Raw genomic sequence first — 1,153,433 nt, 5'->3', positions numbered from 1 at the left:
TGCAATTCAGGCACTGAACTTCTTAATCTTTTCCTTATTAAGGTGCATAGACGAGCAGTGGAAATTCCAGATGCTTTTACTTCAGCTGCCTGAGCTCATGTATTAAACTGTCGACAAATCTGTTGAGGATATCATTTGTTTTAAGACCATTAAAGTGCATTTTCTGTAGTTTTAGCTATGGTTTTAGATTCTTTGATAAAGCAAATAAAGATGCAATCAGTTGCTTTGTAACTCTCTCTATTTTGCATATAGTAAGTGGCACAAGCTCTCCAGAACCAGCGGCATCAATCTTTGGAGAAACGTTTATCCGACTGTTTGAAAGAAAACCTAAGCATTTTGCTATCTGAGATTCTGAAGACACAGCAGGTTGGAAATACTCTAATTCCTGTTCAGTTTATTTTGCATAATATATTGGGGGAGGGGGAAGGGGAAACCAGCCAGAAACTGGACTAGCAGGCATAGAATGTAATAGCTATATAAACAGTGATAACAGGCAGCTCAATCAGCAAAGAATGCAGCATGATTATGTATAAAATTTCATCCACTAAAGTTCACAGCATGATCAGAAAAAGTAGGCAGCCCAATCAACAGAGCATAGAGCTCCACTGGTGATGAATATGGTTTGAAAACTCAGCTATCCAGAGGATTCAACAGGATCAGCAAAGTTCTAAAAGGTGGACTCGGAGACTTGCTGGATACAGCTGTATAAAGTCGGTAGAATGCTACCCATCCATCTTGTCGGTGATGTCCTGTTTCCCATGGTATGTCTGGCATCGAGCAGTCAGTGGGTTCCTGTCTCAGTGATTTTGTGGATGCAACGATAAATGCTAAGGTCGCATTCAGGGTGGAATCTTCCACTTTGAAAGATTGTTGTGGAAACTGGTTACTGCAGGTTTTCGTGCACACAAAATCCTGTGTTGGTGCATGCAGATGCACATGCATAAATCAGGTATCACTATTACTATTTGTTATTAGAGTACCACAAGCCTTTATCATCGCCCATCATATCTCAATGCCTTCCAAAACATTCAAAATCTCACTAAGCAAGCCCCAACACCCTGCTGCCTGCAACTTGATTCCTCAGCTAAGGAAATCAGGTTTTAGGTCCCAATTCTTCCAGGTGTATGTAAGCATATGCCTAACTTTAAGCCAATAGGAATATTTACATGCTTAAAGTTAGGCACATGCTCAGGTCCCTTGCTGAATCAGGGTCTTTATTGTTTGGGAAAGCTTGGGCAGAGAGGTGAGGTCTCACAGCTCCATGATCTAGAAGTGGCTGGGTATGTGTCTAATGACATTTTGTTGAGGGAGCTATTTAGAGATGTGGGCCTGCTGCTAAAAATATTTGGTGAACACCCAGCTGCCCCATTTGATGGCTTAAATTGAGACCACCTTTTGGAAATGTGATTTTGTAAGGTGACACTTCTCACGCAATGAACGAGAAAACTAACTAAGGCAATGGTTCTCAAACTGTGGGTCATGACTGCAAAGTGGGCCATGACCCCATTTTAAAGGGGTCGCCAGGGCTGGCTTAGACTTGCTGGGGCCCAGGGCCGAAGCTGAAGCCTGAGCCCCAGCACTTGGGCCGAAGCCAAAGCTTCAGCCCTGGGTGGTGTGGCTCAGGTTACAGGCCCCCTGCCTGGGGCTGAAGCCCTTGGGCATCGGCTTTGCGCCCCACCCAACCCCAAGACAGTGAAGTTTGGGCAGGCTCCGGCTTCGGTCTCCCCTACTGGGGTGGTGTAGCAATTTTTGTTGTCAGAAGGGGGTCGCCGTACAATGAAGTTTGAGAACCCCTGAACTAAGGACTAGATTTTGTTACCTTTACTCCTGTTGGGTGGTGACTTACACCAGTGGACCCAATAACTTATGAAATTCTTTCTGGAAAAAAGATACTTGCCAGCATGAATGAGGGCATCAGGATTGAACCCTGACTGAATATTAGACCAGGGCTCTAACCAAAACCCCAGATACAGCACCCAAAGGCAAATCTAGATCTCAATGTTCTGGCCTCCACCTATTTCTATTAAATATCCTAAACGTAGGCAATAGGCAATGCAGTCAGATATAAATAAGAAGTGACTCAAGCGCAGAATTCAGACCAATCCTGAACAGAGGCTGCCCTACCTTTGGGATACCTGGGAGATTTGCTTTCATTTCATTTTGGGGGTGAGCCAAACAAATTTTCCTTTATCCTCCTCCTACTTTGTTGGGTTGGGGCACGAGCAGGGGTGAGGTGGAGAAATCGGTTCTGCCGCTCTCCATGTTGTATCTGTTTTATGAATAGAGGGCATCTGTCAGAGAGTGCCTGGTCCCTGTGAGTAGAGCTGGGCCCGGCACCCGTTTCAGGAAAGAAATTCACAATAGAGTGGAGCTAACTCCGATAGGGGGTCCCTAGAGCAAGGGGCCAGGTGCTAAGGGAAGATGCCCTGGGGCTGCTGATACAGGAAGGGAGCAGCACTGACCAGAACTGGGAAGCTACCCAGAGCAGGAGTGCCAGAGACTCCTGGGAGGGGTGACCCTGAAGCCTGAGAGAAAGGAGTTGTAGCCCAGTGGGCCAGCTTACCTCTATTGTATTCACTGCTTTGCATTATATTCAGCTTTATTAGATTTAGCCGTAATGCCAGGAACCTACAGGCTTGTATCCTGTAAGACATTGGCTTCATTAATTAGCATGACGCTTGAGGCCTACGATCTTTGGCATAGATAAACTTAGGTAACCTATAATTTGGGGGGAACTGGAAGTAGAGTGTAAGAGGAAATTTTGTCCATAATGACATCAGCCAACCACAGAAACATGAACTAACACCAGCTTCTGGAAGGTTTTGGACAGAACGTCCAACTGCAAGAGTACCATGACAACGAATTGATGTATATGATAATGGGGTGAAATCATAAATATACTAACCTGTATAAGGACACCTTAATGTTGGTAAGGGGAGAAAATACAAATAAGGAAGAGGTGAGAAACCCTTACTGAATATGCATTAGGCATGGTAACGTCAGCATAACATGTTATAAAAATGGCCCCCCAGCCTGTGGGCAGTAGGAGAGAGAGAGATGTAGCCCTTGAGAGGGGCCAGAATGATGGCCAATGGTGAAGATGAGGAAGGTGATGGTGATGAGGAAGATAATGGCTAACATTTCAGGTTGTTCTGCAAGGGATGGTGTGAGTATGGATGTTCAGATGTACTTTCTGTGTTATCTCTATCTACCTATCTGAGTTAGAGTGTGTGTGACTTTGCTAAATGTATTAATAGATTATTTATTTGTAAATATAGAAGAGTTCCTACAGCGTGAGTGTTGCAACTGTGCACATGGGGGTTCCGAACTATATAATCATTTTAATAATACTGGGCCTGATCTTGGGACAAGAACCTGTCAACCCTCAAAGTGATAACTGGGAATTCGTATTCATAATCTATAGATCAGGCTTCAGAGTGAGTTAAGACGGTTTTCTGTTTGTTTACTTGCCTATTTTAAGAAAATAAAGAGTCTTAAGGAGATTTGGCACGTCAGCGTGTTCTTGGAAGCTGGGGACAAGCCCTGCTCTGTGCTAGCTTCATTCTCCAGGGTGCTTGTACCAGGATTTTTTATGAACAGCGCTTTTTCGCACTCACACACGTGGGACTGTGCAATAGTAAGATTGCTTCTGTTTTCGAGAGTACAGAAAAAAAACGGTTATAATCAGTCTCACTAGGACATCTCTTTTCACCATATTTCCGCTGTCTCTCCCATCATGTGCAGTGGCCACCCCCTTGGCTGACATAGCAGGGATTGAACCTCTAGAACTAAAACCATAACATGCTGCAGCACAAGTGAGAGTGCCGTAGGTGAGGCTGTAACAGACTCATCACCTCTGAGCAAGGGGCATGGTGGAAGGCCTATAACACACTCCTCAACTTGGGTACACATGAAAGATTGGCAGCATTGAAAACTGAGATCTTTACTTACCTATAGACCAAGTGCCTCATGGCAAATGCTCATGCAAAACTTTCCACCCATTGCCTGCTAACAGGAGAGAGATTAGTTCAGTGTCTGTGCCCAGTGCATCCTAGACATTTCTGCTGATCCTGTCACCAGGATGGCAAATGTGTCATGTATGCCTATCTGTCAGGAAATAGACAGAGACCTCCAGCACATCTCATATAGGCTCCTGACCAGTCAGCTGATATAGGAATGACTTTCAGAGCCCTAAAGGGTAAAACCTCTTTATTCCTTTCCAGTCTCCAAAGCCTTCCACTCCCCTTACATCAAATGAAGCTAGATGAAAGCAACTCAATGTTGCAAGTCACTGCAGCTCTGAAAGATCAGATCTTGATCTGCAAGACCAAATATTTTCCATCCAGATTTGTGTCTGTACAGATTGTGTACTGGCCACCTCTACCTTCCTCTCTGTGGCATGTTAAAGCTGATGATGGCTGAAAAACTATTGCTGGGGAGCATGTATTACAGTACGGACTACATCATGATGGAGAAACAGAGGAGAGAAGCAGCAGAAAAGACAGAAATGAGACATGAAAGTAAGGAACAGAAAAAAAAATAGCAGAGGGAATATAAAACAGTGGCTCAGCAAGTGGGGGCATGTCTGTACTTGAAAATCTGGCATGTTTGACACTCAGTATGAAACACAATGCATGTGTTCTCACAATAGTCCTCACCCTTATCGCTCCCAAACTGATGTTGACAACAGATGTCCCTCTAATGCAGGCAGGGTCAAAGAAGTCCAACACTCACTGCAATAAAGCCTGTTATGCATCACAGGTTACTGGGCTTGAGGCAGGAATTATTGGGTAAAATTAGCTGGTGCTATGCAAGAGGCCAGAGCAGAAAATCATAATGGTCCTTTCCAGCCTTAAAATCTACAATTCTGCAGATTTGCTTCTATCAAGAGAAAAGCACAATTTGCTACAATGAATTCTGAATTCAACTGACGTCGTCCACAGCAGTCAAACAACCATATTGAACACTAGCTCGGGAACAATGAGGGAAGTGCTATATTTTAGGGAGTTTGTCAAACATGGCACCTCATCTGAAAAAGAGACAAGCCAACATTTTCAAAAAAATATTTGCTAGTAAGAACCTGATTTTCAAAATTCCTGAGCCTGGAGCAGCTACCACTGATGAGAAGGACCTGAAACTCTTGAAAATCAGGCCACATATTTAAATAGCTAAATATGAACATAAGATCCTAATTTTATACACCCATTTTTGGTTTGCTGTCAAACTGAAAGAACATATATAGTGGGGTCCAGCAAGGCTCAGTCATGGGTCTGGTGCTATTCAATATGTTCTCAATTACTTGGATAATGAAGTGGAGAGTATGCCTATAAAATCTGCAGTTGGCACCAAGTGGGGAAGGGTTGCAAGCACTTTGGAGGACAATTAGAATTCAAAGCAGCCTTGACAAAATGGAGAACTGGACTGAATTCAACAAGACGAAAGTCAATAAAAATAAAAGTATAGCACTTCACTTAGGAAGGAAAAAACAAATGCACAAACTACAAAAATGGGGCATAACTGAGCTGGTGGCAGTACTGCTGAAAAGGATCTGGGTTTTATAGTGGATCACGAATTAAATGCGTGTCAACAATACGTGATGAATTATGAAAAAGGCTAATATTCTGGGGTATATTAAGAGGCATGTCGTACATCAGACACAGGAGGTAATTGTCCCGCTCTACTTGGTATGGGTGGGCCTCAGAGGGAGCAGAGCGTCCAGTTCTGAGCACCACATTTTAGGGAAGATGCGGACAAACTGTGGGACTGCTCCCTGAGGAGAGCAACGAAAATGAAAAAAGATTTAGAAAACCTGACCAATGAGAAAAGGATAAAAAAAAAAACTGGCCGTGTGAGCCTTGAGAAAAGAAGAGTGAAGGGGACCTGATGAGTCTTCAGATATGGTAAGGGCTGCTATAAAGAGAACGGAGTGATTGCTGTCCATGTCTACTCAAGGTAGGATGAGCAGTAATGGGCTTAATCGGCAGCAAAGGAAAAACTTTCTAACTACTGTGATGCGTTCCCCCCACTCTCCGGGATGCCACCTGATGTGCTGGGGTACCACTGAGTCTGCCGGTTCTACCAGTCTGGGTTCCCTTACACTGCCCTGCTGAGCCAGGCCCTCAAGCCTCCTCCAGCACGCGCACACACACACACACACACACACACACACACACACACACACACAAAAGTAGGGCCACACCCAGCTGCAGAAAGATACAGACACTGAGATCAGCTCTGTGTGGGAAGATTCAGCTCAGGAATTGCCCAGCACTCAAGTGTGCATCCCCTCTGGAGTGTAAACCCAAAATGGTATTGTCTTGCGCTGCACAGAAAACTGTACAGAGTAACCTCATTAAATTTGCTCCTTCCCTCAATGTGGAGAAAGATATGCACAGCTTTTTGCCCCCCAGTTATGGATTGCACAAACTGGTTTAGAGAAAACAACAAAAATTAGTTTATTAACTAAAACGGATAGATTTTAAGTGATTATAAGGGATAGCAAACAGATCAAAGTAGATTACTGAGCAAATAAAACAAACACACAAACTAATCTTAATACACTAAAGAAACTGGCTACAAGCAGTAATTTCTCACCCTAAATGTTGTTTAATGGCAGATTGCAGAGTTTCTTGAAGACAAACTGCTCTTGCTTGCAGCTTAGAACTCCAGGAATTCCTTTCACAGGCCAGACACCTTCTAGCCTGGGTCCAGTCCTTTCTTCCCGAGATCAGTCTAAGCTGTTTTCAGCAGTCATCCTGAGCGGGGATTCAGTGAAGAACTGACCCTGATTAACTCACTTCCCTGCCTTAAATAGGATTTACATATGTTGGAAATCCTTCGTTTTCCAGTTTGATCCCCACCCCCTTTGTGGAAAAATACTAGCAGTCCAAGATGGAATCCCATACTAGGTGACATGATCACATATCCCTGTAGCGTCAAAGCAGTCATAAGTCCTCAGGAAGACTTCTCAGGAAGGTGGGACATTAGCATCTTCAAAGTCTTATTGTTCTCCCTAATGACCCATCCAGACTAATTGCATTCTGTCTGTTGGGTGTTCCCCAGAGGTAAACCCAATTGTAATAGATACATAGTCAATATTCCTAACTTTAGATACAAAAAATGATACATGCATACAAATAGGTTAATCATAGTCAGTACATCATAACCTTTCCAATGATGCCTGACATAAACCATCCTGCATCAAGCATAACTTAGTTATGCCATATTCATATTATAACAATATTTTTATGAGGAATATAGGGCATCATGTCACATCAAGTGTAGTTAATCTCTGGAACAGGTTTCCAAGGGACATTGTGGAATCCCCATCATTGGCAGTTTTTAAGAACAAGTTGGGAAAACACCAATCAGGGATGGTCTAGGTTTACTTGAGCCTGCCTCAGCACAAGAGGCTGGACTTGACGCCCTCTCAAGGTCCCTTCCAGCCCTACATTTCTATGATTGGTTGAGAAAGCTTGGCCACAGCCTGAATAGTGTAACAAAATGTAAGATCCCTTTGTTCCCACCAAAGCAAGTTCCTTCATCTTTAGATGAATGTGTTGTGACAAAGTTCCTGCTCTACCTTGGTGGGTCTTGTGCTTATTGGCGGATTTGCTCACCTTGGAGCTTCACGGCAGCCCTCAGCTTGGCCGTTTTTCTGAATTCACAGTCCAGGTCAACTCCTCCTGTGTCTGACCAGGAGCTGGGAGGATTTGGGGGGAACCCAGGCCCGCCCTCTACTCCGGGTTCCAGCCCAGGGCCCTGTGGAATGCAGCTGTCTAGAGTGCCTCCTGGAACAGCTGTGTGACAGCTACAACTCCCTGGGCTACTTCCCAATGGCCTCCTCCCAACACCTTCTTTATCCTCACCATAGGACCTTCCTCTTGGTGTTGGATAATGCTTGTACTCCTCAGTCCTCCAACAGTATGTGTTCTCACTCTCAGTTCCTAGCGCCTCTTGCTCCCAGCTCCTTACACACACACACCGCAAACTGAAGTGAGCTTCTTTTTAAAACCCAGGTGCCCGGATTAGCCTGCCTTAATTGATTCTAGCAGCTTCTTGATTGGCTGCAGGTGTTCTAATCAGCCTGTCTTAATTGTCTCCAGAAGGTTCCTGATTGTTCTGGAACCTTCTCTGTTACCTTACCCAGGGAAAAGGGACCTACTTAGCCTGGGGCTAATATATCTACCTTCTATTACTCTCCTATAGCCATCTGGCCCGACCCTGTCACAGTGTTTAGAGGTGTTTGACTTTGTACCACAGGATATTGTGAGAAAACTTGGCACTGTATAATATCAGTACAGCATATGATTAAGAATGGATTAAGAACTGGCCAACTGTGAGCTCAAAAAGCAGTTCTGAATAGTGAACCATCATCAAATGGGGCTTTGTTTCCAGTGGGGATCTAAAAGGACTAATAGTAGGCCTGACAGTATTGAACATTTTAATCAATGAGATGGAAATAAATATCAAATCACTGCTGGTAAAATTTGTGGATGAGACAAAAATTGGCAGAATGATCAATGATGAGAACAGGCAGTCATAGAAAGAGATCTAGATTGCTTGGAAAGCAAGTCACTTTCAAATGAGATGTGTTTCAATACAGTCCAGTGAAAGGTCTGTGAACAAAGAGTAGGATCAGGAACCTACAGCTACAGAATGAGAACTGTATCCCGGAAATCAGTGACTCTGAAAAGGATTTAGGGGTCATAATGGACAATCAACTCAATATGAGATCCCCATGTGATACTGTGATAAAAAGGAATAATGTGATCTTGGATGTATAAACATGAAAGTAGTGAGGTGATTTTCCTCAGCATTCAGCATTGATGAAACTGATACTAGAATTAATACTGCCGACAGTTCTAGTGTCCATATTTTTAAAAGGATGTTGAAAACTTGAAGAGGGTGCAGAAAAGAGCTACAGAAATGATTTGAGAGCAGGAAAAAATGTCTTACAGTGACTGAGAGCTCAATCTGTTTTAATCATCAAAAAGAAATTGAGGGGTGATATGATTACAGTGTACAAGTACCTTCATGGGGAGAAATTACCCTGTATTAAAGGGCTCTTTAATCTAGGAGAGAATGGCATAACTAGAAACAATAGCTGGAAAGTGAAGGCAGATAACTTCAAATTAGAAATAAGGCACATTTTAATTTAATTTTATTTTAAACAGGGAGGGTGATTAACCATTGGCACAAACTACCAAGGGAAGTGGTGGATTCTCTATCTCTTGATGTCTTCAAATCAAGGTTGGGTGTGTTTCAGGAAAATATGCTTCATACAAACACAAGTTATTGGACTCAGTACAGGGGAAACTGGGTGAAATGTAATGGCCTGCCATATAGGAGGTCAGGCCAGATGTTGTAGTGCATGGTCTCTTCTGGTTTTATAATGTGTATTCCAGATTATGATGGATTTCCCATAGGATTATTGGATGGAATCCTACCCTGTTTTTACTGGCAGAAGGACACATCACAGGCTAACTTCCTTAGTTCGAGGTCCCTTTTTTCCTCCCTCTTTGCAGCCATAATGAGACACAGCTAGGTGTGTGTTACCACAAGATAACTCTCATCTTGGGTCACTGAAGGTGCTCCTCCTTGCCTTATTCTTCACAAATCCCCCAAGGCATGTGTTATCTCACAGCAACACATGCCTTGTCGCGTCTTATTTCTTCACTCCGAAAAAAGGACAAACAGTACGGGAGAAAATGAAAGATATTTTCCCCACGGTTTTGTGCATGCGCGTGTGAGCGCGCCTTTTGGGCTTCTTTGGCGGGGGAGGGGGGAGGGGAAGCATTTGAGAGATACAGAGAATTAAGAATTGAAAGAGCACAGAGATAAAGCAAAGAAAGATGTAGGAACAGCAGCACACCTTCGTTACATAGCAACAACACAGCTGGGATAATGGATTGTGATGAAAGAATTCCAAGAAAATTACATACACACACAAGAAAAACGATGGTAACAAAATATAGGCAGAAGAAAATTAATAAATGGTGTATAAAGAGCCAGGGTATGCAAGGAAACTTGGAAGAGGAAGTAAAAGGATTGGCAATGAATCACACAAAAGCAGAGCATAGTGGTGTTGTGTGTTCAAGGAGTGAGTTTTTTCCCCCTTCGTGTGTGATGTGTTAACTATTGCAGTGAGGCCAGACGATGGAGCATATAGGTGTCCTACCTCATAAGTAAATAGGAGCCAGTGTAGTCAAGTGCTAAATTAGAAGACTTGGAATCTGGAGGCCAACATTGCGGCGGGGTTTGGTACCTCGTTTCTTGGCTGCCCAGCTTTAGACATCTTAAAGGGGCCTGGTTTTCATAGGGTGGGTGTGCAACTCCTCTTTGGAGTATTTAGGTACCCGAATACCTTAGACAATCAGAGCCCAGTTGCTTTTGAAAATATTGGTACTGGTTTTTATCCCTGACTCAGCCACCACCTCCCTCTGGGTCTTTAGCCAAGTGACTTCACCTCTGTGTCTGAGTATCCTTGACTGTAAAAAGTGGATGATGTCACTGACTTGCCTTTGTAAAGCTCTTAGGGATGACCAGCCAGAAGTGTTATATAGTGCATTGGAAAGGATCATACCTTGTGTGTAAGTGGCTAGCAGTTCAAATGTCCTCCATTGCAGGAAAAGGTCAATGTTCTCTTCTCTTTGGAGGTCAGACTCCATGATCTGATGGCCCTGATTGCCCTTAAAATCTATGAATGTAAGTGTGAAGTATTATTGTAGGACAACAACGTTTATAAAGTGTCTTAACCGGCTGCATACATACAGCTCTTTAGAATCCATGGGTTACATGGTTCCTACCTCCAATGGTGGAGACCAGATTCTTCCAGCCCTCGCCTAGCTGCATTATGGCTTCATGGTAATTGCAGCTCCTGGAGCATTGCAGACTCTTCTCCCTGGACACAAGTGAGCAGGGAGTGGTCATGGATTAATAGGTCTTTCCTCTTTCCCCAATTGTGTGCTGCACATCATAAAATGTCAGGTTTCAGAGTAGCAGCCGTGTTAGTCTGTGTAAGGTGCCACAAGTACTCCTTTTCTTTTTATCATAAAATGTGTGATGCAAAGTATTTCCCTCCCCTGAGGAGCACTGGGAGGAACTGTGGGTCTAAGAGGGGACGGTGAGGCAATCCATGGGGCAGTGAGCCTCTTCACCAGCCCTTTTTCAGGCATAACCTAACTTTATATAGACACAAGATTCACTTAATCTACTGCTGAATGCAGGCACCAATGGTCTACAGCATGCTATACACCAGTGGGGCAAAGGACTGGACAAAAATACTGTGGGAAGCCTACCATACACAATTTGATTAAAAGTGATCTAGGAGGCCAAATTCATCCCTAAAAGACTGCGCCATGCCACCATGGAGGAATTTGGCTCATGAACCATAACAATAATTCAGTGTAGACATGATGATTCAGGTTTGAAGGTCTCCTCCAAGAGAGCAGCACACAGGAAAGTGCATGAGAATCTTTTTTTTTTTTCTGTTTCAGCAATGTGCATGGCTGAGAAGACCCTGTTATATTCCAACCCTGTATGCTTAGACCACTCGGCCATTCCTCTCTTACAAGCACCATGATTCTCTAGTTACAATGGTCCTCCAGAAGAAAGTATAGCACATACTGTGTATTCATAGAAATGTAGGACGGGAAGGGATCTTGAAAGATGATTTAGTCCCATCCACCCCATGCTGAAACAGGACTAAGTAAACCTAGATCATCTGACAGATATTTGTCTAACTTGTTCTTTAAAAAACCTCCAGTGAGAGGGATTCCATAACCTCACTAGGTTACCTACTAACGGCAGACTGGAGCTATTAAGATGTCATGATTGTTATCCATTTGGGGCCTGATGCAAAGCTCATCGAAATCATCGCAATCTTTTCACTGATCTCAGTGAACTCTGGATCGGCCCCTTTCTGCAGACACATTGTCTGCATATTATATGCCACCTCTTTTGTATGTAGACAGCAACTGTCACGGTGTCTAAATTTTAGCACACAGTTTAGTTTGATTTTCTAGGTCTTGGTGCCATGTACAGAATGTGTGTAGGATTCAAGTGGTGCCTCCAGCAAGCATGAGTTCTGCAGAGGGAATGTCATCTCATCTGTTTCAGGCTTCTTGTGAGCTGCCATGAAAGAAAGAACTTAAAGCTCGGGGGGGGGTTGGGGGGGAGGGAATGTTTGCAGTCTGGAATATTTCCTAGCATTGGTGGAAAAGATCTCGCTTCGAGCCATTGCGGACCAATAAACAATTCATTTTTATATTGTTCTAATTAATTTAATTAAGTTAACTTCCAAGGTGTGTTAAGAAGCAATGCCTTGGATGATTAACTGTTCCCATATCAAGGTGTTTTCACAAACACATTTACCTTGATTAGTGTACACATTATTATGTAATTAAATACCTCACACAGAGGAATTTATTAGTGCCTCCTTGTCTCCTAACAAATAAAGCAGCCCTTGAATTCTCTCTGAAAAGAAGCTTTCATAAACTAGGTAAGGAGGACAGATAGAAACTCTGAGAGAAAGATAGTCATAGTATCGTCATGCATGCAGGTTCATGGCCATGTCTGAAATGATCATTCTGAGCACTCTTGAGTTTGTAACATCACAAAGAATGGGAGATTCTTTCAGGGACCTTTGACTCCCAGATAACTCTCTGGCTAATTAAACTCCTTTCTGCACACTTGGCTGTTAATGTCTATCCATCAGAACCTACTGATCACCAGCTAGTCACTACAATCTCAGAAACAACCTGGCCCAAGTTCTGTTCTCAAGTACTGACTCAGCAAAGCACTTAAACACTTATTTAACTTTAAGTATTCCTATTGACTTCAACAGGACTTTAACATTTGTTCAAGTGCTTTGCTGAGTATGGTTGAACCATGCTGAAGTGCTTTGCTGAATTGGGTCCAAAGCTAGTCCCACTGGCTTTAGCGAAGCAGTGCATATGCAATTGAGAGCAGCCTTTGCCCCTATCTCCATACTGTATCTGGTATTTATTAGGCGTGACCACAGTATTTCAGCATTCTCTGCTGGGTTTGTCAGTAGATCATAAATTGCACTCACCATCTGATGAAGCAATGAGGTTTGCTTTATGCCTCATTGATCACTTTTCCAGGCATTAAAGCCTGGGATGAGCAAAACTCAGATGCTCAGAGGTTCAGTTTGGAGACTCGACCAAACTTTATAAGAATGTATCATGAATGCTTTGTGTCTGGAAAGGCTTTTGCTGGGCCATGATTTGTCATTTAATTCTCTGTAACTAATTACTTATTCAGGGTGGGTTTGAAACACAATGGGCATGAAACTAGTTCTAAATGGGCCTCAAATACTAATCCCTGGGTCCACATAGGCTTGAAATTCAGCACAGTGTAATTCAGATTGACTTCACTGGGAGTTGCCCCAGTTTATTCATGGAAGGCGAAATTCAGTTCTGTGCAAACAGGCCACACAAGGTCCTATTTGGAAGACCCAAGAACTGTTCAGATCTTCTGCTGGCCAATCTTCACCTGGGTGGATTTCACCCCGCCTGAATATGACCGTATGAATCAAGAATTGCTGGTGATATTTCAGTACCCCTCACACTTGAAAACCAGCAGCAACCACAACCTGGGTTATTTTCAAAATGTTAGCAAGTGCATCTGCTCTATTTGCCCATTGTTCATCTCAACCAGGAAAGACAACAGAATCCAGATCTACCAGGTTTAATACAGAACTCAGACCACTTTATGGAACATGGGGACAACATAGGATTTAGTAGACTGGAGCAGACCAGTCTTCTTGCTGGAAAGTTGCAGTGTAACACTACTTTTAATCTTAGAATCCATACACATAACACACAGTAACCAAGACCAGTCTCAGAACGGGTCCATTTCTCTGGTAAACTTTCTCCAGTAGTGGTCAGCACCGATGCTTCAGAGGAAACTGCAAGTAACCTCTAAATCTCTATTTCTTAAAGATTTATTTAAGCCCTGAAACATAAGGTTTAATCTCTCTTCCAAATGATTTTTAGCATTACCTATTCTAACTCTGGACATTCTTGATATCAGTCTAAGTGTCCAAGCCCTCTGAGTCTTAGTGTATTCTTGGTCTCCCTGACATCCTGTGATAATGCGTTCCACAGTCTAGTTACTCATTTTGTGAAAAGGAGTACCTTTTTACCAGGTTTGAATTTGCCACCTCTCTATTTCATCCACTGTACCTTTTCTTCTGGTGCTGGGAGAAGGGGAAAAGAGAAGCTGTTGATCTTCTTTCACATAAAGAAAAGGAGTACTTGTGGCACCTTAGAGACTAACAAATTTATTTGAGCACAAGCTGAAGTGAGCTGTAGCTCACGAAATCTTATGCTCAAATAAATTGGTTAATCTCTAAGGTGCCACAAGTACTCCTTTTCTTTTTGCGAATACAGACTAACACGGTTGCTACTCTGAAACCTTCTTTCACATAATCTCTCTGTGTCTCTGTTCACTGTCTGCTAAAAACACTTCCTTGGTCTGTCTTGCCCACTCTGATTTAAGCTGTGCAGAGCAAGGACTCTCCTGCTCTGTGTCTATATAGTGCCTAGCACAATAGGGTCCTGACCTTAGTTGGGGCCTCTAGGTTCTACTCAAACTGTCATTATGTACTGGGCCCCTTTCCCTCTTTGTTATATTCCAGGGAGCATAGTGGTATGTTAGCAATTGCTATGTGGACTATCATTGCAGTACCAGTCTTACATGCCTTTAGGGGAAGCGAGAGAATTGATTAGGCAGGGGTATCAGTTTCTTTAATTGCCTTCCCTGTACCAGTAGGATTCTGTAGCTCATTTCCTCTCATTTCACCTCTTCCATCTTCTTCCCAATAAATTAAAACAAAATGCATGGGGTTGCTGCCACTCCCTCTCCTTTTCCCCCATCAGTGGAGCATCAGGAGCAACTGCACTGTGTGCAGAGACTTAGGACCTGCTGTGAATTTGCCTGCACTGTTTACCTAACCTCCAGTAACAGTTTCAGGATTTTCATTATTGCAAGAGTACCTGAAAGTTTCATTGAGCTAGGCACTGTATGTTCTGTTCACAGCATAGACACATCAAAGTTGTATAAAAACATCAAATTCTTGCTGGAAGGTTGCAATGTAACACTACTTCTAATCTTAGAATCCATACACATATCACACAGTAACCAAAACCAGAGAGAGACAAAGCAGGCTGCTCCCTAAAGCAGAGAGGCACAATTCACCCCATCTTGCTGTATGAGGACTCTTTGTACATTTACTCTGATTGCCTATTTACCTATAGAGCCCTGTGGCCTGTAACAAGATGAGAAAAACCTCTCACTCTTAAAGTAATAGCTTACAATTTAGACACAGTCCTCAATATGCCACACTATATATACACATAGTAGCAGAGCTCTGGCCCTGAAGAGTTTACAGTCTAAAGAGATAAAGGGTGGGAGAGAGGAAATATTATTATCCTCAGTTTTCAGATGGGAAACTAAGTCACAGAGACATTAAGAGAGACTACTGAGGGCAGGTCTACATTACGGCATGGATCAACGCTCTGAGATTGATCCACCGGCAGTTGATTTAACGGGTCTAGTAAAGACCCACCAAATCGACTGCAGATCGCTCTCCAGTTGACCTTGGTACTGTCCCCCCAACGGGAAGAGTAAGGTAAATTGACGGGAGATTTTCTCCCATTGACCCCCCGCAGTGTAGACCCTGCGGTAGCTCGCCCTAAGGTACGTCGAATCCAGCTCGTTATTCACGTAGCTGGAGTTGCATAGTGTAGTTCGACTTACCGCAGTAGTGTAGACATAGCCTTAGATTGTAAACTGTTTGGGACAGGAATCGTCTTTTTGCTCTGTTTGTACAATGCCCAGTGCAAGGGAATCCTGGCCCATGACTGGAGCTTCAAGATGCAACCACAACAGTAAATAACAATTAAATGCCTTGTCCAAAGTCACACAGGAAACCCATTGGTAGAGCAAAGATTGTGCCCTGAAAATCCAAATGCCTGACCAGAGTCTTAACTACAAGACTCTCTTTCTCTTTGCAAAGACTCTGGGTTACCTAAGGCCCTATGTAAATTAGCTTGATGCTGTTTCCCATTCAACTTGTAGTGAACGATACACTTACTTTCCCAATGTATGCTATGCTATTATATACAGACATCACCTTCCCCTGTAGAGAGGATAAATTAGGTGATATTTTCTGGGAATCTGAAAAATACTCCTGAATGCCAAGTGAATCAATGTTGAAATAAGAACAAATACAGTCCCTTCAAATGGGACAAGAGCTTTTCAGTTCCGTGGCAGTGAGAGAGAATTATGTTTGCCTGGGGCCAGCTCCTCAGGGAGCAAGGATTGATTCTTTATGATTGATGACTCAATACGTGAATGCCAAGTCATCAGTTTCCTGTGTTCATGGCATTGACTGCATAAAGATAACTTTTCCCTTGTTCCTAAGCTTGGATATGGTCCTCACCTGGAGCACAGCCCCGAAGGAGTCAGGTACAAAACGTGAATCAGTTCCTTTAAATAAGAGACAGGTGGAAATGTGGAGTTGGAGCAAGAACCTTGCCCAGCTTTCAGGAATAGACCATATTAGAAAGAGTAAGGGCAATGCAATCCTTAGGCCCTGGAACATCCACTAGATGCACTGAGTGCAAAAATCACAGGTCCTCAAAGGAAAAATCACATGTCACTTGCCTATCATGGTTACATATTCTTAGTGCAAAGTAAATACATACATTTCACATTGATTTTGTTGTCTAAATCTTTTGTCTAGGAACACTGAATGGCAATTTAATGTTCATTCCTCTACAACATCATAAGCCACACAGCTCTATAATACAAAGCCAGTTAAATTGGAAAGCAGAAATATTTAGTTTTATTTCTGTGTTTATTTTCATGCATCAAAAACACAATGTTCAGCACATTACAGAGTTAGGGGCTTGGTTCTACCTCCACTAAAAAAATTCTGCAAACAGAAAGAGAAATTGTGATTCCATCCTCTGTGAAAATACCTGCCCTCATCCCTCCATCCCAAAAAACAGAACCAATGGATGGATATATGGACGTCTTCTGTCTGCTAAATTTGGGACAGATCTTCAGTCCATTCTGCATCTCCATTGGTGCCATGGGCACCTAAAACTGCTTTGTATAGTCAGCTAAGTGTTCCCCAAGCAGGGAGGAATGCTCACTTGGTAGAACTGTTGCCAGCTGCTCCTGCTCCTCCAGTGTAGGGGACATGTCAGAGATGCGGAGAGGAGGGAAGATGTGTTGGACTGCAGAGGAAGTAGAGAAGGAGTATGATGCCCCTCTGGTGACCTGGGCTGTCAGAAATGTTCCAACCAGCATATATTAGAGCAACCTTGTTGGGTGCGCTACCTTGGACTCAGAGAATAGTTTGGCCTTGGTCAGCCACAAGATCAAGGGAGGGAGAGAGACCATATTGTGATAAATGGGACTACAAATGTATCCTAATTGCAATCTCAACTGTGAAAAGCAAGTGAAAGTTCATAAAGTGTCACAGTAACCTACAACCCTAAATGTTCATAGGAACAGCTGCAAAAAGGTAGACAGATAGAATTAGTCTAAACAAAAAGGTCTACTCATATAACTCAAAGTAGGTATTAAGATCATGCCTGGTAAACAAGAGAAGTGTGGGACTGGAAATCAATGGACCAAGTTTGGTGTGTCAGAAATTAGACTTAGTTGTTAGACAAAATAACGAGGGAGTGGGTTTTCCCACCTGCTATTCCCCTTTTGGGGGCCTCAGAAAGATACTTTTTGGGGGGAAATAGACCAGCAGAAGATGCAAAGGGGAAGCGTAAGTGCAACAATGGCTGACTGAAACAGTGGGAAGGGGCAAGCTTCACAATCACGGCTGCCACATCCATCATTTCCTGGGACCCTAGGATCTACTGTGACATTGTTGGGCCTTTGTTGTCCTGATACTGAGAAATATCCTGACCAGACTGGGCCAAGAGAGGGACCCAGCTGACATCTCCGCCTCCACTGTCTACATCAGAATCCCAAATGCCACCTGGGATGTGAGACTTTTTGTGTGTGTGGGTCCCCCACCCCCAACCGCTTGGTGTCCTTTTCCTTCCCCGTCTTATATCTTCTCTTTCCTACCCCTCACCTTTCCCCTTATAGTTAATAAGAGTATGGCTTAGCCAGCCAAGACTAAGTTTTGCAGCACTGCTAAGCTTGTGACCAGAGGCTGGTAAAAACACTTCCCTAAATAGCCCAACGCTCGTACAAGTTTGCTACGTCTCAGAGGGTTTGACAAGACCGTGCTGTGTCTGTGTTTTCTAGCAGTGAGCCAACACCAGAGACAGAAGCTGCCTTTTCTATCACAGGTGTTCTTTTCCCTGTCCTTTTGTATGTGTGTTTGTCATATTTTGTCTTTTAAGCAATGGGCATGGACGTTAGCAACAACAGCGATTCCAGACCATCTAAACAAATATTTTCTCTTGTTCCCCAAAAGGACAATTACTGCCATCTAAAAGACTGCCAGAAGGGGGAGGTTTCCTTTTATAAACTTCCTCCAGCTAGAGGGAAGAGGAAAAAAGGGATGTTATTAAAAAGAAAGCATCAACACATTGCAAATGTAAACGATTCTTTTTTCCTGTACCTTTAATAAAAGCTTAATCAATGGCTTTCTATCATGTGTTTGCTGTGGTGCTAAGCAGGCGGAGGTCTCTGTGTTCCAAATCCTGAAACTTGTTGAAAACTGTTTAATGCTGCATAGTGACAGGGTCAAGTCAACACCTTGCAATCTTCAGGCCCTGTCATGGATCCACAGAATCAGTGCTACCCCCACCCCCAGCTTTGGAACAGTCTCTTGGAGGAACCCTTTTGATGTGCCAGACCCCTAATGGGTCACATTCTTCCTTCACAGTCGGCAATGCGGGCCTCACCACCTCGTGAGACTGAACACCTCGAACTTCAGTCATTCCTGCTTCACACCATGACTCTGCTCAGTCAGACAGACTCCTGGTAGAGAATTGTCCACTCTTCAGGGACTAATGCACCTCACCAAGTATTTCCAGGGACACTCAAGCAGCGTTTTCAAAACAGTCGGGTTTATTAGTCGACTGGAACTTAACACAGGAAGTCAGTCATTTAGTACAGAGAACTGAAGGTTAAAGCATAGGCCAGTCTGGTCACTCCAGAGCCCTCGCCAAGCTCTCATGACTCCATTTTCAGGCATATCAGTCTGACACCCCTCAGTCAGTTCACAGGTGAGAGTTTCCAACTTCCTCCAGAACCCAACACTTGTCCCCCACCTTCCAAGTTGGGGGTCTCTGCTCAGCTTCCCTGCTGAGAGTGTTGATCCATGAGCCACTGGAAGTTGCATTGACTCTCTGGATCACTTGGGGATCCCCAACTTTCATCCAGTTCCTTAATGACTCTATGCATTCCACCCAGACAGGGAGGTCTCTCTCTCTCTCACTCACACACCAGTATCTCTTAGCCTGCCCCAAGAGCAAACAATCATTTTTTCCCCTGCGGGGTAGCAATGCACCATGTATGGGAAGCTGCCAGATACATAGGATTGACAGTAAATATTAGAAAATTTCCCACTTCATCACAAGTTCATATATTCTACCTAAATTAATACAACAGTAGTTTACAGGCATCTTTGTCTCCCTGACTCCTTAGCTATGCTGAATGCAATTGTGGAGTCAGCCCTTTGTAAACTAGAGTGAAGAATGGATTTTTTGGTTCTGCTGAAATTTTGAAAAGTAAAAATAATTCAGGGTGGGAGGAGGGATCAGTCCAAAACCAAAAAAATTGAAATTTTCAGTGAATCAAAAAATAGAAAAACAATTGTTTGGGGTTGATTGAAATGTTTCATTTTGATTTTGATCATTTAATTTTTTTGACTTTTTTGTAAATAAAATTGAAGGACATTTTGAAGTGAAAATTTGTTTCAAACCAAAACATTTCATTTTGAAAATGTCAAAATGTTTCTAGTATTACTAATTTATTATTATTATTTATTATATTATTATTATTATTATTATTATTATTATTATTATTAAACAGTTCAACAAAATTGACCCAAATTTGCAAAAGATTTGGTGTTGCCAAATCTTAATTTTTCACTGTAGGAATGTGTTGGCTCAAATTTCAGTCAACTGTAATGTAAATACAATGAAGAGAGGTTTCTTGTGTGTGTGTGTGTGGGGGGTGTCCTCTTTATTCTTAGCCAGGCCAGCTGTACAGTGAGAATTACCATTTTGGTGATATTTTTCATCTTAGTTCAGATATTTTTAGTCTCATTATCAGATGAATTCAAAGCTGGAACTCAAAGCATGACTCCAGCCTGCACAAAACAAAACTAAGGCAAAAGAAGATCCCAAAATCCCCAGAGAAATGAAACAATCAACCACACGTATATCTTATAGCAATAAAGACCTTAGAAAGGAGTGCAGACTACACTTCAGACTACAGTTCTTTATCCACCAGTGAGGGTGTGAATGTTTGGCTCCATGTTGACTAACAATCTGTGATCACTAATGCTTAATGTTTATCTGGTGATTCCACTTCCTTGATTAACATTTAATAATACTGATATCAAAAATGGTTACCTGGGAGCATTTATAATGCAGCTTATTAATGCTACCGGAGATGCAACATTACAATCATCATTTTAATCACATCACATTGCATTTGTCCTACTCAAAGGCACGGAGTGATCCCATACCTCACACTAATACTTTCTTGACTCGAAGATAATGTGCCACGTGCTAAGAAATCTGTATAGAAATAGGTTTGGATTATTTCTCCCTCCTCCCCATCCCTCCCACAATGCTTGATTTCTTTTCCTGGCTTATAAATATATGATGGCTTGTACATTTAAGTTGCTTTCTAGCTTGTTTTTAAGTGGCAAATGCTTGAGGATGAAAGCCTGAGAGGCACACAGTGTATTTCCCTCCATGTCAGAATAAAAGGGGTGATACCTTTTGAAGATTCTGAAACCATTGCTAATGATTTTCCATGAACTTTTGATGTAGGGAGAGAAGAAAAAAGGATTATATTGAAGAGGGGTGATCCAGTTCAGAACACACCGCAACCAACTCGCCACAACTACACCTCAGCCTTGTCAAATCAACCCATTATGTAGGGTCTGATAGTCCCCCAAAGGATTGGGAAACATGGCTTACAGTGACAGACCCACAACAAACGGCAATCAACAAACTCTCCTTAACCCACACTGTACCCTGGCCAATTAACCCAACCCAAACTTGCCCTTCATAATCCCAAAATACTGGAAATCATGCTTTATAGTGATAGATTTAAGGAGTTCAGTTTATTTCTGTTAGCAAAAAGAAAGTTAAGGGGGTGATATGATTACAGTCTATAAGTACCTAATGGGGAAATATTTGATGCTGGGTTCTTCAATCTATCAGACTAAGATACAAGACCCAATGGCTGGAAGAGGAAGTTAGACAAATTCAGACTGGAAATAAGACTGCAAATTTTTTAACAGTGAGGTTTGGAGCAATTTACCAAAGATTGTGGTAGATCTTCCATCATGGACAATGTTGAAATTAAGATTGGATGTTTTTCTAAAAGGAAATGCTGCTGTTCAAACTAGGATTATTCCTGAGAAGTTCTCTGGCCTGTGCTATACAGGATGTCATGCTACATGATCACAGTGGTCCCTTCTGGCCTTGGAATCTATGAAATTCATACATTCCTAGGGCTAGATCCTCAGCTGGTGTAAATCATTGTAGCTCTGTTAACTTCAGTGGAGCTACCCTAATTTACACCAGCTCAGGCTCTGTCACAGAGATTTTTAAGGCCATTATCATTTAGTATAACCCCTTGCATAATAAAAGCCAGAGAATTCCACCCAGTGATTTGTGCAAAGGAGTCAACAATTCTTCCCCATTGTACAAACATTTTGTTACCTGGTTAGGAATAGCCTCATTATTTATTCGTATTACAACAACTCTAGTCCAAACTGGGTTAGTTGCTTTGTGGGTCAAAAGTTGCTTCTCACACTCCTTTACCCCTCTGTTGCCCACACACAGGTTGGGAGCATGGTCTTTGTTCCCTAATTGCTGTTTGTCTGGGTGGGAGCAGGGAGATGCTCCCTGGAGCATAAACCTTGTTTTATATCCACAGAGCTCCTCTAGCACTACATAAACCAGAAATAACGTCCAAGCTGTGGTGGACCTAACCTATTAGTGCACTGTTAGGCTCAGAGACTTTGAAGGTCATCTTGTGGATTCTTCAGTTAGTAGCTGTCCTTTAAGGCTGAGGTAATAAATAGCATCGTTATTATTGTTGTTATCTTACCATCCTGAAGGATCCTGAAGAACTTTCCAGACATGAAGGATTATGCATAGGAATCACCCCAGTATTTAAACACATTCTCACCTAGGGTGAACTGCAGCCGCTATTTAAGTGCACAGGCAGAAAAGAACGCCCTGTGCAGTAAATAGCAGTCAGATGCTTTAGTGATGCAGAGTGAAAAGTGCATTGCTCCTTTAGAGGGGGCCATGCACTGACTGAGTTGGCAGCAGGTGAGTAGAAAGCCCCATGCGCTAAGAGTCCCAAGGTAAACAAAGTCCAAAAAGGAGCAGATGCTTCGGATAATGACTCGCCTATGCAGGTAGACGCTCTGCTATTGTAGCTGGGCAGGTCCCAAGATATTGGAGAGACAAAATGGTGACATAATAACAACAGAAGTCGGTCCAATAAAAGAGATTACCTCACCACCTTGTCTCTCGGTAATTTCCCCACTGTAGGGAAATGACCCCCCAACTTTCTCGTCAGTTTGGGGACAGAATTTTAACAAGGGGCTCCCATGAGGCCCTCTGAGATTTCCACTGATTAAATATGAAGAGTTCTAGCAGGGTGAGAAATAGCCAGTCCCACACGTTAAGCTATGTTCACCTTGCATAGTTGCATCAGCTTTTCCAGATAGGCACTGCAATAACCCCCCCTTCCGCGGAGAAACCAGAATCTGGCTCTCAGAGTTTATCAATCATATAATAATTAACCTATTAAACCTAAAATAAATGCCTAGTTAACTGTGTTTAGGCCACTTCTCTGCAATTTAATTACAAAGCAAAGTTAATCGGATTTAGGAAGGCAGTAGTCTGAGCTTTTTTTCCCCCTACTCTAATGATAATTTCATTTAGGTTTTTTTCACTCCTTTTTCAAAGTTAATTTAGTGCTGGTAAAAAGGTACTGGAAGGACAGCATGGAGTCTGATATCCTCTATCTCTCCACAGAGCAGATCCAGTATGAGTAGGACAAACTTCCCTCACATATTTCCACCATTGCTACCCACAATATTCTTCAATCCTGACCTAGAAGGACCAACTATGTGGGCATAGATTTTAAAGCCAGGAGGCACCACTGTGATCATTTACAGTATTGCCAGCTCCAGACATTCAAAAATCGTGTCAGGTCCCCCAAAATCATGAGATCAGCTGAAAAATCATGGGATTTAAAAGTATGTGTCATTTTCTTTTCATTTGCCTCCTGGTTTTAGAGTCTTTTGGTGTCACATTCTCAAGTTTTAATCTGCAAACACAAAGGATAGAAATGTTCCTTTTTTCTGAATGAAACTGAGATTCTCTCCTAATCACATGCCTCTAGCAGCTGGAGTTTTAAGGGGAAAAAAACACCCAATATCAAGATAAAACCATGAGAGTTGGCAACACTGTAAATCTAGATGGATCTCCTTCCATAGCACAGACAGTGGAATTTAACCCAGTAATCCATGCACCATGCACAGTGACTTGTGTTTGAATAAGTCCTCCATGAGTGAGGGTATCATCCAGCCATCATGGATTCTAATTCTGAAGTCTCACTTCCCCCCTGTCCCCCCAAGACACCTTATTCCAGTGCTCGAGTCATGCCAGAATGCTCCGGAATATTGTTCCTGCACTTCATTTTAGGACGGGGTTCTCAAACTTCATAGCACCATGACTCCCTTCCGACAACAAAATTACTACACGACCCCTGCAGGGGGGATTGAAGCCTGAGCCTGCCTGATTCCCACTGCCCTGTTTGGTGGAGTCAAAGCCTGATCCCCACTGCGTTGGGCAGGGAAGAGGTCAAAGCTGAAACCCAAGGGCTTCAGCCCCAGCCAGGGGACCCGTAACCTGAGCCCCACTGCCCAGCAAGTCAAAGCCAGCTCTGGCGATCCCATTAAAATGTGGTCCTGACACACAGTTTGACAACCTCTGTTTTAGGAGCTGGAACAATGTTCTGGTACTTCTGCTACTACTGGGCCAGGCAGCTCCTTCCCTTTCTGGCTGCAGAGCATCCTCCCAGCTGGCAGGTGCTGGTGCCAGGGCTGAGCGGGGCTTGGTGGAAGGTCAGCAGAGAGGGTGGGGGCATGCGTGAGCCAGGGATGCTTCAGCCAGGACTGGGTGGGGAAGTGCAGAGCCCAGAGCCAGGCACTAAAGGAAGCCAGGTAGTGGAGATGCCTGGACAGTGAAGTGCCTTGTGGGGAACAGGAGCAAGGGCACAAGTAGTGGGGAGGTGGAGACAGGACAGGTTCTGCTATTTCATCCCCTGCTCTCCGAGGCTTCCCCCACTTTTTTTTTATCTTCTCCCCCACCCCCAGTTCTCCCCACTCCCCCCAGGACCTCCTAATGCCCTGCATTCTGTCACTTCCTGTTTTAGGACTCCAGCATTGTGTAACACCATCACCTTCCCCAGACCTTATTCACACTGATGCATGCCAGAGGAGAATCAGATCCTTCAGTTCCTTTCCATCCTTCCCCACTCTGCTGGGACTGCTTGTGGGAATGCCTGCTGAGATGGTGTTTTTTCACACCTTGGGCATCTGCCCACAGGAAAGGGAAGCTCAGACCCTCCGTTCATTTCTCAGAGGCTGCCGAGCTCCAGTGCACTTTTTAAAGGTGATGTTTCTGGAGCACAGTTCATGTGCCTGTGTTTTCCCCCCTCTACGAGTGCCTTGAATTTGTGCTAGCTCTACCAGGCGGCTTCACAACTGCTTTGATCAAACCAAATACTTTCAGCTTCCTGATTCATGAATAAACAAGAGGCAAATAAAGGAAATAAATATCTGCTTGGAAATCCTTTCACAAAGCTTTCAAACAAATCCGCACACACACACACAAAGATGTGCATTTCCCATTCTCCCCAGTGCATAGTGTGTGAAGGTGAGAAAACACCTCTTTCAAGTTGGCCCACACGGGGCTTTTGTTCTTCCTATTCAAGGGATCTAAACATAGAAGAAGAAAAAATCTATTGCGGGGGTGGGGGAAGGTACACTTCGGAAATACTCTCTGAAAGGCCCTTAAAATGATATCAGAAGTTCCCATCTCAGACAAGTTGCTTTTAACACAAAGATACAACAAAGTCATTGCTGCCTTTAATCACATCAACTTTGTCACATACTGGGTAGGTTTGTTCCGTCTATATTGTAACACTTGGCACTTATTTAGGTAATGGATAACCTATCCACATCCACACTAAGATCCTTCACATCCAAAGCTTTCCCAGTAACACTGGCAACAGGTGTGCAACTTTATAGCTCCTCTGAACACCACGGATGAAAAAAAACAGAAACAGCATTTTTGAGGCTGTATAGTGGAGACCTCCTCTTAATGCCACATGCCTGGATCCTAGCTAATGCAGAAATTACAGACACAAAAGACCGATAGGGATATTCATTTCGATTAAAGCTTTTTTGTTATGATGTCATGGTAGGGGGTCTATTTCAGACCACCCAAACAGGAAGAAGAGATGGATGAGCCTTTCTTTAAACAACTAACAAAATCATCCAAAGCACAGGACTTAGTGATGATGGGGGACTTCAGCTACCCAGACATCAGTTGGGGAAATAATTCAGCAGGGAAGATTATCCAAGAAATTCTTGGAATGTATTGGAGATCTTTTTTATTTTTTATTTCAGAAGGTGGAGAAAGCTACTGGAGGGAGGCTGTTCTTAATTTGATTTTGACAAACAAGGAGGAACTGGTTGAGAATTTGAAAGTGGAAGGCAGCTTAGGGGAAAGTGATGATTAAATGGTAGAGTTTGTGATTCTAAGGAATGGTAGGAAAGAAAACAGATGAAAAGCAGCCTACTGGCCCTCGAGGTTGGGGGTTGAGTGTGACAGGCCAGCAACCTATCGCATAAAACATTAGGTCATAGAGACACAACAACGTAGTCATTCTAGCAAACCGCTATGGGCCAGCCTGCAGCAGAGCCAATCTCCTGGCAACTTAACGAGTGTGGCTGGCCCTGAAAGAAGCTGCCACATTAACTTCACCACCTGATTGGCTGCTGAAGTCATGAGGCTGCTACTTAAAGTCAGCAGCCGCACCATCTAGTGGTTGCTTAATGTATTCCTAGCCTGTAGCCACACTTGGTCCTATCCTTGCCTCTGCTGTCTCTAGTCTTGTGCCAGCCCCCATCTTCTTCCTGACTTCTGAGTCCTGGCTTAGACCCTCAGCTCTGCCTTCTGACTACAACTCCGGTTAACACTTCAGTTTGGGCTTTGATTTCTGCCATTGGCTATAAGCCTTGACTTTGCTCCTGGACTCTCCTGTCTGGAGTCATCTCTAACTGATAGGCCAGACTTTTGCTCCAACCTTTAGGCCAGACTACCCATGAATCTGTCATTGACACAAACAGCATGAAAGCCAGGCATACCGGAGCCTTGCTCAGGCCTCAAGTGACATCTGACAGAGTGGGAAGGACTCACATTCATGTATGGGAAAAAGTAATTGTTAATGCTCCATGTATTCTTTAGATGATCCCAACAACAGTAGTGTTGAAGGCAAAGTACTGCGTAGGAAATTAATCCATTTTTTTAAATGAAAAGAAGGGTCAATGGACCAAATTTGGAGGTAAAACTAAGGAAAACTTAGACCTCATTCCAGCTTCCTCAGTATGTAGGCTATACCAACTTTTCGGCAGATGCTTTGCCCCTCTCCATTCCTTTTGGGTCACTCAGGCAGTGTAAAGGGAGAAGAGATACAGGCCGCAACTCACTTCCTGGGGCTACCCCTTGCCGACAGACTCCCCACCAGGCACAAAGCCAGCAGAGCCAGCTCCTTTTCCTCCTCCCATCAGTCCTTGGCACATGGGCTGTGGTGGAAGCAAGCTGGGCTATCCTTAGTTGATGCATTGCGACTGTTGTCAGTTGGCAAAAATTAAAGTGGTTTAGGGGACGCTCTAACCTGTGGCTTCAGCAGTGGTTGGTCAGAGAATCAGGGAACTGTAACTAGTAGCTTGATGCCCTTCCCCCCACCCTCCTGGTGTGCCCCGGGCTGTGTGTTGTTAGGACTATCAAATTTGTGCTATTTTCACATCATCTCTGAGTATGGCCCAATTTCTCCTACTTCCAGACAATTCTTTTCCTTTCTTCTTCTGCATAACATGGGTAAGAACAGGTAGCAAAACCGACCAGTGAATATCTGCCTCTCATGCCCCCTCACAAAACTTTGTGGTTCAGCTTCCTATATTAGGTTGAAGTAAAGACTCTCTTGATAACATTCAGCATCCTACTTGGCCATGATGGAAAGAAAGCCTCCTTGAGAGGACCCAATGTGATAGTGACTCACCGGCTGATGCACCCCTACATGGGATTGTTTGGTGTAGCAGGGTCTCCTCTTTAAGCACCTTCCCTGCCAACAGCCACTTCGGGCCTACTCCTTCTGATGACTTGGCTTAGCCCAGAAGGGACTTCAAGTGACCTGAGTGGAGACCCAAGTCCAGTACAGCTATAGTCCAGTGGCTTCACACCAGGTTTTCAGCCCAACTCCAAACTTACTAGTCCTTTTCAATCCTTGTCATCACTGGACCTTCCCTTTGCTCTGGGTTCAAGCCCAGAGACCCTGTAATAAACAGCTAAGGTCTGTCAACATGGACCTACCACTGCCTCCCTGGGATACTTCCTACCATGGCCTGTCTCTGGGCCTTTCCACCAACCTCTTCCCAGGCTCACTCTTCTGCAGATCCCAAAAGCACCACAGTCCTAGGGAACAAAGTACCTATAAAAGTCCTTTTCCAGGTCTACCTGCCCCTAGGGAGGCTCTGGCATCTAGAAGTATCTGGTTCTCTTATGGCCACTGCCAGGACCTCTTTCAAAGGGATAGTACAAGAGACCCCCGACCTCCCAGTCAGCCCACTACTGAACTGAGCTTTTCCCCTTTCAGTCCCTCCCTCCAGGCTTGAGACGTCTCACAATTGAAGCAGGGCAGGGCTAATTGAGCCCACAGGCTCTCATTAACTCCTTCCTGCCCAATGCAGGGTGTGTACACCCCATCACACCCATAAAGCTTGTGTGATGACCACCACCTCGGATGATTCCAGGGGTAGAACCAGGCTCATCTAGATCTAAAACACCAGTCGCTACAGCTCAAGCTAAAGAAGCAGCCACTGATACCAATCTCTGTAACATACTCCCATGCTCTTTGCACTTCAAGGCATGAATAACGCACACTGACCAATGGGTTACACTAGCAGATTTCACAGCATGGTGCTAGTGCACGAGAACCAGAAAGTGAAAAAAAACCTACCAAGAAAAAGTGAAACACTCATTTCATTGTCATAGCTAAAGTGAACAAACAACACAAATGGGACCTGTTTTCCAAAGTCTTTATGTTCTCTTTATCTAAGATCGGATTAGTTAACATTAGGGAAACTATTTACGTTTTAAAAAATATATATTGGACCAGAACCTCAAAAATCAGGATAGTTCAACTTAGGCCAATGAAATACCACTGACTTACCCATACTGAGGATCTACCATTTATATTTAACCTAACAAAACCATTGTTGTTTTATTTCCATATTCAAAGAAAAATATAATATACTGATGCGATCTTCTCTACGTTTCTCTCATGAGAACAAACACAGTTGAAATCATGATCTTTAGGATTTTCAGGGCTCATAAGCCCGAGTCTAGCAGTTTGTACTCTTGTGTCCCAGGATACCAAGAGCTCCTTAGCAGATTCAGTAGTGAGGTATATAACTAGGAGCTTTATTGATCATGTCTGGCTTGCCTGAGCATTCACAAAACATTAACTAAACTCCCACAGACCTGTTTCAAAACACACTGGACTCATTGAAAAACCTTGAATGGATTCTGGAGGGGAGTTTCTTTGGTTTGTCCAAAGTCTTGCTCAGGAGCCTGGAGGTGATGTTCCCAGGACAACATTACAGGAATAGCCTATTATTAAAGTTGCCCAACACTTCCCATTATAAGACCACACATTCAGTTGCTTATACCATTGCCCAGCATAAACAATTCAGGCTGAAGTTTTCTACTCTGGGTGTCTTCTGAAGGCTGAAATAATTTTTGGACATTTCAGCCAAAATGATTCTGCTGTTTCTGAGAATGAGGCAGGGCATAAATACATTGTTTTGCCCATGTTAAAAAATAATGGTAATCTCTTTTTGAAAGCATTAGTGCGCTCATGTTTTGGAGCAGGGGCTTGAAATTTGACAGGAGAGTGGCCTTTTGGCCAGGGATGTGTCTTTTGCCCAAATTTGGCCAAGTTATGAGCCTTTGAAACATCATAGTCACACACACTCAGTAGAGACTTAGGTTTTAGCAGCTAAATTCCCTGAAGATTCTGTCCACACTGAGCATGTTCCAGCCCGGAGCAAAGCTTTACTTCTCCTGAAATTGCCACTCTGGGCTGCTGCAGGGTCCAGGTCTGGGCACTTGAACTGCGAGTAGGGAGATTGTTTCCTCAATTAGCTCTCTGCTGAGTGCAGGTGATGTGGAGAAGGAAGCTGCCTAATTCAGATGCAGAGGGGTCAAGAGCCAGACTGGGGATGGGGAGTAGATTGGAACATGCAGGGGAGACTGGGACTGGCTGTGTAAGGAGATTGGGGCTAGGACTGGAATCCAGGTATTGGGAGCTGGAGCAAGGGATAGGGACTGGCTGGACAAGAAGACTGAGACTGAGAAGTAGTGGGGCAGGGGAAGGAAGCGAAGAGTGAGGGAAGACAGATGACAAGGAGCCAAGGTGTGGGGAGAGAAATGGGACTAGCTGGGCAAAGACTCTGGGACAAAGATCTGCAGGGGGACAGTGAGATTAAATGAGGAGCCCAAGGCGGGAGGTTGGGGCTGGGTGCTAGCAGAGATGGGGAATTTGGATGGTGGATGGTGAACGTGGTGGGGGAGTGGATGAGGAACAAGATGGGGGGAGGTGGAAAACTGGGACTGAATGGGCAAAAAGACTGGGTCCGGAAATAAGAAGGAGAGTGGGGCTGGAACAGAGAGTCCAGAGGGGGAGACTCGGACTTGCTGGGCTAGGAGATAGGGAGTGGGATGAGAATCCTAAAGAGGAGAGGCTATTTCTGGCTAGGTGAGGAGAATGGGACTGGGGCCAGGAGCCAGGGATGGAGAAGAGACAAGACTGGGACAGGGTGGAGGAGAGGGGGGTAGAAGTAGCCGTGTTTAGGGGGAATGGGCAGAAGAGTCTGTGCCGACCAGAATCTGAAATAGAACTCAAGATTTCTGAGTCACATTATTCCCCTGTTGCCAGCAAATATCTGTGAAACCTACCGGCAAAGCATGTGTTTCATCTCCTGTAATATTGGTTCAAATAGATCATGCCAACCTACTGTTGCTATCAGTTACTCTACAAGCTAAAGTAGCAGCAATCTGTTTGGTGGATCTGCTTTTTCCACCGACCCCGCGGCCTCATTCAATGCACAGAATAGAGCAGACCTGGGGACAAATCAGGGCTGCTCAGTGAAACAGACTTGTGTCTGTAGGACCCCTGCTTCATTTGTTGCAGAAGTTGGAAGGTGTGTGTGAAAGAGGAAGGGCCACAGAGTCTTGAACAAGACGAGGGATGGCCCTCATGGTGAAGGCAATTTAATGCTGCCCTGGAGAACTGAATTCTCTCCCTGGAGTTCCTAGGTGATGCTTATCATGTCACTTTAACCAAACTGTTCACACATGGTCACTCGTTTTCCATGGTTCATTTTTTTTCTGGTGCCTGACTTGAGACCCTGGTGTCTGATTTTCAGAAGTGCTGAGAACGGCTGGGACGGACGTCAACGAGAGCTGTGCGTTGAACATATAAAGTGCTTTATAATCTTAAAATCAAGTCCTAGGCAGCTGAAATCGGGCACGCAAAATTAGTGGCTATTCTTGGCGCCTCAGTTCCCCAGCTGTAAAATGGGGATGATAACCCCTCATCTCACAGAGCTGTTCTGAGAATAAATTCACAAATGTTTGTGAAACAGTCAGGTACTGTAGTGATGAGCGCCACAGAAAAGCCCTGAGGAAATTAATCACTCTATCTTGAGAGCAGGGTTTGAATAGTACACACTAAATAAGGCCTGGCACCACACATAGACCAATGAGGAGAACAAAATATTGAATAGGTGCTCATGAAGTGAGCACAGTCCATCTCGTGCACTGAATGAGGCAGGGGTCCTGTGGAGAAAATATTATGCGATCATGTAATTAAAGACTGTATCATAATGTATACACACAAGGAGAGGGGAACAAATTCCTGTTGCGCAGGCTACCTTATTTCAAGTATTTCCTAACTTCTGTGTACTTTTCAGCCTTCAGAATGTTCTTCTAACAAAATTTGTGTGTGTGGTAAATGTATATGTTCTGGTCCAGATCTCTCACTCTCTCTCTATATTATATATCATATGCCAGATCCTCAGTAAACTGAGTGTAAACTAAAGTAACTCTATTGTCTTCTGTATGGTTATGTCACTTCACACCAGCTGGGGATGGCCCTATCTATATTGTCCGTCTTTTTCACTGAGACACGCACTGCCATGTACAGTGAATTAATATGGAGGTTTTAGCTTTCTGCTGCTATACGGGTGCAACTCCACTGATAATCCCTGGCATGACTGATCCAGAACTCTTCTAGCTAAGTGGCCTGTACTCAGAGGGTTAACCTCAGTTTGAGCCCTGAGTCTGTTGTCTACTATGTGACTTAATAATAAGTTCAAATTATGGAGTACAGTAAGGTCTAGTTCCATTTGCGTCAAACAGCTGACTCTAGCTATGCACAGTTCAATTACAGGATAAGAGATCCTGTAGTTAATGTTATTTTGGGAAACCAAGGAATTTTCGTGCCAAAGAATTCAGAGAGATGGATACCGTGACGGACCAACTGCTTGGTACAGCTGTCTAGCTGGTCCAACACACCCCCTGCAATTCAAAATCTATATCTATGCCTACATCCCAGAGTGCTAACCAAAAGGAAACAAAGTTGCACAGGGGCTTCAAAGGGGGTGATAGCTGTGAAGGAGACCCTGCCTTGACACCTGATTGCAAAAGGGGCCTTCTGGAGAGCAGAGGCTCGTGTTTAAAGATCCCTCTGGAGGACTTTATGTGGCATTTTTCCTTTGTAGATTTCAAAAGCCTGTGACAAAGCAAGGGATTTTATAGATGGGTAAAGGGACTTGCTCAGTGTTCTGGGAAAGGTCAGTGACAGAATGGGGAAGAACACCCAAGTCTCATGGCTTTTACACCATGGCCCCACACAGCCTACCAAGTCACATCACCGTGCATACAGAGTTTACAATATGTTTTCCATTCTTTCACATGGAACAGAGAACTGTCCTGACTATGAGACAGAGGGGTGCTGTATTGGGCTTAGAGTACAAGACAGGCACTCAGGACTCCTGGGTTCAATACCCAGTACAGCATCCAATACTGAGAAAATCATTTAACAACATGCTGTGCAAATTAATTCATGTCTGTAGATCCCTTTGGGAACCTCTGAGTTTACCAGGCTATAGAACGATGAAGCATTGTAATAGCTCTGCCAGAGCAAAGTGAACATGGCTCAGGGATTCGAATCCAGATCTTTTAGCCTTATAAGCGAGGTTCACTAACCACTGGACTATAGGCTTACTTGGGGCATGGTTTTCTCAGGGCTCGTCTACACTATAATTGCTACAGTGGCGCAGCTGCACAGATGTAGTGCAGACACTCTATGCAGACATTATTCCATCTCCCCAAGCAGCGGATAGCTCTCCTACCAATATAGCGCTGTCCACACCGGGGTTTAGGTCGGTGTAACTTACGTCGCTCAGGAAGGGGCGGGGTCATTTCCCATCCCTGAGCAACTTAAGTTATACCGAAGTATGTGCTAGTGGGTACAAGCCATCAGTCTCTCCTGTCTGTATTAAATGATTAAATATTCTTGCACCAAAGAGGGAGAGAGATTAACTGACTCTAGAACCTGTGGTTAGGGCACTCACCTGGGAAACTCAAATTCAAGTCCCTGCTCCAACAGCTGTCCCAGGGAAGTTATGTATTTGGGAATGGGAGGAGTAGCGGAGAGAGGACAATTTTCCTAGGAGGATGTGGTCCATCTGTAAAATGGGAACAAAGCACTTCCCTCCCTGATAGGGATGTTGTGAGGTTAAACACATTAAAGATTATGAAGTGCTTATATGCTAAGGTAATGGGGTGAATATAGATTCTAAAGCAGGGGTTCCCAAACTGTGGTAGCGTACCCCTAGGGGTGTACAAGACATCTCTGGGTGGGTGCATGGGAGAAATTGTATAATGGTGGATTTTATGTATTCATTATTTTATTTATTGCATTTTCATAATAGGCTACTCAGGTGAAGCTTTAAAACTCTTTGGGAATTTGTTATATAAAATAAGGTCATTAATTTACTTCAAGATGTACCAATGAGAACACAGCTACACAGAGATGCTGAAGTACAGAGCCCTGAGCTCCAATCACTGCGCAGCCAGCCCAGGCTCATTTCCCAGTGACTGTCCAGTCTAACTGAGCTCAGAATTTAGGGATTTTTTTCAGTTGTATACTTTGCACTATAACTATATTTGTTCGTAACAGTGAAATATGGCCAGATGGCTAAAGACAGGCAGTGTTCAGAAGACTACACCAAATATCACTGATGAGAAGGGTACATGGACAGCTGGAAAATATGGAAGCGGGTATGCAACAAGTTTGGGAAAAGTTTGGGAAAAAGTTTGGGAACCTCTGTTCTAAGGAGACTGTCCTCACAGAATTCAGTACATGCTGAGTTTACAAACCAAGTATGTATTTGTCTTATCTGGGGACTCACCCACCTATACCCATTTCTCAGAAACCACCAAAACAAGTGGCTCTGGTTGGCAACCTCAGAAGGGTAGCAAAGGACTAAATGGGCCTGGGGACTCAAATACTCTGTCATCCTTCGGCTGTGGGGCTTCTGTAACAGCGCTAGGGCACTGTGGGGAGGAGTGGCTGATGCAGCCTTTGCTGTGCTGCTCTGGAAGCGCATAGACTGGGACAGATCCTCAGCTGGTGTTGCTCATTTGTCAATGAGGCGATGCTGATTTACACCAGCCGAAGATCTGGCCCTGAGAATTTCAACCTGACACCACTCACCAGCACCAACATCTATTTTAAAACAAAAGAGTCCTGCTCCTCTTCATCCCGTAATCTGTCATGCACAACTTCCAGCTTTATCGTACTCCCAGTGGGCCTATGGTCTGGCTCTGTCCTGTAGTAAATAAACTTTCTTTGTCTCCAATCCCATGCCAGTTAATGTCAAAGAAAACCAGAATCCATTATGCTCATACTGCCCATTCAGCAGGTCTCTGCGCTATACATCAAATGACACCACCCCCCGCCAAATCTACTGCCTGTAACTTATTTTTGTTCCTTTTCTTAAAACAAAGGGGGAAAAACCCAGCTGTTCACTCTCCCAAGAGTGCCATTGAAGTTATCTTCCCAAATGCATTTGATTTTCTTTTTTCAAAAATCAGTTTGAGTCTGATTGGTGTAAAGCCTGACTACCCTCTTGCCTTGTCCCTGAAGATCTCTGCTGGCGTGCTAACAAGGGGGTGAGGCACAGCTGTGCTAAGAAACTGCCAACAATTAAGAAGTAATTGTTTAAAAAAAAATCAAACTCAGCGTCTTCTTCTTTAAAACATAGACGTGGAAGATAGGAAGGTAGGAGGCCTCCTGATGCCTCTCAGGGTATTTCTACGTAGTAGCTGGGAGGTGTAATTCCTACCTTGGGTAGACATACAAGAACTCACTCTGCTTGAGCGACCATGCGGAAATTAGCAGTGTGGTCACAATGCCCGGGGCAGCGGCGTGGGATAGACAGCCAATTCCGTCCCCAGGGGTTGGGATGGAATTGTACTTGGGCAGCTAGCTGGAGCCACTGCCCGTGTAGCTCCGGTTACACTGCTAATTATCCTGTGCTAGCTCAAGCAGACCTAGCACATCTCTTACCAGACTCTTCACTCTGGTATCTGAGCAACTGAAGTTAGGTATCAGATCCAGTGTTAAAAACTTGGGGTGCAATCCTGGCCCCATTGAAGTCAGTGGTGAAGCTCTCATTGCTTTCATTGCGGGTGGCAACACTGCCATTAAACACCCCATGCCAGCTGATTTGGGCTTGGTCCGTGAAGCAGTTTAATTGCAGTGTGGATGACTGGGCTGGGGCTGGAGCCCAGGCTCTAGGACTCTGCAAGATGGGAGGCTCCCAGGACTCGGGCTGCAGCCCACGCCAGAACATCTACACTGCTATTGCTCAGCCCAAGCCCAGCGAGCCTGAGTCAGCTGGCGCAGGCCAGCCAGGGGTGTCTAATTGCAGTGTAGACATACCCACTGAGGCCAGAATTTGACCCTAGGCCTGCTGGGCGTAAGGCCAGTGCTCAGTCCACTAGACTGAAATTCTTCTGCTTATTCTCCTCTAGCCCAGCAAGGAAGTGGTGAATGAGGTTGCACAAGGCAGAGAATTGGTTTGGGGTGGGGGAGGGGGTTGGAGGCTGGCAATTGTCAACAAAACTCTCTGTGTCAGATCCTAAAAGATGATATCAACTACATCCCCCACGGAAGCAAACAGGACATACAGGTGCCCAGCTGAGAACTAATACCACCCAGAACTTGATCCTTTGTTGGGGTGTCACCGCTCCATTAGTTTAATATGAACAGTTAGATCCTCCACGAGCTGTGTTAGCCTGTATTCTCCATGGTGCTGGAGGAGAAGGCTGGCCCAGCGTTTAAGTCACTAAACTAGGACTTGGGAGACCTGGGTCTAAGTCATCATTCTGGTACAGACATTCTATATGACCTTGGGCAAGTCTTTCAGTTTCTCTATGTCTTAGTTTTGCCATCTGTACAATGGGGCTAATAGCAGTGCCCGACCTCATAGGGGTGTTTTAAAGATAAATATATTAAAGACTGTGAGGTGCTCAGTGATTATGGAAATGAGGCGATATAAATACCTAAGATAGATAGATTACTTTTATTTCATTCAGCTTGCTTGTTTCTTGCCTGCCTGAACTGCAACTTCTTGGCCTTTTAGCTAAGATCCAGCTAGTATCCTTTTAATAACCAATATACCTTCTATCAGGGGATTGCTTCCTGCTCAGGTCTTTTCCAACTCTTACTTCTATCAGCCTAACTGAAATGTTCAGTGTATGTCTGTGAATGCTGATTTCCTTGTCAACGGTTGGATTTGCCCATCAAGAAGTTTTTCTCCAAGTGCTTTTCAGCAGTCCACCCTTTCAGCTTTTGTGTAAGCAGTTAATCTAGATTCCAAAACATTAGGCAGAAAAGTGGAATCCTGGCAATTTACTAGTAGACTTCTCCCACCCCATCCCACCCCCCACAACCCTTTTAGAGCAGGGGTTCTGAAACTTCATTGCACCGCGACCCCCTTCTGACAACAACAACTACTACATGACTCCAGGAGAGGGAACCTAATCCTGAGCCTGCTTGAGCCCCACCACCTGAGGTGTGGGGGCCAAAGCCCGAGCCCCACCACCCTGGGCGGGGAAGGGGGGTAAAACTGAAGCCCAAGGGCTTCAGCCCCAGGCAAAGGGCCTGTAACCTGATCCCCGATGCCCAGAGCTTCAGCCCCAGGCAGTGGGGCTTGGGCTTCAGCTTTGGCCCCAGGCCCCAGCAAGTCGAATCCAGCCCTGGCAACCCCATTAAAACAGGGTCATGGCCCTCTTTGGGGTCCTGGCCCACAGTTTTAGAGCTAAGTTGGCTATGACAGCTGGAGATCCAATCTTTCAGATGTTAACTGCCATATTTGAAAACAAGTACTGTAAAGAAGGAGAAAAGACAAATTCACGGGCTGCGGCTCTGAGGGTACATTGGATATCAATGGCTGAATGGATCTTGGTCGCTGTGCAAAAGTTGTGCTCTCCTTGTTCAGCAGGTCTGTGAATGCAATGCTGTAATGTTTGGCTCATGAGATCAAGACAGGAGAGCTCTCAGGCTTACAGTAAGAACCTAAGGGTAGATGTGGATTAAAGACAGAACCAGACGCTGAAGAGGATTTTCAGCATTCACATTCCAAAGTGTGTTGTGATAACGCAGTGTACATGACGCACCAGCAAATTGCCTCTCATATGCTTAACCCATCACCGAGTGCTACATGCTTGATAAGGAAGCTACATCCAGCTACACAAGGACTCCAGTTTATTTATAATGTTTCATCAAGGAAACCGCACAAAGCTCATGCAGCGTCTTTCCAAGGAGGACCTGGGGCTAAAAAGACATGGTCAGTATAACATGCAATGCAGAAGGTTCACAAGACAGTCTAATGGCAAGAGCTGATAAAAGTGGAGTAGGATAGTGGATTGTAGTGTGAGGGGTAGAGAGGCATTTCTCCCTTCCCCTTTTATTTTTAAATTCTTTCTAAATCACTCTTTGGGTGCCGGCAAGGAGCACACGATATGTGTGAAGACTAGCCAGTGTGGTGCACCACTCAGTCCACTAGGTGGCAGCTGGGAGAGCGGGCAGTCACAGAGGCACCTTCTCACTCAAATTTGGGACTGGCCCTTTAAATTCTCCTGCTTCTCAAAGAAAAAATAAAGAAACAATGAAAAAAGAAATCGATACAAACTCCATTACAAAGGGGGATGAGCTGAGATTTTTTTTTTTTATCAAGAAGGCAGGTGCTTCAAGAGTTAAGGCCAAAATGTTGTCCTGAAGAACACACCTTGTTGTTTCCATATGGTACGGTCACGGCAACCTCCTGTTGCAGGGAAACTCAAGGGGATGTTATGGATGGAGTTTGAAGTTTGCTCCGAACTTTGTCGCTAACAATCAGCCCAAGTCAGATATTCAGCATAATGTCGTTTCTAATGTTTTTAGCACAGAATAGTAATAAGGCAGGTGTTTTTCAGTCAGTGTTCACAAGAGGTAAGTGACTATCAAGCCCCTTATCTCCAACAAAGTTGCCATGTGACCTGAGTGCATGGAGCACCTCAACAGCAAAGCTCAGGACTGGATGGCAGTGGATGCTGCTGAGACCTGGGACAACACACAAGGCCTTGCTGACTTATCTATGTGTAGCCCTTCTGCCAGGTGGAGCCAGCAGCAACCAGAGCCGGGTTCAGTATCTAGGGGTTCCTTTCCATTGGTACAACACAGAATCGGCTCAAGCCCCCACCCAGTAACCTGGGAAATTTACACACCACCCCTGGGCGCCTCTGAGAAGCAATGCTTCCCCTCTAACAAGCACAGAGTCTGAGTGTGGAAAATAAACTTTTAATGAAAGGAGGGAAGGCACTCTGTGTTAATTTGGGAAATTACCGCAAACAGTGTTCATAAACATAAACCATGAATAAAAGATTGGGTAGTCTCCTTTTCCCCTCAGGTTCTCAAGTACAGCAACCCAAAAGTCCCTTTCACATGCCCGACCCTTCTCTGCACCCCACTCACAGCTGCACCTCTGAACGCTGGGTCTGCACTGACCAAAGACAATATCTGTAGAGTTCACTTCCCGCCCTGGGTGGGTTAAAGAGGGTACCTTACGCGCTCCACTGCTCAGGCACTTGCTCGCTGCCCTGTTCTGCCAGCCACCCTGCTGGCCGCTCACCAGCCACTGGCTCGCTGCTTCCGCCGGCCGCCTGCTCACCGCTCTCGCCACGCCTCTCCACCAGCAGCCCCGCTGGCTGCTCATTGCGCCGCTCCACCAGCCGCCCTGCTGGCCACCCATTGCACCACTCCGCCGCACCAGCCACTCGTTCACCAGCTGACTGCCAGTCACCTTGTGCTGCCACCTGCCTCTCTGCTGTGACCCCTGCACATCAGTCTCTTAGTGATTTTTAGCTCTTTGCAGGCTGGGTAGAAACACAGTCCTACCACAACTGAGTTCAGCTCTGATTGGGCATTTGACATAACAAAGAGGTTCCTAATGAAGCCTATTTAGCTCTATTCTTTGAACAGTGGAGAGGAATAGGTTAAACCAGTCTAAGGAGGAGTCTTGAGGGTGTGCAGCCTGTCCCCACCCCTCTTGCTTTCACAGGGCTCCGACATTCGAGTCCCTGGCTTAACAAGGTTCTTCCAACTGAGGATGGCCCCCTCATTTGGGACAGGTTAAGCACAGTCCTGCTTTCTTGTATTCCTACAATAATTACAACATTGGTTACCATATTTCACTACCCCGGCATTCAGCATGAAGGTGATTTGTACCCAACACCAGCCAAAGTTGATCACTTTGACACTACTGTATCTGCTGAATGTGTAAGCAGAGCCGGAGCAAACTGTATTTACATAAACACACCCATAGTCTCTCCCCCTCCCAGCTAGCTGTCAAGAAAGCATTCATTCAGACCCTGCTTGTATATGGATAGTACAGTCTGTGCCTTACAGATGTATGTGACAGCTGCTGTCTTGGCTGACCTTGTGGGACTGAACCTCCATAGCTAAATACGAGTGGCTATGACTTGAGCTAAAGAGCCCCACCTCTGTAGCTGTCAACTCACATCCTCTGCAGATTGGCACAGAGGGGGGCCAGTCACTCTCACTCACCAGTGGGTTACATGTACTCAGAAACTTCCTGCATCACAGCTCATAGTGGAGAGTTATCATGTCATCTTCTTGGTACTTTTACCTCTAACGTTGTGACCGGGGTGATACCCTTATGGGGACTGCACTGTACCTGAATGAGTCTTTTACACAGATCCCTTTCTCCCTCCACTGCTATCTCACTTGTTCATTGAAGACTTGATCCTGCCCGGTGCTGAGCTCTCTGCCCTGAACCAGAAAAGTGCGACTACTCACATGCTGAAAGTTAAGCCCCTGCTGAAGTGCTTTGCTGAATCAGGACCAAAGTGTGTTGATGATGTGAAATGGAGATCTGAACAGAACAGTGCTTAAGTAAGGGGACAGAACTATTGAAATGTTCCTCAGGTCCCTGATCAGAATGCTGACCCAGCAGCTATTACAAAGATCTGATTGCACTCTTCTTAGTTAGGGCCATTCAGGCCCTCCCCCACCACAGCTGCTAATCTAGTTGAAGTGAATAAAATAATGGTAGAAAGTGAGGCAAATACGATCAGTGGGTCTGATCCTTTTCCTACTTCTAGCACTGCACCTATGTGATTCCACTGATTTCAATGTAGTTACTACTGAGTTGCACAGGAGGAAACAGGAGGAGCACCAGGCCCAGAGAGAACTGGTTTCTATTCCTCTCTCAGCCACACACTTGAAATGCAGCCTTAGGTAACTTACTTAGCCTCCTTGTGCCTCAGCTTTCCAAGATGCAAATATCTGTGAGACTTAGCTCATCAGGGCCAAATTCTACTCTCTCTTACAGTGGTTTCAGTGGAGTGCAGAATTTGGTCCTTGCTGACTGCAAAGTGACAATAGATCCTTGGATGAAAGGTGAGGTTGAATCTGCAACTTTAGCCTTGATCCAGGAAAATACGTAAGCATAGATGTCAACGGAACTACCAACATGCTTAAAGTTAAGCATGTGCTTATGTGCTTTGCTGGATGGGGAGCTAAGGCATAATATGAAGACTGGTCTAGTGTATGTATCTTGTAGAAAGGTTGTCTCTAGTTGGCATAGGAGGGGACTCAAGAAATCTACATTCAAATCCTAGTCAGCCATAGACTTCTTGTGTAACTTAGGGCATGTTACTTAATAGAGCCTGTACTTAAAATTGGTACCTCTTAGGGGTGTTGCCAGGGTAAAATCCTTTAATGACTAAAGGGTTATGTGCACTTTGAGCTGGAGTTGTGATTCCCAGCTCTCGGAAACATATCCCCGCTAGCTCTCATCACGATAGCTCACTAACAACAGAGCGTAGCTGCAGCTGTGCAAGTGGCAAGACAGACTAGTTGCCCCAAATACGTGTCTGTGGATGGCATATGTCTCGGATGGGTACATAGTGTGGCCACTCCATGTGCAATGTGCTAGTTGGAGGAGAACTAGTGTGATTATGTCTCCTCGGGCTGGGAATTACATCCCCAGCTCAAAGTGCAGAGGTACACTAAGAGGTGCTCAGGTGCACTGTGATGAGAGCAACATAAGCACATAAGTCGATATCTGGTCTCTGACTTCCTTTTGGCCTGTGAGTCAATGTCATTTCCCCCCTCCCCGCACAGACACATATCTTTTACAGCAGAAAACTCCTGACAACATTCCTTCATTTAGGTTTCCTTAGTGGTTCTTTAAATTGTCGCCTTTGTGCAAATCAAAAAACCCCCAACCTACTCCGCATTCAATTTGTAAATTGTTTCCATTTACATCATGTTCCAAATATAATGAATGGTGCATTCTGAGTTTCAAAGACTCTGCTTTTAAATGTAATATTTTAGGTTAGTAATCAGAGTCTATTTTGAATATGTGGCGCCTACAGTACATATGAATATGCTAATCAGCTGAACTTAATAGTTCTCATTTGTATTAATGCAAATTAGGTGGCTGTTCTTTCCACCAAATATTTTCCTTGGTATTTATTGGACAAATGGAAATCCCCCCCCCCCCATAATAAGTTCTCCTATTTCATCTTAACACTTTAAAGGGTGTGTTTTATTTTAGCTTAATCTAATTTCATTGAACAAAATTGCATCTAAAGGCAATATAAAGCTACAATTTTTTCCACATCAAATAATAAAAATGGCTGTTAATTTTACATGAATTTGACCTTTTGGTTTTTGCATTTCAATTAAACTTCTCTCATAGTGCAGGTTTCAGAGTAGCAGCCATGTTAGTCTGTATTCGCAAAAAGAAAAGGAGTACTAGTGGCACCTTAAAGACTAACCAATTAATTTGAGCATAAGCTTTCATGAGCTACAGCTCACTTCATCGGATGCATCCGATGAAGTGAGCTGTAGCTCATGAAAGCTTATGCTCAAATAAATTGGTTAGTCTCTAAGGTGCCACTAGTACTCCTTTTCTCATAGTGCAGTGGATATAGCCCTGTTTGTAGGTATCTGGCTGTTATCTTAGCACCTCCTCCCATGTGGTATCCACCAACTTTGTTGATCTTCATTGATCATTAGTCTGATCTTGCTTCCATTGAAGTTCGATGGTAGTTTCGCTATTGACTGTAAGCAGAGCAAGTTCGGGTCCTATATTTTTACACCTCCATATGAATGGCATCAGGCATCAGAAATGAAAACAAGTATAAATGTACAGTGCTAGAATTGCAAGTCATGTACAGTCAGAATTTCAAAAGAACTCAGCACACTGTGAATCTGAGTTATGTTAGTGCCGATCTAGGAATTAAGCTCTTCTGAAAATCTGCCTCTTGTTCTCAGGTGCTGAGTACCCAAAAATCTGGCCTTGAACATCTTTGCAAACCTGGCCCAAGCAACCTGAACTGGCAATTCATGTGTTCTATCCTGTTGAACTCCATCAGAAAGGCTAGAGCTAAGCCAGAAGACAATTCAAGAAGCAGAGGTGACAAAAAGACTGTAAGCTCCTTGGGGCAGGGACCGTCTCATTGTTCTGAGTTTGTACAGCACCTAGCATCGTGGAGCCCTGGTCCATGACTGAGTCTCCTAGATTTTGTGGTAATAATAATAATAATAACAATAAAAACATCCAGATGAATGGTCCTGACCTCTAGTGGCTCCACGGAGATCCCAGAGGATCACAGAAGAACCATGGGACAGATCTCCAGAAGATCTAGCCCTATGTGTTCTCTTAGAGGAGGAGGCATTTCCAGCATGGGGATAATCCATGTAAAATAGGGGACAACTTGGCCCCTAGGTAAGTGCCTTCTTCAGAACAAGGTTGAGCTACCGGTCTGTTGACCGTAGCACTGCCGCTAAAAGTGGACATGCTCTATAGCTAAATCGCCGATAGTAGTCTCCAGGGAGGGGAAATTTGAACTTTTCTGCAGCCCTAAATGCAGTTTTAGAATAAACTGCTGAAGAAGAAGAAGAAGAAGAAGAAGAAGAAGAAGAAGAAGAAGAAGAAGAAGAAGAAGAGAGTTCATGCCATTTTTGGCAGCTAACTAAACCCTGTGCTTCCACAAAGGGCAGCCCCCGACTCTGACCCAGAGAGCAGGCTGCTCCTGAGTATAATCAGGGGGATTGTACTCCAGCAGAAATCTATCTCCAGCCTTCTAATGACAAATGCTTATGTTTTGAAATGGGGGGGTGGGGGGAGCTAAGAAACTGTCAGAGCAGCTCAGGATCTCCATTAGAATGCAGAGTGCTCCAGAGTAATTACAAAACAGCTGTAATGGAAAATTGGTAGTCAAACCCATTTTCCACCAACTAGAACGGTGAATGGGCTCCATTATGTCCCTAATTCTCATTAACTTAAATTGCAAGGAAACAATGAAGGAATGCCTAATGAGTTAGTCCCTCACAGCAGCTTGATACCCCTGGAGCTGGGGTTTGACCCCTAATTACAGGACCGGTGGCAAAGCAGGGGGAGATTTTTACCCTTACATGGGGGAGACAAAAAGGTTGTCACTGCTGTTTCACTGGAAAGAGAGAGAGAGAGAGAGAGAGAGAGAGAGAGAGAGAGAGACACTATTGGCTACTCCCTTATTAATCTCTCTTTGGATCATAGCACTTCCTTTCTTCATTGTCTTTGTTCAAACTGGAGGCTCTTTCAGAGGGTAGATTCTAAGAGAAGACTTCGCGCCCACTCACCTGCCCATGGGGAGGATGAGCTGTGGCTGAGTGCTACTCCCTGAACCAGGTGAGGATGGGGGAGGAGGGGCTCCTTCTTCTACTGGGAGGGAGGGAAAATAGTTCTGCTCCTGACACTCCTCACTACTTTAACCCCCGTCTGTATCAATGGGTGAAGGGGTGCATGCCCTGACACTGCTTGGGGCTACCCCAGAGATTGATGGCTTTGCAGGATTGAGCCAGATCTGGGAACATCAGTACCCGATGCCTGGTGTGATGCCATCAACTGTAGTCACTCTTGCTGGGGCAGCAGTCTGCTGTACACTATGCCTGGTTCATTATGATTTGTATTGCAGCATTGCCCAGAAGCCCCAGCAGAGATCAGGGCCCATTACGCTAGGTGCTGTACAGACACACAACAAGATCATCATATCTTTTTTTTAGAATGGTTGAATGCAATGCAGATAATTTCTTACACTGAAAATGCATCTTAATTGTGGGCTCTATTGTGCTTTTCAGGTGAAATCAGCCCTGTGCATAGAACCTGCACAAGAACTATATGCTTCACTCAACACAAGGTTTTGCTTATCATTACAGTTTGCTATTTGAATTACAGTTGTGCCTATAGGCTGAGATCAGAGACCTCTTGTGCTAGGTGTGAAACAAACATACAGTAAGTTAAAGCCCCGACACAAATAGTTTACAAGCTAAATAGATAAGACAAAGGCAGTATCACGATTCCCACTTTACAGGAGAGCTGCAGCAAAGAACGCTCAGGTGGCTTCCCCAGGGTCACACAGGTAGGGTTACCATGATTCAGGTTCACAAAAAGAGGACACTGCTGGAGAGGGGGGAAAGGGAGCAGGGGGATACATTTTCGGGGTGATGGAAGGGTGTATGTGCACTGGGGGATATTTAGGGGTGCTGGAGGGGAAATTTGGGGGGTGCTGGAGAGGTATATGTAGACTGGAGGGTATTTGGTGGTGCTGGAGGGGCATGTGTACTGGGAAAGGGTATTTGAGGCGTGTTGGAGGGGGTACCTGGAGGGTTCTAGAGGGGTGTGTGTACTGGGAAGGGTTATTTGGGGGTGCTGGAGGGGTGTGTGTGTACTGGAAGGTATTTTGAGGTGCTGAAGGGGCCTGTGTAGTGGGAGAGGGTATTTGGGGGGTCCTGGAGGGGTGCGTGTGTACTGGGAGAGGTACTTGGGGTGTGTTGGAGGGGGTACCTGGCAGCTCTCTTGAGGTGGGGGGTAGGGTTGCTCCCCGCCACTGTGGCAGGGTGGCTGGCGCAGACCCAGAATGCAGCAACAGCTGTCAGTCAGCACCTCCCTGCGGGGCTTTCCCCCTCCTCAGGGAGCCAGGACCTGGGTGGGTGGGATCCGGCAGCTGCGAGGGACCAATCAGATACAGGTGCAAGGGAGGGCCCAATCGGGGCTCTCCCTGAGCTGCAATGTCTACTCTACAATTAAAACCCAGATATTGCCTCTTATTTAAAAATCTGCCCCAACCGAGGGTGGAGGATCAAGAAAAGAGCAGTTTGGAGGAGTTGAAGCAGAGTGGATTGGTGTTGGAGCAGAGAGCAGTTTGGAGGAGTTGAAGCAGAGTGGATTGGTGTTGGAGCAGAGAGCAGTTTGGAGGAGTTGAAGCAGAGCGGGTTGGTGTTGGAGCAGAGAGCAGTTTGGAGGAGTTGAAGCAGAGTGGATTGGTGTTGGAGCAGAGAGCAGTTTGGAGGAGTTGAAGCAGAGTGGATTGGTGTTGGAGCAAAGAGCAGTTTGGAGGGAAGCAGAGGAGAGTTTGGAGAAGTGCTGCGGTGAGCTAAGAAGACCAAGACCCTAGGTAAAGGGACACCTGGTTTGTGCAGAGGGAGGGCAGGAAGCTCCACAAGCTGAAGGGCAGGAGAGGGAAGTAGCCCGGGGAAGGAACCGCGAGTTCTAGTGGTTTACTGCTATCCCTAGGGCCCCTGGGCTGGGATCTGGAGTAGAGGGCGGGCCCGGGTCCCTTCCTCTCCACTCCCCTCCTCTAGGACACTAGTGGGGCAGTTAATACCCCAGTTCAGGGGCAAGAAACGGTGCCCTGAACCCCACCCCGCACCCCCCAAGAAGAGAAAGTGCGAGACCCACCATAGTAGTGCCGTCAGTTTGCCACAGAGGCTAATGAGAGAAGACCACACAACATTTGGATGGACTGTCTCTTCCCACGCAGACTTGACTGCTGTATTAAAATCCTACGAGGCATCCCGGGACTAATGGGGCACCTCAGTCTGAGTCCAAGACACACAAAGAGCTAAATCTGACAGACAGCTAGAGCCCATCAGGAATGGGCTATGCTGCCCAGAGTGCTAACACGCCTAGCCAGCAGACTTGCTGTCACTGTCACTATCACACTGAACCTGCTTTGAACTGGTGATCCTGAGCTGAAAGGCTCTGCAGCTGCTTCCCATTATCCCGGGCCACCCAGTGACCTTTAACAGCACAGAAACTATTAATGAGCTAATAAGTTCAGTGCTATATTGACACAGAGAGAAAAACATCTGTTTGTGTGCATCCTACGGTACAAGTTTTAACCCACAAAGTCAATCAAGCCCCTTAAAAGCCACTACACATTGCTGTAAATAGATATTGTCATTGTCCAGATCCTCAGCTGGTGTAAATCAGAGTAACTCCATTAAAATGAATAAAGCTATAGTAAATCACTATTCACTTGATGTAATTTTTTAGCTTGGTCCAGTAGATATGTCACTGAGCTGGAAATCTGGATTCTCTTTCCTGCTCTTCCACTGACTAGCTATGTGACTTTGGGCAAGTCACTTCACTTCTCTTTGCCACTGTTTCACCTCCCACCCTTTGTCTGTGTTCTGTATTTAGATTGGAAGCTCTCTGGGGCAAGGACTTTTTCCTGTTATGGGTTGGTATAGCACCATGTGCAAAGACACCTTAAAGGGATAAGAGGGAAGGTTCTCTCATGGATTGGTAACTGGTTAAAAGATAGGAAACCAATGGTAGGAATAAATGGTCAGTTTTCAGAATGGAGAGAGGTAAAGAGTGGTGTCCTCCAGGGATCTGTACTCTGCCCAGTCCTATTTAACATATTCATAAACGATCTGGAAAAAGGCATAAACAGTGAGGTGGCAAAATTTGCAGATGCTACAAAACTACTCAAGATAGTTAAGACCCAGGCAGACTGAAAGAGCTACAAAAGGATCTCACAAAACTGGGTGACTGGGCAACAAAATGGCAGATGAAATTTAATGTTGATAAATGCAAAGTAATGCACATTGGAAGACATAATCCTAACTATACATATACAATGATGGGGTCTAAATTAGCTGTTCCCACTCAAGAAAGAGATCTTGGAGTCATTATGGATAGTTCTCTGAAATCATTCACTGCAGCAGCAGCAGTCAAAAAAGTGAACAGAAAGTTGGGAATCATCAAGAAAAGGATAGAGAATAAGACAGAGAATATCTTATTGCCGTTATATAAATCCATGGTACTCCCACACCTTGAATACTGCGTGCAGATGTTGTCGCCCCATCTCAGAAAAGATATATTGGAATTAGAAAAGGTTCCAATCAACAAAAATGATTAGGGGTATAGAACGGCTTCCATATGAGGAGAGATTAATAAGACTGGAACTTTTCAGCTTGGAAAAGAGGCGACTAAGGGGGACTATGATAAACGTCTATTAAATCATGAGTGGTATAGAGAAAGTAAATAAGGAAGTGTTATTTACTCCTCCTCATAACACAAGAACAAGGGGCCACTAAATTAAATGAATAGGTAGCAGGTTTAAAACAAACACAAGAAAGTATTTTTTCACGCAACGCACTGTCAACTTCTGGAACTCCTTGCCAGAGGGTGTTGTGAAGGCCAATACTATAACGGGCTTCAAAAGGGAGCTAGATAGATTCATGGAGGATAGGTCCATCAATGGCTGTAAGCCAGGATGGGAAGAAATGGTGTCCCTAGCCTCTGTTTGCTAGAAGCTGGGAATGGGTGACAGGGCATGAATCACTTGAGGATAACCTGTCTGTTCATTCCCTTTGGGGCACCTGGCATTGCCCTCTGTCAGAGGACAGGATACTGGGCTTGATGGACCTTTGGTCTGACCCAGGATGGCCGTTCTTATGTTCTAATCATATCAGGGCCTCCTGGCACTGCTGCAATACAACTGTAACCGCACCATCATAAAGATGTCATTTTATAATGACATCTTTTGAGGTCAACCTTTTGAAAAGCAGTCATCGATCTTCAGTTCCCAACTTGAGAACCTTGGCCTTGATTTTAAGCTGCACTGCGCACTCAGAACTCCAGTAGAAGTTGATAGGTCCTGCAGGTGCTCAGAAGCAATGAAAAATCAGACCCAAGGTGTCTCATATTGGCCAACAAATATTGAGGCACTCAAAGTCAATGGCCATTTGGGTTTTTTTGAAAAATATGGCTCAAATAAACACTGCTCCGTGTGGTTAATCATATTTGTTTAATTAAGGTAACACATCTGCGCAGTAAATAGCCTGTGATCGGTCAGTAACATAACTTTGTACAAGTGCAGAAATAATTGGATAATGTAATGAAATGCATGGCGGAATTTTTTAAAAGGAAATATAATGAGATTTCATCATTTTATATGTGCAGGTAATTAGTTCTTTAGAAATAAGAGGAGAGCAAATTATCTGCAGATTTGAACTGGCAGGAAGCAATTCAAATGGCGCAGCTGAAGAGGTAAAAATGATCTGCTTTAAATCACTTGAAATTCAAACCAAAAGCGTTCCTGGAGGAAATCAGATCAGTGACAGGCGCTGACAGGATTTGTTTTGTAAAACACAAGCTATTAGGCCTTCAAAGTATATGGCCTTCATTTGCTTTTGCCCAAGTCTCACGTAGACAAAACACTCATTGAAGTCCATGGGCCTGATTCTGCTCTCACTAAACCTCCTAGCCGTACCCTACGCATTTCGAAATTACCTCCCTGAGACAGATTCTAGCTGCATGTGGTGACATGAATATCCTCTTGTGTGCCTAATTTGAGTGCACAGATACCTAATGTCAATGCCAGTCAAGCATAGGCCCCATGCCCCCTCAGACACCTAACTGGCCATGTGCACAGCCATAGAGGTGCAGACAGCTATTTGTGCCTTGCTTTGAAAGCCTACCCCTCTCTCTGCTCAGGGGGACCCAATATTTTATTGATACACTTCCACCCTCTACTCATCTTTAATATTTAAGCAGGCTCTCACAGCAGGCAGCAGACAGCTCACGGAATGCAGGTGGCCCTGCCAGCGGTACGCTGGGATAAATGCCTCTTGTGGAATTTGCATTGCTTTTGTTCTTCTCCTCCGAATTCTCACAAACAGTCCCAATTTGAAAATGCAAACAAACAAGCAGAGATCTAAACTTGCTCTGAAGGAAGCCTAACCCCCCTGAAGAAAGTTCCCCTGGGCCACTGCTGATTTTGGTTTGGTTTGGTTTCACTCTTATTTCTCGCTATTGTTTTCTTTCCTTTGTACTTTGATGTTTCTTTGGGGACTTAAGTTTGAAAAAAAAAGAAGAAGAAGAACAAACACAAAGGCATTTACAGTATATTTTTGCTTGGAACAGGCCTGTTGACAGAGTCAGGGGAAAACAAGGGGATAAAGGATTAGTGAGAAAGCAGGCGAGAGGAAGGCTGGTATGCTAGCTTCCTTGAGCTAGCCTTCCCCAGGGTTTCCACTCTAGGCATGCATCTCCAAATCCATCCAGAGCGCCAGAGTAAATGCCCTGCCTGACACAGACACTCATCTGTTGTCCCATCACCCAGCAGGCCCTGCCCCTAGCCAGGCTAGTTCTGCCCACCACACCAGCCAGGCCCACCAGAGGAGCAGGGTTGCAAGCAGCTTGTATGACTGACCTCACTTAGGCCCATCGTGGGGTTTGAGCATAGGAGCTTCAGTGCTAAAATGTCTACTGCTTGAGCTGAAAGACTAAGGACCAGATCCTCAAAGATATTTAGACACTTAATGCCAACTGGTGGCTAGACACCTAAATACCTTTGAGGATCTGGGCCATAGTCCTTTAGATGAACGGCTTTCCACTCCTGGGAAGCTATAGTCTGAGGTCTTCTAGCATGCAGCAAAGGGCAACAGCAAGAATGGTCCAGCCGTTGAGGGCTACTTCAGGAAACCCAGATTCAGTTCCTTGTTCTGCATCACCTCATCAGTAGTGTAAATATTTCTAGCCCCACTGAAGTGAACGGATCTGACCTATTGTCTTTGTGATCACATGCAACTACTCATTTAACTATGCAAATAAGAAAGTTGCTTAATGAATATGATATAAGGTACAGCTTGGGCTGTGTAACTGTGTATTCTGACACTGTGTTCTTGCATTGCTTTACTTTGCAATTTAGGTTTGCCCTAGAATCTGCGGATTCACACATCTGAACTGATCTCTTGGCTTTAGCCTCATTTGGGGCTAGATTGTGGCTCTGCCCAATACAGGGCAGACTCAAGGAGTCATGGCCTGCCAGATCACCACTTAAAGGGCTGGGGAATAGAAGGTTCCATGGAGAAGTGAGTGGGGCACAGATGGACAGGGTTAGGGAGTGGCTGAGTGCAGGTAGGGAGAAAAGAAGGAAAGGGGAATACAGCTGGTTGGAAAATGAGTTTTTTCCCCTTCGAGATTTTTGACTGAAATAAAAATCCTTTTCTTTTTTTTTTCTAAGAAAGCAGCCATTTACTGTGAAAATTTCCATTTAGTTGAAAGCCCAAATTTTCAACCAGCCCTAATTGTGAATCTCTGAGTCACAATTCCCTCCCAGGGCTCCTCCTGGAGCATTGCAGCTATTATTATTATTTGTCTTTTGATAACACCTAGGAGTCCCAGTCCTGGTACAGGAGCCCTTCATGATAGCCACTGTACAAACCCAGAACCAAAAGCTGGTCCCTCCCCCAAAGAACTTTCAATCTGCAATGTGTCACTCCTTACACTGGGCATTGAGGCTCCATATAGCCCTTTCCACAGCTGCATGTGACTACACAAGGTGTAGGTCACCAAGCAATTAAGCCTCATGTGCATTCATCTCATTGCCCTCGGGGCTGTAACATTGAGAGGTTGTTTGCATGGCAACAATTGCCTGTGAAAAAGCATCTTTTCCCTTTCTTTGCTTGGACCAGAGAAGACTTGTTGATGACCCCAGTTCAGTCACAAACAAAGAAAAGAAGTCATAAACACCGAGTGATTTATTTGTGTGGACAAAATGTTTTGATGTTGTTCCTTGTTGACAGAATGATCTGGCCAGAATTACATTCTATTGATAAACCTGTGAGGAAATGCCATTCATCAACCACATGATGTTAGGGTTTGGGGGGAAAATGTATTTGACCACAGAATATTATTTTTCATGAGTTGTCAGTCATTTCTAGGGATTTGAACAACCTCATGTTTGCAGTCGCACTCACATCCACTCTGTCTTCTTTTTATTCATTTAACCATTTAGTCCTTTGCCTGGACGTATTTCTATCAGTCTAATCTAATTTGGCCATGCATTTCTAGTACCTGGGCACCCAAGGCGGTGATTAGAGGTGTTAGAATGGTGTCACATTAACTAAGAGCTGACATGATGACCTTTGCCTTATACCAAAACATGACCTCTCTTAGAAGGGAAGAAAACAATTGAGTTAACTACAAATAAAAGTCACATGCTTCTGTGCTCCTGCTTTCCCCCTAAAGCTATTCCAGATCCTACCCGAACCAGGAAGCCCTAATAATTTTTTGTGAGAATCTGATCTTGTGAAAATCCCAGCCCAGTAAAATTTGCCGAGATCCAAAGAAGTTTTTATTAAGAAATCCCATATTTTGAATGCTTAGCCCTCTGGGTCTCTGGGAGATGCTGCAGTTCCACCAGTGCAATCTTCAAGACCCTTGAAGATCTATTAGTTGTTTGGTGAAATTATCCCCAAACTCCCCTTTCTCATGCACCAGGATCCTAGCCTGAAATAATTGTTCTGAGCTTCTGCTACACTTACTACCTCATTCGGAATAGCCAGCATTCCTCTTCACTTGTATGTTGCTTATGGTTACACTGCTGATATCTAATGAAGGCTAACCTGCAAAAATATCTGCAGCACAGAGTGGTGGGGGTGGTCACATTTCAACACAAGAGAAGAATTTGTAGTCAGAAATATCTGAGATATATATATATATATTTAGCTTCCTTTCCTCCACTTCTGTCTTGGGGGCCTGTCCATGATCTTTTGGTAACATACACACATTCACACTCACACATGATCTATCACCCTCAAGTAAGGGACTGGGAGGGAGAGGAGAGGAGTTCTGATCTGGACCAGTCTTCACCAGAATTAGAAATTGGCTTTAGATCGAAGAGGATGGTGAAGGTTTGATGTTTTCTTTTTATTTTTTTCCCATGCTACCGATCATTAATGTGCTAGTTCTATAAAGTAACAAAAAACCCCTAATATTGAATATAATTAAAACAATATGAAGTAATATTAAAGGGGGAAATGTAGTCCATAATCTCGTCATTAACCCCAGTGTCCTGGCCAAATTTAAATTTGAGTGACTGCTCGATGATTTGACTACTTATAATTTCTACTCTAGTTTTAGCTGGGTATTGTAGTCTTCTCTCAATAAAATACAGTGCACCATGATTTTGCAGCTTCTTTCCACCCCAAATGGGGTGCATTGCAGTGGGAGAGGGAATGATTCTTAGTCATATAAGGTGAAAACTTGGTCCTTTTGAAGTCAATAGGAATTTTGCCATCGTCTTCACTGGGGCCAGGATTTCCCCCATAATATCTATTTTATGCTAAAGATTAGCCTGGGACATGGAATTCAAATTTCCCTGGAGTTTGGGGGAGTTCATGTCCAGACTGGAATCCAACTTTGAAGCTGGTGCCTCTCTTTATAATGGGTCTGTGATAGGGAGCTCAGAGGGCAGGCTAGTGGTTAGTGCACAGACTTCCTGCCCTTGCATCTCTATAAGGATGATAGGTTTCAGAGTAGCAGCTGTGTTAGTCTGTATCCGTAAAAAAAAAAAAGGAGTACTTGTGGCACCTTAGAGACTAACAAATGTATATACTTGTTCTTGACCTTAAGCTGGGGATCTTCAACTTTTTACCCACATCTGGATTTAGGCCCTTAAGGGGGTTTTGTAGGAGGACCAAGGACCTCTTTCTCCACCAGGTCTCATCCCAGGGTTCTGTGGGAAGCGACACCAACAGGGACGTCCCTGCAGTGAATCTAAGTTGCTTCCCTGGACTACTTCCTACCTATAGATCCATTCAGTTTGTGGTCTGGCCCCTATTGTCCAAACAGTCAATAATCTTACAACAAAAGAGTCCAAAGGAGCACGACCTGCAAGTTCTCCAAGGAGGTGATGGTTAGAGAAGGCTCTTCCTGAGGGTGTTACCCACTCTGTGGTCCCCTCTCAGGCTCCACCTTCTGCCTGGCTTCTGGGGTAAGGATTGCTCTCTCCTACAGACCATCCACCACCCTTTCCCTGGGCTTCTGAGCTCCTTTTAACCCTCTCCTCCAGTCAGAGCATACTCGGAAGGTCTGGAGGGGCAGGGCTACCTGGGCCCAATATTGCCTTTTAATCTCTTCAGGCCCAGTGTGGGGTTTGTAGGCCCCATTACAGGGTCAAAATCACAGAATCTGAATATCCTGAAATTCTAGGTGTTTCATTGTTCTGATTCAAATCTGGCCCTTCTATATTATATATCACATAGCAAAGCATCCTAGGATACTGTAAGGTCCTTTGTAACATATAATCATAAGATATTATGGATAAAAATTCCTAGTAGTGAAAGCAATTGGACTGCAGTAAGTAGATTATTGCAGGAATCAGCTGATTACCATCGCTGCAGATACCCAAGAGCGTAGGGGAGTGATGTAGTAAACTGACCTAAAAAGATGCAGAGTTTCAGAATGGGTAAAACAAATGGTTTAAATGCACAGAACATCACTATTCAACAGTTCAAGACAGGGAATGAGGAATAATATTGTAGACAATTAAAACTGCAGAAGGAATTTGAATGGATAGAATAAAATTATACTTGTCAGCATATGACCAAGACAAGAGAATGGAGACCCCTCTTCTTGTGAAAAGTGGAATTGGCTTTTTAGTTGCTAGAAATATCCAGGACCTTAGTTTTAAGTCTCATTCTGAAAGACAGCATCCCCAGCAGTACTTTGATCCCACATACCATGTCGGGACCTTGCTTTAAAATGGATTGAGAGCTGAACATACTGGATGGGGACTCAGGATGATAACTGGTTGGGACATTTCCGACAAAACATGTTTTGGTCAGAAAATGTCGTTTCACCAAAACGAACATTGTTCTTGAGAAAGGGTCAATTTTGATGAATCTCCCAATTCCAAAAGGTTTTTTTGGTGGGGGAGGGGGAAAGGTTTCAAATTGTTAAAACATCCCATTTTGACATTTTTGAAAAAAAAGTTTCTGGATTTGATGCAAAATGGCTTTTTGTTTTGAAATAGTTCATCTGTACTGAAAAAAGGTTTTTTTTTTTTAAAAAAAGGTCAAAATTAAAATGTAAAGTTTCAAAATTATCTAAATAAAACATTTCAATTGACCCTATTTTGTATTTATTTATTTATTTTTGCATGATCAGTTCATCAAAATGTGCACAATTTTGACTTTTAAGCCCTTTTCAAGACAGGAAAAAAATGTCAAACTCTCAAAAACTCTCAGAGGACACGAAAACTGTCTTCAGCACTGCTCTACTCAGCAGTGGCTATTGGAAGGGAAATGGGAATCTGTCGTTATAATTGGGTCTCCAAATATATCCTAATTGTGAGCTCAGCTGTAAAAAAAATAAGTGAAAGTTCATAAGATGTGAGAATAACCTATAATAATAAGTGTTAATGGGAAACGATACAAAAGGCAGACAGAAAGGCTGAATTAATCCAAACATAAAGGGCAACTGATATAACTCAAGGACTGTGACAAGATCATGCCTGGTAAACAAGAAAAGTGAGGAACCAAAAATCAGTGTGTCAGAAACTAGGCCGAATAGGTCGACAAAATAATGAGGGGATGGGCTATTCCACCCACCACTCCCTTTTGGATTTCTTAAATAAAGTGACTTTGGGGGGGAAATGGCTACTGAAGTGAGCTTCACCATCATGGCTGCCACCCCTGCCATCTCCCAGGACCCCAGGTCTTTATCCTCCTGATCCTGAGAGATGTCCTGACCTAAGAAGACCAGAGAAAGGGACCTAGATGACATCCCCAGTGCTACCAGCTCTGGATGAATCCCGGACACCACTTAGGATGTCAGACTGTGTCTCTCTCTTCCCCGGCCCCCATGTGTACTTTTCTTTCCCCACCTTATTTCTGCTCCTTCCTATCACTCTCCTTTTTCCTTTTCTCGAATAAGAGTCTGGCTTAGCAAGCCAACAGTACTGTAAACCTGTGATCAGGTAGAGATAACTAAAAGCAATGCCCTGAACAGCCTGATGCTGGGACAAGTTTTCAAGGTCTCTGTATGGCTGATAAGACCGTGTGCTGTGCTTGTGTTTCTCCAGCTGTGAGGTTGGAAGTGAGAGTCAGTGCCAGGGACAGAAGCTGAATTTTCTATCTTTGTTGTTCTTTTCTTCCCCCTTTGTGTGTCTTTGTCCTGTTTTGCCTTCTAGGAAACGGGATCAGATTCAAACAAAAACAGTTCCAGCCCATCTCAACCCACTTCTCTTTCCCCGCAAAGGACAGTTATTAACATCTTCAGTGCCATCTAACAGATGTCAAACAAGTGGGGGTAGAAAGGTTCCTTCTAAAATCTCTCTCCAGCTAAAGGGAATAAGGGATGTTGTTAAAATGAAAGTCTTACTTAATACTTTACATTTCAAATGCTTTAACTGTTTTCCCTTCTTTTCTGTGTCTTTAATAAAAGGTTAACGTGATGTTTAATGGTGTGTTTGCCATAGTATTAAGCAGGCTGAGGTTTCTGTATACCAAACCTGAAACCTTGTGTAATGCTGTTTTATGCTGGACAGGGACAGGATCTTGATAACCCTTTAACTGTTTGGGCCCATATATTCCATCTAAATATAACAAATGCCAAGGATGTGTCTGACAATCCAGAAATTCAAGTCAACTGAGTTGTTTTATTATCCTAGTGCATCCTTGAATCTATGCATACATTTATGCTCCTGCATTGGTCTGTAGAGTATAGAACCACTGCCATGCCACTCATAGATTTGCAAAAAAACTGCCCCTTTTTTCAATTAGTGTGCTTTTTATTAATAATTTTTGGTATTTCAGTCGCATGTAGAGGCCTTAACCAAAGTCAGGGTCCCATGGTTCTAGGAGTAAGAACCTGCCCTTTCCCTGAAGAATTTAGAATCTAAGTAGACAAGACAGAGAGACAAGGTATTATTATTACTGTTTTACAGATAGTGAACTAAGGCACAGCGAGATTAAGTCATTTGCCTGTGGTCACACAGCTAGCTAGTGGTAGAGTTGGGAATTAAACTCAGATCTCCTGAATCTCAATTCAATGCCTTAGACAAGGGACCATCCTTCCCCCAATGACGTGTCACACAGAAGGGGACTCGATTAAGTCCTTACAGATCCAGTCAGAGAGCAGAAAGTGGTTTGATTTTGGTAGACGAGAGAGGCGTAATCTGAGCCTGAGACTTCTGAGTTCCTATCTTGGCTTGGATGTTTTTATTTTTATTCTTATTTGTACAGCAACACCTAAAGGTTCCAACCATATTGTGCTAGGCACTGTACAGACATACGATAAAAGATAGTGCCTGCCCAACAGAGCTTACAATCTACACAGACAAGGCAGACACAGGGTGAGAGATGAAACAGAGGCAAAAGGATTTGTCTAAGGTCACATCAGTGAGGAAACTGGAAACAGAACCCTAATCTCCTGAGACCTACCCACTAGACCATGCTGTCTGCTGTTTGGTCCATACAAGGGGCAAGATCTTTTCTTCCAGCCTGTTTAATGGGACGATGCCATCCTTCCCCTCCTCCTTCCCCCCTTCTTCTTTCATTTCATATCCAATCAATATTATCTGACAACACACAGGTCAGCAACGATAGCAGTAATATCAGCAGCATGGAAATTACAAAAGAAACTATTGTTTGCCTTGAAATTAAGGGCGACTAAAATCAATAGTACATTTGAAAATTGATATCGATCACATCATGTGTGTGTGGTGGGGGGATGCTGGGGGTTAAGTCCCCTCCCAGCTACATAATTTCTGTTTCATTTTGACAAAGCCAATGAAATCAACCTAAAAATTATACACATACAAATCTTTTTGAAGCAATTGAAAGGAGAAAAATATTGACATCTCATAATTGGATTTCCCCCCTTACAACAATAACAGAGCCTGTTTTTGTGATTATTTTCCAGGGTTTGGATGTTGGGTTATTGTTTTTGAGGTTTGCTCTGGGTTTGCTTTATTTATTTAAAGGTTTCTACTCAACTCATATGGAGAAGAAGGGAGGAATAAAGTCTGCAAATGCCAGTCGGATCAAACAAGCCAGGAATAGTAATAGTTATTGTTTGGCGTGTTTGAGACCTACCGTGTGACAAATTGATTTGAAGTCATCATTTGCTTAAAAAGGCAGTAAATGAAACTTTATGAGATGGGGACAAAGTAACGACACAAAATTGCCCATCCAGAACTTCTGATGGTTATCAGTTAAATAAAATAGATTAACTGTTTTTCCCCTTCTTCATAATGTCAGCAAAAATCATATGCAGCCAAAAATATTCTTTATCCTAGTTCCTGAGTGAACCAACAGCTCATACGGTAGTGGCTAGAGAGGACAGAGTTTGATGGTTAATGACTGAGGGACTGTAAGTAGACGAGAGTACTACAAAATGCCAAACAAATAGTGTCACATCTTGAACACTACCTATTCTTTTATTTTATATTTAGTGCTGGTGAAAGGTGCTGGAGTGACAGCCCTGGATGATGCAATCCTCTATCGACAGAAGAGGTCTAGTCCCAGCAGTTGGTTCCCCATACTGCCCCAGCATGTGCTTCAGCTCTGACCTGAAGGTATCTGAGGATAATTCAGTCTCCATGTTCATTCAGTCCTTGACCTTTCTACTGGGAAAGGTGCTATATTGGGATGGTGGGTTTCATGATGTGGACCTTTGTTCATTAGGAACTGAATTGAAGATTGCAACTCCATCATCTACTTTTTTATGTGCACAAGAACAAGTCTGGCTATTTTGAGAGGCAGTGGATAGAAGCATCTGAAACAATTGGAAGGAATGAAGGCTGTTTTCCAACTTCTTTCTTCATTCTGTTCCAAGTAGGGTGACCAGACAGCCTGATAACATCGGGACTGTCCCGCTATTTAGTTGTTTGACCTGCGTCCCGACCAATGTACGGTCAGGATGACATTTGTCCCGATATTTTGCTTCGGCGGCACTCCGGCTTTTTTTTTTTTTTTGGCTTGGGGTGGCAAAAAACCTAGAGTTGGCCCTGGTGTGGGGCGGGGGGTCAGCCTGTGGCTGCCCCCCAATGTGTCCCGATATTTTGTTCTTGTCATCTGGTCACCCTAGTTCCAAGCTAAAATGTCTGTCAAGATTGCGAGATGTTCTCAGCGATCAGTTCATAGTGTCTGAAAAAAGTGGGTAAGATTCTCAACCACAGTAATCCCTGATTGGTTAAATACTAGGGAGCGCTCAGCATTGGGACAGATGATAGGCTCTTCCCAAAGGAGAATGCATCACATCCAGGGTGTTCCAAGTCAGTGCTGGCCTATTGTGGTTTGTTTTGTTTTGTTTCTTTTCCCCCTAAGGTACCTTTCATGGAATGGAGTTGCTGGAATCCAGTTATTTCTCCTGCTGATTCCATCACTGCCAACATGACAAAAAACCCTGAAACAGTGGACAATATGACTATAGTTCATGTGCCAGGCATGGCATCCAAAAATGTGTGGCGACTTATGTTCCGATTAACAAAGAGCCTACGCTCACAGGTGTTGTAGATACTGTTATTTATTGATTATATAGCATCTATCACAAGCTTTACAGCAAATTTTCCTGAAATATAAACTGCCCAAATTTTGCTCTCTGCTACATCTTAGAATTACAGTGCCACAGATGGAAGACAGGGTCGAAGATTGCAAAGTTTAATGAGTATTCTTTTCAACATTTAATGTCAGCAGATTAATCTTATCTAGGCAGTGGGACAGATTGTAATGTGAGTTACACGTCTGTTGGTCTAGAATAACACCACTTACCCATCTCCTACTCTCAGGCCTCCCCAACTCTCAGGCTGCTCTCCACAAGTCTTCTGCTTCCCCAGCCCTGCATTGGCTTCTATTCACCTCCCAGACTCCCAAATTCCAATTCCTCATCTTTGCCTGCCACGCTTTGCACAAATGTCGTGACAGAAAAAACAGACCAGATTCTCATCTGGTGTAAATTGCCATAGCTCCATTGAAGTAAATGTAGATCAATCAATTTACGTCAGATAAAGATCTGGCCCACTAATACTAATAATAAGCTCAGAAACCTAAATTCAGACCATGGTATTAACAGAGAGCCACTGCTCTTTAACTATCCTGTTTCAAACTGTAGTTATATGTCATTTTAAGCCTGCTTATTTCAGCAATTCAGCATGAGCATCACTTTTTTTTGTATTCCTATATTCTTTTGCTACAAAGCATTTGAGTTCACCTTTAAGTTATTTATGTATTTATTCTAGAAATCTCAGCTGAGAAGCATGTGATTTTCCCTGAGGCTTCTGCTTTTCAGGTAGCATAGTCTGAAATATGAAGACGAGAATACAAGTTGTCTTCAGTCAGTAACTATAACTGGGTTTGAACTAGGAATGACTTCTAAGACAACTCTTTTTAATGGGGGAGTCTAAAGTGAAGTCCCTAAATCCACATTTAGTCACTTACGTGCTGAATTATAGAAATTAACTTTGAATTAGCTATGAATTAATTAAATTAATTAATTAATTATAGAAATTGATTAACCCCCAGCTCCTAATGAAGCCAGTTGGATCTGCAACTTTGAAGATCAGGCCACTGGAGGCTAATATCAGGTCCCAAGAATTGACCTAACCGGCTAGCCCAATCAAGGTCATCCAGCAAGGCAATGGCCCCGCTAAGATTAAAACTCTTAAACCCAATGTTTAATTTGTGCCAGGGCTTGACAGGGCTGAATCCCGTCACTTCTGGGCTTGGCAGTTCATAGCCATGACACCTCTGGGCTTGCCGCATCACTTATGAAAGTAAAAAAAATGGTTTGAGCCCCAGCACCAAATTGCTTGAGGCCCAGCACCTCTTTCATTACAAATTAAGCACTGTTTAAGATCTAACTGCCATTTTCATACAGTCTCCAGTAGAAACATTCCTGCCCTAATCAGAGGTATAATCTATCCAAATATGCTAGTAAATTCTGGATTTTCATACCAGTAAGATCTGATGCAATGTTTGTATTCTATATATGTGGGTTTGCTATGACACATTTTACCTATCACTGGATTGGGGAAACCTAACCACTTAAGGAATCTGTCTTAATGGCATCTGAAGGAAAAAATCAATCAGAGTGTGGCATTTGGGGTGGAAGTGAGGGTTGTCTGGATGATTAAAAGCTATGAAAATGTAATGGAACAAGATCCAACTCAATTAAAAATAATAATAATGATAAAAATAACAATTGTGTGGGAGATGTGGAAAAAAATGTTCAGTGATGAGTGACTAGCAGATTGGAAGTACGCCCAAACGTGTCCCATGCTAGAGCATGCCAATTTCTTGAAGATGACAGATGATGGAGTTTTCTTTTAGTGCACTCCATAGAAATGCAGTACAGCCCCTTCTCCATTCTCCCAGATGCATAAGGCTCAGTAGGCCATTAGTAGATTTCTCATATATTATTCCCCTGCCATCATTCTTCACCCTCTTCTACTTTTCCTCTTCTCTTCTCTATCCTTTCCATCATCTGGATTACCCATCATTCCAGTGTCAAAAAAACATATTTCTCTTTTCTTTCCATGCCAGTCCGTTGGTGGCACTGATTTTTGTGTCCTGCACTTAGGAAGGAAGAATCCCATGCCCCTCTACCAGCTGGGGACCAATTGGCTAAGCAGCAGTTTTGCAGAAAAGGACCTGGGGATTACAGTGGGTGAGAAGCTGGATATGAGTCAGCAGTGTGCCCTTGTTGCCAAGAAGGCCAATCGCATATTGGGCTGTATTAGTAGGAGCGTTGCCAGCCGATTATTCCCCTCTATTCGGCACTGGTGAGGCCACACTTGGAGTATTCTGTCCAGTTTTGGTCCCCCTACTACAGAAGGGATACGGACAAATTGGAGAGAGTCCAGCAGAGGGGCAATAAAAATTATTAGGGAGCTGGGGTACATGACTTATGAGGAGAGGCTGAGGGAACTGGAGTTATTTAGTCTGCGGAAGAGAAGAGTGCGGGGGGATTTGATAGCAGCTTTCACCTACCTGAAGGGGGGTTCCAAAGAGGATGGAGCTAGGCTGTTCTCAGTGGTGGCAGATGACAGAACGAAGAATAATGGTCTCAAGTTGCAGTGGGGGAGGTCTAGGTTGGATATTAGGAAAAACTATTTCACTAGGAGGGTGGTGAAGCACTGGAATGCGTTACCTAGGGAGGTGGTGGAATCTCCATCCTTAGAGGTTTTTAAGCCCTTAGAGGTTGACAAAGCCCTGGCTGGGATGATTTAGTTGGTGTTGGTCCTGCTTTGAGCAGGGGGTTAGACTAGATGACCTCCTGAGATCTCTTCCAACCCTAATATGCTATGGTTCTATGATTAGAATTAGTCAATTTTTAATGTTGATTTTTCTATGAAAACTTTCATCAAATTTTGAATTTCAGCAAAAAAGAGAAAAATGTTGAGGTAAATTCTGCAGTTTTCCTTCTCCCCATTTTTTAGCCAGTTCTTCTCTATATATTTGTTGTTCTGTCACCGTGGTATTTTAAGTACTGGACAACTAAGATCTTTATAGCATTGTCCATATTGGACTTCGTATTAGATTTTTCTCTTCCAAGTATTAGGAATTTTGATAAAATATTTTTCCAGTTTTTATGGCTTCCATGTCCACATATACCTGTCCCATGTGGTGGGAAGTCTATAGGAAGCTGGCCAGGTTTGACGTAGTCTTATCTCTTTCAAGAACTCATTCCAAAGTTGGGCACCCTTGACTGAGAACGCTTTAACCCCAGTCATTACAAGCATCACACTAGATCAGTGGTTTTCAATCTTTTCTCATGTGTGGACCCCTAAAAAATTGACGGGAGGTGTGGGCCCCTTTGAAAATCTCAGACATAGTCTGCGGACCCCCTACACTAGATCTTGCTTTTTTTTTTTTTTTCACAAGTGGACAGTTCTCTCACAAAGTGGTAGATGGAGATAGTCTGATTGTAGTGCACAGGAATTGGGGAAAATCCCTTTAAATAGCTTGGAAGCCCTCTCTGTCTCCCATTCAGAACCCTGCCAGAGCAGCAGTGTGCATAGACAGCTAGGTCTTATATACTTGTACACCAATAACAAATAGGGTTCCTTAGAATCCAGCTGTGCCAGTCTGGTTTCCTCATATTCTTAATGTTGTGTAGACAGCAAAGACACAACAACGGGCCATGAGGATGGGATCCTAATCCAGGAATAGAATGCACTAGACAGTGTTGTGGTACAACATGGAACTAAAAAATGATCCGGTGCTGGCTGAAATGTCTGACATTACAACGTGCGGATGGAGTCATGGACACAAACAACGGAGTCTAGCTTCCTTTGCTCAGAAGGAACAGTTAAGCGTATCTCAAGATGACCTAATGTGGCACCAGAATGGTTATTCCCGTGAAGCTCAGGTCCCACGTAGTTCAAGATTTACAAGAAGGCAATTTGAGAATTGTAAAAATGAAAGTCCTGGCCAGGGATGGATACACAAATAGAGGAAATGGCAAAAGAGTGCCAAGCTTGTCAACAAATGCAATGCATGCCTGTCTAAACATGTCGCATCCTTGGGAGTGGCCAGCTACCCCAGGGCAGCAAATCCACATAGCCGATGCTGGACTATTTATAGGGCATAGGTTTTGGATTGCAGTAGATGGTCATTCTAAATGGCCTGAACTTTTCTGTGTGAACACCACTATTTCAGCACAAATGGTGGATGTGTTAAGACCCTTGTTACCAAAGATAGGAGTTTCTGAACAGGTTTAAGTGACAATGGAACACAATTCACATCTCAAGAGTTCTAGTTGTTTGTTAAAAGAAATATTATCAGACATCAGAGAAACAAGGTTGGTGAGGTAATATATTTTATTGGACCAAGTTCTGTTGGTAAGAGAGACAAGCTTTCGAGCTACACAAATCTCTTCTTCAGGACTTACCTGAAAGCTTGTCTCTCTCACCAACAGAAGTTGGTCTAATAAAAGATATTACCTCACCCAACTTGGGTCTCTAATACCCCGGGACGGGCACCACGACAACAGCACTGCCTACAACAATAGTAGCGGACATGTCGTATCAACTCCTCACCTTTCTCCCTCAAATGGATAAGTGGAAAGATTTATTCCAACCTTCAAGCAAGCAATTCAAGAAGAAGAGAGCTTACAACATAATGTTGCAAATTTTTTTATTGGCCTATAGGAATGCAGTCCCTGCTAGCCCAAATCATGTTTATGGGATATAATTTAAGGTCTCACCATGTAGATAGGCGGAGTGGCCTTGTATATTTATATATCGTTAATAAACCTGGTTACTTAGAATCCTGTGGTGCCAGTCTGGTTTCCCCATAGTCTTTAATGTTGTGTAACGAGCAAAGACAAAACAGTAATACTGATTTTCTTTTTAAATATGCATTTTATAGGAATGTAGAGCTAATGCGTGTAAGCGGAGGCAGTGTGGTCTAAAAGATAGCGACACACTCTGGAGATCTGGGTTATCATAGAATCATAGAATATCAGGGTTGGAAGGGACCTCAGGAGGTCATCTAGTCCAACCCCCTGCTCAAAGCAGGACCAATCCCCAATTAAATCATCCCAGCCAGGGCTTTGTCAAGCCTGACCTTAAAAACTTCTAAGGAAGGAGATTCTACCACCTCCCTAGATAACGCATTCCAGTGTTTCACCACCCTCCTAGTGAAAAGTTTTTCCTAATATCCAACCTAAACCTCCCCCACTGCAACTTGAGACCATTACTCCTTGTCCTGTCCTCTTCTACCACTGAGAATAGTCTAGAACCATCCTCTCTGGAACCACCTCTCAGGTAGTTGAAAGCAGCTATCAAATCCCCCCTCATTCTTCTCTTCTGCAGACTAAACAATCCCAGTTCCCTCAGCCTCGCCTCATAAGTCATGTGCTCTAGACCCCTAATCATTTTTGTTGCCCTTCGCTGGACTCTCTCCAATTTATCCACATCCTTCTTGTAGTGCGGGGCCCAAAACTGGACACAGTACTCCAGATGAGGCCTCACCAATGTCGAATAGAGGGGAACGATCACGTCCCTCGATCTGCTCGCTATGCCCCTACTTATACATCCCAAAATGCCATTGGCCTTCTTGGCAACAAGGGCACACTGCTGACTCATCTCCAGCTTCTCGTCCACTGTAACCCCTAGGTCCTTTTCCGCAGAACTGCTGCCTAGCCATTTGGTCCCAAGTCTGTAGATGTGCATTGGGTTCTTCCGTCCTAAGTGCAGGACCCTGCACTTATCCTTATTGAACCTCATCAGATTTCGTTTGGCCCAATCCTCCAATTTGTCTAGGTCCCTCTGTATCCTATCCCTGCCCTCCAGCCTATCTACCACTCCTCCCAGTTTAGTATCATCCTCAAATTTGCTGAGAGTGCAATCCACACCATCCTCCAGATCATTTATGAAGATATTGAACAAAACCGGCCCCAGGACCGACCCCTGGGGCACTCCACTTGACACCGGCTGCCAACTAGACATGGAGCCATTGATCACTACCCGTTGAGCCCGACAATCTAACCAACTTTCTGCCCACCTTATAGTGCATTCATCCAGCCCATACTTCTTTAACTTGCTGACAAGAATACTGTGGGAGACCGTGTCAAAAGCTTTGCTAAAGTCAAGAAACAATACATCCACTGCTTTCCCTTCATCCACAGAACCAGTAATCTCATCATAGAAGGTGATTAGATTAGTCAGGCATGACCTACCCTTGGTGAATCCATGCTGACTGTTCCTGATCACTTTCCTCTCATGTAAGTGCTTCAGGATTGATTCCTTGAGGACCTGCTCCATGATTTTTCCGGGGACTGAGGTGAGGCTGACTGGCCTGTAGTTCCCAGGATCCTCCTTCTTCCCTTTTTTAAAGACTGGCACTACATTAGCCTTTTTCCAGTCATCCGGGACTTCCCCCGTTCGCCACGAGTTTTCAAAGATAATGGCCAATGGCTCTGCAATCACATCCGCCAATTCCTTTAGCACTCTCGGATGCAACTCGTCCGGCCCCATGGACTTGTGCACGTCCAGCTTTTCTAAATAGTCCCTAACCACCTCTTTCTCCACAGAGGGCTGGCCATCTACACCCCATGTTTTGATGCCCAGCGCAGCAGTCTGGGAGCTGTCCTTGTTAGTGAAGACAGAGGCAAAAAAAGCATTGAGCACATTAGCTTTTTCCACATCCTCTGTCACTAGGTTGCCTCCCTCATTCAGTAAGGGGCCCACACTTTCCTTGGCTTTCTTCTTGTTGCCAACATACCTGAAGAAACCCTTCTTGTTACTCTTGACATCTCTTGCTAGCTGCAGCTCCAGGTGCGATTTGGCCCTCCTGATTTCATTCCTACATGCCCGAGCAATATTTTTATACTCTTCCCTGGTCATCTGTCCAACCTTCCACTTCTTGTAAGCTTCTTTTTTATGTTTAAGATCCGCTAGGATTTCACCGTTAAGCCAAGCTGGTCGCCTGCCATATTTACTATTCTTTCGACTCGTCGGGATGGTTTGTCCCTGTAACCTCAACAGGGATTCCTTGAAATACAGCCAGCTCTCCTGGACTCCTTTCCCCTTCATGTTAGTCCCCCAGGGGATCCTACCCATCCGTTCCCTGAGGGTTAGGCCAATACTAAGCGTTTTGATCTTAATCTCTCTATGCCTCAGTTCCCCATCTGTAATATGAGGAAAATTATACTTCTTTTCTCCCACCTTATGTCTGTCTTGTCTATTCAGACTTTAAGGTCTTTGGAGCACAGATTGCCTCTTTCTACGTGTTTGTACAGTGCCAGTCTGGACTTTGCCCTTTAGGGGTGTGTCTACACTTCATTTGGGGCATGCCTCCCAACCCAGATAGTAGACTCACACTAGTTTCCCTGGAGCTAGCGTGCTGAAAATAGCAGTGTGGACATCACGGTTCTGGCAGAGACTCAGGCTAGTTACCCAAGCTTAGATGCACGGGGTTGGGTGAGCCAGAGGGCCTGAGCTGTAATGTCCGCATTGCTCTTTTTAATGCACTAGCTTGAGCAGAGCTGGAGCAAGTCTGTCTAGATGGGCTGCGAGACTTGCTCCCATCTGCAACCTAGACATACGCTACATGCCATCATAATATATGCAACAAATTAGCGTCCCTGGCCTCTGTTTGCCAGAAGCTGGGAATGAGCGAGGCGGGATGGATCACTTGATGAAACCTGTCTGTTCATTCCCTCTGGGACACCTGGCATTGGCCACTGTCAGAAGACAGGATACTGGACTAGATGGACCTTTGATCTGACCCAGTAGGGCCGTTCTTATGTTCGTGTGTTCTTAAAATAAATACATAAAAGATAATTTGCAGAAATGAAGTCATTTGGGATCCAGAGCTTAAACTCCGCCCTACCCCCCGAGATAGGAGATATTTGACCCAGGGTGTTGGTTAGGCCCAGAGGCAAGACAGTTGTGATCCTGGCTCAGATTGTAAACAATTCCCACGTCAGAAGTTGCTCAGGCTCAGCCTTTTGGATCTGGTCAGTCTCCAGTCACACATCGGTTATTATTCTGTAGAACATGGTTTATATATAAAAATCACTTCCTGCATAGCGGTAAGGAGGTGGAGTGGAACAAACTGACTAGGTAGGGCTCGTGTGCACCAATTCCTTCACATGGACAAAATCAGAACTGCTGAAGCCAGAATACACACCTTAACACACTTCAAACCACCTTCACCAAACAAGGACACTCTACCAGAGAAGTAGATCACATCATTGAATGGGCCACACAAATACCCTGAGAGAAACTGCTTTAAAATAGGACAAAAAATACCCCTCCAACTGCACAAACCTAATTATCACCTACCTCCCCACACTGGAAACAATAGAGGGTATCATTAAATAATTACAATCCATACTCGATAGGGACTACGTGATGAAATAAATCTTTCCCCAGCCCCCTCTTCTGGCCTTCAAGCAACCCCCAGTCTCGCCAAGCTCATTATCAAAAGCAAACTCCCCACAGACCATGACCCGCCATCTCAAAGCAGCACCACACTTGCTATAACAACACGTGCAAAACCTGCAGACATATCTCCACTGTTACAATGATCAAAACTCCCCACCACACACCTTTCAAGAGCCTGGATCCTACACATGACTAACACAACAAGTGGTGTACCTCATCCCATTCAGTAAATGCCCCAAGAACAACTATGTGGGAGAAATCAGACAATCACTGTGCTCATAAATGTACTGACACAGAAAAATGACAAATGAAAAACACACCATATCACTTGCAGGTGAAAACTTTTCACAGAATGATCACTCCATATCTGACCTCTTAGTCCTTGTCCTCAAAGGAAACCAGTGCAACACCTTCAACAGAAATGTCTAGGAGCATAAATTCATAACTTTACTAGACACTTAAAATCATGGTCTTACTAAAGACACTGGATTTGTGGCCTATTACAACAATCTGTAATTCACTAACTCCTGCTTGTGTGTCCTATGATTGCAGAGATGTTAACTGGCCACTTCATCTTGAATTGTATCTTACAGTAAGTGTTAACTACTTATGCTAAACAATCTGTTTCACCTGGTTTTTAGCTGTGACACTCTTAATACCTGTCCCAGAGCTGAAGGAGAGCTCTGTGTAACTGGAAAGCTCATTCACCCACAGAAGTTGGTCCAATAAAAGATATTACCTCACCCACCTTGTCATTCTAATATCTTGGGACCAACAGAGCTGCAACGACACTGCCTAGATTAACTGCCACAAGCTGCTAACACAACTGCGAGGATTACAGCTACAGCTATTCAGGAATTTTTCAGTGAAACTATTTTTGCATTGGAAAATGCAGATTTGGCGAAACAAAAACTTTTCAAAAGCTCAACTAGATGGGATTCCGTCTTGAGTTACAGGAATAGAATAGACCCGACTCACATCCTTCTAGCCAGCCCAGACACTCTTGAGACTTAGCCTGGTCTCCGTTTCCCTTCCAGGGACATGTCCATCTATGAGGAACTGCCTTATCTCAAACCTACACCTTCCCTTTGAGCCTTAGCCTAAATACCATTTGCTCAGTGGCTCTCATTAAAGGACCCAGGTTTGAAGTCTACCTTTTGCCTCAAACTGGTTTTCCCTAATTGGCCATCCAAGGGCATGGCACTCTGATGGTGGCTCCATTGTTTGGCCGTTAGACCCATTCAGCCTTCATGGTTTGCAATCACAGGCCTTGTGTCAGTGGCAGGGGCATGTGCTGAAAGCATATGCTTCCCCAACATTGCAACACACGTCCTCAGAAATTCTAGACATAAAACCCAATTTGGGGCACAGGTCAATATCCACCGCCCTGCACCCCTGCAATCTTCATAACCACCCTCTCTGGAGCACCTGCTTTGATTTCAGTGGCAGACGAAGGAACTTGTCATCACTAGAAACTGATGCACACACTGCAGGGCTGAGCCTTGGAGGACACTTCTTCTGCCAGCACTACCAACATTAACCCACCTGAGAAACTGACATCAGGTCAATTTCTCTGTCCCTTTATGAGCTGGTTTTGTGAGTCACCAAATACCCTTAACCTTCCTCCTCTGCATTCTCACAGGATCAGGAAGTTGAACTGAACGCCCCATGGGACAGGGTCTTTCTCTTCTTCTGTGCTTTGTGCACTGGTGAAAGCTCTCTCATTCCTCAACTACTAATAAATAATTGTAATAATTAGTATTATTAATAATGCAAGATCTCAGAGTGTATAAACATTGGTAAAATGGAGCATCTTCAGACTTCCGCAAGCACATAGAGGCCCCCCAAGGAAATAAAATTATCCAATCAGAGGGAAATGTCTTGCAGCCAGTGTAACTTTGGGAGAAATGTTATGTATCTAATCGGCTTTTGGTGCTCTCTCAGGAAACACTCATAACTGTGTATTATTTGTTAGGCAGGAAGAGTGCACTCGGGGCTGATGGATGATTTTTAATTATCAAAGCCCTATGTGAGATGAGTTTGGTGGGTCTCAATCAACTACTGAGTGGACAGAGGTACAGAAAGGACATAAGACACCCCCCACCCCGCCCCCCCGCACACATTTAGCACTAGTCAGCCCTCCTGTTGGCAGTCTTAGCAGAGAGACTCTGGACTGAGCAGGTCCCAAGGACTAAACTTCCCTCAGTCGCTGCCTGCATTGTACTTACCTGGGGTGAAATTCTGCCCTGTGCAAAGGGTCAGGGCAAGGATTATGCACCATCTAAGCTTGATTTCAAAGGCTTAAATGAGGCCTATGCCTTTTGCTGGCCCTTTGCATAAAGTGAACTTCATCATCTGGGACTAGATACAATCTTTCAACCTTCAGGTCAACCCAGCACCTTTCTCAAGGCACTAAAGGGAAGGAAAAGGTATATTGTGTAACCACAGAGATAAGGCCCAGTGGCTGCTGCAAGCAGTTCATACTTACAGGGCCTTTGCCCACCCCGTAGCTAGACCTGGCCTATGAACTTCTGCCAATAGGGTAAAATTCACCTCAGTGTAGAAAAGCCACAGGAGGCCTATGCACCATGTAAGCTCTATTTTGAGGGTGCAGAATTAGTCCTCTGTGGGATGGGCACTATCTTAGCCAATAATGGGGGCTTGAGCTGGGGACTTCCAGAGGTGAAACACAGGAGTTGCTCCAGCATGAGCTAAAGAACCAACTTTCTTTAACTGGCGCTGTAACAGATCCATATCTTCTGCAGTTCAGCACAGGGGAACCCTGTAACACATGCTCAACAGAGAGTAAAATCTGCCCAGCAGTGAACTTTACCTCTAGGGCCCTGCATTCCCCATGCCTTGTTGCATCCTGAATCCTACCCCCAGTCCTTTTTCTCTCTCCTCCACTTCCCCAGCCTGGTAGATGGGGCTTTATTACAATATGAACTCCTGTTTGCCCTGGGAAAGTGTTAATCCTGGGGCTGACTGTCAGTCTTGCAGTGGCTGGTGGGGTTTTTATGAAATTAGACATATTTGTCTTGATGTTTAGTAGAGAGCATGAAATTCAAATCCCTGTGTTTGGCATTCTGCGGGCCAGCATTTTTAATATTCAATGACATAACTTCATTGTGGTTTTGACAACACTATATAGGAGTTGTGCTTACCACTGAAAATTAAAGCCACTGAAAGAGTTGACAACAGCAGAATTCTGAATGCTTCCAGGCTCCTGAAGTGATTGTTATTCCAGTTTGTCTAGAAGTGCTTATTGTGTTTGTAATACCGTCAGTTCCACTTAAGGGCTACTTGAAGTCAATGCAATACAGGTAAGTACGAGAGAAACCTTTCATTCTTTCTTCCTGAACTGTTTATATCTCTGTGGCTTAGCTGCATTTTCATTTTGCCTATTGTTTGATTCATTAGATTATTTCTTGATATCTCACCAGGCTGACCATTCCTTTCTATCTACCTAGGTACTTATCTAGCTGTCAGCACCACACTATCTAAGCACCCAAGAATCATTAACGGAGTTTTATCTTCACAAAGCCCTTTGGAGGCAGGGAACTCTTATCCCCATTTTACAGATGAGAAAATCTGTGTGTATGCACATATGAAAACTGGCTATAGTGATTGCCTGAACCTGTCCTCCATGTATACTGATCATGCCACCAGGCCTGAGCTGATTATATGTTTATTACACTCACAGTCCAAACTCAGAGTTAAAAGTTAATTCAAAATATAAAAACCCAAACATGTTCAATCCCAAAGTCAAGCAACGCTGTTGGTATGATTTGATATGCCCAAAAAGCAAGGAACCCAGAGGTCCCCCCAGACTGGAACTGTCATATCTCAAAGCAAAGTTCTTTGCCGAGATCTGCCCAGACAATCTCTGTCCTTGTTATTACTGTAGCATTGAGAGACTCCAGTAATGATTAACTGTGTTGTTAAGTGATGTACCAAACGCGTGGGGAGGAGCCAGCAGGCACTTACAGTGAAAACAGAAAAAGGGTAGGAGAGGAAATAGAGGAGTAGCTATTTTTCTAAGGTCACCAGCTAAGAACTCACGTTTCCTTGTCCCCCCAGACCAATGACTTCTTCAGAGGACACGCCGACTTTCCTTAGAACTGCTGTTTTGCTTTCCAAACTAGTAGATACTCAACGGTTGCACCGACATCAGCCACAGTCCTGCACTGAAAGCATATTGGAAATGAGATCTATCATGTAGGTAAATGCAAAGTAATACACACTGGAAAACATAATCCCAACTATATATATAAAATGATGGAGTCTAAATAAGCTGTTACCACTCAGGAAAGAGATCTTGGAGTCACTGTGGCTAGTTCTCCGAAAACATCCACTCAGTGAACAGTGGCAGTCAAAAAGCTAACCGAACATAGGCACCAACTCCGTGGGTGCTCCAGGCATTGAGCACCCATGGGGAAAAAAATTGTGGATGCTCATCACCCACTGGCAGCCCCATGGTTCACTGTCTCCCCCACCTCCCCAGTGCCTCCTGCTTGATGGCAGCACCGATGATCGGCTCCTCCCCCACCCTCCCAGCACCTCCCGTCAGCCGTGATCAGCTGTTCCACGGTGTGCAGGAGGCGCTGGAGGAGGGTGAAGGAAGAGGCGGGAGGAGGGGCAGAAAGAGGCAGGGTGGGGGCAGGGAGGGGGCAGGACGAGGTGGAGTAGGGGTGGGGGCTTGGAGGAAGGGCTGGAGTGGGGGCGGGGCCTGGGGCGGACCGGGGTTTAAGAACCCCAGAGGATCTGAGTAAGTCGTCGCCTATGTAACAGAATGTTGGGAATTATTAGGAAAGGGATAGACAATAACACAGAAAATATCATATTGCCTCTGTATAAATCCATGGTACGCCCACACCTTGGATACTGCACACAGAGGTCGTTGCCCCATCTCAAAAAAAGATACATTGGAATTGGAAAAGGTTCAGAAAAGGGCAACAAAAATTATTAGGAGTATGGAACAGCTTTCGTGAGTTGAGATTAATAAGACTGGAACTTTTCAGCTTGGAAAAGAGAAACGAAGGGGGAACATGATTATACTCCCTAGAATCCATTAGGACCTTTGCTCTTACCATTGATTGTACATGGAGGATACTCAGGAACAACAGTGGTGGGCAGCAGTGTAAAGTCCTAAGATTAGATGGATAGGTTTCTGGGCTCTCCCCTGCAGACAAATGGTCCCTCGGGGCCCATAGCCAGGCGCTATAAGATAAAACAGTCTTTCAGATTGCTCTAACCTGCCCCGGGGCAGAGAACCACAGAGCTGTACCATCTGTCTGACAGCCCCCCAACACAAAGGTTTAGGCCCTAGTATCTCAGTGGTGTCCTCACTTGGACAAAGCTCTCTTTGGCATCATTGAACCTTTCAAGGCTTCAGTGAGAGTTCTGCCTTGAGTGAGGGCTGCAGGATATAGTCACTTTTTTTTTGTTGTTAAAAAGACACACAGTGAAATCAAGGCAGTATGCGGCTCACAGAGATGAGATTCAAATGAGCATCACACACTGAGCAGGTCAGCATGCATTTATCCCTGTGAATGATGAGAGACACAAAGGATCACATGCTGAAACAAACACCTATGGACAAAATTCTGCATTCACTTCTACCTATGCATGCCCTCTGTATTCATTCCAGTGCAGAGTATCAGAGGGGTAGCTCCACAAAAACAACGAGGAGTCTGGTGGCAGCTTAAAGAGGGATAGCTCAGTGGTTTGAGCATTGGCCTGCTAAACCCAGGGTTGTGAGTTCAATCCTTGAGGGGGCCATTTGGGATCTGGGGCCAAAATTGGGGATTGGTCCTGCTTTGAGCAGGGGGTTGGACTAGATGACCTCGTGAGATCCCTTCCAACCTTGATATTCTATGATTCTGTGATCTGGGCGTAAGCTTTCATGGGTAAAAACCCACTTCTTCAGATGCATGGAGTGAAAATTACAGATGCAGGCATAAAAATACTGGCACATGAAGAGAAGGGAGTTACCTTACAAGTGGAGAACCAGTGTTGACAAGGCCAATTCAGTCAGGGTGGATGTGGTCCACTCCCAATAATTGATGAGGAAATGTCAATACTGAGAGGGAAAATTGCTTTTGTACTGAGCCAGCCACTCCCAATCCCCAGTGTAGGGTTCACACATGCTTCAGGCAATAAATAATGTGCCAGTGTAGACTAGCCCTTGACTGCACAACCCTTGCTCACATTGGTTTAATTGGGGCTGCTCACATGAGCAAAGGAAGTGCTCACCAACCTGAAGGCTGCACAGTAGGAAAACATAGGAGTTGCCATACAGGATCAGACCAGTGGTCCACCAAGTCCAGTATCCTATCACTAACAGCAACCAGATCCAGCTGCCTCAGAGGGAAAAAACCTTGCAGGAAACAATTATGATGTAACCTGCCCCAAGGGAATATACTCTCCTAGCCTCTAAGAGATGGAGGCTGGGAAATGACTACTGTAACTCTAGATATTCCCGTTATCCACAGAAACAGCTAATTCTCCTTTGGATCTGCTAAATCACTGGCCTGAATGAGACCCTGTGGCACTGGCAATGAATTGCTGTACAGCAATCTCGCCCCGTGGTCTAAATAAACACTCACACTTTTGTTTCTAGGGTTGTTACAGCCATGTTGGTCCCAAGATGTTAAAGAGACAAAGTAGGTTAGGTAATATCTTTTATTGGTTGATCCAATAAAATATAATTAGCTCACCCATCCTGTTACACATATATCTTTTAGAGTAGCAGCCGGGTTAGTCTGTATCTGCAAAAAGAAAAAAGTGGGCTGTCGCTCACGAAAGCTTATGCGCAAATAAATGTGTTAGTCTCTAAGGTGCCACAATTCCTCCTTGTTCTTTTTGCATATATCTTTGTTATTTCTAAACCATTTGCCCCACCCCTAAAAAGAGAATTGTTCTCTCCTCATTGAGGACTATCACCATGTCAAGTCTGAGTTTTGTTTTGTTTTTTAAAGTGGAGTAATTTCTGCAAAATGAAAGCCTCTAAAAGATGCGTTCAGGCAAGAAAAGTACTTTCAATTCCCCTCTGACAGATGTCTCAATACTGGGGAGTTGGAAATCTGCTTTGGGCAGAGAGCAAGTGAATCAAGGAGGAGCAGGGGCAGCCGTGCAGCCGGAGAGGAGCGGCGGTTTCCCCTTCAAAGCGCCGAGGCTGCGGGAGAGGGGGGATAGCAGGGGAGGGGCCGGGGACTAGCCTCCCCAGCCGGGAGCTCAAGGGCCAGGCATGATGGTCCCACGGCCGGATGTGGCCCGTGGGCCATAGTTTGCCCACCTCTGTTCTGGAGTCTAAGAATAAAAGCAGCGTTACATTGCAACCTTTCAGCAAGATGTTTTTATCTACCATCTGTATGTATTTGCCATGAACACAGCAAACCCTAAGGCTTGTGGGAAGATGTGAATAGCCTCATTGGTTTCAGTATGTCAAAGGGGCTACTCACACGCGTCACAATTTGCAGGATCAGGCTCATATTTTTCATTGGTGCTGGAAAAAATATCCCCAAGCTAACACCAGTCTCTGTGGGTTTAGTTTCCTGTACAAACGCTTGCAGGCTGACGGACATAAAGCTCACCACTCTCATACCGTATTATTCTGATCATGAGGGTTTTGATGAAATTCCTTCTTTATCCCCAATCCATTTTATTTTTATCATGGTGATTGCTTACTAGTTTCCCTCAGATTACTTAGTAGCTCGGCATCAATAGATAGCAGTGCTAAAGGGAATAAACTTTAGGGTTTGCATATAGACCATCCATCATGGAGAGATGGGTTTGGGTATTTTTATATGATTCTCCGTGGTGGTCAGCTGAGTGTGGTTATGTTGCTGTCAACACTGGGGGATTACAGGTGTCTCTCTGCTGCTTTCACATTGCAAAGCAGGGGGTTATTGATGGCATTTCTTTTCCTCTTCTCTGAGCCCCTAAGGCTTGCGATGCCAGGGCAGTGGTGTGTAACGTGTATGGGGAAGCATAAATGCAGAGGAGGGCTTACCCTGTGTGACTTTGCACCCCTTTGCTGCCTCTGTTTTCCCTCCTTCCCCAGTTAATCAGACTTCACATGGTGAGTGGTTTCTCTATAGTTCTTCCCTCTTGCCAGTCTGGTTTATTAAGATAAAGTTCAAAACACCACAGATCTTCCCCCTAGCTTTCATAGCTGGCTCATACCCTTGGCTCACGAGTCTTAGTCCTGTCCCAGCTAAGGCTTTCCTCCTGTCAGGCTCCTGCTCCCTCTCACCCCAGTCTTCTAGTTAAGAGCTCCGCATAGTTACTCAACCTAGGCCTCCTCACTGGCCTTTTTCTGGCTATCGTCCTGCATTTTAATAGAGCACTCGCTTCCAGGTAGAGCAGTTTGGGAACTTTTCAACCAAACTGTTTTTCACTGGAAAATGCTGATTAGTCAACCCCCCAACTTTTCCTGCAAAAAGGTCTGTTTTGATAAAACTTGCATCAAGCAGCTTCCTCAGATCCATGGTCAAGTTTCTGTGAGAGAAAGCCTCTTTGTTATGGCTGATTATTTTTATAGATCATTGTAGCTGGGCTAGGCAGTGACCTCAGAGGCAGGAAACCCCACTGAAGCCAATTCTAGTCCCTCCTCTGGTGATTCATATCATGGAGTTGAACGGTAGTCTTCCATAGCCCAGCTGAGTGCTTTGGCTACTGAGGGGTGGGACTCTATTAGACCCTCCTCTTGGAGCTGTTCCATATTGTATAAATAATTAAATATTTATGAGGTCAGAGAGAAAGGTCTTGGCTTTGGCCTGATGGGGAACAGGAATTTTTTTCAAAATTCTCCTGGGACAGGAAAACCGTTTCCAACCCTGGAGCCTCTCCTCTGACTGAATTCAGGCCACACTCATATCCCCCAGTAATCCTGGCTCTTAGTCTCATGCTCCCCATCACATGACTGTTGTATTCATTCCTTTCACCTGCAGAGCTGGGCTAAGCCTGGCACAGATGTGGCTTGTCTCATGTACTGTGTTGTGGGTAATACCACGAGAGGACCTAAACTGGCTCTTTATTAAAAGAACTGTTTACAGAGGTGCTGTAACTACTGCTAACATTCTAGCCATGGGTACACAGACTAATTTCCTGGTCCTCCTCCAAACTTTCTATCCTGCAACGTGTTCTTCTCCCTCTGAGTTCCACGCAGGTTGCTCCAAAGCTGATCCCAACCCTCTTCTAAATGGCCAGCTCGCCCTGTAACTGCTTAGAGAAAAATGCAGATTGGGGAAATTGGTCTCTCCCTTATATGGATGCACAGTTAGGGTGTAAGGGACCCCCTCTATGCAGCCTGTATAAGGGCCATGCAGGATTACAGCCCATGGGGAACTCAGGGACTGCTTCCTTCCTTCCCACCTCCCATAAATGGGGCAGAGATGGACGCGTAGGACACAGAACTATGGCTCCCACTGGCTAACAGAGCTGACTGACTGCATTCAGTGGGGAATCTGCATCCCATAGGGAGGGGTCAAACCCAGAGCTAATCACAGACTCATAGAACTACACGGTTAGAAGGGACTGCAAGGGTCATCTAGTCTAATGCCTTGGCCACGATACAAGATTGCTTGTGTCTAAACCATCCAAGACAGATGGGTATCTAGCCTCCTTTTGAGCTTCCACAACCTCCCTTGGCAGTCTGCTCCACTGTCCTATGCTTACAGTTAAGAAATGTTTTCCTGACGATCAAGCTTCAGCTAAAAGAAGAGCACAGGGGAACTTCCCTGAGTCCTAGGTTAGCACTCGAACCACCTTTTCTCTTGGCACAACCAAACTGTGCTTGCTGTTTATGAAACTAGAGGGCTCGTCAATTATTTTTGGTCCTCAGTTGTCAATTATTACCGTTCAGAATATCCATTTAGCTCATGCCTTTGGGCATCCATACATGGCCCTGCTCTGGTTAGTCTCTAGCCCAGAGTAAAGGAAACAATGTGGCAGTATCTGTACCATGCAGTGAGGAGGGGAGGCATCGGCTATAAGTAACAGCATCAGGTGCCAGGCAACAGCTTGAGAATTAACGCTAATTCCTCTCAAACGTTTGGCTGAGGAATTCCAAGCAAGATCAAGAAGGGAGTGGGATGGGTGGCGGAGAGGGGAAAGGTGAGGTGTTTTGTCATTAACAATATAGCCTCACTTATCACTTACAACTGGAAGTGCAGATAGCAGTTATTACAAGATGTACCATTAGTACAAAAGCTCATTACCGCGCTGTAATCCTTGTAAGCATTTGTTACTGATACCAGTGGAGTTGAAACATTTTCAATGAGCATCACAGGTTCATCCCTGCTAAAAGGGACTCTCGTAAAGTGCTTTAAGCTCAAAATGTAGGTGTTTTCCCTCCCCCCAGCCCACAAAGTGCTTTTATTGCACCTTATAGAAGGAAGGGTGTCCTAGTGAACAGCACAATTGATTTGAGTCTCTGGAGACCTTCATTCTATTCCTGGCTCTGTTGGGTGACCTTGGGCAAGTCACTTTGCCTCTCTCTGCCTCAGTTTTCCCCTCTGCAAAATGTGGATAATAATCCTGGCATCCTTTGTAAAGGGCTTTGAAATCTACTGATAAAAACACTGTATAAGAGCTAGGCATTAATAATAATAGAGACTGAATGGTTCTGTATTCCAAATTAGAACCATTTTACCTTTTTATCATCTATATAAATGAAAAGATAATAATAATAAATAATAAATACCTAGCTCTGTATATTTCCTGCGCAACCTTAACATTTAAATTTAAACTTTGGGTAAAGGAGCCGGTAGCTGAGTTAGTTCAAAGAGGAATTAATCCAGGGATGTTCTGTGGTCTGCACTGGGTCCCTTCTTGATTAGAATCTATGAATTGATTCCAACCGGTTCACCCCATTATTTTTACAATGTGGTCAACCCCAAGCATTCAAAACTCGTGAGCCACTCCCCAAAATAATAATGAGATTATCTTAAAAATCGGGGATTTAAAAAAAACCAGGAAGTGTTGGGTGCCTCTCTGCAGCCATGAAGGCCAGAGACTTGTTTTTGAAATGGAAGCTGAGATTCTCACCTCATTTCATGACTCGGGGAGCTGGGGCTTTGACAAAAAAACATCAATTATCATAAGACTTATTATCAAATCACAAGAGTTGACCACATTATTTATGAGCTCAAGGGGCTGATGGTCCACTTCCTCATGCCGGCTAATCATTTCTACCTGTACAAAGTGGGCGTCTGTCTAGTACTACCCACACAGAATACTAATGTATTTCATGCACTTTTCTCAGGTGTAAATGAGATGGAAAAATGGGGCCTCTTGGTTTTAGGGCCCATTTTAGGGTTTCTAATGCAGCTTTGGGAGACCAATTTCAGGTTAACAATTTGACTGCACAAATGCATCTTGATTCGAGTTAAAATAGGGTGCTGATCTAGATATTACTCAAGGCACAAAAAGGTTGTGTGCTAGAGGTAGGATTAGCACTGCAGAGTTACTGGTCTCCAGCACTGTGGTCAGATGATACCTCTCTGCCTAGGAAACTCCTCACTCCTTAGCTGCAAAGCCTGGATCTCCTCTCAGTGATGTAAGCCCTGTGGCCTAACACAGAGTAGGAAGCTTGCTACTGAGACCTGTTGGCAAGCAGGGAGAAGAGAATCCCAGGGCTGCTTGAGAACTCCAGATGGACAAAAGCTCCATAGGGCAGGTAGCTCTTTGCTGGCATCTACTGGCGAGCAAGGGGAAATGACTGAATGTGCCAAGCCTAATTTGCATCTTAGTTATGGCACAGTTTGGGGAATTTTGGTTAAAATACAGGCAAGTTTGGAGTTTAGGCCAATAAAACACCATTGTCCCCATTGGGAAATGAAAGAATGTGAGAACTGCATGGAACATGCCTGGAATGAGGAGTTACCACGACCAAAATCACAGTCTGGTATGGTTGAGTAGCTGTGCCTAGAGAACTCTAGAAAGAAGAGTGAGAAAAAAGCTTCCTACTTGCTGCCGAGAATTCCTTCCTACCGACAGGGATTCTGTCCTATAGGCCAATGATTTTTCTCCAGAGTCTGAAGACCGAGCTAAGATGCCCTTGAGGTGGCAGAGGGAACCAAGGTGATAGTGCTGAGGTGGACTTGAGGTGACGGTGCAGTAGATGAGGCCCTGAAGCAGGTAACAGCATTGAAGTGGCTTGGACTGAAGCCTCAGACAGAAGTAGCTTAGATGAGGGAGTCTGGTTAGGGTCACCCTATCCAGTAATCAAAGTTGTAATCACTTCAGATGGGGTAGGTGAAAGAGCATCTTATGGAGAATGGGCAAGAATCCTTGCATGATCCACTGCAGATCTAATCATAATGGCAGAGTTTACCTTCTCTCCACTCCAGTGGACGGATCACCTAAAAGAGGAGGGGGAGGGGCCTAGACCACCCCACTCCAAAAATTGCTCAGAAATCCCCAAGTCTGCCCTTCTTGGCAGCTCTGTCTCTCTACTCACACCCCCAAGTCCTTCTGCTCCAACATGGCAGGCCAGTGCCAGGAATAAAACCCAGGTCACCTCAGTTCCAGGCCTATGCGCTATCCTGTAGGACTTGCCGCCTCTTTATTAAGGATTTTTTTGATTGATTTCTGAAACAACCCTGCAAGGCCTCAGCTACCTCCAACAAGGCAATAGGAAAATGGCCTGGTCTGTTCATATGTGGCCGCATCCTGTACTGACCGGTGATAATAAGAGATTCACCACATAAGCGGGATCTGTCCTGTAGTGGGGAAGAGTGTCAGGAGCCACATCAGTAGTGGATGTTGCAACAGGAATAGAAATGTCTCCAAAATCAGGCATTGTCATCAAGAGTCTCTGTAGCCCTCTACAGAGACCCAATGCTAGGTGCTAAGCTATAACCCAATAGCTTATCCTGCTCTGCCCCCAGACCACAGGGAGCTGTCAGATAATGTCCTACCTTCCCATCACAGTTGGCTCAGTGGCTCTTTCTGCCTTATCACTAAATACTGCAGCTCGCACTCATAATTCTTATGGAACTTCCCCCTCCCCGCTTCCCTTTGAATGATTCATGTTGAAGTTGGAAGGATTAAACAATATGTTATCTCGTGCACTGGTAATCGCTGCGGGTTAAAATCTTGCAGTTTGCAAGAGAAGTCGTGTTGCTTAAGTTATGCAGGGACCAGAGGCTGCAGAGCAATAGAATCTTTCTGTAGACTTTTATCATGCCTACTCCTATAATGTATTATAAATCATTACCTTCTTAGTCAGCATCCTGGAGCCGCCAATAGTCTAAAGCATGCTTTTCTGTTCCTAAGAAATCGGTGAGTAAATTGACTGCTCAAGAAAGGGGTTGATAAGTAGCATGGATGGATGTTGTACAAGATTCACACACACACAGCTCAGCTCTTGCACTACAGTACAACCTCCCTGATGTTCCAGTGCTGACTAGCAGTGCCTTGTCACTGTGGGAGTGTTAAATTCCCTGCTCTTCCAGTCTTCTTTCAGCCCCTCCCAGAAGCTTTTTCACTTGAGTTCAGACTTGCAGCACTGCATCTGATTCAAAGGCTACTGAAGTCAACGGGAGCCTTGCCATTGACTTCAGTGAACTATGGTTGAGGGCTATAGTGCAGATGCCCTGACCGGTTTTGCCAGGGCTCCTCAGTCTTGATCCACAACATTCCTCACTACTCCAGTCCTGGGTCTCCAAAATGTTCGGTCAATGACTCTCATTTCTGACTTGCAGTACCACAAGCTATTCCAGTCCTAGGAAACCTCTTCCCAGTGCTCCTGAACTCTCACCATTTCACCTTGTAATAGTTGGTGTTAAAGTCCCAGCTTCTGGAGTCAGGAGAACCTCAGCTTTCATTTTAAAAGAAAATAAGTTTCTAACTCTCATGGTTATGGAGAAAAGCTTGAATGTGACCCAAGCACACCCTCAAATGGAAAGCAAAGAAAAAGAACCCCATAGTTATTATTTTTAAAAAAATATAATTTTAAGAAAATCTTGGGATATTTTTTGGCCTGATGCCTGGGTTTTGAATGCTTGGATAGGCAATATTGTGCCAGGCTACCCCTTGCTTTTCTGGTCTTGCCACTTCGACCCAGTTCTGAGCCTGTTATGAGGTTCAAAAATGTTGGCCCAAATTTTTCAATAAACTATTTTTGCTGGTCTTTGTTGATGAAAGCCATTCCCGGGGTACAACATTTCTGCCCAAACCTACTGGAAATCTCATGAGAAATTATTCCTAGAATAAATTTTCAACAAAGGAAGTTTGGATAATCTCTGGATACAGGCTGCTGAGCTGTTGCCTGGTCTATTAATTGTGCATATAGCGATCAATCAGAAATACCAATTAGCACTCTGTAGTTTAGTAGGGTCTTGCCTCATGATCAGACCCAGAAGTATTAGAGTTACTATGAGGGCCCCAGTGTTCCTGAGGGAGATAATCACACTTAGGAAAGATATTTTGTCCTCGTGATATTTTTATTAAACACAGTTAGCAAAAGCACAAACGCTCCAATCCAGCAAGGTAGAGAGAGATAATACTGAATGGTCAAAACGTCCAGCGTCTGAGCATCCATATACTCACACCATCCCCCGCAGAGACATTAAAAATGGTGAGACAGGTGATCCACAAGTGGTCCTATCTCTGACATGCCAAGAAGATCAATGGATAGCTCTAGGGCTCTGTAGCTGCCATGAACATTCATAAGGATGTTCGGCCTCCTTAGTCCCTGTCTAAACTTCCTCACCCTGATAAATTTGGGGCCCTCTTTCCTTACACGCTAAAATAACATTTACCTCAAGGTCATTTTCATATGCTTCAATGGGTTACCATACCACTCTTGCGGTTGAACTTCTGAGGATGTTCCTATCCTAAAAGATCCAAAATGAGCACTAACGTAGTTTGTGGTTACCAGTCAGAAAATTAGTCAGACTTGTTTCTGACAGCAGTCTGTTCTATGATACCTTATGACCAAGGCTACTCCCAGTCAGCTGCTTATGCTAAATGTGTGTTAACACTTTTGGGCCTCATGCTTCAACTTTGCCTAAGCTGTTGTCTTACAGGCCTTGGACCCTGTAGGTTTCTTGACTTACTGCTTTCACTCATATCTATACCTTACTTATGCCTTACTTAGCAAGTACTTATACCTACAGGCGACAGGGTGTTCATCTGGTGCAAAGTCTGACTGAATCATTATTAGGATTAATAGGGATGAAAAGGAGTCTCTTTCCACATATTTATTTTCCTGTTCCCCGCTTATGTTTGCTATAGAGAGAGCTTTACCCCTGGGATGCTAAATTCAACCCTTCAGAACCCTACTGGGTTCAAAAGAGTTGCTCACAGTTTCAATGGGGCTGAATTTGGCCTGAGGGATATTTGGGATACCTGGGCATTTGCTTGGCTGCTGATTCAAGTTAGAGCAGCCTCCGGGACAGATGAGATTAGACAGATTAGAAGAGTCCTGTCTGCTCTAATTTCTGCCATCTGGCTCAGCTCATTAGGGGCCATTTTTCAATCCCAAGAGTTCCAGAGTATAGTATTCTCTGGCCAATCCCCAACAGAGCAGGAACCTGGGGCATAACACTACTTATGGTAGCTTTACACTTTTTAGAGGTTCCCCTGGGCCAGGAGGATCTCCATCTAGCTTGGAAGACCAGGTTTTTTGTCTCCTTTATGTCATAAGAGACTGAGTGGGGGAGGGAGGGAGGGAGCAGGAGCTAAAGAGGAAGGATGGCTCAGTGGTTAGGGCACTGGTACAGATCTGGGTCCACTTTCCACCAAAGGTTTCCTGTGTGACCTTGGGGAATTCACTTAGCCGCCTTGTGCCTCGGTTTCCCACCTATACCACTCTCTGGCCTACCTCACAGAGGTGTTGTGAGGATAAATGCATTACAGATTGTGAGGTGCTCAAATGCTATGGTGATGGTGGCCATCCTGTTACGAAGCGACATCGTCCCTAGTGGGTTAGCGCCTTCTGTAATATCCTCTGGTCCTATATTCCCATCCAATGGTCCCACAGGCTTTTTTAAAAGTAGATGCATGCCACAGTGAGAATGGATTATTGCTTGTTCCGGACTGACGTGGTGCCCTGAGGGCCCTTTGATTTGTTCTACAGGGCATCTCATGAATCGGTCTCGTTCTGGACCATGATGGAAAGCTGATTCGTTCTGTCTATCCTAAATGACCTGTGACTGAGACTCTCTGTATGTCACAGGGGTGGCAGACCGGATGGCTGAGCTGGAGAGGGCTCACGTGGGCCATCCCTTAACCGAGCCAGCCCATAAAGGAGAACCTCAGGTTAAACAATAATAATAATTTTAAAAAGTGTGTTTCCAGTCCTTCTCCTTGAGAAAATAGCCTAGGAAAGCCAGACAACTTGAGCAATAGGACTGAAAAGCACTTGAAGCTGGGCTATACACATCTGCTGCAGGAGGTTGGGATGGGGAACACCTCGTGATATTCCCTCCACTCAATTATTAATTATTAATTATTATTGTAACTACCATACCATCTAGGAGCCCTCACCATGGACCATGATCTCATTGCCTTAATAACAGGCAATCAGACTGCTCAGATTAGTTTGTGTCCTCAAAAGTTCATAGCTGGCCCTCTGCTTAGTGAGTTGATAACGGTGATATACACTGAGCCTGGGAGTCAGGAGGGCCTAGCAGGTGTCATTCTGCACTGGAGTCAGGAAATCTGCTTTGTGACGTCGGGCCAGTCCTCCTACCCTTGGTCTCAGTTGTCTACAGGGAGAGGAAGTGCTCAGGGGAGGGACTGTCTCTCATTGGGCCAGGGGCTCCGATCTCAGCTGGCCCCTCCATGTGCTACTGTCTGCAAATAATAAGCATGTAGGCATCATCATGCCATCCAGCTACAGCACAGTTAAGAGAAGGTTGTTCCCTTTCAGCATTCCCTATTCATGCTGTCCCATTACCACGAGATGACTAGCTCGGAATACCTGTCTGATATAAGGACAGACGTTGTTGGTCGGGTGCATTAGTAGTGGTCATCTTAAGGCAGGATGTCCCCGACAGAGCTGCATGGAGACTGCAAAGCAATCCGAAAGAACTGCTCCAACTGCACTACACGCCAAGGAGGATCCTCAGAAATTATTTGCTGAACCCAACTGGATAAAATAAATTGGAAGGAACTGTGATCTATACACAGACAATGCACAAACAGTAATATGTGAAATTCACCCAACAAAGGAGCTATTAGAAATATTATCCATCACTGATTAGGTAGTTCTATCTCCCCATCCCCTACTGTTTATGCTGGAAAAGAAATAGGCATATTTCTGTAGCTATCTATCTTAGTAATTATGTGCCCTCATTCTTTGGGCACTTCACACTCTTTAATCATAGAATCATAGAATATCAGGGTTGGAAGGAACCTCAGGAGGTCATCTAGTCCAACTCCCTGCTCAAAGCACGATCTAATCCCCAACTAAATCAATGCGTTTATCCTCAGAACACCTCTGTGAGGTAGGGCACTGCTATTATCCCCATTGTACACATGGTGAAAAGAGGCATAGAGACTCTATCACTAGCCTGGGGTCACACAGGAAGCAGGGGGGGGAACTGAACCCCAAGCTCAGAAGCTAGCTGCCACTAGGCCATCACCTGACCATGGAAGAAAGGAGTGAGATGGCCTGATGCTATTTACCAACAAGCCATCAGCTGAGGAATGGACTCTACTGGTGAATGGACATAGGGGATCAAACCCAAAACAGAATGTGGTTGGATCAGATCCATTTCATACAAGGGCTGGTCTCTCTCTCTTATACTTCCTCAAGCTTGTCTTGCTGATAAAGTCTCACTGAATTGAAGTGCAGTGGTGGGGGTGGGGAATATCTTTCCCTAAGAGTCTATAACCTTGAATTTCCTTGTGTGCTACCCCCCAAGGGTGGCTGCAATGATAGCTCCAGGTTTGTGCTTCAGAAATGGCCTATGATGTATGCCAGGGAGCTTAAAGGAAAAAAGATTATCCTGGCGATGCATTAGAATGAAAGTGTCAGACCCATGCGTTGAATATATTCTGGCACAACTATTATCCTCACTAATGATGTTTCCATGAAAACATAAAGATCAAGGAAAGAAAAAGGAATAACAACAACATCTTTCATTGTGTTGCTGCATGTCTGATAAAGTCATTAGGGAAAACAAGAAAATGGCTTTTTGATGCTGATGCTGCATAAACATGTTTTCTGGAGGAAAATGTTTTCACATTATCTTAAGAGATGAAAAAGGGGAGAGATTAAACTCCCAGGCCTCCTGTACGCCTCCTGTTTCCCCTCAACCCCATTTACAGGGGATGCATGGTATTGAGAAATGATGACAAAGGTTGAGGAGAGGGACATAGTCATCATCTGAAGGATGTAAACACCAAGGGAAAAAAATGAATTCAGGCACCAGATTCGCTAAGGGTACAAACCGACAAAGCTCCATCGAAATGAAAGGAGTGACAACAATATATACATCAGCTGTAGATCTGGCTTGTACTTGTTCAGGGTGGACAGGAAAGGAAGGATAGCCTTGTTGTGGAATGCTGAATTAGCACAGAAGAAATCTGGGGTCAGGTCCTGCCACAGATTCCTGGCGTTTCCGTTGGCAAATCAATTTAATTCTCTGTGCCACAGGTTGTCTATTTCAACGGCATGCTTTTCTGTACGGGGACTGCCTCTTGCTGTGTGACGTTGTAATGCTTTCCACAATGGGCTCCTGGTCTGGATCAGGGGATTACAGCAATGCAGATAATTAGAGCCGGTTGAAAGTTTTTGAAATTTGATATTTCAAGGGCGGGGGGGGGGGAATTGCTGAAAGTTAGAAGTAAACAAGAAAAGGATAGGGTGCGGGGGCGGGGGAGTCAACGAAAACCAGCCCCATCACATCAACTTTCTGGTTGAGAGAATAGGAGCATGTGCGTATGTGTGTGCGTGAATCTGCAGAGTTAATCTCATTAATTTTTCACAGAGGCGGAAGTTTCCTGAGCTATCTTCTCAAATGCCCATGGTCTGTGCCAAATGTAACCTCAATGCCACCTGCCTCACCGGGCCTTTGAAGGCACTAATTAGCTCTACCACTTTACAGGGACTCTAGAAGCAATTTTGCTTTCCTGCTGTCTGTTTCTTTAATTCCAGCCTGACTGTTTTTCCCCTTTCCTTTTCTTTTTTTCTCTTCAACCTCATTTTGAAGGTCTGGCAGCTCAGATCCATAATGGTCTCTCCTGCTGGATGGCATGATAATTGGGACTCAGAGTTCTAACGGTGTTCTGGATGTGTCGTCATCAAACAGCAAAGCCCTCATTAGAGCCCAAGTTGTGTGTGTCTTTTTTCAGTGGAACTTTTACATTAATGGCTGGTAGGTGTCTGGGAGCAAAGATCATAGGCTCTTTTGTTAGTCAGCCTTTAAATAAAGGTTTTACCCACTGAAGTGAAATAGTTCACTTCATCCCACTGTGTTTTCCATTGTAAAAGGGATGTGTCGATTTCTCTAGGCTTTGGAAGTGGTGCTTGATATGACAAGGAAGCGCTCTCCAAACTCTAATTGTCCTGAGGTTGAATTATTTATGCAGGAGAAGCATAAAAGGGCTATTCTAGCATATAGGTTTTTTTCACTGAATTATCAATTTGATCCTTCCTTATGATAGAGCCACCTTCTCCCTGCTCACGACAGAGCTGCAGCATTTATTCACAAGAAGTGGACTTCACTAAAACAGGGTAGAGTAATCTAATGGTTAGTGTGCCAGACTGGGAGACAGGACTCCTGGGTTCTATTCCAGATTCTGCTGCTGATTTGCCTGTGCAAAGATTCAGTACCTCAATACACCTGTAGGAAATGGTAATCTGTATATTTCCCTGCCTTACAACGGTGTTGTGAGAACTAATGATTGCAAAGTGCTTTGAGATCCTTGGATAAAAGAGGATGCGTAAGCGTGAACTAAGTTACCTCCATATTACTGACCAAGACTGAGGAACAACCAAATTAGAAACTGTCCCCCTAGAGAATCCATCTGAGATGTGTGAACACGTTTGGCCCCCCAAGTGATGGCACTCTCACCGCTGGGATTTCTAAATAAAGATGGTAGAAAGTTTTCTGACAAAATGTTTTGCTATCAGAAAATGTCAGCTCCTCGAAAGCAAAATGTTTCATGGAAACAAGTCAATTTGGATGAAATTTTGTTTGATTGGGGGGAGATAGAACATTCCAAAATGAAACAGAATGTTTTCATTTCTCATTTCAAAATGACTTTTCATTTCATTTTTTTAAAAATTATATAAAGTAAAATGTCCAAAATCAAAACTGTTCTATCAAATGAAATGTTTTGTTTGACCCCAGATATTTTTTCCAGAGTTTTGTTTCATGGTAAATTTTGATTTTTTTTTTCATTTTGTTTCTTTTTTGAACAGGAAAAATGGTGGAATTTCCTGTGAAATAGGAAATCCAGCTCCTCTAGCAAAGGCAGACTGGACAAAAATACGAGTAAATATATAAGGCGGAATAATCATCTTTTTGCACAGAAATAGACTGGTGGGGCTTAATTGTTTTGTTTTGTTTGCTTGTTTCGTTTTCCATCCCTATATTCTCTGAGTCTCCAATATATGAAACAGTAGAAGTATTCAGCTGTTCGGTTACATGTCTGTAGCAGATGTGTAGACATCACTATACCATGATTTAAAGGATACCCCTATTATGTTGCACACAGTAATTAAAATCACACTGTATTTAGGGGCTCTCAGGCAAGACTCCCAGCAGGTCAGATTCTGATCTAAGTCACATCAATCTAAATCCGCAGAAGCTCTACTGAAGTCAATGGACCTACACCAATGTGAAACAGGTGTGAGATAGGGTGACCAGATAGCAAGTGTAAAAACCCGGGATGCGGAGAGGTGTTATAGGTGCCTATATAAGAAAAAGCCCCCAAAATCAGGACTGTCCCTATAAAATTGGGACATCTGGTCACCCTAGTGTGAGATCACATGGCTTCAGGGTTTGAACTGGTCAGCAAAGAAGGTGCAAGAGAGAGGAGATGGTTCCCAAGCACCAGTGTCAATTAAAGAAGCCTCAGAAAGGTATAGCTACTACTTTGTGCTCAATTCAATTTGCATAGGTGCAATGGATTACACATGGTGCAGGACAAAGAAAAATCAAGCTCTGGGTATGTGTGAGTGCATGAGTTTCTCCCTCCTTTTGCTGCAGGGCCAGATTCGGATCTCCGTTATGCTGATGCAAATCTGCTGTGGAGTTACTCTGATTTACATCTCCACAAATGAGATCAGAGATCAAATGAGTGAATAGGAGAAATAGAGAAAATGGACCCAGACCTTCAGCCAGTGTAGATTGGTGTAGCTCCAATGGAAATACACTGATCACACCAGATAAGGTCCATTTTCTCTCTCTTTCTCTCTCCTGTTCATTCCCCTTTTCCTATTCCTCTCTCTCTGCCAGTTTACTCTTTCTTCATCAGTTCTGCCTACACTGTTACAATTATTCGATGCCTCCCTGCCTCTAATAATTCCAATGACATATACAACAACACCAAAAATTATCACCCGTAAAATGATACTCCTCTCCAGGATTCTGAAAAAAACAACCCACCTTGTTTTATTTTAAGTACTGATCTGAGTGCTACTTTAAGGGACTGTCTTGGTGATTAAACCTATGTCTGGACCCATGAAGAGAACTAAAAAAAAAGAGGGAGCCAAATGTCCACATAAAGGAGGAATAAAAATCCAGAGAGAAAATCAAATGCTGTATATTAACACAGGGAGAAAGTCAATGAGCAAAGTGCTGAGTGTACCACTGACTGGAATGAAAGAGATTAAAGGATAAATTCATCCCTGGCATTAGTCCAGTGGCTTCCATAGAGTTACACCAGAGATGGATCTGGCCCTAAAAATTCACTTACCTGAAAAGAAAAGGAAGAAAAGACTCCAGGATGGGATTTTTTTGCCACATTTGCAGTTGGGTTAAATCCCTCCCAGGAGGTTAGCTGCTGGCACTCACTGGCAATGGAGAGATGCCCATCACCATTACTGATTATTATTGTTATTATATATTAGTTATGGAAGATTTTTTTCCAGTGAGATCAGCACCCATCATGTGCCCAGAGTGCTCTGCCCCATGGAAAATCTGGCCCTGGTTGTGGGTGCTGAGCATTTTGAAAATTCTAGCCAGAGTGCCCTAAGTGCAGATGTCTACTTATGGACTTCTATGGCCCACTGTAATGTGGTTTATAGTCCCCAAACTAAGACTGAGACAGGGGAAGGGTGGGAGCAGTACTGGGCCAGGAAAGCTCCACCCTTCAGGCACAGCCAAGCATGCTCCTAGGGAAAAAACCACTATAGAGAGCCCCAGCAGCCCAGGCAAGGAGTGGAAGAGAGAATCCATTTCCTGGAAGAACACTGCTCTACAGCAAGAGGGGAAGAAGCCCCTCCGAGGAGGTCCAGCTGTGAACCTCCACCCCGCTTTTGACCTTACTTTAGTGGGAGAGAGAACTGCACACGGGGTCACCTTCATCCACCCACAGACTGTGGGGTTTTGAAGCAAAGGATTTTAACCCAACGGCAGCCAAGCCCCAAACAGAGGCATCAGGTGTTGTAAGAAGTGGCCCAGGGGAAGGTGAGCAGGAGATGGGCCAAATCCAGGCCATGCCAGGCTGTTACACTTTTAGGCCCTGGACTGGGACCCAATGGAGTGGGAAGGCCCGGGTCTCCCTACCCACCCTAAATTACCCTATTACTAGACCTGGGTTTGGCAGGACAAGGGATAACTGGTAAGGAAGCAGATCCAGCTGGGACCCCATCCAGGAGGTCCAGGACACTGAAAGAGAGCCTAGAGGTGGAGGACCAGACGACTAGGCCTGCTGACTGAACAAACAACTCCACTACACCCCTTTCTCAGTGAGAGAAACACAAGAGGCAAAATCCAGACTCCATTGAAGTCAATGGAAAAAACTCCCCTTGACTTCAGTAGAGCTCTGATTTCATTCAAAGCTTATGCTCAAATAAATTTGTTAGTCTCTAAGGTGCCACAAGTACTCCTTTTCTTTTTGCGACTACAGACTAACACCGCTGCTACTCTAAAACCAGTCAATGGCCTGATTCTGCAAACATTTGCTGCTGGGGTTAGGGGAAGGATATCTTCCTATTGACTTCATTGGGCTTTGGATCAGGCCATAATATGTCCTAAATGAAGGCTATAGACAGAAGAAAGCACTATGTGAAAGACTGGGTTTTGCATTAGCAATAGGCAGACAAGAGGAAGAGATTACAGCAAAACAAGACACTGAAAAAGGGATGGTTTGTTCTTCCAATTTGTTTCTCAACTCACTTTTTTTCAGCTAGCAGTTGGGAGTGGAGATGGGATGGAGATAAATAGGCCACATGCTGCACTCAGGAGGTACCAGGGTATTATTACTCCCCAGTTCATAAATGTGCATGAATTGCCTGTTCTGGGTTTGTCCCCAGATAATGAGAAGTGCTTCTGAGATTAGGAGATTAAATCCTGACCTTTATGTCGAACCCAAAGGATCCCAAAACATTAGGGAAACTGAGATACAAGTGCTGGTCTCAATCCTGCATCAAGATACAGCAGTACAGACCCCTGTATTCATGAGGTGTTCCATTCGTTGCAGTGGTCTGTGCTGGCAATCTCAACGTACATAGTCCCACAGCGAAAATCCATCCATCAGGCAAAGTTAAGGTTGAGAACGTAAATATGAAAATGTCAGGAGATTCTCTGAATAGAAGCTAGACAAATCTAAACTCCCTGCCACCCCTCCTTGTTGCCAAGCCAACTTTCAGATTGCATCCCATCATAGGGACTGTACACAATCTCACCTCCCTGGGGATCATGAGGTTTTTGGGTACTTCCATCTCCTCCTCTTCGTCTTGCTTGAAAATGTATCCTTCTCATCCTGGTCAGAATTTCCCTTAACTTAACTCAATGCAAACAATAAATTCAGTCTCTTGATATTTTAGAAAATAAATGGACATCTATTTTGCTGGGGGAAGGGGAGATGTGTGTGTCGGGGGGTCAGAATCCTGTAAAATAGATCCGCCCAAAATGGCACTAATATTTTGGGGAAAAAATGCAGTCCCAATAATTAATAAAGAAGAAAATATTGTACTGTGTAATACAATTGTGGGGAAGGCTGGTGAGGTAATAGGGTGATAGCTGGTGTAAATCAGTGTCAGTCCATAGTCTTAAGGTGTTCAGATGCCACGGTGATGGGCGCAGTATAACAACACAGATAGATTCAATTTGATCCAAGGATGTCGCATTCTTTGAATTGCACATTTCCCATCTCCTCACCTCTGGCTTCACTGGCATCTCTGCAGAGCCTGCTAAAGTCTACAAATTTGACTGGCTCACTGCTCACACCTGAGCTCCGATGTGGGTTAAGTCAGGAGGGCTCTAGAGACCTTTCTATTTAGACAACCCACTTGGCAGTGGGGAAAGAGAGTGAGGGCTTCCTCTGGAGAATGTCAAAACTAGGTCAGGCTGTCTGACTGAGTTAAAGGGATCATATGTTACTGCGGGTTCTTTCTTCCAGCTCTTTTCTCCTACGCAAACCCACAGTACACCAACACACGCTCCACCAACAACAATAATTTCAACTTCTGGCGTATCATTAATCTGAAGACTTTAAAGCAATTTCCAAGCAGTAAGTAAACTTCTCAACATGCCTGTTCTATACAAAGGTTAGGTCCAAGGGGACAGATTATATTACCCACTGCATCCCCTATATATAGCTCCATCAATGTATAGATTCTGTACTGGAGCTGCGATGGCTTGGGGAGAATTCCCCTGGTACTGGCCTGATGGCCCCATGCTATTCCCCTTCCAAGTCTTGGCATAGGAGGCATGTGAGGTGGGGTGAGATGGGGTGGGGTGGGGATGGGCGGAGTAGAAGGGGGAAGCAGGAGTGGAAAGGCTTGTAGCACATGATACTATGGGGAATCAAGATGAAGTAAAGCCCATAGAGTCTGCCATAATTTAGACATTTAGACAGAAAAAAATATGAATTAAAAGGGGAGTTCTTAAAAGCATTTATTAGATGGCCAAAAAGCCATGATTTCACAATCAAGAAAGAGGACAACTTTGGCTATAAATGCATCCTTTTTCATTGGTGAAGGCAATAATTATAAAATAAAAAAGTGATATATAACAAATGTAAAATAGGGGATAATAGATAGCAATTGATATATGTTAGAAGCTATGAGGAGTAGAAAGTTGATAAGGGAAGCTAAAGACATCGCAGAAAACTCTGTGGTTAACAGGGCTAAATTTAAGTTTATTACTAGCAAAAGAAATTGTATCAATGATATAGGCCCATTACTAGGTGAAATGGTAAAACTGAAAATAATAATGCAGAAAAGGCAGAAATATTGAATAAATGCTTGGAGTATGAGGAGGTTGTACTCATATCGTATGAGGTTGATAAAGTATTTTCCAGCCCATTATAACTGAGCATAGTGTCGGACAACATCTATTAGGGATAAACATTTTTAAATCAGCAGGACCAGATAACTTGCATCCAACAATCCTAAAAGAGTTGGCTAAGGAGAACTCTGGTCCACTAATATTAATTTGGAATAAATCCTTGAATAGCAGGGACAATTCTAGAAGAATAGAAGAGCATGAATTGTGTTAATATTTAAAAAAGGCAAACCAGGTGACCCGGATAAAACTATTTGCCAATTAGCCTGACATCATTCCTTGACAAAATAATGGAATAGCGTTTATGGGATTCAAATGATAAAAAATGAAGGGATAGGAATATAATTAATGCTGGTCAACATGGTTCTATGGAAAATGGATAAATCTGATTTCAATCTCTAATGAGATTACAAATTTGGCTGATAAATGAAACTGCATAGAAGTAACATACCTAGATTTTTGTGAGGCATTTGATTTAACACCACACAGTATTCTGATTTTAAAAAGATTAGCACTGTACAATTTCACTAGAGCATATGTGAAATGGGTAAAGAGCTGGCTAACTGAGAGATCTCAAAAAGGAGAAGTCACTGGAGAATCATTATTGAATGGAGATGTTTCTGGTGGGGTTCCACAGGGATTGTTACTAGGCCCAGTGCTATTCAACATTTCCATCAATGGTCTGGAAGTAAATATAAAATCATGGCAGTAAAATTTGTGCATGACACCATGATTGGCAGAGTTGTAAATAATGATGAGGACAGGGTAGTCATATTGCATGACTGGATCGCTTTGTAGCTTGGGTCCATTGAAACAAAATACATGTTACTACAGCCAAATGTAAAGTTAACTTTTTGGAACAAGGAAAGTAGGTCATACCTACATAGGGTAGCATATCCTGGGGAACTGTATCCTGGAATGCAGTGATCTGATAGAGATTTAGAGATTATAACGGACAAAGAACTCGACATGAGCTCCCAGTGTGACGCTGTGGCAAAAAGGGCCAATGTGATCACAGGATGTAGAAACAGGGAAATAGAAAGTAAGAGTATGGAGGTGACTTTACCTTTTTATACAGCATTGGTGAGACTGATATTGGATTACTGCATACAGTTCTAATGTCCACATTTTAAAAAGGATTTTGAAAAATTGGAAAGGGTTCAGAAAAAAGTCACTGAAATAATTCAAGGGCTGGAGAAAATGCCTTACAATGAGAGATGTAAAGAGCTCTATCTGTTTAGCTTATCAGAAAGAAGACTGAGGGATGGCTTGATTACAGTGTACATGTCCTTCAGAAGGATAAAATGCTGTGTAATAAAAGACTCTTTAATCTAATAGAGAAAGGCATAATGAGAACCAATGGCAGGAAGATGAAGCCAGACAAATTCAAATGAGATATTAGGCACCATTTTTCTTCAACTGTGAGGCAACTGAGTTATTTAAGTTTGGAGCAAAGTACGAAGGGACATGTGGATTCTCCATCTTTCAATGCCTTCAAATCAAGATGCTAAACCTTTCTGGATGATTTGCTCAGTCAAACACAAGATACTGGGCTCAACGTAGCATCACTGGGTGGGATTCTCTGGCCTGTGATACAGTGGCTGATCTAATGATCACTTCTGGATTTAAACTCTGTGAATCGATTGAGTTAGAACAACCAGGGACTACTCTAACTTATGCGAGGCACTGTCCCTTAGAGCAATCCAGAATCTAGAGGGCATAAAGGTGTTGTAATGCCAGTTCTGCCCCTCTCTCTACTTCCTGCCCCTTGCTGCTTCTGAGCTGAACTTTCTGGAGGTGCAGCACCAAATCAGACCCAATATTTTCAAGAGTGAGTGTCTCAAGTTAGGCTCCCAAGGATCATCATTGCCGGCACCTTGTACAAACATTTACCCAGTGCCAAATGGGTGTGCAATTTTACCATTCTGACCAGGGAGTCTTGTACCCCAATTTTGCACTCATTTTGCACTGGGATAAATGATTTACACAAGGTACAGGGGAGCTGAGAATAAGGACCCTGAATCTTCCTTTAGGTGCCTAAGTAAGTGGCCTGATTTACAGAAGATTTTCAACTCCTACTGAACTCCATGTCCTTGACCATTTTTCTCTGTTCCCCTTCATGCAGAGGACTAATGGGAATACTGAAGCCAGTAGGGATGGCGTAAGCCACCTGGGGATTTCTATACACAGCTGGCCAGAGTCAAAGGTTTTACAGCCACTTTGCCTCACCATAGTTCAGTAGAGAGCCTACCATTTCGCAGTGTTGTGTGACCATTCACATAGTGCAGACGTGATCAATAATACCCAATTCCCTAATCCCCTTAGGTGGCTTTGAAAATCTCAGCCAGAGCTTTCTATTTCACTGTTGAGCCTCGGCACTTTGCTTCAAAGAGATTGCGGTATATCAGGACATAACACCTACCACCAGAGTAAACCGCTGTACAGAAAATGTAGAGGTGAAATATGGTGCCCATAAAGACCTCATTCTTCACCCTGTGTAGGCTTAAACTGCTGTTGTGTTAATTTCAGGGGTTAGGGGTTTTCCCTTCACCCCTACCCAGGTTCTTGTCACGCAGATAGAAAGCAGAAGACCGGAAGGCCGAGGTGCAGGCAATGTGACGTTTATTGGGGTTAGTTTCAAGCAAGCGTATCCATATCTCTGACTCCACAGAGCCTTTTTTCCAGTGTCCTTCCTGCTTAGCAGACATAATTATACCTGCAGTGCATGCCCTTGGTCCCACCCCTTACAATGTATGGTGATGTTCCACTTCGGAGGGTCTTGAGTCTGGGGGTTTTGGTCCCACCTCTTTTGTATCCCATTGGAGGGGTAAGGAGTGAGTTTGTGCTCCTGCCAATGCCAGGCTTTTCTTTGGCTTTTAGTGTTTCTTATATCTTCCCCTCCATTCCCCTTGCCCCTTCCAACTGGCTGCTTGACCTTAGCGTGAGATAAAAGTCGAGGCAGTCTTCAAGTGTATGCTCGTATATTGCACTCTTACCAGACTCAGCAACACTTTCGCTCTGTTCCTTACTTTTTCTCATTGTACTAAAAGCCCCATCTGGTTGTGGGAAATGCAACACACAGTGGTTTTGTTCTTTGTTCACATGTATTAGTAAGGATATAAGAGCATCAAAAATAAAACCCAGAATTCTACCTCCGGCAAACAAAGAGGCCTATATACTAACATGAATTAAGCCATATATGTTGTGTTGATGGGGGGTGCTTTTCAATGACAGATAAGTTATTAGTGTGATTCTCTTACTGTATAACGTTAAACATGTATGATGGGTTTTAATCCTACAATCTGCAAGGCTATGGGAAGTCCCTAATTAGTTATGCTCTGTACCTGGGAGGTGATTGATTAACTATCTCCTGGCCAGAAGGGGCAGAGCTAGGCTGTCTAAGGAGCTAAGGGAGAGATCTAGGTGAGAAGAGCTTGGAGAGTTTCCTTCTCCTGGGGAACAGCCTCCAGGAAGGTCTGGGAATTTGAGGCTGGCTGTGGTCAGAAAGCAGAGCTATAGGAGATGGATTCACTCCTGTTGTGGGGCCACAGAGTGGAGAGGAGCCCCGAGCTAGGATCTGTGAGGACCAGGAAATGAGATAGAAGCCAACGAGGGTCAGAGGGCTAGGTTAAGAGGTACTTAGGTTCCCAGCAGAGAAAAGCCTGGGGAGCCAGTACCTGAAAAAGGGGGAAGAATTGAAATCAAGCTCCAGGAGGGACCGAGAACTTATTGATCAGAGTTGAGCCCTGGAGGGACAAAGGAGCTTTGGTATTGCTGAACCCTGGAAGAGCACTACCTTGTTGGTGACTTGGCCAGAGGACTGAGACATAGAAGACCTGGTGGGACAGTCTAGTGACGAGACCTGCTGGCACTGATCCTTAAGGCCAAGGAAGTGGCCCCCAGGGAGGCAGAGAAAGGCAAAGTGTGCCTGCAACTCCACGTCTAGCCATGGGGGGTGCCCTAGAGGTAAGAGTGTACCTTTACAACATGGTTCAGAGTTTTGAGTAAAGAGACCTTGGCCTGCTTAGACCCTTGGCAAACATTCTAAAAAAATCATGCAAAAATTTGGAAACTTTGATTAGGATACACAGTGAAAAAAATCCAAATGAAAACTTTATTATTGAAACTGAGTGGTTCTTCAAACCAATCTTAATCAGATGTTATCCAAGTCCCTTTTTCAGAGGGAGGATATTGGTTAGAGCCCCTTATTTTATAAGGCAATCTTTCAGATATCCTGGTCTCAAACCACTGAGTGCCTTAAAGATAAGGACCAAAGACTTGAACTTGACTTGATATGCTATGGAAAGTCAGTGAAGAGAGCTGAGGAAGGGTCTGATGTACCTGCGGTGACCTGTGTAGCTGAGGAGACATGCTGCAATGACTGTATTACAGGGAGATTCCTAAGGGCGTATAGCTTCATGACCAAGTGTGTTGAATTGCTGTAATCCAGAGAGGAAGTGATGATGTGTACAACTGAGACCAGGTCATCATTACGTAGTATGGGTCAAAGCATTCCAGCCAACTGGATATGGTAGAAAGAGTTACATGCATATCCTGCTATATGTGCATTTAGCATCGGTGAGGAATCCAGGAGCACTCCTAAATTGTGGAATGAATTGACCAATTAGGATCCTGCAACTTCAACCAACGGGGACTGTTCTGTGGATGCAAATGCTTCAAACTACTTTAATTTGCCAGTTAACATAAACTCCACTTTAGAAGGGTTTGTTGTTGTCATTTTCCTTTTACATTATTTCTATCCTCCTTTGTTTCAATGTGTTTATCACCCTCCTTAAGATGAAGACGATGATGGTTTAATATTATGATGATGCCCAGTGGCTGCCCTCATGGCTTGAAACCCAATTGCATTAAGCACTGTACACCTGTATAAAGAAAACAAAATTCCTGGCCTGAAAAACTTATAATCTAAGTAACAGATAATCAACAAGAAGTTGGTACAACAGACAGGAGTGGGAGAGCACAAGGAAATAATAAGATAATTCTGAGTAATGAAAAAAAAATGGAGGTAAGACTCTGGGGTTTTTAATCATCTCAACTATCTTAGCATCCTGCACCAGGATGCTGCTGTCAGTGTTGATCTCTATACTACACCACAATGGAGCTGAGTCTTTGCAAAGGGAAAACGGGAAGGGGAAGGAATTAACCAATATTTAGTGTGCATGCACACATTTGTGTGCTTGCATGTTTAAAGAACAAGTGCGCTCCTGTGTCAACGTTGCTTAAAAATTCATTTGGTGTATTTGTGATTTAGTTTTTACAAGTGCTCATTATTTATAGTCACTGTGTGGATGCACAAGAACATTAATTATGCCCCAGATTTGTACACAATCTGAGTATAGCTGGGTCTGATGTCTCCATTCCCCTTTCACCATTTTATAAGGGTCTTGCATGCTGTATGGCTTTAAAAATGAATAATAGGATATCTTCATGGCTTAGGATCCATGATGTGGCATCTGAAACAATTGATATCAGGCTTACAGGGAAACTGCCAACTTTGCAAAAGTATTATTGTTGCATTTTGAGGCCCTAGTTAGGATCAGATGTCACTGTGCTGTGCACTCTACACACACATAATAAAAACACTGTACCAAAGAGTTTACAGAGTCAGACTAAGTAAAGTTTATCCTAATTGGGCCTGATCCAAAACCCATCCAAGTCAGTGGAAATATTCCCATTCATTTAAGAGTAGAAACAAAGACTGTAGGCCATACTTACAGGATAGGGGACTCTATCCTAAGAAGCAGTGACTCTGATAAAGAATTTGGGATAGTGAGCTGAACATGAGCTCCTTAATGCCATAATGTGGTCAAAAGAGCGAGTGCAATCCTTGGATTCATAAACGGAGGAATCTTGAGTCGGAGCAGAGAGGTTATTTTACCTCTATATTTGGCATGGGTACAGCCATTGCTGGAATTCAGTGTCCAGTTCTGATGTCGACATTTCAAAGAGGATGTTGATAAATTGGAGAGGGCTCAGACAAGAGCTACGAGAATGATTAAAGATTAGAAAACATGTCTTACAGCGATAGACTAGAGGAGTTCAATTTATTTAGTTTAACATGGAAAAGGTTAAGGGGTCACTTGATTATGGTTTATAAATACCTACATGGGGAACTGTCATAACCATACAGCTAAGGGTAGCCTAGAATTCCTCCTTACCTGTAAGGGGTTAAGAAGCTCAAATAACCTGGTTGGCACCTGACCAAAAGGACCAATGGGGAAAGAAGATACTTTCAAATCTTTTTTTTGGGGGGGAGGCTTTGTTGTGTGTGTACACTTGGGAAGCAGAGAAGCATCAGGTCAGAAAACTCCTTCTCCTATAAATCATCCTAAAAGTCTCTCATGTTACAAAAATTGTAAGTAAGAGCCAGGCAAGGCGTGTTAGATTATCTTTTGTTTTGCTTGTGAATTTTTCCTTTGCTGGAGGGAGGTTTATTCCTCTTTTTGTAACTTTGAAACTAAGCCTAGAGGAAGTTCTGCTGTGTTTTTGAATCTTTTGTTACCCTGTAAAGTTATTTTCCATCCTGATTTTACAGAGGTGATTTTTACCTTTTTTTAAAATAAAATCCTTCTTTTAAGAACCTGACTCATTTCTCTATTGTCCTAAGAGACAGGGGTTTGGGTCTGTGATCACTTTGTAACCAATTGGTTAGGATATTATTCTCAAGCCTCCCCAGGAAAAGGGGTGTAAGGGCTTCGGGGGATATTTTGGGGGAATAGGAACTCCAAGTGGTCCTTTCCCTGTTTCTTTGTTAAATCACTTGGTGGTGGCAGCGTACCCTCCAAGGGCAAATAATGTGTGCCTTGGAGAAGTTTTAACCTAAGCTGGTAGAAATAAGCTTAGAGGATCTTTCATGCAGGTACCCACATCTGTACCCTAGAGTTCAGATTGGGGAGGGAACTCTGACAGGAACAAATATGTAAGAATGGGTTCTTCAATCTAGCATAGAAAAGTCTAACATGATCCAATGGCTGCACGTTGAAGCTAAACAAATTCAGACTAGAAATAAGGGGTGAAAATTTACAACACTGAGAGTAATTAACCATCAGAACAATTTACCCAGAGTTGTGGTGGATTCTCCATCACTGGCAATTTTTAAATCAAGATGGGACGTTTTTCTAAAAGATCTGCTCTTGGAATTATTTGGGGAAAAGCTCTCTAGCCAGCATTATACAGGAGGTCAGACTAGATGATCACAGTGGTTCCTTCTGGCCTTGGAGTCTATTAATGTAAGTGCAAAAAGAAAAGGAGTACTTGTGGCACCTTAGAGACTAACACATTTATTTGAGCATAAGCTTTCGTGAGCTACAGCTCACTTCATCGGATGCATTCAGTGGAAAATACAGTGGGGAGATTTATATACATAGAGAACATGAAACAATGGGTGTTACCATACACACTGTAAGGAGAGTGACCAGGTAAGGTGAGCTATTACCAGCAGGAGAGCGGAGGGAGGGGGGACAATCTTTTGTTGTGATAATCAAGGTGGGCCATTTCCAGCAGTTGACAAGAACATCTGAGGAACAGCAGGGGGAGAGGAGGGGGAATAAACATGGGGAAATAGTTTTACTTTGTGTAATGACCCATCCACTCCCAGTCTTTATTCAAGCCTAAGTTAATTGTATCCAGTTTGCAAATTAATTCCAATCCAGCAGTCTCTCATTGGAGTCTGTTTTCGAAATTTTTTTGTTGAAGAATTGCCACTTTTAGGTCTGTAATCGAGTGACCAAAGAGATTGAAGCGTTCTCCCACTGGTTTTTGAATGTTATAATTCTTGATGTCTGATTTGTGTCCATTTATTCTTTCACATAGAGACTGTCCAGTTTGACCAATGTACATGGCAGAGGGGAAGTGCTGGCACATGATGGCATATATCACATTGGTAGATGTGCAGGTGAACAAGCCTCTGATAGTGTGGCTGATGTGAGTAGGCCCTATGATGGCGGCCCCTGAATAGATATGTGGACACAGTTGGCAACGGGCTTTGTTGCAAGGATAGGTTCCTGGGTTAGTGGTTCTGTTGTGTGGTGTGTGGTTGCTGGTGAGTATTTGCTTCAGGTTGGGGGCTGTCTGTAAGCAAGGACTGGCCTATCTCCCAAGATCTGTGAGAGTGATAGGTCGTCCTTCAGGATAGGTTGTAGATCGTTGATGATGTGTCGGAGAGGTTTTAGTTGGGGGCTGAAAGTGATGGCTAGTGACGTTCTGTTATTTTCTTTGTTGGGCCTGTCCTGTAGTAGGTGACTTCTGGGTGCTCTTCTGGCTCTGTCATTCTATTTCTTCACTTAGCAGGTGGGTATTGTAGTTGTAAGAACGCTTGATAGAGATCTTGTAGGTGTTTGTCTCTGTCTGAGGGGTTGGAGCAAATGTGGTTGTATCGCAGAGCTTGGCTGTAGACGATGGATCATGTGGCGTGGTCAGGGTGAAAGCTGGAGGCATGTAAGTAGGCATAGTGGCCAGTAGGTTTCCGGTATAGGGTGGTGTTTATGTGACCATCGCTTATTAGCACGGTAGTGTCCAGGAAGTGGATCTCTTGTGTGGACTGGTCCAGGCTGAGGTTGATGGTGGGATGGAAATTGTTGAAATCATGGTGGAATTCCTCAAGGGCTTCTTTTCCATGGGTCCAGATGATGAAGATGTCATCAATGTAGCACAAGTAGAGTAGGGGCATTAGGGGACGAGAGCTGAGGATGAGTTGTTCTAAATCAGCTGTCTATCCTTGCAACAAAGACCGTTGCCAACTGTGTCCACATATCTATTCAGGGGACACCGTCAGAGGGCCTAATCACATCAGCCACTGTCATAAATATAAAGGGAAGGGTAAACCCCTTTAAAATTCCTCCTGGCCAGAGGAAAAATCCTCTCACCTGTAAAGGGTTAAGAAGCTAAAGGTAACCTCGCTGGCACCTGACCAAAATGACCAATGAGGAGACAAGATACTTTCAAAAGCTGGGAGGAGGGAGAGAAACAAAGGGTCTGTGTCTGTCTGTATGCTGCTTTTGCCGGGGATAGAACAGGAATGGAGTCTTAGAACTTTTAGTAAGTAATCTAGCTAGGTATGTGTTAGATTATGATTTCTTTAAATGGCTGAGAAAGGAACTGTGCTGAATAGAATGACTATTCCTGTCTGTGTCTCTTTTTTGTAACTTAAGGTTTTGCCTAGAGGGATTCTCTATGTTTTGAATCTAATTACCCTGTAAGGTATCTACCATCCTGATTTTACAGAGGGGATTTCTTTACTTCTATTAAAAATCTTCTTGTAAGAAAACTGAATGCTTTTTCATTGTTCTCAGATCCAAGGGTTTGGGTCTGTGGTCACCTATGCAAATTGGTGAGGATTTTTACCAAACCTTCCCCAGGAAGTGGGGTGCCAGGGTTGGGAGGATTTTGGGGGGAAAGACGTGTCCAAACTATGTTTCCCAGTAAACCCAGTTAGAGTTTGGTAGTGGCAGTGGAGATCCAGGGACAAAGGATAAAATTAATTTGTACCTTGGGGAAGTTTTAACCTAAGCTGGTGAAAGTAAGCTTAGGAGGTTTTCATGCAGGTCCCCACATCTGTACACTAGAGTTCAGAGTGGGGGAGGAACCTTGACAGCCACACTATCAGAGGCCCGTTCACCTGCACATCTACCAATGTGATAAATGCCATCATGTGCCAGCAATGCCCCTCTGCCACGTACATTGGTCAAACTGGACAGTCTCTACGTAAAAGAATAAATGGACACAAATCAGACGTCAAGAATTATAACATTCAAAAACCAGTGGGAGGACACTTCAATCTCTTTGGTCACTCAATTACAGACCTAAAAGTTGCAATTCTTCAACAAAAAAACTTCAAAACCAGACTCCAATGAGAGACTGCTGGATTGGAATTAATTTGCAAACTGGATACAATTAATTTAGGCTTGAATAGAGACTGGGAGTGGATGAGTCATTACACAAAGTAAAACTATTTCCCCATGTTTATTCTCCCCCCCATACCCCTCTCTGTTCTTCAGATGTTCTTGTCAACTGCTGGAAATGGCCCACCTTGATTATCACTACAGAAGGTTTCCCCCCCGCCCCCCGCTCTCTTGCTGGTAATAGCTCACCTTACCTGGTCACTCTCCTTACAGTGTGTATGGTAACACCCATTGTTTCATGTTCTCTATGTATATAAATCTCCCCACTGTATTTTCCACTGAATGCATCCGATGAAGTGAGCTGTAGCTCACGAAAGCTTATGCTCAAATAAATTGGTTAGTCTCTAAGGTGCCACTAGTACTCCTTTTCTTTTTGCGAATACAGAATAACACAGCTGCTACTCTGAAACTTAATTTCACAATGCCCTGTTAATCAGTTGGATACTCACCAGATGTAATGCTTGGATCATATTGAACAAAATATGCCAATCAAGACTGCCGAGTTACTTGAAATATGACCTAAGAACATTGGAATTCACATCCTAAATTAGACCTAAGGTCCATCTAGTCCAATATCCTGTCTCTGGCCTTGGTCAGTACTGGATGCTTCAGAGAAATCTCCTAGTGGACAATTATGGAGCAATCTGCCCATATGGGATGTTCCTTCCAAAACCCACTCAATTAGTGATTGGTTTGGCCCAAAAAACCCTGTACTAGGATTTGGGACACTTGGGTTCTATTCCTGCTGCTGATTTGCAATGTGATGTTAGACAAGCCATTTCCCTCATACCTCAATGGGCTCATCTGCAAAAAGGAGCTGACGCTTACCTTGGTTTATGCAGTGCTTTGAAATCTATGGGTGAAATATGCTATGTAGAGGCTAAGTATTACTGCTCCTGATTTACATCTCCCTGACTGAATTGACGATAGTAGTATTGCTCCTGATTCACACTGCTGTGAGGAAGATCAGTACTGTATCTTTATCACTCTTAGTTACATAGCCCCAAGGGCACCCATCATTTTTAAGATGAATAAAAAATTGCGGGTCCCCGCTCTGAGGATCTTACATAGATCCTTAATTCCAGCCGTGTTAAAGTAACCTCCATGGTCGCACGCGATTTTTCCAGAACCCTGATCTCTAACTGCATCGATCCAAGAGTAACAATAAATAAGCGGGATAATGAAGCAATGGCTTCTTCAGAAAGGAAATGTCAAGCTGCATATGGAAACGTCACCAGCAAAATAATGGCTTCTGATGCAGTAGTAGGGGTGAGGCATTGATCACTGAACAGACATGGGCAGTGGTATGTTTGAAAGGATTTACTTGCAAATACGGGATGGGGGGGGATGGGAGAGGTAGCACTTTCCATGCTCCATCTGAGAGGAGAAATGCTGCAATCCCTTTGGAACTCAAGTCAGCTGGATTCAGGAAAGTGCTCTTTGTATTCCTGATACCGCTGCCTCCTTTGCCCCAAGCAATATTTCGGGCCTTGCAGGGTTCTTTCTGTTAGGACGAGAAATCAGCGAGAAGAGTCATTTCTTATTATCAGTGTAATCTTGTTTGTTTACAACAAATGTAGGCACGATCCTCTTTCCCTGAACACAGTAGGCAAAAACATCAGCAAAACATTTCCTTGTTCAGAAATCCCCAACCCTGCCCCTCCAGGGAACTCTGTGCTCGAGGTCATGTCTACACGAGCACTTTTGTCAGTATAACTTATGTCGCTCAGGGGTGTGAAAAAACACCCCCCTGAGTGACAAAACTTACACCAACAGTAGCACCGGTGTGGACAGTGCTATGTCAGGGGGAGAGCTTCTCCAGCTGACATAGACTCATAGAATCATAGAATATCAGAGTTGGAAGGGACCTCAGGAGGTCATTTAGTACAACCCCCTGCTCAAAGCAGGACCAACCCCAACTAAATCATCCCAGCCAGGGCTTTGTCAAGCCGGGCCTTAAAAACCTCTAAGGATGGAGATTCCACCACCTCCCTAGGTAACCCATTCCAGTGCTTCACCACCCTCCTGACATAGCTACTGCTGCTCATTAGGGGTGGTGTAATTATGTCAATGGGAGAGCTCTCTCCCTTCGGCATAGAGCAGCTACAAGGGAGATCTCTTAGTTCACGTGACTTGGCTCTGAGCTGCCATGTGGTCTAATGCCTGGGTAGTAGCACCACAGCCCCAAGTTATTATTTACGACACAAAGGGGCACAGTTGGAAAGAGGGGGCTTGGCACAATGATTGGCTTTAACAAGATCTATGATGGTCGATGGGTCTAAGAGTCACCTGCTAAAGGCAAGGGGACTACCTGGTCAGGGCAGACATTCAAGACCAGATTTTGTCCATTAGGCTCTAGCCCTCTTTGGCCACTGAAGAGCTGCATCAACCCAGGTGGACTTTTGGAGGGCAACTGTGGCTTAGGTTAGTGCACTACCCACACAAAAGAGTGTGCATGTAACGTCTGCCATCTTAGCCAGCACCACGGACCTCCAGAACAAGAATCATGAGTCTGTACAGCTTGAGTTAAAGAGCAAGCTCTGTAGATGGGGCAATGAAGACCCAAATCCTCTGTGGACGGGGGACATGTAACAAACACTGACCAATGGGTTACATGGACACTCTTCACCATGCCTACAGCATGTGCTCCTCTCTGCAGCCAGCCAGTTCTCATGGCCAGTGTGGAGAGATGTGCTGGGTCATGTTACCCACTTCTCACTGTCTCCAGTCCCTGTGCTCAAGGGAAAAGCAAGGACTGCAAATATCCCTAGCATCTAGAAGTCCCCCTTCTGTCCCCCCACCCCCTTTCCTGCACTCCCATGCAAAAAGCAGGCATAGATTTGTCCCTAAAGATCCACTGGCACTTTCTGGAAGAGCTGGGGTTTGCCATGTAGTCCATGGCCACCATTTCCTCACCAGCCACATGTTCTGTGCAATTTCTGTCTGCCTGATTCCTACCCCTGCACCCCAGAAATGGCTCCATTGCAATGGCAGAGGTGAATTAAATGTTTGCATCTGTACAGTTCATAAAGCACTTTGGGATCATTCCCGGAGAAAGGCTCCATATAACTCTATTAGCTTGTAAAGCAAACATGGAGAAATAACCTGCTGGTCATAAACAAGCTGTCTGCAATTTGTCCTGGGCAATATATGCACTGGATCTTATTCAGAAAACAAGATGTGCTTTTTGTTTTTATACTGATGGGCATCGCTCCCAGGGATTCAGTCCTAATATAAATATTGGTAATAGACATTGTATGTCACTCTTTTCAGTAATAGAGTTTAAAAGGCATATAGTGGCAGTATAAATACACATGGGTATATCTGAGTACTCTATTAGTTACAGGCAGACTGGTCTTGGCTGCTGCTCCTTCTGTATCCTCCCACACCATCCAGTGCACAGGGCATCCACCAGTTTCCACCATTTATTTCAGTCTTGTGCTGGTCTGTTCAAGCTTCTGAGTGTCACATTGATGGGTCTAGCATTTTTCTCTATTGGTCGGTGTCATGTTTCTCCAGGTCACCGTATTCATTTTTTTCCAGATAGTGTTGTCCATATCATCACTTGCCTTGGAAGCTGTGTTGGTAGCATCCTTAAAGCATGTCCTAAATATGTTCTTCCTCTACCTTTTCTTCTTTGTACCATATTTGATGCTTTAGATTGGTTTGCTCTACTTAGAATTTCCAATGTGGCAAGAAATTCTTTCCAAGGAACTCTGAAGATCTTCCACGGGCATTGACTTTGAATGCATTAATTTTCTGATCAATTTCTGCTACAGATTTTCAGGACTCTGCTCAACAAAGGAGGACAGACATGATGACTAAGAATTCATGTCTTTGTGTCAGTGCCAGTCATGCCACTTTTCCAAATCTGTTCACATTATGTAAGCTGTTGGCAGCCTTTGATATTTGTTGCTTGATATCTGGCATAGTGTCACCATCTTTGCACATCTCACTCCCTCGATAGTTTGTTTGTCCACTCTTGTGGTCACTTTTGGGACATCGGTAGCCGTATAGTTTGTCTTCCTTATTAAATGAACAAACCTGTTTGTTTTGCAGTATCTGCAAAATGCGGGTCTTTGCTTCTGTTGAGCAACGTGTTGAAAATGTCATCAGCAAAAATGAGGTAATCCAAATGTGCTTTATCATTTGCCCATAAAATTCCTCAGTTGCCCTCTGCAGTTACTTTCCTCATGACACAGTCAATGACCAGGGCAAACAATAGTAAGGACATAATACACTCTTGCCTTACTACAATTGTCTCTGCAAATCATTGGCTGATGTTGTCGGCATCTCTGAATGCACATGCAGTGTCTTGGCTGTTTAACATGCTATATATCTGGTGTATGGTCTGTGTTCTCACCAAGCCTCAGGGTACATCTACACCACAAATGAAGGTGTAAATCACAGGTAGGCATACCTGCACCAGCTTTTAATCTAGCTAACATTGGTAACAATAGTAGTGAGAGGCATGGCAGCATGGACTTCAGCACAGGGCAGTCACCCCAATGTAAAACTATTGTGCACCCCAGGGAAGTACTTGAGTGGCTAGTCTGAGCTGAAATTCATGCCACCCCATCTTCACTGTCATTATTACCCATCCTAACTAGGTAGCTAATAAAGCTAGTATGCCTATCCCTGCTACAATCACACCTCAATTTGTGGTGTAGACATATCCTACACTGCGTCCAAAAGGATTAAAGTGATCCTTGGATGCACAAACAGAGGGATCTTGAGAAGGAGTAGCGAAGTTTTATTACCTCTGAATTTGGAACCGGTGCAACCATTGCTGGCATCCTGTGTCCAGTTCTGGTGTCCACAATTTCAAGAAAGGTGTTGATAAATTGCAGAGCATTCAGAGAAGAGCCACAAGAATGATTACAGGATTGGAAAGCCTGCCTTTATGGTGATAGACTCAAGGAGCTCATTCTATTTATCTCAACAACAATAACGTTGAGGGGTGACTTGATCACAGTCTATACGTGAGTACATGGGGAACAAATATTTGATAATGGCTTCTTCAGTGTAGCAGAGAAAAGTATAACACGATCCAATGGCTGGAAGATGAAGCTAGACAAATTCAGATTGGAAAAAGGGAGTAACATTTTAATTGTGAGGTTGATTAACCATTGGGAAAATGTACCAAGGGTTGTGATGGATTCTCCATCACAGGCAACTTTAAAATAAAGATTTCATGACTTTTCTAAAAGCTATGCTTTTGTTCAAACAGGAATTATTTCAGGGGTGCTCTAGGCCTGTGTTAGAGAGGAGGTCAGACCAGATGATCTCAATGGTCCTGTCTGGCCTTACTCTATGAATGTATAGTGTTATGCTTTTTTGAACAGCTGAGACTTTTGGCATTCCAGTGATTTTCCTGTAGTCCTGGTGAATCATGAGATAGGAGACAAAATCACAGCAATGTTTACCACTAGGCCTCTGCCACCAGCACCGACCTGATTTTAATGGTTGTCCTTTTAAGAACTATTAGAGCTACCTCTATGGCTGTGCACTGGTGGAGAGCGTCAGCCTGTCTTTCAAACGGTACAAAGAGTAGGGCTGAGTGGTAGGGGGTTCGAATCCCACACTGAGCCCAAAGAGGTTAAAAGGACAAGACTGGACCCAGTTAGCCCTGCCTCTTCAGGCCTGCAGAGCATGCTCCAGCTGGAGAAGCAGGTTAAAAGGAGCTCAGGACCCCAGGCTATGTAGGGAGAGTGAACAAACCCTTTTCCTGGAAGGCTGCGCCTGAGACAGAACCATACTGCTGGCAAAGCCCACAGGAGTGCTTTCTCCAACTCCCATCAAGAACTGACAGGCCCTGAGGGAATCTACTCATCTCTGAACTGTCAGGCTCCTGATTGTTTGGACAATAGTGGCTGTGGCCCAAACTGAAGGAGAGTACGAACAGGAAGTGGCCCAAGGCAGCAGACGAGGAGCTTCTGTGTGGAGGGCTCTGACAATGCTACTCCCCAAGAGAGTCCTGGGCTGGGACCCAGAGGAGAGGGAGAGTCCAAGTGCCCGTATCCTTCCCAGTTGACAGCAAGGTCCCAAAGCAGACCAAGATTGTGATGCCCTCATCTTAAGATTAGGGGCCAGGCATCTCAACCCCTTTTGCTTAGGAGGTGTGAGACTGGAATCTAGTTGCTCTAGCCACGAGGCCCGCGGGGGACTGTACCACAGGCTGGTCAAAAAAAATTCTTTCAAAATGTTTTGGGTGGAAATGTTGGTTTTCAGCTAAATGGAGGAAATACAACTGAGTGAATTTCAATTAACGGAAGAGATACAGCAGCCCGGTGAAGTTGGAAGTAAGAGTGCAATAAAGGAATAAATGCTAACGCTATATTCATAGCTTAAACTGACTGAGGAAAGTACCAATGGTAGAATGCTGGCATTTTGGAAGAACTGTGTAAGCACTGAGATTGCTAATACTTGTCTGGTTCTGTTTAAGTTGTGATACTCTGATCAGAAAGCCCTCTGGAATTTAGTAGGGTCCAAACCAATAGGGGTTTAATCTGTCTTTCTACAGTATTTATATGGGCATTATTAGCTTAGTATCTGAACATCTCAGTTCTTAATATATTTATCATAACAAAACCCCCAGGAGGGAGGGAAGTGAACTAGTCCCATTTTATAGATGAGGAGCTGAGGCACAGAGAGATGAAGTGACTTGCCCAGGGTCACACAGGAAGTGCCTGGATCCCTCAATAGCACTTTAACCACATTTTTATTCCATAGAAATTTAATAGGGGGTCTATAAAATATACTGTAAAAAAATTCCAAATGGAGCTCCTACTCTAGATATGACAAACCATCCCTCAGAATTCTTCCAGGGTTCTAATTTTCTATTAAATGGCATAGAGGGGTCCAAAACCTCTAGAAAGCTCTCATCAGCGATCCAGTTCTATACAACTTTCCCATAAAGGTAGTGGAGGCCACGTAGAGGGTAAAAGCTACAGTGCAGTGGTCTGAAATTAAAGCTGTTGCAGGTATATAATTTAATGTGACATTAATTGGGTAGTGGGAGAGCATAAATGAGAATCATGGAGTGTGTGCGTGTGCTGGAATGTTTTGTTAAAGGGGGAACATTGCAAATGCTAAACTCGGCAACCCGGAATAAAGAACGGTTGAGTCTTATTCCTCTGGGCAGCCGTTACTGTCAAAGGAGTTGTCAGAAAGGACGAGTCTCAGCTGATGTAGATCAGCACAGCTTCACTGAAGTTACACATGGTCAATGGAGCTACACCAATTTACGCCAGCTGAGAATCTAGCCAAACTTCACCTTTAGTGGATGATTCACAAGGCATGTCTGCACTGCACATTTAAACCAGACTCTTACCAGGGTTTTAGACCGTCTCCCCTGCCATCCATATAGAGAAACCTCTGATGTGGGTTTGGAGATGCTTTAAGCCCAGGCTAGCCCACTGGAAATGTGGCTTAAGCCTGGGACCTGGTTTAATTTGGGATGGAACTCATCCACTTTGTAATGAGGATGCTGACAAAATCACTCTGGTGCTGATAGTCCGCCTATGTCCTTCCCACAATTCCCCCTAAAGAACAAACAAGTTCTCTCTCAATTGTCACAACTGACTACGAAAGAATCCTAGAGAAAAAACCCGCATGATCTTCATCCATGGTTCAACTGTGCTGTAAAGATATACCCCACGGAACTCAGCTATTGCTGTGTGAAATCCTTGGACTTTTAGCATGAGATCAGTCACTTTAGACCCTTTGAAACTCCCTTCCTCCCTTACTGCAATACAAACCAATGATGCTGAGCTTCAGGACCAAAAGCTCCTCCTTTGCCCAGGAGGAGACGGGAGATAGGTGGCTGGGTGTGTGATTGATGTTCCCATCGCAATTGCATACATCTCTTTTCCAGCTGGGATGTTTTGATTTTGGGATGGTTGCTGTGTCTGTTAACTTGTTGGTGCATTTTGTAAAAGCCTAATGGATAGAGCTCTGGGCTGCGACTCACAAGATAAGTGTGCTCTCCCACTGACCTGCTACGTGAACTTGGGCCAGTCACTTCACCCAGCAATGCTGCTGCTTCCCCTCACAAGCAAGCAAACCTGACGAAGACTGGAAGTTCTTTGGGGCAGAAACGCTCCCTGACTGTGCCTTCCACAACAGAATCCTGCTGTCTTCCGGGGCCTCCCTGGGAGGAATCATGTGCCTCAAACAGAAGACCAGGGGTGCCCAGGAACTGCTCAGACTGGCAGCTCACCCAAATCAGTGGAGAAGGGGGCTAGCAAAACTCTAACTCACAAAGGGCCCTGCCAACAAAGCTCCTGAATGCGGGAGACATCCAGCCTCACCGTATGGCTGTGGTGCACAACTTAAGCCAGAAAGAGACATAGGAAGTTGTCTGAGCAGCTACGTGAATCCCTGTCTGGCCGCTACTATGAATCCTGCTTACTTGTCTGACTCGAGCCCAGCCTCACACCCTGCTTCCTATCCTCCTTACCCCAGACCCCCATCTGTTCCTGGTTCCTGCTTTCCTGCCTCGCTCCAGGTCCCCATTCCTATGCCCTACCTCTGATCCTGGCTCCAGCTTTGATGCCTCACTCTGTCTCCAGCTCTGACCTTTGGCTGGGCTCCTGACTGTGACTCCAGCTCTGGTGCCAGGTTCCTGGCTCTAACCATTAGGCATGACTGCCCACACCCTGATCCTTACATCTAGATACTATCGTAATACAAATAATAAGGATGCCCAAAGCTTTGGGAGGATATTCTTATATTGCAGAGTAGTAAAAATCAGACTAAAATATAAGTACATTTCTACACTATTTATATTTTCTGGGATCACTCTCAAATAAGTTTGATTTATTAATCTGATTATGGCTAGTGTTCCATGGTGCACCATTGTATGGTATAAAGTCAAATTCTTCCATGGACTGTACACAACAGGGCTAGATGGGGTAAAATTCCATACAGAACTTAGCCCTATTTATATATGAGAATAAAGACACACATACACACAGACACATTTTGACTTCACCCACCCTCCTCACAGCACAGATCTTTTCTAATTTTTGTTTCTCCGTGCAGGGTATCACAGGCTCTGTGATTTGCTGAAAGAAAGCTGTAGAGTATGTTAATTTCTGTGGGACTTAGGCGGACTCATAACTCTTGGAGATTAATAAGAATCCAGGAAGTATCTATCTTCTGGTGATGCTTTCGTTTGCGCAGTAATAAAGCTTGCCTTTCTTGTTTAATAAAAACAATGAGGAAACAAATGGGTGTGCAGGTACAGGAACTTTTGAGGAATTAATTCAGAAGCATAGAGGAATGTTTTTTATCATGCTGTAAGCACCCAAAAGGTGAAAATCAATCTTCTCTGGAGCTGTTACCCCATATGTTACCCCAAACTTAAGGCACAATCTTGCAAGGGTGCTGGGCAGCTATTGGAAAATACAGAATGAATGTTCTCCTGCAGGTTGCTGAGCACACAGCATTCCTGGGAGATGCTGAGTCATCATATAGTTGCTATGGTTAGGAAGGGCCGCCTCACAAATGCCAACCCCGCTTCTGTTTCCTCCACCTGCACCTGTATCCAGACAGAGAACCTGACCCTGGATACCTCTACCCAGATCCTGGTGTGGATTTGCAGAGACTATGGCCTTCATTTCCCACTCACAGAAAGTTCGGCATCCAGTGTGAAAGGTGTCTGCTGGTGGAATCTCTTAGGAAGCAGGTGGGAGAGCTACAGGAGGAGGTGACTAGGCTGAGGAGCATCCGTGCCTTTGAGGAATTCATTGACAGTGTTCACATGGAGACATCCAAGGCTGAGGAAGCTATCCAGCTAGAGAGGACTGCTGTCACACCACCGGGGGAGGAGGATATGGCTCTGTCACAAGGAGGACATGGCTGTTGGTTACGTCTGGCAGCAGTCAGTGCTCCACCCCCACTCCCAACGCACCCACCACAGTCATGAAGAACTGTTATTCTGCCCTGGCAAATGAGGGATGAGGAACCAACCCCAAAAGTGGAGGAGAAGAAGCTCTGTACTCCCAAAGTTGGGAGGATCTCAGCCACAACTCCCAGGAGTAAATGTAGGGTAGAGGTGGTTGGTGACTTTCTTCTGAGGGGGGCCAGAGACGCCCATCTGTCATCCTGACATGGCATTCCAGGAGACATATTGCCTGCCAGGGGCCCATAACTGAGATGTTATGGAGGGACTATTGAGGATCATCTGGCCTTATGACTACTACGCCATGCTACTGATCCATGTGGGCCCTAATGACACTTCAATGTCTGACCCTGAGCAGATCAGAAGTGACTACAGAGCTCTGGGAGTAAGGATGAAGGAGTTGGAGGTGCAGGTGATGCTCTCTATGATCCTTCTGGTCAAAGGTAGGGGCCAAGGCAGAGATAGATGCATCCTGGAGGTGAATGCCTGGCTGTGAGGATGGTATTGCTAGGAGGGCTTTGGCTTCCTTGACCACAGGATGCTGTTCCAGGAAGAAGGACTGCTAAGCAGAGATGGGGTCCAACTATTGAGGACGGGGAAGAGCATATTTGGATACAGACTGGCTAACCTAGTAGGAGGGCTTTAAACTAAGTTTGAAGGGGGCAGGTGACAAAATACCACAAGTAAGTGCAAAACCTGTTGAAATGGCAAAAGTTTTAAACATCTTTTTTGTTTCAGTTTTCACCAGAAAGGTTAGCAGTGATTGGTCATCTAACATAGTGAATGCCAGTGAAAATGAGGTAGGATCAGGGAGGGAATAAATTAAAAAATATTTAGACAAGTTAGAGGTCTTCAAGTCACCAGGGCCTGATGAAATACATCCTAGAATACTCAAGGAGCGGACTGAGGAGATATCTGAGCCATTAGTGATTATTTTCAAAAAGTCATGGAAGACGGGAGAAATTCCAGAGGACTGGAAAAGGGCAAATATAGTGCCAATCTATAAAAAAGGAAATAAGGACAACCCAGGGATTTATAGAACAGTCAGCTTAACTTCAGTACCCAGAAAGATAATGGAGCAAATAATTAAGCAATAAATTTGCAAATACCTACAAGATAATAAAGTGATAAGTTACAGTCAACATAGATTTGTCAAGAACAAATTGTGTCAAACCAACCTAATAGCTTTCTTTGACAGGGTAACAAGCCTTGTGGATAGGGGGAAGCAGTTGATGTGGTATACCTTGACTTTAGCAAGGCTTTTTTTACTGTCTCACATGACCTGACTTACAAACTACAAGTAAATACAACCTAGATGGAGCTACTCTAAGGTGGGTGCATAAATGGTTGGAAAACCCTGCCCAGCGATAGTTATCAATCAACCTGGAAGGGTATATTGAGTGGGTCCTGCAGGGATCAGTTCTGGGTTCGATTCTGTTCAATATCTTCATCAATGATTTAGATAAAGGCATAGAGAGTACACTTATAAAGTTTGCAGACGATACCAAGCAGGGAGGATTTGCAAGTGATTTGGCGGACATGATTAAAATTCAGAATGATCCAGAGAAATGGTCTGAAGAAAATAGGATCAAATTCAGTAAGGACAAATGCAAAGTGCTCCACTTAGGAAGGAACAATCAGCTGTACACATACAAAATGGGAAAAGACTGCCTAGGAAGGAGTACAGCAGGAAAGGATCTGGGGGTCATAGTGGGTCTACATATGAGTCAATAGTGTAACATAGTTGCAAAAAGAAAGCAAACATCATTCTGGGCTGTATTAGCAGGAGTGTTGTAAGCAAGACACGAAAAGTAATTCTTCTGCTCTACTCCATGCTGATTAGGCCTCAGCTGGAGTATTGTTTCCAGTTCTGGGAGCCACATTTCAGGAAAGATGTAGACAAACTGGAGAAAGTCCAGAGAAGAGCAACAAAAATGATTAAAGGTCTAGAAAACATGACCTAAGAGGGAAGATTGAAAAAAACTGGGTTTGTTCCATCTGGAGAAGAGAAGACTGAGAGGGGATCTGATCACAGTTTTCAAGTACATAAAAGGCTGTTATAGGGAGGAGAGAAAAAAATTATTCGCAGCCTCTGAGGATAGGATTAGAAGCAATGGGCTCAAGTTGCAGCAAGGGCAGTTTAGATTGGACATTCGGAAAAACTTCCTGTCAGGGTGGTTAAACACTGGAATCAATTGCCCAGGGAGGTTGTGGAGTCTCCATCAATGGAGATTTTTAAAAGCAGGTTCGACAAACACCTGTCAGGGATGGTCTAGATTAAACTTAGTCCTGCCATGAGTGCAGGGGACTGGAGTAGATGACCTCGTGAGGTCCCTTCCAGTTCTATGAGTCTATGCTCAGCAGCTTTCAGGATCAGGTCCCATTGCTTTATCCTGGTGTGTTAAATGTGCTTCATTATTTGTATTACTGCAGCACTGAAGGGCTTAGCTGTGTTAAATGTACACAGAGCAAGAGACAGTCCCTGCTCTAAGACACTTACAATCTAAACAGGCAACATAGACAATACAGATTAGCAAACCACCTGTGATATATGTTAGTCATGGTGTGGAATGCACTGAGGGTGCTCAGATGCTCCCATGATGGGGGCAGTATAAGAACTTCCACAGCACAGAGTACTGGAATTGGTGGGAACCGAATCCAGGTCTGCTTGATCCCGATAAACACATTTTCACCAGTGCCTTTTGCTTAGTTTCATCTCCCTGCCCCAATATATATTTGTTTGCTTGGGGACTGCCTTTTCTTTCAGTGAAACAAATCAAAACCGCAAAAGCAAATTTCTTGCAGATATGTCACATGAAATTGTTGCTGTTTAAAATTATAATCTATGGTTTTTCTACAGAAAAGCTATTTTAGGGTTTTCTTTGTTTAGATTTTAAAATATGCCTCCCCCCTTTCTTTAAGTGCATGTATAACTGGTCAGTGTGTGCTACAGTTGTACCCCCAGGCCTGCTGCACAGAAAAGAGCAGTCTGCTACATGCCCTGGCAGCTGGCTATTCAGGTCAAGCTGTGGAAATGCATGTTTACAGGTCTCTGGTTCGACTCCTGGTATCAGCAAAGATGGTGGCTCTCACACATATGCAAAGCAGAGTGAGAGTGGATCTGTGCATGGATGGGAGACCTAGCTGGAAAACCAAGAGAACTATAAAAAGTAACTATGGTGGTTTAGTAGGTGTTGCTCCCCCTTCGGAGTCAGTATCAGCCTCATTCTCTAGGAGCAATGCTGTTGTGCTAAATTTCAAAGGCAACATCCTATAGCCATGAATGATTCTTTTCATTGGCACAGGGGGATTAACCCCAGCATGGTGGCCAGATTCCAGCTTGGAGCTGTACATTCTCCCTTCTGATATACACTTTGCAGTTTCAGTTTGATACCATATTTCCCTTGTCCTTTTTTCAGTTTTTTTCTGTGGTGTTAAACTGCTTTCCGCCTCTAGAGGCATGTCAGTGATGGATGGGATAATTCCATCATGCATGGAGCAGAAAGGCTTTGGGATCTTTGTAAGCTAGAGTAGCTATCAGTGGTTATTTACATAATAATGTGCTCTGTATTATGGCTGTAGTTGTGACATTTCATTGAACCCCAAGTAAGGGTCAGCCCATGCTTTCGTAACCCACTAGTGATGGTGTGTTACTGGCCCTCCACTCGGTGCCGATCCAAAGAGTCAATGAGTTTGTTGCCGCACCCAATTCTAGAGCTGTGGCATTTTTGCAGCTTGTGCTTTTAGCTCTGGAGGGTCCCCAGTTCTTTCCCTGCTCCTTGGCCAAGATGGCGGCTGTCACACTTTCACTGTCCTGAGAGTACAGCAGGAACCAGGCAGTGAGTCTGGCTTCCCCTGTTTCTCTGAATGGAAAAGGAATGTCAGCTGACTTATACCTCAAGATCACACAAGCCTGAGAGTTTCACCCACTTACTAGGTATTGAGCCCAATAGCATTTCTGTGGCTAAAGCCTATCTTCTAGAAAGGCATCCAGCTTTGACCTGAAGACAGCAAGGGATGGAGAAGCCACCCTTCCTCTGGTAGTTTGTTCCAATGGCTAATCACCCTCACTGTAAAAGAAATGTGCCTTGGTTCTTGTTCTGCCTTTCTCTGCTAGATGGAAGGGTCCAGAAGATGCACTATTTCACACACCCCACCAAAGCCGGCCTCACCAGAGAATCTCTCAATCTCTCAGTGCTAGAGCAGTGGTTTTCAATCTTTTTTTCCATTCACAGACCCCTAAAAAATTCTGAATGGAGGTATGGACTGCTTGGGAACTCTGAGGCATAGTCTGCAGGCCCCCAGAGGTCCGTGGACCACAGGTTGAAAACCCATGTGCTATAGGGAAGCCCCAAGGCAGCCTACTGCAGCTGTAATCAGTGTCTGCAAGACAGAGGAATTCTCCACGGGCCAGCAAAAGGGCCTTTGTGGCTCCCTTATGCTGCTACAGTGGCATAGGGATGCTGTAGTGGGGCCTGGAATCCCACCCTCCTTAAGGCTTCCACGAATGGACTTTTTCTTGCAATGACCCTGATTCAACAAACACCAATAGCCTAGCTCCCGACAGTCATTTATTTTGGGGCTCATATGCCACAATGGTGAGGATGACAGATTGCTAGACAGAGGTTGCTTAATTAGGCCCAGTATCGAATACCAGAATGGACACGTTTCCAATAAAGGGATGGATTGGGTTCCTGGGATCTTTACTCGACTCTGCCTCTAACTCAGGGTGATTAAGGGTAAGTGACTGAACCGCAATACTGACACCTCTGTAAAATGGGGCTCATAATACATCCCTATCCTGGAGTGGCATGGCATATATTAAAGGGTTTTGAAAGCCGTGGATAAAAGGTGTTCAATGCAAATTGAGCAGGGGGTTGGACTAGATGACCTCCTGAGGTCCCTTCCAACCCTGATATTCTATGATTCTATGAAATGGCATGATACATAAAATCCACTGGTGGCTTTCATTTTTTGCAACTTTTTTTCCTCTAGACTATCCGTAATGCTTACACATAATTTCTATAACAGTTCCTTTAATGATGCTTCTGACTGTGGCACACAAAGGAATTGTTCGGCTAGGTGGAACAAAGTGCAACCAAGGTGGAAGTTCTATCCTCTTAAGCCTTTTGGAGCTGACACTACACTTAGCTATGGGTTAGGATATCATATAAGTAACTGTATTACACTGGGTCCGCTTCTCCTCCTACCAGTTTCACTGCTCCTGACTCTAACCTTCACTTAATAAAACTGTGTTCTAGCCACAGGCTATGAGTATTTCAGAGTCCCCGTGACTAGTAAAGTCAGGGACCTTTGCTATACAATAAAAAGGGGAGGAAATATTGTGATAAATAGCACTGCCTATGATTTCTTTTCCCTCCCCTCCCGAACACAACTCGAATCTCTACTTTGAAAAAGAAATATCTTGTATTTTAAACCACTTGCTTCTTAAATCAAGGACACTGTTAAATATTCTTAAATAAAATACTACTTAAAATGGGTAATTTTACACGAAGTGGGAGAGAGATAGCGCAGGCACATACAGTATATCAGACGGAATTAGTTTTTCATGCTACAAGATGTAAACAAATCTATTTAATTAGAACACCTTGTTGTTATTACATCCAGAGTCATTTTTCATTAAGGCAGGAGTGGGGGAAAACTGTCTGCAGTGTTCCACAAAAGATCTAAAACTGGGTTATTTTTAAGTTGCCTTTATTTTCTGATTTCCATGTGTATTGCTGTTGTGCTAGGAGGCCCCAAATGCAATCCGGGCTCCATTGTGCTAGGTGCTGTATATACACATAGTGAGAGACAGTCCTTACCCTGAAGACCTCACACTCTGAAGAGTCAAGATAGACAGAGGCACAGCTAAGTAAAGTGACTTGCTCAAGGTTATATAGCAGGTCAGTGGCAGAACAAGAACCAAAACCCAAGTCTCCTGCCCCCCCAGTCCAGTCCCCTAGCCACTAGAACACACTGCCTCCCTAGCTTTATTGCTGTCTATAGATCAGCTATCACCTTCTTAGCTGAGCATATCTCAAACATTTCATTTCATGAAAATATTCCATCCTCGGGAAGTGTGGTGGGGTGTATAAACCTCACACTGGGACAGAAGGGGTTAAGGAGCAGTTCTAGTCCCAGGTGGTTCCATCCCTCCACACTTGCAGAGTCTGCTGCAGCTAGAGGAGGAGCTTAAAGAGAGTCAGACAGCTCAAAAGGGGAGCAGACAGGATAGGAGGAGATACCTATCTTGGGAGCTTCTGAGTAAAGGTACAGCAGCAGTCTTGGCTGCAGAGGAGAGGTCTGCAAGTGGTAGCTACCCCAGGACCTAGAGGTATTTTCTTAGCCCTAAGGAACCCTTCATGCCACCCTACCCACGTTGGGTACATCATTTGTGAGGTTTTGACCACGCCTTGGACTGGGAGTGTGAGTGGTAGGAAGTGACCCTCAGGGAGGAAGCCCCAAAGCACTCTGGAGTGTTTGCTACCACAGCCTCTCATAGGGCCATGGGTTGGAGCCCAGTGGACTGAGCTCCCCTACCAACTACCAACCCCTGAAGGGGGCACAAAACCCCTTCCCCTGGAGATAAGAGTGGGGCGGGACAGAGACATTGTAAACCCTGATGCAAGGGTGTGCAACCATAAGGCCCAGAAGTGGGCTGAAGAACCTTTCTTTTATGGAGACACTGGACTCTATATTATGTTGGACTCTTTTCCCCCATAACTGGGGTGCACTTGACTGGCAATCTGGCTGGGGGGCAAGTCGCTACATACAGAAAGGTGCACCACCATAGCATCAGAGTGATGGTTGGGAAGGGTTGTCAGAGACAGAGGAGAGTTGGGACCCAGTGACCCAGCCACTAGCTGGCACCACTAGTAAGCCCAGCCTCATCACAGGAAATATTATTATCCCTGTTGAATAGGGCGGGGAAGTGACTTGCCCAGACTCACACAACAAGACTATAGCCACACCAGGAATTCAATCCATGTCTCCATGCTCCCCAGTCAACTGTCTTGACCATAACACTATCCTCCTCCATCTCCTTTAGTATCCATGAATGGTGCTCAATTAGCAGTCCTGGCATGGCTTGTCAGCTTCCCCACCAGTGTGCCTCAGCTTGAGCTAGAAAAGTAACGTCTAGGCAATGAAAGGGTGGGATAATTCTTGATGACCTATTTAGTCCTTGGCTTCTCTCTTCCAAGGTTGTAAATTCTCAGCTTGGACTCTGCTTCTCTTTCTTGGCAGCACAAGACCAGCAATTGTACAAACCGGATAATCGTGCTTGCTGATGTCTCCAAGTAAACTATTACTCAGGTAAAATTAATTTAAAATCAAAGGACGATTCAGCTGGCCAGACAGCATTGATACTGGGCAAAACTAGTTCTGGTTCACCCATCTCTAGGACACATCCTGCCCTTTCTCATGAGAATGTCTGCATGCAGTTTAAGTCTACAAATATGAATAATGGGCCAGAGCTAAAGAGCTTAGAAGCTTTAGTATGGTGAAATAGTGGTGGCATGTCCCACATAGGAAGACCTATTAGTACTGCTACACTTTCCCTATAGACTAGGTTGTATCTTTGAACCTGTCTCAGCAGCCATATTGGGATCCAGGAAGTGGGCAAGCGAAGCCCACCCACCGCTAAAGGATCCCCTCCCTGCAGCAGATGCTATGCTATCCTGCATAGGTTCCAATACCATGCTTATCTTTGTAGTACCTGAGTGCCTTCCGGTAGTGCAATAAGCAACATCCCTAGCATCTGTCATGTGTGTGTGTCTGTGCATGCGTGTGTATGTATAAAAAGAGATCTGCCTTCTTGTAGGAACTTTTTTCCCAGCATTCCTTTCTGTTAGCTGGCCCTTTAAATCTCACAGAGACACACAGTTGAAACCCTAAAGTGCCATTTTGCACCTGATTGCTGCTCTCCTTCTTTTCTAGCTGTCGTGAATATTCTTAGCTCCTGTTGTGTTTCCTTCTTCCTTTGCCACAATGCACTTCCATAGTTGGCATTAGCTCTGGGATCTTGGTGCTGATCCATCTCAAGAATATGGACTGTAAAGTAATTTTGAGCCAAATAACAGCAAAGCACCCTCTGTAAAACTGGCAGACTCCAGAGCACGATTCCTCTCCTGTAAGACTACGCATGAAACCTCTGTAATAAGGCAATTTGTTTAACAAAATTGCCTTGATCACTAATAGTTTTCCTAGCTGCTGTATCTTTTTATTTTTTTTTTAAAATGTAGATTGAAATGAATGAATGAAGTCAAGATTTGATAGCTGGCAATAGGGAATCTTTCCAGCACCCTATTATTTAAGGGGAAAGAATGCCCGTGTAATTCAAAAATATTTTTATTTATAATTTTGTGTTCTTATGTAATAGTTCTGTTCTGTTATTGCCCAAAAGCCTCAGTCAGGACCGGGAACTCACTGGGCCAGATTTTTAAATGTGCTCAGAACCCAGAAGCTCCTGTGATGACGTTTATTAGTATATTTTCAAGAGGACTCTTCACCTAACTAGCTGAATTGTTTTGAATATGGCCCATTGTGCTAGGTGCTGTACATATCCAGACAACAGGGATTACAATGGAGACATCCAAAGCTAAAAGTGTGAGTCTTTCCAGCTTGAGATAAAGGGCCATGCTTTCTAGCTGGGGAATGCAATGGAGTAAAATCAGCTGTGGATCAGAGGACATGTATCTCATACTACATATTAAGAGACAATCCCTGCCCCCAAAAGCTGACAGACAAATGATTAAGCACATTACTAACTCTGAGCCCTTGAGTAGCCCCGTTAAGACAATGGGATGACCTATATTAACCACTGGAACAATTTACCAAGTGTCAGGGTGGATTCTCCATCACTGACAATTTATAAATCAAGATTGGATATTTGTCTGAAAGACATGGTCTAGGAATTATTTTGGTGAAATTCCATGGCCTGTGTTATACAGGTGGTCAGACTAGATGATCACAGTGGTCCTTTCTGGCTTTGTGTTTTAAGCAGGTGCATAAGTGTTTTCAGGCTTAGAGACCTATAAAGGATGGTGGGGAGACAAGGATGCTCTCAATATTAATAATAACTAGCTGTTGTAGAGTGCTTTTCATAAGTAGATCTCATAGTGCTTTTCACGGGAAAGCTAAATATCATCACCCCCATGTTAGAGGGGGAAACCGAGGCACAGAAGTGCAGTAACTTGTCTAAGGTCACTCAACATGCTAGAGTTGGGACTTGAAGTCTGCTGAAGCTTAGTCTAGTCACTAGTGTGCTATCCATTAGGACATACTGCCTCTCATATATATGCATTTGCAATTTTTAAAAAGTATGTTTTCTTTATAATAAGTCTCAGCTATGTCCACCACCTGACAATGATTACTTGGCAGACTTTTTTATCAACATGCAGCAGAGGAAGAAGGTAGAGTAGCTTAGCTATTATGTGAGGAGGCAGTGTGGATCTGAAACTTGGTTGACACGCAGATCACCTGGATGCTACTCCTGCCTCTGCTACTGACCTTCTGTGTGCCCTTGGGCAAGTCCCTTCCCCTCTCTGTTCCTCTTTCCCCCCTCCCGCCCTTTGTCTGTCCTGTCTATTTCAACTGTAAGCTTTTGGGGGCAGTGTCTGTCTAGCTGCGTTTGTACAGCACTTAGCCCCAGTGGGCCCCCAATCTCAGCCAAGGTATCTAGTCACTACCATAATATGAATAATGACGACTCTGTACTGGAAATGTCTATTTGGTGTACTGATACGAGGCCTGTTTTGTATTCCTCTGGTTCTGTCCTCTTCATTAGCGATGCTTAGATGCGAAACAAAGAGCTGATCATCTTCCCGTAATTAAACATTAGGAATGATATTTTAAAGAATGCTGAGTGAACTTCAGTGCTCATGAAAGTGAGGGATGAACAGCACCAGCCTAGTAAATATCTCTAAGAGCATGCTTATCTGGGCATGCTGTCAGTGGCAGGCTGGCCTTTCAAGGCTCAATCTGCAGAAGCCGCCAAGCAATAAGCTATCAGATTCTTATCTGAACATTCATGCCTACCCCCTGCTTCTCTCTTCTGACCAGTTTTGTCTTTAGGTCTTTTCCCTTCTTTTCCTCTAACAATCTGTCTCCTCTTCAGGGGTCCCTGCTACTGATGATGCTATTTAAGGGCATTTGGGTAACCTATCTCACCTTTCCAATGCCAGCAGGGTCTTTTTAGTCTACTGTGTCTCACTTATTGTGTACCCTGGGGCTTCCCAGGTGTTTATTGCCCAGCTTTCACCATGAGATCATAACATCTGGATGCTTGCCTCCCTGCAGAACTGCTGACCTGGCCTGGGAGCTTGCACGCTCTGGTGTTTTGTTTTGTCTCACTGGGCCATCAACATACATGAGTGTATAAACAAGGGGGACGTCCCAAGGTGCTGCTATAATTTGAAGAGGCACTTTCAGCAGAGCCCAATGGAAGGATTATCTATGAATGTATAATACTTATATGGCCCTCATCATCCTAGCTGTTTTTATAGAGAACAATGATATCTCCCCTCAGCCTTCATTTGGTTAGGCTAAACAAGCCAAGCTCTTTCAGTCTTCTCTCATTAGGTGGGTTTTCCATTCCATTCTTGTTCCAGTACTTGACTATCCTTAGAGTTAGAAAGTTTTTTCTAATATCTAACCTAATACCTAACCTTGCTACAGATTATTTCTTGTCCTGTCATCAGTGGAGATGGAGAAGTATTGATCACTATCCTCTTTATTACAGCCCTTAATACATTTGAAGACTGTTATCCAATCACCCCTCAGTCTTCTTTACTCAAGACTAAACAGGCCCAGTTTTTTTAACCTTTCCTCGAAGGACAGATTTTCCAAAGCTCATATCATTTTTGTTGCTTTCTGGACTACCTCCAATTTGTCCCACATCTTTCTTAAAGTGTGGCACCTAGAACTGGACACAGTACTCCAGCTGCACCCTCACCAGTGCTGATTAGAGAGGAACCTCCTGTGGCTTATGCATGGAACTCCTGTTAATGCACCGAGAATGATATTAGCCCTTTCTGCAATTGCATCACATTGTTGGCAATCAATTTGTGATCCACTATATCCCCAGACCCTTTTCTGCAGTACTACTGCCTAGCCAGTTATTCCGCATTTTGTAGTTATGCATTTGGTTTTGCCTTCCTAAGGGTAGTACTTTACATTTGGCTCTACTGAATTTCTTCTTGCGGATTTCAGACAAATTCTCTAATTTATCAAGGCCATTTTGAATTGCTTGGTGTCCCAACTTGTGTCATCTGTAGATCTCCTTACTCCATCATCCAAGTCATAATGAAAATATTGACTAGTCCTGGAACCAGGACTAACCCCTGCAGATCCCCCTGAAATATGACCCTTCCGGTTTGATAGTGAATCCTTGATAGCTACTCTTTGAGTATGCTTTTACAACAAGTTGTGCACCCACCCACTTTATAATAATTTCATCTAGACCAGAATTCCCTAGTTTGAGTGTATGAGAATGTCCTGTGGGACTATGTCAAAATCTTTACTAAAATCAGGATCTATCACATCTACAGCTTCTCCCCTATTCACTAGGGCAGTAACCCTGTCAAAGAAGGAAACAAGGTTGGTTTGGCATGATTTGTTTTTAACCAATGCAAGTTGGTTATTACTTATTATCCTCCAGGTGCTTACAAACTGATTGTTTAATAATTTGTTCCAGGATCTTTCCAGGTATTGATGTTAAGCTGACTAGTCTATAATTCCCTGGACCCAATTTGCTCCCCTTTTTGAAGATAGGCACTATGTTAGCCCTTCTCCAGTCCTCTGGGAACTTACCCATCCTACATGAATTCTCAAAGATAGTCAAAGAGGATTCTTGCATTGACCATAAGGTGTCACTTTGGTTACTTACCTGATGCTCACGCTGCATATCAGAGGGTCTTTGGAAGAGGATTGATCTGGAAGTCTAACGAGCATAACCTTTCCCACAGGATTCCCATTGCTTCGAGATTTGATTTAGGCAGGAAATGCCACAAGAATGTCCTCTTTATTTACCAAAATATTCTCCAACCTCCATTTCAGATATTGCAGCCCATAGGGCTAGCTTGCCTTTATTATATTCATTGTTTGCATTAGATTCTGCCTTTATTATATTCGGCAGTAATGCAAGGAACCTACGGGCCTGTATCCTGTAAGACATTATCTTCAGCAAGTTAGCATAAGGTTGGAGGCCTGTGAATTTTGGCACAGATAAACGGCCCAACAGAAACCCCAAGTACTGGGGAGCTGAAAACAGAGTGTTTAAGGGGAATTTTTGAGCACAGGAACTGAATTCAACCACCAGAGGGCCATGGCAACAAATTGACGTATATGATAATAAGTTGAGATCATTGATATAATAACTTATAGGAGCAGGACACTCCAACATTAGTAAGGAGGAAATAGTGAGGAAATGCAAATAAGGAAGAAATAAAGAGAAACCCATCTTGATATGCATCAGACATAGTGGCATCAGTGTAACATTATAAAAGTGACATCTCAACCTATGGGCAGGAGAAAAGAGAGAGAGATGTAAGCCTGGGAAGGTGCCAGAATGTTGGCCACTGGTGAGGAGGGGGAAGGCGATGGTGATGAGGAAGACGATGGCTAACATTTCAGACTGTTCTGCCAGGGATAGTGTGAGTATATGGATGTTCAAGTACAGAAAAGGTTGTCACAAGGAGGAGGGAGAAAAATTATTCTTCTTAACCTCTGAGAATAGGACAAGAAGAAATGGGCTTGAATTGCAGCAAGGGCAGTTTAGGTTGGACATTAGGAAAAACTTCCTAACTGTCAGAGTGGTTAAGCACTGGAATAAATTGCCTAGGAAGGTTGTGGAATCTCCATCATTGGGGATTTTTAAGAGCAGGTTGGACAAACGCCTATCAGGGATGGTCTAGATAATACTTAGTTCTGCCTTGAGTGGAGGGGACTGGACTAAATGACCTCTCGAGGTCCCTTCCAGTCCTATGATTCTATGATTCTGTGTTCAAATGTACATTCTGTAGTATAGATTCATAGATTCATAGATATTTAGGTCAGAAGGGACCATTATGATCATCTAGTCTGACCTCCTGCACAATGCAGGCCACAGAATCTCACCCACCCAGTCCTGCGATAAACCTCTCACCTATGTCTGAGCTATTGAAGTCCTCAAATCATGGTTTAAAGACTTCAGGGTGCAGAGAATCCTCCATCAAGTAACCCGTGCCCCATACTACAGAGGAAGGCAAAAAACCCCCAGGGCCTCTTCCAATCTGCCCTGGAGGAAAATTCCTTCCTGACCCCAAATATGGTGATCAGCTGAACCCTGAGCATATGGGCAAGATTCACCAGCCAGATACCCAGGAAAGACTTCTCTGTAGTAACTCAGATCCCACCCCATCTAACTTCCCATCATGGGCCATTGGGCCTATTTACCATGAATAGTTAAAGGTCAATTAATTGCCAAAATCATGTTATCCCATCATACCATCTCCTCCATAAACTTATCGAGTTTAATCTTGAAGCCAGATAGGTCTTTTGCCCCCACTGCTTCCCTTGGAAGGCTGTTCCACAACTTCACTCCTCTGATGGTTAGAAACCTTCATCTAATTTCAAGTCTAAACTTCCCGATGGCCAGTTTATATCCATTTGTTCTTGTGTCCACATTGCTACTGAGTTTAAATAATTCCTCTCCCTCTCCGGTATTTATCCCTCTGATATATTTATAGAGAGCAATCATATCACCCCTCAACCTTCTTTTGGTTAGGCTAAACAAGCCAAGCTCCTTGAGTCTCCTTTCCTAAGACAGGTTTTACATTCCTCGGCTCATCCTAATAGCGCTTCTCTGTACCTGTTCCAGTTTGAATTCATCCTTCTTAAACATGGGAGACCAGAACTGCACACAGTATTCCAGGTGAGGTCTCACCAGTGCCTTGTATAATGGTAGTAATACCTCCTTATCTCTACTGGAAATACCTCACCTGATGCATCCCAAGGCCACATTAGCTTTTTTCACGGCCATATCACATTGGTGGCTCATAGTCATCCTGTGATCAATCAATACTCCAAGGTCCTTCTCCTCGTCCGTTACTTCTAATTGATACGTCCCCAGCTTATAACTAAAATTCTTGTTATTGAACCCTAAATGCATGACCTTACATTTCTCACTATTAAATTTCATCCTATTACAATTACTCCAGTTTACAAGGTCATCCAGATCCTCCTATATGATATCCCGGTCCTTCTCTAAATTGGCAATACCTCCCAGCTTTGTGTCATCTGCGGACTTTATTAGCACACTCCCACTTTTTGTGCTGAGGTCTGTAATAAAAAGATTAAATAAGATTGGTCCCAAAACTGATCCCTGAGGAACTCCACTGGTAACCTCCCTCCAGCCTGACAGTTCACCTTTCAGTATGACCCACTGTAGTCTCCCTTTTAACCAATTCCTTATCCACCTTTCAATTTTCACATTGATCCCCATCTTTTCCAATTTAACTAATAATTCCCCATGTGGCACCTCATCCCATGCCTTACTGAAATCTAGGTAAATTAGATCCACTGCATTTCCTTTGTCTAAAAAATCTGTTACTTTCTCAAAGAAGGAGATCAGGTTGGTTTGGCACGATCTACCTTTTGTTAAACCATGTTGTATTTTGTCCCATTTACCATTGACCTCAATGTCCTTAACTACTTTCTCCTTCAAAATTTTTTCCAAGACCTTGCATACTACAGATGTCAAACTAACAGGCCTGTAGTTACCTGGATCACCTTTTTTCCTTTTCTTAAAAATAGGAACTATGTTAACAATTCTCCAGTCATACGGTACAACCCCTGAGTTTACAGATTCATTAAAAATTCTTGCTAATGGGCTTGCAATTTCATGTGCCAATTCCTTTAATATTCTTGGATGAAGATTATCTGGGCTCCCCGATTTAGTCCCAATAAGCTGTTCGAGTTTCGCTTCTACCTCCGATATGGTAATATCTACCTCCATATCCTCATTCCCATTTGTCACACTACCATTATCCCTAAGATCCTCATTAGCCTTATTAAAGACTGAGGCAAAGTATTTGTTTAGATATTGGCCCATGCCTAGATTATCCTTAACCTCCACTCCATTATCAGTGTTTAGCAGTCCCACTTCTTCTTTCTTTGTTTTCTTCTTATTTATATGGCTATAGAACCTTGTACTATTGGTTTTAATTCCCTTTGCAAGGTCCAACTCTACTTGACTTTTAGCCTCTCTCACTTTATCCCTACATGTTCTGACCTCAGTAAGGTGACTTTCCTTGCTGATCTCTCCCATCTTCCACTCCCTGTATGCTTTCTGCTTTTTCTTAATCACTTCTCTGAGATGCTTGCTCATCCAGCTGGGTCTACAACTCCTGCCTATGAATTTTTTCCCCTTTCTTGGGATGCAGGCTTCCAATAGCTTCTGCAGCTTTGACTTGAAGTAATCCCAGGCCTCCTCTGCCTTTAGATCCATAAATTATTCAGTCCAATCCACTTCCCTAACTAATTTCCTTAATTTTTGAAAGTCAGCCCTTTTGAAATCAAAAACCCTAGTCCCAGATTTATTTTTGTTTAGCCTGCCATTCAGTTTGAACTGAATTAGCTCATGATCACTTGAACCAAGGTTGTCCCCTACAACCATTTCTTCTATGAGGTCCTCACTACTCACCAAAACCAAATCTAAAATGGCATCCCCTCTAGTCGGTTCAGCAACTACTTGATGAAGGAATCCATCAACTATCGCATCTAGGAAAATCTGAGCCCTATTATTATTACTAGCACTCGTCCTCCAGTCTATATCTGGGAAGTTAAAGTCTCCCATGATCACAGAATTTCCATTAGTATTTACTTCATTAAAAACATTAAAGAGGGCTCTATCCATATCCAAATTAGATCCTGGCAGTCTATGGCACACCCTAAGCACTATCACAGGGGAGGCTCTAATAGCTTTCTTCCCCAATGTGATTTTTGCCCAGACGGACTCTGTCTTATCCGTTCCATCGCTTCTTATTTCTTTACATTCTAGCTTATCATTGATATACAATGCTACTCCACCACCTTTACCTTTATTTCTGTCTTTCCTAAATAGCACATACCCTTCAATAGCTGTAGTCCAATCTTGACTACTGTTCCACCATGTTTCTGTTATCCCTATAATATCTGGTTTCACTTCCTGCACCAGTAGCTCTAGTTCCTCCATTTTGTTACCTAGGCTCCTCGCATTGGTGTACAAACATCTTAATTTTTGCTGTTTGGCCTCGCTCACATTCTTTACCCGATTAGGCACGGTCATTCTACAGCCAGTATAACCTATTAGACTGGTATCTACACTGCCCTTCCTCCTTATATCCATTCTCCTACTGCTGGCTGTATCCTTTCTTATTTTGTTTTCTTTCCTCTCAATGCTAAAATCCGGCGTGGAGATTACCTGGACATCTCCCAACCATCTCCCCCAAATTCCTAGTTTAAAGCTCTCTTAATCAGTTGTACCAGCCTCCATCCTAGAAGTCTATTTCCTTCCCTACTCAGAAGAAGTCCATCCCGAGAGAACTGTCCTCTGTCCATGAATGCCTCCCAGTGGCCAAACATCCCAAAGCCCTCCTTATAGCACCACTGCCTGAGCCATCTGTTGATAGTCACAATCTTGTCACACCTTTGTTGCCCTTCTCTAGGAACAGGCAGAATCCCACTGAAGATCATCTGAGCCTCGATTTCCTTAAGCGTCTTCCCCAGCCTGGCATAGTCTCCCTTGGTATGTTCCAGCAAGAATCTACTGGTTTCATTTGTTCCCACATGAAGGATAATCAGTGGATTCTTTCCCGGTCCCTTTAGGATCCTTTTCAACCTCAGGTCTACATCCCATATCTTAGCACCTGGAAGACGGCACACCCTTCTATTCTCTGGATCAGCTCTGGTTACAGTCCTGTCTATTCTTCTCAGTAAGGAGTTCCCGATCACATAGACCTGCCTTTTCCTGGTGACGGTGCTATTCTCCAGTCTATCCTCTGTTCCCTCTGGCTGCAAGTTCTTTCCATTCCTATTCTCCATTGTAATCCTCTTCAACCCATTCTGTATCCTCCTGGGGCTCATATTTAGTGTAGTCTCCATTGACTTTTCCCCTTTTCCTATAGGACTAGCTACTCTTCTCGTCTTCCTTGCCCTTCCACTTTCAGTGACCACCTGCTGAGCCCCTTCTTCATTTTTCAACTCTGCAAACCTGTTCTTGAGCTCTATTTCTCCTTCATTAGCCCGTCTTTTCCTCTGCCTGGTTCTCTTAGTCACATGCTTCCACTATCCACTTTCCTCACCCAGCAGTCTCCCCTCAGAATTCCTCAGTCCTGCTTCCATCTGCAAGTCTGAGCTTTTCCCTTCAGCTGCCTCATGTCTTTGCTCCATAATCTGCTCGAACGCTCTTCTAAACCCAACCAGACTGTCCACCTGCATCTCCAGTCCTCGGATCTTTTCCTCCATTGGCTCTATCAGACGGCATTTCATGCAGACAAAACTCTTACCAGGTCCCCCCTCCAGGATCATGTACATACGGCAGCTTCCACATCCAGTCATCTCCATTGTGTCTTCCACGACATGGGTCACTCCCACTGCTGCCTCTGTATCGGTCATAGCCTTCCCACCGAAATCCTTTTAATCTGGGAAAGACAAACCACACCAAAACCCACCACCCACAGCAAAACCAAACCCCAAACGAGCACCACAAGAAAACTCCCCTTTCAAACTCCCACTGAAACTCCCCTGTTTACAGCTCTGTTTGCTGGCTCCTGGGCCGCTACAGCTGTCTCTGCCAATGCCTGACTGGCTGGCGATTTACCTTACTGATTTGGAGTGTTTGTCACTGTGTTCAGTGTATTAATAAACTATTTGTAAATATAGAAGGGTTCCTACAGTGTGCATGTTGCAGTTCTGCACATTGGGGTTCCCCAGTAAATAATAATGTGAATAATACTGGGCCCAATCTTGGGACAAGAACCTGTCAACCCTCAAAGTGATAACTGGGAATTCTTAAGTAATCAATATAATTAATACATAATCTATAGATCAGGCTACAATATGTAATCTGAACCCTGGGCTACACTAATGTGCTACTGACTCACTAGGCTAGATTTTCCACTCGTGTGAATTGACGAAGCTCCACAAAAGTCAATGGACCTGGGCCGATTTACGTGAACTGGGAATCTGAGTATTTTATTCCGGAACAAATGATAAACATTTTCCAGCAAATGCAATTAACAGAAGTCTTCTGTTTTCCCAGGGGTTTTGCTTCTTTCCTTAGCTATGGCCCTGAATAAATTTTTTGTTCAAGTGGGAAAACAAAGGCCTAGATTCCAGTCCCTCACCCTTCTTTCTGTCAGCACACAGCTCTGCTATAATGGATTTGTCTAAGGTACACCGTTCTTGTGGGACATTGGGAGCCCATCATTAAAATCAGTCTTATTTCCAGATTTTGGTGAAAGCCTTGGGTTGATTCTTACCTAAACTAAGTTGATTCTCCTTCTACAATGCTTGAAACATGGTGTTTGTGTTTTCCCCCACTATTTCTCAGTAATTTGAGGCTGGGACATGACTGCAACCAGGGGAAAAAAGCGTTTCAGAATAAGAAATTAAAAACATTTGTCTCTAGAGGCTGATGAGAATTAATAGGGAAGAAGTTTGCTTAAAAGTAAACATTTCTCCTCTATCTGCAGTTCATGTACTACGTGTTCTGCACAGAGGATTTTTTTTTAAAAATTGCTGTTTGTATGTATTTGCACTCAAAAATTAGTACAGGATTATCTATAGCCATCTGGAAATACTATTCTCTGTTTGTCTCAAGGGTAAGGGCAGCAAACAGGTTGTCAGAAAATAAGATCTTCCTGAATCATTGTACCTTTCTAGAATGGAATGTGACTCAAATGGTGTAAGGTTCTGAAATGTTAATAAACTCACAGATTCATAGATTTTGAGGCTCGAAGGGACCATTAAATCATCTAGCCTGACCTCCCATATAACACAGGCCAGAGAATTTCAACCAGTTACTTCTATATTGAGCCCAGTAACTTGTTTGAATAAAGCATGTAGATATATGCTTTCTACTTCTCTTTTACAGATAGAACTGCAAGTGCAAATGCTGGCATCCCCTGAGAATGGCTGATCTCCTTAAGTTTCAAGACCGATTTTTGAGATTTCAGAGGCTTGGGGAAAAGGAAGGATAATCTTGTAGTTTAGGCACTGGAGTAAGTCTCAGGAGATCTGGATTCTCTTCCTAGCTCTACCTTATGCGTACCAATGTAGACGTAACCTATTCTGGTACTTACCCATGTATATGCACATTTATGTAGCCCTTACTCGTTCTGAATGTGACATATGCTGAGCTGGACATGGATACAAGCTGTATGTACGCGTACAAATGCATTCATACTGCCACTTTTTGGTACACGTGTTTGGCGTTAGCATTTCAGGGGTGGTATGCAAGGGTTCTGTGCATCATAGAAGACACTCTTGGAACCATCTTGCTGTGCATTGGTAGTACGGTCCACCGCCTTCATGCATTTATCGATGTCAGTTCCCACTCACCCTTCTCTCCCTCCCAACTTGGTGGAAGAAATGGAATGAGTGACTGACAATGTGTTTGTGTGTTGCAGTATGCAACCAGAGAGAATCTTGGGTGAATAGATTTGGACTTTTCCCACAAGCTGAAGATTAATGACCAGTATGGTGGCTGATCCACTGCATCCCCATGACCCAGAGATGCCGGAGACTGCCAATGTTGTGACTATATGTCTGTGGGTGGATTGCCGCTTCTGGACAGGAGAACCTGCTCAAGGAGGTGGGATCACATCGTCTTGGAAACCTGAAATGACAACCAGTGTCTGCAGAACTTCAGAGTGAGAAAGAAAATATTTCTGGAGCTTGGTAAGGAGCCATACAGTGGCAGAAAACTCATTTCCGTAGACCCAGACCAGTGCAGAAATGGGTGGTTATTGCCTTCTGGCAGCTGGCCACACTGGACAGCAGCCGGTCAGTTGCAAACCACTTCAGGCTGTGGAAGTCCACGATTGGGTTCATGATGGTGTCAGTTTGTGATTCTGTCAACACTCTCATCTACCCAAATAGGGTGACCAGATAGCAAGTGTGAAAAATCAGGACAGAGGGTGGGGGATGATAGGACCCCATATAAAAAAAAGCCCCAATATCGGGACTGTCCCTATGAAATCGGGACATCTGGTCACCCTATACCCAAAGGGGGTCTCCATCATCAAAGTTCCGTAAATTCTAGCTGGGTTCTAAACAATGGGATTTCCAAACTGTGGGGAGTCAATCAGTGGTACCCACATCCCCATACTTAACCCACCAAAAGGAGCGAGTGAGTACATCCATTAAAATGGTTCCTATTCATCCCTTCTTCAAGCCTTAGTGGATCACAAAGACTGGCTCATGACCACTGACATCGGACACACATGAAAGGTTCATGTTGTCAAAGTGCTGAGGAGATTGGGACTGTACTTGAAGCAGGAGGAAAGGACTTTATTCCCTTGAAATGAAGTGGTTTTGTACCATTCTGTCTTTGTGCTTAGGGTTATTCTGGGGCACACCACATACCTGCTCCAACTCTGGCTAATGAAACCCTACCCCGACATCAATGACCCGGCAAAAAGAGAATTGAGCTTCAAACTAAGCAGCTGCCGCATGTTAATGGAATATCCATTCGTGTGGCTGAAGGCTCGTTGGTCATGCCTCGATACTCAGTTGGATGCAAATGTGGCTAACGCCATCAGCATTATTGTGGCATGCTGTGTGCTTCATATCATTTGTGACATTAAAGGTGAGAACTTTAGGACAGAATAGGGACAGAATTGGCTGTCAAAACCTGTACAGACAGCCTGATCCAGTGATTGTTTACATTGGTGCCTGATCACATTGGGCCAGGGACATCAAGATGAAATTTCTGCCTACATCTTGGTTGGAACAGTGAGCAGCCAGTGGATGACCTCAGCCTGATCCCAAACAAAGCACCACACCACACACACCTGCTGTAAAAACACAACAGGGAACATTCACACTCATTGTGTTTCCAACACACAGTTTAGTTCCCCTCCTACCAAAGGTCATTAGCTAATTGGTTAGATTGTGACTCACTGTGGGTAACTGGGGGAGATCGCCTCTTCTGGTATAACACCTTTTCGTTTGGTTTGGGTCTGCCCAGTTAAATTTCATTTATTGTTCTTTTGTTTTGTGTTCACATTCACAACTGTTCACCAGATCACAGTTTGGGGCGGGGGGGGGGGGGATATACAGTATTTGTAGGACGTTGAGAAGAGTTGACGAAGAATTTGGGAGGGGCTTTTCCAACTGTTCTGATTGTGTGCAGGCATAAGGGCACTTCCTGGCTGCTAACTGTGAGTTACCCCATGGTTCAAAGCGGTAATGGTTGGGGGCTTGAGTAGGCACCATTTTAGCTCTGTTCAGTATGTTGTGGAACAGTTACTTCACCTTTTTCCCCCCAATTCTCTGTGTTGTAAAAACCCATAGGGAACTTGATCCACCCTTAGCTTTACTAACGGGGGAAGGAAAAAAATTTGTTATTTCTGTGCACGTTGCGCTTTCCACATGTCTCCAGCTTACTAGGTAGTCTTCACATAGCACTGGAAGAGTGGGGTTAGTAGGCTGACGGGGGTATTGGGAGGGTCACAGACACCATGCAGTTTTGGGCTCTGGGGAGTTATGGGACTCAAGAGACCAATTGGTGGGGCCCAAAGCTGGAGGGGAACAAAAAATGTACCCTTTTGTCGCAGCCAGAGTGAAAGGTCCACACAAAAGTATTGAAACTAGTAAATGTAGTGTAGCTCTGAACATTGTTTAGAAAAAGAACTGTGAATGAAAGCAGAATGGATCAGACCCCCAAAAAACATTAGAATTTTAATGCCTACCACCCCACGTCCTTGTCTGGGGGAGATGAAGGCCAAGGGGGGAATGGCTGTGGGAAATGGTCTAGAGGGACAAAGGGGAGCATCTCCTGCGCAGGGTTTGGGAGTCAGACATATGATGGACTTCGGTAACAGGCTCAGGCTCATCGTTCCCCTCCTGCATGGTTACAAGGCTCCCCCTGGGAGGAGTTTCGGCTGCCATTGCAGGTGGTGGTACCTGGAGTCCTGCAGCTTTCCCCCTGTTATTTGGGGCAGGGGGGGTTGTATCCTCTGCCTCAGCAACACCCTGGGCTGCAGACACAGGAGGAGGAGCTGGAGGAGGAGAAGGAGCCAGTCTCCAGACACTGGCAGTGGCTATTGCAGCAAATGGGACCCAAATCCTTTCCACCACCATTTGTCCCTTTGGGCAAGCTCCCACTCCCTGGACCATTCGTCCTGCTTCAGGAACTGGATCGCTATTGGCTCCAATCTCTGGCAAATAACATTCCTCTCCCTCCACAGCCCGTTCCGCCGTTTCTCTCATAAAATCAAACTGCTCCTGACTCCTTCTGTCGATGCCAATGAGTAGTCCTCAAGGGTCCTTCTCTGTCTGCCCCCACTGTTCCTGGGCTGCTGCTTCTGGTTCCCGGGTACAACAGGTTCACCCTCCTTAGCCTAAGGTCCTGACAAGTCACTCAGAAGAGCAACATTATATTTTTTCTTTCCTTTCAAAGCAGCTAAGAAATCCCCCTACATAACATAAATTTCCTGTTGGAGGCCACATGATAGATACTTCTCAGGGATGCAATGGTCTCATTATCCTTATTTCTCAGGCAACTTTTGCAGTCCCCTGAGAAAAGGAGCACCTGTTGAAAATGGTAGGTAGCAGGAAATAATTGTTTTTTTTAAATATATGTCTGTGTGTGTGATTGGGCTGGGGGGGGGGGGAGGTGCATTTATTTCAGAGGCAATGCTAACTGTTCCCAATGTCTTCTTTTAAGGGCAGGCCATTGGTTGAAGAACATAACTGTTTTGAAAGTACTAGACTGGAAAGGGGAAGTGGCTTTTCATTCCTGTGGTGGGGATCTGGCAATCTGTGCCAGAGAAATATCTGTGTTGCTTGTCACCCTCTACATATCATGAAGGTAGGGTTTGGTGAATTACGGAGGGGCACCACGCACATTTTTGCTTCCATAGAACCTTAAGAACCAGTTGGAGTTTCTGCTGCATTGGAAATTTGCAGACACGTGTTTATGAGACTGGGAGGCAAGCCAAATGGAAATGGATTATATACTAAGTCAGTGGATGGAGCCTGCATGGAGTGGGAGAAGAAAACCATCGTAAATGGCCACCAGTACCCAGACCAGCCCCTGCAAAATCAGGAAAATTCTGGTCTCTTCATCCAATGAAAGACAAAGAAAGGAATGGAGGAAGAGAGTCACACAGCAACTTTACTTTGTTCCATTAACTTTAAGATCAAGACCCCAAACCACGTGCCTCCCCACTACAAAAGTCCACCAATTTGGTTTGTGTAGCTTCCAGAGCAGATCCCCCATTCGCTCCCGGGTTCTGCAGCATGGCTCCAAGTGGGGAGATCCCAGACACCCGGAACCAGGAATGCTTGAAAACATTTGTACTGTAACAGAGGACCACTGCTGCATTCCTTGGAGAAGCAAAGGCCCTTCTCCTTCCCGTACGTAACCAGCCCTGATACTGCCCCCCCTTCCCATACCTTCCACACAGCTCCCATTTATAAAGGTGGCCTGGTGGAGGTACTGTACTGAAAGTTTGTGATCCTGAAAGGAGCAGCAAACAACTGTAACTTTGGAGAAGCATTAATCTAATACAAATGTCTGGTCTCTGAAACAGACCTTTCTGCCCCCGCCCCTGCTTTCAGCCTGTTGGCCATCAAACACAGACTCAAGGGAAATATGATCGGTCACTGAAAATCTCTTCTGTAGTGTCTGTCAAAGATTTTATAGTGGCTTGTGATAATTCAATAAAATGTTGAATTTACAGTTGAGGCTTAGCTGGGCACTGTCAGAGGGCAGAATTTCCTCATCCTGGATTCCTTACTGCAGATCGTCCTCCCACAGCTCTGGTGGCAAGTTCAAAACCCAGTGCTTTATATATAGTGTGAATAAAACAGAACAGGTTCCCCACAGCTCAAGTTTCTTACATTCTCCCTAGTCACAGGGTGAAAAAAAAACTCATCTCCCTGAGATCCTGGGCATCTCTGGCTCTTCCTTCCAGCCTACCCCTCTCCTCCTTCCTCTTCCAGTCTCTCTTTTAGCTCTCTTCTGTTGATGATGTGAGCCACCTTGATTATCAGTTAATCATTCAGTCTTTGTAAATTATCTCTCTAATTTACTCCATATGGGGATCTCTACTGAGCGCCAAGAGTGGTGAGCTAGCCTCAGGCTACTCACACACCTCCCCCATTTTTGTTTTCCTCTAGGCTCTTTTCTCCCTCCCGTGGTCTCAGTCTTTCCCCTACCTTCTCTATCAAACCTTGTTCTAGTTTAGTCCCCTTTTCATTCCTCTCAACCTTGGGGTTTTCCCCCAGGATTTGGTTCCTGGCTTGTTCCTCATCTAGGATTTTCCCATTTCTTCTTTCTCCAGCCTCTCCACGGCTTATGGGCCTTTTCATTGATACCACGCCTGCTCTACTCCTGCCCATTCTGGCTATTTGGGTTTCCAGGCATTCCTCCTCCCACCCATCGCCCTTTAAAGGAAAGGGGGTCCTATCTGCTGCAGTTAATACCAGTTGGGGAAAGGTTCTGACCACCCCAACTCACTTCCATCATATGTTCCCCACATTTCCAGAGGTACTCTCCACTGGACAGATTTTTCTCTTCCCTATGAATACATGTCAGTTTTACTCTCTCTCCTGGCACCATCCAATAGGGTTTCACTCAGTCTCTCCTGCCCACCAAGCACCCAGCAACAGAGAGTATCGGGAATATCCCTTGTCAGCACCTCAGTTTCACAGAGATGGTGGGCATCCATTTTGACTGGCCCACGAAGGATTACTGTCCACTCAGAGAAGTCAGCAAAATTACAGTCTATATATGGGCAGCCTTTTCCCAAATATCCTGAACCCCCGGCCCTTGTAACACACAATTTGTTGGTGTATGGATGGGAACTCCTTCTTGTCCTCCCTCTTCTTTTCCTGTGGTCTACCCTCCCTGACTCCCCACCTATCCTCCCTGGGTCATTTTGAAATGGACAAACTGGCTTATGCCTACCTCCACAAATTCTTCAGTGAGTTTTACAGCAGCTTCTAATGTAGTGGGATGGTGTCACCAAACCCAAACCCCAGTGACCTCAGGAGGACACTGTAACAGTTGTCCAAAATAATGGAGGTCATGACCTCCCCAATTCCATGGTCATCAGAACTTAGCCACCTAGCGGCCCAATCAATCAATTTTTGGGCAAAGGCCCTAGGATATATAGCCTCTGACCATCTTGCTGACTGAAACTTCTTCCTGTACCATTCAGCAGATAGCCCCATTCGATCTAGAATGGCTGCTTTTACTCTACTGTAGTCAGCTGACTGGGCATCACCTATCCCCATATAACCCACTTGTGCTTCTCCTAAGGGTAGGGAGCAAATCAGAGGGTCCATATTCTCTTCTCCCAGTCTGCTTCTGATGCCACCCTCTTAAATGTTATTAAAAATGCATTGGGGTCATCCACCTGACCAATTATTGAACAGCCCCAAGCCCAACACTTAGCTATTACCCCCTGCCAGGGGACTCACCAGCTTCTCCATGAGCTACATCTATACCTGGCTTATAATAAATCGCTGTGGCTGTGTTGATGTCCAGCTTGCCAAGATAACAAGGACCATCTTTCTTTTCATTGGATCTGTTGAAACTCTTGGAGTGTTTTCTGTAACTCCTTCTGTTATTCCACTATCCGGCACATGAGTGCCTCCATGCTGCCCAGTCCACCACGCCTTCTTGTCGGCTCTCGTCTCCAGCCCTTCTTCTACACCAGAGAGTGGAAGCCTCCGGACAAGCCCCCATTTGTCACAGGGAGGGGTTCCCTCCCCAAGGATTCCTTTCTGCAAGCAGTCCGCACACAGCACTCCTGGCAAGTTCAACACCTAGAGTTTTATTTACAGTGTGACTATCACAGAACAAGTTCCCAACAGCTCAAGGTTCTGACATTGCCCCTAGGCACAGGGTGAGAGGTCTCATAGCCCTGAGATGTTGAGCATCCCTGGCCCTTCCTTCCAGCCTCCCCTTCTCTTCTCTTCCTCTGCCTGCCTGCCTCCCTTCTAGCTCTCCTCAGCTTTTGAGCTGAGCCACCTGGTTAATTGATTAATTATTCAGTCTTTGACCAATTATCTTCCTCATTTGCCCCATGTGGGGACACTGACCAATTGCCCAGAGTGATGGGTCAGGCTAAAACTCCTCATTCTGTCACAAAGACCATTTGAGTGAGGGGATGATGGCCTTTCTCTGCGTCTGCTAGGGCCACCTCACCCATGTTCCCCATTGCCTCCCTGCCCTGGCTTTCATCACCAGCCTGTCAGATAAGGAGGTCAATAGTCTTGAGGAGTGGGTCGTGAGTTACCTCCCGCTAAGTACTGGAAGCCCTGGAGATCATTGGGAATGGGCAACAGGGGATGGATCACTTGATGATTACCTCTTCTGTTCATTCTCTCCGGGACACCTGGCATTGGCCACTGTTGGAAGACAGGATATTGGGCTAGATGGACCATTGGTCTCCCCCAGTATGGCCGTTTTTATGTTCTCATGCGGTCCAGCTCTTTGAAGAAGACACATATTGCAGGATTTTTCCTGCACCTGGAGTCTTTTGCTTTCTGGTACCAGAGCTTGAGGTACTTTATCATTTCCCACCACTGGGGCCAGAGTTCAGTGAATTTCTGCCTGTGCCATCCTCCCCAAAACTTCCCAGTACAGGAACTTACATCTAGTGCTGTGGGAGACGTTGTAGAGGCCAGTGTACTCCAACCACACATTGATAAGCACCCATGGCAGCCCTCAGACCTTGTTCCATATTCATGTGTGCCGGTGAAAGGAGTGCAGTGCAAAACTGTTCTAAAGTGGTCAGCGCAGCTCACTACTACCGGTGAAGACTGGGACCTTTTAGAGATTTGAGTAACGGTCAGGCAGGAAAGGATCAGTGCTTTGGGGGGACAGGCTGGAGGACTATTGAACTCAGGACCTGGTACATGCCATTTAGCCCCATCCACTGGAGAAACTGTCATGGTACGGGGCCATGCCTCTGCCCAAGACATGTTGATACACACAACCCTCAGGCATGTTAGCATTCTTCCCCCATACACACCTTGGAATCTGTGCTTCTGGGATTTAATGTGGACAGTGAGGAGGTTTTGGCACAACCACATGCATGGACCCATGTCCAGTCACCCATGTGGATGTAGATTCAAACACCATGTGCAAGCTTGGGAAAGTTGCTTAATCTGTACATCAGTTCCCTGTCTGTAAAATGGGGATAACAATATTTTCTTTCTCTCACACTTTGGCTGTCCTCCAATTTAGATTGTAAGCTCTTTGGGCTGGGGACCATGTGTTTGCACAGCATCTAGCACCATGTGAGCATCTAGTACCAGGAGCACATGCCAAGTGAACCTTGAGTAATGCCTGACCAGGGATATGGGAGGTGTTGGACTATCTGTCTGATGTGCTCAGTAAGCTGCTTGATATGTTTGCCTTTCTGGTTGTCTCCCTTCTCCAAGAAACTTCCTCCTTCAGTGCTTTGCAGTTGTTAGGGTATGTATCAGGTTAATAGGGCATACAGAAGCACCTCTGAGGCAGAGTGAGCCCCATTGGGTACATGCCATGTCAACTGGAGTCATCACACAACTCAGCCATCACATGAGAGTCTGTTGCTGGGGAAAGGATAGTATCACAAACATGGTTGGTATCTCCTGAATCATGGTATCACGCAGCCCTTTGTACCTCTTGCCTAACACAACCTAGCAGAATGCCATTTCTATACAGAGTTTAAAATCTCCTCCTGAAGAGACCATTATTGTCCCATTAGAGAGAGTCAAGCACCCAAGGAGACTGCAATTGATAAGCTCAGTCCTCACTGCTCCACTCAAAGTGTCTGGACAGCCAGTGGGACTGACAGACATGAGGAAGCCCCCAAAACTTGATGTTAAAGGGACAGTAGCACATGGGTCAGTGAAACTCTCAAAACCGAGAGACAGCCAGAGAAAACCAGTCAATATAGTTTGCGGATGTCTTTTATCATGGAGCTGCACCAAGTCATGACTGGAGAGAGGTGCACATTTGCTGCAGCCTAGGAATACAGGGAGAAAAGTAAAAACAATCACACTCAGATCTCTTTACTCTGCAGTGATTGTGGGAGGCTATCATTATATACCAAGACTTGCATTCCAGAGGGTTAGGACACTGGACGGGGATTCAGGGGATCTATGTTCTATTCTTACCTGTGCCACTGACCTGCTATTAAACCTTGGCCCACTCACTTCCCCTTTGTTTCCCCTCCCACCCTTCATCTCTTCTGCCTACTTGGATTGTAAACTTGATGGAGCAAGGACTGTCTCTCTCTCCGTGTTTGTACAGCGCCTCGCACTGATAATAATAATATCTTGCTCTTCTGCAGCACTCATCTCTAGGTGCCAATAATAATCTTGTAGTACAGTGTGAGATTGTGTTATTTTTTTCAAATATTGCATAAATAGAGTCTAGCAGAATAGAATAAAATATAAAGTAAAAATAAATGGCTCAGTCAACTCATCTTTAATGCTTTGCAGCGTGACATTTATTTTGTCTAATGGAATGCGACTTTCATACACCAACTGGAAATTTAAACTTGGCCACAAGTTATGATGTCCATTACAATACACTTTTATTATGTTACACTGTATTGTTGTTGTTTCTTTAATCTATTGCTAAGACCCTAACCGTATGTCTGCATCGATGAAACCCATCTGTCAAAAGCACAGTGGGGACATTATTATGTAAATGTTTCTAGGTCCTCCTTTTGGGGGAGTAATTTAATATACCGTCCTAATATTCCAGCCAGAGGGGAAAATGTTTATGAAAAATTCTTTTTTTTTCTTGTAGGAAAAAGGGAGAGTCAAGTTGAATTTGGTTTTCTAAAAAAAAAAATAAAAATCAGCTCTCTCTCTCCCCACCCTCTGCAATAAAATCTTTTAAAGGTAATGATTCTTTCTAATATTTTTTTTTCACAAACCAGGAGCTAGGTAGCACAGCTATCTCTTCTATATTACATTCATATTTCAATAAAATTTTAAGTATTTTTAGCAGGTGCCATGTTGGATTATTTCTCTATTAGATTATGTTGTAAAATATGCAGAAAGGTATGTAGATTTTTGGGGGGATGGAAGGGGTGAATATTTATGGCAGGCTTCAAACCACAGCCAAAATCCATACATCTAAATTTTCTTGCCTTGGAGGTACTTTGCCATTATTTAAAAGAATGAGGCCATTTGTCTGGGTGCAGGCAAGCGGCTAAAATAAAAACAGACACTGTTCAAAGGAGATTCCTGATGGCAAAACTCCTGCCCAAAGGAGCAAGGACTGCAGGATTTGGCACAATGTGATCAACAGAATCATGTGCCACTCTCTCAAAAGGCAACTGTTCTTGGTGCCATTGATCTAGTAAAGGTACTTACATGTCCCCCAACCCCCTTATCATAGTATCGCAGCACCTCCACAATCTTTAATCTATTTAGCCTCACCAGACCCTTCTCAGGTAGGGCAGTGCCAGCTATTATGCCTATCTTACAGATTGGGAACCAACACGTAGAGCAAATAAGTGATTTTCCCAAGGCCACTCAGGAAGCAGGGATTTGAACGCAAGTCTTCTAAGTGCCCTATCCAGGGGGCCATCCTTCCTGACAATCTAGCTGCTCATTTCAAGGGAGTTGGATCAGGCTGCTAGATACCATTCACTAGGCACATTTAGTCTTATCTTGCCAATCTTCACTCATTTGAATAATCCATCTTGGGGCAAGTCAAGTACCATTTGTATGTCCTATGCATGGTCAATGATTAAGTGTTGTCCAGACTGAGCCCCCAGCATAGGGCAGCTAGATTTCTGCTCCTGTCGAAGTCATGTTTGTTTTATGATTGACATCTACAAATAGCCAAAAGTGGCATTCCTGATGAAGTCATGAGGGGCTGACTGTAGTGGCTGCCTACCGTTGTATTTGATTCAGCATTAGGAAGTTATCAAAATACGTGATGGGAGAGGTACAGAGAAAATGTGAAGGGAAGGATAATAGAGAAGAAAAATGTGACAACTAATGACGGGCAACTGCAAGAGGTTCATAAGTTTGGTTTAGACCAGCACTCAAAAGTTCAGGGAGGGGAGATCCTCAATCTTCAGATTGTCAGGTGGGCAGATACTACAATACTTTGGAATTATCAACATTGAATTTCAGCTGCCATTTTGCTGCCCAATCACCCAGTTTTGTGAGAGCCCATTGTGACTCTTTGCCCCTTATTCCAGATAATTTCTGAATAGGTTGAACAGCACAGGCCCCAGTACAGATCCCAGGGAACTCTGCTATTTACCTCTCTCCACTTTGAAAACTAACCCTTTTTTTCTACCCTTTGTTTCCTATATTAACCATTTATTGATCCATGACAGGGCCTTCCTTCTTATCCCATGACAGCTTACTTTGCTTCAGACCCGTTGGTGAGGGACCTTGTCAAAGGTTTTCTAAAATCTAAGTGTGGACTCTACCCACTGGATCACCCTTGTCCACACGTGTGTTGACCCCCCCCAAGGAATTCTACTAGATTGGTGAGGCATGGTTTCCCTTTTCAAAAGCCATGTTGACTGTTCCCCAACATACCATGTTCATCTATGTGTCTGATAATTCTGTTCTTTACTATAATTTCAAATATTTTTCCTAGTACTGAGGTTGGTCTTACCAGCCTGTAATTGACAGGATCACCTCTGGAACCTTTTAAAAAATTGGTGTGACGTTAGCTATCCTCCAGACATCTGATTCAGAGGCTGATTTAAATGACAGGTTAAATGCCACCGTTCGTAGTTCTGCCATTTCATATTTGAGTTCCGTCAGAACTCTTGGGTGAATGCCATATGGTCCTGCTGATCTATTACTGTTTAAATATATCAGTTTGTTCCACAACCTTCTCTACTGACACCTCATTTTGAAACAGTTCCTCAGATTTGTCACCTAAAAAGAATGGCTCAGGTGGGGGATTCTCCCTCAGATCCTCAGCCGTGAAGATCAATGCAAAGAATTCATCTAGCTTCTTCACAGCAGCCTGGTCTTCCTTGAGTGCTCCTTTAGCATCTTGATCATCCAGTGGCCCCACTGATAGTTTGGGAGGCTTCCTGCTTCTGATGTACTTTAAAAAATACTGTTAGTATTTGATCTTTTGCAAGTTGCTCTTCACATTCTTTTTTGGGCTGCCTAATTATACTTTTACTCTTGACTTCCCACAGTTTATGCTCCTTTCTATTTTCCTCAGTAGGCTTTGACTTCCAATTTTTAAATGATGTCTCTTTGCCTCTAACTGACTCTTTTACTCTGTTGTTTATCCATGGTGTCATTTTTGATCATCTGACTGTTTATTATTTATTTATTATTTAGGGTATACATTTAGTCTGAGCCTCTACTGTAGTTTTTTTAAAAGTGTCCATGGAGCTTGCAGGCATTTCACTCCTGCTACTGTTCCTTTCAATTTCTGTTTAATTAGCTTCCTCGGTTTTGTGTAGTTTTCCTTTTTGAAGTTAAAATACTATTGCGGTAGGTTTCTTTGGTATTTCACCCCCTACAAGGATGTTAAACTTAATTACATTATGGTTACTATTACTAGTGGTTTAACTATATTAACCTATTGGACGAGATGCTGTGCACCATTTGGGATTAAATCAAGAATTGCCTCTCCCCTTGTGATTTCCAAGAAGTAGTCACTTCTGGTGCCTATAAATGTTATGTCTTCACTTCATCCTGAGATGACATATAAACAATCAATATGGGGATAGTTGAAATCCCCCCTTATTGTAGAGTTTTCCATTTTTGTAGCCTCTCTAATCTCCCTGGGGCATTTCACAATCACTGTTACCATCCTGGTCAGGTTTTTCACACAATGCATGGTCAACCTGTGGAACACCTTCCCAGAGGATGTTGTGAAGTAGAAAACTATAACAGGATTCAAAAAAGAACTAGATAAGTTCAGGGAGGATAGGTCCATCAATGGCTATTATCCAGGATGGGCAGTGATGTTGTCCCTAGCCTCTGTTTGTCAGAAGCTAGGAATGGGTGACAGGGGATGGATGACTTGATGATTACCTGTTCTGTTCATTCCCTCTGGCACCTGACATTGGCCACTTTCGGAAGACAGGGTACTGGGCTAGATGGACCTCTAGTCTGACCCAGCATGGCCGTTCTTATGTTCAGTAGTATATTCCTACTCTCCAGAGTTATTATTCAAGCATGGAATTTCTATCCATAGACATTCTATGTTACAGTTTGATTCATTTAAGAGTTTTACTATATTTGACTCTATGCTTTCTTTCATAATAGTTCCACTCCTCCACCAGCACAACCTACTCTGTCATTCTTACATATTTTGTACCCTGGTATTACTGTGTCCCATTGAGTATCCTCATTCCACCAAGTTTCTGTGGTGCCTGCTATATCAATATCCTCATTTAATAGCAAGCACTCAAATTCAACCATCTTAGTATTTAGAATTCTAGCATTTGTATACAAGCATTTATAAAATTTGTCAATATTTAATTTTCTGCCTTAGATTATGGTGACACCTTATGTCCCAGTCAGGGTCCCATTGTGCGAGGAGCTGTACATGCACAAAGCAAGAGATATGTCCATCCCCAAAGAGTTTGCAGTCTAAATAGACAAGATGGATACTCAGGGAAGAAAGGAAAAGTGAGGCACAGAGAGATGAATGGCTTGTCTACAGTCACACAGGAAATCTGTGGGGTTAAGAGACAATGCAAAGAGCAGCCAGAGAAAGCCATTTGCAGAGCATAGCAAGTCTGATTGGTCCAACAAAAGGCAGGAACTATGTTACATAGTCTTGAGTGCCATCTACTGGTACCTTTTCTATTCACTAATATTTACATATGTAAGTAAGAGCCCTGCTGTAACTAAGCCTGGAATTAAAGCTACCTTTTCTATACCTTAGTCCAGGAACTAAGCCGCAAAACCAGTCTTCCTCTCATTTAACACATCACCCTGAAACAGCCTTCAGGTGGACTTACTGCTTGCACCTGATTTTCCCCACGTTGACAGCGCTTCACTAGTACCTCACCAGTGTGATATATATATATATATATAACAGAGTGCAATAGGGCTCTAGTTTAGATTGATGAGATGCCAAAGACAGAATCTGCCAATCCCTTCTCCTAGATGCTTGTCCTAGGCTCAATCAATAGCATGCCCGGCTTGAAGCATTGCATCATCAGAACACATTTTCATTGGCTGATTGTATTGTGAGTGCCTGGCACTATATCTAGCAGCTTCCACTGTTTTCAAACCGGCCCTTTTGTGAGATCTGTTGGCTGTATACGGTTCCTATAATCCTACAAGGTGCTGAGCTCATGGGAGCCCCTAGACTCGGGGACAGCTAAATACTTTCTGGATCTGGCCCAATAACTGTTGCATGCACCTATCCTCTCTTTTCCCCTACCCTCGGTCACCCACTCCTTTAGGGATGTATTAGTCTTGATAGGGGGTGATCAGACATTCCTTTCATCTCCAAAGCCATATGTGATGTGAATGCCTCTGGATGGACTGGCCGGCAGTGGGGATTGAACCTTGGACCTCTACCTAGAAAAAAATACAACACTTTAATGCCTGAGCTGAAATATGTCACTGCTGTTAGAACAAAGGCTACAACTGACTTATCAAACTGCCACAAGGTCTATCCTCCAGTGGGGGAGAGAGCCATCCCGCAAGCAGGTAAAGTAAGGTTGGAAGCCCCATTTTATGCCACTTGTGCTTAGCTTCAGAGGAGAAATCCATATGTCAGAGAAGAGAAGGCATGTCAACTCTTTAGTGAAGCCTTTCCATTTCAACCCAAGGTCCTGTTAAACCTCACACATAAACAGGTTGGACCTATTCAGGACTTGGGTGGGAGACTTCCAAAGATAAAAACAAAGTGCTTCAGGAAGCAGTGTTAGTGAATGAAAAGGTGGAGATGGCGTTCCCTCTGAGCCATACGAAAGCATGTCAGGAAATTAATATTTTTTCCTGAGAGGTTTGATGTTTCAGTGAACATTCAAATATTGAAAATTCCATCGCCCCACAGAAACATATTGATTCACAGATCCTGCCTTGGTGCCTCCTAGGGGCTGTTGTCCAGGAGCCTCATGACCCATTCTCCTGTTGGCGGGGCTGTCTGGTTGGGCTACATCTCCCACGATGCAGCACGAGTCTCCCCTCTTGGAGAGGGGAGACAATGCACCATGTGAATCTGTGACCATGGTTTGTCAAGGGAAATGTAGCCTGTGGAGAAATGAGGACCTTCTGATTTGTTTTATGGCAAACGTGACTCAGGTTTACCTCTCCCCTGTTGGGTGTGAAGAGGTAACTGAGAAGGAGTCACCTAGCATGGATGAACTACGAGGAACTAATGTCACTGAGGGTAATGAATCCAAATCCCTAGATAGGTAAATATGTCTGGAGAAATACCACCCCCTAGCAACAATTACATAGACAGGTTTTGACCAGCTTCAGAGACCCAGAAAACAAAAACTGAGAGCTATATGAAGTGATCAGCCTGATACAGAGGCCACTGGATCCAAGAACTGATAAGAGACTGAGACCAAGAGGGACAGACCCTGCAGAGAGGGGTTGGAGGACTTTGAAACCTACCAGGGTCTCCCTGTGGAAAACGGTAAGGCAGGAATGCATACAAGCTGGTTATTGGTTTCAACCTATGCATTCTCTGTAATGCTTTTGTTCTGAATAAATACTGCACTTTATGAAGCTGGCTGGTCACTGTCATTTTCCTGAAAGAACAGGAAGGCAGGTGCTGAAATAGACTCAGACTTGCTAAGGTAATCACAGTGAATTGCAGAGGCACCTGGAGCCTACATCTCTAGTCTGAAGGGAGAGGAATTCCGGTTGCCACACTGAGAAAGGTGACTGCTTGAGACCTGAGTGGGATGCTGGCAAAGAGGTCAGTTGTCTTTGGAACTGGGACATACTGCAATTAGGGAGCCTGGCCCATAGAAGAGAATGGGGCAACCAGACTACAACTCCCATGACGCATTGCAGCCCCAGATCCAAATTAAACTATTTCCAGTTTCAGAGAGAATATTTTATTTTTCAGCCATTTGAATTTTTTTTCACAAAAAAAACCCAAACTTTCCACAGCAAATACTTTTTGTGAAAAAAATCATGTAGATGAAAACCCAATTTCCAATGGAAAATTTTGGACCAGTCCTAGTCAATACCTTACCCTGTGTCCCAGCATCATGTCCTGAAACACTGAGGTGCTTCCTTTCAGATGAGATGTAAAACCAGGGCAATAATAGCACTTCCCTACCTCACAGAGGTGCTGTGAGGTGAAATACATTAAAGATTGTGAGGCTTTCAGATACTGTAGGGACGGGAGCTATGTAAGTATCTCAGATAGAACACACCTGTGGTGACAATGTCCTTTGGTCTTCTCAGGATTCTGCTGTGTGTGGGGATAACCAGACACCCCTGGGCTCCCTGTAAACCCTCTGTCATAGCAGAACTGGGTGGTGAATGCTGCCCCCTATGCATCCTGTTAGACAACTTTGCTGTGTGCAAGCTATTAAAGATGCTGCAGGACAACACACAGCAGGGAGATCAGCTTTTAGTAAGGTCAGCTGTGCTCCGTGATTGGCAGGGCAGCATTTGCTGATCAATAGCTGCAAGAGATTATTGATCCACCCACCAATCTGAACTCTTAATTACTGACATTTAAATGTCAGAAAATTTAAGATAGTTTATGTCACCTGACTTTAATTTCTTTTTCCAGAAGCCTGCCCTGGCAGGTTCTCATCTGGGAGGAGCAAAACCTCATGCCCTTCGGCTCTGATCTCGGGTTTGCTGATGTAAATCTGGAGTAACTCTATCAAATTCACTGCATTTTGTCTGGATTTGCACTGGTGGAGTAGAGATTACAATCTGGTGCATTGTGTCCTTATACTGGGTGTCACTTAAAACTCTGGAAGAATCCAAAAGAAGAGCTTGTTTTCTCCCCTTGACCTACTCCCTATTCATCATAAGTAAAGTCTCCAGGTTTGTCTACACCGTGCGGCCGTGTGCACAAGAGGGGTGTGAGTTCTAAAGCATCCCAATGTGTTACACATACCTGCCCCATGCAGACCCTGCTGGCATGCACTAAAAGTTCCCTAGTGCACATGAGCATTGTATTGCTGGGCTTTAGGAGTCTAAATGAGTAAATCACTTTTGAAAATGATATTTAGGCTCTTACATGAGACATTGCAACACTGAGCACAGCAGCATCTAAATACTTCTGGAAATCTGGGCCTAAATGACTTGCCCAAGGTCACACAGGAGGTCTGTGGCAGAACTGGGAATGATCTCAGGTCTTCTGAGTCAGAGCCCTAGCCAGATCTAGCTTTCTTTTCTGTGTGTGTAAGCTGGTGGCGTTCTTCAACATGGCCCCACAGCAAAAGAAGAACTGTTTCCAGGTTGCAAGAGAAAGAAACCACCACAAATTTGTTTTTTAAGCTACGAGGCAGCTCAGTACTCTCATCATGGATTGTACTCCTCTTGCACTGAGTTTAACATATCCTAGAACTACCAGAGACCCTGCTTTGAAGAGCTGAAGGTAATTAATGGTGGGGCGGGGAGGGCAGGAATACTAATTTTAATTAAAAAAAAAAGAATTTCAGTTCACAAAATCAAATGTATTTCTGATATTTTAAATGTCCAGCTGCAAGAGAGAACCCCCAACGTGTGTGGTGACTTAGACAGCTATGGCACCAGTAAAGATATTCCTGGAAATACCATTTTCCCCCTTGTATATGTGTATCCGATGTTATCTGGAGCACCCAAAAACGTGTTTGTGTATGAAGCCACCATAATAGGATTTTGTGAATTGTTCTTATCTAGGCATTATATATGCATCCAGTGGGAAAACTTTACTTTAACCAGGTACATTATCAGAAAATAACAATCTGGGGCATAAATATCCCAAGTGTGCATCTTTTTTATGAGGTTGAACAGTTCAAACAAAACACATTTTTCCCATTATTTGATGTTTGATTATTATATTTTTCATTATTATGATGATGTTCAGCTGCCAGTGTTGGATTTGTACACGGGCTTTGTCTATTACATTAGGGCGTTCCTCTAGTCAAACGAGCATGTTCTGATAATAGTGCCCAACAGTAGAGGAAAGAAACGGTGTAAGTCAGTGACAGTGGTTTTTGGAAAGGACTGTCTCTCTGTTATTTACACCTCTCCGGTGAGCACTCTGGTGCTGCTGAGCTCTGGGGACAGTGAGGCCCAGTGGGGCAGCATGAACGGTGTCTTGTGGCACACAATGTTGAGAACTGAGGTGATAAAAGAGCTTTGAAGCTCCCACCAGTATCAATTCCTTCTACTAAACCCCATGGTCCTATGAGAGTAGAATTCCAAGGAAGAGGAGAAAGGGGCACCAGCCGTGTAAATGTACCAAGGCAACACTCTTGGAGAGCTGCAGGTTCTGGTACTGATAAGTAACCTTTTTCTTTCTCCTCTGAGATGGCCTCCATATACTCCCTATGGTGGTGAGCAAGAAGGTGGGCTGAGTGAGTTCTGATTAAACAAAGTTTGCAGAACTGCTCTCCCAAATCAAGCACTGGAGCTGGAAGCCAAGGTGAGAGATAGACGTGCTGTGTCCACCGTGTATAGAGAGTGGGAGGCGCTATGCATTGCCCATCTGGCCCTGGATTAAGGATAGACAGACAGGAGAGCTCAACTGATGGATGTTTACAGGGAGCATGATGTTCTCAGATTACAGTAGCTGAGACCCCCTCTGCACAGACTGGATACATCTGTGATAGCTACAGTCGAAGGAGATCGAGGGGTGTGAAGTATGACAGAAGTAGAGGGGGCCATGGGACCCATCTGGCCAGGAAAAAATCTTGCTGTTCTGGAGGAGTTCGGCTCAGCAAATGTCCACAAACCCATGAGAAGGAAAGTGTTGGCTTGTACAGAGATCAGAATTGCCTTGATGAACAATATCTTCTGGTTGAGGGTCAGGATGGATTCTCCACAGTTTGTCCTTAGATCGAGGGAAGGAAACAGGGTGCATATTCCCTCCACGGACTCTAAACCCTGACACATCCATTCCCAAACCAGCCAGTCTTTCAGATTTGAGTATACATGGATTCACTAATGCCTTTGAGATACAGCAACTATATCCAAGGACTTGATAAACACTCTGGTGCTTGGATTTCATGGTGGTTAGATGAGGTATAAGATGCTGAATAGAAAAAGACTCTCAGTGCTGTAGGAAGACTTTTGTCTTGTACCAGCAGAAACATGGAAGCGCCCAAATTCCCATACTCTTCACAAACTACGCTCATGAATGATGACCGGTGGAGACTCTTTGGCATAGCCTCGGTCAGTACATATCTCATAGCATATTAATGGTCTCCCTGGCATATTGCACCCATGTGCATTTATGTAGATTAACACAGATACTTCATAGATGCCTTTGGGATTTTGAAGCAATCTGCTGGAAATTTTGAATTAGCAGAAAGCCATTGGGTCCAGGGATTCTCTGCTTTGAATGATGGGTTTTTCTGTCTACAAATATTTTTCACACTTAAGTGGCAATGGATTGTGTGCCCATTTGCGATGTAGTACTTAATGGGGAATAACTCAGGCAGACTCCATCAGCTGTTACACAAGAGGGCTTTACAATGCCTGATTTTCAGAGGTACCCGCACTTGCAGCTTCCATTCCAGTTGTCTGTAGTTGTGGGCACTGACCATCTATGAAAATTCCGCCCTAAGTACAATCCCATCTAACAAAGGCCTATAGTTAGTGTATTGATGTGCATCATTTACTGTCTTTTTGTTACATTTTGTTGTGTGTGTGTGTTCTGAAAACCATAATTAGTGCATCATAATCAACCATTCCATTTCTCAGCTCTCTGTACAGTGTGAGTCCCGCAGGCCTTTCTCAGAGTCCAACTGGCGTATTTGTGCATTCAAGCTTCACTTCCAGCAGTTATGCCTGTTGGTAAATAAGCTGCACAATCAAAGCAGTTCTCATTGCAGGGAGTGACTACTAGACAAAGGCAGGTAAGAAAGTAGGACACTAGGTTTAAAACTCCTAGCCTTCTGCAGTGTCGTATTTGGGATGCACCATGAAGCTGGTTCATACAGACAGTTGAGCAGTACCGTATCCTCTCCACACAATAACAGAGAACACTGTGCAAGCTTGGCGATAGCTGAAACCTAGTTCTTCAAGCCCCCGTGATCATCTAGTCCTGAGGCAAAGGAAAATGAAGGACATTTATTTCTTCTTGTTGCTTTCTTTTTTCTAAAGGGGAATTCTTATTCCCACACACCAATTTCAAGCACCTACCACTTTTGCCTGCCCGAAATAAGAGTGAACTTCTCATGCGGTGCTACACAGAGGTCCTGCAGCTAATGAGATGGACTGCAGTCTACATGATGGTGACACATGGTATGTATCTCTAGGCCTGGGGAGTAAAACCACCTTGAGTTTTTCCATTGAATGTTAATGAGTCAGTAAAGCAGTTCTGCTACCACAAGAGTAGATTCTGCCACCCTTACATCTGGTGGGGTAGCATTTACTCACTCATCTCATTGATTTCAATAGAGCTACTTGTCTGCCGACGTGGTACTAGGCATGAGCGAGGGTTGTAGAATCTGATCAGTAGACTTTGGAGCTACAGCATCCAGTGGCATAGGAACACTTTTTCAAGTGGGGGTGTTGCACCTCCCCTTACTCCTGTCTGCATCCCCCGCTGCCCCCTAGAACTGGGGACAGGAGCCGGGACCTTGCTCCAGGATGGGGGATGTGGAGGGTGGACAGGGAAGGGCCAAGGCTCGGGCCACAGCTGGGGGTGGGCGCGGAGCCCCGGGCACGGGGCCAGGAGTGGGGCCCCAGGCGTGGGGCTGGTATCAGGACCCTGGGTGTGGGGCCAGGAGTGAAGCTCTGGGCGCATGGCCAGCAGCTGGGACCCTGCAAGCAAGCCCGGGAACAGAGCCCCAGGCACGGGGCTGGCAGCTGGGACCCTGGGTGGGGGGCCGGGAGGGGAGCCCATGCAAAAGCTGGGGGTGCTGCAGCACACCACCACCACCCTTGCTGCACCCCTAGTTCCCGCGCCTATGATAGCATATGATCTATGGTGAAATTCCGTGGCAGGGAGGTGGAAGAAAAAAAGTAACGATGATACCTACTTATTCCTGACATCATAATTTAAATACAATTTATTCCACCAGATAATAATACATTGTTCTTATATAGTGCTTTTCCGCAATAGATCTCAAAGCACTTCACGGTCTTTAATATATATTTTCCTCACTTCACACTGTGAAGTAACATGTAGTTGAGTTGTGGTAGCAAGGCAAATAATCACTCGTCTTGGTTAAAGGTGGGATTTCCATTTCCTTAGGTGCTTTTGGAAGTCCCATCCTAAATGACCGTCTCAATTAAGAGACTTTAGTTTTTTCAGTTCAAAAAATAAACATATCGTTTAGAAAATACTGCCCTGAATAAAATAAAATAAAAATGAGTTTTACTGTATTTCTTCCTTTGTTTGACTTTTCTTTTCTTCCACTTAATCTTTGACAACTTCTGTATTAAAAGTCCAGAGCTCAGAATTTCAGCCTGGCTAATCACCACTTAATCACTTGGCATCTGCAAAATGTATACCCCTGCTACATAAATTCTGCCCCAGACCCCATGCCATAATACTGTTCTGATTAAGCAGCAGGCATTACTGTTCCTCAGCGTTGGCAACATTGGTTTTCTGAGAGATGTCACAGAAAGCATCCAACCTGACTGGCATTTATCTCACTTAAGTGAATGAAGTACATTGTACAACAAAACCTTCTTTTAAAAAAAACCTATTTTTGGTGGGGGGTGGAGGTGATTTCTGTCCAACAGTCCCAATAAGGAAATTGCACTGTTTTAATTCTGTCATGAATAATAACACTTTGCACTTCCACACACAGGGCCAGATTCTCACTTGGTATAATTTGGCATAGGTCCACCGAAAACTTGCCTGTTAGGGGGCTTATTCCTTCACCCACTTACTTCCCTAGTCCTTCTTGCATGAACAGAGAGCAACAATACCCGAAATCCAAAGGTGCAAACAGTTTGATGTTTATTGGGGTGAACTTCCAGCAAGCATGATTCCAGTTTCCTTCCTTAGTGTCCCCCTTCCCAGCTCTGACACCACAGAGCCTTACCTGTGACCCTGTTCCCATTTCCCCCCCTTAGCAAAACATGATTCCAATTCCCCACCCTCATTCCCTGTTCCCATCCCCCCCTTAGCAAAACATGATTCCAATTTCCTCACCCCCATTCCCTGTTCCCATCTCCCCCTTAGCAAAACATGATTCCAATTTCCCCAACCCCATTCCCTGTTCCCATTTCCCCCCCACACACACACTTCCTGATTGACTGCAAACTATATAGTAAAACTTGAGTTCTGCTTAGCTATACCTTAACAATCATTTTCCTGAAATGTAACTAACCAATCCTAACATATTGTAACATGACTATTTAACCAATTATATCCCACCACCTTAATTAGTTTACACCTGGCAAAATTTAATTATACAGCAGACAGAAACAATCACAGAACCAGACAGAGACCATGCAAATAAACAATAGCAAAGTGGGAACTATAATGACAAAACAATACAGAAGTGAGGATTCCACATCCCAGCTATTGATAAGTGAGTTCTTGCCAGACAGGATGCTATCAAACTAAGTTTCCTTTTATATCTTCTAGGCACTTCCCTTTCTCTGGAGGTGATAGGCACTATCAGGACAGGATTGTATTCCTAACAGCCCAATAGCACCTTATTTCAATGTAGTTTGGGATGTGAGAATCACAGAATATCAGGGTTGGAAAGGACCTCAGGAGGTTATCTAGTCAAACCCCCTGCTCAAAGCAGGACCAATCCCCAATTTTTGCCCCATGTCCCTAAATGGCCCCCTCAAGGATTGAACTCACAACCCTGGGTTTAGCAGGCCAAAGCGCAAACCACTGAGCTATCCCTCCCCCCCAAAAAATAAACTCTTGGTTTAGCAGGTCAATGCTCAACCCACTGAGCTATCCCTCCCCCTAAGGATGTGAGGATGTGACCATTCACTTCCCAGCTTATGGCTGCCTCTGCTGCTTAGCCTAAGAACAGGGCCTCAGACTGTCACAGTAAGAGAAGGCCCTTAAACCGACAGACAGTGATTTTGATTCTTTCTTTTATACCTCTATAACTAGCTAAGTGATAAGAATACACCTAAATTCTTAGAGTATAGGCCTTTGCAGACAGGCCTGAATATCTATAACCTAACATTGCCCTTTGCTAACCTGCTGTGCCAGCCCTGGTTCTAGCAACCATGGGATTGCTAGTGTTGATGGACCTGCAGCATTTTGACCTCCGTAATCTTGCTCAAAGCAATTCTGGATGCCATGATGCTAAAAATCATAGCATCATATAATCAGAAGGGACCTCAAGAGGTCATCTAGTCCACATCCCTGCACTCATGGCAGGACTCGGTATTATCTAGACCATCCCTGACGGGTGTTTGTCTAACCTGCTCTTAAAAAGCTGCTCTTAAAAATGACGGCAGCAGCTGGATAACACTATCAGCCCCATAGGCATTGGTACTTTCTCTATATTGAGGATTTTGTCCAATTCACCCCCCAGTGCTATCTGGGATTTTGAGGCGCTTTACAAACATTAACTAATTAAGCCTTTGAAACAGGTAGTTACTAGTAAAAAGAAAAGGAGGACTTGTGGCACCTTAGATACTAACCAATTTATTTGAGCATGAGCTTTCGTGAGCTACAGCTCACTTCATCGGATGCATACTGTGGAAATTGCAGAAGACATTATATACACAGACACCATGAAACAATACCTCCTCCCACCCCACTCTCCTGCTGGTAATAGCTTATCTAAAGTGATCATCAAGTTGGGCCATTTCCAGCACAAATCCAGTTACTAGTGACCACCTTTTATAGATGAGTACTGTGAGTCACAAAGAGATTATACAACTTGTCCATAGACCTAGATGAAGTTTATAGCAGAGATTAGAATGCACCCCCCAGGATGTGACTATTGTGCCTTCTTTATGAGTCAATTCCTTCCTCTCTGAGTTTCAAAATCGAGTATAACACAGACTGTAGTGCACATTTTCCACGGCCATGCTGAGATGCAGGAATTCTGCAAACAAAGATGGATGCTTGGCATACCGATTGGCATGGCAACACCCAGAATGCTCTTCCATCTGACAAATGTGGTCATTGCCTGAGCTCTGGGAGCAAACTGAAAGTTTGGGGCATTGCTTGTGAATGCACTTAGTTATTTTCCATCTGTTTTGCAACCCCTTATTGCAGAAGGCTTTTCACGCTTTTAGCTTTCAAACTTTTATTGAGTGTGGAAGCACAGTTTATAAATAGGCAGGGTTTTTGGTTTTTAAATGCCACTTAGATCTGGCTTTACTGGAGTTTATAAACACGCTATGTTCAATTTTTATCTCTCTCTTTTTATTGGCTCAAGAAGGCAGTTTGTCTGTCAGCTACTCCTGTTTACCCAGACTGTTTTGTGGTAGGCTGTGCTCAGAGACCTGCTGTAGAGTAAAATAGCTGTTATATAACCAATAGTGTTTTAAGCCAAACATATGTTGCCCCAAATCTGTTTATTTCACAAAGGGTGAAGTTTACACTTGTGGAGAGGTCCAGCATGAGGTCTGTGCACCTTTTAAAAGCCACCTACTTCCTATTTTAAGGATGTAGGTTGGACTTCCCTGTCAATAGCTAAGGTGCAGAGGTCATCATTTTGTGAATTTCAGCCATATCAAATTAACTGATTTCTTTCTTCGGAGAGCAGGAGACATTTGATTTAACTGTTAGCAAGTAAAAAAACAGGCCACAGAACTGTTCTAAGGAATTGTGGGCTATTTGATGGAGGTAGGTATCAGATTGACAGAGCTGGATACCTAAATCTTCTCTTCACCAATAGGAAAAACAGAGTTGGAGCGATGTCACATAATAGACGCACTGGCATTATAAACACTAATGTGTTTTAGCCCTGACTTGGAGGCACCAGCTGCAGAGATAAGAGGAAAGTTTATCTCCCATGCCATCCTCTTCTTCAGAGACTGGTGGTCATTTCCTAATGTGGACGTTTGCACACTAGAACCTGGTCTGAGATGGTATAACAGGGTCTGCTGCTCACCACTCAGCTGTGCCTCCTCATGGCTTATCAGGGGAATTAGCTCTCCCTGTCCTGTGGTCTCACAGCCAGTTGCCTCAGTCCCTCACTCTATGACCCCCTAGTCAGGAGCAGCAGTGCCTCTCCTTTGTGGCTTAGCCCTCCAGCCAAGTCACAATCCTCTTCCGTTTCTGGGGTCTCACCAGAGTCTCCTCCCACAAAGTCCCAGGCAGTCTCCATATCCGCGCTGCCTGCACCACTCCCGCAGTGGCTGGTCAGGGAACCTGGGCCTGTCCTCTACTCCAGGTCCCAGTCCAAGGACCCTCGAACTAGCAGTTCAAGTCTATACTCCCTCAGACTTTGCTGCTCCTCTCTGGGCTGCTTCCTACACTGCCTTCTTCAGGCTCCTACTCTCCCCCTTGTATCAGGGAGGGTGACTGCAGGCTCACCTCGCTACAACCCTCCTCTAGCCTCAACTCCTGGGCTTCATAGAAGCCCCTGCCTGTTCCTGACCAGGTGAGCTTCATTATCAATGAGTAGCATGGCCCTTAGCTACTGCTGCCTTAACCCTTTCGGTGCTGGTGTGGGACGAACACTGCATCACGGGTAATATTTATTTCATTGAGACCACCCCGCAGCAATGACAATTTGGGCACGACTGGTCTGGATTCAAAGCTTTTGACGCCTACTTTGGCAAGGTCACCGATTCCTTCCCCAGAGCTTCCCCGATTCACATACATTGTGGCAAGCGCTTAAGCATGGGTTTAAATCCATCCCTCTTCAGGACAGTCGCCAAGCCCCTGCTTGAGCGCCATTGCCCCAAACGCATGGTTAGGCACTTGTTTAATTGCTGCCCTGAGCAGGGAGAGGGTCCTTTATTGAGTCCCAAGGGAGTGGATGGACTCCTGCCCCCCTTGGAATCAAGGGCAAAACTCCCACTGGCTCCATGGGGCCAGGAGTTTACTCCAATATTGTTTTAAATAATAATGGTTCGGACATAGGATTATTTGAGAAACAAAGTGAGTGTGGAAAGGTCCCCTCGACTCAGCCCTCTAATGCTTTAGAAATGATGTGTCTATATTTTCCCATCCGTGGGCTTGTGCTAGGGATGTATTTGGCCCAGTGCTCTAATGATTAATATATATATAGTGGAGAAAGGGGGTGAGGGAAAGCCATTTTCTTTCATAAGATGAACATACAATATTAAGGAAACTGAAAACTACATTTCTAAAATTGTTTCCATTTCAGCTTCCTCCTGACTATGGAGAATCAATACGCCAGAAGAGCATAGCCTTAAACGTTAATATTACAGAATAAAATTCATTTTTGATGGATTGATGGGCACATTTTCTTAAGGCCAAGCCATAATGAATATAAACTTTTTCTGATACTCTCTCGCCTTTTTCCTCTTCCCCCACGGAGAACTTAGTGAATAATAGGACAGCACTAGCCTGTGCACAGAACCATCTATTATTAGGCACCAAGAGGTTTTGCTGGGACTGATGCCCTCACCCCTGTATATTCACTCATAATCACCAGGCGGAATCAGAATAAGAGAAAGTGCTGTTGTTTGCTCTGCAGTCCTGGCTCCCTAGTCAATCAAGAGAGGCTTGGCTGATGTGTCGCTGGCTAATAATTCCCTGGGGAATTTCGCTGCCCTAACTACATGGTCCCTAAATGTGCTGTGCTTAAAAGCAAATCCATGTCCACCCTAATTTCGACATGAAGTTTTACATCATGTCACACTTGCTTTTCTTTCCGAATCAGCAATAACCAGCTAGTGCTTCACTAGTAATTCTGTTCAGACACACAGGCTGGGTTTGAAAAAAATAATAATTCACTCCGCCACCTCCTGCAGCTGTCCTGGCATTTGATGCATTTATTCACGGGAGTGGGGCACGATCCCCTTGTTCTTGTGAGCCCCAAAGTCTCATTGACTTTAACGGGAGTTATGGATGTGAAAAGCCTTCAAGATCTTCCCAGTGTCTCTGGGACGGGCTCTGAATTGTTTGCATTGGTTCCCTGCCCCCCTTTTATAGTTAGAGAGGCCCAAATCCTGATTCCACTGATGCCGGTGGCAAAACTCCCATTGAGTTCAGTGAGAGCAGGATCTAGCATACAAGGTTCGTGAGGGATGGCAGCTGATTGGTCAGCAAGATGTGCTACAATGCTATTGAAAAGGGTTGAATGGCCCACAACAGATACTTCTGTTTCTTCTTTATTCTCTTTCCCTGTCTTTTTTTTTTAATTATTTTTCCATCTTATCAATTATACGTACAACACCGGGAGCCAAATTCCACTGGACCCTTGGAAAAAGGTCATAATGCTCCAATAAAGTGCATTTGGCCAGCACATTGTATTCCAGTTAAAAGAAGGAATAATTTGTGCAAAGGTGCTTGTCTGTGAATCGTGTCCTTGTCTGGGCAAGGTGTCTAGAGAAAGGACCACAGCCTCTGAGTACTTGGCCATGGCTGATTTCTGCCCTCTTCCCCAGAATATAGCAGAATGAACACTCCTGACCTTGGGTGGAAGGTGAGATCACAGCAGGTTGCTTTCAGCCATGTTGCTGGAGATGGCTATTCAACCATGTGCTGTGTACACCACCAGACCAATCAGATTCTGACCAAGGAGTGAGAGTAGAGAATGATTATTAATTATTAGTTTTGTTGGATGCAGAAGCATACCACACAGCCTCAACTGCCTTCAGGACCCTTGGTCGTGTGTGCCCACTAGCACCGTGCCAGGGCACTGGGGACATTCCTGCACCCTAGGGTAAAAACTGAATCATGTGCTTACTATGAAGCTAAAGGCTGTGTCAGAGTATTATGGTAGATGCTTTAAGAAGTCTCAATCATGTGAGTGCTGAACAACATCAACTCCCACTGGAAATCATTGGGAGGGCACTTAGCACCTTCAAGGATCGGGCGCTAAACAGAATTGTAAGTATTGTGATGGGGCAAGGGCAAATGGCTATGGAAAAGTAGTGGGAGATAGATATATTAGCTCCAGGCGAAACAAATCCCTGGTACCAGGATAAGTGAAATGGCAGCTGCTCCAGGTCAATTAAGACACCTGGGGCCAATTAAGAACTTTCCAGAAGGCAGGGAGAAGGCTAGGTTGATTGGGACACCTGAAGCCAATCAGGGGCTGGCTGAAACTAGTTAAAAGCCTCCCAGTCAGTCAGGTGGGGGTGCATGTCAGGAGCTGTGGGAGGAAGTTGCGCTGTTGGAGAGGCTGAGTAGTACACACCATATCAGGCACAAGGAAGGAGGCCCTGAGGTAAGGGTGAAGTGGAGCTTGAGGAAGTTAGGGCTACTGTGGGGGAAGTAGCCCAGGGAATTTTACATGTTATGTTTCTAAAAGGTCAGCTACCATAGCTGATACTATTAGGGTCCCTGGGCTGGAGCCCGGAGTAGAGGGTGGGCCTGGGCTCCCCCTCCCCACCTTTGCCCCCTGATTAATCACTGAGACTGGGAGACAACAGAGACTGTGCAAGGAAGGATAACGTCTCCTCACCTCCCTCGCTGGCTTATGATGAAAATGGCTCAGTAGACTGTGACCCTTGTCTCTAGAGAGAGAAGGGTTACGTGGAGGGTCACAGTGAGCCTCTGAGGCTAGCGAAATCCACCAGGAAATGCGGTACTCACAGAGGCAAGGACAGAGCTTTGTCACAGTATTTATTGATGATGTCTTGCTATCTGGCTGACTGATTGGACCTGTGCAGGGCACCATAGGTGGAATCCTGGGTGTGTTGAAGTCAGCAGGAATTTTGACACCCATGGCTGTAATAATTTATTTATATTGTCATACCTAGGAGACCTAGTCATGAACCATTGTGCTAGGTACTGTACAAACCCAGAACAAAAAGAAAAAAAACCTGCCACAAAAAGCTTCCAATCTTTCCTAAGGAGTTTGCAATCTAAATATGTGGGCTAGGATAAAGTTATTGGCTTTTCTAGCCATTCAGTGATCAACATTTCAAGTAAGACTTCAGAGTTCCCCATGCATTTTATGCAGAGTCCTTGTACCTCTATTGAGTTTATTCATTCCTATGTATTAATCAGGTTTGGTATCACCCAAAATGTGCCAGCTGATTTTCAAACAATGGTACTAAGTGAAGAGCTTTGAGATCTATACAAGAGCACAAAATTAGTATAAATGTCTTCTTTAAAAAACAATGTATGTATTGGGCCAGATCCTTCAGCTAGGATAGATTGGCATAGTCCCATGGATTTCACTGGAGCTACATCAGTTTACACCAAGGATTGCATGTTTCCAGCTGTGTTCAATGGCATGTGGTGGGAGTTGAGGTCTTTGAAGCTAAAAGATCATTTGATAAGTCTTTGGCTCCAGGTTTGCAGAAAATTTCTACTCTCATGTACACTGATGTAGATGTACATTGACTTCAGTGGTGTTACACCTGATTTAGATTAGACCAGAATTTGGCCCTCTAGCCTGCTCTTGCAGGGCTGTGGACTCTTTGTAGGACCTTTCAGTTTCTGTTTTCACCCTGAAGCTCTCAAGGTCTAGACAGAGGTGGCTCTTGCTTCTCAGAAGCTCCATCCTTGGGAGACTTTGTTCCCACCTCTGCTTGGTTAAAAAGCTGCTTTTGTTCATGAAGGAATCATTTCCCTTTTCAAGCTGTGTCAGGCTGCACTGTATATCCATTAATTTTGTTGTGGCTCATTTTCTGTCACACTCACCATCCATTTTCTGTGCCATTGCACGCTGAAATGGAGGTAATTGTTGCTTTGGCATTTCCTGTGACCTGGACAAATTAGCTGGTAAGAACATCTTGTTCTAGATTTATTTTTTTCTCAGAGACCCGTTGATGTCTCATGAAAACTGTTGAAAGTAACACTTTGTTCATTCGCAGGGCAACTCAATTGACTTGGATGCACTTACAGCAGGTGTGAATTTTGCCCTTCTGGCTTTTGCTTTTGCTTCTATCTCACGCCTATAATTACTTTCATTCCTTAATGAAAGAAGAAAAAAATACTGTCAAGGTGAGTGTCACAAAGATTAGTTTCTCATGAAAGGGAAGGCTGATCTTGTGTTTAAAGCATAGAACTGAAAGACATTTGGTCTTGATTCTATTACCAGGGCTTCTTGTGAGACCTTTGATAAATCACCTCTTGATGCCTCAGTTTCCCCATCTGTGCGATTTGGAGGAATAATGGCATTACTAACACTCCTTTACGTCACAGCAGTGTGGAGAAACTTCCTGACCAGCTTTACATAGCGGGGTTGTACGAGCAGCCCTACCGACTTTAACAAAAGTACTCACATGAGTAAGAGTTAGGCATTAATTATTTAATATTTGTAAACCATTTTGAGTGAAAATTGTGTTTATTTCAGAAGGTCTCCTCTCAGCCTTTGCTCCTAAATTTCCCCAGAAATCATGAAACTCTCTTTGTGACATAGAATCATAGGACTGTACAGTTTTGGCACCATGTAATGTGTCTTTTTCTTTTGCATGGAGATAACTTCTAGACAGCTGTTATACACCTGAGATTCTTGGATTCAGGCAAGGAACCACGTTGGCACTGTAGCCCTGTGGACAAGAAACATGTCTCCAAGATCTGGCTCATACACATTCAGAAAAATGGAATGTATAACCCTCTGTAATAGTGACTTGCAATAATGTGGCAAGGACCATATTATATTGATCTGGATCTATCTTTTCAAATGATATCATAATCATCTCTACAGCAACCAGTTGTGATGTTCTAAACAGAGGATTAGTAGTGTGTACCACGCAAAAGAAGTGCCAAGTGAGTAGGTAACACCACCATTGCTGTGAGTGAGGGGAGAATACAGATTTATTCACCGATGTTGCACTCACTTTTGCCTATTCACCATGGTTTACACAATACAGTGAGGAATCAGGCTAGAAATTTGACCAGCAAGGTTTTTTTGACAAACATATGCTGCTTATCATTCTGATGTTGTCTAGAAGTTCCTTGGTTTGTTTTACTCTTAATATGCGTTCCACTATTTGACTAGGTTTATAAGTTACACATAAGAAGTGATAATTATCAGGATCATTCTTTTCTTCTTTTTCAAAGACCATCAATAATACACTTGCTTTTTTCCCAGTTTCTGTTCCTTTCCTAGATTTTCAATTACATTTTCAAAAATATTTCTCTTTTGTAAAATTTGATTGGTTGTTAATTCTTCAGACACACAATGCTCCATATCCCATGGACTGGTTGAATTGTTGTGTTCAGATTTCCTTTGAGCAGTGTTTCATGAACCAACAGTGGCTATTTGTTGTTTCTTTAATTCTTCTTTTTCAGGGGAATTATAAAGCTCATTATGGTGTCTTAACTAGAGTTGAGCAGGAATTTTCCGTTGGATATTTCTGGTTGTTAGAAGAAGACAATTTATCAAAACTGAAACTGTTTGCAGGAAAGGGCTGAGTTTGACAAATTTCCCAATTTGAAAAAATGTTGGAGGAAAAACATTCAAAATTATTTTCATTTTGAAATCAAATTTAATTCATACTTAAAATGGGTCGAAATCAAAACAAAATGTTTCAAAGTTATCTCAATGAAACATTTTGATTGACACAAACTGAATGGGTTTTTTTTTCAGTTTGTTGATTAGCAAAAATTTTCAAGATTTTAACTTTTTGTCCCAAATCAGGATGGGAAATTTTTCGAAATCTTGACACGTCTCATGGGATGGGAAAACCGTATTTTGCCCAGCCGTAGTTTTAACATATCCCAAATATGGGGGAGTTTTTAATACTTCTTCCAATCAGATTTACTTATTACTACTGCTAGATTTCTTAATTCCTCAACATTTCCTTTCCTAGAATCAAAGGCTCCATCCAGCAAAGTCCTTAACCTCGTGCTTAATTTTAAGCATGTGTAGTCCTTGAAGTCAATAGTGCTGCATCACATGGTGAAAACTGAGCTTGTGCTTAAGTGTTTTGCTAAATCTGGACTGAACACCTATGTCCTGCTGCGTTACTTACCGTGGTGAATTCAAAAGGCAATTCTCCCCTAATACTCTCAATGTTCTCACTTCTGCTTTACCCAGTGTCCACACATTTCCAGTCATAAAGGGGTCTGGGTTGCATACAAGAAAGCTCTTTGTTGAGCCATATTTGTTTGTTTTCATACCAAGCAACACATAGATCTCAGTAGCTAAATTTCTCCCCAGGACCATGGTATCATGCAGTTTACACCAGTATTGCTTTTTCGTTTGTTTGCTTTAGTCGAAGCAGCAATTTTTTAACAAAGCTCTTCAAGATGCAGGCAAAAGAAGAAAGGGAAAATAAAAAGAAGTCCAACCACATCTAAGCTTGAAAATCTGTCCTGCATGTGGGAGGGGAAGGAGAGCATGGTTCTCAGATAACCTTACAAAAATCCAGGACTCATATTGCCCTTAAAGAAAACCTCAAAGTCGAATCTCCTTTGACCTCATCATTTAATGGAATCTTGTTTGGTCACTAAAGAATTCATCTGATTATCTTGAAGTCAGGCTCAATATTTTCCCTGGCATGAAGCTAATTAAAGGGCAAGGAATATTGTACGTTACGCAATTCCAATTTGGCTAAGCATTATGCATGATGCTTCTCTGTCTCTTTCTCGCCGACAGATACAAATCTCTTCTTAAAGCTCATTTCGTCTAGAAGGCTTCTAAAGTGCAGCCTGTGATGCATCTGAACATCAATTAATTCAAATAATTACTAAATGAAAAATGTGTTCAAGTTGCATGCACTAGCCGTGCAAGTCAACATGGCCAAGTTCCTCAAATGTATTTAGGTTCCTCCAAGGGAATTAGGCACCTAAATACCTTTTAGGATTTGGGCCCATGTAAAAATATAGGGCCAGATCCTCAACTGGTGTAAAGGAACACAGCTCCATTGACTTCAGTGTAGCTGTTCCTGTTTACACCAGCTGAGGAGTTGAACTACAGTCCTCTCCTTTCTCTTTCCACTCTCCTCCTCCTCCTCCTTCCCTGTGTTGTCCTCTCTCCATGTTTGGCAATAGGAGGAGTTGGTAGGAAGGGAATGGTTCTGTGATTCAAGCAGCAGGAAGGGGTCCAATGGGAAGTGGGTCCCTGGCCCATGGGTTGTGGAAGAAAAGCAGCCGTGGGAGAAGGTGATAGGAGGAAGATGAGCTTGGGCTACAAGCAGGAGAGACTCAGGAAAGGAGTAGTGGGATGGAGCTGGGTATGTGACTCAGATTCAGAAGAAGCTTAGAGAAGGCAGCTCAGGCCCTGAAATTAGGACAAGGGGTGAGTTTCAGAGCCTGAGCCTCAGCCCCAGTGGAAACGTCTACACTGCTATTTTTAGCCCTGGGAGCCGGAGTCAGTTGACCCAGCTCTCACGCTTTGGGGTTTTTTTGCAGTGTGTGCCACTCACCCTCACAGAGTCAGCTTCAGGAAGCTCAAGACAAAGTTTAGTAAAGACGCAACCACCAAAATGGCTGAAGAGAAGGAACCAGCTGGCACACAGCACTACTGTGGAATTTTATCTAAGTAAACGAGGCTGAACCCCTCCTCTTATGGAAAGTGCTCTTGGATCGTTAATGTCCATAGACGGCCACCAAGGCCTGGGGTTTGATAGTCTCCTCTGAAAAACTCAATGACAGGAAAGTGCAGGGGATATACACAAACATGCAGGGCTGGCACGCCTGGAAGAGCTGAACCTGGGATTCCAGAGAGTCGAGATCTCTCATGCTTAAAGCTTCAGCCACTGAGCCATGAAAACTCATTCTTAGTCTGTCAGAATTTTCAGAGGCTGGATTTTCTTATATTTATAATTGCATTTAATTTTCTAATTCTGCTGCACAGAGAGACCTGGGAGTGAGGGGGAAGAGGATGGTGGCAGAGGGGGAGTATGCTTTATAAATAAAATGATTAATTACTATTAGTCTGATTTTATTTTATTTTTAGGATTGATTTGTTTAATGCCTATAGATGGCAATTGCATGATGGATCAAGGGAGATGACTAGCAGTGATTGGCAGGAATAAAACAGTCCTCCTGCACTGGGAAAGCAAACATTTTATTTAAGGAAATGGCAGTGAAACCCATCTTAATAAATAACTGAGCCAAGTTGACTTAAGCACTTCTAATGCCAGTGTCTGTGATAAGCAATGAAAACATTAATATAAAATGCTTCACCATAAGCGAGTACAGTCGAGCTCCGAATGAGGTATTACAGCACAGCAGTCTCTAGCATGGCATGCTTTTAAAGTGATGTTTATGATCATTGTTATTTTGGTATCTGCTAAAGAGGAACTGCAATAGCAAGGGTTCCTGATAAGACCCAACATAAAGCTCTTGTCCCAGTGGGAGAACATCTGTGCTAAACTGCAAAGGCAGTAGCTACCACTGGGGTTGTTCCGAGTGCATTTCCGATCCCGTCGCGGACAGAGTCTCATGAGCAAAGTCAGGTTGGAAATTAGTAGATTTCCAACCGCCAGAGGGGTGAGGTTCTGGTACAGCTGCTTAAAAGGAGCTGTGGGAGCAGACAACTTTGTTAGTTTGAAGAGAGCTGGACAAATTTCTGCGTACAATTGTATGACGGTGTTGCTTTTGAAAGCTGGGGGCAGGACTCAACCTTTTATGTCTTATGTTCCTAAAGCTCATGCTTCAGGATTTCAGCCGGCCACCAGCAGAGGGCAGGAAGGGATCTCTTCTCCCAGGATATTCTGGGAGGTTGTTTTTTTTTTTAAATCTTGGTCTTATGAAGCAGCAGGGATGGCCACAGCTGGAGATGGGACTATAGGTGGGGATGGCCAGGGCTCTGAGGTGGCATGGAGCATTCTTTCTGTCAGGTGCTTGGCTGGCTGGGTCTTGCCCACATGCTCAGGGTCTAACTGATCACCATAGGTGGAGTCTGGAAGGAATTTCACCCCAGATCAGATTGGCACTGACCTTGGGGTTCTTCACCCTCCTCTGTAGTGTGTGGATGTGGTTCACTTGCGAGGATTATCTGGATATATCTCACTGAATCCTTTCCCTGCCATTGTGGGAGCCCCAAGCACTGGTGCACCTGGGTCCCTCCTTTCTCTGCCTGTGCCACATAACAGTCTCCTCTCGTGCAGAGTGCCATATTTTGGTTCATTTCAGTTACTGGATTTAGTGTGTGGGTACTGGGTGGAGTTGGTGGCCCATGATAGACACAAGGTCAGACCGATGAGCTAGCAGGCCCTTCTGGCATTCAGCTCTATGACTCAGATATAGATTCCCAAGTGCTGGATCTCTGCCCAGCCTTCCTGGGCTGTAACATGGTAAATGGGGTATAACATCAGACCTCCCAACATTTCAAGTGGCTAAAGCAGGCGGCCCAGCCATTCAAGTTTGGCCCTTCTGTCCCCCCGTAGATGGAGATGGAAAGGTGGATGGGCCAAATTGGATTGGGAGCTTGGAGAGGTATGCTCCTCCTCCCCCTCAATTTCAGCTCCTCTTGTCTCCTTATACTGTAACCAAAGGGAGAAGAGGAGAGAGCAACAGGCAGAGTGATTGGCTGCTATGTGCTGCCAGTCATCTGCCTGCAACAGCAAAGAAATTTGACAGAGCGGCTAGAATAGTAGTAATAGGACAGGCATTACGGGAATGGGTCCTTCCTTCTCCCATGAAGTCATGTCACGAAGTCATGCTCTGAGTAACCCAGGGAGTGGGTATATTATTATGAGGAGTCACTAGATAGAGGTATCACCAACTCTTACAAGTTCTGCTTCACTGAACGTATAGGCAGCTAGATCTTGGCAGAAATGGTGTTAGTGGGGCAGGTGTTATTTTTTGTTTGTTTCATTTCATTGTTTTGGAAGCTACTGGACATCACTAGCAAAGTACGTTCACTGCCTGAAATATGTTATAGCTGTGGCCTACAGCATACGCTGATGTAAGAAAACATTACAGAGGTCCTAGACCTCAGCAGCTGAGTCTTCATGTGGAGCACATTGCTAGACCCTGTGTCACAGGCTGGCCGGCCATTTAAGTGGAGTTGGGTTCAGCCTCACCTGTGCTGGATGAGCTACCCCCTGCCCCTCAGCTGATCCTGGTGGACTGGGGAGCAGATGGCTTGGTTCAGTCATCGGACACAGCTGGGAAGAGGCCGGGTGATTTTTCTAAAAGGCGGGGAGGGCTCAGTTGGGGAGAAGTGCTGCAGGAGGGAGGTTGTCTTCTGGAACTGGTCCTGAAGGGAATGGGCAGCAGGAGAGAAGAAAGTTGCTGTGGCAGGCCCTGGAGAAGTCCAACCCCCAGGCATACAGCCTAGTGGTAGACTCAGAATGAGGATCCATCCTGAGGAGAACACCCGGGGGAAGGACTCCAGGCAAGAGGCCCTGATGGTCAGTGGCTTGGGTAGGAACTGGGCCTCCAGGGAGAAAGTCCAGAGGGCCATTACTCTGTATGACAGTGAGGCAGAAGGGTGGCCCAGGCTTGGTGAGGAGTCACCAGGAGCAGAGAAGCCCTCACACAAAGGTGACTAAAGATCCCTGTGAGAGTTGCCAGGAACAGAGTTCTCAGTTGATTATACTTGTTTTGGGAACTTTGAAATTCTAAAGGGGGTGGAACTCTGGTGTGACTAGCTAGGGCGCTCAGCTAACACATCACTGGAGTACTTTGGAGGGGGAAGATGGCCACTCTGAAGTGAAACTGAGGCAGGGTGAGTAATGCCCCAGTGGGCCACAAGGGGGTGCTACAGAGCCTGAGCCTGCCTCAGGAGGGAGGGAGCGTGCCCAGAGATGACTGAGCAGCATAAAGGGGGACACCACACCCCTCAGACACCTGAGAGAGGGAGTCATGATTTCCGGGGCAGAGCAAATCCTGTCATTTATGAGCCCATTCTCCTGACAAAGGGAGTGAGCGTGCAGCTATGTACTGAGTTGGGGGTAGGAGTGCCAGCAAGAAATGAAGTTAGGTGACCAAAAAGGCTGGATCCTGCACCTGTGGAAGTCAATGGAAGCTTTGCCACTGTCTTCCAAAGCTGACCAGCTGGTTTTGGTGTCTGGGGATGTTGGAGGAAGGGGGTGATTTTCAAGGGCACAAAGGGTAGTGAGGCACCCAAATCCCATGGACTTTCAAAGAATCCTTTGAAAATCTCCCACAGGTCCCATGTGTGCTTCTCAGTGTGTATTTCCCTTGCTCTTGGGGAAAGCTCGGGAGCTCACTTGCTGTAAGGCTGCCGGTTAAACAGTAGATGTTCTGAGATTCCCACCATTTCTGACCTCAGTTCAGTTTTCACTGGGCAGTGAATATTTAAAGCTGGCAGATGGTCTCACCAACCAGGGAATGTAAATAAAGGTCCAAATCTCAGTCCTCTAAAGGTCTTTCCTCAGGGCTTGTTTGTTAGCCACCAAATGATCACAAAATCAAAACCAAATCAACTGGAAAATACTGGACAATATTTCCCCTGAGACTTCCACTGCTGTAGCCATTCAGAAAGGGAGAAAACCCTCCTTTCCTTTTGTCCGGCTTCCCCTTCCTTTTACGCTCTGCCCTGAGCAACTGCATATCCACAAGGAACCTATTAACCCTTTACACGCTACAGTGCTTTTAGCTTGTCACAGAGTAGAGGAGGAAGGATTTTCAGGTGGTGGGAACTGTTTAGATGTGGCACAGTGTTGGGCAGATCGAGGGAGCTGAGTTGCTGGGGAGGAAATGGGAATGTATTTCCAGGCTGGTTCGAATGTGTGCACTGGTTTGCTGTCTGGCTTGGGTCCCAAGGAGGTCTGAAGAGTGGAATTATCTTGCTAGCTTCCCTGCAGACAGTCCAAACAATACTTGCCATCCAAGCCTTGTTTCAGTTCAGATCTGAAGTAAAATTGTATAGATTGTTTTGGGGAAAGAGATTAAACTGTAAATGTATATAAGCCCTTTCCTCCTGATTTATTTATTAATTATTTGGTATTTTACTTCTACTCATTTGAATTCTGTGTTGATATTGGCCCTGATCATGCTCTTATTTAACATTTACCTCGTGGTAACCAAAGAAGGATGCATAATGACTCCAGTCCTCTTTGCCATTGTCTTTTCAGCCATGCTCTTGTTTCCATTCGAGGACTTTCATAGAGGTGTAAATGTCCTGTTTAGATTGGACAGGGGTCTATTCAATCAACAGTGAATCAGGGCCTGCACCAAGGTGATCAAACAGATATTAAGAGAGTTCTTGTTTGCTTATCATAGAATATCAGGGTTGGAAGGGACCCCAGAAGGTCATCTAGTCCAACCCCCTGCTCGAAGCAGGACCAATTCCCAGTTAAATCATCCCAGCCAGGGCTTTGTCAAGCCTGACCTTAAAAACCTCTAAGGAAGGAGATTCTACCACCTCCCTAGGTAACGCATTCCAGTGTTTCACCACCCTCTTAGTGAAAAAGTTTTTCCTAATATCCAATCTAAACCTCCCCCATTGCAACTTGAGACCATTACTCCTCGTTCTGTCATCTGCTACCATTGAGAACAGTCTAGAGCCATCCTCTTTGGAACCCCCTTTCAGGTAGTTGAAAGCAGCTATCAAATCCCCCCTCATTCTTCTCTTCTGCAGACTAAACAATCCCAGCTCCCTCAGCCTCTCTTCATAAGTCATGTGCTCTAGACCCCTAATCATTTTTGTTGCCCTTCGCTGGACTCTCTCCAATTTATCCACATCCTTCTTGTAGTGTGGGGCCCAAAACTGGACACAGTACTCCAGATGAGGCCTCACCAGTGTCGAATAGAGGGGAACGATCACATCCCTCGATCTGCTCGCTATGCCCCTACTTATACATCCCAAAATGCCATTGGCCTTCTTGGCAACAAGGGCACACTGTTGACTCATATCCAGCTTCTCGTCCACTGTCACCCCTAGGTCCTTTTCCGCAGAACTGCTGCCTAGCCATTCGGTCCCTAGTCTGTAGCGGTGCATTGGATTCTTCCATCCTAAGTGCAGGACCCTGCACTTATCCTTATTGAACCTCATCAGATTTCTTTTGGCCCAATCCTCCAATTTGTCTAGGTCCTTCTGTATCCTATCCCTCCCCTCCAGCATATCTACCACTCCTCCCAGTTTAGTATCATCTGCAAATTTGCTGAGAGTGCAATCCACACCATCCTCCAGATCATTTATGAAGATATTGAACAAAACCGGCCCCAGGACCGACCCCTGGGGCACTCCACTTGACACCGGCTGCCAACTAGACATGGAGCCATTTATCACTACCCGTTGAGCCCGACAATCTAGCCAGCTTTCTACCCACCTTCTAGTGCATTCATCTAGCCCATACTTCCTTAACTTGCTGACAAGAATACTGTGGGAGACCGTATCAAAAGCTTTGCTAAAGTCAAGAAACAATACATCCACTGCTTTCCCTTCATCCACAGAACCAGTAATCTCATCATAAAAGGCGATTAGATTAGTCAGGCATGACCTTCCCTTGGTGAATCCATGCTGACTGTTCCTGATCACTTTCCTCTCATGTAAGTGCTTCAGGATTGATTCTTTGAGGACCTGCTCCATGATTTTTCCAGGGACTGAGGTGAGGCTGACTGGCCTGTAGTTCCCAGGATCCTCCTTCTTCCCTTTTTTAAAGATTGGCACTACATTAGCCTTTTTCCAGTCATCCGGGACTTCCCCCGTTCGCCACGAGTTTTCAAAGATAATGGCCAAGGGCTCTGCAATCACAGCCGCCAATTCCTTCAGCACTCTCGGATGTAACTCGTCCGGCCCCATGGACTTGTGCACGTCCAGCTTTTCTAAATAGTCCCTAACCACCTCTATCTCCACAGAGGGCTGGCCATCTCTTCCCCATTCTGCGATGCCCAGCGCAGCAGTCTGGGAGCTGACCTTGTTAGTGAAAACAGAGGCAAAAAAAGCATTGAGTACATTAGCTTTTTCCACATCCTCTGTCACTAGGTTGCCTCCCTCATTCAGTAAGGGGCCCACACTTTCCTTGGCTTTCTTCTTGTTGCCAAGATACCTGAAGAAACCCTTCTTGTTACTCTTGACATCTCTTGCTAGCTGCAGCTCCAGGTGCGATTTGGCCCTCCTTATATCTTTCCTACATGCCCTCTTATGACTGTGCCCTCTTTGCACACACGCTCCAGGACATTCAGCTTATCATGGACTGCTTTGCTTATGCCTCAAAATGTTTCAGTTTCACAGTCAGCCAGAAAAAGCACCAGATGGCCAGCATTATGAGTGTCATGATCCCATCGTCACAATTAACTATATGCCCCTCAGCTCGGTCAGAAGATTCTGCTACCTGAGTAGCATACTTTCCAGCAATGCCATGTTGAATGGTGAGATCATTCAGCGCCTACATTCACCCACAGGCTCTGGAGTGAGTGTGGAGTCTTCCTCAGTACAAAGATAACAAATCTATTGCAGGGTTGTACTCACCTCACTCCTCTACAGCTGTGAGACATGGACGCTCTACTGACGCCACATCAGACAACCATCATAGTTATCCTCATCATATTATGGTAACGTGTAAAGGCCTTAATCAGGCTGGGGCCCAGTTGTACTAGGCACTATACAAACACAAGGGACCATTCTTGCCCCAATGAATCCTAGTTGGGCACATGGAACTTCACACTCAAAGCTCATTGCACAATGAGGACCCCAGTTTAGTTCATGGGACATAGGGATTGTCTACAGAACCAGTAACTCCCCCATGTGAACACTCTGGGCACAAACTAAAAGGTACCTAGTTTGTACTCATGTAGGCCTATATTAATGTGAACTAGGCACCTTTTAATTCTCACCTGCAGTGTCTACAAGGGAGTTTACTGCACAGAATTCTAGTGCTTCCTGCAATTCACACAACCCTAAGCTGAATTCTGGGGCCATGTGGACATAGTCTTAAAGTGAAGCACTATAGGGAGATAAGAATTGCCAGACTGGGTCAGACCCCTAGTCCATTTAAGCCAGTGTCTTGTCTCAGGCAGTGGCCAACAGCAGAAGCTTGTGTAAGAATTCCACAGCAGCAGATGTACAATAATCTTCCCCCAACATTAGGACTCACCCCGATCTCTAGTAGCTAGAGATTGGCCGAAGCCTTGAAGCATGAAGTTTATTATCCCTTGAACAGCAAATGTGATGATCAGTTACGATAACTCTGGATGTTCTCGTTGTGTTACCCTGGCCCTTGAGCTATGTTCTTTTACCCCATGGCTCTGAGATCATTCCACCAGCAGGGATAGAATGATACCAACAGCTAACCCCAGAGGAGGTAAACATGGCTGGTTGTAGTGGGAGATCTTCATTTGAGTTGGGTAACTTAGAGAAAGCAGGAGCTGCATCCAAAAGGTCAGATCATCTTCAATCTGCAAAAAGTACCCATGTCAGGTTGCAATTTCCAAAGGGCCTACAGGCCTGCTGAGAATTGGCCGCTTAACTCCATTACTCTCTTCGGAGAGTTTCCCAGCCTCTAAAATCACCTTGTCTCAGACTGAGCTCCTCAGTCAGAACCCACACATAGAAGTCGGAAAATTAAAGAAAAGGCGAAGGACGTATTATTTTGCCCAACTCTCAGGATCAGGGTAGTTTGTTCTTGGGCCTTAAGTATTAGGTTAAAAGAAAAGGAGTACTTGTGGCACCTTAGAGACTAACCAATTTATTTGAGCATAAGCATAAGTATTAGGTTGGTGTTTATTTTGTTTGAATCTGTTCATCCAAACTTGGATAAACAACCTCCCTTCAAGTTAATTCCTTAATCAACCAAACGAGTACAACCAACAAACTGGCCCTATATCTGTGGGGTTGATCAATTAAACATGTTTTGGATTATTACCTTGGGGTGGGGGGGCAGAGGGAGTAGCATGGGTCGTGGAGGATGTTCCCAGAAAACATTTTTATCAATGGTATTTATATGGCCCATCTTACGATAGCATCTGAGAACCTCATAAACATTTATGCTTACAACTTCCCCATGAGGTAGGGCAGTGCTATTATGCCCATTTTACAGATGGCAAACTGAGGCACAGAGCGATTAGTTGACTTGCCCAGGAAGTCTGAGGCAAAGCACAGCTCTGAAGATAGGTCTCCTGAGCTCCAAGTAGTACCCTAACATGCTGGGTGCTTGAATATAGATACAGCACAACTTTAAACTGAGAGGCAGAAGGAGAAAGAATTGTGTTAGGTTAGAACTTTTAAATGGAAGGATGATATGCCTCAAAATAAAGTAAAAATCTGACAACACAGAGTGCATGTTATCTGACAGTCATTATGTGTATTCCCAGCCTGCAGTAAAATGTAATTATAAATTTGAACTGAACAGATGTATTATATGGAAGTGCTTAAAAAATTATTAGGAACAGCTTTTAAATTAGTGGTAATAAAGCGATACCTGCAGTCCCAGCTTGTTTTTTCCCAAGTTCAATAATAAAAAAAACCCTCTGTTTATGTTGGTTTTATTATATATATGTCCATCTGTCTGTCTATGTCATCTATCTCTAATTTATTTTCATGTATACCTATATATCCCTCAGTGAGTAGAAAAAAAACCCTTACAAATCAAGGTTCTTAAATTTGCATTCTAGATAATCACAAGGCAGGAAATCACAGTGTCGTGGTTGCTGGCACGTCTTTATGTCTATTTGTGCATCAAAATCCAGTTTTTAATTACATGATCATATACCCCCTTCTCAAATAACACAACAGAATAATCACCAGTTGCTGGAAGTGAACCTGGGACTTCCAGATATAAGCATATAAGCCTCTAAAACTTGAGCTAAAGGCCTAATTCCCTTCAATAGGAGCGTCAATAGAATTGTAGCCTCTGTGCACCAGCCACAAAAAAGGGACACGTATCACACGCTGACCTGGGAATCACAATTAGAGCTGGCGAGCAAATGGAACCATATTCTCTTGGACTATGCAGTACTATGGAACTCAAAATGCTTCATGAAATCAGGTTGACTTCATTTTGGAAGAAACTGGAAAAAAATATCCCTGCCGCTGTCAAAGTGGGACAGTTTGATCTCTATGGAATAAAACATTCTGAATTTTCATTTTGTAATGTCTCCATTTTGAAACCGTTCTATTTTGGATTATAATGCACAATTTTTTTTTAAATAAAAGTCATCCTAGAGAAATCCATTGCAACTGGCACACAGCAAAACAAACACTTGAGGTATTTCTTCATGGAGAATTTTGAATGTTTCCACTTTCACTCTGAATGAAGCCAATTTCTAAAATCGTGAAGTCCTTTCTGAAATGAACCTCTACCCTCTGCGTAGCTCGACTTGCAACAGCATGCATTTTTCTTTGCTAAAACTTCCCACGGGTTTGTATAACACCTTATTATAACACTTCAGTTGGTCATTTAAACTAATTTTGTCGTCAGGCTTGTTTATTTCTGCCAGTCAGTGTTACGGATCTGTCTTTGTCCAACATGAAACGACATGCACTGTATGTATTGCTCATTATTATACTTCTCGTTCCTGTTATGTATAAAGTCCAATCCATAAGGAAAATGTGGAGGATTATCTATTGTACTGAAGTGGCCCTCATTCCTGTAGTGTTTGACCGCCTCACACTCTTTAATCTTGCAGCCACCTTTTGAGGCAGGGAAGTAGTAGTATCCCAGTGTTACAGAGGAGGCACTGAGGCACAGAGCGGCTAAGTGACTTGCCCATGATCACTTCAGAAGTCTGGCGCAGAGCAGGGCAATGAAGTCAAGTCTTCTCAGGCTAGTGCTGTAACCACTGGACAGTTCTTCTCTAGAAGCAGAAGACACACTGGACTTGTGGGAATAGGACAAACTGTTCAGGGCTAGGAGTCTTGTCTCAACAAATTGACCTAGGTCAGTACTTGTGTGAAATCCAGCTGCAAAACCCCAGAGCACTGCAGTATCACAACTGGGGCTACTCTGGCACACCCACAGCAGGGCCAAGGGTGGTGCTGCAACCACTCCCGGCCTTATTCCTCCAGCTGTGGCTGCCTCCTTGGAGCGTGGCGACCTGTGCTGTAAGCCTGCTGACAATCACTATATGATTAACTAAGGCTGCCTGCACCTTAAACAAGCTAACAAAACCCAAAGTTAAGCAATTCGCTGCAGCACTTGAGAGTAAGGCTCTCAGCTAGCACTGAGGCACTCCATCTCCATCCCAGCCTCACCTCACACTGCCCTGAGGAGAAGGCAAGCCTTCTTAACTGGTCTGCTGGCCCCTGACTGATCAGTTTCTCCTCCTGGCCCTTCTAGGCCTCTGGAAGACTAAGGGTTGGGGCTGGGGGGTTTGGTAGTCTGGTCTGAGTGGGTTTTCCTTGACCAGAGAGGTGTCAGGGCAGTAACAGCTCCAGTTGGGGGTGGGGAGGGCGAGTGGCAGAGAAGGCCTGATAGGCCAGAAAGGGAAGATTGAAAAAAAAATGGGTTTGTTTAGTCTGGAGAAGAGAAGACTGAGAGGGGACATGAGAACAGTTTTCAAGTACATAAAAGGTTGTTACAAGGAAGAGGGAGAAAAAAATGTTCTTCTGAACCTTTGAGGATAGGACAAGAAACAATGGGCTTAAATTGCAGCAAAGGAGATTTAGGTTGGACATGAGACACAATTTCCTAACTGTCGGGGTGGTTAAGCACTGGCATAAATTTCCTAGGAAGGGTGTGGAATCTCCATCACTGGAGATTTTTAAGAGCAGGTTAGACAAACACCTGTCAGGGGTGGTCTAGATAATACTTAGTCCTGCCATGAGTTCAGAGGACTGGTGGAAATAATGTTGGTGGAACCACTTCCAGAGAGAGTCCGCCAAATCCCATGGAAGTCAATGGGAGTCTTTCAACTGACATCATTGGTCTATGCATTGCCCCCTTAGTAACTGAAGAGAATAAAAGTTTACTCCCCTTTCCGTAGTGGTCTGGATATGTTGTCCCTGTAACAGAGAAAATAAAAGGTGCTTTTAAAGAGAGTCATTGTCAGAAATAAATAAGTGACATGTATTGGCATATCTAAGGAATGGCATTCAGTGGAAAAATGAGGAGATATTTATCTGATCTTTATTGCAAAGAGGGTTTATTTCCTGAGAGAATGCTTAGGAGTTAAGCGTCCATGAAACAGCCTTGGAGTAAATAAAAAGACATATTAACTGCAGCCTGGAAAGCAAAGGCTGTGGTAAGTCTGGCTGAATTAGGGTGCTGATTTCAACATAGGGTTTGGGTTTCACTCTCTCTTAAATTGAACTTAGGGGGTGAATTTGATGCTAATGATAGAGATGTACCAGAGGCTAGGGGTAGGTGCAAACTGCAGTGCTTGTTTCCTAAGGTGCACCTATCTTCTTTAATTATTTGTAGTGCAGATGTTGAATTGGAAGTATCAGCTTCCTAACCCTTCTATTTTTTCAGGGTGGAGTTCACTCCACGCACCTAAAGCTCAAGTATCCAGGTGGAACATGAGATGGTGGTGTAGGTCCACCATAGCCCTCAGATCAGGGACAGCATGAGGGATGCCCTCTCCTAACTACAGCTGGTAAACAACTGGTTGTTTGGTTTGTTTTATGTTTTTTGTTCACTAGCAGGACCAAAAAAATTGAAGAAAACAAAACTCGGTTTGGATTTAATTGAATCTGGACATTGTGCAAAATGTTGGCAAATTCCAAAAATCAGTCGTGGGTCAAACAAAAACAATGTTCGACGTGCAACAAAACATTCTCAGGATTTGTAAGAGCTACATTCACAAAATGGCCAGGAGGAGGCAGTAGTGCTGGCCTTGTAACTTTTAGCCCTGTGGCTGCGTGAGATGAAAGTTCAGTTCTCCCCTCTGCCTGCTGTGGAGAAGGGGTTTTAAATTGAGAGAATAGGGTACATTGTAGGAGAGTAGAAATGGGAGATATCGGATTTTTCAGTTCACTCACAATTCCAAAAAATGGGGAAAAAATTATTTCAAGTCAAACTAAAAGGAAAACATTTCTAAATTTTCAGTGAATCAAAAAAAGGGGGTTGTAATAACACATTTCATTTTGATCTTGACCCAACTCAATGTTTTGTTTGTTTTGAGTTTTGGCATTTTGACAAAAGCACAGGAGGACTAGATCCCCAAAACAGGGGTGGGGGGCGCTGTGAGAGGAAGCAAGCCACCTCTCTTTAGCCCAGTGGTTAGGGTACTTTTCTGAGAAGTGGGGGTTCCTGGTTCAATTACCCCTCTGCCTGGTGCAGAGAAGAGATTTGAACTTGCGTGGTCCGTACCGCAGGAACATAGCTTAGCTAGTGAGCTATATGGGATTCTCTGAGGTAAGTCTTTGTCTCAATCTTCCATGTTGAGATTATTCTATTGTTAGGGACCTTCCAAATTCATGGCCATGAAAAAACATGTCACGGACTGTGAAATCTGGTCTCCTTCTGCAAAATCTGGTCTTTTGTGTGCTTTTACCCTATACGATACAGGTTTCATGGGGGAGATCAGTGTTTCTCAAACTGGGGGGGGGTCCTGACCTAAAAGGGAGTTGCAGAGGTGTGACAACGTTTTTTAGGAGGGTCACAGTATTGCCACCCTTACTTCTATGCTGTCTTCAGAGCTGGTGGCCGGAGAGTGGCGGCTGTTAGCTGGGTGCCCAGCTCTGAAGGCAGTGCCCCGCCCTCAGCAGCTCAGAAGTAAAGGTAGCAATTTCATACCATGCCACCCTTACTTCTGCACTGCTGCCTTCAGAGTTGGGTGGCCGGAGAGTGGTGGTTGCTGACTGAGGGCCCAGCTCTGCAGGCAGCAGCTCGGAAGTAAGGGTGGCAATCCCATATCATGCCATCCTTACATCTGCGCTGCCGCTGGCGACATCTCTGCCTTCAGAGCTGGGCTGCCAGCCGGTAGCTGCCTCTCTCCTGCTGCCGAGCTCTGAAGGCAGCACTGCCGCCAGCAGCTGCATACAAATAAGTACCACAACCGCCCCCCACAATAATCTTGTGACCCCTCCAAAACTCCTTTGTGGGTCAGGACTCCTACAATTATAACACCAGGGCGTTTCAGATTTAAATAGCTGAAATAATGAAATTTATGATTTTTAAAATCCTAAGAACAAAGAATTGACCAAAATTGACCAGGAATTTGGTAGGGCCCTATCTATTGTGTACAAATAATTAGTCATTGGAGCAGTGACTTGCACCTAAGTCTCCCACATTGTAGGTGAGTGCCCTACTTACAAGGCTAGAGAGTCATCCTCATTTTTTTTCCTAGACCATGATTATTCATTGTCATTCATAATGGCAATTCATGATGCCATTGACTAGTCGTCTATAGCACCTCATTGCGTTTGGACATCCTTAGATATATTTGTCACATCTAGAACTTATATTTCTAAGGCATCTTTCTGCCTGAAAGATTTTAAAGCTCTTTATAAACTGGGATGTGGGGGGCAAACTATATACAGGATTTGTTTCACCTATCACTGAAATACCCACCTCGAGGGTGGGTTATGGCAGCTTTTTAACTACTCATAGCAACTCCACTTAACAATGTAGATCATGAAATGAAACAATTGGAGTTGGTATCTGGTAATTAGATACCATAAGGACATTTGAAGCTGCAGGATTAATGTACATAGGCAGAATATAATGACCCAAGCCAGACTTTGTCTGGGACCCTGGGGTTAACAACACAACCCTTGGAAAAAGAGGCCTGGGACTTACGTTGACCAAAAGGGAACTATTCCACTTATTTAACGACTTGTATATCATTAGCACTGAGATGCGCCATTTAGGATCAGGGCACTGTACAAACACCTTGCAAAATACAGTCCTTGCGTCAAAGAACTGACACCCACTCCTTGTATTAAGTTAGCCTGTCACCAAGAAGTGGAGTGAATGGCGGAGGGAGGCTTGGGTCAGTCTGCGCAAATTTTCAGAAACCATGATGGGAGTGGTCAGGCCTAGTGGTCAGAACCATGGCAGTCAGAGGCAGAATCAACAGTCCAGAGCAGGGGTGGAATGAGGCAAGAGCAAGGCTCAAGCAGGCTAAGGCTCGGGTAGTTCTGTTGCCACTATCAGGCAGGAGAGAGTTCCAAGTCGTGGGATGACATGGAGAAGACTGGGCTTCTGTTCCTACCGTGAGGTTTATATGCCTGCCCTGGGAGTCACCTGACTAGTTCCTGTCCTGGAGATTGGCCAGAGCATAATACAGGTCTATCAAATTACGTCTAATATGTACTCATGTCAGCAGGCCTCTGCACCACACATCTCTTGCTGCAGGGGTGACTGGGTGGGGGGCTGGTGTTAGCCCATTGAAAAGGGAGAGGTTTTGACTCCAACTCAACAGAATATTTAAGCACATGATTTAATCCCTGTGTAGTCAACGGGGCTACTCACCTGCTTCAAACTAGCCACATGCTTAGCTATCTGGTTGTCAGGGACACCAAGGAAAAGTGCATGACATCTTATAAATATCCCCGAGTCAGTAGCAACACTTTTACTTGTGAAAGAAGATGATTTAAAATTCCAGCAGAAAAGCATCATGACTCTACCAGTGACCCCCAACCTTACAGCTTTGTGTGTTAACCAAAAATGTCATTTTTTTCCTTTGGAATTTACTGCGGACTAGCAGTGAGAGTTCCTGATCATAATCAGTTACACGAGAAATGGTTTATTACTTACAAAAAAATCACTTAAATGAAGGGAATTATAAAATCATTTTTACAGTAGTCTTTGGATAATAAATTGCAGCATCTTAAATATGAGTAGATTCTTTTATCTGAGTTTATCTTGTTGAGATGGATCAGAATACTGTAATCAATCACTCAGCTTAGCCATAAAACGGTTCCCTCATACATGTGTATTCTCTTAGAAACAAAGTCATAACGTTTACAAATAACAACTTATTGGGTTTCAAGGTTAGCCTGGCTCCACGTTCAATATTATCTGACATTTTATTGGCTACTGCACAAACTTTTGCCTAATGCAGTCATTTTACTTAGAAAAATTAATTGAAGGGTTGACTGTAATAAAGTAAATTTAGGGGGGGAAATAGTAGGAGGACAGAAATAAAAATCTGTTAAAGTGAAGAAATGGCTGAGGAAACAAGCTGTGGAAGGACAGGGAGGAAAAAGGAAACACTGTTAATCTAAAGTGAAGTGTCACAGGGTGATCTGGTCTTTTAAAGGCTCAACTGTGCCCTGTTTGATCAGCCTTCCCAGGTGAAGGGAACAAATCCTGGGGTCACATGGTAGATGATGGCAACTCAGAGCCAGGGCTGCTGGGATGGAGAGGACAGCCTGAGTCCAGAGAGTAGGCTAGAGACAGGGAGTGAGCAAAGGTGCTTTTTTGAAGCTCTGAGGTAGACAGCTGGCTTGGGAGCACAGGTGCTGAAACTAGGGGTGCTGTTGCATGACCTGGCTTGAAGTGGTTTCCATTGTAGACAGTGTTTACAGTTTGGGTCAATGGCTCTCAGCACCCCTGCCTGGGAGTGCAAGGCTGCCGGGCACAGGCTAGAAGCCAATCGGCTGGAGGAGAGCCTCAGCAGAAGGGACTAGAAACACTCTCTAACTCCTGCCCTGAATTGTTCCAGCCCTGCTCCCTTGCCTGGCTTCTGAATCCAGTTCTGACCATTGGTGCTGGCTGCTGGCTTTAACCACTAGGTCAGACTGCCTATATGCTGGTCCCTGACAGCACTGGCTGGTGAGTGGGATCACAGGGGAGTACATAATAACTTAACAAGTGGGAATCACGATGGCCAATATTTTGGCAAGTGATTAGCGACAGTGAAAGTCTCAGCTTGTGTGTGTCCAAGGTGAGAAACTTTAAAGGAGGCTTATTTTCAGAAACTGCTGAGCATGCAGCCTGTGAAAATCAGGACTTTAGCTGAGCACCGAAAAGAGGAGGCAACCCAAATTGCTAGCTAATTGTGGGAAATGTTGGCCTATAACATTGATTCAAACCAACTTGGGAGCACTTAGGACACATTTGCCAATAAAGGATCCCAGGGGGAAAAAATGAAGTAATGAGTGTTCTGAAAATTAATGAATGCAGCCAAGACTTTCCAAATATGGGTGCCTGAAGTAGGCACTCAAGTTCCAAAGGTGCCGAGTATCCTGCAGAGCTGGTCAGAAATTCCCCAGCAGAATTCTGCTTTTCTGTGGGAGAATGCTGGTTTGTTGAAGTGTCTTATTGAGATGGTTTGATTTTTGACAAAGTTGCAATAGAACCTTGCCTGGTTTTTCTGCCAGCTGCCCAGCAACCACCTGACAAATTGTAGGGAGTTGGGAAGCCCAGGTCTTCCATGCTCCTAGCTCCTCTACAGCTCGCCTGACTGCATGGTCAAGCTTCTGCTCCCCATTAGCCTGCCAGGGGGGCTGCTGAGGAGCTGGGTGCATGGGACCACTGGCTTCCAAGCTCTGAGGCTCCTGGATCAGCTGGGACTTGCAGCTCCCAGGATCATGGCAGTTTGGGCTTCCGCCATCCACAGCTCTGGAGCAGCCCACCAGCAGACTGCCTCTGAATTGGGGACCCCAGGGATTCCTGGGCCTCTGGCTCCAACACAGCATGCCAGATGGAATTCCCTGGAGCCAGAGCTCAGTTTCCTTTTCCAGAGAAGTTTCAGAGTAGCAGCCGTGTTAGTCTGTATTCACAAAAAAAAAAGGAGTACTTGTGGCACCTTAGAGACTAACAAATTTATTTGAGCATAAGCTTTCATGAGCTACAGCTCACTTCATCAGAAGCATTCAGTGGAAAATACAGGGGGGAGATTTATATACATAGAGAACATGAAACAGTGGGTGTTACCATACACACTGTAAGGAGAGTGATCACTTAAGGTGAGCTATTACCAGCAGGAGAGCCGGGGCCGGGGGCGGGGGGGGGACCTTTTGTAGTGATAATCAAGGTGGGCCATTTCCAGCAGTTGACAAGAACATCTGAGGAACAGTTGGGGGGGGGGAATACACATGGGGAAATAGTTTTACTTTGTGTAATGACCCATCCACTCCCAGTCTCTATTCAAGCCTAAGTTAATTGTATCCAGTTTGCAAATTAATTCCAATTCAGCAGTCTCTCATTGGAGTCTGTTTTTAAGGTTTTTTGTTGAAGAATTGCAACTTTTAGGTCTGTAATCGAGTGACCAAAGAGCCTGAAGTGTTCTCCAACTGGTTTTTGAATGTTATAATTCTTTACATCTGATTTGTGTCCATTTATTCTTTTACGTAGAGACTGTCTAGTTTGGCCAATGTACATGGCAGAGGGGCATTGCTGGCACATGATGGCATATATCACATTGGTAGATGTGTAGGTGAACGAGCCTCTGACACTGTGGCTGATGTGCATCCAATGAAGTGAGCTGTAGCTCATGAAAGCTTATGCTCAAATAAATTTGTTAGTCTCCAAGGTGCCACAAGTACTCCTTTTCTTTTTCCCAGAGAAGTTAGACATTTGGGGGCCTTATTCCAAAGCACTAACAACACCAAATGTCCAAATCCTCCAAAATGAAATTCCCTTTCTGTGCACAGCTCTAGTCCCCAGCAGTGGGTGCTCTGAAGCCAGACTGAGAGCCCCAGAAACTGAAGTCATCTCTCACAGAAAAGGTGGTCGGAGTGAAAGCTTCCTTCAAAAGGTGCTTTGCCTAACTTCGAGAAGCCAATCCCAGGAATGAGTAGAGCGGCCTCCACAGTCTCTTTCATCCTTGTCCTCTTTAGTGAGACTTCCACCAAGGCAGGGGGGCAATGGTTATGATGGAAATTCTCCACTAGAATTTGAACCTGCTGACTGAGGCAGTACAAACATCTCCGGATGATGATATTGACTTTCAGTCACTGGTATTGTCGACTGGTTGCAAACCAGTGACCTGCTAGTGATAGTCTCACTCTACCATTACCAGTCCCTTGAGTCACCAGACCTTTCTGCAGCATACAGTTCTAGGGCTGAATTCTGTCTTCACATAAGTGTGTGGATTGGAATGAGTGTCTGCAGTGATAGCTGGATGTATCCCTGTGAGTGTAACTTTTGGCCTTTAGCAAGTAGATGGTAATTAGAGCTGGGTGAATAACTTTTTCTGGTTGTTCTCAAACAAACAAATGTGTTTCAGGGTGACCACAAATGAACATTTAAAAAAAAAAAGCAGTTAACTGAAAAGTCGATTTTTTTTAAAAAAAAAAAAGAGTGGAGAGAAGAGGATTGAACAAACCATTTTATTCTGAGGTCTCTTATTTTTTTAATAAAATTGGAGACAATTTCACAACAATGTGGTTTTGAACTGAAACATTTGGAAAATGTCAATGTTATGTTTGGCGAATTTGCAAAATGTTTTGGTTGACCCGAATCTGCAATTTTTACCAAAAAAGAAAAAAAATCCGTCCATTTTTTGCCCAGCTCTAGTGGTAATATTTTTCACTTACTTTTCCTTCCTTTTGAGGATCTCAAAGCACTTCATCAAGACAACTAAGGGTTATTAAAGATAAAAGATGGGGTTTTCGGTCCCATTGAAATGATGGGTAGATTTACCATTAACTTTAATGTGAGCAGAGCTAGGCCAATGCTGACAGCTTTTGCCAATCCTATGCTGTGTGACTTAGTATCTACACGATAGCTGAGCTGGGAATATAATACAGGTCTCTGGAATCCCCCATGCCCTTGCCCATTAATCACAGGTCGCTTCTCTCAGATATGTATACATACAAAACAAAAGATGATGTAAAGGAATATATGAAAGAGGAAAGGAATAAAGTGAAATTAAAAGAAAGGGGTAAGAAGAAAAAGGGTTAATAAGAATCAAGAGAGATAAAAGTAAACAAATCCAATGAAAAAAATGCTACCTAATTTATTTAATCATTAGCATTTTTGAATCTTAAGGAGGCCTGATTTCATAGTAAACAAGAAAAATGAATTTCAGAACCCAGTTCTGGTCGTGTTCAATTTCTATGCTGTTGAGGTTTTGTCCCCTTTTAATTGTGGGGTGGGAGGCAGGGGACAATGGTCTTAAAGTAATACTAGTAAGCACTGCAACTTTGACAACTCTAAGTTTATGAAAAGGAGTCTTTGACGGGACTGCCTGTGATAGCAGAGGATGAGTTGATGACTCAGGAGGTTCCTTCCAGTTGTATGTTCTGCTCTGTGTGTGGTTTAGGTTATTATTGTTTATTAATTATCTGACAGTAGCACCTAGTAACCAACCCAGATTGGGGCCTCATTGAACTAGGCAAGAATGAAACACAGCCCCTGCCCCAGAAAGCTTACAATTGAAATAGACAAGACATTCAAAGGATGAGGAGAAAGGAATATAACGTACATGTAGAGTGAACAATGTGGTGACTTGAAAATGATTTACTAATTCCATATTTCTTTCCTAGTTGTCTAGCTGCTGGGTCTGGCCCATATGCTCAGGGTCTGACTGGTCACTATATTTGGGGTCAGGAAAGAGTCTTCCCCCATGTCACATTGACAGAGACCCTGCGGGGTTTTCACCTTCCTCTGCAGTGTAGGACATGGGTCACTTGCTGGTTTGAACTACTGTAAATGGTGATTCTCTGTTCCTCGAAGTCTTTAAATCAAGATTTGAGAACTTCAGTAACTCAGCCAGAGGTTATGGGCTTATTGCTGGAGTGGATGGGTGAGGTTTTGTGACCCGCAAAGGACAGGTGGTGAGAATAGAAGATCATGACTGTCCCTTCTGGCCTAAAATTGTACGAGTCTTCCAGTTCTACGTTTGTGTTTGTTTTGGGGAAGGACTGTTTAATTTAGTTTAATTTTTTACTTTCTGGGTGGGAGAGTTTGTTAGATGGAGGTTAGAAAAAACAAGGAAGAGAAAGGAGACATTATATTTAGTGGGTTTGTTTGTGTATGTGTATTACATACACATAATAGAGATGCTGCATATAAACCATGTGATAGTTCTATAAAGTGAGTAAGGGCTTTGTCCCATTGGTTATCATATATCTTCCATTTGAGTGGCTCCACTAAAAATAGAGTGGTTTGTGACAAATATTCATTGATCTCAGTGAATATTTATTCAATTGGCAACATGTGCAGTTATAGGCACTACAATGGACTGAGTGGAAGAAACAGTTTTATCTTCATTCAGTGGGAACCTGCTGCAGCAGGGGTAAAATACATGGGCTTTGAGTTCAAACAGTGAGGGCCAAACATTTGCAGTTTGGTTTCATTCAGAAAATCACTGACACATCCAGGAGGGGCCGGGAAATACCAGCTGCTTCCTATGAGGCATAAATGTCCTATAAAGTGCAAGAGCCAGCTTTTGCAACATAGAGTGGAAAATGCAGTCAATTCTGTGAAGATCTTTGCACCAAGCTGAAGTTTCTGACTGCAGCTCCAGAGTCAAATCCTGGCCTCATTGGGTATGTCCACACAGCAAAGGAAGACCTGTGGCTGGCGGGTGACAGCTGACGGGCTAATACGGCTTGGGCTGTGGGGCTATTTCATTGCTATGTATACTTCTGGGCTCAGGACCCTGTGTGGAGGAAAGGTCCCAGAACTTGGGCTGCAGCCAACCCCAGAAGACTACACAGCAGTGAAACAGCCCAAGCCCCAAGCTGGCTGTCACAGGCCAGCCACAGGTGGCTAGTTGCTGTGTAGACATACTCAATGAAGTCAATGGCAAAACTGTCAATGATTTCACTAGAGTCGGGATTTCAGCCCAGGTGTCTGCAGCAGACAATGATGGCAGTGGTTGAAAGACATTAAACAGGCATGTTAGGTCTCAGAAACAACTGCACGTGTTGTCATTATAATCAACACATTGATAATGTTCCACTTTTCATTTAGATTTGCAGGTGTAGCAAGAATATGAGGGTTGCCTAATTCAGAGCTGGTTAATTTTTATTTTATTTGTATTTTTTGTAACCTACTCAATACATTTTCCACCTAAAGAGATTCATGGGCTTTGAACCAAGGAAAGTTTTGGAAGTAAAGTCACTGAAACTCATATGTGCATAACCAGACTTAATAGATTTTTATTTGGCCCATATTCCTATAACATATCTCTGCAAAAGTCATTGCAGGATTGGTGCCGTGGGTCCTAATTCAGAAAAGCATTTAAACAAATACTTTAATCATATGCTTAAATCCATCACAATTAAGAGCCTTGCTGAAATGAGGCAATAGGAACCGATCCTGCAAAGATTTACATATATGTTTAACTTTATGCACAGGGAGTTGTTCCAATTGTCTTTAGTGGGGCTACTCATGTACACATGCATAAGTCTTTCTCAGATCAAAGAGTAAGTGAACAGGCTGTACGTTAAAGCAACCTAGATCGTTTTGTTTGATCTAATCCAATAGATTCTCCCCCACCCCCCACACCCCAAGCTAATCCATTTCTCATCCTGTCATGGCATTTTTTTTTTCCTCTGATGCTTGACCAAAAGAACATGAAACTAATTTATTTCCATAACAATGACTTTTCCTAAATACAAATGGCGCTTTGTTCCAGAGAGTTCAAAGCAAATACGATATTTTTTTAATGCCACAAACATGTATTTCCTCATCCTCAGAAAGACAAAAATAAGACAGCATGTCAATTAAAAGCACAGATTTCTCCCCTGGAATCATAGTTGGCTCCCTTATACTATCATCTATCTATCTCCAGACTTCCATCCAAAGATCTTAAAGCCCTGACCAATATCAGTAGGTGAGGTGTGATTACGTACTGCTGATTGGCTAACAATTTTGTACATCCTGTGATTTGTATTACTCCATCTCAAGCCCACTTCTTCCACCACTCCACTTGTTACACATTTGACACACACTTTGGAGCAGGGACGGCCACATATGGTATGTTTGCATGGGACCTAGTGCAATTGGGCTCCAAATCTGTTGACTTCTAAGTGTCACTGCAATGTAAATGTTAAACCACACTAACCTGGTAAGGTAGATAAGTGTTACACCTAGGTTATATAGAGAGAAACTGGGATAAATAGAGGTTAGGCAACTAGCCCAGATCACCTGAGTTAGTGGCAAAAATAAATCTCCACTCTCCTGATTCCTAGTTCTCTTCCCTTGCCACTAGAATACTCTTCAGCCACAGGCCTCTGCCAGAGACAGGATATGGGGCAAGATGGATAATGGTCTGACCCCCTATGGCAGCTCTTAAGTTCATCTTCCGAATCTAAGTTTCCTTCTTCTGGGGCAAAAAGAAATGTGTGGATGTGATAGGATGTGATAGGATCACCAAAGTGTCCTCAAGGAACCGTTGTCCTTGTCCCAAAAACCCAACAGAATTTCTGGAAATTTGGCTCAAAGTTATTTCAGGACTGAATTATGAGGAGGACACTGCCAAAGATCAGGAGTGAGTCAGAGAGACATATTGGTGTAGGCCCCATACTGGACTAATAAAGGGTTGTGAGGTTAAAGTGCCCCCAATCTGTCTGAAGGAAATGCTATTGGTCGTATAAAAATTGATGTATAAAAATAATATAGCACCAGGAACAGGCAAGGAAATAGAACTGGTGGAAACTTCCCAGATTTTGAATCGGATGAAAAAAATTGTCACATATCTTAATCAAAAACTGTAAACTTGGGGGAATTTCTACCAGCTCTAGCAAGGAACTTTTTATACATAAAGAAACAAATGGTCCCTAACAAGCTTGCAATCTCCATAGAACAAGACACATGTGAGAGAAGACACTGGGCAACCATTCGGCAGAGGGAGAGTGCGTGAGACCAGCACAGCAGTAATTGCTTGAAGAGATGATTTTTGAGGAGAACAGAGAGGGGTGCTCAGCAGGTCAGGACATGGAGTATTCATTCTATGGCTGGGCAACATTTCTGGGGCAAAACTTTTTCGAAAAATGCGGATTTGGTAACAACCATTTTATGAATTCATGTCTATTTTGCTGACTTGCTTGTTTAGGAAAAAAACGGAAATATTCAAAGCATTTTTGTTTTGATACTTTTGAAATGAAACTTTTAACTTTTCAGTTGAACCAAATCTTTGTCTCCAATGTCCTTCCATTTTGTTTTTTTAAAAAGTCAAAAATGGTCAAAATGAACAAAAATGAAGCAATTTTTTTTGAAACAAAACATTTAGTTCAACTCAAACCAAACTTTGTTCGACTTTTCAATTTACCCAAAATGTTTTTCGGTCTTAACTAAAATGATTGGATAAATGTAAAGTAATACACATTGGAAAAAATAACCCCAGCTATACATACAATATGAAGAGGGCTAATTTAGCTACAACAAATCAGGAGAAAGATCTTGGAGTCATCGTGGATAGTTCTCTGAAGATGTCCACACAGTGTGCAACAGCAGTCAAAAAAGCTAACGGGATGTTAGGAATCATTAAAAAAGGGATAGAGAATAAGACAGAGAATATCTTATTGCCCTTATATAAATCCATGGTACGCCCACATCTTGAATACTGCATACAGATATGGTCCCCTCATCTCAAAAAAGATATACTGGCATTAGAAAAGGTTCAGAAAAGGGCAACTAAAATGATTAGGGGTTTGGAACTGGTCCCGTATGAGAGATTAAAGAGGCTAGGACTTTTCAACTTGAAAAAGAGGAGACTAAGGGGGGGATATGATAGAGGGATATAAAATCATGAGTGGTGTGGAGAAAGTGAATAAGGAAAAGTTATTTACTTGTTCCCATAATATAAGAACTAGGGGCCACCAAATAAAATTAATGGGCAGCAGGTTTAAAACAAAAAGAAGTTCTTCTTCACACAACACACAGTCAACCTGTTGAACTCCTTGCCTGAGGAGGTTGTGAGGGCTAGCACTATAACAGGGTTTAAAAGAGAACTGGATAAATTAATGGAGGCTAAATCCATTAATGGCTATTAGCCAGGATGGGTAAGGAATGGTGTCCCTAGCCTCTGTTTGTCAGACGGTGGAGATGGATGGCAGGAGAGAGATCACTGATCATTACCTGTTAGGTTCACTCCCTCTGTGGCACCTGGCATTGGCCACTGTCGGTAGACAGGATCCTGGGCTGGATGGACCTTTGGTCTGACCCAGTATGGCCACTCTTATATTCTTATGATTGGGTTTTGTTCACAATTTTTGAAAATGCCAACACACCACACAACCCGTTATTCGCCCAGGTCACGGTCCATGTGCAGGTGGTAACCTCGTGGACATTACAGAGGCAAGAGGGAGAACAGGAGGCATAAGGAACAGCAAGGCAAGAGGTAAGAGTGGTATAGGGGAGTAAGTAAGAGTGGTATGGGGAAAATAAAAGCAGAGATATAGGGAGTGGAAAGGTGTTTTTGGGATGAGGCGCTAAAGGAGGTCTATGGATCCACCCGAAGTGTGGGCTGGTGTGGCCTGGGAGGGAGAGGATGAGGAAATAAGGTTTTTACTCCAAGCTACTTGCATTTTTTAGCAACAAAAGTTTGATTCCAGCTGGCCTAAGAAAACAAACAAACAAAAGTTAAAAATGTGCAGTAGTATTCTGAAAAATATTACTTTTAAAAAATGCCAATTTTTGACATTTAATCCACCTTTTATGTGTGTGTGTGTGTGTGTGTGTGTGTGTGTGTGTGTGTGTGTGTGCAGTTTTAAAAAAAATCTGACATTTTTTGTCATTTTGGTGGGAGGGGAGTTTCCATCAAAACCCAGATTTTTCAACTAAAAAATTCACTGAAATAGCAAAATAGGGTAAAATCTGACCATCTTTAATTCTGAGCCTGTTCTGTGATTGCAGAGCAATTATGGGGAACCCTCATATTCTCTTGGGTTTTCTAGTTTTATTTTGAATATTTTGAACAGGCTCAGCAATCCCCTTCAAGACAAACAGACACAAAAGCTATAGGCCTGGTTTCTCAGCTGGTATAAATCACTGTAGCTCTACTGATACCAATGAAGATGTGCTGATTGACTCAGCTCAAGATCTCACCTGAGCGAAACTAGAAGCCAACCTGTCTGTGCTCCCCCACATCCTCAGTAGAATATAGCGCATAGCTCCTGTATTTTGTGGCTGAGTACTATGGTGATTGTTGCAATGCAGATTAGATTAGGGAGAATAATAGGAAAGATGGAGAGAAAGGAGATGACAGGCAGACAGATATGAAAACACTCAGTCTCTCTCTACTATGAGGCTTAATTAATGTTCAGAAAGATTTTTGAGATCCCTGGATAAAAGAGGCAGTCTATGGCCAGAACATTCTTTCACCTGCTTTATCATTATTACTTATTTGTATTATTGCAGCATATAGGAACCCTAGTTTTGACCAGGGCTGCATTGTATCAGGCACTGTACAAACATAGATGATCCCTGCCCCAAAGAGCTTACCATCCAGATAGACCAGGCAGGCACAGGTTAGGCAGAATGAACAATGTAACTGAGGCACGTGTCTTGCTAGTTCCCTGATTTTTTTTTGGTGAGGGTGAGGTGTGGCAGGAAGGGTTAGCTAAATGGGAAGGGAAGTGTCCAAAGGGGAAAGGCAGCAGAGAAGAAGGTTAGAGGGCCAGGCATAGAGTGAATCTGGGGTGTATTAACTGAACAGCAGTTTCCTAAGCACTTGAAAACCAAACGTTTGTTCCTTTCTAATACTGGGGGTTGTTTTCCCCCATTAAATACAATTTAAATAATAATAAGGGAGCCTTTTTTTCCCACCTGCAATTTTTTTCTTCTTCCCTGCAACAAATATAAATGCCTCGGGGTGATAAGAGGATTGAACCCTGCACAGTGTTTTGCTTCATTAGAATGTTCCCGAAAACGACTTCCGCGGGCGATGGGGAAGTGTAAATGAATGTTGCAGTAAATTGGTTCCTGTTGTGGGGCCAACAACAGAGCAGGCAATCATCTGACTGTGGAGGGTTACCGCAGTGTGCGTGCCGTTGGCGAAATGATTCAGTCCCCTTTGGTCTCCATAGGGATACAGTGTGTTGGCTGATTTTTCATGGGCCTGAATCCTACATTTAATACGGTATCCTGAGATCAAGTGAAAATAAAGACCCTAGCTATCCCTGAATGCCATTAAGGAAATAAAAGTAGGAAGAGATCGGAGGTGGTATATGGAGACTTGTAGGTCCAAATCCAACTGAAGGACAAGATTGTACCTTTAGTCACAGCAGCCCTGAGCAAGCTGAGGTGGCATTGTGATTCTGAGGCACCATTCCTTCCCTGCTGGCTTCAGTAGGAAGGGTATTAATTTGCTGCTGGCCTACGCCAGCTACGCTGGCCAATGGGTGAAGATGTTGGAGCCAGGACTCTGCCCGTTCCCTGTCCACCTGCTCTGAATGAGGTATAAATGATCAGTCAGTGCCTTCTTACTTCTATGCACTAGGTGAAAACTTTAGAATGCCCAAGCATAGGATGTAAGAGGAGTTCTTACTCATCCTTGAATAGGCCCGTAGGCTAAGTCACTATCTAGCCCGAAGTCAAGTAAATAAAGTCATTACCATATCCTACTTGTAAGGAGTTGAACTGGGAACACCAATTGGACAAAAATAACCCATCCAAAGTGGACACCTAGCCCCCTTGATGGGAGACTTAGCAGAGGAAAAACCCAGGACCAAGAATTATAATCATTGTCATTTATTATTTGTAGGACAAGTGCAAAATCATGTCACAAGGCGCTTGATGCTGTATAACAAAGAAGAGAGTCCCTGCCCCCAGGGAGCTCACAGTCTAGATATCAGACCAGTGAACAAAGCAGTGGGAGAGAGGAAACAGTGCCCAGAGCTGAGCAGAAAAATGGTGGGCTTAGATAGCTGTTTGCCCAGCCAATGGGGCTGCAGATACTGACCCATCATCATGGGAGGCCATTTGAGCTGATGGCATGGCAAGGAAGAATCTTGTGGTGTAGATAAAACTATAAGTTCAGTTACCAGGGCTGTCAATGTGGTGGCATTTCATCAACGCTAAATTTACCCAAAAGAAAAAAAGGGAGGGGAAAAAAACACCAAATGTATTGGTGGTGGGGGGGGGGTTGTTCTATGGAGGTTGGAAACGCAAGCAGCATGAATTTAAGGCTAAAGCACAGGGGATAATTTCCAGCATGAACAAACAGAAGATTTACAGCTGAGGTGCAGTCTCAAAGTGACTTTACAAAAGCTTTCTCCCCACCCCATCCCTCTCCCCCTCTCTGCAGCCTCCTTGAGATCTCATGTATCATTGTTTTGTGCACACCACTTTCCATGAGAGGAGTTTAATGGCATTATAAAAGTCACATTGTGCACAAATTGGGAACTTCAGCGCCTCGGAACTGCTCTGATGCATACACACTTTCAAAGTTTTCAAAGCAGAAATGTAGAAGGCACTTCAAGGCACAAAAACAGCCTTGGCTAAATTACTTCCTATTAGTATGTCACATATTTCTTATATACGACTGTGGTTTCATGAAGTGACAGCCGTGCTTGACAATAAAACTTTGCACTCTTTTTTATTTATATTTTTCCTGATTTTTTTTATTCCTTCCTACATTATATAATGTCTGATACTAACCCACACATATTTCTGCTACCAGTGAGACCAGTGCTGCTTGCTTTGCTTACCAATAAGCTGCGCGGTTCTCTCGACTCAACCTAAGAAATAAAATGCCTGAAATGTTAAGTTGTTATAACAGTTGACAGTTATCACAGAGAGCAGAAGGAATCAAGAACAATTTAACACGCATGGAGGTTCTAACTCCCATGACCCATTTAACGTTAAAGGTGGAGACCCCTGAGAGAAAAAAATGTATCCAAAACCACATTTGTGGCCTGTGTAAATTACACCTTAAATCAGTGAGTCTCAGTCTTTTCCCTAACATGACCACCTCAATGCAACAGAAAAAAAAATCCCAACTTTTCTCCCATTTATATGGAAATAGAAGGTAGTTTTGACCCCCTGAAACCTGTTTTCAATTTTCCCCGCTCCCCACTTCATCATGACCCCAAGCTGAAAACCCATGCTTTAGTTTATTGAAAGGAAGAATCCAATTAGCTTCTCACTATCGTTTTACTTCCTGTGTGTTGGTTGGACTTTGAAATTAGAACGGTTAGTTTTTACTTTGTGTTCACAGTCAGTTTCCACTTCCTGGTTCTCAGTTATGTACACAGTGCTCTGTGGCTGAGTTCAAGATGTTATACGGAGATATTTAAATTCTCAAACCCTGTGTGCTTTTCAATGTTCTCTCTCTAGCTCTCGGTTTCATGGAGTGGGGAAATTATTTACATGGTTAGAGAACATTTTTGTACCATACTTACATTTTGAACCTAAATTAAGGCTGAAGGGCCTATATCCTTATATGTTAGCATATAAAAAGCTAATGAGCCTATGACAAGGAAACTATGCATACATCATCACCCTTTGGAATAACGAGTTAAGACGAGAAATTAGCCAACTTGCAGTGGTCTAAAACTGTAAAAAATGTACTATATTTCCAGGGGGGAAAAAAGACACTTGTACAAATCCTGATCTTTATCATCCTCAAAAGCTTTATTTCTCCAGGGTTTTTTTGACAGCATATGCAATAAAGAATATAACGTTTGTGATGAACATAAATTGCTAGAAGCATCCTATTATAATATGGTCGTGTCAGCTATTACAAAGTTCATGGGGAAAAGGAATACATGCAATAAAGGACATGGTGGAAAGTGTTGTTCCGAAATATCACAATTGTAAATCCTTGCTGGCTTGAAGTCAAATCAAATTCCTTATCCTGCAAACTACACATCACAAATCAGGGGCCCAGTTTAAATCTGGACAAGACAACTAGTTGAAGTCCTAAGGTAACCCTTTTTTGCCCCCACAGTAATGGGTTCCCCAGTGGTAAAGAGTTAGAATGATTATAACGGCCTGGATAAGTCAATTGCTCCTTTCTAGTTAGCAAGTATTTTAATCTTGTGGTTTTCCTGGTTTTCCCTTTTTTCTTATTCCTGCAGAGGTAGTACATCCTAACACAGAGAACAATGCAGGCCACACACCCAACTCTTACCTTTGTAAGTATTAGGCAAGGTAGCATAATCATAGTATGGAATAAGGAGTGATTTGATCAGAAAAAGACTTATGTTGGTCACCTTAGTTATTATGGAAAAATATACCATAAACATAAAACAATAATATCAATCTTGTTTTTATGTTCACGCACACAGACAAAGAAAAGGAAACATGGTAAATTTGGGCTCAGTTTACGTAGATGGATAATAAGACTTTCAATTATTATTGCATTATTTGTAAGTACGTGGATGAAAAATTGGGTGACAATATGCAAAATATATTTTCTGCATATTATAATATTTAGTAATGTCATTTGATTTTTTATATGTTTCATTAAATTGTTTTGTGGCTTTATTATCTACCCAGATGCACAGCTCAGAAATACAATTATTCAGATTTAGAAGCAATAAAATTTGGCATGCATTTACTTGTATTCAGAATTCCTGCATGTTAAAGAGAAATTACTGCATTCTCCCCACATAGCTCTATTCTCATGCCTTTGCTGAACCATTCATTAGATGGAGCACATTATAGAAAATACACCATTTATGTTAAGGAGCCCTCTGATAACAGATGTATTTGTACAAAGCAAATATTTCAATATATCATAGCCTTTTGATCATGACTGTAATAGAGGCAAACCTATACACATTTTCTGTAATGCATATCACTGTTATATGGCTATTGAGAAAAAAATGAGTGCTATATATTATGTGTTGTAAGGAAAGGTACCTGCAGCCATAGTTGCAGCTGTTGACAATGCTTTGAAAACATTATTGAAAGCAATACAAATTGTTCTGCTTTATAATGAATGTCTCAAATCCGCTTTTAAAAGCGTGTCTCCCAGTAGAAGCACAGGGAGTTTTCCAATGGCCATTTTCAGCATCTCCTTTCAGCTGGTTCCGGGAATCAAGTTCTCAAACATATACACACAAAGGGGCCAATCCTGTCCTAACCCCTCAGTAGTTGTGACCAGTCCAGTGGCAAGTGTAGGGAATGTGTATGTCCAGGGAGAGGGAAGGACGTGCAGAGCTGGAACAGAGATGTCTGTGGATCTGAGGATCCCTGACCCTATTAGCGTGGAGGACTGCATCGTGGCCAATGGATCCACACCAGGGCCTGCAGTAATGGCCACAGGATGTCATCTGGGGGGAAAGGATCACACCTAGTGTGGAGCATCTCTGCTCAAAGACCACGTGGGCTTTGTAGCAGGGATAGGATTTAGCCCTAAATATTTGCAAGCACTCACACAAATACTGTAAACACACAGAAGTTACTACATTTCACTTCTCTCCCTGCTTGCACAATCTGAGTGCATCCCACTCACTAACACATTTATCCTTACAACACCCCTGTGACGTAGGGCAGTGTTACTATCCCCATTTTGCAGACAGGGTGCTGAGACCAGAGGAACTTGACCCAATTGATCTGGGAAGTCAATGGCAGAGTTAGGGATTGAACTCATGTGACTTGGGTACCAGTCTACTTCCTTAACCATAAGCCCATCTTTCCAGAAGAGTTGGTGGGGCCTAAATTCTACTCTGCTTTACACTAGTGTCACTCCATTGAATAAGGCCAGTTTAAGAAAGAGAGCAGAATTTGGTCTCTGAGCAACAGCATGTATTATTTAAACACATCCGAGCAATTTCTTCAAAATGAATAATTCTTCTGCATCTGGTGTAAGTCCCTTGACTTCAACATTGAATTCCTCCTTATTTACTCCAGTCTGAGGGTAGAATGTGTGGGCCTTAATATTTGAATCAACAAGTTATATGAAGTTTTGGGGTGGTTTTTTTTTTTAACCAAAAGAAAAGCTCTGAGCTCACATTCAGTAGAGTCAGACCAACTTCATGTTGCGGTGTGACATTTAAACAGATTGTAGAGGAATAAGAGCTTCCAGATTTCCAGTGTGAGCTCTTCTCTACTGATGTATTCTGTCTTTCAGAGACCGCAGCTGCCTTTTGATGTAAGTGTTCACCGCGTTCCATCCACCCTATTTTATTCTCCATCAGGAAAGAAATGTTAGTCATCACCCTATCAGCTATATAAAAAATGGCTAAAATAAATACAGGGCCTAGTATATATCAGCGGGTGTTATTCTTGTTGTAAGTCAAAAGAATACCATTGCCACCAAGTTTGCTCCAACCCATCTTGTAATATTGCTTGCGTGCTGAGCGCTACAGCTGGGATTTTCAAAGAGGGAGAGGGGCATAAACATGGAGTTATCCCCCCTAACTTGGAATAGAATGGGGTCTAAGAGTGCCAATGGCATTTTTCAGCCTACTCACTGGTTCTTGCCCTGTGCTGTGTTTGTACTCCCCCGCCCCCGCAAGGGGTGGTGTGACGGTGGTAATTTAAATGAACACATGACTTATGAGGAGAGGCTGAGGGAACTGGGATTGTTTAGTCTGCGGAAGAGAAGAATGAGGGGGGATTTGATAGTTGCTTTCAACTACCTGAAAGGGGGTTCCAAAGAGGATGGATCTATACTGTTCTCAGTGGTAGCAGATGACAGAATGAGGAATAATAGTTTCAAATTGCAGTGGGGGAGGTTTAGTTTGGATATTAGGAAAAAAATTTTCACTAGGAGGGTGGTGAATCACTGGAATGTGTTACCTAGGGAGGTGTTGGAATCTCCTTCCTTAGAAGTTTTTAAGGTCAGGCTTGACAAAGCCCTGGCTGGGATGATTTAGTTGGGGATCGGTCCTGCTTTGAGCAGGGGGTTGGACTAGATGACCTCCTGAGGTCCCTTCCAACCCTGATCTTCTATGATTTGATTCTATGATACTATGACTAGCTGCCTTTCCAAACGACAAGCATTAATTCAACCATGCATTGTTGGAACTAGGCTGGGTGCAATTGCAAACGCTGACTGCATTTTTGTGACATACACCCCCTGCCCTTCCAGCCTCACTCATTATTTTTCAACTGACTGTAGGGGGAAGGGATAGCTCAGTGATTTGAGCATTGGCCTGCTAAACCCAGGGTTGTGAGTTCAATCCTTGACAGGGCCATTTGGGATCTGGGGCCAAAATTGGGGATTGGTCCTGCTTTGAGCAGGGGGTTGGACTAGATGACCTCCTGAGATCCCTTCCAACCCTGATATTCTATGACCAGCTCTATCATTAATCGGTCTATCTATTTCAAAATGTGAATGAAATTTTACATTTTCAGAAGAAAAAAATAAGCAGGGATGAAAACTTTGCAAATACCTCCCATCCCCTCAACACACACACACACTCTTTTCCTCTCGCCAACTCCAATTCTTTATCTGGTAAACAGAGTTACGGCAGTGTCCTGGGAAGGTGGGGCTGCACACTACTCTGAAAATGCTCCATCAGAGCTTTATCCTGATCTCTTCAGGTAGGAATTCCACAGGCTGTTCCACCTCAAACACTGTGCCCTAGGATCTGTCATCTGCAGCATCTGTGGAGCACAGCTGTCTTCTCTGTGGGCTAGGGATGGAGAGTCAGTCTCAAACACAAACAGGTCGTAGCCTTCTCTGGCTCTCATAGACTAGGACTTTTAATTGGATGTGGAAACATATGGGAAGGCAGTGGAGAGTACACATCTTCAAGTGTGTTTTAAACCCATCGGGTCTGCTCTTGTCTTGTCCCTCTAGGAGGTGTGATCTAGAAGGAAGAGCCCAGACAGCTGCGGGTCAAAGGTAGATTGAGGCATCTTTGTACTTTCTGGTTTTGGGGTTGTTCTGATGCTTTAATGACATACATTAGAGCAGCCAGTAATTAGTGTTCAAGCACTACCGCCACCCCCAACAGGATTCAGTGCCTAGGCTTGGAAGTTGACCAGCTGAGGCCTGAAGCTGTGTGTTCAATGGAGGAATATCCTAGTACTAAACTAATGGCCCCTACACTGGAATTTCCTATTACTTTTTTGCAGCTTGTGACGTTATTGACATGAACTGGGATCATATAGATCATTGTTGCAACCAAGTGGCACCAAATCTTGTAGTGGCACCAAATCTTCTATAAAGGGGGTCAAATAAGGTATCTAAGACAAGGTTATGGTTTGCTGATTATGATTATGCTATCTGTATGCATGTATCATTTTTGTATTTTAAATTATAAGCATTGGCTCAATACTGTCTGTAGTTCAAACTTGTGCTATGCTTCTGGGTGACACCCCAGACAAGTTGGTGTCAGCTCTGCCTAGCCTGCTTGATGGCCCATTAGGGATGATCAGCTATACAACTGACCCATTGAAAGAAGTCAGATACATCCAGGGACTCAGCAAGGTATGCAGGGACATGCCAATGGACAGAACTCTGAGGTTTTTCCATGCCATGTGCTGGACAGCTTGTCTTTGGGGCAAAGAAAGCAGAGACCACATGGCAAGAGACTATAAAAAGCTGCTGTAGCTCCTCCATCTTGTCTTCAATCCTGCTTCTTACCTCTGGAGGGATTTTGCTACAAACGGAAGCTCTGCACAAAGGACTGATGACCCATCCCAGCTGGGGATGTTCTCCAGAGACTTGATTTGAACCTGCAGCTTATTCCATCACTTCTACAAGCCTGAACCAAGAACTTTGCCATCACTGTATGTAATTGATTCCATTTAACCAATTCTAGCTCTCATTTATATCTTTTTTCCTTTTATGAATAAACCTTTAGAGTCTAAATGATTGGCAACAGCGTGATTTGTGGGTAAGATCTAATTTGTATATTGATCTGGGTCTGGGGCTTGGTCCTTTGGGATCGAGAGAACCTTTTCTCTTTTACTGGGGTATTGGTTTTCATAACCATTTGTCCCCATAACAAGTAGCACTGGTGGTGATACTGGGAAACTGGAGTGTCTAACGGACTTGCTTGTGTGACTTGTCGTTAGCCAGTGGGGTGAGACCAAAGTCCTCTCTGTCTGGCTGGTTTGGTTTGCCTTAGAAGTGGAAAAACCCCAGCCTTGGGCCGTAACTGCCCTGCTTTAAGCAATTTGTCCTGAATTGGCACTCTCAGTGGGGTCCCACCAGAACCAGCATCGTTGCACAGCTGTAGATGGATTTCCCTAAAAAATAAAATACAGTTGGACTCAGAGTTCCAAATTTTGCAAAAAGAAAAGGAGTACTTGTGGCACCTTAGAGACTAACAAATTTATTTGAGCATAAGCTTTCGTGACCTAGAGCTCACTTCATCAGATACATTCAGTGAGCTGTAGCTCAAGAAAGCTTATGCTCAAATAAATTTCTTAGTCTCTAAGGTGCCACAAGTCCTCCTTTTCTTTTTGCGAATACAGACTAACACAGCTGCTACTCTGAAAATAGTTCCAAATTTCTATTTTATTCCCCCCACCTTCTGAATTTTTGACATCTCTTAAAAGTTCTTCCTTGTATGCGCAGCAAGCCAAAGCAGGGAAACAAAACAGTGACAGGGCAGCTACATTCCCCTTGTTTTATCTCTCTGCTCATGTACACAGGCATTGACTACAACTCTGTGCATCTAAGACAGGATTGTTTTGCAGTTTCTGGAGCTACCTCACTGTTCTTAGCATTGAGCTTTGAAGCTTTAGAGTCCTCACAATTGCTAATGTCAAAGCACTATGAACAGGAAATGGTGACTCTGGAGATTTTTTCTCTGAGTTCCCTGTTTGAAGCTAGTCCCTGGTAGGTAGCAACCAATTATTACTATTTCATAGTTGCTTGGTGCTCTACATGAAGTGAGTTAGAGGAGGGACATGATAGGCCTCAGATATATAAAAGATTGTTATAAAGAGGACAGAGATCAATTGTTCTCCATGTCCACCAAGGGTAGGACAAGAAGGAATCAGCTGAATTTTCAGCAATGGAGATTTAATATTAGGAAAAAAAATTCTAACTCTATGTCCTCTTAAGCACTGGAACCTAAGGAAGTTGTGGCATTCCCATCAGTGGAGGTTCATAAGAACAGATTAGACAGACACCCAGGTAAACTTAATTCTGCTTCAGCAGGGGAGTGTGGAGGGTGGACTAGATGATCTCTTGAGGTCTCTTCCAGCCCTACATTTCTATGATTCTATGTCAGGTCAATCAGTTGCACCAATGGGCTCTCTGTGTGCAGTCCCACCATTTAAGACTGAGGGACCACTTCCCAGATCAAAGCTCTACTTCTCGCTCTTCTCATGCGACTTTAGGGGAAACAATCAGGGAAGGTCACAAAATCCAATGCCACGGTACTTTTGTGCGATGAAATAGAACTGGGAGAATTTTTTTTCAACTAATTCACCAAAAATGCATTTGGTGGCACTGAAAATCTTCACGAATTTGGTGAATAATTTTGGCTGAAAAAAACCCTGAACACAAAACTTTTGGAAATGTCCTCACAGTTAATTTAGAAAGTGCCAAAAATACCCAGGAAACCTTTATTCAGCCATGTCCTAATTTGTGAGTGGTCAATTTGGCAGCCTTCTTAATGTCATCTTAATGCAGGCTTTTTTCCCCCAAGTATAATTTCCTAAACTTATTAAAAAGTAAACTGAAAATGAGAGATGTGGCATCAGATTGAGACCCACTTGGGTCCTTAGCAGCTGTAGTAGGTAGAGCTTATCCTTTTAGGGGATTACTGTAGGGGGATGGAACACTTTGCCAGTGGGTTTTCCATATAGGAATATGCTCTAGTGGGCACAGACTATTCTGCCTCTCCGCTCCCCTAAGCATAACCCTTTGTGCTTCATCCCCACCTTTCCCTGTCCCGGTCCCAATCCTGCCTCTTCCCCATCCTAAGCTCCTCACCCCAGTCTCACTTTCTTCATCTCTCAAGTCCCAACCTCTGCTCATCCCGACTCCAGTCTCTTCACCCAACACATCCTGCTCTCATCCCTCCTGACTCCATGTCCCAATTCCAAGTCTCAATCCTAGTCCCAGTATCCTTGGCCAGCATTCCCAGTCTCCATCTGTGGCTCATAGTACTAGTCTCCTCGTCCAGCCAGTCCTAGTCTCCCTACCCCATCACCCAGTCACCATTTCCCTCTCCATCTGCCCCCTCCAGCCTCCAGGTCCAGCCTCCCTCCATCCCAGGCTCCTTGTTCCAATCTATTCCCACCCCCCACTAAGTTGGCTCTTGTCCCCTCTGTATTTGAATCAGGCAGCATTCTCCTCTATGCTGCCTGGGCCCAGAAGGTGGGTCACGGAGAGGACAGAGGGTATGTCTACACTACAATTAAAAACCTACAGCTGGCCCATGCCAGCCGAGTCAGGCGAAGAGGCTTGGGCTAAGGGGTTATTTAATTATGGTGTAGCTGCACAGGCTTGGAGCAGCCTGAGCTCTGGCACCCTCCCACCTCTCCGCTTCCTAGAGCCTGGGCTCCAGTCCAAGCCCAAATGTCTACACCACAATGAAACAGTCCCATAGCCCAAGCCCTGCGAGCCTGAGTCAGCTGGCACCAGCCAGCTGCCAGTGTCTAATGACAGTGTAGACACACCCACAGAGATCGTCTCTCAGCTGTCAGTTCAGTTCTGCAGCAGCGCAGAGCTGTAGTCACAGGGAATGTTCCACTTAGCCCGGGGCTAGAACACGCCCACTATGGAGGAAACTTTGGGAAATTCAAGAGAAGGTTTCCTGTGCATTCTGGCACTGACTAAATGAACCATTAGGGATGTGCCTTTTGCTGTCCCGGTGAAAATCTGTCCACAGTTTGCCAAGTTATAAGCTGTTGAGTAAGAGTTCCCACATGCTCAGTAGAGACAACTTAGATTCCCATGCCACCAATGGGCAGCCATGCAGTGCCCCATCCAAGGAGCACTGTGGAGATTAGATACCACAGGACGTACTGCCCAAGGGAGCCAGAGGGACAGAACCCTGTGGCCTTCTGATTGGCCCATGCTCACTATTTAAAACGAGGTTGGCCCAGGAAGTCGTCTGGGCAATCCCGCAGACTTCTGCTGTGATGCTGGATCTCACATTGCTTGCTGATCTCTAGCTTCTGACCCTGACTCCAGCCTGGTAACTACCTCTGGGCTCTGACCCCAGTCCGACCCTGGCTCTTGCCTATTGATCCTGGCTCCAGTGATTATGCTGATCCCTGCCACCCCATGACTGTCCTTGTCTTAGTGACACCAGGGCAGCTGTGACTGCTAGGCCAGACTGCCTACACCCCAATCCCTTACAGTTCTTTGGGGGTGCAAACTAAAAAGTTCCTAGTTCACATTAACATAGACTCCTTCAACCAGGACTACATTAATGCAAACTAGGAATGTTTTAGTTTGTGCCCACATGGGGGAGTTACAGCCCTGGGGCACTCATGGCTATTCACACCCCTGTAGTCCAAACTGTAGGGCAGCAAAGTCATAGACTGTGTCACTCACCCACGGAGCATGGGATTGAACCCAATGTTTCTCAGTTGCTGGCTAACACCTCTCCATCCACTAATCTACAGGCACACTGAGACTGATGCACCCGTCCCATGCAGAGCCCAAATGCAGTCGGTGGAGCTCCATGTGGATGCAGCAGTCTGCTTGCTGGTTGGACAATGTAAGACTGGGGCCCAAGGTTGCCATCTCTATCATGGGGAGGCTACTACCTCTGCACTGTAAACACAAATATCTGCAGAGCTAGGTCTAGATCCCTGGACCTACAGCTCCAAAACACAAGCTTCTACTAGCTCAAGAATTAAAGGAAGGACTGTAAGCTGTCACCTAAGGAAGACCATTACTATAAATAATTAATAATAGCAAAGAATGTCTATTCTAAGCTGCGACCAGCCAGTAGAGGGCAACATATTCATGCGCTAATAGGTACTGCTTGATCTTGTGTCCACTGAAATCAATGGTAACATGGCTCCCACTGACATCACTAAGTGCAGGATTGGGCTAGTAACTTCAGTTAAAATGAGAGGTGTTTGAAACATTTCAACTTCTGGGATTTCAACAATCTTTCAGATTTCAATATTTTTTATTATTTTTAAATTGACAAAACGTTCAACGTTTCCCCCCACGTTTTTGACTTTTTGAAACTTTGAATTTTGAAATTCAGAAATAGAAAAGGGATTTTTGTCCCCCAAAGGTCAGCAAAATGTTGTTTGCTTGGTTTTGTTTCTAACTACCTCTAATTGAAATCAATGAGAACATGACTGGGCCCAAATTATCCACAACAAAAATCATTAATTACTTTGTTTAATTATAATCTATGCTCCTCAAATGTAGTGCGTGAGTTTTCAAGGAGACTTAGTTGTCTGTAAAGTTCCAAGGGATAGTAATAAGCTGTTTTTTCACCAGAAAGAGACCAAAAAATGTAAGACAAAAGTCAAAATTTCAAATCAGGGTCATTTTCTTTAACGACATGTTGCTGAAAAAAGTGCATTGGTGAATTTTCTTCAAACAGTATTAGAAGTTCAGTAACAATCTCTGTTGCTTTGAGAATAAATCTGGCATATTTTAGACCAAACAAAATTTTCAAGGCAAAATTATGCTGAAACCAGGCTTTAAATTATTTCAGTTAAACTTTGATGAAACTATTGAAGGTACAACTTCACTGAGAAAAATGTTTTTGGGGGTTTCTTTTTCTGCACTTGAGTTAACTAACATGTGGTAACTAACAAAAGGTAAACCTCTAGTGAAAAACACGCAGCTGGTAGTTTTAACGTGGTATAGTAGGTTGAGGGGAAGACTATGGGTAGTCTGGGAAGAATTTTATTTTTATATTTTTATAATTAGTATGTTTATTTTTAGGCATTATTTTTTTTCAATTTTCATCTATTTAAATTTTCACAGTTGCAGGAAATTATGGAGAAGGTCAGAAAATGGGGGAGTCAGACAATTATTTAATGACTGTAGATGCTCAGTTGCAAAAAGTTGAAGTTTTATAGCTCTTAAAACACAAATTGTCAACATCACATGTCAAAATATGCCAAGTAAACACCCTTAACTCAAACTCTATAAGTTCTCCAGCAACATTTTTCTTACTTTGCCTATCTGAAATTTTGATTATTGTGGATGGAAATATTCATTATCAGCTTGTGTGTGCACAGTGAAATCGATGTGTACTTGCATTTACAAATACAAATCGAGTCCTTTCAAGTCTAAGTAGGGGGGGACTTGGATTTATGTAGATCTGCCTAGAGTTGAGTAGGAATTTACCTTGTTTTAGTTCTTAGCTAATGTGAGTTCAGAACACACCTTTTCCTTCTAGGGAAGACAAGGCCTATCTCACCATAATATGCAGCCCCAGGGGATGGGAATATTGAGGATCATTGCTCTGCAACAAATGTGAAGGACATTAGCTAGTTACATGATGAGCCCTTTAGGGGGAGGGTGGTTAGGAGCAATTATTCACCAGAGTATGGGCAGGGAAAGAAAACAAAACAGCCTGTTACAAATGATAAAATATCTTGCTAAAGTGGAGGCCTAATTTGGAAAATATTCATAAGGCTTCCTAGGCTGGGGTATTTGAGACAAAAATAGCACTCTTCTCATCAATGATGTATAAGAGTGCTTTAGAGAGACAAGACAGAACATACATAGTGAGACAGTGAGCGAAAACACTCTTAATTGTAGACGTATTGCAGTTTAGGGAGTAGCAACTCCACTTGCACTACTGAATTTTGTATCAATGCTTCCATGATCAGCACAGAGCTGGCCTTTGGGGGCTGGTGAAGTTATAGCTTCAGGTCCTCCCTGAACGGTGAGAGCTAGAAATGCCAGGGTTAATCTCCGCTTCCATTTATAAAGTAGGTCTCTAGCCCTCCTTGCAGAAGTAACCTTGAAAATATACACTGACCAATGGGGCTGACAATTTCCCATTTCCCATAAATCCTAAGTGGTTAGGATTTTCAAAAGCCATTTGAGTCACACAAGTCCCACTGAAAGTCAATGGGATTTGTGCTTTTAAGTCACCTAAACCCTTTTGAAAATCCTACCCAATGAGTTATTCAGAGTCTCCTCTCACACGCCTCCAGAGAGAGGGAGCTGTTTGTAAATTGTCTTTGCCATGGGGCTTCCAAGTTTTGAGAAGACAGCAGATCAGACTGTAAATGTAGGAGGCAACGCCCTCTAGGCTTCTATAGATGGTACCATGGTCTCCACAATCACCCCTCACCTGGCTGTTTGTAACGAGCCAGGTCTACTGCTTAGCAGCCAATATGACCTCCAGCTAGAGAGACAGATAGTGATAGAGACAGCAGTCTAGGGGGCTGACTGTGATATTGGAAGCAAGTGATTTTGGCAAGCTCTGGCACTGACATCTTGATTGGCCTTTGTCAAGCCATTCAACCATTCTGACTTCGGGCCCATCCAACCTCTAATGAAGTCAAGAGGTATCTTTGGGAGTCAGGTTAGGCCCAGAGTTTTCCCATCTCTACAATGGCGACAATAATGCCTGCCTCTTTGGGGGTGGGGGAAGGTGGTGCACGGCTGCGGTGATTAACTACATTTTGAAAATACTCAAATTCACCTTTCACTAGCTGGAGGCCTAGCAGCTCTCAGAATCCTGCCTGATGTGGTCAATGGCCCCTTTCTTCTAGATATGAAATGAGCAAGCTGCGTTCTGCTGTAACCCAGGCTCACCTTGCTAACCCTCCCCAGAATCCTCCAGCGTGCCCGATGTAGGACAATGTGATCAGCTGCTGTGGCGCAATCAGCTGGTTGGGGTCTCTGACTCCCAAGTCACTGCTCCCCCTGCTGGATCTGAGACAGGTAGCCCAGGGAGAGCAGGTGGTCGCAACTTCACAGCAGCAGTGGAGGAAGATAAAGGGGATCAGGACTGGTCTGTTAGAGGGTGGGTTGCCCCAGGGGCTGGAGAGACTGGTGCTAAGCCAACCTAGTTACAGAATGAGCCCCAGCTGAGAGGAATAAGCAAATTCCCCAGAAAGAACAGAAGGTGGCTGCAGTACAGGGAGTGAGAGCCAGACTTAAGTGGTGATAAAGACCAGCTGGGGAAAGCTCTGGAGACAGAGAGAGAGATAGGGCCAGGGCTGGGGAGCTACCTAGCTGAGAGAGTCAGGCAAGCTCTCCAGGCAGGGAGAGACCCTGATTAAGCAGGGAAGAGCTGGACAGACCCAGAATGGAACTTAAGAGGCTGGGTAGGAGAAAGCGAGAAAGGTAGTGAGAAAGAGCTGCCACACCTCGCCTGGCCATGGGGGGACACCTAGCTGTGAATGAACTCACGCTTCTTAGCATGTGCTCAACATGCCTCAGGTGGCAAGTGACAAGGATTCATCACCGAATTTGGTCCGATGGTTGGATCATTCGTTTCCCCAGCCCGGGCCGGGTGCTGACAAGGAGTGCAACGTGAACAATGATCCGTGCCTCCCCAGTAAATTCACTGATGTTGTCCAAATCACAAACCTAGCCCCCATCTTCTTCCCCCAGATTCCTCCACTCAGCCCCTTTTGTCACTGCCAGCACTCTGAAGGGACTGAAGCTACAAAGTCATACATGGACGTTTCCATGCAGGGGTCTCTCCACAGAAGAAATATATTTCAAGCCCTCTCCCCGCAACCCTGTCAAAAATAAAACTGTGTTTTTCATTTAATTATTATTTGTATTAGTGCCTGTAGGCCCCAGCCAAGGTCCAGGCTTCATTGTGCTAGGTTCTGTAGAAACACGTAGCAAGAGTGTCAGGAGCCTGCCACTGAGCCTGGTACTAGCTAGTTGACCTACAGTTGAACACCCCCAATTAGCAGGCCCCCCGACTGGCTGGGAGACACCACCAGACCTGCTCTTAAATCTGGCAGCAGCAGTAGGCCAGGGGCACTGGAACAATTTTTATAGTGGGGGGTGCTGAGAGCCATTGGATCAAGCTGTAAATCCTATATATGATGGAAACCACTTCAAGCCAGGGGTGCGGCATCAGCCCCTAGTTCCAGCACCTATGCATCAGGCCAGCAGCTACTCAGTGCTTATGTCTGCAGCTGCGATTCCTACTTGGCTCCCAGCCTTGCTCCTGCTCTGCTGCAGTCTGCTCCAGCCCTGTGTGGTTCCTAACCCTCAGCTCTGACACTTGGTTCCTCACTTTGCTGCTCCAGCCACTAGGCTTGACTACCCACACCCTGGTCCATGACAAAGAGTCCCTGTCACCAACAGCTTACAGTCTAAATAGACAGGAATGAGGGAATGGTTATATTATCCCTATTTTATTGACGGTGAGTCAAGGCTCAGAGCAACTTGTCTGTGGTAGCTCAGGAGTTCGGCAGCAGAACCAGGCTCTTCTCGATCCTAGGTGAGAGCCCTTAACTACACAATCAGTGTTTTCCTCTTACAAATTATGGACTAGTTAAAACGCATAGGGGACTCAAGCTTCAGATGATCCTCTTTATTCTTCTCTTTTAGCTCCAACCAGATTAATCTTGCTTTCCTATGTTCACAATAGCTTGCGTTGATTTCACAATGTAATCAATCCCTGGCTGCAAAGGTATAGAAATCAGATTGGTCAGCTAATTCAGCTTTGTGTGCCAGCCACTAGAGGGCAACATAACCACAACCATGGAAGCAGGTCTGATTCTCTCTGGGAGGGAACAACGGCATCACACACAAGCCTGGCACTGTGCTACAATGGCAATGTGTACAAAGGACTGATGGGAGAATAAAGGCCCACACCCACTGAATTCGACAACAAAATTGCTGCTGAAGGCCACAGAGTTGGACTGAGGATTAATTTTGCTCATTGGTCTCAATAGGAACAGGACTGAATGCTGCAAGGACATGTGCCATTGACAAAATATTGTTTTTTGAATGATCTGTGAAAGCATGTTGAACCCCTTGAGCAACACCCATTTTGTACCGGATCAACAGCCCCCTGAAGTCAAGGGGAGTCTTTCCATTAACTTCAGGGGGCTCTGGAACAGGTCCTAGGTGAACTCAAAGGACACCCCATTCCATTGCATTCCATACCTTTCAGTGGACAGTGAGAATAAGGCCATATCTTGGCTTTGTGGCATATTGGCCAAGGTTAACTCAATCACTCAGCTATGGAAACATACCAGGCCAAATTCTACTATTGGTCTAACTCCATGAACTTGCACAGCATTATGCCAGCAAAGAATATGGCCAACTATCACCAGCGTTTTAACCATTCTGAATATGGGTTCCTCAAAGGGCAAAAAATAACACAAGAAATTTCCCCCTCCCTCCCCCCGGCCACCATTTTTTTGTTAGCATAGTGTAAAAATAAATAAATAATTAAACACAAACAAAACGAAGATGAACTAAGGACATGAAAATACAAACAAAAAAACTGAATTTGTATTTAAGATTGTGGCACAAGGTGACTGACAAGCTGGGATACCCTGAGGTGAGGCCAGCACTCCCTCCTTCACGCCCACCATTGTCTATTAGTGGTAGTAGTATAATTCATATTGGGTCAAATTTTCAAAATCGTTTAAGGGACTTAGGAACCTATGTCCCATTCAAAAGGGATTTAGGCACTTAAACTCTTAAGTCCAACTAATTTCCAGTGAGACTTAGGCTCCTACGACTCATAGCTTCCAAGGCCAGAAGGGACGACTGTGATTGCCTAGCCTGACCTTGTCTGTAACATAGGCCATAGACCTTCCCCAAAACAATTCTTAGAGCAGATCTTTTAGAAAAAACAAACAACCTTGAGTTATAATTTTTGCCAGTGATGGAGAAACCGCCATGATCCTTGGCAAATTGTTAATTACCTTCTCTGCTAAAAACTGATGCTTTATCTCCAGTCTGAATCTGTCTGGCTCCAATTTCCAGCCACTGGACTGTGTTATACCTGTCTCTGCCACATTGAAGAGCCCATTATCAAATATGTGTTCCCCGTGTATGTATTTATAGACTGTAGTTGTCACCCCTTAACCTTCTCTTTGTTAAGCTGAATAGATAGATTCAAAGAGATCATTCACTCTAAGGCGTGTTTTCTAAGTCTTCAATTGTTCTTGTGGCTTCTCTGAACCCTCTCAAATTTATCAACATTCTTCTTAAATGGTGGACACCAGAACTGAACCCAGTATTTCAGCAGCAGTCATAACCGAGCCAAATACAAAGGTAAAATAACCTTTCTACTCCTACTCCAGGCTCTCCTGTTTATGTAGCCAAGTTATGCCCAATTCTTAAGTCACTTCTGAAAATGGGATATTACTAACACAATACAGGATTCAAGTTGTCCTAACTGTCCTGAACAGTGTGGCGAATGTCCTCACTTTCCCACTAGGAAAACCAAGAGGGTAAAAATGTAGCTTGGTTATATATGAGGACTGACCAGTGAACAATATATACATTGGGGCTTTAGTATAGAATGCAGCGGCAAACTCAAGGAGTTGTCACAGGATGCAACAGCTGAGGAATGCCTATTATAAAGTGATTTTTATGAAGTCTCTGCAGTAGGCCATGAACTTTTTAAAAAAAGAAATACAGCAGATGGGGAAATTATAATAGCAGGTTCTACACCATCAGTGATTTTTTTTCTTCTTTCTCATCAGCAATGAATCTGGTAGTAAAATCAGCAGAAAGGCAGAGCACAGGTCCAGTGCTGGCAAGAATGAAGTAGACCCTAGGGAAAGTCTAATTGGACAATAATTGTAGGTTATTATATACTATGCTCCAGTACAGTGGAAAGCTGGTCAGCTATTAGTGAGGTTGGAAGGAACAATCAAGAGGACAAGGATAAAGTTTAACATCTTCAAGGTACAGCTACTCGATGGTAAAGCTGTGGAACTGCGGGATGAGAACAGAGACTGGTGACATGGACAGAGAATGGTATCCTACACCTGAAAAGGGATTCACTGTTGAGGGAGGAAGGCCACTGGAATTCTCTGATCACATGTTTGTGAGAGGCTGAGATACTGTGGGGACTGGGGCCATAAAAGCACCTAAATAGATAGTGGGATGGTGGATCAGATTTTTTGCTGATGTAAATCAGCAGTAGCACCATGGAACTGATGGGAGTGACACTGATTTGCCCCAGCTGGAGATCTGGCCCATTGCTTCCCCAAAGCCCGCTATGGTAATCACAATCAAGCAGCAAACAGGGAGGTTGTGTGAGGCAGCTCTCCAGGGGTGAAGGAGGAGTGCTTGCTGCTTGACGGTAGTACATAGAGTGGTATATTTAGGGGGCCCTGTTCTGAGCCTAGCCATCTGGTAGGCAAGGCTGAGAGCTTCTTAATGAAGCTTTGATCCCTAATCCCTTTAGGATCCATTAAAGGTTAAGCAAGGGGCGGGGCTATTCAGGGACAACAGGAGTTTAAAAGGCCAGCTCCAAAACAACCAGAGGAACTAGCGAATAGGAGCAGCGAACGGGAACGTTGGTGGGGGAGAAGAGAGAGAGACAGATACACCTAAAACATTCTCTAACATAGGCCAATAACCTCTCCCCCCCAAAAAACCCCCCTCAAACAACAAACAGAAATACCAAACACAAAAGCCGTGGGAGTAAAATCAATGCAGGCAGAAGTCCAGCAACAGATTGGGGGCGCTCCAGATTATTGCATTGAGTGCAGCATTTATGATTCCCTGTCTTGTGGGCAAGTGGCATCTTTTTGCATTCCGTGCAAGGAGCTCCTGGCACTCAGAGACCGAGTATGGGCTCTGGCGATCAGAGTGGCTGAACTGGAGGAGCTAGGGGAGACAGAGAGGTACATAGAGGAGACATACTGGGAGACAGTAGAGTGCTTCCAGCCCCCGTCTGACAGCCTCTGTGCTGTTAAGGAGGATGAAAGTCTCAGGGAAGGATAACATCAAATTTTAGGAGAGGGAAATGATCCCATAGTTGGGACCTTCCTTCCAAATGATGTCATGGCATCCTCTCGCACTGAGGATACCTCTGGAGGAGGAAATCCCACTTTTTAGGAAGAGCCAGGTAACAATAACGAGAGATTTGAACATTAGAAATGTAGATAGCTGGATTTGTGATGACTGGGAGAACTGCATGGCTAATTGCCTTCTGGGTGAGAAGGTTGCAGATCTCTCAAGACATCTAGATAGACGCATGTGCAGTGCTTGGGAGGAGCCAGTGGTCATGGTACATGTAGGTACCGATGAGATAGGGAAAGGTGGGAAAGAGGTCCCAGAGGCCAAAATTAGGCCGCTAGGTAAGAGATTGAAGTCCAACCTCCATGGTAGCATTCTCTGAAATGCTTCCAGTTCCATGCAGAGGCCAGTTAGAGAGATTGCAGGGTCTCAAGCAGATGGTGTAGGGAAGAGGATTTTAGGTTTATTTGAAGCTCGGGAACCTTTTGGAAAAGGAGGAGCCTAAACAGGAAGGATGGACTCTACCCAAACTCAAAATGGAACCAGACTGTTGGCATGCAAATTTTAAAAGGTTTCAGAGGAGTTTTTAACCTAAGGGCTCAGATAAAGGTGACAGGTGCAGAGGAGCACACATCTGAGATAGAGACATCCCGTACGGGAGGGTCTATTAATGGGGCTTTTCTATATCCTAATAAAGAGGCAAAGATAGAAGTTAATAAAGTACAGGTAGGAATTGAAGAGAAACAGTCAAATGAAAGAGTCTCATTCAATTATATCACACGAAGGCAGACAATTAAAAAGTGACAAATTTTGTAAGTGCTTGTATACAAATGCTAGAAGTCTAAACAATAAGATGGGTGAACTTGAATGCCTGGTATTAAATGAGGATATTGATTTAATAGGCATCACAGAAAATTAGTGGAATCATGACAATCCAAAAGGACATTCTAATACCATTGTACAAAGTATATAGCAATGACAGAAAAGGTCGTGCTGATGGGAGAGTAGCATTACATGTGAAAGAAAGCATAGATTCAAATTTAGAAAAAATAATCTTCAATGATTCAAATTTTAACATAGAATCTCTATGCATAGATATTCTGTGTTAGAATAATAAGTGTATAACACTCTGATGACCTGACCAGGATGGTATGGGGATTTGATGGGGATTGTGAAATGCTCAAGGAGATTAGAGAGTCTAGAAAAACAGAAAACCCAGTAATAAGGGGGATTTCAACTATCCCAATATTGACTAGGTATATGTAGCCTACGGACAGGATGCAGAGGTAAAGTTTCTAGGCAACATTAATGACTGCTTCTGGGACCAGCTTGTCCTGGAACCCACAAGGGGACAGGCAATTCTTGATTTAGTCCTAAATGGAGCACAGGATCTGGTCCAAGAGGTGATTATAGCTAAACCACTCAGCAGTAACGACCGTAATATAATTAAATTTAACATCGTTGTGGGAGGGGGAAAACACCAAAGAAGTCCACCACAGAGCACTCAGGGAAGACAAGGATATGGTGGGAAAGCTAAAGGAATTATTTGCATTGGTCTTCATTGCAGAGGATGTGAGGGAGAGTCCCACACATGAGCCATTCCTTTTGGGTGACAGATCTGAGGAACTGTCCCAGAGAGAGATGTCAATAGAAGCGTTTTTTAAAGAAATGGATGAATTAAGCAGTAATAGGTCACCAAGAGCAGATAGTATTCACCCAGGAGTTATGAGGAAACTCAAATATGGAATTGCAGAACTATTAACTGTGGTATGCAACCTATCAGTTAAATCATCTTCTGTACCAGATGACTGGAGAATAGTTAATGTGAATCCAGTTTTAAAAAAAGGGATCCATATGTGATCCTGGCAATTAAAGACCAGAAGCCTAAGTTTAGTACCCGGCAAATTGTTTGAAACTATAGAAGAACAGAATTATCTCTATAATCTATCTATCTATCAGAGACATAGATGAACATGATTTGTTGGGGAGGAGTCAACACTGCTTTTGTAAAGAGAAATCATGCCTTACCAGTCTACTAGAATTCTGTGAGGGGGAGGTCAACAAATATGTGGACAAGGATGATCCAGTGCATATAGTGTCTGTGGACTTTCAGAAAGCATTTGACAAGCTCCATCACGGAAGGCTTTGAAGCAAAGTAAGCAGTCAGGGGATAAGAGGGAAGGTCCTCTTATGGATCAGTAACTGTTAAAAGACAAAAAAACCAAAGGGTAAGAATAAGTGGTCGGTTTGCAGAATGGAGGGAGATAAATAGCAGTGTCCCCTAGGGATCTGTACGGGGACCATGTTGGTCAACATATTCATAAGTGAGCTGGAAAAGGGGGTAATCTCTGAGGTGGCAAAGTTTGCAGATATTCAATTCCAAAGCTGCAAAGAGTTACAAAGGGATCTCACAAAACTGGGTGACTGGGCAACAAAATGACAGACGAAATTCAATTTGATAAATGCAAAGTAATGCACATTGACAAACATAATCCCAACTATACATACAAAATGAGGGGATCTTAATAAGCTGTTACGACTCAAGAAAAAGATCTTGGAGTCATCATGGGTAGTTCTCTGAAAACATCAGTTCAATGTGCAGTGGCAGTCAAAAAAGCTAACAGAATGTTAGGAACCATTAGGAAAGGGATAGATAATAAGACAGAAAATATCATATTGCCACTATATAAACCCATGATACACCCACACCTTGAACACTCCATGCAGTTCTGATCACCCTATCTCAAATAAGATATATTAGAATTGGAAAAGGTACAGGGAAGGGCAACGAAAATGATTAGGGGAACAGCTTCCATATGAGGAGAGATTAAAAAGTCCGGGAAAAGAGGCAGCTAAGAGGGGATATGATAGAGATCTATAAAATCATGAAAGGTGTGCAGATAGTGAATAAAGAAATGCTATTTACCCTTTCGCATAACACAAGAACTTGGGATCATGCAATGAAATTAATAAGCAGCAGGTTTAAAACAAACAAAAGTAAGTACTTCTTCACACAACGCACAGTTGCCAGGGGATGTTGTGAAGATGAAAACTATAACTAAATTCAAAAAATAATTAGATAATGTCATGGAGGACAGGTCCATCAGTGGTTATTCAACAAGATGGTCAGGGATATAACCCCATGCTCTGGGTGACCCTAAGCGTCTGACTGCCAGGTGCTGAAACTGGATGACAGGAGATGGATCACTTGACGACTGCCCTGTTCTGTTCATTTCCTTTGAACTATCTGGCATTGGCCACTGTCAGAAGATAGGGTACTGGGCTAGATGGGCCATTGGTCTGACTGAGTATGGTCATTAAGCCAGAGTTGTCTCTTGCCATACTTCCGATCTTTCCTATGCAGTGACATCTAATTAATATCTGTAGAGTGGTTTGAGATTCTTGGATAAATGTCCATATAAGTACCAAATCTTAGGAGGTTGAATTGTCTTTTGTCTGCTGTCAAATACAAGTAAGAAGTGGCACATGAGTGGGGGTTCAAAAGATAAGCTGGTAAGGAGACAAGATAACCAGATTAGGGCAAATAGGATATAGCTGATAATGAGAGTAATTGAGAGGCCTGAAAAGCAGACAGAGATAACAGGATTTATTGGGGAAGGTAAATATTGGTTGACAAGGTTTGGGGATACTCAGTGGGAGAGGAAAAAAAAGCAGTCGGCAAAATAATAATCCAAGGACCTGGGAGAAGAGAGAGGAATGATTGTAAGTGAATATAACACAATAGAAAAGACAAATTACCTAGAAGTGGACTGGGAACAGGAGCAATGGATGCAATGAGATAAGGTAAAATGACAGGAGCTGAGGGTTGGGAATGAAACCATATATATTTTCTCAACCAGGGACCTGAAGAATAAAGTCTAGATCTGTGGTTAATTCAACTCCTTTTTCTGTAAAATCTATTTTGTCGTTGTTCCTGCTTTTACTCCTGCTAATAAATGCCAGAAAAGCAACACATGCAGGCTTTAAGTCTGAAGAACGCATCCAATCTTTCAGCTATTTGGCCCAGCACCAGTGAATCCTACTTGGATCAACCAGGTCCAACGGCTCTGAGAAGAGAATTACGGGTACCTCACCAATGCCAGCTTAAATGCACCAAGTAATTTAGGGGCTGCGAGAAGATGGCAGAGGCAGTGTAAATGTGTGTGTGTATGTAGCCCAGGGAAGGGAAAGCCTCATTTATCTTTATGGTGGTAGTTCAGGGTTTTTTCCCACCTGTAATGTGATAGTGGATCAAGAAAGACCGGTTAATATGGGACTCAATCCTGCGGTCTAGAAATCAATGGGAGCTTTGCTATTGACTTCAACAGGTACAGGATCAAGCCTGTGGTGAGATAGTAAATGTCAGGTATTTGGGGGCTCAAAGAGATTGGAGAGGAAGGATGGTCCAACGGTTAGAGCACTGACTTGGGAGATGCAAAATCAGTTTCCTGCTCCACCACAGACTATCTGTGTGACCATGAGCAAATCACTTAGCCTCTCTGGGCCTTGGTTCCCCATCTGTAGAATGGGGTCACAGCGCTTTCCACCCTGGCAGGGGTGTTGTGAGGATAAATATATTACAGAACTGTGGGAGGAGCCAATACTACAGTGATGGGAGCCATGTAAGTATAGATAGACAGTGGAGGAAAATATTTTCTGCTCCTGTGTGTGTGTGTGTGTGAGAGAGAGAGAGAGAGAAAGAGATGAACAGTGGATGGGGAGGGGGAGTGTTAGAGTGGATACTGGGACCGTGTTCATGCTTCCAGCACAAATATACCCCTGTAATCTGAGACCCTACAGTGCATTGTGGTCAGTGAATAATGTGTAGAGTATTTTGAATGGTGGAACTAACGCTATTCTCAGGGGTGGCCAAGTTTTAGAGGCAGGAGAGACGTGCTTCCATCGTGGCTGGAGAGGGACTGTGACCATAAGGGGAGGGTGGGGAAGGTTGCAGGCCTGACTACACAGAAGCCAGTGCAGAATGCATTGAGAGGTGAAATACTGGGCAAATGCAAATGATCTTTGCCCCTGATTAGCCAAGGAATTGATTCTTCCACTCTCCACAGCAGAGTGGGGGAGGCTGGGATAGTTGAGACACACAGTCAAGTTGTGTTGACCGCAAATTTAGATTGGGATGCAGGGAGACTAAAAATGCATAGAAATGTTTTCCTGGTTTAAAAAAAAACCCTAGACTCCAGAGTGTCCAGCACCAGGAAGTGAAATGTCTAAAACCAAGGGTAAAACTGACCAGGCCAGTTTAGAATAGAATCAGAGAAGATTAGGGTTGGAAGAGACCTCAGGAGGTCATCTAGTCCAATCCCCTGCTCAAAGCAGGAGAACACCAACTAAATCATCCCAGCCAGGGCTTTGTCAAGTTTCATCATTTGTGCTCAGTGAAATGCAAAGTAAACTACTGCACAACTCTAAGTCATCAGGCTGAATCCAACACAGTTGAAACAACACAGCTGTTTGGTGGCCTTCAGGACACAGGACTGGTGGTCTCTGTCCAGATCCTAGTGCACAAGTGTCTGCACTAGTAAAAGCTCTCCCAGGACTGGTACTAAGTAGCATTCTTCACTGCCAGTCCCTCTGCTAAAGGTCGTCCCTGCAGGTCAATGTAAATTGATGGAGGAAGCTTAAACTACTATTGTCATGCTGTGGGTGGCGCTAACCTGTAGATCTCAAAATGCTAAGGAAGGTAAATATTGTGATCCCCATTTTACAGAGCTTGAAACTGAGGCACAGAGAAATGACTTGTTGAAGGTCATAGCCAAGAAGAGAACCCAGATCCCTTAACACCGGGTGCCCAAGCCGCTGGACCATGCTGCCTTTCACAAAGGGACGACTTTAGTCCGCAGTGGTATATTTCATGTGGTATATTTCAACTGCTCCCACGGGAAAAAGGATGACAAACAGCATAAATGGTGGGAACATAAATAAGATTTTGAAGGTTTTGCTCAGTTTTAATAGTCTAACGTGTTTATTAATAGGAGCGCGCGTGTGCGAGAGAGAGTCGAATACTGACAATGTCTCTTTAATTATCTAGGGAGAAGGTGTTCATTACACATACAGTGGAGGGGAATCATTCAGCAGGATGACAATAGAAAATTTCAAGAGACGAAAGACATGAATGGATTTTTTTTATTCTTTCTTTCGTCTTCTATTATGAACCATTTGTGAAGAATCCTTTTATAGATAGATAATCACGTATGTACTTACTGGGTAACCCAGAAGGGAAGCAGGCACTGTATACACAGAAGAGAGGAACAAAATGAATGCAGTGCTGACCTAGTTCAGGGTGCAGCACCTGGGCATAGAGAAGAATTTGGGTTTATAAATTGAACTTCTTTTCATACCCAATGGGTCCCAAAATGCTTTACATACAGTACAATGAGCCTGGTGCTGGGAGTGCAGAGACTGTGTAGGCAAACACAGCAGTCGTATGCTCAGAAATAGCTTGCATGTAGCATTATGTATTAGAATCTGCCTTAGTGAGAACGAGAGAGAATGGTTGTCTTGAGATTGACATGAACCCTTCCTCCTTTCTGGAGGTGCCAGGGGATCCTGAACTCCCATCTGGGCTGTCACTGGAGAGGAACACAAAGGGAATGACTCAGTGTAGCAGAATCCTGCCTTTCACCCTGATTAGCAAGACACCACTGTAATCTGGCCCTGGCCTATATCCTTCCCTCCCCCTGCCTAAATGGCTCCCTGGCCTCCCTTCTCTCTGGACTGTTCCCATGCTCTACTTCCCTTATTCTTGGCTTTGGGACAACCCTATGCCCACTGGAGTCAATGGCTTTGTCTACACTGAAAGTTTTACAAGCAAAAGTTCTGCTAGCCGAGTGCCACTGAAATAACTCTTCCAGCAGAGCATGCTGACGCTCAGCTGCTTGGGCTGGGGCAGTGTGTCTGCACCTCACCAAGCTGCCCTGGGAGAATCGTGATGCGCTGTGTGTGTGTGTTATTTATTATTTGTGTGACCGTAGTGCTCGGGCCCCAGTCCTGGCCCAAGATTCCCATCGTGCTAGGATAGTCCCTGCCCGCAAAAGCTGACACCTAAGTAGGCATCCCAGTGTCCTCCGCACCACGTCCAGGCGTACTGCCTTGTGGGAAGTTGTTGCTGTGTGTTGTGGGATGTCTGCATGCCTCTTGTGGAATTGTAAGGGGCTGGGGTCTAATGTCCACAATTGCTATGTTCTAGTCTGAAATCATCTATTCTTGTGCACCACTCATGAATTTTCTGCTGGAGTCTTTCTACGGACCATAGATGCTGGATCAGCAGCTGCTTCTGCTTGTCTGCATGGCACCCTCCCTTCCCTTCCTCCAGAGTCCATCTTCAACCTCCGCTTCTTCCATGGATCCTTCCTCGCTTGATCTCACCAATAATCTCTTCCTTACCCTGTCCTTGTTTGTTATGTCCATTTTAGGCTGTCATCCTTTTAGACAGAGAACTGGTCTTACCCCATGTCTGTAACACAGCATGTTATACAGACTGATATAAAGGATTATTAATAATAAATAAATGGATATAATATTTTATCCATTTCTCATTCTAAACCCTCGTGCAGCATTGCTGTGTACTGTTAAACAGCTGCTCTCTGCCTCTTCAGAGGTGACTGCATTTCCATGGTATGGATAAAATATCAGAATATAAAGATGCTTGAGGCTGTGAAAGCTACAGCATAATGTGACACAAAACTGTGGGCGTGGTAGAGTTTTTAATTACACTTGGCATTGCCAAGTTTAACTGCCAAGCATCATCTTGCTGGAGTGTGACTGCACTTACTGCACAGTGCTGTGGGAGCAGTGTAAGAAATGATAACCCCATTTCCTTCCTGCATTGATACGGTCTTAAAAACAAGAAGATTTGATGAAACATTAAGAGCCTGATGTTCTCATTCAAGTCAACAGCAACTCTTCCATTGAGTTCAATCCGAACAGAGTCACACCCTCCATTAAAAAATGCACAGACAGTGTTCAACCTAATTGGAGCTTGGGTTGCCATCTGGGATGTAATAGATTTCCTTACAATTTGTATCACAAGTGATGCCAGAAGACAAAGGAATGGAGTTGAGGTGGTGTTCTCCACTCTTCCGATGGTTTTAGAATGATGCAACTCCATTGGCTTCCGTGGGATTGCTCCTCCATTTACCCTAGTGTGCGGGTGCTCAGTATTAGGACCGTCATGTTTAAAAAATTAATTTGGAATAGAGGGAATGACTCACACAAATTGGTGAGTGCTCACTCACACAAGCATGGCTGCGTGAGGAAGTGTTCACCAGAGGGAGTAAAGATTTTACAGGTGCACCCCAGGGACAAATCCTGAAAAGCTGGGATGCTCAAAAAAGTGCCTGTGGAGTCTAAATATTTTGAGCACGTGACAACAATTGGAGAAGGATGACCTTCCACGTAAAGCACTGGAGAGCTGAGTTAAATTCCCAGCTTTGCCACAGACTCTCTGTGTAGACTTGGGCATGTCACTTCATCTCTTTCTGTCGGTGCTGTTCTGGACGCAAGTGTAACGTTGCAGTTTGTCTAAATCATTGATGTCACTTGAAGACAGCTTTCAAGACCATTACTTCCAAAATAGTCATATTATCTTGTTTATAACATGCCTTCCATCAGAGGATCTGAGAATATTTTACACAGAACACTATATTAAGGGTCTTATTTGGAGCTGGTTGGAAATTTAAAAAAAAAAAGTGTTTGTTTGTTTGTTTGTTTGTTTGTTTGTTTGTTTGTTTTTGGGGGGGAGAGGGGCTATCTGTGTTGGCAAGAAAATGCTGACTCATCAGAACAAGAATTTTTACAAGAAAGGGCTGATTCTGACTGCATTTTTGTTGGGAAGCATTTTCAGGGCCAGGTTAGAATGTCTGGCTAAAAGAGCAGAGCAGACCGCAAAATAATCAGGTGATTAGGACTCTCACATGAGATGTGGGAAGGCCCAGGTTCAAGTCTTTAACCAGACTGTTGGCTCTTCTGAGGTGGGTGTCTTGTTACCCGGGGTTTTTCAGAACCCAAAGCAGTGGAAACTTAAGTGTATCTCTCCAGGCGGTGTTAGGAATAAATCAATGGGAACACAGTGCTTCCATCTGATAAACGATCGATACAAGCAAGCATACTCTTACCTAAAGCTACTATTTATGAGATATTAAGCACATACACACATACACAATAGGTTTAGGACAACCCAGATATAGTTACCCACACTCTGAGATGGTTTCAAGTGATCACCAGCCAGGCTTCCAGGGGCCCTCTTTCCATCCATCTGATGGGAAGTTTAAATGCCGGCTCCTTGCCCGAAGAACTGCTCCCTCAGAATGCTCGGGGTACTTTTACCTAATCTTTTATAGCTAACGCTAACAAAGCACGTAACCTATAGTGACTCTATTGGGTCACCGATTCTCCTAATTTCAACACACTGCTCATTACCTCAAAACATGTCTAGTGTTTCTAGCCATAACAACACTATATCAGGAGGCACCTAAAACAAAGGTCACTATTCACTCACTCCCCTCCATAACTTTCTGTCCCATCCTCCCATTCTGATTAACAAACTGCAAGTATGCAGCTGTCTGACCGTGTCTCACAAAAGCCTAAGATTATTCCTAGGGATGTGATGTTTGGTTTTCAGCTGGCAGTGGCTGACTGCATACAAAATGGCTGACTGCAGTACTGTCAAGTTCTGGGGTACATGCAGAGATGTCAAGTTGCGGGGTAACAGTCTCTCCAATTGTATCTGTTCCAAACTGTATTAAATATTCATTGGGCCAGAGAGAAAAAGAGAGAGAGACTGTACAGTCCTGTGGTTAGGGTTATTCTGTGGTCTTTCTCTCTCTCTGTTTTTTTTTTTCCTGCACAAAAATCAAAAGGTGTCAGTTTGTGCCTGCTGCGGAACAGGAAAAAAAATAAATCTCAAATATTTTTGTGAGATGGGAAGACGGTTTTCTGCCCCGCTCTATTACCAACACCGCTGCACTGAGTACTGCTCAGTCCAGTTCACAGAGAGGGAAACTGAGGCACTGAATGCATAAGTGACCTGCCCATGGCTACCTGGTGAATCAGTGGCAGATTTGGGAATGGGAATCCAATCCTCCTGATTCACAGCCCTGTGTTTTTGCCACATGAACATCCTTCCCTTTTGAAAAAATAACAATTCCAGGTTCAGGAATTTTGAGGGTTATTCAGACCAAAGCAAAAAATACCCAACCTAGGTATAATACCCAACCCAACTCACCTAGGTCCTGATCAGCAACCAATTGAAGTCAATAAAAGGACCCTCTCTTGACTCCAATGGGGTATAGAGTGGGCCCAAATACAACTGGCTGTTCTGTTCTGAAATAAGTTTAGGGCCTAAGTAAGTTTAGGTGTTTCTGGGCCTAACTCTGAGCTGGGTTTATACCCAGGGGTAAACCCATTGGTCATAACAGAGCTACTCCCAGGTTTAAGTAAGACAAAAATCTGTTCCTTCCAATCTAGATTTAGAATTATGGAGAGTCAAAAGCAGCATGTGGCAAAAATATGTCCCAGAATATTAAGTCCTACTGGGAAATAAATGGAGACTGGGAAAGAAGTGGAGACTGTTAAATTGATGAATTGGTTCATGCAGTGGCGCAGTGCCCTCCCCAACCTCCTTTCCCTTATTGACTTCTGATTTTCAAAACTACAAAGTGCTATATTGCAAGAATAGCAAAATCAATGAGACACGATAACTGGGGATAATGTGGTGTATAATCTATCATTGACCGAGTCAAGCACTTTGAAAAGGGGTCGAGGGGAGCTGCACCGACTGGTTAAACTCCTTTTTTTTTTTTTAAATAAAATAAAAATGTCTCGGGGAGACTTTAATAAAAAAAAACTCCTTGGAAAACTTTCAATGCCTATAAACGTTTGAGACGAACTTTATGAATCAAAACAAAGGTTTGTCAGTGAGATAAGTTCGCTGAAGAGGACTGTGTGTTTTGAGGTTTGGGCTGTGTTTTTTCCCCTTTGGTCCTAATAAAATTATAAGTGACTGGCTGTGGGTTTTATTAAACAGCAGTTGTTTGGAATACAAGGGCAAATCCTCAGCTGGTGTGAGTGAGGACAGTTTACAGCAGCAGAGGATCTGCCTTCTGAGCTGCTCTGGCGTTAGCTGCAGCTGTTGTCTGCTACAACGTTTGCTGTAAAGAGCTGTTCTCTTCAGCTTCAGCTTCGTGTATTCTGTAATCACATCTGGCCTCTCTGTCCCACTCAGGAGGCCAAGATGGGTGGGGAACTGACCGCAGCTGGACAGAAGAAGATTCTCCTCTCAGAGGGGAAATGCAAGTGTGCCAGCACTGAGCCCTGCATCTGCTCTTCCTACATCTCGGCTTGTTGCAGTGAGACCCGAGAGAGAGAGGCATTGTATAGTCTATGCTCTATGCACATAGAGTCCATTAAGGACCCTGTGTGCCTGAGTTGGAAGCTCCCAGAAGCCCAGGCTGGCCTGAGATAGGTAACTCTGTTTCATGCAGGCTTTTCATACTGTGAAATTTGATTTTAGTTTGAAAAAAAAACAACCCACAAATTCTCTGCAAAAGGAAACGGAGTTGCAGAAGCCCACATAATGGGATGCTCCTGAACTCCGGACCCTGGAAGCCCTGGGATCCACAACTCCAAGGCAGTCTGACTGGATGGCTGCCCCAGAGCTGCACGGGTGACCTGCGGGAAAGGAGGAAGGTTTCGGAATAGACCTGGCAGACAGGATTCTTGGGTTCTGTTGGACCTTTGTTGAAATCCAACTGACCCCACAAAGCAGCCTGATTTTGACAAATTGAAAAATTTGCTAAAGGGATAAAAAAAGGGTATTGACAGAATTTTCTTGACCAACCCCAGTCAGTCCTGAGAATCAATATGGAACTGATCCCCTGTCAGGCAGCCCACCTGCACTGATCTCAGGCACAGGAGAGAAACAATCCCTTTGACTCCAAAATCAGACCCCTCTCTTGCTCCTGAAAACCCAGGCCTGATCCTGCAACATTCATGCCTAATCGTACTTACATGTGTCAATTGTCCCATACAACTCAGGCCTATGCAGAGGTAGAATCACAGCATGTTCTTGTGGATGGAGCATCAGACTGGGATCCAGGAGCATATTAGTTATGAGTCTGACCCTGCAACTGACTCCATCTATGGACTTGGGGAAGATATCTGATTTCTCCATAGGCTTGACCCTTTTTTCCATTGAAATCATTAGGAGTTTTTCCAGTGATTTCAGTGGGAGGATGTTTAAGGCCCTGTGCCTCATTTCCCTCAGACAATGGGGCTGAATTAAAGTTGTACAGGTTACCTTAATATTGGCTTTTCCTAATTTTTGAGAGCTTGATTTTACAACCTGAATAATATTCTTTTAACATAGTTTGTGTGTGTGTGTAATTTCCTAAGTTTTTAAAAAAGCAAACTGAAAAAAAATAATCAGTCATATGGCATTGCGTGGTCACTCACATGGATCCTGGAGCCCTTAGGACCTCCCCACTGACCTCTGCCCCTTAAGCCAATGAAATAACTAACACCCCTATTAGGTTGTCATCCTCTATGCAGTTGAGCACTAGAGGGGGATGTGACACTTTGCCAGGGGGGTTCACAACATTTGCTGACAGCGGAGGAATGGTGAGACTTGGGATTCTTGTGTTCCATACTGAACTCTGGAGAGGAATGTGCTCTCACGAGCGCAGCCTCTCCTCAAGTAGTGACCCCTTCTGCTCTGTCCCTTCCAAACTGTCCCAGTCTTGCAACTTCCTGATGCCCACCTCCCTGGCCCAGCATCCTCATCTAGACACCCTATGTTCTAATCAAGCAGCTCTCCCCTGGGCCCAGCATGCAGTTCACTGAGAGCGCAGGAGAGACATTTTCCTTTCTCTCAGTTCCTGTGCCAGGCCCTAGGCACACCTCATGGCAGCCCAGATCTGTCATTGCAGGGAAAATCCTATTCAGCCCCAGGTGGAGCACGAGCAGTGACAAAATGGAATTCAGTTGCTAAAATCTAAATCTCTACTGATCATGTGCGAACCGCAATGTTTCAATGGCTTATAAATAGGCCCAATTTGAGCAAATGTTCACAGAGGCGTTGCTAGACACATTCCTGACACAAAGGTCACCTCCCTTTCTCAGAAAGAGCTGAACCATTTTTGCTGAAAGTTTCCCACAGACTGCAGCCTGAGCCAGACACCTGGCATGGAAAATATTAGCATTTGGCAAAGCTCTAAGCAACTGGAAAGAGGTCTTGTAATGGGAAGTATTGGGCAACCTTAATAATAGGTGATGCTCCCAGCCCTACCTATAGCAGAGAGGTAGGCTAGCTGAGGATGGAAGGGTGAAGAGCAGAACAGAACTTGTTTTGCACAGAGATATAGAAATATATAAAGATGATCTATTAGATATATATTAGCTGATGGTAAGTGGTTTCTAATTTAGTCTCTGCATTGGGGTGAAGTTTACCCTTAACTCCTTGGGGCAGTGACCTGTTATATTTTCAGCATGTTTTACCACTTCCACAGCCCTGCATTAGTTAATGGCACCATATAATTAGAGATGACTGTTCCAGGTATAGAATTTGGGTCTGGATATTGGGAACATTTACATTCATGGTTTGGGTTTGATTTTTTTTTATAAGGAGGGGTGCCATTTCCAAATTTATTCTCTGGCTTGTGATATTTAGGAGGTTAGATTAAATCATCTGATGGTTCCTTCTGGCCTTAAAATTATGACTCTGGGTTGGGGTTTGGATTTTAAATGTTTGTGGAGATGGTGAATGTTCAGGTCTGAGTGTTTGGTTTGGTCAAATAATAATAATGATGAACCATCAAGAGTAATCATGAACAGTTGGATGTCAAACTGGGGGGGGTTAATTTCGTGAGGTCCCACAGAGGTCTGGCCTATAGTCAGTATTTTAATTAGTGACTTGGATAATGGAGTGCTGCATGTGCTTATTTGGATGAAACCAAGCTGGGAGGGGTTGCCAGCACCTCAGAGGGCAGGATTACAATTCAAAATGAGAATTGATCTGAAATCAACAAAATGAAATGCAATAAAGACAAGTTCAAAGTACTGCACTTAGAAAGGAAAAATCAAATGCACCAATACACCCTGGAGAATAACGAGCTAGGCAATAGTATTGCAGCAAAGGAGTTGGGGGTTACAGTGGATCATAAATTGAATATGAGTCAACAATGTGATGCAGCTCCAGAAAAGACTAATATCATTCTAGGATGTAATAGCAGCGTCACATTTAAGACAAGTTGGACGAACACCTGTCATGGATGAGTGATGTTCCCCTGGTGTTAACTGGGCCGGTGATCTGCTAGTCCACTCCAGTCCTCAGCTCTGGGAGACAGCCTTACCCTGCTCTGCTGTGAGAACCCCCACTCTTGAGCCTTCCGAAGACACCTGACATGACAAACTTTGCATTGGATACCACACAATCATATTATAAGGATGAACATGGGGGTGTAGGGTGTTCCCCCCAGGTACAGAACGTCACAGGATGTTCTAGTAAACTTGGACCTGCTTCAACTGCGGGGTAGGGGGGTAGACTAGATGATTTCCTGAGGTCCCTTCCAGCCCTACATTTCTATGATTCAGTAAAAATGAATAAATACTAAAGAACTGAGATTTTCTTATGTATTTTTCTTCACTCAGTTTTACCTGTTGCAAGCATACTGTTTCCATACTGATAAACACAGGGAACTAGCTATCTATATGCCCCCTATAGCAATACGGCCCCTTTCCCATAGTACAAGAGTGCTTCCCAAACATTTAAACATACAGGAACAAATGCTGTAAAAAGATCAGCCTGAACCAAACTCAAAACTGCAGTTTCCCAAAGATCTGGGGATTCCAGGGCTGAGAACAGCCCAAAATTTTAAAACACTGTAATGAGACTAAGGGCATGTCTACACTTACCTCCAGAGTGATCGATCCAGTGGGGGTCAATTTATAAGTTCTAGTGAAGACACGATAACTCGACCACCGAGCACTCTCCAGTCGACTGGCGCAGGCGGAGTCGATGGGGGAGCATCAGCAGTCGACTTACCGGAGTGAAGACACCACGGTAAGTAGATCTAAGTACGTCAACTTCAGCTACGTTATTCACATCGCTGAAGTTGTGTAACTTAGGTCGATTCCTCCCCCCCCGCTCCCCCCCCAAGTGTCGACCAGGCCTAAGACTCTACCCTCTCCCAACATGCAGACACGCAGTTATAGCAGCTATTCAGTCTCCTGCCTCCGTTTCATAGGAGTGTGATATTTCCCTGACCATATGCTTGGGTGAGAATCCTCATTGGTCTATCACGTTGCTCCTGTGGTCTTGACCATTTTGTAAATCCTTGCATTACACCTTTTATTTGCTTACCAGGCTCCATCTGCCTTCAAAAGACTCACCCAAAGATCATTCACATTTCTTATGTTGGAGAGGAATGGACAGGATCCCTTGGGAGTGAGAAGTAAAGATAGAAGACTTGATCCAAAGTCCATTAAGGTCAAAGAGAAGACTCTTATTAATTTCAAAGGGCTTTGGATCAGCCCCATAAATGTTAGGAGGGATTTAGGAGTCAGACCTTATTTGTAATACTGGATAAACTGATGCAGTGGTTAGACAGTGTGGTGCTGAGTCTGATGATAGATGGATGATCAGGGAAACAAACTTAAAATAGTAAACAGTTTAACTTTTCTTTAAAAATGCAACTAGATTTTAAAACGAATCTCAGATTGGAGGAAACATTTCTGAAGCTTGGCTGTAGCCTCTCTTTTCATCTCTGTCTACAGTATTTATATACATGGAAACATGCACTTTCAACACTTAGTAATCTGCCATACAACTGCACTACAATGAGGATACATGAAGTCAGTGGTGTTACTATCCATCTTAACTTGATATCACAACCCACAAGCACAAGAGTAAAACAGAAACTTGAATGAGTTTTGCAAGGTGAGCATTGCACTCATGCAAATATACCCACTACTGAGGTTGTGCTGATTACATTTATAGAGTAATGTCAGAGGCAGATGGCCTAGTAGCTGAACCATGGCATGGGATACTGGGAAGTCCTGAGTATTCATAGTGGATCTTCTGTTTCACTTGAGGCTTTGAGCCAACATTTTCAAAAGTGTCCACTGATCTTTGCAGTACACCTTGAGATATTTAGGGTCTGATTTTTAAAGCTATTGAACACCAATAGTGACCGTTGACATTATAACCTGATTAAAGTGGGTATCCAAAAATGGACTCATTCTCAAGAAGTGAAATTTGTCCCTTTGTTTTTCGGTGCCTCAGTTTCCCCACCTGCAAAATAAAGATCGTTACACATCAAAACTACATTAAAAGACCATTATTAAGGTTGCAGAATCAAGCATTCAAAAGCTAGGAAATGCCAGAACGAAGGTTGCCTGTGCAATCTCCGTTCAGCCCCTTTGTGCATATGCATTATGGTTAGAGCTGAGCAATTATATAATTTTCAGGTCAGGAGATAAACTAAAAACTTTGAAGAACAATATGCTCAGTTCAAAATGAAACTGATTTTTTCCCCTTATCAAAACAAAAAATACATTTTGGACCAAGCAAAAGGTTTTGTTGAACCCAAAATTATATTTCCCCAATTTTTCATTTTATTTTGAGTTGTTTTAGGTTGCTGTTCACCTTTTCTTTTTTTAATTGGCTAAATGTCTAAGCTAAATGCTGGCTTAAAATGACAAGCCAAAAGAGAACGTTTCAAAATGGCTGAAACAAACATTTAGACTTTTTGATTTTTTTTCAGCCAAAACTATTTGCCAGATTTGATCCAAGTTCATGAATAGTTTCAGTCCCCTGCAATTCAAGTGTCAGCCCACTAATATTTGCTGAAAAAAGTTGCCCAGTCCTAATTATAATACAGTCTTTAATTATATGATCACACTTTTTTTCACAGAACCCGGGCCATCATACAATGGATGATGCTCACTTAATGATATTTGCTGACAGCAGAGGAATGACGAGGCATGGGAATCTTGGGTTCCATTCCAGGCTCTGGAGGGAAATGTGCTCTAATGGACATAGACTCTTCCATCCATTCCCCCCAAGCTTGATACCTTTTGACCTGTCTCCTCCAACCTGTCCCTGTCCTAATACTGCAAATTCCCCATACCTGACTCCTTGTCCCAGTCTCCTCATCTAGCCAGTCACAGTCTCCTATCCTCAGGCTTCTCAACCGAGCCTTTGCCCAGCAAGGCCTAGTCTTACCACCCTGAACTTCTCCTCATCCCAGTCTCAGTCTCTCCCCCATTCACAGTCATAGTACCCTTGCCCAGACAGTCCCAGTTCTCCCCTTTCTGGATTTAATTTCTGGTGGCCAGACCTGCACTCTGATATGGCCTTCAGCAGTCCAGAGCTCTTATTGCTAGGGTTGTTCTGCTTATCCACAGTATGGAGCGTGCCTAGTGTGGATGGACTATTCAGGGAATGTAGCTGCTAAAACGGATTTACACAGGGAAACAAAAGGCACATCCCTGACACAAAGGCCACCGCCCTGCCAAATGTCCGTGTCCAGCTTCAAAGCACACAGGCACTAGAGCTTTTCAAAAACCAAGGTGGCCACAATTTTTTTAACATGGGCAAAACAACATATTTTTCCATAGCTTTATTCTCAGAAACAGCTCAACACTTTTGCTGCAAATTAAAGAAAAAAAATCACCAGAGGCAGATACCCATCATGGAAGATTTCAAACCAAGCAGTTAAAGTATGACAAAATTATTATAAGTAACTGAAAACAGGGTCTTATAATGGGCAATGACATGCAACCTTAATAGCAAGCTCCTAGTGTACTAATTTTTCCCTACCTCAGTGGGGTACTGTGAGCATTAATTGCTAAAGATTGCACACTGATTTGGTGATGAAAAGTGCAGGAGGAATCTGAAGTATCATTGTTCTTACAATACAGCCTTGCCCGCTTTCATTACTGATTATGTACAGAGAAATTGTGGCAGAACATATGATGGAAAAGGGATGAGGAGATAATCTACTTGATATCCACTTTCAAAGGGCTAAAAAAACATGTTTACAGTGGATACAGCATAGATAATGGGAATACCTGGGAGATGGTTGTTTAATAGAATTCACTGAGTGGAATTTAGTTTGTGCGTGTGTGTTTTTGTATACAAATGCCTATCTACACACACACACACTTCCAGTTTTCAACCACAAGAAGAGATTAACATAGTTTTATCACCTAAAAATCACCATTCCTAGTTTAATAAGAAAAGGCCGAGCTAAGAAACGCTCCCTTTTATTGCGATGAGAATTTTTGCTGCCTGCCTTTGGTCTGAGCCCTATCCAAAGTCCTTTCAGCCGCAGGTATTTCTCGTTCCTCCCCTCAGCCATTCTTTGCTATCCTTACTAATGCAGAAAAGCACTGATTCCCGTATTCATTCAGGGCTCAGCCTTGCAAACACTCATGTGAGTAATCCTTCCTCACATATATAATCCGTCTGATCTCAATGGACCAACTCCCAAGAGTGCAGATTACTGCCATGTGTAAGGGGTTGCACAACTGGGCCCGTAACCAGGTGCACACATTCTTGCCTGACTTAAGAAGACACAAGCTCTTCTCATTTTGTGGCATGTATCAAGGGCCCAGATGCAGCTCTACTGATTTATTTTAATGAGACTAGGGCTGGATATTCCTTACTAAGTGTAGTGAATGCTACTGTAGGTATTCCCAGTTAGTTTGGTAGGCATGGCAGGATTGGGTCCTTCCATAATAATTCGGGGTGTATAGGTTTGGCCTGAGATTTGAACTTTCTTTTTTTAAAATGATGTCATAGTTTGTTTGGAAATAGATCAGGAAAATAATCAGGTAAACAATCTGTGAATATGTGTGTTGAATTATCAGCCCGGAACTCTAGGTGGATGAAGGGTTATATTTTTTTAAATATGTGGATTTGTCCAGCAATTTATTAGACATTGTTAAATTTTTCAGATAAATTATTCGACAAATACCAGTCTATTTATAAATTCTCCCTCCATTAACCTTAATTGCTATTCCTTTATTTCTTCTCTACCTGATAGTGCGAGCTTTTATACAGGATGCAAGTTGGGGGGACTGGGATTTTACTTTTTCTTTGTCAAATGTTGTTCTAAGAACATAAGAGTGGCCATACTGGGTCAGACCAAAGGTCCATCCAGCCCAGGATCCTGTCTACCGACAGTGGCCAATGCCAGGTGCCCCAGAGGGAGTGAACCTAACAGGTAATGATCTAGTGATCTATCTCCTGCCATCCATCTCCACCCTCTGACAAACAGAGGCTAGGGACACCATTCCTTACCCATCCTGGCTAACAGTCATTAATGGACTTACCCTCCATTAATTTATCCAGTTCTCTTTTAAACCCCGTTATAGTCCTAGCCTTCACAACCCAAGGAGTTCCACAGGTTGACTGTGTGCTGAGTGAAGAAGAACTTCCTTTTATTTGTTTTAAACCTGCTATCCATTAATTTCATTTGGTGGCCTTAGTTTTTATATTATGGGAACAAGTAAATAACTTTTCCTTATTCACTTTCTCCACACCACTCATGATTTTATATCCCTCTACCATATCCCCCCTTAGTCTCCTCTTTTCCAAGCTGAAAAGTCCTAGCCTCTTTAATCTCTCCTCAGATGGGACCCGTTCCAAACCTCTAATCATTTTAGTTGCCCCTTTCTGAACCTTTTCTAATGCCAGTATATCTTTTTTGAAATGAGGGGACCACATCTGTATGCAGTATTCAAGATGTGGGCGTACCATGGATTTATATAAGGGCAATAAGATATTCTCTGTCTTATTCTCTATCCCTTTTTTAATGATTCCTAACATCCCGTTTGCTTTTTTGACTGCTGCTGCACTCTGCGTGGACGCCTTCAGAGAACTATCCATGATGACTCCAAGACCTTTCTCCTGATTAGTTGTAGCTAAATTAGCCCCCATCGTATTGTATGTATAATTGGGGTTATTTTTTCCAATGTATATTACTTTACATTTATCCACATTAAATTTCATTTGCCATTTTGTTGCCCAATCACTTAGTTTTGTGAGATCTTTTTGAAGTTCTTCAATCTGCTTTCATCTTAACTATCTTGAGCAGTTTAGTATCATCTGCAAACTTTGCCTCCTCACTGTTTACCCCTTTCTCCAGATCATTTATGAATACGTTGAATAGGATTGCTCCTAGGACTGACCCTTGGGGAACACCACTAGTTACCCCTCTCCATTCTGAAAATTTACCATTTATTCCTACCCTTTGTTCCCTGTCTTTTAACCAGTTCTCAATCTATGACAACATGTTCATTTCAAGGGCCTGATCTATTCCCCTTTCCCCCCAAAGTCAATGGAAAGCCTCCCACTGACTTCATGAATTTTAGGATTATCCTCAGCTCCCCCACACACAATGCTTAATGCTGCAAAAATAATTATGCATGTCAGTACCTTTACTTATGTGAGTAATGTTATTACCATCAATGGATCTTCTCACGTGATTAAAGCTACTCACGGGCCCAAGAGTTTGCAGAATTGGGCCCAATTGAAAGGAAAATGAAGTAGCATTCCCAAACAAAGGCTTGATCATGCAAACCTCTGCACACATGATTAGTGCTCACCTGTGCGAGTGGTTCCATTGATTTTGCTTCTCCACTGACTTCAGTGGCATTGCATTATGGGTCAGATTCTGTCACCCTTCAGTTGAGTAGAGCCTCATTCTCTGAGGACCCATATTGAAGCGAATGGGGCTACTCTCAGAGTAAGATGCTGCTGGCCATGAGAAAGGGGGGACAACTGGACCATGGATATTTATTTGAAAGTAGACAGAAGAAACTTTAATAATAATTAATAATACTTGGATTTAGTTTTTATTCCTTTTATTTCTATGTTCCGAGCAGCGACTGCTTTCCCCTCCCTATGAGCAATTGTAGCTTGCTTTTGAAGACTGTAGTCAGGCCAAACTCTCATGGACTGCAGAGGCAGTTTTGTCTGGTTAAGGGCTGGAAAAGTGGGCTTACTGCATTACCTCGGGGATTACCTGGGAACAGTCCTCACCTAGGAACCATGGAGTAGGCTCAGTCTATACCCCCTCCCCTTTAATTATAATGGTTTAAAAACCAATGTAGTTAAAATGGTACCACCCTTTATACTGGTCTAAAGGTGCTTATGGGGGTATAGCTTATTTCCATTCATTGAACAGGCTATACTGCGATAAGCACCTTTTAACTGGTATATCTGTGGCAACGGCGTTTTAGACTTTTATACTGCCGCCCATCACCACTGTAAGTGAACACTAGGGGGGCTTATCACTTTCTATCTGCTTCTGAGCCATGACAGGTTTAGACATACAAAACCTGTATGTGAACCAGCCCTAGATACAAAACTGTCAAAAGGACACCCTGGCTGAGCAGTAAAATTATTCTTTCCACCTGCCTGTTTTGTTGTTGTTTTGTTTTAAATTGGCCTGCATTTGGAATAGCAGTTGCATGCACTAAAATGTGTTAACAGATCTGCCCCTTGAACATTAGGAATCAATGTTGGAATCTGTTTCACCTTTGACTTCGGTGGATGTTTATTCTTTTAACCTGGTTTCACATGTATTAATTCAAAAGGCCTTCCTGGCTCCTTGGCATATATTTGATTTAAATCATAGTCTTTCCCCAGATCTCTTCCTTCAGGATTTCTTTGTAGCGAGCTCTTCTGTGTGGTTTGTACATAGGCTCGGATATGGGCACCAGTCAGCATTTGAAGGCAAGCAGTGCTTAATTTGTAATGAAAGAGGTGCTGGGGCTAAAGCCATTTTTACTTTTATTTTTTACATTCATAACTGATGCAGCAAGCCCAGGGAACTATGAACTGCCAAGTGCAGAGGTGCTGGGGCTATGAACTGCCGAGCCTAGGAGTGTCAGGGCTCAGTCCTGGCAAGCCCTGGCACAAATTAAACACTGAAGGTGAGTAATTCAAGGGAAATGCAGGTGGGGAGGGGAGAAATCTTAAGCCTGGTCAGTTTCCCAAAGCGTTGGATGCATCACTTGTGTACACATTGCATTGTGTTGTGAAATGCTCTCGGAAAGGAATGCAAACTTTCACACACACACACACAAATAGCACTCCATAATTTAAGTGAGGCACTAAAATGGGATGCCATCCATCAGACCTTTGGAGGGCTCTGAAAGAAAGCTGCTTCTCATGACCAGTGTGAGATATTTAAAGAGCAATAAAAGAGAAGGACCTGCCACAGGTCTTGTAATGTAGGTCTGAGTTACCGGGAGAGCGATGATACAAGGGAAAGGCTGTCCAGTGCTGCTCCCACCCTCTCCTGCACCTGCTACCCACTGTGAGATGCTTGGGTGGACAATGCATTGGCATGCTGACCGGCTGAAAAGCGGAGTGTGGGAGCAAGCAGGATCTCGGGGGATTTTAGCAAGGAAGGAACTGTCTCCCCCCCTTCCTCCGCCCGCGAAGTGAATAAGAGCTGGGGCTGAGCCCGGCTTCGCTACTCCAGTGGCTGGCCCCGAGTTTATTTTAGTTACCAAAAAAAAAAAAAAAAAATTCCGGCCGGATCCTGCAACCTTTTCCCCAATCCCAAATCAAGGGGATCGTCCAGGAATGCAGGATCGGGCCCCTTCCTCATACTCCCACTGAGTGATATGCAGCCTCGGCTCATTGAATGCATAAGACAAACCTAAGGACAGTTTCATTTAATGTTTTTGTAGTTTCTTTCTTTCTTTCTTTCTTTCTTTCTTTCTTTCTTTCTTTCTTTCTTTCTTTCTTTCTTTCTTTCTTTCTTTAAGGCAGGAGGTAAAAAAAAGTGTTGTTTTTTTTTAATTCTTCTATCACACTGGGAGAACAGCTCTGTCAATAGCCGTTTAGAAACGCTAAAAAATTCAACGAATAGCCTCCTTACTCCTCTCCCTTCCGTTTACAATAACACGTGTTCCCCCCCCCCCCCCGCCCGCCACACACACACACACACCCGGTCTCCAGACTGGAGCTGATGCACAATGCGGTTGCCTAACTGCTGTGGTTTTCTGTGCCCCTCACTGTTGCTCCCTGAAATGATGGGGTGACGTGGAGGGGGAGATCATGTAAAACCATGACAGCTCCCTCCCCTGCTTCAAATTTGAGTCCAGGCAAGATGAAAATTAGCTGACTGATGAATCGATATATGGCCCCGTTCTGAGAGAAACGAATAATAGTTTGGTGTGTGTGCGCACACACAGAGAGAGAGAGAAACACACACACACACAGACACAGAGAGAGACACACACAGAGCGAGACACACACAGAGACAGAGAGAGAGAAGCACAGAGAGAGAGAGAGAGAGCGAGACACACACACACACACAGAAAGAGACACGCAGAGAGAGAGTGAGAGAAATCAACCAAGAAGGTGCTTTTCTTTTTCGGCCCAGGTAACTTGAAGTCTGCAAAGCAGCTTTCATCTCTCCTCCTCCTGTTTCCCTTTCTCTGCTGGTAGCATCAGCCCCGCCAGCAAGCCTCCACAGATTTCATTCCAGTTTGGGGGGGGGGGGGGGGAGAATGCTTTGAACGTTAGTAATACGCTTATTTTAAAAAACCTTGTGCTCATGGGGGTTTGGTCTGTTTTTTTTTTTTTTTCCCCCTCCGAACGACAGGAAATGAGATCTGATATATTTAATAGAGTACAATTTAATTGTCTATAATGCATTGTTCGGACGAGCATCTCTCAGCCCTGATGAGAACGAAATACGTTTAATGTTTCCATCAGAGAGAGAGAGACAGACTAGTCTGATGGTTTGGGAGTCGAACAAGGAAATCTTATCTAAGCCGTCTCTTCCCCAGCACATATACTCCTTTACAGCCCACTCCCGGCACTGATTGTATGTAAAATACAGGATCATCATCACCATCAACAGTAGTCCTATAGCTTCCCCCTTCCTCTCCAAAGATCTACAGTAATACAGTCCCCCTTTCCTGCCTTGATGGCATAATAACATAACTAAAGAGCAAGCAGGGTAATTTTTTTTTTCAGATGCAACAAGATCAGACAGAGTAAGAGAGAGAGAAATTATACAGCCACACCAGTAAGAGCAGCCCGTGATACTGAGGCTTCCTCCTTCTCTGAACTGCTTTTAAGATCAATTTCATCATCATCATCAGATTTAATAGAATAATAAAGCCAGAACACCTTGGGTTCCCCCCCCCCTCAAATAAAAGGCCGTTTTCCGGGTGATGACTGAAATTAAAACACGCCAGCGATTGATCGTAAGGCTTGCAAAGGAAAAGGGAAAAGGGGGGGGGGGGGGAATCATCATCATTGCTCCTAAAAATGCAATCGCTCCCCTTTGCTCACTTGGCACAATAGAAATTGACTCTCTCTCCAATAGCCATGCGCCTAATGCTATTTATAGCCAGGGGCTGGGTTGGAAGGTACCATTGAGCTTCTCCCAGGCAGGCAGACGGGGGAGGTGTGTGTGTGGGGGGGGGCTGGCTGGGAGGAGGGGGGTTTAGCCAGGGTAGAGGCAAAAGCAGATCCCACCCTCTCCGCCCCCGGTCCCTACCCTGCTCATCCACACGCGCACCACCCCCTCGTCTGGCTGGGAATTTGAACCGCTCCAGCCTGTTTAAACGGAAAGGACACAGATCCTCAATGTAAAAAAAAAAAAAAAAGAAAGAAAAAAAAAAAACCACACACAAGAACAAGAAACCAGCCCAGACCCAGGGAGCGAGGCAGAGAGGGAGGAGTGCGTGTGTGAGTGTGTATGTGTGTGTGTGTGAACGCGGGAGCGAGAGCGAGCGAAGAGGAGCGAGGGTGGGGGGGGAAAGGGAAAGAAGATTTTCTCTATGTATATAAAGATGGCCACGTTAGCAAACGGACAAGCAGACAATACCAGCCTGAGTAGCAATCACACCAACCCCAGCACCAACGGGCACATGAACGGATTAACCCACAGTCCCGGAAACCCCGCCACCATCCCCATGAAGGACCACGATGCCATTAAGCTCTTCATTGGGCAGATCCCCCGCAACTTGGACGAGAAGGACCTCAAGCCGCTCTTCGAGGAGTTCGGGAAGATCTACGAACTGACGGTGCTGAAGGACAGGTTCACTGGCATGCACAAAGGTGAGCTCCCCTCCAACTTTCCCGGGAGAGCCGGGGAGTTTGGGGGGGCGCGGTGGGGCGCAGGGGCTGCCAGACCCTCCTAGAAAGAGAAGCAGAGCGACAGGAGGGAAGGGGGTGGGGGACATCGCACGCGGTTTATTTATTCTTCTTCTTCTTTTTTTTTTTTTAAAAATATATATATTTGCTTTTGCTTTGCGCTGCGATGCAATCACTTGAGGCAGCCGGAGAGCGCCGGGAGGGAGCCGGGGTTGGCCAGAGGCAGCTGTCCACAGATCGGTGGTGCTGAAAAGACGGGGAGGGCTTATTTATTTATCTTTCCTAGCGGCACATTTCCACACCGGGGTGTGTGTGTGTGTGTGTATTTTACAGCTATTCCGTGTGAGAGATCCAGGATCTTAAAATAAAGGGATGGGGGAGGTTGAGTTAATTTTGTTAAGGGTGTGTGTGGGGCGGGGGGGGGCAATAAAAGAAATCCCAGGCAGGGTTCTTTCTATACAATTGCAAAGTAGATAGCAGCGGGGCTCATTGAAAAGGAGGGACTATTAGACCATCCCGAGCAAACCTACCGTGCATACACAGCGACACTTTTCTTTTTTTTTAGCGTGGATGCTCAATTCTCCGGGCATGTTGGAAGAGATCAGTAACTTTTTGGATTTTATTTTAACGGTCTGGAGCAGCGTTCATGAAGCGTTTCCTTCCGCCCTCCTTCCCCCCCCCCCCAGCCCTCCCCCAGGTCTTAGCTGTAGCGGCGGAGTGGGGTCTGCAAATGTTTCATCCTCGGGGCTGTTATGGTCGGATGTGTAGTTGGGATCAGCAGGAGTTTAGTGCTTGCCACCAGGTTGATCGCCAGGCATGAAAGTAGGACTAAACTGAGTAGTTGGAAGGCAATTTACATAGAAGACCCGCTTACAAACAGGATGCGCTGGCAGCCCAAATGAACGCCGTTAACTCCTGAGGTTATTGTTATTATTTATTCATTCTTGTTTCTTAATTTTTATTTTATTTTATTTAGCATTGCTTTAAAAAAAAAAAGGACACCGCCTTGATGAAACAGAGCACAGATATGAATGGGTGGTCACTTTAGATCCAGGGCTGGGGGAAGTCAGATGTATTACATTAGGGTTTAAATCTCAACTTCTGTTAACCCGGCAGACTCCTAGTGGACAGAGTCCCAGAGAACAATTTCGTTGGGTTAATATCTATTCCGCTTGCTTGATGAGCTGTAGATCTTAAAGTTAAAGGCATGTTTAGCAGTCAACTCCCCACCCCCCGCCCGCCCCGGAAAAAGAATGCAAATATAACCCTATATCCAAGAAAACAATATACAGAGAAAAGAGACTGAGGAGGGCATATAAATTACAGGGTATTTTCCCTCCCCCCAGACGATCAGTATAACTTAGGAGCTTTCTCACCTTTCAGTCAAGCTTCCTAGAAACCACATCAAGGTTAGTGTTTGGTGTGTATCGTTTAAACAACTCGTCGGTAAAAATAAGCATCAGGAAGGCGAGGTCCTAGGAGACTGTCTCTGGCAGATGAAGGGTAGTTCCCGTGGGCGGTGTGTGTGAATGGTGCGGGTTTCTTCCTTGAGAAAGAGGAAACAATAATAATGAAGAATACAAACTTTACCACAGAGCTTCGCCTGAATGCAAAATCCAGGGCATTTGGAGGTGGGATCTGGCTAGAGGCTTCTTGGATTTAGTCTGTAATTATTTCTAGCTCTGGGCAAACTTTAACGTCTTCCTATTTTGTACACTACGTATCTCACCCTGTAGACCACACATTGTCCGCAGAGATGTGTGTTTGTGTGCATACACAGAGAGCGAGCGAGCACTTCTCTTGCTGTCTGAATAATGTTGAGCAAATATTCCTGAAATAAGCAAGCCGCTAGGACTTCATTCTCCTCCAACTCTATATTTAAAGCTGCCACCTAGGTTGGGGGACCGGTCAGGGTGGATCAGCCCGGGCTGCTGTAGAAAGCAGACTCCTTTTCAACCTCTTAGTACTTCTGGACTTCGGAGTCTGGGGGCCTGGGGGGGGGGGGGATGCTGATGGTTATTGTCATGGAGCGGGGCTAGGCACCGAGATGCCAGCGTTTGAGAGATCGGTTTTATGTAGTCCGTCCGAGAAGTGTCTGAACTCCGTTCGGGTGATGCTGCTGATTTATTAGATAATCCTGATCAAAATGTGCCTCTGGCTACCTGGGGGAAAAAATGACTTTCTTGCCACTGGTGATTAATTACTATTAAGTCAAAAAGCATGACGGGGCTTTGAAAAATTAGGATTGTATTTTGCTTCTCGTTTTTTTTCTTTCTTTCTTTCTTTCTCACTCGCCCCCTTTTCTTTTGTTCTCATCTAAGTCGGCAACATAAAGCAGAATATTAACTCAGATCCCCCCCCCCCCTTTTTGGCATGGTTGAAGAATGGCATAAAGATCCTCTAACTTAGATCCAAGAGCGGAGGGTGGCGGTATAAAAACCCCAGACGCTTTCCACAACTGCAACATAATGAGTGTCCAAGAATTGATCCCTTTCCCTTAGTCGATTTCACGCGCAGACCTAGCCGTGGGGGTATCCCAGTGAAGGATGTCAAGGGTTAATGGGAGCTGTAGTTTATTTAACTGTGTGGAAAGCGATCCCTTTAATAAGTAAATAAATTGTGTTACTAAAAAAAAAAAAAAAAACAACCCACAAACAACAACCCGTAGAGTAAAAACATGGAGATCAGTCATCTCCGGTGTAAAGCCACTGAAATGAATGGAGTGGAGGTGTGCGTCTCAGCAATAGTAAAGAGATCCCTGTAGGGTTTTTCTCTGTGACATGGGAAATTGAGAAGAATAGATCTAAAGGTAAAGTCAGAGATTGTCGTCCCCCCCCCCCCCACACACACACACACAAATCCATCCCAAAAGCTTATGAGCTCCCAGGCTCTGTTACAGTGATTCAGACTCCGACATCCAGCCCAGATACTTGATAGAAATACATTTGTTTTGCAGGCACGTGTGTGTGTAAGTGTAAGGATCGCCTGATCCCTGCGCAGAAAGGTTTTCATGGCATGATCTTAACCCCTATGTCCCCTCCATCCCCCGCTCCTTCCTCCCGCTCCTCTCCCCAATGGGGCAGGAGCAACACACTCATATCCTCTGCTACTTTATTGTGTTGTTGGGAGAGGTTTGTGCGGATGTTTCACCAGCAGAAATCTAGGCAGCTTTGACCCCCCCCCCACACACACACACACTGATACACACACACACACAAAGAGAGAGAGAGAGAGAGTCAACTAATCACAGTCTAACAATTTAGCAAGCCATCCATTCATAACTTCCCCCCTCTTGTCTGGCAGCAGAGTATGCTTAAAGGCTGAGTTACTGGGAGACATAAAGGTTAGTGCTCTCAGGACAGCCATATTATAATGCATTATTTGAAGTCATTTAAGGCCCATTTTAGTGGTATTTAGTATAATATTTATGAATTAATGTAATCAAAATATAGAACTGTCCCAACAGACTTAAGCAGCCTTTCCTACCGATGCATACTGGTACCCAAAGCCTGGAGTGGGTTTTAATTTGAAGCACACAGGCCTGCATAATATTCTATTTAGGAAGTCCGAATAGATCTGTGTATCCCACTCTCAATTGTGATTCAGTGAAACAGAGGCAGGTTAGTGCACTTAAAGAGAGAGGTTCTGGGGGCTGGTAGGTACAGCATTGTCCTGAAAGCTACAATGTCCTCTCAAATTGCCTCTGAAAAAAAAAAAAAAAAGAACTCAGAGAAAACCACCATGGCAGTCACATTGTTAGGATGATGTACTCAGATGACCCAAATCTCACTCAACAAATCAGGAAAGGCAGTTAGCAAGATGCAGTACCAACATATCAGTTTATTTCCCCTGTTTGCCATACCCTCTTCTCAAAAGCATGACTAATTTTGGAATTCCTGACACCTGGGGTAAAGGTATGCAAGGCTTATTTATATTCTCCCATGAGAGAGAGAGACAGAGAGAAAGAGATTGCTCAGCATGATATCAGTTTTTAGGATACTTCAGAAATTCAGAATAATAACAATGACTATTAAATTAAGAGGCACAGATAGATTATAAAGATTTTTGGAAATGAAAATTTAGTCAAAAAGGAACACAACTAAATACAGGTGCTGAATAAACACTTCCATAATTGAAACATAAGGTTTGCCTGGCTGAACACTATGCATGTAGTGTTTAGTGCGGTAGTAAAGCAGACAAGTTTTAGGGAGGAGAATGCACAAATAAACTGGAACAAAAGAGTGGAGGCTTTACGCCTGCTGTCTGAAGAACAATCCCTGAAAACAGGCGAAAGACAGTTGGATAGCTTGATCTAAGAGGGGAAAACAAAACAAGCAAAAGACAGATGAACAAAAAACCTCAATCAAGCCTCTGTACATTAACAACACCCCATATAGATGTATCTGTATCTATGTACATTTTATGTCAAACAAATAGCCCAGGTTGCTTTGCAAATTAAAATGCTAGATTTTAAGTCTTTTTTTTCCAGTGGCCTGGACATGAATTCTGGTTTTGTATAGCATCTGCGCCCAGTACCGTCATGGTTGTTACCGTTGTGCCAGCATTTCCAATACAAACTCCAATTTTCAGGGGTTTCTCACTTGGCTGTAAAGTTTTGCACTTATCAAATGAAATAATAATAATTACTATAATGTGCTTAGTTTATAGTTATATAACTGGGGGTGGGGTGCGTGAGAAGAAAGGGGGAAAAGTTTGTAGTTCTAGGAGCTTTTTTTTAAAATTTCTACAGCTTAAACCTACATTTCATATGTATTTCTAAACTGAGATTCTTCATGCCAGTCAGTAATAACACGTATTACTGGGACGAAAAAGTTTTTTTAAGGGGCTGACTTATTTTTAATGTGAGGCCAACAGAGTAACATGTATGAGAATCATAGCAGGAAGGCCATAAAGGCTGTAATAGCTTCCAAATACCTGAAGGATTATTGAGCATGGTCATTGGAGGAACTGACCAGAAATGACAGTCCTGACAGTAGAAAACACTAGAAACATTGTCGCAGTGAGGACCAAGCCTGCGATCCGTCTAGTCCACTCTACGGTCTCTGACAGTGGCCAGTGCCAGATGCTTCAGAGGCAGGTGCAGGGCACCCCGTGGGGGATGATTCAAACTGGATATTAGCAGAGTCAGGCGGGCAATGGAACGGTCTTGGGAGGGAAGTTGACAGAGTCATGGGGAATTTTGCCTGAGTGAAGAGGGAGTAAAGCCGCAGGAGCTGTGTCACATTCAACATAAATTTGGATGCAACCCTTCGAGAGGGAGGGCGGATTTAGGAACTTCTCTGTGCATTGCAGGTGGGCTCAGGGCTCAGGGGCTGAAAGATCAAGGAAGGGCCCTTCTGGCCTCGAGAACTGCAAATACGCAGCAACTTCTTCAGCCAGGCATAAGAGGGTTTTTTATCATGCGTACCGTATGCGCCTGCAGGCCAGCCGCATTGACCTGGCAGACCATGACGACTCTGAAGGAGCTGTTACGGTCCCTCACGTCAATCGAGTGTGACTAACGGAGGGTTTATGCGACAGGCAGTAACGGTTTCAAAGGAGAAATGATTGGGGGAGATGATACCTGCATTGAAAAAAAAAAACAACCCCCGCCCCCCTCCCCAGACAATTCCAGCAACTTAAATATGTCTTGGCTGTAAAGTTACAGTAATAGTCCAGAACAGCAGAAGGCCACAAATTTCATAGGTGCTCATCTGCCAACTCCTTTGTATTCGTGCCCTACAATACTTTGTTCCTGTGCTTGTCCAGAGCAGGTGAACGGTTACATGAGCTAAGCTGAGCACTGTCCTCACAGAGAAAGGGACTACGAATCTAAGCATCCTCCTCTCTTTAGCACCAAGGCCGGCCCTCTCCTTCCCCTATGGAAGTCAATAGGTGTTTTACCATCTGCTTCGATGGGAGCAGGATTGGGCCCCAGGTTTGCATGCAGTCAATTACCTCCCCACGCGAGCCCTGTGCTAGTTGTATGGGCCGCATGCTTTTTAAAAGCTGTGGGTGGTGGATTTACATAGTAAACCACAATATCTCCGGTCGATGTTATCAGCTGTCCTACACTTCCAGGGCTGAGCTCATCTCTTTTCCTAGATTCCCTTCAATGGAATAAAGTAATACGTAAAGGAAGGAGGGAAACCAACAAGAGAAACAACTCTTATTACAAGTCTCTTCCCTCCTTTCTCACTCACTGATGCCACAGGGAGTTGTGCCAGAAATAGCTGTGAAGGACTGAGCCTTATCTATTAAAAACTGCAATGGGGATAGGGAGGGGAAGGCATCATGGCAGGTAGAAATTAAGGCTGTTACCCTACCCTAGCTCCGTGGACTGAGCTGTGGGCTATATTATAGGGATCTTTTTCTCCCTAAGTCTTCCATGCCATGGCATGACTGAGATCTCATGATCTTATGGAATGATATTCTGCACGCTCTGTGCTGCAATACTTGGTGTGAGCTGAAGTCAGGGTGTCATCGTGGGATTTGCGTTTGTTTGCTTTTGTCACTTTGAGCCCCAGCCTGGATACAACATGCAGGTGAATGCAGCTTTTAATGCGCATTCATTATACACAACTGACATCTTCTCTAAGGAAGAGAAGGCTTATTATTGTAGCTGCTTAACATAAAGATGGATGGGAACACTAAGCCTCTCAAATAAAGTGCCTGACCATATGTAATGACTAAAAATAAATAATATACAGGCATCTATTCCATGGAAATGAATGGAAAGACATATAGATATAGACATTGTGTTAAGTTTGTCAAGCAGGAGCAACCAAAAATATTGATCAAGGCAAGGGGAAAAAATGATAATGAACTGGACTCCAACAAGATTTTAATTGACAGTGACTTCCATGAGCCAGCTTTGGACAGTGTATATAAACTGACCACAATGGAACTTTATTGCAAGGCTCTCTCCTTTAATTAATTGTCACCTTTGTTAAGACTGGCTACAGATCAAAGGTTTAAATATACTTAACAGGTTCTTAGTAACAAACCCTTAACATGCATTAGAAATATCCGACAGCTGAGCCAATGAGGCATACAGATTTCGATCTACCTCTCCCTTATCTGTTTATTTCTCCCTCCTTTATTTGAACAGGGACAACCATTGCTTAACATTAACCATTTCATAGGACGGGAATGTTGCTGATGCTTTTCTCACTGGGAGCCTGTTGTTGTCCGGAGAGTTGGGCTGTAAAGATATAAGTTAGAGTATTTTGCAGATAGTGGATCACACTAATGTACATTGCAGATAGACAGTTGGGTAGACAGACATTTTCTCTTTTGCTTATGCCACACAATCCCTCTTTTCCCGCACTGCTGTTTAAATCTATAATTCTCTTCTTTAACTCTGGACAAGATTATGGGATGTCGTTTGTATGGAAGGTGCTGTACTGAATAGAGTTGTCTATATAATGTTTATACAGAGAGCTATACTAGTGTATACACAATCATACATATATTGTACATACATATTCATGAAAACACACGTTCAGTATACACATGGATAAGTATTTATGTGTGTGTGTGTGTGTGTACAATATGCACATAGTCACATATCTCTCTAAATATTTCACTTGTCAAATGCAACATTATGGAAAGCTTATTCTTCGGCAAAAGTGACAGGTGACTTGACTTCTTGGAATCAGTATGTGAAGAGTTGAATGTGATATGAAGCTGTTTGTTCATTGTGCTAATTTAATGATACGGTCACACCTAATTAATCCATGTCTGGTTTACGCGTAGCTTGTCTGGGTCTCAAAAATATTTAAAGATAACCAGGCTGACTTTACAGTGCGCTGAACGTGTGGCTCCTGACATGAGTTTTCTTCAGAGAGAAGAAAAATGGAGTTTTGCAGACAGTGTTGGTCTGATTAGATCTGACTGCATACTTGGACAGTTTCTAAGACAAATATCTACGCACACACAGAGCATGCATGCACACATGTATATAATGGACAGACTTCTCTTTGCACATAGTTCCCCTTCTTTTCACTCTCTAAGGGTAGATTTACTTCACACAATAGGCATCACTCACTGCAAACACACAAATATCTTTGTTGGCGTTGACAGCTTCTTGCAGGTAGATGAATAAAGCAGCATCGACCTAATAATATCCCTATATAACAGTGCTTCCTTACCAGGATCCAGAGGGATGAAGGCTTTCAAAAGATCAAAATATATATCACAGAGTGCTTGTAGAATTCCCATGATTATATTTCCTCTACGTAATGTTCTAATTCACCATTTGATCCGTTCTAAGGGGACCAGTGTTTTAGGAAGGGAGGGAAGAACATTACTTTACTATCCTAAGATGCTTGAGGGTGAGTGAAAATCACACCTAAAATTATATAAAGCAATACAGTAATGAGCTTATCAATACTTCTTTAAGGAAACTGACAGCCTTTAGGAGAGATTCAGTTCTGTGAGCAAAGGTCACAATGTAGATATATTCTTCATTAATAATATCGATAGCTTTGTTGACCAATCTAACCAGAGACTGTATAAAGTAACTGCTGTAACAGTTAGGGAAGGAGGACAATGCAGAATTTACAAAATTGTCCTGTAATGTTAATAATATTGATTGATGCTAATAATATACTAAGGTACAGATCTTTTGAAGCACTTCTTTGAAACGTTGCATGCAAGACAGATCCCTTTCCTGAGCAGATTGTGTTGGCTTGAAACTCTTTGAAAGCTAACACAGTGAAAACTCTGCTTCACTGCCTATTAAAAGCAGGGCTCATCCCTTCCCCGTTATTCAGAGAAAGGAATGTTCACCCTGTCCAAACAGAAAGTGACCCACTTCTCTGCTATCACACATCTATCTGTATCTTTCTTTTACATAAGATCTTTGCATGACTGTATCACAGCCGCAAGGGGATCAGAGACATTAGAAATAGCAAAGACTCTTTGGGCCACCTAGTCTAGCCCTTATCAGTGAAGGATTGATCCCTAAGAGCAATTTTGCTTTGTTAGCCTACCTGGTGATGCAGAAAAAAAGTGTCTGGTTATTTTCTGGTTATTTCCCCCCCCCCCTTTTTTTTTTCTTGTTTTTAAAATATTTTAATTTAATTATTGTGAAAAGAATCAAAGGGGAAGGAATGCACTCTCTCTCTCTCTCTCTTTACAAAGCAGACAAGGATCTGATCCAAATCCCATTGAAATCAACAGAAAGACGCCCCCTAATTTCAAGGGGCTTTGGATCAGGCCTCAAGTTAGAAACAATTTTGCAGGATACTGCTCATGAGACAGAAACTCCCAGTAATATGGATTGTGACTGCCTTAAGATTGTTAATTGTATAAATCTAGACATGCAGACCGGCTTGCTTCAGAATCTCCTAACTACTCCCTTCAGCTGTATGCTGTCTTATCTAGGTTTGCTAGTTCATTCATTCGGTTATACCATTCAGCTTGAAGTGTCTCATTCTAGTCGCCGTACGGTAGTTTCAGGATGGTGTGCCTCGCATTATTCCTTGTTTCAGTGTAGAGGGCAAGTGTTTTCCTTTTGCAGGGGTTTAATTGCTTTTGAAAGCTATTTATTTGATCAGATTCAGTCTTCCATAATACATGGATCAGGGGTCTGATTTTTCACTCTCTTCTGTGACATGTGCAGTTCCTCAGTTATGCGACCCCTCCCTACATCAGAATGTTTTGGGGGTTTGTTTTTTTAAAAGACGACAAAGAAATGTAGGTCTCATTCGATAGGCTGGCAGTAAAAAAAAAAAAAAAGTACCTTGGTGGGAAAGTGAAGGTAAAAACCCTTGCAAAAGTCTTCAGAAGACATTATTATTACATTGTTGTTTGCAAGAGATGGTACATAGCTGATTTAGAGGCCCAGAAAATAAGTATTTTACAAATGATTTCATTCCAAGTTCACCATGAGCATAAGGGATAAAAATAAAAACCAAAACCCAAACCAACCAACCCATCAATACATTGCAGGTGAATTTGCACATAAAGATGTTGCCGGAGATCATAGTGATACAGTGGTGAAAGTTTTTACTTTCTACTAGTGGGGATACTAAAAGTTAATGCCATATTAAACAAAACAAAAGAAAACTTTGGTGTTCATTCTTTACTATTCACTACTGGCTAATATATGGCAGGGCTGCCCTCTTCAAAGTGTTACCAGTGCTTTCTATTATTTTCCAGCTAGGGACAGAGTATGATCTAGCCGTTATGGGCTCATAATGGGCAACCAGAACTCTTGGGTTCTAATCTTAGCTTTGATAAAGACTCAGCAATACAACCTGAGCAGGTCGTTAAATTCTGAGGCCTGATCTGAAGCTGTGGAATCCATGGAAAGACTTCACTGGGTTTTGGATCATACCTGTAGCTTCTCCATCTGTCAAATGGGAAGAATCAGACTTCTGAGGGAAGCGGGGGTATGATGTGAGGCTTAATCAATACTGGTAAATGATTTTGAAAGTCTTAGATGAAAGATGCTAAATCAGGGCAGATTATTGGGAGCAGAGGAAACGCCCAAACCCGAGTTCAGGCTTTAAAATGTGGGGACAGGATGAAGAAATGGATCTCAAACGTTTTGGCTGAGTGTCTATTTGGGCCTGCTGAAGCCAATGGGAGTTTTGCCATTAAGCAGGCTCAGACCCTTTCTTTGTAATGTCGGTGCCTACAGAGATGTACTCATGCACTAACTCAGGATTTTGAATGGAGTATTTAAAAATGAATCATATAGGAGCTATGTATAGTCATTATTGTTGCTCCTTAGGGAGCTGTATGCCTCCGGGCTTTGGGAAAGGGCTATGGCAGGCCTTTCTGCTCTAAGGGTCTGGTGCCAAACCTGTTGACTTCAATGAGTTTTGGATCAGGCTTAAGCAAGTCCTTAGCGAGCATCAAGGTCCTTAGCGAGCATGGGTCTATGGTGACAGGAAGTTGCTCCTGCCTGATGGCTCCTCAGCAGTTTAGCTTAATTGTGTTGGTGGTCACTGTCCATTGGCTAGGATGTGACCCAAAGCCTGTGGAAGTCAATGGGAATTCTCCCATCTGGCTTCAGTGGGCTTTGGATGAAGTGCCTAGTGAACAGAGGGCCACTTCACAAAAAAACTACCACCACTATGGGCATGAGAGGACGGGAAAGGAGGCCATGGAGTGTGAACTCCCATTATCCTTCCATGGCAGAGTGGTCCAGTGCAGGGGCGGGGTTCGCTATGTGGATAAACAGAGGATTCCAGTGGCCAGACTGTCAGATCAGCATGAAACTCATTTGAAAATCATTTCAGTGAAAAGGTTTTTCAGGGTCTCTCCCACAGTAACCAGCGGGCAACCAATACTAGCAAATTGAACAGGTGGGTTTTGTTTTTGTTTTGTTTTGGGGTGTTGCTTTTTGGGTTTTTTTTTTCTACTACGTCAATATCGCATTTGTCATTTCTCATCCTCCTTCCTGCTCATTGTTCTGACAGCCCAACACACAGGAAGTGGGGTTGGTGGAAGGGTAGCTCTGAATCGCTGGTGGCGTAAACCCGCTTTTTCAGCCTCTGGTTGCTTGCAGTCAGGATGATCCACGTTTGTTGCTGATATTCTGCGGAAGGCGGGAAGGCAGGTTTTGTGTGTGTGTGTCCGTGCAACATGATGGTGTCTGACGGTCTGAAATCCAACTTAGTCTCCGTTTCGCAGGCCCTGGGGCAGGAGGGAAAGTCGGTGTTTAATTATTTATATATTTACTTAGCTTTACCGGCAGCATGAAGGGGAAGAACGGTGTGTTCTTGTTTGAGAAGAGGGGGCTCTGTGTTTTCTCCAGTCTGGTCTCCCCAGCAATGGGGGGGGGGTTGTGTTTTTTAAATGATCACTTGCTACTGACTGGTTTATAGGCTCTCTCCCCAGGCTCAGTTCTCAGATCCAGGCCTATGCTTTTACTTTCCAAGTTCAGTTCCCAGGCTCTTCCTCTCTGGGTCTGGTTCCAAGGCTTGGCTCTTTAAGCTTCGTTCCAAGGCCCAGTCTTTGCCCCCTAGCTGAAGTGTCCAAGTGCCAGCTCTCGCTCCAGGAGTTCAGTTCTTGGGGTCGCTCTGTCGAACTCCAGGCTCAGTTTCCCAAGGCCCCATGCTTGCCTCAGAGACCCACTTCTCATAGCTACCTGCTTGCTTGTCACATTCACTTCCCAGGCCTGCTCACCTTTCCCAGGCTCTCACTGTCCTGACCAGATTCTTAGCTCCATACTGTTGCTGCCCAGGTTCCCTGATCCACATTAAGTTCTCTCCTTGTGCTCTTGTCAGCCACTGCGCATGCTCTGTGTCCATTCCTTGGACCTGCAATTTAACTCCCATCATTCTAGCCTGTCCCCGTGCTTCTCTGCCCTCCACCAAACAGCAGGGCTGGAGGCATGCTCAGTATTTGTGCAGAAGACAGGCCGCTCTGGCCAGCCGAAGTAAAAGCCACGGCAAGCATTAGAAAGGATCGGACTCTGTCCATCCAGGCCAAAGAAAGCAGTCTCAGTAGAGAGAAGATCAAGGCTCTGTATCCTCCTTTGAAGATCAAAACACAATACAATATATCAAAGGCTATATAATGTCACCATTTTTTTAGCCAAATCAACACCAGATTTCTCCCACCAGCGCAATGATCCCTCACATATTTTCCACGGGATTATATTTTCCCTGCAGGGCAAGAATGCTACTTCTTACAAGCAGATTTTCCTGTAGTTCTGAAGCTTTTTCATATCTTAAATCCTTTCTCCCCACCCCCCCAAAAATAAACAAAGAAAACATCTCAGAGAAGGGAGGAAGCATAGTCTGAGATGACGGGGACTGGGAGCCAGGAAAGCTGCGTTCTGTTCCCAGCTAGCATCCTGTGTCATCTTGAGCACAGTCTTTAAACCAATCTGTGCCTCAATTTCTCTGTGTGTAAGAAAGAGAACCAGGATGCTCAGCTTTGAACTGATCTTTATGTGGAAAGCATCCGTCTGGGTTCAAAGTATTTATTATTATTATTAGGTCTGGCTTATGTCTGTGCTGAAGAGCTGGGCATTTCTTGATCTAGCAGGCCAGTGCACGGAGCACCTAAGCTAAAATCACCTTTCTTACTATCCACTCTGAAAGCATCAGTGGCTGTTTCATAATCCATGGCAGTCAATGCGCTCCAGTCCTGCAGATCTGCTTGCTGTTTTCTGCCACCCTTAGCTATATTCCCTTGCAAACGCTTGCATGCCCATCCCCTGCCCCTGCCAGCATGGGTTACTTGTAAAATTGCTGGTTGTGTGCATATGTGTGTGTGTTTGTGTGGGCAACGGCACAAACATCTCCAAGCTGCCGAGCAAGATGTCGAGCATGTTGTAATGTATTTAGCAAAGGATAATGCAAACCACAGGCAAAAAGTACAGAGAGGAGGAGAGGAAAAATACTTAGAGCCGGGGAAGGTTGAGTGTTTGGAAGGAGGGGGATTTCTCCCCCATAACTAATAAATCAATGCCCTACCTTTGTCTGGGGCAAATGAATACATTTCCTGGTTTGCTGCTTGTTTGTTTTCGTAGAGGCCACCTGAAAACGCAGAACAGTTGAAAGGAATCCAAAAGCATTTAGCAGCTTCTTTAGAGATGGCAAAATTCAAGTCGCATAGTCAGAGGATGACTATTACTTATGCTTGGCTTTACCACCAGAGAAAGTGTCGGATCATCTATTCAGATCAGGATAGTCAGCTATGCCAAAGGTTTAATCAAATATTAAACATGGTCAGTAAACTTGAACCAACGTTGGACGTGCAGCAGCACCGCTCTCTTTCAAGCAAGCACTCTGGAGGAGAAAGTTTTCTCTCATCGCCATCCGACTGGGGTTTGCTGCAGGCAAAGGGAGCTTGTTTTAGACATGCACACATCTATCTATCTATCTATCTATCTATCTATCTATCTATCTATCTATCTACCTATCTCCTTGTGAGTCTGTGTGCATAAGGTATATTCCTAAATGTGAGATATATGCACATACATACACATGCAGAAATAAATGGTGTGTGTATATGTGTTATGCACACACACATAGCTACATAGAACTGTGTGTGTATGTATATATATATGTGTGTGTGTGTGTGTGTATACATATTTATCTACAGGTGTACGTATACATACACACACACACAAATCTACCTATATCCTGTATGGGTGTGTATGTGTACATATGGATGGTAAATATATGCTCCAACACTTATTTATTCTGATTGAAGGGGTACTCTGGGATGGAGTGCTTTGCAGGGAGGTATGGTTTATGACTTTCCCTCTCCCTTCTATTATTCATTCTCTCTGATTTTTATCTAATCTCTCTCTGATTGTCCTGGTGCTGCTTAATAGCCAAAGTGAATTTTTATTACATCATCAATATAATCTCCAGATAATCAGCATCTGTGTGCGCTGCAGTGTACCCTTTAGCTTCTCATCTGTGTTCATAAATAATAAGAATGATAATTTGGGCCTTTTTTTGTTTTGGTTTTTGGTATCAGGCTAAGAGCTCCAGATGTAGTGCTTCACTCCAACTAGGTTGTTCTTGCAGTTTTATAACCCACTATGTCAGCCTGGCTATTTCCCAGATTAATTTTTTGTGCCTTACATTTAAATCACAGGTGAATTTATCCATGTATTTTCCGTGCAATAGAGATGCATGTTAATTGAACGATAGCATGACGCTGTTAATATACACATGGACCCCTTCATATACAATTTGTTCATCACAACAGTGTGCTGAACTGTTTGCCCACACACACACACACACACACACACACAACCCCCTAGCTAATCTATAGCTTTCTACAGGTAACTATCCCTTTTCTTTGATGTGGAACCTCTAGTTGTAGGATCAGGAGACTGGGAGGCGGGATTCCTCGGTTCTAGTCCTGATTTTTTCATTAGCTGGCTGTGTAACATTCATCAAGTCACCGAGTGCTGAGAGTTTTGCAGGTCAAGTCCTTAAAATTCTTTGTACCTCAGTTTCCACCTCTGGAGCCTGAGGTCCAAATAAATGATCAATGCACATTGGAAAGCATAATGCCAGCTAGCCATACAAAATGAGGGGGTCTAAATTAGATGCTACCACTCAAGAAAGAGACCTTGGAGTCATTGTGGATAGTTCCCTGAAAACATCCACTCAATGTGCAGCGACAGCCAAAAAAGTGAACAGGAACTTTTAGGGAAGGGCTAGAAAATAAGACAGCAAATATCATAATGCAGCTATATAAATCCATGGTACACCCACACCTTGAACACTGCAGGCAGTTCTGGTTGCCCCATCTCAAAAAAGACATATTGGAATTGGAAAAAGTAGAGAGAAGAGCAACAAAAATGATTAGGGGTATGGAACAGCTTCCATATGAGGAGAAAATGAATAAGGAAGTGATATTCACCCATTCACGTAACACCCAGTGAAAATAGGCAGCGGGTTTGAAACAAACATAAGGAAGTCTTTCTTCACACAACACACACGCAACTTGTGGAACTCATTGCCAGGAGATGTTGTGAAGGCCAAAAGCACAATTGTGTTAAAAAAGAATTAGATACGTTCATGGAGGATAGGTCCATCAATGGCTATTAGCCAAGATGGTCAGGGATGCAACCCCATGCTCTGGGTGTCCCTAAACCTCCAGCTGACAGAACAATGTATAGACATATCAATACCTGCTTTCTCCTGAGAGCACACTTCTTCTGCAAAGCCTGACAGTGATAATGCATACAAGTTAAATTCTGTATTTAAAAATTGGCATCTTGGTTCTTTAAGATTGGACATTCATCCAGCACATAAACTGTAATATCTGTGACTGAACCGACAAGGCTGGGGTTGGTTCTTCTATGTTTGCCCTGCACTGAACATGAGCACATAGCCAGAGCTCAATCAACTAAAATACAATCAAGAAATACAAATTACATACACCTGGGCACACACAGGGTACTTTCAGATCAATGTACTATACAGCAATGTACCCAGGAGGTTGGATACCTATCTCTTTAAGATGAAAGGTTTCAGAGTAGCAGCCATGTTAGTCTGTATTTGCAAAAAGAAAAGGAGTACTTGTGGCACCTTATAGACTAACAAATCCGATGAAGTGAGCTGTAGCTCATGAAAGCTTATGCTCAAATAAATTTGTTAGTCTCTAAGGTGCCACAAGTCCTCCTTTTCTTTCTAAGATGAAATGGAGTTATAACACATTGGCCCCCATCCAGCAAAGCACATGGTTAATTTAGCCATGTGAGTAGCCACACTGAAATCAGTGGGTGTTTTGCTGGATCAGAGACCTTGAGACCTATCTAAGGTATATAAGGAACTTCTAACCTAGTAGAAGTTTTCTGAGATCTGGTGAGAAAGTATCGCACCGTGACTCAAAACTATGCACTTTAGACTGCAAGCTATTGCAATTGTAAAGGAAGCCCTCAGCACTGTGAATACATGAAATGGCTCATCCTACAGTCTCCACAGCGTTTCCTACCTCTTAATAGACTCTTTCTGGCTTTTCTTACAGAGAGTGACAGGTCAGAGCAGTTCAGGGAGTAGTTTTGGTTCCTGCAAAAATGTGGCAATGAAAACAACAAAACAGTTTTCAGTCTCATCCAAAGTTTTCGTTTTGTCAACCAAAGCCCCTCCCAAAATTCCATCCAAATCAGACCTTTCGTTTGGAAGAAAAATCCTAGAGGGAAGAAAAAATTTGCATTACAAAATTTCGACCAGTTCTATTGAAGATTAAATAATCTCCCCATTCTCCTCCTCCTCCTTCTGCCCACAACAATCCTTAAATAAGGACTCAGTCCTGTAATTGGGGGGAACTAGTGGGGCTCAGCACCTTTCAGGACTGGGCCTTGGCTCCCTGCAGTGCAGAAGACGGACTTTTTGCATTCCGTGTGAGAGAGGATGACACACTGTATAACGTCTCCCAGCTGATTTGCATGTCTTTCTGACTTGTTTGCTTTTTAATTTATTGCATGTGTATTGCCATGGTTTATTTATTTATCCCCCACAACCAACCATCCCCGAATCTACCAGCTAAATCCCTTGGGGTGGTACGAATGCAGCCTCATCCTTGACAAAAATCTACCTTGAAGAATGAAGAGCATTCCCTGTTTGTAACTGGAAGACATGAAAAGGAACGCATCACTTATCTGAATTTGCTGTTCATCCAAGCACTGTTTATGGAGATTTACAATACCTTGCCTCTGCAAAGAGCTCTATTGCGCAGCGAGCGCTAGGGGATTTTAGGTGGCGGCATTAGCCGTGGTATTAAAAATGCATTGGAAGGCACGAGGTGGGAGATTAGTTGGATAGAAAGACCCATGAATGAAGGGTTAATTACATTCAAAGAGGCCATAGTAGGGAGGAGAAGAGGCAATAGGTTTCTTTTCTTCAAAATTTACTAAATAGCTGGAAACACGGTTTAATGAATTTTAATGGGATCATTCTGAATCCCATGCATATTGCATCTGCTGACTGTAGGAAGTCAAGGTATTGTTGAAGGGAAGGGTATTGCCCTACTTTAGGTTTCACAGTTTGGTATTTTTTTTTAAATCCCGCAACAAGCACTTTATTCAGAAAATATACATTTCTATACTGATTAAAAAAATGCCCTTGCAAATGGAAAATCTTGCACTGCCTGGGAGTGCACAATACCATAGATTATTCTACCATTCCATAGCACATGTGCTTTACATTTATTGAATCAAATTGTGCCGTCAAGATTAAGGTGCCTTTAGCATCTCTCCCTGCTAAGGAGCCCTCTGTCAGGAGTTCCGCTGTCAGTTCCATCATGTAAATCCGGGGTCACTGATTTCTTCTGGGATTAGACTCATGCAAATGAGAGCAGAATTGGGTCCCTTCTGGTGGGGAGAGAAAGAGAGAGATGGAAGAAAGTTCTCTTTTATTGAAAACGTAGGTTGTCTGGGCCAGCATCAGGAGCTGTCCAGCTCATTTCCATGAGGGCTCTGGCAGGGGCATCAAAAAGACAAGGTGACTCCGGTACAACACAGCCAACACAATCGTACTGTAGGGAGAGCATCTGATGTAGCAGCGCATCACGAACATCAATGGGTTCAGCTTTGTAGTGGCTGCATGAGGTAAGTCAGTAGCACTATCCTTCTTTGACACAGAGGGAAACTGAGGCAGGACAGTTAACATGACTCACTATGGAGTGCATCAGAGCCAGGGTCAAAGCACAGATTACAACTCAGGAGCATCTGGCTTCTAGTCCTAACTATCTGTCTGTTTCAGATACATCTATGTTGCCAATTCCCCTGGTATCTGGGTACCAACCTGTGTTCTATAGATAAGGCAGGACACCAGCTCAAACAGCAGATAAAATGAAACAGCCAGAATTTCTGTTCACTAGAGGGCCAGTCCTGAATGGCTGAGGCCCCTCATCTCCCATTGAGGTCCTAGTTTCTATTCCCACTGGAGTTGATGGGGATCAGCAGCTTTCAGGATTGGGCTCTTTACATTCAGGGCTTGTCTACACAAAAGATACACGGCTTTGACTGTATTCGTATAATTAAAGTGATATAGAGCCCTAGTATGCATGCAGTTTTACTGGCATACAGGTGCTTATAGTGGTCTAGCTTATTCCCAAAGGGAAGGGACATGAACTGGTATAATCACATCCATGCTGGGGGTGGTACTGATATAACTATTTTGGTTAAAAAAAATCACATCCCGATCTGATCTAGGTATACTGCATCAAAAACTGTCTGTCTATGAGGAGTCCCAGAGCCTCTTGAGATACGTGACCGAAAACGTCTGAAGAACAGAGACTGCCTCCTGCTGCAAAGCTGGGATCTAGATGTGGGTTCGCGCTGCTTGCAAAGACCAGCGGGCTTGTTTGGATCTCAGATTTTGATTTGTCATATTATGGCGACAGGGGCCAGCTACCAAATTCAGCTTTGGATCTTCTTCCCCAGCGTTCAGGGCACACAGATCCAGGTTGCTTTTTTCAGACCTGTCTACTTACAAGCAGGCAGCAGAGTGCCTGTTTTAATGGCACCAATATGTTACCGAGGCAAATAAATGCCAGACAAAATGCCAAACATGTTACCCTAAATGCCAGCATGCCGGGTCCTGACATCAAACCGAAATGCTTTGTCATCAAAGTGATCCGTTACCAGGCCATTTACTTGGTGTCTATTGCCTTAATTCAGCTGGAAGGAACCACTGTCCCTTTCCATCTTTCCCAGATATATGCTCCTCTTAAGACATTATCAGCTTGCCAGCAGGGTGCTTCCACACTGGCCACAGCTGGTCTGAAGCTGTCAGCATTCTCCAGTAAAGTGTTAAACAATACTTCAGATGAGATCAGGCTGTTGTTTCTTCCCCCCCTCCCCCGCCGCCACCCCCCAGATGCTGCAGCAAATGGTTTATGTTTACTGTGTGCTAAAATTACACAAAGACAATGTCTTTTTCTCCTCATGCTCATTTCCGGGGGACTGTTCTCTCATGGGGAGGAAAAATCAGACATCTGGGCTTCTGTTACAAAATCAGAAAGTATTGCGAGTCTTATGAGAAACTCCCTGTTCTGACCGATTGCTCTGTTCATATCCGATGAGCAGCCCAACTTACTGGTGCTTAGGCAACCTCTGACCTACCTTGGGACCATTGTGGAATTTCTCTCATCGCTAGTTTCTTCTGTTTTACCCACTCTTCTCTACCTATTCCCAATGCTGCAGCAATGTACCCTCAGGAGTGGCAAGTCAGCAGATGTGCGTTCTATTCCTAGCCCTGCCTCTGGCTCACTGCGTCAGCCGGGGGCACGTCACTTCCAGAGAAATTTTTCAGAAGGGGCCACTAAAATTTTTAGTGCCTCCGTGTTTTGAGTGCCCAGCTTGAGATGTGTAGGCATCTCCAAATTGGGCTCTCAAATTGAGTGGCCGCTTTTGCAAATTCGGCTGCTTAAAAAAAAAAATCATTCTGTGCCTCAGTTTCCCTCTCTGCAAAATGGAGACAATCATACTTCCTCTTTTGTAAGGAGCACTGAGATCCTCCAGATGTGCTAGGTGTTGTATTACTATACCATCCATGCACAGGGAATAGGTGTGTCTTCTCAGTAATGAAGATATTGAATGAATAGATATTGCCTCGTAACCAGAACTGTTCCTGGGCTGTTGCATCAAGAGGGGAGCTGGCCTTGTTTGGAGAATGATCTGTGAAACCACCAAACCCCTTTTCTATTTCAGTCTTCTTATGCTGGGGATAACGATTGAACAACTGATGCCTGGGAATAAATTTTTCTCCTAGGACGTCTATTTGAGCACTGACCCTGTTATTAATCAGCCTGGATTTGCTATAGGAAGGACAAAGGTCAGTACAGCTTGACTCGCTGTGTCTCTCTGACACACCAGATACAATGCTGCCACATTGTGGCTTGTTCTTATCGGTTCTGCCGCACACAATGCACACACCTTATGCTTGCCTCCTGGAAAGGAGCATTTCCACTGTCTCTCCAGGGAGGACGGGTCGCTTGATGACTCATGCACCTCTCATTTTTGCACACACCACCCAGCCCGATGGTTTTGCGCACACACCAACAAAAAGACCCCGCACCAATGACTGTACATTACAAACAGGTTGCATGTTTCAAGAGCTTTTTCAAGCACGTCTGTTTGGGCTTTATGCAAAGTCAAATAGAAAGTAGTGTGCGTTCAGGGGCAGGCAGGATTTGACTTCCATCAGTTTCAGACACAAAGCCGCTCATTGTAATCATTGTTGCCACATGGGACTCAGTCCTCCAAACCCCTGCTCAGGTAAGGAGTTGCTTTCAAGGGGTCTGCATGTCCAACGAAATGCTTGCTGGATCAGACCACCCCCCGCCGCCCTTCCTTCCTTCCTCTGAAAAACCCCAGAGCATGGCAGGAAATTAAACCCCTCCATAAAGAATCTTTGGTGTCACACTGGCTTTTCACTCATTTATTGTACAGTCATTATTTGCGGGGGTGGTGGGCAGGGAGAAGAAAGTTACTTTATTAATTTAGTAGACGCAAGGAAGTTCCATTTCAGAAGAGCTTTAAAGCAACCGGCCGCACCCACATGAAATAAATATATCGGGTGGGAACTGCTACCATCTGTCTGTGTATCATCAACGTCACAGCTTCCGCCTCGTATTAATATCCTCATTGTGCCGCCTCAGGGCTGGTTCTAGATGCCCATTATTGGGGAGCCAGGAGGGTATTCGGGGAGGTGGGAGGGCTGGATGTCACTGTTTTAGAAAACAACCTTCCAGGGGTTCAGGGGCTAGTTAGATCCCCAGAAAAACTTGGATTTTAAGCATTTAGAAAAGTAGCATTTGGCTACTGTGTCAGTATTTTGTCACTGTCACATCCGCTGCTTAACACTGGATAACTCTGTACATATTTTGGCCTTTCTTACAATAATTGGGGGCACCTTGAGGATCATTTGGGGGGGATGCCCCTTTTACCCCCTCCCCTGCTAGCACTGGGCCTATGTCGGATGTTAATGAGTGCTAGGTGCACTGGAGTATCATCAATGTGTTTGGAGGCTGCTCTAAATCGAGGGAGTAAATGAATGAGCTGTCCAGGAAGGCTGTCTCCAAGCCACGCAGAGCCATTCCCTCAGCTGCTCAAAGGTTTCTCGCTTTGCCAGGCCAGACAAATTCCACTGCAGCCTGGATGTCTCTGTTCCCTGCTTATCTTCAGATCCTCGGTGTTCTCTGCTGGGAACCCATTTGCCTGTATGTACTGAAATATCTGACGGGTCTGGTCTTTTGCATCCCACTGAGACCATGGCTGCGCTGCAGACCCTGTGCTGGCATAACTGTGTCGGCACAATGTAGACACAAAATATGCCGACAGAAGGTGTTGTTCTGTGGGGACAGTAATACCACCCCCGCAAAGGATGTTAGCTAAGCAGACAGCAACACTCTTCTGTTGGGTGTGTCTTCCCTGAGGGTTTTGTCGGCACAGCTGCACTGGGGTAGGGGGCGTGATTTTTTCACATAGCTATACCAGCATAATTTTGCCGTGTACAGAGCCACTGTGCAGTGCGGATTAGTGTGCTTTTAAAAATCCCATGCATATTGAGGCCAGCTAATATTTCAGAGGCGAATACCCCACCAGCTCCTGACAGAGTCAACCAAGAAGACTCCCGCACAGGGCCGTCGCACCATTCTTGGGGCATGGCTACAGGCTCAGTTTTGGACTGTTACACATTCCCCACGCTCATGAGAGGTGTCACTTGACAGCCCCTCTGACTAGCAGACCATTGCCAGAAGCAACACAAGCTCCTCACATCATGCAGTTCCTCGCATGCTGCAGCTCTCCTCAGTCTTTGTGTGGAGGGATGAGGCGGGAATTCAGTCTCCGGTCAATCCTTGGGTGCTCTGAGGGTATGTCTACATGGCAGATGGGAGCGTGACTGCCAGCCCAGCTAGACAGACACACTGCTTGAGCTGCAGCATGTGTGTCTACTCAGGCCGGGAGCACACACCCAGACCTGACCTGAGGGGACAATGAATTGCAATCAGGTTTGTGGTGCGGACACCTGGGCTGAGATCCACCAAGTCACTTCACAGAGGTCACCACACAACTATCAGGTCCTAACAACTTTGGGTAGGTGATGAATGGGACCGAAGTTTAACCAGTTCTTGAAGAGAGGCTCTCTATCTCATCCCCAATCCCAATCTCCACTGCTACTTGGTTTCCTGTCCTGCATTGCAGAAAAAAACGTGAAGCACCTCTCACCATGAGCTCTTCTGGAGCGATTTTGGTAGCTCTGGAATTATTAATGCTCTTATTAGAAGAAAGACAGGGGGGAAAAACAGGAGATAGGAAATGTGGTTCAGTAATTAGCTCAGAGGAATGGGGTCTAGGACTCCAATCCAGGAAAGCCCACGTTGGGGAGGACAGAATAAATACAGTCACTTTACCTGACTGGAGCACCAGTGTCCTTCTGCCAACCTGCCCATTCAGGCCCATGCAAATAACACAGGAAAATGACGGACGAAAGCCCTGATCCTGCAAACACGCATGTGCTTGATTGTTGGCCCATTGATGTCATTCGTGTATGTAAATGATTGCCCCAGCAGGGTGCGAATACACAGGGGGAAAGGTGAGACATGATACACACAGTGCTGTCAAACATACAAGATAAACATTCTCAAAATATTAGAGACTTTTTTCTTTCTATTTCATTGTTATAACGGCCAGATCCTCAGTGGGCAGAACTTGGGACAGCTCCATTGAATGGATCTACATTGATTTTCACCAGCTGACAATCTAGCCAAATGCATGTAGGTGTAGCTCGTAATAACAGCAGGCAGAAATGTGAATTTGAAGCTGATGTCCCTTCATCACCAACTCTTGTTAATTAAAGGCCAAAATATGAACCCTTTACTCCTACCGATCAGCCGCTACTCACAGGAGTAGCCCCATTGAAGTCAATTTCTGTAAGTAACTGCTCATTAATGCAAGTAAACTGTTCACAATCTGACCCTACCTATACTAGAGTTGCAGTGCACTTGAAGTAGACATGAAAAACAAGTTTACTCTGGCATCATTGGTTACAGCGTAGCATAAAAATATATGCATCCTACTTACTTTATCATGAATGGCAATGTTAACGAGAGAATGCGTAGTATTTGCCTACAGTGGTTTTTACTGCTTGGGTTAAAGATTGCATTTTTCAGAGTGAATTTTCTAGTTGGAGAATGCACCATTACACATTATGAAGAATTATTATTTAGAGGCTGGGATTTCTGGGATTTCTAAACTATTGCACATTTAACTTTCTTAACTATAACTCTTTCTTAAAAACCGTTGTTGTTCTTGTTGTTGTTTCCCCGATGAGGAATGACTTGTTGATATGCAGCAAATAGTAAGAAAGTGTGATTTCCTTCCAGTTACAGGTATTGGAGCAAAGTGCACATAATGGATGTATTTTTACATTGGAGAGGTTACATCTGTGTACAAAACCAAAGCCATTTTGGCAGTCACGTTACAGATTAAGGGCTGGATTTTGCACCAGCTAAATCAATGGGACTTTTGCCACTGATTTCAGTGAGAGCAGGATAGGGAGCTGAATTGCCATTGTAATGAGTAACTAAGAAATAAATATTGACATAACTAGGTCAATAATGGTGGTGTTTTTAAGTGCTAAAACTGTTCATTATAACAATAGTGTTTTTTCATGCTCATTGTAACTGCAGTGTAGCTACAGTACCATGAAAGTATAATAATTTATTTCCATTGTTTGTATTACAGTGGCTCCCACAGGGCACAACCAAGATCAGGGCCTCATTGTGCCAGGTGCTGCACATACATATAATAAGAAAGAGTTCCTGCCCCATATAATGTACCTTCTCAATAGACAAGCCAGAGAAAGGATGGGAGACGAAACAAAGCCACGGAGAGATGAAGAGACTTGCCCAAGGTCACAGGACAGCTCAGTGACAGAGATGGGACTAGAACATAGGTCTGCTAACTCCCATCCCAGAGCCTTAGCCAGAGAGAAACAAGGAGTTATATAACAGCTACCATCACTCCCCCCACCCCCAAGAATGAATAGAAATCAGGAACAATCTAACTAGAAATGCTTAAGCAAACTCCCAGGAAGGAAAGCATAATAGGGAAAGGGATTTATTCTCACAAAAGGGTATTCTTGTTTAAAGCAGCAGCCAGGAATGCTGGGATATGCCTCCAAGAGACACACGCTGGCATGGACCAGAAATGAAGGCATCCCCACATGAACAGAGAGAGAGTTGTGCTCTGCTCTGTGTAATACGTGAAATGTGTAAGTGGTTATGGTCCCTGGAGGCATTAGGGCATATTACTATATATAGGACTGTTCCCAAATTACAGTACATCTTCCCTTGGCTGTAGCATTATCAGAGTACAGGGATTTTTAAACCAGCCCACTCCAAGCTATTTTCCTTATTTCACTGTGTAGCCAAGTGTTAATCATTGCATGGAAATGAGAGAAAAATCCACGGTGGAAGTAATCAAAGGCAAAATATGTATATAAATAGAGAGGTTTCTGGGAACTAACCATTGTGTTTTGTTTTTCAAAGCATAATAGTAACATTATATCTACTTTAAAGAGGTTTAGTTCACCAAAACTCCTTATTTAACAGGTAGTGGATAGAAATAGGTACTGATCATGCAAGGAACTCTATGGAAACAACCCATTGACTTTAGTGAGGCTCTATGGGTATGCAATAAAACACCAGTGGCTAGCCCATGTCAGCTAACTTGGCCTGAGGGGCTGGTGCTGCAGGGTTATAAAATTGCATTGGAGATATTTGGGCCCAGGCTGGAACCCGGGCTCTGGGACCCTGCAAAGGTGGAGGGTCCCAAAGCCTGGGCTCCAGCCCAAGCCCATATATCTACAGTGCTATTTTATAGCCCCACAGCCCAAGCCCTGCAAGCCTGAGTCAGTAGATGTGGGCCAGCCACTGGTGTTTTATTGCAGTGTAAACATACCCTTAGAGATCGGAGCTATAGAGGCTGGCCAATTAGCTCAGGAGGTACCTGGGTCAACTCCATGTATTGGCCAAGATTGCAGCTATCACCCTTGAAGAATGGCAAACAGGAAATTGCCCCTTGCCTGTGTGGACAAAGAATGAGCTTTTATAAATGTTTCTTTGGGGGACTGATTCTGCAAGGATGCTGAGAGCCTTCTGGGTATACTTACAACTGCCTCAGGGCAGAGAGGGGTAGGGTAGGACTAGATGACTTCTTGTGGTTCCTTCCAGACTTACATTTCTATGATTTTATTATTCTGGTAGGTACAGAGATACCTGGGTTTATTCTCCCTCGTCTTTACATCTGCAATTGATTTCACACCATACTGGTTCCAGATATTTCCCCCCCTATATGTTAGGGTTTCTTTTTTTAATGGCTTCCTTCACTTTCAATATTTTTGTCCAACAGCTATTTGTTCAGTAATCTCCCCTTAGGGATTAGCACACTAATAGGCAGTCAACAGAACAAGAAAGAAAGAAACGTAAAGGATGAATACTTGGGAGGGAGCATTAATCTTTTCATGTCCTGATTCTAGTCTGGTATATTCGCTATATATATATGTTGACTCTACCTGACACATCTACAGCATCATTCAAGCAAAGATTTCAGGGTGCTTTGTAAACATTAGGGGCACCTCTACACTTAAAAAAAACCCACCGCCTCGAGCAGCATAAGCTATGTCTGTGGGAGCAGCTCTCCCGCCAGCATAGTGCTGTGCATACCAGTGCTTACGTCGGTGTAATTTATGTCGCTCAGGGGTGTGGAAGTGGGGAATGGTTATTCACACTCCTGAGTGATCTAAGTTTTGCTGACATAGGTGGCAGTATAGACATAGCCTCAGTCTCCCAATGTTCAGGTGAGTTAGGGAAGTAGTATCACCCCCATTGTGCAGAAGGGTAAATGAAGGGAAGGAGAGGTTGACTTTTGCAAGGTTGTACAGTGATTCAGTGACCGAGTTGTTCTAACCATTTCACAGCATTCCACCCATCCCTTTACATCTGTGGCCCCAACCCTGAAAACACTTAGTTATACATGTGTTTAATTTTAACCACATTCATGCTTCCATTAAACTCAATGGGTCTGCTTCCATGTTGGACTTAGGCACATGTGTAAAAGTTGGCCGGATTGAAGTCTATATTGCTATACTGGTTGTTTCCTCCTCCTCAATTTGGATTGGATAAAATACCATCAGATAATCATGCTCTAGTGTCTGAAAAACAGGGCACATGTGCAAATGTACAAGGGAATTCAAGAAAACAAGATGGCAGACAACAGACACATCAGATTGTGGAGGATTTCCCCCAAAATATACCTCTGCTGCTCTTTTGAAGAATGTTTGCTTGTACATATATGGTCCTTAGTCAGGTTTTATGCTTTTCACTCAGTTCTTTCCCAGAAAAACTACCAATCTAATTTGTCATTTAGGACTAATTTAGCACTGTAGTAAAAGCTTTTGAAAAATATTTTTTTCCTGAAAATTGCTACAACACATTTTGGTAGGAATCTGTTAAAAGCATTCTCCCCCCCCCCCCACTCCCCCCACCCCGCATGCCCTCTCGTGACTGCGTATTAAACACTTTTTCAGACTAATTCTTCTCACTTCTAGCAAGCAGACAATGGAACTACTCATATGCATACAATTAAGCATGAGGAAAAACAGCTCAATAATTGTATTTGAAAAACCTTGCATGCTGTTAATATTCCTAAATAACTCATGCCTATGAATAAATTTACAAAAAGTTGTGCACGCCTCTAGCAGTGTTTTAAAAATACCCACAAAACACAGGAACCTATGAAAGCAAATAATTTTAACGTCCTAACATGATCATACAATCTGTCCTCAGTTAGGCCCTGATTCTGAACAATTAAAGTCAATAGGAGGTTTTGTATTGACTTCGATGTGGGTATGATCAACTCCTTACTCCTCAATTAATTCAAATAGGTTGCATGGGTGTAACTCAGGGCAGAATTTGTGCTCTAATATAGTTTTGATTATAATATTTCCTAGTAGACCCGGTTGGGATTTCTTTACTGAAGGTTTTTTCACTCAAAAAATTCAGTTCATTGAAGCAGAAACTGTTCAGGAAACAGGGTCAGTTTGGACATATCTCCTGAGAAAAGGTTTTGGAAAAGAAAGTTTTGAAATTATGAAAATGTCCTGTTGTCACATGTTCAAACCAATTTTTTGAGTCGAAACAACCTTTTGTTTTAATTTTTAGTACATCTAGACTAAAGAAAGATAAAAAAAAGAAAGAAAAAGGTCAAAATGGAAGCAAAATATTTCTGAATTATTTCAACAAAAGTTTTCTATTGACCTGAGCCAAACAATTTTTGGGGTTTCTCAGTTTGTGAAAATTTTTGAGATTATTGACTTTTTGTCCTGATTCGGAAAAGGAATTTCTGTTGAAATCTCTATAGTTCTCACAGGATGCAAAAATTTTTATGTGCCCAGCCCTACATCTTGGTACAGGAAATGCCTGTCGGACACACTACCCAGAATCCTTCTCAGGAATGTAAGTGTGTTCGTGTTTGGACAGAGAAAATAAAACAAGGTGGATTATTAACAGCAAATCTCAAGGTACCCACTTTACTATTGGTAATGATCTGGGACTCCCTCCTCAGGTCTCATGGTAGCACCTTGTTTTGTTAGATACATACAGCAGAGGGAGCTAGTATTATTATTCAAAAGGCCATAGAGTTGGTAGATGTGCTCCTGAAAGGTGTATGTGGGTTGCAGGAAACTGCAGGTCAAAGGTTTAATAAAGCAGTATTACTAGCCCTCCTCCCCGAGCATTCAAAAATCGTGAATCAGATTGCCCCCAAAATCATGAGCTTTTTTTTAAAAAAAAAACCTTTGGGGTCTTTTATTTGCCTTCTGGAGTTTGATCCTTTAGGGTTCATGTTCTCCAGCTTTTCTAAGCCAACACAAGAGCTAGAAAATAGCCATTTTTAATGAAAGCTGAAATTCTCACACATTCACATGCTCCCAGGAACTGGAGCTACCCTAAAAGACGCCAGATTACAAGAGACTCCGAAATGGATCCCAAGAGCTGGAAATACTGGTGAAGGAATAACAAAAGGAGCTGATTGACTATTTATTCAGCGTATGAAGGTATTCTGAAGCTGACCTCTCATGGTTTCACTGCCTGTCTCCTGATTTATTTGCTCTTTGTCTTAAAGCCTCAGCTCCTGGAGTCATGTGTCTATGAATCTTAGCTTTCATTTTATTTTAAAAGTACATTTCTAGCCTTCACAGTTGTGGAGAAAAGCTTGAGAACACTACCCCTAAAGGCTTGAGAAATCAGAAGGCAAATAAAAAGAACCCCACATGTAGTTATTAAAAAACCCTCATGAATTTGAAGCCAGTCGCAGGATTTTGGTTCCCAGATTGATGATTTTTGAGCAGTTGGAGTTAGTAATAGTGCCATAGACCCCCCCTACAGGTAAAGAGAAATATGACACACACAACTCCTTGGAGACCTTTAGCAGTGGGAGCTGTGTGAAATGTCTGCCACACAAGCAAAACTGATGTATAACTCACCCTGGTTTCATGTTTTCTCAGAGACTGGCATCTCAGGCCCAGGTTAGTTTTAAAGCCCATCCGTTCTTTCAGCTGAGTCCAGACCCTCGTTCAAGGGAGACTGGCCTGATGTTTGGTTTTACAACATGTAAAACTTGGGGTGTCGCAGAGAGTTGACAATGATGGTTCAGTCTGAGATTAGCTATCAAGGCTCAAAATGAAACTGTGCCCATGTCTCCATTTTATTTGGATTTTTAGAAAAGTTCCTGTTGACTGCTCGCCGGGGGAAATGTCCTGCTGTTCAGAGAGCCCCTTTGGGCTAAGTGGAGCATAGGCTTTGTCCAGGCTCTCTTCAGAGGGGCAAATTTCACTGCTAGGCGATTAACAATAATAACCAATCTTATCAATACAGCAACAGCCAGTTATCTACTCTGCTCATGCTAACAGCCTGTCGGGAATAATCAATTCCTATCTCTGCCTTCCTGAACCCGCCTCCCTCTTGAAAGCCTGGAAAAGAAGATAGGCCATACCGCATGACCAGAAGCTCAACAAACTTTAGTCTTGCTCAGGGGCAGATTTAAAGACAAAATGCCCCATGGGCAAATGAACAGGTAGAGCCCAGAGCCTAGGATTTGGGGTAGGCAGTAGGAGGCAATGAATCAAATCCTGCCCTTGAATTGATGCAGCATTTCTTGTTCTCTTTTTGTTTGTTATTTCTACCTTTATGCCCCTTCAAGCTCTCACTTTTATTGTTCTATTCTTTCCTGTTCTTCTACTATTTTCTCCCTTTATGTACCACTTCCCAGCTAGGTCTCTGGACAGAAATCCTGAGTTCTATTCCCATCTCTGCTACTAGCTTGGCTGGTGAGCTTGGGCAAGTCATGGCACTGCTCCGTGCCTCAGTTTCCCCATATGTAAAATGGCAATAATGATCCTGATCTCCTTTGTAAAGCACTTTGAGATCTAATCTAGCTACACAAACACACACACACACGCACTGGACCCAGTCCTACAGTCGTTCTGCACATGGGGTTTCCCACTGAAGTTACACAAGGTGTTACATTTGGAGGGTCTGCAGGGTAGGCTAGTAAGTGCACTGTATATAATACACAGAGGGCCTGATCCAAAACCCATTGAAGACCATGGGAACCTTTCTATTGAGTTCATTGGGTTTGGGCTCAGGCCCACACTGAGTAATTGAAAAGAAGTTTCTTCATCACTATCTCTTTGCTCCTTTTAAAGCTACAAAAGGAGTCAGTTTTGCACCCTGTATCTGAGGTTTCTGTAATATTATGACGGTCTTATTTATGCCCATCAAAGAGACCCAGGCAAAATTGTGGGCTAGTTTAGATTTATATTCAAACCATTCTGCATCCTCAATCCCCCCCGCCACATTGCCTCTTCCCCATCCCTCTCCAGAATACATTTGCATCCTTTAAATGATCTTGTTTATTCTAGATGTTGGAATATAGTTATCTGAATATTAATTATGGCTTTAGTGAAGTTCATCGGCTGAATGCAGGAATTGAGAATTCTTCCTCAGTTGCAGCCACCTGCTTAGATTTCTGTGTTTATCTGCTTCACTGAGTTTAAATCAGTTTCTGTAAGTGAAAGTCTGTTGCTTTGAGCAGATGTTAATGCTCAGAAATAGTGTACAGCCTGCTATTAGCATATGTACCATAATGCTAATAAATAGAGGCATGTAGCACCCTTGAAGGTGATTCTGATTTCGATAGCTCTCCCCTTCCTCCACCCAATCCGCCTCCCTTTGGAGAACCTTTGAATTACATGTTGACTGCACGCAAGAGACCCTTCCTCACCCTGGCTCCCACCCCTGGTGAGACTTTAGGAAATGGTCTGGTCTGTTTATACTACAGCTGGATGATTAATGATATTGTATATTGTAACTAAATTGTACCGCTATTATCTTCAGGTCACTGCTGACAACTAGATATATCATCTCTGGGGTTTATATACAGATAACAAATTTAACTATGTGAATAAGTGAAGGCTCTCTGTTCTGCTAATGCTAATGCAAATGTTTCCACCTACTGGACTTCGGTAATGCACCGTAGATGGGGATTTCATTACAGCAGCTGCCATTGGGTACCACAGCCAGAGTGGCTGGGGCATCGGTGGTATTCCTATTATCATCCTTGGGTATGGATATCGCTACATGACAGGAGCTATGTCAGCCCATAGCTGCATGTAGTGTAGACACTTACTAGAGCGATGGAGGGGGTTTTCCCTCACTATAGGAAATCCACCTCCTCGAGAGGTGGTAGCTAAGTCAACAGAAGAGTTAGTCTGTCAGTCTAGCTGTGTTTACAGTGGGGCAAAGATCGACCTAACTACATCACCCAGAATGTGAGATTTTTCACAGCCCTGAGTGAAGTAGCTAAGACAGCCTACATTTTAGGTGTAGCCCAGATCTTTGTTTTTGTTTTATCCCAAGGATTTGGAATAATCCATCTATGAAAATGGACAATCATTCAGAATAAAATTGGGCACAAACGGCAGCCTTCTGCCAAATCTCAAATCAAAATGACTGGGTGTTTGATAAGGTTTGGTTAATTGATTTCTAGCCTGAGCTCCCTGTATACTAGGGTAGATCATGAAGCAGATCCACGAACAGAAAATCTGTTTTCATGTTTTGTCCAGCCCATTCAGAGTGGGAAGGGTTGACAACCTCAGGAGAAAGCCAGGTACTTTGAGATTCCTAGCTTCATTTCTAGAGACCAGTGCTGCAAATCTTACTCCGACAAGAAGTCATTCACAGGAGTCATCCCCCCGTCTTCAATTGGAAGACTTGCATGAGTAAGGACTAGTCGTGTAAGTAAGGGTTTGCAATACCAGGCCTAAAGATTAGTTGGGAAAGTTTTGGCTAAGCAATAATTCACACTGAATGGAGCCTCTACCCTTTTTTGCTACTCATCCATCAGTCATTGACACATGCCATGCTAGGTTTCAGCCTAGAAATTAATTACTACAGTTAATATCTAGGAGCATCTCTGTCCTCATATGCACCAATATAAATCAGGAGCATCTGCAGCGAAGTCATTGGTATTACACCAGTGTGACCAGAATCAGGCGTGTGATCAGAATCAGGTCCAGGGTCTTTATGGTGACTTACAAACAATGGGCGTGATTCTCCTCTCCTGGTGGTGTAAGCCTGTGCTGACACAGGTAGAGTGAAGTGAAGAGCAGGTTCAGGCTCATTAATTAATACTCACAACAGCCTTGTGAAATAAACTGGCTGCTATTAAAAGTCAGTGTTTACTCACAGTCCTCCCACCTGAGATAACAGCAGTATTTTCCTCAAACTTAGAAAAGGAAATACCTGGCCCCAGATCCTGCAGTGCAGTAGCTGTTGGCTTTCTCATGGCAATCACTGTAGGCAAGTATTCATCCCATTTTCGGCATAGGAAAAGTGAGGCAGAAAACAAGTGATTTCCCACAGAAGAAAGTGGAAGCAAGTCAGTGTCAGAACTGTGGTGTTCCCAGCATGTAGTTCAGTGATCAGACCATACCTTTGCCTGATAATTCTATTAGATCTGATACACCATGCTGCCCGCCTTAAAGACAGTTACATTAATTCTGCCAGCGGGTCATGGCAGGAGATTTCACAATAGTCAGGAGTGAAATCAACGGGCATTAGACGCCTAAACACGCCTAAGGGTCTGGGTCCAGAGTGTGAAATCTGCTCCAAAGCAAGGGTGGCAATCCAGTTGTAATGGTGTAAGAAACTGACCTGGCCCAGCTCAGTCCAGACTGGTTTCTCAAAAAATTAGAAAGCTTTGCAAAATCTCACCCTTCTGTCATCTGAACGCTGGGGCCTGATCAAACTGAGCTTTTTGATATCTCCTCATCACTAACCATCACACCAGCCCGCCTGATCATTTAACTTGACAGCATGCACCTTATATCCAGGATATCCATCATCAAGACAGCTCTTGAGCATCTGATCAGAAACAACAGGCAACTGATATCTGCAGAGCTTAAAACAAAGAGGAAAGCTGTCCTCTTTTTCAGAACAACCCATTCAACAATTTAAGAGTCATAAAATACAGACTGATCTGTATCAATTCATTTTTATTCCACTGACCTTTGGCTCTTCCTCCCCCCAGCTATATCTTTCTCTTTCTGTACTTATTGATCCCAAACTAGGCTATTAATCCTGAACCCAGAAAAGATTAGAGATAAATCAAAAAGTCCTTGTGGTTAGATAGAGGTGTAAAACTTTATCTTGCAGGGTGGGAGGAAAACAAGCAAGTAACCCAAGGCAGGAGAGGAAGGGAAAGAAAGAAAGGAAGGAAGAAAGAGATTTAGAGACATTGCAAATGAGATTTAGGTGTACACAGAAAAAATGTCAGAGGAAGGGCAGAGAGACAGAGCTGCAGTGGCATCTGTGTTTATGCTGCATGTGATGGGTTTGTCGGAGACTCTCAGAGCACGGTGCCACCTCAGGTGATGTGTAGCTTTAATGGGGGTGGGGGGAAAGCAGCTGAGACTCGCCGTCTCTTCCTCGGTCTTCCTTTGCAGGGACCTATGGGCCATAACTCTTTCAGGGCAAATAACAAGCATTTCCCCATCCAAGTGTAAGCACATTGGCACGTAATCCTATTTTATAAAGGTTATAGTTTTACATAAATCACTTGCTCTAAATGCACTTTAGTCATCCTCTTTGCGTTAAGTTTCTCTTTAAGCTTAACCGGACAAGGAAGATTTCTCCCACTGACCCTTTGGACATGACCCCATTGAGATTTAACTAGCCCCCCCCCCCACCATGCTAATATCCCTGGAGGAATTCATACTGATGCCAGAGGCTAAGCAGATTCCCTCGCCAGGGTGGGGGAATTAACTTCATCTTTCTCCCGTCTCAGTCAGGTCCAACAACCCACCAGCCTGATTGCCTTAAGGAGCCTTTACACGTCTCATTCTGGCCTCCATTGTTAATATTTTGTGGAGGGAGGTGTGATCAAGCCACACACTGTTTCCTTGACCAGCAGAATACACAGCCCTTATGGGGCATGCAAGGAGCCCCTGTAAGCCGAAGGATCAGGCACCAAAAGAGCTTTTCACAAAGGGTTGTGCAGCTCTAGACATCATCGTTCTGGGAAATGGTAAAGCAGTGGGGTATTTCAGTATGGCTGCTTTTGGTTTCTTAATTAGTCTGCCACGCATCCCCAGCGGACAAAGCAGAGACTCCAGTGCAAACACTGAAGTCTCACATTATAACTTGGAACAAGAGAACGAATTTAAATACCACACCACCACCAAAAGAGAAGGAAATAAAAGCTATGTGCCATGCAGGGAGCAGTGGAGAGTTGGATGAAGCCTGGAGCGCGATCCAAGAAGCAGGAATTTTTATTGAGGATGGACACACAGGCGCTTTGCACTCAGCCACACCCTGTTAGGAGTGCACAGTAGGATGCTGTCCACAGGCAAGTGAGGATAATATAAAGTTTAAATTCCCAAGAATGGTACAACTCGGCACTTTGTAAGCTGCCTCCTCTCCTATTCCTGGTGCTCTTGGGCAGTCAAGAGCTACAAGAAAGCTGTTCCAAAGACCATGCTTGCTTCCTACAGGCTCAGACACCATCCGGTGCAGGTGAATATACCAGGCCAGGTGGAGAATCTGAAGAAATAGGAGTTTTCCTTCTCCCTGTGGACAGAAGAGGAGGCATAGAGCTGGGGGACATTTTCTGGACTGAACTTTTTTTTTCCCCACCAAAAAATGCAGATTCAGATCAACCAAAGCATTTTGCAAATTTGTGTCGAATTCACCAAATTGTTTAAGTTAAAGAAAAAAAAAATCCGGACAAGCCAAATGATTGTCTTCATTTGTCTTCAAATGATTGTCATCTTCATTTTCAAGATGAAACAATTTTACTCCAAATGATTGCTTGTTTCAAGTTTTCCAATTTCATTATTTTTTTCTGGAAAAACAAAAAGGCTTAAAAAAACCCCTTAAAACCAAAATAAAACATTTTGTGTGACCCAAAACTTTCTTTTTTCTGTTCAGCCACCAAACCAAAACAATGGTTATTCACACAGCTGTATGGAGGGGTAATGCCAGATGGAAATTAGATAAATCCTTTCCATGCAAGGCTGTCTAGTCCTCCCCTCTGTTTCCACTGCCGGACATGCGGTTTCTGATTGTTGTCAGGAAATACAGTGTACTGAATAGAGGATGCTTTCTGCTGTTACACTGGCACAGTGATGGGTGGTGTTGTGATGTGGGCACTGGACTGTGCATGAAGAGAGGTGACTTCTGTCCTACTGAGTGATGCTGGACAAGCCACATCACTCTTTGTGCCTTAATTTCCCCTCCCACTCTTGCCTATTTAGACTATAAGCTGTATGGGGGAGGGACTGTTTCTATGTGTTTGTAAGTACCTAGCATGATGAGGCCGCAATCTTGACTGGAAAAAACGAGGAGTCCTTGTGGCACCTTAGAGACTAACACATTTATTTGGGCTTAAGCCTTCGTGGGCTAGAACCTACTTCATTGGGGTTTTCTAGGCACTACTGCAACATAAATAATATTCTTCGTGTCAAACGATAGAGGTGAACCAAACTCAGAACATTTCGTCCCCATTCCTTCTGAACGGGGGTAGGTCAGCTAGGGTCCAGAACACCCTGGTCTGTGTTTTTGCAAAACCCAAGCGGAAAGTCTTGCAGACTGAAACCCAAATACCACTGTCTCAGGCTCTGGCTGCCTGGAATGTCCAGATATGCTTGGCCCTCCTGCTTTTTTTCATTGTTGTGCTGACTCTCTATTTCTCAGCTCTAACATGGGAAGCAATGGGGTCAAAATGTTGCAAGGGAAAAAATGGCCTCTTGATAGTGGCATCCTGGTAGCAAACAGGAAAGAACAGGTGATTCCCATTCAAACTTTCCAGAATTAATAGGTTTGACATAAGCTTCCAGGGCCTATTTCAGAGCCAGTCCAAGCAGGCAGAGCCCTACTGAGGTTTCAGTGAGGTTTCAACTCTTTACATCCAGTCTATGTTTGGCCTTCAACTTTTGGAATATTACCTGAACAGCATTGTCTGGTATCACTAATACACTCTCCACCTTGAGGGACCCAGGATAGTAACAGAACAGAGATGGTGAAAGTCACTCCAGTGCAGATGGGCAATTTAAGTGCTATGTGCCACTTAAGTTCCTGAAAATAGACACTGTGTAGGGGAAGTAGTTTTGTCTAGTGGATAGAGCACTGGGATAGAACCCCAAAGAGTTGGGTTGAATTCCTACTGCTAGCCTGCTGTGTGAGCTTGGGCAAGTAACTTCATCAGCTCCATGCCTCAGTTTTCCTACCTGTGAAATGGGAATAATGATACTGACCTCCTTATAAAGTGCAGGGAGATCTAGACTTTTTTCCACAAAGTGACTTTGGTACCTAAGACCTATTAATTTAAATTAAAGTTAGGAATATGAATACCTTTGAGGATCTGGGCCCTACCATATGAAGCCCAGTGAGATTTCCTGACAAAAAGAGCTGTATAAGAGCACAGTATTATTATTAGCCTTTATAGAGTTGTAACTTGATTTCAGTCTACACGGGGAACAAATATTTAATAGTGGGCTCTTCAATCAAGCAGAGAAAGGTACAAAGTGATCTAATGGCTGGAAGTTGAAGCTAGACAAATTCAGACTGGAAATAAGAGGTACGTCTTTGACAGTGAGGGTAATTAACCAGTGGAACAATTTACCAAAGGTCATGGTGGGTTTTCCATCATTGCTGATTTTTAAATCAAGATTGGATGTTTTTCAGAAGACCTGCTCTAGGAATTATTTTGGGGAAGTTCTCTGGCCTGTGTCATACAGAAAGTCAAATTAGACAATCACAATCATCCCTTCAGGCCTTGCAATCTATGAATTCCATCCACAGTCAGATGTGAAAATAAAAATCTCATAACCGGGCAGTGACTACATTTCTCTGCATTCACAGAAAGCTAAATGATCTTCAGTTCTGCCACCAATTTTGTGTGACTTGGAAGAGTGGTAGGAAATTCTAATTCCCTACAGTAACAGGGACATCACACTAGAAGAGCAATGACAGAGATATTTCCTCCCAGGAGCCCAACTGCAACAATTCACAATTTTGCCCCCAAGTGAGGTGGACCTATTTATCATTTGTATTATGGTAGCACCTGGAGACTCCCCACTGAGATTGGGACCCTGTTGGGCAAGGTGCTATATATGGGTGAAGCGTGAACCGCCAGCTGGGGGAGGCTAGCCCCCAGCCCCAGCCCCACCCCTTCTGCCCATGACCCCACCCGCCGGAGCCCAGAGCCCCTCCACCACGGCCGCTGGCCCCAGCCCCAGGCTAGCCTCCCCAGACCCCTCAGCCCTGGAGCGCCGGGAGAGTGGGCAGCGCGGCCCCATCCCAAGCCGAGGCCACAGCTTAGGGGGAGCTGCGGAGCGAGAAGCAAGAAGGGGCCTGCTGGGGACAGACCATGAGTGGGGCCATGCCTGGCTGTTTGGGGAGACACAGCCTCCCACAGCCTGTGATACATGCTGTGCATGGTGCTTACAAACACATACTGAGAGACAGTCTCCAAGGAGCTCACAGTCTAACTAGAGAAAAGAGATGAAGGTGGAAGGGAAAAGGGATGAAATCATTTCACTGTGCTCAGCAGCAGAGTAGGGAATTAAGCCAAGGGCTCCTGAGTGCAGTCTGGTGTCCAACCACTAGCCTATGTTGTGCCATTAGGTAAACAAACATAGCCCTCATCACTGCAGTATCTGAGTACCTCACAGTCTTCAACATATTCATCTTCACAGTGCCCCTGTGAGGTCGGACCACCATTTTTAGAGCTGGAGAACTGAGCTATACAGAGCTTAAGGAACTTGACCATGGTCACACTGGGAGTCTGTGGCAGAGCACAGAATTCAATCCAGGTCTCTCAAGCAGAGCTGGATGAAATTTGGGGGACAATTTTTTTTGGCCAAAAAACAGAGTAGGGTCAACGGAAACATACAGTGAATTCATGCTGAATTTGCTGAATTGTTTTAGCCAAAACACAAACAAAAATACATTTTAAAAAAGGATTTTTTTCCATATCTTCAAAATGAAACATTTTGACTTGAAACAAATTTACATTTTGAATTTGGCTTCAATTTTATTTGTTAAGAAGCTTAAAAAAACTCAAAACCAGAATATTTCATTTGACTTGAAACTTCCCCCCACTCCTTTTTTGGTTCAGTGGAAAATTGACCCAAAACATTTTTTCCTGTTTTGTGTCTGTGTGTGTGTTTAATCAGTGAACTGAAAAAAAAAATCCGTTCTTTGCACAGCTCTACTCTGAAGTCCTAGGCTCCTAACCACCTTCCTCTCTAACATACACTGAAAAGAAACCATTGTGACAATTTGCTCCTGGGTCGAATTTGCAATGAGACGGAGTAGAAAAGAAATTTCCCTGCACAAAGAGAAGCAAAATGAATTAAAACGGTTGCTTGGCTCAAAGCCCTGGTTTCAGAATCAAGACGTTAGAGACAGCAATGGCCATAGCTTGTCTCCCTTGCCAATGCAGAATCCCCGAAACACTGGCTGGGTTTCTCTTTGGTGCGCATTGTTTATTTTGGGATCTGTAGTAGTTGTCTGGTCAAATCAGTCGCATGTGCTCAGTGGTGAATGCAGTTACTCAGATTGTTCCAAAGAGCCACCCCTCCATGCTAAGCACATCCACATCAGCAAGTCAGCTGCTTCCCCACAGCTATGCCCGTGATTCCTAACCAGCCACATCTACACACACACACACACACGCACAAAAGGATACAGAAATGCATTTAAATTTTAAAGTCTCTTCCTCTAGGGTTTCTTGTTAAAGCTACGCTGGAAATAATGTTGTGCTAGGTCGGGGAAACGCAAAGCCTGTGCTTTCTTTAACGGAAAGAGAGAATGCTACCTCTTTGAAATGAAAACTTCCAGCTTGGCCTCAAATTTATTCCAAGCATGACAAAAAGGAGTGAGACACTATTTAAAAAACAAACAAACAAAAAACTGGTTAAGACCTAAGAAAGAATGAATAGCAAACAGGGTCCCCCCTGCCTTCCCCCCTCGTCTTAATAGAGTAGCAATGCAGGTTCGGATCTAGTTTTCAAACGTATGCATAGTAGGTTGCTCATGCAAAAATGCATGCACAGTTGCCATGATTGTGCATGCCGGCTGGGGTTTTCTACATGCAAATGGATGAGTGATTATGTGGTGCATGACAAGCCAATTCCATGCTCACATACCCAATGTGAGTGCACTGTCATGCTAACCGCACACACCAGTTAGGCATGCAGCTGGGCACACGCTGGGCACAGGCAGGCGCATGCCGTTTTGAGCCCGGGAAATGCAACTCGGTATCTGAATGTTTGAGACAAGGCAGGAGGCTTTTAGCGTGGCTGAAAGATAAGTCACGGCTGGCGTCGTGCTCTCTGCACCAGGCCTGCTTTGATCCACTCCACTGGCCCAAAACAGCACTAAAACAGGCATAAGCGGCTCCCTCTTCACCACATAGGTCCATCTGGGGTGGAGGTATAAAGTCATTGTGCAGCAGCTGACTAGGAGGCATGGCCAGCTAAAACAAGGCCTGGCTGGAGTAACCCCTACCTCTTATAGCTGTCCCTGTTGGCAGCTGACTGGGCATTTCCATGGCACGTAGACAGCCCAGGACTGGGACTGAGGAATGCATGGTAGTATAATCTCTTTACCATCCCAGCTAGGCCAACCACCACTCAGGTACAACCAAGGATAAGACCAATTTTATTTTATTTTATAATAACTGGTTAACTTCATTTCACTTGCTGGAGCATATCAATAAATTGACAGTTCTCACGGAGGGAGATCCAAGCATCACCCACAGTTACAGAGAGATTGGAAAAGCAAATATTTTATAAATGTTGCTTTTAGGTGTATCAAAAGTAACTGGGAGGAGACAGTGGGGTAGATTGCTGATTTGATTGCACGTACTGTAGGAATTTAGAAAGTAATATGCTTTTCATAATCACAAAGGACCTGGTCCTGCAACGAGCTCTTTGAAAACAGACTTCTGCAACGACTCGGAGCCCCCAGTGAAGCTGAAGTGGCTTCTCATGGACGCAGCAGCTCAGTGCAGGATTTGGGCTCAATTTCCCCGCCTTGCATTTATAAAGCTACCTACTCAAGTGGTGTAAATTAGTGTCACTTCACTGAAGTCAATGGAGCTGCACAGATTCATCGCAGTTGAAGATCTGTCCCATATAGCATATTTTATTACTAGACAGAGTATTAAGTGTCTGTTTATACAGACTAAAGAAGATACACTAAAAGAAAGTTAATGTTACTATGAGAACAATAGCTTTTCTTCTTCCTGACTTTTGTGAGTTTAAATTCATTACTTCATTACATTTAATTTCCTTGACTTTTTCCCCTCTAAGATGAGAAAGGCTCAGATCCTCAAAGGTATGTAATTTCCTCTTATTTCAGTGGAAGTTAGGAGCCTAAATACCTTTGACCATCTGGGCCAAATTGCCTCAGCTTAATAAAATTAGTCCACTTAAAAACTATGTAGGCTTCACAGTTTGCATTTCATTGAGATGAAAGAGGCAAAGGAGGTATAAACATATCCCTTTGCTCTGGCTTTGTGGCGAGCAGCAACCTGGGCTAATGGGGCAGAAACATGCTGGTTTTCATTGCAACAACTCTACCTACCTAGTGGAAAGATACTTTTATTTTTTTAACATTTACGATCTGTAGCAGTTTTATAAAACTGAAATGCAGAGAATTGTAATGGCACCCAATCATGATGCATGCAGGGGATCTTTGGACCAGGATATCAAAGCAGCTCTTTGTATTTCATTTAGACATTTACAATCTTCTTCACCCAGATTGTCCCAGCTGCACCAGGCAGGCTAGGTAAGGCAAATGAAAAGTTCCCACACCCACTTTGGGGACATCACACATGAGATGAAGCATCATTAGATACTAAGAATCTTAGCCCCTGCCTATTGAGCATGCTCAGAATCAATTTGTTTTATATGCTTATGAATAGTTTATATTTAACTCTCCCCAAAAGCACCTGGCAAAGAAATGTCTCCATAGAAAACAAGCTTCCAGTCCAGGGCAGTTATATATTCAGCTATCGCTGACAAGTGCAAAATTAGAAGCAGCACATAATCAACACCTTCCTTTGCTACTACTTAATTTCTACTAAATCTTGCTTAGCTACAGCTGCCCCTTTACAGAACCTTTTCCCCAGCATGCTTTTCTGGGGATGGCCCTTTATATTTGGCAGAGATCACTGGCTGCAGCCCTAAAGGGCTAGTTTGCAAATGGTGGTTTCTTCCTGCATCATTCTGTCCTAGCTAGTGAGTAATCATAACTCCTGTAATGTTTCTTATCCCTGAGGTGGATTGCATGTGCTGAAAGGAAGCAAGGTCCAGAGCTACAAAGGTAGATTAAAATCAATGGAAGTTAGGAGACTAAATACCTTTGTGATTCTGGGCCCAAAGGTCTTTCTCCTTCTTTAAAGCTTAAAAGTTTTGTTTCTCTTCCATATCTCAACTGCGTCTGAAGGGATTTTCCTGAAACTGTACCAGCCCGCAGATTCACGTCTGACCTGAGATTAAGCATGGGCAATTTCAAGCGAATAGGAGAATTGTTCAGAAAGCTGTGAACATGTAGAAAACTGAAGTCCTGTTCTCCCACAGCAGGATACAAGTAACACTCATTAGTAAAGTGTTAGAATACATTGAACCCTGAACTGCAGACACTTTCATACAAAGTTCTTGAGCACTGCTCTTTCACTGTAGGATGATAATAAACCCCATTGGAAAAAAACAGAGCGTCACCATTTGATAGGTGGGCAGATAAGATATGCAAACATAACAGTAAATCTTTATTTAGGTTTCTGAGCTATTCTGATTAATGGCTGCATTTTTCCTTTAAAAGTTCTGAGTACTTTTTAATGGGTATGTATGGCATTATTGTTTAATTTATTGTACTCTCCTCTGCTGCTCACACTTCCATAGACTCTGGAAACTCTGCCATTTCTTTCCCCTTTTGCAATGTCCCAATTTTGCAGCTACATAGAGTTGGTTTCCCTTGTCTGTTTCTTGGGATGTGCAAACCAACTTGTCTCTGTTCTGTTTATTTCCTTGCATTTATTTACCAGCATCCCAATCTCCAAGCGGGGAAAATAGGCCCTGATCCTGCAAACACTTACATGAGTTTTTAACTTTAAGCACATGAGGTAGCCCACTGAAGTCAATGGGGCTACTCCACTGCTGAATGTGAAGTGTATGCCGGATCTGAGCCTTAGGTGGCTAGCTGACTCTAGCCGTTTGGGATGACTAGCTTGGTTTGCAGTGGAAAGAGTGCAGCTCAGTGTGGGCTGCTCTTGGACATCAGTATAATTTGTAATGGCCCAATTCGTCCATGTAGGCCCTACATAAACAGTGGTGATACATTTCTTCCTTTCTTTTTCTAAATGGCTTTGAGACTGTGTGGACTGAAAATGAATAGATGGTTCCAGTGTAAAGTACACGCCAGATGTGAGGTGTGTATAATTGAGAGACTCAACACTGATGGGATGCAGTAGCCCTTTGAACTGGAGAGGGAGGAAATGGTAAAAGTCTTCCTCCACTTTAGGGCTTGTGTTCTGTGGTTAGCTGTAGTGACTGGCAGTCATCCCACCCCCTGCTGTGGCCCTGAATACACATTTCCCGACCTGTGCAATCCTGTTCTATGCGGAGTCCACTTTAAATCCTTTAAGTCCACGGAAAGGTCCCTCCAATGTGTCTTAGGTACTTCCGTGGCTCCTGTTACCGTAGTATCTGAGCACACTATTTCATGTAGTTAGCCTCACAACACCCCTGGGAAGTCAGGCTGTGCTGTTATCCCCATTGTACAAAAGGGGAACTGAGGCAGAGAGAGGCTAAGTAACTTGGCCAAGGTCCTGGAGGAAGTCTGTGACAGAGCAGGGAATTGCACCCAGGTCTCCCAAATCTCAGGCTAAAATCTTAACCATGTTTGAGATATAGGGATTTATAACAGAGCCCAGCCCTGGGAGCGTATTTTGTAGCTGTACATAGTTGAGCAGCCGCAAATCTATCTGACCTCAGTGGCAGCTCAGCGAACTCAGGACTTCACAGAATCAGGGCCACACATAGGGCCTGATTCTGCAAAGTGCTGAGCAGCCCCATTGGATTCTCATCTCTTTCTGAATCTGACAGTAATCCAGGGGTGAGGGTGCTCAGCACCCTGCAGGAGCGGGTCCAGATTGTGGATTGCATATAGAAAGCCGGGCTGGGGGGGGATCATGCCAATCAAAGCAACAGCCGAAACAATCAATGCCAAGGGACAATCTCACGCACAGGCTCTGTCCCTCGTTCGCCCGCTGACAGTCCTCATTCAAAGAAAAGCAAACAGATGGGAAAATACGATTACTTGCAGAGTCACCAGAAATCCAAACAATATTCCATCACAGGTGCTAGGCCAGTGCGCTAATTCATCGCGTGCACCGTGTTATTGGAAGTGGCCCGGCACGGTAGCAAGGCAATAGATCATGATAAAAAATGTAAGTGCTCTGTTATCACCAGGTTAACATGCTTTGCTATGCAACCCTGCCGGCTGGACAGAAACATCCTTACATAATGACACACAAATGTGGGGGGGGAACCCAGCAATTTGCTCCAACAAGCAAAATCAAATCTTCCTAGCATTTAGTGTGTGTATATGTGTGTGTGTCTATACACACACATTTATATATGAATATCTATCTATCTATCTATAGTTAACCACTACATATATAGGAAGAAACCCAAGGGAACTCAAGACTAGAAAGCAAAGATGTTAAAGAGTCATTAGCTTTTTGCTATTCTTCCCAGTTCATCTGCATGATTAGGAGTGTTGATAACCATGAAATTCACCAGATATTTGCTATTGTTTCATTTCTCAAGAGCTGACAAGGCTGTTCAGATCCGGATAATCAGGATGCACTTTGTTGATAATGTGGATGAATCAAAAGCCATCTTCCTGGCTGGCAGATGGGCTCTTACAGGCGGAGAGGGAGAGAGAGCGGGGGGACAGACAAACAGTGTGTGAGAGAGATGGAGAGCATGGTGCGTGGACTGCGCAAGAGAGAAGCGGTGCATCATACACAGTGTGTGTGTGAGAGAGAGGGCAGTGCACTGTGACAGCGAGCGTCATGCACAGCGTGCGACATGCAGAGCGTGACACAGATTGAGAGAGTGTCGTGCCCAGTGGGCTGAGAGAGCGCACGTGGGAGTGAGGAACCAGGTGTGAGAGACACTGAGCCTGAGCGTGGTGCCGTGGGAGTGGGTGGCGCTTGGGATGGATGTGTGTCACAGGGCATATCCCTGGTGCCTGGTATAGACGAGGGAGACAGTGTTTGTCATGCTCAGCTGTGTGGTTAAGAGGGAAAAGGCGTGAGTGTGCGTGCCCAGGGAGAGGCAGTCACGCAAACAGAAACAAACACAGGGAGGCCCTCCTCCATCTGTTGTTCTTGCACTTGTTTCCCCTCCTGTTCCCAAGTGTCCCTGCCCCCACCCTGCTAGCTGTGTGAGGAGAGGCCCTCATCAGCGCTTTGGCTGCAGCGAGGTGCCCCGCAAGCCAAGAACGCCATGTCATGGTTCTCTCTCGCCTTGCGGAAGGCGCGCCCCTGGGTATTTTTAGCAGGTCCTTTGCGTTCTAAATGCTACAGGCTTAGTGCTGCCGGGTACGCTCGGTGTCATTTACCTTCGGTGTAACAAGAAATAGGAGCTGACTCAGGGATTAAGGCATGTCAAGTCAACACAAATAAAAAGCCAGGGAGGATTAGTCAGAGATGAATGCAACACAAGGGCTGGGTGTTAACTGCGAGGGAAGAAGGCACCTGTTCTCTCTCCTCTGGCTAGTAGTTGGGCAGCGTGCACCATATATGCCGTGGTGTTCTGAGGGCACCGTTCCCTAGAGCAATGGCAGTTTCTTAAGACACCCAGCTAAAGGATTCTGCATCTCACTGCACCCTTCATGCCACTGATCGCTCAAGCTGCGTGTTCCCCTCTACCAGACAATGGAGAGTTGAGTATTGCCCCTCAAATAGTATCAGGGGGAATAGTGGTCTGTCTGGGGAGGGGGCTATTTAGAGGGGAAAGCCATCCCATCCCACTGAGTAGCAACCATCAATGCCTCCAAGTGTAGCCCACTGGTCCATGTGTGTCGTGTCCCCCTCTGTACCTCATCCTGAAATGTGAGTCCATTACACCACCTGGCTCTTTAGCTCAAGCTGTAGATTGGTTTTAGTGCTGGAGGCATTGAATGGGGAGGGGCAGAGGTATGTCTACACTGAAATCCGAGGTGCGATGGCAGCAGGGGTAGACAAACCCATGTCAACTTTACCCACGCTAGTGAGATCCTGCCTAAAGCGTGTGGATGAAGATGCAGGAGAGGCAGCGTGGTCTAGTGGCTAAGGCACTGCTGTAACAGGGGAATCTGCATCCAATTTCCAGCTCTAATGCAAACCGCCTTGACAAATCACTTCGTGTCCCTGTGTCTCAGCTCCCCAGCTGTAACAAGGGACTAATAATGCTTCCTTCCTTCACACCCTTTGTCTGCCTTGCTGATTTAGATTATCAGCCCTTCTGGGCAGAGATGGTCTTTTAGGAGGTGTTTATACAGCACCTCACACAGTGGGACCGCAGTCTTGTTTGGAGCAGCTGCGTGCTGCCGTACTACCAATAACAGGACAGACTTTTCCACATGGGGGTGCTCCAAAAGGGTACTTCAACCCCGATGGAAGACATTTGGAGCTGTGGGACTCACGCTACTGTGAACATAGGGATTTAAGGGCCTGACTTTCAGTTCCCGCCCCCCCCCCCACACACACACACACCGTTTGAGGAGGGTGAAGGAACTGGCCTGATTGCGGCCGCCTTTGGGGTGGGGAGGGGCGATGACAGAAGTAAAGATGGCTCAGCGTTGTTGACCTTCCACCTCTGTTCTGCCTACACTTCGGCCTTGTCAGGAGTAAATGGCCATAATGGGCCTTGATACAATACATTTGATAGCCTCTGGTCAGTGTCCCAGGAATTATGTCCTCAATGAAAAAGGCTCTTTTCATTTCTTCCTTTCAACCTTCTACATCGGCTGTCAAAAAGATGCAAGAATTAATTGAGAAGGAAAGCCAGTGCCACCGCCTCAATTCCTCTTTCTGTCAGCCCTGCTGGAGAGCCAGGTGTAAGTGTTGCATTGTCTAATCCCCACCTGGGCTGCGATTAGGATCGAAGGAAGAAACATAGCTCGGGACTACTTTCTGTTAAATCATGTTCAGGTCTGTGCATCACTGACCCCACCCCACCTCCTAGCTAATTCCACTCCGTCCCCAATGCAGGGAATCCAGGCTACCCTCCTGCTCTGTTTTATGTAATGTCTATTCACTAGAATGATTCTTTTTTTGTGTGAAGGGGGTGCGGAGGATTGGTGGCTTTTATTTATGTATTTATTTATGCTTATGTATGTATTCAATGCTTTTGTAAAGCACCAGATTCAAAGTCAGTTTGATTCAGAGGGCAGGATAGAGGCAGAATCTCTGCTTTCTGCCATTGACCTGCTGTACAATGTTGGTCAACACATCCCATCTGTAGCTTCTGTTTCCTCTCCCATTCCTTGTCTGTCTTGTCTATTTAGAGTGCATGCTTTCGGGGCAGGGATGGCCGCTCACTCACTATGTCTTTGTACAGCACCCAGCACAATGGGGCCTTGATTTCGATGGTAGCCTGTAGATGCTCCTGTAATCCAAATAAGAAATAATCATAAATTTGAAATTCACTGGCTGCAGAAGCATGGCCATTCTCCGTGCTTGCCCTTCCTCCCAAAATATAGTTCAACCAGAGCAGCGTGCTAGGGGCCAATATGGTCTCCAAGGAACAGGAATAGGGGTCCAGAGATCTATAGGGTCACAAGGTCCTCAGTTCTGTAGCTGTCTCAGCCAGTGATATTCATGTGTTAAACATTATGCGGGCGAGTAGTCCGGGGCATACGTCTCTGTAGGATGATACACGTCACTTGTCCGATGTAGTGTAGGTATATGGTTAGTTATTATTTAGAGTAAATTTGTGCCTGGAGTTGCCAGGCAGGATCAGGGCCCCCCTTTATGCTCGGTGCAGTACAGACACACAGTGAGAGTCCCTGTCCTGATGAGATGGCTGAGAAAGAATGGTAAGTGGCACAGAGAGGTGAAGTGATGTCCTGGAGGTCATGCAGAGGGACAGTGGCAGAGCTGGCAATAGGGCCCACTCTCAATCCAACGTTCTAGCCACTTAGGGTGTGTCTACAGAGTGAGCGGCAGCCCATGGCAATGAGTCTCAGAGGTCAGGCTCATGCGACCATGCTAAAACTGGTGCCGTGTAGACATTCAGGCTCAGGCTGGAGCTTGAGAACTGAACCCCACCACCCTCTCTAGGCTTCAGAGCCTGAGCTCTGGCCTAAGCTACAATGGCTACACAGATATTTCAGTGCTGTTGTGTGAGCCCTGTGATCCTGAGCCTGGCAATCCCAAGCTTTGAGACTCACTGCCTGCCACTCGCTCTGAAGACACACCCTTAACTACATTGTGCCCCAGGTTGTTTAATTATACACACCCAAGCGCACAAACAATACAAACCATTCCGATCTACTTGCTCCTTCATCTTGTCATTAGAGCTCTGTGAATAACCAGTTTATCAGTTTGATGGCTAACTGAAAAATTCGGGGGTGGGGAAAATCGTTGTGGGTTAATCCAAAGTGGAATTTAAAAAAAAAAAAATTGGCAAAATAAAAAAGTCAAAGATATTTTATTTTGGGTTGAACAAAATGTTTTTTGACCAGAAACTAATTTTTGTTCACCTTTTTTAAATAAAATCAAGGCAAAAGTTGACTAGAAAGACATTTTGAATAGAAAAATTTAAATGTTTCACTTTGAAAATGTCAAAAGAGAAGATTTTGCCTTTTTCAGTTTCTTTTTTTTTTTTTCTGGCCAAAACAATTTGGTGAATTTGACACGAATTTGCAAAATGGTTTCATTGACCTGAGTCTGGATTTTTTGGTGAAAGACAGTTTTGTCCGAAAAACTTCACCTCGCTTTACTTGTCATGTGTGCTGGTGTCCCCAACAGTCAGCTGGGTTGAAGTGAGGGAACACAGAGATGACCTAATGGGGTAGATTATTTGGCAGAAATCCGTTCATTGTCTGTTCTTGTTTTGACTATATTTAACTAAGGGAAAAGTCTTCACCAATGCTACAGGCTGCATCTGCCAGTGGTGTATATCAACACAGGTCCACTGAAGCCAGTAAAGCATCCGATGAAGTGAGCTGTAGCTCACGAAAGCTCATGCTCAGATAAATTGGTCAGTCTCTAAGGTGCCACAAGTACTCCTTTTCTTTTTGCGAATACAGACTAACACGGCTGTTACTCTGAAACCAGTAAAGCTATGCTAATTTACACCTGCTGAGGGTGTGCCCTTTGTGAGTATTTCCAATGTTAAATTCCTGCTAGGAGGGGCTGAGGCGGAGGGGTGCATCTTTCTTTTACTTATAGTACCATGAAGAGGAGATGGGGGTGGGGCAGCGTGAATGCTTGTGGCATGGACTATGAAGCCAATATCATGGCATCTGAAGACTAAATCAATGAAAATCTCAGTCACATGAAATGTTTGATATCTGATCTTTCACTGTCTAAATGTCATAGAAAGAAAGGATCTCTCTGATATTTCAAGGAGCTGCAAAGTCTGTGATGACATGCCAGTATCAAGATTTGCATATTTATTATAGATAAGCTGTCAAAATGTATGTTGTCAATTTCACCTTATACTCAGAATTTAATGATGCACATAAAGGACAGAAAATCTTTAATATTAATATTAATATGATTTTAGATTATAAGACTTCATTGTGGATATCAATCACCCAATCCTTAAGGACACGTCACTCAAGTTGATATAGTTTATAGAAAATTAATGTACTCCATTCTGTATGATCTAGTACGGGGGGTGGAGGTTGGAAGAGGGTGTAGGGAAGTAGGGGAGTCCATTACTACACTTCTTCACGTGTTAACTTCTGCCAGAGCTTACTCCTTGGTGAGCTATGGCATCTGACACCTTTTGGGTTGTAAGTGGCACTGCTTAGACTGCATTCCCGCTCTAACCTGGAATGGGATTCTCACTTCACTGATGGATGTACATTGCCATGTCAATGTTTGCATAAGCAGCTTGTGTTTTCTCAACAAGAAATGCTGTAGAAGAACAATTTCAATTCCACCTGCTGTCTAATAGCATCATGGAGGTGAGTATAGCAACCTCCCTGCACTTGAAGGGTGTAAATACTGAGGAGGAGGGGGAATGTGTAGAGTAGCCCCGGTGGTTGATATGACTAGACATGTAGCAGGATGCAAATGAGCACAGGAAAATGGGCTGGGATCAAGGAAAGTTTCCTAAACTTGAGCTCTATTAGGCAGTGGAATAATATCCCCAGGGGGGTGATGGAAATGCTGGTATATAACAAGCTCCTTTATAACAGAACTGGGCCAAATGCCGGAGAATGTTCTATGGGTACACCCCACTGACCTAGGCAAGAAACGAAGGGCTTCATTCTCCCACTGCATTGTACCTTGGTCTGTCCTTTCCATCTGTACAAAGGGCAATCAAATCAGCATTTTACACTGACTTTGCACAAGTGTAGATGATTACACAAGGTGCACAGCACTGATAAATCAGGCCCTAGGTGGTTTTTCTCTGACTCTTGCATCTATCATAGTTAACTTCAGCTATTATAGGGGAGTTTGTAGTCAGACTAGGAAGGATGGTTTTGTGGATTAAGCACCGGGCTGTGATTCAGGAGATCTGGGTGCAGTTTCCAGCTCTCCTACAATCTTTCTGTGAGACCTCAGTCAAGTCGCTTAATCATTCTCAGTGCCTCTGTTCCCCATCTGTTAAAATGGGCATAATGATACTTCCTTTCTGCCACCTTTGGTCTTCCCTATCTATTTAGCCAGTAAACTGTTTGGAGGCAGGGACGGTCTTTTAATAGGAGTTCATACAGTATCCAGTACAATGGGGTCCCCACCTTGGTTGGGCCCTCTAGGTGCTATCAAAATAAAAATAATTACATCATTGATGCCTTCTCTGACACTCATTTCCTACATGACCTTGGGTGAGTTCTTTCTCTTCTTGTTGCCTGTTTTACCTCCCACCCTTTGTATTGTCCATATAGATTGTAAGCTCTTTGGGGAAGAGATTCTCTCTCACTATGTGTTCGTGCAGCGCCTAGCACAATGGGGCTCTGATCTCAGTTGGAGGCCCGCAAGTGCTACCATAATGCCACTAACACCACTGCAGAACAGCATCAGAGTCAGGCACGAAGGAAGACATCTCAAAGGTCTTCTCGTTGCAGCTCATGGCAACTGATGTTGCCTAAAGAGTGCATGAGAGCACTTTATAATATCAGAAATAGACAGGCTGGGGAGCTCTTACAAATACATGACAAATGAAAGTCAGGGCCGGGAGAGCCCTGACTCTCAGCAATGAAATCATGAAAACTGGATCAATGTAGCTAGTTACTGCTGGAGTTTATATACATACATACTTTTCTTATCTATGAAAAAGACAAAGTCAGAACAGGCTCAATAAATCAAAAAGTGGGAAGTGGGGAGGGAAATGAAAGAACTGTACTGGCACTGCTTCAACAATCTTTTAACAGAGCCGAATTGGTGTGGATTTTGTATTAGTGGCTCGGATAGCAGGGGGGGAGAGAGGGAGGGAGGAATCACCTTCCATCTTATTTACATCCATAAGCTGATGGATGAGCACCTTGAACTTTTTTCATTCTGGTAAGAGTACGAAACATTTCCTGGATCCAATGGCAAAACACTGAATCAGGAGAATTCTTTATCTTATGCTCTTTAGAGCAGCTGCAAAATTGACCAAAAACCCTAACCGATTTATGAATCTTATCTATTCCCCCCACTTGTTAACCTATCTAGGACAAGTGTTCAAATGCAGATCTGTCTCTCATCTGTTTCCTGTAGTTGTCTTGGTTAGTAATATAAGCAATGAAGTAAGCCTGGCAAGCTGTTCCTTCCCTTGCACGTTCGGTCCTAGTTGTAACTGTTTATCTCCTTGTCTCCAATATCTGCTTCTATCTATTCGTGTGTCCCCTTTCCCATGTTTTATCCGTTAATACCTTTTGTTCAGCTGAGGATAAACTCAGTAATAATTGCACTATAAAATGAAGAGTACACTACATGTCTCTTATTGCTCAGGGGTCTGTTAATTGGAATTTATAAAGTTCAATAAACTGTAATCCAATAAGACCTAAACTCTTATTCATTTATCTTAGAGGTAATATCCGTGCTGCCAGCAGTACTCTGGGAGAGGTTGAGCCATGAGCACTCACATGCAGAATGTGTGTATATTCTGCAGCCCCACAGTAGGTACCTTGTTTCTGACTCCCTGCGGCCATGCCAGCTTGTCAAAGCTAAGCACCATTGGGCTGGGTCAGTGGCTGCATGGGAGACTTGTAAGGCATTCTGTGGGAAGTGGTGTGGGTGATGGAAAAGATAGCACTTTTCCCTCCATATCCCAGCTTGGCACTCAGTGGTTCTGTGCTACAAGAAGTGCCCTTTTCTGGGTGATATGTTCAACAAGGCCGTGATAATCAACGACCACTAAGGAAGCCATGGAACTTTGTCTCCTAAATAAGAGTGTTAATCCTGAACGCATTCCATCTCGTGTTTTTAGATGCTGCCTACCTAAATTCCCCTGGCTGTGTCAATGGGATAAGACTATTCAGATCCTGGACTAAAATACTTTATTATTTGCACTGGGTACCATGGCTGTGTTTCAACTCATGCGTGCCCACAAATCAGTGATGTGTGGAGTCCTCCATTTATACTTCAGTTTTGTTCCTGTGGGATCTTTCAAGTTGAAGGCTGCTATACAGATGTTATCAGCTCTCCTTGCAGTACGTTGCATTTTACAGATGGTCTATGACTCCAAAAGTCACTGGCGTGCTGCTTGAGAAAGAAAGAGAAAAGCAGGGGCAGCGTACTCCTAGCCTATATTATATTTCAAGTCCTTAAAATAAACAGCCTCCTGTTGGCTGATACAGAGGCAGATTGGATGCCATGTATTTCAATATCAAACAATTACGCATTATGTAACGTGATCCTGGCTGAGATTTCACCAAATGTATCTCCGTGGTAATGCAGCTTAGACAGCAATGTAACAAGCAGACAAGCTAAATAGACAGTATGATAACCAGTGATTGGGTTACTTTATATGTTGGATATAGGAATTTTGGACCCCAATCCTTTTTTCTCCAGGAAGCACCTGAAGCTGTAGGTAGAGCCATGGGCATGGTCTCCAGCTAACTAACTACAATCCTTGTCCAGTTTTGAAGATAAATATGATTTATGAATGTCAAGCTAATTGTTTTATTGAAAACAAAATTTTCATGCATGTATTTCATTTTCAACTAGTATATTTGGGATTTAGTAAAAAAAAAAATTTAAAAAGTAATTGAAAATGAAAAATTGGTGTTTCATCATAATTTACATGAAGGGGTAAAAATCATTTCCCAATCAGGGCTATGTGAATGCCTGTGGCATGCAGTACAATGTACTTTTGCATTTGATTTGTAGTTATTGTAGGTCCTACTTTTCTTGTCAGTGAAGAATGCCCCGGATTAAGAAGAGTTGTTTTTATTATTAATGGTGGGTGAACCTCAAGAGAGGATGAAGCATGAAGTTTCTATCCAGTCTTTACTCATAAGAACATAAGAATGGCCATACTGGGTCAGACCAAAGGTCCATCTACTGACAGTGGCCAATGCCAGGTGCCCCAGAGGGAGTGAACCGAACAGGTAAAGATCAAGTGATCTCTCTCCTGCCATCCATCTCCACCCTCTGACAAACAGAGGCTAGGGACACCATTCCTTACCCATCCTGGCTAATAGCCATTAATAGACTTAATGGACTCAAGTGAAAGTCCAGTAGTGTCAATGGGACCAATATCTCAGCAAGGACGGTGAGGGTAAAATACATCTACACTGGAAAACAAAAAACATATAAATAAAAAAACAAGTGTGTTCTTAACTCAGCTTACCTAACTTGAGTTAAAATAGTGGTGAAGACATGACAGCTTGGCTTTTAACTTGGGTTAGCAGCTAGAGTTCAAGCTTCTAGGGCAGCCTGGGGTTGACTTGAGCTGCTAACCTGAGTTAAAAGCGGAGTTTCTGTTTTCACTGCTATTTTAAATCAAGTTGGCAAAGCTGTGATAAGAACTCAGTTTTTTTCTACAGCATTGACATAAACCTGAGTGAGAACTTCAGATTTCTGACCAAGATTTGGATAAGCACTGACTATCTAAGGGTATGTCTAGAAAGCGCAAAAAAACCAACAACAAAAAACAAACAAAAAACCCCAAACAAACATGGCAGCAAGTCTCAGAGCCTGGGACAAATGATTCAGGTTCATGGTACAGAAATAAAAGTGGCAGTGTAGACATTCTCACTTGGGCCTCTGAAACCCAACGAGAAGGTAGAACTCAGTCCGAGAGGAAAATCTGTACTGCTGTTTTTAGCTCCATACCGCGAGCCCGAGCCAGTTGACCCAGGGTCTGAGACTTGCTGTTTCAGGCTTTTTTTTTTTTTTCTTCTTTTTTTCTGTATAGACATACCCTAAGCCTCACAGGTGTGTAAAATGGTTTGAGAATTCTAAGGGAATGGATGGTCTTCTGATTGACAGTCACTCACTCACATTGAGACTCAGGAGATTTGTACAGTGTTCAGTTAATATTGTGTCAGGTCCCAAAGAAGTGGTTAATTGATAGTTCAGTAATTAGAATGCAACTAATATCTTTTGGTTTCAGTGATACCTGCTGGTATCCTGCTGTGAGATGGTGTGTGCAATGTGAAAACCTAGAATTGTTTTCAGAGTTACCCAGACAATTCTGAACCCCAAAGTGAACTTAATTTGGGCATGTTTTGGATAGGTTCTTATTTCACATCAGCCAGCTTGTCAATGTCTACTCTTTATTCAAGGTGGGTGAGGACTGCAGTATAAATGATTAAGATCCAGAATAGCAAATGCTGTAAAGTAACCAACGGTGCCCTGAGCTAAGGCAGTATATATGTAGCTCCTGCCCCATGCCTCATTGGTAATGGAAAGCCAAATACCTAAGAAAACTGAACGCTTCAATTAAAACACACCAGGTTGTCCATCACGGAGAGTGTCAACTATAGTAATCTTTTCAATGCCTTCTGCTGCTGCATGGCAGTATTGGACTTTAGAGAGCCTAATCTCTCAACAAGGCCCTGATTCAGAAAAATCCTTCGTGATATTCTTGGTTTCATTGAATGAGATTTAATCATGTGCCTGAAGTGAAGCATGTGCTTATGTGCTGTGCTGAATAGGGATGGTTTCCTGAGCTGGAGAGGGGCTCAGTTCTGCCCTTGTTTACAATGAGGTTAGTGAGATTGCATGTGGGTACCTGAAGGCTGATTGGAACCTCTTTTGTCAAATAATGCACTACGCTTGTTTGGAAATACTTATCACTGAACGTGACAACATCTTAAAATAACACAATGCAATTAATTAGCTATTATTATTATTTATTATTATTAATTTTATTTATTCCTTGCATAGCACCTGCAGTGTAACAGGTAGTTCAGAATCAGATAATGTCAGTAGTTTAACATCTTTAAAACGCTTAGTACTTCCCCCCCCCATCTTCTATGTGAGTGGTAAGTAATAATATAATCTGACATTTCCAGGATTCATCCAGAAGGATCTAAGCTATATACTGGGATAAATTCACCTAGTACTGAAATGCATCTACCTCTGGGGTGGAATGTAACAGCTCTTTAACAATGTATCATGACGCTCTCATTAGTTTAGTGCTGGGAGTAAAGATGAATGCCAGACCGGATTGAAAATGCAGTGGGAACACATTATTATTTAATATTTAGCATAGCTGTATGAATATTAATATTTCAGTAATACCTATAGGCTCCACTTTCTGATTGGGGCCCCATTATGCTAGGCCCTAGACACACATGAGATGCTGTACAAATATGAATGCAACTAGATAAAATGTATAAAGTGAGGCCTTCGGGGTTAATAAGTTACTATTGCAAAGAATGCAAGTGATCTTTGATGGCAGAGGCAATCAGGACCTCTGGGTTTTGCATCTGATCTGAAAGATGATACCTTCAGGAGTAGAGGCCAAGATTCTAAAAACAACCAGGTACCTAAAGTTAGACTTTTAGGTCTATATTTAGGCATTTCAATGTGCAGCTTGATTTTTCAAAAGTACCAAGCACCCAGCAACTCCCATTGAAATCAATAGGGACGTCTCATTGCTCAGCAGTTTTGAAAATCGTGCTGCTTATTTTTTCTGTTGAAGCATTGATTTCTAGTTCCGTGATGTGTCAAGGTAAGATGTGTGTCGGTTAGGGTCACATAGAGCTTTGTATTTTAAGTAGGAGAGTTCTCTCCCTTTTTTTCCTTAGTGCATAGTGCTTCGTTTTTCTTCCCTTTTTTTTTCTCTTTGAGTTGCAATCCTGTGTTGCTGGTGGAGTGGGTAGAAATTGCTTTGCTGTTCTGCTGTGAACTCTTTGGAAGTCTTTTATAGCACTGTTAATGTCATTTGCTGTTTGGTCATAGTATTTAGAAACATATTCATTAGATTTTTCAATGACTGCTGTTTGAAGGTCTTACTTGTATTGTTCCTCTGGATCTTGGGTAATGTTTAGAGATTTTTAATGGTATGATGGCATTTGCTGTTCACTGAAACATAGGACAAATTGGCTGAGGTCTGGTAAGTATAACTAAAAATTAGTTAGGGTTGGGTGGAAAATGGTAAGTATTTTCAATGAAATTTTTTGCAGGAAACAAAACAAAAAATCATATCCTTAAACAATTTTCATGGAATTTTCAGTTTTTTGATAAAGCAAATATGTTCATTTCAATTTGAACCAAAACCAACAGTTCAGTTTTCATATATATATATATATATATATATATATATATATATATATATATGTATATATATATATATATATTACACAAAGCTGAAACATTTTGATCAAAATGATTTTTTTCCACAGAGAAAAAATGTGTTTGCCAAAAAGCTTTTTTTCCCCCTCCAAAAAATATGTCAACATTTTTTGGATCAGTTTTACAAGAGCATTTTTCACTGAAATCTAGGCTCATTATGCAACAGTCCGTCATCCAGTCACCCTTTGCGTAGTTATGCGTAAACCGGCCTGAGGAATTCTTTCCCATTGAGAATGTATATCCCAAGGCTTTTGCACAGACTTAATATCATCTTTCCTTCTGGTTCTCAGCCTGTGTGGGCCTTTGTTTTCATGAATAAGAATTCTACTCAGTTCTTGAAAGGTGTTGATTTCTGACTGGATGCTTGGGAAATAATCTTGGTCATACTAGGAGAATAGGTGGGGTGTATTGAGAGCACAGTGGTACAGATCAGAGTGCAGGTGTAGGAAGTCTCTGAATATTTTGACTCACGGGTGACTTTGGCCTTTCTTTGCAGGACCAATGTGTTTTGCAAAATCTTTGAGAGAAATTAAAGAACACCAAAGTATTGACACTTTACTGTGTCTTTAGTGGCCTAGTAGCCCCACTGAGGCAATATGTAAGGGCACCTCTGCCTTACTGGGCTTCATGCAATATGATCATGTCACATCATGATATTTTCTGAACAAAGTCTGAAATTTGGGGCTTGTTTCCAAAGACTGAGGAGAATAAACTTTGTATGGTCCAGCTGCTTTAGAGTAAAAGTGGTCATGTTCCTAATGTTATAAATACTGACTTCCGGTATGTCCAGAATTCAAATTTGGGAGTTAGTTATCTGTTACATTTAGTGGTTTTTTAATATTGGTCATGTTGTCTGCCTGTTGATCTGTGTAAATTGAGTGGTGTGTCTATCTGCTGGCATAGCCCCGTTGTTGATGGTGAGGCTGGGGAGATGTTCTGGAACCAATAGTTCTGGTGTTTTTCTCTGTAGGTGACATTCTGCTAAGGGTACTTGAGACCTTCTGTTCACTTGGTGGGTGGTGCGATTGGCTTGCTGTCCAGGGCTAGGTCTTTGATTCGAGTAGTGAATATTCCTACTCCTGAGTTGTTCAGATGTATCTTATCACAGAGGTGATAGTCTGGGAGGTATTTCATTGACATGCAAACCATGTGCCCACTGTTCAGTATGGAGCAGCTATTTTGTGAATGGTCCCCTTTTATAATTGCAAGCAGTTTTTCTCATGGGTAGCAGAGAATCTGCCTGCTATAATTTAATTGGCTGTATGCTGCACAAAGGGGAAAGAGGGGAGGAATGACATGATTCAAATTCTTTCTCCTGCCACCAACCAGGTTGAGTGGGACAGTTGTTTTAAACTCTTGTCAGCAGGATTAAACTAGATATTTTAATAAGTCTTTCCCATGTCACTTTCCATTCTTCTTCGTTGATTCCTTTCTCCAGCTCCCTCTAGTGTATCTAAGTATGTAGTGCATCTGCTCTCGCCTCTTCTGCTTAGTTAACATTTGCTACAATGGAACAAATGGACTCTGAAGTTCATGGTGTTCAGTTACTGGAAGAAATTCTAGTGGGCTGATTTCTGAGCATACTGTGAATATACTTTCCCCTCCCAGTTCTGCACACCTGCATGAGTCTCCCCCTATATATACCCAGATAATCTGCAACTAAAATCTCTTTTGTGTATCTGGAACAAATTATGCTGGCCCTTTGCCATGCAATGAAATCACACAGTTTTGCATTACACTCTCAGAAGCCTTAATTAGTGAAGAAGGCAGCTGTATTCTTTCAAAAATACATCTATTGGTACAAACTGCTGCATGATGGTATGAAAGAAAACATGCCAATGTTTTTCTCTGAACTCCCAAGGCTCTCAGAGTTGACATGCAGGTAACATGGCCTGGAACTGGTTACATCTGGGCTGTACATTTTCTCCCAATAATAAGAATAGGTGAAATGTTTTTTTCTTTTTAAAACCAGTTGTCTGTAGTACATTCAGATGATTAGAATGAAATGTGTTTATGTGGAAATGGCATGTTCCTTTCTATCCTATCTAGTTACTTCTATGGCCCTTATCACTACAGAAGTGTTAGTCAGAAATCATTTTAATTTCAAAGGGGAAAAAACCGCAAGATTTTGTATTTGGCAAAAAATTTCCTTCTACTTTTTTTTTAATGAAAATATGAAAGCCATTTTTGGGGGGTGGGGGGCAGGTTGGTCTTCGCAGGGAAACCCATGGAATAAAAGATTCAAAGATGAGCAAATCAATGAAGCTGATACAAGACAGAAAGCAGTGGAAAGATTTAATTTGGCTGCATCGTCGCTGCTGAGTTGACGGATGGGAATAAAAAAAAAAGTAAGTTTTGGGGGTTTTGTTGAAAATTTGAAACCCAGCTCTTTTTGGTTTGGGCTGGAAAATGTTTGGTTTTCAGATGTGGAAAACCGTGGTGGGTGGGAATTAGTTTTATGAGGAAAACCTAAGAACACGTAGAGGAAAATGGACATTTTTCATGAGGGAAAAAAAAATTTCATAAAAAACAAAACAAAAAACCTCTCATCACTTTTTGCGATCGGACATTTTAACCCGTTCTGTGTCTGAGCAGCTCACAGACATGGATGGATTTTTATCCTCACAAAACCGCTGTGAGGAAGGGAAGTTTTATCCCCATTTTACAGATGGAGAGGTGATAAATCAAGTTGGGTCACACAAGAAAATTGTGGCTGGGGCAGGAACTGAACCCAGTTCTGCTGCATCCCAAATGAGTGCCTGACCCATTACAATATGGAGGCAGGTTTCAGCATGGTAGCCGTGATAGTCTGTAACAGCAAAAACAATGAGGAGTCCTTGTGACATCTTAGAGATGAACAAATTTATTTGGGCATAAGCTTTTGTGGGCTAAAACCCACTTCACCAGATGCAGCATCTCCTACTGGATAGAGCCCTGGAGAGGACACAGGACCCCTGGGTTCTATTACCAGTGTTGTCACTCCTTGCTAGGTTACCTTGGTCAAGTTACTTCCCCTCTCTATGCCTCATTTTCACCATCTGTAAAACAAAGATGATAATGCTGACCTTGTTTGTAAAGTGCTTTGAGATCCACTGATGAAGAGTGGAACGTAAAAGTGAAGTATTTATTTACATTATTCTTCCATCCTACCATCAGCCTACATTGCCTTCTACATGCATTTGATTAGTGTATCAGAGGAATTGGTTAGGGCGATCCATAAATGAGAGGAAATCAAGGCAATGGAAATTTAGACTGAATATTAGTGGTGGTCTTGTGTGTGCGTGGTGGGGGGGTGGAGATTACCTGACGATGAAATCCGTGCAATTGTCTCTCATGGAAAGTGCCAAAAAGATCAGTGGAAAGGGCTGGAGCTAGTTGAAATTTTTGAAAAGTTTGAATTCCCCCCAAATAATTAGGGGGAAACATTGACAATATTTTTAACCAACTACCGAGTTGGCTGACATTTTGAAATTTTGTTCAGGGAAAAAATATGACTATTTTATGGAAAAACTGCATGACATTTAGGGTAGTGGGTGAATTTGTGAAACTGCTCTCCTTTTTCTGACCAGCTTTAGAGCAGTTGCATGTCTTCATCAATAGCATATTCTTCCTCATACACCCACTGTGAAGTAATGTTATCCTTAATCAGTGTCCAGCTCTTTTAGATGGTCTCTGTCTAGTCCTTTCAAAGTCCTGACTCAAGTGTGGGCTTCCTGTGATAGCGACCTCCAGGTTGAGGCAGGAAGTACTAGGGTATGTCTCTGTTGCAGAGTTAACTCGGCTGATTAGCACTCTACGAACCCAGGTCCTCAAATATGAGTCATAGATTCCAAGGTCAGAAGGGACCACTGTGATCATCTAGTCTGACCTGCTGTAGAACACAGGCCAGAGACCTGCCCCATAATAATTCCTAGAATAGATCTCTTAGAAAAAAAAAAAAGTCCAGTCTTGATTTAAAAATGGCCAGTGATGGAGAGCCCACCACAATCCTTGGTAAATCGTTCCAGTGGTTAATTACTCTCACTACCAACAATGTTCACCTTATTTCCAGTCTGAATTTGTCTAGTTTCAGCATCCAGTCATTGGTGCATGTTATACCTTTCTCTGCTGGATCGAAGAGCCCATGATCAAACATTTGTTCCCTGGGTAGCTACTTATAAACGGTCATCAGATCACCCCATAACCTTCTCTTTTATAAACTAACTACATGGAGCTCATTGAGTCTATCACTGTAAGGCATGTTTTTCTAATCCTAGTTAGGGTGTGAGCAGCCACACTGCAAAGCCCTATACTGAATCCTCCCTGGTGCCATGCCCATTTGTCACTAGGACTTCTGGGGCCCTATCCCATGTACTACAGTCAGCTGAGCTGCTCTGTGATTCTTTCCCAGTGGATTGTGGGGGAACATGTCTGTTATTCTGAGCGCACAGGTGGAATTGTGGGAAAGCATTGGAGGACCCATAAGGAGCTCAGGGTTTAGCCCACATCCTCACTGCAAAGTGGGTGGGTTACCAGCCTGGGAGAAAGCCTCTCTCGACTTTAGTCTGTTGCCCCAGATGGATCAGCTAGCCTGCGTTAAAAGCTCCATTAAACTTGGGTGAGAGCGCTTTGTGTGTGGAAGGGAGGAGGGGTTAGGGGCAACCTCTGAATAGGAGCCCTGGTTATCTGTGCAGTGAAGACATACCTGTCAGTTCTGTCTACACTGTACACTCAAATGCTGATGGTCCTCCGATACCCTTCCCACTGTTTCCCTCGAAGGCAGTCCAAGCTCTCCTGTAGTTGACATAAATAACTGGGAACGAATCCTAGAGTGTCTCAGCACAAAGAACCATGGGAGAGGCTCCCAGGCGCGTGTAGAAACACCATAATGCAGGTAGGGCTTTGCAGTGGGGCTGCTCAAACCCAGGTGAGGCTAACCCAAGTGCTGGTCACCAGAGTTAACATCTTTAACGCTCCTGCCCAGAATGTTGATTTGCTGAGAGACTCAGGGTTTAACCTACACAGATTAAAAACCGATGTAATTAACTCACTGCACCCCCCTCCTGTGCATACACTTCTATTGATTTCAGTTGACTGAAGTAAGCTAGTCCAAAATAAACTCTTTAAAATCAATCGAAGTGTGTCCCTATGAGGGGATTGCACCTATTTAGATCATTGAATAAACTCTGTGTAGACCAGCCCTGACTAATTATGGGTGCATCTGCTCTAAGGAAAAAAGGTGTGTTCTGGCCTCGTGTCAGCGAACACGTGGTCATTAACGCTAGGGGCTTGTCTGCATGTACAGCACTATGGTGCTGCTGTAGTGTGTTAGTGAAGGCACTACTATGCCGATCTGAGAGCTTCTTCCATGGGAGTCGTTAGCTACTGCCTCTTGGGGAGGTGGATTATGTTGCCAGGAGAAGCTCCCTCATCAACATAGCGCTGGCTACACGTGGGTTAGGTTGGCATAACTGTGTGTGTATTTTTCACACCCCTGAGCGATGTAGTTATACCGATATAGGTCTGTAGTATAGATCTGGCCAAGGTAAAATCCAAGGGAAGGCTAGGCCATTTGTACCTATCACACATGTTAGCAGGTCAAGATATGGGGAAGTCTAAGATTTTATCCTGTGTTACCTCTCGCAAAGTAAGAACAGGAGCCGTGCAAATACCTGACTTTTCATTTAGCCAGTAAGGAATAGATGGTGGTGCCATCCCCGTTATAACCTTTAGCCTAGTGGTTTGAGCATGAAACAATTCCCCCCACACACACACTTTTCAATTTGCCAAAAATTCCAAAACATTTCAGTTTTGGATAGGCCCAAAACTAATGTATTGTTATTGGGAACTGCCAGCGAACTGAAAAGGAGAGACAAGGCGGGTGAGGTGATGTCTTTTATTGGACCAACTACACCTGGTGGAAGAGACATGCTTTTGAGCTCCACACAGGAGCACATCTTTTTCACCAGTGGAAATTGGTCCAATAAAAGATGGACCCACTTTGTCTCTCTCATATCCTGGAACCAACCACACGGCACACGTCTCTCATATCCTGGAACCAACCACACAACCAACCACACGGCTACAACCACACGGCAGTGAACTGAAAAATCAGTTATCCACACTGTTCTGCTCAGGACAACTGGGTTCTTTTCCTGGCTATGCCACCAGCCTCCTGGGCGATCTTGGACAATTTACTTCTCCCCTCTGTCTCTCTTTCTTCACTTGTAAAATGTAGAAAATGATACCGACCTCCTTTGTAAAATGGTTTGAGAGCTACTGATGAAAAGTGCTGTATAAATATCCAGATATTAGTGTTATGGTATCATAGAATCATAGAATATCAGGGTTGGAAGGGACCCCAGAAGGTCATCTAGTCCAACCCCCTGCTCGAAGCAGGACCAATTCCCAGTTAAATCATCCCAGCCAGGGCTTTGTCAAGCCTGACCTTAAAAACCTCTAAGGAAGGAGATTCTACCACCTCCCTAGGTAACGCATTCCAGTGTTTCACCACCCTCTTAGTGAAAAAGTTTTTCCTAATATCCAATCTAAACCTCCCCCATTGCAGCTTGCACTATGGCTGCCTAGACTGTATCTATTCTCTGGAGAAATAGGACGTCATTCTCCTGGGCTGTTAATCCAACCTCTGTCACTTGTCAGGAGCATTAAACTCGGAAGTAAAGTTTAAGACTTTTTTTTTTTCAAAAAATGTAAATGTGCAAGGGTCAAAGGCAGTGAGGTGGGTGAGACAGGAGAAAAATCTTCTGGGGCGAAAAGATCTTTGGATGAGCTGTACAGATCACATCTCTGCAGTTTCATGACTGATCTAATTGCTTTGCATACAGATGAAAACCTCCCGTTCTTCAACAATAAGAATTCACAGTGAGAGAGGCAGCAAAATGCAGCTGTTAATGTCTGTTTTTTGAGTTTTAAGAGATAGAAATTTGTAAACATCTCTAAAATCAGAGCTCAGCACTGGAACAATGAATTCATTGTGTGTGCTCAGAAAGATATTTCTGATGGTTTTTTTCTCTGGACTGTAACATAGAGCATTTATTTATATGTTTTTAAAAGGCGCTTTCTTTGTTTTCACATGGTCCAATTAAACTGAGCAGCTTTTTAAAGTGAAATAAAAACCAAGGGGCAATGGTTTACAATCCCAAAGCTGGGACTGAGGGTTGACACATATTTGTCACCCTGAGCTGAGATTAAACATATTGCCCACTTCAATCTTAGGGTGTTAAGGGAAATACTTGTTAACTCCCCCTAGTAGCTCTTTAGGGTACTGCAGAGGAATTCTGCTAATAGATTAAATATCAATTACATACAATCATGCTTTAGGCTTGAATCAGTGTTGCCCGATAGCCACTTTGTGGCTCCTAGTCCTCTCTCAACCACAGCAGGCCCCATGGTGGAGGGAGCATTCTGGGATAGATTGGAGCAGATCAGGGACAGGAGGAGATGCGGCCAGGATACTCCTGTGATCTTGCAGCCCTGTGATGACCCACAGAGGACATTGCAGCAGAGGGGGCAAGATAGAGCGGGCCTCCGAGACTGAATAGGAGTCGTGCAAGCCATGTCCCCTGTTTCTTGATGAAAGTGTCTGTGCTGAAGCCAGGGGCCAAGCAATCAGAAAGCATCTAAACCCATGGCTAGGGGTGATGTACTAAGCTTTGGCCAGCCCAGCTCAGAGATGGAAACCTTCAGCTGGTTGAAAAATCACCAGTGGAATAGTTTTTCCATTGGGAAATGCTGATTCGAGGGAAGTGATATGTTCTTGCCAGCTTGACCAGCTCCTTAGCAGCCCAGTCAGTAGAGATTTGGAGAGCCGGGAATAGGTCTAGTTAAAACATCACTGCCTGGGATGGAGTGGCCTGGAGGAGCTGGGGAATGTCTAAGCTGCTACTGAGGAGAAGGTACTCCCACTGGGATAGGGAGCGAAAGGTCACAGAACTGGAGGAGACTCTGCAGGGGCTTTGCCCTTTGCAGATGGGAAAATGTAATGTTGTATACAGGGGAGCCATTGATGGTCTGTGGAGTCTCTCAGAGCTCTAGGTGAGTAGCTAGAATCCAGCTGCAGTGAATTCGTGTCTTACCGTGTGGTGACTGGTCAGAGGCCTATGTGCGACGAGTTTGGTGGGTCTCTGTCTGGAATCTAGTGGATGAGGTGTCCAGGCCACACAGCCAGCCACTCCCCTGCTTTGTCCCCTCTCCCTTGTTCTTGGCGACCTCAGCAAAAAGCCAGCCAGGGAAAATGACTGCTCTTGCCCCTGCAGGGCCTAAGTCCTGTGTGGCCTCCTGAGGATCATAGAATATCAGAGTTGGAAGGGACCTCAGGAGGTCATCTAGTCCAACCCCCTGCTCAAAGCAGGACCAATCCCCAACTAAATCATCCCAGCCAGGGCTTTGTCAAGCCTGACCATAAAAACTTCTAAGGAAGGAGATTCCACCACCTCCCTAGGTAACGCATTCCAGTGTTTCACCACCCTCCCAGTGAAAAAGTTTTTCCTAATATCCAACCTAAATCTCCCCCACTGCAACTTGAGACCATTACTCCTTGTCCTGTCATCTGCTATCACTGAGAATAGTCTAGATCCATCCTCTTTGGATCCAGCTTTCAGGTAGTTAAAAGCAGCTATCAAATCCCCCTTCATTCTTCTCTTCCGTAGACTAAACAATCCCAGTTCCCTCAGCCTCTCCTCATAAGTCATGTGTTCCAGACCCCTAAACATTTTTGTTGCCCTTCGCTGGACTCTCTCCAATTTTTGCACATCCTTCTTGTAGTGTGGGGCCCAAAATTGGACACAGTACTCCAGATGAGTCCTCACCAATGTCGAACAGAGGGGAATGATCACGTCCCTCGATCTGCTGGCAATGCCCCTACTTATACAGCCCAAAATGTTGTTAGCCTTCTTGGCAACAAGGGCACACTGTTGACTCATATCCAGCTTCTCGTCCACTGTCACCCCTAGGTCCTTCTCTGCAGAACTGCTGCCGAGCCATTTGGTCCCTACTCTGTAGCGGTGCATTGGATTCTTCCGTCCTAAGAGCAGGACTCTGCACTTGTCCTCGTTGAACCTCATCAGATTTCTTTTGGCCCAATCCTCCAATTTGTCTAGGTCCCTCTGTATCCTATCCCTACCCTCCAGCGTATCTACCACCCCTTCCAGTTTAGTGTCATCCGCAAACTTGCTGAGGGTGCAATCCACACCATCCTCCAGATCATTAATGAAGATATTGAACAAAACCTGCCCCAGGACCAACCCTTGGGGCACTCCGCTAGATACCGGCTGCCAACTAGACATGGATGCTCATGCTGTTCCTCCCTGCTCTGTGAAGAGAAAAATTCAGTGTCCAAGGCTTGCCCATAGGGCACCTTTCACCATAACAGGCTGTCAAGCACTTGCCTATGTCCCTTTGTCAGACAAACAAAGCATGTAGGTGGGAACTTGTGCACTTTTTAGTACTGGTCCCCGTCCCCCCGCTGACCATGTCCCTGCGTTGTTGCCATGGAGATGGTAATTACTCGAGGAGGTTTCTGGGATCTGATGACACTCCCCTCAGTCTCACCTCCCACCTGCGGAGGTGCTGACATTGAGCTAAGGGTCAAGTCCTCATCTAAATGTTTTGCTTTGCAGAATGACACATTTGGGGGGACAGGCGGGGGGGGGAGGGGGAGGGGGAGGTGGCAGCAGCACAGAAAACAATTTGTCAAATTACCTACAAAACCGGGGCTGGGAGACTTACATTCTGGTTCCTTCTGGGTACATAAGCGTTGGGTGGAAATGAGCAGCCTGAGAAGTCACCTTTTAATCAGAGTCAGAATGTTTGTTTTTTTTCTGACTGGATTTCCTGGGTTTTCTCAGAGCGTCTCACTCTTATCATTTTGTTATTTGGTCCCCAATCTCCTGCCTATATTTAAAAGCTGGGAGACCATGATTTTTATTGACATTAGTCAACTCCCAGGTAAGAGCCCACAGAATCTCTCTTGTGCTGGTGGGAGAAAACTCTGTGGTGTCCTGAGGAAGAAGTTGGAAGGAGAAATGTTATTAGAACGGTTAAAATAAGAGCCTGGGACATGGGGCTCTGAGTTCGCTCCCACTCCCCACCCACTGACTTATTTAACAAACTGTGGCCACATATGTACAGACACCAGGCCCCTAAGTGGGGATTGAACCCAGGAGCTTTGGTGACAAAAGGACAGGCCTCACCAGGGAGGAAGGCTGGTCTAGTGGACTGAGATTCAGGTGGCCAGATTTTGTTCCTCACTTAGCTACAGATTTTCTGACAGGTTTCAGAGTAGCAGCCATGTTAGTCTGTACTCGCAAAAAGAAAAGAAGTACTTGTGGCACCTTAGAGACTAACAAATTTATTTGAGCATAAGCTTTCGTGCGTAAGCTACAGCTCACGTCATTGGATGCATTTTCTGAGTAACCTTTGATATGTCACTTCATATGCCCTATGCCTGTATCACCAGTCGTGCAACCTGCACTATACCTGCAGCCTCTCAGGGGAGGGGAATATAGAAGCAAGAAAGTGCAAAACTTTCAGAAGGAAAAGCTCCAGTGAACATTCCTTCATCCAAACCACCGCCTGTGCTCTGGGCTTCTGGCCTGAGCAAGAGCTGAGGTCGACTGTGTTCTCCTCAGATTGGAAAGTGACAAGTATCATTTATAAAGGCTTAGTGTTCAGTTAAGTGTAAAGTGATGGAAGGTGTGGTGGATCACTGCATTGGTGCACTTGCACCTCATCCACATATCTATGCAAGTTCACGTCCAGTTCGAAGCCAGCCCTGAAAGGATAAATAATATCAACAACAGCATTGTCAGACTATGCCATGAGGTTCTGCTCTGGGTACCTTTCAGATTTTCTCAGCAGAGCACAGAGATGCAATTAGACAGTGAGTGATCTTTGAGGAAATGCTTGGCTTTCCTAATGGCCAGACATTTCTCTGGCACCTTTGGTCCCAAAGTGCATTACAAAACTGTATGTATACACAAAGGAAACCTCTGGCCCACTACTGACATTCAGTCACCGCTGGGGTGATGGGCTATAGCTGTTTAGCAGCAAACTGCAACATTACACAGCAGTTTGGAAAGAGAACTGAAGAAGGGTGCTGTATCAAATTGATACCACAGGAGGAATTTAGGTAGGCAACTCAAATTAGAATTTGGCTAGGTTATCTAGACTAATGTCCTTTATTCTTGAGAAAATATCCTTTATTATTGCAGGGGTACCCAGAATGCCCTAAGCACTTTCTTCCCAAACACGTAATTTAAAGAGCATATAGATTTAAAGACCTAAGCAGGATGGGGTAAAGGGATCTATCATATGTGCAAAATTTCCTTGAGATGGTGATTTCAAGTTTTAAGTATGGGGCTGTTTTAATTACCAAAGTAGAGGGCATAAAATATCTATGGATGAGAAGCAAAAGATCAAAGCAAGCCATGGAATTGAATAAGAGACCACTCTCAAACAAGCCCACCATAAGCTATGCAGGTAACTGATCATTTTAGCAATCAACCAAGATTTAAAAAGTTGTACAATCCCCCCCACAACTACCCATTTATGGGGAAGTTATTTCCCATAATTCCCTTTCAGTCTCGGTATCTTCTTCCTATTGTTCAGCATTAAACACAAGACTACGCCGCCCAGGATTCTCTTCCTACGTTCAGATACAATTCAACTCTTCAAACCATGTATTTCCAAGGTGAGTGCTTTCCTGATTGTATAGCCACCTTCATAGGTATCACTGCCAATTAGACCTCCGAAGGTGGTGCATATATGCTCAGACCCCAGCTTGACAAAGCCCTGGCTGGGATGATTTAGTTGGTGTTGGTCCTGCTTTGAGCGGGGGTTGGACTAGATGACCTCCTGAGGTCTCTTCCAATCCTAATATTCTATGATTCTATGAGACCCATCATTCCACCCACTTTGCACAGATATCAAATTAAATAGGCAAGGTGCAAAGAAGTGTTGAATAAAGTCCAAGATCTTTACTTGGCATCGCAACCTGGTTTGAGCATATATGAGTCAGTCACCTTTAGGTCTATCTGCCCAATCCAGCAGTGCTCGGACTGTGGTACGTGAACCACTGGTGGTCAGCAGAGAACTGGCTGGTCACATGTTGCTGGCTTTTCTGCATTGTTTCGGCTATGAAAAGAAACTGTGAAAATATATAAATACTTCCCCTGTGTTTCTCATCCATGTGAGCCACTGCTGCAGTTGCCTCAGGAAAACTAGGTCATTGTGAAGGGGCGGGGGAGATATGGTCCATACCATTCTCTTGTAGACCCCTCCACTCCCAATCACAGACACCATTAAGATAGTTTTTATTACCAAAAAGCTTCAGAAGCCCTGATGTAATCTATCCAAGTTCTTATACAATGCCCTTCATTGTAGCATAGAATCATAGAATATCAGGGTTGGAAGGGACCCCAGAAGGTCATCTAGTCCAACCCCCTGCTCGAAGCAGGACCAATTCCCAGTTAAATCATCCCAGCCAGGGCTTTGTCAAGCCTGACCTTAAAAACCTCTAAGGAAGGAGATTCTACCACCTCCCTAGGTAACGCATTCCAGTGTTTCACCACCCTCTTAGTGAAAAAGTTTTTCCTAATATCCAATCTAAACCTCCCCCATTGCAACTTGAGACCATTACTCCTCGTTCTGTCATCTGCTACCATTGAGAACAGTCTAGAGCCATCCTCTTTGGAACCCCCTTTCAGGTAGTTGAAAGCAGCTATCAAATCCCCCCTCATTCTTCTCTTCTGCAGACTAAACAATCCCAGCTCCCTCAGCCTCTCCTCATAAGTCATGTGCTCTAGACCCCTAATCATTTTTGTTGCCCTTCGCTGGACTCTCTCCAATTTATCCACATCCTTCTTGTAATGTGGGGCCCAAAACTGGACACAGTACTCCAGATGAGGCCTCACCAGTGTCGAATAGAGGGGAACGATCACATCCCTCGATCTGCTGGCTATGCCCCTACTTATACATCCCAAAATGCCATTGGCCTTCTTGGCAACAAGGGCACACTGTTGACTCATATCCAGCTTCTCGTCCACTGTCACCCCTAGGTCCTTTTCCGCAGAACTGCTGCCTAGCCATTCGGTCCCTAGTCTGTAGCGGTGCATTGGATTCTTCCATCCTAAGTGCAGGACCCTGCACTTATCCTTATTGAACCTCATCAGATTTCTTTTGGCCCAATCCTCCAATTTGTCTAGGTCCTTCTGTATCCTATCCCTCCCCTCCAGCGTATCTACCACTCCTCCCAGTTTAGTATCATCTGCAAATTTGCTGAGAGTGCAATCCACACCATCCTCCAGATCATTTATGAAGATATTGAACAAAACCGGCCCCAGGACCGACCCCTGGGGCACTCCACTTGACACCGGCTGCCAACTAGACATGGAGCCATTTATCACTACCTGTTGAGCCCGACAATCTAGCCAGCTTTCTACCCACCTTATAGTGCATTCATCCAGCCCATACTTCTTTAACTTGCTGACAAGAATACTGTGGGAGACCGTGTCAAAAGCTTTGCTAAAGTCAAGAAACAATACATCCACTGCTTTCCCTTCATCCACAGAACCAGTAATCTCATCATAAAAGGCGATTAGATTAGTCAGGCATGACCTTCCCTTGGTGAATCCATGCTGACTGTTCCTGATCACTTTCCTCTCATGTAAGTGCTTCAGGATTGATTCTTTGAGGACCTGCTCCATGATTTTTCCAGGGACTGAGGTGAGGCTGACTGGCCTGTAGTTCCCAGGATCCTCCTTCTTCCCTTTTTTAAAGATTGGCACTACATTAGCCTTTTTCCAGTCATCCGGGACTTCCCCCGTTCGCCACGAGTTTTCAAAGATAATGGCCAAGGGCTCTGCAATCACAGCCGCCAATTCCTTCAGCACTCTCGGATATAACCCAAGCATCAGCCAAGACTGCAAGTTCTCTTCTGTTGGACGTCTGTGTAGCGCAGGATTCCTCTTTGCCATGCCTTGTGGATGTGGTTACCACGCTCGCTGACAGAAGGATGGTGCCTCTCGGCATTTGTGGTCATGCATGATTACAATGTGCTTCACCTCCCAGCTTGTCGAGTTCACGATCTAGCCCTCACAGCTGTCCTTAAGCACAGGCTACACATTTGGCTTCGTGGGCTACTGGGGAGCACCAGCTGTCCAGTGCAAGCTCTGTCTGTCACTAGCCAACCCCTTATCTCCTCCTCCTCCTGCTTCGAGAAGGTAAGAAGACTGTGGGGTCTTCCCCTCTGGCAGCAGAACTAAAATGCAGCTCAGCAAATGGTTGTCTTTGTACCACGGCGAAGAAGTGCACAGGATGTGTTTGATCATGAGCGATGTCCTAAAAATGTGTAGGTACTGTACGGTGGGGGGGGGGAGGAGGCGTGACTTCATAACAATGCTGCAGAAATCCGTCTGGTTGTTAATACACATGCTAGTGTGTCTGTGCACTGCTGACTTCTGCTGGAAAGAAGCAGACATCCTCCCCTAGGATTTTGGTAGGGTAGGAAGCAGGCCCAGTGGATAAGGCAGTGGGGAGACCTGGGGTCAATTCCTAGCTCAGCTCCAGACCTGCTAGGTGACCTTTAGCAAGTCGTTTAATCTAGAGCAGTGGACGGAGCACTGGACTGGGACTTGGGGGACTTGGGATCTATTCCAGTTTGCCACAGGCCGGCTGGGTGATCTTGGGCAAGTCACTACACCTCTTTGTGCCTAAGTTTCCCCATCTGTAAAATGGGGAAATTACAAAGAAGATATTAAGTCCTTTGAGATCTACTAATGAAAATCACTGGAAGTGTTCAGTATTATGACCCTGTGCCTCAGTTTCCCCTCTGTACAATGGGGGCAATAATTACCTACTTTGCAGGGGGTCTCTGAGGATAAATTATATTAAAGATTGTGAGTTGCTCAGATACTCTGGTAATGAAGGCCTTACATGTACATAGCTGTTTCATAGCATTGCTAATGGACAGCCTCCAAGTGGTAGAGTCCTGTGCTTTAGAAGCAGGAGGATATTAATTTGGTCCCAGCTATTTGTGACTGTCCTGCGTAGCAACAGTTGTAAAGGCCTAACTTGTGAAGGGTTTGTTAGAACAGTTACACAGTGCTTCTGCAAAGTAACAGCAGGGAATGGGAAACTGGGGCAGAAAGGTTGTGATTTGCCCACAGACACCAAAATCAATCAGTAACAAAGCTGGGATTAGGGTTTTCAGACTCCCATTCTGGCACTACGAAAGTTCGTCCTATCCCCAAACACAGGGCAACGTCAGTGGATTGGATCCCATCTTAAACTCTGCTGCTTGACAAAGCGTGATCCTGGTGTTTCCACAGAGCCATGGGGCTCTGCAACAGAAGGCTGCTGTGCAGTAAATTCATTGTGTATTGTGCAGGGGACCATTAGTTAGCTTATTATTAATACATGTGTGGGCTTTAATATACCAGTGTTGTATCTGTCAGCATCTCTACCAGGTTTGCTTTTGTCCTTTGTGTTTTCCCCAAACAAGCTTATACAATTAGTTTCTTCTTGTTTCCTAAATTATTTTTGCTGCTCCTAATTATTTCACACTCCATATAAAAGAGTTATTGGGGTAGGTAATGGGAGGCGAGGGATCACACTGCCAGAGCGTTGCAGGCAGTGGGATGGTAAAGCAACTTTGATTTGTTTTATTTATTTATTTTTTGGCTCAGCAGTGTTAAGAAGAACTGAAGACTCCTAGGGATTAGGGAAAGATCTGATCCAGATCTGTTGGATCATAATTTGGGGTCTTCCAAACTGAACAGAGAGCAGTTTGGCCCTGCCACTCATTTCACCTGAGCAAGAAGTGTGCTTAGATCATCTTAGACCAGCATGTAATAGAGTTCATTCCCAGATCCTCAGATAAATGCTCCTGTCTAGAAGAGCAGAGTAATACTATCCCCTTTGTGTTTCTAGCCCTGTAGCTCCCATTCCCACCTCTTTCTGTCCCTTCCTTTGGATGAATGGGATTAACTCCCTCTAAAACATCAGTTATGGTTTTGCATGTGTCTGAGGAAGAGACTGGACTTGTACTTTTGGAGTTGAAGGTCACCCGCTCTCCTCCCCATGCCTTGTATATGTGGATGACTAAAGACTGTGGGGGGCACGTGTGTGAGATACAGTCCTGCATTGTTACACCAGGCTCCCATTCCCGGGCCACTAAGAAAAGAATCAGCCCTTCATGTGCTGTGTTTGGCCCAGCAGTCCTGTAGGGCTTGGATGCTTCTATGGATCCAATACAAGCTCACAGGCCATATCAACCAACCTGGTCCTGGTACTTTCAACTCCTGTGTGCCACTGAAGTTGTGTGAACATCCCTGTCCTGTCCATCTTAGGGTTACTCACTGGAAAAATTACTGCAGTATTACGGCAGCAGCTGGACTTGTGCTAAACTGCTCGTGTAAGCAGGACTCAGATATATTTACTACTATGTCATGCTCAGAGGGTAGGTGTCAAGCGCTTGAGCACTGTCTGCTCACGCTATGTTGCTGCACTTCTGCTGGCATTTGCTGTAGTACAGTTACTAATTTTTCTAGCATATACAAGGCCGTAGAGTGTAACCTGGAGCAGGCTCACCCTTCCCAGGTGGGGGCAGAGCAGCTTGCTCGTCCCAAAGACCACTGGTGTCATAGAGGTTCTTTCTGGCTTAAGGTTCCAGCTGCTCCCAGGGGATTATTCCCTTCTGTGTATGCCCTCCTCCTCTGTTTGTGATATTCTGACTGTCCTCCCCAGCAATGATTGGAGTGCCATCAGGGTCATGGCTGGAAGGAATGGGCTTGTGGATAAGTACCAGGACAAAGAGGAGAACTGGGTTCAATTCCTGGCTCTGCTGTAGAGTACCTCAGCTACCTTATGCAATTCATGTATCCCTCCATGTCTCAGTTTCCCCATCTGCAAAATAGGGGAGCTGTGAGGCCGAATTAATTTGCACAAGGTGCTTTGAGATCCTTGGACAGAAGGTGTTATGTCTGAGTGCAAAGTACTGTTATTTATCACAAGCAGCAAGAACAGCTTCACCCTCATCAACAGCAAAGGTCTAAAACTTCCTGGGTTGGAGGGAGTTCAGAGTAGGGCAACCAAAATAACTAAGAGCTGGAGAAGACTGATTTTATGATGAATGGATAGGCAGAACTGGGCCAGGCAGTGACCAAAGGGTGGCGTGAGGTGGACAAAGATACGGTCGTTATTTTAGTGTTTGAAGGGTGTAAATACTGAGAAAGGAAAGGATTTGCTTAAATTGTTTGATACGGGAGTGGGATGAAATTAGACAAAGGAGAACTTGGGCTGAATCTGAGGGCAAAGCTTTCTAATGGCAAGATCTAATATACTGTGGAATAGAGCTTTCCCTTGGGAGACTCTCTCTTGGGATGCTTATTACTAGACTGTTCTAAGCACTGGTGAAAAGGCTGCACTGAAATGGATTGCATGACCCAGCGGGCCTTTTCCATCTCCAGCTGCATTGATTCTACGATCCCTGGTAGTGAACAAACACATAGTGAGCAGGGGAAAGGGAAAACCACAGAAAATATATGAAAAAGCAGCCAAAATTCCTCTAAATAGAATATTTGTCAGTTTTCCATGAGGCACCGGTGGGTCTTTAAGCTCTTCCCGGCTTTGAACAAATTGAGAATGTGTGTGTGTGTGTGTGTGTGTGTGTGTATTAGTTCTGTTTCTTCAGGGTGAGTTGGGGGAAGGAGAAGGGGCAGAGGAAGACGCATCAATTTGGCGCATGTTCCATTACAAACTTCTTGGGAATAGATCAAATTAATGAAAGGAAAAAATGGGGCTTTGACAGTGTGTTTGGTTTTACGGGACTGTATTGTTTTATGAGAAGCACTTATACGAAAAAAACTAAGAGAAAACTCACTTCTCTGTCTTTTTCTTTCTCTTGCTAAGTAGATGCTATGGTTGTTTGCGGTCATTATTTCCCAGTAGAAATGTTACGTTCTGGAGCACTGCCTGGAATGGCGTCAGAGCAAAGATTTTACAGGCAAAAGACCAAACAAACAAAAAACCCAAAACCCAACACAACAGTTATTAGGGCTCTTTAGGGACGAGATGAACTAGTATGTTTCCCAAAGAAGGTCACCCCAATATTGTGCTTTAAATCCTGAGGACCCCATCAAATTCCATTCTACTATATCACTCTGATACAAATACTGGTCATTTATTTAGCCTTGTAGGCTCTCAAAGAGCTTTGCAAACATTAATTGAGCATCACGGCACATGCCCCCTTTTTGGTAGGTAATGTAACATTAATTTTTATTTTACAGATAGGTAAACTGAGGCACAGAAGGGGCCGAGTCCAACATTTTCAGACTTGGCCATTGATCTTGAGGTGTCCTATTTAAAACCCTTAAGAGCTGATTTTCAGTGCTTCTGAGTACCTTCAACTCTAACCAAAGTCAGTGGGAGCTTCATCCGATGAAGTGAGCTGTAGCTCACGAAAGCTCATGCTCAAATAAATTGGTTAGTCTCTAAGGTGCCACAAGTACTCCTTTTCTTTTTGCATATGCCCATTGTGTCACTTTATAGCTGCCAGTATCCTAGACCCTTGTAACTGAGGCTAGGGAATAGTAAAGAAACAATGGTGCCTTGGCGGATGAGGTTCTCCTGTCTAGAGCAGGGCAGGGACCTGATTTTCCATTTATTCTGTGGTGGTTGTTTTTTTCCCTTCCATTGCCAAATGGAATGAAAAAAAAGTTCAAAATTTCCCATGAAATAGAATTTCCACCCCCCAACTTCTCCAAATGTTTTGGGTTGATCAAAACATTTCATGCTGATTTTGATGATTTATTTATTTTTTAAAAGTATATAAAAACAAAGAATTTTAATTTCCCAAAGTCCCTTTGAAACAAAAAATCGAAAATTTTCATTCGGAAAATGTTGGTGGGACATTTTAATGCATTGTTTTGTTTTTTCCCCCCCATAAACAAAATTTTACCAGAATGACACATTTTTCAAATGTTCAGAAAAAACTTTTTTCTTTGCTCTCCCCCTCCCAAAAAAATAAGTTTAATTGAAAAATTCCCAACCAGTTCTACTCCTGTCCATAGGCAAGGGAGCTCCATCCAGCCTCACCCTGCTGGGCCTCTCTGTAGCATTGGACATCGGTGATCATCAGATACATTTATCCAGCCTCCAAGAATTTGCTTGTGTGAACACACACGCTTAAACACGCCTCAAACCAAACACCAAGGGTCATGATGTTATGGTGGCTCTTCCACCGCCAGAACACCCACCTATGGAGGGCCACAAGGGTCAGTCTTTCCAATGTATTATTTGAGAGATATGTGAAAGTGTTGGAAGAGCTTGTTAGACCACAGGTGTGCAAGCAGTTTATGGTGGGCACCGAGGCTAGCCCTACAGCTTATAGACCTCCACTGGAAACAGCACATCACTCTGCTCTCTCAATTCTTACTCACAATCAGCACCTGTGGAAAGAGCTGGCTGGACTGCTGGTAGGAAGAGGGAAGTGCATTTTGAAGATGGACCTGAAGGAGAATAGGTGGATAAGCAAGCTGCTTTCAACAGCAGCAAAGTCCAGACCTATAACATGACAGCCCTGCCCTCGCCTCAAGTTCTGTCAGTGCACCTCAGTCCTGACCTACAATGCCACCTGTCATGCCAGTGTTAGTTCTTTCAAATTACAGCCAGTGCCCTTCACACCCAATCGTATCTTGGTATCTAAGGTCCCAAGTTACCGGAGTATCTGGGCACCTCCCAGTCCTTCATGGATTTATCCTCATAACACCTATGTGAGTTCGGGCTGTGCCGTTCTCCAGCATTTTACAGGTGGGGAACAGAGACCCAGAGAGGATAAGGGACTTGCCAAAGACAGGAAGTCTGTGGTGGTGCTGGGAATTGAACACAAGTTTCCCAAGCTGTAGGTGCTATCCCTAAATATGGGGCCAGCCTTCCAATGGTGTCAGTGATTTCATGATGTGGACAAATGTCCACTAGATCCGTCCAACCCATTTACACTGTGACCTAAGGCAGCCTGGAGGGGTAAAAAGTCAGCAGATTAACTCCTGAATTACCTACCCACCTTCCCGTTTGCCTTTAATATTTTGTTGTTAATGGATTAAACTAAAAGGGATTAGCCATTTCAATTTCTATTCTGCTGCTTTCTGCATTTAACATGCTCCCTGTAAGTGATGAATTATTGACTATTTAAATGAGAATCCAAACAGTCTGAAAGAGGAAGACTGCCTTATCACTAGCAATGCTAAATCTTGGGATATAGGTTGAGATATTCTTTTCTCTTTTCAGTTAACCAGCAGGGTGCCGGTTTCCGAGCGCACACCTGCTAACCCAGCACCTCAGGCTTTTGTCTGGCCAGTGTCTAATGGTCCCAGAGGGTTAAATGTTGTTAAACGTGTGAAATTTAACCTATATTATTGATATTGGGTTCAGACCAAAGTGTCTGCAAAGTGGCTTAAACAGAAGAGTTCATTATAGAATAAAGCACATTGGCAGGAGACCAGTTCCACCTGCCCTTAAAATTGTTCCGATTTTTTTATTTTTAAAAAAAAATTGCATAGATTTAAATATAAAGTCTAAAGCCTTTAGGGCTCAGGGATCTGTCCTGTGAAAATAGACAGGGTCTCTCCAGGTGCCCCAAAGAGAGAGGGGCTGGAGCAACAAGGGAGGACAGGGGCTTGGAGCATCATCAGTACCGGATAGTTGCCTAGGGCAGGGCCAGCAGTGCAACAGGGATGGAAGCTCCACTGGGACTGGAGCAGTGTGGCAATAGCAGCTGTGGATTGCTATGGGGGTAGCGGTAGGAGAATTCTGCAAGTGGGGGCACCCCCACGGCATCCTCGTGAAGAGGAAGGAGTAACCCTCAACTTGTGCCCCATAAGTGACTCACGTTCAATCAGGATAGGTCAATCCAACATGGGGTGTGGGTGGGCAAGGAGGATAAAACAGGTGGGGGCTGATTCTGCAGCATGCTAAGTTCCGTCAACTTGAGGGGAAGGAGAGTTCTGTAGAGAAGGCACTGGATTGGGATGCAGGAGGCCTGTCTTTACCACAAACTCCCAGCAAGACCTTGGCCAAATGACCAGAAGGGACCATCTTGATCATCTAGCCTGACCTCCTGCACATCGCAGGCCACAGACCCTCACCCACCCACTCCTGTAATAGACCCAGAATCTCTAGCTGCATTACTACAGTCCTCAAATCATGATTTAAAGACTTCAAGTTGCAGAGAGTCCACCATTTACTCTAGTTTAAACCAGGAAGTGACCTCTGTCCCATGCTGCAGAGGAAAGCGAAAAACCCCTCTGCCAGTCTGATGTGGGGCATCTTCTGCTTTTGGAGGATCGGGGAAGGGCACATCAGTATTTCATGTCAACTTCTTGTTTTACTTTCTGACGGCTTTGTAAAAGGAATGGTGCATATACTCATACCTGAGCCGTTAGATGGTTTTATAAGCCTCATGCATTCTGAGCATTGGTTGATGTAGGGTGTTTGGGGACAGGAACGTGAGGAGAGAGTGTGTGTGTGTATGTCAGAAGCAGAGCAATAAGACAGCCATTTGGGTAGAAGTTTGGTTAACTCTTAGAGCATTAGTCTTTAGTAATAATAATAATAAATAATACTTACCTCTTATATAATGGGAACCATTGTCCTCTATCATAGACCCTAAGTATTTAAATTCTTCCCCTCTTTCAAGTTCTTTGCATGGGATATCCTTTATGGTGTGTCCTCCTGCCTTGGTTGTCATAGCTTCAGTCTAAAGAAATAGCCAGCATTCACTCTAAGCCCAGTCCACTCAAAACTGTGTTGACAGCGTTCAAAGCTGTCTTGCAGGAACCCACAGTCTTCCACACACATCATTAAGTCATCAGTGAATGGCATGTTCCCGGATGGCTCCCTTCATATAGTCTCCCTTATCACATCCATGATAACCACAAACAAGAAAGGGCTCAGCCCTTTGACCCTTGATGAAGGCCAGTGTTTACTGGATGGTGTGGCAAAGGGGGGTAGTTTTATTGGCAGGAGTTTGGAATGACTGGGTTTCACATGTGACAAAACCACTCTTGAGTTACAAAAATAACCACAAATGAACACTATGAAAATGTATCTTTCTCCCCAGCATGATCATGCATTCCAAATGCAACAAAATCTATTACAGGACAATATTTAAGAATTTTTTTTTTAGTTTTAACAAATTTATTGTATTTTTGTATACTAATTGGTGGACCCCATTGGGCTAGGTGCTGTACAAAACCCTAGGCCACGTCTACACTACAAACTTATATCAGTATAACTACGTTGCTCCGGGGTGTGGCGCTGGAACAGGGGGAGCCATGGAGTCAGGGCCCTCCCACTTTTTGCCAGGGTGGACCCAGTCCCTTTCCTTCCTCTTCTGCCCCGAGGCCCCACCCCCTTGGCCAGGCTAGTGTGGAGTCTAGCCGGGGAGCCTGGGCAGCTGTAGGGAGCCGTGGCACAGACCCTCCACCTGCCTGCATGGTGCAGGGGGGCCCAAGCAGCCCATATCCCTTCCCCCTGGGCTCTCTGCCCTGCCCAGGGCAGGTGGAGGGGCCATGACTCTGTGCTGGCTCCCCACAGCTACCTGCTAAAACGTTGGGTGGGGGAGGAAATTCAGGTGCACCCATAATTATTTTTTTTCAATCTGTTTAGCAAACCAGAAACATAAAAAAATTGTTTCAGATCAAAGGGAATGTTTTGTTTGACCCAACATGAAATGTTTTGTTTGTTTTTCAATTTTGTTTTACCTTTTTGGAAAATGAACTTGCAGTAAGATTTGAAATGAAAAGTCATTTTGAATTAAAACATCAAAATATTTTGTTTTGATTTGTTTGGAATTTTCTTAACCAAAACCATTTGTCAAATTCAACATGAATATGTGAAATGTTTTGCTTGACCTGAAATCTGCATTTTGGGGGGGACACACAAAAAGAGGTTTGTCTGAAGAATCGTTGCCCAACTCTACGCACAATTTAACCAGATGAGACAGACAAAGGGAAGGATGAGGAAAGGGAGCCCCAGAGAGGTGAACCCTACTCAGCAAGTTAGTGACAGATCTAGATTAGAACCCACATATTCTGATTTCTTGTGCAGTTCCTTAACTACTGGATCACACATAACACTGTTACTGCAAGAAGTCGAACCGTTCAGATCTCAGAGGGAGATTAAAAATCGTAATAAATATTTAGACACCTGTGAAGCTAAGGTACAAGAGCTGTTCCACAGGGGGAAAAAAATGTGATTTGGGGGGTCTGATGGCTGCTGTTGTTTTGCTGAAGAAGTTTGTGTTTGTTTTAAAGGCTGGAATGCCAAAACGTCACCCTTGGTCAACTCCCTGATTTTGCACTTTGCAAAAGATCCCCATCTTGGTAGCAGCGGCAACAAGGAAACAACAACAAAAGAAGACGACAACGATGTGTAGTGTTTTCTGGCGGGAAATGGCAGATTGAATTTATCCTGAGTGAATTTCTCACAATTGCAGGAAGGGGGGAAAAATTCCCAGGCTTTTCAGGCAAATAAATGCCATTTGGTACCAGGATAGCTATGCTATGCACCGTTACCTTCACTGGGCAGTGGGCAAAGCACAGTGGTAGAACTTTCTTCAGTGGGATCTCTATGGAGGTTTCTGATTTTGCCAGCGGTGCTCTGCTGACACACGCTACGATAATGCTGCGGTGCGGTTCTGAGCACGGGCACAAAGCACCGGGGAGATGGGAGAAACACGGGCATTTGTATGATGCTGCGGCATGGGGTGTGAGCCAGGGAGCAAAGCACAGGAAGAGGTGGGGTAATGTGGGAGCCCGTGTGATGCTGAGGCACAGTACTGAGTTGGGAGCAAACCGCAGGGTAAGACCGAGCAGGGTGTTTGCTCCCATAATGCTTTTGTGCAGGACTGAGTTGGGTGCAGAGTGCTGCAAGATCGGCCCAACTGGGCTTTGGCCTTTCATTTTCCCTCACAACCTTCTCATCCTTTTGTCTCACTCAAGTCCAACAACGAGCAACTGGCCATGAGAATCAAAAGTCAGTGCTCTCCTTCCCGGGGGTGGGGACACTTGAGCATGGCTGCCTGAGGAGCGTGAGCCCTGACTGCCAGTTCCTGTGCCCCACAACATGGCTGCCCTTCTCCTCTGCCGCTGACTCCAGCCCACATGCTCTGGACATGTAGCATAAGGCAGGCTTTCCAATCGGAGGGTTTACTCTAGCCACCGCCAGATGTATAGCTGAAACATCAGTGGGTCTCTTTTTCTTCCTCCGGTGGCAGGCTGGTAGCATGGCGGAGGGTTGTGTGTCGCCATTCTCTTCCTAATGCAGAGTGGCTAGAGTTAAAAAAAGGAGAGAGAGAGAGAGATGAAGAGTCTTAAAAGCAAAGTAATGTTGCCGCTAAGCATGATGGGTAATGATATGCAAATGAAGGAAAGGCAGTACAATTGCTGGAGTAGCCATTTGAGCAGGATGACCCTTACATTAAGGAATTTGCCTTTTAAACTTAACCGAAAGGAAATAAAGCTAATTGATGGATGGGGAGTGAAGCAAGATTTGAAAATACGTTTAAAATGCTTCAAAAATAGTTGCTTTTTTGTCTGTTTGTAAGCCGGGTGTGGGAGGGAGGGCAGGGTTTGTTCAGAGACGTGGTGCTGGAAGGAAAGCCCAGCCTGGATCTCTGGAAAGGAAAGACAAAAGGGGGCAGTGTGGTGTGTTGGGCCAGCCCAGCCTAGTCCCGAGCTGCAGTGATTGACATCAAGTGCACTTGCGGTTCCTGTCTTGGGCCCGTTTGACAGCTGAGCAAGGGGCCAGAGAGAAATTAATCTGCTGTAAATGAAACTAAATGGATTGCAGGGTGCTGTTTGTGACCAGAGTAAGTGGCGGACGGGTTCAGCATGCAAAGGGCTGCAATTTAGGCCAGGATGGCTACACTGGGTCATTCATCTTCCCCACATAAAATGAGAGGAACCTAATCCTTCCGTCGAAACAAGGAGAGCAAGGTGGTGGGGGGAAGAAGGGTGTTTTAGCAATGTAACCCCAGGGCAGCCGCCTTTGGAATAACTAACTATTAAAGCACCACTCATGCCCCTGCCAAAGGAAAGGAAAGGGAAGCATTAAAAAAAACAGTTAATGGTTGCAATTCTGGCGGCTTCAGTCCTAATTTAACCCTGGTGACCTGCTGCCTGGCTCCAAACGAGATTGAAAATGTTGCATTCAACTGATGCTGGAATGGCAATTAATTCTGAGGCGGATGCGACAGCATGAGCTAGTGGACTGTGCTCTCAAGGGGAGTCAGGACACCTGGGTTCTGCTCCTAGCTCAGCAAGTCCACTTGGGCAAGTCAGTCCATCTCTCTGTGGCCCTTCCCACCCTTTGTTTAGATTGTAAACTCTTTGGGCCAGAGGCTGGCTGTCACTTGTGTGTGTACTGCACCTAGTACAAAGGGGGCCCATTTTAAGTGGGGGGCCCCTCTGTGTTACAACCTTAAAAGTAAGGTTCTTTCACAAAGTGAAAGAAATGCATATGTGTATGGATCTAGCTCTCTGTCTAGATGCTTATAACGATCCCCACTGCGGTTGTAGCTGAGCCAAAACGTGTATCCATAAATGAATTGATATCTCAGTGCTCAGATATTCTAGTGGTGGATGCTACAGAAGAACCTAAACGTAGACAGAGAGGCCTGAATGAATGTCTCACTGGTGCCTATCAATAGCCAGTGGCTGCTGCTGACATGCAGTGTCTCAGTGGGCTAACAGTAAAGTCTTTAAGTAAAAACAATTATTGAATGTATAATGTCTAAGTCCATTAGTTGTGTCCTAGTATTGACTGACGTTAGATTAAAAAGCATGTCCTTATTGCTCTCTCCTGTCATGGATGTGCTAGGAAAGGTCAGTCAAAAAGTATAACTGAACTGTGTACTCATGCATCCATAGCTACGACAGCAGGAATGGGGCCACCACGGAGGAGAACCAGACTTTGGGGAAAGTCCAGATCCAAGTTTCATTTCTGTCCCCTAACCTGTAACAGGTGAAACACACCCCCTCATCCAATCACCGCCAGCTAGTCTGGATCCAGTTCTCAAAACACCAGAGCTTGGTCCCATGAGATGGGACATTGGTAAAAATTTTCCAAAGTGCTTAAATGACCTAGGAGCCTAAGGATATGGCTGCACAGCAAAAGCTATGCTCAAGCTAGCCTGAATCCATGTAGCGCGGGCACCAGTTGCAGTGAAGACAGTTCAATGTGGGTTTCAGAACGGGCCAGAGAGCCAAGTATGTACAGAGGTCTGTGCTGGATTTGAACTATCTGTACTGCTATTGTTACCCACATGAGCTGAATGGAGGCTAGCTTGGATAAGCTACTGCTTCCACATACCCTAAGTGCCAATGGGACTTGGACTCCTCAGTGAATTAGGTGCTTTTGAGATGTGTAACCAATATGTCTACCTGCCAGTACGGCATGAAACAGAGATTTTGCTTTTTAGGGCTTTTGGACAAACTTTTCCTCTGTGTTTGATTTGTGTAGGGTTCATATTCCCATGCCCTCCCCCCCCCCAATTTTCCTTTGAATTTTCAGTTCTGCTCAGCCTCAGAATTGAAACCGCTGTGTCTTGTGTGGTATCTTGTGTGGTATCTCAGTGGAAAACATATTTGGGGTCAGGAAGGAATTTTCCCCCAGCTCAGGTTGGCAGAGACTGGGGGGGTTTCATCTTCCTCTGCAGCCTGGGGCCACAGGTCACTAGCTGGTTTGAACTAGAGTAAATGGTGGATTCTCTGTAACTTGAAGTCTTTAATTCAGTATTAGAGAACTTCAGTAATTCAGCCAGAGGTTAGGGGTCTACTACAAGAGTGGGTGGGTGAGTTTTTGTGGCCTGCAATGTGCAGGTCAGGCTAGATGATCGTGATGGTCTCTTCTGGCCTTAGAGTCTGAGAGACCTGGGGTGCTCTGCTGAGTAAGCGCTGTTCATGCATTCTGAAAATGCTGGGGGCAGTTTTTAACTGAGTCACCCTCCCCCGAAAACAAAACAATCCTACAGTCAGGATTTCACTAGCTGTAAGTTGATTGTTTTGGCTATTTTCCTTTTTTCCCCAGCATTTTTCCGTTGTCCCTTCCGGTGCCTCTGCATTCCCTCTAGAGATGGGCCTGAATCAAAACTGTGCCTCCAAACAACCCTCAAGTTTTGGGAAAGTTTGCCTTCCAAGCTGAACTTTGTGATTTAGAGCCATTGCTGGTTCTTTTTCCTCCTTCTGCCTTTGTGTGCCTGCTGCATTCTTCAGAGGTGTGTGCCAACTGCAAAGCTGAGAGTATCGTCTTTCCATAATGTTGATGCCCTGGAGGGTAGTCTACCATGCTGAGTCCTACAACAGCTTGTCAATGTGTAGCTCCTTTCCTCCCAGAAGATCCCAAAGCACTTTATGAGCTGATTTGGGAGGAAGGAAAATGTACTGTCTATAATTTGGGAACAGCCAAAACAGGCTCTGTACTGGCATGGAGTCAGAATCTAGATTAAATAGCCCTGAGTGACTAACCACAGAATAGGTATAGAGAAAACAAATGGTCTTGTGGCTAAGCCACTGAGTTGCAACTCAAAATGATCTGGGTAGTTCCCCATCTGCAAAATGGGAAGAATAGCATTGTCCTACCTCACAGAGGTGTCATGAGGATAAGTACGTTCATGCTTGTGAGACACTCAGCTGTTACGGTAATGGAGCCATGTTAAGTACCTTACTTTCCTCTCACTTTTTGTCTGCTCTCATCTATTTAAAATGTAAACAGGACAGGGACTGTCACTTACTGTATATGTATTGTGTGCCCATGTATAGGTGCCCTTCATTGGACACACTCTAGGCACACTACCGTAATACGAATAAATGAAAATAATCTACAGAGTACCACTGGGCAATCCTACCATTGGGTAGGTTTTGAGGTTGCAAAGGCCCAGTGCTCAGGGTTTTGCTGTGCAAAATCAGGAGTGGGTCTGGTCCATTTTCAGTTTTATCCAAAGACCAGGATTCAGATTAACGATTGATCCATATTACATATAGTTGTCTCTTTACCCCGCACTGGAGCCCAGCCAATAAAACTGGTTGAAATTTTTAGTGGAGAAAATATTTCCACCTAAAAATATGGTTTTGTCAAAACCATTTTGGGCAAGAAAATGTCAATTCTGTCAAAAAAAATCAATTTACCTGCAAGCAATGTCGAAGCAAATATATATATATATAGAGAGAGAGAGAGTCAACATTTTGAAACAAAAACAATTGTTGAATCTGGGACTGGACAACAGGGGATGGATCACTCTAAATTGCCCTGTTTTGTTCATTCTCTCTGAAGCATCTGGCCATGGTCAGAAGACAGGATGCTGGGCTAAATGGGCCATTGGTCTGATCCCGTATAGCCGTTCTTTTGTTATTATGGATACAATTGTCAGAGATGGAATTGGAGCAGAGCCCCGTGATAAACTAACCCCTCCGCTTTCCCTCTCCTCTCTCTGCACATGGAAAAAAAACAATATTGTGGGATCGTTAATGACTATACTAGAGTAGTTAAATTCTTGGGTTTATGTCCCAGTGTGGAGTGTAGCACATCTTGTAACATAGTGCTCCCAGTAATAGCTCACCTTTTGAGTCATCAACACCTCATGGTTGTTGCTTGGACATCTCTCATCTAAATGCTGCTCTGGCCTAACCATGCTTGGCTTGTGAAAGCTGACCCAAACATGGACTAAGAAGGAATTGCTGGGTGCGGTTTTGTGCTGTGGAAGTAAGAGTGACGAGACGCACTGATGGTATGTTACCCTTCCAGGTTGGGAATCGGAACTGAGTGGAGGAGTTCTTCTGGGGACATAGAGTTTTGCCTGTCCTCTCAGAACCAAAGGGGCAGTGGTATGGCTGCAGGATATTCACTCAAAACCTGCTATGGTCTTAGATATGGCAATGCATAGCAGAAGCAAGGCTGTGGGGATACTTGCTACATTTCACAGGGCGGGGGGAGATGGAATGTCAAAGAAATTATCTGAAGCGGACACCCCAAAATGAGTGTGTGGTAGGGTCACCACCGAAGAGAGCTCATCTGCTGGACTGACTTGTGCACGAGGGCATTTATCGTGCCACTGTGTTGTGATATGATGTGCTTGTGTTGTGGTGATGGTCCCTGGAATTGTTTCTTGACCCTTTAATGGCCAGCAAGTTAGGTATTTTGATTATTGGATAATGTAGTGGATGAAGGTTTGAAAAGTGAATAGCCTCATCTGCCATTTTGGACATGAAGCTACTGTAAGATTGATCCTTGTGGCCTCCATCTCTGGTTAAGAGTCTTTGAAAACACCAGGTACTAGCATGCAATCCAGTGATGTCTAAAGATAGGGGGAAATGCCTAGGGATGAAACTCCTGTCTGTCAATAGGATAGTTTAGCCATGTCTACAGGAGGAGATCTCTTCAGCCGGAGATGCCCCCATCGAGGGCCTGGGAACCTTCCTCCATCTGCAAGTTGAATGCTCTCCTTGTAAACGTAGAAACGCGATCTGTTGCAACTAAATCAAGTGACAATACAAATAAAATTAATAATGTTTGGTTCCTGTCAGAAATGGTACCAGTTGTATTAAGAGATTGGCAGGCAAGGCTGTGAAAAGAGGATTGACAGGTAAGTGACTGGGAGATTTAGAAAGAAGAGGAGGTGCTGAGAAACAAAACAATACTTTTTGCTTCAAGTGCAGGAGATACTTTCATTATTTGTAATAATCGACGTATCCTCAGTGTTCTAAGGGGACTGTTTTCTTATGATGTAGAAACCTCCATGCTTTCCTGCCAGTTTGCCCACTGAGCTTCTCAGTAGCCCACCTAAGCTCCCAAGGTGACAGCCTAGCTGGGGTTTCCAGGATCCGGGTTTATCTCCAGCCTACCAGGTGGATGAGGAGGAGCCTGGAAGACATGGGAGCATGGGTTCCCAGCTCTGTGGCAGACTACCAGGGGGACTGGCCCTGAGCCAGGCACTTGAGGGCTGCCAGGATAGCTTGGAGCCAGGGCTCCATTCCCTTTCACAGAGAAGGTGGAAAAGTTTGACTCCTTGCCCAGATGCCAGTGCCTTGTGCTCCACCCTATCACAGCAACTGACAGACATGCTCCTACCCCTCCTCCAGGCCAGGTGTCTCCACTGGGACCACTGCAAGGCAAGTCTGAGCTGGGCCAGGGAGTCCCACCTGCTTCCCTGTGGCCAGCCCTATCCCATGTGCTGCAGTGAACGTAAGATTGGCCACAGTGGATCAGACCAGTGGTTCCTCTGTCCTGGTATCCTGTCTTCATACAGCAGCCAAAGCCAGGTGCCTCAGAGGGAATGAACAGAACAGGGTAATTATTGAGTGATCCATCCCCTGTCATCCGCTCCCAGCTTCTTCCCGTCCGAGGCTAGGGACACCCAGAACATGGGGTTGCCTCCCTGGCATCTTGCCGAATAGCCATTGATGGACCCATCCTCCAGGATCTTAGCTGGTTCTTTTTCAAACCCAGTTATACTTTTGGCCTTCACAACATCCGCTGACAATGAGTTCCACAGGTTGGTTGTGTGAAGAAATACTTCCTTTTGTTTGTTTTAAACCAACTGCCTATTAATTTCATGTAGTGACCCATAGTTCTTGTGTTATATGAAGGAATAAATTACACTTCTTTATTCACTTTCTCCACACCAGTCAAGATTTTATAGACCTCTATCATATCCCCTCTTGGTTGTCTCTTTTCCAAGCTGAAAAATCCCAATCTTTTAAATCTCTCCTTGTATGGAAGCTGTTTCATACCCCTCATCATTTGTGTTGCCCTTCTCTGTACCGTTTCCAATTCTAATATATCTTATTTGAGATAGGGTGATCAGAACTGCATGCAGCTTTCAAGGTGTGAATGTATCATGGGTTTATATAGTGACATTATGATATTTTCTGTCTTATTTATCCCTTTCCTAATGGTTCTTAACATTCTGTTCGCTTTTTTGATTGTCACTGCACATTGAGTGAGTGTTTTCAGAGAACTATCCACGATGACTCCAAGATCTTTCTTGATTGGTAACAGCTAATTTAAAGCCCATCATTTTGTGTGTATAGTTGGGATTATGTATTCCAATGTGCATTACTTCACATTTTTCAACATCCAATTTCATTTGCCATTTTGTTGCCCAGCCACCCAGTTTTGAGATCCCTTTGTAACTCTTTGCAGTCTGCTTTGGATTTAACTATCTTGAGTAATTTTGTATCTGCAAATTTTGCAATATCACTGTTTACCCCTTTTCCCACATCATTTATAAATCGGTTGAACAGCACCAGTCCCAGTACAGATTCCTCGGGGACCCCAACTATTTACCTCTCTCTAGTCTGAAAACTGACCTCTTATTTTTACCCTTTGTTTCCTGTCTTTTAACCAGTTACTGATCCATGAGAGGACCTTCCCTCTTATTCTATGACTTCTTAATTTGCTTAAGAGCATTTGGTGAGGGAGATTGTCAAAGGCTTTCTGAAAGTCCAAGTACACTATATATCCACTGGATCATTCTTGTCCACATGTTTGTTAACCCCCTCAAATAATTTTAATTGCTCCAGCCCATCCTCCTCTCCCTCTCTCATTTCTGTCCCTCGACCTCCATGCTTGTGGAACCATAGCTGGGTCCCACTCTTGCCTTGACGAGATACTGGGTGGCTGGGCTGCGGAAACATAGATCCTCTCCCCCCCAAAAATATTTCCATTGTGGGGACACTAGCCCCCCTTTGCCCTCTCCCCTGCTTAAAATGCTATGCATAATTGGCTGTTTCTCAGAATCAGTATCGATATCCTTACCAAAAAGCTTTGGATCAATGAAGGTTAAATTCAGAGAAGTACCTGAACGTATAGCTATGACTCAACCTAACCATTTGAGATGCAGTTTTCGCTCCTTGTAGATCACTATCATGGCCCAGAATTCTTATCTTGTTTGTTCTAAACAGGCTAAGCTCTCCTCTCCTACTTTCTGACGTCAGCTGGGGTTCTCCAGTGAGTTTCAGCCTCCCAGTCACTCAGCAGCTGTTTGCTATTTTTATCCTCACCAATGGAACAAAATAAAAGAAAACTGCATCATTAATGTGTGTTTGTTTATGTTTCCAAGCATTGACTAGCCAGTGATTCTGGCATTCGTTCACTTTAGAGATGGAAAGATAAGACCTGCTAGGTCATTCTGTCTGTCTCCCAGCCAGTAAAATATTGTTCCCTGTGGTAGGCTTATCATTGCTTTGTCCAGTCCAGTTTTGAATGACTCTAGCAAAAGGGCTTCCACCAGACCTGTTGGGAAGACTAGCCACACTCCTATAGATCTTAGCCATTAAGAAATATTTGCTGACATTCAGCCTATAGCTTTATTTATTTGCTTCCATGCCCTTCTTCCTAGTTTATGTCACCTTGGACCACCCTGAATGACAGTGAAGGAGGGGAAAACAGGGCCAATCAGGATGCCTTGTTAGCCATTCTGGTGCACTAGTGAGATTATACTAATGTGTCAGTGTACTATGTCATTGAAATCACTTCCTGTCTGCTGGAATCAATCTCAGTCAGAAAAGAACTCAGCAGCCGGCTGCCTGAGTATGACAATACCAAAAACAGAGTGGAAGATTGACCAGTCAGCCTTTGATGGATTGTCACTTAAGATCTCTTTCCACTCCAGTCACTTGACACTGTGATTGTTTAGAAGAGGGCTGGCTTTTTTTGAGAGAGAGGTTCTTATGTATTTAAAATCAAAATTTCTCTCTGTTTGGATGGAGGAGTGTGCTGAAGTTGCAGTAAGAGGGAATCATGAAAATCAGACATGGGTGAAGGACGGTTAGGTCACCAGGTGCACCTTGCCTCAGCCTGTGCAGGAATGCTCTCTGCCTTATAGTCCCCATTGCTTGGCATAGTGCCATTTTCTGTGTTTCGGAGAATGGAACTTCCATTACTTCCCTTATTGATTCATTGACTTTAAGGTTGGGAGGGGCCATTATGGTAATCTAGTCTGATGTCCTACGTAGGTCATAGAATTTCATCCAGTAATTCCTGCATGGAGCCCAGTAACACAAACCTGAGCAATGTAGGTTCTGAATCAGGGAGGTCGTGACCCCCAGCGAGGTTGGGAATGGATTCAGACACTTGCAACCAGGCTCCCTTGTATAAGGCTAGAGGGCAGAGAGCCCTTTCTCTTCCCTTTGTAATATGGGGTCATGGTATGGAAAAAGTTGAGAATTATTTGAACTAGGGCAAATTATGTAGAAAGACATCCAGCCATGATTTAAAGGCTCCATGGGATGAGGAATTTCCTTTGTAAGACTCTTCTACTGTTACAATTGCTTATTATGGTAGCACCTAGAGGCCCCAGTCAGGAAATAGGGCTACATTGTGCTATATACCATACAAATGTACACACATCCAGCATGATCACTGCCCCCAAAAGATTAAAGACTCAACAGAGAGAGAACAGCTAAAATAAAAAAACAGACACTGAAACCATGACTTAGTAGAAGCTAGGCTAGGAAGCTTTGCTGATGTTCAGCCTAAATATTCATTTGTTGAATTTCATGTCATTACTCTAGTCATTATTCCCTAGCACCATCCCAAACAATTCCTCTCCGTATGTAGTGTTTGCACCCTTCAAAGCTTTGTAGCTGGCTATCATCTATCCCCCTGAGTCATCATTTAGCCAAGCTTATTTCTATTGACCTTACTTATAATTGGAAAAGGTGCAGAGAAAGGCAACAAAATGATCAGGGGTATGGAACAGCTTAAAAAGATTAAAAAGACTGGGGCCGTTCAAAGAAAAGGAGTACTTATGGCACCTTAGAGACTAACAGGTTGATAGGATAGAGGTCTATAGAATCATGAACAGAATGGAGAAATTGAATAGGGAAGAGTTAGTTACCCCTTCATATAACACCAGAAGTGGGGGTCACATGTTGACATTAGGAAGCATCAGGTTTAAAACAAACAAAAGGCAGTACTTCATAACATCCACAGGTTTCAGAGTAACAGCTGTGTTAGTCTGTATTCGCAAAAAGAAAAGGAGTACTTGTGGCACCTTAGAGACTAACCAATTTATTTGCGCATAAGCTTTCGTGAGCTATAGCTCACGAAAGCTTATGCGCAAATAAATTGGTTAGTCTCTAAGGTGCCACAAGTACTCCTTTTCTTATAACATCCACAGTCAACCTTTGAAACCCATTGCCATGGGATGCTGTGAAGGTCAAAAGTATAACTGGATTCAAAAAAGAATTAGATAAGTTCATGCATCAGTGGCTATTAGGAAAGATTGTCAGAGATGCAAGCCCATGCTCTCGGTGTCCCTAAATCTCTAACTATGAGAAGTTGGGACTGGGTGACGGAATGGCTCACCCAGTAGTTGCCCTGTTCTGTTCATTTCCTCCAAAGCATCTGGCAGTGGCCACTCTCAGAGACAGAATACTGAGTAGATGGACCATTGGACTGACCCAGTGTGGTTATGTAGAAGTCAGTCCTTCTGGCTCACTAACCATGTTTATTGCTCTTCTCTAAATTCCCTTTTTTCCCTCAGTGTCTTTCTGGTGCTCAGAACTGAAGACTGCCTCTGCTCTGTGATGTGATGCCTCTTTCTAGACTTCCCCCCCCCTTCACCAGACCACATTTGCAAGATCGTGCTGGTCCACCGTCACCTATAGGTGTCTTTTGGCATTACTGCTTTTCAAGTTCCTTCTTCCAGCTGAATTTCCAGATGTTTTATCCTTGGGTATTTCCTGTCTGTATTTCTAACCTCTCTAGGGGCTGAATCCTTTAAGGTGCTGAGAGCTGTCAGCCCCCCCCCCCACAGTATAGCTTAAAGGCACTGAACGTGTAGCTGCAGTGCTCAGCCTGTTACAGGATGCAGCCTGTAGTTCGTTTGCAACACCGCCCAGTTTTGTGTCATCTGCATATCTCATTAATGTGCTATTTACTCCCTGTCCTAGATCATGACTGTAAATAAGAGCAGATCTATTGCCCCCCAGCTGCCTTTCCCACCTCGATGCATTGCCACTTATCACACGTTGTCCTCCTGCCAGAGCACGTGCAACTCTTCTCAGCAGCCAGCCCAGTTTGAATTCATTCTCGGAGGAAGGTTTTGTGAGGCGCTGTGTCAAATGCTTGACTACAGTCTAGCTGCGTCCCATCTAGTCCATTCCTTTCATTCGCTAGTTTCATAATTCGATCAAAAATAAGTGCCATCAAGATCTCTCTCTCTCTCCACTAGTGAAACTCTAATTCATCTTTTCCATTTGTCTGGAAGTTGGACTTCGTACCCTTCAAACTGGCAAGAGCCCTTTTTAACTTAGGAGACAGAGGGTTTTTAAATTACACAGATCTTCATGCAATTAATATTGCTAAGTTTCTCTCCTCCCCAGCCCCAAAGATGGCTGCTTTGTACCTTTGTGGAAACTGGAAGCCGTAGGGCCTCTCTCTGTGTAGCCTAATTCATACACCCTTTGTGATCAGCTTGCAGTGCAGGTACTCAAATACTATGGTGATAGGCATGGCCTATATACCTAAATTGGTACAACAATGCCGTCTCTCCGGTCTCTACCTCACAGGATTAAGGACTGTGAGGAGCTCAGGTTCTACAGTAATTGGGGCCATATAGGTACCTAAGATAGATAGGTCTGTGTCTTAGCTAGTGAGAGTTATTTAGACTGTAAGCTCCTCAAGGCACTGTCACTCACATCACACATTTTCAGCACTTGAAAGGAAGGATGGTCTTAAATTTAACACTCGAGTACTGGGTTCAATTCTGTACTCTGCCACATTCTCCTGAGTCACTAAATCTTTTTTCTCCTGCCTGCTGTGTGTCTTGCCTAGCGCAATTACAGCTTTGAGGCAGGGACTGGCTGCTGTTATGGGTTTGTAGTGGGCCTAGCACAATAGGGCCTTGACCTCTGTTGGTGCTGCTGTAATTCTAATAATTAACAAGTAATGTGACGAATGTCACTTTCTGCAAACTCTTCGTTCTGTTGGCTTCTTACTTGCACCACTAGGTAGAATGCCAGAGTGGGGATCACAGTTTCTGGTTTTACTACCAGCCCTTCCAGTCATTTTCTGTGTTGAGGTCCAGGACACTTGCTGTGCCCCATTTTACACAGTCCTAGAGAATGTTTACTGTGGTTTTACCTCCATATGAGGCCTCGTTAGTGCACTGACTGCAAAGCAATTTGTGATCTGCTGCCGAAGCATGATTTATAGAATGTGCTAAGTATTTCACAGAAGTTGGGACACTTTTAGCTCCTTTTGATGATCTTGACCCATTTGGTAAATCATCAGTTTGGCAGTGACCAGACAGTGGTACAAAGTGTAAATCACCTTATTATACTGAAACCTATCAATTAGGGATGAGGCAAAGGTCACCGTAGGCTAAGACTAAAACATGAGAAATTTCTTTCCCAAAAGGACACTTTTAAAGAGAGATTCCAGAGACTGAAAATCAGGGTGTGCAAAGGGAATGATTATTTATTATCTGCATTGTGGTAGTGCCAAGGAATGAACCAAGAATGGATCCTCACCATGGTAGGTACTGTGTAGCATAGAGTAATAAACAGTCCCTGCTCCAGGGAGCTTACAATCAAAATACACATGACAGACATGGGGTTAAGGAAAGGGATAGAACATGCAAGCAGGGATGGCTAGTAAACCTCATGTTAGTGCCAGGATTCTTGGGTGGGGGGGAGTTAATTCCTTGGCTGAGGTTTTGTTAAGAGAAGATTAGCTAATTGGAAGGATGAAGGGAGGGAGGGGAACAGGGCAGGGGAGAAGAGATGGGAGAGGAAGCAGTAAGGTATAAGGGACAGGAGTGGATTGATATTGAGGTGATAGCAGGAGCGAAATGGAGGAAACAGCCAAAGAGCAGCAGGGAAAAAGTGGCCACACTCACAACTGTAGAAAGCAGCTTACGTTTCTGGTACATTTGATATTGACCTGACGCAGACCAGGGAGAGTGCTTTTACATTTCACCTTTCTGGCTCCTTTGCTAGGCCTGGCTTATTTTTGAAAACTCATTATTTAAAGAAGGAGAAATTAAGCATTTGGACCAACATGTCAATCTTTTCTCTCCTCAGCATAGAGCACAAATCTTACTTCTGGGTGAGCTGGAACCATAAGAACGGCTATACTGGGTCAGACCAAAGGTTCATCAAGCCCAGTATCCTGTCTTCTGACAGTGGCCAATGGCAGGTGCCCCAAAAGGAATGAACAGACAGGTTAGCATCAAGTGATCCATGCCCTGTCACCCAATCCCAGCTTCTGGCAAACAGAGGCTAGGGACACCATTCCCGCCCATTGTGACTAACGGCCATTGATGGACCTATCTTCCATGAATCTATCTAGCTCCCTTTTGAACTCCATTGGCTTTCACCATGACCATAACATCCAGGATCAGGCCCTGAGTTCAGTGTCTAAGCAGTGTAGAATTTATTCAGACTCACTCACTGCCAGATCCTGTGATCCGTACCTCAGACAAAATTGAGTAAACACTATTGTGATGAAAGGAGCCATGTGTGTTTTCAGCAGAGGGAAGTGCCTTGTTAATAAACCAGAAACTACACATACAAGTTGGTAGTACTACTGGGTGTAGTTAGATTAACACTGCTAGCTCCTCAAATCCCTTCCAATGCAAAGACCAAGAATCAAGTGCAGGGCAGGATTTGGCCTTAAGTGAGTACGTGCGCGAGGTGGGATAAGGAGGAATGTTGGGATCTGGATTAGATTTAAAATGATCTTCAAAGCTAAATTAGCATTTGGCGTCACAGATGCTGGAATTTTACAAGCTGTTCTCGTGAGATTTTAGTCCCAAATCAGACTTCTCTTGAAGTCAGCTGATCCTGTGAGATTTCAACCAGCTTGAATTGTGAATCATGTGGGTTCAGTTGTTCTAAGAAAACTTCTGCCACCTTGGTCTGAAAATCTCACGAGAGAGAGCTGCTGCTTGCACAGAAGCAAAAGTGCCAGGAACATGCTAGTGTGCCCTTAAGGTATGATCCTTATGTGTTCCTGGCATTGAACATTGAATAACTAACCTTTGTCTGACCATAAAGACTGTATGTATGTGGTCTGCAGTTCCTACAGTTGCATCATCCATGAATGATCCTTGCAGACTTCTCATTGCTCATTTCATCATGGGATGAAAATCCAAACTCCTATTGTGTAGCTAATTCTGAGAAATAATGGGAACAAAAGTTGGGTCCCAACTTTAATATTGCTTCACAAGGGGGGTGTGCCGTTCACCTGGGCAAACTACTGTGTTATCTTTGCTCTTGGTTTGGGGACTGAAATGCCAGGCTATGAGGAAGCCAGACATGGCAGAGAGAGGGATCAAAGTTTTGATGGTGGTCAGAAAGGACCATTTGATTTGGGCCATTTCAAAAGGCAGCCAGAGGACCCAAGGGATGGAAAGTGCCAATTTTTTGAACTCCAAGTCACTGACAATGAGGCTACTGATGGATTATTTGAGAATTCTGGAAACCTGGGAAGCAAAATTGGAAAGAGTCCCTGAAAAGCAAGTGGGACTGATGATCAGTGATGAGGGGAGGGGAAAAACAGTTTGAGAAGCATCTAGGAATATTTCAGAATCCACTGAGTGATTCAAATGCTACTAGTAACAGAGAGAACTCCAAAGGCAGGACCCAGAACAGCAGGTTCAGATCCTAATTAATTTGCGCTCACACTTAGAAAAGGATTTAACACATGATGAGCTGAACACAAGTGACAGAGATGGATCAGATAGACGGGTGTAGCTGGAAGCAGGAGTACAAACCTCTGCAAGCAAAGCTCTTGCAGAGCAGTTCTTACCCCACTAGAAGCAGGAAGTATTGTTGATAGCATGGGAGACGCTCTTCTTGTGGGTTTCAGGCCAAATTTGTCAGTATAAGTAACTTTTGCATACACATCTGGGCTATTGGATGCTTCTACAAAGTGAAGCCAAACTGACACTAATGCAGTTCACTTATTACTGATTAGAGTACAACTTTGTTATCAAGAGAGGAGCCTCTCATTGGGGCTACTGATAGAAGTTAGGTGTTGCTGAACCTGAGGAAGGATTTTGTATGATTGGACTTTGTCTATTAATGTATAATTTAAGGGAGAATATGTGCAATGTTAGATGAGTTGATCTCATAGAAATGTTAACTTTTGTGTTTCCTGACTCTTTGATTCTTAATGTGCTGCATGAATGAAGGTTTTGGCTTGTGTGTGTGTAAATATAATATAATAAATTCAATTGAATGGGAAATGCTGGCCTTCTAAGACTTGATGGCAAACAATTTCAAGAGGAAAAAAATGAGCATTCCACACAACAGGGCTTTTCAAATGTTAATCTGCCTTGTGAGGAATCTGACAGAGAAGATGATGTCCAGGAAGATTTATATGCCTGTATTTCCTCCAAACAGTTAGCACTCCATGGTTATGGTGGGGTGGAGCTAGGCAGAGGAGGTGACAGCTCCAACCCTGTGAATGGTTCTTCACCGAAGATGCTAACTTTCCTTAAAGGCACTTAATCACTATGAAAACACCGGATAAAGAAATTAGATACAACATTTCCGATCCCAAGAACACTCCGGTGATCAACGCTTGAAGGATACACTCTAGACTGAGAAAATTAGAATAATTTTAAACACAGAGAATAAGATCCAGGATAGCTCAGAGGAAAAAGGTCCTTTCTCTCTTTGAATTTCTAGACTGGAGGCATCATCTGAGATGATCACTTCAATAAGGGAATTCTAACTGGAAACATCTTTTTTCTCTCTGTTGGTAGTTGAAATCTCTTTTTTTTTGACAGAGGAAGGATTGGGCAATAGCCTGGATTTTGGGAGACCTGGTTCAAGTCCCTTCTCCTCCACAGACTCTGTGTGTGACCTGGAACAAGTAATTTAGTCTTTCTGGGCCTCAGTTCCCCATCTGTCTAATGGGGATAATAACACTGCCCTGCCTCTCAGGTGTGCTGCAAGGATAGATAAAAGATTGGAAGGCGCCCAGATCTATGGGGGCCATGTAAGTACCTAAGACAGATAGACTTTTCCTTATTTTGCTTATTTGTACAGCACCTGCCATGATGGGGCTCTGGTTCCTGCTTGGGGCCTCTAGGAGATATCAAATAGGGACACTCAGAGATGCTTGATTAACATGTTTTTTTTTCATTATTATTATTATTATTTATTTAAATAGAAACATGACAGGTTGTGTGTGTGTGTGTGCGCGCACACACAATTAATTTGTGCACTTTTCACAAACTGATGTAGGACTCAAATAGGTTCAATTTGTGACCCTCCCTTTGATATGAAATCCTTGAAGAAGCAGTGCAAACAGCGTATGCTTCAAGAGAAATTAATCAGCCTCAAATACAACGATGCATCACAGGAACAAGGAGTAATGGTCTCAAGTTGCAGTGGGGGAGGTTTAGGTTGGATATTAGGAAACACTTTTTCACTAGGAGAGTGGTGAGGCACTGGAATGCGTTACCTAGGGAGGTGGTGGAATCCCCTTCCTTAGAGGTTTTTAAAGTCAGGCTTGACAAAGTCCTGGCTGGGATGATTTAGTTGGGGATTGGTCCTGCTTTGAGCAGGGGGTTGGACTAGATGACCTCCTGAGGTTCCTTCCAACCCTGATATTCTATGATTCTATGAAAAGGTCTGACCTGATAGAAACTGCTTCAGCAAGTCTGCTGGTGAGTCGGCCTAGGTCGGTGCTGCTTTTGAAAGACCTGTTAATAGGTTTTTTTCCCTTACTGAGGCTCCAATTCTGATCTGAGTTAAACTGAAGTAACCCCAGAAGGTGAAAATGGTTATTCTGCTTTAACATTGATGTAACTGAGATCAGAATCTGACCCATGGAATCTCAGGTGCGAGGCAAGATATTATTAACTCAGTTACACCAGCGTATCTTGGGAGTAATGGCGCTGACTTCTGTGGGGCTTCTCTGGATTTACACCCATGTCATTGAGATCAGAATTTGGTTTATAGTGTCGTGGCTTTCATCGGAGGATCTTAAAGCACCTCGCAGGACCGACGTATACATGGAAGCACTGAAAGATTAAGGGCCTGAGCTAAAGCCGACTGAAGTCAATGAGTATGTCTCCACTGGCTGGGAGCCACACTTTAAGTGACTTGTTCACAGGCACACAGCAAATAAGTGGAAAAGCTGACACTCTGGGTTGTGCTCTAGCCACTAGGCAGCACTTCCTCACCCAGAAATAAAGGTGTGACCAGCATGTATATAGCATCAGGTGTATAGTTACAAGCATGTTCTGTATGAGGTTATGTACAGAGATAGAGAAAATCATATAAGATATCATAAAACATATATCAGCCAAAGAAACAGTCGTGACTTGCTAAGTGCTTGTCCTTTGGTCTAAACAGTGGGCAAAGGAGAGAGGCTGTGCCAGGATATTTGTGGCTCTTTGCCAAAATAAAGCAAGGAAGGGGAAAAAAGCCCTTAATTACAACTATTAATAGTTGGCCAATATGCATCATCTTCATCCCGCAGATATATCACGGCATTATTACTAGAGGTCCAGGTAATGCACAATCCCTGGGGTGGCTGAAGAAGAACAGAGAAAATAGAAAAGAGATCCCTGCCTATATATAGCTGAACACTACTGGCTGTGTGAGCAAACTAATTCAGTTCAGTCTGTGGTGAGATGTCAAGCAAAATGGATTTAGATTCTGTGGGCCAGATTCAGATTTCAGTGACACAGGCATAAATCAAGCATAATTCAGGTGGAGGGTAACTCTGGATTTCCACGGGCATCACTCGGATCAGAATCTGTGCCCATGACTGTGTTTCACCCCCAATTTGTGCAGATTCTTCAGGGGATTCGTTATAGGGTTGGAGTCACCATCACCACCACTATTATCTACATGCATTCCATGCAATTATTATTTTATTGAATTCTCTGGAGGTAAAATTAAAATAGAGCTTTTCTTTTTACATCTCTGCTTCTGTTTTTGTTTCCCCTTCTCTTTAACAACCCAGTCTCCCAGGAGAACACTTGATACATCCTCATGCTTCCCAGAGACTGCAGTTCAATAGGCTGAGAGTTAATTAACATCTGGGAGTTTCCAGATGTTTATGTACTATCGCAAAGAGCTGGCCATTGGTAGCAAATGAACAGCCAGAAAAAGGTGATCCAAACAGAGCACCCTTCCGTTAATTAATATGTGTCTGGAAAATTCAGCAGGGTCCAGAGAAGCTAAATTGAAATTATGAATAACTAAGAAAGAGCCTTCATTATCAACAAATAGTTGATTAGATTTTTTTTCAAACCCAGATATAGTTCCTATGCACTGTAGTCATGTATTCTCATTGTTGCCCATACAGTTAGCTGACAGAAAAAGGCACAGCCTTCAGCCTACCTTCGTTTATAAGATGTACTTCAAAAATACCATTAGTGAGGATACTGTATTGGGCTGGATGACTCAAGCGATTTGTTATAAGGTATGAAGCCTTTGTCTATAAGTCAGGTTCAAGTCCAGTCCAGGTTGCTGAAGGCAAGTTGTTCTGTGAAGTGAGTTGTTGAGTAGAATGGCTCCAGAACTTTTCATCAAAATAATTTTTAGCAGAATGTAGTTTCTGCAAAATTGAAATTTTTGTACGGAAAATTTTGTTTGTCTTTTCTTCAATTTTTCTGTCTGGAAAATCAAAAAATGTTTAGCTTCAGAAACGTTTGTTGAACTGAACCTTAATGTTTAGTTTTGAATCAGTTCAACATTAGACCTGCCTGTGTTTCCTGAACATTTCATATGTGTTTGAATATCTAATGCCGTCATTGTCACCTATGGGCTGTACTCTTTGGCCAGAATACATTTCCCATGATGCACCACAATTTCTCTTCTGACCAAGCCGCATAATATATCATATTATTCACATGACTGTGAGTGCATTGTGGGAGATGTCATCTGGCCAGGAAGCACAACCCATAGGAGAGAATGGTGGTAAGAGACACCAGAACTGCAACTCCCATGAGGTGACACCGTGCCATTGGTTTCAGAGTGGTGGCCTTGTTAGTCTGTATCAGCAAAAAGAACGAGGATTACTTGTGACATCTTAGAGACTAACAAATGCATTTGAGCATAAGCTTTTGTGGGCTAAAATCCACTTCATCGGATGCATATAGTGGAAAATACAGTAGGAAGATACACACACAAACACATACACACACACACACAGACCATGAAAAAATAGGTGTTGCCATACCAACTATAATGAGAGTGATCAATTAAGGTGAGCTATTATCAGCAGGAGAAAAAAAACTTTTGGCGTGATAATCAGGATGGCCCTTTCCTAACAGTTGACAAGAAGGTGTGAGAAACAATAGGGGGAAAAATAAGCATGGGGAAATAGTTTTACTTTGTGTAATGACCCATCCACTCCCAGTCTTTATTCAAGCCTAATTTAATGGTGTCCAGTTTGCAAATTAATTCTAATTCAGCAGTTTTTTGTTGGAGTCTGTTTTTGAAATTTTTTTGTTGTTGTATTGTGACTTTTAGGTCTGTAATCGAGTGACCAAGGAGATTGAAGTGTTCTCCGATCGGTTTTTGAATGTTATAATTCTTGATGTCTGATTTGTGTCCATGTATTCTTTTACGTAGAGACTGTCCAGTTTGGCCAATGTACATGGCAGAGGGGCATTGCTGGCACATGATGGCATATATCACATTGGTAGATGTATAGGTGAATGAGCCTCTGATAGTGTGGCTGATGTGATTAGGCCCTATGATGGTGTCCCCTGAATATATGTGGACAGAATTGGCAACAGGCTTTGTTGCAAAGATAGGTTCCTGGGTTAGTGGTTCTGTTGTGTGGTGTGTGGTTGCTGGTGAGTATTTGCTTCAGGTTGGGGGCTGTCTGTAAGCAAGGACTGGCCTGTCTCCCAAGATCTGTGAGAGCGATGGGTCGTCCTTCAGGATAGGTTGTAGATCCTTGCTGATGCATTGGAGAGGTTTTAGTTGGGGGCTGAAGGTGATAGCTAGTGGCTTTCTGTTGTTTTCTTTGTTGGGCCTGTCCTGTAGTAGAAAACTGGAGGTATTTAGGTAAGTAAAGCTGTCAGTATGTTTCCGGTATAGGGTGGTGGTTATGTGACCATCGCTTATTAGCACTGTAGTGTCCAGGAAGTGGATCTCATGTGTGGACTGGTCCAGGCTGAGGTTGATGGTGGGATGGAAATTGTTGAAATCGTGGTGGAATTCCTCAAGGGTTTCTTTTCCATGGGTCCAGATGATGAAAATGTCATCAATGTAGCACAAGTAGAGTAGGGGGTGTTAGGGGATGAGAGCTGAGGAAGCATTGTTCTAAGTCGGCCATAAAAATGTTGGCATGTTGTGGGGCCATGCAGGTACCCATAGCAGTACCGCTGACTTGAAGGTATACTATGTCCCCAAATGTGAAATAGTTCTTGGTGAGGACAAAGTCACAAAGTTCAGCCACCAGTTCAGCCATGACATTATCGGGGATACTGTTCTGATGGTTTGTAGTCCATCTTTGTGTGGAATGATGGTGTAGAGGGCTTCTACATCCATAGTGTAGAATGGCCTGGATGGTGTTTTTTGGAAGATCACCAGTGGATTGTGGTTTCCTCAGGAAGTCAGTGGTGTCTCAAAGATAGCTAGGAGTGCTGGTAGCATAGGCCCAGGGTCTGAGGAGAGAGTCCACATAGCCAGGGAATCCTGCTGTCAGAGTGCCATTGTCTGAGATGATGGGGCATCCAGGATTTCCAGGTTTATGGATCTTGGGTAGCAGATAGAATACCCCTGGTCAGGGTTCTAGGGGTGTGTCAAGGTTCCTTCCCCACTCTGAACTCTAGGGTACAGATGTGGGGACCTGCATGAAAGACCCCCTAAGCTTATTCTTACCAGCTTAGGTTAAAAGCTGCCACCACCAAAGTGTTACACAAAGAATAACAGGGGAAGTGCCCACTTGGAAACGTCTTCCACCCAAAATATCGCCCCAAGCACTACACCCACTTTCCTGGGGAAGGCTCGATAAAAATCCTCACCAATTTGCATAGGTGAACACAGACCCAAACCCTTGGATCTTAAGAACCATGAAAAGCAATCAGGATCTTAAAAGAAGAATTTTAATTAAAGAAAAAGTAAACGAATCACCTCTGTAAAATCAGGATGGTAAATACCTTATAGGATAATCAGATTCAAAACGTAGAGAATCCCTCTAGGCAAAACCTTAAGTTACAAAAAGATACAAAAACAGGAATATACATTCCATTCAGCACAACTTGTTTTATCAGCCATTTAAACAAAACAGAATCTAACGTATATCTAACTAGATTGCTTACTGACTTTACAGTAGTTCTGACCTGCATTCCTGCTCTGGTCCCGGCAAAAGCATCACACACACAGACAGGACCCTTTGTTTCCCCCCCACACCCCTGTCCAGCTTTGAAAGTATCTTGTCTCCTCATTGGTCATTTTGGTCAGGTGCCAGAGAGGTTATCTTAGCTTCTTAATCCTTTACAGGTGAAAGGGTTTTTCCTCTGGCCAGGAGAGATTTAAAGGTGGTTAGCCTTCCCTTTATATTTATGACAGGGTGTGTCTGTGCAGATTTGTTCTTGTGCTTTTCAGGGAGTTTCTTGAGCAGATGGTGTAGTTTCTTTTGGTAACCCTCAGTGGGATCAGAGGGTATTGGCTTGTAGAAAGTGGTGTTGGAGAGCTGCCTAGCAGCCTCTTGTTCATATTCCGACCTATTCATGATGACGACAGCATCTCCTTTGCTAGCCTTTTTGATTATGATGTCAGAGTTGTTCCTGAGGCTGTGGATGGCATTGTGTTCTGCACAGCTGAGATTATGGGGCAAGTGATGCTGCTTTTCTACAATTTCAGCCTGTGCACATTGGCGGAAGCAATCTATGCAGAAGTCCAGTCTGTTGTTTTGAACTTCAGGAGGAGTCCACCCAGACTCCTTTTTGTAATGTTGGTAGGAAGGTCTCTGTGGGTTAGTATGCTGTTCAGAGGTGTGTTGGAAATATTCCTTGAGTCGGAGACGTCGTAAATAGGATTCTAGGTCACCACAGAACTGTTTCATGTTCGTGGAGGTGGAGGGGCAGAAGGAGAGGGCCTGAGATAGGACAGATTCTTCTGCTGGGCTAAGAGTATAGCTGGACAGATTAACAATATTGTTGGGTGGGTTAAGGGAACCACTGTCATGGCCCCTTGTGGCATGTAGTAGTTTAGATAATTTAGTGTCCTTTTTTCTTTGTAGAGAAGCAAAGTGTGTGTTGTAAATGGCTTGTCTAGTTTTTGTAAAGAGCACTTCAGTCTCCCTGGTCACTCGATTACAGACCTAAAAGTCGCAATACTACAACAAAAAAACTTCAAAAACAGACTCCAACGAGAGACTGCTGAATTGGAATTAATTTGCAAACTGGATACAATTAACTTAGGCTTGAATAAAGACTGGGAGTGGATGGGTCATTACACAAAGTAAAACTATTTCCCCATGTTTATTTTCCCCCTACTGTTACTCACACCTGATTGTCAACTCTTGGAAATGGGCCATCCTGATTATCACGCCAAAAGTTTTTTTTCTCCTGCTGACAATAGCTCACCTTAACTGATTACTCTCATTATAGTTGGTATGGCAACACCCATTTTTTCATGTTCTGTGTGTGTGTGTGTGTGTATGTATGTGTATGTATATATATATATACACACACATCTATATCTTCCTGCTGTATTTTCTACTACATGCATCCGATGAAGTGGGTTTTAGCCCATGAAAGCTCATGCTCAAATACATGTGTTAGTCTCTAAGGTGTGCAAGTACTCCTTGTTCTTTTTACAGTGCCATTGGTAGATGTAGTGTGATATCGAATTGATTGTTTTGACATTGTTCATAGCTTTTTATTCTATGGATATAGATAGATAGATATAGATCTTTCATCCTGATTTGGGATGAAAACAAATGTTGAGATATCAAAATTACCTCCAAGAGGGGAAATTCCTTTTTTGCTCATCTCTACTTCTGAGTCTGTCTAGTTCCTTAACACATTTTAAAAAATGTCCTCACAATCAGCACTGATTTAGAAGCCAAGGCATACAGACAGCCACGGGCTGACTCCTTCAACTTCGAGTCAGGTTTGTGCCACATTGGCAAGAGGTATGGAGAAGTTTGCATTGCTGCTGTCTGCTCTCTTTCATTGTTTGGTGGGAATGGGATAACCCTCTCTGGTGCCGTTAATCTTCCACTCTAAATTCACTTAAATATTTGTTTCTTAAAAAGGTACCACTGAGGCTGTGCCATCAATTTCCCTAATGAGAGGCTGTCAACATAAATTATAACTCTCAGGCACGTTGTGTATTATGGAGCATGCTGAAAAGTTACTTCAACAAGACTTTTTTTATTTATTTTTTTTTGCCTGAAACATTCATTCCCTTTCTTCCCTGGTGCCGCGCCATGTGCAAGTCACTGATTAAATTCCCTTCTTCCATTTCAAAATCTTTATGCCCTGAGTGCCTTGTTTGGGGAGCCAGTGACATTTTGATGCCCTCCGTTATATACAGCGTGCCTGGGACTTCTTTGCAATTCCAGGGCAGGCACATATAGCTGTAGAAGGGATTTCATTTTGGTTTCTTCCTCCTGATAACTCATCACACTCTGGCTGGATCTCTGAAGGAAATGCTGCTTTTATAATGAAAGGAGGGGCCTTCTGCCTGAGACATCTGAATTATGGTCACAGCGTGGCCAGCATTGCAGGGTTTCATTATTCTAAGCTGTCGTCATAGCCATCACAATAAGAGGAAATATATAACTACCATGATGGAAGCTTTACACTATATAGTTTATCTCTATAAGAGTGTGCTATGATGTACCTAATTAGACTGTATCAACTGGTCCAGGTCTGCTCCCAAAGGGAGATTTTCTTATTGTGTCTGGTCAGAGAGCTCTCTGCTTATGATTTATCACTGAAATTAACTTTAAGCATTGTTTCCCATTTGATTATCAAGCTGTAGGTGACTTTTAAAAAATGCTTTTCAATCCATTACCCTCCACTCCCCACCCATGAGCCTTCACTGCCACTGTCCCCACTCCTCCCCATGCAAAAATAAATAAAATCACACACACACACAGAGCACCACTGGAAGTTGAAAGAAGACTTGAAGGGTACCAATTAGAGAGAATAAAATCATTGCTACTCAGAGCTGTTCTGCCTCCTTTCCTTACCTCGCTGCTGCTTTGCTTCTGATGTGCACAGTCATTGATGCATGATACATGTGAACAGTTGGAATATATGAAAAGGAGCCGTCCCCCCACACACAGACATTAGATAAGATGATCCAGCAGGTGTTTCCCATCTGTGATTCTAACGATCATCCAATTTGTGGGAGTTAGTGGGGTGAGTCCTTCAAGAAAATATTTAGAAAACTCCCTTTTAACTTATTCCATCCTCTAAGCCAGTGGTTCTCAACCTGTGGCCCATGGGATGCCCTCAGCCAATCAGCACACAGCTGCGGGCCATACAGGTAGTATTGGATGTGCCCCACATGACATATCATTGGTCGCATATGCAGCCCACAATGGTACCTATGTTGAGAGCCTCTGCTCTAACATATTCTATTTAGAACTTCTTAAAAGAGAGAAGTGACCTATTTTATTTCTTCTGTGTTAGCACCTAAGGACCCCAGTCAAAGATCACCACACAAATAATTTAAACACCACACAAATAATACAAAGGCAATTTGTGTCCTGGAGAGCTCACAATCTAAGATTTAAACAAAGTGTGACAGGTGAATAAACAAAGAGGAGCTGGTGGATCTATGTATACTTAATCCTTCCTCAGCAAAGCGGGATAGACAAGATGATCTCTTTAGGGCCTGTCAAGGTTCCTTCCCCACTCTGAACTCTAGGGCACAGATGTGGGGACCTGCATGAAAACCTCCTCAGTTTATTTTTACCAGCTTAGGTTAAAACTTCCCCAAGGTACAAACTATTTTACCTTTTGCCATTGGACTTTCGCTGCCACCACCAAACGTCTAACACCGGTTACTGGGAACGAGTCCGTTTCGAAACATCTTTCCCCCCAAAATCCTCCCAAATCTTACACCCCCTTTCCTGGGGAAGGTTGGATAAAAATCCTCACCAATTTGCAAAGGTGAACACAGACCCAAACCCTTGGATCTTAAGAACAATGAAAAAGCATTCAGTTTCTTAAAAGAAGAATTTTAATAGAAGAAAAAGTAAAAGAATCACCTCTGTAAAATCAGGATGGTAAATACCTTACAGGGTAATTAGATTCAAAACACAGAGAATCCCTCTAGGCAAAACCTTAAGTTACAAAAAGACACAAAAACAGGAATATCCATTCCATTCAGCACAGCTTATTTTCTCAGCCATTTAAAGAAATCAGAATCTAACGCATATCTAGCTAGATTACTTACTAAGTTCTAAGACTCCATTCCTGTTCTGTCCGCAGCAAAAGCATCACACAGACAGAGAGAGAGGCTTTGTTTCTCCCTCCCCCCAGCTTTTGAAAGTATCTTGTCTCCTCATTGGTCATTTTGGTCAGGTGCCAGCGAGGTTATCCTTGCTTCTTAACCCTTTACAGGTGAAAGGGTTTTTCCTCTGGCCAGGAGGGTGTTTAAAGGTGTTTACCCTTCCCTTTATATTTATGACAGGGCCCTTCCAGCCCTATATTTCTGTTATTCTAAGGCAAGATAATGGAACATAAATAGACAGTTGTTGAGAAGACTTCCCCTTTCCTTCTTCCCAGGTTTGGAAGAAGCTCACATTTTGACGGACAAACCATCTAAAGCTTGACTGGTCAGATATCTCCAGTCAAAGAAGCTGGGGTGGGGGCAGAGACACGGGTTGTAGTTGTTTTGTAGTAACTTGCTGGGAAAGTGTCCTGTGCATAATAAGCAGTTCTTGTGCCGCAGTGACTGGCAGCCTTTCCGTATACTCCAGTAAGGGGGAATAATCAGATCACATTGCATGCACAACTAGGATATTGCAACATTGGCCTGTTGCATAATGAGGTTTTTTACTTTCCTCTACCATTCTACCATGGCAGGTAATGGCCCCTGCAGTTGATAGGCTGTCCCGCTAGATGGACCAGTGATCTGATCCACTGTGGCAGCTCTGAATTTCTAATGCTTTCTAAAGTGATACGATGTTTGGATTGTTCATCTGGGCCTCAGCGTAATTGCCTTCGTGTGCCTGGCTTTGAGCAAGCGGGTGGTTGCTCCGGGTGGTTATTCTCCAGTGTGAATGCAAATGGGGGGCTACTCGGGGATGCGAGCCAGGTTAAGTGCTATGTGTCATCCTCTGCAGTTGGAAATCCCAAGTCCTTGTGTGCCCCTTACTGTGGGTGCATGGTACCAAAGGGGAGCACGAGGATTTAATCATGGTCCTCAGTGTGTTGAGGAGATCTTGGTTTCACACTCCACTCCCTGTCCGCATTGCTGCAACTTGGTAGGAATAAAATGTCAGTCCCATATCAACAGCCTCATTAATGTGGGAGTGGGTTCCTCTCTGCTCCGCATCCTGCTCCATGCTTTTACCCAGCATGGATAAATGCAACGAGGTGGAATCACCCCCCAATGAGCCCGTGCTGGACACAGTTTCCTGTTATCATGAGAGCCTGGGGAAAGGGATTCATTCTATTCCTCGGAGAGTATCCCACTAGGGAAAGGGAGTCTGCAGCTCCCTCGCTGGAAAAGCAAGAAGCTGAGCCTTGTTCTGCATCCTGCTCCTAAGCTGATCCGCACCGAAGCTCTGTACTTAACGCAGGGTTGTCTTTCGTTTGCAGGGTGTGCCTTCCTAACATACTGCGAAAGGGAGTCTGCCCTGAAGGCCCAGAGTGCCCTGCATGAACAGAAGACACTGCCAGGGGTGAGTCCAGATTGCTGTTTTCATCTGCATTGGGTTGTATATTACGTTCCCATTTGGGGGTAGGATGATTAATGACTGTTGTTGCTCGGATGAGTCCATATTTGCATGGGGCTATAAAATCAAGGTGCCACAATCCAGCCTAGACGTTTCCAGACGTAGCAAACCTCAGCTTGTTGTTGTATCCAGAAGCACACAGCGGAAAATAACGCATTTGGGGCTGGATTCTGCCACCCTTTGTCATGTGAGAAAGAGGCTTTAGGGCTGAGCCTTTTGATTCGTGCATGGACATGTGTGTGTGAGGTAACACCTCCACTTCCCTGCCCCTCCCCCCTCGACAAAGCAAGGCGTGGTGGCAAAAAGAAACGGTTTGAATTATTGAGTTATCACAGACTGGAAACATATTCTTCATGACAAAGTGGTTTGACTCAGTTGCTTTAGTATTCAAGCAGCTGTAGCAGATTGGAAAGGCAGTGAGACAAGGAGAAAAGAGAGAGAGAGAGAAGAGAAGAACATGAGATAATGAGGAAAATTATTCACATGAGCAAGATCTGAGGTTCAGACAACACAAGCAGAACTAAAAATAGAAACATCACTCTGAGGGGAAGACCTGGCCTGCAGGGGCGGATTGAGACCGGTCCTTGGGTTTCTCAGGCCAGTGGTAAGGGTTGGGGGTGGGGGAGACACGGGTGTGGTTGGTGTACAGGGACAGGGAGAAGCACAGTGCAGATCTGATTGCAGCTGGAGGGAGTATCTCTGCCTGCTCTGTCTCATGTGGATAAAGGATCAAGGACTCAGGAGGGAGAGAGATGCGTCCATAAAGGTTAGGGGGCAAGGGGTATGTGTAGAATGAAGAGGCTGGGAGGAAAGGTTTACCCATAAGTCTGCACACTCAGAGTTTTGAACAAGGCCTGCATTACTTTAATCTATCCCTGTATGCAAGCTGGGAGTTGCTATCACTAGACTCAAGTTACTCTCAACTGCTGAGAAATTGTTGCTTCTCCTGATATTTCCATGGCCCTGTATCAGTCTCTAGAACTTACCTATCTTTTCATCCCCTTAACAGTGCAGATGCCCACACACTTACTCGTTCGGTGCGATCTTTGTCATAACGGGTGTGGTTTGTGTGTGTATGTGTGCGCATTGTTCACTAAGAATACCTTCACACCTGGTGACAGCTCCAACAGACTAGTTCTTCTCAAAAATATGAGTGGCTCTGGTTGCATTGTTGCTACTAAGGGGTGATTCCTTCCTGTTTATTTTCTTTTTAAATCCATGCCGTCTCTGTGCCTGGGCTACCAACTAAAGAGTGTGTGTGTGTGCACATACTCACAAAAGACAGATATTTAGCTTAGGGATGTTTCAAATAACAGCTTCTTCGTTTATATTTTATTGAGCATGTTTTAGAGGCATACGCATGTGAAAACACAGGGATCAAGATTTTCAAACCTGAATCCATAATTAAGTGGCTAAATTGGGGTCCTGATTCTCAAAAAAATGTTGTTTATTTAGTAGAGCCATTCACTGGGAGTTGTTGGATACTCAGGAATTGAAAAGCAGGCTATTTTAATCATGCCCAGAGCTCATATCATTCCCATGAGGTCAAAGTCGTGTCTCAGTGAGGCTGGTGTAAAACTGGAATAACTCGACTGAAGTCCATAAGAGTTGCTGGGTGCTCAGCACTTTTGAAAATCAGGTGAAAAATTATTTGCCTAAATATGGAGTTTGAGAGCCTGATTTTAGACACCCAGATTTGTAGTGGCCAAGGTGTATGTCTGTATGTCTATATAAACAACAAACTCTGAGGGTGAAATCCTGGCTCCATTGAAGTCAATGGCAAAGCTTGTGTTGACTGCAACAGGGGTAGGAGTTTACCCTTAAGGTTTTATGTCTGATACTGTGAGGGTCTGAGTACCTCTAACTTTTATCAGTTCAAATTCTGACCTCATTTGCAATGCTCTAAACCCAGACTAACAGCATTGACTTCAGGAGAGTTATTCATGTTTAACACTGGCTGTAACAGTGATCAGAATCTGACCCCGAGGGCAATGATGAAGGCTCTGTGCTGAAATAAGTGATCAGAATTTCAAATATACTGAGCACCCACCAGAGCCCTTTGGCTTCAATTCCAATTATTCCTCTTGGGATCAAGCCCTTCTTTCTCCCACCCAACCTGGCGGCAGACACCTTTCCATCAAGTTCCTGAACTCATCCTCTGGATGATGTTTCTCTAGTTTGTTTCAGGGAACCAGCCTAGTCTTTGATAAGCTCTCATGCCTGGATATTATTTTATGGCTCCTATGCAAGTAGCAGGGGAGTATTTTATGACATACCTAACTGGGCTTGATGACATGCACTGGCAATATTAAGCATAATTCATCACCATAAAATGAGAAGCACGCCTTAGGTCAAGGGTCAAAGTCCTCTCTGACATGAGTTTACAAACAATACATATATAACACATTCCCTTCACCTGCTAGTTTCTGTGACACAAACAATACTACCGAAGAAGCATGAAAATAATTAACAAGCCAGGTATAGAAAGGGGAAAGTAATACATACAGTAGATCACTGAATTGAGGCTTCCCCCCCCCAGTAAATTATACAGTACTTGCTCTTGTATTACTACTGCATGAATATTTGCTGTTATAAAACATAGAACTGAGTCATTTGTAATAATATGCACATAAATGCAAATGTATGGAAATGATGAGGCACCAGAATTTTGTGCATAGATCCAAGCTCCTGCCTCTCAGCTGTGTATCACTGTGGTTTTAGTGGAGTGGTTACATGCACATATTTTACAGTAATTACTTTCTGGATGTGCTTTGTAAGATGACAGAAATATGTTTCACATATTTTCTTGTTATATGTGAGATATAAAGTCATCTTGTGGAATAATCAAAACACTTCTAAGCAGGTGTGTGTTGATTAATAAAGTCTTTATGGTCCATTTTTTAGGGGGAGAGTTGTGATAAATATTTTGCGGGAAGTAGAACGTAATGTAAAATATCAAATTGCTTGTGGAATCTTCTTCAGCCCACTGCTTGGGACAGTTTGAAAGTGTCTTCTGCCTAAAACTGAAGGACTGGGTGTGCGTTAGAACACTATTGTGAGTGCCAGGCGATTCAAATTCTAACATTTACTTGTGATTGTTTATTTTACATATAATAGAATAGCTGGATGATGAAGTATATTAGTTTTTTAATAATTTATAGAAATGCTTTGATGTTGCAGTAATTACATTAAAGGTCACATATCAAAGGTAATTTGGGTGAGCAGCTGTGATGGTTTCTCAGAAGCAATCAATATTGCTGTCCGTGGTGCTGATTTCACCAAGGGGACTGCCAGATTAAAGGAGGCTTATTACCAGCCAGACAGACACAAGGGAAATCAAGAACAGATTGGAGAGATGCACTATTCTCTTTCCCCGCCTATAATTAACACTGTTCACCATAATCTGTGCTAATCCTTCATGCTGGGAAAACCACTAGCATTTTTAGACATCTCAAAGGCAAATTAGGCAAGGTGGAGTATTTTAATGGGAGGGGGATGGGAGAGAATACAAAACGTAAAAGTTGATTCCCCCTTGGGAATTCTGAGCCTGGTAAATCTCCCCATGATGAAAGTGCAATATCAGAAATGCAGTCCATAATCTAGGAGAAAGTAAAAATATGACCCCAACAATGACAGTGCAGGGGACATGAGAATTATGTGCCTGCCCGCTCGGTTTAATATTAGCTATTGGCCCTGCAGAGCTCCATAGGAAATGAAATCAGGGAAATAAAATTGTTTTAAGTGTAGTCATTTTGATTACAAATTATAGTGAAGTCAACTTTTCCCCCTTTCTTTCTTTCTGAGGCTAACGTCAGAGGATAATGCTGAGAAATGTAATTAGGCTATCAAGATCGACTTTTATTTATGACACAAATAAACTGAGCTCATGTATGATAAGCATGGTTGCATTTTTTCTCTGTTTCTTTGTGGTTTCTCAGACACAGGGACTGAAGGGGCTGTTGGTTGTAGGGGGCTGCCTGTTTTCTATAAAATCAGAACTCACCAGCAAGGCTCCAAAGAATAAACATAAAAAGGAATAGCTGGCAAACTGTTAACCTCCAAAATTTTAGGCGCCTTTCCAGACTTTGAAATCCATCAAAAATGATTTTGTTGTCTTATTGAGAGGGGAGAAATAGTACTGCAGCTGTATTATATTTCTCAGCAACTTACAGAGTTTCTATTTTACTTCTAATAGCACCCAATCTGTTGCTGTCTTATGCCGCCCAAACCAACCTATGCCATTCCGTATTACATCTAATTGAGTGTTTCTGTAAAAGCAAAGGAGGGTAAATATGTGTTGCAATAATATCAGGAAACTGGGGGATGTCAAGGTGCTCTGAAGCTCCTTTAAAATTGGAAGGAAACGATAGCTATTGAATCCAGAGGCGTGGTTCCTGTTTCATAATTTACTGAAATTCTCATGTGTGTTACCAATCATGCCTTGATGAAATGCATGTGCATGTTACCAATCATGCCTCCGTGAAATTCATCATGTGTAAGGAGTGAAATTCAGCCCTTAGTTACTGAAATCCTCACAACAGGGCTTAAGTGAGACTCAAGTAGTGCGTAGACCTCGCAAGGGCCCTGTGCACAGGGTATGAATTTCATCCAGCCTAGTAGGCTGTGCTGTAATTTTACAATATTAATTCACTTTTTAATGCTTCAGTGGGTTTCCTAGAAGCTTGTTAGGAAACTATGAAGTCACATATTGCCCTGCACACTGCATTAGGCCAAAAGCTGGATTTAGATCCCCCCCACCGCCCTGAAAAGTTTTCACTACCAATGTAAGTTGTAATTTGGTCAGCAGTGGCAGGCTGGAAGGATTCCATTGATTAAAGTAGCCCTCTGAACATACAAGCTGCTCACCATGCCCTTTAGATTTTGAAAGAAAACACATTTAATTGTTCCCCTGGGAGAACTATGCCTGTTTCCAAAGTTAAAAAATGAAGATGAAAAGGAGCAAAAACAGATTTGAGGGAAGAGACTTGCAAACACTGAGCCTGTAGAATTTCTCCTTGAAATCTTCGGGCATCCACGTCATAGTTAAAAAAGATTCTTCTCCCTCCTCTCCCCAGGCTGATCAGAAGGTCACAGGCTCTTTGGCTCTTTCTTCAGGGAAAGGAGGGGTGTGGGGGGAGTAAAGCCACTTTCCATTTACTAAAAACCCCTGTACTTTGGCAGTGCTGTGCTATTCACCAGATGAGATGAAACACCTGGGTCCTATCTGCTTTGTAAACATTAAAGTTCCATTTCACTAGTTAAAGATTGGCTTCTGTAGCCCCACTCCTGCAACCACAGGAATACAAAGTAAACTCACTCTCTACGTTCCAGTCCAAAGAGCTTTGGAGGAAAAGGCTACAGTGTAAGTGTTGTGTCAGAACTGGTGTGTGTGTGCTGCCATCTCACCTCAGACGAGCACACTCATTACATCTGTAGCTTCCGAATAGCTCCCTTTTAAATTTGCAAAATTCGAGCAATGAGATCTTGCTTGTCTTTGAGCTTTAGAGGAAATTAATATATACATGAATATATAACAATGTATATGTGTGCGTGTGTGTATATATATACACATGCACACATATCTACAGGAAAATTAAAATGAAATTCCAAAGATTGTATTATCTCTCTCTCTCTTTTTTTTTTCATTTGGATCTCAAAGGACAATTGCTGAGCAATTCAACAAAAGCCGTTGTTGGACCTTCATTCGCTTCATGTGTTACTCAATGACAACTTTTCTCTTTCTGACATGTATGCCATAGGAGGATCAATCTAATTTTATGTACAACTGTAAAGATGAATGATAAGTAGAAAGGATTCAGGCAAGTACAAGCTGAATAAATTATAAAGGGCAAATGATGACAAGGCTGGGGATCCCAGGAGACAGTGATGTGATAACAGAAACTAAAGACGAATTCATGATGGATGTAGTTAGCATGTACTGAGGCTGTTAATTCTTCAGGGTAGTTTTACAACTTCTTGTGATTGGAGCAATCAAAGTATTTCATTTTAAAGAGGTGCTATATATTTTCACTTGTCTGCTGTGCATATTTGTATGTATGGCCTCATTTATATGCATAACAGTAAACTCCCATAGGCTAGTCAAGCTTACCTCCCATCAAAGGGTCCCTATTCTCCAAACCATAATGCCACTGTTTATGCATAAATAAATAGATAATGTGTAACGATTTGAGGGCAAACCTGGATCTCAGCAAAAACATTTCCATTTTCATAGCGGCACAGCACACACCAATCAAATCAGCTCAGGGACTCATCCAGTGAGAGGATGGGTGCCCTCAGCTTCTGTCAAAGCCAGGCCTGGAGATTGAGTTAGGCTCTCATAATATCCCTGTTTAGTGTGTGTGTGTGTGTGTGTGTGTACACGTACACACACACATTATATAACTTTAAGATAGGTCATATTTTGGGCTTAAGCTACTGAAAGGGAAGCTGATGCAACATCTAAGGTTGGAAACAAATCTGACCTCTTGGTTGTATGCTTTTGTTTTACATCCATTGTTCATTATTATTATTAAGGGAATTAACATGGACATTCTTTTTTCACCCTAAAAGTTTCTCTGTGAGCGATCTTTACCCTGGCCTATGTTTGTACACACCAGGACCTTGATTCTGTCCTCACTTGCACCGGTGTAAATCAACAGTAATCTGACTGAGAGATCAGTGGAGTTACATGGTGTGGGAAAGAGGGAAATCAGCCCTGTATCGGTTGCTGTTAAAATGATGGTGAACCAGAAACCAGGACTTGCAGTGGGGACATAAAACATTACTAAGAATTCTACAACTAGGAGGTCTGATCCTGCAAAATGCTGAGCATCCTCAAGACCTACTGGGCCATATCATGCAGTCCTTACACTGTAATCAGGCAAGTTCCAGTTGAAGATCATGGGAGCTGAGGGCACTTGGTGTCTTGGGGAAGCTGATACACACCTTTCAGGGTCAGGCCCTTACCACTTAATGGGCCCATAACCCTAAGGCTTCCAATTGCAATACTCTAGAGTTTTGAGCCATGACCCTTCTGTGGAGCATGCATTTTTCAAGGGAAAAGCAGGAGTATCTGTATTAGTAAGCAATTATGATCCTGTTTTCATGTAATCATCTCTCAATAATAAAGAATGAGGGAGGAAAAATGCAGAGAACCTTTGATGTTTTTCTCTCCCTGTGTATCTAGACAGACAGGTAATTCTGTGTAACTGGAGGCAGAGAGCCAAACCTGGCGGTCATTATTTTACTCTTAGGGTGAAATTTTCAAAAGCATGTATGTGACTTAGTCCCATTTTCAAAGGTGAAACTTTGGAGTTTCTTTGAGACTTAAGTATCAGAGGGGTAGCCGTGTCAGTCTGGATCTGTAAAAGCGGCAAAGAGTCCTGTGGCACCTTATAGACTAACAGACGTATTGGAGCATAAGCTTTCATGGGTGAATACCCACTTTGTCGGATGCATGAGACTTAAGTTACTTTTGAAAATAGGATTTAGATTCCTAAATCAATTACGCCTTTTGAAAATTTTACCCTTAAGGCTTGTCTACACTTGAAATCCTGCAGTGGGTGCAGCTGTAGAGTTTCAGTGAAGGCATTACCTATGTCAACGGGAGCGGTTCTCCCATCAGTATAGGCACTCCCACCTCCCCAGGAGGCAGTAGCTAGGTCTACAGGACAATTCTCCTATTGACTTAGCAGCATCTATACTGAGGGTTAGGTCAATTTAACTGCATCGCTCAGGTGTGGCTTTTTCACACTCCTGAGCAACATAGTTATACAGACCTAATTTCCTAGGCTAGACCAGGCCTTTGTCTTTACTCTGGCAAAATCCCATTGATGTAAACAGGTACAAGGGAGTAACCTATTTTGCATTAAACACTCTCCCATCTCCGGCTGCAATTCGGCAAGGTAGTTCAACATGTGACTAGCTTTGAGCATTGGAACAGTACCTTTGAAGTCACTGGAATTACTCAGGTGCTCAAAGATAGGCATGTGTTTAAATACTTTGCTGAATGGGGGCCTTTTAGTGCTAACAATGTAGTGTAATTACAGTGTAATCTCCCATCATAGTCCTCTGCTGCAGAACAACTTCTAATGTGACTTGGCGTAACATGACCTACATAATATCTAAACTTAACTTCAGAGGCTCTTTTCTTTTTTTTTTTGGCAGGGGGGAGGGAGAGGTGGGGAATGACTAGACTTGGATCTGTGCTATCAGTTCAGGCGAGTAGGTATCCGAAGTGACTTTGTTCTGCTGAGTAGCTGCCGTGCAAACCTTAAAGTGCCACTGCGTGTATGAGCGGCTGCACTTGGCAGATTCCCAGCAATGTCAAAGCTTTCTGATTAGTTTCTGTAAGTACAAGGACAAAATTAAGCTTAACCTATTTTTCAAAGAAGAAATGTGCCTTTTTCTCTTTAATGGAAATGTGATTGTATCTTGTTTCCCATACTTCCTTCCCCCCCCCCCCCAAAAAAAAAGTCTTGTCTTATTAATGTATATTTTAAAAAGCATTTTAGAACTCGGGTGAATTGTGTGTGTTGAATTTTGACCTTGGATACATGATCCAAATCAGCTCCTTGGTGGTATGGGGATGAAGTCAAACTCCTTCCTTGCCCCATTATGTGTGGGAAGCTAAACCCCCATAATCCTTTGCTGCTTCTGTCCGCTTTCCACCACTGTTAATTCGTTCTTCAGCATGCCACCTGGATGGTGGAGTTGCATATTTGTTTCCTGGCCAGGCACTGGCAAAGCGAATTTTGTCCAGTTGTAATTAAGCTCTCCAAGTTAATGCTCAGGTTGTTGCTTAACTCGCATGTTGAAGTGCTGGGTTTATTTATCCCTTGTTCTGTGCATGGCTTGATCAACTCTGCTCTGCTGCTATGAAACCATTTCTGGTCAATGGGTGTGTTTTAAAACCTGTTGAGATCAGCTTCTGATGTCACTTACACGGCACCAGTTTGTTCAATGGAATAATTCCTGATTTACACTAGTATAAGCAAGATTGGAATCAGGTTCATTCTTTGTGCTTTTTTGTTGCTGTTAAAGTAACATTGTTGAGTGACAATAGCCTTAGGGTTAGGGTTTAGTGTATAGTAAAGTATTTCACAAAAACTGTCAGTAAAGTTTTTTAAATGTTAGATTTAAAAAAAAAAAAAAAAAACGAACACAAAGGTCTCAATTATACCATTGTAAAACTGGTGTGAGATCAGAATCAGACCCATAGATACTTATATGTATATGGACAGACACATCTGACTGTCTAATATTCACAAACTACTCATCTTTTCTTTTAAGCCCCTTCCTCGCTATCCCTTCCCCACCTGTCCTCTGTTGTTTGCTGTTGAGATGTCCACTCCAGCCCCTATCCCTGCTAATGATGTTAGTCATTGGTTACAATCCCCTTTGCACTTTCCCCCACACTGGCCTTAAACTCCCCATAAACATCCACAAAGGCCACTTCTGTGTCATCCTTCACAATTCCTCCTTAATACTCGCCTTTGGACACTGGCTAAGCGTCTGGCAGTCTGTGACCATTGCTCGCCTGGCTAGCCATGTCGCATTGTCGCATCATTTCCATATGCTCCCTTCTCCCCTCCCACATCTGTTTGTTGTGTTCACTGGTTGTCTCATCTCTTATACTTCGATTAAAATATGTCAGGGTAGGGACCATTGTTGTGAGTTTTTGCAGTGCCTTGCACGGCTATCCATGATGGTGATCCATAGACATTACTGTAAAATAAATAATAGGTAATGAGATCAGTCCTATACAATGGTGGAAGTTGGAAAATTCTGCCCTGCAATCCAGATCTGAACATCTTCAAAGGGATGTTTCAAATCTGGAGCTTTGGTTTGGGTCCATCTGTATTTCTGGTATTAAGCCTGAAACATTTTCCCTCAGTGCTGTGAACCCAAACACCAGAGACTAGAGCTAATGTCTCCGAAGCGAGTCTGTCCAGCCTCATCCCATTGTCTCTATTGAGTGAAGTGCAACAGTTAAATAGACTCAGATCGAGTATATTTACAATTATTTCAGTTTGGATAATCAAATGTGATGTTCATTATGCAGCTAAGAAATATGGTTTTCAATAGAGCGGCCCTAATTCTGCACTCTGTCTACTTGATGTAGACAGGGACACTTCATTGCCTTAAGTCAGATTTACATCGATGTAACTCAGGTCAGAATCAGATAGGCTTATCCTGGTGGTGTCCCTTTAAGATGCCCTGAAAAGCCACCTCCCTTCAGTAGGGCTTGCACTTTAGAGATTCAGCCTAGGGACCTGGAAGGTCATTTGTTTCTTTTCCGGGACCAAGGCTGTGCTGTTGAACTTGCTCACTTTGGGGAATCCATTGCTGTTTGAGCATCTCTTTACTCTCCGGCACGGAAAGCCTGACTGACAACTCAAGTTACTCCCGGGGTCTTGGCCTTGCTGCTGATTCTCTGGACAGGATTCCAATCAGACTCCCTCATTACTAATACCTGTCTTTCCCATTCTTAGCAGCTCAGGGCCATATTCTTGCTCTCAGTGGAGACTGGTGTAAACCCTGAATGATCCCAGTGGATTTATACAAGTGCTGCTGAGACTGGAATTAACGTTTCTGTTTTAAATCTCCCATTTTTCTTTGTTTCTTCCCTTTCTTTGCAATATGTACTCTTTCTCTCCTCCCATCCACAGACCCCCCCACAGCAACGCGCTGTATTGTCGGGCAATCTTCACCAACATAATCACATTTGGGCCCAGTGTTTTTCCTGCAGACCCAGGAGTGCGCAGTGCTTAGGCCTCCATTATTAGTTTACACAATAAATGAAGCCCATTAGAAGAGGATAATCAGGGCTTCGAGAAGGCCACCTCACTCGTTATCCAAGGAGGTTATGTTAAGCCTCTGTAGTTATTAATCAAACTTTCCGATGCAGATAGCTGAAGATTAAGAGCCACATTTATCCTCTTTATTTCTCATTCTTTTGCATTGATGTGCAAACACTCTTTATTATCGTTACTTTTATTATTATTCATGGCCCAGCCAGTTGGCCACAACTGCTTCTCAGACGTCGTTTGAAGTCTAGGCCTATCCAGAATGATGTGATGATAGAGCTGAGCCACTGGAGGGCTCTCTGGTTAGATTCTGGAAAGAACTGCTGGGTGTCCTAGAAAGTCTCTGCTAGCCATCCCTGCATTGCCATATCTTACCCACAAGGTCGAAAGACAGGATCTCTCCTGAGTCAAAGCTCATTTTATTTAGTGAACGAGATTCAGAGCTAGTGTAAAATGGCTGCACCTCCCCCCACATCAGTTACACTCACTGATACCAGATTTGAATTTGACCCCCAGGCTGGGGGGGACGCATGGCTGCTCTAGCTTGTCCCACCCTTATGGACCTGCTCGATGACTCCTTTGGGCACAAGTTTTAGGGAATAAAAGCTCCTGATTGTGAAGAAAATCTGATCCTTTTTGGGTCCTCTCAGCAGGGCCAAAGGAGGATGACTAACAAATAGAGCTGGTTAGAAAATGGGAAGCGTTTTTTATGAACATTTTCATAAGAAACTATCTTAGCCATGTCACTTGTGGAATTTGTGCAGCCTCTTAAATTGCCTCCTTGGGTAGGTTCCAGGTTCCGCCCTAGGGCAAAACATGGGAAAGGGAAAGCATGGTAGTAAACCACTGGCCAATCCAGCCTGGGAAAAAGGATGGTCTTGTTGAGCTAAGGTAGTGGCTCTCAGCCTTTCCAGATTACTGTACCCCTTTCAGGAGTCTGATTTTTCTTGCCTACCCCCAAGTTTCACTTCATTTAAAAGCTATTTGCTTCCAAAATCAGACATCAAATATAAAAGTGGGCCAGCACACTATTACTGAAAAATTGCTGACTTTCTCATTTTACCATATAATTATAAAATAAATCAACTGGAATATAAATATTGTACTTACATTTCAGCTTATAATTTATAAAGCAGTATAAACAAGTCATTGTCTGTATGAAATTTTAGTTTGTACTGCCTTTGCTAGTGCTTTTTATCCAACCTGTTGTAAAAGTAGGCAAATATCTAGATGAGTTGATGTACCCGCAGAAGACCTCAGTGTACACCGAGGGGTACGTGTACCCCTGGTTCAAAATTACTGAGCTAAAGCACTGAACTACCACTAGGAGAGCTGGGTTTCATTCCTGCCAGAGATGTCCTAAATGATGGTGGGCAAGTCATTTCATCTCTCTGTGCCTTGGTTCCCCAACTGTAAAATGGGGATATATAACCTTCCTCTCTTTCACCCTTAGTCTGTCACGTCTATTTAGATTGAAGTTCTTCAGGGCCAGGACTGTATCTCACTCTGTGTATGTACAGCACCCGGCGTGCACAGACCCTGATCTCAGTTGAGGTCTCTAGATGATATCATGGTATAAAAAAAATAAAAATAGCTGGTGGAATGTGCCTTTTCTTGAATGAAAGGTGAAGTCTCAGGGTGATGTTTGTCTTTCAGAAAGGAGCCCTGTCTCTTTTCCCTTCCTCATGACTGATCTGAAAATAAATAAGGTAAGAGTGACATTCTTAGTATTACTTTAAAAAAAAAAGAGAGAGAGAGAGAGAAGGAGAGTTTCTTGTAGACTCCTACTACACTTCCATACACTGTATTTGACATCTGTAATAAAACTCGGGTCAGATATATCTTTCAATAAAAAGAGGCATCCCGCAAACAACCCTGCACTAGTACTAGGGTCATGTCAAGAATAATAAAGAGAACTATTGTCACTGCATTCAGCCTACTGCTTTGTGCTGTTCCCCTCACCCCTCCCTTTCTGCTCCTCTCCCAGACATAATGCAAGATGTTTATCAGGTTCTTCTGCATCTCTCCAAGGGGCAGGGAGCGGAGGCTGGTTAGCAGCAGTGAGGGCTTGTCAGTGTCATTCTGCGTGCCACCTTCTTCTTCAGCAGCCCCGGGTGAAGAAAAATATGGGGAGATGGATGGCTTTGTTGGGTCACCTCTGTCCTTTCTCCCTGTTTGGATGGATGGTTGTAGGGGGGAGGAGGGCATCTTCCAAGAGTAATCTGGCTTCTCCTAACGTTGCTCCCTCTACAGATGCTATGGTTTTGTTTTCTGTGATTGAATTTGACAGTGATGGGGTAACATGACATTATCCTGTGCTAGGAATAATGTGGACAGGGGCTACTCTGCCAATCCGTCTCGCTCCTGACCACATTTCTTGCTATTCCAGCCCTGTGGCCCTTTACGCAGATCTGCCAATTCAACTTGATCCTGCCCTGCTACACTCCCTGCTATTCCAGCCCCGTGGCCTGGCTTACATTATTTATTGTTACGGTGCATTATTTGTATTGCATTAGCATTAAGTAGCAGGGCCCCGTTGTGCTAAACACTGTAAACACACGCCACACAAAGACAGCCGACTTAGCCCTTCTCTGCATAATGCCTCTGTTGCAGACCGGCAGGCTGCTCTGCCCAGGCACCTCTGACCTGACCTGCATAATGCTCTCTGCTATTCAAGCCCTGCATGCATCTAGCAATGCCCTGCCTTTACCCCACATGCTGCTCTTCTCGTTTTGGAACTCTGCCTGCAGCCATGCCAGTCCTGAACTTCGGCTCCCTTTGGTAATCAATACCTTTTGCTATTCTGGTCCTTGAGTGTGTCTCGAGCATAGGCTTTCAATCACACCAACTTCTGTATTGTGTGATCTAGACAAATGGAAGCTGGGAGGGGGAGACCAGCAAACTCATTTTCACTTGTGATCCAAGACAGGCTTTGAAGCCCGGCTACCATAGGTGAAAGGCTCATGCTCCTGCTTCCTTAACATCTGCCAAGTAGCTTCTGCTGCTGCTTATTGAATCTCCCCTTTCCTGAGGGATTGTATTTTTTTTTTTTTTTTTTTTTTTGCTGTAGGTGAAAAATTGACATCACGTCCCCATCAGGGTTGCAATACTTGCTCTCCTCCGCCTGAAACATGGTTACACTTGCTGTCTCACACATCCAGAATTCAGCCATTTGATGCCTCACACCTGTATTTTTTTTTCCCTTTTCCCTTCAATTTCCAAACCTAGTGACATTCTTTGCTGTATTTCGGGTGCCGGCGCAGATCAAAGTCCTCACAGGATCAAACAATCTGCCTTGTGCAAACCTTATGGTAACAAACAAGCTCTTTCACTGACAGAAACACGCTGCTCTGCTGTATTTTCAGCAGCCTATCAGGCTTGATTCGGAGGAAGCTTTTGATTCCACAAGGAAACTTTCTCTCTCTCCCTCCCCCTCAGAGACGGCAGAGGATGCTCTCTTTGGATGCCGGGAACAGGGGAACACGTTTTTGCTCAGTGACTTTGGAGAGAGACATTTGTTAATACAGCTGTGCAACTGGTTTGTGCAGAAGCTGTGGACATTATTTTATAGAGGGTAGGGGAGGGGAAGTGTATCTAGTGGTTAAGAGCAGGAGACTAGGAGTCGAGGATCTTGCCTTCTGTTCTCAGCTGCTGCGATGGTCTGTTCTGTGAGCTTGATCCAAGTCACTTCTTATGTCTTTGCCTCTATTTCGCTATCTAGAAAATGCTATTGAACTGAATCCTGAGCTATGCAGGCCGAGTTTGCCAATGCAGAGAGGGAACGGGCAGGGCCAGGATTTGAACCTGGGATCTGTGCCTGGCAGAGCAGAGTTGGCTGATTTTTGTTTGGTTTGCTGGCAACTGCAAAACATTCAAAAGGGAAACATTGGTTTCAGGTCAAACTGAAAACCCAATTTCTTGACATTTTCAGTCGATCAAAACATCAAAAAAAAATCATGTCAGGTCAAACGGAATGTTTCATGTTGACAAACTTGAAATGTTTCCTTTTGATTTTGACCCTTTTAAAGTATTTTTATTTTAAGTACAAATTAAAAGCACATTTTGCAGCCAAAAGTCATTTTAAACCCAAAAAATCCACACTTTTCATGGAGAAAAAGTTGAAATAAAACATTTCATTTGGGCAAAACTGACATTCATTTCTAAAATATTTGATTGTTGCCAAATCTGCACTTTTTGCTAAAGAAAAAAAAAGCTTTGGCTGAAAAATGTCACCCAGCTCTAGTACACAGGCAATGTGAGTCTTATTTGGTGATTATGAGGCATCTTTGATGTTTGCAAAACTGCACTGAGACCTAACTATGAAGTATGTTCACATCCACACACGGTCCTGTGATCGCCTTGGGTCTCTGAGGAGCGTTGTAAACCTCATGTTATGTACTCATGGAGAGTTACAGCTGTAGCCTGGAATTTTCTTAAAAGGCCTTATGTGACTTAAGAGCACAAGCACCATTGAAAGTCACTTAGGGAATGGTTTCACTTCAGAGTTAGACTGGGTAATATGCACCAAAATGTGAGAACCCTGGTGAAGAAACACTCCGGGTGTGAGTGTCCCCACAGCAAAGCCCTTTCAGCATTACTGACTATGTTTACAGTGCAAAAAACAAAAAGACAGAGAGTCTCAGAGACGAGGTCTGCTTAGTCCACTTGCAGGGTTCACACTACAGGTTTAAAAATAGCAGTGTAGACAGTCCTGCTCAAGCTTTGAAACCTGGCGATGAGGAGTGAATCTCGGAGCCCCAATGGGAACATGTACAATTCTATTTTTTTATACATAGTGCAAGCCCAAGTCAGCTGACCCAGGCTCTGAGACTCGCTGTTGCAGGGTGGTGGTGGTTGATTGATTGATTTTATTTATTTATTTATTTATTGCATTGTAGACTTACCCTTTGGGAATGTTTTCACTACAGAGTTAGCACGGGTAACATGCACCTGAGTCTGCATACGCTTGGAGTAGCCTACCACGGGGGCAAGCACCCCTACAGCAAAGACTTACTCGCGTTACTGTTTCTTCACACACCCATGGGTGTCTGAAAGCACATCCCATGGTTCGTTCTGCTGAGGTGCTCTTGAATTTTCTTTATGCTGAGATGCTCTAGAATTCTTTCCCTGTCAAGTGTGGGAAAACTTGTCTGTCTTTCGAGGGGAATTGTGGGAAGGCACTGGAGGACTATGAGCAATTGAGTGATTTAGCCTTTGTCCTCACTGCAAAGAGACCAGCCCAAGTTAAACTAGAGCCTGGTCTTTAACCTATAGCCAGGGCATAAAGCACCTCCAAACTTGGGGCAGGAGTTTTCTATGTGGACAGCAGCGTGGGGTTGGGCTAAAACCGCAGTAAGAACCTGTGTTAAGTCTGCAGTGAAGACATACCATTCGACGATTACCTTTGGTTCCAGAAACTCAAGAGACTCCTTTCTCACCATCGTTAGCATACCTCCCCTACATCACTGCTGTCATTCACCAGCACCGCCATTCCACTAAACCATCTTCAACTCATGTGATTGTTGCCTAGACCAGGTTGAAATTTGTTTGCATTTCTCAGGTTAAACTTTTTTGGGGAAAAAAACAACAATCTTATTTTTGTTCAAAATGTTTCAGACTTTTCTGGGGGGGGGGGTTGTTTGTGTTTTTGGAGGGGAGGATGGAAAATCTCTAGGTGATTTTTTTTTCAAAATGAAATGGAAATTTTGTTTTTCATTTTGTTTCAAACAGTTTTGTATCAACTCTTTTCTCACTGTTTTACTCCCTCCCTCCTGTATTTACTACTGAAGAAATTTTAAAAAGAAAGAGTGGGATTCCCTCTCCCAGTATTTCAAACCAAAAATGTCATTTGTTCATTAAAATGTTGCCAAATTTTTTTTGCCAAAAACTATTTTTTTTGTGCACGCCTGTTCGTGTGAGCGCATACAAAGATTAGTATCAAACCCCCAATATTCATCATAAAAATTGTGACCAGCTTTCTTGTTGACAACCAAGTGCAGCCATGTTACAATTTAGTAGACTAGGTCTTAAGGATATTGTCCCTGAACCTATGCTGATTTACACTGATATACTTCAAGTGACTATTGAGATCAATTATATTGCTTGAGTTTATCACTGGTGTAGGTGAATTCTAAGTCAAGTACATTGCTTCTAGAAGGAAAATTAGAGATAAAAATGCACCCCCAATCCCCACTCCTGCATTGTTTAGTTGTGTCTTCAAGGAGCTAGAGTTTTTGGTGGAAGAGTCTTGTGACTTTCATTTCGTATCAACTCTAGTATTCACGGGTATTTGGCACCTTGGCCCTTGAGGGTAGAAAAATAAGGCTCAAAAGTCATGCTATCTATCGCTCTGGCCATATGGTCAGCAGATTTGGGGAGACAATACCATTTCCCATTGGCATTGCTAACACCCGTTGATCAAGCCGTGGAGATCTTGTCCCCTTGCTCTCTTCTGCTAGGTTCCATGCAGAGTAAATAACTCCTCTTCTGCCTGCTAGATAATATTTATTCTCTTTCATTTTGACTAAAGGGAAGAAGAGTGGTTTTCTGCATTAATTGTCTTCAATATTTCTAGGCTCCGAGTCTCATAATCAACATTCGCTCATCTTCTGATGGGTAGGGGGAGGGATGCTGTCCTCAACTGATTTTAATTCATTCAATTCATTCAGGCCCTTATTTTTCCAGGAAACTTCACTGGGGATTAAATTTATCTTCCCCAAGAAGGCCCCCTCCTCCCATTGCAAGAAGCTGAGGCAGGAACAGCCGCAAATTATGATAAAAATCATTAAAATAATTGTGCATTAGTGCCCTTGGCTCAAGGAGACCAAACTTCCACTGGGGAACAAATTGGTTAAATTAAATGAATTTTGATAGTGACTTTGGCATGGGAGATTGTATGGGGGTAGGCAGGAGATTGAGGGGAGATTTGACAGCAGATGAGCCCCAAAAAGTTTATCAAGATTTTAAAAATGCTTTGTAAGCCATTAATTGGAAAACTCTTTCAGATAATCATTTCAGACGGTTGTCTAGCACCCAAGTATCACAGTTAGAGCTGGTCAAAACCCAGGAAACCAGTTTTATGAGAAATTCCATTATTGTTAATATTTCACAGGGATAGAAATGAACCCAATTTTTTCATGACACTTCAATCAACTTTTTGTTGTGCTTGTTAAAATGTGTCTCAAAGTTGTGTTCCAACGCATATTTGGCCAGCTCTAATCAAAGGATGCTGTCTAAATTATGACCCAGATTCTCTGAACCAGCTGAGCAGTGCTTGGTATAGGTTCAGAGGGGCCAAATGAGATCTCTGACACCTCTTCATGCAAAACCTGTGTGTTTGGTAGAGGTTTTGCAAAACCTGTGTGTGGTGAAGCTGCCTAGTTGGTGAGATCTGATGACTTAATGGCATGAAGCAGTGTGGGTGCATGGATAGAAAACAAGCTTTTTCTCAAGCTTGGATCAAAACAGAATTTCAGTGAGGGAGCAGTTCCTCGTGGAGCAAGGTGAGGAGTATCCTCAAGAGTTTTGTACAGTGGCTCTGTAGATTAGACATTTAGAAGTGACACTTCAGTGCAGAAAACCCATCTTAGTCATTCGCAGAAAAAAATAAAGCCTAGTTCAGGCTTTTGACATTCGGAAAGAAAGTTGGTAAGAAGTTAATAGTGCATGGAAGAGACAGCTTGGTATGGAAATGGCCAGTGGGTGGAATTTTTCAAATGCTGAGCATTGGCTTAACTCTGCTCTAACAAAAGGCAGTGGTAAAACTCCCACTGACTTCAGTGAGAACAAAGTTAGGCCAACACTGAGTGCTTTCAAAAATCCCACTTAGTCTTGGTGGGAGGGGGGGAAACCTTTTTACAATGTCTGTTCTGATTATACATGGGAAACTGAGGTACAAGACAGTTATGTGACTTGCCCCTGTCTCAGAAACAAGAATGCATTTCCACAATTCCTCTGTGTACCCAGAAGGACAGACAAGTTCTCCCACATTCACTAGGAAAGAATCATAGAGCAGCTCAGCTTAGAGTAGCACAAAGAACCGGGGGATATGCCCCCAGAAGTCCTAGTGACACACCTGGGGAAGTGTAGCACTAGTGAGGACGCTAACTCAGATAGAGTTTCCAGTGTGCCTGCTAGGCTAATCCAGGTGCTGATCACCTGAGTGAACTCTGCAGTGAAGACATACCCTTGGAAACTGAAGTACTTTTGTATCTTCAAAACAGGCATTAACATGTTGCGTTTCCTATCACTGTAGATGATGATCCACCTCTAAGGATGAATGGTTAGTTTAGTCTTCGTGGCTCATTCAATCATGAGCTACTTTTCTCAGACTGAAAGCAAGCGAGGACCAATTCTGATGTGATTAGAGCTAGACACAAAAATCTAAGCAAAACACTTTTTCTGTTGGAAAATGCCGTTTTGACTAAATGGAATATTTTTGCTAAATTGCATCAATTTAAATGAAAATTTCCCAGGAAATAAATATTTTCAAAATTATTTTTTTTGTGTTTTGAAATAGATTTTACTTTATTTTTTCACTTGTATGTTATTTTTTATTATGGGTGCATTATGCCATGGTATGTCACTAATAGTGCACAATATGACGAGTTATGTGATGTGATATATTAGGGGCTGCTGACATTTCATGTTATGTTTGACAGTTGGAAGACGAAAATAACAGTGTCAAACTGTTTCAATACAGCACGAACAGAAGACGTAGTGAACTAGAAAAAAAGATCCAGTGTTTCAATTTACACTAATTGGCAGCTGCCCTTAATGGTTTTAAAAATGACATCAAATATCAAATAAAATAATAGAATAGTTCATATACTATGTTACAAAACTACTACTGACCTATTTTAAAATAATTACAAAATAATAAAAAGGATATAGAAATAAACATAAAATAAATTCCAAAATGGAAATTTTGTTTTGAAGCAGACATTTTGAAGAAAAAAATAAAAAAAATATTTCAAAATGGATTTTTTCAGCATTTCTTTTTTGTGGGCAGTTTGGGAAAAATAATTTTTATTTTTGTGTGGATTCAGAATGAAAACAAGTGGCAAAATGCCAGTATTTTCCATGAAATGGAAATTCTGAATTTTAGCCAACTCTAGATGTGACCCACCAATACCTGGTCAAGTATAGCCATCACAGGTCAGAGAGAACATTGTGTAACCCACACACCACGTGGGTGTGGTGTTCTGTCCCATCTAGTGGGACCGAGACCACTTAGAGAGAGAGAGATTAATGAGTTTGCTCTACAGCCTTAGCTAACAGGCACTTGGCTTTTAGTTTATGCAGTAGAGGCTCATGCACTAAGCTCCAGAGGTCCAGGGTTCGATCCTGCCCACAACCGGGGTCTGTCAGCGTTACAATTGCACAGCAATCAGGTGTTAGTGACCGACGCCCAAGGAGAACTGGTTGTCTCAAGGGGAAAAGTGTCCATATCCTGTTGTACTTGTGGCACCTTAGAGACTAACCAATTTATTTATTTATTATTATCTCTAAGGTGCCACAAGTACTCCTTTTCTTTTTGCGAATACAGACTAACACGGCTGTTACTCTGAAACATATCCTGTTGCTAATTCATGAAGAAATTGAGGACCTTTGCACTCCAAAATGAGGGTTGCACAAGGCAATCAGGGCTCAGCACCCCCTTCTGGAACCAGATTTTCAAAAGTGCCCCCTTCCAGGCAACCTAAATAGTGGCCAGCTTGTCAAAAGTGCTCTGTCCCCAGCTGCTCCCATTGTGACAACATGCGGAGCTGTTCTGAAATCCTGGCCGCTCACTTTGAGGCCTAGATGGAAGGAACAGAGCTCTTCTAAAAATCTGGCCCTTGCTGGCCCTGGGAGTGTGGTCTAGTGGATAGAACACCATTCTGAGACTCAGAAGAGCTGGTTCTACTCCTGGATTGGCCAATGGGTGACCTGGGGTAAGTCATTTCATTTTCTGTGCCTCAGTTTCCCTATCTTTAAATGGGGATAATGGTACTTACCACCCTTTGTAAAGCTATCTAAGAGCTAGATATTGTTGTTAGTGATTTTTAAAAAAATCCCTATCATCATGCACAAGAGGGCTCGTGCATTCTGCTTTGCCATTCCACCGCGGTTGGACGCTGGCTACAGTAAACTGAGCAAACACCAATCAACTTCCAACCCTTTCTCTTCAAAACACCAAATAATATATATAAAAAGCTACTTTGTTACAACCCGATCTGAAGTGTAGGGTATTCATGGGAACAAGCCAAAGGCCTTCACCCTGGCTTTCCAGCCTAGTTTGATGCAATTCTAATCTGATTATTAAACTTGTAGCAGGCACGGTGCCGGCAGAAATTTTTTCTTTTTTTTTTTTTTTTACTGGGGGATTTTCTTTTTGGTTGATGTATGTGTTCCCTGCCATAAATACTCACCCGAGAAGCAAAGGTTATTTGGTGACTGCTTAGCTGCTTCACTTTATGAAATGAAACTCAGGGCCTGGGAGTGGGATCAGCAGCAGAAGAGTACTGGGGATTGTCAAAGGAGGAGGATCAGTTGACTAGGATTGCAGCAGTCAGATTATTTTCTGTCTGTCTCTCTTTGTTTCCCTAAGTGCTTTTAGCTCCAATAAGATGTGTTGGATTCACAGCCCCGGGAACGGAAGTGCTCAGTTTATTCACAGTAGAGGTATGGTCCTGGCTGATGGCATTAGGAGCTGCTAGCCACAATACCTTGACCCTGTTCTGGAGCAGCCCAGCTCTGGGAGCAAGAAGTAAGAGTTCATTTCCCAGGGCCCATTCAATCCTTGGCTCTCTGATGCAGGAAGTCAGACTAGTTCTAATGATTTCTTCCGGCCTCAAACCCTGTGACTATATGGTGTGGATGCATGTCCACTAGGATCTGGACATAGGGTGCCAGATTATATCACTAAAGCCACCAGACAGCTTTCAGACAGGGAAGATGTTTGGGCATATTTGCCCAGAGCTAAAATTCTCTACCTTATCAGGTGGCTTTTAAAACAAAGACATAGTGAACTTTGTAGGTGGAGCTAGTTGAAAACATTTTGACACCACGTTTTTTCCCCCATAAAAAATGCCACTTTGTGGAAAACAAAATGTTTCTTAGAAACATGTTGGTTTCAATGACATTTTTATCAGGAAGTCTTCTCTCCACAATCATAGAATCATCGAATATTAGGGTTGGAAGAGACCTCAGGAGGTCATCTAGTCTAATGCCCTGCTCAAAGCAGGACCAGCACCAACTAAAGGATGACATTTTCCATCCAAATCGGGGAGAACCTCTCTACTGCCTGATTTGGAGTGAGCTGGAATGAAAAACTCTGCTTTGAATCAGGCAGAGTGGGGACTTCCTAGGCACTGTCCTGTCCACTCGGCTACAGAGGAAGTCCCCTGTTCTTTTTCTCTGTTTCTATTGAAAAAAATAAATAGAAAGGTCTCATTTGTGGAACAAAAACACATTTTGAAACTTCAGACCTTTGAGAAGCAAAACTGTTGTTTTCCAGCCAGCCTTATTTATGGGGAGATGTCTGTTGTCTATCACCTCCACTTTCAGATTGGGGCTAGTATGCCAATTACATTGTATTAATGTGGTTTACTCTTGTGACATATACGTGAGCTGGTCAACATTAGGAGAAAAGCACAAAGAATCTGTCTGTCCTTCCATGACTCTAGGCTGGGAACACGGCTGTTAATGGATATCTGGCAATAACCAGATGCTAGAACAATTTTTGGTCTAAACCTCTCTTCCCTGTGGTCTAAGTGGGCCATATGTGGCTTTCAAGCTACACGGGAAACTCCCTCTCATTTGAAGCGAAGGCTGTATTTAACCCTAGAAGAAGAAAGTAGAATCCTATTTCACACTGCTCAGTATAGGATGACCTTTACATTAGAGCTGAATCTGACCCCTAACGATCCTAGAAACCAGAAGTAAGTTCACTGATTGCAGTGAAGTTCCACCAGTGTAAAACGGATCAGACCCTCACGCTCTTAGCTTACATGCTCAGAGGACTTAATATTACGATGCTCACGTGCGCTCCTCACTCTCTTTATTAAACTATTTATCTGAGAGAACTTCATATTTTCTTTTAGGATAAACTGGAGATAATACAATCTGCTTGTTTTAATTTGCAAGGTTAACTGATCTAATTATCTGTGTGTGTTTATTTAAATCCTTTCGAGCACTATGCGATTGCAGGTGGCTGCTTTGTATTCCACCAACAGGAAATCTCTTAAAATGAGATGATATAGCTCAGCGGGTCTTCTCGTATAGAGGATTTTCTAATAATGTATGAATTTATTAGCAGGCAAAGATAAATAGAGGGTTTATTTACATTAAACAAATGCATACGGAACTCCCCACCCACCCCAAACCATGGCCTTACACTGGTGTTATAAGAATTATCCAAATGTAATAGAAAGCTTGTAGTTAAGCCATGGTGGTTTGGTTGCCAGCTCTGCCATGGACTGTCTATGCGATGTTGGGCAAGTCACTTAATCTCTCTAGGTAAATTTTTCCTAAGTGATTTAGGGATGGTTTCCATCCAAAATGTGTTTCTGGTGTAGCTATGTCATTTAGGTTGTGAGTTTTTACCAACGTAATTATACCGGTGAAAGCTCCAGAGTGGATAATTCAATTATATCAGTGTAGCCTGTTTTACCGCCCCAACAGGAATAAGCTAAACCCATAGGAGAACTTTTGTACCAGCTTAACTGCATCCAAACTGGGGGAATCAGCTACTTTAACTTTACCGGTATAGTTAAAGCGGGAAAACTTTCTTATGTAGACAGGCCTTAGCAACCAAAGTCCCTTTTTCAAAAGGAGTCCAAGTGTATTTGAAAGTGAATGGGACTTAGATTTATAAGTACTTAAAAACACTTTTGAAAAGGGAACTTAAGTATTTTGGAAAACTTTGCCTCTCTGCCTCTGTTCCTCACACATACAGTGGAGCTAGCCAGGGTTACAATGTGGTCTAATGGCTGAGCACTAGGACCCAGAAAAGCTTGGTTCTGTTCTTGGTTCTGCCACTGCTGGGTTACCCTGGGCAAGTCTCGCCACCTCTCTGTAAAATGGGGATAATTATACTGACGTGACAGTTATAAAGCTCTTTGAGATCCACTGATGAGGAGCACTGTATAAGAGGTAGGTATTATTATTATACGAATATTGTTTCTCCCAGCCTTTGTCAGTCTTGTCTAGTTAGTCTCTGCCCCAAAGAACTTGTGGTCTATCTTTAACTAGATTTGTACAATAGTCCAAAGTTCTTGTGGTGCTTCTAGGTGCTGCCATAATACAAATGACAATAATTTCAGAGCTTTCTTGGATACACCTGAATCTGCTGTTTTACTGAAGGTATCCAGCACCTGGTGCTTATGTGAGACAATGGCTGACTGTTACCAGAGAGCTGTAAGTTTGTGTATACGTAACTAATTGGTTAATAGAGAAGGAGCTGGTAGGTGGTACTCAAGACTGTGTAGCATGGACTTTGGGTTTGGTAGGACCAATAAAACTTGTTGTGTGACTGCAAATGGCTTCCTCTAGGCAACTCTTTATGTTAGCTCTTAATTCTGACCATAGTAATGGGCTAATACATTTCCCCTATTAGCACAAAACCATTGTTTGCAAAGCAATCAGAATCATTTGCTCCTGTTTTCTGAATGCAAGGTGGCTCAGTGGCCCAAGACGTTCATCTTATCTTTTGGGAACTTACTTCTCCTTAGCAAAGCTGATATCTCGCTCCCCTTAAGCACCTGCCAGTGATAAATAGAAGAGCGAGACAGGTGTTAATCTCTTCTGTTTGCTACTCCCCCAGGGAAAGACACTTCTTGATCCTGGCTATGATCTGAAGGAGATCACCTTAGATTAGATGAAACATCAGTGAATATTTGAAGCCGAAGTGATCTGTTCGGCTATGCAATTCTCTTTTAGGGGAAGTGGCAGCCATTTAAACCTAGACTGGACAGAGGAATGCCGCAGATGCTGCAAGGTACAATCCTTCTTTGGCCACGGTGTGAAATACCATTGGTTTCAGTGGAAGTTCAGGCTCACTTTGCTGATCTTGCTTACTCTTCAGCCATCCTTTGATATGCTGTCGAACGCAGAGCCAGCCCCTGAAGTCTTCACTCCGGTGATGCACAGTGGTTACTTCTGGGACTCAGATGAATAAAACCCCGACGAGCGAACCAAATCTAAATAAGGATGTCAGAGCTTTGGCCTAAAGTATTTATTCACCTGAGTCCCAAGGAGAATTCCAGGCTTAATACTAAAATACAAATATGAGCATTTCACCTGTTGTCCTGTGCACGGACGAAGTTAATTGCCTAATCTCAAAGCCAACTGCCCTATAGTTTTAAGAGGTTTATGCATGCGACTAATTAAGCACTGCCAATTTGGTAGCTAGCAGCTTTCTGCATTTAACAGTCATTGATCTGGGGACTGTTCTGAGTGGTATTTCCATTTAGCTACTGCCAGGGCTGCAAGCTGGTTGCTAAAGGTGTATGGGGTCGTGAAGAGGTGCAGAAGCCAAGTGCAGATTGGACACCTTTGCGCGGCCTTGATTCTCCAAACCCCAGCCTTAAGGACTAAAAATACTAGAGAGCTGAATGCATGCACTTGCTGCATGGAGCACCATCACCCCCAGGGGACACTGTTTTGGCAGAAGTGCATTGTGGGAGCTGTAAACGAGCGATAGCAATAGTACATCAAAGGGAAGTTAATTAGTGGGGCAGGATGGTCCCTGCAGCATACAAGGGAATCCGGTTTTAAAATGTCAGAGATGGATGGGAAGGGGATACCCTTCAATTAGCTAGTTATAAAGGTTAGCAGTACAGAGACACACGAGTGGCACAGTCACCTTGCCCCGGTATCCCTCTGAAAGTTGGGCCGCATTCTGGTGGACCAGTGCTGAGGTAAATTCTGTAGCAGGTGTGCACCTGTAGCTCATAACAGTGTCAGTGGGAGGCATACGCTTGCCTGAACTGAACTCAATGCTGCTCAAAAAGCGTCACTTGGAGGAGTTCTCGCCAGAGCGGTGCTATTTCCCAGAAGCAACAATCTGCTACAAAGATATGAAAGAAATGGATGCTCCCCTGGCTGGTTAAGAAGGTGATCTAGATAAAGAAAATCACCTGCCACCTGTGGGCTTCCAAACGAGCCTAGAGTTACAGATAACTGAAGGAACCACTTTTACCCATCCCCAATACTAACCCCTTTGATATTCGATACTGTACTAGAGAGGCTCTAGTGAAGGCTGTGTTGGTCATATCATTGTTAGCCCTACTTTAATATAGGCTTTAATATAATGTTTTTGAACGTTGTGTGGGGCTGAGAAAAGCTGGATCTCAAGGTACTTTTATTAATAGGGGATTTAGCTAGAACACTGTCACAGAGCAGATAAAGGACATCTCTGAATCGTGATGAAAATTTAGCAAGCCTGGACTGATTAATAGTGTCAGACGGAACCTGAACAAAAGTTTTGGTTACAACATAAAATCAAGGAATGCTTTGGTTCTTTGGACTGGGTTGCTTGTCTCATCCATACCTGGGGCTAGTGATGGGCCTTAAATTGGAGCTTCAGACTTAAGTACTCTGGGGCTCTAGAAAAGTTCAGATTTGGATCCAAATCTGAACTTTACAGCTCTGGTCCATTGCCACGATTTCTAAATCCTAGATCCCAGGAGATGGTTTAAGTGCCAAACTTCTTGGCACAGCCCCTTCTCTACCTGAAGTACAAAGTAAAACAAAAGAGATGAGATTCACCTCCCAGGAAAGCAGAAGAAATGTTTTGCACAACCCCCTGAAAATTGTAGGTCTGGTGTTCAGTGATGAGCACTCCCAGCTCCTGTACTACTCAGTAGGATACACAGTAGCACTGATAATCAAACCCTGAAATTATTAAGATTAATGGAGCCGTTTCCTGATGGCTATACAAGTCAGCCAGGCTGGCTCTCAACTGAATTTTTATGAAAACTCAGGAGCAGGCCAGTAATGAATTAGGAAAGTTGATTTTTTGTTAAAATTCCAGAGGAAAAATAAAGAAAAATCTTCTTTTTGACAAATCTGTTGTGGTTTCTTAGGTCAGAAATGTGCTCACTGGGTTTCTGGGCTATTCTAGCCTGAGACTGTGTGTAGAGCTCTACCTTTGCCTGGAAGTAGAATAAAGATATATGTTAGGGTTTTCGTCGCTTGTGGGTTTTAATGGGACAGGTGCTGCATGAATTAGGGAAGCAACAAGGAAAGGAGACTGGCTCCTGAAGGTGGCTCTCCAGAGGTGGAGAGGGAAGGGGGGTGTGTGTGTGTGTGTGTGATCCATTCAGTAACCAGCCGTGAAAGGAAGAATCAAGAGCTCCATTGCATAATGACAAGGGAGTCACAGAGCCTGCTTGAGCTGAACAGGAAACAAGCTGAGGAGAAAAGTTCACTGACTGCTTAATTGCAGGGGGTGCTCTTGTCCCACTGTGTACACAAACCCTTGTCAATAGTGCTGTGGCGCTGCCTGTTAATTAATGATTTACTTACACTGACCCTTGACCCCGAGGCAAATAAAGGGGATTTGTTTTGCTTCTATTAACTCCTCTGCTCACTCAGCAGAGGCCCTGCAGTCTCCAGGTTTCCCAGTATTGCCTGGCCAGCTGGGAAGCTGGGTGTGTCCTTCCAGCCAGGGTCTGGTGGGGTGTTGGTTAGTTTAATTTAATTGGAGTTATTCCTGATTTACACCGGTGTAAGTGGGCAACAGGATCAGGCCCAACATCCTTTGAAAACCGTGCCCGTTGGCCTGATCCTCCCCTCAGCCTGGTGGGACTCCATGGATCGCAGGGGAGTCAGTGTACATGAGATCAGAATCAAGCCCCTCGTGTGTGTACATTTGTAATGATCTCATCATTTCTCATATTGATTGAATCCCGATGCCCCCAGTTCTGCCTTCAGTTAAAGCATGGCCCAGAAGTTAGGGTGTTAGCCTGGAGTACTAGAGACACGGGGTCACTTCCCTACTCCACCTGAAACTCCCTGAGAGACCTTGGACAAATGATTTGGGCTTGGTCTGCACTTAAAAGTTAGGTTGATATAGCTACCTTGGTCAGGGAGTGTGGAAAAAACCCACATCCCTGACTGATGTAGCTATGATGACCTAACCGCCAGTGTAGACACAGCTGTGCTGACAGAAGAATGCTTCATTCCATGAAGTTGCCCTTGGTTCAGGGATCTGGTGTTTTACACTGATGGAAAAAACCCTTCTGTTCGTGTAAATTGTAGCTATACTACGGGGTTATTCTGGTTTAGCTACAGTGACGTAGCTATGCCAGGGTTGTCTCCATAGTCTAGGCATACAATAGTCTCCTTGTGCCTCTTATCGCCCTCTGGGGATAGTAGCACTTCCATGCCTCCGAGCGGGTCTGTGAGGATAAATACATTAATGATGGTGAGGTGCTCAGATACGATGTGAAAAGGGATCATATAAGTAACTTAAATAGCTCACACATAGGTACTAGTTGGATTCTTCAGTTTTTGTTTTTGTTTTAATGTTATTGCTTTGGGCACTACATGTGGAAATGCCACACGTAGTTAAATCAGTGTGGAGGAGCCTCTCAATAGTAACATTGCTTTCTCATGGGGCGTCTTGGTCTGTTTCAATTTCTCATTAACAGATACAGGATGACTCAGAGTGGATTGAAAGGCAGACGGACTCCTCTCTATCTGAGGATCACATTGTTATTATAGTGGCTGGCAGTTACCTTGGTGGAGGGGTCACCAGCTAGTGCTCTAATCAATAGAACAATGCTTTTTATGTAAGATTTACTCCCGATCTGTTCCAATTTTGCAAAGAATGTTCACATACCAATCGATAATGAGCTGTGATGACAAACTAGCTCATTTCAGTGGAATTTGGTGTCATTAAAATGTTTAAAAATGTTGTTTTTCATACCTTTTTTTAAAGATGAAATCTTTTTGATGAGCAAATTTGGTGCTGGAATTGCAAGCCCTGAAGAACAAGAGCAAGATTCTGATCTCACCCTCATCAATCTGGAGTGACGTAGTTGAATTCAGTGGAGTTCAGTGACAAGTTTTGGCTCAAGATCAGACTTGAATTTAAGGCTTTTTATGCCCAGAAGCTGGTTTATTGCAGGTGTTGATCTGGAAAGCTTCCTCAGCATTGCTCACTCCTTGACCCTACAGCTGGTCAAAAAAATTTTGTTCAAACCTTTTTTTTCCCAACAAGAAAATTACCTTTTTCTCTAAAAGAAAGTTGTCACTGAAAATAAAGCCTTGATATTTCATTTCTTTTTAATTGTTCTGGTTCATGGTTTTCAAAACTTGAAAATCTTTTAGCTTTTTTTCAGAGGGTGGGGTGTCAAAAATGGAAAATTTAGACAAAATATAAAATAAAATTATTTTCATAGAATCGTAAAGAAATGTATCATAGTCATACAAGGGACCGCTAGATGATCTAGTCTGACCTGTGTATCATAGGCCACCAACAACACCCAGCCACCCAGACATGAACCCAATAACCAGAATGAGACCGAAGTATTACAGCCCTCAGGAGACTAAGCTGTTGTGTGCCACAGGCAGAAAACAGGAGGGAATGAGGTGCACCAATGCGTGCGGCCCCTGTCGTGGCAGGGAGTGTCTTGAGTGGGAAATACCCAGATGACAAAGTCTGCTTGACCTTTTCCTGGAAGGACCCTTCTACGAGTGAGAAAGGAGTTCAACTTCAAACTCAGCCTCTGAGACTTAGGAACTTGGGAATTGGCATGTTAGGCTGGACGAGGCAAACAGTGCACCTAGGCCAGCAGCCTGTTTCAGAAAGAGGCCAGTGCCAGATACATCTAAGGCAAGTGTAAAACCCTCAGAAAGGACAACTGTGCAACAAGATGCCCAGGGGTAGGAGATGAAGAGGAGTGGAGTCTCTAATCCCAGGCAGTTACAGTCTGGGACAACTCCCATTAAAGTGAATGGAACTTTTTCTGTTGACTTCCATGGAAGTTTAGACCTTGGGCAGCTTGGCTTGTGTCTTGGAGCAGGAGGCACAGATATCTACGTTAATATTTTGTCCCGGGCATAGTGTGAATTGAAAACAGTCTTTTTATTGAAGTACATGTCTGTCTAGGGCTTGATTCCATCCTGCACCCATACTCTGATCTGGGCAGGAGAGTGGTGGGGTTATCATAGCCGAGCACAAGTCCATGGGGCTGGATGCACTGCATCCGAGAGTGCTAAAGGAGTTGGCGGATGTGATTGCAGAGCCATTGGCCATTATCTTTGAAAACTCATGGCGATCAGGGGAAGTCCCGGATGACTGGAAAAAGGCTAATGTAGTGCCCATCTTTAAAAAAGGGAAGGAGGAGGATCCTGGGAACTATAGGCCAGTCAGCCTCACCTCAGTCCCTGGAAAAATCATGGAGCAGGTCCTCAAGGAATCAATCCTGAAGCACTTAGAGGAGAGAAAAGTGATCAGGAACAGTCAGCATGGATTCACCAAGGGCAAGTCATGCCTGACTAATCTAATTGCCTTCTATGATGAGATAATTGGCTCTGTGGATGAAGGGAAAGCAGTGGACGTGTTATTCCTTGACTTTAGCAAAGCTTTTGACACGGTCTCCCACAGTATTTTTGCCAGCAAGTTAAAGAAGTATGGGCTGGATGACTGGACTATAAGGTGGATAGAAAGCTGGCTAGATTGTTGGGCTCAATGGGTAGTGATCAATGGCTCCATGTCTAGTTGGCAGCCGGTATCAAGTGGAGTGCCCCAAAGGTCGGTCCTGGGGCCGGTTTTGTTCAATATCTTCATAAATGATCTGGAGGATGGTGTGGATTGCACCCTCAGCAAGTTTGCAGATGACACTAAACTGGGAGGAGAGGTAGATACTCTGGAGGGTAGGGATATGATACAGAGGGCCCTAGACATATTAGAGGATTGGGCCAAAAGAAATCTGATGAGGTTCAACAAGGACAAGTGCAGAGTCCTGCACTTAGGACGGAAGAATCCCATGCACCGCTACAGACGAGGGACCGAATGGCTAGGCAGCAGTTCTGCAGAAAAGGACCTAGGGATTACAGTGGACAAGAGGCTGGATATGAGTCAACAGTGTGCCCTTGTTGCCAAGAAGGCCAATGTCATTTTGGGATGTATAAGTAGGGGCATTGCCAGCAGATCGAGGGACGTGATCATTCCCCTCTATTCAACATTGGTGAGGCCTCGTCTGGAGTACTGTGTCCAGTTTTGGACCCCCCACTACAAGAAGGATGTGGAAAAATTGGAGAGAGTCCAGCGGAGGGCAACAAAAATGATTAGGGGACTGGAACACATGACTTATGAGGAGAGGCTGAGGGAACTGGGATTGTTTAGTCTGCGGAAGAGAAGAATGAGGGGGGATTTGATAGCTGCTTTCAAGTACCTGAAAGGGGGTTGCAAAGAGGATGGATCTAGACTGTTCTCAGTGGTGGCAGATGACAGAACAAGGAGTAATGGTTTCAAGTTGCAGTGGGGGAGGTTTAGGTTGGATATTAGGAAACGCTTTTTCACTAGGAGGGTGGTGAAACACTGGAATGCGTTACCTAGGGAGGTGGTGGAATCTCCTTCCTTGGAAATTTTTAAGGTCAGGCTTGACAAAGCCCTGGCTGGGATGACTTAGTTGGGGATTGGTCCTGCTTTGAGCAGAGGGTTGGACTAGATGACCTCCTGACGTCCCTTCCAACCCTGATATTCTATGAATCTATAATTCTATCAGGGAGCCTACTGTCCTATGTAAAAGAATAAATGGACACAAATCATACTGTCCTATAGGAAGGTCTGTGCCAGTCCCAGTCCAATGTAAGTTAGAGGCTACTCTAACTTCCACCATTGTGTGATCCTTAAGGGACCGTACACTGGCTGAAGATCAGTGTAGCAAAGCTCCCAGCTGTTTCTCAAGTTGGGATTGGATATTGGGGGCTGACGGAAGGGGCAGCTTTGTGTCCTCTGCCAGGAGAATTCTAAGTTGGCCAGTTACTGCCAGTTACCCCATATTTGAGACTCTGGCCCATAATAATACTAGATACTGCCATGAGTGCAGGGGACTGGACAAATGACCTGTCGAGGTCCCTTCCAGTCCTATGATTCTATAATCGGATCTAACCAAAGTAGAATCGGATAACTTGGTTAAGAGGGGAAAGGTATCTGCTATTAGATGCTTGTTGTAAATTTGATAATCCTTCCATTTCTGACATCAAAATACATGATGTATTTGCTGCCTACAGTGGACAATTATCTCCAACTCCAATTTTGAGCATCCCCGGATGCACGGACTAACTTACCTCACCCTTTGGAATACTGCCAGTCAGTCTAACGCTGAGTGGAGCACAACTGTGTTTATGGATTGTTAGATTTCTTAATATCCTAATAATTCCCTTCCTTGGGCCAGACAGCAGTGTGACTTCTTGCTATACCAGTAAGCAATATCATCCCATTCCCCAGGAGTCCAGATCATGGAGCGATACAGCATCGCAGGGGACCAGCGTCAACTTTTGTCAGCAACAGGCTAAGTGGCTGCAGAGCTGTATTCCAAATTCTTCTCTGACAAAACTGGGAAGTGTTTTGAAATGTAGTTTTCCCTTTTCTCCCGCAAACCCTGCCACCTGCGACGTTACTTTTGAATTTACTGATTGAAGGGGAGGAAACGAAGAAACCCTGAAAAACAAATATCCCCTAGCAATCAGCTTCCTTTTTCTTTCTTTTTTTATCCCCTTCTCCCCTGCCCCCAAATCCTGGTCCCAGCTATATGTTGTGCAACGAATGTGTGTGTCTACAGGCAGGACCGGGCCTCTTCAGGTCAATGCCAGTACACAGACAGGAAGGGATGTGCCACATCTCCTGTCGTTACTGCATATTTAGGGTGTTACCCAGGCTGACCTGCATGCTTTCCAGACATGCAAGAAGGGGATGGTCCCTGCTCCAATAGGGTAGCAGACAGAGAAGTAGCCAGAAGATGGGGGAACAGAATAGGCAATTTATGTATTAGTTGTATTGTCTTATTGCCTAACAGCCCCAGCCATGGAGCAGGACCCCATTGTGCTTAGCGCTATGCAAATATGGAACAAAAAGAGGGTCCCAGCCCCAATTTAAGTTCCAAGCTACCATGCTTCCCTGTAGCCAATATGGGTGAAATGTGTCTGTAAGAGGAGCTTACATGTGGAAAGGGCAGAAGCCTGGTGAATAAGTTCAGGGGCATCATACCATGCATTGATGTCTGCTGATGGAAAAGCTCTATAGAAGTTTCAAAGATTCTAAGGCCAGAAGGGATCACTGTGATCATCTAGTCTGACTTCCTGTATAGCACAGGCCATAGAACTGCTCCAAATGAATTCCCAGAGCAGATCTTTCAGAAAAACATCCAATCCTGATTTTAAAATTGTCAGTGATGGAGAATCCACCACAGCACTGGATAAATTGTTCCAATTGTTAATTACTGTCAGCATTAAAATTATATGCCTTACTTCCACCAGAATTTGTCTAGCTTCAACTTCCAGCCATTGGATTGTGTTAGATTAAACTGCCCATTATTACATATTTGTTCCCCACGTAGGTACAGACTGTAATCAAGTCACTCCTTAACCTTTTCCTTGTTAGGCTAAGTTGTTTGAGCTCCTCGAGTCGCTCACTATAAAGCAGATTTTCTAATCCTTGAATCATTGTCGTGGCTCTTCTCTGAACCCTCTCTAATTTTTCAACACTTTTGAACGGTGCACCCCAAAACCGGACACAGGATTCCACCAGTGGTTGAACCAGTGCCAAATGCAGAGGTTAAATAACCTCTTTGCTCCTGCTTTAGATTCCTCTGTTTGTGTATCCAAGAATTGCATTGGCCCTCCTTGCCATAGCGGCATCACATCTGGAGTTCATGTTCAGCTGATTATCCACCGCAATCACCCCCCCCCTCATATTTTTCAGAGTTGCTGCTTCACAGGATAGGGTCCCCCATCATGTAAATGTAACCTACATTCTTTGTTCCTAGTTTTACACCACTGGTTCCTATTTAGCTGTATTAAAGCCCTTATTGTTTGTTTGCACCCAGTTTACCAAGCAATCCAGATTGCTCTGTATCAGTGACCTGTCCTTTTCGTGATTTACCACTCCCCCGATTTTTTTTTGTTTTCTGCAGACCTGATCAGTGATGATTTTATGGTTTCTTTCAGATCATTACTAAAAATGTTAAATAGCATAGGGCCTAGGACAGATCTCTGAGGGACTCCACAGGAAACACATCCACTCGATGATGATTTCCTGTTACAATGACAATTTGAAACCTATCAGTTAGCCAGCTTTTAATCCATTTAATGTGTGTCATATTGATTTTATATTCTATTTTTTAATTAAAATGTTGTGCAGCACCAAATCAAACACCTTCCAGAAGTGTAAGTATATTGTATCAACCCTATTACCTTTATCAACCAAACTTGTAATTTCATCAAAAAAATTCTCAAATTAAGTTTGACTATTTTCCATAAACTCATGTTGACTGGCATTAATTACATTGCCCTCCTTTAGTTCTTTATTAATTGATTCCCATATAAGCTGCGCCTGAAATCGATGTCAGACTGACAGTCCTATAATTCCTGAGTCATCCTGTTTTCTTTTTAAAATATTGGAATAACATTAGCTTTCTTCTGGTCTTCCAGAACTTCCCTGGTGTTGCAAGACTTATTGAAAATCAACATTAGTGGTACAGAGTTCTCAACCTGCTCTTTTAAAACTCTTGGATGAAAGTTATCCAGACCTGGTGCTTTAAAAATGTCTAAATTTAGTAGCTGCTTTTTAACATCCTCCTGAGATACTAGTGGAAAGAGTTTTATCATATAATATGTGACTACATTGTCTGCTTGCTTTCAAAATAGAGAACAAAAATATTTCTTGAAAAGGTATGCCTTTTCTGCATTATTACTGATAATTCTACCATTTCCATTTAGTAGTGAAACAATACCATTGTTCCTAATATACTTAAAAACAACAACTCTCCTTCTAATTGTCCTTAACTTACTGGCCATAGATTTCTGCTTAGCATCCCCTATCAATTTTCTACAATTCCTAGCTTCTGATATATATATATATATATATTCATTACTATCAATTTCCCGTTTCTTCCATTTGTTATATGTATTGTTTTATTTTTATTTCGTATAGCAACCTTCACTTCCCCTTTAAACCAGGTCTTTTTTTAATAAGAGCTAGGTATTGTATATTACACAGGGGAGAAGGAAGCACAGAGGTGATTGTGGAAAATACTGACAGACGGATTTCACACTGGTAGCAAGGCAAAATTAACTTTCACCTGAGCCACCATTCCAAACTGCCTCTCAAGAACTGAAGGCTATAGATGAAGGCTGATTCTGTTCCGGCATCTAGGATTGATGCTTCATTTCTGCTGAAGCACAGCCCCATTTCAGCTGCCGTGACATTGCTATCATGCAGGTGAGGTTAACTCCACCATGTGTGGGGTGGATTCCTTGCTGCCATTTAGTTTAGATCTTTCTTCTCATTTTGTAATTTCATAACCTCGGCAACAAACTTCTCCCCACCACTCCCCCGTTACCGTAGTGGTTTATGAGTTCTGTGCTCTGCAGTCTATTAAGGTTCAGTTCCCGGCCAGTAAAAATGAGGAATTCACTCCTGCCATTCCACAAAAGGCGTTTTAATGCACTCGGTCGCCTGGAAGCCGAAACGCAATAGTTCTGTATTGCTGGTAGTTGTGTAACATAAAGCCTTAATAAAGGTTTATAAGGGATGGCTGTGAAATGGAGGGGATGGAGCTCAGCTCTACATGCAGCTGTGATGGGGAGTCAAACAATAGAGAATGTGTTGATGGAGGAGGGCAAATAATTGTATTCCATTGGGATGTCTGTTGTTCTAACGACTCTCTTAAGGCTTGGTCCTCTGGTTTGCAAGGCAAAACTCCTATCAACTTCAAGCCCCTCCACAGGGCTGCAGGATGAGGCTTGCGGAATGTCATGCTACATTAATGTGAATGTCTTTTGACAGGCTTCTTGCACATGGAGGGAAACTCCCGTATGTATTGTCCTGAAGCATTAATCCGTTCCTCTGCTGCCCACTCTAAGGGTGATCTGTGTTTCACAAAGGCATCATCACCACTGCACTCCATCGCCTTCTGCTGCGGCTGTAACACCGACAGACCCCGGCCGCTGGTAGGCAGGATCGAACCTGGGATCTCTGGAGCTTAGTGCATGAGTCTCTATTGCATGAGCTAACAACCATATGGTTGTTAGCTAAGGCTTTGGAGCAGACTCATTAATCACTCTCTAAGGCTATGTCTACACTACTGGGGTAAGTCGACCTACGCTATGTAACTCCAGCTACGTGAATAACGTAGCTGGAGTCCACGTACCTTGGGGTCGAGTTACCGTGGGGTCTACACCGCGGGGGGTCAACGGGAGAAAATCTCCCATCCACTTACCTTACTCTTCTCGTCAGGAGTAGAGTACAGGGATTGACTGGAGAGTGATCTGCAGTCGATTTGGCGGGACTTTACTAGACCCCCTAAATCGACTGTCGGTAGATCAATCTCAGAGCGTCAATCCCTGTGGTAGTGTAGACCTCTACTAGATGGGACAGAACACCCCACCCCAAAGGTGTGTGGGTTACACAGCATCTCTGAAAGTAGGCTTGCATCCTGGGGTTAGGGCCAGGCCTGACCGATGTCGATTTGGATAGGTCTACACTGCAATCAGGACAGCCGGCTCCCAGCTAGATCACTAAAAAGAGCAGCATGGGCGGTGGCACTGCGAATCACCTGAGTGTGTACTGAGGAAGTGTGTGACCCTGACTACACAACTTTTTTTTTTTTTATGTGAGCTAGTACAATCAAAGCTCACTGGAGTATGTTGACATATGCTGCAATTATGTCTCAGTGTAGACATACCCTTAGCTGGTCACATGGAATAATTAGATTCTGCGGACTCTCAACTTTCATTTAAAAAAAATCAAAAAGTAGCTGGTCTAAATATATATCTATATTTTTACCAGTGGCTTTTTTTGCCTAAAAATGAAGTTTTTTGTTTTTCTACATTTTCCACATATTCAATGAAAACTAAATCGTTTCTTCAATTTTCAGGTTTTGTGTTTTTTTGTTTCTCCCTCCCTCCTTTTCCCCACTCTCATTTTGTTCACTAGAAAAATGGTGGCGTGGAAGGAGGAGAGAAAAGAGGAAAATGGGGAAGCCAACGTTTTTTTTTCAGTATTTTTAAATATTCTTTTTTTGAAAACTGTGGAACAAAAATTGGTTGGAATTTTTTTTAAATGAAAAATCTTCCATTTTTCAATCCGCTCCAACCAAAATGAGTTTCCAGCCAGGGATGTAAAGACAACATTGAGCATGTAACCAGAATGTAAGTGTTTTCGTGATCTCTGCCTGCATCTGCAGAGAGCCTGAAACAATGACTTTGGGAAGTGTAAATTTTGAAGCCTCCATTAATCTCATTTGTTAACTGGTTTCAGAGTAGCAGCCGTGTTAGTCTGTATTCGCAAAAAGAAAAGGAGTAGTTGTGGCACCTTAGAGACTAACAAATTTATTTGAGCATAAGCTTTTGTGAGCTACAGCTCACTTCCACTGAATGCATCTGATGAAGTGAGCTGTAGCTCACGAAAGCTTATGCTCAAATAAATTGGTTAGTCTCTAAGGTGCCACAAGTACTCCTGTTCTTATTTGTTAACTGTAAAGCCTAATGATGACACGGGAAAGTCAGCATTAACTCTTTCATTGCTGGTCTCCCCAATTTGGGGAAGAGGGAGAAAAGGATCTCGAAACATCTCTCACTCCATTATCGACTTGCTAGGATGCCATGATTAGCTGGTCACCCATTTGTGCCATAAAAAGCAACATCGCACACAATGAACATTGAACAAGGTCAAGGCCAACCTCCAATCTGTAATGTTGTCCTCAACACCTGGGAGCTCTTAGCCCGTGACATGATCCGATGGCAGCAGCAGCTCTGTCATCTTGGACTGAACAATTCTGAGAGCTTGTGGATTGTTGTAGTCCAGGAGAGATGTGCAAGGTGTAAAGCTAAAAGCAGTGCACATTCATCTACAGTTGTGTCAACTGTGGCACTTGCGGATAAGACTGGAGGTCCAAAATTGGTCCCTGGTCTCCCAATAAGTGACCGTAGCTCATCTGTCGAAACGAACAGGAGACTCCATGGGTGTTATGGAGGATAAATACATTAAAGACTGCAAGACACGCAGCTGCTATGGTAATGGGTGTCCTATAAGAAGTTGCAAATGCTACAGACCCAAATGCCAGCAGGAAGAAAACTTTAGCATTGGCAGTAAATCATGAGGGGAAAGAAAAGTGCTTGAAAGAATACCCTGAACAAATTAAATCTCGGGGCCTAAAGACAAAAGGAGGGGAAATTAATTTTATACAGATATGAAATACTCTGAATCAGATAAGTCTTGTCATTAGAAAAGACACTAAGCAGCAAATGTCTGGGTAATACTGCCAGTTCTGTGCTACTCTTGGAACCTCTAAATACATTAAATCCATAAAACTAAATGAAAGCAGCTGCAGTTTTATAGAAATAAAAGGCGCTCATATTAAAAAGCTGAAAGCTTATGAAATGAAAGAAATAATAATAATAAAATTAGAGGGAGGGAGGGGGAGGATGGCAGCATGTGGAAACAGGCTGCCAGGAAAGGCATCATACAAAAGATGCCCCATCAATGTGTGTAAGGCCTAGGGAGTCGAAGCAGAAATCTTACTCTCTGCTTCCCAGTACTTTGTTTGTTGCAGAGGACCAGGATGGAAGGTGAAACTGGAGGTGGGAGATGATTGCAGACAAAAAAGAATCATTTTAATTTGTAGGCAAGTTTGCTTTGATGAGGAGCCTGAGTGTTATTGATGTTACAGTGGCACTCGGAGGCCCTGACCATGCTTGGCACCCTGTTGTGCCAGGCACTGTTCAATCACTCCCTGCCCTGGAGAGCTTAGCGTCCGAATACATGACAGACAAAGGAATGGGAGAAAGGAAGCAAAACAGATCACGGAACAGTGGAAGAAAAGATCACACGGGGCGTCTGTGGGAACTGAACCCATATCTCCTGATGCCCACTCCACCCGTGTCACAAACTTAGCGTAGCCATGCTTTGGTTTACCCTGCTGCACAGTGGAGGATGGTAATACTCACCCATGTCTCAGGGATGGCATTGAGGCATCATTAATTCCGTGTTGCAAAGTGCTTGGAGATCCGGGCATGAAAGGTGCCGAGTAAGTGCCAAGAACGTGCATGCAGCCACGTCTGAGCCATTTAAGCAAAGCAGACACTGACCACGGTTGATGCGTCCTGTGCTTTGATTTTTCTACCCGCTCCTTGATTAAGGAAGAACAGCCCAGACACTTGGAGATGGATGGATGGCTCGTTACAGTGCAGCTGGACAGTCTGTGGCTCTTCAATCCCATGCATGCCTTTCCTTTCTCCACCATAGGCCTTGAGTTCTGAGTACCCTTGCTACTGCATTGCATATGTTTCAAAGCAGAACAGGCCTTTAGATTGCAAAGCAGCCTGTTCTGTTTTCTTAGCTGTGTTATTGCCTATGAATAGGTCTTCTCATGTGCTGTTTGGAGGTGTGCGTGTGTTTGTTTTTTCCTGATCACAACTTTAACTTGTTCTAACTGGATGGGTTTGTCTAGAGGCAAGGCAGATATATTTTTCACCTAACAGAGAGTAATGTGTGTGTGTGTGTGTCTCTCTGATAGAGACAGAAGCCCCCCACCACCCCGACCCCCCAAGTTATTTCCCAAGTAACCCTCCATGGCACTACTTTTTTCACCTATTCAGGAAACTTGTGTGCAAACCAGAGAGACTAAATCAGTGTTAATAATGAAATCCTCTCTAGAAAAGGGTCCACCCTCAGATTAAGACAGATAAAGAACTTAACAAACAGGAAAAGACACCGCCTGTCTCATTGCTCAGGGAGAGAATTAATTTCTGCAGACTTAGAAAACTAAATAAAAATATTTGCTTTAAATGCCAAAGTTTTGCATTACTGCATCACCTGCAGCTTTCAGCCCAAGGGGGCTTTGCCATTCTCATCCGTAGCAGACAGAAAAGGCTTACACTCTCTGTGCCTTTTCCAGTAACCTGTCAGTCAAAATAGGCAAACAGTCGAAAACAAAGTTCTTTCTTTTAAGAAGGACCAATTATTGTCATTTTTATTTGTCACCCTTCCTCAAGCTGCCTAAGTATAGCCAAAATCACCGTGAGCAATCAAAGATGGCAAAACTTCCAGAACACACAAGCATTTGAAAGACGCTGCATTTAAACAAGGTGCAGGAGCTAGTCGTAAGACCAGATCTCTTGGGTTTTCTTCTTGGCTCTGTCACTCCGCGTGGATTAGGGTGACCAGATGTCCTGTTTTTTGGGACTTTTTCTTATATAGGCACCTATTACCCCTCACCCCCTCTCCTGTTTTTTCACAGTTGCTATCTGGTCACCCTAACCTGGATGAATGGACAGACAGAAAAACTTACCTACCTCTCAGGAGTGTTAATGAATCTTAGTAAAATGCTTTGAGATTCAAATTCCAGATAGGCTGAAATACTAGCCATTAGAAACCCATTTTGGTGCCCTGTTTGTTCCTGTATTTATCTTGCCATTGCCTTTCTCGACTCATTTTGGTCAATGGGGGTCTCAAACATTTTGATTTGCTGTAGGGATGCAAAGGTGAAGTGAAGTTGTGAGATTATTTTTACTTTCTCTAATTCCTCTCACTTTGCTCGAAGAAAACTCCAAGAGGGCAAGTATTCTAGTCCCGCAACACAGCGCGTGTCAAGCGTTACCATGGCAACCTGGGTGTAATTAAGGCCTGCGTCAGCTGCTAACAGCTGTGTGCATTTTATCGGCTGTGGCTATATGTGTGTGAATCTATATCTCTGCATATATCCCTATATCTAAAATTGCTGCTTCTCTATATCTATATCAGTAGAGATACAGATGCAGTCATATTCAGAGTTTTTCCTGCTCTAGGAGTGACTGTGAAGGCACCAGAGTTCTTAATCACCTCTCCTTATCGCTAACTATCAGTCATAATGAAGTGTGAAGCAATGCACATAGCCAGAGAAGGAGCCCTGTTCAGAGGGTTTGAGTTCCAGCACCTCTTTGAATTGCTCTTAGCCCCTGCAAGCTTCCTTCCCATTAAGAATGGAAAAGAGAAGGCACTCTGTAGCTCTAGTGAATGTGTAGAGTTCTGAAATATGTCACTTAACTTCTTTGTGTCTTCCCATGGCATCCCCCTGCTGACAAAACCCTCCATCCAACAGCCCCACACTCACTTGGCTCATGTACTTGAAATGTGTAAGGTATATGAATCATAGAATATCAGGGTTGGAAGGGACCTCAGGAGGTCATCTAGTCCAACCCCCTGCTCAAAGCAGGACCAATCACCAATTTTTGCCCCAGATCCTAAATGGCCCCCTCAAGGATTGAACTCACAACCCTGGGTTTAGCAGGCCAATGCTCAAACCACTGAGCTATCCCTCCCCTTGAGTTGTGGTTGATCTTGTAACAACACCCTCCTAGGAAGGTCACCTGTGAGTACGAAGCTTGGGACCTTGGTTTTAAAAGAAGAGCATCTGCTGAAGAACCAGAACCCTCACTTGACCGGCACTAGCACCGCTAAACCACTATATATGGTCTAGCCACTAAAAGGGAACCAAAGACGTACATTGTGTCCGTGTGGGTTACACAAATGTCACTTAACTGGCAACTGTCTTGTTCTTTTGTGATTGCGGTGAAAGGAAATACACTGGCCACCACTTCGATTCTTAGTTATCAGAATTTTTTTGTGTGAGCATATATAATGATAGCAGCCTTCAATTACCTGAAGGGGGGTTCCAAAGAGGATGGAGCTCGGCTGTTCTCAGTGGTGGCAGATGACAGAACAAGAAGTAATAGTCTCAAGTTGCAGTGGGGGAGGTCTAGGTTGGATACTAGGAAACACTGTTTCACTAGGAGGGTGGTGAAGCACTGGAATGGGTTACCTAGGGAGGTGGTGCAATCTCCATCCTTAGAGGTTTTTAAGGCCTGGCTTGACAAAGCCCTGGCTGGGATGATTTAGTTGGTGTGGGTCCTGCTTTGAGCAGGGGGTTGGACTAGATGACCTCTTGAGGTCTCTTCCAACCCTAATATTCTATGATTCTATGTGCGTCTCGACATATATACGTGTATATTTGGCATGAGCACACACAAATGTAGACACGTACCATTTCTAGCACAGGGTGTTAACTCTTCTTTGAGCGTGGGGTACTGCAGCAAAGCTCAGAAAGTGAAATCATTAATATCTATTCTTATTTTATATTTGTATAAAACACCATACATTATTAGGGTTCTGGTATGAACCAGCCCTCAAGATCTTAAGCCTCTGATCTGTGTGAAAGGGAAAGACAAGGAGGGAGTGGAGTTAAGAGAAGCTCTTGGGGAAGATGACTCACAAAGCGAATGCCGTGCAATCAAGGCAATGATGTTGTTCAAAAGAAACTTAGCTGTAGATAGACCTTTTACAGGTCAGATTTTTTTTAAATGGCCTCTAGGTTTGCACCTGCAATAATTGGTACGCATATGCACATTCAGGCAGAGTTTCTGTGTGCCAGTTGGATCGCTAGATATGTAACAACCAAAATGCATGCAGGCAAGTGCAGGTGTTTTCATATACCAAATTCCAGGTGCCAGTTTCAGAGGCCTTAAGGGCTATATTTTGAAAGATGTTTCTACATGGCCATCCTTCCTGCCAGCCCTATGTCATGTGTGCAAAAGCACCTGTTTTGACTTGTGCACTCTCATCACCTATTTGTGCAAGAAAGCCTGTAAATTCTATATTTGCACAAGCAAGAGAGTGTGCACAAACCAAAGCCATGGTTTGAAAAATTGACCCTCTGTGGGCGTAAGTGTTTTCTAGCAGTTAGAGCGTGGAAGGCGGGAGACCTGGGATCTCTTCTCAGTTCTGTTTCTGACTACGTTTCTGTCAAGTCACTTAACCTTAGTTGGCAGCTCTGTAGCATGGTAATTTCTTTAGAGCCATATTGTGAGGCCTCAATTACATTTGCATAACACTTTGAGATCTTCAATTGCAAGATATATTTGTGCTGATTGTTGCCATCGATCCCTGATAGGCATTTGGCTAAGGAAAACTGCAATACACAGTTGGTGACGCATTTTGAATGACAGCGCAGCAAGAGCCAGAATGAATTCACAGGCAACTAATGCAACCCAGAGGCCAGGCTGTATATTATTTTGAGGGCTGAAGGAATCTAGAGAGAGGAGTACTTGCAGATATTTGTGATGAGGGAATCATTTTTTTTGTGGGGAGAGGATTTGGCCTGTTGTTGTTGTTATTATTATTACTATTATTATAGATTTGGATCTGGAATTCCATGGAACAGTGTTAGAAATTAAGGCTGATTAAAAATGAGGAAACATTGTGAACACTCTCTTTGGGGGGAAAACGTGTCCCTTTTTATGGGTGAAAACACTGATTGTTTTTATTTTTTTATTTATTCATTTATGTATTTTTACCAGCTCTGTAGCTGGTCAGAAAATGAGAATTCATTTTTTTGTCAAAATAGATGTGAAAAATTTGTCCTTTGCTGTCCAAATATTTTGAAATTCAAAAATGTTTGAAACTGAAAATGCTTCTTAGTCTGAAGGACTATCAACACATTAAAGGCTTGGTATTTCATGCAGTCACAATATTCCAGGTGTACTAAACATGAATCTTTAATTCCAGTGGTATATAATTTGTCCACTGGTAAAATCTCTCAGAATCAAAGAGGGATAATATAAATAAAAAATAACCAGGGTACTCAGAAAGATAGGATATTGAAGTCAGAATTCTAGTGAGCTGCGAGAGTTGGGAACATTTGGGTTGGGACTGTAATGGATCTAACTATGTAGCTGTTTTACCATTTGTCTTCTATATGTTGCGTATTTAAATCTCACAGGACTCTGATAACTATAGACTAGGGTTGCCATTTTGTCTACTGTTCTTTGCAGACTCTCCTAGAGGAAAATGCACCCACTGTGCTCTTGTCATAAAAAAAAGGGAAGGGTAACCACCTTTCTGTATACAGTACTATAAAATCCCTCCTGGCCAGAGGCAAAACCCTTTCACCTGTAAAGGGTTAAGAAGCTAGGATAACCTCGCTGGCACCTGACCAAAATGACCAATGAGGAGACAAGATACTTTCAAAGCTGGCGGGGGGGAAACAAAGGGTCTGTCTGTCTGTGTGATGCTTTTGCCAGGAACAGATCAGGAATGCAGTCTCAGAAACTCTGTTAAGTTTCAGAGTAGCAGCCGTGTTAGTCTGTATTCACAAAAAGAAAAGGAGTACTTGTGGCACCTTAGAGACTAACCAATTTATTTGAGCATAAGCTTTCGTGAGCTACAGCTCACTTCATCGGATACATTCAGTGGAAAATACAGTGAGGAGATTTATATACACACAGAACATGAAAAAATGGGTGTTATCATACACACTGTAAGAGTGATCACTTAAGATGAGCTATTACCAGTAGGAGAGCGGGGGTGGGGGGGAGGAGAAAACCTTTTGTAGTGATAATCAAGGTGGGCCATTTCCAGCAGTTAACAGGAATGTCTGAGGAACAGTGGGGGGTGGGGGAATTAAACATGGGAAAATAGTTTTACTTTGTGTAATGACCATCCACTCCCAGTCTCTATTCAAGCCTAAGTTAATTGTATCCAGTTTGCAAATTAATTCCAATTCAGCAGTCTCTCGTTGGAGTCTGTTTTTGAAGTCTTTTTGTTGTAATATTGTGACCTTTAGGTCCGTAATCGAGTGACCAGAGAGATTGAAGTGTTCTCCGGCCAGTTTATGAATGTTATAATTCTTGACATCTGATTTGTGTCCATTTATGCTTTTACGTAGTGACGTCCAGTTTGCCCAATGTACATGGCAGAGGGGCATTGCTGGCACATGATGGCATATATCACATTGGTAGATGTGCAGGTGAACGAGCCTCTGATAGTGTGACTGATGTGATAAGGCCCTCTGATGGTGTCCCCTGAATAGATATGTGGACACAGTTGGCAACGGGCTTTGTTGCAAGGATAGGTTCCTGGGTTAGTGGTTCTGTTGTGTGGTGTGTGGTCGCTGGTGAGTATTTGCTTCAGGTTGGGGGGCTGTCTGTAGGCAAGGACTGGCCTGTCTCCCAAGATTTGTGAGAGTGATGGGTCGTCATCCTTCAGGATAGGTTGTAGATCCTTGCTGATGCGTTGGAGAGGTTTTAGTTGGGGGCTGAAGGTGATGGCTAGTGGCGTTCTGTTATTTTCTTTGTTGGGCCTGTCCTGTAGTAGGTGACTTCTGGGTACTCTTCTGGCTCTGTCAATCTGTTTCTTCACTTCTGCAGGTGGGTACTGTAGTTGTAAGAATGCTTGATAGAGATCTTGTAGGTGTTTGTCTCTGTCTGAGGGGCTGGAGCAAATGCGGTTGTATTGTAGAGCTTGGCAATGGATCGTGTGGTGTGGTCTGGAGGCATGTAGGTAGGAATAGCGGTCAGTAGGTTTCCGGTATAGGGTGGTGTTTATGTGACCATCGCTTATTAGCACCATAGTGTCCAGGAAGTGGATCTCTTGTGTGGACTGGTCCGGGCTGAGGTTGATGGTGGGATGGAAATTGTTGAAATCGTGGTGGAATTCCTCAAGGGTTTCTTTTCCATGGGTCCAGATGATGAAGATGTCATCAAGGTAGCACAAGTAGAGTAGGGGCATTAGGGGATGAGAGCTGAGGAAGCGTTGTTCTAAGTCAGCCGTAAAAATGTTGGCATATGGTGGGGCCATGTGGGTACCCATAGCAGTGCCGCTGATTTGAAGGTATACATTGTCCCCAAATGTGAAATAGTTATGGGTGAGGACAAAATCACAAAGTTCAGCCACCAGGTTTGCCGTGACATTATTGTTAAGTTAGTAAGTAATCTAGCTAGAAATGCATTAATTTCCTTTTGTTTAATGGCTGGTAAAATACGCTGTGCTGAATGGAATGTATATTCCTGTTTTTGTGTCTTTTTGTAACTTAAGGTTTTGCCTAGAGGGATTCTCTATGTTTTGTTTCTGATTACCCTGTAAGGTATTTACCATCCTGATTTTACAGAGGTGATTCTTTTATCTTTTCTTTAATTAAAATTCCTCTTTTAAGAACCTGATTGATTTTTCATTGTTCTTCAGATCCAAGGGTTTGGGTCTGTGTTCACCTGTACAAATTGGTGAGGATTTTTATCAAGCTTTCCCCAGGAAAGGGGGTGTAGGGCTTGGGGGGATATTTTGGGGGAAGACGTCTCCAAGTGGGCTCTTTCCCTGTTCTTTGTTAACACGTTTGGTGGTGGCAGCATACTGTTCAAGGACACGGCAAAGTTTGTACCTTGGGGAAGTTTTTAACCTAAGCTCGTAAGAATAAGCTTAGGAGATCTTTCATGCAGGTCCCCACATCTGTACCCTAGAGTTCAGAGTGGGGAAGGAACCTTGACAGCTCTCAAGGAGACCATATTTTTATCCTTTCTTGTTTTGTTGTTCTAATCTACAACTCATGCCATCTGAAAAGATGTGTTTGCTCATCGTGTGTAGGGAAACGTAACAGGGGAGCAAGGCCAATATTTACAGGACCAGTCGATTTATCCAAACATAGTTTCTGGAAAAAGTGATCAGAAAGAAAATAAACCAGGCTTTTTAGAAAGTAGGGGTGCTATGTGTGATTAGGAAGGGTAGGTGGGAAAATGGAATTCACAGACCCAGAGTTCAGACAACTACAGGCTCTGGGATGACGTACAGATTCAGCAGCTTAAAAGTTTCATTTGGCTGTGAATAGATGCCAAGGAACATCTACCAATCAAACAGACTCCAGTCCTTTTTAACACAAGATTTGCTTTAATTATGAAAAGTATATAATAATTCCTCATCACACTCTAATCCTTAACCAAACTTCTCCTTAGCCTCTCTTATCCAGTAACTAGTCTACCTTAACTGATATAAATCCACATATCCACATCAAATATATTCATGAACCTCTCTATATATATGTAAAATCTTTTAAGTGCAGGTTTAAGCTAATGGCTATGTGTCTGTTATTTAATACCCAGCCTTTCTTGTGCTGCTCCCATTGTAACCTGACACAGATGCCTCAGTCCCGTACAATCAGGGACTGTTTCTCTGCAGTGTTTCATGAATCCGTGCCAGCCCATAAATCTCTTAGATTAGTGTGGAGGTGTTTGGTGCGACTGTGCTTTGCTCACCCCCCCTTGGTCCCTTGCTGACGAAGCTTCAAGTTGGCTGTGAGGGATCAGGAGTTTTGATGTTGGTTTTCCTGTCTGTATGCTTTGTGAATTAGAATATCAAACCTGGTAGCAAATCTTCAGGCATCAACCCTACTTTGCATCAATTAAAAATATCAAAACCAAAGTCTCTCCTGGTTCCTCCTCTTGCCACTTGATCTCTTACTCCACTAGATGCTGTAACTCTTTTCCTAGCTCCTAGTCCCCGTGTTCCTTCTTTTATTTTGGATTCTCCCCTCCCCTGGTCTCTCCTAACATTTTTTTTTCTTTCCATTCTTTCACTCTTCCCTAACGGGGGAAACACCCCAACGGAGTTTTGTCATCTAAGATAAATGGTAGAGTAAGATTCTTTAACCAAAACTGCCTTTGTATCTAATTCAGCCCTGGTTTATTTTTATTAAGACCCATGTCTGGAACACTTTTCATTTCAAAGCAGTTTACAACAATGGGTAAATATGTTCATTCCCAGTTTACAGATGGTGAATTGAACCATAGAGCAGTTTGGTAACCTTTCCAAAGTCACACAGCAAGTCAGTGGCAGAGCAAGGAACAGAGCCCAGGTCTCATGATTCCTAGTCTTGTGTCTAAGTTTGTTGGATAAATCACTCTTATTTAGACTTTGGATCAAAACCAAACCCTGAATCTGAACTTTGAGGAGTATCAGCTAGAGGGCTAAACTTTTTGGCCTAGACCCACCTCTCTTATTGTCTATTTTGCATAAATGCCATGGGAACACATTGCACTTCAGAAAAAGACAGGAATCCAGTTCTATGTTGCATACCGACCAACTCAGATGAATACAGTCAAAGTGCATGAAAGCAGTTCATGCACAAGAAGGATGCTCTTTGAGGAATTTGTGTGAGTGTCTCTTTGTAATCCCATGGACCATTTGGCATTAAGGTTCTAAAAAATAGGACTATAGTATACTGAAGTATCTCCTACTTCGACCATGTCACTAACGAAGAGGTCTGTAACATCATCACCCAATGCACTGGGTCATATGAAGGCCTCCTGACGACCGTGAAGAAGCACAAGCTGAAGTGTTATGGCCTTGTAACAAGATCATCTGGCCTATCCAAGATAATCCTCCAAGGGACAGTACCAGGGGAAAAGAAGAAGAGGTAGACAGAAGAAGAGATGGATTGACAACATAAAAGAGTGGACAGGATTGGACTTCGCGGAGACTCAAGCACTGACAGTCGTCAGGGGTGGAGACAATTGGTTGATTGCCCATCTGTGATGGTGCCCCAACAACCAATGTGGTTAGGGAAGTGATGATGAGTATACTGAAGATACTTCCATATTTATGTAAATCCCCATGTACACACACAATTTACTGCTTATTTTTATTTGGACTAGTGAAAAAATAAAATGGGCATTTCATAGATTTTAAGGTCAAAAGGGACTATTGTGCTCATCTAATCTGACCTCCCCTATCAAAGGAATTATTTTGGGGAAGTTCTCCAATCTGTTACGCAGGTGGCCATATTACAGTATCACAATGGTCCCTTTTGGCCTTGGAATCTATGAATCACACAGGCAATAGGATTTACCTGAATTAATACCTGTTTGAACTAGACCAATATCTTTCAGAAAATAACATCCAGTCTGGATTTAAAAATTAACGGTGATGGAGAATCCACCACAAACCTTGGTAAATCGTTCCAATGTTTAATGACCATTGGAATTATAATTTTAATGTCATACATTTAGAAAAGCAATAGTGCACATACTGTCATACTGTAGATCTAAATGACCCTGTCTCAGTCAGCTGAACCCTGCAGAGTAGTCCAAAAAGAAAATAAACCCAATCTACAGGCTCTTGTGTTCGTGTGTGTATCACTGCCACCTGTTGGATGGAAGAAGAATTTCTCAACTATCTTGCACAAGTGAGGTATCGGTAATTAACATTCTCTTTTAACCTGTGGACTCTTCACACTGGTGTGAAAAAAAAAATAGATTCACTGCAGGATAAGTACAAGTCACTTCTTACCCCTGTGTAGCACATATAGCCATTGCTGAGTGTGTGTTGCCTTTCCTCGATCCACAGAGCCCTGCAATTGAACTCGAGCTCTGAAGGCTCACAAAGTACCTGATTCAGTGCCTAATGTTGGCCAAAATGGCCACTATCATATCTTCACTAGTGTCAGAACATCCAGTGTGGAAGAGCCCTTGGCATAGTATGGGAAAGAGGTCTCATGGGGTAAAGACCAGAGAGGTGCCATTTTCTGTTCCTAAAGTAACCATCTTGAGATTTCTGACCAGACTACCGGTGCCATAAAGGACCAATTGATAATACCTTGACAAGAGTTAGGCCTCTACTGTGCTGAGACCACTGTCTATTATGCTGACCAAGCCTTTCGTGTTGTTTCCTTGTATTCCCCTTTTGGTCTGTCTGTATCCATTTCCTCTTGTCTTATGCTTAGGATTGTAAGCTCTTTGTGGGTAGGGACCACTTTTTTGTTCTGTGTTTGTCCAGCACTTAGTACAAAGGAGTCTGCTCCATGATGGGGGCTCCCAGGCAATACGAAAATACAAACAATAGTAAATCCTTCCAGTGTGTGCTTAATCTTTTTTTTTTGTTTTTGAAAGATGGGTTCATGTATTCTCAAAGAAGCTGCAAGTTTGTAAGGCTTAGGCACTCCCTTCTGTTGCTATTATCCTCTGGAATTTAAAAAAAAAAAAAAAAAAAAAAAGGAAGATTCCTGCAGCAAAGTGAAGGCCTCAAAGGGCTGGGTAATAAAACAAAATTACTATGAGCATGAAGGGTGGAAGGGAGAGTAAGCAAAGAAACAAAATCAAAATGTCCCAAACGGGCATGTTGGATTGCAGGTGTATGTGTGAGCATATTCTTGTGTTTCACTTCCCTCCCTTAAAACAAGCCCAACTGATTTATTTCAAAATTTGTACAACCCTCCCCGCCCAAAAAAACGAGGGAAGAAAGAAAGAAAAAAAATCAATTGAAGCTGAGAGAGACTTTGTTTGCCAAGTTTCCTGCCGCTGTTTGGAGTGAATTTTTATGGCCAAGTTATAAACCTTTGAAAATAGGAGTTTCTAATGGAAATGCTGACCGACCCTTTATACAGTGACGTTAACACTGGCCGCTCTGAGATTGTCCTTGTCTTTTTATTTATTTATTTTCCCCTCTTTGTCCTGAAGGTCCTACTACCTTCAGCTTGACCTCAGTCCCCGGGAAGCTAACAGAAGAATTCAATCTCCATTCCAAGGGGATTTTCAGCCTGTAAAGCGGGAAGGTGGGAGGGAGGGAAAGGGTTGGGAAAACATTCTGCTTGGGATATTAACACTCCCCAAAGCATTCTGTACTGCTGCATTGTGTGCAAGTCTCAGACATCTCTTCCTTCACTTTCCTCCTCCTTTTTTCCCTAGCAGCTAATTGCCTCATTAATGTAAACACTATCCCTCCATCCAGCCAATTAACTTGCTAATTTTTAAGCTAACAAAAAAAAAGTTAGCTTGAGAGAAGGTAAAAATTATAATTGGTTGTATGTTCAGGTTTTTCTTCAGCCTTTTTTGGGGTGGTGGGGTGGTTCATATATGCCTTTTTGGGGTTGGCTGCCTGCGTCAGCTGAACTGAAAGGGGTTGTGATGTGGAGCGGAAATTATCTGTTTTTATAGAACCCATCTTCTCATTCTGCACTATATGGAGTGAACAGGTGCCTCAAAATCACAGGTTTACATGGGGGTTGCAGTATTCCTTGTGAACGTGGTCTAGCCAACAGGACGCTAGACTGGGAATCCAGACGCTTGGGTTCAGTTTCGCTCTTTATCTTAGGTCCTTGTGCATACTGTAGCATCTGAGCACCTCACAAACATTAATGTGAGGTAGGGAAGTGCTGTTGTCCCAAATAGGGGGTTTTGCATACGGGGAATTGAGAGACAAATGAGACTAAATGACTTGCCCAGGGTCATACAGAAATTTGTGGCCGAGCAGGAACTTGAACTGAGATCTCTGTGGTCCCAGAGGAGCATCCCAACCTTGGGATCATCCTTCCTCTCGCTCAATGACTGCACTTTGGGCAAGCCGAGTGCTCTAGCAGGGAAGGCCCTTCTATCCAAATGGGTCTGTGTGGCACAAAAGGGTCACCATGCACCTATCAATCAGGATCTGTGATGGAAAGAGACTTGTCTTTATAACCACTCAGCAGTAGACATGCCATGGACTCCCTATGTGCTCCCAACAGACCCCTCCATAGGTGCTCATTTGAGCTGAATCCATTAATTATGCATAAGGGTAGATGAACCTCCTGGAGAATGAGGGTTTACAAACCTTTCAGGCCACCTTTTGGACTTGCAAAATGAGTTGGAGTTTGGGAACAGTTAGATTGGTGTTTGCTCCTTTCCCCTAGGACTGGCAGTTGCCATGACAAGTGAAAGGTCAAGGGTGGTAGGTTCACCTAGAATTTAGGCTGGCATAAGTTAGGCACTGTATATAAGCTATATAGACTGTATTTCTTTTTTCATTCAAATTTTTCACTTCCTTTCTCTGTTCTCTTTTCTCCTCAGTCTCTCTGTCTCGTTGATTTTTCCTCTGACCTCTTTCTCCGTTTGTCTTTTGGCTTTTTGTCTTCCTCTCCCCGCTCCTTTTTCTTTGTCATTCCTCCTAAGCATATGGCAAACCCAATAACACTGACGCCACAGCGGACATTTTAACCCAGCGTGTTTGAGTGGGCTTGAAATTAAGTGCCATGGGGCAGCCATTCCTCATTCTGTGTGCAAGCCTGAGGGAGGGGACCTAGGTAATTGAGGTATGAGCTCATCTCTAGGTTTCTTAAAAGGTTCACCCTCCTTGTCCCCCTTGCCTGGCAGTAGACGGTTGCCTTTAACTTCACCCTCTGGAATCATATCTCAGTTTAGAAATATGTGTGTACTCTGCGGTTTGCAGGCAGTTTCAATGAATCAAAGCCACCAAAGGAGTTAAAAACTGCTAGGTACTTTTATTCTCTTCTGAAAAGAACTGAAGTCCATAGGATTTAATGAAGGGTGAGCATATGGGCTTGGAAATAAAACAAATTTACCTGAGCCTTCTGTTTAACACCTCTGCTGTTTCACCTGGGCCCCCTCACCTTTCGATGAGAAGATGGAGAATGTTGCTACCTCATCCTAAGAACTGGCCTGACCATTGTACTTTAGGCAGGAAGCATGGTCCAGTGTTTAGGGCCCTAGCCTGGGCGTGGGGAAACATGGGTTCAATTCCCTGTTCTGCCACAGAGTTCCCATGCAAACTTGGGCAAGTCACTTAAAGTGAAATTTGTAAAGGTGTTTAAGCACCTAAAGTTGCAGATAGGCTGCTAGTGGGATGGCTTTTAAAAATCCTAGTAGGTGCCTTTCTACAACGTTAGGTGCCTATATGCCTTTAAAAACCTGGTCTTTAATCTCTCTGTGCCTCAGTTCCCCAAATGTAAAATAGGGATCGTAGCACTTCTCTAGCTCACAAGGCTGCCATGAGGGTAGAAGATTGTGAGACACTCAGATACTACAATGATGGGGTAGGCAGGCCATTCATCCAGCTTTAAGTCCTGCTTTTCTACCTTTATCCCCTGTCTGGTACTGAGACAAAACCTGATGTGGTTTTGTCCCGAATCAGATGGGCAGGCCCAAAAGTACCAGTATCCTGGGGAGGTGCGAGTGGCTACCTATATTTACTGGTAGCTAGGTAGAGTGCAAAGTGCTCCTAGTAAGCCCCATACCTTGTGTGACCTGCTCAGTCACAGTGTCCCCTGGCATTTTTGTGAAATACTAAATAGGCGGCAGTGAGTCTTAGTACACCTGCCGTCTCCAGCTAGGGAGGAAGGGAGGAAGGCCAAGGACCTTCTCAAGAGACAGACGGGAGGGCAGAGCTTCTGCCAACAGGATCCCTCCTCCAGAGGCCTGGATAGACCAGATATACTTTTGGGTGCCCATCTGGACTGAAGCTGTGGCCCTTTGGAGCATTCGACCATGGCTGGATTTAATAGATCACAGTCATGCCTCTCTACTCGCTACACAAGATGGAAGTCAAATACATGCTGCATGCTTCGGTGCCCCTCAAACACTTGTTTAGCATCTTAACTTTATTTCTTGGTTTCCGTTTCTCCAGAACACACAGGGCTTGATGTTTTCATTGTTGTACACAAGAGCATAATTTTTTTCCTTGTAGCCTCTGGCTGTTGCACCACTGTTACAAGATTCCTCCTAGGAACAGCAGGGCTGAGATATTCCTCTTTATTATGTGCTTTTTCTTGCTCTCTTTTCCCCCTCCTCCCCTCGTTCCCCGTGCCTCTTTGGTTCCAATTAAGCTTGCTTTTCTAATTAGCATCCCAATCTGGTGCATTGAGACCAAAGAACCGGAAAGCCACGGCAGAACCTCTGATGACCCCAAAAGAGCACTGTGGCTCTGAGAAGCTGGCATTTCCTAAGCTGGAGTTCGTTGAATGACTCTTAATGAGAGGAAGAATCAGGACAGTCAGTGCAACTGAGGGGTTATACTAGGTGTCATTGCTTGGGAGGAATACCTTGTTTTGGACTAAGGCTGGTACAGAGCGCATTCCCTCTCACCTTCTATTTAAGGTGGTATCTGAACAGCTCACCATCTTTAATCTACTTGTATACCCAAGACCCATGTGAGGTAGGAAATACCGTTAGCCCCATTTTACCCATAGTTTCTCTGTGCCTCAGTTCCCCAGGTCACAGAGGAAATCTGTAGTGGAGTAAGGAAGTGACTCCTGGTTTCCTCCCTGTCTTCTGGGGGTGAGCGTGGACTCAGGTAGAGCTATGGAAAATTCACTTGCTATTTTGTGGCATCATGCCTGCGAATTTCCACTGCGTAGACATGTGCTTTGTCACCAGTGTGCTGCATGGTGTGAATGAGACTCAGGTGTTGTCACAATGTATTTGCCCCTGGTGGGATGCCTGTGTAATGGGCACTGCCAATCACATGAGTTCCTGGTGCAAGCAGCCATAGCAGACAGCAGCGGAGAGAGGGGGAATGGGCTGTGCACATGTCTCAGAATGAAGAAATGGGGGAAAGCCAACAATGGTGGTGTAGCTGCGGGTGGTGAGTAAGAGAGCATGGCTTCAGGTTCCTTTTGCTACACCAGTGGTGGTGGTGGGGTGAAACGAGATGGGGCCTGGGGGAAGGACCCAGTCCTGCAGCCAGGGGCAGAAATGACAAAACTTCCATTGACTTCCATAGTTGTGCGCTCCAGCTCATTCATTAGAACCCTTTGCAGGTCACAGGCCGTGTCCCGTTCCCACCGACATCGATGGAAGCACTCCCATAGAGATCAGTGGGAGGTAGCGCAGGCCCTTGTATTTTCACAGTATGCTAATCAGTACTTTTTGCAGCCAGTCTAATCTTTACCTTTCCCCATTGTGACATCCAAGCTGAACTTGTTTCACTGTGGGGTGCAATCTGGGAATTCTGTTTCACTCCTAGCCATGTGTATCATTTCGTTGCAGTCCAAAGACAACAGGCCAGTTACTGAAGTCCTTTCTCAGCCATTTTTCAGGCAAAACATCCAGTAGAGCCAACAGGAATAACTGGTTTTTTGCACTTTCCCCAAGTAGTATCTGGATCAAACTATCAGGACTTGGCTGGATATATTCAAGGCACTGTGGCTGATTCTGCCGAGCTTGCTTGCGTTAATAGGTAAAATGAATCTGTTGGTTGTACAGGAGGATAAAATAGTGAATGGGGATCTAGTAGGTGAGGTTGTCATCTGTGTCAAGGTCTGCTTGGAGCTGCGGAGAGGGGGATGGTCTGTCTCTGGCACTGGCTTCCTGACTCTCTGCTCTTTTGCAGCTCTAGTCCGGATGTAGCTTAGACCAGTGGTTTTCAACCTCTGGTTTCCAGACCCCTGGGGGTCTGTAGACTGTGTCTAAGAGATCTGAGAGAGGTTGTCATTACCATAGAACAGTGGTTTTCAACGTGTGGTCTGTGGAACCCTGAGGGTCCACAGACTATGTCTAAGATTTCCAAAGAGATCTGCACCTCGACTGGAAATTTTTTTAGGGGTCCACAAATAATAAAAAGGTTGAAAAGCACTGGCTTAGAGCAACCCTTGGCTGCTGTAGCCTGTATCGGCTGGCAGTCTTTCAGATGAGAATCACAAAAGCACATGGATGCTACGGCCATGCCTATGGCCTGCCCTCTGCACTGCAGACAATGACCACAGTGGTGCAGAACCCACCTTTATACCCACTAAGAGTTTCCTTCGTGCCAGGGGGATTTCCATCCAGACAGTAATTTTCATCCATGGCTGGTATCAGTGCCTTTGCACTGCCTGAAAGGTGAAGTGGTTGAATCAAAGAAGAGCAGCTGGCCCAGTAAGGACACATTAATGTTTGGTATGAAATATTCTCCTCAACATACTCCCATATGTTCTAACCTAGCAAGGACATGCTTCCTATTTCTCCCTCTGTCTCTGTTCGTGTTGCTAGGTCGGAGCTCAGATCTTTAATTCTATTCAGATTTTTTTCCCCTGAGAAGACAAGACATGAAATTGCTCTGCCAATAATATTAAAGGATGTATCCAATAGGTACAGTACAAGGAGATTTATCACATTACTGAAGAAATTAATAATTACAACAATATTAATTTCATTGCTCAGCTGCACCCCACCCCAACCAAAAAACAAACAGACCTTTCTACCTGAAGATAAACACCTCATTTTAATCTGTAAGGAATACAGTTTTAACAATAAGTCCTCCTTGTGGCACCTTAGAGACTAACAAATTTATTTGGGCATAAGATTTTGTGGGCTAGAACCCACTTCATCAGAGGCATGGAGTGGAAAATACAGGAGCAGGTATAAATACGTGAAAAGACGGGAGTTTCCTTACCAAGCGTGAGGTCAGTCTAACAAGACAATTCAATTAACAGTAGGATACCAAGCGAGGAAAAATCACTTTTGTAGTGGTAATGAGAGTGACCCATTTCAAGCAGTTGACAAGGTGTGAGTAACAGTAGGGGGAAATTAGTATGTGGGAAATTAGGTTTAGGTTTTGTAATGACACAACCGCTCCCAGTCTTTATTCAGGCCTATTTTGATGGTATCCAGTTTGCAAATTAATTCCAGTTTTGCAGTTTCAGGTTGGAGTCTGTTTTTGAAGTTTTTTTGTTGAAGAATTGCCACTTTTAGGTCTGTTATTGAGTGACCAGGGAGATTGAAGTGTTCTCCTACTGGTTTTTGAATGTTATAATTCCTGATGTCAGATTTGTGTCCATTTATTCTTTTGCGTAGAGACTGTCCGCTTTGGCCAACGTACAGGCAGAGGGACATTGCTGGCACATGATGGCATATATCACATTGGTAGATGTGCAGGTGAACGAGCTTTTGATGGTGTGGCTGATGTGGTTAGGTCCTATGATGGTGTCCCTTGAATAGATATGTGGACAGAGTTGGCACCGTCAAATTAGGCCTGGATAAAGACTAGGAGTGCTTGGGTCATTACAAAATCTAAACCTAATTTATACCTGCTCCTGTATTTTCCACTCCATGCAGCTGATGAAGTGAGTTCCAGCCCACGAAAGCTTATGCCCAAATAAATTTGTTAGTCTCTAAGGTGCCACAAGGACTCCTCGTTGTTTTTGCTGATAAAGACTAACATAGCTACCATTCTGAATGCAGTTTTGTTGCTTTGGCAATATTATTTTAAATGCCAAAACAACAAAAACAAATAAAAATAACCTCCCCTTTAATTTTATAGATTTCAAACCTAAATCTTTGATCTTATTATCAGCAGCTGGGGTTTGTTTCTTCCGCACGTTTCTTCTGTCATTCCCTCTTCACTCCCCGTAGCTTGCCTTCTTTTTTCCTGCTAGGATGCTCTCCGCATAGACAGCTCTGCATTAGCCCCTGGATTTCAAACCCTGGAAGGGTTTTTATTAATAGTAGCAGTAAAGTTGTCTCACCATGGTTGCTCTAGCCACAATTTGTTGGAAAACTCTGCTGGGAAACTTGCAAGGGACACCTTGGGGTCTAATGTACTTGCATCTAATTGGCAAATCTGTTCAGGTCCCCGTGTTAATATAAAACTGTTTTGTTAGTTGTAAAGTAGGTATAAAGTACTGCTAATAAGGGCTTCAAAACTGAACTCATATGGGCCTCAGAGGTCATCTGAAGAATAGAAATTCAATGCTGTCTTAAAGCTTCCATGCTTTTAATGAGTAAAATTGTATTAATGTTTCCATAAGTAAATTCCTCAAATATCTCAGTTTCCTTAAGGGAAAGTATGACACTTTTGAATGAGTTGTATGAATTGAGGGTTGGGGAAAGGGGCTCCTTTGAAAGCTATGGAGATTAAATCCCTCTGCTTATCTTCTGTTTGAACCAGAGTTTACTGAAGTCAGCAAAAAGATTCAAGTTGACTTGAATGGGACCCTACAGAAGAGCTATAGCACACGCAGTGACACTGAGTTTCACCAGCGCTGTTCAGCCAATGTGCCCTAAGCTTGTTCTGCAGAAACTCTTGGTGCTGAGATCTGCAAAGGTTCTGCTAGACATTTTTGCATGATTTTTTTTATCATGTCTTTCAGGCCATTTTGCACCCTTCAAACTTGACTTGTCCATAACATTTGACCAAGAATTGTTTTTTTTTTTTTTCACATTGGAAAAATGCCAACGTTCCAAATTTTCAGTGTAGACTTCTGAATTTTGAATGTCAAAACCATCTTCTTGTCAGGATTGGGGTATTTTTGTTGGGCTGAAAAAATGATCTCATTTTCACTGGGAAAACTGCCCCTATTTGTGAAAGCAATGGCAAACGTGGCAAAATATTCCACAAAATGCGCCCATTTTGAAGTTTGTAAGAAAATGCGAAAAACCTTGCACTTCAAGTCATTATGTTTCCTTTTGTGGACATTTCACATTCCTCTACCTAAGTAAATAAGAGGTAGATCAGACTCTTTTTGCTGAGCTTGTCAGTTGTGGGAATAGTTCTTGTATGAAGGACACTGGTCCTCTGTGAAGTGGGAATTCAACATACCACATAGTCATGTTGTGATATGTTGACATGTTTATTGGAAGTAACTTCTTGCTTTGGTTGAAATGATGGAAAATCTAGATTTAAGAGAACAAACCAAGACAGAAGGAGAGAGGCAAGATAGAGAAGAATTAAGCAAGAAACAATAGGAAGGGTAATGGACCATTATCTTTTTTTTGTAATTTTTCTGTTATTTTTGGGTGTGTGTGTCTGCAGTTGATAAAGTCTATTGGCTTCTGTGACGGGGTGTACAAAACCCAAACTGGGAGGGAAGGGGTTAAGGAACAGCTCTGGGCCCAGGTGGCCCTGGCCCACTGCACCTGCAATGCCTTCACAGGCTGGAGGAAGAGCTTTGAAAAGGGATCGAAGTAGCTCAGCAGCTGGAAGACAGCAGAGGTGAGCTGACCTGTGCTTAGCTCCTAGGAAGAACGTCCACAGGAGCACTTGCTGCCTGAGGCCTGGCTGTAGTGACCTGACCAAGCCAACAAAGAAGGGACCAGTGATTCTCTGAAGGCAGAGAGTTTATCTTGGTGGTTAACTCTTTACTTTACCCAGTGGGAAGAGAGGAGACTGGTAGGAAGAGATCCAGGGAGGTGGCCTCATTGCACTCCGGGTTGCAGGACTACCATTGGGCCATGGATCGGAGCCAGGTGGAGAGAGTGGGCCTGGATTCTCCTACCTCCCCCTAAAGAGGGACAGCGACAAAGTCGAATCCCTCATGCAGGGAACCTAGTTGGGGGTGACGCTGAAGATACAGGGGTCCAGACCCCCTGACCCAACAGGTAAGCCCCATGCCCCTTGCTGGATCCCAAAGACTTCCCCATTATGGGACTTTTTATATGCCCAGAATGAGGAGCCTGGCCGGAGAGCTTGTGTCAATGAAGGGACAGACCACTGCAGGGCAGAGTGGTACTCTGACAGGGGAATGCCCAGGAGGAAGACAACCCGCCAACAAGGCGGCATTGGCAGAGAGTGTTCCCCTTCCCAGCCGCATTTCCCCCCCAAGAAAGCCATGTAAATCCATGCCATTGTATCACCGTGAAAGCATAAGACGACAGTTTGAATTTCTTTTTCAATGGCCGAGATCAGCACTGTTGCTTTTGTTTATGTGGTGCATGTAGATCTTCCTACATCTGACAGGTGCGCCTCTCCAGGGACCTTTTTGTCAGCCTGGAATTCTCCCTCCCAACCATAGCGAAGCAAAATGCGATGACCTGATTAGCATGAGGACTGCTGATTCACCAGGTGGGAAATGAGAGAAGATTGCCTATTTGCTAATGTCAGGCATCAGTTCAAGGTAACTGTTGACCCTTGGTCAGGTCTCAGGGAATGAAGTTAAGTGGTACTTTGGTCATTCTGCCTTGACAGAAGAGACAAAAAATGATTACAAACCATATTGAGTAAAACAAAACACCCTCCCACCCAGAGACAATTGGTAGTGAGGCTCTCCAGTGTATTATCCATTTGAAAATATCTTCATCCATCTTTTTGACTTTCTGCTTAAAACACTAACCTAATCCTAACCTAATCCCTTTCAATTTTCGAGGAGAATTGGAGAGTGAAGAAAAACAAAAGCATGCAAGAGAAAGCTTTATGCTAACAGCTGGGTAAAAAAGAGTATATAAATTACACTGCCAACAGGCCCTACTAATGTCAAGTCATTCTTTCCCAGATAAAATCATGTGAAAGGTGTTTCATTTATAGGAGAAATTAATTGCTGTCTGTATGATTGAGCTGTGTGAAAAATCCATTCTGTGTGTCCCATGTCTTTTTTCCCCAGTTGGGTACAATACCACTTGTTCATGATGAAATAGAATTTCCCTGGGTTTAGAGATATGGATCACTTGATGATGACCTGTTCTGTGCATTCCCTCTGAAGCACCTGGCATTGGCCACTGTCAGAAGACAGGACACTGGGCTAGTTGGACCTTTGGTCTGACCAAGTATGGCTGTTCTTATTGGTAATAAAAAAGTTGCATTGAACCTATCAAATCTTACATGATGTTTGCTCTTATTTAAACAATTCATTATGACTGGATATTCATTTAAGGCTCTGATCCAGGAAAGTTCTTCACCATGTGCTTGAGTCCCGTAGACATCAATGCATGTATTGAATTGGTTTCCTGAATTGGGGCCTTAATGCATCATTGCTGCCCAGAATGGGTGAGCACCTAAGGGCTAAATCCAAAGCCCATTGAATTCAACTGGGATTTTTCTCTTCACATCAGTGGGTTTGGATCCAAGCCCCCCGGGTCTTCATTCACCCCCAAAATGTTGGTAGTTCTTTTAAAGCTGTAGAGAACCTTATTGCTATGAATTAAGGTGATGGAAAAATAATTCTCTAAGGAGAGAGTGAGTTGCTCAGGTAGATTTTCTTGTTCGATTTAAGAGTGTTTTTGGTTCTGAAAACAAATGTTTCATTCTCTGGCCAGTTCACATTCCAGAAACCCACCAAACCAGCTAACACTGCCGGCAGTTTCAACAAAGGGAAGGAGACTTTGAATGGACCATGGAGAATGTATGGGCTGGTCCATGCCTTCCCAAAGAAACACCTGCAGAAAGGGAGTAGGGAAGGCAATCTGAGGTGAGGTTCCCTTTGTGGAGTTTCTCCCGGGCAGAGGCAGGGGCATCCTGATGTTCGGATTAAGCTGTCTCAAACCTTTGCATTTATTCATATGGAGGATTTATGCTTTTTCACTCTATAATTCATTGGTAGGGCAACTCTTCGCAGGGCCTCCATTGAGTCCTCCCTTAAACACAAGGTATGCTCACTTCACAGAGGGGGACTCTACAGGTAAAGGTAATACAGCCTCACGTTCTGACCCTGTTGCGGAAGCAGGAACATAAACCAGGCCCTGTTTGATTTACTATGTTCTTTCACTAAACTTGCTGGGGAGTGGAGCCTCTGTTTCCGGGCGGATGATAGAAACTGATTGTCTATTAAGAGCTCCATTGGTGGGAATGCTACTCCCCTGCCTTCTGACAATGGACTTCGGTAACTGACAGGCAATTAGCAGGAGCAGCTGTTCATACCAATAGGCCTATGTCCAGTTTTCCCCTTCTCACCTGTTACACTCCTTGATAACCAAGAAGGATGACATGCCAGAGTGCAGGCCACTTTGTGTCTTGTTCTTGTTCTCTCTCCCATCATTCAACATTGTTCCCAGTCCCCAGGATCCTTTGATCTGCTCCTGGCTGTGTTTAAGGCCAGGTCCTGAGCAACTGAAATTAATGGGAGTTTTACTCCTGGCTTCAGAGGGACCAGGACTGGCCCTTATATTAAACGCCATGCTATGGCATCTGAACATGTGTTGGGCTGTTCCTTTGCATCTGGTAATTAAAAGCCTCAGCATGCAATGCAAACGGTGTGAGCAGCAACTCAGTAGCTGTCTGTGCATGGGAGTGTGTTGGAACGTGGGGCTTGAAACGCCCTGTTGGGGTCATTCTGGATTTATTTATTCGAGATCAACGTGTTTTGGAAATATTAGAAATAACTTATTGGCCCATTGACTGAACGTTAAGACGCTGTTTCAAAAACACTAAGAGGAAGAGCTAACGTTTCATTTGGATCTAAATGATGATTGTATCTATGTTAGAATGACAAAATCCCAGGCACTTCTACTTATTTACCCTGGCTTCTTGCCTTGTAGAACTGAAGTCAGTAGGTAACTCAGTCAATTAGCTTGTAAAATTACTATTTTACCATTGTGCCTAGAGGTCCAGACTGAGATCAGGCCCCCATTTTGCTAGCTGCTGTGTAAGCACGTGTTAAGAGACAGTCCTTGCCCTGAGAGCTGGCGGTGTAAATGGATCAGACAAATAAAGGGAGGAAGGGGAAACATAAGCACCAAGAGGTGACGTGGCTTGCCCAAGTCACACGACAGGTCAGCAGTCGCACCATGTGTCCTGAGCCCCAGTCCAGTGATCTGTCCAGATGAGCCCATTGCCTCTGGAAGCTGCTGTTCATTGGCATGATTTAAGCTCTCCGATACCAAGTTTTAGCCCATGAAAGCTTATGCCCAAATAAATGTGTTAGTCTCTGAGGTGCCACAAGGACTCCCCGTTGTTTTTGCTGATACAGACTAACAACGGCTCCCCCTCTGAAACCTGATACCAGAGTGGCTGGTGCAGTATAAACTAGTTAGGGTTTAGACTTATGCTTTGTATAGAAGATGTTACCCTGGTCCTGCCAGCTGCTCCATGTACAGCCCCATTGGTAGCCCCGGAAAATCTAATACAGACAACTCATGAAGAGACTATATTGGAAACTCCGTATAGAAATGTAGACAAGAGTCTAAAACCATCGTTAAATCAGGGGCAGAAGCTGGAGATGCGCCAGAGATCGGCGCACCTGTCTGCTCCTCTCACCGCACAGCACCTTTGCAGTTTTACACGATTGTTTTTCCCCCCAGTAATTCCTAGTAAACCTGATAACAGAGTAAATGAAATTATGCACATGCTACAGTTACTCCTCTGGCCCCTCTGCACAGACAATGCGATTCAGTGTCATGATTAGATGTGCGCTCACTAGAAATAATAACGGAACTTTATCTCTTCATCCCACCTTTGCTGGAAACCAACAAACCAACAGCAGCTATGTGGGCGGGGGAGAGAAAAAGCCAGTGGATGTGGTGGTGAAAAAACCTGCCTTCTGGAATGAGAGCTGAGCACATTTATTGAAAAAAAAAAATCTTCCAAGTTTTGTATTCAGTTCGAGTGGCTCAGGCCAAATATAAGTCAGGTCAGTATCCTCAAACTGTATATTTTCCAGCATTGTAGTAGCTAGGTTGGTCTTGGGATATTAGAGAGACCAGGTGGGTGTGGTAATATCTCTTATTGGGCCAGCTGCTGCTCGTGAGAGAGAGAGGCGTTTGAGCTTATGTGGAGCTCTTCTTCAGGACTTGAACCTATCTTTCCTACATCCCTGGGCAATGCTTGAATCCCAAGACCATTCTTCTAACCCATAGTTTTGTTTCAGTACCAAATTAGGGGATCTCAGTCCAACTCTAGAGGGCTTGGTGTCCATCTGGCTGATTTTATCAGCCTGTTTGACACCACGTGGCCCCCTCTCAGCAGCTATTGAATGGCTATGCTACCTGTAACAGAAGGAGATTCTTCTGCAGATCAAGTGGTCAGGGGGCAAGCTTTTGGATCAGGCAGATCTAAGCTCTGTGCCCAATGTCACCCTGAAGTTCTGAGTAGTCATAGTATGCCATGGAGATCACAACAACAGGGAACTTTCTAGGCAGTGTGGATTTCATTACACTGTGTGGGAAATCACAATGTTTTACCCAAAGGCTTTTATTTGGGGAGGACAAGTATATATTTTTTCCCTGTCCACCGTATGAAAAATAGTGATTTATGCTTTCAGTTTGGTGAGAAACACGTATGGGCCCAATTCCTCCCTCATGTATCTTCATTGAGACTAGGAATTAGTTTGACCTAGCCGAGTTAAGACTTGTTTGGCATGGTAGGTGTGTATGCTCCACTTCGAACTAACTACACATTGTATATGGCCAGAGGCTGTTCAATCTTGAAAGGAGGGAAGTTTTGAGCGTAGGGCCATACTCTGCCCTTGCTTCAGTGATGCATCAACTCCTCTTTTTGCCCTGTGCCTAGACTAACAATGCTGCTCCCAGTCCTTCTTTATTTAAGGGCAGGAAGTTTTGGCCTTGCTGCCTGCCTAAAATATTGGCATTGGGTGTAACCAATAGACAGAGCTTCAAGTATCCATGAATGTGCTCTGGACCCAGAGAGTTAAATGATTAAAGTGAGTCATGGAGAAATATACCAATAAGAAACAAAAACAAATTAGAAATATTATCTCAGAAACTTGCTCTGTATCCCTTCTCTCTTTCTTACTCTGGATCACTGGATGATAATCCTCATTTCTAGTCATCCTGGGCCTTTTTCCATCCGACTCACAGGTTACTTAATGTATCACTACCTCAGTTATATCATTCTCAGTGAGGCTGAATGGTTGTAGTTGAAGGCCTAACATGATGATGATTAGCCAAGATTTTCAAAAGTGACTCGTGGTCTTGGGTGCTAGAATGTATAGATGCCTAGCGCGAGACACCTTCAAGGGGCCTGATTTTCAGAAGGTGGGTGCTCAGCACTATCTGAAAACCAGGCTCCTTAAAGGTGTATCAAGTTGGGCATCCAAACACTGAGGCACTTGTCACATTTGCAAATCTTGATCATGGCACTACAATGTACCATCTAAGCTGCCCTTCTAGTGATCAGAACTGGGCCATATGCAAGCAGAGCGCCATCCACTTCAGTGGAGTTCCACATGGATCGATTACATAGAGTATCTTGTAATCAAACAGCTGCATGGGTGGGATTACAAGAGCGTAGTCTAAATTAACCTGACGTATGACAAAGGATTTGGACAAAGACAGGGATAAGTGAGGTGGCAGGAAGCTGAAGCAACAACAAGATTCTGTGGCTGCCAGTGCGCACACCTTGAAACCAGATTTATTGTTTTATTTTTCTTCCATCTTTCCTCCTCTTTGCTTTCCTTCTGTCTTTCTTCAGACTCTCAGACTATTGCCTAGTTTAAAGGACAGGAACATTTTATTTGATCTACTGAACAAAACAAAGCAAAAAATCCAACAATAAGTGCAGTATGTATTCAGCAAGCAAGGTAAGGGCTACAGTGGAAAGGTAACATATATTATTTGATTTCAGAAATCTGCCTGTGATAAGCCCAGAATCAGACTTTTATTATTCCTGGACAATCAGCTGATGAAAAGTGGAAATATAACTTGGAGGAAAAATTGGAGAGACTGCAAATGAAACATATTCAGGTTAAGGACAACAGTCTTACACATTCATAGTAATCTGGAAGTGTCCCATGTGGCATTACAAACATTACCAAAGGGTTTATAAACTTAGACGCTGCAAGCTATTCTATACATAGAAGTCACTACGCCCCCACAGAGCCATTGAAGTCAGCAGGGTTCCCGGCAGGTGCAAAGGCCAATTGCAGCGTCAGAAGTTTAGGGTGAAATATTGGACCCATTGAAGTCAATGGGAGCTTTGCCTCCGATTTTGGTGGGGATGGGATTTCACCTTGAGGGTACATCTACACAGGGATAAAAGCCCCGCAGCAGGGCTGTGGTTGGCCTGGGTCAGCTGACTTGGGCTTGTAGAGCTCAGGTTGCAGTGCTAAAAATTGCTGTGTAGACATTTGGGCTCGGGCTGGAGCCTGCGCTGTTGGGCCCTCCACCCCCATGGGGTCCCAGTGCTCCGGCTCCAGCCCAAACACAAAGGCCTACATAACCCACAGTCCTCCTGGGTGTGGTGCTCTGTCCCTTCTAGTGGCACCGAGACCACTTAGAGATTGAGTCTGCTACAGCCTTAGCTAAGAGCCATGTGGCTTTTAACTCATGCAGTAGAGGCTCATGCACTAAGCTCCCGAGGGCCCAGGTTCGATCATGTCCGCTGACAACAGGGTCTGTCGGTATTACACCTACAGAGCAATTTTTCAGCCCCGGAGCCCAAGCCCCATAAACCTTTAGTCAGCTGACTCGGGCTAGCCACCGATTGTTTATTCCAGTGTGGACATACCCTTTGAGTATAAGCCTGGAGTGTTCATGGCAGCTGTGTTAACAGCACCAGCAACATGACACAACAGTGTAGGCCGGAACAGTGTGACCCCCAACTGGAGCTGGGAGGGGGAACGATAAAGGAGGCAGAAAATAATTACCCTTCAAGGGGACAGACTTGCAGATAAAGGTTCTCTGCATCCAAAGTGCCTCTCCACAGACGATCACCGTCCAGACAATAAATGAGCCTTTCTCCAGGCGTCACTCACCCCCTGCACATCCCTAGCCTTAACAGGGAAAAGATCTGCTGATCCAGACTGAGTGGAAGATGCCCTTCATTGTTCCTGTAGCACAGCTGCCAGGATATTGCTACCTTCAACAGAGCCATCTATCCAACGCTTACTGGTAAATTGGAGTGCACATCACATGTTCTCTCCGGCTAATGATGATATAAGGGAGTAGTATCTGTTGGTTGCCTTTGTAGCAGCTGCAGACAGCCTGAGCTATTCGGCAGAAGAGGAAAAAAGTTTCTGAAGCTCACTAGCTATTGTCAATCACAGATGAACTGTCTCCTCTATTGGCTTTAAAAAAAAAAAATCCACGGAGCCAAATTCTGATCTTAGTTATACTTAGTGTTAATCAGGTGCAAATCCATTCTCTTTGATGGAGTTACCGGATTTGCATTGTTGTAACTGAGATCAGAATCTGACCCCATTTGTCTGGAGATTCCCTTTCTCCTTCAGTTTTTACCCATGAATGCAGCAAGAGAAGTGGCACCACATTGCTACCAAAAAAAAAAAAAAAAAAAACCAAGAAAAGTAGCATTACAGAGTCTTCTCCTATCAAAGTCGATGGGAGTTTTGCTGTTAGCTCCAATGGAGCAGCATTCTGGTCTTGCTCTCAGAAAATCAGCCTTTAAAGCAGAAAAAGTGACAAAAGGTGTGTGCTGATTTCTTGTCCCATAAATGCCTGCCATTTAGAGGAAAATTAAAATCTGAAGTAGGGAAATGAGTGACATTTTCAAATGCAGTTCTTTCAATAGACATTTTGCTCTGATTTCAAAAGAACATTGTTATGTGTTAAGGAAACCACAATGCATTAGTAAAAATGTACTTACTGAGGTGCAAGAACTCGTGTGAGACAAACAATGCATAGCCATTGTACAGAGTCCTCGGTTAATATGATATTAACAATTGATTGAGTCTGTGTTTTGTTTTATTCTTATCATATTAATTATTGCCAATTTCATCTGAAGCATCTTTCTGACTCTTGTTCCTAAATAGGTCATTTCTGATATTGACGTCATTGGTCACCTTGTTAGGGACAATCAAATATCAACAACAAATCAAAATAGTTATTTTGTAATAATTAATGGGTGTTTTATTGAGCTTTAAAATAAAATAAATATGCAGGATCAAATTCTGCTCAGTGGTGCACCTGTGAAAATCAGGTGTAACTCGACTTAAGTCATTCCTGATTTAGGCCGCAATCCCGCTGACCCTTATTAATGTGAATGGCCCTATTAACTTTAGTGGAACTGTTCATGTGAGTAAGGGGTTCTAGAACTGAGGCTTGACACTGGTGTAACTGAAGGCAGACCACTCTCCTTAACATAATATCCAAGTATTTAACCGAATCTGGCACACAGAGCTCAATAAAGTCAGTGGAGCTATACCAGTTTACACCAGGTGAGGATCTGCACCATAATATCTCATTAAAATCAAGACACCACAAAATAAATGTAAAAACATACAAAAGAATGTGTTTTAATACTTGCTTGCTATCTAAATAACATGTCATACATTTTTAATTCACTCTATACAAGATACTGTATACATTTATACCTTTTAAGGACAATGCAGAGAATTGCTTTCACTGTAGTCAAAGCCAAAATCTATAGCCCTATCTCAGGAATAACTTCCATTGTTATCATCATTGTTTAAGATTTAGTTAGTTAGTTATAGAGTTTTGCCTAAACAAGCATTGCTCAATTAGACCTGTATCACGTAATGGGTGTTAGTTTCGACTGAGATGAACATCTGTCCAAATAGCCGACCTGCTCTAAACTTGTTTGCAGTGTTTTTGTAGCCATGTTGATTAGCCAGGAGATTAGAGAGACAAGTTGGGTGAGGTAATATCTTTTGTTGGACCAACTTCTATTGGTGAAAGAGAGATGCTTTCGAGCTTACACAGAGCTCTTCTTCAGGTCCTTCACCAACAGAAGTAGGTCCAATTAAAGATACTACCTCTGTCACCTTGTCTGTATAAAAATATCGCTCCTATGCACCACACTCCATGCAAACACATTTTAAAAAATTGTTTCACAATGATTCACAGAGCAGCAATGACACTCCAAGGAAATGAGGAGAAAAATGTGAATCTTATTTTTTGCAGTTTTGTGTGGAAATGAAATTGGACTTTCTGCAGACATTCCGTCTCTGAATCTCCCTTTTTCCTTTGTAGTCGATTTTAGTGTACTGTCTTGCTTTTCTTTGTCCCCGCCCTTCAGAAAATAATCCAGAGGGTGTTCCATCACTGAATGGAAATCTTTTGGGGGTGATACTATGCTAATACCAAATAAATAACACAATCAAAGCCAAACTTGTTAGTGGGTAGGTCACCCAGCCAACCCTTTTAAGACTCTTCTTGATGCTAAAGGGAAAAAAAAAATATGAATCAACAGGCAGGACAGGGGGACCTTGTTGTTGCTGAATGACACATCCTGGGAGTGAATTGTCCTCATTAGCATAGTGTCACCCATTTGTTTTCCTTTGTTGAGGGAAAGGACTTCAGATGACCGTCTTGAAAGTTAGTTTGTAATTCTTCTTTGCTAGTCTTGGGAAGCTGGCTTACCTCTCTGTTTCTGTAGGTCGACTGCATTTTTTTTAAGGGCAACAGTACATGCTCTTTGAAAAGCAGCATCCTGATGTTTATAGGCTTCTTATTCTATCCTGTTTAGATTCTTATATCAGTCCCGAGGTAGGATATTCTAGTCAGGTTCCTATACAGTGCGCCTCACAGTTGAATCTGATCATCCGTCACATTTTTCCCCTCCTATTTCTCTCCCTCAGGTTTGTTGCCTCTTGTTATCCTTCATAAGAAGGAAACAGGACTTGTTTGAATTGAAGGTGAAGTGGTATCTTACTTGAAGGACAATACAGTATTGCACATCTCAAATCCTCACAGAACATGTCCACAGCCAGGGTTGGACGTCTCATGAGGATAGACTTCTGTTATGGTTTCCTATTGTCTCCTGGAAATGCCTCACAACATGCCCTGTCTTAATGGGGTTTGGGTTCTAGTTCTAATGGAAAACAGGAAGCTCAGAGTTGTGTATCCAGTTAAAACAACAAACAACAAGGGAAGAAAGTTCAAGATTCAAAGCTAAGGTTTGGTTGGAGGTTTTGAGGCAAAGGTCTTAGGTTGGTCCTCATCTAAACTCAACATGTGAGTTATCACTGATGTCAGTAGTTCTAAAGTGAAAAGTACATAAAGCAAGAGTGGGACTGTTTAATCTAATCTAGTTTTATCTATCTATCTGTCCAGGAGATAGGGGGACAATGTGTGTGTGTCTAATAATATTACAATTGTAGTTGAGGAAGGGAAGATATTTTTCTCTCTCTCAAGTGTTTAGGGGAGGAAATAGATTAATGGGTGGCATATATTGGGGTCATTATAATATGGCTTGTTCATCTTAGGTTTTTTATGCATGAGGAGGCCAGTATATTTACTATAGATTTAAAAAAAAATACTTTATTCTAAACACTGCAAAATATCCAGCATTTGAGAGAGGTGCTAAAAGAATGAAATAACTAATAAATAAAAATAGATAACTAGAGTGCTAGTGTAACCCACCGACCTCCTGAGTGTGCTGTCCTCTCTGGTGACGCCGAGACCACCTGGAGATTAATGAGTCTGCCTCAGCCTTATCCAAGGTGCACGTGGCTGTTAGCTCGTGCAGCAGAGGCTCACACACTAAGCTCCAGAGATCCCAGGTTCGATCCCGCATGCCGATGACTGGCATGTGTCGGTGTCATGCTAGTATTTGGAGGGTGCATATAGAAGAGGTGGAATTTGTTAGGGTTATCTTAAACCTTATAACTAGGAATGATGGGGGGAAATGTGCTAAGGGATATTTAACTAGCAGGGAGAAAGTATCCTATCATAAAAATTCTTAGGCTATGGGTAGAGTGGTGGAAATCCCCTGGCTTTGAACTATACATATCTACACAAGCAGAAGATATCTGATATTAGGGGGTCTTTAATCTAGCTGGCAAATGCATAACAAGATCCAATGGCTGGAAGTTGAAGTTAGAAGAAAAATAAAACGGAGAGCACATGCAACTTTCAGCATCAATGGTAACTAACTTTTGAAACAGCTTACCAAGGGATGTGATAAATTCCCCATTGCTTGTGGTCTTTAAATCTGATATCTTTCTAAAAGATACGCTCTAGGTCAACCTCAATTTCTTGGGCTCAATACTGGTCACTTAGGAAGTAGGAAAGAATAATTCTCTCTACTGCAGGAATTACTGGGTGACGTTTTATGGCCTTTGTTATAGAAGTAGTGTAGCCTAGATGATCGTAGCATCCCTTCTGGTCTTGAAACCTGGAAGTTGATGACTAGACAAAGCACTGGGGGATAACACTGGGATGGAACCTTTCAGCGCTGACCAAGTGGGATGAACTAGATGACCTAATAGACCTTCTTAATCACTAATGTCCATTTGGTTATGGTCATCGAGGCTATCCAGTTATGGTCACAGAGTGATCTTTCCAGTGGACACACTTTGCAATGAAGCACTGCTCCCAAAGCAAAAGGAAGCATGGTGTTCATTCTGTTTTGAAATACACCTTAGCATTGCTGTGCACCCAGCTATCCAACATTAACACCGAGTGTTTGCAATTAATGGCCTTATTGCAGAAGCTCAGCGGTTCCTTGAATCTGCAGCAGGAAATGGCTATGCTGTGATGGTATGGATTATCCTCTGTCGGAGAGCACCCAGGCTCAGTGACGTGCTAACTTAATTCTCTGTTTTACAGCTGCCATACAGAAATACCATGCCTGATTTCAACAGAGAGCTGGCTATGTGTCTCTCCGTGCAGTCTGCGTTGTGGCAAAGTGTCCTTATTCCCTTCCTTTCCTCTGATAATGATGCATCTCGTTGGGTAGGTTCGCTAATTTGGGTAGGGAGCTGCCTGCCTGGGTGTTTGTAATGAGCCTTGGCTTAATGAGGCCAGCAGATTTGCCTCATCTGTAAAGAAAGAATGGAAGTGTTTAGTATGTGATAAATACATGCAGCTTCGTGGGCAGAAAGGAGGAGTGAAGGTAAAGCAGCCATTTTGTAATCCATGGCAAGGGGTAGCATCCAGCACGCATATTAGCATCGCTGCACTCCCATAGCCAGCCCTTTATTATTTGTGTTATGGCAATGCCTGGAGAGTCAGGATGGACCAATTGTTAGGGCACTGGCCCGGGACTTATAATTTGCTGCTCCAGGATAGACTTCCTGTGTGGCCTGGGGCCAGTCACGTAGCCTCACTGTGCCTCAGTTTGCCATCTAAACATGTGCCTCAGTTTCCCACCTGTGCTGTGAGGATAATAACAATGCTCTGCCTCACAGGAGGATATATATGTTAAAGATGGTGAGGCGCTCAGCTACAACGGGGATTCTTAAAAGCCTCTCATTACCATATCACAGCTGAGTTTAAGACAAAGCCAGCGATAGAATCCAATTGCTGCAGTGCTGTTCCCTTTCCACTAGAACGTTTCTGCTTCCCTCACTGCTCTGCTGGGGCAATGCTTATTTGCAGAAGGATTAGGAGGCCAACTCTGTTCTGGAACTCACTTGGAGATCCTTTATCGCTCAGGCATGGGCCTAATCCTGCAAGGTGTTGAGTGCTTTCATCTCTCACTGACTTCACTGGGATTTGAGTATGCTCAGCACCTCACAGGATCCAGTTCATATCTGGGCCTCAGCCTACACATTTCTTAAATGGGGATACTACTACCCCCCCCCACCCCAGACTTAATGAAGTGAGAGAATTCAAGCACCTCTCATGAAAGACACTGCACAGAGTAAGTGCCAAGTATTCTGTACCTCTCAAGAGGTGTACGGTAATCCATTGAAGACCACGTTAAACTCCTATTGATTTCAGTGGGAGGAGGGAGGCCCGGAGGGAAAATGCCAAGGGGCCTAGTCAATGTTGGGTTCATGTAAGCTTTGATCCTTCACCAGAATTAAAGATTCCTCTATTCCTTAGTCATTTAGCCCTTCCAGCAGAGAAATGGAAGGAGAGGGGGAAAAAAACCCATGGAACATGTAAGGTAAAATTAATTAAGTATGCTGCTGGCGGTGTGCTGCTACCCTCGGTGAAAAGCTCACTGCTTAGAGCCATAGAACGATCAGGCAATGAAAAATAAAATAAAATAAAAAGCTTTAGATTTACGATTCCCATTCTCATGTGTTCTCACCGTGGTTCATATGGATTAGGACTTAAGTTCAAACATTCCCTGTGGAAACTGGGGCTTGCTGACTCAGAGCAAACAGCATTAGAAATACAGGTTAAGCAAACTCAGAACTATTCAGGTTCAATTCAAGTTTCAGCCAGTTTGGTTAGAGTGTGCGTGTGGGTGTGTGTGTGTGTGTGCGCAATTTTTGACTCTGCTGCAGCAGCATTAATAGGATAAATGGAAGTCCAGGGTGCCCTGCAGTGGACAATTTTTCTAACCCTTGCACTAGGAGAGGTGACGTCCTAGACCTGAGGTTTGGAACTTTCATATAACCCTTTCCCCACCCCCAACCAACCCAAGCAATGGGACACTTACCTCTGGCATGATTCTTGCTACCCTTTAAATGATGACATGTTAGAGGACAATTTGGGAACCTGGAAAATAGCCCCCAAAATGAACTGCCTGGAAAAATAAGGGAGAAATAAAGGGATTTAATGAGTATTTTGAGTGAGACCCCCCCTGCACAATTCAGCCCATCCATTATAATTAGTAATACTAATACTTAGCACTTTCATAGAGCTACTCCAGTGAGATATTCAAAGGCACAAATGGCAAGTTCCCCTTGAACATCAACGTGAGTGGGACATCAGGCTGCCATTTGAATCTCTGGTCTCCATTATTAACAACAATTTTTATAATGGTTGTGCCTAGACATCAGGATTGGGACTCCATCCTGTTAGAGTATAACACACAGTGAAAGAAAGTCCTTGCCCTGAAGATCTTACAATCTAAATAGGCGGACACAGGGAATCAAGCTTTATTTGTTCAGAGTCACAGGTGAATGGCAGAAGAAACTAGAACCCAGGTTGCCTGACTCCTAGGCCAGCATTCTGGACATTGTACTATGCTACCTCTTCACCAGATCACTCAAGTAGCTGGCCAGCCTGGTATCTGGTATATTTAATGAAGGTGCCATCTAGGTACACTCGCACATCTATAGGCAATATATAAATTCCAGGGTGGGCATTTCAGAGCTGCCTGTGAGATTTAGATGCACAATCTCAGAAGAGAGAACTCAATGAAAAGCAGGGTGGATCTTTTGTTCAGGTTAGCATTTTGCTTCAGTACCTTCTCGAGATGGGCCTGAAGCAAAGCACAAGATCCAAGAGCCTGTGAACACCAAGGAAGTTGGGACCCAGAATTGAACTCCACATCTGGCTCCTGTCTCTGCAATGGGCTGAACACATCTCTGCTCCCCAACTAAACTTTGGGAAGGCCTCTTCCTAGATCTCTCTCCAAGCGTGGGCCTATCTCTGGCAACTTTCATATTCCAGAGGTTAATGCAGTAGATCCCATTTTCATAAAACCCTACTTTATTTTAGATTGAACTGTCTATTCAACCACACTGTAAATGACCCTGGTGTTCAGCCCTGGAAACCACAGAGTGGCTTTGATAGAACCAAGTAATGAGGAAGCCAGTTTCCTCACCCACGCAACCTGGCATGCATTGGTGTCGTTTCCATGGCTTTGCTCCTCTGCAAAGAGTCGTCTGATTTCTGCTTTGGGAAATGCATCACAGATGCTGAGAGAGAACTCACCTGCAGGTTGCTTTGCACATTGCATTAGGATTTTACTCTATCAAAGAGATTTCCTTCTGTCTCTTTGGACTTCTGCAGCATCCCTGCTCTAATCCGTGGACCTGGTTCTCATCTAACTTCTATATCGGTTTAACTCCATTGACCTGACAATAACTACTCCTAGTTCATACCACTGTAAGAGAGATTAGAATCAGGACCTCTGAACTGACTGCTGCCTCCCATCTGTCTGTCTTTGGAACCAAATGGAATGACCTGATCTCAGTAATACTAGGGTCAATCTGGAGTAACTCCATTAACGGCAGCCTGTTGAATCTGCGTATTGAGAGAGAGTAAATTCCAGTTGTGTGAAAGTGAGGGGACTCACTAGAAGGTGTGGAGGGACAACCACATGTCCATGGTGAGGAATGGTCCTTCAGAGGCTCAGCTAGCCTGTTCTTAGAGTAAATCAGCTCAGATTTGTCAAGTGACTGGTTTGCAAGGAGTTATAAAAACTAAGCTGAAATGATTGATTGTGGGAGGAAGGGTATAAATCCACCACATCCACTGGGGCAGGTCCTGAACCGGAAATTACCTTATGCTGCCCCTGCACTAGATCCCTAAATACTTCCCCCATCCCAGTATAGCACAACTGTAATCACCCCTGTTCATCCAAAACCTTCCCTAGCTATGCAAGTTGAGGTAATGATTTGCCCCTAAATAATATGTGTTTATATTCGTCTTTGCACACACTGATTGCGTACATGGAAACCCTGTCCCAAAGAGCTTCACTGCTAAGACAATGGTCAGGACGCCTGGGTTCTGTTCCTGGCGATGGCTGCAGACTGTTCCATGACCTTAAGCAAGTTTCTTAATATCTCTGTGCCTCAGATTCCCCATCTGTAAAATGGGGATAATGTTACTTCTTTTCCTTTGTAATCTGCTTTGAGCACTACGGATGTAAAACACTATATAAGACGAGAGTAGTAGTATTAAAACCTGAGTGGTTTTGAAGCAATACACCCAAGAACCGTATAGACAAATCCATAGTGGAAAGTGTGGAGGTGGGCAAAAATTTTCAGATTTGTTGGGGATGGGAGGCAAAAAATGCAGATTCAATGACACCAACACATTTTGCGACTTTGTGTTGTTTTTCCTGAATTGTTTCAGTTGGAAAAAACCCTACCCCCCCCCATCTAAACACATTTTGACATTTTTCCAGTGAAATGTTTCGATTTTTCAGTTCAATGTTTCCTTTATATTTACTTTTAAAGACTCCAAAACATTAAAAAAGATCAAAATCAAAACAAAACATTTCTATGTTGTCAAAACAGAACGTTTTGTTCAACCTCAAACTGTTTTTTCCTTCTTTTCAATTTGCTGAAAAATTTGAAATTTTTGTGTGTGTGTTTGCTAGTGATCTGACACATCTATTATTTGCACAGCGCCAGGTATGTCTGGATTGTAGCTGAATTGGAAAGGGGAATATTAATGAGGCTTTTGAAGGACATGAGAAAGGGACTTGGAGTAACGTCAATTTGGAGACTATAGCAGGCATAAGAGATGTCTTGAATTGAATGACAGAATTGTGGGTGTGTTTATTTGAAGAAGTAAATGTAGAACATCTGTTAGACTAGTGTATTTAATCCTTCTGGGAGTGGCTTTGAAAATGTACCTCTAGGTGTCTGAGTTTTTCCAGGTTGCCAGCTAAAGATGAAAAGAAATCCAAACACACCTACACAATTACACCTGCCTATCAGGCTGCATTATCACAGGCTTCCAGTAGCGTGCACAGATCATAAGATTTTCTCATGGCTTATGTCACCAGCAATGTCCGGTACAAATCTGGCATTTTATCGTACGTTTGGTTCTTGTTATGTCGTACCTAATTAGACAGCAGATCCAAGTATTGAACACATATTCTTTCACTAGCTATCTGAAATTAAAGCTAATCATAAAGACATTACAGCACATACAGAGATTTCCTTTATTACAGCATTAATGTGACCTTATGTAGTGCACCCCATCTGATTAGCGTGCAATACCTTGGAGCAAATCAGTTAACACTCATGCATCTACTAAAGTGTCAAAGCAATACCATGCGTCCCCTAAATGATGCACAATAAATATTCCATTCCACCTTTTCCAGCATCTGTCTTCCTTGGTCGGACGCATCCATAAATCGACGTGGGCGCCCGCTGTTGCAATGCTGTGATGCCGTAGCACAAATTAGAAGTTCCTTGCCTGATTAAGACCTACGGGTCAGATCCGCAGGTAGTGTAAACTGACATAGCTTCGGTAGCTTCCAGGGCCAGATCAGCTTTAGTGGATCTCTCGGTTTTTAACCCAGCTGGGAAGCTTACATTTGCCATATAATGAACATGTGTGTATGTGTGTGCCTATAATATAAATAGGTTATGATGTTTAAAGTCACATTAAAGCTACAATAAAGAAACTATCTATGTTCCATGATATCTTTTTTTGGAAAGTGCCTGTCACTTTAGGAACACGGTTCTCAGTGGTTTTCAGTGGGGGGTGTGCTGATAAATCCATCAGGTGCGTTCTGATGATCTTTAATTTATGTATGTCCATATATGTGTGTATAGGGGGATGACTTCCTTACCCCAAAGACCTTTCCAATCAAATAGCCTGATTCTGATGTCTGTCACACCAGTGTAAATCCAGCAATACCCTACTGAAGCCAAGTTAAGCATGTCATAAGAACATAGTGATGGTCACACTGTGTCAGACCAAAGGTCCATCTAGCCCAGTATCCTGTCTTCTGACAGTGCCGGTGCCCCAGAGGGAATGAACAGAACAAAGAATCATCAAATGATCCATCCCCTGTCGCCCATTCCCAGCTTCTGGCAAAGTGTCCTTAAGTGCTTTGCTCGATCAGGGCCTAAGAAAGGATGTGCATGCTAGAGCCATCTCTTAACTCTTCCCAATATCCATTGTCAGGGCAGGACCATAAATTCAAGGTAGAAAGCCGAGCTCTGTACTGTGTCAGGATCCACCGTTTGCTCCTAAATTTTTCAGAATACATTTATTGTAACGTTGATAGCCGTTTAATCGCTTGGTAAATTTGAAGTTTGCTAGTGACACAGTGGCTGGGATCCCACCCACTAGATTTGGACTGCCCTTCCTTCCTCCTCCTGGAGTAGAACAGTTATAGTATAATTCTGTACCTCAATTATTTATTATTATCTATTTTTCATTATCCCCTTATTTATAATTTAATTCTCTAACCCTGTGATGCAATTCGGAACCTCCATTATTAATTCTGTGAAATACTGGAGATAGATTTGCAGGTAGGGAGAAGTGTTATATAAAATAAAGTGTATTTTTTTTATTGTTGTTATGAGAGAAAAGAAAACCAGTGACCTCTGGCTTTTTCTTAAGACATTCAGGAATTTTCAGACATGCTGCTTACCCAAAACCTTCCACTGAGAAATCTGAAAAAAGGGCTAAATTTGTATAAGTCCTTTATCTTTCTATGAATTTGTACATACTTCCATATTTTAGAAACTCCCCTGTGGGATAGGGCATTATTAGCCTCAATTTACAGATGGGGAAACTGAGGCACTAGGGAGCTTGAATGACTTTTCCTCGGTTACATTGAAAGTCTCCGTTTGAACCTGGAATTGAGCTCAGGTCTTCTGAGTCCTAATCTAGTGCACTATTCACCAGACCAATCTCCTTGCATCTTCTCTGTTCCCCAGCAGCTGCCATTGTTCTGGATTTTCTGGGGTCTGAGTGCTTTTGCCAATCTGGTCACTTGCTTTGGGTCCAAAATAGGAGCTAAGCACTTTGAAAGTCTGTTCCTCTATTCTCAAGATGTGCCAATGCTCCCAAACTCTAAGGGCATTCAGTTCCAGTTGTGAGTTTGGAATATCCTCTTTCTATACGGACCAAACCAAAATCCCTGAGACTATGTGAATTTCACAGCTGGATCCTGTGGGCCTGACTCTTCTCACCCTGGTGTAAATCAGAAGTAAGCCTCCTGAAGCCAATGGAGTTAGACCGGTGAAAACAAAACGACCACCAGGACTTGATTCTGCTATGGGCTCTAAATGAACAAAAACAACAAAACAGGTCTGAACACTGCATCTTTTGAGATTTGGGTATATTGATGCCTTTTGCTTGATCATTCCAGATCCTCCTATAAAATAGCTACAGTGGGTAGGCAGGCTTTTCTGCACAGGTCCTATCTGCTTATTTTAAGTGGCCTAATGCACTGTGGTTTGTTTTGTTTTTATAACTGGCTACTAACCCTGGAGGGGTTGGTTGTGCTCTCCTACCAGCTTTCTGAGAACAGAGGGGTGTCCAGCGGCAGGCAGTGGCCCGCAAATTAGCAGTAACCTCTGCCCTATTGTGATCCTCTGGTGGAATACGAAAGGGAGTGGGGGAATGGGAACTGACCACCTGTTTTGGTTTATGAAATGACTCGATTGTGTCTGAAGTTCCATCTTCACTGCAGAATTAACTGTTGTCCTTAACCCCCTTTTCCACCCCTACAACCTTCTCAGCTGGCTTTTGTGATTCTTTAAATCCAGGCTGGCTGGCTCAGTTGGGGGTGTGGCTTACAGCCAGGGTTCACTTGGGCTACTAACCCATCCACTTTGCAGTGAGGACACAGGCTAAATCACTCAGGTGCTGATGATCCTCTAGTGCCGTCCCACAATTTCCCCCACATGCCCAGGACAGGTGAGTTCTCCTCCAGTGAATTGGGTAAGAATCGTAGCGTGGCTCAGCTGAATGCAGCACAAAGAACCATGGGATGTGCCCCCAGGACTGCTAGTGACACACATGGGGGAGCAAGTGCAGCACCAGTGTGGGCCCAGTAACTCAGGTAAGGCTTTGCTCAATCTGGCTTTTCAGATCTGGATGCTGATCACTGCAGAGCTGGCCCCGGTGAAGATGCACCCTGAATGTGGACTCAAAATAGTACTTTTCAAAGCACTTTGCAGTCATGACAGTTTCCCACGATCCCCACTGCGTATGGATGGGAGTCAGTGTGGACAGCTTTCCCTCTGTGCATGCTGCCCCCACGCAAAGGCAATCAGAACCAGTATTCAAACTCAGAGAGCTCCTGGCTCCCAGCCCTACCCTCTGACCACTAAAGAACCCTTCTCTGAGTCATGGTAACAGATTTATTGCAGCTGTTCGCCTTATGTCAGAGAGAGAGTCTTGCAAAGGGAGAGCTCATCTTGCCATGAGAGCATGGTGCTCCCTTTGCTGCTTGACTGTCATCACATCCAGAGCTGGCGCAGATGTCGGGGCTGTTCCATTCTGGGAAGTCAGCTGCCGATCTTCATCCAGGCACTCAAACCAAAAAATTAGTCTCCTCTGCAGTGCTAACCCACATAAGTCAAGCTGGGAAGATCTCTGCCAGCCAGCCTGTTGTCCGGGAGAATGACAGTAAATGCTACAGCGGCCTGCATGGGGGGCCCAGAGATAGAAGGGTGAGGAAGGAAAGCAGTATATTGAAGGTGGAGGGTGAGATAAGCAGATCCGTTTGCCTGGTGAAGAGACAGACCTGAGCTCCTCTTGACTTCCCTGCATTTCTGTCTTTTAACTGTGTCTTTCATGCAGCAAGTACAGGGTTATGGCTGTCCTGCGCTGTTTACGTTGCAGACCCATCCCGAAATGTTTAGCATGTGGCACAGACTTACTAAAGGCAGCAAATGTGGAGCTGACGCTGTCACATACTTCTCCTTAAGTCATGATATAAAACACACACTCAGCATTCCTGGGGCTTATCAAACCCCGCTGTATATTACAACGTAAAGCAGAGTGTGTGTGTGTGTGTGTTTACTTCATTGTGAGGGGAAAATAGGGAAAAGAAAACACTTTTTTTTTAGAAGGTTGTCAACTGAAATGTATTCAAGAGACGAGTGCATTTCCCAAGAGCTATTTCAGGTGTTTTCTCTCTCCTTTTAGTCAGGCAGAAAGATTTTAATTGTAGTTTATTTTTCTGTTTAAAGTTGAAGTAAGGTGATTTGTTGGCAGACCCAGATCTCTGCTTACATGAGACCTGATAGAGAGGGTCTCCGACAGATCAATAGAATTTAGCAGCGAAGTTCATGGAATGGGTAAGCCCACGCTACGAAGCGCTGTTATAGAAGTGCTGTTGGTTATGGCGGAGATTTTCAAAGCCTGTGACATCTCAGCCCGTCGGTCATATTTCCAATATGAAATTTACCAAAATGGGACAACATTTTTGATGTGGTTTTAAAGAAAAAATTGGAGACTATTTTACCTGGGTGATTTCTCTTTTCCTTTTCTAGTTTGTCCAAGGCAGTGGCCTTTGCAGAGGCTTTTTCATAGGTGTGTTACCAACCCAATGGACAGTTGCAATTACCCAGTCTACCATGTAGATGTAAACAGTTAAAGACTCTCTTGTGGTGAGGGTATTTAAATTTGGATAGAACAACTCCAGATATAGAGGTGTCTTTACAATCAGCTTTGCAGTGTGTACGCTGCAATGCTGGGCCATAATGAGGGGGTCGGGTTCTGATTCATTTGTATCTGAATGATACAGCATGGTCTAGTGGTTATATCAAGGGACTGGCACTCGGAGACCTGGGTTCTAGTCCCAATTTTGCCACTGGACTCTGGGCAATTTACTCCTCATGCTGCAGCTGACCTGTTCTGTAAAATGAAGATAATGTACCAATGTTCACCTTTGTGACGCACTTAAAGATCTACAGAAGGGCAAAGACCTGTAGAAAGGTGAAGTCTTATTAAAGTCATGGGGGGAATGAGAAATAATGGCTTTTTATAAAGCTATCACCAAGATCCCCTAAGAGGTGGGACTGCTGTGATAAGCACAAACCAAGCTGTTTCTCTGGTCAGGTTGGTGCAGCAGGCCCATGTACCAGCTGAACCAAACCCAGTTGTGGGTGTATTAAGCTAATAAGCAGCTCCTCTCTGAGCTCCCCTGTCCTGTGCTTCCCTGGCTCATACACTAGACACAGGGAGAGAAATAGACTAGCCTCGTGCTTGGGATTTTATGATGGAGCGTAAATCAGGTCTGCCTGTACTTGACCAAGGTTGAAACCCACAGTGCTGCATGGTAATTAGATTTTTAAAAGATTTTTTTCCTCTGGTTTATTTATATAGCAGTAATTACCTCCAGCACACAGTCGGAGTGACTGCTTGTCTTTCACGACCACACTTTTACCCTTTCATTTGACTGTCCTGGGCTTCTGTGGTTAATACAGAGATTCATTCATTATACCCTGGCCCCCATCCCTGCCAGTCCATGCATAGTCGCAGAGCAGGACTGGGGCATGCCAGCTTCAGCGTGAGTGGAGGTGATAAGCCAGTCTGAGCGCTGGGCGTTAGCCCTCGGCACATAGCACCTGGATGGCTCGCCCTCTGACCTTCTGTGCCCACTCCCTCAGTCTGAGCACAGGATATAATGACAGGGCCAGCTGCGGGCTTCGTTGGGATCCTCGGCCTGTCTGTGAGGCGCTCAGCTCCCTGCTCCCCTCTTCCACCCTGTCCCTGTCAGCAGGCAGGAGTAATTAGGCAGTGGCATAGCAGCACCGGATTCCCCGCCCAACACTCCATATCGGTGCTGGCACCTACGTTTGGTCCTGTGCCTCAGTGTGCCTTGACCGGGCGGAGAAGGTAGAGGTGTGAGGGTGACGAGGGGTGGGCAGTGACTGTTAAAGGCTCAGAGGCTTCGGCTAATGTTTTGATCTTGCTCCCGCTCGTTTTGGGACACCTTTCTTGTAACGATCCCCTTGTGCTGAAATGGGCTGTGGTTACTTCAGTCTTACTCTAGTGAGGCCTAAGCATCTTCCCTGTGCCTGCCTTCAACTCTGGCAGTAGCTCCTTAGCTCTGTCCATCTCTTAGATACTTATCTGGCCCCCATCACTGTAGCATCTGAGCACCTCACAACCCCCCTGGGATGTAGAGCAGGGTTATTATTCCCATTGTACGGATGGGAAACTGAGGCACAGATAGACTAAGTGACTTGCCCCAGGTCACACGGGAAGTCTGAAGCCAGCAGCACTGCATCCCAGGCTGGCACCCTCACCATCACTGGCCCATCTTTCCTTCGAGGGTCAGATAAACAAACGTTCGCTTCTGCACACTAGCAGAAGCATCAGCTTGTTCTCAGAGGGCAACTGGAACTAGAAACTGCCACCCCTTTAAGTATCCCAAATTCTGGGTGCCTTCCAGTTCATTTGCTCAGCACGGAGAAAGACTGAACCTCTGAACCCCTCAGGTTTGGAATTACTCTGGGGTTTGCAAAGGGATGAGATGTACCGTTAAAGGGACAGGCTCAGAGCTGAAATGGAGCAGCATCCGTGGCAGGGAGCAGGGGACCATGTGCAGCAGGAACCGTGGCATGCCCGAGCAGCCAGATGAATAAATAGGCGTCTCCTTGCAGCGAGACCGAGATGAACAAGAGGCATTAAAGCTTCCCCCCCAAAAGCAAACACCATTGGTGAGTCAATAAATGGTGGAGTTCATAAAGTGGCATTTACCTCCGCGGCGCCGGCTGCAATAAATTCCGATCAGGCGTTCACGGACTGTCTCTGTTCAGAGGGGCTTTGGTTCCTTTCGAGCCCCCTGGGGCCTGCTCATCCACCTCCTGCAGGGCCTCTTCTTGGGACAGCCCCGCCGCGGCCGAACCAGCAGCAACTTGTCAGTGCGTACTGGGACATGTTCCCATAGACTATACAGAGAGGAGCCACATGCTAGGTCCATCTCCATCTGCTCCTGGCCACTGCATCGGATGTGCAGATAGGGCACACCTATGAAGTCCCTGCTCTCGCCCATTGCAGGTACATCTGTTAGCATTTCTTTCAGACTAATGTCTAAAGCAGAGGTCCCCAAATGTTGGGGCACGCCCCCTAGGGGGGCACAGAGGAAAGTTCAGGGAGGTGCTGCTGTCCTGCTCCAGGGGTGGGGAGGGCGAGGTAAAAATGTTGCGGGCCACTGGTTTAAGGTAACAAGGTGCTGACATTAGTAAGAGACAGTCCTTGCCATGAAGATATTGCAATGGCCTGACAGAGGAAAGATGGAAGAAAACATGCTTTAGCCTTATTTTGCACATGGGAAACTGAGGCACTGAGATTGTGATTTGTCTGAGGTCACACAAGGAAGTTTGTGGCAAAGCTGGACAGTCCTCCTGAGTTCCATGCCAGTGTTTTATCTGCAAGACCATCCTTCCCTGCATTCATCTCGTGTATTCAGACTTTTCCCTTGCTCTGTGCTATCCCATTTTTCAAATGTATTAATGTTATTTAAAAGCTGCTGGTGTGGTTAACTCATTTGCCTCCTCCAGCGAAACCAGGATAAGATTCCTCTCTTGCCATTGTGTCTGTAACCTTCAAACACTCATAGTGGACTCTCCCATCTCCACTAAGCAATGTTAACCCAAACAGCTTGTGCTTAGTTCTTCTCCTGTCGCTCTCTCCAGCCACCGTCTGTTTTATTTCTCGTCTCTGAATTCCCTCCACTGTGCTGAACATTATCCGGTACCCAGGTGTCCTGCATGCTCCTTAGTAAGCATGTGTGTATCGCACCCATTAGCATCAATGGGGAGTTACCGATGCGTGCAGAGAGGCTAATGTGTATGTGTTATGCAGCCTCCTACTGGATAGAATCAGAAGTGCTCACGTGTGTCTCCTAGGCCCCGTAGTGTAATAGAGCATGGCGTTTGCTTTTGAAGCAGGAGGCAAGTTCCAACCCCGCTGTTGCTTTGACGTTGCCCAGAGTGCAACAAAATGAGCCCCAGAACACATCGTGGATTGGTTTTGGTACCATTGTTCTGGCAGTGAATTCTGGGCTGCATGCAGTTTGCAGGAGGCAAAGCGTGGGGAGAAGGGTATTTTTTGAATTAAAGTGTTTATTAATGTTCACTGTTAATATAAAGCATCACAAATGGAAAAAAAGAATTATAAACTTAAAATAGCCATGTACAACTTACAGCAGAGCATCTACGTACACACACTGAATGCATTTACAACAGCCACAGATGGGGATTTTATGTTTCCTTCCCAACTCCAGTATAAAGAGATTTCCATGCTGCGTTTATACCATTTTGTCTTAGACCCATGTGCATCTTTTAGTGGTACAGAAACCAGGGTCAATGGCTTTCCCCTCCCAAGCCGTATCCTAAACATCAGAAGCAAACCTCTTCAAGTTCAAAAAGTTTAGGGTGGTTATATTTCTGAGAGAGTAAGGAAGCATTTTATTTCTCCATTTTCCTAGCCCGCTTCCTGCTTCCAAAGCTTGAGATACCAAAGTACCATGAGAAAAGGCTGTGTGTTACGGGCGTCTCTTGAGAGAGGCTCTCCATAACACACCCACTGCCCCATCTCTGGAAGCGTAAGATGAGCCTTCCCGGAGGTTGATTGAAAACCCTGCTTCGTGGATTAAGACACAAAGGTCCTAAGTGAATTAAAATGCCGGGTCTGAGCTCTTTCGCTCCTGGCGAGAGATTCCAGAGGACAAAAACAAAAGTTTTTTTCATACAGTTCAGCACAATCGGGGCTTCTGCTCTGAACAAGAGACATGAGGCTGAAGGGAAATGGAAGGTTTCCATGAGCAGCTTCTCCTTCCCCATGGAGCTGCGTTATTTGATGATCAGATAGCGTCTCTCTGGTCTATGTAGGAGTTAATCGTATGGCTAAAGATTGGGGGGTGGGGGGCTGTGACAGTCTTGAGAACAACTACCAAGAACTGCCCCCCTCCCTTTCAAAACGCATCCCAAAGAGCGAGTGAGCTCAGGATACTGACAGAACAACAATATGTTCATAAGACAAACCATCGAGGAATACCCGGGGATAGCCTGAAGAGGAAGATATGACGGGGTTGTGTACACTAGCAGTGGGCTGGACTCGATGACCCAGAAGGTCCCTTCGAGTCCTCTCTTATGTTCCTCAGAAAGCTGGTCTAGTGGTTAAGTCCCTGGACTGAGATGCAGGAGATCAGTTCCTAGCTGTGCCACAGCTGCCCTGAGTGACCTTGGGCAAATCATGTGATCTTTCAGTGCTACCGTTCCCCATGTGTACAGCGGGGCTGTGAACACCCCCCGTTTTCCCGTCTGTTGCTCTTCTTCTCTATTGAGATTGCAGGCTCTTGGGAGCAATGCCTGTGTGCGCCTGTGTGTACAGAACCTAACACAATGGGTTGGTTGAGGTCTCTAGGCGCTACCTAATCCCAGCCAGAAATAACTTGCTGCACTCATGCTCGGAGCCCAGCCTGTAGCATCTTTCTAATCGCCATCGTTTCCCCCTCGCTGACTTTCCTTGAAAGGACAATGTCAAGATAAAACATCAACTATTTACTCCCATGCACGCATACAAAAATCCCTCCTGTGTTACTTCTAACACCTCGGATGATTAATTTGGACATGATTTCAATCATCTAATTGACCTCTTGCCATTCAGGCTGTTTACATTTGTTCTTGGTCTGCTCTCATCTTGGGCAGTGAGACTTGGGGGCGGGAGAGGGGGCACTTCGTATCAACATCCATTCTCCCTTTGGGCCTCTTCCACTGTTGTATTTTGTGTCTCCAGCCTTAGAGGACTGCAGGGATTTTTTTTAAGATGGATTAACAATTTAGGGCCTGACCCTTTAAATGTTACTGACTGAAAGGCTTGCTTCTATGAGTCATGCTATGGAAACCATCCAGCAGTAAGCACTATATTTGGTCGGAAATGTTTGTAGGATTGGGCCCTTAATGCCTCATTGGAATCTCAATTAGGTCAATAAGAAGGCTCCCAAAGTCTTCAGTGGGCTTTGAATGCTTTCTGTGTAAGGGCCGTATTCTGATCTCCATTCCAGAGTAACTCCTTACTTGAATGCAGTCACTTCAGGTGTTTGCCGGTGCAGCTGAGATCAGAATCTGGCCCTAAATGTCAGAGTTGCAATACTTTACCTACACCTCCTGCAAATGGACGCATGAATCCCATGGAGGTCAGTGCAGCCTTTCATTGGCAGTTCCACACAATTTGCTCTGTAGGGTCCCTTCAGAGGAAACCCAGAATAATGTGCTTTCTGCTCTGCATGGAACCCAAGCATTTTGCCTGCAAGAAGGAGTGTGTCCTGATGTCTCTTCATCAGAGTTCCCGTTGGCGCAGCCTCCTCTAGCATGGTATGCACCTGTTGTCTGCCTGCCACTCCAGAAATGACTGCAGTACGTGTCTGCTGTTTGCATGTGCACCTGTGAAATGCATGGTGCTATGGGAACCGAAGATTAAGATCGTATTGCTAAATTGCAAACCAAAAATAAATGTTCTTTTCCTGATCTCGTCAGAACAGCTCTGTCTTTGCAAAACCAGAGAAGCTTAAGACCCTGCTTTTCAAAAAATGACTAATGATTTTGGATGCCCAACTAGAGCCATTTTAAAGTGCAGAGCACCCATGTGCTGAAAACCAGGCTCTATTATGGCATCTCAGATCGAGGACCCAGAACCAATGGTCACTGAGAGAACCTTACTCTGGGTTTGAAGCCTGAACTCCTTGCATTTTCTTTCAAAACTCACCCTAGTATCAGTGACGCTACCTCGTGGGGCTTTGAAGAAACAGAGGGGTGGAGCTTCTTCAGCTGGAGTTTCCCACTGCTGGCATTGCCCACAGCAATTCACTCCTTGGTGCTGGATCGTGAAAACTAGATTTTCCTCTGGGCAAGTGGCTACCCCAGCTCAGAGAGGTGGACGCTTAGGAGCAGAATTTGTACCTTATAACCCCCAAGCATATGTGGGAGGCAATTACACTACCGGATGGAGAGCTTTGGGCGGGTTGTGCCCTCCTGGAGTTCCAGGAAGTACATTCTCCGGAAGGTCCTTAGGATGGTTCAGCACACTCTCCTCTCTGGCTGGCACAAAGGAGGGGCAGGACCAGGGTCCCATCCTCTTTGAGTTGGCTTGTGTGTCTGCCACCATCTTGGCCAACTCAAGGGATTGAATTGGGGACGGCCAGAGCTAAAAGCATGTGCTGCTACAGAGTGAGCTGTAGGGCCCATCTCTGCGGCTGGGGGCTGTAACACACCCCTGTCCCCTGTGGATTAGGGAGAGAAGGCAGTGGGTGCATTTGCTCTCCTGGAGGTGCTAGGAGAGATTGTGATTATGCCTAGTCCTTGCCAGAAAGGAGATTCCTCCTTGCAGTCTCCCATCTGCCACATGTAGGGACAACTCACAATCTAGTCCTTAATCACAATATATTTCACTTACAGTCATTGTGAATGAAATGGTTACAGCTTCACCCTCTGTCTAAGGAATGTTGATATTCATGCTATTCTCTGTACTTTACCCAGAGAACGTGACTGTGATTTTAACGGCTTGCAAATGGTTAATGGAACGATTTTAATGCGTGACCAGCGTACATGCCTCCATTTATCTGGAGAGCTCAGTATTGTTCCTAGAAGTGGGCAGCATAATCCCCATTTTACAAACTTGTCCAAGACACCATTCAGTGAATCAGTGGCAGAAGTGGGGTTAGAATCCAGGCCACCAGATTACTAGCCATGTGATCCAACCATTAGACAGGAAAGTAAACACTGGTTCAGTGCATGAGGAGGTCCAGTGCAAGCAGCAGAAGATTTGGGACCAGTAGACCTATGTTCAATTCCTATCTTTGCCACTGATCCGCTGTGTGACTTCAAGCAAATCGCTTAACTTCTCCATGCCTCAGTTTCTCCATCTGTAAAATGGACATAATCATGCTTTTAACCAATTTTTTGTAGTGTGCTTTGAGATTTACCCACTGAAAGCACTACGGACAAGCTAAGTCTCCCCATTTGTGAGGACAGGGTGGGATAAGTAAAATAGTGTTTATTTTCCCAATTCTTTTTATGTAACCCACGTCTGATCCAATTTGACTTGTGATATCCCAAACAACCTTCTGGATGCAGAGCCACTGTGTTTCGGTGGCCTGGAGTTCATGGTTTCCAAAGGGAAGGGTACTGGGAAAATATCTTTATAAAAATTAATCTTTGCTGAACTGTTTAATAAAATGGAGAGCTACCTTCTCCCCCACGATTAATATTTGGGGTGAAGGGAGCGAGAGCATAATACCGGGCAAGGAGAAAGCAGAGAGTTAAAAATGCAGTCAGCAAATGGTGGGAACAGCCCACCGAAGAGTTAAGTGACAGAGCCTTATTCACTCATATGAATTAATAATTGATTCAGTAACAAATCACTAATGTTGCAGTAGTCATGGTGAATAAGATAATAAATGTGTCCTGTCCAGGGAATGCAATGTTGTTAGAATTCAGCTGAAATTATTCATAAATGTGCTACTTTTCCTCATCTCCAACTACTGCTAGTTTAGCTTTTCTGTTTAATCTTCCTAAGCTGTCACATTAGATGGTGGAGCCAGTCACATTCATATACAGTGGAATATTAAGGGGAACTGCGGAGACATTATGTCAAATTTCAATAGATAATAGACACAAATTGGGAAACAAAGTGCCTCCATCCCTTCTCCCACTTCCCTTCTGGCTTAAGTAAAACACACACACACACACACACACACGCTCTCTCTCTCTCTCTTAAAAAACCTGCAGATGTGATCTACCTCGTGGAATGTCCGATCCCTTTTGGTACCCCTGTTCACACACAAGACTTGATGGAAAGGCCATTAAACTCAGTGCGGGAGTGTTTCCATTGACTTCAGTAGACTTTGGATCAGACCTACAGACCAAAATCAATGGGAATCTTTCCGGTGTCTTCAATAGTTGTTGAATCAAGGCTATAGAGTGAAACTGACCCGTGTGCAGAGGGGCCAACACAAATCCTATGCACCATTGTAAACCCTGAGGTTCGCCAAGGGAAACATAGATGCTAGACGGGAGGCCTGGGGCAGTATCTATGAGGAAAAGCAAGAGCAGAAGTCTGGGAAACGTGTAGGTTGTATAGGCAGGGAATTATTGAACAGCCAGTCACTAAACACTAGAGGGGGCCAGAGGAAGATAGTGGATTGTTGGAAAGGATAGAAAAGTATTGAAAGCCTGGGATACCAGGGAAATACTGGGTACTAAAATGTCATTAATCTATCAGAAAAAAGCATCACAAGAACTAGTGGCTTTAATAGTAAAGGCGATTAACCACTGGAACAACTTACCAAAGTAAGTGGTGGAGTTTCCATCTCTTTGTGTCTTCAGACCAATCCTGGATGTGCTTCTGGGAGATATACTTTAGCCAAACACAGGTTATTGGGTAACTGGTGAAATTCTATGGCCTGGGTTATGCAGGAGATCAGACTAGATGATCTAATGGTCCCTTTTGGCCTTAAAATCTCAGATTAAGGTGACTGAGGAACAATAGTGGATGAAAGCAGAATTGAAAAGGGCTGGTGAAAGTAGGAAAGCAGTCAGAAGAGCCATAGGGATTAAACAGAGTCCGTGGGGAAGCCAAGAAAGAATCAAGGGCAAGTGAAAAATGGTGGGTTAGAAACCAAGAGGGCAGGTGGACTACCTGAGGCAAAGGTAGAATGAAAGGAAGCTGCCTCAGCCTGGACTTCTCAGGAAGAAGGATACTGAGCTGGGGAAGCAACATACCTCCTCTGTCTAGGGTTGGATTGAGAAGGTTGAAGGGGCTGAGGGCTTTCTCACCCTTTTTCCAGACTGTAGCCTAATTCTAGAGGTGTGGGCCCACACACACACTTGCAGTATTCAATAGAGGACTCATTACAAACAGGGGATGTCACGCTGAGAGGGGGGAGTGCATGCATTTATACCAGGATTGAGGGCTTTTGCAGTCCTCCCCAACTCTCTAGTCTTAGAAATATACATAGTTTGCACTGCTATAGTGATTTCCTCCAAGGATCTCAAAGCCTTTACAAACATGGTGCACGGTGTTCCCATGATGTACCTAGGGACTCATCTCACCCACCCACTGAAATGCAGCCTTCTCTGGGATGGAACACTGCAGCTACTCAACAGCCTGCAGTCCAATATTTAAGGCTAGGAAGTGGAGAAGACCTCTGCAGCCAATTGAAACTGCAGGGAGAGTTTAGCCAAGAAGTACGTAATTTCCTGAGCTGGAATTTGGCCAAGACAACATTGTCATGCCTTCATTCTTAAGAAAGGAGCCATGGGGTCTGCAGTGGTCACAAGGGATCGGGACCTTGGCTTTCTCTCCTATCCTGAAGGTCCTGGTGTCTGGAATGTGACACCCAAGCCTGGTGGCGTGAAGAAGAACAGCACCTCTGTAATCAGAGCAGAGACGCGTGCCGTCCCTGCCTCCGTCTGAATAACCCACTCAACTTGCTGGGGAGAGCAATTGGATAGCATGTTTCTCTGATGGGCAGTGATGTCAGGTTGCTTCCACGTGGCAAGGCACAGGCAGCAGGGTTGCCTTAATCTGCTCCTCCTAAAGGCTCTGTGTTTACTCACACTCCACTGCATGCTTCCTCTCAGTGTAAATAAAACACACCTCCCTTGGACATTTCAGAATCAGGAGGTTGGGGAAAAGAAAAATACAGCATGTTGGAGACCACACTCCTTCCCCTCCACCGCCCCTTTTATTATTTGGCGATGGTCATTCTCTGCTGATGAGGACGCAAGGTCCCTTTAAGTGATATCCTGAGCACTTCTTCGTATAAGGAAGGGAACAGATAAAGTGGAAGTTAAATGGGAAAAAAGTGCATGGATGGAGCCTTAGGCTGGTCATCTGGCACTGTCCACTCCTCCTGGGTCTCCACCGCCCTGCTCCCACTTTCTCTCCATACGCACATACTCTTCTTTTAGTCTCAGTAAGTTATTAAAAACGTGGCCATCACTGGCTCCCAGGGTCAATATGTTGTTTTTAAATTTAAACATGAATTTCCATTTCATTGAGCCTTCAGGCCTAATGAGATGTGCTTTGACAGGAGCAGCTAGCTGGAAAAGGCATGATTGAGGAGCGAGCCAATAATATTACCGCACAGCAGAGTGTGCACCCAGAACGCCGGAGCCATGAGCCTTGATTCGCTCCTATCCGGGGCTCTGGCTCCGGCAGGCAAGGGTTTGTGCTGCAGGCCCTGCAGTGAAATGTCAAATGCATTTAACCATCTGTGAGCTCTGCTAGGCCTTGCCCAGCGCGGAGCAGCTACAAGAAACGCCTCTGGATCGGGATGGGGAAAGGAGACCGGTTCTGCCCAGCTTACAGGGGTGTTCTGAGGCTAGATGCATTACTGGTTTGGAGGTGATCCGATCCTATGGCTGTGGGGCCTATAAAAAATATCTAGATCAGTGGTTCTCAACCTGTGGTCCACGCCCCCCTGGGGGTCTGCAGACTACCTCTGCAAAAGACTTAGACTGAAAATGGACGCAACAGAATTCAACTACATTTACAGACAATAGATTTCCAATGGGATCTGCACCTCCATTCAAAAATGTTTAGGGGTCCACTGATCTAGATAATAATAATAATAGTACCCCGCTCTTATCTAGCACTTTGCCTGCTAGGTGAAGAATCTGTGCCCCAGTCTAGTAGGGGGCTCCAAAGCAGCTGAAAGGCTGCAGCAAACGGCCGGCCAGCAGGGCTTTGAAAGGGATTTTGAAAAGTATATGAGGGCACAAGCGACTCAGGCGAGTTCAACCTGAAGTGTTGTATATGTTGGAGAGTGTCATGGAGATGCAGACTGGGACTGGCTAAACCAGGGGCTTGAAATCCCTTCTGGAAGGATCTATCCTCTCCTCAGGTCTAAGGTGTTACGAAGTAGCCTGTGTTTCTCAGACTTTGCAGCTGAAAGACACTGCCGTGATACTGCCAGAGGGATTTCAGGAGGGGCACAGATAATTGCTTGCAAGTTGAGAGGTCTGTCCACATTAGGGCCGGTTGGACGTTTTCTGTTAAAACTGATTTCGGATGGAAAATTGAGGTTCCAACAACATGAATGTGTTTGAAGGAAGTGCTTGTTTGCTGCAGAAAATACTAATTTATTATCAAAACTCAAAAAAAAAATGGGGTGAAAATCAAACATTTGCAATTTGTGTGCCAAAAAGGTTTGGATTTGAAAAAAAATAGTCAAAAAGTTCCAGGGGAAAATGTCAATGAAAACCATTCAATTTTCACTTTTTTTTTGAGGGGGAGGGAATTACAACAACCTGTACTCCAAACCTCCTGAGGCTGCAACGCCTGTAGAAAATGACTCTCTCATGCCATTTGTGGTTTTTCTTGGGGGAGAGGGATAGCTCAGTGGTTTGAGCATTGGCCTGCTAAACCCAGGGTTGTGAGTTCAGTCCTTGAGGGGGCCATTTAGGGATCTGTGCCAAAAATTGGGGATTGGTTCTGCTTTGAGCAGGGGGTTGGACTGGATGACCTCCTGAGGTCCCTTCCAATCTTGATATTTTATGATTCTATGCTTCTGGTTGGGCCAGGACTTTCATACGAGAATAGCCTTCCTCACGGTATTTCAGTGCTTTTGCTCCAGGCTGGAATCCTGAAGGGCAAATTCAACCTAATATTAAAATTGAAAACTACATCAGAATGATAGTGACTGGCAAAGAGTGTTGAACATTCAGCACTTTTGAAATGGGCTAGTTATGGAGATAGGCAAAGCTTTTGGGGGATCCCTGGGAATTTTTTTCCTGGAACTGTTTGCTCTTGGTCTCGATCCAGCAAGCACTCAATCACATGAGTAACATCACCCATGTGAGTAACCTCTTTGAACTCAATGAGACTATCGTGAAGCATGTGCAGAAGTGCTTGTGGGAGCCAGCTATTCTTCTGAGCTGTAGCCTCGTATTTGGGACCACAGCTTGTAGCCTATTGTACTGATGAAGCTGCCTGTCATATTAGGAGACTGGACTCTATGACCTTCCAGTCATGTGTTGCTATGTTTTGTGAGCTAGGGGATTCTATGCTAGTACTGCTTAATTTTTAGAGTAAAGATCATAAACTGGTAGAGTAGAGCGGCCCTGTTCTGTTATATCCCATTCAAGTTCCTCTGTCACACCCATAAGGGAGCCCCTACAGACTTCGTTGTGCACCCCTGGACTTTAAAATGTGACACAGCGCTTTCAGATTCCAAACAACAACCCCGTTGTGCTTTTTCCACACCTTCCCTCCGAGGTTCTCCAGAGCACTTTTATAGCTATGAAGTAATTAAGCCTGACAGCTCCTCTGTGGAGGCCACATATTCAGCATTGCTGACTCTCATGATTTGTTCACAAGTCTGGTGATATTTGATGTTTTCCTTAAAGTTCCAACCCCTGGAATTCTGTGATTTATTTAAAACAAACAAACAAAGTTTCTAGCCTTCACAATTGCAAAGCTGACTAAAAATGTGAACCTGCAAGGCTCAAAAGCCAGAAGGCAACTAAAAGGAACCTAAGCCAATATTAAAAGTTTCATGATTTTTCAGCCAATCTTGTCATTTTTGGTGGGTGGCTGACTCAAGATGTGTAAATGCTTGGGGTTGAAAGGGTTAGGGATTTTAATTTCCATTTTACACCAGAGAGACCCCGATGGCAAAGAATTTGCCCAAGCTCATTCCAACCATCAGTGGTAGAGTCAGGAATTTCACAGATACTAAGGTCAGAAGGGACCATTATGATCATCTAGTCCGACCCCCTGCACAACGCAGGCCACGGAATCTCACCCACCCACTCCTGCGAAAAACCTCTCTCCTATGTCTGAGCTATTGAAGTCCTCAAATCGTGGTTTAAAGACTTCAAGGAGCAGAGAATCCTCCAGCGAGTGACCCATGCCCCATGCTACAGAGGAAGGCGAAAAACCTCCAGGGCCTCTTGCAATCTGCCCTGGAGGAAAATTCCTTCCTGACCCCAAATATGGCGATCAGCTAAACCCTGAGCATATGGGCAAGTTTCACCAACCAGATACTACAGAAAATTCTTTCCTGGGTAACTCAGATCCCACCCCATCTAATATCCCATCACAGGCCATTGGGCCTATTTACCATGAATATTTAATTACCAAGTGTCCAAGCTCCCAGTTCCTTGTTTTATCTGCTAGACAACTCGCCCTCCCAATGAAGAGGCGTGAGCCAGGCATCATGGTGGGGTTGCAGGGATTCGCTGCTTTCACATGTAGATCATTTTCCAGAAGCTCGGTTTCATGAGTCAGCATTTCTGAGGGCAATAACTTACAGTAATAAACAGCGCGCGAACGCTGAGTTTGCTCAGGTAAATTTGGTTCTAAAGTGAGTGATGTGCTTTGTGGTAATCAGGTACAGTTGTGATTTGAACGCTTTAAACCCTGTGAAATATGTTCTCTGTCCGTTGGGGCTGGCTTGATTGTTTCCTCCCTGTAGCTTTAGCTGTCTTTAAAAACAGGATCCTTTATGGGGCGTTCTATATTGTCACTACAGAAAAGCAAATAGCGAATGTGGTGGTGGGGGGCGAACAGAATTCTCCCCGGTTTATTGATTTTGGGGAATTGCAAAGGGAAGCTTAGAGATCTGTGTGTGTAGAGGGTGTGGGGAAATCGGACTGAAGTACATCATGGCCACGCACAGGTTTTTCCAGAGTGCTTTTCTGTTCAGCAGAATCTTGGAAAGAGTCAAACTTTTTCATGTTCCCTGCGAATTGGAGGCTTAGATCTCTGACCTTTTAAAAATCCATTTAGAGTCTCATCTTTCAGAGATTTAAACAAAAGATTTTGACCTCGAGGGCTCTCCTTTTACACTTGATGAGAAAGAAAGGATAGGAAAGAGGGTACGGCAGAAAGAAAGGAGACATAAATTGAATGGCTGAAATCTGACGGTAATTTTCCAGGCAGGAGAGGGAAGAAGCCTGAAAGGATATGTGCATTGTGTCTTTAAATGAGTAGTGAGAAGTCGGGCTGGGAAAGATGCTAGGGAGAGACAAAGTAGCCTTAGAGATAATGCTGTTTTCCTCACTCAAATAAAACTGCTTGTTCAGTGGTAGAGGAAAGGGATTCTTCCTGTTTTTCCTTCCCAGCTTCTTGCATGCATTTTGAATACATTCAATAGGAATGCTACCATAATAGCCCAATGCATCTTAGAGGGGCGAGTCCTGTAAGACGCTGGTTGCTACCATCTCCCACAAAGTGCCATGCCATTCTTCACCTCTCAGGCCCTATAGCAAAGTGAGTTCCTGTCTACAATGTTAGAGGTGGTTGCAAATGAGTATTTTGAGCCCCCCAAAAACCATCTTTTTAACTAGATGGAAATCATCGCAATAAAATATCTAGTTTTATCTAAATGTTTTGGGATTTCAGCAAAAACCCAGACATCAAACTTGGGGGCAGGGGGCATGGATGGCTGACAACCCCAAAATCTTGGGAAAATCAAAAAATGTTTTCTTTGAAATTATTCATGAGAAATCAGTATATTTCCGAACTGGCTCTGAGTGGAGTTTCACTATAACAAGGAGAGGGGATAATAGGAATCCCCTCAGCCCAGGAATAGTGACAGGCCCTCTCTTTTGGTGGGAGGAAGCAAAAACAGCTGTAATTAATGGAAGGAACATCTGTCAAGCCAGACTGTCCCCATGAGAAACAGCCATTGCAAGCTGGAGAGCTCAGGATTCTCTACTGCCCCTCTTCCTCTGCTCAGCTAGACATTAAGTGATGTGCCCAAGGCCAGAGGGGAAGCCAGTGGCTTACCAGATTGGAAGTCAGAGGTTCTTGCCTCTCAGCCTCTTGTTATCTCGTGTGACCAACATTTTTCCAACCTCAGTAAACACTAGGGTTGATTCACATCTGGGGAGGAGGTTTGGAGAGAGAGGGAGATCCTTCTGAATGTAAAAGCATGCTCTCCACCCTTAATCTGAGCCCTTCTTTGAGCCAGTAGAGTATGTAGCCTGCACTATACCTCAGAAAAAGACCGACTCCCAGAATTGAGCAGCTTACAGTTCAAAGGCCCTCGTCATGATGTGAACAGATGCTGTCAGGGATGCATCAGAGGAGGTGGGGCTCTGCAATGGTTTTGGAGTAGGTAAGGGCGAGAGTGTGGCATATAAGCAGGAAGGTGTTCTGAGTGACACAGTAAAAGTCATGAGGTTTGGTGGCAAAAGGCACGGTCAGGAGAGAAGCCTGGACTGAGGGGGGGGTTGGAGGAGGTGGTGAGAGGTGTAGCCTGGGAGAAGCTTATAGTGAGCTTTGCAAGTGGAGAGCAGAACGCTGAATGCGGCGGGGAAGCTATACATGATCACAAACCATCCCCTCTTTGCAGAGGGTAAAAACAACATAACAGCACACTTCAAAGCCTTGATAAGCTTTCCTCTTGGCCCCTTCCCTTCCTTGTGGTGTGATTTGAAAAGCTGTGTATCCCTGTGCAGTGTAGGCTCCAAATAATAGCTCAAGTGTGTGAAGAAAGGAGCAGATTTCACACGTAAGAAAAGCAGGACAACATTCCATCTGGGAGGCAGGGATGGGCGTCCCTGAAGGATCTGCAGAGGTGTGTTTAAAACAAAAATAACAAGGGAGGTTAAAGGAAAGCTGCAGTGATTAGATATAAGGGGCCAGATCCTCATCTGGTGTAATCAAGCATAACACCATTGAAGTCACTGGAGTGATGCTGAGTTATATACATCTGAAAATCTATCCCAACGGTTTATATGACCTTCCCCTGGTGAAATTAAGGCCAGATGCAGTCTGAATAGCCAGCAGAACCACCGAGAGCTAGATATTCGGTTAGAAAACTTTGCATTTCTATAATACTATCCATCTGAATATCTCAAAGCACTTTATAAACATTAAGCCTGCAACCTTTTAAGGGAGGCAAGCACCAACTCAATGGGAATTGGGAGTCTAACTCCTTTAGGCTTCCTTAAAAATGTCAACTTTAATGTATTAAACCTCAACATGCTTCCAGGGGGCAAGTAAGTATTATTCTCCACACCATACAGATGGGCAGACTGAGCTACAGAAGGATGATGGGACTTGTCCCAAGATCACATAGGCACTCTGTTGCAGAGCAGAGCTTTTGTCTTTGGACACCTGATTGTGTCCTTTAACCGCTATGTCGTCCCTCTCTCTGCTACTGTGTGGGATAGTCTCCTAAAAGAAGCGATGGAAACCACAGTCAGGGGTATGCACAACTAGATTGTACAAGATAATGGTGGGATCTGATGGTGGGGGCTACCCAGGATTGGTGGAGACAGGCTGGAGGACCAAATACATCTTTTGTGTGTGTCTTTGCCATGATAGAATCCCTATGAATTATAGAATATACCGATATACAGAATTATGTAAGTAGATATGCAGATCCCATGGTGATTGGGTGGCCGATGAATACAGTTGTCTCTGTCCCCAGAACCATCTGTGACCCTGGAGTTTGTGAACTTGTCAGCTGCCATTTTATTGCTATTTTCAAGCGAGCTAAGTTCAGTCTGGTGATGTAGTTTGGGACATAGGAGAGGCACTGTGATTTAGTGGATAGAGCACTGGACAGAGACTTGGGAGACCCAGGTTCTACTTCCAGTTCTGCTACTGACCTTGGGAAAATCATGTAAAAGCTCCATGCCTCAGTTTCCCCATCTGTACAGTGGCAATCATGATACTGACCACCTTTGTTTCAAGCGCTATGAGATCTGATTTGGAAGCATGAGAGAGGCAGCCAGGTTTTGACATGCTTGTTGTACGTGTTCAGAAGACTCCTTTAACCCGTGCTCCTGAATCGGTGTGACTGCAGCTAGTTTCTTCTGTAGGAGACAGGCGGTTGTGTTGGAAGGAGAAAGTCCTGCGAATTTCTTCCTCCATCCGCTCTCCTGAGTCCCCCCACCCCATCGATCCTATTATATCAAAGGATGCACAAGGCATAGGCACGGTCCTGACAAGGGCCGTTCAGTGCTGCCCCCAGATGAGGCAGGAGGCTAGTGGAGAGCGGTGCGTTTCCTCCTCCTGACCCCAGCCTCACTCACTAGAAAAACTCCTCCTGCACATCAGCTTGTTCTCCGGCTAGCCCTCCCAGCAGGCCCGTGGACTGCGAGATATTTTCAATGTTCTTCATAGAAGATTAGGGTTGGAAGAGACCTCAGGAGGTCATCTAGTTCAATCCCCTGCTCAAAGCAGGACCAACACCAACTAAATCATCCCAGCCAGGGCTTTGTCAAGCTGGGCCTTAAAAACCTCTAAGGATGGAGAATCCACCACCTCCCTAGCTAGACCCATTCCAGTGCTTCACCCCCCTCCTAGTGAAATAGTGTTTCCTCATATCCAACCTAGACCTCCCCCACTGCAACTTGAGACCATTGCTCCTTCTTCTGTCATCTGCCGCCACTGGTGGAAAGTGAGCCAATAGGCTCAGACCCCCGTGTTCAAAAAGGGAGCTTGTCATAAGCACGAAATGAAAGCAGACACTAGCTTCTTGTATCGATTTATTTTCATTTCAGAGGGTTCTCCCCCCCCCCTTTTCTTTTGGCAGAATAGAAGGTTTTAAGCAATCTGTTAGTGATCGTTGCTAGCACCCACAGCGCAGGCTGCCTGCTCAAATCCCTGAGCGGTACCGCCACTGTTCTTTATCACCTGCCTCCTGGTTTATTCCAGGAAGGGGTCTGCTGCTGTTGAGCTTGGGGTGCTGTTCGTTTTCCGGGCCGGGGGCAGGGGAGGAAGCTCAGCCAAGCTGTTTGCTCAAGATTTGGAAGAAGAAAGGGCAAGAAAACTCCTCTCCCTCTCCTTTCCCCCCAGTCTTCACCCTGCCGGCGTTTATTCTCTGTCTGTGCCTGTCTGTCTGTCTTCTCACTGTAAATGTCAGCCCACCATCCTGGGTGATGAGAGAGGAGTAGGGGATATATGGAAAATGGATACTCACCCCACTCTGATGCTCCTATGTTTGTCTCTCAAGAGATGCAGGTTCCCAGAGGCTGCTCCTAATGATGTAGGCCTACTGGAAAGGAGCCCTTTAGCAAGGGCTGTTTGAGTCTCCTGGTCCTGGTTACTCCACTGCAGATGCCATCCCTGCAAGTGTAGGGCCCTCTGCACAACGGGCAGTGTAATGTAACATGCTGGTAAAATGTGTCATATCGCCCTCTAGTGGTAGAGCCACATAGAAGATAACAGCCTATTACCGCTACCCTCCAGTGGGGTTCGCCCTGTGGCTCAAATGGCAGAGGTCTGGGCTTTGGTGCTGAAGGGGCTTCTGACTTGGGAACTTCCCCCGTTTTGTGGGATTTCTTGTTGAATGTGTCTGCAAACTGCTCCAGCCCTGTAGGGGGAGGGGATAGTGGCAGAGGGAAAACAGATGATATTACTTATTTTCTCCCACAGGGCCCAAACGGTACATAACTGACCCTCACAACCCTCCCGTGAAGGAAACAAGTATCGTGATGTGGTTGCTTTAGATGTGGAAACTATAGCACAGAGAGGTGAAATGGCTTGCCCCATGTCACACAGTGACAGCTGTCAGGAAAGGAGCCCAGGAATCCCTGACTCTGTTCCCCACTAGACCGCCTGCCCTCCTCACCACTCTGTGTAACTTTGAGGTGAGGGGTCCTTCTCTGTCCCAGAATGTTGTGGGAATGTCTGACGTGCTTTCGGTTTTACTCTGTAAAACAAACTTCCAAAGCTGGGGCTGGCTGGTAGCTCCTCTTTTGACTCCTTGGGATTTACTGTTCCTCCCCTTCATATTTAATTGTGTTTTTGAATAACCAACATATCATTTGGAGAGCAAATAAAATCCAGAAAGACCTGTTGCAGGATGGGTTCATAAACCAAACGTCACTGCTGAAGAAAGGGGAGGAGGAAAAAGCCTTGTGGTTTTTTTTTTTTCCCTGTGCAATTAAAAAAAAGCTCTCAAACAGCTGTAAATCCAACTCTGGCACACTTTGTAGGGGTGAGAAATAACTGCACTGCTGATTACACCTGTTGTTTGGACAGCCTGGGAGAAGCCGGCATCCCAATTGCCAAGAAAAGCTTTGCACTTCTGTCACGCCTGCATAGCAGGATCTCGGCACTTTACACATGGTAATAAACACAGCCTGGAACACCCCAGGAGGGAGAGTAGATCAGTAACCTAGGACTCATTTGTCACTATGCTGCAAGCCCCAGCCTGCAGAACTAGTCGGTCTAGAACACACGTCCCCTGGCTCCAGAAAGACAGCCTGACAGCTAGACCTGGTTGGGAAATGATTTATGTTTTTCCCGTGAAAACCGTTGACAAAACTTCACCTCGTTTTTCATTTTCTGCAACTTATTTTGAGTTTGTGTTGAAAACCTAAATGGTTTCAATTGCTGAAAACTGAAAAAAGTTTGTTTGCTCTCATGAAAACCTGAAAGCTTTTGATTAAAATGGTTTGATAACAAATTTCCAGGTAGTCAAAAAGCCATTTTCCGTTGGGGAAAAAAAATGTTTTGATGGGAAATTTTCAACCAGCTCAACTGAAACCTACCAGGAGAATCTTCAGTCAATGTCAGCAGTATGAAGTCTGTGACACACAGCTGGGCAATTCTAATTCTGTGTTCAGATCTTGCACTGCTTCGCCAGGAAGATGTCAGCAAATTGAAGAGTTCACATAAGAGCAACAAATATGATGTAGGGCTGGAGAGGTCTGATTTATGAGGAGAGATTAAAAGAACCAAATATGTATAGCTTGGCCAAAATATGGTTAAAGAGAAGAGGATATTTATATCCATATATTCTGCAAGAGCATAAATTCCAAGGAAGGAAATGAACTGCTCATATTGGTACAAGGGGAGATTTACTAGGACTTGTTGTAGGTAATTAAACAAAGGAAAATATCAGCTGAACGTCAAGAGAACTTTGCTAAGGGGTAAGATAATGAAAATAAATAATTATCCCATAACATGTTCAAAGTGCTGTAACAAACAGAAGCTAACTAATCTTCACACACAACATTTCTGGGTAGTTAGGGCAATATTCTTGTTTATTCCCTTTTGCAGATGGTAAAATTAAGTCACAGACAGCCTGATTCTTCTCTTGCTTACATTGGCTTCAGTAGGGTAGCTCCTGAATTATAACGAAAAGGAGAATCAGGCCCGTTAAGGGGCTTGCCCAAGGTTAACTACCATGGGATTCTTTCTGCTCCCATTGACCCTTGTCTTCATTAGAAAATCAAGTTTAACTTGATTTTTATCAGCTGAGTTCTCCAAAGTGATGATGCCTCGTCAGTGCAGAGAAGGATGAGTTGTCATCATGTCAGCTAGTTTTGGGTAAATCTTATTGGGAACACTGTTTCCCCATGAGTAGCTCACCCAATGATGACCATGACTGGTCCATTTCTGCACAGACTGATTAGTTGAGAAGAGCATTTGGTGACCTGACTCGGTTGTGAACAATCAAACTCTGTGACATTTCCAAGGGAAGATGAGCCCATTGCAGTTAAAGGGAGTGATTTTCTCCTGCTTTGCAGCTTGTGCCCAGTCACCTTCTCTGCAAAGTAAGTATGAGATACTGCCATTCCACTTTGCAAAGGCATGACAATGTTACCAGGCATGTGGAGAATCATTTTCCATAAGAGTTTTGCAGTGAGCCGGGAGCAAATCTGGGATTAGAGCCCCTGATTTGTAGCACTGTGACCAATCCAATGCACCACTCTGCCTCACACTCCATTGGGCTGTGGGCTTGTCTTTAAGGGAGGAGGCAGAAGTCTTGTTGCTTGGGACATCTAATTCCCTGGTAGCCTAGACAGAACCCTAGCAAACAGCTCATAAGGAACACTCCCCTGTCGACCTAGTGGGACTGGACAAGGTGAACCAATACTAGGTGTGTTCCGTCTCTGGATATGTCTACACTGCAGCTCAAGAGTTAATTTCCAGTTTGGGTTGGATGGACATGCACTAGCTTTGCTCAAATTGGCACACTACAAAAATAGCAGTGTAGTTGTAGATGACAGCCCGGGCTAGCCTCCCTGACCCCACCAGTATGTACCTAGCATCTTGGACGGAATTGCATTAATGTGGGTAGCCTAAGTTTCTGCCCACGTTGCTGTGGCTACCCTGCTGGCATACATACCTGCGCTGGAAATTATACCTCCCAGTTTCACTGCAGACATAGCTGCTAACATCTCTGAGCCTCATCCAGTTCCAAATCAAGTCAAGAGGAGTCTTTTAGTTCACTTGATCAGGCTCTCGGTCAGGCCAGGAACCTCTGTGGTCTTTCTCGCTGTGTCTGGAAAGCGTTTCACGCCAGTCAAGAGGAAATCAGTCTCTTCTATGCCATGCACGGTGTCTTGGACAAAAAGTATCATCAGACGCGTAAATGAAAATTTCATAAGCGGTTTATAAAAAAAAATGGGGGGGGAAATCCCTTCAAATCAATGCAAAAATATTCCACGGTGGAGACATTTTGATTATTAAAAAAAAAGAGAGAGAGGTTGCCTGAAATAAGCAAAATTTCAAGCTAATGGGAATCTCATTCATTATTTAATCCATTTCTTATCTGAAATGTACAAAAAAATGGAATCTAATATGGCGTATGTATGTTGTTGTCTTAGCGAAAAGACAGGGAGCAAAGGCCTGCAATTTCACTTAATATATTAAATCCAACTGCAGGCTTTGAGCCAGATTAATAACTCTAGCGAGCTAGAAAATCCCAATATATATTTTTTTCTAGCTCCATGCATGATGTGGCTTGATTCATAAGCAGCCCCACTGCTTGGCTTTATTAAATACAAATAAAGTATCTCCTCTATTGCAAAAAGCCCACAAGGTGACAGAAAGAGGGGAGGGGAGAGGGTCTGCCTTTGCTAGCTAGGATATATTTCCTTTGGTTTCTTTCTCCCACCCTCCACCTCCAAAATATGTATTTATGCTCAGACATAATAATGTGTGTGTAATTTGTTCCTGATGACCAGGGAGTACTCATGAAAAGGGATCTGGGATCTTCTTACCCTCAAGTGGTCACGACTCAATTTTATGTCTCACTCGAAACATAGACACCTTAAGTAGCACAATGATCCATAGCACCAGACTGGACACTTGGTTGGTTGCTGATGCCAATGGGCTACAGAATGACACACAAGCAGCTCACTGCAGAGACTCCTGCTTAACTGGTAAAGTGTGATGCAGAATTGCCAAGCCCCAGGGTTAAAAAGTCATGAACAGCAGGCTCCTGAATGGCATGAGATCATTTTACCAACCCTAGAATTAAAAATAAGAATACTAAACTTTAGATTCCTTTTCCTTCAGGGGTCTGTGCCTTCAAGGGTACACTCAGCTCATGTTTTCAGGCATTTGATCGGTTCGTCAGCCTTCCAGGATTAGGGCTTTATAAAAAGCCCCAAATGTTGTGAAACCATGATAGGATCCCAGAGTGGGCATGTTTACAAATTATGGAAGGGAGTCCTGTTTAGGGCATCACTTAAACATATACTTTATGTAAAGTTAAGTGTGTGCTTAAGTACTTTGCTGAACTAGGACCTCCATGGGCACCATACTCAAAAAGTTATTGGACTCAGTGCAGGAGTAACTGGATGAAATTCTATGGGCTGTGACATACAGGAAGTGAGACTAGGTGATTTAATGGTTGCTTCTGGCCGTAAAGTGTCTAAATCTATGCAGATATACCATGTTGGGGTCTGAGCTCCTGAGCAGTGCTAGGTCTGTGGTGAATACTTGGATGGGGGACCTCCAAAGAGATGTAGAAATGCCCAACTTCTGCAAGAAGGTGGTGTCATATTCCATGATGCTCAGCCCTTAATTATATTACAGTAGCACTTAGAGGCCTCAGCCAGGTGCAGGAACCTATTCTGCTAGGCACTGTACAAACACAAAGTAAGAGATGTTTCCTGCTCCAAAGAGCTTATAATCAAACAGACAAGACAGACGAAGGGAGATGTTATGCCCATTCTGCAGCTGGAGAAGTGAGGTGCACAGAAACCAAAGTCCCACAGGAAATGAAGTAATCCCTGTAATTTACAGTGTGTCTCAGGGATGGTGCTGAGTCAAAGTAAGGCTCTTGCCATGTTCTGATCTGTGGGTTCAAATCCAGTGACTCGATAAAAACAAACAAAAGGATCGTTTCATTTCATCTACATCTCCTAAGAAAATTGAGTTTGAATTCTACTGGAAAAAGATAGAATAACCTCACAGAGGTAGTACACCCAGTGGCTTTTATCTTGGGTGACTGAAAAGATGTATAGAGTACTTTTATTATACAAAAGAAAGCAAGCAAGCTAGGATTGCAGATTATCATATGTTAGGAAAAAAATAAGAGAGTAGAGAGGTTTTGTTGTTGTTGGCTTTTTTAAAATTGTGTGTGTAAAAAGTTATTTAAAAAACACAGTTGCTTGATGGATTTTTCCACTCACTCTTGAAGTGGGTCCAGGGATTCCAATCCGGAGCGCATTGAGCTGATGGAGATGATGTCTGAAAGGACTGAGGAAATGGATGTGATGCAGGAGGAAGGAATGTTTTCTGTTTGTGTCCGCAAGGCGCATTTTCATGTTTCTAGCTGGGGGTTGCCCGTCAAGATGATCATATATCGTCGCTGCATCTGTCTCATCCTGCTGGCAACAAGTGAGAGTCTGAGGAGTCTCAGGTGTTCGTGGAGATGAACAGGGAAATGGGGCCAGGCCTACATCAGGGTCTAAAATGGCCGTGGAATGCAGCATAGTTATTTATTTGTATTACGGTAGCACTTAGAGACCCAGATCAGGGATCGAGCCCAATTGTGCTAGCTGCTGTACGCACATAACAAATTGATGATCCCTTCCCCCAAAGGGCTTATGTCCAAGCATATGATGAGAGGCGACAGGTGGATACAATGAACGGAGGGAGCACCAGGTAACGGTAAGCTGGTTATGATTGTGTTGGTAAAGAGCAGAGCTAAGACACGAGCTGCCTAGTGATGGTTGCATGGTTTGGAGATGTCATGACAAAGGTGAGTTTCAAGGAACGAACTTAGGGAAGATGCTGTAACAACCTGCTACGGTCTCTGTTGCATGCTCAGTGAGCTCAGGTGTTGGAACATTAGAAACACCTGCAATATACCTGGGGTCGAGACATCATCATTGGCAAGATATTTGTCTGGACTAGACTTCAGGGAGGTTCTCCCAAACCTACCTCAGTCCCCCCGCAAACCCCCCCCCCCCAAAAAAACGAAAGGTTCAGTGATTTTAAGGCCACAAGGGATCGTGTGGTCTGACCTCCTGCATAACAGAGAGAGGAGAATTTCACCCAGAGATTCTTCCATTGAGCCCCAATACCTTGTGGTTGAGCAAGAGCAGATCTCTTCTCAATTTAAAAAGTCCAAGTGATGGAGAATCTGAGCTGGTGTCTTTAGTTTGTAGGGTCTATGTATGTCTGTGTGTCATATAACATATACCGTTTGTTTTTGTCATTAAGTCTGCTAAGGAGGACACTTTGAAAAGCTCAGGCTTTTAAACGTGGGCATGTATACTGCAGAGGCAGCACTGAAAGCTAATTTGAAAAATTCATGCTGGACAGTGGGAGAAGATGTGCCCTTTAAATAATGGTCAGTGACCTGTGAAGAATTTCCTGAGTGCAGGGGGACCTCAGTGGAATTGTTTTATGCTTACGAGTGTGTGGCTCAGCAGTTCCTATTGGAGTGATAGGAAGGGGTATATTGCTTTCCTTTGATTCATATTGTAAGGGATGGTTCTAGACCCAAAAATATAGTTTTGTAAAAAATGTAAGTTCAATAGAAACATTCCTCGGGCTTAAAAGAAAAATAAAAATCCCCTTTGACTTTGCACATTCCCTTACACTGATGGTAACTCAACCATTGCAACTTCCTCCTTTGGGTCCCTCCGTACGGCACACCTCTTCCAATGGCCTGCAAATGCCAGAAGCTAACTGATTGAGGAAGGATGGTCTTGTGGTTAATGCACTGGCATTCATGAGATCTAGGTTCAATTCTTGGCTTTGCCATGGACTCCCTCTGCGGTCTTTAGCAACTGACATCCCTGAGTTCCACAGTCCCCCTTCTGAAAACAAACGGGAGCAACATTTGCTTTCTCCCACCTTTTGTCTATCTTGTCTATTCAGGTTGGTGTGGACTGTCTCTGTAGGTATGTGTACAGTGCCTAGCACAATGGAGCGCTGAACTTCTTTGGGTGCTACTGTAATATAAATAATAAATTGAAAAGCACAAGAGCAAACATAACCCAAAGGGGGAAAAAGCACAGAAATAATGGCATTAACAAAACATGAGGTCTTCTTCCCCATTCATCCACACACGGCTTCTGTGCATCAGATTCCCCTTTCTTCATCTGTACCATGTCTGTGTAGATGACAAGTTCTCAGCTCACAGGACACTGTTGCAGGTATGCAAAGCTCATAAATAAATCAAACAACAACAATGATGATTGCGCTAGTGGTCTAGAGGCTCGAGATGAAATTGACAAGAAGCAAAAGTGAACTGGATCAGTCTGTTTTCCCTGTGCAAGTGGGGAGAACTGCAAAGTTGGAGGTATTGCCAATTTGGAGGAGGAGCGTAATATCATACAAGGAGATTTGGATGATCTTGAAAGCTGGAGTAATAGAAATTAGATAAAATTTAATAGTGCAAATTGCAAGGCATTTAGGGACTAACAACAAGAATTTTTGCTACAAACTGGGGATTTATCAGTTGGAAATGAGAGAGGAGGAGAAAGACCTGGGTGTATTGGTTGATCACAGGATGACTAGGAGCTGCCAATGTGATGTGGCTATGAAAAAGGCTAATGCAATCCTAGGATGCATCAGGTGAAGTATTTCCAGTAGAGATAGGAAGTGTCATTGCTCTTGTACAAAGTACTGGTGGGACCTCATCTGGAATATTGTATGCAGTTATGATCTCCCGTGTTCAAGAAAGATGAATTCAGACTGGAACAGGTGAGGCGAAGGGCTACTAGAGTATCAGGAAGGGAAAACCTACCTTATGAAAGGAAACTCAAGGAGTTTGGCTTAGTTAACCTAGCAAAATGAAGGCTGAGGAGAGAGATGGTTGCCCTCTATAAATATATGAGAAGGATAAACACCAGGAAGAGAGAGAAGTTATTTAAGTTAAGGGCCAATGTTGGCCCAAGAACAGATGGATATAAACTGGCCATCAACACGTTTAAGCTAGAAATTAGATGAAGGTTTCTAACGGTCAGAGAGGTGAAGTTCTGGAACAGCCTTCCAAGGGGAGTACTGTGGGCAAAATACCTAACTTGTTTCAAGATTAAGCTTGATAAATTTATAATGGAGATGGTATGATGAGATTGCATACAATGGCTTATGTCCCATCCACAACTGTTGTTAGCAAATATCTTCACTGGCTGGAGACAGGACACTGGATGGGGAGGGCTGTGAGTTACTACAGAGAATTCTTTCCCAGGTGTTTGGCTGGTGGGTCATGCTCAGGGTCTATCTGATCGCCATATTTGGGGTTGGGAAGGAATTTTCCCACAGGTCATACACAGAGACACTGGGAGGGTGGGGTTCACCTTTCTCTTCAGTATGGGGTGTGGGTCACTAGCTGTTTTGATTTAGAGTAAATAGTGGATTCTCTGTCACCTGACATCTTTAAATCAAGATTTGAGGACTTCAGTAACTCAGCCATAGGTTATGGCCTATTATAGGAGTGGGTAAGTGAGATTCTGTGGTGTGCAATGTGCAGGAGGTCGGACTAGATGGTCATGATGGTCTCTTCTGGTCTTAAAGTCTGAGTCTATGAAGCAAACAGTATTAATAGTGGAAAAGTGAATTCTTTTTTCAGGGCTTTGGAGCGGAGCCCGCGGAGCAGCTCGTGGAACTGCAGGTTTTTGCCTGGAGCTGGAGCAGAGCTGGAGCACAGCTCCAAAGCTCTGATATGTTTAATATTCTTTCAGTTTTAATAATAATAGTACTTATCTAGCACTTTTCATCAATATATCTTAAAGAACTTTACGAGGAGGTTGGTGGTATTATCCCCATTTTACAGATGGGGACCTTGAGGCACAAAGGGGGGACGTGACTTTCCCAAGGTCACCTAATGGACCAATGGTAGAAGAGAGACTAAAACCCCAGTCACCAGAGTCCTAAACCAGGCTGCACTGCCTCTCTAATAGCCTGTGATGTGTGTAGATACATAAATGTGGGGCTTTTACCTGACAACATCACTTTTAAATAACAGGTTACAGCTCATGAACTAGTTGTCTGTTCCATGCTTGTTTTGTTTCTTCAGGTAAACTAAGTATGTCCTTGCACATAATTTCACCTTTTCAACCAATTAAAACAGTGAACCCCACTTTCAGTTCGAGTTGAATGCTGCTTTCAAATCAAAACCCCAGCTCCAAATTTGGAAATAAAATCTCAACTGGACTGGAACCATTCTGAGTTTCTCTCTCTTCAGTGCTCTGAGTTGTATGGAAAGGCACGAATGCCCCTTGAACTCTCGGGAAAATTCTCATCCCAATCTCAATCTGAACTCTGGTTCCCAGGCCCAGCTCTGCTTTTTGCCGTTTATAAAGCCATCATCTACCTAGAGGAGGAAGGGGAACAAGAACCAGTGGCTGAAGCCAGACAAATTCCAATTAGAAATTAGGCACAAACATTTAACAGTGAGGGAGAAGAACCAAGGGAAGTGATGGATTCTCCATGTCTTGGTGGCTTCTAATCCAGACTGGATGCCTTTCTGGGCTGTGTTTTAGCCACACACAAGTTATTGGGCTCCATGCAAGGGTAACTGGGTGAAATGTAATAGCCTGTGTTATATTGGGGGTGGGGTGGGGGGCAGACTAGGTGATCTACTGATCTTTTTGGCCCTAAACTCTTTGAATCTATAAATCATATCTTCTTTTAAATCCTGCTTTAAAATTAACCTCTGTCCAAAGGCCTACAAAACCCCTTCTGTTCTATTCTTTTCTGTTATTTCCCATATGGGTTCATTGCTGGGGGTAACTGAGCACTTTCTAGAGGTGCAACACAACTGCCGTCGGTCGTGTGTGGTTAGTTCTATCATCCTCTCCCTGGGAGGAGAATTGTGCGTGCAGTCTCTCGGACTAGTGTTTTTCCCCACTTTTCCCAGGGCAGCAAAGCCTTCACAAAGGGTGGAGGTCTGTGTACGTGTGAGAGGTGGGGTGGGACAAGCAAGGGAGGAAGGTTGAGAGATGCTTGAGAAATTACAGGTGAGCAAATAATTTGTCGTAGAGGGGTTGTGTTTAGCCCAATAATCACTGCGGTTTCTCTCAAGGGTGTTGAGATTTACCAGAGATGAAGCAAAGCCGGTAAGAAAAGAAATTAGAGCACTCATTAAACATCTTTATTTATTTTGTTTATCTTAAATTGCTTACAAGAAGATTCATTTTTGTGCCAAAACCAGATACTTCGATGAAAAATGACCCATCCCTGTAGCTCCCCACCTACCTCATCTCGCTAAAATTGACCTCTCCATTAGATCAGCCAATCGGTAGATCATAACCTGGCTTTAATGGCAGTAAAAGGGAAAACCAATTTAGTTTCAGCTTCTTTGACAGGAGCACATCTGCAGGACTCGGGGCAGACTGATCAGATGTCTTTTCTGGTTGTTGCACCAGTCTTTGCTAAACATGAGCAGCTCATGATCTCTCCACAAATGTCCTTTTACTATTGGTGCTTCGTGTTAAAAGAGTTATTGTGGATTTCACAGCAGATGTTGTCATGGACTGGATCTGTGTAGCAATGAGTATATAATGTCACCCTCTATTGGTGGCGGTAAGGGACCTACTTTTTCAACTACTAACGAAGGTCCTGAGCCATAGGTAAAGAGTTAAAGTTAAAGAGTGTGTTTTGGAGTTTAAGTACCAGGGTTCTAGTCCTGACTGCTGGGGAGAAAGAGAGCAACTTATCTTGAATCTGTTTTATTTCAGATATGTATGTATTATACTGCACTACGTTTTTAAGTGGGCCTCACAATACAATGAGCTATTGTGGATCTGCTGAATATCTAGCTCAGAATTATTCATCTAGCTGCAAGAGCTTTGCATGCATTGCTCTAAAATTGACCTGTCCTTATTTAATTTACTAGTGTGCCAACCTTTGAAGCTATATCTGATCTGCCATGGTATGGTTCTGAAAATACAAAGATACAGGCTGGACAGTGTGCTTAGAAAAGCATGGGACCGGTGTAATGTTGGTAGGTTGGGCTGGGGAGGAACACACTTTTCCACGTTTTGGTCAATGTACGCCACATATTATTAGCACTGTCCTCACAATCTCATCAATATTTTAACCATGATCTAAAGCACCATTCTAGTACTAGCCCTCAACACACAGCACGGCCAATGCACCTCAGTCCTGACTGACAAGGCCTCCTACTATTCCTTGCCTGCCTCCCTTCTCCCATTTTCACAGGAAAAAGTCAATTTGTCAAAACGGATTTTTAATTTTTTTGTGGGAAAGGGTCAGTTTTGACAAATTTCCCATTTCAATATTTTTTTGAAAAATGAAGTTATGAAATTCTCAAAATGTGACTTGTCAGCATTTTCCAAATGAGAAGTACCTTCCCCCCCCCCCCAGTTCAAAAGACCTGTATACTTTGCAATGTAAGCTGATTTATAAGGAAAAGGAAAAGTTTGAAAACAAAATCAAACACTTCAAAATTATCAAAACAAAATGTTTCAATTGGCCAGATCTGAATTACTTTGGGGACTTTCAGTTTGTGAAAAATTTTGAGATTTTGACTTTTCATTCTGATTTGGAATGGGAAAAGTTTTTGAAATCTCAGAAATTCTCACAAGATGGTAAAATCATTTCCTGCCCAGCTCTAGTTCCGCTCCCCGTCTCTCAAAATTCCATCCCTGCTGAAGCACCCTTTGTCCTTCCACTCTTCCCCAGACTAAATCTCAGTTACCCTGTGGAGCTCAGGATTCAACACAAGGCTTTATATAGATAACAAAACTATACAGAGATAGAATGGTACATATTAAATATAGAGCACAAACAAAGACTTTAGGAAAGGATCTAAACTCGCATGCTTGTCGACCTGTATCATTTAGGGGTGAGGAGGAAACTTTCCACGGGGACAAATTATCTCATCACCGCCTACTGCAGAGTTTCTTGTACATTCATCTGAAGCAGTTTGGACTGACCAGAGACAGGATCCTGAACTAGATGGACCATGGTTTTGACCCACTTTGGCAATTTCCATGTTCCAAGAGAGGGTATATAATTGTTTTAGGTTAGGTGATGTTGAGGCTATTCTAGTTTTGAAATAAATATCAGCCTTTTAGGCCTTGATATTTACCAGGAGGGGGAAAAAAATCATGAACCTCTTATAAATAATTCAGCTGGGCCAGGTGCATTCATGATTTCAGGTGAGCATATAAAACCAGTTTTGCTTAGATCCCAATCTCCAGATAGTTTTGAAGGCTATAACATCCCTGCAAGCGCCTTTCTCCCCTAACCCTCTCCCTCCCCTGCAATCTACACACACAAGGCCTTCAAAGAAACCCCAATTCACTTCCAATGTAAATCTTCACAACAGGAAAAACCTTCCATCGTGGGGGGTCCATGGGTTTTAAGGCCAGAAGGGACCATCGTGATCTGTGAAAATGTTGGATTTGGCTTGATTTCTCTCATAAACAAAGATAATCATCTGCTCTGGGAAATAAAACCAGTAGAATCTGGGCTGTGGAGGAGGATTTGTTTCCCCAAGATATGATTTTATTTCACCAGTCCGGAGTTAAAAAGCCCAATCCATAAACTCTCCCGTACGGCAAATTAAACTCACTACCTTGCATCCCTGTCCTTGCAAAATGAAAGTCGCTTCAGGCTGCTATCCTGAAACACAGGAAAACGCGAAGAGACTTGCTCAGACCTGCCAAGCTCTGCCTCATCGGAGCCAAATCCCATTGGCAGCGTTTGGTGGATGCTGGTAGCCGCTCCAAAAAAACAAAAGGAGGCACCTGGCTTCGAGGTATGAGATGGAGCATTGAAGCATCACAAAAACAACTCCTCTTCTGGCTTCATATAGGAATTACTGGGTGGAAGTTATATGGCTTCTACTGTCCAGGTGGGCAGAGAAGATGATCACGATGGTCCCTTCTGGCCTTAAAACCCATGGACCCCCCACGATGGAAGGTTTTGCCTGATGTGAAGATTTACACTGGAAGTAAATTGGGGTTTCTTTGAAGGCCTTGTGTGTGTAGATTGCAGGGGAGGGAGAACGTTAGGGGAGAAAGGCGCTTGCAGGGATGTTATAGCCTTCAAAGCTATCGGGAGGTTGGGATCTAAGCAAAGCTGGTTTTATATGCTCACCTGAAATCATGAATGCACCTGACCCAGCTGCCTCATTTCATGATGGCTGGGGCAGAGGGGGAAGGTCCAGGGGGTCAGGCTGGGCTGAGAGTGATGTGAAGTGGATCTGAATCCTGATTTGGTGTGTGACCTTGGACAAATGACTTGATATCTCTGGGTCTCAGTTTCTCCATCTATGAAAAGGGGACCATGATACTCAGCTACCTGAAAAGGGCTTTGTGAGACCTACGTGAAATCAGGTTTGTAAAGTTTTCTATAGAGGTTAGGCAGCAGCAGAGGTAGGAACAGAACAGAGGAGTCCTGGTCTATCAACCCCATGTTTATGCTTCTAGACCATGCTTGGTCTAAGCGACATTGCTGTGTTACAAGACTTCCAAACTGTGGAAGGTTTGGCAGGCTTTAAAGTCCCGTTGGAAGTTTTAAACAAGCTGCAGCTCTAGTTTAGTAAGCTATAGATCAAGTTAAAAAAACCCCTACCAACCACTCTGACAGGGGATGGGTGAAAAACCTTCTGCTAGTAAACGTTTTAAAACAATGTCGCCAATTTCCTTCTCCCTCAGCTTGCTCCTTAGATCACAATGAGATCAAATATGAACAAGCCAAATATGATCACCATTTGTCCAGCCATCACTGAATGAATGTGTGCAGGAGATTTCTGATTGGAATCTATGAGGTCAAGTATGCTGTTTGTTTGTGCCAGTCTCCTAAAACTCCAAATATGCTCATGAGATTTTACTCACATAGTCCTCTTTGAATATACCTCTGGCCATGCAAACTTTTAGCCCAAAAGGAATTTCTTTCTCAAAGTTAGGAGCGCGTGAAAAAGCTGGGTTATAATGGAAACCTCATTACAACCTTAACTATAATCTGCTGCATCTGTGCTTACTATATTATCTAAATCATATGTAGCTACAACTGGCTCTGCCCTATCTAACCACTCACCCGCAGCTCTTTCTCTCTCCCATGTTTGTTCTTTCACTAGTTGAGATTAGATAAACACTGGGGCAATTAGCTGATGACAAGAAAGACTCCATTACGAATTCCTGAAAATTAAGCCAGGTTTCAGAGTAGCAGCTGTGTCAGTCTGTATCCGCAAAAAGAAAAGGAGGACTTGTGGCACCTTAGAGACGAACAAATTTATTTGAGCATAAGCTTTCGTGAGCTACAGCTCACTTCCACTGAATGCATCCGATGAAGTGAGCTGTAGCTCACGAAAGCTTATGCTCAAATAAATTCGTTAGTCTCTAAGGTGCCAACAGTCCTCCCCCTTTTTTTTTTTTTTTGAAAATTAAGCAAAATTCAAGACTTGCTGACCCTGTGCACTTTTGCTGGATTCAAGTCCAAGAGATGGCTGCATTATCATCTGAAACATATTTGGATTCTCACAAGTTTCAGATGATCTACTTGTAGAAATCTCCTCAAAAAGTTGTGACGAGCTGATTTTGCTTCCTTAGAGAAAGTGACCAAGTTACTTGTTTCTGAGGCTGTTTCAATCTCTCTTTTGAAGAAACTGTTTCAGCATAAAATGGACAACAAGGAGTGATTGTTCAGTGATGTTCAGCTGGTGGCTAGTTCCCAGCAATCTATTCCTTGGGGCATAGCATGCTAGAGAAATGTGGTTTGATTGCTTTCCACTGGGACAGTCAAAAGAATGAGATGTGTATATCATAATGCCATCCCAAAGAGCAAAGTAATGAATATTCCAATTAGTCCAATGTGTTAACCTGGTCCCGGAGATGCACCAGGCTGATGAGGCTCTGAGAGCAATGGAAGGAGGAGTTAGTGTCGGGGGGGAAGGGAGGGAGGGAAGATCTGGTTTTCAGCTAACTTACACTAAGCCATTGGTTTTGACAGGTCTGCCTGCCCTTTAGGTTAGTCTCTGCAACCCTCTCCTGCTCTGTGGAGTTGTCATGCATGCGTATGGAGCTGGGGTATCATAAGAGGAAAGCATTTGTATCATGTGGGTTAGAGAAACAAACCTGATTGATTTCCCCCAGAGGGATCAGTGAGTTCAGAAGCTTTCAAGCCCACGTTTGAAGGATTTCCACCCCCATATTCCCTGCAATCTGAACAGCATTTCACAGAGCACTGCACAGAATTTGCAGAAGACAGAGCTGGGAGAGAACTTATTTGGGTCGTCCCATTTGGGAAGGCCAGGATTGTTCACGACATCATATCCTACAGCAGGAGGAACGGTACGTTGTAGCAAGCAATACCCACCCCTCCTCCCACATACCAAAGGATGACATTGCAGGGCAGGGGAATAGAAAAAGAAAATATCCTCCTGGGGGGGAAAACATGCTCCTCCTTGCAGTTCTTCCTAGCTCCGGATTTAGTTGATCTCTAGGAGAGTTGATGCATTGCAAAGCAGTTGGGGAACGGTCTATCCAGCCGAGCACGGCCTGTAAAACAACCCTTTCACAGGGATCAGCCTATTTTTAGTCCGTTGGCGTCTGAGTTCTGGAGAGCAGGGTGTGTGTGTGTGTGTGTGAGTGTGAGAGAGAGAGAGAGAGAGAGATGGTTATGAAAGCCCTGGCTCCGACCTCCTCACTTTCAGCAGGTTATTGTCTTAAATAGAACATCCAGCTTGCAATTCCCTGTTTGATCCTTTGAAACTCCAGCTCAGCCACCTGATAGATAATTTTCATTCCCCCCTTCATGCGCCCCCTCCACCCCCAACACTCTAACACATTATAGCAGGAACTAATTTTGTCTGGACTATTATTAGATCATGAGATCAGGGCAACATAGAGGTCGTAAAATGTTTCATTCTCTCTGAATGGCTATCGTGCCCCTATCAGGTACCATAACGTTAGGCTTGCTTATTGTGCAGATTGCTTGAGTTGCAAATTGCACATTATCCAGCTTAAACACCTGGCATTTACATTCATTATAACCTCGACGCTCCCCCCCCCCCCCATTATGGCCTCCCTCGAGGGCCTTCCAATTGGTCAGGAGCGCAAATGAATGTTTTATGATTATGATGACTAATGTGAGGGGCTCTGGAGAAAGAGAGGACTTCATGGAACACTTTGACATGACATCCCTGTATGCCAGAGAAGTGGGTGTTTCAGGCATGACTTTGTCTGATTACGTAGCATTCAGCGTTAAACTAAAGAAGGAAGACTTTAATTATAGAACAAGGGAGGATGCCTCAGTTGAACGAAGCAGTGGTTTTGTGGACTGCAAATTGGGAATTACGGGATGCATCCCCCGCTCTGTCACTGATTCACTGAATGACCTCAGGCAAGTCACTGCATCACTCCATGACTCAGTTTTCCCATCTGTAATACGATACCAGCCTGTCTTAAACAGAGAGACAAGGTGGGGGAAGGAAATATATTTTATTGGACCAACTTCTGTTGGTGAGAGAGACAAGCTTTCCAGCTAAAACAGGATGAATTTATTAATGGGGAGGGAGAGCTTAGAGGTTATCCCACTGGTAACCTTAGAAATACACAGATTTTTAGCTACACCTTATTTGGTCTTTCAAAAGAGAGAAGGCCAGATTTTTTAAGGTATTTAAGCATATAAGTCCCATTGATTTCAGTGGGAGCTAGTCCCCTGAGTAAAGACTAAGGGCCAGGTTTTAAAGGTATTTAGGCACTTAACTTCCTTTGAAATCAATGGGAGTTAGGCACCTAAATCACTTTAAAAGCCTGGCCCTTAAGTCTGTTTGGGGGAGGCTTGGCTTGGAGACAAACCAAACGATGAACCCTGGGTGTGCAGCAGGGGTCTGGAGTTCAGATTTTGTTATTAACATTACAGTAATACCTCAAGACCCCGCCTGAGAGCTGGGCCCATTGTGCTAGGAGCTGTCCAACCCCAGAGTGAAAGGCAGTCCCTGCCCCAGAGGGCTACAATGTAAACAGAACGACAGAGAATGGATAAGAGGGAAATGGAGGCACAGACAGGTCAAGTGGAATGCAGTGTCTTCCCTGACTTTTAGCCACAGCTCTCAGCTACACTGTGTGAGAACAAGGAATGGGCTTTTATGAATAACTAGACAACTAGGGCCTGAGGCAAAATGCCCCTAGACCCAAAGAGCCTCTGTACGCTGGGGTGTGGCTTTGAATCTGACTTGCACAGTGGGCCCTATCTCTGTAATGGGCTGCACTATTAACCCAGATCCTACCCCTGAAAACATTGCAAGCCTGGAATGTTCCTGACGATTCAGACCTGACTACTGCAATGTGGGGCCCAGGTTTATTCAGAGCCCAGTAAGCTCTGGTGAGTGAAATTCACGGGCGTACCTAGAGCCCACTGAAGTGAATGGTGAAATTACCATTGGCTTTGTTGGTATGGAGGAGGGCTCACAGTTTCTGCTGCTGAGGTAGACTGAAAGGGCCAGATCCTCAGCTGGTGTAAATCAGCATAGTTCCACTGAATTGAATAGCAGAGGACCTATTCATACCAGCTGGGGATCTGGCCCAATGAGGGGAGCCACATTTTTGAAGGGTATCTGTGAATGTGGTGAGGTGAGGGGTGTGTGTATTGGATCTGTGTATGTGTCGGGCTGTATTATTTTGGTATATGGGGTTGGGTAGTGTGTTATTTAGGATGGGGTGGGTGCGGTGTGAGTGTGTTGATTTTGGGTAGATGTGGAGGTGGGGGATGTATTACTCGTGTGTGTGTGTGTGTGTGTGTGTGTGTGTGTGTGTGTGTGTTGGGATGGGGGGTATGACTGTTTGTGTATAGGGGTGGGTGTGTTTGATTTTGACGTGTTTAGTTGTGTATGTGTTGGGGGTGGGGAGCTACTATTTTGGGGGGAGTGAGCTTGTATAGTGTGTGCATGATTTTGGGATGTGTACATGCATGTGTGTGTTGGGATAGGGGTTTGCTATTTTGGTGTGCATCCATTTAAGAAAAAAAAGTGAATTCTCTTCCTTAACTGGACAGAAGCCAGAGTGGAGGAGCCGGCTCTCTCTGCTGGGAATACCACCCAATAAAAAGCTTTCATTAACGCGCATTACTCCCAGAACACCCATTCCTCACACACTGACAGAGAGAGAAGGACACAGCTAGGAACCAGGAAGCTGCAGGCTAAACATTAACAGTCATATATGCCCTAGATCTTGAGTCTTTTGGCATCTGGTGCGTTTTACTGTCTCCCTCCGTGTATTCGAATTACATCGTCTCCTCTCCATGACAGCCTGTCCAGCTCTAGCTTCAGAGAAGGAGCATCACAGAAATTTAACTACTTCTTGGCTTCGCTACCATGCCATTCAGCCTAAACCTCTCACCATTTCCACCAACCTAACTCCAGCATGCCCAGGAATTATTTATGATGGGGAAGCTGGGCTTAGGACAAGTTTGCCTTTCTTTTGATTCCTGATCAGGAGCAGGGAGAGCAAGGGTATGGTTGTGCCAGTGGTTTCATTCAGGCCAGGATTCCATTCCTGGCATTGAGCTCAGATGCCACCTCCTCCAGTCCCATGACCAGAGGAAGAGATTGAGAAGAAGAAGGTCTTCCTATTAGGCCTGAACTCAGGACTGGCAGACCAGACAGGTGCCCTTAAGAAGCCTCTAACTTTGCTTGGGGTTTTTTAAAGCATTCCAGGTTATTGCTAATGCTGTGTCTTCCCTCGGCCCACACGTGGAGATCATAAGAACGGCCATACTGGGTCAGAGCAAAGGTCCATCTAACCCAGTATCCTTTCTTCCAACAGTGGCCAATGCCAGGTGCCCCAGAGGGAATGAGCAGAACAGGCAATCATTAAGTGACCCATCCCTGTCATCCATTCCCACCTTCTGGCAAACGGAGGCTAGGGACATCATCCCCGCCCATCCTGGCTAATATCCATTGATGGATCTATCTTCCATGAACTGATCTAGATCTTTTTGGAAACCTGTTATAGTCTTGGCTTTCACAACATCCTCTGGCAAGGAGTTCCATGGGTTGACTGTGCATGTGTGAAAAAATACTTAATTTTGTTTGTTTTAAAACCTCCTGCTTATCATTCCAGGATACGCTGAGAAGATAAAGATATACAGATGAGATGCTGCATCTCCCAGAGATTGTTTCTTGTCTTAAATAATTTTAATTAGTAAATACATAAATGAGACTGAAAGTTGTCCAATAGAGAGAGGCTGAGGCACTGAGATATTTTTAACTCCTGCCCGCCTTATTTTTTGTTTTGTTTCATTCTCTCTGAGCATTTTGCTGGTGCTGGGTGGTTTTCCTTTGTCTCAGTCTGGACTAATGAGATGACCAGAGGCAAGGGTGATGGGTATGGAAGCAGGAAGGGGAGAATGTGTACACCATTTTTGCTGGAAAAAAAAAGTCCAATCAGGTGGTTAAAAAAGAAAAGTAAGCTTTTGAATACAGTCTTGTGATGTGCACAGAGATGAGATCATTTGCCACTTGGCCAAGTAATCTAATCTAATCTAGTCTAGTCTAATCTATCTATCCTTCCTGCAATAGTACTCTATTTACTATTTATCATTTGTATTACAGTAATGCCTAGAGGCCAGGGCCCCAGGGTGCTAGGCACCATATAAACACGTAAGACAAGCTTGGTCCCTGCCTCAAAGAATTTACAATCTAAGTGTAAGACTATAGACAATAGGTGGATACAACAAACAGGTAGGGGAACACAAGGAAACAATGTAAGGATGATGGTCGGCATACACAATGCACAGTCAACCTCTGGAACTTGTTGCCTGGGCATATTGTGAAGGCCAAATGTATAACTGGGTTCAAAAAATAATTAGATTACTTCATGGAAGCTAGGTCCATCAATGGCGGCTAGTCGGGATGATCAGGAATACAAACCATGCTCTGGGTGTCCCTAAATTTCTGACTGCTGGGATTAGGTCACAGAGGTGGATCACTCAATAATTGCCCTGTTCTGTTCATTCCCTCTGCAGCATCTGGCATTGGCCACTGTCAAAAGACAGGATATGAGCTAAATGGACCTTTGGTCTGACCCAGTGTGGCTGCTCTTATGTTATGTCAAAACAGTGACCATAGAAAGTCAGCAAGCGTTTTGTAGGCATGACCGCAGAAAAAAAGTTTTCAAGAAGGTTGGCTTTGCAGATCGCCTGCCCAGCACTGACTATAGCATCTATAAAGACAAGGTGGGTGAGGTAATATCTTTTATTGGATCACCTTCCGCTGGGGGGACAGACCAGCTTTTGAGCCATGCAGAGCTCTTCTTCAGGTCTGGGGAAGGTACTGCTACCTTCACAGCAACATGTGAGGTGGAACAGATTGTTTAGTATAAGTTGTTAGCACATATTGTAAGGGACCGTTGCGTGCTGTGACCCTGGGAGTACCTTTCCCAGACTTGAAGCAGAGCTGTGTGTGTCTCGAAAGCTTGTCTCTCTCATCAACAGAAGCTGGTCCAATGAAAGATATTACCTCACCCGCCTTGTCTCTCTAATATCCTGGGACCAACCCGGCTACAACTACACTGTACACAGAATTTATGTCAGTTATGATACCCTGGATTGAGTCATCTGCTGGGATTGAACCCAAGACCTCTCTGTCTAAAAACATAAATATCAGTTCTTTGAGCTAAGGGATTAAATTAATTAGCTGCAGGCAACAGAAGACTCACAAACCTCTTTCTGTGGACTAGCCAGCAGACACAGTGGAAGCCCTACACTGAGTTAACGTGGGCTGCCTGTGTATTGCAGATGGTTGAAATTATTCACATTTGATTTTTCAGCAACAAAGAAAAATCAAATTTTGACTAAAAAACAAATACCATCTTCGGCTACTGAAGGCCTACACGATGGCTGGAAGTTTATCTGTCAGTCTCTTATGGAAAAGTCCTATAGAATGTGGGAGAGATTAAACCCATAGGATTTTATAGAAATGATTCTAAAATGTATAGAATGTATTAGAAAAGAATATCCATTTCAGGGGTGTTATGAACCATCCTAAAGAATCCTACAGTTGATTATAATTGTTCGTTCACCTGAGAGTGAGTTTTGGTGTATATATCATCTGTGTCTGTATGTCCATATTGTGTGTGTTTGTATAAAATAATACGTATAGGACAAAGAGACCTAGATTTCGATAGACATACTGGTTTGAACATTATTACTGGTTTTGGAGGAATTCCAGAGGAACATAGGAATTGTTAGTCCAGATCAATGCTCCACTTTACTTTTCTGCCTCCAGGACCAGATGCTACAGAAGAAATGCTAAAATCCACATAAAGGACAATTATGGAATAACCTGTCAAGTTTTGTTCCTAAGCATTGCCATTCATTGTTGACTTATACCGTGAAGCATGGGGGTTATTTCCCTAGCATTTTTTATTCTATTTAGTGTAACTCTGTATGTTTTCATTATGCATATGAATGTCTTCTCCTTTTTGGAATTGTGCTGACGTCTTGGCTTTGACGGTACCTTGTGGCAATCAGTTGCTCAGGTTAATATATGCACAAAATATGCAATTTTTGGCCAATTTTAAATGTGTTCTCCTTTAAATTTATAGGGACTATATCTCAAGCTGGTAATAGCTTTTAAAAATGGGGGAAATGTTTCAGATATTTCCACGGTATATGTGTGTATACATGTTTGGCAAAACAGTCCCTAGATATATTTAATCTTGCTCAGTGCAGGGGGGTGGATTAGATGATCTCTTGAGGTTCCTTCCAAGCCTACCTTGCTAAAATTCTATGGCATGTGTATGTTTATGCAGGTGCACATAATATTCACAGTCTAGCACAAAAAGTCGTAACAAGATACTGTAGCTGGAAGCTGAAGCTCAACAAATTCAGACTAGAAATAAGGTGAAAATTGGTCATTAACCATTGGAACAACTTGCCTTGGTACCTAGTGGATTCTCCATCACTTGAAGTCTTTAAATGAAGACTGGATGTTTTTCTAAGAGAGAGGCTCTATGGGCTTAATGCAGAAATTGCTGGGTGAGGTTCTCTGGTTGGTGTTATGCAGGAGGACAGACTAGATGATCATAATGGTCCTTTCTGGCCCTAAAATCCATGAATCTATGTTCCTGTCAGCCACACACAAACAGGGCTGGAAGGATTTGATTTTTTTATTAATTTTGACAGATGTACTGATGTTACTGGCCTAGTGGATGGGGGGAGGCTGTAGATGTGCCATATCAGGATGTTCGCAAGGCTGTTGACAAAGTCTCACATGACAATCTCGTAAGCAAATTAGAGAAACGTGATCTAGGTGACGCTACTATAAATTGGATGCAAAACTGGTTGAAAGACTGTACTCAGAATAGTTATCAATGGTTTGCTGTCAAACTGGGAGGACATATCTAGTGGATCCTGTGGGTATCAGTCCTGGGTCCACTAGTATTCAACATTTTTATGGATGACTTGGATAATGGAGTGGAGGTTAAGCTTATAAAATTTGTCGATGACACCAAGCTGGGAAGGGTTGCTAGCATTTTGGAGGACAGGATTAGAATTCAAAACAACTTTGACAAATTGGAGAATTGTTGCAAAAACAAACAAGATGAAACTTAGTAAAGACAAGCACAAAGTACTACACTTAAGAAAAAATCAACTGCACAACTACGAAATGGGGAATAACTGGCTAGGCGGAGGGTATAGGGGATCACAAATTGCATATGAGTCAGCAATGTGATGCAGTTGTAAAAAAGGCTAATATCATTTTGTCCAAAGAGATGGACAAATTGGAGAGAGTCCAGAGGAGAGCAACAAAAATGATAACAAGTTTTGAAAACCTGATCTCTGAAGAAAGGTTTGAAGAAAAAAAAACAACCCTGAACATGTTTATTCTTGAGAAAAAAAGATGGAGGGGGGGCCTAATAGTCTTTAAATGTGTTAAGGGCGGTTATAAAGAAGTCCGGTGATTATACTCCATGTGTGCTGAAGATAGGACAAGGAATAATGGGCTTAATGTGCAGCCAGGGAGATTTAGGTTAGATCTTAGAGAAAACTTCCTAACTCTAAGGATCGTTAAGCACTGGAATAAGTTTCCATGGGAGGTTGCATAATCCCTGTCGTTAGAAGTTTTTGAAGAACAGGTTAGATAAACATCTCTCAGGGATGGTCTATGTATACTTGGTCCTGCCTCAGTGCAGGGGGCTGGAGTAGATGACCTCTTGAGGTTCCTTCCTGCCCTACATTTCTATGATTCTGTGTTCATTTCCAGTTCTAAGTTGTTGTGGGGTTTGTATCCCAATTGTTAGTGGGTTAGGTGCTGTTGTGCTGGTTTTTTTACTAGTGCAGTGTATTTTAAATTTTAAAAAATGCAGGACTTGAATCACGATTTAATGATTACAGCAGTTGCAATTCAGGATAGATTCCCCTTGTGAAGTGTAACAGGGATGTATGTACCCAATAATATTTTATTAAAATTTAAAAGTGTCCATTAGAAAAACCTATCGAAAAACAAAACCAGATGCTTTCTGTAGGGTTTTTGAAACCACCTTATAGAATTGTATAAAATAGATTCAAATCTCGACTGAGTTTTGTTGGATAGTTCTAAAGAATTATAGAGGTATTATTTTGTCCTATAAAATCCTATAGGACTTTTCCACCAGGGTAAGTTGTGAGCCAGATCCTCAACTGGTACAGCTGATTTTTATAGTAGAGCTACTCCAATATACACTTTCTGAGGATCTAGCCCATAATATCTCATCATAATTGATACTAGCAATTTCCTATTATTTTCCTGCTAGATTTGTCAGCCCCAGAGCGCCCTGCTTAGCTACTAGTTGGGTGCTCTTTTGAGGTTCCCTCCCTGTTAGCCATAATCCTCTTCCCCCAACACCCATCTGCTCTCCCATATAGTATCCGAAAACACGTAAGCTTGTGTGAAACGGCAGCAGCACTGCCATGCTGCTGCTCATAAAACTTCTTTCAAACCTGGCAAATGAAGCACTTAATTTCCCTGTCCAGAGTCACATCCTTAAATTGATGTTGACGGATTTGCTCCTGGCTGGTGTGTGTAAAAGCCCAAAGAGGTCCCCTAGAACCTCTCGTATTAGCTCTTTCCTTTGACGTTTTAGCATATGGGCCTGATCCCCAGCTGGTATAAATCAGCCGTGTGCCAGTGAACTCAGTGGAGCTTTGCCAGTTTACACCAGCTGAGGAACAAGGTTTTTTGGGGGGTGGCGGGAAATGACGGGACTCAGCTATTCTATGAACGAGCATCCTAATTCTTTTCTCCCTCTACCTTCTGATTTCCTCCTACCTCCCCAAAAGCCTGTCTGTGGTCCCCACTGCCCCCTCCTCCTTCCCCAACCCAGTCAGAGTGTGAGTCTGCAAAAGTTTTGCAATAATTAGTGCCGACCTCTGGCTGCTCACTTCTCGCTACGAATCCTGGTTGTCAGCTCCACCTGTCAGAGGGCTGCGAGGAAATGAAGCATTTGGAGGCACAGAGACGTGGGAAGGAGGAGGAGAGATGTCCCCGCACCACAAAGCACATTGCTATTAAAGTGTCAGTTATTTGGTTTACTGTTGCAGTTTGTGTGAAGAGTTTATGGATCAGCAGATAACAGTAATTATCACACAGACTTTTCATCTAAAGTCTAATCTAACCTTTTATAGTTTTGTACCACTAGGCCTTTTTTTTTTTTTTTGTAAGGCTAATCTGGTTACTGTGTGTGTTCCCCCCCCACCAACCCCATGGTCACTAAATCATCAAAGAGGACATCTTCCTGCAAAAAAAGATGCATAGATTAATTGAGAGAGGGGGCGGACAATAGGGTTTTACTAATCAGGGGAATTTATTGTGGTGAAACCCAGGAATACATTAGCAGTGCTAGAAAGAAAAAAGAAGCTAGGATGAGCTGACAGGCCACCAGCAGACCAGAAGCATGGGACCTGTGCAGAAGAGTATATAGAACCGCGGTTAGCTTTTCCATACACCACTCCTGATTAACCGTAACTTTGTCAAAGTCAGTGGAGTTCCTCTGGATCTGAGGGCAGAATATGAAGGCTGTCTGTAGAGTACTCTTTGAACCATAATGGAAAATTGGGGGTGGGGGGGAATAGTTCCCATCATCGTTAGAAGTGGTTGAAAAACAAAACATGCCTTTTTGACCAAAATGAAAATGTTTATGTAAAATTTTTATTTTGGTCAAAATATATTTTTCTATGAAAATAATAGATTTTTTAAAACGTCCTCCCGATTCAGTGGGGAAACAAACCGCACATTGTCATCATTTATTTCTGTTACCATAGAATTTAGTCTATGTGCTAGCTGCTGCCCCAGAGTGTTTACAATCATTCTCATTTGAGATTTTTTGGGGAGGGGGGGCGGGCAGAGGGGAGGAAGAGAGAAGATGCACAGAATCTGAATGTATTATTTTAAATATGCTTACATATTTTTTTGGCAATCTCTAATTCTTTTTTTACAGATGGGAAATTGAGGCAGAGAGCTACCAAATCATAGAATCATAGAATCATAGAATATCAGGGTTGGAAGGGACCCCAGAAGGTCATCTAGTCCAACCCCCTGCTCGAAGCAGGACCAATTCCCAGTTAAATCATCCCAGCCAGGGCTTTGTCAAGCCTGACCTTAAAAACCTCTAAGGAAGGAGATTCTACCACCTCCCTAGGTAATGATTTGCTCATGGGCTCACAAGAAGTCTGTGGCAAACCAGGGAATTCAACTTGGGGTTTCTGAGTCGGAGACAAACACCCTAGATATAGGACCATCCTTCCTCTCAACCCTTATGCTACTGGAGGATTTTTCCCTATAGTTTATTTTCTGCTGCTTTATCCAGACCTCTCTTAAATGACTAAAGTGTTGGGGCTTTTGACACTTCCCCAAGAGATATTTGCAGCTGAATCAGCCTCATCATTAGGTACTCTAGGGCCTAACACCTAGGTACCTCTGAACGCAAGCTTCAAAAGATTTGTCAGTTTTGACAAGAATTTTGCAATCCCATCATGCATGGAGGCACTTTGAATCCCTTGTGCTGCGTGGGAAACCCCCACATTTATGCTGTCAAATTGCAGAGAGTTGCCATTACCCCTTCCCAGGTGGTGCACTAAAGAGCAGATCCTGCCACAGTCCAGTGTGTTGGGGTGCCTTAGGATACACGGGCTTTTTGGTTTCCAAGGGCATATTAGAATTTGGTAGAAGGCTTCAGGATGTGATGGAATTCAGGGAGCAAAGATGGGTCTGAGAAAAAGATGGGTTCCCTGGCATTAGAGCAAAATAGCCTCCCTAACTCTTCCCCCCAACACGCGTGCACACACATACACCAGATTTAGTCTGAACCCAAACTGACCCTTGTTTGAAATGCAAGCAACATGTTTTCATTATTATTTCATTTCCCTTCGCACTTTGCCTCTGTGCTTCCTGGTTCCTGAAGCAGATGCACTAAAATACTGTGACAAATGTTCTTGTGGTGGGTTTTGGCCTCACTAGAAGCAGGCAGTGCTGATAAGTTCCCAAGAAGCATTTTTTTTCATGAGAAATTCATCCTAACTGAGCAAATCCAAAAGGTTTGACTATAAGCACACAGTTTTCCCACAGTGCACCCATGTGCTGAATGTTGTCCAAACAGAACCTCTTCCTGGGCTTTTCCATGATTTTCAAATTAAAAATAAGAAAAAGAAACTAAAGGTTTCCTAAGGTTGGTTGTTTCAAGTGTTTCTCCCTGCTGGACCACTGCTGTCCCTGACCTGAGTTCCCTCTTCCTTCAGAGAGACATTTAACTCCTTGTTTGTATCTAAGAGGTCCGAGCTGGTCTCTCTGATAGGGTGAGTCAGCGGCGTACCTCTGCTCCTTTTGGCAGTGTCCTATAACCTGACCCAATTGGGATAATTCCAAATATTGGAGGTTTGTCTCTCGTGATATATATATACCACACATGCCATTGTCCTGAATAAGAGCCTTGTGGGAATTGGCATTGTGTCTTTCCTGAAAATTCGGTGGATAATATTTAGCTCCTGCAGTCACATTGAATCTTAATGTCCCTCTGCGATGTTATCAACACACGTGTTGCATCTGATGAACCTGGGCTATAGTCAATTTGGGTAGGAGGAGAGCGGAGGAAACCAGTTTGGAACTGATCAGCTATTATCCCCTGATAGAGAGAAACTGAGTTAATGAATTATGCCAAAAGAATTGAGAGACTGAGGGAGTCTAGTGTGACAGCAAAGGAGACTTTCTTAGCTAATACTTTCCATCTGCATCAGTCAGAAATAAATCTCTTCCCCATCCACTTCCCCCGTCCCGAAATACTGGAACCGAGGTTGCTTAGAGGAGAAACTAAAGCCAAACTGAAGTGTTATTAAGACATCTGTGTGTCTAATGAAAAGTTACTATGCAGGAGAGAGGCACAAATCATTATGAATCAATTTAACCCTGGCCAAAACTGTGCAGCATAATTCATACTGGAGTTTGAGTTAAACAGTGGCATTTTAAATATAGTGGAGTGTCAGGGCTGTCTCCTGATGGGGCTGGCCTATAAGGCATTACAATATTTCATCTGCCAGTCCAAAATACATTTAGAGCAGAGGAGCCACACAGTGTATGGCTCCATATATTCAGATTTACCATCGATGACTGGTGGTGGTGGTTATATTTTTTCTCCTCCTGAAACTTTGCTTCTGTTAATAACAGAGGGAACGTCTCATGGGGCTTGTGTCACTGGTGTATCAGGAGTTAGAATCCCAGTAGGGTTAGATGAGTCTTTCAGCCTTCTAAGTTAGGAGTTCCATGTGGTTTACTCTTTTAGCCATGGCCTCAAATCCCAGAGAGGCAGGATGGCCCAATGGTTAGGGCACTAGTGTAGGGCTGGGGTGACCTGGGTTTAAGTCCCTGCTCTGCCACAGATTTCCTGTGTGACCTTGGCCAAGTCAGCCTCTCTGTGCCTCAGTTCCCCATCTGTACAATGGGGATAATAGCACCGCCTTACCTCACGGGGGGGTTGTGAGGATAACTGCTTTAAAGGTGTGAGATGCTCAGATAATGGGGACAGATAAGTATCTCAGACAGCTTCTTTCTGTTACCCAAGGATACTGTAGATTCCCTCCCCTCAGCAATTTGCATAACAGTCCTGATTTGCCTTGGTGTCCTTAGCCAAATTTCCCTGCCCTCCACTGCCCTGGAGGTGACTGCACTCCAGTGGGTATTTTGGATCTGTGCAGCCTTGGAGACTTAAAATACCACCTGTCCTGCAAGGAGGAAGAGTTCTATTTTTTGCAGGAACTCAGTGTCATTCAATGGAATCTACCTGGCAGGGCAGGAAACACACAGAAGAACATGAGGACTCTTATGGCTGCTGGGACTGCAGCGTGTATGGCACGCTGGGATGGAAAGCACAGTGGGTACCATTCACCCTTGTGCATAAAATTGGGGATTGTGCATAACAGTGGGGATTGGTCCTGCTTTGAGCAGGGGGTTGGACTAGATGACCTCCTAAGGTCCCTTCCAACCCTGATATTCTATGATAAAGCCAACATGAGGGCTGTGCACCACCCGTGTCCCACTCCAACCCTGTTTTAAGGGAAATTTCAGTAGTGCATAGGCAGGCCTTTGGCTGGCTCTCTGCACAGGGATGAAATTCACCCTATATGGATGTAACGTGTTTCATGTGTGAATGTAATATTTTATTTGACTCAAGGCATGCTGCATCTGTAGCTTGTGGTTCAGCAAAAGCCCTAATGTTCTATCTGAAGGGACACAGAACCCAGCTCCACCTAACCTAAAACCACAAACCAACATCAGCAGTGGCAAAAGGGAAAAACCACAACCCACTTCATCCTGACGTTTGAGGTCTGGAGCAACCAGCACTGGAGCTCAGGGTAAACCAGGATTTAATACAGTCAGACAGGGATTTGGGCAGTCCTGGTCAATGGAAAAAAGCCAAGTTGTTATTTTTGTTTTGGTCTGAATCAGAGAAATAGTAATGTTTCCAACCTCCCATTAACCTGGAGGATTTTTCTTATTACGTCAGTTTAGGGAATATTTTTGTACTGGGAAATATGCCATTTCTCCCAGACACCACTTTGTGGTTCTAAAATTATTTCTCTGCCTCAAACTTTGAGATCGTGTTTTCATATTAAGCCCTTACACCTCCTTTCTTTGGCCCCCATTTGTCTTCAGTGTTAAGCTAAGACCTTCTCAGTTACCCAAAAATATTCTTTTGTTTAAATTTCTTCCCTAAAAGTACCTCCATCTTTTCTCCTGAAACTGGAAGGAAACTGCTTTAGCAAGGACACGTGACTGCTTGCATTGCAAACACTACCCCATTGTCTTTTCTACTGAACTCCAGTCCACCTATCCAGTGAGGACCTTGTTGCTACCAGTCTGTTTATTGCTGAATTTGACAACATAACCAAAATCAGCAGCTAGTTTGACTGTGAGCAAAAGCCAATGAGCGAAAAATAGGCCTTTTGAGTTTGGTTGTAAATTGATTCTAGGTCTTGCTGTGGAAGTTGCAGCTGGGCCTTTGACATGTGGGGTAAAATTCACTCCTCTGTAGGGATTCCAGGACATGGCCTAGGCACCGCTTGAGGCTTTTAGAGACTGCTGTGATGTCCAGCTCCTTTAAATGGTTGAGCACCCTGTCCTCAGTGCACATCCTCAATTCCAGTTGTTCCTGTTTGTTGCCAGAACAATGTCACCACAGCAAACAGCTGTGTTTAAATCAGTTCCTCCTGTGTCTGTCTCCTTCACTTCTGGGTCCAAATACAACAGCCTTGCCTTGGGCCTCTCTGCGCAGAGGTGAATTACACCCACAGTGAATGCAAACTGTAAAACGTTTTAGCTCTAGTAATATTTTGCACTTACACTGCACCTTTCATCCATGGATTTGAAAGCTTGTTGCAAGCATTGAAGTTGCACAACTGTCCTTCTGGGTAAGTAGTATTATTTACAGCTAGGTGAGACTAAGCTACAGAGAGGTTAAGGTGTCAACCTTGGGTGCTTAACGACAGATTCTTAAAATCATATTTAGACACCAAAATAAGTGGCCTCATATTTGAGGTTTCAGACCTCCCAAAACCCAGGAGATTCATTTACGTGCCTGACTTCAAACATTCAAGGTTGAATATTTTATCCTCAAGTAACTTGACAAAGCTCACACTGCAAGTCATTAGCAGAGCCAGGAACAGAACCCGGGAGTCCTGAAACCCAGTCCGGATACCCACTCCCCTGCACTAAGCACATTCTGTCTCTTCTGTTAGTAGACTGGTGCGAGACTGTCGACTGTATTGTCATGTTAAAAGGCATACACATTTGCAGTATTACTGAATTTGGCCAAGAGCAGAAGTTCACTGTGAACCCCCAGAATTAATAAGGCCATTTTTCTATATTTGTTCCTCTCAACATTTTACATTGAGTGGTTGGAGGTGGTTGTTTTTTTCCACTGTCGATGTGAAAGCAGTTTTGTGGTCATAGCAAAGCAGTGGATTTATGGACTGCCATTGGCCATTTTTGCCAGGGGGAAGCTGGAGAGAGAGATGGAGCATTTTTCAACCATAGAGTGGCCCCTAGATTCCAAGCCAGGGCTGAAGAGTGTCGACAAGGTGTAGTGTGATGCAGAAGCTTGAGGTGGAATTGCCCATGCAATTCCAGCTCAGCAGATAAATGATGGATGACAAGAGGACTTTCAGACCCCACATCTGTCAAGCTGGTGTTTCATGGAGACGCAATTCACTTTAACTAAAAAACAGGAAAACACCTGCTTAATTCCTCGCCCACATATATTTTGTAACAACAGCACCAGTGAGAGGCTTTTCCATCCCTATACACCCATCGCTTAGTGTGGATTATCAAGACGTCCTGATTGTCTTCACTGTGTTGCTTCAAGAACCATCAGAGGTGATGTTACATTGATTGACCCAGTAAAGCTTCTCTTGCAAAGAGGTGCATCCCCTTTCAAATTATCCCAATGCTGGCATGCTCATTTCTATGGAAGGGGCGGTGTTGGTTAGATGTTCCTATCTGTGTGGGACTCTTCTGTTTCAGAGGAATCATATTTCCGAAAGGCAGGCACTCACATGTAACTATTCTCTCTTTGTGGTAGAGAGAACAGTGCTCTGCTTACAGAGCCCTCGAAAATGGAACAAAGAAAGTTCGAGAGAGAGAAGTATTTATCTTAGGGTTCTGGAACATAATGCTGGAATAAAAAGAACTTCTTAGCTCAACTAGTTCATCTTCTGACCAGTGCAGGACTATTGTCTGCAGTACACAGTGCTGTCAAGTGCTTTGTCCGGAGTATTCTTCAAATGACCTCTCCAATACTTACCAATGGCAAACACACCCGTCTCTGGAGCATTGATTCTGCCATTGTCTGTTTGAGGACTTGAGCAAGTCATTGGAGCTAGAGAGGACGCTTGTTTTTATGGTTCACACACTGGATTTTAGGACTCAGCAGATCTAGGGCTCTTCCACGGACATCCTGTGTGTGACTTCATTTAATCACTTTCTGCCTCAGTTTCCCCCATCTGTAAAGTGAGGATACTACCACTCCTACTTGTCTTGCACCCAATAGTCTTGTCTTTTTGGATCTTTGACTTCATTGGAGCAACACTGATTTACGCCAGCTGAGATTTGTCCCTGACAGCCTATCTGACTGTACTCCAAGCCTGGCACCCAGTCCTGTGAGGTGGGTTGTACCCTCAAATTTCATTGAAGTTATTGGGAAGTTGAGGGTGATCAGAATCTTCTGAGGAACTGACCCCTTGTGAAGTTGGCCTATCTCTGCTGAGGCTAGCTAGTTGTTTTGCCAAAGCCCCTGTGCCTGGCTGCTGTCTAAACAGACGGTGGAGTGTGTTGCTTATGAGATGAATTGAAAGAAGAGGAAGAGCAAAGCAATATGCAGGAGGGAAATTTCACAGCAGCTTAAAAAATACGTTTGAAATATAATGAAAGGTCTCTTTGGATTCCAAAAAAAGGCTGATGCATTGTCTTGTTAACAGTTTGAGAGCGTCACTGAATATAGCTGAGGGAAGCTCTCCCCATCTTCTCTAGCACAGATGTGACTGTCAGAACCTTCTGAACCCGAGTGGAGCTTTGATCCTCTCCAGCTTTGCCCCGATCCTGAGATGTAAGCAAAGAAAGGCAGGGGAAGGGAGATTACCTGGCAGATCTCTGGTGACATGATGGATGCCCATTGCTGAGGCAGGGTTAATTGCCATGTTGACAGCGCTTCCCAAGCATCCTTCCTTTCTTTGTTAGCCCCCTTGCTGCATGTGTTGTGTTGATCTAATTTGTTCAGTTGAGTGGCTAAACAAATAACTGCAAACCCACTGCTTATTCAGACGTGTGGCAAAGGGGGCAGCTCACAGAAATTATATTTCCTTGGATGTCTGATGATGAACAGGTTGTGGAGGAAAGGACTGGGCAGGGAGCAAGAGAGGCGAGGTAAAAGAAAGGGAACTTTATCAATGGTAGCTGACTATTATTGTGTTCTCTGGCAATAACCCAGGTCATGGTGAATTCTGTTATTCACAGAGGCGTGCTATGCAATGTTATAGGAATTCCGCTACAACTGATCCTCTGTTAATGTCCCCAAAGTGCACAAGAGCCACAGGCTGGAGGAGAAGAGTGAATTTCTACCCCGTGGCTTGGTGTTTATATTCACTTCTTAAAGGCAGCTCATGCAATGGGATCTGCGCCGGCAAACCCTTCAGCCCACATGGAGTCTTAGTGTAGTCAGATGCAGGGTTTGGGCCTTGATTTTTATCCTGTGGCCTAGTAATTCCACCCATTTTAGGCATTAGGCACCCAGTGAATCCCATCTCACAGTTTTCATTGCTTGACTTTCAACTCAGTTTGCATAGGGCACCAAATATCCCTCAGATAGGAAGGCCCAGTTGTCACTACTGAGCTGGGCCGGGCTTGAATTTGGGAGACTCCAATGAAAGGCTTTATTGCCCCTCGTTGTTGTTGTTGTTGTGCATTTGTGGTAGCTCCTATGACATGCTAGGTACTTTCCAAGCAGAATAGGAACCCCCCAAAGCATCCACAGTCTCAAACCAGAGAATCAGAGGTTGGGCAGATGGGGTAAGACTTATGAGTAGTCAAGGCGGTGTTTGGTCAGGCCTTGGCAATATAAGGTCCTTTAGGCCCCCGCCCTTCCCGCCCCCCACCGTTAATGTATTTATGTTATTCTTCAGGATAAAGTCAGTGGGGTTCTCTGTAGAGAGCACAGGAGAGGTTGGTTTTCAGGAAGGACTTAAATGCTGAGGGGGTAGGGAAGGGCATGCCATCCATGTGGGCCTGTGGAGAGGAAGGCACGGAGACATTGTCAGGCATTGAGGTTGGCACTTTGTGGCAGGAACTGTCTCCTATGTTGTGTTTATACAGCTGGGTCCTGATGTTGGCTGAGATTTCAAAGTACTACTCTAATACAAACAAAAAGTAATAATATTTGGGCAGTGTATTTAGGGCCCAATGCTGCAAGGTGCTGAGCATTGTCATCTCCCATAGCAGAGCATTGAAGGTGCTTGTCACTAGAGCGGGGCAGAAAATGTTTTTCCTGTCCCACGAGAGGGTTTGAGACTTTGAGCATTTTCCTGTCCCAAACTGGGCCAACAACTGAAATGGCAATTTTTTAGCAAACTGATAATCCAACAAATAAATCTTGGAGCAGGTTAACTGAAATCGTTCATTTTGATTTTAACCTTGTTAGGGGTTTTTTTTTAACCTTTTTTGGTATATCTTAACTTAAATTTCACAATGGAAAGTCTTTTCAAACCAAATAAATGTTGTTGTTTTTTTTTAATTTCAAAAATGTCAACACAGAATATTTGCCCAATTTCAAAACCTTTTTTCAAAACAATTTTGAATCGAGAAGCCAAAACTTTCAATTTTGGACCAAAAAAACATACTTTGTTGGAAAATTCCCCGTTAGCTCTATTCATCACCTCTCAGGATCAGGCACCTTGACTGGGGAGTTCTTTGGAGCTGGCACTCTCTTTGTCCTCAGGGACCTGAACTCCACTAAACTATGTTGCCACTAAACAAGTAATGATATGTTGGGTGATATTCAGCCCCACCCAGAGGGCCAACATGGACCCTCGGCTCCGCTTTCCCACCAAATAGGACTTGCATAAGTGGCCCCTATGGGTGTATCTACACTGCAATGCGAGGTCTGCTCTGGAGACACACACCAAGCTAGCTTTGATCTACAGCAGAACCTCCGAGTTACGAACACCAGAGTTAAGAAGTGACCAGTCAACTACACACCTCATTTGGAACTGGAAGTTCACAATCAAGCAGCAGCAGAGACCAAAAAAACCCAAACAAATACACTACTGTACTTTGTTAAATGTAAACAACTAAAAAAATAAAGGGAAAGATTAACAAAAATGGATAAGGTAAGGTAACTCTTTCTGTGCTAGTTTCATTTAAATTAAGATGGTAAAAGCAGCATTTGTCGTCTGCATAGTAAAGTTTCAAAGCTGTATTAAGTCAATGTTCAGCTGGAAACTTTTGAAAGAACAACCATAATGTTTTGTTCAGAGTTATGAACAACCTCCATTCCCGAGGGCTTCGTAACTCTGAGGTTCTCCTGTAGTGAGCAAATAACAATCGCAGAGAAATCACAGCGGCGTACAAACCCAGGGTCCTGGGCAGGCCTGTACAGTTGCACTGCCCTGACTTCACTGCTATTGTTGTTGGAGTTAGCTTGATCAAAACTAGCTTGGATAATTCTACGCACCCTGCAGGCACAATTCTGATTACAATGCAGACACACCCTAATCTTGTGCTGGCCACCCGAACAGCCACCGATTTCACCCTTCGGTGGTTTCATTTTGTAATGGAAGCTTCTGTAGAAAACAGTCTGACTCCAGGAAACAATTTTGTAACACACCTCAGTGTTGCCACCCCGAGCTGGAGAAGTGACCGATCTGAGTGAGAAGGAAATCCTCAGAAGCAGGGAACCTCAATCTGCTGAAGTGTATATAAAAATGTGGCCATCAAATTGTGCCCACACATGGGTGTAACACCCTTTGGCGTCAATGGAGTTAGATCCAATTTACCCAAGAACAGAATCAGCCCGAGTGTCATTCGCAGTGTAACTTGATTGCCACTTTTTTCCTGTTAGATTTGCAATCTAGTTTCACAAGCTTCCTGCTTGGCTTCAGTGGGTAAGGAGGGCTATATCTCAGGTGGTATTACAGTAGGCTGAGAAGCTGCCTTCCTTTTCTCTTGACTCCATCCGATTCTTCGTTCCACGGCATGTTTTCCCTTCGCCCTTTCCATCCGACTCATCTCCAGACGTTCCTGGCACTCTGACAGAAAGATCCTCTCTGGAGGGCAAAAAATCCTTTACAAATCTCCCCGCCTCTTCCCCCCTTCCTCCCTACTCGCTGTGGGATACTGCCTTCTCCTGCTTCATACAGAGAGCCCTGTGACTGGCGACCAAACATCAACACGCTGAGCTTAGAGCCCCAGGCTGTTTTTCTTGCTGTTGCTAGAGAACACAGCCCCCACTAGCTCTGCCCTGAAGCTCTTCTACCAGGGAACTGCATTCTGGTTCCTTCTTCCTTCTCCTCCTTTCCTTCTTATTTTATAATTATATTTATTTGAAATTGAATTTTAAAGGTTCAGCCCCTAAAGGCAGCGAGATGTAATTTCTGGTGGATATTAAAACTGTATAAAACTGCTCATATATCCCCCATGAAAACCAGCTGGTACTCAGAGGGAGACTGACACTTACCTTCTTGCCAGCTATGCCAGAAAAAAATCTATTCTATTTTTCTTTACAAAATAAAATAGGAATTATATAATGCACAAGTGACAGTTACTAGTGGGTTATAAACTGACACTCATACCAGTTTACCCCAGTTGAGGATCTGGCCTGGAACGTCTCAAGTTCTTGCTACTGTTTGTATTGCTTTGAGATCCTGAAAACAATCAGGACCCCTTTGTGCTAGTGTTTCAATCTAAGGTCCAGATTCTGATCTGCTTACTCTCCTTGAGTGTCTGTCGTCTCAAATAGAGCCATTGGAATCAATGGGATAGGAAGGCTAGTTAGTGGAGGAAGGCTGGCCTAGCAGATAGGTGCTTGGACTCAAATTCAGAAGACTTAAATTCAGTTCCAGGCTCAACCACAAGACTCCCTGTGTGACCTTAGTCAAATCACTTGATCTACTGGGTGCCTCTCTTGTCAGCCTATACAGTGGAGATAATAATACTCCCTTTCTCTGATGCCATCCCTATTTGAGGCCAGACTTTGCCATGCCTTCATACTTAGGTGACTTTCATTACTGTCATATCTGAGTGCCGCACTGCTGTTGCAGGGTTTTATCCTCACAGCCTCAAGGGAAGCGGAGGCGCAGAGGGTTTAAGAGACTTCCTCCAGGTCTCACAGGGAGTCAGTGGCAAAGTCACAACTTCTGAGTCCTTACCAAGTGCCGGGAGCCACCTGCCTCTTTTAATATCCGGGATGGTGTTCTCCCAGTACATAGCCATGGAAACTGATTGTCCCAATGCAACAAAAACTCCCTCTAGACTCTCCACCTCTTTTCATTCTCAGTGTGGAGCCGTGAGGCTGACCTTGCTGCCAGGGCATTGCTAACTGGCTGAGAGCAGATGATGCTCCTACCAGCCCGTAATCCCCAAGAAATATACTGCACCTAACTTTTGACTTCACTGTCTTCAGCATGGGATGGATTTATCCGCTGTCCTCCGCCCAGCCTTTCCCAGCTTCCATCACATCATCCAAAGGGGGGAAGCGAGTGAGCCACTTCTAGTCTGCTTGCAGAGGTTCAGCCACTTGGGTGATGGAGGAAAGGCATGTCGCTCTCCAATCTTTTACTACCATAATGATGTCCCCTGAAAGGTGTAAACCGGCCCCAGCAGTCTCACACCTGGTTCTCCCATCCCCACAATAGTCCAGTGATTGCCCCTCTGTTCGCTTGTCTACTGGTACACTGGCTACCTGAGCAATAACAATGCTCAGAGCTTGCCTCTTTGCACTTTTCGTCAGCACTTTTACATGTGGCTAACTAATCCTCCCAACAGAGAGCAATATTGATGCACAGAGAGGTGAAGTGACTTGCCCGAGGCCATGTGCGGGAGTCAATGTCAGAGCTGGGGCTAGCCCACAGCAGATCCTGATACCCCAGGTTCAGTTTATAGCTCTGTATTAAAGCCCCCTGCCATTCAGCGAGGTGTCAAAGCCTGCTTGGCCCCTATCTAGAATAACTTCAGCCAGGCAGGTCCTCCAGACCTTGGGGCTAAGCATTGGATGGAGATTAGACTGCAGCTCCGATCCCATTGCAGCATTGTAGGTTGTGTAATTGCTAGGCACTGCCAGTTAAAGGGCGGATCTCGCTTGCCCTGGTGTAACCCCCTTGGCTTTAGCGGCGCTACATCCGGTTAAGCGAGAGGAGAGGGCTGGATTTACAGGAGTTGTCACCACCCAGGCACTCCTGTCGTTATGCTTATTTCGGTCCCTCAGTGGGAATTGAACTCCTCAGGAAATCTAGCCCCGACTGAAGGGACTAAACATGAATCTGGCCCTGTCTGTGTATGAGGACGTGAGTGCTAGGAATGGGATGTGCTGGGCTCCGAGCCCGATCAGTAATTTGTTAGATGCTATTTGGAAATATCCTGTGAGGGGAAATCATCCTTTATTCTTTTTAACCGTGCCAGCAAATCTGCTGATCCAGGGAACAGACGACGCACCAAGGAATTTTATCTCAAGCTCCTGGTGCGGAGGAGAAAACGTTCAAGGCTCTTCTCCTCTCTCCCCCCCACTCTGGGCTGATTTGTTCCAGGAGGTGTTCCCCAAGTCGTTCATTTCCCTCTCACCACAGCCCCTCTCCACCTGACAGATCGCCCCTGGATTCTGCTGTGCGTCCTTCCGTGTGGCTGAGGCCTTAACTCTTGCATGGTGTGTCGTGATGTTAATTTTTCCATCCAGCTCCGCCGGGGGTGAGCTGAGGCTGAGTGTTCAAGCTCCATTTCCTTGCCTGATTGTCCCGCTGTGGTTGCCGTATCATGGATCCCAAGTTGCCTTTCTTTCATTCCATCACTTGCCAATACAGGTGACTCTGTTTTTTCTCCATTTGACGTAACCCTGGGAGCCTGGAGTCGTAGGAATCCACTTCCTGCAGCGCTCAGGTGATACGTCGCCCCTAACCCAGCATGGTCTTAACCAGCAGCCTGTGATGTCCTACCATTTTGAGGTCCTGATTTCCACCCCACATCCACCCTCTGGCTTCAGGACTGGAGAGGGAGATGATAGGTAGCATGATTCCTCTGCTCTGACCTCCACAGCTGAGCAGTGAGAACAGCAGAGGGAGCAACCACAAGTTCCCAGCGGGATAGAATACCTGGCTGAATTATTATTTGAACCTACTTTGTCCTTAGACCTCCTCAGCTCCTCTTTTTCTCTCTTGGACCCACAAACACTAAATGATCCCAGAGTAGTGAGAGAGAGGTGTGTGTGTGTGTGTGTGTGTGGTGGGGGGGAATTGTCAGCACCTCCTCCCACCCCACTCCCAAAATCAACATGCTGCTTTCTTCCCTTTGATTTTTTAAGCAGTAAATTAAATCCGATCTTGCATTTCCAGGAGATCTTGTCGGGATGCAGAGCTTAGAGGGATATAAAGAAGCTCAAGTTGACTGAACTCTGCAACCCCCAGATAGATAATGTTTGATTACCTTTATTTCACCAAAGCTGGTCTGTTTATCTTGTAATTCATGGGGGTTTCATGGGCTCCCTCTGGTGGCTAATGTAGCACATGTGTTGGAGGAGAGGAAAAAATAAATGAAACAGTTTGAGGGCTCTGTGTGGTGGTGGTGGGGGGGGGGTGCATAGGTCCGGTGTCTGGATTGCACATGTTTGTGTTAATCTGTGTCTGTTTCACAGATGGTTGTTTCTCAATTGATTAGTCCTGAATGCTTTTAGACTGAAAGAATGGGAGGACCTGCTCTGCTCAAGGTGTTTCGGGATCATGCTTTTATTCCAGCCTCATCTATGACTCCCAAGGTGTGAAACAAACAAGCAAACTGTACAACACACACACACACACACAGTAATGGCCAGATATTTGCATTATTCCCACTCTCTGTGGAACCCGGCTGTACTGCAAAGCTTTGCAATCGGGTTCCGGGGGAATTACAATAACACTAATGTACTGCTCACCTTCATCGTGCTGGTGAACTGACGCACACTAAGCTATAAGGTTCAAATCCAGAGCGGTTCGTGTTCGGAATAGCTGAGGTGACGGTAGTGGGATTCCTCTCAGTGGTGTATTGGCAAATACACTCTTGTCATTTTATTGCTTTTCTAAACGAACCTGCCCAAATGAGAGCTGTTCTCCAACTAGGACATGTTGCTTGTGTGTGTTGCATTTCACTGGGAAGGTTCTACTTTGTTGGGTTTTTTGTTTTTTTTTTAAGATAAAAGTTTTGCCCAGTTAGTTTCACTTGAAACTTGGTCGAGCTTTTTGTGTTTTTTTTTTTCCAACACTGAACCAGGCATGGCCTAATGGTGTGGTCAGGCCTTACAGTGCTAGGTTCAAATCCCAGAGCAGCACATGTGAAAATCAAGGGAGCTTTCGCCTTTATGCAGGAAGTCAAAACTAGATGATTTAATGGTACCGCTGCCTTAAAATCTATTAATGTGACTCAGATCCACCCAGAGCTCCCTGTTTCAGGAGCGAGTAAAGGAAACCTGCATATTGAGGGAGACATGTTCAGCCTTTTTCACTTTGCACCCGCAGCAGTAGAGACCTGAGTTTATGGGCCTCTGAGTGTGTGTGGTTTGTGCCTGAATTCAGTTACAATTTGGCCTGCAATAGAGAGGGCAAATTGGACCTACCAAAAGGGAGGCTGCCCTGAGGAAAACAAACCTATAATGTCAAATTCGGGCAGACATTGTACGTCTGTGCGTGCCAACGAAACAGCACAAATCTATGCGGCAGTTGCAGGAGCATGCAGAGGAAGGAGGACGCCCATATTGTGCTTCTCTTGCGGATCGATCATGATCCCTGCCTGCAGTACCACAACAAGAGCGATGGAGGGGTGTGGCCAATGGGTCAGAAGGTGGGGTCTGCATATTAATATACATATGCTAATTTACCTAGCCTCAGCAGACAGCAACAGTCCCAGCCAAGCCAGTGTCTGGTGCACTGCAATATATTTACACTCTGAGAGGAGAAGACACTATCCAGAGGGGGCTTTCTTCTGGCTATTCATGGCCTGATGATGGCCATGGCCATATAATGTTGCTTTTGTAGTGGTTACATGTGCCAATTTGGAGGAGATGAGAATTCCTCCTGCTAGACAGAATAGCCAGTTTCGTCCCAGGAAGCCTGATCCTATTTGTGGGTGTTGCTTTTCATGTACTTTGATTTGTGAAGGACAGAAGGATCAAGCCCACAAATATGTGCATTGATAGTCTTCATTTATTTTATTTTCTTGCGCACTGAAGTTTGCTAGGTGCATCCCAGAAGACCTAGGAAGACACAGCCATGGCTCAAAAGAGGTTACAATCTAATGGGCCCAAATCTGCCACTGTTACACTTGAGTATTGGTTACAGGTAGTCCCATCGAAATAGATCCCTCAGCTGGCATAAATCAGCACAGCTGTATCGAAATTGATTGCGCTCTGCCGATTTGCACTAGCTGAGGATCTGGCCAATTTCATTGGAGTCTACTCATTTATTGCCTAATCCAATGCCTCTGAAGTTAGTGGGAGTCTTTCCATTGACTTCAATGGGATGTGAGTCAAGCGCTAGGTCAGGTACAACTCATCAAGCAGCAGGGTTGGAAGCATCTAGCTCAAAGTCAGGTCCCACCCAATGTGACTGTGGGTAGGGGGATCAAGCCCGCAGTTAATAAGGATGATCTTGCATTCCCCTCTAAGGTCGCAGGAAGCCATGCCACAAGGTGTCTTCGCCGGGAGAGAAACAGGTCAAGGACACAATCATGTGCAGGGCAGGGGAGGGGAGTGAGGCGTCAGTCTGTGATCTTGAGACAGAGAAATGAATTTCTGTTTAAGCCAGAGCACACAATTAAAGTGTCGGAGTCAGCTGGAATGCTGCTTGCAGCGGCTCCTGGTATCTGGCCACTTTGTGGATTACTAATAGTCTACGCAGTGTGCTGTTTACCAACTACAGTGAGACCTCGCTCGCCAAAGCGGAGGAGGGGGACAGGAGCAGGGGAGCAAACTCAATGCCCTGCACCTAACAGCTGCATAACAATTGTCAAAATATGTGGAAATGCCACAATTGCACATGCAGATGCAATCCCTGGGAGCCAGCGTGGGGAGCACCCCCGAGCCATACAGAACAGCTCCCCTCTCCGCCCCGCTGGCTGCTCCACCGCAGACCTCGGCTGGTGAATTTTAAAGAATCCGCTGTGTTCGGAGAGGAAGACGTGAGGGGATTTTTCTTCCTTTCTTTTGCTTTTCCTTTCCTTTGAATGCAGAGAAAAGGCCGGCTCCATAGTCAGAGTAGAGACATTACAACGTCGTGTGTCTGTAGGGTAAGATGCCTTCATGCTCTTTTCTGTGCGCTAGATCCAAGACAGCCCTTCTGTAGATGCACAGAGTGGAGATGCAAGCAGGAATAAGGGACGGCCCTCCCTCATTCAGATTGCAAAAATTCTGGGCAAAATCCCACTTGCTGTGGTCAGGGGCACTGGGCTACTACTGAGATGTTCGGTTGGGACGTCGGCAGGGATGCAGAGAAACATACGGTTTAGTTCAACCATAAGCTGTTGGGCTTGCTGCAGGAATCATCGGGTCTGTGCCATGCAGATGATCGTAAATGGTCCCTTCTGGTCTTAAAAATCGAGGAAGTACAGAACACCTGGACGCCTAGATGTTAGAGCTTGGGAATGCTCTTGCCAAACGGCGAGGGCACGATTTGGTTTCTCTGCAGAGGGCTGCTATGAACGTTCTATTCCAGATTCTGATCACATGGTTTGCACTGCTCCGTGTCGCTTTCAGTTTGGGGGTTCAAATGAACACCACCACCCACCAATTCAGCTAAATAGTCAGATTTTCACCTGGTTGAGACACACAATCATCAGTCAGGGCAGCTACACTGGAAACATTCTCACCCCTTTCAGCAAGTCCTGGTGTTTCCTGTCTGCAACAAAATCCCCAAACCAGGTGTGTCTGGCATTGCCTCAGGTTTCATTGTGAACATGTCCTCTGCCTCTGCACATGGTACCAGATTAAAAAAGATATTTAGGCACCTAAAGATGAATGTCAATGGGAGTTAGGTGCCTAACTCATTTAGGCATGTTTGAAAATCCCACTGCGCCTTTATCTGCATCTTTAGTCACCTTTGTAAATCAGGCCTTTATTATCCATCCATCCACCTTCAGTCGAGACAGGATTTTTCCCTGCAGTCTGTTTTCCAGCCTAGGAATAAATGTCTCAAAAGATGGAGCTTGTATGTTAAAGGACATGCTGTATGGCTCAAACCAATGGTCCATGAGGGTTTGATCTCTTGCCTTTGCATCAAACAATACTTGATGTTCAGGAAGACTTTTAAAAAATCCCATAATGCACCTTGGCAGGGAGAGAGAAAACAAGAAGTCTTCCTTGACCTCTCTGCGGGGTGGGGGAAAAGGAAGGGAGGAACATTCAATAGAGCTGTTTGCAAAATGTTCAGTGAACCTCTTTTTAGACTGTCAAAAATGCTGTTTTGTTGGGAAGGATTCTCTGTTCCAGGATGTGGGGGTGGAGGGAAGGAGGGCTCACCCTAGAATAGCCAACAGCCTGCTAGTTAGGGAATAGACCTAGGTGACAGAAGACCCAGGTTTGCGTGTCAGGTCTGACACTAACAGAGCAAAGACTTGAACCGGTGTCTTCTACGTTCCAGGTCTGTGCCCTAAGCACTGCACGACTGGCTCTGCCAGGGTGGGGGACATCTCATGGGTTGTTTGTTTTTTCCGGTGAGGAATGAAACCAAATTTCCAAACCTCTTCATTTTCTTTGGCCAGCCCTGCATAGCTTTCTACTAGTACATGCCTGCAAATACAAGCACGCTCACCAGCTGCAGGATCCTCCTCATACACGTACGCCCACGTGCAGACATGGATGCGCTTACACGCTGTCCATTCCTCCATCGGCTTGCAGCTTCCCCCCACCACACACACACACACGCTACAGAAATCCGCCTGTGATACAGTCAGGGTAAGGTGACTTTTTCTTGCCATCTGGGTGTTTGGTGGCACAGATCCCTGGTCTGCCTACGTATGCATGTTGCCCCTTCTCTCCCAAAGCTGGCAGCGAAAACAAAAGAGAAAGCTTCAAAAGCACAATGTCAGCTGCCTGTGTCAGTGTGGGTTGAAAGTACAGATCACAGTGAGCTCATCTCCCAGTAGGAAAAGGGGACTTGCATTTCAATAAATTTACATTCTACAGAAGAGTGCGGAATAGATTGCTCTGGGGAACTCTCTGCGTAGTTGACTGAGCCCTTGAATCTCACAGGAATGGTTTGATGCCACCTGCTCTAACACTATCATGCTCTCCACGTCTTCTTAATTTAAAACCCGCGTCTCTGGTTCATTGCATTGTGTGGTTAAGTGTTCTCCTAGATTGAGTGAAAGGTGCCGGCTTAACAGATCTAGCGAATGGAGAACTGAGTTTCCCACAGGACAGGTATAGCACTGGCAATGACAGTGGTCGCTTTGCCTGTGTTGCCACGTAACATGCCTTGGTCTTGACTTAAAGGGAATCCATCTAGGAAGTGTGAGGCTAATTCAGCCTCCATGCCCTTTTGATCCTTGTCTTTTCTCCTGGTCAGAGCTTGTGGAAGTGTTCCCAACTGAAACAAATTCCTGGGCTAATATGGGGGTTACTGAAATCAATATTTTCTGTGCAAGGTTGTCAATTTTGACGAAATTGTCTGATTTTTCAGTGGGAACATTTGAGACAAAACTTTTTTGTTCAAAATCGAGATTTTCACATTTTGAACATTGACATTTTGAAAGGGAACGTTTTATTTTGATCAAAAAAGGTGGGTTGCAATTTTCCTTTCGACATTTCAAATTGAAATTTTTCAGAACTTTTCATTCCATGAACATGTTCAATATTGCAACTGTTTGCCCCATTTTAGAATGGAAACAGATGTAGAAATATTAGAATGGCCTGCAGGACAGAAATTCCAGTTTCCAAATGGCTCTATTCCAGATTAAGTGATGTGTCCTCTAGAAATTTAAAAAGCTTGTCATTGATACAAATCCCAGCACAGACCACTAGTGAAATAAAAGGGGTGCAATCCAGTTGATTGTTTGCTATAACTTATTGGTGGATCTGTATGATTCCCAGCTGGTGGTTTTCTGCATCACAGTTTTAAAGGCAGTCTGAAATGAGGCCAAGGATTGATGGGGGCACAGGATCTGAATGACTGTCTTATAACCAGCGGTAACTGCTGCTAAGGCAGTTTGGTGGGATGGAGAGGTATCCTGCTGTACCTTTCTGTGGACAAAGAGAGAACTTTATTTGACCAGTCCTTCTGGTGCTTTACGATAGGAGTAAAAGGATGCTCCAGTGTTTAGGGTACTAGATTAGTATACAGAAGACCTGGCTCCAAATCCCTATGCCACCACAGACATTCTGTGTGGCCTTGGGCAAGTCACTTAGTCTCTCTGTGCCTCAATTCCCCATCTATAAAATGGGGATCAAAGCACTTATGCTGGGGGAATTGTCCATGTAAAATACTTTTAAGACTGAGAGGTACACAGGTGTTACAGCGATGGAGGCCACGTAAGCACTTAAGATAGAGTAAAATGGAGATGGCGAAGGATCAGGTGAAATACACCAGCAACCAAAAGTCATGACCGGCTACTTGGGAATTTTAACTCCGTGCTGAGAAATACAGCTCACATGCAGTCCATGAAAGGCCAAAGGCTGGAGCGAAAGGGTCATTTTAGCACCTCCTGACAGAGGAACGTTCATTTAATGCCGAGAGGGAAAGGCAGAGCAGAGGTGACATTAAGAAAGAAACATTGTAATCTATTACAGGGCCTGGGCTGCCCTTGATCAATATGGCAAAGTCAATAATAGCTTTTGATTCCGGCATATTAGGCAGACTGTCAGATTCATGTTTACTGGAAGTTTTTACAAATAAGTGAAGCATGGGACTCGAAGGAAAGGGACTGTGGAGTTGAAAATCCCGGGTGGAGGGGTGCTTTCTTCCTACAGTCACATCTGGAGCTCTACACTTTGGAGAGCTTTTCCAGCAGAAAAGGACCGTTTTGTATAGTTACTGAAAGGCAGATAAATTGTGTCTCCTGCTAGCACAACATCTGTGAGGCTCAGAGTCATGAAGGATGCAAGGGTGAGCAAGGATGGTTTTGTGCAGTTTGTTGCCAATTCTTGTGATTTTATCACAAGTCTTACAATATTAGGAGTGTTTTCTTCAATCCCCACCTCCTGGAGTCAATGGATTCCATGAGATTCTGAGTTTTCTCCTTAGAAAAGGTACATTTCTAGCCCTTGTGTTTATGCCAACAATCTTAAAAACATAACTCAAGTGTACCCTAAAGGTTCAGAAACCAGCAGGCAAAGAAAAAGTACCCATTATTTAAAAAAAAAAAAACATGATTTTTTGAGGTCTAATTCATGATTTTTAACTCTCAGCGTTGACAGTACTGGAGTCAGGATATTGGGTTCAGCAGAGCGGCTTCTGGAAGGATAAATCCATTGATATTGAGGGGCACATGGATATTACAGTGACGGGGAAACGCGGGACTGCCTGGATCGAAATACAGTATGTGGTTGATGCTATAGTACCAATATCTTTCCTACCAAGCATATCCCAAAGTAGATCCTGGAGTTTAGTAACTCAGGTACACAGCCAATAAACAGAGGTAGAGGAAATAAAGGTACATACAAAGTGGGAAAAAAACAGATGTTTCCAGATGGGATAGAAAGTCATTGTGGTGGAGAGGAAAAAACAGGGATGTGAAGAGATGCAGAAGAGATGGGTCTTTAAGGATCAGTGGCAAGATTGTGCTGGAAGCCAGAGGAGAGGGAAGACCAATGCTGGATGAACACTGGGTGGTAAGAGAGAGCTGAAATGATGGACTGGGAAGTGTCCCTAGAAGATTTTAAAAATTGTGGAGGGAGATTTGTGACTGGGGTGTGAGTGGGGCTGCTGTAGCACTGGAGTGTCGGGGCCGTGCATCGCTCTACTAAAGTGCAGCTACAGAGGGATGTACAAGAAAAGTGACTCAGGTCTTTATCTGATCCTCCTTGCTGATGTGTTTTGTTCCCTTTTAGGTATTCGGTGCATCTGATACATTTTAAATGTCTATAGGTTTTTTGGGCTTTGCTCCATCTGCCCACTGATACTTTGCCCTGATGTTTCCCCTTGCATCAACCCCTGGTTGCCTGAGGTTGGGTTTGTGCAACATTACTAGGGCCAAACTTGTGGGGCATGATGTCAGAGGATGACCCAAAAGGAGAGATGCAAGGAAAATTATTAGTGAAAGGATATTTCCAATGGGATTTATGTGTAATGTAGAGTCACAGAGCTTTAAAATGTCACTTCTCCGTCATGGTATTTCCTTCCCTGCAGTGCAGATTCCATTCGATTCCAGCATTTGGATGCTACGTTAATAGGTACGTAGATAGACTGAATATAATTGACACCCTGTAAAAACAAGATGCACCCTTCCTGCAGGAAGCAGTTATGCTGTGGTTCCAGGACTGTAGAGAAATTAATATTTTGGGGGTCTTCCATTCCTCAATTCATTGAGGTTGCTTGTCCCAATCCAGTCCAGTGACTGGAAGCTGAGAACCATCTGGTGGTAGCTCGGTAGCTTTTGTGAAACAAACCAAGTGATATTAGTCCAATAATGTCCGCATCACAATAAACAGCCCCACACTTGGCCCCTGACTGAAAGTCTGAGCTGAGAAGGCCCAGGCCGGACTGATCCTGCAACGACTATTATCCTCTCACCACTCACAGTGAGTTCCTGAATGACAGGGTTCAGGTGTAACCCACTCTTCCGTACGTATGGCACATCCCCCTCTGTGCCTGATTCATAGAGGCTATGAATCTGCCGTCGGGCTCAGTTGCCGATCCTGGTTCTGTACCTCAAGCTAAAGAGGCAGATGGTTTTAGTTCCAGAGCTCTCTGGTTCAAGCTTCATTGCTGGCCAAGACTGTGGTCATCCCATTGGCAAGGCGGCATGGAGAAGCTTGCGCTGCATGTGTTCTGTTCGTTGCTGGGGCTGCCCTCGTAGCGCCATTCTCCAACAATAAATGAGCTAACAAACCTTTTTTTAAAACAGAGAAATGTCTACGTTTCTGGCCTGTTAAACGCGTGGGCTAAAGAATGGAGAGAAAACAAATTCAGAACCTTGCAATATATGACAGGGTCCCCGCAAACATTTACACCCCAATATTAGAGATGATCTTCCACCCAAATTCCAGGCCTGATCCTGAATTATGATCAGAATGTCATGACCCAGATACGCAGCTAGTGTAAACCCATGTAGCTCCATTGGCTACAATGCCTTTACACCAGCTGAGAATCTGGCCCCTTATTTCTTCCATGATCCAAACCAAACTTCCCCAAACTTGAGGGTTCAAATTTGGGTCTGAATCCAAAAATCTTCCTGTATTCTGGAGGGGATGTTTCAACTCTATATAGATATTCAATCCAGATTCATATTGAGCTGTGAAATGGGATCTGGACTGGGGTTGTTTGGGGTGAACGCACCTCTACCTAATATTTAGAAGAAAAAAATAAGTTTAAGTGTTCCAAATAGTTCCCGTGATATTGTCCTTCTGTTTGATTTTGTAACTTGTCCATAGCACTTCTTTCTCTCTCTGTCACTCACATCCTCCTGCACACACAATCAATGGCATTTTCAGGAACATTTTGGTTGTCTTTAACAACTGAGCTTCTCATAACAAGGTCTCAGACTGTGGGAAGGAGTGTGAAAGAGCGAGAGTTCGGCCAGGGTAACTAACTCTCTTTAATGAGCCCCTTGCAAATTCTCCTTGCATACTTACAGACACCCCCGCAGTTACTTAAATGGGTCTTATTGGTCACCGGGTCTGGAGGTCACCCAACAGAATGGATTTGTTAAAAATAGGAACGAGGGTTCAAGACATGGGGTCAAGAGAGATTAATTGAAAAATCTTCTGCAGGCCCGACATCATCTGTGGAATCTGCAGTGCCCAGACGCTTCCAGCTGCTCTTGGGTTCCTTGCGAATGTAAATGAATGGCTCTCTTTGTGACAGCTTGGTGGTTTCCAGTCTGCGTTTTCTTTTCCTCTGTCCATTTTTTCCTACAGCAGAATGGAGGATGGTGAAGTGACAAGTGTGGAGTGTGTGCAGGGGTGTGTGTGTGTGTGTCCATCCTACTACCCATTTTGCAGGTGGCCATGCAGTCAAAGCACGATCGCATGGTATCAAAGCACAATGCAACCACTTACAGCGATGCAAAGTTGTAGCTGCTGATAGGTGCTGAGCTGGCTTTCCACAAGCCACAACGAATATCACTGCTGGGAATTCACCTAGGGCACTGCTGTGCAAGCAAACAGCCATGGCTCATCTTGGGAAGTTCTCCTCTCTCTGTATGGGCAATCAGAGTTCCAATGGCCCCTGAAGAATCTAACCAGGGCTAGTTATGAGGTGGTGCCTATAGGCAAATGAGATCAAAGCCCCATTGTGCAAGGTGCTGTACAAATGCATATTAAGAGAGAGTCTCTGTCCCAAAGTTCTTATGGTTTAAATAAACAAGAAAGGCACAGGGAGTCTTGTCTTATCTCTGTTGGACACATTTACTAGCCAGATGAAGTGACTTGCCCAAGATCACACAGCCGGTCTGTGGCAGAGCTGGGAACTGAACTTAGATCTCTTGAGTTCTAGTCTAGTGCCCTAATGACAATCCAGCTTTCTTCAGTCTGTGCTGGGCCACGCCACTTTGGGAGTGTTTAGCTGGCTGTATGTCATTTGGCTCCAGGCTCACCCCTGCTATTGGGGTGAAAATGTGGGCAAATGTATATATACACTGGGGTCCTATACACAAGAGTGTGAATTTATTCTCTCTCCTTTCTTCAGCATGTGCATTTGGCAGGAGAGGAACTTCCATAACAGCAGTGTCATTAACTCCAAGCTGCTATCAGTTCAGGGCACAGAGCGGAGCCTTGCCCAGTCCATCTACGCAGCCCCAACATTCAGCCGCCTGCTCCATCCCCAATTTCCTGGGCTACTGTGGCAGATCACTTATTTATTTTTTAAAAATTATTAGCCGTTGAGGACCTAAAATTGTTGCTGCCTGCACAGCTCTAAAAATAATATAAATCGGTACCGGGGGACCACTTTGATTTTGGCTGCATGAGGAAGTTTAGTAACAAAAGAGAAAGGAGAGGCCGTATCGACGCATAGATCTCTATAACTAGGATGCTGTGTCTGCAGCCTCCCGGAAAGTTTAGAAACCCATTAGAAAGTTTAGTTCTCATTGTACCGCTCTGGCTGTTTCCTTGGTGTAAGCATCTCTGCCTTACTGCAGCCCCTACCCAGCCATCTCTCTTTGGCTACTTAGTGCCGTGTTGTCACAAGGGCTATGCCAAAGGGACGGTAATGTGGTCATGATTGGTGAGTGGTTCCATCTTGCTCCGCTGGAAGAGCAGTGATACTATAGAAGCAGATGTGGTCTGAGTATTGGGGGCCAGGGGGTTGAATTCCAATCTGAACTCTGGCACTCACCGCTCTTCGCTTGGGATTTTAGCCCAGCGAAAGCAGCGGGCCTGTGTGCACCACCACCAGCAAGGCAGTATACCAGCTAGGAAGGGTGTGATGTGGCCATCAGAGCAGTTGCACCAGAGAGTGGTCTAAGGGTTTGGGGGCGAGGCTAAGAGCAGGGAGTGGTTGGGAGAAAAGTGGGTGTGGTTGGGACCTAGTGAGTTAGGGAGAGGCCAGATGCATCTGGACTTGACCCTTCAACTGCTGGGAAATTTGCCTGTGACAACTGAAGCCCACTCAGCAATCTGATAGGTTGAAAATCTTGAGGGATTTTACGGACACCTTTTCTGGGGTATAAATACATGTTTGGAATTACTTGGTGCCTGCTCTTTCTGCTCACAGGCTGGTTCCCTCTGTTCTGTCTGTAGAATGTGTCAGGACATCTTCATCTTCAGTCTAAATTCCTTGAGTCCAGGGATGAACCTAATCCTCTGTGGCTTTGTGTTCAGCATTTACTATACTGACCAAGACTTCAACCAAGAGTCTCATGGTCCTTGGAGAGATGCTGTAACAGCTGAATCAAGAGACTATGATGGTAACGCTTAACTCTTATATACCATCCATCCAGATGCCAGTGCACTTTACCAAGGAGGTTAAGTAGTGTCATCTTCATATTAGAGTTGGGGAAACTGAAGCAAAGAGCGGCTCCGTGATTTTCCCAGGATCGCACAGCAGCATAGTAGCAGAGCTAGAGGCAAAATCAAGGTCCTCCTGAAGCCCAGTCATGTGTCCTATCTACAAGACAATGCTTTTCCTCCTTGCCCTAGAGAGCAAGCCTCTGGCTCAGCTGCTCGGAGAGGTTCCAAGAGTTGTCTAAGCAGGAAGTCATTCTTCTTGCATATCTTATCATGCCTCCTTGAACATCCCCCTTTGTCCTTTTCCATTCAAATGGAGAGACTGTAAATCTGTTTAAGTAACATGATAATGACTGACAGAATGGTTATGATGTCACTAAAATGAGCTATATATAACCAACCTAGTGTATTAGCGGGAGCAGACAAGACAAGGAGATGGGTGAGGAGAAGGGGGGTGGAGTGCTTTGAGTTAAATACAGATGTTTATTAATTACCAACTCTGAGGAAGTACTTAAGGGAAAACAGCTCAAGGGGCCACTGGCTCGGTTGCAGCAATACCCTTCCCCCCGCCCCCCTTTTTTTTTTCTGCTGATGTATAAGAAGTTTAATTTTAATATTGAAGGGTTTTTTTTTTCAGGCACAAGGGGCCTAAGCTGTCTGATCGGTTTCACTGACATAGCACAATGGAGATGCTGCTCAGAGATATTAAAGCCTGGTATTATCAGCTCAGTAGTGTAATATCATTTTCATCTCATCCTCAATAGATTGTCCCCGCAGTGACACACTGCCAAAGTTAAATGAATGAACGGACCCGAAGAGGCTCCCTGAACGCTGGGCTAGGGGAATGAAATAAATAAAGGAGAGAGAGCACCAATGTCAAATGCTAACGGGCACACGGGACGCCGGAGGTTGTCGGCTCTCTCCTCCTGGCCCTTCACAAGTGCCACAGCAAGTCAATAGGAGGTGGGTGTGTGGCCTTGGCCAGGCTGGAGCTAAGTTGCCCTCGAACTGGCAGGATTAGCTGGGTGACTAGTGAGTGAGAAACCTGGCACTAATAGGCCATCCCCTGCTGTAAATTATCGCTTCAACGTGTCCTTACGTGGTTGCCAGAAGAATGGCCCCTAGGAAGGAATCCTGTAGAGCAGTACCATAATGACGCAAGCCAAGGAGCTGGAGGCTGGACTTGAAAGGCACTGGACTGGAACTCCGGAGACGTGGGTTCAGCTCCTGGCTCTGCCATAGGAATCCTGGGTGACTTTGGGTGAGACACGAAGGGGATGTCTGCACTGCAATCGGAGGTGTGACTGCAGCATGTGTGGACGTACCCGAGCTCGCTTTGATCTAGCCAGCTTCAACAACTATAGCAGTGAAGCGACAGTAACATGGGTAGTGCACGCCTGGGACCCTGGGTAGATGCTCGAGTAGCTAGTCCGTGCTGCGATGGTTTCACTGAGATTATAACTGGAGTGAGCTAGATCAAAGCTAGATTGGGTAGGTCTACACATGCCGTAGTCACACCTCTGCTTGTTGTGTAGATGTGTTCTTAATCTCCCAGTTCTTCAGTTCCCCACCTGCAAAATGGGGCTAATACTCTCTTCCCCTCTTGCAGCGTAGTTGTGGTGAGACTAAATGTATTCATGTTTATGGGGCACACAGACGACACTCTGGCAGGGACTACATGAATGTAAAAACAGACAGACATCCTTATTCTGTTCAACTTCAGTGGGAGTTTTTTGCTGTGTAAGTACTGAGTTAAACCCTGAGGAAGGACCTCTAGGTTTGGCCCTATAGCAAAAGTACTGCAAATTGCAAAGTTTTGGTCCGTTGCTGCTATATACTTCTTTGACCTTCTTAAAAAACCGACTCTATAGGCAACTGATTTTGCTGATCCTGCAGGTGGTCCCTTAAGACAAGCTTTACTTACATACTTGATTACTCATTGTGATGAATCTAACCCAGGGACACTCATTTCAAAGTGCTTCCAGATTCTGATCATCAGCCCCTTTCTCAAACACTGAGCACCTCCTGCAGCCCATTAGAGAGGGCTGTCCCCATTTCAGATTTCATCAATCCTAGCTGAACTAAGCAAGCCAGTCTCATTTTCCTTTCAGTTGCATAGTCCGAGCTGTGTGCCTGCTGCCCGCAGTTGGAGGAATCATCTGCCTGAAGATTCCAGGCTCATCGCTACCTGGCAGGCATAACTCATTAAAGATGCATCTAACAAAACCCAGACCCAGAGAGGTGCTGATTGGTGTTTCATCCATTGTAAACAGGTCTTGAACCTCATCAGCCAGTCAGGAAAACCAGCAGAGAAAGGGCCCACTTAACTAATTAAGTCTTCATGAGCCACTCTACAGGCTGCAAACAACAATCTGCTGTTCTTACAGTCCATCCCAAACAAAAAGCAAAACAAAGAAAAACCCTTGAACTCTTCCTTCCTGCACTCTGGCTTCCTTAGAAACTATTCAAATTCATATTATTCATTGGTATCTCAGCTGTAGAACCAATAAATATCTCAGACTGTGCCCAGGGTCCCACGAGACACAGGACTGTATTTCGCTTTCACACGGCAACGGCTGATATCATGCGATAGCTACCACTGTGCTCCAGACAGAGCAGTGACATCAGCAGACGCATCATCTTTGCTGCCTTGTGAGTGATGCTCTTGGAGGGCCTGTTGGGTAAATTCTCTTTGCCTCCAGGAGTGGGCATTGATCAAGTTCCCTCTTGAGCTCAGGGTGTTTGAGGTGGGATGGAGGCCTGCCTTTCAAATGCACGAGTCTCTCCAAAAACTTGTAAAGATGACCTATAAGCAGTTCCTCGTAGATGTTAGTATATTTTTGCGTCAACTAATGTCTGCCCTATCTTTGCCAGTACATCCCCAAAAGGCTTTGTAGAGTTAGATGATGTAGTTACTATGCTAAATAATACATAACAGCAAAGGGAGACAGAGATCAAGGTACATCAGATGGGAGGAGGGGCGGATGAGATTTGAAAAGTGATGCAGAATCAATGTGGTACGGAAATAGTAAGAGGCTGTTTCAAGGAGGAGGAGCTGCGGATAGAAAGGTTCTAATCCCAACACTGGCGAGAGTCTGTTAAAGGACACAGAGGACCCTAGTGCCAGAAAGGCAAAGGGAGTAGAGCAGGGACAATCTTTTCATTATGTGTGTACAGTCCTTAGCACAATGGGACTCTGATCCCTGATGGAGGCCTTGAGGTGCTACCACTTAGGGAGGTGGTGGAATCTCTATCCTTAGAGGTTTCTAAGGCCCAGATTGACAAAGCCCTGGCTGGGATGATTTAGTTGGGGATGGTCCTGCTTTAAGCAGGGGGTTAGACTAGATGACCTCCTGAGGTCTCTTCCAACCCTAATCTTCTATGATTCTATAACACAAATAAATAATAATGAGCAGAAAGCCATGAAGTTGGTTGAGTCCAGGGGTGGTCCTAAATAGAAGGAGGGTAATGCTGATCTTTAGCAAACCACCAGGCAGCCAAGGTATGAGCTATGCCCAGGAGAAGTTATAGAGAAAAGGTGGGTGGGGCAATTTCTTGTATTGGACAACTTCTGTTGATGAGAGAGTCAAGCTTATATAAAGCTCTTCTTCAGATCTTCTTTAGATAATAGCAGATACTAAACTAATTCTAGGGGTGCTCTGACTCACGAGGATCAGTTAATCCCTGCAGAGAGCTTTGAACAAGTACTACAAAAGGCTAAGCATTATTATTCCATTAAGTATCCAGGGGATGAGGGATCCCTGACAAAATCTGCTAGAGTGGTTTGAAAGAAGCTGGCTGCTGCCAAAACATTGTGGGGTGAGCGCTGTTGGAGATTGGGACCAGCCAATGATTCTATTAGATCCCCGTTTACCTCCCTACTTCTCCCTTACCTCTTCCAAGGCCTGCATTAATTCTGTAGCAACCAATGGAAACCAAACTGAATCACAGAGACGTTCTTATTTTAGGATAAGAGTCAGTGAAACAAAAATAGTTCTCATTGGCAAGAACCTCTCCATATGCTCAAGGGTTTAAAATGTGGGATCTGTCTGGTTTCTGTTTGAAAGAGTCCTACAGAGTTTAACTGTGATGAGACCAATAGGGTTCTATAGAAATTACTTTTAAATTACCAACGACTTTAACAGAGAAGGAGAACCCATCTAGAAAGTTTTATTTTTCTCTCTCCTATGGAATTTTATATCAGAAGAATAATTTTCTATCAAATTCTTTAGGTTGGTTAGAAAACCAAAAACCAAACCAAACCACACAAAACCAAACAACAATAAAAATCCTACCTAAAAATTAGCATTGCTCTTCTGAATTCTATAAACCTTCTCACTTTTACTCCTCTTTGGAGGGGATGGGGCAGGAAAAAGAGAGTGTAGGAGATGGCAAAAATATGCCATCCAGATTACTAGCATACACACATCACAAGGAGCGTCAGCTTCTTCAATCTATCCCTTCTTTTGAACAAGTGATGAAGTGATGCCAGGGTAATTTGGAGGGGGCAGAAGTGTGAATTTATCATACTGTCATGCTGTCCATGAGATCTGTCTGGGCCTTTGAATCTCTAATCTTACCAAATAGCTGCTGGCTGTCTATATCTACAGATATCTAAAGCCTTCTGTACAGGCATGCTTCAAGTATCCCATTTGAACATTGGGTTGCTCAAATTGCTTTGCAGACCTAATGAGCACTATTCTCTTACTACTTTCTTCTGTATGCAGTGTTGTTGTAGCCATGTTGGTCCCTAGGATATTAGAGAGACAACAGGCATAAGGTAATATCTTTTATTGGACCAACTTCTGTCAGGGGTCCCTCGTCCACTGGATACTTAACGGAATAATAATGCTTAGCCTTCTGTAGTACTTCTTCAAAGCTCTCTGCAGGGATTAACTGATCCTCGTGAGTCAGAGCACCCCTGGAATGTAGTTTAGTATCTGCTATTATCCTCATTTCGCAGATGAGGAAACTGAGACAGGAAAGCAAAGTGACTTGTGCAAGGCCTCACAGCAAGTGAGTGGCAGGGCTGGGGACAGGACACACGGCCTGTTAATAGCCAATCCAACACACAGTCCTCCAGACCAGGGGTAATCAACCTGGGATTTATGAGACTGACAGGTGTCAATAGGTTGAGACTCCACCGCTGTCCCCAAATTGATAAATGGGAGAGGCATCCTGGTGGGATGGGAGAGGATTGTCTTGATGTGTGAATGGTTGAGCCCGGCTGCTCCAGACCTTGCTGTCCATAAATAGCACAGAGACAGGCACGCCTGAAGGGATGGCGGGATTCAGAGGAGGTGCAGAGCACACGGTGTAGGAGGAGAATTGTGATGTGCAGAAAGGCACTTGTTGAGAGGGCGGGTGGGTGGTATCGATGGTGGTTAGAACAGATGCTGCTGATTTGTTGATCATCTGGTAGGGTTGATCTGGACCTCTCTGCCCTCCTTGTCTTCATCCTCATTCATATGAGGAAGCAGCCACCCCCATTTCACTAAAGACATTTCTTGAGCTTGCTAATCTTCCATGAAAGCAAGTGGGGTCACTCTCCACCTTTTTTCCTCATCTCGACAAGGCTTGTCCCCTAGAGAGCCAAGAAGAAAGGCACTTTCTTGTTGTCATCTGTGCAATTATCAGCTTTGAACAAGATGGCAATTTGTTGTTGTTGATGATTTCCTTTGTTATGCAAATGTGCCAGCTCATTCTCCAAGTGCTTTTTGCCCCCCTCGCACAGCATAAAAAGGAATATTACACATTTAATTTCATGTTATCATTTGTTTCCCTCTGAGATTTCCTCCAGCCATTTTTCGGTCTCCTTCAGGCCAGTGGGAACTAAGCAACGGTATTTTGAATTCTGACTTTGTCACTTCTATTTACTTTTTATCATAAAGGGGTATTGTCAATAGGTCTTATGTGGCTCCTATAAAACCCATTTAGGAATTTAAACCCCCCACTAAAACACAGAATTTATGTTTCCTTTTATGATTTACGAGTCTAGTTTCTTAAACTCCACTTTTAATATTCTAGGCATTTATATTCAAGGCAATCAGCTAACATTCTGCATGAGCCTTAAAGTTGCTTGTGCAAAAGTAAAGAGAATAAAAAGAGTATAATTGAGAGACATGGGCCCAAGCCACAGACTTCAGAATAGGAACTTCTCCAGAGTTCTGTGCTGCTGTAGTCTCTCACTTGGTTATGGTCCATTATTGTATAATCTATATCTCTCTCCCTCTTCTCCCTTCCCCCCCACCCCCATTTGAAATTAAGTAGGGCTAGGAAATATTTATTGTCCAAACCTCAAATGGCTCCCAGGTCCAAAGGCACCCAGGAAGTTTAACCCTTCTCTTTCCTTGTGAGTCCACAAAACTGAGCTGGAAACGGATCGAGAACAGGCTTTCCTATAATTTCTGCTCCTTTCTGCTTCCAGCCAAGTGTTAAATGCAGTAGGGCCAGTCTTTGTACTGGCAGAATAAATAAATAAAAGAAAAAGAAGAAAGGAAATCAAGGGGAAAAAATTAAATCACGTAGACACTATGATAACCTAGAAAAACATAAAACAGACAGACATTTTTCTGAACCTCAGGACAGGTTTTGAGTGTGATGGGGCAGCGTTCTCATTTGATCTGACCCACAACCTAGGTCCTAGTGGGTTCAGACTCATACGTTTGTTGTGATGGAAGGGGATCCAAAGGAGCTCAGCTTAATTCAGTTCCCTTCTTCATTATAGATAGCGGGCCAGATTCCGCTCTCAGTTATGCCAGTGTAAATCTGATGTCGTTTCATTGGGTCAGTAGTGTTATTCTGGATTTAAACTGACACAACAGCAGAATCTGTCCCAGTGCATAAAAATCATGCACCCAAAGGGTTGCAAATTCCTCTACATTACTCCCATGGCCAAACTCCTATCATCTAGCATGGGCAAGACACACAGAGGCAACCTGGCAGGTCACACGGCACAAATGGGACCCAAGAGTTGGGTATTTATTACAGAGCACTTTGGGGAGAGGATCTCTCTTTACTGCGCTTGATTCTATGCATGGGGATTCTGAAAGATCGTATCTTGGCCCGGTTCAGGAGATATGGATGTGGGTGAGGGTGTGTTGGAAATTGGCCAATGAAGAAGACTCGAAAGACTTAAATCATAGCACATATTGGGGTGGCCAAAGTGGACTCCATGGGCCATATGCAGCCCACAAAATCAATTGTACCATCCTGCCTGAGGACAGCTGCAGGGCATTCAGCTCTATCATGGTCCTCGTACAGGCCTCATCGGGAGTATAGATGAAAGCACAGGGTAGATTAAGGGACTTGCCCAGCATCATACATAAAACTAGTGGCAGAGCTGGGAATTAAATTTAGGCCTGGTCCGGTGCCCTATCTGCTAGACCATCCTTCTGACCCGTAATTTGCTGTGTTGGCAACTTTAGCCAGCTCAAGCCGCTTGTTCATATTCAAGTGAAAGATCACTGCAACGTGCTTCATTGCACAGGAACTCTGGGGCTTGTGATAAGTTGCCCACGCAGCTGTCATGTGGGTAGCGTCTAGGTGCCCTTGTGCTATTTACTGTTCATTGTGCCATTCACTGTGTCTATTATTCTTAGCAGTGAGCAATACAACCTGTAGGAAAATGAATATATTGTTTTGTTTAGCTCCTTTAATCCCTTTGTTTGCACTGTGTGTCCTTTTAACTGTGTGTTGTTGGGTTGTTTTTTTTTTGTTTGTTTGGTTTTTTTTGACCGTCTGCTCTGGACAAAAGATACTGTAATTTGAAGGTTTACCGTGATCTTTGCCTATGGATCTGTTAAACCTGTGAATTCGAAAATGAGGGAGGCTTTGATTTGTCCTCAGTACTAGGAGGTAGGGATGGGCACAAGCCAGAACTTTGCATCCGAAGAACTTGCACTCTTGGGAAGTTCAGAGCTGGCTCCAAACATTGCAGCTGCCCCCTATCTCCGTGTAAGCGCCTGAATCAAAACTCCAGTTATGACCCCTCCCACCATCACTATCTGCACCCACCCACCCCAAACCCAAGGGAAAGTCTGGATCCAAACTGGGCACTGTGGGGCTGTCTCTAGTAGAATATAGAGTGATTCTTAGTGGCAGGGAAGTGACATGAAAATCAGATCCACCTGAGCCCTGCAGTTGTGGTCAGCTTCTACAATGACAAGAGCAGGCTTTTTGTGCTTCCCACCCCATCACATGTGCCCCCAGGAGATTTCACAATCTGACCTTCAGCTGGCCAGGATAAACAAGCAACGTCACCAGATCATGCCCAGCTTGTACCTAGTGTGAATCCATTGACTTCAGTGTCTCCACTCGGTTGATTTCATTGCGGTTACACCAGGTACGGCTTTGGGTCAGTGTGTGCAAAGTGGGACCATCTAACCGTTCATGCCTGTGCCTTTAAAGGAGTCCAGTCATTCTCTAGACCTCGGATACCATAGTATGGGGCCTGAGCTGGTTCTTTCTAGTGCTTTTAATGAGCACGCAGAGGTGCAAGTCCAGGATGTCCCCCACCCTTTGCTTCCAGCTCCGTGCACAGTAGACACATGGCCGGTGCCGCTTACCAAAAATAGGTCACAACTGCCAGTGCATGTACAGCAATGAGGCTGTTCTTTGCCATATCCAGGGCTCCCCTGGTGAATCCCTACTTCGGATCTTGCACCGCCAACCACAAGCACTCCAGAGAAATGCCTTCACCAGAGACAAGCCCTTCCCTTCTCTCCAGAGTCAGTATCATTTAGGTTCTGAGGCCTTCACCAGCTAGTTTTCCAAGAGTGACAGGTCCAGATTACCCTCGTCTCTTGGAAGCTCCGATGAGGAGGGGCAGCTTTCCTCTCACAATGTTCAGAATTATAAACCGAGCCGCATTTGAAATGCTGCTGACTCACCTAGGGTAGACGGATCAAAAGCAAATGAGCAGCTAATATCCACGTGGTATTTCCTGAGCAGGAAGCCGTTTAGATCTCATTAGTTGCTGACATATTGAAAGTAATAATAAAAAAAAAAGTTGAATTTTCTTAGTTCTGTGAGACACACAAGTGCAAGGTGAGCCAGAGATTTGCGTTCCAAGGAGGAGAGCACAAGTGAGGTCTCAGACTGAAACTAGGTGAGATCAGTGCAAGATATGTACTTGAGGGTGCTGGCTGTTACTTTAGGTGGCTCCCTTCTGCTGACCCCCTACCTCCACAGGGTGGACAACTGAAATGCCTCCTGAGAGGGAACATCATGGGTGGAAGACGACACCCACTGGTCTCATGGCTTTACAGAGCTCATCAGAGTTTTCTGGAGCCCTTCCTGCCTGAGAAGCCTCTCAGCTGGGGCAATTAAACACTGGCACACACACAAATCCTTGTGATGGCGAATCCATTGGAAAGTATGTTTGAGTCCTCGTGAATTGATTCTCTCACTGCAATTCCTTGAACTGTAGTCTAGAGAGGAGGGGGGAGAGAGAGACGTATTGTTTTCCATTTACTTGTGGGATAAATCGCCAAGAGCTATGAGAGCTATGGTCCTATGGTTAAGACATTGGATTGGGACTCAGGAGACCTCTTCAATTCCTGGTTCTCCCATGGGCTGCCTATGTGGCCTTGGACATGTCACCCAGTTTCTCTGTGCCTCGGTTCCCCATCTTTAAAACTGAGAGAATGTTTTCTTTCTTCCAGGTAATTTCTATTTATATTGGAAGCCCTTCAGAGGAGGAGCTCTCTCTTGCTATGTGTGCTATGGGCCCCTGATCTCGGTTGGGGAATTATGCAAATGCATACTAATAGTAACTGGTCAGCATCCAGGACCCTCTAGTGCTTTGATTGTTGAGTTGTCGGGGTGAAACTTGATGACATTGTGCCTCTGATGTTTCCGTTGTTACAAAGTGATGCACCACAGTGCAGTAATATTGCATTGTAACATGGCAAGAAAATATCACATGACTGCAGTGGGTGGGTTTGGTCCTGCGTGACAAGACTTTTTAGGTGAAAACATTACTTCTAGTTTGCAATACCACTCTCATAAGGATTGCGGCGACATGGCACCCGACTCTGCCCCCAGTTGCTTTGAACCAGTTACAAATCCCGATAGATCTCCTTAACCCCGAAACCTGAGTGAACCAGCTACATCTTCACTCTGCAAAATGGCCCGCAGCAAAGAGCTATCCTGTGACATGGAGCATCACGGAAGAAGACCCCCCTCTAATCTCATTGCTCTACAGAGCTCTTCAGAGTTTACTGGAGCCCTTGCTGCCTTAAGGCACGTGCTGCAGTCCGAGGTGTGACTGCAGGACGCGTAGACATTGCAGAACTAGCTTTGGTCTAGTTCTAGCATGGGCGAGCTACTTGGGTATGAAGCCAGGGTTCTGGGCAGCCTGAGCTGCTGTGGTTTCAGGGCTAGTGTCATTGGAGCGAGGTAGATCAAAGTTAGCGCGAGTATGTCTACACCCTGCTGCCGTCACATCTCTCACTGCAATGTCGACATACCCTTGGAAACATGTAAGCTGGGACAAACAGACACTAACACACTCAAATCCCTGTGGTGACTAATTCATTGTAAACCAGAGCTGAGCCTTCCTTCATGACTTTCTCAGTGCAACTCCTTCCTGGCCACAAGCTGAATGAGGAGCAAAGATGCAACAGCAAGGTTAGGACGTGGTAGTTCCAGTTCCCAGCCCCTAGCCAAGCATTGCATTTTGCTGATTCAAACACAGCTATTTTCAGGGTTTTATGAACAGACTCAAATTCACTTGTAATGAACCATGTGCTAATGCCCTAGTCTATTTCCCCCCTTCTCTTCACATTAATTTCCAAAAAAGCATGTCTGATTTTGTAATGAGCTACACAACTGTCTCTCAATTAAACCAAATTTTACTGCTCCTCAGTTGAGGTTGAGTGGCGTGATGGCTTAATTTTAATGAAGGACCAGCACACTATAAAATCTACAATAATTCTTCACCAGTTTCGTAAAATCCTGGTTCCCAAACTGCTATCTGTGAAGGAGTTGCTGCCACAGAGCTCTTAAGGATGTTAATGGAGCTGCATAGACCTGTTGAAACAAAACCAGCCTTGAGGTTTTAGAGGTTTGGGATTTCCAAGCCAAGCTTGAGGGTCACCTTTTAATCACAGCACATGTCTAACCTCTGCCATTGTGCTGGGGGCTTATCTTTTGTCAGAGGCTGTATCTTCTTCATTTTATACAATCGTGTGCCCGGATGGATGCCTATGAATATATAAGTAGCTGGCTGGTGTAGAAGGGAGATTGGTTTAACTACATTACAGGTCTGCCGTAAGTTTGGAAGTGGAGGTCTGAAGAGTCCTGCAGAAGGAGCTACTTTGTTTAAGGAGATGTCTGAATGCAAAAAATCAATACTGTATTTCTAACTTTTTTTTGAGTCTCATCCACCTCTATTAATGTTGCTTGGGGGCATTCTAGTGTCCACACCCATCCAGTCATTCTTGCGGTCTCTTCCCCAAACAGATCATTCCCGCTCCTAAATCTCGCTCTGTAGTGATATCTCCATTGGTACAAGGGGCCTTTCCTCATTTTATTCCCAATTGCACTGTGCTCCTTTCTGGTTCCGTTAGGGGATCCCAATATCTTATCCCTTCATAGGGCCAGTTATAATCATCTCGTCTGACATCCTCTATAATTCTGCCCAGTGGTTCCTGCATCTGGCCTAACTGCACCCAGTCTCCATGGAGCCCTCTGTAAACTTGGCTGAGCATTTAGTCATTGCAGCAATGGCATCAAGTGATGACAATTAAAGGCTCCTTTCCATCCTCCTCTGTCCATAAAAATCTCTCCTGCTTCCCTTATACCTGAATTGGGTAACAAAAGTCACCCTCCTCCGTGAATCATGAAACCCTCTGAACCTTCCTGGGTAGGATCGAAACGTGGTGGGGTGTTTGATGCTCTCCCAGCGCAATGTGGATATTTTGTATCTTTGGGACCTTCATGCCTATTGGCCATGAGCATTTCAGAGACACCCCTGGCAGCTTATGTATGTTACATCTCTATTAACACTAGGCAAGTGCAAACCTTTCTCCTTCCTTCCCCTTCTCTTATTCTCTCTCTCGCTCTCCTAATATGAAGCAACCATTGCTATTCTTTAAATCAGAGAAACTGACAGCAGGCGCCACGCATGCTGTTGTAAAATGCCATAAATCATGGTGAGGAGCCGTCCCGGATCAAGCCGAGATGTTCTGAATTGTGAAATCGTCCTGAAGCACTGCTGACCGTTCCTCATCCATCACGTGGTGGCAGTGGCAGGAGTGCACGCAGCTGGCTGAATGTCACATGGCTGTCATGGCTCCGAGTCTTAAATTCACTGAAAAAAAAATCCTGGGAGAATATAACAGCCTTGTGCTGGAAATGTAAATGCAGGCAAACACAGGCTGGAGTCCAGGCCTGGCAGATCGAAACCTGGGGCAAAGCATGAGACTTTGTGGAAGTATTAGGAACCGAGAAACTAGTGGGATCAAGTGGACTCGGGGCTTACACCAGCAAAGGGCCGCAGAGCTGGGAAGTGCATCAAGTGGGCAGCAGTCACAACCTCCTTCTCTCTAGGTGAAACGTAAGAGGCCAGTGAAGCCCCCAAACTGGGGGGGGGGGCGAGGGACAGTAAAAGTACAATCTGAGAAGACTGTAGCTACCTGCTGCCCCTTGAAGTGAATCCCCACTGGGTTGACAGGGGTGTTAGCTGGTGCAGTGAGGTGGGGAGCGAATTCCTCTCTACAACCACCCTCAGTGAATTCCTGACAGTGCTGCATGATATGACAGCTAGTGACGTCTGTTCTTAGCTCACCATGGTCCTGCCAATGCATTTGAGGTCATTCAGGTTGTCCTAGCCCTTCAGCATTGAGGTTCTCTCCAGACTGGGACAGGGACTAGGTCCCTGTGAGTTTAGGTATCTTATTTAAGGAACTCCTTCTCTGTAACACTCTCTGTGGCCAGCTAGGCACTGCGTAAGGCCATTTTATTCGGGTCAGTGCCTCTTTGGTCATTTGGCCTCCTTGAAGTCACTGGTTCTTCCTTTTAGAAAGATTTTCATCTGCCCAAGTTTTGTTGGAGCGGTTGGCCTTTTGCTTTAATTATTTTAATGTTGTGTGGCGTGTTTGTTGCTTAGAGATGGCCCCTTTAGATCTATCCAGTGCAGGGAGAGCGTCTGCAGAGAAATTATTCATTGCACAAATGGATGTGGGATTCCAAGCACTGACCCAAGGGAGCTGGCAGTGTGACAATTTTATAGCCATAAAGAAGGCATCAGCCTCTCTGTGCAGTAAAGGCTAGAGGAACTGTGACTTTCCGACGCCCTTCTTCTCTTGACTAGTCAAATAACCAGTGGAAGATGATCTTCAAAAAAGAAGCAGCAAAGTGGTTTATAAGCAAAACACATAATTTAAGGGGGAAATGAAAAAGTTGTAAAATCTTACTAAGCTCTTCTTTGCCTCTCGCCTGGAAAGTTACAGAGGGAGAGAGAAGCACTAGTGGCTGAATCTTAAATAATGCAGAGGATTGGGGTGAACAAAGTATCTCAGAGCTTCTTAATTGCTTGGATTTGCACAGCTGGCCTGGAGATCTCACCAGGGTTTCTGGTGAGATTTCCAGCATTTGAAACTTCTAGCCATGCTATATCAGTACTGTGGCACTTCTAATTCAGGATGGGGCCAGGGAGTGCGAAGATGGATGTGAAAACAAAACCTAATGTGGTGCCACAGGTTTGGCTGGGAAGCCAAAGTCCTTCATATCTAAACATAAAAGTTTTGGGCTCACTGTGAGTTTGCAGGGAAGGTTCTGGCTGGTGGTTCTTCCATCTGAACTGGTTTTCATCATCCTTGGGTATTTCTGTTCACTGCTGATGCCTGTTGATCTTTCTCCCTTCTCATTTGGGGCTGGTTCTTCAGCTGCACTGGTATCCCGTGCTGTACAGCTGAGGAAGCAATAGGGGGAGGACACCTTTACACCTCTCCCCTGTCTTGGAGCCATTCAGGAGCTTGTTCAGCCTTTGGGGCAACCTAAAGCCAGCCCTACCAGCATCTGGGTATTGCTGGAACCCCTCAGAACACCGGTCATAATCCCTTTCCCCTGATCTCATCCCTGATTAACTCCATAAGGAGTGAGCCACAAGGAAGGCCCATTACTCTGGTTTTACACCACCCAGGGATTCATTTATACCAGGGATTCATCAAGTAGCTGGCTCCGCTGGCTTTCCAGCTGCTTTGCATCAACAAAACAATGCAATGGATCCAGAGAGGGGCCAAGTGACCCTTTAAGGGACGCTGATCTGCCGTGGCTTTGGGTGTAACTCCCACAGGATCTCTGCTCTGGAATCAAGCTGCGCACAGTCAGAGGGGTACAAGAAAGAACCTGTTGACAGAGGGGACTTTGACGCTGGGATAAGCCTGAAATAAAGTGTGTGTTTATATTAGAGATTGTCCTAAAGCAAAACCCTGGGCCGGAGCACTCCCTGAGGTTTGTAAAAGTTCCTCCCAAGATCCAAATTTTGCAGTTAAAGTCCATCACTACAAGCAAATCTCTTTGGCCGTTAAATGTAGTAGTCTCAGTGAGAGCATTTATGCTAAGCCTGTGAAAGTTGGGCAAATTTATATTTAAATCTGTTGGGCCACAGTTACCCCAGGGTTAATGTAGACTAAACTTCTCTGAATTTTCACTTCAATGGAATTGCACCAGATTAATGCCAATGTAACTTGGATGAGCATCTGGCCCAGCACATTCCATTTTGCATGGGCTGGAAGTCCCTCTTACACCAACACAGCAATGACTTCTCAAGGGGAAGCCCTGGTTAACTCAGCATTTCTAGAGAACTCTTGCAGCTCTTCAAAGGAAATTCTGATAGGAAACTCAAGCCCTATCTACACTAGAGATCTTACAGTGGCACAGCTGTACTGATGCACTGTGCCGCTGTAAAATCTCTCGTGTAGCCGCTTTATGCCAACAGGAGACAGCTGTCCCATCACCATAATCAAACCACCCACAACGAGCGGCAGGAGAAGCTCTCCCACCGACATAACACTGTGCACGCTACCACTTGTGCTGGCAAAACTTATGTCACTTGGGGGAGGAGGGGGTAGTGTTTTTTCACGCCCCAGAGCGACACACATTTTGCCACGATAAGTGGTGGTATAGACATGGCTTCAGAATTAGCACAATGAGGAGTCCTTGTGGCACTTTAGACACTAACAAATGTATTGGACATAAGCTTTCGTGGGCTATAACCCACTTCATCAGATGCATGGAGTGAAAAATACAGTCGGCAGGTATAAATATACAGCACATGAAAAGATGGGAGTTGCCTTACCAAGTGGGGGGTCAGTGCCAATGAGGCCAATTCAATCAGGGTGGATGTGGCCCATTCCCAACAGTTGACAAGAAGGTGTGAGTATCAACAGAGGGAAAATTACTTTTTGTAGTGACCCAGCCGCTCCCAGTCTTTATTCAGGCCTAATTTGATGGTGTCCGGTTTGCAAATTAATTCCACTTCTGCACTTTCTCGTTGAAGTCTGGTTTTGAAGTTTTTTTGTTGAAGAATGGCCACTTTTAAGTCTGTTATTGAGTGTCCAGGGAGATTGAAGTGTTCTCCTGGTTTTTGAATGTTATAATTCTTGATGTCTTATTTGTGTCCATTTATTCTTTTACATAGAGACTGTCAGGTTTGGCCAATGTACATGGCAGAGGGGCATTGTTGGCACAGGATGCCATATATCGCATTGGTAGATGTGGCAGGTGAACGAGCCCCTGATGGTGTAGCTGATGTGGTTAGGTCCTCTGATGGTGTCCCTTGAATAGGTATGCAGATAGAGTTAGCAACGGGGTTTGTTGCAGGGATTGGTTTCTGCATTAGTGTTTCTGTTGTGTGGTGTGTAGTTGCTAGTGAGTATTTGCTTCAGGTTGGGGGGCTGTCTGTATGGGAGGACTGAGTTAGAGTCTCTGTCGCCCTGCAGCTTGTGTAACCATTTACCCTTATGCAAAGCAGGGTCTTTAAAATGCCTCCTCTCTGCTTTGGCAGTGTTTGGCGCTCATCTTGCAACGGGGCAAATGAGGAGGGGAAAGGCAATGGAGAAAGCAGGATTTGCCCCCTGCTCATTAAGGGGCAAATCCTGAGCTCTTTATTCAGTCAGTACCCAGGCAAAATTCCTATTTACATTATTGGCTGACTCATCGACTTCAGTAGACATTTGCCGGAATAAGGTCTGAATTATGAAGCTCAGGAAATGGCCCTAGAATAACTCTCCCCCGTTCCCCCCCCCAAAAAAAAATTACAAATAAAACCCCTCAACCCTTAAAACAATCTCCTTTATGAGGTAAAAAGTCACAAGGTAGCCAAAAGCACCCCCTTCCATCCTCATAATGCCTGAATGTTTTCTGACAGCTGACAAACTAAAAAAGACGGGGCTGTCAGAAGCAAAGAATGGGTCTCCTCCTTTTGGCTGGTGTCCCTCTGCTCGATTCAATTAGGATTGATCAAGTTGTGTCAAAGGTCCCTCCTGTGTTTCAGTGGTCACCAGGAGCTTTCATGATGACTAATGACAGGCAAGCCTTTAAAAGAAAGGGGAAAAATACTAAGGGCTATATAGGTTTTTTCGGTTTTTCTCTTTTTCTCCTTATGTTCCCACCAGGTGCGTTAACTTTATAACTCACCAAATGAAATTCATTCATCAGTATCACTTCAACTCTCTTTCCCTCCCAACCTCCCCCGCTCAGTCTAGGAGCAAAATAGTTGCAAGTGGCAAAACCTTCCTTTTATTCTGCACACAGTCTGGAGATTGTAGCACCTAGCTTCAGATATAGGTGGGAAGGGGAAATGAGCAGGACTGGCCCTCTTGGGGCCTCGCCTAGATTTGACGTCTGACGGACTGGCTCAACATCCCCTTCTGGTTCCAGAAAAGATAGGGGCAACTCATCACTTGGCCTCTCTTCTGGCAAGTCATTGCCTTGAAGATAAGCTTCATGTCCAGCCTAGTTGTCTAATGATGGGTATCCCTCTCCCTTCAAGGCACAAGTCATCCGCTAACTATTGGTAGTTAGAAATAAACTTTCCCTCAGGGTAGATTATCTCCTAGTTGCCTGCTACACAGTTTCTTATATCTTCCTCTGATGCAGCTGGTATCGGCCACTGGAAAGGATACGGGATTCAGTGGACCACTGTCCTGATTCATTATGGCAATTCCTATGTTTCTATGTGTTTGCTCAATCCTGAGCTCAAGTCTGCTCTGTGATGGGCAAAACTCAAGGGGTTCCTAAAGTCCGTTTGGATCAGCAGCCGAAAGCTCGGATCTGGACTACACCGGAAGTATGCCTGGACATTATGGCATCCACAAAACTGGGCCAGGAATCTCTCAAGAACAGCCTGTTCTCTGAGAACTCTGTCACCTGATTTTGTCTGGTCTGGGTGGGAACAAAAGCAGAACTTGAAACTTTTGAGGTTCGAGATCTGTCAAAACATGAGTTGTGAACTGTTGAGTGGTGGGGACTGGGGAATTATAATGATAAAATGTAATGCTTAGTTCTTAATGCTGTTCATTGGTAGAATCATAGAATCAGAGAATATCAGAGTTGGAAGGGACCTCCGGAGGTCATGTAGCAGGACCGATCCCCAATTAAATCATCCTAGCCAGGGCTTTGTCAAGCCTGACCTTAAAAACTTCTAAGGAAGGAGATGCCACCACCTCCCTAGGTAACGCATTCCAGTGTTTCATCACCCTCCTAGTGAAAAAGTTTTTCCTAATATCCAACCTAAATCTCCCCCACTGCAACTTGAGACCATTACTCCTTGTTCTGTCATCTGCTACCACTGAGAACAGTCTTGAGCCATCCTCTTTGGAACCCCCTTTCAGGTAGTTGAAAGCAGCTATCAAATCCTCCCTCATTCTTCTCTTCCGTAGACTAAACATCCCCAGTTCCCTCAGCCTCTCCTCATAACTCATGTGTTCCAGTCCCTTAATCATTTTTGTTGCCCTCCGCTGGACAATCTCAAAGTGCTTTACAAATAGGGTCAGTATTATTGTCTCCATTTTAAGGATGGGGAAACTGAATCATGGAACAGTTAAGTGATTCCCTAATGCTACCCAGCAGGCCAAGAACAGTCCTGGGACTAGAACCCAGATTTCCTGAGTCCCAGTCTAAGACTCTACCCACTAGGGATCACTGTCTCCTGCTGGGATTGCTAGACTGGAGCAAACCCAAAGGTCCATTTAATCCAGTATCCTGTCTCTGACAGTGGCCAGTACCAGATGCTTCCGAGGAAGGTGTAAGAATCCTGCAGCAGGCAGATTTGGGGGTTCTTTATTGTATTCATCTCATCATCCTAGAAGCAGGACAAGTATTTCCACACTTTCAAACACGAATTAGTTACGTGCAGCGCTCAGGTGTCTATCTAGTTCTAAACTAGTTGATAGCTGCTTTCAACTACCTGAAAGGGGGTTCCAAAGAGGATGGCTCTAGACTGTTCTCAATGGTAGCAGATGACAGAACGAGGAGTAATGGTCTCAAGTTGCAATGGGGGAGGTTTAGATTGGATATTAGGAAAAACTTTTTCACTAAGAGGGTGGTGAAACACTGGAATGCGTTACCTAGGGAGGTGGTAGAATCTCCTTCCTTAGAGGTTTTTAAGGTCAGGCTTGACAAAGCCCTGGCTGGGATGATTTAACTGGGAATTGGTCCTGCTTTGAGCAGGGGGTTGGACTAGATGACCTTCTGGGGTCCCTTCCAATCCTGATATTCTATGATTCTATGAAACACATTTTCTGAAATTACAAACCCCCTTGAAAATCAGTTATTTCCTTTAGGAGAGGAGGGTTTAGAGCATCTTGAAAATACTCTGTAAATCCCTAATATTTAAAAAGAGAGAAAAAAGCTCTGGAGGTTTGTTTTTGTTTTTTTGTTTTACGGGGGGAGGGGAGATTGGTTTATTTTTTTGCAAGACCTCAGAATACCGCCAGGTTCTCCCAACCCTAATTCTTATTCTGACTGGGTCTCTCCTGCATGTATCTTTTGAATACTTGGCAATTTCTGCCTGACCAGGATGCCTGGTTTAAGAATGAACTGTCAGCTCTGGCACTCAAGAGAACGTCAATCACTGTGTGCTAGAGATGAACCTGAACGAAAACCACAGATCTGAGCACCCCTGAACTTTGAAGTGTTCAAAATCTGGAACCAATATTTGTGTCTTGAGCCCTCTCCCTGCCATAAATGAGAAAATAAGCTAGTGAGGCCCTTGATGTGGTTTATTTTTAAGCCGTGTGGCGATCATAACCGGCGCTTATGTGAAACTCAGCTGTTTTATTTCACAGGGGCTGACACCACCTGGCTTTAGCTGTCAGTTTCAGGCTCAAACAAGCCAACAAAACTCCAAACAATACTTAGTTGAAACCAGCAAGTTACACCTGAGTTCACGTAGCTGTTTGTAAGCAGGAAGCAGATTTCCAAAGACACAAAGTTAGATTCCCAAATGGATCAGTGGAAATTGGGCATCTAATTCTCATTTGTGTCTTTGAAAGTCTCCCCTTAGATGCAAAAGTCGCTTGCCTGGTCTACGCTGGGGGGGGGGGGGGATTGATCTAAGTTACGCAACTTCAGCTACGTGAATAACGTAGCTGAAGTCGACGTACTTAGCCCTACTCACCGTGGTGTCTTCACTACGGTGAGTCGACGGCTGCCACTCCCCCGTCGACTCTGCCTGCGCCTCTCACTGCGCTGGAGTACAGGAGTCCACAGGACAGCGCTCGGGGGCCGATTTATTGCGTCTAGACTAGACGCGATATATCGATTCCCCGCCTGATTGATCGCTGCCTGCTGATCCGGCGGGTGGTATAGACATACCCTTAGTGGTGGGAATTTATGGCTGCAATGCGTGCTATAACTCAATGGGGAAAAGAGCCTATGGTAGCATGGAGCAGAGTGAAGATTGTAAAGCTATCGCATCTGTTTATGAAACACCAACACATTGCATTTATTAAGAGCCTTAACGTCGAAGGATCTCAAAGCACTTTAAACCCACTGGTGCATTAATCCTCACACATGCCTTGATGCTATGATTTATTATGCACATTGTACACATCAATAAACTGAGGCATAGCGCAGCTAAGTGAGTTAGTCAAAGTCACACAGAGAACCAGGAATAGATCCCAGGGATTTTGATTCCCAGTCAGCAGCCACTGTCTCTATGGAGACAGGCACTACATAATTACCTAGATAGATAGTTGCCTGTTCCAAACAAGATGAGGGGACCCCCTTGTGCTAAGTGTTATATTTAAACATAGTAAGGGACAGACCTTATAATCTACATAGACCATATAGACAAAGGAGTGGAGAACATACCAGGTCCTAAAGGGCTCTTCAATCTAGAAAAGACACACATAGTTAGAACCAATTGCTGGAAGCTGAAGCCAGACAAATTTGAATTCGAAATAAGGCACAGCTTTTTAACAGTGACAATGATTAACTATTGGAATAAACTATCAAGGGGTGCGGTAGATTCCCCAGCTCTGGATGTCTTACGGTCCAGGCTAGATGTCTTTCAGGAAGAAACACAAGTTGTTGGGCACAGTATAGGGGTAACTGGGTGATATTCTATGGCTTGTGATACACAGGAGACCAGACTTGAAGACTGAATGGTCCCAAAATGTATGAATCCATGAAAGAATGAAGTGACTTGATGGGACTAGAACCTTGCTCTTCTTCCTCCTCTCAGATCAGCGTCCTAGACACTAGACCAACCCACACATCATCCCTCCTCATTTGTCATTTAAGATGATCTACTTTGTACTAAGAATATGTGTAGGGCCATGTTCCTGGGAGTCTTTTATATAAGACTCTGGAGAGATTAATATCCAGCTGCGGTGTGTACTGTCAAGCAACTCTGGAGCTTAGCGTTCCAGAAAAAGCTCCATGGCTTTTATGGCAGCTAAGGCTTTGACTGGGCAAAACCTTTCTGTTTCTAAGTGCCTGGGATCTGCACTTCGAAAACTGTCAAATGTTACTAAAATATACATCAGAAAACCGTGCAGATCTGTTAAGATGTCTAATCTTTGCTGGAGAAAATCAACTTTTCAGCACCTACAGAGAAACTAATTCCTGTCTCCTCTCCTTTCAGAAAATCAGACTGGACGGTGGAAATGCTCCACGTCTTTGCTATTTAATGGCAAATTGATTTGGAGTAGTGGCAGCAGTAGTTCTGAAGTCATTAAGCAAGGCTCCATCATTCCATCTTGCACGGACGAGCTGTAAATAAATGGATGGAGCTGTCACTGCTGATGGGGGACACATGGTTGTCAATGAGACCCCTGCCCACTTCCTTCCCACCTTTCCTTTGAAAACTAATATCCATTGCTTTTCATGCAATCAGTTACTTTTCATCTAATAGTTGGAGGTTTGGGGGTGTAAGTTTTAGTGGATCAAAAAGCCAGCAGAGACTGGGAGAAAGAAGACTAGCACAATACCATATCAAGCTTTTAATATGTATTGCCTTAGTGCGGGAGGAGAGTGCAAACATGGTGAGACTGTTAGCAGCCGCTGGCGGGACAGACACGGAGGCTCGCCTGAAAGAAAGAAAGAAAGAAAAAACAGAGAAGTGTTGTTTGGGCACATGATGCCCATTGTGGCCCGGATTGTCTCAGCACCAGTGGTATTGATCCCTAGGTACAGGTAGGCTTCAGATGACCATGTCTTCCCCCATTGTGATATCCCATTCGTTGAAAGCAGCTGGAGATTGCTCACTCTCTCCCTGAATCGTGGTACTGCTACCACTGTAGGTCACCAAATACACACTCCGACTAAGGGATTACAGACAGGAGGTCGGACTAGATAATCATAATGGTCCCTTCTGACCTTAATATCTATGAAACCTGCCTGATGGATTTGTGCCTATGTTTAGATGACTCCCTGCTGCTGGTGTGGGGAGGAAAGGTGGTGTGGTCATCTCGCTAGCTGCAGAGACGGTGTGAATGGGAAACAGAATCTGCTGGGTCACCCAATCCAATCCAGAGCATGCTGCTGGTGGTTGCTGTTTGTTTGGGATGTGCTAACACTGTGCTTGGTCTTGTGCAATGCACATAAGGTAACTCTTACCCTGGGGAGCTTATAGTCTACCACACAAATATTAGGACTCATTGGGAGGCCCAGAGGAAAGTGCTGGCCTAAGTGGCTCTTTGTCACCCAAAGTGAAACGAATTGGTGGGTCTTGGTCTACTTCTGCTGGTCATGTAAACAAAAGGCCCATTGCTCTACTTGGCTGCCCAGGAGGGAGTCTCAGCAGCAGGGTCCCCAAGGACAGTGTGGACCCCACTGACTGACCCCACTGAAAGAGGGAATGGTTCCTTGTTTGTTGCATTAACTCACAAGCAGCCTAGAATTTTGCACCCTTTTCTGTTTTTGTCCCTTGCAAATTTCTTATAGTCTCTTGCAGGAGAAAGAACTACACAGGATTTCAGGGATGCCAAATACACCTACTTTCTGTGTGGCTCTTCCTTCTAGCCTGATTTGGGATACTTCGATGTATTTATCCCAGTAGATTCTTTTTTTAACACCCCCTTTATACCTTCTTTATTACAGCATGATCCCGTTAGGGTTGCAAATTCCTCCATTCCCTTCTTAGTCAGTTCTGCTCTTGTTAAGGGGATGAACTACTTTCTTCTTCAAGAAGATCAGATTATGATGGATGAAATAGAGGGAATAATTAAATTAGCAGCATAATGGAAGTGTAAACCTCAATTAGAAAAATATTTCCATTGTAGTAAAATTGGTCATAAATTTTAGAAATCATACATTTTTGTGGCCTCATAATTCTCAGCTTGAGCAATGCCTATCACTCAATGTTCATGCTTGTGTGTGTGGTTTCATGGGTGAAAGAACATGTTTCCATTGCTAGGAGAACTAACAGGAAAAAATTACTCCTAACCTAACTGACAGATTTGGTTTTACGGTCAACTAAAGTGAAAGGATACAGACTTTATTCTGCCCTCATTCACACTTACCTGATCCTACAAAAGTCAGTATGGTTGTTTTGGTGTGATTGAGGGTCAAGCATTATCCTATATACCTATCTTTCCTACAGCCCATCTGCATAATCTCCATTAGATTAAACCAGGTCTATGGACATCACAAAACCAGAGAATAAAGCAGAAATGGGCAAATTTTGAAAGATTCCGCTTGCATTCACCTTCTTCAGATCTCTGATTTGAAATAGATCCACACCCTTTGCTCTGAAAACTATGTAACAGGCCTTTCCATGAGGATTCCAGTATTTTCTGTCTTTGGCTGGGTTGGAATTAAGTACACGAGTGAGCTTTTCTGGTGGTGGCCTGAGGTTCCCACTGCCAGCTTCAGCTAAAATCAGGAAGTCACAACATGTATGGAAAAAATTGCAAAGAAACTTGACCTCTGGAAAATGCGTAGATGAAGGCTTGAGTCTGCTCTTACTATATCTAAGTAATGTAATGCTCCTCAAGAATATACCCCTTAACTTTCAGAGGATATGATAGGCTTTGTACAGGACCTTAGAAACATGCTGTGAGGTGTTGAGAAAATGCACCAACTTCGGGGGAAACATTTGCACTGCTCAGCCATGAATGATTATAGGAATCCTTGGTGTTCACTGAGAATTCGGTAGGCTGGCGTCTGTGGTCACAAAGGGTATGTCTGCACTGCAATATCAGCCCAGAGTTTGAACTCAGGCTCAAGTCCAACCCCCCTTCTGTCTACACACAAATGCCCTAATCCAGGGCTCGGACTCAGGGTCCCAGGACCTCTTGGGGGCAGAGGGTCCAAGCCTGAGTCAAGCCGGGACCCAGGGTTTAAGCCCTATTGCTTTGAAGTGTAGACACAGCCTCACTAGCCTCAAGCTCTGGGAGTCAAAAGTATCCCACAATCACATGGGCCAACTTTATTTGTCCTCTGGACAGTCATGTTTGGTGGACAGTCAACTTTTCCCACACTGCACCACAAACAAAGGGTTAGAACAGCCACATTTTGGGAGGGCATGAGGAAGTCTGGGATATGTATGGTTGGATGTGGGCCTGCATCATCCAGTGTAGAAGCTGAAGCCCCTGATTGGGACCCAGGTTTCAACAATTCCTAACCTGGGATTACAAATGAGTGTAGATGCTCAAGCCCTAATTTAGCAAACCTGGGTCTGCTAACTCGAGTTCTGCCAGTGCTGGGCTTACATTGCAGTGTGAACATCCCCAACGTGGGCTTTTTCAGATTACCCTGTCCTCCTTTTGTGGGCACTGAAGTTCCCTCTCAATCTCTGGCAGCAAGAGATCAGACCTGAATTCTTGTGCAGCAGTGAAGGGCACCAATCCCACAGTCATTGAGCTGTGATGGCAAACTTCTAAAAACTGTCCCACGAAGAGCAGCATTCCTCTTGGCTATGAACAATCAAGCCACAGGCCATTGAAATCTCAGTACATGGATACTAGTTCTGGAGGGTTTTTTTGTTTTTGTTTTTGCTTTCAAATCCCTGGAGGACAAGCCATGTAATAATGATGCTCTGCACCTGTTGGCCATCTGGGATCACAAAGTGCTTCATAAATACTCTAGGCCTGCTGACGCTGCGGTGGAATGAAGTAGTCCATATTTTGCAGAAGGGGAACTGAAGCAAAGGAGGGTGCATGACTCAAGTAGGTCCCACAGCTCGTGATCAGCAGCAGATCCAAGGGTCCTGAGCCTCAGTCCTGTGCTTTAGCCACTAGACACCACTCCTTCATTCTGGATGACGTTCTACAGTGGGAAGAAGCATGTGAAAGGCAGCCTCCGCCCTTCCTCACATGAGCTCAGTGGTGAGATGCTTGTTAATATCATAGGGGCAGGTCTCAGAAAAGATTCAGATTTCATGGCTGAAAAGGACCATCTAGTCTGACCTCCTGCATAACACAGGCCAGAGAACTTTCCCCAAAAGGACTCCCTGCCCCTTTTTACCATCCCTGTAGTCTGCGTGATCATACACTGTATGGCCTGGTATTGCTGGGGATAAGTGTCGCTCGTTCCTCTTATTAGTGTTTATTATCATAACTGCTCATTGTATTGCCCATTATGCTAATGAATTAGAACAACAGCCCTAAACGTTTGTTGTTATATAAAGCTCATTAGTCTCTGAGAGGGGCTCAGTGCAACATGAAGGTTGAGGATCTCAGTTGCAGGAATATTACCAATTAAGTCCTATATGAACGTGCAATTAGATCGGATGGCATGCTTGATTTACATTGCTTTATGGCTAAGCAGGAGAAACAGCGTTGCACTGGCAAAGAGCAACCTGCCCTCCGCTCACCCCACCCACCACGGCCAGTGCTACTGCAACCGGGCAGGCAGCTGGAAAACAGGCAACGTCAGCAGGGCGGCGGGTCAGCTGCTTGAATTCTCCGACCACTGAGACAGAAGCAGCACTACTGTGTGTACATGGTGCAGGGTATTTGAGCTGCTGCTCTCATCTCCTGTCTTCCACCATGGAGCAGCCCTGGCCCCTCTCTCCCTGTGTCCATCTGTCCATCTCTCTTCCTTTGGCTCTGTGTGGTGCCTCTCCTCAGGCCTGCAGGCATGGCAGGTCCATCCCCACATGCCTTGACCCACCAGGACAGCTGGGAAATGAGCCCCGCCCGGCGATGGCTCAGTTTACAGCCCGATCTGCACCACCCTCCTTGTTTGTTCACGTGAGGGAATCTCATTTCCTCTTCCCCGTAACGGGCCTCTCAGGAGGAGAGGGGAGGAAGAGCTCTCTCCTTTGGCAGGATTTCAGTAACACTGAGGCAAACACACATTCTACAGCCATGAGCACGCCCCAGCTCCCTACTCCCATCCGCCTTTTGGTCCTCGTTTCCACATAGCGCAATGAGGGCCGGAGCAGGCTGGGGCCTTTAGGCTCCGTCATCATATCAATAACAGAGAGACTATTGCAGTGTTAGCCATTGGATCAGAGAACGTGTTGCTCTATTTTAGACTCTCAGCACTACCACTTGCAGAGTTGTACTACAGTATTGGGAGCTACAACTGACAGAGGTTTCCGTTACAAGGTGGGGTTAGATTTTTGGATAGGAGATTCAAATTCCTTCCCCTATCTTTATACTAACAGGGTGATCTGTGTTACACGCTTGTTCTGGACTTTCTTCTCAGATTACCATTGTACAGCTGCCCCCACCGGGATTTCTTTTTCCAATGCAAAAGTTTTGACATCTCTGCTGAAATAACAAAAGCTCGGAAAGCTGGATGGAAAGGAGTATAGCAGCTTCTGGAGAAACAAAGGCGTGAAATAGCTTGGAGATGAGTTAAAGGCTTTAAAAGATCTGTCTGAGTGAAAGGCACAGTATGACGGTCTTGAATGAAAGGGAGTAGTGGGGTAGTCAGACATCAGAAGAGGCCTCTTTTGTTTTGAAGAAAATATTCTTCAGAAAAGCTGCCTGGGAAGGGGGGGGGGGGGAACTCAGCAGTCGTAGTAAAAAGGGAAGAGTTGTAGAGAGGGAAAGAGAGAGACATGTGCAAGCATGTGTGTGTCTGAGAGTCCCTTCCAACATGGTTCATGGTTGCATCCCTAAGTCTGGGACAGAGAAAGAGGGACACACACAGCTTGGGGTCAGGCAACAGTGCAAAGTTTAGCTGTGTATGGTGCCAATAACGTTTGCTGCACCAGTGGTTTGGCAAGAGACAGACCATAGCTCCTTCCTTCCTTCCTTTTTCTTGTCAATGAAAGATGCAGAATCTTCAGTCCTAGAGGCTGATGCCCCCCCTCCATCAAACAAGCATAGCATGGACAGTAACTGTGCCAAGCTTCCCATGCTGCCTATGGCAATGTCTCAATCCTGTCTTGGTGGGGCCATGTCTAGCACGGACAGTATATCAATCTGCTTCTCCATGCCGATTCACCTCGTCTCTGCTGCGAATCCCAACAAGGTTGCCAGTTACTTGGAACTATTGTGGGTGGTTGGGGCGTGCGGTCCGCTCTCCACTCGGATCTGCACTGGGACCCACCAGCTCATTCTGGATAGGCCACCCAAACAGCCCACAGGTCTCTTTCCATATTTACCAATCTAGGCTGCAGTTGAACCAGTGACGTACAAGGGAAAGGTTCCATGGGAAGTCCAAACCTATTGGGACCATGCAGGATTCAGATTTGGATCCTCTGAATCCACTTATACGATTCTAGTTCTTGGTCCAATCCCAAACTGGAAAGCTCCAATTTCTTCTGGTTCTGAATCAGATGCAAAGGAAATCTCATGAGACCCGCTGTATCCTCAGACGCTGTCTCGAGATGAGAGGTTGTGTGGCCTCCATGATATTTTTTGTAAGTTTGACCCCCAATATGTCATGAGAATAGCTTGCTAGAGTTTGGTGCTATCTAATCCAAATCCTTCCCCTCATTCAGCCTTGAAACCACTCCCTGAATCCCACCTTGACCTTCATTCAGATCCAAATCCCACTTCCTTGCCACAGGTTTATTAAGGTTGCATCTACAGAACGTTGGGTGCAGATGTTAGCTGGGCCAAACTGCTAGATGCTCTCCCTCCTGTAATTGCAATGGAAGTGATTGGCTAATACATCAGGGGCAGAGGAGGAGGAGAAGAGTCAAAAAGCGGGTTAAGTGATTTTGTTTAATTCAGCCTAAAGACAGTGTAATAGCAAACAAGCTCATCATCATAAAGAGTTCTTATTAAATTGAAAGTGTACAGGATAATTAACTCTGCTCTCGAGTGTTTGTACATTTCCCTTTGCCTTCACTAGGTTTCCTGAGCATGCCCAGCATTTGGTACTTAAGATGTTAAATGGTGATTGAGACGATTTAGTTAAAAGGTTATGTTAAAAAAATCTACTCTTGCACACTCATGCTCACACACATAGTCTGTTGCACAATCTTATCTGCCTTAGACCAAGCGTTAAGTGAAACTCGCATCAGCCATAAAGATGGGCATCTTTTGAGGTTCTTGGTTCACAAGCTATTAGCCAAGGGATATGACTCAGACCACATCACTGGATGACAAGGACATTATATCGTCAGCATCACTAGTGCTGCTCCTTTAAATCCTCCCATCTGTACATTACACTTTCAGCTAATCTGTTCTCTGTTTGTTTTCCTAACATGGTCCTTTCACGTCCTACTCAGCACTCCATCTGACCAACCTACTCTTTCCCTTCCCTCTCTTCCAAAAAAACCGACGCATCCCGATCGAACCAGATTGACAGCTGTGTGACAGATGGATGGACAGAAAGCTGGACCGGACCAAACTCGTTCGCGCTTTAAAAATTGACAATGCAACCGAAGTAGCGGAACGGGGAGAGAGAGAGATTGGCAAATGGAATAAATGGTCCCTGGAAAGTTTGTGATTAATCTTTGCACTGTCAAGTAATGGCCTGATAATGCAGGAATTTAATGGGAATGACTTCTGCTAGTTCACAGGCATTCATTAGTGTGGAGTAAGGCAGGAGACAGTAATGGGCATTGTTCCTTTCTTTGCAAATTGGGAGCATGTTGTTTCAGGTGCACCATCTTCCTCCTTATTCTTTCCTCCCAAATGACAGGTTCACACCTCCCAGCTCTAACTGATCATAAGGGATACCACACATTATAGACTCAAGTTCCCTTCTCCCAAAGCACTACCACATAAACCTGCTCTTATCTTTTGGGCCCATTAAAAAATTCTCCTGTCCAGCACTATCTATACAAAAAAAAAAAGAAAAAAGGAACTCCGTGTTATCTGCTGGAGTTCACCCTAAAAGAAAGGATGTATTTTAAAGGGTCAGCAGCACTCTCTCCTGCTGCCCCATTGCTGGTAATTGGTGTAAAAGGTTTGGAGGTTTGTTCTCGATCCTTCCCTGAATGCTCGAAAATCCATTAGATCTAACACAGTTGAGCTGAAAAACCCATGCAAGCAGATTGTCTCATGAAATACTTCCTGCCTCCAGACCCCGAATTTCATAACAAAATGAGGAGAGTCTATAAACCCCATCAAGAAAACCTGATCTTGTGATATATCTAGCCTGATTCCTGACCAAACGAGTCCTGAGATACATTTGACCTTTTGGGGAAATTTATTCAGAACCTCCCAAAGTATAAGATTCTCCCCTTGCTACTCCAAGTGCAGTTAATTGCAATGTAGACCATGATGCATGTGATCGGGTGCTACCTCCTCCCCAGTTAGAAATGGCATGAAAGGAGGAGAGGGAGAAGCTTTCTCTATGATAGTCTCAGGTAGCAGCATCTAAATGGCAGAATGGGTGGAATTAGTAGGAACTTTAAAAGCAGTGTTTGTCATTATATCTGTGGAGTCATGTCTAGTATTTAGAGGAGGGGACAGGGACCAGGGCTTACACTTTCCAAAGTGGCTAATGATTAGGGGGTGCCCAACTTGAATTGCCTGATTTTCAGAAAGTGCTGAGCACCCACTTTCTGAAAACAACCAGCCCCTTAACATGTCTCAGGCTTGGCATCCAAAATCACTGGTCACTTTAAGGCTCAGAATTCTCTGCTACTGACCTTTGCCACGTCATGTAAATACTCGGTGTGTCAGTTTTTCCAGCCATAACATGGGAATAATGCAACAATAGGGTAATTATGAAGGTTAAGTAATGTTCACCGAGGGTTTTGGAGACCTTTGGGTGACAGGAGCTACAGCAAATGCAAAGGCCAGGCATTGGACAGAACTAGAGTTGGTTGAAAATAAGAATTTCCATCCTGTGGGAAGCTCCAATATTTTGATAATCATCCTGAATCAGTACAAAAAGCCTAAATCCATTTTTTTAATTTTTGCAGCATGCAAAGTTCCAAAAAATGTTATGTGGAAATATCAAAACATTTCGTGTTGGTCCGAGTCAGCATTGAACTGTGTCTGCCGGAGCGGTCCCGGTGCCTCATGGGAGTTGTAGTTCAAGTGCCTCATGCTTCCTGATTAATGTTGAACTGATCAAAAATGAAACATTTCCTTTCAGTTTTCCCAACAGAAAATTGAAAGTTTTCAGCCAAAAACACGACAGAAAACTCCTGACCCATTCTAGAAAGATTATTTACTCGTTAGCAGATGGGCTCTCCTCTCTAATCTCTTTAGGAATCTCTGTCATGCAAGTTCGTTCAGAGAGACAGCCCTATTAGAAATGTCCGGTCCATGAGATTTATCCATTCCCCGGGTGCAAATAAGGACAGAATTTGGAGGGTGGATTTTGTGCATAGTCACAACTGAGAACCAGGACTCTTGAGGTCTGCAGACCAAAGATCCACACAAAGTCCTCCCCAGGGCTAACCTGGTGGTAGGAGCCATGCTGGGCTTGTCTCAGATTGAAGGAGCTGATTTGCATACGGTTTTGCATAAAGAGCCTAAAGCGTCAGGTAGCCCAATGGTTAGTTTCCAGTGCTGTAGCAAGTCATTGTGCTTTTTTGCTCTGGGTGTCCTGTCTCTTGCTGAGGGGCTGATCGCAAAGCATGGTGGGATGCAGAGGAAGAGGAGGATGGAGATGTGTAGTGCAAAGTCAGGAGTGAAGCGATGAGCAGAAGAGATGCATTGGCGGAGCGCTGCCTGTTATAGTACGAGCCTGGTACAGAGTGACGCACCCCAGGACTAAATGACACTAAATGATTGAGTCACCTTCATGTCAGCAGGGAGGGGACTGACTGGGGAGGGTGAGGGGGCTGGGAGAGGGCAGCCCAGTGCTCAGTCACATCGGTGCAGCTGCCGCGCTGGGGGAGGGAGGCTACGGGGGGAGGAAGGAAGCTCATTATGACTGATAAATAGAGGGCTCCCGTCGTCAGCAATGTCATTGCGTTCACCTTTTTCACGGTCCCCTCTTTCCAGCTGTGTAATTAATTAATGGATTGGAAGTGCTTAGTTTTCAGTGATCTACAGGTTGACCTTGCACCTTCCTCGGCTTGTCTGTGATTGTTATCAGCAGGCCCAGCTTGCAGAGACCTTTGCACCTCGGCACCCTGCCCTGGAGATGGAGAGAATGGGCCAGATTCTTCATTGCCTGTGTCTTGTGCAGCCCTTTGCCCTGCTGCAGAGTGATTGTAAGCTACCAGTCGGATTGACTTTGCGCTGATCTCTGTATTGACCCAAGGTGCGAGGCAGTGGAAAAGCTGGCCCAGTATGGGCAGAGAACAATGTGAGGATGACTCTAAGATTGCTTACTTGGCTGGATGAAACTTACTTCCGAGCTACTTTCTCCATTGCTGCAGTGTAGTTTCCCTGCAACTCATTCACACACCGACATAATCACTGGAGAGAAAGGGTGATCCAGAGGTGGAAGACTTTTCTTGTGGGTTAGGCACTGGCCTGGGACTCAGGGACCTGGGTTTACTTCCCACCGCTACTATCGACTTACTCTGTGATCCTGGGCAAGATAGTTTGTCTCTCTGTGCCTCAGTTTCCCCACCTGTAAAATGGGGGGAAACAATATTTCTCTGCCTCCCAGAATAAATTTGTTGATGACAGATACTGTTGGGATGGGGCTATAGAGAAAATTTGAGCTATTTAACAGAATTCCAGGTAGTCCTGTGGAGTGCAAACCCCAAGCCAGGAGGTAGAGCCCTGTGCGGGATTGTTCTTCAATCCCACTCCCACCTGCTCCTGCTAATATGGCAGCAGGTCCAATGGGGCCCACGGGATCCTAGTCCCATGCAGGGCTCTGCCAGGAAGCACTTAATGGCATCAGGCAGCTTTGCAAAATTCTCATCCACTCATCGCCCTTTGTAATCAGTGAATAAAATATCATTCATTTTTTTAAAGTCAACATAGGTGGAGGGCTGGGGACGCAAACGTGGTGGCCTGGCTGGGAAATCTTCATGACAATTTTGAAACCAGGCTTAGGACATTGAGAAAAACAAGATGGAAACAATTATTTTGTCTCTGGTTCGTTGGCCTGAATCTGACACAGGTCAGTAGAGACCAAAAGTGCATGTTGCCGGCTGAGCTTTGTTAAAAATCCTGACCGTAAGTGTCACAATGGGAGCTGCTGAGAGCTTTTTACAAACTGGCCACGATCTAGATGACCAAATGGAAGCAGAGCAATTTTGGAAAATCTGTCCCCCAAATTGGGGGTGGTGAGCCCATGAAAACCTGAGCTTTGTTGTCTCCAGTCTTGTCCGTGAGGCTGCTAGAACAAGCTCTACATAAATAATTTCCCAGCACCAACTACCCCAAGGCCTCCAGATGCCTTAATAAAACAACAGAAACAAACTAGGGCCTAGGCCTTCAACCAACCCTTCCTTGCACAAGGGATCCTTATTCAGCTGAGTAGCCCCATGGAAGACAACGGGACTGCAGTATGCTTAGTACATGTAAAGATTACTTGAGTGAGTTGCAAGATTGAGTCCTTAAACAGGAAGTCAAATTTTCAATCCAGGGTTCATCTCTAATGACTGGGGTTAACTTTTCAAAAGGCCTCAGTTGCATTTTAGCCCCTTAAATAAAGGACAGATTTTCAAGAAGGGGAGCAGCTATCATGTGAAATGGCCAGGTTCTCTAAAGACTGCACCCTGTGTTCTCTGTGGCCGAACCTAAGATCTATGGAGGATCCAGCCCCTCAGGTGATTCTGACCATAGAAAGAACCAATCAGTCTAGAAAAGGAAAGCAACCAAAACTCCAAAGCCAGTTTCAGAGAGTGATTTCCTTCTGGTTCTGTCTTAGCTGCTTGCAATTACGGAGTTCAGGTATCTTGAGGGACAGCATTTGCCAGACAGTCTCTCCCTCTCCATCTTTCCATTCGGTCTCCTTGCGCTGTTCTTCACAGCCCCGTTAGATACGTTCATATTCCTCCTCTCCAAAGCTGCATCCTCATTTCAGATAAAACTTTGGGCCACCGTTGTGGCAGCCTTTAAAGGGCTACGGCACGCTGTTCCTTCGTCTCCTCTCCTCCTCTGGAGAGCAAAGGCAAACCAGAAAAACGATATTAATGTGCAAATTAGCGCAACCTGACTGGCTCCAGATTGCTACTTAGAATTTGCATATTAATAAATGTTTTTGTGACAGCATTTAGCAGATCAAGAAAGGCAGAGATTAAAAAAAAAGACAACAAGATTTTTAAGCTTTTCCCTTATATTTCCTTCTGTTCCCACTCCCACCCTCCCAAATCTATCCATATCTGCTTATACCATATCCATATGTGCTTAGGCTGCATATGTATAGGTCAATGCATGTAAATCTGCCCAGCTCTTGACAGATGTGAGCTTTTGCAGAACAGCCCTGCATGAAGACAGACGAACAGCTCTGTGCTGGCAGGAGCTCAGCAGATTTGATTTTGTGTGTGTGCATTTGAGTGAGGGGGGTGTAGGGAGGGGGGGAGGAGGAACTGGACATTTTTCCCCCTTTCAAATCTTTTCCAATAGGCACTTTTATCCTGTTCAACTGAATAAACTGGGACTCTTGAAACTGTGATCTTGACAGATGTGAGCCTTTTCCGAGCTGCACTGGAAAAAGAGAGATAGTGTAAACCTCCAGGGCATTTGGGCTTAGCAGAGCCAGTGAAAAGGGTTATTTCCCAGTGTGCTGAATAATGCATTCCTCTGAAATCCTTAGTTCTCTCTTTCTGTCCTTTCTTTCTCTTTTCCTCCTTTTTCTTCAAATACAGATGGCCTTCCCAGTCTCTTCGCCATCTCAGGAAAGTTGTGATCCAAACCATTTTCCAGGTGTTGGACTTTCTAACTATCTCACGTGCACATGGTCAGCAAATGAAAAAGTCAGATACATAAACAGGGCAATTCATACATCACTGCTGCATTAAGGATATATTCCCCTTCTCGGTTAATTACTTGTCACATCAGTCTTGGGGGAAAGCAAGCTGGCTGATCGCCAGACTCTTTTATTTCAGGAATCTCTGTCATGTGCATGTTCGTTCAGAGGGACTCAGCCCTAGGAGATTTATCTTCCCGATTAACTTTCATGTATTTGTGATTTAAAAACAACAACAACGAAGAAACAACTTGGAATTCTCTCCCATTCCCCCAGTGCAAACCACTGCAGCTCTCTCTGCCTCCTGCACATTGCAGGGCTTTTATCTGGAGATTCAGGTGTTTACCTGGTACCACGATACAAAGTGCCTACGTTTCAGAGATGCCGAGTACCCACAACTCCAGCGGAAGCCAATGGAAGCAGTGAGTACTTTCTGCACCATTGCAAATCCAGCTGCGGATGTCTCCACACACTAAGAAACTGAATAAAAATGAAAATCCCCTTTGGAATTTGTTTCCCCATCCCGCGTGTATCAGGTTGGTATGATCAGCCAGGATTTGGTTCAATGGGCCATAATAGGAGAGAACGGTTTTTACCCCCAGGTCACTGTTTTGGAATCAAGAACAAGCTGGACCTAAACTGCAGAGTTTGCGTCTGGATCTCAACTGCTCCCAGTCTCCGGGGGGTGCTAATGTGGAAATTTTGGTTCAACTTATTTTACCAATGGGGGCGTCCATGCACTGAGCTACTATGAAGTTCAGGGGGACTTGTGGCCTACGTTTTGACGCAAACCCATCTCTAAGTGCTGCTCAAAAGTTGCTCGGTGTCCCACATGGAATAAATGTGGTGCTTTCAGTCCATTTCCCAGGGAACAAGGCTCTGTGCAGTGTCACAACCAGCATTGTAACAATGGGCACTAATTGATGATGTGGTTGGCAGCGCCAGGCATCAGTGAGACCCTGTTACATTGACTATTTGCTCCGAAATGCCTGCTCCACCCTAAAATTGGTCCATCAAGCCAGTGCTGAGACTGGCGCAGCCCATGGTGTACGCATCCTGCTGCTGGTGTACACATCCTGTGAATAAATGGCTGTCATTGGTCTCCAGGGCTGTCAATCTGGCTTCATCTTTCAGCAACACTAAATTCACCCTAAAAACATTGTTTAAAAAGTGCTGTGCAATTCTCCTGCAGGGCTGGGGGCGTGGGAAAGCCACAACCCCCCACGATTTCTCAACCAAAGAAATCTCTGTGCATATGAGACACGCTGCAGTGGGGGCTCAAGACTTGCTTCCCCCTATTGTGGGGGATTTAATTAGGCGTTGGGCCCTGACCCATTCACTAACTTGGATCCAGATCATGCCCCATAGATCCGCATGACGGGTGAAACCATGTCCCAGGGCCCTAGAAACCTTATGGTGGATCCACACGTGTGTAAGAAGTGGGCGAGCAGTGAAACTGGCAAGGGCACAAGCATTCTCTCTCTCCAAGGTACTCGTGTGGCCAGTATTATCACAGCATCCGAGCCCCTCACTGTGGCCAATTGGAAACTGCATTAAAATGTGAAGCTATCACTTTAGTCTATAAAGGGTTTCCTGGTGCTACATTCAGGCTAGGAGGCTCTGCAGTGAAGCATAAGATCTGTGTCTTTTGGCATCAGTCTGCAAAGAGCCAGCCTAGAGTAAGGTGGGATGAGTTGTGTTTCTCTGTGTTAGGGCGCAGCCTGCTTTGTGTCTCTCTTAGGGACTGGGGCGTGGATGGTCTGACCTAGCGGTCGGAGCAGGAGCCAGCAGCTGGGAAATGGAGCCGAGGCTGAATGCTAGGGCCAAGGGTCAGAACTGGATTTGGAGGCAGGGCTCAGGAACCAGGACAAAGCAGGGATGCAGGGCTCAGGAATCAGGCAAAAAGGCAGGGTCTGATATAACAGCCAGCAACTCACCCACTTTTATGGACAACTTCCTGCGTCTCTTTCCAGCTTAAATTGCTCAGCTGGACCAATCAATGGGGCCGGGCGCTGCTCCCTGGTGGGGCTAGGGTTTCATAACCTGCTCACCTCACCCCATACTAGCAAGCTGCTAGAGAGCAGCTAGAACAGAACGGCAGCCTGCGGCCATGGTTCAAGACCTGTGGATCCTCACAGTGTCCCTGTTTTGGGGGTTTGTGTGTTAGGATTGTGAATTCTAAGAAATGAATTAGTTACATTGCAACCTTCCAGTAAGAGTATTTTCACCTGACTTCTCTGTGTGTATGCCATGATCGTAATACTCACCATCTGTTGTGTGTTGATCCTCCCAACTCCCCTGGCATAGGGGGCTGTTATCCCCATTTGACAGATGGTGCACAGAGAGACTAACTGATCTGCCCAAGGTCACACAAGGAATTGAACCGAGGTCTTCCAGGTCTTTAGCTAGCTTAGACCCTCCTTCCTTCAAGCAACCTATAGGAAATCTGTAATAACACTGAATAGAGACTGAGGCTATGTTTACACTACAGCTTATGACGGCCTAACTTATGTCACTCAGGGGTATGAATAAACCATGCCCCGAGCGACATAAGTTACACCAGCATAAGTACTCGTGTGCACAATGCTACATCCGTGGGAGAACGTCTCCCACCGACATAGCTTCTGTCACTCGCGGGGGTGGGTTTTTTATGCCAACAGGAGAGCTCTCTCCCATCAGCATGCAGCATCTTCACCACACGCGCTGGAATGTAAACAGCAACCACAGGGATGGTGCTACTTTCCAAGGGGTTCCTAGAAGAGAGAACCTCATTTTCTTCTGGACGCTGAGGGCAGGAGGGATAGAGGGGAGTTAGCTGGCCCCTGGGTAAGCGTTAGCGTGGCGTATCTTTTCTCTTCCTCCACTAACAAAACAGAGATTTAAAAGAAGCACAGCGGAAGCACAGACACCACTGGGGCCATACATCAGTGAGTTTGCTGGCAAGAGCGAAGCCGCCGTGTCTAGGCAATGTTTGTGTCAGGATTATCTAACTCCCAGTCAAGCTGCAAACAAGCCTGATGTCTTCTGTCAATAGCAGCGCGTGAGCGGAGAATCACAATTTCTTCTGAAAGGAAGTTTGGGAGCTCGTCCAGTAAAAGAAGGGACGGGGAGGCTGAATTCTTAGACTCATCAAAGTTGGGGAATGGGACAGCCTAAACTATGATCCAATCTAGTGCCTATCCCTGGGGCCAATGCAAGATTGTCCTCTAACATCCATTTTCTAGTGCTTTGTTCAGTCTAATTTTTAATGTCCCAAGTGAAGGAGCATCCACTGACATTCCTTGGGAGGCTGTTTACAATCTGATTCATATCACTGTCATGAATTTTACCCCTCGGTCTCCAAGCCTATATTTTACCTTTCTTAATTTCATCCCATGACTTCCAGTTATATTCCCGCATTAGTCTAAATGATTCTAGAGCAGCTCGGTTCTGAGCATCTCCTTGAGTGACAGCTTTTGATGTCAGTATGTGTGATGACACTGCTTCCATTCCGGGGGTCTGAAGGTATTTTCCACTCCTTGAGAGGCAGATCCATAGCATTATCCCCAAGTAGAGCAGTCAAATTGTTGCTGCCCACTTCTCAACTTCTTCCCCATTGTTGGAGTATCCCCAGATGGCGTTGAAGTCACCTATAATGACAGCCTAGGGAGGTCATGGAATCTCCATCACTGGAGATTTTTAAGAGCAGGTTAGACAAACACCTGTCAGGGATGGTCTAGATAATACTTAGTCCTGCCATGAGTGCAGAGGATTGGACTAGGTGACCTCTCGAGGCCCCTTCCAGTCCTATGATTCTATAATAAGGCAGTTTTTTCTGGCAGGGAAAAGTTGGTTGGCCATGCAAAGTGTTCACCCGGTGGTTTGTAAACAGAAACTACTGATACTTGAGTTCAACCATTCCAAGTTCCCTTGTGCCAGGGTGTTTCACAGCAGTGTTTTTCACCAGTCTTTTGTCACATACAAGTGCCGTGCAGCCATAGATGTTACTTTCAATGTCTGCAACAATATGCACGTGCTAGGGATGTTTGGTGCTGTTCTCACTCCATGTGTCCATTGAAAGAACATGATGTCTGCTTTCATGCCAGATAGACTGTCCGTCGTCTTTGCAGAAAATCCCTCCACACTGAAATGAACGGTTTTTAGGGCCATATTTGGCTGAGCCCCTGAAAAGGGCTGTTTATGTCAACATCTGTGTCTGTCTTCTGTTGCGGTCTTGGTGTGTATTGCCAGATTTGTTCTGTCCCATGGCTAGTGACAATGGCAGATTAACAAGGATCACACCAGGAATATATCTGACTCAAGCCTGCTGTACAACTTCAAGGACAAATGTTCCTTCCAGCGTGCATGGTGGAACAAGGGGTATAAACCCAACCTAGCTTCTGTCACCTCTGAAAATGCTTCAGAAGGAAGGTCATGGCAGTGATCCCAAGATCGGGGCATTGGCCACTGTCGGAAGACAGGATACTGGGCTAGATAGACCTTTGGTCTGATCCAGTATGGACATTCTTATGGACAGTATAAAGAACCAGAAGCAAATAGGATGCAGTCCGATCTTGCATTGGGCTTATTTTTTGAAGCCGACGTTGTCTGGCAAACTTATGTCTTGTTCGCCCCCTGCACTTATCTGTCAGCTGGAGGGGAGATAGAGTAGGCTACCATGGACCGTGGTCATGTTTGCAGTGCATCCCACTGGGGGACATTCTGCCTGGATATGTTGAAAGCAGTATTCAAGCAACTAAAGTCTTTCACAGCAAGAGCTTGTGGTTTCTATCTCTACTCGGCAGGGCCTGAGCTCTCTTATTTCTTATGTCATGTCTTCTGAGTTGTCCTGCCTGCAGAAGGTTCTTGATGAGGAAGGGAAGCTGTCTGTATTCATTAATTCATTTTTTCTTTTGCTGCGATTTAATACATGATTACAAAGGGGGCGAACGAGGAAACCAGCAAGGACGATCTATAGCTGCAGCAACGGTACGAACCCGCCGTCACCATCTTCCCCATTTCCCTCCCCCCGACCCCCACCCAGTGTGCATCTCTCTCTCTCTCTCGCCTCTCTCTAGTGTTCGTCAATAAATATTCAATTAATGTTTTCATATGATAAAGATCTATGGGTGCCAGATAAGCACATCCTAGCAGGATGAATGGTGCTGCTCAGTCTTGCGGCTAATTCTATGCAGATGCAGAAAGTCTGCTGGAAGTGACTTTACAAAATGCAATATTCAGGGATCCCTGTTTTATTTTTTAATGCAGATGAGACTTTAAAAGCCTTTATTTTTGACAATTAATTTTATGTACTATTCTTCTCAATTATTTATGTTCCCTGAATGATAAATGTGTAGGAGGGGTGGGGGGAAAAGCAGGTCTTTTCCTCTTTATTTATTAATTTTAGACCTGAGTGATGTGTTAAGCAGATTAAAGCCCTCTATCAAGAGGTAGGAGATCAGTTTATTACCAAGCATGGTTCAATGGGTAGAGAGCAATGTGGGGGGACTGAGTTCTAGTCCTGGCTTTGTCACTGATTTCTTGTGTGTCCTTTGGCAAACCACTTAATTCCCTGCATCTCACTTTCCCCGCCTGCAGGATGAGGATGCTTATTTGCCTTAGAGAAATACGGATGAAAAGTTCACATGGGCCCAAATTGTTTCAGTTGGAAAAAGCCTCCCAAAATTCTGAAAATTTTGAAAAAAAAAATTAAGATTTGGGGGAAAAAAACCTTTTTGTTTCAAATTTTCATTCCATTTTATTTCAAGAAATATCTTAAATATTTTTTTTAAGAAAAAGTCCCATATCAAAACAAAAGCATGAAGTGTTTCATTCAATCCGGAGCAATTTTTTTTTTGAACTTCTCGGTTCTCTGAGAATTTAAAAAAAAATCATTTTGGGTTGATCCAAAATAATTTTTCAAAAGATTTTTTGGAGCTGCCAGTGGAGCAAAAAATCAGTTATATTCATATAACTCTCCTTGAAACCTCTTGAGGAAGTCCGACCCTCTCGGATTTCCATCCTATTGCTGAGACTTTTGGAGATGCAACAGGGATGGTCCTTGGGGCCTTTGAGAAATTGATTCTAAAGATAGGATTACTTTAGAGCAGAAGAGAGGAGACCCCATTCGAGCAGCACTAAAATGGAAAGGGAGACGAGCAATTGGAGCTGTGCTAGTTGGGGGAGTGGTTTGAAAAGAGACTTTTTCCTTGAGATATCGAATGGATTTTTTTAGACAGTACTTCACCTAAATCCAGGAGATATTTTGGGACTCAGAACTCAAACCAGTATCTTCCCTTTGCACACCTTGCCTACCAAGCAATGATGCAGTTGCTAAGAGAGAATTTCTGTCAGCCGTGGATGTTCTAGGTTTTTAAGAACAGGTTGGACAAAAAATTGCCAGGGATGATCTTGGTTTATTTGGTCCTGTTTCAGCGCAGAAGGCTGGACTTCATGACCTCTTGAGGTCTCTTCCAGCCTGACATTTCCATGAGTCTATAATCCTTTGGATTATAACTTCTTTGGACTGCCATAAATATTTGGGCTGTAAAAGTCACAAGAACAGACTTGTTTGGCTGGAAATATCAAAAGAACAGCCACCGCGGTTAAGATATGTTGGTGCTGCCGATCCCCGCTGGGAAAAGGAAGGTTGGAGGGATGTAAAAGTGAAAAAATAATGAAAGGATGGGACGGGAGTTAGATACTGAATATTTTGAACCTGCAAAAGTATCCGCTTGGGTTTGAAGTTTGATGGGTTCTTATAGCTTCATAAGGCTAGTAAGGGCTGTTGGGATCATCTGGTCTGACTTTACGAATAATACAGGCCATAGCATTTTATCCCATCATTCCTGCCGCAAGCCAATAACTTGTGGTTGAAGTAGAGCATCTGGTTTTCTCCCAGCTGGTTTGCTGAGCCCTAATTTGCTTTCTTAGGAATCCTGTAGCCAGAAGGAAGTGTGTGAACCTGCTGAGTACAGCAACAAGCTGTAGCCTGGACACAGAATCTTTTCTGTAAATGGCAAAAGGTTTCTTTCAGCCCCTAATTTGCAGTGTCAGAGTAACCCATTATCAAGACGATTAAATTTAAAGAGACTGCAGTAAATGCTAGCATACAGAAGACATCAAGAATCATTAAAATGTAATTGGAAGCAAAGCTTAATGAGGTAAAAGGAAAAAATACCCAGCATCCTTTTTGGTTCCTTTTCTCCCTTCCCCTACTCACTTTGTCTGAGCTAGCAGCTACTGTATTAAACAATAATAATATTCATAATTTGTAAGACAATTTGATTAGCTGTTATTTGCAAAAACTAGAAGGCATGCCAAGACTCAGGGAAGTTTTGATGTGAGGGGTCAATGACACCCACAGACTGTAAAGGCAAACTGTGAATTCCCTGCCTTAATCCAGTCTCAGAGTTTACCATTGGAGGTGACCAGGTCTCCCTTTGTTCATCATGACAAATGGAACAAAATGAAAACAGCTTCCTTCAGCATCTTTGCGCTGGTGACGAGACTGTGCCAGGCTCGGAAGAGTAAATTTCCTCCATTCCCCTCTACCGAGAAACAACGAGGGCAAAAACCCCAAAGCTGAGAGGCCCGTAGGCTGGCAGAATCCGCTTTTACCTCAGGGGCAAGGAAATAATAGCCTGGTCTCTGTTAGGAATGTGGTTGGTAAATGTAATGTTTACAGAATAGGTAATGGCTCAATGAGCAGGTGGGCTGGCTTCCCAGATCCTTGAGGGATGCTCACTGCAGAGCATCTGCAGCTTGGTTGATACTACTATGATGTGCATTGCTAGCACTCCTTGGAGTGGAGCTGTTCTGTTCATTTCTCTGGTGGGGAGTTTGACAAGACCAAGCTTCGTTTGGATCCAACTTCTGTTTTGCCTGAGTCACCAGACCTTGTTGGGGGTGGGTCGGGGGAAAGGTACATACCGTTAAGTCTGAGCACTCCATGCTCTCAGCCATGTACATCTGCACTCCTACATAGATCTGCATCTTTCAGGTGTGCACAGTTATACTAATTAAAGACCAGGACAGAGCTAGGCAAAAATTCATTACCAAACTCTCAAACCTTGTCAAAGGCACTTGGTCTTGCTGGAGACTCCATGCTCAGCCCAGATGCACTCAGGGTGGACAATCTGTACCAGCCTTGAGCGAAGGTGGGACAGATTCATGGTGGTGTTTCAAAACTAACGTTAAAACTCCTTGGGTCTAGATCTGTATCTTCCCAATGAGCAAATCAAACCCCTGCTCAAAACATGCCTTGAATTTTGGCTTCGAAATCAAGATCTAAATCCAAATTATCCCAAATTTCAGGTTGTTCAGACTCACCCTATTACATAGTCTTGAGCTGCAAATGCAGAGCGGGACCTACAAACAGAATTTAGGTTCATATCCATCCCCTGTAAAAACCATGCAAAGTTCATGGCTTCGACACAAAATGAAATCAAATATGGCAGTTTTGACTGAGATTATTTTTAAAGAGGAAATGTGGTCTGGTAGTCAGGGTGTTGGTCTGGCGCTGAAGACAGCAGGGTTCTAATCCTGTCTCGGACTGGGACCTTTGGTGATCATTCTGCGTAAAATTTTCAAAAGCACTTTTTAAAATTGGACTTAGGCACCGTTAAACATTTTACCCTTCCCGCCTCTGTGGCTCATTTTCCCCTGCCACTCTCTGGCTGTTTTGTCTATTTAGATTTTAAGCTCCTTGGTGCGGGCACTGTTTCTATGTGTTTGTCCAGTGCCTAACACAACGGGGCCCTGATCTCAGTTGAGACTCTCTCTATTCATTCCCATAATACAAATAATAATAGAAAAGGGACCTGGACAAATCATTTCCAAAGAACTGCTGTTCTCATGTATAACACAGATGTGCCTGACATGGAGGAATTCTGGGATACCCATTGATCTGTTCTGTTTAATAGTTTCCTTTCTCCATTTTTTTAAATGGCAAATGGAATCTGAGTTCCATTTGATATGGGGAATGATTAGTGGAGTACAATCTGCAACAGCTGGCCAGGTAAAAGCCTCTTCGGGATCATTAGTTGGCCGCAGCAAGACCAAAACAGGTCAATTTCACAAGGTTAAAAAGGATTACTGCTGAGCAGAGAGATCAAGGATTTGAACAGGCTTGGACACTGAAATCTCCTCTCACCTTTAGAGTGAGTCGCATTGACAAGGGGTGAGCTCTCCTGTTCTGTGGACACAAAATTCCAGTCTCCACAGCTGCTAACCCAGCACCCTTTCCATATTCCCATTAAGAAAAGGAAATAACGATCTATTTTAAAGGGCCATGGTATTTGGAATTCAGCATCCAATTTTCCACAGGCACCAAGAAGAAATGTCTCCCTTCTAAAACACCAGACAGAGGGAATCTAGACTGCAATTTTAGTTAGAAAAGTGAATAACCCTTTCCGATCTCTACCTGTCTTTGAGTCACATCTGCGCACTTTACTGACACAAGAAAGTTTTTACGGCTGTTCGCTCCTCAGAGCCAACATAGCAACAGGAGGGTGAGGTTGGTTCTTTTTAGCTTGCTACTTTAGCGGCAACCTTGTTGCTATTATTATTGCACTGTTATTGCAGGATCTTTCTTACTAGATGGAAGAGCCAGAAGGTAGAGAGCCTGTTTTTGTTTTTTCCAGATTCCAGGTTGAACTTGCAATGCCAACCCTTGATTCATAAACAACTGAATTGCTTTGATATGAACCGTGTTGAGTGCAAACACCCTTTCTCATGAACAGAAGTCACGGAGCTAACATTCTGTGCCACCATTTTGAAGATTTAGGGTTTATCACCTCTTTCAATACAGCTTCATGAGTGTAACTGAAGACAGAATCAGACTCTCACTGTATGGTGTTGAGATCTTTAATGTCTCTGTTAGCTTCTGTGTTGTGAGGCTCTTGTGTCTCCTGGATGTTTTGATTATTTATCCTCAATCATCTCCAGAAAATTCTCCCTCTAATGGGTACTCTGCTGAAGTCAGTGGAATTGCACAGTATTAGAGCTGGTCAGATGTCGTTTCTTGTTTTTCTCCCAGAAAAAAGGTCTGACTTTCCTTTAAAAATGACTTTTTTGGGGGGATGGGGGAGGGGTGGAGGGTTGTATAGAAACATTTCCAGGTTTTCTGTTCTTTTGACAAAAAATGAACATTATTGAGGAAAGCACGATCATTTAATCGACACTGCAATTTTTAATCGGCGGGGGAAATGTTGATGGAAAGTTTTTGACCAAGCCCTACACAGCATAGAAGCCGGAATAGAATTAAGCCCTGTAGATATATACATTGGAACCCCATGAGGGCAAAGTATCAGGGGTAGCTGTGTTAGTCTGTATCCACAAAAACAACAAGGAGTCCGCTGGCACCTTAAAGACTAACCGATTTATTTGGGCATAAGCTTTCATGGGCAAAGTCATTTTCTCCTTAAAACCTAGAATCAGGGATTCACTGCAACTGGACAATGCTTTGAAATGACTTTCTACGAGCACCAACTCCCTACAAGCAGCTTCCATTGCCTGTAAACAGTATTTATGTTTAAAAGCCGCCAGAGAAGCACTGACTCTGATGAAGATACAGTGTCAGCCCTCAGAAGCTGGCGATCTAAACAGAAGTTGGATTGTCCCATCTGGAGCTCCGGGAAGACCCAATGGAAGAATTTAGGGGAGAAGTATGTGGGGGGGTTGGGGGGGCAGGATAGCAGGCATCACAAAAAAGGACAATAAAAACTCCGAATACACATTATCATAGAACTAGGTTGCCCTGCAGCTGCTCCACTCTAGGTATATTAACAGCTCTGGGATTCCAAGAAACTACTGGACAAGAATAAGCGTATAGCTGGCAGAATGACCGCAATGGACTTTTTCATTAACAACAGTCTCGCAAAGAAAGGGCTTGCTCAGGCAGAACAATCAGAAAGCACGGGGCTGCAATAAAAGGCGATTGAGATTCCCATTCTCTCTTTCTTAGAGGGCTCTTTCTCCCTTTCTGTCTCTTTTTCCGCTCTCTTTTGTGGTGGTGGTGGTGGTTTAATGCGAAGGCTCCCCGTGGGCCGGTGTTAAATCTTCCTCTGAATTAGCATTCCCGTTCCCCGGGGAGGGCAGTGGCAGTGATGACTAAGGGAAAGGGTGATAAATGTTAACAGAAACACTTTTGCAGAGTGCTGATGTTGTGTTTTTAAAACGCGCACCTGCACAAAAGATGCAGAGTGAGGGAAATCGCTCCATCTTTACTGGAGACAAACGCACACGGAGACACGGACGTTACAGGGATGACTCGGTGAAGCTTCACCGGGGAGTTGTATGGAAAGCCCCGGGGAAAGGAAATGAATGAGTTAGAGAGGAAGACTGGTCTGTGGACACTCGACTGGCTTCAATTTCCAGCTCTGCCACAGGTCTCCTGTGTGACCTTGGGCAAGTCACTTAGGCCCAGATATTTAAAAGTATTTAGGTGCCTAATTCCTATTGAAATCAATGGGAGTTAGGGACCTAAATACCTTTAAAAGCTGGGCCTCTGTCTCTCTGTGTCTCCGTTCTCCATCTCTGATGGGGAGAAACATTTGGAGGGGCAGGGATTCTCTCTTCCTGCTCCCCATACAGCACCAGCACAATGGGACCTTGATATCTACTGTAATAAAAATGATAAATACTAACAATATATCCAAACTTGGGTTTGTCTACAGCAGCAACTGGTGCACCAAGGGGTGTGTCTACACTGCACACTAAGCGCGAGTCTGTGGGACCATGGCTTGTGGGCTTGGTGATCCCATGGCTGTGCTTGAGCATCCACACTGCAATGGAAATGGGTTTACAGTCACTGGACTGGGTCTCACAGCCATCTTAACATGTCCATATTGTGATCCTTGGCCCTTCTGACTTGGGTATGCAGCTTGACCTGTATTCATGCTGCAAAATGATGGAGCTTGAACCTGAGTCACAGTGGGACTCAGGCTTTGATCCACCCCCCTAGCAGGCTCCTTGGACCAGTTCCCGAGTGCTTGCTGACCTGAGTCAGACTGATTTGTGTGTGGATGGAAGCGGGGCTTGGGCTCAAACTTGAGTCAGACCCTGAGCTTAGTGTTCAGTGTAGACATACCCTAAGTGGCCAGTATGGGCCCTGCTGTGCATGAATGTGGCACTATTTGAAATGGGACTACAGTAATGGGCGCTAGGGAACTTCCAGTGCACGCCTCCAGTTAGTGTGCAACATGCTGGTGTGAATTCACATGTCCATCCCTGCTGGTGTGGAATATGGCACCAGGCAGAAAAGCTCCTCGTTTGGATGGTAGGCCAATGCTGGAGTGTGAAGCCGGATCGGAGCTGAAATTTGGTGCGAGTGGATCTTGTCAGCCGTCAGACACCCTGAATGGTGGAAATCTCATGAGATCAGCTCTTCCCAGGAGCTTTCCAGAACGTTGGGCTGAAATCTCTTGAAAACTCAGCTGTGTTCTTGTGCAAAGCCACAGCAGAGCTGGGCAAGAGGCCCCTCCCATTTCTGGATGAAACCTGACATGAAAAACAGTGTCTGGGGACAGGTCAGCATCTGAGGAATCAGGTCCTGCTGTCCCTCCTCTCCACCTCACCTGAAATCCAAAGGGGGTGGAGTTGGGAGTTCTGTGTTTGGCTTGTCTCTAATAATAATGAAGAGTACGTAACAGGTTGCTCTAAAATTGATATATCATTTCCCTTTGCTCCGCCTCTTCCTGGGTCTGGCTTTTAATGATCTTCCAGGGCAGGGCCTTTCTCTGGCATTGTTTCTCGGGTGTCTTTATTCATTTATTAAATCGTCACGATAATATCTTACATTCTTTCATCCATCAGGGATCCCAAAGTGCTGTACAAGTGAGGGGCTACACGGTCCCCTAAAGGTGCTGCCTGGCTTTGCGGGGCGGGCATGAGGAGATGCCACAAGGAAGAGGAGCAGCTGTAGCTGACTCGGCTAGAATTCTTTTGGGGGGCTCCCCAGGGAGCGCGGTGATAGCTCGGCCACCCTATAAATGGGTACCGCATGTGCTCCCCCACTGTATCTGACCTCCGCTTTGCTGCCTAACTTGGAGTGGAGCAGAGGCATGTACCACAGCCTCGGCTCTCCAGCCACATTGTTGCTGGCCCCTGGCCCCAAAAGGAAAGTACTTTTAACCCTCTCCTCCTCTTTACAACAGGCTGTGTCAAATGGGCCTGATCTTATGATGACGACGACAGTACAATGGGAGGAAAGACAACAGCGTGTTGTATTAATAGAGATGGGCTCAAGTGCCAGATTGGGCTCTGGCTCTAGATGTCCGGCTCTTGATTTAGTTGGGGATTGGTCCTGCTTTGAGCAGGCGGTTGGACTACATGACCTCCTGAGGTCCCTTCCAACCCTGATCTTCTATTATTCTGTGTCCCCAAGTCCAAGGCTGTTTGTTATCTGGTGTGTTGGCTCTGCCCAAAAGGCAGGAACCATCTGCAAACTTGGGATGCAAGTTCAGGTCTGAATCTCCCCCACCCCCCAAAGCTTTGGCATGTTCAGATCATGGAGCTTGCTTCACGCCCCCTCCATGGTTGCATGTACATAGCACCCTCCATCTGAAGATCTCAAAGTGTTTTGCAAGGGTGAGGCAGTATTCATGGTCTTCCAGGCATTGAGAGGTAAACCTCTCGCTGTAGGCTCTCATAGCAAGAGAAGCCAGGTCACCTGACCCCTGGCTGCAACCAACAGACCAAGCTGCCGTCAATGTGCTGGCACAGCCTCATAACACACAACTCAGAAGAAGTTGCAACCCTCTGCAAACAGCAATGCACTGAGCCAGCAAAGCGACGGACTTCATCCAGAGAGGAAGGGAGGGGCCAAGGGAGAGAGACAGAGTCAGAGGCAATGTTTAATTAGGATGCTAATTTCATGACATCATGCCTCTTGGCCTTTATTCCATTAATGAAGCTGAAAGTAGGCCACAAACTACAGGGATTTACTCTTCCCTGTTGGGACTGTGTTATATTTGTCCGTCTGCTTGCATGGAAAATGCAGCATCATTCCCCGTTGTTAAGTTATTCCATAAACATTCACCATCCACTCTCCTCTTCCTGTAGCCTCATTTATATTGCATGCTTAATGCCCTGTATAATTTGGCTTTCTTTACATACTGATGTAGGGAGAGAGAGAGATTCTTAAAGAGAGATGGGCAAAGATAGTTCAGGTACAGCCGCCCCTGAGTATTCCCCTATGGGTTAAACTCACCGTGTAAGGCCTGGATCCCAGGTTACTGAGAACTCCTTAAATAGAAGCATTGAAACAGGATAACGGGGAATTAATGTTAGCTTGATAGATTATATCTGCATTGTGAGTTGAGTACTGAGATTCTTTTAACTCAGTCCTTACTTGGACCAAACTTCCATGAAAATAAATGGGAACTGTATCTGGGTAAAGACTGATTAATAATAGCTCTCATATAACAAATTTCATCTGTAGCTCTCAATGTGTTTTACAAAGGAGGACAATAGCATTGTCCTTGTTTGGCAGATGGGGAAACTGAGGCAGAGAGGGATGAAGGGACTTGCTCGAGGTCACCTAACTGATCAGTGTGAGATGAATAGAACAGAGGCCTCTTCCAGTGCTCTAACCACTTGGCGAGAGTGCTTCTGCACTGCATTTCTGTCTCCTCACAATGAGGGTGAGCCAAACACCCCTGGGTGGGTCATCTGCAGCTGGCATTGAGCCTGGGATGTCTTGTATCTAAAAGCATCAATCGCTAATGCCTAAGCTAAAATGCCCAGCTGTGTGAACTCAAAGCCGCTAGCGGACTCATAAATGTGGTCCAGCCATTAAACCAGGCCATAAAGCCACACCTTAAGCATGCAGGACATCTAGTCATTTAAAGCGCAGCTCCAGACTCTTGCGGTGTATTCACAGATGTTAACATCAGGCGAATCACTATGATGATCTAGTCTGATCTCCTCCATAACACAAACCAGAGAATTTCACCCAGTAATTTCTGTAGTGGAAGGAATTGTTCATTAACACTAGAGCTGAGCAAATAAAGCAATAAAAACATACTTTTTATTATTATTTTGGTGACTTTTCTTCTGGCTTCTTTTAATAGACTTTTAAGTTCATTCTGTCTCCCATGTTAATGACCTTTGTATGTTCACATTCCATGAACGTTTATGCCCTTGAGGATTACTGGCAGGAATAGCTGCAGAAAGAACATTTCAAAGCCATGTGCCTGACCGTTTGTGGAAGCTGACTTTGAGATTCTCATGCAAAAATTTGCGCCACTCACCCAACCCCAGTGCAGAAACAGTACCGTGTGACTTAATGTGACCAGTCACAATTAAACAATGTAGTTTGAATTTCAAATATTCACCATTCGTCTATAGGGTGAAGAATTTGAAAATTGGTCAACTAGATGTTGATGTTCTTCCACACCTGCAACCTCAGAGACTGCAGCTCATGCATGCAAAACGTGGTGATAATTCTCACCTAGCGTATGTTACACTTGTGCTCCAGAGATTCTGCATACTTCCAGTGGGCTTCTCAATGCAATTCAAGGCATTGGTTTAGATCTATAGATCCCTTTATGGTTTGGGTTTTGGGTATTTTAGAGCTGGCCCCTTTCTCTACAGACCTCACTCTGATAGTTAGGCTCAGCTGAGACACTTGGGCTAGCAGCCACAAGGTCGGTATGCAGGAGTCAGGGTAAGGGCTTCGACTCAGGAAATCACTGTGCACCTTAGGCCAACAGAGGCCGTGTGTGCAGATTTAGGTGCTGATGAAGAACGTATCTGGTCACACTTTTACTGGGGAGCTTGTACAAGGGATGTTGGCAAGCTTTCATTGGCGTGGTGGGGAAGGAGGAGGTATTTTGTTTGCAAGAGCTAATGTTGTTTTAACTGATGGCTGGGACGATCAGCAACCTCTGTCTGCAGATCGAAACTAAAATCCCAAACCTCTTGTGTTGGGCTAAGCAGCTCTTCTAGCCTCAGTTCACAACACAGGGTTTTCTCCTGCCCCCTTTCACCTGTGTTCTCACAGGGCCTGTGCTAGCTCTGTGTGCTCCTGAGAGCCCTGTGTAACATTCATGTGGCTCTAATAACTCCTCCAGTCAGAGAGGCACCCAGCCCCGTCCTTGTCAGCACTCACCCCTGCTCAGAGCTGTGGGAACTAGGGGCGTGGGGGGTGCTGCAGCAACCCCAGGTTTTGCATGGGGTCCCAGCCCCGTGCCCAAGGGCTCTGCTGTTGGCCCTGCGCCCGATGACCTGGCTGCCAGCCCTGGCCTCAGACTCCCATCCACCCCCAGCTCTGGCCACAGCCTCGGCCACCTTGCCCCTGTCCACATCCCCCGCTCCCAGAGCCGCGGCCCTGCTCCTGGCCCCAGCTGTAGGGGGTGGTGAGGGGCATGGACAGGGGTAAGGGTGGGGGCGCAGCTCAGCACCCCATTCTGAAAACTCTTCCAGCGCCACTGTCCCTGCTCCCTTTCTCTGCGTGGAGCACCCCATTTCTCGCTCACGTCCATGCAGAAATAGCATTCTGCCCCACAGCCGTTCATTGGGCTGAGCAATCAGGATCAAGAATCCCACGCGGGCTGTGTCTGTCTAGTGGCAGGGGTCAAGAAGCCAGCCCTTGTGTGTTGTTTTATAAATACGTCGTCCAGTTACTGGGTCAGCAGCATAAAGGCTTCTCTCTGAAATATGGGAGCCTGACAAGTGCTTAGCAGATGCCCCGACGGCCTGAATTGGGTCTCTGTGAGAGGCTCCTCTCGGCCACGGCAGCACACACTGTTCTAACGGTGCTGTGCCAAGTGACTTCTGGATCAGTGCTGATCTTTGGAAAGAAGTCTCAGTGGGGGATTGATGACAGAGCTCCTCTGACCTGAGGGAAATCGGCAGGAGGAACGTGGAGACGGTGGTGGGGTGGGGGGACGCTGGCAGACGAGCCACATGGATATCAAACCCTCTTGAGCCTCAGAGTGTCGAGAAGTTCGGGAGCCTTTAAACTCTCCTCACAGGCTGTTTTCCAGGGAAGGAAAACAGCTTTAATCTCCTAGAAGAATCCCAATTTGTGTTTGAAAGCATATGTTTGTGCTGGGAATCAAGCAGCCGGCTCTGCCGTGCTTAACTGGTAGATCAATGGGGCGGCCTGGGAATTCAGCTCTGCCGTCAGTGCGGAGAGTTTATCTGCACAGACTTATGCTGTCAGGGCAGTAACCAGGAGTGGCATTTGCGCCGGGGAAGGAGCTGGGAATGCAGGTGCTCTTAAAAAAGCCTACAAAGCCCCTGGCCCCTTTCCGAATGCGGACTGGCTATCGGGAAGTGCTTGTCCCTTCACCCTTTGGAACTGGTTTCTTCGGTGAGGGAGGAAGGCCGGAGGACGCTGGCTGGATTCAGGCTGAGTGCGGAGGTTTGGGATGGGAGCTGCCTTCCTTTGAAGCATTAGGGGCCTGACTGACCATCACTTTGTGCTGTCACACCGGTGCAAATGCTTCCATTCAGATTGGGTGGCATTTTAGATCCACTTTGCATTGGTAGAACCAGCTACACTAAGGGCTGGACAACAATGAATGAGGCCCTGCACCTTTCGGCTGCTTAAGGCAGGGTCCATAGACTGGTAACCCTGTAGTCTATTTTGTTATGGTGGAGCCTATGGTTTTGATGTGGGCCTGATCCTGTAATATGCTGAGTACCCTCAGCTCGCATTGACTTCAGTGGGAATAAATCTGAGATAAATACAGAATGTGTCGCTCAAAACCTTTCGTTCTGAAATATTTCCTTTTGATTTTGACCACTTATTGAGATGTATTTTACAGAATATTAACTTCAATTTCAAAAATAAATGCCCTTTGGAACCAAGAGAACTTTTCATTTTAAAAATGTTGAAACGGGAGGTTTTGACCATTTTAAAACTTTTTTCCCCCATAATTATTTCCAAACTGGAGATCAGGTGAAACTCTCCCTTTCTTGGAAAAAGTTTCCTTTTTGACAAATCAGCCTTTTTGGACCAGAGAAGTTGTGTCGAGAGATTCCCAACCCGCTCAGATTCTGCTGCTTCGCGCTGCTCCTCATTCTGAAGACCAACTTTTCTTGAGCCTAATGATGAGTACTGGTCTGCTGCCTCTGCTTTAAAAGCAGAAATGGGCTGGAGAAGAGAAAAATCGGGATAGCGTTTTTAAGTGAGTTTGGATGTATTGCCTTGACTCAGACTATTTCGGATTGTAGGCTGCAGAAGGAGCATCCTTAATTTTGCCACTGCCAGGGATGACACACCCATCTCTCTCTCCCCCTCAGATGTACTCTTGATGATATTTCTTTCCTCATCCCACACCTCTGGGGTGTCAGGAATCACAGCCTGCAGCAGAGTCGGTCTCTGGACACCCTAACACGCGTGGCTGCTCAAAGCATTTGCCCATGGCTCCGATTGCTCCTGCGCTTTGTTTGTTCCCAGCCTTGCTCCTGGGTTGGCCTCACTCCCGGTAACCCGGCTCTGATCCTCCACTCCAGTTCCTGGCTTCTGACTCCATATCTGGCCCTTGGCTCTGGAATCTGGCTTCTGTCCTGGGTTCCAATTCCTGACAAATGACTCCTGCTCTGACCACTGGGAATGACCAGCCACGTCCTGGTCACTGACACTGGACCCTGGTAATTTCCCCCTGTCCTATGGTAGCCTATCATCCACACCACTAATGCCTCCATTTAATTCGCCCTCGTTTCCCCCTCTTCCACCCAGAAGCGTGCCCGGGACGACGACGCGACAAACACATTCCTCCCCTCTCTCTCCTCTCCGGAATTTGGATCAAACTCGGACAAATTGGGAAGCTGCCAAGCTCCGTGAAGCCCTGTGCGTGGTGTAGCAGAGCAACCTGTCGTATGCACTTTGAAAGGGTCTCTAATATAGGCACAAAATGGGGGTGACCTCTTCACCAGCGGAGCCTTTCACTGAACCTGTCTTTATTAATGTAGACAGACGCAGAACGCCCCTTCCAATACCCTTTCGACCGAATGCACAGGAAACCACCAGTGCTTTTTGTGACCCCGCTGGGGGCCGCAGAGATTTCCATCTTGCAATTAACTGCTCTAATACCTTTGGGAAAAAATATTGTGGAGATGAGGGGGGTGGGGTTTGTGTGAGGTTCCCTTCCTTAATTAATCCCTGCTTCCTTCCCCTTCCTCGGATTCCTCCCCACTCCCTCTCCACCATTTGCATGGCCTCATGCCCACTTGTTTGGCTTCTCTGAGGAGGTCTGGCAGTGCGGCGCTGCATCAGGTGCCCACATTGTAAACTCCCTCAGCGGTGTGGGACACGGCATACTGAGAGAAGGGGTTGGGGGTACTGACTGTCAATGTATCCCTTGTTCAGTCAGACAGTTCCATGGGGTGCATCTTTATTCTTTTCATCCAACTCCCAGGCAAAGCTAGGATTGTCCCTCCAGTCCAAGAGCTGATGGGCCGAGCCACCACGTTGACGTTCTTAGTGTGTGCGTGTTCTTAATATGTATGTTTCCCCAACGTGGCTCGATGTGTCATTCCCGCTTGGGGCTGGGAAAGGGCGAGAGGGACCCTTCTGCTGTCTAGTTAGATACGTCTATGGCCCCCGAGCTCAGGCTAGCGGTACCCACGCACCTCACAAACATCCCTGTGCCCCGATGAGCAGGGCAGTCTGATCATCCCCATTTTAAAGATGAGGAGCTGAGGCAATGTGACTTGCCCAAAATGGTAGGAAATATGTGACAGAGGCAGGAATCCCAAGCCATATTATAGTTCTGTAAGCACAGTGGCTCCAATATACCAGGGAATATGCCTCATTTAATAATACCCAGGTCTTATATTGTTGGTTGCTTTGTTCATTAATTCAATTTCCAAAGTGCTCTCACCGACAGAAGTTGGTTCAATAAAAGCTATTACCTCACCCACCTGGTAGCTTTTTATGTGTAGATCTCAAAGTGCTTCACAAAGGTGGACAGTGCCGTTATATACTTTTTACAGATGGGGAAACTGAGGCACAAAGAGGGGCTGTGACTTGCCGAAGAATGCCCAGCAGCATTCTGGTCCAGCGGGAATAGGCCCCTGGTCTCCTGAATCCGAGTCTAGTGCTCAATCTACTAGGCCACACTACCTCCACTTATTACATTGGCTGCTTTGTCCATTAATGCAATTTCCCAAGCCATCCAATCCAGACTTTTTCAACTCCAGCAGGCAGGGGCAAAGATAAACACCGAGAGACTTGGCTGGCACCCCTGAATGTATTGGGGTTCGCTCTGAGGGCTGCCATGCCTTGAAACTATTTGCAGAAGGATCCTCTCCAGAGTAGCAGTGATCCAGAGAAAAGAGCTCAGGAAATTAGCTTCGGACCATGCGGGGGCGTCATTCCTCGAAGCACCACACTCAGGCAGAACTGAGGTGGCCATTCAGAGAAATGATCAAAGGAAATAGCTGATGCACACTCCGTCCACTAGCCAAGAGCTCATTCTGTCTTCAGGCTTCTGAGCAGCCCTGATCAAAATAGAACCAGGAAAGAGCCCCACACCGAGTGAGACTTCTTTCAATCTGCCACGCCAGCCAGCATCTTTGGCATATCTTTTTCCTTGCTGATTTGTATACAAGCAGATTAAGATTTCTATAAACAGGCTGGGAAGGACTTTGAGAGTCATGTCAAGAACGTAAAATCTTAGCTCTCCAATGATGCGTGTTCGGTGACAAGTTGCTGAATTGAGTAGGTGATTTCAGTCCAGAAGAGAGCCGCCATGTGCCCATACCACCCAAACCAACCTCATCCCTGGTTCTTTTGTTGGCAGCCAAAGGACTGAATGGGCCAACTACCACCATGCCCCTAGAGGTGGTCCTTCTAGATTGTTGGGAGGGGGTAGCGTGGAGAGAGGCTATGCCTCTCATATAGCTGATAAGGGCTGGAATTTTGGACTTAGGACAGTACTGCAGGAAAGAGAATCTGGAATGACGTGTGACTGCTTATGCTGACCACAGTGAGGAGTTTGATAGTGGAACCAAACCTAACTAGAGCAATACTGAAATCAAATCACTCTCCAGCTGGAAAAATTGAAATTTCTCAGGTGAAAAATGAACAGCTAAAAAATATACATGGAGGTAGATTCTATCTTCGAGATTTCGGCCCTGATTCTCATTAGACTGAAGCCCCTTTATGCTGCTCTGATGGTGAACCTAAATTACATTTACACTCCCCTTTACACTCCTAGGACAGTGTAAATGGGGAGGAATGTGTGGGGAGAGGGAGCTGGTTTAGATGCAGCAGTCAAAGGGGAACTAAAGGAGTAGACCTCATCACAATAGACAGACACTTTATAAGCCTTGTGTAGACTGGGGATTTGCCCCGATCAATCATCGGTGTAGCTGCATCATTGCAACCCTAGGTAGACGGGCAACATCACTATCTGCATTAGTGGTGCTCACTCCCATTTTCAGCTCCACCAGTTTAAATTGCAGCGTTGCCTGTCTACACTAGGGATTTGCGGCTATGGTGGTGGTTGTGGGGCAGGTACCCATGTCTAGACATATACCAGCAAGGGCTCTTTTCTTTTCTTGGAAAACTATCAAGATGTTCTCTGGAAGATTAATACCTTCTTCTGCTCCCGTCCTCCCCTCTTTACATTTTTATCGCTCTGGATGGCCCAACCTTTCCCTCTTAACGCTGCGCTCGATGGTGATATAAAACCCAGACGGAAGCACAGAAGGCAGCAGCCAAGTTAGAATTTAGGTTATGTCCTCTGAGTTTTTTCTCGAAATACTGTAGGCTTAATTTGTTGCTTGAGTATCTCCCATATTTATAATAATTCCTCTATTAAACAACATGCCATTAGCCATAATTTCCGATGTTATTTATGTATTTATTATTCTTCTTTTAGACATATATAAACAAAGTGTGATTTTTTTTCGTCTCAGAATCAGCCATGCTCGTACGCCTGTGTTGGGGGTGTGTGTGTGTGTGTGTGTGTGTTTATTTTCCCCCTTTACGAGCAATTATAGGTAGACTGAGTTTTTTCTCTTTTTAAGAGGTGGCCTAACGAAAGATGGGTAGGGTGAAAATGGGTGCAATGCAGTAAACCTGGAATCGATGCAAGGAACCCAGAAGGTCTGCTATACCCTTGCCTCATTAAGAACTCCATATCTGCTCACTGACTAACCTTGCAAATCAGTTCATGCTCAGTAAAGGAAATTGATTACTTTCCATTGCAATTAACATCTGGTCCTGGGTCAGATCATTAGGATAATTTGTTATAGAAAAAAAACCAAAGGAGCTAGCTACAGGGTAATAAAGTTTCTTCTGGACCCAATTAAAGAGGCATTCTCTGGCTTATTCTGCAGGACTTTAGCCATCTCTTAGGGCTTCTGCACGGTAAAAAAGAAGCATAAGGGGTGGAAGTTTGGTGTGTGCGGTGTAGATGCTATGTGAGTAATTTACCTGACTGCAGGAAGTGAGCATTCTCAGCTCAGTATTCCGGGTTGCTTTGTGGATTTCTGGTGTGATGTATGGAATCTGTTTGGTGAGGAACATGGAGATAAAGGGATGGTGGTGACAGGGTGAACCTCAGGGGGGCAACATTCCGATATTTTGTTTGGATCCATTCACAAAAGGAGATTCATGTTTCATTTCACGTTCTGATTGGCTCAGAAACTTGAAGTGAAACTCAGCTGAATCAACGGAGTTTAGCCGGGTTGGAAATGAAACGATGAATCCCTCCCTTTAAACAAGCTGGGCCTGAGTCTCAGATTTGTAGTATGACCAGCCAAAACAACTAAACACAACCAAGTCTCTGCACGTTTCTTTGCAAACAGGTTTGTATGGTGCAGGAAAAGCCTCTTTAGGAACTCTGCTGTAGTTGGAAATAGAGACCATGTGCTTAACAACAAACCATAGTGCTACAAATCCATGGCTGCCTAGCACTTCATGAGTATTGTTATACTGCATTCTGTGGCCACTCAGAATTTCATGGTGACAGCAAGGATAGAAATTGGATCTTCCTGCTTTACAAACATAGGCCCCTAGCATTTGAGCTCAAGAGAATCGCCTTTAGCAGTAGAGGGTCTATGAAACACAGTTGGACAATTCTGATTCCTTTCAGTAGCGGGCAACCTCACACATCCACACTTTCCAGTCTATTACAATATATTTCCAATTAGGAAGTACCATGTTAAACTGTAGTTAGGTCTCTGACATACACCATGCTTAATTTACCCTGTTGTAGCTAAGGATGCACAAACATATGTAGGTAAAATAAGAGCTGTTTCTCTCCAAACTTTTGTCCAAATCTTAAACCAAACTTTTTTGGCTGTTTTGGGAAAAAATGGTAAACTCCACTTTCCCCCACCCCAACTATGATTTTATTTCATTTTCATGCAAAAACAACAAAGAGTCCAGTGGCACCTTGAAGACTAACAGATTTATTTGGGCATAAACTTTTGTGGGTAAAAATCTCACTTCTTCAGGTGCATGGAGTGAAAATTACAGATAGAGGTGTAAATATATATTGGCACATGAAGAGAAGGGAGTAACAAATGGAGAACCACTGTTGGAGGCCAATTCAGTCAGGGTGGATGTGGTCCACTCCCAATAATTGATGAGGAGGTGAAAGAGAGTGAAAATTGCTTTTGTAGTGAGCCAGCCACTCCCAGTCCCTATTCAAGCCCAAATTGATGGTGTTAAGTTTGCAAATGAATTGTAGCTCTGCAGTTTCTCTTTGACGTCTGTTTTTGAAGGTATTTGGTTGAAGGATGGCTACTTTTAAATCTGTTATAGTGTACAGGGAGATTGAAGTGTTCTCTTACTGGCTTTTGTATGTTACCATTCCTGATGTCTGATTTGTGTCTATTTATACTTTTATGTAGAGACTGTCCGGTTTGGCCACTGTACATGGCATTGCTGGCACATGATGGCATTTTCATGCGGGGGATCAGTATTAGAAATGCTGGGATAATGTGAGGGTCCCCATGGTACCCCCAACTTGATCGGAATCAGGAAGTACTGCAAAACTCTTCAGATATTTAACCCAGTTTTGTAAACATAATAGTTTGGATAAACTTTGCATAATCATCCAGGTTTCTGGGCGATCATTCAAACCTAAAGCCAGAACTTTTTGAGGTTTACTCATTGTGCATTCTAATCTCTTTGCTTTGGCAACAATAGAGAAGAGCCCTAGTGGGAGCTTGCAGAGGACTCTGGGCTGGCTCTATGCATAGGCGTAAATTTCACCCTCAAAGAATTTGATTCATATGGCTGCAAATCCATAAACACACTGGTTCCAGTACTCCTTTGTCACATGGAGTCATGTCAGTGGGGGTTGGAAACAGCACATACATTTTCTAGGGATGGATAAATATCAGATAGTTCTGGATAAGTTTGGATTCTTATTAAAGATGGACCTACCTCAGACCTGGAAACCCCCTCACTTCTGGGGTTTCACAGCTGGCTCCTATTTCTATCACAGATCTAAAATCTGGAGGGAGCTGGAAGCAGTTTTCAAGATCCAACTTTGGATCTGAATTGTGCAGCTTAAGCACTGCCGCGTCCCGAATGAACGTGAAGCTATACACTGTGCTGAAATCAGGCCATGACAAGGCCCTGCTTGTTCAGTTTAAGGGTCCACAGTATTTCTCATGAGGGTTGCCTACATTCAGTGGAATATTATATGCAGTAGCAGCCGCTGTGTCCTAAGCACTTTCCAAACAAGGAGTTGGGTCCATTCTTCTGCAGAGCTCTCCATATAAGGACAGATAAGCAGACAGGCTAGAGGAAAAGGACAACAATAGGCAACATATGTCAAAGTCAACAGAAGGCACTTGAAACACAATGGCAGAAGTGTGAAGAGGGACTTAAATGCTGATAGGGTAGGGGACTGGTGAATGAGAAAAGGGTAGTTGTTTCATGCAGAGGATAGGGTGCAACATTTAAGAAGTCATAGAAGTAGCATGGTCGTCCACAGGGCCTTCAGAATCAATAAAACCAGCCCTGTAGTGAATGCCTGCACTCGTTGTGGACCTAATGAATAGGATCTCAGCCATTCTCCTAACTCCTGGGCTGCTCTGAGAGAGTCCTTTTCCTTGCTGCTTTCTGATGCTATTTCCTTTTAGAGAAAGGCCCATTTAATATGTTGTAAAAAAAAGAAGGATTTGGAATTCATTCTTGTCAAGGCCAACAGCTGATTTGTAAGATTGCTTCTAAATTGATAATTAACCTATTACTGGGAGCGGGAGGGGCACCGTTTGTCGAGAAGTTAGAGCTGATACATAATGTGTGTGTGTGGGGGGGGGGGGGTTATATCAGGACCGTGGCTCCACTCTTCGATCACATTGGATGTTACCTAATCATGCATTATATTTGAACATGAATCACAGCTCCTTGGTCTTTATGTTTCCTAAGCCAGAGCTTGACACACGGAACTATGGGTAGATCTCATTTATTATTGCTTAATTAAAGGCTCCGTGCACAAAGAGATGCCTCTCACTTCACTTGAGCTAGCCAGCATGATCATAATTGTACTGATGTCGGGGCCAGCTTTCTAAGTAGCTAATGGAAGACACTGTGAGGAAGATCTCAGCTATTCTGCTGGGAATTCTGCACAACAAAAGTCACATTCATAATTTTAATTAAGAAATGGGATTTTTTTTTCCATTGGGCTGCACGGGAGGGTTGGTTTGTTTTCCTGGTAAAGTGCCAGGCCCAAGCGTTACAGGGTTGCAACAGGAAGATGCAGGGACAGACTGTCCACTAGGATTTAATGAAGGGGGCATGGTGGCCTAGTGGAGTGAAAACAGGACAGCTAAATTCTGACTGCAGAATCTTTACAACGGGTGATGATACAAGAGGCAGGTAACATACAACGTGTCCCGGGGGCATTCGCTGGGGTTAGCAGTTAGGACAAACACTCTTCTCGACTTGAACAAATTTTGACCTGGAGTTGTCAAGAGAGGAAGCAAATAAAATATCCAAACCCCACGATGGCATTTGAGACTGCGTGGCTTTCCTGCTGGCAAGTGCATTTTAAGGAAGCGTCTTGCATTTCTGGGATGTGGTAAATTCTGCCTGAGGCAGAGCTGCACTGCTGGCTAAAACTCACCTCCTCTGTTTTTGTTTGTTGGCTTCCACTCTAACTAAAGAGGAGCAGTCTGTGTCTACGCTACGGCCAGGGGAGTGAAGAACAGCTCGCGTTGTCGTACCCGCGCTAGGCTAACCGCAGGCAATGCCTGGCCCCCCTGGAAAAAGACTCACTCGTGAAACTGGCACTGAAGCCCACACTGCGGTATCCTTGCTTGTATTTTTAGCAAGCTAGCCAGAGTACAGCTTGTGTGGGTATGTCTACATGAGCTGTCTTTCACACCCACGGCTGCCGTGCGGACGTACCCTGAGAGAGAGAACAGGAGCACACAGGGACGATGCCACTATTTCAAATAAGTTCGAAATCACCGTAATGTGCAAATAATGAGTGGCCGGTTATCCTCAGGGAAGAAGGGAGCAGGGTCTGATGAATAGTAAATAAAAGTTGCTTTCTACCTGGAAATGCCGCCGAACGTGCCGGTGCCCTTCAGAAACGATTACTGCAGCTAGATGCTCTGAATGAGATTGGGGGCACGTTGTGCTTGGCGCTGTACAAACCGTAGCGGGTACGTCTACGCTGCAGCAGTATCGCCAGGGCAGCCTGTGCACGTATGTAGGATTGCGGCCGCACTGCTGTTGTTAGCATGTCTACCCAACGTAGGATTACACCTTCCAGCTGCAGGGTAGGCCCACCCTGCATGAGAAAGGCCTTGCCACACGAGCTCACTGTCTAACTAGACAAAGGGTGAGATGGGGGGAAAACACGTACCAACGTGTAGAAAAGTAGTCCAGCAAGGTAGACAGGAAGGTTGGATTTGGTCTTTGAATTCAATTTATGGGGCTATGAGAGTTTCCCCCATCACCAGAGCCTTGGCAGCATACATTGTTCTCATTTATACTGGTGTAAACCCATTGTCTGTGGTAAGGCAGAGGCAGCCAGTGATGCATCCTCCCTGATCTCATTCTGACGGGGTGGAGGAGAAATGAGTCACTGCTAAGACTAGGGTGAGAGACTGTCTGACTTCTGAAACCAAAAGCTCTTCTGTTGCTTTGGGAGAGATGAGGTTGCTCTCCAGCTTCCCAGGCAGCCGAATCTGGAGATTGTATTAAATTAACCCCTTCCTTATAGCGGGTAACCCTTTCGCCCAACCCAGAACCTCTGCTTCCGTTTTAAATCCAGGAATTGAAATTTAGGAATCCTCTCTCTCTATTTTTGAAGTGATGATATACAAGACAGAGCCTAAATAATTGAACTCAATCTCTGAGAGTTTAGGGCTCTTGTCTCAGTGATTGGAAGGTAAAATGAAGAGGAGAATGTCTTCAAAACAGGAAGTGGCCTGCAGACTTGTATTTCAAAATGGGAGTTTGGTTTGTGTGATGACGAATTGCTGTTTCCTAACCTTCCATGCTGAAATGGGCAGGAATCCTAGTAACTTCCTAATAAAGAATACAAAATAGCTGAAGAAAAGATGGAAAGATGCAAACTGAGTTAAATTTAATTACACTGGTGTCCTTGAAATTACATAGCTCCAACCTTGTGTGTATCCAAACTATGTCTACACTATGGGGGTTGTCCGGACGTAGCTACATTGGCATTACCACAAAGTGTAGATGTAGCCTCCGGTGATGGAAGGGGTTTACGTATTGCTCTGGGAGTGCCACCTCCCCGAGCGACAGTGGCTAGATTGATGGAAGTATTTTCTGTTGACCTGGCTGTATCTGCTCCAGGGGGTAGATCAGCATAGCTGGAGTGCTCAAGAGGAATGGATTTTTCACATCCCTGAGTGCCATAGTTATGCTGCCATCACTTTAAGCGTAGGCTGTAGACTTCACTAGACCCGCTAAATCGACCCCCGGTGGATCGATCGCCACAGCGTCGATCCACGGTAAGTGGAGACAAGCCCTCAGGTGAAGTGGCAATTTCCACTCAGTCCCAGCATGTGAATGGGACTGACTCCGGCTTTACACACGTGTAACTCAGATATCTCCACTTAGTCCAGAAGAGCTACTGATTTGCACTAATGCAACTGAGATCAAAATGCTGTGTATGTTCCTTTAAGCCAGGCTCAGTCCGAAATGACATCATCTACTGTGCCACATTTAAAGGGACACTGGCATGTTTTGCAAGCCCAGTTTTGTTCTTTGTCAAATCCAGCCCACACATTCTTTCCGTGGGTGTTTTTCGGTTCAAAGCAAATAACTGTGTTTTTGTTGGGAAGCAAACAAACCACCAAATGGTGGAAGCCCATCAGGTATGAGCAACCCTAAATTAACAAACCAGAGCGTGCAGCCCACTGTGCCTTTGTAGCCCTCACTAGTAAAATGCTGCATGCATCTCAGTGCTTCTGAACAACCCTACAAAAACAAAACAGCGCTTGCCACTTAGCACTCGTAAGCAGCCAGCGCTAATAAACCAGAGCATGTCATGTAGGGCCTGTGAGCAACCCTGCAATAACAAACCAGTGTGTAAAGCCCAGGATGCAAGAGTAAGCCTACAATAATAAATCACTTGGTGTAACCCACATAAATGGCTGCACACTAAGAAAACCAGGGCATGCACTCCAGTCCCTATCACCAGTTCTATAGTCATGAACCGGTGTGCACGTGATTCCCCATAAAACTAGGACTGGAAGGGAGATCCTGGATCATTGAGTCCAGCCCACTGCTACTGCTGGCAACTTCATCATATAATCCCATTCCTAAACCTATTCAACTCCATCTTAACCCTACAATAACAAACTGGTGTGTGCAACCCAGAGCACCCTACAATAACAAACCTGTGCTCGTGCACAACTGAAAGGGGGGGACATCTCACTGAGGGAACCGGTTTTAATTTCAAGGGGGCTATTGTAAGCTACAAAAAGTCACTTAGAAAATTCTGAAGATTTTTTAGCATCAACCAAAACCACACAGCATAAATCAGGACTACAGTAGGCAGCCTCCCAATGCTGACTGCCCAGGGAACATATTGACCCGCTATCCTGATTCTGTTTTAATCAGAGTATTAAGCTTTAAGTGAGTCTGGCATACTTAAGCTGCACCTACATTGGCCAACATTCTGTCTGTTTCATTTTCTGAAACTTGGGATAACTAACTTTATGATAGTGATGCTGAGTAGCCATTAATTCTCATTTCTTTCAGCTATTCCTCAACTCCAGCTTATGAGTTCTTCAATAAAAATCTCCCAAAGTTACCTTGGCGACTCATACGTTTGCCAAGCTGACAGATTTATGACAGTTACATATATAAATATTTATATGCTGCGGCAATTCAATTGTTAAGGGCAGATATACACACTCACCCAGCACACGCGCTCTCGCACGCCCTTTAATGTTCTCACGCACCGGTCAGTGTTCATGCACACGTGTATGCGTTCACACGCACCCTTGCGCTTTAACAGACACATGCCGACTGGCAAACACACCAGTGCTAATGTTACACATTCACATGCCCCAGACCCGCAGAGACTCTCACCCAAGCCAGAACACACTAACCCACCTGCAACTTTAAGACGCACACACAGAGACTCTCAAATGAACCAGCACAAACATCACCTCCCACAAATATACGCAGTCAATCAGGCCAGAACACAGAAATGCTCTGAAACAAGCACGTACACACCTTCACAATCATGGTAACACATCCTGCCTACCACAAAGACTCTCCAATAATCTAGCACCTACAAGCAGATCTTTATGTATATAGTACACACACACTCAGTCAAACAAGCCATCGCTTACATCCGCACGTTCTCATGCAATCCCTCAATGCAAGCCAGAATCACTCCCACACTCAGGCAAGGCAGGATTCAGTCACACCTCATACAGTCAGATACAGATTTTTATTAATCCCATACAGGCAAACTTACAAATACACATGGACAAATTCTCACACAAGACGAGAGAGTTTCTCTCCCCGACCTCCCCCCCACACACAGCCCTACTTTCCCTCTTTCGATTTTACTTTTCCCCTTTTGTAGCATCGGCCAAGACTGACGATCAGCGCAAATATTTGGCCTATAAATTCTGCTGATGAGTTCAGCTGTTTGGTTGTCTGGCAGAATAGATGGCAATGATACAAAGTCCAAAGGGAAAGAGACGGGAGGGGGGTCATTTATATGTTAACGACAGGAGCAATTTATTGGTGGAGCATGGATCTTTTATTTTCCCGAGGCCCAGGACGTGCTTTCTCAGCAGTCATTAACCCAAACCACGCTTGTAAGATACACATACCACTAGCGCTCTTTCCCCTTGTTTTGTTTGAACATCTAAAAATAAAATCACTTTTTTGGTCTTAAAAATAGAACTGAGATGAAATCTCCTCCTCCACCCGGCTCCTGCTAGCGGATGCCTTCCCCCTCCGTATTGATGGACAGTCTCGGTGTCTGTTTAGATTTTGTATGTGTGCGTTAATAAAACATCACAAGGAGGTTGTGGGAAAGAGACCAAAAACCTCAGCTGTGACAACAAAGTGCTTTTCCGTTCCACGCTTGCCACTTGAATTCACCGCGGCTCTTCCTGATCTTGACGTGCACTGGCTTGAACAGCATACGCAGAAGGAAGAAAGAAAGCAGCAAAAAGGTCATATGAGCATGTAGGGTGTATTTTTTCTCCAGCGAAAGGACTCATGTGACGCAGGAATCCCATCCTACCAGTTACCAGCCCAAATTGTTGCCACTAGGATGACCAGATATCCTGATTTTATAGGGACAGTCCCGATATTTGGGGCTTTTTGTTATATAGAGGCCTATTACCTCCCACGCCCTGTCCCGATTTTTCACATATGCTATCTGGTCACCCTAGTTGCCACATCCCTAAATTATGCCAGATCATCCAGGAAGCTACATGCAACTGGAGTGTTGCGGTGAGAGTCAGGAAGTTCTGAGTTCTAATCCGAGCTTTGCCACAGTCTCGAGGTGGCCAGGGGTAAGTGACTTAGGGCAAAGTCTCCCCAAGTGGCTTCTGATTTTAGGTGCCTCAGTTTGGAAGTGCTTTGACTTGACACACCAAGTGTCAAGATTTTGGGAGGTGATGAGCATCTGGAACTCCAAACAGACGTCAGTGCAAATCGCGGCTTCTGAAAATTCAGATCCAGCATGGATTGAGTGGGGTAACCACTGGCCCTCTTGAAAACGTTGGCTTTAACTTCTCAGTCTGTTTTCCCATCTATAAAATGGGAATACACCCCACGCCTCCTTCCCAGAGGCCTTGTGAGGAGTTTGTTAATGTGTGTGCAGCCCTGTGAACATGGAAAGTGCTAAGCGGTGTTATTTATTTACTGTTGTTATGAGTAATGATGTCTGGGGAATCCCTTGAGAACATCAGAACCTGTCCAGTTCTCTGGTTGGTCCTTGAACCTGAGTCAAATCTTCTTTAAGACTGACAATATCTGGATTTTTTTTTTTTGGCAACCTTTCACTCTCACCTGCCTATGCATTTCTGGGCTATTAAAGGATTGGGAAGTGTTGTATAATCTAGCTCTTGATATATTTCTACCCTACTTGGAAGCGGGAAGTCCCATGGCATTCTTGTGAGAGTTCCATCTCACTATTGCAAACTCAGCAGACTGAACAAGTGCCGGATCTAAACCTTTAAAGAGTTTGACATTGAACCCTCACTTATTTTTGGTTGCTTAGGAGCTGGTTCAAAGCCCTTTGAAGTCAACAGAAAGGCTTCTGTTGACTTCAGTGAGCGTTGGACCACATCTTATTGTATACTGCCGTCTAGCTGTCTGATCTGTCTAATTACAGATAGTTGTAACACCACATCTCATCTCTTATTTTTCCTTCTCCCTTTTCCGTTAGAGGTGACCTGATAGATCACTCATCTTTTCTATTATTGCAATACTGTGTAGCATAGTTTTACTTTAAAACATCACAAGAACCTTCAGTCATTTTATTTTTGTTCTCTCTCTTAAGAAGAAAAGGATCCCATAACGAAACAGAAAGTTGAGCCTGTCCGGCATCCCAATTTCAAAGCTTACAGGTCTATTCAGGTTTAGGGTTTTGTTTCAGATCATTATGGTTCTGGAGGATAACGTTACCAAAGTTCTGGGCACAGGCTGGATCTAGGGATTTTATTTAGGCCCATCTCGAATAGGGGAATCATAGAATATCAGGGTTGGAAGGGACCTCAGGAGGTCATCTAGTCCAACGCCCTGCTCAAAGCAGGACCAATCCCCAATTAAATCATCCCAGCCAGGGCTTTGTCAAGCCTGACCTTAAAAACTTCTAAGGAAGGAGATTCCACCACCTCCCTAGGTAACGCATTCCAGTGTTTCACCACCCTCCTAGTGAAAAAGTTTTTCCTAATATCCAACCTAAATCTCCCCCACTGCAACTTGAGACCATTACTCCTTGTTCTGTCATCTGCTACCACTGAGAACAGTCTAGAGCCATCCTCTTTGGAACCCCCTTTCAGGTAGTTGAAAGCAACTATCAAATCTCCCCTCATTCTTCTCTTCCGCAGACTAAACAATCCCAGTTCCCTCAGCCTCTCCTCATAAGTCATGTGTTCCAGTCCCCTAATCATTTTTGTTGCCCTCCGCTGGACTCTTTCCAATTTTTCCACATCCTTCTTGTAGTGTGGGGCCCAAAACTGGACACAGTACTCCAGATGAGGCCTCACCAATGTCGAATAGAGGGGAACGATCACGTCCCTTGATCTGCTGGCAATGCCCCTACTTATACATCCCAAAATGCCATTGGCCTTCTTGGCAACAAGGGCACACTGTTGACTCATATCCAGCTTCTCGTCCACTGTAACCCCTAGGTCCTTTTCAAATCTGTTGGACCCAGAGTCTTTCTACTGGCTGCAAGTCTGAGAATCAAGCTAGGCTTGGGCATTATATTAAGTGTGCCATTCTGTCAGGAGCGTCCACAGTGGAAATCACTTTCTAGGAATTAAAAATGACGATGCGCCATAAATGTTCATCTGTGCTTTTTGAGTGTGAAGTTAAAGAAGTAAAATCAATTTGCTGAGTAAGCTTTCTTGCACCTCTTTTCCTTTCTTCAAAACGGTGGGTCTTCAAATACACCGACAACCACATTCAAAGAAGCTGTGTGTGTGTGTAGGCATTTTGAAGTAGGAACAGAAGTGAGTAGAATCCTTTAGGAATTTACTGCAACTCAGTAATGGATTTTGCTTGTTTTCAGGCCTAGTTTTAAAATATCTTGTAAAAAAATATAAATATATCCCCAATGCATACTGTGTAGGAATTAATGTGGAGCTGGAGGAAAATTACTCTGCCTCTTATGCATTAAAAATTCCCGGTGACAGGAGGCTCAAAACATTGCAAAAATGTGTTCTTTCTCTCTCTCTAATATTTTAGCAGCTGAGTGTAATTCTTGATTATTGTGGCTTTTGATATACTGGAAAGGGGACCTTGAGTATGGGATAAGTGCTCCTAGTATAGCTGTAAGATATGCAATCTAGAACACATAATATTATATACGTATAACAGAGTCTGATGCATAGAAACCTCAGGCCAAAGCAGAACTAGCACTGGGCTGGGTTAAGCCAGATTCAAGCCCTATAGCATGTGGGCACAATTCCCTGGTGTAGCCTCCTTGGTACCAATATGTAGGGTTGCCAACTTTCTAATTGCAAAAAAACCCAAACACCCCTGCCCTGCCCCTTTCCTAAGGCCCCACCCCCGCTCACTCCATCCCCGCTCACTCCATCCCCCCTCCCTCCATCGCTCGCTATCCCCCACCCTAATTTTCAATGGGCTGGGGTTGAGGTGTGGGGTGGGGTGCGGGCTCTGGGGTGGGGATGAGGGGCTTGGGGTACAACAGGGAGCTCTGGACTGGGGCCGATGGGTTCGGAGTCTGGGTCAGGGCTCAGGGATGGGTCAGGGGGTTGGGGTGAGGGATGAGGTGGAGGGTGTGGGCTCTGGGAGGGATTTAGAGTGCAGGAGGGGGCTCCGACCTGGGGCAGGAGGTTGGGGTGCAGGAGGGGGTGTGGACTCTGGCTGGGGGTTTGGGCTCTGGGGTGGGTTTGGGGTGCAGGAAGGGGCTCAGGGCTGGGGCAGGGGGTTGGGGCATGGGAAGGGGTGCAGAATGCGGGCTCCAGGAGGGAATTTGGTTGTAGGAGGAGGCTCAGGGCTGGGGCATGGGGTTGGGGTGCAGGGGGGGTGTGGGTTCTGACCTGGGGCAGTGGGTTGGGGTGCGGGAGGGGATGAAGGCTCCGGCTGGTCATCTCAGTGCTCTGTGCCTCAGTTTCCCCATCTGTAAAATGGACATAATGATCCTTGTCTTCCTTGTAAAGTACTTTGCAATCTACTGATAACTTCCTTTCTTTGTTCCCTCCCTGGCTTGGGAACACTGGACACCTTACACTAGCCTTTGAATTTACACACACACAGTGAGGGAAAGCAGAATAAAATTTTCCCCCTTCCTTGCTTGCGCTCTCTCTGAGTTCTTCATGCAGCCGTAAAACGTATTGGCAATGCAGCGATTGTGTTAGGAGAACACAGCGGCAGCTTTATGATGCAGCGGGAGATGTCGTTCAGGGTGGGGCTATGACTAAGAGAAATGTGATTAAGTTAAGCAAAGAAAAACTTAAGCTGACTACCAGCAGAAATCTCTTCCTCATATTGAGAACAGTTACTCTGTGAATGTCAGTGGCCATCCCGAGGGCAGCGGTGGAACCGCATTGCTCGTGGTATTTAAAACAAGATGGAGAAAATATGCTTTCAATGCTATGTCCTGTATTTCCAAGTATACCACAATCATAGAATATCAGGGTGGGAAGGGACCTCAGCAGGTCATCTAGTCCAACCCCCTGCTCAAAGCAGGACCAATCCCCAATTTTTGCCCCAGATCCCTAAATGGCCCCCTCAAGAATTGAACTCACATCCCTGGGTTTAGCAGGCCAATGCTCAAACCACCGAGCTATCCCTCCCCCCTCATCTTGAGCTGCTATGAGCCGGATAACCTAATTGGAACGGGCCAGATATACAAAGCAGTTTGCCGCAGGATGCTAGTGCCAAACCTGTGTGACTGCACTAATCTGCATACCCAGTCACCGTAGCTGTGGCTAGGAATTGGTTACACAAAGAGCTGATTTGCTGTTTACCCTGCAGAGTTACCTGCTTTGTTAACTGCATGCGCAAATTAGGTGTGCAACAGTGCTCCCATTTTGTGTAACTGTGCCTATAAATTGCCTGGAAATCTGTCCCAAAAGATCTCTCCCATCACTAGCTTAGATCATTCTATTTGCTGAGTAATAGATCACCCAGCGTTGGACAATAAAAGCAGCTTGGTTTTGAGAGGAAATATCAATTAAATGGGTAAATAAACTGCTGCTAAGAATGGGGGTTTTTTTTGTTTGTTTTTCACATAAATCTCCTTTTGTGTAGCCACCAGAGCGGAAAACCTGGAATTTGTTTAGGGTCTTTCTCAGGCTGTGGATGGTAATTAGTTCCTTCAGTCACACTCTTTCTTGCTGTTCAAAAGAAAATATTCCTTATAGTTTTTATTATCATAATTTAGTAGTAGTATTATGAAAATATACACCTGAGCCAAATTCTACTCTCCATTCAAACCATGAAATTCCCATTGACTTCCATAGGATAAAGGTTTAGCTGTGGCCAGAATCTGCCTTTATGTGAATACTTGAGCAGAAAAAAGATGGTTGACAGGATCCCAAGACTAGCATGGTATCTGAGGGAAATAGCATAGTCCAATGATTAAATTCCAGGCTGAGGATTCAGAAGGTCAGTGTTTCCAGTCCCAGCTTTGCCCATGATTTGGGTGACAAAAATATATAGATCTCACTTTACAAAGTGTTTTACAAAGGAGGTAGCATTATCCCCATTTTACAGATGGGGAAACTGAGGCATCGCAAAGTGAAGTGACTTGCCTGAGGTCACCCAGTAGGCCAGTGACAGAGCTGGGAATAGTATGTGGATCTCCTGAGTCCAGTGCTCATATTCTGCTATGCCACTCTGCCTCCCTTAGGAAAGTTACTTCCCCTCTCTGCACCTCAGTTTCCCCACCTGTAAAATCTGTCTAATGATTTTTCCTTTGTAATGTGCATTGAGACCTACGGATCAAAAGGCATATATATATATATGTCTACTATCACAATCCCATTTGTTTATCCTTTGTGTTCACACAGCACCTCACCCAACAAGGGCTCTGACTGAGTGCATACAAAGAATGATGCTATCTTCTTCCAGCAGAATCCTGAGAGAGGGGGACTGTGCCTAAAACAAGACTGTGTGGTGGGGGGGAGAGGAGAGAGAATCTTTTAAAGGCAGCAACACATCAATGGTTGATTCTAGTTTACAAACGCACACCCTGCCTGCCAGATGCAGTCGTCTCCATCCACTTTCCTTCCAGCCCACGGAAAACTGTCTGTACAAATGATCTCTAATGTCCTCACCTGAACTTTACAGCTTTAAGGGGGAGAGGAAGAGAGAGTATTTTTCGCTTTCTGAGGGCTCAGATCCATCTCAGACTCTGCCGCTGTGAGTTGGGTGGGTGGACCTGTTGGTATTGAAGTACCTGATTCATTAGTGTGTCACCTTAGCTCCCCTTTGCTCTCCTTTGGCGGATATTCCAACAGTGAGGAGCAGCTGCCTGGTCCAGGCGTTCTTCCCCATTCAGCTTTCCCCTGGCTTCAGAAGGGAGTAGATTCTCATTTGGATGCCTGAACAGACACTGAGTGTTTTGTAATTGCACCACTTAGATCTTCTCTGGCAAGCCCAGACACAAAGCTTTCAACCCAGCTCCTCAGGGACCAGCCTGGGAGGAGCTAATACGGTCTATTTTTGGACCCATAATCCACATACTGGCCTTTCGGATCAGGTGTCGGAGGCTTTGAGAGAGTCCTGAGAATACTCCATGGAAACGTTTTGTAAGGGAGATTCCAGACAGCTTGGTATGGTGGGCCTGATTCTGGCCTCGTTACACCAGTGTAAATCAGGGTGACTCCATTGACCGGGGGAGGGATAGCTCAGTGGTTTGAGCATTGGCCTGCTAAACCCAGGGTTGTGAGTTCAATCCTTGAGGGGGCCAGTTAGGGATCTGGGGCAAAAATTGGGGATTGGTCCTGCTTTGAGCAGGGGGTTGGACTAGATGACCTGCTGAGGTCCCTTCCCACCCTGATATTCTATGATTCTATGACCCTCATCAGCCCGGTTCTTGGTGACTCCATTCCTGTTCTTGGGACGAGGGGAAGGGTGGGATTTCAGCCACCTTTGTGTTCCCCACGTTCGGAGTCTGTGGATTTTAGAGATGCCTCAGGTCTGTTGTAACTTGTGTGCTGCTTCCCATGCCCCCCAGGGCAGCAGAGAATAGCTGTAGAGCAGAGCACTCTGGTCAGGCCCCCAATGTCCCCTGCTTCACCTCTACCCCGGGGGATAGGGGCAGCGCTGATGTAAATCCCGGAGACTGGCTAGAGGAGCTATTCCTGGGCGGATGTTTCCATTCATTGTAAGGCCCCTTTGTGCTCTCAAAGTGGCATAAAAAGGCCACAGTGTCACTGTCAATTTGAGCCCAGTCGAGTCACTTCAGTGTCACTGAGATCAGAATCTGGCTACACATCTACAGGATGGGACCTGATTTGGGAGAGAGTCATTATAATGCACCATACTTTGTACAGGGCTGTTCCCAAATACAGCATCCACAAATAATTAACGGCGTTCAAACATTTGCAGAATCAAGTGTCAATTTCCTTTTGCTGCTGCTGTTCAACCTGGTGGACTGAACAGAGGGCCCAGCCCCCAGAACACTTGTTCTCGCTCCACTGCTTACTTGTGTGTTATCTGAGAGGCGTGAGCAAGGATGAAAAGGGCATATTGGTCAGGGGAAGTTTTAGATGACAGTCTCTGAGATGAAGAGATTGAGGAAATCTGCTGCAGAGGAGAAGGCTCTCTCACCGCGGGTGCAGGCAGAGAGTTGAACTTGGTGCTAGAAGAGGAGGAAGAGGAAAAAAGAGGTAGAGGAGAGACAGTGCCTTAGAAATAAGCCGGAGCGGGCCCATGGCAAATGTGGAATGCAAAATGGCACCATTCTGAGCAGAGCCCTGAGGTCTGAAGAGGGGAGTCAGTGGGGGTGGCTGATGGGGATGAACCTTGTACATTTCAGAGCACGTAGAGAAAGGAAGGGCAGCCAGTTTTTAGGCAAGGGGAAGGACTAGACCAGGAGCAGAGCTGGGCCTGAGCTTCCCCTCCTCTTCCCACTCCCAGCCTGTGAGGAGCACAGCATTTCAGCCCCTGCCTGGCTCCCTGCTACAAAAGATGCATCAGTTCCACAATCTCTCCTTAAGTATAGCGTAAGGGTGGTAGGGCACTGGAGTGGGACTCAGGAGAGCTCCATTCAGTTCATAGTTCTGCCACTGGTCTGCTGTGTAACCTTGGGCAAGTCCCTTCCCGCCCTATGCCTCAGTTTTCTTGTCTGTTAAAGGGGAATGATGACATTGACCACTTTCATAATGTGTTTTGTGATCTAGAATGAAAAGTGCTGTGATAACATTAACCCCTGCCTCCCAGGGGTGCATCTTTGGGCCCAACCCTGTGAAATGAACCGTGGGTGAAGAAGAGAAAGGAAGCAGCCTCCTAGGGTGCTTGACCGCCCAGGAACAGCTAGTAAAGTGTGGAAAGCATCATTATGATTATAATTAGCAGTTGCCGGGGGAACTTGGAACAATGACATTAGATCTTGGCAGGAAAGTGACAGCTTTTCAATTCCCCTTTAAGGAACTTTAGGTGCCCTGCCCTGCATTCCGCTCAGAGGAAAGCACTAGTGTTAACTTCCATATTCTATCTTGGTCTCACTTACTCCTGCATTAATATGTGCTGCAGTAATAACCCTAATCATTCTCAAAGGCCAAGTCATCAGACGACAGTTTTCCAGAGAGAGAGACCCAAGAAAGGAAGTGCCTTGATCTCCTGCTTAAGATAATGCCATACCTGGCAAACACATCCCTTGATCACATCAAAGGGGTTCATTCGGGTAAAATTACAAAGGCATGAAAATGAGCAGGGACCCCTTTGAAGTCAAGACAATTGGTGTCATCTTGCTGGTCATTTCTTATGGAGGTGACGCCATCTTTATTAATAATAAAATGGAGCACTTGGATGGTTGCTTTCATCGTGAAAGTGGCTCTTAAGCAGTAACTGATGTGTACAGCATCCCTATGAGGTCAGTCAGTAGTATTATCCCTACTTTAAAGATAGGGAAACTGAGGAAGGGAAGTTATATAGCTTGCCCCAGGCCACAGAGCAAGTCAGTATCTGACATGTAATTAGAAATATCAGTGCGGATCCTCCCCTGGTGTAAGTTGTCAGAGTTCCACAAGAGAGATGTGCCCCTAGGAGTTCTTGGCTTCCAGTCCTGTGTTTTAACCACTAGGAATATGTGCTCTTTAATCTCCTACACATTCCTTCCTGGAGGTGGGGAGGATGATTGCAATGTAGTCTGTAACAGCAGGTTGGAACATTTTTGTCAAAACAGTTTTGCACCAGGAAATGCCATTTCGATGAAGCCAAAATTGTCCTTGAAGGCATATTGATTTCCAAAACATTTGGGTTAGGGGGTTTTAAAAAACAGTTTTAAAAAATGTTGAAATTTCCCATGTCGGCATTTTTGGAACAAAACGTTTTGATTTTTCATTTTGACATTTATTTTATGTTAAAAATAAAAAGCTCAAAACCAAAACATTGTTGATTAACCCCAAACAATTTTTTCCCCAAGTTTTCTTTTTTGTGACAAATTTCAAAGTTTTGGCTTTTTGTTCTGGTTGAGGTTAAGCTTTATAAAAGGGTCCTGAACTCAGGAGGGTTCTCAGGGGTATGACACCAAATTAAATACAAAGTTCTGTATGACTCTCCCAAGGAGTTCCCTGCTCTAAACTCTTTCTGAGAGCTAGGCATAGAACCCAATTATCCTTCCTCCCAGTCCCTTTCTGCTCTAGCCACTAGACGCCACTCCTTTCTAAAGCTACGAGTAGAACCAAGGAGTCCTGACTATCAGCCCAACCTGCTCTCAACACTAGAGAACACTTCCTTCCAGAATTAGCAATTAATTCTAGGAAGCCCTGATTCCCAGTTTCCCTGCCTAAAAATGAAACTAAACTGCCCTCTTTCATCCTGACTCCCACTCCCCTCCTACTCTAAATCTGACCCTCTACACTCTAGTTTTCCCCTCTTAGTGCCAGGTATAATTATATCCCTGATAGAAGGCTGCTGAACAAGGTTACCAGTCCTTAGGCTGGCTTCTAGCAAAAACGTGCCACCCGCCAATGAAGTGGGTTTGAATTGTCATGAGCACTGACTGGAACGTAGGTAGAGAATCACACAGGACAATTAAGTAAAGTCCAACAAAAAACAACGCACATGCTGATGTAGTACATATTGGAAGATAGATTAACTTTACCATTTCATCTGAGCATTGCATGCTACAGTAAATATCAGAGGTAATGATATTGACTTTAAGGTTTTACAGCTCCAAATGTCACTTCTGCTCTATCTAGAACTCCTTTTGATTTGATTTACATTTCCCCCTCCATCCCCTCCTCTTACGCGGAGAGCTGCAGAAGGAGGCTGCTGGAAAGTGGGTCTCTCTCTCTTGTCGGTTTTAATGCCACTGATCCTTGGCCCGGGCTTCAGAACTAACTCACTGGCCCTTTGTCTCCTGCTTTCATTCTGATTGTAAATAACCCTGCTCCAGGCTTGGGGTGGGTCAAAGGGATCAAGTATCAGCAGCCTGCAAAGGGGGGTTACTTGCTAAAGGTTGCTGTGCAGAAAGGTCAAAAAAGCATTAGCAGAAATTTCAGCCGACTAACACCAGCCCAAGGAATTGGAAAGGCTCATAAGCATAACGTGTATACCATTCTCCCAAGCCCTTACTAAATAATCCGCACGGTGCCCCGATGGCACAATCAGCATGGTCTCTGTTTGGCTATAGATGGGTCAGAATTGAACCCGTTGACTTGACTGTTCCTGCATTATGAAACTGGCCCCTTCCTCTATAATGGGCTGAATTGAAACCTTGGATTTGAACAATTCCAGATGTTTAGAAAGTCTGGGCTACGTCTATCGTTTAGACTAGTGCTGAATAGGAAATGGTTTTCCCATCCCGTGAGAGTTTTTGAGATTTTGACATTTTCCCCCATCCCAGAATGAGATAGAAAGTTAAAATGTTCACCAATCAATAATCCAGTACATGAATAAGTAAATAATAAAGAAAAGGAAAAGGTTAAGGCCAGTGAAAACATTTTGCTTTGATTTGGACCATTTTCAATTGTTTTAATGTTTTCTTTTAGTATAAATTAACAAAGTTTTCAAAACAAAAAGTCATTGCGAATCAAAAAGCAAAACTTTTTTGTTTTGTTTTGAATGTGTCAAAATGGGACACTGACAATTTTGAAACTGTTTCTTCACAAAAAGTTGCGAAACAGGAGGGCTGACAAAACCAATTTCATGCCAACAGTTTTGGTTTGGACAAATCAACATTTTCTAGTTAAAAATAAAAGTTGTCAGCAAAATCCCAGCCGGATCTAGTTTAGACCCATCTCTACATCCAGGAAGGCTGCAGACCTGGTCCTTTAAAATGTGTCCTAGTCCCTATGAAAGGTGGTGTCTTTTTTCCTTTCTTTATTGTAAGTGTTGCTGAATGGAAGTCAACCTCCAGAGCAGAAAGAATTTGAAAGGGCCTGTTCTCTAAGGCAGAGAATTTAATGTACCAGCTCACGATGAAACAAAGAATCAATGACAGAGCCAGGTGCAGAAGCCTGGAGATTCCAGCTCTCAGGTCATTAAAGGGGAGGGTACAAAGAGGGAAGATATGAGGATTCATTTAGCACAGAATCATGAGGTTGAGAACAAATTTAATCAATGAAACAAAAGAGGTTTTTTAAAGTATATTAAGAACAAAAATAATCCTGACAATGGTACTGGTCCATTGCTAGATAAAAATGGTATATTAATAATAATAATATAAAAAGCAGAAGTGTTTGATAAATATTTCTGTTCTGTATCTGGGAAAAAGAACCAGATGATGGAGTCTCATAACATTTTTTCCATTCCACTAGTATCTCAGCAGGCTGTAAAACAGCAGCTACTAAAGTTCAGCATTTTTAAATTAGTAGGTCCAGATACCTTGTATCCAAGAGTTTTAAAAGAGCTGGCTCAGGAGATAGCTGGACTGCTAACATTGATTTTCAAGGAGTCTTGGACCACTAGGGAAGTTCTAGAAGACTGGAAGAAAGCTAATGCTGTGCCACTATTCAAAAAGGGTAAATGGGATGAACTATAATTATAGTCCTGTCAGCCTGACATCAATCTCAGCAAGATAATGGAGCAGCTGATAGCGTAATAAAGAATTAAAGTAGGGTAATATAATTAATGCCAATCAACATGGGTTTATGGTAAATAGATGCTGTCAAACTAATTAGCTATTTTTTGATGAGATTACAAGTTTTGTTGTTAAAGGTAACAATGTTGATATAATATACTTAGAGTTCTGTAAGGTGTTTGACTTGGTGCTGCATGACATTTTGATTAAAAAACTATAATGATATAAAATTAACATGGCACACAGTAAGTGGATTGAAAGCTGGCTAACTGATAGATCTCAAAATTTAATTGCAAATGGGGAATCATCATTGATTCGGTGTGTTTCAGTAGGTACCCCAAGGATCTGTTCTTGCCCCTACACTAACTAGCATTTTTACCAATGACTTCGAAGAAAACATAAAATCATCACTAAAAACATCTGGGTAGGATGCACAAATTGGGGGAGTGGTAAATAATAAAGAGGACAGGCCACTGATTCAGAGCAATCCAGATAGCATGGTAAACTGGGGGGCAAGCAAGCAATATGCATTTTAATATGACTAAATGTAAATGTATACATCTAGGAGCAAAGAATACAGGCAGTACTTTCAGGGCAAGGTACTATATCCTGAGAAGCAGTGACTCTGAAAAAGATTTGGGGGTCATGATGGAGAGTTAGGGGAATATGAGTTCCCTGTGCAACGCTGTGGCCAGAAGAGCTAATGTGGGGAGACACACATAAACAAGGGACTCTTTTGTAGGAGTAGAAACGTTATCTTACCTCTGTATATTCGGCACTGTATATTGGAGACCACTGCTGGAATACTGGGCCCAGAATTCAAGGAAGATGTTGAGAAATTGGAGGGGAATCAGAGAAGAGACACAAAAATGATAAAAGGATTAGAAAATCTGCCTTATCCTGAGAGACTCAAAGAGCACAATCTATTTAGCTTAACAAAGAGAATGTGAAGGGATGACTTGACCACAGTCTATAAGTATCTACCTAGGGAACAAATATTTAATAATGGACTCTTCAGTCTAGCAGAGAAGGTCTAGCAGCGTGATCCCATGGCTGGAAGTTGAAGCAAGATCAATTCAGATGCAAATAAGCCATAAATTTTTAATGGTGAAAGTAATTAACCATTGGAACAATTTACCATGGGTCATGTTGGATTCTTCATTACTGACCATTTTTAAATCAAGATGGAATGTTCTAAACACGCACACACACACACACATATTTTATAAGGACTAAGGTACTTAAACACACATGTAACTTTAAGAATGTGAATAATCTCATTGACTTCAATGGGAGTGTCCATGTTCTTTAAGGACCCATGTGTACAGGTGCTTTGCTGAATCAGGATCTCAATGAAAGTTCTTTGTTTGGCTGAGAGATGACTAAGGGGCTGAGAAATAAACACAGCCATTTGCCAAAGGTGCCACAGGGAGCCCATGATAGACTTGGGAATAAAAGGTCTGATTCTCGTTTACACTGAGATTCCTTTACTACAGTGTAAAGGGGCCTTAATGCGGGTGTCAGTCACATTACATTTTAAGGCCCCTCAACACTGCCAGGACGGTATAAATGGACCAAAGTTTAAATGAGAATCTGGCCCATTATCTCAGAGTCCTGACCATCAATCCCTTGCTTTACGCAGTAGACAACACTTCTATTACTGGGGTCCCTTGAACAGTAATCAACATACTTGGCAAGGAAAGGCATAAAGAATAAGAGATGTTTAATTGAGATTTTATGTTTTTCATTCAGATGTATTGTGGAGCTTCCCTTTGCATGAGAGTCTCACTTTCGGTCTGGATCTCCACAGATTGTAGCCTTATGTACTGTATCATTACACCCCTGAACCTGCTGCCCTATTGATAATCCAGCCCCGCCTCACGCAGACTTTGTGGGAGTTACAAGTGCCTATAATAACCCCAAGTCTGGGGTAATTACTTCCAACCAGAACACGGATGCCTCCCAGAGCTAACATTGAACAGCATATGCTAAAGCTGTGCTTTAAAGGTGATGTAAGTAATACACACAGAATACCCTGTAGATGCTGGAACTGGGAGAAGACCAAGATGTAACCTTCAATCTGATTGCTTTGTGTGTGGATTGTCTGATTCTTTCGGGGGAGGGAGGAACAGAGCAGTTCCCTACCTCACCGCCCGACCCCGAGAACCAAGCAGCTTAAACCTATTCAAAATCAAAGCTGCTCTAAAAAGGAAGGCTAGTCTTGTGGTTAAGGCACTGGGCTCTGACTCAGGAGACCTGGGTTTAATTCCTTGGTGTGCTACAAGCACCTAATGTACCTTTCCTGTACCTCCGTTCCCCATCTGTAAAATAACAACAGCCCCTGTCTCCCAGCCTTTGTCTGTGAACTCTTTGGGGGTGGAGAGTCTCGCTTACTAGATGTCTGCACAGTGCAAAGCACAATGGGTGCTGATTGTGGGCAGGGCCTTTGTTTGCTACCGTATAAAAATAGTTGCCTTAGGAACAGCTCAGGGTCTAGTTAAAGAATAAACAACGGTTCCTCCTCTGCATTCGGACCCTGTTTCAACACAGAGCGACCTGGCAGACTGCAGCCTCCGCTGGTCTGTGCTGCCCCAAAGGGACGGGGGAGGGGGAATGCATTTTAATTTACTCAGACATGCCCTCCTTTGTTGTGCTGTGCTGCAGCTCTAGCCATTTCCCGGCTTCGGTGGTCCGTGCCGGATTCAATCTGAAAGGTCGGCCAGAGGGGGGAGGCCAGGTCACCGCGGAGACCTGGTCTGTCGGAACACTGTCTTTAAGTACACACATATTTACTGCCCCCCGTCGGGAGGCAGGGAACTTGTCCCATGGAAATGTCGGGCTTTGTGTGTTGGCTTTACCCAAATTGTGCAAGGAGGAATGGAAATGAGACCCTAACCTTCTATAATGAATATACGGCCAGGACCCAGCGTGCACAGTGCATTCATGTGCTTGGTTCATCTGAACTCTAACTCCTTCCCTGGCCTTTCCAGAGAGAGACGGGACAGAAGTGAATGCTCTTCCACCTCAATGAAAATGCCATTGTATTTTGCTTCTCTGGTCAATGGTATAATTTCAATTCATGATGTTCCACGAGCAGGGGACTCTCAAAAATGCATAAACCACAAAAGGCAATGGATGGATGCTTATCCAATGGTTACCCAAATTCAACTGAGCATCTTTCATCAGGTTGGAATTCCGGTGGCCAATATTTCTTGCTAATGGATAGGTTGGAAATCTTTCTGTCTTTGGGTTTTCTATTGGTGGCCATCACCACAGCACCTGAACAAGTAACACATTAAAAGGCCTTTTGTCGATCAGGCTGAAAAACTTTCAACAAACCTTTGCCTGCCTCCCCCCTCCCCCCACCCTCCATCCCCCCTGGAAAATTCAATTTCACAGAAACCAAAACATTTACTGGTAACGTGTCAGTTTCAACAACATTTCCTTTGGGAAGTTTTCTCAGGTCTAAGGTGGAACTGGGAAGAGAGCTAGACAGACCCACCCACCACAGTACAGCCTGGTGGTTAGGGCATTACCCTGGGATGGAGTAGACCCATGTTCAGCTCATTCCACATCAAAGTGGAAATACATTCCAAAACCTTGAAATCTTTCACAAAATGGAAATGTTGTTCTTCAGCCAGCCCCAGTCTTTGGCTCTTCTCCAGCCATAAGGAGCTGTGCTTGGGGTAGGTTGGTTGGTTTGTTTGTTTTTTGGTTTGTGGGAGAGGGGACAACTGTTATTGCTATTATTATTTATTTGTATTGCAGTAGTACCTAGAGACCACAATCAAGACTGTGGCCCCATTATGTCCATTGTGTGCCAATCACTGTGTTCTATTAACCAAATGTCATCAAACCTAAAAGCTTAGATTTGTTTCCAGTCTGAAGGTTTGGGGCTATTTTTCCCATTCCCAATTAATCACAGAATTTGGTGCCATTCATTGGAAGGTTCTGCCTTTTGGGATACGCTTCTGTAATCAACTTGGTCTATTCTGGTAGGTTAAAAAAAAGTTACTATGTCACATAATGGCAGGTTTCAGAGCAACAGCCGTGTTAGTCTGTGTCCGCAAAAAGAAACGGAGGACTTGTGGCACCTTAGAGACTAACACATTTATTTAAGCATAAGCTTTCGTGAGCTACAGCTCACTTCATCGGATGCATGCATCCGATGAAGTGAGCTGTAGCTCACGAAAGCTTATGCTCAAATAAATTTGTTAATCTCCAAGGTGCCACTAATACTCCTTTTCTTTATGTCACATACCCACTCTGTATCAACTTCGCACTATCACACCTGCTGTTACTTTGTAAGGAAATCCAGCTGTCTGCCATGGATAGATCAAATGACCATTCAGGACCAGCAGGGAGAGAAAGTGTGTGTGGGTGAGAGAGAGAGAGTGAGTGAGTGTTCTACAGAAGAAAGGAACTCAGCAACTTACTACGTCCATGATTTCCTAACATGGACAAATGCAAGGATAACTCAAGTTGCCAACTACATTACAGATTAGTAACTGGCCAGCATTTAGGATAAACACCGTAAACAGGAGCAACGAGATAAAATTGACAAAGAGGCTTAGGCTGAATTGCAGGAAAAATTCCCTGTTCTTGGAGTTAATTTGACACTGCAGCCATCTCCCAAGGAAAGTATCAACGCTCTATTGCTTGACTCAGTTACTGTAGAACTATAGAGGACAAAAAGCTGGGAAATATACTGTAGTGAACCATTGTGTACTAGGAAAGGGATGGACTAGCTAACTTAGCTGGTATCTCCTGTCTTTTACTTCTATGATTCTTTATGACTTCATTTACTTGACCTTACAAGGTGCTGCGAGATGCTTAGTACCTTCACTGAATCAATGGCAGTTATATGGATGTTCAGCATCACACTGTCTTAAATGACATAATTTTATATTAACCTACAGAGTGCTGTTACTGTATGGTGTGATCATTAAAATGGCATCTGTCTGTTCTGTAGTGGTGGTGAAGTGTGAATGGAACACCCGCCTCTGTTGAAAATGCTGGTTTATGATCAAATTATTATTATTGTAGCACGTAGAGGTTCTGGATCAAGGGCCATTGTGCTGGGGCTGTAGTTTCTTTCCCCAAAAGCTAACAATCTCAGACTCCAGTCCTGCAAGCACGATGGTACTTACAGGGTGCTTATCACCTGAGCACCTCACAATCTTTAAATATACTTATCCTCACCACGCCCCAGTGCAGGGCTGTGCTATTATTCCTTTTTACATGGGGAACTGAGGCACAGAGAGGCTAAGTGACTTGTATAAGGTCACACAGGAAGTCTCTGGTGGAGCAGATAATTGGATCCCAGTTCCCCAAGTCCTACTTTAGTGTTTTGACCATAAGAACACCCTTCCTTTGTTGCTAACCTGCTCAACTGTACGGCCATGAGTGGTCGCAGTGATGTCCCACCGGGGCCTAACTAATCAGCTGTTTTCTGTTGATCTTAAATGGTAATCTTTTTGAGGTAGGGACCTTGTTTTCCTAGCACCGAGCACAATGGAGCCTCTATCCTGGCTGGGGCTTCTGGGAGTCACCAGAATATAAATTATGCAGCTCACGGCCATCTCTAGTTACCTGGGTTATCCCTGTGGGTATAGACACTAATTCATAACAAATCTAGGTTTAACTTCTACCTCTCTTAAACCTTTGTTATAGGTGTATGTCTATCCTTAATCTATTCTGCACTGTAGGGGAGTTTGACACAGTACACAGAACAATGGACCTGTTAGAATCTAAAACCATGGCTTGGTCTGGATTCTGCTCTCCTTATTTCCTTTTTCTCCTTCCTTCTCCGCACACCAACTCCAGGGTTAGCATGCTCTAAAGTCAGTGTTAAAGTAGAGTAGGTCTAAATGTGGATGTCTGTGTAGCTTCAATGATGTGTTCTGAATTCACTGACACTTTGATTGTCTGTCAAAGTGCTTTTGGGGGAGAGGTTAGGATTGGGAGCCGCCTTAAACTAGTGTTTGCTAGTGCTTGGAGATGAAAGACCCTAAAGATCTATGATTATCCTTTTTAAAATGTTATCTTCCTTTATTATGAAGGGTAACAATTCATTAAAATTAAACAGTAACATAGGCCTATTTTGTGCCTCTCTGATGCACACAAATATGCACACACACACACACACATATATATATATGAAAAATACAATGGGGTAGATTGTAATTCTACAATCTGCCCTGAATAAGGGACAGAATGTAACTACACTGATCTAGGAGCAGATCAGAAGCACAGTTCTGTCTCAGCTCTCCCCTAACTCCGTGGAGAGAGTAAATTACTTCGCCCCTTACTATATGCTCGGCTGGCCACTTTGGCTCCTTTCCATCCCTCTTCACCCCTTCCTTATCCAGACACTTGCAACAAGGGTATCAGGTGAGTAGCCCCTGCTCTCCCTTCCATGGCTCAAATCACAATCTGCGCAAGAGAGTAAAAGGAAGCCTTCCTGACTGAGTAAGGACTGTGACAGCCTAGTCCCTTGTGCATATGTGTGTATATGTGTACACACCCACACACATATGTTAATGACAATTTCATTCTGTGCACTGCTAGCTGTTGCATAGAGATCTATCTTCTCTTTGGTTCATGAGTTTGGAATAAAGGCATTGACAGATCACAGGTTCTTATCCCATTTCTAAGACAGGCTCTGAAGGTTAAAAAGAAATGTATCAAAGGAAATGAAAGAAACACACAACAAAATGTTCCTCCAACACTAAAAGTCAAAGCTGAATTTGATATTCAGAACTTTTTTTTTAACTGAAACCTCCAATAATTGCCTCACGTTTGTGGGAATGTAAATTACTCTTTTTTGGTCTCTATATGGGGAGCAAGGAGATGAATAGGAGTCTAAATTGGTTTTGCTTCCTGTTCCCCGTAGTGGATGCAGGATTAGTCCACTGTGCCTCTTTGCCCTTCCATTTCCTTGAAGACATGGGAAACCTTCATTTTGCCAGTAGTTAGTTACTCATTAAAATGAATCAAACAAGCCAGATTGTAGCAGGCATTTGAAAACCTGCTATCTGTCAAGAATTTTAAATTTAAAATTAACATTGAGTCCTCCTTTAAGACAAAAACCTTGACCTTAAGTTGCGTAGTGATTGGCAAGCACTCCCCATCCCCTGACTCGATTAACATTTAAATGCCATTTTGTGTGAATATGAGTGGTGCCTTTGGAACAAACAAATTACTAATGTCTTCCTGCAGGAATGGAGCATCAGAGGTGCCTTATTAATTTGATGCCTAATTGAAAATCCTTCTCTTATTCCTGGGAGGTCAAAAGGGGCTGTGGTGTGTGTGTGTGGAGGGGGGGACTGGGCAGTAGTAACTCATGGCCCTTACAGGTGATATGACAATTAATCCAAACTTCCTTTATTTTGCTTCAGGGTCAATGATACAGGAGTGAGTGGAAGGGGAAAGTATTTTTAAAGGGATGAGTGTGCCTAGGAAAGAAAAATGTTTAGGATTTGCACTTCTAGAGAACCTTCTATGAACCAAAGCTTAAGTAGTAATTTGCAGATATTAATTAAGCTGTGCGGCATGCCATAGAGTAGATTCACACAATCTAGATGGGTAAACTGAGGCGTTAAGTAAATTTCATGATCACTCACCAGATCAGACCCAGAGCCAGGAACAGAACCCAGGAGTTCTCAGCCATCAAGGACCATGCAGAAAGCATTGTGGTCTCCAAGGAGAGGAATGTATTTGTATCTGAATTTGGAAACAGTTAAGATTCAGATTAAAATCTGGATCCAAACTTCCCCCTTGGCCCAGGCTTTAATTATGAACCCTCCACCCAAATGTGACTATTTCACCAGGCCCCAGCCAAGCACGTGACAGGTAGTGCCTGATCAAGCAAAGCACTTGATCATGTGCATAACTCCATGCACGTGAGTAATCCTGCTGATTTCATTGGTGCTACTACTGCTGAAAGTTCTGCATATGCTTAAATCCTTTGCCATATCAGGGCGCATATATATATAAATATAAATCCAGTTAATTTAGTGGAAATAATAATCCCCAAATCTCCATGATCGTAATGAACCCGAACCCCAAATAGTGAAAAGACAGCATTAATTAGTAATGGCTGAACCTTCAAAATGTCTGTATGTTCAAGCTTGATACATTTCTGATGAGTTTATAGGAGGGGGTTGCTTGTGATAGCAGGAAAACTAGACTCACTGACTGAGGCGGTCCCTTCCAGTCCTACATTCTTATGTTTGGTTCTGAGAAGCGTCCACAATAACGTTATGAGTTTAGCATGAAAGCTTTTATCCTTGTCCCAAAGAGTTCACAGTCTAAACTGACAAGACAGACAAAGTGTTTAAGCCTCCAATTCTGCAAACACTTATGCATGTGCTTTAACTAAGTGTCATTGGAGTCCATGCAAAAGCCAAACATAAGCATAGAGTTTGCAAGATCAGGACTAAAGAGTTTGCCAAGGTTAAACAGAAGTGTAACAGAACCCAGATTTTCTAAATCCTCATCTAGTGCCCCATCCTCTTCCAAAGCCGTTCCCCCAAACCGTGATGCTAATGCACTGGTATCTTCTTTCCTAATGTGTTTCTTTTACATCCCCACCATTTGGGGGAATAGTACTCAGCGTATCTTGCAGTTTCGAGCCCCTGGAGACTCTTGAACTTCAAGGATGTTTGAAATCCCGAACCAGATCTGAGTTTTGCAGGCAAACCCATCTCTAATATTTCCCTGCTTTGCGTCCCAGTGAGAGATCTTGGCGGGGGAGAGGATAAAAGAGAATGCTTTGCCAACCAAGGCATTTCTCAGCCAGCACTAATTGTGCAAATGGGGAGGAATTTGTAAGTTGCAAAGGTGCTGCTCAGAGAACAGCAGAATTTTCTGCTATATCTGATAAATAAATATGAATATGCAAATTACAAATGGGCTTCTTTCCTCCCCCCAGGATAATGCCCACTGTCTCTGTCAAATTATGTCAATTTGACATTGCAAATTTTCAAGTTACACAGAGGAATCCTTATACACTGGACCCAGGACTTGCGTTCAGAGCAGGGTTTTTTTTTACTGTCTCATTAATTCTGTATATGGTAGTTGCTCAGTCACTTTACAAAGTTACAATATTCAGTTTCTGAGCAAAGGTTGATAAGACATATTATGGTTTTAGCTACTCCATTGTTTCGCCTCTTCCAAGTGGATTCCCAATAGCTATTTCTCTCCCTCCCCTTCCTGCTGGGAGTGGACAGTGAGCATTCCCCTCTCTTAGAAACGCTGCCTGGCAGAGCACGCTTACATTCTGTGTTGCACTTGCTCTGCTTTAGGATGCCTCTTCTTCAGACCTTTGAATTATAGCCTGAGGAAAGGCAGCTTCTGACCCAAATGTAAGCGGGGGAATAGTCCCGCTCTTGTGGGGAACTTTCCTGGCTTCTGCACTACCCTGGTGAAGTGGGCTAGCAAATGGATCCGAGTCCTTGCTCCCACTTCCTTTACCCACTGGCCTCCCTGCCCTTGAGGACTCCCCTTCCACTCTTCTGTCTGGCAGAGTCCTCGTAACCCCAAGAAGGCTGGGCCCAGGATTCCTGGAGGGCTCAACCCCCAACTCTGCTGTGGTCACCTGGGACAGGGGCTAGGGTGTCCCCACTCTGGGGTACTGTCTCTGCACTGGGCACTTCTCTGACCATTACATACAAGTTAAAGCAAATGCAAGTTATTTAATCAACAATTAATTTTAAAAAGAATAAGGGGAAATGGGAAAGGTGAAAGGAAACCCATCACCCCGCTCTGTGGCAGGGAACATCACAAACAGTGTCTCTGGAACGTCCGGGCAGTTCACAGTCTGTTCTTTGTAAGTCCCAGGCCTCCTGCTCAGGCCCTGGCTGTGCTGCAGGGATGCTGTGGGTTGGACACTCGCTCTGGTGGTGGCCACACGCTCTCAGGCTCTAAGTGGTAGGACCCTTCTTCCCTGTCGGGGTTACGATCCAAGCCTGGCCTGCAGAGCCCCTTGGCTGAGGCGTCTCCCTGTGCTGGGCCTGCTGCCCAGCGTCCCCCTCGGTCTCCCCAGCTGCTCACGACACCCGGCTCCGGACTGCTCCAGCCCCAGCTCCACCACTCGGTCTCTGCACTGCTGCTGCTCTGCCTCCAGCTCCCTAGACTGCTTCTCTGGCCCCTCTGGCTCTGGTTGCTGCAGCTCTGCTCCCAGGGCAAGTCTGCTCTCTCTGGGCTGTGCCTCTGCCTTTGGGGCTGCAGCTTTGCTCGCAGGACAGGGGCTGGTCCCTCTGGATCTGGCCCAGCTCTGCTCCCCAGCACAGCTCAGGCCCCTGCTTTCTCCTTAGCTCGGCCCCACTCTGTCTGACCCAGGCAAATCCAGCTCACACGGAGGACGGGACCTCCCTGGCCTCCTGACTCCCGGATTAGCCTGCCCGCCCTGTCATTCAGGCTGACCTGGAGCATTGGCCTCTCCCCATTGTTCCTGGGGACTGGCAGTCTCAGGGTCCTGATTCCCCATCGACCCTTCCCCCTTTGTGCACTGGGAGCTAGCAACTAAAACACCCCCACTGAATGTTAGTAAGGGGGCAACAGTCCCCTTACACAAACGCAAGCACGCAACTTGTGGGGAACTCTGTTCTTGCAAGATTTCCAGCTCAGTGGGACTAAAAGGTTTGGGTCTCTTGGATGGGTCTGCAGACTTCGGTCTATCTAAGGCAGCGGTTTTCAAACTTTAGCAACCTGAGGACCCCCATTTTTATTTAAAATTTTTCACGGACCCCCAAACCTCCCACTCAGCCCCAGGCTCCTCCCCCACTCCACTCCTTCTCCCAAGGCCTCACCCCATCTCTTCCCCGCCTCTTTCTGCCCCCTCCCCCGAGTGCGCCCCAGCCGTTCCGCAGTGTGCAGGAGGTCCTGGGCGGGGAGGAGGAAGAGTTGATCAGTGGGACTGGTGGCCCTGGACATGACTCGTGGACCCCCTTTTGAGAAACCTTGATCTAAGGTACTTGCATGGACTCCCTCACTGTACTATCTGAGCTCTTGACAGTCTAGAAATGTTTTTATCCTCACACGCCCGTGTGGGGGAGGGCAATGTACTCTCTCCATTTACAGATGGGGAACTGAGGCACAGAGAAGCTAAGGGTCAGATGTTTAAAGGTATTTAGGTCCTAACTGCCACTGGTTGCATGGAATTAAGTGTTTAAATACCTTTAAACACACTTCTGTGGTCACACAGGCCAGCTATGAGAATTGAACCCAGGTATCCCAGGTTAGTACCTTAACCACTTTTCCTCAGCACTTTCAAGTCTTCAACTGAATCGAATCCAGGTTTCAAGCCTTTTCCTGGCTGCTCATCACTATAGTTCCTTTCTGTCTATTTGTGTTGGAGTCATATGTGTGACGTCTGTGTGTTATCTACGCCTACCTGGAACACATGATGGGGGGAGATGGTGTAAAGGTTTCATCTGCATAAGTTTGGCATGTGCACCTTGCTCACAACATGCTGAATGAAGCATTCGTTTCTGCCCACCAGCAATTTTATTACTCTCTTGTGATCTCAGCCTTGTTTTTTCCATCTAGAGGAGATGAATCAGTGGGCAGAGTGCAGGTGACGTGGTCAGAGGTGCGTGATAGATGCAATTTATCACACCATTCCACTGTTTATCACATGGGGCTGCAATTTATCACATCACCTCCATAAATCTATACACAAATATCCACACGCTCAGTGTAATAAGGTCAGAAACCTGAAAAGCATGTTTGCTTTTTTGTTCGGGTGTTTACGAGCTGGATATACACATATAGCTCTTCCTGCCAAGTCATGTTGACTTAACCTTTTAAGCAGAATCCAAACATAACAAGATTCCTTTATTTCTAAGCTGGATGATCTGGAATAATGATCATTTTGTGGGAGGCGGGGGTTCGTCATAAGTAAAAGTCCGATACTGTACTTAAATCAGTATCCATGCATGGGAGAACTCTGTGATCTCAACATCACTGAAGAAAGAGCTGGAAAAGACGATCTAGCTCCTGAGCCTGCCAATGCAAGATCATTCTCTGATGTATATTTCCCATTGTTCTGCCTGATCTAATATTCGAAGCAATGAAGTTTTCCCATTTCCTTTGGTAGGTAATGGCTAATGTATTTTCCTTCTTAGGAAAATTCTCCATGATATTAAGCCTACAGTTTTCTTTGCTTATTTCCATATAACATGATCACTATGTGGATATTTTGTACAAGAGCTGAGAGCAAATTGTACTCTACATAAAATTATCCTCGTGTATCATTCTCACCTAATAGTAATGGGGTCCTTTAGCACATCCATAGCTTCAATCAGCTTCTACCTTTCATGAATCTGTCATCGATAAAAGTGGGGAGGAGGGTAGACCATATCCCACTAATGTGAATGTGGAGTAACACTGTTGACTTGGTTGGAGTTACTTCAGATTCACACCAAGTTAATGGGACCATATTGGCCCCATGCTGCGACACAGAGGATCGTACAGGAAAATATAATGCTAACTAGAAAAGTGTACATATTTTCCATAACATTTTTTTAAAAAGGGTGTCTGTGTGTGTGTGTTGGATTGGGGTTTTTTTAAGTGTCAGTTTTTAGGGTTTTGACAAAAAGTAAACATTTGTCAGTAACATTATTCAGCGCTTAGTTTTTGAAAATAAAGATATTGAAAATGTTTTTTTTAAAAAAAAATCAAACAATGTTGGGTTTTGGTTTTTACCAAATAAAGGGAATTTTGAATGAAACAAAAAAATATTCCATGAAATGTTCTTTTTTTGGGGGGGAGGCGAGGCTGTTTTTTATCGAAAACCAGTTTTGAGGGAAAATTTTCAAACAGCTCTAGGAAAATGAGGGGCCTTACAAGATTCTGCAGGATTCCTTCAAAATAGCATTGCTGGAATCTCCAGCTCCTGCTTCTGCATCGTTGAGGTTTATAATTCATGAAAACAGCACAGGAACATCGGGTTGTCAAGGGACAGAGGGAACGTTTTGGGGCATGCAGCATGAAGGAGGGCAAAGGTCTGTGTGTGCTCATGTTGGGATCCAGGGAAAGAGTGGGGTCAGTGAGGGATTTCAAAATGAGTTTGCTTTTATTTAATCACAGACCCAGCATCCTTCCCGGCGCTTCAAAAAGCTTTCCGTACAAACCAAATAAAATGCATGATAAAATATGGACTCATCACAACAAAAATTCAAATAACCATCCTGGTACATGCCCATAAATAAAGATCCAGCTAGTGAGACACCCGCAAAATACATTTTCAAAAGGCTTTTAAACCGATTAAGGGAGTCTACTTCATGTATATTGAAAAATGTACTGGTACATTTTCCTATACAGAGCAGCCAGCAGGCCAAGGAAGAGTAGGTAAATGGTAGTCCAGACTATTAGTTTGCAAGAACTATAAAACAAGATCTTGTAACAGGTTGCTCCAAGAAATAAGTCATTGTTAAATCTTACAGGGAAGGTTTAGGTGGGGTTTGCTTGTTTATCTTTTTTTAATAAAACAAAGTGTTACAAGCCTCAGCAATAGCTCATCCATCTATACGGTGAAAAAGCAACACTGTCATTTCAAACTTCTGCTGTGTGCTTCACTTCAGCAGCCTAGCTTATGAAATAGAGCTGGGAAGAGTCTGGTGTCTTCTACAAGCCGGGCAGAAAAAATATGGGATGATTTTCACTAGAAACATTCTGGAGGGAAATCCCTGGTCTGTATTTCTGTTCACATGTAAGACTGCAGTTTGAATTACCCCTAAATCTCAGGCAGTTTAGTTTGGGATCTGGATAGCTAAAATCCCAAATCTGGGCATTTGCCCCACTGGGGTTTTCTTTGTGATCTAGCCATGACCTTCCCCATTGTTGTATATGGTAGTTTTGCACTGAGTCCTGAGTCAGGGGTAGCACAGGAGGGGAACTGCTCCAGGGGCAGACCATGACTTAGAGAATCACTGCTATATTTTGCTCTGAAAGGAGGAATACGTTCTTTCCCCTTTTGTGGGGAGCAATTTACTCTCCTTCCTGTGCACCTGGCCTGCCACTCTAGCTGCCAGATGAGGGGGCGGAGCCAGTGTTTTACAACTCTCTGCCCGCTCACACTGGGAATTTGGGGAAAGGAGCCCTGCTCTCCCTGTTCTGCAGGTGGATTTATAATCTGAGCAAATTTAAGCAGGGGGGTTAAGGGGAGCTGTATTCCCCCATGCAGCCAAGTAAAGCCTTCAACAGTCTAGCTCCAAGTGACCAGGTAGCAACGAGAACTTTAGATCTGAGGCTCGAATCCAGGGTTTAGCTTTGGGCTCTCCCACATAGGTCCGCAGATCATCTTTTGAAAAAAAAATGCCCCCCAGTTTGAGTTATGGATTTAGATAATACAATGAGCAAACCATGATTTTTACTATTTAGGACTAGGTTGTATGCAGCACAGCCCTGAATGAAGGGCAGTGCGTAGCTTGGAGAGGCAGAGCGTCTGCCATGGCTACCTTGTTGTTCAAAAGATGTACGCACAAGTAGGGCTTGTCTGCTCTGCGATTGACCACCCGTGGCTGGCCTGTGTCAGCTGACGCAGACTTGCAGGGCTCAGTCTGCAGGGCTATAAAACTGCAGTGTAGACTTGGGCTGGAGCTGGGGCTCTGGGACCCTGTGAATAGGGAGGGTCTCAGAGCTCAAACTCCAGCCCGAGCCTGAATGTCTGCACAGCAATATTAGCCCTGCAGCCTGAGCGTGAATCAGCTGATCCAGGCCAGCCACCGCTGTGTCGCTGTTCCTTTATCCCTGTGTAGACATACCCGTGCAGGGGGGGCGGTTATCTGCTTGTTGGGTTTATGTTCCCTGGCGGGATGATAAATTTCCCAAGTCGCTGCATCATTTGGTCAAGGGGGACAGATATCATTCTAGTTCTTTTTTCTCCGCACCCTGCTCTCCCATTAGCCAATCCAATTATAGAAAATCAAATAACTTGCTTGAGCCGGCCAAATTCAATTACACAGGTACTTCTGGGCAGATTTTGGCAGTGAATAGTTTGCTGGCTTTACCCAGGCTTTTGTCCTTAATAGAATGCTCTCGGTTATTCAGCAGATCGTATTAAAACAAAGCAAAACCACACATAAGTAAGTAGAGAAGAACTGTGGTTCAGACACCTGTTGGATGTAAATTATTCCACTCCCTCCTAATGCCTTCACACCAGAATGGAGAGGTACTAGAACTCCTCGCCACCCCCACTTTTATGACTGCCCAGGAAATACAACCTCCAAAAGCTGGGATGTAGCATGTTAACATTATAAGAAGAGCCGGATGGAAAAACAGTTGTTTCCATGGAGAACAATGACTTTGGGGTGAAATATCAAAAAGAGAAATATTACACCTGGAAACTGGAAGATTCCTGTTCTAAAATGCCTCTGGGGTGCCTCATGGGTGTTGTAGTCCAGGTGCTGCATGCTCTGTGCTCAGACTAGATTGCTTATGATGCATCACCGCTTCCCTTCCGTGTGAAGGGCAGTGGTGTATCATGGGAGTTGAAGTCCATCTGGGGAGCACAGCCCATAGAGAACAATGGGGACATGATGCAACCAAACTACAATTCCCAGGGAGTCCCTCGGTGGCATATCTGAATTACCATGTTTATATTTCTGGTTGACAGACATTCCAAGTCAAAATTTCCTGCGGAAAAATGCTTTTGGGGGAAAACAATGTCAAAACCCAGTGATGTATTATTCCCATTTTAAGAAGGGCAAACCAAGGCCTAGACAGGTTAAATGACTTGCCCACAGACATATGTTGAGTCAGGGCCAGAGTTGGGAATGCCATATGATCGCTCTGATTCTTCATCCCTTGCACCAGTCACTAAATACCCCATTGCATGGATTTGATGCAGTGCAAAAGGCAAATGAAGAAACGGTATGTGAACCAACATAATCTGAACCTCCCTGCAGTTACAAAGTACTGTCTAAATACTCCATCATATCTTTAAATCTTTTATAGACTTCAGATGGAAATATTACCAGCATTCTGTGCTCACTTAGTCCTGAGGTTGTATTCATGACCTGGTATAACCTATCCAGTAAAACGAGAAAGCAGGTCTGCATTGGAAATGAGCCAGAACTGAAATCTTTCCTTCCCCACTTGGATAATGTCTGTTCCTCATCCTCCTAATAAACCCCTATACCATTCAAACGAGATATAAAACTGACATCCCAGCCAATCGTCATTAAAGAACCTTTGGTACATAATCCATCTAAGGCAGGGAGTTAGCCTTGGTGCCCTGGGCAATAACTAGAACTATTAGTGAAAATTGGTGCAGGAATCCAGTTTTCCCTTGAAATATATGGCGAGACATGAGGAGTTTCCAGTCTGTTTTAGTCATTACATTCTGCCTACTAAAAATGTGACACCTCCCTCTACCTTCGTTTCAGTTGATTATGGCATTTGTCTTCCCTTTTCCTAAATGTTTGTGCCCTGGTGCTGTGTGCTGTTGATCAGTTCCCGTGTTCTGCCCCAGGTGTAGCTGCGATTCAGTGTGAAAACGCTTTGATCCTAATGTAGCCTTATCTAGACGAAGAACTGAGCAGAATCAAGGGGTGGAGTAGCGGAAAGAATATGTTAGACCTTTATTGGGTAACAAGAACATCCAGAGTTACAATAATAAGAATTTTTTTAAAAAATCAGATCTTTGCAAGGGGTATACGCTTTCCTGCTTCAGCACATAGAACAACCTCTAATGGGGTTTAAAAAGGTGATGTCCTATGAGTGTGTTATCCCAGCTCTTCCTACTTGAAGGGTGTCTTGCAAATTCCAGAGAATGAGCTGGTAGGTTACTGGGCTAGACAGACTATCTAGATCCAGTATCCATCTATCTATCTGTCTATCTAATGCATTTTTCAAATGCTGCTCACATCCAGTGGTCATATACATAAAGTCCTGGGAAAAGCATCAATCCAATTTGAAAGGATCCTTCCGTCCTTTGGAATGGTCTCGAATGAAAAGCGCTATATTACTATGACATTGTAATATCCACTGTGCTGCCCTCCACAGCTCTGCCATCCAGAAACCCCCTCTGCTCATTCAAAAGTGCTACTGCCCTGCCAGGGCAGAGGCTGGCAGAGAATTATTAATTTCAGCATTATTCTTGTATGTTGGGAGAGCGTCCTAGCTCAGGGAAAGTTTGTCTGGGGAAGCTGCAAGGTGGGAACAAGCAGCAGCTTGTATTTCAATGTTAGAAAGTCAAGATGAGCCATCTGTGAACAAAGGAGACTCTAGACAAGCTGTTTGAGGACACTGCAGACAGCAGTTGAACGATCATTCCTTGGACACAAGATATAGAGGATAGCCTGTGACTCGTGCAGCCATATATAAATCACGCCACTTTTTTTTCCCTCCCACCAGTCAAACAGTCAGTGTTTTAAAGAAGACTTTGTCATATTTAATAGTGCTGTCAACCTTGCAGTTTTGCTGGCCTGTTAATAAGAAGTCCCAAAATGACATGTTTAACCACTCTACTCCTGGAGCTGAGCTAAGCACTACAAATCCGAAGCACTACCATAGGCAGGGCAGAGGCTGAAATTAATGCCAATGGAATGTGGAAACAGGGGGCTAAAATCATCCCTGGGCTAACTCCAGAGTCTCGTGCAATGCTGTTGGAGAACCATAAAGGTACCTAGACTGATTGTAGTGGCATTCCAATGGCGTGCCTTGGGCCCATCGTGTGCTGAAATTGATTATGAGGCACACAGTGGGCCAAGGTAATTCCCTCCTCTCTTGCCTCTCAGTACATATATGGCTCACATCACCATAGTAGGGGAGTGGGCGGAGTTGACATTAATTATCCTTCCAGGGGCAGGGCAGGGGGAGCCTTTGGGAGCCATGGCTTGATTTTTTTTATTATTATTATTATTCTTTCTCCAGCTTCCTTTGTGACCTGAAATCAGGTTTCCCCCTTTCCCTTACAGCCCGAACCATCCCAACGCCACTAAGCAGCGCCAGGAAGACACATTCTTTGCACAACCCTCAGGTTAGGTGAATTAGCCATGATCTCCATTGATGCATGAAGTGGGGAAGAAGGGATGTACATACAAGCACGTAGAGCAAAGAAGCCCCTGAGCTCAGGACTGTAATACAAGAATTTAATCATTACAATTTAAAACCTTGTATTTACTGTCGCTGCTTATTACAGAAACAGGTAGTCAGAGTAAACATTTCTGGGAGCACCCCAAAAGAGCCAACTGGGATTGGTGTCCCATTGTGCTAGGCACTGTACAGTTGTCAAAAAAAAAATCCCCTGCTCTGAAGAGTTTACAATTGAAAGACACACAAATGAAGGGTAGGGGCGAGGGTACGACACACAAGGAAATGAATATGGTGATGGATTGGTCCAGCTTTGGTAGGTACGTATGGTATAATTGGGTTTTGTTTGTTGATTTTATTGGAGGGAGAGGTAGGGACTAGGAAAAAGAAAGGGGAAGAGAAACAGCTTGTCACCTGCCTAACTAGGATTGGCAGGCTGGGTTCTGTTGACATCATGGCAGAGTCATTGAGTTTAAAGCTAGGAGGGACTCCCAGATCATCCAGTCCGACTTTCTGTGTATCACAGGCCGCCAGCACCCACACACGAAACCCAACAACCAAAAAGAGCTGAGAATATTACAGGCCACTTGACACTAGACTATTAGGTGCCACCAGCAGAGAAGAGGAGGGATCGAGATGCACCAATGCCCAAGGCCCCTGCAATGGTAAAAAACTGATGTGGTGAGATATACCCAATTAATCCCAGCAAGTGACTCGCACACTGCAGAGGAAAGCGAAAAAACCCCAAGGTCACTGCCAATCTGACGGGGGTTGAGAGGGGGAAATTCCACCCCCTCCCCACCTATGGTGATCAGTTAGACCCGAGCATGTGAGCAAGAACCCTCCAGCCAAGCGCCTGAGAGAGAGAATGCTCCATCCCATCTCAGAGTCCTGGCCCTCCCCATTCAGTGGTAAGATTCAGGGAGGGATTTGGAGGAGGATACATTAGTGGCTGTCTGGATTTATCACAGAGTGTTTCTGCTGTGAAAGGGGCAGACTAGGGGAAAGCATGGATGTGTTGCAGTGAGAAGCTGGGCTGGGAATGGTGACAAAGTGAAGATGAGGACTGAGGTTGCTGGAGGTTACAATGTTAGGTATGTCGGGTGGGGCTAAGTTGCGAAGGATCTGGAAGATCTGGTTTCAATGGAGAGCAAAGGGTGAAAGCCGGATTGGAGAGGGCCAAGAGCAGAAGTGGAAGAAAGGGACTCCAGTCAGTGTCTGTAGAGGGTGCACTCCATGCCTTTGGAAAAGAAGAGAAGACAGATTGGGCAGCAGCTTAACCGGGAGCTAGGGTAAAGGGTGGGTTTCTTTAAATAGATGAGAAACCAGAGCAAGCTGTTAAAGAATTTTGATCCCTTAGAGATTCAGTGCAACATGTCTGTCCAGGGGGAAGAGGGTGGGGGGAGGGAATTGTCTCCCTTGATAGACAGTCTATGTTGTTGCAATCCATTGGCCCATTTAAGCACAGGAATAGATCAGTGAGGAGCAAAGTTGATATAGTAGCTCAGGCCATCTCTCATGAAGGAAAGGGAGGAAATCTGTCTGTCCATCAGTCACACGCTGTCATCACCGATACAGCATATTTTCCTGCTGTAGCAGCTCATCAAAACAGATGATTTGCATAGGTGGAATCCTCCTCCCATCTTGCAGGGAATGACCATAGTAACAACAGATGACTGGACTTTATATCTATATTAAGGAGCAGCAGCAAAGAATTGGAGATATTTGCTCTCCTCTGTGTGTGTGTGAGAGAGAGAGAGATTTCTCCCAGCACACTAGGCCATCTTACAGAAAAATCTCTCTGCCCAGATGGCCCAAAAGTAAACTCACAACTGGTTGGAGTCAGGGTGGGTTTTTTTGTTTGTTTGTTTGCTTGGTTGTATTCTTTTCTTTTTCTTTTCTTTTTTTTTTGGGGGGGGGGGGAGTGGTTGTGTGTGTGTGTGGTTTTGCCTTATTTAAAACAGTTCACACTCCTGCAGCAGCTTTTCCTTCTCCAAACTCCCTCTTCTGCTTCAGCCTTTTGATCCAGGTCATTTCATCTCATCTGAAGAAGCGGGGTTGTCAAGACTATTTAGAAATCAGCCCATTTGGGGGATGACAGATCCCTACCTGATTGATTTGTGGGGTTCACCCCACCCATGCTGGCTTTATTTTTTATTCATAGAGGCACTGAACTTGTTAATTATTCATGTAAAGTGGCACCATTTGCACCACTGAAGTTTGGCTCGTCTGTCACATAAAAAGGGGCACGTGGCTCAAATAGATGGGGTGCACCTTGCAACTGAAACTTGCCATCTGAGTCCAAAATAGACCTTTCCTCCCCATAGTTTAAAGAAGAAGAAATAATTGGTTTCCCCACTCTGTAAAGTGAGTAAGTGTGAATAGTAAGTGTGAAAGAGAGAGATTTGGCAATTTCTTTTGTTCATGTAACTCAGCGAGTGCCTGATCCAACATACACTGAATGCAATAGGAGTCTTTCCATTGATTTCAATGGGCATTTCATCAAACCCCTAAGTATGCAGGATTTGGCATATTGGTTTAGACCATTTATCATCTACCCCTGACATCTTCCTTTCAGTAGTGGCAAATAACAACAGAAGATGAAATATCCCATAATGAAGCCAAGTATTTGCATAATGCTGTGTGGCAATGTGGTGGGGTGGAATTTCTACCTGACCCACACAAGCAATTACATTTCTGCCCAGAAGCATGAGAATTTGATTACCTTTATCGCAGCCCATAAAGTGGTTTTTGCTGCAAAATATCTGCTCAGTTCTGTTGTGAAACGTTTAACTTAATATGCATGATGCACAATGTGTCTCCATTAGAGTCGCTACTGAAACCTTAACCTTTGCATTTCCTGGCATTTTGTGGCTTCGGATTTGCAACATTAACATTGCATTAACGTAGGGCTCCGCATTTAATATGGATATGCAGTCATTTGTAAATCAGTTTGCAAGGCACTTTGGGATCCTTGTGGCTGAAAGGCACTATATGAATGTCAGTCATTATTACTATCATTATTATCATTATAAGTTCATGAGGAGACAAACAGCTACATTAGAATAACATCAGGGGGTAAATTTTCAAAGCAGCGAACAGGGATTTAGCTGTGCACAGGGGTACATGAATGCACAGTAAATGGAGGTACACATGGCTTAAGCAGCATGCACCACTTTGGAAACAAAGGCTTCAGGGTCTGATCCAGACCTATTAAAGAAAAACAAAGAGCAAGTTCAGAGTGAAGACTTCAGTCCTTAACCTTAGTGTGACTGAGCAATGTGCTACCGCCACTTTTATATGAATAAGAGCTGCCCACTGGCCAAACAGGATGAGTTAAGCATGGAATGACACCCTCACATTCTGACCTTCCTTGTATGTAGCTACCTTTTCACATTAACGATCACAATGTAATGACACACTCTTTCTCTCGTTTAGCAATGCTAAAAGCAAGGAGATTTTCTAAAATCAGGTGCAGGCACACACATTTAAAAACACAATTATAAAGTAATTGACTGAAAAAGTAAGTTATCGTTAGCAAGTTTCATGACTGAAATAGAAATTATTGTAAACGGCAAAGATTATCTACCAGTAGAAACTGTTTTTTTATAACATTTCACCCAGCATACTCTCAATAGGCATATATTTCATCGGTTGTGCACACACATGTAGGAAAATAATATAAAAATAGTGCTTGAATGCATATGCATGACTTACAGTACATGTGCACAGATACTTTTGTACAAGCTACTTGGCCAAAAGATGTTATTACTTAGTCAGAATCTAGCAGTCTGTACATAGGACCTTGTAGTGGGAATTTCTGGGTTCTAATCTCAGTTCTTATGTGTCCTCTCTGGCCCGGAGCAAGTCACAAAGGCCCATGCTTTCAGGTGTGATCTCAAATTTTGGGTGCCAAGTGGAAGACACATTGGGCATGATTTTCAGAATGGCTGAGCACCTCCAACTCCGAGTGAAGTGGAATGGGAACACTGCATGCTCATCCCCTCTGAAAAATCAGGTCTAACGCATCTCAAATTGAACATTAAAAATTGACAATCAGGACCGAAGTAGACAACCTATAATCAAAGGACCAAATGGGGTGGATCAAAGAAACAAGGTCACTTTTGAAAATGTGGGTCTAATTAACCTACCTGTGTCTTGGTTTTCCCATCTGTAAAATGGGTTAATAACAGTCCCTTGGTCACAAGGCTGGTGTGCAGAGAAATTAGGTAATATTTGCATCATTGTTTTAAATAAAGAAAAGCACTGTAGAAATGCAAAGCAATTATTGAGGATGCTTTGACAGATGCATGTTGATAGACAACTGTATGTGAAAATCCAGCAGCAAATCCTAAATGCACCAATTTAGCAATAACATACTTCTATAGTAAACTTTATGGATTAAGAGACCCAAAGGGATTTGGATTTGGAATAGAACAGACCCCTCCAAATTCCATATTGGCCATGTATTCCCATTATAATCCTGCTATCTTTATTGTATTTTCATGTTGAGCTTGAAAAACAACATTCATTTTCCTTTCTGTTTGAGGATCCCTCAGCTGCATTGTGCTTGACTATAATTCAGACATTAATTGAGGAACAGGGGGATGAGTCTCTGTTTCTTGCAGTGGCATTTCTACTGGGGACTTTCTGACGAGGAGATGACAATGCAATGCTCCCATTCACGTTGTCCCAGATTTCTCATGAGATGTCCTCCTTTAACAATCCCATGATGCATTAGGCTCCGCCTCTGGTTTTCTCATCACGTTTCACACAGCCAACAGCCCCATTCCCAAGTAAATTATGGCAAGTGGGCAGGTGGAATGTCTCTGATGTGTTCCCCTTTCCATGCTCCCCCTTATTCATGGGAGGTCTTCCTCAAATCCATTAGTAAGCCCTCGCTCAATCAGATCTTTCTAGACCCACTTCTGCCATAATGACCATAAACAAACCCAGTCAATTAATATTGGCTTCTGGGATAGATGAGGTTAGCTGGTGCTTACTTTGTTATTAAATAAAACTTGCTTATCTGATTGCATTCCACTCTCTTCTCCCTTCATGTCACTTATATTTTTAGACTGTAAAGTCTTTGGGACTGTGACTACATTTATGTCTGTACAGCCCCTAGCACAATGGGACCCTACTCCCCCCCTGCTTCTCCAAGCCTGTTTTTCTTCTTGTATGCAGACATCAGAGCTTAATGTCCCCATCCTGTAACCAGAGAATAGCCTCTGTAATAAGGAAGGCTTGGCATTGTAAACCATCCTCCAGATGGCAAGTTAAGCACTCTTCCATCACATAACTTATTGTCTGCAATGCTGCTCCTGCTGTTTCCCCTTATCTTCCTGTTTCAGTTCTAGAGCATCACTTTTAGAAAGACATCCAGTCTTGATTCAAAGACTTCAAGTCACAGAAGTTCCATCTCCCTGTTAAAAATTGTTTGCCTTATTTCTAGTCTGAGTTTGTCTAGCTTGAGCCATGGGCTCTTGTTCTGCCTTTACTTCCTATACTAAAGAACCCTCTGCTATCGTAATTCTTACCTCCACTGAGGTGTACACTGTAATAGAGTCATCTCTTAACCTTCTCTTTGACAAGCTTCCTAAGTCTTTCTCTGTGAGACAGGCCTCAAATCATTCTTGTAGCTCTCTTCTGAACATGTTCCAATTTTTCAACATCCTTTCTGAAATATGGACACCAGCACTCAGACAAACCCTTCTGTGATGTGGTGTCTACCCCACATAGAATTGGAAGGGGGTTAAGATGGCCTGGCAGGCCAATTATCTCCACAGGCTGCACCCGGAGGAAGAGCCAGGGAACTACCTGGAAGCATGTACAGCTGTGCAGGAACACGCAGGGTGTGTATGACGCAAGGTAGCTGGTGATAGACCGGGGCTGCTTGGAAAGGCTGCAGGAAGGCAGGCAGCAGTTACTCCCTGGGAAGAGAAAGGAGGGTTTGGGAGCTGGCACACCCAGAGAGAGAAGGAGAACCAGGTGTGGTAGGAAGCAGTCCGGGGAAGGAGCAGTGAGGGCCAAGACAGGATAGGCCAGAACTGCTGAGCTGAGGGTCCCTGGACAGGATCCCGGAGTAGAGGGCGGGCCCATGTTCCACTGGCAGCCACTCAAGGAGCGGTATCATGGGGAAGTGAGAGGGAAGACTACCTAGGACTGCTAGGGAGAAGGGACTTTGCAACCTGGAAGTGTGTGGGGGGGGACAGAGGGCTGAGTCAGAAAGAGGACACTGTGGTTTCTGGAGCAAGAGAGGGACCACAGACCAGAGAAAGAGACAGCAAGCAAGGCATGAAATGGGGGGGAGGGGCAGTGAACTCAAGAGTTAATCCTCAGAGTGACCAGGAGGAGGTGCCAGACCAGTAGTGAGTGGTGCACCTCATAACACCCACATTTCTATGATTCTGTGAACGGGACACCCTGTTCCACTAACAGTCTCACTAATGCTGTACATAGAGGTATAGGCATATATACCACCTCTTTGCTACGCGACATTCCCCTGCTTACACGTCCCAGGGCGGCGTTCGCCCTCTGAGCCGCAACGTTGCACTGGGAGCACATGTTCAGTTGGTTATCCACTGTGGCCCTTACGTCCTTTTCAGAGTCCTTGTTTGCCCACCCTGTTACTGTGATCTGAAGTCTTTGTGCATTTTGTTGTTGTCAGGTTTTGATTTCCTGGTCTTTGAGTTTCATTCTCCTCACTTCATTCAGGTGTGCAGCGGGTAGGTAAAGGCCTTATAGAAGAAGAGGTATTTCAAAGAGAAAGAGGGTGGAGGCAGATTAAAGGTATTCCAGGCATAGCTGGCTATGTGGGAGAAAGCATGTATTTGGGCCAGAGGGAAAGGAAGAGTGAAAAAGAAAAAAACCATGAGCAGTTGGCAGGAGCTAAATCAACTGGGGTCTTGAAGCCAAGGACAATGCCCTATTTTGTATCTATAAAACTAGTGGCAGTCCCAGGTTTAATTATTTCCTTTAACAGCAACGTTAATACTGGTGGAGATCAATGCCTAGATTAGGGATGTCCAAGTCAACGTGCTGTTAAGCAAATTATTTCCCCTGGCCTCCCATAATCTGTAGCATGAACCATTGGTGGTGTCTGCAGCTCCATCAGATGATGCCTCCTCCAGGGTTCTGTCTCTTTAATTTAGTCATCCTAACATAAACCACACTTGCACAGTAAGCAGGAATACCAGGTCAATAGAACCATCCAAAGATGTGTGTCTCGTGCATCCCTGGGACTGCCAGAAGGAAGAGATTTCTTTTATAGTACTATTTATGTGAAATATTTGCACTTCTTTTTTTTTTTTTTAAACTCCTCTGTCACTTTGATTTGATCTGCTGTTTTCTTTGTCGTCACGATGATACTGCTGCCTAGGAGAACCATAAATAAATAAATAAGCCCCAGCATAAACACCCCGCCACGGCTACTGGTATCTTGTTATGCAGCCAAATCAATCAGCCAGTGACTGTTGTTAGTGGCTCCATGGTACGTGAGACAGTGCTTCAGATGATGATCTGGCTACTTAGAGGGAGCCTCAGAGCCTACTGCCCTCGGGAGCCACTTTGCAAAAGTGCCTCGGTTGGAACGTGGTGAGAATCACGCTGACTCAGACTCACCTCAGAGCAGCCTAAAAAAGTGTCCTGGAAATGTCCATAATGGACCTGATTCAAAGCATGCTGAAGTCAATGGAAGGGCTCCCACTGACTTCCATGGGCTTTGGATCTAGCCCATAGTGAAGATTATTATTATCACCTACTATATCTAGACATGTCTTCATTTGCCTATTCTATATTGCTACATATTCCCGCCAGAGATCCCCCTCGATTTTGATCCCTATTAGAAATCAGAGGTCCTTCTCAGTAGCTTCTATTGGTTATAAAGCTTTGGACTCGCCTGATTGATGGATTGACTGACTGACTGACATCCCAGAAATGCCGTGTGGAGGTTTGAGCAGATGTGATGAGTAGTGATAGTTCTTCTCTGGACAGAGGTGGTGAGACCAGAGCTAGAATACGGTGTGTAGCTACAGGGACATTGGGTATCGGAAACATGTTGAGGACAGCTGTTTTTTTTTTCCAAATGAAAAATTCCATCGCTTCAAAATAAAAGCATTTCCATGAAACATACCAATTCTGATGAAGATTTCATTTGGAAGTTTTCTCAGGTCCCGGATAAAATTTCTGGTCAAAGCCAGGAAACAGATAGAGATATGTAGAAGAGCTTAGCAGTTAGGCTGCTCACATGGCATGTACAAGACCCAGGTTCAATTCCCTTTGGGATTCACATCAGGGACTCGAATCTTGGTCTCCAACATCCCTGCGGGAAAACCCTAAACACTCGATTATTGTAGTGCATCTCTCTCTGTTTTGGAAGGGTTTTCATTGTGCATCAAATCAAAAGCAAATTTAGAAACCTCGGGGTTTTCATGGAACGGAATTGTTGTTTTCCACCAGCCCCGGTATTGACAAACTAGACAGAATTCCCAGAAGAGTAAGAAAAGGGACTTGATTTAAAGAGAGAAAAAGAAAAAATAAGCTCGCCTTTAATGTATACCAGTACTGAAAACACCAGGAACCAGACAATGTGATGGGGGTGGCAAGAGGGACTATTTAGGGATGGCTCTCTTTGGTGCTTAAGTACAGCAGCAATGAGTGCTATATGGAACCTTAAGACAAATGGTATGTAGGGGACTTCCTAATGGTGAGATTTATTTGCTTGTGGAATAGTCTCCCCAAGGAAAATGACGGAAACTCAAACCCTTGGGTCATTTATTAGTGTGCATTTGGCATGAGGATGAACAGTGTGTCCTAGTAGGGCGTCTCTATCTCTGATTTTGATGAATTCTAGGCTCTCCAGGGAACGAGTGCAAACTCTTTTTTCCCCAACACCTTTCCCTATAGAGACATGACCCGGACGAGCAGAATGCTCCCCTGCAAGCCCTTTGTTCTGCTGGGCCAGCGGCGATGCTAGTCTTTTTACAAAAGCCAGAAGGATGGGGGTGGAGAGAAAGTCTTTGGGATTTGGTTTAATTCAGAGCACCTGCTGTCTTCCTGGGTGCCAGAATTGTATAGCCTTCTTGGGAGCCAAGATGTAATAGCCTTGTGTGTGATAAATAGCAGCACGAAACGTGCTACAGCAAAGCTTTTCTGTACTATCATAATTGTAGGTGCTGACGTGGTGCAATATATCTTCGCCAGCCTGTAGTGATAGCATAAATAGCTGTTTTTAACTATGGGATCAGGACAAGCTGATGCAGTGATTGAGGGAACGTATCCAGCTAAGTGTAGTCTGCCTTTGACGTGCCTCCTTTTCAGCCCATCCTAGCTGTGCTGTAGGCATGACTGATGAATTCCTACTCCATCAATGTCAGAATGTTGCAGCTGGTAATGTGGGGGCAGATCCTTAATTGTCATAGTTCTGCTGAAATCAAAGGGGTTACGACAATTTACCCAAGTTGAGGATCTGCCACAACTTCATCAGGCAAGTCACCAAAGAAAGGGGAGCAGAAACGGCAGGGAAATCAAATGGTTCGGAGGTTTGTTGACGGGCTACAAAGACGCAAATGTCTAGGTCATCAGTTCTGACTCATTGCCACCTGGTGTCTGTTCAATGGCCCCTAGCAATGGTGATCACAGCCCGGTTCCTATGAGATCTCTATACCACTACAAAACTCCAGCACCGTTGGCCTTATTGATGGTCTTTGCAAAGAAGCTGCTACTGAAGGGGTCACAGAAGCTACTCTCAACAACTCTTTCCCTCTAGAGATGTTCCCTTGGTCAGGTATGACAGAGCTTGTGCTGTCACTGCCTTGCCTCTCGATTTGAATACATTTGTCCTGAACAAACACAGACTGAAAAGGTGGCCTGGTAAACTTGGTATTTTGGTACATCTTGGTACCACCGTGATACTTCAGCTGAGGGCTGGTAGAGTAATTCCAGGCAGGAAATCAGTGAATTTAGGAGCGGGGTTAAGGGTGGAAGCTGCCTTCCCAACACTTATTTTAGGGATTAAAGGGAAAATACTCCTCTTCCAAAGCTGTTGAGTTTAAAATGGAGTCAACTTAATATATGAGAGCATGGTTATTAATTATTTTGTTTACAGTAGCACCTGTAGGCCCCAACTGAAATCAGGGCCATGTCCTGCTAGGCACTGTAGAAAGACATAAACAGGCCCTGCCCCAAAGAACTTACAATCAAAACAGACAAAGGGTAGGAGGCAAAGAACCCACATCCCTTGACTCTAACGTCAGTGGCTTATTCGCTGAACAGCCTATTGAGAAAGGAGTCTATTTGTATTTCTGTGTCTCTCTCCCCCTTCGGCTCAGTCGGCTGTCTCTCCTTGTGCTGAGAATACATTCTGCATACCTTATCCATTTCCTAACCATCAGGGGAAGACATGGCTGCAGCGTACAAAAGAGAATTAGCAGCCCGCTTGCAATCTGAGCACTGGAGTTCTTTTGCAAAAGATGCTTGAAGTGTGTGAGCTCCTGACAACCCTGCCATAGAGACTCCCACACATCTGCATATTAGCCATACCTGACAACGGGTCGATGGTGTGTGCCATCAAGACGCTTGATATATTTCACTTCAAGGGCTTAATTAACACGACGAAACACACACACACTCAATGCTGACACCAAGGAAAAAGCCAGAACTGAGCCTGCATTAGGTCAGATTAGGGTGAGCACCAGAGAACCTGGTTCTGTCATCAGGAAAATATTCAAATGAAAGTACAGGGAGATCAGAGGGAAGATTATATTCAGCTAGGAATTATAGCCCTGGAATTTTAAATGGCTCCCTGTCCTATGCTGGATTCTTTCTCTTTGGGTGGGTTCCATTGAGGACTATTGGGGAAAAAAATATCCCACTCCCACTTAGAGCAGACTATTTGAATTTGACAAATAGTTTCGTTTGAAAAAAACTTTTTTTTTCCCCCAAAAAGTTGAAACATTTCATTTCAAGTTTTAATTTCAAAACAGCATTTCTTTTTCAAATTTGGCCAAATTAAACACACAAAAATCCCCCACACAAAAATGGTTGAATCGAATAAAAACACTCAGCAAACCTCAAAGATACATTTGTTTCAAATTGACCTGAAATGTTTTGGAAGATCTGAAATGAAACTTTCTCAATTTTTTTGCTTTGATGGAAAATTTAAAAAAAAATGGTTTCAAATCAAACCATATTTTCCTCAGATCTTTCGGTTCAGCCTGAATAAATAAATCTATTCAATAAAAAAATCCATTATTTGCTCAGCTGTAGTATATGTGTGTGTGTGTATGTACACACAGACACACAAATTGAGAACTATAGTGTAGCAGCACTGAATAAGCAGATTGCATGGAGGGCAAGTGACCGAAATATGTTGCATACAAACTGTCACATGTTTAAAATATTTCTAGTGCATGAACAAATCAGTGAGTAAATGGGCTTTATTTACACAGTGTCCCCACTTCATATACATGAGTTCAGTGGCTCTCGGCATGGGTCTGTTTTTCTCTTTCCCGCTCTCTTTCCAAGGCTAGCGAACTGCAGGTGTTCAGAAATCACAGATTTCTGTTTATTCACAAGCTCGAAAGAAAATGTTGGAAAACAGAAGCTGTTTCTGGCTGTGGACGGTCTCTCTGGTTGTTTGTGTTTTTGAATATCCCCCCCCCCCCCTTTCTGTTGGCAGTGAAATCTCTAAACATACAGGCAAAAAAATACTGGAAATCAGCAATTGGGCAGTTTCTCTCTGAATTTCACATGCTGATGCGGTTCTGTGTTAGCCAAAAATAGCATCAACAACAACAACAACAAAAGAAGAAGAGGAGAAAAATGTTTAATGCAAATCACTTGCCAGTGATTTTTTTCCCCAACGCAATAGCATTTACACTATACTGTAGTGCAGCTGGATGTTGATCCCCCGTGGAGAACTCTGAGTAAGGTACCATTTAGAAACAATTTGGCTGATCCATCATATATATTTCTGGCAAATCTTTTCCCTTGTTTCTTCTTTACTAAGAAATTGTGAAGGATGCAGCTCAGATTCAGAGATTCATCGCGAGGAATCATCTACTGAGGCTTATCTGAAGCTTAGACCACCTGTGGAGGTCCTATTAAGCCTTTGGGTGCCCATCCCAAATGTAGACAACCTGTGGTGGTTCTTAGATGTCAGTTGAGTGCCAACATCAAAAACGTAGACATTCTGAGGAAAATCTTGGCTCCATTGAGGTAAATGGCAAAAAATCCCATACTTCAATGGACCAGCATGCCACCCCCTGTATCTGGTTCTATCCATCCACTGGATGGTTATGCTAAGCTTAGCCAGCCTGTGAAAATATCATCCATCTACCCATCAAGGTCTCACAGTGTCAGATTCAATCCAGTGCTGTGCCCAACTGTCCCTCTCTCCAATCCACCAGTGACTGCTCAGTTGTCCACTATTGAAAGTGTCTAATTTCTCATATACCTTAAATGTCTATGATTCTATTGTGAGTCTCTTTCCCCACTCTCGTATTTATCTTCTGCACCTGAGAATTTTGAGGATGGATTGTGAGATGCGCGTGCTTCTGTGCTAAACACAGGCACCTCCGCCTTGATTTTATTTTCTGGTGCTTAATTAGGCTGGTGCACACTGAAGTCTGCAGCACACAACTCTAAACAGAACCCTGGGAATCTAAGGCTAATGTGGTTGCCCAAAACTTATTTGGAAAAGATTCATAGATACTAAGGTCAGAAGGGACCATTATGTTCATCTAGTCTGACCTCCTGCACAACGCAGGCCACAGAATCTCACCCACCCACTCCTGCGTTAAACCTCTCACCTATGTCTGAGCTATTGAAGTCCTCAAATCGTGGTTTAAAGACTTCAAGGAGCAGAGAATCCTTCAGCAAGTGACCTGTGCCCCATGCTACAGAGGAAGGCGAAAAACCTCCAGGGCCTCTTCCAATCTGCCCTGGAGGAAAATTCCTTCCCGACCCCAAATATGGCAATCAGCTAAACCCTGAGCATACGGGCAAGATTCACCAGCCAGATACCCAGGAAAGAATTCTCTGTAGTAACTCAGATCCCACCCCATCTAACATCCCATCACAGGCCATTAGGCCTATTTACCATGAATATTTAAAGATCAATTAATTACCAAAATCACGTTATCCCATCATGCCATCTCCTCCATAAACTTATCGAGTTTAATCTTAAAGCCAGATAGATCTTTTGCCCCCACTACTTCCCTTGGAAGACTATTCCAAAACAGGGGACAGGGAGTCTGATGCCACAAAAGAGGAGCACAATGAGGGACAGGAAAGTCAGGATGGCTGGGGCAGAAGCAATCAGATTTCAGTGTATGCTTAAATGCTTTCCTGAATTAGGATCTTTATTCGCACTAGAGATGGGCCTGGACCAGAATCCCTGAACCAAATACTCTTGGTCTTTGAGAAAATTCAGCTCCAAACCCGTGGCTTTGTGGGGTCAGACGCATGTCTGCTTGCATATCATCTTACAAGGCATGGTTCTTTGTAAGTGCTTTACAAGGGAGGGACCCAGTGGTGGCAGATGACAGAAGGAGCAATGGTCTCAAGTTGCAGTGGGGGATGTCTAGGTTGGATATTAAGAAACACTATATATTAGGAGGGTAGTGAAGCACTGGAATGGGTTACCTTGGGAGGTGGTGGAATCTCCACCCTTTATGGTTTTTAAGGTTCAGTTTGACAAAGCCCTGGGTGGGATGATTTAGCTGGGGTTGGTCCTGCTTTGAGCAGGGGGTTGGACTAGATGACCTCCTGAGGTCTCTTCCAACCCTGACCTTCTATGATTCTATGACTCATTAACCCATATGCAGATGTGGAAATGGAGGCACAGAGAGATGAAGTGGCTTCCCTACAGTGCTGTTAATACTGAAGATCTGATGAACCAGTTGCAAAGAGAGGGACACAAGGCAACTCAATACTCTAACCACTCCACCACTCTGCCTCCCAGGTAGCATTCTATCCGGACTGTGTCCCCAAACACTTTAAGGAGATTGATAAAATGAGACCGCAGATTACAAATTAAATTCCAGCATGAAAGAATTGTTCCTTGTCAGAATGGGTTTCATACTATTCTACAAGGTGACAGGTGCTCTTTATTTGGGCAAAGTCCCGCCTATTCTACGGCGTATCTTATTATATGAAACGTACACCTAGAGGGCCTTGTTATTGGAAAGCTAACCTCTCACTTGGCAGCCAAAGACATTTCTTTGGTGACGTGCATTACAATCCGTGCATTACCTTTATATCACTCTCCTTATTATACACCCCAGTAGTTGTCCCAATTAGTCACAAGATCACCCTGCTGTACAGACGTCCTGTCTGACCTTAGACAAGTCACCTAATGTCTCTGCACCTTTTAATTTTCAGAAAACATCCGTGTTTCCTTTATCTATTTACACCTTCCACTTCAGGCTGAGATCTCATCTCGCCTCTTAGCGGCTGGTCTTTGCTTGGATGGGAGACCTCCAAGGAAGATTCAGATGCTGTACAAAGTGTTGCTGGTGATTCAGTAGGAAGCGCTCTTCTAACTAAGCCAGTTTTCCATCTGAGTACAAGGGAAGAGTGCTGCGTGGCTGCAGACTGTGTTTTAGATAAGACATGAAACCAGGCGATATTGACTCAAGTGGTCATAAAATATCCTACAACACTTTGTGCAACAGTAAGGATCTCAACCCAGGGTCCTGGCAATAGCCTAACTCAGATCATTGCATTCCGCTTATCGAAAGAGCCTTTTACAAAGGTAGTATAGTTAATTATATGTTTCTTGTGCAAGCAAAGTAGATGGTCTTGTGGTGAATGGGAATCAGGAGACTGGTTCTAGTCCTGGCCAAACCACAGATTTCATGTGTGGCCTTGAACAAATCTCTTGTCTGTGTTAATTTTCCCTTGCAAAAGAGGCCCAGCAACACTTTCCTCCCTCACCGGGGTGTTATGAGGTTAAATGCATTAGTATGCATTAAATACACTAAAATTCAATTGATGGGAGGTATCACAGAAAGTGACAGAATGATTGTCATGATCCTAAAAAGGAATGTGTTGCTGATGGACAACATCAGCTGTTTTCAACCCGAGAAGTAGCTGCATTTCATTGGTCGGTTCATAATTCTATATATATACTCTGTAAAATACTTTGGCCTAATTCAAAAAGAAGCCAGACTGGACAAAGCTCTGGAGAATATACTGTAGGGAATTATCCTGCAATTGGACAGTTTGGATGACCTGTACTGGCAGATAATTCCAGCTCTGTTTCTATAAAGCTGTGAAAAGAATGTATGTAAAAATTACGTGATTGTCATTTTCTCTGTGTCTGTTACAGTGAGAGGAGAGAGATGCACAGAAAGGTCCATGGATCTGATCCAAAGTCATTTGAGAGTCTTTCCACTGCAAGTCATAGAATCATAGAATATCAGGGTTGGAAGAGACCTCAGGAGGTCATCTAGTCCAATCCCCTGCTCAAAGCAGGACCAACGCCAACTAACTTCAATGGACTTTGGATCAGGCCTCATTCATGCAACATTTATTCCTTAGATTTGCTCTTTTCCTCTTTCTCATGCGAAGTCATGGGTGTACAAGATTTACTATGGTTTTTTATTATTGTTATTTTCTGTTGACTTATTGGTCAGCAATAACCCACATGATAAATTCCAAACATAAAACACATCAAACTCCACAAACCCAATGGATCACCACTTGGGACAAATAAAAAACAGAGAGCTGTTACTTAGCAGCCCTTGGAAATAATTAGGAGCTGTGACTAGTGTCTCCCTAACAATCCAGAGCTCTGGCCCCATGGCCTTTGGTTTTACAATATCCTTGGTAAAAAATAGATCCTTTGAAAAGCATGGGGCGGGGGGGTATGAGGGAATTGCATTTACTCAGGGTCATAAATGACATTTATTGCCACAATGTAACCGTAATGAAAATATCCTGAGTATAATTTAAGTTTACTAGGCACCTACAAAATATCCTGCTTTTTCCTGTCACAAAGCACTCAGGTAGGAGCAGCTGCCAGTTAGATTCCTGGGCTGTCTGCACATTTCTAATGCATTATCATTTTTGCATAGTCCCTTTGATACTCTCAGTTGTAGATGTGAGTGGTTCAGTCCACACGGCAGTTGTGAGGTGTGTGGCTGCACAAGTCTGCACTCAGGGTCCTGGGAAAGTGGGGCTGGCCAATGCAGCTTCCAGGGCTGCTGTAGCTTCACTGCTCTTGTTACCCGAGCTAGATCAAAGCTAGCTTGACTATGTCTCCCTGTGCTCCCTGCAGTCACACATCTCCTATCCAAGCTCTACCATCTAAGTGCCTGACTCCTCCAAAGCTGCAAGCAGCTAACTGCAGAAGGGTTAACCGCTGGCCTGTGTGACCTGTCCCACTGGCCACCAGCGGAAACGGAGCAAGCATGCATAATGAGGGAAAAGCAGAGCTATCCAAAGTGCTTTAGGCTGGGGGGACATGCGGGAGGAGGAGCCATCTCTGGAAAGGGCAAAGTAAAGCAGAACTCATTCAGCTCGGCTTGTTTCATGCTATTCTTTGCCAACCTTAATTATTTTTCTGTTCCACAATGGCAATTGAGTTATGGCTTTTCCTAGAACGTTTGTGTCCTTTCTGTGCTGCGGGGGTGTGTCCGTGTTTTAAAGAAGAATGAATTGAGGCCAATTAGTGCTGCCTTGCCCAAAGCAGAATTTATGATGGCCTTGTTGGTAGAGACAGAAATTAGAGGGCGGGGGTGGTATCAGGGCAGGAGAGAGAGATTGGCCAAAGATAGCATGCTTTGGTGTCCAGACTGTTTCAGCTATTGAATGCCTATCATAAACGGAGGGCTTTACTACATGTTCTTTGTGTCACGCTGTCCCATGGGTTGCATCTTTGCCACCTGTCAGGATCATATATTGCCTGCGTGTTTTGTTTTATTCCAGTGCAATCTGTCACCTGCTCCAAAATACATGCATGCTTGTGGGCTGCATTCTTCAAGCGCTTGGGTATGGTTAAACAATATGCTTGTCCCATCCTTATTCTGAAGAGGTAGTTTGTGTTCTGTTATGAGGAAAGATAGTCTAGTGGTTAGGGTGCTGATGTGGGATTTATGAGATTTGGGTTCAATTCCTTACTCCACCACCGACTTCCAGTGTGACCTTGGGCAAATCACTTAGCCTCTGTGTACTGCAGTTCCCCATCTGTACAAGGGGATACGAATATTTCCTTTATCTCCCAGGGAATGGTTGAGGATAAATGCATTGGAAACGATGAGGTGGTCAGATACAACAATAATGGGGCCTTGGGTACATAAGGAGGGCCATACTGGGTCAGACCAATGGTCCATCCAGCCCAGTATCCTGTCTTCCGACAGTGGCTAATGCCAGGTGCTTCAGAGGGAATGAACAGAAGAAGTAATCATTAAGTGATCCAGCCGCCATCGCCCATTCCCAGCTTCTGGCAAATAGAGGCTATGAAGACTTCAAAGCACGGTTTTGCATCCCTGCCCATCCTGGGTAATAGCCATTGGTGGACCTATCCTCCATGAACATATCTAGTTCTTTTCTAAATCTTATTATAGCCTTGGCCTTCACAACATCCTCTGGCAAAGAGTTCCACAGGTTGACTATGCATTGCGTGAAGAAATACTTCCTTTTGTTTATTTTAAACCTGCTGCCTATCTTTTTATAATCAGAAAGAGAGGTCCCCTCAAATGCCACCCTCCAGACACACACAGTTAATTGTACAGCTTGTGTAGTGACCATTGGCTTCCCTCGAAATAAGTTCACTGACATAATCACACCCAATATTTTACACCCACAAACATGGTCACACTCTGTGCTCATTAGGGCAAAGTTTCTTTAGAAATAATGCTCTCCTCCTCCCCGCTTTAGCCACCTACTTTCTTGCTACCCATTGTGGAAGCCACATAACCTCTGGGATGCTGCTTTCTAGATATGACTCTACAAATCAGGAATTGACTCCGTAAGCATCAGTATCCACGGATTGGTCAGTAAACATCGAAGATGATAGATGAACAAAAATCTCAGGGTTATAGTTCACAAAGGTGTTTTGATGCTCGTTAGATACTGCCCTCTCTGTGTAAAGACTAAGAATCATAGAATCATAGAATATCCGGGTTGGAAGGGACCTCAGGAGGTCATCTAGTCCAACCCCCTGCTCAAAGCAGGACCAATCCCCAACTAAATCATCCCAGCCAGGGCTTTGTCAAGCCTGACCTTAAAAACTTCCAAGGAAGGAGATTCCACCACCTCCCTAGGTAACACATTCCAGTGCTTCACCACCCTCCTAGTGAAAAAGTTTTTCCTAATACCAACCTAAACCTCCCCCACTGCAACTTGAGACCATTACTCCTTGTTCTATCATCTGCTACCACTGAGAACAGTCTAGTTCCATCCTCTTTGGAACCACCTCTCAGGTAGTTGAAAGCAGCTATCAAATCCCCCCTCATTCTTCTCTTCCGCAGACTAAACAATCCCAGTTCCCTCAGCCTCTCCTCATAAGTCATGTGTTCCAGTCCCCTAATCATGTTTGTTGCCCTCCGCTGGACGCTTTCCAATTTTTCCACATCCTTCTTGTAGTGTGGGGCCCAAAACTGGACACAGTACTCCAGATGAGGCCTCACCAATGTCGAATAGAGGGGAACGATCACGTCCCTCGCTCCTGGCTGTTTATCTGGTTTCCAAGTATTATTATTATTTTGTGTTCCTGTAGACCCCACAGCACGGTCAGGGCCCATTGTATGTACAGGCAAGAGATTATAGTTTAAATCGATAGGACAGAGGCAAGGGAAACAAATGAATTGATTTACCCAAAGTCACGCAGCAGATGAGTGGCAGGACTGTGTGTAGAACCCACACCTTCCAGCCGGTGGCCGAGCTCCCAGGCCACACTGGCTCCCAGTTAGTGAATAGCTCCTGCTCCCCATAGAGGGAAAGAGTAGAGGACAGAATATGACTGAAAAGGAGGGCTGAGCTGTCTTTTGTAGGGTGGGGAGGGCATGTTCATCAGATCCCAGGGAACACTGACTTTAGTTTTGTTTAGCATCAAATTTTATTTCTATGAAAAAAAAAATAAGCAGGTGATGAATTTCGCTTTCCCATGAAATAAAATGCCAGCACTTGTTAAGCTGCATCTTCATCGCTGCCTTGGGGGTATTTGATTTCATGAATCTGATTAAATTATTTGGCTCTGAGTATTTCTTTAATATTGCGTTATAAAATATATTTCTAGTGGCTTCAGTGGTGAAAGTGCTTGCTGTACTTCCTTTAAAGCTTGCCTCTTGGGGCTGGGGGAAGAACCCTTATTAAACAGTTCAGTGTTAAAAGTCTATGGCGGCAGGAGAATGACTCTGAAACTACTGACACATACCTATACTTTTCATAATGATTATAGAGGCCTGCATACCAGTGCCTTTCAGGGTAAGAAAGGGTCATCAGTAGAGCTGATCGGGAATTTCACAGTGAAATATTTTTCAATTGGAAAACGGTGATTTATTGAAACCAAAACTTTTTGCAGGAACGTACCTGGTTCGATGCAACTTTCATTGGGAAAGACTTCCCAGGTCCAGTATGGATTTTCTGGTGAAGGCCAGAGAAAGAGAGTGGTATTCGTTCCAGAACAGACAATAGCCCCATGGGCTGGGCACACATTTAGATTGTGGGTGACGCAGGTTCAAGTCCCTGCTCTGTCTGATTCAGGCTAGCAGCCTGATACTCAGTTGCCCACATAAGAACTGCTATACTTGATAAGACCAATGGTCCACTGAGTCCAGCATCCGGTCTCTGACAGTGGTCAGTACCAGAGCTTCAGGGGAGCATCCAGGGTAGTTGGAGTGATCCACCCTTGTATTCTCCTTCTGTCAGTCAGAGGTTTATGGTCACCCTGAGCATGGAGTTGCATCCCTGACCATCTTAGTTAATACCACTGATGCATCATCCTCCATGAACCTGTGCATTGTGTGAAAAAGTACTTCCTCTTGTGTGTATTAAACCTATTACCCATCAATTTCATTGAATAGCCCCTTGGTTTTTGTGTTGTGTGAAAGAGTAAATAAAACTTCTTTATTCACGTTTTCCTTATAGACCTCTATCATATTCCCCCTCCGTCATCTGTTTTTTAAGTTGAACAACTCTAATCTTTTTTGTCTCTCCTTATGTCAAAGCCATTCCATATCCTTGATTATCTTTGTTGCCCTTCTCTGAATCTTCTCAAGTTCCCCTATATCCTTATAGAGATGGGGCGACCAGAACTGGACACCGTATTCAAAGTATGGGTACACCATCAATTTAAATAGTGGCATTAGGGTATTTTCTTGTCTTGTTTTCTATTCCTTTCCCAATAGTTCTTAACATTCTGTTAGCCTTGTTGACCACTGCTGCATATTGAGATGAAGTTTGCAGAGAACTAGCCATGGTGACTCCAACATCTGTTTCTTGAGTGGTAACAGTTCATTTAGAACCCATCATGATATTTGTGGAGTTGGGATTAATTTTTCCAATGTGCTTTACTTTGCACTTATCAGTGCTGAATTTCATTTGCCCCCTTTTTTTTTTTTTTTGCCCAGTTCATCCAGATTTGTGACACTTTGCAGTCAGCTTTGGACATAACTATCTTGAATAATTTGATATCATCTGCAAACTTTGCCACTTCAACATGTTCATTAATGATCTGGAAAAGAGAGTGAATAGTGAACAGAACAGATCCCAGTGCAGATCCTTGGGGGACCCTGTTGTTCACCTCTCTCCATTGTGAAAACTAACCATTTCTTCCTACCCTTTGTTTCCTATTTTTTAACCAGTTACTGATCCACAAGACAACCTTCCCTCTTCCTTTATGACTGTTTAGTTTTCTTAAGAGCCTGTGGTGAGGCACCTTGTCAAAGGTGTGACATGAGTGTTCTAACCACTGGTCTATTCTGGACGGATGGGTCTCTCTCATCATCATCTTCCCTCCCCTTCCCACCATGAAAAACTTCAAAAGGTCTCGGTTTTATCCTGATGCAGAATGAGAAAATATTTGAAATCTCAAAAATTTTTCACAGGATGGGAAAACCATTTCCTGCCCAGCTTTCTAGCCATCGCTGATTTCATCAATAACAAACCCCTACCTGCAGAAGTTTAGCATATGAATGTCTGATCATAGCCAATATCAGAGTGGGTCTGATTTATATCCATCTTCTCCAATATCCCACAGTGACAAATTCCTAGAATTTGGTCTCTGTTGAAACTTTATTATGTATATTACGGTAGTACCTAGAGGCCCAAGCTGAGATCAGGGACTCACTGTGCTGAACAGTGCTAAACAGTGTGTAGACACATAGGAGGAGACAGCCCTTGCCGCATGGGTCCTACAGTCTTAATAAACAGGACAGAGAAAGGATGAGAAGGGAAGCAGAAGCACAGAGAAGTAAAGTGATTTGCCAAAGGGCAAGTGACAGACGGGTGGCAAAACTGAAAATAAAACCCAAGTCCCTTGGGTCATATGACCTCTCATTCAGGGCCCTCTATTTTGAATATGAAATCAACACTAGTAGCTCTCTGTATTTATGTAGCTCCTTCCAGTACTTATGAAGCTTGCCTGGAGGACGTGAGGGTAGAAACACAAGTCTTATCAAAAGGCCCCAAGACTTGTGCTTCTAGGTCACTCAGGTACTTTTGCAGCCTCCATCACAAATTCCTAATTATAGCCACCGAACAGGTGACGTGTGAGCAGAGACTGTTCTGGTACCAGGCTAGGTCAAGATACAGCATTGTCCTTTTGGACCTATGGGCCATGACCCAAAGCCCATCAGACTCAATGAAAAGGCTCCAGTGGGCTTTAGATCAGCCCCTGCGCCTCTTTCGGAAAAGCCAGGCCACACCCTCAAGAGCTACGTCTACACTGCCAGCGAGGGGTGTGATTCCCTTGCTTGTGTACGCATCATGGTAGGTGATGAGAACTAGCATGAGTCTGAATAGCAGTGTAGCTGCAGCCAGGCCCAACCCGCCTGAACCCCAGGGGTGTGCAGCCATGCCCACGCTGCTGCTGTCTGTGCTAGGGTGCCATTTATACTTGCACTAGCTCTCATTACACGCAGGGAATCGCACCCCCTACCTCGGGGTGCAGACATAGCCTCTAAAAGCTCCATCCATAATACTTCTGTCTTTGGGGGAGAGAGAAAAAGACACCTGTCTCTCTAACACATTTCATCCTTGGTCAGGAAGTGGTCCTTCTTCTGTCTGCGTGTGTTAAAGCTCTTTCTTGCGTGTTAAGTCTTACAGGTAACTCAAACGGTATCACTTCTCCAAGAGTGATACATAATGCGTATAAACGTATACAATAATCGTTAGGAGCGACTCAACCGTCTGCTGCTGGTTTGCAAGATAAATGACGTTAATCAACAGGATGCCTTCGGAACTTTTGGTGAATCATTTGTTATGCTAATTGGGCCACTTACAGTAAACTGTCAATGAGCAGAAATCTTTGACAGTTTGGAGGAGATGATGGGCTAATTATTCAGCATATGCCAACACCTCTCCCCTTTCCCAATTTTGATAATATAATATTAATGAGAGGAGATAATGGTAATTGCCTGACCAGACCCCAAAATAGAGGGAAAAGTAGTGAAAGACAGATGCGGTTGTGGAGCTGAAGTTTCTCACTGTGACAGGTGCAACACCCCAACTGAGAAGGTCGATCACACAGAGATCTTGCAAAAATTTTGTTGTATCCCCTAGGTTACTGGGACCTTTTTAATTAATACAAGAAAATCCAATATCTGCTCTTGGTTATATATGCAAATTGAGAGCAACTCCACTGACTTCAGTCAAGGTACTCTGAATTCATACTAGCAAAACTGAAATCAGAATTTGGCTCTGAGCTTTGGTATTAACATACAGATCAAATAGGTTGATTGGATACACCCTCTGCCTGAAAGGAAGGACAACTCCTAAAGTTCCTAGATTGCATGAGGGGCTCATTGAAAAATCTGGGCAGGATTATGGAAGGGACTATGTTCTGGTCTGAAGCATAGAATGGATCTCTCTAGGATATGACATCTCTCCCTGCCTGTTTATTTAAGAAGCATATAATTAGTTATATTACTTTACAGTAGTGCCACTTTTGCTCTTGAAACCATGCCAGCGATGGAGAGACCATCTGCTCTTGGGAGTGTCCATTGCAGCAGACTGTAAGGTTTTTGAGTGAAAGCCTCTTAGTCTTCTGACATGCCATGAAATTACTGCTATTTATTTACAGTTACACCTTTTACATAGTCGGCCTTCCCACGGAGCCCTGTGGAATTTACCAATTTATACTCCGCCAAGATTTGTGTGCAGAAATTGTCATATTTGCAAGTGTTCCCTATCTTGTTTCCAGGTTGGGCTATTTGCCTTAGATAAAACAAAAACATCCACTCTGTGCATGAACTGAATTGAACCCTGACCTTTGATTGGGTTTGCAAAAGTCAGGACAACTTTTTTTTTTTAATTTGAGTTTTTAAATTTCAAGCACCTTTCTCCATCCCATTTTTTGAGTCAGGACAAGAATTCGAAATACTAAGATAATGAGACAGAGATTGTTCTTCACTTCCTGTCCTAAACGGTTCTGTGCAGTGTTAGGAACCAGTCTTACTCCCATTCATTTCAGTTAGAGCAGTTTAATTTCACCCTGAAGCGGTTGCACTTTGGGGGATGAGAAATGATTCCCATATTACAGCAAGCGTCAGTAGCAATCACTATTGCGGAGGCTGAATTCTAGCGTCCATCGTAAACTCTCCCTTTTACGCTTACTCCAAACTTTCTCAACTTTCCTTTTTACTGAAAATTTCCATTCTCAGTGTCCTCCAGGAGGATTGAGCAAAGTCAGGTCTGCCACATTTGAACTATGCAAGTCCTGAGAAGAAAACAATATACTCTGCTCCAATGTTACATATTTTCAAAACAATCTAAAGACAAAGGGTCCTAAGCTGGTGTAAATCAGTTTAGCTCCTTTGACATCAGTGCTGATTTCCACCAGGTGAAGATCTGGCCCAGAAACATCACTGTTAACTTGTTGTTTTGTTTTTGATTTTTAGTTGTTGTTAATCCTTTAAAAAAAAAAAACAAAGCTCAGTCTGAAGAAACTTGGTTACTATTGTTAAAGTTACAAGTGTTTTAAGCATAAACCTAACGTTAACATTTGTCAGTAATTTAAGGAGGGGGGGAGTTTAAAATAACTTTTTTATTTCAAAATAATCCTAGGAAACCTGAAAATTTTAAGTTAATAAAAAATCAGCACCACTGTTGAAGATCTTTATCTGCTTATCCAAGTGCCTATATACCCATGCTATTTACATTTTAAAGTATTAACCTTGGGGATGTTAACTTTTAACTCTCTCTCCGTCACACACACACACACACACACACACACACACACACACGTGTACAAAGGCCACAATTTCATCTGTCTATAAGCACCTAAAGGTAAAAAAATGTAAGTGCCTATGTGACTTAGGAACCTACGTACCATTCACTTTCAATGGCACATGGTGCCTAAGTCACGTAGGTGCCTTTTGAAATGTTACCACTAAATCCATAATTAGGCATCAAAGTAAAAGTGGCCCTATTTTCACAGGTACTGAGCCCCTCCAGCTCCCTATGAAGTCCAGGAAAGCAGCACCTCTGAAAATCAGGCCACCTTTATTCATGTGCCTATCTATAGATTTAGGAGCCAGACTTTAGATCCTGAAGTTGGAAATTGCTAGTCTTAACCGCTAAAGTATCAAGAGCGACGTTAGTCATTATAAGCCTGATCCAAAACCCACTGAAGTCATTCACTGGGCTGTGGATCAGCTCCGGTCAGTGCAATAAACCACACTGCCAAAGAGCGACATAGTCCCCTGTAAGACAAACACTGTGGCTTTTAGGTTATACGCTGCAGTCACCGGGTGTGATTTCAGCTTGCGTGGACATCCCCGAGCTAGTTTTCACCTCGTTAGCTCGGGTACTGATAGCCGTGAAGTTGCAGCAGCTTGCGCTTCGGTGTGGGCGAGCGTCCGGAATAATTCCCCAGAGGGCTTGTACAGCTTGTTCTGAAGCCCATGCTGCTACTGGTCCCGGAGTGGTGGAGCACAGGACTCACCGCTGTGGCGCCTCCTGCTGGCCATTCTGGAATTAGCTCAAGTCCTTCCACGGGGCGCCCACCTCCTCCGGTGGTGTCTCACACGCCGCTTACTCCCGCTTTGCTGTCTCCACCACTCTGGGACCCGCATCGCTGCCCGGACCGTGTTGTCGTCTTCTGGGCTCTGCTGTCTCCCCCGCTTTGGGGGGGAACCAGTAGTCTATAGTCCAGCCACTCGCCTCCGTGGCCTGCTGCAGTCACCCTTGCTCCAGGGGCAAACTGCAGTCTGTGTTGGCCACTTCCCTCAGGAAAAGTGGGGGCAGCCCTTGCACCTTATCTGCCCTTCCTCAAGGGCCTCAGTCTGGCAACGGTCAGGCAGAAGCTCCTTCTGCTCTGCTACCCTGTCCCACACTGTTCTAGCTTTGGTGCTCCTAGGCAGCCAATCCTTCTTTCTAGCAGGCCAGGGAGAGATTGCCCTCTGCTCTGTTGAGCAGCCCTTTATATATGGCCCCTGCTGGCCCTGATTGGCCACTGCAACAAGCCACCTCCCGATTGGCTCGCTTAGTGAGCCCTCCTCTAAGTGGAGGGTTCTGCACAGGCTCCCTTCGGCCTGTTTTAACCCTTCCTCTTCCTGGTATGGGGCAACCACCCCACAACACGGAGCTAGCTAGATGAAAGCTAGCTCAGGTATGTCTGCAGGAACTGCCAACGCTCCCCATGGTTGCAGTGTAGACATACCTTTAGAAGACACTTGTGGAAGTGGTTTCTGTTAGAGCTCTGTGAAACTTTTGGAGCAAAACCAGCGTTCGGATTTTGTCACAAACTTGCAAATCAGGCCAGCATCACCAGAAGTTCCACTCAGGCTCCCTTTGCTGATGGACTTGAGGGAGCCTGTGGCATGGATCTTGAGGGAACATGGGCTGACGTGATTTTGGGTCAACACCAGGCACAACTCGTCACTGGGGGTGGAGTGGAGAAAATCCACCTGAAATGAAAACCGAAATAAGGGTTTGAACAATGCTTGTGAGCCAGTTAGTCCCTCCCCAAATTAGCCCAGATCTAGTTTCTACTGCACCCAGCTCATTGTCAGAAAACGAACCTGTTATTCGATTGCATAAGAAAGCCTTTGTCCTATGTCCCAACCAGCTGGGTTAGAGACAGCCAGATCTTCCTGCTGTGGCCAGTCTGGGAAGCTCACCTCGTTTGGCCAATAAACATGCAGAAACTGTAAACTACAATCAGATAAAGAGAGAGTATGATTTGAAAACATTGATTGAACAAAACACCACCTTGTACACTGGCTGTCAATTAGAAGGTGACTGGGCAGGGGAGCTGAATATTGAGGAGGCCGTTGGATTTTCAAGCACAGGCAGCTGCAGAATGTAGTAATGTTGCCAGACTCTGCAGACCAGCAAGTAGCCCGTGAGCTCTGCCTTGAATAAAATCCCTGAGTGCTTCATGTTGGCCATTTGCTCACTTACCTTGTGTCTTGATCATAGAATCATAGAATATCAGGGTTGGAAGGGACCTCAGGAGGTCATCTAGTCCAACCCCCTGCTCAAAGCAGGACCAATCCCCGACTAAATCATCCCAGCCAGGGCTTTGTCAAGCCTGACCTTAAAAACTTCCAAGGAAGGAGATTCCACCACGTCCCTAGGTAACGCATTCCAGTGTTTCACCACCCTCCTAGTGAAAAAGGTTTTCCTAATATCCAGCCTAAATCTCCCCCACTGCAACTTGAGACCATTACTCCTCGTTCTGTCATCTGCTACCACTGAGAACAGTCTAGAGCCATCCTCTTTGGAATCCCCTTTCAGGTAGTTGAAAGCAGCTATCAAATCCCCCCTCATTCTTCTCTTCTGAAGACTAAACATCCCCAGTTCCCTCAGCCTCTCCTCATAAGTCATGTGTTCCAGTCCCCTAATCATTTTTGTTGCCCTCCGCTGGACTCTTTCCAATTTTTCCACATCCTTCTTGTAGTGTGGGGCCCAAAGCTGGACACAGTACTCCACAGTACTCACCAATGTCGAATAGAGAGGAACGATCACGTCCCTCGATCTGCTGGCAATGCCCCTACTTATACATCCCAAAATGCCATTGGCCTTCTTGGCAACAAGGACACACTGTTGACTCATATCCAACTTCTCGTCCACTGTAACCCCTAGGTCCTTTTCTGCAGAACTGCTGCCTAGCCATTCGGTCCCTAGTCTGTAGCAGTGCATGGGATTCTTCCGTCCTAAGTGCAGGACTCTGCACTTGTCCTTGTTGAACCTCATCAGATTTCTTTTGGCCCAATCCTCCAATTTGTCTAGGTCCCTCTGTATCCTATCCCTACCCTCCAGCATATCTACCACCTCTCCCAGTTTAGCGTCATCTGCAAACTTGCTGAGGGTGCAATCCACACCATCCTCCAGATCATTTATGAAGATATTGAACAAAACTGGCCCCAGGACCGACCTCTGGGGCACTCCACTTTATACCGGCTGCCAACTAGACATGGAGCCATTGATCATTACCCATTGAGCCCGACAATCTAGCCAGCTTTCTGTCCACCTTATAGTCCATTCATCCAGCCCATACTTCTTTAACTTGCTGGCAAGAATACTGTGGGAGTATTACTGTTGATACTCAGTTGATACTGAGAATACTGTTGATATTCAGTGATCTGCCCTGGGTTGAGCAGCGCTCGACTTGGAGAGGGAGCTGTCTTTCTGAATTAAAAGGATAAGGATAATAGCCATCAGGGTGGTATTCTGCAGTGGTGAAGAAGGAGGCGGCCAACTCTTTAAATTGGTTCAAAAAATTAAGTGGGCTTGGGGGAAGCACAATACGAAAAGGGATGGTTTCAGACCCAATGCTAATCCTCTTCGCTGTGTAACTCACTTGCCGGTGTCAATCTGTTATACTCCACCACGGTAGAGCCTGCTTCTTTAGTTCAAGCTGTAGATCTTTGTGCATTTAGCTCTGGAGGAGCTCAGCTGAGTCTCTGATGGCAGTCGTCACATAAGTAGAGGTTTGGCTGGATTTCAGACTGCTATAGACCTCAGGGGCTTAGGGCAAGCTTCCTTTGTCCAGAGGAAGCATGGAAGCCACTGGTCAGTGAGCATTACAGGTACCCCTTTGTGCCTGATCTATAGAGGATGTGAGTCTGTATTTGCCCCTGTTGGTTCTTTAGCTCCAGCTGTAGATTTAGCTCTGGAGATACCCAGTTCAATCCCTGGTGTATAGGCCAAAATGGTAGCCATCACAAGAGTAATGTCAAAGTGTCCTGGCACACTTGGGTCCTCTGTGAAATGGGTGGTAGCTTCACAGCTTCATGCAGTTCTGTCTCCTTAGGTGATCTGACTTGGGAACCTGTGTTTGATCTGGTACAAGGAGAGACCCTAATCCAAACTTTTTTGAACTACTGCAAAAAAGTTCTTTCAACACTGAGGTGGAGCCAGTTCTTACTATAACTGACCCATTTGACGCACCCCTATTCAAACCTGCTGGCCACAACTTTTATTTGTCAGCAGACTTCCCGTAGGCAGGGTCTTCGGTTGATTCGTGTTTGCCGGAGGGGAAATGAAAATATGTGAGGCAGGGTTTTCTTGATGTTTTCATGTGGTGCAGAGATTTTAGGGTCAAACATTGGAGACAAAAGAGGTTGGAATGTCTGTGTGTTGTGGGAAATCGGTCTAAGGATATTTTCCCAGTACACTTCTTTACCTGGACTCCCTTTAATCTCCAGACTGATGACATATCAATTAGAGATGGGTGTGTGACTTCAATTTTGAGTGAGTTTGGAATCCAAATCCAGATTGCACCACTAACCCTTACCTCTTTAACAGCCCAAATCAACACCCTCCCATGAGGGGAGAAGGAGAGGGGACTTGAAATCCAGAGCCCAGTTTTGCAGCCCTGCCCCGTCTCTGTTTCCTGTGCTGGTTGCTAGCTACTGGGCTCCCTTCCAAACATACTGTTTGCTTTCGGGGTAGTTTCTCTATATCCAGATTTCAGAGTAACAGCCGTGTTAGTCTGTATTCGCAAAAAGAAAAGGAGTACTTGTGGCACCTTAGAGACTAACCAATTTATTTGAGCATAAGCTTTCACGAAAGCTTATGCTCAAATAAATTGGTTAGTCTCTAAGGTGCCACAAGTACTCCTTTTCTATATCCAGATTAAAATTCTAGACAGTTTGTTTCATTCCCATAGCCCATAACACCGAATGGGGCCTACTAAACTTTTTACATAGAATATAGATTCCTGGGATGATCTGAGTAACCCATTGGAACCAGATTTATTTATGAGGAGCTCACATGCACACACAAACACACATGTAAGCACTCATACACCCACACACTCATATCCCCGCAAACACTCCCCATGAATTCGTGCACACTGACCTGTTCACTCGACCTCCACCTATGCAATGCACGTATCGAGTAAACAATTATACACACACACACACACACACACACACCTGTCATAAGGCAACTGAAATGCCAGCTGCCTTTGAAGTTTCCCGAAGAGCAGGCAAACGAGTCAACAGTGCTGGCCAAGATCACATCATTAATCATCTATTAGCCGAGCTTGTGTGCTCCTGTCACCTGTCACTTCGTAATGCATGCAAATCACTCCAAGAGTAACATTTCCAGCCTGACATTTCCAGGGCCAAAGCTGGGATCAACCCGGTCTTTGTGTTAGAGACAAAAGGGAAGCAAAGGAACAAGCACAGAGAATGCTGGCAAGCGACTGAGAAAATAAAGGAGGAAATTGTAAAATGACCGCTAAAAGCCCATGAGAGTTGCATAGAGAATGATAGGGGTGCTTCATTGTTTTTAAGTCCTCTTATAACATTTCTTCAGAATTAGATCCCTGCTGTAGAAAAATATATCCCTGTTATGGTTTTTAAAAACTGGTGTGAGTGTGTTTCTGTTAAATTGTATATTGTTATTTATTATGTGTATTGCCATAGTGCCTAAAAGCTCCAGTCCTGGACCAGGACCCCATTGTGTTAGGTGCTGTACAAACACAGAACAAAAAGACTACCCCTGCCCAGAGAGTTAACAGTATAAGAAAAGAAACTAGAGATGGACAGGCAGAGAGACAGATGGAGGACTACCAGGAGACAGTAGTGGTCAGCATCAAAGCTCCAGCAGCCCAGCTGGACCATTCCATATAGAATCATAGAAGATTAGGGCTGGAAGAGACCTCAGGAGGTCATCTAGTCCAACCTCCTGCTCAAAGCAGGACCAACCCCAACTAAATCATCCCAGCCAGGGCTTTGTCAAGCTGGGCCTTAGAGGTTTTTAAGGATGGAGATCCCACCATCTCCCTAGGTAACCCAGTCCAGTGCTTCACCACCCTCCTAGTGAAATAGTGTTTCCTCATATCCAACCTAGACCTCCCCCACTGCAACTTGAGACTATTGCTCCTTGTTCTGCCATCTGCTACCACAGAGAACAGCCGAGCTCCATCCTCTTTGGAACCCCCCTTCAGGTAGTTGAAGGCTGCTATCAAATCCCCCCTCACTCTTCTCTTAGAAGAGGGTCACATCTCTCCGCCCATCCATCAGTTTACGCCCATCACTGTATTATCTGAACATCTTCCATGGATGTAAAGGTTGCATGGCAGGGTTCTAGTGGAATTTATACATCTGATGCTCACTTTCCTTCCCAGTTGTAGAGCAGCTCTGCATGGAGTGTGTTGGGATGGGAAGTACTGTTTATGCTTTCTTCCACCCCATCCCTTTTTCTTCTTCCTGCTTTTTCTCCCCTCCCAATTCCTGCCCACTATTCCCCTCCCTTCCTTTGGGCCTCAATTCATCAAAGCGATTATGCCCGTGTTTAAGTCCATATCTAGAAAAGTCGTTAAGTTCATACATAAATCCAGTTGAAGTCAGTGGAATTTAGGCACGTACTGGAAGTTGAACAGGTGATTGCTGAAGGGGTAATTTGGTTCTGATGGAAAGGTTCATCAACAGGGAGAGGGGATACACTCTGGATTACACCCATGCAACCCTGCAGGGTGTGTGTGTGGGGGGTGTCACTGTCTGTAAGTGAAGTTAGGATTTTACCCCAGTTACACTGGAAGAGAGAGACTATTGAGGAATCAGGGGATGCTACAGACAATCAGCACAAGATTTCGATCCCTGGCAGCACTTTCAGTGGAAGGAGAGGGTAGAAATAGCCTTTCAGATTCTTTCCCCCTCCATCCCCCACTTATAATGCAGAGATGAATCAGCTTTATTACTTAATCCCTTTGCTGTTCGGGTGTCTGAAATAGGTTAGGTCTGGGTAGAGATTAACCCTGACAGATCCCGTCTCTGGATTTCAAATTAAGGCTGGGATATAAGTGGGGGAAGGGAGTCATTCCAGCTAGTCAATCCGCAGGCTATTTATTTTTCAGAAGAATTTGATTATTATTTATTTATATAAACAAACTCTCGATCATGGAGGCAATTAACCCTGCTTCCGATTCAGGAGCCCTCACGATATTATCTATCTGGGAGATTTTAGCAGCTGCATTCAGGCTCCATGGAGAGACAGATGTCTGTTTTAAATCTGAAGTTTTTCCCCCTTCAAGGGATCTGAACTTAGTCTTGGATGAGTAGTAAATCCTACCTTGGAGTGTAGTTTGCAAAGGAAAAAGTGTGTCCTTGTAGCCCCAGTCCTGTTCTGAGATGTGGGTCATGAGCAACTAGAATTTAAAAAATCATGAAGACATCATGGATGAAAATTAAATCTTTTACTGGACAAGAAAGAAAGTGAGAGAGAGAGAGAGAGAGAGAGAGAGAGATGAAAAGAAGACATGGAAAAAAGACAAGGAAAATAAAAAGTCGAGAAAGTAGAGGCAGAGAGGGGAAGATGATCTGGAAAAAGGGGTAAACAATGAGGTGGCAAAATTTGCAGATGATACAAAATTACTAAAGATAGTTAAGACCCAGGAAGACTGCAAAGAGCTGCAAAAGGATCTCTCAGAACTGGGTGACTGGGCAACAAAATGGCAGATGAAATTTAATTTGATAAATGCAAAGTAATGCACATTGGGAAGCATAATCCCAACTATACATATACAATGATGGGATCTAGATTAGCTGTTACCACTCAAGAAAGAGATCTTGGAGTCATTGTGGATGGTTCCCTGAAAACATCCACTCAGTGTGCAGTGGTAGTCAAAAAAGCGAACAGAATGTTGGGAATCATTAAGAAAGGGAGAAATAATAGGACAGAAAATATCATGTTGCCTCTATATAAACCTATGGAATGCCCACATCTTGAATACTGTGTGCGGATGTGGTCACCCCATCTCAAAACAGATATATTGGAATTGGAAGAGATTCAGAAAAGGACAACAAAGGGGGATGGAACGGCTTCCGTATGAGGAGAGATTAATAAGATTGGGACTTTTCAGCTTGGAAAAGAGACAGCTAAGGGGAGATATGATTGAGGTCTATAAAATCATGACTGGTATAGAGAAAGTAGATCATAGAATATTAGGGTTGGAAGAGACCTCAGGAAGTCATCTAGTCCAATCCCCTGCTCAAAGCAGGACCAACACCAACTAAATCATCTCGGCCAAGGCTTTTTCAAGCCGGGCTTTAAAAACCTCTAAGGATGGAGATTCCATGACCTCCCTAGATAAACCCAGTCCAGTGCTTCACCACCCTCCTAGTGAAATAGTGTTTCCTAATATCCAACCTAGACCTCCCCACTGCAACTTGAGACCATTGCTCCTTGTTCTGTCAGATAAAGAAGTGTTGTTTACTACTTCTCATAACACAAGAACTAGGGGGTCACCAAATGAAATAGGCAGCAGGTTTAAAACAAATACAAGGAAGTATTTCTTCACACAACACACAGTCAACCTGTGGAACTCCTTGCCAGAGGATGTTGTGAAGGCCAAGATCATAACAGGGTTCAAAAAAGAACTAGATAAATTCATGGAGGATAGGTCCATCAATGGCTATTAGCCAGGATGGGCAGGAACGGTGTTCCAAGCCTCTGTTTGCCAGAAGCTGGGAATGGGCGACCAGGGATGGATCACTTGATGATGACCTGTTCTGTTCATTCCCTCTGGGGCACCTGGCATTGGTCACTGTCAGAAGACAGGATACTGGGCTAGATGGACACTTGGTCTGACCCAGTAGGGCCATTCTTATGTTCTTATGAAGAATGATAAGGGAAAATGGAGGGACGCTAAAAGGAGAAAGAAAGGGAGGAATGAAGATGAGAAAGAGAAAGAAGGACGGATGAATGGATGTGCTTATTTTTCTGGAACAGGCCATTTCTAACAGAAAGATGAGAGAGACTTTTTGTGGTGTTGTCCTTAACTGAGTTCTGCCACCAGCCAGCATCTCATTTTCTGACAGGTAAATAAGACTAGCTAATTGGTCCCTGGTTTAAGAATGGGATAGCAAGCAGAGCCTGTGCCTTATGAATTGGGATCTTGTCCAATTTCTGCTCCTAGCAGATGTGATCTCTTCGGGGTTCCACTGTAATGATAAATTGAAACATCTGAATGTTGCGTTCCCAAGTCCCAGCGCCCAGTTCTGTGAGTGGAGAAAGAGGATCTGATTGAGTTTCCTTCTGAAATGACAAATTGTAATTTCCAAAAACATGATTTAGTCCATTTGCAAGCCTAACAGGCGCAGAAGCCTGGGGAGGGGAAGGCGGGGGGGGAGGGGAGTGTACCAAGGTCACCAGCGCCTGGAGGACTCAACTCTGAAAGTCGTGATCTCCTCCCTGGATAAAGTCTGAGCACATGTCGAGTCAGAAACACTTGAAATCAAGGTGACACTTACAAACACTTTATTAATAATTAATACGTGATTAATGAAAATTGCTTTTTAGCAGATAAGTTGCTCTAAGACACATTAGAGCATGTTTTAGGGAGACGTGGATAAATATTTGCATGCATTCTAGTTTATAAATGCTTAGTAATGGGCTCTCAACTTTCAGGTGCCTCAGCGCCATGTATCCCCACGCAGGTGAGCGAGACATCTTAGTGTTTATTTTCAGAATCCATTTCTATCAATCACATATTAATTATTATTAAGAAAATATTTGCACGTGTTGCCCTTAATCTCAGGTCTCTTCCCTCCCGGTACTCATCCAAGACCCGAGATTAAGGGCAACACGTGCCAGATTCTCAGCCATTGTAAATGATCAGATCTCCATGAACTGCACTGATTTACGCCAGCTGAGGTTGTGGCCTGGGCAGCTTGGCCCCTTTGTGAGTTTTGTCTCACGAGGCAGGGAGGAGGATCTATAATAGCAACATTTCACGGCTTTTCATTCTGTTATCTGTCTTGCACAGGGCCCCCGCTACTCCAGCGAGTGGCTCACAATCACTAACGAACTGGAGCCTCACAACCCCTGTGGGAGGAAGGGCCGTGCGTGTATCCACATTGCACAGAGCAGGAAGTGAGGCAGAGAGAGACTTAGGGTATGTCTACACTGGAGCTGGAGGCGTCATTTCTGATGGCGCCAACATGCTAAAATGAGCGGTGTAGTTGCAGCAGGACATCCAAGCCACCGAAGTATGATCCCATCTGAAGCCCTAGGTACATCCAGCACTCAGGGCAGCGAGCCTGTTCCATCTGGGGTGCACGTCTACGTTTAGCACGCTAGCTGGATCAGAGCTGGTGTGAGTATTTCTGCTCAAGCTGGAAATGACACCTGCTGCCGCAGTGAAGACCGTCCCTAAAATGACTTCTCTGTAATCAGGGTAGGAATCTGAACCTGGGTTTTCTAAGTCACAGGCCAGCACCCTAACCACTGAACTGGCCCATTTTGTGGCTGAGGGGTACACTGAATTTCTCTGGGGGGTGGTGAGGGAGGAGATGGCTGCTATAACTTGTACCAGGAACAAAAGGTCATTGGATCAGCATGGTGCAGGGAAGCTGATGCTTATAGCAAGGGCAGGGTGGGTGGTATAGGCAATACATTATTGTAGGATTCCCCAATGTTGGGTAATGAGCCCATGGTTGGCTAACTTCAATTTAGGGCCACGATTGAATGAGAGCACAATGCAAAATCTCAGCATTGCAGGAGAGCACCTTGAGCTGAGGTTTTCAAATCAGACTAAGGTATTTAGACACACATTCACCATTAAACCGAATGGAAGATGTATGTCTAAATCCCCTGACTTGAACAGACCATCTCAATGCATTCATAACGATTTTATTTCACATTGGGAGGGGGAAACAACCATAAACTCCATCCACTTACCCAGGAAAGTTTAAGAAAAGAAAAGAAAAGAAAAGAAAAGAAAAGAAAAGAATCATCATTTTGTAGACACCTGGCCGTGTGTCTGAATGTTATGCAGAGCTCTGTGAAAATGGAACTTTGTGTGTCATGGAAATTCTGTGACTCTCGGATTGAACTTGCTTTGACTGTCTTGATGCCCCTTTTACGTTCACTTTCCATGGCTATTGCAGTGAATGTGCTAGCCGGCAGGAGCATTCACAGAAATAGTGAACGATTGTGGAATATATACAGATTGGTGAATTTTTGAATTCCTAATCACGAGCATTCACACTGGAAACACAACTTCAGAGTTTATGCTCATTCAGTCAGGGAACGGAAACAACTGATCTATGTAGATATTTGCATGCCCTCCTCCTCATGCTATGTGAGTGTCTCACCATCATGACTGAACATATCCTCTCGACACCCACCTCACCCCCCGGGAAAGAGGGAACTGAGTTTACGGGGAGATTAGATGCCTTGCCGAAGGTCACACAAGGATTAGGTGGCTGAGCTGGAAATCAAACCCAGGTCTGATCCCCAGTCCATCTTTCCAACCAACTGCTACTAAAATAGCATACGTCTTGGGTCTGATCAACACTAGCCAATGCAATTTGAAGTTGGGACATGAGATCCTCTGTCGTGATGAAACTGATTGTGATCAATCTGCAGGCCAGAAATCATTCCCACACATTGCTTAGTGAATAATTTCAAATAATGAATAAATTTGGGAGAATTAGAAGCTGCTCAAGGATGATTCATGAATAACATATGCATATATTTAAAAGCAGAAAAATACTTAAATAAATGATTCTCTGAATGATTTGCTCAGTTTGAATACCCACCAGCCTCTTGAACCAGCATCATGGAAGGCAGTGTGTCTCAGTGGATAGAGCACTGGACTGGGTCTCTAGAGAACTCTGTTCTATTCCCTAGCTCTGCCACTGGCTTGCTGGATGACCTTGGGCAAGTCACTTGCCAATTCCCACCTCCCGCCCCACCACGTAAAATCACAAATAATGACACTGATCTCCTTTGCAAGTGGTTTGAGATCTACTGAGAAAAAGTGCTATGTAAGAGCTAGGTGGTGGTGTCATCCCCTATGCATAGTGGGTGTAAAATGCTACACACAAAAATACATTGCACAAAGAAACAGTTGTACAAATCCAGACACACCCCCATGCTGCCTGTGCAGTGTATGTGGCAGGTGTGTGATTCTGGGGTTTGCTTTTGTGAATGAGTCATGGAAAGCAAGCGCTGCTCAGGTGACAGCAGTCAGGTTTCCAGTTATCTTACCGCTCAGTCATGCCACCACTACGAACCACTGTGTGAAACTTCCTGTCGAGTGGGCATCACACGTTCCCTCTCTGAGTGACTCCTGCAAGGGGCTGGGTCACGATGATCTCTGCTGCCTTGTCCAAAACCACCTGAACGCTGGCCAGTGAACAATTCGCTATGAGATGTGCTAGGGCAGGGATGTAATGTCTCCCTGGGTATTATGACAAAGGAAACAGAGCCCCGGGTGATTACACATAGATTATAAAATGCACTATCCCCTCTCCTCATAGCTATTTAGCTATTTCTAAACAACCAAGTCATCTTTAATGCTGTGTCTTTTCCTAAAAATGATCTCTGCCCACCAACGAACTTATATGGCCATGCTACCCTTGTGTTGACGTCATCCCCAGTATTTAAAAGTAGAAATGACAGTAACAGTCTATACGAAGAAAAGTCTGGTGAACTTCTAGGTTTTGTGGTGGCGGGATGTGTGTGTTGCTGTGTGTGCTAGGGTCGTGGGTGTGGGGAGGGCGGGGGTGATGCTTGTGTTAGTGAGACGTTGGGTTCAATTCCATACTCTTCTACAGGCGTCCCGTGTGACCATGTGCCAGTCACTATGTGCCTCAGTTTCCCCTTCTGGAATGTGGGGAATAATAGCACTGCTCCATCTCCTAGGTAAAGATTGGGGGTGCTCAGATATTAGGATAGGGGGAGACATATAAGTGCCTTAGATAGCGTGGCTGTGTCTCTGTGGAGTGACAGGTGTGTGGGGGAGGGTTTCTCTGCTCTTTCTCTGTGAAAAATTTATTGAGGGAAAGCTACGCCCAGACCTGAGTTTTGCATTTCGTCATGAGCATGCTGAGAGTAGCGGAGAAAATGGCACAGAAAAGGCTGCATGGTTTCAGAACAGGGTAGAGTCTAAGATGCCACAAAGAGCCCAGTGCGTCCTGTGGATGCCTGAGCCCGCTTTACTGCCCACGGCAGACAAATAGAAATGCATGGCACTTTGTAGCTGTCTCTCCTTAACCTCTGACCTTTTGCTAAAAACATGTATGTAGTATCAGTCCTGAAGTAGAGCTGATCTTCAAACACACACACATGAACAGAGTATGTTTAGGGGCACGGGCATGCGTTTTTCAGTGCTAGAGGGGCGTGGAGTGCGAAATATTGGCTATGATGTTGTGAAGAAGTCTTCCCCTCCCCTCTCGACCTCTCTTTCCCTGTTCGTTCTTTTCAATGGCAGTGGGAAATGCCGTTTCCTTGCAGGATCAATCTATCTATCTATCGGATCATGTGGGACAGAGCTCAGTGAAGAGCTTAGAAGAGACTATGCGAGAGCCACTCTGATGTAGGGACGAGGGAAGGCGCTGTGATGCGGATCCGGGAGGGAGGTATTGTGCTGTGATGCAAGGCCAAGGAGGGGGTGCTGTGGTGCGGAGCCAGAGGGAGGCACTGTGGTACAGGTCAGCAGGGCGCTGTGGTTCCATGGGAAGCCTGGCTTAGTCTGAAATGTTCTCTAGGGAAATTCCGCTTATAGCAGGCTTTTCTAGTGCCCTGTCCTAGACCGTTCATAATGGCAACTCCTGTTATAATTAAACTCTTCCTTTAATGAGATACTAAATCCAGCCTACGAGGAAGGCTCAATGAGGATTTTTATCCGTGCCAGGAGACATTTCCACCCTCGTCTTCTCCTGTCTCCCGCCCCCTCTTGAAGCCTTGGTGTGAGGTGTCTTTCAGTAGCCTTCAGTGTCTTCACAGGGAGACTTAATCTGCATCTCTGATGATTAGTTAGGTCTATTTTTAGCCTGGTGGAATCTGGGAAGGATGAAGAGGGATAGGAAGGGGGCCGTTTCTGTGGCTGGCGAGGATGTGCTATCCGGATAATCGCCAGAACGGAGCCGATGGCCAGATGTGTGAGTGGATTTAACCCGTTCGTGGACTTCCCAGTGAGGATCTTCAAGTGCTTTTCAGACAACAGGGCCTCCCTCTGTTGTGGCTTTGGAAAGCAAGTATTCTGCTGCAGGCAGTGCCGGGGGGCAGCTCCCATGGAGGGGCCTATGACAGATGGAGTCCCTCCGGGGATGCTGGGGGAGTGCACACAGGATGGCGATCAGCAGGAAGTGCTCCCCCTTGTCCCAGCCTCGTCCCTGCTCCACTCGCACCACAGACACGAATAATCCCCAGACTCTGGCAAACCAAGGACCACATCCCCAGCTGGTGTAAATCAGCCTAGCTTCACTGGGGTGCTGCTATTTGACACCAGCTGAGGATCTGGCCCAGAGAGTGCTGTGACAGATCGGGAGCCTGGCGAATCATGGATTCTAATCCCATCTGCGTCAGTGACTCACCTTAGACAGAGCCTCAGATCCCCACGTGTGAAACCTGCCTCACTGGAGAGCTGTGGGGATGCTCAAGGGTCTGGGCAGCACTTCGAAGAGGCAGGGCACTGTATTGTAGTGTGAATAATTCTTCTTATGTGACAAGCCCTGCCAGGGAAATTAAGGGTAAAAATGTTCAAAATCCCATTTTCCAAAGTGACCTGGGCACTTAGGAGTCTAAGTCTCATTGAAAGTCAGTGAGACCCAGGTTCAGGAAAATCTGCTTTCCAACAGGTTACCAGGGAAACAATTTTTTTAGAATTTGGGAACATTTTCCAAAAGCATCTTAGTGACTCAGGAGACAGAGTACTCCAGTAGACTACGGGGTAATCACCCAAGGGGAAAGATAGAAGCCCTGTTGTTTCGAACTAGACTGAACAAGGCAGTAGACATTATACAGATGGGAACAAGCCTAGGAAGGCTCACGGGGGGGGAAATGTGTGATGAAATAGTGTGGTGTTGTCCTCAGTCTTTAGCTCCTTCCAACAATGGGCTCAGATCTGAAGCCTGTACTGAGTGCAGCATCCTGAGGTCGGGGGCGGGGGGCGGGGCGTTGTCTGGGTGTAACTAGGAGAAGAATTAGATCCCTGGTCTCAGGTGGGAAATCAGTGGGAGTTTTGCCTGAGCAAGGAGTTGCTCAGGACCACTTTATAAATGTTAATGAATTAAGACTTCACAACTTCTCCCATCTCTGGGGGGTGATCGTTATTAGTCTCGCTTTGCAGGATGAGAAACTGAGGCTCAGAGAAATTAAGGTCCAAAATGTCAACCTTGGATGTTCGCAAAAAGAAAAGGAGTACTTGTGGCACCTTAGAAACTAACCAATTTATCTGAGTATGAGCTTTCGTGAGCTACAGCTCACTTCATCGGATGCATCCGATGAAGTGAGCTGTAGCTCACGAAAGCTCATGCTCAAATAAATTGGTTAGTCTCTAAGGTGCCACAAGTACTCCTTTTCTTTTTGCGAATACAGACTAACACGGCTGTTACTCTGAAACCTTGGATGTTGAAAATTATCCCCGTAAATCCAAAATGAATCTCTCAGTAGGGCCTAGTTTTGATGGTTTCTGAGCAGCTCCCATTGTTTTTGAAACGTTGGCCTGCGCAATCACACAGGTATATGGCAGAGGGCCTAAATTTTTAAAAGTACTTAATCATTTTGGATGCCTCCATTTTTGGAGGCCCAGCTTGAGGCACGTTACAGAGGACCCAAATTTCAGAGAACGGGTGCTCAGCCCTTTTCTGGAAATAGGACCCTTTTGTGTGCCTCATGTTGGACACCCAAGTCATTTTTTAAAATGTAGACCCAGCACTCCTGACTCCCACAACTCAGGCCTGTCCATTACACCACAATCCCTCATGACGATGCCCACTCTGGGTCTATGGTTAAGCCTACATGTCACCTCCAGCCCCCCAGAATGATCTTCATTTAACCGTCAGAATTTTGTGGCACAATTTTACCATCTCAGTAATGAAATTCAGGAACCCTGTGCTCCCCAAACATTTTCATCAGAGGACATGCTTCTCTGTCATTTACACACACACACACACACACACACACACACAGAAACTGCCTCCTTGCATGGCTGAGTATGTTCTCTGTCAAGTTCAAGCTGAACTGCAAGCTCCAGGGCATGGCTCCAACGTTTCGGTTTTTCAGCTAGGTGCTACTTCTGGAGTGTTTGCACAAGCAGTGCATCATGGAGAGGGAAGGGGGGGGTGTCAGCAAAAGGCCCCATGCTAATCTTCTCCTTCAAGATGGGGCCCTTTTGGAAACCTGTTTTAATATTCATGGTCTTTAGGTAAATAGTCTCTGAGTCAGGCTGTCAGTTTCTGCAAATGTGGCTGTCTAGCTGAGCTACTGCACATTTATCAGTGAGTAAACAGTGACAGGAGTAGGGGGATTAGGGAATTAAATTAGTGTGTAACCACTCTCCTTCTCAAGTTTTTGGCATTGCCTTGTGTGTGTTTTGTTCCAAGAAGTTTAGAAAAAAAATATCTCTCTCACACATACACATACATGCATACACACACACACACACGCTTGAAATCTCTGGTTTCCTTTTCTCTCCTTTCTTTCTAAGGATGTGATCTCATCCAAATGAGATCATTACAATCAGAATCAAGTAAGCAACAGATAAGGCCTGGGAGAAACTTGCAGATGCCAACCCAGGTCTTCTGTTTCCCTCCTGGTCCTTTGAAGATTCTCCAGCTGGGTTTCCCAACTGATCTGCACTGTTCCAGTGGGATGAGCTAGCACTTGCCTTCTTTTTTTGTTTTTGTTTTTGTTTCTTTCCACTACCCTTCTACTTTCCACAGGACATAGATTCTGCCATCTGCCTAGCAATTATCAGGTTTCAAGCCAGATATGCAAGTGGCCTCGGCAGAGCCAGTTTCTTACCATTTTTGTTACCGTGCCTTGACACTCATCCACACACTCCAAGGTCCCCTCCCCTTTCTTACTCAGTAGAAGGTGACACTTTAATCAACTTTTGGAGCTAAACCATGGAAATTGAAAATCACACCAATTAGATCTGGATGTGGCTAGGTTCCATCTTGTCCATCATTCTAGAATCATAGAATATCAGGGTTAGAAGGGACCCCAGGAGGTCATCTAGTCCAACCCCCTGCTCAAAGCAGGACCAATCCCCAACTAAATCAACCCAGCCAGGGCTTTGTCAAGACTGACCTTAAAAACCTCAAAGGAAGGAGATTCCACCACCTCCCTAGGGAACACATTCGAGTGTTTCACCACCCTCCTAGTGAAAAAGATTTTCCTAATATCCAACCTAAACCTCCCCCACTGCAACTTGAGACCATTACTCCTTGTTCTGTCATCTGCCACCACTGAGAACAGTCTAGATCCATCCTCTTTGGAACCCCCTTTCAGGTAGTTGAAAGCAGCTATCAAATCCCCCCTCATTCTTCTCTGCTGCAGACTAAACAAGCCAGTTCCCTCAGCCTCTCCTCATAAGTCATGTGTTCCAGTCCCCTAATCATTTTTGTTGCCCTCCGCTGGATGCTTTCCAATTTTTCCACATCCTTCTTGTAGTGTGGGGCCCAAAACTGGACACAATACTCCAGATGAGGCCTCACCAATGTTGAATAGAGGGGAACAATCACATCCCTTGATCTGCTGGCAATGCCCCTACTTATACATCCCAAAATGCCATTGGCCTTCTTGGCAACAAGGGCACACTGTTGACTCATATCCAGCTTCTCGTCCACTGTAACCCCTGGGTCCTTTTCTGCAGATTTTCTGCCTAGCCATTCGGTCCCTAGTCTGTAGCGGTGCATGGGATTCCTCCGTCCTAAGTGCAGGATTCTGCACTTGTCCCTGTTGAACCTCATCAGATTTTTTTTGTCCCAATCCTCTAATTTGTCTATGTCCCTCTGTATCCTATCCCTACCCTCCAGCGTATCTACGACTCCTCCCAGTTTAGTGTCATCTGCAAACTTGCTGAGGGTGCAATTTACACCATCCTCCAGATCATTTATGAAGATATTGAACAAAAGCAGGACCGACCAGGCCCCAGGCCCAACCCTTTGGGCACTCTACTTGATATCAGCTGCCAACTAGACATGGAGCTACCCATTGAGCCCGACGATCTAGCCAGCTTCCTATCCACCTTATAGTCCATTCATCCAGCCCATTCTTCTTTAACTTGCTGGCAAAAATACTGTGGGAGACAGTGTCAAAAGCTTTGCTAAAGTCAAGGAATAACACATCCACTGCTTTCCCCTCATCCACAAAGCCAGTTATCTTATCATAGAAGGCAATTAGATTAGGCAGGCAAGACTTGCCCTTGGTGAATCCATGCTGACTGTCCCCAATCACTTTCCTCTCCTCTAAGTGGTTCAGAATTGATTCTTTGAGGACCTGCTCCATGATTTTTCCAGGGACTGAGGTGAGGCTGACTGGCCTGTAGTTCCCTGGATCCTCCTCCTTCCCTTTTTTAAAGATGGGCACTACATTAGCTTTTTTTCAGTCATCCGGGATCTCCCCCGATCACCATGAGTTTTCAAAGATAATGGCCAATGGCTCTGCAATCACATCTGCCAGCTCCTTTAGCACTCTCAAATGCAACGCATCCAGCCCCATGTACTTGTGTTCGTCCAGCTTTTCTAAATAGTCCCGAACCACTTCTTTCTCCACTGGGGGCTGGTCACTTCCTCCCCATGCTGTGCTGGCCAGGGCAGTAGTCTGGGAGCTGACCTTGTTCGTGAAGACAGAGGCAAAAAAAGCATTGAGTACATTAGTTTTTTTCACATCCTCTGTCACTAGGTTGCCTCCCTCATTCAGTAAGGGGACCACACTTTCCTTGACTTTCTTCTTGTTGCTAACATACCTGAAGAAACCCTTGTTACTCTTAACATCTCTTGTTAGCTGCAACTCCAAGTGTGATTTGGCCTTCCTGATTTCCCTCCTGCATGCCCGAGCAATATTTTTATACTCCTCCCTGGTCATTTGTCCAATCTCCCACCTCTTGTAAGCTTCTTTTTTGTGTTTAAGATCAGCAAGGATTTCACTATTAAGCCAACCTGGTCACCTACCATATTTACTATTCTTTCCACACATCGGGATGGTTTGTTCCTGTAACCTCAACAAGGATTCTTTAAAATACAGCCAGCTCTCCTGGACTCCTTTCCCCCTGATGTTATTCTCCCAGGGGATCCTGCCCATCAGTTTCCTGAGGGGGTCAAAGTCTGCTTTTCTGAAGTTCAGGGTCTGTATTCTGCTGCTCTCCTTTCTTCCCTGTGTCAGGATCCTGAACTCGACCATTTCATGGTCACTGCCTCCCAGGTTCCCGTCCACTTTTGCTTCCCCTACTAATTCATCATTCAACACCATGGATAGTGTGTGCGCGGCAGCCTTAGCCTTTTGGTTGTTCAGCACCATGGACAGAGCATGCACCACTTGTCCTTCGGGAGGCTTTCACATGCAGAGAGCATAAAATGGGGAAACTGGAAAGAAAATTTACTCTTTCTTAGCTATCTCAGTGTGTATCTCAGCCTGTGCTAAGCCAATCCACTGGCTTAATTGCTACTACAGATGGATTAGTGGCACCTTTCTGTCTCTCCAGCCTACAGGGGTTGACTTGTAATGCTGTTGCTGTTTTCCAGTACTCTATCTCCTCAGCTTCATTACCACCAACAGGTCGTGTAGAACTGTGCAAACCACTCACACCAACCTCTGTAACTCTCCCTAAGTTCTCAGTGTCTCACGCTCCAACCTTAGGGGATGACCTTGCTGGGGGTACTGCTCAAAACTGGGTCTAAAGTCCAAGTCAACAGGACTAGGTCCAGTAATAGTCACTACATAGGGTAGTGTTTGCAAAGCCTGGAATCCACTTCTTTTCAGGAGCTGGAGTATTTTAAGGTCTCATACTGGGCATGCGTGGCAGATGGGGCTATTCAATTAACCCTCCCCTGATTGTTTGTGGGCATGGAGGCAGCGGAGGTCTCCATGTGGCCCCTGAACTTCCTTGCAGAGGATGATGTAGTGTGAACTATGCCAGCTGCACCATCCCACCCAGAAGACATAGGAACCAGGGCAACTCTTAAGGATAATGGTGTGGGAAGATCCCATAACAAGTTGTGGGGAATGGGTATCTGGGGGGTATCAGGAATAGGGATCATTTATGAACTCCAAACTCCAAGCTGGATAATGTGCTGTGAAACCAACCGAAACCCAGTGTTGGCTGGTGCTGTTCAGCTCTGATTTCCAAATGTTTGTGGGAAAAGAAGAGTACCATAAAATTGAAGATGCCACTTTATGCCCCCACAAACTTCCATTAAATTGTATTCACATTTTAGGACCGAATGCATTTGGGATTTCCACAGTAGGTGAAAAATGAAGCTACCGCCCTGAAGCAACTTATAGGGCTGAACAAATAGCCATGCAAAAGCTAAAGCTACTGCTGCTGCCAGTGTGGTGTATAGTCCTCTAAGCCATGCCTTGTGATCCCTGCCTAGCATGCCTTCCTCCTCATGGCACATCTCCAATCAGCAGCACATACAGATGCCAGCCGGCTGGGAAAGGAGTCAGGGCACATGAAAGGAGTCACCCACCCATGAAAAGTCCAACAGTTTCAGTGGCCCCTGTTCCCAGGGATGTGTTCAAAGGGAAAGTCCAAAACAGCTCAGACAAACCTAGTCCCTTTTCCTTCTTCCCTATCCTCCCCTCCCATGCTGGGTGGAATAATCAGGCTTCCCTAGACATTTCTGTTCCCTGTTTACTTTGTGTTTTATGGTACATTCTTTATTGCCGTGTCTCTGTAACTGTCCTGTAGACAGGCAGCATTTCCCATGCAGGTGGGATTATTTTATGTGGTTGTTGGGCCGGGAAGGGTGTGAGGATCTTTTCACAGAAGCTCAGTTGGGAGCCCCACTTTGCACCCCTGCAGAGCAGTAAGGGGGCGTACGGAGACTGCCTGTGATGTAGGGGGAAATCACGTGCCAATACACTGCTACTGTTGTTGCCATGCAGAGGAGTGGGGGAGTGGGAGAGTCTGTTTCCCACACACACAGGCTTTCCCTATGTAGAAACACATTCAGCAGGAGGGCAGAGTTTGTCCTGTCCTCCCTCTGGACACATGTGCCCTGGGGAAGGGTGTTTGGATTCCAGAACCTGCAGATACCCTGAGCTAAGACTGTGTGTGGGGACCCTGCCCACGCCTGCCATGGGCTCCCTGCCCTTAGGCAGTTCCATAGTGCAGTGGAGTTAGGAAAGTTAACATACATTAATGATCACATGGTCATAGTTAAACCACGTCCCTGAGGGCCTGGGGGGAGCATGATGATGCTGAGAACAGCCATCTCCAGCAACTGGGCAGCTTTTGCTAGGCCAGGGTAGAACAGGGGACCACTCATCCACAGCCCTCCTCTCCATCCTGCAACTCTGATCTGCTGGTCTTCTCCCCTCTCTCCAGGATGGTTACAGCAGAACGGGCCCATAAGGGCAAGCTCCTGTTTCTGTATATCTGTTCTTCTTGATGACTGTGTGTGACGTAGACTCGGGGATTCCTTCCATGCACAGTGACCCTCTATGGTTCTTAGAAGGAGTCAATGGCTCGTTGAAGGTTAATTACAGCTGGACTGGAGACCAGACACTAAAAACCGAACCAAACCCCTGTGTGCGGTGCTGTGACCCGAACAATAATGCTGGATGACGCTGGAGCTCAGGGATTGCTCTTAATGGGACGTACTTGAGAGAAAACAGACCACTGGCATAATGAGTGCTATGATGAAGGGGTTTCTTTGCTTCCAGCAATGTAATATCGTAGCCTAATGCATGCAGGATGAATCAGCCGCCTCCAGCATGTTTGGAGCCAGGTGCGTGTGAGGAGCGGAAGCACCAGTTTCAAACTAAACTGCAGTGGGTTTTGTGGTTGGAGTGGGGTGAGGAAAGCCCAGGGCCTCTCCTGGAAATGACACTTCTGTGGTTTATGTCAGGCGGAACAATGCTACATAATGCATTATGGGCCGGCTGCCTCTTATTTAGAGATCACGAGCTAATGAAGGCACAATGGAGATATTGACGCGGCTGCTAAAATTTCAGCTATGGATTGCAACTTACTAAACAGAGCAGAGGAGCTGGGGAGGAAGGGGCGGTTTAACTCCTTCCTGCCGGTCCCAGCCACACATCCACAGAACCAAAAATGAGCTAAAGAGAGGGCCACTGCCTGGGACATTACAAAGACACTAAAAGAATGCCCTGGGTTCTGGATTTCTAATTTTATTGTAAGTGTCCTATATTGGTCTTGATGAAATCAAAGCTTTTACCATATAGACAGGTCCTGATCCTACAACTGAATCTCCTGTAACTAGACCAAGCCTCGTTGAAGGAGTTTAGACGATGAGCTTGTGTCACTGCACCAGTGAGTTGCTCCACTCCACCTAGGGAGTAGAGCTGGGCAACTTTTCTTTCCCCTGAAAATAATACATTTGCCAAAATTGGCTTTTTTCAGGGCCCTGAAACTATTCACAAATTTGGGTCGAATTCAGTGACTAGTTTTGGCCTGGAAAAAACCTGAAAACAAACATTTTGGAAACGTGCGCACAGTTTTATTGAGAAAATGTTGTTCCCGGATGGATACTTTGTGTTGGAAATGTTGTTGTGAAGGGAGTTTTTAACCATTTTGTTCAACCGAAGCGAAAATGTTCCCATTTTCCTTTTCATCAAGAAAAAACAAACAAAAAAGAAAGAAAGACGTTTGGGTTCTAAACGATCCCCTGCCTTTGGATTTTTTAGTTCAGTCACCGATCCGAAAAAGCATTTGTTCTCTCAGCTCTGTGAGCCAGCGAGAGTGGATTCTGGGTGCATCTACACCACAGATGAAGGCTACTTCTACGCTTGGAGCTCTGGGTCCGATTCCCCGATCACACAGACCTACTCCCACTAGCTCCGATTGAGCTAGCTCACCGAGCATAGTGGTGTCACCATGGTAGCACAGGTTAGCCACCTTGAGTATAACCCTGTCCGGGCCCCGTGGGTACGTGCTCGGGGCGGCCAGCCCATGCCTCTCCACAATGCTGTCTGTGTTACTGCAGCTACGCTACTGTTCCTAGCACAATGGCCCCATGAGATCTGGCGTGCGCACGTCTCCGCAAGCTGGGGATCACGCCCCCAGCTCCAAACTTAGATGTAGCTTTAGGTGTAACAATGGCACGGACAGGCATATTTGCGCTACCTATAATCTAGCTTGTGCGGGTAATGGAAGGGAAGGCGCGGTGGCACAGGCCTTAGCTTAGGCTAGCCACCCAAATGCAAGCCCAACAGGGACCCTGGGTACGCTCTCGGGTTGCTGGTCCGTGCCAGGATCCATTCTGCAGTGTCTTCACTGGTGCTGTTGCCCACGCTAGGGAGATTCAAGCTAGCATGCCTGCAACGCAAACACCCCTTCACGCGCAGGGCAGATATACCCACGAGTGACCATGCTGCAAAACAGCATGAGCTACTCGGGGGGCTGGGTTAGCAGCGTGACTGGGTTAGCAGTCAGTGAGTTGTAACTCAAATTGCTGCATTCCCGTGGTACTACTTCCTGCTCTATCAGCAGGAGCTTCAAACACAACCACCCCTACAGCCCGAGACGTATGAGCCAGCCAGCGCGAGCTTAACGCAACACGTCATTTGAGCTCAAGCGTTGTGTGTGTGGACGGGCGTCGGGTTAGGGGCAACACTCGAGTTATAGCTCGAGCTCATGATGCAGCGAAGGTAAACCCTTCATGTGGGTGCAGGGAGCTTAGTAAGAAAAAAATCCGGGTTTTTGCAGACAGTGCATTAATAAGTTAGAACGAAAACAGCTTTATACAGCGGGATGAACACGTTGCCCAGAGTTCTGGGGTTTGAGGAACGTTTTCTATTTTTTTCCTCAAAAACCAGATGGAGTTTGCCAACCTTTCTTCCTTTAATTTAGGTCATTCTGAGGTTGCTGAATGGAAAAATATGTTTCCCCAGCTAAAGAGGGAACTCTGTGTGCTGTATATGGATTGGCAGAAACCCCTACCTCTTTGTATAATTTATAGACACCAAGTTCTGGTAATTGGTAGGATAGATAAGATTTGGATGGATGGATAGGTAAGTACTGTGGGCATTTTTTCATTAGGATTTTTCTCTCTTCACTCTGGCACCTTTCACCGTGTCTGTTTTTCACCCGGCCTCATTTTTCACCCTGTTGTTTTTGTGTTTTTCCCCCCTCTCTGTTCCTTTGTTCACTGCTTCTCTGAATCAGAACATGAACTCAATAATATGAGAGTTGAAATTTTCGAGTCTGTGATGTTCTAATGACTCTGAAATTAGGCAGAAGAATTTCCCCGATTCCCCCGCCACCTCAGCTCATGAATAGGTCTTGCAGATTACATAGGATAACAAGCCATAAAGCTTTCTTCCCCCGGAATCGTCCTGACTCAGAATTTGTAGGAGACAGGGCTGCTTTTGCCTGTGTTGTTCCTGTTACAGCATCGTCACTACAAAGATAAAACACAGAGTTACAATGCAAGGAGCATGTTATTTTACTGCAAGGCATAGTCTGGCAAGTGGCCATATAATGACAATCGGAACCTAGACACCTGGAACCTAAGGTGCTTAGATACCTTGGTGATCACAGGGAGCACTAGCAACAGGCAGATGGCTGGAGGGAGCCGGAACCCTTCTCACTGTGCTAATTCCCGTGACTGTGCTTGGAAAAAACCATGCTCTCACCCTGCTTCTCAGCTGAGATGTAACAGGCAGGGGATGGAGTGAGGGGCTCCCCTGGATATGGGCTGGAGAGGGACTTCAGGCACAGACAGGAGTAATGGATGAGGGGTAGATAGCACTACCCCAGGAGCAGTCCTAGTTCTTTCTCTGCTTCCTCCTTGCTCCAGAGGGTGGCGGGGGTGGTGGCGGGGGGTTGTAATTTGCTCTTGGTTTATTCCTGTAGCAGGTGGTGATACATTCCCTTGCCCTCCTCTGGTGGCTCAGCAACTAAGGCCAGTGAGTTCAGGGTTGGAGCTGAGCCAAGACTCTCCACCCACCTGCTGTGGAGAGGGAGTCCGTGGGCACCCATCACTCACTCACTCCATCATGCCTGAGCCCAAGATCCAGGTAGCCCATGCAGAGGTGTAGAGACAGGTTCTTCCTCCCTTGTCTGGGCGCCTACCCCAACTCACAGGCTAACCCTAAGTCTTCCATCCTCTTACAAAGCACGGGCCCTGCCCTGCAACCTTCCCTTAGTAATCTGCACTCCAGCTAGCCCAACCGGCTTCAGCAGCACCTCTGGAGTGAGTGAGGATTACTCATGCAAGCAAGGACTGCAGGGGGTAGAGATCAGTGCCCCAAACGCCGACTAGCATCCTAGGGGGAATTGCCCCTCATTCATATGACATGGCACTTGAAACAACACAGTACTTTTGCAACATTTTTTTAAAAATCATATTCATTTGAAAATTCCAAATTTCCTTCTCTAATCATGGGCTGTTAGTGTGAGGATTGGACCGCATAAGGGGTTGGGCAACCAGACAATGCCGGGGTTGAACATAAACAAAGTGGGGACTATTTTGAAAGCACTATTTGCCCAGATTAATACAATTTATGAAATAACAACCACTGTGGTGCCTTTGTCCGAGCAAACATTTGCCTTTTGGATAAAGCCTTGTTTCATTTTATTTGTCCATTCCGTTTCTTTCCCCGACCCGTCTGCGAGCCCCGCGGGCTGCAGACGGACACAGGGAATCTCTGCCATCCCTCCTCACTGAAGTGGAACGGTGAGAATTGCATTTCTTTCATTCTCCTCTTGCTGTCCTGAAGGGAGGGGGTGGACCACAGGGTCTTCCTCGCTGAGCAGAGCAGTCATTCTAACACCCCATCTCATTCCGCTGCCTGCCATAAATTGTGTTGGGGTGGGGTGAATTTGAAGTTATAACACCCAAAGTCTCTCTCTCCCCCTTCCCCTCCATTCTCTTTCTCTCTTTAAGTATTATTTTTAATCTCACTGGGACACAATATGAGAATTTCATCCCAGGTATTAGCTTCAGGAGTGAGTTAGTTGAAACTATAAGACTATCCATGGTCAACCATCTGCTTGTGGAATCAACTCCTTGGTTTTCTTTTTCTGTTTCTGTTTCCTTTCCTTTCCTACAACATTTTTTAGTGTTAGAAGAGAGGTTCTGGTTTTATTCTGAACTTCTGGTCTTGTACAAGAAATCTATCTATCTGTCCATCAATCTAATCTCATCTCATCACCTTCCTACCCCTGCCCTTTCTCTCTCTTTCTCTCTTCCATGTCCATTTGGGTACCTAGTGTCTGAATGCATCATTTAAGAGCAGTCATTATCGCTGTCCAAGAACAGGATATTTTCCCCATCTGCCTACCCCCCTCTCTGCACGGCTTCTTTAAGGAAGGGGATAATCTTGCTGACCATTCCTTAGCTGCCTTTACCTTGCAAAGAGCTGTGCCTTTCATTGTGCTCTGAAAGAGTCGGGGAGTAGGGGACACAAGCTCATTCTGGTCTCTGGTAGGGAATAGGGAGAGATTAGTGAATTTACATCCCAGGAATGTGGTAGGATCTTCCCCCACCCTCCCTGCATTTAAATCTCTGGATTCCAGAAGGGATAGTCCTTTCTAGTGGCAAGGCTTTATTTGTAGCTTAGGGTAGGCACAGGGCTGATTATGTTTCATTCAAATAAGCATCACTTAGTGGAACTGTCCTCACAAATGCATTCCACTGATGAGCAGTCCCTGTACTGCTGAATGCGAGACAGGCTGTTACAGGCAGCAAACCATGGCTTTCACTCCCGCCGTTAAGACGTAGATCAGAACAAGTAAACCCTGATCTGTGCGCCGTGCTATAAAGTCAGTCAGGGCGCTGACAATGTGGCAGTTAAACAGTGTGGCAATTAGAAGGGCTTAATTTCTGCCCCATTAATTTCCATCTCCCTGCAGTGAAGAAGTTTACATAATACCACCAGGCTGTGAAGGGTTTGTTTTTTCAATCTGTATTGTTTCTAACAACGTAACCAGGTAAATGCCTTGATAGACTAGACCACATAGCCAAGATAGCATTACTAATTTGATTATGTTGCTGTGACATTATTAACCCACTCAACCATCCTTGGGATGCTTGGCTGCATCCTGAATGATATACGACGTTCCCTTGCCCACACCTATCTCAGGATGTTCCATCTCTCTAATCTGTCATCGTCTAGAACTACAGTATTCCACAACAATCGCCTACAATACTCTGCCTTCCGACCAGCTGCCTAAGTGTTCTTTTCATCTCTCTCTCTCTAGTCAAGTCAGACACCTCACAATGGTATGGTATGTGTTCCTTGCTTTTTGGATGGCTCAAGGGAAGTGTTAGAAGCTTCATGCCCAACACCCATTAAGCTCTGCCAAGCAATCATTTCTCTGTGACTGTGCCACCCTACCTTTGCTGATTTTCTCGGTCTGTTGCTCATCATTACATTATTATTATTCGGTATGGTACTGTAGGCATGGTCCTGTATTTAGGTCTGGTACTGTTGTTTTTCCTAGTGCCTAGGAGCCCCAATATGGACCCAGGCCCCATTGTGCTGGGTGTCGTAGAAACACAGAACAAAAAGATCAACCCCGCCTCAAGGAGCTTGCAATCAAAATGTAAGACAAGAGACAACAGACGGGGCGCTGGAACAATTAGTACAGTGGGGATGCTCAGACTGTAAACCCTGTCTGTGATGGACACCACTTCAAGCGCCCCCTAATTCCAGAAGCTATGACAACAGGAGGAGGGACACAGGGGGGTACAAGGAATCAGTGACACCATATTGCTCAGTACGACAGTCAGTGCTTTCAGCGGCCTAACCATGGTCATGGTTTTTATACGCAATGATTTTAAGTGTTCTTGGAGAAGGGCGGCTTTGTACTTGGTGGTGTGTACAGCTCCTAGAACAGTGGGGTGCTGATCTTTTATCGGGCCCTCTAGGTGCTACTGCAATCCAAAGAATACATCATAATATTAAAATGACACAGCACTAGAAAATATCTGATAGGGCACAATCTTGCATTGATTCCTGGGGGCACTGATGAAGTGACCGAATAGGTCTTTTCCATTTCAAAAACCTACGATTCTCTGATTCCATTATACGAAGTTAATCATAATAATAAATTAATATAGATGGCTTCTGCCACACACACCTTACCATGACCGGGCCCCCAAATAGATAGCACGTTAGCAGTTTTTCATTTCTTCGTTCAGTAGTAACCAACAAAGAGTGGCTCAGATGATTAGGAAGAGAAAAGATGCTTATGTTTAAGAGAGAGATGGTGATCCGCAGCCTTTGTTTCAAAGCAATCGGATTCTAGAGTGCACTTGGTCTGTGTTTCGTCTCATTTGCAGGAATCCGAGGAATCAGTCTTGATTCATTCCCTGCACTAGTCTGTAACAATGTGAGGTGTTAAATAAAGAGGCCTGATTATGCTATTTACCAAAATGCACCAGGGTATGTCACATTTCAGTAGTGGCCCGGTGATGTTGGTGAGTGCAGCCGTCTCTTCAGAGCTTCAGGGAAAGTCAAGTAGGGGGTTGATTTTTCCTTATTTTTTTCCCCTTTAGGCCATTAGTTGCCATAACAACCAAATGCATTTTGTTGTTGTTTTTCCTTACTGTCGCAGTGTCCCATGATTTTGCAAATAGAGCACTTTAAAAACACGTAGCCTGCCCCACAATCACTGCAACATGTGCACAAGCATACACACCGTGGACACTCGGAAAAAAAACACACACACACACTTTGACACACACATGCCCCCCACCATGTCACAGACACACACACACAGCTTACCACACAACAGATTGAAACACAGATGCACCCCACCCCATCACAGTCCCAGGTACCACCCCACCACAGACACGCGCTGAGTACACACGTCTGCACTGACACACATGGCCAACCACAACACAGGGACACTTACGTATTTGTGAGTCACCACACAAGAGACAAAATAATACATTGTACACATCCCCCCGCACTCTGAACAACAGTACACATGACACACAGCTTTCCACTGACAACAGTTTCAGTTTACTAGACCCCCCCGCCCTACACACAACCCCCCCCCACACAGACACACTTATACACAGTACTTGTTGCACATACCTGTATTATACACATGAACTGTACACACCTGCCATTTACACTAACACACCACACACACACACACAACTTACCACACGCAGGGCTTAACTATCCCATGCGTGTGTGTACATTACACGCCTGAGCCACTCATCAGGCGGCACACAGCTGCGTTACACACACACACGATAAGCTGATACGCAACACACACAAAGAAGGAAAGAAGAAGAGGGATGATTTAAAGAAAACAAAGCTCAAGATGAAACCGTGTGTTTCCTCTTCAGTGTCCTGGTGGGCTCTGAAATCTTGGAAATGTTAAATAATAGTTAACAGGTGAGACCATCAACAGAGGGGACAGTGGATGTACTGAAAGCTGCTCCAGAGCACCTGTCCCCTTTGCTAGGGAGCACAAATCAGCTTCTAGGGTTCTCTCCTTCATTTTTGGGGGGGGTGAAAAAAATTACAGCACAAGGCTCTGAGTTTAATTGCTCTATAATGCCATCTTGTGGCTTTTTGACTCCTGCATCTAATCTTTCCCTGTTTATCACATTACTCTCCAAATGAGGCAATTATTATGCAATCTGCACAGGAAAGAAATCAGAGAAGGAGTGAGGGGGATATCAGAGGAGGGGAGAACTTTCTCCTTAGCTGCCATTATTAAGCGCTGGCTAGATGCTGGCAATAACATGCATCTACCGGGATGCACCAGCCACAAAGCAGAGTTTACTAGAGCTGGGTAGGAAACGGCTTTCCCATCCCCTGAACAGTTTTGAAAATTTGAAAAAGAAATTCCCATCCCGAAGTGGGATGAAAAGTCCAAATCTTGAGAATTTTCACAAACTGAAAATCCCCTGCCCCACCAAAAAATTGGGTTCGTTACTGAAAAGTTTTGTTTTGTTTCAAAATGAAATATTTCAATTTTGATTTTTTGTTTACTTATAATTAGCTTAAATTTCAAAAGTCATTCTGAACCAGTAAACAGTAATTTTTCACTTTGAAAATGTCAAAAAAAAAAACAAACACCCCACCTGTTTTGACAATTTAGAACCCTTGTTTCTTTTCCTACACTCTTTTGAGTCCAAAAACGTATCAAAATCAGCCCTTTCCCCTGATGTTTCGGTTTTGATGGCTGCGCATCTTCTGATGAAGAAAAAGTTTTGTTGAAAAACTCCCGACCAGTTCTAGTACCAACTTCATCAGACCCTCCAAATGAAATTGTGGGGTCATCAGGAATCCAGCCCCAGCCCACTGTGGCTGTGGTGAGTTTGTTCTATTTTATGAAAGATCTGGCCCTGGACTAGTATCTGTTTTGTGCCAGTGGATTAGCTCTCATGTCAGATGACAAAGCAGAGTGATTGTTTTCTACGGGCTTGTCTATGAGCGAGTGATTGCCTGGCACGCCAGCCTGCAGTGCCGTGAAAGTGCCGCTTCGCATACTACGACTTGAAAATGCACTATTCTAAGCCACGCCCCGGGGCTTTCCCTGAGCTGTAGCAGTGTCCACATGGAATGTTACTGCCTGCCAAGCCGGTGCACTCCAGATTCACACCCTGGCTGTGTAGACATGGCCTAAGGAACTGAAGAGGTGGCACCCGATTCTGGTTTCACTTACACTGCTGTAAATCAGGAGCAGCTCAGTTGAAGCCAGTGTGATGTCACCTGTGTAACCAGGGCATCAGTGAGAGGTGAACCAGGCTCAGATGTCCTGGCCCTTGGTTGTAGGTAGAGCTCTGCGAATAGTGGATTGTGGTTGGTTGTATTTCACATGGTTCAGACTTAGAGCCTTTGGATTCAAACCTGCCCCTCTCCTTTCTGCAGAAGGTCAGCTCCAGAACTAGAAGCACTTCCTATACCCATTTCCCAGGTCCTGTTTTGAAATGACTGAGTTCCCCCCAAGAACAGCTGAGTCTCGTGAGCACAGCTGACCGGTGAGATGTCTCCTATCTGAGCTGGTGGGAATCTTGAAAGACACCGTTCAGGGTCAAAACCTTGTGAGAACAGTTTGGGAAGAATCCTCGGTCCTCATACACCCTCAGCGCTGAACCCCAGCTACTCTAAGTCTGTGTCTCTAATGAATAATAATAATGATAATATCGGTATCATTAAATACAAATGATGCGACTAGGAAGGGAATAACAAATATACAAACAGGTCCCGGCCACACAGTCCTTACTCAGGCAGGACTCCCATTTAAATCACTGGGGTACATCCTGCTCCCCTTTACTCCAGCTCAAAGATACTCTACTGACTTCAGCGGTGTGGCTCTGGGTTTAACCACTGGAGCTGTGAGCAGGGCCTATCCCAGTGGACTTTTTCCCTCAGTAAGGGCTGCAGGAATGGGCCCAGATGTGATCCGCCAGGAGCACAGGACCGACCCAAAGCCGGGTGAAGTCCCATCGACCTTAGTTGGCTCTAGACCATGTCTTTGTTCCACATATCAGCAAACTCTGTTGCAAGAGAGAAATGCAACTGACTGCACTGGGAAGCAGCAAAGCTTGCACTGGGAAGCACCCAGCGAAGTTTCAGGTGTCGCTCTGTTGCAAGTTGAAGCAGTGTAGCTCAGGGCCACGTTTAAAGAAACACACCTTTTTGTTGTTGTTCCGCAGAAAGCAATGAAATAGTCTGGAGGCATCTAATATGTCTCTAGTGAGGAACATAGCTCATTTATCCACTTTGCATCATAATCAAACATACCTAGTCAGTGACCATTTTTTTAGAGCTGTTTTGTTTTCTCCACGGGTAGAAACCTGGCATGAGCAGCAAATTACCTGTGAAATACCTGCACAGTGGCCAAGAAGCCTATTTACCACCTGTACCTAAATTCGTTGCAGGGAATTTGGCACCTCTCCAGTGAGAACAAACATCAAGGACAAAATCATTTACAGGGGATTGCTAGTCATAGCTGTCCTGCTCTCTTGTTTGCAGCTGGGAGATTATATGGTGGTGAAACCAAACACAGGCTGGGAAGCAATAGGGGGTGTTAGCAGCAGTGGCAACAGAAGAAAGTTTTCAGTGCATGTCTCGTGTCCATCTTGGCGTGGCATTTATTGGGAGCCTGTTCAATCCTCTGAATGAAATGCAGAAGAAATGAAAACACTCTTAAAAAGAAGAAAAAGAACCTTGAAGCTAGGGACAAGGGCAGAGGGTTAGGGCAAAAAACGATGCAGGTAAGGGATGGCTCCACTAGTCAGGACCAGTCAGAGATCTAGACCTCTTAACGAAATGCTGGGATGAGCAGAGCTCTACCCTTTATTGCACACTGTCATTAGCCAGCCATGCAGCCAGGCACTTAAACTCACTCAGAATACATATGTGCCTAGACACGTGCATGTCCCTGAGAGAATCAAAACCCAGCGTCGCCATCCAGTTCATATCCTGGTTGACAACCCAAACCTTTGTCCTACCATGGGCCGAATCCAAACTCCCTGAATTGAGATTGAGTGCAATGAACTGGTGGGTGGGTGTGCCTCTGGGCACTTGGTGCCTCCTACTGGATGGTTTCAGAGTGACTACATTGTGTCATAGCCCCTCTATTGATTGTGGAGATCCTCCTTCTCCTGAAAAGTTAGGGACTTGGGCTTCTAAAGCAGAGGTGTCTGAGATCTATCCCTTCTGCCCCTGGGATGTTTCATGTATATGACAGAGTAACAGCCACAAAGTACGGCATGGCCACAGATTTCTTATGATACAATATTTCTTATTTTTTTTCACTATGTCTATCCCCATCTAGTCTATTTTATATGACAATAAGATGCCCTCCAAAGTCACTTAATGACACAGCTCTGCTTCACATAATGTCCTCTATGAAACCCTGCTGCTGAGGAGAGGGGAATCTGTGACTCAGACACATGCAACTGTAGATCTGCATGCATTCATGCATGTGTGGTACACGTGTTTGTCCTCAGAAAGCTCCAAGCCTTCTTAGAGACATACATTGCTGACTGGATCCTGCAAACAAATACTCTGCTATGCTCTACGCCCCCTCTCTCTTTATTCTTTCACTCACTCCCTTTCTTGGATTTTGCTCTCTTCTTTTGCTTTCTCTTTCCTCTCTCTTCCTTTATTCCATCCTTTCTTCTTCTCTTTTTTCTTTTGTTCTGCTTTCTTTCCTCCCCCGCCCTTTAGTTTGTTTGTTCATTTTTCTTTTTCTTTCGTTCATTCATTCCTCTCTCTTCTCCTGCATTTGTTTAGAGCAAATTTTCAAATCTATAAACCCATTACAGCAAAGCGCCGGTGCTCCAAGCCTGCAGATGTGGCCGGTCCCAGAGTCCAATAACAGGACGTATTTGGAAAAAAACATTATCAGTAATGTGGAAATGGGTTGTCTTGAGGGTAAAATTTATCATCATTACCCTAATATCATCTCAAGCCTCGGCTGGAGCAGCAGCTAAAGAAGACACCAAGGCTTAATTCAGTCAGTGCGGGGAAAGAGAGACAGAGGATGGGAAGTATGATTTATGACGGAAATCAATGCAATCATAATACTTTATGCTTGTAACATTGGGCTGTTCCAACAGTGTTCCTGGATCACGTAGGCGACTTTCCGCCAAAAAATTGTGGCAAGATATGGGGGGGGGGCCTGCAGTGAGATTGGGCCCCAGTTTGGGAGGTGGATGGGGACACATTTTGGTTGCGGTGGCCTGTCTATCCTCAGGTCCCTGCAGGGTGACATCATGCGTGTCTTGAAGTCTGAGTCTACAGGACAATTTGGGAATGTTCTCCTGCTGAACGACGGTGGAACAGTAAGGGAGGGAAGGAGGAGAGAAGATAGGAAAGCCAAAATTGGTTGCACTGAGAAGAGCAAGTTCCTGCAGGGAGCCATATTCCCAGTGGAAAGGTGAAAGAAACAATGGAAGTGGTTCTCTTCTAATTGACTCAGGTTTAAATCTGGAGTCTCTCACTGAGGTCAACGGAGTTATACCAGTTACGATTCGAATCAGCCCATCAGTATAATTTAGTGATGGGCAAACATCAGAAGGCTTGGGTTCTGGTTCCCGAAAGCTGAGATGTTCTTCTAATGTAACAGGATCTCTGGGTCCTGCAAAACCAGGCTGCTTGCACTAGCAAAAGTGCAAAGCCCGTGCATGCACGATGCAAGACGCCATGCACAGATTGATCAGTTAAGCCTTTATGCAAGAAGCATGCCTTGTCAAGGTCTCTCTCCCATTTTTCATGCATGATCCCTGAAGCACACAGATCTGTACCTTGCACTTCTGCTGGTATGGCTGGGAATGCCACCACAGTTCTTCCCATAGCTGATGAGGCAGGAAATGCTGGCAAACACCCTTCCATATGGTGCGTTGCCACTAATATTGCTGATCAGAATGGGGAAATGCAGAGTCTCTCGGGGGAAACGAAGAAGAATTATTTAGTTATTATTTGTATCCCACCCAGAGCATGCGAGGTACTTTAAAGAGAGAGCTTGTGATTCAGTGAAGGGCAGGGAGGGGAATTAGCTCATTTAAACCTAGAAATAGCCAAAAAAATTGTCACAGAGACTTTTTTTTTATGAAAAATGTCTTTTTGAGCTGAAAACATTTTCACAGGAAATTTTGGTTTCCTTTGGCGTTGTCTGATTTGCCAATGAAAAATCAAACTCTGAAAACTGAAAATCAGTTTCAAGTTTTGTCTTTTCATAAAAACAAACAAAAAAATCATAGGATGATTTGGAAAAGGGGTCTTTTGACATTTCCAGAGGGAAAGGGCATTTTTCAACCAGCTCTGCCTAAACGTCAAAATAATTAAAAAAAAAAAAAAAAGAGTTTGGTCCAGTTGGAGTTTTGGGCAACAGTTTGTGAGGGGAATAATGAGTGAGAAGATCATTCATAAAAATCAGTTCGCTGAACTCAAACCTCTTAATAAAAATCACCTCCATTTTCTTATAGCCATATGTAGGATTAGGTCTTTTTCTTGGAAAAGCCACATATTGAGAACTGCTTGATTGGGTCAATTGCCTTTTGCTCTTCCATGGCAGGATACCCATCTAAATTCTTCCTTTCCACTATAAGACAGGCCTGTCTTGCTATCTGGATTCATATACAATGTTCAACCAACACCTTAAGATTTGAGCTCCAATCCCCTGTGGATATATGTGCTCTAATATATTCATTGATTCGTAGATTTTTATGCCAGTAGGGACCATTATGATCATCTAGTCTGACCTCCGGCATTAAATGGGCCATAGAACCACACCCAGTAATTTCTGCATCAAACCTATAGGGACCTAAGAAGAAGAGAGTTCTCCAAGCAATTATAGAGTGGATACACAAAGATGTCTCTCGCTTTCTCTCCCCGGCTCCCTACCAGTCTTAGTGGACTGGATTTGAGGTGTGTGTTTTCAGTTGCCCTTGGACAAAAAAGGAGAGAAATATCTTGGGGAAGATTGATTATGTGGCTGCTGTGCTACAGGGCAGGTAGTTCAGAAGCAAGTGGGGTTCTTTTCATGTTGTTCTGGCTGAATCTGAATTCATCTGAATGGCTGCACCAAAAGACCCAGTCTGCTTTCACGTTGGATGGCTTTTCAGCAGTACGTGATGCAGCCGAGTGGTTGGCCTGGGGACTATACCATAAAGAACAATCCAGCGCAGGAAGGATGGACCAGATGGAATTGAGTAAGTCTCCTCTTCTCTCTCCATCCGTGAATAAGTCCACTTGGGTTGCATAGTTTCCACCAATGCTTCCTGCTTAGAACCAGCAGAGCAGAAAATAATTTTCAGGCAAGGGGGGACCCAAAGGGAGAGGCTCCCTTCGTCTCAGTGGGATCTCAGAACGTTCAGCAACTTGCTGGGTTGGGCCCTCATAATGGGGCTTCCCAACAAGCAAGGAGCAATGCTCAAAAATATACAACAGAGCCTTGCCAGTCGTGTAAGAGCGGGGCTTATCTACGAGGTCTTTGTTTTCGGCTAGCAGGAGTGCCCCTTGCTGCAACACTCAACTTATAAAGGATCCCTACATTGCACTAGTTGCAAGGATGGTTAAAGAGGTAAAAGAAAAGGGGAGATGCCACGTCATTCCTCTCCACTGTATCCCCCTGGTCCTCACAGGACAGTGATGGATGAGGCTTAGTGATTGTGAAGAACCTGTTCTCTCTCTGATTTGGCATTTTCAGCTTGGTCAGTCATTAGGTCTTTCTCTTTTGGACTCGCTGTGATCTCATGTCAGGGACTGGGTGGCATTTTCAGTCCTGCAAGGCTTCCTCTCCCCCTGCTCCCCAATACACGCAAGTATCTCCCCCCCCCCACCACCACCACCACACACACACAGATATAACCCCAGCCACCACAACAAGAGAATACCTGAAAAATTCAAAGGAATTTAGCCTGACTTTGTAGAGGTCTATGATTAATGTAGCCCCTGAAGATAGATATGTCGCTTCCCCTCCCCTTCCTTTATTCTAACCGTCTTTATTTACTTTGTGTGCTGTGATGAAGCTGGTATTTTGGTATATTTGTTGTATTTGGAAAAATTAATAAAAGATATAAATGGAATAAAAGCAAAACACCCATTTCCCAGAGAGATTTACTCTGTGCACTTGGATGTTGCTTAGACTTGCCAGATGCATTCACAAATGGTGCCGTCACCGTAAGGAACTCCAGCACAGTGTCGCCATTCTGTCACGGTCATCTTGCATCTAGAAAAGTTTGACAGTGGCTCCGTGCAGGCTGGAGAGAAAGAGGTCTAACAAACGAATCCAGAATTAAAAGTCACAGATGCTGGGGATGCACACCGCACCCATACGTACATGTACAATTTGCCACACCACACGCAACCCAAAAATGCCTCACCTAGAAGGTAAACGACTACATACTCAGCAGAGACGTCACCACATTTAAACACCAGACAGATGGAAAAGCCCCACATAGAAACACATGCCTACAACCTCAGTCCTCCTCTCATGCACGCTTGTGTGCGTGTATACACACACCACACACATACCACACACACGTTACCAGAAGTTCCTTAGCAGGGGGAAAAAATCCTATTATATAGCCTGACTGATGCTTGCTTGTTAAGTACAGTCCATAGCTGCCACTCGAGAGCTCAGGGAGTAGGCCTCTGTGGATCTGATAGTTAATCAGTAATGCATGGACAGGGGATGAAAACCTCTGCAGTTAAGGATGAAATCTCAGCACTAATTTCTTAATTTAGCAAGAGAAATATTCCAACTACCTACTCAGGCAGCTGAATGGCATTTCATTTACTATCCTATAACTTTACATTGACTGAAAAGCTATTGTGTGTCTTACTTGCTCTATGGTACCTTTGGCACGAATTGGTTTGATTCAGGTTCAGAACGAACCACGTGCTCATAATCCAAGTGAGGGGTTTGAAACAGCAGAGTCTTTCTGCCGGTGGTCTTGAGAGCTGTCTCTTGTTATTCGGACAGCTGGTGATTCGTGATATTATTTCTTACGTGTATTACCGTAGCATCCAGTACCCCATGGTCTAGGCACCATACAAACACAGAACAAAAAGACACAGTTCCTTCCCCTTAGAGTTTACGATGAGACAACAGATGGATGCAGACAGACAGGGGAGTACAAGGAAACAGTCAGACAGTATTGGTCAGTGTGATCGATGGGGGTCTCCGCACACCAGCAGCCCAGTCATTGTCAAGTTGTGGGGTGGTTGTTTTTTTTTTTAGGCATCATGACAAAGGAAAGTTTTGAGAAGGGTTTTGAAGATGGATAATGAGGTAGCACTTGGCTGATGTTTATGAGGAGCACCTCCCCAGTGGGAGGAGTAGCAGCATTCACCAGCAGAAACACTTTCAATATTGCCAGGCTGGGAGACAGCATGGCCAGGAAATTGGTACTGGGTTTCTGAGCCTTTCACTTGTAGGTCACCAGTTTTCTTCCAAGAGGACAGGCTCTAGTTCAACAAAACAGTTGGGCGTGTTGCAGGAATTACTGGCGAAGGTTTCTGGACTGTGTTGTGCAGAATAGATGATCATAATGGTCCCTTTTGCCTGAAAAGGTTTGAATCCAGTCAGGTTGGTAAGCCACTGCCATCCAGTTGCTCTTTGTTCCCATACGTCAAATGAACTAATGGTTTCAACCTGGCTCCTAGTTATCAAGTGTCCACACCACAAAACCACCACCACAGATGGCACCAATTGGTGACTCTTCTTGGTGCCTCAGCAAAAAGGGGAAGCCGAGGCAGCCATGAAAGCCAAACTATTGTTCCATCATTGGAGGTTAATGTTGAGATCTTCCAGCAAGGAGAAGTGTGGGGAGATTTGCATCTTCCATTGATTAATAGAGGGCTTCAGTCTCCAGTGCTATCAATCCAGCACTTTTCACTAACAAGAAAGTCATTACAACTGTACCCAATAAATCCAGGTTATTATTTGCTGGATCCTATACAGCATGTGGCACAAACTCTAAGTTGGATTTTAAAATTTGTTTTCAAGCAACTGGGGCCTGTCTGATCTACAGAATCTCTGCCAACATAGTCTGCTAGTGTAGACCCAGCATACACGGACAGGAGGATTTGTTCTGCCCTGTGTAGGAATGTTCTGAGCAATGTTAGCTAAACCAACGGAAACGCCCTCTGGTTGGCGTACATCTGTGATGCCCTCAAGACAAGGTGGCCTCTGATTTGCAATCTCCCAACTCCACCTTTGTTTTTGCAGGGACCAATTGGGGAGCAGGCAGTGGTTGTGACATGGCCAAAGAGGGTGATGAGGGACAACCTTGTATTTTTTTTCTTTCTTAAAGGCTTGAAGCTTAAGATATTATCTGCAGGCTACGTTGTGTGCCATGTTTAAAGACAGTGCTCTTAATAAACACCGACAGCAAATCAGGACAAGAACAGACGCAAGTTGTTTCAGGCGACTTCTGTCAAGCGAATGGTAATGCAACAGGATTAGTGGCAATCCTCTCCATATTGCAGGGAACAAGTCGCCTGCAGATGAAGTGCTCCAGGCATTGCAGTGGGTCCTTGATAGTCCAAAGCAGACGTGCGGAATGCATCATTATCAACAGCTTTCCTATCTGCCCATCCATCTCCAGCCGAGGGTTTGGTGGTGGTGGTCGCGGTGGTGGCATGCTGTTGATTTTCATTCTGGAGGCATCTAAATGATCCCAAAGCTGAGAGGTTCGTTCCCCAAGCTGCACTCCTCACCTCCCTTATTCCGCCAATGAAACCGGACGTGCCTTTAATGTTGGAAGTGCCAACAGTGCACCAATGCGAAGGGAATGTTTTGAGTCAGTGAGCCATAAAAGGGCAGGAGATACTGTCCCCGTAGAGAACACATTTATTTATATTAGCGCAGCTGCTGAAATTGCCTGCTCTGATCATAGCCCCTCTTCCCCAGGGCTGTTATTCTGACAAGCGTGGCTGCTGCTTACTGTCCATCACTCATCTCCCCACCCTGTTAGAGGGAATGGCTTTATGGCTCTGACCTGGGACAGCTATTCTGGGTAAAATCAGCCCTCCTCCCCTGCAGATTTACACTCCACAGTTGGACCAGTTTGGACCGGCAGCACTGGAATGGCATAACGGGCCTGACCAAGAGTTCTTTATCCCGGTCTGCCAGATCAAACTGTATGGGCCGCTGGCAACCAGTGTAAATCAGAGCACCCATTTATGGTGTAGGCTGGCTCGGCCCCAGAGCTGGGGATTGCAAAAATGGCTTAAAGGCACCACTGCTCCACTCCTCCTGAACTGAACTGAGCACTCCTGGGCCACAGCTAAGGACCCCGTGTTCCCAGCCTGATTGGGAAATGCAACATCTTGAGCAAAAGCCTCTCCCTGTGATATTTCCAGTCAATGGTGTCAACTCCAGTGATTGGAGCACTAACCTAAGAGTCAGGAGCCCTGGGTTCTATTCCCAGCTCTGCCACTGGCCTGCCAGGTGACCTTGGGCAAGTCACTTCCTCTTTTTTTCTCCTCATCCCTTATCTATTTGGACTGTAGACTCTTTGGGCCCATGTCCCCAGTATGTTGCACTGTAGGCACGGACGGGGGAGGGGCAGGGGCAGCAGCACAGTGTCTAGCATAATGGGTCCTTGATTCCAGTTGAAATATTGTCATCCTACCGTGATCATCATAATTGCATGGCAGTGGTTTCTCTTCCCTTCAGTCTGCTGTGCGTCTCCAAGAGCCTTGGCATTCTTCACCAGCCAGGCACAGAGCCAGCAGGAGTAGTGCAATCTTGACACACACCCCTCTGCCTGACATGAAACACCCCCCTGCTATTACAATCCCAGATCCAGGCATGTCAGTCCTGACCCCATCCGTTTTTTACCAGCGCTCCCCAATTCTGACCTATGTCCTCCCCTGCTGTTCCAGTCACAACTCTGCCAATGTGCTTCTGTTCGGCCCTGCAGTAGCCCTCGCTCTATTCCTTCCCCGGACCCTCTCCCGGCTCTGCCAGGAGTCTCTTGGGAGCAGTGCATGGTGCTCCTTCTAATGCTTTTCATCTCTCCACTTGGTTCCCTCAGCAGAACACAGCTAGACCCGGGTTTTCATACATTCTGCAGTCCCCTCATAAACTTGGGGCAGTCGGTGTGGGGACAGCTTTTTAAAGCTGTATGGCAGGCCCCTGGTCTGATTATGAGTTTCATGCAGCAGTCAGTCGCCTCCCAAGGTTGTCCTCTCCTCCTGCCTCCAGCCTGAACCCACAGCTCAGAAGGAAAGGAAGCCAGTGGGGAGCCATCTCCCAAAGCAAACAAACCTCCAGCAAGAACAAAAGGATCCACATGAAATCTCCAGATTTTCCCCCTGGCTTGTTCTGATTTCAGGCCTTGCAGGGACCTGCTTTAGCTTTTCCTGAGTTTCTCTTTGCTTTGTCAATGAAAACGCTGCATTAAACAGGAGTCTGAAATCGGCTTTCTCCTCCATGCTGTTTTTATGAAGTGTATAAAATAACTTAATCAGACACATACCGAGAATCACACACACACACCTGAGAGGAAAGTGCCTCATGTTCATAAAGAAAGATATAGTGCGAGTGACATTTCACACTGAGGTACCCTGGGACCATCACATGCCTTGATGAGACCAAGAGAGCTCAATAGGCTTTCCAAACCTAATTAGTACTTAATGATCTGGAGAGACACGGATGTCCATCACCTCTGCTTCAGCCCCTCCGTTCTTCCTCAAATTCTTAATTAACCTTTAAGGATATGATGTGCTGATGAGTTTCCTAGGATATCTCATTGATTTCTTTCACACACACCCGCATGCGCGCACAGACATAAAAGAGTCTCTTGTAAAACTCACAGCCCTGGTGCGTTCCACGCAAAGGCCCTGCTGATCAATGTTTATTAATGAAGCGGTACCTCAAAAATTGTTAATTGATGGCCATGTACAGAATGCTGTCTGGAATTTAACCTTATTCATCATTTAAGTATGTTGGAGGCTAGAGCGTGATGTTAATTAATAGCTCAAGAACAAAGTTGGATCGTTCCGCTGTGGATTTGGGGGAGAAAAATCATAGGAGCGAAGGCAAAAAAAAAAAAGTGGTGATTAAATTAAAAAAGAGAGCAAAAAAGTAAGAGAAGATAGAGCCCAAGTCAGTGTCATTTTCAAGATGACTCACTTTGTGCTGATAATGAAATAAAAATTTGCTCGTGAGCTTATGTAATATTTTACTATCGTGTCATATTTAATCAACTCTGAGATTTAACAAGCCCAGAAGAAGGTCGGGAGGGGGGAGGGGGAGTTGCTAGGAATGGAGTGAAAACAGATTAATAAGTTTTGAAAAGTTAATAGCCAAGTTTTCAGATTAAAAAAAAAATCAATGTTGGTAGCTGAATTCACCAGGGGGAAGATGACAAATGGAGAATGCCTTACTTAAAGTTCATTTAATAACAATCTAAATACGTGGCGGCAATGTAGGATGTGAGGCGAACAGCTGCATTTTTCCAGGGTTTCTTGCATTCTCTCTGTTTTCAGTAACTGTTTGTTCTGAGAGCTAGATCCTCAAACCTATTTAGGTCATTTAATCCATTACCATCACCCAATTTCTAATGTATTTATCCTGGTAAGGTGAGGTAGGGCAGGACCCTATCCCCATTGTACAGATGGAGAACTGAGGCACAGGCCAGCTACATGATATGGCTCAAGACACATGGAGTGGAGCAGGGACTTGCACCTAGGTCTCCCCATACCCAGACTAGTGCTCTAGCCACTGGATTATCATTCCCAGAACCTTGCAGAGCTGCCCCTCAATCTTCTGTACTTACTGCTGTTTCATGATGATTTATATTAGAGTGTTACCTAGAGGCCTCACTATGTTCCACCCTGGGCATACATTTAGTGAGAGCAATCCTTGCCCTGAAGAGTTTACAACCTAAAGAGACAAGACAGACCACAGGTGGGAAGGGGAAAGAGAGGCAAAGTAGCTTCCTTAAGTTCACATTTGCAATACACTGGCAGATACTGGAACAGAGCCCATGTCTTTGGAGACCCTGTCCACTGGGCCAAACCTCTATGAATAGGTTCTGCTGAGTACCCATAAGCCCTGTTGGGAGTGACAAGAAATTCAGCTCTCCAGCAGTTCTCAGGATCAGGCCTGTAAGAAAGAATGCAGCTCCTTGGATTTAGGAGACAACATCTCACAACTGTGGGGCGTGCTTGGGAGCTTGTTTGATCTCCCTAGGGCCAGGAAGGAGCTTTTCTCTGCTGTTGTGCAGCAGTGCAAATGGGCCGGGGCCCGGACGTTCATACCAAACTCTCTAGCCGCTCAGCCCCCTATTTAAGAAGCTGAACCTGACTTGATTTCAGTGGGATTTGAGGATGCTCAGTATTTCAGATCAGGATTTTGGACTGTAACTTCTCTGGACTTTGGTCTGAAAATTTTGCCCTCGGTGTATTATGGGGGAACGGGCATGTGTCTTTAAAAAAAAAAAATCTTGAAAACATTTCTCGTCGTCCTCCATTTCCTACCTTCTGCCCCTGTTTTCTCTTCTTTTTATCAAATCTATAGCCAAAGCCTCACTTGGTCGGGTCCATTTAAAAACTTTCCAAGCCACGCACAATACAACAGAATTTAAGCAATGAAGGAGCAGCAGTATATATTGTACTCACTGCAGGTGCCCTTAAACACCGGCCGCTTTTACTGGTATTTACCTTATTCCCCTTACTTGCCATGTGGGATTCTCTCAAATAACATTGAACTGGCTGTGTTGGGAAACGGCAAGTATTGAAAGCTGTGTTTCCAAAAACATGGGGCACAAGTAAACACAACTTCATTATTATATTAGTATAATTTATGTATTTGTTGTTCTTTATTTCTATAATGCTAAATCCCATTAGTTTGATTGCTATTGAATCATAGAATCATAGAAGATCAGGGGTGGAAGGGACCTCAGGAGGTCATCTAGTCCAACCCCCTGCTCAAAGCAGGACCAATCCCCAACTAAATCATCCCAGCCAGGGCTTTGTCAAGCCTGACCTTAAAAACTTCTAAGGAAGGAGATTCTAACACCTCCCTAGGTAACACATTCCAGTGATTCACCACCCTCCTAGTGAAAAAGTTTTTCCCTAATATCCAACCTAAACCTCCCCCACTGCAACTTGTAATTTACACTGTGGTAGAGTATAGAGAGACCACGGCCTCCTTGTAGTCACATGTAATAGACCGTCCCTGTCCCACGGACTGATTTTGTTCTGTGCTTGTACAATGGGGTCCTGGTCCAGGACTGGGGTTTCCATCTAGGCACTATGATAAGACAAATAAGGAATAATGGTGCTCATGTAGCCCCAAAGCAGCAGCCCGTCTCTATGCAGCGAAGCACTTCTGCAGGTGCTTAAATCCCATTCACTTCAATGGGACCTAAGCACCTGAACTAAGTGCTTTGTTAAACGGGGATGGAGGTAAGCACGTGCTGAAGTGGAGCTGTGGGGATCACAGCGGGATATCGAGCCCCGATAAAAGCCCATGTGTTCTGCTGAGCAGTTCCTGAGAGGGACTGAGTGCTGTCAACACTCCACACTGCGCTGGCAATTGACTGCATTCGGCACCTCGTAGGATCCGGTTCTTACATGGACACATGCTGCACAAGGCACAGCACTGCAGGTGTTTGGAGCTGCAGAAGCTTTGTCAGTGAGGAGATCAGCATAGGAAGGCCTTGTGAAAGCAGGAGAGAGAAAGTGATTGTACTTGCCACAGGGTGGAGGACAGCTGGTCCCGTGGTTAAGGCACTGGACTGGGTCTCAGGAGAACTGGATTCACTTTCCATTGCTGCTAGTAACTCACTAGGCAAGTCAGCGAAACACTCTGTGCCTCAGTTTCCCTCTGTGCAAAATAGGCATAATAGTGCTTCTCAACCAGACAGGGAGGGTAAATCCATGACTGCCTGTGAAGTGCTCCAATACTGCAGTGGTGGGGGCCAGATAAGAACCTAGATAGGAAGGAATAAGAAATGGGAAGCTTTTCCCAGCTGAGGGTACAGAAGAGAGAAGGGGATAAAGGGAACAGGAAGGAAAAGTAATATGGAGGAGTACAGGGAATGGCAGAGGAGCAAAGGACCGGAAGGACCCCCTGGGTCATCGAGCTATTGCAAGAGGTGTCAGGTGAGATGAGAAAGCAGACATCTGGACAGGGACTGTGCTGTCCAGATTTCTGACAGTGAGGATAAGAACCGTGGAACTGACCCTCTAGTTTGAATTACATTTACAATTATGATGTCAGCAAATTCTTGCCTGTTACCCTACTGGTGACTGTGTGGAGTCCATATCTAATGCACCCCTGGTTACTGATTATTTTCAGGTTTGCAGGAGTTATCCAAAGCTTCTAGAGAATCTGCGTGAGATCAGAATTTCACATTCGGTAACGCAGACTTCGCATCTGGGGCCTAGTCTGCTGATATCACACTGGCAGGCTTTCACATCCGGGAATCCAGTACATGGGATTTAAAAACCAAACACCTAATTGAAAGCTCTTTTCACTTCCATTGCATGGGACAACTGCAGCTGCAGTGTCTGACAGCAGCTAAACAAATTGGAGACAAGCCATTTCCAGGCACTGTTCCCTTCCCCTGCCCCTTTCAACTGCCTCCTATTATGGTCCCCACAGAGTAGGACAGTGAGCTCAGAATCTGAGATCCAAATTGTTTTTTAACCATTAGCATACCGGCCTATTTCAGCCAACTCAATATTTAGGAAGATGTGTATATTGCATAGCTCCTGGGCATTAGGGGTTAATTTGTATTTATTTATTTAATGAGCTTGGTGGCATGGTGTTTATGAAGGTGATCAGTGTCAGGCAGGCTTTCACTCTAGAAAGATTCACATCTGTAAAAAGAGGCACTGGAATGTTATTGACTAGGATGGGGGCTTCTGAATCGCTGAGGGCAATGCAGAGCAATGAGTGAGAGGCTGGCAGCTGAGTGACTATGCCCTGAGTGGCAGCTCATGTCCAAACATTAAAATCTGTTGAGTAAAATAACATGTTGACTTTGTCCGGGGGGATTCGCTTCTAGTCTGTTCTGAAAGAGCCGCAGGATCTGTAGCTGCAAGAGAGATGACGGTGTCTAGCTTGATAGTTAATAGCTGATGGGCTAGTAGATGGTGCTCAAGAATATGCAGCGTTTTCCATAGGTATTCTAGAACCAATGTTGTCGTGCTCTGCAAATGGCTTCCATCGTCCAGCTCTTTATGGGGTGTGCTTAGCAAGTGGCAGCATGGCCTAAAGGATAGAGCACTGGCTGGGGAATCAGGAGACGTGGGTTCAATTCCTGGCTCTGCCGCTGAGCTGCTGTGTGACTCTGAACAAGTCAGGTCACCTCTCTGTGTCTCTATTCCCACACACACACACTAGACTGTAAGTGCTTTGGGGCAGGGACTGAGTCTTGCGGTGTGTGTGTACACACCTAGCACATTGGGGACCCGATCTTGGTTGTCTTAGCCACCACTGTCATGCAAATAATAGTACTGCAGAAGGGATGTCAGTGACAATGCTCCGTGTACGACAGCTCTTGGTGGGGGCAGGGTATGGAGGACCAGGCACTGCCTGCATCTGCCCACATCTGGTGATGTGGGATTCTAACCTGCAATCTGCTAGCCTCAGTGCAAGAGGGCAACCTGCTGAGCGTCTTGAAGTCGATGGGCATCCTTCGCAGGAGGGACCACTTAAGGCTAGATTCTCTCCTGTGCCTAGCATAGTTCAACACAAGAGAGGAGAAAAAGCAGGAGGGAACAGAGCCAACATACTGATACTCAAAGCAATTTAGCCCACTCTGTCATGCCCCAAAACACCCACTCCTTCCCCTTCGCATTGGGGCCAGGATCAGGACACCTGCATCCGCAGAGGGTCCCCCTCTGATGGGGAAATTCCTTTCTGCTCAGTTGCAACCAAATTCCAACCTCTTAGGCCAGACTCTGGTCTGAGAATCTGTCCCTTCAAGGAGCCATTCTCAATCACTCTGCCTGGGCATGTGGCAACCTGTGACTTACCCTTCTTTCCTTTCCCCATTCCTGCTACCTTCTCACCCTACCTCTATCCCTAGTAAGCACACTGTTACAGTCAGCACCATCGTGTCCATTTGCCATCTACTATATCCCCACCCCCAAACCACAGTCTGTTCTTCTGTCCTTCAGGCCCCAACTCAGCAAACCAACCCTATTCAGCCAGTCAAACATGTGCTTAAGTGGTTTGTTGAATCAGGGTCATAGGCTGTAAGTTATGTGGGGCAGGGGCTGTCTCCACACCTGTGGTTTATGTAGAGCTTTGCACACTAGGGATCAGACTGTGATTAATAATTGTGATACTAATAGAGTGTATGCTGTCGCCTTAGAAAGAGCAGCATTAAGGAGCTGGTTCACGATAAAGCAGAAGGGGGGTCTCTTCTCTATCATCCTGTGACTAAGCTAAAGGCTGCTGGCTTGCAGGAGCCCAAAATGTATGTTGATTCAATTCCCTGTCCTCGTCTCAGGGCTCCTCTGGAACCAGAGCATTTGTTGAAATGGAATAGAACAATCATTACAAATGCTAGTCATTAACGGTATGAACTTCGGTAGCCATTCAACAATGTCATTCCCCAAGCACTGACCGTTGAGTTTTAATGACATTGTTCTATTAAAGCTGTTCAAATCCACCATTTGAGAGCCGCCTGGCTGCTGTCGTCAAAAAATAATAATAATACTTTGACCTTGATGTCCTCGTCCATCTCTCCATCCTAGTCCTGTTTGGAGGCAATTATTGATACAGTAGACGTCCTGTATATAGGCTGCCACTCCGCCTCCTGCTTGCAGCAGTTAGGGGAGCAATATAACCTCACCGGGTTTTACCATCTCCTTTGTGCTGCCCTCGCCCCAACAGCTTGATTCAGCACTAGACACTACAACAATGGTGCTTTGCAAATGCTTAGATGATATGAGATTCTTCTTATGACTCTGCACCTGTGAGCGCCGGACAGTCCCCTGTGTTGTCCTAGAGTTTAAGGTGAGAAGGGACCACAGATAGGGTTGCCAACCCTCCGGGATTGGCCGGAAGTCTCCAGGAATTAAAGATGAATCCTTAATTAAAAATGGTCTCCATGTGATTAAATCTCCAGATCATCTAGTCTGGCCGGCTGTAGGTCACAGGTCACTAACAACCCCCCCGCCACCCTCACACCAAGCCCGTCAACCGACATTGGATCAAAATATTGCATCCCTCAGGAGACTAAACTGTTGTCTGCGACTGGCAGAAAACAGGAGGGACTGAAATGCCACCAATGCCTGTGTCCCCTGCAATGGCAGGGAATTGATGCAGTGAGATAAGGCCAGATGATCCCAGCGAGTGAGCCAGGCTACAGAAGAAGGTGAAAAAAACCCTAGTTCTCTGCCCATCTAACCAAGGAGGAAAGTTCCTTCCTGCCCCTGACCAGAGTGATGAGTTAGACTCTGAGGATACGAGCGAGACCTGCCAGCCAAGCAGCTGAAAGAGAATTCTCAGTACCACCTCCGAGCACTGGCCCACCCAATGGGTTTGTGAGCAAAACCAGTCACACTTGTATCTACCCAGTCCCCAGCTACCATTTAATTACCTAGAGCAAATGTGTCTATCTACAGCACTAGAATAATGAAATGGGCCAAATCTTGAAGCCGCTCCCATTGGTATCTGGTTGCCAAGCATGGGACCTATAAGTCTTAGCATTGACGCAGCAGGACCGTGTTCTCTCCTCCACCCTCAGGGGACTTATAACCCCTTCTCCCTCTTCCCACTCACTGGTAAGGAAAGAGAAATGGACAGCTCTTAAGGAGGCAAGAGATCAGTTCATCCCGGTCTCCCATGGTGTTGAGTAACATACCCACAAACTCTTCATGGTAAAGTTCCAATGAGCTTCATCCAGGGTGCTGGGGGCTGCCTCATACGGTTGATTACAGTATTCTAGGGGTGGATTGGGGCAGAAGGAGGTACTTTAAGCAGATTGGTCCTAGCCCTTCAAGAGGGCTTTAGAATTGAGAACCGAGTCCTTAATCCGTCCCGAGGTCCAGGGTGAATGGGAGGTCAGGCTGAGTAAGGAAGGACTTATTCCAATAACATCTATTAACCGGGACTTGAAACTCAATAGCAACATAAAGGCAGAGTATTTGGCTTTGTAAAAAAAAGTGTAAGTTATTCCACCTAGAACTGGTTTTGCCCATGGAAAATTTTGACAAAAATGATTTTTTTTTCAAAATTTTCCATGGACTATTTTTACTTTCCAGTGAAAAATCAAAATGGAAATAGTTCCGTTTGGAAATTCCATCCTAGTGTCTCATGGGCATTGCAGTTTGGACTATTCACGCTCCCATTGTCCTCGGTTAGCTGGGCTCCCTGATTGGACTGCATCTCCATGATGCATCACGTTCTCCTTTTTGGGAAAAGGGAGACTGTGCATCACGGGAGACTCTGGGCATGCTGTAGCATGGGAGATGTAATACAGCTCATGAAGGAGAATGGAAATGTGAAGATCCAGAACTGCACCTTTCTTGAGGCACCCAGGTGGAACATATCACTGGAAATATTTTGATTTGGGGGCATTTGGTTTTTGACCCAAAAATATGTTTTTCCCCCCCAGATAGCAGACACTTTTTGCAAAACAATTTCATTTAGTCAAAAACTCAGTTTTCTGCCAAAAAACTATTTCAATGGAAAATGTATGACCCATCCTAATTCGAATGCTCATGACTGAAGTTACTGATTAGTAAGAAAATAGGTACAGCATCAAGACGAACTTCCCTCAGAGAGTCCCATTGCTCCTCAGAAGGGACTGTCTCATAAGCAACGGGTGAGGCTCTAAGAAACAGGGGTTCAGTACCCAAACTGAGACATTACCTGCTGGGGTTTTGCTTTTAATCTCCAAGCCTCATTCCCGAGTCTCTAGTCCCACCCCCATATTTGTCCCTTCTGAAATTTTCTCCAGTTCCACCCTTTGTACTACAAGGGATCATCAAACCGCCTCTCAGCTCAAGCTACCAAGAAAGGGACATTTATTACCAGTTAGGATATTAGGTTTTGTAAAGTGGACACCTACCTCAGCAGACACTGGACTGAGACTCACCAACTCAGTTCACACATAAACTCACATCAGCACCAGAAGAAGGTCATAATTTTTAACCAATTCCAACCAGCATCCAACCACCCTGTCACTCCCGTTATCCTCTTGGCAAGCCAGTCCTTTACAGTATCAAGACCTGTCTCTAGTGTGTTCCTAACTACTCGTTTGTATCAGGGGCTGGAAAGCACCCTTGTTCACACATATCAAAACCACCAACTTCATCAGTTGAACTATTGCACACTTTTCCCCTCTGCCTGCAAATGGGGATGTACTGTGCAAGTGAAAGCTGAGAACTCCTCCGCTGCAAGAGTTGGGATAAAATATCCACTGAGCCATATATTTTATGTATTTTCTTTTACTTTAGCTGTCCATCCAGGAGGTGGTGAGTGATTCTCACGTACTGTTAAGATGGACTCAAAATTATCTTCCATTTATATAGCACTCTCCATCCAGAAGGACCCCACTCCAAAGTACTTTGTAACTTTAATAGCTGATTGTTCAAACTCTGTATATCACCTGTATCTATCCATCCATTTGTATCTATTGCGAGCTTTAGAGCACTTCCCTTACTGCTGAAGAGCAGCTACCTCTGAGCTGGGACATGGCAGGTGTTTAACAGCACACATCAGTGCTAACTAACAGCATCATCAATCATTTCCCCACTTTGACTGATGGGTGAGCTCTTTGAGGTAGAGATTATTATTGTTTACTATGTCCATGTACAATACCTAACACAATGGGGCACTGATCTTGATTGGGACTTTGATATGATCCTGTAATAAAAATAAATAATAACCAGAGGCATGGTTTCCCAGTGGTGGTGACAAAACACTGGGAGTCACTTGTCATAGGTTTGCTACTGACTCGCTATGTGACATTGGGTAAGTCACTGGGCTGCCTTTTTCATTGTTTGTTTGTTTGTATTGTAGTAGTGCCTAGACACCCCAGGCAGGGAATCAGGGCCCCATTGTGCTAAGGCATTGTACGAACACATAACAATAAGATGGTACTCGAGCTGTCTAGTTTACAATCTAAGTATGTGACAAGAGACAACAGGTAGATGTTTGCAGTGTTGTTGTAGCCATGTTGGTCCCAGAATGTTACAGAGACCTAGAATCATAGAATATCAGGGTTAGAAGGGACCTCAGGAGGTCATCTAGTCCAACCCCCTGCTCAAAGCAGGACCAATCCCCAACTAAATCATCCCAGCCAGGGCTTTGTTAAGCCTGACCTTAAAAACTGATAAGGAAGGAGATTCCAGCACCTCCCTAGGTAACCCATTCCAGTGCTTCACCGCCCTCCTAGTGAAAAAGTGTTTCCTAATATCCAACCTAAACCTCCCCCACTGCAACTTGAGACCATTGATCCTTGTTCTGTCAGCTGGTACCACTGAGAACAGTCTAGATCCATCCTCTTTGGAACCCCCCTTTCAGGTAGTTGAAAGCAGCTATCAAATCCCCCCTCATTCTTCTCTGCTGCAAGACAAGGTGAATGAGGTAATATTTTGCATTGGACCAACTTCTGTTGGTGAGAGTGACTTGGTTTTGAGCGACACAGAGCTCTTTTTCAGGTCTGGGCCTCAAGATCTCTCTGTCGTTCAAAAGCTAGTCTCGGTCACCAACAGAACTTGGTCCAGTGAAAAATATTACCTCATCCACTCTGTCTCTCTAACAGGTAGATGTAACAGACAGACAGAAGGAGCACAAGGTGACAAGGGGCTAGTCTATACTGCGCCACTGTTCTGACTACGTTAGTGTGAACCAGGAACCTGTTAGTTCATGCCCCCGGCATCATAATGGACAATTACCCCGCTATCCACAACCACAGACTTCTGCATGCAGGGCAGTGTAGACATTTCCAATCAGACCATTATGAACAGTGTGATAAGCATCAGTCTTCCACCTCTCATTGGTAAGATAGGGGTATTTGCATGTGATCACCCTTCCTAGCACCTGAAAATCCTTAAATGAAGCATGCTATGTAGGTGAGATTTTAGGCAGGTAACGTGACGTTGGAATTTACATAGAACAGCTCCTACTCCTTGATAATAAGCTAGAAGATTTTTAATGACCCTGTGCTGTAAGGACTACAGCTGGGTGAATCACAGACATTTCCGTTCACTGGCAATTCTGAAAAGTCACGAAATGGTTTCAGGTTGAACTGAAAACACTTTTTTTGAATGTTTTGGCAAATTGAAAAGAAAAAGAAATTGTTTCCGTCAGCCAAAACATTTTGATTTTGACCATTTTAAACCATTTTGATTTTATAAAAAATTAAAGGACATTTTAAAATGAAAAGTCATTTTGAACTGAAAAGTCAAAGTGTTTCATTTCAAAAAGGTCAAAACAAAACATTTCGAGTTTTTCAGACTCCTTTTACTCCCCCTTCTCCCCCCCCCCCCAACTGGCAAAAACTGACGTGAATTTGTGAAACATTTTGGTGTTGTGAGTCTACATTGTTTGCTCAACAAAAATGTTTTGGATGAAAAATTTCACCAGCTCTAGACTGGGCTACGATTTTCCCTCTCATCCATAAGATACAGCACGTCAGAAATGTTTTGTCTCTGATCCGTAAATGACACACCACTCCAAATCCATCCAACCTGCCCCCTTTGAAAAATAAAACTAAAAACCTAAAATAAAAGATGCATTATTAGTAATGATTACCATATGATTTGATGTTATTGTGCAGTATGTTTTGGAACAGATGGAAATCCAATTAGCTTATTTATTTCTTCAGCCGTTCTATGAAACATTCATTTCAGGGCCACTCTTTGCCTAGGTTGGAATAAAGAAATATTTTCATGGGACTTTGTGTTTGAGATGGTTTGTCACGTAACTTTTTTTTTTTCCTCCTCATGAAAGGACGTTGCTGGCTGCTAAGCAACAGAGTAGCAGTGTTTTCTATCCAGGGACTACAGTCCTCATCAGACAGGCTTTCAGCTGAGAGTAATTCTATTAATTAGGGCTGCCGCAAACTTCCCCCTTCAGCTTTCCCCTCCCCTTCTTTCTTCTGTTGCAGCTATTGCTATTTTTAATTAATGTGCCAAAATGTTGGCTCCTAACTACAGCACGGAGTGAGAAAGACAAAAGGGTAGCAGTGGGGAAAGGGGAGGGGGTCACCTGCCAAAGAGATGGTTCGTTTGGCTAACTCTTTAAGAGAAAGGCAGATTTGCCTGTCACTTTCCTTCAGGATAGTTGCTCCTAACCTGGGGTGGGAGCCAGCGATGGTTTTTAATGGAGCCATGGCTATGGAGCTAGAAATAGACAGACCCACTGAGAATCTTAGAGAGGCATTCTGCTTGGGGGCATCTCTGTGGCTAATATCATGATGCCGACTTTATTTCTCTTCTCCTCTTTTGTTTAAATGGTTATAGAACCTTAGAGTCTGAGTTCACTTCTGCTTTGGTTTATCAATCTGTCTGTACCATGCTGATCACCATGATATTTCTCCTCAAAAATCCAAAGCTTCTGATTTTGAAAGCACTTTTGCGGGCTGCAGAATGGATGTACATAGCAGAGAAGGGCCCAAGCGGTAAAGTTCAGAACCAGAGTTCAATTTAAGAAGGGGTATAAAGATGCCAGGTTCAAGACCCTCTCTGGTATCACAGTACTCTGCATTTTAAAGCGCTTTGCACAACTTCATTAATTTAAGTTTCAGAAAATATTATGAGGTAGGTGAATTTTATGATTCCCAGTATGGAGATGGGGAGACTGAAATACAGAGAGGCAGTGCCGGGATTCCATGTGGCAGCTGGGATTTGAAGGCAGGCATCAAACTGGTAGACGTTTTATTTTGTGGAAGCATTTTTGGAAGAAAATTGGATTTTTAACCAAAATGAAAAATTATGCAGAACATTTTCATGTTGGTCAAAAGTGACTGGGTTTTTGATGAAATAAAACATTTCCTGTCAGTAAAATTTTTTTGTCACTAACAAAAAAGTGTTTTTGTCAAAAATCCATACATTTTTACCCCCCAAAATAATTTTAATTTTAAATTTAAAACTGATTTTTATTTTTATTTTTTGTCTTTTGGTAGAATCTTAGAATCATACAATGTTAGGGTTGGAAGAGACCTCAAGAGGTCATCTCGTCCAACCCCCTGCTCAAAGCAGGACCAATCCCCAACTAAATCATCCCAGCCAGGGCTTTGTCAAGCTGGGCCTTAAAAACCTCTAAGGATGGTGTCAATCTTTGGTATCAGACTTTTGGTGAAAGACCTGAGAATTAAAAAAAAAAACAAAAACAGAAATTCACCCAAAAAATTATTGGCATTTTCCAAACAGCTCTAGTTCTTGACTCCCATTCATGTGCATTAGGTAATGCCTTCTTTTTAAATGGGATCCACTTATTTTACTTTCAGATGAGGGAAATAAATATAATGAACAGATAATCAAGATGTCTTGGTCCAGTTCTCTAAAACTGATACATCACTGCTTCTGTGAAACACTCACAATTTTATCATAAGTCTAGCAACATTTGATGTTTCTCTTAAAGCTCCTGCTCCTGGAGTCATGTGATGGTGTGAGAACTCAGCTTTTGCTTGCTTGCTTGCTGTTTCTAGCCATCATGTTTATGGAGAAAAGCTTGAAAATCAGAATCATAAAGACTCAAGAACCAGAAAGTAAATAAAAGGACCTGTCAAGCTTTCTGGAGTGGCTCCTGAATGTGGGTGCCAACCTCAGGGCAGACTGTTACAAACCAGGGCACAAACCCCAAATTGGTTGTGTTTCTATAATTAGATTTCACCAACCAAGGAACAAGTGTGAACTCCTCAAGCATTATAACAGCCTTAACATGGAGTCACAGACAATCCTGTTAGGCAAGCCAGTCTGTCTTGCCACCCAGGCAAGACTGCCTTTATGATAGATGGGTCCCTTACTCCAAAAATCACAACTATATTCAGGTTACTCCCAGTCCCAAAGAACCAGTCACTTGCCCCAGACCGATTGCACCTTACTTCACATACCACAGACAATGTTTGTAGCCAATCCTGTAATTAACTAAAGATTTATTAACTAAGAAAAGGAAACGAGAGTGTTTACAAGGCTAAAGCAGATAAACGTACACACAAAAAAGTGACAGTTTTAGGTTCCAAAAAGTAATAGAAGCTGCTATAATGTGCAAGCTCTATATGTCCTTTAAGGCTAACCCAAGATAAGAAGCTTGGGAATCCCTAGTTTATGCTTAGAAATATGGCCCTCTCCAAATTCCAAGCATCATAATGATGAGAATTTCTTCTTGACAGAGTTAAACAGCTATGCTGTGTTGCACCCCATAAGTAGCTGCATGTCAGAAATTCATGTGTTATTTCACTGTTATGTCTACAAAAAGCTGTGGGATCCTGTGGGATGGGATTGGCTTTGTGTAAATATAAGCTACTATGATTTGAGCGTATTTATGTGATTTTGGTACCGACCAGTTATTTATTTATTCTAGCAAATACAGCAGGGAATGGTAGAAACATCCCCGATGTGGCACTTTGCCGGGAGGGGTGAACATTGTGTAGTTTGGAGGGTTTGTAAATGTTATCAGCGAGTTCACAGACCTTGCCAAATCACTCCAAACCTCTGAGGTGGGTATTACATTTTCAAGGGAAATTAATGTATTTTTTGTAAATATTTGTACTTAAAAAGGCACCTTTGTCACATATTTAGTGAGAAACGCATTCCCCACCAAGCAGTGTCACTCAAGTATTAAAGGCCTATGTTTTTCCTAATGAAGGTAACAGGTTCTAACCCTGCTAACGATCTATGACAGGACTCATTATATTTTCATGAGAATTTTTCAACTTCCCTCTTTCAGCTCCATTATTCATCCACTTTTTAATTTTCACTCTCTTGTTTTTGCTCCAGTTTTTGCCTTATTTCCCCTCTCTGCAATTTTTTTTTCTACAGTCTCTTCTACGTGTAACAGGAACACAGTCGTGTTGGGTGAAACTTTCAAATCCCCGGTGCTCAAGTAGATTTGCAATAAATCTAAAAGTGTCCTACACACACACACTATTCCCGCAATGCAATATGGATCTCCAGAATTAGCAGCATTGACTACCATAATCCAGTTTAATCTCAATCCCTAATCACAAAGCATACTTTCTGGTGAGTTGGCAGTGGCTGGTCTGTTATCTTAGAGGTGAAGTAAATAAAGATTCCTGGGGCCCTTATATAAGTCACACACAAGCCTTCCTGTTATTGATGTGTGACTTAAAGTGCTGTCTAGCAGTGAAAAAGTCATGGTGATGATAAGCTCATCTCTGCTTCAGTAATTCCTAGCTGGTTCATTAGAGTGCATCCCTGGCTAGAATTCTATTTTTGATTGTGGCTGGTTGAATCATATCACCCACCTCCTAAACAAGAGAAAGGGGCAGAGGGGGATGACCATACACGGCCACTTTCTCTTGCTGTCTCCTTGTTTTTCACGGGCAAACTCCCCTCTGCTGCCATCTCTGTTTTGATTTTGGGTTAATAAGTGGGTTAATTTTTAACAGATCAAGGCAGATGACGGGGGTAAAAAAAAAAAAAGGAAGAATGATCAGAGGCAGCAAGTTTTGTCATTTAGAAGGAGACCTGACTAAGGAGATGGTGGGAGGTATAAATCAGGAAACTAGATTGGTTGGCCGAGAGCTCCACTTACTGGTACCTGGCTTGCGCTGTAGGAAGGAAGGGATGTGAGAAGAGGATGGAAGAGAGCAGAGCAAAACCCCCAAATACACTTAAAATAAAAAATGAAGCTCAGAAAAGCTTCCTCCTTATTCATAAGCTAATTGCATGCTCCCATGTGTTACTGAGTGCCAGCAGTGTTCTAGGTGCTGTACAAAATGCAGAGGAAGTTACCTGGCCGCATACATGGAGGATCTGGGGTCATGATGCTATCTCGTGCAGCTGACTGTTAGCTCTCTAGACACTGAGTCTGCCTGCATTGCGGGGGAGGTCTTTGAGATGGCCCTCTGGCCCCAATCTCATACACATTTACCCATGTGCTCCACTTCGCACACGTGAGTAGTTCACTTCAGTTCGATGTGTGTCAGGGTTTGCAGGATTGGAGCCTATGGTGTATGTTTGCATTGCAAAAAAAAAAAAAAAAAGTGTCCTTAACTAGTGTTAGCTATCCCACATCAACGAATTCGGCTTCAAATAGCAGTGAAGAGGCTGCAACTTGGCTTTGGACTCTGATTTGCAGCTCGAGTTCAACCCCAACCGCAGCCTGGATGAGAGTTTTAGCTGGGTGGATGGACAGGACAGGTCATATCTTAGCCAGGTTGTGCAGAAAGAAGCTGCAGGACTTAGACACAGCCTGGCTGTGAGGATCTAGCGAGAGGTCCCAGGTTACAGGGAGCTGAGTGACAGGTAGAATCCTGGTATTGTCCACAGTGATTGAGAAAGGAGGTGGGGGGAAGGACTTGGGGGCAGAGGGAAAGATTAAGAGCTCTCTTTTATCCACCTGGAGTTTGAGCTGATGGCTAGACGCACTCCCTGGTTCTGTCCAGAAGCAGAAGTGCCAGAATTTGGGGGGGAGCTCTTGTGATTTCTGAAAGCCTACAATTAAAAACCAAAGATTTGCTGTTTTTTCCCCAATTTGCAATGGACTCAAAGGTGTAAACTTAAAGTTCAACCTGAACTCCTCCAAAGCGAAAATATAGTTGTAAGAGTCATAAAACTTTCATGGCCATAATTATTCCCTATTATTCCCGTCTCTATGCAGTCTGGATGTGATAAGACTAAAGAACTGCCAATCACTAGCACTGAAAAATCGAGTCGGACCCCCAAAATCATAATATTGGTTTATAACTCATGAGAGTTGACAATATAATAGATTTGGGGTGTCTTTTTATTTGCCTTTTCATTTTTAAGCCTTTGTGGGGGGGGTCTTATTTTCCAACTTTTATCTGCAACTCTGAGGGCTAGAAACCTATTCCTTTTTTTTAAACTGAGATTTTCATCACATGACTCCAGGAGCTGACACTTTAACAAACACCAAATAATGTGTTAGTGGTGCAGTTCTTCCCAGGACACCACTAGCCCTTTCTCTCTTCAGGGCAAAATTTGCAGTGAGACAAGTGCAGGCCAGTTTGTCACCTGGAATTGACTATGAGTTTGTGGGTTTTGTTTTTTGTCACTTTGGACTTGTCTACAGTACTGAACCTTTGCCAGTATATTTATGCCGGCAGAGCACCCTAGTGGAGATGCAGCATCAATTGACAGAAAAAGTTCTACCTTCCCAAATAACATTAGCGAAGCCACCCGAAGTACTCTTGCATCTGCATCTTTGTGTCTACACTACAGGTTTTGCCGTATGTTGGCTAGGGGTATGATTTTTTTTTCCAGCAAAACTTTGTAGTGTAGACTAAGCCTTCGTGTCCAAACTTTTTTTTCCCCAGCATGTACTTTGTGGAGTTGCTGTTAATCTTTCAGGAGAGATTATATAAAACAGACACTCAGTGAACCAGATGACGTTTATTGGGAATATGATGACAATGTTTTAAAAGGCAATAAACTGAAGAAGCTCTGAACTGTTATTCCCAGCCTATAGTTGTAATAAGTGCTCTGTGCATTGAGGAAACATACCATGTAGTAATCAGCTTGCACACTAATGTGAGTCTTAAGAAAAGTTTGTTTAAAAAGACAGCTGTTACTATTGTTGTTTTAAAGCAATTTCCTTTTGTAAATCACTTCTGAGTTACACCGACAATGGCCAGAACTAGCCACCGTAACCCTTTGTGTGCCACAGCTGGGGCATTATGTTTGCAGGCTGCCAATTTTTGTTATACTCCTGTGGAATGATTTATTAATCATTAATATTGCTTCTATCAGGGCAGCACTTAGAGACCCGAGCTGAAATCAGGGCTCTTTTCTGGTCAGATCCTTAGAGAGAGATGATCCTGAAGAGCTAGTTGGGAATCTTCCATCAAAATATTGTTTCGATGGAAAATGTGGTTTCCACAAAATTGAAATTTTCTGCAGGGAAATGTTGATGTTGTCAACCGTTTTTGATTTGCCATTGCGAAACCCGACACCAAAGAGTTTAGTTTCTGGTCAGGTCACCCCCAAATTGAAACATTTCAGTTGTTTGAAATGTTTTGTTTTGAGTTAGTTCAACATTAATCTGTGTCTGCCGCCTCTACCCCCATCCCTGGAAGGTGGTGGGTTTTTTTCTTTTCATTCTTTGCCTCCTGTAATTAGTTTTATTTTGGGATATAGGGCGTCTCCCTTCATCTGACGTGGGGGGCCTGTTTTTGGTATCAGTCCAGAACTCAAATAGGGCTGAATTGTTAGGATGCCTCATGGGGAGTTGTAGTTCTCCCCGTTCTCTCCTATTGGCTGGGCTCCCTGTCTGAGCCCATGTTACACCATGGCCTCCCCTCCGCTGAACGACCAGAGCACATCTTCGGAGTCGCAACACTGCAGTGCATCCTGGGAGAGAGAATCTAGTCAGGTGGCCTGGTCCATAGAGGAGAAAACGTGAACTCAGTTTCCCCTTCTGTAAAATAGGCCTGTGCCATATAAACAGTTATGACCCTCACCTGGGCGTTATTCATTAACTCTGAGATCCTTAAATATGTGGATGCTGTCTCAGTGCAACATGTCATTATTACAACTGTCTTTAGCAGGACAAAGCACGTTCCCGGGGCGATAAAGCCTGTGAAGCCCTAATGAGTGCTGAGCAGAGAACTTGCCTGACACTGACGTTGTCTCTGCTGGGCAGCCGCTGCTGAGGGGCAGCACTTCCCCGTTTGTACAGGCGGGGAACTGAGGAACAGCCAGATTAAGGGCCTGGCCCATGGTCATACAGGGAGTCTGTAGCAGAGCTGCCTGCTGAATTCCGACCTCCAGAATCCCTATCCAGTGCTTTAACCACGGTACTCTCCTTTCTTCCATGCAGAGTTGCAAGGGGGCAATTCACGTACCATGCTGATCCAGCGATCCATAGGGCAGTGGCAGAGTTAGAGCCCTGTTGCTGGCCCTCTATTAGTCCTGCTGGGCAGCTGTTTTCTGTTGCACAATCCAAGGCACTGTCTACGGCTTTGCTCAGGTGGCTGCTGCTGCTGCTGAGTTATGCAGAATTCCAGCGTGCTTTTGTGTGTGTGTTCGGTTCCATTTAATGGCTCTGGGGGACCCCAAACTCGGAGAGTGGATGAGTTCGTGCAGGAAGTTTTGGTTTTTTCCCTGTTACCAAGCAAGCATTGTCCTCCTCCCTGAATGAAACCTCGCAGAGGGAAGTTCTGGGCATCGGGTTTCTAATGATGATACCTGTTGTCTGTGACTGAATAGCATGTACCTGCTCCAACAAAAGGAGATCAGACATACTGTAGCTATACTATCCTCCCCATCCCCACAGGGAACGGCTTATGAGCTAGAGGTGTTATTGGGGACAGAGCAGATAGATCCTGCCTTGTTCCGTCAGCATCACCAGAGCTTTCTGACTATTGGATTAGACTGTACACTCTTCAGGACAGGCGCTGTCTCTGATTACATGTGTGTACAGCACCCAGTACTGTGGGTCCCCGATTTGATTTACCAATAGCCATCGTTCCACAAGAGCTAGCAGCCCTGCCCATCCTCACAAGCTGCAGTAGCCTCCCAAGCTATGCTGAAGGGGAGAGTGTCAGGCATGTCTAGTGGTTAGTGCTGGGAACTGAACCACAGAACACCTGCTTTCACTTGCCAGCTTTGCTTCTCACCTGCTGTGTGAATTTGACCCATTTAGTCTCATTGTGCCTCAGTTTCCTTTTCTGTAAAACTGCCCTGTGCTATATAGTTCCCCCCTCAGCCGGGCTTTATTACTTAACTATGAAATCCATAAACATTATCACTATCAGATAGTGCAATGTGTCATTATCACAACCAGTCCTTAGTGGAACTAAGCACATTCCCAGGGCAATGAAGAGTGTGACACCCTAATAAGTGCTAAGTACGGTATTTGCCTGGTACTGGCTTTGTCACTGTTGGGCAGCCACTGCTGAGGGCCAGTGTCACCCCAGTAGAACTCCTGTCCGATGGGCAAGCCATGTCAATCCATCATTTGTCCCAGTGTAATCTTGGGAGTTTTCCCATTCAGGCTAAATCAGGCCATCTTAATTGCAGGCTTAACACACTGCATATTATCCACCCCCTTCCAATGTGATTTATCTTGATTAAATGCTAATTTGTAACTCATACTACCTATGACAAAGTTACTTACTACCGGGGCACCTGGATGCCAATGCTGTGTTTGGACCGAGGAGGAGGAAGCGATATATCTATCTACATGATATCCATGCTTGCATATAGTATTTTACATGTGTGACTGTATCATGCTAATGGGTGAGATTTTCAAAAGTGTTCAGCAAAGGCCTAAATCTGATCCCAATAAGTCAACGGGAAATTGCCGTTGACTCCAATGAGAGCAGAGGTCCAGATCCCCAAAAGTATTTAAGTGCCTAATTCTCATTGTAACTAATGGGAGTCAAGTGCCTAAATACTTTGAGGATCGAGGCCTCAGTGAAAATCCAACCCTGTATAAAATATTAGCTATATCAATGGCCTGATTTTCAGAGGTGGCATGGCTGATCAGCACCTCTGAAAATAGGGCAAGTGTGTGTATACACAATGCAATATAATGTCAAGTGTGTGTATAGTATAATATATATAATAAAAGCTTTTTATTATATACAGTATTTTGTTAACAAGAACTTGATCCTGTAGCACTTTTTCCCCCAAGGATCTTAAAGCAGACCTGAGTGGGAAAAGGTTTTTTCTAGCCCATGAGAATTTTTTAGATTTCCAAAAATTTTCTTGTTTTGAACAAGGATGTCACCTCATAGTCTCAAAAAAAATATTGCTAACCCAAAATCCCCAAAACATTCAGATTGGGTCAACTGAAACATTTTGTTTTGATAATTTGACATGTTTTATTCATTGAATTTTACAGTAAATTAACTTAAATTTCTAAATGAAAAGTTGTTTCAAACAAAAAAAATCGTTTTCCCTTAGGAAATGTCAAAACAGGGGAATTGTCACAATTTCAAAACTTTATTTTTCAAAAAATGTTTGAAATGCGAAATTTGTTGAAACCAACCATTTCCAGAGAACCATTTTGTTTTCAACAAAACAGCATTTTCTGAGGAGAAAACACCACATCAGAAAATTCCCAACCCGCTTTATCTTTAAGCACTTTCCAGACATATATTAATGAAGTCTGACAATCCCTGTGAGGGAGATGAATATTATATTTATTCCCATTTTACAGAGGGATAAAATGAGGGGTAGCGAGCAAGTTCTCAGAGGAAGCAAATAATAAACCCAAGGATGAAACTCAGGAGCCCTGACTCTCAGTACACTACTCTAACCATTAGCCCATACTTCCGCTCTATGACATACAGGACTGTTGTATATTACTGGTGTGTTCTCCTTTGGACTCTTTTGATAAGCTTCCCAGTTGATAGGAAATGCTCCTTTTTACTTGGGGAACTAATGACAGTGGTGAGGATTGGTTGGGGGCGGGGTTGGAGGCGAGTTAATTAATTTCAGGTTTTTTAATCTCTTTTCTTTTGTACAAAACCATAAAACAAAAATTCTGTGTAAGCCACATGTACCTCCAGTAATCGAAAGAGAGGCAAGAATCTGACTAATAGATATTACGTTCCATTATATGGTCTTGAAGTCAATAAACATTAGGTTACCTTCATGCAGTGAAAAAAGACCAGATTTATTAAAAAATCTTATCTGGAGGGTTTGCATTTCAATAGGATGTGAATTTGCATATTTTAACAATAACCTCCCATCATTCTGTCTGATCTGTGCTCAGTTGGCCATACAGATCACTTTATCTTGAATAGATTATCACTGGTTTAATAAACCCTTCATAATATGCAGGTATAACAATGGTACTTCATTGGATAAAGGAGGTATTAAAGTTCTTTTTCTGGAAATAGGGGTGGCCCAGCTAGTGATTAACTTTATACCTTTGTACATTCTTGTGCTGAATACACGATTAAAGGCGAGCGTTCCCATTATTCACATTCAAAACCCACTGGCTCTTCAGAACTCCTTTTAACTCCTTATTGCCCGTAGTGGCTAGAGAGACCAGGAGGAACACAGGAATTGATCAAGTGAAGTCTGACATGGCAGTAGCCAATAGCTGATGCTGCAGAAGAAGGCAACATCTCTCTCCCCTCTTCTTGATCCCACTCACGTAGTCAATTGTGCAGTGCTACTCCATGGAGAGTGGATTGGAATCCTACCTGGTTCCCCATGAAGGGTAGTATCTAATGCTCTTCCCAGCAGAGGGTGGAAAGGTTTTCATGCGGCTGACTGAGTGGGTTTGTTGGTTACTGTTCCTGCAGATATTTAACCACACAATTATATTTTTTGTTCCTCACTCACTTTTGTTTCTTTAAGAGAGGTTCCATTTTCCAGTGACTGTAGATTATAAGAGATGAGATGAGCTATGATTCCCCTAATGATAATCCTTCTGAGCTACCATACTTCTAGATCTCTTTCTTCCTTTCTCTGGACAAGCTATGTTTGTGCTTGCTTTTTCAAAGCTCCCTTCATGAGCTGTTTGCTCCTCGAAGACCAGCTGACTGATGTGCTGCCTGACACCGTGGCTAGTGAATAATTGAAAGTTATTGACATACAATAACCTGGTATTATTGACCATAAATGATTTAGTTAAACACACACACGGCCTCTCCATCGCTTCTATTTGTTTGCTCTTAGTCAGACACAAGGCTAGGTTAGGTATGTCTGGCTTCTTTCTAGCAGCATTCAGCATCTGCTACTTCTGCTGTGGAGCGCAGTGGAAAGTTTTGACATAGAGTTCAATGGCTGCCTAACCTCAGGGATATCACAGGAATGGTGCTTCTAAAATGTCAGAGCTCCCATTGGTGCTGGGCCATGGGTGCTGAAGAAGGTGAAGTACCCATGAATGTGGCATTTATACAACAGAGACTGGGCGCTGCGCAAGAAGGCTACAGGCCTCCCTCCAATGCACACTGAAGTCAGCAGCTGTCTTTGCACTGACCTCAGTGGATGTTAGATCAGGTCCATAGTTCTTGAGCCACCATCACTGTCCACATTCATTGCAGAAAGATGATGTGTTGTTTCTTTGATGTTAGGTTTCTTTTCCCTTTCAAGTGCCAGAGATAAACCCCAGATTTAGGGTCAGTTGAAAGGAACTTCTCTGGCTTTTCAGTTTCTCACTATAGTAGGTGATAACCTTTACACAAGCTTTTGTGGGCTAAAACCCACTTCATCAGATGCATGCAGTTGAAAATACGGTAGGAAGATATATATATATATACAGAGAACATGAAAAAATGGGGGTTGCCATGCCAACTCTAACAAGACTAATCAATTAAGGTGGGCTATTATCAGCAGGAGAAAAAAAACTTTTGTAGTGGTCATAGGACCTAATCACATCAGCCACACCATCAGGGACTTGTTCACCTGTACATCTACCAATGTGATATATGCCATAATGTGCCAGCAATGCCCCTCTGCCATGTACATTGGCCAAACCGGACAGTCTCTACACAAAAGAATAAATGGACACAAATCTGACATCAGGAATTATAACATTCAAAAACCAGTCAGAGAACACTTCAACCTCCCTGGACACTCAATTACAGACCTAAAAGTCGCAATAATTCAACAAAAAAACTTCAAAAACAGACTCCAACGAGAAACTGCAGAACTGGAATTAATTTGCAAACTGGACACCATTAAATTGGGCTTGAATAAAGACTGGGAGTGGATGGGTCATTACACAAACTCAAAACTATTTCCCCATGCTAATTTTTCCCCTACTGTTACTCACACCTTCTTGTCAACTGTTTGAAATGGGCCATTGTAATTATCACTACAAAAGTTTTTTTTCTCCTTCTGATAATAGCCCACCTTAATTGATTAGTCTCGTTAGAGTTGGTATGGCAACCCCCATTTTTTCATGTTCTCTGTATATATATCTCTCTCTTCCTACTGTATTTTCTACTCCATGCATCTGATGAAGTGGGTTTTAGCCCACGAAAGCTTATGCCCAAATAAATGTGTTAGTCTCTATGGTGCCACAAGGACTCCCCCTTCTTTTTGTGGATACGACTAACCCGGCTGCTACTCTGAAACCTTTACACAGTAGCTTCCTTTGTTCTGAGCAATTGAGGGGCACTGTGGGCAGGGCAGTGGCTGGTGTGTATCTACAAACTTTAACTTGCTAGCTTCCCTCCTCAGTCCAGTCCATCATATCCAACTACAGCTGTAGGTGACACACATTCCCAAAATGACTCCTCATGTAATCCTTTCTTCCACTCTGTACAATGGACTATCATACTAGCATTATCTGTGTCTAGCTACCTTGGATTTATAGTGCTTCTAATAAATATAAATTCTGCTTTGCACACACCCCATTTAATCAAAACCTTGCTTGTTTAAGCAGTCTGTTTTATTACATTACCAACCTATGAAACCGTTAACTCACTTAGAAGAAGCAACTCTTGAGCACCTGGGGTGTAATATTCCAACAGTATACATTATGCTGAGTATGTTACATTATAATAACACTCAGTGCTTATATAGCGCTTGACAACTTCAAAATCCCATACAAATGCTGTCTGTCTAATCCTCGCAACGCCCCTTGAGGTAAGGATTAGTATCCCCAGTTTACAGCTGGGAAAATTGAGGCAGGGAGGTGACTCTAGAGGCCAGATTTTCAACAAAAAAACCCAGACCATGGCCAGATTTTTAAATACTTAAAACCCACAGTCAGGGGCAAATTTTCAAAAGATTTCAGCTGAACTAGAATAGTGATAAACATCCCTCCCACAAGGCTTGCAGGGTTTAATTGGTTACTGTTTGAAAAGCCCTCTTATAAATGCTAAGCGTTATTGTTAAAAGTATTTTGGTAACAAAAAATAACTGTCTGGAATGCAATATTCCATTACTGAGACTTATGCTTATCTGTCTCCATCAAATTAGTGTAACTATTAGCAACACTGAGTTCACTTCCTTTGTTTGTTTCCTTGGCAAATAAGGCACCGTGACCAACTATGGCAGTCACTACATAATATTAAAACAAGGAGAGAGGATATAATAAAATATCACATATACTTTCATTCGCAACATCTGGCGTGCTTTTATGCTCCTACCAAATTTTAGCATCAGTGAGATGATGTCAAGTAGATTGGACCCTACATTTAGGGGGAGTTGGTTTAAAAACAAAAAACAAAAAAACCCGTATTTTATTAAACAATATGAGTGAAAATATTTCCATACTATTTTTTTTAATCTACAGTGAAAACAGGTATGGGGGCAAGTTTAAACATTTCCTTGTGCAGTTAGAGCCCCTAAACTCTAGGATCTTGTGAGGTCAGACACAGGAAGTGAAACTGATTGGAAATGGAAAATGAAACTGGCCAGCCTAGACTCCCTGTCCAAGCTAAGTAAACTCCAAAGAGGAAACAAACCACATAAAGAGTGAAAAGCTAATTAGACTTTCAGAATTAATTTTACCAACTCCAAGCATGCAAAACTCACAAAATTGTCTTAAAAATCACAGGGATTTTAAAATGTAAACTTTAGGGGTCTTTTATTTACCTTTTATTTGTGGGGTTGAAGCCTTTAGAGTTTGTGCTTTCAAGCTTGTTCTCTGTGTGTGTCACAATAAAATCATAAGAGCTGGCAGCACTGAAAATGCTTATAAATATGCCCTGGTCAGGACAGCTTTTAAATATACATCAGCACATGTTAAATATTCAAGAGATGCACAAGCATTGTTGGCTAAAAGGAGATGGTCTCCCAAAACATAATTGTACTCAGTGAGTCTGGTTCTGATCTCTTTCACCCCAGTTTTACCCCAGTAAATGTAGCTACCCCTAATCTATATTGGCATATGTAGAATCAGGCCCAGATTTTTAAAAGCACACAGTGTACTAAACTGTTCTGAAAATCTCATTGTATGTTTGGGGACTCACTGCGATTGAGTCAGACGCCAATTTAAAAGAGTGAGCTCTTGCACAGGTTTTCCTGTAAGTGATGTTTATCCTACCTGCACTTCTTTCAAACATCATGCTGTGTATTTTTCATCACGCCGTCTTTACTGCTGTTTAGAACAATGCTGCTGTTCCGGGGGCTTCATTCACCCCTATGCTGGTTCAGACTCATTGACTTCAGCTGGAGTTACTTCTGGTTCATGTGAGAGGAGAATCAGACCCTGTGAGTTCAGACATGTACCATTAAAAGGTTAATGGCTGATACTGCCTGAAAGTTTATTGCTGAACTTTTAGTGTCTCTAATCTTTGATCAAATGCTATGGCAAAAAATACATACATATGCTACCAATGAGTTTTCTCTTCTTGATGAGATCTCGCCCATTCGTCTACCCCAGCATTACTCTGGGGCATCACTGGAGATGAAAATGTTACACAAGCAAGCTAATGGTTTGAGCCACTGACCTAGCGAAAAGCCAGTGGGAGTTAGGGAGAAGGGAGTAAATAACTCTGAGCTCTCGGCTGTGATGCGAGGGTGTCTGGCAGATTCCGGCCATTAGCCGACGTGGACAGGTGAACCTTTACACCAAATCAATCATCATATTTATTCTAATTGTGTCGTAATAGTCCCCCAGGAGCTCAGTTCAAATGAGCTTGACATTATTAAAATTTTAATGCCCAGTTTTCATAGCTGAATGAATATTTAAAGGGTATGTCCTGGGTTTAAGTTATGATGATGAAGAAATTAATGGAATGTCTTGTTTAATGCATTGGTACATGTTGATGCAAGAAAAAAAAAGTGGTGTTCAGAAAAAAGAAAGAAAGGCAATGTTTGGGTATAATTAGACAGAAGAGGGAAGTGTCGGTGATGCATTAATCTTGAGGATAAGAGCTTGCTGGATGGCTCTCAGTGGAGTTCCTACAGGAAATATTTCTTATTGGGGTGGGGGAGGAAATGGGGTGTGGCCATAGACCAGCAGCAGAGCCAGCCCTGGAAGTGACACATCAGAAGAAAATTCCCATTAGCCTTGAAATATCGTCCTATCTGTCCATTTGTTTGGCACAACAAAATTGTTAGCCTGCAACAGTAACCCGTTTGCTGGCTGAGGCAGGATCAAAGAGCCTCCTTTGTTCCTCAACCAGGGTGTTCGTTTACTCAGATCAGCTTTGAAGGATGGTATAATCTATCAGGGGTACTCATCACTGTAGTCATTCTGATATTGTTCATTATCAAAACATAGGACCTGATGTTATACAGTGATGCAAATGGGGAATAGCTCCTTGAAGATCAATGGGTCTGATCCTCAGTTGGTGTAAATCGACATCACTCTTTTGACTTTATTGGAGCTATGCCAATCTACCCTAGCTGAAGATTAGGCCTAGCATCGACTGAGATCAGGATAGATGCTCTTTTACACAGAACTTTGCAGAGATTTTTAAAACCTTCCCCTCTTACTCCCTCCCCAACTGAAGAAAGAAGAGTTTGGGAGCTTTGGTAACATTCATATGACAAAGGCTCCTATAATTATATAAAAGTAGACACAAACATTCCCTGGTAGGTGAGAGTGGGCCATTCTCTGGACACGTGATGGGTTTAAACCGGCAGCCTCAATAAGCCCTTCCATCCTCCAAGAGATGAGGACATTTGAGTTAGTGCTCTGAGTCCTTTCACTAAAGGGATACTGTGAAGATCGGATATTTTATAAGAATAAGATTTTCTTGTTTTACTGCTCACCCCTTCAATAATCAGAGGCCTGATGCTGTGCTTTGCTCAGGGGTTTGTCAATGTGCAGTTCCACTGGTTTAATTTAAGGTGTGATTTGAAGTCACAGAGTAATAGGCAGTGAGGAGGCATATTTCAGGTCAAACCAGGCTTATTTCAGTTTAGCTGAATTCAGTTAGGCCTTGTGTGCATGAGACAGTTTCCCAGGTTTAACCAAATGTGTGGTTTTAAGTGTGACTCTGTACTGGTGCAGCTTGCCTCTACCTCCTAGACGCTGTTCTGTGGGTGGGAATTACGGGAATGCCGGGTGTGCCAGGAGGTGGCATACATCAGCCAAGGATTCCTTTGTGTCATGGGAATGGTCAGCTGCCCACTTGTGGTACCCCCTCTTCTGGCCTTCCAGCAACCACCCACCCTTGCCAAGCTCATCTCAGAAGCAAGCCCCCAACACACCAGGACACAACTACTCAAAGCAGCACCAGACCCAGCCAGAACAACAGATGTGAAACCTGCAGACAGATCTCCACTGCTATGATGATCAATTCCCACCACAACACACCTTTCAAGATCCACGAGTCTTACACATGCTTTTCACAACATATGCTGTGCCTCATCCGGTGCATCAAATGCCCCAGCAGCAACTATGTGGGGGAAAGCAGACGCTTGTTACGCTCTCGAATGCGCTCACACAGAAAAACGATAAAAGACAAAAACAGTTTGGCACCCAGGGGCGACCATTTTTCACAAGACGGTTACTCCATATATGACCTGACAGTCCTCATCCTCAAAGGAAACCTACACAACACCTTCAACACCAGGCGAGCCTGGGAGTTTCAATTCGTAGCTCTGCCAGACACTAAAAACCATGGACTCAACAGAGAGATTGGTTTGATGACTCATAACAACACTCTGTAACCCACTAACCCTCCTATGTCCTATGACTGTAGAGGTGTTAATTGGCCACTTCATCTTAAATGGTCTCCTGGAACATGTGTTTAACCTTCATGCTAAACAGTCTGTCCCACCTTGTAATTAGCTCTGACACACTGATTACCTTTTCCAGACCGGAAGAAGAGCTCCTTGTAGCTCGGACGCTTCTCTTGTTCACCAACAGAAGTTGGTCCAAAAAAGGGATATTACTTCACCCACCTTGTCTCGCTCACTTAGGGTCTGTCTGCATTGCAGCCAGGAATGTGAATGGCAGTTCCAGGAGACGTACCTGTGCTAGCTGTACTCTAGCTAGCTTGCTAAAAATAGAAGTGAGGATGGGGTGGCGTGAGCAACAACACCCAAACCTGCCTGACGCCCCCGGCTGTGTTACTCACTCGTGCACCACAGTGTCTTCCCCTCTCTCCTAGACTATGGCTGACATGAGCACATCTACGCAAGCTGCTGTTCACCATCACCCCCGCCCCCTTAGGGTGGCCTTAAGTCCCCTTTGTTCTGCCAGAGTGGTGCAAAGGGGACTTTGCAGGACCAATGACATGGCCCATTATCTTCTAGCTGTAAATCGAGCAAAGATGGGTCAAGGTTTTGCTTGGCCCTGCAAAGGGACACAATGAGGCAGAAGTAAGAGAATGCCAACATGTTAAGGGCAGTGGCACTGCCAGCAATGTTAGCCCCCCGAAAGAGGGTGGGAAGGCTCAGGGGGAGCCCCAGGTCATGGCTCGCAATGGAGCTGGCCTGGCATAAAGGAGAGCACATCTTACAAACGGGACAAGGGCATAGAATGTGCTCTCAGAAGGATGTTCTCCAATGGGAGAACAGAATTTTACCTACTGAGTCTGGCACTGGGTGAAATTGACTTATTAATTTACACGACTCTAATTGCACATCTGTTTGTTAAGCAGTGTGGCCGTGCAAAATACTTACATGTGAGTGAGGGGTTTAGCAGTGGTTCTGATCTCGGTGGCCATGAGCAGAAAGCCACAAGCATGGCGGGCCTCATCCTGCAGGGCTGATGATGGCCAAGATCCCACTGAACTCATCTCTGAAATCAATGGGGTTTTCGCCTGCAGAAAATCTGTAGGCTGGAGCTACTGACCCGGTGGCGGATTCACCATTTGGTGCTGGCTTCAGAGGCCGAGAGATCGAGCTTATAAAATGAAATGCACTGTTAGAAGGTGGCCAGGCCCCAGGGTCATGGGTGCAAACTATGGATCTGAATAGAATAGCATAGAACATAATTGCAGTTTAACTGCCGTGCAGTCGGAATCCTAAAATGAATGGGAGTTTGTAATTTACCACTAAGAGCCTGATCCTGCAGTCCCTGACTCTGCCTGAGTAGCTTCATCGGCCTCCAAGGGACTGCTGGTGTGAGCTGGCATTTTCAGGCTTAGACCCGAAGTCATTTATGCCAGGTAGCTGCACAGCTCGATGAGGCTGTTTTACAGAATGAGCTGATCCTTGGCTCTTTCGGAGGTGGATTTGCATATTAACTAGTGGCTTGTTCGGTGACCAGGTCTTGCGAAACAAAGCTGGTGATGTCCCTCTCGCTCTGCAAAATCAGACGTTATTGTTCCAGGCGTGCAGTGATACGTTCTTCGAAACGGGCTTAATCCTGCCAGGCACTGAGCGCTCCAGTGAGGTGCTGAAAGCCTTCCAGTGCCCATTGGCTTCATTTAGGAGCTGAAGCACTCAACGGTTGAGCCCCGGGCAGCGGGACATTCCAAGGAATAAATCGTAGCACGTTTTGAATTGTAAAGACTTTATATTGGTATGAACCAGATCAGCAAGTGCTTCCAACCCAGCCCAAAACACTTCTCAGTTAAGAAGTTTGGGATTTCAAGCCAAAGGTTTCTGTGCATGAACCCGCACTGAACTTAAGGCCCCTCTAGGTTCATCTATATACACAAGACAAGTGGGAAGATGAATCGATAGTTAGATGGATGGATTATAATGTGTTTTATATGATATATAGAAAATACTCTTGGAGTGCAGGGATGGCCAGTAGCAATCATTCTCGGAGGTAGGAGCCAGAGCATTGAGTGATTTGTAAAGGTCAAACCCTTCAAGATATTTTTTTCATATCTCATGCAATCCCATTTCAGATCTTCTCATCTATTTGTGTACACGTCTCTGACACACGTCTCATCTGGGACGGGGAGAATGGAATTAAGAGTCCGTGCTAGACAGATAAGGTTTGGGATAGAATAATCTCAGAAACATTCTTCATTACCAGCACTTACCCCCTGGATGCTGCCATGGTATTTTCCATAACTTTTTTTATCACATTGCCTTTCACAGTTGTTTAATTAACTGGGGAAGCTCGAACCGTTTTACTTTGCAAGCGAGAATCCGCAGACTCGCCAGTTTGTCGTAAGGCTGCTGGTGCAGTCAGGCTACTTTCTTCCAATACCATTGGAGTTGTTATTTTTTTCATTTAGTTGTAGCTAAAAGATCAGAAAATTGAGGGTCAGATCCTCAGCTGGTGGAAATCGATGTAGCTCTGACAATTTCAAGAGAGCTACAGCAATTCACACCAGCTGAAGATCTGATCCTAAATCTGGTTTCTGTAAAAGGGAAAAGGGTTGGCTTGAATCTTCTGGCACTGACTGCAGGTTCACACTACCGTAATTCCATTCACGTCAGTGGAGTTAGTCCTGATTTACTAGTCTAAATCAGAATAAGGCCCAGAACTTTGCAATCAGATATGAAGTACAGTCAAATTGTAAGTTAATTTCCAGTCCTTTCCAACCTTGACATTAAAAAAGTTTATATTTCCTTGGTGCCTTTAATATTGAAAGATCATTCAGTAGCTGTGGGCCCAATGCTACAAACACTTATCAATGTGAGTAACTTTGCTCACATGAGTAGCCCTGTTGATTTTAATGGGACTATCTATGGGAGTAAAGTTACTCACATGTACAAGTGCAACTTTGGGTCCTGAATCCCAAAATGCTTTGCAGACTATGGGCTCGCTCGCTAATCCTAAGAGGTGCTGAGCATGCTAGCCCAGATCCAGCAAAGCGCTTAGGCACATGCTTAACTTTAAGCACATGAGTAGTCCCCTGGGCTTCCTTCCTGCCGACCTCTGGAGAGTTGTCATTTGCCCACTAGTGAAATGAAGCAGACTCTGTGGGGAGATGTGGTGGCAGTTGCACTGCACCAGTACCTTACAACCATTTGGAACAGGAAGTGAAGGTGAATATGCATCTGGTGGAAACTGCAGGGTAGTTACCCAAACATTGGAATTGGTCTTCGACTCTCAGTTAACACCCCAATTCTTGCAAAATGCCACGAGATCTTTAAATAACCACAAGTGATTTTTATAGTAATGACACCGATCTCTTATATAGCAATTTTCTTGTAGATCTCAAAGCGCTTCACAATCGTTATTATATTTCTCCTTGCAACACCCCTGCAAGGTAGGGTTGTGCTATTATCCCCATTTTGCAGATGGGGAACTGAGACACAAAGAGACTAAGTGACTTGCCCATGGTCACACAGGAAGTCTGTGGCAGAACATGGAATTCAACCTGGACCTCACTATTAGCAATGAACATACACCCATAAAGCATCGGACAATACATTGTTTCCAAAGGAGAGTGCCTTGTGCCTTATTAACAGCTGGGGCATTGGTTCAGTGCTGTCTTAGAAATCAGAGGGCTACCTGCTGAACCATCAACTCCACTTCATACAACATCTGAGTGCTCCTGGGGTTCTCTTGAAAAGGCAGGATAGAAAGTGGGGAATTTTCATCAGTTTCAGTGGGCTCAGTGGGCACTGACTTGGCTTGCCCCTACTCTGCTGTGGGGTCCGTGCTATTTGCTGTGCAACTTTCTGCTAAATCTGTCTGTCCTGTACCCTCCTGATTAGTCTTTGCCATGACATTGTGTGTTCACCTAACTCCAAGTCTCCATTCGATGGATACCTCAAGCTGCAAGTTCTCCTAATTGTTCACAAGTCAGACGTGGTTGGAGAGGAAAGAGCTAGCTGTGTTGAGGTGATCTAGTCTGTGTTAACTAGAAAAGGAGGACTTGTGGCACCTTAGAGACGAACAAATTTATTTGAGCCTAAGCTTTCGTGAGCTACAGCTCACTTCATCGGATGCATTCAGTTACTGAATAAATTTGTTCGTCTCTAAGGTGCCACAAGTCCTCCTTTTCTTTTTGCGAATACAGACTAACACGGTTGCTACTCTGAAATCTGTGTTAACTGAGGCTATGTTGGGGGAATTGAGGCTTTGCTTGTTCTTGAGCAGGGAAAGCTGCTAATTTCCACTTTGTGCATCTACGTCAGGCATGGAAATGACTGCTTGTTCACAAGTATCAGAGGGGGAGCCGTGTTAGTCTGTAGCCACAAAAACAATGAGGAGTCCGGCGGCACCTTCAAGACTAACAGGTTTATTTGGGCATAAGCTTTCGTGGGTAAAAAAACCCACTTCTTCAGATGCATGGAGTGAAAATTACAGATGCAGGCTTGTTACTTGTTCACGGGAAACTATAATAATTATTATACATTATTATAATCATCATCATCATCCCTACTACCTCTTATATAGCACTTTTCATCAGCAGCACTCTTAGGGCTGTTCCGTGGAGGTCAGTAGCATTAGCCCCATTTTAAATATAGAGACCCTGAGGCACAGAGCAGTAAGAAGTGACTTGCCCAGCAGACTAGTTGGAGAGCTGGGAGTTTCCTGAGCCCCAGGTTAGTACTCTGTCCACTAGGCCACACTGCCTTCCTCTAAGCCTAATAGGCTGTGGAGAATGAAGGGTTTTCCTCCTACTAGGCTTAAAAGTGAAGCTTTGGGCAGAAAAGTGACTAGGTAGAAACGGCACCTTCTTATTCGGCCGATCCACTCCCCATGTGCCTTTAAAGCTCTAACTAGCATCATTAAATCTTTGATTGATTTGTAAGGTCAAAAGGGACCCCTGAGATCATCTGCTCTGATGTCCTGCACAATACAGGCCATAGGATTCCACCCAGAGATTTCTGCATTGAGTCCAGCAACTTGGCCCTATACTGCTAGTTATCAGGCTGGTTGCAGCCCAGCTCTGGGTGAGAGAGTTGGATTCTGTTCTGTCTCATGCATCATCAACATAATTATTAATCAAATTCCAATAATCTTCTTGTCCTTCCCCTCCTTTCACTCTCGCTCTTTGCGTCCTGCCTCAAATCAGTTTGCCAGCTGCTTAGGGCAGGGTCTGTCTTTTTTACTTCTGTGTCTGTGCAGCACCTTGCACAATGGGCCCTCCGTCCCAGCTGAGGCCTCTGGACACCATGGCATTAGAAATGCGAATGAATGAGGTGGTGAGCTGGGGAAGAAGAGGGTGGAAGGGACAGAGAGGGAAAGAGAAAATGGAGAGAGATGGAGTCAGTGAGAAATCAGCTGTCTCTCTTTTCCACCATCCATTCCCAGGCGATCCTTCTACATGCTCTAAATTAATTTCAAAGCCAGAGGGAGCAAAAAGGGGAGTGGGATGGGGGAAAGAACCTTAAAAAAAAATCACAATGCAGAGAAGCGTCTGTCCCCTGTCTAATTCCTGCGCTGGCCTGTAGCCGATGGTGCTGTGAAATATACAGCAGCAAGCTCTGACATTTCATTTCTGCAGAGAATTGGAAAAGGGCTTGCTGTAATTCATCGCTTCTTGTAACTCAAACCCTTTCTGACAGGAGTACCTGCACTGTCTTTTAACAGTGGCACCACTGCTGCTATAATTGGACATGAAAAATGATGTCGTGTTTGGACATGCAGGGAAGATTCAGCTGGGGGCTGGGTGGGGCGAGTCGTGGGCTAAAGTGGGATGGCAGGGGCTGGTTCTGGCTGGTATTTAAGGTGTCAGTATTAGCAATGTGGGGGATGGGAATGGCTAGGGGGTATCTGCCTGGGGACCCAGGTATGCAGAAGTGTTAGCAGCACCTGCAGTGCAATCTCTCTGTTGGGACTGAAGCTGCCAGGTGCAAAGGATCATGGGAGACAGGAAGCTTTACTCAGAATGGTACCATAGGAGGTTATTTGTGTGAGCAAGGTAAAAACTCCCAAATCACCCGTCTGCCTGTTTACATGTTTTATTTATTAAAGGGCCCGATGCTCCCCTCCTGTAATGGAGCCAGATCAAATGGGCATGGGAGTCAGAAAACAGCAGCACCCACAGAAGTCCCAACTCAGGTGCGGAAACTGAGGCATGGGGCACTGACATGACTTGCCTGAGGACATGTCAGAGGCAGAGCTGGGAATACTCCTTGGGTCTCCTGCATGGAGAACGAGTTGGGAATAAAGCCTGTAATAAGGAGGATTGCACTGTGTGAGATACGGCGGCCTGTAAAATGCAGGCGTTCAAGTGCAATGTTCCTGGATGAGGAAAGATGGCCCAGTGGTTAGAGCAATCGCTTCAGGCCTGGGTTCAATTCCCTTTCCTCCCACAGACTTCTTGTGCAACCTTAGGCAAGTCATTTAGTCTCTCTGCACCTCAGTCCCCACCTACAACAAAGCCTTGTCATGACAGCGCCGCAGAGTGGCAGCGTAGAGCAGCCAATGGGGTCAGACTAGCCGATCACGAGGGTCCCTTCTGTCCTTAAACTGGATGCATCTGTATAAGGGGCATAAAAGCACTGCCCTAATTCACAGGGATTTGGTGAGGAGAAGTACATTGAAGATAGTGAGACATGCAGGCGCTGCTTATTTGGGGCCACATAAGTACCAAAAATAGACGGATTGTAAGAGCAAAAAGAACGAGACGTACTTGTGGCACCTTAGAGACTAACAAATTTATCTGGCCATAAGCTTTCGTGGGCTAAAGCTCACTTCATCACATTCGTGTAGGATCAGTAGGAAGATATATATACACAGAGAACATGAAAAAATGGGTGTTGCCATACCAACTCTAACGAGACTAATCAATTAAGGTGGGCTATTATAAGCAGGAGGAAAAAAAACTTTTGTAGTGATAATCAGGATGGAGGTCCTTTCTCGCCTTAAAATCAATTAATCAGATTAAAGGGAGCCATTCTGTCTTTGAAACGTATAGCTGAACGAGTTTGGGATAAATCCATGTGTTTACTAGTCTGTGGTGAGGTCACGGGTGAAATTAAATAATTTCTTTCCCTAGTGTCAGCCCAACAAGGATCATCTAGAATAAAGAGCCACAAACATTGCTGTACACTAAAGCATGGGCAAAGGCGAATTGGACGAGTAATATAAATAGGTCATTTCCATCCCTAATCCTCGTGGTCCAGTGATTCTGTAAATGCTGCTGCTCTGTGTCATTAGAACAGAAGAACGGCCACAATGGGTCAGACCAATGGGTCCATCTATCCCAGTGTCCTGTCTTTTGACAGTGGCCGGTGTCAGATGCTTCAGAGGGAATGAACAGAACAGGACAATTTAGATTCATCCTCTGTCATCTAGCTTCCTCATTTTATGTAGTTCCCTTAATGTGGTGGGTTTCTTTGGTATTTTCCCCACAACAGAGATGTTAAATTTAATTACACCCTAGTGGCTAGTACTGAGCAGTTCAGCTGTATCACCTCTTGGACCAGATCCTGTGCTCCACTGAGGACTATATCAAGAATTACCCCTCCCCTTATGTGTTCCAGGACTAGCTGCTCCAAGGAGTAGTCATTTATGGTGTCTAGAAATCTTCTCTCTGCATCCTGTCCTCAGGTGACATGTCCCCAGTCAATATGGGGATAGATGAAATCTCTCATTATTGTGTTTTCTGCCTTAGTGGCCTCTCTAATCTCCCCAAGCATTTCACAATCACTGTCGCCATCCTGGTCAGGTGGTTGGTAGGATATCCCTGCAACTAAACTCTGATTGTTCAAGCATGGAATTTCCATCCATTGAGATTCTGTGGGACACCTGGTGTCATTACTTCATTTGATTGTATGCTTCCTTTCACATATTGTGCCACTCCCCAACCAGGGCAACCTACCCTGTCATTCCTGTATACCCTAGTATTATCATGCCATTGATTAGCCGTATTCCACCAAGTTTACGTGATGCCTTTTATGTCAATATCCTCATTTCATGCCAGGCACTCTAGTTCACCCATCGTAGTATTTAGACTTCTGGTGTGTTTGTATATAAGCACTTGTAAATGTTGTCATTGTTCAGTTGCTGGCCTTTGTGTGTTATACTTAAATGGGACTTGATTGTTCCTCACTAGCTCCTATCTGTTCTTTACCAACTTCTTCCCTTTAGTCAGTAAAGGCAGCTGTTAATTGGATTAACAACATTACGGTTCTTCTTTGCTCCTGTGCTGGAGGTTTCTGTTCCTGCTCAGCACCATGATCCCTCTGCCATCCAGCACGGTGAATCCCAGTTGAAATCTCGTGTTTGATTAGGACACAAAATTCCCCTGCCACTGTGCCCACTTCTGGCACGGATCTGGCAGGACGCAGGTAGCATTTCAAAGGATTTTTGCCTCGGAGGTGGGGGCGTTCTCAATAAACACAGTACCAACTGCCCAGGATGTTCTGGGGCAGATGGAGAGGGGTGAAACGGAACCTGAATCTCATCTGTATCTTTGAAGGGAAATGTGATGGGCTAGTGAGATGTCCGTGGAAAACTCTCTGGGTAACTCATCTGTACTGACTGATGGCTTCTGGCAGTCCCGTGGTTACATGAATGTTGTAGTGAGGTCCTTCTGGCACTGTATTCCTATATCCAATTTTACACTGATTACCCATGGGCATCATTCCATTAACTTCAACGGAGTTACTCCCCACTTACGCTAGTATAAGTGGATGGAAAACCAGACCCATTTGGATCCTGTTGGATTCAGATACCAACTGGACGTTCCCAGCTCATGCCCGCCAATGTCATATGCTAAATGGAAATGTCTGATCTGATCATCTACAAACTTTGGAGAATCTCAGATCCAGGCTTCAAGGCACAGAGCCTCTCCAGCTGTAACCCAAGGGATGTGATGTGAGCCTAGAGGGCCACAAGATCTCCCCTAAAAGCACCCCACACATTCCAGGCCCAGCCACTTGACTCCATGGAAGATGCTCCAAGAGGGCCCCACAGGGTGACCTGGGGGATGGGAGTCGAAGGACCCAGGCTTCCAGCTCTGGATCCGCACCCCTCCCAGTGCATGGTAGGAGGCAGCACAAGTTAATAACGTTGATTTAATATACTCTTCCCCTTACATTCCATGGGCTCCCCTCCTTTAGAGGGCTCAGTGAACAGCTGTGTCATGTACCCCATGTGCTAGCTGTGAGCAGACTCCATGCTTCTAAAACTGGATCTCTAGTAAGACAGCTCATTGCAGAGATGCTGCAACTGCAGCTAGCATTCCAGCCATGTGCACACAGACTGGCTTCCTGGGGCCCCCTCCAAACTCTTCCCTCCTGCAACCTGTGCTCCTCCCTCCAAGTTCATTGCAGGTTGTTACAACGTGGAGAGCCATGGAAGTATGTCTCCTGAAGGCACCATGCTCTCCAGGGGTCAACAAAGCCAACCAATAGGTGCAGAGACAAGGGGGCTCCATGAAGATGCCTCTTGCCACTGGCAGACCCCCCTGAGATCCCTGGATTAGGATCTGGACCGAGGCTTCCTCCCCAGAAAAGCCTGTCTCCATCTCTCTCCCCAGATAGACACTGCGTAGTAAACTCTGAGTGATGCACCTCTCTGAATTCCCTTTCTTCTAGGCAGGTTATTCCCTCATTAGGGAAGGGCTCCTCTGCCTATTCCCCCCCTCCTCTAGCCCTAAGCTGCCTCCCTGCTCCCAGACTTTCTCCACAAGAAGAAAGTTTTATGATGGAGAGAGGGAACTCAATTATTTCGCTCTCAATGTGTCTCCCTATAATTGGTGTCTTTCATGTCAAGATGATCTCAATTTGTATTATGGGCTCCGTGCACACAGCACTTTCTCTTTGGTCTATAAAGAAATTGTCAAGTGCATAAATCATAGTGCACATTAAATTACGCTATCCTTTTACTTATTAATTTCCCCAGTTTTTTCCCCTCCACTGAATTCTTCTTCCCTCCCTCTTTCTGTCCTCTGCCCACTGCCTATTCTCTCTTCCTCCCTTCCACCCTCTCTCCACCCCTGCCTGATGGCCCATTTTCAGAAAGTAGTGACCAGTGGGTTCAGTTTCCCTCATCATTATCCGGTACTCTGACTCTTTCCCTACACCTCTTGCAGTTGATCACATCAGACCCTTCACCCAGGGTGATGGGAAGGAGCTGTCATGGCTTTCCAAGAGCCCACAGTTGAATTGGCAGGTGTCTTTACATTGATTTCAGTGGGCTTTGGATCAGTCCCAACTTGGGATGTGTCACTGATGTTATGTAGTGCACTGTTCGATCAGGTCTTCCTCTAGTGGCTAGCCGCACCAACTGTAACAACTTACTACCCTTAAAGCCAGTCTTGTACAGCTGAAGTAGCAGAGGCCTGTGATTTGGCTGTTGAAGATCCTGGGTTCAGTCGCAGCTAATAAGTCAGTATTCTGGCCAAGGTTACTCACAATTCCAAAACCAGAGAATGGCAAATGACAGTGTAAACCCCCAGGGCCAAATTCTGCTGACCGTTTTGCTGGTTCAAATCCCTTGACTTCACTGGCCTTGCGTGGGCATAAGAGTGGGCAGACATTGTCCTCTAGGGTCTAGAGGCACTGAGCTGCAAGACAGACCTCTCTTCTGTTGAATGTGAGTGTGATAATAACTGTAGTCTCTTTATGTCTATGTACATTTCCCCCTCGAGACAACAATGCAGCAGGATCCTCTAGGCCCTCCATCATGTTAACCTACTTGTCAGCCACTTTGATAGCTTTTTAATACTAAATATGTTTGCGGAGCAATTAGAATAAATCTAGACAGTTATGAAACACTTTCCGAAAGCGGGGCCGGGGGGTGGAGAGGGGGGCAGGGGGGAACCAACTTTGCTGTTCAACCGAGACTAAGCAAAAATAATGGAGAGGGAATCAACCTGGCTGGACTGCAGGGTAAAAGGAGACCAGGGCAGGTTAGAGGAAAGGGCTATGGAGGTCCTAAATATATAACTACTCAAGTCACTGGTGGGTGGAGTGGCAAGAATGAGAAGTGCTAGCCATAGAAGATACAAACAAAGGAGCATGCTGTATATCCCTCTTACAAGGTCAGATGCTTTAGCATTAACATGTTTGATGCTAGCATTATCTCTCTCGCTCTGCCACAGCCCGTGCAAAAGAGGAAGGAAGGCTGTTTGCAGCAGAGCCTTTAGGAGGGATTCTGGCCATCTCAGAAATCCTCCTTTGTTCTCCCTGGGAGCAAAAAGCTACAGTAGCAATCCTGCTACTGTTACAGCAGGTTCTTCGCTGGGCCTGACTGGGGACCTCTGCTGGCCAGGTGCAGGGTGCGAAGGGCTCACCTCACCCCCCACCCATCGGGCCTCCACCAGCGCTGCACCCCCCCAGCCACATGGTGGTTGGCCCCTGGTCGGGAAGGAAGGGAGCGAGGGGTTCCTTTCCCCGTCTCCCAACCCCAGCCCTATTACTTCCTTCTTTTAACTGTTCTGCATTCTTGTTGCCTGCTCTTAAATAGCCACTGTGTTCTGCATATGCAGAAAACCCTGCTGCTAAAAGGAGCACGCTAAAAACCCAACGGCACGAGTAGGGGATCTGTGGGCTCCGTTGTTAATTGCACTTCTCTCTCTCTGTTTTTCCTTGCAGATGAACAGACCAATCCAGGTGAAGCCAGCGGACAGCGAAAGCCGAGGAGGTAGTTGACTACATTGCTCTCAGCCACTGCGCTAAGTTTAATTGTTGTCTCTGGCTTCTCTCAGGCAATGCGCTGATCAATTAGCAGCGTAATCACTGCCAAAGAAATTCCCTCTGCAGCAAAGATTCTCTTTATTAAATCTCCTTTCCTTCGTCTCACTTTCCTCATATTCAATTATTATTTGATTTTAAAAGGCAGGCAGGTGCCAGCGATTGCCTGGGAAACAAATAACTGCCTTGTTAAGAAATGAAGCATCAGGCACGGACTTATCAAAGTTTAACGGCATTGACAGCAACTTGTCTCTTGCAGACCGTGCTCTGCCATTAGGCCAAACTGCAACGATGGTTCAGTTGGGTTAGAACACTGTGTCTCCAGCCCTCATGTTTCACTGTGGTGACTAAACGTGGATGGAAGCTTCTCTGCCTTTGGAGAAAGCAAACTTACTCTGAGATATTTCCTGCACCTATACCTGTATAGCCTGATGAACATACCATCTAAACTAGATTCTCAGCTCAGTGACACGGAGTTACCCTGGATTTGCACACGAGTAACTGAGATCAGAATCTGCCCCGGCCCATATCCAAGTCCCTTATTTAGTGACCACTCAGTGGGTCACCCCAAATGGGTTGCCTCCATTAGGTAGTTTTCAAACAAAATTGTGTTGGAAAGCTTGGAGATGCTTCACTGGGCTTCCCTAAAACAGGAAGTCGTCTGTCAGATGTGGTCCCAGCACAGATTTCATTGTATACAGAAGGGTTATGTAGGCCAACGACTCTTTGTTATTCAGTGTTATGTATTTATCAGACTCTATGGTATGGCTACATCTCTCTGTTTCTATCTACATGATGGTTTCTTCCTACTCCAGTCAAATCTCTTCCTATTCCTTTAATTGAAATAAGAGGTTGATATTGTTGATCACACTACCAATAAGGGTGTCAAGGACAGCTTGCATAGTGCATGCTAGTGATTATAGAATCAGTATCAGTGTCTGAATAGGCCAGAGTTTTCTGTTAATAATAATCTGGTTCTTCTCTGGGTAAAAACTCTTTGGGCCATTTTTCATTAATGTAAATTGCCTCTTTCTATGGGCAGCGACTGAATTATCCAGCAACAGTTGTCTAACGTGAATGAAGCAAATCACAATAAAAGAGCAGAAGTTATGTTCTTTTTAGTCAAAAGATTGAGAGATCCAGTGGTTTGATCAAATACAACCAGAGGCTGAAATTCACCAGTGGCTGGATTCAACTGGAAGGCATAGATGACAACCTGGCATTATGAAATGGTGGAACTGGTGGGTTGACAGAGATTCCTTAAGATTGGTTATCTTATGGTGTAATAGTGTCGGATGGGAGTCTCTGGAATAACTCCACTACTGTGTAATCAAATTCAGGAATCAACCTTGCACTATTGGAGTCTGAGGGGCTACTCCTATGAACAAAGCAAGATTTGGGAATGGCATATTCCAATGGTATCGATTAGGAATGGTCGTGTCCCGTTTCTTTCATTCAGCAAAGGCAAATTTAAAAACCGTCTCTCAGATCCTCAGCTAGTGTAGAACAATGGAATGTCATGGTTTTCAATGGAGATATGTCGATTTATTCCCCAGCTAATGATCTGGGCCCATATCTCCGTCTGAATTGGCATGCCCAGGGCACTTGTCAAATGATGACCTCCTGGATCAGCTGCCTGGCAGACAGCTGGGGCCAGATGCACATTCCGGCACAGCCCAAGATGACAGCGTGTGTGAAGGGGTGGTCTTTTGTCTGCTTAATTAAACACACCAAAAAATAATAATTAGGCCAGCCAGTTTGCTTAGTGCCTCCAAATCACTCCCTTTTATGCAGATCACTAATAGCAGACACATGCCTGGCTTTCTAGAATGGGTTTTAAGCCTCTCTTGCCAGCAGCTGCTTTCAGGAAGGTGGGTTTGAACTGCAAAGTGCATCGGTGGCTGTTTAAATCATCTTTACCCATAACACCGACAATCGCCTCCCCGCTGTATTTTTAGCTAATTATCTCCCCTCTCCCACCCACTATCCTTGTTTATTGTGTCTCTCTGCCAGGATCATAAGATGGGGCCCAAGCATTTGGCATTGAAATGAAAGCCATGTTGTCCAAATTCCCCACTGACAAGCTGCTTCTGGGCTAGGGAAGTTGCAGGACAACATGACTCAAGGGCAACTATGGGAAAAAAGAACAATGGGCACCCAGGGGAGGCATTGTATGAAAACTTAGACTCCTTGTGAGCCCACTGGTTAAAGCAGGCACAGCAAGCAGAATGCTAAAGAGGAGTCCGTGTATCTTAGGCGCACATCAAAAGGCATCATTTGCAAGATAAAGGTCAACTTCAACAACAAAGAAACTTAAGTTATAGCTATAATACACAGCACCTGTGCTCTGTTTGAAGAGGAGAGGGACTGGCTCTAACCCACAGCTGTATAGCAAAAGCCCCTGACTTTCCCAAAGTCCACCAGATACACATGGCACTCCTTTCCACACACACACACCCCCCGCCTCTGGGGAAGTGTTTGGTGCCCTGTCATAGCATTACAGGGAGAACAAAGTGCTGTTTTACCAGGTAGTTCACTGGGATGCCTTTATGGAAGGCGATCCCTGTGAAATGAGGTCTTGTTCTCTGTTGTGATGGACACATGAGTTCAGATCAGATAAGAAGCCCTGCATTTCCCCCAATCCTTCACCCTAAAATTGAAACAAACCTGAACCCAGAATCTACTCCGAGAGAGGAAGAAGTCTGGCTCATATCGTACTGCATTGGTTTTGCGTTTTTCACTCCCACCTCTGTACCTTTTTGTTTTCCTTTCCTTTCTTTGGATGTGTTTAAAAACACTCCCATGAAAATATTTTGGCGTCTGGTTTGGAAGATGACAGCACTTTTCAGTACTCTTTGCTATTTTCATTAGCCTAAGTGCCCATCAAATTAGAAATACATGATTTTTTAAGTTATATTTTTCTTGAGAAAGCAATGGTTTAAATTAGAGGGGAAAGTGTTTTGCAAATGTTACAAGAGTTTTAAGAAATTCCTGAAATTCAGAATTTAATTGAGTGAGGAATCCTTTCTACAGAATTCTTAGTGAGGGGTCAAATAACTTATTGAAAGGTTATCATTTTTATTACATTCTCTATCAGGTTTTATCCAGGGTGAAATCAATAGGTCTCTGTAGGAAATTAGTCGGGCTAGACATTATTCTAAAACTTAGCACAAAACCCTGGTTTCATAGAAGTCAATTGCAAAACTCACCTTTACAGCTGTGATGTCAGGATTTCACCCCATAGTAGAGACTGTAATAGATCATCACCATAGCTAACGTAATTCTCCAGGGAAAGGGGATAACTCCCTGCTAAGTTCTGTCATTGTGAAAACATCCCTATTGAAGTGTTAGCAGTTTCTATTCGTTTCTACGGGACTTTTGCGTTAAGACAGGAGATTCTGGCTTCTAACCCCACGTTCCGCCCTAAAGAAAAGTGGCAAAGTTAACCAAAGTTTTCCAAATCTCAGGAAAGGTTTTAGGTGTGGTAAGTGATTTGGCGGAAAAGTTTTGAACCAGTTCTTATTTTATCCTGACATCCCCCCGTCTCTAGCACTGACTAGACACTTTGGCTGCAGCACTTGCTGTTAACTTGGAATAAACCCAGCGTCTAGATTCCCCTGGCTTGTATTGGGCAAAAGATTTTTAAACACAAAGGACTCTTCTTCCACTCCAGTTGCTCTGTTAGTGATGTGTAGATGTATTGTTCCCTCCTAGAACTGATAAAAAGGATCCATATAGGATAACATGCTAAGAGAGAGATACACAATGTGATACACTGACCCAATGTTAATCTCTGAATGAAAAGACCCTGGGAGTGGTGTCAGGAGATCTCCCGGGCCTTATGTAAGATTCACAGGAAATTGCTAGACTAAACAAAACAAAAAGCAAGTTAAATAAAGTCCAAAGGTGGTTGAGAGTTGAAAGGTAGCAGTGCCCTGCAGAGAGGGATTAGAGGGTTTTGCAAGAGAGTCTCCATTTAATTCCATGACAGTGTTTTCTGCACGCAAGGCATCACAGAACAAACACCTCTCTCTCTCTCTGGCTTTCCTGGATGAAAGATGTGATGGCAGCTGCAGTAAAGTTTTGATTGCCATGAATTTCCTATGACTTGCATGATTTCATTATTTGGGGAGGCAAATGTCCCTCTAATCAGAATGGTTTCCCTGTAAACAGTTGCTGGAAAATAGAGGGGTGAAGGATAGATTCCTTTCCATAAACTAGTTTTGAAGCAGCCTGGTTATGAACTATTTAGTTTTCCTTATGCTTGGTTCTGATTCATCCTAGTTCTTGGGTAAAATGGCTTTACAGCTACCCATGGCTTGATGTTCATTCAAGGTAAGCAGTACATTTTTGAGCATGCAGGTGGAATATTACTGTAAAATTCAAGAATAATTTGAACTTGTCCGTGCAATTTCAGCCATGGATCTCGAAGCACTTGTCAAACCTTATGGACCTGGTTGCCCCGTGCCATGGGAAACCCAGTGAAATGGGGGATAAAGAGGAGAAAATCTCAGGGCAAATCTTCTGTTCTGTTGAGGGTGGGTGGTGCCTATGTGCATCTTCCCACTGGACTTCCTTAAAGAGAAGCCACCTTGCAACCTGGGAAGGGGGCTGTGGAAGTGTCACCCTTGCTCCACAATGCCAGTGGACAGAGCGGGGCAAGCCTTCCAGTTCCGGCACCTGGCCTACAGACGCTCTTCCTAGACTGACCACTCCCGCCTCTCACACTGATCCCCAGACTCACGCAGAGCCATCTAGGGGAAGAGAGGAAGCTCTGATGCGGGAGGCAGCTAAGCCCCCTTTTCATGCATGATGAGGGAGATCCATGCTCAGCAGATCTCAAGGGCTTGATGGGGGCCATTGTTAACTCTCATGACACCCCCATGAACTCAATAAGAGTCATCACAGTCCTTTTACACTGAGAGAAACTGAGGCATGGTGTGACTTGCCTATTGTCATCCAGTGAGTGAGGGCCTCCCTGTCTCTTGCTCTGACCACTGTAGACATGACTTTCATTAAGGACCAATATTACTGTCAGCTTTGTACATGTATGAAGAACTGGTAACAGCTCCGGGACTGGGAATCAGGACTCCTGGATTCCATTCCTGCTTTTGCCACCCACTTGCTGTCTGACCTTGGACACGTAACATCCCTGGGCCTCAGTTTGCCCTGGATCCTCATCCCAGGCTATATCGGTTTAAACAAAATCTCATTGACGCTCTTATGCTCACTGGTTTGAAAGATGATGTCCACGTCTTTGCGAACGGCATCTCCTTTTCCCCATATATCCCCTCCTCGGACCTTTGCCCCAAACAAGACTTTCTTACAGGAGGAAGCAAAAAAAGAAAACATCTATTCGTTGCATATTCAATACTGCACAATAACATGGGGCTGAGTTGCAGTATCACTGCATGATGGGGAGAAAACAAGACAAAGAAAAGGCTGTTTAAAAATAATCTAATAGGGGCTGCTTTAAAGAAATCCAGTGGGATGAAAGGAGAAGATAAAATAATGAGTCACAGGGGGAAAGGAGCCTGATACTAGGCTCCGGGTGCGATTCCGTGGGCAGGAATCTGGTCTCTAGTGGGGGGCATGTGCCAAGCCCCATTTGCAGGGTGGGGACAGTGGGGACAGCACTAAAGGGGATTGTGGCACTGCTGGAGATGTCACTCTGCAGAGAGTTTAAACCAAGGTCTCTGCCCTCAGTGTTTGGCAGCTGTTGAGTGCAGTGACGGGACATGGTTTTTTTCAGTCACATTATCCTGTAGTGCTTCACCGAGGAGGTACAGAGAGGCTAAGTGACTTGCCCAAGTCGGGAGGGGTGAGGACTGTTAAGGGGCTTATTCCTTCACCCACTTACTTCCCTGGTCCTTCTCGCATGAACAGAGAGCAACAATACCCGAAGTCCAAAGGTGCAAACAATTCGATGTTTATTGGGGTGAACTTCCAGCAAGCATGATTCCAGTTTCCTTCCTTAGTATCCTCCTTCCCAGCTCTGACACCACAGAGCCTTACACCTGTGTCCCTGTTCCCATTCCTGCCCTTAGCCAAATATGATTCCAATTTCCTTACCCCCATTCCCTGTTCCCATTTCCCCCTTCAGCAAAACATGATTCCAATTTCCTTACCCCCATTCCCTGTTCCCATTTCCCCCTTCAGCAAAACATGATTCCAATTTCCCCAACCCCATTCCCTGTTCCCATTTCCCCTCCCCGCACCCCCCCCACTTCCTGATTGACTACAGATTATATAGTAAAACTTGAGTTCTGCTTAGCTATACCTTAACCAATCATTTTCCTGAAATTTAACTAACCAATCCTAACTTATTGTAACATGATTATGTAACCAATTATATCCCACCACCTTAATTAGTTTACACCCAGCAAAATTAATTATACAGCAGACAGAAACAATCACAGAACCAGACAGAGATTATACAGACAAACAATAGCAAAGTGGGAACTATAATGACAAAACAATACAGAAGTGAGGATTTCACATCCCAGCTATGGATAAGTGAGTTCTTGCCAGACAGGATGCTATCAAACTAAGTTTCCTTTTACATTTTCTAGGCACTTCCCTTTCTCTGGAGGCGATAGGCATTATCAGGACAGGACTGTATTCCTAACAGCTCAATAGCACCTTCTTTCAATGTGACTAGTTTGGGATGCGAGGAGGTGACCGTTCGCTTCCCAGCTTATGGCTGCCTCTGCTGCTTAGCCAAAGGCCTTAGCCTAAGCACAGGGCCTCAGACTGTCACAGTGAGAGAAGGACCTTACACTCGCAGACAGTGATTTTGATTCTTTCTTTTATACCTCTAACTAGCCAAGTGATAAGAATACACCTAAATTCTTAGAGTACAGGTCTTTACTTCTATATCCTAACAAGGACATCACGTGCAGACGTACCCAAACTAGTTTGATTTAGTGAGATCAAAGCTCGCTCAATTCACAACTGCAGTGGCATGTGTCTATGTACCCATGACCCTGAGTGGGCAGGACTAGCCCATGCTGCCGTGGTTTCACTGCCATTGTTACTAGATCAGAATTAGCCGGGGTATGTCTCCGTGTGCGGCAATCACACCTCCCAGTTGCAATGTAGACATACCCAAAGGTAGAGAACGAGGATTAGACCCTAGATTGCTTGATCAACCCACTAAAAATGACTGAACCTTCTGGATCCGAAACTCAGTGAAATCAAAAGGAATCTTTCCTTTGATCTCATTGAGCTATGGAGTAGACTTGCTTTGCCTAAGAGAAGTTAGAGATTCTGTGGTATTTTCCCTGTAGAGTTAGGATAACCCTGACCTGGCATCCCATTTCGCACTGAAATTGTTTCTAGGGGCACATGTGGCTCTCTGTGGGACTTTGATTAAGGTTACCGGGCAACAAACATCTCCCTCCTTGCTGTAGAAACCGAAGAGTAGGTCCTCATGCCTGGGAGGGAGCTATTGCTAAACGCACAGGACCGAATTCTCAAAACCAGGCTAAACACAAGAGCAAACAGGTACCTGGGCATGCATATCATTCAGCATGCCTCTGGATGATTCTTTTCAGTGCCTCCACAGTCCCCTCACTATCAGTTAAAACATCACATGTGTGTCTGAGATAGCGGGCCCTGAAAAGCGTTATATGCAGAGATCTTATATTTTGATGCGTTGCTTGGATTATTGTAATGGTCAGTGCATTACATTCCACCCTCACCTATCAAGCTATGTCTCGGGGACACATGACTGCATTCTCGCACCCCGGAAATGGATAGATCGATTCCTACCAATGGTATCAGGTTCCAGAGGGGGAGCCGGGTTAGTCTGTATCAGTAAAAACAACGAGGAGTCCTTGTGGCACCTTAGAGACTAGCACATTTATTTGGGCATCAGCTTTCGTGGGCTCTATTTTTCACTCCATGCATCTGATGAAGTGAGTTTTAGCCCACGAAAGCTTATTCCCAAATACATTTGTGAGTGTCTAAGGTGCCACAAGGACTTTGCATTGTTTTTAAGCAGTGGTAACGGGATCAGACCCATAGCACATAATTGTCTGTGCATTAAAGTTACGTGTACTAAGGAGTGTATTTTTAAACCAAATATTAAAGGAATAAAAGAATAAAAACATTTTTCATGAATTTTAAGTAGCTTTATAAGAGGGCACATAGGGTATGTCTACACTGCAATTAGACACCCGCGGCTGGCCCATGTCAGCTGAGGGGCTCTGGCTAATGGGCTGTTTAATTGCAGTGTAGATGTTTGAGATCGACCTGCAGCCCAAACTCTGGGACCCTTCCACCTCCCAGGGTCCTGGAGCTTCGTCTCCAGCCCGAGTCTGAACATGTAGACTGCAGTTATAAAGCCCCTTAACCCGAGCTCTTCGAGCTCGAGTCAGCTGGCACGGGTCAGCAGTGGGGTTTTAATTGCAGTGTAGACAAACCCTCAGTCTGCATAAGAGAACTCACAGAGCAGCATGGTCCAGTGTATCACATGCTCAAGAGACCAGGAGTCCATTCCTGGCTCTGCCACTGACTTGCTGGATGACCTTCAGCAAGTCACTTAACCTCCCACCCTTTGCATTTCTTGTCTATTTAGATTATAATTGTTGATGGGTAGGGACTGCCTCATACTTCAGGGATGCACAGCTCCCAGCACCATGGGGTTGGCCGAAGCATGTAGGTGTTACCATAATACAAATGATATTGAAAATAATGTACATGGGAGTAGAACTTAGGGACTGTGAATGGCCAGCCTTTCAGATGTGCGGAGCAATGCGGGCCACCAAATCATGCACGGACATTTGAGGTCTTTTTAACAATAGGACAATGACAAACTACCCGGGGGGGGGGAAAAAACAAAGGTTCAAGTGACAAAAAATGTAACCTTATAAAATTCCACCTCTGTAAACACAACTCAACACCCTAGTTGAACTTGGGGACACATTACAATCCTGGTAACTTTGTAACGTAAAGGTTGCTTGTCAATGAGTTATTATACGGCATTAATAATGCATTTATAGCCATGTTTCACAATTAATTTGCAAAGTATTTATGGCACAGAACAGTTGGAATGCATTAGTATAATCACTCCGAGTGCATTGGCTTTATTGCAAGGGCTTTGCTCATCATTCTAATTGGCTTGTTATTACACAGAGATGTAATAACCCCTCTCTGCATAGTTGTTTATAGCACATCAATAGCAAACACATTCCCTTTATTGGAAGTGATGTGTGTTTTATTATAATATAGCCAAATAAGTGCAATCCTTGTAGATGAATGAGGCTGCTAATGAATTGGCTCCCTGAACAGTTGAAAAAGCAAACCTGTTATTATATATTTTGCTATCTGAGGTATAATTGTAGTTATGGTTACAGCAGTCTTCTTTAAAAATGAAAAGTCACAATGGAGTTTTTTTTCTTTTCAGTGCTCAAGAGAGAAGGTTTGTTTGGCTCTTGCTTGTAATTTACAAAATACAAGACTTTGGTTGAAATTTTCAAAGCCTCTTCATAGGAACTGGGTCATTTAGGCAGCTCTGAAACTCTCATCCTATATAAGTATATCTACCATTAATGTATTATTTTATACCTGCACAGAGGTGATGATCCACAATGAGAGCTAGAAACCAGGATCTCTCATCTCAAAAATACAACTTGTCACTTGAGCTGAAGGAGAATCTCTGTTTGCTTTAGTAGCGTTGGGGCTTGTAGCCTTTGTGGTTCACCAGCCACTAGGGGGTGATAGAACCACAAACACTACAGCAGACCTGACATTCCACTTCATAAGGGGCAGAAGTGCAGATACAAGCTTCCCATGTTACACTTTCTCATATACTGTCTCCTTCATTACCATGGTATAAACCACAGCTGTAGAACTAGTAGAAAAATGCTATCCATTTTCCATTAACAAAAATGAATTAAATGAAACATCAGCGCTCCATCCAAAACTGCGGCAGTATTTTTTGGTTCATTGGCTAAATGAAAACTGAAACATTTAGTTTTCTGTTTTTGAAAACTGAAAAAAAATCTTTTTTTTTTCATGAATAATTTTCAGTTCTATTTTTTCATCAAAAACCTGGAAAATGTTTACTTTTTCAAAAATGAAAATCTTCCCCAATAGCTTTTTTTACAGTAAAAAAAAAGCCATTTTTCATCCACATAATGTTTTAGTAAATATAATTCTCACCAGCAGCATAAGCAATCATCTCCAATGGGTGTTCATTATTAAAACTTTTCAAAACAAAGTTCAGGAAAGGAAAAGTTTTTTTTTTTAAAAAACCCCTGTTTTTAAAAGATGACCAAAATGTTGTTTTATTTTTGTGTATTATTTATTTTGGGGTAGCTATTTTAAAGTAAATCTTTAATTTACCTGAAAGTTAATTTCTTTTTTCTGAGCATGAATATGGAACAAGTAGCACTCTCCCTTCTACACATAAGCTGAATACAGTCATTAAAACAGGAAGAATTTGGAAACAGTAGCATATTCACTGCAAAAGCCCACTTTTTTCTCTGAGGGTAATGAATGCCCCATATTTGCCCTCAGGGGCTGTGTTCATGCCTAACTCATTCACTAATCAATGTGGATAATATTGTTGAACTGTATGCAAAGCAAACTTTGTGCACCATCTTGGAGAACAAACAGGTTTGATGGTGGGCTGATTTCTTGTAGATAGCACAGCAGAGGTTGTGGAGTAGCTCTACGCATGCAAATCCAAAGGTGACGAAAGCAGTTCCATTATCTGGTTTCTCTCCCAAGAAGATATCTTAGCTCTCAAAATGACAATCCATTTTTACTTTGGATCCATGTTTTTAAAAAGTACCCACCAAGCGAAGCATTAATTATGGGGCTCTAATTCCTTCAGGAAGCTCCAGTGAAGCACTCACGCTTCTGTCTCGCAGTTGATATCACCAGGCCCCCACTGAATTATAGCCCCTATCATTCATAGCTGCTTGGTTTTGATTCTATATGTCATCCATGTTTCCTCCTTGGCATATGTATGGCTTCCCTTAACTCATCAGGGAAACTGACCTTGTCTATGTACAGAGCCTTTGTCAGTATAGCTTTGCCAGCAGAGCCCCCTAGTGGAGATGCAGTGTAAGCTGACGGTAGTAGTTCTGTTGCCATAGCTACACCACCTCCCGGAACGACCATAGCTAAGCCGACAGAAGCTCTCTTCAGTTGGCCTAGTTGTGTCCACTATAGGGGTTGTGCTGGTATCGCTGTGTTGGCTATGGGGGGTGATTTTTTTCCCCACACACTTTTCCGACACAGCTATGCCAGCAAAATGTTGTAGTGCAGTCTACGCCTCAGATCCAGTGTCTTACTTAGCTAAGTAGCCAGCACTTTGTGCATGCTCTGGAAGCACCACCCTGTTCCTGGCTAGGTAGGTTTGACAGTGATGTGGGTTTAACATGGACATCATTAAAGAAGCGCCTGAACCCAGATCCCAAGTCTGAAAGTAACAACCTGGCTTAGCGCACATGGTTATGTCTCCCTCTAGTGTCTTGCTCCTATGACTCTAAAAGCCTGATGCTCACAGCTCATAAAGTTACTCACTTAGTACTCAAGTACTAAGGAGCATGTGCTTTTGGGCCCTGATTCAGTAAGGTACTTAAGCATGGGCCTGACTTTAAGCACCTGGGTAGTCTCACTGAAGTCAGTGGGACCACTTACATGCTTACAGTTAGCCACATGCCGAAGAACTTTGCAGAAGTGGGGCCTTGATGAGGAGGACTTGTGTCCTGTCCATGCTGACAACTTGTAGTGCCTGGTCACAAGTCTGTTAGATGGAAACCATGGAGACGTGCGTGCTTGAACCTGGACCATGCTGTGATTTCCATGCTTCTGTCTTCCAGCGCAGCTGAGCTGTGGGAAGAACCCAGGGTTGTTTTAGTGAGCCTTAAATAAACAGAACCTTGTATAATCTGGCACTTTACAGATATTCAAGCCTTCATAGAAGGTGGGGGCTGTGTATAGACCAGTCTGATATTCAGGCCATTGTAGCAGGTGCTCAGCTCTTCCTGGAACCATTTGCTTGGGTGCAAACCCTTAACTTTCCTGGGTAATCCACATTCTTTTTTAAAAGTGCATTTTAATATGGTGCAGACACCAGGAAATATCTGAACAGTACTTGGTGCCCTCTGTTGTTTGCAAAGAGATTTAGAATTGAGCAATTTAAAATAAGACCATCTCAGTCCTGCAATCTTAAAGCGGGCTAAACTGTCATTGATTTGAGTGGGGGTTTTACTGTGTGATGACTGAAGAGTCTTTCCCCTTCGCTACAAATGACAGATACCTGTTCAGAGCCTAGATTATAGGATCAGGATTTATGACAAGTTTTGAGACTCACAAGGTGCCATAGGGCAAAAATACTTTCCCCCCTGTGGTCTGCACTGCAGAGCTTAGTTGCTGTATAATCTGCACAGTGTACGTGAACTCATTTGGGGGCAGATTTTTAGAATTTAGCCCTCCGAGCTCCTTGATAAATTGGATAGCGCTATGAGCAACATCTGTTACTTTTACCCAAAGACAGTCTGGGCTTTACAGATCCCTAATGCACTGGGAATCATGAAACCTGGATTCTTATTCCTGCTTCTGTCACGGGCCTGCTGGGTGCCTCTGGACAAGTGACTTCTTTCTGTGCCTCAGTATCCCCACCTGTAGAATGAAGATAATGATACTGATCTGTGTGAAGTGCTTTGAGATCTGCAGATGATACACAGCTTTAAAAAGCAGGTAGGGAATAACTTAGGTTAGCCTTAACAACGAAGGGGTGATCTTACCGTTCTTACTGCCAATAGAAATTCATTGAGTGAACCAGGTATCATTAGAGACATTGAGTTCTTGACCCAGGAATCACATGTTGTTTATAAGAAATGTTCAGCTGTGTTACTTACAAAGCACCTTGCATTATCCAAGCTGAAAAAAATCATAATCATATTTACTTTTCCCGATCAATGCTTTTCTTTAGTGAGGTGTAATTTTTGCATCCCATTCAGCTTGAGCAATGAAAGTAAACTGGTCAGTATCCCTTTAAAGTCCGTTGCAATTTCTATTTTTTTTTCTGTTCCATTATTTTTAATGTCTTAAGCCATGTTGTCACTTTGGTAATGTAAATCACGGTAACTCCAGTGGGAGCTGCTGCTGGCATAGCTGAGACTAGACTATAGCCCAGTGGAACTACTCAGATAAGTAAAGTTACTCACATGCATCAGAACTGAGCCCTTAGTGGGGCGGGGTGGGGGGGGGTTGTAGCGCTGAATGCTTTTTGTAGGCATGCACGACCTGCACAGTTCCTCCTGCCCATGAAAATGTTGTCTGACTGGTAATTAATTCCCCAAATCTTTAGTTTAGCCATCTCATGAGTCACTGAAGAATGGCCAGATGCATTGATTATAAACCACAGACACTGAAGCTTGCAAGTAGCCATTCAATTAAGTCGAAATTATGCTGCCACAATGTAAGACACATTTGATTTGTTTCTCCTGATGCTCATTATTTTATTTTATTTTAAATATGGATAACAAGGACAAGGGGTGGGAGACCAGCCCAGGAATCCCAGCCCGATGGAATGAAAATGATGTGATTTAAATAAGGCCTCATTAGAGATGGGTCTAAACCAAGCTACTATCCCCACGCCCTGCATCAGAATTATTGTTATATTTTATTTGTAGTGCAGTAATGTCTAGCAGCCCGAATCATGGGGCAGGACCCTATTGTACTAGGTGCTGTACAGAACAAAAAGATGGTCCTTGCCCTAAAGAGGTTACAGTCTAAGTCTAAGAAAAGAAACCATAGGTGGAGACGGACAGATGAGGGAACACAAGGAGACAGTGACACAGGAACGGTCAGTGGGATGGGCAGTCGTCTCAACATACCGTCTACCTAAACTTTGTCAAGTTTTTGTAGGTGTCATGGGAAAGAAGAGTTTTGAGAAGGGCTGTGAAGGAGGATAATGAGGTAGTGCAGTGGATATCAAGTGTGAGGACTGGAGAAGCTTGGGCGAAAGCACAAAATACAAGAACACCTTAGAACTCTGGCGAAGTTCAAATCCTGATCCAAATTTGGTCATTTCCCTATGTCTGTGATGAGCTGAATTTATCCCTCTCCCCTGGAATATTTGGATCAAGCTCTTGAACTAAACTTGGGATCATGGACCTATCTCTAGACATTACAGGAAACCTGATTTTTGATTAGGAAGGATGGGTAGACTGATTTGGCTCAGGCAAGAACTGAGTGGGAACTTCTACCACCACCAGATCGGAACAAAAATGTTTCTTGAAGTTCAAAGCTCTTTGGTTTCCTCCATATTTGTGTTCACGTGACTCTGTGCTTTCTCCTCTTGGCCAGGACTATAAGAGGAAGGGCCAGAACATTGCTATTCTCTGTACTTCTGTCTGGACTGGAGGAACACAAAATTCCTAGATTAATAGCTTTTAAGGCCAGAAGGAATCTGTAGATTCCTCAACCTGTCCCTGAGATCTCCCTGACACCAGTTTAGGAAAGCAGCAAGCCAGTTCCTGGTATCAAAAATTTTGAGAAACACTGTTGTAGATCATCTAGTCAGACTTCCTGCACTACATAGTCAAATTTGCATTTGACGAAAGCATAAAGAAATCAAAACAGAAAACTACTCTTCTGAGGTTTCCTGCTCAACTAGGAGACCAAAGAGTTTGAAATAAGTTTGGTTGAACTTCATCTGAAGTTTGGTTCCTTCTCTGAACCATCTCTGGTAAGCTTTTCCTCACACTCATCACACCTAGCATACATTTTGATTAATCACAAGTCATTTTAGTGATGAAATCTGAATAACAATTAGAGCTGGTAGCATATTTTTCCCCTCAAAGTCTTTATTTTGGTCAAAATGTCTCCATGTTTTCATAAACCAATCAAACAAAAAAGCCCAGAAAGTGAAAACACAATATGTTTTCAGTGACAATTGTGAGTTTCCAGCGTAAGTATTCAGGTTTGGGGTTCAGCTGCCATTCAAAATGTTTGGTCTTCAGTTTTCAGAACCCTGACTGGGTTTTATCAAAAATGGGTCTCTGGAACCACCATTTTTTTCCAGTTTCAGGTTTTCATCAAATAAGCAAAAATATTGTTTTCTGGGGAAATTTAAAACCAAACGTTTTTCAGAAGTTCCTGTGAAAAAGAATTGGTCTTTTTCCATCGGCCCTAATAGTAATCCTTTGTCCTTCCCATCTGATGATCTCAAAGGGCTTTACAGACACTGGTGAATTAAACTCCACAATACCCTTAAATGCTAGGAAAGCAAAGTAGTATTCCCATTTTATAGATAGGAAAACTAAGGCACGGACATATTAAGGGACTTCTCTATGGTTACACAGGAAGTCCATGGGCAGAGCAGAAAATACAACCCAGATCTCTTGTCTCCTACTCTTGTGCCTTAAACATAGAACCATTTTTCACCTTCCTCTGCAGCGTGGGGCACGGGTCACTTGCTGGAAGATTGTCTGCACCTTGAAGTCTTTAAACCACGATTTGAGGACTTCAGTAGCTCAGACATAAGTTGGGGGATTGTTACAGGAGTGGGTGGGTGAGATTCCGTGGTCTGTGTTGTGCAGGAGGTCAGACTAGACAATCATAGTGGTCCCTTCTGACCTTAAAGTCTATGATTCTATGATTCCTTTGTCCCCTCCCCTCCACAGAATGGCACTGTTACTATATTAAGAGAACTGACACCTTCTCAACACCACCAGAGTATTTAAAATTGGTGAACAGACAATGTAGGGACAATTCTGTATTTGCCAAGCAAACCAGCAGGTCTTTGTGGTTTCTAATTTCTATGATTCTTCTGACTCCAACCAAAGAAAGTGGTGGAAATTTATGAAAAATGGCTGTCATGATCTACCACTATAAATGATCTCGGCTTTGTAGCACTATAGCAGTTCAACACAGATCAAGAATAGGGCTAGGTAGCAGTAGGGGTGTCTGGTGTGGGCTGCTGTGTTAAAACTAACCTGGACAAAGCAATAAAAAATATACTGTGGGGGAATAATCCTGTGCTGAGATATGGGGACAGTCAGAGGATGATTTTTTTTGGTCTAATATCTGTGATTTTTATGAATCTCCATTAATATAGCAACACCACTGAATCCTGATCTCTATATCTCCATGCATCAGGTTACGCAGTTCGTTCTGCATGCTCAAAAGCTAATGACCCAGATGGGCTCTCCCTCACTCCACTTGCCAATGATAACATCTGGGCAGTGCTTTTCTTGCTTCCCAGAAGGTTCATTTACAAACTCAGCTGAGACAGGTGTGCTGTCCCCATTACCTCCCACTGCAGTTTCTGGCCAAGGTTAGCCTGGGCCCACAGGGGCTGAAAGGAACCATGGTGAAGAAATCCTGCATCACATTGAGCTTTACCTGGCCATCTAACCAGGAAAGGCTTCATTTCTCAGACATTAGTAACACATTGACCTTTAACAACATCACAAGCCTTCACTCTCTTTAAAGCATTATATTTTCCCTTGGGGAAAAAGCGCGTCGCTAAGGGTTGCAATCAGCAGTGGATCATAAGGCTGGCTGTGCTATTCAATTGCCCTGACTGATTTCGGATCCATTTATGTCTAGCCTTTTTTAAAAAAAAAAAATCTCAAATCTAAAAAAAGAAGTGACCTGGCTGGGAGTGACATGTGATGAACAGATTGCACCTTTAGAAAGTAGTTAGCAGAAGGGGATTAGCTTTGCAGCCTATTATTTATTAATTAAAGGCAGACACCTTATTTATACCAATGCTGATGACATTAATCCATGCCCGTGCTTTGGGACTGCATTATCCCTCCGGTCTCCTAGCGTTGTAATGATTTTGATTAAGCTGTTGCATAACTTGGTGCTATTCTTTCCTTTCTACCTCCCCTTCCCTTTGCTATGATTCAAGAAGGAGGATGGCCTAGTGTTCTGGGAACTTACCCTGGACTTTAGAGACCTAAGTTCAAGTCCTTGATGTACCACAGGCTTCCTGTGTGACTGAAAAAGGGGAAACTTCCCTACCTCACAGGCGTGTTGTCAGGATAAGGACTCTGAGATGCCGTGGAAATGAAAGCCATATAAGTACCTTAGACAGACGCGATTGAGCTACCAAGACTATCTTATCCATGTCCACCTCTCTACTTTGTACACAGACAAGTTAGCCTCCCTGATTCATGGCAGATAGCTCTGTCAGAGATGTATCCAAAATCCATTTAATCTGGGACATGGAAACCCAGCTCAAGATTCATAAGAATAATTATTTTTGGCTTATTATAATTATTTTTGAGTGCCAAGAAACACGCTAGATAGCTCAGAAACCATGTCAAGATGCACTTCCTGACCTGTGATCTAAACCGAACCAAATGCAACAAGCATGCATCACAAGCAATCAAGAGGAGAGAGGAGGGACCAGAGAAATCGACACAATTTGGCTGAGAACCCAAGCCGTCAGTGCGAATGTGCCTTGCGTTGGGACGTGTTGGGACATTGGTGAAGGCCCGTGTGTCACTAGTGTCTGCAGAATGATGTCTGGAGATTACTGCAATAGCAGCAGACTGGACTTGGTGACCCAGCAGCTTTCCCAGCAGAAAGGGAACAATATTATGGCCAACTCCTTGTTGTTTTATCGAGTGACTCAGAAAGCCTGGGTGCAGCTTGATGGGTCTGTTAGAAGAGGGACGGGGTCTATTGAAAATGGATCCACAAAACTTGCATTTGGTTCTGAGCTGGGACTTCGGACACCCCAAGTTTCAGAGGCCTGGGATTTTGCTTCAGGACTGTGTAAAACAAGAACCTGCAAACTGGCCATAGAGCATGGGGTACTTATGGGCTGCTATTCGAATGTGATTGCACCCCAGTCATGTATGTTGGTTAGAAATTCCTGGAATAATGAAGATTATTTAGCCTTTTCTGTTGCTCCTGCCCAGGTCTAATTCTAAGGTATAATAGAAAAATTGGCTACATTTTTTCCAAAGCCATTTCATCCATCTCTTAGTGTACTGTCCTTTAATTCTGTAAAGAACTTGAGATGGGACACAGCTGCCAATTTAGGATCCAGGCTTGGCTGCAAACCTTCCCCAGATTTGAGGATATTTAGATCTGGGTTTTTCTTTGTCAGTTGTAAAACTGGAAATGGAGGTCATGAGCAGTTGCTCGGTATTCAGAGGCTATTCAGATCTAGAATTTGCTTTCCGGCCCATCTCTAGTCAACACGTTGGTTTCTGAACATTAAAAGGAAGAGTCATTTTCCTTGGCATATTCTTCCCTGGATATGGATTGTTTTGATGCTATGGTAACGCTGCAGTACAAATATTGTATTGTGTTGTATTAATGGATAGATACGCCACTGTAGCTACCATTAGCATCAGTATTCCTTGATGAATAGAAAGGGGGATGCAGATGCCAAGGTGTGCACATTTCTGCTTCTTGGATGTTTGTTAGTTAAGGGCTTTTAGGAACAATTATGATTGAAAATCCATGGCTGTAGTTTGTAAAGAGAGAAATAAAATAGCTCACGGGCTTTGCTGTAATTAACTTCGTTCCCACTATTTATTAGTGAAAAGAAAGGATGCTAAAATGTACTGGCGTTGAATACAACCCACGTTGTGATAAGCTGGTCTTTCTAATTCAGTGGTGTGGCCTGTTAGCCAATTGCATCCTGCAGATTTCTAAAAGAGTTCCCTTATCTATAGTGTACAGACACAACCCAAGGAGAGCCAGATTTTCCTCTACATCTGAGCCACAGTCACTCCAGGGCAGGGGAGCGTCAACAAGCTAGTTATGGGTCCCTGATCCTGGTCTATGCTGGCTCCAACCTCAATATGAATTAGAGCAGCCTTGGGACCGCTCTAACATATGTTAGGTTTGTGAGCAGCAGGTGTAACCAAGTTGCCACACAACCTCATCCTGCCTCAATAATGCCCTTTGCTAGGGAGGGAGATGTTTGCACAGGAAACAGCTCTGTTGGCTTTATGTCAACACATAATTCCCAATTGCTGAATGGAATTTTCTGGTGGCTAGTTACAGTCAGATCATAACATAAGAATGGCCCTACTGGGTCAGACCAAAGGTCCATCTAGCCCACTATCCTGTCTTCGGACAGTGGCCAATGCCAGGTGCCCCAGAGGGAATGAACAGAACAGGTCATCATTGAGTGATCCATCCCCTGTCACCCATTCCCAGCTTCTGGGAATGAGAATCTGGCCTGCAGACGACAGACCATGTTTCATATTGATCCAAGCATCATTGTATTAGACATTGTAGCCTGCAGTCTGCATGGGCTGCACATTTGTATTGAAGATGGAAGCTTCTGCAATTTGCCATTTAAATGCTGCGTAAGGGAGTCCTGCCAAGTTGGGCAAACTTTGGACACCCTGACCAAAGCATATGAAAAACCACAGTGATGAGCATACTATAAATGCTTAGATGGATTAGATTTGACCCGGGGTTCTCAAACCATAGAACACTTGCTGGTGACCAGCAGAGAGCCGTATGACCATCTGGTCATGATTCATTATCCTTCCATGACAAATAGCTAAAATACATTCAATATTTTCCTGACAGTAACCTTTCCATGAAAACAAGTGCTGTAATTACCCAGGGAACATTTTGTGATCACGAATGGCAGGGTGTGGGGGGGTCTACAGAGATGAGCTGGGGGTAGAACTGAAAACAATCTTGGCACATGAAACCATTGAGAGCTTGGCCCAAAGCCCATTGGGGTCAATGTGGAGCTTCCCAGTGACTCTAATGGGCACTGGATCAGGCCCCCTACTGAAGATTTGCTTTAGAGAAACACAAAGAAAGGACCCTTCAAATAACCGTCAGCTTGATGCAGATTTGCTTATTGTCACGTTGCAGGATGTCAAGCCAAATATTTAAAAAGCCTGAGGCATCGTCTACAATGTGAAACCATCGAAACAAACACAAAGGGATTCAAAACGGTTACAAAGGGAGCAAACGGGAAGATTTATTCGAGACAATCTTTCCGGGCACAAAGGCTGTCGTGCGTGCCTTAGCAGGGCCAGATGAGACGTACAGACAATTAGCACCTTTTACCGTTGAATGTATCCATTCATTTCACCGGGGAACCTGCTGCCTAATTTATTTGGAGCTGAGATGTGAACTGAGGCGGATTACCCTCAGAAAGCGTGGCCATTGCATAGGCAAACCGGGAGGCTTTTTGGCGACTCGGTGTTAACAAGACTGTCTGAAGAATTAGCCCAGGGCTGTGGAGGGCTGAGTGCAGATTTTACAAAAGGAATCCACCTTGCCCGTTCCTTTGAGAGATGCAGCGCCCACCAGGTGCTACTTGTATATTTTAAATTTTGAAGTCCTGGTGATCTCCACAGCGAGAGACTCCCAGCTATGAATGTGCTTCAAATGTTAAACCTTAGCGGCAACCTTGTTAAACCCAACCTTCCGATCCCTTACCGGGCCCCTGGCAAAGGGCAGAAGAGAGGTTGATTTCATACAAATGCATCTGGTCTGGTGTAAAATATAGAAAAACAGGGTCTTTCCTCCCACCTCTACCATCACAGCAGTGTTCCACTGGTTAAGAAGGGCCACAGATATTTTTTAAATGGCCTGTAGAAGGAGAATAGCCCAACCCAACCTTTGTTTGTGGGGTTTTATTTGGAATGAGCTGCACGCTGAGCATTTTACTGTGCATTTCCAGGGTTGCAGTTAGGATAGACTATAACTGATAAGCTAGCTATGACCCTGCTATATGGGAGATGATAATACCTAGCGCTTATCCCGCATGTGTCATTAGTAGATCTCAGCGTGCCTTATAAAGGAGGATCACGATCATTATCCCCCATTTTACAGTTGGGGAAACTGAGGCACAAATACTTGCCCAAGGTCAGTCAGAAGGCTAGGCTAGTAGCAGATCCAGGACTAGAACCCAGGTCTTCTGAGTCTCAGGACAGTGTTCTATCCACTAGGGAATGCTGCCTTTGACTTCCAGTTCTGCTCAATTGTACTCCTTTCTCCCCTACCCCTGGGCTTGTGGTGCTAATAGGAACATGGCAAAGAGAGTGCACTCACCCTCTCTTCATGCATTAGAATATGCCTCATCTTGCTCAGTAGCTGCTCCTTTGGACGAACGGGGAACAGCCCTGATGGGTGCAGAAAGGTGTCCCATCTAGCCCTGACCTATCTTGACCTTTAGGACATTGTCCCTGTGGCAGAGGAACGCTTCTCCGCTGCCTCTGCGAGGGAAAAAATCTCCTTATAATGTTGAACAGGCGCTGGCCCCAATCCTGACCTCCATGCCGGCTCTGTGCGACGAGACGCTGTCCCTGCTAGCCAGTCAGTTACATTCTCTCCTATATGCTGCCGTGGAAATGCCTAAATTCCTCAGCATTAGCTCAGGCCAGCTCAGATCCCACAAACCAACGTTGGGTGGGGATATCGTCCTTTCAAGGCTCCTTTGAAGGCTTGGGCTTTTCTTTTTACCTCCAGCACCAAAATGCCAGCAAGCCTCAGAACAGCGAATACCCCTGCAGTGCAAACACAAGCTTGCTTTAGAGAAATCATTCAGGGCCTTGAAGCCTCAGCCTTGCCCTTTAAAATGAAGGGCATGCTTAGGAAAAGCACTTTTCTGCTTCTAGGGCTTTGCTATTAACATCCTGGGCAGTGAGGACATCAGCTCAGCAGGGCCAGTCTTTGGAAGGGAGACCTGTAAATCCTACAGTCTGGTGCTCTGCCTTGTGAGATGTCACTGGAGTATTACTTCCACATGGTGCTGGGGGGTTCGGCCAGCAGAGGTGCTAACTATCTGCTTCACTATCCCACCAGTGAAGACCCAGTGGCACTTTTTGAGTAGAGGTGGTTAATCCTGATGCCATGGCAGAATCCCTCTGTCGGTTTCCTTCTGATTTCTCGTCATTTTAACTGGATGTTGGACTAAAGTCTCAGCTGTTGTAAACAGACTCATCTCCCCTGGCTTCAACAGCGCTTCACCCAGCAGGGAGTTTGGCCCACTTGTTTTCTTCTTCACTTCCTGTCCAGAACCAAGGGGCAGTGTCGCTGCGTACCATTGAATAATTGCTGCATCCCAGCAGTGGGTGAAGAAATGAATCTGTTGGAGAGTGGAAATGGTGTCTATATCGTGCGTAAAGTGTTTTTGGAGCCTTGAGTATGAAAGGTGCTGCTAACTATAAGATATTACTTATGATTTAATTGGGGATCGGTCCTGCTTTGAGCAGGGGGTTGGACTAGATGACCTCCTGAGGTTCCTTCCAACCCTGATATTCTATGATTCTATGATACTCATCTTTATGTCAGGTTACCAGCAGCGCTTCACAGTGAATAGAAAAAGTTGCCCTCCTTAATTACTATATAAGCAGGTGCTAAGATGTCTTCATTCAGGGACCATGATCCAGCGTCTACCATGAAACTTCATACTCCAGCTGGCCTTTTGCCTTGGTGGTTCAGAGGCTTGTCAGGTGGAATCAGAGCATTTGTGCCGTTATTCTCAGAGTGTGGGCAGCGCATTCTGAAGTGGCTTTGAAAAGATCCCAATACGTGGCAGTATCTCTCGGCACCAGAGGAACGGAGTTTCAGCTTTAATTCTGAAATCCCTTTGCTTTTCTGAACAGAAGTCAAACCCTGTGCGTGGGTGTGGGTGTAGGGTTTCATATACGGCATGCAAGCTATGGGTGAAGCTTTCTGTCAGAGCTCTTTGATAGAGAGCTGATATACCCTGGCTACAAATCTCAGAGAATCAGTGGAGTTAAAAAAAAAATACCCTATTCTTTCAAGGACGGCACGGAACGACAACTGGAATACGCCCACCAATTGGCACTACTGCAGCCACTATTTCAGAGAGTGGCTACTAGAAACCAAGGTCAAGTCAGTGTTATTGCTTGTCATGAATGTCAGAAATTGATTTTTCTTTTTTACTCTTTATTTCTTTTGGGTATTTTTTTAAAATATGTGCAGTTACAGTTTGGAATCTCGCTATGATCTGTTCTGAATAAAAACTCGGTTTTATTCCTCTCATCATATAAAACCCTTATTGTGTGTGTGTGTGTGTGTGTGTGTGTGTGTGTGTTCTCCACCTCCATACCTCTGTGCTGCTGTTAAAAAATCCATGACAATTTTTCGAGATTCCCATTTCCAAGTAACTGGTTAATCCAGTTTTCTTTCTTTCTTTCTTGTAACCATCATCTCGACGCTATAATATCAAGCAGGTAAAGGAACAGTCAGGTTTTGTTGTTCTCAGTTAAATTAACGTAACTAACCAATAAGTTTTAAAAAGTCACTCTGGATTTACCCTAGGGTAAATGAGAGCAGAATCCAGTATAGAGACTCCAGCCAGAGAAGTTTACTTATGTAAGATCTCTGGCCTGAAGCTGTAGAGAGTAAGGAGCTTGCTACTGCGATCTGTTCGTGAACAAGAAAAAAAAAAAAGACAGAAGCTCCATAGGGGAAGGAGATCTCTGCCATCATCTATAAGTGAAATGGCTACAGAGAGAGTTCATTTGCATAAGCTTTCTACCCAGAAGTCCTGCAGGTGACATTCTGAGGACTCACCAGAACTTAGGGTGACCAGACAACAAATGTGAAAAATCAGGACGGGGTGGGGGTTGGGATGGGAGGTAATAGGAGCCTATATAAGAAAAAGACCCCAAAATCGGGACTGTCTCTATAACATTGGGACACCTGGTCACCCTACCAGAACTGCACATGAACTCTGAACTGGTGAGGGTAGTGGAACTGAACTAAAAATGGAAGCAGGGAAAAGGGTTTCCTCTATCGTTGTCCAGAAACGTAGCCCTGGTGGCAAGGACTCTGCTCAAGGGTCTTATATGCCATCAACCCCTCTCCACTGAAGACCTTGCAAAGAGATGATGAAAAAAGGTGAGTCTACAATGAGAGATGACACAGAGATCCCTGTCTGGATCTCTCTACAGCACACAGAGACATGTCGTGACTTAATTATATACTACAAGTAAACATATCATTGCCACGGTATTGGCAAACGATCTGGTAGAACCTTCACCAGGGGAACCAGGAAGAGGTTCCTATCCCGCAAATAGCAGGGGCTGTTCTAGTGTGTAAAGCGGGGAATCGGGCCCCGGGAGATACATTAGTCAGTGAAATGGCTGCTTAGGAGAAGTGATGGAACCCCTAGTGTTCGAGTCATTTAAAAATTGGACGATATAGGGAATAATTTTGCACTGGCTGAGAAGAGTGAGTGTATGGACTAGATGAACTAATGTGTCTTTTCTATCTGTAATTGCTTTGATTCTGCTAAAGAAAATGGGATAAGGCCAGTGCAGCAAGGGAGCTGGGAAACCCACTGACGGGGAGGGTTAACACTTGTCATTCTTAATCAGACTGTTAGAATCCTCTGACACATGGGCTGTAAAGGATACACACAGAGACAGCTCACGTGAGTCTATTTCTCCCCGTTGGCACAATCTCTTTATGACTGTTTGTGTTAATTAGCTCTCCTGCTCCACTCCTCAGCAGAGCTAAATCTGTGATGATTGTCATCGAAGGAGCAGAGACAAGGACTTGTGACTGGCCCCAGTGACTTTGCTGTTCTTCAAAAGACTCTGGCTTTCTAGGCAGCAGCCTTCTAGTTATCCTTGGGCAAATGGGGGCTGAGCTGCACATGGGACAGAAGGATTCTCTCTTTGGGCCAGAGCTTGGAAGTACTGAATACCACAGAAACTGATTGAATAAGGGCCTCTGCCTCTTTATGTTAAAGTATTAAAAATTGGCCCAATATTTATAATAATCCAAATAGGTAAATAAAATGAACAATATAAAAATAGACAGGACAGGGACTAGTTATTTCCAGTGCTACTCCAGCTCTTCAGGCCCCTAAGCACAAGAGCAATGGGCTTAAAGTAGGGCTGTCAAGCGATTAAAAAAATGAATCGTGATTAATCGTGCGAATAAAAAAATTAATCGAGATTAATCGCGATGTTAAACAATAATAGAATACCATTTATTTAAATATTTTGGGTGTTTTCTACATTTTCAACTATATTGATTTCAATTAGAACACAGAATACAAAGTGTACAGTAGCTCACTTTATATTTATATTTGATTACAAACATTTGAACTGTAAAAAAACCTAAAGAAATAGTATTTTTCAATTCACCTAATACAAGTACTGCAGTGCAAGATCTTTATCATGAAAGTTGAACTTACAAATGTAGAATTATGTTTAAAAAATAACTGCATTCAAAAATAAAGCAATGTAAAACTTGAGAGCTTACAATTCCACTCAGTCCTATCTCTTGTTCAGCCAGTCGCTCAGACAAACAAGTTTTGCAGGAGATAATGGTGCCCGCTTCTAATTTACATTGTCACCTGAAAGTGAGAACAGGTGTTCCCATGGCACTGTTGTAGCCGGCATCGCAAGATATTTACATGCCAGATGCTCTAAAGATTCCTATGTCCCTTCATGCTTCAACCACCATTCCAGAGGACATCCATCCATGCTGATGATGGGTTCTGCTCGATAACCATTCAAAGCAGTGCGGAACAACGCATGTTCACTTTCATCATCTGAGTCAGATGCCATCAGCAGAAGGTTGATTTTCTTTTTTGGTGGTTCGGGTTCTGTAGTTTCCCTATCGGAGTATTGCTCTTTTAAGGCTTCTGAAAGCATGCGCCACACCTCATCCCTCTCAGATTTTGGAAGGCATTTCAGATTCTTAAACCTTTGGTCGAGTGCTGTAGCTATCTTTAGAAATCTCACATTCGTACCTTCTTTGTGTTTTGTCAAATCTGCAGTGAAAGTGTTCTTAAAATGAACAACATGTGCTGGGTCATCATCTGAGACTGCTATAACATGAAATACATGGCAGAATGCAGGTAAAACAGAGCAGGAGACATACAATTCCCCCCAAGGAGTTCAGACACAAATTTAATTAATGCATTATTTTTGTAATGAATGTCATCAGCATGGAAACATATCCTCTAGATTGGTGGCTGAAGCATGAAGGGGCATACGAATGTTTATCATATCTGGCACGTAAATGCCTTGCAATGCTGGTTACAAAAGTACCATGTGAACTCCTCTTCTCACTTTCTGGTGACATTGTAAATAAGAAGTATGCAGCATTATCTCCTGTAAATTTAAACAAACTTGTTTGTTTAAGTGATTGGCTGAACAAGAAGTAGGACTGAGTGGACTTTTAGGTCTAAAGTTTTGTATTGGTTTGTAAGTTGCACTTTCATGATAAAGAGATTGCACTACAGTACTTGTATGAGGTGAATTGAAAAATACTATTTCTTTTGTTTATCATTTTTACAGTACAAATATTTGTAATAGAAATAAATATAAATTGAACACTGTACACTTTGTATTCTGTGTTGTAATTGAAATCAATGTATCTGAAAATGTAGTAAAACTTCCAAAAATATGTAATAAATTTCAATTGGTATTCTGTTGTTTAACAGTGTGATGAAAACTGCGATTAGTCGTGATTAATTTTTTTAATCACAATTAATTTTTTTAGTTCATCATGTGAGTTAACTGCGATTAATTAACAGTCCTAGCTTAAACCACAGCAAAATTCAGGGTAAAATGTTATCGCTGTTAGAAGAATCTGGGCAACAGGACAAGCTCCCATGGAAAAATGTGGAATCACTTTCTCTGACAATATTCTGGACTGCACAATTATACATCATGGTGATGTAGACATATAGAAATTAATACCAACACAATGGGACCGCAGGTCCTGGCCTTTTAACTTTTACTTTCCTAAGGAAACCAAATGTCATTTTCCATTGAAAAATTTAAAAAAATGTCCCCCCATACCCATTTTTACCTTCTTTTCTAAACTTGTCATGAAATGTACTTCCCTTTTGTTGAGTAGCTCTGGAAAGCACTTCTGCAAATCTCTGGGTCAGAGGAATTCACATGGGTCACAATGGGAGGCTGTGGTGGAACAAGAAAGTGAACCCAGGTCCTTAGTCCAGTCCAGTCCTTATCCACAAACCCATCCCTGCTCTCTAACAAGTTTATTATTAAACCATCGGACTCAGTTTACCTTGTTTTAACTATGCTTTTAAAAAAGAAAGAAGTAGTTATAATAAATTAACAGCCATAAAACTACAAGCAGAGAGAAAAAACAACCTACAGCAACTTCTTCCAGTCCCAAATCAACCCTATTACAAGGAAATGGGACACTCAGGCAAAGATTATTAAAAAATAATCCATTGTGTAATAATGACAAACATTTCACACCTCACATGGCAGAAGCAATAAATCCCATTGATTCCTCCAAGGCAATTTACAATTAAACACTGATTTGCAAAAAATAAATAAATAAAAGTGGAATTCATTGTACCCCCCTCACATCGGCAAATCAAAGCAATTGGAGCGGAATTGAGAATAATTACCAGATGTGTTGCTTTGTGCTCTAGCCGGCGCCGGTTATTTACAACCACCAGTGATGTTCCTTATTTATTCCTCCGACTGGCCTAATGTCTATTGCCATTCAGTTTTCTGTTATTTAATCATCACCATCTGAAAAAAGAAATCTCCCTTTTTTTGGAGGGAGAGTGGAGAAAGCAATGTTTTTTAAGCCCAAACATAGCCCATAGCTCCAGAGTGACATGGTATTTTGGGGCACATCGTACAACATCAATATGAGCCTTGCCTTCAATTTATTGGCCTTCTACACATGTGCAATCGATTTGACGCTGCTTTAGCTCCCGGTCCAATGAATATATGTTTTCCCCTCTCCTCTTGTGCATCTCTTCTATGGCAGATATTTCTGGTTGGAAATTGACCTGCAGTCTTAAGCATTAAGAGGGTTTGACACTCCCCAGGGGGACCCAGAACAGTCATAAAGTTGCAGCGCATGTAGTCGTGTAGAAACACAAAGAAGCGTTTCCAGGTGAAAGGACCCATGGATGCTGATTTTTTGGTTGGGTTAGTCTTTTCAGTCCCGTTTTTAATCAGAGTGTTCTCTGCTTTCACTGGAAAAAAGGACAAGGGGGGAATATTACCAGAGGAACTGGTTTTAGATGTGGGATAGATGTATTAGGATGTCTAACCTGTCCCCTAGACTAGTATATTATATTGTGTATTCTAGTGTTTAAATGTGCCATGTGATGGAACTTCCACTACTTTCCTTGTTGCATGTGCTGGTAAATCTCACTGTTGAGAAGTTTTTTCCTCATATCCATCCTAAGGGACAGAGGAGGAGAGATATTGATTTACATCAGCTGAGGATCTGGCCCTTTACTTCTCCTCCTCTTTCAGTGTCATCCCAATACTTCTAGTTGTGACCTCCTTGGACCACCCTAAGCAATTCCTCTCACTTCTTGGTGTTGCTCCCTTCAAAGATTTCTAGCCGGTTCTTTTTACCATTCAGTGCTGATTACTGTAGCATAGAAGGGAAAAGATCCTCATGCCATAACATCCTGAGTGAAGATGCCAAGTGGGAAAGAGATGGAAGATCAGGAGCGTGGATGAGACGGGGACATGGAACACGAAGCTTTTCAAGATGAAACGTGTGCACCTCTTCTTCCTGGAGACTCAGTCAAACGCAATGTACCCAGCTACACAAAATGGGCCAGCTCCCCGCCTTCCTCAGCAGGTGTAAATTTGCATAGCTCTATTGACCTCAGTGGCACCACACTGCATTATACTAGGGTGACCAGACAGCAAGTGTGAAAAATCAGGACAGGGGTTGAGGAGTAATAGGAGCCTATATAAGAAAAAGCCCCCCAAATCAGGACTGTCCCTATGAAATCGGGACATCTGGTCACCCTACATTATACCGGCTAAGCATCTGACCCAACGCTAGGGAATGAAGGTATCACGGCAGCCAGCGACCCTGCACGTACGTAGCGTTAGGGATAGAAACCAGAAATCCTTTATCGCTGCCTACAATGGAGCTAGGATCTCACTCCGGGGACTTCAGCGACAGAAGCACAGAACGAAGGGAGAATCTTGGAGCGAGTTAGGGGTTACAAGCCAACTACTAGAGGGTGACATAGCAACACACGCTTGAGCAGCTCGCACATGCCCCAGTACCTGACTGCCCTGCTGGTGGATTTCTTAAGAGCTGAAGGCACTCCATGCCTCACTGGCTCCGTGCCCTTTGCCAGTCTGATACACGCACGTGCAGGGAGAGGTGTTTGTGCAGTTGATGCCTAACAACTGCAGCACAGCTTTCGGCAAACACACAGTACACAACGCCCTGAATAGCCCGGGGCCCAACTTACCACCGTGTTCCCGCAACAAACGAGGCCACTCAGCTCCTTCTGTCACTCTAATTCCTTGTTTCATTCATTCTGCTCTTTAAGTATTCGGCATTGCATGACAGGAAACAGGCTGGCTTCCTGGTCACTCAGCAATAAAGGTATTCTGGGCGTGGCAGAGTTTATCTAGGGCATAGTGGTTATTACCTCCTAAAAGGGAACAGTTCTTAAGTTATCTGCATATCTCTAGGAATTATTCTCCATTTGTCCCAGACATTAAAAATCCCATACTCCTTGTCATAGGTGTGTTAACCACAGTGTCTTGGCTAAACCCTAATTCCATTCACTGCAGGCTCCCGCCTCAATTTACCCTTTGTGTTTTCAGTTGGAGAGAGCATTTATTTATGTCAAGTCCTCAATTGGTGCGTAGAAGTATTGCAGTGCATTGTTAAACAGGTGGCCCCGCTCCACTCCAGAGATGGCTGCATTTCCGTGGTGGACAAGTGGTACTTATCTCTCCAGCCCACACTGCCATGCATTGGTACAATACTGAGCTGGAGGACAGGAGTGGAAGAGGAGGGGTGTTATTTTGCTGGTTAATTATTTGCACTTTCGGTCAAGCGACCCTAACTATTTTTAGTTACTCATCAAAACCAAAAACTGAAATGAAATGGACTGGAATGGAAAGGTGGTCTCTGGGTCACTCTCCGGATTCTGTTTCACAAGATGCAATCTTCCTCGATTTCCAAAACCAATTTTCTCCCATCATCTTATAAAAGTAGAGGTCATCCTGTGAAATGTGATATCTCGCCAGCATTTATAAAGGAATGGGGCCTTCCCCAGGAAAAGAGGGTTCATTAAATTATACAGCTGATCAGATTGCTGAAGCCTTGATTGGCTGACAGCCAAAGTCAAGAAATCCATGGGGAAGGGGTGAGCGCCACCACTGAAATAATACTCTGTAACGTCTGCGGCTGAGATAGGGCATTTCAGTCACAATGTGATCTGATGGTAACAGGAATCTGAGATGTGGAGTGTGTGGGTACATTATTTTCCCATCAGGGGGAACAGGAGAAAGGAAACATTCAGCAAGCTAGCCCTGAATTTCCTAATTTTGCATCCGTTCCAGGGCACCACTTCATTATTAATCACCACTCACAATATTATTTAATGATATATCTTTGCACTTACATAACTCCTTCCTACCCCCACATGATCCCAAAGCACTTTGCAAACTATGTGCCAGGCTATCTTCACCTACTACCGAATTGCAGCCATCTATGAGGTGGAACACAGCAGCTGTGTGAAACATTTGCAAAAGAAAGTACTGTTTCAAACCTAATTGCAGACAAGGCTTTATGATCTGGACCAAAAGCCAAGGGAACTGGGCTTTAGGGGCAAGCAAAGACTTTCCTATGATTTCTAGGGAGAGATTTTAAAATTTGGGTTGGAGCCACGTAAAATGTGGTGGTTACACTTGGTTTCATGTTCTGCCCCCAGGTCAGGCAAAGCTTGGTGACTTTGATGCATACGTTTTGCACTGGAATTGTGCGTTCATGAAACCCCACGCTCAGGATGGGGAGCATGAGTGAGTGGGATTCGAAGATTGAACCTATGCAGTCCATCGCTGCCTAGCCCTCTGAGAGCCAAACCTGCTGGTTCCCATAGCTTCAGGGCCAGATTCTGCAAACACTTAAATACGTAGGTAACTTGACTAATGCAAACATAACCATTGGCTTCAATGGGGCTACACATATGAGTTAAGTTAAGTACGTCCACAAGCATGTCGGGCCTTAGGAGTAATTTTCTCATGGCACTTAGGGTAGCACCCCGACAGATCAGCATCAGCACTAGGCTCATTCTCTGAGCCCTTGCAGGTCTGGTTTCAAACCTTTCCCTTCTACTCTTAAATGGGCAGGCTTGGCAGAACGTGATGTTTTTTTATCATTTGGATGAATGATACTGGTTTATTTTTCAGCATTTTTCTTCCATTTTCATTGGTTTAAATGTTCAGTTTCAGAAATTATGGGGGCATCAGACATGAGGGAATCACACAATAATTATTTAATGACCACTGATGTTGAGATTCAAAAAAGTAAAGCTTTATAACAGATCGAACACAAATTGTCAACATCACGTCAAAACATGTATCCTTAAATCAGACTCTCTCATAAGTTCTCAAGCAGCATTTTTCGTAGTTTGCCTATCTACAAATTTCCACGATCATCGATGGAAATATTTTTTTCACTGGTTTGTATGTATGCAGTGAAATCGCTGTTTACCGACATTTAGCAATAAAGATCTAACCCTTCCAAGCCTATAAACAGGCCATTCCCCTGGAGGTTTGATTTTGCCCATTTGGTAAAAAGTGAGAATGAATCCAGGTTTGGGGAATCTTAAACCCCCTCCTGGTGTATTTTAGTATCTGAGTGCAGCATCTCGGTGCTCAGAGAAAGGGCATTGTTGACTAATGTACGCTGGGTAGCATACACACATATTAAGCATTAAGTAGCTATATAAAGGATTAATGTAGCAGTTATAGAGCCCAAATTAGCCTATACCTTTATTATAATCCTGTTCACTTATGCTAAGTATCCCAAAACACTTTGCCGTAGCTGAAGTAAGCTTCGGCTTAAGCAAATAGGAAAACTGTCAGTATCTGGACATAATTGTATCCTCACAGCAACAGAAAAAGAGTTACTCTCACAATCCTGTTTATCCGAGTACAGGCCTAGGAAGTGTCTTCATGCCTCTGAATACCTGGGATGCAAGTACCCAGAATTAAGATAAGAAACAGAACAACAAGTTAGGGAACTGGGACAAACTGATGGGTTGGATTTTAGAGCCATGCAAAGAGATGTGTAACTTGTAAAATCATATGGATGTTGCCAGCTGCAGTGTGTAACTTGAGGAGCATAGCTCCTGCGTGAGGGGAATGTAACATTGCTGTACGGGACTGCTTGTCGGAGATGGGTGTTGAATAGACCCGTTCCCCTGTACTGTATTAATGAACCTGACTGATGCTGGTTATTTGGCCTCTTGAGTATATTTCATAACAAACCAAAGTGGGGTCAAGCAATGGATTATACTATTTATCAACAGCTTTCTCATGAGATTCCCTGGCCTGACCGAAAGCAGGAAGTTTCTAGGGCAGCCTAGACTCAGAGACTCCCATTCCAGTTCTGCAGACCCCAGAGGTTTGGCTATTTCAGATGGGCAGACTAACTTTTGGCTGCTTATATGAAGAAAACTCATGGTACTGCATCCATTTTCCCTTCCTCATGGGCTCTAAGGGGCAGTTGGCTTTGGCAAGTAGCTGGCTGCATGATCTCATAGCTCTTGTCCATTTCTACCTGCCACAACTTTAGGGTAGAATAACTTCATGAAAGTAGCCAGTTTGAAATTACTCACATGTTTCAGAGGGGTCTTGTGTCTCATTTTCTTTAACCATCTCCACAGAGATACAGCCTCTTGGAAAGGTGGGAGACGAGCCCCCACTAGATTACAAACGCACTGACATTTGCTGCCCAGTTCACTCTGTGGCAGCAGATATGGGCTGAAGGACACTATTTCAACAGCCAAAACAAGGACTTTCTGAAGTGCAATTTATATTCCTTTGTTTTGATTCTGCTAATCTGTTTAAACCAATGAATTGAGCTTCCACTTTATAAACGTCCTGGCGAGCGGAGCACAGATACTGAGTCACCTCCATCAGGAATAGCAAGAGCAGCCATGCGCATCTTGTTCTGCATTGCTTTTTTTCCATTTATGTTTTTTGTGGAACATTGTAGTCTGTGCTGTGTTTGTAACACCCTGCAGGAAGAGTTCAGAAAGAGCATGTGATCTTACAAAGGGCACCGGGTTTTCCACCCAAAGAACTTAAATTCCTTCACAAACATTGCACAGAGTCTTCCAAACTTGCACGCCTAAAGTTAGGCACCAACATCTATATCTAGGCACTTCAGTCAATGCTGGGATTCCTAGAGGTGCTGAGCATCTATAACACACTTGCTGAGTGGGTATTGCATCCCTCCCCAGTGACTGGTTTACAGGGGATAACAGTCTCTTGCTGCTACCAGCCAGTGGAGTTACCCTTCTAGGTCAAGGAGCAGAAGTCGGAGCTAAAGGCCCAAGGTTCAAATCTAATAATGACTTGGTGTGGGAGGTTGTTATCCACCCACAGATTCTGTTGACTTCAGGCTCGCTCTCTCTCATTAGTTTAAATAGGAGCAGTGGGTGTCAGTGTTCGAGTCAGGCCACTCACTCTGGTGCTTATGTATGTATTTAGGCCCCTAACTTCAAGCAACCAAGTTTGAAAACTTTGGCGGAATGAATTAACCAATGAATTCATCATTTACAGGTGGGAAACTGAGGCACAGAAAGGCTAACTGGCCTAAGATGGCATTTGCAGCAACCCTCTTGGGAATGAGAAGCAGTTGTATCGCCTTACCTCCATGAGCTATCCAGGACTCTCCCTAGCTGGTCATGGCAAATTGTGCCAGAGACATCCCTGAGCTGGGTGAGTGGAGAACTCTAACCTCAGTCTCCGAATAGCCAAGCATAAACATGCAGTTCCAGACTGGATGTGGGTTTGGGAATTTTATTCCTGCATCCACCCTGTTGAGTAACTCAAGTCACACACCCCTCTCCTGCTCTTCTCTGTAGACTTCAGGCAGTTGGGAGACTATTGATTGTGGAAAACAAGAGTTAATCTGGAGAGACAGACAAACACAGACAAATAAAGTGCATTTGAGTTTAAAAAGAAAAAGTTAGCATGATCCCATTGAACTATTGACAAGGCTGTCACAAATATCTCCTTGTCTCACTGTAAATAAACAAGCTTAGTGCTGTTATTTTAGAATAAAAGGCCAGAACAGGTTTTGTATTGACTTTCTAATACCCACTCCAGAGCTGGAAGAGGAAAATTAAAGATAATAAAGTAAAAGTGCAAACCATAAAAGAGGAGACAGCCGGCGCATGGTAAACCACAAGCCCTGGTCCTCTCTGGTCAGCTCTGGGCGCCAGTTGCATGATGTGACAAAGGTTAGCATTGGAGATAAGAATTTGAGGCTGCTGGTGAATCCCAGTCTATATTTGGAATGATGACAGCCTCAGGATGATACCACCTCAGTCGGGGATGATTCAAAGCCCAGTGCTCATGTCCTGTCCTCGCTGGGTGCGCTTGCCAGCTGGGTGGTGTTTGTAGCTGTTCAAAGGGATGCGGTTGACTTAGTTTAAGATCCACAGCCCCTGGGGCGTACCTCTTGTCATAGTAAATTGGGCCTTTCCTGCCTTCTCCAAGCGTCCACCTCAGGCAGAGGTGTAACTAGCGGTGTGAGTTCTGTGCAGTGCCCATGTATATCTCCATATAATGGCACCAGGTCTGGTCCCAAGCTCTCCTTGTTTCTCTTCCTAGAGAGTGCATCCTCTGGCTCTGCTACAACCAATCTGCTTGCCTCTCAGGACTGGCCTGGCTGGCTCTTGGCCAAAAGACACCCCCTCCCTAAGGTTCATTACCAAGCCACCCAGCTGTATTCATACACCTCTTCCTAAAGCTCTTCCTCCAGCATCTTCTAAACCCCTCTCAGGCACTTTCCTGGGCCCTTTTGTTTCCTTCTAGTGACTTCACTAGAAAGGCCCACTAGTTCCTTCCAAGCTTATCCCACACTGAGGAAAGAAAGCTGCTAATATCCTTGTCCCACTTCCCAGCCTGCTGACCCCTCTGTTTCCGTGCCAGACACTTGGAGCCTTTCCATCCAGACTCAGTTCCATCTCTTTTTCTGCACATTGGAGAGACGGGTTCCTCCATTTAAGCAGGATGTGTTTAGCATACTGTCAGCCCATGGGGTACGTAAGTGCTGGCACAGTGGTGAGTAACACAAATAATAGGTTTCCACCCGCCTCAGGTTAGCTGCACTAGGTATAACTCCCCACCCCACTTGTTCAAACGCACAAAAGGGCACCTTATCTTGAAATAGGCAGGTGCTGCGAATCAGATGCATGGAGAGACTGTGTGTTAGAGCATCTTTAAAAAATAAATAGTGACGAGTAAGTACTGAGTAGGGGCAGAAAAGAAGGTGGGTACCTGGTGCACTAGGATCAGGAGAGACTTCCAGGAGCATCATGGCCGTAGTTCCAAGCAGGTACCTGAGGACAGAATGTGACTTAACATCTCTGAAAAGCCACCTCTCTCCAGTGCTGTAGTACTTTAATAGTTGGTCAAAATAAGGTGCATCGGTATATGTGCAAAAAGATTAATAGATTATAAGGCTGGAAGGAACCACGGTGACAATCTATTCTGACCTCTTGAAGCATACATCTATACTCGATAAAGGTAACTGTTTGACCTGGTATTTCCAAAGGCACCTCTAGACAAAGAAACCCAACTCCTATTGAAAGTACATGGGATTTGGGCAGCTCACTCCCTTAAATTCCTTTGATAACCCCAGGCTTCATGCATCTATATTGCTGGTAGACTGGACACAGATGCCCTGACTGTGACATTGCCTATGAAGCAATGGAAGCCCATTATCCCTGCAGCACTGGGCTAAAAGTGCTTTATCATATCAACAAAGGATTATCTGAGTACAGGAATAATAATAATAATAAACCAAAAGGCGGGGGATTGGAACCATTCACAGCAGGTCATTTTTCCTGGGCTGAAATCACACGCCAGGGTTGATAAGATGGGTATTTGAAAGAGTATTGATTTGACTCTTTTAGTTTACACTTAAGGCTTAATGAGCTTCTTGCTTCTGGCCTGCCTTTTATACTCAGCCCCTGTCATGAGTATTTACTACTAGTTTGCAACTCCAAGAAATTTTGTCCCAAGTCCTGTGACGAGTTGGAAAGGTATTAGGTTCCCAGTAGGAAGCAAGGGTGGCTGTTTGGGCTTTTTTTTTCCCCTCTCCCCTTTTCCAGGTTGTTGTACCTGGTCTTAATCCCTCCACCAAATGCAGATCTTTGAAATTAAGGTCAGTGAAATTCCTCGAAAAGAGATTTTGTTTTGTTTTTATTTGATCAAAGGTAAAACATAAATTAGCATCGTGGCTTCCATGTTCACATGTAATACACACACCCATGGAAATGTTTGGCATTATTATTTGTGTTCTAATATCACTAGAGGCTGCAACTGAGGTTGGGGACCTGTTGTGCTAGGTGCTGCATATATGCGTACTCAGAGACAGCTCCTGTTCTGAAGAGTTTATAATCTGAATTGACGAGGCAAGTGTGAAAACAAAATCAGAGAGATGTGAAGTGACTTGCCCAGGAGCATAATGTAGATCATAGAAACATAGAATATCAGGGTTGGAAGGGACCTTAGGAGGTCATCTAGTCCAACCCCCTGCTCAAAGCAGGACCAATCCCCAACTAAATCATCCCAGCCAGGGCTTTGTCAAGCCTGACTTTAAAAACTTCCAAGGAAGGAGATTCCACCACCTCCCTAGGTAACTCATTCCAGTGCTTCACCACCCTCCTAGTGAACAAGTTTTTCCTAATACCAACCTAAACCTCCCCCACTGCAACTTGAGACCATTACTCCTTGTTCTATCATCTGCTACCACTGAGAACAGCCTAGTTCCATCCTCTTTGGAACCCCCTTTCAGGTAGTTGAAAGCAGCTATCATATCCCCCCTCATTCTTCTCTTCCGCAGACTAAACCATCCCAGTTCCCTCAGCCTCTCCTCATAAGTCATGTGTTCCAGTCCCCTAATCATTTTTGTCGCCCTCCGCTGGACGCTTTCCAATTTTTCCACATCCTTCTTGTAGTGTGGGGCCCAAAACTGGACACAGTACTCCAGATGAGGCCTCACCAATGTCGAATAGAGGGGAACGATCACGTCCCTCGATCTGCTGGCAATGCCCCTACTTATACATCCCAAAATGCCATTGGCCTTCTTGGCAAGCCTTCAGTGGCAGGGTCAGAAAAAGAATCCTCAGTCTCCATCTAGTGCACTATTCACTAGGCCACACTGCCTCCCTTAGCACAAATAAATCTAAAAATATATTATTTTAACCGGCCTCATGAACTAGCTTTCTTATGCATCAATTCCCAACCACTGGCAAAGCGTGCACCAATACTTGTTTCAAGCTTTTATGACCGATACCTGAAGTTTCCTACCCATAACCCAACCCATTCAAAGCATTTTTATTTTGTATAATCTCTGTTATATAAACTGAATCCCCCAAATCCTAGGGTTAAACTAGAAAAGGTGAGATCTGAAAACAGATGGAGATTTGACCATGTGGAGAGCTGAGATAGGCCCTGCATCTGGATCTGGTTCCAAACTGCCCCAGAGTTCAGGATTTGGGCCTCACAGACATAGGCTGGGGCTCTGAACTCAACTGCGAATGCAGAATCTGGGTTTGGATCCAGGTTTTTGGTCTGGAGCCAGTGTCTAGTGAAGAGATGTTGCACCACAGGGCTGTTCCAGATGGCAGGAGATGCAGAGGAAAAACATTTTTTAAATTGGGATGAGGGAAGGAGAGGAGATTGGCGTTAAATAAGTGGGAAAGGGCTGGCAGAGGAATGGGGAGAGAGGGTGCACGAATGTGAGACATACTGGAGGATGTCCATGGCTGTGAAAACAGATCTGTAGTTTGAAGTAAAGGCAAGGTGGTTCTAAAACTGGTGGCCTTCCACAGTTTTTGTAGCTTCTGCTGGGCTGAGTTTAGTTAACCCAAAAGGTTCCATGATTGGGCTGGGAACTGACTATCTCTAGGGTTTACAGATGGCTTTGTTGGTGGCATTCGTCTGGGGAGAAAAGAGAAGTTATGTCAGCAGGTCAGGTCAGGATTCTTTCATGAAGGATTCCCAACCCATCCTGTGTGCTCAGTGCCAAAACTTTCCTCAGTTCCTGGCATGTTCTCCCTAGGCCATTGGCAGACTTTAGCATAACTTGGGTTAGGAACTAGCAGGACAGAGAAGGGACAGGGAGTGCATGCCAATGGGATTCAATAATATAGGCATGTAGCAATGGAAGAGTCCAGGAGTTAAGAAGGAAAGATTACCCCACCGTGCACCACTCCTGATGCACCAGCGTTCACTGCACACATAGGCTAGGCTACCCCTCGCTCTAGACCAGTACGGCCCCTCAGGCACATAGCCTTTGCTCTGACAGTCTGGGCTCCTGATGGCACCAGATCCCTGAATGCTTTTCAAGTTTCCCTGTCGCCCTCCTCACTCCAGCTACTAAATCTCTACATCCTGCGTTTGTTTAATCGGCCGGATGAGGTGATTAAAAGCCAGGATATAGGACAAGGCTGTTCTGCTTTAAAAAAAAAAGTTTCTCTAAGAGCCTGCGTTGGAAGGGGTGAGGTTAGTGAAATGTATCAACTTCTGCATGAAGTCAAATGTCTCCTTTGGGTAAGGAGATATTCACGAATGCTATTTTTTTTTTAAATTATTACTAATTGAACTGGCCTCCTCTTGTCATCAGTATTTTAAGTATGAATTGGAGTAAAATCTTGATTATATTGTTTGTAAGGAGAAAGCACAAGGAGCTGGGATTTTAAATACCCAATGACTTTTTTATCAGTGCAAAGCCATCTTTTCCAAAAAGCAGCAATGTGCTTTATCTGCCTCACATCGCCATCTGTCCTTTCCAGAACAGGTGGTTATCAGGAGGAATTTTATTCCGGACTCCTGTTTTGATAATACTTAAAACTATTAAAAAAGAATCCCAAACGAGGAATGCTGCTAAGTAAGAGGTTAACTACTTACGAAGGGCGAGTCTGAGGCTGGCCTGGTTACGGAGGAGTTCCGCTAACATAAGCTCTTTAGAAGCAGGCTGTGCTGAGATGCCATGGCATTTGCACATTCATTGAAATCAGGCGAACAGTCCAAGAGCCCCAGATATTTAAAATCTTTGTGAGCCCTGGTTTGAGAGCAGAATGTTCTGGGTCTGCAAAGTGTGAAAGCCTTGCTAGTAATAATTCATGTCGACAGCAATATGCTGGAGGCTAAAGTCTTGAAACAGGATTTGGCCAGGTGTGTGTGTGTTTGGGGCTGGGGGTGGGGGGGGAAGTGGAATTTTTGTTGCGATACAATAAACTCCCATTTATCCAAAACCCTAGTATCCAATCCTCTGCATTATCCAAAGCCTTCCTTGTCCCCCAGCGTGAGATAGATACATGCCCTCTGCAGCATGTATCTCATGCTGGGGGATGGAGGGCAAGGATGGCATTTGGATCATGCAGAGGTTAGCATAATAGAGCGGAGACCCCCCCCTCCCCAGCCAGGACTGCGAGGAGGAGGCGAGCCCCTGGCTGTGCGGCAGGCCACCCTGCCGCTGTCTGGCCCCTGTAGCAGCATAGGGAGCCCGCTGTCACAGGAGCGGGCAGGACCAGAGTGAGAATGGCTGTGACAGCCAGGCTGCAGAGGACACTGCCGCAGGGCTGGTGACACTCCATGCCTGAAGGCGCGAGGTGCAGGGAAGGCTGCGGTCTTGGCAGGGCAAAGCAAAGTCCTGGCTGAGGGTCTCTGCTCTGCCCCACCAGGACCAGGGCCTCTTCTCTGCACTTTGCGCCTGCAGGGACCAGAGTCACCAGTCCTGCGACAGTGCAGGGAGTCCTTTGCAGCCCTGCGGCCACAGGAGTGAGCAAGCGGGGCTGAGCAGAGACAGGGCTGCGAGGTAGAGGAGGATGAACCCCTGCCCTGGAGGAGGCCATCCCAGTGCTGAATGGCTCCTGCTCTCCCGCTCATCCAAACTCCCGATTATCCGAATTAAATCCGCATCCCCACTGCTATTCGGATAATGGGGAGTGCTCTGTATGTGTATTTATCTGGACATATATACACAATTACACACACATAGATATATAGTCATATGCATACGTGCATATGTACACACACACACATACCTGCACACACACACAAGAAGTGAGTCTGTGTCTCCTTGCAGCAAGAAGTACTCAGTTCCAGACACTCCCTGGTGGCTTTTCAGACCTCTGCAATTTTGTATGCAAAACAGAAACTTGGTGCAGTCCAAGTCTTCAGATTCAGCTGCTGGTCCTGGCCTGCGGCTACTCCTCTGGCTGGGAGGCATCAAGGCAGCATGGAAAGTGGCTACATCTAAATACTTCAACACATAATTTCTTTCCCCGCCTTTGATTCAAATCTCCTCTAAACCTCAGAAACATTAATACTGTTAGTGGGCTTGTGTGTGCCGCATGTGGGTGCCACCGGATTTGATTCCTTCACACAACTGACTGGTGAATAATTTAGCACCAGTTTTGCTTTGAATGGGACTGGAAAGAACCACACTGAAAACAAAGCTAGTCTGCTTACGGCTTCCAGGAGGGGCCTGCTTTCTTGGTCCTTCTTTCCTGGGCTGGGGAAGATTTTAAACAGGGAAGGGACTGGATGTGTATTTGTGCAAACTGCACAGCCTGGTGGAAGCTGCCATTTGACATGCAGTAATTTCGTACCCTCCCTGCTCAGAAAAAGGATGCTTTTTATAATCTGAGAAAGGACATTCGTGTGGGGTGGGAAATGACCAGAGGCCAGGAAGTATGGACAGGATACAATCTCCTTCCTGGTCCTGAGTGGGAATGGGGCTAGAATAAGAATTTACCCCAAATCTGACCCCGCATTTCAAATCCATCAGAATAAAATTGTGTATTTATTTATTTATTTCCAGCATTGCAGGTCTCTGTACTTCTTGGATTCAGCCAGACCCAGAGACAGCAAGAAAAGGCATTTTTTTCTCTGGGGTCGGGGACAGTATGGGATACACAGAGAGGAAGCCAAAACTTCAGCCAACTGGGTTGGATATGGGTCCAAGCTTTAAGATGGGTCTTTGAATGGGACCAGAATTCTGACCCTTTGGAGGTTCATATGCTGCTGATCATATAGGGTCTGTTGTTAGCTTCTCCAGTGTGGATCTGGAGAATCTGGAATGCGTTACCTAGGGAGGTGGTAGAATCTCCTTCCTTAGAAGTTTTTAAGGTCAGGCTTGACAAAGCCCTGGCTGGTATGATTTAATTGGGGATTGGTCCTGCTTTGAGCAGGGGGTTGGACTAGATGACCTCCTGAGGTCCCTTCCAACCCTGATATTCTATGATTCTATGATTTATGCAGGAAGGGTAATATAGGGATGAAATTGATCAAGATGCGGATAGCAAGCACCAGGTCATGTGCACCATGAGTTCCATCACAAGGCTTAAGAGCTTCGTAGACCATGTGCTGGCGCTCTGCACAGGGGTCAGTGTCACCCACCAGAGAAATGTTAGTGGTCAAACCACAGGACTGAGAATCTGCAGATCTGGATTCTGTTCCTGGCTCTGCTGAGCTTGGACTGTGCACTGAGCCATCCTGGGACCATTTCCCCATCTGTGAAATGGCTATTATGAGAGTTAACCACCTCACGGGAGGAAGGGGGGGGGGGTTGTGAGGCTCAATTCAGCAGTGCCTGTAAAAGCACTTTGCGATCGTCAGATGGAAGGTGCTATGGGCATAGGGTTGCCAACTCTGTAATATTTAAAAACCGGACACTCCAGCAGGAGTGCTGGAACCTCCCCACCCTGCCGCTTCTCCCCCGAGGCTCCGCCTCTGCCCCATCTCCTCCCTGAGGCCCCACCCCTTCCCTGCTCCTTCCCCCGTGGCCCTGCCCCCTGTTTGCTCCTCTTCCCTCCTGCTCCTGTCACTCACTGCTCTTCCCCTCTCCCCCACACACTGCCTGGGTCAGGAGGGACTTGCCTGTGGAGCCAGGGCTGGGATCTGCAGCCGTCTGACGCAGGTAGGAGGTGGCTCCGGCTCTGTAGAGGCTGGCATGGGTGATGGCCTGGTGCCTCCCCGCCACCAGCAACTGGATTTTTGGTGTCTAGTCAGTAGATCTGACCGGACCCTGTCAGGTCCCCTTTTTGACCAGACTTTCCGGTTGAAAACCGGGCACATAGCCACCCTCTATGGGCAAATCCCAGATCAGTCAGGACTGGAGCTCTTTCTCAAGGAGATGCACTGGAATAGATCTAACAGAAGTTATGGGCTTGATGCAGAAATTACTCAGTGAAGTTCTGGGATCTGGATGGTTCCAGAGGTCAGACAAGATTATCACAATGGTCCTTTTTGCCCTTAAATCATGAATCATGTCTCATGGCTTTTCAAACGGATAGAACAGTGCACTGCATGGCTAGATTGTATTATCTTTGTTCTGCCTGGGTGGTGTCATTCCTATTAGAATTCAATTATATGTTTGTAGTCCTATAAGAGGAAACCAATGTATGCCCTGAGAGGGCCTGGCACCATATAAGATGTACGTCATGGTGTAACACTTTTAATTTCCTTGCTCTCCTTGACCTTTGCACTCCTGTAGCACCTTTCAATGTTGGCTGTCAAGGTGTTTCATAGACATGAATGCATTAAAGATTCATGGTCCCCTGTGACACCATACCCATTTCACAGAAGGGTAAAACAAGGCACAGAGAGATTCAGGGGGAAAAGTTCACACTTAGAAACCTAAAGATAGGCCCCTAAACCAATATTTAGGTATGTAAGTAAGTGATGTTGACACTTAAGATAGGACAAGAAAGATTTTAAGGCTTGCCTGGAAGCAAGATTCTCATGTGCTTTGGGTAGAGCACTGGACTGGGACTCAGAAGCTTTGGGTACTAGTTCCTAGCTCTGCCATTGGCAGGCTGCATGACCTTGATCAAGTCATTCACCACTCTGTGCCTGTTTTCTGTCACTCCCTTTTCTTATCTACAGCAGGAACTGTCCCTCTCTGTATGTACAGCACCTAACACAAAGAGGTGCCGATCCTGTGCTGTAACCTTAATAATAATGTGTATGATAGCAAGAGGATTGATGATATTCAAAAGGAAGGATCTCACTATTAAAGTCCCAGGGAGGTTGCTGGATGGGGCTTAACCCCAATCACCCGCAAGCCTAGTGAATGCACCCAATTACTCGTACCTGCATCCATAGCTAATTGACTCCTAGCCAGAGGGGTGGAACTAAGCCATAATAAGAAGACTAAAGAAGCTCAGTTTGGGGAAGTATTGCAGAGGAAACAGGTCTCTGTGGCTGAGAGAAGCCCAGGGTTGGGGTAACAGTGCTAAGGGGGGCAGCGCACTACAGGGGCAGCATAGGGGAAGCCCCGAGATAGGGTTTTGCAAGTACAAGGAGAGCACTTGTACTTGTATGGCTCGACAAAGCCTTGGCTGGGATGATTTAGTTGGTGTTGGTCTTGCTTTGAGCAGGGGGTTGGACTAGCTGAGCTCCTGAGGTCCCTTCCAACCCTGTTCTTCTATGATTTTAGTAGCCCAAAGGGGCAGCTGAATTATTCAGACTCATTTGGATTGTTCATTATACCATGAACTTTGTGACTTGGCTGAAGGGCTGAGCTACAGAAGACCTGGAGCCAGAGGCAGTCACCCAGCAGAAGGCACTGAAGCCGAAGGTATCAGCAATGTTAGGCCTGGCTACAAGGGGACATTCCAGGGGTGAGTGTGCCCTGCCACAGTGGCTCTTCACTGAACACCCCCCACACACATACCGCCAGCACCCCCTCTGTGACAAACTGCAGGGAGGAGAGGCGCTTGAAAGAAAACTCAACACACAACTTCAGGCAGTGCCCCAGCTCTGCGGCGTGCTGAAATCTCTCCAAAGAAGCCAGCCTGCATGAACACTAAAATACCAGCTCGCCAACAGGAGTAACCAAAGAGAGCGAACGAAATGAGCGCTCTGAGGAACGAAGAGAAAGGAGAAGGGGGAAGCAAAATCCATGAGTGAAGGCTTTATAAATGTCCCTGGCTTGGGAGAACGGGTTTAGCAGGCCCACGGAGAATATTCCACTTGGTGCCCCACGGTGCTGATGTTCGAAATCACAGCTCTGGAGCCCTTCTCACGCCGGTCCCTGTGTTTGCTTTTTCAATCAGTGAATATCAGGTTGTCTCTTTCTGTCTCTGCGTTCGGCTGTGCCAGAGCTTAAATGAGACCTCAGAGAGAGCAGTGCTCCAGACCTTTGAAACTGCTCATCTCTCATGCCCCTACTGCTATTAACTGATCAATTCCCCCCCTTCCGTTTTCCCCCCAGTAATTCCCTCCCACCCTCTTTTTTTTTAATACATCCAGTAAGTCAATCAGTTTCAAATTATTGGTCCCAGAGACAGATGTTTGGTGAGTCATTTAGCTGCACGAAGTTCTTCAGACAGTTTGCTTTTCCACCTCCTGTTCGGTTAAAGGATCTTTTGAGGCTTATTTTTCCTTTTCAAAATGTCTTTAACTGCCGAGTGCTCACTCCCACTGGGCAGACTAATGATGTTGGACACAATATGTGTGAACATCTCTTTAGAGGCTATCTCCCGTCGGCAACATTCTTGCCTATAAAATCATTGTTTATTTAGTCCTTAGGCCCAGGAACCATCTGCAGTCCCCTTGGCTCCTGTTGTTTTTAAAGTCCTATTAAGTTTCTCCCCTTCTCCTCAGAGCATTATTTTATTTCTAAACAGCCACAGACAACTTCCTGTCAACGCAGCTTCTCTTAGGCAAATTAGAGATGACAGTTTCATTCTTTTGACTGTGGCAGGCTTGCCTCCGATGTTATTTAATGTGAAAACAACTGTTATTTATTTTAAAAATAAAATAAAAAGAAGAAGAACTGGGAGGATAGCCCGGGGACCTTACGTTAAGAAGCCCACGCAACTTTAAAGCATGAAGGGTTGGAAGGGTCTACTTTATGGTCATGGCAGAAGACAATCAATGAGTGGTGACTCTGTGTCATTCCAATCTGTCTTCCTCTGACAGGGGCTGAAAATTTGAGGGGGGGGGTTGCTTTTTCCCCCCCACTCCTTTTTCTGCTGAATAAGCATGTACCGAATTCACAGCACAACATCAAGGAGGGGAACAGATAGTGCCCTGGTTTAAGCCAGCATAAATCCGGAGTGAATCTGTTTATTCCCATGCAGTTACTCTGAATTGACGTTGGTATAACTGAGGTCAAAATGAGGTCCAGTTCAGAGGCTCCTGCCATGTGAAGCAGCCAGAACGCCAGTTTCACTGGCCTCCGTGGAATTCCCTGGCACAACGGGAAGCTCCTGGTAGCACAGAGATGATATAAGGGCTTGCAACCCTGCAACTCCCCCCGAGAGGAGAATGCCAGAGCATCCCTGGGCTGTGACTGTTCTCTGCTGCTGGAACAGACACTTGAGACTATGGGAACCTGGACATGACTTTACCAGAAACCAGAGCAGTCCCTGGCCAGCACTAACATACAAGGGCCACAAAGGTAACCTGCAGCCACCTTTGCTCTTTCCAGCCCTCCTGACCTGCACCGTGGCCCCAGGCAGGCCTGCGTGAAGGCAGAGACGCCCTGATTCCCCAGGGGACCCCAGTTATTTCCCCACACACACACAGCTCTCAACCAGCACCAAGCAGCTCCTACTCCACACCACACGGCACTGGAGCCAGGAGGGAGTCAGAGGCCTGCCAGCCTCTGAGACACCTCCCACCACGGTGAAACAGGATCCCCTGGGGATCCAGGTTTGGCGGCAGGGACTGGTTGGGCCCAGAGCAGCATTCTCCCTGTCTGGCTGGGGGAAGAGGGAAAGGGTGCAGCTTGCTGCTGGTGTTCTCTTCCTCTGCATCCCTCTGGGATGGGATGGGATGGGATGGGGTGGAGGAGCCAGTGCCAGCCTGGAAGCCATGATGTCCATGGGGAACAGGAGGCTGACAGCACTGCAGAGAGGTTTAGTGCTTCGTCCCCGCAGGATCCAGGACACTTAAGTATGTCTAGACTGCACACTGAGCCCAGGCTCTGACTCTGGTTTGAGCCCAAGCCCCCTACCATCCTCGCACAAAACAGTCTGACTCGGGTCAGCAAGCACTCGGGATCTGGGTTTTAGGGCCCTGCTATGTGGGTCAGAGCCAAGTCCCACCATGACTCTGGTCCAAGCCCTGTCATAGAATCATAGAATCATAGAATATCAGGGTTGGAAGGGACCCCAGAAGGTCATCTAGTCCAACCCCCTGCTTGAAGCAGGACCAATTCCCAGTTAAATCATCCCAGCCAGGGCTTTGTCAAGCCTGACCTTAAAAACCTCTAAGGAAGGAGATTCCACCACCTCCCTAGGTAACGCATTCCAGTGTTTCACCACCCTCTTAGTGAAAAAGTTTTTCCTAATATCCAATCTAAACCTCCCCCATTGCAACTTGAGACCATTACTCCTCGTTCTGTCATCTGCTACCATTGAGAACAGTCTAGAGCCATCCTCTTTGGAACCCCCTTTCAGGTAGTTGAAAGCAGCTATCAAATCCCCCCTCATTCTTCTCTTCTGCAGACTAAACAATCCCAGCTCCCTCAGCCTCTCTTCATAAGTCATGTGCTCTAGACCCCTAATCATTTTTGTTGCCCTTCGCTGGACTCTCTCCAATTTATCCACATCCTTCTTGTAGTGTGGGGCCCAAAACTGGACACAGTACTCCAGATGAGGTCTCACCAGTGTCGAATAGAGGGGAACGATCACGTCCCTCGATCTGCTCGCTATGCCCCTACTTATACATCCCAAAATGCCATTGGCCTTCTTGGCAACAAGGGCACACTGTTGACTCATATCCAGCTTCTCGTCCACTGTCACCCCTAGGTCCTTTTCCGCAGAACTGCTGCCTAGCCATTCGGTCCCTAGTCTGTAGCAGTGCATTGGATTCTTCCATCCTAAGTGCAGGACCCTGCACTTATCCTTATTGAACCTCATCAGATTTCTTTTGGCCCAATCCTCCAATTTGTCTAGGTCCTTCTGTATCCTATCCCTCCCCTCCAGCGTATCTACCACTCCTCCCAGTTTAGTATCATCTGCAAATTTGCTGATAGTGCAATCCACACCATCCTCCAGATCATTTATGAAGATATTGAACAAAACCGGCCCCAGGACCGACCCCTGGGGCACTCCACTTGACACCGGCTGCCAACTAGACACGGAGCCATTGATCACTACCCGTTGAGCCCGACAATCTAGCCAGCTTTCTACCCACCTTATAGTGCATTCATCCAGCCCATACTTCCTTAACTTGCTGACAAGAATACTGTGGGAGACCGTGTCAAAAGCTTTGCTAAAGTCAAGAAACAATACATCCACTGCTTTCCCTTCATCCACAGAACCAGTAATCTCATCATAAAAGGCGATTAGATTAGTCAGGCATGACCTTCCCTTGGTGAATCCATGCTGACTGTTCCTGATCACTTTCCTCTCATGTAAGTGCTTCAGGATTGATTCTTTGAGGACCTGCTCCATGATTTTTCCAGGGACTGAGGTGAGGCTGACTGGCCTGTAGTTCCCAGGATCCTCCTTCTTCCCTTTTTTAAAGATTGGCACTACATTAGCCTTTTTCCAGTCATCCGGGACTTCCCCCGTTCGCCACGAGTTTTCAAAGATAATGGCCAAGGGCTCTGCAATCACAGCCGCCAGTTCCTTCAGCACTCTCGGATGTAACTCGTCCGGCCCCATGGACTTGTGCACGTCCAGCTTTTCTAAATAGTCCCTAACCACCTCTATCTCCACAGAGGGCTGGCCATCTCTTCCCCATTCTGTGATGCCCAGCGCAGCAGTCTGGGAGCTGACCTTGTTAGTGAAAACAGAGGCAAAAAAAGCATTGAGTACATTAGCTTTTTCCACATCTTCTGTCACTAGGTTGCCTCCCTCATTCAGTAAGGGGCCCACACTTTCCTTGGCTTTCTTCTTGTTGCCAACATACCTGAAGAAACCCTTCTTGTTACTCTTGACATCTCTTGCTAGCTGCAGCTCCAGGTGCGATTTGGCCCTCCTGATATCTTTCCTACATGCCCGAGCAATATTTTTATACTCTTCCCTGGTCATATGTCCAACCTTCCACTTCTTGTAAGCTTCTTTTTTATGTTTAAGATCCGCTAGGATTTCACCATTAAGCCAAGCTGGTCGCCTGCCATATTTACTATTTAATGGTATGCAGTGTGGACACAGCTCAAGCCACAGACCTGAGTCAGAAGGTCGGCTTAGAGCAGTATGGACGCGTTAGCACGGCTGTGAGACCCGAGTTTACAAGGCAGTGTCGATGCTCACACATGGGCTTGGAAACACTGAGCCCACGAGCCCGGGTCCCACAGACCCAGATTTACAATGGAGTGTAGACACATCCACGGAGGCCTCATCCAGAGGTGAAAGTAAGCCGGTCCGGTCCAGCGTACCGGTAAGAAAGTGCTGACCGTACTGGCAGGGCCGCAGATGGAGGGAAGCGGGGGGACAAAAGGGGCAGTTGCCCTGGGGCCCAGCAATTTAAAAGGGCCCTGGGCTCTCAGCTGCCGCTACCCCAGGGCTCCGGTGGCTATTTAAAGGGCCAGGGGCTGCCACCACCGCGCCTGTGGCCTGAGCCCTGGACCTGTTAAATCACCTCTGAAGCCCTGGGCAATGCGGGCCGGGCAGCGCTGAAGGGCTGGCTGGGGGATTTTGGCCCCAGCCCCGCCCCTTCCACCCGAGGCCCCGCCTGAGTCCCCGCCCCTTCCAGGGGCCCAGAGCCGCCTCCTCTTCCCCCACCCACACAAACACACACACCTTGCCCAGGACCCCGGCCGCCCTGCATACCATTAAGTCATTTAAGTTACTTTCACCCCAGCCTCATCCCTGACTTCACTGCAGCTCCCAAACTCTTCCACTGAGCAAAAGAAACTGGTGGGGAAGATCAACCCTCTGTCTTTTCCCCAGGACCCACTCTCCCCCCAGTGGTTTGTTTTTATGCTGAGAGATGGTCCCCACTCCCCGGTCTTCTGGAAAGCATTAGGGCCTGGTTTATGCTTGGTGCTCATGAACGACCGTCGTTAGAATCCAGTGAATGCAATGAGAATCTGGGCTGGAGGTGCTTATCTGAAAGCACATGCAAGGGAATATTGTCACCGCTGAGGCTGCTCTCCACTTCCAAGGAGAGACAGAGTAGAGGAATGACAGGCAGGCAGAGGCCAAGATTCAGGAGACCTGGATTTTCTTCTCGGCTCTGCTATTGACCTGCTGTGTAACTCTGAGCCTTGCTCCTCTGTGTGCACCTCTTTCCCCTCCCACCCTGTGTCTGCTTTGTCTGTTTCGATTGTAAACTGCGGCTGTCTCTCAACTCTCTGTGCATGTAGCACCCAGCAAAAGAGGGTCCTGATCTCAGATGGGCCCTTTAGATGCTATTGTAACAAATAGTAATTATTACTATAACAACCTGTGCATAGTGAAAGAGACCTAGTGTGCCCCCCATCCGATATTGACAAGGGGTGTTAAAATATATATTGGAGGCCGAAATATTGTCCAATATCAGCAAAACTGAATTTCACAGAGAGGATACAAAGTGGATTAACAAAACCCAGTAAAGGGGCAGGAGTGATGCCTTGGGAAAGGTTTCTTCTGGATGCAACAGCATACATGAAAGAATTTGGGGACCCCCCCCAATCAATCTCCAAACTTTTTGCATTTCTGTGTAAGCTTCTATAGCAGCTCTGAACACAGGGAAGGACTGTGGGGACAGAAAGGCAATGGGTGGAGAAGAAGGGTGATTAATAAAGCTGGTCAAATAATTTCAGTTCATTGGCAGTTTTGAAAAGTAAAACAAAAAAAATTGTTTGGGCTCAGACTGAAAATGCACATTGTGAAATTTTTGGTGAGTCAGAAAGATGAAAAAAAATGTTTTGGTTGGAATGATACATTTCATTTTGACAAAATCCAAACACTTTGGTTTGATTTCAAACGTTTCAAAACATTTTGGGATCTTTTTTTAAATGCAAAAATTAAAGGCAACTTTGAAACAAAAAGTCATTTCAAACCAACATTTGAGATATTTTCATCTTTCAGGGTTTTTTTCCCCCCCTTGAAATGAGCAATTTGGCAAAATCAACACAAATTTGCAAACTATTTCTCTGTCATCGAATTGACATTTTTCAATGAGCAAAGTTTTGGATGAAAAATTTCACCCAGCACTAGTGGTTAAGCCTGAGGACAGGGAACTGGAAAATCTGGATCTAGACTTGGCTCTTTGACACAGGGCCTGAACAGAATAGAAGAGGCAACCTGTATGACCTTAGGCAAGTCACTTATCCTCTCTGTGCCTCTGTTTCCCCACCTGTAAACTGGGCACAACAACACTTCCCTAACTCTCAGAGGTGTTCTGGGGCTTAATTTATTAATGTTTGTTACACCTTTTGAGATCTTGGGTAGGAGACGGTTATCAAGTGGAAAGTACATTTTTATAAATTCTAGGAAGAAAAACCCCACTTTGGAATAATGTTGTAACAGTTAAACACCCAAGTCACAGGACATGAGGATAAGGCTTTATAACTTTAACTGTACCCTCTTCTTAGTATGCATCACAATGAAGAGTTTGGAGCAGATCCTCACCTGGTGTAAATCAGTGTAGTTCCACTGAAGTTGAAAAGTTTGAGTAACAGCCGTGTTAGTCTGTATTCGCAAAAAGAAAAGGAGTACTTGTGGCACCTTAGCGACTAACCAATTTATTTGAGCATAAGCTTTCGTGAGTTACAGCTCACTTCATCGGATGCATACTGTGGAAAGTACAGAAGATCTTTTTATACACACAAAGCATGAAAAAATGGGTGTTTACCACTAAAAAAGGTGGTGGGGGGAGAGAAAACCTTTTGTAGTGGTAAACACCCATTTTTTCATGCTTTGTGTGTATAAAAAGATCTTCTATACTTTCCACAGTATGCATCCCATGAAGTGAGCTATAGCTCACGAAAGCTTATGCTCAAATAAATTGGTTAGTCTCTAAGGTGCCACAAGTACTCCTTTTCTTTTTGTGAAGTTGAAAAGAAATGATATTGCATTGTACAGTATTATCTAAGCAACAGTACAATTAAAGGGCATTGAAGGCTATGTGGATAGACACCAGCGGGGGAGCTGACCCCAGACTGTCTCTTAGATAATACAATATAACTTCACATAATTGTCTCTACAAACTTTGATACACATGCTTTCTGTACTTACGTTATTTTACTATGGTATTGGTCCACTCTACTGTTGTTGACTTAGACAGCTAATCGTCTTCCTATGGTAGTATTTTAATATTCTGGGGTGCTACCATGTAGGTTGTGTTTACTTTTTAAATAGCAGGGCAACTTTACTGAGGGGAATATGGCCGCTCCGTTACTTCGAAGCTCATTTAGCTGCACACTTAAGTGCCCTATGCACGCCAGTAAATTTTCAGTATCATTTTATGCTGCTGCTCTACATAATTTGTTGTGTACTGTTCTATTCTGTATAGGGTTTTGTGGCCTCCTCATTACTTTAGTACCTGAGCACCGTCCAGTAGTTGGAGAAGTGTGCCTTACACTTGGAATGGAAGGTGGCGAGGTTTGTGATGCTCCCTGGTTCCACAGCGCCAGACGAGCCCCGGAGAAAGCCCCAGCTCCTGTTATGAACCTTAGCTGGGTCTTCTTATGCTAGGTGCTCTACATACACATAAGGAGAGAGAGGTCTTGCCCTGAAGAACTTACCGTTAGAAGGGCAAATAACAGATTTATTGGGTTTTTTTTTTTTTGGCTTCACTGGCCATTCTGAAAAAAATCATTAAAAATACCCTTTGCTGTCCAAGCAGACAAAAGTTAGGAGGGGAAGCAGAGGTGAAGCAACGTTTCCAACGCAGCTCAGCAGGTCAGTGGCAAAGATGAGAAGCTAGGACTCTGGACTCCTTAGCCAGCGCCTGTAGCTTGTTTACCACACAGCCTCTCTGGGAGTTGTGACAGGCAAGCTGCCTGATTCAGGTGTGTTTTTTTCTTATCTGTTCATGCACTGCATAGCCTCAGCCACTTCTGGACAGGCTGCCTAGAAGAATCTGCCTGTTCGGGCCCAAAAGCGTGATCCTTCTGGGTAATGCTTCGCTTCTATTTTCCTTTTTTTTATAGCTCACGTTTGTCATAGACAAAGCTGTTTCCTCTTTGGTTATTGAAAAATCATTGCTGCACTACTGGTGTGTGTGTGTGTGGGGGGGGTGTCCTGCATCGCTTACTCATTTTGTGTAATCTCGACACGAATAATCCCGTTGAAGTCAAGAGTGTTTTTAAGAGGGCACTACCTGTGGACCGGATAGGGGCCTTGCGGATTAGATCAGGATGTGCGGGGCTGTGTGGCAGAGATAGGGAGAGGAGATACCGTGGGGCGGGAGAGGGACATTTTCATCATGAAATTGCACAGTGAATGAGAGTTGCACCAAAAATAAGGTCATTTTTGTTTAGGATGCCTCCCAGAAGAGGGGGGTACAGTGGATAGGGTGCTAGTCTAGGTCATGGGAGAGCTGGGTTAAATCCTCTGCTCTCCCATCAGCCCCATGTGGAACCTTGGTCAACCTCACTGTGCCTCAGTTCTCCATCTATAAAATGGGGATAATGAGCCTTTCCTCACAGGGGCAAGGATAAACCCATTAAAAGTTGTGAGGTCATCAGCTCCTACAGTAACAGGGGACAAGTATGTATCTAAGAGAGAGCGTTGCTACATTTTTTTAAGTAGTGGATGCTGCACTTGCCATTGGGGAAGGCGCCCTGTGGGACATTGCACTGCCAAGTGGTGGGGTGCTGATGGGATCAGTGAAGTGAGACTGTTCCACCAAGCAGCCGACTGGCTGGCGTTCCCTCGAACTAGCTTCCTCGTCTGTGAAAGATGCCTCCGTGCACTGCAACCAGTTGTTTCTTTTATACAGCATGCGTGGGGGGGTAGGAGGGGGAAATTACTTTGATCCAGCACAATTGAACCGAGACAGTATTTGGATGTGACTGCAATTAAAACAGAAGGTCTGGTAGATGTAGGAAAGAAATTCCAGCTCACGGAGTCCATGGAGAATGCAGCATTTTGTATCCACAGAGGCAGGCATACATTATAAATACATCTGTAGCTACTGGGATAGGTGTGAAAATGTAATTAACGAAAAACCTGTGGAGTTTAAATGGACTTTTAGTTGTTTCTTTTTTTTTTTCTTTTTTTTCCCCCAATGCCCCTCTCCCTCCCTATTAAGTTAAGTTTAGACTTGTGGTTCTCCTAACTCCCACTGGCACAGTGTAATTTAGCAAAGGTTGTTCCAGGAGAATTTGAAATTAATAATTTCAAATAGGCAAATCAATGATATTTAAAAGCTCCCTCTTGTGTGTTTGCACAATCTGCACAGGTATAAAAGCTAATCACATCTTGCTAGGGAGGAACATTTCTCATAGGTTTTAAGTAGAGCTTGGCAGATTTGGAGGTGGGGGGGAGCATCGGGTTTCATTTGAAGTAGGGGTGTGTGTGTGTGTGATTTAATATTTCTCATTAATTTAGGGCCCATGAAAAGTAACGATCTGTTTAACCAGAGGAAGGAATCGGCAACATTCTCAAAAGGTCACATGCCTTTGCGTAACTATGACAACACCCTCGATGAGAGTAGAGGGGCCTGAAAGGAAATAGGGTCAACTGGGGGCAAAAAGGGTAGGGTAAATAACAAGGATCTAAAGGGGAGTTCCAGTGCGGGGGCCAGTGAAGTGAAGGGTGCTGGACTGTCTGTCTGGTAGGCACTGTTTCCTCTAAGCTGTGCACGTGTGCACACAGATCCTAAACCCCGCGCACACGGCGAAACACCACGCGCCCATTTGTCTCGCGTCCCGATATTGGGGGCCGCTCACCATCACCGCCAAAGTCCTGGGGCTGGCGTGGTGGCGCTTCCTGGGGTAGCTCCCGGCGGCGCACCCGCCCACCGGCAGGAGCCTGCAGTGTGGGCGGTCCCTAGGCATAGAGGCGCAGGGGGTCTCAGTGTGCTGCACTGGCTCCCTCCTGCCCAATCAGCGCTCCGGAGGCGGGGCTTGCAGGCGCTGGCAGTGGGCAGAGAGCCCTCTGCCCCCACAAGCCCCCCCCAGACCCGACCCGACCCTAGGAGCCCAAGGGACCTGCTGGCTCTTAGGGTCTCTGAGCGCTGCCGGCACTCCACGTCTCCAGCAGCTCCCATTGGCGCTTTTCCCGGCCAATGGGAGCCACGGAGCTCGCACTTGTGGCGGGCGCAGCATGTAGAGAATCTGGAGATGCCCCCACCACCCCCCTCTCTGCTCTGACCCTAGGAGCCAGAGACCTCCCAGCAGGGCGGGTGAGTGTGGCCAGGGAAGGGGGCAGGGCGTTATGGAGTGAGTATCTGGGAGGTCTGTGGTGGGGCGCTGGGCTGTGAGGGTGTGGAGGGCGCTGGGCAGTGGGGGAGGTTTGTGTGTTTGGGGTGCTAGGCAGTGGGGGGCCTGTTGGGGGGTGCTGGGCAGAGGGGAAGATCTGTGTGTGTCAGGGCACTGGGCCTTGAGGATCTGTGTGGGGCATTGTGTAGTTGTGGTGGGGCTGTCGGGAAGGGCACTGGGAGGGAGGGAGGAGAAATCTGTGTGTATTGGGAAACTAGCGAGTGGGGTGTTCTGTGTGGGGTGCTGGGCAGCTGTTGTGGGCTGTGGGCGGGGGGCACTGGGCAGCGGTGGTGGTGTGCATAGCACTGTGCATTTGTGGTGGAAATGTGGGGGGGCCTCTGAGCATAGTGGGTTCAGGGGGTGCAGGGTAGGGGAGCTGTGTGGCTCTTTTCTTCCCCCTGCCCAACTCACCCAATGTGTCCTGATACTTCACTCTTGAGATCTGGTCACCCTGTTTAGGTTAATTTAACAGTCTTTGACATTTCGACCAATAAGGAAATTAAAATGCATGTGTAATTACATATTTTATTCTTGGCTGATAATCATTTATTTATATTTTTTAGGAAAATTTTAAATTTAAAACACAAACCCTTGTTTTTCTTTTTTTTTTTACTTATGATGTCTCTCTCTGAAAACCCATATAAATTGACACAAATTGCAAATTAAAACTTTGTAAATGTATAAGCATTTTACTCGCTTGGGCACATTTGCCTCATGGCGCACACATTTGAACTCTGCTTCAAAAATTGGCACAGAAGAAATTTTTTGCGCACACGGCCTGTCAAAAATTAGAGGGAATGTTGCTTGTAGGGTGATGATCTCTGTTTATGCACCAAGCAGGTACAATGTGTACAGCAGCAAGGTAGGTTTCCTTCACACTGTCCTTACCCACCATTCTCCACCCATGACCCACCTCTAAGGGCTCAGGGAGCAGGTCAGTCTTGGTGACTTTTCTGCTGCCAACAACAGCACTCAGAGGTGAGATGGCTGCATGTGGTAAATCGCTGGCCATTGGAAACTGACCGGAGAGCATCCCCTTATTTCCAGCATGGCACTGTACACCCTTCGGATAATAATGGCTTTTGGTTTCTAACCACATTTGGTCCCATATGAGAAGCCCCATTGAAGTCAATGGGACTGCTGATGTGTATAAAGTTACCAGCTGTCATGGTTACCCCATGGCTGGGCTGGATGGAAAAAACTTACCTTGGGCTACAAGACTCCATATACCCTTGCCAATGCCTTTAGCCATCCAGTGTAAACCAATATGCATTGACAAAAATAAAAGGCCCAGATCCTTAGCTGGTGTAAATCCACATACCACCCTTGACTTCAGGGGAGCTCTGCCAATTTGCACTAGCTGAGGGATTTGGTTCCAAAATCCCTAAGTGTGTGGTGTCATCAAATCTTTGTTTCATTTTATTTTTAAAATAAGCAGAATAGGAAATTGCTGTTTGGAATATCTGCAAAAGACACAATCCTTGCACCTTTCAGTTGGCCCTCATTTGGGATCTGATCCTGCACCCACTGAAATCTTGACTTCTGTGGGTCCAGGTTTGAACCCTCGAGATCTATAATAAATTCCATCTCACAGAGACCTTGGTGTTATCTCACTTTAAATCACTGTAAAGTACAGTAGACCCGACTTACGGTGACTTTGGCTGAAAGTTACTTCTGTGCTTCATCATGTGAATATTTTAGTTCCACTTTTCATCCTCCATCTATTAGAGCACATAGAAGTCAACGTGACCACTCATGTGCTTGAAGCTGTGGTTAAAGTGCTTTGCTGGATTGGCGCCATATGAGAGCCACTGACATCGGTTTTGGTCCTCACTAGAACCTCTGTTTATAGTACTGACGTTTTCCTCTTCCTGTGGAAAAGAATGACTTTCACTACAGAAGGGTTCCAGTTATTCTGACATCAGGAATATGGGGTAATTAAAAATGTTAGTCCTGATAGAAAAGTGGGGACTCCTTTACCATTCTCACTTCTTTGCAATATTCTTTTTCTAGCGTCCCCTGTGGATCACACATCCCCTCTTTTGGACCTTTGGCACTATAATGGGATTCTTGATCACCAAGACAAAGTGTATTCATAGTCTTGTATAAAGTATACTGATCGAAGTATATTGATGTCTTGTAAGCAGTTCAGTAGTCTGGATCTGATGTCTAGAACAGAGCATAGGAATTGCCAAACTAGAACCGTCACAATGGTCCATAAAGTCCGTTCTCCTGATGTTGTCCAGGATTAGATGCTTCAAGAAGGTGGAAGAAACCTGCAGAGATTTCTTGCTCATAGGAGGAGTTTCTTCCTAGCACCCTTAGTTAGTTAGCTGGCTTCTATTGTGTGGATTGAGGGTTTCTATCCCTTATACATTTATAACTGTGGATCCATATACATTTGTAATCGTTTCCTAAATCCTGCTAAGCTCTTGGCCTCAATTTCTTGTGGCAATGAGTTCCAAAACTTGATTGTGCAACAGGTAAAAAAGCATTCTGCCATAAACTACAGGGCATCATTTATTTGCTAGATGAGTATTTTCCCCCTGTGCTTCTGCATTAAAAGATCCTGTTCAGCTAGCCCTGCCTTATCTGTAGAAGAAAGGGCAGCTATTTTGTGCTGTAATACTCTTTCAAAAAAGTTCCAAAAAGGAGGAAGTCTCTGACATTTGTATTCTCCTTGCAGCATCTCTTAATAATTTAATTCCCATTAGAAGTGCCTGTGTTGTAGGGGGAAAAGATTTATAGAGAGATTTCACTCCAGGTTGGGTTTTTGTCTTTCTGTGTTTTCTTGGCATTTATCATGCATGTTTTAATTTGGATCTGAGTCTTTCTACCATCTGGTCATTATTGCAAAGAAATATTAATTTTCTCTGAGTGACATGGGCTTCATTCATCATGGAACTAGCTGATTGCCCCTCGATTTTTTTTTCCTTTACTTGAAATGAAGTCTAAAGTTACTTAGCACTGAGTGTAACATGGATCAGTGAAGTTTCCGAAGTTAATAGCATCCAGTACTTGTGCATTGCAAAAATGGTAGCCCTGATCTTTTCACTAGCTCTGGGTGGGCAGATCCCTGTGCCTGCACAGAGCTGCTCCCGCAGCACCCGTTGCAGCATTGGGGACTGAAGCAAACAGAAAGGGCTAGAGATCATCTAATGCTCAAATTCACCTTCCAATATTTAGCCACGAAATGCTGCCAAAGGCCAAGTGCAACTGAGAGGATCGAGCCAAATGCTCTTCTCATCTGCCCTTGTGGAAGCCAACAGGGGAACAAAAGTTGGTCCAGAGAGCTGTATGAAAATTCCCGGCAGCTGGTGTTTGTTGCACAAAGGAGCCATCCTAAAGGTCTCCCCCCCCGCCATCCTTGAAGTTAATGGGAGTTCTTCATTCAGGGTCAAGCCAGGACCTTTGGGGAAAATTAGATGGTGTTGCTCTCGGACCATTTTAGCCCAGTCCCATTCTCTATGTAAGAGCCTTTGTTTTATGCACGCTGTTACCCAGAGGACAGCGCTAGAGAGTTGAGAATGGGTGTAAAAAGAAAAGGAGTACTTGTGGCACCTTAGAGACTAACCAAGAATGGGTGTGGGGCTCAGAACTACCCTGGGCACCATGGGATGTGTGCAGCTGTACAGGAATATATCCTTCATACCTCTCATCAAAAAATTGCTTTCAGCTGCTATCTTATTGCACATCCTCGGACAAAGTTGGTTCTGCTTGACAGTTCTATGGACTGATCTATTTGGCAGGGTTATGTCCTTTGTTTTCCTTGTGACACCACACTCTTGTGGAAAGGAAGAAAAGATTCCGTGGTCTGTCAGAGCAATGAATGTTGGATGTAGACTGAGGGCCAGATTCAGAAGTCCTGCATAAGATGGTACAAGTTAGACCAGGGGTACGCAGAGGTTTTCCAGGGAGTACATCAACTCAGCTAGATATTTGCCTAGTTTTACAACAGGCTACATAAAAAGCACGAGCGAAGTCAGGACAAGCTGAAATTTCATACAGCCAATGACTTGTTTATTCTGTTCTGTATACTATACACTGAAATGTAAGTACAATATTTATATTCCAATTGATTTATTTTATAATTATATGGTAAAAATGTGTGATTTTGAGAGCAAGTAATTTTTAATGGAGGTGAAACTTGGGGGTACGCAAGACCAACCGGATTCCTGAAAGGGGTACAGTAGTCTGGAAAGATTGAGAGCCACTGAGTTAGACCACCAGCCTAGACTCTCTTCCATTCTCTTGACCTCCTTACACCCTCATTATTGATATATCAGGGCGGCTAAGTGCGAGTTACTCCCACTTAGATTCACTTATCTATTGGCAGAGCAGTAGCAGGTTGATCTGTGAGAAGCCAAGTGAAAGCAAGGGGGCAGGGCTTGACCTACAGTACCGTATATATCACCTCTGAATTTGGTTCTTGACCTCGGGCTTGTTAGCTGGGGTTAGCAGGATGGAAGATGGAGACAGGTAGACTTTTGCCTTCACCAGCAGGGGTCACTGTGGCCACGGCAACGTGCTTATACTGTCCGGTGCACTCCGCTCCATCATGTGCAAGCTGGGCGTATTGAGCAAACAGAGAGGACCACAAAACAACTCGGTTCATTGCTCAGCTTCAGTTCCAGTGCCGTTTTTGAAGTCAGAAAGCCCATTCTTCTTCCAGCACAGCAAAGGTTTTGGAAGAGGTAGAGTAAGAGAGAGACTACGTGTCTCTTTGCTGAAAGGGAATGCTGAGCACTCTTTAGTGGAGAGCACGCTCAAAATATACAAGCAGCTTAAGGAATTCATTGTGGATCATAAATTACCTCCACACCAATCCCTCCTCACAAACCCTTGGGCTGGAGTTTCCTCTCATTCACAGTGGTTCTACCCCAGTGTAATTTCATTGATGTCAGTGGGAGGTGCTTCTGATTTACACAAACGTAAGGAGGACCAGAACCAGGGCCTTGGGTTTTTTGACATCGAGGCAAAGAGAAGAGCACCGGAATCATCCAGTGCAGCAGTTGACAGAGAGAAGAGAGTAGGCAGTAAAAAAAGAGGAAGCCCCAGATGTTGACAATGTGCTGAGGAAAGGCTGCCTTTCCTCGTTAGTGATGGCACCAAGTTTTCCTGGAATTCATTTCGTGACAGTGTCTGTCTGAAGAACATCTGCTCCCTTCAATCCAGACCTACCACTGGAATAAATTATCAATATCTGGCAGCAGCCCATTATTAATGGCTGGAGTTTTATAAGATTCTCCAGCTTAATAATACCGAAGCTAGCAGCCAGAATTCCTCCCAGGCAGCCATGCATTTGTCCCTTCTATTCTTTTTATTATTATTATTATTTATTATTTTCTGTTTTCTCTTCAAATCTGAGTATCATCACATGATTTTTGCCATGGCTCCAGAAAAAAAAGCCATTAGTATACTATAAATCAAAAAGAAAAATTACATCCTCAAACTTAAAAGCCTCCCCTGAGTGTTTTGCTATTATTACCTGTGCAAGGTTTTACATGTGGCTTCAGAAACATCTTCTTCCATCAGGAATCATCAGGTAGCAAGATTGCTCACTTCCATGCAGGAGACAAGTTTTATTAACTTCCTTTTCAGCATATACTCTCATAGTTAATGATGCAGCACACCTTTGAGGTGTCTTAATGTAGGCCGTTTATCAAAAACTGCAACTGTGTATAAATAGGACTGTGTTCTTTCAATATGATAAATCCCAGCCAGTGTTGGGATGTTCTACGTCTCTCTCTTAAGTATAGTAGCTTCCTCTAATTGCACAGTTTGACTTTCTGACAAATGCCCTTCCACTACAGGTCGCCTCCTGTATGCATATACGCAAACATATGCACAAGAGAAAAGTAAGTGCTAATTGTGTCCTTGTTCGTTCTCCAGTTCAGCAGTCCATCGCTGTTCAGCAAAACTTGTAAGCATGTTTTAAAGTCCCACGGAATTCAACAGGACTTAAGCAGATGCTTAAAGTTAAGCACATGCTTTAAATGTTTGCCTGAATTTGGGCCTACGGACTTGATTAAAGTAAAAGGCAAAACTCCCATCAGGATGTATGGTGTAGAATAAGACCCTCCGGGCCTTTATTCTACCTGAGTACCACCTATGTGTAGAGCTGGTCAGGAATTTTTCAATGAAACATTTTTCATCCCAAAAGTGCCAATTGGTCCAACCAAAACTGTTTATGAATCAGCAGCAGGTTAGATGAAAAACCCTATTTGAAAAATTGTTCTTAAATAATAGTTTTAAGAGTGTCAGAATTGCCCATTTCAACATAGTTGAACCAGAAAGCTTCCAGTGTTTAAGTCAAAATGAAATTTAAGTAAATTTACACTAAAAATAGGTTTAAAAAGGAAGTGGGGACGAGAGGTCAAAATCAAAATGAAACATTTTGGAATTATCAGAATGAAACTTTATGATTGACCCAAACCAGAACATCATTTTTTTTTTAATTTTCAGCTTCTGAAAATAGGAGAGTTTGACTTTTTGATTTGAGATGGGAAAAATTCTTATGGGATGGAAAAACATTTCCCACCCAGTCCTGCTTGTGTATCAAGTCCTTTGTCTTGAATGGGACTATTCAGCTCAGTAAGTGTATTTCAAGCAGAGATGGGGTGGTTGCACTGGGCTCTTAAAACCGGATTGGAGGCAGCAGAATGACCCTCTGATCAAAGTAGGCTTTGGATCAGGCCCTAAGGAAATGCAAAGTTTGCTTGTTCCCCAGGAAAAAGAAATCATATCAGGAAATATGGTTGCTAACTAAACCCACAGATTTCCCATTGTCACTCCTGTGATTTGTTAAGAATTGGAAAGATGTTTGGTGCTGTATGAAATACACAATAAAGACAGTCTTTGCAAGGGGCTATCTAAGGCCTTGATCCTGCAATCAGATCCATGCAGACAGACCCCTGTGTCTCCCCAGCCCCAGGAAAGTCAGTGGGGGGCCTGCACTGTTGTGAGGATCTATGCATGTGGAGGCAATTGCAGGACTGGCACCTTAGAGCTTACCATCTCAGCAAGATAGATACAGAGTACACAGGACACACAAACAAATAAATCTGTTAGTCTTTAAGGTGCCACTGGACTCCTCGTTGTTTTTACAGGACACACTGGGAAGCCCAGAGGAGAGGGTTGTGATGGGTTACCCCCGCCCCTCTGGGGTGTCACCTGGTGTACTAGGGTACCACTGAGCCCACCTGTTCCACCAGCCTGGGCTCCCTTACACTGTCCTGCTGAGCCAGGCCCTCAAGCCTCCCCTAGCGCGCGCGCACACACACACAGGTAGGACCACACCCAGCTGCAGAAAGACACCGACACTGAAATCAGCACTGCGTGGGAAGGCTTCAGCTAGGGGATTGCCCAGCACTCAACTGCACCCCACCCCTCCAGAGTGTAAACCCAAAATTGCATTGTCTTGCGCTGCACAGAGAACTATACAACGTAAGCTTATTGAATTCGCCTCCTCCCTCAATGTGGAGGAAGATATGCACAACTTCGCCCCCCTTCCCCCCTCCCACATTATAAATTCCACAAGCTGGTTTTAGGGAAAATAAAAATAAGTTTATTAACTACAAAAGATCGATTTTAAGTGATTAGAAGAGCTAGCAAACAGATCAAAGCAGATTACCCAGCGAATAAAACAAAAACACAATATAAGCTTAATATTCTAAAAAACTGGTTACAAGTAGTAGTTTCTCACCCTAAATGTTGTTTTAGGCAGATTGCAGAGGTTCTTGAAGGCAAGCTGCACTTGCTTGCAGCTTAAAAGTCCAGGTATTTCTTTTACAAGCCAGACACCTTTTCCAACCTGGGCTCAGTCCTTCTCCCTCCCATCCCCCGCCTTTGTCTTTGTTTCTTAGAGGTTCTCAGCAGTCATCCTGGGTGGTGATTCAGTGAAGAATGAACCCTGATTATGTCACTCCCCTGCCTTAAATAGGTTTGACACATGGTGGGAATCCTTTGTTTTCTAGGGTGATTCCCCCTGCCCCCCTCAGTGGAAACATACTGGTATTCTATCATGGAGTCCAGTACCTGGTGACTTGATCACATGATCCTGCAATGTTAAAGCAGCCATGAGTCAAAGGCCATTTGTAGCATCCCAGGAAAGCTTCTCAGGAAGGTGGGAGATTAGCATCTTCAAAGACCTATTGTTCTCCCTAATGATCCACTGAAATTTTCCCAGATAGCCAGTCAGACTGATTACATTCCATCTGGTAGGCATTCCCCAGGTGCAAACACTTTTTTAGCACAGATGTAGAGTCAATATTCTTAACTTTAGATACAAAAATGATACATGCATACAAATAGGATAATCATATTCAGTAAATCATAACCTTTCCAATGACACCTTGTGACCGAATCATATCATAATATTACTATGAAAAATATGGGAAGCAGTGTCACAGAGGTCACCAGGATTATATCTGTATATCTACATACACAGGCACACAGGTGCTGCTTGAAGGACCAAGGCTCAAGACACACAACACAGCACCTCTGAAATACAAGATCCCAATTGTCTCATCCCAAAATCTGAACCACTCAGAAAGCAGATTCCCTTTTGACAAATATCAGTCGTCACTTCTCCACCTCCATTTCTCCATCTGCAAAACCCTTGTCTCACACGGGGGGCTGCGAACACAAATTAGTTAATTATGTAAAGTGCTTTGAAGATGAACAGTGACACCTTAGTGCCAAGTACTACAATTCAGAACAAAAATATACCCCATACAAGATTTTATTGAGGAAGAAAAAAGATGATTATAGAGTTCAAATCACACTAGATGGGAAAACATTAAAAAGTGGGAAAACATAAAAAAGATGTTAAAAAACTGGATTTGCTTTAAGTAATTCAAAAATTCAGAGGAAATGCTTCCATTAGTGCAAGACTGCATTGTACCAAATTGGCAAAAGCCAGTGTAAATCTTGCAGGGAAAGTCTCACATTCCCCTCTTCCTCTCAGTCTGTTTTATAGTGTCCTGATTCCAAACAGTGCATACTGTGATTGAAGACAATGGAAGTATTCACATACTTAAAGTTAAGCAAGGTGTTTGTGTTGCTGAACAGGGATTGAGTTAAGTATGTGCTTAAAGTTGAGCATGCACTTAAGGTTGGGACATCAAAGCCTAAGAGAGATAAGTGCCAATCTCCCATTGGACTTCAATGGGAATGGGATGCCTAATTCTTCTGAGTTTCTTTTGAAAATTCTTGGCTAAGTGCTTTGTAGAATCATGGCCAATATAATGAAAGAAAAGCACAAGAATGGGATCACCAGTTGTACCAAGAAAGTCTTGACTAAATTTAGTTTAGAGCGGCACTGATTTTTAGGACAATATTGTTAAATGCTTGATGAATCTCTTAGGATCTGATCCAAAGTTGAATGAAATCTATGGAAAGGCTTACATGGCTCTGGCTCAAGTTCTTACCAAATTGCAGTGCATTAAAAATATCACAACCAAAAGATTCCTGAAGTGGTCTGTGAAACAACCAATGAATTCTGAGCTCTGCTGTAGGAATTCATCCCTTCATTAAAAAAAATGTAACAGAATGTTCAAGTGATATCAAAACTGAAATTAACAGGAGTTCTGAAAGATTCCCCAAGCTGTACATGGGTATGATTCTTTTGCAGGGGAGAGGGTGTTCTCTGTGTGCTATTTATTCCACGCTAAATTTAACACATCTTGAGAATGAAGCAATTTGTTAGAATACAAGTCTGTCTTTCTTTCTTTCTTTCTTTCTTTCTTTCTTTCTTTCTTTCTTTCTTTCTTTCTTTCTTTCTTTCTTCAATCTGGGAGCCTTTAGTGTAAAAATGGCTCTAAGGATATCACACTCAGTTTTATTTATGGTAAATTTATAATAAGGATGTTCCTTGTCAACGTCTAAGAGATTTGTTTATTGTATCTCACTTTTGAAACTGCTGATATTGATCATTTCAAGAGGTTGCCTTAAAGGAAGAGGGGAAAAAACCCAAGCAAACCAAAAATGAAAAGAAATGACCATGCTGTTATCAATTACTTGATAATGAGATGTGAGTGGAGAATTTTAAATCTTATTCCTAGCATTACTGTGGAATAAACAATATATTTACTGGAAATTACCCTCCAGTGATGAATGGCATGGTTTAAAAGGTAGTCTGCACTAATGGGGAGTCTCTCTTAATAGCTAAAGCACACATTCCAAACTGCATTTTTTAAAAAATGAAAACCGAATTCACTGTTTATGCCACAGACTGAAATTAATGAATCACCTTTGCAAGTATGAAACAAGAAAAATCCCAAACCCTCCGAAAATATTTCAGGCATAACATTGTTTGCTGTCATTTCATCCCATTCCCTCCCACTCGATCCCCTTTCAGTCTCTGGCATTTGATGCCCCTGATCTTTCCACAGCGTGGATTCCGTGGAAATGATTCTGACACTAGCTTTCCCTTCATTCATCCACCCACCTATATCCCCACACTTGCTCCCCCCCAACACACACCCTCATGTAGGATAGGGAATTGAACATTAGTCACAGCAGATTCTAGCAATGACAGACAGTAATTTACCATTTTATTGTGATTCAGTGCCTTGGACAGAGGCACACAGTGCCTGTCGTGCTGTGTTCATCACCGACTCTGGGAACAAGCATTGCTGTCAAATAGTAGAGTCCATATAATGAGGACACCTAGGTATAACATAAAGGATTCACAGGCAAAGGACTTCTTTTGTAGGGCTTAAAACCTCTAAAGCAGTATGAGCTAGTTAGAGAATGAAAAACTTTAGAAGTGATACAGTCAGATATTTTTGCCTTACATCTATTTCGTGTATCAGTAATGGTGTCAATAGAACAATATGTAAACCTTTGTATGGAAAAGACTAAGTGATCTATTTGCATTATCTAGTTGTGTTGCAGAGAAAACCTAAAATGGTGTTGGGATGACGGGGGAGAGGAAACCCTTCTACCTATCAGCAACGCTGTTGGATCATCTCTAATGAGATTTCGGATTATTTTCATTTGTCTTCATTTCTAGCCTGCGTGGCTCTGCAGGGCATTATTTCATAAAGAGAAAGCTAGAGGTGGGCCAGCAGGTTATTTCATGCACATCATGCCACAGACAGCTGTCATGGGGAAGAAAATTGACACCTGAGTTCAGATTAATCCTCCCCATCAGACTTAATTGGAAATAATGGATCTGATCCTCAGCTGGTGTAAACTGACATAGAACTACTATCTTCAATGATGCTAAACCAATTTATATCCATGAGGATCTGGCCCACTGTATATATATATTGTATACACATATTTCAACTTCATATCTATCTATTTATCTATCATCCCTATGGGTATCTAAGTGTGCCACAGTATCTGAGTTTATCCTCTAAAATATTTTTTCTTCAGTGCTAGGGTTCTGTTAGGTATGTAGCCTGCATTCAGTCAAGGTCTGAAGACAAAACACAAGGAAAGATTTGAGAGCATACATGAAAAAACTCATCTAATCTGCCAACACTGGCCAAACCTCTCACATTGTTCATGGAATTCAGACAGCAGCACTGCTATGAAGGAGCTGAGATCTGCTAGAGAATTCTGGCTGTTGAGATGTGAAATGAAGAGACAGAGCTTTACTTGGCTTCAAATTCCTGGCCATTGCTGCCACACAATCTAGCTTTCAAAGTGTAGTAGGGCTTAACAAGACTGATTGCAACCCTAGACGCAGTTCACCCTGTTAGGGTTTATCGGCGTGGAATTGCAGACTGGCATGGTATAACTCTGCGAGTGTGTGTGTGCGCGCGCACGCGTGCATGCATGCATATAGGTCATACTCTTGCTTGCAGGGGGAGATAGGTCATTTATGTCTAACACGTCTTTTCCATCTCAAATTTCCATGGACAAAACACATATATAATGAATGTCTCTAGTCTCTATGAATAAACCATTGCACAGTTTTCACTGACCAAACAAAGTGGAAAAAACCCCGGTGTATGCTACATATAACCTTTTCCAAACCTTTTGGTTTCTCACCAGAAATCAGAGCATTTACACGATATCATGTGGTAAAGAACAGTGCTTTTAGTGCCTGCCATTTCAGCACCATGGACAGCAGAACTGCATTATTAGGTTGCTGAAAGTATTTCTGGATGGAAGTTATACCAGATGCTTTTATGCTTCCTGATTTGCACAACAATGTAAGTATGCACAAGATCATCTGTTTATTATATCAACATTAATGCAATCTTAGACATAGTGCTATGGAAATTTGTCTCCCAACAGTTTGGCATCTCATTTGCAGGCAAGGTTATGTCTTCTTTTAAGAAGAGTTGGAAACACAAGCCAGTTATTGGTCCCAATGTAAAGTTAGGGAAGTGAATGTTCTAGTAAATGTGATTGAAATGTATTTTGAAGCTGAGGAACTCTTGAACTTTTGTATTGTCAGTGTCACGTATAAATTTGAATATTAGTGAAGCTAAACGGATTGATTGAGTTACCTTGAGGAAGTGTGAGACATAAATGCAACCCTTCAGTTACTCTTATTACACTTTCATTTCCCTTACTAGAAACTGTAACTGCCTGATGGTACACAGGTAACAGTTAGCAATATTTTGCTTTTTTATTACTTGAATCTATTAATCAGTCATTTGTTAATTTCCCTCCCTACCTTTTCCACACATAAGAAAGAAAGAAAACAATATGTGAAATTGAAAAATGGTGCTCACTGAGGGGTTTAAAGACACTGAAATTTGAAATATGTATTTAAAGGTCAATTTCAACAGTAATTATGTTATAATGGTGAAGCTCTTTGAGAATGTGAAACACAAGATTAATATGTTACCAGGTGGAAAGTGGCAGAAGCCTCCATCTTTGTGTGCGTGCGTGTATGTGCGTGTGTGTGTATGTGTGCGTGCATGCGTGCATGCCGTAGTGTTTTTAAGTGAAACTTCAGAGCAGCCATCATGGTATCAGAACAGTATGCACAAGTGAAATCTGCTATCCTTTACACATGTGTAGAATTTCCACTGCTATCAATGAGTGTGTGCATTGAGTATGCTCTAGTGTTGTTAGCCTAGGATAGGGATTCAAGATTGTTGTTTTTTTTTATTATGATTAATCTGAATGACAGAACTCTTAGAGGCGTCACTGAAGATCATGTGCTAGGTACTGTAGGGGCACAAAGTAAGGCCAGTGGGACTACTCGTGCTTAAAGTTAAACAAATGCTTACATGCTTTGCCAGATCAGACCTATGCAGACAAGACAAAGGGAGGAGTATTGTCCCCATTTTACAGATGAGAACAAAGGTCCAATGAGATTAAATTACTTGCTCAAGGTCACATGGGGAGTCTGTGGAAGAGAGGGAAACTGATCGTGAATTTTTTTGATTTTCAGTCTGGAGCCTTAACCACAAGATCATCCTTTGTCTATTGTTTTTATTTCCAGCTCAGCCAATGTCTCATGGGGCCCTGAAAATGTCATTTAACCTTTCTGTGCCTCGGTTTACCCATCCATAAAACTGAAGATAATACCATTGCTCTGCTACCTCATGTGGGTGTTTTGAGGCTGAATTAATGTTTTCAAAGTGCCTTTTGATCCTTGAATAAAAATCATTAGGTAAATGTGAAACACTATGAGAACTGACTCCGAATGATTGGCTGCTGTAGTCTTTCTTCTCGTATGAAATCCAGCGTGTGACGTAAACCCACTACCATCCAAATGAAATTATTTAGAAAATGTAGGTGGGGATTTTCAGCAGCACCTAATGGCGATAGGCTCTATCATCCGGTCAAAGTTCTTAACTCCTTTAGGTTCCTTTGAGAATCCCAACCTCACCACACGAGAGAGCTCCCATCTTGTGCATGTAGCCTGTGCTCTAACTGTAATGGGTTCTGTAAGATACTTGGCCACAAGAGCCCATCCAAAGTACAATAATAAACCAAAACATGATGTATATTAAGAAAATATCATCACTTCCCATACTATCTCATCAATATTGTACTTATACTATTAATTAAATGTCTGCAACTGAAATAATTTATAATAGAGATTCAAGAACTCAATAGACTATTAGTGAAGTCAGCTTGTTTCATTCCAGAAGGATTAGACAAAGACTTATTACCTTATGAAAGTCTTAAACAGTTGCTGGCTTAGAAATGTTTCTCACCAGGATGGCTGTACAGTGCTAATGAACATGTTATACAGTATAGATTATGAGACGAAGTACGGTTTGTTCACTCTTTTCTGACATATTTCCCATACAAATTAGAATAAAAGCTCTTACTTGTATCCTAATGAAATAATAATACACAACTTTGCAATGATCTCCCAAAACCTCACATTTGACAAATTCTAGCCACTTGTCCCATTGGGTTTTCAGCTGAATTTAGTGCTGATGAAAACTGCTGGATGTAAAGCCAATGATCTGGATTCTCAGCTGACATTAACCAGTGACTTCAATGGACCATTGCCTGCTGACATAGAGTCAATGGACTCTATGCCTGCTGACAATCTGGCCCCATCTCTGTTAATATCTGTAGAACAGGTCACTGCAAGCTTTCCTCTGACTCCTCCAACTACATGCCTCAACCCCAAACTGGAGGGATCCCCACACTGGGGCTGGAAGAATCATCCATTCCCATGGGCCCTTCACAACTTGGCCTCTCAACTATGATAGCCAACAAGGGATGAAGCTGTTGCCAGTGACATTATTAATGTGGACACCATTTTCACTGAAACCCTTGCTAAGACCACCGGCACATCCCACACAGGCTACCAAACAGACACCAGGTAGTGACAACTTTTGGTCATTGCCAACTTAAGTTGTTCAAAGACACAATTTACATTTGTTTCTTTCTTTCTTTGAAGGCCTTCCGGGAAGCATTCCTGCCTCCCGATTTCTCCTCCTTCCACACCTTTCTCAAGGCCATATATCAGGGTGATTATTCTTTATCCAACAGATTGAAGGGAGCTTCCTTCAGAACCCATCAATTTTGCTGCTAAATTGGCCAGAAGGGTCTCATCAGAACAAGGTGGGCCTTTTACCTACTGCTACGGCCAGTAGCTAAGGAATCTGCCCTCCATTTTCCCCAGCTCCTGTTATTTTGTTGTTGTGGTTTTAACAAGCATCATAGCAGGGCATTGCCTTGCCACCATCTCCGGTTCAGATTCAAAGGATCTCCCTGTGTTGTGCATTAAAGGTTTGCAGCCACAGGGTGAGCCTAAAGCTCTGTCATGTGTTTTGTTATGACGTTCCCACTACTTCAATTTTGTCTACAAAGGGCAAATGGTAAATCATCTTCTTGAGAGTTAACGGAGCATTTCTGCAGCAATGGGGGGAAGAGTGAGAGAGTTTTAAAAGTGTCGTCTTATCTTAGCCAGTTGAAATTCTCCTTCCACTCACTTACCTGGCATTCTTCATTGTCTTGCCTTTATTCCTCCAGCTCCATCTATATTTTATTTTATTGGATCACTTGTGCTTTTGCTATTTCAATTTCAGATCCAGACTTCTGCTTATGACAATGTTTTTCACTTCTCTACGTACACCCATGAGCTCTTTACAGACATTAAATAACTAAGCCTCACAGCACCCAGATGGTTTTAGGTCATCTGAGGCACAGGGTGGCCAAGTGGGTTGAATGTCAACTCAGTGCCAGGCAAAGAACCCAGGAGTCCTGACTTTCAGTTCCCTGTGCTAAACCTTTGACTCCACTGAATCACCTGCCAGATGGAAGAGCACTAAGTAGAGTGTTTATCTAATCTAATTTAATCTAACACTAGTCACCCATAGCTTCTCCCAGGTTAATACACTGGCTTAGTGAGCTCCCCAGTAGACTTCATGGCATCTTCTGCACTTTATCTTTCCCTGTTTCTAGAAATTGCTGTTTGGTGGACATGGAGGATGGAAGTGGGTTGCACATGGTGCAGACGTCATTCTGAGAATGATGGGAAAGGGCTCTTTCATTTCACTTGCAAGCGCCCTTTGTCCAGGCGCTGGTTTACTGGGTAAAATTTGGGATGATCTCAGATGGGTGCCAAACAACGGAGCTCATCACTCTTTTCCTTTGCCACAATTTGAGGTTATAGGCCCTGAGGGGCAGGTGTGCCCAGTGGATGATCAGCATTTGTCATTCTCTGCCCATAGGTTCCAGCAGAACCTCTTTTCCCAAAATTAAAGAAACTGGTGGAGAATTATCGTGCTTTGACATCATTCCTGTCTAGAGCTATGTGTGAGATAAGATGCATAATCATGCTGATTCTCATTCACAATGTTGAACCGCTTTCCAAATCAGCATCAGCAAGCAATTTCCCCCCATGGACTCTGGGTTTCTTAAACCTTCCTTTGAAGCTATGAGCAGGGCTAATGTATTGGTATTAGGTGCATATATGCCACATCCCTATCTATTTTAGGTATTTACATGACCCCCGATACCGTGGTATCTGTGCACCTCACAGCCTCAAATGTGTTTATCCTCAGGAAGTGCTATTCGCCCCATTTTCCGGATGAGGAACAGAGAAACTAAGGATATGTCTACACAGCACTCTAAGCTCAGGTGCTGACTCAGGTTTTATCGGAAGCTCCACATCTATCCACACACAAATCAGTCTGCTGCAGGTCAGCAAGGACTCAAGACCTGGGTCCTAGGTCCCTGCTAGTGGGTTGGGTCACAGCCTGAGTCCTGTTGAGACTTGGGTCCAGGCCCTGTCATTTGGCAGTGTGGACACATGTCAAGCTGCAGACCTGAGGCAGAATGTCTGCATAGCGCAATATGGACATGTTAGCCGCAGCTGCGAGGCCTGGGTCCAGAAAATGTAAACCCAGGTTTATGATGCAGTGTGAGTCCGATGTGACCTGGGCTTAGTGTGTGGTGCAGACACAGCCTATGTGACTTGTCCAAGGAAAACTCTGGCAGAGCAAAGGGTTGAAGCCAGGTTTCTCAAATCACAGGACCATCCTTCATGGTGATTTCTTGGGATTGCAGGGGGGCAGTGATGAATGCATCTCAGACCATCCCACATTTGTTTCTATATTATCCTTTGCCTCCAATTTCTGTCCTTTCCCCTTCAGCTCCTCACCTAATTAATAAGTGTATCATCCTCTCCAATGGCCACTAAGTGCATTCAAACTGTCAGTGGAATTTATTTGCGGGGGGGGGGCATGCTTAAAGGTCTACTCTTCCAAACAATAAAAGATAAATAAAATCAACCCAGACAAGGTTATTTCACATCCCTCATTTCTAACACATGTTTTTAAAGCCCTAAGATGTGTGATCATGTTTTTCTCTCTCCCCTCTGTCACCGTCAACAAAAATAAAATACATTTTCGAATCAAGATAAAGCCATCAAAGAACTAACTAAACATGATTAGAAAGGACCTCTCCTTAATGGGAAAAAAATCATGATTTAGACCTGGCTGCTTTCCAAATATCCGTGTGCAATCAACCAAAGAAACACATTTTAGAAAACAGAATTGTAAAAGTAACTTTGAAGAATTGGTTGCCATAGAAACAGATCTGTAAATACTTAACTGCAAACATTAAGTGACACAGTGATATTCCAGAACCCAGAATGCCTTAAAAGGATGTTAAATTTCACCCAGCTCTTTAAATAATCAACTTGGCTGTGCTTTGATTTTTTTTTTCTTTTTTTGTCTTCTTTTCACACCATTCAGTACAATCGCATCCCTGTTCTCAGGCATATGTGATAATAGAAATGCCAGAACTGTTTTTATAAGAGAGAGACCTGATCTTTTATAACATGGGGGAGCACTGAGTGTGGGCTAAATGCAACCTGTGAAGTCTGAAAAATATAACCTAGAGTCACCCTCTCTCCCTGTAGCTGCAGGATCAGGAGAAAGCTTGGTTGACTGTGGGTTTTCATTTCAAGTAACACCCAAACCACCAGTAATTTTTTGTCATCTACCATGGACAAATCAGGTTCCAGGAAATAATAGGGTGTGATGGGGTGCACCAGGCATTTGCTGCTCCCTATTAAAGGCCCTATTGCCTTGGCACACCCCATCCTATGAAGCTGTCCTTTTGAAAGAGAAGAGCAGTGAGCTCAGACCAAGCAAGGCCTGCCAGCATCAACTGCTCTTCTCTTCCAGGACAGCTTCATAGGGTGGGGTGCGCCTCGGCAGCATATCTTCCAGTAGGGGACAGCAAATGCCTGCTGCATCCCATCACATAGAGTTATGGGCCATTTGAAATTAAACAATTATGCGCATTCATATGGGTCCCAAACTTCAGAAACAGACTTTAAAGAGAAACAGTGGAACTAAAATTCATTTGGAAATTTAATACCATTAATTTGGGCTTGAATAGGGACTGGGAGTGGCCGGCTTATTACAGAAGCAGCTTTGCCTCTCCTGGAATTGACACCTCCTCATCTGTTATTGGGAGTGGACCACATCCACCCTGATTGAATTGGCCCTGTCAGCACTGGTTCTCCACTTGTGAGGTAACTCCCTTCTCTTCATGTGTCAGTATATTTATGTCTGCATCTGTAATTTTCACTCCATGCATCTGAAGAAGTGGGGTTTTTACCCACGAAACTTTATGCTCAAATACATCTGTTAGTCTTTAAGGTGCCACCGGACTCCTTGTTGTAATTTTAATACTCTCACTCTGTGTTAACTGGGTCCTTGCTTAGCCTATATTCTCATTGGCTTCAATGTGAATTTTATCTATGATAATGATGGAGCAAGGCCCGATGCGAGAATTTGAGCCATATGCATTGAATGCATTTCCTCAGGCTTCCAGTATGGCCCTTGGTGTCAGAGCGTTTGAGTACCTCCGACGTTAGGCCCAGTACTGACGTCCTCCTTCAGGCACAACTGTTACTGAGTGGATGTGGAGTGGTACATCCTGTAGGTAGCATATAGCACCTTATCCAGAAAGCTGCCCTGGCCTTTGATAAAATGGATGGAGCTCACGGTGCTGGTGTTAGCCCCCAAAAGCCTAAATCGTACAGGATCTTGTTATCCAAAAGATACTTCTCTCCCCATCTGGCCTGGCCAAAGCAGGCACTTGAGATGGTGTCCCCACTCGATATAAGTGTGCTGCCCTTATCTGGGAGGAGTCCTTGATTCTGGAATTCTCATCCATCCCTGCACTGCCAAGAGTCCAGATTTACTAACCTTCTGGGCACACTGCAAATACCCATATATTCTCCCAGGCATTAAGGGAGGCTGAGAAGGCCACAGGCAGAGGGATGGGAGTGTGAAGGCAAGTGATCAACTCCACCTTGTGCATGTCTTCAGGAATCACCATGGTTAAATATTTAATCCCATAAGTGCACCAAAATAGCGGTGTCCATCCAACTGCCTTCATCATCTTCTTCGCCTTGAATCCTACTGATGTGGATTTTGCCACTGATTGAACTCATCATGTAACTGAGCTGTTTGGAGGTTTTTACTTCATTTGCAGGGGCCTTTAGAGAAGGACGGGTGGTCTTGAATGGTGTCTGGATGCTCTTGTGCAAGGGGAAGCAAACGGATAAGGGGGATGGTCATTCCGTTCGAATCTCTGCTGTGAACCAGTGCTTGGATTTGCACCCCAAATCCCTGCACGACAACCTGCTAGCATCTGCAAACATGAGTTTAGCTGCGGTTCTAGGAAGACCTTTAATAACCTGCTTGTTTTCCTGGTACTGGTGGGTTTTGAGGTTTTCTCTTCCCTGTAGGCTGGCTGTGTTATTCCACTGAAAGCTGAGCAGTATTATCCTTTAAGCTGATTTTTCTGCCCCGTTTAGGAAGAGAAGGGAAGAGGGGGAAAAAACTAGTAGAAGCCAGGGAGGAAAAAGCAAAGAGGAGGGTAAAAGAAGAAATAGAATACGAAGACCCCCTGATCTCTAGAGTTGTCATCTGTGACTTAAACATTCTATTCTGCAAAAGTCCAGCCAGGTGCAAGAAATTCTATTCTCTCTCTCTAGCCTTTGGGGTCACTGGACTGAACAGAAAAAAATAGAGGGATAAACTGAGCCTTAGATAAGTTAGTGATCAATTTTTTTTAAGAGGCACATTTATCTGGGATGGCTGAAAAGTTCTAAGCATCAGCGCTCCTTCCTCCAATCTCTCTCTCTCTCTCTCTCTCTCTCTTACACACACACACACACACACGCTCCCACAGAGAGCATGGAAGCTGTTGTATGACTGAGCACCTTTTGACAGAACTCTGTCTGATCTGAAGGAATGCATGCTTTATCCCTTTAAGCGGATTGGGAAATATACAAGTGTATAGTGAGAGTAAGGAGGTAGAAATCGCCCCCACATACACACAAACATACTACCCTTTTATTATTGTGGCAGGCAGATCAAGTGTAGGGGGTACCGGCTGAGGAGGTATATATCATTTACGAAATCAAGTGTTGTCAGCCTCGGTATGGTGGTGATGTGTGTGTGGTAGGGGTTGGTATAGCATGTCAGTTCACTTTATCACAGTCCGGGCTCTCGCCTTGTCACTCAGTGCTTGCCATGAATCTAAAAAGAGGCTGGCCTTAATAACTTCACACAAGTACTGCATTGCGAGTGACTTTAGAGACGGGTGACAGCGAGCAAGGAATTATAATGAGTTGCTGCAAATGCCTTCTTCGCACAAATTACAGCTATTTTCCTCTGAGCCCGTGTGCCTTGCAACACTTGTGGTATTTCAGTTGAGGAGCAGAGGGGATGAAACAAAAAGCCACTGTGCTCTGGCTCTGCATGTTTCCCCCTTTTTTGTCAATCAGAGAACTGATTTTCCTAGTGGGAACAATGTATGTTTAGCCGAGAATGTTTCTGGCTTCTCTGCAACCTGGGGGAGAGAGAGAAACTCTTTCTTTCTTTTTTTGACCAACATATATCTAGCCATTTCCCTCTCCAGATCAAATCTAGACCCCATTGTTTGCTTCAAGGGTCACTTTTAAAGTTAGTGAAGCTTTGTCGCCCATGGGGTCTCTCAGGAGAAGTTAACCAAAGCTTCTTCCAAAATATATGTGACTGGGCAGGACACCCACAAGTCTTATTTAAATGCAGCCTAGCTGAAGTGTGATTGCCTTCCATACATTACCTGCGGCATGAGGGCAAGATTGATCCACTTGTATGCTTTTAGGTTACTGTTTAATTCAATCCATGAGCCATTAAGTTCATAGCTCAAGGAGGAGTTCATATCTCAAGCCAAGTGCAAACAAGTAGGTTGGTCATGTGATGGTGTTCATGTACAAGCAAATCAGCAGTGGTCCGGAGAGCCTCTTGACAAGTTGCCAATGTGTAGTCCTCATAGTGATGCCCCTGGGTAATAAGAGGAAGTGCCATAACTTCTGTCAATTACATTCAACATGCCTCTGTTGATACCTTCTCATAAAAAGAACTTCCTACCGTTGATGTGATCTGGTGGTCTTGTTTGAGCTAGTCTATCCTGCAGATTGCAGCTGGATCCAGCTGACAATTCTTGCCTCTTAGACATATGGTTTTTCAAACAATAGGATAGGTATAATAAATAGAGCAAGTGTATTGAGATCAGCACAATGTGAAAGGAGAACTGGTGATGTACCTGAAGTTCTGTGAAGCATGCTTTTGCTCTTCACCATAGGCCTGATCTAAAGTCTTCTGAAGTAAATGAGAAGACTCCCTTTGACTTCAGTGGCTTTTGGATCAATCCCCATATGGGCAAAAGGGTCATCTAGTGGTTGCCATATGAGTCAAGGGGTCAGTCGTTCTAATCCCAGTTTCTGATATGTACTTGTTGTGTGACTCTGAGTGAGTAGCTCAACATAGCTGTCCCTCAGTTTGACCATCTGTAAAATGGGGACAGTCTTACACACCTGCCTTAAATAGTCTATTCCACTTTGGTGTTTTAAAACCTTACCAGTGTTAGGTCTCTTGCTGTTTGCTTAGTGAGCAGCTCTCATCTGTCAGGATCAACCTAAAGAGTTGGTAACACAAGGTGGAATGACTTCAGTTGTATCGGGGTTGTTCTTAAATGAGAGGAAGAATGCTTATGTAGTTTAGGTCCCGGTTAAATCAGGTGATCTGGGTTGTATTCCTGTTGGTGCTACAGGTATCTTTGTGACTGTGGGTAAATCTCTCTCTGCTTTAGTTTTAGAAATGGGGATAGTACTTCCCTACTTCTGAGGAGGGTTGTGAGGTGAAAATGACTGAGGTTTAGAAAGTGATCTGAGATATAAGGCGCCATAGAAGTGAACAGTATTATTAAAGAGGAGGAATGCTCAGAAAAGGAATGAAGAACAGTACATTCTTACTCAACACAGTCTGACCCCTGTGCATCTTGGTGTCACAGTTGATTATTTACTGGTGGAAAAAGGTTGTTATCCCTGCAGAGTCAATGCACTTCCAGTCTAGTCAGTTACAAAATATGAATTACAAGTAGTTTCAGGCACAATGAGTGTCTCTGCTGACTTTTGTTGTCCTACAAGCATATTTTCCTAATATTTTAATGTTTTTTCTCCCCTGTTGCCACATGAAAGACCACCTGCTGTCAAATGCAGAATGACCAGCATGGCTTTTGTGACTGACAGAAGTGTGGCTGTTAAATTTGATGGTTTCCCTTTAAGAAAAATTGAAGTGGATTCCATTCTTCTGAGCGCAACATCAACACAATAATCAGTAAAGTTCCCAACACAGCCCCTTTATTATTACCGATGATGTAAAAGGCAGCGAGAGCCCAGTTTAGCTGTCAGATCAGAGGTGGGTTTTGCAGGGTTGGCAGTTAGAAAAATCAACTTTTAATTGGCAAATAGAGGAAAGTGTCCACAGACACCATTGACGGACTGTAACTCTGAATCCCACAATTTCACTGTAATAGAGGCACTACCTGGCTGTTATTGCACATCGGGCCAAATTCAGAGGTGAGTCTAAGACCTTGTCCCCAGGAAACTTGCACTGGTTAGTTAGACTGGTTTAGTTAAACCAGTGCAGACCCCTACCCAGACACTCTTATTTCCATGTGAGTGGCTCAGTTTCGTTTAGCTTAAATATGTTCCTAAGTAATATAAGCGAAACAGAAATCAGAGCATCCACAAGGCCCTTTGCTTTGGTTTGACTCAATCCATTTTTAATTGAGCTGAGCTACAATACGAATTTCAAGCCAATATTTTAACATTTCTTTTTTTTATCATGAATCAGAAGAAAAAGTCAAAATATGGAAACTTTTCATAGAAAGAAAAAGTTCCAAAAAATGATGATTCAGAAATGTTTTAAACATTTCATTATGACATTTTCCATTGAGCCAAAAATGTTTAAACATTCCCAATCGAACCATTTAATTTGAGTCAGTTTGACATTAAACAGCAACTGCCTGATTATAGAATCATAGAATCATAGGACTGGAAGGGACCTCGAGAGGTCTTCTGGTCCAATCCCCTGCACTCATGGCAGACTAAGTATTATCTAGACCATCTCTGACAGGTGTTTGGAGATTTTTAAGAGCAGGTTAGACAATGACATAGATTCCACAACCTCCCTAGGCAATTTATTCCAGTGCTTAACCACCTTGAAAGGAAGTTTTTCCTAAAGTCCAACCTATCACGGTGCTTCAGATGTACTTCAGGCGAGGAGTTTAGGCTATAGAAAAGAAAGCAGGCATGTCGCAGCTCAACTGTAACTCCCAGGAGAAATAGAAGATAACAATGAAATTTTGGTGGGAAAATTTCATTTTCATTGAAAATTTTAATTTTTGATGAAATTTTGAAACAGAAAATTTTGACCCAAAGTGTCCATTTTTAAAATATATTCATACTTTTCAAACTGTAGGAAAAATTTAAAGGGCAAAACAATTTTAAGTGAAATGGGGTCCTTCGCACCAAAACAAGACTAATTTTGTACAAAAGGAAACTTCTTTTGTGAAAAGTATATGCCTTTTTTCAACCAGCTCTACGACTACGCTTCCATGCAAAAGCTGCTCTCTGTTTTGTCCAGCCTGCATTAGATTATGAGCAGTGCCTGGCAGGGAGCATGACTTATTTAGTGCTACTGAATTTATTATTATTATTAATTAAATGCAGAAATAATTATTAATGCAATCCTCAGGCTGGAGTGAATTCAATGACTAGCCTCTCTGGTTACTTGGGTTAGAGTCCCTGGATAAATCTCGTAAAAAACTCATTTAGGATTCTGAAATAGCTTTTGGGGTGAGGCAGGAAAAAGGAAGGAAGGGGACTAGACCATCTCACTCCACACGAGTCAAGTGAGCAGGATCAAGTGCAGATGAGAACAGAGATGACTGTGCTTTCCCAAAATTGTCCCTTGGCAATTGCATATGTAAATTACACACATTCAGCTGGCCTTGAAATGCATTAGTCACCCCTGAACTTCATTTCACATTCCACTTCAGGAAAAGCAGAGAGGCTAAACTTTATGACTGGGGAGTCCTTGAATCTCTCGCAGAAGAGGAACCCCAGCAGTTTAGCTTAGCAGGACCTGATTTCTTGAGCATGAAGGACCTTTCTCCATCCTTCCTTTCTCCCATCCTCCCCATTCATTTTCCTTTGCTGACCCAGGGCTCCAGTGATGCACTGGTGGAGAAGTGACAATAGTCTCAAGCCGGTAGTCAGGGCTTGCGGATGGAGGGTATACAGTTCCTGCTTTCTGTGACAGGCTGGCTCCATCTAGACTTCAAAGCGAACCCTAGCAGCAGGGTGGGGGAGCTGGCTGAGCGGGGCAGGAGAATAAAGGGTGTGTGCACAGTCTTGGGGCATGTGGGTGTAATGGTAGAGGTAGAAGAGTTACGTGGTAGATCTGCTGGAGAGGGGAGAGGCTGATTGTGGAGGTGAGGTCTGTGAGTTGTGTGTGGGGAAGGCTGTGAGACGTGTCTATGTGTTTTAAGGAGGAGCATGCCGATGACTTGTGTGGGGTGTCTAGAGAGAGAGATGTGGTGTCTGAGGGGCTGTGTGGCAAAGGCAGGGTGTTGAGAGGGAGGAGTAGGTAGTGTGTATGTTTATATGGGTGTGTCTGGGGAGAGGTGTGCGTGTGAAGGGTTGATGTGGGGGTGTGTAGTCTGTACAGGAGGGGGATGTTGGAAGGAGCATGAGTGTGAGTGGCATGAGGTGCAGGTGGTGTGTGAGTGGGTCTATGTCTGTGTCTAAGCAGCATCTCTGATAGATGTGAGTATGTCTCCTATACACCCCCAGTTCCTGCCCCATCCCCAATACCCCATCAGCAGTGGGTGAACACACTCTGAGGCAGTTAGATGGTGCACTCCAACCTTGGGTGAAAGCCACCCAGAGCTAACCCCTGGTCAGGCTTGGCTTTGAGAGACAAAGGCACTTGTGGGTGATGGGGACTCGGTAGCTACCAAAATGCCCACCCTCTTGCCACAGGGCAAGGCCAAGAAGTAGCGAAAGCAGAGTTCTTTGATTCTGTGTTAATTTGACAGGGCAGTGGCTACAGCCCAGTTCAGCAGAGCCCTTACTTGATGTCACAGCTGTGAATTCCAGGATTTTCCTTCTCGGAGAGCAAAAGGGAAGGAAACAAGAAAGACTTTGGTGACATCTAACCTACCGCTCCCTAAAGAGCAGAGGGAGAGAGTTGTCAGATACAAGGAGGTAAAGGACCCTCAGACTGCTCCCACCCTCCCCTTGGAGAATGTCTCACTCTAGCTTGTGTTTTGTACAGAACAAAGAGACCTTGCTGTAAAGAAAACCCATTAAATTCTCCCTGTAGTGGATTTATAACACCTTGATTTACCAGCAATGGTAATAGCTTCTGGTCCATATTACCTAACAGCAAAGGAATCATGCTTCAAGGCATAAACTGTTCTTTCATGGGGCCAGGAGGGTATTTCTAATTGCATTTATATATAGCTTTGTGCAACTGGCCAGATTATAGGGGTAGGGTGTTGTCCGGGCAGGATGTCAGACATGCTGGACCAATGTCATCTGATCTGGCACTGCAAATCCTATTCTCTTATTTTACTACTGACATCGCTTTCACTGCGATAGACTGGGGTACTGAGATAGCAACCTAAAACAAATCTCTGGGAAAAAATGCCCTGTCCATTTAATTTTAATTTATTTTCTCCTTTGATGGACAGTATCTCGCCGTCTTAGAGTGCCGGACAGAGGGGGCCAGATTCTGATTGCAGTTACACTGGTGTAAATCCAGGCTCAATAATGGAATTCCTTCAGATTTTACACCAGTGGGTGACAGTAGACTCTGGCCCAATAAGTCTTTTTTATCGTTAGCTATTATGTTACTACCAGCCATATTTGCAGCATGCTGTGCGATATGCTTAGTGGACTACATCTGGATGGGTTTCATTTTTTCTCCTGAGCTCCTACAGACAATGCAAAGGGGTCGGTTATTATGGGGGTTTGTCTTTGATGTCAAAGATAAACCACCATAACTAGGGTACTGAAACCTAGGTACGCTTACCCATTTTGGTTTGCAGTTTGGTATCATATTGGTTTCAACGTCTCATATCCCACATGTTGAGGTAGCTTCAGAATAGGCTAGCTCTAAAAAGAAAAACAAGCAAATACTCCCTCCCCTACTTCCCCCCTTGCATGAATGCTTCTCAAATTGGAAGTGGCAGATGGCAGTGAAATGAATGGATTTGACATTGAAGAAGTCTATCTTTTTTTCCAAGAGGAGCTCAGGGAATGCAAAGTCCCACTGATGGTATTCAAGTCTGGCCTGCAGAGATCCTCCTGCAACTGGGCATGATGCCTTTTGGCTCCAATTGAGCGGACTATGGACTGGGGCAGAGCAGGGATCTGGGGGTCATAGGGGATCACATAATAAGTATGTGTCAACAGTGTAACACTGTTGCAAAAAAAGCAAATGTCATTCTGAGATGTATTAGCAGGAGTGTTGTAAGCTAGACAGGAGAAACATAGAATCATAGAATTCAACTACCTGAAGGGGGGGTTCCAAAGAGGATGGAGGTCGGCTGTTCTCAGTGAGCAGATGACAGAACAAGGAGCAATAGTCTCAAGTTGCAGTGGGGGAGGTCTAGGTTGGATATTAGGAAACACTATTTCACTAGGAGGGTGGTGAAGCACTGGAATGGGTTACCTAAGGAGGTGGTGGAATCTCCATCCTTAGAGGTTTTTAAGGTCAGGCTTGACAAAGCCCTGGCTGGGATGATTTAGTTGGGGATTGGTCCTGCTTTGAGCAGGGGGTTGGACTAGATGACCTCCTGAGGTCCCTTCCAACCCTGATATTCTATGATTCTATAATTCGAATCCCAATCGTCTATGATTCTAAAAATCATGAGATTTTAAAAAAGAATACATTTGGATTTCATTGTCTTTGTGTCGAGGTTTTTGAGCCACTGGGGTGCACTCAGTTCACATTTTCAATATTATCTCTACATACCACAGAGCACGGACTTTTTTTTTCTTCTCTAACTGAAAGCTGAGATTCTCAACCATAATGGCAGTGCTGCACGAGATGGCGTAACTCCCAAATAGCCAGAGACACATGATAAGGTAATCAGGGTCACAGCACCATCCGTACCCACTGTTTTGTTGGCTTCTTTGAAACAAACAGGTAGATTTAAAAAAAATAATAATAAAGTCAGAGTAGGTGCAAAAATCAACCAATCACTGCAAAAGGGAAAAATAGAGAGAACTGGTGAAAGGTGCCAGAGATCACGTGGGAACAAGAGGTGGTCTGGTCTGCGCAAGTAGTCATGGAAGATTTGTTGTAGGACATATGACCTGATGATCAGTTTGGGCACCCCAGTTGCTCACAGAGGTCAGGTCTGGCAGCATAAAGGCTCCTGGAGCTCAGCTTTGGGGTCAGGAATAGTCGCAAAGAGATGACCGTGACTTCAGGTAGCTCTACAGAACATGTAAAACTAATTTCACTGGCATTCTAAGTAGCATGAAAAGCAGCAGCGGCTGAATGAACCCTGTACTCTTCTCAAACTGAAGGACTTTTACAAGATCCAGAAAGATGGTAAGGGAGAAAAGCCAAACCCTGTGGGGCGCTGAAGCAAAAAACCATCCTAACGGGCCCCATGGCTTAAGAAAGACCTTCTGAATGATCAATTCCCTGACGTTGTTCATTGATTTTTTTCCCCTGGTTCTCCCTTATCTTTCCTTCCCTGTTGATATCTCTTTAATTGATTCCTGATTACAGATTACACCAGTTACAAACTCTTATTTGTTGAACAATGGAGCAGGCGTCCTCCCTGCCGCCCCAGGAAATGCATGCCGGTCTTGATCATTTAAGAGGGTTCCAGATGAACAAGCCGTCAAGAGCTTAAGATGATACTGGTGATAATTAGTTTAAAAAAAAAAAGGATGGTACAGATGTCTTCTCCCAGCAACTACCTTGTTTACATTCGCCTTCCTTTATAGTCCTACGAAACCCTGTATCCTGTAAGAATTACCATACAGTTGAAGTTGCAACTGAGTTCAGAATGTGCTTTTTGGACTCATTATCAACTCCAGCTCTGTTTGCAATGCTTAGCACATAAATTATTTAAATTAAACTAACTGCATAAATTATTCAATTTTTTTTCTTATCTCCAACAGACACCACAGAAAATTCAGTACTAGCCAGGTTATGCCTCAGTGCCAGTGCAAGTCTGGTCAGAGAGGAGTTCCAAATATTTCCCAGGAACCTATACAACATTACCCCCCATTAAATGCCAAATATTCTTCCTTTGGATGCCCGTGATTCTGCTCTCACATGTAGGGGAAATCAGGAGTGACTCCACTGAAGTTGATGGAGTTATAGTGGTGTAAGTGAGATCATACACAGAATGATTAACTTAGAACCTGTGCCAAATTGTCCCATTAAATGCCAAATATTCTTCCTTTGGATGCATCCACTGAAATCACTTGGAATCCCAGGCCATGCATCTGACAGCAGTTTATTCCCACGTAGTGAATGAGCCAGAGAAGTATTTCCAGGGATCCCTTCTGGCTTCCTAGCTCCATTGTCACTTGACCTGTGTAAGCTGACAACGGTAAAGGTTGATCCCCAGTTCTTTGCTGGAGGAGATACTACGAGGAGCACAAGCAGGGCCTGTTCTCTGTTATCTTCTTCCTGATCATCAGTTGCCTTTCCAGCCCTCGGATCTGAAGGTACCTTTATGGAAGTGCTTGATTGTGACTGGGAGAGATTGGTTCAAAGATATGTGCAAGCAGAATGTTCATTTAGGTGCTATGGAACCTTTGTGGATTACTCTTAGTACCTGAAACCCTTTCTTTCATCAAGGGAATATTTTTGCCACATGGTTTTTAATTTCACATAAGAACATCAGAACAGCCATGCTGGATGAGACCATCTAGCCCAGTGGCCTGTGCCAGATGCTTTAGAGGGAATTAACAGAACAGGGCAATTTATCAAGGGATCCATCCCCTGTTGTCCAGTCCCATGTTTCGGACTTCTTTAATGTAATAAATAAAACAGTCTTCTGGTCTCCTGATCATGTCTTTGTTTACATCCATTCTTTGTGAAGTGCCCAAAGTAGGTCTCATTTAAAACTCTTGCAAGACTCAGCCATCAGGCTATGCCTTCTTTACGTTCTTGATGGCATTGTTTTGACTTTGGGGGAGCAATTAATTTTGAAGTTCTTCAGGCTCATCCTAGGTCATCCATACAAGCCTAGGGAAAGCTAACAAATAAGGGAGGCAAAATCAAAACTCTGTGTTTCCGTGTTGTTGTAGTTATCAGGGACGGATACTAATCCAGGGTACAGAGAACAAGGTATCTGGGAAGTAAGTGAAGGCACACAGTGTAGTTTGCAGGACAAAAGGGGTGTGAAGAAGGTTATCATGGACCTAATGGAAAGAGAGGTCACAGTTCAGGTGATTTAAACCAGACAATGTGACAGCATGGCCAGTTCTCTCAATTTTATTGAAAGTCTTGCAACAGTTGATGTTTTTTTCTGATAGCCCCAGCTCCTGGAATCATGAGAATATGTAAGAACATTCCTTTTTTTTAAAATAAGTTTCCAGGCCTCATGTTTGTGATGAAAAGCTAGAAAACATGAATCCATAAATCTCAAACACATGACAGCAAATCAACCAACCCCAAAGTTATTGTTTTTAAAAATCTGATCATTTTTAAGCCATTCCTCTGATTTTGGGGTGGGGGCTGACTCCTGTTTTTTGACGTTGTGGGGTTGGCAATAACATGAGATGGTGCAAGGTATGTTGTTACAATCATTAAGAATGGATGCTGTATCCTGTTTTTTTCTTAGACCACAAGCATATTTGTGTGTGTGTGTGTGAGAGAGAGAGAGTGAGTGATGGATAAGGCTATACTTCCACTGGCTTTCACACTGGCCTGTATTGGACAGATAAACACAGTCACCCTAGTGGTATTGTATTTACTTCTTCCTTATTTACTTTGTTTCTTTTATTTCACTTTAGGGGACCAGGCTGAAATTGACAATTTTTTCCCTTCACAAGCCGCCTCCTCTCTCAATGCAGGGTCTCTGGGCGCTCCGTTAAGCCAGACAGTGGAATGGACTGGCTGTAAATAGAGTGCTGATAAATTGGGTAGATAACGCAGCCTTGGTCTGGCTTACCCTGGTGCACAGAGTAACAGAAAGGCTCTTCCGCCTCTGAAAGGTCATCGTATTGACAAGGGGAACAATCAGGAGGATGTGTCTTTTGCAAGATGCCTGTCACCAAACACCGCTTACCCAGGAGGTCTGGAGTGAATGTTCTGAAGACATCACATTCATGCCTCTTACTCCCTTCCCCAGCCCCCTCGGGTGTCTTGATTTAACAGTTGCTAAGGCCTGTCCAAGCTGGTGAGACTTCCTGGCATAAGAGAAGCCTGAGTAATGGTGCAGCTGCTCTCTGACTTGATAAACAGCCTCCAGAGCAGCTTGAGTTGCAACTGAAATCAGCCCAGCCTGTAGGCGTTTTTCTGGGTCGCCCTGAGAATCGGGGCATAACGGTGCTGAGTTCTGAGTCCTCCTTTCTGGACCCTGGTCAGTGAATACTGAATGAACTGCTGCCTCGTTCTACTTGGCTAAGAGGCTATTGTGGGAATCAAGAGAAGGCATGGGACTGCCCAAGGGCGCATGACTCTGCCTGACTTCTTTAGACCTCAGAGGCAGGGTGAGACGTCTAAGAGATGGTAGATAACCCTCCCTACAGGCGTGCTCACAGAGTGCTTTAATGTATATGTTCATTGGATGCGGGACATCAGGTGACAAACGCCTCCTGCACTGCCCCATTCACTTGATGCATCACCGTGGAGCTGCCAATGGGTTAACGGAACATCAAAACTTAGAAGAATATTATAACTTGCTTCCGCCGGACAGAAGTCATGGCAGAAACCAGTGGCAAAGGGATTCGCCTAAACGAGTGATCAGAGAGGCCTCCACGTTCCAGAATCCCTGCCTGTTGCCTCTTCTAAGCAATTAAAGAGGACACATCATATCTTCTGAACTGCAGAGCCAGGGAAGGGCGGGACACAGGGGGAGAGGGGAAGGTTTGGAAGTTTCCAAAAATAAAAGGCTGATTTTAAAATCCGTCTGGCCTTGTCTAGACTTGAATGTTCATTCTTGTTGTGACACTTGTTAATTGATTGCCAATTGCCACGTGTTACACCAAGACTGACAATGCAAGTTTAGACAAGGCCGAAATGAAAATGTGGGTGTGACTTCTCTCTGCTAAATTAAGCGACATATCATAGTTTGGAATTGGAGGGGTAGTGTGGAACTGAACAGAAAGCAAGGATATGCACTAACTAGGGTAATGCCATGGCTGCTTGGTTAGCAGCAACCTCTCCCACAAAGAGGTTAAAGGAGTGTGCCCGATCTGTCTGTCTGCTCATCTGTCTTAAGTATGATGCCCACACGTTATAGAATATGAGAACAAGGAGCACATCTAGAATTCCAGTTAAGTAATGCCTGTATTGCAGGCCCTGGCAATACTGCGCAGGTCTCAAATGCTGATGCTTTAGATGGTGTATCAATGGATTTTCGTGATTTCTCTCTGAGTTGCTGGGTTGATTAGCTGTAATGCTAGTTTCATAGCTGTTAACGGTAGCGCTGTTGGCCTGTTACCAGCAAAACTGTAAAGCTCTCTGATGATTTCTTGATAAATCAAGGTGGGATTCTGGGAACATTACTACTTCACATTAAGAACTGGCATGTGCTGGATCATCAGTTCGGCGCCTTGCATCATTTTCTGTAGCTCCAAATTTGAACTGACACAGATTTGGAAACCTCAGCTAGATGGGAATTGCAGGGAACCTGCCTGAAATGAAATGCTTTGTATTTAATGCAGAAATGGGATGCCTTGGGATGATGAGAATCTGCTGCCTGTGGGGAGCTCCAAGTGAGCACAAAGATTGCTCTAGATGGAGGCGATCTATGTGTTTATGCTACTGCTGGAAGGTGGTGTCACAAATCCCAGGTCTGCAGCCTTTGCCTTGGCCAGTGCCCCACAGAGTCTCTAACGACAGGCTCATTATGTGGCAAGATTTATGCTCCTTACAAGATGCTGCTCCCCGTCCAGTTCTGGCTTGGCTCAGCCAGCTTGTGCCATCTGGTTGGAATCTCTCTCCATGCCTACAACAGATCCTTTCCTGAACTCTGCAGAGCCCCACGGTGATGGAGCCCAGCGTTGCTGGCAGACATTTCATAACAGCCAGCTATGAGAGAAAGCAACCATGATGCTATTTGCTCTGTGTGCTGAAGTGAGGCGAGAATCCAGGTCAGTCAAGGCCTCTCGGCACGACTGGAACACAAAGAATGGCTTGGCACATCACCTCAGCAACCTCCCCAGCCACGAAATAACAGCTGCCTTTTCTCAGGAGCTCCTAGGTTGGGTTGCAGTGGAAAAACCACACACACACACACACACAAAATCAGTGACCTCGCCTGTGAGTTCTCCATAAGTAAAATTATTTTCACTTAAGCTTTCCAGGAGTCACTGAGCTCTAAATCACAATGGGAAGAAAGGTAATAGGGCCCTCAGCCCCTGACCCTCACCTCAGCCTTGTCCAGTGGGCAGGAACTGGGTAATGCACTCGGCTCCTGTTACAAAGCTAGTCAGGGTTATAACCATGATTTTCATAATTGGGTTTTAACGTACATAGAAACCACCCAGCAGCGATAATAGCTTTGCACCAGAAGTGCCTTAAGATGGAGGAGAACAGCTCCTCTGAAGTGTTAAGAATCCCAGCACATTTATCTTAATAACTTTTATTACAGCCTGCCAGTTTAAACCTAATGACTAATTTATTGTATAAAATACCAGCAATATATTTTTTGATTTTGCTAATTAATTATCTCAGACAAAGGTGATATTTATAAAACTGCCCAGAAATGGTATGTGCATTAAACTTGCCTTGCAGCAGGAGATGAAATTATTACTAATATGGGATCAAATTATTCCTGTATTGACTTAGTTACTTTATTACTTCGTAATGGATTTCTTCATTATTTTCCCCAGGATTGGAGCATTCGTGATTGCATTAAAGTCTGTTAATCTATGCAAATATCATTAAGAGCTACTAATAACCACAGCAACTTTCCTCAGTTTCAAGGAATGTACTAAATACTTTCTATGCACATTGTTCTGTTCTGTTAGCATGACGAGATTAGCTGAGCGTCTGAATCCTTGGGACAGTGGGTAGGTCCAAATGCCTTCTGAAGACATTATCCCTTGAGGGGTGGTTAATTAGGGAAGAAAGGGTGGTCTTGTGGTTCAGATGCTGGTATGGGATGCAGCAGATTGGGGCTCAATTCGTGGCTTCCCCTGTGTGACCTGGGACAAGCTAAATTTTCAAAAGTGGTCACTGATTTTGAATGGCCAACTCGATACACTTTGGCCTCCATTTCAGAGATGCTGAGAAACCACCGTCATGAATGCTCAACAGAACAAGCCAAGAGTGTCTCACTTTGGGCACCTAAAATCAGTGGCCACTTTTGAAAATGTTGGCCTTCATCTCTCTATGCCTTGGTTCCCCATCTGTGAAATGGGTCTAATAAAACCTCCCTCCTTCGCAGAGGGCTTTGTGGGGATACGCACTTTAAAGGCACCTGTATATTATAGCAGTAGGGCTATAGAGACAAAAAAGGTGGGGGGTGAACCTATGTGGTTAAATTATTATATTCACCCAAAACACAGACTCAAGTCCGAAACTTTGCTGAGGTTTATATATATACTTATCACAAAGTTCCTCCTCTACCTTGGTGGGTCTTGCACTTATTGGCGGATTTGCTCACCTCAGAGATTCACGGCAGCCCTCAGTTTGGCCGTTTTCGTGAACCCACAGTCCAGGTCAACTCCTCCTGTGTCTGACCAGGAGTTGGGAGGTTTGGGGGGAATCCGGGCCCGCCCTCTACTCTGGGTTCCAGCCCAGGGCCCTGTGGAATTTAGCTGTCCAGAGTGCCTCCTGGAACAGCTGCGCGAGAGCTATAACTCCCTGGGCTACTTCCCCATGGCCTCCTCCCAACACCTTCTTTATCCTCACCATAGGACCTTCCTCGTGGTGTCTGATAATGCTTGTAATCCTCAGTCCTCCAACAGTCCGCGTTCTTACTCTCAGCTCCTAGTGCCTCTTGCTCCCAGCTCCTCACACGCGCATGCAAACTGAAGTGAGCTCCTTTTTAAACCCAGGTGCCCTGATTAGCCTGCCTTAATTGATTCTAGCAGCTTCTAGATTGGCTGCAGGTGTTCTAATCAGCCTGTCTGCTTTAATTGTTTCCAGAAGGTTCCTGATTGTTCCTGAACCTTCCCTGTTACCTTACCCAGGGAAAAGGGACCTACTTAACCTGGGGCTAATATATCTGCCTTCTATTACTCTCCTGTAGCCATCTGGCCCAACCCTGTCACAATATATATTACTTTTTTTAAAAATCTCATTCTTTAGTACTTTTGGATTTGGCCAGAAACAGAAAGAGAAGCATTAAAATGCCACAGGAAAGGTTCAAATAATAGAATATTAGGGTTGGAAGAGACCTCGGGAGGTCATCTAGTCCAATCCCCTGCTAAAAGCAGGACCAACACTAACTAAATCCTCCCAGTTTCAGGAGAATTTCAGAGCTGAACAAAAAATCCCCAGAAAGGGTCAGAATTCTCACTAAGAAAACCTATTCTCATCAGATCTCCAGAGCAAGCTTGAGAACAAAGTATCTTTGCTTGAGATTCAAGATAAAAACCCATCAATTTTTTTCTGATTCAAATTCAGAAGAGGCTGGCAGCACATGAAATCAGTGTTATCTGATGGTCATTTGCTCAGCAATCTATATTTTTATAAGAAACAGGATACTGGGCAAGATTGACCATGATCTGCCCCAGTATGGTGGCTCTTATGTTCTTATATGAAATTGGGTGATGGGTTGCTTCTGTCCAGTTTGCAGAGAAATGTTCGTACCACAAAAAGCCACCTTCATTGATATCTTCAGTAGCAGGCCAGGAACTGAATGAGCATGAAGACTCAGGGTTTAGAGACACTAGTGAGGACAGTGAATGAGAGAAGCTTGAATTAATACTAGTATGCTGTACACGTTGTCTGGGTGCAGGACTCCAATTTCTATCTGCCAAATTTCAACAACACTAAATCCGCTAAGATTGACAGATAGCTAGAGGTGTGGGTAGAGAGACAAAAATAGTATCTATCTATCTCTATTATTTGAGATTAGTCTAATTTCTGATTTCCAGTGTTTAGATATCAAAGTTATAGGCAACTTTGTAGCTAAACACACACAAATAAGAGAAAACCAGACAAAATGGAAAATTGTTCAAATGCATGAAATTGTATCTGAAGTGGAATTCTGCATCCCTGCTCACATCTGTCTATCTATCTAGAGGGTTAGGGTCTCCCTGTCTTTTATTTATGATCTAGACCAATCGTTTATTCCAGAGCCACGCAATCCAGAATGCACATTTCAGCTATCAAAGCCTCCTGATCATTGCTACAGTATTGCTCTTTATCTCTGCAATGTTACATGCTCCCAAAGGGCCACCGCATCATTCCCTGAGTGGCACCTGCAGCCTTATATTCAAATTGACCTTAACAAAATTGATTAGGTCCAATTATGAGAACAACCTGAATTCTGGGTGCGCTTGTTTGCTCTGCCGGTGTGTGCACCAAAGCCGAGAGGTAGGCAGGCTTTGAAAATGCTAAAGGCTTCAGGTTTTGATGGAAAATCGTGTTCTGAACTATAAACAGTCACGGCAGGGTTGAGGTGGTGACAAGCGATTCCACAGCTTCGGGGGGTTACTGAAACTTTTATTGTGGGTTTTTTGTTTTGTTTTTTGTTAGCAGTGAATATATCTTTCCAAAGTCTGTATAAAAACCAGCTGGTGTGAAATTCAGAGCTGCCGCGACATCAGAACAAGCCGGCACCGGCAATGGAGTTGGATTAGCCATTTGCACCTCTGTAAATGGATTAACAAAATGTGATTGTTTGGTGTTTGGCTGTCAATCTGCATTTGGCTCCAAGAGGGTAATTTTAACTCGCAACGTGTTAAAAAGTAATTCCATAGATTGCGGCAGTCTTGGACCCTGTGAAACTTTCCGATTTTGCTGATGAGCTGACCTTGTTTTGTTATATAAAACATTCCCTGAACAGTGCTTTGGAAGCAAAAGCGTCATTCTAATAGTGGGTCCTTCTAATAGCGGGTAGAGGAGAAACCTGTCTTTTGGAAGATGAATGGCTATCATTCAGGATTACAAACAAACAGGGGGAAGATGTTGACAATAAATTACAATAGTTGGTCCAAGTTGTTATTTATTATTTATATTACCATAGCACTGAAGAGCTCTGGCCGAGGACCCCAGTGTGTTAGGGGCCGTCAACAAAAAGATGGCTTATAATTTATGATAATGCTGATACTGAGAGTTTATACCTCTGTTGTTATCCTCAAAACACTTTACAAAATGTCAACTAATTAATCCTTTGCATTTATAGGGGATCTGTTATCCAAAGATCTCAAAGCACGAACAATTAATTACGCACCCCTCCCATCTTATTCTTCCATTTTACAGTTGGGGAAAATTGGGAGGGGTTAGGGTTAATTGTGTGGAAAAGTGCTTTGAGGTCCTTGGATGATGGAGCCCCTATAAATGCAAAGTATTGGTCAATTGAGGTTAGAATCATAGAATATCAGGGTTGGAAGGGACCTCAGGAGGTCATCTAGTCCAACCCCCTGCTCAAAGCAGGACCAACCCCCAACTAAATCATCCCAGCCAGGGCTTTGTCAAGCCTGACCTTAAAAACTTCTAAGGAAGGAGATTCCACCACCTCCCTAGGTAACACATTCCAGTGTTTCACCACCCTCCTAGTGAAAAAGTTTTTCCTAATATCCAACCTAAACCTCCCCCACTGCAACTTGAGACCATTACTCCTTGTTCTGTCATCAGCTACCACTGAGAACAGTCTAGATCCATCCTCTTTGGAACCCCCTTTCAGGTAGTTGAAAGCAGCTATTAAATCCCCCCTCATTCTTCTCTTCCGCACACTAAACAATCCCAGTTCCCTCAGCCTCTCCTCATAAGTCATGTGTTCCAGTCCCCTAATCATTTTTGTCGCCCTCCGCTGGACGCTTTCCAATTTTTCCACATCCTTCTTGTAGTGTGGGGCCCAAAACTGGACACAGTACTCCAGATGAGGCCTCACCAATGTCAAATAGAGGGGAACGATCACGTCCCTCGATCTGCTGGCAATGCCCCTACATATACATCCCAAAATGCCATTGGCCTTCTTGGCAACAAGGACACACTGTTGACTCATATCCAGCTTCTCGTCCACTGTAACCCCTAAGTCCTTTTCTGCAGAACTGCTGCCAAGCCATTCAGTCCCTAGTCTGTAGCGGTGCATGGGATTCTTCCATCCTAAGTGCAGGACTCTGCATTTGTCCTTGTTGAACCTCATCAGATTTCTTTTGGCCCAATCCTCTAATTTGTCTAGGGCCCTCTGTATCCTATCCCTACCCTCCAGCGTATCTACCTCTCCTCCCAGTTTAGTGTCATCTGCAAACTTGCTGAGGGTGCAATCCACACCATCCTCCAGATCATTAATGAAGATATTGAACAAAACCGGCCCGAGGACCGACCCTTGGGGCACTCCACTTGATACCGGCTGCCAACTAGACATGGAGCCATTGATCGCTACCCGTTGAGCCCGACAATCTAGCCAACTTTCTATCTACCTAATAGTCCATTCATCCAGCCCATACTTCTTTAACTTGCTGGCAAGAATACTGTGGGAGACAGTGTCAAAAGCTTTGCTAAAGTCAAGGAACAACACGTCCACCACTTTCCCCTCATCCACAGAGCCGGTTATCTCATCATAGAAAGCAATTAGATTAGTCAGGCATGTCTTGTCCTTGGTGAATCCATGCTGACTGTTCCTGATCACTTTCCTCTCCTCTAAGTGCTTCAGAACTGATTCCTTGAGGACCTGCTCCATGATTTTTCCAGGGACTGAGGTGAGGCTGACTGGCCTGTAGTTCCCCGGATCCTCCTCCTTCCCTTTTTTAAAGATGGGCACTACATTAGCCTTTCTCCAGTCGTCCGGGACTTCCCCCGATCGCTATCAGTTTTCAAAGATAATGGCCAATGACTTTGCAATCGCATCTGCCAACTCCTTTAGTACTCTTGGATGCAGCGCATCCAGCCCCCTGGACTTGCGCTCGTCCAGCTTTTCTAAATAGTCCCGAACCACTTCTTTCTCCACTGAGGGCTGGTCACCTCCTCTCCATGCTGTGCTGCCCAGTGCAGTAGTCTGGGAGCTGACCTTGTTCATGAAGACAGAGGCAAAAAAAGCATTGAGTACATTAGCTTTTTCCACATCCTCTGTCACTAGGTTGCCTCCATCATTCAGTAAGGGGACCACACTTTCCTTGACTTTCTTCTTGTTGCTAACATATCTGAAGAAATCCTTCTAGTTACTCTTAACATCTCTTGCTAGCTGCAGCTCCAGGTGTGATTTGGCCTTCCTGATTTCACTCCTGCATCCCCGAGCAATATTTTTATACTCTTCCCTGGTCATTTGCCCAATCTTCCACTTCTTGTAAGCTTCTTTTTTTTGTTTAAGATCAGCAAGGATTTCACTGTTAAGCCAAGCTGGTTGCCTGCCATGTTTAGTATTCTTTCTACACATCAGGATGGTTTGTCCCTGTAACCTCAATAAGGATTCTTTAAAATACAGCCAGCTCTCCTGGACTCCTTTCCTCCTCATGTTATTCTCCCAGGGGATCCTGCCCATAAGTTCCCTGAGGTAGTCAAAGTCTGCTTTTCTGAAGTCCAGGGTCCGTATTCTGCTGCTCTCCTTTCTTCCCTGTGTCAGGATCCTGAACTCAACCATCTCATGGTCACTGCCTCCCAGGTTCCCATCCACTTTAGCTTCCCCTACTAATTCTTCTAGGTTTTTGAGCAGCAGGTCAAGAAGAGCTCTGTCCCTAGTTGGTTTCTTCAGCACTTGCACCAGGAAATTGTCCCCTACACTTTCCAAAACTTTCTGGATTGTCTGTGCACTGCTGTATTGCTCTCCCAGCAGATATCAGGGTGATTGAAGTCTCCCATGAGAACCAGGGCCTGCAATCTAGTAACTTCCATGAGTTCCCGGAAGAAAGCCTCGTCCACCTCATCCCCCTGGTGCGGTGGTCTATAGCAGACTCCCACCATGACATCACCCTTGTTGCTCACACTTCTAAACTTAATCCAGAGACTCTCAGGTTTTTCTGCAGTTTCATACTTGAGTTCTGAGCAGTCGTACTGCTCCCTTACATACAATGCAACTCCCTCACCTTTTCTGCCCTGCCTGTCCTTCCTGAACAGTTTATATCCATCCATGACAGTGCTCCAGTCATGTGAGTTATCCCACCAAGTCTCTGTTATTCCAGTCACATCATAATTCCTTGACTGTGCCAGGACTTCCAGTTCTCCCTGCTTGTTTCCCAGGCTTCTTGCATTTGTGTATAGGCACTTGAGATAACTCGCTGATCATCCCTCTTTCTCAGTATGAGGCAGGAGCCCTGCCCTCTCGCGCGCTCCTGCTCGTGCTTCCTCCCAGTATCCCACTTCCCCACTTACCTCAGGGCTTTGGTCTCCTTCCCCTGGTGAACCTAGTTTAAAGCCCTCCTCACTAGGTTAGCCAGCCTGCTTGCGAAGATGCTCTTCAGGTTAAGAGGTTCAGTTGCCTTCTCCGCCACAGACTTCCTGTGTGACCTTGGGTATGTCACATAACCTTTCCGTGCTTTGGTTCCCCATTTGTACAATGTGGTAACAGCACTGCCCTGCCTCAAGGTGGCGTTGGGAGGGTAAATGAATTAGAAATTGTGAAGCGCTTTGATAACTGCTGATTAAAAGTGTGGCATAAGAGCTAGGTATTATTATTATTAAGGGGCCTATTCATGATATCACGGTGCGTCAGCTGCAGACCCAGGAGGAAAAAAAAAAACCAGGATTCCCACCTCCCTGTGTCTTGATCTATCCATTTACCTATCTTATGGTTTTCAATAGCAGCCATCACTGTCGTATCTAGGTGCTCTGCCTTCTAGACAGCACGGCCTTTACTGCTGCGAGGGAAAGACAGTTAGATCGACAGGTGCAGCCATCTCTTTGCTATATGTCAGAGGTGACCAAACTGTGGCTCGTGAGCCACACACGGGTTTTTTGTAGATAAAGTGAGGTTCATGGAGCCCCTAGTGCCCCCCGCTCTCCACCTACCAGACTGGGGGCAAGCTCGGGACCTCTGCCTTGCAGCGGGGTGGTGGGGTAGGGGCTTCAGCCCTGCAGGGCGCACCTGCCAGGGCTTGGGGTTTCAGCAGGAGTGGGGCTGAAGCCCTGAGCCTCAGCAGGCTCCTCCTATGGGGTTAAAGCCTCACGCCGTGGCAGGCACGCCCCAGCTCTCGAACTTCTGAAGATTATCATATGCGGCTCCAAGGGCCAGTAGGTTTGGCCACCCCCTGCTGTCTGTTTCGCAAGCCAGGGCTCCATTCCTGCAGTCATATCGGCCAGTGCTGGCCCCTGCGCTCTTTGACTTCAAAGGGGCTTCTCATGGGCCTGGGGGTGGGGGGAGAGGGAGGATGGCTGCAGGGTGGGATCCAGGGAAGGGCTTTGCAAGCCAGAAGTCTTCACCTACCATTTGTCTCCCGATCCATATTGACTGCAAAGACCCGCTGCCTGCTGCTTAAAAGGAGAGTTGATTCTGCTTCTGCTGTTCGTTCCGTGTAGGGTACCAGGTATCAACTTGGGGTAGTGAACGGGGAACATGGATATCCCTTTCTTTAAGAGCATGGGACACTCAGAGCCCCATGCTCTGAGTGTCCCTAGCCTCTGTTTGCCAGAGGCTGGGAGTGGACACCAAGGGATGGATCACTTGATAATTGTCCCGTTCTGTTCATTCCCTTCGAAGTACCTGCTCTGGCCACTGCTGGAAGACAGGATCCTGGTCTGGATGGGCCATTGGTCTGACCCAGTGTGGCCGTTCTTATGTTCTTAAAACAGATAATTGGCGTGCATCGTACCTTGGCATGAAAAGTGCAAGTAACACAGAGAACAAACACGTTTCAACGATTTGCACGGAAATCACCTGACTTGGGGCCATCTCGGTCCCTTTGCCATCGGGGTAGAAGGGATAGAAACTGCATGTGTAGCATCTCCATTATGCCCAGGCATTACAGTAAGGGGGAGTGGGGAGAAGCACAGGTCTCAAGCAGTGTTCCCCCACAGCTCCTCTTCTCCTGTGGAGAGAGCGCTCCCTCCTCTTCCAATCTCCTTTCTCCAGTTATCCTGCGTCATCTGACTCAGAGGACACTGTACAATACAATAATGGGTGAAGGATGCAGCTGTTCTATCTAGCCCCATGGGATTTTAGTTCAGGGCTATGCTGTGTTTAAGGTCTTCCACCCTTGGAGTGGGGGAAAACGTTTTACCACAAATTAGGGTCACCCAGGGCTTCTAGTAAAGTGCGACGTCTAGGCACCAGGTAACATTTTAGCCTAGCGGGTCAGTCCTCATGCAGAGTTTACATCTAACCTGTGATTTTAAACCAGTTTAGTTAATCTGCTGCAAAAGGCTGCGGGGACACTCGCACCAGTTTAAACCTGGCTTATTTTACTTTACCTGCAGTCGATTCGGAGTAGGTTCAAACTAAACCAAAGTAAATGTCCATGCAGGGGTGTGCACAGGTTTCACTAGCCCGATTTAACCAAACCAGTTACATTAAACTGAGTGCAAGTCAGTGCCTAGACAAGGCCTGATTTTCTAATGCTGATACCTATGCAGTCATCTCAATTCCAAGCACTGACGCTGGGCCAGATCCTCAACTGGTATAAATTGGCAAATCTCCATTTGAAGTCAGTGGAGCTACACTAATGTACACCAGCTGAGGACTTGGCTGTGTTGTGCTCTGGTGGTGATCTGCATTGCCTAGCTTTGCTGAATCCCTTGCCTGGAATGTACACATGGCTTAACTTCATGCCAGACTTCTTTGCATTGTGTGAATACTAATTGTGCTTCTAGGCAGAAACTTATATTAAAATTAATAGATAATATAAAAAAAAATACAGAGATAATTGAACTGACCCAAAATAACCTCTCTCCTTCTGTCTTGAGCACTGGAGTTTTAGCACAAATCTCTTTTACTGCCGTGGCTTATGTTGTGCCACAAGCAAATGCAAAGAGCAATTAAACATTTAACATGATTGTAAGGAAAAGAGAAAAGCTGCTGTTTAAGTGCATCGAGGAAAAAGAAAACCAGCCCACAGGATCTAATGACAGACCAAGGGAAATGATGCTAGGGATGGATCAGTTCAGTTCAAGAGCTTTGTTTACCCAGGATCTGGTACAACATTTTGAAAAGCAAAATATTCGCTTTGCTGAGCTTCTTAACAGGATTTTCAAACAATCCTAATGTCATGAAGCTGCCGGGTGGATGCCGATGCTGCTTCTGGAGACCAAACAATGTGAGTTTCAGACTTCCTTTGTGCTCCTTACTGTAGAGGGTTACCTGGAGACATTTGAAATCCGCCTCTGAAAGAACTTATGCTTTCATAAGCTCCGGTTACCCCTTAAGAAAAAAAAATCTTCAGTCCATAGCAAGTCTTTAATGAATTTTTTTTTCTTTCTCTCTGTCTGCTTTCTTTCCTTCCTGACATATGATTTCATCTCCATTTAAAAGAAATAAATAACCCAGCCCATGAGTGATTTCAATGAGCACAAATGTTTACAGCAAAACAAATTATGGAAGTGTCTTTCTTTCTTTCTTTCTTTCTTTCTTTCACTATGTCTACACTGCAGATCCTGCCACCATAGTTATGCTGGACAGGGGTGTGAAGAGGTGTGATTTCTGACTGACATATGTGTCTTGACAGAACGCCCCCCGCCCCCCGCAGCGTAGAGATGGTTATGCTGGTAAACCTGCACTGTTGCTGGTATAGCTTGTTTCTCTCTTTGGAGGTGGGGTTCGGTAGACTGGTAAAAGCACAGCTTTGGAGTTTTAGCACAAATGTATATCCAGTATATTCTACCAGTTTCCCTGGATGGTACAGGGGTTCTGTTGCTGACATAGCCTGAGAGTGCTAGATAGATAGATGGTATTTCTTTACTGAGGCTTGTTCAGAATCTGTGGCCAGTGGCGGAGGTTTAGGTTGGATATTAGGAAAAACTTTTTCACTAGGAGGGTGGTGAAACACTGGAATGCGTTACCTAGGGAGGTGGGGGAATCTCCTTCCTTAGAAGTTTTTAAGGTCAGGCTTGACAAAGCCCTGGCTGGGATGATTTAGTTGGGGGTTGGTCCTGCTTTGAGCAGGGGGTTGGACTAGATGACCTCCTGAGGTCCCTTCCAACCCTGATCTTCTATGATTCTATGACAATCAGCTGTTATTACCCACCTTTAAAGTCTTTAAACATTATTTTTCTTTCAACATCACTTTTAAACCCAATGTATCAATTTATCATCAACTAATTCCTTACCGACTTAAGCCAGATTTAAATTGATTGAAGAGCGTCCACACAGGGCTTTGCATAGGTTTAATTATATTAGTATTATTTATTTTATTATCGTAGTACCTAGGAGCTCTATGCATAGACCAGAACCCGTTTGTGCCAGGCACTGTACAAACACAGAACAAAAAGACGGTCCCTGCCCCAAAGAGTTTGCAGTCTGATATGTGACAGGAGATGACAGATGGATAGAGACAGACAGGGGAGGACAAGGAAACAATGAGGTAATATTGGTCAGCGTGACTGGCAGTTGTCACATTGATTCAAACCCACAACTTTAGCTAAGCTGGTGCATCTTTTGTGCGCAGACAAATCCTGAAGTAAAATGGTGACATCACAAGAGTACAAGTTGAGTGACTGGGGCAGAGGTTCTGAGACAGGTGGCCCCAAATTCTTTGTGTCTTAGGAATACCTATTGACTTCACTGGCTAACAAACATTTTGGAGACAGGGAGCCTTCATTTTAAAATTGCAGCATTTCCAACCCCATAAAAAAAAGCCGCGATAGCTCACAATATACATTTTCTGAAACCCCCAAATGCTTTCCCCTCGCAGAACCAAGACATGGGCAGTGGGCGAATCCCCCACTTGGGAAGGCGAGCCCGCTGGCCCTGCCCCTTCTGCACAAGGTCCCACCCCCACCTGCTGGAGCCCTGAGCCTCCCCGAACCCCCAGTGGCCGGAGGAGCCCCGGCCCACTCGTGCCAGCCGGCCCCAGCATGGGGCCAAGTTGCTGGCCCCAGTGCCAGTCTGCTGGCCAGCCCCAGCGCCACGCCGGGCTGTCCCTGGCCACCCAAGCTCCAGGCCGCCAGCTGGAGCTGAGCACCTGAAGGCATCAGGGGACAGGGGGATGGAGGGTGGGGCCTGGGGACAGAATATGGGCGGGCCCACGGCCTGGATTAGGGGACACTTAACCTGCCCTGGCCATTGATACTCGCCGCCCATGGCCCCAGAGTGAGAAGCAGTTCCTGCCGTGAACAACATACAGTCTAACCAGACAAAGGATGGGAGGAAAAATGACAGATCAGCAGGTCAGATCCAATGAGAGAAGGCAGATCTCCTGAGGCCCAGTCCAGCCCCCTGTCATGAGGCTACACTGCCTTCACTGTGCCTTCATATACAAGGGAGCAAAAACTAGACAGAGTCCCCATTTTCTTTCAAAATTCCTTCACAGGCCACCTTAAGGACCAAGGTCTCTAATGTTTGCTCAAATCTTATTTAGACAGAACTCCCGCTGAAATCAATGGGAAATGTGTCCATATAAGAACTGTTGGCATTCATAACAACAGAACCCAAACATGCCTATGGCACAATTAGTCTCTCAATTTGCCTGCTAGTGTTTATTCTTAGACAGCAATATCAGACACAAAGCTGCATTTTGTCTGCTAGATTGTGCCAGTAATACAATAAGGGTCTAATATATTAATGAATAAGGATCTGTAATATGCTAATATTTCTGCATCACATTAATATTCTATTAGACTAATGCATTATTATGCTAATACGGTCTATTAAAAATGCAAAATATAATTATGCTCTCTGTATGGATCTTGTACTGAAATACCATTCTTGCCCTAGCCCACATCTATTTGCGTGTGTGTGTGCGTATTCCTCGAAATTGTTTTGTCTGCTGTGAAAAGCTCTGGAGTATTCACTGGACATATACACCTGATACTTTCCACACTATGGACCAAACCCAGACCTGGCTTATGACAATGCAACGCCATTGTCCATGTGAAATGGGTTAGGTGAGCCCAGTGGATAAGTGCCCCATCTTTTAAAGTCTTAGGGGCCCAGTGCTATTCCACTTAAGACTCAGAACCTGAACTTCCTTGAATGCAAAAGGAGTTTTGCCATTGACTTTGATGGGCACAAAGTCAGCAGCTAAACTTCCATTGACCAAAATCAGGACAGCATTGGCCCGATAGCTATTAACACTAATTGAGCCCCCTGCTGGCAGGTGCAACAGGGAGGATGAGGATTGAATTAGACATGTGGCTAGAACCACCCTCTCATTCTTAGATGTGGAAGGTTGCGCCCCATAGGCAGTAGCCCCTTGCGCTAAGCCATACTGCCCCTTCTCAATGGATAAACAGAGCTTCAGCTGCTGAGGTTGTCAGTCCATGTCTTTGACGAGCAATTAAAATTAAAAATTTAAATATGGGGGGAGTCCAAGAGAATTTCAAACCCACACATATGGCCCAGGGATGAAGCCAGAACAGTTCAGTGCCATTAACCTTCTTGGTTCAAATCCTCGGCAGGGGTAAATTGTCCTAGTTCCGTTGATTTCAGTGGCGCTGTGTCAGCTGAGTCTCGGCCCCCTTGATCCTGCAAGAAGAGGCGTGCCCTCATCTCCCACTGGTGTCAAGAGGAGTGGACGGCACTCAGCACCTTGCCACATTGAGCCCTCACCGAATCCTGAGAGGTTGTTCGCAAAGTGCCTCCCGCCCTTACGCAAACCCCTGTGAGTTCCTGAATAATGGAGTCTGAATGAGAGGTCTCCTGGAGTTCTTTACATTGCAGCTAAATGTGCACTTGATTGCTTTTAGATGGGCCAATTAAGAATGAAAAGGGAAAGTGAACAGCATGGTTTAAAAAAAAAATAGCCCAGTCTGCCAAATTTATGAGCAGGAGCTCAAAATGAATATTGAATATTCCACTTTTGACTCTCAGAAGAGTTTGCAGGTGGGAGGCAGAGGGGTTGTTTTGTGCTATACCCGTCATCCTGACTTTGTGCCTTGGTCTTGTTTCTGTGTATTGCGGTCGCAGGATACCAGTTGTTTGGCTGGGAGAGTGCCGTACTTAACAAGAGACTCCGTTTACAAGATGACATGGAATTTGGGCTCAAAATGTCTCCCCTGATGGTGATCATGCACAATGTTTTATCAAAGGAGCTAGTTACTCATGTAGCTTTGGGGGCTTGCTTCATCTTCAAAGAGCAAAGAAGACAGAGCTGCACAAAACTTTCATTAATGAAACCAGGGCCCTGGTGAAACGTGCCTTATTTCTGTTTTCATTATAAAACTGGAACTTGGGCCTTGCTTACTAGGGTTTGTCAATCTGATGTCCCTCAGAAAGTTTCAGGCAACCCTGGTGAAATGTACTGATTTTTTGAATTGGTGTGTGAGCGAGATCATCCGTCCGTGGCTGTCCCACAGAAAAGATAAAGAAACGTTAGTATCAGTACCTACAGGAGTGCTCCTTGAACATAAGTAGTGAAAGCCTGGGCTTTGCGAATTGACGAACCAGAGCACCAGTTCCCCATGGGGTGGGTTCTGATTGATACATTAATTCTCTTTATCATCTGTGCAATGTGGATTAGCACAACAGGCTAAGTACTGAGCGAGTCTGTGGCCATGTTTCAAGCAGAGTTGTACAAAATCAGAATTTCATGGGACCATTTCTGTTATTTCCCTTCAATGGAATGTCCAGCTTAACCCAACCCCAAATTATATTTCTTTTTTGCCAAATGGTACTGAAATGGCTGTTTGCTCAGAGAAACAGTGAGCTTTTGACTTTCCTTCTCATTTTCACTTTGCTCTGAAACAAGTCTCTTTTTTTAATTCCAAAAATGTGAAATTAGTGATGTATTTTTCCCAGAAATGAGCCCACTTTTGAATGTGCAAAAACCAGTAATAAATTCTTTTGATGGGCAAGCAAAATATGCCCTTCTTTTATTCAGCATCATCAGAGTAAGAGATAAGTGAGTAGACTTTGTGCCAGGGCTGGTAAATAACATGATGATTTTATAATGCTGTGTTAGACCCTTCTTGCTTTCCACTTGAGCCACCTAAAGACTGTGTGTGCTTTTTGCAAGTACGTGTGGGGAAAGACTGGATAGCTCAGATTAACTCCTCCCAAGCTACCGCATTTGTGGCATTGTATGTATAGTGCTCAGGGCTCCTTTGGTGATCTAGACATATGAAACATAATCAGTAATGATGCTGTTGATCACAAATGATTATTATTTCTCACAGGAGCTCCATTCCATTCAGTATAAGGGAGCTAGGGGCTCCTGTCTTGCTATCCTATGATTTGCAGTGGCATGCTGCTTCCTCTCTTTCGCTACCCTGTGCTATATCTTGACATACTTTGTGTCCTCGCCTGCCATTCTGGGTTCTAACCTGCCATTCTGTGTGCCCTCTCATGCCATTTTGTCACAGAGCATGATGGGAGATGTACAAAGCTACCTCTACCTGCCTCGTTGTTCATTTATGGACATGTCACAGCTATTTCCCATCTGTTTAAGTGGGGATTTGATGTTGTTGGGGTTTGTTCTTGAGAAATGCCTGGGTAGGAGACACACCCATCATCTGGGCAATAGAAATGCTTGGGTCATGTGATGACCTTTTGTCTTAAAGTCTGAGGTAAGTGCATCTGATTTCCCTGCCAGGGGACTATCCACAGTGTAGTATGCTGCAAGCACTGTGGTCAGGAGAAGTCTGGCCTTCAAGCAACTACCCGTTATTATTATTATTGATCTATTCATTTATTCATCTATCTTTGTTTGGCTTGTTGCATGCCAATGATGAGCTTAATGCCATGAGAAAGGCACAAGGGGAAGAGAGTTAGAAGCCCAAAGAATTTAAAGCCCAATCCAAACACTCTCGTGAAATATACTGTGCTCCCTGTGACAATCTGAGTTTGCTGCTGCATCCCCCTTTCAACCGAGGGTGTGAAAAGACATAACCTCCATGCGATGGAGAAAACTGGATTTGTAATTAAAGGGCATCTTGGGAAAGTTTCACAGACCACAATTCCCTCCCCATAATGCTCTGTCTTTTCACGGAGAAGCACTTTTCATCTCTTTCTCTCGCTTGTTCTTTCTTCCCCCTCAGTCCGAGTGCAGGCATGTGTAAAAAAAGTCAGGCAAAGAGGGATGCCTAGATCTCTTCAGGCAAACAAAGAACTGGAGGTTAATTAAAAATAAAAAGGCAGAATCGCAAACTGCTATCCTAACACACACACATACCCCTTTCGCCCCGCGGGTTCATTTCTGAGTGAAGCTAGCCAGGGCCAGTGTGGAGCAAAAGGCTTTAGAGGAGAAGGTGTTTTGCTGTCTTAGAAAGAAAGAAAGAAAGAAAGAAAGAAAGAAAGAACAAGTTGGTTGGTGTAATCCTAGCAGCAGTTTTGACTACACCTGTTGATCCCTAATTAGTTTTTATTCATCTTTAGTTTGACGAGTCTTCTTTCCCAAATGAGGAGAAAGGTTTGTGTTTCTGGGGGTGGAGACAGAACAATATGGCATAAACCAGGGATTGCTGGGCACAACCCCTCCTTGTCTTCATCTTCCTTTGTCCATCACACGCTGTCCCTCTTCCTGTCTTTCCTGCTGTCTAAACTGGTTGCCAACATCTTTCTCATTCTGTTCTTTCTTTTTCATTCATTTGCTGATCTTTCTCTGCTCTTCTCTGTCTCTTTCTCACTCTCCATCTCCTTCAGTTTCTTTTCTTCCCTCATTTACACGCTCTCTCTTTCTTTCTATCCCTCCTGCTTTTACCCATTGCCTTCTTTCAGCTCTTTCTCTCTTCCATCCTCTGTGGATCGCCCTGCCATGTGAGAAGCTGACCCAGACCTGTCTGGTGAGGGACTAGTTGGCGCCATCAGTGTTGCGGGAGGGAAGACTCAAACCCTCTGGCAACCTTGCCAACGTCCATCCCACAGTGCAAGGAGACCCTGGAGTGGTGCTGGCCTCTGGAACGTGCACTAGAAGCACTTTTAAACAGGAAGAAAGATTAGGGGCCAAAAATTATCACTGGGAAATGAGAGTTGCAGCAACAGGAGTAAACCATCCTGCTCAGCTGGCCTTTCTCTCTTGGGCCCAATCCATCTGATATCACTCCGACCGTGTATTGTTCAAAGGGAAAGATCACAGGGTGGCTAGGGGGCAGTGTGTGCTTTTCTGCAGCCAGGCAGTGGTGGAGAAATTGTTCCATCTTGGAGGCAGTATTTATCAGTGCTTCAACCCTCCCTCCCAATCGCCCCCAGTTGTGACAAGCGTCTCTCCACTGAGTTTCTTATTACAAACCAAGGTCAAGGAAGAAGATCCTTGGAACCAGTGTCTCCATTCCAGGTAGCTGAAGTTTTATGCTTCTGCTCAGATCACCCATACGCCCCCCCCTCCATTAGAGGAGTTAACTTCTAATGAAATATTTTGCACATCCCTACTGCTGCATTACATCCCACCCGCCATGCCTTGACAGGCTGCATCAGTCAATAATGATGCAATATTAAAGGGTAATGACACAGCCACGCAGAGTAATGAGAGAAAGCAATTTCTCTCACTATTTAGCCATTTACCGATCAATTGGATTTGAAGCCGTCAAGTTGAAAACACGGGGAGTGGGCTGAGACCAAGCGGGGCCGACGCTCATCCCTGTAATGCTCTGTGTTCTGCTCGGCTGGCTGACAAAAACGGTATAAGCAAACACACCGAGTTAAACACCATTCACAGTCTGAAGACAGATGAGGGCAGATGGAAAAACTTGGAGTGAGGATTATTGGGATAGTGAAGAATCTGGGGTAATGGGCCAGTAGGTAGGAGAAGAAGGAAATAAGGCAGAGGCGCTGATTTCTGAGTTTCCGGGGGCGTGCTTGACCCCTGGTCTGCCTCAGGCCCTGTCCCCATTCCACCCCTTCCCCCAAGCCTCCGCCCCCACCCAGCCTCTTCCCACCCCCCGATCTGCCTCCTCCCCTGCCTCTTCCTGCCCCTGCTCCCCCCCCGCCCAGCACCTCCTGCACACCACTGAACAGTTCATCACTGGTGGGTGGAAGGCGCTGGGAGGGATGGGGAGGAGCTGATGGGTGGGGCCCACCAGCAGGCGGGAGGTGTTGGGGGGGGGGAGCTGATTGGCGGAGGTACCAATGGGTGCTGCCAATGGGATTTTGCATCAGTCCACAAACATGGGACAGCAGAGGAAAAACACTGAGAGATTTCTCTCTGTAGTGTAAATAATGTTGTCGCATCCATTTAAATAATTGACCATAGCAGAAATAAAAGGGCAGCTCCAAAGCCCTTCTCTCCTCCGTGGATCTCAAAGCACTTTGCCAACATTCATTAATTCTCACAAGCCACCCCATGGCATAGATAAGCACTGACTGTCCGGATTTTACAGAGAGAGAAACAGAGGCACAGAGCAAACCTAAGTGACTTGCCCAGGAACAGAATCCTAACCAGGAGACTGTATTGCCTTCTGTGACGGGAAGGAGCAATCTTCTCATTCCAAATGTGAACACTTCACCATTTGGGAAGCAGCGTGGCCTAGGGGCTAGAGGACTAAACTGGGGTTCAGGAGACCTAACTTCTGTCGCTGGCTCTGCTGTTGGGTGACCTTGGGCAAATTGCTTCCCTTCTCTGTGCCTCAGTTTCCCCATCTGTAAAATGGGGACAATGAGTCTTCCTTTGTAAAGTTCTGTGAGACAAGTGCTATATAAGAGCTGGTGTTTATTATTAATGGAGGTGTTTTGACCCTGGGAAATCGGGTCAATACATCATAAAAGAAATATGTCACCGGCAATATGTGTATCTGGTGGATTATTATATTGTTATTTTTTACCTCTGTTTGTTAAGCATGGACTGCATGCCCAGCCTGTATATAAGGACACACAGCCAAGTACAGTCTCTCCCTGAGACAATTGAAATGATCTAGCTTTGTATTTTGAATCCGCCCAGAATTTGGATCTGGGCTTTGGATTCCAGCCTATCTCAGGCTGAAAGAGATCCCCCTAGATGGAAAATGGTTTAAAATGGAAATATAGAGGTAAAGGACGTCCAAAGGGTAGGGGAGGGCAGGAATGGGGGGGACACCAGAGCATGCCTGGTGCACAGTGTCAAACAGTGACAATTCCAGAAGGCACAGATCACCATTGCTCAACAGAATGAGTGGCACTTGGCACGGGGTGAGACGGCAGGAGGGTTAGTGGGATGCTGGAGATTAGGAACAGATGAGTGGTCCAGGAGGAAGTAGAGTGGCAACAGGGGAGTGAAATGCGAGAGCATGGGGAGAAGGAAGGGAAAACGCCTGTTTGTTTTTATTTTATTTTCTCTGAGCTGATTATAGGACTAATCCGGCGACTGCAGAGTGTAAATCCTGCACAAGTGGCAGAGATTATTGCAGCTGGAAGGTTTGTGATATATTTTAACCTCTTGGCTTCACTTCAGCTGCAGAAAGGGAGGGGGGTGAAGCGGGAAACCTGCCCGGAAAGGACCTTCCCAAAGCCTTTGAAATCAATGGGACTCTTTCCACTGATTTCAACGAGCTATGGATCAGGCCCTAATTGTGCAGCATCTGCAGAGGCAGATGGCACGACTGTCTGGCCTCTCTGGAATGGGGGAAGGGGCAATCACTTACTCTGACCTCCCATCACAAGAGATGTTAGGACACCTCCTTAACAAACCAATCTCCTAGTCCTACTGTCATGCCATTGCCGGTGGTGGGGGAACATTCCTGTATGTCACCTCAATCCGGCTCCCAGTGGAAAGACTCCCGTTGCTTTTGGTGGGAGTTGGATGGGGCCCTTATGGGAATGCATGCCCTGTTTATGTCAATCCTCCATGCAGGCAAGACCAGCCATTCAGGACCTTCGTTCAGCTGACCATGAGCCATGCCTCAGCCATCTTGGGTATCTCTTCACTGCAGAGTTAGCCCGGGTGTTGCCCCTAACCACTCTCCTGTCTACACACACAAACTTCTGGTCCACATTTGGTGGCGCTTTCAGATCAGGCTAGCTGGCCCGGCTGGGAGTATAGGTTAGAGCCCCAGATTTCCTTTCCCTCAGGCTGGCACCCATCTATTTTGCAGTGAGGACACAGGCTAAGCCACCTGAGTGCTGATAGTCCTCCAGTGCCATCCCACAATTCCCCCCATCTGTGCCCAGAAAGTTCTCCCACAATTCCATGGGAAACCATCCTAGAGTGGCTCAGCTGAGTGCATCACAAATAATCATGGGATGTGCCCTCCCGAGTGCCAGCACCGCACACACAGGACTGCAGCACCAGTGAGGACACAGTAAACTCAGGTAGGGCTTAGCTCAAACCTGGGTTAGGCTAACCTGCGTGCCAATCACCTGCACTAGCTCTTCAGTGAAGACGGACCCCTGGAGACTAGATTATTTTATTGCTTTCTCCTTGGGGTTACATCGCAAAACCATCCTAGTGCAAAATGATCACCTAGTGCATGGCATTTCATTCTAGAAGAACACACGACCAGCACTTACATCGTCCACACTGGCTACCGGTTGGTTTATGGGAGGAGTTTTCGAGCGTTGGTTTTAACTCCTACAGTCATATGTGTTTTAACCCTATAAAGGTTTATCTCAAACACTGCGTCTCTCTAATTCTGAGTGAAGGCCCCTGAGCTGGAGTCACTTTGTTTAAATGGGAAGGGGCTGCTAACCTGGCATTTTTCAAAAGGGCCTTTGATTTGGTCCACCCAAGCCTGGATTTGTTAACCTTCCAGGCAGGCTGTAAAGGCTGTCTATCCTCTTGGGTGATAGGGAGGGGTTAAATGAGGGTGAGAGGAAGTTTGCCTGTGAAGTTGTGATGGGTTCGACTCCCAACTGGCATTTTTTCTTTTAGTTAAAATATATCCTCTGCAGTGGCAGAAAAACAAACATGCTAGTGTTGTACTAACCTCGCCCAAGAGGACCAGAAAGGGAAACTGATCTGGATTGTAAAAGTCTGCACAGCATCCAGCCCAGCTGGATCCTGATCCCTCTTTGGCTGCATTGTAGTACAAATCATCATCAGTGAAAGAGGAAGGACGGCTTTGTGGTTAAAGCATTGGACTATGACTCAGAAGATCAGTATCGAGTCTCAGGAATCTCTACCCCAGACCTCCTGCCTGACTTTGGACAGGCCATTTAGGGCCAGATCCTCAGCCGATGGAAGTTGTCAGACTCCACTCAACTCAATAGTGCTATTACAATTCACACCAGCTGAGGATCTGCCTCCTGATCTTTCTGAGCCTCAGTGTCCCACCTGTAAAATGGAAGAAATAATGCTTGATTGTGAACTCTTTGGGGCAGGGACTGTCTCTTACTATATGTAAAGCACCTGGCACCCTGGTCATAGATATGATCAGTATGATGGTGCATCCAAGTACCACTATTATATTGATCACGTGGCAGAAACTGTCCAGGATAATTTCATTCTTCAGGCTGAGTGAGATGCAAAGTGGAACAAAGAGCCCCAACGTGATATTTAAATTGCTTTTGTTTCTTAATTATTGGAGGGGTTATTAGCAACACAGATAAGGAAACTTTAAAATATAGTATTTTGGGCTCCTTTTCAGACTTTCCTGTATGTCTCAGGCATTTGAGCCTCACCAATATATCTTAGGCTGAAGCAAAGCATTCAACCAAGTTACACACTGAATAGGACAAATTCTGCTCTTTTTTATTTTTCTTTATTTATTTTTGCTCTGGGCAGACTTTTTAGTCCTGTAAATGGATTTCCTTTAGCTGCAAATGGTGCTTGTAATCATTTCCCCTTCCCGCGCTCCCCACTCTGCTGTTTCTCTCAATACATTGGGAGCTTCCTTTCTTTTTTTGCAGCCCTAGATTGTCTCCTTGAGAGCTAAGGACAAACTGGCAATAATTTATGTTATAGCGCGATACAAAAAAAATACATTACACTATAAATTATGATATGAAGGGTGAAATGCCAGGAAATATGCCAAATGCTGGTGGAAATCCCATTAGACAACAGAGTCCTATAGCAAAAGCATTCCCCACAGAAATCGTCGGAGGCTTGCATAAAGCTGTTGGGTGGGAATATAATGTAACTGATAAAATGTATAATCAGTCAACTGGAGATATGAAATTTTTACAAATGCCTAAAAAGAAAGGTGACTTCCATTTAGAGCTACAGCAATTTCAGATTTGGTCACTTGGGATATTGTAATGCCGGCTACAACTTGAATGGGGAAAAAAAGTCTGCAACGTAAGCGGAGTGGGGGAGCAAATGTTGCATATGGCACTGGGTGGCCTCTGGGATTTTATCCTGATGGGAGATTCCATTCCCACCTGGGTGGCTGTCTTGCGTGACCCAACCCATTCCCCCCGCCGCCCCGGCCTGAAGCAATGGCATGCTTGGTGGATCCTACGTGAGAACAGGGACCAGGAGATGGGAGGCATTGCATAGAAAAATGCCACAAACTGGTTCAAAATATGACCCAGCTGTAAAGCTTGGATTAAGATCTTGGTATGTGTGGAGCAAAAAATTTGGCTTGGATCATTTTAGAAACAAGAACCCAATGGGAAGTGTGGGTCTAAATCGGAACTTTTTGGATGGGCTTGCTCTGATATATCATCATCGGTATTTTTCATTAATTTCCCTGTGGTGCCCACTGTTAATCTAATTGACTTGTATTAAAGTCAGCACCTGCTGTTCCCTTTCACCCAACTTCTGGCCGCCTGTCTGTCCTTATTTCTGAGCTCCTTGTGTTATGTCTATACTGCAGCTAGGAGAGGGCCTCCTAGCCTGGCTAGGCAGACACATGCTATTTCCACTCGAGCTTGCACACTGAAAATAGCAGTGTGGACATTTTGATGTAGGTGGCAGCTTGGGCTAGCTACCCTGAGTACAAGCCCAGCCGACCCCTCAGTCTGAGCTCAGGTGGCTAGTCCAAGATACCACGCTTGCTGCTCATGCTGTAAAAGCCACACCGCTATTTTTACCACGCTCGCTTAAGTCTGTGTATCCAGGATGTGTGCTCCAAGCTGCAGTGTAGACATACCCTGAACATCTGGAAGCATCCAGGGCATTCTAGGTGCTACCATAAGCTAATAATAAGTCATAGTAATAATGTAGCAACCACAGAGTGCATGGAGAATTCCAAACACAAAAGAAACATGAACCCTCCTCCAAGGAGCTCGCAGTCTGAAATCAAACAAAACAATATGCCAAAAGAGAAGAGGTAGAAGTTTTGCTAAACAATTGACAGATGTCAGACATGTAAATTCTACTCACGTTTACCCCTCACATGTAATACTGTCAGTGAGCAAGTTTCTCATTGATACCACAACTAAGATGAAACCAATACTGATCTTAACCTTCACCCAAAACTTTACCCCAGTCCAATCTGGAGAAGATGGGATCAGTTCTGGATATTGCTGGTATTTTATTTATTTGTATTATGTTAAATTATACAACAGAATGGATCCTGTGTAAGAGAGAGCATTCTCCTGATGGACTCAGAATGAGACCGTTTCTGTTTTCCCTTGAATAAATAATTGTGTGTGTGTGTGTGTGTGTGTGTGCGTATATGTATAATTTTTGCTACCAAAAAAAATCCCCAACAACCCAATCAATGGAGAGAAAAGCAGCTTTGAGCACCTTATTGAACTGACCTACAGAAAAAGCTATGGAGCTTCAAGCCCAAACAAGTCCCCGATAAGATGTGAAATGCAATGGAAAAATCATTTAGAGAGAACAACAGAGAAGCTGATTTTGCTCTAGTTTTACAGGCTGGTTCAATAAAGGTGCCTGAACTCTCCTTTCTATGTAATTCTAAAGAAGGGTCATTTAATTAATACATATATCCGGAGGAATAAAAACAGAACAAACTTAAAACAAAGATCATATTTCATGTTCAGCATTCCAGATCTATCTATCTATCTATCTATCTATCTATCTATCTATCTATCTATCTATCTATCTATCCTTCTTCCTTCCTTCCTTCCCACATATTTGCTTTCTTATTCTCTCCTTCTAGTGGTGTATGTAATGAATAAATAATGGCAAAAAATATGGAATCATAGAGAAAAGAGAGACAAGAGAAAAGAGGCACTGCTTACGCTCTCTCTTTCTGTTTTTTTTTTCTCCTGGAGTTCCTGTTATTCCCATACTGTGTGTGTTTCTAACTTGGTCCTCATGATTTTATGGGATGATCATGTATGGTACAAACGCATCTGTGCACACATCATATGCTCTTCTCCGTCAGTGTGTTTAGACCATATCCAGGACACATTCCAAGGTCACTTATAGATTTATACTGGCTTCACTGTGTTTTACGCATCTCTGGTTCTTATGCATGGAGCAACTAATGACGGAACCCGGAAGAGGGAGGGGAAGTCACAGGACCAAGGGCTTGCTTTCACCATGGTTTTATATCACTGCAATTCCACTGACTTCATGGGAGTTACTCCTGATTTACACTGCTGTCAGAGCAGAATCAGCCTCTTGGGGTATGTCTACATGGTAATCGGAAGTGGGATTGTAGCTTGGGTAGACGTGCATTAATCTAGCTAATGCAGCTAGAAACCATAGTGAAGATGCAGCAGCATGGACCCCAGTGAAGGCTAGTCACACAAGGGTTCCAGACAGGCTTGTACAGCGTGCACTGAAGCCTGTGCCACCAGGGCTTCACTGCTATTTTTAGCCACACTAGGTAAATTAAAGCTAGCACAACTATGCCTACCTGAGCTGCAGTCCCACCTCCAACTGCAGTGTAGCCATAATTTCATCATGCCTTTCAGTTTCCCCACGGTACAGTTAAAAGTCTGGATAGCAGTTTGAGATGCTCAGGTGGAAGGCACCACAAAAGTGCAAAGTATCATTCTCATGCAAACCAGAGGAAGATACTGTAGGGCTGGGTACACAATAAATAGGATAAATAAAGCACAAGGGCATAGATGGTAAGATGTATGGCACAAGATCTGTATCTTCTGGGTGTTGGCACAACGGTAGAGCCTTGGATTATGCATGATTCCTCTGAGTGCTACAATAGAAAGACATGAATACTTTCTTCTCCTTACGTGACATCTCCATTACCGGAGGTTTGCAATCGTAGGAGCTCATTCTGTACAATCCTTGGCTAACCGCTCCTTTTGATCCACCCAGGATACCCCATCGTTCATCCGAGATCTTCTTTTTCTGCCCATGTTGTTCTGCCAACAACTTTCCCTTCCAGTGCCCGTGAACATGCGTTGCTCACTGAATCTCTTAAAATGTGCCCTGCACATCCAACCTTTCCTTTCATACGATCTCTGACTAGCATTTGCTGAGTTCCAGTCACCCCCTGTACTTCTTTCTTCGTTACATGGTCTATCCATAGTATTTGCAGACTTCTTCTATACTTTCTTTAAGAGGAATTAGGGGTAAGATACTGGCCTGATGTCCATTCTCAGCTCTGCCAGAAGCTGGGACTGGATGACAGGGAATGAATCCCTCGATATTTTCCCTGTTCTGTTCATTCCTTCTGAAGCATCTGCCATTGGCCACTGTCAGAAAAACAAGATATTGAGTTAGATGGACCATTGGTCTGACCCTGTATGGTCATTCTTATGTTCACTGAGTGACCTGGGGTTGCTTTGGGCCTGGTTTTCAAAAGGGCATTGGGGCTGAGTTCTTCTGAAAATCTGCCCGTGATGGCTAAGGACTTGAAAATCTGGTCCTTGATCTCTTAGTGCCTCAGTTTCTCATCCATATAATGGGAGGATAACATTTCCTTTCCCTGTCTGGTCTATGTACGTTAAAAGTTGTCAGTGGGAGGTTTGTCTCTTACTTATGTCTCCATACTGTGCCTAGCATAACGGGACCCTGGTTTTCCCTGGTGCTTCTCGCGGCTAATGTCATGCACATCATAATAACAATACACTGTAGTGTATCGGAATAGGGTAGCATCCCTTTTAAGTAGTTTCTGAACCCTCTAGTAGCGCTCACTGTGTTCTATGAGTCAGAAGCCAACAGAAACCGGCAATATATACGCCACTAGGCCTGGCGTGATTTTATATATTTAGTAACATAGTTATTTGGGACCCAGCTGTGCCCCTGTAGTTTTTTTCATGTTATTTCGTATGTAAAGAACAAAAGGCACCACACTCGAGAGAGGGTATTTTCGTTTTCTCTTCCTAAAAGTGAATTTCAGGGCAGGAATTTCACTGGCAGGGAAAAGAAGGGTTAATAGGAAACTTTTCAGTGTGAGAGAGCAGAATAAGCTTTCGTTCTTCGTGTAGCGAAGCAGGGGAGAAAAGCTTTCTTTCCCCTCAAACGCAGCCTGGCTCAAAGAAACGGGAAGACTCGATCTACTTTTTTTTTTCATGTTTTTCCAAATATCACTCCTGCTTGTCACAATATTTATAAAAACCCTCTTGCTATCGCAAGCTGCACAGCCTTTGGCTCAGGCTCCTGCTTATGCAAAACAGGGTCATAAACATGTCACTGTGTGTTTGATAAATCCATCTTCCTCTTGTCATTGTCACCGAGAAGCTGAGATGACAGGAGATTACGCCGTCAAATCGCCGTGGAAACGCCTGCAGAGTTTATGAATTTTCATAGGCTATAAGTCCTCTGTAATGGAAAGTGGCATCCAGAAAAAAGCTTACTATTTTTAAAGACTCTGTGTGTGTGTGAAATTATAGCAATTTACACACGCTGAGGATCTGGACTTAAATGTGTGTGTTCACATATGTACATAGGCCAAATTCTCATTTACACTAAGGCCCCTTTGTACCATTCTAACAGTATAAAGGGCCCATTCAATGAGTGTAAATGCCTTTTTAGTGTACATTTATTGATCTAACATACATTTCCTGAGCATTCTCCATATACAATTTTGAAATGCTTGTAAGTTAGTTAAATCAACCCTCTCCTCCACTCCTTTGTTTTTGGCTACCAAAGCCACTAGCTAGGCCTCAGTGAGAAATATAGCCATGCCAAGTTTCAAAGGGCAGTTGTGTAGTGTATTGAACACTGTGTTAAAACTGTAGACTGTCCCTTTACATTTCAGAGTGTTTTCCGGGTCCTGCTTGCAGACTAGGGGGCTAGGGGAAATGTGTGATCTGGGCCAAGCAGCCATCAGTCAGTAGACTGCCAGCCTATTGTAAGGTGGGGTGAGTTGTGCTCCTCTCTCTCTTAGACAGCAGCCTGCTTTGTCTCTCTCTGTTTTGGTTTCTTGTGTGTTATCGTTCTGAATTCTAAGAAATAAAGTTGTGTTAGTTGGAACCTTCCAACAAGAGTATTTATGTATTTATCAAACTTCTTTGTGTGAATGCAGTGAACAAAACAAGTTGTTTTCTCTGTATCCATGTCTAAAAATAATGGTTAGCAGTTTTCTAATGGGAATGTGTGCCTTCCTAACCCCTCATTATACTCTAAACAACAACGACCTTTGACGAGAACCTGTGAGCTCAATCCTGCAAGATGCTGAACACTGCATGTTCTCTTGGTTTAAATTGGTGAGAGTCAAAGGTGATCAGCACTTTGAAGCTGGTTGGGAATTTTTTAATGAAACATTTTTTTCTGGAAAATGCCCATTTGTCCAAAACAAAGCTTTGAGTGGGAAAGTCTCCATTTCAACAAATTTCCAATGTGGAGTCCTTCCCCCTCTCCCCCCCGAAAAAACTGTCAAAATATATTGTTTCAGCATTTTAAAATGAAAAGTTCTGTTTGTTTGTTTTTTAATTCAAAATGACTTTTTGTTTTGAAACTTAAATTATATTAAAAAAGTAAATGGTTAAAATCAAAATGAAATGTTTCAGATATTTTGGAAAAAAATGTTTCAATTGATTCAAGCTTCAAAAAAAAAATTCAGATTTTCAGTTCACAAAATTAGCTGTCTCCATTGGGGGCAGGAACATTTTCTGAAATCTCAAAAGAAATTTGCAATATGGGAAAACTGTTTCTCACCCAGCTCTACTCAGTCCCTCACTGCAATACTCAGAACCTTGCAGGCTCGAGCTCTAAGCATGGACAATAATTATGCAAAAGATGACTGTTTAGAATGTTTTGTATGTATGAGACCAGAGGGTTAGAATGGAAACTGTTCTCAGTCTTAACAGAGCTCTTAGGCTACAAATATACATGGGTGTAATTTTTACAAGTGCCTATGTGATTTAGGAGTACAACTTTGCCTTCCAGTGAAATTAGTGCTCCTAAGTCACTATGACCTTGTCGACTTATAAAAGTTGTGTTGCCTCACCTGGCCTAGTTAAAGCAGTACAACCCCTAGTGTGGACGTAGATATACCAGTATAAATGTGCTTAGTATGCTAGCTTATTCCCATTAGGGATGGGAAATAAGTTGTACCAGTATAAGGAACCTCGATACCCATATAACAATATTTGTACCTTATCTATAAGGCACCTATATAACTATATTGTTTAAAAAAAAATCACACTCCTAACCAACTTAGTTACCCTGGTATAAGAAAAGTGTGCGTAGACCATGCTGTAGGCATTTTTAAATATCCTATGTGTGCATACACACACATACACCTTAAAAAGTGAAAGTAGAACTCAGCCTTAACTATAGCAGCTAGTACGGTTCTTACACTCTGCAGGTGTGTGTGTGTGTTTGTATATTTAAGCAACACTCTGTTCAAAGAAACCAGACGTCAATGCAGTGTTTAACCAAACAATCTCGTGTGGGGGTCAGTTTCAAGCCCTCAGTCAGTGTTTATGGCCCTCTTCTGCGGTCTCCCCTCCCCTCAAATCACAGCATGCTTTATTATGTCTCAGCTCTCCTTTTGTTCTTTCCCCCATATTTAATTTGAAGCCAGCTCCCTGTTATCGAACTGAAAGTGAAGCTGACTGTAATTCTGTGAGTCTTCAGCCACCCAGTTATCAAAACCAGCTCTCCGGGTATGTCTACACTGCAATAAAAGCCCCACGGCACAGCCTCGGCTGGTCCGGGGCAGCTGACTTGGGCTCGCGGGTCTCAGGTTGCGGGGCTAAAAAATGCAGTCTAGACAGTCAGGTTTGGGCTGGAACCCAGGTTCCCAAACCCCGTGAAGGGGGAGGCTCTCAAAGCCCAGGGTCCAGCCTGAGCCCAAACATCTACCCTGCTATTTTCAGCCCTGCAGCCCAAGGCCTGCGAAGCTGAGTGAGCTGACCCAGGCTCTGAGACTCAGTGCCATGGGTTATTTACTGCAGTGTAGACACCGCCTCAGAGACCCTGTCAGGCTGTCGCAAACAGGCAGTGAAGGGGTGTAAAGCTAGCTGCGGGTGTGTGTACAGAGACTTCCCCAGTGAGGACCAGTTTGCCAGCTCCTGAATTCTAGTGACCCAGTTTGCACAAATAATAATAGCCAGGGACAGTGCTCGATGTTTCAGGGATTATATTGCCATTAGCTGGGCACCTATGTCTGCAGGAGTAATTTACTACAAATCTGCCTGGATTCCATAGATAGGACTCAGGGCGGCTAGTCTGTGGCACCACGCACTGTAGCCCATGCTACTGCACCTACACTACTATGCTTAGGGCAGTAGCTCAGTGACGGCTAGCGTGAGTGTGTCTACCCAAGTCAGAAATCACACCCACAGCCCCAGGTGTAGCCATTGTCTTTGAGCACAGAAGGAATTTTCTGAGTGTTTACAAGGGAATCCGTTAATTACTTTGAGTTAAAATTAATTTAAAACAGTCTTTTCAGAAATTTAGCATCTGTGCTAGTCTTTCCTTTGCCCTGATCTACGCTGGGGGGGGAAGGGAGGATCGATCTAATGCCACGTCTACACTACCCGCCGGATTGGTGGGTAGTGATCGATCTATCGGGGATCGATTTATCGCATCTAGTGTAGACACGATAAATCGATCCCCAATCGCTCTGCCGTTGACTCCGGAACTCCACCAGGGCGAGAGGTGGAAGCGGAGTCGACGGGGGAGCGGCGGCCATCGATCCCGCTCTGCGAGGACGCGAAGTAAGTGATTCTAAGTCGATCTAAGATACATCGACTTCAGCTACGCTATTCTCGTAGCTGAAGTTGCGAATTTTAGATCGATCCCCACCCCCAGCGTAAACCAGGCCTAAGTTTTGCAGCTTCAGCTACGTGAATAACGTAGCTGAAGTCGACTTACTTAGACCTACTCACCATGGTGTCTTCACTAAGGTGAGTCGATGGCTGCCACTCCCCCGTCGACTCTGCCTGCGCCTCTCACTGCGCTGGAGTACAGGAGACAACGGGAGAGCGCTCGGGGGTCGATTTATTGCGTCGAGACTGGATGCAATAAATCGACCCCCGCTGGATCGATCACTGCCCACCGATTCGGCAGGTAGTGTAGACATACCCTTAGTCCCAAATGATTGTAATAACAGAGTAATACAGACTTCAAACTTTCCATATCGTTAACATTAATTTCATTCCTATGCTACACTTGAAGAAGTTAGGATACAATTAAGTTAAATGATTAATAATTGTTATATCTAATTCCCATGATTATATAAGCTACAAACAGGAAGTCAACAGCTCATTTAACTCTTAAGTAGGGTTGTGACATCAGCGGTAACTCAACAAACCATAACCTTTCCTCTAAAGCTAATTTGCCTGCGACAATTCTAATGACTGTAATGCCTTGATAGTATGAGGTAGACTGGACATGTTTCAAGAGTTCTCATTGGTAGATTACCTGGTCCAACATTCGCTGCTCTTTAAACACTGCTGGGCGGTCTGTTAGCTTGGACATCAGTCCCCATAGTGATGCTGCCTCACCTCCACTGTGTATTGAGGTAGCATTACCAGAAAAGCTGAGACAAGAGCGTCTTAAAGCACAGAGACACTGGGGTTCGTGGACTGGACTCACTCTGCCCTTTACATAACACTGGTCTCACTATCGTAGCTCTTCAAACCAATCAATCAATTGCAAATTAAGGACCAGTTTTTCCAGAACAGGTCAGCTTCTTTGCACTGCTCTGATAATGAAAAGCAGCTGCAAACCCAGCCTAGAGGGGTGGTGTACTCTAGCTGCTTTGTGGTGATCTGGTGTACCAGCGAATTTGTCCTGAAAAGTTGAAATCATTGGCAAAACTCACCCGGGCTTCAATAGAACCAGGATTTCACCCTGTATATCTTCAAAACATTAGAAATGTTGTACGGTAGCATTCTCATTAAGTTTCTTGATAGGTGTTAATGAGCGAACATTTTACTTTAAAAAACAAACAAACAAGGAAATTCCAAGACAAAACAAATATGTTAAAGAGAAGAGTCTATATCAGTAATGTCACAGTAAAAACATTGCAGGAATGTTGTAAGTATTCCAAACCCAAACATTACATATCCAGGACTAGATCACAAGTGGTCCCTTCTGATCTTGGAATGTATGACTCTATGAAATTCAAAGTTATTTAAGTTCCACTTAAAAGGAATCCAAACATGTTAAGTCATAGAAATACACAGTTAAGGTGCCCAAACAACCTTAACTCTGCCTTGTAACTCAAACAACCTTAATTTTGTCTCGTGTCACCATGAGGAGCAAAGAGATGTGGAAAAACAAAACTATGTTTTTAAGAAGTAGTTTAATCCAATCTGGGATTACAAACATTCCATATATTGTAATCATACAGTTATTGCACATTGTCATTATAGAAAATTAATATTGTTTGGTGCATTTAATGTGCATGTTCAGTTGGGATAGTTATAACATCCCTGTAATGATTTTAAACTTTGTTACTGATACATATTCTCACCTTTAACTCCATTTTAAAGCTCTCTGTGTACGCTATTCTTTGTTGCATGCTGTGACTTAGACAGTTGCTGATATCCACCTGCGAGGTAGCTGCATGTCAGTGGTGAGGCAGTGATGTCATGTACATATAGAATCCAACTCACCCACTTCTGAAATGCAGCTATCTCTGGCGTGAAAAACAGCTTTGTAACACCACACGGCAAGGAAGAATAGCTTCCCCAACTGAAACTGATTCCCAGTTATCTGGGCCAGGGGAAGGGGGAAACAAACACCATGAATTTAGATGGCAACCTGTCTGTTTGATCATCACACATACACAGCCAGAGTAGATTCATCCCTATTGTCCTTCCCATTGTGGCACCCCGCTCATTGTACATTCATTTCCATTGTGCCTCTCCCTTTATATATTTTACATGCAGGGCCTGTCTCAATTGTATATTCAGGCTCTGGTTTTAGGAGATCCATCCATGGGCTCAGCTGTTCCACAAACAGATCTAATAGCAGTAGTGTGCTCAGATGTGCATGATGGGTAATAGCAGAGCAGATTGAGCTATATTGTCCCAGGAGTTCATATATTTTGATACACTCATAGGTACACATCATCCTGCTATGATAATGAGGCCAAGTCAAGCATCTTGGGAATGCAATAAGAGGGATTACAATACTGTTCCTTAACTCATTTTCAGTACACTTTTTTCTTTCTTTTAACCAAGCTAATCAGTGACACAATCTACTTTGCACTAAATTCCCAAACTGTGCCTTCCATTTCCCAGCCCCCCCCCCCCCCCCCGCGCTGCACTCCCTCCTTCCAAAGACACACATTCACAGAGACAAAACGAAGGAGTGTGTTAGGCATCAAGGAAAGTTAAGGGCATGCGTTTCAGGAGCAGCATTCGCATTCATAGCAACTGAGGGTTAAAAATGGCAAGGTTAATCATTTTCTCTCCCAAAGCCGTGTCACGTAATCAAGTGAAATAAAACTGACAAAGAATGTCAGATGTGAGCAGAAGGCTTTCTTGTTTGCTGCTTTACTATTAACCTTCTCCTTTCTTTTTTCTCTGGTGCTAGAAAATGAGTGTCAAATTCTGCCCTCAGATGCAGCCATGGGGCTGCCAACCATTTCGACAGAAGCTGTGCACGCTCATCTGGAGGAAGAATTTGGGGTTTTATGTTTGTTTCGCACTTTGCACCTGAAAGCAGAAGGATAACACTAGTTTTCTCCCTCCAATCTGCATCCATTTCATGACACTGCGGCAGTATTACCCACTTCAAATGTTCAAAAATCAGGAGTCAGGCTGCGTAGGTTCATAAGACTGGTTTAAAAATCAAGATGTATTTTTCAGTAATACGTCTGGGATTCTTTTTTATTGTCCTTCTGTTTTTCTAAACACTCCCCACCACCAGCAGGTTTCCCATTTTCAAATTTTCTCTGCAATTGCGAGGGCTAGCAACTTACTTTTAAAAAAAACCCGAAGCTGAGATTCTCACATAATCACATGACTCTGGGAGCTGCAGCTTTAAGAAAAAATACCAAATATTATGAGACATGGTTTAAGAGCGTTGGCCAGTGGACAATCGACGGCATACTTCCTGATGTCTGTCTTAATATTACATTCATGTAGCGTCTTACACATGGAAGATTCCTGTAGTGTGTTGGGACTGTATAGAAAGGGATAAGTTTTCCCAACTCTGAAATACAGCCACCCTGAGAGAGTAGCCAGCAGCAATTTTAATGATTCACAACAACACTAGACAACAGTCTCTAATCAGCTGGTGTAGATCAGTGTAGCTGCATTGAACATACTGGAACAATACTATCTACACCAGCTGAGGATCTAGCCCAGGGACTGGATGTCATTACGGTGTCTGGTTGAAACTAAATTTATATCAAGGGAGGCTGAATTCCTGCTTTAAATTTGAGTCTCTTTAATACCAACATAGATGAAGGACTAGAAAATGAGTCGTAAGGCAAAATCATAATATTGATTATCTTCACAAGCGTGTTGTGAAGCTTCATGCTGTCCTATCTGTAATGCATTGGGAAGCACTTAGTTCTTATATACGTGCAAGGCAGAGAAGAATCCTCAGTTCATACAAAGGGCCAAGAACTTGGTCTAGATTAGACATTGGTTCCGGGCTCAGGATCGAAGCCAAACCTGGGTTCTAGGAAAGGGTTTCATGGCAGGGTTTGGCATCACTGAAATCTTAAAGTTTCAGAGATCTCATGAGATCATGGTGGCAACTTCCTGAGATCAGCTCTTATTATCAGATTTATGCCACCTCGGGGAAAACTGGAACCAGAATATAGGCCTCTTGGTCATTTTTGTTTCTCTGATTCATATATTTTAGGCCCCATCTTAGGCTGTGGGTGCTTTGCTCTAGCGTTGACCCAAATCATAAGGGTGAGTATGGCTCAGGGTACGTGAATGCAAATTCCCTTCCACCCCACTCACCCCAAAATGAAGAAGTAGTTTGTTTCACTAGCAATAAGTGAAAGGGCAGGCCAGCCAGAGTTGTAGGAAAGAGATCTTTATTAAGAAAGGTGAGAGGCCAATGTTACATGCTAAATCTCTACGTGGACTAAGACAGAACCCTGGCTTATGTACCTGAGCCCCCAGCACAACACAAAACTAACCCGCTCCTTAAACCTGACCCTCTCTCCCCAGTTCCACTCATCACGCGCGGTTCAGATTTGCAGTTCCAGCTTGGCACCTGATTTGGCTCTCTATAGTCAGGGTGAGTCTGTCTCACACACCTCTAGGTATTTAGACTTCTTGTATCTGCTGGCTGTGGATTTCCATTTGGTCTGATGCGGCAAAGATTGATGTTCATTCTGTACAGCTTCAGTACTTTCCCCGACTGCTAATGCCTCAGCTACAGCACAACGGCATGGGGATGAATTAAAGCACCCGTTACGCTAACTTGTTTTTCTTTTTGTAAGATCATCCGACTTCATTTACTAAATCAGAAGTGACAGGCAGGGATTGCATCATGGGTTTATTCACTCGCTCCCTTCCTTTCGGAATGTTTGGTTATGCTGAACAGAGACCACATCGACTAGATCCCCTACCCCTCTGATCTCAAACCCTCCATGCAGATAACTGGACTCCTTTTAAACACACCGTGGAAATGGCAAGGTTCGAAAGAGAAATGATGTATTATAGCTACAGGACATGTTGACTGGGTTTGAGATGGGAGAGGGGGGCAGAGGGAATGAGGTGTGAGAATGCAGGATATTTGCAGTGTTACTGAAGAGGCCATTAGCAGGATAATCATGTGGGGCAGATATATCCCTTCTCCACCCCGAAGTGATAGTGGCTGTATACCCTCTGGGTCCAGTAACTGACACACAATGGAATCCGACCCCCAAAGACACACTCAGGATTTTATTGCTCATTACGCCCTCTAAAATGCCCCCAGGGTCAATGTCACAAGATGGGAAAGCAATGAAAGCCCCCATCTGGTTACACCCTCACCACCCCAGAAGATAGCTGTAAATTGGGGAGGAGCCCAAATGTTATGGGATGACATGATGATGATGGGAAATGATTTGAGTGATACTGTGGGTGGGGGGAGCTGAATATTCAGACTAGCGCTGGTCCCCAATATCCAAGTTCAGATACAAATTTTGAAACCCAACAGGTGCACAGAAGCTGGGTTTCAGTTCAGACTTTGGTAGCGGGAGGAGCTGATCCTGGACTGGGGTCTGTGTTCTGAAATTTAGGCTCATCTCTAACCAAGCCCACCAAGTGTGAACAGCATCTGGATCTGAATATCAGGCTGTTTCTCAGTCCCTGGTGAAGGGATGTTATAAGGAGAGCAATTAATGGGTCATTGGTCTTAAAAGACAGAACAGGTAGTGATGGGCAGGGATACATGTAAATTCAGAATCAGAGAAAACTTTGACACCGTAAAAGCAATCCAAGCAATGGAATAAAGTGCCCAGGGAAGTGGTAAAATCACAGTCGGTGGAGGTACTCAAAGCTGGCCAAGGCACCAATTGATCAGAAAAGGTTTGAGGATCAGGACATAAATTATGCCACTGCACAGAGGAAGGGTTATAGGCTAGATGCTCTACTAGCAGATCCATCTTCCCTGATAAGCCTCTAACTTTGCCTAATCCCCTCCCAGACACAGGTCTCCCTGCCTCCTCGTGCAGCTATCCACAGCCCAAAAACTCTGAATTTACTACAAGGGGAAAAAAATGGAACCCGAGTGCCATTAATAGGATCTATGGCAGCGTTCTGTAATACATCAGTCCTACTTATAACATAATAGCCATATAACTCATACAAGACTCCGGCTCATGTGAAGCATGGAGGTCTACATTACGCAGGGGAGGAATAAGCAACACAGTCACATATCCTGTAGCTGGGTACGATTGCAACACAAGCAGCAAGCTTGTCATGCCTGAACTGCTAAAGGAAAGTGCAGGCTGGGTGAGGTAATAATATCTTTTACTGGACCAACTTCTGATGGTGAAAGAGACAAGCTTTGGAGCTCCACAGAGCTCTTCTTCAGGGAAGTACAAGGCACAGAAAGAGTTCAATATGGGTGTTTTATTAAAGGTGGGCCATATTCTTTATAGGAGAGCGTCAGAGATTCTGTCAGAGTGAGTGTGTGTGTGGGTAACTGGCAATCATTGTTGCCCCCTGAATATGGTCCCATCAAGTGAAGGGAGAGGTGAATGGAGCCAGATCCCCAGCTGGTGTAAATGGGCATTGTTCAACTGCAGTCCATGGAGCGCTGCTGTGAAGTTGAAAACCACATTCTATAAAAACCGCTAAGTATAATTAACAGTTACCGGTCTACACCGCGATATTCAATTCTGGATCAATGGCCGCACTTCCCCGAGGCTCGGAAGGCTTTCAGATTAGGGATTCTGCTTCCCGGCAGTATAGAGATAGATATAAACCTTGGCATTTGGCTCCATGTTTGGATTAAGATCCAAGCTCTTGTCGAGCTTGATGAGTTTGGATTCAGGGTTCCACTTCATGTCACTTATAGAGCTGGGACCAAGTTGTAAAGTTTGGGTCAGGATCTGGAAACAAATTTGATGCCCTCAATGGTTGGATCCAGCATTCAAGTTTGGGTCTGATTATCGTTGTTGCTATGGTTCTTATTATTGTTATATTTGAGTAATTACTTTGGGGCAGGCTGCCCCTCCCCACTTAGTCACACTCCTGTGGAATTACTCATTCGGTTAGTTCCAGGAAAGTCAATGGAACTAGCTACTTAGGTAAATACTCACCAATGTGAGTGAGGGGTTCACAGTCTGGCCCTTTATTTTTAAGAGTTGAATTCAGAGTCTTTTGTTCCTTCTGTCAAAGGTGATTGATCCTGCAAGTAGTTGTGAACCTTAAAAAACTTGGCCCTCAGTTCAGACATGCTGCAAGAGTCACAGAGGTTTAGTGTCTGGGCTCTTAAACACTCTTAAACAGATTCTAAGGCCAGAAGGAACCACCATGGTCACCTCACCTGGCATCCTGTGTAGAATCATAGAATATCGGGGTTGGAAGGGACCTCAGGAGGTCATCTAGTCCAACCCCCTGCTCAAAGCAGGAAACTCTAGCCATAGGATTCCCTGAATTAATTCCTTATTCAAATCCAATAGCTGTATCTGACATGGAGCAGATCTGTTAGAACAACATCTATTCTTGATTTTAAAATTTCCAGTGATGGAAAACCCACCACAGCCCTTGGTAAGTTGTTTCAGTGGTTAATGACCCTCTCTGTTAAACAATGGGTTCCATATTTCTAGCCTGCATTTGTCTAGCTTCAACTTTCAGCCATTGGAATCGTGTTATATAGCTTTGTCTGCTAGACTGAACAGCTCATTATCAAATATTAGTTCCCCCTGTAGGTACTTATAGACTACAACTAAACCACCCCTTAACTTTCTCTTTGATAAGCTAAATACATTGAGCTCCATGAGTCTATCACTGTAAGGCAGGTGTTCCAATCTTTTAATCATTCTCATGGCTCTTCTCTGGCCCATTTCCAACTTTTCAACATCCTTCCTGAAGTGTGAACATCAGTATTGACACACTATTCCAGCAGCAGTTGCACCATTGTCGGATACAGAGGTAATATAACTTCCCTAATCCTGCTCAATTAAACTCTGAAGGCTGGAGATCTCATGAGCAGGTTACCTCTTGAGTTTTCTGGTAATCCTTGCTTCCAGGTTCACTAGAGGTAACTGGGTTAAATTCTCTGGTCTGGCCTACACAGGAGGTCAGATGAGATGATCTAATGGTCCCTTCTGACCTTGGAATCTATAAAATGCCCTGAGCCATTTCCCCCTAGGTTTAGGCATCATTCACTCTGGTCCAAGGCTGGAACCAACAAGCACAGAAGTGCGCAAAAACAATAAATAATTAATAAACAAAAGGATCTGAACATTTGGAAAGATTTAGTTCTAGCTTTCACTGAATACTCAAAGGCGTACAAAGAGCATGGCATGGATTCTAGTCTATAACCATATCGGTCACCTCTGGATATTCAGAGCGCACCCAGGCGGCTATGACCCCATGATGTGCAGAGTGGTAGTTGCCATGGGTACTCTTGGTTCTATTCAATATCTTCATGAGCGATTTGGATAATGGCATAGCCATAGAAAGTACACCTATAAAGTTTGCAGATACCAGGCAGGGAGGGGTTGCAAGGGCTTTGGGGGACAGGATTAGAATTCAAAATGATCTTGACAAAGTGGAGAAATGGTCTGAAGTAAATAGGATGACATTCAGTAAGGACAAATGCAAAGTACTCCACTTCGGAAGGAACAATCAATTACACATGGCACACATACAAAATGGGAAATGACTGCCTAGGAAGGAGCACTGCAGAAAAGGATCTGGAGGTGATGGTGGATCACAAGCTAAACAAGAGTCAACAGTGTAATAGTGTTGCAAAAAAAGTGAACATTCTGGGATGTATTAGCAGGAGTGTTGTAAGCAAGGGCTTGTCTTCACTGCCAGGGTAAGTCGACCTAAGTTACACTACTCCAGCTACGTGAATAACTTAGTCCTACCTCTATGTAGGGGACTGAAATAGATGACTTATCAAGGTCCCCTCTGGTTTGACATTTCTAAGATTTCGATGACCCTTGTGTGTGTACGGTGTGTGTGCCGGTGCAGAGGAGTTGATGAGTCCACTCTAGAATCACCCTCTGCAGCCAGTCCATATGAATGAATGCACAGGAAAAAATGATCAGTCGCTCTTATCGCTGTATATGCCCAACCTGAAACAGGGCGGGGGAAAATATCCTTAGGGGTTGCGGAGAGAAATGAAGGAGAAAAAAACCCAGGAAGCATACTGTTCAATTACACTGTAAGGGATGGATGGATGGGGCAGGGGAGAAAGAGGGGGTCACTGTTATCAGGGGATAATTGCACCCATAGGGAAATTAGGAGGTACAAGGAGCCGCAGATCTCCTCTGCTATCCCAGAAGAGCGATTAATTGGTGATAACTACACCCCTGGAGTTGCCTTATTGCCATTATGAAGTCCTTAGTTTTTTATTTATAAATGAAATATTTAAGCGCCTGACTTTGATCGCCAGGATGTGCTAGTTAGTGCCGGCGTCAGCCACGAGGTGCTGAGATTAAAGATTAATCAAAGGCAGAGGATTCGCCCACCCCTTTGGAATGCAGAGTGGTCAGTCATGGAGCTGCTCATGAGGCCCAGGGGTGTCGCTCTTTGCTTAGTTTGCATCGGCTGTTTTGTGGACTTAGTCTCACTCTGTTGCCCTGCAGCTTGCCTACACACCTGCATGGGTGACCCGCACAGGCGTAAGAGCATGATTCAGGTACGAAACCAACTGCTGGAGTGGAGGGAGACTGTGCACTGCCTTTAACTGAAGTTAGCATACAGACGCTGGTGCAGTGTTACCCAGTGGCTGAGTGGTGGGATGTACAGACCGTACTTAATATTTGTGTATTTAGAACCCAGCACACGCTCTCATACATGCAGGGAAAGGTTATCTGTGTAAAAACAGGCACGGGATTATTTTAGGGCCTGATCCAGCCCCCCTGAGGTGCGTGGAAAGACTCCCGTTTTCTTCAAAGTGTTTAGGATCAGACCCTTCGTAAACAACCTCTTGACTCCTTGTAGCTGCAATACTACCCCACATGCAATACCAGACTGGTCCTCGATGAGACGCTCATTTTCTTTCTCTATAAGAAAGATTCCTCCCCTGCAGCAATCCACAGCCCTCTGCAAACCAGTTAGCTCCCCATTCAGCTTAATGGGAATTGTCAAGAGATGCAACAAACAAGGTGGGGAAAGGAGCTGCTTTGGAAACATACAAGTTCATTCCAATAAGCACTCTATCTATCTCCTGCCTGAATTTCCCTTCCTGCACCTCTGATGCTCACTTTGGAAGGTAGGTAAATACATTCGCTCCTTGCCCTGCTACGTGTGCGTTGGGAGCTCTGTTTGGGTGCTGTTTAATCACAAATATATTTTCTCTCTTTCCCGATGCCAAAAGGAAATCATCAGCAGGGGCTAGGAAAGACTTGAAATCTTGTGGTGTCTGGCTTGAAATCTTGTGGTGTCTGGTTTCCTTCTCTCTTGCGCTTTCTCCCTTACTCTTTTTTTCCTATGATACAGTTAAGAAGCCTAATAACCTCTTTTCCCTGCCAGATACCATCATGCAATTGGAAATACTATTGTTTTCTTTAGGCAGATGGTGATTCTGGTCCTTTAATCCTCTCTCTAAACTCATTAGAAAACCTGGCCTCAGATCAAGCCTTAAAAAGAAAAAAAGCAGAGAGAGAGAGATGGATACCAAGGTGATGAGGCTGGTATAAGATCCTGAATAGGAACTATTATTCTCTATTTGTTTTTGTAACTGGCATTTTTCACTCTGAGGTCTGCATCTTTTCCCACGGTTAGTCAACTCTCACCGGCCTTTGTTTAAATACATACGTGTGGGTGGGTGCATGTAATCAAAGGCATCTCTGCTTGTTTCACACTCTGCCTGGCATGTCATAACAGCCCAGTATGGGGCTGGCCGGAGTCAAAGCACGTGCTCCTAGGATCTGGCTTTGCTCTACGTTGATACGGGCTGGACTGCATGTCTCTCTTGGAGCAGTGTGAAGGGTTCTGTGGGGCCGTTCCAAGTAGGATGAATTGCAGGAAGGTGATGGGAGGCACTGCCTCTGCGTTTATCACCCTGGGTCCAAGCTACCCACGCTTGGCAGCACAGCAAAAACGGGCCATTGAGCCACAGGCCAGTACAGGGTCAGTCCCAGTATGTCTCAGAGCTGTCGTCATGGCTCCTGATGTAGGGGGCATGTATGGGGCATGTCTAGGCGTGATTGGTCTCGCGCTATGCTCTGGCTTTTCTTTCTTCAAGGCCATAGGCAGCCAGACACAAGTTATTGTGGTCTTGAGGTTACTGTAACCTGGGTCAGGGTCAAATCAGTGCCCAGCCAGCCCCAGAACAGGCGAGAGTCAAAGATGCTTGGATGTGCCCAAGAAGCAGGTACTGGAGCACTCCCAACCCTAAATATAGCTTGCGAGTCATGGTCGGCAATTTCATTCCAATTCTCAGACGGGGCGTCATTTGCTCTGGAGCAAGGGGGGCAGTTGCACCCGCACCGAAGACCTTGGTTTGCTCCCCCCCCCCACAGACTTTTCATAGGTCTAATTTCCCTACTTCCCACCCCCACCCTGACTTTTCAGGATATAATGTAATCACATACAATATTCTATATGAGGACACAACTTTGCCCCCCTTGTCCTCAGATTGAACAGCTTGTGTGATTTCAGTATGTCAAGAATTTAGGAGCTCTGAGTCTCCCAAGCCCTCTTTTAGGGAAGCGGTGCCTCAGAGAGAACCATCTGCTTTGTAGGCAGTACTTACCCAGCTCCACAGCACCCCTCGTTCACAGCCTGATCCAGTAAGGCACCGAGCGCCCTCACTTCCCATCAGTACTAGAGCGTTTGCAACTCCCTGTAGGAGCTGACCCATTGGGAGTCTTGCTTGAGCAAGGAACATAGCACTGGGCTGATAGTAGACTGTCATCTTGTGCAATTGAGTCAAATACTGTGACTGGACTTTTTAAATGGACTGTATAATTTTATGACTGTGGCAAATAATTGGGAATGAATAATTCATCCAACAGGTTTTGATTCTTTTCATGCTTGCCGAATATCCATGAGCAAATCCTGATTTCCTCTGGTTTATTTATTATTTGAATTTATTTGATACATTTCCCCCTCACTCCCTCATATTTTTTTCACTCCATTGATTGATCGGAGACAGTTTTGTGAGAGTTCACTAGCCAGCATTCAAAATCACTAGTAGTAGCAGTATATCAGAGATGGATGGGCCAGTGTTTAGGGCACTAGCCTAGGCCTTGGAAGACCTGGGTTCAAGTCCCTGCTCTGCCACAGACTTCCTGTGCCATCTTGGGCAAGTCACTTAGCTGCTCTGTGCCTCAGTTCCCCTTCTACAAAATGGGTCTAACTGCCCTGCCTCCCAGGATATTGTAGGGATAAATGCATTAAAGATGATGTGGTGCTCTGATGCTGTGGTAATGGGTGAGGTCATATAAGTTCCTTAGATTACTATGGTAGTGTGTAGGAGCACCAATCAGAACCCCATTGTGCTGGTAGCTGTCCAGACAGGTAATAAAGAAGACAGTCCTTTCCCCAGAGCGTGTACACAAATGGGATGGATAAAATAACTCAATGAACAAAGTTTAGGCGGAAGATGGAATCTTGTGTCCTCACTTCCCTTGCCAATGACAGACAGCAGTGATTTGCAGGCATCAAAGCAGAGAGAGGTTTTAATTCAGGCTCTGTTGCATAAGTAGCTATCTGCAGAGGTCGGGGGGATTTTAACTCCCTTGTGTGCAGCACTATCAAATTGGCTAGGTAGTTTCCACTGTCACACCAGGATACCTTACTTGATGGACCAAAGGTCTGAGCCACTGCAGTAAATCCTCTCTTCCTTCACTGACACATTTGGCTTTGCATCTTTATGAAGGTTAGACTTATGAACAGATGGTCTTAAAATTCTACCTGCCATACTGGGGGAAGTTCTGCTTTGTAAGTTGGGTGCCATTGAATAACACTGAGTTCCTGCCAAAAGACATTCCTGCAGTGTAACTGAATGGTAATTAGGGTGGTATTTTCAATAGCGCTGAGCCGTGGTCTAACTCTGCCCTGACTGAAGTCAATGGGAGTGTTAACTATTCACTCCAAGGGGAGCAGACTTAGGTCAATATGGGAAAATCCTGTAAAGGCCCCAAGGTTGTAAGGTCTTCTCTATCTGAGTCCTGCTAGAAAGGAATGATTCTAAAGCTACAGAATATCCAAGCTGAAGGAGAGAGAGATTAAGGGTTTTACTATTGTGTACAGGAGGACGAGGATATTTTGGAGAAATAAAACAAGGGGGTGAAAACACCAATCATACTATTCTTCCTTCTCTGCCCTGCAGTATGTGGGAGTGGGGAATAGGGGGAGAACCTGGAAATATCCAGCCTTTAGAATCTTCTTCTGGACCAATGAGCTGAGTTCAGTGAGGTCAAACTCAATGTGTTTTATGGGCTCTTCCCGCATCTTTTTGAACTTCTGCTCCGTTTTCATTTAAGATCTCAGTGTGCTAGGATAACTAAGATATCCCTGTTTCACCTCCCGTCCCCCCACAACAATGTAAGATCTCTTTTGTTATCCTAGCCATATGTATTTCTACCCATAATGCTTACTGCTATACTCAGCCACCCAATCAACTTCCAGTCAGAGAAGGTGCTTTTCTTTCAGGCTGATGTATTTGTTTACAAGGCTGTCTTGATTCAGGCTAAAGTGTTTGCGGCACTCAGCACTGTTCAAGTTACTTTCAAAAAAGTAATTTTTGCAGATTCCTGTATCCAGAAAGTCACTGTCAGCTGCATGTTCTTGATCACTGTCTCAGGAAGAGATGGACTCTAACCAGAACCCAACCTGTGCAAACTCACAGGGAATAAATTGTGGTGATAAAAAAGATTTTCAGAGGCAAATGTTTTGATGATTTGCTGATACCCTCTGGGAAATCATTCTGATTTGGAAGAGGGATGAACTAGATGGCCTAATAATGGAGCTGGTCAGGAATTTTCGGACAATGTTTTTTCATCAGAAAATGCTGATTTGTCGAAAACAAAACTGTTTGCAAGAAAGTGTTGGTTTTGATGAATCTCCCAATTTGAAAAAAACATTGACAAAAATGTTCTGAAATTGTCAAAACATCCCATTTTGACATTTTCAAAATGAGCATTTTCATTTTCTTGTTCAAAACAACTTTTTGCTTTAAATTGTAGGTAGATTATTCTAAATAACAATAACAAAGGTTAACAAATTGCAAAGATCAAAACCAAAGCAAACTCATTTGAAATGATCAAAACAGAACTTTTTGATTGACCCAATCCAAAAAGTTTTTGACTTATCAGTTCACAATATTTACGAGATTTCAACTTGTCCTGATTTGAGACAGGAATTTTTTTCAAAGCTATTTCCCACCCAGCTTTATCTAATGCGTCTTTTTCACCCCTCATGTCTATGGATCTATTTGACAGTTCCTAGTAAACGCCCATAGCAGGATTGGATCACTGGTATTTAGAATACTTCCTATGATCTTCCCCTTTGATGGATGTTCTGCTTTCCCAGGTGATAAAAGTTTTCATTGAAAACAAAATCCTTTTGACTGCATCAGACTTAGCAGTTTCATTGAAAAAAAAAGTCATTTGCTAAAAAATGCCTCTTCAGGTACATTTAGCTGTTTTCTGCTAGCAAATTTTTACATTAAAATGGTGGGCATCTATTGAGGAACATGAGTGAAAATGACAAACGCATGTATATGGGAATTGTGCTCAGGGAACTGCAATAGCTAAATATGGAGCTGGACCACTGTAGGGCCACACCCCTTTGCTCATGCTTGACTTATGATCCTGGCAAGCTGGTGGCTTTTAGATGTAGCATGGAGAACAACATAGGAAACATCTGCCCGCCTCCCTCACTCAAAGACCCTACCAGTCCAATCTTTCTCCTCCTCCAGGCAGTGCTGAGTCTGTGAACTGAGCTGCAAATGATTTATTCTTGATTTATTCTCTCTTACCACTGAGGGACTATCTTTGTCACTTGATTGTCAAGGTACTATCTTCGTCACTTGAGAGTCATCAGTATTAGATACACCACCCAAAGCACAGGAAACACCACTTCCTACAATTCCAAATAGTCTGAGGCTAATGGCAACTTTGGTAGTCTTGATATCATTGTTATCTCAGTGAAGAGTCTCTGGCCAGTTAAAAAATTTAAGACATTTCTCATTTACAATGTAGCAGTTAAATTGCACACAGGGAACAATAGAGTCCCAGGCAAATGCTGGAGTTAAACTTTTAGAACAGGATAACTAATTTTGTGAAAAATCACATTTGCCCTTCTCCATCACCATGCCAACTGTTGAGTGGGATCATGCCACCTCTTGCGTGTTGAGTGCCTTCAACTCCCATGGAAGTCAATAGCAGTCAAAGACACTCAGTACCTTGCAGGAAGCGCTCAACACTTCACAGAATCTTGCCCCCTAAGGGAGACATAAGCAAATCTCCGTGTTTAGAATCATCAGGTAGTGAATACTACCAGAGTCAGGATATGCTGTGTTTGATGACCCAAGGGTCGGAACCAGCATGGCAGATCATTCTCTTTGTTCCTCTCTCAGACTTTAATAAGAAATTTCATAGTACCTTTATCTAGGCCTCTCAACCTGCCATGGCCCAAACATGGGACATAGTGTGTGATCTAGACTTAAAATCAGGGGGCACACACAAAAATTATTCATGCAAGAAACTTAAAAATCCTGTGGGTTTCCTTCCTCTAGCATAAGTCACTCTCCCTGTAGCCTCAGCTCCATGATGCTGCATTTCTCTTGTCAATAATTTTGAATAATAAAAGTGTGGGAGGGTGTTAAAATTTGTGTAGAACATAGGTTACTCTGAGACAGAAAAATGAATATCTCTCAATATGAAGGACAGTTGAAATCCGTGCCACTAGCTATGTCCCTAGCAACCTCAGCATCCCATAATAATAACCCCCTTTGACTTTTCCTATAATCATGCAGAAAAAGTGGCCACCTCTCTTGGGGCTTGGAATAATGGTGGTCTATTTAACCCTAAGTAAATTACTAAATAAAAAATCTCTTCTCCTTTGAGTTGCTCGGATCTGTCAAATGTTGGGTTTTCTGGGTGAAAATTATGTGTGTGTGTGTATACACACACACGTGCGCGCACACTTTTTTTAAGAAAAAGGAAGACGCAGCATAACGTTGGCCGTACTCCAAATCCTGTTGAACATGCCACCTGGAAGAAACAGAGACATCTGGAAAATCATTCCACAATCTCTGAGGAAATTACAGGAGAAATACAGGATGATTGGAAGACCAGCCCTTTGTGGAACTCTTTCTTTATCAGCCAATTTCACTTTAAATTCGTTTTTCTTTTTTTCTCTTTTTTTTTTCCTAAGTAGCATATGTTCAGGACTTTGATAGGAACTCTTTGGGTTCTGGGGGTTTGTTTATTTATTTTCTTTGTAAAGGGAAAGGGTTTTGAAAAGTTTTGAAGGAAATGAGAGAATGCCAGGCAGAAAGAAAATCATAAGAAATATCCTATAGTACTATAGCTAGACAGACAGAAAGCTAGATAAATAGATAGCTAGAGAGCTATAGATCTATATAGTACTACAGGATATTTCTTATGATTTTTTTCTCATGTGACATTCTCTCATTTTACATATATCTATATATATGAAAATCTTAGACCAGATTGTTCCCTCCTGCTACATAGTGATACAGGGCGATAAGGCCCTCCCTGCTGCATGGTTGCATGAGACTAACCTGGACTGCAGCAGCTCTGGGCACAGAAGAAGGGCTACTTGACTGATACTCCCCACTACAAGGAAGTGAGCAGGGACAAGATGGGGAGTAGGCAGAGATATGCTAGGTAGGAGCTTGCCAGTAGAACCATGACTCCACCTCTCTTGCAAAGGGCTGACTCAGGGCTGTGTGGGGCTTGTGGGAAAGAAGACCTCTGGAGGAAGTGGGCTCTGGCTGGATGCTATGCAATGCCTCATACTCAGGACTATTCTGTTCTGTTCGGGTTCTTATGCTGTTCCCATCACCACTGTGTATGAGCTCCTAAAGCCTCAATCTAACCCTCTATAATTTCTTTTGGGAAAGGAAAGCAAGATCAAGATACTTACATGAAAGGCTCTGATCCTTCTGTTGTGCCAGCACAAATCTGGAGTAACTCCTCTAGAGTCAATGGTGTAACAGTGAGAGCAGGGCAGGCCCTGTAGCTTCATCCAAATGCAGTGCTCTTTGATGTTTTGTTTTCTTATTTGAGGGACTGGGTGCAGCAGTATGGATGGTGGTGGTGGGGAGATGGATATTATCCCTGGTTCGTAAACATCTTGAGCGTTTGGAAGCTTTTCAGCAGATAATACTCTGGCAAAGTATTTCTAAGCCAGCCACCTGCATCTGTTTTCTTTGTTTATTAGAGTAAGCTCCAAAGATGAGAAGATACAGGTGGAAGCTTAAAGCCCCCCTTCCTGCCGGCCTCCCCTTGTGTGTTTTAATCCTAATCTGTATCAACAAAGATGAGTCGCTTCTTTAACACACACACAAAATGATATTGAGGCCCACTGAGGAGAAACGATGAGCTTGGATTCCATAATCAATCGCTGAGAAATTCATTCGTGCCAGCACAGACCTTATGTGCACGAAGAGCAGTCCCTACAGCCCTGCCTGATTCAGACGAGCTTCATGAACAGCCGTTCTCTTCCATCACACAGGGCTCTTTTCTTTGCCTAGGAACATACCCTTATAAGCCTCTGTCTCAAGGAAGAAAAAACCCAGGGGCTCAAAGTCTGAAAATTTCTCTTCACTGCTGACTGCCTTTCTCATATTGCCTTTCTCACATTGTCTTTCAGATGAGACATAAACCAGACACTCTGACCACTCTGTGGGCATTAAAGATCCCATGGCCTTTTTCATGAAGGTGTAGTTTCAACTTCCTGCTTTTCGCTTGTGTTATACCTTTCTCTGTTAGATTGAAAACCTTATTGTTAAATATTTGTTGCCCATGTAGATACTGATAGACTGTAACAGGGGTGAAAGTAACTAAAAAGTCTTACTGGTACGGGGGCCTGGCTCCAGGCTGCTGGAAGGGGCGGGACCTTGGGCGGAAGGGGCGGGGCATCAGGCAGAAGGGGCGGGGCTGGGGTCAGCCTGCCCCAGCAAGCCCTTCAGTGCTGCCCAGCCCACGCCACCAGGATTGCAATGGCAATTTAAAGGGCTCAGGGCTCTGGCTGTTGCTGCCGCCACCACAGCAGTGGCTGGAGCTCTGGAACCTTTTAAATCCCTGGCCCCCGGGGAAGCTTCCCCTTCCCCCCCATCTCGGCGGCCCTGGGGGTGCAAAGGGGGCAGTGACGTTAAAGCACTGCCGTGGCAGCACTTTAACATTGGCTGTGTACGGGCCTGTGCCAGCGACCACTTCTTACTGCTATGCCGTACCGGCCCACTTTCACCTCCGGACTGTACTCAGGTCACCCCTTAACCGTCTCTTTGTGAAGCTAAATAGATTGAACTCCTTAAGTCTATCGCGGTAAGGTATGCTTTCTAATCCTTTAAGCATTCTCATTTCTCTTCTCTGAACCCTCTCCACTTTCTTAATATTCCTCTTGAATTGTGGACACCAAAACTGGACACAGTATTTCAGCGGAGAGCACACTAGTGCCAAATATAGAGGTAAAATAACCTCTCTACTCCTACTGGAGATTCCTCTGTTTATGCATCCCAGGATGGCATTAACACTTTTGGGCATGGCATCGCATTGGGAGCTCATCACTCTTAGGAATCTCTTCAACTCTAAGTTCTACAAAATAGCATCGGGGTGCCTTCACCACACACAGTTTTTTGGAAGTATCTTTTGCCTACATTAAGCATAGAGGTCTAATCCGAGGTACGCTTGAATTTGTCTCTGTGCAGCTCCTTTCTTTAAAGTATCTCAAAGCTCTGTATAAAGTCTGGAGGCTGGACAGGCGGCGACTAGGTTGGGAAAATATGCCAATCACTATATGCTGAAATATTCGCCTCCACACCACGTTGAACACTGGAAGCTGCTTTACTGAACTAGGGAATAATGATTGGGACAATGGGGCTCTGAGTCCTTTTGAAAAGTGCCGTGGGACATTTTATCTTCCAGCTGGAGAGGCTACAGAGACAACCAGAAGGATACTGGCTTGCCTTTGGTCTGAACCCATTTAACATAATTCTGGCCACCAAGGTACTCATTCCTTTTGATAAAGCTCTTTTCTTCTATTCCTCTTCCTCGACCTTGCCATTCTGCTCCCTGTGAAGTAATGTGAAAGCATCTGTTGTCTCTTTTGTTTAATTTGTAAATACATTCCCAGAGCTCTGGGAAAGCACATGTAAGACTGAGAGTCTACCACAGTGTTGGTCATCAGAACCTAAGTCATAAACGCCTGTTCATGCCCTTTGGGAAAGGCCCTTCATCCTTAGAGGTATTGTGCCCACTGTACATCATCTGGCCTAGGGCCAAACAGAGAGAAAAAACAGGCTTGTGACATTTCTCCAGATGTGGAGAGTGTATGTGTGTTTCCTGCGATACCCAGGTCGATCCAGACACAGTGGGCCCAGCTTGACTGAAGTCAGGAGAGTTACAGCAGGGACAAATTTGACTGAGTACATTTTACATGAGATAGGCATCTCATATGTATCTAATCTATTTGCTCAGGAGTGGAGGGTCTTTGCAGATGAATAACGTACACAATTAATAATATTGGGCCAGATCCTGAGGCTATTGTTTGGTTTTTTTACTCAGTTCTTGCAGAGGCAAAATTCTCACTAATTTAAACGGGAGTTTTGCCCGAGTAAGGGCTGAGGAAAGGCCTCACAATTTGACCCGTTATTATTAATTATCATTAATTTTCTTATACAGCCAGATCCTGAGAAGCTAAGCACCCCCAAAATCCCATTGACTTCAGCAACAATTGCAGAGTCTCAGCACCTTTCAGGATTTAGCCCACAACTTGTCTCTCGCTGCTGAAGAGATGGCTCATCCAGCAACTATGTAACTTGTGACTCAACTTCTCTGCTCTGTGCGTGCCTTCAAGCCTGAGAAAAACAAAACCCCAAGTCTTCAGCTGGCAGTGCACAGACTCTGAAACTGTAGGAGCATGTGATGGAGCATATTATATTGCGTGCGATGCGTCACCACCCTCCAGCAGAATTCCAGATCCAGGGTCTTCCCTGCTAGTGGTAGCCTATGAAGCAGAGAGAGCAGAGTTTGGTTTTCAACTCTTAGGCTGAGTGCGAGGCATTAGAAGTTAGCAAACAAGTGTAAAATCACCCTATCTTTTGGAAGTCATCAACAGGAAATAAATGTAGAACCTCATAGATATTTTTCTGGTTGTAGCCAGATTTTATTCAGAACCTTTAGCACTGATAAGTCTTTACACACAATTAGTTCATCATTTTTATGTCAAGCGAGTTGTTGTGGGGATAAAGATGGTCCCTTCTTTAATTAACCCTCATGCTACCCCTTTGAGTCAGGTATTATGTTATTATTCCTTTTTTGCGGACAGGGAAGCTGAGACAAAGAGATGTGAAGCAACTTGCCCAAGGTCAGACAGCAGCCTTGTGGCAGAGCTGGTCTTCGAAGTCTGGAGTTCTAGCCCCAAACTCAATCCATTAGACCTCTGACTTTCATTACCCATCTCTCTCCCAAAGTACGTCACCTGCCAATCTCCCTGTGCCAGTGGAAACTGGGGCATCACCACTGACTTCAGAGGAGCTATGCCAAACTACACCAGCTGAAAGTTGTGGCCTGAAACCTCCATGTCCCCTCACACCAGCAACACCTGCAAATTGTGGCAGGTAGATGCCATGATGATCGGCCCTTCTATAAATGAACTGACAGACCGAGACAAAGAGTCCATTATGTCTGACTTCTCTAAATGGGCTGAGTGACCTAATGGAGGTTAATCCTTATTCACTGTTTAACAACATTGTAGAATGATCCAGGAAGCTTCAAACGCCCCGATTCTTCTTGATAGTAATTTTTGGACCCCTCTGAATTCTTCCAACTGGCTTTGTGCATGGCTATTTACACTTTACTCCCCCCTGGCCCCTGCCTCTGCCTTGCCAAGAATTTCCTCCACTGTTATTATTTGTGAAGCATGAAGAGAGTGATGACAAGCGAGGGATGTCATTAAACTATGCCGAGAGGAGATGTCATCCTCCATGCAAACATCTTCCTGACACTCCACTTTCAAACGATTTCAGAAACTGCACTCAGATGATTTCAGGTCGGGTAGGCCTGTCAGTTCTGATGGGGCCCATGCGTGTGCCTGGGTGCAGGAGACAGCTCTGTTGCTCTTCATCTGGCTGCTACATGCATACACACACGCGCGCGCGCGCACACACACACACACACACACACATTAACAACCACACCTGATTATTTTCCGTGCCAGCCCAAGACAGATATCCTTGAAACACTGTTGGGAGACTCAAACTTTAGCTGGCAGTGAAAGCTTTAACATTTAGAGGTTTCTTATGTAATGCAAATGAACCAGAGAAGTGGAAGGCATCCCAAATGCCACTCAATGCATTTATAAAAAGATAAGGTGAATGTGTCCTATGCTACCATATCAATTCATTACCAAGTGTCAAGTAAGAGCCTGGAAGCTTGATTGGTTGATGAAATCACATGACCCAAGTGTTATCTTGCAAGAACACATGAAATTATTAAGCCTGAGCAGCCAGGATGTATAAATATACTAACCATTTCTACTAATCAACCAATCAAAGTCCAGGGTTTCTTTGTTTCCCTTTATAATAAAAGCATTTTTATCTAATTTATAATTCAAGGGATTTTGCCACTTAATATATTTATATTATTTACTCTAATATCTATTTGAAGTGCTTTGTTTATGTATTATTCATTTGATCTTTGTTTTCGGTCTCCATTGTTAGCCTCAAATGCAATTTTAATAGCCTTCAGGTCAGAGATCAGGGAAGCAGGCACTTTGATGCTGTGTTAATTCACTGATAAAAGGACATGAAGTTTGCATGAATAAGGAAGCTTTTAAAAACACGGTTTCAAATCAGCACCCCCAGGACTGCGCTGCATAAGAGCTGGGGTATGCAAAATTTTAGTGTAGACAAAATAAAAATGCTTGCTTTGTGGTGGTAGTGAGTTGGATGTTCAGGTATAATCCCCTAATGCTTTTGAACAGCATTGGAGAAGAAAATGTACTGATATTGATAGCCTACACTTAGGGCATAAGCCAGCATCCTCTGGGATCTGTGGAAAGATTCCCAGTGACTTCAGTGGGCATCGGATAAAGTATTTAGGGCAACTTCCATTTGACAATCTCAACAGGACTAGTTCCATGAGTAAAAGTAAGCAGTGCATAGATGCTTGTAGGATCATGGACTTGATACGTACATGGCACATTGGGTACTACTATGGGTGTTTTCTGCCAGGCTTATCTGGCACATTCAGCAGTGCAGGACAACCAGGACCCTATGCAAGGTTTATGTAACATGTGGCTTTTGTGTGTCCTGTCAGGTCCATCGCATGATAACAACCTAATACTGCAGCCAACTAACGGATTTACTGCAATATCAGAGACCCAGGGATTTGGTGCGGATGAAAGGACTCAGGTTCAGTTCCCGCAACAGATATTTTATTTTTGCTAGATTCACCTAGTATGTTTTGCAGCAGTTGATGAGTTTAAAAAGGTGTAGGGATTTCAGTTCAGCCTCGTAAAATCCTTGTGGGTATTACTGGTGTTTCTAGATAACAGCACAGCTGCAGCTCTCTTACCAATGAACAAATATGCTTGGCCAAGAGGAAAGCTCATGTAGTCTGTGTAGGAGGGAGTGAATGCGGCGAACAATGCTAACTTGAGCGTACAACTGCTGCCCACTGGAAAGCTGGCCTGGGCAGGTAGTGGAAGTATAAAGTGATCAAAGGAGAAAAGCATTGAAAGTGACAGGCAGCAGATGTAAATAGAGTTAATTTTGCGTAATACCCCACAAAATTCCATTTTAATGACTGTCACTCTCTGTTCTCCATGAGATGAGGCACTGCTAAACAAGAGAGAGTGAGATGGAGGGTCCAGAAATAGAAAGGTGAAGGCAGAGGTTCCTGAGAAGCAGCAGCAATCACACAGAGAGCATATTTATATCGACAGACCCATGAGCTAACCATCCAACATCAGGTTACACTGGTGGCCGGCATTCCAATAATACCGAAGATACTTGTGGAAGTCTGTACAGAATGGAAAAAAAAAGGAAGGACATGAGCAGTAAATTATGCAGCTCACATTTCAAAGAGAACCCTAGCAGAGATTGGTGGAAATAAATAGATTTACGGCGCTGGTAAGCAACAGTGGTACCACAGTGGCTTGCTTTCTTCTTTTCTGTCTTTCTCCTTCTCCTGCCCCTGCTTCTCTCTCTCGTATCCATTCCCCTTCAGTTCAAGAATTCAGTTTTTTCATTGTCTTGGAACCAAAACTTCAATGGAGAGGGTGTGTATTTTCCCTAAATTAATCAGTTGGATTATTTTAACTGGCTCAGTCAACCCTCTAGTTGTGGCCAGTCATCATTTCCATTAACAGGAGCGAGACACATTCTTCTGCAAGATGAAAGGAAAAAGGAAAATCGGCAGATTTTTGAGGCACTGACTGAATGGTTTCAGAGTAACAGCCATGTTAGTCTGTATTCGCAAAAAGAAAAGGAGTACTTGTGGCACCTTAGAGACTAACCAATTTATTTGAGCATGAGCTTTCGTGAGCTACAGCTCACTTGGTATCTTCTCCCCTTCCCCCTGTATCTGCCCCTTGCCCAGGTTTGAAAAGAGTGTGATTGCATGCAGTGAAGGTCTCCTGCTGAGGGAGAAGGGAGATGCGGGAGGAGGAAGGAGAAACAAAAAGAAAAAGAAAAGAAAAAGAAAATTCCACTGGATTAGCCTGTTAGCGCTGGTGGGATGTGACAACTCTTTGAATATGGATGAAGCCTACAAGAGGGATGATCTGCCAGCAGTAGTTGTTACCAAGGAAGTAAGTGATACTGGAGGTTAAAGGTCACCTGCCTTGCAGGCTAATGAAGGAATTCTAGGAGACAGAGCGTTTCCATCTGATTAATACAAGGCTGTAATTCATGCTCTACCCACCCCCACATCTTAACCATTCTCCTTTTCAAAATAAGACCAAGGCTATGGTTGTTATTACCAGTGGGATGTGAAAGAGAACGTCCTAGAAAGAGATTCTCCCCTTGTAGGTATTATTTTGCCCAGTAACTTGTGCCACTTTTACCCTCCGGCACAGAGTCCGAAGGAAAAACAACCCATCGTCTTCACTCCCTGCAGACACTCTTCCAGTTGTGGTGTTCGCTCAAGGTCAACTCTGATTTTCAGCGTGTCAGGGAAATGGGTTGCTGTGGTTAGAATGGGTTGATCAAACAGGCTGCGGAGGGGGGCAGCAGGAAATGATTTATCCTTAAAGGTAAAGTTGGGTTGGCGAACGCAGAGAAAATAACCCAAGAATTCTCAGTACGCTCTCTGTAGTAGACAGGGACCACTGGAAGCATGCCGTCTGGAAGGGCCCTCATTAGGTCATTATGGGCTTTGCTACACTTGCGAGTTAAAGCGCATTAAAGCAGCCCCGAGCTCCCTAACTCACAACCCTTCCACGCTGGCAAGGCACTTAGAGCACCTGGACTCTGCAGCTGGAGCGCTCCTGGTAATCCACCTCCACCAGAAGCATAGCGCTTCGTGTGTCTCAGCTGAAACTCCCCAGCGTCAGTGTGACTGAGGTGTTGCATGACTGCGCTCTGATCGGCCTCCGGAAATGTCCCATGATCCCCTTAAGTCAAGTGGCCACTGTTGTCGTCGTTTGGAATTGGCTGTAGGAAAGTGGATATGCCCTTTCAAAGCTCCGTTTCTGACAGCCGGCTGCTTATCTGCTCCGGGACAAAGCAACCATTAGTGTGAAATGCTGCTTGAGAGGTGGGGGAGGGAGGTCTGCTGCTGTCTGAACTTACAAGACAGCATGCTGACATGCTCTCAGCCCCCCCAGAAAACTCTCCCCCCCACATACACACAACACACTCCCTGTCACACTCCGCCCCCCACACCACCATTTGAAAAGCACGTTGCAGCCACTTGCATGCTGCGATAGCGACCACAATGCACTGGTCTCTGTGGCCATTGCAAGAGCTGCTAGTGTGGCCACACCAGTGAGCTTGAATCTGACAGTGTGGATGCACAGCAGCGCTTTCCCTACTGCGCTCTCTGAGGGCTGGTTTACCTCCCAGCGCTCTACATCTGCAAGTGTAGCCAGGCCCTTAGTCCAGTCCCCTGCACTCATAGTTGCCCTTTAGGACTCCATCGTGCTCCCATTGAAGTCAATGAAGGCAAGAATGGGTCACTAATCGGCAGTATGGGCAAAGGCTAGAAAGCAGAACCAGAGGGCAGGGAGTGGCAGTTTGGGGTCTGCCGACTGGTGGCCAGACACTAGAGTGGAATGGAACACGTGACAGTATACCCCATCCAGTAGGCAATATCGGCCCCACCCTGCAATCTTTTAGACAGACAGAACTCTCACTAAAGTCGGTGCACACAGCAAAATCAGGTCTGGAGCACAGGCGAGTAACTGCATATTAGTGAATCTAAGAGCTGAATTGGTGACCCAATGGGCCCCGGGCAGCAGGACTTCCAGCTTCAGCCTGTCTCAGCTGGAAATCACTCTTTGCAAGAACAGACCCTCTGCTGGTGTAAATCGGTGTAATTCCATTGACTTCAATGGACTTACATGTAGTATCTATGTGAGGATCAAGTCCACATATTTTACAGGAGGGCCAAAGGCTTTGACTGACTTCTGTGTAGTAAGTATGAGTATTTACCCAGCATTTCTGAGTGTGATACAGATACAGTCAATGAGGGGCCATGAAGGGTGGAATTTGGTGAATGGGTCTGAGGCTGCATGGATTTCAGTGCAGGCTCATGCACAATATATTTCGATTGGAGATGAGGATAAAGTGCTTTCCCCTGTTCTGAAACAGAGAGAGGCTGGAACTTTTCCATTGTTGAGCTATCGCTCAAAAACTTTGCTAGACCATCAGTTGAAACGGCACAATTGAGAAAAGATGCATACACTGAGCACAGTAGTCCCAGGGTAACAACTGTACATGAATAGTTAAGGGGTTGTAGTGATGTGATACATCTATCCCAGGGTGTTGTGAATAAAGCGTTCTTCCCCCGCTCCCTTTGAAAGGGGAAGAAAGATGCCTAAAATTCCTTATCCGAAGCCAAGCTGACTGAAAGGAGCTCTGTGCTTTTCTGCTGAAGCTGGGTATAATTTAATCTCCTTGTATAACATTTTATTGGGCCCGCATTTTCAAAGATACCGTCGCAGAATTTATTAACAGAATTTACACTCCACTGGCGTGAAGACTTTACTCACCACCTGATAAAGGCAAAAGCTAGAACAGAGTTAGATACTAGCTTTTTTAATTGATTTGATCTTTTGTATTTTTTTTTACCCCTTTTAAGTGCGTGTGCTTATGTAATATGCATGTGCAGATGTATACCTCAATTATTCTAATTTATCACTGTATTTCAAAGGCCTGATTATTAAAAAAAATCAGGTGTACAATTGTGTGTGGAAAAATTATGCTCACAATTGCACATTTAATTGGAGGTAACATGATTCTGTGTGCAAAGTGGGTATTTGCATGTTTAAATGACCACCTGTGCATTTCTGTGTACAGTTGAGGTCCTCTGCTTGCAAAAGTTACATGTGCAATGTGCTGCCATGCACCTAACCTTTAGAAAATCGGGTCCTAATTTCCTGTTTAGTGTCCCAAGAACTTTACAAAACAATGGGTATTATGTATCAGTTGGGTAGCCGTGTTAGTCTGGATCTGTAAAAGCGGCAAAGAGTCCTGTGGCACCTTATAGACTAACAGATTAACAGAGCATAAGCTTTCGTGGGTGAATACCCACTTTGTCGGATGCATGCATGAAAGCTTATGCTCCAATGGGTATTATTAATACCAAAACCAAATCCAAATCCCTAGATCTCAAACCTCCCAAATTCTGGGACATTCTAGGACACTGAGATTCTGGCTTGAAGTCCTGAACCCATTTTTTAAATTTGTGTATGTGCATAATATCTAGACACAGACACAGGACTAGATTCTGCCACCCTTTCTCACATTGAGTATTAGCTTACCCTGGGAATGGTTCTGTTGGAATCAATGGTATTGCTTGATAACTAAAGGACAGCTCAGTAGATGAGTATGGGTATCAGAATGTGGCCTGTGGATTTTCATAAGTGCTCAGCACCTCCAGCTCCCACTGAAGTCAATTAAATTTGTGGATGCTCAGCACCTTTTAAAACTAGGCATGCAGATTGATCAGGCATGTAGGTAGCTGACAGATAGACAGTCATAAGATGAAGAACACTATGGACGGTTCTATTTATCAGTTTCTTTCCACATACAAGTCTACAATTTGTCATAACAGACGAGACCAGTGATCCATCCAATCCAGTATCTTGCCTCCAGCCATGGTCTATGCCTGGTGCTTAAGAGGAATGAGATAACCCACCCATATAGCACCTGGACAATTATGCAGTGATGAAGCTAGGCGGGGAGGAATTCCATCCCAGACCCGGCAGTGGTCCCCTCATGTCCTGAGGGGAAGAACATCTGGGCCAGGCCCTCAGCTGGCATAAATCATCGCTGTTCCATTGAAGTCAATGTGGTAATGTTGATTTACACCAGCCGAGGATTCGTCTCTCTTTTAGTTTTTAGGGTGCATAAACTTCAAGACATCAATGGCCTGTAATGCAGAATGAGGCCCTTCTCCTCACCCCAGCACATCCAGAGCAAACTTGTTTGTCTTGAAGACTCATAACTAAAGCCTCCGTGGGAACCCTCTGATCTCCACGCAGTTGTGGAGGGAGGCAGGGACATGGTGAGTCAATTCTCCTGGATTAGGCAGTCGGATGAATGCTTTACATTTGGATTTCTCAGCTGTTGCCTCAGACTCCTAAATTGGCTCTTTCTTTGGAAGACCAGCTGGCCATTCAGTGGTTCAGTTCCACGGCTCCATAGCACTTTCGCACGGAGGCATTTCCGCAAAGCACATTTCATTCCCCGAGACGCTCTTGAGCCCCAGCGTTGTGGATTTGCATCTATAAAAAGGACAGCGAGAAGGAGACAGCCAGGCTAAGCTTTTGTAGCTGTCACCGGTGCTGTATTTGTTGACCCTTACCTGCGTAGCAATGCAGCCCAAGACAAAACAGAAGTGCTTTCCTCTTGACAACCTGTCCTCTCCTCCTTGCTCCCCTTATTCTAGCTGGGAAATCAAAGCCAGGCTATCCCACTGTTAGCGATACAAATCCCAGATTAGATAACCACAACCAAAAAAATATTTAACAGCGCTAGGGCTGGGGAAGGATCAGCATCTGTTTTAATTAAAAATCCACTTCCATTGATTTTTTTTTTAAAGGAACACATTTGAAAGAAAATGAAGAAAATGCTTCCCCCCGCCCCAGTTCATTGCATGGCTTGTGTGTGTGTGTGTGTGTGGGCTCTTAGCTCCAAATAAGCCTTTGATCATCTGATTGCTGTCTAGGAAAATAAAATAATTGACTAGGGTTTGTCTCTTTGCAAACATGGGAGTTGGGAGGAGGGCTGGACGTCTGGGCGACAAAGCACAATAGAAATGTCAGAAAAACGCGGGGAGGGTGAGAGAGAGGAGAAAATAAATACAAAGTCACAGCTGGTGAAGAAAACAGACTATCGGTGCCCACAGGCTGTAAGGACCAAGCTCACAGGCCCAAGCCAGGGAAAAAAATACCATACAAGCTGCTCCCAGCCATATTGAATTCCTCTCCGAACGTGTGTAACAATTGCAGGCATTTCACCCTATTAAAATTGCGCTAAAGCACACACTCGCAAACCAGTATTCACCAGGAGAGTGCACTTCTCTCCTCTCCTCTCCTCCTCGAGTGGTATAATAATATACAGCACAGTACAGAAAAAAGAAGGATGGTCCAGTGGGCTCAAGTCCCTCCTCTGCTTCCTATGTGACCGTAGAAATGACTTGGATTCTCGGTGCCTAGGTTCTCCATCTGTAAAATGAGGATAACAGAACTGCCCTCTTCACAGGGGCATTGTGAGGTTCTCAGGTACTCTGATAACTGGGCCCAAATAAGTAGCTATGATTGATGGCATGCGCTGGATATTCAGCTGGTGTCATTTGCTGTACATCTGTTGACTTAAATGGCACTACGCTGATTTGCACCCACTGAGGACCTGGCCCTCTAGATTGTAAGTAATTAAACTTTGAGACACCCTGAGAAGTATTGTGGATGGTGACACTGAGGCTAAGAAAATCACTTCTCCAGGCCATAGACAACTAGGTCAGAACAAGGCCCGGGACCCAATTCAGAAAAGCACTTAACCACATACTGAAATCTGACCATGTGCTTAACACCCCATTGATATCAATGGGACTTACGCATGTGCTTGCATACTTAGTAAAACTCTGTGATTAGGTCCTGTTAAGGTCACGTAAACAGGGGGCCAAAGCCTCTCGTCTTTGCTCAGGCACAACTCCCGTTGATCTCGACAGAGGTTTTGCCAGGGTAAAAGGGAGGTGTCTCTTCACAGTTCATCCCCTTTCTCTATCATGAAACAAACCCAACACCTCAGGTGTGAACACCCATGAGCCTTTGGGGAAGCGTGGATCCAGATCCGAATCCAAACTTTGCAGCTCAGAAAAGGATCCTTCTAGAAAAGTGAAGACTTCACAATTTGTGGGCAATATAAGCTGCAAACATGGATGAACAAGGAACTTCAACATGTAGCTGTATGTATTCTCGATGTGTCTCCTAGAATAGCTTGTGCTCCAGGAATGGAGCTGGAGGTAGCCAAAGAGAGACAGCCACCTGTGGAAAAGGCTGACCACCTCTTATCCTCCAAGAAGATGGTCTCCCAGAGCTTTTGGAGTCTTCCCAGCTGGCTATCTCTTCAGCCATCCAGCCCTTTGCTGCTAGCTATGCCTTGGGTATGGAATTCTGGAGCATGGACTGCACATTGACCTATATACATACACATGATTTTAAATCAAAATTCCCAATAGTTCATGGTTTAAGGGTGAAATCTAATTTGGTAGTTTCAGGATGAGTTTTGCTTTGAGTTTGGAGGTCAATTAAAAACCCTGGTTCCAAGCTAATCTTAAGGGTCTGTTAACCTTATCAGTGAAACTCTATGAAAATTGTTTCATGATCCCTGTTAAACCAAATCTATCATTCCCGCCACTTGATCACTCTTTGCAATAGTTCAGCTGGTGCGTTCTGTTCTATTCTATAATTGGTTCTTCTACCACACTCATCACTCTTGTATCACAGTACCTTCCAGTAGTACATTGAGTGATGTGACTAGCGTCTTCAGATGAGTAAATAGTGTGTGCTTCTGTACAGTTAGTGTTCTGAAGAGGAAAAGAAGTCGCAAAACCAGAGACAGATCATCACAATTTTGTGGCTTTCAAGAAAAAGTGTTTTCATTCTCTTCTAAAAATTAGTTTTTTTTAATTTAAAAAGGTGATTTTTGCAATGAAAAAGCAGGCAAGTTCCGTGGGATAAATTAATGAAAATTCACAGTATTTGAATACGGGTCAGAACTTGAGGTGTGCCCTAGGACACCATGAGGTTTGATGTTATCCACGGCAGCTGGTTGAAAATCATCGGAATTGCTTGGCAAAACTTTACTGGCTTTTTGAAATTTAGAAAAATGTCAACATTTGAGAAATTTCAGTAGCTGTTGGGTAATCTTTCAAAAAGTGTTTAAGTGACTTAAGCACCTATGACCAACTTTCAGAAGTCACTTTGATGCTTAGAAACCTAAGTCCAGTGGGTCTGAGGCTCCTAAATCACTTATGTACTTTTGAAAGTTTTATCTTTAACTCTCCACTCTTTACACCTCTTCCTGTCTGTATAATTTCCTTCTTAATAAGGCTGCTCCACTTTCTGGATAGTCAGTGAAGGTGTGCATTCGGTTCCCACATATATGCCTGGAATCCTTCTCACCAGTTGCACAGTGCTTTGGGAGAGATGATGCAATTGATATGGGGTAGACTTGAGATCTGGAAGCAGCTGCTGCACCTGGCTGAGCAGAAACAGGGATGGGTTTTTTTAAAGTGGGGGGCAGATGTTGAGAAACTCAGCCCCAGAGAGCACCTCCCTCTGCTGTGATGTCTACAAATCACTCCTGTCTGGCATTGGTTAGGCCAGGGATGAATTCTGCCTTCTGCTTTTCTGCCAAATTTTGTTCATTTTATTGTTGTTTTGTGCTCCTAATCCATGCCCATTGGATTTGTCTGTTTCATCCAGCTGTTGCATCCTGTAATGTGCATTGTGAGTTCTCTGGGGCAGTGACTGTCTATCCAGTGCCAAGCCCAAAGGGGTCCTGATCCTTCATTGGGGTCCATATCTGCTACTGCTGTAGAAATAATAATAATAATAATATCGGGATCTAATCCAAAGCTCACTGAAGTCAATTGGATCTCTTTCATTGATTCCACTGGGCTTTGGAACAGGTTTTCAGTGAACACCCAGCTGCATTTGTGATGTCCACAGAAGTCTTAGGTCTGTTCTTAGATGTGATGTCGTAGGTGGAACCCCTGAGAAGTTGTATTTGCTGGTGGACGGAGCAACATTTTGTCCCAACTCATATTTGCAAATTCTTCTGAAGACATCTTTTATAAAAGGTAAATTTACACAAAGCCAAAGCTGTTAGCTGGGGAGAGATTGAGGGGGCGGCTTGTTTAAAGAAGCAATTTGGACATACGCATTGATAGAAAATGAATGTACACCTTCAGTGCTGGAAACAACAGTATTTATGTGTTACATTTATTTCCTACTACTGATGGATGGATGGATGCTATCTGTTTGAATCTGCTTGGGTCAATAGTAACCAATGGCTATTTAGCAGCCTCTCTCAAATGTGTTGGTGATCATAGTCCATTTCCTATTGGCTATGTGTCAACATCACAAATACCCACCAACGATGAAGCTAACGGCCTTCACTCAGAGAGACTGAATTTACCTGCCACACCCATCCCATGTGGCACATTGACAAAGGGTAGCACTGAGGATTCTTATGTTGCTGTTCCCAGTGCCGTATCTGTTCTGTGGGTTAATAGAGGACTTTGGTCTTCAGGATTGTCAATCTAGGTGTTTTCAAGAGCCCCAGTCTCTGAAGGGACACAAAGATATATGACAGGGATGAAGCAGAGGGGGAAAAAGACATCTTTACTTGTGAGACTTTAAAACCTTTAGTTTCCCCAGCAACACCTTCTGAACACTTTGTGATTCATAGCAAGAATTTTGCCATCAAAATAATTTATTCTCTCACTCCCACTATGGGAGCTTCTTATTAACTAGCAACACGAAAGCAGCCAAAGTTTAGGAACCAGAGCGAGGAAATCCATCCTTCGTGATGCCTCCTCTCTATTGGTTCATTACCTCCCCTTTGTAGCCGGCTAGCACATCCATGCGTGAGCGCACGTGTGTGTCATCTGTGTTAATACATATGTATGTGTATTTTTACATATCAGTTCTATAGGGCTCAGCAACATCAAAAGGAACCTGGATAATCAGGGCAGAAGATAGAAAAGATCAAACAGAATATCTTTTAAACAGATCTGAGAAGCTTAGTTTTCATCCAATGTTACTGCAGGAGCTTTTCCTCCACCCCCTCCCCCCCTCCATCCCACCCCTTAACTTCCATGATTTTCTTTGATCTGTTTTGATGTCTTTTTCAGCTCCTCTTTCAAAAATAATTCTTTTAAAATCTTTTTCCCCCTTTCCTTTCCCCCAAAGTCATGAAGGCTTCTGCGGGTAAGAAACTAGCTCAACGCAATACCTCAGCCCTCTCCCCACAATGCCTTCATGCTGCCTCTTCAGCTGAGAACCTTTGGCTTCAGGGGAGATGGACGGAATAAAAAGGGCACCGAATGCAATGTTATTGCCTTCATGTCTGGGATTTTCCTCCCCGTCCCTGGAGAGTCCTCTTCGGCTTTTGTACGGGGCTTCGTTTGAGGTGACTGTTCTTCTGTCAGCCCTTAAACTGTTTGTTTCATAGACAGACATAGGGCAGGTTTGATTTTAAACCTTAATCGCCTTTTCTCGTTGATCACAAGGTGGGAGCTGGTGTCAGGAGACCCTGGGTTCTAATCATGATTCTGCTGCTGCCTCTCCAAGTTCCCGACCCTCTCTGCATCTCCGTTTTTACGGTTTCTCCGTTTTTACATCTGGTAAATTGACACTGACTTGAATGACATTCTGAGGGCCCCCAGAAGACTCTGTGCATGCTCACAGTCCTGAGGCCTTCAAATACCTTCTGTGCTGCAGGAAGGAAGGGTTCTTCTTTTTACAGGAAATCAGTGTTATTCAAGGAAAGCTCAGGCGAGAATTGTGAAGGTTCCAGCCCTTGTATACCCCAAGCTAAGGTTCTAAGTAGGGATAAGTTGCATGGGGGCCCTTGTGCATCAGGACTGAATTTCAGCTGGAGTGGAAATGGGTTTGTGTCACACATTTGTTCTCTTCGGGCTGAGAAACAACCTGTCTGACAGCATCCCGTCCTGTCCCTCTGGCCCTTCCAGGGTTTTAAGAGGGTTCAGGATTGTGGGTGAAATGGTGCCCATTAACCCAGGCTGACTCGACTCCAGAACCAGTCTCCTCTACCCCAGATGCCAGCAGTCACCCACTGCAGTCCCTGCTATGCCACTCCTACCCCTCGCTCTTCTGCCCCTGCCCTACTCCATCCATGACACTTGGTTAGAGCGGGGAGAGTAAACTGTCATTCATACTCCTTTCCCCATCAAAACCAGTTGTAAAGAGACAGAATTATATGGATGGCAGCAGGTAGGTGTCCACTGGGAAGTGCCAAAGCCTGAAAATCCCTTCCCCTCACCCCCCATTCTCTCCTCCCATGCCTCCCGGTTGTGAACCGTGGTTTAAAACTGCTTTTCCTATTATCATTGTAAATGGCAGCAGGCTTGCAAGAGCCTCTTTGCCTGCAAAAAGCAGCTCTGCAGCACATTCTCTGCGGTATACAGCGGTTGTAAGAGAAAGCTAAACAAAATCGATTGGGCAAAATTGGGTTGAATTTATGTGGTGGTTTGTTAGACAGGATGACAGTCTGCTGGGGACTGAGCAGAGGATGCCAGAATCATTTTCCTCTGGACCTCGAGTGGGCTCCAGGCATGGTCTGATGGAATGCAAGGCTCTTGTTTCACCCATTAAGCTCCCTCTTCTCTCTTCCATCTTCCCCTCTCCAAACCAGTAGCACCTTAGCAATTTTAGCTACGGCCCTGTGTTCCCAATTAATATGATTTCAGCCTCCCTGAGTATTCTCGGAGCTGAGATAAAATGTGGGAAGTGTAAATACCATACACACACACACAGTACTCACAAGAGTGGCTAGTCTTTGACGCCATGGTTCTAGCAGCAAGTTGGTGAGTTTGTAGATAATAAAGAGGAGAAAAACTGAACTATTAAAGCCCAAGTTTTTAAACAAAACTGAAACTGCCCTGCAGATTGCAAATCTATTTTCAGTCATTCCAACTCCAACCAAAACACTAATAATAATAATTGCAGTTCTCAGGCTTTTTCAAGTAGTTTTTTATCCAGCAGCCTCCTACGAAGTACAAAGCCATCTCACGCCTGTCAGCCCAGCTGGGCTGTGCTCAGTCCGAGACACGGGGTGCCGGAAATTTAATCCTGAATTCCCCAAATCTAATCAAAATGGCACAAGCCATGATTAATAATTCACCACTTTATTACTGATCCGATGCCTCGGACTATCACAGTGCCTGAATAATTGATTCGCCAAGAGGGGCGATATATCCTTTCCTAAAGTGGGGAAAGTTTGACCGGAGAGTTGCCGAGTAAAGCTGTCTAAATGCTTTTAAATAGTTTGAGCCTACATTTCTGGCATTCAGTCCTTTTCTGAGGACAATCCAGGAAGAGGGAGCCAGTTAAGTTTTATACCCACCCATCACAGTACATGTGGAATAAGGATAGAAACATACCTAGAGAGAAAGCTTTATATTCAAATACTGCCGCACACATAGCATAGCTATAGAAATGTGCATCGAAAGAAAAATTTACACTCAGCCACTGCTGTACGAATGGAAGAGGGAAGGAAGGAAAGGTGGAAAACAAAGACAATAAACAGAAAGAGACACAGTGAAAAAGAGGTGTATATCCTAGAATCATAGAATATCAGGGTTGGAAGGGACCTCAGGAGGTCATCTAGTCCAACCCCCTGCTCAAAGCAGGACCAACCCCAACTAAATCATCCCAGCCAGGGCTTTGTCAAGCCTGGCCTTAAAAACCTCTAAGGAAGGAGATTCCACCACCTCCCTAGGTAACCCATTCCAATGCTTCACCACCCTCCTAGTGAAATCGTGTTTCCTAATATCCAACCTAGACCTCCCCCACTGCAACCCCCACTCCTACCACAAGAGTATGGATATGTGTTGATGTAGGGTCCAGTCAAACTACTGCTAAAGTTAACTGAAAACTTTTCATTTATTTTAACAGGAGTCAGCTCCCCTCCAATTCCACAGGGTACAAATAATTCCCATTGACTTCAGTGGGGAATGTCTACACTTCAGGCTGGAGGCATAATTCCAGCTTGAAGAGACATACTCACACTCGCTCTGCTCAAACTAGCATGCTAAAAATAGAGCGTAGCCATAGTGATGCAAGCAATGGGAGGGGCTAGTAACCCAAGTACAATCCTGTCTGAGACGTTGGGTACATAGTCGGGAGGCTAGCCCCGCTCACTGCTCAGATCATTGCAGCTGCCAGCACAGCTGACGTGGGTATGTCTGCTCAAGGTGGAATTCACACCTCCAGCTCAAAATGTAGACATACCTTGAGAGATCCTGGGAGAGGGGGAAGAGTTGGGCTCTGTGGCTTTTATTCCAAGGGAGCCATGGAAACTCTTTTTTTCTGGCTTTGGCTCATGAGAGTTCGTGCTTCCCTGAGTCTCACTTAGAGTTTGGAAAATCAAAGCAAAACACCAAGTTTTGCCTTGTATCAGGCTGCAAAATGGACACAAGTCTGTTCTGCAAAGTTCAGGTCCCGATCCTAAAGTCCCCAAAGTTCGGAGGAATGTTCGGACGAGAGGGGGGCAGTTCAGACCAGGGTTTCAGGCTGGAACTCTCTCAAGGACAAGAAGCAATGGGTTTAAATTGCAGCAAGGGTGGTTTAGATTGGACATGAGGAAAAACTCCCTAATTGTCAGGGAGGTTAAGCACTGGAATAAATTGCCTTGGGAGGCTGTGGAATTTCCGTCATTGGAGATTTTTAAGAGCAGGTTAGACAAACTCCTGTCAGGGATGGTCTAGATAAGTCTTCATCCTGCCCCGAGTGCAGGTAACTGGACTAGAAGACCCCTCAAGGTCCCTTCTACTGCTACACTTCTATGATTCTACTGAAAAATCTTCCTAGTTTTGCATGATTTTCAACCAGAACCATATTTCTTCTTTGTGTGTCATTTAATCTTTCTATGCTTCAGTTCCTCTGTCTGTAAAATAGGAGATCATGAGACCTACCATTGTAAAGCCCCTTGGGACCTCTGGATGAAAAGCACTAAAGAAGTGCCAAAAACTATAAATATTATCATCATCTAAATGTGGGGAGGGATTTATGATAGCCCCACATGAGTATGTTTTTGCAGCATCAATGGAATCTTAGCCATGTGATTTTAATGGAAACCATGACACTAATAACACAAGCAATGCTTTGAAAATTATACAGGAGGTCGAACATTGCTTTAACCCTTTAACTTCTGCCAAATGTGCGAGGTGGACACAGGTTAACCAGCAACCAGCATAGTTCCTGTATAATTCTGAAAAGTTTCATGGACAACTTCTACAGATTTTACACATCCAGCACCTGGGATTTTGCAGGGAAAGACCATACCTTTGTGGCTACCCAGAAACCATGCTTTTTCGCTAATGTCCAGTTTATTTAAATATGATGGGCTGTACCCATGAGACAGCAGCAAAGCAGTTAAGGAGTTAACATAATTGGAGTGGTCTTATTTATTTATTTATTTTCCTTTGGGTGGTTAAATGGAAAGCAAGCCTTACCGCCTTATTACGATCATTGTGCTGAGATATTACATTAAAGGAGTTTGGGGTTTCAAATTGAATGTCAAATATAATATCTCACTGGAAGCTTGAAGTGTGCAGCTGAGCTTCTCATTTCTGGAGGGTTCAGGCAGTTAATGTGACTGTCCAATAGCATGCAAACCAAGTGATCTCCAATGCAGCCCAGTGAGTTTTCTTCAGATGCTCGCTGAAACTTACGGGGGGCGGGGGGGGAAGAAGAACTGACGGCTGTCAGGCGGCTGAGGACTTAGAAAAAGGGAGCTCAGTGTAACAAATTGATTGTAGAGAAATTGATTGGAGCAGTCTATCGCTTCAGCTTTAGCATCCAATCATAACTAATCAACGCTTTGTCACTTCAGACTGGAGCAGGCATTGCTGTGGGGTGAGGGGAGAGAGAGAAGTATATCTTTCATTTTCTTTGGTGGAAAAGTTCTTAGCTGGAACAGAGCCGTGGGAGTTGCCTTTGGAGTAGATAAGACGGTTTACCTTGAATTCTTCATTATTTTCCTCTTCTGGCTTGATTTTTTCCCCTCAGTAAACACCTGATAGAGTATCTCAGATGAAAGGGAAGGTCCCTGACTCAATTACTTCTAAAGGATGCTACAGGATAGGACCAAATCTCAGTGTGTTTTTCACTTCGAAAGAGTCTGGGAGCAATTCAGAGAGCAACCTCTAGATGAGACCAGCTTGGCCCAGTGTAAGGAGTTGTTATAGCGAGGCGCTCAAGAGTTAACCCTTAATTCTTCTGATTTCTCCAAGGTTCTGGGCAGGTGAAAACTAGGTGATGTTCAGCTCCCATAACTCCATTGACTTCAGCAGAACTGTGCCCATTTTTATCAAAGTCGAATTTGTGCTTAGCTCTCCAGCAAGACGCAGACACAATCACGTCTCAAGTGGCAGGAAAGAGCTGTCAACTTGACCCATGCTGCTGTTCACCACAAACCCCGCTCTTGGGTTGCCCTTGAATTGTAGCTCACAGGCTCAGAACATGTCTGCTCCTCTTGGAGAGTTTCATTGTGTGTGTGCTTTGCAGTATGGCCAATGGGGTGAAAAGGGAGTCACGTGTTCTCAGATCTCTTAAAGTACCTTTAGCTTATGTGATAAATCTTCTGCTGGCTTACCAAGAGGTCCCCAGTCCAAGTCTCAGCTGAGGCTAACGTGTGGAAAACGTATGCTGCTAAGTGAGTCCAGCCACCAAATGGGGCTGAGGTCTAAAGAGATTTCCCATGTCTGGCCACTGACTGGCAAACAGAACATCACAGACATCTTCCAGTTCACCAGCTCACTCATGGTACACCTCCTCCCCAAGGTCACAATTCAGCAGATCATTTGAGTGCATACTGAGGTACAACAAAGCACTTAAGCATGTTCTTAAGTCACCTGCACTTAAGCACTTCGCTGTATGGGTATAGACTGCTGAATCAGGCCCATGCTAGGACAAATGACAGTGGAATCACTCAAAGAGAATCCTGGAATTCAAGGAGGTGTTTTGCCTGTGTAAGGAAGGCAGGAGTGTGTCCAAAGCAGATGAATACAGAATACAACCCAGCAATATAATTAAATGATTTCCAGTGGGCAGCTCATTGGGTGTGACAGGGAATCCATGAAACAGCTCTAGAAATACAATGTCTTTTTTTCTTCTACCTTAACCATGTCCTTGCAGGTCAATGAAGGAAGATGGCAACTTTAGCTGATGCTGTGTTTGCTTACAGTGTTGCATATTATGCTGGAAACGAATTAGAAACAAAAAACCAACCAGGTAGAGTTAAGTTTGCATTTTATAGCCCTGTTGGGAAATAACATGGCAGGAGCGGCTCACTCATCTACAGATGCATTATATTTCGTGACAAACTATGGTGCATTCAGAACATCCATCAATCATAGAGATAATTTTCCATCTCATCAATTATGCAAATTAAACCACAAAAACTATGTTCAAATCACGGTAAGGGCTTGACATAAACCCAGGAAAGCGAGGCAACTCAGAGTTCAGTTTGAAATCTCATCCTCCCTCCCTGCATCCTGGTGTGCACTGGTATTGCAGTGGGCCATCGTGACTAATCTGTGTTCACATTCCTGCACCCACACCGGTCTTCAGCAAAATTGCACACAAGGCGAACTGCATGCACAGCAGAATAGGGAACACAACTGAAGATATTTTGCTCCAAAACCTCCACCGACTGAAATTCTCCACTCACTGCCAATAGTGGTTCTAGGCCTTTCATCCTCTTTGTAGGCCAGAGATTAATATAACTGCAAACATTTTGGCAGGTGCATAGCAGAAGGCAGAGTCCAGTTTATACAAAGGTCAGCTAATACTTCAAAGATAAACTGCTGAGCTTCAGTTCATTTGCAAATTTGACACCATCAGCTCAGGATTAAACACAGACTGTGACTGGCTCGCCAACTCCAAAAGCAGTTTCTCCTCCCTTGGTGTTCACACCTCAACTGCTAGAAGAGGGCCTCATCCTCCCTGACTGAACTAACCTCGTTATCCCTAGCCTGATTCTTGCTTGCATATTTATACCTGCCTCTGGAAATTTCCACTACATGCATCCGACAAAGTGGGTGTTCACCCTCCAAAGTTTATGCTCCAATACGTCTGTTAGTCTATAAGGTGCCACAGGACTCTTTGCCGCTAATACTTCTAGCTCCCTCTGTCTAATGACCAGTGGACACCCTCATTCTTTCAGAAAGTCCTCTACAACAGCTGGACACAATGGTGTGAATTAAATAGTTCAGAATGCAGAGGTCAAGATGACAGGAAGGTCTATGGGCAAGATTAGCGTTGGGATTTCAGGATTTTGGATCACTTTTGCTATCAAAGCCACTGGTTTTTAACCATTGATATGTAGTCATGGTAAAATCCATTCAAGATATAGTCCATCTGGCTTCAGATTATAAACCAATCACTAATTGATGGGGTTAGCAAGAAACTTCTTCATATGCAGTTTATTGCATAAGTATCCACTTCAGGTTTCTTGCATCTTCCTCTGAAGTATCTGGTCTGGCCACTGTCAGAGACAGGATATTGGACTAGTAGGAGCAGGAGCCTGATCCAATATGGCAATTCCTATTTTCGTATGCAATTTTGCTCAGTGATATTAATTTGCCAATTCAATCACTGGCAGAATGCAGTCATTTCAACCAGCAAGTCCAACTTTTTCACAGCAAGAATTAGCAAAGTAAAATTGGCAGAGGCTGAAATTTCACGCAGTGAAAAATGAAGTTTATTGACAGAAAGAAACAAATATTTTCCGTTTTCCAATAGAATAGGCAGCTTTTCACTTGAGATGCAAGATTTCAAAAGAACAATTTTCCCTTTGCTAAAATCTGTCTATCTATCTATCTATCTAATGCAACCATCATTGAAGAATTTAGGCACTATGTAACAGGAAGAAGATAGATAGATAGATAGATAGATAGATAGATAGATTAGATAGATAGCCCTAAAGATTGTTTACACACACCCACACACCACAAAACTGACTTTCATCTGATTTACTACCAGTGGCACTGTTTCTCTACTGCTTTGATCACAAGTGGGTTGATTGTTCTTCCTGTCAGTTTGGTGGTCAAGCCTAAACGTCTGGTACATGACCACAGGCTGTTAAGGGTAAGAGAAGAACCATAGTGCATTGAAACATGTCAGTGAAGAAGTAATTTGGAGATAATTGCCCAGTGGAATTATGTATTGCAATCACTATCACGGTAGCTGCATCACAGTGTGGTCACAGCAAACCCCTGCAAATAAAGCAAAATTAATTGTATAAATAAATCGAGCACATTAACTCAATGTGAGGGTGACAAGCAACAAGATAGCCAATGTAACATACTAGTGAAAGGGACAGGACGTTATATAGTCAGTGTAACATGCTAATGAAGGTAACAAAAACTGTTTATTCCATACAGTGAGTGAACATCATATGGAAATATAGGAAGTTCAAGCCACATCCTACTTGCCTTACCCATGCCACTTCACTAGGACTGCTTCTGCCAGGCAAGCCAGGCTGGACCCAAAATAGATAGATTCCTCTACATATTAACATATTAGATACATTATAGAGAGCTTTAAAAACAGAATCGATCTATCCTGCATCTGTCTATTAGAGTTAATCGAATAATATGAATCAAGCCCACAATGCAATGGTTTTGGTACATGAATGACTTGCAAAGCAGTCCCATGAACTGCAAATGCATCCTGTGTCCAGGAGCATTTGCAGAATAGTTCAAGTGAACCTTTTTTCCCTTCACTAAATCCTTGGCTGTTTGCAAACTGTGCATCTTAGCCATTGAGTGGCTATTAGTTGCAGTGCGTGATTGGCCGCGTGGTATATTTTTTGCTCCCTGTTGCAGGACCCATACTTTTTAACAGGAGACTATCGAATGGTGGATGATGCATATTCCAATATGTATTCTTGAAATTTAGGGGGGGATTTGTTAATATTTGTTAATATTTCCACCCAAACTATGTGGGAATCCCAGTATGCTCAAATAACAAATAGCACACCCCCTTGAATAGGCCTTCGGTAATTCAGTTGGGAATGTTACCATCATCAGTTTATTATTTATATTATCTTAGTTCCTCGGAGCCCTCCTCCTGGACTGGCTCTACACAAACACGGAACAAAAGACAGTCCCTGCCCCAAGGAGCCTGCAATCTAAGTATGAGACAAAAGAGACGGATGCAGACAGACAGGGGAGTACAAGGCAATCGGCTAAATCACAGGAACTTGTACTACCGATGGGCAATATTTTGCTGTTAATGGCCTCCAGAGCAGTCCTTGTCACATGCACAACAGAGTAGTGTGCAGCGAAAGTTCTGCGAGCCATTCAACGGTCAAGGCTTTGCCCATCCCTTTGGCTATGTCTACATTTGTGGGGGGGAGGTGGGGGGTGTAGAGTACAGACACTGCACACTCAGCGAGCGTGGATAAAAATAGCAGTGTACGTGGAGAGGCACAACCTACGCAAATAAAGTAAAGTTCCCTACACACCTGAACCCTAGGGTATATGCCCTACACAGACTTTCTACACACCCAAGCTAGGCCTCCCCTGGCTACACCTCTACTTTTAGCAGTGTAGCACCCCGCTGCCTCCCCAATGCTGGAGCCTTTCCCCACCACCCACAGGGAAAACGTCAGTAGCATGGAAAGGCTCTGGCAGGAAGAGGCAGTGTGAAAAGGCTCCAGAGCCTTTCCCCTCCGCTCCCTGCCAGTGGAGCCCCCCCTACCAGAGTCTTTCCTTAGAGGGGTATGTACGCGGGGAGGTGGGAGCAAAGAGCCTTCCTACTCCTGGCATGGCTTTCACCGAGCCAGCCGCAATCACAGGCCTTGTACGGCATCCCCAAGGAGGGGGAGGAGGAGGACGGAGTGTGGTCCAGGACTTCCCATTGGACCAGCCTGCTGCAGCATCCTAGAGGGAGTCTAAGAGGAATACAACCCTTCCCCGAGCCACCCTCTGGGGCGAGGTAGCTACTCATCACCTCACAAGGTGTGTGACAAGCACATGACTCTAACTGGAGAGAGGATAAGGTTCAAACTGTCGTCAAAGTGTCTCTCCCCTGCAAGTGACACCTTCGGGTCAGGAACGGGGTGGGAAGCAGGGGAGCATTCACTGGTGCTGGCTGTGCCTTACTCTGCTTCAGTCTGGCACCATTGAGTAAGGTCCTGCACTCCATTCGATGTCAGCAGTGAAAAATCCCTTCAGTTTGGAGAGCAAGGGGTAGTTTAAAGAACAACATCTCACCGTGACCTTTTGTGCTCATCTCAGCTCCCATCATCAATCAGTGGCCCGTCATCTCAATAGTTGCGATGATTGTCTACCCAACAGAAATATTGTCTAGACCCAAAAGGTGCCAAGGCTTGAACAGCGAGGAGTCAGACAGAACATGGCATTCAATGAAAACAGCTAACCCAGAATGGTTTGTTAGGGCTGCATTCACATTTCATGGTTGTTAGGCTGGTCCATTTATATCTTGATTTTCAAAGGGGGACCAAATGTCTTTGAAAAAAATATTCCTCTCCCCCTGCCCCCCTGTTCCTACTCCTTCTCCCCTCCCATTTTCTTCTGACCTCAGGAGAGGTTTTCTCTCAGACCCATGTGGACTCTGGTTTCCTGATCTGCTTGTATGTCCAGATCTCTCAGCAGAACATGTGCCTGGAGAGAGAACAGATGATGAGAGCTGAGGTTTGTTGTGCAGACCGGAGGAGATTTTTACCATCTGAAAGATGGTGCATTAATAGCATGGGAATAGAAAACACTTAATGCTTGCATTAACAAAGTCCTGCTTCTCCCTGCAATCCGTTCCCCCTTTGTCTTCTGCTAACAGCAGTGTGCGGTCAGCAAGATGTCCCTGCTCCCCAGCAATGGTGGGGCTCTCCGAGGTTTGGCTTGGTACGTGGAAGTGGCTGTTACATCTGCAGTGACTCTGCTGCTTATTTAATGTGTACGTGCAGCCATAGCAATCTGTTCTGTGTTGGGGGTTATGCCACAGTCTGAATTGCAGGAAGCCTCTCTGCTGTTGAACTAGAAGAGGGACATTTGAGTTCCTCGCTTCTTTCCACCTTTGATCCAAGAGGTCCCCGCTGCTGTTGGCGGGTGCTGTACTGGGATTTGGGTTTGCGCCCAGTTTGTTGGGGACATCCAGGCATCAGGATCGGCATGGCAGCCTGCACAGGCATCTTTTGCGTCAGGGAAATTTCTTGTGTTCTTTACCTACGGCATTGCTACCCTAGTACCTGGGGACTGATCATTGGCTAGGCTCCCACTGACTTCAGTGGGCTTTGGGTTAGGCCACAGATGCACAGCCTGAGCCCTGGCCAGTATCCCAGCTTTCACAAAGTTCACTTGAAAGCATAGCCTCTGGGACACGACAGCCCTACATGGTGAGGCTAGAAAGACAGCCACTTGTGAAGTGATTTTGGTCCGGCTCCAGCTAGTTCCCAGTTGACAAGGGTCCAAAACACAAGAACCACCACTCATTGGCAGCTTTGCATGCAGTCCCAATAAAGTCCCAGGGATGGAGCTCGGCTGTTCTCAGTGGTGGCAGATGACAGAACAAGGAGCAATGGTCTCAAGTTGCAGTGGGGGAGGTCTAGGTTGGATATAAGGAAACACTATGTCACCAAGGGGGTGGTGAAGCACTGGAATGGGTTACCTAGGGAGGTGGTGGAATCTCCATCCTTAGAGGTTTTTAAGCCCCGGCTTGACAAAGCCCTGGCTGGGATGATTTAGTTGGGGTTGGTCCTGCTTTGAGCCGGGGATTGGACTAGATGACCTCCTGAGGTCTCTTCCAATCCTAATATTCTATGATTCTATGATTTGGCTAAGGTGTGAATGGCCACACAGAAAGATGACGATCCTTCATATTTGGAAGTGAACCTTCCAGGCCCAGATCAGTCAATCTGTTTGTCTAACTGTCCATCGAGGTTCATATATTTCCCCCCTCCCCATAGCATCCCGAGGCACATTGTTTGAGCAATGTGAGGAAGTTCTCTCTGCCTCGGCAGAGAATGGCAGTCGTCAGTCTCGTTCACAAGCAGTAACCTCAGAAACAAGCAAAAATTAAATAGGAAAGGAAGTTGGTTGCTGCATAAATATCCCAGAAATACTGGAGGACCAGTGAAGTTTAGCTAGTAGGCCATAAAAGGACATTTACAGCCTTTCCATTCTCCCTCTTCATACACCACTTGGTACTTTCAACTGCTTGTTTTAATTAGGCAAAAGCTTTTATTTTGGCTGTTTCCAGGCCATGAAAATCCTGCCTGGAGTTCATTTAAAGCAAGAGGCAGAATTGTTTCCACAGGACACATTGATTAAAAAGCATTAGTTCCCCCTTCCTTCCCTGTTCTCATACACATTCTTCCCATTTAAAAGTGATATTCCTCTTAATGACTTCCCCCGATAGATTCATAGATTTTAAGGTCAGAAGAAATCATTCGGATCATCTAGTCTCACCTGCTGTGGGACACAGGCCATAGAATCTCACCCGGTGAGTGGTGTGTCAAGCCTAATTCCTTGTGGTGGAGCTAGAGCGTATCTTTTCTAAAGTCATCCAAACATCTCCCCTAGGCAGCACAGGGTGCCAAATTACTCCCTGGCTTTAAGTCCACTGATGTCACTAGGCTGACAGCTCGGTGGAATTTGCAAAACTGGCCAAAGCCAGTGTCAGGGTTCCTTCCCCACTCTGAACGTTAGGGTACAGATGTGGGGACCTGCGTGAAAACCTCCTAAGCTTATCTTTACCAGCTTAGGTCAAAACTTCCCCAAGGTACAAAATATTCCACCCTTTGTCCTTGGATTGGCTGCTACCACCACCAAACAAATACTGGTTACTGGGGAAGAGCTGTTTGGAAACGTCTTTCCCCCCAAATACTTCCCAAAACCTTGCACCCCACTTCCTGGACAAGGTTTGGTAAAAAGCCTCACCAATTTGCCTAGGTGACTACAGACCCAGACCCTTGGATCTTAAGAACAATGAACAATCCTCCCAACACTTGCACCCCCCCCTTTTCTGGGAAATGATGGATAAAAAGCCTCACCAATTTGCATAGGTGACCACAGACCCAAACCCTTGGATCTGAGAACAATGAAAAAGCATTCAGTTTTCTTACAAGAAGACTTTTAATAGAAATAGGAGTAAATAGAAGTAAAGAAATCCCCTCTGTAAAATCAGGATGGTAGATACCTTACAGGGTAATTAGATTAAAAACATAGAGAATCCCTCTAGGCAAAACCTTAAGTTACAAAAAAGATACACAGACAGAAATAGTTATTCTATTCAGCACAATTCTTTTCTCAGCCATTTAAAGAAATCATAATCTAACACATACCTAGCTAGATTACTTACTAAAAGTTCTAAGACTCCATTCCTGGTCTATCCCCGGCAAAAGCAGCATAAAGACAGACAGAGACCCTTTGTTTCTCTCCCTCCTCCCAGCTTTTGAAAGTATCTTGTCTCCTCCTTGGTCATTTTGGTCAGGTGCCAGCGAGGTTACCTTTAGCTTCTTAACCCTTTACAGGTGAGAGGAGTTTTCCTCTGGTCAGGAGGGATTTTAAAGGGGTTTACCCTTCCCTTTATATTTATGACAGCCAGTTTGATAGAGGAACAGAAAAGCCCAGTCAACGAAGATGTGGTTAATGCACCTGACTTTGGATTCAGAGGTAGATGGGTTCCATCTTCTAGCTTTATAGGCCACTTTTAGTATTCACACTGCCACTGAGATGAACATCTTTCAGCCCATTGCATCTGTCAGGTACCAATGATGCAGCCATACAAGCTGGACTCCTGATGGGTAGATATAATATACTAAAGGATCACGGCTAGTTTTTCTTTCTCCTCTTTTCAATATTAGATAAATAATTCCCCATCAAAAAACCCAACGTGCTTCATTGATAGCAGCCAAATACATGGCTTAACATGCCTGAGTTATGTCCAAGGATGTAGGAGAGCAGAGGAATAAAGCTATAGTCTTTCACAGAATCTCATTTTCCCTGCTTTTCTAGATTCCCATAAATCTGCTTGTCTCTGTCTTGGTTTAATTAGAGATTATTGCCCTGATGACACGTGCAGCTTGCCAGACCCAACCGCGTTAAATTCACCCCGTGGTTCTTCTCTGTTGTCACTCTTTTTGCTTGGCTTTATAATACTCAGTACAACGGCAGCAGATATGGCTCGAGAGTTCAGGGTTTTTTAATCAATTTATGGCCCCGATGTTAAGATCTAAAATTCAGATGTATTGCGGACGTAATCTACAGAAATGTAATTTGTCGAAAGTTCATTTCTAAGGCCTCTTGTGAGGCACACAAGGAGGAGATGAAGCATCTGGTAGTAAGGCCTGTAGGAGGCTCAGATTAAAAGGAAAAGATGTAGATCTTATTTTGTTCTGGTTTAGTTTTGAAGGTTGCTTTGCACACCACTCCTTACGCTGGGGTCAGTTGTGAGCACTTGAAAGTAAAGGTGGCAGTGGTCTCAAGTTTAACATCTTCCTGCAAGAAGCAACAGGCCAGAGAACTGTAAAGTGTTGATTCATCTCCTGATGAGGACATATTTAGAAGACTATATTCTTCTCTGGGCATCTGAAAAAGATGGAAGCAACTCAGAGAAAAGCAGCAGAAATAATCAAAGGGAAAGGGTAGGAAGGTTGCAAAGACTTAAGTATTTATCACTTGAGCAAACAATCACTAATGTGGGCACATGATAACAGTCCAAGTATTTCAAGGGTATATAAATCGAACGTGTAACATTATTAAGGTGGGCCAAGCAGACTATAATAAGGAGAAATCAGAAAGCAAAGAAACTTTATGATAAGTATCAGGAAAAGTGAGATCTTTTTGATGATAGTAGAAATATCCTTCAAATGATGTGGCAGAAACCCCATTGATGGTGTTTGATTTAAAACTGGACTGGACAAAAAAACCCAGCTACTTTCCTGTGAGGACAATCTTGCATTGCAGTTTCTGGTGGGACTAGTAATTCTAACGGGTTTTAGGAATGGGTAGAGGGGGTGGACAGCAAGAATGATAACAGTGGTTTAGTTTGGACTTCACTGTATGCTTTGTTTTGCATGACATCAGCAGCTTGTATTTAGTGACTATGTGATTTTTATTTAAGCATTGCATAACACAGCCCTGGTGGAAGAAGCAGCCTGCCATTGTCTGTTCTGTCCCCTGCAGTCCAAAACCCCACCTTCCAAAAGGGAAGATAACCTTGGGTCTCTGCAGCCCCAGCGTGCCTCCTAACAATAGCAGCTGCTTCACACGTACTGTGCTTTTATGAAATCACAGCTGGTCTGAGCAAAGGCTGCTGGCGTAGCTGGGTCATCAGTTGCCATGGAACAAATCAGTGTTTTTGAGCAGTGTTAAGGAAAAAAGGAAACACACATGGCAGTGATGAAGCAATAATGATAATTCACTTCCCCTAACGCCATTTGCTCAAGGATCTCAAAGCACTTTGCAAATATCACAGCATCACAGTCTTCCCTGTACACACTGCACACTTGATGGGCTTTGATAATATGTGCTGCCAGGACTTGTCTTGTGTATTGCTTATCACAAATCCAATTGTTGTTATTATTATTGCAATTGCAACTGGCCCCCCCATTGTGCTAAGTTCTATACCCCGAAAAACGATAGTCCCTGCTCCAGAGTCTTGCAAATAATTGATATGGCGAGAGGCAACAATTGACGGGAAGCACAAAGTTGCGAGATGATTTTGATCTGCAAGATAAGCAGCATACAAAATATGCTTTAGTCAGACACAAGGTATTACACTCAGTACAGGAGTAACTGGGTGAAATGTACTGGCCTGTGATATAGAGGAAGTCAGACTAGATGATCTAATGGTCCCTTCTGGCCTTAAACTCTATGAATCTATGAAAAGCAGCAGTCACATCATATTAGCTGCCTAACCATTAGAGTGAGTGACTGAGTGAGTGTGTATGTATGTGTATTTGACTCATTTCTATGTCCCCTCTCTTTAGTGGATGGTATTTGCTTTCTTTGAAGTCGTCGCTGGATATTGTATCAATCCATATTATGGAGACATCATTGAGAGAGGCATAACAAGAAGCAATGGCTTGAATCTTAAAAAAGAAACGTTTCGGTTAGACATTAGTTTTAAAAAAACATCTTAATGGTAAGCCCAATTAGGCATCGGAACGATCTGTTTAAGAGGGTGGCTGAGGTGCTGTCACTAGAGGTGTTTTCAAAGGACATTTTAAAAAGTACTTGTGGGAGAAGTACAAAGGAAAATCCTGCTTGCCACCCAGGTATTTTAAAGACACACACACACATATACATAATACATACACATGCACTATAGGATTATGTGTAGCCCTAGAGATGTTTTCAGTCTCCTGTTGTCTGGCCATTTCAGTGATCTTTTATGCTGCATGAAAATTTATGTTAATGTACTTTGCATAGAGTGTGAAATACTGCATTGTGTAGGCCTTGTTTGACATGAGTCATTGGCCATGGGTGAGGCCTAATTTCTTGGGAGACGGGGCAGGGGGGAATGGAATAGATCAGCAGGCTGGAGACAAAATGTCTGTACTAGCTAAGTTAAGGGAGAACACCCAGGGAATCATTGACAGTGGGCAAGATAACAATGGCCAAGAGAAGCCTGGAACATAAAATGAGGTAATGAGTAAATCAAGGATGAACAGTACGTGCTGTACTGGGATTGGTTCCTACAAAGTGATGAAGCCAATCCCAAAACGTGTGATGCAATGTATAGTAAATGCAGCATCATATGTAAATGTCTATAAAAGAAGAGGTTTGCTGTGTGGTACACCCTATACCCATCCCCTATGCTTGAGTCTGACCAACTCAGCATAGCTTTGCTTTATGCCAAATAGAGGAACCTGCGTGACGAGATTGGGCTTGAACTGAGTTCTTGGAGAACCAAGTGGAAGAGGTCTCAGGGGAACCCCAACACATTCTTAGTGATAGAATTGTAGGGCCCAGTCCTCCAACCCTTGTTCACTTGAGTACTCTTTACTCTTGCAGCAGTCTCATTAAAATTAATAGTGAGCAAGGAATGCGCGTGTGAGCACGTGAATGTATTGAAAGCTGAGACCATTATATTTCATTTCTTAGGGAAACTCTTTGCTGTACTCAACTCTGAGCAAGTTCTTCTTTCTGAAATAGTTTCAAACATACACAGCTTCTCCATTCATCAGCTGCTGGTAGGCCAGTGCTAACTGAAGGTTTGTCTACCCCACAGTTGGAAGATGTGATTGCAGCATGAACTGGCAAATCCGCTCTAGCTTTAATCTAGCTAGCACAGCTGACAAGATGACACAGATCCCAGCACGGGCTAAAAGAAATCAAGTACGTACCCAGGGTTCCAACTGGGCTTGTACAGCCTGCACTGAAGCCCATGCTGCCATGTCTTCACTGCTATTTTTATCACACCTCCAATTGCAGTGCAATCCTGCAAGATGTCAAGCTGTCTGTCTAGTCCCTGATCCATCAAAGCTCTTAAACCCATGCTTAACTTTGAACGTGAGTTCTCCCATTGACTTCAAAGTGAAAGTAACCTTTTGTTTTATCAGGCCCTAATTTGTTAATCAATATGTGGCTAAACGAAGATGTCAAGTCCAATTGTATCCCAAATCTTTTGACTTCTGGAGTGTCCCCATTTGCTCCACGCAGATCAGTCCAGGAAGATATTTTTCATATAAAAATTGCTATTTAGGAGCCATCATTAAACCTCAGGCATTGTTACCTCTGGAGTTGTTGGCTAAGCCCAAAATAGATTGATTTGTCTATGGCTCAGTATTTGAGTCTTATTCAAGTCTTGGGACAGATGGGCCCAAGTTACAGTGGTTGGGTATGGATATGCATTGCTTTGTGTCTTGCCCATCTTTAATAGACAGGAGAGGGAAAGGTACAATGGGACATTCACTGTGAAAGCAGGCAGGATTTTCAACAGCACTCAGCAATGCTGGCCTAACTGTGCTCCCGTTGACGTTAATGGGACGTTAATAAGAGTTTTACCATTGACTTCAAAGGGATCAGAGTCAGGCTTTTGAAAATCCCACTCAGTGATAGCATTGAAAGAACCGATCACAGAGAAGATGGAGACAGACATTGGCCTATCTACCATTGCCCCTCCCAAGCAAAATCAACTTCCTTCCCTGGACACTAGATGGACAATGGAGATGCTAATCCCATTCCTAGTCATATTTCCCAACCAGCCAGGCCCAGAATGTAAGGGGAATGTGAGGCCAGAGCTGACAAGCTGTTTTACTTTGACTTTCTTGGAATGGGGGAAATACAGAAGCCAAAAATATCTGGATGATGGCCACTGGTACTCAGCTTTCTGCTTTCTCTCTCTCTCTATTCCTTTTGGAATATAAAATTGATTCACACAAAAATAGCTGCCACTGAATGAGAGAAAAAACATATATACTTTTCTACATTGCAAATGAGAGAGAGAGTGGAATTAGGAGGATCTGAATCTCCTTCCCCTGTTGGCAGGAAGGGAAGAATGGGGGGACATTTTATGGCCTGCACATTTTCTTTCCATACATTTTTGATCCGTGAATTCAGAGTTAGTGGAAGGTGTTGGACTGACAGTCCCGGAGACAGAAGACCTCTACTGAGCCACAGCATGGGCAGTGGCAGTGCAAGCTCCCCCATACTACTGCCTGTCACCCTAACTTTGACAATCTCCTCTGGATAGGTAAAGAGAGCAGGGCTGTTTTCTGGCCATTCAGCCCTTGGCCTCTACATTGAGACTGTCCATTATGGTGATGGGTCTTTTGGGAATGTGGATTCATCTAAGAGCTGAATTCTTCTTGCGGAGGCACTTCCACAGCCCCACTGACAGAAGTTTGTGAGGTAATGTATGTTTGTCATTAGTCCATTATTCCCATTCCCTCTATTACAAGCTCCCTATGCACTGTCAGAGGAGGTCAGAGTAGACCCAAGTTGTTCTCTGTGTTCTCCTGCATGGAGGTAGCTGGCAGGGTTTGGCACTGCCTTGTACAGCTGTCACCTGCCTAATTAACTGGGTGACATTATGGAAAATGCATTTTTAAATAGCACAAAATTGGCTGTTTAAAAGAGCTTCGCTCCATGGAACATTTCAGCTGTGCCGATGCAAATCTAGAGGAACACTGCTGAGGTCAGTGGGGTTGCTCTGCGTTTCCACTGGTGCACCTAAGCTCAGAATTTGGCCCTAAGGTGAAATATGAGAAGCTGTGGATGGGGTTTTAGTGTCTTTATATCCTCATATATGAGCTTAGATACTATGATGATGGGCATCATGGATAGAAATGTGTAGGACAGATGGATAGATTTCACTCTGTCTCTGTTACTCCAGCTGTAAAACCTGGAGGAAGAAATCGCCGGGGTGTTGTGAGGATAATTTACTTAATGTTTGTGAGACACTCATGTGCTGTATCGACAGAGCCAACCAATTGTATAGATCAATACCTCGATGTCCTGGACAAAGATGACCTCTGATTAGGGTATGGCTAAGCTGCGACTGGGAGGTGTGATTGCAGTACATGTAGACATACTCGAGCTGGCTTTGATCAAGCCGGCTTGAGTAACAATAGCAGTCGAAGCTGTGGCCACATGGAAGGCTGCACAGGCTAGCCCTGGTTGTCCAGGACCCTGGGGATGTATCCAAGCAGCTGCTAGCTCATTTATGTCTACATATGCTGCAATTACTTCTCCCATTTACAGTGTAGACATGCCAATAGTGTTATTATAATGGTTAGGACCTGATATGATGTTTGCATCGAGATGTGACATTACAGTCTTAAGCTGCTGCAACCTACCTCTCAGGTCCAAGAGACTACGGCTTAGAAGACACTGACCCTGTTTAGATCACACTGTGCTTCACACAGGCTCAACTCTTGTTTTTCTTTTTCCTCCTCTCCCAAATTCAGATGACAAAAGCCAAGCTAAGAAAACATCACAACACTCCCCAAAGCTTTGCAACACCTTCAACAGTTCACCTCCGATTAAATGCATCCTTCCAGCAAACAGTCTGGTGTTTCATTGGCAATTGCCCCACAGTTAAATAAACTGAAATTACTCCTCTTCTTCTCCTGCCTGGCTCTGTAGACCATAGAGGTCCTTAGCCGTTCTCACAATTCACACCTATCTCTTTCTGCCAGAGACATATTTTTACCAGAGAAGGTAATTCAAATTAAGAGCTCTTCGATCCTGCTCAGTACTATCCCTCCTTCATCTCCTTGGTCAGCCGTGACATCAGACACCATAAAGGATGTCCTATCAGGAGATGCTTAGCTGGTCTCTTTTCCGTCATCCTAAACACCTATCCTGCCCACTGAAATTGTTGGGTTTTCACTACATTTACTATACTTGGGTTTTCATAGACCTCCTGCAGTTCCTTATTAGATCTTCTTCTCCACACATCATTCTGCTTTACTGGCCCCAAAATTCATCTCAGCACTTTTTTTGAAGGTATTTTGCTGTCTTTCTTCTTTTCATTCCAGCACTTCCCAAAGAGTTTTACAAAATCGGTTCCTAGTTTTTATTCTGTTCTTATTCAGGCAAAACTCTGACTGACTGCAATGGGATTTTTGCCTGAGTTAGGTCTTCTTCAAAATATGACCCTATGTATCTTCAGAATTTTCTTCATCCCATACTCAGAGGTGTTTCTTCTGGGTTGAAATGCATCAGCAGTTTAAGTGAGCATGGCAATGCTTCACATCAGGTCAAGGACCTGATATAATGTCTGCTGAAGTCAATGGAGATATTCCCATTGACTTCACTAGGCAATAGATTAATCCCTTGGACAGGAAGTGAAGAACATTGAAGTGGGCAAGTCTTTCCAACCAGACTAATGACATTCTTTTAGGCTATGTTATGTTGGCTGACAATCCACCAACCCTGAAGACCAACCAGAAAGGCCCTTGGTCATTCAGCCATCCATCTGCTTCCTTGTGGACTTTCACATTGGGGGTCTCTCTTGAGTACAGCTGGTAGGAAAGTTTCAAAATTTTGATGATTTTTTTCATCAGCATTTTGAATTTTTAAGAAGAAAAGTTGTTGACATTTTGGAGGAAATGTTCACAAAAATGTTGACCCTTTTTTGACCAGTTATGTGCTTGGGCTGAGAAAAAAAGCAGGCCCATGAAGAGTTAACTTTTATCCTTCCGTCTTTCCATCTCACACACCCGGTTCATGTCCCTCTGTATAACACCAGGGAGCACACAAGCAGTCAGTGGGGAAATAAATTTGATTGTTGCAAACCAGCATCAGATATAAGACAAAGCTGCAAGAAAAAAAGGGGAGGGGTCCCGAATTAATCCTGTTTCCTGCTTCCTTTTAGTGTTCTTTGTTTTTTCCAAATAATGTATTTTAAAAACGCTAGTGCAACGAGTTTCCTCTGCCACCAGTGCTGATGGATACAATGGCTTGACCCTAATGTGCAAATCAGCTTCTTTTGGAAGGGAAAGGGAAAATTTTTAAAAGGATATCTCCCTGCACAGTGCGTTTCCATGAGTCTCCTGGGATGGTTGCTTAATTGACATGTCTCTCTCTGTCTTCAAGGGTCCGTGTCAATTCAGAAGATACTGTACTGAGTAGTGTGTGTATAATATACACATCCACAGACAGTGAGAGAGGGGATGTGACGGGGTGAATGGATGGATAGACAAACCAGATCAAGTGAAATTCTTTTTTCCGTTCTTTTCTTTGCTATTCTAACCCATTCCAGTCACAGACAGGAAGATACCCTACACCTTGTGCAGGTGTTGGCAGGGGGCTCTTTTCTGGCCCCAAACTGTGTCTTTCCATTGGGCCCAATAAGAGATGTCACATTTTCTGTCCCGTGCATGTTTTCTCAAGGGCCAATATGGCTACAAATGTTTCCTGCTGTCGCACTGACTCAAACTGTCATCCTGCTCAGCTCGGAAATGCAAATCATTCCAAACCCAAGAGCTGACTTGTCACTCTCCTGATATATTGGGGAACAAATGACATGGACATCTGCATCCTTGCCTGCTGCTGCTTCTGCCACCATTTGCTGGGAGGTGGTAGAAGGGGGAATATAAATATAGATCTTGTTTATAGTTCTCCTCCCCATCATTTTTTCATCCTGTGGCTTTGGCGCGTCTGTAGAATCTCTGAACTCTGTGGTTACTGGTCACATTGAGCAAACTTCAAACAAAGCAAACTTCATTCAGATGTTCAGATGCTTTCACTGAACTAGACACAGGCCCGAGCTGCAAAGTTGGGATGCAGAGCTCACCTCTTCTACAGGTCAGGGGAGGTTACATCCAGGATTTTGGTGCTGTCCAATGTGGACAGAGCGACCAACCATGAAACTCAGATTTGGATTCACAGTTAGGTCATAGTTGGAGCCAATAAAGGAACCAAAATGTACAGAAAGATAGAACTTCATGCTAATAAGTTGTCTAGCTGTGTCCTCCTCCCTTAGGCTTTACTCTTGCTGCTAGAAAAGTGTAACGGGTTGGCAAACTCTCGTTAAAGCAGGGTTGAGATTGTCCCGATACTCCCCATTCAGCTCATCTTTCTTTACCCTGCACTTGTATATGGAACATTCTACAGCTCTGCTGGACAGGATCAGTGATGGACAGGTGAGAACTATGGTACAAATGGAGGAAACAGGACTAAATTCCTCAGAAACAAATATATGTGATGACTGGTAAGATGTCCCCGAGCCATCAGGTATTCACCACCGCTGGGAAATCAGACTCAAAGGACCAGTGGTTTGCTCTCGTAGGGTATGCTCGACGTTCCGAAGACATTCCCATTGTACTGACATGAAATTATCTCCATGTGAAATGGAATATTGGGGCCAGGAATCCTAGCCAGCCTTAGGAACGGCAGATATCCAGTATGCCAAAAGCTATAGGGTATATTTCTTGCTGAAAGTTGATTTGGAAATCAAGAAAATCTCAGGTCTAATTTTAGGTCTATGACATGTATGGAAGTGCCAAATCCTGGCTTTTCCAGGGCACAGTTTGACAAGCTCTGAGCTGGTCAGATCTCCTCAGTTTAAGCAATGTCATGTCAGGCCAGGCCTGGAACTGGAGAGTTGCAGGGGAAAACCAAGTTGCTGCAGAAACCAGTGTGGATGATTCACTAGTCACCTCTGGGGTAGTCAGCCAGTGCCATCTGGTGCGGTGTTAGGAGGCGCTGTGCAGCTTGAGATGCTGTCTCTCTGATGAGATGTAAAACAGAAGTCCTGACTCTGTGTGTGCATTACAAAAATAGCACTGTCGTTCCACGTCAGTCGTTTGGTTGTTTTACAGCACTGACTATAATCCAGTTTGGGCCATTATGTTCTGCCAACTCCAGTTCCAGTTGGATGCAGTATTCTTCTTCACTTACTGTCCTAATCTGAGGTGCAGTGATACTGTGCACTGCCAACACTGTTGGTCTTGTTATACCCCAGAGGCAGCTCCACTTCAGAACATAACATAAGAACGGCCATACTGGGTCTGTCCAATGGTCCATCTAGTCCAATGGCCTGTCCTCCGATGGTGACCAGTGCCAAATGCTTCAGAGGGAATGGCCAGAACGAGGCAATTATCGAGTGCTCAGGGATTCCTCAGTATATAATGTGTACAAACAGTGAGTAAAGGCTGTAAAGGTCTATGGGGACAATACCAATGTATATTCATCATGATTAACAATCACTCCCAATGGAACATTAACCTGGAAGAGTTTGATTTCATACAGCTAAAACTTGCCCCCTCCTTTGCTTACAGCCAAGGCCCCATGTGTGGTAGAACCATTCCAGTTCTGTTGCATAGGGTCCCCACACCAGCTGTTCCAAGGGGGCTCCCTGCACATCCCCATGCGGTTTGAGAGGCAGAATCAGGGATGTGTCATTGCAAGTTCAAGCGATCTTTCTTCACATCGACCCCTTGGCCATTTACCCCTCCCCCATAGAGCAAGGAGACACAACAGCACCAAGACACTACTGCAGCCTCGATACCTGCTGCCCTGCAATCTAAACCAGTGTGGGGAGAGAGTGTGTTTGTCTCCCTGTAGTGGCTGGACCACAGCGATTTTATGAGCGCATGGTGCTGTAGGGGAGTTTGCAGAGGCTCGCGCTGTTAGTAATATAGGTCCCAAGTTCAGACACGACTATTGTCCCAAGCATAGGGTGAATTGTCCCAGCAGGCCTGAATTTGTACCTTCCCTGCCTCTGCAGAACCCCGTGTTTGGTGCAGAGAGTGGGAAAGGGCTGTCCAATCCAGCATTCTGAGACACTAGCCAAAGAGTTACTTTAAATTGCAAAGCTCTCCCTCTCAAGCACCAAGCCACTGATGGGAAGATCTCAATGTTTATTCATCAGAATCACTGTAGATATTTTCTTCAGAGGGAGACTCAGGACTTTAAGCAAAAACCATCCATCATGACTGGGGAGAGTGCGGGGGAGCTCTTCACCTTCATGGATTTTTTTCCCCCTCCCTCCATCTCACCTTATTCATGTTTAAATGGATAGAAATTCATCTTTCTCTCCAAAGAGCCGGTTGGCTGCAAAGCTCTCAGTGCTTAACCAAGCTGCTCATGTTGGGAGCATTTTTCAGGCTCTCTGTCTCTCCCATCCCCCAGGGCCCTCGACTGACATCTCTTCTCGTTTTTATGTTTGACACCTCAAAAACCAGCCTAAACGAATGGGCCCTATTTGTAAAAGAAAAGCAACTTTTCTCACCGCCAAAACCTACTTCTCGCCAGGAGAGAAATGAATCCCTCACAAAACTTTCTTTCCCACCACTTTCTGTGGGAGGGATGCATGGCATCTGCCGTATTAGTATGTGGGAATGTTTACACGGATATTTTGATAAATGGGCATGGATCGATACGTGGGTGTGCACAGCTTGTATTATGTTTAATGGCTCTTCCCTTTGCAGACTGCAAAGGAAGGGATGCAACTTGTAAAAGTGGTCAGCTTTGAAGTGACACCATGTGATATGCGTATTGCAGACATGGGAGGGGGGGTGAGAGAGAGAGTGAGAGCGAGACACCACCCCCTACTGGAGGGGAAAAGAGCTGCTCAACTGCATGTCATAGAATCTAGTCTGCTAACAGCCACTGGAGATTCTGACCAAGAGCATGGGACAGAGTTCTATACAAGTGAGGTTTCTCCTTAGGTCTAGCTTCAATCAAATATAGCTACAGATCTTTCCTATTAAAAAAGAAATCCTCCATTCCCAGGTCTGACCTGTCTGCAGCAGTGTTCTGGGTTGCAGCATCGTGCTGTATTGCTATCCTGGAGAGTATCAAAGTTCAGGTCCCACCCTCATCTCAAGCACACACACACCCAGGAGTCCGGGCTGGCAGTTTGCACTTAGCACCTATGACAGGTTTCAGAGTAGCAGCCGTGTTAGTCTGTATCCGCAAAAAGAACAGGAGGACTTGCGGCACCTTAGAGACTAACAAATTTATTAGAGCATAAGCTTTCGTGGGCCACAGCTCACTTCATTGGATGCACAGAATGGAACATATAGTAAGAAGATATATATATACTTACAGAGAAGGTGGAAGTTGCCATACCAACTGTAAGAGGCTAATTAATTAAGATGAGCTATTATCAGCAGGAGAAAAAAACTTTATTCTCTAGCTGACTGCTTTGCAGACTGACATCAATGGGTTAGGAGGGGGAGCCACATCCGCAGTCACTGCATCCAGGGAGAAACCAGCATGTGGCGTGGTAAGGAATCACAGAAAGAATTGTTCTCCTCTCACACTGAACAAGGAACTTTATTAGCATGCGGAAAACAGTGTGATTGTTAAAGCTGCTCTGTCTCGCTCTCTTTGCGTAGCTCTGTTAGAATCTTCCCCGGCCAGCTTCCTGCTTTACAGTTTTAAAGAGATGGTAGGTCTCTCCTCATGCACACAGCCAAGAGACCTAGTCTCTTTACCTTGTAGTAAACTCTCCAGGGCAGGGCTTGTCTCTTTTCTGGGTTTGCACAGCACCCAGCGCAATGGGCCCTGATGCTGGCCTTTGGGTGTTACAAGAAGAAGAAGGAGTACAATGTTGGGAATATACATGAACCCCAACAAACTAATGAGCTGTTCTGTCTGTTGTAATCCATTCTTCCCAATAGATAAGTGGGCAGGAGAGCTCAGAGGAGATAATCATCTGATTCTTCTTCATACATGCTGATGAGCATGGTATAAAAGGGACGGATGGGTTTTCCGTAGAATCATACGTTAGAGAGAATCAACCATTAACACTTCCTTATTCAATGTTCCATACACTCCTCCCTCTTAATTTAACCATTCAGGGTAAGATTTTCAGAGGCACAAAGGGCAGTTGGTCATCAAACTCCTCTTTTGCTTTTATTAAAATACAATTGCTTTTGTTTCCTCCCGTTCAGTTTAACTGTTGAACCCTCAGCCTCTGAACCACTGACCGTCCCCTTGAATTGCAGGCTGATAGAAAATGAAAACAGTCAGGGGTTTTTAAAAATAACTATTATCCCAAACAATTTATGGCCTCAGGGTCTATGTGTTGCCACTGGACAATGTTCAGAGGTAGCTCTTAGAGGTGGCTGGAACACAGAGGTTTCAGTTTGCAGAGATTCGCGTGAACAAGTTTCGTGGATGTGTTTCTTCTTCAGTCTCCGATTTGCCTGCACATCTGCTGGGATGAGTTACTGAGGCTGGAGCAGTGACGTTCAGCAACAGTTGTCTTTTCTAGTTCATGACAGAGGGTTTCTAAATCAGTCATTCATTCATTTACCCAGGATTGCATTGCTCCTGATGAGCTGTTTGCACACATCACCAGAAAGAGACAAAACGATCTATTTGAATAAAATGCTATCGTTCTCCAAAGACAGCGAGAAGCAATAACAACCTGTCTTCTGTCTTTTTAATCTCAGATGGTTGCAACAAATGAAGCTTCCAACTTTGTAGAAGGCAGTTTTCAGAGATACCGTGTAACAGCTCAATCCCCAACTTTTTGGTATGGACTATAGCACATAAACAGGGGCTTGTGGCCATTAAAAATACCATGGCACTTTGGGGAACTGTAAGAGAGTTTTCAGAGTAGCAGTCGTGTTAGTCTGTATCCGCAAAAAGAACAGGAGGACTTGTGGCACCTTAGAGACTAACACATTTATTTGAGCATAAGCTTTCGTGAGCTACAGCTCACTTCATTGGATGCATTCAGTGGAAAGAGAGTTAGCATCCTTGTCCTGGCCAAATTCCAGTTTGATAAGTCTCTCCTGCCAGCCTATATTTCCCTTTTTGTCATGTGGCCGTGGCAACTGGATTACAGAATCCTGCCTCGCTTGCTGCCCTAAACTCTTGTGTCTTGTTAGTGTGAGGTGGTAAACAGCTGCCACAATCCACCCCAGAAGTGGCTGAATTTTAGTGGTGGGTAATTAATTCTAAAAGAAAGACAGTCAGTTGGACAGTATGATGGCAGCTACGTAAATCATCTGCTCCACTTCTCCCTAATGCAGTACTGCACAATTACAAAGGTAATCACTGCAAAGCAAACAGTTGCCATGTGGTACCTCAGATGTGGCAAATATGTGGAAACACTGGGGAATCTCAGCTCTCACTGTTAAACGAGGAGGGCTTTATGGTGCATTTTGTGGAATCTTACACATTCCTCTGAGGCATTAATTCCCACTGGAGATGTACTGTACTCAAAGGGCCATTGTTCTGCTGATATTCTAACTTCATATACAAAACAAATCTTTGAGGCTTGCATCTCACTACTTATCCATACTAATATGATATGAATCCACTTAACACTAGAAAGGAGCCCAGAACAAAATCCCAAAACCCTCTGGATTCTGAGGGTGCTCAGATCGTAAATATGTTTCCAGATCTGAAGTTCGGAAACGGTGCATTTCTTTATAATGGGCTGAACAAAAAACCTAGACCCAAACACACTCCAAATTTTCAGGGGAGGGAGGCATTCAAAATCTGGATTTCCATCCAGATTTAAACGTTATGGCTAGACCCCCTCCCCTTTACTTAACTCTTCAATGAGTATGGAGCATATACGAGACAATGCAGAAAGCTAAGTGAGTGAGGTGAATGTTTCACCATAGCTCGCATATATTTTAGAACTGACTGTGAGGGACAGATCCGTAGCTGGTATAAATCGGCATTCTTTGGGGTGACAATCCTTTGTACCAGCTGAGGCTCTGGCTGTGAATCTCTCTTTAACTGCTTGGCAATTTAATAATCTGAGCCTTTGACCTGGGCGTAGCTTGCATTTGCAGTACTAATCCATACTCGTTCATGTGGGCCTTTTGACATCAAAGAGATGTGCATACAAATAGCCCTGTGGAATGCCCAAACTGCGCTATGTAAATGCCGTAAACTGAGAACAAATGTCTTTGTTAAGTCCAGGAGGAAGTGCAAGAAAATCCTATTTGCTGACGTGCAAAAGGCTTTGTAAGCCAAAGCCCTCAGCCTGAAATCGCTTGATTTGTGGATCCTTGCGATTAAGTTGAACTGAATGACATGCAAAGCTGGCAATTGAGATAAAGAATAACTCCGGGCCAGGGAATGGAGGCAACTAAGATCTGAAAACAAAGGCTGCTAATCTTGCGCTCATCATCTTTGAACAGCTAATGCTAAAGTACAGGTAAGACTTAGTTGATGCCTTCCATTTGCGGGACTCCATGTTGTCTTTTGTCTCTGTGGCTGGCAGGCTGCCCCTCCTCCAGCATTCCCCTCCTCAATCCATTTCTGTCCCCTTAGGCTTAGAGAGAGTGTTTCATCCCAGGAGAGTGTTTTTGCCTATACAGGAATTGCTTAAATAGGTAGAGAATTCCTTTCAAACCGCTGAAAGTTTCCCGGTGGATCCCGCTAGAGAGGGCCGTCTCATCATGTCTCTGAGTCCCGACCCTTTCCTCTGCCCTGGGTTGAATCCAGAGGGGCTTTTGGAAAACTCAGATTGCACTTCAGCTGCAAAATGTCTCGCGTTGCCTGCCCAAACCATGAGATGGCTGCCCCCAAAGGAAAGGCCCCATCACAGCTAGGCCGAAACAGCAGCCTTGTTCACCTCTCCAGCAAAGGACCGTGCTTGTGGCTATGTTGCTAGACTGGGAGTCCGGAGAAATGGATTTAATTTCTGATTCTGCTTGTGCGGTCTTGGGTGAGCTGCTTAATCTCTTTGTTCAATTCCCCACCTGTAAGGTGGGAATAATGATGCTTCTTTTCTCCCACCATTTATCTTTCTTGTCTATTTAGACTGTAAGCTATTCAGGGCAGGGGCTGTCTCCCACTGTGTCTTTGGATAGCCCGTAGTGCAATGGGGCCCTGAATTCGGTACAAGGTCCCATCTAACCCCTCATCAGCTTGGGTAGGATTGTCCCCTAAAGATCCAAGAGCTTTGTTCAGATTTCCATATTGGGAATTCAGAAGCACCCACTTTGCTATGCAAGTGGGCAGTGCTGGCTTATACCCACAAGTCGTGCTGGAACTGGTGTCCGTGGGCGTTCCCGCTGCTCAGGTTGCATTAAGTTTCAGGGCACTGGCCAAGGCCTGCAGTGTTTTAAAGCAAAGCATCAGGACTGGCCAGTTTCCAAAGGACTGGAGAAGCCAGTGGAGGTAAGGAAGGAGGAGTCAGGCTGGGCCTTCTGGGTGGAGCTATTCCAGCCTGCCTTGCTGACTCCCCAGCCATAGAGCCCCACTTCTTCAACCTGCATCCTCCAGCTGCAACCCTTTGCCTGGCAACAGGAGTAAACAGGGCATCTCTGAGCCGTCTCAGTAGCCAGGGCTGGGCAGAACCAGTATGGAACCCAGAGAGGCACCATGCTAAAAGGCTGGTAGGACAGTGTGGAGAGTCCACCCAAAGAACTGGGCCCCACAGTGAGCTCTGCAGGGGGCTGTGTGAGGAAGTGGCGAGGGGGAAGTTAAGCACATCTAAGAATTAAGAGCTGGAACCTCAGCAGCATTTCCACTGTTGCCTGTCCACAGCTGACCCATAGAAGAGAGCTGGTAATCATCAGCCTGTCCCCGGAGCATCGGGTATATCAGGCTTTCAATAGAACCCTTGATGGTTTAACCACTTGCATTGCATCTTGCCAGCCTCATACTGGAGCATCCCAGTAGGAAAAGATGGGATGCCCAAGACCCCATTTCTAGTTGTCAGCTGAGAACGCAAGGAGGTTTTAGGGCTGAACCATGACCACAGGGGAGGTGGCCTCTGGCTGGCATAGCCTTTCTCCCTCAGTACCAACATGTAGGTCTGTATGGTATGGGTAGTGGTGCCATGTGCCTTTGCAGAGAGTCCATCCCTGGTAGGGCAGTGTGTGGACTGTGCTGCCTTTAAGTGGCATATGAAGAGTCTGAAACATTTAGAGGTCGCAGGTTAAAAACTGTTCCAGGTTTGCAAGTTTGGCATGTTAAGGATCAGTGGGAGATTTCTCTGGGGATTTGGAGCAATTGAAAAGATCGACTTCCTCTCTATAGACAAGTTTTAATTAGGTTGAAAATAAAATGCTCTCTCTCGCTTTCTCTCCGCCTTTTACGGCAGCGGAGATCCAAAGCGCCCCCCCTGAAGTTTCAATAATTCCAACTTCAGCTTTATTCAGCCAGATTGGTCTGAAATTCACCTGCAAAAGTTCACGAGGCTAAATGGAATTCAGAACAAACTCCTCTTGTTTCCAAACTCATGTATAATGCAGGAAGGGAACTTTGCTCAAGAGCAGCTGCGGCTTGCTGCTAAATTCACGACGACGTTCCGAAAGGGAAGCACAACGGCAAGGGGAAAACGGACAGTGTGGCAGAGAGAGGCTGGGGAAGGAGGGAAAAGAACACAGACACCAAGGTTTACTTTTTATTTAGTATTATTATTATCATCCATTTTTGTATGGTAGTATGAGAAGCCCCAGTCATGATCAGGACCCCGTTGTGGTAAGCGCTGGGCAAACTCAGACGGAAAGACAGTCCATATTCCCAAGAGCCGACAGTCTAAATCAGGGGTGGGCAAACTACAGCCTGTGGGCCACTTCCGGCCTGTCAGACATTTTTATCTGGCCCTCAAGCTGCTGGGGAGCGGGCTCAGGGGCTTGCCCCGCTCCGGTGCTCCAGCTGGGGAGCGGGCTCAGGGGCTTGCCCCGCTCCGGTGCTCCAGCTGGGGAGCGGGGTCAGGAGCTTGCTCCATTCCGGTGCTCCAGCCGGGGTGCAGGGTCAGGGGCTTTCCCCGCTGCACCCGCCCGGTGCCCCCCTATCCCCGACTCACATTCCCTTGCTGCCTTCTATAGAGTGAAAGAAACAGTACATACATCCCTGTTTTGGACTTGCAAACCCCTCCCACACGGCAGCGCACCCAATCCCCCCCACCCCGGTCTCCTACGGCCCCGCCCTCGAGAGCCTGGAAACCACCCAGGGGCCACGCCTATCCCAGCTAGGGTGCCTTCGCCCACGGCAGTGCCTGGTACGGCCACCTTGGTGTCACTGCCGGCAGGGCCCCTAGGAGTCCCTGGTGCTCCCCCGTAGAGCCCTCCCCCCCATGCCACACCCCATGAGTTTCCCCTCCTCGCACCCCGGTGACATTCCTTATAGAGCGCCCCCAAGCTACACCCCATAGAGTCCCCCTCCCCCACCGGGCATTCATGGCCTGTCATACAATTTCCATACCCAGATGCGGCCCTCAGGCCAAAAGGTTTGCCCACCCCTGGTCTAAATCAATTGGGAACATGGGAACAGAGGCACAGGGAGGGGAAGTGACACACTAAAGGTCACAGTCAGTCTAGAGAGAATCAAAATTGGTGCAACACGTCTTCTTGCAACCCTCTCAGCAAACATATCACATGAGCAACGTATCCTCTAGACTCCCTCCCTCCAACACAGCTACAGCACTGCAAACTCCATCCGTCCATATCTGGTGCAAATTCTGCAGTCCCACTGTAACTCAAGCAGGATACCAATCAGATTAACTGGCAATTTGACCTGAGAAAGGATGGGATAAGGACGGTGGAATCTGTCCCTCTGGAATCTGCAAATCCTCAAGACATTCGTAATATAAATCATTATGGCCAGATCCTGCCCAATCACCTTCCTACCCGCTGTGGTCCCTTTGCACCACTCCACAGCATAGCCACAAATGGAAGGTGTTGCCAGAAGATGACAACTACCTTAGTGCTTCTATAGTGGGAACAGTGAGTGCATTTAGGGTCTGACCCAAATGACAGCAGGAGACCGTCCTGTGTTTTCATGCTCCCATTAAAGTCAGTGGGAATCTTTCTACTGACTTCGGGGGGTACTGGGTCAGACCCATAGAGCTTAGAACATACATGACAAGATGCCACCGTTGTATGCAACAATACATCAGCAGCCTCCATATAATATCCATCACACTTTACAGCCCCTTGTACAGCTATGCCATCCTCCCTTATCTACTGGCCCATTTGTCTTGGGAGTCAGACACTAACAAACACCTAGGTTGTTATTGATTCGCTACTGAACATGTCGAATTGTTAAACCTACTCATGAATTCCACTACTGATCTGAGATCTCAAACAGCTTTTCTTTCTTTCTTTCTTTCTTTCTTTCTTTCTTTCTTTCTTTCTTTCTTTCTTTCTTTCTTTCTTTTGGTGGTGTCATTTTTTTTAAGCATTTGATTTAATCTTTCAATTTTCTGGAACAAGAGTAGCTCAAAAGCATTGAATGCCCATTTCTAAATGATAACTGCTTAGAGAGGAATGGTATCTTTCATTTGAAGGATCCCAAAGAACCTTTTTACACAGATAAATATTTTGTAAAAACAAAAACAAAAAACCTCCATAAAAAGAGAGAGAATGTTGCAAAGTCAGGGTGGAAAAGTTAGGCAATGCCAGAATTAAGGTGACGCAGGCAATTTTGCCCAGTTGTATGTATGTGTTATGATACAGTCTTTAATTACATGACCACATAACATTTTCCCATACTGATTGGACTACTGGTTACAGACAAAAAGGCAAGCACAAAGATTTGGCACATTCATTCTGAAAGGCGTAGGTGTCTCAAATTCGGCACCCAAAGCCACCCAAAACTTGTGAAAATCTTGCTGGATTGCATGGTCTGCTGGTGGCAGGCTTCAGTCGTAGAACCTATAGAAATCCAGCGTGGGGGGTTCCGACCCGTTCTTTGAGGTAGGCAGTGTGTGGTCATTGTAGTCGTGGCCTAGGGTCTCAAACGCTAATCGCATTTGCAAGTTTGGTAGGTAGGTTGGGTTGGCGAATGAGAAAATGTGCTTAGCAATATAAAGCGGCTGAACAGCGAAGACAAACATGGCAGAGTTCGTTTTAATGTAAACTTGTGAGAACCCAGAATGCTGCATTTCTGCTTCTTCATGGAACATTCTCTCTCTCTCTCTCTCTATTTCCTGCAACATTTGCTGCATTACACTTAATGGAATTTATGAGAACGACTTGTAATTCTCCAAAACTGCCATGTGCGGTCATTTTAGCTGGCGCAATGTGAATTATGCAATAACCCATTGCCTTAATTAAAACAAATTGCGTTTACTGTATCAGTCTGTACTATAAATCACTCCCCAGGGCCCCTCTTCCAGGTTTCTACGTGGCCTGTTCTTGAGAAATGTTGACAGCAGCCTCCATTACCACAAACATTTTTGAGCATTTTTTTTAATCTCCTTCCCCGCTTTACAATCTTTGAGCTCCCTGCCCTGAAATACAAAACAAATCCCATCCAAGGGGTAACAGCAGCGTGGCATGAAATAGATAAAATGCACCATTCCCCTTTACTCTCCTTTCTCTTGTAACATGCACATCTGTAGAGAGTCACGATGAGGAGATGAAGTTTATTAATTGCAGTAATGATAACAATAAAAGGACAATCAGAAATCTGTGGACTAGTTGTGTTCAACCCAAGTTAGGAGGTACCAGGGATTCCTCACACCAGACACCATAATTAGAGTGGACAACAAGACAACCAGATTATTAGTCCTTTGTGTAGATCCTGTTTAATAAGGAGAATGACTACTGGGTATTTATATTCATTTGAGCTCAGAGCAGCTTGAGAGGAAGTGTTAAATACACCATATCATACTACAGGATGGAGTAAACTGGCATCTAATTTAGAACCCTAATCCAAAGCCCACTGAAGTTAGTGGAAAGACTTTCTGTACTTCACTGGGATTTGGAAAAGGCCCTTATGACCCCAGTGCAGCAAACACCCCTATTCAGCAAAGCATTTAAGTTCCATGGATTTAAAATTAAAAATGTATACCTCTCGACTGTATTTTCCACTCCATGCATCTGATGAAGTGGGTTTTAGCCCACAGAAGCTTATGCCCAAATAAATTTGTTAGTCTCTAAGGTGCCACAAGGACTCCTCGTTGTTTTTGCACATTCTTAGGTGATTTATTGAAGAGGGCTATAGTTAAGTACATGTTCAAGTACCTTACTTAGGGTGACCAGATTTTCCCAAAGGAAAAATGGTACACCCCCAGGTCAGACTAAACCACTCCACCCCCACTCAGGGCCAGCCCAAGTAGGGTTGCCAGTTTTGGTTGGATGTATTCCTGGAGGTTGCATCACAGGACATAATCTTTAATTAAAGACTAATCTGTAATTCTGGGAGACTCCAGGACAATCCTGGAGGGTTTCCCACCCTAGGCCCAAGCCCTCCCTGCCTCCCACTGGTGCGGAGCTGGACTGAGGTCCTCCTTCCCCCAGGGCTGGCCCCAGCACCCCCGCCATCCTGCCATATGTGGGGCTGGTCCTCCAAACCCTCCCACTGCCCGTCCATGACCTCCCCTCCCTCCTGTGTGGCCCTCTTTCCCCCCGTGCATCAAGCTGGTTCTCCGATCCCCCCTGTTGCCCGTCCACACACAGGGCTGGTTGTCTGAGGCCGCTGGCCCATGTGCGAGACTGGTCGTGTGAGCCCTCTGTCTATGCGTGAGGCCGCCTGAGGTCCCCCCCTCTCTCCCCTGCACTTGGGGTGGGCCAGACGGCCAGAGCTGCTCTCCCTACCCCTCCCTCCAGGGCTGGCATTGCCACTCGCTCCTCCACCTGCATGTTCCTCTGTGCCCCACTAGGGGTCCCACCCCGCTTTCTTGACAAAATTGGGAATTTATCCCGTTTTCTCTTGCCAGATGATGAGCAAATGGGAGAGCAAATGCCCAGTTTTGTCAAAAAAGTCAGGACGTCCAGGACAGAGCCTAAAAAAAGGGACTGTCCCGCCCAAAACGGGACATATGGTCACCCTAACCTTGCTGAACTCGGGTCTTGATCCCCAGTATGTAGGTTTAGGGCTTCATCCTTGTCTCATTTATGTTGTTGTAAATCAGGAGGGGCCTCCATTGAATGCAGCATAATTCTATCGGGTAAAACTAAAGGCTTGTCTATGTGGAGGTTTAATGCACAGCAAGCCGGGCTGTGAATCTGTAGCACACCAGCTCACCGGGCACTAACTGGCTATGTAGACCCTGCTTCCACCCACTGAAAGGTCTGCGGTGTACTTTGATGTATTTGCTTTTCAGCCAACAAATGCACTACAGAACTTTTAGTGTCCACATAGCCAGTTAGCGCATGGCAATCTAGATTATATGGGTTTACCACGCGTTAGCTCTCCGTGTAGACAAGCCCTTAGGATGGTCTAAAGCAAATCCATTTCGAAGTTTCAAGGGAATATTCAAGATCTTCTGCAGCATCCTTTTATCTCTAGCAATTATTTTGGATGCTGAATGTTTTACAACAATTCATGAGCCAAGGTGATCATTTTGTATCTTAAAGGATTTGGCAACTCAAGTTACTTGAAAGTGTCTGAAACCTTGTCATCAATAACCTAAGCAGCAGGGTCACTGAACATAAAATCAGCCCCTAGCGCCTGATTGAAAGTCCACTGAAGCTAACAAAAAGAGATCCAATCAATGGGCTTTGCATCAGGCTCATAGAGACTAATCTAAACTGAATAAACCTGCATGTTTATTTTCCTCTTGATAGGTACAAAATCATAAACCTGACAGGATTTTCTGCAGGCATGATAATGCTTGCACACTTGTTGTGAAGATTAACTGGCTTAACTACTGAGATGATAAACATGTCAATATGTGTTTTCTTTGCTTAAAAATTAAATGAAGAGGTGATTGGAAATGTCATCATTTCAGCTATTCCCGTAGTCAATCAGCCAAAATCAACTGGGTGATTATTAGTATTGAATACATTATTTGAAAGCAGACAAGCTGAAAAACTCTCAAACATGTTTAGAACATTTCAGAAATATCTGTATTACTTTTGCCTACATATTTGATTATTCTTGTGTTGTACTTGATTACTTAGTTTATTAAATACCCCCCAAAAAACACATTGATTGATGCAGTGTTACGGATGGAATGTTAATTGCAGAAAAGGCAGGAAATTCAAAGCAAGAGAGTCAACAGCAAGTGTGACATGTTTGCACATTCATATCTAGAAGGATATGGCCGGTGTACATGCTAAGCACATGGTTTTCAATCCAAACAATGTTTGAATTATCTGAGCATGAAAATAAGCAGCTGACTCTCTTTTTAATGGCAAAACCCAGTGGTTTTTCAATCTCAGATAACTCAAAAATGGCCAAAGACATTATCTTCCAACTTTCCAAATAAATTCACTTTTGGACTGTGAATAAGAAAGCGTGAGAAAATTTCAGCCCCCAAAGGTAATTTAAGGGAAAAGTGATAAACCACTGAAAATAGCAGCGTATAATGAAAGTGTCATCTCAACCATGAAAGGTACCTCAATGCACTGAACAGCCACCGTAAAACATGATTGAAAGGAAGTTTAGAGATATTGCTAATGGCTTCAACATAAGGAGTGTGGCTATAAAGGACGAGAGGATGCATGGCTAAAACTGCCCACTGCAAATCTTTGAAGAGCGTCTAACTATCCAGGCGTTCAGGAAATGCGTGATTGCTACCCAGACTGCTCATGCAAATCTGCTAAGACAGAAAGACCTTCAAACACTTCAAGATTTTACTTCCTTTGAACATAGAGCAGTTTTTTCAGGGTTGAAAAGCTTTGTGTCCAATGCACATGGGGAGGGGGTGTTGGCTAGTAGTTAGAGTAGGAGACTTGATTTCTGGGAGCCAGGACTACTGGGTACTGTCCCTGGCTCTTAAGGATAATGTGGTCTACTGGTTAGACCAGGGGATTAGGAGTCAGGACTCCTGGATTCTATTCCTGGCTCTGCCTCTGACTTTCTGTGTTACTGAAAGACTCTTTGCATCTCAATCTAGCCTTTTCTAAAATCGGTAAAAATAATGCTATACCCGACTTCGCTGAGGTATTTTGTGGCTTAATTAACATTTGCAAAATACTCAGAGAACCTCTGAAAGACATTCCATAATGGTAACGTAACCGTGGCAGCTGCACAAAATGACTTGCGTCTATTTTAAAATGTCTGTCCCTTATGACATATGCAGGGAGAAGAATGGGAGTCATTTTATTCAGGGCCAGTCCAGAAGCTTTCCTTGAGCACATTTAGTTAGCACTAGAGAGGCTAAGTTCTGATCTGGAGCTTCCTTTTGCATGTCTTATGCTTCAGAGGATGTTCCAGCCATGTGATAATGGGAGAGTATCACAGAAAGAGTGGTTTTCTTCTACCTCTCTCCAAGGAGCTTTATTAAAATAAGAATAATAATATGGAAAACAGTCTGATTCCTAAAGCTACTCTCTTTGCTTCACTGTAGAACTTCTCCCTAGAACCTTTCTCAGCCTCTCCTCCTCACTGGCTGCCTTCTATAGATTGAAAGAAACAGTACATACATCCCTGTTTTGGACTTGCAAACCCCTCCCAAAGTTCCCGGTTGGTCAAATCTGGGAGTTTGGATGGCTTCAGCACTATCTAGCAATAGTCACTCTTGTTCCTGAGCACTCTTCTTAAATATCGTCATGCAGAACCAATCCCGTCCTGTGCTCAGACTCCTAGGACCATGCAGTCAGCACGGCCAATCTCAAGCATTCAAAACTCATGAGCCAGGCCTCAAAAAAATCATGTTTGTTTGTGTTTTAACAATGGATTTTTGGGGAGGAGGGGTATCTGTTGTCTGCTTTCAGAGCCTTTAAGGCATCTTTGGGTCATGTTTACAATCTTTTTTCTGGCAACCACTAGGGCTAGAAACCTATGTTTCTTTGTACTGAGAGCTGAGATTCTCGTGTAATCCTATGACTCCAGGAGCTGGGACTTTGAAGAAACATCAAATATCACAAGACATTTGCTAAAACCCTGAGAGCCAACAACACTGTGTATTTTATGCATCCCCATCAAATGGTCTACCCAGCTATACCACTCATTTTGGTGTCGGTCTTTGTGAGGGGGCAGGGTGCAGCACACATCACTGTGGTCGGCATGTCCCATTGGCTGGTTTAGGCAGCTCCCTGTCTAGTGTGCTGGCTTTTGTGACTTGCAGGCTAAGGCACCTATCTCTCACCATTGTGACTGGCAGGCCTAGGCACCTAACTCAGGCTTTGTGAATCACCGTGGTTTTCTAGGTGCCTAAAGGTTAGATGTTCTGACACTTGGCATCACAATGCCCAACTCCTTTTGTGCATCCGGGCCTAGACAGACAGGTAACAGAGGAAATGCATAGGAAGCATGCGCCAGACTTTTATTTCACACCCTCTCTTCCTTGTTTCCCATAAGCATCCCCAAGGGGACTTCTGCTTTGCTAATGCTCCAGCATCCAGAACTCAATCTGCTTTCAAAGACTGTCCTGCTGCCATCGTGACTTAGCCCAAGTTCGCAAGCAGCTCTCCTGGGGTGCAGGTGGGAGACTATTGAGCATGTAGAATTCCACGCCAAGAAATAAGTGGTGCTAACCACCAGAGAGACTCTAGTTGTGGATTATCTGATAACAGCTCAACTTAAGGTCAGTCCTTAACAAAAAATAAATGTGAAGAAATCTATCTGACTCATTTGCATTACTGCTCCCACAATTTCTGATTCTTGAGCTTGCTCCCCACGACGGCCTCCCTTTCCTCCCGCGCTCTCCTTCCTGTGATATGATAATGTCGCTCGTGAGAAGATGCTGTATACGGTATTTTTCCCAGACTGGATTCAGAGCAGGGGGAGTTCTTCTTTTCTTGCTAAAAAAAGGTCTCAGAATAAAGTAGAAAAGGTTCTTTAGGCACAGGGAGAGTTAAGCTACTGGTTAGAGCACGGCACAGGGGTTCTGGAATCCTATTTCCACTGATCTTGAGTATATGATAATAATAATAATTAATTGCAGGCTTCTATATAATACTTCTTCGTCGGTAGATTGCATAATACCTGCCTAAGATGGGCGTTGGAAGAACTGATGACCCTCTACCAAGTGGAGCAACTTTACCAAGGGTTGTGGTGCATTCTTCATAACTGGCAGATATGCTGTACTTAGCAAATGTATAATTTAACACAGATGCTGCTGTTCAAACATGAATTATTTTGGGGAAGTCCTATGGCCTGTTAGAGACTAGATGATCACAATGGTCCCTTCCGGCCTTGGCATCTGTCAGTCTTTGGTTTGAGCAGCTACATGAAACACACTTCCTCGGGGCAAAGGGGTCGATCTGAAAGATCAGAAGAAAAAAAATCTGGTTTGATTTGAACCAGAAACAAGTGTTTACATTGAATTGAAAAACACAGGGAAAGTAATATTCTCTAATCGACCGAAGTGGATTGCGTCAACTCAAAATGATTTGGGGGGGGAAGGGTTCAACTTGTTTTGAGTCAAACAAAACGATTCCATTGACTCAAAACAGGGTTTTTCTATGGGTTTTTTTTTTCGTTTCGTGTTGGCCGTTTCAGATGTATTTTACTCTTTTTGTGTAAATTGGCCTAATTTGAATATGTGTTTTGAATAAAAACATTGAAATGCAACATTTTGGCCCTTTCAAAAAACGAACATTTCCAAACGAAACGGATTGCCAAATTTAACCCAAATTTGGCTAATCATGTTGGTCCCCGAAAAATGCATTTTTGTGGCAAAAAACACAATTAGTCGAAAAAGTTTTGCCCCGCTCTACCAACAGCCTTTCCTGACTTAGTGTTAAGGGGTAAAATAAACAAAAACATCTTTGACAGGCTCCAGGCAAACTCACGTCCCTCTGATTAAAGAAGGACAAGGTCTAAAACCAGATGAGACAAAAGCGGCTCTTTCTTTGCTGAGTGTCAGTCAAGGTGAAGAGGGGAGTAAGTAAGCCATGACCACATTAAAGGTGAGAGCCAGGGCTGCAACTCAATGGCACAGTGGAATTACCCACCAAGTTCTATGTGTGACTCCCATTAAAGCCAGTGCAAGCGAGCCGCACTGAATCCCCTGCACGCCAAAGGGAAAATAAAGCTCACTGAGGATGCATGGGAAACCTCTTGTGTGCAGACATGCTGAGTGTTTATTGTAAAGACAAGTCTGAGCCTCAAACTTCAGATCTAGGTGGACGTATAAACTTTCCCAAAGTGCAGCTCTGCTGTAGGGGCTTATCTCCAGCTTCTGTCATCAAGACTCTATCGTTCTCTTTCCCTTGTTCTTTATTACCAGGGAAAGAGATTCTCATGACATGGGAATCTTTGACAGGGAGGGCCCATTTATTATTATTTATATTTAGATAGAGGCCCCAACCAAGATCAGGGCCTGTTGTGTTTGGAGCTGTACATACATATAAGAGAGAGTCCTGGCCACAAAGAACCTACAATCTAAATAGATAAGGCAAACAAAGGGTGGGAGAAAGGAAGGGTAAGGGATCATCTTGTGTTCTGGGTTTGCACAACTCCTAGCACAATGGGGTCTGGTCCATGACTATGTCTCGTAGGTGCTATGGTAATATAAATAATCAATAGTAATAATAATACTGTCCCCATTTTACAAAAGAGAGATATTAAGCAACTTTCCAGGACCACAAAGTCTATGTAAGGACAGAGAGTTGAGCCTACATTTCCAGAGAGCCAGTTCCAGAGATTACCGTTCCATTTGCTTCTACTGCTTCTTCCACCCCATGCAGCCATAACTGCCCCCTTGTATCACAGTGATTAGCACAGCCGCCATTTTGACATCAGGAACAGGATTACAGCTCCTGGTCAAGGTCAAGCAACAGGGGCAGACAAACTGATGTGGGTGGCCGAGATCCTATTTTCTAGCAGGTGTCTATGATACTGCTGATAAAAACCAGTGGAACTGGAATTAAAGCTAAAAATACGGGACCGAACTTTGCCTCTGGTGAGGAGCCGCAACCCACACTGCAGTCAATAGAAGTGGTATTTCTAGTGGCCAAATTTGACCCATTTTACAACAGAATTATCTTGAAATAGAAAGTCTGGCAATGTTTCTTTGGTTTTGTAATGAGCCATCAGTAGATTTTATAAATTTCCCCACCAAAATCTGGTTTTATGAGATCTATCTTTCTTTTTCTTCCTCTCATCTGCCAGCGAGACACAGTAAAAGCTGATGCATTCAGCAAGCGAGATGTCCAGAAGGTGTCTCCTGGATCTTTTCCGATCTGAGAAGCAGCTTCTCTTTCCTCATACTCTCATGTCTAATAACTCTCAGTCTCCGTCCTCCAGCCCCAACCTCTGAACCAGCATCTCTCAGATGTGACCCTCAACCTCTTCACAGCTCTCTCTGTCTCTGAGATGTCCAGAGATCATCCCCTCACTGCCTTCTGGAGGGTCCTTGTTATGAAGATTATATGCTTGAATCAGCCCCAGTTTCATGTCTCTGTCATCACCCATCATGTTACTGCAGTGAAGGGGACAGGAGGAGTTTAGATGTGACACAGACTCATCATCTCACTATTTGTTGGAGGATAGCAGCAGTGCACTGTTCATGGAAAGGGAGCCTCAAATGACTGACTAAAAATTCGAGGTGACCTAGATGTACAACTTACTGCCCAAGAACAATGTGACAAGCTTTCTTTACTGCCAACCTCTGAGGTTAGGGAGGGTTATTAGCTGAAGGGGGGATGAAGGAGACAGTTGTATATAGTAGCCTATGTGCTTTGTTCTTTTTTTTTTTTTGTATTCTTATTCTCTCTTTCCTACTTAGTCCTACTGACTTTCAGTGGATCCCATGCATGGAACACCATAGGGGAGAAATTGCCTTCTACTCTGGCTAGTACACATTGCCCGTAATTTTATTCTGGATTAGGAAAGTCAGTGCTTAAAATGTAAAGTGGTTAGGGAGGAGGAATGCCATATTTTAGGAAATTCCAGCAGGAGATTCCTTCCTGCTGCATTTAATTTTAGACTACAATGTGCATATCTCACACACACACACACACACTCTCTCTCTCTCTCTCTCTCCCCCTCCCTCCTAACATGGGTTAAACCCAATCTGCTCTATCCTGGCAATATTTCAAGCAGAGCATAGTACAAAATTCAACTCGCAGGCTAGATGAATTTACAGCAGGGGTCAAAGGCTATAAACTATAGGAAATGGAGATTAAGCCCAGGGGAGTCAATGGCTATGTCTACACTGCAATTAAAGACCAGTGCCAGCTGATTCACGCACACGCCTTGGGCTATTTCATTGCAGGTTCGTTCAGGCTCAGGCTGGAGCTCAGACTCCAGGACCCTGCGAGGCGGGTTTGAGAAATACACCCTCTGGGGGAGACAGACCCAGTGATCTGTGAGCACAAGCAGGCTGATGTACTGAGGGAGGCCATCGCAAAAGCACTTACATGCAGAGGCTCACATGCACGTGTTCACAGACACCGAGGCGCTTCCGTGGACAGGCTGGCCCGTAAAGTTGTGCTTCTTCCTTTCAAAGCTGATGAGATTTTCCCAACATGTAAGAGCAGCTTTAAAGGAGAGGATTTATTTGTGAGCAGATTCATAGCAAGAGCCTGGATTTCGGCTGAATGGAAAATTGACCAGAGAGACACACAAAGACCTACATTATTATCCACACTGTACTCATGGAAAAAACATACAAAAATTAATCAGTGATCACATAGGATCTCCTAGTTGTTGCTATATCACGAGCCATGCTACTCTGAACTTCACAGCAACAACAGGAATAGAACCTCCCACCCACAGAGCACAGCCCCCCTGCCACTTGAACTTGAGGAAAATCTCCATTGGATAATAGCAATATAGATCCCATGACACACACAGTTGAACAGTTTAGATTCTGGGCAGTAGAGTGGTGCACATTCATACTAGGTTTGGTCCCAGTATTGTAATTAAAGCTGGGCGAATAAATGATTTTTTGGTTCAGTGGCCAAACCAAAAAATGAAAAAACAAAATTCATGTCAGGACGAGCCGAAACAAAAATGTTTCAACTTTTTCAATGAACGTGAATTGGTTGCCGCCAATTGAGTTGCGGAGTAGGCAGCGTGGCAGTAGCACCCATCATAAGAACGCACATCCCCCTCCTGCTTCTCGGTCACACACAAAATTGACATTTACCAGCAGTGACAAGCCCAGTCATGTGCCACCGACATGACCACGCTGAAAGCTGGCAAACCAGACACGCTATTAGCAACTTCAGCCTTCCAAAAGAAAGCACCAGAGACGAATGACAAGTACCGGCTGTGACTCAGACCAAACATGGGTGATTTAGGAAATCTGTGCAATCGGCTAGCTCTGTTGAATGGAGAGCCTGACAAACGGTAGGCAGAGAGGCATACAGACATATCAATGGATGGATGGGTAGGACACAGAAGACATCTTAGAGACGTGGTCCCCAAACTGTGGGGCATGCCCCCTCATGGGTGTGCAGGAATGTTCAGGGGGCGAGCAGGGCCCAGATCAGCCCCCATGGGTGAACCATCCAGCCCCAGTCTTCCCCTTGTTCTGCTCCTGGCCTTGGCCCTGACTGTGGTCCGAGCCCCAGCTCCAGCTGCGCTCTGGCCCAGGCCCCAACCAAGGCCCAGTTCTCAGCCACAGCCCCACTCCCAGGCCCAGCTCCCCACTGCAGCTCTGGCCCTGTATCCCAACCACAGCTTCCAGGGGTGGACACAGCCGAGGTAAGGGTGGGAGGGTGTGAGTGAAAAAGTTTGGGGACCACTGTCTTCAAGAGTCATGTGTGCAAGCAATTATCCCACGGCAATCTTGCCATGTCACCTCTAGCTCTCTAAAAGGCACTCAGAGACCATAGCTCTATCCCATCTTGTTCTACTACTGTATTGCAAAAACAGATTTAAACGAGGGCTGTCAAGCGATTAAAAAAATTAGTCGTGATTAATCACGCTATTAAAAAAATTAATCGCGATTAATTGCACTTGTTAAACAATAATAGAATACCATTTATTTAAATATTTTGGATGTTTTCTACATTTTCAAATATATTGATTTCAATTACAACACAGAATACAAAGTGTACAGTGCCCACTTTATATTTATTTTATTACAAATATTTGTGCTGTAAAAAACAAAAGGAATAGTATTTTTCAATTCACCTCATACAAGTACTGTAGTGCAATCTCTGTATCATGAAAGTTGAACTTACAAATGTAGAATTATATATAAAAAAGCTGCATTCAAAAATAAAACAATGTAAAACTTTAGAGCCCACAAGTCCACTCAGTCCTATTTCTTGTTCAGCCAGTCGCTCAGACAAACAAGTTTGTTTACATTTGCAGGAGATAATGCTGCCTGCTTGTTGTTTACAATATCTCCTGAAAGTAAGAACAGGCATTCTCATGGCGCTGTTGTAGCCAGCGGAGCAAGATAATTACATGCCAGATGCGCTAAAGATTCATATGTCCCTTCATCTTCAAGTTGAACCACCATTCCAGAGGACACGCGTCCATGCTGATGATAAGTTCTGTTTGATAACGATCCAAAGCAGTGTGGACCGATGCATGTTCACTTTCATCATCTGAGTCAGATGCCACCAGCAGAAGGTCGATTTTCATTTTTGGTGATTCGGGTTCTGTAGTTTCCGCATCAGAGTGTTGCTCTTTTAAGACTTCTGAAAGCATGTTCCACACCTCCTCCCTCTCAGATTTTGGAAAGCACTTCAGATTCTTAAACCTTGGGTCAAGGTCTGTAGCTTTCGAAAGAAATCTCACATTGGTACCTTCTTTGCATTTTGTCAAATCTGCAGTGAACGTTTTCTTAAAATGAACAACATGTGCTGGGTCATCATCTGAGACTGCTATAACATGAACTATATGGCAGAATGCGGGTAAAACAGAACTCCCCCAAGGAGTTCAGTCAAAAATTAATTCATGCGTTATTTTTTAACGAGCGTCATTAGCATGGAGGTATGTCTTCTGGAATGGTGGCTGAAGCATGAAGGGGCATATGAATGTTTAGCATATCTGGCACGTAAATACCTTGCAATGCTGGATACAAAAGTGCCATGCGAACGCCTGTTCTCACTTTCCGGTGACATTGTAAATAAGAAGGTGGGAGCACTATCTCCCATATATGTAAACAAACTTGTTTGTCTGAGCAATTGGCTGAATAAGAAGTAGGACTGAGTGGACTTGTCGGCTCTAAAGTTTTACATTGCTTTGTTTTTGAGTGCAATTACGTAACAAAAAAAATCTACATTTGTAAGTTGCACTTTCACGATAAGGAGATTACATTATGGTACTTGAATGAGGTGAATTGAGAAGTACTATTTCTTTTGTTTATCATTTTTACAGTGCAAATATTTGTCATAAAAATTTTAAGTGAACACTGTACCCTTTGTATTCTGTGTTGTAATGTAAATCAATGTATTTGAAAATGTAGAAAAAACATCCAAAATATTTAATAAATTTCAATTGGTATTCTATCTTTTAACAGTGTGATTAAAACTGCAATTAATCATGATTAATTTTTTTGAGTTAATCGCATGAGTTAACTGTGATTAATCAACAGCTGTAATTTAAACCTTTTCCAGGTGCCCTGTTGGAGGATGCAGGTGCTCATAGTCAGTTGAGTGTCACCCAACACACCTTTCTAGTCTTCCAAATAGACTTTGCAGCATAATCCCCAAATACCTCTCAGTCTGGCTGCTTTTATCCGGGATTCGAATTTTTTCTCACTGCTACTGTTCCTCTATCTCCATCTCAGCAGTTATGCCTCCACCTCACTGTAATATAATCTCTTGGGCCTAATTTGCCATACCAGCCCATCTCTATTAGGACGCTCAATGCCATTATGCAGCAAGCAACACTTTCTAACAATGACCTATTGATTATATGCTTCATTAACAATGATGAAATCCCTATGAGAGGTTTATTATTCGTGTATGGTATTTTATTATTTCATTTTATCATTAATAATTACCTCTACGCTTCATTTCGGTATCACTCACTTTCTTGAAAGGAATGACAGGTCTCGTTCCAAAGGTTCATGAACAATGTCAGCAAAGAGGTTCCTTTCAGCTTGAAGATAAAACAGTCATCCAGCGTCATAAAACCATCACTGTAAAGTGTGGGGAAAGTTGCTGTTGATTCTATAACCACTCTGGTTCTACAAACGCTTACTGTGTGACTTTACTCACCTGTGTAAATTTACTCACACAAGTAGTCCCATTGGGGTTAACAGTGAGTCGTGTTACACATATACTTAAGTGTTTATGTAACCCACACACCCTCTGGGTGTGGGGTTCTGTCCCATCTAGTGGCACCGAGACCACTTAGAGAGAGAGATTAATGAGTCTGCTCTACAGCCTTAGCTAAGGGCCAGTTGACTTTTAGCTCAAAGGGTAGAGGCTCATGCACTAAGCTCCAGAGGTCCCTGGTTCCATCCTGCCCGCCGACAACCGGGATCTGTCGGTGTTACATTTACATGATCACAGCCTAAATCAAGGACTCATGTTTTCCCTAAGCCTCTGCCCTTCGAGTGCCTACACAGACAAGAGCATCCAGATACCAGCTGAACATGAGCTCCTGATATGACGCTAAAGCCATATGCAGAAAGAGGAGACTCTTGAGTAGGAGTAAAGAGGTTAGTTTACCTCTTTTTTTGTCATTGGTGCAGCTGCTGCTGGAATACTGCATCCAGTTCTGGTGCCTACAGTTCAAAAAGGATGGTGATAAATTGGAGAGGTTCAGAGAAGAGCAATGAGAATTAATAAAGGATTAGAAAACCTGCCTTATTGTGATAGATGCAAGGAGCTCGCTCTATTGAGCTAAACAAAACTGATTTGGTGGATGGGGGAATGTGGCGGACATAATATACCTGGACTTCAACAAGGCTTTTGACTCAGTCCTACATGACATTCTGATAAGTAGGCAGGAGAAATGTGGGCTCAACAGAACTACCATTAAGTGGATACATAATTGGTTAAAAAACAGCAAAGAATAACTATTAATGGAATGATGTCGGATTGGAGGGATGTTTCATGTGGGGTTCCACAGGGATCTGTTTGTGGTCCGGTGTTATTTAACATCTTTATTAATGACCTGGATGTCGGAATAGAGAGCATACTGATCAATTTTGCAGTTGAGACAAAGCTGGGGGGAGTTGCCAACAGTTTGGAGGATAGAGCTAAAATTCAGGGGGATCTTGATAAATTGAAGAACTGGGCTATAGACAATTAAATGAAATTCAACAAAGACAAAGGAAGGTGCCACACTTAGGGAAGGAAAACCAAGTGCACAAATACAGAATGAGGGAAAACTGGCTTGGCAGCAGCAGTACTGCCGAGAAAGGATGTGGGAGTTTTGGTGGATCACAATGTCAACATGAGTCAGCAATGCAATGCTGTTGCAAAAAAAAAAAAAAAGAAAAAGAAAAAAACAAATGCAATTTTAGGTTGCATTAACAGAGGCCTAGTGTACAAGTCATGGGAGGTGACAGTACCATTCTACTCAGTGCTCATTAGGCTTCAGCTGCAGTACTGTGTCCAGTTTTGGTCACCAGCGTACAGAAAGATGTAGATATACTGGAAAGGAGACAGAGGCAAGCAACAAAGGGATGGAATGCAAGCCATATAATCAAAGGCTGGAGGAACTGGGTATGCTTAGTTTGGAAAAGAGGAGAGGAACATGATAGTGGTCTTCAAATATTAGAAAGGCTGCCATACAAAAGATGGAGGAAAGTTGTTCTCTTTTGCCACAAAGGGCAGGACAAGAAGCAATGGGTTCAAACTACAGCATAGCAGATTTAGATTAATTCTCAGGAAAAACTTCCTACAGTGGAACAGATTGCCTAGGGAGATTGTGGAAGCTCCTTCAACTGGAGGTTTTCAAATGGAGGCTGGATAACCATCTGTCTTGGATGATTTAGACACAAGAAATCCTGCATCTTGGCAGCGGGTTAGACTAGATGCCCTCTGCGGTCCCTTCTAACCTTATGATTCTACGGTTAAAAGGTGACTTGATTAAAGTCTATAAATATCTACATAGGGAACAAAATTTAATAATGGGCTCTTCAGTCTAGCAGAAAAAGGTATCATATGATCCAGTTGCCGGAAGTTGAAGCTAGACAAATTCAGACTGGAAATACTGCGTACATTTTTAATGAGGAGAGTAATTAACCATTGGAACAATTTACCAAGAGTCGTGGTGGGTTCTCCATCACTGACAATTTTTAAACCAAGATTGGATGGGTTTTTTTGAAAGGTCTGCTCTGGGAATTAGTTTGGGGAAGTTCTATGGTCTGTGTTATGCAGGAGGTCGGCCCAGGCGAGCACAAATTATCCCTTCTGGCCTTGGAATCTATGAATCTGTGAGCCATGGAAAGTTCAACTCTCTTGGGTAATATTTGTTGAGAGTTCTCTTTACTACATCGTGGGGAATAAAACAAATCTAACTACATGGGCAAGACATAACTAGGTTTCAGTGAATATTGTATCAGGCCTTCGGTGATAATCCTGGTGTTTCTGGTTGAGAAAAGGCTTTAGACAGCACTGAGGGGCAGGTGTGAGTTATGTTAATGAGAATTTAGGCCTAGATCCACAAAAGTGTTTAGGCTGCTATCTTCAATTGATTTCAATGGATCTGGGCCTTAGCGCTAATGACAAGTGTCAGACTGACAAGCATGAAGACTGACGGCCATTCCAAAGAATAGCCCCACTTACAATGGACCCATGGGACAGAGAACAAGGCCAAGCTATCTCTTCTCTGTTGCTTTGGTGGGATACAGGGCAAGAGTTAGTCAAAGTATCTCCAGTGTAAATGACTGAGGGATTCCACTTGTATTCCAGTTAAAGTGAATCTCTGCATGCAGGGAAAACAAAAGACTCAGTTGTTCCTATGCACATACTATATGAAGTAGGGCCTGCAGCCTTGGTCACCTACTCCCTTCCACACAAGAGCACAAGGTAAAGGAGAGGTGTGGTACAAGCAGAGCATGGGATCACCTGAAGACATGTGCAAAGTGTGTTACGCCCGTGGTTCTCAACCAGAGGTACACATACCCCTGGGGATCTGCAGAGGTCTTCCGGGGGGTACATCAACTCATCTAGATATTTGCCTAGTTTTACAACAGGCTACATAAAAAGCACAAGCGAAGTCAGCACAAACTAAAATTTCATACAATGACTTGTTTATACTGCTCTGTATACTATACGCTGAAATGTAAATGCAATATTTATATTGCCATTCATTTTGTAACAATATGGTAAAATTGAGAAAGTAAGACATTTTTCAGTGATAGTGTGTTATGACACTGTTGTATTTTCATGTCTGATTTTGTAAGCAAGTCATTTTTAAGTGAGGTGAAACTTGAGGGTACGCAAGACAAATCAGACTGGACAGGTTGACACAAGTTGAGAGCCACCGTGTTACATCAAGCATCTGCTTTCCCTGTACCCCATGTCCTCTCTCCACTCTGGTTGGGCCTAATCCAAAGCCTCATCAAGTCAATGGGAGTCATTCCATTGACTTCACTCACCTGTGATCAGGACCTTTGTGCTTATACATGGAACTCAACACGCTTGCATGCCAAAGGATCAATCCGTGTGTGTGTGTAGAGCAGTGGTTCTCAACCTGTGGCCCGCAGGCCACTTGCAGCCCAATCAGCACACAGCACCAGCTCATGTGACATCCTCAGGGCCATATGGGTAGTAGATATATTGTGTGGCTGCAGCCCACATGACACGCAGAGAGCTCCATATGCAGCCCACAATGGTAAATAGGTTGAGAACCACTGGTACAGAGAGAGAGAAAAAGAGAGTGTTCAAAGGTGAGTGTGTGTCTAGATTGGTGGACGGATACATAATTTATACAGTACCATAAACACAAATACCAGCCTCTTTTTTTCTATTCCCCCCCACCCCTGTACCCTAAGTATGAATAATGCAAAGACAAAGTGAGCTGCATTTTTATGGACACGGTTGAGACCGGCAGTTAGGAATAATGGTTGTCTAATTGTAGTGCTGTATTGTGTGCTGTGTCAAAGCGTGGGCGAGTAATTGCAATCATCAAACCCCTTTCAGAGTGTGTGCAAGCCCCTGACCCTTGATCACCTGCCATCAAGCCTATCTCATCTGCCACACAAGCATTTTCTGGGCAGAGGAACTCGCGGAATGTTTTTTCAGGGTTGGGGCTGGGGGGGGGGGCGGCTTTTTTATGTAGAAATGTGCACACAGTCGCCTTCCTGAGAGCTAATTTAGGTGCCAAACATTAAAAATATATATATATACAAAATAATACGGTAACCAGCAACTGAAGAAAAAAATATAATTGATTCTCATGGGCTGCTGAGTGTTACAATTTGAATGTCTTTCCATTAAAATCCTCGTAAGAGCCACGGGAAGGAAGGAAGCAAAACTGGGGTGGGATGGAAATCAGGGGTTTGTTCAACGGCTACTGCTGAGATGAAGGAGGAGATCGTTTCAGACTGCGAGCAGGATTGATAACCCTATTTCTATTTTTATATATTAATATAAGCGGCTTGACTCACTGGGTGCTTGCGAAATCGTACAAACAGACTGTTAGCTCTGGTGTTTTGAGTGAGGTTCACTGAGGAATCGAGGATATGCCGTGAGAAAATAGTTGCTTTGTCTCTTGTCTTGCTCTGAATTCTCAGCCTGGCAGTGTCTGCGTGGACCTGTGTTCTCCAAGCATCAGTTTACACTCCATCAGTCCTGTTAATGTTGGCAGAGTGCTATATAGATGTAGAGTGCTATGTAAGTGCTCACTGTATATATCTGTCTACAAGAGAGGGGAAATGGGTGGTGATGTGGTGGGCAAGCTTTATCAGAGAGGACCTGTGCAACTCACTCCTGGCTGCACCTTTCGGGAGTAATGCAACCACCCCCACCTCGCAATAAAATCTGTTTATACAGAGCGTTAGCTATGTTGTCCAGAGAGGCAGATCGGAGGGTGAGCGGATGTGCAGTTAGACAGGCCCAAGCTGAGACTTCGGGTTCTGATTTAAACTCTTGCAAAGCCTCGACCTGGGTTTTTGTTTAGGTCAGATTTTATCATTATGGTGGCATTAAAGACCCACAAGCGGACCACCCCACCCCAGCTTCAACATCTGCCTTTGCTGAAAGAAATACCTGATGTTCACGGCTGGCAAATACAGGTGGGCCAGGACATATGCGTCTGTTCAGATTTTTGTAATGAGGAGCTCTGTTAGGCTGTGTAATTAGTCTCTCAAGGGAAGTGGTAGAAGCCCTATCATGTGGTTGAAATCAAGCAAAAAGAAATTTAGGCTGCGATATTGGGAATAATGTCCTAATGGTGAAATCTATCAGACTGTGGAAGAGTATCCCAAGGGAAGTGGCAGTAATTCCATTATTTGAATTACTTAAAATGAGAATGGACAAACCGCTTATGAATGCTCAGTAGGAAACAATCCTACCTTGGCAGGGACAGGACTGCATATCCTAATAGGTCTTTTCCATCTCTGGTGTCTATGATTTACCCTGACACTTCTCTCCCATACCTCAGCCCCCTCCCCATCATGAATCGGATTCATTTTCTATCTTTGTGCATTAAAAAGAAGAATATAGATGCATTTTACAAAGCCTCAGCATAATGATGTAGAGAGATGCCATCACAGGGAAGTGGCTGCAAAATGCCAGACTGCAAACCCATAGACAGTCCAGATTTCCCGAGGGAAACTTAGCACAGCCGCAGAGGGTGTCAGCTAGGCAGACATCTGTGGGGAAGGGGGCTGAGCATGGGCCTCGGAGCTGGGAGATCAGCATTCTAGTCTTGATTCTGCCACCAATTAGCTGTACAACCATGGCCAACTCGTTTAGGACCCTGCTGCCCTTGAAGTCAGTGGCAGGACTCCCATTGACTTCAACAGGAAATCAAAGAGATCTTCTCTGCCTTGGTTATCCCCCGTGTGAAACATGGAGAATGATGCCCTGCTGGCCTTTCTGACATCCTTGGAGATTGGTTACTACAAAGAGTGGGCTAGCCCAACTAGAATATACCTGCCCCCTGCCAGGGTTGGAATATGCCAACTGTGCTCTCAGGAAGAGCAGCTATAGGTTTGTAATCCCATCACCATCTTCCCATAATGCCCAGTCTGCGTGTATCCAGCATGCTGCCAAAAGACTTGTGTTTTCACTATTTTTCCTACCCTACCCACATGGGCCCTAGTCATGAACTAGGACCTAACTGTGCCAGGCGCTGTACAAACACAACAAAAAAGCCCCCACCACAAAGCGCTCACTCTCTAGATAGAAGACCAGAGACACCAGATGGATGCAGACAGATGGGGGAGTGCAAGGAAACAATGAGCCAATATCAGTCAGCACAATCAGTGGTCCCAGTACACCATCAGCCAAACCGTTGCCACATTGTATGTCGGCAGTATGGCAAAGGGGAGTTTTTGAAGGAGTCTAATGTGCGAGATTTGTGGATGTTTGACGGGGCGCTCATCACAAGTGCGAGGGAGCCACAGGGGAGAAAGCACAAATATGCGTGTTTGTAAATTTAACACCCGGGTGTTCAGAGCTGGCACCGTGCACCGGTCAGAGGTGGGCGTTGACACTCTGACAGTGAATGAGAGCTGACAGGTGGGGATAGGCCGTGAAGGGCCTTTCTGAGCTCCTGTCTGGACACTGAACCATGACAGCGACCGCTCAGTGTTATAAAACCCTGCTGACTCTTACCAGCAGGGGCATCCCCAGGCAGGGAAGGTCTCCCCTTGGCTGCTTGTTTCCCTCTCCATGCCATCAGATGGGACCAGCCTATTGAAAACTCAACCCCTTCGAGCTCCCTGAAACAGCAGCAGCTGGAAGGGAAATAACAGTAAAATTCTATGGCTGTAATAAAACGCATTAGCCATCTGAACACTCATTTCAATCAAATAATGCAGCCCATTCATATTTAAACAGGAAATATTGTTTAATGTTTATGGTAATGATCAAATCAAATTTTAAAAATTAAACATGAAATTAAACATTAAAGCGAGGGTCCAACATTTGGCACGTGGGCCGCCAATGGAAACAGGCCACTGCGGGAGCCAACGCCTGCAATGATTGGGGGCTGGCAGCACAGCTAATCTGACCTCTTTGTTGTTCATCAGTGCAGCGTGTCTGGGGATCTGCAGAACAGGGGCACCCGGGGGGCGAGGGATGGCTTTTGGTATTGCAAAAACTGAGCGGTCAGAACAGCCAAGGCTGATGATGCAGACTGGGCAGTGGGTCGACAGTTATCCAGAGCCACTGTGGTCCCTCTGAGCCAACCTGCCACAGGCAGACAGCAGGAGACTGAAGTGCCACCAATCTCTGAGTCCCTTGCAAGGGCAGGGAATTGATTAGGGGTAGGATACACCGAGATGATCCCAGCAGGCGACCCTATGCTGCAAAGGAAGGCAAAAAACCTCCAAGGTCCCTACCAATCTGATTGGGGGTGCGGGGTGGATTCTTTCCTGAGCTTAAATCTGGAGATCAGTTAGACCCTGAGCACATAAGCCAGACACACCAGCCAAGCTACTGAGAAAGAGGATTCTCTGTACTACTTCAGTGCACTGGTCCACCCCAACTGGTATCCCATTTCTGGACATGGCTGATCTCTGATGCTCTGGGAAAGATGAACCCCTCTCCAAGCCCCGAATCACAATTATTCGTCAGGGAAAAAATTACTTCCTGACTCTTCCAGGAAACTGGGGCCATTTCTTTAAGCTGTGTTGACCTCAATGAAACTATGCTAATTTACACCATTTGTGGATTTGGTCGAGTGGTTTTCCAAGTACTTAAAGCCTTGTGATGTTCACCCAACCATTGTTTATAAGAAAGATGAGTTGGAGTTACAACCTATGAGCTTGTAGCTGAACTTCCCCATAGTTCTGAGATGCTTGGGTTCAGGGTTCTGGTTTGCATCCATCTCTAGTTTATTAGAGATTAAGTAAAAACTAATGTTCAAGACATATTGCGGGTGGAAGCTATGGGGACAGAATGGAATCACCCATGTTGGCATTTGTTAAAGATACGAGGACTAACACTCTGATGCTTGCCCTAGGTCCCATCATCTGGCCTGATCACAAGCACTCAGATCCCGGGGTTTATACCAGGCTAAATTCTGATCTCACGTCAGTGTGAAACCAGACTCAGAGGGTTTCCTCCTTCTTTCACTTACACCAATGTAAATCTGGAGTGACTCCATTGACACTGGGCCTGGTTGTCCTCCCATTGCACCTTGGCAACTACACTTGAAGTTAGTGGAGTTCCTCCAGGTTTACATTGCTATATGTAATGTTGGAATCAGGCCTAAGTTTGCACCAGCATGAGATGAGATTATGTCTACTTTTAGGACCTCATTACTGGGCAGCATTGCTCATCTCCCAGTACCAGGTGGGCTACCCTTTTGCTCAAATAGTTTGATCTTTCCAGGGATCATGTTGCTGGTGGATATTAATTAATATTAATTTAAAATTAGCAATGCTTCGGCACTCCACCAAATTACATTTTGATCTTAAAAACTCTCCCGGAAAGGTGGAATCAATTCTTTCCCCTGTTATAGCCTGCCTGCCTGGGTTCATGGTTGAAGCAGCACACATGGAAACTCTTTCTTTTCTTTTTTCTGTTTTTTTTTTTTCCTGACAAGACAGAATAAATTAGCTGGGAGACTACAGCAAAATGGTGAGATTTATCTTAACCTGTGACTACCGCGCTCATCCTTGTACCATGCACTTTAAATTGGATTGGGATCCTGTAAGAGGCTGTCAAGGATTTTGTTTGTTCTGCTTGACATACAGATGTACAATTGGTAAAACTGCATCTTATCTTAGTAATTGTCTACAGTGCTAAGTCTGTACCTAGTTATTGACTTCAAAAGTCAGGTTTCATCTGTGCTGCTCCTTGATCTCACATCATCCCACCAGCCCCAGCTCTAAACACATCTTTCAGTTCAGCTCCCTTTGCTAAACCATCCCCCCACCCCTCCCCCCTCTTAAATGTTTAGTTTGTGCTTGGATATTTTTAATCAAATCCATTTATTTTATTACACATTTATTGATTTATTCTGTTGGGTGAATGTTTTAACTGGTTTCCTTGTGGCTGCTGCTGCTGTTGAATTTAGGATTTGATTTGTCTGGAAGATCTGTCTTGGGCATTGGAACGGCCTACCATTGTCTAAAATTTGCTAGAAAATAAATGAAATGGGGTTTTCTTTCAATTTTATTTTGGGGGAAAAAATAAATAAATACGTGGCCAGGATATTTATCTACTTTAAAAGGTCGCTGTACAAAATATACAAAGAATGAAATGCCTATCTATGTACTTATCTAATCTAGCTATCATCATAGTAGCTTAGCATCTTTTAATACATGTATAGGCTAACGAACCTCAAAATTTTTCACTCAGATGCTTATCTGAAGTCTTTACATTCTTTGGTATTCAGACATTGGCTGTGAGTAGAACTGGTCAGGAAATGGCACTTTTTTCCCACAGAAAAATTAGAAGAAAACAAGCAAATTTTCAGAAGAAAAGGTTTTGGTCAAATAAGTCAAACTTTTCTGTGAAAAGCAGATACTTTCCATGAAATATTTAGCTTAATCTAAAACCCAATTTTCTGTTGAAAATAAGTTTTGATAAAAAAAATTTGGACCAGCCATAGCTGTCTCCTGAGAAGAGACTCTGGCAGGGGATTTCTGGGACTTCCTTCTCTTCTGGTGCTTCTTTTCAGGTCAGCTGGGAACACCAAAAGAACCAACTTATTCAGAGTATGGCCGCTTCTCTCTCTTCCTTGTTCCCACTGGAAATGGGGCGAGCAAAAACCCATGAATGTGAAAAATAATTAAAAACATTTCAAGAATCTTGAAAAAGGGTTTGATTTGCATTTACGTTGAATCTTGGGAAGAAGTTTGCAGCATTTCTCTTCTTCCTTATTTGAAGTGGTTTGGGTGTCTTGGGGACAAACTAAAAACTAAAATGTAAAGTGTCTGACAGAATACAGTGGCTGTAGGGATCTGTTGTGGGTCCAGTCCTGCTCCTACTGAACCCACCAGCAAAACTCCTTTTGGAGTTTAATGGAAGCAGAATTGTGCCCTTTATGTCCTTCAGAAACAGCAGAGAGAGATACTTAGCCATCAGACTGGTTTCTCAATAGAGTTATGCAGGACCCAGTCCTGTTGCCATTGAAGACATTGGCAAACCTACCATTTTGTTCAATGAAATCAGGATATGATAAAAATTAAGAAATTACTTGTATATGTATTTATCATAAAGACAAGAAAAGTCATTTCACCTCTGGGGACATATTATAAGTTGTGCTGATAGCCCATAACAGTGTCGAAAAGAACCTCTGGGGTTGGATCCATTGTCAACCAATCAAAAGTTAAGATCATACTTAAAATAGGGGCTTGATACGATAAATCCATTATTCATGCCCAGAACGATTGGACACCATGGACCAAGGCGTTGGCTGGAATGGCAGGATGGATCCATAATTCCATTCAAAATGCTGAAAGATATGGCTAAGACACCAGCCCTATTTTAGCAAAAAAGTCCAGTGGTATCTTTGATGGCTATAAACGCTCAGCCTCTCTGATTTTGTCTCATCAGAAACGGAGCATCTCTGGAACACATACTATAGGTGGTTTGTGTGCTTCCTTTGCCATATTCGTTCTGATCTGTCACTAGGAAAGTGATGCTGTCTTTTCAGGGTTAAATAGATCTTTTCCCATGGTTAGATTTCAGATTATCAGCGTTTGCCCTAAAATGAAATGATGCTAAAGTGGTTGGAAGGATCTGCACAGCTACAGTACCAAATGTCTGGTACATAAAGGTGGTAATTGGAACATGATGCAGGTCGGGGGTTATCTCCTAGAACAAGAGTTGTATTTGTGTGTCAGGTTTACCCCTGTGCTTTTACTCAGAGGCAGTCTTATATCAGGGCTTTCTGGGAAATACAATATGGCTTTTGTTGTTTGCAATTTATTATTTTTTATTTTTGCATTATTTTTTTTTATTCTTTGCGGGGCCCCTGGGTGCCCATAACAATGTGGCAAGCAACACAGATCCGCAGTGTAGCACTGTTTTCCCTTTGCAAATAAATCCATGCAAATACCGCAAATCCATCTCCGGGCATTGGCAGCTTTCTAACCTAAGGAAGAAATGGCAGGGAAGGAACCTCATTATGCTGCAGACAGTGCTGCTGGAGATCTCTCGCTTGACTTTTGAGGATATATGTTTCCCTTCACTTGGCTTCTCCCCCCCCCCTTTAGAGATATGTACAGAAAGATAACTGAGCAAAAAGGACATGTGCTGCATGCAGGGACCCTGAATGGCAGCCTAGCAGCAGGAGTTAATACCTCAGGGGGATACAGTACAGAAGGGAGCGAAGGGACAAGTTCTGCTTTGAGATGTTCATGCACATCTGTTATTGGCTTCAGTAGGGATCTTCTGGAAGGTGCATCTGAGAGCTGAATTTGAAAATGTCTATATTTAAAAAGTACCATTTCTGGAACTACAGTGGTCCTGGAGTTACACAACTTCAAGGGAGCTGGACGGGTATAACCCAAGGCCGGGTCTGGCCCCTCAGTGCCTGTCACAGTCCCTTCTGTGTCTGTCCCTCGATTCCAGCCACCAGCCACATTCGTGTAGCCTTTGCAACTATAAGGGAGCGTGCAGGAGTCATTACAGAAGACGGGGATTAAGAGACACCCCAAAGAGAGTCTCAGGGCTCTCTTCTCTTTGCCCCAGGAAGCCTAAATCAAAAGACAAAATCTGCCCTCAGTACAACCCCGTGGACTCCCAAACAAAGGGCCAGTGAAGAATGTCGACATCAGTGGGGTTGTATGGGGATAACTGAGAACAGAATTGGCCTATTGTGATCTCCAGGCATCCAACCCACCTGTGAACTAGGGACTGAGCCAGTGGGATGGGATGAAATAAGAACTGACTCAAGCCTTTTCCCAGAGCCTGAAATGAGCCTTTAAGGTTCTAAAAGTTTCCATGATCTTTGAGTTTGTTTCGTGGAATTCATTATTCACCATGGTCCTTCCTGTTCTCAGCCAAGGGAGGAAGCGGATTTGCCAACATTTTTCTCATACAGCCTGATCCAAAGCCCATTGGAGACAACGGATTAGGCCCACAGTCTTTCCAGCATGTCCTGATGGGGATACATTGTGAATCTCCTGAGACAGCCTCAGCTTGTGGGCTTCCCTGCCAGCTTTCCAGATCCATCAGGACTAGCCAAAGAGACTAGGTCAGGTTTCCAACTGAAGTCTACCCAGGCCAAGTTAATGGCAGAACTGGGGGGTCTTAGTCAGTATCCTCCTTGGTTAAAATCCCCTGGTGAACCCCAGGGGAGCAAAGCAAATAGGAAGGAAGGAAGGCAGATTTATTAAATACAAATGAAAAAATCAGGACATAATGTTAAAGAATTATCTGAAACTCATGTACACAGATACCATGCTGATGTGCTTGGTATAAGTACTAGAATAGACTAGAATAGAATAGAATAGAAACTGGAATCATCTGAGTAGTTAATTTAAATAAAAACAGCTTCAAGTTGACAGTGTCCCTTTAAATCTTTAGATACTACAGTGATATGTAGGCACTCTAGAAAACACTGGGGGAGAGAGAGATGTTTGTAAAATGCTTTGAGATCATCAGATGAAAGGTACCATCATATAAACATGATGCCTTATTATTCCACTGTGGCGGGGAGGGCAGGCATTCCTCAGGGAACTCGCAGCTCTGATAATACAAGCTACTCTACTGTACATAAACATTTCCTCTGAATATTGCCCATGTTTGTCAGATGTCATTCCCTATTGTTCATTGCCATTTACATGTTGGCAAGTTGACTTTTACTAAGGTAAGAGTAGGTTAAAGATTTCAGATTTAATACCGGAGGCAGTCTCCCCCCTCACTCCAGGCTCAGCTTTCTCAATTTCATCCTGCACTGACATTATATCAAGCTGTGTTTCTACCCAGTGGGGACAGCCTCAGATTATTTACGAAATGCAACACAGACGTCAGACTAAATGAAGACGAAAGATGTGCAGCAGTGTGATTGCTGTCTGCACCTTTCTAAGAACTGCTTATTAAGGAAACACTCCTTCGTCATAAAAATTAGATAATAGTGATATGATCTGACCTGACAACTAACAATATCTATTGATCAAATTCCTCCAGTAATAACAATGCTAATACCAATTAACAATTAATAACAAATAATAGTGTGCACATAGATCATGTCATCTATTCAAGGAGTTCAAAATCCTTTATAAAAATTCATTAATTAGGCCCCAAAACACTTCATTCCTCATTGTACCGCTTACTTTTAGCTTTTACAAAGGGAGAGTTGTCTGGGGGATTAGACCAGGGGACTGGCAGTCAAGACAGCTGGATTCTCATCCCACCACTGCCATTGATTCACTGTGTGAATGTAGGGAAATGTTTTCACTGCTCTGTGACTTAGGGTCCCCAACTGTAAAATGGGCATAATGATACTTACACTTAGAGGTGATTTCGGAAAATGTTTGGCAAAAGAGTTTTTCGTCGGAAAAAGCTGTTTTGAAGACACTATAACACTTTGTGAATTCCTATTGATTTTGATTCAATTTCCCACAAAAGAAAAACTTACTGAAATGGGGGGAAAATAGAATTTCCATTGCATGGGAAATTTTGAAAATATTTGTTTTTGTTCTGAGTCACAACTGAAAATGATGAAATTTCCCATGCAATGGAAATTCTGCATTTCAACCACTGCTATGAACAGGACCCATCTCATAGAGTTGTGAGGCATAATTAACCTGTATATATATTTACAAAGTGTTTGGCAGTTATCATGTGGCAGCTTCTGTATAAGTGCAAAGTGTTATTACTATAAAGTATGCTGATGTTGAAAACTCCAGAGCTACAGAATTATCTAGAATGTCACCATGTTTAGAATCATTTAGCCCTCGAGCTAGGAATTTTCTTTGTAGGCTAACGCAGAATACAGCATTAACAGTAGAATAATTTGCCATTAATATTTCGTTCTGATTAGCTTTGCCTCATTTTTCTCCTCATGCATTATCTGCAAGCAGACTGGAGTGATCTCAAATGTATTAATGTTCAGATGTTTATTATTTGATGCATGTTGGGGGCAGGGGACAATTTTTTTTAATCCCTATAGATTTTATCATGCATAAAGGACTGTAGTTACCTGCTATGGGCTGTGGGTTGGCTCACAGTGACAAGTTATTTAAGACACAAACTATTTTATCTGTACCCGGACTGAGTGAACATGCAAGCAAGCACATCCAGCCAGAATACATACACAGGCAAATGTAGGCCCAATCCTGCAAGTGATTTCACATGTGCTTTAGTTTTCGCATTGGGAGTAGTTCCATTGAAGTCAATGGTGTAAATCAGCTGAAGATTGCTGCCGTGAATGGAACCTTGAAATTCCCTTTCTGTGAACATTCATGCCAGTAAAACACCATCACATGAATGTTTGCCGGTAGCGAACCCAAACAGACTGTGATATGACAACGATACCCAGTTTTATATAGCACATTGCATCTATAGATCTCAAAGTGCATTACAAAGCAGGTCAGTAGTATTATCCCCATTTTACAGTTGGGAAAACTGAGGCACAGAGATGACGTGACTTGTCCAAGGTCACCCAGCGGTGGAGCCAAAAATAGAACCCATATCTATGACTCCCAATTCAGTGTACGATACTCTAAGCCGCATCTCTTTCTAAATCTTTGAAATATTCAACCAAGTATTCATACGTCATTTTTGGACCTATATACCCACCTCTGCTTAAGAAGCTGGATCCCTTTCTGGTGATTCTTCTTCCCCTGGCAGGAGAAGTAATCCTGCACTGAAGCAGCAAATGGTTCATTTGTGGGCTAAATCTAATTTCATGAAGAAGATGAATACTGACCTATTTGAAATCAGACAGACTCAGGAGTTCTCACTGTTTGTGTCCAGTTGCACCCACATGGCTCCTGCAAGCCAATATTAACTAATCTAGTCTAGCAATGAGAGCTTCACAGTATTTGACCTAGCTTCAAAGAATCACAAGAGTTACAGATAGCAGCCCATCCAGTCCATCTCCCTGGTGATGTAGGGTTGTTCCTTACTGTACATTGTCTAGTGTAGTCATGTCTAATTCTAAAAGTCTCAAACAATGGGGCTTCCACCTCTTCCTTTCTGGGACAATTCCATAGCATAACACATCTCTCCATCAGGAAATCTTTCAGCCGAAGTTTTTCCTTTCTTAAGTTCATCCCATTATGCCTAATTGTAGACCCATGACCCACACCAGTCAATTCCTCCACTTCCTTGGTGCTTGTACCATTCAGGTAGCTGCAAAGGGTTACCGCATTCCTACCTGTTTCTTTACTGTGGTTCTTGTTCCTTATAGTTGTTCTTCCCAATCACTTATTACTACTTTTATTATACATATATTTATGCGCACACATGTACATGACATGTATATATGTATAATACATGCATGTATGAAAGCATGGAATGCGTGTATGTAGTGTGTGAGTTTATGGATGTACACATACACACAGGGCCATAAACTCTATTGACTTTCAATGGAATTTCATCAATGTACACCAACTGAGGATCTGGCCCATTAATATATATATATATATATATATATATATATATATACACACAGAGAGAGAGAGAGAGAGAATTTACATTGAGGACTAGGTGGAAATAATTCTCCTGGTTCTCTCTGGACATCTGATGGTCCTTAAGGCAGTTGTCATCATGCATTAATTTGCCTAGCTCATTCCTTTTTGTCTTAAATGCCATATTACAAAATGTTACGAGGCCCCCTGTCTCTTGGCATACCCACATTTCACCTGGGCATGTAGGGAAGCATGCCATGATCCATCCTGACAGATGTCAACAAGCATCTCATCAGGGGCTCAGCTGTGTCACCCCCCAACGATATTGCATGGCAAGATCACTCCTTGTCTACATGACACTCTTTCCTGCCCTCAGGGGGGATGGGCGGGGCTATGCTAATTGGTTCTGACCCTCCAAGATCTGTGGGGGAAATTGCCATCATGCTGCACAATGTGCTATAGCTGTCAAATCTAAACCAGAATGCTGCAACGTACTTAATTCCTTCCAGTGCATTTACGGGATGGCAGAGGTCCTCGGGTGGGTTTTCCTCAGGCTGTATCTTGGACCAACTGGGATAGATTTGTAACCCTGCAGTGAGTGGCAAATTTGAGCTTATTTCTAATGAGAGCATTTTCAATGTGTTTGCTGTTGGTTTTCTTTAAAAAAAACCCAACCTATTCCTTCTGGTCCATGCTGTGCCATTTCTTTCTGTTCCATTCAGTGTGACATTTTGGGATATGCAACTGTGTTCTTACTGGAGGCATCAGAGTGTTCCGGACATGCTGAGAACACTGAGCACCACTAGAGGTCAGTCTACTCGTGTGCACCTGGACCGTTCAGGAGTCCTGCAGGTGCATAATACCTGCATACGCCTGGAGAACTCAGCAGCTCTGCCGGTGAATTCTACTTGGATACACCCAGAATGCTCAGCAGTTCTGCAGACTAGGGCTGTCAAGCAATTAAAAAAATTAATTGCAATTAATTGTGTGATTAAAAAAATTAATCGCGATTAATTGCACTTGTTAAACAATACTAGAATACAATTTATTTAAATATTTTTGAGTGTTTTCTACATTTTCAAATATATCAATTTCAATTACTACCCAGACTACAAAGTGTACAATGCTCACTTTATATTTATTTTTCATTACAAGTATTTGCACTTTAAAAAAACCAAAAGAAATAGTATTTTTCAATTCACCTAATAAAAGTACTGTAGTGCAATCTCTTTACCATGAAAGTTGAACTTACAAATGTAGAATTATGTACAAAAAAAGCTGCATTCAAAAATAAAACAATGTAAAATTTTAGAGCCTGCAAGTCCACTCAGACCTACTTCTTATTCAGCCAATCGCTCAGACAAACAAGTTTGTTTTTATTTGCAGGAGATAATGCTGCCCAGTTCTTGTTTTCAATGTCACCTGAAAGTGAGAACAGGCGTTCTCATGGCACTGTTGTGGCTGGCGTTGCAAGATATTTATGTGCTAGATGCGCTAAAGATTCATATGTCCCTTCACGCTTCAACCACCATTCCAGGGGACATGCGTCCATGTTGATGATGGGTTCTGTTCAATAACGATCCAGAGCTGTGTGGACTGACACATGTTCATTTTCATTATCTGAGTCAGATGCCACCAGCAGATGGTTGATTTTCTTTTTTGGTGGTTTGGGTTCTGTAGTTTCTGCATCTGAGTGTTGCTCTTTTAAGACTTCTAAAAGCATGCCCCACACCTCCTTCCTCTCAGATTTTGGAAGGCACTTCAGATCCTTAAACCTTGGTTCAAGTGTTGTAGCTATCTATAGATATCTCACATGGGTACCTTCTTTGCGTTTTGTCAAATCTGCGGTGAAACTGTTCTTAAAATGAACAACATGTGCTAGGTCATCATCCAGGACTGCTATAACATGAAATATATGGCAGAATGTGGGTAAAACAGAGCAGAGGACATACAATTCTTCCCCAAGGAGTTCAGTCACAAATTTAATTAATGCACTTTTTTTTAAATGAGCATCACCAGCATGGAAGCATGTCCTCTGGAATGGTGGCCAAAGCATGAAGGGGCATACGAATGTTTAGCATATCTGACACGTAAATACCTTGCAATGCCAGCTACAAAAGTGCCATTCGAATGCCTGTTCTCACTTTCTGGTGACATTGTAAATAAAAAGAGGGCAGCATTATCTCCTGTAAATGTAAACAAACTTGTTTGTCTTAGCGACTGGCTGAACAAGAAGTAGGACTGAGTGGACTTGTAGGCTCTGAAGTTTTTCATTGTTTTGGTTTTGAGTGCAGTTATGTAACAAAAACCCTACCTTTGTAAGTTGCACGTTCACAACAAAGAGAGTGCACTACAGTACTTGTATGAGATGAATTGAAAAATACTATTTCTTTTGTTCATCATTTTTACAGTGCAAATATTTGTAATCAAAAATAATATACACAGAAAATAATATACACCGAATATAATAATAAATAATATACACCGAAATAATATACAGCGAATACAAAAATAATGTACACAGAATACAATGTATATGAAAATGTAGGAAAAACCCAAAATATTTAATACATTTCAATTGGTATTCTATTGTTTAACAGTGCGATTAAAACTGTGATTAATTTTTTTATCGCGATTAATTTTGTTGAGTTAATCGCATGAGATAACTGCAATTAGTCGACAGCCCAACTGCGGACATGTTCTATTTAGGTGCCCTGGGAATACTTACGTGAACCATGTGGCTCAGAAAGGAAAATGAAAACTCAAATCTTTTAAACATTTAAGATATTTTTCATTGGTGGACGTCATGCATGATATGAATAGACATTAAATTCCCCACATTGTCATCAGCACACCAAATATAGGTGGAAGTACTCGCTCTTTTTTAGGCCTTGCTGTTAGTCCTCAAAATAGAAGTGATGTCTAAAAGTTCACATTCCAAATCAAAAAGCAATTAGAGAACCCAGGTTGTCTGAAATCATTAACACACCTACGAAGCATCAGTTCAAGATGTCCCACCCATACCGACAATCCCAGCTTTCTCAGTAGCTGCAGGATATTCTACTATGAATTCGGCATGACTGAACTGTCAAACCTGTCTGGATAAATTCAGAGTTGACATGAACCTTCACCTGAAACTCAAGCTGAACCTTTCCTGAGGTTTGAAAGAGTTCTGATGGCATTCCCCCTCCAATAACCCCTTTTCATTTACTCCTCTATCTGTACTTCCTGCTTCCAGCCAGAAATATATTGTGTCTACGTAATAATTGCAGGAAAAATCATGTGGTAGCAAGATTTCCACCTGTGTTTTGCATATTTTGCTAGTTATGGGTAATTTGGCTTCACTCTGAATTATCTGAACCTGAATCTCCAGCTCTCCATTACTACCATGACCATGGATGACGTGTAAATTAATGTGGACCAATATGGTGCCAACACAGTACAGTATTCCAGGTGCAGCCTGGTCTCATCTAAACCTTAAGAGAGAGGAACTGTACAAGCCTGTTCCAGTCTATGTTGCCCCGGTATAAACAGCCCAAAATTGATGTGGTGCCCTGGAAAAGCAGGAGTGAAAACAGCAGAACAGGTCTCATCCACCAACCCCTGCATTAATTTCTTTCTACTTTCGTGCCAGTTCTTTGGCTGCTCTAGTGAATTAGCATGAAACGCTTTGTTTGTTTCCTCTTGACTCTTGGAGAAGTGCAGCTTGGGAGGTCCTCCTGCTCACCTGGCACATTGCCCTTTACCTTGCTTGACTGGCACCTAGAGCAAAACACTTTGCGGTGGGGTAATGTAATTAGGTCCCTTTTCAAACCATCTGTGTTCTATTGGACTGTGGGAAAACCTTGCAAGAAAAAATGGTGGTGGCCCCATTACTTGAGACAGTTAAGACTCTACTGGGTGAAACACTGGAGCAGAGGAATTGCCAGACTGGATCAGATCCGTGCTCCATCTCATCCAATTACCTGTCTCTGACAGTAGCCAGTACCAAATGTTTTGGAGGAAGGTGAAAGAAGTCCAGCAGTAGGCAATGATGGAATAACCTGCCCATCAAGGAATCTCCTTGCTAGCCTCCATTAATTACAGGTTGGCTTTTGTCCTGGTGCAACAGGATTTATATCCCTTCCCAAACAATTATCTTTTTAATCACTGAGTATTGTAATTTTGGTTGTCCTCGTTATCCATACAAATTCCTAGTCCTTTTTTTAATCAGATCCTGTAGGAAGCCATCACACACAGGGTCCCGGGAGGACTGGTTTAGATTTATCAGGTGGTTTGCATTCCTATGTTCCATGAGTCTACTGGAGCAAATGGGGGTTGACTGTTGTGATATGATTAACAAAAGGGACCAGAGTAAATAGTGCCTGATTTCCTTTGAGCAGCCTGGATTTATACCCACACAATCAAGAGCTTCAGTGCTGGGAGAGAGAAGAGCTGTCAGGGCTATGTCATGGTGAAGGCATCCCATCAGGTGGAGGGGGAGCTTCCCTGGGATCAAGCTTGTGAATCAGACAGATGACTGACAGGGGTTAAAAGCTTCCTGCTTGCTTTCCCGCATTGCCTCCTGCGTGGTAAAGAGATCCCTGTCCCTCACGCAGAAGGTGTTCTAAGATTTCAAAGCATTTTGATGGAAACACTGTACTGACTACACTGGGCTATCGTGGCCTTTGGCAGTAACATCCAGCTGAGCCTCACTCCCCATGTCCTCAGCTGATCAGACTGATCATAAAGCAGGTTTGGTCCTAAAGGACCATCTGCTAAAAATACCAGAAATCCCCATTAGTTAACGTCACAATGATGAGAGGTGTCAGATGGAGCCTGGGGCCTCTGCTTAGTCACAGAACAGCCTACCCAAGCCCTGACTATGGGGTGAAAGAGAGCTCAATCCCCTTGACCCATCCCATCCCTGACTATGGGGTGAAAAAAAGCTCAATCCCCTTGACCCATCCCATCTTTGGCTTCTCAACTGAGGCCTCCAACAAGGCGGCCCCTCTGTGCTGACTTGGGTGGTGGCTTCTGCAATGGGCTTACCTGTCCACTTGGAACTGGACTGAAACCTCTAATTCTTTTCCAGTAGGCCACACTGCCATAATAGTAATAAGAGGGTTGGATTTTCAAGGAATCCAAAGGGAGCATAAAGTCCCACTGAAAGTCACTCATGTTCCTAAGTCACTTATGCGCTTTTTAAAATTCTTCCCTTAATTAATAATAAAGGCTGGGATTTTCAAAAGTGCCTAAGAGAGTTAGATGACCAACTTCTATTGAAACTGAGCACATCATTCCCTTATTGTTCCTGTGGAAATTGCAAGCAATAACAATAATTTTGTTCATTGCTGACGTGACTGGCTTTTAATCAGTTTGGTATCCAGATGGGATAAATCCTTGTTCCATTCACTCCTGGCAGCACCCTGATCCTGCATATCTCCAGGGGTAGAACAAGGAATCGCCAGACTGGATCAGTCCCATTGTCCAGCTAGTGCAGTATCCTGCATACAAATGGCAAGCATCAGCTGCTTCAGAACAAAGTTCAAGAAACCTCCCCATAGGGCAGACATGGAATAACCTGCCCTCACGAAGGTCTCATGGGTGCACTGATCCACAAACAAAGTGTTCAGCTATCACAGTGATGAGCACGGTATAAACGCCTAGATAGGGAGATCAGACCCCATTGTTGATCCCCTGAGCTCTCCATTTTCCCAGCTTCATGAGGTAAATGTCTCTACGTCTGAAAATAATTGCTCCGAATAAACGGCATTGAAATAAGTTTGTTTCTCCAAGAGCACGGCCTGATTCCCTTTATCAGATAAGCAGTAAATTAACGGCAGCATGGGCTAGCTACCAAGTCCAGTTGTGAGCCTCCGGTCTAAATGTTCCATTAACGATTGCCATTTCCGAGGTGGGGGTGGCATGGCTTTGTTTTGTTGCTCTGTCTCTGGTAACTGCCGGCTGAGCTTCGCTAGCTAATGATGCATTTGCCAGGGGAATACAGGTGCAGTTCAATAGCGCATGGCCTAATGTTGAGTATGACCCGTTGAGTGTGATTAAATGGGTTTCACTCGGCTACAACACAACATTAGAAACATTTTCACACTTTGCAAGGCAAAACATTCAATTAAGGGAGCAGAAACAGGAGATGAATAAACATTATATTTCCATGTTTTATTGGATTGACTCATTCAATTGGTTCCCTCTAATAAATAAGATCCGGCCAGACTTAACAGATCCCAGTGCTGATTTTCTTTTATTACTGTAGAGCTGGGTTGTTGTGGGTTTTTTTAACCTTTCCATTTATTTAAAATGCTCTGGATTTCGGATTCAATTTCTCTGCTTCCTATTTATTATTGTTTCCTTGAAATAGGAACTTCAAGTACATTGATAAATGGATTGAAATGTTGTCTCGTTTCACTGTCGCATCTGCTGCTGTGCCCTTTGCAGCAAGGCTGTTTTGCAATCCTAAAGCACTGGATTGCAGTAGATATTAATCAGACTAAAGAGCTGGGACACAGAGGAGGACGTAACAGATTACAGATATTCCAAATGGGGGGTCACCCATGAGACAGTTTAGGGGTGCTACCACCAGGTGCAGCTAGGAGTAATGAGCTGCTATAAAGACATGGGGAAATTAGGCTGAATATCAGAAAGTTCTTCCTGGCTGTGAGATCTGTTGAATTAGAGAGTGCTCCCCCTAAGGATTCACAGATTCTAAAGCTAGAAGGGACCATTGTGACCATCTAGTCTGACCTCCTGTAGAACACGGGCCAGAGAACTTCCCTGAATTAACTCCTATTAGAACTAGAGCAGATCTTTTAGAGAAACATCCAGCCTTGATCCAACAATCTCCAGTGATGAAGATCCACAACCCTTGATAAATTGTTCCAATGGTTAATTACTCTCACTGTTAAAAATTTGCCCCTTATTTCCTCTCTGAATTTGTCTAGCTTCACCTTCCAGCCATTGATTCTAGTTAGACTTTTCACGGCTAGATTGAAGAGCCCAAAACAGCAGAATATCCCCCTATTACTAGGGGTATTTAATACTCACATGGACAATGCACTGTAGGGAACCATCCTGCACTGGCAGTGAAATGGACTAGATAAATCACAGATAAAAAATCTTTCCTGTATCTAATCTCTGTGGTTCCCCATTCCACATGCAACACCAGTAGATCAGGGGTTCCGTCCTGTGACATGCGAACCTCCCTCAATTCCTTGTGAAGTCAGCAGGACTTGAGACTGTTCAGCACACTGCATCTCCTGGAGTCAAGAGTCTTCTGTCTTCTTCCAGTAGCGGGAGCAGATTGCTGTCACAAATGTCTGTGCCATGCTACAGAATGATCAATCCTCTATTAATACGAACCCACTAGCTACAGCAAACAACAACTATGAACATCCCTGTTTAATACATCACTACAAATATTCACTGGCAATTATTTTTTTATTTGAAGATGGTCATTGCTGTACTTGGTGCACCACAAAGCCAGGAGCAGGAAACAGCCCCTCTCCAATGCAGTTTACATCCTAAAGAGCTGAGGTGAAACCCTGGCCCCATTGAAGTCAATGGGAATTTTGCCATTCACTTGAATAGAACCAGGATTTCATGCCTGATCCTTCTCCCATTCAGCTCAGTGGCAAAAATCACCATTGGCTTGAGTAAAGCAGGATTGCACCCTAAAGCTCGAACCCTGCAAAAAGTTATGCACAGGCTTACGAGATTGGGGCCTAAAGGCGTAACTGGGTGACTTTTCGCAAGTGTAGCCCTGAGAAGTGGGGCTGCTGTTCACCCTGTATGTTTCTGGGTATGGCCCGTTTTCAGCTGAACCCACTCGGGAGACATCCAAAGATCCTGCAGACTAACGCTATGCCACAATCCAGTGTTGCGCTCGGTGCGAGGCAGCTGGGGTCCTTGACAATCCGGTCATTCCTGTCCCTATCTTACCACAGAGAGCACCACTGTACAGCTCACATAGACACGCCACTCAAAAGCTGAGGTCATCTGAAAGTGAGCAGGGCGTGACCTGCTCGTTGTTTAACTCCAAAATCAGGAGCCAGCAGAGATTTGCAAGGGATTTCTTTCTCAAAGTACCTCCAGCAGCACTGCCCCTTCTACTCCAGTGTGAACGTGTCCTGCACTGAGAGTAAAGACATTTCAAATGGCTCTAATGTGAGATTATCTGAGGCTTGCCCCCTCGTGCAGCTCCATAAAGGCTGCTCAGAGCCAGGTTTCCTCTGGTTTTTCTCTTATCCCTTCCAGGCACCGTGTTGTTGTATCAAATGAAAAAATGGCTACTGTTTCCAGTTCTCTGACCAGTTCAGCCTTCCCAAACATAAATGTGCCTCTGGAATTCTCTTTCAAAGGAGCACCTTGCACAGCGCCGGGGAGCCGCCAATGCTTCCATTGTAATATGCAGGATGAACTTAAAATACCATTAATAACTTCTGTTTATGTGAGTTCCTTTCAGTCTGAAAGTCCCAGAAGCATCTGCCACATTTTACAAACCACACGTGTAGCAAACCCATGGCCACCAAGGAATTTCACAGCTGTGTGCTACACCGGTTGCAACTTCATAGCAACAGCAGGGACAGAACTGAGATCCTCCTGCCCCAAAAGCACAAGTCCCCTTACTGCTTAAGCTAAAGGAGAATCTCCATTAGCTCTTTCCTGTGTAGGTTCTATGATACACCATGGAGCCATTTGAGACTATCCAGAAGAGGGCAGCAGTGTACATTCTTGCTGACCATAACATTACATATAACATATAAACTCCTGTGTCCTGGGAGCATTTCACCCAGCACCAAAACACAGCTTCTATTTAGATGAATCATGGCAGCTGATCAATAAGACCCAGTAATGCTACAAAATAGCTCAGCTTTAGCCATGCAGATTAATACTGTATCCAAGTAAAACTGCACAAAAGGAATTTCAGGAAGGCCAAATCGCCCAGCTGGCATTTGGTCAAGCACTTGGGCTAACACCGTTTGTCTGTCTGTCTAGCCCTCAGTCCATCCAGGCATTTATATCATATGTCTCACCATAAACAGCATTTGAATACCCTTAGTCTTCGGAAAAGTGCAATGGGTCTTTGACCACATGGATTCAGGATCTTGAATGTTCACTTCATTTAAAAGACAGGCTCTGTTCTATTTAGTGTCATATACAGCCCCCACCACCGTGGCACTTGTGCCCACGACTTGCCCATGACCTGCTATTTTATCGTCTGCCAAATGCCCCATCTGGAAGGACCAACTTGGAAAAGCCATCTCCTGGCATAACCGATAACTATGTCCCACCCCAGAGCTTTGCTTGTCTGGCTTGGGGCATGATGCCCAAACTCTGAGAATGAAAGTTGGAATGGGAGTTTCACTGCTCAGGGTTATGGGGAGACAGCTGTGGGTCGGGACCTAGCACTGTGCCTCACTTCCACCACCCCTACTACACAAGAGGAGGGAGGGAAATAAATATATCCCAGGATGCCCATTAATTTAAATCTAGACCCAGGCAGAAGTCAACGAACTGTAATTTATGAGGTGTCAAAGCCTGAAAAATTCCTTTTGACATGGTGTTTTCAGTTATTACAGTCAGTCTTGCAAAGCGACACCACGGTTCTGTTAGGGAGCCTTGCAGCGAGCAGCGCAATAGCAGAGGGCAACCGGGGCTTTCTGACTGTGTATTTCCCCCTCCTCCCGCCCCACTTCTCTCAATCATTGCAGCTTCCCCACCCCAAGCAGCTGTGGGGAGGAAAACCAGCCTCACCCAGGGGCACCGGTCCCACCAGCTGCTTAGCATTCTTAAGAGGCACTCAGCACCTTGCAGGATCAGGCTGTATCAGGATGGACGGATGATGTGAATGGAGAGGAGACAGTGAACCTTGAACTCCACTAAACTGTGTTAAATACCCAGGAAAGGGGAGGAAGTTGCTCTCTGTCACGTTAAATACTTTGGTTGGTTCATGCTACCCATGCTGGACATTCACCGCTGTGGCTACATACCTTATTGATGGCACCGTTTCACTCCAGGCATCATCTATTCCATGAGGTTCAGCTACTCCTTGGTCCTAGCTGATGACCCCCACCCCTTTCTCCCCTTGCTCTGCTGCAAAGCGAATCAGAGCATCTGATGGCTCCTAGGGGCCTTCACTGAAAGAAGTACCTGCTTTCCTATTTCTGATAATTTCTCATCTCTGCTAAACTCTCCTACCAGTTTGCTCTGCAAACAGCAGCTCCAGGTTCCCAGGGGATGAAATTAACCAGCATTAACGATCTCAGGGTCTGGCTTTGATTTAGGGTGCTGCGTTTTGGGATGGGGGGGTGGCATTTTGACTGTGGATCTAAAGGACAGCCTGTCGGACCCCGCCCCGTGCCCCACTGGCTGCCATGGGTCCCTGACCTGCTGTGGAACAGCAGCAGGGCTGTTCTCCCGGGTCACTTAATGAGGGGTAATCATGCCGCTGCCAAGTCAAGCTTGAACTGAAAATGTTTCAGCTGCCTCAGTCCAACTCCGAGTTCACATCGAGTCCAACTCGTTTTCTAATCACTTGGGGGAGGGGGAGTTGTCTAAAAACAAATGTCATTTAGCCCTTTATTTCCAAAGCTTTATTTTCCTTACATGCACAATTGCTCTGTAATTTTGGTGGTTGTTGGGTGGGTTTTTTTTTCCCAAGTCTTGATTTCTTTCTTACAGCCCATAAACCTGTTTACTGTCTATTCCCTGCACCACACACTTTGCACTGCATTCAGGTAGTCCCAGCCTGGCACAGCACACATGCATATATATTCCCCTCACATACAAATCTCAGACTAGGCTGAACCCTGAGCCCCAGGACCCCCCCCCCCCGCCCTTTTTTTTTTAACTGGCCAACCGTGCACTTCATGCAATCAGCTGAGGCCAGATGCAGACAGGCCCAAAGCCATCACATTCTCCAGCCATCTTCTGTATGGCTCACATCACGGAATATCAGAAATCTCAGGCGAAACCATGTTCCCGCGGGAATTCCAGAGCAGCTGATTTCCCTGATCCAAGTGTGTCCCCAAAAGTGTCAAATAAGCAGCTGAAGTGTTGGCTGTTTGTATGCAGCCTGTAACTGGAGTCATTCTTTCCGTACTGCGTGTTGACACTCAAGGTATAATGTTTACAATGAGGATGACATCTAGCAGTGATATAAATAGACAGTGAGGCGTGGCTTAGATGAGTACATTAGAGTGACCTACATGCCGGAACCCCAGCGTATCTGCCCTGCATGGCTCTCTGTGCACCCACGCATGCCTCTCCTGCCTACTTGGCTATTCTTTAGTCGTGTCATATCCTGCTGTCTCCCCACTGCCCGAGCCTTTCCCTGCTACTGGAGCCTTTCACAGCGGCATGCAGCCATGTGCAGCAATGACAAGTGTGGAAGTGGTGAAGCTTCCTTGGTTAATGTCTGAAAAGCACCCTTGACTGAAAGATGCTCTAGAAGGCAGAGTTGGCGTAGGAGTCGTTTCGTATTGCTGTAAAGTCTATTAGCGATGGCTACACATGAAAAGGGTCGAGAGTTTGGTTCAGCTTAGGGAAGGTCGTAAACAAATCCCTAGGTCTGAAAGTAGGCTCGGCAGCTTTCTTCCAGGTAAACTAGGGGACGGCGTACCATTCGGATTCTGAGCACCACTCACGGACCAGATCTGGGGTTCGGGCCCATTCCTAGTTCAGAGAAATGCCCAGAGGACCGAAGGCTTCCCTGCATGATGGGAATCTCTTGGAAGTCACACTAAGGCCCTCTCTGGGTGACATTTGCTTTGCCCCCAGGTGATCAGAGGAAATATTAATTTGGAAAAAGAAAAATAAGCTAGCTTCATTTTTCAGACATTCCATTCAAGTTTAGGGGCAACTTTTCAGGAGAAGCGTTGAGTTTTCTCTTTATCCAAATCGGTCTCCACAGCCTTACTGTAACTATGGCATTGTTTTCATTCAGTTTATAATCTCTCCAGCTGTTCTTGGTTCTTCTTAGGGGTACAGACTGTTTCATTCCAAGATCCTCCAGGTGTAATCCATTGACAAAGCACCTGGTGTGCTAGAGGATAACAGCCAACTACTGCTGCCAGCTTTAACTCAAGTAGTAGAGATCTGTGCTGTGGTGTTGAAGGTCCTGACAGGGGAGCCAGAATGGGCCCCCGCCCCCACTTTTTACTGGCCATAGGGCAAGTGCCGGGTGGGAGGGGGCAGAGAGGAGCGAGTGGGGGGTGGGGTCTTGTGGGGAGGGACCAGCCCGGGGCGAGATGTTGGGGGAAGGGGCGGCATGAGGGGGGCCTGAGGGAGAAGGGGCGGTGCACGGGTGGAGGCTTGGGGAATGGGCGGGGCCTTGGGGGTGGCACAGCATGAGGGGCGGGACCACGGGCCCTTCCGCAGCTCCTGGGTCCTGATTTCAAAGCCTGCAGGGAGGGATCAGTATAATGACACAACTGTTTTACACTGGGCCATGAGTCTTTGAGATCCTCCCCTCCTAAGGAAAACAAATCTGTTTTGCCTGTCACTAGAGACAGTCATGAGCAGCAAAATTTGGCTTTCTGGAACATGATCCTTCTTGAAGTTTTGGGATGTTCAGATCTGAAATACAGTGTTCAACAGAGAACACGTTAAAATGGAACTGATCTTAAAAAATCTATTAATCCTGATTAGTTTTTATGGGCGATACTCATTTTTACCTGCCTCCTGATAGGGCAGCTCACTAGAGAGGGTCTTTCCCAGAGGGAGCGTGCTGAGACCATTTGCTGGCTCTCTGCGTCAGTGTTGGCTCTCTTTGCTGGCTCTCTGCGTCAGTTGTCTCTCAATGCTTTTTTTGCCTCTGTTTTCACTAACAAGGTCAGCTCCCAGACTGCTGCGCTGGGCATCACAGAATGGGGAAGAGATGGCCAGCCCTCTGTGGAGATAGAGGTGGTTAGGGACTATTTAGAAAAGCTGGACGTGCACAAGTCCATGGGGCCGGACGAGTTGCATCCGAGAGTGCTGAAGGAATTGGCGGCTGTGATTGCAGAGCCCTTGGCCACTATCTTTGAAAACTCGTGGCGAATGGGGGAAGTCCCAGATGACTGGAAAAAGGCTAATGTAGTGCCAATCTTTAAAAAAGGGAAGAAGGAGGATCCTGGGAACTACAGGCCAGTCAGCCTCACCTCAGTCCCTGGAAAAATCATGGAGCAGGTCCTCAAAGAATCAATCCTGAAGCACTTACATGAGAGGAAAGTGATCAGGAACAGTCAGCATGGGTTCACCAAGGGAAGGTCATGCCTGACTAATCTAATCGCCTTTTATGATGAGATTACTGGTTCTGTGGATGAAGGGAAAGCAGTGGATGTATTGTTTCTTGACTTTAGCAAAGCTTTTGACACGGTCTCCCACAGTATTCTTGTCAGCAAGTTAAGGAAGTATGGGCTAGATGAATGCACTATAAGGTGGGTAGAAAGCTGGCTAGATTGTCGGGCTCAACGGGTAGTGATCAATGGCTCCATGTCTAGTTGGCAGGCGGTGTCAAGTGGTGTGCCCCAGGGGTCGGTCCTGGGGCCGGTTTTGTTCAATATCTTCATAAATGATCTGGAGGATGGTGTGGATTGCACTCTCAGCAAATTTGCGGATGATACTAAACTGGGAGGAGTGGTAGATACGCTGGAGGGGAGGGATAGGATACAGAAGGACCTAGACAAATTGGAGGATTGGGCCAAAAGAAATCTGATGAGGTTCAATAAGGATAAGTGCAGGGTCCTGCACTTAGGATGGAAGAATCCAATGCACCGCTACAGACTAGGGACCGAATGGCTAGGCAGCAGTTCTGCAGAAAAGGACCTAGGGGTGACAGTGGACGAGAAGCTGGATATGAGTCAACAGTGTTCCCTTGTTGCCAAGAAGGCCAATGGCATTTTGGGATGTATAAGTAGGGGCATAGCGAGCAGATCGAGGGACGTGATCGTTCCCCTCTATTCGACACTGGTGAGGCCTCATCTGGAGTACTGTGTCCAGTTTTGGGCCCCACACTACAAGAAGGATGTGGATAAATTGGAGAGAGTCCAGCGAAGGGCAACAAAAATGATTAGGGGTCTAGAGCACATGACTTATGAGGAGAGGCTGAGGGAGCTGGGATTGTTTAGTCTGCAGAAGAGAAGAATGAGGGGGGATTTGATAGCTGCTTTCAACTACCTGAAAGGGGGTTCCAAAGAGGATGGCTCTAGACTGTTCTCAATGGTAGCAGATGACAGAACGAGGAGTAATGGTCTCAAGTTGCAATGGGGGAGGTTTAGATTGGATATTAGGAAAAACTTTTTCACTAAGAGGGTGGTGAAACACTGGAATGCGTTACCTAGGGAGGTGGTAGAATCTCCTTCCTTAGAGGTTTTTAAGGTCAGGCTTGACAAAGCCCTGGCTGGGATGATTTAACTGGGAATTGGTCCTGCTTCGAGCAGGGGGTTGGACTAGATGACCTTCTGGGGTCCCTTCCAACCCTGATATTCTATGATTCTATGATTCTATGTTACCACTCGCTGTCCCGTTTCACAAGGAGACACGCTGCTGCCATGCGTCCAAAGAACAAAGCCTTTGCAAAGCAGAGTGAGAGTTACAACCTACATGTAAGGGGACTGTCCTTACTAACATTCAGTGGGGGTGGTTTAGTTGCTAGCTCCCAGTGCACAAAGGGGGAAGGGTTGATGGGGAACCAGGACCCTGAGACTGACAGTCCCTAGGAACAATGGGGAGAGGCCAATGCTCCCGGTCAGCCTGAATGACAGGGCGGGCAGGCTAATCGGGGAGTCAGGAGGCCAGGGAGGTCCTGTCCTCCCTGTAAGCTGGAATTGCCTGGGTCAGACAGAGTGGGCCCGAGCTGAGCTGGGGAGCAGAGCCGTGCCAGATCCAGAGAGAGCAGACCCTGTCCTGGGAGCAGAGCTGCAGCCCCAAAGCCAGAGGCACAGCCCAGGGAGGGCAGACTTGCCCTGGGAGCAGAGCTGCAGCAACCAGAGCCAGAGGGGCCAGAGAAGCAGCCCAGGAAGCAGGTCAGTGCTGGGAGCAGAGTCACAGAAGCAGCCTGCAGAGCAGACCTGTCCTGGGAGCAGAGCTGCAGCAACCAGAGCCAGAGGGGCCAGAAAAGCAGCCCAGGGAGCTGGAGGCAGAGCAGCAGCAGCGCTGAGGCAGAGTGGTAGAGCTGGGGCTGGAGCAGTCCGGAGCTGGGTGCGGTGAGCAGCTGGGGAGAGCGAGGGGTACAATGGGCAGCGGGCCCAGCACAGGGAGATGCCTCAGCAAAGAGGCTCTGCAGGCCAGGCTTGGATCATAACCCCAACAGGGCGGGGGCCACACTGGGAAGAAGGGTCCTACCACTGAGAGCCTGAGAGCGTGTGGCCACCACCAGAGCGAGTGTCCAACCCACAGCATCCCTACACAGCCAGGGCCTGAGCAGGAGGCCTGGGGCTCACAAGGAACAGACTGTGAATTGCCCGGACATTCCAGAGACGCTGTTTGTGATGTTCCCTGCCACAGAGCGGGGTGATGGGTTTCCTTTCACCTTTCCCATTTCCCCTTATTCTTTTTAAAATTAATTGTTGATTAAATAACTTGCATTTGCTTTAAATTGTATGTAATGATAAGTAGTTCAGAGAAGTGCCCAGTGCAGAGAGAATACCCCGGAATGGGGACACCCTAGCCCCTGTCCTAGGTGACCACCGCAGGGTTGGGGGTCGAGCCCCCCAGGAATCCTAGGCCCAGCCTTGTTGGGGTTACGAGGACTCTGCCAGACAGGAGAGTGGAAGGGGAGTCCTCAAGGGCAGGGAGGCCACTGGGTAAAGGAAGTGGGAGCAAGGACTCAGATCCTTTCGCTAGCCCACTTCACCGGGGTAGTGCAGAAGTCAGGAAAGTTCCCCACAAGAGCGGGACTATTCCCCCGCTTACATACACATCTCTCAGCCTGCCCAGGACCAAAAAGGCCCAAAAGATGGGAAATGGGGAAAATAATAGCACTGGGAGCTTTAAAGCACAGAAAAGAGGCTCTGTAAAATGACCCCTTTTCCCCACGTGTGTGTCTGAGTTGTGACTGCTGAGAAAAGAAAGATGTGGTTCCTTGCAGCACTGCCATGGCCGGTTCAGTTCCAGGAAACATAAGCTGGATTCTAGTCTGGGTCACCCATCCTGCACTCCCAAAACATCCTCAGCTCAGACCTTTTCTGAGTGTTGAGGAGGTGAGAGGTGGAACGAGCCCTGCAGGGTCGTGGAGAGCCCATGTGACAGATAGACACAGGCAGTTTCAGACTCTGATCTGGGGCAAGCAAAGAAAGTGACTTCGATCAGGCACCTCATGGAGGCAGGGTGCATGTGGTTGTTTTCACACTTGCTGGTCTGGCTGGGGACCTATTGGAGGAAGAAATAATTTCACCAGTACCAAGGTTCATTAGGCCACATCCCCAGAAGGTATACTGGTGCTGCTCCAATTTGCACCAGCTGAGGATCTAGCCTATTGACTTTAATGGCGCTGCACTGATTGACACCAGCTGGGGATCAGGCCCATTGACTTCAATGGAACTATACCAATTTACACCCGTTGAGTGTTGGCCCATTGACTGTTAGCTCAATTTCATGATTTCAGCATTTCTAGAGTGAATAATTTGCCATCGTAAAAGTCAGATACCAGCATGTTCCCATGGGATGGGGGGCAACAGGATTAAAATGGGAGATCTCCCCCACCCCCCCCACACACACCCCTGCTTGTAAAAAGGGCAAGACGAGATGTATACATGCAGGCCTCATGGAGCAAATCAGCTGAGAACAGGAGAGCAAAATTCCTCCCTAACACACACAGTCACATCCTGCTGCGGCAATGGTAGCTGCTGCTAATGCGGTTGATAACAGGAGATTCATTCTGCAGGTTCCCTGAGACCCAACTGTAAAATTAAATTTGGGCTTTGAGGATGAGATCTGATGTCAGCGGATCCCTTGCAGAGGATCCCTTCCCTATCCAAACATTTGCACTGATCTCATGGCTTCAGCTCCTTCTTCTGAGCCTGAGCCTGTGAGATGCTGAGCTCTCTCCTGCTGCTCTCTGTCCTTCCTGTCAGGGGTCCGTCTCCCTGCGATTGCTGCAAGGAAACACAACCTAATTCTCTGCTCCCAGCTCTTCTTTTCTCCTACCCATGTCGCCAGTCAGGCACATTGTACAAAACCTGAGCGTATGAGCCACACTAGGGGACGCTATCCTGATGGAGCATAGTTTATTCAGATTCCAAGACCAGAAGGGACCAATGTGATCATCTAAGCTGACCTCTATAACACAGGCCATAGAAATTCCCCCAAATAATTCCTAGAGCGGGTCTTTCCTGTGCTCCCCTGGATCTTAGGCTCACCGGGGGATTAATGGAGACCTTTGAAATTAAAATATATCCCACTCCATAGAGCTGGTCAGAAAAGGGATTGTTCATCCCACCAAGGAATTGTGAGACTTTGACATTTTTCAGGAAACAAACATTTTAAAAAGTAGTTTCAGGTCAATTGAACTGTTTCATTTAGATTTTTACTGTTAATGTAAAATAAAGTACTTTGGGAAAAAGAAGTCATTTGCAAACCAAAAAGAAAAGGAGGACTTGTGGCACCTTAGAGACTAACAAATTTATTAAAGCTTACGCTCAAATAGATTTGTTAGTCTCTAAGGTGCCACACGTCCTCCTTTTCTTTTTGCGAATACAGACTAACACGGCAGCTACTCTGAAACCTGTCATTTGCAAACCAAATATTCAAAGCTTTTTTGTTCCCCAAAATGTGAAACCAGGACATGTTGACATTGTGGGGGGTTTTGTTTGTTTTCAGTTTTTGTTCCCGACACAAAATTGCATCAAAACTGCTACGCTGCAGCAAAAAAAAAAAAAGGGGGGGGGCAGTTTTGTCAAAACAGCATTTTCCAACAGAAAACTGTTTCGACCAAAATTTTCCAACCAGCTCCACCACGTAGCCGATAACTAACAATACGCCTACAGAGGTCTTTTTTTGTATAGCTCTCTCATAACTGCTCTTCTTTCTCCTTCACAAAACTGGCCTGTGAAGAGCTGCATGCTCGGCTCTCAGGAGCAGCAGCATGCGAGCTAAGCTGTCTTGGCAGCGAGAGGCCTGTTTATGAACTCATCTTTACTGCCAGAATAGCACCCCGCTCATCTTCACCTTTCTTAAAGGTTAACCTCATTTCCCTCTATTAGTTGGTTTTAGCGAATGCCATTCGGCGCGGCAGCTCGAGAGCTCTGTCAGCAGCTGGAAATGACAGTGGCATTTAAAGCTGGTTGGGGAGGGGAGAAGAAGGAAATCATCTTTAATAAAATGGTTGCGGGGTGAGGGGGATGCTAAATAGCATCAAAGAAATCTTGCCATCCCTAGCAAAAAAAAAAAAAAAAATACAATCCACGGAGTGGGAAAGGTCTGCCCTGATTTTAGGATCACTTCTAATCCTGGAGGAGTGTGGAATGGACCCTCAGAGACATTGGCCTGATCCAAAACTCACTGCAGTATGTGTGTGTTTCCACTGACTTCAGTTGACTTTGGATGAGGGCCACATGTGTGATTTCACTATGGGAGGATTCCGTTGTGTCTGCGTGCATGTTTTCTGTACATAGACTATAACAGGGTTCAAAAAAGAGCTAGATAAGTTCATGGAGGACAGGTCCATCAATGGCTATTAGCCAGCATGGGCCGGGATGGTGTCCCTAGCCTCTGTTTGCCAGAAGCCGGGAATGGGTGACAAGGGATGGATCACTTCATGATTACCTGTTCTGTTCATTCCCTCTGGGGCACCTGGCATTGGTCGCTGTTGGAAGACAGGATGCTCGGCTAGATGGACCTTTGGTCTGACACAGTCTGGCCGTTCTTATGTTCTTACGTTTTCTCTCTCATTAAAATCCCACGGTGCCGTCCCTGGCCTATGACGCCTTGCTAGTTGTGGGTTGTGCTTGAGGGTCCAAAGGGTATTATTCGTGGTTTGGGTCCGCTTGTCTGTGACATTTGTGAAGCTAAAATAACATCACCTGGGTGGGTGCTTGGGATTTATTCAGCCTCCCGGACCTGGGGCACCGAGGGTAAGAACAAAGCTGTTATTCTGTCTGGTTCCTTGACACATTAACAAAGTTCGTTCAAGAGGCAAGCATGCGTGCCGCTCCAGAACCCGTGCACATCGGTGATGACAATAGCGTTTCTCCGGGGGGGGGGAGGCCCTGCCATCCTTCGCCTCATTGCTCTGTGACCTCAACAAACACCCCTGGCATGGGTGCGATAGAACATTCTGCATGAAGGAGGCTATAAGAGTGGGGAAGGGTGGAGGGACGCATTATCAGCTACAATTAATATACCAAATAACAATGCATGTAAGCTAAGGGTCTGATCCATAGCATGGGGGAGCCAGTGGGAGTCTTTCCATTGACTTCAGTGTACTTTGGATCCAGCCCTGAGTCACTGGTGTTATTTCAAGTACTGATATAACGTCCCTTGGATAGAACGTTGCTTTTCAAACGTACCCTCTGGGTATGTGGATATGTTGGGCCAGGTTCTTCCTTCATGCCATCCCACTTATTTTGTGGATCATTTGCAGAGTTGGTCCAAACATTTTTGACAAAACAGTTTTCCATCAGAAAGAAAGAAAGACCTGAAGAAATAGCTCTGTGTGGCTCGGGAGCTTCTCTCTTTCACCAACAAAGTTGGTCCAATGACAGATATTACCTCATCTGCCTTGTCTCTCTATTATATGGCTAGGGCACTGCAAACTTCCATCAGAAAATGCACTTCCATCAAAATCTAAACATATTTGTGGGACTGTGTGGATTTCCACAAAACTTTTGCCAGAAAAAAATTCAAAATAAATAATTTTGACTTTCTCATTTTGTTTTGAAAATGTCAACATGCTTTGTTTTCATAAGGTACAACTGTTTAGTGTCAACATTATTGTTCCGATTCATTTAGTTCTGACTTTAATATTATACTAAAATATGAATTTTAATAATATGTTATATATTTATTATTATATATTAGGTTTAATAGTTTACATTATATTACCATGTTTCTAGGTTAACAAAAATAAATGTTTTTGCCTTATTGAAACAAAATGTGTTGACACTCTTGAAATGAAATGATTCGACATTATCAAAACAAAACATTATTGATGTTTTTCAATTGAAATCTTTTAGAATTTCTATTCCACAATAAATGTTTAAATTTGATGTTTTGTTCCCATTCAAAGTGAAAACAAATTTAGAAATGTTGGAATTTCCCATGGAACAGAAATTCTGTTTTCCAACCAGCTGTAGGTATTTGATTGCACTGGTGTAACTGAGGGCAACAAAAGAAAGGCATGCAGGGTGAAAAATGGACAGAGAGGTAGTAGACAGATAGTTTAGATTATATAGCAAGCAAACCAATACAATGTTAGAAAGGAGACTAGCAGCCTAAGTCTGTCCTCATTTACCAATATACAATCCCAATGGATTTCCAAGAGCTGAGAGGGAGAATGGTTGAGACTTTGGACCAGCTCTCTGGATTCTATTCCCAGCTTTGCCACTGACCTGCTGTGTTACAAAGTCTTTTAATCTCCCTTTGTGTCAGCTCCCCAGCCATAAAATGGGCATGAAAATAAAACTTCTTTTGTGTTTCTTGTTTCTGCCTACAGTGTAAGCTCTTTGGAACAGCATCTGTCTCTCTCTATGGGCTTGTCTACACTATCGCATGGGGTCGATCTAAGATACGCAACTTCAGCTATGTGAATTGCCGTAGCTGAAGTCGATGTACTTAGATCTACTTACCGCAGTGTCTTCACTGCGGTAAGTCGACAGCTAGCGCTCTCCCGTCGGCTCTGCTTGCGCTTCTCATTCTGGTGGAGTACCGGAGTCAACGGGAGAGCGCTCAGCTGTCAATTTATCGTGTCTATACTAGACACGATAAATCGACCCCCGCTGGATCAATCGCAGCCCACTGATCCAGCGGGTAGTGTAGACAAGCCTTATGTGTATGTACAGAGCCTAGCACAATAGAGGCCTGATCTCAGTTGGTCCATCTAGGTCAGTGGTTCTCAACTCTGGTCCACTACTTGTTCAGGGAAAGCCATTGCTGGGCCAGGCCGGTTTGTTTACCTGCCGCGTCCGCAGGTTCGGCCGATCGCGGCTCCCACTTGCCGCAGTTTGCGCTCTAGGCCAATGGGGGCTGCAGGAAGGGCGGCCAGCACATCCCTCTGCCCGTGTCGCTTTCTGCAGGCCCCATTGGCCTGGAGCGGCGAACTGCAGCCACTGGGAGACGCGATGGGCTGAACCTGCAGATGCGGCAGGTAAACAAACCGGCCAGGCCCGCCAGGGGCTTTCCCTGAACAAGCGGTGGCCCAGAGTTGAGAACCACTGATCTAGGTGCTACCCTGATACAAATAATGCTGATAACTTTAGCAGGAGTTGCGCTTCTGTTTGTGAAATCAGCACTTGGCCCTCAGCTGTTTTATGCAGGAAAGATGTTATTTAAAATGATGAGATGTGCTGCTGTGTTTGTTTTGTTTTCTTCTTTTCCTTCTTCTCCTTCTTCTTCTTCTTCTTTGTTTGTAGATGTAGAGAGAGAGAGGAAGCCGGCGAGTTTATAAAAGCGAGGGAGAAAGGAGTTGAGGTATTTTCTGGAGCTCTTTAATGACATTCTGTATAATTTGAAAGTGGAGAGGGGGGAGAAAAAGGGAATTAGCAAAAAAACTGGCAAAAGAAAAGTGGAATGTGGAGAGAAGCGTGTGGATGAATTTTAATGCAATCAGAAAGCTGTAATAATGGTAATAAAGGAATATATTCAGACGTCAAGAGAGGGAGAAGGGAACAGGACCCGCGACGCCAGAATTTAAATTAGACATAGGCGTATAATTCTCTTTTTTTTTCTCCCCTTTCTTCAAATGAAGGAAATGGAATTTTTAAGCACGGCGAAAGAGGGATTAACAATTGGCAGGTTTTCAGCCCTTTGTCTTTTGGCGAATCCCATTTAATCACCGTCTTTAATATTAAGGAGGCTGCAGCCAGGCAGGGCTGTCTCAGGCTTGGGGGAAAACGGATGATATACAGAGGAAAAGAGAGATAACAGTTAGGTTCAGGCGATTGTGAGGAAGTGTTTCAATTACCTCCACTGAAGTCTTTAAAAACTGAAGTTTAATTTGATCTGAAATGCCGTCACAGCTCCTGCAAGAGAAAATATGTCCTTTTTCCCCCACTTTCCATGTCCGTGCTGTTACAGCAATTCAAGGCTTGAGTGGTGCAATGGATTAATATCCTGGCTTTTTTGGCTTCTGGAGAGGGTTTCAAACCCTACAGGTTACCTGAGAGATGAATTTAGGGATTTAAACTTATTTTCTTGACCTACCAGCCTTCACACCACTGACCCTGCAAAGTTTGTCAAGAATCTTTTAAGATTTGCACTGAACAAGCGTGAAAACTGAACTGCCCTGTAGGCTCCGTCCATACTGTGTGCTATATCAGTGCAGAAGAGTGTAAGAATTAAGGTGTGCTAAATTCATCGCATCCAAGTTCTGTATCAGAACTGGATCACAGGAGCAGAACTCAGTGTTTGAGCTCTCTCTCCAAGCCGCGCTTACAGGTACTGATGCAGTCCAGAGGTAACTGGACCCGATATTAATTTGAAGTATCAGTTCATAGTTAAAGCTGTGAAGGCTTTATCTCTCTGATTGGGAAATCTGATCAGTTATATTTTGGATTGGTGAACAGATTCTGATATATAAAAATACCGAACCCACAACTTTTTAAGAGAGTCATAAAAAGTTCAGTAGTGAGAAAAATATATCTACTTGCACACACCACTTCTACAGTGTTCTCACCTCCTTTTGTGTTTGCTTCCCATGAATATTCCAGTGAACTAGTTTACCAGCAGGGATGGTCATGGAATAGTGAATTGTAGGCAAATGCTGCTGACTATTCAAGAAACAAAAACTGATTTTCACAACCAGAAACCTGATTCGAAGTGTGATGGTGGGAAGAAAAACAGGCCGCATGATCTTCACATTGAATCAAAAATCAGGTCAGATTTTGAATACTCACCAAAAAGCTACACACCAAGAGCCATTCACAGAAATGTTTTAGCTGAGAATTTCAGATCATGAATAAACTGGGGAGAATCCTGATCTGTTTGTGGACAATTCAGAAAAGGGGAAACTGTGTTCTACTCTATTGTGAAGGAACCTACAGGGAATAGAATTGAAATTCATCTTAGAAAATATTTGTTGTGAACTATTTTTCCCAGCTCTATACTGAACACCTGGAGTGCCATAAAGAAACCTGTCATTTAAAACGTAAGTGTGGAATTACACCTCTTTGCTGCCCTAAGACAGTGGTTCAACTAGCCAGAACTGCTGGTATTTGCCTTGAAGCTATAACTAGAGCTGGGCAAAATTTGTCAGAAAAATCATTTATTTGCTAAAAAATGTTGTTTCAGCCATTCACAAAATGCCCAGAGGAGGAAGTGCCACGGTGCCTTTCCCCTTCTTCCCTCCCCACCCAATAATCTTTAGCCCAGTCCTTAGGGAACTCACCAGGGATGTGGGAAACAAAGTTCAAATCCCCGCTCTGGATCAGACCTGAACTGGACTTTTTTGGTTCAGTAAAAATGCCCCCAAACATTCAGATACAATTCAACTTGAACTAATTTTTTTCTCCGATATTTCAGGACTGCCACCAAACTGAGAAGTCAGTTATTCCCCCAGCTCTGTTCATTACCTTAGGACAGGGGAAGTGATACTCCTGTTAAAAGGGTATTTCAGAGATTGCAGGAGTGATGAAAGGTGCTAGGTCTGAAAGCTCTGGAGGTGAAAGACTTCTATTGATCCCTAAAAAAGGCAGAGTGTAGCCTGCTCCCCACATTTTGCCTGGTGAGAGCACTTCGAGGAGTGAGAGCGGAACTCTTTCTCCATTGCCCATACAATCTGTGTCCCTCTCTTCTGACACTTCCAAGAAAGGCACCATCTAAGGTCAGCAGTGGTGGAGTTGCTTTGGGATCTGCCTAATAGGAGGTGAACTGAAACTACCTCTTGTTTCGCCAGGCCAGGCTTGTGCTAAGCACTGAGATGGTCCAGTGAGGGCCATGGTGGGTTAAACTTACTGTGGGCAAGGAAAGGGTTATTGACATTGAAGCAACTAATTAGATTACCAATTCCAGGCATGCAATTAAAATAGCACCTGTGATGTACTAGTGAGGGGTCATATTGATATGATCCAAGTGCTGAAAGAAATGACAGCCGTAATCCCAAGGCAGAGCAGGATTGCTGGGGAGATTGTCAGCTGTGTTTATTACAGATGGGTGGGGGGCTGAATTTGGGAGGCTGCTTCTGCTGAAGGTTGCTCAAAGATGACAAGCTGCACCTCTGACATAGCCTGCCCAGCGGATGATAAGGAGTAAACAAATGGCAGTTACTAGAGGACAAACTGGAACCTCGCCCCGCTCCCCAAGCCTTGCAGGTCCCCGGACTTAAATCCCCAGTTCCAAAATCACTTGCTACCTTTTGGACTGAAGTGAATACAAAGCTAGAAAAGGGCCTGTTTTGCAGTTTGGCTTGAACTCATGCCCTTGCCCGGAGGAACACACTGTGTTTTGGCTTAGGGCCTGATCCATCTTCCATTGCAGTCACTGGGTGTTTTTCCATCATCGGCGCTGGGCGCTGGATCAAGCCTTTAGCACCAGATTGTGACACCCTTACTCACACTGAGCAGTGCCGTACTCCAAAGTAGCCCCGCTGACTTCAGCGGGTACTGAAGGTGAGCTACTGGGATGAGTTGGTAGTCTATACGGGTCAGGGTATCAGAGCCTGTTCTGAGCGATCCAGGCCTTGACCTCAAGGCGAGATCACTGTGATGCACTGTTTGCGGTTATCCTTGCGTACCACTGGTAGGCTGCGGGTAGTGAAGGATGCAGAAGCACAACCACTCAAGGACCTTTTCCCAAGAGTCACTCTGAAGTCAGTACTTGCTCCCAGCCCTCCCAGGGGAGTTAGGCACCTAACTAGCTTTGCTGCCTGTTATTCAACAAGGCTTTACATGAGGAGCCAGAGTCTTCTTTGACTCACCTCTTTTATACATCCTTTGACTCGCTGGGGTAGCATGGGGCATTGAAAGCTTTAATAACAGCATGTAGCTCTGAACTTCTCAGGCTTCTGAGAGCTTTGTCAGTGCTGTGGTTGTTGCTCCATAGAAAGAGATGGGTCTTTCTGCCCGAGGGACCAAGGACATGGATAGATCCTCAGCACATCCCTGTCAACCGGGCTGGAGCACCACCATATTCATTTTACAGTGGGGAAAGGGAGGCTGTCTTTTTTATTCCAGTGCTTGTAGGGTGCTTAGCAGAATGGGGCCCTGATCCTTGACTGGGGTCCCTCAGTGGTACTGTAAGAGTAATGGTAAATAGCTCACCACAAGACCATCCCTCCTCCGTAATAAGAATAATGAACGACACAAAGGTTATGTGACTGTGCCTGATAGGACACAGCAAATCTGTGGCAAAACTCAGGATAGAACCCTGACTCCCAGACTTAAAAGAAGAGAAGGATGTTCATAGGCTCAGTGAAGATGAGGGGCATTTCATCTGTTGCTTCTTTCCTTTGGCATTTCCGATGGTGATTACTTTATAGGAACTCTCTGACTTTGTACAGCATGGCCAGGATCTCTTTAAAATTCAGGACTCAAGGTGCAATTGTACAGTTAAAAAAAAACCTTGCAAAAGAAGTTTTTCAAGGGGGTAACTGGGGAGTAGCACGCTTACAGGAAGATGGATCTAACCTTCCCTCCATGGGACAATTAAAGCCCATACCTGGGCTTATGCCCATTTGCACTTGTCCCCATGACACAGCTGTTCGGATTTGCTGGTATTTTCTCTAGCCCGGGCGTCTCTGAAGCGTCTGTCTCCAGCACCAGGAGACTGGCATCTGTGCAATCATAACTCCTAATGTAAGGGATATAAAGAATCTGTTAAATAGAACAAAAATGGGAGAAGGGGGAGAGTTACACCCAAGGAAACTGCTCCAGCTGAGATGTGATTAGGGCTCCCGAACACCACCGGGTTGCGGTGAGCAGGTGAACTCAGCAAACATTTTAAAGCCTGCAGCAGAATTAGAATGAGGATGTGTTGTTTGAAGGGGGCTATGCAGGAGGAGAGTAGATTTTGTTCTTGTTGTTTTGAGTTAAGTTGTTGGGGGCGATTGGGGTTTTCTGTCCTAATTTCCGAAACCGCTCCATTTTACAAGGTTCATGTGTTTTTCAGCAAGGTACCACGGAGAAGTTAATTAGCTAATTTACAATTAGCTACAACAGAATTCGTAATTGCTTCCCCTGTGGAAAGGGACATAATCATCATCTTGCAGCCATAGGACTGCTGTGAGAATGGCAGTAGGAGCATGCGGCTCGGACCACAGGAAATGCCCTGTTTTTAGCCTACTGAGCTGCCTGATTAGCAAATGTGACGAGGGGGAGAGTTGTGGGGGGACTCCTAGACAGAGACTCAGGATGAGGGATTTAGCCTGAGCCAGCAAATTCAGATTCGGAACTGGAGCTGGTTCCAAACTTTCCCAAAGTTCAGTAGCTCAGATCTGGAGTTCCCTCCCTATGCTTTGGCCCAAGGTAGACACTACCTCTGTTCTGAAAGCAAACACAGCTGAAGGGCTATTTTTGCTTCCTATGGTGTAACCCAGAGGTTCCCAAACTGGCACGTGGGTCACTTGTGATCTGCGGGGAACTTTGCATCGAGCTGGCTGGTCACATGACACTAGCTTCACGCACCCCCCCCCCACCTTCTTTCCGGCTGCTGCCATTGGCCTGTAGGCTGCTTGCTGCAGAGAAGAACCTGGAGGCCTGTACAACCTGCTGGGAACAAAGAGAAGAAACCGGCCCTTGGTGCCTGTGTTAGCGGCTGCTGAGGAGAGCAAAACAGGAGCTGCCTTCCCAGGACACACCGAATGCAGCAGGGCCCCTCCTCGCTGCAGAGTGCATAGCCTGGTGGAGTGGGTAGCAGATCGCTGGGGAGATCCACTCTACCTCTCGCTCCCTCTCTGCTCGGGTGTTGGAGCATCTTTCCAGGGTGCTGGAGGACACAGGCTCACACACCCTGCAGATGGATCTGAGCTCTGCTGCTGCTGACTAGTTGTATGTGCAATCCCAGTCGCAACTGGTAACATTTACAAGCAGAAAAGAATAGTAGTGAGACAAACAGGGATGAATAATACTAATAAGGAATTAATTAATATCTGGATTCGTAGCCAAAAGGCAGAAAGGCAGCAGGCTGAGCCCTGAATGTTAGAAAGTCAGCAGTTGCCTTATCGCATTTCCTCATGTGTTTGCCTTTGGCAGGATCTGAAAAGGTATCTATTGTACCTGCCTATAGAATGTACACACATCTGTATGGCCCCTGCTATAGCACACACACACATCTGGATTGTACCTGCCTATAGAATGTACACACATCTGTATGGCCCCTGCTATAGCACACACACACATCTGGATTGTACCTGCCTATAGAATGTACACACATCTGTATGGCCCCTGCTATAGCACACACACATCTGGATTGTACCTGCCTATAGAATGTACACACATCTGTATGGTCCCTGCTATAGCACACACACATCTGGATTGTACCTGCCTATAGAATGTACACACATCTGTATTTTACCTGCCTATTGAATACACACACACCCACTCATAATCTACCCACTTGTATCATATGCCATGGCAATGAGCTTGTTACACAGATACACAAACTCACAGCTTTTAAGGCCAAAAGACATGGTTGTGATCATCTCTGTCTTCCTACATGACACAGGCCACAGAAGACAGTTAGATCTATCTCTGTATTATGGTTGCAACTTCACAGATAATAAGGTTGAAATCTGTTTTTCTGCTCGAGCAGGGATTCAACCTCTTTGTTTAGTATGAAGAATACATACAGAGAGCGAGAGAGAGCTAGCTACACATATATGTGTGTGTGTGACCCTGATGTTTCCTCTAGGCCCTTCACAATCTCTTTGAGTATCATACACGTCCTTTGCCCTGCAGAGGGTCAGGCATCCTGCATCTCATTGTCCCTTCTGTCTCTTGAATTAGCACTTCCCCCCACTCAACACTCGGTGTACAACATTCGATTATTGCACCTTTCTTGCCTGCCGTCTCCTTCCCTGGGCCCGTCTGACACCTCTGCCTTACGCTTATCATGGAAACATAACATTTAAATACAAATAGAACAGGGAATAATTTAACCCCTATTCACACCAAGGGAGGTGCCAGGCCTTCATATAAACACAGCCCGGGAGATTTGTAGACACCGTATATTTAGCTAACAAGATACATTTCTTCACCCATGTGAAGCCAGTGACACTGACTCAAGCGAGCCCTAGCAGGGCTGGCAGAGGAGCCTGCGGGTGGGAAGCCTTGTTACATTGTAATATCAGAGGTGTCATTAAGGGTACATCTTCTATATATTTTTTTTTTGGTTTAGTTTCTCCAGCTTTTGATGTCCCAGCAGAGACCAAGGTACCTTGCACTGTTGCTGGAATGGATGGGAAATGTTGGCTACATACAGTTACTCTACAGGGAGGAAGGGTGACCTTGTGGTTAATTTATATTTTAATTTATTCATCATGTTTATTACTGTAATGCCTAGGGACCAATCAAGATTGGGGCCCCATTGTGCTAGGTGCTGTACAAACACAGAGCCCTAGAAAGTTCCTGCCCCAAAGACTTACAATCTAAATAGGCAAGGCAGATGCAGAATAGGGGAAAGGACCAATCAGCATAGTAGCTGCAGCTGGTCGAGCAGAGCAATCAGTGGGATGGCGGAAAACGACCTGTTAGGGAAGAGTGTTAGATAGAAGGGGATCAGCTAAACAGAAAGACAAAGGGAAGGGAGAGGGGTAAGGGTGACATAAAAGGCAAAAAGAGGGAGGGAGGAATGTCTGAGAGTCAGGCATAGAATGAGACTGAGGTAATGAGACCGCAAGACTGAGATCAGGAAAAGGAGGCTGGAGCAAACATCCAATCAGCACTGAGCGGAGAAATCACAGTCAAAAGTGTAGAAAATATTACCAGTGTCCACCAGTGCTGGCTTTATTCTTGCTGAGGATTCCTAAGAAGGAAAAGAACCAGCTTGACTCTCAGATTCCAAGTTCAGGTTTGTAGGGAGTCACTTTTCAGAGCATAACCCCCCTTTTTCTCCAGCTCTGTCAATCGGGATGATGATGTCTACCTTCTTCAAAGGGCTGTTCTGAGAATGACGTAGCCCATGGTTGCAAAACTCTCTGAATGTGACAAGTTCAGAATGTGGTGTATTCAGACCCACAGTCTTGCATGGAATTCAGATCCAAGTTTGGAAATTAACACACACACACAACATTCCGGAATGGTTTGATCCAGGGGATTGGTCCAAGTCCAGGCCCAGTCCTGAACATTTGATGTCTCTCCCTTTCTGTTGAACTTCCACTGTGCAGACATTGCCTTTCCCTTTGCAGCAGCAAAATCAGCGTGATCTGAATGATGGGACAGTAACCCAGTGCAGTGAACTCTCATAACAGGATGCTCTGGAAGCATCCCCAATAGAGAGAGTATATAGTGTACGTTCATCCCCATGCACAACACACCGTGTCCAATGCAATCCCTCTCCATTTTGCTCTGGTGGCCTAATGGCCTGACTTGTGCTCTCTCAGACATATTTGATGAAGTTGAGCCGAGTTACTGTGGCGCACAGCATGTCAGCCTTTTGTTTGGGACTTGGCAAAGCATCTGGGGGCACTGGTGGTGTGAAAGGTTCAGTGTAAGCTCATTAGTGGATTACGGGGCTGTAATTTCAGTCGCATGCAAATGAATCCAGGTGGACGTCGAGATCAGGAGCCCACTGAATGTTCCCAGCTGCTGCCGTGCTCCTCCGCTGTTCCCATTCAGTGCACGGGATATGTTATTATAACATCGCAATGAGCTTTCTTGCAGGGCTGGAATGCAAAGAGCAAACATAATGGTTGGTTAAAAAACTGCCTAGGAGCCGGTGGTTGTTCAAGCGACTCATTTCACCAGCCGGTTGTGTGAACATATAGGTGTCTGAGACAGCAGTTGCCATAAATCCCTGTTATAAAAAACACTAGGCAAATATTTTCAAAAGTGATTTGCAGTGCCCAAATTTGAGTCATCTTAAAGGGGCCTGATTTTCAGCAGGGCGGGTGCTCAGCCCTTTCTGAAAATCAGACCATTTTAAGGTGGGTCAACTTGGGCCCCAAAGTCACAAGCCACTTTTGAAAATCTTGGCCCTAAAGCCATGGGTAAGTGAGTAGAGGGTCTCAGTCCAGTGGCTGGTGGTCACGTGGCCACCTGGTGGACATGTCACAAAACTGGCGGTGATGGGCACCTTTTGCTCACAGTCTTCAGTGAGTTGCGGATGACTGAATGTAAGGGAAAAGGGAGTCAAACCAAATAATAAATTATTTGCATAACATACCTAGATTTATCTAAACTAAACTAGACAAGGCAGTCTCAGGCCAGGTCCACACTAGGAACTTTTGCTGAAATTATAACATTAGTTAGGGGTGTGAATTTTGTCTGCCACATCGATACCGGCAAAAACCCTAGAGCAGACACAGTTATACCGGCATAAAAGTGCTTTTCTTGGGAGCCAATATAGGCTTTACTGGCAAAAGCACTTTTTTGCCAGTATTAGCTATGTCAACACTGGGAAGGTTTGCTTCCATACCCATACCAGTGTAGTTATACCGGCAAGCATTTTTCTAGTGGAGACTTGGCTTCAGTTGTGTTCAAAGATCTCTCTTTCCCCTGCACCTCACCTCCATCTGGGGCAGCCAACCCTCCTTATCATAGAATCATAGAATATCAGGGTTGGAAGGGACCTCAGGAAGTCATCTAGTCCAACCCCCTGCTCAAAGCAGGACCAATCCCCAACTAAATCATCCCAGCCAGGGCTTTGTCAAGCCTGACCTTAAAAACTTCCAAGGAAGGAGATTCCACCACCTCCCTAGGTAACCCATTCCAGTGTTTCACCACCCTCCTAGTGAAAAAGTTTTTCCTAATATTCAATCTAGACCTCCCCCACTGCAACTTGAGACCATTACTCCTTGTTCTGTCATCTGCTAACACTGAGAACAGTCGAGATCCATCCTCTTTGGAACCCCCTTTCAGGTAGTTGAAAGCAGCTATCAAATCCCCCCTCATTCTTCTCTTCCGCAGACTAACCCATCCCAGTTCCCTCAGCCTCTCCTCGTAAGTCATGTGTTCCAGTCCCCTAATAATTTTTGTTGCCCTCCGCTGGACGCTTTCCAATTTTTCCACATCCTTCTTGTAGTGTGGGGCCCAAAACTGGACACAGTACTCCAGATGAGGCCTCACCAATGTCAAACAGAAGGGAACGATCACGTCCCTCGATCTGCTGGCAATGCCCCTACTTATACATCCCAAAATGCCATTGGCCTTCTTGGCAACAAGGGCACACTGTTGACTCATATCCAGCTTCTCGTCCACTGTAACCCCTGGGTCTTTTTCTGCAGAACTGCTGCCGAGCCATTCAGTCCCTAGCCTATAGTGGTGCATGGGATTCTTCCGTCCTAAGTGCAGGACTCTGCACTTGTCCTTGTTGAACCTCATCAGATTTCTTTTGGCCCAATCCTCTAATTTGTCTAGGTCCCTCTGTATCCTATCCCTACCCTCCAGCGTATCTACCTCTCCTCCCAGTTTAGGGTCATCTGCAAACTTGCTGAGGGTGCAGTCCACACCATCCTCCAGATCATTTATGAAGATATTGAACAAAACCGGCCCCAGGAGCGACCCCTGGGGCACTCCACTTGATACCAGCTGCCAACTAGACATGGAGCCATTGATCACTACCCGTTGAGCCCGATGATCTAGCCAGCTTTCTATCCACCTTAGAGTCCATTCATCCAGCCCATACTTCTTTAACTTGCTCCTTCTCCAAACCAGTTTTCCCCAGACACCTAGACACACAGTAGGGTTTTTGACTTACTGCTTTCTCTCAGGCTTTGCCTACCCAAGGCCTAAAAAGATGTTTCATTGAGGATATGACTAGCTTTAATAGTGACCTTTCAAAGGTGTAACACCCCATCTCAGAGATTCCATTGCACAGAGCAATTTGCCCAAGGAGTAAAGTGGTTTCTGATGGGCCATACACATTGTATCTCGAAGAAGATGGTTTCATCTGGCTGTGGGGGAGACTTTTCTACAGTTGAAGCTTTCCCTTTCTCCCTGTGCCCACTCAATGGTTAGGAAATATTCCTTCATTGGCAGATACATGCAGCCCATCACAGAGATGTGACCAAGGGGGATGCTGGAAGCCCCTCAGACTCATAGAGCTATAGAGAACATTTATAATATTTAGTCCATTCCTTGCCATTGGAGGATTAAATGACTCGATTACTTGAAAAACAGTCTAGACAAAGCACTGAAAAATGTACAGTGTGGAAGTCTGAAACTGCACTAACCCATCTTCCTAGCTCCTATTTCCATGGTTCACAGTAGCTCTGGTTAAGACAGTCATCAAAGCTATCACTTTCCTTATGCATGCCTCTAGAAAACAAGCCTTTGAGCTGTCCATTACTTTAGCTGCTTCAGGTGAGACGGGAAAAAAAGAAGGCATGGGGATAACCCAATGTGTTTTGTTCCTACTATTTCAGCTCTGCCTACTCAGATAAAGGCGATGTAAAGGCTGGTCATCTTCCTACTCTAGCCATCTGTGCATTTTCTATACACTGAGTGCTCTTGGTTCATCAGGATCACCCTAATGGGGTAGGGTTCTAATCCACTGCAGGAAAAATGACCTTTAGCTCAGTTTCTAAGGCAATTTGCTAATTTACAGATGACCCTTGGGTATGTGAACATTGATCAAACCAGTTTAAGCAGAGCAGTTTACCTAAATCACCACTTTCTCAATGAGTAAAGCTGGTGCAAATCACCCATGTTCTCAGCCAGGAAAGGAGTTTTGTAAACGGGCATTCTGGTCAGGTTCAGGTTATTAACATGCACGTTTTAAAAAAAGTCAAAGTATTTATTTACTAACATGCATTTATTCAAATTGGTTGCATCTGTTCTGTAAACTGCTTCGAGAAAAAAAAACATCTTGGTTCACACACATTTACATAGTATTTAATGAATGATGAGTCACACATTTATGAAGCATGTGTAAATGGCCTATTTACATACACAATGTAAACAATGTAAATTTCCTTTTTTCCCCTTCATGCAGTGATATTGTATAGTGCTGCCCGTAACAATGCTATGAATAGAAATCCATTCTAACAGTGGATCCAGTGCCCACCGAAGTCCATGAGAGTCTTTCTATTGACTTTGGTGGCCATTGGACTGGGCCCAGGATGGTTTGTCGAGGTTTGTTCCTTTTAACAGCCGGGTCTACATTAGGAGCTGTTGACCAATATAGGTATAACGGTGTAGAATAATGACAAAATGCTTCCAGTGGGGACACTGCTTATACTGGCAAAGCTGTGTTTTCACGGGTGTAGTTTATTCCACACATATACCACACCCAAGCTAAACAAGCTATACCAGTAAAAGTGCAGTTTTTCGGATAAAACTGCGTCTACATTAGCGGTTTATGCAGGCACAGCCATGTTGATCAGGGATCATACCTTTTCACACCCCTGACTGACATGCCTGTACTGTAAACGTAGCCTTACCATAAGCCCAAAGGTAAATACAATGCTTGCCATTAAAAAAACAACATCTACCAACAGAGCACAGTGGTCTAGCCCATTAGTTGAAATAGGACCTATCTCAGATATCTCAGATATTTGTATTAGTACCTGTCCCATCTCAGATACTTGTATTAGTAAATTTTGGCTTTAAATGGTGATCACTGCAAGTTTGGGTAAGTTTGGGCAAAATCCATTCCATTGGCTTCAATCAGCTGACCTTCAAAAATAGTTTTCTCTGTGTAGAGATCTGTGTGTGTACATAAATGTGTTTATATGTATAACGTGTATGTCAACGTTTATATATATTTATATAAGACCAAAATCTTCATTTACAAGCTGGGGCTTCCATTCCATTTAATTACTTCCCTCGCTGCTTTAAATCAAAGACCAATTCAAAACAGAGCCGCTTCTGTTAAACTTAATTATTTTCTCCTGCAGCTTATAGGGTAAAGTGTGGCTACTAAAAAGGGCACTTCCTAATTGAAGGTTGGTTCTAAATGCCATCCTTGTATGCATTCCCTTTGAATGGCAGTCTGGAAAATCCCAGTGTTTTATTTCTGGGGACTCGTCTGCAAAGACTGAGCAGAGAGAACTGACTCACGAGGCTTGGGGCATTAATTTTCAGAGGTGACTAACTGGTTTTAGGTGTCTCGGTTTTCTAGTGTTCAACGTGACGCTCGGTACTTTCTAAAAACCAGGCCCCTTTAAGGCGTTTCCAGCTTGACATCCAAAATCCATAGCCACTTCTGAAACTGTTTGCCTTGGATGGGGGAGGGCTGCATCTCCCTCCCACCTCTTTCTTTTGCATGTTGTGTGGAGTCACATTGGCTTTCGCACTCCTCCTGAAATATGGTAAGCATCTCTTTATTTTGTTCCAGAAGACAGAAAACTCTTTGTGGGCATGCTCAACAAGCAGCAGTCAGAAGACGATGTGCGCAGGCTATTCGAGGCGTTCGGGAACATTGAGGAGTGCACAATCCTCCGGGGACCCGATGGCAACAGCAAAGGTAAGACGGCTCATGCTACACGGTGCATGGCCCCTGCAGCCAGCACCAACCTCTGAACAACAGCATCCAGTAGACGAGGGTGACTCAGAGGCTAGATGAATGTCGCCTCTTGGATTGATTAGGGCCGAACTTTCAAATTAAGGTCCCCAAGGAGTGGGCCAAACTCTCTGCTGCTGTAAATGGGCCAAGGTCCATTGAAGTCCAAGTACACCAGCTGAGTTTGGCCCGGTCTCTGCAGGATATGTGTGCCTGACAACAAAGGACCAGTTGCGTACACAAAGTACGTGCCCACAAATGATTATGTGCGTACACTTCTTTGCATGCATACCAGCTTGCATGCATCACTGCCCACCTTGTAAGTGCGTGTTTTGTGAGCACCACCTAAGTACAGTACTTATTTCTGAAAATGTGCCCACCCATGTCCTGTAAAATTTGCTTTCATAATCTGCCCTGAAGCAATCCAGAGCCACGTTTTCCTTTGTCTACGTTTGTGTGCCTTCAGGTGAAACGTGCTCATTCATTCTCTTAACACAACCAAATGTTCTACTTGCCATCTTCAACCACTAGCTCTTCCCAAGTCCCAGATGATTTTATTATGTGTATTACGGGCCCCAATCCATATTGGGACCCCATTATTCTGGGTGATGTACGAACCATAAGAGACAGTCTCTGTCCCATAGAGCTAATAGTCAAATAGACAAGATAAAGAGTGGGAGGGGAAAAAAGAGGCCCGTAGAGAGAAAAGGCCTCTCTAAGCTCACACAGCTGCCTAGCGGAAGAGCCAAGTATGGAACCCAGGGCCCCTTTCTCTTCTCTCTCACCTCCAACACAAAAGTTCCTCTTCATTATCATGTGTAATTCTCACGGTAGCCACTCCTGGCTATCAATATTCATGCCAATACTACAGAAATAGTGTTTTAGGGTTTGCTGCAGCACCCAGTGAAGTCAATGGGAGTTTGACCATTTCCATTGGGAGCGTAAGCAAAAGTAATGAAACATCAGAAGGAAGGCAATTCTTGTAGTACGTTCAGTAGAGCTGGTCAAAAGATCCCCATTATTTTTCATGAAAAACATGGTTTTAAAATGGTTCTTTTCCCCTAAATTTCCAAAGAAAACAAAAACTGAAAAGATGTCAATTTTCACAAAAGAGGTTTGATTAAAATGTTAAATTTGGGGGTGTCGCTGGGTGGCTGGACCTTTAATGGGAAATGGGTCTCAGCCTCACCTGTGAGACGATTAACTCCTCTCCCCGGGTGGGGAATAGAAAGATGGGCCGTGTGATTCCATCAGGCTTCCTGGATAAATAAAGCAAAAGCCTGGGAGAGGGAGAGAGAAAGGTCAGCAAAGGTCTGGAGAAGGTTGCTGAGGGTTGCAGAGAGCAGCAAGTCTCCTGCAGGAGACCCTGAGATCGCCAGGACCAGGCGCGCAGCAGAAGGTGTGCACCTGCTGGTCTGGGGGCCAGAGAGAGTTGGGAAAGGCTAAGAGTCAAAAGAGCAGAGCAGCCAAAGGGGTTTATCTGCTGGTCTCTCTGAATGATAGAGAAGACAATTCAGGGAAAGGAAGGACTCCAGGTAGGAAAGCCCGTGAGTGGCTGCTTGGAGAGCAGGGAAGGACTCCAGCTAGAAACATCTGGGATTGGCAGCTTGATGAAGGGTAGACTGGGCCTGAAGAAGAGCAAGAGCTGTGAATGAATTGTTGTGTTGTGGGTTGATGGACTTTACTGTGGGATTTTGAGGCTTGTTTCAACTTGTTTGTTATTAGACCAGCCCCAAGCAGGGGTGTCATTAGCTAGGGGAAAGCCTCTGTGGATTAGTTCCAGGAACCTCGGAGGGAAACTGAGGCAAAGCCACCCTTGGCCACAAAGAGGCAATCTGGAGACAGCGACTCAGTTTCAAAAGCCAAATTCTTTTACCCAAAAAATTGCGAGAAGGGTGCTTTTTGTGTCCCTCGCCCCTTGAGAAAAGCCAGGTAATTTTGACCAAAATAAAAATTTTCTGTGATCAAAAAGCCAAATGTTTCAACTAGCTGTAATATGCAGACCAGTATTGCAGGTTCCAATAAGCATTCTGACTTCTGAGTATGGAGATCAACTTCTGAACTTGTTTTCTTATTTGATTTTTGGACATTTAAAAATAGAATTTGCTCCACCATTAGCAGAGTCTAAAATCAGGGAAGCCAGCAGTGTCCAAGGAGGCAGAATGGTGCAGCTGAACTGAGAACCCAGATTTCTCAACTCCCCGTACTGTGCTTTTCCTAACTGGAAATGGTAGAAGCCCCATCACTTAAAGCTGGCGTTGGCAAAGTGGTGAAGAATGTATAGAACAAAGGAAATGATCTTGCATTTTTCCCCAGAAGAATGGAGTGGATAATCACATGGACCTAGCTTTCGCAGCAAGGCATAATGTGTGTGTACAACTCAAAGACCCCCAATTGCATACAAATAGGAATCTGCACTTGTAAGAGAGGTAAATACACACAAAAGGGCCATTTTGCATGTGCATATACCCACTAGCTTGCACAAACTGCAGAGTAACAAATGCACATATATTTTTGAGTGTGCGCCCATTGCACTCGTCGGTATTTGCCATCCCCAATTTAAAAGCTCTTCTATCAGGTTTCACAGGCAAATACTTAAAATGCAAAAATTGGTCTCATTGGATTGACTAGCCAGTTGTTGGCCCTTTAGAGACAGTACTTACCACCTGGACGCATGCAGCTGCAGGTGTTCTGTCCTTGAAGCCTTTTCTCCAGCATCAGCATTTGAACAAGAATTTTCCATCTAATATCAGGGTCATTCTTCCAGCCATTTCCTAGAAAAGTATCTTCAATTTAAAGAGGAAGCCCTCCTCTCTTGACAACGAAATGCATCCATTAAATATTGATCGGCATGTAATAGTTCATCAAATGTGCTGGCGTGGGTGAAGAAGACACCAGCCCTGCTGTTGCAGTTCATATGTCACCAGCTATTTTGACATGTGACAACATCGACGGGCATATTTCTGCAACACGAAGACGGAGGATCCTAACCACAGTGACATATTTGAGAAAGACTCTGATATGCCTGGAAAGTCACTCTCAGCCAGCAAAGATTCTTCATCTTCAGACAGGCCACAGCTTGTCACTGTGGTAGGAAACAGACGGGGGAAAGGGAGGGTGCCATCCGATATACTCTCTGCTCTGAGAGTGAATGTCTGGGAAAGTCAAACACCAAGAGCAGAAATTGGATGCTAACACTGTGCAGGGAGGTAGCAATCATGGCAGAATGGGAGTGTTGTTCCACACCAGAGGATCTCAGCTTTCTCCCAGCCACGATTCCCTCCAAGCCACTTACTTTTTGAGGGTCTGATCCAATTCACGTTGAAATTAATGGGATTCTATCCACTGATCTGAATGGCTGTTGAATCTGGCTCTTATTCCGTAGGGCTCACTTTTCAGCTTTTTCACAGTCCCATGTGATGCATCACTGCTCCCCCGACCCCGTTACTCATTATGGAAGTATTAGCCTGATGGTGGCTAGAGAAGAAGATACACACACAAATGCCAGCCTGTGTCTTGATGTATTTTTTCCAGCCCTTTTGCAGACCCATTGTGAGCTGGACAGGTTTGCCTGTAAATTACAGCTTCATCTCCTGAAAGGCTGGGACTTAAGAACATAACAGCTGCCATGAGTCAGACTAATGGTCCATCTAGCCCAGTGTCCTGTCTCCCAGTACCAAAGCTTCCAGGGGAATGTACAGAACAGGGCAATAGCGGAGATATCCACCCCATCTTCCCCTCCTGGCTTCTGGCAGATTGAGGTTTGAGGTCACCCCAAGCATGGTTTTGCATCCCTTCCCAGCTTGGCTAATAGACATTGATGGATCTATCCTCCATGGATTTACCTAGTTCTTTTTGGAGCTAGGTTATACTTTCTGCCATCACAGCATGCTATGGCAGTGAGTTCCATGGATTAATTTTGTGTTGTTGTTCAATAAAGTATTTCCTTGGTCTCCCTCTGTCCTTGTAGCTCCTCCTACTGTTCTGTCTGATCCTGCTGTTGCACCAGCGCTGTAAAGCAAATTAAATGAGTGTAGTGCTGGTGAATGGGGCTGGATTGACAGAACACTAATCTCCCCCACTACATACCCACCTCCCTGCCATTCTGCCAATATCTTCCCAGAGAGGGCCAGTCTCTAGGGGTTAGTCCAGCTGTGTTTGTCCGTTAGAATTAACTGTTCAGTCCAGCCATGTTTGTCCGTTAGAATTAACCTGAGACCCACCAATTTACTTCTCAGAGTTTGCCAAACACCAGTCAGATGGCCAAGAGCCCCCAGCATTTTCGGCTCCTGTTTAGAAATCCATCCCGAACCAGGAAGGCACTTAAATGTATGAGGCCAGATTTCTAAAGGTGTTTAGGGGCCTAACCCCTATTGAAATCAATGAGAGTTGGGCACCTAAATACCTTTTAAAAATCTGGCCCACGGATAACTTTAAGCACTTGCTTAAGCACATTGGCAAGAACAAGAACAAGAGGCACCAGACACCCCAAGGTCCTAATGAAAAAAGAAGCCAAGAACCCTTTTCTTCTAGCCTTTTTCTGCGTGTATGAAGTGAATCACTTCATTTGAGGAAGAAACAAGAACGTTCTCACCCTTTCTCTCAGTTGCTCCCAATTCCTAGTTCTGAAAACTCACTTGGGATAATAAGAACAGCAGGAAGACAGGCTGATTCTCTCAAACATAGCTTTTCTGCCCTTAACCACATTGGCATTCCAATATTTTAATCGTATAAGGTCATAGAATTGGAGTAGGGGGTTGTGAGGGGTAAGACAGAGTAAATATATATCTGATATATCTGAGAGTGTTGCCAGCTCTCATAATTTGAGTCTCGGAAAGTTGGGTGCTTCCCTTAAAGTCCTGGCTCCTGGAGTCGTCAGGATCTCAGCTTTCACTTTTTAAAAAACAAGTAGGTTTCTGGTTCTCACAGTTGCAGGAAAAGGCTGGAAACAAGACTTGGCTGTAATCTAGATGCTCAAAACCCAGAAAGCAAAAAGAACCACACATTTATTATTTTTAAATACTATGATTTAAGCCAGTCTTCGGAATTTTTAGGGCCGATTCATGAGTTTTTTGAACATGTGGGGTTGGCAGCACTGCACTGACTTCTGGTAGATGGCCCCTTCGTGAGAAAGTTCCACAGATTTTTAATGTCTCATGAAATGTCAGAACTAATCATTAATATGTGATTATGTCATTCTCTTGTGGCTGGATGCCCACAAAGCACAGATCACGAATACAGCTGAAATAATTTCCCATTAGCTCAGACGTTGGGAACCTGTGGTTGCGGAGTGGAAGGTTACTTCTAAGTTCTTTCCCTCCTGATGATGTCCAAGTAGCCATGCGACGCGGTATGGCTGGTGTCTGCAAAGTTAATTGCACAAGGTGATCACTGGTGACAAATATCCAAAGAATGCCAAACAGCAAAACTGGTTGGAAATTTTCACAAGTTTGAAATACATTGGCTTGAAATTCTGTGAAATTCTCCATGTTGAAATTTTTGTTTCCATTTTTTGACCCGCTGTAGTTGACAGTCTGTATGCAGGAGAACTTTTTAGGGTGAGTTAGTTGAAGAACTTGGGGATGAAATTAAAAAAAACAGGAAATTTCTTTTGGAATTCTGGAAAACACTTCCTGGCAATAAGGTCAATGAGGAAAGACCTCTGAAGAAAGTACTAGAAGCCCCCCACTGGTGGAGCTATTGAAATCTGGGACAGATGCAGCTTACGAGAATATACAGTAGGGCATGTAGTAGTTTCCTGTGATAACAGGGGACTGGACTCAGCCCAATGTCTCTGCATCATAACACCCTTGTGAGGCAGGGTAGTGCTGTCACCCCCATTTTACAGATGAGGAACTGAGGCAAAAAGAAGCTAAGTGATATGCCCAAGGTCACACAGGGAGTCTGGGCAGAGCAGGGGATTGAACCCTGGTCTCCCAAGAATGTCAGTGCTTTTCTTCAGTGCACGGTTTGTTTTGCTGATGGAAGGGAATTGAGTGCTTTCTTGTCTATTGCTTTAGTGAATAGAGTTGGTTAGTTTAGATGGAGAAAGCTGAAAAATCACCTCAGCCACTGCACGCTTGGAGACGCCAAAGGAAAAGGCAGTGACGTGCTGACAATCCCATTTATCCGTTTTGACGGGTGGTTGACGAATACAGCTGGTCAACATTTTCTGAATTTCAGTTTTTCATCAAAGTTTTGACCAAAACAGAAAGTTTGGGCATCCTTTTTCACATAAATATTTGTGGACAAATTCAGCCCCGGTATATGACCTGTTCTCGTGCCAGCTGAAAAATTTCAAATCTCAATGAAAAAGGTCATCACAGTTTTGAATTTCAATAGGGGAAAAATGGGACCGATTTTCCCCATTTTTTTTTAAATATATTTTTCAACTAACTGTATTATATAAACTGGGGAGGAAAAGCCAGCCGGACTGGAAGGGGATAGACTGCGCTAACTTGGAGGGGCTCCACCCCACTGATCTTATGAGGTTAGACACTCCATTAACTGGAAAAACCAGTTGGGATAAGGGAAAGCAGGAAATTCAAGTGCCCCTCTGCACTCACCCAAAGCTGTCAGGCATAAAAGATAACCACAAAGGAATCAAACCTCAGTAATAATAAAGGCAATAATCACTGAGATCTGTCAGCAGCTGGTTCCAAGAAGGACACAGCCCTAGAGACTTATTCTCTCCTGCTCTCTCTCTCTTTTTTTTACAACTTGAACTTGAGTGGCAGCTCCATATTGCTAACCAGTTTAATTATTAGCGCGAGTGAGCAGAAGTCTCAGCCTTGCTTTTCAGAAGCTATTTGGGATCAATACTGAGCCTTGACAGAGTTAATATTACCAGTTTCCATTTGCTGGTGCTATTTACGGAAGCTGTGAGGCCCCTGATTTACACGCACAGAACAGCCAGCCAACAGGGAAGCAAAGGGTAGCTATCTTATCTCATGAGACAGTTAGATGTGGGGAAGAGCTAGCAGGAACTCCAGGTAAGCTGCTACTCCACCTGCCAGAGGCCAGTGTGATTCATCTCCCTGGAGAACTAGTTATTTCAGGACACAATCATTCTCATGGTGTTTTCTTCTTCTAAGACCTTGTCTAGAGTAGGATTTCGGCCATGTCTATCCTAGGGGAAAAGGTTAGACAAGGCAGCTGTAGTTTTAACACGTGTTAGCAGATCAAGGACATCAAGGGAGCCAGGGCTTCATTTCAACCAGCTCAGCACATGTCAAAGAATACGCTGCCCTGATCACACTAGACTTTTTGTTAGCACATGTGAGCTAAAATGTGCCAACTTGCCTTCTAGCCTCGCCCAGACGAGGCCTCACAACAGAACGTCAAACTGCACGGTGAACTCTTAATGTGCAGTAGCAGGATCCACATGGACAGTTCTCTGCAGTGAGCTAGTGTGCGAGAGATTTACACCCCGCTTGCTGCACACTGTGCTTTGTGGGCAACAGACAAGGCCTAAGAGTGGAAGGATGAGTTTGGAATTAAGGCATTTGGCTCAGACTCAGGAGATCTGGCTTCAGTTTATCATTGTTTTTTTGTGTGACCTTGAGCGTGACCCTTAATTTCTCTGGGCCTCAGGGTCCCATCTGTAAACGATATTTATAAATGCAGTTGATGATATTTCCTTTCTCCCACCTTTTTCTTGTCTTCTCTGTTTAGAGTGCACCCCTTCAGGGGAGGGAGTGAGTCTTCCTAGGTGTTAGTACGGTGTCTAGCAATCATCTCATTGGCCCTGATCTTTGGACTCTCTAGGTGCTACAGGAAGACAAATAATCAATATGTTGGGCCTTTTTCTCCTTTCCATTTTTCTGCATTTAATCAGCTTATTTATTTTGATGTTATGTTTTTAAACACCACCACATATAATGTCTATTGCGATGTTGCAGGTTTTGCACACTGCATATTTCACCCCATTTGGCAAAGAGCACACAATATTCCCCCCCAAAACTCCTGTATGTTGTTCCATTTCTTCCCCACTAGCGTATCAGGGTGAGCTGTCCCAGCAGAGATCTCCAGTGATGATATCCGTGGGACAAGCTGCTGCTGCTGTCACCCATATGATGATGCCTATAGTGTACTTTTTCTATTCTATTCTATGTGGTTTCTTATAGTGCTTAGACACGAGGAACCAGATCCTCAGCTGGATTAAATCAGTGTAGCCCCTGCTGAGTAGATGGCCTGACATTTTCCCGTGTTTAAGGGTATTGGGGGCCTCGGTTTGAGGGACTTGCAGAGGATCTCAACACCTTTGAGGGAGACCTTGATTTTTCAGGAAGTGATCAGCTAAAAATCAGGTACCTTTTTAGACATTTGGGCACCTGAGTTTGCAGGCAGCAAACTTCAAAAGCGCCTTCAGTGCCTAACTCTTATTTATTTCAGTGGGAGGTAGGTGCATAGGTGTCTTTTGAAAATTCCACTAGGTATCTAGCTGCATTTTAGGTGTCTAAATACCATTGGTCCTTTGTCCAGAGCAAGAATTTCAGTTAACCTCAAAACCCAACAGGGAATGACAGCGGCAGAGGGGTTGTGCTGACACCCTGTGGGTTGAACAGAGTAAATTCCAACTCCTCCAACCCTTCCATAGCTCCCACTAATTGAGGCTTTGTGCAGAGAGGGTGGATTTCACTCCAAGAAACAAAGGAACACAGTTTGATAGCTGCAGCCAAAATTCTGGGCTACTGGACCCGGAAAGCTTTTGTATACTCACTAATCATCATCCTTTTAGAAGCAGAAAGTGTAAAAGAATCTCTGCAAATACCTAAACACCCTGATTCTGGATGATCTCTGATTAGTGGAAAGGAAGGTGAAGTATCTCAGGAGTCCAGGAATGCAGGTCTGCGATTATGTGATAATCGATCCTTATTGTTTCCAGCTGAAGTTTATCTATCTCACTTTCTCATGATGGTCTCCTCTTAGCCCCTTATAAATTCGATCCGTCTATAACTGCAATTGCTACACTTCCCCCGAGAGGTAGTCTGAGTGTTGGGGGGGGGGGGAATTTACAGGTTCCCAATTACATTTTAGGGTTGGGCTTGTTTTCCCAAAAAAACCCAATGTTTTTAACTCCCATGCTTTCAATAGCCTCTTTTGTAATCCTCAGGGGTATGTGTGGGAGGATAGCCAGATAGTATGAGAAAGGGCTGAAAGCCGGGACTTCTGGGGGTTTTCTCACCTTGGCCACTGCTTATGTGAAAGTCTCTTATCTTCTTCTGTGTCAATTAAAATAGTTATAGTAATACCTTCTCCATACTGATGATGTGAGACTCCCTGCCTCTGACACAGGGCTTACTCCTGGGTAAAGTTACAATATGGTGCTCTTCACGCTAGTACCTGAAGTGCCTACATACAAATTCACCACTCAGCCCCCAAACCTGGCTAGAAGAGGCTAAGAGAAATCACCTCTGAACACCTAAATGTAACCCCCAGATCTGTGTGCGTTGTGTGTCCTCGCCGTGGTTGACGCACAGAGGATGTGACTCTGTTGCTGCCCACAGCTCCAAGGCATGGCGCTCCAGCTCAAGTTGTCATGACATTTGCTATTTAGCGCTGGAAGTCCAAGGTTCTATAGATGGCCTTGGCCAAGGTGGTGGCCATCCCATAAATGCAATTTCCTGTTCTCACCTCTTGTGTCATCACAGCAAGCTCTTTGGGGCAGAGATGAGCACTTGTGGACTGTAATGGGTGATGCCCATCTGTGGCACTCTGCAAATAGCAAATAATTTATGTAGATAGGAGAGACATGTGGGTTTTCAATAGAGTAAATCCCTTTCATGTGGCTGGTCGCGGTTGCCCATGTTAGACGCCTGCTGCTTTCGGATCTCTGGTTTTAAAACCCCTTCTCTTTCCTCTCCCTCCTCTTGCAGGGTGTGCATTTGTGAAATACTCCTCGCACGCAGAGGCCCAAGCAGCCATCAACGCCTTGCATGGCAGCCAGACAATGCCGGTGAGTAGCAGGCTAATGGAGGAGAACGCCTCGGGGGTCTGTTCTGCCCATGCGGCCCAGAGGCCTGATGAAGGGGTGAGGGGAGGAAGGGCTGATGATTTATTGGTGCTTTCTGAATCTTCTTCCAGGGAAAATGGATTGCAGCTGAGGCGTGTGGGGCCTCGGGTTTGTTTAGCTACTCCATTAAAAGGCCAGGGTGGCACTGATATCGTTTCACATACATGTGAGGTCAAGAGGTGCAGTGTCCCGTGACTGGTAATGATAGAGTTTTGATTGTCTGCAAAGACACACGATCACACATGTTGTACTAGCTGGGCCAGATTTATCCCTGGGGTAACCCCACTGGTTGCACAGGTATGATTCAGGCTTGTTGCCAGTGTCTAAATGCTTTTTCTTTGCCAAGGAATAACGGTCTCTATGGGAACAATGAGGAACCTTTTTGGTGTTCAGCAGAGAAAAGCACACAAATATGACGGAAGCAGAATTTAGAGCCAAGCTGAACTCTGATTTGCACCTCTGTGCAACCACAAAAAAGTGCAAAATGCGGTTCTTATCCTCATCTCTACAACTTAGAATTAAGAGTTGTGAAGATATTTAAAGAGTCTTCCTGGCCATTAACCTCAGATCACTCCATTTGGACAAACGCCCAACAGGGTTGAGGTTCCAGCCTGATATTTGGGGAAAACATGGTAGGCTTATTTTGCGCTCTCTCTCTCTCTCTCTCTCTCTCTCTCTCTCACACACACACACACACACACACACACACACTCATCTGCCTTACACAGAGGAGAAAGCACAATTTAGAAACCCTAGGGAGAGACAATCTGTCCTAACATTTTTTGCTTTATGATTATTGGTTTGTGACTTTTATTACTAATTACCAGTAGGATAAATACTGCAAGGATAAAAAAGTATATTGACAAATTGGAAAGGGTTCAGGAAAGAGTGACAAGAATGATTTGAGGTCTAGAAAACCTGCCTTAGAATGAGAGTCTTAAAAAGCTCAGTCTCTTTTGTTTATCCAAGAGAATGTTACGAAGTTGCCGGATCATGGTCTACAAGTATCTATGAGGAGAGAAGATTTTAGATAGTAGAGAGCTCTTTCGTGTAGTAGACAAAGGCAGAACAAGATCTGATAGCTAGAGGCTGAAGCTCAACAACTTCAGAAAAGAAATTAAGTGCACATTTTTAACAATGAGGGTAATTAATCATTGGAACAACTTGCCCAGGGACATGGTGGATTCTCCATCATTTGAAATCTTTAAGTCAAGATTGGCCGTCTCTTTCTAAAAGACCAGCTGTAGCTCAACCAGAAGTTATGGGCTTGATGAAAGAACCACTGGATGAAATTCTCTGACCTGTGTTCTGCAGAAGGCTCAGACTAGTTGATCATAATGGCCCCTTCTGGCCTTAAAATCTATGAATCTCTCAAGGTAGCGCTCCCAGACCACAGTCAGGGATCAGGGCCTCATTGGACTCGGAATTCTACAGACATGTAGCAAAGAGGCAGCCCCCAAGGGACTTACAATCTTTGTTAAAGACAAGATGCAAGAGGTGGGTGGGGGGAACCACAGGTGGGGGTTGGGGGAGAGGAGGAGGGTGAAGTAAGGGTAATATGAGCATGTTGTCTTGTAGCTGAGCTGTGCACAAAATATAGCTCACCACCAATCCAGCTGTTATCCTGCCATCTTCCTTTTTCCTCATCATCCCTCACCACTCAAATCTATCTCTTGTGCATTAGGGTCAGAATTTGCACTGAATTTCTCCTCTGCCACCCCAGTGAAATCAGCTGAGTTTCTCAGGGTGAAGGTCAGTGCAGAATTTGCCTCAGTCGTTTTTCCTGCTCACTTAGACCAAATGGTTATTGCCGTTTCTATTAACTACTTGTGCCTGAAATATCCTTCAATAACCAAACCTGTGGCTTCTTAGAAGGCATCATACCATTAGCTTTACTCTGTATAGTGCCTTGCATCCACAAGGTCTCCAGAGTGCTTTATAAATCCCACAAGTAGCCTCAGCACCCATCCATTTCAATGGAGCTGAAGGACACTCAGCATCTTTCAGGATTGGGCCATAGAGAGATTGATAATACAGCCATCTCGGGGTAGAAAGTGGCAGCTGTTTAACAGCACACAGCAATACTACACTGAAAAAATTGGACAGGAAGTGGAGAAGTATACTGCAACCTCTTGAAAGTGGAGGAAAAATTAGCATTTATTATTTGTGTGGCATCTTTGGGGGGGCAAGGATAAGGTGTTTTTCAAGCAAATGAGAATATCAGGGGTTCGATCCTGGCCCCCTTGAAGTCCATGGGAGTTTTGCCATTGATTTCAGTGGAAGCAGGATTTCACCTCACTAAGCTTAGTCAGAATGAGATGGGTAACACAATGAGAAAGGAAAGCGGACCATGGGGGAAGGTGAACAGAGAGCAAAGGTTCAGCAGAAAGCACTCCTGGGAGAACGTTATGGATCAAAGACCAGATCCCCAGCTGGTGTTAGTGAGCATAGATTCCATGGAGACAGCTCATCTGAGTTTTCTTGTTGTGTCCTGTGTTTTTCTCGGAATCTTTCTTTTGAGGTAGGAAGCAAGGAACTATACATTTCCAAATGACCAGACTGCAATTTGACCAGTGCCACAGAATTATCGCCCCTGCTCTTACCAAAGGTGCAAAATAGTCATTAATGACCCAAACGGCTAGGGCCTTGGGCCTGGTTTTTTGTGAGAGCAGTGCCAGTGAAACTACTCAGCTGCGTAATGGCTGCAGGTGTGGTGGTGACTCTCTGTTCAGAACCGTAAGCCCCTATGTTACCCCTCTGCCTCAGCAAGGGAGAGCTTTGCTGGGGCTTAGACAGTGCATCAGCTCCTTGCCACACCAGTCTGTCTGCCTCACCAGCAAACACCTCGAGACTCTGCTCATCTTAACCTTGCCGGGCAGGTAACCAACAGTGAATCCCAGTTCCCGAGTTCCCCAGAGATGTCTCTCTGCAGTGTTCAGTTCCTCACTGGACACTCACAGAAATTATTGAGTTCACTGGCTCCACAGAGAAAGTACACACCCCAGCCTGCTCGGTTAGCTAAGGACTCCCTCTTTGTTTCACTATAACGGCACTGAGATGGTTTATAGTCAAACTAAGAATAGGTTATTCATAAGAATAGAGATTTAAGTGATATCAAGCAAGATCACAGAAAAGAAAATAGTTACCAACAAAACAAAACACACTTCTAGTGCCTAAAACTTAATTCTAGCAAGGTATGTCTTTGCCTAAACAGCTTTCTCATTTACTACATCTCCAGCCCTTCCTGGCAGGAAGATCCAACATTCACAGAATCAGAGGGTGCTGTCCCCTTTGTTTCCTAAGTGGATATCTAAGGGGTTGTCTAGGGGGTTCTCTCCCCTTCTTTTTATAGTCCAATGAACCTTTGAAGTGTACCTCCAGAAAAGGCTTTTTCTTCCCTGCTGCTTGTGCAGGTGCAATGCTGTCTCCCTCCTCCTCTGATCAATTTAACTTCTCTGGTTGGCTTAATCACTTTGTTTACCTTAGATATAAATGTACTCTGGCCTCACCTTGCTAAGTTTGCTGTGAGACCAGGCAAAGAGGAAAAACAACACTCCTTTTTCTAAGGAGTGGAACTCCCTGCCTGAGGAGGTTGTGAAGGCTAGGACTATAACAGGAGAACTGGATAAATTCATGGAGGCTAAGTCCATTAATGGCTATTAGCCAGGATGGGTAAGGAATGGTGTCCCTAGCCTCTGTTTGTCAGAGGGTGGAGATGGATGGCAGGAGAGAGATCACTTGATCATTACCTGTTAGGGTCACTCCCTCTGGGGCACCTGGCACTGACCACTGTTGGTAGACAGGATACCGGGCTGAATGGACCTTTGGTCTGATCCAGTATGGCCATTCTTATGTTCTTAAGGCAGACTTGTGTGCCCACTGCCTCCAAAACTTATTTTAGGAACATATTCCCACACGTATACATAACTCTTTACATACACCATGTGATGAGATTCATGACCATTGTGTTGCCAGTTTTTACATGATACCTTACAGGACACTATATGGCTAGATACTCTGACAACAGTGTATTGAGTATGCCCTTTGCCAGTTGGCATAAAGGGATGCTTAGGGTCACACCCTTCCCTTTGTCTTTTAGACCCAGTTCAGGAAGGTACTTAAGTGTATGTCTAAATCAAAGTCAATTGGCCTGTTCACCAGCTGGGAGTTGATGACGTACCTTGGTGAATCAGGTCCAGGATCTAAGGCCCCATACTTTGGAAGGAGAGGAACAGCACTTCTCTCTTTCCTCGCACTTCCTCCCATTCCCGTTGCCATTAGTGCTAGGCCAGCTTGTCTGGCTGCAATGCCAACTCAAAGTTGTCCCTGTGGTTCAGTCAGTTTAAATGTCTCTTGCCTCGTCCTCGCGCACGACCAACGGGGCATCCATCATCATTCTTGTCAGGTCTCGAATTGTTCATTCTTGCAGCAGGCTCCTGTTTCTCCACAGCTGCCAGGATTATTGCTCCGCTGTGACTTCCTGTTCACACAACATATGCTGCCTAATAGTTTCAAAAGGCAACTTTCTTTTGTGGAAGTTTTTTTTTTTTAACCCTTTCCTTGGATAGAAGCCTAGCTACCATTCATCACATGCTCTGTACCTCTGCAAGAATTTTTTTCTCCCTTAGAGAGACCAGTAACAGTGCAGGCAATGGTGGTACAAAAGGGCCATTCTTTGTTCCAAAGCAGCTGACTCAGGGAATTACCACCCGTAAGTCCTTTGCCTCTGTATGGGGTCAACAATTTCATCCACAGCTGTTGACTGATGGTGCTTTTACAGCCTCTTTTACCATAGTGTCTAAGCACCTCACAATCTTTTGCTGAGTTTATTTTACTGACTCTAAATCCTTTCATTCTATATGAGTCCAACAGTTTCATCCACATTTCTCTGTCTGTGATACTTATATGGCCCCATTTAGCCTGGGTTCCCTGGCTTCTGTCACTCTGTCCTTTCCTGGTTCTCCTCCTACCTCTCTGCTTGCTCCCTCAGCATCCCTTCAGAGGAGGCTCCTCATCCTCCTCCCTCCAGCTTTCTGTGGGGGTTCCACAGGACTCGATCCTTGGCCCCCTTCTCTTCTCCCTCTATACCTTCTCTCTCCACATACACACATTCAGCTGCCAGCTCCAGGCTGACTACTCACTGACCCACCTCTCTACACCAGACCTCCCTCCTTTTGTCTGAACTCAAACGTCAGCCTGCCTCTCTCACGTGTCTTTGTACATGTCTAGTGTCAGCTGAAGCTGAACACGGCTAAAACAGAGCTTTTGAATTTCCCCCCATTCCTGTCCCACTACTTCCTTTCTCAGACAACACCAGCATCCTGCCTGTCATTCAGGCCCATTACCTGCCCAGCATCTTCCACTTGGGCCTCTCTAGTTCCTCTCGTCCGGACTGTGTCTAAATCTTGAAGATTCTTTCTCCACAACATCTCTAAGATACAGACTTCCTTATCCATCCTCATCACAGCTAAAAAGCTCATCCAGGCCCTCATAATCTCGTCTCGATGACAGCAAGATCCTTTTCTCTGACAAATGCCGTCTTGCCCTGCTCACATCCATTCAGAATGTTGCTACAAAGATCACTGTCCTACCCTGTCATTTTGACCATGTTCCCTCTCTCACTGAATAACTCCACTCGCACCCCCTTCTCTATTGCATCAAGAATAAGATACTTGTCTTCACTTTCAAGGCCTGTTGCGAATTATCCCCACCCTATTGATCATCTCTCACTATCAAAATGTCAATTCCCACCTCAGATCACCCAACGATGCCCGCCTCCATCACCCACTTGTTACATTGTCAAACAAGCATCTTTGTGCTTTCTCCCCTGCTTCCCCATACACTTAGGAGGAGCTCCCCATCAACATGCACAGAATGATCTCATTATCCTCCTCCATATGCCTCATCAAAACGCTCCTTTGAATCATAGAATATCAGGGTTGGAAGGGACCTCAGGAGGTCATCTAGTCCAACCCCCTACTCAAAGCAGGACCAATCCCCAATCTTTCCCCCAGATCCCTAAATGGCCCCCCTCAAGGATTGAACTCACAACCCTGGAATTAGCAGGCCAATGCTGAAACCACTGAGCTAACCCCCACTTTGCCATGATACCTACAAAAAACTTGAGAATGGTTAGGCTATTGGTGCGCAGAGACTGCTGTCTCTCATGCTGACCAATATGGTCGCATTGTGTCCATGTACTCCCCCATCAGTCTGTCTGTATCCATCTGTTTTCTCTTGTCTTGTAGTTAGATTGTGAGCCCTGTCTTTTTGTTCTATGTCTGAACAGCACCTAGTGCAATGGGGCCCTGGTCCTGAACTGGGGCTCCTAGGTCCTATGGTAATAACAATTCATCATTATTCAGAATTAAGTGTAGACATAGTGTAGGTCTCTCAAGTCCTATGCTAATGCTCTAGTCAATGGATCATCCTCTGTCCCATCCTATTAGTGCTTGCTTGTTCCCTTCTTCAGTTTCCTTTGAAAATCTGCTGGTGCTACCCAGTGCAAAATTAGAGTTTAATTGAAAGTGAGCAGACTCTCTAGTTAATCCTAGTTAAAGAGCTATGGATAGAGACCTGTGATCTGGAGAGAGAGGTGTGATCTTCACAAGTGCTGACCAATCGCATCTCCCCTGGATTTCAATGGGAGTTTTGCCTGATCAAGGTAAAAATTTAAGACTTCATAATTTGGCCTATTATTATTGTCAGCTCTAATAATGGAATAAACACCAAAGGTGTAGGGGATTGCCATGGTTAAGCACCCAAATGTTCACTTGCTCAACCAGAGCTTCTTAGGGATGCAAGGTCAAACTGGAAATATTCCTAAGGGAGGGTTTCATGATTGATTACCAAGGCTTCTTTCCCCGATCAAGCCACCCTCTTAATATTCCGGCACTACTTCATCAGGTTCCAAGTCCTTACACTGACCTCCCCGAATATTGGACCAGTCCCCTACTCTCAGCAGGAATCCGGAAGTGCACACACGAACCAGAAATGAAACTTATTTCCCTCAGACAAGCTATCTGAATTCTTTAAACTTCTGCAAAGGTTAAGGGTTGTGTTTGGTGGCACAGATGCACGCTTATCTCTTCATAGATGTACTTGGTGACCTTTTCAGGGATCTTCTCCAGCATCGTAAACTTCCTGGAGAAGTGAGAAGTGTCCGTTAAACTCTTCACAGCACTTGCTCCTTCTCTCAAGTCCCAAATAAGTTGTGAGGAGGAGGTGGTATGGAAGTGTTTCTACAATGCAAACTAGAGATACATGCTGCCCTACTCCTGCTTCCCAGCCTAGCTCATAAGGATGTTTCCTCCCTAGAGGATGGCTCTTCTAAGTACTTATGTGGCCTCTGTCACCTCTAATGTCTCACAGAAATGAATAGTAAGGTAGGGAAGTATTCTGATTCCCATGTTATGAGCAATGAGCTGAGGTACAGAGAGCAAGTGACATGCCCAAGGTCACACAGTTAGTTTGTGGCAGAGCCAGTAATTGAACTGAGGTCTCTTGAGTGCAGCCCAATAGTTTAACCAGAAAATATCCACGCCAAACGCATAGAAGGAGGAGGCCTTGTCTCTCCGTCCACACAGCCAGAACTTCATCATCTCGCCTTTGTCAGCCTCTTCCTCTCCAACACTCACATCAAGCCTCTCACCTCCTTTCAAAACCCCATGGAGACGATCATCTTCCTAGCTTGTCGCTCTGACCACATCGCCCACCTCTCTGGGTGCCTCCCCCTGCCTCCACCTCATCTAATTCAAGCTGTGTGTTATTACCTTTAAAGTCCTACATAAACTCTTCCATACTCTACTTACCTGCCCACAGATCTCCTCATATCGCCCCCCATTCCTTATACTTTAACAATTCTTCTGCGCCCCCTCCCTCTTTATTAATAGAGTCATAGACCGTATGGCCAGAAGGGGCCATTATGATCATCTAGTCAGACCTCCTGTATAGCACAGGCCTTCACCAACTGTTGACTGAACTAGAACATAGAGTCATTTAGTTAATGTTGGTCCTGCTTTGAGCAGGGGGTTGGACTAGGAGACCTCCTGAGGTCTCTTCCAACCCTAATCTTCTATGATTCTCTGATATCCTTTTACCTGTCTGTGGAGGGCCCTCCCCAAATTACTCGCTAAAGTCACAACTACGGCTGGCTGACAATTTTTCATCGACAGTTCTTTGACAGAAAATTGGGGTTTTTTTATTATACTATTAGAACCGTAGTGACTAGGAGCCCCAGTCACAGCCCCATTGCGCTAGGTGCTGTACAAAGACAGAACAAAAAGACAGTCCCTGCCCCAAGGAGCTTAAAAGGAAATAAAAAAATGGCTTTTCAGCTACACTTCGCGGAAAGTGTCTCCTCTCCACAGAAGCATTCAGCTTTTCCTGGCAAAGCTGACAATGGAATTGTTTTCCTCTTGAAAACTTTTGGGCTTGGGGGAGTGTTGACAGAGTCAATCTTTTTCTGCTGAAGATAAAAGCTGTTTTCAACTAGCTCTGGTCAGCACCCTGTCTGAGGTCCCTTCCAACCCTGATATTATATGATTCTTCCTACAGATCCTTCCTCAATATCCCCACTCTCCCATGAAGGCAATGAGAAATTCCCAGTTGCTTATGACTAGCTGGGCAGCCAGTTGAGACTTCTGCAATGGATTTTATTTACTTGAGTTTTTTAAACAACCGGAAAAGGGTAGATTCAGCACCATCAGCCATGTGTCCTGTACCCCAGCCATGACCCTGAAGATGCTGAGGTCTTCCTAGCTTTTCCTGTATTTAATAGCCCAGAGAAGCAGCTGTTTTGCTCCCTGCACTTGACATGGAAATTCTCTCTTCAGGCTGGAACAGATTTTGTAGTTCACTAGACTGGTGGGATGAAAACTCTGGATCGGATCACGTAGGTCACTGGACTGGCGTTACTAAAATATTTATGAGTGTAACAAATTCATGCTGCAGCTGGGGCCATCCCGGTGGTCGTGCTCCTGCGGTCAGTAGCCACCCGGCACTTCCCGGTGAGAGTTTTCAGAGTAGCAGCCGGGTTAGTCTGTATCCGCAAAAAGAACAGGAGGACTTGTGGCACCTTAGAGACTAACCAATTTATTTGAGCATAAGCTTTCGTGAGCTGCAGCTCACTTCATCGGATGCATGCATTGTCCTGGTGAGAGTGGCGCTAAAACTCAGATCCCCACTCGCAAGCACAGGTCCCTACCAGGTAAACTCATGGAGACGCTGCATCACATGTTGGGGCTGATGTCACACAGCTGAGTGCTTCTGCATCCAACCAACAGAGGGCAGTGATACAAAAAAATACTAACCTGCAACATACAGTATTATTACTATTGGGTCTTTTTATTACACATTCCTATAGTGCAGCTAACCTGTACAGTGCTTTACAAAGCGTAGGCTGAGACCGTTCCATTACAGTGTGGCAGGGGGGAGAGGGGGACAAACAGCTGTTGTCGTTCCACCGTAACATAGCAGAGGAACATTCAGCCAAGTTCGGGATGGGGGTAAATGCAGAGAAATTCGACAGGGGAGGTGGAAGGAAAGTGGGAGGAGATGGGCAAGTAGGGGGAGGAGAGGAAACAAGCTGCTGAGGTCCTGATGAAGATGTATCTTGTGCAGCTCGCATGCACGGCGGTGGGGAAGCTGCTTTTATTGTGCCAAAGTGCTGGGTAGGCAGAAACTCCCCAGGAGGAGGGGTGTGGTGGCTGCGGTGAGCAGGGCCCCACAATGCCATACATCAGCTGAGGTATTTTTAACAATTATTTTGATATAAACAGCTCTGAACTTGAGAAGCTCCATGTAAATGGGAAGCAGTGGGGCTTGTAATTAGGTTTGTGTACACTTTCATAAATTGCTGGGAAACATCAAAGCCGTGATAGAAGGCTGTGGTGCACTTTATTTCCTTCTTCTGTTCTTCTGTTAATTGAACGGTTGATGTGTGGATAGGAAGTGCTGGCTTCATGGAGTACTATTTACAGACCCGCTGACAGCTGCACTGTGAAAATTAACAGGAACAGAGCAGCCTCTGTCACAGCTTTTCCCATAAGGGACTTACTTCAAATTGGATCATTTCTTTCATAGGAGAAACTTTCCTTGTCTCTCCCCCCACCCCCCACCCACTCCCACACACACACACACAATCCACTTCCCATTGCTGGCTCCCGGCAGCTACCTGGTTTTTAATTTTTTTAAAGGCAGGTGTGTCATTTTCTGAAAAGTTGGGGAGCATTTGACCCAAACCCAAATCCTGCCATATTCCATTCATGCCAGGAAGACTCATCCGTGGGAAGTCAATGGAGCTCCTCACTTGAGTAAGTTTGGCAGGTGTGGGTCCCAAGTGCGTGCGGCCTCATGGGATGTGGCCCACTCCTTTAGATGCCAAGAGATGTTCTGACTTCAGTCGGAGCAGGGTTGGATTCACCCTAGCGGATTCCTTCTCCACAACTAGACTCCAATGGTTTCTCCTGACTGTTCATATTGGGTAGCCCCAAGAGGCCTCAGCTAAGCTGATGTCTCTTTGTGCTGGGCACTGGGTAGACACCGTAAAAGAGAGCCCCTGTCCCCTGAGCTTACAAGCTAAAAGGCAAGAAATAGCAGGGAGGTGAAACAAATGGGTGGGAGGAAGGGTAGCAGTGACAACAGCATGGTTTGGGGGGAGGTTTGAGCTTGGCCTGCTAAACCCAGGTTTGTGAGTTCAATCCTTGAGGGGGCCATTTAGGGATCTGGGGCAACAATAAGAGACAGTATTTGGTCCTGCTGTGAAGGCAGGGGACTGGACTCGATGACCTTTCAAGGTCCCTTCCAGTTCTATGAGATAGGTATATCTCCATATTAAATTATTTGACTTAGAGGAGCATTGTGCACAGTTGTAACAAGCCAATCAATAGAAATGGTCACAGCAGCTGCACACCCGAGTCCCAGCAGAGAAGAGTTAACTCAAGGACACTTGAGTGCCTAAAATATTACGGTTAACAACACAGTGAGGGTGATTAGAAAGAAGTCTTAAGAGTCAAGTTTAATGGCACCCTTCCACCTCCTCACCTTTCAGTGCTTGTGTTCATATGTCATCTCTCTGGACTGCAAGCTCTTCAGGGCTGTCATCTTGTCTTTACCCCTGTCAGTAAAGGACTTAGTGGACTGCTGGTGCTGGATGAGTAAATCATCGGCATCATCAAGTGTTTCAGGGGAACCATTTGCACTTCATATTCTTTGTTGAATGCCAACAGTGGGCTGGGAACTGTGCAATACACATTCTGTCCCAAAGAGCTTGGGGCTAAATCCACAAACGGACTTAGGTGTGTCAAAATTCAGCATCAAAGCCCCTTGTAGCCTCGTGAAATTCACAGCTTTGAGTGAGGCGCCTAAGAATGGGAGCCACCTAAGCTAGCCAATGGGAAATGCTGAAGACGGAGGTGTGGCTTAAGCCCCACCTCTCTCCAGGAGTTAGGCACCTATCTCCAGTTGGGATTCTCAGCCAGGAACTGTAGGTAGGCACCTAAGACATTTTTTTGCAAGAAAGGTGGCAGCACATGCCTAACTCCAAACAAAAAGGGAGAGAGAAGGAGGTGGGCCTCTGCCTTGTAACCTTTAGTCCAGTGGTCAGGGTACTTACCCAGGATGTAGGAGACCCGGTTCAATGCTCTTCTGTATCTGATGTAGAGAAGGGATTAGAACTTGGGTTTCCCATCTCTCAGTAGTTGATCTAGCTCAGTCTCTGTTTGCTATCAAAAGTCACCACAGCCTAAAACTTATGGGTCAGTTTTCCCTCAGTCACCAGGTCCCCCAATAGGGGATAGACCTTCGCAGTTTGGCCCACCCCACTCCTGCCACCACCACCACTTGTTTCACTTCCTTTAGCCAGAGGTTCCGGTAGCACCCCAGCAATAATATCCCTTACGTCCTACAATAAAATAAAATAAAATCCCAGGGCAACGTTCCCTCCCTTCCCCATTGTTTCATAAATGAACTAATAAATCAGATGTTTCTAGGCCCCGGAATAGAATGCCAGGCAGCCCGGCTGCCTGACAGGGGGTATGAATCATACCGGCACCGAAGATGGCCTTTTGGGGCCTAAGCACTCAACTGAGCTGCATTTCCTCTCTAGTCACATCTCCGTAGCAGTGCAGGCATCTGGCAGGACAGCTAAGAGGCCCAGGGGAGTTGATAGGCTTCAGTTGCAGTCTTTTCCTCTCTTTCTTCCCTTCAAACTGTTCTGCGCTGCAGAATTCATTACCTCCAAATGGGCTAAGAGGGATAAGCGATAGTGAGCCTCACATCTTTGCTTTAGACAAAAGGAGCTAATTGGAGCTATAATGTCCTTTTGTGGCTCCAAAGGGAGGAAGGAACTAAATCAACAACAGGAGGAGGTTGCTGGGGAGTGGGGAAGAAAGACAGGGAAGTGGAATGTTGTAGAGGTCCCAGATATTCCATGCTCAACACCTGTCTCTTTTGGATGAAATTAGAACCTAAGAGGGCTAAAAAAATTTCCAAGCACTGACCTTTCCTGAGGGATCACAGCCATTTATAAACCTATGGTCCTGGAGACATAAAACATTCCCTCTCTTACAGGGGGATTTCTCGCCCAACAGAGGGAATTCCATTGGATAACACAGAGATCCTGTATTAAGAACACATTCTTCCTGTAGAAGAGGAAGAATTACAGTCCCAGGACTGGATCTTTATCACTTTGATGGTTTTCTTTCCTTTCTTGCACCTCTTTCTCACTAGGGTCCTGCTCCAAAGCCCTGTGAAGTCAGTTGGACCTTTCCATGGGCTTTCGACCAGGTTTGAATCACTCTGGATGCTTCCAACTATTTCCCTTGAATCCTTGTCTTCCAGCCAGCTCACGCTTAAAGCACGATATCTTCACTGGATGGAATGAAGAAGTTCCCGTGAAGTCTCTTCAGGAATGAATGAACCCCTTTCCTGCAGCCTACACAGATAATCCTCAGGAATCTGTGTGTGTTAACCCATTCCAGAATGCCTTTATTTGTAGGTGACTTGATTGGTTTTGGCCAAAGCGGTCAAATGTTGACCAAGATCATTTTTAAAGGTCAAGGTCACAGTACCAACTTTTGGATGAGATATTAAGCCGAGACCCTTGCAATTTGTGGTTGTGAAGGATCCCATAGTATTTTTGACAAAATTAGATTTATTAACCCAGGTGTCCCAGCCAAATTCCAATGAGTAATTACATTCTGGGTTCCTAAAATCCCCTGGCTGTTTCAATCAAATATGCTATTCTGCTTCATTTCCTGCCCTAAGCTCTTGCATGGTGGTGTGGTACACTGTTCAACAGCTGCCATGTTTCTCTCGTAGATTCATAGATTCCAAGGCCAGAAGGGACCATTGTGATTATCTAGTCTGACGTCCTGTATAGCCTAGGCTAGAGACCTACCCCCCAAATAATCCCTAGAGCAGATCTTTTAGAAAAACATCCACTCTTGATTTAAAAATTGTCAGTGATGGAGAATCCACCACAACCCTGGGTAAATTGTTCCAATGGTTACATCCTCTCCCCATTAAAAATTTACGCCGCATTCCCGTTTGTTTCAGTCCAAATGGAAGCAGATTCTTTGGCATATAAAGGGCCAGATCCTCAGCTAGTATAAATCAGTATCACTCCATTGAAACAAATGGAGCTACATTGATTTTACACCAGCCCAGGGTATAGCACCATATGGCCGTCATCTTGCTGTGCCTCAGTTTCCCCATACATGAAATGGTGATGATAATGCAAAGATGACATGAGATTAATTAACAGAGTGATGGTTGGCCATAGTTTTGTGATCCTCAAATGGAAGGTGCTGTGGAAGTGCAAAGACTTATTATTATTTAGGCTATCGTATTGAAATGTGTTAATGGAGAATAGATATAGTATAGAAGTGATTTGTAACATGCTTTAATGGGCAGTATATTTATAACTAAATAATGTTATTGCAGTATTCCTTATCCTGTGCAATATTCCAATTTTAAAATGAGCTATTTAAAAATTGTATATCTCCCTCATTTGCTGGCCCTTCTTTAACTCTTATTTCTTTTTAAAATCAGTGACCTGGAGTGACCAAGGGTCTATTCCTGGCTGAGCCATTGACCTGCTGTTTCAGTTTAAACAATTCACTTCTCCTGTCAGTGACTATGTCCCCTCCCACTTTTTGTCCATCTTGCCTATTTAGATTGTAGGTCAGGGACGGTCTCTTACTATGTGTTTGTACCATGCCTCACACAAAGGGTCCTGATCTTAGCTGTGTCTCCCATAATATGAATAATTGAGCGGCTCAAAAACTTTTGTTCAAAATTTTTTCCCATGAAGTGAGGTTTATTTTCAGACAATCCATTTTCCTAAAAAAAAAACAACAACAAACCAAAAACCACCACAACAGATTTTCATTGAAAATATAAAACTTTCAAAACAAAAAAATCATCCGAGAAGAAAAAAGGGTTTGGGGGGGTTTCAGTTTTTCTATGGAAACCCAATAAAATTAAATGAAGACATTTCTTTTCTTTTTTGTCGAAATTTTTCATGGGAAAAAAATACATTCTGACCATTACTCAACAATAACGATCGGCTGCCAGTAGTGCATGAAGCGATGTGAATAGCTTTGGCGTGTGTGGAATTATTATAAGTAGATTGAGCCACAAAATCCAGCTCTGGATTGGGATCCAAACTTTCCCAAAGTGTTGAGGTATTAAAGACTTGGAGTTTTGATTCGGGGGCCATCTCTAATATCTGAGGTATGTATCTAGTTATTCCTAGTTAAAATCCGGTACAGTTTCGCCACCAGTTAATACTTCAGTTACCTTGAAGGAAGTAACTACTTCAGCTCAGAGTGATACCAACTGACAAGCGTTTGGGGGAGTAAGACCTAACTCAAGCATCTACTCCAAATAAATTACAACTCAGGAGACCTGTGGATGGAAGTACCTGTAGCTACTATCTCTGCTTAGACATTCCCTTGCCAAGGGAGTGCCATTATCAAAGGCCTCTGTCACTCTAGTGCTGGATGAATGTCTCCTATCTCCTTCCATCTCTGTCACCCACGGCTCGAGTGTGTCTAAACTGGCTCTCAGGAATCTAAAGTGAAATTGCTCCTTGTGGCTGCCTTCCCACTCATCTTTCAGATGAGACATGACATTGAAAAAAAACCATGGCATATTTCACAAGAGGAGGGTAGTTCTTCCTGATGTCCTGGCCTAATTCCAACTTGTGTAATTACATTCTGCCTATCTAACATTCCCTGTCCTCTGCAAGATCTAAATGGATACACTGTTCTTTTTCACTTCCTGTCCTGAACTTCAAGCCCATATGCTCAGGGTTCAGCTGATTGCCATATTTGGGGTCAAGAAGGAATTTTCCTCCAGGGCAGATTGGAAGAGGCCCTGGAGGTTTTTCACCTTCCTCTGTAGCATGGGGCACAGGTCATTTGCTGGAGGATTCTCTGCTCCTTGAAGTCTTTAAACCATGATTTGAGGACTTCAATAGCTCAGACATAGGTGAGAAGTTTATCGCAGGAGTGGGTGGGTGAGATACTGTGGCTTGCGTTGTTCAGGAGGTCAGACTAGATGATCATAATGGTCCCTTCTGACCTTAATATCTATGAATCTATGATACCCAAGTGTCTTTACAAACTGGGGCCAGATCCTCAGCTGATGTAATACAGCATCCTTGATTTCAATGGAGCTACACAGATTTACATCAGCCGACGTAGCCCTGTTTTCAGTCTTGGCAACCAGCTTCTCCCATTGACTCTCAATGCCTAACTTCAGGCAGGCTGGTTTGAACATATTGCCCTTCGTGGCTTGCCCAAGGGCACCTATCCAAATCAGTTCCACAGCTGGGAATAGAACTGCAGGCCAAGATTCTCACATGTGGGCACCTAAATTCATATTGTGGCAGCTCAATAAGTAGCCTGATTTTCAAAAATGCTGAACCCCGAGCAGTTTCCATTGACGTAGGTGCCTCGATATGGACACAGGGCTGGGATTTCAAAAGGACCCGAATCACATGTGGGCACCTGATTCTCTTGGACATGTTTAAATCCCAGCCTCGAAGCCTAACTTTAAGCAGCCAAAACCTCTCGACTTCCCAGCCCTGAATCTATCCAGTGAGCTGACCCCACCTATACCAGGTATAGGCCACAATTCAGCAAAGCACTGTCACCCGTGCTGCACTCCAGTGGGGCTGCTCAGATAGTTAAAATTAAGCATGTGCTTAAATGCTCTGCAGAATCAGGGCTGTAATTCACGAGTTTATAAAAATAATCTCTATATATTACTAGGGGGGCGAGTTGCCTCGCTGAGCCCAGAGGTTCTTACGCTTATAGGCCCTACTAAATATAAATATATGGCATTGTACTTTGCAGTGACATAATTTCTCAAGACTTTTTCATTGACAATTGTGCTGGAAGACATAGGTTTACCTGGGGTAGTACAATATTATTTAGTCTTCTGTAAAGTTTATGCTTAATTTGTGTATACACTCCATTTGGAGGGCCATAACTAACAGGAAGCACTCCAGACATCCAGGGAAGAGATTTGTTTTTGTGCCCTTTTAATGAAATATCAATGGATGGATATTTTATTTTTAGTTGAATATGAAATTTCACAAGCGACCTGTCAAGCCCCTGTTTTCAAGTGTGACTTTATTTCACATGTCAAGACAGGCTGGGAAATTAGTTTTTCCCACAGAGGACTCTGATTAGGGATTACAAACTGAGTGTAGTGGAGGGGGATTTTTACCTCCATTTTTTTTCCCCTCGCAGCACCAGGCTGCAGAGTGTCTGCCTGTGCTGACTAAGGGGAGCAATATATTACCAGCTGCACCAGGGGAACAAACAAGGATAGTCACGTTAAGTAGACTTGCCAGCCTAGGAGCGAATGGGAAATAATATCTCCCTCTACTATAGTGCTTCTCAGCAGTAGATCTCATAGCACTTAATAAAGGAGGTCAGGAGGAAAGGAGATGAGCTCCAGTTTTAGCCAGCCTGTGGCAAAGGAAATATATGGCACTGTCTCGTGTTCATTGAGGGCCTGATTCAAAACCAGTGGAAGCCAGTGACTTCCATGAGCTTTGGATCAGGCCTGCATGTGGTCCTTCATGGTCCAACATTCTCCTCTCCGAGCGGCTCTAGGGAGCTCCTGTAATAATGCTTTGTGTGGAATAATATGACAGGGAGATGAGGTGTTAGGCAGGAGGTCAGGCTAAATTTTCATCGTGGTCCTTCTGGCTTTAAAAGCAATGAATCCATGAGGTGGACAAATAAATAAGCCTTCCCCATCCACAGTATGCAGCAGCTTTCACCCATGATCTCAAAGCATTTTTCACAGATAAGTGATTTAAGCCTCTTAACACCCTGTGGGCTCAGGAAGTACTGAGGGGGCCCAGTCCCAGGGAGTCCAATGGGAGCCTGTCTGTAGATGACAGTAAGCAGGGAGCCAATTCTATTATCCTCATTTTGCAGATGAGTAAGGCCAAATTCTCAGCCGGTAGCTACACCAGTTTACACCAACTCAGGTTTTACCAGCCTTGGGAAGTGATACATATTTCACATCAACGCCCTACAGAATTCACCACCCACGTCCATTCGGAATCTGGCCAGTTTAATCATAGCATCATAGAATCACTTGATGATTCTCTGTTCTGTTCATTCCCTCTGGGGCACCTGGTATTGGCCACTGTCGGAAGACAGGATACTGGGCTAGATGGACCTTTGGTCTGACCCAGTAGGGCCATTCTTATGTTCTTATGTTCTTAAGATTAGGGTTGGAAGAGACCTCAGGAGATCATCTAGTCCAACCCCCTGCTCAGAGCAGGACCAACCCTGACTAAATCAATGATGTTGAATTTAATGACCTTCATGATCCTACATAATGTATTAGTAGCAGAGGCTGGGGATGAAGTGTGGTCTTATGCTTAGTGTATGAGCCTGTAATTTAGAATAGCTGGGTTCAATTCTTGACTCTGCCACACATAAACTGTCGGTCGTCCAATTTTTCTGGGGCTCAGTTCCTTAGCTATAAAATGGAGATAACAACAGTGACTGTCAGTGATCTCCCTGTCTTGTTGGGTTTTGGGGTTTTTTTAATGTAAACTCTGAAGGGCAGGGGCCGTCTCTTGCTGGTGTACGTACAGCACCTACCGCACTGGGGTGCTGATGTCATTTGAGGCTTCTAAGCACTACCTGTAAATACTGTTACTAATAATGTCACCCAGGAATCCAGACTTCCAGGCCTTTGCTCTAACCACTTGTCCAACGCCCTCCCTTTCACACAGTAGCCATCGATTACTTATTACTCAGTGGGATCCTTGTGGAAAATTCCCATTGGCATTCATTTTGTTCTTTCTGAGGATTAAAGGCAAAATCTAGCGGTGGTGGAGGAAAACATCTGCCAACTAACCATCTGTTGCTGCCAAGGTCTTACCTGCTTTGGCAAGCATGAGATATTTCAGACGAAGGCCTCATTTCCCCCACCACCCCCTTCAAGTCACAATGACACTCAGTTCTCAGAATTAACAGAATTCTAAAAGTCTGAATAAACAGAGGGGTAGATGCCAAGTTACTCTGTGCTGCAAATGAAGCAACAGCCATGGAGGAGAAGTCTCCTTTACATTGCATGGCATTTTTTGCTGATAATCCTCAGATGAAAGCCCTGTTTGACTCCACAACTATGTTTGTTCAGTGCTGCATGGGAAGAGTTGCACCTAAGGAGCCATTTGCAGGACACAGCGATCAATTTGATTGGTCCTGTAAAACCAGCTGTACTGCATTTTGGTGAGCGCCATCTACTGGCACTTTGTCTATTAACTATATTTGCATATATACTAAATATATTTGCGTATATACAGACATCTCTGTTTTACAGAGCAATCTTGTAACATGCTGCTTCTGTTTGGCTGTAGCCAGTAGACTTCCTTCTTCCTCCTCCTTCAAAATTTCGGTAACACTTACGATACCAAATCCCCCACTATTTGTAGATTGGCATGTTTCTACAGCTTTTTTTTATTATTAGATATTATGGTAATACCTAAAGGGGCAAGCCAAGATCAGGACCCAGTTGTACTAGGCTGTCCAAAAACACAGTGAGACAGTGCCTAAGCCTGAACAGACAAGACAAACAAAGGATTGGAGGTGGGGAAAAAGATGTCCTGAGAGGTGAAGTGACTTGCTCAAGGTCTAATCCTGTCTCCTGCTTCCTCCCAGCTGAGTACCCTCTCCACTAGACCACTCTGCATTTTTGACACACGTCCCAGGAGATAACAATAATTCCCTTTACTCAGCTTCAAAATCTTGCGTCCTTTAAACTGTGTTCCTCCTTGGCTAACCCAGCTCTGCCGTGTTAGGCTTCCAAGCTGCACTGAGCCACCCAACCTACCCTGACCCAAAGCCTCTCTCCAGTGCGGCTGCAAATAGGTTCAGATCATTAGATCCAGGTTACCAAACAGCCTCTTGGATCAGGGTTAATTAAATGAGTGTTGAAATCTAATTAAGGACTGGTCGGGGCGATAATTAGCAGGAAATGTATGCATTAAAATATTCATTTGTCGATGAGCTGCAATTAAGAATGTGATTTGGGGAAGGATCAATAGCTATATCATGTGATTAAGAAAAAATGAGAAGTTGCCCAGCCTTGAGCAGAAACCCTGGTGAATGTGGATTTTATTCTGCTTTGCTCTCTTAATAACTCCTGGATCCCACTGTACAGCCTTGAATAGGGCATTCATCTCTCCCTCCCTTTGTTTTGCTAAGTCATTTGTTTCACTTCTTTTGTTCTTCACCACATTGTTCAGGCGGGTTATAGATTTATTAGCAAGAGGGTAAGAGCGGGAGAGTGACAGGTCAAAAAGAAAGATTCCTCACCAACAAAAATCTCTTCCAGTGCTGCTAATCCAGGGGAACATCACTCATTGTGTGGCCTCAGACTGTTTCTTTATCAAGTTAATTCCTCAGCTTTTTATTCCTTATGAGGATCTGCAGCAGGTGCTGCATATGCATGTGCTGGGGCTTCTGCAGACGTAGCTATTATTATTATTATTTATTAATTTGTATTATCGTCGTGCCTAGGAGTCAGAGACCGGGACCCTGCTGTGCTAGGCATTGTTTGTGCATTAAAGTATTTTATTAAGATATTCCTAACAAGCAGCAAAGCAGCTCTGCCTTCAGTGAAATGGATATTATTCCCCAGTTTGGGGGGGCGGGGGAATGAAAGCCAGCAATTATACTCCCCCCCGTCTCCATAAGGGTGCACCTGTACTGGAACAATTAGTGCCCGTGTTGCAGCAATAGCCAGCAACAACGCCACTGTTCTGGTGCTAAACTGGGGCCACAGCATTGCTCCCACTAGAACTGTTCAGAAATTTTTCCGGTGGAATGGTTTTCTGTAGCAGAAGACTGATTTGGCGAATCATGGGAATGGGTCCATTTAGATGGAAACCGCGCATGTTGCCCATGGAGACCTGCCTGGTTTCCTGACAGGTCCTCTGCCTTCCCAGGCTCCCAGGATGACTGCATCAGCTGGGCTCTCCAAACAGCAGGCTGTTCGGGCTGCCAAACTTTCCAACTGCCAAACTTCCCAGCTACCTGGGCTGCCTGGCTCCCTGGAAAAATTCTGCTTTGGTTCTCCCAGAACTAGATTTTTTTTTATTGTTCTCTCCCACAAAACATCCCAAGCCAGGATTAATATTTTTTCAAAAATTCAAAATTTTCCCTGGGAGGGAAATGGGACCTGCCATCCAGGTCTAGCTACCACTGGTGCATCTGCACCAGTGCTGAGTTCTAGTGTAGACAGGGGCCCAAGCAGGTTGGCATTGCTGCTACCTTGGGTGTAGCTGCAGCTTGCTGGCTGTTGCTGGATTAATAGTACTAAAGCTCAAGTGTCAAGGCCAATTAAAGCCAAGCTCTTGTCCCACTGAGCCTAAGACACAAGAGTGAGTGAGTGAGAGGTAGAACAGTGTACCTTGTCCCATTTCACAGCTGATTGCTTCCTACCAGTCACCTGCTAGGGTGATCTGGGTTTCCTTGTTTGGATAGAAGATCAAGGCCTTAGGAGTGAGAAGAAAACATGGTTCCATCAAGGGAACAAATGGAAGAAAGTCTAGCTGCATGATTAGTTTGAGTTTGCATGTGTTAAAAAGGCATATTAATTACCAGCTGTAGTTATGACTCATATATTACATGTGTTTACCAGAAAATCCCATATGTTAACCGCACTGTCGTTCTGTTACAATGCGTATGAAAAATATCAGTGTGCCTTCCATGTACTCTCTCCTAAGTAGGAAATAAGCCCAACCGTGTGAGATTTTCCAAAGTGCTCAGAGCTGGCTTATCTCTGCTCCTCCTGAAATCTTTAGTAAAACTTCCACTGGTGTCAGCAGGAGCAGAAAGAGAGAGCAACTCTGAGTGTTTTGGAAAATCCCTACCCAACAACGATCAAGTCAGTGTCTCTTGAATTTGAACCCAAGCGGGTTCAAAGTTTGACACAAAGAATTTGCCCATCCCTAATTATTGCATTTCCACTGTCGTTAGAGCATGCCGTCTGTGCCAGCTTGCACAAAAGGGTTTTCACCTTTTTTCCTTGCTGAGAAATTCCATTGCTCCAAATGAGTAGAGCTTTCCTAACTGCAGCTAACAAACTCTGCATTCACAGCAGGGCTCATCTTCCTATGACCTCTTCTGAGGTCACCTCTCAACTTTCTGCAGTTCTCGAGATAGAGGAGGAAACTCTGATCCACTTATCACCACTTTCCCTTCCCTGACTTGACTCCGTCTCATGGAGATGCTGCAGGATGCTTAAACGTCTGCAGACTGTGGGGTGCTAAGTTCTGGAATCAAAGCTGACCCTTGTGTTCTCACCAGACACAAGCGTAAAAATAGTGAGTGCCAAGCAATTGCGGGAGGCAGGGGTCCCACAGGCAGGATCTGGCAGGGATAGAACTAACCCATTGCACTGTCCAAAAAATAAATCAGGCCAAATGTACTGCAGAAGTTACTAGCTTGCAGTGCAGTGGTACCAGCTCTCAGTTTAAATCCCTAATAGACTAGCAGTTTCGCTAGGTGGAAAAGAACAAGGCCCACCTCTTTGCAGAGGGAATTTAAACCAAAGCAAAGAAAGGAGGAGCTCAGAGAAGAATGAGAGTTGGCCAGATGGCCCACTCACCCCACCCTCATGGTACAGATTCCTTTTCCTCTTTGCGGCTGCTCTCTCCAGCCTGCCACAGGCTGAGATCAGTGTGGAACTTAAAGATCACGGGAGGATGCCCAGGGTTGTCTTCAAAGCCCACTGGAGCCGAATCTCAGCCAGTCTCTGTTACATGTGCAAATGCAGATTGCTCCCAGTAGGCACTAATGGGAAAATACCCCTGTTGTGTTCTCTCTTTTTGTTTCCCTACCTCCAGGGGGCCTCCTCGAGCCTGGTGGTGAAGTTTGCAGACACGGACAAGGAGCGTACAATGAGGCGCATGCAGCAAATGGCAGGACAGATGGGCATGTTCAACCCCATGGCGATCCAGTTTGGAGCGTACGGTGCCTACGCACAGGCAGTAAGTATAGCTACTGTTCTCTGCACGTGAAGGAGAATTGCGTTGCCAGACACCATATAGACAATGGCACAGCACACAGAGAGACCCTACAGGAGGAAAGAGTGAGGCTTAAAGGAAAGAAGGACTGTGTGATTCCTTCATTAAACTGGCTCTGCAGAGATAGGTCAGAGACAAGTCTGAGCCACTAAGCCACTCAGCTTGCTGTAGGTTGGGATATTTCCCAGACAGTGCAGAAGGCAAAACGGCTGCTTCCAGTTATGACCAAACCATAGCCATGCATCCAGCTACCACTAAGCTACGTTCAGTTGGTCCAATCCATAACCACCAAAGCCAGACACCACGAAGCGTCAAGGATTTGGATAAAATGGGACCCGAATCCAATTCCACCCCAGTTTTTAGTGTTGTGTCACCAACATCCAACCCCAGATCGGTTTCAGGAAATGGAAACCATCCCGGGTTTAGCCCTCTGGTCTTCCCAGGCTATAACCCCTAAGCTGCATCGGATTGGCCGGTGAGATAGCTCTCAACTGTATTCAGCCAGGTCCATATTTTCAACAGTGTCTTCTAGCTATTTTGTGAACCCCCATATTCAGGCAGTCAAAATCAGTGATCAGTGTAGAAAATGGCCGCCATAGTCTTTGCATCTTCAGGGTCGTCAAAAGATGCCAGGTAACACGCACACGCGCACACTCATACATGGTCCCTGCCCCAAAGAGCTTAAATCTGGGTCAGACACACGCAAAACAGTTGAGACACATTTACACAGGAACACAGGAGCTGCCCTGCTGATTTGGACTCATGGTCCATCTAGTCCAGTATCGCATTGTTGAGAGTGGCTGTTACCAGATGCTTCGGAGGAAGGTGTAAGAACCCTGCTGTAGGCAGATGTAAAAGTGACTGGTGATTCTGGGTGCCTCAGCATTGGTGAACTCAGGAGCGACGTGCAGACATAACAGCACAGATCCCACTAGCCACATAGCTAGCCCTCCGTGCCATTGCATGTGAGCACCTCACAGTCTTTAATGGCTTTGATCCTTATATTCTGTGAGGTAGGGTGAGGCTACTCTTTCCATTTTCTAGATGGGAACTTGAGGCAAACAGAGATCAGGGACTTGCCCAAGGTTATATCCGGAGGCTGTTGCTGAGTCACTAGTTGAAAGCAGGTGTATTTGAATATTACCCTAGTACCCCATTCACTAGACCATGCTTTCTACCCTACCAGCTTTCTCTAGTATGTTGGCACTCAGCTAGAGTACCCTCTGTCCCCTGTCTTGACTCCCCATCTTCCCTCTTTTTCGATGAAGGCCTAAGAAGCTTCCATCCTCTCCTAAGTGTTCTCAGCGTAACTGAATGCCCTGTAGAATCATGCATGCCCCGATCTATCTCAAATCGCCCGCTCCTTTGGGGAACTCCCTTCCCTTTCTTGAGTTGTTCTCTCCCCAGCATGTGTGGAGCTATTGAGTTTGTGAGGACACTTCCTATCATGTACTTCTGTACCAGATATGGACTGGCTACAGAGCTCGCTTATACACACTAGGATCATCATAAGATCCTTTAATGCTCTTCCTGGTATGGCTAAGGTTAGCCTTTTAAATAAAGTATTTTACACAGTGCCATCTTGTGGCAGAACAGTATACTACAGTTTAGCATTCCATCACATCTCCCCCTTTTACGTTCTACTTTCCTGCCATTTACAATATTTATACGATCAGTATAAATATTTATATGTTCAGTATGTATCAGTCTATTAAGTGTCTCTGAATCATACTGTTTTTCTAATTACACGTCCCAAACACATTAACAACTTGGTCATCTGGCTGTCCATTAGTTGCAACGACTGGGTGTAGTCCGTTTGGAATCCTTGAGTCTTCTTCTTGGTCTGCATCTGACATCTGTAGAGTTTGCTCTGTTGATCCTTCTTTCTGATTCTGTTGAATTCTCCGCTGTCGGTCTCAGTCACATCTGACCTGGGTGCTAAATTCCTTTTCTTTATGACAGCTGGAGTTGTCCATCCTTTTCCTCCATCCATTTTGACATGTACACAGTCACCAGATTTTAGACCCAACAGTTCTCTGAGTGACGTCTGTTGTAAAAGTGTTCAAAAGCTCTTTTAGCCTTTTTATTTGATTTGGCTGCGTTCTGAATGTCTGGCCACTTTGGAGATAGATTCTTTTCCAAAGTTGCAATAGGAGTTCTGTGTTGTCTTCCCTTCAAGAATTGTTTAGAACTACATTCATTAGCTTGTATTGGTGCTGATCTGTAATTGAGAAGAGTGAAGAATGGATCTTCCTGCTGTAGGATTTTCTTGGCTGTCTGTACAGCTCTTTCAGCCTCTTCATTCACATGTGTGTAATGTGGGCTGCTAGGAATATGATCAAAATCATATTTCATTCAGAATGACTTAAATTCTGCTGCAGTAAATTGTGGTCTGTTGTCTGTCACTAGTTGGACTGAAATATTGAAATAAGCAAAAGTGAACTTCAGTTTCTCGATTAGAATCATAAAATATCAGGGTTGGAAGGGACCTCAGGAGGTCATCTAGTCCAACCCCCTGCTCAAAGCAGGACCAATCCCCAACTAAATCATCCCAGCCAGGGCCTTGTCAAGCCTGACCTTAAAAACACACTTCAACACGTTATGTCTTCCAAGTGCATTATTTCTATATAGCTGGAAAAACAGTCCATTGTGACTAGGTAATGATGTCCTCTGAATTTGCATAAAACTCCAATTTGTCTGTTCCAAGGCCTGTCTGGTAGAGGTGTTGTTATTAAAGTTACTTTGTGTTGTGTTGGTGTGTTAGTTCTGCAACATTCATATGCAGATATTTAGTCTTTATGTCCTGGCTGATGCCCGACCATCGCACTGACTGGTTGGTCCATTCACAGCATTTAGTTAAGCCCTTCATGTCTTTCATGGAAGAGATTTAGGATTTCTCCTCTCGTTTCATTTGGAATTATGATGCAGTTGCCTTTAATCATGAGTCCATCTGAACTGCGTAATTTTCCATGCACCGCAAAATAGTGTCTTGTCACTTCCTTAGGGTCTATTAGATACTTGGGCCAGCCACCGCTAATGTAACCTAGAAATTCCTGAAGTTGTATGTCTGTTGAGGTTGCTTTTTGTAGCTGGTGTAGTCTCTGTTCTGACACTAGGCTGTATGTGTCCACCGCATCCCCATATGCCTTTGTGTCGACTTCGAGCTCCCAGGTAATTGAGTGCAATGTTGGGCTCTGTGACACAGTGCCCGCTACTATTACGTTTTCCCCTGGAACATGTATAGTAACTGGGTTAGTCACATTAACCGTAACAATAGATGTTGGCATCTCAGCATTGCTTGATCCAGGTCTTTTCCATTGATGAGGGTTACAAGCCGTTTATGGTCTATTACCAGTGAAAATGAATCCAGTCCACCCAGACACCGGTAAAAGTTCTCACCTGCCCATACACTTGCCAAGCACTCCTTTTCACTGTGTCCATGTCATTTTTCTGCTTCAGTGAGTATACAAGAGCAAAATGCAACTGGCTTCCACTCGGAGCCATGTTGTAGCAACAATCCGTCACCAAGCCATAGCTGCTTGCTCCACGCTGACCATTGTAGGTTTGTTCACATCATAGTATTTCAGAACTGGAGCTGTTGAGGTAATTTCCTTTACCTTTCTGAAGGCAATGTCTTGATTTGGCCTCCATAGCCAAGATGTTTTGGACATTAACAGTTCATTCAGTGGTTTTGTCACTGTGGAAGGGTCTCGTAGGTATTGACCAAGATAATTTTTCCTTCTCCAGGATATATCTCTGTTCTTGTGCATTAGTTGGTACATTCAATTCTCAAATTGCTTGAACTTTCTCAGGGCTAGGACTGATTCCATCTTTGTTTATTGTCTCTCCCCAAAAAATCAATTTGGGGTAGGTGGAAAATGCTTTTTTCCTTGTGTCGCTTCAATCCAGAATGACTGATTAGGGTTAGGACTTCTTTGAAGGTTTTCTTGTGTTCTTCCACTGAAGATCCATATATCAGAATATCGTCCATGAAAACTACCACTCCATCTGTGTTTGTTAATTATACTGCCATCCTTCTTTGGAAAATTTCAGGTGCATTAGCAATCCCAAAAGGTAATCTTCAAAAGCAAAACCTCCCCAGGGGTGTGAAAAATGTAGTCAGTTTAGTACTTGATTTGGCGAAAGGGATTTGCTAGAATCCACTTGAGGCATCCAGCTTGGAGAATATTGTACTTCCTTTCACTTTGGGAAAGAAATCATCTAGGGTTAGAAGGATATATATTTTTCTCTCACAAGTGCTTCATTAAGTCTTTTAAGATCCACACATATTCATATTTTCCCATTTTTCTTTCTCACTGGAATCAGTGGGGCACACCATGCTGTTGGTGTTGAGATTTTCTCGATTATGCCAATCCCATTACATTCTCCTAAACTCAGTTTTCACTTTGTGAAGTAATGGGATAAGAATCTTGCGAGGTGTATGAAAGCGGTATGGTTCCTCATTGTCTCTTAAGGTGATTTGTAGTGGATCTCCTTTGAAAAGTCGTATTTCACCAAATAGTCCATTGAGTTCTTCCACTTTTCTCACCAGTCCCATCATGGCTGCCACACTGTGGCTGAGGAGCCTGTTGATCTGTGGTCGTTTGATCACACACACTGTGAATGCAAAGCTTTTGTCTTTATAAGTTGCTTCTGTGGTGAACAGACCCATGCAGTTCAGCATCCCTCAAGGGATAGTCAAAACTGTGTCAGGTGACTTCAGCTCTGGGAGAGGCTGAAGATGATTGTAAGTCCCTTCTGAGATGACTGTGTCCGTTTGAAAGTCAATAGTCTTGCCATGCATAGTCAATTTCACTCTCCAAGGCAGGCTCTATGTCATCACAAGTGATAGATCCCAAAAAAAAATGGGTCTTGATTGTCTGTAATATGAGTTAAACTCCCTGACTGCTTTGGTGCGGCAAACAGCTGCAAAATGTCTATATTTCGTGCATTAGTTATGCTGTGTGACTCTGGCTGAACATGTATCATCTCTTGGGATAGGGCTTTTCCCACACCTTGTGCACGTAGGCTGGAATTTGTCCCTCTTAGCCTGAGAGTTCTCTCTCCTTGCCTCAGAGGTTTTATGATAACGACTTTTAACATTCAAGGGTCTGTTTACAGTTTCTAAGCTGGGTTCAGGTTTTTCAAGTTGCTGTAGGTGTTGCTGTCTCACTGGTTCAGACTGCTTTGCTCTCTGGATACTCCTGGCTGGGGTTAAATCTCTCTTCAGTTGTAGATGTTGTGAAGGGGGTTATCTGGGTTATTTGGGTTTATCTGTTGACCCAATAACCAGTCTGTCTCTCATATTTTCATGTTTTGCATTCCCCAAATCACAGCTTTCAGCCAGTGTATGCAGAGTTCTTATAAAACATTCCACTTTTCCTCCTGGTTCTTGAATTCTCTGGTGGAAACATGCTCTTTCTTAAATTACATTTCTCCAAGGTATAAAGTGTGCATCAAACATAGCCAGAACCTTTTCATAGTTATCTTTGTTCCTGTCTACAGTAAAGTCAAAGGATTTAAAGATATGCTCTGCTTGCTTCCCTGTAGCATAAATTAAAGATGATACCTGTATATCCCCAGTTTCTTTGTGCAACTTGGTAGCAATGTGAAATCTTGCAAAGTACCTTTTCCAGTCTGTCCATGCTGAAGCTTTATCTAAGCTGAAATTCTCTGGGGCATTGAAGAATGGCATGTTGATGAGCTCCTGCAACCTTTGTTGCATTGTTCCTTCTGTTTGCAACCTTTGTTGCTGATCCTTCTGTCTGCAACTTTTGTGACTTCATTCCTTCTGTTTCTGTTCTTAGGCCAGGTCAACACCTCTGAGCGACTCAGTTAGACCAAACTAACCGCTTGGTGTAGACAGTGCTATATCATAGATTCTGCTTCTCACGGCCGTGAATTAACTATGCTGCTGGGAGAAGTTCTCCCATTGGTGTAGTAGCGTCTTCAGTGAAGCACTACCGTGTCACAGCTGCACCAATGCAGATGTGCTGCTGCAGTGTTTTAAGTGTAGACCTGTCCTTAGTTTACTCCTGACACCATGCCATATACTTCTGTGTCGGATATGGAGTGATTACAGAGCTTGCTTATACAGACCAGATATATTCATCATAAGATACTTTAATGCTCTGCCAGGTAGGCTAAGGTTAGCTTTAAATAAGGTATTTAAAATACAGTGCAACCTAATGGCAGAATAGTATAATACAGTTTAGCGTTCTGTGAACATCCTGGGAGCCCCAAGAAATTGCCCCCCTCACCCCAGAACCGCGCAGCCGCACTTTTTCATTCCTTCCCCATCAAGCAAGCTCATCTTTTTTTCCAGCCTCCTGTTTGTTTTATTCCCTAGTGGTTGGGAGAGGAGCCCTCGGCCACCCTTCCCGATTCCTCTCCTGACATGATGAATGAAACATCCTTCCCCCAGCCTGGCTGCGTTTATCCAACATCCCCAGCAGTCAGCAGGGGAGCGGGCTGACCCTCCCTGCTGCCAGTCCACAGGGAGGTCAAGCTGCACCCAGCACCTTGGGGGCATCCCAGCTAGGGGATGCTGCCTTAGTGCCTCCTTGTGTAGAGGTATCAACTGGGGAACATGCAGGACCACAAGAAATGTGGGCCAGGAAGCAGCATCTCTAAGGGCTGAGAGGCAGAGAGATTCAATTGTTACTTCTCAGGCAGAAATCCTGCAAGACAAGTCAAAGCAGAACCCATTCTCTGCTCTCCCTGTTTACACATGCTTTCTTTCTTTCTTTCTTTCTTTCTTTCTTTCTTTCTTTCTTTCTTTCTTTCTTTCTTTCTTTCTTTCTTTCCTACTACCCATGCTTTCTGTCTCTCCCTCTCTGAAAACGTCCCGAGGCCTTGTATCGCACAAAGCACACCATGTAGACGTGCGGCCAGTTTGGGAGGTGCCCGCTGCGCTGTACTGACCCGCTAGACCAAATCCGGCTGTGACCCTATTGACTGCAGCAGAGGTGGGGTCTATATTTACACCAGTGTTGGTGTGACTGATGATTTCCATGGTCATGGAATCGCACTAAATGTGCTCTGCCATAGCTGTAAAGGTACTGACTGAATCCCTCCGGATTTACTCTGATGTAACTGGCAGCAGATTCTGGCCCTTTACTTTTAACAGTGAAAGTTCCCCCAAATCTGTTTTCCCCTGTAGTAAGCAAAGGAAATCAGGGTGGGAAGACGCTGGAGTGAGGATTTATCTCTAAAGAAAGAGGAAGAACCTTTATTGAGCCTGCTCCTGCTTCCAGTGACACCAATGGGTGTTTTTCCATCTACTTCAGTGGAAGCAGGATATGGTCCCACCATCTTTTGCTGCTAAATATGTTAATGGGAGGGGATACATTTTAGAATTCAAGCCCTCTGATATGACAGGCTGGTGACACCAATTACCCTGGAGACTTCAGAGCTGTCTAAGTGACGGGATCACATTTCTGTGTGGCGTCTGCATAGCCAAGATGGGCTCGAAGCCTGTCTCTCAATCAGCAGAACTATCTGTGCCTCTTCCTATCTGTTTCATCTCAGAATCGCACATAAAAGAAAGGGAGTGAAGCGCTCGGGCTGTGCGGTGTCCCGTCAGTCCCAGTTAATCCACATTGGACTGCCAGCTCTTAGATACCAAGGTGATTGGCACCTTAGAAATACCAGAGAAAGATGGAGAGAATGATAGAGAGACATGGAGTGGTTACAGATAGAGAGAAAAGGGGTGGGGGGAGGGGCATTTTCTTTTGACGTGAAGATGCAATGTACATTTAAGAGCTCAGCCTGCTGCCTGGATGTAAGGCCCCAGCTAAAGGGAGAAGAAGCTTGGCCTAAAGTGTCCAGCACTTAGGGGACAGGGGTTCATTTTCCAGCTCTGCCACCAACTCCCTGTGTGACCTTCGGCACATCACTTAATCTCTCTCTATTCCTCATTTCCCCCATCTACAAAATGGTGATAATCCTTATTCAGACCGAAAGGCCCTTGGGGTAGGGACAGCACAGTGGGGCCACCATCTTGGTTGGGACTTCTAGATGCTACCATTAAACAGACAATACTAATGGCTCAATGGCTTATACCCTACTAGAGTATGACCTACATAAGGGACTCAACGCTGAGTTTGTACTCATAGCCTTGCCTCCTACCTATTCCATTGCAGATCTGTTTTGGCCTGTGCACGCTCCAAAAGGCCAGACCAATTGATTCAGCAGTCCTACACATCTACACTGCCTCCTGGCCACCCATCCCCTTGCTGATCAGAGAGAAGGCAGAGAAACAGAGCCAGTCCCTCAGCCCCACCCTTTCCCACCGGCAGTGTCCAACCCCCATAGCAAACCCAGGGCTTTAGTCTGCACTGTTGAAGTCAATGGGAGATTTTCCCCTGGCTTCAAGGGAGCTGGATTAAGCCCCTACGGAGAGTCTTCTGAAGGCTCAGGGGAAGTGAGACACACTGTTGAGCCAACATGCCCCCTTTTTGTGCCCTCTGGGCTTGGATGTGAAGGTTCAAGCTCTCTTCTACACCTGGCCTTTGCATATCAACCCACGTGGGGCACCAGGCAAGCCTATGACAGTGGATCTGGTCCTAATGACATAGATGTCTCTGCTGACACTCAAGAGGCAGAAAGTTGTATCAGCCCCTCTTTGCTCTTAATATAGCGAGAGCCAAGTTTCACAGCTTGATACAATCTCTTACTTCAGAGACCGAATGGGTGTTTGTCTCCCAACTGAATCTTCTCGGCCTGTTTAACACCCCCCCCACACAAAATAATGGGAAATTATTTCTTTCTTTCACGTAATACATTCAGAAGCATAGATAACAAGCAGCATTGAAGCCATGTGTGGTAAAAAGCAGCACAGAATATTAAACTCACTACTAGAGATCAGGTCCAGGTAAGCCGCCGTAACAAAGTTTGTTTAGCTCCCTTTTTTTTTAATGAAGAGGTAGCTGAGCCCTTAGCGGTTCCCTTATATTGCTGCCACCCACCAGGCAGAATGGAAATCATTTGAGGGTAAACCAGAGAAGGTAGGAAAATTCAGACAAGAAAAGCAAGCAGAAAGGAAGGAGCCCCTGGAAAGTAACAACCATGGGGAAAGTGATTTAATTTTTGAAAATGAGATCAAAGCCATCTGTCAAGTTTGCATAAAAACGACATGCGAGTGTTAGCCATGGTGTCCTGGCTAAATTCCAGACGGGGGTAGGAACTAGATTCTGCAGCACAGAGCACGGGATTACCAGCTAGGGAAGGGGCTGGGAGTTAGGAGGGGCACTTAGACTTTGCTGTTTGGGCTTGGGTGAGTCATTTATTGTCAGTGACTCACCGTTCCCCTAGCTGTGCAATGGCGATAATAACGGCAATTGTTGAATTGCAACAAATCTCCGGTCACCCAGGATTACGTGGATCTCGACAGGCAGTGGGCAGTGTAGTGTCAGGGCAGAAGCGGAGCTAGAACTTCTATCCCTTTGCTCTAGAAGCTCAGGGCCCTGCCCCGTTGAGCTGCAGAAGAATCATGGTTAAGGGTGTCGGATCCATGACATAAACTGGGTGAATAACGAGAGGGAAATTATTCCACCAACAGTAGATTTTGTAAAAAGAAAGGAGGACTTGTGGCACCTTAGAGACTAACAAATTTTATGTGAGCATAAGCTTTCGTGAGCTACAGCTCACTTCATCGGATGCATTCAGTGGAAAATACAGCGGGGAGATTTATATACACAGAGAACATGAAACAATGGGTGTTACCATACACACTGTAAGGAGAGTGATCAGGTAAGGTGAGCTATTACCAGCAGGAGAGTGGGGTCGGGGAGGGAAAAACCTTTTGTAGTGATAATCAAGGTGGGCCATTTCCAGCAGTTAACAGGAACATCCGAGGAGCGGTGGGGGGTGGGGAAGTAAACATGGGGAAATAGTTTTACTTTGTGTAATGACCCATCCACTCCCAGTCTTTATTCAAGCCTAAGTCAATTGTATCCAGTTTGGAAATTCATTCCAATTCAGCAGTCTCTCGTTGGAGTCTGTTTTTGAAGTTGTTTTGTTGAAGAATTGCCACTTTTAGGTCTGTAATCAAGTGACCAAAGAGATTGAAGTGTTCTCCGACTGGTTTTTGAATGTTATAATTCCTGACGTCTGATTTGTGTCCATTGATTCTTTTACGTAGAGACTGTCCGGTTTGGCCAATGTACATGGCAGAGGGGCATTGCTGGCACATGATGGCATATATCACATTGGTGGATGTGCAGGTGAACGAGCTCTGATAGTGTGGCTGATGTGATTAGGCCTTATACAATATTCACTCATTATCCTGCTAGCTCTATGGAATGGGGGAAACTGTCTAATATATATATATATATATATATATTTTTTTTTTTAAATCACAAAAATGGGTTGAATTATTTGATGAATTTTATTTGCCTAGCGTTGCCCACATTGAACAGTTCTGCTGTTCTCATTCCCTCCAGCAGGGGGAGCCGATCTGTAGGCATAAACACGAACTAGATCCTGACATTACTGCCCCCCGGCTCTCCCATAGGGGTGGATTAATTAGCAAAGTGTTTGTGTAGTGCTTGGGAGGTGGAAAGCGCCCGCTGGTATTATTCTAAGCAAAAGAATAAGAAGACAAAGCAAGCAAAATGCTAGGCTGTTCAAAGACTGGGATAGACAATAATATGTTTATTTCATGATCCCGTGCTATGTTTTTCTGTAGCACCCTTCCCTCAGTCAATTCCCACATGGGCTAGGAAGGACTTTTTGTGTGACCTTCGGCCAGGCATTCAACCTCTCTGTGTCTCGGCTCCCTATCTGGAAAACAGGAATAATATACTTCCTTTCTCTCGCTCTTTGTCTGTTTTGTGAGCTCTTTGGGTCAGGCACTGTCTCTCACCATGGGCTTATGCAGTGCTTAGCATAATAAAGCCCTGATCTCAGCTCCGGCCTGTAGGTGCTATTGTAATACAAATAATTAATAGCATTCATACAGACTCAGCCGTGTTTGCATTAGTGAGGGGTTCTGTGCACACCCTAATAGAATACTGGTGGACTGTTAGGGGAATGTATTACAAAATCCAGCTGGCATCTGCAAAATACATCTTTTAACTCAGACAAATCGCAACCAAAAGTGTATGTGCGACCAAGGAATCTCTCGCTGTCTAATTTCAAGTGTCTCCCATCTACCACTGTCAAGCTAGGGGAGTTCAAAATAAGTTGTGAGCCATTATTGCATAAAATCATAGGACTGGAAGGGGCCTCAAGAGGTCATCTAGTCCAGTCCCCTACACTCATGGCAGGGCTAAGTATTATCTAGACCATCCCTGACAGGTGTTTGTCTAACCTGCTCTTAAAAATCTCCAACGATGGAGATTCCACAACCTCCCTAAGGAATTTATTCCAGTGCTTAACCACCCTGACAATTAGGAAGTTTTTCCTAATGTCCAACCTAAACCTTCCTTGCTGCAATTTAAGCCCATTGCTTCTTGTCCTGTCCTCAGAGGTTCAGAAGAACAATTTTTCTCTCTCCTCCTTGTAACAGCCTTTAATGTACTTGAAAATGGTTATCGTGTCCCCTCTCAGTCTTCTCTTCTCCAGACTAAACAAACCCAATTTTTTCAATCTTCCCTCCTAGGGAGGAGTGTATAGATACAATGGAAGGGTGTATTATTGTTGCTTCTTTCACTCTTGAAAAGGTCTGAACCATCCTGGTATATGCAGTGTGGTGGTAGCTGTGTCGGTTCCAGGATATTAGAGAGGCTCTGTGGTTGAGGTAATATCTTTTACTGGGCCAACTTCTGTTGCTGAGAGGATATTACCTCACCTGCCTTGTCTCTCTCAACCATTGTGGTTTAGACTTGCTTGGAAATTGTGCTCCTGGTGGAGAACAAACTTGCCCGCAGCCAGGAAAGTAAAAAACAAGAAGTTATAAACAAGTGAATAGAAGAGGAAGGTTTGTGCAACCTCCTCTGTAAGAGTTGCTTCACCCGTAATAATTCACTGGTCAGAGCAATGGTTTCTACCAGCATACGATGTCGCCACCACTGAGCTGGAACCACAGAAGCTGGTTAACAGCAGCCAGTCACACTACACAATGGCTTAGGACAGGAAGTGAAGAGTGAAGTGAATCTTGCAGGAAATTCAACTTATTAATTATTATTATTATTACTATTATTTATTTGGATTATCATAGTGCCTAGGAGCTCCAGTCATGGCCCCGGGCCCCATTGTTCCAGGCGCTGTGCAAATAGATAACAGAAAGAAAGCCCCTGCCCCAAAGAGCTTACAGTCTAAGTGTAAGACAGGAGACAACAGATGGATACAGACAGACGGCAGAGTGCAAGGACACAGTGAGCCAATACGGGTCAGCGTGGTAGATGGTGGTCTCAGCACACCAGTAGCCTGGCCATTGTCAAGTTTTTTGTAGGCATCAGAGCAAAGGAGAGTTCGAGGAGGGGTTTGAAGGAGGACAATGAGTTTGTTTTGCAGCTGTTGATGGGGAGCGGCAGCCTGGGGGAACTTTCCTGGGTCTGCTCACTGCTGGCTGCAGTATTTTTGATGCCCAAAGCAAACTGGTGTGAGGGGCCTGTATGCGCTTCAACTCCAGAGGTGCAGGCTTGAGTGAAACAAAGTGGAAGCAAAGATTCCTGGGAGACTCTGCATTTCAACTCTGTCCAGAAGACACATCCTGCCCTCATTTAGGGGCCAGGCCCAAGTGCTTCGTGTCTGACTGCAAGGGCCCTCTCCCCGGTCACGGAAGTCAGTGGGTGATGAGGCATGCTCGGCCCCTGGAGGAACCTTCAGTGGGTTCACAGGATCAGCGGTTGCAGAAGAAAGGGTGGGTGGAGACTCTTCCATCAGTGGGCCGGTCTCCACTGCCCAACCAATCATCTCTCTTCCCCCACCCCATCCCAATTGCTCTGCTTTCCTCCTGGCAGGTATTGCCCCCAACCCTTCCCAGTGGCTCATTTCTGTGTAAGCGACCCTTTAGCAGATCCTCCTGCTCAGGGACTGGGAGCTAGGGCTCATCAGATAGCAGATAGCTCAGCAGATGCTCTCCATGAGCATACACCACCCTGGAACCATCCACCGGTCACCATAAGCCCAGGCTTTGAATACTGACAATGACAGGGCTGGGAGAGGAGGGAATTGTCTATCAGATAAGGACGGGATAAAGCTCCTTAATTGCTCAGGCAGAGATCGTCCCAAGGAAGGAATAATAGAAAAAAAAATGCCTCCTTTGGCCAAGAAAGGAAAAAGTTCACTCACACACTGGGCCTCTTTTAAATGAAAGGAGGTTGGATAGGACATTTGTCTTCAGGAGGTAGCTGGGAAGGAGTGGGAAGACTTATTTGAATGCCCCAGGCAACGCTCCAGGGATTTTATAAGACAGACTGATGACCCTTGCAGGACTTGCCCTCCTTTCATAAATCTCCCTTGACTCACCGTAGGGGAGGGGAGACGGGTCTATTCCGTTTGCTTGTTTCAAGGTTACCGAGTTCCCTTTCCCGCGGTATAGTTCTATTCTTACAGTGCTGTGACTTTCTAAGAAAGCGTCCATTGCCATAGGATCAGAGCTGCTCCGAGATTTTCCGACAGAAAAGGCAGATTCATCGAATTCAAAATGTTTCCCACGAATGGGACAATTTCAGGCCATGTTCTGACAGAACGTGGGCCAGTTTCCTGCCAGCTCGCTTGCCCAGCTCCTTGGACTGCCTCAGAGTCAGGACCCCGGAGTTTCCAGGATCCGTGGCTCTGGGGCAGCCAGCCATGCAGATTGCCCCCGGATTGGAGACCCCAGAGTTTCTAGGCTCTCCAAGGTGGAGCCAGGAGCTGCCGATGAGCCGGGAGCCTTGGAGTTTGGGATCCCAGGTAGAATTTCATTTAGACATTTTTGAAATGAAATCATTGGATTGTTTCAAAACAGGTTTTTGCTGGAATTTTCAACATTTCGACATTTTCTTCTGTCATGGAACTTTTTTTTTCTCCAAAATTTCTCAAGGAAGGGAAATTTCCACTGTCCACATGTTCTAATCTGAGCATGTCATGATCTTCAGTGCATTTCTCCTCACAGCCACCCCTCTGAGGGAGGGCAGTGCTATGATCTCCATAGTGCAGGTGGGGAACTAAGGCACAGAGAGACTTAGGCCTAGTCTGCACTTACAAATTAGATCTACCTAGCTATGTCACTCTCAGGGTTGTGAAAAATTTCACAGCCCTAGCGCTGTAGTTAGAGCTACCCATGTAGCTGCAGCTAGGTCGACAGAAGAATTCTTTCGTTGACCTAACTACTGCCTCTCGGAGAGGTGGATTACCTACCTCAACCCCTTCCATCAATATTGGCCATGTCTGCACAGCTGCAGAGCCAAAGATCAACCCCTATAGTGTAGCCATGTCCTAAGTGACTTGCTCAAGGTCACATAGGCACTCTGTTGCACAGCAGAAACTTGAACACAGGCCTTCTGAGTTCTCGACGAGTGCTCTAACCCCCGGACCATCCTTCCTCTCTAAGTGTAAGTTAAACGTAACCTCCGCTCTTCCCAGCCTACTCCGCTCCCTCTACCAGCAGTACAGTCAATTTTACGCTGCCATTCCACTGAAATCAGTGGGACTTTAGGATGTCCACAGTGTGTTGACCTGTAATCGGCAGGTTAGGAGCAGCCTCAGTTTCTGCATGAACACAGAGAGGAAAATGCCATTTGTGACTCTGGACAGATGTAACAGAGATGGAGTAATGACAGTATGTTGCAAAACTGTGCATGCCTCAACCTGGGGTTGTATCAGGCCACCACTTCGTGTGCATTTCCCACTGAATACTTGTTGACAGACCAGGTGGGATTCGACAGATCATTTTGAACACCCGCTATGTTTGAAACAATTGCAAACTCCTGGACGTGTCATGAGCAGGACAAGAGGTTACACCATCCAGGCAGTTAAATGCTACACACAATTTGCTGGGCTCTAGTAACTAACGTGCAACATGCACAATAGGGATTGTCTTTGGAACAGCATGACTATTAATTGTATTATGGTATCAGCGAGTTACCCCAGCCAAGATCAGGGCCCCATTGTGTACAGTAAGAGATAGCCCTTGGCCTGAAAGTCCTACAGTCTAGATAAGACAAAGGAAGAATTATTATCCCCATTTTACAGGTGGGGACTGATGCCCAAAGAAATGAAATGACTTGACCAAGGTCATCCATGGTGTCTGTGGCAGAGTTCCAGTGCAGAGAGTGACTGCAGAGTCACAATCCAGTGTCTTAACCAGGGTTACGAGCAAATGTTATGATATCCCCATTATAGGTCACGAGTAGTGTCTGAACCCGAAACCTTCAGCACCAAAACACAAAGCTGTATCACTTGAGCAGAAGGATTAGCTCCAGTAACTGAAACCAGTAGTAGGCCGTTAGCCACTCTGCAGACTAACCACCATAAACACTGTACAAGCAGGTCACAAAAGTTATTCCATCTCTGACATACCTTGGAGGAATAAGAGGAAAGTCTAACGCAGTCAGCCTAGACTCAGCTCCCTCCCAGCCCTTGAAGCTCTCCTTACCTCCGAGAAATACAAATCTGATCAGCAGTATTAAGCCGATCCTGGACCTCAGCCATCACTTACATAACCAGCCATGGAGCAAGCTCTGTGCTCAGCCAGACAGAAGAATAAATATCCCACGCAGGAAATGAGCTATGGGTCAGTAGACACCCAAAGGTAGAGTCAATCCTTGTTTAAAGATGGATGCATTCCCTCTCCCTTCCTCACTTTATTGGAGTACTTAATAAAATCACCTGCTCAGTGTCTGATCTGGAGAATAAATCCAATTGATGCCTACAACAAATTTGCTCCTTAAAGGGGACTGGCATTGTGCTGTAATATAAAAAGCTCATCTAATCACTCCATCAGTAATTACAAAGAAGAGTAAATCACTAATTAAAATGTGAAAGTGTCTTATGCAGTATATAATAAGGAAGGGTAATTAACAATCAAAAGGGAAGCCTCCACCTTGGCACTGAGTTGCTGTGTGTTAAGATGCAAGAAATAATAATATTTCAGTCTTGTACAGCACTTTTAATCCATAGATTTCAGGCACTTTTACCAAGGAGGGCAAATATTATTATCCCCATTTTACAGCAGGGGAAACTAAGGCACAGAGAATTGAAATGGCTTGCCACGGTCACACAGCACATCAGTAGCTGAGCTGAGCCTATCTAGCTCCTCAGTCACTCTTTGTCCATTGGACCAGACTGCCTCTGCATTTGAATGCCCGGCAAGGATGCTTTCAACATTGTAAAGTGATTGCTATTTTTTTTATGTTTGTGGTTAATTTAGCAGCGACTTAACTGTTAAATTTGCCAGTAAACAACAATAAACCTTCCCTTGCAATGGCTTTGAAAGTGTCCTTCCTTCTAATGCTGAGATCCATGGCCGACGTGCTAAACTACATCATCAGGCTGTCACGTTCTGATGGAGAAGGCACCAAAATAGCAGATTGAGTCAGTAGTGCCCCCCACAGCTCTAGAGAGAGTGGAGCAGCGAGAGACGTTTCTAAATGCAAGAGGTGCTGGTTTTGCGCTGCCCCGCTCCTTGTGTTCTCATTTACTCCTGTGAAAAGAGAAAGTAAAATGCTCCTCTTACTCGCCTGAATGGTAGCATTTGACACGCATTTTGCACTCCTGCTGCATAAGAGTTCATGAACAGCACAAGTGGAGAACCAGCTCATTGTGAGAATCAATGACTAGAGCTGGTTGGGAACTGGAATTTCCATCCCGGGGGAAATTCTGACATTTTGGGGACAAAACTAATTCTGAATCAGAACGAAAAGCTAACATTTTCCACTAAATGAAAATTTAAAAAAAAAAACTGATTTGGGACCATTGAAGCATTTCATTTTGTGTAGACTTCTATATTACACAAAAATGTTAAATAATGTTACCTAGGTAACATTAACTATAATGCATATCATAGAATATTAAATTAACAATTTGCCGTAGCATAGAAGTCTAAACAAAATGAATCAAAACGATAAAGCCAAAGCGAAATATTTAGACAGTGTCAAAACTAAATATTCTGACTTTGTCTTATCTAAAATTGACATGTTCCCATGATATGTTTCAATTTCAATTAGACTGAATTTTTCAATGGAAAACTGTCCATCACAAAATTATTGATCAGCTCGAATGATGACTATGTAGATTCTTACCATTAGAGAGAGAGAGAGATGTCCTATGACATAGAATCATAGAATATTAGGGTTGGAAGAGACCTCAGGAAGTCATCTAGTCCACCCCCCTGCTCAAAGCAGGACAAACACATGTAACTTGTAACTTAATCGCTGCAGGTTTCCTTTAAAATGACTAGCCCCTGGTCGCAGAGTGAATGAGCGGTGCAGCGGAGACTGGAGTACTTGACTCCTCATCCTGTGGTTTTTCCTAGAACTGCGCTTCTCAAACTGTGGCTCAGGACCGCAAAGTGGGTCGTGAGGGGTCGCCAGGGCTGGTGTTAGCCTGGCCAAAGCCCAAGCCCAAGGCCCACCACCTGGGGCCAAACCTGAAGCCTGAGCCCCACTTCCTGGGCTCAAGCTTTGGCTTCAGCCCAGGGTGGCAGGGCTCAGGTTACAGGCCCCATGCCTGGGAATGAAGCCCTTCGGCTTCAGCCTTGTCCCCCGGCCTGGAGCGGTGGGGCTCGGGTGGGTTCACACTTCAGTTCCCCCTCCTGGGGTCATGCAGTAATTTTTGTTGTCCTAAGGAGGTCGCAGTGCAATGAAGTTTGAGAACCCCTGTCCTAGGACATACATGTATGAACTTCAGTGACTTAAGATCAATGGAAATCAGCCCCTCGCACACACATAACAAAGTGTTTCCGATCCAGAGCCCACAGATACTGATTGAAAACCTGCAAATTGGGTTGTCTGGTCGGTTGCCAGTGGCTTTTTCTGGGTTTGGACAAAACAAAGTCTAGCACAGAACCACATTGGTCGAGCCGGCACCGTGGAAGAGCCTGAGAGACCGGTCTGTGCCTGCAGCGTCTCCTCTCTGGGGTTGCCCTGCTGGTGAACGCATGATATTTTTTCCCTGTTCTCTTTGTTCCAGCTGATGCAGCAGCAGGCGGCTATCATGGCATCCGTGGCACAAGGAGGCTACCTGAATCCCATGGCAGCCTTTGCCGCAGCCCAGATGCAGCAGATGGCAGCGCTGAACATGAACGGTCTGGCTGCTGCTCCCATGACGCCAACCTCAGGTAAGGAGCAGTCAACCGCAGGGCAGCAAGGAGGAGTCGGACGCAGAGGGCTCGGGAGGCCGAGGTAGCTGTGCTACAGAGCAGAGAGGGGGGAATGACTCAGCGGGCGCCCAGAGGGTAGCAGGAAAACACAGAAAAGGCATTCTACATGGAAAGGTCCGATTGTCCTGTCATCTGCAGGGAGTCACCCCGCTCAGATCTGGCGTCACAGTCAATTCTGAACTTGCCCTAAGTTTTGCGCACACTCCCGTGTGGCGTTCCAGTCTGAGACAGTCTAGCGAGAGACCGGAGCCAGGGTGTTCGGTTCTGGAGCTGAACCAATCCAGGGAGAGAGGGCTTCGGTTTGAGGCCCTTCTCTGCCAGCAAAGTCCACGCCATCCTTTGTCGTGCCATAGGCAAGGAGCAATCCTCTGGCTCCCCTGAAGCTGCAGCTTCTCTTTTAAGATGTCAGGGAAGAGCTACAGCAGAAACCCTGCTAGCTGTGACTGCTGGAAACACAGCAGGATGGGTTTGGCCTGGCCCAGCCAAAACCATCAACTGTGCCAGCATGTGGGGTAGACTGCGGCAAAGCAGAGAAAACATCCCCCCGTACCTGACATCCCCTGTTCCCCTATGCTCCAGGAGAAAGGATGAGTGGGAAAATATGCCGGAGGGTGGCGCTGATTTGCAGGGGAGGCCTGACAACAAAGGGGACAGCCTAGCAAGGAAGCATGATCTTCCACCCAGCAGGATAGCTTCGAGCAGAGCAGACACCTCGGCCCCCAGCACCACACCCCTCTGTGGGGTTTTTGATACCCTAGCCTTAATGGTGAGGGCCACCGTTTTTCAAAGAAAAGCACTGAATGCAGCAGGCCAGATCCTGAGCAGCGCTGAGCGCTTGTCATTCCCCATTGACTTTAGCAGGCTCTGCGGGTGGTCAGTGCCTCTCGGAGGCAGGTCACTTGCTTAGGTGGGCTTAGATACCTGTAGCTGAGCTTGAAAATCTTGGCCTTAATCTTTCAGTTCCCCAGTAGTGTGAATGGGGATTAGACTCCATGTGGCTTGCCGGGGGCGTTGTGAGTCTGGATGTGTGTTTGTAAAGGATGTCGGGGGAGAGGTGCTAACGGTAGCACAGTGTGATAGGGCAAAGCAAGAAAGGGAGATCGAAGAACAAAGAACCAGCCGCTACTGTCCATTTCAGAGCAGGGGCTAGACTGGAGCAGGAGGGAGGGCCTGGCCAAGGGCAGAGAGGCCAGGTGACGTATCACAAAATAACAACTGCTACGGTGAAGTCAGACCGGGACATGTGCAGGTTACAGCCGCAAGGCACGGTTATCAGGGAGGAAATGGGGACAAACGATGCTCAGTAGGGAGCTCGGGGGCGGGGGGGGCACAGTTCCTGCCGTAGGCATCTCTGTTATTTGTGGGATCACTAGGCTGTGGGAGCGCAGGGCTCTCCTGGCCTTCAGCTCACACACGTTTTAACAAAGAGCTTTCCTGCCCCAGGCCCTTCGGCCTGCAACATTACGCTGAAGTACTGCTGGCTGCCCAGCCAAGAGAACGAGAGCTCTCTGGCTCAGGGGAACCAGCCCCAGTGCTGTGAGTCATGTCAGTGCGGGGGGGAGCAGGAAGGGGAGATGATGGGCATCAGCCACTTTGTGTTGAGTGCAGCAGCCTTATTTAGAGGGCACTGGGGAATACGTGTAAAATTTGGAGCTAGATTTCACACACACTGTGATGTGAGATTGCTCCCCTGCGAAGGTTGGTGAGGCTCATCTCTGGTCAAACTTTTCCCGTTTAAAGTGATGAGCAAATATTAGCCAATCTGGTCTCACGACCACCATGGAAAGGAAGGGAAACTGAGGCAGGGGGCTTAAGGGGGTATATGGAGGCTTTCCGCTGCTGCCCGGTGGGAGTGTGCAGGCGCTCTGCTACGCAGGGCTGCTACCGAGCAGGAAGTCTGGCTAAGTCGATCACCGTTCTTCTGAGGCTTTTTTGAAGCATATGGTGGAGCAGCCTGGAGGCTGTTCTAAGTTACACCAGCTGCAAGTACAACAGCTGAGGATTGCCAGGGCAGTGGAATCCCAGCCATGACCCTCTTCTCTTGGTCACACCCCATATAATACTTATACCCACTCTGTATCATCAGAGAATCTAGACATCTGATAGATGTGAGATATAGGTATATGGATGGTCCATGGGAAGCCAGTGGAGGGTTATTCTCACTCCCTTTCCGTGGCCCAATGACTATTCATTGTCATCCATAGGGGCAAGTCATAGTCATTCATGATGACAATAAATAACCATTGAGTGCAGGGAAAAGGGTGAGAATGACTCTATAGCCTAGTCTTCAGGACTCCCTTGAGAGGGAGTGGCTGGAGTTCAAGTCCCTGCTCCAATGACTATTTATACAGCGTGGAACAACTTTAACAGGAGACACTGGATTATGCAGCTACAGGTTTTCACACAGGCGTTGCATGCGCCTACAACATGGGAGACCCACTTTAGAATTCCTTCTCTACATCAGGTAGAGGGGAGAATTTAATCTCGGTCTTCCAAATCCCAGATGAGTGCCTCCCAGTGGGCTAAAGCTCACAAGGGCGATGGCGTCACCACCACTACTGGTTGGTTTGTGAAGCTAGCCATCCTTTGCTTTTGTCACATTGCCTGAAATCAAAATAACATTTATAAAGTCGGGTCAGAATAAAACCTTTCGTTTCAACCTGACCCGGACTTTTTTTTTTTTTTTTTTTTTTTTTACTTTTCCATTTGATGAAAATTGTCAAAAAGTTTCATGTTTGTTTCAACCCCCAAAATGGAATTTAAAAAAAAAATAAGTTGGAATTGCCAGTGAACCAAAAAATCTCTTATTCACCCGACTCCATTCGACAGGACCCACTATGTTCCCAGAAATGCCAGGCGTGCACTTGTTAAGCCCATTCGTGCATCTTTTTTAATTTGACTTCACAGTCATCCTCTTCATTCTGTAAAATGTCCCAGGAAGCTGGCTCCAACCTATCTTCCAGAGTTTGGGCTGAATTAGGAGGTGTGTGAAATGCATTTGAGGGAGGGGGCTGCAAAAAGGTGTCAGGTAGGGCTTGTCTACACAGTGATTTTAAAATGGGTCAGGTTGAGTTAATCTGGTTTGAAAATGCTTGCATACACACAACTGGGCACTAACTCCACCACTGGGCACTAACTCCACATTTATCAGGAACTCTGGACTCCTCTTTTAGATTCGCTTCTGAATCTGGCCTTTTGCCTCTGCTCACCACTCTGCCACCTGCACTGGCTTTTCCTTTGTCCTCGCATCCCACGGAGAGTCTTGCGGGTGTGACAGCCTTTACCTTTGCAGCTCCTGCCCCTGTGTATCTTTCTTCGACATCTCATGTCTTGTCAAGTCTCCATCTCATGTCAGGGATCGTCTCTTATGGTCACTTGCCCTATACCTCTTTGTTTGCCTCTTCCTCTCTTATTCGCCTTACGCGTGAATGTGTTCATTTTCTTTTCATCACTTCCACTTGCGCAACCACTTCTCAGCATTCCACACCAGGAGTCAGTCCTCAGCTGGTGTAAATCAGCACGACTCCAGTGACTCCAATGGGACGACGCCGACTGACACCAGCTGAGGAGCAGATCCCATATATTGTCCACTTCCTGTAACAATAACACACTACAGCACTTGAGGATCGTGTGCTCCATATAAAAGGAAGTAACGCACCGTTGATGTGTTGGTTCTTGCGGTGCTGCTTCTGGAGAGCTCCAAGGACCTCTGCCCTGCTAGGATGGCGAAGTAAAACTTCCAGGGCAACTCGCATGACTCAAGGAGCTGCTCTCCTTGTTTGTGTTGCTGATCTCTCCTAGTTCATATCGCCCCCACAACTGGTCAGCAACTTCTTTTCCCATCTGGTACCAAAATCCTCTGCAATCAGCAGCACAGCACAGCATCTTGGCACCATCTCAAGGCGTTTCCTTCAAAGACTGGCGACATTTGCCTTTGCCAGCATTGTCTCACAGCTGGCTGGGTGGGGGGGGAGGATGTACTTCACTAAGGTCTCCAGCAGAGGGGTGGGCAGGCTGTGCACAGACCAGATCCTGAAATCAGAAGGTGTTTGCAGGGCCTGGCGCAGTGTCCATAAGTCAGCAAGTCCAGCCAACCCCATCACATAATGCCATTCATAAAGTCATTTGCCATTCATAATGCCATTCATAAAGCTCCATCTTAAAACCAGTTAGGTTGTTTGCCTCCACTGCTCCTATTGGGAGACAGTTCCAGAACCTCAGCCGTCTGATGGTTAGAAACCTTCTTCTAGTGTCCAGCTTTCATTTACCAAGGGCTAGTTTATCTCCATTTGTTCTTGGGCCAACATTGTCCTTTAGTTTCAACAGCTCTTCCCCCTCCCTGGTATTTACCTGGGATGTATTTATAGAGGGCAATCAGATCCCTTCTCTTTGCTACACTAAACAAGCCATGGTCTTTGTCTTCTCATGTCAGATAGGCCCTCCATCACCCTGATTTTCCTATTAGCCCTTCTCTGCACCTGTCCCAGTCTGAATTCGTCTTTCCAGACATCTCCGGTGGAGATCAATATCTGTCGTAGCCTCCATTTGCTCCTTGCAGGCTGTCGTTGTCCAGAATAGATCTGGTTGACAAATAGTAACTACATTCCCTGGAAAGTTTGGGGAGAAGTGATACCAGTTTTGTTTGGTCTGGGTTTCCGGGTTTTTCACTGAAATTAAAATTTTCATTTTTATTCAACTTGATTTGAATCATAACAAAAAAAATTCTTTTTTTCTTTCTTTCTTGGTTTCCACTCCCTTCTTTCCCTTTTTTCCTCTGGAAAGAAGGAGATGGAAAGGAAACTGAAACCCAAACATCTTTCACTTAGATTTGAATAAAATTGATTCAAAACTTTTTTTTTCATTTTGACAAAAAATTTGATAATTATGACCTATACTCTGGTGGAGAGGAAGGATTGTCTAGTGGTTAGGGCACTACCCTAGGACTTGAGAGACCAGGGTCCAATTCCTTGCTCTACCACAGGCTTCCTGTGTGACCTTGGGCAAGTCACTTAGTCTCTCTGTGCCTCAGTTTCCAATCTGTACAATGGGCACACTAGCACTGTCCTCCTCTTAGGGATATTGTGAGGAAAAAATACATTAACGATTGAGAGGTGCTCAGATACTATGGTAATGGCAGCCAGATAAGTATCTAGATAAACCCAAAAAAGGCTCAGAGATTTTCATGTAATTTGAAAAGTCACTTTTAAATGTAAACCTTTGACCATCTGTAGTTATAACAGGGCTAGCCAGAGGCACCTTAGCTTATTAGATGTTCTGGTTCATGGGGGCATCATCCTTGGATGGCATTAACTCTGCCAACCCTGTTATACCAGCCTAGTGTACCCACAGCAATCACAGTCTTGGGAGCATGAGGCCTGACTTGTTCCCTGAGAGCTCCAGCTCTTATTGGCAAAAGGTTTTCAAAGGTACTGACGCCCTTCAGCTCCCGTTGACTTCAGTGGGACCTGCAGGTGCTGTTTGAAATCCAGGCCAAAGCACATTATCGGTTTAATGTTCTCCATGGTTTTCCTGAGGGTGTGGGCGATGGGGACAGGTGGAAGGAGGTGAGATAATGAATGCAGTGTTGTCTGGTTCCCTGTGTCTTGCCTGCCTGGTTTTGCTCATGGCCGAAGTACACAGAGCACCCCCCAAGAGAGGGAATCTTAGCCTGTGAATTGTGGTGGCCAAGAGGGTTGAGAGCTTCCTTCCATTTCCAATAACTCAGATACCAGGAGTGCCCTGTAAACCATTGTACCAGTTCCCCAGAGTCATCGTCAAGGCACCAAGCAACCCAGCACAGCCCTGAAAGGACTGCACAAAGGATTCTGGGATGTGCCCAGTTCTGAATGACTGATTGGCACTGGAAAGGCTGGGAAGCCCTGCCACGATCGATGACAGTCTCACTGTGTGAATGCAAAGGAAAGCAGTAAAGCTGGGACCGCTGGTGAGCAAGCTAGGGTTGAGAATGACATGGGCTGACAAAGCTCTAACCCGGCCTCGAAGCAGCAGCCTGGTCACAGGGTAAACTGTCTCTTCAAGAGACATGAGGTCTCAGCTGCACCTGTGCCAGTTTTGGCCTGCCTCTCCCAATGGAGGCAATGAGCAAAGTCACCTAATGAGGAGTCAAGTGACCTGGAGCTAGGCCTGGCTGGAGCAGGAAGGGGCATGCTGTTTAAGAGCTAAGCTAGGGTGTGCTGTCTTGGAAGAAGTGTGGTGGCAGGAAGAAGACAAGATACCCCAGAAGGGTGGACCTTTGGGGCTTAGCGAAAAGCTAAGTCACCTTAGCATTTGTCTGCCGAACTCCCTGGGCCCATGAGAATCCACTGGCTCACAGAAGCCCTAACATCTCCTTGCAGCTGCATCTGGGGACAGTGTCAGCGGTTATTGATTCAGTCAAGGGCCTTCTTACCTATCTCTCCCCTTGCTTCTCTTGTTATAGAAAAACAAATCTCATTCCAAGCTGGTTTACGAAAAGCCAAGGAAATGCTTGACTCGGAAATCTTACCCCATACATTTCAAAATGTGTGTTTACACAACGGTAAATATATAAACAACGAGTCGATGGAGCTACTGCAAAACCAAATAGAAAAGTGGCTTAATTATATCTGCACCCTTTAAACCCGCTGCTGACAAGATTATCATATTTGCATTAGCTAGATTTGTTTTGTGTTGGTGGGAGCGGAGAAAGCGTCAAACAGCAAACGCCTGGAATTCAAATGCTCTCAGGGTCTGAAAAGCACTGAATCCATCCAGTGTGGTGCATGGTGGCCCTGACACAAAAGAACACAAGCTCTTTTGCATATAAATAAGGCTTGAAAACGAATGTGTTCTGCAACTTAGTTGTGTAAATACCAGTATAACAGCCAAATGCTTTGGCTGCCATGATATACAGTGTATGAACTATATCCCTGCACCACTTCTGTGCAAGCATCTGTAACACTGTATTCCCTTGGGAAGACATTTCCAACTCTAGGGCCTAGTCCACTATGGTGTTGCTCCAATTTCACATTGCTTATGTATCTCCGTTCATGAAAACCCAATATAGCCATTCATAGAATCATAGAAACGTAGGCCTGGATGGGACCTCAAGAGGTCATCAATTCCAACCCCTTGTGCTGAGGCAAGACCAAGTAAACCTAGACCATGCCATGAAAATACCCATTCATGAATAGCCAATTAATATTCATTTATGAAAAGCCTACCTTTGGAAATGTCCCCATCCAGTAACACGGCATTGTGTAACAGGCACAAAACTTGCTAGGAAGAAATGTAGAGGGTGAATTTCACATCCAAACCACCACACCCAGGAGGTACTGCAGACCCAACATGCATTATTGGTGTGTCTGTTGTTATTAGGAGAAGAACAGAAATTCTGCTTCAGGGAAGATTTATTTTCTTTCTGATTTGAAACAACCCCTCCCATCCCACCCGCAAATTTTGAAACAGAAACCTGGAAAAAAATGGTTTTGAAAAACCGAAAGATTTCATTTTGATAAATTCTAAACAAAATTCTACCAGATGGGCTAATGGGGAGCTGGCTCTCCAGGCTATAGGCAGCCGGGGAACTGTTGTATCAATTTTGATGGAATAAATTGGCCCAGAGGCTCAAAGGTGTTAACATGACTCTGAAGCTGTCCAACATTAAATAGTTTTAAACAAGATTTGGGGTTTGGTACACACAGACCTCAGCCTGCTTAGTACTATGGCAAACACACCATTAAACAGCCTTTTAACTTTTTCTTAAAGATACAGAAAAGAAGGGGAAACAGTTAATGCATTTGAAATATAAAGCATTAAGTAAGGCTTTCTTTTTAACATCATCCCTTGTTCCCTTTCTCTTTAGCCGGAGAGAGTCTATAAAGGCAAAATCTCTTGTCTGACGGTCTGTTAGATGTTTGCGGTGGTGTTGTAGCTGTGTTGGTCCCGGGATATTAGAGAGACAAGGTGGGTGAGGTGACATCATTTATTGGACCAACTTCTATTGGTGAAAGAGACACGCTTTTGAGCTACACAGAGACCTGCAGAAGAGCTCTGTGCAAGCTCGAAAGCTTGTCTCTTTCATCAACAGAAGTTGGTCCAATAAAAGATATCACCTACCCGATGAAGTGAGCTGTAGCTCACGAAAGCTTATGCTCAAATAAATTTGTTAGTCTCTAAGGTGCCACAAGTACTCCTTTTCTTTTTGCGCATACAGACGGCTGCTACTCTGAAACCTACCCCACCTTGTCTGTCTCATCTCTTAGAGGATAATACCTGTCCTTTTTGGCAAAAAGAGAAAAAAGTTAGTTGAGATGGGCTGGAGCTATGTTGTAGCTGCCGCTGTTCAATCCCGTTTCCAAGAAGACAAAGCAAGACAAACCCACCCAAAGGGGGAGAGAAGAGACCAGCAAAGATAGAAAATGCACCTTCTGTCTCTGGTGTTGGCTTTCATTTGCAACCTCACTGCTGGGAAACACAGGCACACCACATGGTCTTATCAGCCACTCAGAGTCCTGGCAAACTTGTACCAGTATCAGGCTTAGGGCATTGCATTTAACTTCCTCTTTCTGGTCACAGGCTTACAGCAGTGTTGCAAAATCTACAGTCTTGACCAGCTAAGACAGATTCTTAGTAGAGAGAGGGCAAAAGGAGACTAGGGAAGAGAAGAAATAAGGTGGAGAAGGAAAAGGACACATGCAAAGTGCGGGTGAGAAAGTCTCACATGCCATGTGGTGTTCAGGATTCAGCTGGAGCTGGAGAAGATGGTGATGCCATCTGAGTCCTTCTCTCTGGCCTGGTCTGGTCAGGTCCATTTTCAGAATTAGGATGAAGAAGGATGGGGGTCCCAGGAGATGGTGGGGATGGCAGCCAGAACATTTCCGACCAGCTCTAATTATCATCAGTTATTATCTGCATTATGGTAGCACTTAGACGTCCCAACTGAGCTCAAGGTCCCATTGTGCTAGGCGCTGTGCAGACACATAATCCCGACCCCACACAGGTTCCTGTCTGAATAGAAAAGACAGACAAAGGCTGGGAGGGAAAACAGAGACGTGCATCTATCCATCTACTGCCATATATGCCCCTCTATCTTGTTTTCTGTCTGTCAATGGTATTGCTAATGTGGCTACTGTAACCCACACACCTGGGTGTGGTACTCTGGCCCCTCAAGTGGCACCAAGACCACTTAGAGAGAGATTAATGAGTCTGCTACAGCCTTAGCTAACGGCCCTGTGGCTTTCAGCTCATATAGTACAGGCTCATGCATTTAGCTCTAGAGGTCCCAGGTTCAATCCCACCCACCGACAACTGGGGTCTGTTGGTGTTAAACTAGCATGGTAGTTAACTAGATAGCAGTGCTCCATCTTGATCCTAGTGGCCTTGGACCATGTGTGGCCTTGGACTTACAGGCCACAACTTGATCACCCTGCTGTTCAGAATTTGCCATTTATTCCTCCCCCCCACCCACCTTTCTACTGTTCCTTCTGTGTGAGTTTTGCATCTCTCACATCATCTGTGTAATCGCACAAAATATTTTCAAATATAGGACCCAATCATCAGCTAGTGTAAAGTGGTTTCCTTCCACTCATTTCAGCGGCGCTACGCTGACTTACTCCAGCTCAGGATCCGGCCCCACTGGGTTTATGCAAAGGAAAATTTTAAAATTGAGGGTAATAAACTTAAAAAAAAATCCTCAGTGCAATTTTAAGTAAAGAAATCACATTTCCTATGCAAATAGAGGAGATGTCAGGAAAAGCGACTGAAATGCTAACTAGCCTCTGTGACATTCAGACTGATGATGTGTGCAAAGAGTTTTGCCCTTGGACCTCAGGATGTCACCTCTTGTTCCCTGGACCCGCATACGGCATAGGGGGAATTTCTTCAGGCCAGCAACATCTGAAGCAAAGGGGAAGCAGCAACGTGTCTGTTCTGGGTAGCAGGAAGGCACTGAAATAGCATCCACTATGATATAGTGAAAGCGGAGTGTCTGTGTAACCTTTGGGTGGGCTAGAGTTCATTTCTTTTCCCATCTCCAGTGCCTTAAAAAAAAATCAACTCCCATAGAAAGTCGCTGGAGACCCAGAATTCAGTCTCTACAGATTTTCAGCAAGGATTGCAGAAGGTCAACCTCCCCACATTCAAGTCCCAAAAGGAACTAAAGAAATGAATTTAATTAAATAACTTTATAAAATCATACGATAAATAAACAAATAATAAGCTAATTTTTACAGCTTGACATGGCTATTTTATAACCCACAGACATTACTTTCACAGTTATACATAAAAACAAATAAAGGAAACAAATTAAAATCAGTACCCACAGAAACACAGTGAGAAAAAACGGAGAGTTCCCAAAAGCTTAGGTTTTGTTCACCTGAGTCTCAGTTAGAGTCTTTGATCACCAATTCTATACAGTCTGCGGAATCTAAAACAACATCTTGCCCATATGCTCAGGTTTAGCTGATCACCATATTTGGGGTCGGGGAGGAATTTTCCTCCAGGGCAGATTGGAAGAGGCCCTGGAGGTTTTTCACCTTTCTCTGTAGCATGGGGCACGGGTCACTTGCTGGAGGATTCTCTGCTCCTTGACGTCTTTAAACCATGATTTGAGGACTTCAATAGCTCAGACATAGGTGAGAGGTTTAACGCAGGAGTGGATGGGTGAGATTCTGTGGCCTGCGTTGTGCAGGAGGTCGGACTAGATGATCATAATGGTCCCTTCTGAAAAACAACATCTTCCCTCCACTTGCTTGTAGGAGTCTGCAGTTGGAATCCAGGAAGACTCTTCCTCTGCTGAAATCACTGCTAGCCAGCCAGCTGACTGATTAACCAATCACTCTTGCCCCGGGAAATATTTTGAAAATACCTGCCACCTGGACAAGCTGATCCCTTCCAAAAGCAAAAAGAAAATTGCTCTTCAGAAATATTTTTAGTGAGTCACCTCTGGCAGGGATGCGGTAGAGGGTGTCTTTGTCAGAAGCAGGGAATCAACCCCAACTTTCATGTCACTTTGGTGGTGGGATTGTACGTAAGGCCCCCTGAAAACATGCAAGGAGCCTCCGTCAGAGTATTGCGGCTGGGTGAATGGTTATCACTTTGCTGGGTATTGCTATTGGAGATCAGCTTCGCAGAGGCGAGTGCTGTTCCTGTCTCTGCTGCATGACCGTGGGCAAGTCGTGTCGTCGCTCTGTGCCTCAGTTTCCCCTCTCACACTTTGTCTATTTCTTTTGTAAAATCTTCGGATCTTCTTACTTTGTGTCTATGCAGTGACTAGCACCACTGGGCCCTGGTCTCAGATGAGACCTCTAAGCGTTGCCTTAATAAAATATCATGATAATAAATTCAGACATGATGTGTGAGGCAGAGGGAACTAGACTCAATTACACTCTGTTACTTATTCCCACCTACTGCTGTGTAAGAATGACTACACTGGTGCAAATTACATGTGGTGCACGAGTTAAAGCCTCTTACATGCCATTAGAGTCAATGGCCTAATTCAAATATAATATATTTAATAAAAATTTATGCTCTAGTTCAAAAGGAATTAGTTTGGGGAAGTTCTATGGTATGTGCTATACAGGAGGTCAGACGAGATCATCTAATAGTCCCGTCTGGCCTTGGAGTCTATACAAAGGGAGGGGAGAATGACACATTAAGTGGGTATGCAGTACAGCAGGATCCATGTCGGTCCCAGGATATTAGAGAGACAAGGTGGATGAGTTAATATGTTTTATTGGACCAATTCCTGTTGGTGAGCGAGACAAGCGTTCAAGCCATACACAGCTCTTCTTCAGAGGTAAAAGATATTACCTCATGCACCTGGTCACATTAAATGGGTGTGAGTCTCGCTGAGTCTGGAAGGCGTATGCTGGAGTAATTTACATGGTGGGGGGCTGCTTAAATTTAGACTACTCCTGGACTTCCTTAGGTCCTGTCTCCATTAGCAAAACTTAATCAGATACACTGAAGTCAAGAAGAGATGAAAACCATTCGTCTTATTCTGTTAAATTATGAGATTAAATCTTAGCAGTGTTGACCTTGTCTTACATAGGTGCCGCATACCCACACTGGGCTCATCACTGGTACACCTATTTCTCTAATGTAGGCAGCACGCTCGACTCACCCCTGAATTTAGCCATGCTCTGTCTGCCTCCCTCAGTACAGCCAGAACGGCAAGGTGCATGACAGGGTTGGGTGAAACTGCACCAGTGAAACGCTGTCCTTGTAGGGGTAGCTGTTATAATGCTACAAACTGTGGCTGTTCTTTTTTCCTTCTTGGACTAGCCATCTACTCAGTGTATTCTCAAACTGAAGAGCCTACTAGTTCAGAGGCAGGTCATGTGACAGCCTTGCCCATAGGCCAGTCGTTGGATTCAATAAGATCAGAAGGTTGACATCTCCAAGACTAAAACCAAAATGACATGAGATGCTCTATGCAGGTGGGACTCAGAGTTCTCCTCTGAGGCCAAACAATGGTTTGAAAACAAAAGCCTTGATGATTTGCCAATAAATTAGGCCAGACCTTAGCACCATTGGAACTATGCCGGTTGACACCGGCTGAGGATCTAGTCTAAAGGTTGTGATCACTGGAGGAAAAGCCCACTCCTGGGGTTAAACAAGCTCGGGCAAACCTCTCATGTTACGCTCTCCGCAACGTGAACAACTGTTGCACAGTCTTGCCCGTGATGGTGCAAACTGTCCATTGCATTGTGAGATGGTTTTGACCTTTATTCATTTTGTTATCTATAGGCGTCCCTCTGGTGTTCATCACCGTAGTATCCAGGTTTGCTGTGTGTGGTCACCACCTGTGGAGTTCACCATCCTAAGGCTGGTTTTTTTCCCCTCTGTTTACTTCCTTCCTGTAGGTGGGAGCACACCTCCTGGCATCACTGCACCGGCTGTGCCTAGCATCCCATCCCCAATCGGGGTGAATGGTTTCACTGGCCTCCCACCACAGGCTAATGGGCAGCCCGCCGCAGAAGCTGTGTTCGCTAATGGTATCCACCCTTACCCAGGTAAGCCAAACCATCCCGATTCTCAGACCCAGTTGGTTTCCATCCCAGTTGGTCCAGTGCTGATAACTTTATCTGATACGTCCTCTCTTTCTGAGCAATGATATCCTGCTCCAGTGTGTTTCTCTCTGCCATAGGAGCTACCTTGTAGCTGGACACTAAGGTCAGGAGATCTTACCTGGTAAGCAGGCCCCATGCACATATGTCCACCCTGCACATATGTGCGGCCAGGTCAAGCTAAAACCAACATGGTGCATGTGTGGCAGTTCTCCCAGGTGTACCCAAAGGGGGCTTGTTCCTGGCTGATCTTGTACGAGCTGTGCTGAGCCTGGCTCAGCTGAAGATTGTCAGCTACATCTCTTATGGCCCACATTTACGGATCTCCTCCCTGAATTCAGTTATGAGCAGAAGAGTGACTGTGGAAGGAGGACACTGTGTCTGTCTTGATGGGATGGGATGGGATTGGCACTCAGCTAGCCTGCCTTGTCCATCTCGTGTTGCAACCCATGTGCTGTAGCCGGGGCCTACACAAGGCCTTTCATGTGATGGATCAGTGCCGTTCACTGACCCCCTGGTTGTATCCCTGCTCAACTCACTTAACAGCCCTGGAGACTGAAATCCTTTATGTATCCACAGAATAGGTCCAGCTCCACACCACAAAGATGGCTCAACCCTGCACTGGAGAGACTACCTCTAGGGTTGAGGGATTAGACCAGTTTCCATAGGCATTCAACATATAGCCTGTTTGCTATGGCTGACACAAAGGGCGTCAGTTGTGAGGTGGTGTTTTTTTCAGGTTTTGGCAGTCAGCAGTGAATGGGGGATATATATATTATATATATATACAAATGATTTGGTACAACCAAGCCAAGGATGCAGCAACATCCCACGAGGCCCACCTATGCACCTAGATTTCTCTGCGGTGCGGTTATCTCACCATAACCATCTATCCCTCTTCAAGCTGATGAGAAGGCATTTCTTGCTGTTTTATACACAATAAAAAAAATGATTTAAATAAATGTTACTAATTAACACTAACCACCAGCTGGTGTAGGAATGTTTTACTCTGGAGCACGCAGCGATTAATCTAGCTCGTTAGAAAGTTGAACACTGAGTCAGTACTTCAGCCAGTGAGTTTGCCTCATGCGACACAAAAAGCACGCCTTCCATTTCAGCCATTCCCTTGGACTAGGTGAGCTCAGCCTCGCAGGGAACTTTACTGATGTGCTGTGGGGACGGGAAGTCTTAGGTGATAGAAGCAGAGCTGAGCAGATAATCAGTTATTTCCGTTTGGTGGCTGAACCGAAAAATCCAAAAAATGTTTTTATTTGGGGTCAAATGAAAACGTTTGGGGCTTCGTTTTCTTCCTTTTTCTGGTTTTTCTTCACACACATACCCTTGTTGTTGTTGTTTTTTGGCTTTCTTCAATCTAGCTAAATTTCAAAACAAAATGTCATTTTGCAATAGTTTGGTCAGGTGATCTAGCTATCTAACTGCTCACTTTAGCTAGTCTGTGTATGTATGTAGTCCCGTCACTGTCATGTTTGGAGCAGTGGAAACCTTTCTGTATGCACATGCATGAATCTGTCTGCCTCCAGATCTCATTCCCAACTCCAGTCTCAGCTCAAGCCCCAGGAAAGGTTCTGAGGGTTTTCAAGCTCGGTTATGGTTTTGACATAAGACTGGGTAAAAGTTGGAGGCATCTGTCCAATTTTGTGTAAGTTTGGGGGCTTATTCAAACCCTCAAACTGAAGCTCAAGGTATGTGAATCCAGGCAAAGAGAATGTTTGCACAAACACCTAAGATCTGAGGCAGTGAATGCCACTCACTTTTAGTTACGATTCCTGGTAGTGAAATTCACCTTCATTTAACTTGAATAATTTGACTAATGAGTTGATTAGGCCCATTGAGTTGTTATACTAAGGGGTCCAATCCTACCACCATTCCCCATGCTAGTCCAACTAGACTAACAAGGAAGATTTTCAAGATCAGGCCCTTGTGATAAAGCCTGGCAGAACTGCTTCATGGCGGGGTTTTTATTAGTGTTGTTTTATTCCCTGATAGCCCTGGCAGGAAGAGAATTCCTTTCAAATCAAAATCTTTACTGCTTGCCTAGCCCAGGCCTCTGGCTACTTAGAGAAATAGATTTCTAATTTATTTTACCTGGGAAAACCCAGGGCTTATATTAAGGGGAAATAGTTTTCTAGAACTCAATCAAGTTTCATAAAATCTGAAGCTTAAAGCTAGATCTGGTCAGGAATTATTCGACAAAACATTTTGTGTCAGAAAATGCCCATTTGTCAAAACCAAAACGTGTCACAGAAACATATCAGTGTCCATGAAACTTTCATTGGGAAGGATTTCTCAGCTCCAGGATGGAATTTCTGGTCAAATCAGGAGACAGAGAGCAAGTGAGAGAGAGTTGGGGTTTTTTTTTGTTTGTTTGTTGGTTTGTTTGTTTACTAAAATATTTCAAAAGGTCTCTGATTCATTCCAATGGGAAAAGAAATCACATTTCAAAACCTGCACGTTTTTCACAAAACTGACTTCTTGTTTTCCCACCAGCCCTATATAAAATATTTTCAGCCAGAGATATTGCAGAAACCCAAATCGCTCCCAGGCTGGCCAATCCCAGCTAGTGAGGAGCGACGTGCAAACAATATGATTTGAAAAAACTTGGAACACTATCTGTGCTCTGTGGACCTCTTTGCTATGGAAAATTCAGCGTATTACCAATCAGCCTTTGCCTAACTCTGCTCTCATTGAAGTCAATCAGACGTTTCTCCAGAGACCACAGTGGGTCAGATTCTAGCCTACTGATTCAGTGCTGCTTGTCCCAATTTGAGATGAGCCCAGAGGACAAGCCTGGATCCAAGCATTCCCAAAATAGGATTGATTTATTTTGTTGTGTGTATCGATTCCAACTTCCTCTCTGTACCTGTCTCAGGCTCTGTGCAAATGCCAAAACTTTAGCCGTTGCCATGAGGTATTATTGAGGCCAAGAGCTTAGCAGGATTCAAAAGAGGATTAGACACTTATATGGATAATGAGAACATCTACAGTTATATTCGACTGGATAAAAACGTATGAAGGACACAAACCCTCATGCTTTATGATAGAAGCCAACCGCCTAGGGTTAGGAAGAAACTTTCAGTGTTCAGCAGCTTAATCTATCATTGTCCATTATGAGATATCTTGCACCCTCCTCTGAAATATCTGATATTGGCACTGCCTTATACTCCTGTGGTTCAATGGTTCTATATACAACAATTGTAATTAAATTTTAAAACAGGGTATGTAACCATGTCTACACCCATAGATTGCACAGGAAAAAAACACAGATCTCCCGTAATATATATGTTCACAGCCCCAAACCACATCTCCCCACCCAGCTTTCACCAGCCTCTGGTTTACAGTATACATCTGGCACAAAAATGTCCAGGAACATTTATTATTATTTATTTATTTAGCAGCATATATAGCACCTTGTGACCCAATTCATCTCTCCGTTACTCTTCCGTAAACGCTGAACAATTCCACTGTGGGTTTATACCATTGTAAAGTTTGGCAGAATTTGACCCACTGCCTTCCTTGCATGAAAATAGCAAAACATAGAACAACCGCTGTCTTTAGATACATATGGTCCGGAGTGTCAGAATCAATGTAAATTCCATTAATCATGAAGCCTATCTATCTATCTGTCTGTCTGTCACACCTAAACTACTCTAGCATTCCACCAAAAATCTTCAATCTTTGAAACATAAAGGCAGGATGACATCATATAATTGCCTTCCCTTTATTTTCCCTTGGATTTTTTTTCTCTGTTCATTTTTCTTAAATAAAAACTTCAAAACAAAACCCAAAGAGTGCAGTCACAGTAGGTGCAGCAGACACATCTGAAAAGAAATCCTCTTTCTTTTTTCTCTCTCCTCCCTGGCTCCTTTTTACCATTCTCTCCTGCCGGGCAGGCAGAGGACGTGAACCCAATATCATTCAAGTTCACGTTGAACTTTTGAACCCACCGTGTTTGAGAGGGTTTGGAAATTAGGCAACATGAGTGCACCTATCACGGCTTGTCAAGGGTGTGTTCTCAGCCTCCGTGCCTACAGCTTCACTGCACTGTGCTGTTGTGACCTACCAACGGATCCCATGCAATATCACTGCAGATCAGTCAGCCGCAGGCAAGCTTGCCCTCCTCTCACACCCGCCAAGCCTGGCCAGAATTCACTGTTCTGAGGTTCTCTCACAGTTAGGGATTCTGTCCGGGGAACAAATATTTTTCTTCCCTTTACGCTAATCTCAGGCCATTTGGAGAATTGCGCTAGTTTATCTGCGGGCCCTTTGGCCTTTCGGTGTCTCAGTTCAGAGCGCCATTGAACATGGCAGTGTGTCAGAACATATAGCAGGAGCAAAAGCCTAATCCTTTGTGCCACGAGATTGTGAGCAACGTCACAGCAACCGCAAAGAGTGCTCACCGGCTCCGGGTTAAGAGGAGTGACAGGGACTGCAGTCGGCCGGCGAGGCCTCGTACCAGCTGAGATGAGAGCTGAGGGCTCAGTGCTTCATTTACAGGAGCGTAAGAAATGTAATAAGAAAGATAATGACCTCTTTATGGGCTAGATTCTGTTCTCCGTTGCACCACTAACAGCCTGTGACCCTCGTGGAATTACTCTGGATTTATACCGCGTAATGGACAGCAGAAGTTGGCCTCAGGTAGTGACCATTAATCCCTTTCCTCTGTTACTAATAACTCTGCTGTATACAGTAAAACCAGACAGGTCACATTCTTTCACTAGGTCTCATGCACAAATACGGTGTCACTTTGGAAAATGGGACTGAGGCTCCTGACTCACATAGGTGCTTTTGAAAATTTTATCACAGGCCTCTTGCCCTACATCTTAGTGATCAAGTTGCTGCTTGCCCCCTTTTTGTGCTGGATGGCGTTTATACTCAAGGACAATATGTAGGGGAGAGGGCAAGTTATAGACCCATGAATTTTTCAAATGAGCCCTTCAAACCTACTGGCTTCCTAAAGCAGCCATTCTGATATATTCATAGAATCATAGAAGATCAGGGTTGGAAGGGACCTCAGGAGGTCATCTAGTCCAACCCCTGCTCAAAGCAGGACCAACCCCAACTAAATCATGCCAGCTAGGGCTTTGTCAAGCCAGGCCTTAAAAACCTCTAAGGAAGGAGATTCCACCACCTCCCTAGGTAACCCATTCCAGTGCTTCACCACCCTCTTGGTGAAAAAGTTTTCCCTAATACCCAACCTAAACCTCCCCCACTGCAACTTGAGACCATTACTCCTCGTTCTCTCATCAGCTACCACTGAGAACAGTCTAGAGCCATCCTCTTTGGAATCCCCTTTCAGGTAGTTGAAAGCAGCTATCAAATCCCCCCTCATTCTTCTCTTTTGCAGACTAAATAATCCCAGTTCCCTCAGCCTCTCCTCATACATTGCTACTGAACCAGGCAGATGTCATTGATACGGTTTATGCTACAGCTGAATGGATGACAGTGGGGCTAGAAATCAGGAGCTTTTGGAAACCCATGTTTCCCCCATCTGAGGCAAAGAAGAATCATGTGTGAGGTTTGCAGGTTCACCCAGGCCTGTAAGGGTTTCAGTCACCACCTGCCTTGTAACCCTGGGTGTCTTGTAGTCATGCAGCTTTGGTCCAGAGCTCTGACCCCAACCGTCTGCCAGAAACTCACAAGCCTCACCCTGTCTTTCCCAACTTGGTTACTCCTGGCAGGCTGCTCCTGGTACCCTTCCAGCTCTGAATCCACCCCAAAATCATCCTACTGCAGGGACCAGGCCCTCTCACTGGGCCCTTGCAGGGAAAGTTGGTGCCTCTCCAGAGTCAGCAAAACATTCCAACCTGTCAGCTTCCTGGAACCACACACAGGTTACTGAACTTACCCAGCACTGATGATTTCTCATGACAGCAGGACAAGTTTATTAACAAAAGAGCGTGGATTAAGTGATACCAAGTAAAAGGGATAAAGGTAGAGGTGGTTACAAACAAATGAAAACACACCCCTAAAAGTCTAAAACGTAATCTAGCAAGATAGAGTCTTTGTTCAAGATGGTTTCTCTCATCCACAGTCTCCTTTCCGGCTTTTTACTGGCCAGGACTCATCACAGTGATTAAATCACTTGGTTTCTTTGTCTTCTTAAGGTCTAGGAAAAAGATGGCATCTCTCTCTGGCCCTTATATTCCCAAAGGAATTATCTTTGCCCTAAAAGTCAGGAAGGCGTCCTGGCTATTCAGTCTCCTGACTCTCTGTGGGGTACAGGAGCCATGTTAATTCTTTGTCTTTCAAGTGCAGTCTCAGGATAGCCCCCTCTGGTTTAGCTTGACGGCTTTGTTTACTGCTAATATGTAAATTGAAGGAAACCCCCATTCCTTTGACTAGAACAAGCCTGTTTATCCCCTTTACCTGGGCTAGGCTGTCTGGTCTTAAGCATGTTCTAGTAACATAACACAGAGAGCATTTATAACTTCACATGTAACCTTGTTACATATATTTCACCATGATATTATGGCGTGTTGTTAGTTTTCAGATGCTACCTCACAAGACGCATTGTGTACAAATATTATTACACTAGTGTGTAAGGTGTGTGAATACATGGGTGCCTAGGGTCCCCTCATTATCTTTGGTAGCATTAGTGGTTATGGGGGCATATTTTCAAAACCACCGTTTGGTGGGATTTCTGTTCCTAAATTCCCAAGGCGTTTTTGAAAATCTCCTCCCACATCCTCTGTGGGACTCCAGCCACTAGAAGGCGATATGGTTTCGCACTCCTGAGCTGGCCGGATGTTACATCCCTTGTAGCACACATCAGTAGCCAGGATGTGGTTTACAGCAATGTGGTCCAGTTCCCAGTCTAGAGCAAGTGGCTCTGATGAGGATAGATTGCCACTGATAAGGTAGAAGGTAGACAGGCTGCCAGTCTTTTATTAGGGGGTGAGCACAGTGGTGTCAAACCAATTGGCTGGAAGTAAAAAACAGAGAGATTTAGACTGGAAATAAGGCCTACATTTTTGACAGAGAGGGTAATTAACCTTGGAACAATTTACCAAAGTTCATGGTGGATTCTCCATGACTGACACATTTTAAAACAGGATTGGATGGTTTTTCTAAAAGATCTGCTCTGGGAAATATTTTGGGGAAGTTCTAGGGCCTGTGTTATATAGGAGGCCAGACTAGATGATCACAGTGATCCCTTCTGGCCTCGGAATCTGTCAGTCTATGAATGCATGAAAGCCACATGGCAGAATGAAATCAACATAAAAAGCCTCCTGGGCAAGCCTGGTGGGATTAAACACACAGGCACTATGATCACCAGCTACACAGGACACCCTGTGGCCTGGGGAAAAAAGCATGGAGATTCAGTGTGACTTCAGCAGGATTTCTCTGGGGGAGTGTTGTGAACCTGGCAGGATCACCATGCAGGGAAAGGATGTCAAAGCTAGTACCCTTGGCAGTTCCTTCACCCACACAGTTGATAAGAGGGCACTCTTAGATCTTTCCCAGGAGAATGCAGCCAAAATCTGCTCACACTGCCAAAATTTTCACCCAGGAGCATCTTCTATCTTGGCTACAGCCACACATATCCACCCTCATATCTCATTGCAAGGTTGATTCCCCGCTGTGCTCTGCCCAGGGTGTGAGCCTGGCTTGCTTGATTCTCTACTTCTCCACTGGGCTCTCTGGCATTCTCTCCTACCCCACCTCTTACACTTGGGAAAAGCTCCCAGCCAGAATCTGGAAAGAGCCCTCACCTTGTCCTCCTTCCAGTCCCTCACCAGCGCTCTCCGCTACAGGAAACTGTAGCCTAATAATGGTTAGCCGGGTGGCAAGCTGGGTTCACTGCTCCTGATTGGTTCAGATCTGCCCCCATCCTGGGATGTCTCTTATCCTGTCTCTCCCACCCTGTGCCCAGGCCTGCTCGTGTCTCTCATCCGCCGGTCAAGGCATCTTTTAGACTCCTTAGGGATGTCCACATGGCCAGTAGCCGCCCGCTGCAGTGGGTCTCTGAGCCCAGGTCGACTCGCAGGGCTCATGCTAAAACCAGCTGTGTGGAGAGTGCTTTTAAGTTGTGTCTCAGGCTGGATTTGTGGCTCTGAAGCACACCCCTTTCCCCTTAGCCCTTCAGAACCCAGGCACCAGCCCAAGCCACAAAGTCATTTTTAGCTTTGAAGCACAAGCCCCACCTACCCAAATCTGTCGAGCCCCGGTCAGAGGCTCCTGCCGTGGGCTGCGTAGACATCCCCTGTACAGCTGAGACTGTCGTTTGCTCTCTGTTTGTACCTAGTACAACAGGGACTCAAACTGTCTAGCCTCTGGGAGCTACCACAATATCTGTGTATTTTAAATAAATAATAATATATCAGGAGACTTGGGCTTTATCCCTGGCTTTGCTATTGACCTGCTGCGTGACCTTGGACACGTCACTTCAACTGTCCATGCCTCTGTTTTCCCTGTGTCTGTTTAGTGTGGAAGCTCTTTGGGGCTCACAATGAGTTTGAATAACACCTTGCTCAGCAGGGCCCTGATCTCCGTTGGGGCACATAGGCTTTGCCATAAGACACACAGCGAGTAAAGATAAGAATTCCCAGAGGCAAGTTATATTAATTTAAAGCAGGTGGGGCCTCTTACCCCTTCGTTTTTCTACTCTGAACATACATGAACATACTCTGAACTTGCCATGTGGACAGGGACAGGGATTCTCAGCCCTGCAGGAGAGAGGCCAAAAGAACAGGTTCGCTGGGTCTCGTGAGGAGTTTCTCAGTGTGGAGGGCACGGAGGATGGAATAGCATGCCTTTGACAGCACAGCATCCTGCCCCTGTAAGGCGAAATGAGACCAGAAAGCACAGGATCGGTCGCTGTTTTCTGCCGGATCAGCACATTCTTTCTGTTATTGCAGTTATTGTTGTGTCTGAATACCTAATTAATTACAACAGTAAACGCTGGCTTCTTTAATCACAGCATCAGCTGTCCTAATCAATCTTAATAATATGGAATCCGTACTATGGCACCCATGAATTTTAATCTACATAAATTTCTTAAGACCTCTCGCAAGCTTGTTGTACGAAATGATATAATTATGGATATAGATTAGGGCTGTAGAGAGTGATTTAAATTGGATTTAAGGAGAAGGTGACTAGAGTCCTCCCACTCGTTTATTTATTTATTTATTTTGATCCTGACCTTGCAGAGGGTTTTCTTTTTGTGATTATTTTATTCCCTTCTAAACTGAAAAGCGGGTAACAGCGTGGCCTGCTTTTCTCACCCGACGTCACCATACTCAACCCCAAATACACAGTTTCAATATCCACCCCTCTGGAACCCTGTGAGAGGTGACACGGTCTTAGCGCCGCTCGCGGATTTATTGGACAAGTTTCTACAAGGCTGCGCAAAAGGTCCCGAAGCCGCAGCCTGAGGCAAGAGCCCCTCATCGTATAGATAAGGAATGATCGTGCGAAGCACAGAAAAACAGATTGAATGAAATGAATTCCTTGTGCGTGGCTGTTATTGACCATTTTGAGGCAGAGAATGGCGAGATGAGAGAAAGTTGCCCTATATCATTCCACGGAAGTGAAATCACTGGCTCTGATAGGGCGACCTGAGGGTGCTCAGCAATACAGCTGGGGGAATTTTTTTGACAACTAGTAAATTAATTGAAAAACGAATTTTTCGGGGCAACAAAACTATTCATCAATTCGGGTCGAATTCAGCAAATAGTTTCAGACAAAAACAGAACAGGATTTTTTTTTTAAGTCAAAATGATTCGTTTTAGCCCGAATGAAATGAAACAGTTTTGACTTTTCGTTTGGCAATGGCATTTCATATAGATATGTCGCTAATTTATAACAACCCCCCCAAAAAGTGTGGAAAAAGCCCCCAAAATCCCAAAATGAAACAAATGGGGGGGGAGAATCATTTGGGGTGAAATAAAATGCTTCATTCCACTCAAAACTATTTTTTTTTTCATTTTGGGGGGAAACAAAAAAAAAACTCAGTTTCATTTTGAACTAAACCCAATTTTTTTTTCAGATATTTCAATTCAGTCCCTGAACTGAAAAATCAGTTCTTTGCTGTGTTCTGCTCCACACCTCACAGGAGCAAAGACCTCGCTTAAATCAAATTGAATGGATTTCAGCAATAACAGTTGCTTGGCAGCCTGTACGCTGCATGTGTTTAAACCTGACCTGGGACAGTGAAATTACAATACTCTGGATACACTGGACCTCAGGGCCCAATCCAAATCCCACTGAAGAAAATGGAGAGCCTCCTATTTACTTCAATGGGAGCTGGATCAGGCCCTAATCTTAATCTTCTCATCTACACCAGTGTAACTCTATTGACTTCAGTTCAGCTCCTACTGATTTACCCTGAAATATAAGAGAGCAGAATCCAGCCTTTTTTGTATGTAGTCAGTTTCACCTTTTGGTTACCCAGACACTGGCTAACTTGCAGCTGTTATGTTTGAGTTACTGATGCCCGGGGAGGAATGGGATATTTATTACATCTTTTTCAAAGCACTATTTTCACTGAATTTCTTTTTAAGAAAACGTATTAGATTCTGTAACCATCATCCCCATATGTTCCTAGGGAAGCTAAATATTGGGCCTAAAAGCAGCTGGGTGTCCCTTTAAAAAGCAGATAAACGTTACAGTGGCATGAAAGCTTCCTGGCATTTATTTGAAAGCGCTGGGATTTCGTGCTGACTTTGGGAAGTCATCCTTGGGGTTTTTTTGGCATTGGGCAAAGGATTCAGAAAGTGACATTAATGGATCTACTTTCTTTGAAGGACTTGGGAGTCGTTTCTTGACTTCTGCCTAATGAATTAGTGCTGCCTTCGTTAAATTTATATTTATGGTCGTAAAGTAGGTCATTGGCTTGCTTTATGTCTCCAGGTTTATGGAAGGTTATCTGCTGTGGTCACCTTGTGTCATCTTGGCCAGGGTCATCTTGCAAAGAGATGATTGTATCTGAGCAGGACTTTTCCCGTAGAGATATGGAAATGATCAAATTAATATCGAGGCAATCTCCTTTCCTCAGTCTCCTGTCCAGGGATAAGGCTCTTGCCCTGAGCTGCCAGCAAAAGTTACTACTAACATCTGTTTGCACAGTGCACCTTTCTCTTGCATTTACTGGGCCAGATCCTCAGCCGCTATACATCAATGTAGCTCAAGAGGCTTAAGCAGAGCTAACGTAACCTCCACCAGCAATCTGGCCTTTTGAGATCAGCTGTAAACAATAGCCTTTCTCCTTTTCTGACACCATCTTCCAGATCCTCAGTGTGTAAGTGACACCAGCTTAGACGCCCTTGCACATCGGCAGAATGGGAGTAAGAGCTATGCGAGTCTGACAGCAAGGGAGTTTGATTGCAAGGGTGCCTAACTTACACTTCTGTGTGCAACATCTCTGAATTTGGCCTATCATTTCCAGTGCTGTCAGTCCAACGCCTTGCACCATGCTAACTTCAGCTTAAGTTTGGTTGTAAAGGAGAAGATAGCGCTACAGAAAAGAGAAGTGGGTCTACACAGAAAGGGAAGGGGAAATGCCACAATGAACAGAAAAAAGAAAAAGAGGACTTGTGGCACCTTAGAGACTAACAAATTTATTTGAGCATGAGCTTTCATGAGCTACAGCTCACTTCATCGGACGCTCAAATAAATTTGTTAGTCTCTTAGATGCCACAAGTCCTCCTTTTCTTTTTGCGGATACAGACTAACACGGCTGCTACTCTGAAACCTGTCACAATGAACAGAGCTGTTCCATTACCACAGCTGAACCCTGCCAGTGAAAGGATGGTGGATGCCCCGGGACTAGCCCCTGTAAAATGTGGAACATGTGTTAATGGGCATGTATGTGGTGAGTGATAAAACAAATCCCTGCACACACTCCTATGTTAGGACACAGAGAATTAATTCAGACATCCGCTTCACTTTGAATTTTAACTAGAGATATGAACCCCAGCCAAAACCCAAGATCCAAACACAACCAAACTCTGGGAAAGTTTGGATCTGGATGTGAACTGTGTGGCTTGGGCCCATCTTAAATCCTAACTCCTGTTTCATTTCACTTATAGGTAAATTGAGATACAAACTGGCTGCAATACACATTAACATAGCATGGCTCTGTCTCCCTCTAGTGCCTAGTCTGTGCTGAGAGCTTTATGAATCTGCTATAGCTTTTGAGATAAGGAAGCTGGGTCCTTTAGCTCAAGCAGTAGAAGCTTTCAGATCCACCGGTCCAAGGTTTAGCCCCACAGATTAGGATTCAGCCAGGGGCATCATTACACTACTGATCTTCCACCTCATCGTCTTTTCCCAGGGGTCTGGGCAAGGAATAAGGTACAGAATTAAGCTGGTTGTATGGTTCCCAGAGCCCCACGCTGCTGAAGTGTTGCCTCCCTGCAGGTCTCTTTACTAGTGTGGAGATACAGGGCATCGCCCCTCTCCGTGACCCCACTCCCTGGCTAGCAGGTCTGTACAGAATGACTGGGGCTGCACCTATGCCCAGGTACCAACAGTAAGGCGAAAGCATCAGACTCCTGCATCTTCCTTACCTGTCAGTAACGTTCCAGGGGCCCGATCCAAAGCCTACAGAAATCAATAAGGAAACTTTCCATGGGCCAGGGGGAATTCTCCATGTGATCCGTGGAGAGATCAGCATCAAGTGAGAAACCCACAATTTCACGGTTTGATAATGCCCATGCTGACAAGTCTCCTAAAGGTAGAGGAAAATTACGAGCTCTAAAAGCTTTGTGTGGGAGGGACCAGAGCTGCATTTAGGGGCCTGTTGTTGCAAACCCTTTAAATAAAACATGTTGCCATTTTTTAATATTTAATCTTAAAAGGTTAAAAGTAATTTAAAATTAAGTTTCCTAAGATGATTGCGTTGGCCCTGATGACGAGAATGTGGCTTATAGGCTAGGTGAGCTTCCCATGGATGCTGGAGACAGACCAAGGGATCTAGGAGTCAGGAAGCCTGCTTCTGTTCCTAGCTCTGCCACTGAGTGGCTATGTGGTACTGGACAATTAATGTCCAGTCTGATTGTCAGAAATGAGGAGTAGATTCCATAGGGGCTGCCGGCGTTTGTCATCTCTGTGAGAGCCGGCCATCACGAGCCTCTCTGTGCCTTAGTACCTTTATAAAAGGAGGCTCCAGATTAGAGCGGGGCAGAGAAAGATAATTCCATATAGCTGAGGATTTAGATAGCTCGAAATCTGTTTTTTTTCCGATTAGGAACGAAAACTACAAATTTCAAAATTCTCTGTGAAAGGGGATGGAGACGTAGGGTCCCTGGCCAGCTGCCCTGGATCCACAGACCCTGGAAGCTCTGGGGTCCCCAACGCAGGGAAGCCTGCATAGACGGGCTGCCCTGGTGCAGTGGACCATGAAAGCCTATGCCCCGCCAGGAGCCTGCAGGGCAAGATGGCAGGTTGTATCCGAGCTTTGCCTGGTGTCTGAAGGAATGTTGTCAGAACTGAACCATCTCTGCAAAATGTTTCTATTTTGATTCATTAGCAAATTCCGAGAAAAAAAATGTTTGTCTGGAATGTTTCCAGCTAGCTGTACTCCAAATATTTATCCAGCACACAGAAGGGGAGAGAGGGTTGTAACTGGCACCTTGAGATCTTCTGGTGGTCACAAGACTTCGTTATTACTGGGAGGTTTCACCTAGCACTCAAGGCATGGACTAAACCATATTTGGAAGGGGAGGTGAATGTTATGACAACACAGTACTTACCCATTTTACATATAGATTAAACTCAGGCATGTATAAATTAAGGGTACGTCTACACTGCATCGTTAGCCTGGGTGATCGAAATCTGCAGCTGAGCACTCAGGTTAACTTAGGTGTGAGCATCCCCACAGCTAAGCATAGCCCCACAACTGTGTCCTCTGTACTCGCCCTCGGTGCTTTATGCTGAAACACTCTAGGATTATTTCCCAGACAATTCTGTCAATTACAGGAGAACGTATCTGTTCCCTCAGGGGGAATTGTGGGAAGGCAGTGGGGGACAATCAGCACTCGGGTGATCTTGCCTATGTCGTCACTGCAGAGTGGGATGGTTCCAGCCCAAGCTAAAGCACAGCTCAGGCTTTAACCCTACCTTCAGCCGTGTAGTTGAGCGTGGGTTCAAAGCACAAACTAGCATGTGGTTGAAGGCTGTGTGTGGATGGTAGGAGGGTTGGGCAAAAACATGTGCAGACACATAGTCTAAGACGACCGTGCATTGGATGCACTTCCTGCGACGTAAGCCCAGGATTTGAACTCAGCCTCAAGCCTAACCCCCATTCTGTCTACACATAAATCGTGCTCACCTGGGGCCTGAGCCTGAGGCAAGCTGGGACCCAGGGTTCCAGCCCTATTGCCTTGCAGCGTAGACACAGCCCACTGGACTTGTGCTCTGGGAGTCCACCAGAAGAATCCCACAGGCCGACTTTCGTTGTCCTCTGGACAGTCAAGTTTGGTGGGCAGTCAAGAAGCTTTCCTACACTGCACCACGAACAAAGGGCTAAAGTGGCCACATTTTGGGAGGGCGCGAGGAAGTCTGCTATATGGATGGTTGGAGTTGGGCCCACATAATGCAGTGTACATGCTGGAGACCCCAGTTGGGAGCCAGGGTTCAGTAATTCCTAAGCCGGGGTTACAAATGAGTGTAGATGCTCAAGCCCTAGGTTATCAAACCTGGGTCTGCTAACTCAAGCTCTGCTAACCCTGGCCTTACATCTCAGTGTAGACCCCTCCTAGAGACTTGTCCTCAGTCAGTCTGTGGCAAAGCTGGCTCCCGTAAATCTTGACTCCAGTCCCTGTTCTAAGCCTGCACCCACATGACCCATTCTCACAACCCAACCAGTCAAAGAGATGCCTCAAACTCAGTCTGAGAGCTGGCCAGAGTTGGGTTCTGCCCTCTAAGATATGTGCAACTTGCCTCTGCCCTTGTCCCAAGCCCTGGTGAGACAAGTCAACTAGGAAGACCTCCATTATGGTTAATATTGTTCTTTGACACTTCGGCTCAAATCAGATGGGAAGGGCGACACACAGGGAAGCTACAGAGCTCTCCCATAATTCAGTGGGCTGATAAGAGCCAGCCTGTACTCCTCCCTATCACACATTCAGTGTCTCTTCTTCGCCTTACCAAGGGCAACCAGACTTTCTTGCGAGACCTCCACATCCTCGGCTGTGCCATCTGAGCCCTTGCCTCCAGCCACACCTCCATGCTCAGAGAAAGGAGACAGGGGAGGGGGGAAGTAGCAGCTCCCTCAGGGATTGTCTTAAAAGTACAAAGCCTGGAGGGGGCCACATAAATGTAAAACTGTGCCGCACCAATAAATACAAATTAAACTCATAACAAGAAGTGAAATATTAGGGCCAAGGTGACATTCGGACTGGAGGTTCAGTCAAGCTTTGCTTTAAATATTTTATGGCTGCAGATAAAGAAAGAGCTTATCCAACGTTTTTTTTTGTATTTTTTTTCATCAACCAGAGGGGAAAGGGAGAGAAAAAAAGCCTACCAGCTCTGGCTGCACTTGAACTAGACTTCAAAGTTTCACAAAAACAAACACTTTTAGGAGAGCATGCGGGAGGTTTGTGCAGAAAGAAAAGGCACTGGGAAGAGGACTCAGTGGCTTACACAGAGATTGGCTGCTTCCTCTCCTAAAGCTGTTGGCCAGCCTTGCTATGCCCTCTGAAACAGCTGCCGTATTCTGCCACAGAGGTGGCTGCATTTCTGCAGCAGGTTAAGCAAAATTTTGTAAAGGGCGCTGGGAGGCTTCAGAGATCAAATGAGTTTTTGTTTCTCTCTGCTCCCCATCTGTCTGTCCATGTCCATCAGTTGTCTCTTGTTCTGTGCTAAGATTTTAAGCTTGTTGGGGCAGGGACTGTCTTTTTGTGCTGTGTTTGTACAGCGCCTGGCACAGTGAGGTCCTTAGGTGCTACAGTAATACAAATAAATAGTAGTAATAATAAGTTGGATAAATGGTATAGTTAGAGAAGGGCACAAACTCCAAAGTTGGGTCTAGATCTAAATTTTTCCCCGAAGTTTGGGATAGGCTCAGGGCTATCTCTAGTGCTCATTATTATAAGGAAAATAATGACTTCTCTGTGAAATCCAGGCTCTTCCTTTCATTTCACACCTTCCATCTCCCACGTACAGCTCCTCACCCTGACACACGCATTGTATGTAAGAAAAAGTAGAGACTCATCACGTCGTTGGTTCTTGCCTCAGTGCATGACACCCCCAGGCGTCTGTCTTGTGACCCTTATGGCTGAGTAACATTAAAGCTAGAGGACACACATTAAGGAGAGTCCTGGTTCTGAAAGGATTCTCTTCCTTTCTTTGCTTTTTCTTTTATTATTGTACATCTCTCCACTTCCGGGAGAGGAATGAGAGGCGTTCCAGAGGGCAATGTAGAAAGGTTTGTCTCTTGAGGATCAGGGCACTGTTCGGAGTGGGGCTGAGTCCAGGAACAATTGATGCGTGCAGCATTGCTGCTAACTAGATCAATCGTGTATACCTGCGCATGCCTGGAGTCATGTTTTGCCAGGCAGCGCAAGGTAGAAGTCCCCCAATCCCACAAGATGGGTTCTCATGGTAAGAATGGGAAATGGCAGAGCTCTCCGGAGAAACATCTCGTATGAAAATTCCATCCCAATTTCAGGACCAAAAGCTATTCAGCTCTGTTTCATTTCCATCCCCCTCCCCTGCACAAGGACTGACAAAACCCTTCTTCTGTGATGGGTCGGTAAAACAAGCGTTGTGTAATTTGTTGTGTGGGATGCACATGCCGCACCTGTTCCGTGGGTTTCTCTCTCCAGGTTCATCTATCCCGCCCCCGAAACACTTGAGCGGCGAGAAAGCCAGTGTGAACGTGATATTTTAATGCCTTTATTCCCTCTCTCTCTTCTGTCTCCACAGCACAGAGCCCCACTGCAGCAGACCCCTTGCAACAAGCCTACGCTGGAGTGCAGCAGTACGCAGGTCGTTAGTATTAACACTTTCTCCCAGTAAACCTTTCACGTCCCCAAAGCCTTTAACCGCTGAACGTGCCTGAGGGGGTTGGGTGAAGGGAGCCATTCCCAGGGGCAGCACCAGGCCAGGGCAGAGAGGTCTGAGATGGCATTCCTCCCACAACAAAACATACGGGCCTAGCTTCGCTTCTACGGCCCAATCCAGCTCCCCTCGAAAGGCCAGGAAAGACTTCTGTTGACGTCAGTGGGAGCCGGATCAGGCCCTTACATCAGTGTGGTGGAATCATTGCAGATTTCCACTGCAGTTAGCGAGAGGAAAACCAGGCCCATAACCCCCTCTGCTTCCCGCTTTCTGTGATCACTGTGCAAATGTCTCCCTTGTGTAACGGCCGGAGGGGGGTGCCAATGGCAGAGCCCCACACAACCTCTCCCAGCCTTTCCCCCGCTGAGAAATTGGTTTACATTTCCCAGCAGCTTCCCAACAAGGCCAGCCTCTGCTCCCCGTCACACCGGTGTCAATGCAGAGTCACTCCTTTGAAACTGATGGACCGACACCAGCTGGGATGACTGGGCGCAGAGCGTGTTCAACATCCCCTCATGAGGTGACCCAAGCTGACACCGTGAGGAAGCCGCAACCCCAAAGTCATTATTTCCTGTGGTAACTAGGGCGGCCACGGGCTCCCGCTGAGGAATGGCTATTATCTCATGTCAGGGCTGTATCTGGGAACTTAATTTAATTCTTCATGTAAAGCTTCATTTGCTGGTGTTTTAGTTATTGTCATTTATTGCTCGTGAAGTTTGATGGATGAGCGGCAGCTCAACCCTTTGAGCTGTTAATTAACCCCTCTGCACGCATGTAGGCCCCTTTCCCCTCTCTGGGACTCAGGCAGCCCTTACGCTGTGTTTCTGAGAGCCAGGCATGTAATCTGCCGACTGTCGGACCAAATGGCTCCCCTTGCCCTGTCGGCGGGGAGGAGAGCTGAGCGTGGCAAAATTGTTCCTCAGCTAAGCACTGCTTCCACCCTGTGGAGCAGGAGGGGAGTAGGTATGAGCTAGTCTTCTGCTGAGCGTGTAAGAGGATCCAAGTGAGTGTGTGAGAGACCATCTGGGAAGGCGGGGGTGGGGGTGAGTGTGTAGCAGCATGAGAATCAGTCTGAATGTGTTTGTGTGGAAAAGCGGGGGTGTGTGTGTGTGCGTGTGAGTCAATGTATGAGTCTCTCTTTGTAGAAAGGGTGTTTTAGTGGCCCCATCCTGCCACCTTTATGCCCTTAGAATGCCAAGGGGAGTTTGGGGAATGCAGCGTCAGCCAGTCCATGAGGCTTAGCCAGACGGGGGGCCCATCACCATGGCAGCGTAATGTGCAAAAGGACAAAATGAGGCCCCAAAAGCCTGAGCGGTGGTTGTGCTGTGTGAGAAGGTCAGTGTGGGCTTCCAGCAGGAGGGACCTCTTTGTGTCCGAACCTTTCCCTGGCTGAGCTACTCTTGTTGGCTTAGGCAATAAACCCCATCCTGCCATCACCTTCCCTGTGTTAGGAAGCCCAAAGCCCCAGATACTTGCCCCAGACCCTCCCCACAAGTGCCTGAACCAACCCTTCCCTTTCGAAGTCTACTGAGCAGATGGCAGGAAGAGCTTGAAGTGATCAGATAATATGGCAGACAATATAGGGCACATTCTTCAAGTCCCATAGCGAATCTGCCTCCCCGTTGCTAGGAATCCAGCAAATCCATGTGATAGCTTCAGGCTCCTTTTCCAAGCCACTCCTCGTGGGCCAGTCTAAAATAGCTCGTCCTTGACCCATCCATTCTCTCTCGTGTGCAAAGCATGTAATGGCAAAAGAACAGTAGAGAAGGGCGTGCCTGTTGTATGGGCAAACAGGATTTGCATCCCCCCATCCTGGACCAGAAACTCAAAGCAAAATGTGGGGAGAGCAAAGCAGAAGCTCGAGGGGGGAGATGTCAGCCACTGGAACCAGCTGTAGTGGGAGATGGGTCATATCAGGAGGGCAGGCCAGGGAGAGAGAAAGTGGGGCTGACTCCTGTTAAGAAGCCCGACCTGGATCCACCTCCTGTTGTCTAGAAGCTGTCCCTCCTCCCCAGCCTAGCATTCTCCAGCTGGCCCCCTGCCATCCAACCCTAGAAAATCCTCTGCTACATGGCACTATCTACCTGAAATTCACTTCCTGTCGGTTAAAACGGTGTTTTGGTTCATATCAATAACAACTGATTCCTTCAGGCCTTAACAATGAAATGGGATCCCTCCTTGATGCTTCTTAATATACATCCCCCTCTGCAGTGCCCCAATGTGGGGCAATTCCTTCCTTCATATCTGCCCCCCCACACACACATACACGCGCACACAGCTACCGTGGGAGTCAGCATGCTCATTGTAGGTCAGAATTCAGAGGCATCTTCATGTGTATCTTGTCCCACTGTCCAGAGGTCTAGAGTGTCAAATGTGGGCTGTGATGCAAGACTGTCCCTCCCATGTGATCCCACAGGGGACACCTCAAGATTAGCCTGCTTGTGCTTTAGTCTCTCCATCTGGAAAACGAGAGGACAGATAATACCTACCAGTGCTTGAATCAGGATGAATTAGCTAATGTTTGTAATGTGCGTTAGGACCATCACATTAAAGGTGCTGCAGAAGTGCCTCTTTTTCTTGTGAGCTCTTCAGGGCAGGACGTTTTGAGACTCACTGTTGTAAATCCAGACATTCACCAGTCCACTCCTGAATCAAACAAGGGACCTTTAACTGGGGGAGCTTCATTGACCTTTACAGGGTTCCCCCTGTTTATACAAGCTGAAGATCTGGCCTGAAGTGTTGCAGTTGATTAAGTCCAAGTGACTGTCAGTGCCCAAAGCAAAGGACTCCTAGACGTGCCAAAGCCTGACATTTTAACCTGCACTGTGATATCCCTGCCATTTGAGTACGTGCTTCTCCCCCTTATGGCTATTGCAGCCTAAACAAATGGGCTGAACAGAAAAACAGCTTGGTGTGGTTATTGGGATGAAAGGTCTTGACTCCCCATTGCTGAAATCTTTCGATCTTTCTTCTCTCCTCTTCTTTCTCCTATAGCTGCTTATCCTGCTGCTTATGGCCAGATTAGCCAAGCGTTTCCACAGCCGCCTCCCATGATCCCACAGCAACAGAGAGAAGGTAAGTAAACAGGCTGTTCTCTCTTCCATATCTAGCAAGTCATCCCTATTGCATTGTATTCTCCCAACCCCCAAGTTACATAGAGCCCTGAAAACGCCTCATCATGTTGGACCCTCTCCTCATCCACTCTCCATCTGTTGTGTAATATCATTGGGCATTACTGGTAACCTGTGGAAACGGTCACGCTTGCGGGGTATGTGCTTAGGTCCTCCCCGGGCTGCAGCCACTAGAGGGCAGCATAATTCAGAAGGTTTAATTATGTTGTGTACAGTAGAGGCCAGCTGTGGCAGGTCAAAAAAAGCATTCCTTGAAAAGGCCCATTTCGTCCAGATCAAAACGTTTCAGGGGAATGTGTCTGTTCTGACCAAATTTGAAACGGTTCATTTCAGTCGTGTCAAAACATTTGGTATCAGTGGTGTCGTTCTGCTCCATTCTGTGTCAACGTGCACGCTACAGTAAAATGTTGGTTTTAATCTTTCGTTGTATAGAGCACATTTAACATTGTCTATAGCATACACCGTTGAATATTTTAACACAATATGAAAGTCAAAACAAAACTCAGTGAAACGACAATATCGAAATGAAACATTCTGGTGGTTCCAACTGTAAGTTCTTTGGGATTTTCATTTCATGAGAACATTTGAAAGGGTTGCATTTTGGTGGAGCATTTCAATCAGTCAGGCTGAAGTAGATGCAAATTTCCACTGCTGCACACCCTACAAGTGGAATTTATATGAGAAGAGGAGGTTTCCATACTGAAGAAAACATTGGCATATAATATGGAATCCATTCATCTCCCACCTATGTCCTATTGCTTTCCCTTTTGCCTGGATCACGGATATTTCTGCTTAAAGTGCACTGATGGTCATAATAGTGATTGTGTATAAAAGTCAGCCTCTCTGCTCCCTGAGGGCTGATTTGCCTCTCACTTACGCGGAGGTCAATTAAGAATAAGTTCTTTGAAGTCTGTGGAGTTACACCAGTGTGAGATCAGAATCACACCCTCTGTGTCTTTGAGTCACATTGGCTCATTTCGGTGTTAGCACAGCAGAGCAGGGCAGCTATGGGAGAGTGAACTTGATTCTGTCCTGCTTTGTAAAATATCATTAGCACTGCCAGGAAAGAGGTAGTAATTGAACTGACTTGCAACCTCACTGAATTCAATGGGAAAGACTGGGGTGTGTGGTCTCAGATCATAGAAATAAAGGGCTGGAAGGGACTTCAAGAGGTCATCTGGTTCAGCCCCCTATGCTGAGACCATCCCTGACAGGTGGGTTGTCTAACTTGTTCTTAAAAACCTCCAATGACAGGAAATCCACAGCCTCCCTTGGAAGCCTATTCCAGAGCTTAACTGCGCTTACCGTTAGAAAGTTTTCTTAATGTTTAACCTAAATCTCTCTTGCTGCAGATTAAGCCCATTACTTCTTGTTCTACCTTCAGTGGACATGGAGAACAATTAATCACTGTCCTCTTTATAACAGCCCTTAACAGATTTGAAGACTGTTATCAGATTGCCCCTTCCGTCTGCTTTTCTCAAGACTAAACATACCCAGATTTTTTAACTTTTCCTCATAGATCAGGTTTTCTAAACCTTTTATTATTTTTGTTGCCCTCTTCTGGACTCTCTCCAATTTATCCACATCTTTCCTAAGGTGTGGTGCCCAGAGCTAGACACAGCACTCCAGCTGAGACCTCACCAGTGCTGAGTGGAGCCGGACAATTACCTCCCATGACTTACGTACAACACTCCTGTTAATACACCCAGAATGAGATTTGTCTTTTTTGCAACAGCATCCCGTTGTTGGCTCCTTTGCAATTTGTAATCTACTGTCTCCCCCAAGCCCTTTTCAGCAGTGCTACTGCCTATCCAGTTGTTCCCCATTTTGCATCTGTGCACTTGCTTTTTTCCTTCCTAAGTATAATACTTTGCACTTATGTTTACTGAATTTCATCTTGTTGATTTCAGACTAATCATCCAATTTGTCAAGGTAATTTTGAATTCTAATCCTGTCCTCCAAAGTAATTGCAACCCATCCCATCTTGGTGTCATCTGCAAATGTTACAAGCATACTCTTCAAGCCATTATCCAAGTCATTAATGAAAATATTGGCTAGTACAGAACCCAGGAGGGACCCCTGCGGGATTCCACCAGTATGACAGTGAGCCATTGACAGCTACTCTGTGGCCCTAAACTCTCAGTGCAACTACACAGGTGTCCAGGTACACATCAACCCAGTGCTCTTCTCTCCGCACTGGCTCCCCACTGAATACAAAGTCCAGCTCAAGCTCTTTGTCCTGATATTCAAAGCCCTCCATGAGAGTGACCCTAACTAATGGAGAGATGTCCTCTCTCTCTCTCTCTCTGGCCCTGATTTCCCATGACAGCTACTTTCCATAGAAACCATGAAACTCTTGACTAGTAAGAAGGAAACTCATGATTATGGGAGACAGAACTTCCCTAGCTGCTGGGCCTAGACTATGGAACTCATTGCCACAAGAAGTGAGAAAGACCACGGGCTTAACAGCATTCAGAAATAAACACATAACTCGTTTCTTTGATTTAGCTTTCTCTCAGTACGTTCCTCTCTCTCTCTCTCTCACACACACACACCACAAACTATTCGGTTTTACTCCTGCAGATAAGGCAAAGGAGAGAGAGGTTGTTTTGTTAGCTCTTCAACAACAACGGGGTGGTTAACTACTACTTGTGACAGAAGACACATAGATGAATGGGTGGATAGACAGGTAGGCAGATAAAAAATGGCTTGTCACCTGAATTCTGATTATCACATCGTTATTGCTGGTGATGGTATAGTATAACAAGCCAAACAATCCCAGCTGAGTTTTTTTCAGTTTGCAGGGCTGGCAATTAGAAAAGACTCTTTTGACTTGAGAACTGAACAAATTGGATCTGATTCACTGAGATAGAATCAGTGAGTGCAGGGGACTGGACTAGAAGACCTCTCGAGGTCCCTTCCAGTCCTATGATTCTCTGTGGGACTCCATGGTGTCACAGTCACAGTCACGGTTCAGAACATGGCTGCATTTTAAGCAGGGGCTTAAATGGGCTTCCTTCCATCTTCCTCTTTTGTGCTTGATCCCACAGTGGAATCAGACAATGCTGATTTCAGGCCTAACGTATAAACCCCCTCACCGTGGGTCCAACTTTCAAACCTGGGGAAGGCTAAAGTTCAGGACCTCATTCCCTGTTTCAACTAACTATTTCTAAGCCTTCATAGGTTTCGCTAGGTACATCCCAGGTCAGATTACAACCGGGTAGGATTCCCACTAATGTACAATATATCCAAGACTTCAGGAAATGCATCTGTCCATCTCTCTCTCCTGGGAGATCTCACCCACCTCTATCAGGTACCTGAGAGGTCTGTCTTCATCTCATGCTTTGGCAACATTTGTCTATTCCTGATCAAATAGAGTTAAAAAAAATCCAGTTCCATTTAAACCAAAATAATTTTTTTCATCAAATAAAAAAAAACCAAAAAAATGATTTCCAGTGGGCTGAAACATTTCACGTTGAATTGAAATGAGTTTTTGTTTTTGTTTTTTTAGGTTTTTCAATTGATTTCAAGTTGACATTTTTAGTTGACTCCAAATGAATTTTTTTTGTTTGTTCTTCATTTTGATTCCACCATTTTGGGTGTTTTTCACCCTCTTTTGGGGGCGTGCATGGGCTTTTTTAAATTGGCCGCATTTGAAACCAACATGACGTTTTGAATCAAGAAGTTAAAACGAAATGTTTCAAAACAAAGAAGTGAAAACATGCAGTTTCGACTCTTTCAAAAAACAAATTTCAATCAAAGCTATTTGTCAAATTTGACCCAGTTTCAAGCCTTGAAAAATACATTTTTCAACAAAAACTTAATTGAATTTTTTTCCCGTCTCTCCAATAAAGTCTCATTGAACTGAACTGAATTGCATCTCTCTTTCCTGGAGATAGAACAGCAGTCACTAGAGAAGGGAGGGGATAACCCTGAAAAAGGTACAGATGTAGGGTAAATCTTTGTATGAATTAGAGTGGCCACTCAGGTTCAAAAGTAATTTAGCTAAACAGACAACCGGGTGCCTAATTAGTTAATTACCCTGGTTCATTGGCATCCCCCCATATGGAATAAACTCTTCAGCAACCTCTAGGAAATGCACGAAATGCAAAGGATCGGCTGTTCCTTCCTGACAGTCCTTTTAGCAAATTAGTGGGGAAAATTGTGCTTAGCAAATATTCATTAAGGCTTCATTTTCCATTAATCCAAAAGGAAATGTGGAGAGCCTGTGACTTCAATCACGCTGAGGCCCAGGAATTTTAATGAGCTTTAAATGGGCATCTGTCAGAATCCTGACTTCACCGTACTTATCCTGCCAGCCAGGGGAATGAGTAATGGCCAATAAAAGGTGGGAGCGCCTAGGCGAACTCCCCTCCCCAATAGGAAAGGCAAAGTTGTAATTTGCTGTGTTACGACACTATAATTATGCCCTGATGAAGAAAGTGAGAGCATTAAAATCCTTTTCTTTCCCTACTTCGTACTGTGCTCCAGCAATAAATGATAGAAGCCCTGCTTTGCTGGGTCAGAGAGGTGCATACTGGTGGTCAAGGGAGACACAAGGATCTTCCCCCTCACCCTTTGTGTCTTTCTCACAATCAGGACTGGGAGCACAGCTGGGTGCTCGGAGAGCATCCCCAAAAGCATGCACAGGAATTGGCCCTCCCATACACTGGCTAGCAAAAGTGAGCTACCATTGGGGTTAAGGTCAAAAGTATAACTGGGTTCAAATAAGAACTAGATACGTTCATGGAGGATAGGTCCATCAATGGCTTTAGCCAAGATGGTCAGGGATGCAACCCGATGCTCTCGCTGTTCTTAAACCTCTGATTGCCAGAAGCTGGATCACTCAGTTATTACCCTGTTATGGTCATTCCCTCTGAAGCACCTGGCATTTGCCACTGTCGGAAGACAGAATACAGGGCTAGATGGACAATTGGTCTGACCCACTATGGCCGTTCTTATGTTCTTAAGAATAGAACAGGGCAGAAACCGGAAACTTCATTTCATGGAGGATTTCGGGATTGCGACATTTGTTTTAGTTCCAGATCAGGACGAAACCTGAAGATTTCAAAATGATCCACGAAAGAAAATACCAAAAACAATTCATTTAAGATTGACCGAAACTTTCCATTTTGACAAAACTGAAATGTCTTGATCTATCCAAAATGAAATTTTCTGTTTTGTTTCCATTTTGATTTTTTTAATTCTATCGTATAAATTACAATACATTACATAACTTGAAATGAAAAGTCATTTTGAAAGGAAAAATCAAAATGTTTCATTCCAAAAATGTCAAAAACAGGACATTTCAACACTGTTGGAGCTTTTCCACACACACACACACACACACACACACACACACACACACACACACACACACACACATTCTTGTTCTGAAACAAAATTTCAGCGAAATCTATGTGATTTTGCAAAGCATTTTCATTTTGACAGACCTGCATTTTCCAATGGAAAACTGCTCCATCACAATTTTCCCAACCAGCTCCAGGTTAGAGTCTACTGCATGCTGCAAAAGGCTGCCAGAATTCTTGCTCTGGCATCTATTGCAGCACCAGGAAGAGAATGGCAGGTCCCTGCCTGGAACCAACGTGTAGAATATGAATTTCTGTGGGGGTGGGGGGTGGAGGTAGTCATTCTTCAGGGTGGGCTTCAGGGTTTCAACCCTGGCCAGGCTCTGTCTGAGTTTGGGCAAAGAGGCAGGTGGCTGAATATAGAATGCCATGTGTTTGTGTGTCTGTTCCCACTCATCATCACCAATTGCCTCAACAGGTGTTTGAGAAAGATGACTGACGTTCTGCCTATAAACACCAGGGAGGGAGGGGGACCATTCAGAGTGGTCCAAGAAGATGGATGTGGAGGGAGGTAGAACTAAGGTTAATGAGAGTGAACGAAGCAAAGAAAAATTCTGAACGGAATACCAAGAAATGCTTCTTTCTTTCCATCTCCATACATACCACTCTATCTAGCTGCCTCGCTATCAGTTCTATGCTAATGCCATCCCTGTAGTATTTGATCACCTGGCATGTTGCTTAAATTGGCATAGCAAGGTCCCCATGGGGTCTCCTGGTCTCCTCCCTTCTCTGGTCATAAGAAACTTGGCTTGAGTTGAGGGTTTTTTTGGAGGGAGGGTAGGCAGCTGTTGTAAATGTCACTTTGGTTATTTGGTGGATCAGAGCCTGGATTGGCCAAAACACCTGTGGAAGTTGATCCTCACAGCCAGATCCCCTCCACTGAGGAAGTCTAGTGGCAAGATCTTAGCAGTCTGCCAAAGGAAGTGGTGGAAGGCCCCCCTCTCATCCCCACCCCTGTTGCTGGATGCATTTAAAACTAGACCGTACAGAAGTACTAGAGAATATTCTACCATGGAGCATTCCACCCCAGCAGAAGGTAGCTGAGAAGAGAAAGAGGCGTGTCCAATTCAGGTACTCTTTATTCAAACCTCCTCCCTTCTTCTCTTTCCCATCTCACCTGCAGGACCAGAGGGCTGTAACCTGTTTATCTACCATCTGCCCCAGGAGTTTGGGGATGCTGAGCTGATGCAGATGTTCCTGCCTTTCGGTAATGTCATCTCCTCGAAAGTGTTTGTGGATCGGGCGACAAACCAAAGTAAATGCTTTGGTGGGTAAAGATAACAAAACAATTAGATTCATCCAGGAAAGGGCTTTCTCTGAACACTTTGCCTTTCGAACTGCTTTCTCTTTGCTTACGTTTTTTGATTTCTCGATTTACTTCTGTCGATACTTTTTTCTCCCTTCCCCCTCCCCTTAATCGTCTCATGCTCAGAACTGTGTGCACTGCTCAGAGACAAAGGTTTGGAAGGTTGCTAGCAGATGGACGTTCCGGCTGCTGGCTACAGGGGAGAAAAATCCCCAAAACAAGCGTTTGGAGAGAAGCCGGTGGGGTCGGGGGATGGGTTTGTGGCAGTGTGGTTGGTCAGGGGAGAAAGTATAAGGCCCAGGGGGAGGAAAATCAGACAGTGGGGGAAAGAAAGGCTCTTTGGGCCAGATCACCAGCTGATGTAATGCATTAGACTGCAGGGGAGCCATGCTGATTTCTCTCCGCTAAAGATCTGACCTTCTGAATGTAAGCCACTAAGAGAGGTCTGCTTCAAGGCCCTGCCAGCAGGCAGACGTGAGATCTGTGTTTGAATTCTCTGCAGGATCTCCCCTCCCCATCTCAAATTCTTATCATGCTGCTGTAAATGTCACACTCACTCCACTGCTGTTGTGGGGCAGAGCGGGACCCTGTCCACGTTCATCCATGTACCTCTCCTCACCAGTTCCCCTCCCTCTGAACTGCAGTTTCCCGGGGTGGTGGGTGTCTCTCGGGGTGCACTTTCTCTCTGATGTCCCCGTGCTCACCACTGGGATCTGCCATGTGGTTCCTGCCATCCCTTGCTCTTTGCACACATGCCCTTTAAGAGGTGCAGTGGGGCAAATTATATTTTTTAATTGCCCTGACTCAGAGGATTCTCTGCCAGCTGCTGGTCTGGAGCCAGCTTCTGGGGGATCCCTCCACATATCAGACTTTTATTTTCTTTTGGTTTTGATGCTTCTGTCAATCTCCACACCATGTCTCCCTTGCCCGTTCCCTCCCTGGTCTCCTCCACCTTTCCCCCTCAGACAACCCTTCCAACTTCTCGTGGCCGGTTTTCCACTGGAAATCAGCGCCATGCTGAAAGCAGTCAGCTGGCTTGGATTGACTAGCCACCAGGAGTTCTTGGCCCCAACAGCTGCTGGTCTATACAGTTCTTCCTGTCCATCCAGAGAGCATCTGAATGTGACTTTGGACAGACCACTGAGCTCCTCATAATGGGCAGGAACACAGAGTTTGTCTCAGCCAGCAATTGTCATCTTCACGCCCTTCTGCTCTCATTAACTCTTGGGCACTGAGCGTGGAGGGGCCCAGTATGAGGATTCATCTTGGGGGATTTCAAATAAGCGTTACACTTGTGACTCAGTCCCAGCCCCTTCTCGTTTACAGCCCCAGTGGTGTCCTGCCCAAATGGGAGGACCATCCTACTTCTAGGTGTAAATGATAGATAACACGCTGATGGTATCCATAGCGTGGGACAGTCAAGTTGGAGCTTCTGGCAGTGAAATGGCTGTCTCCACGTTCTTCTTTGTAGAGAACTAATGGACCTGGTTCTCCTCCTACAGACAGAGGTGTAAAGCAGAGGGAACTCAGTTGATGTTAATGGAGGTGTGGCAGTGGAGTAAGGGAGATGAGAATCAGGCTCAGTGAGGTGGGAGGATCATCTGGGGGCTAGAGTGCTGGGTTCAGATTTCTCTCTGTTCTCTTCTCATCTCTAATCTGTCCTGGCCTTGTGATTTAGTCACCAAACTGTAACATGGGGATAGTCACACACCCCGAGCTCATGTGCCGGTATTCATTGATATTTATGCAGTGCTTGGAGATCCTTGGATGAAAAAGATGACAGCTGCAATGTAATAGGAGGAGAATGCAAATATTTATTTACTGTATGTTATAGAGCGGATGAAACCTAAAACAACAACCCATTTAGCAATCCACTGGGGTAGTAACCACCAAAATACTTGTGGGTAACGAGGTTATCCCAACCTCTAAGTAAAAGGGTCCCACGCAGGTGTTTAGTCCCCAAGTTCAGCAAAAAACAAGGAGAGAAGCTTGGTAACTTCATTTAGGCTCTCAGAACCCGATTCTCAGCTCCAGACAATGCTGGGGCCCATGGCATAAGTTAGAACATCCTCTCTGAATTGAGCTTGGCTGCCTATGTAGCTAAGGGGGCCATTCTAGTAGCCAGAGATAGCCAAAACATAGAGGGATTTTCACCATTCCCTAGGCCTTGCCCCTTAGCCCCGGAACTAGGGGTATGACAGTGGCATACAGCAATTGCATTTGGTCTGTACCACATGGGGTTCCCCCCTACATATAAGGAATTCCCAGTTTGCCAAATCTGCCAGTTTTACAGCAACGCAAAAGTACAGAGAATCAGGTCCTCAGTCTATTTGCTGCTTTCAGTGGGCCTAGAGCTGGACCACGTTTTTCATTCAACGTTTTTTTTTTTCAACACAGCATTGCTTTTCCTACAGGAAATGTCCAATTTTGATTATATTTGATTGAAAAATTCTTGATTTTCTGACAGAACATTTCACTTTTCAGATACCAAAAGCAAAAGCAAAACAAGTCAATGTATGCATTTTGTTTTGTTTGTTTGTTTCCAACAAGAGCCCAAAAACTTTTGTAGAAAAAAATTCATCTAAGTGTTGTCATGGGAACAAAACGCATTTCCCAAACAGCTCTGCTAAGTGCTTACTTGCTGGTGGGGAAAACTGCAGCATGGAGAGTGCTGGTCAGAAACAGTTGTGAGTTGCCTTGGTACATGGTGATAAATACCTCGTACAACCCACGCTGTTCTTGCAAGATGGAGAATTTGCTTCCGTGCTTATAGTGCTGCCAAACCTGGTAATTTATTGTGAGTCTCAGAATATTGGGTGCTTTTCTTAAAGTTCCAGCTCCTGGAGGCATGTGATTAGGAATGTCTCCACTTTCTTTTTTTAAAAATAAGTTTTTGTCCTCATAGTTGCAGAGAAAAGCTTGAAAACATAACCACAGCAGGCATAATAAAAAAGAATTCATAAGTTATTTTTAACAGTATCATGATTGTAAGCCAACCTCTTGATTTTTGAATGTTTGGGGTTGGCAGTGCTGCTGGTCTCTGATTTGCAGTTTGCTGTTACACAGATATGGGAGTAGTGAGTATTCAGATATGATCATTAGAAATGGTTGAAAAAGGACAATTATTTTGCACAGAAATTTTTTTGTTTTTTATACTTCCTGAGAATTTTTTTTTTTTTACTTTTTCATAAAATAAAAAAACAAAACATTTTTCAAAAATTGTTTCCAGTAAAAGAAAGAATGAAAGAAAGATTAGTATTTAAAAAATCTTTTTTAGGTTAAATAAAATTTTAGTTTTTTAGATTTTTTTTATGCCAAAAACTGATGTATTTTACTTAAAAATCAAACTGAAAAATTAAAATTTCAATTTAATTTGCATGTTGATGTGTTGATTTATCTCCATATCTCAGCGATGCCCACTCCATGCCCTGTTTTTTACCCTGTGTTTTTACAAGCCATAGAGTGGCTGTGCAGAGGGTTTAACTTTATAGTTCAGGATGCTATGCCTAGACTCAACATTTCTCCCATAGTATCCACTTGCATTAAATTGCAGCAGCTTCGTGCTCTTTACCATGCACCATGCAAAAACATGCCTGCACAAGTCTCAGTTGTGTTTTTCCAGCAGGACTCTAGAGTTCTATATGGGATCATTAGATCATCCATCCATCCCTTTTTAACTTGCCCTTCCATACTTCTTATGGTGCAATAGAGAAGAAGACACCTTTCCCTGTGAATGAGGACGTTCTCATATCTTCACTTATAATAAAAATATGATTCTGCTGGGACCAGATCAAACAAATAATAATAAACACTCAGTGCTTATATGACAAAAGTGTCGTTCCTCAATCTGGTCACAAAAATTGAAATTGAGACCAATGTTTTTTTTTAAATTGTGCATGAAAAAATATCCTGTTTTAACCAGTTTATAGAATGGTTAAACGTATCAAAAAATCAAAATTTTGATGAAACTTTAAGAAAAAGTTTCCAGAAAAATCAACAATTTCTTTTCATTTCTCAACCAGCTCTAGTTATCCTTGCTGTAAGATCCTGCAGTATTTTTCACAAGGTTTGGCATAGAAGAGGCAAATCTGTCATCATCTCTCTGAGTAGTATACGTATGTTGCACTCTAAAGATGCACAGTGATGCACAGGATGTAAAAGAACTGAACGAAGAGCAGACCTCCTGCCCCGAGTAGCTTAGAATTTCACAGAACACTGGGCAGTGGGAGGGTTATACGGTGGGAGTGGATCCCGGTGATGGCTGACATGCTGCATGCAACATTAGGGTCATCAGCAGCTGCTTCTTTTTCTCAAGGGCAATTGGTGAAAATTAGTTGAGAGGCTGATCCGAGTGTTCGATGTGGGCTGGCAGAAGGGACGATGTTGGGAATAGGGAGAGGAGACAAAGTGAGAAGCAGGGAACCTGTATCAAACAAGTGAAATGCATCTCAGAAGATCAGACATGCACCAGGATTTGTTCAGGCCATTGGATCTTTTTCTAAAAGCTGTGCTTTAGTTCAAAGAAGAATTAATTCCGAGAAGTCCTACGGCTTGTGTTATAGAAGAGGTCAGACTAGATGATCACAGTGAACCCTTCTGGCCTTATAATCTATGAATAAGAAACACTAGACAGCAGTTTACATCTTTTTCATAGATTCACAGAAGCTAGAGATTGACGTGCCCTTAGGGTGCCTCACCTGTCACCCAGGGGAATCAGTGCACAGTGTACATTCTTCAGTACTTAGGCCTGAAAGCACAAAAGGAGTTAGGTGCCCAAGTCCTTGTTTTATGCTCCTACGTTCCAGTTTCAGGACCACAGTGGTGCATAAAACTCCCACTGAAATCCTGTAGGTGCCTAAACTCAATTGCCACCTAAGTTTTTGCAGTAAAAGCTCCCTAGGTACCTATGTTTCTGCTTCTGAGCATGCACGCAGCAGCATACCTGTCGATATCCAGGGGCCTAACTCCCCCCTAAAAGCGATTCACAAACCGGGGGAAAATAGACGTTCAGCTACCTACCAGGTCGGGCCCCTCAGGTGAAGTCACACAAAACAGCTGGGGCAAATTACAGGAGAAGGAAGAAGACTTCCCTTATATAAACTTCCCTTATAAAGTTTGCAGGTGATACCAGGCAGGGAGAAATTGCAAGCGGTTTGGAGGACAGGATTAGAACTCAAAATAATCGTAACAAACTGGAGAAATGGTCTGAAATAAATAGGAGGAATTCAGTTAGGACAAATGCAAAGCACTCCACTTAGGAAGGAACAATCAACTGCACAAATGCAAAATGGGAAATGACTGCCTAGGAAGGAGTACTGCAGAAAAGGATTATGAGGTCACAATGGATCACAAACTGAATGAGTCAACAGTGTGACACTGTTTCAAAAAATGCAAACATCATTCTGGGATGTATTAGCAGGAGTGTTATAAGCAAGACACAAGAATTAATTCTTCCGCTCTACTCCGTGCTGATAAAGCCTCATCTGGAGTTTTGGGGTTTTTTTAGTCAGGAGAGGAGACGACCGAGAGGGGCATGATAACAGTCTTCAAGTATGTAAAAGGTTGTTATAAAGAGGAGTGTGATAAATTGTTCTCCTTATCCACTGAGCACAGGACAGGAAGTAATGGGCTTAAATTGCAGCAAGGGAGATTTAGGTTAGACATTAGGAAAAACTTCCTAACTGTCAGGGTAGTTAAGCACTGGAACAAATTACCTAGGGGAGGCTGTCGAATCTCCATCATTGGAGGTTTTAAAGAACAGGTTAGACAAACACCTGTCAGGGATGATCTAGATCATACTTAGTCCTGCCTCAGAGCAGGGAACTGGATTAGATGACCTACTGAGGTCACTTCCAGTTGTACATTTCTATAACATTTAGCCTAGTGGTTAGTTTACTCAGTTAAGATGTGGAAGACCCCTGGTTCAAATCCTCCCTCCACCTAAGCAGGAAGAAGGGATTTGAACAGGGATCTGCTATATTTCAGGTGAGTGCCTAGCCCCGGGTTATTGGGTATTCTGATGGGGGAGGGCCTCTCTCAATGTCTCCTGATGAAGCTCTTCCATTGTGGATAAATAGAGTTATTGGAGCAGGGGGGGAAATGATGCTGGATCTCTCACATCAATATGCATTTTAATACAGCTAAATGTAAATGTATACATTGAGGAACAAAGACTGTAGGCCACACTTACAGGATGGGGACTCTATCCCGGGAAGCAGTACTCTGAAAAAGCTTTGGGGGTCACGTCATGGAGTGTAAGGCCAAATGGGACCAGCAGCTCACGGAGTGTGACCTCTTGCATATCACAGGCCACCAACCCCACCCAGCACCCACACACTAAACCCAACAAACAAAGGTGGCTAATCAGTCATGGTGGACAATCAGCTGAACATGAGCTCCCTGGGTGATGCGAAGGGCAACAGGGCTAATGCAATCCTTGGATGTTTAAAGAGGGAAATCTCAAGTATAAGTAGATAGGTTATTTTACCTCTGTACGTGGCACTTGTGCGACCACTGCTGGAATCCTGTGTCCCACTCTGGTGCCCACAATTCAGGAAGGATGTTGATAAATTGGTGAGGTTCAGAGAAGAGCCACAAGAATCATTAAAGGATTAGAAAACAAACCTTTATAGTGATAGACTCACGGAGTTCAGTCTATTGAGCTTAACAAAGAGAAGGGTAAAGGGTGACTTGATTACAATCTCTAAGTACCTACATGGGAAACAAAACATTAGATAATGGGCACTTCAGGCTACCAGAGAAAGGTATTACATGATCCAGTGGCTGGAAGTTGAAGCTAGACAAATTCAGACTGGAAATAAGGTGTCAATTTTTTGACAGTGAGAGTAATTAACCATCGGAACAATTTACCAAGAGTCTTGATAGGTTCTCTGTCACTGGGAATTTTAAAATTAAGATTGGATGTTTTTCTAAACGATTTGCTGTAGGAATTTACGTTCAGGGAAGTTCTATGGCCTGTGTTCTTCAGGAGATTGGACTAGATGATCATAATTGGCCATTCTATCCTTGGAATCTCTCAGTGTGAGTGAGTGTTCTAGCCACCAGGTTACACAGTCACTCTCATGTTTGTGCTGCCTTTCTCCCTCACTCTCCTTCAAAAAGTCATTTGGGCTAGAGAGAGAGAGAGAGAGAGCTCACAAACATGAGAATCACCCTGCAGCCAATGGTGGGTAGACCATTCCCCAGGATGTGGGAGGTCCATGAAGCAGCTCCTCTGCTCCAATGACTCTTTAATTATTTATCCATGCCGTTTCAACAGGAGTGTTTGAGGGAGCCCTTCATCAGACTATCCCAGAGCCCAGTGGTTAGGGTAGTCACTTGAGTAGTAGCAGAGTCCAGTTCAAATCCCTTCTCCCTCTCAGGTGGAGGGGGGACTTGAACCAGGGGTCTTCCACATCCCTGGTGAATGCCCTATGCACTGGGCTAAAAGTTTTGGGAGTGGTCCCCAGTGGCTTCCTGCAAAATTGGCATAGGCGCCTAACTCTAAAGAAGGTTCACAGCTAGGAATTGCAAGCAGAGCTAGGAATTCCCACTGCCTTCTTTAGGTGGCTCCCTGCCTAGCATGCTGGTATTTTTTGTGAATCCCATTCTAAGGCTCTTGCCTCTCCCCAGCCATTGCTGGGTACTGAACTCTGGCTATGTGACAAGTGATTTCCCAGGCGCCCAAAAGTTAGGCATTGTGACGCTCAGCGAAACTCCTGACACCTAAATCCTTTTGTGCATTCAGGCCTTAGCCCAGTCAATATGTGTCCGTTCTCAAACGACAGGGACCTCTATTGCTTTCCCTAGGAGGTAGGTAGGGATCATTAAATAGAGCAAGATGGATTCCTCGTTACAAAAGGCTTGCAGTCTAGCAAGAGAAAGGATAGTTTAGTGCTTAGCATGCTGCTCTGGGACTCAGGACAGTTGGCTTCAATGACCTTTTCTGCCAAAGACAAGGTGTGCTTCCTGGAGCAAATAATTCAGGGCTGGATTCATAAAGGGACTTAGGCGTGGCAGTGCCTAACTCCTGGGCATCCTGACGCCTATTGAATTCAGAGCCCTGAGTTAGGTGGCCAGGCTCCCCACACAGCCCCTGGGGAGAGTTAGGTGCCTAAGGGTATGTCTGCACTTCGAGCTGGGAGTGTAATTCCCAGGTTGAGGCGACATACCCATGCTAGCTCTGATCAAGGCAGCGTGCTAAAATAGAATGCAGCTGTGGCAATGGGAGGGACTAGCCACCCCAAGTACATACCCATCTCAGATGGTAGGCCTGTACATGGGCCAGTAACCCCTACCACAGCTCCACTCTGTTGTTAGCACTCTAGCTCGATCAGAGCTAATGCAGGTATGTCTCCTTCTGCTGGGAATTAACTCCACAGTTCAAAGTGTAGACGTACCCGAAGAAAGGGTTTCTCAGAAGGCAGAAAGCTGGGCAGGGAACTCCCTACGGGTATGTCTACACTGTAGTTAGACACCCATGGCTGGCCAGTGCCAACTGACTTGGGCTCTCAGGGCTCAGGCTATGGGGCTGCTCAATTGCTGTGTAGCCATTTGGGCTCAGGCTAGAGCCTGGGCTCTAGGATCCTGTGAGGTGGGAGAGCCCCAGAGCTCGGGCTGTAGCCTGAGCCCAAATGGCTGCACTGCAGTGAAACAGCCCCTTAGCCTGAGCCCCGCGAGCCCAAGTCAGCTGGCACAGGCCAGCCACAGGTGTCTAACTACAGAGTAAATATACCCTAAACTGGCAAGGAGTGAGCTGCAAAGGAAAGGCCCAGATCTCCAAAGGTATTTAGGTGCCTAATTCCCACTAATCTGGGCTTCTAGGCACCTGATGGGCCAGAGGGAGGCACCTATCTCTGCTCAAGACTCTCAGCCCTGAACCGTCTCCTGGCATTAGGTGCCTGAGCCAGGTCAGCCCTTGCTTATGAAAAACCAGAGAAGGAAAGAGAGGCCCACCCCACAGCACCGCAGAGCTCACTTAAGGGATCAGGCCCTGCTGGGGAGATAGGCAGGGAGATGCCTAGTGTGAGAATCCTTCTGGGACTTCAGCTTGAGAATGGGCTCTGAGGAGCTCTTTAGGAGTGGGTTGGCATCAGGACCTAGGCAGCTTTGCACATGCCCAGTGGTGGAAACAGAGGCAGGTCCTGGGTTAGGCAGCAGAGGTTTTGAGACTGACACTGGAAGTGGATGCTGGATTAGGCACCTAAAGTCACAGTTAGGTGCCTGAATCCCTTTGTGAATCTGGCCCTTAGTTTCTCTGTGCCTCAGTTCTCCATCTGTAAGATAGGGATAATAGCACAGTACTACCTCACAAGGGTGTTGGGCGGATAAATACACGACACTCAGATACTATGGTAATGGGGGGTCACATTAATACTGATAGATCTACAAGGCATGAGCAATACAGCTCAGGTGGGGCAGCTGGGGAGAGACTGTAGGTTATAAAAACAGTGGGACACTGTTACAAAGGAGCGGCATGATTGAGGACGCAAAGCCAATCGTAGGTAAGGAGATGGGATTCAGAAGGCAGTAAGGGCAGCAGGGTTGACAGGAATGAGAGGAGAATAGCAGGAAATGCTGAGAAATGCTATGGATGATGATTGTGAGTTGGAAGCCTTCAGCCCTCTGTCTGTCTTGGCCCGCACATCCAGGCCATCTCCTGCCATTTTCCCCTCCATTACATTTCTAAGATCTTGTCCTTTCTTTCTCTCCAGGCATCTAGGTCTTCCCTCATTATCTTCCCTCTGGAGCGCTGCAGTCTGCTCCTCAATACCCACATCTCTCCCAGCTCCTGTCCACACGAAACTCAGCTGTTAGGGCCTACCTTTCGCCCGTTGCCATCACTACATCAGCCTCTATTTCAGTCCCTCCTGCAGCTCTGTGTTTTCCATCCGATCAAGCTCAAGTGTCTTTACTTTGCCCTAAAGGCCCTTCACACTTCTGCCCTTCCAACTGACCCATCTCTGTCTCCTGTCTCCTCATTCCCCCCACCCCACAGCAGCCTCCAACCATCACCGGCCTTCTTCTTTTACAGTCACCTTCAATCTTCATGCTTTTCCCCATGCTGCTTTTCACTCATGGAACACCATTCATAAATAGTCACTGGCCTTTCCATTCTTAAGACCCATGTCCACTGTGAAGCCTAAAAAAAATTGGCCAATTCTTGATATGTAGACTCAGGGGCACACAGGGTGTGCTGATATTTATTTACTTATTTTGATATATGTATGTATGTGTTGTGGGGAAGAGTGTATATGAAGAGATGCTATATGTTGGTATATAGTACATACTGGCCCGACTCATAAAGTTCATTCCAGTTCCAAAGATATTATTGGTTCAAGTAGTAATTCCCCATTTTAGTATATGGAATATATAAGGATGCCCAATGTGTGTGTATATTATAATAATTAATGTAGATAGCACCTCCACCAGTAGATGGTGCTATATCATGATTTTACTAAGCCAAAGTCTTGTATGTTATTATGTGTGTTGATCTGATCTTGGGGGTAAGCAGGAAGTTCAGTCTTGCCTTTATATACCGGAGTTGGTCCTTGCAGTGTCCCAATAAATCCCTGTGATTCTACAAGTGAGTATTACAACTGGTGGCAGTGGCTTCCAGACGTCAAAAGCATTTTTGCTTGAGAAGGAATTTACCAGTCATGCAGATGAGACCAGAATCTGTGAGCACTTGACAGACTTTAAGCAATCGCTCTCTGTGAATAAAATGGACTGATGAGGAAGCAGCACAGTACCTAGCAGTGGTTCTGGATGGTGATGCCAAAGCATTTTACCAGCAGTTTCCCAGTACAGATTGTGGATCTTATACACAGTTGTGCAAACACTTATAGGACTGCTATGAGAGGGGATTGGCCCTTTTGAAATACCGGAAGGAATGGCAAGTCAGGAGTGGCTGGAAGGGGAACCCACGCATAGTTATTTGTGCGAATTAAGGAGACTGTTTCATAGGGTTTTCCCTGTCTGGGAGATGGCTTGAGTGAAGCAGAACCTGCAGCGCTGAATCTGGAACTATGCCCGGCGGCAAGCCATGAGAGAATCCTAGGTAAAACCTCAGTTTATAAATGCTTTAGAAGTGTAGAATCATAGGACTAGAAGAGACCTCGAGAAGTCATCTAGTCCAGTCCCCTGAACTCATGGCAGGACTAAGTATTATCTAGACCATCCCTGACAAGTGTTTGTCTAACCTGCTCTTAAAAATCTCCAATGATGGAGATTCCTCAACCTCCCTGGCAATTTATTCCAGTGCTTCACCACCCTGACAGTTAGGAAGTTTTTCCTAATGTCCAACCTAAACCTCCCTTGCTGCAATTTAAGCCCCTTGCTTCTTGTCCTATCCTCAAAGGTTAAGAAGAACAATTTTTCTCCCTCCTCCTTGTATCAACCTTTTATGTACTTGAAAACTGTTTTCATGTCCCCTCTCAATCTTCTCTTCTCCAGACTAAACAAACCGAATTTTTTCAATCTTCCCTCATAGGTCATGTTTTCTAGACCTTTAATCATTTTTTGTTGCTCTTCTCTGGACTTTCTCCAATTTGTCCACATCTTTACTGAAATGTGGTGCCCAGTTGAGGCCTAATCAGCATGGAGTAGAGTGGAAGAATTACTTCTCATGTCTTGCTTACAACGCTCCTGCTAATGCATCCCAGAATGATGTTCGCTTTTTTTTTGCAACATTGTTACACTATTGACTCATATTTAGCTTGTGGTCCACTATGACCCCTATATCCCTTTTGCAGTACTCCTTCCTAGTCAGTCATTTCCCATTTTGCAGGTGTGCAACTGATTGTTCCTTCCTAAGTGGAGTACTTTGCATTTGCCCTTATTGAATTTCATCCTATTTACTTCAGACCGTTGCTCCAGTTTGTCCAGATAATTTTGAATTATAATCCTATCCTCCAAAGTACTTGCAACCACTTCCAGCTTGGTATTGTCTGCAAACTTTATAAGTGTACTCTCTATGCCACTATCTCAACCATTGATGAAGATATTGAACAGCTTCATGTAGCTTCATAACCTCCTGGTGAAGGAGGGTAATGTACTATGGACCAGGTTATATACAGTGTTCAAAATGTGGAAGCAGAAATTGGGGTTTCCTGAAAGGTATCAGCTGTTAATTCCCAGCCTCAGGGTGATTCCTTTATACCAGATGCAGCACTTCAAAAAATGATAGCTAGTGAAGTGGCTAAAAAATTGGAGGAGACCCAAGTGCAAGTTATTCACAGGCGACCGATGGTCAGAAGAGTGTTTCCTGAGTGGGTCCCAAGCCAGATGACATTTGCAGGTGATGCTGAGAGGAGCCGTCACTGAAGAAGGATTTGCCTGAGGAGAGGGAAGCCACTAGAAGTTGCTGAAGCAGTAGGGCCACAATCAGCAACTATTATAATGGCCAATGTAAAGAACTACCTGTTAATCTGGGTCTGGAGACATCGACAGCCAGAAGAACCACAATGCTGTTGGACTCAGGATCTGAGATAAGTCTGATCCATGGTGAACACCCAGTGCTGAAGAGAAGAAGGGAGAAGGGGAAGAAAATTTGTACTGCAGAAATTAAATTAGTGACTACTAATAATCAGCCACCGCTGACATCAGGAGAAATCCAGCTCCCTCTGAATTTGGGGTCTCTGCATCCTGAGAGGATTTTTTGTTGTGGTGACCAGTATTTCTAGTGCTGTTGTACTGGGAGTGGATTTCATTTGAGAGCATCACAAGAAGTCCTGGGGTGTTGTGATGGGGCGTGTGCTGGCCCATACGGGGTTATTCAAACCCCAGGGAGGCTGCGAGGAGCAGCCAATCAGGGCCGGGCTTGCCCATATTAGAAGGGCTGCAGAGCAGAGCAGCTTCAGTCATTCCCTGGAGCTCGAGGAGGGAGGAGGACTGGCTGCCTGGCAGGCTGAAGGCAGCAAGCACCCTGGACATAGCGGTACTGCAGGAAGAGACCCGAGGAGCTAAAGGCAGCTCCTGGGTGGCTGCAGGGATTTGCAGGGATTTGCCCGAGGCAAGGGCAAAGAGGGTGCTGGGGCTCCAGAGAAATAGCCCAGGGAAATCTACTGAGGAGTCAGAGGGGGTGCCTCAAGCAGCAGCCATCTACAGGGTCCCTGGGCTGGGAAGTGGAGTAGTCGGCGGGCCCGTTTTCCCTCCCTTCTGCCCGCACTCACCACTGAGGAAGTGGCTGGACTAAGGGACTGCGATATTCCCTCAGAAGGGGGGAGCATAGAGTGTGGCACAGATGGAGGACTGTGTCACTGAAGAGGACGCCGCAGTCCTGGGAGTGATAGGGCTTCTAGAGTAGAAGTGACTGCGGCGAGGCGCCACCAGAAGAGGGCGCACTGGCAAGAAGAGCTCGTTCCCATGACAGCCAGCAGGAGGCGCCAGAGTGGTGAGTCGCACCCCGTCGCAGGTGTCAGTAGAGCACACTTTTCCCTGGACAATATTCAGATACCCTTGCAGGAGGTGAGTAGGAGGAAGTGTGGACTCTGGGAAGCAATTTTGGGGGCCTTAGAGGTGTCTCTACCGTGCCTTCAGGATGACAGAGATGAACTGCCCCCAGTGGTCTCTCAGAATAAATTTATGGTGAAGCCGGGTCATCATGCAATAATACTCCTAAGGATAAAGGACAGCTGTGGTGAACCTATAGGAGTGTTTGAAGCTACAAATATGCAGTCAGGATGGCTGTGTAGCAGAACTCTGTTTCAAGCTGGACCAAAGAGGGAGTTCTGGGGTAAGACCAATTAATGTGACTGACCAGGAAGTTCAATTAGTGAAAAATCAGACCATGGGGAGAGTGTAACTGGTGTCTCAAAGCCTTTCAGAGGGACAGAGATCAAGAGCTGTGAAGCAGCCCAATCAGTAAAAGAGCTGGGAATTGACTTGACAGAAGCAGCCATAGAAGGCAATTAAAGGAAGCAATTAGAACAGCTGCTCTTCCAGGAATAATGAAGAGCTTGGCAGATCTGATGGGGTGCAACACTGGATTTTGTTTAGGCCAGAGAGTGTTCCTGTAAGGTAGCCCCCACATTGGATTCCCCTGGTGTATCAGGTCACAGTGAAAGAGAAGCTAAATTTGCATGCTGGAGGATGGCCTGACAGTTGTAACTGTGAAAAAGCCAAACGGAGACTTGAGGATATGCATTGACTACAGGAGACTTAATACACAGATGGTTCCAGATAGCTACCCACGTCAGCACATAGCAGATGCACTAGATAAAATGTTAAGGAGAAAAATATTTTATATAGTTTTGATGTGATATCTGGATACCATCAAATTAAAGTGACACTTCACGATAAAAACCCCCCTGCCTTTGTGACACCCTATGAACTGTTTCAATTCTGCAGAATGTCTTTTGGACGCATGGTGGCACCAGGCATGTTTCAGAGCGTAGTAAATCCCAAATGTTGAGAATTGAAGACATCCCCACATATTTAGATCACTTCATTTGTTTCCATAAAACACAGGAGGAACCTCTGGTAGGAGTGGAAAGGGTTCTAAAGCTTTTTAAGGAGTCAGAATTTAAACGTGCAGGAAACCAATGTCAGTTTGCAAAGAGTCGCATCACCTTCCTAGGACATGCACTCAGTGAGAATGGATTGGAGCTCCAACCTCAGGAACTGAAAGTTATAAAGGACTGGAAGGTTCCTACAGAGTTGGAGGCCATACAGTGGTTTGTAGTCCACTGCAGATTCTTCAAGAGATTTGTAAAAAATGTCGCAGAGCAGGCAACGCCATTATACCAGCTAACTAAAAGCAATTTTGTCTGGACGGAAAAATACTAGAAAGCATTTGAGTCACTGAAGGAGGGACTTCTTCACTATGCTTAAAGTCCCAGATCTATCCCAGCCATTCATGGTAACCTGTGATGCCTCAAATGCTGCTATCAAATTTGCACTGAAACAAATTGATGAGCTTGGTAAGTGCAGACTGGTAGCTTGTGGAGGTCACAGGTTAAATAAGAGGGAAACCACATATTTGGCTGCAGAACTGGAGTGTCTGGCTATTGCGGAGGCCCTGAGGCCTATCATCCCTAGTTACTAGGGACAGAATTCACAGTGTACACAGATCACAGTGCCGTGTCCTGACTCCTTATGAAGCACAACCCAGAAGGACACCTGGGAAAGTGGATTTGCAAATTGTCTGAACATATGTTCACCAATCACCATAAGCCTGGAAAGCAAAGTGTGGTTGTGGATGCTCTCAGCTGGGTGAGGGCAGTGAGAATAGACTGTGAGAACAACTCAAGAACAGTCCAAGGAACCCGAGTTGTGTTCAGGGTGCCAACAGATCTACTGAAGGAGATCCAGACAGTGGAGATTCAACACAGTTCAGGAACAATTATCCATTGATCTGACTGCCAACTTGCTAGTGTATGAAGGTAACAGGATTGTCTTGCCAGCAAGATTATACAGAATGTTATTGGAGTGTCTTCATGATAACAAAGTGGCAGGCCACCGGGGAAGACACTGAGCTGGGTATCTGACATATGTTTTTGATTGGGCATGATTGCAGAAGTTAAGGACTGGATTCTTTACAGTCTCACCTGTCAAGAAAGGACACTGCCAGCAAGAAAAGGAAGTCCTTTAGGGGAAATGCCCCAACCAAGTAAGCCCTGGGAATTCATACAGATTGACTTGGAATGTCCACTGCCAGAAACATCAGCTACAAATCAGTATTTGACAGTAGTATATGACATTTTCTCAAAGTATGTGGTGGCACAACCACTGAAGGATAAAAGGACTGGCTACGTTGATTAAACATCGTGTGTGTGTGTATTATGATATAGCCCTTAATTACACGATGACATGCTATTTGTTGCACATAACTCCTGCCTCCTTCAGTGGACAGACAAGGAGGTTACAATAGCAAAATGGAGAGATGGCCATGTTCTGGATCAATGGTTCTCAAAGCCGGTCCGCTGCTTGTTCAGGGAAAGCCCCTGGGGAAGCGGCGCGGGCCAAGGGACCTGCTGGCCGCCCTTCCCGCAGCCCCCATTGGCCTGGAGCAGCAAACCGCGGCCAGTGGGAGCCGCAATCGGCCGAACCTGCGGACACAGCAGGTAAACAAACCGGTCCGGTGTGCCAGGGGCTTTCCCTGAACAAGCGGCAGACCGGCTTTGAGAACCACTGTTCTAGATGAAGGTTGTAGCAGCGGAGACTGTGAAAAATGGATAGATTTTGGCAATATTAATGAGAAAGACATGACAATGGATGCAGATGGAGCAGCAAAAAACACATTAGTATTTTGCGGTGTAAAATAAGACATGGACAAATGAGGAACGTATGAACTGCCATAGCAGGTCCAACCAGGGATCCATCTAGTCCAGTAGCCTGCCTCTGATAGTGGCCCGCACCAGACACTCCAGACCATAGAGGAAATACCTTCCTAATGCCTTTCTGTTAGTATTTATTTGTATTTCTGTAGTGCCTAGGAGTCCCATTCATGGCCCAAGACTCCACTGTGCTAGGCTCTGTACAAACGCAGGACAAAAAGACAGTCCCTGCCCCAAAGAAGTTAGGTGTAGACTTGTGCTCTGAAATATGAGGGGTAATTTCTGTCCATTTTTATTCTATTCTATATATCTATGGATTCAGTTATTATCCATAGGAATGGCTAATGCTGTTTTGAATCCTAAACTCAATATCCTGTGGCAATGAGTTTTGTGGGTTTGATAATGCATTGTGAAAGTTTCCTAGACTGTAAAGGGACCACTATGACCATCCAGTCTGACGCTCTGTAAAACACAGGCCTGCAAATCTCACCCAGTGATTCCTGTGAGTAGCCCATCTTGTGGTCGAACTGAAGCATATAATTTACAAAGACATTCAGTCTTCATTTGATGGAATCCATCACACCCCTTGGTAATCTGTTTCAGTGATTAGTCATCCTCATTGTTAAACATCTGCCTCTTATTTCCAATTTGAAATTTGGTGGCTTCCATTTCCACAAATTGGATCTTATTATGCCTTTGTCTGCTAGATTCAAAAGCCCCTAAGTGATGTAGGAACCTTAGTCCTCTTGTCAAAAGTGAACTCAAGTCTCATTGAAAGTCAATGAAATGTAGGCTCCAGGGCCCTAAGTTGCTTTTGAAAATGGGCCTAAGACCCTTAGGTGCATTTGAAAATTTTACCGCATATCTGCACCACCTCTAGATAGGTAAGGGTCCTTTAGTTTCTCATTTTAAGGCAAGTTTTCCATGCCGTGAATCACCCTTGTAGCTTTTCTTCGAACCCCTTCCCTGAAGCTATGGGAGCTGATGAGATCTAATAAAGAGGAAGGAGAGGACGGGATTGCAGATGGAAATCCAATTTCTGGAGCAGGAGAGGATGATGAAGAGCCATCAGTGGAAATACGGAAGGACCAAGCCAGCAAGGTGGGAGGCAGACCAGGAGCACACAGAATCATAGATTCCAAAAGAGGAGAGAAAGCAAAGGAGATGAGATTGATTGGCTATGTTGCAGGTGCCAGAGAAAACAAGGAGAGTAAGAACAGTGATGTGCTGCTTTGCTGTATTTAGGAAAATCACATCTGTCATTGGTGACTGGTGAGGACAGTTTTGGAAGAGTGGAGGTGGTGCACGCCAGATTGCAGGGGATCAAGGAAAGATCCAGAGGAGAAGGGAGTGGACAGCATTCTGGAAGACAAGGGAAGGCAGCAAGATGATAAAAGAGACAAGAGGGGGTGGCTCAAGAGATGCTAGAGCAGGTTTGTGAGCAGACGGAAAGTAGCCAGAGGAAAGAGATCAGTTAAAGATAAAGGAGAAAAAGGGAGTTAAAGGTGAGGACAAGAGGTGCTGGAGCCCAGGAGACAGTTTAAGGGGTGCCAAGTGCTAGTATCATATTATTTAAGAACAGGTTAGACAATCACCTGTCAGGGATGGTCTAGCTAATTCTTAGGCCTGCCCACGAGTGCAGGCGACTGGACTAGATGACCTCTCGAGGCCCCTTCCAGTCCTACGATTCTATGATTCGGTGGTTCTATTTACAAAATGTTATTGCAGTGTTGTGGGATGGAACCAGAGCTGGAATAGCAGGGGGAGATGCAGGGCATGGCTGAAATGTATTGGCAAAGTTTCAGGGTGGGGGAATTGGAGGGGCCAGAACTGAAATAGCAGTGGGAGCAGCATATCAAGATGGGGGGTGCGCTAGCAGAACTATGTGGGGTCCCAGAACGGGGGCATTGTAGGTCAGGACTGACGCACATTGGCAGAGCTCCATGAGACCTAGGATTGGAACAACAGGGGGCAGAGCTGCATGGAAGAATCTTGCTTAGCACCTGCTCACACGGTGCCTCCACCCAGGCTCTGCGTTTGAGCAGAATCTAGCTCTGCCTGCACATACTGACAAAGGAAATTGAGAGCTGGCACAGGCAGTCCAGTCTAGGGTTAATTGCGACGTCTCATCCCCCATCCCCCACTGGCTTGGGCAAATCACTTCACCTCTCCTCAGGCCCCCACAGGTGAAACGACCCCCATCATACGCAAGGCCATTACTGGAAAGCACTCGGGAAGCAGAGTGTTGCTTGACTGCCGAGTATTATTAGCAATACTCTTATTAAGCTTATCATACTTTACCTTTAACTTGCTTTCAGATTTCATTGGTAAAGTCCCATCCCACCCCTGTCGTCCCTTCTCTCCTAGTGTCAGCAGACTGGGCTTTTGCTGCACCGGTGATCCAAGTTCAGGTCCTGACCAGACTCTCAGGCCAACAGGGAATCAGAGTGCCTAGGGGCAGGGACCCAATAAAGGTGGGGGCCCAGGGACCCCAACCGACCCCTGCTTTGCCACAGACTGATGCCACTACAAATTCAAGGTCCTGACCTCTCTGGTGGGAGAAGTGGGGACAGAGGTCCCAGACCCACCTCCTCGCATCCCAAAACCCTGGGCCACCATCTCCTCATGCGGTCTCCTCCACCTCTTCCGCTTCTGGGCCCACTCTGGAAGGAGAGATGGCAGCTCAGCAAGGACACATGTGGCAAGGTGAAGGGAGGGAAAGGCAACCCCATACACACACAGATGCCTCTCAGAATATAATACATGCATAAAGCAGGATCCCGCCAACAGGGAAATTGGGGATGCAGCTCATGCTGTGACCTCCGCTACTTGGCTGGTCACCTGGGCTCCCCTCCTTAGGAAAATTCTGGTTGTGCCCCTGCCTGTGGGCTTACATTTTTAAGCACCCACTCCTCTGGAGCATGTTGGAGTTTGAACCTCCTGAGAATCTTCAGGCCTGATTTTCAGGGATGCTGAGCACCCCCTGCTCCAGCTGACATTAGCATGAGTTGTAAGCGACAAGCGCCTCTGCAGATCAACTTCTCAGCATAGCAGGTCAGATCCCCAAAATCAAGACACCTAGAATGACAGGACACGTCTGAAAATGTTGGCCGGGGAATCTACAGACAGCCCCGTTGAGCAAGGCGTGCCCCATGTGACGCCCTGGCCAGATGGAAGAAAGTCATGGATGCTCAGAGGAAGGGTGCCCATGGGACCTGTTTTAAGGAAGGCAGTAAACAAGGTGAGGCAGGAACAGAATGCTCTGAGAGGGGCTCAAAGGCCTGCCAAAGGGGACTGAAGGGAAAGGAATGATTCTGATGTCAGAGCATGAAATGCGGGCTGCAGCAGGTGACACAAGCCTGCTGAAATGTGGCACCAGCAGATTTGAAGGGAAAGATCTTGCAGGTCTGAGGTGAGGAGGATTTTTTTGTCATCCGCTCAAAATTTGAATGCAGGTTCCATCCCAGAGCACTAGGTTGTGGTGTATTTTGAACGCCCTCCAGTTGATAGGGAGTGGACTGTGTGAATGGGAGAGATGCACGGAAAACTTATTGCACCCCGCTGACATCCACAGCCATTGCAGCTGGTCAGGGGAAGCTTCAGAAGGAGGGGCTGGTGAGGGAGAGGAGCAGTAGAAGTGTTAGGGCTGTGAGCCACTATTCATTTACAAACTATAATTAATGTGGTGTTTAGATTAATTTCTGATGCACTCTCAAAGGTGCACTGAAAGCATTTTTCCTTTATTATAATGTTGATTGCTTATTGGGGAGATAAATCTAACTGTCAGTTATGCACTGACTTACCAAAACTTTCAGACCAAGCAAGCATGTATGCACAAGGAACAGCTGTTTGCAGCTCCCCAGTTAAAGGGACAGCTCTACCTTTCCTCAATAACTCCTATTAGGGAAAATCTATACACTATAAGCTGGGACTTTTTCTTTCTTGCATAGTTTAAGAATTTATTAAAAGAGAATACACAAACAATCTATTTCTCTTTGTCTGTTTCTATCTCTGTCTAGACAGACAAATAATAGACATGTTAATTTATATGTAAAATCCATATACAAAATAACTGTAGCTGTCATTTATATATTTGTGTACACGCAGATACATACACAGACATATATATATATATATACACATATGCACACCCATACCTTAAAAATGTTTTCACTTAATATGTAATTGCACTAGATCAGTGGTTCTCAACCAGGGGTACACGTATCCCTGGGGGTATGCAGAGGTCTTCCAGGCAGTACATCAACTCATCTAGATATTTGCCTAGTTTTACAACAGGCTACATAAAAAGCACTAGCGAAGTCAGGACAAACTAAAATTTCATACAGACAATGACTTGTTTATACTGCTCTATATGCTATACACTGAAATGTAAGTACAATATTTGTATTCAATTGTTTTATTTTATAATTATATGGTAAAAATGAGAAAGTCAGCAATTTTCCAGTAATAATGTGCTGTGACGCTTTTGTATTTTTATATCTGATTTTTGTAAGCAAGTAGTTTTTAAGTGAGATAAAACTTGGGGGTACGCAGGACAAATCAGACTCCTGAAAGGGGTACAGTAGTCTGGATAGGTTGAGAGCCACTGTGCTAGGGGACTCATTGCCACATGGTAACTTTGGAGCCACAAGAATTCAGGGAGAGTCAAAAAGAGATTGGCCATTTATGTGGATAACAAAAATTCCAGCATTAGAACAGCTAACGTAAAAAAGAGGTTTTTCCACAGAACCCCCGTTTCATTCCGTGAAGAGGAGGGTCGGTGCTCAGTTAATGAGCAGCTATTCAATACTTGGTTTTATCCTCATCGTTCACTGTGGGGCCCTCGGCCTCATTAACTGCTCACTATTTGAACCCTGCTCTGAAGACAAAAATCTTAATTTCCTCATGGGCTTTTCTGTGGTCACCATCACTACAGGATCTGATTGCTTCACGAACATTAATGAATGTATCTCCACAACACCTCTGTGAAGTGAGGGGATTTCCTCCTCCTTTTACACATGGGGAACTGAGGCACGGGGACATTAAGGTCAAAAATATCCACCAATTTTGAATGCCCAATTTCGAGTGCCTAGGGCCTCATTTTTCAGAGTCCTCAGCATCATATAGCACTTCATGTGTTCAAAGCACAGCTCCCATTGAATTCAGTTGGAGTTGTGAATGCTCAGCACATCTGCAAATTGGACCTCAGGGCCCCAGGTTGGGGACCCAGAAAATGAGGAACTAAATGATTAGTGACAACCTGTGAAAAGTCTGGTTTAAGTGACTTATCCAGAATCACACAGGAACTCTTCCAAAGGCAAGGATAGATTCCAGTTCTCCAGGGTGACGTAGCCTTGAGACCTTCTTTTCTCTTCCTGCAGTCCCCTGCCTCATTCACTACACATCTTCCAACTTCCCACAGACCGGAGTCTCCTTCACTACACAATCCTAATTCATTCACAGAGCTGCTCTTTTGTGTGCCCTGAATGAATCAAAAATAATATGTGATAATATAATTAAACACCGTATCATACTGCATACAAACAAGGGAGCTACACCTTAACTCTGGCATTTCCTGAATTTGGAGTGCTTGACTTTGCAACCTTACTGTTCTTTTAATGTAGTGGGGGGGGGGGGTGATTTCCTAGGTTTTTATAAAAGCAAACTGAAAAAAACAGAAACTCCATCATGTGGCATCCTACTGACACCTGTGGCAGGGCGGATTAGGTCTGGAGGCCCCCGGCTGGAGGCCTCATGGGCCTGCATCACCCTGCCCCAGAATAGAGCAGTGAGAAGTCCTCCAAGCACTAGAGTGGCTGCAGAGGAGTGGCCAATCAGAGGGGCTGCTGGAGCGACCAATAAGGGGGCAGAAGGGCCAGATAAAAGGCAAGCAGCAGAACAGAGACTTCAGTTACTGTGTAGAGCTCAACAAGGGAGGATTGGGTTCCTGGCTGGCTAGACGAACAGCAGGGCCATGGACGACTCACTACAGAGAGCTCACCAGACAGAACCAAGCCCAGGGAAGACTGCCAAAGATCAGATGCCTGACTGACTGGGTACAAAAGGAGTACTTGTGGCACCTAAGAGACTAACACATTTATTTGAGCATAAGCTTTCGTGAGCTACAGCTCACTTCATCGGATGCATTCAGTTGAAAATACAGTGGGGAGATTTATATACATAGAGAACATGAAACAATGGGTGTTACCATACACACTGTAATGAGAGTGATCACTTAAGGTGAGCTATTACAGGGGACGGGGGGGAACCTTTTTGTAGTGATAATCAAGGTGGGCCATTTCCAGCAGTTGACAAGAATGTCTGAGGAACAGTGGGGGGAGGGGAGGGAAATAAACATGGGGGAAATAGTTTTACTTTGTGTAATGACCCATCCACTCCCAGTCTTTATTCAAGCCTAAGTTAATTGTATCCAGTTTACAAATTAATTCCAATTCAGCAGTCTCTTGTTGGAGTCTGTTTTTGAAGTTTTTTTGTTGAAGAATTGCAACTTTTAGGTCTGTAATCGAGTGACCAAAGAGACTGAAGTGTTCTCCGACTGGTTTTTGAATGTTATAATTCTTGACATCTGATTTCTGTTCATTTATTCTTTTACATAGAGACTGTCCAGTTTGACCAATGTACATGGCAGAGGGGCATTACTGGCACATGATGGCATATATCACATTGGTGCGAAATCCTATGCTCAAATAAATTTATTAGTCTCTAAGGTGCCACAAGTACTCCTTTTCTTTTTGCGAATACAGACTAACATGGCTGCTACTCTGAAACCTGACTGGATAGAGTAGCAGCAGGACCATGAAAGGTCAGTGCAGGCAGGCTGAGGCCAGGGGATTGAGCCCAGGACTTGTCCAGACCAGGTGAGTGTACTGAGGTAGACCTTGCTGGTCTGGTTACAGACTGAGCCCAGAGAGGGCTGCTGAAAAGGACTCCAGCTGAGGGTACCAAGATGGGTCCCAGCTGGGTGGTTGAAGAAGGCCATTTTGGGGCCCTGATAAGAACTTGGGACTGTGTACCTTGGAGGGGAGGACAGTGTATACAGCTCGGACAGAGTGCTGAGTTGCTGAAGACCTGCCAAGAGAGCCATTGGCCAGGGGGTGCTCCATTGAAAGAACTAAATCCAAAAGCAGGCTCACACCCAGCCAACCAAATGGGGCTGTCCTGTGAAAAAGCTGTGATTGCAGGCATATTGGCCAGAGAAAGGGGGTGCTAGGGAGGGCTGGGTGGCAACCCTGTTACAGCACCCACTTGGTTCATCAGCAGGGTTGGAACTTTAGATCCTCCACATAGATCTCTGCAGATTTTCACAGGGACAACACAAGCACCTCCCTGACACCAAAGCCCCCCTCCCAACAAATGTCAAGTCCCTGCTCCAAATTATGGGGGCGCTAGAGATTCTTAAAGAAATGGCTGATATATATTTAAACTTGCAAAACAAAGTATTTTGCTCCAGCCTTGTTCTCGGAATATGAGTGTTTTAGTGGAAGGCTGTTACCTCACAATTGTGACCAATGGCTATAGCTTTGGGTTAAAGGCATTATTGCCTACTGGCCAGTATTTCTCCATATACAGTTAGCGCTAGATCCTCAACTGGTATAAACTGGCCTAGCACTACTGAAGACATTAAAACTATACTGTCTTGCATCAGCTGAGGATCAGCCCTTAGAACCTTAGCCCAGGTGTGTTTATCATTACAAAAAGAGAGGAAAGAGGACCCTGTTTCTATCACCTGCTCCCCAGCCAATAGCTGCTACGACTGACTAGCGCTGGGGCAATAGGACTAATTTAGGTTTTGGTCAAGTAATCCTGATTTAACTCATCAGATCATGTATGGGTACATTTACATAGGTGATAATAATTAGTCATGTTGTGGATGAAGTTCCCTAGAACCCCATATACCATTCTGCCACCCAGAGAACATTAGGGGACTTTTGGTGCCTCTTATGGAATCCCCCCTACAAGCTCATCTCCATCCCGTCCCCTTGGATCAGAATCTCTATGCTATACTATCAATAGAAACAGTATATTCTTTAGGTTCTGAGTCTCATCATTTTGAGAAAGGGAGCATCCTATACATCTCTTTGCCCGGTAGAGTTTCCGCTGTCCTTGGGTCTGGGTGTAAGAAAACATTTGTTTAAAAGGCACAACACACAAGCACATTCCCAGTCTGTCACCGATGGCCTGACCCAAAGCCCACTGCAATGGATAGATGCCCATTGACTGCAATGGGCTTTTGGGCAGTTCCTGGGAGCATGCACACAGCTGGTACTCAGGCATTATCACACAGGAGATATTGTGGACAGCACATGATTGTCTGATCCATGTATGTGTATCCGCAGCTATGTTATGACATAAGAGAAGTTAAGCTTCAGTTGATGTTTACTATGGAAGAAGTAGACAGATCATCTTTCTGTCCATTGCAGCTCTTTGAGAGCATAGGGGGTGTCAATCAGCACTAAAAGGATGGAATCTAACTACAGCAGGTTGGATCAGGGAGCAGTGTGGATTATTTGGGGACTTTTCCATTTGGGGTTCTATTTGTTCCCCTCTTCCCATCTTTCCCATTGGTACTAAATTAAGTTCAGTGCCAATAGAGAACCTCTTGATCCCAAAACCAAGATCATTTTTAATTTTTTAATGGTTCATTGAATGTTACAGGGATTTTTTTTTCTCATCAATTACACTATCATTAATTGCTGTGCTTCACACAGTGACCTACATGTAGAATTATTTATTGGGCTGGAAAGTTTCACTGAAAGCTATTAATCAATATTTCTAGCTTCTGAGCAGAAACTTTTAGACTACCCCCCATAAGCAGCTTTGAGTCTTTTAATCCATTTATTAAGAGATGCCCCAACCTGGTAGTAATGAAGCACAAGGCAATAGCATAACAATGGGGAGCTTTAAGATAGCCAGTGATCAGCATCTAGTGTAGCAGTATGACAAGAATTTGGGTTTATTTTTCACTGGATTTTAATGCCCACAAACCATTTAAGAGTCTCTCTGGAGCATTAAGGAGCCCGTGAAAACTAGACACCATTTTTTAACGTAGGTCTTACTGCATCCTTCATGTTCATGTTTTCTTGCTATTTGTTTGTTTTTTTATTTATTAATCAGGAAGCAATGCCCCACCCCATGGTATCTTATTGTACTTTTGGTGCATCATTACTGTGATTTTGTGCATTGGGCCCAGGACTGGCCATTGGTAGAGACAATATAGATGGCCTGTTGATCAGTTTGGACATGGAAATGATGATCTTATTTAGACTCTTCTCCAGTTACCCAGAAATCCAGTAGTACTGGTGAGAAACTAACAGTGGCATAGATGAAGATGAAGCTAGGAGTTTGATCAGGTGGATGAAGACAGATGGTGGGAGTTACACCAGTTGTTGGCATCTTGATAATATTACACTACTCCTACAAAGCAAACTCAGCCATGGATTCAGCAAAGCCCTTATGCACAGCCTTAATTTTAAACATGTGCTTACATCCCATTCACATTAAAGTTAGCCTTGTGCCAGAATGCTTTGCTGAATAAGGGTGGATTTACACACGTTGAGCCGCAGTTTGTTGAATCACAGCCTCAAGCGCTAGCCACAGCTCATGAAAAGACCCGCAGAAGACCCATGCTTTCAGATGGCAAGTTAAACTCCCTCTGTTGATCTTAGTACAGACTGATATGAGTATAGACTCGGACCTCCACAGAAATGACCAACCTCCTCTCTTGTGAGGATTCCTGATTGGTGAATTTTCTCAGAGAAGGGCACAGACATCAGCTGTCTTGGGCATGTTGAACCATGTGATGCTCCATGTTCAATGCAAACATGCATATTAGTCAGGGATAGGGGGAACGTTGGCAATCTGAACACCACAGCTAGGATGAGACCTCTTTGTTATAATCATCCATATCAGATTTCTATCTTCTGTTTATTATTATATTCGAGATGATCTTGACCAAGAATCCTGCATCCAAACTTCACAGCTGAGGGCTTGCTCTGTAATCTGAACATGCCCAAATTTAGTGAAAGTTCAGGTTCTGATCCAATGTTGAATCCAAACCTCAAAACTTGTACATGAGTCTGAATGGTCTTCTCCTACTTGCCAAGCTGTCAGTTCCAACATAGCAGAGTTTGTCCTGAAAGAGAAGCATAAGATGCTGTAGGAGGAAAAATTCCTCCTTGCTTGTACCATCAAAATTCAGGTCATCTGCCACAAGCAGAGGTCTCTAACTTCTTCCTAACAGGACCATCTCTTAGAGAGAGTATCTGGTGAACATCTACCCTGCACAGACCACTTTCCCTCCTTTTTGTGATCACACTGTGTCCATGTGGCAACCAGAGCAATTGTAGACATGGGGAAATGACATTAGGAAGATTGACAAAGAGTCCTGTGACACCTTATAGACTAATAGACGTATTGGAGCATAAGCTTTCGTGGGTGAATACCCACTTCTTCGGATACGTGTACATTTCGTGGTATTCACCCACGAAAGCTTATGCTCCAATATGTCTGTTAGTCTATAAGGTGCCACAGGACTCTTTGCCGCTTTTACAGATCCAGACTAACACGGCTACCCCTCTGATACTTGACACCGATTAGGAAGATGTTCATCCAATTTTAGCTGCCCCTTTGTGCACTAAGCATTTTGACCTTTTGAAGAAAGTTAATCAAACTGTCTATTTTTATTCTTCATTCAGTCTCCCCTTCCTATCTGTCTCAGCTGAAACAAGCTGAAGAGCCATTTTCATGTGACCAGCCAGCTTCCACAGTGGTCCCCAGCCCACACTTTAGGACCTTCTGTTCTGAGGCTCTGACATCAGTTGTCAGTGACACCATGAATACTACACCAAATCAATAGGCAAGAACTATCATGCTAGATACCTCCATGACCATGTGCTGTATCTGAATGAATGATAGACAGGCAGATAGATTGAGTCTAAGGGCAAAATGGACCATTTTGATCATCGAGTCTGACAAAAGAACTCAATAGGCCAAAAAGCTCAATATTTTCTATATCTGGCCCATAACCTCTGTTTGAGCCATAGCATGCCTTTTAAAAAGACAGACTTCAAGTGATGGAGATGCCACCATATCCTGAGATAAGTTGTTCCAATGGATAATTACCCTCATGGTTATGAAATTGTTCCTCATGTGTAGTCCCAATTTGTCTAACTTCAGCTTCCAACCATTGGAGTCGGCTTCCACTATTAGAAATCTCTTCCCCATGTAGGTGCTTGTGAACTGTGGTCAAGTCTCACTTAACCTTTCCTTGGACAAACTAAATAGATTGTGCTTCTTAAGTCCTTTTCAGAGTCACTGCTTTCCTGGATACAGTCCCTTACTTTATAAGTGTGACCGACGCTCTTTGTTCCTAGATGTATGACCTTGCATTTGGCTGTGTTCAAATGCATATTGTTCAAATGGCACATACTTTACCAAGCGATCCAGGTTGGCCTTTATAGCTCACCTGTCCTCATCATTATTTACCACTCCACCAATTTTTGTGTCAGCTGCAAATTTTACCAGCATTGATTTTATATTTTTTTCCAGATCATTGATAAAGGTATTGAATAGCATTGGGCCTAGAATAGATCCTTTAAGGACTCTACTAAAAACACCCTTATTGGATGGCAATTCCTCATTTGCAATTACTTTTTGTGATCTCTCGGTTAACTGTGTTTTAATAAGAAGAACATAAGAATGGCCATACTGGGTCAGAGCAAGTGTCCATCTAGCTCAGTATCCTGTCTTTGAGCAGTGGCTGGTGCCAGATGCTTCAGAGGGAAGAACAGAACATCGTATTTATTGAGTGAGCCATCCCCTGTCGTCCAGTCCCAGCTTCTGGCAGTCAGAGGTTTAAGGACACCCAGAGCATGGGTTTTGTCCCTGACCATCTTGGCCAATAGCTATTGATGGACCTATCCTCCATGAACTTATCTAGTTCTTTTGTTAAGCCTGTTTACACTTTTGGCCTTCACAACATCCCATGGCAATGAGTTCCACAGGTTGACTAGGTGTTATGTAAGGAAGTACTTACTTATGTTTGTTTTAAATCTACTGCCTGTTAATTTAATTGGGTGACTCCTGGTTCTTGTGTTATGTGAAGGGGTAAATAATGCTTCCCTAGTCACTTTCTCCACACCAATTGTGATCATATGCCCTGTTAGCATATAGGCTTGGTTGTCAGCCTGAGATAGAATTTTGGGTTTGACTTTTTGATAATTGTATATCTTATACTAATATGTGTGAATAACAATGAACAAAGACACCATGTGTTGCATTTCCCACAACCAGATGGGGTTTTTCGTACAATGGGAAGAGATAAGGGATAGCACAGTTACAGTGTTACTGGGCATGATGGGAGTGTAATGTATGAGCATACACTTGACAACTGCCTCAACTCCTTATCTCAAGGCAAGGTCAGGCAACCAGTTGGGAGGGCCAAGGGGGGATTTGAGGCAGGAGGTAAAACACTAAAAGACCAGAGAAACTCCTTACCCCTCCCATGGGGTACAAAAGAGGTGGGATGAAGACCCCCGACTCTCGACCCTCCAGAACAGAACTTGACCATAAGTTATAAGGGGTGTGACTGGGGCGTGCATTGCAGGTCTATTTGGGCCTGTTAAGGAGGAGGAGTGGGAAGGGGAATGATAATGGTAATGGACAAATGGGGGACTGGGAATAGGGGAATGAGGAACAGGGACACAGGCAAGGCTCTGCAGCATCAGAGCTGGGAACAGAACACTGGCAAGAGGGAGCTCCATTGGGGTGCGGAGCTAGGGGGTTCTATTGGCATGTACAACTGTAGTTGGGGGAGGGGAAGGGGAAAACTCTATTGGCGTATAGAGATAAGCCCGACTGGTGTGAAGGGCTTCGGAATATGTTTGCTTGGAACAAATCCCCAATAAACATCGCATTGCCTGCACTTCGGACTTCTGGTCTTTTGCTCTCTGTCTGCGTGTCAAGAACCAAGGGAGCGGGTGAAGGGAAAGCCCTTTAACATGCCCCGTTAGTTGTCTCTTTAATATAGGCTGCATTGACTTTCTATAGTGCTATTTTTTATCAGAATGTCTTGCGGGACTTATGCCTTACAGAAGTCTACATGTATTATGTCAATACAGTTACCTTTGTCAACCAGACTTGTGATCTCATGACAAAAGAATCGAGTTTGTTTGTTTGACAAGACCCCTATTTTCCTTAAAACTGTGTTGAATGGCATTAATTATGCTGCTATCTTTTCATTCTTTACTGACTGCATTCAATATCAGCCTTTCCATGATATTGCCCCACATCGGTGTCCAACTAACCAGCCTATAGTTTCCTACATCATCCTGTTATACTTTTTAAATCTTGGCACAACATTAGCTTTTTCTCAGTCCTCTGAAACTTCCTCAGTGTACCCAGATTTGTTAAAAATCAAAGTTAATGGTTCAGAGAACTCCTTGGCCACTTCTTTTAATACTCTTGGATGCAAGTTATCTGGTCCTGCAGATTTATACATATTTAACTTTAATCGTTGCTGTACATCCTCCCTAGTAACTGATGGAATAGTTTTTTTATTGTCACTTTAAGATATAAATACATCATCCTGCTTCTTTCCAAATGCAGAGCAGAAATATTTCTTATCTATATATCTATTGCACCAAGAGATGGTAAAAGACCAGCACAAGGTTAAATATTCCAAAAGTCATCCAACTCCATTAGACACTGGAAAATAGCCGAAATGATGTCCTTGGTCTTCAGACATACTCCATTACTGAGGATTTCAGTAGCTATAAATCACATTACAGTACAATACCTTCAAATACGCATGTACATTATAGAGCTACTTTCATACAAACTGTATCCTGAAATTCTTTGCAGTGCTAGAAAATTGCACGACAGCAACTAGTGCATGGTTTAAGGAACATGGCCGGGTAAAGACCTTGCAGAATAATTAAATGAAAACCTCCATTCATCGATAGGACTAATAAACGAGGGCAGAGAGAAATTAAGAGGCATCAGCAGAGGTGTAAATAGAAGAGATGAGAAATGAAAGGAGCTGAGGTAATAAGGAGGTGGAGGGGTCAGGCTGCAGAGGAGCAGGCTCCGACACTGAGACGAGAAGCTGTGTTGAGGCAGACTGTTTCCTCCCCCACAGAAAAGTCTTCCCACTTCGGTGCCTCACAATTTGGTGGCTTTAGCAATCAAAGTAAGGCACGTTCTGAGACAGACCAAGGGCAAAGCGATGCACTTTTTCCCCAGTAGGTGGGCCAGCAGCCAGACAATTGCATGTTATTATTCTTCATTATTATTTAATTTTTGTAAAGAGCTGTCAGCACGTTAGGAGCCGTATATCTTCACTCAGGGCACATTGTCCCCTAAGCAGGGTTTTCTGATGGAGGGCAAGGGGAGCTCCCTGAGTTTGTACTGCAGGGAGAGCCCATCTGTCAAGGTTCCTCCCCCACTCTGAACTCTAGGGTACAGATGTGGGGACCTGCATGAAAAACCTCCTAAGCTTATCTTTACCAGCTTAGGTCAAAACTTCCCCAAGGTACAAAATATTCCACCCTTTTGTCCTTGGATTGGCCGCTACCACCACCAAACAAATACTGGTTACTGGGGAAGAGCTGTTTGGACACGTCTTTCCCCCCAAAATACTTCCCAAAACCTTGCACCCCACTTCCTGGACGAGGTTTGGTAAAAAGCCTCACCAATTTGCCTAGGTGACTACAGACCCAGACCCTTGGATCTTAAGAACAATGAACAATCCTCCCAACACTTGCACCCTCCCTTTCCTGGGAAATGTTGGATAAAAAGCCTCACCAATTTGCATAGGTGACCACAGACCCAAACCCCTGGATCTGAGAACAATGAAAAAACATTCAGTTTTCTTACAAGAAGACTTTTAATAAAAATAGAATTAGAAATAAGAAATCCTCCCTGTAAAATCAGGATGGTAAATACCTTACAGGGTAATTAGATTCAAAACATAGAGAACCCCTCTAGGCAAAAACCTTAAGTTACAAAAAAGATACACAGACAGAAATAGTTATTCTATTCAGCACAATTCTTTTCTCAGCCATTTAAAGAAATCATAATCTAACACATACCTAGCTAGATTACTTACTAAAAGTTCTAAGGCTTCATTCCTGGTCTATCCCCGGCAAAGACAAAATGTAGACAGACACACAAACCCTTTGTTTCTCTCCCTCCTACCAGCTTTTGAAAGTATCTTGTCTCCTCATTGGTCATTTTGGTCAGGTGCCAGCGAGGTCACCTTTAGCTTCTTAACCCTTTACAGGTGAGAGGAGATTTCCTCTGGCCAGGAGGGATTTTAAAGGGGTTTACCCTTCCCTTTCTATTTATGACACCATCTAATGAGTCTATGGGCAGGCAAGGATTGATGTGCTCTGCCTCTGGGGAATGGGAAGGGCTTATCCCCCTAAACCCATGGCTCTCCTGAAATCCAGGTGGACTTGCAGAGATGCAACAGACGGCCAGTGATGGAAGAATGGTTCAGTGGTTGGAGTGTTATCCTGGTTCATTTCCCTGCTTTGCCACAGACTTCCTGTGTGACCTTGGGCAAGTCACTTAGTTACTCTCTGTACCCTCAGTTCCTCATGCGTAAAATGAGGATAAACGCACTTTCCTCCTTCCCTGGGTGCTGTGGATAATACAATGACAATCGTGAGGTTCTCAGATACTAGAGTAATGGGGGCCATATAAGGACTTAAGGTAGGTAGGGTAATACATCTGCCCTGCTACCTGTGCCAGCCCCTACAGTGCAGGAGATCTGCTTCTCTGGATCGTCCCTTGGATGAGCGCTTCGCTGAGTGGTGGGGAGCTGGCTCCAGTTAACGCTGGCATGGTCAGCATGACATTGGTCATTGTGTTTTTAAAAGTGAGCGCCTAATTTTCATGTGCAATTACCACCACAGCGTGGACAAATCTGGCAGTTGCCCATGTAAATGGGCACTTATGTGTCCAAGAGGCCACTTGTGTGTGCAATATACACAAATCATGCATTCAGTGATGTTAATTGCATGTGCAAACGAAGCACCCAATTGCATGCACATTTTTTGCCTGCAGTTTTAAAAGTCATTGTGCAGCTAGCTCAATCCACCCTTCTCCTGGGTCAGGGGAAGGTACGCCATAACCAGTAGCCATGCACTGACCTTAACCCTCCCTAATTTTTCACATCTAGTTTCCTTGAACCCTGACCTGTTGTTTTCTCAGGAGCAAATCTAGACACATGGAATGGCAGCCTATATCTATCTTTCCTTATTATTCTTAATTAATTATCAATAAATAACAGTCAGCCATACCTTTTGGATGGTACGCGATCACCGTTCCCTCTAAGCTGTGCGCATGTGTGTGCCCACACAGGTCCTAAACCCCATGCACACGGCGGAACACCGCGCGCACAAAAATTTGCACAGCACAACAATTTGCACAGAAGACATTTTTTGCGCACACGACCTGTCAAAAATTAGAGGGAACGTTGCCCATGATAGACCCTAAATAAATACACCGGCCTAATTTTTCAAAAGCGACAAGCGATTTTCATTGCCTCATTTTGGTGCATGCCCAGCTTGAGATGTGAAAAAATGGCCTGATTTTCAATGGCTCAGCATCTTTCTGAAAATCAGGTGTCTTAAGTTGAGCACCCAAAATCACTCGCCACTTCTGAAAACTTGGGCCACTGTAAAGAGGTTACAGTCTGGACAGATGTAGAATGTGAAAGCAACAAATGAAAGGGAGAAAGGAAGGGAGAAGCAAAACAGAACAACTGCAAAAAATGACAACGATAAATTATGGGACTATCGGGTGTTTTTTCTAAACAAAAGTGTTTGTCTGGACTGTGGGCGTCATTCTGTGCTGATGAAATATACAACAGCTGGACCGCATGATTGCGCTGTGTGAGCTGATGCTGCAAGGTTTCTGAGGGTGGGTTTCCTGTGAGTGTTCCATTAGACGACACTAGATCTGCATCTGCTCTGTGGCAGAGAGCGTGGTCATTTGGCCATCTGGGATTCATGTAGAACCCTATTTGAACAGTCCTGACTATGGTCGCTCTGTGCTTATAGTCATCCAGATGGTGCCGTTGATTTAGCGCTGACGGAAGCAATTTAGCATGGGACCCTCCAACAAACTATTGTATTTTGTGGACTGCATGCAGTTACTCAATCATTTTCTATTGACCGACAGAGGAGCTTTGAGATGATTGGATATGGGATGCATGGTCAGGAGAGCTGGGTTGTGTTCCTGGTTCTGTCGCTGGCCTGCTGTATGCTGTTGAGCAAGTCACGTTGCCAGTGTGTGCCTCAGTTTCACCTTTAGTCTGTCTTCTCTATTTAGACTGTAAGCCCTTTGGGGAAAGGGACTGTTTCTTATGATGGGTATGTACAGCATCCAGCAGAGTGAGGCCCTGGTCTCAGTTGGGGTATCTAGGTGCTTCTGTGATAAATAACAAAAACTGGGAATTCAGCCTCCCTATCCAGTCCCAAACTTTCCTCTACTACCAGAGTTGCTTCCCACTTCCATTGAGGCTGCTACCTCCTCACCTGTGAATCGAACATATTAGGGATACGGAAAGGGAACAAAAGAGGATGAAGGATTCCAGTTCCCATTTACTTCTGACAACCACCTGCAATAAGTTAACAACCATTGTTTTCTGGAGTGGCTGTCAGAAAAGTGTGTGTGATGAATTACCTATATATTGGGCATTACTTCAAGCCAAATAGCTTTTGGCTTTAGCTGGACTCAGCTAGTTCAAGTTAGCCACTGATGTCACATGGGAAAAGTCAGAACATATTCAACCGGGGACTGGAGTGAAGAGAAATGCCACCAAGATCAGTCTGAAGCTGTGGGCTACCCCATGATGAACCAGGGACACTACTTGGGGAAAAAAACAACATGAAGCTGGAGAACAGGAGAGTTACATTTTTTCCCCACGCACAAAGTGCAGCCATGTGCTTTCAGTCTAAAACCACTTTGATTTGAGGCTAAAGGCTGTTGTCTCTGTCTCTGTACACAAGGAGAGTTCTCAAAAATGCTTGGTTGTGATACATGGAAAACAAAGGGACGTAAATTGAATTGGGGTCACTATTTTTTTTTATAGTGACTCATTCATGGTTTGGTTTTTAAAGCACTTTTAACCATGAGATAAAGAATTTCTTAGACACAGGATGTTCTTCTGACAGAGAACAGCTAAGGGCTGCTGCTTTCCAGCCCCCATCCCAACAGTTCATTGTGACTAAGCTTTCCTCCACAGGCCATCCCAGCACCAAGAAGTTGAGGACAACAGAATATTCCCCGGGCTGCTCAGACTTGGATTAGATTCTCAGCAGTGCCCAGCTCGATGGTAGTATGTATGTGCAGAACTTGCGTCTTCTGATGGAAGATGCTTCCAGTGCCAGAAGGAAAAAAGGACAAACGCTGGTTATTGGCTCATCAGTATGTCAAACCCAGGAATAACAGTAAATGAAGATGGAAAAGGCCTGCTAAGAAATCCAGTCCATTCCTCAGCCAGTGTAGCGTGGGCCTTTGCAGTATGTTTCCTTCACAACTTCGGTTCTCATTTTAGCTTCCTGTTTCTCTTTGTTGGCAATATTAAGCCAACACAATCATGCTCCAGGAATCACTTGAGTTCCTGCCTACCCAGTGTGGGAAAATGAAGGTCTTAAGGGACTGACCATCCCTGGAGCAATATGCTTACAAAGAACTGCAGAAACCTCCCGGCAGCTAGCCACACTGAAGGAATCAGCTCTGCTGAGAGAGTGGATATGTTCTGTATCTTTCTTTCCCACTCATTAATTCGCTCATTGAAGCAAATTTAGTGTAGGTGACAAGAGTGCCAAGTCCGGGAGACTGAAGTCCTTTCTTAGCCACACAACAGACACAACCTGAGCAATGACAAGTGCAAGCGTTCCTCCCTCCCTCCCCCCAAATGTCACCCTAACAATGTTATAACTATGTCCTAGAAGGTTCATCTGTAGGCATGAGTTCGGTCACTCTCCATATCCATTCCATCCTCAGCTTCTCTGCTGAGATCTCTAGGAATGGGACTGGTTTGGGTTCGGGCCTGTCTCTAATAGCAACTGAGCGATGTCTCATTGTTTGCACGGCTACATACATGTTGGACTTGATCCTGCCCTGTGCAGTCACCAAGCCTGGTGCTGAGCAGAAAGCCCAGAGGATCACATGCTGAAGAGAGCCTGCTGCAATGGACACCATGGTATTCCAGCCTAGTAGAAGGAGTGAAACCGAAGAGTGGCTGTGGGTAGGCAAGAGGCTCACTTGCATCTTGATGATTGTGCCTGAGGCTGTATCTGCTCACACCACCCATTCTCCTTGCACCCTGCCACTCAGGGAGTGGGCACACAAGACTTTGAGACTTGCCATACAACCACTGAGGACTGGGCTGAATGCTTTGCCTAACTCATGGCCACCATTTACTCTGGTGCTTATCAGCACCTCGCAAGGACCTGCAGGATCAAGGCTGAAGTGTTTTGGGGTGCAAAGCAGCCTTCAACTACACCTCTGAAGTAGACATGTGATCTGCTCTTCCCCATTCTCCCCACTCCCCATCTGGGGTGGTTTAAATGGAAGAGCAGTCAGGGAGCAACCTTCTTAGTGCTCCACAGTGTTGCAACCAGGTCCAGCTCCAGGCACCAGGGAAGGAAGCAGGCGCCTGGGGCGGCCAATAGAAAGGGGCGGCACTCCGTCCATCATCGCGGCAGGCCCTGCGGTCCCTCTCTTCCTCTTCGGCGGCACTTCGGCGGCAGCTCAACCTGGCTTGGTTTTGGGGTTTTTTCCCTTCGCCGCTTGGGGCGGCAAAAAAGCTGGAGCCCGCCCTGGACGCAACCCATCCAAGACTGTTTCTGTGGTGGGAAAGGCATGCTGTGCTCTGAGAGCCCCTAAGAGTCCCAGCTTTCTGCAGCCTGAAGCAGCAGCCAGGGAAAGAAATGGGGGATGGGGAAAATCCAGCTCCCCATTATTCTGTCCTTGTTGCTGCCCACTGGTCATGTCACAGTCAGGGAGGGAGAGGTGGGTCAGGAGAAGCCATGGACTCTGTAGCTGACAACTTTTTGGAAGTGCAGTGCAGTGCAGAACAGGGAGGCATGGATCAGCGTTCACATCACACTCCCCATCCATACCCAGCCCTGGTCGGGGAAGCTACTGATCCAACCAGCGGACCAAATTCGGAGATGAATCCTGGTCACGTACCACTTGAGGCACGTTGCACATACGCTAAGAAGTGCAGAACAAGGGAGATTCAACGCCCCGAGCTGCAGTCCTAGCAAATTTCTTGATCCTTTACTACCTTGGTAAATCATTTATTAGAGCGGCCGTTTTACATAAATCCCTGAAAAAAACATAAAATAGATTTATCACAAAACCGTGTCCTCCTACCAACCATCTACAGACTGGTACATATCTTTCTCAGTTTATTAATTAACTGATGCACAGAAACTGCTTTAAGCTTTTAAACCTCTTCCTCTCTTTCTTTGTCCTTCAAGAGTGGGGACCACAATGCAGGAGAGATGTTAAAAAGTAGGGGGTGTTAACCAGAATGGGTGGTGCATTAAAGTAGTGCTTTAAAGTCAATAGCAGCTGGAGTTTCTTGTCTGTGAGAGTTTGACTAAGGTCCCACCTGGGGCACTGCTTTCAGTAGTGCCCAACCCAGACATCCATTAATTAGCACCGCTGTAACATCAGGATGTAACAGATGGGTCCTGGGCTATGGAAACGGTGGGCACAATCTATTTTCCAAGGGAGACAGCTGAGAGGGTAGAACCCCACATTCAGAGGTAGTTCAATACATGACTGTTGGTAGTTACCCAGCTGAAACCAGCCCAACTCGGAATGAGGCATGTTCTTCTCATGTCTGGAGTAAGAGCACTGAGAGTCTAGAAGAGAGTTAGGAGGGGAAACAGCTCTCATTAAGAGCTGCATTCAAAGACATGGGCCAGGTGACTAGCAATTTCAACTTAGTGATCTAGGGAAATACACCCACTGGAGCTCCAGGGCCTGCTCCTGCTCCACTGAAGTCCATGGGAGCTTTGCTAGCTCCTTCATTCGCAGCAGGATCAGAGCCCTATTGAGTGACAAGTCAGTCAACCAATCACACACAACCTAGAATCATCACATTATCAGAGCTCTTCTTGGCTGATCCATGATCCCAGGGGCAGGATAATTGTTATGTAACAACATCCAAGATCTGATTGACTCTTTCATGAGTTTCCTCTACCATTGCGCTCCAGTTTTCCGTCAAGAAATGAGGGGCAAGCAAATGTCAAGCATGAGGGGCAAGCAAAGGTCTTTGCTCCCATCTTCACCACTGCAATACCAGAACCTTCTCATCTGTGTTGTGCTCTAAGGCCAACTCTACAAAGAACTGATTACTGACTTTGGTGCTGGGGAAGGGAACACAAGTTAGTTCCATGTGCTGACCCAGCACTGCCACTTGGAGATGTGACTGCCACACTCACTTAGGATATCATCTCACCTTGATGTAACCCTTAATTTCATTCATTTCACAGCCTCTCACAGAGCTGCATTAACAGTCAAAGGCAGAGAGTGTGGGTTTAAGACTGGTTTGTGTGTGTGTCTGTGTGTGATTTGTGAAAGAAATCAGTCCTGTAGCATGTGAGACTTGCTGATAGCCAAGGATTAGATCAGAGATGAGACACTGATGAGGACTCTGAGCGTATGGAGGGGCAGAGCTGCAAACCACATTCCATTCCATTGTCAGGGGCAGGCATGTATCTGTCAGCAAGGGCTCATCGTTAGCTTTTGGGGGTTCTAAAACTGCCTCTTTGCCTCACCCTGTTTATCAGCAGACCCTGGATGGTTTGTCCTGCCAGAGCCCTGTGTAGGGGGATGACCAGCACAGGCTGTTACACAGTATCCATGCACAGACCCAAGGGAGGTGGACAACACATGAGGATGCTCATGGCTGGAGCATGAGGGGCATTTCTGGGATGTTGTGGTTGCCTCATGCTTCTCCAGACACCAGTTACCAGCTAAATGCGCACCCGCAAGGGAGGGCAGAACTCCCAGCAGTCTTCAGAAGCACAGGTTTCTATTGCTGGATCTAAAGTAGGACCCCAAGTAGTAGCTAATCCCATTAGCATCCGTGTCATTATAGGTTTCAGAGTAACAGCCGTGTTAGTCTGTATTCGTAAAAAGAAAAAAGAAAAGGAGTACTTGTGGCACCTTAGAGACTAACCAGTTTATTTGAGCATGCTCACGAAAGCTCATGCTCAAATAAACTGGTTAGTCTCTAAGGTGCCACAAGTACTCCTTTTCTTTTTTCTTTTTACGTGTCATTATAATGGCCTCTAGCCATTGGGGGCGAGGCCACAATGACAAGCACCGCTCTCCTCCATTACAAAATAATAAATAAGACTCCGTTCCAAGTATGTAAACTAGGCCGGCTACTCCAGCACACCGTGGACTTGGTCTAGCTGCATCTCTGCTCAGCCTCTGTCCCAGCATGCTGGGAACTGACCTGCCCTCGCTCGTCTGGTCCCAAAGTGGTCCCCTTAGCCCCTTATAATTACCCCATTCACATGTCCAGTCACTGAGGGTGATTCCCATTACAGCGAGCTCTACATGCCTGCTTGCAAAGCGCAGTGCTGTCTAGATGCCATGCAGAGTAACCCGAGCTACTCATGTAACCCCCATTAGGGAAGTGTGGGTGTTTGCCTCCCTCAAAGGTGTGAATAAGAGTCCCCTACAGCTATCAGTTAACAGAGCTGCTCCTTCACTTCAAGTGATAACTGTTCAAGCTTTCAGTGCTGATGGTCTAGGGTTTGAGCCAGCTCAGGTTGGCATGGGAAAGTCATTGGGTTCTCCCATATTTACTTTGCCATTATAAGCAAGTAGTTATGGCTATATCAAGTTCCCTCATTCATAGATGCAGCAGGGAGAGCAGGAGAAGGCGCTGCAAAGAAGATAAGAGGGAAACATCAAGGGTGGTAGAAGCAGATTTACCCCAGCCTTGGGAGAGAGAGACACACACAGAATAAGTGCCTTGAAAATGACTCATGACAAGTGCCAACTCGCAGTTAGACATAGCCTCAGCACTGCGTGCATTGATGCTGGGGTGCAAACACTCAGGGCCCTGGACTCTGTGTGGTGTAATGTCTGGAACTGCTTTCGGATCAGATACTGTGATCTGTAACAACCCACCCCATTGGCAACCATCTTCCCCTCACCCTCCCTCCCACCCACCTCCCCAATCCTTTCCTCGCCCCCACCCCATGTTCATTCTGAGTGGTCTTGCATGAACCCTTCAGTTCGTTAAACCCCCCGCCTTGCCTCCTGTTTTGACAGGGTTTGTGAGTTTTGACAACCCCGCCAGTGCCCAGGCTGCCATCCAGGCTATGAATGGTTTCCAGATTGGCATGAAGAGGCTGAAGGTGCAGCTGAAGAGGCCGAAGGATGCTAACCGTCCCTACTGAAGAGTTGTGGGAACCGCTGGATACACATGACTAGCACAGGTAACTGCACGGGGGAGGGGAGGTCACCTGTTGTTGTACAGAGTCTGTGTTGTGGACCCTAAAGAAAGATTAGTTCTGCAATTCTCTGGCTTCTATCTTTTCCACTAGGTCTCTGGCTAGAGCCACACCACCACACGCACACATGCACACAAAACAGGAACTGTTTGTGCGTGCACTTTGGTAGAAAGAGGCTAATTGTGGGACAGGCCAATGTCCTCCTCCCTGTGGCATCACGTGACTATGATGAGTCTTCCTGACCACTAGGGAGGCTAGCAGCTGTTCCGGTCACCTGCTCAGCCATAGAAAGGATTCTGAGGCTGAAGACAACCTGTAATTAAGAGGTGGGAACCAGGCTGCAGTTTAATTCCAAGCAGTTGGACCAGTCCGGCGTATATAGCAGTAGCTCCATGTTGCAAATGTTCCAAAACATTTTTCATTCTTCATATGGTATAGTCCATATCCAGTTTCATCTCAGCATGACAAAGTCCTGCAAATAGGTCTCCTTGACAACTAAATAGCCCCTAATATCTTCCTTGGTGAACTAGAGAAATGGATAAAGGAATCCATGCTCATGTCCTCCCTCAGCTTCTGTTAATTCCTTACTCAGATAAAACTCCCACTGAAGCCAACAGGAGCTTTGCTGGAGTGAGGACTTGGTTAAAAACGGAATAATGACCTCAGGATTAGCCTCCTGGACAGTAAATTGTTTTCTGTTGGGAGGCAGCAAACTTGGTACGCTAAGGGAATTTCTAAGCACATACAACAGTGCCAAAAATACCAGCACAACTTACTTGTTTTGGTGGAATTTAAGCCTGCCCCTGGCAGCAAAATGGAGTCTAGACTTTGGATAAACTTTTCAAAAGATCCGAAGTGTCCCATTTTCAGAAGTCACACGGTATGTCTACACTGCATTGTAAACACGGATCTACAGGACCTGGGCTTGTGGACTGTCCTCTTCCAAGCCTGCACATGGTCATCCACATTGCCTTGTAAACTTGGATTTACGACTGCTGGACCCGGGTCTCACAGCCATGTTAACACCTCCACACTGCCCTAAGCAGACCTTCTGGCTTGAGCTGTGTCCACCCGGGCATGGACCCAAGTCACTGCAGGACTTGGGTTCTGAACCGCCCCCTCAGTATGAGTTATATGACTTGGGTCCTGAGTGCTCACTGACCTGAGTCCAGCTGATTTGTGTGTGGATGGATGTGGGGCTTGGGTTCAAACCCAAGTCAGAACCCAGGCTTAGGTTTCATCCACACAGGGATTAAAAAAACCCAGCTGGCCTGGGTCAGCTGACTTGGACTCACGGGGATTGGACTGTGAGGCTAAAAATTGCTGTGTAGACATTCGGGCTTGGCCTAGAGACCACGCTCTGGGACCCTGTGAGAGTGGGGGGGTCCCGGAGTTGGGATCCAGCCTGAGCCCAGATGTCTGTACAGCAATTTTTAGCCCCACAGTCCAACCCCCGTGAGTCCAAGTCAGCTGACCCAGGCCAGCCGGGGTTTTTTAATCCCTGTGTGGATGAAACCTAAGCCCGAGTAAGCTGTCCCGAGTCAACCATGGCCATGCTGCAGGTCTTTTATCCCTGTATCGCTATACCCATCGGTGCTTAGAATTTTCAGTGAGACTTAGGCTTCTAAGACCAAGATCCTCAAAGGTACTTAGGCACCTAATTCCCATTGATTTATTTCAGTGGGAGTTAGGCACCTAAAAAACATTACGTGATTTTTGAAAATGGGAAGTAGGATCCTAAGTCACTTAGGTGCTTTTGAAAATGTATACATTCTGTCCCTGCAACAGCTGTTTCTCGTCTCCAACGCAAAGTAACGGCATTACTGCACTAATATGCCCTTACCAGTTAGCTACCAAAGACGAAACACATGCTGACAGGTGGTGCAGAAGCAGCCAGCCTGGGCTGCATTGGTAGAACTCTGGTATTTCTGATGGCTCCTGCAGAGCATGGTGGCATTGAGACATCACTGATGATAGTTCAGTTCCTATCTTCAAGGACCAGAGGCATCCCTTTCCAAAAAGGGCATGACCTGGTTCATGGTTTGGCAAGTTACAGTGTGTCAGCACATGGTAAGGTAGAAACCATTGTCCTCAATCTGGTGAATGGATATTGCTCTTCTTCCTGATGACCATCCATAACTCCACTCAGCTCCTCTCCCACTGGTCCCAAAATGTTATGCACTGGCTGGTTTCCCAGTAAATAGGTCCTAGGAAAATATATATGGATGAGTGGTTTATTATGGAGAAGAAGTAGCCATCCATTCCGTAGTTAAAGCTATCTGCAAGTTTCTATTAGAAGGCCAGTACCAAAGATGTACCCGAACTGCAGAGATCAGTTTTGGATTTCCAAACTTTTCCAGCATTGGGGGGTTTGGGGATCTAAGATTTTGATTTAGGCCATCCCAGAATTAGGGGTCAACCATCAATTGCCCAGATTTGACCTTCCCCAACCTTCCAGGCTGTTCTAGTCCCAGTTTTCCATCTTTAATTGATATGCAGAATATCACTAATAATACCCTATTCTAGTCTTCACGGCAAAACTCTGTTCCCTCAAGAATCAATGCACTGGAGGCAAGACATGAAGTGGATTAAGAAACTCCCTCTCCGTAAATGCATTAGTTGACCATGTTAATTTCACACAGGTCATTTGACTCTCTCAGGGCGATAATGGCTCAAGAAAGATGCAGTCTCAGTAATGTAGTAGCTCCTTTGTATGTAATTATACAAAGATGATGGCCAAAGTATTCTTCCACCCTTTTTTAAATACCTTTTCTTTTCCTTGGTTACGACAAGGCCCCTTGGAAGCTTGAAACTGAAATAGGTTTCCATATCCAAATGCTTTTTTGCTTCATCATCCTGTGCACACGCTGGCTTCTTATTGCAGGTGCTGGGGGCATGCACGCTAATTTCTTAACCCAGTACACCGGTGCTCCTAAGAGATTTTTCAGTTGCATCTAAGAGATTTAGGAGTGCAAGTTCCACTGAGTTTTGAAAATCTCACCCTGAATGCTGAGCGGTGCACACTGGCTTAGAATTGTAGGGTGGCGCTGAGTGCTAAAGTATACACACTTGTTCGTTGTTATAAGTGAATCATGAGCCCTGGGCTGTGCACACTGGTTTGTTATTGTAGGGTAGCTCTTAAGCACTGGGCTGCCCACACTGGTTTGTCGTGATAAGGCTAATCATAAGGGCTGAGCTGCATACACTGACTTATTATAAGGGGGCTGCTCCTGGGTAGGGCAAGTGGTTTTTACTAATAAATTATACAAAAAGTAATTGTCTGATCATGAGAAACAAGGTGGAGTCAGAAATCTACTCGTCCTTCAGAGCTTATTTTCTGCCTTGGCTTCTGTGGAGCAGAAACAACAGTTCTGCTCAGAGTATTCTAATTGTTGAGTACCTTAGCCTCCCATGCAGTCCAGGTTTTAACTGGGCTTCTCTCAGGTTTTTCAGTAAAACTGGGTAAGCTGTTACCATCCAATCTACTCCACCCTCTGCCTATAGCGACTGTAATTATAGGGGGTGGGGCGGTGCCCAGCACAGTAGGGCCCTAATCCTGATTGGATGCCTCCTAAATAAACAAACAATCATTATTTTCTAATTGCCTCATTCCTTGTTGTAAATGTTGACAGAGCTGAGGACCAACTCGCTTGTAGCAGGAGACGTTTGCGCCGGCAAAATTTACGCTTGCAATTTTGCACCTAACAGAAAGAAAAGCGGGTGCAGATGTGAGTGACGTGCGCCTTTGTCTGCCTCATATGCAGCTGTGGCTGAATTGCGGTGGGTACTGGTGGAAAGGGAGGCTGCCTTTCTGAGAATGGGGCCCCTTGTGATCATTGAAGAAGTTCATCTTGGGGAGGGGTTGGAATGAAATGAAGGTGGTAGTTTGGCAAGCTAGAACGGGGAAGACATTCCCTGACCAGGAGGTGTCATGGAGATTCAGAGGCATTCAGATCCTGTTTTAGGCCCATCTCTGCTACAGAGGGAATAAGAGGTACCATCAGTTAAGCATATTCATTGGAGGCCAATCAGTACATAGCACTGTCACAGCAACAAGATTCCTAAAGACAGCTCCCATGATGGGGACCAAAAGGCAGGGAGGCAAAGGTAGATAGATACTGCCAAGTTGTGAGGTAACCAACACACTGAACTGACAGAACATTAGATATTAGCCTGGGTAGCGGGTTTTTTTCAGACTCAGTTCATTAAGATACTTAATTTTATACCTAGCTGTAAGCACACAAGTCATCTTATTGGCTTCAGGGCAGTTACATGTGCTTAAAAGTAGGCATGTGCTTAAGAACCTTTCTGAACTGGCAGCTTTCCAGCAGAAACATTTGTTTTATTGGACTCCTTTACAAAATTAGGGAGGTTGCCAGCAGAAAAGTGAGCTAAATCCAGCCTGAATGGATAACACAAGGATATTTTCTTTTCCCCCTCCCCGCCCAATAAAAAAATCCTCTCCTCGCTCAAATAATTCTCATGCTGGATTCATGTTTTATCTAATCTCCCTTTTATGACCCGATTTGGTTTAGGCCACATTGATGTAAAGTCCTTTGTTTTCCTAACTAATGCGCTAAAGTTGCTGTCAAACACTTCAAAATTTTTTGCTGGGATGGGGGAGATAAGATCACAAGCCGCCGTGAGCGAAACCCAGAAGGCTTCAGGTGGCAGAATGCTTCCAAAATGGCTGCCTTCTGTTCGCTCGGTTCTTTCTCATCCCAAAGGTTGTACCAAAAGGAAGGGGCCGGGGGGGAGAAAGCAGAAGAAACAAAAGAGGATCGCTTGAGGCCACAATCAATATATTCTATTACAAATCTCCCCGTAGGAATGGGAGGTTGAGGTAACTTTATATGTCTGTCAGATCGTAAATGCATGAAATAATGAAAAAATAAGGACTGGCGTTCTTAGGAGCACTGGCGTACTATAGATTACCGCAAAGATGTCGGTGCAGATTACAGTACCTAAGGGACAAGCGTATGAGCAAGAGCATAACTCTACCTAGCCACTGCTGGCACATTGCTAATAGTGAGAGCAATAGCTGCTCCATATTATCCAGCCACGGACATGTGGACACACACACTAGCCCCACCCCCACTTCCCATTGCCCTAGCCACAATAGTAAGTTGTGAGAAACGGTAACAGTTCAACACTGCGTAGAGACCTGACCTCCAGGTTGCCCTCTCTCATAATTGTATCACAAATCTCACAATATTTGGTGTTAGGTAAAGCCCAGCTCCAGGAGTCCTGCGATTATGTGAGAATCTCCGTTTTGGGGGGTGGGGATTGTTCATTTGTTTACTTGTTTGCGTTTGTTGGGGGGGGTTGTTGTATTGTTTTTAAGTACATTGCTAGCCCTCATAGTTGCAGAGAAAAGCTAGGAAACTTGAGCAGAGTGTACCCTAAAGGCTTAGAAACCTGAAGGCAAAGAAAAAGTACCCAAAATGTGTCATTTTAAAAAAAATCTTATGATTTTTGGGGTCTGAGTTGTGATTTTTAACCACTTGAAGTTGGCAATACAGGAGACCTCAACTGAGATCAGGGCCCAGTTGTGCTAAGCTCTATACAAATACATAGTAAGAGACCGTTCCTGCCCGTAAGAGCTTACAGTCTACATAGACAAGACAGACAAAGGGTGGTAAGAAAGGAAGTCTTGATATCCCCCATATTATACCCATCACACTACAAGGTGAACCCCTCAGACCGGCCATGTCTCATTTGTATGGACAGAGACTGTCTCACTTAATTCACAGGCAGTTTTTAAAATACAGCATCTCCCTCTTTTCTATGGGACATTTTATATGGCACCAAGCTTTGGGTTTTTTGTAAGTCTCCCTCATTCATACAGCCCTAGTGCCGTAGTTCTGCCTGATCACTAGTGGTAATACTCATCTCTGGGTAAAGAGCTAACATACATTGGTGCATAGGACTTATGCTGGCCCTCTGCACAGGGGTGAATTTCACCCTAACTCAGCAAAGCAGTTACCCAGAGCAGTGCAAATGGCTGGAGAACCTGCCCATTACCCCAGTGTGGCTTCATTGTGGTGATTAATCATCAGAAAAGTGTTACTGACCGCCTTGTAGCCTCCTCTGCTGGGAATATTATTAATGCCCCAGGTGAAGAGGGGTGGATTAGAGTAGGCCAGCCAGGAGTAATGCCAGGAGTAATGCAACCGAAGCAAAGGTAAATGTACGTGGAGTAGCAAGAAAAAACTTACTGATGCTGCTACCGTTTTGGCTGTGGAGAATCTCCAGAGGGAAGTGAAGAAAAACCCCATCAGCAAAGCATTGGTGAATGCACTGTTGGGATCATTCTGCCCTGTCTGACATATCGGGGGAAATACAGAAGGCTGGGGCGTTCAGACTTGCAAACTTGTGTTGATGTCTGCTTTGACACTTGTGCTTAGAAATAGGCAGAAAAGGGGGACAGTCTGCAGAAAATGTCAACTTTTTGTCAGAAAACCAACCTCCCCAAAAAATATTTCAGTGTCCAGACAAAACTGTTCGGTTTTCAGGTTTTCATTTCTCCAATGAAAAACAAACAGGGTTGAGGAAAGCAGACACTATTTGTGGAAATGTTGGTTTAGTCAAAAACCCAATTTTTCCATTGGAAAAAAGTTTTGATGGAAAATTTTTGACCAGCTCTGTTTGTGACTTCAGATGACTTCAATGTAAAAAGGTTGTTATAAAGAGGAGAGTAATAAATTGTTCTTCTTAATTACTGAGAACAGGACAAGAAGCAATGGTCTTAAATTGCAACAAGGGATATTTAGTTAGACATTAGGAAAACTTCCTAACTGTCAGGATAGTTAAGCACCAGAACAAATTACCTAGGGAGGTTGTGGAGTCTCTATCATTGGAGGTTTTTAAGAGCAGGTTGGACAATCACCTATCAGGGATGGTCTAGATAATATTAAATCCTGCCTCAGTCCCGGGGACTGGCTCAGATGACCTCTCGAGTTTTCTTCCAGTCCTACGATTCTATGATTCCATGAAACTGCAGTTTTGACTGAATTTTCATTTGTCCAATCTACCTTTAAATGTCCCAAGTCATGAGGGCTTGTACCACTTCCTTTAAGAGACTATTGCACACACTCATTGATCTTACTGTTAGGATGTTAATCGTGATAATCCACCTAAACGTCCCTTAGTACAATCTAATCCAATTACTTTTAGTTATACCTCCTAGGCCCATAAAAACAATTCCTTTCCCTCCTGTACAGACTGTTATCTTATCCATCCCTTAGTCATCATTTAAGGTTTGCCTAATTTACAGAAAGTTGCATTGGTGTGACTATGTTGATGCGATAACTCCAGTCTTAATGCAGTTGAGCAAAGGGGTGCTTATTTCAGTGCAGCTTCATTCGGAAAGGCCTAACACTGGGCATTGGAAAAACCTTAGATCAACCAAAATGTTTCCAGGAATTCCTTCCTTTTTTATAATTCCAGTGATGACTGGGATTAAACATTCCCTCCCAGTGTGTTTGCAAGCCAGGCTTTGTGTAACACATGAAAAATGAAATTGACTAAGAGGGACTAATTCTCTCTGTTTTTATTATCTACGGTGCTAGTAAAACCGGTAAAGAAATGTGTTTTCTTTTTTGGCCTATCATTTTTTAACCCGACTGTCCTTTCAAATTACTAATCACTTTATTATTTTAAAATACTAATTTCTGTTTTGTGAGCTGCAAATTCAATACCAATCTTATACTAAGATTGGCACACAATATAATGCACTGATGGAAAACTACAATAATTAATCGCTGCATTTGCTCAAAAATTACAATCAGTAATTACAGCGTCAAGGCTAAATGCCATTCAGCAATATTTGGAACTGGTTCCTCTTAAAAACAGGGCAGCTATTCAGGAGCATTGCTGTGTTTGCACCTAAATGAGTCCAGGTAGGTTGCTAAAGCATCCACATTGTTTGTCTTGGGAGTGCTACAATAACATAAAGCAATACAACAAACATTTCATTTTAATTTATAGAGAGTTCCTCATTAAAAACTGTGTCCTTCAGTGTGTCCATATTAGATAATACGGTTATTCCAGAGGTAAACAATAGCTATGAAAGCAGCTTCCCAGTTCTCACCCTCTTGCCATCCAGTTGGCACTGATATGCTGAAATAACCTCTCTGAGGCTCGTTAGTACATTTCACAATTGGTCACCCCTTCTGAAGTGGGTAACCCCAAACGAAATTGAGCAAGGGTCTTGCTATAGAGATGCATACCTCTTAACAAACTTTCGAGAGCAGCCACAAAACGCCAGTGGTAGTGGCTCTCCAAAGGTGTTTAGTCACAGCCAAGTGACTAAGGAAGTTCATCCAAATTCTCATATGGGCCAAAACTTGTAACCTTGCCCCTGATTGGAGGGCTCGTCTGCATGAATTGAACCTAGATCTAAACAACATGAGCTTCTACTGGCTCAGATCAGATCCATTAGCTTCAAGGCAGAATTAAATTTCTATGCGGTCCAGCCACTAGAGGGCGTAAACATGAAAAGGGGGGGGTCAATTTATGAATTTGCCAGGGTGCCCGTTAGATTTTAAAGCTGAAATCTAACAAACTAGGCTTGCCAGTCTATATCAGAATCTAATAGGATAACTGCTTTTTATTGAGTCCAGGAAGCATTTGCTTACTCGTTGAACACTGGGTTTTTTCCAGGTCAGCTTTCAACCTGGACAGTATTGCTCAAACCAGGACACTTGCTTATTCTTAATCAACCAACAATTTATTAATTCACCCAGAACCACATTAACGTATAATCAACAGTTCACCACTCAAATGTAGACACAACCAGAGGTTTATACATGTGCAAATTATGAGAGATTCTTGCTTCGGTGATTAACAATACCCTTGGTTAGCCATGTTCATTTCTGTAATGGGGTAGGGGACTACCCAAACTTGGCTGATTCCTTGGACAAAGTGTCTCACATGATGTGAAACATTTTCTTGTCTTTATTGGTGGATCCTATTTTGGGATTGAAAGAGGTGAATAGCTTTTCTAATATTTTTATTTTAAGGGCCTGAAGGTATAATTAGTTATTCATCATTCAAGGCACATCTGTTCCATATATCCCTTACAAGAGGAGCAAAGACATGCTCAGCTAGTGTGTGAGAGTTAATAGCATAGGGAGGGAAATATCAAGAGGTACAGGCAAGGGAGAAGAAAGATGCTTTCAGCTGAAATTGGAAATCAGACAGAAAGGCAATGTGGTGGGGAGATACAGAAGCTGCAGAAGAGAAGACTCTTGCACCAACCGTAGCAAGATTATGTGGCAGGACAAAAAGCTAGGGCTAGACAAACAGAGAGGGCAGAAAGAGAAATAGAGAGACAAGACGCATGAGGAAGGTGATGCAAATCCGTAAAGGGTTTTCAAAACAAGCAAGGCTGCTTTTCACAGGATTCTGAAATGAATGGAGACCCAGAGGCATTGCTCAAGATTGGGGGGGCCTTGTGGTAACACTTCTCATACACCCAAAGAAGGTAGCACTCTGTTAACACTACAATTAGAGGCAGAAAAGGCCTATCAGATCCTCTCGCCACTAGCTGATGCAGAATTGTTCCTTACAATACATTTGCTAACATTAGAGGAGAAAGGCATGAATGGGGAAGTCAGAAGCAGTGTAGTCAAGTCAAGGCACTTTCTCAGAAGCAGAATTGCAGACACAGAAGAGGAATGAAGAGAATTCAGAGTCAAGGATAATATGGATGGGCAAGGAGAACGGAGGGTCTAAAGAAAGGAAGGAGAGCTAGAAGAGAAGGTGTTGTTCCTATGGATGCTCCTCTTCTCCAATTGTAACTTCTGTCCTTGAAGTGTTTAGCTGAAGGCACGGTATCTGTGATGTCCTGTCCCTTTAAATGTTTGAGCATGCTCCCCTCCCCAGTGCAAAGCCTCACTTTCATGTTAGTTTCACTTTTGCAGCCAGAGCAATAAACCCACCAGAGCAGATAGCTGTGCTTCCATCCACTCCCTCTGCATCTGTCTGTCTATCTCCTTCTCCGCTGGCTCCAGAGAGATAACATTTGGCAACGCAGCATTTCTGTTCTATGAAGGAACAGAGTTTCCCCTGCAAGAAGAAGTAAGCAAATAATACTTCTAAAAAAAGGGGACAAATGTTCACCTGGAGGCACAGGGTGGCAGGCTGCTGTTTTTGCTGCTGGGACAGCGTGAGTCAGCTAGCTAGAGAGGGAGAAGTAGGCAAATAAAGACAGAATAAAGGAATAGGCTGCTGCCCAGAGCTTGTGCAAAGTAAGCAGACAGACATAGTGCCTGACCAAGTGCAAGCATGCAGGCAGAGAAATAGCTTAGCCTGCACTGAGGGTGTATAGCCAACAGAGGCAGCCCAAGTACAAAGGCAGCCAAAGGAGTGTGGCAAACACATATCCAGTGAAAAGAAAAGGAGTACTTGTGGCACCTTAGAGACTAACCAATTTATTTGAGCATGAGTTTTCGTGAGCTACAGCTCACTGCGTCCGATGAAGTGAGCTGTAGCTCACGAAAGCTCATGCTCAAATAAATTGGTTAGTCTCTAAGGTGCCACAAGTACTCCTTTTCTTTTTGCGAATACAGACTAACACGGCTGTTACTCTGAAACCTGACATATCCAGTGGAGGGTGATTGAGCGTAGATGGTGCATAGATCTTTTTTTTAAAGAATTCCCAGTGGAAAAGGCATCCAGGAGGCATGAAGTCCAACAGTAGAACAGAGGAATGGTGCTTTTCTGCAGGCAATGTTGATGAGTTCAACAAAAACCATGAATCGTGGGTGGCATACCTCAAATGTTTTGAGCAATTTGTAACTTGCAACACCATTCCAAATGGACAACCATTTTCAGCCTTACTGACAGTGATGGGTCGAAAGGCATACAGACTTCCACATGGCCTGTTGTCTCCGTCTGTGTCTGGAACTGCCACGTACACTGCAGTTACTGCAGGAAATGCAGGAACATTTTTCTCCTAACCCATCAACGATAGCAGAATGATGTTGGTTTCATCAGGGAAGTGGAGAGTCAGGAGCACAGTTTGTTGCTGCTTTAAGGAAGTCGTCAGAGCATTGTCAGTTCAGGCAAACATTAAGTGATGCCCTGCGTGACCGATTAGTCTATGGATTACACAATGATCAGGTCCAGAAGAAGTTACTGACTGTATCAGCGCTTACATTCAAGAAGACTGTTGAAGTGGCCGTTGCAATGGAGACCAGAGAGAACGATTCTCTGGAATTTAGTGTGAACTGAGAAGTTTACCTCCTACATCAATGAGAGAGAAGACCATGGAAATGAAAGGAATTTCCATGTGGCTGTTGCATGCAAACTGCACGCTCTGAGGAGAATTGCTGGGCATGTCAGGTTATTTGAAGAAAGTGCCAGAAGAAAGTACACATCACCATGACTTGTCACACAGTTCAGCTACCAGCAACACAGAATAACCATATATCCAAGAAGACACCTGTGATGACTGAACCTAAGAAAGGATCAAAGTCAGGAATTCATAATGTGGGAAAATACAAGCGCTCTTGAGACACTGACCAAGTCCTAACATTACACATGTTATCAGAAGCTGGAGTCAGAGATGGAATCTGGGTTACACCCATGATCGAAGAATTTCCTACAAGCATCAAGCTTGATACTGGAGCTGCTGGTTCACTGATTTCTGCATATACCTATCACTAGACTTTGTCAGAAGTTCCCCTAGAAGGAATCATCACGGTTTTGAAGACTTATACTGGGGGAAAAAGTTAGTCCCAAAATGGATACTGCAGGTGAAAGTTCAACTAGATGGACAGTCAGTCATTTTACCCTTGCCTATGATTGAAGGGAAGTATCCACCATTATTTGGCAGATCTTAGCCTGAGAAGCTCAAGGTGAATTGGGCCGAGATCAAGGCGATCGCGAAAGCACTGCCAAATCTTCAGGAAATACTGTACAGGCACGCCAAAGTTTTTGAAAAAGGACATGAACAGATGAGCAATATTTCAATGAAACTTACTGTTCTCTGACAGCCAGCCAAAGTATTGAAGAATAATAGAATATCAGGGTTGGAAGGGACCTCAGGAGGTCATCTAGTCCAACCCCCTGCTCAAAGCAGAACAAATCCCCAACTAAATCATCCCAGCCAGGGCTTTGTCAAGCCTGACCTTAAAAACCCCAAAGGAAGGAGATTCCACCACCTCCCTAGGTAACGCATTCCAGTGTTTCACCACCCTCCTAGTGAAAGTTTGTCCTAATATTCAACCTAAACCACCCCCACTGCAACTTGAGACCATTACTCCTTGTTCTGTCATCTGCTACCTCTGAGAACAGTCTAGATCCATCCTCTTCGGAACCCCCTTTCAGGTAGCTGAAAGCAGCTATCAAATCCCTCCTCATTCTTCTCTTCCGCAGACTAAACAATCCCAGTTCCCTCAGCCTCTCCTCATAAGTCATGTGTTCCAGACCCCTAATCATTTTTGTTGCCCTCCGCTGGATGCTTTCCAATTTTTCCACATCCTTCTTGTAGTGCGGGGACCAAAACTGGACACAGTACTCCAGGTGTGGCCTCACCAGTGCCAAATAGAGGGAAATAGTCACTTCCCTTGATCTGCTGGCAATGCTCCTACTAATGTAGCCCAATATGCCATTAGCCTTCTTGGCAACAAGGGAACACTGTTGACTCATATCCAGCTTCTCGTCCACTGTAACCCCTAGGTCCTTTTCTGCAGAACTGCTGCCTAGCCATTCGGTCCCTAATCTGTAGTGGTACATGGGATTCTTCCGTCCTAAGTGCAGGACTCTGCACTTGTCCTTGTTGAACCTCATCAGATTTCTTTTGGCCCAATCCTCCAATTTGTCTAGGTCCCTCTGTATCCTATCCCTACCCTCCAGCGTATCTACCACTCCTCCCAGTTTAGGGTCATCTGCAAACTTGCTGAGGGTGCAATCCACACCATCCTCCAGATCATTAATGAAGATATTGAACAAAACTGGCCCCAGGACTGACCCTTGGGGCACTCCGCTTGATACCGGCTGCCAACTAGACATGGAGCCATTGATCACTACCTGTTGAGCCCAATGATCTAGCCAGCTTTCTGTCCACCTTATAGTCCATTCATCCAGCCTATACTTTTTTAACTTGCTGGCAAGAACACTGTGGGAGACCGTATCAAAAGCTTTGCTAAAGTCAAGGAATAACACGTTCACTGCTTTCCCCTCATCCACAATTAGATTAGTCAGGCATGTCTTGTCCTTGGTGAATCCATGCTGACTGTTCCTGATCACTTTCCTCTCCTCTAAGTGCTTCAGAATTGATTCCTTGAGGACCTGCTCCATGATTTTTCCAGGGACTGAGGTGAGGCTGACTGGCCTGTAGTTCCCCAGATCCTCCTCCTTCCCTTTTTTAAAGATGGGCACTACATTAGCCTTTTTCCAGTCATCCGGGACCTCCCCTGATCACCATGAGTTTTCAAAGGTAATGGCCAATGGCTCTGCAATCACATCTGCCAACTCCTTTAGCACTCTCGGATGTGTGCATCTGGCCCCATGGACTTCTGCTCGTCCAGCTTTTCTAAATAGTCCCGAACCACTTCTTTCTCCACAGAGGGCTGGTCAACTTCTCTCCAGGCTGTGCTGCCCAGTGCAGTAGTCTGGGAGCTGATCTTGTTCATGAAGACAGAGGCAAAAAAAGCATTGAGTACATTAGCTTTTTCCACATCCTCTGTCACTAGATTGCCTCCCTCATTCAGTAAGGGGCCCACACTTTCCTTGACTTTCTTGTTGCTAACATACCTGAAGAAACCCTTCTTGTTACTCTTAACATCTCTTGCTAGCTGCAACTCCAGGTGTGATTTGGCCTTCCTGATTTAACTCCTGCACGCCTGAGCAATATCTTTATAATCCTCCCTGAAGGCACAACTCTGCGGTTGATGCTCTGAAGCCTCTGGTGGAAGCTGCTTTGGACCTCTTAGTGAACTTCGGAGTCTTGTCACTGGGTTCACACAGTGAGTGGGCTATACCCATTGTACCAGAGATCAAGAAGGATGGGTCATTCCGAAATTGTGGAGATTTCAAAGTGACATTGAATCCAATTTTATGTGCAGATCAGTATCCACTACCTCGCCCTGAAGATTTGTTTGCTATTCTTAACCATGGACAGTGTTTCAGTAAATTGGATTTGCTCAATGCGTACCTACAAATGGAGATTGATTCAGGATCTCACAAATATCTCACAATCAACAGACGAAAAGGCTTATTTAGTTACAACAGGTTGCCTTTCAGTATCGCATCAACACCTGCCATGTTCCAGAAAGTCATGGGTGAGATTCTGAAGGGACTGAATTGAGTTCTTGTTAAAGGGAATGATCAAGAGGATCATCTTCAAAATTTGGAGCCTGTCTTGCAGGATTTGGAAGACCATAGACTGAGAGTACCTCAGGCAAATGTGACGTTTTTCAAACCTTTAGCTGAACACCTTGGACATGTAGTGGATGCCATGGGTTTAAGGAAATCATCAGAGAAAGAGAAGGCTGTTCTTTAAGTGCCATCACCAGATACATTCGTTCTTAGGACTACTTAACTACTATGGTGATTTTCTGCCTAATCTGGTGACGGTATTGGCACCTTTACATGAACTCGTACAAGCAAAGAAAAAATGGAAATGGACTGAAGAGCAGGGCTGGATTTCCAATTAGGCACAGTAGGCACATGCCTAGGGGCACCTAAAAGTTAAAAGTGGGTTTAAAGTGCTCATTTTTTACAGAAAACACAAAGATCAGGTGTAGGCGGGGGGAGGGGGAGTGCTAAAATTGCTGTGTAAGGTGTAAATCCAGCCCTGCTGAATAGTGTGAGTGTACATTTTAAGGAAGCCAAAAACCTGTTGACATCAGCTGAAGTTCTTACGCATTGTGATGCTTCTCTGCCATTGGAATTGGCTTGCGGTGCTTCACCATATGGAGTGGGTGTGATTCTTTCCTACATTTTTCCTAATGACATGGAGAAATCAATTGCCTTTACATCATGAACACTCACTATTCCAGAGAAGAACTATGCCCAAATGGAGCAAGAAGCTGTCTCAGCATGAGCTTCAGAATTTGGAAGTTGCATACCTATTTATTTTACCTTGCTGATGGAGCATCATCCATTACTTTTAATTTTGGAATTTTTGGAATTCCATCATTAGCTGATGCTTGTATGTAACAATGGGCACCACTGTTTTCAGCTCATTCCTATACTCTTCAGTTCTGTAAAAGGATTCAGCATGGGAATGCCAATGGGCTGTCATGCTGACCATGCCAAAGTTCTCGTTGACCCAAAGAAACTTCACGCAAAGTTTTCTATCTCAATTTGATGGGTAGGTCTCCCATCACTAGTACTGACATCAACAAAGAAACCACTATGTATGATGTACTTTCTCTTGTGAAGGGGGTGGTACTACAGGGTACAGCAGGGATTGGCGACCTTTGGCATGCGGCCCATCAGGGAAATCCGCTGGCGGGCCAGGACGGCTTGTTTACCTGCAGCATCCGCAGGTTCGGCCGATCGCGGTTCCCGCTGGCCCCGGTTCGCCGCTCCAGGCCAATGGGGGCTGCGGGAAGCGGCGTGGGCCGAGAGATATGCTGGCTGCCGCTTCCCGCTGCCCCCAGTTGGCCTGGAGCGGCGAACCGCGGCCAGTGGGAGCCGTGATCAGCCAAACCTGCAGACACTGCAGGTAAACAAACCGTCCCAGACTACCAGCAGATGTCCCTGACGGGCCGCATGCCAAAGGTTGCCAATCCCTGGGGTACAGTGTTGGATCAAAAAAATCCCCAGTTTACACAGTTCATGTCATGTCAACATGAATTATCTGTGAATCACTGCTGCATCTTATGGGGAATGTGAGTGATCATTTCGAAATCACTTCAATCTCAGGTTTTGGAAGCTCTTCACTGAGGTCATCTTGGCATTATAGCAATGAAGTCCATAGCCCAGAGTCATGTCTGGTAGCTGGAGATTGACAAAGAGACTGAGAGGAAGGTGGGGTGCTATGTTATGTGTCAGCAAATTCAGCATGATCGTGGCCCAGCTCATGGTTGTGGCCTCAGTCTCCTTAGACATGTATTCACGTGGACTTTGCTGGACCTATTCACGTGGACCTTTTGCTGGAAGGTTATATGGTTTTGGTCATAGTCAAAATGGCCAGTTTTCAGAATGACTTCTACTACAGCTACTATTGGACATCTTCGGACCTCGTTGAGCCAGTTTGGTTTACTGTTACGGTTGGTGAGTGACAATGGACCTCAACTGTGTTCTGAAGAATTTCAGAGGGTCCTAGCTTCAAATGGAATTCAGCACATATGCTCAGCTCCTTACCATAATGCTGCAAACAGACTAGTGGAATGCTTTGTACAAACACTTAAGCACGCCTTAAAAGCTAACAAGTCTATTCTGAGTCATTAGCAGAAATTGGACAATTTCTTGCTTGTCTACACAAACACACCACATGCTTCCATCCAGGAGTCACCTGCAACTCTTTTCTTGAAGCAGTCTTTGCGGACCTGTTGAAACCTTCTACATCCTGATGTTGCCTCACAGGGTAGCCAAATCCCAAGCTATGCAAATTGATCATCGACACAAGACTCGTCATTGTTCTTTTCAAGATGGAGACTTAGTGTGGACTCACAGCTATGGTTGTGGAGTGAACTGGGTACCTGGAGAACTTGTGAAATGAACAAGACCCGTTTCACTCATGGTAAAACTATCCAATGGTATTTTCTGGAAATAAGATATGGACTAGTTGCAGCCTCAACTAGTACTGGACTCTGGGGATGTTCCAGTAGGACTTTTTGTTCCTCCAATTGAGCCTCCTTCCGTTACAACTCCTAATTTTGATGAGTTTGTGGAAGAAACTTTGGTGTCAGATCCAGTTGTTTCTATACTAGAACCAGTTGATTTCTTGCCACCGACTGTTCCTGTTGTTCATGACACTGCTGCACCATCATCACCATATTTAGCCCAAGAGAGTGAGAAAATCAGTTGTGTGCCTGAAATTAAAAACTGTTTAGTTAGTGAGTTGCTATCCCAGGGCAGACTAATACCTTGCAATTTAAGAGTCTACGGTAGTCCATCCGCAACTTTTAGTTGGGTTATACAGTATTCCATATTAGCCATGTAAACGATAATGTATGTGTGTTTGGAAAGATTTTTAAAGTAAGGTGTAGGAATACGATGTCCTGTCCCCTTAAAAGTTTGAGCCCTTCCCCAGTGCAAAGCCTCACTTTCATGTTAGTGTTGCAGCCAGAACAATAAATCCACCACAGCAGACAGCTGTATGTCTATCTCCTTCTCTGCTGGTTCCAGAAATATAACGGTATCTCCATCGCAGACATTCTTTTTGTCCGCTGAAGTGTGATATTGACAACACATGCCGAGGTCAGGGCACTGTGAGCTGGTCCTAAAGAACAGTGAGTTAACAAGGGCAGTAATGTGGACAACCTGAAACCATAATAAAGTCAACATTTAAAGGATTCCAGGTCCACTCATGACTTACATCACTCCGGTCAATTCTACAGCACGTTTTGTTAGGCTGAAAATGGCCAGATCTTATTATGGCCGTCAGAAAGTTCTTCAGAGTTACTGCAGAGTCATACCGCGAAACAGGATGTGGTGGTTGCTAGGAGAGCCCTGCGTGGGACTTTTTTTTTTTTAATTCTGTCCCCGTCCCACCTGCTTCCGCATTGTTTCTTGTATTTTTATCCCTCTCCCAGCTGCAAAAATCAGCAATCCCAATCCCGCACGACAGACAGATTCCCCCCCCCCGCTACTAAAAAAATACCACAGTTGGTTAATATATGATATATATAAACAGAATTCAGACACAGCTTTACCACAAATCTTGCTTAAATCATGTAAAAAATTATTTAACTCTTGTTACATTAAATCTTTCTATCCCTTGCTTACATTTAAGTATTAAAAATAGCTGCTTTACATCTCTGAAATTCAATTTATGACAAACTGATGAGAGATTTGGTGTTTTCCTGCAAATTACCATGGTCTGGTTTTGGGGTTTTTTTGCCCACCCAATCCTACGTGCAACAATGTATGTTTTACCCGGTCCCGCTGCAGGGGTCCTGCAAGACCCATGGGTCCCAGTCCCGCTGCAGGGCTGTAGTTGCTAGTGCTTAAAAAGTAGGTGTAAAGGAAAGGAGGGTAACACGCTCCATGAAATTTACTCTGCTCCAGGAACCGGCAAGAATCTTAATAAGGTGATGCAGCGAAGCCTCCATCGCTGTGAGCACCCTCGACTGATGCCCTTACGGTTTTGGGCGGCACATACAATCAGCTGCACTAGAACCGTTTCTCATTCGCATGGGTGGCTTCCAGTGGTATAGCAAATGCAATAATTGAGTATTTGAATTATTCATGAGGATGGTAACGTTGACGGGATACAAGTGAATCTCAACCCTCCAGGCTCTGAATGGTTTGATTCAGCTGTAGCACAAAACTGAAGGCTTCAAGTGTGAGCAAGGCCTCCCCAATATCTTTCCTCCTGCCCCATAACCAGAGTTGGGGAAAAGGTATCTTTTATTTCAAATTATTCCATTCTTCCACTCAGCTGAGCTTCACCCAACCCTCCTGTAAGATTGGATCGAACAGCAAATAAGAGGGGGGAACTACAATGGCTGCCATTAAGTAGTTCCCAACTGAGAAGCACAATGAATAAGAGCAGAGTGCACGTTCCCTGGAAAGTTAATAGCCATTTAGATAATGGGACCATCTCCTCAGCTAGACTAAATTGGCAGCTCCACTAAGTCAATGGGGGGTGAAGTCAATGGAGCTACACCAGTTTACACCAGCTGAGGCCCAATTTGGCCCAGTTATCATTTCAATTCTGAATTACACCAGAGGGTATTTTAGTTATTTACTAAAGTTCACTGGGATGTAACATCAGGGTTCTGGCCATTCTGTGGGCTTTCCAAAACGTCTCTGCATTGACATTTTTACATCCTAATGGATTCTTGCGATTAAGTGAAACACACTTTTTTAATAGAGCTGAGAGACCCATTTCTGAAGTGTGAGCTCTGTGCTTGGCCATCCCTGGAGCTGCTCTGAGGATTGTGATTAGACACTCAGGTGGCAATTGCCGGAAATCAGGTTCCCTGATCATTGCTGGGGCTTTTCTCTCCTATTGCTAGTGTAGGACCAAGCCAATAAAATTAGAGATCTTCCCTACCAGGCCCCTGCCACACACACGACATAAAATCGCCACAGGGCCTGGCAAAGTTGTGATGGACATTTACCAGCTACCCTGTGTTTTACCCCAGCAATGAAAAACAAATGATATTTGAATCACTCATTTTAAAAAGAAACAAAACAACCTTCTCCCATGGTGAGTTCAGGCACTGCATTTTTCAAGGCTGTCCCCCCCCTTATTAAAATCACTACAGCAATAATGTGGTCACTGTTGTGAGCTTTAAGGCCTGAGTCAAAGCCCAGTTAAGCCAACAGGCATCATGCCATTGATTTTAGTGAGCTTTGGCTCAGGTCATCAGCTGATGGCTGTAGAATTCTGTAAAAAAACCAAAACAAAAAAAAACCCTTTTTTTAAAAGGCTGGATTCCCCCCAAAAGAAAGAGACTAGAATATTCCTGATTTTAAGCACTGTCAAACAGAGTGGGCCAGATTGTTTTGTAGCCCATGAAAACCCTGGGCTATAAGTCAGCTAAAATTTAACTCAAGTTGCTGGATGAAACTTTTTCTTTCTCCATCTCCGAGGAAGCACTCTACTCATGTTTAAACTTTGCATTTCACAGTTGTCTGTGAAATACAATAAGTATATGCTTTTCATGCTCTTTGTTTTCTCCTCTGTGCATCCTCCTGGCACGTCACACGTTGCTGTTTCATAGTGGACTGTATATTGGGGTGGGAGGAAGCAGGGGGGGAAAGCCTTTTTTTCCCCCCTTTTTCTTCAAATGTTTTGGAAATTAGCTTTTGGGGAGTAAATTCTTGACATGTCTGTAACATTCCAAACAGGGGACTTCACTCTTAAAACACAGGACAACAGTTTGTTCTTATGGTAATCAGGACGTTCTTTAATATAGGGTTTGCTGTACCAGATAGACCAATTGTTCCTGTAGTCTAGTAGCCTGTTTCCAACAGTGGCCAGTACAAGACAGAGGAAGGGGCACCAAACCCTGCAGTGGGCAGTTATGAGATAATCTGTCCCCAGGGAAAGTTTCCTCCTAACCTCAGTGCCAGATTATGTTCCTATTATGTGATGGAGGATGCCTGCGATAACAGGGAACTAGACTATGACCAAGAGGTCCCTTCCAGTTCTGTGGTCAAATGTAGGGATTTTAATTTCTTTTGGTTTGCCTTTAGAGCCTTTGTCCTCATGATTTTTTTTTTAATTTTCCCCTTTTTGGTGACACCACACTTGTATGTGGTACCTTTCCTCGCTCAAGACTGTTCAACTTAATTATATTGTGGTCATTGTTACATAGGCACTACCCTGTGGTGACTTCTTGAACCAACTCCTGTATGTTACTGAGAACTAAACTGAGGAGAATCTCTCCAGCCATGTGCTCTAGAATTAGCTGCTCTGAATAGCAGCCACTGAAGGTGTCAGTATATGTTGGGCCAGATCACTGATGAGTATAAATCAGCCCTTAATGGAGCTGTGCTGATTTACACCAGCTGATGACCTGGCCTGGTGTATTTCTAAACCTTTTCCTGTTGCATCTTTTGACCAGTTTATATGCAGATAGTTGAAGTCACACATAGTTATGCGTTAGTATACTTTGTTGCCTGTCATGATACATCCTTTGATGGCTCTGGAGACTGGTAATGTAACCCCACTGGCTTGTTTGTTCTTTATAATTGGGCTTTGTGTTTAGATAGATAGATCCCTGAACATAACACATTATTCTAAAGTTTAAAAAGTTCTTAGCACTAAAATCCTGAAACAGCGGCTGGGAGCATCTCCATGTGGAAGATTTCAGAGGGATTTTATCTGTTTCCTTTTATTAAAATAGCACTGTACGCCTTTACAGCATGTAGCTGTTGTAAACAATGTCCCTTTGCCTTCCCCGATTAATTTGACTAGGAGTTGGGGGAGAAGTAACGCCACTCACCAAGTAAGTTTGCCTGTCTTCTCTGGGGTCAATGTGAAGGAGAATGGGAGGGGGGGGCTATTTATTTTGATTGCTTTGTTACACATTAGAATAAGTGCTATTTGTAGTGACAAAGGAGAAGACGAATCTAGTTGACTGTGCGTTTGTTAAGCACGTGAAAGACGGTGATGATGCATGTCCCTCTGCCAAACCCCAGGGTGAGCCAGGCTTTTACTCTCCGTCTAAACAATCAGGAATAAAATGAGTTGTGTGCCTTTATCATTATTTTTACCTGGGGTAGCAGAAAGGAAGCGATAGCAACACCATGATGCCATCTCGAATGCTGCCGCCGAACGAGCACCAACCGAGTATGGTCACGACCGGAGGCGAGCCATCCGTGTTTGTTTGTGTTGTGTTCCACAGAGTGGCAGGGATCCATTCCCTCTCAGAATAATCCAATTGACCAAAATGATTCATATTAGCAAGCCCATCTGTCTGAGGCCAGAGCAGAACCCCGGTGTTAGTTTAATAAATGACGTTCATTAAACGCAGCTGAAAATATAATCTGCAGAGACTGATGGGGTGAACAGAGCAAAGAATGAGCAAAAGGAGTTAGCAATTATCAGCTGTCATTTGTTCTCCTGGTACAGTGGAATTGGGGCTTGTTTGCTGAAATCTTAATTTCATTTAGCTGAGGCGGAATCCATCAGAGAGGCACAGGCTGCCGCTCTGACTGCTGTTTCTCAGGCCCCAGGGGAGAACAGGGCCTTTTTCTTTTTCCTTATTTCAGAAAGACAACCTCCAGGTTAGGATGGACAGAAGAGGGCTGTTCGAAGATGCAAGCTACATCTTCACTGCAGAGTTAGCCCAGGCTCTTAGCCAGGTTTTAGCCCAGACCCCCTCCAGTCCGCTCAGAAAAACCTGTGACCTGAGGTTAGAGATGCCTTAAACTCTGGCTGGTTTATCAGGCTGGAAATATGGGTTAGACCTCACGCTCTGTTTTCACTCGGGGTGGACCCTACCCACTTTGCAGTGAGAACACAAGCTGAATCACTCAGTCTTCCAAAGCCTTCCCACAGTTCCCCCCACTTGATGGACAAGTTCGCTCACAATTGAGAACATTGACTGGAAAAGGAGCCTAGAGCGTCTCAGCACGAAAAACCGTGGGCTATGCCCCCAGACACACATGGAGCAGAGCAGAAATAGTGAGGACACAGTAATGCGGGTAGGGCTTTGCTGGAGGGACAGTCACATCCGGGCACCATACCCATAACTAACAATGCAGTGGAGACATATCCTCACGACTGTGAAATCCAGACAGAGATCCCAAGACCTGGATAGAGGGATTAAATGAATGGTCTCTTTGCCACTAAAAATCTGCTCAGCAGGGCCAGTGCATCATCATGGAGACTCTAGTCCTCTCCTGCAACACTGTAACCGGCCTTCATGGGTAGATAGAACCTGATTCCCTGTCAGTCATTTACATCAACACAAAGTGGGTGTGAAAGGCTCCCATTCTGACTTGGTCGTGTTGCAGATGCACTTGCATTGGTCTAAACTCTGAGCAGGGCAATGGCTAATCCAGCCGATAATGTTCGCCATCCAGGAGGCATCAGAAGTTCTTTATCCTGTCAGCACCTTGACTCTCCCGCCTTACCTCTCCAGGGTACCTGAGCACAGCAGGATTCCAATTTGCACATAGACCTGAGGGTGCAAATCCTTCACCTTGTCTCAGCTGTGGGTCAAGGGGCAACTTTCCAGCCCTTTTCTGGGTCATGAACCCAAACAGGTTGGGAGCCATTTCTCTAAGCAGGTGGAGGGATGGAGGCAGCTGAAGCTGCCGGGCCAGCCCTGAAGGAGGGTGGTGCATAATGCACCGCAGAGAGACACTGCAAGCACCATGAGCCATTGCTAGTCCCACTGTTACAGATACCTGTCCCCATTACTATCAACACCTGTACAACCCAAAACCTAGGGCCCAGGGGTGCAAACTATACTACTGCTTCTGCTGGAAAACATGCCTAATAGCTAATTTCCAACTTGGCAAGTAACTTAACATTCTTGCCCAAAAACCTTTCTTTGAAATGGAGAAACTCAAGGCCACGCTCTTAACGGAGACCAACGCCTAACCCATTCCTGGCCAGCTGGAGGCGAGCTTTGCAGGAGGATTGATGGGCCACACTTGAGCATGCCCCTAGCCATTTGAATGGTCTTTAGTGTGTTCCAGAGCAGTGCACTAAAGGCTTTTATATGGGGAAGGAGGAGCCGATAATTGCCTTGCTGTAGGTCTAGTCATGGAGCTAATAAGCTTGCACACCAGCAGGGAGGCTCTTTGTTCTGCAGCTTGTCCCTGTAACAGTAGCAGGAGAGCTGTCCCGAATTCCCTTGGAGTGGCCGAGGGCCCTTTCAGAGACAGTTCTGTGACACAAGCAGTTCCTGACTGAGTATAGCTGAGATCCGTTGTGGTTACAAAGAAGTAAAATTGTACCTCTGTACATTTATTGTGGGATTTCATCCTCAGTCGCTGATAAGCTCACAGACCCATGGGGCGATTTCACTTTCTGAGACCTCCACTAGACAGTGAAAGTGCATGAGAAACACTCTACCACCAGCCTCGGGAAAACACATAGTCCGCGGCTCACGGGATGAGTACAGAATTAGGCCCAGATCCTCTTTAGGTACCTATCACCCATTAAACTCAATGGGTGTTAGGTGCCTATGTAGCTTTATGACTCTAGTTTCTCTGGGCCTCAAAATAGTAGCACAGCCCTACCTCACAGGGGGCTTGTGAGGGCAAATACAGTGAAGATTATGAGGCTTTCAGAGACTACGGTCCTGGGGGGCACATAAGTACCAGAGATAGAGCAGTAAAGTTATTCACGTAGGGAAGTGTGTTTGGCATAAGGCCCTAATTCATGAGCATTTGTACAGAGCCATGGGATGGAAGGTGATCCAGAAGTATGAAGGATTCTTGTTATAGTTTTCTCAAGCCCACGTTGGAGTTACAGCCTCATGGCTGAACAACTGCGTTTCAGACACATCACAGAGTCGGGCTTTGGGGGGGGTTGTTTTCTTGTGTTTTTAACCCAAAAATGAATTCCGTTTAATAATTAATAGGGCTGTGAATGCTCATTGAGCCATCTCACGCTTTCATCAATTTGAAATGTTTGGGGCACTGATTTTCACCTTACTGCTCATCGCTGGAGGTGCCTTTGAGTCTTAGAGCAATTAAAACGAAGCAGGAAATATTTTTAGTTGATTGCACTGTGCCCCTTGGAGGTAAATTGAAGCTGCAGGCAGAAAAATAAATGATCAGATGCAGTAATGGGGTGTTGCAAGCAGGAGCATATTTCTGGCTCTGTGATGGTTCAAGGGGGGCTGTTTAGCTGACCAAACCCTGGACAGCTCAGGTTTGGGTACTTAGCAAATCCCCATGCCCTGGGAAAGATTCCATTGTGTCTCACAGACAAGAGCGTCTCCGCGTACTGGATGGGCTGATAGTTAGGGCAGGTAATTAGGCATTACATGTTCCATTTCTAGCCTTGCCACTGGCCAATCTTGGCAGAGTCACTCAGATGACAGTCCATTGCTCCCTGCTCAGAGAGTCGTGGATGAGTGAAGCTCAAAGTGTCACCCCCAAAGCAGCCAAGGTGATTATTAATGGACCTGTTCCTGTTCTCTGACTTCAACACTAGCAGGATTGGGTCCATTTGTGCCCTGTTGAAGTCAATGGGAGTTTTGACATTCACATGGGAAGAGGATTGGTCCCATACCTGCTTCCTTTGAAGTCAATGGAGTCCCTTTCCTCTGCAGTCAACCCTACTGTCCCTCAGCCCCAGCGCAGAGGCCCTGCAAAGCCCTGAGTGTGCAAAGACAGCCCAAGCAAAAGGCCTTTGAGAGTTTGGAGGAGAGGCGCAAGGTCGGGAGCCGGTGTGTAGGTTTAGGGCAGGAGCCGCAGACAAACCTGCTGCTCCTCTTCAATGTAGACTTGTACATCCAACACCGTGCATAGACCCCCTAGCAACACCCATGGCACGTCCACATGTCCCTTCCACTACCTCAGCAGTGTGAGCCACAGAGAGCTCCTCCCCTGCAAGCCTGGAGCATGGGGGTCCCCTTGTGTAAATCACTTCCCCGCTCACACCTGGCAAGCTGCTTTGAGCCATCGTGTTCCATGTAACTGAACGAGAGCCAGGGTGCCCCAGCTTCTCCAGGGACCACACCTGTGGCCACACATCCCTCGCCGGGGTTCCTGCAGTCGGTGAACGGATCTGTAGCCAGTGCCTTGAAATCCTCGGCGCCGTAAAGCTGGGGCACGGCATCTCTGCCTCTCCCCTAGCAACGACGGTAGAGTATTAAAGTGTCAGGAAGTGCAGCGTTTCGATGCATTCGTGTCAACCCAGAACAAACAAATGGAGAGCAGGTGCTGAGGCGCACGTACAGCGCCCCAGTTAGAACTGCTTTTCAAGCACGTGCAGCTTTGTTAAATTAAAATTTTGTCATGGTGCTTGGGAGCTAATGAACTCCCCGATGCCGCCTTGGTCTCACGCCCCGGCGTAATAAAGAACCCATCTTAGGTGCGGCAGAGCAGTGTCTCCATTTCATCTCCTGCCTGGCACTCAGCAGCCGTGAAGGGAAGCGTTGCCCTGGGACCAAACTCTCTGTTTGCTGTGAGACCCAAAGGCAGAACCCCTTCTACCCGTCGCTGCCAGGCTACCCGGGCGGAAGTTCGAGATCTGTGGTACTTTGCAAACCTAGGAGCTGTCCCAGCCCACGTGACTACGGCTGGGTGACACCAGCTGCCGAGTGCTGACTGGCTGCTAGCCTTGCCTGCCGAGTCACTGCCTCACCGTGCCATGCCCCTAGGCAGTCCGTGCAGCCGGTGCACTTCCTTTTGCCTGCACGGTCACTGCTGACAGGCTGGCGCTGAGGCCCTCCCATCGCGACCGTCTCTGTGAGCCATGCGTAAGGAGCAGCTGTGGGACACTTGGGGAAACTTTGGGTGAGGAAACATATTGAGGGATGGGACGTTACGCGCACTGATGGGCCATCCCACAGGGGAGTGACTTGGGTCCTAAGCTCATGCGTCCTCATCTGGAAAGCAGGAGTGGAAGTGCCCGCCCATGGCACGACACCCTTGCATTGCACAGGCCTGCCTGGAGTTCAGCTGAGGTCTCTCATAGTCAGCCTTCTCCAGCCTGCCCTGGCTCTGGGTTCAGGAGGCCTCTCTGCTCCCCCTACTGGTGACAGGTTCAGGCCCTACCTCGCCATAGCCCTTCTTCCAAATGCCTCCCCACGCCAACAAAGCAGCCAAACGTGATGCCCTCCACACCAACAAAACAGGTTGACCAAGGGCGGTTATTGGTATTTTTTGACCAACTCTAAATGTAATGTAAGTAACTTAAAAAAAACCTCCCATAACATCCCCACAAGGGATGTAGGGTTACTTGAGCTCTGTGGCTGAAAGACATTATAGATATTAGCAGCAGCAGCTTTAATTTATCAGTAGGGAAACTGAGGCAAAGAGGGCAACTGTCTTGCCCAAGGACACAGAGCGCTGGCATTAGAACTCCAGAGGGCTGGGTTTTCATCACCTGACTGAGCGCACTGGAGCTAGCATTAACTGTCATGTGTGGCTGTATCTGTGTAATTGTCTGTCTCTCTATGGCGCTGGCCAGGAAACAAAATTTCAGTGCCACACAATTTTCCGGTTTATGGAAATTGTTTTCAGACAAGATGAAAATGTTCGCAGCTCTGGAATCCCTCAATATGTTGTTTTGAAAACACTAAAAGATGGTGTTTCAAAGCAAAATATGCCCCTTGCCACAGCCAGGCTGGGAGCTGGGACTCACTCACTTCCCCAACTCCTAGGCCGGTTTGTTTCCTGGGCTGGCCCAATCCCAAGGCAGCTCGCTTCCCAGCTTGCCCAAGTCGGGGAGCCAAGGCACCAGCTCCCCAGGTGCCAGCTGGCCTGGAAGCCCTGAGGTCCCTGACACCAAAGCAATCTGCATGGAGGGCTGCCCTGGAGCTGTGGACCTGGTAAGCCTGGGATCGCCAACAGCCTATCCAGCATGGCATCCTGCCTGCGTTCCATGTGAAGTTCGTCAAAATCAGCAAATGCCGACGAAAACAATGTTTCATTGGAATTTTTCTGACCATCGCTAATATATATAGTAGACTGTAGCCATATGGGGGGGGTGGTACATATATAATTTGCATACATGTGCGTACACAGATATATAACTTATATATGTACACACACACACCATCTTTTTTGTATCCTTGTCCTTTATTTGGTAAAATGAATCTTATGTCAAAAAAACCCCCCCAACTATTGTGGTTTTAACTAATAAAGCTCTCACCTCGCACACGAGAACAGGTGAGGTGCTAACATCGACTATTGTCTGGTGGAAATGGCCAGGCGCCATGAAATAGTGAGCCAGGACCTAACACTGGTATTGGGAACCCTCCGCCACACTGGCCTACCCCGCAATCAGACACTCCTGCTCTGGCCGCCTGGCCCCAGCTGGGCAACACCATCAATGGCCCTTCAAGGGCTCGTGTCAAGCATGCAATGCCTCAGTGGCGAGCCAGGGAGTGGAGCGCAGCTGACCTGTTCAAGCTTGGGGGGTGGGGAGGGGGAAGATAGGGCACCCGCGCCAGAAAGCAACGGCCTAGGAGAGCAAAATTGCTAGAGGACGTCAGAGAAAAGACAAAACAAGTGTAGAGATAGACCAGGAGAGTGCGAGATCCTGGGGTGTAATAAAACAAATATTGACTGCCCCCAGGACCAACAGCTGTAAAGAACTGTCACGCAGGGGAAAATATAGTTCTTCCCCTTCCCCTGCTTGAACGTGCAACACACCAGAGCTTGGATTGGTTTGGTTTTTTTTTCCCATCAGGACAATATTTTATAGCTAAAACCTCCCAGGCAGTCCATAGTTGCATGTATTATCTTTATGTGTGTAGCATGTATGGCTCTGTCTCTCGTACACACACACAGAGCCCTCCTTTCCAAAAGCCATGGGATTGCATTGGGGCTTGGGGCCCTATCTGTCTGAGTGGGGCTGTGTAGCTGGGTGTATGATGTTTAGCTGGATGGTGACAGGATGGTACGGAGTGGTATAAAAGTTTTAGCAGCAGTGCTTGGGATGAGCCCAGTGCTAATAAAGCACAATAGCGTGGTGGCAGCCCTGGGGTGTTGTCCGTTTGGTACAGGAGATGAAAGCCGCATGTGAGTCACTTCAGGGAAGGGGCCCCTTGCAGATGGGACAGTGCGAAAGAAGCAGGCGGAGAGGTTTGTCTGAGGCGATGACCAAAAGGGAGATGGCTGGCCTCTCCGAGTGAGCAAAAGGGAGAGCTTGGGTGTGGGGACAGGAGCAGACAAGAAAGGAAGGGCAGCCTTATGAAAGACCCTGGAAGCACAAAGCAATGAAATGAGAGGAGTGAGGGGAGGGCCAGAGAAACCCTTAAGCTGCACCAGCCCCAAGCAGGAACTGTGTCTGAGTCGCAATCCCTCCCCCACGCTGGGAGTGACACAAAACATGTGAGCAGGGTAGTGTAAAGCCTGATCTTCCTGAGATGGTAAAAGCTGTGGGGGCAAGGCCCCTGTCTACCTCTCTGTTTGTACAGCGCCTAACACAATCGGGCCCCAATCTCAGTCATAAATATTCAATAGTGACAAGAATGATCCTCCTCCATTGAAGTCAGTGGGAGTTTTGCCCTTGACTCCGGTGGGAGGAAGTCACAAACCTGGATTTAACATAGGAGATGGCGTAGTCTTAAGAGCGGGCATGGCAGAGGGGCCCTGATTCTACAGCCAGTCGGGTGTGAATCTGCCATGGCAAGAAAGCCACGTGCATTGCGTGGAGTAAAATGCTAGGAAGTGCTTGACCATCCCAGAGAGTAAGAACTGCAGCGTGCTTTTGTGTTACTACTGGGTTGAAAGGAATCTGCATAAAAAGCGAGGACAGGGAGTGAAGAGAGGGAGATGTTCAGACACAAGAGAATTCCTCAGTCAACTTTAACATCCTGCAGTCTTTACTCAGGCAAAACTCCCATTGAGTCGAACTAACACCCACAATGACGTCCCCTCACTATCAGGAACTACGAGTGCAGCTTAAGAGCCTCCTTTGGAGGTCGCTCCCTGAGCCCCGTGCATGCTGGGACAGGACTTGGGGCATTTCGTGTGGGCTGCGTGAGCACTCAGCCCAGGTGAAAGTCTCTCAGCGCAGAGGGCATGCACCATTTCAGTGGGAAACCGGTCTGCTGCAGAAACAACCCAGATCTCAAGCCTACCCTAGCCATCAACTCTCTCTGGGCAGGGACCTGCCAGCCACTCCCTCCTGAGCAGGGAGTTTAGGCTAGTGCACACTGCGACTGCCGTTCACCCCGTGCTCTTTGCTTTCTCTCCAAGGCCAATGGCAGTGCTGTACCAGGGCCCATCCAGCTCATCCAACGCATATTTATTCAAGGAAACATGTAAAGCAATAACGGGGTCTAAATGCTCCTTGCTCCCCCATACCAGAAGTCGCCCGTCATTCCTATGGGAACCCTGATAGGTTCTAGTCCTTCCAACCCTCCTGTAGCGTTGGGTCCCCTCAGGATCAAAGGTAAAGGCCATTTGTTGTATCAAAAGGAAGGCCTCCTCTTTCCAGTCAAGTTGGACCTTTTCTACCAAAAGCCCTTTCTTTGTCTCCTTGGCCTCTGGTACCTGTTTGCACCAGTACCTGCAAACCAGCCCAGGGGGTGGTACATTGCTGGAGCTGTTTACAATCCCAGGGCCTGCAGTAATCCCCTCCCGGTAGTAGCTGTGGTAACTCCTTCATGGAGTAGAAGTCAACCCCCTAACCCACAACGTTCCTACATATAACACAAATAAGTCTTCAGCAATACCGCCTGTGGTTGGAATAGCTGTCACGCCGCTTGTGCTGGCTCACTACATGGGCGTGAATTTCACCTAATAGTGCAGCTGTAGGCAATAAAGTGTAGACAGTGGCCACCCTCGAAAGTTTTCCACTGGTGCCTTCAGTGTGGTGTGTCCTCTCCAGCAGCAGAGTCCAGGCAATACCGGGGGGAAGCTGCCCTAACAAAGAGAGCGGGAAATGTTTTTAGGGTCACCCAGTGTAATCACGCACATTCCAGCTGTGTCTCAGGGCCCTGATTAAAGACATCCTCAGTAACGAGGGTCTCAACGGTCGATGAGAATATTGCCAAAGGACTGCTGTAAAAGACTTCCCAGTAGAGGCTTGGCCGGTGTGAAATTACAGGGCATAGTTGGCCTTAGCCTGTTGCGTAGAGGCACACTCCGGCTCGGCGTTCTAGCTCTCAGAGATGCGTTGGACCATCACTTCTTGTAGCCAGTCTCCAAGGACGCAAGGCATGCACTCCCTCTCGCTTTGTAACAAAGTCTCACAAGTCCCAACGGCCCCAGTTCCGTATCAGGCTGTAGCCCTGTCTTCATAACCCTACCATCTTTATTCATGAATGGGACGGCTTCTCTCTTAGCCATACCCAAAGCTTTTATCTGCTCCCAGAGAAGTGAACTGCTTATGAAATAGATTTGGTTGATTTTTATTTGAATGCATTTGTTTGTTTGTTTTCAGTGAGTTTTAATCATTTATATATGTATAGGTGTGTGTATACATATGTGTATATATATATATATATGTATACAGATATATATTTGTTGTCACATTCCCAATGTCTGAAATTTTAATCTAAAGGCAGAGGTACTGTGTTTGCCATTTCAGAGTTGACACACAGTCTCCGCCTAGTCCATGCATTAGGGAAGTTTGCAGTGTTGGTGTAGTCATGTTGGGCCCAGGTTATTAGAGAGACAACATGGGAGAGGTACTAGCTTTTATTGGCTCAACTTCTGTTGGTGAACCAGACAAGCTTTTGAGCATACACAGAGCTTGTCTTCAGGTCGGGCCCGCCGAGTATCTTTCCCGGACCTGAAGAAGTGCTCCGTGTAAGCTCGAAAGCTTGGCTCTTTCACCAACAGGAACTGGGCCAATAAAAGATAATACCTCACCCACCAGGTCTCGCTGTGTATTAGGGGAAGCTTCTCAGCTAACATGCTGGACTAGGGTGTAATCTTGCAGTGTAGCCCTGCAAAGAGGGCAGGCCAATCCCAGGAGCAGAGCAGGAATTGAACGGCTACTCAGAGTCCCAATCCAGCCCCTGCTGCTGCATGTGGGAAGTGCATTGAGTCGGCCTTTCCCCTCTGCTCCAGCTTAGCCACACTGTCCAGCATGTTCGGTGGGCAAAAGGAGATCTAAGACTCAGGTCAGCACTCCTGACACTGCAGTACCTGCTCTCCCCTACTGGTGGTCCTCACAACACAGGTGCAAGCCCGAAGAGATATGGTGGCTCCTTACAGCTTTTTCTTCTGCTGCACATCTATCAGAATTCACAAGCTGGCCCGGTGTGACTAGTGCTGACTTTTTAATGGTGACTGTGGGGCATGAGATACAGCAGCCATCCTACAATCCCTTGAGGGCGAGGCCTCGTGCGCCAGCACTGACGGGAGGTTTATTCTAGCGCTACCCTCTCTTTCTGTAGCAGAAACGGAGCTGAACCAAAATCCTGTCTGGGTGCATACATTCACCTCTGTACCAGGCATCATCCAAACACAAGTTCAGATTCAAATTTTGAACGTGCAAGATCCAGGGGTTTTGGTCTGCCGATGGTAGTGACACAGACTAGGTAAATCCAGTGTAACAGCAGCAATCGGTGCAGTTACTCCAGATTTACCCTGCTGTAACAGAGAGCAGAGTCTGGCTGCTGAAGCCAAATCCAGAGTTCAGATCCTGGGTTTTGTTCAAGGCCATCTCTATTCTGAATAACGTAAACCCTTCCCCTTGCCAGCACACACAGTTTGGCTTTGAGCAAAACCCAGTGGAAAGAATCCTCTCTGGCCTGCTTGCATGACTTCAGAACTAGAGTCTAAGACAATGTCCTTGTGACAAAAGAATGTGCAGTGAAATTCAATAATGTGCAGTGACTTTTCAGGACTAGGCATGCTGGTGAGAAATCAACCCGCCTATGGGATAGGAAGCAAACACTTGAAGTACAGTACTTCTAGCTGTTGGTTGAGCCCGCTACTTTATGTTTCATTGTGTGCAGTGACTTTTAGGGACTTGATCCTTGCAGTGCTCATTCAGGCAAAACTCCCAGAGCAAGTTAAAGGCAGTTTTGCCTGGTAAGGACTGCAGGGTCAGGAGGATATGGGCAGTCCAGGGGGCATTTTGCCTGAGGGAGGATGTGGGATCAGGCCTGTAGGTGGAATTTTGCGGGGTTTTTAGGCCATATCAAAACAACGGGGGAGTAAATTCACATAACCACACCAACTGTGCCGCTGTTCTGAGCTTCTCATCATACAACCCCTTAAAGGGACAGACACTAGTTCCTTTTTCTCAATAACCAAAGCAGTCCCTCTTCTTTTACTCCACCAGCCCTTTAGCTTTTCAGCTGCAAACAGAGCAGCGGAGAACCTGATCCAGAGCCCACTGAAGTCAACGGAAAGGCTCCAATGGGCTGTGAATCAACCCCTTACTGAAGAGCCACTTCCCGGGAGTTTGCGGGGAGGGGTGGCCCGGGGAAAGACGGTTTGAACAAAACCACGGCGGTTGGCAGCAAATGTATTTTCCAGCCGCAAACCGATCTGTGTGTGCTCTCATCCATTCAGCGCATGCTCTCCTCAGCAGCCACGGCATAATGTTTTGTTCCTGTTCACTGTTGTTCATGTGTCCACATAAACTGTGTGTAATATGTCTTTGTCCCCTGCTAGGCCTCCTCCATTATTTTTCCCTCTTTCTTTCATTTCATTTTCCTTCTTCTTTCGTTTTTATCGTTTAATCGCAAGTATTTTCACTAGAGCTTTTTGACGGATGCTGTTTGGTACTTTTTTTTTTATTATTTCTATTATTATTTTGATATATATCTTCTTCCCCCACCTTTCCCTTTTTCCACACTATATATAAATATATATATATATATAAAAAAAATCTTTTCTTCTTTTGTCATTCAATCAAATTCCAACAAAACCAACCAAGAGCCAGTCAAATCCACCACAGTCTCGAGCTGAGCTAGGAAAAAAGTTCACGTAATGACATGAAAGTGGAGAATACAGTCCCCCAGTCCGTAAGTTCAAATCAACTCGAAGTTGAAAGTGTGACATGATGGCGTCATGTAACAAGCTAAGAATTGGTTGCATGACATGCCGTCAAGTTTCGTGCAGGTGCCGTATTTTTCTTGGATGTTGTATCAGTTGATGATTGGCCAGTCATGATCACATGTGCCTTTTTTGACTTTGTGCTGCCACGATTTTTTGCTGTGCTCATTTTCGTTTTGTTTGGTGCTTGCAGTGGTTTCTTTATTTGTCGTTTAATTTCTCGTCAGCGTTTTATGCTTCTTTAGATGTCACATAGAAGGAAAAAAAAAAAGATGGATTCCTAATTCTTTAGCAAATGGGATTGTTATAACTGTACAAATATTTTACCAAAAAATGAAAAAAGAAAACGCGTGGTTGATTTTTTTGCACTTGAAAAATATTGTGATTTTATTTTTTTTTTCCGGAGAATTGGGGGCCTTTTTCAATTGACACCTTTTTTTTTCCCTTCGGATATTTCAAATCACTCTCCAAAATTTTTTAAAAAAGTAATGATAGTAACAGTCGTGTAAAAACAATAGCTATCCAACCAAAAAGCAGCCTAGAGAAAAGCCTGCGGCCTCTTGTGTGCCTTTTCAAGAATTCCTAAATCTAAGGTTCCACATTCCAGCCACTTCTGACAAATTATTTGTTTGGGGTAAGGGAGGGATTGTTTTGAGGGGGAAAAAATAATCCTGATAAAAAAGCAAAATGCATCTTTTTGTTTACAACTGAAAAAGGGTCCTTGACGAGTGTTTTTTTATTTTTTTATTCTCTTATTCTTATTATTTTTGGTGTTGTAATTGTTTAGACTGCTGTGTACGGTTTGCTGTTTGTTGAACCAACAGTGTGAAAAACCTGCCAGCATGGATTGATATTCCGCATGACACTTTTCCACCAGAGTGGACCTTTTGCAGTTTCTAAGTTTCTTGATGTAATAAATCACCGAGTGTATAAGAAGAACCTGCTTGCTAGAAAGAGATAAGAGCTAATCCGTAATGATTAAGCATCCTACTTAAATGTCAAGTCTAGTCGGATCATGATTAAATTTTTTTAAATAACTTTTTTATTTAAGAAATGTTAGCTTTACTATTTTTTTCAAAAGTTCATTCCAACTGATTATTTTTCCTTTTACCTCCCATGAATTGCCTGTTCAAAGTGTTACTTTCTGACATTCACAAAGGAATATCCATTAATGACAGCTATTTCTCCATGGAAAGTCCATATATCATCATATACAGCACATGGTTAAAATTTAGAGCAATTTTTCCTAGAGACTTCACATGCTAGAAAGTCCAACCAAGCAAGATTGTGATCTGGCTTTTTCTTTTAAGTGCCACTTTACAAAGTATATATCTGTACATATATATAGATGTGAGTATATATATTTCTATGGATATATATCATTATTATTAAAAATGCAGAAGGAGCAATTGTATTTTTCTTTATCATGATCTTGACTGCCTTGCTCACTTTGGGTCTGAGCCAGTTCCCAGTGAAGTCCATGAGAATCTTTCCATTGACTTTAGTGGGAGTATACCTCAAAAACAAACTCCAGAGCAAGAGCTCAGTCCTGTTTCCACTGAATCTGAGAGCGAAACACATTCACTTTCAATGGAAGCAGGATTAGGCCCAAAAGAACAGGATTTTTATTTTTAAGGCCTTTTTTATTTGTTTACTTTGCCTTTTTAGTTTAATTTGCAATGATCTTCTTCATTTTTTTAGGGCAGCAGCTGAATGGGCCACATTTAGAAATATATATATATATATTTTAAAAAAACAGGAACTGTTGGATTACACCTTTGACATATCAGCAAATATCAATCAAGCTGAAGACTTCAGACTTATTCTCTCTTTGATTGTTTAGACTGTAACATTTCTTCAAGAAAAGTATCACGTCTGCTGACTTCGAAGGACACGGGCTGGAAACAAACAAAAATTAATAAATAAATCAGAACAGGAACAAGATCAACCAGGATTTCTGAAGAGACATTGATATCACCACAGCGGCTTTTCTCCAAACAGGAAATGCAAACCTGGATACGGACAAAGGAGTGCCTGTTTGCCACCAAGGATGCGGCTACCATGTTGACCCCATGGTAACGGTCACTGAGCATCTTTATCTGTCATTCCTTAGCTATATAGGGACCAAAGGACAAAACTTTTTATCGCAGACTTGTAGCTGTATGTAAAATATGGAAGTTCTTTGCTTTTCTCTGAGCTGTTCCTAAAACAGTTTTTGAGAGCAATTATATGAAATATGTAAAAATTAAAAAAAAATGCTTAAATGCTTTTAAAATGGCAAGATAATAGTTCTTTGATACTTTGGGAGGTTCTTTGGTTATACATTAATTAGAGTCTATGAAACTTTCATATGGTTTTCTGTATAATACGTAAGAATCGCGCTGCTCAAAGCAGGTAAGATGATGTCTGTGAAAAGCAAAAAAAAAAAGTAAAGAAAATAAATAAAAAGGCATAGCAAAGAGAAAAGAAAGATGGTTGATAGTGAAAAACAAAAAAGGTTTGTAAATGCTTCTAACTCTCCCCATTTAAAATCCTAATAGTTGTACAGAATTTAAAAAAGAAAAAAACTTTAAAATACCTATATCATAGAAAAAAAATTAGACAACAAAAAGCAAAAAAAAAAATACTACATAGAAGTTAGCGTTAATGCTAAAAACAAAGATGTTGTAGAATTGTAATTTTTGTAGAGTTTAGACTGAGCATAAATTCCTACTCTCTGCCAACTGCTGTTGGATGCTGTTATTTATCGAGGAGAAAAAGAAGAGAAATGGCTATTTTGGCAGCTTTTTTAACTGCAAGCATTCCAGCTATTAACAAAAATAAACAATCAAAACTCGATTCTTGTAGACAACGCAAATGGGAAACAAAACAGCTGTCTTTTTATCAGATGCCGTTCTAACTTGAACAACAAAACCCAGCTACACGCTTCATGTCTTCATGATCTGCTGTCCGCAAATTCCCATCATCCTCTGCTTCAGTAGCTTCCATATTTGCTCTAGAAACCTTCAGGGCAAGGGGTTAGCCTAGAACCTTAATCTTAAAAAAGAAAAAATAATATAAAAAAATAAAAATAAAAAATAACATAAAAAAAACAAACAATCTCTTTGAAGAATTTCTGAAACTGTTTACAAGGAATTTTGAAAAACAGGGGGATGTTTAAAAAAAAGAGATGCTGGCTCTGTTTTTCTGTAAATAAATTTGCATATTTTGTAGGACTTTTAATTGTAATGATAGAGAAAAAAACAAGGAAAACTATTTAATGAAAGCACGATATTTATCTTTGGTAAATGACTTTAGAGCAGTTAAAAATAAGACATTGCTTTGAAAAACTGAATCAGAAAAAACAATGAATTATTTAAGAACACATATATTTTAAAGTATATCATATTTATTATAATTTATTTCCACTGTATTCAGACTTGATTTGCATCATTCTCATTCGTTTTAGTTGAACTAAGAAGAGTATGATGATTATTTCTGATTCTTAATTTAAATCTTAGTTTCTTTTAATTGATTTGGGGTTGTTTTTGTTTGCTTTTTAAATAATGTTATTGTTATCTTGGCCTTTTTTTAACACCTTATTGGGTCTGATCTTACTGCCCTTACTCTGGCAAAACTCCCTTTGGGTGACAGCGGGTGTTTCATCTGAGTAAGGACAGCAGAAACGAGCCCACAGCCAGGAGGTACAGATGTGTAATGCAGCTGCAGTTCCATACAACTGCTCTTTCACTCTCAATTCCCTAAAACTCCTTGTAATCTTCTGTAATTATTGAATGACGCTTTCCAGCTTAGCCCTAAATAAAGCACAGTTTAAAAAAAAAGCCATGTTCTTTACTTCTTGATGGCTTTCCTCAATGTGTTTGCTCTGAGAACAAAATGAATCTATTTCGACTTTTTCATTAATATACATTGTTTGAGTATCAGAACAAATCCCTTTGTTATATAAAACATATCTCGTTGGATTGAATTAATGACATGGTTTCATTTAATGTCTGCTTGATATTCCACTGTGGTTTACCTTAAACCTGGTAGGTTAGAACATCAAATAATGGTACATACAAATTAGAGGCATCACAGTTCCTATTTGAAGCCTGTTGTTTGATTCACACTTATGGTTTTTTCATGCTGATGAGTGCAGAGGCTAAAGCTCAGGACTTTGCTCCTTTTGCTGCCTTGGGATAACTGTGTGAAACTTACCAGGCTCTGGGAGTGAGGCTCAGGTTTTCCTCAGAGCAGCCCTCACGTCTCTGCTTTTGGATGATTTTTAATGCTAGCTGCAGACCAGCTGGCCTGAGCGCACGGCGGAGACTCGGGAAATCTGCATTCTTTTCCTGGCTCTCCCAGCGGCCTGTGGACTTGGACAAGTTGCACCCTTTATAAATGGGACTCATGGTGCTTACCGCTCAGTGGAGGCAATGCGAATGTGTAAGTGGAAAGGGTTGGTTTTTTGCCACTAATAGCTATTGATGGGTCCAGTTATTTACAGGAAAGAAACAAATGAAACTGGAGGGAGATGAGAGAGATATTCAGGGATGTGGAAAGGGTTCGTTATTTTCTTCTCGGATGAAGATGAATGCACAGCGCATTCGAACACACACAAGCTCCATCTCTGCCTCCTGGTGCAGAGGACATGCTACGGCAGACTGGGTAGGGGTAATAAGCTATGAAGCCTTTCACCACCCTGATCACTGGCGCAAAACCGATTCGGGTGGGACTCGGTCTCTAGTGAGACAGCGGCTGCATTATAGAGCCCATCAGAGCAACCGGCAGGCTTGACAGAGAGAGAGAGAGAGAGTCGATCCCAACCTGGGGTGGATGGTGCTGCACAGAGTGCTGGTATGGCTTGGCCTCCTCTCAGGGGCTGCACAGAATGGGGGTATAAGTCCTTATGTGATGACCCCCCCAGAGCCAAGGCTCAGCAGCTGAGGCTGTAACAATTCATATCCTCTGTGGCTCGGCTCGGAGGGGACCTGCAAGACACACTCACCAGGAGATGACACTTGCTTGTGAGTGGCCCTAGGACAGGACACTCAAGGAAGGGCCCCTTGGCAATCCGCTTCTTCCCCCTCTTCTAGCTTAAAGTCCTGCACCTGGTTGTCTTCACTGCTGCACAGCTGTGAGGATGCAGATGGTAAATGGACGCAGGTTCCTATCCATAATCAGCAGCTGATCGCCTCGCCTTCAGACAGCGACCAGGCTGAGAATGAAAGGGGGGAATCACACAGACTCTGAAAAATGCCATTAACAAACATGGGGAAACTTTAGTTCAGCAGGTGAGACCTGGAACAACAAAGGAGGCGCTACAGATCATTGCCCCTCTTCCATCCCTTTTTCCCTGATGATCTTTCCAGCTCTGTGGATCGCCTCTGCCCCCAACCCTGCCTCTCTGACTTCCCAGTCTCCTACTCCCACTTACCTGCAGACCCCCCATCTCGTGTCACTTGGACCCCCTTTGGGGGCTGCATGTTATGTAATGTAATTAAAAGAGAATAACAGCTCAATCCAGGTCAGTCAGTCTCTTTATCCCAAGAGCGTCTAACCCAGGGGTGGGCAAACTACTGCCTACAGGCTGGATCCGGCCCACCAGCCATTTTAATCCGGCCCTCAAGCTTCCGCTGGGAAGCGGAGTCTGGGGCTTGCTCCACTCCAGCACTCCAGCCAGGGAGCAGGGTTGGGGGCCACTCCATGCAGCTCCCAAAAGCAGCAGCATGGCCCCACTCCGGCTCCTACGCTAAGGGGCCATTCAGGGGGTTCCACTCTGCATGCTACCCCCGCCCCAAGTGCCACCCCCACAGCTCCCGTTGGCCAGGAATCGCAGCCAATGGGAGTTGCAGGGGCGGTACCTGTGGACAGGGTAGCGCGCAGAGCCACCTGGCCGCACCGCCACATAGGAGCTGGAGAAGGGACATGCCACTGCTTCCGGGAGCCACTTGAGGTAAGCACTGCCCAGAGCCTCCACCCCCAAGCCTCTTTCTGCACCCCAATGCCCTGCCCCAGCCCCGATCCCCCTCCCGCCCACCAAACTGCTCGATTCCAGCCCAGAGAACCCTCCTGCACCCCAAACACCTCATCCCCAGCCCCACCCCAGAGCCTGCATCCCCAGGCTGCACCCCTTCCTGCACCCGAACCCTCTGCCCCAGCCCTGATCCCCCTTCCGCCCTCTGAACTCCTCGGTCCCATCACCCTCCTACACCCCAAACTCCGCATCCTCAGCCCCACCCCGAGCCCACACCCTCAGCCAGAACCCTCACCCAACCGCACCCCACTCCCCTGCCCCAGCCCGGAGCCCCTTCCCACACCCTGAACTCTTCAACCCCAGCCTCACCCCCACCCCAGAGGCCGCACCCCCAACCAGAGCCTTCACCCCCTCCCACACGCCAACCCCAATTTTGTGAGCATTCATGACTCGCCATACAATTTCTACTCCCAGATGTGGCCCTTGGGCCAAAAAAGTTTGCCTGCCCCGGGTCTAATCCACAACAAGAATTGGCCTTTGGGACAAAGTGAGTAAATTAATTGTCATTTGGGCATTAAACCACATCTGATTCCTGTGTCCTGTCTGAAGCATACCGCAAAGAGCAGGAGGAAGATTGATCACTGCTAGAGATGGAGAAGTTGGGCTATGGACAAAAGCCACAAAACAATACCGTTACCACCCACTTTGATGTCCCAGACAAACTCTGAAACATACTTGACAGAGATGTAGCGGAGACAAAGGCTATGTTAATGGAATCATGTCGAGAACTGTCACGAAGAATGGGCTTCTTTGGGGAGAGACACAGAGGTGGGTAAGGAGGGCAGCAGCAAGAGAGGCTGTTAACTCTGACCAGGGGAGACCTTTACATTTTTACAGGTGAGTTGTTTCCGTTCTTGTCCTGCAATTGGAGAACACAGCCCATCTAAGATAGTGAGGAGGGAAGCCCCAACATAGATACATGTTTCTTTGCTGAATCACTTTTGTCCCCTCTATGCTTTCTAAATCTACTAAATAAAACTTGTCAAACTATAGCTGCTCGTTGCTTAGAGAATTGTCACAGTCACCCGTCTCCAGGAAGAGGTTACCTTGCAGGCATCATCAGAAAGGGCCCTGTAAGTGAAAAGGAGTCTGTGCACTTAAGGCAGCATAATCTGGTCTCGGTCTAAGAGCAGGAGAATCGCAGGAGTCCACTGCAGTGAACGGTTAGTGGCAAAAGGTCCCTGCACCTGCATGGATCTGAGAGACCAAAAGAGAAGACAGAGGCACAGCTTGACTGTCAGGGTGTCACACACTTCAAACATTCACATTAACAAAGCAACAGAGAGCATACAACTAGCCTAGAGGGTCCACACTTGTGTTCTACGGCTGGCCACATGGTGCTAGCTCCTTCTCCTTAGTTGCAGCTGTTAAATCACATTGAAAGAAGCTAAGAATGCCCTAAATGCATTACGACTGTTACTTGTCCGAGTAAGCAATTGCTAGAGTTGCTATCTGCTCGCAAATGAAAGGGGAAGGGATCCAGGCTAGGGAGGTGTCCATGAGACGATCTGGCTCTTAAGATGTGGTCCGTGCTATGAACAAGCCTAAGCTCTGGTACCTCACACTGTGAGACTGCATCATCTCGCTGGAGCTCTGTAGGCAGGCAGAATGTAATTCCCCCCAAGCTGGAGTTTGGTAAGGATGGCAAAAATTCCCACAGGACATTTAATAACCACTGCAACTCCTGACAGCACACGGTGGCTACATACCGGGTCAGAGGGAAGAATGGCACTTACTCATCCATCATCTCTAACATCACTGCCTCTCCCACCTGACTCCCATCACAAGTCACCCAACCCTGCTCAGCACAAGGTATGACAAGATCACACACTGAGGTGCTATTGTGCGAGTAGCTTTGGCACTACATTGCTTTTCTGGCCACCCTGGCTAACAGCAACTCCGAATCCACGTTACCCTTTTCATAGCGTCTTCCTATTATTGGCCATCCTTAAGCATTTGCAAACCAGAAAACAAATTCAGCTGACAGGGACCAAAACAAGAAAGCATGAGCGTAAAGTAGATGACAACACTCCAGTGAATCACAGAACATGCTCCTGGGTTTGAAAGGATTGTCAGAAAGCACTTTGTATCTAGTTCCTCCTAATGGCTCTTAAAGAAAAGGTCACCTGTATCCAGTTATAACAAAGGGACACTACAGGGAGCCAGTGAGCATGGTGGCATTGGTGTAGCATCTGATCATAAAGTGTTACAGTTAACAACAAGCTAGGGTGGGTTTTTTTCCAAATCAAGACCTTGGGAGCCAGCAACATCTCAGGAGTACAATTGTTACTGTGTCACCCCACTGACAATGTAGATGGTCGCTATGAGTCAAACTTAGCCCCAGTCTAACTCCATGTTGCAACCCTTAGGGTCTGTTTTCCCATTGCTCTTGGCAGTCGGGACAGGAATGCCTCTATTGGCCAAAAAGTCAAAGGGAGCTCCTGGGTGCCAAGTAGAGCTCTGCAAATAATGGATTTGTCGGTGTACTGGACAGTCCCAAAAATTGGAGGGGTGCAGGGTGGGGAAGGGAATTGCTTCAAATCAAATCAACCCCTTTTTTTTTTAATTTTCATCAAAACAAATTATCTGGGGATCAAACAAAATGTTTTGTTTCAATTTAGACCACTTTTAAAAGCTTGGGGTTTTTTTAAGATAAAATTAAAGGAAATTTTGAAACAAAAAAGTCATTTTGAAAGGAAAAATTGAAACATTTCATTCAGAAAATGTGAAAATGAAAAGCTTCAATTTTTTAAAATTTTTTTAGTTTTTTATTTTTTATTTATTTAAACAATTCAGCAAACTAAGACAAATTCACAAAAATGTTTTGGTGTTGCCATACTTGCACTTTTCACCCCAAAATATTTCATATGAAGAATTTCTAGCACTGCACGCTTCTGAAAATCAGGGTAAACATGAATTTAAGAGACTAACTTTTGTAATTTTTCATTTTGTTTCATATTGATAGTGCTCAGCTTTAATCTACGTCACCCAGAAGGTCCCCTTGTTCTGCATGCTTTCCTGTGAAAGCCAAGCTATGTGCAGGATTATAGTGTTCATGGATAAAAAGTCAAAGACCCAGAGATGGTCAGGTTTTAGAATCACCAGTCCATACTGGATTGCAGTTGAGGAATTGGTATTGGGACACAAAGCCTTTCCCCACTAGGTCACAGTTTTGCTTCTAACCCAAATTGGTAGTGATGAAGTTGTCATCTGATTGCATTTAGGTAAACTGCTGTACATGAAATCGTTTGATGGTCTCAATATAGCTCCTCATGCAGAGGGATCCCTATAACAAATTGATGAGCCCACTTGGCCCCCTTGTTGATACTGTCAACAGAGACACAGGAATGAGTGAGACCTTGAGAGAGCTTCCCAGCTCGCAGAGATTATCCATCAGGGCTGATTATATTGGTTTGGGAAAATAAGGCAACTTTACATGGCCCCTGCTGGGCCTATTCCCTGGCTATATAGAAGACCACAGATTCATTGAAACTAGACTGGAGGGCTCTCAATCTGGCCACTTTCACTAGTATGACACTGCACTCTAAAAAAGGAAATTATGGATCTTGATTGATAAGGCAAAATTTGACTAAAAGACAGACGAGCAGTGGTTGGTATGTATCATGAGAATTCCTACTGACGAGAACATAAATGATTCCAAACAAGAGCTTCAAGAACATTATGTGTGCAAGTGCATGACTAAATTGTACAGCACGTCAGAGTGATTGATGTGCAGACCAAGTAAGTGTGAAGATGGAATGGATGGCTGTGTATGCAAAATCGGCAACCAAGCTCATAAATGACCTCCATTGGCCGTTGCACATTTACTCAATTTACATGGTAACTACAAGTGCAAATTAAGTGTGTGGCTGTACACCTAAAGTTTTTCAATAGCTGGCTCTTAGTAAGTATCTTTCTTAACAATTAAAGGTGGGATTTTTAAGAGAGCTCCGCATTGGTCTAACTCTGTACCCAAGTCGTCAATGGGAGTTTTACAATTGCCTTCAGTGGGCACCAGCGAAACGCTAACCCACAAACTCGGCTCGCCCATAATTTCCTTCCTCCAGAAAGGTCCTTTAAATCCTGGAAACAGACGTCTCCGTGCATCAAGGAAGGCAGAAAACATGCCAATCCTTTACCGAAGAACACCATGCATGGTATGACAATCAGCAATGCTCTATCATTCTTCTGTGTGAAATTCCCTTCAACCTCCCACTTTATCAGACATATTGTTAGTTCCTCCTTCGGCAATAAGATCAACTGAAGCCTCCACATTTTTCTTCCAACCGCTACATTATTTATGAGCCTAGAAAATAATCCCGCTTTGTCTTCTAACCCTAGTTTTGCATATATACATGTGGCTTTCCATGACGACCCCTGTGAATTCTTTAGCTCAAATATGCACTTGTTAGAAAAACATTTCAGGGTGGGTTTTTTTTTCTTTCCTCTTTATCTGTTCATTTAAATATGTTGTAAACTTGATTAATGTTGCCTCCTAATCTCTTTTTTCTAGAGAGAACACCTGGAGCTCCTTTAACCCACCTCAAATACAGGGAAAAAAAACCCTAAGTTTCAGTTTCATGCCTTCTTCTCTCTTACCCTTTCCCCCTCCTCATCTGTTGCTCTCTTTTCTAGAGAAAGGACACACATGTGCAGTATTCATGCTGAGGGGCCAGTCAAAGATGTGGACGCCTTCTATACCCCTTTGATTTTCTTATGCACCCCGGTAATCTACTTCCTTCCATCCTCTATATGATGGGAATAGTGGAGTAGATTTATGAAGGCAATTCTTCTGGTTCTTTTCACAATATGGTTTTTCAGTCTCCCACCCTTCTTACCTACAGTCCTGCCAACACACATCATTTATTTAATAGCATTGAGTAGCCACATTAAATCCTCTTTCTTCCATGCCTTATTTTTGTCAAGCCATTTCTTTCCATACCTAGGGGAACTTGTGGAGGTAAATAAAGTCTGAGCCAATGTTCCTGGAATCTCCTCTCATGCCTCCATCCAAATTCTTCCATGAGGCATCAATCATCTTTGAACTAGAAGATTCTTCTAGTTGTAATTACACTAATCTCTCCATAATTTCACTGTCATTAACTGCAATTGAGTTTCTTTCTCTGCAGATGCTGGAACTGGAGAGTTACCAAACCACATACCATCTTGAGAAAAGCATGTGTTCTAGTGCCGAGTTTCTGGATTCTGTCCCCACCTGTGCCTCGGGTCACTTCAACGTCCCCATCTATAAAATGAGAAAAATGCTGCTTACCTACCTCATGTGAGGTTTTGAGGCTTAGGGGAGAGGTTTCTCTAAGGCTCAAAAGGAAATTAGGTTCCCAACTCCCATCCCTTTGTGCTTTCAAATCTTGACCCGCATCGTTTTAAGAACCTTTAGTGAAAGATGCTAATGTATGTGCAAAATACATTATTGGTTGCTACATCAAACCTGTGGATGCCACTGCATTGCCCCCCATAGCTACACAGAGCTTCAAAGCGACAGCAAGCTTAGAACCCAGGTCTTCCTGCTCCAAAATCACAGGCCCCCTGTTACTTGACCTACAGGAGAAACAGCTGTTAGCAGGACAGGTACCACAATACACACAAGTGAGCAGTTCTGGGTCAATCCAACAGGGGGAAATTTTGCAGATGCATGCTAGCCGGTTCACTACATAGTGCTTTCATTTGGCAATTCTCACCCGCACGCATAGGCACCGATTCCGTGGGTGCTCCGGGGCTGGCACACCCACGGGGAAAAACTAGGGGATGGTCTGCACCCACTGGCAGCCGAGCTCCCCGCCCCACCCCACCTCCTCCTCTGTTTCCGCCTCCTCGCCTGAGCACGCCTTTTCCCCGCTCCTCAGCCTACCTCCCAGAGGTTGTCGCCGCCAAACAGCTGTAGCAAGCTCCGGGAAGGAGGGGGGAGGAGCAGGAACATGGCGTGCTCAGGGGAGGAGGCGGGGCTGGGGTGGGGATTTGGGGAATGGGGGCGGGAGGGGACGGAGAAGGGCTGGAGTTGGGGCTGGGCCATGGGCAGAGGGGAGTCGAGCACCCACCAGAGCCAGAAGAAGTCAGCGCCTATGCCTGCACGTGTCTGTGGTCAGACCGATAGCACATGGGGTCCCAGAACTAACGTTCACCATTAAGATAAGCAGGGGGACTCTAGGTTAATGGTCATAATACCCTGAATTTTAAGTGCTAATATGCATCAGAACCTCTGGCTGCAAGGCAACAAGCAACACTGTGGGGATCAACCTGCACGCTTGAGCACAACATCCTAGGCAAGCCTAACAAATGGAAAACATGAGGGACGATCAGAGCCTTCCTGGATGAAAACAGACCTAAACACAAATCTGACCCACCTTCAAGAGATGACACATGACCTACTTCCCCAGGCAACTGCCTTCCCCCCAACTCCACTTGGGCTACATCTACACTGGGAGCGGATTCCCAGCTCGCGCACACGTGCTTGCACTCGCTTTTACCGAGCTAGTGCACTAAAAACAGTAGAGTAGCCACAGCAGCTTGGGCAGCAGTGAGCAGAGGCACGGGCTAGCCTCCCTGCGTGCAAGCCCAGCTGTTCCCCCTGCCAAGGTATGTAGATGACATAATTAGCCCATGCCACGGCTCACACCACTGCAGGTACCCTACTAATTTTAGCAGGCTAGCTCAATGGAAGCTAGCACAAATGTGTCTGTGCAAGCTGGGAAATCACATCCTTCGCTCCAGGTATAGAGGTAGTCTCGGAGTCTGACCCTTCTGATTAGAAGCATGGGAAATGTTTCAGAGTAGCAGCCGTGTTAGTCTGTATTCGCAAAAAGAAAAGGAGGACTTGTGGCACCTTAGAGACTAACCAATTTATTTGAGCATAAGCTTTCGTGAGCTACAGCTCACTTCACTTCACTTCACCCAAGCATGTGAAAATTTGGCAGTGGGGACAAATTGTCACTGAAAAGGTGGGGAATGGTTTCAGAAGGCGAGGGCTTTTCAGTGGGCTATCTTAAATTGCTGCATCCGGATGTGTTTTTAAAGTATGTCAAAGGCACCTCGAGTCCTTTTTAGCATTTTTGTGTATCTAGAAGTGAAGTAAAGTAAATGAACAATTAACATAAGTATGTGTGCCCAAGTACAATGGTGAGGAGCACTTCATCAATATGCGTAATAATAATCGATTAATAAAGAAGTCACTGGCACTATACGGTTGGAGGAGCCAGTGACTTCTCCCTTGGTAGTTCAGGTGGAAAAGCAATGTGTCAAAAGCACGAACCAGTGTGGATCGTGTGTCTGGGGGTTGGGGGGAGGCATAATTTAAAGGTAACCGAAATGACACCTGATGTTCTGAAAGAAATCCAGTAAAGGTAAAAAGTCTTAGCACTTTGCTTGCTGATTAAGAAAATATTTATGCCAATATTTATGCTGATGGCCATTTCTCTCGCCAACTTCACTTCCTGAGACACTAACACTTCCCCTCTGCGTGCTATTTGACTCAGCATAATGCCGACAGAGGTTGAATAAGATGGTGTCTGCACACTCCGTTACAAAGTACTGACACTTACTAAATTATGCTGTTAAAAACTGTAGTACAGCTATAAAATATATTGAAGGGCCATGGAAAGCTGCCAGCCCTTTTCTGAGAAAGAGAGAGCGCTTTTTGGAACCTTGCCTGTGGCCCGTAATTTTCACTTACTCCTGCTGTGGTGCGACGCAACAAGAAAGGACTTGTAAAGTCAAATTTAAAGAGTGGGGCTAAGGTTAAGTTGCTGGTTTCAGGCTGTGGATGGTAACATCTGGCCTACTTGAGCGTCTCAGGAGGCGCTGAGACCCCACCATCCAAAACACCATTATTATTATTTATTGGAGCTCATCGAGAAACTGGAATTTCTGGCTCCTGGGAAATTCCAATATTACCATTTGTTTTTATCCAAAATTAGGACAAAAACTTTTCATGGGACAAAAAGTTCCAAAAAAGTTCAATTAGGAAATGTCAAAACTTTTCATGCATCGCTGTGCCTCAGCCAGAGGGAAGACTGCAGTGCATCATGGTAGATGTCATCCAGCCAAGGAGCCTGGTGCATAAGGGAGAATGGAGGCATGAGATATCCAAACTACAACTCCCAGGAGGCCCTGCGGCAGCTCAGATGGAGTCAAATCGAAGTCAAAAGAACTAAAACAAAATGTTTCAATTCAGGGCAACCTACCCGAGATGAAATATTTTTATTTCAATTTGCCCAATGGAAAATCAAATTTTTGCGAAAAGTCAACATTTTTCCTCTGGAAAACATTTAGACAGAAAATTCCCAACCAGCTCTGGTATTTCTTACTTGTGTCGCAGTAACATCTAGAAGTCCCAGATCGTGGATCAGGACTCTATTGTGCCAGGCGCTGTACAAAGATAAAACAAAAAGATTGTCCCTGCTCCAGTGACCTCACAATCTAGGCATGAGACAAGAGACAACAGGTGGCTACAGACAGGGGTAGGAGAAGAAAACAGCACAACAGTATCAGTCAACACAATAGTCAGTGGTCTCAGCATACCAGCAGCCTAACCAGGGTCAGGTTTCGAGAGGGGAATATGAAGCTCCCAGCGGAGCGGGGATAAGCGAAGTGAATGGACATCATGTGGACGAAGTGGTGTGGGGATCTTGAAACAGCTAACGCTATTCACGCCCCTGTGCATCACACAGCATTTTGCCAACATGGTGCGTGACCCGTTCCCTGCCTCAACAAGCAGACAGTCTAAGCACAAGACCAGACCTGAGACTATAGCTCAGGGAAGGGATAGTAAGAGGAGATGAAGGGTTTGGTGAACAAGGAACAAAGGAGAGAGGGTTTAAGGGGGGCAGTGCGGGAGAGGAAATGGGATAGTCCCAGTTCAGAAGGCAGCATGAGGATGCGAGGCAGGAACTCCAGAGGACTGGGAGGAGGAACTGAAGGCAAAGATATGGGCAGTGGTGATGTCACATTTGAATTTGAAGCTGAGGATAAGGCACTTGAATGTCACGTGGGCCAAGAGAGACAGGGATTGGTGGAGGGCCTGTGGGGGTGACCTGCTGAGAACGACCCAGGAGAGGCTGAGTATTCTGGCTAGGCTGGCAGAGGGAAAAGTAAGATGAGGAGGAGGGCACAAAGGCCACAGGCACAGTAATCAAGGCACTAGATGGCCCAGTCGTGAAGTTTTACCAGCAGGAGTAGCAGGGGAAGGGCGGGCACAGAGCTGAGCTGTCTGCAGACAGCAGCCTGCTACCTGCCCAGTAGGGGGCACCAAGAGGCTGCTTCCTCCCTCCCTGGGTCTCACTTCTGCTCAGCAACTGATCAGCAGGTGCAGGGAAAGTGGGGGGGAGAATGCTGAGGTGCACCAACCAACCTCAGCCCCGCCTCTGCTACCCACACCGCCGCATGCCTCCCGCCCCGCCCGAAGAACTCCAGTGAGAGGGGAGTATGTTTCCTTTGAGTGGCTGCTGCACATTCCCACTCCTCCCTCTAGGTGGTCAGGCAAGGAGGCCTAGTTTAATAGAGATTGCCAAGCTGCGTCACCAAATTGTGCATCTGCTCTGCATGCCACATCGCATCATAACCCCCCAGCGCTTGTCTAGAGCAGGTCAGCTGTAGCCCTCAAAGCCCTTTGCAAAGGAAAGCAGTGTCATTTTACAGATAGGGAAACTGAGGCACAGAGAGGCACTGCAACTTGCTCAAGGTCACAAAGCAGCAGAGCCGGGAAGTGAACCCTAGTTTCCTGAGTCCCACTCCTGTGCCTTGTCCACCAGGCTACTCTGCCCCCCGAAGGAACGCTTGTTTTGTGAAACTATGACACTGGCTCCAAGTGGCAGCTCCACAACACTCTATGAGGGGAGGCAAGTATCATGCCTCTCATTTTACAGATGGGTGTATTACAGTGATCCACCCCAGAGACAGGGCCAGGGACAGAACCCAGACACTAGATACTAGAACACGCCCTCTTCTCCAGATGGTCTCAGCAGCACCAGCAGCACGGCCCAAAAAGGGGAAAGCGCAGGGGCCACTGGTCGAACATGATCTCCTTGGGCCACTGGGAGCTGGGGCTGGAAATGTTTCCCTTTGACACTCGCCTCTGGCTCTGTTTGGGATAGTACATCAGGGGTGGGGAGGTGACTCATTTGGATTTGTAAATATGGATTTACTCCCACATATTCAGGATAGGCCCACTGCTCTCCTGGCTGGTCGGAGTCTCCCCTGGCACTGTGGTTACGGCTCTGAACTGGGCATCAGGAATCTTCGGGCTTAATTCCCAGCTGCACAAAGGACTTCACGTGGGAGTTTGGGCAAGTCACTCAAGTCTCTCACACCCCCAGCTCCCCACCTGGAAAAGAGGGAGAATAATGCCCCCTTCCCCCCACACTTTATCTGTCTGTAAAGAAAATTTTAAGTCTTTGAGGCAGGGGCTGTATCTCATTATAGGCTGGTCTTCACAAGGCACTTACATCGGCATAGCTACGTCTCTCGGGGGGCGGGGGCTCCACTCCCCCGAGAGGTGTACTTATACTGCCGTAACTCCTGGTGTAGACGAGATGAATTCTTCCGCTGACCTAGCTACCCCCTCTCAAGGCAGAGGAGTACCTATGCCAATGGGAAAACCCTGCTTGTTGGCGCAGCTGGTGTCTTCACCGAAGCTGCCACACATTCCCCAGCAGGGACAGAAGTTTAATGACAACAAGTCAGAAAACCAGCAGCCCAGTTCTACCCTCACTGACGCATGGGTGATGCCCACTGAGGCCAATGGCATTTGTCCCTGTTTAATTGGGGGGCGGAGCTGGCTGCTGGGCAGAAGAATGGTGTTGCAGAATGGACCGTTCTTTCAGCTCCCCCGTGGTTACATCCTGCACAGTGCAGGAGCAGCGTGGAGGAGCAGAAAGAAGGAGGCAGCCTGAGCCATATCAATATGAAAGGAAACATAGTGTGATTTTTATTCTTTAAGAGCAATGGCCTTCCTGCTTGCAAGCTCAGTCTCCAATCTCCTTCCCTCCCCTGCCCATGAATCTCCCTGAGCCAGAGCTCCCTGCAAACTGGATTTTTTTGTATCGACATCTCTGCACCTCACGCTCCCCAACTCCAATGATTTCCTTTCATAATGAATCTTTTCGGCTCACCCTTCCCAGCTTCCAAAAATATATAACTATATTTTCTATTTGTCATCATGAGCTCCCAACAAAAATCATTTTCTTAACATAAATCCTTTCATCTCAGGGTTCCCAACAGATGTTTGTCTGTTTTCTCCCACATAACATGCTCCTGCCTTTAGTTCTCCAGTCTGTCCCCCAGCCACTGCTTTGTTTCCCTCCCCATTCACACACACTCCCGGCTCCCATGGCGCCTTAACAAAGTCACATAAGTAGAATAAAACATTTTGCAGCAACTGAGGAAAAACACATTTTTTGTCCTTTCCAGGGTGGGGGGCAGGGAGGGGGGTTTGTCCGCAAAGAAGCTACAGGTTTTATTCTTTCTTCTGTTTTCTCCCATTCTTTTTCAAAGCAGGTATTATGTGACCGCAACCAGGATCAGGGCCCCTTTGTGCTCGTAGGGAACATCTACGCTGCACTCGGGTGTGTAATTGCAGCTTTGGAAAGCCCGCCCATGCTGGCTTTAATCTAGCTTGTGGGGCGAAAATGCAGCAGCAGGCAAGCACCTCGACGTGTGCTGGAAACACAAGTGCAAACCCGGGGTCCAGGTGGGCTTGTATTGCCCACACTGAAGCCTCCGCTGCCACATCTGTGCTGCTATTTTAAACCACACTAGCTAGATTAAATCTAATGCCTGTACGCAGAGCTGCAAACACCCCTCTGGCTGCCGTTTAGACATACCCACTCTGAAAGTCAGTCCTTGCTTACAGTCTAACGGAGCAAGACAAAAGGTGGAAGAAAGGACTGCTCATCGTCCTCATTTTATGGCTGAGGCACAGAGAAATAAGTGACTTTCCCAAGGTCATGCAGGGAGCCCATGGCATAGTCAGGAAGTGAACCCTACACTCCTAGACCCGAGTCCAGTTTACTCTCCCATTAGATGTAGGCTCAAGATGAAAAGTTGACATCTGGAGCTGAACTTCCCCAAAGTTGAGAGGCTCAGAACCAAGCATCAACATAGTGCTCTACGTATTGCAGCAGGGTCTGTCATTCAAAGGGCTCCCCAATCACAGCAGAAGAGACCGTCTCTGCCCCCAATAGCTGACACTCTAAAGAAACAACAACAAAACCGACACCAGGCAGTGGAAATGGAGACAGCATAGAAACGAGGAGGAAGGATGGTCTCGCAAATGAGGCACTGCCCTGGAACTGAGTAGAATTGTTCTAGGTTGGAGCTGAGGCTGATCAAATTACAGACTTCAATTGCTGGTCACGGTAAAACTGATTTGCTTGTAAAACTGATCTGATCTGCTTCAAACTTAGGCCTGTCCTACACTTAAAACTTAGAGTGACCGAGCTACATTGTTCAGGGCAATCCTGCTGTAGAGGCAGCTAGGCCAACGGAAAAATTCCTCTATCAACTTAGCTACCGTCTCTCAGAGAAGTGGTTTACCGACACCTACAGAAAAACCCCTTCTGTTACCTCAGGAAGCATTTACATTATGCTGTTGTAGCATATAGACCTTGCCTGAGCCTTTCTGGTAGCGCTCAGTGAGATTAAAAACCACACTAAGCGTGAAGACGATATGTTCTGTGCTTAACTGGCGATTTGCTAGCCCAGTGTTTCTCCACCTTTTTGATACCAGGGACCAGCTTGCTGCCTTCCCAAACTTTGTCCGGGAGATCTCAGGACCGGCACTGGTCTGCAGACCAGTTATTGAGCATCACTGTGCTAGACTGTATAAAACTTCCAGTTATTAAATATATCAGGCATCCAGCACAAGGGGACAGATTTAAGGTCCAAAGCTCGTTATAGTTACATATTCCACTCTGAGCTGAGAACAAGCATGTAAAATTTTAGCCCAGTTTGTGGGCCAAAGTTATGAGGACTTGAAAAAGGGAAAGTGCAATTCAACCTTAATCATAGCATGTGACTCTATGCACATTATACCTCATCAGTTTAAGTATTCTATTTTATAGCCTGGATTTCTTATGAAGGTCATCAGATCACTGGAGTTCTCCTGACAATGGTAGCCGTATAACAAATGGTAAAGGAGTTTACTGTACATTAAGAATGTAACAACAGACACACAAGGAGGAACCCTGATAGCAAAAAGAGAGCTCCAGATTTAGGACTACCGGGTGTTTGAGATTTGAAAGAACTAAATGCTAAAAGATGCAGACAGCAGCTTTTCAGGGTCCTTAACCTTGATGAATAAATGAATAAAATCCCTTTAAAAATTGCAGTGTTTCTTTCAAGTGGTTTCCAGCATGTTAATGATCAAGAGAAGCAGAGAAAATTACTGGGAAAAGAGATGACTTTCCTCAGTATCGCTCTCACCACGGAGACTGCCAGACAGACCTGAGCTGCAAGCACGTAAAATGCAAGGCAACGTATGCTGGAGTAAGGAGAGATCAGGAGCTTTTTAGTGATCCACGTAGATTTTGAATACAGGTAAACTGACAGCACAACTCTGGAACGTTACCAAATTAGAGCTTTGGCTACAGATCTGGAGCCTTCTAATGCCCTGTATCTAGGTACTTATACAGGGCTAATCACCACAGGATCCTGGCTACCTCACAACCACGGATGGAATTATCCCTGTGAGGCAGGGGGTGTTATCCCCATTTCACAGATGGGGAACTGAGACCCGGAGTGATTTGGGGTAACATGTTCAAAAGTGTCTAAGTGATTTAGGAGCCTAGGTTTTATTAACTTTCAGTAAGACTTAGATCTTCTCTACACTACACAGTTTTGTCAACAAAAGTTAGCATTCATCAACAAAACAGTGGATATGTACCTGCTGAAACACTCCTCCTGCCGATGTAATTCCATTGCTATGCTGACAAAATAAAACCACCTTGATGAGAGACATACAGCTTTTTGTGACATAGTTAGAGCAACACAGCGTCAGTGTAGACACTGTGTTTGCTTATGTTGCCCTAATTGGCTTCCAGGAGGTGTCTCACAATGCCCATCATGACCGCTCTGGTCAGCAATTTGAACTCCACTGTCCTGCAGGTACATAGGTATGCACTGTGGTTAGATGTTGATAGATGTTTGGCTGCATGTGTTCCCTTTGTATGCCGCCCCAGCCCTGCACAGACAGCTGGCATGGCAGGCCTCAAGAGAACAGCCCAATGACCACAAGATTCGTTAAGGGATGAAGGCATCCAGCCACGTTTATTGTCGACAAAGCACGGTATTAGTATCCCGCAGACTCTATCGGACCACTAATATATGTGTGCCCATAACAATGGACCAACTTAGTTAACAGCGGGACTTTCTGTTCCTCCCTAGGCTAGACAAAGACACTCCCTCTGAGATACATCTTTAGCCCCCGATACAAACAAGTTATCCTCTGCTCCTCTGACATAGTTAGTTACTGTCCCCTGACATGGCTAGTTATTACCCATCACCTTGTACATGTTGGTTCGATTAAAATATCTCTATTACGTACTGTTATCCTGACCTTATCTTTTAGGAGGGGTCAGTGTGTTCCTGTTATCCTTGGGGAATGTTTTTGTACTATCCTTGATATTGGGATATTCTGGTACCACTTGATATCAGGATGTGTTTGCGTGAGCGCTCTGTGTCTAGCACTTCTTAGGAATGTGTATTTCTACAATATCAGCCCTGTTCTTGCCAGATCCTGTGCGGAGGTCCTGCCTCATACCAGGCCTCTGATACAAGGGCTTTTGTCTCAGACCAGGGGTCGGCAACCTTTCAGAAGTGGTGTGCCAAGTCTTCATTTATTCACTCTAATTTAAGGTTTGGCGTGCCAGTGATACATTTTAACAATTTTAGAAGGTCTCTGTCTATAAGTCTGTAATATATAACTAAACTATTCTTGTATGTAAAGTAAATAAGGTTTTTAAAATGTTTAAGAAGCTTCGTTTAAAATTCAATTAAAATGCAGAGCCCCCCGGACCGGTGGCCAGGACCCGGGCAGTGCGAGTGCCACTGAAAATCAGCTCGCTTGCCGCCTTTGGCCCGTGTGCCATAAGTTGCCTACCCCTGTCTCAGGCTCTCTTCCTACTACAGGCACCCTTCCCCCATTTAAAGGCCGGGGAATTTTTGGAATTCCTCTTCCTGCTTGCTTGGCGTGGACTGTTCACGCAGCATCTTCCCAGCTGACCAGGCCGCCTTTCTGCAGCAGACGCACTCCCACGGAGAGTACGCCAGGGCTGTTAGGGCTGTGGGGAGAGGACGCTGTGTAGTTGCACCCTCGCTCAAGCCATAGGAACTTTGATCTCTATGGACAGATTGCTCGTGGCATGCAGGAGAAGGGACCCGAAAGGGGGACACAGCAGTGCTGTGCTAATATCAATTTGCTGAGGCAGGCTATGAGCCAGCTCCCGGACGCACCGGCTCGTCTGCCTGGCCAGCAACTCCTCAGGATGCTGCCTGTCCAAACCGCGCCTTGTAGGTAACAATCGGTGCACCCCATTTCCCAAGTTCCCCAGAGATGTCTGTCTGCAGTTTCCAGTCCCTCCCACTGGCCCCTCATGGAAGTTATTAAATTCACTGCCTCCAAAGGGGCAGACACACACTAACCTGTTAGTTTAGCTGAGGATTTTACCCTTCAGTTTAATACGCAGCCCTCAGAGGGTTTTGTAATAAAACAAGAGTAAGTTTATCGACAAAGAGCAGAGATTTCAGTGACAATAAGTAAAAATGGAAGGCACAGTTATGGTTCCAAGTTAAACAAACCTAAACACTTTCTAGTGACAACCTCACCACATCTACAAGTTACAGTCTTGGTTTAAGCATGTTTCTCACCTATAATCAGCTCCCCAAGATCTCAGCCTCTTTGGCTTTCTCAGCTTTCTCAGCTTACAAGAACTCTCTTTGCCCTTGGTGTCCGTCCACTGATAGATGATAAAATGGCAGTTTGCCTCTGCTTCTATCTTCCCAAAGTTCCTTGACCCCATTTCAAAAGGCAGGAAGGCTCTCTGGTGGGAGCAGTCTCCAACCCTTGTTGAGAGTCTTAAGTCATAGAAGATCAGGGTTGGAAGGGACCTCAGGAGGTCAGCTAGTCCAACCCCCTGCTCAAAGCAGGATCAATCCCCAATTTTTGCCCCAGATCCCTAAATGGCCCCCTCAAGGATTGAACTCACAACCCTGGGTTTAGCAGGCCAATGCTCAAACCACTGAGCTATCCCTCACCCCCCAAATGGTCACCTTCCCCCATTTGCTCACCTGCTGGCTTTGTTGACCATACATGTAAATGTGCTTTGCTTTGTCTTTGTCCTCACCTTGCTTAATTTACATTGGAGACACAGTCAAGCTGGCAAAACCACCTTCCTTTGTCTAGGACCGTGGTTCTCAAACTGTGGGTCAGGATCCCAAAGTGGGTCACGATCCCATTTTAATGGGGTTGCCAGGGTTGGCTTAGACTTGCTGGGGTCCAGGGCCAAAGCCTGAGCCTCAACACCCAGGGCCAAAGTCCAAGGGCTTCAGCCCTGGGCAGCAAGGCTCAGATTACAGGCCCCCTGCCTCAGGCTGAAGCCCTTGGGCTTCAGCTTTGACCACCCCCTCCCCCCCGCCCAGGGTGGTGGGGCTCTGGCTTTGGCTCTCTCACCTAGGGTGGCAGAACTCAGGCAGGCTCAGGCTTTGGTCGCCCCCTGGGGTCATGCAGTAATTTTTGTCATCAGAAGGGAGTCGCAGTGCAATGAAGTTTGAGAATACCTGGCCTAGGAGCAGCCGTGTAGCCAGGTGGAGGGAACAGGGGGACCGATCCAAAAAAAAGGCTCCGGGTGTCTTCAGAGGCACTGACAGTCCCGCCGCCGAGGTGCCGCCGAGGACCCGGAGCGAGTGAAGGTCCCGCCGCCAAAGTGCTGCCGAGGACCCGGAGCGAGTGACGGTCCCGCCGCCGAGGACCCGGAGCGAGTAAAGGTCCCGCCGCCGAGGTGCCGCCGAAGACCTGGAGCAAGTGAAGGTCCCGCCGCCAAGGTGCCGCCGAGGACCCGGAGCGAGTGAAGGTCCCGCCGCCGAGGACCCGGAGCGAGTAAAGGTCCCGCCGCCGAGGTGCCGCCGAAGACCCGGAGCAAGTGAAGGTCCCGCCGCCAAGGTGCCGCCGAAGACCCGGAGCGAGTGAAGGTCCCGCCGCCGAGGTGCCGCCAAAGACCCGGAGCGAGTGAAGGTCCCGCCGCCGAGGACCCGGAGCGAGTGAAGGTCCCACCGCCGAGGTGCCGCTGAGGACCCAGAGCGAGTGAAGGTCCCACCACTGAGGACCCGGAGCGAGTGAAGGTCCCACCACTGAGGACCCGGAGCGAGTGAAGGTCCCGCCGCCGAGGTGCTGCCGAAGACCCAGAGCGAGTGAAGTTCCCGCCGCCGAGGACCTTGAGCGAGTGAAGGTCCCACCGCCGAGGACCCGGAGCGAGTGAACGTCCCGCCGCCGAGGATCCGGAGCGAATGAAGGTCCCGCCGCTGAGGTGCCTCCAAGGACCCAGAGCGAGTGAAGGTCCCGCCGCCGAGGACCCGGAGCGAGTGAAGGTCCCGCCGCCGAAGACCCGGAGCGAGTGAAGGTCCCGCCGCTGAGATGCCGCTGAAGACCCAGAGAGCCGCCGGGTGAGTAAAAGCACAGCAGCGGGTAGTGCCTTTTTTTGGATCTCTCCCCCTGTTCCCTCAACCGGGGAAAATTTAAAAGGCTCCATGACATTGACAAGGCGCCACTTGTGCTCAGTGGGGGAGCGACCGCAGCCCTGCTCCCCCCCAGCTACGCTACTGCCTAGGAGATGTTGGGCTCAGGCATTGCCTGCCATGCAATTTTAGGAACATATTTCCAGCACATACCTAGAACTCTTTATACATCATCCTGACATGTTAACGGCCAATGTGTAACCAGTTTTACAGTCTTCAAATATGTTAAGGACTTTTATAAAGAGGATATAAGAACATAAGAACAGCTATACTGGGTCAGACCAAAGGTCCATCAAGCCCAGTGTCCTGTCCTCTGACAGTGGCCAATGCCAGGTGCCCCAGAGGGAATGAACAGAACAGGTTATCATCAAGTGATCCATGCCCTGCCACCCAATCCCAGCTTCTGGCCAACAGAGGCTAGGGACACCATTCCTATCCATCCTGGCTAACAGCCATTGATGGACCTATCTTCCATGAATCTATCTAGCTCCCTTTTGAACCCCATTATAATATTGGCCTTCACAACACCCTTTGGCAAGGAGTTCCAGAGGTTGACAGTGCGTTGTGTGAAAAAATACTTTGTGTTTGCTTTAAACCTGCTACCTATTAATTTCATTTCGTGGCCCCTTGATATTGTATTATGAGAAGGAGTAAATAATATTTCCTTATTTACTTTCTCTATACCACTCATGATTTTATAGACCTCTATCATATTCCCCCCTTAGTCGCCTCTTCTCCAAACTGAAAAGTCCCAGTCTTATTAATCTCTCCTCATATGGAAGCCGTTCTATACCCCTAATCATTTTTGTTGCCCTTTTCTGAACCTTTTCTAATTCCAATATATCTTTTTTGAGATAGGGTGACCACATCTGCACTCAGTATTCAAGATCTGGGCGTACCATGGATTTATACAGAGGCAATATGATATTTTCTGTCTTATTATCTATCCCTTTCTTGATGATTCCCAACATTCTGTTCGCTTTTTTGACTGCCGCTGCACATTGAGTGGATGATTTCAGAGAACTACCCACAATGACGCCAAGATCTCCTTCTTGAGTGGGAACAGCTAATTTAGACCCCATCATTGTATATGTATAGTTAGGATTATGTTTTCCAATGTGCATTACTTTGCATTTATCAACGTTAAATTTCATCTGCCATTTTGTTGCCCAGTCACCCAGTTTTGTGAGATCCTTTTATAGCTCTTCGCAGTCTGCCTGGGACTGTGGCCAATTGTTTGCCATGTCTGCTGAAGGTAGGACAAGTAGTAATGAGCTTAATCTGCAGCAAAGGAGATTTAGGGTAGATATTAGGAAAAGCTTTGTAAAACTATAAGGGTGGTTAAGCTCTGGAATAGGCTTCCAAGGCAGGTTGGGGACTCCCCACCACTGGAGGTTTCTAAGAACAAGTGGGACAAATACCAGTCAGGAATGGTCTAGGTTTATGTGGTCCTGCCGCAGCGCAGAGGGCTGGACTTGATGACTTCTCAAGGTCCCTTCCAGCCAAGCATTTCTATGAACACTGTCAGAATTATTTTTTCCAGTTTTCTTCCAAAACAAAATTCCAGCAAAATCAACCCGATTTCACTAAGCATTTCAATTTCAACAGAACCACATTGTCTGACGGTGTAGGGTTCTGTCCAAGTTTCTCCGAGCAGCTCTGCTCACAGACCAGTTCAGGGGCTGCTCCATGCATGAGGGCACCATGGAAGAAAGCATGGAGGTGTCTGCAGGAGAAGCGGCCAAGCAGCTGGCCGAGGCTGCAATCACTGGGAGCAGAAGGGGTGGAGGGTGCGACTCGATAAGAGAGCAGAATAAGTAGGGAGCAGCCGAGTTGTACAGGGCCCTGAAGACAAGACAGTCATTTTTCTTATTTCTCTGCCATCACAAGTATCATCTATGCTTGGATTATTTTGGATTCTCAACTCTGCTCCATTTGCATGCTCCCCCTTCCTACCTCTTCCTTTCTACTATCTTACTGCATCATTACACCAACTTCTTCCCTTCCCTACATCCCACCCCCATCACCTCTTTCAACCATATAACTTAGATGTCCCATATTCTCCTCCCCCCCCGCCCCCAAAATCACCTGACGCTAACAAGACATGTGCCTAACCATCACCCTTACTCGTATGCTGTGCTCATCTTGTCTTGCCTGCTTAAGCAGTGATCTCTCTGTGACAGGGATGGTCTATTTCTACATGTTCATACAGTGCATAGCATAATAAGCTGGCTCTGCTAGGTGCTACCTGAATATAACAAAAACAGGAAGAAAGCTGGCCTACACAGCCTAGTAATTCCATAAAATTCCACTAGGGGGCTTCTTGCACCTACTTTGGAATCATCTCGTACTGGACTTGTCAGAGACAGGGCACTGGCCTGGTTGGACCACAGATTTGCAAATCCTAGGTTCTCAACCAATTTTTCCCACAAAAGGCAGCTTAGACAGAGACCCTCAGCATCACAAGACGGTTTCTTGAGCAGAGGCCTAATTATACGTTACTTACAGACAACTAATATCTTGTCCCACACTCCTTGAAGTAAAATATGGACAATCTCAGCCAACAGTGGACCCAGTATGTCCCTGGCTGGCCTTCATCAGCCAGAAAAGACATGGATCTAATTCCCCCATCATAACCCAGGTGCCACGAGCACCTCGGTGACAGACACTGGCTGGGACTGAAGGAGAAACGATAATGCAGTGGTGGTTCTCTCGAGACACCGTTCTGTCGCCACAGAGGCAGACAGCTCCCTCTCAGAGACTTTATCTGCAAAGTAACATGAATGTTCCTCACAGCAGGAGAGAGTTGGCGAGATGTGCCTGAAAAAATTAAAATGCACATTCCCTCAAACACTTCCAAATCTTTTTCTTCCTTTATCATCCCCCTTTACCACCTTCCCTTTTATTTATGCCTCCACTAGACACATATATCAACATCAAAGCACATTGTCATATAGCAGAGTTGTACTTTGAACCCACTACTTGCTTATGTCCCGCTCCAATGAGACGTGGAGTCACTCCTGTGAGCTGATGAGCAACCTGAGTTCCCATCATGTTAGCGCCTCACCTTGCGTGAAATTCACCCCTCTACAGAGGGTCTACCCAAGACCTAAGTCCGATTTTGAGGTTTTATGTGATACTTAAGGCTCTCTACACAGGGGTGAACGTCACCCAGAATAAAGCCCTTATCTTTGATAGCCTCGTGCAGAAAGGATCAAATTGACCTATTGCAAGAGTTAAAGATTCTCACCTGATTCTATCTCCTCCTCCTCTCACTCTTCCCAGTCCTTCTTTTCCTCCATTGGTGGTTGAACATTTGCAGTCAGAATAATCTGCCCGCCCATCTCCACCTCACTGATTTTCCTACATCCTTTTGTAAGGCATATCTCAGAACTGAAGGAAATCAACCCCCCTCCCCCCCCTCCGCGTCTGAGCACCCCAAACTGTGTGTGTAGGAAGTTTTCTAAATGCTAACACTGCTCTGTAACGGTACCCCACAGCCAGCCCTTTCCCACAGACCTCACTCCTGATTTGTGCCTATTGTTTAATGGGCTGAAACAATAACCTCAAGATCTTTATGCTGCATTCAAACTGCAGAACCAGAGCCAGATTTTAAGGTAAGGCTGATCTCTACTCCAAACACCCCTCTTCCTTGCTGCCTACAATCCAGGAGTTTGACCCATTCCCCATAACATCCTTTACTACTGCCAGATTTTCACAGCTGCTTTTTCTTCTTCCTCTGATTCTCACCTCAGCACCCTAAGACCTTCTTCTTGTTGAGTTCCCACTGTCCTAATCACTGATGGACCGGAACCAGGCAAGCCCTGGATTTTAACAGCCCCAAAAGTTGGGCCAGTTCCTAGCCATGTCTCCAACCCTGTAACTTGCTGCATGTTGGGAAAATGGTGCAACATCAAATGTAATTGTCTTGCGGCATAATTAGTAAAGAAATATTGGCCAGGGAAATGAGGGAAAATGCACAAAAGGCGCATGGCTGGATGTTTAAGTGTAATGTATATTCATTCCTCCCCCGTCCCGCGTGAAGAATGTGTAAAGGGCTCTGCATGTATGGAAGAGGACGGGGGTGGGGGAGGTGAAAGGGGAGTTGGAATCATGATGTTTGAAGGTGAAAAGAGTCTTTATATCTGGATTAGTGGAGTCCTGGGGCCTTCAAAAAATAGTTAAAATTCCCTTTTTTTGAGTAATGGAGAAGTAGTTTGCATTGATCTTAAGAATTTGCTTATAGTTTTCCCTCGAGTTCAATGTACTGGGGAGTGCAAAGCTGACACAGCTCAAAAGTTTTATGAACCTCAGGTAACAGCGTGAAAGGAAATTTTAATAAATATTACATTTATTTAAATTTAATTTTTTTCCTTGTTAATAATAAAAGCCACCCTTGGTCTTCTGGGCTTTTCTCATATGCCTGCTTAATACAGCAGCTGAATTGTGGAATTATTTATATTTTAACTTCGTTTTCAGTAAATCGTCAATCATCCACCTTTCAAGAGCATTAAATTCAGAGACGAATGACAGGAGAGAAGGAGATTGGGAAATAAATATTGACTTTTAGGGTTTTTTTTTAAACAGTGGATAAGAAATAGCAGCTGTTGCAGGTGGGGAAAAAAAGAAAGTCATTTGTACCTATATATTTCTTGCCACCGCAGACCAGCCTTCCTGCTTCTGTTTTATATGTGGGAAGTCAGGTCCAGATTTCAGGGGTATCAATATTACAGGAGAACTCAGTTACCAGTGGCATAGGCCCACAACCTCAAAGATATTTATTCACCAATGGGAGTTAGGTGCCTAAATATCTCTGAGGATCTAGGCCTTAGTGGTTTACAGGGGTAATTGGGTAAAATTCTCTGGCCTGTGACATGCAGGAGGTCAGAGTAGATTATCTCCTGGCCCTTTCTTGTCTTAAAACCTAGGAATCTAGTCCCATCTATTTAGAGGTATGTGTTGGGGATCTCGCCGCTTAAAACACCCAGTAGTACAGCAGGCAATAGCTGGTTCCTTGCGCCAAATCCAGGGAAAGTGGGGCTGGCACAGACAGGAAACCCATCACATTAGGTTTCCCCAATGACATCATCTCCATCCTGACGTCTATAAGCAGGTTCTCCCCCCACCCAAAGCATACGAGAAGCCCCCAATTGTCCCCCTCACTCCCTCTCTTCCAAAGGATAGGTTGAGAGACTCCTCATACCCCGTTCTCCTTTCCCAGGACAGGGCAGCCTTCCTTGGCTGGCAATCTCACTAGGTCTTTCTTCAAACTCCCTCTCCTTCCTGAATTAGCCACTTCCTGTTCTCGCCCACCCGAAGCAGCGAGCAGAGAGTCGTGTGCAAATTAAACAAAAAGGCCCCAGAGTGTCTGTAAGACAACCGGGGTGGTGGGCACAAGGGCCTTGTGTGCAAGGGATGGTACAGACCACACCAGCCTGATCCCAGGAGAATGAGACTCAAGGATTCCTCGTTGTGTGGGATAGCTGCCTTCCTGCTCACCTAAACACACATGGGGACACACTGCCCCCACCCAGGGAATAGGGCCCCCAACTCCCATCTAGCCCCATGCCCAGGAAATAAGGTCCTTCATAGATTTGTAGAGTTTAAGGCCAGAAGGGACCATTCATTACAACATTTAGTCTGACTGCCTGTGTATCACAGGCCACTGAATTTCACCTCGTTACCCCTGTATTGAACCCAATACCTAGCGTTTGAGCTTGCTAAAGAATTTGAAGACATCAAGAGATGAAGAACCCACCACTTCCTTTGGGAGTTTGTTCCCATGATTAATCGGCCTCACTGGTGAAAACCTGGGCCTAATTTCTAACTGGAATTTGTCTGGCGGCAGCTTCCAGCCATTGGTTCTTGTTCTGCCTTTCTCGGCGAGCTTAGAAAGCCTTTTAGTTTCTGCTGTTGTCTTCTAGTGAAGGTACTTATACCACACAAGCAAGTCATCTCTCAATCTTCTTTTTGATAAGCTAAACAGAGTGACCTTTCTAAGTCACCCACTGTAATCCATTACCATTTTTCTCAGGCCCTCCGATCATTTTTGTGGCTGTTTTCTGCGATGTTTCCAATTTTTCAACATCCTTCCTAAATGTGGAGAACCCAGCTGGACACAGGATTCTAGTATCGGTCTGTCAAATATAAAGGGAAGGGTAAACACCTTTAAATCCCTCCTGGCCAGAGGAAAAACCCTTTTAACCTGTAAAGGGTTAAGAAGCTAGGATAACCTCGCTGGCACCTGACCAAGATGACCAATGAGGAGACAAGATACTTTCAAAGCTGGAGGGGTGGGAAACAAAGGGCTCTCTCTGTCTGTGTGTTGTTTTTGCCAGGACCAGAGCAGGAATGCAGGTCAGAACTCCTGTAAAAAGTCAATAAGCAATCTAGTTAGACATGCATTAGATTCTGTTTTGTTTAAATGGCTGATAAAATAAGTTGTGCTGAATGGAATGTATATTCATGGTTTTGTCTCTTTTTGTAACTTAACGTTTAGCCTAGAGGGATTCTCTATGTTTTGAATCTAATTACCCTGTAAGGTATTTACCATCCTGATTTTACAGAGGTGATTCTTTTACTTTTTCTTTAATTAAATTCTTCTTTCAAGAACCTGATTGCTTTTTCATTGTTCTTAAGATCCAAGGGTTTCAGTCTGTGTTCTCCTATGCAAATTGGTGAGGATTTTTATGAAGCCTTCCCCAGGAAAGGGGGTATAGGGCTTGGGGGGATTTTGGGGGTAAGACGTTTCCAAGTGGACTCTTTCCCTGTTATATTTGTTAGACGCTTGGTGGTGGCAGCAAAAAAGTCCAGGGACAAAAGGTAAAATAATTTGTACCTTGGGGAAGTTTTCACCTAAGCTGGTAAAAATAAGCTTAGGGGGTTTTCATGCATGTCCCCACATCTGTACCCTAGAGTTTAGAGTGGGGAGAACCTTGACATGGTCTCACCAAGATTGTACACAGAGAGAAATTCCTATTCACTACTTCCCTGTTTATACAGCCAAGAATCACATTAGACCTTTTAGCCACAGCATCTCACTGGGAGCAAATGTTGAGATGCTTGTCCAGTATAATCCCTTTTCAGAGTCACTGCTCTCCATGATACAGTCCCCCGTTTTGTAGGTGTGGCCTGCATTCCTCGTTCCTAGATGCAGTGACCTTGCATTTGGCTGCGTTAAAGTGCAGTTTGTTTGAATGGGCCCAGTTTACCAAGCGATCTAGATCACTTTGTACGGTCATGCTGTCATCATCATTATTTACTCCACAAATTTGACCACCAGTGATTTTATATTTACTTCCAGATCACTGATGAAATTGTTGAATAATGCCAGCCAGGAACCAATCCCTGGAAACCCCATTAGCAATTCCCCCATTCAATGATAAGGCCTCATTGATTACTTCTTTTTGAGATCTGTCAGACAGTTCTTAAGCCATTGCATGTGTGCCCATTGATACTGTAGAGTGCTAATTCTGTCACCTCATTCCACTGCCTTTCCAATGCCAGGTGCTTTCGTCATTACATTGCCCTGGGGCTGGGGCAAAACACTTCCTCCAAGTGGCCAGAGGCAGAACCTCCGTGGCTAGCAGAGAAGTCAAGCAGCTGAAGTTATGACAGGCCGCTCCCTTTGCGGAGAGCCATCCTCCCCCAGGCTGGCAGGCAGCAGCGAGACAAGCGAGGCAGCCGGCGAAAGGGGAGATACAAGTTAGATAGAGGTTAAAGAAACAGAGTGTAAAAAAAAAAAAAAAAAAAAAAGTGACACCCTCTCGGCCTTCCGGAGTCTGGTACTGACACTAACTGAGCGGCCGGAGCAGTGGGAGACATGGGAATCCCGCTCCTTGTGCCCGAGCTGACCCCATTGCCTTCCAGGTCCCAGGAGGGTGCGTCACACACAAAAGAACAAACAGCTGAAACTCGGTGGCATTTAAAAATATATTGAGAGACTTTGCATCCTGTTCCCTTTCGCGCGGTGATGCCATTTATACACAGGGCTTCTCAGAGGCGCTGCCTCTCCGAGCACTTTACTTCGTCCTTAATTACATGCTAGTGGTGGAGTGACTGTCTACAGGCAGCCGCATCCCCCATTATCCACTCAGCAATTCCCAGCCGCCAGCTGCGAACATTGACATGAGCAGCAAGTCATCTGGGCTGCCATTAACGGAGCGCAGGAATGTTGGCGGGGCCGCAGGGGTCATCTCACCCCCGAGTCTTTCCCCCAAAGCCTCCAATCGCTCGTGGCACCGCCTCCCTCCGGAGTCCAACACACGAGAGAACACCAACCTTGGGGATAAGCCTCTCTCTCTCCTGCCAGTTCAGCACATAGGCAGCAAGCCAGACCCTTGTTCAAAAGAACGGCCATATTGGGTCAGGCCAATGGTCCATCAGCCCAGTATCCTGTCTGCTGAGAATGAGCAAGGGCGGGTGCTCCAGAGGGAATGAACAAAACAGGCAATCACCAAGTGATCCAAGCCCTGTTGTCAGGCAGAGCTGGAAATTCTCCCTCATTCCAACATCAGGGGGGCTGGCTGCCTGGTCGCTATTGGCGATTCAATATATGTATGTAGTCCGTTGGGCGGGGGCGGGGGGGAGAGGCGGTGACTCCTCCCCCTCCAGGTCTGTGGGTGGCCAATGCACCCCACTACAATGTATTACATATTATTTGCATTACCATAGAACTTGGGAGCTCCAGGCACGGGCCAGCACCTCTAGTGCTAGGTGCTGTACAAATACGGCACAAAAAGATGGTCCCTGCCCCAAAAGCATGGCTAAAGAGCAGTTATGCTCTCTGTGTAGTGGCTTCTGTATTTCCAGAGCCTTCACGTCCCTGCAGTCCGACCACCTGGTGTGCTCACCCTGCTAGTGGGACAAACTCAGCAGGATTGGGCTAGGTCTGTACATGGATGAGATACCACTGAGAAAATGCTGCAGAAGAAGGTGGGGGTGAATCAGGAGGTGTCACTTTTGACTTTGAATGAATATTACGCCAATATCCCATCACTGCATCAGCCTTTGGGTGACATGTGCAGCCCAGGGCTTGACCACTTGTTCTCGTGAGAGACCCTGCGGTATTCTTATAAGAGTCAGGGGGTAAAATCTCAGTGTCCTGGCCAAACTCCAGTAGGTTATTGTGCCCTGTCCTCCTCCAACCCTCAGCTGATTTCAGCATTCTTCTTCATTCCCTGGCCTAGACTGCAGGATAGCAGCAGCAGCCTGCCAGTCGTGGGTGAGGTGATCTCTGAGAACAGATTGCTTATCAAGGGTTGTAAAGCATTTCGGGTTCCTTTGCGACACCACAAGTTATTAATGTCCAGCAGCATGGATGGGTTGGGTCCCATTCTGCAAGGTATGTTCCCATGTCATATGTGCGAAGACAGGGGTGGCCAACCTGAGCCTGAGAAGGAGCCAGAATTTACCAATGTCCATTGCCAAAGAGCCACGGTAATACGTCAGCAGCCCCCCATCAGCTCCCCCACACACACGCTCCCAGAGCCTCCCACCCACCGGCAGCCGCTGATCAGCGCCTCCCCCTCCCTCCCCGCACCTCCCGATCAGCTGGTTCATGGCGTGCAGGAGGCTCGGAGGGGGAGGGGGAGGAGCGAGGGCACGGCAGGCTCAGGGGAGGGGGCAGGAAGGGGTGGAGTGGAGGCAGGGTCTGAGCAGTGAGCGCCCCCCAGCACATTGGAAAATTGGCACCTGTAGCTCCAGCCCCAGAGTCGGGGCCTCTACAAGGAGCCGCATATTAACGTCTGAAGAGCCGCATGTGGCCACCCCTGCGCTAAGATATTCCCGCATGCCTCGTGACAGACCGGTCTTTATCCTTTCGACTGATCCCCAGGCATGCGGTGAGCAGGAAATCTGCACTTGTTACTGATGGATCCCAGCACTTCCCCCGTTGTACAGATGGGAAAATGGAGACACAAAGCAGTTCCACGGCTTCACCTGAGTCCCACACGTGAGCCGTGGAGCCACAACTTCCCAGTTACCCCATGGCGTCTCCGTCAGGCCACGCTGCATCCCCTTGGACAACTCGGTAATTCTTCCCAACAGGGTTCTTTAATGAAGTTTGGGACAGACTCGTGGGAGACCTTAGGCTCCCATTAAGTAGCATCGCCTCTGGGATCGCCATCTGAATTCAACACGGCAACCAAAAATCGTTTGGATTTGGGCCTTCGTCCCGTGCGTCCTTCGCTCACCTAGTGGGAGCGGCAGTGTTTGCCTCCCAGCACAGCCGGCAGCACGAGCACTTGTAAGGTTAGGCACGAGGCCCAATTCCTGGCAGCAGGATCTCAAACCTCTTGCACCTTCGCGTCGTTACTCCCAAGAGCTCAGGGTCAAAGAGGGATGGGATGAGCAGGGGTGGAGAACGGGTATGTTGGAGGAGACCCGGGCTTACCACACGTGCTATCCTCAGCCTGCAAAGGAGGCACTTGTCTTTTTGGACTCTCTTGCCACCACGAGCCAGGGGCGACTTAGTGGAGGCAACGCAAACGCATCACATTAGCACACAGTCGGGTTCCCCGGTGTTCACCTTGCCGCTTTCAGCTCCTGCTTCAGCGCACTTCACTCCACACCTGCCCTGCAGTCTCCTCCCAGTCCACCCACAGGATAATTACAAGGGCTGTGACGGGGAGAGAGGCTTATGCATTTCAACAGCAGGAGAGGAAAAGTCTTTCAAGGTAGCTGGTTTACAGCAAAACTGAAAGTCTTTGGAAGCAAACTGAAATGATCTCTCGGGGAGGGGAGGGAGTTTTATCTTGTCTTTGCTGCCAGAACTAATTTCCTTATGTCTAACCCCCTTGCGATATGAATGGGAGCATATTAATGAGCTTTCAGGAGATAGGGCCTTTATCCCACTCATTGCGGCTGGCTGGGATCCTATTCCTTGCATTCCTACCGCTAGGTTATCATGATTTCAGTTAGTGGCTGGCTTGCAATGTGTTCCCCACTTCCGACCCCCTAAAATCTTCCCAATCCTCAGCAGCCCGGGAAGCAGGCTTTCTGGCTCGCCTTCACACAGCGAAAGGTCAAGGTTCGGGTCACAGGCTGCTGACCAAACACCACACTGTGATTCCGGATTTCAAGTTCTTTATGGGACATGAGCAGCCCACCAGGGATGGGAAGAGGAAAGGACTTCACAGGGGAGCTGGAGAAACTGGCGGCACTAAAGACTGAAGTCCTCTATCCACAGAATAGGTACCAGCTAAGGCAGCCTCCGTGCATGCTCCCTCATAGCAACCTACTAACACAGCCCATCCCTGACCTGGAGAGACCCATGACTGGAGGGGCAAAAGGATGTCTCAGTCTCCCTAGTCAATGGTGTTTGTCACATTAATGCAAGGGGAGCTTGAATTAAATACATTGTTTTATTCTTTACATCCATCTGAGAGCAACAAGCCAGACCCTGCTCCTAGCTGCAGCAGGAAGAGCTCTATTCTGTCCATTATTCACAGAGCTCTGCACTGCACAAGAAGGGTGAACCTTTGAATGATGCAGCTTCCTCCCACACCCTTGCATAAGCGTACCAGCCGCTCCACACGGTTCAAATTGTTGGCTTTTGTGCTGAGACCCAAAGCTGCAGTCGTGTTTTCTGTGATGCAGACACCTCTCAGTACTGGAAAGTAGACGGAGAACCACCAAGCTATTTCGTACAGTCCACTAGAGACAATTTCAGACAAGTTATTGGGTTTGAGATAATGTTGATTTACAGAGCAGTTAAGATTCCCTCCACTGCAGGAATTATTAGGGGAAATTCTCTGCCCTGTTACGCAGGTCAGACTGGATCATCAGACTCGTCCCTTCTGAACTTAAAATCTATAAATTCAGATTTGGATGATACTGGACAGTTCTGGATTTGGATAAGCATTCATGAATGTCAATAAATAATCACCACCACCACCACCACTTCACTCATCTCACATTTAAGAGGTGAGACTTGATTACTCTCTGTAAGTACCTACATTGGGGACAGAAATTTGACAGTAGAGGGCTGTTCAATCTCGTAGACAAAGATCTAACAAGATCCAGTGGCTGGAAGTTGAAGCTAGACCAATTCAGATACATGCAAACTTTGGCTCCCTCTGAAATTAGGGCAGGTGAAGTTAAGAGAAAAGAAGACAGAAGAAATTAAAAGTCTTCAGTTTTTATGAAAATGTATCCAAACTGAATTCTGCTTCCACTCTATAGGCACCCAAGCTGCTGTCAAATGCTAACAACTTTGAGTCAGTGCTGATTTGTGGATGCTAGCATACCGGTGAAAGGCTTCACATCCCATTGCACATACCTGAGCCATCCAGTCCCCATAAACACGGTGAGTTGCAGAGCTGTATTGCTCACAGAAGGACTTCTGCATTGACAGCCAACTTTCATTTTCTCTTAGCAAAATAACCATGTAAGTGTAGACAGACAAGGGCCTGACTCAGAACCGCTGATGCAGACATGAATGGGAACCCAGAACCCCGATCCAGACATAGACGAGAATCCAGAATCCCTGATCCAGACATGCACAGGAACTTTGAGGAAGTTGCAATGCGGACCTAAATTCACAGCTCCAAACTTTGGCTTCACAGCTGTAAGCCAAATCTCTGGATCCAAACACACATCTCCCAAACCCTCGGCTCCAACCACCCTTTCGCACTTGAGTCATACTGGTTTCAAAGGAGGGGGATCACAGTTGCCAACTTGCACGTGGTAAATAAGCACCCCGACTTTCACAATAAGCCAAAAATCAAGCTAATCCCATTTCAAAACAAGGCCAAAACAAGCCACTCCCTAAGAACCCCAACACCCTATGTGACTAGATCCCCCAGCATGCAGTCTGGGACTGTGGTGGGCCCACTGTCCACCCCGACTCTCTCCCCTCCTTGCCCCCGCTTGCCCCCCCTTGTCCCTGCTTGCCAGGAGCCGATCAAAAAAGAAGAAGCAACAAGCTACAACAAACAAGCAACAAGCAACTCACAAGCCAATTAAGCCAAAACCAAGCCCAATTTCTGTGTTTTTTTCACGGGTTTGGCAAGTCTGAGGGGGGTGGAATTTTCCCAGTACTGAGCTATGGGATGTACTCTGAGTCAGGACAGCTCTATTCAATATCAGAGAGACAAGTTCAGTTTTTTAGAAATGTTCTTCCAATTCTCCCAGCCTCTGGGAGGTCAAGGTGGGTTTGGATTCCTGAAGTGGGTTATTTCTTTTTTTTTTTTTTTTTTGAGAGAGAGAGAGAGAGGGAGAGAGAGAGAGAAGCAGACACAGACTCAGGACAGTCTCTCTTTCTTCTTTTGTATAATAAGCTTAGGGTCCTAGTCATACTTTGAAGGAAGATGCACAAAACCACAAAGTCATCAGCCATCAGCAGGAGACAGAGTTTTCTCAGTGCTGGTGCCAGATGGTGGAACAATCCCCCAGCCCCATCCCAAGAACTAAGCACCGTCACAAACATTCCCAAACTTCCACTCCAAGTGCAGACCCACTTCTTCAACCTGCCTCCTCCAACAGAAGTACATAGGAGTGTTTACACGTTATAAAAAATAGCATCAAAACATTTCACTGCACACAAAATTTCCCCCAGGGAAGAGGATGAGAAGGTATGAACCATGTATGTCAGATGTTAGCCATGTCACTTAATGCACTAGTGGATGTCACTCAGAGACAACGGTTATGAGGACAAAATAGGAACCTATATAGAATCGATTAGGCCGTGTTTCACACAGACATAACACCAACTTCCACATCTAATCTCTCCTTCTACCAAGAGATTTCCGGTTTGCCTATCACCAATAGGTTAGTCACTAACTAAAGCAGACCAGTTTTCTAAGAAAAAAGAACAGGAGGACTTGTGGCACCTTAGAGGCTAACACATTTATTAGAGCATAAGCTTTCGTGGGCTACAGCATCCGATGCATCTGATGAAGTGAGCTGTAGCCCACGAAAGCTCATGCGCTAATAAATGTGTTCATCTCTCAGGTGCCGCAAGTCCTCCTGTTCTTTTTGAGGACACAGACTAACATGGCGGCCGCTCTGAACCCTGCGTGTTCTAAGGTCTCCAGACAGACTCTTTCTCTCAAGGCACCAGTCCCAAGACACTGATGTTTCTTTCTTCCCTTCAATTAAAATAAGCTCCCACCCCCACTCCAACCCAGGAGTGTGTGTCACTTAAATGTACTGTTTTGGCATCAGGATCTGTATCAATGGCTTAAGGTAACCACTTTTAAACCTACTGCATTCAAACGGAGCTTCTGCTTTTGAGGAAATAGCTGAGCCAAAGAATTAGTTATTGGCTACCTTCATCCCAACCTGCTAGGACACTAGGGTCTCTTGCATTGGTCCTTGTGTTTAACCTCTCTGCAGGAAGACTCATCTCCAGTATTTGTTCTCTTAAGGTTTTCACATCCTCACCACTTCTGCTGCACCTCAGAACTAAGCAGCATCCACTACAGGTAGAGGAAACCTCAAATTTAAAGCAGGCTCACCACAAGTCTTTTGATGAGCCAATGAACCCAAGCCACAATCTGATGGCTTGTTTTCTGCTCCCTGTATCAGACAACAGCAAACATAACAGATGGGTGGTGACTGAAACTCCTGAAGCACCTGCAAAGGTCCAGAGAAGCCTCCATATCTCTACGCTTTTGGGGGGGGTCCCATCTACCCTATTTTTACAATGATGGGTTATTACATCCAGATGGACCACATGGCAGAATTGTGTGTCTATTCAGTGCATGCTGGGAAAATCCAGGCAACTGTTCCATGGCAGGGGAGGAAAGGCCAGGCAGAGCAGTACATAGGGTTATGCACACTTGGACAGCAGATCACACACCAGACTTCATCCCCTCCCTTCTCAGAGAATAGGTCACCTTTTAACCGTTTGTAGCCCTTTGTTCCATTAGTTCCCAGCAGAGGCAGAACAAATGTGTAACCTCCATGTGGAGTCTGGAAATAGGCCACTGTCCTGTAACTGCCCTCAAGTGTTTGTTGAGAGGTTATCTATAGCTATTGTGCTGCTTCCCTGCTCATTTTTCCAATAGCTAAGCAGCACAATAGCTATAGATAACCTCTCAACAAACACTTGAGGGCAGTTACAGGACAGTGGCCTATTTCCAGACTCCACACTCTGCCGAAAAGGACCTGGGGATTACTGTAGATGAGAAGCTGGATATGAGTCAGCAGTGTGCCCTTGTTGCCACGAAGGCCAATGGCATATTGGGCTGTATTAGTAGGAGCATTGCCAGCAGATTGAGGGACGTGATCATTCCTCTCTATTCAGCACTGGTGAGGCCACACCTGGAGTATTGTGTCCAGTTTTGCCCCCCCACTACAGAACAGATGTGGACAAATTGGAGAGAGTCCAGCGGAGGGCAACAAAAATGATTAGGGGGCTGGGGCACATGACTTATGAGGAGAGGCTGAGGGAACTGGGGTTATTTCGTCTGCAGAAGAGAAAAGTGAGGGGGGATTTGATAGCAGCCTTCAACTACCTGAAGGGGGGTTCCAAAGAGGATGGAACTCGGCTGTTCTCAGTGGTGGCAGATGGCAGAACTAGGAGGATTGGTCTCAAGTTACAGTGGAGAAGGTCTAGATTGAATATTAGGAAACACTATTTCTCTAGGAGGGTGGTGAAGCACTGTTTAAGGCCCGGCTTGACAAAGCCCTGGCTGGGATGATTTAGTTGGTGTTCTCCTGCTTCGAGCAGGGGGTTGGACTAGATGACCTCCTGAGGTCTCCCCAACCCTAATCTTCTATGATTCTATGAATAGCTCCCTATTAAGCCAGATCAATACATTCATACAGGAAAGGTTAAGAACCCAATGTACAGTAACTTTGCCTCCCTGACCAGTCACATACAGTATTCATAACTTGATTCCATATCACCAATCCCAGAATATTACAGCACTGTGTCTACTACACTGGGGAAGTGAAGAAGGCAGCCGATCGGAGGGCTTCCCAGGAGCTCTTTGCAGCGGCAGGAGAGTAGCTCCTGCAGAGGCCAAAGTCAGCCGGCGACTGCAACCCAATGGCCTGCCTTGCAAAAGAGCCTTCTGGCCCTCCTCTGAGGACAGACTCCACGCTCACCCAGCTGACCTGCACACTAGTGGTACCAGCAAGAGGTATCAGTACCTTTGGCTGCAAAACACAAGGCCCTGGCACTTGAGCTGCCTTTAGGAGCAAAAAGCTTGTTGGCCTAAACTCTACATAGGGTGACGTGGCAACCCACATGTGAACGTGTCTGACACTCCAGCCAGCAGAGGGCAGCCGCGTGCCAACTCACATAAGACCTGATCCAAAGCCCATGGAAGTCAATGGACTTTGGATCTGTCCCATAGGGCCCTATTCCACAGCACTCCTTACTCTGATAAAATCTATTAGCTCCTGTGGGAGTTTTGCTTGAGGAATGAATGCTGCTCAATAAGGCTCACAATCAGTCGCTTTCAGCACCCAGATGGTTCCACCCAGAGCCCTGTAACACCTCAGGGGAATTGCTTGTGTGAGTAAGAGTTGCAGGTCGTCTGTCTAGGAAAATAGTCACTCTGAGGCTTTGAAAAATACAAACCCGCCCTGCCTTTTATGTATCCAAAATTAACACAGTGCCAAAGAAGCTCTTCCTTGGTGTACAAATTCCTCGAGTCTTGGAAGGGAAAAGACACTTGCGGGGGTTTTCTTTTTTCCCCCTAAAAAAAAGAAAAAAGAAAAAAAAAAGCTTTGAGCTCCTCTTCAAAGGCTGCCTGATTTGCTTTGAATAATATAAAACTGCAAAGGGGAAAAAAAGAGAATATTAAACTCAGGGCTGTAAATGATCTGAACCCAGGCTGAGCTGGTGCAACAGACCCACTTACATTTTTCATAAAATAACCACAATGATCCTTTCCCCCCCTCTGAACATGGGCAAAAAGGAAGCTTTGCATAGTGCTGGGGAAATGCACACACAGGCAACATTACCTGAAAGACTCAGGATGTTTTGCACTGAGGCTATTTCCCTGTCTTTAGGTCCAGTTTTCCTGGACTCCTGGACTGTCACCTGTTCCTGAGGCCCCTTGTGGGCAGTTGGCCTACTTGCTCTGTGGATTCCCCTTTGCGCCTCCCAAACAACATATAATGGTAATGATTCCACAGGCTCCCACACTGAACAGACCGAGAGGGAAGGGGGAAAAGAAAAGGAACCCGAAGCCGAGAATTGCCGAAACAAACAGATGGAAAGAAAAGAAGAAAAAAGTATTTTCTTCTGGCTTCCCTGGAGAAAATTAGTGTGAAGCAGGAAGAAGCTGATTGCTGTCAAAGCCTGCCAGAGCTGAGATAGCCAGCTGCAATCCCCAGGCACAAAATGTGATAATAGCCAACAAGCTAAAATCATTAACAGTAACGATTGCTCCGGTAAGGACCCTGATGCCGAGGAGGAAAAACCAACTGCGGAAAAGGAACAATTGCTATTTGCAGTTAGTTTTTCCGCACCTGTTTTCCATAACCCTCTAATCCTAATAAACACTCTCTTTCTCAGCAACTGTCCCGCACTCCTCAGAGCTGTTGCTGCTGTGATCATTTGTTGTTCCTTTTTGGGGTGGAAAATTAGAGATAGCGCTTGTGAAATGATGACAATGGATTGGCCCCCGCCTTGAGCCAGGGAGAGACGACACCGGTTTCTAATTATCTCTGTGGGGCTTGCTATACTCAGCCCATCACCTTAATATCAGAGCACAGGGTTCCTAGCCCTCCACCCACACATATGTTTTGGCAGTGGAGACGAGGCAGGACTTGGTAATAATGACCATAAATGGGAATTCTTTACAGATCTGCTGGATATAGACCAGGCTAAAGATTTCCACAGCCGGTGATGTCTAGTCACAGCGTGCTGGTTACACTACACCATGGGCTCTCAACCTGGGGACCGTGACCATCCAGCCTTCCCTGTATTGCTAAATGGAAAAGGATCCTGGCTAGATCTCAGCTAAGTGGGAGCAGTGTGGAAAAGGGAGAGAATCACTACCCTGCACACATCCCTCTCTTCCGCTGTGTTTGAGCAATCCCCCAGTGCTATTGCTATTCACCTGCTGGGCTCTGCCAATAATTGTCGTGTCAGAATGGAGCCACGGGAAACTCCACTTCTCTCAACACCCAGGGTGAGCAACATCTTTCATGTCGGTGTTACATTTTCCATTCTTATTGCTGAGATGGTAAAGGGGACGGGGAGTAGATTTTGTGCCCATGCTGGTAACTCCGCATGGTAGTGTTGGAAGACACAGAACTGAGGGTCATAGGTTCTGGGCTGAACGGGGATTGTCCTTCAACTAAAGTGGCACGAGTTTTTATGTTGGGAACAGGAGGGCTGGAGTTCCGTCTCCCCTGCCTTGAAATTCCAACTGGCTGTGCATTTGATACAACGTTCTGCATTTAAATAACGTAGCACCTCCCAAATTCCATATAGACAAAGCACTTCACTCGGCACTGGAATGCAACCATTTCTGGGGTTGAGCATGCAGTGTCTAGCAATACTGCACAACAGGTTAGGGGAGGAAATGAAGGATCCTGCTGAAATGGCAGGGGATATTTAGCGACACAGAACGTAATCACTGGAGCCGAAACCTGTCCATGACGCTGAGCTAGCGCTCCTGTGCTCACAAAAAGAGCCATGGGATCTTTAAGGGTTGCAAGCACTACATCTCAACCAATAGACAGCAGCGGCTCCAGCAACACAGCGCCCCAGTCCCGTCCTGCAGCCCCACACACCTTCCATGGTGGGGCACTGGCTTAGTAGTGAACCAGAGGGAAGAGTCACGGACCATCTGCTCATAACCCTTCTGCCAGGTGTTGTCAGCAGCAAAAAGGGGCGGGCCCCATTTTCTAGTGGTTCTTTCTGAAAGCTTAAACAAGACTGACACAAAAACCCTTCATCCTGAAACCTGAGAAACTGCATAGACCACCCTGGGCTGGGCACTGAGTCCAGAGTTTAACCCAAAGAGAACTTTATATGGGGGAGGTAAAGGGGACACAGAATAAACTTGGGGAAGGCAACAATTAATAAATTAACAGTAGCTGGTAGGTAAGTCTCCAACTCCCCAGAGTGTCGATCACCCCAACCTCAGTCCTCTAAGAGCTGAGAGTGGCTAATGCATTCTAGCCACTTCCCTTCTCCCCAGCTCTCCAACTGACAGTTTGCTGTCCAGGGCTGCAGAAGTCCAAGAATTCAGGCAGGTCCATCTGCTGCCCTTAAGGGCAGTGCTGCCTGGCGGCTCAGCTCCATCCACCACTTCAGAACTGCCGAGTCTCCTGAAGCTGCCTCTGTGCTGAGTGGGATCAGTGGTATATGGGACCCTTAACACCAGAGAAGCATTCCACACACAAGACCGGAGCTCTGGTCTCTCTCTCTCTTCAGGCCTAGCCAGACTCCCTTATCCAACTGGGCCTGACTGAGGTGTTAGTCAGGGTGACGACTCACCTCAGGAACATTTGGTGCAGTTCTCTTCTCCTTTCATTTCCCAGTGGGAATAGCAGCACTTGATTGCCCCCAAATTCAAAACTTTGCTGTATTTTAACCAGTATGCCCCCAACTGTCACATATCTGAAATGCAAATGTGGCCTCACTCATTCAGATGGTGGCCGAGAGCTCCCTCTTCTATGAAGCGTCTGCCCATCTGGAGTTCTCCAGCAGGTGAAGGGGTGACTTGATCCCAGTCTATAAGTACCTACGTGGGGAAAAATATGTAATAATGGGCAGAAAAAGGTATAACACGATCCAAGGGCTGGAAGTTGAAGCTGGACACATTCAGACTGGAAACAAGGTGTAATTTTTTTAACTCAGAGTAATTCGCCACTGGAACCATTTACCAGGGGTCGTGGTAGATTCTTCATCACTGACCATCTTAAAATAATATTGAATGTTTTTCTAAAGGATCTGATCTAGAAATTATTTTGGGGCAGCTCTTTGGCCTGTGTTCTACAGGAGGTCAGACAAGATGATCACAATGGTCCCTTCTGGCCTTGGACTCTATGAATCTACTCACCCCTCTGGGTTGCTCTTCTCCCTTCTAACGCTCTACAATGAGATGCCAACTGGCCAGGGCTGCAGGCCAAAGGGCTTGCGTAGGGATCGGAACCAGAGCCCTTCCTACAGCAACCTGGGGCTGCTTTGGAGATCTCTCATCCAAGCACTGTGCAAGCCCCACCTCTGCTCACCTGGAGGCCTGACAAGAGGAAAGGCTGAGGTGGAGTCACTCAACATACCTTGAGCTGGCGCTGTAACGCTCTCTCAGACAGAGCTTTCAGTGGTCTGAAAACGGGAGTGGGGAAGCGTCTATCAACCCATTCTCATATCCCCAGCCGCATCTCTGCCCTCCTGCAGCTCCAGGGGTCTTCATCCCCTTCTCCGAGGCCTTGGGTGCTCCCCCTTCCAGGCTGGGTGGGGGCAGCTCCAGGGGCTCTCCCCTTCAGGCCCTTCCGAGGCAGGTGTTGCAGGGCAGGGAGAGGGAGGAGCAGAAGCACCAACCCATTACTCCCAGGAGGGGAGGCGGGAGGAGGGGCAGGAGACCCCCTGAGTTGTGGGGCTCTTTGTCCCCCATTCCTCTCCTGTGAGGATGGCTTTGGTTCCTGGGGGGGAGGGGGAAGAGGGCTGTCTGCCTCCTGCAGCACCTCTATTGGGGGCTTTTCCTCAGGGGGGCCCTGGGGAAGGCAGCCAGTCAGAGGCATTTCCCCTAGTGGTACTAAAAGGATGGAGTCCCCAGGCACTTGGCTCACTTCTTAGACACTGAGGTTCTCGAGTCTGGGACCCGTTTTGGCCAGGTGCACTTAAAGCACTGCTCCAGCCCCCTGTTGTCCCAGTCCTGGATCCCACACAGCTCCACCCACACACCCCAGTCCCGTCCTGCAACCCCACACACCTTCCACCCACACGCCCCAGTCCCATCCTGCAGCCCCACACACCTTCCAGCTATGCGCCCCAGTCCCATCCTGCAGCCCCACACAACTTCCTACTTTGTTCAGGGTTTTTTCCTGCCTTCCTTTCAGAGCAAACTCCAAGCAGAGCAGTCCTAGGTCAATTTGCTGCTCCTGTGATTAAAAAAATAGGCTTTAAAAGCATACTGTGGTCCAGGTTGACTTTGTGAGAACATTTATTTGGCATTGAGGGACGAAGAGTGCCTCAGAAAACAGTCCTCATGCATTAGCTGAGCAGGGATCCCGACGTTCAGTCTGTGAGACCTTTGCATTGCTCTCTCCAGAGCAAATTGGAAGAGACATTTCAAATGGAGACAGGTAGAGCATGATTTCCACCCTGTAGCTACCTCTGGACACGCCGGGAGTCACGGACAGGTTGCGGGTAATTCAACTGCTTTGGAATACGGTGGGTCACTGGCAGGCCAAGTAACCGGATTTTTCATGATGAAGATGGCCCCGAACTGAGACTCATGAGATCTGGGTTCAATTCCCGCCTCTGCCACAGACTCCCTGGGTAAATCACGTAATCTCGCGGGGCCCCAGCCCCCTGTCTGTAATACAGGGTCATAATACTTCCTTTCTCTGTCGTCTGTTTTAACTGTAAACTCCTCAGAGCAGGTGCCGTCTGTCACGAGGTGCGTCTACAGCTCCTAGCTCAATGGACCCCCATTGTGGCTACTGATAATGATCTAATCTACCTCAGCATTTCTAATGTACCCATCACCCTCGTATCAGGGCACCTGCTAACTGATCCCTGTGGGAGGGATTGGTTCAAGGCTGTTTCTGGCACTCAGAGCAGACCCTTTGGCTGCGACGGATGATGCGTCTCTACACTAGCGATTGTTGGTCTCTCGCCCACTTCTCAGCAAAGGTTTAACAGCAGGGGCTGGAGCAGGGCCTCATGTTGCTAAGATGTTGTTTATTTTCACAAGATATAAAGCATAATTACAACCTAATCTACAACTGAGAAATCCTCAGCAAAAGGCATCTGGGGATGGTACCAGACTCACCATCCCAGAACCCCCCCTCAGGGCACAACCCAGCGGTGCAGCACTTCCGCCTCAGTTTCCCCACAATGATCTTTGGCCTTCTCCCATTGTAAAGGTGACTGGGCCCTCCAGCCAAGCCAATGCAAAATGTCCAACCCGTTCCTGGGTAATAGGCGCTCTTAGTCCACCAAGTCTGCAATCATCATCAAAAGAGCAGACCCGTCAGCCCTCTTCTTACAGGCAGGTTCCCAGCAGCAGCAGCCTGTCTCTCAGTGTAGCCCCTTGCACCTGGGCTACAATCGAGTCTAACATTTGGGTCAGGCCTGCCCTCCTACCAGGCCTGCCCTCAGTTAGTTCCTCGCCCAAACTCAGGATCTTGTTCCACATTGGAGCAGTCTGTCTGCCCTCCTCCTCAGCAGCTGCTGGGCTTCTCTTCCTCAGACATCCCACGCCCTGCACAGGTGTAGCGGGCAGGGCTGACTGGCTCCAGACCTCCCTGGTATACGCTTCCCCCCACGGAAACTCAGCCAGCCCCTGGGCAAGGCCTATAATCTGACAAAGGCCTTTCCTGTACTCTTCGTACCCTGGGTTATTTGTCTCTCATTTATGTCATTAAGATCCAGGGGTGCCAGGGTCACACCCCGATGATGAGACCCAGAGACACCGATGTGACACGTGAGTTTCTTAAGCTTGCCAACGCGCAGAGCTTGTGCCCTGCAGTGCGTAGGCACAACAGGCTGTCAGGGGAGGGTGGGGGAACGCAAAGAAGACATTGCTAGGAAAAGCTTGGCCCGCTCGCCAGACCTACCTATTCAGGCCATTGCTCGCTACTTTTCCTTACATCTCAGAAACCTGCCCGTGTAGGCGGAACTCCCACCCAAGCCCTCAGAACTTCTGCAATCTCCCGTCTTCTGTCTTCACCGGCTGCCGCTTGCTCCCCTCAAGCCTAGTCAGACGGTTGCAGCAAAAAACACCTTCTTGGCTCACCGGTCTGAGCACATCAGCCCCCTCTTTGAGTTTCTCCACCGGCTTCCCCTTCATCTCCATGGCACACACAAGCTTCAGCTCTTTACCTTTGAGGCTCTTCATTGCTTAGCTCCACCCTTCCCAGCTGACCTACTGAAATGTCAACCCTGCCAGCACTCCCCCAGCATTCCCACCAGTCAGCTTCTCCCAGAGAAACCTGTTCCCCCTTCTTCTGACACCAGCAATGCACCTCTGCTGAGCAGTAGCTGATGTCTGGGGCCTTGGTCCCAACGGAGGAGAAATCAGTGATGTGGAGTTTGGGTATATTTTAAGTGCAACTGTTTTATGTGCGCACACACACTCCAGTCCAAGAACAGAGGTGGTCAGCCAGCATCCAGGGCGATCCTCTCTTCCAGCAATCTCAGCTCAACAGCAACAGAGCCCTGACGATGCCTGCAACAACACAACTCTGACCTTTTCCTCATGCTGCCCCTTAAGCATGGGAAAACTCCCCGATAAAGTCCAAATAGCCTCCTTCAAATCTTTCCTTCAGACTCACCTCTGTCATGATGCCACCAGTACTCAGCCTACTGGTAATGGACAGGTGAAAAGCTGTGGATAGTCCTCTTCTCTACCTCCAGTAAAAAAAATACACAGTCCTACAATTCAATTCAGTGGCTTGCCTGTTGTTTCCCCTCCCCCTTTTTCTGCTTTTGTCTCTTCAGGGAAGAGATTGTCTCTTCGTACAGCACCCAGCCCAGTGGAGCTCTGATCCTGACTGGGGCTTTCATGTGCTACCAGATTATAAATATGCAGTTATAACAAACAAAAGATGGCTCACCCACTGCCGTGCCAAGCCAATGCGGCAGCATGCGCCACAGAGTTGAAGTTGATACGGAAGTGATGATCCAAGACAGGTCAGCTCTTGGATGGAGATAGTCGCTGTTCGGCCGGCTCTGGAAAAGGCTGTGAGTGATTGCTGCCCGGGACGCTCTCCAACTCCATTTCTGTCAGAGAATTGTCTGCATGAATGGGTGAAATCAGCTTGTCCCTGATGTACTGGAGTGGGGCCCGAAGATACTGGAAGATCGAAGGCTTCCTGGATGCCGCACATCAGCAACCAGAGTTGCTGCCAGGGAGCAGCACCGGGGATGAATGTGTCCCTGTGAATGCACTAGTGATTGTACAGTAATGAAAGTCATTGCATTTTCCATTAGCACTCCCCACCTGAGGGGCCCACAGGGCGTTACAAAGGAGGGGAAGTGTTGTTATTGCCCTTTTATGGCTGCGGAAACTGAGGCATTGAGTGGTGAAGTGACTTGACCAAGGCCGCATGATGATTCAATACATACCCCAGTTGCCTCATTCCCAGTCCAGCGTCCAAGCACCTGGGCCACACTGCCCCTTTCTGAGAGAATATATTTCTCCTGCTTCCAATTCTCGCATGCAGGCATCCCTCTTCTCCCACTATAGAGTCACAAGTTGCATTTCTGTAGGGATTCCTGCTTAGAAAACATCTGGCACTGGGTAAGGCAAGCATTGCCCTGGTAGTGCAATTAACACAAGCATCCTTCCCACATGGCTTCAGACAGAGTCTGCATAGCCCAAACTTACTCCCTCTCTGGGTAACTTAAAGAAAAACAAAACATCAACCTCAGCCTATGCTTTCTTTGTTCCTAGAGTGTCCCTAGAGAACCGAATATATCCCAGCCCCTAGCTCCTGCTTCTGTCCTGGTTGACGTTTTCCTACGCAATGTCCTGGACCCTGTCTCACTGTCACCCAGGGATGGCTATAGCAGACCGAGACAGAGTTGATGCAGCATGTGACAGAAGAGATCACACACACTGTGCTTTCTCATGAAGACTTTACTTTTGTTCTTTCTTCTTTTGTTGTTTCCCTTCATGGAAAAGCATAATGGAGCTCCAGGAGAGAAGTGGCCCCTGAGACGACCAAGACTCAATCATGCAAGAAATCAGCACCTTGAATAGCTCACGCTGGTGGCAGGGGAAGAGCTGGTTTCCTCGTTGCATCATTCTCTAGTGGGCACTAAAATTTGAACAGGGTCAAAATGCTAAATCAACAGAAACTGGAACCAAACTCAGCATGTCTCCAGGTCGCTCATTCTTGTTTTCTGAAGCCCCCGTGGTCTTGAGCTGGGGGGACAGTCAGGGCCTTCCATCCCAGCCCATCTTCCTTTCCAGTTGCTCAGAGCAACTCAGCCTGGCGTTAGCCCGGCCCCAGCTCCAGGGTGTTCAGAGGAGCAATTCGAGAATTACCATGAAATAACTCGCCATTCGGCAGCACAACCTGATTAGCAATTAAGAAAACAATAACTAAGGTGAAAATAAATCACTGAAGGAGAGAGACCCGGAAAGAGGAGAGGCCGGAGGGAAGTGCACTAAAGAAAGCCACACATGGACCATGGACTCCAGTGCTGGGCTGTTAAAGCAGCTACACAGTAAAACCTGCCTCTCTCATCACAGACAGCACACTATACATAGCGCTATAGACTGGGCACAGAGACCAAGGCTGGTCTTGTGGCTAGGCCACAACATGGCACTTGGGAGACCTCTGCATTCAATTCCCTGCTCTGCCAAAGACTTCCTGTGGGACCTTGGGGGAGTCACGTAGCCTCTCCATGCCTCAGTTTCCCCCACTCATAAAATGGCACTGCCCTACCTACCAAAGGTGCAGGGAGGATGAATCCATTGAGATTGTGATTCACTCAGACATTTTGGCAATCGAGGACCCTATATGTACTTAAGATAGATAGAAAGGAGGCTCTCTCTGTGACAACAAGGGGGTATTGGATCTATGCCACCAATTGAACCGTTCAGATTGTATCCAGGAAAGCTTCAAGCATAGACTGTTGCCACTCTGTCGAAACAGAACGTACACTGCATGCCTGGCACCTCTATCTACACGCACGGAGGTCGGTACAGCAATAGCTCTTTTGAACAGTTTGTCTCGCAAAAACACATTGCTGTTTAATGTCAGTTCTTGCTGCTCCGGCAGGCACTCTGGCTGGCATTCAGAACAGAGCAGCGATGGGTAGCACTTGGAGCTTTTTCCACCAGCAAACGTTGCCATTGCTAAGCTGATTTGTATGGAGGTACTAGAAATCACACACACACACACACCATTGGTGGTGTACTCGGAAAGCACACCATTCGCCCGGATGGCTAAGTAGTGGTTTGCTTCTGAAGGACATCAGGGCTCAGCAAAGCACGTAGTGAAGCCACCCGAATCCGTCTGAATGCAGCTGGAGTTTGTAAATGGGGAACCCCTTCTTCCGTGATTAATTTTTGGCTTTGCTGCATGATGCAATTGTTTAATTTTCCAGCTCAAGAAACTCAAATCTGTTCTTCTGGAGGATGGTTGGATTAGTCCCCAACGCTCTAGCCAAGGCTGGGGTAAAGTGAAACCACAGACTATGCTGGCAACGCCAGCTCCTGTTGAGACCTTGCTCTAGCTAGTCGACAGGCTGTGACGCTGCAGAAGGTGCAATTCTGAAGTTGCCATTTACATGCTGCAGTGTTCTGGTCTACACAGACTTTTTGGGGTCAGTGAATGTGGAAGGGAAAGGACAGTTAGACAGTGAGAGCTGGGTGAGTATTCTGAATGCAGGATTGAAAGCCAGGAAATCCTAAATCAGAGGCAGTGTGGACTAGTGGATAGGTCCCTGGATTGGACTCAGGAAACCTGGTGCCTTTCCCAGCTCTGAAACTGACCTGTTCTGTGACCTTGGTCAAGACACTTAGTCTCTCTGTGCCTCAGTTCTCCATCTGTAGGGCAGGGATAGGAGTACTTCTGTTGTCCCATCCTCTCTCTTTCTTGTTTATTCAGATAATACTCTCTTCATGGCAAGGAAAGTCTCCTACTGTGTGCATGTACAGCACCCAACACATCGGAGCCCTGATCTAGGCTGGAGTCTGTAGTCGCTCCAGTAATACAAATAATGGTAATCAATAAGCATACTTGGAATAAAGATAAAATAGCTGTCACGGCCCCCTCGTTCTGCGCATCATTAAAGTGTAACCAGGAAATGACTTACTGACCACATTTTACAACAGCTTGGATCGATTACTCCTGCTTCCAAGTGCTTAATGCCTCTAGCAGTGATGTTGTTGGACTCTGGATCACTGTGATTAAATGCTGAGCATAGTTAAGATCAGAGATTAAAAGGATATTTTGGGGCAACTTTTAACTTTGGAAATTGGGAATACAATGTAGACTTGCCCTGGCTCAGGGCCTACAGGAATAATTTCTGTGAGCCCCTTGATGCTGCAGTTATGGTATGTAACGTAACCTACCCTCACTGCCGTATTTGCAAAAGGTGTCAATGACCCTGGGAGACAGACTCAGGGAAGCAGCTGATCCTTACAGACAGAGGCCAAGATTTTCAAAGTGACTAGCAATTTTGGATGCCTCAGATTTTAGGGGCCCAACTTCAGACACCTTGAAGGGTCCTGAGTTCCAGAAAGTACTGAGCACCCAGCCTTTGACAATAAGAACTCTGCAAAGCATCTCAAATTAGGCACTAAAAAGTTGAGAAAACCCAAAGCACGAGCCCCTTTCTAAAATCTTGGGCAGGATGTTCTGGAACATCCGTTTTCACAGCCAAATGACTGTGGACGGGTGAGAAGAAGACTCTGTCATAGGTGTTGATAAGATACTTATTACCTTGATAACTAATTGGCCACACAGATCTGAACCTTCACTCAAAACTAGAATCAAACTTTTCTGGAGATTCAAAAAAAGCTTGGTTAACTTTTTTTTAAAATACGTGATTTGGGGATATGTAATGGCGTTGCACTAACCTCTCACGAGTGCCCCCTGGCCAAGTGCGTGTGCCCGCATTCTCTCTCTACCTGTTCATGGTGAGCCTTCACTGTCTCAGCCCTCCGGCCAAGTCATACACAGTTTGTCTGTGAGAGAAAAGACAAGCAAACCCCTTTCGGGGTACAAGTCTGTGGAAGAAAACATGTCCTCACTCTGCGTTTGTCAGCAACAAGTCAGAGACACTTTTATTCTCAAGCAATTGCAAGGGAAGACTGCGGTCAGACAGGGGGTCCCCCATCCTTAGGCAGATCTTTGCCAGATAAACAATTAGGGCAAGCATTTATACCTTTTGTTGCATACAATAATGATCAACAGCCGCGTCTTGTTTATACATATTCCTTCCTGATATCTTACTTTTCTCAGCAGTTCCTGCTACAGTCTGCGTTCCATTCTTATCTAACACAAGGTTAAAACAGCATCTCTTACAGTTTTCCTACTCACTTCCCACTCGCCCAGGCCCTGCCTTAAAGTCTCGCGTTGTTAGAGTTAGCCTGAATTCCTAAGAAAACTAAGATGTCTGCGTCCAAACCCCCTTTATCCCTTTTTCCACTTCAACAAGTCCAACAGGGGCCTCTCTCAGGGCCCTCTGTAACGTCTCTCTCAGTTTGTCCCTGCTCCAGAATAGAGTGGTGCCCCAGGGCTCCTTCCCTTGAGGCAATGTCTTTGCCCTCTTTGCCTTTCTGGACCCAGCTCTTCAACTGGGTTTAGAGTTTAATTCCCCCTTCTGGGGTGCCTCAAAGTGCAGGCCACTTTCCCAGTGGCTTGTGGGGGGAACCCGGGCCCGCCCACTATTCCAGGTCCCTGCCCAGGGACCCTATAGATAGCAGCC

General features: G+C 44.7%; 1 protein-coding gene across 11 annotated transcripts; it reads left to right on the top strand.

Annotated features, from left to right (window-relative positions):
- The first annotated feature begins 235,660 nt into the window (after positions 1 to 235,660).
- On the top strand, positions 235,661 to 1,103,773 carry CELF4 (CUGBP Elav-like family member 4). 11 transcript variants are annotated; one of them, XR_012639468.1, is made up of 14 exons: positions 235,661 to 236,226; positions 343,074 to 343,156; positions 691,463 to 691,511; positions 937,223 to 937,351; positions 947,266 to 947,345; positions 969,796 to 969,939; positions 988,036 to 988,183; positions 1,001,071 to 1,001,220; positions 1,018,165 to 1,018,230; positions 1,021,294 to 1,021,374; positions 1,027,923 to 1,028,066; positions 1,067,726 to 1,067,892; positions 1,101,029 to 1,101,116; positions 1,102,991 to 1,103,773. XR_012639468.1 is itself a non-coding variant. In XM_074952294.1 (13 exons), exons 1-12 carry the CDS (start codon positions 235,947 to 235,949, stop codon positions 1,067,851 to 1,067,853), a joined length of 1,482 nt encoding a protein of 493 aa, XP_074808395.1. In that variant the 5' UTR covers positions 235,661 to 235,946; the 3' UTR covers positions 1,067,854 to 1,067,892; positions 1,102,849 to 1,103,773. The 11 variants fall into 11 exon arrangements, 9 of the variants coding, with proteins under 9 accessions (XP_074808395.1, XP_074808399.1, XP_074808394.1 ...); XR_012639467.1 differs by having other exon boundaries at positions 1,102,849 to 1,103,773; XM_074952294.1 differs by lacking the exon at positions 1,101,029 to 1,101,116 and having other exon boundaries at positions 1,102,849 to 1,103,773.
- The last annotated feature ends 49,660 nt before the right edge of the window (positions 1,103,774 to 1,153,433 follow it).

Source organism: Natator depressus, chromosome 5 (assembly GCF_965152275.1).
Source record: "Natator depressus isolate rNatDep1 chromosome 5, rNatDep2.hap1, whole genome shotgun sequence".
NCBI classification, from domain to species: domain Eukaryota; kingdom Metazoa; phylum Chordata; order Testudines; family Cheloniidae; genus Natator; species Natator depressus.
The sequence above is the reverse complement of the archived record's forward strand: the minus strand, read 5'-3'. Positions and strand labels throughout refer to the sequence as shown.

Excerpts from the sequence above, each read along its gene's own strand:
- CELF4 (XM_074952294.1), top strand. The coding sequence starts at position 235,947 with ATGTATATAAAGATGGCCACGTTAGCAAACGGACAAGCAGACAATACC. Across the intron at positions 236,227-343,073 it reads GTTCACTGGCATGCACAAAG|GGTGTGCCTTCCTAACATAC; the intron begins GTGAGCTCCCCT and ends TTTCGTTTGCAG. Across the intron at positions 1,021,375-1,027,922 it reads CCCACAGCAACAGAGAGAAG|GACCAGAGGGCTGTAACCTG; the intron begins GTAAGTAAACAG and ends TCTCACCTGCAG.